This window comes from Camponotus vicinus, unplaced genomic scaffold (assembly GCF_025532165.1).
Source record: "Camponotus vicinus isolate PSW18456_S1 unplaced genomic scaffold, iyCamVici1.0 SCAF_5, whole genome shotgun sequence".
Classification (NCBI taxonomy): Eukaryota; Metazoa; Arthropoda; class Insecta; order Hymenoptera; family Formicidae; genus Camponotus; species Camponotus vicinus.
The window spans coordinates 11996330-13030485 of record NW_028141977.1 but is presented as its reverse complement, the minus strand read 5'-3'; the positions used below and the strand labels follow the sequence as shown (position 1 = coordinate 13030485).

Sequence of the window (1034156 nt, the reverse complement as noted above, 5' to 3'; positions counted from 1 at the left end):
TCTTGGGAAGTTACTTAGACTTTAATTAAAATTCTGTTTGAGTAAAGCTATTTGAAATATATTAAAATTCAAGATTTTAACACATATTAGCAAGTCTAAAGTTTAATATGAGAGAATCTTTCAGTTTTTAATTTAATCGTTCGTAAAAATAAAAATTATTATTTAATATTATATAAATCCCTCGACATTTCTCTTTTTACTAAGAAAAAATCAATTTTAAACTATTCAAAGAATTATCTCAATATTTTTTTTCTTCATGCAGTATAATTGTAGATTTTGGGACACCTAGTATATGCGCGTATATTTTCGCAAGTATAAATTCGTAGCTCATTTTGAAAAGTTAGAAGAATTTCTAGCGGAGTGTTAAACGTATAGAAGACCAAAAAGTATCTATATTAGATTATGAACTATACGAATCGATCCCTTGGCTACACGAGTCGATCATAATTGAAAGAGTCTAAATATAACTACGTTACTAAAAGTGCGGTGAACACATGCAATGTACATCCGTTGCTTATCAAATTCAACATATTTCATGCGTTTCATAAATTCATTAATAATCACATGCTTTTAATCATGATTGCAAGTATTCGCAAGTTCGTTCTTTGCAAATTTACACGATGCTGAACGATGAATAAGAACTAAGAAACTATTCTTGAACAATAGCTTTTTCGCTTTTTAAAATAGAGTCGTCGTTAATATCAGCAAACAATAATAAAAGGTTCGAACGCGTAAATAAAGTAAAATGAATGAAACATTTGTTATTCCAATTATGAGCCCTTCAATCAACAATTAATTTAATTTAAATGAAATCACTCAAAGAAATGGTCTTACAACAATTTTCTGAACGAAAAATTAATCGAGACAAATAAATGATTAACAAATACTTTGATTAACAAATAAATGATTAACAATACTTTTTTATCACATATGTTTAGCGCTTAATTAATCTAAATGAGAGATGAAATTTATATTTAAAATGTTAATGAAATTTAGGAAAAAAATCTTCCTATGGCGCCTATTCATGTTATGGCTAATCATACTTGTTATAAAGTTTGATTGTGGTACATAGAAAAATTGTTTCTTACAAAAATTATTTAATGATTAATGTTTAATAGGATTAAATTTGTTAGAAAATATTACTAGAATTTGCCGCTATAAGTTCTATATCTTATAATGTTATAACAGATGCAAAAAATAGCGATAAATTTTTATTGTGACATCTAGAAATCTATCTATGTCCGTAAAACTTTTTTTAAGTGATGACTATATATACAATTACAGCTTAAATAAATTCATCATAATATTATGAAAAGAAATATCTAGATTTAAAAAATTTTTTTCTTAGAAAAGCACAAATGCAGAATAATAGAAATAGAAATGATAAATTGAAACTAGTTTTTCTGCCAAAAAGACTTTAATTTTTTGATTATTTATTAAAATTGCAAACAAAAAATTATATCGTTAGACATCGTATTGAATTATTTCTAGCTCTAGTATTCAAAACACATTTCACAGTTTCAACACATTTTCACAAGAGAGGGATCATAATTTTTTTTTGTAATTGCCCATTTTTCTGATTAGTTAATTAATTAAGTTAATTAAGTTAATCAATGTTTCGCAAACGAAAACTGTTATCGTTCAAATTTGCTTACAGAAATATGAGAATACACAAAGCAAGGTGGTGAAGGTACATTGCATTACATTCACGCGTGTCGACGAAACAAGTACTTTGGTCTTTCCCAAGCTGAAAGGACGCGCAACAGCCGGAGAGAACACAGGGGACGTTCGGACGAGGGCGAAAATAGGGTAAGAACGACACATACGAGAGCGGACAAATTACATGCCGGTTTCATACACGCACGCAAAGGAAAAGGTAAGATCCCGTAAGAGCTATTCCGTCGGTCTTATCTTTATCGTAGCGAGCACGCTTTACGTGGTATTGCCTTATTCTAGTCTCGCGAATGACCCGTTCGATCGCATGCGAGTTTTCGAGCCGTTGCGAGCATCTCGGGGAACAATCGTTATTGCCGTTATATTGTTATGAAATCGGCGCCGTAGAACTGGCACGCATACATGCGGGTAGGGGAAACACAAATGAAACGGGCACTCACATATGGACGTTTACGCACGTGAGGGAACGTTACGATTTATTGGCGTCAGAATGGTGCGGACACTTTTCTTTTACTTGTAACTTCTACAGATTTATTTCTCCGTATAAATCAGAGATGCAGAGGTATTAATAAAGTCGTACCAGCATCAAATGTATTACCCACGTATTGTTGATTTATTGCAAGGAAAAAAAGTTAAAAATTAAAAAGGAAGATCATACAGGAATGTTATATCAACATTTTTAATATAAATGTGTTACTCTCTCTTACGCGTCTTCAATTTATACGGGAATAAATTTGTCGAGGTGTATATTTTCTACGTGAGCATAAAAAGTGTGTCCCAAGACTATTTCGACGCCAACTATACATTTGACATTACACAGGGGTTTGTATGTACATACAAAAATAGCCGCCGAGAGCAGCAGCGGCACGCCTCAAACGCATCGAAGTCCCCAAAGCGAACTTCGAAAAGGGGACACGCGCGCACGGCTCAGAAGAGGAAGAGCAAGGAGAAGGACGTTTGCGAGGTCTCTATCCCTCTCTTAGGGGACAACCCAGCCTCGCTAACCCTTCGCGCGATAAGGCTCTCTCTCTCTCTCTCTCTCTCTCTCTTTCTCTCTCTCTTTCTCTCTATCTCGCTCTTCCTCTTGGTCGTTCTCCAGACGAGAGATGCACGTAGCATGACTAACTACCATGACTAACGAGTCGGGCGAAGTGCCATCGAGAAATCTTGGCTAACCGAGCGAGAAAGGATAGGCACAGTGAAATATTTTCAGATCTAATATTTCGAGAGGCGCACTATAGGGATGGTATTTTCCCTATTGAGCCCTTGAATTCGTTTATCTTTATATGCCAGATGGTTAGATGGATAGAGTTCGCGCGAAGACGCCAGATGTGATTAAGAATAGTATTTACGAGACAAACTGTAAAAATAGCATCTAACTTGTTCTCATTTCCAATGGTATCTTTCTATTATATGCTTCGAAAATTTAGCCTTTAGGAAGAGATGTGAGATTTTGATCTGCGACAATTACTTAGAGGCTGTATTTATAATTCTGATAAATATGCAAAGCCTCAAAATTTTTGAAACAAATGTAAATGGATGCCAATGAAAGGGTTCTTAGAATATTATAGTCTAAGCAATATGGATGTATCTATCTTTCTCTTGGATATTTGCTTGCTATTTAAGTTTAATCGATCGATTTAAATGACAGATATATACACAGGGAGAGCGAAAGAAATGGGTGGAGATGAACGCTTAATGTTGGTAATCAAAGTTATAAATTGGATTGGATTTAATCCCCTCTGTTTCTTAATACTTAAGTGACAAGTAAACAAAGAGATGTATACTAATGTATTTAATTAGAATTTTAATTTTTTCTAATTTATTGGTAAATATTAAAAAACAATCCGATATTCAGATTTTATTAATTGTCAAATATAAAGTCATTTTTACTATTTTTGTAACATTTAAATTTTGTAAATTTAAAGTAAAATTTATACATTATATATAAGAAAAAAAGTAACGAAAAAAAAATCTTATTGAAAATTATATATTACATATAGATGTCAAAAGACAGATATATAATTAGATTTACAAAATATCCCATACAACATGGCAGCAACATTGCAATATTACCGCACTCTTGCTGCAATGTTCTATACAGTATGGAATAGAAAAAAAGTTAAAAAATCCATAGATCTTTAGTATCTTTCAACGTATACACAGATATTCGAAACCAATCATAAAATTCGAATAAAGTAGGAGGTTGAGACCTTACGGACTCTGTTTCTCTTTCTTTCTCTCTTTCTCTCGCTTTCTCATTCTCCCCGTTCCTCGGTCGGTCCATCGTAAAACTCTTCGCATAATCAAGGAAGAAAAGGCCGCCGACTTTCGAGTTAAACTGTGACGATCGATTGCGCATTCCTCGTCGAAACTTCCAAACTTAGCGAGTCGAGATGGATGACCCGTTTCGGCGGAAAACAAGAGGACTCGTAGGCAGCTTGTAGGTCAGTGGATCGCACACGGAAAGCACATTAATGGAGAATTTTCACTCAACGTTTCTGCTAGACCTCTCGCTTAAGGGAAAATGAATTTTTCAAAACGAACCCAGAGAACGAAGGCATATCGCTTACGAGGAACATCAAGCCGAAATGTTTCACCTAATCGCATTAAATCTAAACGACCTCGTAAATATGGTTGCGTCAATCTTTCCTTTTTTTTCTCTTTTTCTCCCTTTTTTCACGCAAACCGAGTACCACCATTTTTTTTAAACGGCTACCCGGTCGTTCGCTGCGCGAATGAACGTTGATGCGAATTGATGGCGATTGCCGACTATCTGGGGAACTGTTTCGAGAATGGCGGTTTCCATACATTTTTTATGAAACCATCCGCATATCGATCCGAGAACGAGAATTATACGTCTCGTTAAAAGACCATAGTTACGGATCTCACGGAAATTAACTTTCCAACTCTATATATAATATATAAAAAGATTATTTTCAGCGCGCGCAAACACAACGCGAAATGTTCTTTTAATTACTCGACTAATAATAACCGTCCTTGCATAGAATTCATCATTTACTGTGACGTTATTTAGAACCAAATAAATCGATAACATTTCATCATCGATCGAGATGATACATCAATCACGAACCATCTTTATTATCTTGATCTACAATAAAGCTTATTTGTAAAAAGATAAGCCATTGAAAAAATATATCGCAACATTCAGAAGATATTGTCTCGATGCGTACGCTCTTTGGTCAAAGTTTATCACTTTCCGCTCCAAGATCTTATTCCTCCTAACGAATAAACTGGCGAATTCGCCTAAAAAAGGAGAATGCTCTTAATTTCTCTCTCTAAATTCTGCCGTTGGGAAAGTTCGAGCCCGTCGTAGGAAAATGCGATTCAGTAACGAGACTTAATCTCCGGGTGTCGCAAACTACCACTCGCAGAGTTGCCTTACAAGTGGATCCAATTAGAAAGTTTTGCATATTCTGTTAGATTTTATGGAATGCGCGCGCGGTGCGTTTAGAGGCGTGCGCAAAAAACATAGAGATAGGCTCTCAAGATCGCGTAATCGCGGATTCGCGTAACAATTTCCGTCGTCGTACGTGACGCACGTAACGCATTATCTTTATCTCGTTGCGCAAGACGGAATCGTTGTTGCGAATCGCAAGTACGAGTCTGTTTCGGTGATTCTCATAACGGAAACGTACGCACTTTATTCGTACTGCATTAAGTATATTTTCGTATTCAAAACGTAACATCTTTCCAAACTTAACATCATAAATTAATAAATAAATATATATATTTTATATATTTTTTTTTGTTTTCGTACGTGTGTATTCGCTTATGCATTTTTGTATAAATGTGTGTCTCTTGTAGTCTTTAAATATATTCGGTGTAATGTGCTTACAGAGTAAAGGTCGTAACACATTATTATTGCTTTAATTTACAACACTTCGTACAAGGGATCCTCCCTTTGTCGATCGTAAAAAGAGGGAAAAAATCGGATTCGCCTCCTATAACGTAATTTGCTCCCTTAAGCGTGTCTCGTGTGGAGGGACGTGTTAACGCAATTTTTAGCAAACAGCTTATCCTTTCTTATCGATAATGCTCGTACGGTTGCTGAAATTTGCAAATCTTCAAGTATCTGGATACTCGCTTAATCTATATTCGAGGGTGAAGAGATATTTTACGCGTTTATCCTTCGTAAATATATTAGAATCATTTAATTAAATATAAATATTTCCGGCTCAAGAGTTTTATACATAGCTAATATCGAGATCCGATATCCGTTGTCTTATTATTCAAATAATAAATAATTTATATAAATTTACAATAATTAAGTAATCGAGCAGAAATATTTATTTGGATCCAGATACTCGAATAGTTGGATTCTAAAGTGAAACGCCATATTTATCAAGTCTTATAACGCGGTAGTCGGCAATATAATTTAGTTGCAAACCTCGAGCCGGAAAAGCTTCTCAGCCTGGAACGGACTTTTTACAAAGAGTATTAATCTCTAGGTAGCTAGTAATCTCTAAGAGGACCTTTAATCGACTAACACGCGACGCAGCTTTAATTTGATTTGTCACTACGTTTAAACGAGAATCCGACGCGAAATGAACGCTCATCTGGCAAAATCGGGCCACTGCATTCGCACTGAGCCAGCGGATTTCAACTCGCAATTCTCGAAAATAAATACGGGTCCTCGTTCTCGTCTCTCTGCTTCTTTCTCTTCACGGTCCACGGTCTAACATAACGTACTCTCTTACGTTCTCGCACAATTTACATTCCAAGTCGGATTGTGTTCCCTCAGTGAGAATGCATCCTGGCTCTTTCTCTCGTTCTCTCTCGCTCTCTCACTCTTTCCCTTTCTCTCCCTTCCTCTCTTTCTCTAGCAGCGACGCAACTATCTCGGAAGACATTTCATTTTCACTCGTCCACGGTTGCTTCTGTTTGTCCTAGGGGTATAATTTCAGCGGACGCGCCGCAACCAGCCTCGGTTTCTTACGGACAAAACACGGCACATTCGCACTCGAGCAACAGAATTTCAGGATAATCCGCTTTCCCGACGGCGATGAGATATCGATCATTTTCAAGCGCCAAGTGGAAAGTAATGTCCACCTGCATCGACGCCACCCTCGCGTCTTACCGCGGTACAAAATTGTTCGGAGCAGCGGTGGAACGTCGTTCCCTCTTTCTCTTCTTTCTTTCCCTTATTCTCTCTTTTTCCTCTCGTGCTGGTCGAACGAACATTACTATTGCTCAAACGTTTAACCGTGTATACAACTTGCAGCTTGCTGGTCCTCGTATGCGATGAGACGTAGCGTGTACAACAGCGATAAAACCGAAGCGAACGTTTCAGAACGATGTCGTAAGTTGCGTAAATTTAACGACCGTGAAGCTCGAATAGTGTAAATCTTTCTTCCGCACCATTCCAGCAATATACTCGCAGTCCTCTCATCACATACGCAGCGCGACGCTCGAGCGATCAAGACATCGGGCGTCGTCGAGGCAGTAATCCCGAGATGTTTTGGACTGTTAAAAGCCCGCGATAAGGAGTTGGTGGCGCATCCGGCTCGCCTTAACGACTAGACTATCCCCGAATTACAGCTACAGCTGGACCCACAGCGTCCCCCTCACACAAAGACAACGTGCGGCTTCTCGGAAAGCGGGGGCGGCGGCGGCGGCGGCGGCGACTGATGTGCCGGCTCATAATCGTAATCGTACTCGTAATCGTAACCGTAGTCCAGCCGCCGCAGAGCGTTCGATCTGGTGGAAGGGCTGCGCGCGCGATAGAGCGATAGCACTTCCGGCGGCTCGTCCCGCAGATCGGTCACGTCCGCCACCGCGTACACCCCTTCCTCCATCGGCCGCTTCCCGAAGGACGATGGATCGACGACGTCGCGATGCCCGGGCCGGGCGTACCGCGGCGTCTCGTAGATGTTCGTGTCCTGCGACTGCGGGCTACATTCGGTCGCCGACGCGGCCACCGCCGTCTTGCCGCGCGGCGAATCGTACGACATGTCGTCGTTGTTCCTGGCCAACAAGCGGCGACTGTACGACTCGGCGTTCTTGTCCAGCCCGTTGTCGCTTCTACCCACGTAGACCAGGAACTCGGGACGGTTCGGCGCGGCGTACGCCAGCGACGAGCGTCTCTTCCTCTTGGCCCGGGTGAGATGAGCGATCAAAGCGAGCACGGTCGCGGCGGCCGCCAGACAACCGGCGGCCGACAATGACAGATACAACGGGCTCAGGCGACACCGTAGGGATCCCTCGGGTAGAGCGATCAGCGTCTTGCCGGCGAATTCCTCATCGCTGCAGACGATGTCGTGGGTGTCCAGTTCGAGCTGCGTCTCGTTACGTCGCTCCTCGGCGCGAATCACATTCCACAGCCAGTGGACCGAGCAGTTGCACACGAGAGGATTGCCGCCGACACGCAGGTGCGACAGACCGTCGACCGGAAATTGCGTTGGTTGCAGAGTCGCCAGGCTGCATCGACGTAGCGAGACCCATCTGAGGTATCGAGCCCCGTATAAGACACGCACTGGTAGTTCCTTCAATTCTCGATTGCCGTCCATCGAGATGCGCTCGAGATTCACGTTATCAGCAAACGCTCGCGCGTTCACGCTCGCGATCATGCAGTCGTTCAGTTCCAAGTTCCTCAACTCGAAGAGATTGCGAAAGGCCACGGCCTCTAAGGACCCGAGAGGATTCGTGCTTAAAACGAGGCTCGTCAGAACGTTCAGTCTGGCCAAGGCGGCCGTAGGCACGGACGTTAGATTGTTCCCGGATAAATCTAGATACAAGAGATCCGGCAGACGATCGAAGGCGACGTCGGCGATGCCTCGAATAACGTTGTTCGATAGATTTAGAGAGACCAGCGATGGTAATGACGGCAAGGAGTCTCGATCGAGTTCCAGTATCAAATTGTACGACATATCTATTCGCTCCAAGCTTGGCGCTAGCGCCAGATTATTCGTCGGTATTTCCAATAGCGAATTTTCGCTTAGAATCAATGTTCGTATCTTGTGCAGGTTCGTCAGCAGGTCATCAGGCAGACTCGTAATTGAATTGTCGCTCAGATTCAACACTTCCAGCTCGCTGGTGTACTTGAACGCCTGCTCGTCCATGTGCGAGATGTTGTTGCCGGCCAAATTTAATTCCTTCAGGGATGTAAGTCCTCGCAGAGCGTTCTTCGCTAGCGTGTGAATCGCGTTGTTGCTGACGTTTAGCGCAAGCAAATTTTGTTGCAGACCGAAATTCTCCTGGCCTAATGTGTGGATGAGATTCGAGCTGAGATCGAGGCTCTCGAGATTCCCGTAGAAACCGAAGCTGAGATGCACGCTGGTAACGCGATTCTTGGACAGATCCAAATGATGAATCTCCGGGTTCAATTGGATCGGCACGACCTCGAGATCGGCGTACGCGCAAGAGGTGCGTAGACTTTCGTCGTCGCACCGACATCGCGCCGGGCAGATGCCACTAGCCACAGCTGTCATCACGGCGACCATCGCTATCGCGATCGGCAGCGTCGACGGCGACGACGGTCCACGTGATGCCATTCCATATGAGCTTCTTCCGGACTGAAACTACCCTGCGCAATAAAATAACAAAATTAACTATTATTATCACATTAATTATCCGTGAATATAATGCCAATAATAGTATTAAAAATATGGGAACAAATACGTGATAATTATAGAAATCAAGAGTGTCACTTGCAAGACAAAAATATCACGAAAATCAATTTTTGAAGAGTTGAAATTAAATAAACAATAAGAGACAATTATTTGTCCGCTTAAAACTTACATTTTCGACAATTTTTAATCATTTTTAATTTGAAAAAATATTGATATAAAAAGAAATATACATATAACATTTTATAACAAAAAGAATTTCATAGTTGAAAAAGATAAGATTAACTTGAAATTCGTCAAATAATTTTTTGTTTTTTTGATTCAAACAAAATACGATTATATCACAAGAGCTGCTTTATTAATCGTTGCAACATAAATCCGTCTGAATATTATGTAATTTATTTATTATACATATATTCATATGTTATGAAATCACATGCGCCTCGAAGTGCGATAGAAAATTACTTCATCGCTCGGTTCCAATTATCTCTTTAATGACCGACAGTTTAATGATATTAACAGCATGTTAATTCAACATTTCAAAATATCAGAAATCTCTTCTTCAACAAAGTGATGTAGTACTATCATTACAATTAATTAGGTCACATGATAATGTGAAGTAATAATTACTTGACGCATGTAAACATTTTTAAAAAAGCATAAATATAAAACAGAAGATATCTTGAAACATTGATACGGTTTCACTCGCGGTTTCAATCAATTAGAAAATATGCATTACATCCTATTATATCGTATTTGCCACGCAAAGGCACAAAAACATATTCTTCGCGCTTTATACGATATATATATATATATATATATATATATATATATATATATATATATATACATATAACGTGCGTGATTATACGAACGATATTTCTACGCTATGCAGCTGCAGTTTCAAATAAAATCCGCCGTTAGCTGAAAGACCTTTGTGAGCCGAGTAACTCGCGAAAGCGTAACTACCTTTTACGTTCACCGGTTTGCTACACAAGCTCGATGCAAGTTTATTTACGGACACCTGCACGTTCATTCGTGTTCAGATTTCGCGCTGCTTGCATCTTCTCCCGGGATATGTACGACATGGCGCAGTTTGTATGTCAACTTTTTTAATGCCTATGGAGGGTAAATAACGCCACCCACTCGTGACAAAAAGAGAAATGACAAACCGGCTTTGAAAGAGAAGTGGATATTAATTTTGCGTCTCTGCTTCGGCTAAATTTACTGCGCCCGGTTAATTAAATCGTGAAGAATTTCATCTGACGACTTTTTAGCGTCTCTTGATATGCGATACAATTTATTTCTGATGTCGGAGCGAATAAATTAATTAGTGCAAATCAGTACAAATTGTCTCTAGAAATATGTTCATATATATATATACATATATATATAATGAAAACTTTTTGATAAGAAATAATTAATGTGGCACTAATTAAAGAGAAGCGATCGTGTATAAATTCATATTCAAATAATGAAACTCAAGATAATATTGGAAAATACTTCTTTCAATAATAAATCGTCTTACAGATATATTAGGAATAATACTTATTTTTGCTTGACAGGTTTCACAAATTTCTTATAAACCTTTTAAATTTATTATAAATTTTATCACACGTCATATGTATATATATATCGCTCGAAAATACTCAAGTATCAATCGTATTACAGAAAAATATCGCAATGTTACATTTATATCCAGAGTTTTACTTTCCTTAAAAAGAAAAACTCGTAGAAGCTATAAATCAACTTTATTATATTTTTACTATATTTTAACAATATTTTTTCACATCACTTTAGCAGCGTATTTCTCTTACAGTATCTTTAGACGAGGAAATATAATGGAATCACCCTACAGAGCCTTCAAAGAAAGTTGGAGGAAACAAGAAAACGATACGTTTGCCAACGCGGCGCGTCTATTTCTTAGAGCATGGTGCATCCTTCCTTGGTAAATTTATCCGTAAAACAAGCAATTCGACGAGTTGCTGTTCGTATTTCACGTGAAAGCACAGCGTACTTGGTCTATTGCGATAGAATTAAGACTTGGGAAATTTACTAGGCGACAAGATAAACAATGCTCGAGCCATTAATATTTCGTTAAAACTCTCGTAAAAGACATTGTGTTCTTGTTTTGAGAAAATCCTCGTTTCGAAAATTTATATTTTTAATAAAAATAAAAAAAAACGATAAATGCACAAGTAACCTTTTTCATCTTTCTGCAAACATAACTAATTCGTGCAATTAAGCGCAGAATATTTTTAGATAAATCAATGATAGTTAAACATTTAAAGCATTTTTTACAATAATCTTTATTTTATTCTTAAGCGCCATTATAATATTCTTGAAAAAAACGAGAAATGTAATGCATTTGTAATCGACTTTGAAATCCTGGTTTAATATACGCATAGCTCGGGCTCGCGATTGAAAATCGATACTAGATTAGCCCGTCAAATTAACCGCGATTGCCTCATATAATCAGCCTTGTAATCGAACACAAAAGCACCTTGTACGCGGAAAACATGTTTCCCCGAGAGGTAGGTTGAAAACATTACGTTACAATGCAATCGTTGCGTTCTACCCCGTGCCAAAACGCATAATCGAAACGCAAACGTATCAAGCGGATAGATATTACGCACTGCGCCAACGATAATTTCAATCCTATGGCAAGATATCTCTGCCAAGTTTTCTCCTCGATATGTCCAGAAATTCCCCAATATCCTCGTTTCGGTAAGTGCTGCCTGTGCCAGTAATTTTTCACGTCTCTTTTTCTGCGCTCTGCCGGGGAATAACAAATGGCGCTGATCTCACTGTCATGTATAATGCACAGATTTACAGCATCCCGCTATCTGACACAGCTATATGTCCAAAGCCGCCGCCCTCGCTACTCCCTCTCAGGGCCGCGCCATCCCAAAAAAAAAAAAAAAAAAACGTGCCGCGGACGTTAACATCCGCGGCAAGTAATATCCCGTATGGCACCGCGCATCATTTTCTCCGGGAAATCGGGCGCCCCCTCTCTTTTTTTCTACCCCCTAACGGACGCACCGTGACGGGGATGTTTTTCGGCTGCCGGAATATCGTGAGGAAGAAAGTTGCGAAGAGGGTGAAACGAGATCGGCACGAGAAGCAGGGGAAGACGCGGTTGAAGGAAGTTGATTGCGCGGGGAAATTCTAGGAGGATATCTTGCCCCGCGGTAAAAGCTGACATCGCTCTGATAAACAACGCTTGTCTACGACCGTCGGGATGATAAGAGTAAAGCTCGGGAATTAGCCCAAGTATCGCAACTTGGTATCTAGGTCAGCGGAAAGTTTTTATTTCGCTCTCTGGCAACTCGTTAAGGATTTACATTTACCAGACTAACTACGTATAATCTAGTTTTGTGCATCGCAAGTTTCGTGTAAGCTTCAACGGACGATTAAGTACCCGAACGAGGCTATTCTATTAGTAATGTACTACACAGCGATGGAATATTTAGTGCAATATCAAAGATCAAAGTAATTGTTTCTACAGAGCATCCAGCAGAGCATCGCCGCAGAATACTCAGCGTGAAGGTGATCTTGTTGCGGTAAAATAGTATCACGTTAGGTCAATTGACTGTATTGCTGCGAAACACAGAGAGAAAAAATAGTAAAAAAAAGAATGAACTGATTACTCGAAGATATGATTCTTATTTAGAGATCTGTATTCATTGTTTAAAGACTATAAATAATTATAGTTGATGAATTTCTACGCGATAAGATCTTTGCGATGAAGGCTTTTGGATTGACAATAAACTTGTATAATTTCCCCGAGATTGAGCAAATAAATTTAATTATCTTAAATTATTATAATCTCACGCGCGCATACAAACAGTTTATAACGGTTTATTATATCCGGACATAATTTTGTAGCGCGTGTATCATTATCATTGATATTTTATTATGCTGTAATTTATACGCGCTACGTGATATTTTCGCACAAAGAATTCATAAATAATATCGTACATAATTTGCACAATATGTTTACATGTTTATAACGAGCTTGTATTACACGATCACAGGGTGAGCGGAATTAAAAACGTTACATTACGATATACATTATAGCGAGATATTTCCCGTCCGATAAATTATGCCGCGAGCAATTCCCGGCTGAAAAATTAATAGAGACTGAAGCGCGCACAGTTTAATTCTAGATCGTTGAAGAAGCGCCAGGATTCTCAAGATAGCCGAGTTAGATTGCCCCGTTTATCGGCTAAAGGGAACGTAAATAATAAATAAGACGATGCTCCCCCCCTCGTCGCGACAGACGACGAAATTTGCCCGGACATGCATAATACATGTGGAAATGGCATCGAGTGTAGCAGCTAGGCCGCCGGTGGCTTCTTGTCTATAATAGAATCTGCGCCGTTTGCCCGATTCTATGGCGCATAAAGCAAAGAAGTCTCGGATAACGTATAACGGGCCGTCGAGTCGTTCAATTTACAGAATCCTCGAGAACTCTTGTCTCGTTTCGAGCTCAAAAACTGCGAATTGAAGACGAGCCAAAGTCGTACCAAACTTGGCTAACCACCGAATGAACGCTCCAACTTACGAGTCTCTCTCTCGAGCGAGGAGCACGAATCACGCGCGAACTATAATTTTACGATTTACACGTATCGTTCTCTAATATGTGTCACGCCGCAAAGATAATGCAATTGGCAAATCATGTAGCGTACGTGAGATAAGACGGAATATATCCTTGTCGAATACAGTTATCAGTTATCGTAAAGGAAAGGGTATTACCCCTTTGGGAAACAATGTTTAAAATCCTATATAAGAAGAGGCAAATTAATTTTTATCCGTTCATTATTAAACTCATGATGAATTAAACTTGACAAAGCAGGCAAATTAAGTCACACGTTTATCGCAAGATCCGTGGAGAAATTTTTAAATGCGCAACATTTCTCTCCTACATCCCATCCCATTCGAATAAAAAGCGACGACATTGCGGGACTGCGTATAATTAATTTCGTTTTGCACCAAACGGGACGACACTGTGCACAACAGCGAGGACAACAGCGGTAGGAGTTATCTGACGTTATAAATATTCGAGAACGGTAATTAAAAGCGTGCCCTGAGGGTACAGTAGAAGATCAAACGTCGTTAATATCGTCGACGTTAATTCTACGCGCGTTAGTATCCCGGAATTAAACTAAGCTACGTTCTAAACGAATCGCACGAATCGCTGCATTGAAATGCTAATTCAATTAATACTTCGGGGTTAAAAACTTGGCGGCACCACACGTGCGGGCGTCGGGCCCGAAACGACTAATTGGATTAGCATATTAATGCGCGAAATCGGAAAATTCGTTAAGCCAAAAGTTTGCTCTAGCCTAGCCGAGTCTCTCGCCTCGGCCTTAATGAATAGCCCTCTACCTCGGGGCGCACGATGCAGTTGCCGTATAAATTAAGCGGCGAACAGCGGGGGCTGGACCCACATACACACACCCCTCCTGTTTAATTTATGCATTTCTTGACCCCTATCAGCGGACTCGGTTTCCTACCTGTTGGTCCGCGCCTGGCCTACCACCTGTTCGAAAGGGATTCTCCTCCTTCCCTGCTTCTTTCTTTCTTTTTCCTTTCTACAAAGAGGGACCAGAAAATGCCTGGGCTTTTATGTTACGTAATGATCGGAATCTTTGGCGCATTTGTTATATTCGGAACTCATTCGAAGAAACGACGCTTACAAATTTAACGTCGTTTAACGATACCGGGAAGGCATTAATTTTTGTTCAACCATGCGCGCCCACCTTTCCCTAATTTAACTCCGGGACAGCTGCATGATCCGGTTCGAATCCGGCATCGAAAAGATCGCCAACCTCTTCGTAGACGGCAACGGCCATTTAAGACAGCTGGCTGGTTAATCAACGTCGAACCGAATATATTCTACGCAAGGAAGGAAGTTTGAACGATCGATGTCGATAGTGCGATACCCGATGATCAGAAATGGATGTCACGAAATTTAACAATTTACAGATGGAGAATCCGTTTAACCGTCTGTAAAATGTTACCTAGATTTCATAGAGAAATTTTCCCTCGCTTGGAAATCGCGCGCTCAGTCTTTCCTCCTCTTTTGTAACGAAAAATTATGCAAATTGAAGGAAAGATTCGTTTCTCGCGTGTTCGAGCGGGGGAGTCTTCAGCGAAAGGGTTCGAACAGAGTTATTTCCATAGTACGTAGAGGATTAATGCAGTGGTTACTAGCGTCCGGTTCGTATTTCCAGCGAGAGGGATGGCACTCGATCGGTCATCGAGCACGTCGAAACGATTTTAACCCTCCCGGTCTTCTCGGGGCGCGCGGCTGAAGTCCGCGTATCCGCTCGAGTAAAATATTGCTTCACACGGAGGTCGCGGCGACGTAGAAAGGAGAGAGGAAGGAAAAGGGGGCTTGAAAGGGGAAAGAGAAAGAGGACTCACTCGGTTGGGTACAACCAAGCTACGAGGGAAGCGAGTGGGAAAAAGCCCTCTGCAATTGCAATCCGGACAAATATCCGGAGTCGAGATGAACGACGAACAAAGAGAGAGACGGAGAAGGAGAAAAGATGAAAGAGAGGGAGAGACAGAGGGAAAGAAAAGGGCGGAGAGAGAAAAGAGGGAGAGAAAGAGAGAGAGAGGGGAGAGAGAGGGTGAGATTCTGGTAGCGGAGAAATTGTTCGGGCTACTGCGAAACGAAACGAAACGAAACGCTTCTCCTATATATATGCGGTAGTCGATAAACCGCGCCTGCGTAGCTCAAACACACAGAGGCTACCCTCCGTCGTAGCACGACGGCTTTAGAGGGCACGCATACCTCCGCTCGACGTTCTCGTGGACGCGCGCGAGCGCAGGGGTGTGGATTAAAGATATTAAAGATACCCAGACCTCGTTCCACCCCGTGGTACTTCCGTCTCGGTCATATGTAAACCAACATTTCGAGGTCGCACCGTTTCTTTCTTCCCTCTTTCGTCGTTCTGTCTCACTTTCTACGTCCCAAAACACGTTTTCGGTCGCGTCTCTCTCTCTTTTTCTCCTTCTCTTTCGTTCTTTTCTTCTTTCTTCCTTTTGTCATTTCACCCACGGCGATGTTTCCGCCGCGCTAAAAAAAGATTCGGATTTCTAAAGTTAAATCGCTCGCACGGGTTTCCACTTTCGAGGAGACGCGAGATATAGAGAGGTCGAGGCTCGGAAACAGTGTCATTAGGATTGCGGCGTGCGCGTGTATCTTGATATTGCATCTACGTTACACCTACATAGATCGTTAGATCTATCCGACATTATCCGCTTTTACCTCGCGCCACTTTCATCGTGCTCGGTTCATCAGTTACACCCCCCGTTCTCTTGCTCCTTTTTTTAAATAAATATTACGAGCACCGCGCGGAATGCTCGGTTCGTTAGTTACTGCTACTCCTTCCCTCCTAGAAAAAAAGAGATAAACGTCGGCTAAATCGCACGGCACGTTAAACGACGCTTCTTCATCGGGTCTTGCGATTGTTCCAAATTTAAAAGAGCGAAGGTTAGTGGGGTTGCGGAAATCGCCCTGACGATATACACTAGCGTCGTTCCGATTCCGCCATCAAAGATATTGAAATATTCTCAGACTCGGGTCGCACTTACATACACATATATCTCTCGATCGCGAACGAATACGTAGTCGCGACCATCGTCCTGGTCGTCGTCGTCGTCGTCGTCGTCTTATTTCAGCATTCCTCGCTTTCAGCGATCGCGTTTCTCATAAAATCCCCCCGGGCTTCATAAAAATCGTCTGCCGATAAATCACGAATGAAATTCTACGGACGTGTATAATACACACACGCACACAGTTTATATATGTATGGACGTTGCTCTGATCCGCGAGCGATTTGTTCGGTGCGCACAGCTTTGAGCGAATTACGGTCGACAGAGAGAATTAATCGTTTAAGTCTCTCTTTCTCTTTCGCTCTCTCTCTCTCTCTCTCTTGGTGCTGTCAACGCAGTATCTCTATGAATTTCATATCCATGCGTTTCCACATGCAACGGGGATATAAAAATAACTAAACCGCACTCATCTACACGCACATTTTTCAGTCGTGTGACGCCTGATATTGCATATCTCTTATGTTCAAACTGGCGAAGAAATCTCTTATCCTCAAATTATCCATATCGAATTATTTATATCAGTAACTATTAGCTTTAAAGAAGAGAACAGAACTTAATTTTTCCATAATGCAATTAATTAATTGATTTAATATGTGTCATTGATTTTTCCCTACTTTACTTTTATTCCTAAAAAATTATACTTGACATCCATATACTTGATAAACTATTCTAAATTTTCGTTTAAAATTTATTCACTTTCTGCAAAATTCACATATTAATGATCGGTACTGTATAGTTCAACTTATATATTGCGGTTAACGTGCAATTAATCTTAGGAAAATCCAGTACAATTCACGTGTTTTGTGAGACTGTATTCATGTTTTCTGTAATATTTTTCTAATTATTCCAAGTTCCTTGACGAATTTAGAATAGAGTTTTTCTTCTTAAAGGACGACCTTATTCTTGTTTTATTGTCAAGATGAAATTTCTTGAAATAATCAAGCTTAAAAAAATATGAAAAGTCTGTTTAAAATTTACAATAAAATTGTAAATCAGACAAAATTGTGTTAACTACATGTCTGATATCGGAATACTGAATAATTAAAATATTCAATTGACATCTCTTATCAATTTTTAACTAATGGAAGAAAATAAATTGCAAAAAATTAATCTGATAATGTACCATTGAGAGAAAAATGGTTTCTGGACTGGCGTGTCTCTGTTGTATGTCTAAATAGAACGAATAATAATAAAACATTATTGTGTGTTGAATAAACCCTCGCCCAAGAGATATCGACACACGACATAGCAAGTCAATCACGAAATCTGTAGATGAGAGTTCGATAGTTCTAATTTACGATACGTGAAATATGAATATCAATGCATTGGATACGTCAACGCCCGGGCTATGTATCCTCGCATTCCATATTTCGATGGCGCGCAGAAATGTCGGTCAGACATATTAAAATATCCCATCTGTGCTTCTCTGCTGTTCTACAGCGATAACTATCGGTTATTTCCTCCACCTGTCCCTCATCCAGACTCGCTATTTATTTCAATTGCAAAAGTAGTTGAGAATTCGCTCTATTTTGCAACTCAAATCAAATTTTAAAACTACAATTATTAAAATATATTCACTTTCCTCTGCCTCACTTAATAATTAAAAATGTTATTATATTTTAATAATATTTTTTGCGAAGCAAGGAGCAAGAAAACACAGCGTTTTCCAATAATTCAATAATTTTTTTTCATTTTTCAGAATAAAATATTTGAAGTATATGTGTTCAACGCATATATATTATATTCGCTTTAATTTATTCACGTTCCTGGTACAACCATATTTAACAGCCAAGATAATAACCACGCCTAGTTTCGAAACGAAGAGCATAGTGACGTAGTCAGACTAACAATATTAAGCTTGTTTAGTCGTTCGTTCCAGTACGACGGCCAGCCACTTCCCTTCCTGTCCTTTCTCTGCCACGTTTCCGGTTTTCCAGAGAGTAACGACCTACTCTCGTGCTTACGGCTTTTCCACGCAGGATTATGACGTTACCTGACAAGGAGACATCCAAGATCCAATTACAATTGCGTATCGAGAAGGATAGATTCGTCAAAATAATAATCTTGATGTCATAGCAGCTCGTCATAAATATCACATACTCGTCCCCCAGAGTAAACGCGCAGGTTAACATTGTTCAATTACATAATCCGACCCTCGTAACAGGATGATCGATCAAATCCAGGCAATTAGCCCATTTCTTTCTCGCTTCCTGTCCGCTTTCCTGTTTGTCGAAAATGCGGTTCTCTTCCATTGAACGCGAGTTTCCTCCTTCTTACAATGGACGACACGTGAAAGGGAAGATTCGATGGCTCAAATGACGGCGCACCTTGAGCCGGCAGCTTGTGGTCACGATGATCCGCAACGATTATTTTTCACGCCTCAGGCCGCAGCTTCTCACGCGGTCTTCTTCCCCTTCGTGAATGATCTTTTCATTATCGTACGCTCGCGTTTGTAGAACGGACGAGAAAATATATAGACGCGTAGGATTTTGATCAGCAGAGATACCATTAATTATCGGAGCAAACTGCTCCGATTCCTTCATCTCTTCCTTCGATTCCGCCGAGTTAATATTTGCCGTTGTAAGTAATCATATTGACCCTCGTGCTTGCTGCGATTCAATTGTTGTGGTTTCACTCAATTATTACGACGGATGGTCCGAGACAAAAGAAATCCTCCTCAAGTGGGCTTCCTGAACCGCGATCTACCACCTAAAGGAGGAAAGGGAGTCATAAACAAAGGCGACCGGCAAACAATGCCAGCTACAAGAGCAAACACGACATCCGCCTTTCACAGAGCGCCGCGCATAAAACTGAAGTGCAAGGTACAAGTTCACAAGAGAAAAGAGACAGCTCTTCTCTCTCTTCGCTCCCTTTTCCCTCCGGCCTCCTCTTTCCACCGAACTCGGCAAAACTTAAGCCGCGAGGGGGATGTGTAGCTGCGGGAAGTAACGGTGCGCAGAGCCACCCGTTTAGCGTATGTGTACGTTTTATACGGCAAGTTTCTCTATAAATCACCCCGTTTCGCCGGCTAAGTGTGCACGCGGCGAACTACTTCGTAACCAGATAAGTGGTTACCGGAGAATCTGTCGTGTTCTGTAAACGGCAGATTGTAACACACACAATAATATTGCCAATTTATCGATATTAACAAGTAATCTCCCTTTCACTCTTGTTACGCACAGAAATAGAAATAACGCAATCAAGCATCTCGCGTACCGCGCGAGATTCAATCTAATTTTCTCGCTCCAAGCTAGAAACTACTACTATTATTACTACTATTATCTCTGACACTTCGCAAGAGATTCGAATGCATTTTGGGTGACATCTAAGCGACGCTGTCCATTGTGCCCCTCTTTCTACTAAATGAGTTAGTTCACCCAAAGGACACCCTTAATCTTCATCTCAAATCTCATTCCATTATCGCTGGAATAATAATTACTTCCCGAGAATAATTGTCAGTGTAAAGAGAAAGGATAAGTATTTCATGAAAAATATTGAAATAGTGCCGTATCATCGTTTCAGCAACTTATTATTTATAACTGATTAAAATTTACTTCTTTTGTAGATTACGAGGAAATAGAAACGTCAAACTCGGAGAAACTCCGTTTCTTTAGTATCTCATCGACCGGCGCATTAAAATATCGCCCTCTTGCGTTATCGAGACACTCTTCCGCCTGTGAATGACATGCATGAAAAGTAATACAAATTCGATAAGTCGCCACAGGCACTCTACGGGCGAAAATGGAAAGCGCGCATCGGGCGAATTTCCCTCGCAATTCCACGCGCTCTTTGTCGGAACCGGGATGGCTTTTGCATTTCTAATGTTTTTTCGGATAGAAAATCGACACACACGTCGCGAGCTCGTCGAGGGCCGCGTTGGGAAGGACGGACTTTAAAGAAGCGATGAAACAGCTGCAGCCACCTCGAAGGAACGGTTTGATGTAGGGATAAAGCGGTTAGCCGGCAACCTCCCTGCCTCTTTCTCGCTGCCAAAACGGTGGGAGATGGATATCTCTGAAAATAGGATTGGTGCTCGGCACGCATTGTGCCGAGAGGACAGTGTCTCTCCACCTCCGTCTACGCTACCGCTCCTTCTATCTCGCCTTATATTTATAGCTTTCGCCTTTTCCACCGTCGTTCGCGCGCTTAATTCGACCGCTTCGTAGAATACGCTTTTCTTCTGGGAGCTGGAGGGAAAGTAATCCGACGAGTATGCACGGACCTGGCGTGTGCACCAGGAGCGCCAGGTGTGTCCTGATTTATCACGACTGCTGGAAGTTGACTGGAGGACGAGCGGGAGGACGACGGGTGTTGCAGGACTGGCGCGCTGAATCTCTATCCGATCGTCTCGTGGCTTATTAAAATTTCTGACGGTGCATCCCGATGCAACGTATCTGACAGCGATGTCGATTGTATAATATATACATGCGCGTAGTTTCCATGTCGAGTTTTTTACGGCTTCGTTTATTAAACTCTCTCAATCCTTCTCTCTCTTTTTCTCTCCTTTTTTTCTCTTGGAGATATTCGTGTAGGCGTGACGCACGAATAGATTGACGAACATGTTGTACGAACGAGCTCGACGGAAAGCACGGCAAGCCGAGCGCTCTTCTCTCGGCGAGACGATGTAAATATCTATAATTCCCGCGTCATTCACGCCGCATAAGCTTTATGGACCGCTTTATTATTGGAGAGTGGCTCTCTCGCCTCTTGCGCGTTTATTGTACGCTGGAAAAGCTTGAAACGGGGAGTAGGAGAAATGTCCAAGGGGGAGAATGTACGTGCGTAAAGGTTTAATATCTTTCCTGCATATCAGAATTTACGATTGGATTTGACATAAGCCCCGCGTAGCGAGTAAGCAAGATTTACAGTATATTTAATGACTCGCGCTAGCAAGCGCGCACACACGATTCTGGATCGGCATGCTCGCTGTTTTTGTGAGGCTGCGCGTCTAACACGGTTCAGATGTTCCCACGCTAGGCAAGCAGGTGTTGTGGTGAAACCGACGATTAATTATCCGCATCCCATTTAATAGTACGGACGGGTCGATTAATCACGGTACGGCGACTGTTATAACCAATAAAAAAGTTTCGTATGCGATCCCGGGAATGCGATCCGAAACCTTTAAATTGATTTTTGATCGATTATTGCTCTGGTATTCAGAGAAAATATTCAAAATAGAATCAGCTCGTGTCAGAATGCTTTTCATATTCGATTTGTACTATTCTAGTTTAGTAAACAAATTTGTTTTCGCACTAATAAAAGTGAAAAAAATAGAGTCTCTCTTCTTTTTTTCTCTTTCTTTCTCTCTTAATTCTATCTTTGATATATTTTTAAATAATCGAATAATCTCCATATATTGTTTATTTGTACACTGGTAATATTTTCTCTCAATAAAATTGCTACAGTATTTAAAATCCTGAGAAAATTATTTTATGAATATATTCATCATATATATATTTATAATGTACACAGTACAATTTATGTAGCCTAAAATATCAATTGTTTGAATATTGTATAATTATTTTGAGAAAAATCATAAATTATGCAATAGCGATATATTTTTATAACTATCATAAATCATTTGTTATAAAATTCAATACACATTCCAAGTTTTTTTCTCAATAATAATGCACATTATGTTATAAATATTGAGGGAGAAAGATAGAAATATTATAACTTAACCGAGTAAAATTCAACAAAGTGGATAAAACCAGTATTTTATGCGAATAAGTAATTAACCGCCATATTTTTTCATTTATAAATCCCTAGTCGTTGAACAGCCGGTCAAAAAGAAAAAGTAACTCCCGAAGGAACTGCGTCAAAATTTAATACCACTGAGAAACGTACGTGCTAACGCTTACTTAATACCTGCTCCACAATATAAGCCGACGTTATTAAGCTTCGAGAATATTTCGGAACACTTTCCCAGAAAAATAACAGCATTCGATGAAATGAGAAGGGTGCATTTCATTACAAACTCGTCCGACAACGGCTCGATCTCATTGGGATTAGGAGTATCGGAGAATTAATTATGAAGGCCAAAGCCATGGACGAGGAAAAAGTACTGTAATATGTTTACTGGGGAAGACGTGGGAGATTTAATTTGTTTAACAACTTTCGGGAAAAAAATGATTCTCAATTACATGTTCGTTATTGACTTTTACGAGTCAGTTTTCGTATCTCTCTTGGCAAAAATATTTTTTCTGTTTCAACAATAAACTTAAATATTTATAGTATTCAACACCGTCCCTCTCTCGTTCTTTCTCATACATATACAAAAAAATCCACACATGCATATATGCATTACATATATGCATTATATAGTATTATTATCACATAATATCACCTATATTTAGTTATCTTCTTATAAAAAATCGAAAAAATAAAACATCTTATTATATTTCTATAATTTTAATATGTTAAATAATATTTACTACTTCATCATATATATATACTATATCTTCTTTCGTAATATAATGTGTAACTTATATAATTTTCGAATTATTTAATATAAAAATAATACAATAAATAAAATGTATGTTTTTATTCAATTTTAAAACAATATATAACATATAATACTATGTAATAATAAATATTCTGAAGTCATAAAGATTAGTAACAATTCGTCAAATTAATCTTGATTCAATATTTTTAATTCAATTCCATTTTTCTGAATCAAGAGTACAAGAATAAAGAAGTCGTAGGAAAACTTAATGAAAAGATTCTTTCTAAAAAAAGCTAAATAGCCTTTCAAGAATAAGAGCACATAATGACCTTAAAGGCCATTCACTTGCAGCTCCTACCGGTACGCTGAACGTTTAATGAAAGATTTATTTTATTGTGTGTTTCGTAAACTTGTGTAACTAGGTAAGCTTTCTTCCGTAAATCAACGCAACGCGAGTCTATAAAAGCATCGTGTAAACACGGGACAATTTAACGCGAGTCGATAAAGCCCTATTTTAAGGGCAACGCGCGCCAAGGAAAATGCATATTTAATCAGTCTACCGGATGCGATATCGTAAAACGGTATATGTACATATATATATATATACATGTGTATGTGCCGGAGTATAACCGGTAAACAGCTGACCCGAGAAAATCCGTGAACCAGGAACGTCGCTTCGACAAGCATCGAACTTCCAGCTGACTTATCGCACGAAAACGCGTGTGACTCATGGTCGACGTATCGTATCGTATTTTAGGGGTAAGTTTGAGGAAGGAGCGAGAGGGCGAGTGGGTGGATACTTACACCGAGCGACGCAAAGTGTCAGTGAGTTTCCTCGGACTCGTGCACATCGACCCGATACACCCGAGCGAATTTTTGCCACGCACTCGTCAGATTCACCCCGTGAGACCCCCGCGGTCTGGGGTTCCACCGATGAACTTGTCCAGTGATAGATACCCGCCGATACGATCAGGCGGAACACGCACGTCCCATAGCGCACTCGGCCCGAGCCGAACTAATGAGATTCTCTCGAATCACCGGATCGCCGATACACGTGACTCGCCATGAAGACACCTTGAATTGCCGGGACTTGTCCAATATATTTCGCTCGTATCCATCAATCCCGAATCGCTCGTCGCGCGTGATGATCGCGCGCCGAGTGCGTGTTGACGGACAAACCGCGGGTGAAACAGTTGAGGAAGCGGCTTTTGTGAGCAAAGAGAATGCTTATGAGAGTAGGGACGATAGAAGATAGATGATGAGAGGCGAGGAGAGAAGTCAGAGAGAGAGAAAGACGGGAGGAAGCTTGTAGAGAAAGGGAGAAAAGGAGAGGAAGGGGTGGAGAAAGAAGGAGAAGATAGGGAAAGAGAGAGAGAGAGAAAGAGAAAGAGAGGAAAAACGAAAGAACCGCGGATCGCTCCCGGAGATTTCGAACTGCACTGCAAACGGGGACCACAGTCCTTACTGAGCCGGAGTTTGACTACGTACTCGCGGCTGCGAGACTTTGGGGTCTGCGCAGTCGGTCACTCACCACCACCATCGCCACCATTTCCACCACCCTAAACCTCCACCATGGTTCTTCTCGACGCCAACCCTACCTGCCTGCTCCGCCCGGCAGCGCCCTAACTTCGCCGCATGGAGAAAGCCTCGAGTCACGCGTGAGTCGTGATTCTTATTCATATTCACGCGAAATTGCATCGGACCGGGCGGGTCTCTCCGAGGATTATTTCGCGGATTACGCGGGCGACCGCGGGGGTAGCGAGGAATGGAGAAGGTCGAATGGGGAGGGTCGCCGGTATCGGCTTTAGCGTAATAGGAATCGTAATTACCTCTCTCTTACGACGAGTATTTGGCTGGGAATGTTTGCCGCTATCGGACGGCATAATATTGCGAGGATATAAATGCCGCGGCGATGTCGTTGTCGTAAGCGACGCACGTAAGGGAGGCGTTAGCGAAAAGCTCGTAATCGTACCTGGCCGTAAATTAATTAAAAATGGTCGGTTATGTGTCCCGCCCGCGTTCTCGCATCCCGTAATTAATTACGTTGTTTAATTAATTAAGCATACGAATACGAGCGCAAACGTCGCGGCTGCAGCTTATGCGCGATCGTCGCCAAATAATAATTAAAACTTACGGTGCCTAGAATCGGTTTAGAAATTCGTTTTACTTTTTACCACTAAAGCTGTAATTTTTAATTATTATGCTTGGCAGTAATATTATAACTGTATTTTCGCAATTCGTAGTATATATAACTTTTAATCTAGCCAACGCGATGTGATAATGATCGCATTAATTATAATATGATAATACTGCCTCAATCATGCATATATTAAATCTGATAAAAATGTATAATGGAACAAAAGAGTAAAGAAAATTGAGTTACACATATAAAATGTATAAATTATATATATGATAATAAATAAATATTTAAAGGCTCTCTTATATCGAATGAAAATATATATGAGGTGTTTTTCTTTATACCTCTATTTTTTATGTTTTTGCTTCTGTATGTTACATAACGTATATGTAGCTTTTATAACGTAACATTATTTTTATAATTATATTTTAATAACATTCTTTTATATAATAAATTGAACTTATCCATTTACGATTAAACAAAAGTTGTATGTATCGCGATGCCATTGAATATCCTCGATAGCTGATTTTTAAAAGAACATTCGCTTCTTTCTTATATTATATAACAGTTCTGTAATTATTGCTTCGTAGAAATAAATGACATATATAAAACTTTGATATTACTGCTAAAGGAAATGTCTGTATCAAGTTCACGGCTAAAAAAGTTTCCGTCGGGAAACAAGAAAAATCTTATCCGAAGTCTCACGCTGGCTAAAGTTCGTTGCTCTGTACATGTTCCCGCACATTCTATGGCACATTGGAGCTTTGCCAAAGTCATTCTCACATAATTTCGCGAGAATATAAGACTCGAAAAATAGATGAGACTTATATAGATGATGTATATATATATATATATATATCTGTAGAAAGATTATCACGAGTATTGCGTCACAAATATTTAAGACACTTGCCTCAAATGTCTTTAATTCATAATATTTCATTTTCGTTTTCGCCTACGTTAACGTGAAAAACTAGATAATATTTAATAAAAACCAGTAACATTTGTTTAAACAAATAATGGCAAAAATATTATAGCTTTTTGGATTAATTGCTAAATATTTTTATACGCTGATTAAAAATTATTATTTTTTAATCATTATTTTAAATATTTATCTCCAAAGTATTGATGTACACATGTCCAGTTTTACGCAAAATTCTTTACAGATTCATCGAACAATCCAAATGGCATCTCATCGCCATCTATTGTACATCTTTCTAACAATTTAGCATCAGTTTTAATAAATCTATTGATAAAAACTTCTATTGTTGCGTGTATGTAAAATATTTATTATTATATTACTTCAGCATTATTATGCATTACTTATTATCCATTTAAATAAAAAAAACCACAAAATTATTTCAATTTCTGATATTTGATTTCAGATTTGATCAGAAATGTACGTATTAAATTATTATTTTTTTACAATTTTTTTTATTAACACGTTAAGCGGCAAATAATCCCGTAAACATGTTAAAACGTTTTATTATCCATGCATATATATATATATCAATCATACTAAACAGTTATTTCGCATAAATAAATATCTAATAAAATAACTAATAATAAATAGTGCAATATATTTATAATTTATTACATATGCAAATAGTTGATAAAGATGTGCATACGTAAAAAGTATCTTTAAAAAGAATATAAGTTTCATAATTATATGAAATACCAGAGTAACGGCACATAAATTGATATTAAAGTGGATGCATAAATAGAGATCACCTGCTAGACGGTTCTAAGCCTTGATGCGTATGGCGCATCGTGAATAAACACGATAAAATGAGAACAAAATGATATGCATACGTGAAAAATGTGTCTGTACAATAACGCCAAGTATAAAGTAGCATTATTGTTGTACATTTATAACGACGTGTATATGTGTATCACGTCTAAATATTTAAATATTTTCCTCGAGGCGTGAAAAAAACTTTTCAAATTTTTTTATTAATTCCACACACATGAGTATATCAAACTGTATAAATAATTATTACTTGCAGATATTAAAAATACATCTTTTATTCAGCAAATACACGCATTATGTACTAATAAAAAATTCAAATTGATGGATAGTTATTCAAACCGTAACAAAGCATTAGCGCTGAGGGACGAAGAAAAGAATAGGAAATGATAATCAAGATTTTTATAGATGTATGATTCTAATATAATTTACTTGTATAAATAATTTTTACTCTTTCTTTCTCTCTTTCTCTCTTTCTATCACTATATCTTTCGATATTTACGGCACATGTATTTACACAATTTACCGAGAATCCACTCTCATTAATCTCCTAGACGTACATTTTCGACCGGTTGATTCAGAATACTCGACGTTACGTTCCATTAAATGTGAATCCTGCCGTTGCTACGTTGATTCTCTCGTTAAGCGTTCGAACAAGAGGAAAAAAGGTAAATCCACGGCACGCTCTTCATGCGCGGATCAGAAAGGGAAAAATTAATCCGAGACGATAATTCAACGGCGCGCTATCGGGAAAGCTAATGTCAATCGCAAAGTTAATCGATGCTCTCCTCATTCGTTACGCCGCTGATACGAGTGGGGTTGGCAGATCGTTGATTCTTCCCTACCCCTTTTCCGTCAACATAACGGGATTCCGAGATTCCCAGGGTTTCGTAATACATATATACTATTTTACACCAACCCTGACCTCCTCGATCGCCGATTCTAACAAATGCAATTCTTCGAAACTGAACGGAGCATCGTTCAATCACGCACCGACTGCATGAACAAACAACTTGTGCACAGACAAGGAGAGTGACACGTATCATATCCGACCCATATCGATTTCCCATTGTCCTCTTCGAATCTGAATACATATGTGCAGTAGCGACGACTCTATGGGGATGCAAATGCATATGCAAACGCTCACCAGCGCGAACAGCAATCGGAGCTTAAAAAAGCATCGGGATCTCTTGTATACAATGTACCCATTAGCAATCATGCGAGAAACGAAACTATTAGAAATATACGCATAATGCCTTGGATAAATTTGATCGGCTTTAAAGATTTGATTTCCGAATTTCTTTTTTTCTCATTTAGCGAAATATTTAATGTGCAAATGGAAACTTACAAATAATGAAAGTTTAATTTTATTAGCATTATGAGAAATATATTGTAGTGAATTCTATGATATATAAAGTACACGCGATTAACCGTTGGATTTTTTTTTAAACTAGATTATTATATCAGATATATATTAAGAATCCTTCGACAGAGTTAGACATGAAAGTTCGCTGCATTCTTCGTTTTCATAATACATCGTTTTGTCATGACAATCGACTGAAGCAGCGATTTATTTGCCGATGTAACAGAATATTTTGCTAACTCAATACGCGCTCATTATATCTCGGTTATAATTTGCACGTTTTTTATTTATGTGACGCTTAGTCTATAGTCTAATCTAAGAGATGGTAAATGTTTCTGGACTCGTCAGAAATCGTAACAGCAGAATTTCTTTAATATGAGGATGTGTAAATATATCTTTGTAACGTGTATGGCTTGTGGGAAATTAATCCTCAAATTAATCTCTTTAGTTTACCTAGTTTTCGTCTGTTCAAATATACCTTATGCAAACGTCAGTTAGGACTGCAATACGGATGTTTTGAAGCATTTTGGAGCTGTAATCTTTGAAGAAGCTCGAAAATCACCATCGTTTGTTTCGTCGCGTAGCGACGATAGGCCAAGAGACGTTTTTGTTAGAAACTCTTAAATAGTTTCATAAAACAGCCTCCATAAATTTCGCACTTTTATCTCCTGCCGGCCAGTCGAAGAACGGATACAAGAATATATCTGAGTGCGAAGTGACGCTGTAACTCGTAAAACTCGTTAAATAATCAAGGGGAATAACTGCAGATTCACTGGCGACGCTAGTAAAACACGGACCTTCAAATCGTGACGATCTACAAAGCTTATTGCGCAATTATTATCCTGCACAAAAGGTATTAATAAATCTTTCTCTTAAATCGCGATTATATTTGAATATATAATAATCACTTAAAAAAATACGCATACTTATCCAGATAGAAAACATAATTTCATTATTTCTATCCAAGATTATTATTTATCTCGCTTGCATTTATGCTTGTAAATAATTCTGCATAAAATAAGATTTTTTAAATCGAATACAATCATATCGATTCTTCAAAAAAAAGAGAAAATCATCGACAATGACGAATCATCTCGTTTCATATAATCGTTATCAATCAGACACGACCTGAAATAATTGAAGAGCATACGATGCATGTGACTAGCCAGTTTTTTTCTCTATTGTTTATGCCACAATTATTTAATTCGTTCTTATGCGTCAAGAGATGCGCTTTAATTTTGAACCTTGCCTTCCAGCGTCATCTGCGAGCAGCGCGTACTTCGCAGAAACGGTATGAGCATGCGCGTGTCTTTCCCCCTCTTCTACGTCAATCTATTCATGTGTGGCCGGTGTTAATCAATCAGCTGTTTCAATCGTGAACGTGTTTTTACGAAGATTCAACGCGACGTTCGATTATCTCGCATTGGTCGTGATTTCCTGTCAAAGGTGAACGTGAGAAAACGTGAGTACGAACGACATAAGAATGCATTCCGTCTCTTGTTAGAGATGACGAGACGCAGCATGTGTGAATTACAAAATAACGAGTAAATTGCCAGCAATTGCGCAAATACCTACCTGAGCAGAATGATTATCATATCGCAACACTATCTATCGTAATTGGAAATCAGAGATATTAATGATACAAGATCGCATCGTTTTCTAGAACATTCTTAAAAGATGATAGTCCAATTATTAATCAATTTTCGAATACACTCAACGAATTACGTGTCCAACGGCAAATCTAGAGCATAACATACGAGACTTTTAATCACAACATAGCGTAAAGCGTTTTATAAACTCTGTTCCATCTTTGTTGATACGAAGAGAAATATTTTACTCGAGAGATACGTTTTTATATACGGAAGGGTATCATTTATAACGTTCGTGTCGCGTGATTTTCCTCCAGTCGTCAAATCGACGTGAAAGGTTCTCGACTCCAAGAACGAGCGCTCCAAGATCCGCGAACATTCCGAGACGCATTTAATATCGTCGCGCAAGCGCATGTTTGCCACATCTCGTCGTGTCTACGAGCTTCCTACCCCCGGTGGTCGTTAGTAAGGGTGCGTTTTATCGAGCCTCCGAACGCTCGCAGATCGCGATAATACTCGGTCATATGTGAGGCTCCTCGATCGAAAACGCTACATCGCCACTCACGGTAAGATCCCCCTCTCTTCCGACAGAATCGATCTCTCTATCGAGGAATTCGTTACCTCTGTCGAGGAATTGGAAGGTTAAGAAAAGCGAGAGACCGCGTTTAATCTGAAGACAGGGCCGGTCACGCGAGGGGCGCTTATCGTAATATGTTTTGTGTGTGTGTAAACATTTGTCTATTAAAGTTTCCATCTTACGAGGGAACGATATTTTAATTTGCAAAATTCTATTATTATGCTTTTAAACGCCAATCATGTATTCCTCGCGGATGGACCCTGCTCTCGAAATAACTCCAGTTTTCACAAGCATTGACGAAAATTGCACAATACATATAGATGCGTATCGATAGATGGATATAGATTAATGGAGAAATTAAATTTCCACGAAATTCCATTTTCAATCATTAATTTTCAATTTTTAATTATTTATTAATTTCAATTATACTTTTCTATCTTATAATAAATCTTATAATATATATTATAATATATATTATAATATTTAATATTATATTATAATATTATAAATATATTATAATATAATATTATATATAATATTATAAATATATTATAATAAATAATCTTATAATAAAAAAATAATATTTATATATCATCTAACTTCTAAAATCATCATCAAAAGTGTAACGTTTAAAGAATATTTTTCAACACATCCGTATATATATGTTTTCAATTAATATATTTTTTTTAAATTTCCTAATAGAAACAATTGATTTAATAATACCAATCTTCGTTAAATCAATATGAAACAATACAAAATAGATACATAATCAGATTTTGAGAGGAGAAAAAGAAGAGAGAGACAAGAGTGAGCTAAAACGAACGCGGACCGCAAAAAATAGAGGCCGAAATTTCAAGCTCGTCGCGTGCAGAAACGAGAGCGCACCTCGGTAGATTTTAACCCTGAATTCTGTCGGACATGTAATTTAATTTAACCGCGGCTTTCGACAATCCGACCGCTCAATTTATCTCTGTCCACCGACGTGCGCGCGCGAGTCGTTGCGATCATCATCATCGTCGCCTCTCCGTCATCCTCGTTTCTCGGTGCTGTCGGTCTCCTAGGTCTATATAATATTTCCGGTACGTAAAACGCATACTTTTCAAAGTGTCCCACTTATTATAAGGATTGCACGTCGAGCCGGTGGAAAATTAATCAATTAGCAAATTATATTTGCTTTTCAACGAATTAAAAATTAATGAAGATAAGGAGAGAAGGATATGTTCTTATTATATTCACTATGTGCTATTGCTACAAGATACGATAATGGAGAGTTATTTATCGCAATATGATAAAATAAAATTTAAGATAAAATTCAATCGCAAAGCCACTTAGAACACCGTTGAAAAATAAAAAAAACTTAGTAATGCACGCATAGTAAGAAAATGTGGAAATACTTATCTCTTACTTTATCTCTATCTTGATACTTTAGAGAGAACCACTTTCAGAAAAAGGTAGTATTGTGAAAAAAATTCAAAATCTGAAGAAGTATCAAAATTATTCTAATTTTCATAGGTTTTTCATTTTTTAACTATTTGAGCACGTTTTAAATTTGTATAACGTAGAAGATTTTTTATGATCTCTTGCTATTTAATCTGCTCGCAACTTCATACATATATTCTGGACTCGGTAGAGACAGATTACATCCCACTAACGTACTCGTCGCCTTCATCGTTGCACATCGTTGCGCGTCGCGGGAGCGGCAAGATCCGGAGACCTCGGTGCTCTTTAATGAAATAGCCATCCTGTGGAGTGCGATGAAGTGCGCGGGCAATGAATGAGAATTACGTCGCGAGTGTAGACGTACGTGGTGCATGAATCACTGATGCCAAAAACTTTGAGAAGCATTCTTTGTATCGTAAATATTCTTTACAAATTATTTATTTATTCATTATTTATTCTTCTTAAATCGAATAGAGATTCGTATAACACGAGAATAATTATCAAAATTATTAGTAACTTTAGGTGACAGAATAGATACATTTAATATTTGAAGTATATTTAATATTATAATTATGATTATTATTTTATCTTAATTTATGCATATAAGAATATATATATTTTTTTTCTATAGATATAAACCAAAATAAAATAATAATCAAATTAAAAAAATGTATGTATGTATTAAAATTTATACATATAAATCTCCAAGAATTACAATATTATAAAACAAAAAGTATCCTCTAGTAGGTTTTCTAGAACTATACGCGAGACGTCATACATTCGACGTACAATGAGATATGCAAAGAATACTTTGTGCAACCTTGTAGCAGCTGCGTAGCAGAATCGTTTTTCATGATCGTTATAGAATTTGAAGAAATGTAAATAGAATGTGACCAAAATAAAATATTGGAGCACCTTGATCTATAACACATCGATATCGCCAGAATAACGAGACTCGCATATGTTAGAAACGGATATCTTGTTTGCCAGATAAGCATAGTTTGTGATTATACGATACTTGATTTTATCGCGATTTATTTTTTTCTCATAATGTATAATCAGAATTTTTCTTCGGAAAGATGTATCATTTTTCACGTGATCATCTTTTTTTTCGATATTTAGTTGCCCTATTATCAGGAATTTTTTGTTAAAATTTCTGGGTACTCGATATTAATTTCAAATCTTTAATTACAAAATTTGATATATATTTAAACGAATATTTCATATACATGGAATACGTTATTGATGAGTGCAAAATATTATTTTGTTAAATAGTTACTTTTTACACGAAAAATCAATTTAATATTTAAAAAATTTTTAATTATATTAGAGTTTTATATATTCACGTTATATATCAGAGTTTTGCATACGAGAAAAGCATTGCCTAGAATAATGTAATTAACTTAATTTGAAATTTTCCAGCAAAGTCGAAAAAGCGAATCTGCAAATTTAACAAAGTTTCAATTAAATTCATTAAATTTGTACAGCCAACAGCAATTAATATAATTACAAAAGATCGATGCACATTTAATCGGAATCAATTTTTTAAATTTGAGATGAGTTCACAAGATACAGATAATTAGGATTAATATTATAATAATGTTCTTCCTGTTCAAAATTCAAATGATATAATATATGTTTGCACATATAATATAATTATAAATCTTCATATTAGTAAAATAAATCCAATTTCACATTACGTGAATAAGCGTAAGGAAACGCACAATTTAGCCGTATTATACTTCCTGTACTGTCCTAAATGTCAAACAATCATGTAAAATGGACACATTATGCCTTATATTTTCACATGTTAACGTTTTATTCCTAAATTAAACAGTCTTGCGCTATTTATATTACGTGTGAGAGGAGGTCTTTCAAAAGCGATAAGCGTTATGAGTACTCGTATTTTTTTCTATTTTCTTGAGGAATATATAATATAAATACAAAATGGAGTTTTCACGCATAATACAATTCAGCATTCTTTCTTAAAATATATGAATTATCCATTTTCGCAAGTATTGCCTTTACAGAACCTCCGCCAATTTATATAATGATATCACAAAATATTCTTAAGCAATAGCTAGTGCAACTCACAAAATAGAAAGACTGCGCAAAATTTAATAAACTCAGCTCTCTCAAAATGATGATAAAACGATATAAGATCATTTCTCTTTTGCCACTTCATTTAAGTCAATAAAAAACAATATTACATAAAATTGTATTCTCTCTCTTTAAAAGAAATAGATGATTTTTATGGAACATAATATACTTTAAAACAGAGATTATAAATATATAATTATTTGAACACTCTTGCTTTAATTTATTTCCATTTAATTAAAATCATTAAAGACCCTTTTTACGCCTCTCGTGAAAATTTATTGAATTTATTAAATTTATTTTTGTACAATTTTTTTGTAATAAAAAAGTGTCAGTGAATTTCCAACAAAAATTATATGATTATAATAATATAATTTATACTGTAAGATATTGAAAGATTGAACTTCTTAATTTCTAACATTATATAATGCCTAGTAAAATAATGCCTCGTAAAAATATAGCTAAAATGTAAATAATAACATTCAAAATAAAATAATTGTAATAAAATAATATTGTTAAACAATTACAATTATGTGATTACACTATGTAATAATATTACAATACGAAATCCAACTTAATGTCTCATCCCAGTATGTATAGTGATAATCTTATTATAGTAATCCATTAAATGCAATTGTCGATTAGTAGCAAAATATAAATGACATAATAAATTATAATATATTGATTTAGCGAAGTGCTTATTCTTTTCTATCGTATATTTACCGTAAAATATTTTTTCCGCGTTACACACCTTTATTATTCTTCATAAAAGAAAAACGAATCATTTATAAGAGATTTATACATATAATAGTAGAATTACTTGTAATGTATATAAAATTATGTATAAAATATGTAATGCATATAAAATATTTTATACCATAAACAATATAAAAATTTGTAAAATTTATTTTAATAGTATATTTAACTGCACCATCTCTTGCTTTTATGATTTGAGGGCGGCTTTAATGCTCTATAATCATCTCTCGTCAACACAATATCATTCTCCAGAGACATCCACTTTACTCATTTAGATGTAGACAGTAATATTGATTTGGCAAGCACATCTTCAATGAGAATAATGACACTCAATGCGTTAGATATAGTTGTTCAACAACGCATCGATCTCAAATTACGAACGAATAATTAATATCGAATTAAACGTATACGATACTCATAAGAGGAAAAGAAAGAGAAAAAAGAGAGAGAGAGAGAGAGACTTAAAACAAGAATGGAGAAAATTCCCACGCATTCGAATCCATCGATCTAACGAACGCTTCCGTCATCGCATAAATTCCGCTCGAGGAATTCCGTAGGATCCGCTTCCTGAAATCCCCAGTCAAAATCGTTAAAGGAAAGCGACACTCATTCGCAAAAAACATCTAGTATCTCGCCTGGGGTCTGAATGCAAATGATTTTATCCCCGACACGCGGCGTTTTCTCGCCCGAGGTCCTAAGGGGGGAACGACATCCGAAAACTAAAGAATCGCGGCGCCAAAGGCGAGGGCGAGAAATATTGCACGAGGTGGTTGGCAGTTTCGTCGAATGTATACGTCGTTCGTAATGGTGCTCGCTCGTGGCCGAAGGCGGGAGGTTTCACGGGAATAAAGGGTGGCTCTCTTCGCCGGTGCAGCCAAGCGTGCACGTACCATTCTGGCGGAAAGCCCTGTTCCGACTTGCTAGAGAAGTTGTCTACCGGCCAAAGGCGTCGACGCGTTTCTTTGTAATGTACTCCGCCAACGTAAAAAGTTAGTCGAATGTGATTCGTCATCGCGATGAATAGGATCGTATTCGCAATTTACCGGTTCTCGCTATGACTTCCAGGCTGACTCATTTGCATTAATTTAGTTTGAGACGTCAAGTTGGAAAACCAGAAAATACCTCAGATGTTCGAATCAGTAAATATATTTCATAAAGAGATAAATTTTCCTCCAAAACTTATATATATTATAATAATTCATAATCCAACAATATTTTATATTGTTATATACAGATCGTACAATTTAAATGTAATGTATTAAATATAATTTATTTTTTCTTTTTTATCTGTAATATTTAAAAAAAACATAATATTAAATAATATTACAGAAAAAACACAAATTATATAAAATTATATAATGTTACATCAAATTATTAAAAATAATAAAACAACATAATATTACAAAAAAGAAACATAATATTACAGATCTATTGTGTAAATGTAGGATTATTTCGATATTTATATGAAAATCCGACTAATCTTTTAATTTTTTTCAGTTAATGTAGATTACAAAATGGCGAAAATAACAATAGCATTGTATCTGCTTACGGTATATTTGGTTGTTGCGGCATTTGCCCTGAACGAGGAGACCCTGCAGGAGCAAGAATGCCCCGTAGATTGCCATTGTCACTACTTCCGCATCAACTGGGTGACGGATTGCTCGGATAGCAATCTTACGACCATCCCCTACAACGAACTTAGCCAAAATGTCTATATCTTAGACATGAATGATAATAATATCGCAAACGTCGACCCGTTTCCAAGCTCCATCAAATTAAGGCGCCTCCAGATGGCACATAACCAGTTAACTGAGTTGACGTACGAATCCTTCGCCGAATTAACGTATTTATTGGATGCAGATTTCTCGTATAACGCCATTACGCGTGTAGATCCTGAAGCATTTCGGTAAGATAATTCGATATCAATTATGCGCTAGTAATCATATTTTTACAGAAATAATTTGATCAATAATGACACATTTAATTTAACAGAGACAATCCGGGTTTAATTACACTGGAGCTTCAACATAATCCTTTGGAGGAGGTTGAAGGACATTTCCTGAATTGCCGCACGTTGCTGTATCTCGATATAAATTCATGCGGTATTCATCATCTCAATACAGACTTCTTCTACAACACGACGAATTTGAAGAAGCTCGATTTGTCACACAATCCCCTGGAAAGAATAGAACCAGGTCCCTTCGATCATCTAACGAACTTGGAATATCTCACGTTGAACGGATGCAATTTAACCTACATATCTCCGGAGGCATTTTCGCACTTGGAAAATTTGCGACAATTAGAAATAGCAAATAATGAATTGAAAACATTGAATTGGAGAAACATTCTCACGCCGTTAGTGCGCTTGGAACATCTAGATATTAGCAACACTGGTATTATGAATTTACCAGGTGACGCCTTCGCTAAGAACTTGTATCTCCGTCAATTAGTTCTCGCCAATAATGAATTATGGCATCTGGATGTCGAAGATACGCTCGGACACAATTTGCACAGCCTTCAATCTTTGGATTTGTCAAATTGCAATTTACAAGATCGCTTTTCCGAGGAAGCTTTCACAAACGCAAGTAAACTACGTGTACTCAATCTGAGCGGTAATCCAATGTTCGCTAGCGATTTAACTGTTGTTCTCCGCCATTTGCCTAAGCTTCATAAACTCTCTCTCAGCAACTGCAGTCTTCGAAGATTACCAGACGCCTTCGATGTGTTCGAACATCTCGAGGAGCTCGATATCTCCCATAATCCACTGTCCGACGCATTCGTCAGTCTTCTCAATCCGTTAACATCTTTGGAATATTTGGATATGTCTTATTGCGGTCTTGGTCATGTCGGAAATAATACTTTCGCACAAATGACTTTCCTGAAGCAGTTGATTCTTTCAGGGAACGAGCTTCATACTTTGGAGGAAGGATTATTCGCGAATCTGACGCGTTTGGAAAGCTTAGAACTCAACAATTGCGATCTCAAGATTCCTCTCGATCCAAAAATCTTCGGTGATCATCAGTCGACAAACATAATAGAACTTAAACTCAGCGGCAATCCGTTGATCGTACCCGATGAAGGCTCACTACTTCCAACGCAGCTGTCTAAGGTGGAGATTTTGGATCTCAGTAACTGCAGTATCTCGCACTTGAATGAGAACATATTTGCCACGACGAATAATCTCACTCAATTGAATCTTTCGGGAAATACCATCTCTGGTGTAGAAAATCTGAGCTCTCTGAAGCAACTGCACGCATTAGAACACATAGACCTCAGTAATAACAACTTGCGCACGATCAATCCAAAGGTATTCGAGTCGAATCCACGTTTACTCTCGATTAATCTTATGGGAAATCCGTTTATTTGCAATTGCTCTATCGCGCAAACTTGGGATTGGGCCGTGCAGGAGAAAGGTGATCTTCACATACTCGTTGGCAGTCAATTGAGCACTTTTGAAACCGGTTCTGTAAAACGAAGAAAGAATCTTTCGTGCGTCTACGACGAAGAAACTTATCGAAACATGATAGAGGGGAATCAAGCAACCTCAAGTCCTCGCAAATATTATACCAGTCAATTTTCACCTTCTCGTACTTGGGCTAAGTATGTTCGCGAATCTAATTGTAATCGGCGTTCATGATATACGGCGATTAACTATCAGCATCCGATGTTGAATGTTTACTATCGTAAGGTACGTAGAAACAAACAGGAACTTTAAGCAAAAGAGTTCCATGCTGCTAAATACTACTGTATCATTATATCGTACAAGCCATAAACTAATAGCGTTATTGTGAAATTTATATTTCTGTGGCATTATTTTTATAGTCATAGGCTTAAGACAGATACGAATAGTTTAACTTATGTATTAGAAAATATCATAAGATATGTCCGCATTGAGAAATGTTATTAAATCAAATACTCGATTTTATATATACACATTTCTTTTTTTTGTATATACATAGTATAATAATTCTTATTCACGTCAATCAAATACTATATTTTCAATTCGATAAAATAATATGTTTAGTCAAATATTAGCATAATCAGCTGCCAATGATTGACGTTAAAAATAAAGAAAGTTGAAAAATTTAAAGAATTAGAATAATAAAAATTAAATTTATTATAACTAAAATTTTACATATCTTTATAGAAAACGTCATATATACATATTATTGAAATAGACTTTTACACTATAAAAAATACACTATAAATTAATTATTTCATTATTAATCAAATACATAAAAAAGTGGAAAAGTTTAATATTTCTATATCATAGAAAAGACAGAAAAACATAAAAGGCCAATTTTTCATAAAAAGCAAAAATAGTAAATATATATTATTTGCATATTTAATGATCATATTATAATTATAAGAGAGCAACAACTGTTTGCAAAATAATAGATAATAATGGCATAAATAGAGACATATTTAGTTAATATTTTGTAGATTGTGAAAACTAGTGAAACGTACCGATATGTAAAATCACGCAAACAGCTTGCAATTTGTTGTTTTGTTTTCTCAAATACGCAATTATGTATGTTTTTTTCAAATATAAAATTTCATTGCTTTAATTTAAATTAATTATATTTATATGTTTTAATTATGTTTAAGATTTGTATTTTTATTAAAATTATGTTTAGATTATATATATGTTTAAATTTTTTGGTAATTTTAGTTGTATAAATGTTAAATCAAAAAATATAATTAAAAAATAAAATATCTTTATTTGTCATAAATGATAATTACAAATTTAATTAATAATGTAAAATTCAGTTTTATGTTCTGTAATACGATATATCGTATTATATATCGTATTTCGTTATATCGTATTATATATCATATTATTTATATAATAAATATTATATATATATATATATATATATATATATATATATATATATATATATATATATATATATATTCTATATCGTGGCATAATGAATTTTCGTTATTATATGATTAACAAAACGTAATATTATATGTTGTATATATATATATATATATATATATATATATATATATATAATATTTATTATACAAAAAATTTTTACAATTATAACGAATAAAATTCAAGATTCTAGAAGCTATACGATAAATAATTTTTTATGATTAACGGTTGCACGCAGTTGCATGTTCACATATACGCATACATATAAATACAATTACGCCATCACATCCGATAGCATGTGAGTATGTGACCATGAACACTAAATGCGATATCTTCTTCTATTTGAACTTTATAATAGCTACGGAAAATGCCTGATTATCGTTAAAAGCTTTTCTACCGTATTCAATTGTTACACAAAAAATATGATAGCTTCGTCTTCAATTTGCTATTGACATATATTCTGTGCCTTCTTTATTTTTAAGTTAATGAAGTAATCTTATTTTGCATTGTATAACTACGTACAAGTTTATGATGCGTGAAATGTCGCACAAACAAATCTGTAAATTATAAAATTGATGCAAAGTTAATCCTATCATCTATCGATTGCATTTATAAAAGTTGTCAGAGTGTTTTATATTTATTATATTCTGTACATTAAAGCATGTTTGCTGTAATATTTGTATATTTCGATTATAAATTTACATCGACGATTATATATATTTAAAAGTAAAATAGAATTCCAATTTGTTTATGCTTTAAAAAAATTAAGAGATCGAATTTGTTCAGAAATTATATTAAATTGTGTGCTTGTGTATAAAACATGAGATTAGTAGAAGAGATTAATGCCATTGTTAATCTGATATATTCTTTTTCAAGGAAATTTAATTTTTTTGGCTAAGTTTGTGCACTGACTTTGGTTCGCAAATTAAATCCAATAATGGTTGCAAAATCCAATAGTGCAAATAATCCAATAATGGTTTCGTTATACATATAAAAAATCTTCTATAATACTTTAAACTATTTATAATAACTATTTATAATATTTTAAAGTATTGTTTTTATCAGTCAATAATTTGAAAGTGTACTTCTTGTTATTTATTAAAATTATGTATCTGACTGTAAGTTGAATATGTGTAATTTTGGGAAAATTACTAATCTTGATTTTATAATTTTGATTATTTTCTTTTGCAAAAATTATCATATATATTGCACACTATTCTATGTTCCATTATATATAGTGCATTGTATATATTATTATAACATGCTTATAGTATGATAATAATTATGCCTTTATTTTTCAACAGCAAAAAGCACTTGCTGATAATGGCATAATTAATGCTGTGGCATAATTAAATATATATATAAATAACTATTATAATATGCTATAAATGCGATAACAGTTGAAGTTCTTTTATGTTTTTTTGAATTACATTTTGAATTACATTATTATGTAAGCTGCAATTTATAATTTCGTTTAAGCCTCCAATATTTAGAAAACAAAGAATTAATTCCATTTTAAATATCTATTTGCTAATCTAAGATTGACCAAAATAAAAAAAAGTAAAGTGGTATAAAAAAAGATGCATTTCTTTCGCTCTTACGTTCTATCAGTCAATCATTTAAATCTTGTATATCGAACAACATAAAGACATCATTCTCGGATTATAATGCGGACGATGTGTGTTAGTTTATTATAATCGCAAAATGTAAAAGACTGTATTTAATAAAACTATAATTCTTCTTGATATACATATCCTTTCTTATTTCCGTCATTCACTTTCATCTTTCGCTTATCTCTACAACTCAATCATAATGATAAACTGATGCTCATGCTGAGCTAAACTCTTTTGCAAATATTCATTAACAAACGTTACTAGACATAATTCGATAAAATTTTTATATATTGCGGAAATTATCCTACATTGCAATTTGTTGTTGCGAAATAAACGCATGTTTAATTCTAAATACTGAAACGCATTTACGTGATAAACATGAACGAAAAAAATATAATTACAGGAAAATTATCCAAAAATATCTCTAACATGTGTAAATTCGAATATCAGTAATCATTAATTCTCGAGCTAGCAGGTGTTGTTGGTGTGCTATTGCAACGGCATGATGAGAACAAGGAATTCAACAATGCGCGTAAATATCAGCGAGATGTGATAGACCGTCATTGTATGTACGTGGTCAAATCGTCTTGACCTCTATTTGCACGGGCATAATCAGGAATCGTGAATACAACGATATCACGGCAAACGTTATCACGTGTCTACGTGGATGCACACATCATTTGCATGTCATTTTTCTAAATGCAAAATTCACTGTCAAAAACGTATTGATCCTTTTTGAGACGCAAAATTTTTTTTAGATTTGCCAAAACTCCAGTATATATATGCATATAAAAATTCAAATAAATAGATTTATAATAAACTATTGAATAATAATATATAATCAATTAATATATAATATGTCGCAAATAACTCTAATTGTTTAAATTATAAATATTTTATATATATTTGCCTCAATTTATAAAATATTAATATCTTAATATTATAAAAATATTATAAAATTATAAAATTAATATCTTATATAAAAATTAAATTTTATATAAAATACATCTTTATATACATATATGTACATATATAATTTATAAACATGTTTTTGTTGTTTTTTTTTTAATTTGCATAATTATCAATATCACCTAGATAATAAATTTTGTATTAATTTGTCATAATGGTGTATGTTGAATATAAATGTTTTATTAAATTATTAAAATTATAAAGTTTTCATGAAAAAGTGCAACTTGTACAGGGTTCCAGCTTGTACCTATGTACGGCTCTGATACGGTATCATTGCGTAATAGTCCGCATCGCGCTATTACGCACGCGTCGCAAAACATATTCCATACACGTGTACATGTCAGTGGAACGCGCAATTTGTGATTTCGTCGAGAATTTCGTGACTGCCTTTGCTTGTGAATATATTATTAATGGAATATGCTAATATTAAAGAAAATGTTAGACTATAGACATGAAGTTTCTCGCGCGCGTATATGTGTATAGGTAAAAACATTTTCGTAAGCGTTCTTATAAGCGAATGTGAAGTCTGCATAATTGAAAAACACGTGCATTGAATAATTATCACAATTTCTTAAGATTCTATTACTTATTTAAAAGGAAAAAAACGTTGACTGATCTTTCATTGATGTGACATAAAGTGACATTGAATATTTAAAGGAGATAAGAGTATAATTTTTCTATCTCAAAATATATTAAAACAAATTATATTTCTCTCGAATGTGCCACCACGTGCGTTCAGTGGATCATATGGATAAAATAAAACGAAATCTATCTATTTATTTTATAAATTTATATTATCCGATCGCGAAAGCTGATATGCAAAAAGAAATGAATTTATTTCATGTAACGCGAAAAAAAATATGATTTCTCGTTTTTGACGTCATAATTCGTATGATTGCAACAGAATGGAAGAATTTTATAAAAAAAAATAATTTTCGATCAAATATGTATCAAGACTCTGATCGCATCCACTTCCACTTCAATAACGTCGTGCATGCGCAGAACGCTAGACTCATTCACGTGCACGTGATACAAATTTCATTGTCCGATATTTTCCGGTATCTTTATCTTTGTCTTTAATTTGCTGGTATGGTATCGTTTATAAGTCAGTCAATCCAATTATTTGTACGATATTCGCGCGGCAGCGAGACTTCCTTCGCCGGCTTTGACTCACAACTGTCGCTCGTTAAGTGCCGATTATCGACAAGCAAAGTTCGTCGACGGACCTCAGCTCGAGCCCGTCATCTCGCATAGCCTGCCTGCGCTGGCTGAATCGAGTGTCTCTATCAGGTAGTCGCGTGCGCAACGATGGATCTTTTCGAGAACATCCCGTATATTCCCAAGTTGTATTACGGTGCGTTATTGGGAGTCGGTTTTTGTATCTATTATCTCTGCGAGGTCGTCAAGGTGAGTAAAAATACATTATTTAATCTGATAATTAATTGTACTTATTGAAAATTGCTATATCACGAGATATAGATTCGAAAGAGAAAGAAACATGATCGAAAGAGAGAAAGAGAAAGAGAGAGAGAGAGAGGGAGGAAGATTCGATTGATCGCGACATCAATTGTGTTCGATTCGATCCAGAAAGTTTTAAAAACTTTCACTTACATAATGCGTAATTTCGTAAGAGTTCATTTTCGTGGAGAGCATTTACTGAAATTAACCTACTATTCATTAGATTCCGCCTACCTCGCTCAACAGAACGGAAACTTTGTCTTTAATTAAATACAATTGCAATCGTGATGGTTGCGCATGAGCAACAGAAAGATACGTAGATGTCGAGTCAATCTGTCGCATATTTTAAACAGTAAAAAACAATAATAATACAGCAATAAAAACATACGTTTTGCAATCTAACGCAGCATTATTGATTCATTACATAGATTGCTCAAAATTCGATAAATTAAAATAACATCCATGTGTATCTTTTTATTCTTCGCTCATCTCGCATTGAGAATGTTACAGTCACAGCATTATACTTCATGTACTTCACATCTGAAACTAGACAATTTTAATCAAACCTATTTTATCGTGCCTAGATGAGATTTATGCATTATAAATGTTATTCGTAATCGTTTCTTATGGTTGATGGAAATTGGCAGATGAAATAAAAATTGAAAATAAATAGAAAGCGAATTATAACTCTAGCGAATGAAAAAATGCTTTTATATTTTTTGTCAACAATATGAATAATATTATATATATATGTATATATATTCATTGAATATACCATTGAATATACCATTACCAGATATATATTCAATTCGTGTCTAGTATTAGACATGATGCTAAATACAGGCCGCCTGCAAAAATTTTTTTCCGAAGTATAAAAATGAGAATTATTCAGATAGACAGATACGATCAACATTAAGGTCTTGATTTCTATGAAATAATAAAGATGAACGTAATAATGCGGAGAATCATTGAATCTGCATGCGATCTGCAAACTCTGAAATGGAACACATTATTGTTATGCCTTGTGAACGCGCGCGATATATTCATTGACTAAAGAGTCAGAGTAATGTGGTTAAATAGTGTCAGCCAGCGGCACCTTTTATATGCATCAAGATTTATTTGCCCTGAATAGAGAGAACTAATCTTTATGCAAAATGAAATATGTGTGTGTGTGTGTGTGTGTGTGTGTATGTGTGATATATTAACTATTAATTTCATAGACAAAAATTTAAAAATGTAAATAAAATTTATTTAAATAAGTTTTATCTTTTTCAAAGTATAGAATGTTTCTGTTATATAAGCATTTTTTGAAATTTTTCTCATTGAAAAAATCAAATCACATCAATTAAAACACTCTTTAATATAACTTTTGGAATTTTAGAAGTAATTGGGAACGATAACCTCACAGTTTCTTTTTTACGTCTTTATATATTTTGATGTTTCTCATCATTTCTCTAATGGACTTTATAATAGGAAATTTAATATCGATACACACACACACACACACACACACACATATATGTTCTTTATTCTTTTAAAATAATCTTGATTTTGTAGCGACAGCTTGTTATAGCTTATTATTATTGTTACAGCTTGTTATAGCTTAATATTATTGTTACAGCTTGTTATTATCTTCAGAAAACCACCTTATATTGTTTACACGTTATTGGCACGAAAAGAATATAAAATAATGAGATAAGACTAATTACATGGATTTTATTGTATAACTGCTACTGTGTGTTATCAGTTTAAGAATTAAAAAGAAACCACGAATTTAATGATCAAATTATTTAATGTACTTATCTATATTTTTATGTCTTATGTACACGTGTATTAAAGAATATAATGCATAAAAATATCTAATTATTTACATAAAAAATTTATTTTTATGCAAAACAAATTTAAGATAGAGAGCTATTTTTATAGTCAAAATGTTCATATATTATCTGCATATCAATTTTAAAATAAATTCGATATATAGACAGGATTTCCGCGATACGTGTTCAAATTGTCGTACGACCCTCTATAAGCGACAAGGAAAAATGCAATTTATTAATTTGACCTTAAAACTGCGAGGCAGTTGTCCTATACACGCGTCAGCGTAGGCAGGTGAAGTATAATAGTAAGCGCAAAATTGCAACTATATTAGATATAGATACATTAATGATGTGACGATTGAGACATTTTAATTAATAAATTTTATCCTATTAAAGCGATTTGTGTGTATAATGCTAATGTATAATAATAATATAAATCTTAATTTATATTTATTCTTTTTATTTCACTCATATCATATTATTCCCCATAATGTGTGTCTATGAAGCTGGCACGACAATCTACGAATTTCACAAAAATACTAAAAGTTTTGATAGCACTTTTCATATAGTCCTACAGTTTCTGATAAAAATTGAAAAGAGTTCTGTATTTTTAATTTTTATCAGGAACTATAGAACTATGAAAATTGCTATCAGAACTTTTAGGCCAGGTTACATCAACATTATTTTAGATAAGCGATATAAGCGAGACTTAAATATGTATTTATCTCTTTCTTTCTAAATAAAGATAGATATATATATTTAAATCTCCCTAAAATAACATTGGTGCAATTGGGCTTTACTATTTTCTTTTTTTTTATTCTCTTAGATTAGTCGTACCAGCTTCACAAACATCCATGTCGTGAATAATGTGAATAATTCATTTCAAACATAAAGAAAATGCCTTAAGCATATTTTTTTTAAATAACTGCTCCGAAAAAGAACCGTAAATAAGACCGATAAATACTCGGAAAAAAAGTTTACATCTAAATTCTATCGTGTAGATATATATCTACTTATATATATTTATATATTAATATATTAATTAGAGATATGTAATTGAGTACAATTATTATACATAATTTTATATATATAAAAGTATAATATAAGATCTATTTATTATTATATCTTTATAATTATATGTAAATAATATCGAGCAAAAATATCGAGTATAATACTCAGAAACGAAAATCTAAATTCGTTTATATCTTTTACTTGTGAGAAAGTTATAGAGAATCGTTTTTAATTAAATTGAATTTAATTTAAACGCGACAATATAATTATATAATAACAAATGCATTTTCATAATTCATGATTTAGCACAGTTCCCTTGACTTATCGCGCGATTGCTTTTATAAGCGGTAAAATAAATCACACACACACACACACACACACACACACACACACACGATCGCATATAAATTATTCATCAATGAAATTACTTGTCCAATTGTACAATGAATAAAATATAGTTCAATTTTATTATATATCATGCTACCCATATCACATCACACACATACACACATATATGTAAATCAATAAGAAAATTATTACGATTCTAGACACCTTTGCTGGTTTGCGCCGATGGACCATTCCGTTCGTTTTTGGAAGCGAATATTCCACTTGTGCAGAATAAATTCTGGCCGACATTATGGTGCTTCGAATCGCGAGCGCAGACCATTATGGCCAGCATCTTAAGGTCCCGAATATTGCCGTCTATCAAATATCGCAGGTTAGTAAAAAAATTTATTCGCCGACAGAGAAAGAGAGAAAGAAAGAGAGAAATTGTTTTCTAAACTTTTAAACAATATGTAGATGATGTAATCAATCATGCAAAATATATCGAATTTTATTCTGTAATATTGTCTCTATATTATGTAGGGAAATCCTGACTTTGCTCGATGGTGGTGAAGTAGCTTTGGATTGGGCCGAAAAAGATTGTTCCGTTACTTCGCCCATCGTTATCCTTTTACCTGGTCTTACAGGTGGTAGTCAAGCGGAATATATCAAATGCTTGGTATCAGCCGCAAGAAAAATTGGAGTACGATGTGTGATTTTCAACAATAGAGGTTTAGGTGGGATGGAATTGAAGGTAGAGTTTATCCATCACTTATTCATAATCTTACTCATAACTTGAACATATAACTAGATAACTTTATATGTGTGGATGAGAAAAATTGCAATTATTACTTATTATGAGAAAAATAGTCTTTTAATTAAAAATTATTTTCTGTACTAATAAAAATTGTTTGTTGCTTTTAGACCCCACGAACATATTGTGCCGCTAACTATGAGGATTTAAGTGAAGTTATTGAACACGTGAGGAAACTTTACCCTCACGTACTCCTCGGAGCAACCGGAATCTCTATGGGAGGGTAATAATCATATTTCTTAATTTATTTCCAAATTATAAATCTTATAATAATATATACCCCTAATATTTAGAAAAAATATGTAAAATACATTTATAAATTGAATAAAATCACATTCGCGGATATTTTTTCTAAACATTTTTCTGCCATACATAGGTTAGTCTTAGGCAATTATTTAGCACGAGAAGGCTTATCAGCAAGAACGAAATTGAAAGCATGTCTTATTATCTCGGTACCATGGAACGTGTTCGCTGCAGCGAAGAATACCGAAGAAAATTATTTTAATTTAATGCTGAATAAGCATTTAGCTGGTAATCTACGACGCATAGTAGAACGATATCAAACTTCTGATATTGGCCCTTTCAAAAGCATAGATTTTGACACACTCTTAAAAGTAAGTTTTTATTAAATTTAGATATATGAAAAGATCGAACAAAATCAAAAGTTTTTAACTTTTCCAATGTAAACATTTTAAATTTTTGTCAAATTATTTTGACGTATTATTTTACACTATACTGGAAACATAGTAATTTAGGTCTGCCTACTTCTCATTACTGCTGTTTACCGTTATACTATAATTTATATACTTATAATTTTATAAAAAATTATACTTTGATCAATTTTCCGTAAATAACTTTAGAATCTTAATCAAAATGAAATCAGAGATAAATTCGCGATATATATATACTTGCAATCGTTTTCTAGAGACTACTGTGATAAAAAATTGTATTGAACTCATACGTAAATTATTTACTATATTTGACAGAGTCAAACGATAAGAGAATTTGATTCGCATTTTACGGCAAAGCAATTTGGATATAAAAATGTCGATGAGTATTATCGCGATGCGACGCTCGATGATAAGTTGCATCTGATCGAAGTTCCTTCATTGTGTCTCAGCGCGGCGGATGATCCGTTTCAGCCATTGAATGGTAAATGTATAGCGCGACAACAAGATCACTTATAATTTTATAATTTATTATAATTTTTTGTACAATCTTATTCATAATGCCTGTAAATTTTCAGCGATACCTCTAAAGAAAATAAGCAAAACCAAAAACGTGGCCGTAGTGGTGACGTCGCGTGGAGGACATATTGGTTTCCTAGAAGGCGTTTGGCCGGTCAAGGAGGAACAATACATGGGAAAGTTTTTCTCACAATATTTCACGGCGATGTTCACTAGAGATTTCGACTACTAGCAAGATTTAACGCATTTAATTTTTTTCGTATAATAATAAATGATATTCTATACGTTAACATTGATTGCCTCATTATCGTCAAAAGATACATGTTACAATATCGTTTATCTGTTTAATTTTTACGCAAACTGAGTGTGTGATTTTATATAAAATATACTTTAGCTAAAATAATTTTTCATTGCATTTTTATATTACATTGAACAACGTAAAACTTGAAATTAAAGCTATACTTTACTCGATTCGAAAATGTAAATAATTCCAAAATTTTACTATACATTTTATAACTATGTCGTATTAAACGAATTTGATTAATCGCTTATCGAATAAAAGTATTTCCTAATTTTAATAGCGCAATTTTAGCAATAGTAAACACACGAATTTCTGATATATCAATAGTTGTAATAAAAGTTAACTTTGATATAAAAATTTCTATATATATATTATTAATTATTCCATTTTCTCTCCCACATCGTTTTAATATATTAAATTATATCTTTATTATATAACAAAACTAAAAGATCATTTTTTAAATATATTTTTTGTATTATTATTTTTACAACTCGTCTATTTATTACATATTTATATATAAAAAAGCAGTCCGCGCGGATTATTTAAGTCAGGAAAAATTTGGGATGGTACCGATATATCGAACATCTGACTATTATTTCCTTATTGTGCTAATATATAATACAATAAAATATATGACTTGTGCAATTGCGCGTCGATCGTCACAAAGAGCAGCATCACTATCACAAAAAGGCGAAACATTTTTCCAAATTTATTATTACTGAAGTCTCGATCCGTGAAAATTTGAACGACGAGTTCCTTTCAATACGGACACACAGAAAAATATAGTATTGTCGCTTACTAATAGTCATCTTAACACTAACTCTATTTGAGAATAGCGTTATATATGATCACGCGTGCTCCTATATTGAATGCTTGAACGTAAAAAGAACGTGCGCTAAATATTCGAAAACCCCATAGATTTCCATCGATCAATTTAATTCAAATATATCATATGTTGTGTGATCCTGTGCGTATCCTTAGTTAAGAAGGATTAGATTTACATAAATTCATGATTAATAATAAAAAAATAATTCTTTTCAAAGAAAACATTTTATATCGACTAAACAGACAATCATGCATCATTAATTTTACAATAGATAATTTGCAAAAAGTAATATTTAATTAATCGACATTTTCTAATTCTGTCCGGATAATTATATTTATATAATTATAAATTTATATAATTATAAATTACTTTATTTGATGAATTCTTGAGGTTTTAAAGAAAAATAATTATACATAATTTTGAAATATATATTTGAATATCCATTAATTTCATAAATTTTGATATAAACAACTTGATATGTTAGTTTAGAAGTAATATTAATATGGATATTTTAACTTAAGATGCTCTACAAATTTTAAAAATCAATACCATATACATACTTCTATATCATATAATATATAAATTTGAAGAAAATGTAACAATATGAAATTTTGTGAAAGAAATAGTAAATATTTCTAATAAAAAAACATATTTTTTCATTAAAAACGTGTGATAAATTTCTCGAAATAAAATAATTTTCAATAATGAGAAACATTATTATGATAATAACTTAAATACATTATTGATTCTTAAATACATTATTTAAGAATCAATATACATAATAAGATAACATATAATGAGATAAACACATTATAAGATAAACAATTCCAATTCTTGTTATCATTAAAGCAAATATTTTTTAAACGCATAATTGTATTATACATTATTATTATTATTGACTGTTGTATATAATTATTATTATATGCATAGATAGAAATATTATACATTTAAATGAAATGGTGAAAGATTAATGAATAAGATAAACACATAAAATATGTAAAAATACGTATTTTTAAAAATTCATATGTAACAATAGTGTTATTATTGTAATATAAAAGTATGTGTGAAAAATATCTTTCATTAATAATTTGATATATCTTTTTCCAGTTTATACATTGTATTATTATAAAATATATATATATATATATATATATATATATATATATACATAAATATTGTTTTATACAAATATTTCATAATATTTATAGTAAAAATATAATGTCATAATAGAAATGAAATTGTTATGAATGAAATGAATAGATTTACTAAAGGAGTCACAAGAGCTTTTATGCAATGTACCATTCTTGAGCGCGCAAACTTTAGCTTACCTGATTTCATGTACTGTAAATGTTTCCCATTTGAAAATTATAGTCTCGTTATTTTCGTTAAAACGCAATCACATTTACGTAGATTTGGCATTGCAAAAAGTAGAATGCGATCATCACGAAGTAGATCGATTTTTATAAATTCAAAATTTATTATACCGATGTGTAACGCACACATACAATATAATGTATATATGAACTTATCTTTAGTTTCCGTGTCGATCAACGTGAAAAATGTCATGGCCATCACGAGAAAGCGAAAGTGATGTTTTCGAAATTTCTGACAAATTTCTTTCTGTACTCGATTATTAAAGATCTCGTTTATCGACATGCAGTAACGGCTATACGTACAATTGCGTGTAGTAGAAACACATCCGTTCCTATCGATCATTCGAATTTAAAAATATTTTATTTAGCATCTTTTTTTAATTATCAGAAATTGTACTAAAATAAATTATTAAATGTGTGCATGATTAATAAGGAAGCAATCAGCGTTTCGAAAAAATTGATTAGAGTCGACTAGATTACCATGTAACAAATCAACTTAGCAAATGACACTTTACTCGCAAAAATTAGCATTATAATTAGCAATAAAGTCATATCAGCTGCTTTCACAATAAAGTATTTCGCTGAAAATTATTCGAAAATTAAGGCACATATATGTACAAATTATGCAAAAATTCATATTGATGATATATGAAATTTGTCGGTTAATGGTTAGAAAAAATTGAATTTTTTTTCTTATCGAAAACTATAAATATAAATAATTTAAAAAATTGATAATAAAATACACAATAAAATGTGACAAGGAAAGATTTTCTAGATATTTTGATAAATTTTTGTTTTAACTTAGGACACAATCGAGCGTCGACCTTTTGAAAAATTAAAATTATCTTTATTCTATATTTCCTTTTTTATTTACTCAAATAAATAAAACTTATACATTTACTTTCTTTTTTGATCATGTTTGTCTACATATATGTATTGTCTCTCATGTGTATATATAAAACTTTAATAATTTTTGTATACATTTACATATTTATATTTGTATACATTTACATATTTATATTTGTATACATTTACATATTATATGAAATGTGAAATATAATGTTATATACATATATTTATACTATCATCTTATACATGTATCCTATTAATTATACTATCTAATTATACTCTATAATTATATCACATTATACTATATAATAATATTTAATTATACTATATAATGCTACTTAATTATACATATTATATAATAATAGATAGTATAAATATTAATAAATATTATTATCTGGTTTTATCGTTTTATAATAATGAAGAAACTCGTCAAAAGTTTATGCAACAGTATATCTGCTTACGTAATAAAAATTACTTCGTTCTATGTGTGTAATTTTCAATTATAATTCATTTTTAACATGAGTGAGACATGATAGTAAAAAGAAATTATTTAGTTTAATATCACGGTTGTATTACGAAGGATGATACTATATTTGATATAAACTTATTTGTTTTAAAATTTAAAAAATTCATGAAACTATATCAAATCGTTAAAACTATAATTATATTAGTGAAAATCTATGTTATATATCACTCTTTGTTTGATGAATGTTTTTGTAGATTTAAAAAAGAAATTAAAGATATGCACAGTCTTCGAATACCTTTAAGTATCTCGTTAAGTTTGTTATGAACAAAACTCACAAAATATACATAATTGCATATTATGTACATTTTTATTATGTAAAATGTATATATTTTAAAAAGGTGCTAGAAAAATAATTAATATTTATTTTGCCAAAGCAAATCCTATTCGGTCATCCTCCATATCAAACTCGGTGTAATAACGGCCAATAAATGGAACGCCTAGAAGCCAATCAAATTCCTCATGCTGCAAGTCAGCATCCAAAAAGGCGCTCGAACAAAAATCAACACCACTATCTCGGAGCTGTACAGAATTAAATGTATAATGTAAACTTCTCTTAAATATGCTGAAATAATTTAAATAATAATTTAAATAATTTATTTATAGCACTCACATCAATGACGTAATCTTTACCGGTAAGATTGAATGCCTTACCACCCAAAATAAAACTGATTGTAGGTAACTCAGGAATTCGACTGCAGTTCACCTTTAAACAAAAGATAATATTAAATTAATAACTAATAATATTTAATAAACATATTAATTATGTTCAACCAAAACGTGGATTAATGTCGATGTTTATGTTTCATTTGAACGTATCTAATATTCATTTTTATCGCTATATCAACTTTTTATAGCTTTTTATCAAAGGCTATGTGCTTTGTGAAAGATTCAATTATTTACTTACTTCTGTATCTTTACCGAAAGTACCAGATCCAATAATTGCATTAATATATGCCATATCTGAATTTGGTCCAATTATTGCCGGAGTACTTGTATGAACGATAGCTTGGCAGCTTTCATTGCATAGGCTGATATTATTGATTTCAATCCTACAAAACATTAATATTAACGTTAATTTGTTGGAACATGATTAACGTAATTTAAAAAATAACGTACTTATCTATAGTAAATTGCCAGAATCCTTGGCGAGTAAGAGGAATATATGTGAAATCGCCCTCGTAATGAGCATAATCGGAACCACCCAATACAAACTCACCACCTAACTCGGCTGAAGAATTTCTGCACAAATTGCATAATTTTATATCGTAATATGTATGTGTGTGTATGTATGTGTGTATGTATGTACGTGTGTGACAATTAAGATTAAATTTAATATACAAATATAAATACTACTTTAATTTATTATTTATATATTATTATAAATTAAAAAATTAAAATAATATAATACTATATAAATAATAAATTTAATTTATGTATTAATATTAAAATAAATATAAATATATATACAAATATGTAAAATTATATGTGCATATTTATTAAAAACTTTTGTTAGAGATATGCATTGTTCATAAGTATAGAAGATATGAACCTATTTAGATAAAAACTGAAAATGCCTCTCATTAGGCCTTGTTTAACAATGTTGTTCAAGACAGGCGTTACTCCATCGACAGACAGTTTGGAATAAGCCAAGCCCAAGACACCATCATATGGTAAATTTTCAAAATATGTTTGGTTTGACACGCAAGTTATTTCTGCAAATGTTTGGTTCTGAACATGGAGGCCGCCAATCTATATTAAAATTGGTAATGAAATAATATATCGTCATCGCTGTACGAAAAAACTGATTGCTTAAGAAATGTTTAAATTAATCGTGACATTATAGCTTTAACTGAATTGGATTGTATGTTTAATGATGACTTACATTCACTATATCAGTAGAGAAGATTCCATATATACCCTCGTTAAGAGTAATGTCTAACTTAAACAGAGTATTATTTGCTATATATGTGCTGGATTTTCTATGATCATATTGGAGATGTGATACTGTAAAGCATATTCAGTAATATTACAAATTAACAATATTAAAAAAAATTTTTAATAGAGATATTGTCTTTTTAAATTTAATAATTAGGGATTTGACTTAAATAATTAAATATTAAATCGAAATTGATACATAAGAGCCACAGTGCGGTAGTTGGAGCGCAGAGAAGAAACATCATCTCTTTCCTTTTTTTATTATTAGTTTATTACAAAACTTAAATTACAACAACAAAAGGCACCTCTTGTTGTTGTAATTTAAGTTTTGTAATAAACTAATAATAAAAGAGAAGGAGGTGTTGTTTCTTCTCTGCGCTCCAACTACCACATTGTGGCTTTTATCAATTTCGATTTAATTGTCTTTTTAATCTATAATAAATATACAATTCTTTTATAAATTATTATATATGTATATGTAAATGTGTATATATATTATTGCAAGATTGTTGAACAGAATCCATTTTGTACAATAAAATCCTTGAAATAATAGGACGGACATTGTATGATACACACACATACACACACACATACTTGCAAATATATACGTATAAAATGAATATTTACATTTGATATGACTATATATATATATATATATATATATATATATATATATATATAGTAGATATTTGCATATACTCTTATACACAAACAAATTACTTACAACAAGCAGGGACGCTGCACATTTTGGACGTTATCCAAAAATCAGAGGAACCAGGATTAAACACAATTGTAAAATTCTGCGGAGGAGTTCCAATGGTAATATTGCCAGTGTGCAGTAGGTCTCGGTAATTTAAAAGTACTGCAGGAAAATCATTATTTATTGAAAGATATTCTTCCAAGTCGTTGTCAACTTTTCTCAAAGATTGTTGAACCAAATCCTTCTTGTGCAATGAAATCCTTGAAATAATAAAATGGATTCTATGATACACGCGCGCGCGCACGCACACACACACACACACACACACATATACATATACTTGCAAACATATATGTATAAAATGAATATTTACATTTGATATGACTAGTAGATATTTGCAGAACAAACATAAGTCATAAAAGTCTGCACAAATTTAAACATCTTAGAAATCAACATATTTACATTATAAGCCCATTTAAATATAATTATATTGGATATGTTTACTAACTCGATGATTTTTCTAAATTATATGATCTTCGTATTGCATATATATCTCTAAAGTAATATTTAATTTGTAACCCAGTTTTTTATATATATAAGTAAAGTCATTATAAGTAAACGAACATTGATATTTAGTTAACGAATATTTTACATGTAATTTTACATAGAGAAATAATTTAAAAGCAAGTAACTGTATCAAGTATTAAAAATAGGATACAATGAATGTCAGGTAAATAAGTAATACAAAGCAACTTCCTATACCTATAGTCGATCTGCTAACGCGTGAAAAAATAGTGTATAGAAATGTTTTGATTACCTCCAATCACGATATTTACATCAGCAATCGTCGTTTAAATGTAGATAAAAGCAAGATGGACAAAAGAACGTTACGAAAGAACAAAGAATCACATTTTTAAAAATATTATTTTTCATCTACTTTTCAACTAATAAATAAAATATATGTTTTGGCCAACGAAATTTCACCTAATTTATATTGAAGCATTAATTGCATTTGCATAAGCCACGCGGTTAATCCAAGAAATCGTATGCGATTATGAGAAAAAAATCGATCTCCAATTTCGATATTTATCATGCTAATATATAATATAATAAAATATGTACTGACTTGTGCAATTGCGCATCAGTCGTCACAAGAAGCACCGTCGCTATCACAAACAAGCGAAACATATTTCCAAATTTATTATTACTGAAGTCTCGATTTGTGAAAATTTGAACGACGAGTTTCTTTCAACGCCTTATGGCCGAATACACAGAACAATAAAGTGTTGTCGCTTACTAACACCCCTCTTGACACTGTACCGATATTCGAGAGTAGCATTATACAGGGTGAGTCTGATAAAACGTCCATCGTGTTTTTCTCGAAAACGGTAAGAGATACGTAGAAGACATCCATTATGAAAATTGTAGGATAAGTAGGGGCACATACTTTGATGACCTTGAATAACCTTGAATGTCCGTTTTTCACATCAAGAATTAATAAAAAATTTTTTTTTAAATAGAAAGGGGTACTTTGTAGTCACTCTATCGATAGTACTCAATGAGCTTAATAACTTTTGTATCAGTTTTTTTCGAAAATTCAACCGTTGTCAAGGTATCGACAAAATAAGTCAGAATGAAAATTTGGAATAAATTTTTTTATTATTCCTAACTGTACTTACTGTAGTACACTTACTGTAGTAAGTGTTTAAAATGTGCACCACGTTGAGCCAGACATGCCTGTAGTCTTCGCGGAAAGCTTGCTTGTACTTCTTCTAACTCCTGTGTGGTTATTTCGCGAAAAATTATTTTAATTCTTTCTATCATATTTTCTCGAGTGGTAGGACGTTGAAAATAGGCTAACTCCTTCACTCTTCCCCAGAGGTAAAAGTCCAAACATGAGTCGGGTGATCTCGCAGGAAATAGTACAGGACTACCTCTACCTATACAAACAAATGAATAGATAGAGGTGGTTCTGTAATATCACCTGCGAAATCACCCGACTTAACATGTGTGGATTTTGCCAAATTTTCATTCTGACTTATTTTGTAGATACCTTGACAACGGTTGAATTTTCGAAAGAAAACTCTGATACAAAAGTTATTAAGCTCATTGAGTACTATCGATAGAGTGACTACAAAGTACCCCTTTCCATTTAAAAAAAAATTATTTTTTAATTCTTGATGTGAAAAACGGACATTCAAGGTTATTCAAGGTCATCAAAGTATGTGCTCCTACTTATCCTACAATTTTCATAATGGATGTCTTCTACCTATCTCTTACCGTTTTCGAGAAAAACACGGTGGACGTTTTATCAGACTCACCCTGTATATATGATCGCGCGTGCCCCTATGTCGAATGCTTGAACGGGGAGAAAACGCGGGAAACATTCGAAAAATCCTAATAAATTTCTCCATCGATCAATTTAATTCAAATATATCATATTTATCATGATCATGTATCCTTAATTAAAAATGTTTATTTATTTCCATAAATTAATGATTAATAATAAAAAACATTTCCTTTGAAAGAATTGTTTTTTATTATTAATCATGAATTTATGTAAATATAAATAAATAAACATTTTTATAAATAAATAACATTTTTAAAGAAAAAAACAATTTTTTCTTTATATCTGCTAGACAGACAATCATGCATCATTTATTTTACAATAGACAATTTGCAAAATGTAGTATTTAATTAATCGACATATTTTTTATCTAATTTTGTGCGGATAAATTATATAATTGTAAATCACTTTACTTGACGAAATCTTTTTTAGGTTGTTAAAGAGGTTTTTAAAGAGAAAAGGAAATATACATAATCTTGTAATATATATTTGAATATCCATTAATTTCATAACTTTTGCTATGAACAACTTGTTATGTTAGTTTAGAGATAATAATGATCACGAGAAAAAAATTGATCTCCATAATTTCGATATTTAGCATGCTAATATATAATACAATAAAATATATACTGACCTGTGTAATTGCGAACTAATCGTCACAAAGAGCATCGTCACTATCACAAAAAGGCGAAACATATTTCCAAATCTATTATTACTGAAGTCTCGATTTGTAGGGTGAAGGGGGGGATATTTTAACTCAGGATACTCTACAAAACTTAAAAATCTATGCTATATGTACATTTCTTTCATCATATAATATGTAAATTTGAAGAAAATGCAACAAAATGAAATTTTGTGAAAGAAATAATAGATCTCTAATAAAGAAACCTATTCTTTTATTAAAAACGTGTTATTAATTTTTCTGAAATAAAATAATTTTCCATAATGAGAAATATTATTATGATAATAATTTAAATACATTACAAGAATCAAATCAATGTATAATGAAATAAAAAGGTATAATAAGATAAACAAATTATAAGATGAAAAAATTGCAATTCTTTTTATTAAAGCAAATATTTGTTAAACGCATAATTGTATTATTTATTATAGTAGGTCGATCTTTACAAATTAAATGTTTATTAATTATCGATATGTAACGCACACATACAATACAATGTATATAGGAACTTATCTTTAGTTTCCGTGTCGATCAATGCGAAAAGCGTCACGTCCACCACGAGAAAGCGAAAGCGATGTTTCCTAAATTTCTGACAAATTTCTTTCTGTACTCGACTATTAAAGATCTCGTTTATCGACATGCAGTAACGGCTATATGTACAATTGCGTGTAATAAAAACACATCCGTTCCTATCGATCATTCGAATTTAAAAATATTTTATTTAGCAACTTTTTTTAATTATCAGAAATTGTACTAAAATAAATTATTAAATGTGTGCATGATTAATAAGGAAGCAATCAGCGTTTCGAAAAAATTGATTAGAGTCGACTCGATTACCATATAACAATGAACTTAGCAAATGACACTTTGCTCGCAAAAATTAGCATTATAATTAACAATAAAGTCATATCAACTGCTTTCACAATAAAATATTTCGTTGAAAATTATTTGAAAATTAAGGCACATATATGTACAAATTATGCAAAAATTCATATTGATGATATATGAAATTTGTCGGTTAATGGTTAGAAAAAATTGAATTTTTTTTCTTATCGAAAACTATAAATATAAATAATTTAAAAAATTGATAATAAAATACACAATAAAATGTGACAAGGAAAGATTTTCTAGATATTTTGATAAATTTTTGTTTTAACTTAGGACACAATCGAGCGTCGACCTTTTGAAAAATTAAAATTATCTTTATTCTATATTTCCTTTTTTATTTACTCAAATAAATAAAACTTATACATTTACTTTCTTTTTTGATCATGTTTGTCTACATATATGTATTGTCTCTCATGTGTATATATAAAACTTTAATAATTTTTGTATACATTTACATATTTATATTATATGAAATGTGAAATATAATGTTATATACATATATTTATACTATCATCTTATACATGTATCCTATTAATTATACTATCTAATTATACTCTATAATTATATCACATTATACTATATAATAATATTTAATTATACTATATAATGCTACTTAATTATACATATTATATAATAATAGATAGTATAAATATTAATAAATATTATTATCTGGTTTTATCGTTTTATAATAATGAAGAAACTCGTCAAAAGTATATGCAACAGTATATCTGTTTACGTAATAAAAATTACTTCGTTCTATGTGTGTAATTTTCAATTATAATTCATTTTTAACATGAGTGAGATACGATAATAAAAAAAATTATTTAGTTTAATATCATGTATTAAGGAGGACAACATATTTGACATAAACTTAATTGTTTTAAAATTTAACGAAGTCATGAAACTACATTGAATCATTAAAACTATAATTATATTAGTGAAAATACATGTTATATATCACTCTTTGTTTGATGAATATTTTTATAGATATTGAAAAAAAATTAAAGATATGCACAGTCTTCGAAAACGTTTAAGTATCTCGTTAAGTTTGTTATGAACAAAACTCACAAAATATACATAATTGCATATTATGTACATTTTTATTATGTAAGATGTATATATTTTAAAAAAGTGCTAGAGGAAGTAATTAATATTTATTTCGCTAAAGCAAATCCGACTCGGTCATTCTGCATATCAAACTCGGTGTAGAAACGGCGAATAAAGGGATAGCCTAAAATCCAATCAATTCCATCATACCGCAAGTCAGTACCCATAAAGACGCTCATACATCCAGAATTAATAACTTGGAGCTGTACAGAATTAAATATATAATGTAAACTTCTCTTAAATACGCTTAAATAATCTAAATAATAATTTAAATAATTTATCTATAGCACTCACGTCAATGACGTAATCTTTACCGGTAAGATTGAATGCCTTACCACCCAAAATAAAACTGATTGTAGGTAACTCAGGAATTCGACTGCAGTTCACCTTTAAACAAAAAATAATATTAAATTAATAACTAATAATATTTAAGAAACATATTAATTATGTTCAACTAAAACGTGGATTAATGTCCTTGTTCCATGAATGTTTATGTTACATTTGAACGTATCCAATATTTATTTTTATCGCTATATCAACTTTTTATAGTTTTTTATCAAAGGCTATGTGCTTTGTGAAAGATTCAATTATTTACTCACTATTGTATCTTCACCGATAATATGAGATCCAATAATATCATTAATATATTCCATATCTGAATATGGTCCACTTATTACCGGAATACCTGTATCAACGATAGCTTGGCAGCTTTCCTTGCATAGGCTGACATCATTGAGTGGATCATTGATTCGAATCCTACAAAACATTAATATTAACGTTAATTTGCTGGAATATGATTAACGTAATTTAAAAAATAACGTACTCATCTATAGTAAATTGCCAGAATCCTTGGCGAGTAAGAGGAATATATGTGAAATCACCCTCGTAATAAGCAGGATCGGAACCACCCAATACAAATTCACCACCTAACTCGGCTGAAGAGTTTCTGCATAAATTGCATAATTTTACATCGTAATTTGTATGTGTGTGTATGTAAACTACCCTCCATAAGTTTGAAAACACATTGCATTTTACAGATAAACAATCGCATGGCAGCAATCTGTGCAGATCTGTGCAGATCTGTGCAGATTTTTCATATGAATATATTGCAAGACGTTTAAATGATGATATGACGCCTGTTTATACCGAAAATATGTCGAATAATTATTACGCGGCACCGAACTGCTCGGAGTTAAATTTCGCGCGGCCAGTAGAAATAGACATTATAATCCCAAAAAATAACAATAATTTCAAATGTCTTTAAACTTTTTTTATTGCTTAGTTTTGTTACCAACATAATATATCTCATTTTGCTAACATCCTCGAGGTCCGCAAAATGTTTAAAAAAACGAATTTGCAAAATTCGTTGCCACCTTACGTAGAAAATTGCAAATATTTAGCAAACTTGGGGAAATGTTTAATCGATGGTTTTCTGCTGTTTATTAAATTTGCTAACCATCCGAGAGTCGGCAACATTGAAAATTGTTAAAAATTAACATTTTTGTTAATAAATATTGCGCAAAAATATGTAATGTTTTGCAAAAGTGTTAGAATTTTCTTAAAAATATGCGAAAAGACTTGTGAAAATTTGCGAACTCGTAAGTTGCACGCAACACGTATATATATAAATAAACGTTATTTAAATTGTTTATTCGACTGTATTTCCGCCAAAAAAATTGCAAACGTTATGAATATAGGTAGCAAATACTTAAAGCATTTTATGTCTCGTATTTTCAAATTTGCTAACTTCTTCGAGCCCGGCAACATTATTAAAACTTAACAATAAAATAATTGGGGTTTTTTTTTTACTGGCCAAAAACTACAAACATTTTGCAAATTCGGCATTTGGTTGGAAATGACATTCTAACAAGGAATTTGCATTTGCTAACTCCGATATTCACTGCAAGTACTGAAAATCTATAGTATACGTGACGTTAACTACAGATTTTCAGTACTGGCAGTGAATTTCGGAAACGGATTCCTGTCGAGAGCTTATCGATAATTATCGAAAAGGTTTTATCGATAGTATCGAGACGAACTTCTCTATATAACCTAAAAACAATATTTTTCGTCCAACGTGGATTAGATGGAATTCATCGGTCGTGCGATAAAAATAAAAATGCAGGTTATTTTTGAAATATAATCTCAATAATATAGCAAAACAAATTTCATTACTGTCTATAATTTTTAAAAATTACCTGTGGCTTTGTATATACAGGGTGTCTGGAAAGGTAAGGCCAACCGGCCAGGAGGTGAAAGAGGAGCATGAGTAGAACACATAATGTAAATAAATTTTTTCGTATTCGCTATAATTTAGAAGATATAGCGCTTTATAAGGATGTATAAAAAGTGTGAAACTTCTTAATATTTCGAAAAATACGTATTTTCGAAAAAAATGTTTTATACAAAAGGTGTAGGGTTTTAAGTTATGCATTACACAGAAAAATTAGAATGACCTTGAATAGTATTCTTAAGGTCACGTAAAGATAACCTTGAAATTTTTATCTTCCAAACTATAGCGAATACGAAAAAATTTTATTTACATTATGTGTTCTACTCATGCTCCTCTTTCACCTCCTGACCGGTTGGCCTTACCTTTCTAGACATCTTGTATACATGGAAATTACGTGACTTGAATTTTTTTAAAGTTATGCAGAACGATTCTTAATTCAACTTTTCATTTATTTATCGTATGTGTATTTATGACTTGATAAAGAACAAGGACAGATATTATGTAATTGTCACGCTACGTTTAAAAAATTGGAATGGATTTCGTTATGAGTATTTGATATTCTTAAAGAAATGCTAACACGACGGCCGAACTCCGACGGGATAGCTCACTCAAACGTAACTAAAATTGTTACCGACTCGATTTATCGTATCAATACGTCTATTTGCTCGATGTCGTCGAAATCGAGAGCGAGAACGAATAACGAGCAAGCGAGATGACCTATCATCAAAGAGTTCCGAAGTCTCTCTCGCGAGGTTCCCTTTATCTTTATCTTTCACGTATCATATATCATCTTACCACAGAAAATAAAACTTTTATATTTCACATTTTATCAATTTGAAAGTAATTTCAATGAATTAATGAGATTTTTGCGATTAAAATGACATCAAACATGACATAAATCGGATAATTTTTAAAATTTTTTGCTCTTTCTTACGTGAAAAAGAAATTTATTGAGAGATATTTCGGAATTGTTAAGTTTTAATAATGTTGCCGGGCTCGAAGAAGTTAGCAAATTTGAAAATACGAGACATAAAATGCTTTAAGTATTTGCTACCTATATTCATAACGTTTGCAATTTTTTTGGCGGAAATACAGTCGAATAAACAATTTAAATAACGTTTATTTATATATATACGTGTTGCGTGCAACTTACGAGTTCGCAAATTTTCACAAGTCTTTTCGCATATTTTTAAGAAAATTCTAACACTTTTGCAAAACATTACATATTTTTGCGCAATATTTATTAACAAAAATGTTAATTTTTAACAATTTTCAATGTTGCCGACTCTCGGATGGTTAGCAAATTTAATAAACAGCAGAAAACCATCGATTAAACATTTCCCCAAGTTTGCTAAATATTTGCAATTTTCTACGTAAGGTGGCAACGAATTTTGCAAATTCGTTTTTTTAAACATTTTGCGGACCTCGAGGATGTTAGCAAAATGAGATATATTATGTTGGTAACAAAACTAAGCAATAAAAAAAGATTTAAAGACATTTGAAATAATTGTTACTTTTTTTACTATTTCTACTGGTAATAGTGCTACTACAGCATATCAGAGTCAAGCATGCTGTAGTGGAATGCCTGTAATGTTTATGCGCATTAGAAACATACATCAGAGTAATAAGAACTCATTTAAGTGCAGTTTGATTTTAGTTTCTGTAAAAGTAACAAAAATTACTACAATCATTAAAAATGGCTCCGACGTGCCAGATTCCATATGAATTGCGAGTCAAGATTATTATTTTACAAGAAGAAGGATATAACATCCGGCAAATATCAAAGAAATTAAAGTTATTTTCTTTATATTGTATACCTTTATAGAGTGTTTCCAAACTTATGGAGGGTACTGTATGTGTGTACGTGCGTGTACGTGTATCACAATTAATATTAAATTTAATACACAAATATAAATACTACTTTAATTTATTATTTATATATTATTATAAATTAAAAAATTATAATAATATAATAATATATAAATAATAAATTTAATTTATGTGTTAATATTAAAATAAATATAAATATACATACAAATATGTAAAATTATATGTGCACATTTATTAAAAACTTTTGTTTAGAGATATGCATTGTTCATAAGTATAGAAGATATATACCTATTTAAATAAAAACTGAAAATGTGTGATGACACTAAACCCTGTTTAACCATGTTGTCGAAAACAGGCGTTACTTCATCGATAGATATTTTGGAATAAGCCAAGCCCAAGACACCATGAAATGATAGCCTTTTAAAATATTCTTGATTTGACACACAAATTATTTCTGCAAATGTTTGGTTCTGAATATTGAGGCCGGCAACCTATAATAAAATTGGTAATGAAATAATATATCATCATCGCCGTACGAAAAAACTGATTGCTTAAGAAATGTTTAAACTTATCGTGACATTGTAGCTTTAACTAAATTGAATTTTATGTTTAATGATGACTTACATTCACTATATCAGTAGATAAGATTCCATATATATTCTCATGACGAGTATAGCCTAACTCAAACAGAGTATCATTTGCTATATATGTGCTGGATTTTCTATGATCATATTGGGCATGCGATACTGTAAACCATATTCAGTAATATCACAAATTAACAATATTAAAAAAATTTTTTAAATAGAGATATTGTCTTTTTAAAATTAATAATTACGGATTTGACTCAAATAATTAAATATTAAATCGAAATTGATACATAAGAGCCACAGCGCGGTAGTTGGAGCGCAGAGAAGAAACATTATCTCCTTACCTTTTTATTATTAGTTTATTACAAAACTTAAATTATAACAACAAAAGGCGCCTTTTGGCTAACTAATAATAAAAAAGAAGGAGATGTTGTTTCTTCTCTGCACTCCAATTACTGTGGCTTTTATGTACCAATTTTTCGATTTAATTGTCTTTTTAATCTATAATAAATATATAATTCTTTTATAAATTATTATATATGTATATGTATATGTAATTGTGTTTGTCGAATTAGCTCTTAAATCATCTTTATTGCTCAAAGCTTGCTTATATTTTTAGAAAGTGAATGTGATAAATTGCTTAAATTAATTTATGCATGCAAATTCCATAGTTTGCTTAATATTTACACTATAAAATATTAAATATTATAAAATACGTATCTGTTGTGATTCAACATTTCAAATATTCCAAGATTATCGTGAAAGATATGATCGTGGGTAGAATATATATATATATATTGTTACATATACTTATACACAAACAAATTACTTACAACATGAAGACATGCTGCACATTTTAGACACTACCCAAAGATTAGAGGAACTAGTATCAAGCAAAACTGTAAAAGTTTGCGGAGGAGTTCCAATGGTAATACTGGCAGTGTACAGTACATTTAGGTAATTAGATAAATGTACTGAAGGAAAATTATCAATTCTTGAAAAATATTCTTCCAAGTCGTTGTCAACTTCTCTCAAAGATTGTTGAACCAAATCCTTCTTGTACAATGAAATCCTTGAAATAATAAGACGGATTCTATGATACACGCACACACACACACACATATATATATATATATATATATATATATATATATATATATATATATATATATACTTGCAAACATATATGTATAAAATAATTTGTAATCCAGTTTTATATATATATATATATATATATATATATATATATATATATACTTGCAAACATATATGTATAAAATAATTTGTAATCCAGTTTTATATATATATATATATATATATATATATATATATAAAAGTAAACGGACATTGATATTTAGTTAACGAATATTTTGCATGTAATTTTACATAGAGAAATAATTTAAAAGCAAGTAACTGTATCAAGTATTAAAAATAGGATCCAATGAATGTCAGATAAATAAGTAATACAAAGCAACTTCTTATACCTATAGTCGATTATCGTTATTTACATCAACGGTCGCCGTTTAAATGATAAAAGCCGTTTAGATAAAAGCAAGATGGACAAAAGAACGTTACGAAAGAACAAAGAGTCACTTTTTCAAAAATATTATTTTTCATCTACTAAATATTACTTTTCAACTAATAAATAAAATAAATAAAATATATATTTTGGCCAACGAAATTTTACCTAATTTATATTAAAGCATTAATTGCATTTGCATAAACCACGCGGTTAATCCAAGAAATCGTATGCGATTACGAGAAAAAAGTCGATCTCCATAATTTTGATATTTATCATGCTAATATATAATATAATAAAATATGTACTGACCTGTGCAATTGCGCATCAGTCGTCACAAGGAGCACCGTCGCCATCACAAAAAGGGGAAACATATTTCCAAATTTATTATTACTGAAGTCTCGATTTGTGAAAATTTGAACGACGACTTTCTTTCGACGTCTTATGGCCGGATACACAGAACAATAAAGTGTTGTTGCCCTCTTAACACTGTACCGATATTCGAGAGTAGCGTTATATACATATATGATCGTGCGTGCCCCTATGTCGAATGCTTGAACGCGGGGAGAACGTGCGAAACATTCGAAAAATCCTGATAAATTTTCCCATCGATCAATTTAATTCAAATATATCATATTTAGCATAATCGTGTATTCTTAATTAAAAATGTTTATTTATTTACATAAATTCATGATTAATAATAAAAAACATTTCCTTTGAAAGAATTGTTTTTTATTATTAATCATGAATTTATGTAAATATAAATAAATAAACATTTTTATAAATAACATTTAAAAATTAAAAAACAATTCTTCCTTTACATCTGCTAGACAGACAATCATGCATCATTTATTTTATAATAGACAATTTGCAAAAAGTAGTATTTAATTAATCGACATTTTTTTATCTAATTCTGTGCGGATAAATTATATAATTGTGAATAATTTTTTATTTGATAAAATCTTTTTTAGGTTTTTAGAGATGTTTTTGAAGAGAAATGGAAATATACATAATCTTGAAATATATATTTGAATATCCACTAATCTCTTATAATAACTTTTGCTATGAACAACTTGTTATGTTAGTTTAGAGATAATAATGATCACGAGAAAAAAATTGATCTCCATAATTTCGATATTTAACATGCTAATATATAATACAATAAAATATATACTGACCTGTGTAATTGCGAATCAATCGTCACAAAGAGCATCGTCACTATCACAAAAAGGCGAAACATATTTCCAAATTTATTATTACTGAAGTCTCGATTCGTAGAGGGAGGAGGGGATATTTTAACTTAGGATACTCTACAAAACTTAAAAATCTATGCTATATGTACATTTCTTTCATCATATAATATGTAAATTTGAAGAAAATGCAACAAAATGAAATTTTGTGAAAGAAATAATAGATCTCTAATAAGGAAATCTATTCTTTTATTAAAAACGTGTTATTAATTTTTCTGAAATAAAATAATTTTCAATAATGAGAAATATTATTATGATGATAATTTAAATACATTACAAGAATCAATGTATAATGAGAAATAATAAGATATAATAAGATAAACACATTATAAGAAAAAATTGGAATTGTTTTTATCATTAAAGCAAATATTGTTGAACGCATAATTGTATTATTTATTATAGTAGGTCGATCTTTACAAATTAAATGTTTATTAATTATCAATATGTAACGTACACATACAATACAATGTATATAAGAACTTATCTTTAGTTTCCGTGTCGATCAATGCGAAAAGCGTCACGTCCACTACGAGAAAGCGAAAGCAATGTTTCCGAAATTTCTAACAAATTTCTTTCTGTACTCGACTACTGATATTTTAATGAATTTTTGTTTCGATTTGAGACACAATCAAGTGTCCTTTTGAAAAATTAAAATTTTAATTATTCGACATTTTCTTTTTTATTTATTCTTTAAGTAAAACTTGTACATTCACTTTCTCTTTTATTCATTTTTGTCTACATATATGTATTATCTCTCTTATGTGTGTCTACATATATGTATTATCTCTCTTATGTGTGTATATAAAACTTCTATAATTTTTATACATTTATATGTTTATATGGGAAACATACTATTATATATATTTATACTTATACTATTATCTTATATGCGTATCCTATTAATTATACTATCTAATTATACTATATAATTATATTATATTATACTATATAATAATATTTATTTATATTACATAGTATTACTTAATTATATTATATAATAATAGATAGTATTATATATATTGATAAATATTATCTTTCGTTTTACATCGTGTAATAAGAAGAAACTCGTCAAAGTGCATAATTTGTGGAACAGCATATTTGCTTATGTTAACGCAATAAAAATTACTTCGTTCTATGTGTAATTTATAATTATAATTCATTTTTAACATGAGTGATATCATAGTAAAAAAAGTTATTCAGCTTAATGATGTTACGATTGTATTCTAAGAGGATGATACTATATTTAATATAAATTTAATTCTGAATTAATTAATTCTTAATTAAACTTAATCTTAATTAATCTTCTTAACTAATTAACATCATAAACTTAATTGTTTTAAAATTTAAAGAAATCATGAAACTACATTGAATCATTAAAACTATAATTATATTAAATTTATAAAAATACATGTTATATATCACTCTTTGTTTGATGAATATTTTTATAGATTTTGAAAAAAAATTAAAGATATGTACAGTCTTCGAATACATTTAAGTATCTCGTTAAGTTTGTTATGAACAAAACTCACAAAATATACATAATTAGATATTATGTACATTTTTATTATGTAAGATGTATATATTTTAAAAAAGTGCTAGAGAAAATAATTAATATTTATTTCGCTAAAGCAAATCCGATTCGGTCAAACCACTTATCAAACTCGGTGTAGTAACGGCCAATAAAAGGATAGCCTATAACCCAATCGATTTCATGATGCTGCAAATCAACATCCATAAAGGTACTCACACAAAAATCAACACCACTATCTCGAAACTGTACAGAATTAAATGTATAATGTAAACTTCTCTTAAATATGCTGAAATAATTTAAATAATAATTTAAATAATTTATTTATAGCACTCACATCAATGACGTAATCTTTACCGGTAAGATTGAATGCCTTACCACCCAAAATAAAACTGATTGTAGGTAACTCAGGAATTCGACTGCAGTTCACCTTTAAACAAAAGATAATATCATATTAATACTTAATAATATTTAATAAACATATTAATTATGTTCAACCAAAACGTGGATTAATGTCGATGTTTATGTTTCATTTGAACGTATCTAATATTCATTTTTATCGCTATATCAACTTTTTATAGCTTTTTATCAAAGGCTATGTGCTTTGTGAAAGATTCAATTATTTACTTACTTCTGTATCTTTACCGAAAGTACCAGATCCAATAATTGCATTAATATATGCCATATCTGAATTTGGTCCGGTTATTGCCGGAGAAGCTGTATGAATGATAGCTTGGCAACTTTCATTGCATAGGCTGATATTATTGATTTCAATCCTACAAAACATTAATATTAACGTTAATTTGTTGGAACATGATTAACGTAATTTAAAAAATAACGTACTTATCTATAGTAAATTGCCAGTATCCTTTGCGACTAACAGAAACATATGTGAAATTGCCCACGTAATGAGAATAATCGGAACCACTCAATACAAACTCACCACCTAACTCGGCTGAAGAATTTCTGCACAAATTGCATAATTTTATGTCGTAATATGTATGTGTATGTAAGTATGTGTGTATGTGTGTGCATGTGTGTACGTGTGTGACAATTAAAATTGAATTTAATATACAAATATTAATACTACTTTAATTTATTTTTTATATATTATAATAAATTAAAAAATTATAATAATATAATAATATATAAATAATAAATTTAATTTATGTATTAATATTAAAATAAATATAAATATACATACAAATATGTAAAATTATATGAGCACATTTATTAAAAACTTTTGTTTAGAGATATGCATTGTTCATAAGTATAGAAGATATGTACCTATTTAGATAAAAACTGAAAATTATTGCTCGCAATAAGCTTTGTTCACGCATGTTGTCGAAGACAGGCGTTACTCCATCGACAGATATTTCGGAATAACCCAAGCCCAAGACACCATCATATAGCCGACTTCCAAAATATGTTTGGTTTGACACGCAAGTTATTTCTGCAAATGTTTGGTTCTCAACTTGAAGGCCGCCAACCTATAATAAAATTGGTAATGAAATAATATATCGTCATCGCCGTACGAAAAAACTGATTGCTTAAGAAATGTTTAAACTAAACTTAATCGTGACATTATAGCTTTAACTGAATTGGATTGTATGCTTAATGACTTACATTCACTGTATCATTAGATAAGATTCCATATATATTCTCGTGACGAGTATAGTCTAACTCAAACAGAGTATCATTTGCTATATATGTGCTGGATTTTCTATGATCATATTGAGCGTGCGATACTGTAAACCATATTCAGTAATATCACAAATTAACAATATTAAAAAAATTTTTTTAAATAGAGATATTGTCTTTTTAACTTTAATAATTAGGGATTTGACTTAAATAATTAAATATTAAACCGAAATTGATACATAAGAGCCGCAGCGCGGTAGTTGGAGCGCAGAGAAGAAACATCATCTCGTTACCTTTTTATTATTAGTTTATTACAAAACTTAAATTACAACAACAAAAGACGCCTTTTGGCTAACTAATAATAAAAGGGAAGGAGGTGTTGTTTCTTCTCTGCGCTCTAACTACCGCGATGTGGCTTTTATGTATCAATTTCGATTTAATTGTCTTTTTAATGTATAATAAATATACAATTCTTTTATAAATTATTATATATGTATATGTAATTGTGTTTGTCGAATTAACTCTTAAATCATCTTTATTGCTCAAAGCTTGCTTATATCTTTAGAGAGTGAATGTGATAAATTGTTTAAATTAATTTATGCATGCATCCATAGTTCAAAATCCATAGTTTGCTTAATATTTACACTATAAAATATTAAATATTATTAAATTCGTATCTGTTGTGATTCAACATTTCAAGTATTCCAAGATTATCGTGAAAAATATGATCGTGGATAGAATATACATATATATATATATATATATATATATATATATATATATATATATATATATATACAGGGTCTTTCCGGAAATTTGCGACAAACTTTAAGGGGTGATTGATGTGATAAATGGAGCAATTTTTGTTAAGCAACCCGTGTTCGGCGATGCCTCCTTAATGCGCCAGACTGTGATGAACATTTACGCAGTTTACGAAGATTTAGTGTATACAACCCCTGTTAATACCCGACATGAGCTCATTGACAGGATTATGAACGCATACAATTCGCAATAATCCTGGAATTTTTCAGATAGTGCGTCAGTCAATGCACCGTAGATGCAATGTTTGTATTGAGATTGCAGGTCGCCATTTTGAACATTTATTGTAATAAAATAAACAAAATATAATTTAAAAAATGTATAATTTTTTTTACTATATTTTAATCTAACCATATAGAAATCAAACAACATTCATCGCAGCCTGGCGCCTTAAGGACGCATCGCCGGACACGGGTTGCTTAACAAAAATTGTTCCATTTATCGAGATCTATCACCCCTTTAAGTTTGTGGCAAATGTCCGGAAACACCATATATATATATATATATACAGGGTGGCCCATTTTAATCCATCCAGTCGAATATTTCGAAAACCAAGCCCGGGAGAGAAAAATGTTTCAGACAAAAGTTGTTTGGTTTCGAGGGGGCCATAAGATGGTACCATTGGTTTGACCTTGAAGAGTCATTTGAAGATCACATGAAGGTCACCTTCAATTTCTTAAATGGAACCTACTATTTGTCGTTACATATTCTTGTAGCTTATCTGGAGAGCTTTCCAAAACACTATAATTAAGTACCTTTTCGTTAAGTACTTTTTGAGTTATGAGGCTTGAAATAATTTCTTAATTTTACATAAACCGTAAAATATCTAGTAAAATATTCATTTTTCGATTACCTTACCTTAATACTTTTATGTACAAAATAATGAGAGGAATCAATTGGTGTAAAGAAAACACATAATTGATTCCTCTCATTATTTTGTACATAAAAGTATTAAGGTAAGATAATCGAAAAATGAATATTTTACAAGATATTTTACGGTTTATGTAAACTTAAGAAATAACTTCAAGCCTCATAACTCGGAAAGTACTTAATGAAAACTAACTTAATTATAGTGTTTTGGAAAGCTCTCGAGATAAGCTACAAGAATATGCAATAAAAAATGGGGGTTTCCATTTGAAAAAAACAACTTGACCTTGAAACAACCCTCAAGGTCGCTGTCAAGGTCAAAGTCAAGGTTATCATGAGATGCTCCGTTTGATATCCTACAACTTTTGTATTTGAAGTTTTCCTCCATAACCCTTAGTTTCCAAAATTTTCGGGTATCCAGACTTTTTCCTAACCCTGTATATATATATATATAGTTCCAAACTTATACGTATAAAATTAATATTTACATTTGATATGACTAGTAGATATTTGCATATACTTATACACAAACAAATTACTTACAACAAGCATGGACGCAGCACATTTTGGACGGTATCCAAAGATTAGCGGAACCAGTATCAAACAAAATTGTAAAATTTTGCGGAGGAGTTCCAATCGTAATATTGCCAGTGTACAGTAGGTTTTGGTAATTAGATAAAAGTACTGCAGGAAGATTATCAATTGTTGAAAGATATTCTTCCAAGTCGTTGCCAACTTTTCTCAAAGATTGTTGAATCAAATCCTTCTTGTACAATGAAATCCTTGAAATAATAAGACGGATTCTATGATACACGCACACGCACACACGCGCACGCACGCACGCACGCACGCACACACACACACACACACACACATATACACAGGATGTCCCATTTAAATTGAGACATCGAAGTAACTCGAAACCATGGCGATTTCGGTAAGGATGTTTTAAACAAAAGTTGTATGGTTTTAAGGGGGCCATAAGATGGTGTCATTGGTTTTACCTTGAAAAGTTAGAAAAGTCGTTTGAAGATCACGTGAAGGTCACCTCCAACTTTTTAAATGGGACACCCTATATACTTTTGCATATTCTTATAGCTCATCTCAAGAGCTTTCCAAAACACTATAATTAAGTTAGTTTTCATTAAGTACTTTCCGAGTTATGAGGCTTGAAATAATTTCTTAATTTTACATAAACCATAAAATATCTAGTAAAATATTCATTTTTCGATTATCTTACCTTAATACTTTTATATACAAAATAATGAGAGGAATCAATTGGTGTAAAGAAAAAACATAGCTGTTTTTAAGAAAAAATATGGAATTGTTAATTGCAAATTACATATTTTTTCTTAAAAACAGCTATGTTTTTTCTTTACACCAATTGATTCCTCTCATTATTTTGTATATAAAAGTATTAAGGTAAGATAATCGAAAAATGAATATTTTACTAGATATTTTATGGTTTATGTAAAATTAAGAAATTATTTCAAGCCTCATAACTCGGAAAGTACTTAATGAAAACTAACTTAATTATAGTGTTTTGGAAAGCTCTTGAGATGAGCTACAAGAATAAGCAAAAGCATATAGGGTGTCCCATTTAAAAAGTTGGAGGTGACCTACACGTGATCTTCAGGTGACTTTTCAAGGTAAAACCAATGATACCATCTTATGGCCCCCTTAAAACCATACAACTTTTGTTTAAAACATTCTCACCGAAACCGCCATGGTTTCGAGTTACTTCGATGTCTCAAGTTAAATAGGACACCCTGTATATACTTGCAAACATATGTATAAAATAATTTGTATCCAGTTTTTTATATATATATAAGTAAACGGACATTGATATTTAGTTAACGAATATTTTGCATGTAATTTTACATAGAGAAATAATTTAAAAGCAAGTAACTGTATCAAGTATTAAAAATAGGATCCAATGAATGTCAGATAAATAAGTAATACAAAGCAACTTCCTATACCTATAGTCAATCTGCTAACACGTGAAAAAATAGTGTACAGAGATGTTTTGATGACCTCCTATCACAATATTTACATCAACGGTCGCCGTTTAAATGATAAAAGCCGTTTAGATAAAAGCAAGATGGACAAAAGAACGTTACGAAAGAACAAAGAGTCACTTTTTCAAAAATATTATTTTTCATCTACTAAATATTACTTTTCAACTAATAAATAAAATAAATAAAATATATATTTTGGCCAACGAAATTTTACCTAATTTATATTAAAGCATTAATTGCATTTGCATAAACCACGCGGTTAATCCAAGAAATCGTATGCGATTACGAGAAAAAAGTCGATCTCCATAATTTTGATATTTATCATGCTAATATATAATATAATAAAATATGTACTGACCTGTGCAATTGCGCATCAGTCGTCACAAGGAGCACCGTCGCCATCACAAAAAGGGGAAACATATTTCCAAATTTATTATTACTGAAGTCTCGATTTGTGAAAATTTGAACGACGACTTTCTTTCGACGTCTTATGGCCGGATACACAGAACAATAAAGTGTTGTTGCTTACTAACAGCCCTCTTAACACTGTACCGATATTCGAGAGTAGCGTTATATATATGATCGCGCGTGCCCCTATGTCGAATGCTTGAACGCGGGGAGAACGTGCGAAACATTCGAAAAATCCTGATAAATTTTCCCATCGATCAATTTAATTCAAATATATCATATTTAGCATAATCGTGTATCCTTAATTAAAAATGTTTATTTATTTACATAAATTCATGATTAATAATAAAAAACATTTCTTTCGAAAGAATTGTTTTTTATTATTAATCATGAATTTATGTAAATATAAATAAATAAACATTTTTATAAATAACATTTAAAAATTAAAAAACAATTCTTCCTTTACATCTGCTAGACAGACAATCATGCATCATTTATTTTATAATAGACAATTTGCAAAAAGTAGTATTTAATTAATCGACATTTTTTTATCTAATTCTGTGCGGATAAATTATATAATTGTGAATAATTTTTTATTTGATAAAATCTTTTTTAGGTTTTTAGAGATGTTTTTGAAGAGAAATGGAAATATACATAATCTTGAAATATATATTTGAATATCCACTAATCTCTTATAATAACTTTTGCTATGAACAACTTGTTATGTTAGTTTAGAGATAATAATGATCACGAGAAAAAAATTGATCTCCAGAATTTCGATATTTAGCATGCTAATATGTAATACAATAATAAGATAAACACATTATAAGATGAAAAAATTGCAATTCTTTTTATTAAAGCAAATATTTGTTAAACGCATAATTGTATTATTTATTATAGTAGATCGATCTTTATAAATTAAATGTTTATTAATTATCGATATGTAACGCACACATACAATACAATGTATGTAGGAACTTATCTTTAGTTTCCTTGTCGATCAATGCGAAAAGCGTCACGTCCACCACAAGAAAGCGAAAGCGATGTTTCCGAAATTTCTGACAAATTTCTTTCTGTACTCGACTACTAGAGATCTCGTTTATCGACATACAGTTGCGGCTACATGTACAATTGCGCGTTTTAGAAATACATCCGGTTTCTTATCGATCATTCGAATTTAAATAAAAATTTTGCGAGCAAAGTGTCATTTGCTAAGTCCATTGTGCATGGCTGTTTAGTCGACATAATTAATCTATCCTTTGGAAACGTTGATTGCTTCCCCACTAGTCACGCACACATTTAATTTATTTTAATACAATTTATGATAATTAGAAAAAATGTTAATTAAAATATTTTTAAATTTAATCGATTGATAGGAACTCAGACGTGTTTCTAGAACGCGCAATTGTACACATAGCCAACACTGCATGTCGATAAACGAGATCTTTAATAGTCGAGTACAGAAAGAAATTTGTCAGAAATTTCGAAAACATCACTTTCGCTTTCTCGTGATGGTCGACACGGAAACTAAAGATAAATTCATATATACATTGTATATATCACACATCGGTATAGCAAATCGGTTAGCAAATGACACTTTGCTCTCATAAATTAGCATTTTAATTAGAAATAAGCTCATAGCTGCTTTCAGAATAAAGTATTGCGCTGTTAAAAATTAAAGCTCCTGTGCCTTACAATCTTTCCTTGTCACATTTCATTGTGTACTTTATCATCAATTTTTTAAATTATTTGTTTAGTTCTCGATAACAAAGAAATTCAATCTTTTTTAATTGCCAACCAACAAAGTTCGTACGTCATCAATATGAATTTTTGCATAATTTGTACATATTTAAAATTATATAATTATGACATACAAATTTTGTCAGCTGGCGATTGAAAAAGATTGAATTTTTTTTTTATCAAAAATTAAACAAATAATTTAAAAAATTGATGATAAAGTACACAATGAAATGTGACAAGGGAAGATTTTCTACATATTTTAATGAATTTTTGTTTCGACTTAAGACACAATCAAGTGTCGTCCTTTTGAAAAATTAAAATTTTAATTATTCTACATTTTATTTTTTATTTTTTCTTTAAGTAAAACTTGTACATTCATTTTCTCTTTTGATCATTTTTGTCTACATATATACATATATTGTTTCTTTTACGTGCATATATAAAACTTTTATAATATATAAACTTTTAATTTTTATACATTTATATGTTTATATGTAAAAAACATACTATTATATATATTTATACTTATACTTTATATTTATCTTATAAGCTAGCGCCAGACTATGCGTGATTCGTAATTCGCGATTCGTAATTCGTGATTCATAGAGATTCGTTGGACATTCAGGGAGATTCGTTATTCGTCGGTGTAAACCTTCCACACTATTCGCGATTCGCTGTATATCATTCGTAATTCGTAATTCGTCGTTTCTTAGTTCGCGTTACTTCGACCAGTTTTTTTTATAATATTTATCTTTTGGATCCCATAAACATCTATGTTCTCTTATGTGTTCTACAAGTTCAAGCACGCGATTATTTATCTAGCTCTCCATTGTCTCTCTCTTCATTATAATTGATGCAATAACCTATCAAAGAGAAACACGAACTAGTTACGCATAGTGTAGCGCGACACGAATGGATTGATTCGTAACGATTCGTCTCCTTTGAGTTTCGTCAAAAAATCGCTCGGTTAGCGAATCAGTACGAATGACGAATCGCGCATGACGAATCGACGAATTTTCCCTCCACATTATTCGCGAACGTTATACGAATCACGAATCACGCATCACGATTCGCGAAAACGCGCATAGTCTGGCGCTAGCTATATACGTATCCTATTAATTATACTACATCTAATTATATTATATAATTATACTATATTATACTATATAATAATATTTATTTATGTTATATAATATTACTTAATTATATTATATAGTAATAGATAGTATTATATATATTGATAAATATTATCTTTTGTTTTATATCGTGTAATAAGAAGAAATTTATCAAAGTGTATAGTTTGTGGAAGAGTATGTCTGCTTACGTTAACGCAATAAAAATTACTTCGTTCTATGTGTAATTTTTAATTATAATTCATTTTTAATATGAGTGAAATATGATAATAAAAAAAGTTACTTAGTTTAATATCACGGTTGTATTCAGGAGGATGATACTATATTTGATATAAACTTAAATGTTTTAAAATTTAAAGAAGTCATGAAACTACATTGAATCCTTAAAACTATAATTACATTAGTGAAAATATATGTTATGTATCATTCTTTGTTTGATGAATGTTTTTATAGATTTTAAAAAAAGAAATTAAATATATGCACAGTCTTCGAATACGTTTAAGTATCTCGTTAAGTTTGTTATGAGCAAAACTCACAAAATATACATAATTGCATATTATGTACATTTTTATTATGTAAGATGTATATATTTTAAAAAAGTGCTAGAGGAAGTAATTAATATTTATTTCGCCAAAGCAAATCCTATTCGGTTATTTTCCATATCAAACTCGGTGTAGTAACGGCCAATAAATGCAACGCCTAGAATCCAATCGAATTCACGCAAGTCAAGTCCCACAAAGTCGCTTACACATATAACATCATCCCCATCTGGGAGCTGTACAGAATTAAATATATAATGTAAACTTCTCTTATATATACTTAAATAATTTAAATAATTTACCTATAGCACTCACCGCAATGATATAATCTTTACCAGTAAGATTGAATGCCTTACCACCCAAAATAAAACTAATTGTAGGTAACTCAGGAATTCGATTGCAGTTTACCTTTAAACAAAAGATGATATCAATTAATAATTAATAATATTTAAATGTTTATTAGAATAATATTTAAATAATAATTAAAAGATGATGTCAATTAATTAATAATATTTAATAAGTATATTACATATAAAAAGTATAAAAAAAGTATATTACATTCAAACGTGTATTGATGTTGTTGTTCTAAAAAATTTCATTCAAACGTATCTAATATTAATTCTTATCGTTATTATCTTTTTATAATTTCTCAAAAGCTACGTGCTTTGTGAAATACACGCTCGTTTACTTACTGTGTCCAATCCATCAACATCAATAGTTCCAATAAGTTCATTAATATTTTTGATATCTGATGTTGGCCCAATTGTTGCCCCACTTCCTGTATGAACGATAGCTCGACAACTAGTCGTGCACAGATTGGTATTATTTATTTGAATCCTACGAAACAATAACATTAACGTCAATTTGTTGGAACATCATTAATATAATTTAAAAAATAACGTACTTATCAATGATAAATTGCCAGAATCCTTTGCGAGTAACAGGAATATATGTGAAATCGCCCTCGTAATAAGCAGAATCGGAACCACCTAATATCAACTTACCTAACTCGGCTGGATCTCTGTTTGACAAATTGCATAATTTTATATCGTAATATGTATGTGTGTGATAATTAAGATTAAATTTAATTTAATATACAAATATAAATATTACTTTAAAAAATTATAATAATATATAAATAAATAATAAATTTAGTTTATATGTTAATTAAAATAAATATAAATATACATATTAATTAATATAATTATAGGTATATATTTATTAAAAACTTTGTCTAGAGGTATGTATTATTCATGAATAGAGAAGATATACCTATTTAGATAAAAACTGAAAATGGATGATGACACTAGGCCTTGTTTAGCCAAATTGTCGAAGACAGTTACTTCATTGTCAGATATTTTTGAATGACCCAGGCCCAAGATACCATCATATGGTTCAATGTCAAATAGATCTACATTGGACACGTTAGTCATTTCTGTAAATGTTTGATTCTGAATAGTGAGGCCGGCAATCTATAATAAAATTGGTAATGAAATAAGATATCGTCATTGCCGCGCAAAAAAAACAATATGATTGCATAAGAAGTTTAAACTATGCGATTATAGTTGTAACTGAATTGGATTATTTGTGTAATAGTGGCTTACATTTACTATATCAGTAGATAGAAATCCATCTATACTGTTACCGGGGTATTCTATATGAATCGCAGTATTATTTGCTATATATGTGCTGGATCCTGTACTATTATACATATTATGTTTCACTGTAAAGCATATTCAGTAATATCACAAATTAATAATTAGAAAGATTTTAAAAATAGAGATGTTGTCTCATTAATCTATAATAAATATACAATATTCTTTTATATATCATTATATATATAAATGTGTTTGTCGAATTAACTCTTGAATCACTTTTGTTTGCCAAAGCTTGTTTGTATTCAAAGAGTGAATGTGATAAATTGTTATATTGATAAATTGTTAAATTAATTTATGCATGCAAATTCCACAGTTTGCCTTTGTAATATTTATACTATAGAATATAAAATACTAAATTCATATCTGTTGTGATTTAACTTTTTAAATATTATATACTTTTATATATTATATACTTTTTAAATATTATATACTTTTTAAATGTTATATATATATATATATATATATATATATATATATAACATGATAGAATGTGTGTGTGTGTGTGTGTGTGTATATACACTCTTTGAATACAAACAAGCTTTGGCAAACAAGTGATTCAAGAGTTAATTCGACAAACACATTTACATATATAATGATAAATAAAAGAATATTGTATATTTATTATTGATTAATGAGACAACATCTCTATTTTTAAAATCTTTCTAATTATTAATTTGTGTGTATAAATATATATATATATATATATATATATATATATATATATACACATATTGTTGGATATATCTATTACACAAATAAATTACTTACCACAAATAGGAATTTTGCACTTTCCAGATGGTATCCAAAAATTTGGGGAACCTGTATCAAATGCCACTTTAAATTCTTGCGGCGGAGTTCCAATGGTAATAACGCCATAATAATCTAAGTTTAGATTATTGGACAAAAGTACTGAAGGAAGATTATCATTTAACGAAAGAGGATTATCAATTTCATTAAACGAAAGAAGATCTTCTTGCAAATCAGTGCCAACTTTTTTCAAAGATTGTGGAATCAAATCCATCTTATGCAATGAAATCCTTGAAATAACAAAAAGGACTTTCTATGATACACACACACACACACACACACACACACACACACACACACACACACACACACATATACGTAAACTTGCAAACATATATGTATAAAATATATGTAAGAATATTTACATTTGATATTTCCCTAATAGATATTTCCAGAACAAAGTCATAAAAGTCTACACAAACTTAAACATCTTAGAAATCAATTACATTTAACATATTTATAATATAAGTATATTGTAAATATGTAAGATGTAATTGATTTCTATTACACATACTGTATATTACTCATTTAAATATAATTATATCAGAAACATTTATTAACTCAATGATTTTTCTAAATTATATCATCTTCATCTATTGCATATATATTTCTAAAGTAATATTTATAATTTGTAACTTAGTCTTATATATGTATATATATATATATATATATATATATATATATATATATATATAAGACTAAGTTACAAATTATAATATATATATATATATATATATATATAATCATTATGATTTAGTGGACATTGATTTTTACTTAACGAAAATTTTGCATGTAATTTTACATAAAGAAATAATTTAAGAGCAAGTAACTGTATCAAGTATTAAAAATAAGATACAGTGAATGTCAGGTAAACGCATAATACAAAGCAACTCGTTATACCTATAATAATTGATCTGCTAACGCATGAAATAGTGTACAATTAGGTGTTTTGATGACCTCCAATCAAGATATTTATGTTAACGGTCGTCGTTTAAATGCAGATAAAAGCAAGATAGACAAATGAATGTTACGAAAGAACAAAGAATCACTTTTTCAAAAATATTCTTTTTCATCTAATTTCGACTAATAAATAAAATAAATAAAATATACGTTTTGACCAACGAAATTTCACCTAATTTATATTGAAGCATTAATTGCATTTGCACAAGCCACGCGTTTAATCCAAGAAATCGTATACGATTACGGGAAAAAATCTATCTCTATAATTTTGATATGTGTATCATGCCAATATATAATACAATAAAATATATACTGACCTGTGCAATTGCGCGTCGATTGCTACAAAGAGCACCGTTACTACCATAAAAAGACGAAACATATTTCCAAATTTATTATTACTGAACTCTTGATTCGTAAAAATTTGAACGACTAGTTTCTTTCGACCCTTTATGGCCGGATACACAGAAAAATAAAGTGTTGTCGCTTATTAACAACTCCTCTTAACACTGTATCGATATTCAAGCGTAGCGTTATATGTATGATCGCGCGTGCCCCTATGTTGAATGCTTGAACGGGGAGAGAACGCACGAAATATTCGAAAAACCCTGATAGATTTCCATCTATTTAATTTAAATGTATCATATTTTGCATCGTGTATTCTTAATTAAGAATGTTTATTTGCATAAATTCATGATTAATAATATAAAACAATTCTTTCGAAAGAATAGATTGTTTATATCGATAAACAGTCAATATAAACTAACTAAACAAAAAATCATGCAACATCAACTTTACAATAATTTCAAAAAGTAATATTTAATTAATCGACATTTTTTTTAGCTACACAGAGAAAATTATTCTACTGCCAAGAAAAGCGATTACTCAGTTTTCTTTTTTTAAGTAATAGGTTTTTTTCTCTCAACAAAGAATATATTATTGATAATAGTCTTAAAATATACTCGTCACAAGTGTTAGAAAATCTCATTATCATGTGCTCAAAAGAAGAATTTATTTTTTATTCAAGAATATTATTAAAGTTGTATCAAAGAAAAATCTTCTTTACGCCAACTCCATGTAGTAAACAAACTAAATTTTTATTTTAATTTAATATTCTTGACTAAAATACTGCACTTACTAGAATTCAGAATATATTTTAATTAAATTTAATATTTATGGTGAACTTATTATATATTTGTGAATATACAAACTTATGATATACTTTACATTTTTTTCTGTGTGTCTCTTTTAGCGATGATGATTGATTATCTCATTATGTCTGCTTTATAAATGGCTATCATCGTGGAGATTTCATATAACTTCAACAATAGTAAAAATAATTATATAATTCAACAATAGTAAAAAAAATAAAATACATTTACGTTTATAATTAACTTCTTTTTTGCTTTTACATTGACGAAGGTTCTTCGTTTCTTTTGGAGTATATTAAATTTCCTTTATATTTAACTTTTATGAAAGGTATAACTATTAATTTTTATAATATTTATTATATAAAAATAAACTAGAATATTTTGTGTTATATTTTATTTTTAATTTTATAGTGAATCGTTGTGATAAAAAAATTATTATGTGGTGATGGCTATGACGATTAAATATTTTACAAATTTATTACTTAAAGAATGTTTATCTTTATATTACAGTAAATAGCGGTGGCCATAGCGGTGATAGTGATGGATATGTTCTTAATGTACACTATCAGTTAATATTAATAATAAAAAGAGAAAGAGAGAGAGAGAGAGACCACACAAAATTTATTTATATTAGAAATTTATTTAATATACATAAGCGTCTTGCGTTACAACACTCACGTTACCGACATTTCGTGCACATAGCACGGATACAAGCAGACATCGTGCACATTATATATTATCCATTGAATTCCATATTTTTATGTCCACAGAGAAAACGTATCACTTTCGGGGATTATCTAAAAACGGGCCATCGTCTCTCATTCTTCTCTCTAATATATCTTGATTATAATGAAAGAAAAAGAAATTTTATAATAATTTATTAAAATTTATAGCTATTTATTAATCACAAATCTTGAAGAAAATTTTCGATGTTCTATGAATTTATATTATCGATTGCGAATGTCGCATAAGACAAAATTTTTCAACTATTTGATGATAAAAAAATTTATATAATTTCTTGATTCTGATATTATAATTCAACATCACCACAGTAAGTAACCAGAATTAATTAATACTGACATGAGATCTGGATATCATGATACTTCATTCAATATTATGTTTATTTAACAAAAATTTAGATGTACACACATCTGCATTGATACCAACACTGTGTGTCAACACTAATAAATATGAATTTTATATATAAAATTTGTTATTTCTAAATAAATCTATTCAATTATTATTGATAAAACTGACAAATCAAAGAGAGACAATATCTGGACTTAACAATTCAAAAGGGGCTCGTAAACCAACTTCTTTATATATATATATTTTTTTTTCAATAACAATATTTTATAACAGTATTGATCAATTTTAACATTCTTGCAATCTCCTTATAACATGAGGGAGGAAAAGGAGATTAGAATGAAAAAAATTCTTGGAACTAGAATTTGTTCGATGTGGCTCTGACTATTAAATATTAAAAATTAAATCGATCGTGCGACATTTCATTCAGTGTACATTATACTTTGAAATCAAAAATACATCGTCGTACATTATCATAAAGTATAAATTTCGCTGCTTTATTCGACAATAAGGATACATATTATTATAAAAGAATTTTCAATTGAAGCATGTCAAATGAATTTGCAACAATATATTGTAATACACATGATAATTGCATAAGCGCTTTTAGTGACATCATTACAATCCTTTGATTTTTTAAAGAATTATGAAAAATGCAGTATAACTTACATTTATTTTATTATTATAACTTACATTTCTTTTGAACTTCATTAATTATGATTTAAATTCCAAACCCAAAGATTGTACAATAAATGATAAGATGTCGGTACTTTCTTCAAGCTAAAATAAAATATTTCCTCTATTATATGATATTTTTTAAAATAAATTCAATTACATATATATATACTTGTATGTGTGTGTGTGTGTGTGTGTGTGTGTGTAATTCATGATATATATGTGTGTGTATGTTTTAAACGCAAATAGGTTTTACAGAAACTTACCACTTTCATGGTTGGTTTTCCACCTCCATGACCTGCTTTAGTATCTATTCTTGCAAGTATTGGATTTTCCTGTTTTGATACGTTTCTAAATGTATACTGAAGAGTTGCTATTAATTTAAGTGTATGCAAGGGTACAACGCGATCATCGTGATCAGCAGTTAGAAGCAATGTTGCCGGATATTGTACGTCATCAGGAGGTATTCTTACATTGTGTAAAGGTGAATATTTCAACAAATTCTGGAAATGCTTGGCATCATCCGAACTTCCATAATCCGAAACCCAAGCGGAACCAATAGTAAACTTATGAAAGCGCAACATATCCATGACTCTATAATCACCAAAAAAATTTTGATTACGTACCCCGCGCGCATGACAATTATAAAAATGCTAATATGTCAACTAACCCCACTTGAGCTATAGCTGCACCAAATAAATCAGGTCTTTGATTTATGCATACAGCAACAGCCAGGCCACCATTACTACCACCTTGAATTGTCAATTTTGTCGAAGTAGTGTATCCATTTTCTACAAGATATTTTGCCGCATATTGAAAATCATCAAATACATTCTGTCTATTGAAGAAACGTCCTGCATTATGCCATCTTTCTCCGTATTCGCTATAACAAAAAATGTCGCATTTTTCATAAATAAATTATTTTACAAAAAGTTTTTTTATGTGTTCTATATTCTTACATACCCTCCTCCACGAACATTAGCAACAGCAAGTACTCCATTTAAATGTTGTATAAAAACAAGTCTTGTAACACTGAATGTAGGCTGAATACTTGCATTAAAACCACCATATCCATAAAGTAAAGCTGGCATAGTTCCATCTAATACAGCATCCTAAATTAAATATTTTCACTGATAATTTTAATATTGATTAAAAAGAAATATATAGACATAAAATACATACATAAATTTAAATAATAATCTTAAATATTCTTAGGTCAATATTACATTTGTCAGGATAGTAATTTTTTGAATCTTTAGAAATTTTCTATTCTAAGCGGCCAATCAATATGTTAAAAAATTTATCGTATGACAAATGTAATATCAGCCTTAAGTTTCTATTTATTAAATGCTCACAAAAATCACATTAATAATTAACACAGTTAATATTTTATTAAAAATGTTTTTTTTTAATATACATACACTCTTTGTTACTATAAACATGGGGATTTTTGTACCATCCTTGCTTGGATAAAATATTTGACTAGTTTTATATAAACTTGCATCAAAACCTTTCACTTTAATTTCACGCAATATCTATAAAAACAAAAATATAATTTATCAATTTATAATTATATTTGATAAAACTTTTTATTCTATGTGAAATATCATTTTTGTTTTAGATATTTTTTTAAAAAACAGATACTAACTCGTGGTTCCTCTTCTTTTTTCAAATCAATTGTATATATAATGCCAGGGGTTAGGAATGATGTAAATTGATAAAATATTTCGGAATATTTCTTCTCGCCTGAGAATCCAACAACAGTACCAAGATCAAGAGGGAATGTTCTAATTATTTTACCAGTTTTTAAACAATGCAGTTGCAAGATATTCTATAAAATATGCAATTATCAATATCTACTTTTTGCAGCCATTACTCTAAACATATTTTGTATATATATTTACCTTAACATCTTGTATGTAACAAGCAACAAATTTGTCTCCATCTACAGCATCAGCCCAATCCAACACATTCTCAGGATGTTCTGGTAAAAGATCAACCCATTTGTCCTGCCCATAATCTAACAAATCTATAGCTATTAACTTGTAATTAGGTGCATTTTTATTTGTGCGAAACACAGCTTTGGTACCAACATTGGTTATGTACTGAAAATATATAAAATAGGAGTAACATAAATGTTACAAATAATCATAAATTTAAGAGCCAAATATTTATTACTAACTTCATAATCAGCTTCAAGTTTATCAACAACCTGCGTCAATGGCAAATTGTTACTTATGTCCATTCCAGCATTTAATGGAGTAAAATATACTAAATTATCTCTGCAATCTTTCAGAGGAGTAACAATGAGCCAGTTGCCACAATCAGATACTTCGGCACCTCTAATAAGATAAAAAAAATATGTATATTAAATATATATATAAAGAAATCAATTTTATAATTTATCTATATAACTAATTTTTCAAGCGTTATATATGAGTATATAATCAGATTTTTTTTTAAATATTAATTTATCTGAATATAACTAAATATATTAAGATTTACAAAAGTGTATATAACATTTTATACATATAGATATCTATAAATATACTATAGTATAAATATATATAATTTATATTATATTGTTATGGAAAAAACTAAAAACTGGAATGGCAGAACTCACATCCTCCACAATGGTTCTTCAGGAAATTCAATTGCAACAACATCATCTGATTGTGATGTACCAACAATGTGATAGCATAGTTTTTGATTTTGATTACCTAAAGTTTCTGAACCATCAGTTTTTCCTTGTTGGTCTCGATATTGTCCATAAAAGATGCCACGATTGTCATGTGTCCATGTAATTGGTGAGAATTTTACTTTTTCCAAAATTTCTGGATATTTTTCACCTATATAAATAAAAAAGAATTTATATATCTAGCAAACACAAGTAACAGTTATATAACCATTAGTTATAATTTCTCACTCAACAATATAACTGTTACACATGTGTTATATTACATTTATATTATTAAATGTAAATTATAATTGGTATATATATATATATATATATATATATATATATATATATATGTATATGTATGTATGTATGTATGTATATATATTAAATATATTCCTAAGAAGTAAAATATTATCAAGAAAAATAACATTTTTCAGGTTTTTTTTATATCATCGTACCAGTTTGTGCATTCAGAAAATGGATAGTACTCCAATCAGAACCACTTTCAGATAATCCATATGCAAAAATGCTACCATCTTCGCTAAAACTGCTACTAGTAATTGCAACTGTACCATCTTCGGAAAGAGTATTAGGATCGAGAAATACCCTTGGTTCACTTTCAAGAGTATCTTGTACATATAAAACACTGCAATAATTTATTAATTATTAATTTAAGACCTGCTCTCATAAACCTGTTTATATATAAAAATATGTATCAAGCATTGTACCTTTGGTTTTGTAAACCAGTATTTTTATAAAAGTAGTACTTTCCACCATGTTTGGCAGGGCAGGAATATTTTGGAAAATCCCACAATTGTGTCAATCGTTCGTGAATACTGTCACGTGCCTTACATGCAGCCAAATATGGCTTAGTGATAGCATTTTGAGCATCGACAAAGGCTTTTGTTTCCGTCGAGTCTGGATCTTCCAGCCATCTATAAGGATCTGCTATCTAAAAATAAAAGTATATATTTTTCATACGATATAAAAACTACAAAATTATAAGCTACAGATATATCCTTTCCTTGAAATACAGTTTGAAATATTTAAATTCTATTTATATAAAAAAAATGTCTTTCTTTATACAAACACTAATCGTTATTAAATAAAACATATATAAAATATAAAAAAATCAAGAGATCAATCGAGCATTGTTGATTGATAAGCGAAAATAGATATTCCCATAAATTAACATCATTTTCTTCAAGACACACTAACCTCAACACCGTGATAATTATCGACGACGCTCTCATCCCTGCGCGCCTCGGGATACTGTATCCTCGTCATAATCCTGTTCCTTTTTCTTTCAGCGTCCTCCCGCGCACGATAAATCGCCGCCTATAAATATACACCGAACTTTGCTAATGATATATTTACACGCGCGCAGAGTCTCTTTCCACACGCGCCAGTTGTCAGTGGAGACCTAACGCTGCGAATCACGTGAGCCGAACTGACACCTCAGCGTCGATATGCTCCGCTTCTGTATAAGAAGAAATTTTTCAGATATAGATTCCAAATAATTCCAATAAAGAGACGAATAGATTCCGTCTCAGTCAAATTTATGCATAAATTTCCTTTCTGAGCGAATGATGTAGAAAAAGACGCCAGTCAAGGTCACGTGATCGTCGCGACGTTTGTCTGTCAGTGTATGTGTGTGTATCCCAATATAGCCGAAAAGTCTGCACGTGCACACATGCATTTCCATTCAATTATAACGTACTATCGGTTAAGACTACGTTCCGTTTCAATTAACGATATATTATTTATGAATGAAAATATATGAAAGTATACGAATGATCTTTTTATTATTGTCCCTGCTGGCGCACTCTGTATCGGGATGCACAGAACACATATGTCTCCATAAATGGAACGACTGCGGACAGATAATAACGCGTATGGAAAACGAGAACGCACGAGAGGATGTGTCTTTAACGAATTGACGATAAATTCTCACAGATGTAGATATCAGGCAGCGTGACGATTGTAAGTCTCCGCGATTACCGACGATCTTCGCCAAGATGTTGAGACTTCCGAGTATCCTGTAGCACCGAAATCTATTCAACGCGCGTATCATCACGTGCGTACCATCCTCTCCTCGCATCGCGCCTCGATGTGACTTGCGAAAACGTTCTATTTCCGTAGCGCGGTTTAATTCGAGCGCTCTTTGTTGCGAGGTGATAGTTAAATTTTTACTTTTTTGTATAAAATAAATAATAAAAATACAGATATATAATAAAAATATAAATAATAAAAATTATAAAAATATATGAAATTATACGCATATGAATGCTTGTTTCTCTTATAGAAAATAAAAATATTCCTATTATACATAATTATTTTAACCAACTTTCTTAGAGAGAATTTGCGTTTCAAAAAATTAATTATTCCTAGATTAATGATTTCGCTAATTCCTTTATAGCTCGTTATAATTATCGATATTTCTATAATACAAATGATTGAATCAATTATTACAGTTTTAGCGATAGTTAATATACAATCAACGTATATCAATGTATGGCACTAAAATTATTCTGATAAACATGTATAAAAGTAGTACTGATCATATGTTCGGGTCCATACTGATCATATGTTAATTGCCACGAGACAAGCATCGAGAAGCGATATATTGATCCACGAATTTTGTTCCTTTTTAATTTTTATGCGTCAACATATTTAAGTTCAACGTCAGCATTGCTACCCATGGGGGGGGAGAAGGGGAAGGGTAGGAGTATAGAATGATAAGGCCTTATCAGTGGACCTCGATAGCCCTCTCTAGGAGTGTAGCGATAGCAATTGACACGTGAACAACTTTGCGAGTGGTCCAACACACTATATATTGCAAATACACGCACTACTATCATAGTCGTGATATCTCGACATAAGTATGTTATAAATAGTCAAGGAGGGATAGCGGTAAAAAAAAAGATTTGAGTGCATTCATCAGCTTGAACGAAGTAACGCGACAATTGATACGATGTTTGTTGCGACATCCATGATCGATTAAACGATCATATACTTTATTCATATATTATATATATAGCTTGGTATTTTATAAGTATTTTATAAATTCGAGATACATGTATATATAGATAATTCTAATATTAGAAAATTTAAAATTATAAAAGTAATGATCAGAGAAAAGAGAAAACATTAAATAGTTTTTCTTTAGATTTTTAATTCTATTAAAGCCACAAATTTGTTGATTGTATTTTCATTTTAATCAATATTAAGATTAAAATCAATTGTGTCCTCGAAATTCAAAGAAATTACATTTAAGATACATAAGATTTTTTCAATCAGACTTAATCGATGCCAGAGTTTTGGAGTATCAACGAAATTTTATATTAACGAAATGTATTCGCGTGAAAATAAGAGATATAACGCTTTAAGAAGCTTGGACAAAATTAAAGCTTATCATCCTGACAAAATATTACATCATTGGTCGGAATTCATAGTCCGATCTTATATTCAAGATCATCTTAAGTAAGGTTTGAAAATGTTATACGGCTATTTCATTGGCTGAACAGAATCTTAAGACGACCTAAGACCAGACTTAAGACAATCTTGAATATAAAATCGGACTATGAATTCCGGCCATTATATCAATAGTGATCTTAACAGAGTTGTTAACTCGTACAAATTCTAGCCATCCAAATCAAATTATTAACAGAATTTGATTTGATCAAATAAATATCGTTAAAACATCATTAAAAAAAGCTTGCATATCGGAACTTCTTTTTAATGATAAATGAGAAAAGATGAAAGAAATAGAAAACAAAGAAAAAATGTCACATATAAAATCGTTTATCTGTTATATATATATATATATATATATATATATATATATATATATATATAATATTCCTAATTTATAAGTATATAAACTCTCTCTGATTAAAACTACAATTCGCATAATATTAAGTATAATATTAAGATCATGATTCTTAATTTTCACATGTTATCGATAAGAAAAAAGAGAGAAAGAGAAAGAAAATATATATGAAATATAACTTTTATATAACTTTTTAAATTAAAATTTTTATATAATGAAAAAGAATTATTACGTAATATTTTCTTCTTATATGCTTGTACGTTTATACGTTTTTTACATGCATATTAGCTGTAAAATCAACAGCATACAGTCAGTAACGCAAAACAAGACGCCATAATGTATACATGGTTCGAAAACGTATTTTTCAGATAACAAGCGAACAGGAGGGAGGGGTTCTTATCGCGATATTTACGCATCTGAAATTCGGTCGCGAGTGGGGATGGATGGAACAGGCGAAGAGAATGGCTGTCGCGACTAGTATCACGCACCGGACAGCTGTACTTTGTGCTTCGCACTCAGATAACCTCTCCCCGAGGAGCTAAATGAGATCCCCTCTCTCTTTACCTTCGTTGCGGGTAGAAAAAGTCGCGCATCGTCTTCATATAAAATCTAAATCCGAGAGCACGTCTCATTCCGCGCTCACCGACCGCAAGCATCGACGAATCAAGGAAAGTTATTTGTATCTCGTGCGAACAACAGCGATCGTCACCAGCGGGCATCGAAGGGAGGTATCTCGGAGACTCTTACTTCCGGCGCAGGTGGATTTAACTTGAAATTCAAACTGTCAGCACACGGAGGAATGCAAAAGGACTGTCGAGATTGTTTGGGTATCCGGTACCGCATCTACTCCCTGGATCAGACCTGGAAGTGGCTGCACCAAACTATCGCCCTGCACGACTACCTGATTTCCGTGACTGCGACTCAGACCAACGTCACGAGACGTCTCCGCCATTAATAGGGATCGAGATACATCGACCAAGTCAGAGTTGACTTTGCACGAGGTTAGAATTTACAACTCGAAAACATCGCGGTTCGTTTCAGATCAAGACTAATATACAGATAAAGAGACGGCACGAGTTACGTCACACGGTGACGTTAATCAGGTAGTCCGCAGCTGATCGACCGTTCGTCAGTCAGGGAGTTCTACGGTTTCTTCGCACACCACGCAATGTTTCTGCCAGTCAGACTGATCGTCGTCGCCAGACGCTGCCTCCCGCGTCTCGACAGTATTGGAGTCGCCAGACACGTGTTCACCTCCACCACGAGCAATAAAATCGATTCGATCAAGAAGACGGTATTCATTTCGCAATCCACGAACGTGTTCGTCAATCTGGCGCTGGAGCATTGGTTGTATCGCAACTTTAACTTTTCCAAACACCACGTGTTGCTCCTCTATAGAAACAATCCTTGCGTGGTGTTCGGTCGTCATCAGAATCCCTGGCTCGAGTGCAACGTTCACGCAGCCGAGAAGAAAGGCATAGATCTGGCGCGACGAAATAGCGGTGGCGGTACCGTTTACCACGACAGAGGCAATCTCAATTTGACCTTCTTCACACGAAGAGACAGATACAATCGATATTATGATCTCAGTATCATCACAAACGCTTTGTTTCGACATTGGGCCTTAAAAAGCGAGATCAACAAACGCGACGATATTATAGTTGACGGAGACTACAAGGTAATTATCTAGAGATTCGTCTTATTTGTATCCGCGAAATATGTGATTTAAACATTTTTATTAATTATTGTGAATTAAACGACTATTATATAAAATTTATGTATAACACGCCAACAGATATAATAAATATCATTATATAATCATATATAACGTGAAAACGAAATATTTCAGTACGAATGATGAACGCTCTTTAAACGTATTCATGTGATTCTAAAAATAGATTATACTCGTTACAAAATATTATAATTTATTTATTCTAAATTTATTTTAAAATTACAAATTCTTCCGAATGTTACAACGTTAGTACGTTGTTACTGATTTTTTGCAAGCAAAAAATTTAAGGAAATTGATAAAAATAATTTTTCCTATTTTAACTACAAATATATAATATATTTTTTGTATTATTATGTAGGTATCTGGAACAGCTGCCAAATTAGGAATATCGAATGCTTATCATCATTGCACGCTTTTAGTTAATGTGAATAAAACCAATTTGAACTCTATTCTTGAAAGAAGAGAGGTAAGATTTTTGTCTTTGATATAATCGACACATATAAGCAATACATGTGCTTTTTAAATATGTGCGTTTATATACGTCCTGAAAAAAACACAATTTTGCAAGACAATAATACTGCGGTGATGTATCAATATCGCGCTATTGTTTGCAGATGATAATTTCATGATTTATTGCTTAACTATGAGAAGAAAAAAGATAACTGACTAATACATTCTTTCAGAATGGTATCGTTACGAATGCAACGACTTCTACACATTCAGCAATAAAGAATTTGTCTGACATAAATCCAAATATCCAAATGGATAAACTTATATCTGCTATTGGCTGGGAATATATGCGTACGAAGGCTCTCGTTTGCGAAGACGGACAATATGATCTCGTTCGACAACAGAAAGGCTTCCAGTTTATCTATCCAAACGAAGATTGGTTTCCTGGTGTGTATTGGAAAATTGATTTATTACTCGAAAAATATATTGAAAATAAAAAACATGATTTACTTTTTTAACAATTTTAGAAAAAATGCTTACTATCACAATTATTAAGAGAATAAAATACATGTATATCTAATATTCGCTAAAACTTATTAAAATATCTTCATAAAATGGAATTATATATGTACAGGAATCAATCAACTTATCAACGAGTTTCGTTCCTGGGATTGGAATTTCGGCAAGACGCCAAAATTCACAGTTACTCGTATGCTCGATGTTCCTACTAATGATGATAAAATACATCGCTTAAATTTAAGCTTGGAGATACAAAACGGTATCGTGGAAGAAATCAGAATGAGCTTACCTGCTGGATTAGTATCAACCTGTGATCAAGATGCGAGTGTGATTAGCAATCTTCGTGGGACAAGATACAACCATGAAGTGACAGAAAAGTTAATCTCCGAGATTGGTAAGATCGTTACATTAAACACGATCCAAAGCATAGATGAAAACAATGTAAGACGATTTGATGAGGCCACGCTACAATGACCTAATACTTCAGATAGTCACACGTCTGTTTGAAGTTTATGTTAATAAAAAAAGGACAATATATATATAGATATATAGATATAATTATTAAAATTATATACTTTGTATTATGTTATTGTACATATAATGTATAATGTGTATATAGTATTTTATACACACACACAAAAATTAAGAAATTTTTCTTTATTCAATAATATATGTTATTCAGTAATATATGCTATATCATATCAATGCATTGTTTATTTATTTTAACAATATCAAACAATAAAAAATTATGCGCATGAGTCTTTCATTGCTGAAATAATTAAGAATGTGATGTATTTTATATATTAATTTTCAGTTGCATTATATAAGTTAAGCTTATTATATAAATGTAATAAATTTTTTAATTAAAACTTGTATTAAATCGTTGATTGGCATATAAAAACAATTTAAATTTTTTTTTGTTACTATAATGAAGAAAGATTTAAAATAATATATATTGCATTAGCAGCATACTCTTTTTCTACGAATTTTATCTATTAAATATATTAAATCTGTTAAATTCATTTTTTTTAATTTAGAAAATTTATTTTATCTCACAAAATCATATTTTGCTAGATATTTTTTCATAAATGCAAACAATATAGATGAATACTATCAACATATTTTACATTTATCTATGCACTAATGTCGTTTTACAAATCAATAATAATATAACATTATCTTATAATCTAATTATACCCTGTACTATTTGTGGCAGCATTATTATTTAAGTTTAATGTAACGCTTGGATTACGATAAAGCCCCGGTCGCAGCATGACTTCACGATATGGTGGCGGTGGAGTATCAGGACAAGATACCGCGTCTTCATGGAAAACAGAATCTTCAAACTGCCATAAACTTTGCAGTAACGAAATTCTTTGAGCATCGTTATCTCTTGGTTGGCGATAGCCACAACAGCAAGATATTTTCTTTGTAAGCCAAATATAACATACAAACATGCCACAGGCACTACCAACTAAAAATCCAAGTGCGAGGAGCCAATACGGCGATATAGCATTTAATGTTTTTGTAAAATTCGCATTGTTTGTCGCATTAACACAAGTAGTCATATTTTTGTATATCGGTGTAAATGCAGAGTGCTTTTTTGTTATCATATTTTTTTTTATGTTTGAATCCGAAATTATCGAGGGACGATGTTTTATCTGTGGATTATAGACAATCATTTTTTCAAATTTCTTTGGCTCTAAATTTGTTGTGCATACTGGATAATATTGTATATTCCTACGAGCCAAATATATCTGTAAATCACGCGTAAGTTGATCACAGGACCAGGGATTTCTGAAAAAAAAAATTGCATAAAGAACATACAAACATATCAATCATTGAAATATTGAAATATAAAAATACTTTTTTCTAAACATTTTAAAAAAATTACAGATATAATAATATGTTATATAAAAATAAGCTTTTTATGAAAAATTGAATATTAAATTAAATTAATAAATTTCTCGTCGTCTCACCCCTCTATTGATAATGTTTTTAAAAATTGCAATCTGTCCAAGACGACATTATTTAATTGAATCATCAAGTTATTTGAAAGATCAAGATTACGAAGATGTGAGAGTCCGATAAAAGCATCCATCGGTATATAGCTAATTTGACAAGAGCTCAGAATTAAATCCTACACAAGAAAATAAGAAATACATTTATAGAATTATTTCAGTGTAATATTGTTAGTGTAATATTTTCATTGTAATGAAATTACAACACATTTACACACATGTATGTCCTTTTGCCTTTTTAAATTATTTACATTAGAAAATAATTTAAAAAAGATAAAAAGACATTTACATATATATGTAAATGTGTTACAATTTCATTACATTCAAAATGTTACATAATTAGCATTGAAATAATTTATTTGTGAAAAATACTTATTCGTAAAACGTTATACATTTTATATAAGATAAACATATATACGATATAATATGACTACTGTACATATTTTTAATGCTTAATTTATATTGTTGTTACCGTGAGCCAAGAGCTTTTCAATTTTGGTACTTGAGAATTAAAATTGTTTTTTGAGAGTCGGAGTATTCGTAAATTCTTTGCTGATATAAAAATATCTGACAAAAGGTAGTAAAGATGATTCTGAGATAAATCAAGAACTGTTAATTCAGATAATCTATCGAAAGCATTTAAGCCAATTTCGCTGATTGCATTTGTAGAAAGATTGAGATATTTAAGTCTCAACAATCCTGCATCCTAAAACAAAAAAGAAAGCTTAAGTTATTTGTAAACAATCAGCGGGAAATATTCAGAAATTAAAGTTTATATATGCTAAAAGAAAACCTCCACTCTTCCATATATATTTATATATAAATGTATAAATGGATTTATTAATTGAAAATATTTTATAATAATTCTTTTGTTCTTCTTAGAATATATTTGAAATTTTATTTATTACATACTACGAAAAAGTTTTCCGAATTATTCGTTGAAATTTTAAACAAATTTTATTATTGTCTTTCTTAAAAAAACGGTTTTTTAGATTTCTTAAGAAATGGCATATATGACAAAGCTAAATATTCTGTATAAAAATTTATTTCTTTTCTTTTCTTTCAATTTTATTGTGTGTGTACGTATTATATTCTTTTTAAGTATTATATTTTTTTAAGTATTATATATTATTTTAAGTATTGTATATTATTTTAAGTATTATATATTATATTATATTCTTTTTAAAGATGACCTTTTCTTTTTTCTAAAAAATAATTTATGATCAACATCTTTTGTATAAAAAAAATAAAGATTTATAAAAAGTATGCGTGAAAAGGAAAATGTTACAACTCAAAAGTCATAATGTTAACTGAATTTTAGAATTGTAAATAATAATTGATGTTTGACAATTGTCTAACAAAAGAGCCACACATAGGTTCATTTTAATTTATTGTTATTGTTAGAAACACATAACCAGTATTTTACCAGGTATTTTAAGTTAATTTATTAATTTTTTGTATAAACCATGATGAATAAATAGATGGATCTTTTGTTAAATATCCGTTGCATGGAAAATGCGCCTGTGTGCATACTCACCGCTAGTTCATAATTATTTAAAATAGATATCGAATTATTCGACAAATCTAAAGCTTGCACGGTGCTTGGCACACCTGTATGAATGCTATAAAGATGGCGTCCGACACAAGAGGCATATTGCAATCCATACCAAATCTCGCAGTCACATAACAGTGGACATTTTTCGGATGTCGAGTGCACTAAAACACCAATTACAACTACTTGAAAGACGAGAGCAATAAATAAGGTTCTAATTGTTTTACGTGTCATGGTGAGCCGTTCAAATTGTACAGAGAACGCAAAAACGATAATTTCGAAGACGAATCATCATTGATATCTGACAATTTTTCGCTCGATACACATCGTCGGTTCTTCACGAAGCACGAAATTGCCGTGTACTGGTATAATCTTATCTCACTAACGTGTGGCTATGACAAAGCGATGTATATACTGCGATGCATCATACTGTTATCCTGTTTTCATTTTGTACATTTAAAAAAATGTGTTGCTGATGTCTAGATTTCTAGTAATAATAAAAATTTATCGCTATTGTATCTATTAGACAGCTAATTGTATCTATTAGAATGGTTTATAACGTGTAAAATTTATAGCAGCAAATTCCAGTAATATTTTCTAACAAATTTAGATTCCATCGCCGAATATTAATCACTACATTATATAAAATTTCGACTACAGTTGGAATGATCTTTGTTAAAAAACGATTTTTCTGTGTATCAGTCAAATTTTATAGTAAACATGATTAATTTAAATGTGAATAAGCGCCACAGAAAGATTTTTTTTCTAAATTTCGTTAAGAAATCAGATTTAAATTCTATCTCTATCATTTAGATTGATTAAATGAAAAATGTATGCGATATTACAATATTTGTTAATCATCATTTCATATTTAAATTCTATTTTTATTACTTAGATTGATTAAATGAAAAATATATACGGTATTTATAATTAAAAATATTTACGGTATTTACAATATTTGCTAATCATCATTTGTCTGCTTCAGGTAGTTTTTCATAGAATTATTTTTCAGATAATTATTACGGTTGCAGGAGACCATTCTTTTTTAATGCATGCTTTTTAAGAATTGGCTTTGCAGGAAATGCTAATCCTATTAGGAGAAGCAAACACGTCCGGACAAGACATATTATATGGGATTTTAAATGATTTATGTGAATTCTATCTTTGTGACTACAGCCTGACCTTATATAAACTTTCTCTTTAACAGAGAAATTTCTATACTTTTAACATACATTGCCAAACTTTCTAATTACAATTTTTTTCTGTAAACTTGAATGGAATATGTTCAGTACACAATGGCATATTCTATTGCGTATGAAACACTTGGAAAAAATGCTTTATCGCAAACCAAGAGAAAGAACCGCGATAAATTTGTACATCCTACCGAAAAATTCTTCCGGTTAAGAAATAATCTTCCAATTTTAACGGAAATGAACGCAAATTCTTCAAAATTTTCAAATATAGTAAAATTCGTCAATTTATCAAATGGAAAATGGTTGAGTTAAAGTTATTATCATTTTAGTATATTATTATTTATCCTTTGACCTTTTGATATAAATAACTTTGTCAGTAATTTAGGAAAAAGGACACAAAGAAGAGGAGATCTTAATTTTTTAATTCAGCAATTCTTCAGATACATCTATATCTTAAGTTAATACATATTTTACTGTAATTTTTATGATTATTTAATAAGCAATTTGTAAGAAAGAAAACACAAGGACAATATTATCTCTATTTATAAAATTAACTTTTGATGCACTTTTGCGGTCAGTTTTATTTATCGATATGATTATTAATAGTAATACGATATTCAAATTAATTTAAGTAAAAAAGAGATAAGTATATATATGATCTGTATAAGAAATTTCATAAAACAAATTAAAATTTTTCGTTGTAGCATTTGTTGTAACTATAATTTTGTGGTTTCGAAATATTCTTATATATATTGGCAATATATTGGCGATATATTTATACTTTCTAAGGTCTACAATTAAAATATTAGCTACTGTATGGCTTTCCTAATAAAAAGAATTTTATTTATTTATTGTTATTAAAACTAACACATAGGAAAAGTTAAACACCATATTTCAGAAATGTACATATACACATAAACATAGATTCATGGTATTATCAAGCCCGATTCATCGTAATGACGCGGGATTTAAATGAATCGCGCTGGCTGAAGAATCAACAGAGACATCGGATCGCGACGCGACAGCGACGGGGACGACGAGTGTCATCGGGGCCTTCGGTAAACGACGCTCATTACCCTTTGGCGCGTCTTCCGTACTTATAATGAGGGTCAGCGATTACCGAGCTTAACCAGCGAGGCGCGTATATTGCGCAACCCGTCCACGGAAATAAATCTAGGATAGGCTGCTGGGAACGCGCGTGGACCGTTGCCTTCTATTTCGCCGGTTCGCCTTCTCCACCTCCGCTCTCCCCTTTCACCCTTCCCCCTCCATCCCCCGTCACCATCGTAACATCTTCCGGCCATTTTCATCGCGCGTCCTCCGCGACGCCATGGCGATCACCGCCGGGGAAGCCTCACCTTCGCGACCAACGCCGGGCGGACGATGATCGATTGACCCCGACAGAGGTCTCGAATTAACCCGGCATTAATAAAATCCGTCCTCGTCACCCGAGGCTCCTCGCCTCTCCCGCGCTCGACGAACGACGCGAACGTTCGTCGGGCCGTCGATTCAGGAAAAATGCGTTTACTACGCATCGGAGAGCGGAGTACGCGCGACGCAACGCCGGGAACGGGAACGACGTTGCACGCAGCTCGCGCGGACCGTCCACTCTCTCGCGTTTCGTCACTGGCGCCCTCAGCTGACGCGCGTCCCCTCGGCTCCCTGCGTCGCCGGCCTGCGGCCTGCGACCTGCGACTCGTCTACGTACGATATGCGTCTCTTGGAGCGTCCGCGCGCTCGATTCTCTCGCATTTAACGAGAAACGATGGGAAAGGATGTAGCACGTACACGTACGCGACAGGCGACGCGTGCGATTCGTACTCGTTATTCGTCGTTAGCAAGGTGAGCTTTCGTAAAAATGTCTCCTCGCCCCGCGAGGCGTCCCGCCAGCAGACTCTCCACTCGCCGCGTGTCGTCATCGAGCGACTCAGCTGACGCAAAATGGCCGCCCGACGCTGACAGCTGAAGCGGAAAGCGTGTTTTTCTCTGCAAAGACGCCACGGGGGGCACGAGCGAGATCGTTTCGCTGAACGATACGCGGGTCGTCGATCTCTCACAGAGGCGCTTCGATAAAATATGACGTATTTCGCGAGAAATAGGACGCAGTATGGCATCGAGGGATCGACGGGAATGTCTCGCGAAGCTGGGATGCTTTGCCGAGCGACCGGCCGCTCGTGTCGTTTCGTCACCGACATTCTCAGCTGACGGCGAAACAATCCGCCTGGGCGTTATTTTGCGTAACAGCTGATCGCCGCTGCGTGACAGCTTCGCTGAAAAATCGTCCGTACTTTCATCCGCTCGTTGAAATTCGATTCCGAGAGCCGATCGTGAGGCATCTCGCGTCGAGCATTCGTCCGAGAGACACGCGCATAAAGTCGGCGTCGCTTCGCAGAAACGCCGGGAACGCCGAGTACGCACGGCGGAGAAATGAGGGAGGGAGGGGAGGGAGAGAGGGGGAAGCGGAGTGGAGCGTCTCGTCGGGCAGGCGCTCTTTGCCTAAGCGCTCTAGCCTGCGATTTTTTCCCGTTTCTCTCGTTGTCCGGGCGGAGGGCCAATCGGAGTAAGTAGGTCAGAGCGAGCGGCCAATGGGCGCTCGAGGCCGGGTCACGTGGCTTTGTTGTTATCTATCAGCTGTTTTTCCCGGACGGGCGGGCGGCCGGCCGGCGCAGTGAAAGCCGCTTGGCAGTCTGTCCTCTCAGTCCCTCCCGGTCGCTCAGCTGTGCATCACATGTCGGGTGGCGCGAGTCCTTCTCCCGTACGGATCACTGTTAAACGCACGACCGCGACCCGGTTAAGCCGTCGTCCAGCTTCGGATTACCATCTTCTATCATCGGCGCGTCAGCCTCGTATTATTATGCTGTCAGCCAACGTGTGCACGCCAACGCATCGCCACGAATCGATCACGAAGTGCCTCGAATATGCGGACGGCGTGACGAACGCGGGCGACGGTGCACGCCGCTTTGTTGATACGCTGAGTTCTGTGTTCAGGCCGCGGAGGCCGCCGCGTCCCTCCAACGTCTAGAGAGCCCCCGCGACTCCTACCCTTCCTTTCCCCCCCGCCCGCAAATTTAAACTGCCACCGCCGCCGGCGGCAGGCACATACCGGTGTGATCAGTGCGTGACGAAAAGTTGGACGGTACGATGACCTAAAGCGGGATTAGAAGAGAGCGAGTGTGTGAGAGAGAGAGAGAGAAAGAGAGAGCGATAAAGCGAGCGTTCCCTTGGAATTTAACCGTGGTGGCCGAGTGACATCCTCGCCGCTCGCTCGTGAGAGCCGGCGTCCTTAGGGGGGTGCGCGTCGAACACGCTTGGCAAGCGTGCGCGTGTTGTATCCTCGAGCTTGAAATTTCGAACTCTCGCGTCGTCTTGGCACGCGCGCTCTGCATCCGGGGTGACTCTGTGGATCCGCGAGTGTGCCGTATCCTCGTGTCCTCGTGTCGACTGTCCCCTCGAACACTGTTGAACGGAGCGTGCTCCGAGAGGAGGACGTCCATCAAGTGCCACGTGCAACGGGACACTCCGCGCGAGAGGAAAACGTCGAGCGATCGTCCTCGTCGAGGGAATCGATCCATTCATCGATTTTGCGAGCAACGTATACACGCGCAAACTATAAAAAAGAGAGAGAGAGAGAGAGAGAAAACAGGCATCCCGACCACCGAGTGATATCGCGTCGTCGGCAGAAGCTCTGAGAAGCGAATAATGTCGACGGGCAAGAGGCTGGCGAAGCGCAGCATAATCGGCACCAGGGTGTGCGCTCCCGGCGAGGACGGCAAGTACTACAGCGGCGCCATTTACGCGGTGAAGACGCCGCAGGCCGCGTCCGCCTCCGCCTCCGAGTCGCCGCCGGGCCAGAAGAGCGTGACGCCGAAGACCCTCTACTCCGTGCGTTTCGACGCCGTGCCGGGTGGATGCCCGCCGAACCCCAGCACCGAGTACTCGGATCGCGACCTCATCGGCCCCGGCTTCGGTTCCGTCACCAGCGCCCGGCTGGTACCCGGTCAGAAGGTATACCTGACGTACAACGGTAGGGAGATCCACGCGGAGGTCACGGAACATCGCCAGCATCTCGACGAGGTGGACGTGGTCATTGCCCCGAACGGACAAGAGGTGAGTTTACATTATGCGCCTTTATGTACGCGCGTGTGCGCGCGTGCTACGCGTGATGTAAAATCTCGATCGTCGGTTCGCGCCTTGTCACACGTGTGACAAGTGTGACGAAATTTATCGTTGGCGTTATTCCCGCGGAATTACGCGCCGTAAATTATAGCGTTGTGAAGAGAAATAATATTTGAGTTATTCGCTTCAACGTGTACATACATATGCAGCGTGAGAGGTGATTTAAATTCTCAGCTGATATCGACACTTCTCGCCGGTTCAATTTTTTTCTTGTATTTTATTATTAATTACTGCAATATTTTTTATGTCATGGAATCTTAAGAGACTTTGTGGGGTATCCGCTCAAGTTTACATATTTTCAAACAAAGTTGCATTCGCAATTTATTCGATGAGAAACGCCTCCAGTGCTTTCCTGACTTGTCGTTAGCTAACTTTAAGAGTGACGCGACGTGCATTCTTAAAAAATCGTGACGCGTTTCTTTTCTCCGGGATTCATTTCGAGTAAACTTGGGTAAGATCGAGAGTCGCGCGGCCTTGCATTTTTATTTCGCGTAGAAGACGCATTTGAAAGGAAGAGAGGTCGCGACGCGTTCTCGGGGGAAAGACGCCGCACATGTCACAATGAGATTGGGGTATTCTTAGCGACCGACGGGTTAACGATCCTTGAGAAGATTAACGAATCGAAGGCGTAATGCTGCGGCCGGCATACTACGAGATATACATGGCGTCATATCCCGGGCCTCTCTCTCTCTCTCTTTCTCTCTCGCTCGGACGCAGATTAGCCTGTCAAAGAGCGCGCTTGCGCGCGCGCTACCGCCCGTTTCGCGAGGTGCGAGTGCGAGTGCTCCATAACGGAGCAATACGCTCGCCCGATAACATCGAGCGGCCAGTATCACTAGATCCGTGCGTGATCTAATTTCATCAGATTCATGCCGGTTTCCCCCTTCGATGGAACGCGACGCCGCGTCGATCCAAGATGTACGCGCGCGCTGGCGGGCCGCTGGGGATAATCCGAGTTACAACTCGGAGCTTGTGAAGCTTCTCGCGAGCGGCACGAAAAAAAAAAAAAAAAGATCCACGGCGACAAGACGAAGAGGATACGAGCGGGTTATTAAAAAGAAGGAGAATCTCGTAAAATTGTCGACGCGAACCGGCGACAGCGACAGGGACGGCGCGATGTGCGCGCGTGTGTCGTTAATCAGAAAATTTAATTTTCGTGACCTCGTTCCTAAAGTGGACGATCGAGTGGCTGGCCCATTTACGCGGTGCGCATGAGCGCGCGGACTCTCCTCTCGCCCTGCGTTCATGGGATAGATGATGAGCGGGGGGGAGAGGAGGGGAGAGGAAGAGGGAGGCTTCACCTCACCACGCGTTGCATCCCAATTCGAACGCGTTGCTAGATGCTTGGCTTCGAGACTCACGCCGGAGGATCCAGGCGCGCCTCATTTGGCCTTCTTTCCCTTCTCATCGTCATTTTCGGTAGAAAAGCTTCCCGAGCGATAAGAGAATGATTTTATATATAATGAGACGAGACACGGAGTAAACTTAAAAATATCCGAGTCCCTTTCGCGCTTTTCCCTCACGTTTTTTTCTAAGTGGATTATTTTTATTTGCTTCGTTAAATGTCCGAATTAAATAAATCATATGTATTTAAAGAGTTTGATTTTATAAGTATCTGATTTCTGATCTCCCTCTTCTTGTTAGCGAAAAATATGGATCTTTTCAAACGCAAGTATAGAGTAATTGTTTATCATTTCTTGGGGTTATTATTGAAATGTCAATAATAACTTAAAAATTGTTAAATATATCTAAAAAGTTCAATATAAACTGCGTTATTCTCGCGGCTAGCGCAACAAATCAATACGCGACACACACACATACGAGTATTAAAATAATACAATAAATTTACAAAGTTGACCAAGAAACGGCCTCACGCAACGAAACCCGAGATGGCAAAATTGAAAGTCGATAAGAGCGGACGGGTTAACGAGTGGGTTAACAGAGGGAAACGCTCCTCGCGTCGTTGACGTCACACGCCTCGCGATCTGTCAATTTTCTCTCGGCTCGAATTACGGGCCATTCCGCCGCATGCATTTTTGCACGCTCATGGAAACGCAGTATGCCGTGATAAATGCCTATAACGTGAGGACTAAATCGTCGCGACTAAAAAATTTCCACACGATGTCAATCTTTCGTTTCGCTCTCCTCTCTCGTACAACGGGATATTTCTGTTCGACGGAATTAAATAATTCGCACGGTGCAAATAATAATATTGAATTAAAATTGAATTTCGTTAATTCGTAATCGGTTTTCAATGATCGATAGGCTTCGCTAATCCCCATTTACATAATAATCGCTAATCCTTACAAAGGTGGAAAATCTCCCTCGCGTCAAGCTTATATTTTTACGCCGGAATTTCCCGACACAAAGGGAGTCTTATCCCTCGGGTGTAGTTCGTCCACCATTACGCTCGGTGAAGCGTGCCGGAGAAATATACACGTAGTCGCGATACCGCTACGTATAAGCGCGCCGAGATTCGTAATGAGAGGCACTGGCAGCTCCGCGCGCACGCACGCACGCACGCACGCATACGTGAGCGTGCGAGCGGGTACGAGGCGATAGCCGCGGCTTTTATGCACGCGCGAAGCGGATACGGTAGTACTCGCCCGGTGCACCGGCTACCGGGGGTGACCCCACGTGGAACGCATTAACGCGATATCTCCTTCTCTCTCTCTCTCTCTCGCTCGCTCCATCTCCGTTAGACAGCTCAGGCGTGACCGGCGCGCGGCTCCATTTCGCAGAAACCGTGTTGCGTTGGAAAAACGAGCCGTATCCGTACAGTACGCGTCCGGTTTTTCGCGGCTTTTATTGTATCTCTCCCTCCCTTCCTCCCCTTGCCCTCTCTCTCCTCTCCGCCGCCGTGTCACGCGTCCCGGTATCATTTCGTCGGGATCGCTCGACTAACCGTGGCGCGTCGTCTATGATTTATACGATTGGATTCCTACGTCAAATGCGTGTATCTCTGAAGAACGGAGCAAGTGTCGCTATCGTTATCCCCGGCTGTGATTTTGGTCTCGATCGCAAGGTAAGCAGTTACATGTCTGTCTTTTTGTTTTCTCGCAACCTTGCAATTTTGCGGGACGTCCTCGCGATTTCCGTACACGTGCGTAGGCGCGTGTAAATGATTGACGCAATCAATGCGCGACATCTCGATTCCCCGAGTTTTTACGATCCGGTTTGTACGCATCGCCGGCTGTAATCGCGAGGCGCCGCGATTAACGTCTTGATAGAATTCCAAGGCGTAGTAACGATCCTTCAAACGAGATATCTCCTAGACATTTGTTTACGCGTGTAATATAGATAGGCAGAAGAAGAGCGCGTGTATGGCAGATTTTTAACGTCGCCGAAGGTCGCTCAACCATGAATCGATAAATAGCTCGTTAATGTAAATGCGTATAGTATAGATGGTGATTTTCGAAGCTTACGTACGCTTTTGCACTATCTTTTTGCATCTAACAAGTTTATGCGAGACGCGAACATTTTCCTTCTACGTCAGAGTTTACAACGAAATGTTAATTCATCATTAACCTTTAACTGTTCGGTGAATCAGGAATATTCGAATAAGCGTTTGAATGAAATGCTTTCGGTATACATGCATATAAACGCTATACATATAATTTCATAAATTATCATCTATTTAGTTAATTAATTAATTAATTAATTTTTGTCATACAAATAATTGGTAATAAAAATTAAATTTCATTCTTATTAAATGTCATTTTATTTCATACAAACAATTAAATTTAATAAAAATTAAATTTCAGATATTTATTAAAATATTTAAAAAATTAACTTTTTTATTGTTATATTTTTAATATTAATATTAATATTAATATTAATATTAATATTAATATTAATGTTATATTAATATTAAGGGAAAAGTGAAAGCAAACAATAAAATCTTTATACCGTACGCAGTCTGTTATGTTAATGATGCATAAGCAGCTGAGCTAAAGGTTAATGAGTGATTGAGATGCACTATAAATTTTTTTTTGATACGCGATACGCATTAAAGCGTAAAAAAATTATAATTTCGTTATGCAATTGAAATTTATGCGCAAGTAGAAATAAAAGTGCACAAAATTTAAATATTTCAATTATTGTTTAATTATTAATTTTTGCGCGTCAAGATTTTAATTGCGACATTAGTAATTAAGTTTAATGGTTGGTTCATGTCAGGAATAATTAATACAGTAGTGTCGTTGCCAAAAGATGTCGATGTCATTTATAAACGCATCTTTAGTCGTTCAATCAGTCGTCGCGTCTTCATCCGAGACAAATATAGATTTCACTAACCACGGTCATGACTTATCAGCGCAACCTTGCAAGGTGAAGTCATTCAAATACGTAAAACGTCAACGCACTGACGCAAATGGGCGATCACATGACGGATGAAGTTGAGTACCGCTGAATCGCGCATTTTATTGCGGCGAGATGGTGGCGGAACTCGGCACACGATGGGAGAGTGTTCTTCGTTAAGTAAACATACACACAACCTTTTACATTTTTGCATGAAATTTACATCTCTAATTTCGAAGATATATAAATTAAATTTTAATAATTAAAAATATTTCCAGGAACGATAGAGAACTCTCTATTGATAAAACTTCTTCTCGTGTCTTTTATTGTATTTTATTAAAAGGACCGACTGAAATAAATAAAAGAAAGCATTGATCTCGAATGAAGGAAATTAATTATGATTTTTTTTACTTGGAAAGTAATTAAATTTGTAGGAATTTCGCGCGTTTTTTCATATTTATATATTTTTTCATATTTATATAAATATTCATTTTTTATTTATTTTTGTATATTGTCTATAGCTATTATTGAGAGGATAAAAAAAAGGATTAAGATTTTTAAATTTATAAAATATAAATTTGGAATTTTGCGTTATAAATTTCACCGCCGCCTCTATATCAAATGCAGCAAAATTGCAATATTTGCTCATTGTGGACAGCGAAAAAGACGGTCGCGATTGACCACCGCCGGCCGGCTCCGGATGCATTTCACTCGCGATGACTGACGGGAAGTGATGGAATTCTACGACGCTACGCGATTTAAGAGTGCGTATCGCGGAAAGTGCACCGGTCGCGCCACGGAAATATCCGGCTGTGCATTCGAAATAATGGCCGCGGCGTTTAACGGTGTCACCGGTACGGTACAGTACAGTACGGTACGGTACGACGCGGTGCGAGCCGATTGAGTAAGAGAATCCGCGCGAGCGCTCGCACGCTTCTCTCGTGCGTGAATCCAAAGATAGACATCCCGGCACCGGCCGGCCCCGCCGGCCGAACCTGACTGTCCCCAATTGTAACACATACGTATAGCGTGTGCGTCTACGACGACGCGAGACGTAAACAACGCGTCGAACTCGTGCGTGCGGAACTCGCGTCTACCGGCGTGTCGTAGGCCGCGAACTTTGATGCATAAAGACGAGGTATCAACGAGACTGCACATATACAGGGTGTCAAGGCAATCTCTTCCCAAGAAAAAATTCTTGTAGCTTACCTCGAGAGCTTTTCAAAACACTATGATGAAATATTTTTTCATTGAGTATTTTTCGAGTTATGAGACTTGAAATAATCTCTTAATTTTACATAAACCATAAAATATCTAATAAAATATTCATTTTTCGATTATCTTAGAAAAAATATGTAATTTGCAATTAACAATTACAAATTTTTTTTTTTTTTTTCGAAACAATTATGTGTTTTCTTTTGAGTGATTCTTTTGATTGACACCAATTGATTCCTCTCATTATTTTGTATATAAAAGTATATGAAAGTATTAAGGTAAGATAATCGAAAAATGAATATTTTACTAAATATTTTATGGTTTATGTAAAAATTAAGAAATTATTTCAAGCCTTATAACTCAAAAAGTACTCGATGAAAAAATACTTTATTATAGTGTTTTGAAAAGCTCCCGAGATAAGCTACAAGTTTTTTTTGGGAAGAGATTGCCCTGACATCTTGTATATAGGGTGTCCCCGAAGTCACCGAAACAATACACCTGAATAACTCGTAAATAGTAGGTGTTAGGAAATAATTGTTTAAATAAATTTATAGAGTATAGAGATGGCAAGATGGGGCGGGGAGGGATATGATGTCATCACCATCCCATCATTTTATAATTCGGCGTAAATCATCCGACTCAGTTTTCTTTAATGAGATCACCTGATATTTTTATAAATCGATTCCTCTCAATAAAATCAGTATAAAAATTTAAAAGAAGGAGATGAAATAATTTATTTAGGATATTTTATATATACTTTAATTTGATATCTATATAAATTATGAAATATCTCGTAAAATATTCAATTTTTAGCTATTTCGCTTGAAACCTTTTACGTCGAATATTGATTAGTCCAATAAATGTACGCCAAAAAATATAAAGTGATGACATTACATCCAGCTTGGTCCTACACACTCCACAACTTTTATTTGAATAATTATTTCTCTTACATCTGCTGTTTACGAGTTATTCAAGTGTATTTTCTTCCGGACACTGTACATATATATACAATGTTGATTCGTCATTTGAGTAACATCATTGATTGGTAGTCTCTCGTAAAACGTTTGCTCATCTGGTACTTTGTTTCGTCATTGACCCAATATCGGAAAAACGAGCTACGCACAAATATACCGCAGAAATTGTTACGAGCATTGCTAATAATTGGGTAACGTTACAGCGTATCATTAGCGGAAATTACTGACTATATATGACTGTACATGTGTACGCACGTGTATTTTGTATACGTACACGTGATATCCGTATGTTGCGAGATTAATGTACAAATATTTGATCGAGCCAACATTTCTGCGACGCGCAAAGGACGTCTCGCGGATGTTTCTCCGTAAACCGCACAATCAGGCCGCATTATCTGGGCCGGGAGCTAACGCTTCCGGTAAATAACTCCGTCTTATCTCTCCGCCGGTGCGGCCTCCGGAGTTTTAATATCTTCTTGCTATTTTTTTTTTTTTTTTCGTCGTAGCCTCGCTTATCCCGCGAATGCCGGTTCGTTTCGGATTCGTGCGAGAGAGCCTGCTCCTCCCGTCCATCCAACAGCTGTCGACGGCCACAAGATGATACCCAACGGATAATTCATCGCTCCAGTTACTCTCGCCACGACGGCAGGTGGTCAATCTCTCTCGTCTCGTCAAGGTTATCGCGAAGTTAAACGCTAAGAATCCATCATGCGGAGAATTTGCTCGCGTCGCTTTCCACAGATCGGAAGTTTTCACGACAAGGCCAACATCCGGTTTAGATCATGGTCGCTCGTTTAGAATAGAGAAAAAGAAACGTACTCATTGTCGATCGGAGAAAGTTTGCTCCTGGCCATATGATATCTTTAATAAATTATCGTTTCTCGACTATTGATACATTCGAGTTAAACGTGATATAAAAGGTAACAGGCGATTAAATTTCTACAAAATATACAGAGAAAGTTATTGAAGAGACTGAAAAAAATATCGTGCGAATATTTATAAGACTCTACAAAGACACATCACATATATTCTTAGTTTTACTCAAAAAAATTAGATTCTCTTATGATGTTGAACGCGACTGTCACTTGGCGAATAAATCGAATATTTAAATGTACGGTAAGAATGCGATCTGCAGAGGTAAGACTATTATTGTCGAACGTTTAAAACGGTATTCGCGATGATGCGAGAGATTTCTCGGCGTTGAATTATGTCATATGTGCTCGCATCGCTTGGTCAGTAAATAGGTTACGCAAGATGGATCGCGGATATCTACTTTGCACGCTATTAAACCAGGCCAGCATCGCCGGCGTGTGTACACGCGTTGTTCGCGAGTAACAGCGAGTCTAAGCGCATGATAAACAGCACGAAGAGAGAGAGAGAGAGAGAGAGAAGTCGTTCTCGAAGTGCTGCCCACGTTGTACACATTAAGCGTCATATACGTATACCTTAATACATTTCCCAGAGATCGACACGTTTTAAAGTATATCATTAAGTCAATCACTTCAGTAGGGGAGGGGGGGGGAGTATACAATTCAACTTAAACGAGAAATAAAAAAAAAGAGAGAAAAAATATGTTTGATAAATATTATATTTTATAAATGTATTTGCGAGTAAATTTATCAAACTCGTCAATCTTACGTTTGACACGCGTTAAAAATGTTAGCCGGTAAATTATTGCCAGACTGTTATTACAAATACGTGGCTGCATAACTCGAGCGATTTTTCCAAAAGCGTCTCGAGAAAGTGCATCTGGTGAATGTTAAGACATTTATGACACCTAGCTTAGCTCGCGCTCTTCGACCAGGGTTCTGTTATCCGCGTCGGCCATGCGTGCAGCAGCGTGCGCGACTTTCTTTTTATTAATATAATCAGACACGCCTGTTGCCACGAGCTGAGTAAGCCGTGGAGAAGTCGACGAACTTAACTTACGCGTCTTAAGGACTCTCTGTCACGGAGTTCGATTTCTAAATCTTTCTCTTTTTAATTTCTTTCGTCGTCACGAGTCGGTACGACTCCAAGATCTCCTCTTGCGACATCGCATGCTTTCTCGATATTTCGCGATACGCGAATTCTTTCGTTGTTAATCCACGAGTGTAATCACAAAGAATGCTAAAGAGACGTTTCTTCTTCTCACACACCACCGTTATACATGAATCATTTTTTACAAATAACTTTAATTAATTTAATTACTTCTATAATCTATAGTTATTGCAATATATAAATACTAACATATTATAATATATAATTATTAAAACATAAAAACACATAATCTACAATTATTGCAACATAAATACATGGTAGAGAGGAAATGCGTAAATAATGATTAAAATACTATGATAGACAAACGCGGAAGAGAAATAGACAAATATACGTATGAATCTGTAGCAGAGCTTCTTATAATGCAAGCAAATTGCAATTCCTTTTTAATTTTCGCAGAAATTAAGCTACTAACGTAACGAATGCTTATACAAAAAAGTTTGCTAGTTTAATATAAAACAAAACTTTCTTTTTAACCCGAGATCATTCATAGGTTGATCGGTTTTCGAGAAAAAAAAAATCATCTCAAGAACTCGAATTACCATAACGGGGCTCCAAGTTCCATTTGGTCTCCGTTAAAGAAAAAAGTCCCGGTGTAATCGAGAAGTTTATGACATAAGCGGAAATTCATTCACTCGAGCTCGAACGATACCGATATTCCCGGTTCAAAAGGGACGAAATAATTGTTTTTATTTTTACAAAAGCCGCGGATAAGATAAATAATATAATCCGAGCATTACAGTCTCTCACCCTCTCTCTCTCTCTCTCTCTCTCTCTCTCTCTCTCTCTCTCTCGACTCGCGAGCTCGAATTCGTGCTTGGACGACAAGGCGGACTGAATTCGTAAACTCGACCGTAGGGCAACCCGACAATGCAACACCGCTGTCCTCACCTCGGGTTGCTGCCGGCCGGTCGACCCCGAGAGAGTCGGTTTCCTCCCCTCCCTCCCTTCCCTCCCCCTCCCTCTCGCCGCGATTCCGCGGCGAATGCCAACGTCGTGTCGCAATCATTAGCACGCTCGGGAACAATCACCTTGGATATTGAAACGGCTTTGTCATGGCTCGCAGCGGCGCGATGCATATACGCGCGATCGCAAAGGTTCATCGCGATTCGACGTGACGTTTTCCCCCCTTCGCAATAGGTTAAATTGCGCGTCTCGGTCGTCGCCGCGAACGAAGAGGAGTCGTCGGCGAGAGTCGGAATTGCGAAACGGAACGCGCGCGTGTCGGTATGTCTTCACCCGGCGTCGTCGTCGTCGTCGTCGTCGTTCTGGAATTCCTCCATCGGACGAAATAATCGCCGCCGACTCGCCCACGCTCGCCGCGCGTGCCGGGATACGAGAGCTCGAACCGCGAAACGTGTTACGACCCTGTCGCCGGCGAGCGAGACCTTCGCTGGCCGATCTCTCAGCTCGCGTAAATCGGGAGATCGACCATTTTTTTCCGCCTCGAATCAATGTACCGCGAAATTTATGCAAATTACTCATTCAAATGTGAGACAAATGGATTCCTGCATGTTTTTAAATTGAATTTCGAAGGCGAGTGATAAGATACCCCGAGTCGTGTAAAATGCGATCGTGTAAAAATGTTGCGCGGCTATGAAGGCTGCGATACGATTTAGATATCGGCTGCAGGAAGTGGAATCGAAGCTACGGGCTCGGTATCTAAATTATATTTTATTAGCTTCAGCACTTGATTGAAAAGCGATTCTTTTTTTTTCAATATATTTTTATGAGAATCCGTTCAAGTTGCTCGATGTATGTCAGATCCCAATTTTTATGCCTCGTTATGGACGCGAAATGTACTATAAAAAATTACATATTAAGTAATATAATATATTAATTAATTATATATTAATTAATATATATTAATATATATGAGAAAGTGTGTTATTGAATATATTCAACAATATTGCAAGACAAATGAATTTCGTCAAAGTAACAACTCCGAATTTCGACTCAGCAATTTTTTTACGACCTTGTCATGCGCGATTGATACATATTAATTGGCGATTCGAAGAGGACGCATTCCTGACATTTCGAGAATACTCACGTACATGTAACAAGATTCGTGCACGTGTTCTAAAGGTGACGCCTTACCTTACCGTCCAGCTGATACGAGAAGCTTATCGGTTATAATAATTTCAAGTTTAAGTTCGCCTTTGTAAAATCAGCTGATGCCTCGCGGGACACGTACGTTTGCGCGCTCTCCCACCCAGCGATAACTCGCTCGTAAACCAAGTCCCAGTGACGTAACGATGCAGTACGCGTTGTAAATTATGATCGATAATGTAACCTTGTGCGTGCGGAGGTAACACACGGGAAGGGAACGGAGGAGAGAGGGGGAGCACACACCGTGCGGCTTCCGCGAGAGACTCCCCGTCGATCTCTCTCTCTCTCCCGCGGTCATTATTATTCCTTCCACTTAACCGGCAAGGAAATCATCTTGCTGCGCAGCGATAATATGCCTCGCTTTAGCTTTATGCGTGGGCATTTTTTCCCGATTCCGCGATTTACGATTAGCAAGAAGCGGAATATCGAGACGGGGCGAGTACCGTAGAGCGCGAAATTGATCGCCGGCTGAATTCGCTGCGTTTTTGCGGCGCGCGGTAAACCCGCATTTGCGTGGATTACGTCGGTTGCATCGCTGCCGCATAGCAATCGTAGACGAAACGCAAAGTAACCGATGCGCGCACCTAGCTGTCCGCAAATTATACGATTGATCGCTCAAGGGTGACACTTATCGATTTTCCAAGTACGAGAATGCTCGCATTTCGAGAACGGAGACGGGCACGACAAATTGAACTTTCTTTTTTTGCAGTCTTCGTCCATTCGCCTTGATTTCGCGCACTCGTGCGCGATGAGTTCTTCGAGGGGAAATTTTCTCGCGACAGAAGATTAGCTTCAACTATGATGCTCGTGCGGAAACATCATTTTCGCGATGCTCCTGGATCCGTGCAATCAGGCTGTTCGCCTGTTCGAGGGAAACAATGCGTAAAACTCGGTCGTTCGACCGACGTTGCGTCGATGGCGCGAACGCACGAGAGGAACTCGCTCTCGAGAGGCTCGCGCCGGTTGTTGCGCCGCATAGAACACGAGGACGAGGAAAAGTGGCGCGTATTCGCTACATCGAGGAGAGAAAAGCGAGGTCGGGCCTTTCTCAGAAAAGTGGGTCGAGAAGGTATCCGATTGTATACACATACGAACGCGCAGGGCGTCGGCCACCCGCCGCGGCGTCCTTGTCTAAAACGCCGCACGTGGTTAGACCGCTTTCACATATATGTCACGGTTTTTCGTCGTGCGTTTCGTCCGATAAATCGTAACAGAGTATTTAGCCTTTCGGATATCGGGCGGGTGTCGTGTCGAAATGCGTTGCAATTGGCCGAGGCCTCAATCCGCTAATGTGTCAAGAACAACCGACCGAATGCAATGAGAAAGTTTACGCAATATGTTTAACGATACGTAACGTATTTTAGATCTAGCATTTTTCGCGTGCAATTTGTATAATGGAGCTTTTCTTCGATTGATCGATTCGAGGAATATTGCCATGTGTTGCAAGCCTTCAATTTCTAAACGTTGAATCTATATCTAATTCTTACATTTTAATCATTAAATAAAATATTATCCGTGATTAAATTATTTAAAATAAATTTTATTTAATATAAAATATTATTTAAAATAAAAAATGAATATATAAATAAATTATATCTGTAAATTATTTAAAATATTATAGGAGAAATTAAATGAAAAATAAAAGTATCCGTTTATTCTTCCGCATTTACTTTACGAAAATTCCTTTGTTGTTTACGTTTGTAATTTAAAGACAATCGCTCCCTCAACATTTTTCGAGAAAAATTTGCTCCAAATGCAGAGAATTCATAGGTAGTTTTATGGCGTTCGATGTTCCGTCGTGAATTCGCACGGCGGATTTACTATCGCGAATTCACGTCTCGGGGATGTGGGACAAACGACTGACCGCTAGTCTTCCGCTTCATCGATTTAAGCGATTTCGCAGCGGATGTTGTGCCGCGAAGAAATTTCAGGCCGGGAAAAGTAGGCGGAATAATCAAGAATAATCGGAATAATCGCGTTTACTGCGTGTGGCGTTTTATTGCTGGTGCCTATTGCATAGCACCGGCAATTTGACCGAGTTGAGAGTGCGAAGAAGTCGGATTCTCCGTTTCGCGAAAAGAGGCATGATTCTCCCGCGCGCTGAAGCGTGAATAATTGGCGCTTGTACGTGTGTATGTTTGCGTTATGTTATTGTTACAACTAATCGCGGCTCGCGAGCGACGTGCCGGTGTTTGTCATGATAGAGTATCGCTCGAGGAGTGGCGATACTTCGTCACAAAAGTAGAAAAAAAAACCCATCTGAATATGCAAATCCACTGTCGGTGGCTGTTTGTGGATTTCGTCATCGCTCGCGGTAGCGGCTATAACGAACGAGGTGAAAACTGCCATTTTCACGGTATTATATCATGCACGCGAGCCGCGCACATCAACGTCGGTCACGAAACTCTTCGTCTCGGGGCTCCGCTCATCGGCAGAGGAAGAAATAAAATATCGCTTGAAGGTCTTTTTTTTTTTAAGAAGGCGTTGCTTGATTCCACCACTGAATCCACAAAGTGCCGTAGAAAAAAAATGACGTAGAGAGTAGGAAGTTCCATAATTGCATATTATTCTTGCACACCATTTCCTCATAATATACCGCACAATCCACCGACATCGATATCGTTGCATCGTTTACGCTATACTTGCTCAACTTTCGAATGCAAATGCGCATGTATAAATGCATCACACGCATGAAATCGCGAGCGTCTCGTGCTCGTTACGCGTAATCTTTTTTATCTTAATGCGTTCTCTTCTGGCTACCTTCTTCGCCGTAGGGGAGAGGGAGGGAATTAAGATTGCGTTTCGATCCATCTTTATATACACACGCCCTTCTAGAGCCGTGATTTTATATCCGTCATGTCGAAAACAAGACACCTCTATCTCTTTCTTTCATTCTCACCGGATGGGTGGTGCGAGGACGTTAAACACGTTCATTCATCGCACAATCACTTTAATAGCGGGGTGTCTCAACGTCCCGGTTTTTCGACAGTTCTTTCCGTCCTGACAGACTTTCTCGCTCAAATGTCCCAATTCTCCAAGTATTTTAATAAGATTTTATACAATACGGGGATAAATATATTTTTTTCTTTTTTTCAATACTCGCATAATTAAACACTCTGACAGATTCTCTCATTTAAATACCTCGAATCCCAAAAAAAATATTTTTATAAAACTAATTTTAGATAACAAATATATGCATAAATCGAATATTTTAATTAAATTCTGCATCCCTGAAATATATAAACATTCTACTCCGAAGCATCATTAGGCGATATCGCTTTTAATCCGTTTCTTCGATTCACCGGTGAATTAAATCGAGCCGATACGAGGATTAAAAAAAGAATTCCGATAAGGAGGACGACGGTAAAGAGCGCGAAGAGCGGATGCGGGGGCGGGGACGGAAGGAACGAAAACAAACTTTCGCTGCGTACGACGAGGAGCCTCGGCGTAGTTTTATACGCGAGTAAAGGCGCGTATATAAAGAGCCTCCACGACGCGATTCTCTCGTCGAGGCTCGCTGACGGGGGAGGGGGGGGAGAGGGTGAAGAGGGGGCGGAGGGCAACGCGAGAGACGAGAGGGATCACGAGGGGGATTTAAAAGGGGGCCAGGAGAGGGGCGAAAGGCGGCCACGTACGTACTCTGTAACACAGAAGAGGAACGTGTGCCAGGCCGTAGAGCGCGTGGTATTTTACGCAACGTCGGCTGTGATATAACGGCGAAGTATAGCTTCGCTTCTCCTCTCTCCCTCTTTCTTTCTCTCTCTCTCTCTCTCTCTCCCTCGTACTACGCCATACGCGTGGGACACGCAACGTGCGTCAAAACGCAGCGTGAAGGCGCGCTAAAAACGGCCCGCGTATGCTTGGTAACGAGGACGTCGAGTCATTCGCACGTACGAATCGTTAACGGTAAATATTGACCGACGTGCGCTCTCGTCGTCGAAATCGATCGTTCCGATGCCGTAATTCGCGAATCGCACAACGGCGTCACGGGAAGAAGCGACGTCATCAACGCCTCGTCCGTCTCGTTGCGAAGCTTCCGTCTCGCGAACTCGCGAGATACGCGATACATGGATGAATCCGGGCATCACGGGGGCGAAGTAACATCATCGTTCATCGTGTAACGTATACGCTCATTTTTCACGACACGTGTTGCTGCGGATATAAAATTTCAAACGCGCAACGATCTTTACAATGCCTCGATTTTTTTTGATGAAAAATATTGAAAGATACTAGATTCTCTCCGAACATCGATATGCATACATTAAAGTATCGTTCTCTTGAAAATCTTCTCTTTGAAATCTCTAATTCGCGAAACATGCCACTCCATGCGATACGCAAAGCCGCTTTGCATATTGCGGTCGCCGCATGCCATTTCGCCTCGACAATGAGAGCCGGCGGTGCATAATAGCCGCCGTTACGTCGGAGCTCCTCGTGCACGGGCGATCTATCCGCCGCGCATGACGCGCGCGCGCGCGAGAGAGAGAGAGAGAGAGAGACTCATGGCAATGGGTGTGGGTCGCGTTTACCCGGTTTCGCTGGACCCGGCCGAACCCAATGACCTAAATGATACGGCAAAGCGGGTCGCAGCCTAGATTCCGCCGCGGGGGCCGGCCTTTTGCCGGCGCGCCGACAATGAGCAAACGCGGCGGTATCTCGCGCAGCCCAGATTTTCACTTTCGCGCGGGAGTCGACACTCTCGTCTCTCGCGAGATAACGAAGTGTATCGGGGAGAGTCACGGATAATCGACTCGAGGACGGGGGAAGGGGCGAGCCCCCCTTTCGGGGATCTAGATCTTGGAGACTGCTTTCGCCGGGTATCGCGATCTCTCGGAGCTTATTATCGCCACTGCTGCGTGCGCGTGTATCCCGAAAAATGCGTTTGAGCGATTGCATCGAAGTATCTCGTAAGTGTGTTTTATCATCTCGTTTTAAATTAAAATACACTTCTTCTCCCGTTCTTGTCTTTTCTCTCCTGTCGGTCCGTCTTACGTTACGTGCGTTACGAGCTATCAATGCGGGTGTTTCGATGCGTGTACGCACATGGCCGCAACATCGGGGGCGTCACCCGCAAGTCAGAGATATGTCCGGCGCGTTCGATAAAAGTAAAAGACTAGGAGATAATAAGATGCGCCCGCATGTGTAATAATCGACATGGCCGATTACGAATGCAGTCATTGATGCGATCGAGCGTTACGTCATTACGAGAGACCGGTAAAAGCGGCGATACGCGCATACGTAACGAGCGATCGCGCCAGCCCAGATTTTCACTTTCGCGCGAGTGAACGTTGACACCCTCGGCGTCCTTCGATAGACGCAGAGAGAACCGCATCGCCGCTCTACCATAGAAACTCGCCCATGGGCGTCACGACGGGGGAGAAACGTAATAATTACGTTTCTCGGCGATAAACGCCTCGCCGTTGGTTAACAACGCGAGCATGTTCGCCCTGTGATTAAAAGCGCCGCCGATAATTGGCCCGGCCGTTTTATGCGGGATAATAAATTATTTCCGATAATTTTACGATCTACAACATTACTTTTTGCGACGGGAAAACGGGATAGAGCAAAGTGCGCTCCGCCCCCATCGCAACCGCGTTGACAGCAACTGCCCCGTCGTGTCAATTTCGTAATCATCGCTAGTCGATGACGTCAGCGCCGGACAAAAATTGTCCCGCGACGGGATCTCTCGGTGGCCTTTTGCGGTAAAATTACTGTAAGCCACATTTTCCTGCTTTTTTTTTTTCACACAAAGTGCAAACAACCTTGTGTTTTCCCTCTCAAACGTAGTGTTATAAATTTTGTTCCGGAATAAAAAATTTGATTTTTTTCCCTTGAGAAAGGTAGAAAGATGTAAGAAAACGAGATTTTTATATTTTATACGAGCGACTTCTCCATCTGCTTCCAGACTACTTTGGAGAGTCTCGGAAACGCGCGCGTGTCTTTGACAATTCGCGAAACGAGTAGGATTGAGGCAACGAGTCCACGGAAGCGGCGTTCGGTTGCGTGTGGACTTTCCAGAAGATTGCTAACTGCGTAATGACCTGTAATGATGTGTGGGAAAGTCCGTTGCGTTCGGGATCGCCACTGTAACGTCTCGTCGCATTCTTTGCTCCACGAGCAACTACGAATAGTCACGCGGCGGGAGTCGGATAGAAAGAGGGGGGGCAAAGGGGAACTTCTCTTTCTCCGCGAACGTCATCCGTTGCATTGATGCGATGTACGGACTACCGTTATCGCCGCGATGTGACCTGCTTTTTGGACCCTTATGTCCTCCCGCTTCCTTCTTCCTCGTGCCGTTCACTTGTACAAGTAACAGCGCTTTGACAGGCTAGAAATGAAAGACGGAAATGAAGAACTCGCTAGAGGAAAATGCGACCAATTATTGAAATTGACGGAAGCAAATTCCGCGTCCCAGAAAGTTACTCGCTCGCGGCCGAGCGGAAATCCCTTATCGCGTGAAAGATACGCAAGTATCCTCCTATCCCAGCGCGAAGTACAATTCCGCTACCGAAGCACCCATCACTACTTATCTCGATTTATATCGATAAATCCATCTGGAAAATTGTACAGTGTCTACTTAAATGCTGTAAAAAAATTTCCCGAAAGTGTTCTTATCTTTGATATTTTTGTTTAATATTCCAGGTAAAGAGAATATTTTGAAGATTTTTTGGTGCAATTTCCTACAATAAATTTGTTTATTATGTGCGTTTTTTAATGCCTTTCACTCATACAAAGGAAAAACACAAAATATTTAAATTTCAAATATTTACAAATATACTGAAAAATTTCTCTTTAGTAAGATAAAAACTTTTAATTTACGCAACATTTTCATTTTTCATCACTAAAAATCGCAATAAAAATATGTACTGTATATTTAATGTTTTGAAAAAATAGATATATATTTATATTTTAAATCATATCTACCTCTGCTTATGATATAACAATAAAATTATCAAAGAGAAATTTTTTTAATTTTCCGAGTCCGATAAAATTCCATGAGAATTTTCTGATTTTTCTCCGGATATAAAAAAATTTTCCAAACAAATCCAGATTTTCCAGAGAGTAGAGACACTTTGTTTTAAATATATATTCGGGAGCAGCAGCGTATTCGGCGAGAAATTATCGACATTGTTGCCGGAACATGAATACTGATGTATTTAATCGAGGCCGTCAAAGTTACGCAACTTCGTTTATAATGTATCTAAATTAAATTATTTATTTTTTTTTAACACAAACATCGCGATTCTTCGATGGCTTCCTAATGGAACATTTTAACAGGATCGTGATGGTTTCCGCAATATATGTGAACGCGATGATGAAGTGACGTAATAAAAGACCGGTAGCAAAAGAGAATCGATGACGACAAGCGCGTTAAGGTCACAGAATGAATGAGGAATTTATCAGTCGCGCGATTGACCAGTTATCTATTGCTATTTATCTCGAACCAAGGTTTTACAAAGTGCGAATCGCACAAAAAAACATTTCGATTCTTTCACGATATGCTGATGGTACGCTAATTTTTTAAATTTTTATTTACATTGCAAGAAGCGATTACAAAATATACGGAGAGAGAAAGAGAGAGAATTTTCTTAAAATTTTTGCAAGACTCAATTTTAATACAATCACATAATTTTGGATATCAATTATTCGGAATGAATCATTTCTTACAAAGATGTGTCTATTTTTGTAACAAAAATTTATATCAACTACACTCTATCTTCATTTCGTAATATTCTCACTTTGCAATCATACTTTTATATTTATTTATCGCAGTGTAACAATTAATTTTAATTATCGTTAGCGCTCGGAAATAAAAATCTCACGGAAATAAGTGCATTTTTATTTCAGTTTAATCAACCCAATTGAAAAGAGATTACCGCATTATCGCTGTACGCTCGTTTAATGCAAATTAGCAGGTTTTTAATCGCGTCTTTTATCGGGAAAAACGTCATATAGATGCTTTTTATTAGCCAGTTTCTGCTTGTACGCTCGGCGGCGACGCATTATCTCTTTGCAGCTGACAATCGCTCATACTCATTCCTTATTCAGCTTGGTGCTACTCGCGGATGGGAAAGGAGGGGGGAATTCACGGATTGAACAGCGGTATGACGTCATTGGTAGTAACTCGACACAGTGACACCGATCGCCGGCTCTGCCGGGGACAAGCCGGCCGGTGTCATCAGGACGGTCTCCGCTCATGCTGTTTTCATTCCTTCTGTCATTGGCAAAGAATAGTGATGTAAATATATACACAACCTCATAGACTTTCACTTCTATACGAGCATCCGCTCTTTACGCATCTTTTTCTAAAGGCGATGGCTCTCGCAATACTTGAGGACAAGGATAGACGATTGCGAAGGTACAGACCGGCCGGCATGTTTATGAAATCAATGAGAGATAAAAGTGGCAAAACAAGTCTAAAGCAGCTCAAAAACATTGCGTTGCATTAAATTCTCGACAAAGGCTGCACCGCAAAGTTCGATAAAAACAAGAAGGAAAATATCCGGAGATTATTATCTCAGATTACTGCGTGTCAATTGAGGGTTAATCAATTCGATAAGGAAACACACAATATGCTACCTAATATATTCAGCTGCAGATTATATGGCGATAACAATTGATTATATTCGACGTGATTCAATATCTGTAATTAATTTTCCGCAAAATTGTAGTATCTATTTATCTTCATTATTCGCTAATCTTTTACCTCTTGTAAACATTTTGTTTTTATTACATTTTAATATTATTTATTACGTATACGCCATTCAAAATATCATCGAAGATACAAAGCGTGGAGAGAAGCTCTGATAATATTTCATGTGTGATTAACGCTCCCGCAAAAACAAATCTTCCGATACCGTATGTCTCTTTGTTCGTTATTCCGAGAACATATTAGCAGGTGATTTGCCATGAGCGATCTATATTCTATAAAACATCAATCAAACGCATGCCTTATCTCCTTGAGATAAGAGATGTCGTCGCGAATACGAAGATGTCGCGAGTCTCACTGTGCTTGACATGACAATGACAAAGCTCAGGGCAAAAATATGTTGAAAAATTACATTTTTACATTTGACGCCATTTTTCTTTTTCCCATTTTAATGCTTCCACATGCATTTGTTTTCCAAAAAAAATAATATATATTGAAATTAATTAATTTAAAAAACAAACTACATTGAAAAGCTGTAAATAATCGCTTACATAACATTAATTAAAAATACGGAAATTTATTTAAAATGTAGTAATTCAAAATAGCATTTACAAATCGCATAATACATGATAGGTTTTTATCAAATTAAACTGTAATAAAAATACTAAAAAATCTTATAATAAAAAAGCTTGAATATTTACTACATGAAATCTTTTAACGATTGATAATTGGCTAACAAAGTTTATTTCATATTTTTAATCGTATATCATTGTTTTTCCCGGTAAATGATTCTACACGTTCAAGCACCATATCCTTTATTTACATCTTATCTCTTATACAGGATGATTGATCTTTCGAGACATTGCACCATGGCACTGACACGTTATCAGAGTCAAATGTAACGATATACGAATCTAAAATGGCGACGAACGTGAGATAACGTGTCTGGTATTGTCACTTGGAATGCGAATAAATATGTATCGAAATTTTCTTCACGTCGTTCCTCGTCGTTACGAGGAGTGGAAACGGAAATTGCAATTGCCGCTTTGATTATTATCGATATATAAATAGTTAGTTTAAAAATAGTTCGGTCAGGTAATTGCTCCGCGAGCAGCGGTAACGGGAGACGTGAGATTTCAATGTCAAGTCGTTATGCCACCGGGTTGTACAGATCAGAATTCTGTTCTCGTGGCCAGGAAACGCACAATGCAAAGAAAAGGAAAAAAATGAACGACGAAACATGTGTTTACGCGTATATCAACATGCGAACAAGTATGTAAGAGATGCTCTTTATCGATTTATCAGATACAAATCTCGCGTAGCACGCGGCGCGAATAAACAGAAATGACATCAAGTATCCTCGTTGCCGGATTCTCGCAGCCTTTTATTTGCTTATAATATAGATAATCAAGAGAGAGAGAGAGAGAGAGAGAAAGAGAAAGAGAGAGCGGTTACCGGTGAATCTAATACCGCTCGGAGAACGCGTCACGCACATGGTATTCGTTTAATCGATTGCATCTTCACAGACTGACCGCTCTATTTCACTACAGTTATGATGTATTGATGAAATAAGTTTTCATACGTTATAACTTCTTGATATGCCCAGCTGTTACGAGCTGGCAACACGGGGCAAGGCGTATTAAATAAATCAGTATAAAAATCATTGCATAATTATTTTCTCATGATTGCTCTCGTGATTCTCATGAAATATAAAAAATTTAAATTTTACTTATAGAATGGAAAAGAGTGTTATAATAATGTAATCGAGCATTAACTATTTTTAAAGAATTTTTCTTTTTTTTTATTTCTTGAAAAATATACGGTTTATATTAATGCGTGTGTGTGTGTATGTGTGTTATATATATGTCTAATCGTTTAAATGATACGTACGACAGTGACAAATCCTGATAAGTATTTATTATGCCACTAGATGATATTTTTTAACGCGTATTTAATGCGCCTTCCGCGTTCTCTTCCGCTTGTTTTTTACGTCGTCAAAATTTTGGTAAATGATGACATTATTTATTGATACACGAATATAAACTTGAGATAACTTCAAAGTCCCGCCTACTATCGCTCTTGATTAATAAAAGATTTATCAGGTAAATATTACTCCGCGCGATATAAATTGGATAGTGCAAGTGCATTGGATTGTTTGAAGATAAACTTGGTGGTGCTTCCTATATAAAAGAAAACATAATTCTTGCCGCGCATATCACTCCAAGTAAATTATAATTATCGTCACAAATTTTTTAATTTTTTACAGTTGATCTTTGTGTTAACATGTAAAAGCATTGTATATGTACGTCGCGTTTAATATACATGCATAGATAGTCTTGCATGTTGTATCAATGTTTTGTTATCGTTATCAATAAGTATATCTAATTATTTTGGCAAAATTTGTGAATTTTTTTACATTCATTATTATTTAAAATTATTCTAAAATTACTTCGTTAAGAGATAACCTGTGATTAATCGCGTTTATAAATATTAAAACAATGCTTAAAATGTTAAGAGAATGTTTTTTCTGCAATATGCGCATTAATTTTTAATCATGCCGAGTAAATAGTAAATTTTAAGTAAATTTTAATTATCTATATCTGATTGAGGAATATTATTGTTAAATTCGTCGAACTTGATGAATCATTTACCAATCTTTTGAAGTATGTAAGAATAAATATTGTCCAAAAGAGCATGAATGAATAATCACGTTACAGCAGTTTCAGAAATTATATATAATACATCATAACTATAATTATATAAATTTATGTACTGTTATTTATACACACAATGCATAACCTCTTATTTATTTTTTTTAAATTGTAACACAACAATATTTTATTGTTCTCGAAAGTTTTTCTGTTTTCTGTGATAAAATTCTTTTTCACTATTATCAATATATTATGACACAAATACTATTAACTTTCATTACAAGAAATCAAATTCCAACATATATTAATATACTCAAGTGATAATTTATGCTAGTATGTTATTTTTCGCAAATTGATTGTTTTTATCAGTTAACATGAAATTGATGTTAAAGATTAGGGAATATTGTAGAATACACTTTTTCCAAATTTGAAATAAGTAAAAAAGAAATTTATCAGAATTAATTGCTAATTAATTGCTCAAAGATACCGTAAATTATATACGGAATACATTTAAAAAATAATCAGAAACGCTTCATCAACATTTGTATATTTTTATACTGCAGACGTAAATTATATATTATCTCAAAAATAAACGAGCAATTAATTTTATAAATAACAAATAATAAATTAACGAAATTATGAAGAGCTCACCTCATGGTTTCTCCGTCGTTGTCCGATGTCTTCTCTTCCTTTCTTGTTCGTTTGGTCTTTCATATTCCTTTTATTGCTCCTTCATGGCACTCACTCGCGAAAACACGGTTAATTAAGACTGCGCACGCACTAATCACCGAATATGACGATCGCCTCACACTTTATCTCCAACATATAACGCATTTTATTTTACATTGAGAGATGAGAAAATGCGGAAATTTTCACGTTACACGAAGCTACGATTCTCTTAGTATTGAAAAATCATGCGATTAAATTCGCACAATGTTTCTCTATTGTTATAGATGTAACAAATGATATATACGCATTTTACAGCAATGTTATTATCTTTCATTACAATATTTTCATTACAAAAGTGAATATATATATCTATACAAATTAAAATGAAAAATATCGATAAAATGTGATATCTCAAAGCTACGTTATTACTCCGTTGCCTTGTGTGTGCGATCGAATAAATCACATAAACTACGCACTTCAACAGATCATGAATATTAGTACAGAATTTACGCGCGACACGCAGTCGAGAAATATTAAAATGTGATATAATAACGATCCCTAAGAATAGCGACGTGTTCTGTTTACATACTTGACGGTATGTCAGTGTGTTACGCCCGAGGGGGCACGCCCCACCACAACGAGAGATGTCGAGAGAGGGGAGAAGGACAAATATGCGTAGAGAAAGACTATTGTTATTCTCTCAACGATCATATGTTAAACGAGTCGCGTTGTACGTTGTTCCTTAATACAAAAATCTATCGATATATCTTGATAGAGAGATTACGATTCCATCCAATAAAACTAATCTTTCTTATAATTATATTTTTTTAATTAATTAACGCGTTTTTAGTAACACGCGAGTTGATTCGTTTTATATCTGTAGTATTTAATTAATGACTGAGAAATTCGAAAATGACACTGGTAGCTTTAACCCGATAATGTGCGATTCTACGCGATATTATGTTAATACTAGATTAATGCTAGTTGAGTCGCGATAATCGCGAAGATTAATTAATCATACAAGTTGATAATCGATAAATGATACTAGGAAATGATCATTTGGTATCTTCTAACACTTGGTCGCGATCATATTTGAGAAATATACGACGACACGAATCGCGTGACGTATTATTTTATAATATATTGTTTATATATTTTACATAAATATGTGCGTATCCTTTTGTGTATATCTTTTGTTTACGTGCGGTGATCCTGTTATCATTTGCGCGACGAGATCCAACAGAAACTGTTACGCATTCGGTGCGTGTATTATCTCTTGATTATTCCTTGTACAAGTATTACTAGCGATTATCAAGTGGTTAAATTAATCATTACGATTATCGTTGATTAGTCATTATCTCGTGTAATCCGCAGGAAAGTGCAGTATCACTTTAATCTGTCCAATATCACTTTCAAATTTCTCAATCATTAATAAAATATCTCTATAAGATATAAAATAAATTGACTCGAGCATTATTGAAACGCATTTAATTAATATTAGTTATTAATATATTTTAATATTTATTAACTGCGTATCTCTCTTTCTCGTAAATTGAGCGCTTACATTGATGATCTGTTGAAATTACGTATATTTTATGTTATTTATATATGATGGAACCAATCGCACGAGTCATCGAGGCGTAGTAACAATGTATTCTTAGATATCGCAATCTGTGAATATCAATCGTTTAATTTAAATTTTGTATGTATATATCTGTTTAATTATTGCGTCGTAATGAAAATTAGCAAAATTACCGTAAAAACAAGATAGACGTTATACGCGATCTTGACCGCGCAATTTTCCAGTGTTGAGCAGATCATAGCTTCGTATGACCGTGAGAATTTCGCATTCTCTCGCAAATGTAAAATAAAGTGCGTGTCGGGAGTGCTATGTAAAGTGCGGAGCGTTCGTCGTATTCTAGTGATTAGTCTACGTGCGTGGTCGTAATTAACTGTGTTTTCGCGAGTGAGTGTCTCCACGAGTGCCTTGAAGGAGCAATAAAGGACAAACAGAAAAGGAAGAGACCCGAGAGAAGACGGCAAAATCACGAGGCGGAGAAACCATGAGGTGAGCATTTTGCAATTTTGTTACTTGTAAAATTAATTGCTCAATTATTTTCAAGGTGGTAAGTTTACACAAGCAGTGATATAAATGTTGATCAAGCGTTTTTGATTACTTTTTAAACTTGTTTCGTGAATAATAATTTCGCAACGTCTTTGAGCAATTAATTAACAATTAATTCTCGTAAATTTTTCTTTTTATTTACGATTCACTAGAAGTGTTTTTCGAAAGTAAAGATGCTACAATTATAATACTAGAGAGCATTGCATCTATTTAATATCAATTTTCTGTTAATTGGTAAAAGTAATAAATTCATGATTAAAATATACATACCGGCAATAAATTAACATTGTATCGAAATTTGATTTCTTTCGATAAAAATTTCAGATTAATAAAAATTATACATTAATAAAAATTAATACTAAATATTATTACTATTATTATTATTAATACTAAATATTAATAAAAATTATACTAAATATTATTCTTTCTAAAAAAATCCATTAGAAATTTATTAAAGAATCTGCGATTAAAATAATCTCTGTTAAGCTTAAGACGTAACATCGAGACTTGTCTCTCTCTATATCGTCAGTGTTATCGCGCCGATAATGAGGGAAGAACGTCGGCAAAATCTCGGCCATCCGAGTCGAGAGAGGAATCCTTGATGCAACCTCGGCTCGCCGCGGCTTTGTCCTTTCTCGCGATTGGCAGAATCGCTGTCGGGCGGCCGTTTCTAGATTCTCGCGTGGTCGCTTTCCTAATAGACGCTCGTTACTCACGTTCAGGTGCAAGCTGCACGTGGAAACCCGATTACGCAGTTGCCGTTGCGAGCGGGAATAAAGCCGGCGCGCTGATGAGGATCGGGCCGATCCAACGGAACAAAGAAATCCTTGAGGCTCGGGCGCGATGGAGATAGCGGATACAATTCGCGTTGTTGGGTGCCCCTCTTAGATAAGAGCCGCCGACGAGTTTCGCAATCCGCGCGTCAATTAGAACGCAATTTAGAGCGCTTTCTCGCGGCGAGTTCGATTATTTTTCCGGGGGAAGCTTGTCGCGCGCGATACGTTGCAAGGTGTAATTTCATATAACTTAGCTCTCCTCTTACAGAGAACGAATGGCGCGATTATCGCGGCAATTTTTATCCCAGTTTTGCCGGATTTGAGCGATAAATGACCGCTAGATTACGGGGGTGATGGTTATGGTCCCCGGTAATCTCGAAAATCTACGGTAGAAATGTCTCCCGCACATGTAATAGAGACACGAAATTCGAGGATGACGAAAGCGACGCTTTAACCTGCTCGAATCCGCGAATTATGATGTAAAGTATGCTTCATCCTTGAAATACGGGCATTCTTGAAAGTCACTCGAGTGCGTTAACTGCGATTAGCGATTTTCGTATCCATCCCTGTGGAAAATCTCGGGAACGTGGAAATTTACCTGCCAGCCGACAAATACGTTCGCACCGAGACACATTCTAGTCGAAATTATTCCGTCGCCTTCCAGATAACGCGTCTTTCTGATAGGAGACTGTCACATGCAATGGTTGCGTCAAAAAGACACACTTGCTATCTCCATTTTTCATTTGACATTTTCACGGGATATTAATTGCAAAATAACAATATGTAATTTCGGAGCTGTAAATAAAAATTTCTCGAAATTATTAAATTACTTTCTTTTCAATCGGCTTAAAAAAAGAACTGTCTTCTTGTCCATAATCGACGAAATGGGATATTAATTGCAAAATAATAATATGTAATTTCGGAGCTGTAACTAAAAATTTCTCGAAATTACTAAATTACTTTCTTTTCAATCAGCTTAAAAAAAGAAGTGTCTTCTCGCCTATAATCGACGAAAACAACAAGAAAGAACCGTTATCTCCCGGATAACTTTATCTGGCGATTAAGTAATTTTAGGAGTATTCCTTATATCTATGATATTTACACAATATATATTAAAATAGCTCAGAAGCTAAGACAATATATACATTACATTTGTAATAAAACAAACAAATCAAGCATGTCAGGAACGTACTTTCGGTTATCGCGGCTCCGTTTGTCCATCGTGAAACAATTTAACCAGATTGATAGGAGAGAGCTCCGGTCAATCTAAAGCATCGTCGAGGAACAAAGGAAAGCGTGACTTATCTGCAGCGAAGAGATACGTTGATGACAAGGTACACGCGCATTGAAAGAGAAACTGATTCATCGGCACGCAATGGCTCGTCGCGGCAATGACAAAGGTCATCCTTGAGTTCCTATTTGGCCGACAAATAATATAAACTGGTCCTTTATGGACAGGCTATCCGCGCGGTATCATCTCGAAGAAAAAGGAAATCAGCTTAACGTCGAGCGACAGCATCTCGCATACTGATAATTCTATTTTTACTTTCAGTATATCGGGCATGATTAGTAAAAACTGGCAAACGTTGATATATCGCGGTTACGATAAAGCTGCACCTGATACGCGACTACCACCGGCATAACCGGCTTCTCCCGATGACGTAACGCCTGTTTTGCTTATAACTACTTATTAATGAGATACATATACACTTATTGTCGTAACAAAGATAGCTGATGACTGAAATTTCGATTAATAAAGGCATAAATTATGCAGAGATAAAGTTACGTTGCCCACGAATTATTTAATAACACTCTTAAAACTCGTAAACTTTACATAACTTGTTCATTAATCGGTACAGATATCGCGAGAGAAATGAGATTATTCAATACTGCACGCATAATACAAAGTTACATCATAGATAGCAAGGAAAAATTTGGCGAGTGAGATGAAAATCTGTTCCGTGACAAAGCGATGCAGAATCGCTCTCCAGATTAGAAATAGACTTTAAAGCAGCGTACATATGTATAATTACGTAATGTGCAATTCACGTGTGAGAACTGTGAGTGGTTCTCATAGCAAGGTACCTCGAAAAAAGACTGAAATCAACCGTTATTATTAGATTTCTTAATATAACGACAATAGACAAGAGTTCAAGGTGGGACAAAAATAAAGCACACAGCAAGAAGTGCAACCTTGGGGATATTATGCAAGAAATTGAAGCATAGAGGCAGCATGAATGACGCTGTTGCGAGAGCTTCAGTTAATACAGAAGAGAAGTTTTCATTGTTCGTGAGATCTGCAGCTCGTGGGCAATCGAAGTCGTGACGTCAGAGACGCTGTAATCCTTTCTTAACGCGTCGTCACGATTTTCTCGCGGCGACCTCTACGGCTCTCTCTCTCTCTCTCTCTGTCTCTTTTTTTCCTCATCTATATTTTCTGACGTCATTGCTACGCCAACACGAGGCGAAATAAGTTTATAATAGAAGCAAAAATCCGTTAAACGAAAAGAGACGAGTTCCTGAGCAGCAAAAAATCATAAAAAATAATTCGCGCAGATTTAATTTAAAAATTTCGCTAAAAAATTTTTGTGATCGACAAGAATCTTTCTTCTTCAATGTTTGTTAAGATTATTTTTCGCAAGTCGACAAAAATGCGTGACATCACGCGCAATCAGGTCTTTCCGGCGTCATAATTTTCACAATATTCCTGCAAGTCTAACTGACGCGTGTGCGTGACGTCAATGGAATGATACCGTTCATGTTTTGCAGGAATCATATTTATGACGATTTAATAACTACAAAGAAACGGTAATGATGCAATATTAGAAAAAAAAAAACAATTTCAAAATATTTTCTTCGCCGAGATATAAAAGAAATACGCCAATATATAATGTCAAAACAAGGTCTACGTTCGCTATAGACAGATGTAATATCCGATCGAAATCATTTTTCCGTGGTAACGAACTCGATTGCCATAAATATCCTGTCATAATTTTTATTCTATAAATACGGTACGATCGCCGAGTTAATATAACATGGCTTCAACAGACCGGCAAAAAACATTGCGTTTTTTCTTATAAACGTCTCGTCTGAACAATATATAGACGAATACATCTTTGCAAGTAAAATAAGAATTCGAATACCGTAGCACTTTAAAGAAAGTATAACATGACATGAATAAAGTGTTTACATTCGCGTTCTCAAAACGCACGTATTCGCTCAATTATACGCATAAATAATAATGCTTATCAACTTGCAATAAATTTTTTTATTTATTCTCGCAAAAGAGAACATCGCTAAGATACATTAAGAATCACGAATTGCTGGAGAATTGCATACTAAATTTATGGACCGTATCTGAAATATGAGAATAGAAATACCCGTTATATCTGTTCTTCGTATGCAATCAAAGGTTACGACGTTGAATGCCGTGAGGCATTCCCAACGTTTCAGCATAAAATTTCTACGTTACGCTTGAATATATTATATTATACAAGGTATAGCTTAAAAACACGACGTATAAATCATTTATTTAAACGATAAATCGTAATTCAGAAACATAACGATATAAAAAACAATTCGTTCAACGAGAAAAAAATAATCCCTCATCTAATGAATATTGAATAAATAGGAAAGACTGAGTTTAGAGCTTTTCCGAAAGTTTTACGACGAGAGCACCCTTTATCAAGATAAAGGTGCCAGGTTTTTTGCGAACCCAAAGAACGGCAAAATTACGAGAGAATTTCAATTGAACAGAGCGAGCATCTGTTTATACGCTAGTAAACTAGTTTGGTAAAGATGACGTAACGTGTTGCATTCGTATCATTCGATATCCGGTCGATTGTTTCCTCGTAAACCGCATCGCGATTGCTTTTCAGAACAAAGTCGTGACGTCAGGCGGGGGATAAAGGCTACATATGCAAAAAAGCTGCAAAGGAAATGTCACAACGCTCTTTATATTAGCTCACGTTCGCCGACCAAGTGCAGCTGGTCTCACAATCGGACTCTCTCGATTCGCGAGGAGCGAATTTTACCTGGTCCCGTTACGCGTCGACGAATCTCGGTGCATTCTCCGATTCGGGTCACGGCTCCGTAAACACACCTAATTTCCTGCTGACATTCTTGAATCACGCGTCGACGTGGAACGCCCGAATTCCTCGCAAACGTCATCGTTTACAGTCTTTGCACGGCGACAAACTTGCGTCGATTCCGCGAAACACGGTATTTCGGGTGTTACCGTGAAGAAACATCCGGCCCATACATCCTACTTTCGAATCACCTGACCTATCTAAGTAAAATATTGTAATTACCTTCTTTTTGTCATCATCCGTGCGCTACTGATCGTATCCTGCTCATGCAAACGACCTGTTGAAGCATGGGAATCTAGCGGTCGTATTTCGCATTTTACTTACGTAAATTAAGTAACGCGAAGACATTTACGCGAAAAAATAGTACCCTCGCAAGCATTGTTACGTGAATATTAATTAATGCGATAGTGATGTATTACGTGGAAACAATGGCAAATTAAATAATCAATCGTCGCTTTCTATTGCAATTAATACTCGATAAAGGATTAATAAAAACGCAATCTTTCTTCATGGAAATATGCCTTATTGGCGGTTACGACACGGAAGTTTGCGAGTTCTTTTCCACGGTCCGTTACAAATATAGTTTTATACGTCGAGCTCGAGTTTACAGTTATCATTGTGTTGGAATGAAACGCGGCATATTTCTCTTTCCTGTTTCGCGATACGGCCTACGTCGTAGGATCCGACATAATTAAATCCGGAAAGTGTCCCCGACACGTGTCCAGGATTGAACAATTGATTCGGTATCCATTACACGTGTACATTCCTTCGTCATTGATTTCGCACGAAATAAGACTATAAGAAGCACAATGCATACCAGGTACTCGTGCGTTGTCTAGTTTCACAGGTGTTCCAATAAACTCGTGTTAGACAAACACAATCGTTCTTTTGAAATTTGTAAAGATTAAATATATACATGCCGTAATTTCAGAGACAATTTATTTCTTTAATTAGTTAAAAAGTGTGTGTAAAATACGGTATCATGTACTTATTTAAGATATGAGAATTATCTCTTATAGATTATTGATGTCAGTATTAATTATCTATTGTATTTTAAAGAGAAGGATAATTTAACGCGCATAAAGATAGAAGGTTTGATATTAAAACTTTAAACGTAATATATATACACAGTTATGGTAATATCATGCATATAAAATTTTTCTATATTATAAGAAAAAAAAGATATAATATAGATATCTGTATAATGTAATAAATATAATTAAAATTTAAAATTTAATCTCAATACTAGAGGAGAGAAATATACCGAATGGATTATTCAGGTAAAATTTATTTACTGAATTATTTCAACATTGTCTCATTTGCAACTATTATCGCAAAATACTGTCTATAAAAACCTATTTGTAAAATGGATATTATTAAAATTTGCGTGCGGGCAAACGGTGATAAAATATAATTATTTACCTAACCGCAATCGATCCATGATGACAACGAGAATATTAGGTTAACAGCGACAAAAAGTAATAATGCCAAATATCCAGTCAAACAAGTTGAATTAATTCCCTCAATCATGCGCCGTTTACTCGTGATCGTCATAAATGCTATAATTCTTCGTCGTTAAATTTAGTTTTAATTTAGTCACATAGCGTATATATCCATTGGAAATTCCATTAATGTTGAAAAAAGTCGCATAGACTAGTTAAGAAATTATATTGACCGTTTTGACTCTCTATTTAATATGTTTTTTATATAGTTTTATATCTGTTCGACTTCTGATCACGACACTACATTCAATAGTACATTTAGCGTTAAATGTACTATAAATGCCATCTTTTATTAAAAAAGTTAAAAGCCATTTTCGTATTATGCAGATAAAATGAAGGCGATAACAGAGTTAAATACGCAATAAATATATCCAGATCCACTTCAAGTCTAATTAATTTAATCTCTCTGCTGGAAATTATTATGAATAATTAGTATCACTACTCTCGTAATAAAAAATACGTTTAAAAATCGAGTTGTAAAAAGCATTTAAATGACACATTTTTCTTATTAAAGAAGATTGATAAGATCTGTGAAGTGTTCTAACTTTTAAAACGTGGTATTACTTGAAATATGATTGACAATATTAATCGCCAACGATCAAATGCGCATTCGATGCAATAGTATTCGCGGCAGCTGTGTTAAATTTAATCTCGAGCGTATTTTATATTATTGCTCAAGTAAATCCCGTTGCCCAAGCGAGGCGATTTTGTCGTTGCGACACGCTCGGTATAGCGAAACACTTCACCGTCTTCGAGTAATCCGTCGTGCCGCGCTTTAGGGGAGCACAGCTCACTTGTGAAATGAAGCAAAATGCACTTTCACCCGGCATTGCGTTTCGCAATCTCCCGCTGCGGCGCGGATTCTCCGATCTCCGTCTTGGTGGTCGTCGTCGTCGTCGTCGAACGAAAGCAGATTCCGCAGTTCGCGTAGGAATCTCCGTTGCTCGTCGTCCTAATTATCGCGAATTGAATTTTGCGGCCTCGTTATGCCTCCCGTTTGTCTGCGCGAGGCTCGACACTTTCGACTTCACCAAGCGTTGTGCGTCCGACTCTCTGTATCAACGCACTCTTGAGCGTATGTTGTTGTAGCATATACGTATATTGCTGTGGAGAAAGCAATAAAATCCTTATACGCGGGAATGTGTACGAGCATTAACTCTTGGCGCTCCAACCGAGTTATAAATTATGATAAAGAGAGAACATTAATTTTGTAATACATTTTTCGAGAATATAATTATAAATAAATATAAACATTTTATTATATCATATACATTTGCATATCACACGGACACACACGCGAGCACACACGCACACATACATGTATATTAATGCATGACTATCGACATCGCAGAAAATGCGTGCAAAGCGTTAAACCAACCATGATTTCGGTGAGTTGAGGGAGAGATTTGAAATATTGCCCGCAGAAATGATCCTCGAATCCATTCGTGATAACGAAAACATGTCAATTAACGTAAGATACATTTTGCCCACTGACTCATCGAAATCTACGTCAGTTTCAATCTCTGATTGTAGACGTTAACGCGCATCGCCGTCGAGTTTGCGGTTTTTCGCTGTCCGAATTCTCCGCGGCCGAACGGATGATGTCATCGGATTTCGATATCGTTATTTAAACGCGCATATTTTTCAGGCGTGTCATCGCAAGATATACAAGCGCTGCACGGACGGAAGTTTAAGGAAGTGGCAAAGTGAGATGCACGAGTTTAAACAAGGAGCGAAGGTAAGGTCATCGACTCGCGCGGCCGCGATTCGTCTTCCTCTTTCTCTCGGGGGGAAGATATAGACGTTATATTGCCGCGCGCGCGGGCGCGATATCGCGGGGAAAATGAGCGGGCGGACGGAGGAAAGAAATTGGAAAGTGGTCGGTGAAAGTGTTGAGGCGGGCACGAGGCACGTGGCCTGGCAGCGTCAGCGAGCGTGGCTCACACGAGTGGACTTCCTTCACCTCCTCCTCGTCGTTGTTCGTCATTGTACCCTTCACCTGTCATCGTTCCCTATACTCGTATCGTCTCGGGATCAATCCACGCCAACCTTTTCCTCTGTCCCCTGACCTTTGAGTCTGGCCGTAGAGGTGAAAGGGTTCAACCGGAAAAATCTCGGCTCGGAAGCTCTCAATGGCAAGCTTCTCTTCTCTCTCTCTCTCTCTGCCTCTCTTTTTTTCCAGGTGGGAAGGGATTATTATTTCAATCTGGTTTCCTATTTCCTTTTTCTGCTGAATATTCCGTGCACGAAGGCACTACTCGTGTCTGCGCGCAACGCGATTGTATGATTTTATAGAGAGACATACATGCGGTAGACAGCGGGAAATAATGCACTGTCATTAATATTGTAACAACGATATGAGAGGAGATAAGAGGGAAAGAGTAAAGATCGTAGTTGCGATACGCGTTACAGATACATCGAGAACGCTTAAACGAATAGCTTGTTCGTAGAATACGATTGCAAAAAGAATTTTTTTTTCCTTTATTTGTTTCGCTTTCCGGATTCTGCGCTTAATCAAACGGCATCAAGTTCAGCTTTCGAGATTCGAAACACGAAGGTCGGGCAAAGAACCGTCGCTTCAACTCGTATGATTTAACGTAGCGCGAACGTCGCGAAAGCAGATAAGCCAAATATCGAATAACGCTTGACAGCTGCATATATTTTAACAGCTGATGACTGTTGAAAACGCATCAGCGCCGAGAACACGACGGCTCTCCGAAATGAACAAGCGTGGGCTCTCGCCACACCAGCATTTATAATTCAATCGCTTTGTTTCCATTAAATTATGATTAAAGCCTTCTCATGTCGCGGTCCGATGATGAACAACGTAATAAATATGCGTGACATGTATCTATCATACGTGTTACTACCGTATTTACATGCCGAATTCATTCGCGCGTGATTCCTACCTCCGCCAGAGAATTCAGGTATGACACCATAGCTATATCGTAGATTTATTCGAGATTAATTGAATCTCCCCATCCCCATCCGTGCGACTTAATGCACCTCGGATACGTTTACGTATCAGGAGAATGCGCCAAGGCCAATCTCGTGCTAAGCACGTGCGGAATCTCACTATCGAGACACTCGATCTCATTTATTGGCAAGTACCGTTAATTGAATTTGATAATCTACACGCACGCAATTCGCGTAAGTTTACCTTAATCCATCCGTCTATCGTCGCGGGAAAGTGAACGTCTCGCGAAGTGAAGCGGTCGAGAGTTATTGCGGTTAATTAATCGCGAGGCAAATTTTGATCGCGCAAAATTAGCATGTGTCATATACGTGATTGATATTTCGACTAGGAATTAAAGCCGTCTGGGAATCCCGCGTGCCACGTATTCGCCGGTTCGAAGAAGCAATTAAGTAATGGAGTTATACAGCGGGAATATATGTAGCAAACATATTATTACATTTGCCACATAAATCATCCGCCATAAATATATATTTCACAGATGCAAATTGGGTAATTATAAGGATCTATTAAAATTGACATTTTTATTCTGTTGACGAAGAAGCGATCGTTTTCATTATGAAACCTGTTGTACTACGAATAGAGAATAAAAATATGTTAATAAAAACAGTGTCTCGTAAATAGCCACATGTGTGCGAGAAAACAAGATTAATAAAGTATCTAGCGAAGAGAACGATATACGTGAAAAAGTTTGCAAGTAAGCGCCTTATATAATTTTCCACTACACAAGTTGGGAATATCAAACTTATATCGTTCAATTTATATGGAAGATTTTTTCGAACAAAAGTTTACGCGACATAAATCATGTAGAATAACAGATTTGGAAGAAAAAATGCGAAAGATAATTCCTTTTTTGGATATTCAGAAAGTATTTTAAATGGAAAATAAAAAGTTTCTCATGCGCGAAAAACAATAAATCGGGAAATAATTATACACGATACTTTCCAGCGTGTATTTTTTCTCGCGATCGAGATTCGAAGAGATGAATAATTGTCACGCTTATCATCCCATTGATGTCCATAAGAATCAACAAAATTTGCAAAGAAATATGTCGTAGGATCAATTAGCGTATACCGTGCGTCAAATAAATTTCCGCGATGTATATTTTCCGCATCTTCTGCTCTTGAGCTGTGAAGCTCTTGGCGAGATTCTTGCCCCAAGCTATCGAGAGGAACCGTCCCTTTCCGTTTGGAATCCCGGTACGGAATTCTTCGAGAAAATGCCATTAGCAAAGATATTCTCATACAAGATATCGAATACTCAAGAAGATGCGATATATAAATCTTTTCTTACTCTTATTCACACGATCGTTTCGCAGTAAATATGAATTTTTTTGCAAGGAAATAATAATATTTAAATAGTATTTTTATTATTATCGTTAGCAGTCTTGAAGGTAGGTCTAGAAAATAAATTAAATATTAAATATTATGCGCGTATTAAGATTTACAATATTTAATAACAAGCGATATATTCATATCTATAAACTGCTCCTTACGTTAATTCGAAATTGCTACTGATTAATCTATTACCAAACAAATCTTTATATTATTTAACACATAATATCGAGAGCAATGTAATATACAATATACGTATAATCGTCATCGATGTGCAAAGCTACATATATATATATGCTTTCATATACGTGGTGTATCTGAAATGATGCACTAAACTTTAGTAGCGTATTCTAGAGGTCAAAATAAAACTTTTTTTTCCTATGAACATGGGTCCGCAAATGAACCCCCCTCCGAGCTAGAGGCCCCTAAAGTTTGAGGAAAAAATTAAAAATTGTCTGTATTTCAGAAAAAAAAAAGGTTTTGACGTTACCTATCACCCTCTCTTGAGAGATAAATAAATTTGCGTTGCGAGTGTTTGGTCAATTTCACACATTTTCTAATTTTAGCTCGGAGGGGGGTTCATTTGCGGACCCATGTTCATAAGAAAAAAAAGTCTTAGTTTGACCTCTAGAATACGCTCCTAAAGTTTAGTGCATCATTTCAGATACACCCTGTATATTTTATATGCGCGCATATACCGATTTTTATCGTATAATATATATCAATATTAGTTTGATATTCGTAAAAATATATTTTATTACACATATCCCAGCGAGATGTGTGGATACGTTACAATCCACACAAGTAGCCATCGATACCTTTTAAGCAAACACGTTTGGTTTGCGCGAAAATCCCGAAGTATCGATTTCGAGGAGCGTCGCGTTAACATACGATGGTCCGCGAGGTAATCGCGATAAAATCGCGCGCGTATCATCGTCGTCTACGCACGCGGGCAGAGACACGATAATGCGAATATAATGATGACGTTGCCGCGGGTTAATAGCCTATGCCTCGCCGACTTGGTTTCGTGATCATTTGTAATATAAATATGCGCGAGCGACATGTATGACACGCTTACATGCGGTATGTCGAAATACAATAGCACGACACGGAAGTGTCCCGTGCGTTCTTTCCGACGAGGAAATATGGGCGCTAAAACGTGACTTTTACGTGACGGATTCGACTGTAGCGACATTCCTTAATGTTTTTCGCGAGATTCCTTAATCCTTTGCGAAATTGTTTGCGAATTATTGTAATGATTGGTACAAAAAAAGTTTGACGAAAATAAAATAAACTCATACACACGCATATAATCCATGCATGTGATTTAAATATAGCTTTATATTTGACTTTAGCATTTATAAATTTTTTTTGTGGACTTTAAACAATTAAAATAATCTTTCCCCGCTGTTTTAAATTCTCTTATAAAATATGATGTGATATTTTATGGTGATCTATTATATAAACGAATCTAATTTTCATCCTTTTAATAAAATATATATTGTAATAAATATTATTTTATTAATTATATATATTGTAATATTATTTTATTAATTATATATATTTTCTGACTGATCGATGGAGATTTATATCTCTGGTATCAGAAATGTAATTTATTACTCGAGATTATGGCATACACAACACATACACAAACAAATGGAATCATACTTAATTCAATGATTCAAGAGAATAATGTTCACTTAATTGTCATCGATATGTATCTTTGTAAACGAGTTATTTTACAAGAAAGTTTTGGTAAGCATATATGTTTATACAAGACAAATGCAAAGTCGATAAACGTAAATTATTAGTTGCCTGCTAATTTTTAAACAGGGCAGTACCAAGTGATAAAGACTTCCATGCAATCGAAAATTAAATCGATGTAAAATCTTGTACATTTAAAAATATCGATAACTAAATATAAATATAAATTCAAATTAATTAATATTTATTACGTTTTGTATAAACATTATTCTTGACAAAATCTGATTTTGCAAGCGAAAATTTTCGTCGTTGAATAATGAATCCATTGCGAAAGTCCTGTTAAGCGTTTCATTTGACGTTTCGCTCCAGTTTGCGAACATTACATATGTATATCATACACACGTGTAAGATCCGCGAAGAAAGGTGCGGCAGCGAGCAACGGTTCTGCTTCCTCGTAAACACTCGAAACCGGAACTCGCAATAACCGCATACCACGCGCACCGTGTTGAGCAAAATTACCAAAAGCTGTCACGTTGCATTTCTTTCGGATCTCTTACGAACATGTTTGTATACGATTTATGTACACGAACGATCTCATACGTGACTTGACGTCGTTACGTATACGTCGTATCTGTTTCACGATTATCGCACGATTAACATCGCGCCTCGACGTAACCGACAATTTGAAAAAAAAAAAATATATTTCGCAACACAAATGTTACATCGAGACGTGATGAAGGGGCAATCGCGAAATGCGATAGTTGGACCATGTGTAGTTCCGATAATATGTCCATAGGAGTAGCGCGCTCGGAGGTAATTGTAAAGGGGAAGTGTGTAATTGTTCGCAATTAAGTCTTGCCGGTTGCGAGGGAAAGTCGCCAACTCGCGTCGGGATAGGTTCAAAATTTTGCACTTTCTCCGATGTTGCGCGAATACTTGAGCGTGATTACGCGAGTTCGTATGGAATGCCTTTGGAAATTCAATTCAAACTTTCGATGTACGCGGCCGAAACGTTTCATAGACGGATGAACAGCTTTCGGCTGGAGCATTCCATCCGAGATTGAAAGGACGTTATATCCTCGTTCATTAGTGTTTGATGTAGAGCATAGGATCTACATGTGCCGGTGATTTCTCACGTTGCAAGAGAATCGCTCAGAAATCTTACGGTTTTTTATCTTTGCATTTGTACAAGCTCTTTGTTTCATTGAAGGCTGTGCGAAAACTTTATCAAACGTGGTCTGCTAATTAGACTGTGAAATTTCGTTTAACAAATAAATATGTATAAACACGAGAAAGAGAGATGAAAAAGAAAAGAGTTTGCGTGTGTGTTTAATATGTATTACACACATGCACACACATGTATTTATTTATTCTCATTTTAAATATTAAATATAATGTCTTTAGCATGGATAAGAATTTAATATAAGATTCTTATAGTACATATTATATTAGATGTATAAGGGATTTTCTTATTATTACATTATCATATTTATTAATTTCTGCAAAATTTCAAGAAACATGCAAGTTTAGAGAAATTTATTCAGAATGTTACATGTCAGAGAAAATGAGATTTTTATAAAACATTGAAAATTAAAGAAATTGCATCTGATTGGTATTTATATTTTTGTTACAGGGTACCATGAGCCTAACCAAACGCATAGACGAGATCAGGTTGCTCGAATCACGTAAGAGTGCCCGACTGGCTGATCAAGACACGGATTTTGCCAGACTCGCCGATATGGCTGGCGATCGTAAGCGAGCGTCCTCCCACTCCATCGACGTGCCACACGTGATGGCGTAAGTTTCCTCTCTTTTCCCTATTACTCTTATCTGAGATACTTTTATGTTGGGCCAGTAGAGATAAAGTCTCGTACTAATAACAGCCACCGATTGATAATAAACTCCCAAGCTAAATTACCTTTTTGAACGTCATTTGAAAACAAAATACATCTCAAGAAATAATGCGGTTTCACTCTGATAATTATGCAAATTTTACACATTCCTTCGGTAAATTTGAAAGTTATTCAAACATTTCGTGTTATATATTCTGAATTTCGTTTCGTATGGATTTGTTGCATTTTTGTCGTGTCATATGCGATATTATAATTTCGCGTATAACTTGAAATGTATATGTTACTTAAAAATCATGATTGTAATTATTGGAGGAGAAATTGAGAAATGATTCGATTCGACATATTCGACTTGAATATATTTTTTTTGGCAAAATATATCCTCTGTTATATCTATTTTCCAATTTTTTCAAATAATAATCAATTATTATTGAATATAAATTTTCTAGATCGCGAACTGCCCTTGTCTCAGTCCTACTCAAATTCCTATCTACAACCCACCTGAATTCACAATCTATGGAAATGTCCTCTTGATATTGCATATACATGTAATAGATTCTTTAAAATTCTCCTTGTTCGTGAAAACTCAAAGTGACGTAAGTACAGTTATTATATTCAGTATGTAAGTATCTAATTTAGCGCATTATATTCTTGTTAATTGATTCTTATACGGGAAAAATCGCTCATAATAATATAAAAATATTTGATAATGATATAAAATATAATAAAAAAAATCAGTAAAATTCGCATCATAAAAGCTTAAGTATTCCACAAAAGAAAATGTATAATTAAAAGCAGAATAATTATTCGCAGATCTTTTCTATAAAATTGAAATATATGCGAATTTTTTGCCAGACGGCTCTTGTTGCCAGATGTCTATTATATGCTAAAGGTCTTCTTAGCAACGTAGGTTATTGCCAGATGTGACACAATAAGATGTGACACAATAAGATTTATAAATTATTAGAGCACTATTTCTTTATATATATATACGTATCAGAGAATCTTGCTTTTCTCGTCATATAATGCTGGCAGGTCGACAAGTACAACTTTCTCTTTTTGCACAAATATATATGGATTGTATGGAATATATATATATATATATATATATATATATATATATATATATATATATTCCATACAAATATATATAATCCATACAAATATGTAGTTATAAAGACCTTATGCGAGGCTGAAAAGAAAAAGCTGAGAATCCGCAGGTTGCGTATATAAAGCAAAAAACGAAGGGAGAGTCCATTCGCAGATCGTTAGACCGTGAATGCACCCTCGCTAGGCACCTGTCTCTCACCTTTGTATCGCACGCAAGTCCCCAGAATGCTTTGTAACTTTCCTCACCCCTGGTGAATATTCGCTATATTCGGAATATCACGGCAGCGAAATAGTCAATCGTCCGGCGGATGTTTTAGAGAAAATTTCTAACACGAAATGCAACGGTACAATTTGTTCGTGATTGCAATTTCCGTTTCGTATTTCAATTATATGATTGGCCATGTTATTATTAATAGCATAAATTTAAATTAAAAATATATAATGGTTGTGTCATTCGAGACTATGATACATCTCTCGTACTTCATATTCATGAATGAATAAATATAAATAACAATATTTTGTTATAATAAAATACGTACATACAGTTATATCGCGTGAATTGTTGTTACATTTAAATAGAATCCAAACATCGCGATCGACGTTGCATAGAATTCGTTTATAAAATTATTCGATTAAAAAACAATAAAGTTTTTATTCTGCTTATTCATACATAGCGAAAGATTTTCGAACTCTGCGAGCCGTCTCGGGCCTATGACCTGCGAGTCTCGTCATTTCAGACGAAATTCTCTCTTTATCTCGCTCCCTCTTTATCGTCGTTTCTCTTGAAAAGGATAGAGCGGTCGTAGCCCGACCGAACCAGACGACGGACTGGAAGGTTAATGACCTCTCGTCGACTTTTCGTTTAGTATAAGTGAAGTCGGTCCTCGACCTCCTCGAGGATCCTCTTACAAAGGACACTGGAGTAAATTCGTAGGTATAAGATGGCTCGTAGACGTCGCGACGTCGTTATACGCAGGTAGAAAAATGCCAATGTTTTTGGTGGAACGCACACCTGGCCCTGGCACGACCTGCCCCACGTGAAAGGAAAGGTCACCGAAGAGAAATCGAATGCCTTTCAAAATCCGATGATATCGACGACGAAAGCATGCGTACATTCGGACTACCGTCCAGCAAGACCTTGTATCGCGTCCAAGGTTTTAAAGCTGTTAGAATTAATCTAACGATCGTACAAACGTTTAAGCAGATCGAAACGATCGAAACAATCTTCTTACGACTCGATAATGCGGCAATTACGTCTGCATATCCAGGAACATGCATAAAGAAAGTAGCTTAGATGTAAGATTATTCTTATTACGTTGGACATATATGCACGCATATAATATATCATGTCTTGTTCTATCTGAAATTAGAATTCTTTCTCTTATAAAAGCTCGATTTTATATGGTAGATAGATCGAAATGGTTGAAATAATCTCCCTACGATTCGCAATGATATGGAAATTACATTTGAACATCTGGAAAACGTGTAACAGTACTTTAAACTCTATTCAAATATTCCTTTTGCAAAATAAATAACGCAAGAATTTATATATATATTTTTTTAAATTAATTATCACGTCGTTTAATCAAAAGAAATTAGATAAACTAGAATCCTTTTATAAAGAATCTGCTCGATTCCAAGTAACAATTTTAAATAATGGTAGGAAATTAGAAAACCCGGTTCGCAAAATAACTCGCACCAAGGTATTTTCTCTGTTATATGTCGTATATATATATACCGTTTATTCTTTCTGCCTTTCGCACGCAATCGTGCACGCCAGATGGTGCAACGTGAGTACGTGCGCGTGCGGGTTTGCGATAATTGATGCCGGCAAATTGAGCAACATAGCACTTCTCCCCGTTCCCTCTCGTGACGTAATTCTATACACTTTCCGCGCGATTTTTCGCCCTCTCTTCCCTTCTCCCTTCTCCCTCTCGTGAATACATTTGTCTCTAACCGTTAGCGAGAACAATCAGCTCCGAGCGATGAACGGAAGAAAATATTAGCTCGTCTCGTAATAAAGCACGAGATCCCTTTTCATGTGTGTACCGATTTTACATGGTACATCCTCGTCGTCCAATACACCTTTTGCGGTCGTGCACACACACTTTACTCGCTCTCATACATCGGTGAAAAAAAAATAACACCCCAAGTACGGGGACACGAGATGGAGACCGCGAGATTGGAACGCGAGGGAGGAACGATAGCCCCGAGCATGAGAGACGCGAATAGCTACAAGAGGAGATGGGGGACAGAGGGATGGAAAAGGGAGGAGGGGAGAGGGGACGCGGATAATCCGAAATATAACTCTGAATTTTCCGAAGTTGCCACGTCAACGGGCGCAGTGAGTCAGTAGGTTAGCTTACATAATTTCGAACGGCGGTCTCCGCGCGCCGGCGAGGAGGCGGTCGACTTGCTTTAGGAGAATTAGGTCGATCAATACCGCGGCCGTGCTATATAGGTCAGGTGCACTACCACGCTCCGCGTATGCGAGAGAGCGCCTGTGTTCCCCCCTTCTTCCCTGGCCCGACACCTAGCAACCCTCCCGCGCGTGCCACCCACCCAACCTGGTCACGAGCCACCCATCGGCACCGGGACAAAACCCACCACTCCCGCTTTCAACTCAAAACTCGGCCATTCCCTACTTTCGTTCTCTCACATCCCGCTCCAGTTACTTGCCCGCGTTACGTTAACGCGTTAATTGACTCCAATCAATGCGGGGACTTGTGTTCCAGTTGGTTCTTTGCGAGAGATCGAATTAAGTGGTCATTATCTTCTCGGTCGCTAATGGTGCGGAATTTGCCTGGAATGTGTGGAGCTCCTTATTCCCCTCTGTCTCCCCTTTCCTTCATGAGATATTCAGCGAGGAATGCGGAAAAGAAATTGAATAAATTAAGGTATTTGTCTCGGAAATTGACCGAAGATCGCGATAATATATTATATAAGTATCTAATACGACAATAAGTACTTTTTTTTGCAGATAAGTATTTATCTCTAAAAATCTTTAATTTCCTTAAAATGTGGGATAACATCACATTCTTAAATCATTATTTTAATACAATATTTATGAAATATAATATTAAACCATCTATTTTAACCTTGAAAACATTTTCAAAGAGGGACACGAAGTGCACGAGTCGTATATGGCTTCGTTTGTTGTATACTTTGTGCTAAGTCGAGTTAAGTTATTTGCTCCATGACCCACAATAATCATCAAGGTGCCGAGATCCGGATCGAGGAAGCGAAGCGAGGAAGGTTTCGCTATTCCTATCTCGAGCCGGATACACGTGCGAACGGTAAATTCGCTCCAACTCGCGCGATCTATCGTTCTATCCACAAAACGCACTCGTTTTACTAAATTCCCGTTCTCGCACCAGGACCTGACCTAGATCAAACGTTTTCCTCGAGCCATCATGCATGTTTGTACAAAGGTGCACACCTAGAAGGCTAGAAACATTAGAGGATTGTTCGCAGCGTGGTCTACAATCTAGACATATGTACGCACGCATCGTCAAGGTCTTTTGCGCGACAAAATATGTCAGCTACCAGCGCGCGATCTTGACCTACACAGCATAGCAACACGCAGATGTCATTTCAGTCGTGCGACGAGAACGCGGCCTCATACGAAGCAGAAAAATTAATGCAGATTATGCGGGCGAATTACGTAAACCGCGTGCGTATATTATCGGAAAAAGGCCCATAAGTCTCGAAATTGGGAATCGCACCGCGCGTGACGGCTACGAGTAGTCGAACCGGTACAAGCACACATAAATCACACGGACACGTGTAAGCGTCAAGGTGTAGTGCCGGTCACTTATCGGCGTTACACGCGTTTCCACGCCGCTCCCTCATTCATATTTCATCGTTTTGCTATCGCAGTGACGTCATTCATCGACCGGAGACAGGTGGACGCGTGGTATTGTTTTCGGTTTGCCAAATGCCTCGTCTCCTACGCACCGAGAAAATTTATGAATTGATAATAGAATCGCGCAAAGTACCCTCGCTGTCGTCGGTGTCGACGTCTTGCGGGGGATGTTCCGGGGTGGTCGAGGCGGTGGTGATATGCGGTGGGCGGTTAAGGTGGCCAAACAAACTGTAGATCGTGCCAGACTGGGGCCGCGGATCTAGGTCGATCGATACAGCTACGTACCTACCGGCGCACCGGATAAATGGGTCAGGTACACGTGGAGAGAAGTCTCGCGCTTCGTTTTCATCTCGCTCGTTCGCGCTCCCTCATCGGATGCCGTATAACGCACACGATATCGCTACTTGTTGAAGAAGAAAAAGTGGAAGATGAAAAAAATGATAAAGCAGAAGCAAGAGGAGAGAGTGGAAGGGACAAAGGCAAGGGAGGATGAAGAGGAAGAAGGAGATCCGCGGCTCTCCTTGAGCACCACATGGCGCTCGGTCAAGGGGTAGGTTGACTGCCTAGATGGCAAATCTGGGACAATGAAACGAGACCGCGTGCTACACGTGTACTAACACATAGTTGCATCGTAGTATGCATACGTTGCACGCATACTGGTGTGAACGATGCGAAGACCTTGTTCGAGGAAACTTTTCTTATACGTGAGAGGTCGGCGAATAAAGCAATCTCTTGTTTGCCACTAAGTGATTCTACTTAAAGAGAGCACTCTCTAAGATGTTTACAATAATACTATCTCTCGTTAACCCTTGTAGCGTACGTTTTCTTGATGATAAACTCCTCGAGATATTGAATCTTGTTCAAACTAATACCAATAAGTATCAAAGATTCTTCGCTAGCTTTGAAAAAAATGATATTTATATGCGAAATGTAACGTAACGAATAAAAAAATGCAATTTTAAATAAATCCCAAAAATTTAATTTTTATAACTTAATATATATAATAGGATAATTTATAGCATATATTTATATGTATTTTACTATACACAGATATGTATTTTACTATGCACGTTTGTATGTATTATACTTTATCCAAGAGTTACAATCGTTCCATACTTTGTAGATTGTCGCTTGACATTGAGCATTTTTTATCGCGCTATCAATAACTGATTTCTAAAAAATTGATTAGACATCTTCGAGATTAATAATAATCGGTACATAGTTTGAAGATATAAATCATACTTCACGCACGTGAATTTGAAGAGGATGAAATAAAAAAGAATGAAAAATAAAAGAAAATAATAAAAATAAAAGAAATAAAATAGAAAGAAAATTTAAAGAAAACAAAGAGAGAGAATTGCTATTCGATTCGCTGTCGCACATTTCTTCTGTGCAAAAAAATGACGGTATCATCGTCTCGCGGATACGAAAAACGTCGCGTTCCGAATACTCTTCCGCCGAGGGCAGGTCACCAGGGTAAATAGCGGTCCCTGCGCGCCCTACGGCGAAAATGGATTTCTAGCACAAGGACGTCGGCAACGGGGACGAGTCCTTCGAGCGTTCCCGTAACGTAAACGGGGAATTGGGTCGCCGAAGTGAGGTCGGCGAAGTCGAAATCAGGTTGGCCGGGTTGTTCTATCGCGAAATCAGGTCGCTCGATACAGGCCACAGCCGCGTTCCCGTAACCGAACCCCGTGACTGACCCCTTTTGCCTGTACGACTTTGTAACCTGGATACCGCCGGAAACTGGATCACCCCCCGTGTACTCGTTATCGTGTCTCTCCCGAAGGTTTTGTGCGCGCTCCCGCCGGCCTTGCTTCCGTGATCCCAGAAAAATACTTCCCTTTCGCGCCCCCTTCCACCACCCCCGCAATTTTTCCATCGCGGGAAAAATATCCTTCTTGCGCACGCGAAGGATAAGAGGGATCGCGTGTTGGTATGGTTTCGCGATATGTGCTTGTGAAAGAGACGCTATTATAAGGTATCGTTCATATGAGTTTTATTGTTAGCACATATATTACAACTTCACAAAAAGAGAGAAATTTATTTAAATGTTTATTTCTGTCTTAAAACTAAAGTCGAAAATACAGAAGATTTAAACATAGCCAAATTCATGTATAAAATATCTTAAATATTCCTGACCTACAGTTATTAACATTTAACGGTAGAGAAAAGAATAACAACTAAAAGTCAAAGCGGCATCATAATGTCTAACAGCTACATTTCACGCACACTTTGCTCGCATGAAGAGTAATACCGTTACACACATTAATCTATTTTTCTCTTTATTATCCTTTACAAAAGGGCGTCACCTGTCGGTATCACGTTTGATCAAAGTATAAAAAAAAATATTTGTTAAATTAAGATATGCACGAGCTATGCTTCGTGCGATATTATACACGCGCCTCTACAAACATTTACATCAAGATACTTTTTAATTTATTAGATATGATGCAATTATATGCATTTAAGGTTTACTCTCTTTGCAAGCGCTTCGTGTCTCACGCTAGACCGATGCCGCTTTGTAAACGGACAAGTCGAGTTATTATGGGCTTCGCAATCATCGCATTGCAACAATATTAATCCTCATGTGAACGGTACTTAACGACACAAACGAGAACCCCTTCACATGCATACGAGCTCCATCGGACCGTTGGACGGCAACCTAGTTTTGCGAACGCTGGAACATTCAGCGACCCAATTACCCCGCGGCGGGGATGCTGCACCGCGAATACGGATCAACAAGCTTCCCGACCTATATAACGTGTCCCGGATCCACGAGCTGTACTTCCTCGCGAAAGCTCGCGCTGCCGCGGATCGATCGTTTGCGCGTTACGTCGAACGTCATGCGGCTTTAACGTCAATCTCTCGCGTGAAAAATTGAATTTGGAAAAGCGAAGAGCCACTCGTCAATATTTACAAGCGATATCAGCAATATCTCGGAATTACGCGCTTAGATGCGGACAAGGAAAGTTCTGCCGGTCTTTCTTCGAGCGTGAACTCGGATGCGGATATGAGCCGCGCTCGTTGTCGAAGAACCGTTAAGCTTTTTGCCATGCAACGGACGTGGGTAAACGAGGTACACTGATTCGCGATATCTCGATCGCTCGAAAAAAAGAAAAAAATTATCAAAGAGGAACATGTTCCTTAACGATCCGTCAGATCCGGCCGGTCTGTCTAACTCGCGTGCTCCTCCAACTGATCGCGTTGCGTAACGTTATGTCACGACGGTAATAGCATCGTGTAACATCGGCCAGGCGTGCGGTACCATTTTGCGATTTCCACCAACGTGCTCGATTGACTCGTCAGAAGGCTCGCGATATGTATCGGCGTGGCCGCATAGCGGATAACGCTTCGCCATGAAGTCGTTCCCGCTAATGGCTTTATGGTCACCTCACTTTTGCAGGCTCTACCTGCGCGCGTATCGCGCGTCAATATTTACAGCATCCGCGTCCCTGCTGCCACGATACGCACCGTAGATAAACGAATCTATTCAACGAGGAATGCTGCGTATTCTCCTTAAGAATTTCCTGTGATCTTGAGATCCGACACATACGAAAATAATATTAAATTAATAATATAAAAAATAATAATATAATAATAATAATATAAAATAATAATATAAAATTATAAAGTAAATTGAAATTATTGTATGCATTTTTGATTATTTTTTATCAATTTACAACATTGATTACATATGATCAGAAAGAATAAAAGTTTATTAACTCAACTTAAAAAAAAATTATTTTTGCCAATCGAATTGATATTTCGACTTCACCTTTGAAAAGTAAAATCAATTTTATCGAAATTATCATAAAAACACATTTGTTATCATCGTACGATATACAACAAAAGGAAAGTTGACATAATTATTTTATAATTAGCGGCTATCATGTTCGTCGAGCAGTATTATATCAATATTCATTAATGCAAGTAGAGAAAAGGGAAAGGAAAACCTCGTTTGGCCGAAATTTCGATTCTCACGGCCCAGTTTTTTTTCTGTCGCTGTTATTTACACATGATACTCGAAAATTGTTCCCTTCTCTTTTCTCATTTCTCCTTTTTCTTTCTCCAGCCGCTGTCTGCTTTAAACGTTTCGGTCAATTCATAAACAAATCCGTGTACGAAAGAAACTTAATGAGTAAAAGCGACCGTAACGAGGTAATTTACTTTCCTTCTCATCGTAAAATTCTGCGAAACGCGGTCGAGAAACTTCCGGTATCGCGACTAAGAGCGAAAACATACCACGATAAATTTCTTTATCGATGAACAAGCATTATATGATTTTTTCAGACAATATATGCGTTTATATTATGCATTCACAACTGATGTATAACTTTTTTTTTTCTCTGTGTTTTAAAGCTGTTACTGCTTAATAATTGATATTACGTGGTACATCATGAATATAATTGGTATTATATAATACAGTGACGGTGTATAGTCATATACGAACCGGCTGGTAGGCGTGTGTACTATATTTTACATGCTAATTTTCAATGTCAATTCGTTGGAAATATTCAGCACTGCGCGTATTCACGTATCTTTTTTTATTCAGAACCTCGAGAAAGTTAACTATACTGTTTTATTCAATTCAAGTCTGTTTTTGACTCGTTTTTAATTATTACGTCATTTTAATTTAATTAACTATTTCTCTTAGCAATTTTGAATTTAAAAAAACAGATGAATTTTTATTTGATTAAAATCATACAGGTGTCCGTTTGAATTGAAATGTACCAAACACGTATAGGATGTGCAAACAGAACGGCAAGATTAAAAAGATAAATCCAATCAACGAATAGATGGATAGAACAGTCGACGATGAACGGTAAACGACGCGTTTTCTGGCGCGTTATTTCTTATTTTCGACTGAGATACTCTCGAACGGATTTCCTCGCGCAAAGAAATATGCCCGTTTCTTTTTAATTATCCATCGTGCCGATTATATCCGCGTGCTCGATCCCTCAAGCCGTGCAAGCGGTATAATTCACGCATACCGGTTAACGGTATAGCTTAGACTCCAAACGGTTTCGACTCGTTTCTCTTCGTAGATCGAGCGATCTACACCGTTTTAATTAAACTCTTGAATTCGTTACTTCCGCAATAATCATAAGTCGATCGTAATCTCGCAATTAACGAGCAACGATCGTACGTGCGTATCGAGTAGATTTAGAAAATTGAGAAAGTCAGGGAAATGCGAATGCCATTAGGACGAGCTAATTTGAAATTTCCAAGCGAATAAAAACGAAATGAACGCTACTTGATTTTTGCGATATTTATAAAGATATTTATAAAGAAAATTTCTTTTGACTAGGATTGCGAGACTAGTTTTGAAGATTTTTTAAATTAATTAATATCAAGTTAACATCAAGATTATTAATCCTGTCAAAATTATTGAATTTTAAATAATCTAATATATATATAAATTTTTTAAATAAAAAAATATCACTGTATTATGTGAATTTAAAAGATTTTGTTTTAGAATAAAAATATTTATATTGATAAATTTATAGATATAATTAATACAATATGAAAAACACAATTAATATAATATAAAATTTTACATATTTAGCTACACAAAATTTTGTGCACATGTACGCGGTTCTCTGATTGTATAGATGTATGTGAACCGCATCCTATAACATCATATTGTATGTCAATTACTTTTTTATAAAGATAATAATTATATATATATTAAAAAGCAAACGAATGATATATAAATAATAATAATTATCTTAAATTATATATTGTAAAGATTATATCATAAGTATTATTTTAAACAATCGGTCTCAGTATTAAATAAAAATTGTTAATAAAATCGAGACAAGAGACAATATACACAAAACCAGATGTTTGCTACAAAAATTCACTCAAAACTGACACAAAATTTAAGTTTTCGATATTAATACAATATTTTTACGAATATCTTGTCTCGAGTCTTACGCAACCCTAATCTCACCCTATTATCAGCCTCGGAATCGACTCGGATCTTCTCGCCAAGTGGCGCAACGCATATAACGGATCGGTACACGAGAAACGGGACAGCCGCAAAGTGTGCGCGCTCGGGAGGTGTTGCTTTCGAAATATCGGCTGGTACGTGCGTCATTCCTTATGCCGGCCGGCGTTCTATGTTTCACTTTCGACTCTCGATGTACTCGCGCGTTCCGGGAGTGGAACACGGCTGGCTTAGCGACGGCCTTGACTACGTCGTCGTTTCTGCGCTCTCTCCCTCTCTGGCGGTTTTATCCTTCGCGCGATATAGGTTCGAGAGGGCCCGCCACCTTCTACGGGAGAACCGCTCTATTCTTCTAGCTATGCTTGAGATATCATCGCGGAAACTGCACCGCCAGCCAAGCGAGGGATCGCGAGATAATAGCATCTTTATGCGTTGCCTCGCGCACTCGAGAAAGGAACGGCTCTTGTCGAAATTGGCAGAGATTCGATCGTACGAACTATCTGTATAATTTTATATCACGTGTTTAGATTCTTATATGGATAAAAAAATTGCTAGAAATATGCTTTTATTTATAATACAATCGATTTATTTATTTTCCATTTGTTTTTTACTTCTCGATATATTATGACGGTGCACGATAGTTGTTATGTTTGAGTATTAATTTATTGTTTCATACGCGCGAATGTATCATCTATAAATATATATCTATTATATCTCTAGTTCTTAATTTTCTAATAAATTTATTTATTTCTGGAACGGTTCTTGTCGAAATTGACAGAAATTCGATCGTACGAACTATCTGTATAATTTTATGTCACGTGTTTAGATTCTTATATGGATAAAAAAATTGCTAGAAATATGCTTTTATTTATAATACAATCGATTTATTTATTTTCCATTTATTTTTTACTTCTCGATATATTATGACGGTGCACGATAGTTGTTATGTTTGAGTATTAATTTATTGTTTCATACGCGCGAATGTATCATCTATAAATATATATCTATTATATCTCTAGTTCTTAATTTTCTAATAAATTTATTTATTTCTGGAACGGTTCTTGTCGAAATTGACAGAAATTCGATCGTACGAACTATCTGTATAATTTTATGTCACGTGTTTAGATTCTTATATGGATAAAAAAATTGCTAGAAATATGCTTTTATTTATAATGCAATCTATTTATTTATTTTCCATTTGTTTTTTACTTCTCGATATATTATGACGATGCACGATAGTTGTTATGTTTGAGTATTTAATTTATTGTTTCATACGCGCGAATGTATCTATAAATATATATCTATTATATCTCTAGTTCTTAATTTTCTAATAAATTTATCTATTTCTGGAAAAGATTGAATTACACATCGTACGCGTACTTTACATTTCCCATCAATTTATGTCAGATGTACGTTTCGTTTGACACTTTTTGCTCGCTTGGAAAGAAAAGCTCGTAATAGTAGAGAAAAGTAGTGGACGACACCAATTCGTACGAGTGCCTACATACGGACATAGATACGTGCTCCACGTGCAGTATTAACGCGGAAATCTATAGTCTTTCCTGGAAAAGTGACTATCGATTATAACTCTTGCTACCGGGTATTACTGTACCACATCACTCGGCGCATTCGGAGTAAAAAAATGGAAAAGAGAGAGACTCGATTTGTCATTTCGCGCAGTTTCAAGAAAATATTATTTTAGATTTAAATTTGGCTGTTATTTGAGAAAGATTCTTAAGAAAGAATTACTTTGGGCCCATTTTGTATCCTTCCGCATAAATGCGCCTCTTTTTCCTCGTAAAAGTTTCTAAAATTAATTACTTTCACGAAGAAGCGATGTTATCAAGAATTATCGATAGATACCCATTTTCAGAATTTTGATTCGCGAAAGATTTTAAATAATCTTAACCAGTCGAAATAAAATTTTAAAAACTGTTGTCGCGCAAATATTGCGCGAATAAATATTGATTAATATTTAAAGCATTATAAATTTTACGTGAGTAAACTTTAGATTAAGTAAATTTAAATAAATAAATTTATTTTATTTTATTTTATTTATTTATCTGAGCCAAATTCCTAACTATAAATTTTTAATAAATTTAATCTAAAAATAAGCGATGCAACGCTTACTAATATACGCGTATGTGTTACACGTAGCGGAACTATAGTACGTGGTAATGTATATTTCAGATCCAGGAAACGACGGCCGAGTTCGAACAATGATTCCGAACGGATGTACAGCGGTTGGGGCGAGAGGGTGCTCTGCGGACGTGAGGGTTGTCGAACCAACGAACGCGGTGATTGCATGGACGAATGCGCCGCGGCCCTGGTCCTTATGTCACTCTCGTGTTCACCTCACAGTCCTCACAACCCCCCGCCACTTCACTGCCAATACAATTATGGTATATATTATATATTGTATTCTAATTCGTTTTCTATCATTCGCTCAAAATATATCATCGAAAGACAAAGCAAATTTTTCTCGTTGTTTGCTATCTTTATTTTTTTCTGTCATTTCTACGATAAAATGTATCGTGTATATTCATTTATTGCTATAATTATTCTTTGAGCCATCGGTAATTTTTATCGTTATAAAATAATAAGATATTTTTAAAAAGTAGTTGAAATATAATTTTTCAATCGGATCATTTATCAATCATCTATACGTCGTCTTACGTCTCATTTACAAATAAATTCATTCCATATATTTTTGCAGCGCAAATCCTTGAATTTTTTCGAGCTTGCGCGATAATTGAAGAAATGAAGGGAATACGATCTGCGACAGGTTCTTGGGGGAGTCGTGGAGGCGGAGGTGGAAGTATGGTCGCCGGTTCGCCCGGCGTCGGCGGCATGTCAAACAGCAGTAGCAGCAGCGGGGCTTCCTGGCGAAGCGGCACCCCCAGTCCACCCCTCAGCGAGGAGGGTGTACCGACTAGGAGTTCACCATGCCCAACGACCTCGCATCCCTCGCACAATCAACCCCACTATCCTTACAACGCGTCCGGCTCGTCGTCGAGCAGTACTCCCGGCTCGAGCACGTTAGACGAGGGAATAGTACCCGACTACATCGAGGAGCAGCACCCACGTAAGAAGGTGAGTAACCTTTTCCGATGTTCGTTCACCTCCTTCTTATTCGGCGACGCATACTTTGGTCAATATTTCTCGTGTCGCACAAAAGATTTGGACGTGTTAATCGGACGATGGCCCGAAATGGCCAGGAATACCGGGGGTCCCTCAGAAATTTGTTGGGGAAAATCTAAAAGAGTTCCTCGTGTCGCACACAGTCAATTAACACGTTGCGTATCTCACTGTATTTACTTGGCAATGCCGTAAAAAGCGTCAGCTACTTCCGCTATCTCTCTGTCAACGCGCTACCGCTGACCTTTGAGGCGAGTTTCCAGAGTCGCGTGTTCGCGCTACTTCTAGGAGCGAGCTGCCCTCATCCGCCTTTGAGAGTCTTCATTAACCTTAATCTCCGTGAATAATGTATACTCTCGCGTCAACGCCCAATTCAGTTTGCCAAGTCTTTATAGACGAAGACAAATGGTTTTTATAAAACTCAATTAATCGTCGCTCATGTTTTTTCGGCACGTATCATGGAATTTTCGCTATGAAATCTACTTGATATACGAACGATTACGATTGAAGTCAAATATAGTCATTTCATGAATTAAACGTCAAGCTATTTATTTTTTCAAGTTGTTCTAAGACGTAAACAATAAAATTGAATTTCGATGCGCATTGATAAAAGTATTTTTTTGATATCTCTTTATATTGGCGACATTGAATATGACTTCCTTGAAGCTTACTTATATTAAAATTGCATGTTGGAGCAACCTTCGCGATGAGAATACAAGTTCGCCGTGATAAAAATCGAATGGCCTTCGAGAAGCCGTACGCTTGTGTCTCCATGATTAATTCTTTCCGTGTTCGCGTAGTAGTAGTACGTGATAGCTTAATTAACGTCAACGATAACTATTGCGTAAGACGTCGGCGTGTCGGGGCATCAGGGTGGACCTTGCATGCGTACATCGTTCAATCTGGGCTTAGATTGGATCCGCTTCCCCGAGGTTCTCTCCTATTTCTTACACGTAGGAAACTAATGATTCAGTTTAAATTTCGACTTATATTTCGATGCGGAAAAAATATATCTTATTTTATGGAAAAAAATGTTACAAGTGAACCTTGAGAATTTTTATTCAAGTTCTTTTTGTGTGTTTAATAGCATCATGCATATAACATCCTTAGCATTGAAATGATTCCCATTTTAGGAGTACACGTAACCACTAATAATGCAATTTTGCAATAATAATTGCGAATAATGACAAGATAGAACTCAAATTTGAAACATTATTCTATTAAAAAAAAAGAAAAATTATTAATTTAAATTATTATAATATTTATTCTTTAGCATTTATTATAGTAATTTAATGTAAATATACAAATACATGTAGAAAAATAACCAACTTATTAAATTATTAATTAAATTATTATAATAATATTTTTATAACTTCACAATCACATGCTAACAATATTTCCTCATTCTCAACATTTTTATTTCAATATTTCTTAGAAAGTGTCAGCTGAAAGTATCGGATTAATTTACTTAAATCCCTAAATAATAACATTTGAATACAAGAAAAATGGAAAAATGGCGATTTTATGTATGATATTTTTTTGCTATTATTACGAAAGAGCAAGAGAGCAAGAGAGGGAAAGGACATCATCGAGGCTTAGGATATATCGCGACATGTTGCGCGCGCTGGCAGTGATGGTTTCGCGGGACGGCCCTGACCGGTCAGAGATGCAGGCGAGGAGTCTTGGTCCAAGAACCAAGCCCGCGCGCGCGATGATGACATAAGCGCGCCGGCCGAGCCAAGGATGTAAACACGCGCGGCGGATTTTTTGGTATTTCGTAAGACGGCTAACAAGTCGGACCTTGAGGTATTATCGCCCCGCGCTAATCTTAGGTACTCGGCGCGCGCGCGCGCGCGCGTTCCTTCGCCTGCCGTTTTCGGATGCTTGCACGCGGGAAAATCGCGATGGCGGTCCCCGAAATAGCCGCTGAAAGGGAGCGCGGAAGGTCTACGTGTAACGCGTATCGTATCGACTCGCTTAAAGCCGCTGCTCTAAACTCTCCGACTTTTTTTTTTCAGATTCGAGCGAAAGTAAACCAGGACCCGATCGAGACGGAACCAGGCGCTTGCGCGACTTTCGAAAGCGAACAGGTGAGTTTCGATTTCCATTCTTATGTTTATAACCGGAGGAGACCTGGAAATCTCGCAGGTGTAAAATTGCCGGCCCCGTTCCTTCCTTTAACTCTATAATGTCGGGCTATTTTCTACGGTCTCGCGAATATCGACGGGGGTCATAGGCAATAAGACAAATCAAAGACAATCAAATTTGTTTCATTTTAATAAGGAAGACACATAGTGTTTTCCGTTTGTATAATTTATTTTGAAATTGAGTCGTTCTCAATATTCTCTCGAAGGAAAAATGTCTTACGATTTGCATCCGAGGTATAAATTGTTGTTACGTCTGTTATCTGAATCGCAACAGTAAGTAGAGATAAGCAATCTTGCGTGTCCATCAACAACAACAACAAGATTAGGCTTTTTCCTCGAAAGTGTAGCAACTTCAAATATGAAGTTTAACGTGAAATATTTGGAAATCGATAAAAATGAAAGGCGGAAATATACCGATTGAAAAGGAAGCGTAAATCATTCGCGATCGACATCATTCATGCGGGTGCAATTCACGGGAAGCCTTTGTTATCGAAGGTACCCGTTGACGGAACAAGCAGCCTCTCGTGTAAAGCCCGACTCTACTACTATCGCCTACTACTACCACCACTACTCTACCGCTCCTCGCAGATCAATATTATTCGTAACCCAGTTTTCTCGAAGGTTCCTACTTTCACCGATGGCTGCGAGCGAGGCGACCGCTTAAAGTCATTCATCTCGATTCAATCGGAGTCAGTAATGTCGCCGGACGAATACGCGCGTCATCCGCGATTCTGGGTGCGTAGATGGTGGCACATCAATCAGGTTCGGCGTATAATTTGCGCGGCTTCAACTTTCACTCGCGACTCGCCAACACGCGCGTACTTGGGACGTACGTGTGACCAGCTTCCTCGGACGTTCTCGCGTATTTTTTGGCATTCTCGTTTTTCCTCGAGTTTGTCCTCGTTTCGTTTTAAAAAAGCATAACGCGCGCGTTTTGCTCCATTAAAATTTCAAAGTTGAATATCGCTATTCACTACGCTTTATCGTTGCATTACAGTACAATACGCTCAGAAAGTAATAAAACAAATATAGAATCCCCGATAAGATAAGTGATAAATATATAAACGCTTCTCGCCCTCCTTTCGAAATCCGGGGAACGTTCCAGTTTTCTTCCCCCATGTACGAGTCCCACGCGAAAGAGAAGTGGTCACCCTGTGCGTATCCATGCACCTGACCCAATTGACCGCCTCAAGGATATCTCCGCGAACATACACGTGTCCAAGGTCGTCGGTGTCGTTCCTTAGATTCTGTCATCGCCTAATGCTCGTCATCGCGAAAGGTCGCTCGATCGAGATAGGAGAGAGACGATGCACCATTTCCATATCGTATCCATGAACGACGATCCCGATAGACAAAGAAGAGAGGGAAAGAGAAATACAGAGAGAGGGAAGCGCGGCCAGGAAGTCCTAGCCGAGTGTATTACATCGTGAAACGATTGCGTTCGCCTCCCTCCCTCCCCCGCGCACGCGCAGGCAGGCACATATGCACATCCACGTGTGCAGTGCCGTAGCCGCGCGAATAAATCGACGAGAGTATCGCTTGGACGAAGATTTCCTTTGTTTCTAGCATGTGCCGCTCTAACGCTTCGAATATTCGAAACCATGATTCGACAAAATTTGCCGAGGATTATACGGCGATTTTCAAAAAGCTATTTATAATAGTTGAGGAAAATTGTAGAATATTTTTCGATGAAGATTACATATACAGGGTGTTTCTTAATAAGTGCTAAAAATTTTAGGAGATGATTAAGAGGGATTTACATTAAAAAGTTTTAATAAAAAATTGAATAGGGGTTGCTCGTTTCATCCCCTTATAACAATACGGGAAAAATATTAATAAATAATCTTTTTACTAGTAGAAAATATCTACCTAATTTCATTTCTTTAATTTGCTCCAAATTTGAGAAAAAAATAAAAACCTAATTTTTACCCCCATTTTTGGAGGAGGGTAACTTTACAGGGAGAGATGTAGGAGTATATGTTTATATGAAAAACCTCCCTTAATTTTCGATAAAGAATCTTTCCTAAAATTTTTCGCAGTTATTCAGAAACATCCTATATACACACCGGTTAAAAAAATGATCAGAGATATACCATCGATTCTCCCTCCAATTGTTCGTTTTTTTTCCGATAAATTAAAATTTTCTTACCAGTTATCAGTTTGCGCATATATATCTACTAATTCTCGAATAAATTATCGAAAGTGAAGAATGAAATCAATATGCATCAAGTCTTATTGAAAGGTCGTGCACGCGCCGGAATATGATATATGTACTTGCACCTCTAAGCCTTTTAAAACTGGTTTCGTTTAAGATGACAATTTCCTTGAAGTTAATCAAGCTTGAAATTGTAATCCAAATTTAAACAAATAGCCACTCATCGATATTTATTCGAAATCTATAAATCTCCTTTATTCGAAATCTGAATCTCCTTAAAAAAAAAAGAGCGATAAATCGAATTTAATCCTAGAAATTATAACACAACGTTGGATCTCGAGGCAAATACGCAGAGTTTCTAAATAGCTCGAAGATCTCTGCAGATACGATCCGTGATAATCACCGAAATGATTTTTTTTATACCCGTACATACGCGAATCAACCGAGACCGAAGCGAATCTTTAAACAGTGAGACAATCTGTCGTAATCGACATTAGGCAAATTCCATTAAAATACGTCGCGCACGTGCCAGAATATATCCTCGTTGACGCCTGCACATGGACCTAGATCTCGGAGCGGCGAGGACCGGCGCCGTTGGTGCATCGCGTCGCAGTGCACAGCACGTGACGTCACCGCGAGCGGCACGTGCCCGTTCCCCTGCCCGCGCTCCCCGTTGCCCTCGAATGCGGCATCGCTCGGTGACGAGGGGGCAAGACGCGGGGGAGTAGCAACGTGGAAAAGGGGGGGCTAGAGGTGCGGAGGAAGGTAGTTAAGGTCACCGTGGCCCTGACTGCACGCGCGCGAAATTATATCGGTGTGCGACTGTCGGTGACGTGTGTGTGCGCGCGCGCACGCGCGCGCGGATGTGTGCGTTGAATTGTGTGCAACGCACGGAAGATTTATTTCTAGTTCCACGTGCTACTGCTTTTCTAGCCGAGGTTTTGCCGGTTAAATGCACGAGTCAGCACGAGCATCCCAATGGCGGACCTTGACCGTCGGCTCTGATGTTCGGTTGGTCGTCATACCGTCTGGTGATCGGGATGTAGATCTTGCTGCCGCGATACCGCGTCGACGAAGTTTCCCGATTATCGCTCGTAGCAGTAGCTTTCAGCTGCTCGGCCTTTGTGATACGCGATGCACCGTTCCTGCGACGGTGCCAGGGATTGTATTTCGGTTCGAAATGCGCTCTCGTTGTAGACTTTAAGGGAGACGTACTGGCGATGATTGCAAGTCTAGGTCGACCGAGGAAATTGGATGAGTCCGCTTTTTCGCAGACACGCGCGAGGGAAGCCCGAGGAAATATTTAGGAATTTTATCAGATACCCTTTGCCTTATATTATTGAAGAAACGAATGATAAAAGTACTTCGATATTTAATTTGTCGAAATGAAAATATTTGGTAAATTCAATCTTTCTCGTAAGAAAAGATTCTTTCATTTCTTTTATTTTTCAAGAAATTTCATACGGAAAGAAATCCAATTATTTCGTCGATTGTACGTATCTAAAAGATCAGAAAAGCTATTGCATTAATCATCGATCGTTATTATTCATTTATTTAAAGAAATGGGCTTACCGAGCTTTCGCTCTTTTTATCTCGAATAACAAAATCTTAAAGTATTCCCGTTTAATATCTCTCCTTTATTTCTTTTTACTTGTAATTTATGTACATGCAAATCTCTCTACATCGCATTATGCGCGTTACATCTGTCGATGGAGCAACGTGCAAATTGCTCGCGAGCGCGGAGAGAGAATAGACTATGACGCATACGAGATCTGAACTTGAAAAGTATCGCCGGCTATCGGATGCATCGATTCAACAGCGATTGCGCCGACATTTGCGTGCGCGGGCTGGCCGGCCCTGCCGGGTCGTATTCCGATATACGTTCGTCCACCTTATGTAATACGCGTTGCGTAAACTTGACGTTAGTCGTGTAATGCTCGCCATACATATATTTCTGCGCGCCCGGCAACAACCGCGGCTCAAGGAGGATCCGGCCTTAGCAACGTAATCGTATACCCCTCCGTATCATTTCCTCGCTCGCGTATTCTAGATACTCGGCCCGGAAACGAAGAGACGTAAGCGATAATAGGTGAGCGGATAGATGGCTTTCCGTCGTTACATTTTAATTCCGCGGAAGATGATGTATATACGAGAAAGTAATTTTCCAACGCGGAAAAAATTGCATACCCCTGATAAAGACCGCTCTCGATCGCTCGATTCGAAACTGTGTGTTAGTAACAGTGACTCGTAAAACGGTTTGATCTCGAGTCTCTATCAAGTTGGAAACAAATCCTCACGCTACGTCTCGCTTTTGCTGCACAAATCGCAGATAAAATCTGCCGCGCGTGCAGAGTCAGGGTCATCGCTTGGCAATATGATTTCTAATTACACGATTTCCGATAACGAATATCGACACGTCGAATAGGATATTGCTCTATTAAAATTCAAAGAACACATTCGTGTGGAAAGATTCCCAGTTTTTGCATCCTCTTGATAATACAATTCGAAAAACGGAATTCTCCTCCAACGTCTTTCTCTTTTCGGGAAATAACATCACTCGATTCGGAGATTTTATACGCGTCAGGAAAGTTTTATCGCTTCATCTGAATCTGTCGTTACTTCGTCCCGCTATCAGTTGTAAATGTTTTTATAACAAAATGATTCCATTCGCGTGATGCGCCGTAGGCATCGCATGACATAAGTCAGCGACCATGACACCGACATTACGTACGTAGGAAATACTCGCCGTCGTCTCTTTCTTCTTCTCTTTGTCCGCTGTATCGCTATTAATTCCCGCCAATTGCGCGTAATTGATTGTTTTCTCGAAATATGATAAATTATCGCAATCTTCTTGAGCCTTATGTATATTCGACTTGCATTGAAATTCAATACAGCTAGTCTTTTTTTTATCCATTTTGTTCGACAAAAGTCAAATTCAGTTATCCTTTTTCCATAGTGTTGATTAGTTAAATTCAATTTGTTAAAGAATAGAAACGAGTTTGCACATATTGATGTTGCTTTATCACACGCATATATTTAAGGTATTAAATATTTAGATTTAAGGTATTAAATATTTAGATTTAAATTGAATAAAAAATTAAGGAAAATCTCTCACAACCGGTTAAATTCGTAAAATCACAGCCAGACATTTAAATTTCCAGAGCCGGACATTTAAATTTCTAGAGTCGCCTCTGGCCTCTTGAATTTGGCGCATTCTGCAATTTCGTTGGAAATTTTCAACTGGAAATAATGTCGGGATACTCCGTTCAAAGTCACATCAGTCAGAAATAAAAGAAACAAAATCAAGAAACAACGAATATTATTCTTCGAAAGGCTGCATCGCGTATACAGTTTTAAGAGTAGCCTTATTATTAGTGACTACCGCCTCGATGACCTTGTAAGGTTTGACGTGGCAGTCATTGGATAACTGGAGAATGGCACCCTTCCCTCTGGCCAAGCAATAGGAGAACCTATCAGGTTGAATGAGAAAGGACAGCTACTTTTCAATACCAGTTTTCATTTAATTAATTTAGCAGATCTTACTGCCAAATTTATCAGCACGATGAATAAGACTCGAAATTCGAATATCGATCGTCATTCTTTATATAAAACTCTATTATAAATATAAAAATCAGAAAAAGAGACGAGAGGTACATCTTTATTTTCATTAAACTTCATTATTAATAAATTAAGACTACTTCCTAGTATTCGCGATTTCAATAAGGCAAAGCTGACATCCTTGCTTCGCTGGAAAGTTTAATATCTCGCATACAAAGACAAGGAGACATCGTGATAATTTGGCATCGGTATTATTATACCTGACATGTCGCACTGACAACTGAAATTGCAATTGTAGCGTTACACGTCGGAAGTTCTTGCCCGCACGATGAGATAATCCTCCGAACGACTGTGTGTGTGTCACGCAGTTCGTGAAACTTAGGAATTCCGCGCGCGATTCCTTGGATTCCTTACGACAACGTGTGTACTCGTCGTAGTGACACTGGCGAAAATATACAATCGACCGTCCATCCGTCCGAGATACCGTTACCGGTCGTGCCGGTTACGTTCGTATCGAGCGCGAGACAGGTATAAATAGGATTCACGGAGATCATTAGGAGGGACGTGCACATTAGGTAGGTGATAGGACGAAATTGTCATTCCGCCGACGAATGTTCCAAACTCGCCGTCGACGTCAAGGTATGTCGTGCGTCACGTGTCGAGGGAAGTTTCGCAAACGGGATTGACTGCTAATAAAATTCTCGGTTCCTCAGTTGTGACGTCACGAGTAGGTTGAAATCATCCACGAGGTTTCTTTTCCTTGCGCGATATACTCTAATGACGTCTTTCGGTTACTTCTGCTTTCTGTATGACGTCACGTAAAATTGCGAAAGATTTTTTATTTTTCTTTCATGTATTAACGAAAAAAAATTCCCTCGAGCTACTATAAGAAAGATGTACAATTTGTCAAATTGCCCATAATTACACGATCATACTTAATAATTATAGTAATTGTTATATTGTTATATCATTAAATTATTATAATAATTATATTAATAATAATATAATAATTTTCTTATGATGATTGGATTTAATCGTGTCTTTTAATATTCAAATACTAAAATATAAATTTATCAGGTGATATTACGTCAAAACTAATAATAATACCGCACATAAGGCTTTCATTGCGACTGTAATAGACATACATACATTAAAAAAAAACAGTTTATTCAAGTTGTCGAATTGACAAGAGTGTCAATATTGCCGCTAGAACACTCGATTATTTTAGCTTACTACGGCGTGTGACGTCACGTCTGGAGCGTTGAGCTCTTTATTGCAGTCAATGTTAGACTGTTCATCACCTCTCCCCCCTCTCTTTCTCTCTCTCTCCCTCAGTCTGTCTCGCATTGTTAGAACTTTTTTCGGCTGGGAGGAGAGCCAAGGACGCGCGTTCGCGAATTTCAGCTGGTAACCAGGCACACTGCGGTGGGGATGAGATACCGTGCCATGCCACTCGTTGTCCTAGGTCCTGACTGCCTTTTTTTACGCACGCCAAATTGACGCGTCGTCCAGCAACGCGGCCTCTTTATCGAGCGCGATCGTGACACGAGACAAGGTGTCATATTTGTCATTTTTTTCGGTTTAAATTTCGCCGCTGCTTTAATAAAAAATCGCTCGTAAATTTAACAATTATTCGGTCTTTCGCGTTTTGCGCAGCATTCACATATGAAGTAGTTGTACGGTCTTTGGACTTTGTGTCTTTTACGTTCATATAACACGTGCGGACGAGCTCTCAACGCTTCTGTTATTTTTGCTTTTCCCATGCACAGATAGATAGCCGTGGGTAGTCGACGACGGTGTTTCGTAATCTTCTCGATGACTCCCGTCGGTTTAGCGCGACATCCCGCTCTAATAATAAACGCTCGTGACAGCTAGATCTCTATCGTGGTGTGCGACATGTATTTTAAATTCAAGGTGACGCGAATTTTATTGCGAGCGCGATAATATCTCGACCAGTTTCAATCTTTCGATAATTATTATACTTGACGCAAAGATTTTTATAATATCTCGCGGGAGGCTTTTCGTGTCGTTTGACTTGGAAAAAAAAAAAAAAAAAACGACCGCGTATCGAAACGCCTTCTGCGCCCGCGCGAATGCCACGTGTATCGACCGTCCTCGCGTACTTTACCTTGACCTCCAGCTGCGAAAGTATCTTGTGCAATTAATGCCTTTAAGAGTCTAGCCGAGAAACGATCATCTAGTGTCACGATGCCGATGATACATGGGATCTTTGACGATCCAGCATTATGCGAAAACGATAACACAAACACTGAGCATTTAAAGCTCGCGATAACGTTGTTGTCTATCGATTATCGTCGTTTCTCCGCAAATATAAAGACGCGATGGTCATTTCATTATCGAAAAGTGCGATTTTTCTTTTCTCGGAGCCGAAGAAAACACACGAATCGCGATTAAATTCCCAGGTTAAGCTCGTCGGCTGGTTATAACGTTTTACATAAGCCGTTTCGACATCGGCGTAGACTGCAAGTAACTTTCTCCCGGATCGATCTCGAGTTGGAAAGTCATCTATCTCCTCGCGATTCTCTAGCCCACCAGTGAAACCGACGTGATCGAAAGTACTAAACGATAATATGCAATATTCGATTTTCAATATATTATTTTGATCATTCATAGCAATTCGTAAAACTTATCACATACAGGGCACAGTTATTTCTATGAAATTTCTCGATAAAGGACATTGATTTCAAAACGATTTAATGCAACAGACAAGACATCTGAGAGAGAAATTTCACACAGATATGTAAAAGGTGTCGTGGGAAAACTTCTGAAGCTTTTTTAAGCAGAAAGAGGTCAATAAAGACATAATTCCGGTAGATACAGTTGATCAACGCGAGCGACAGTATGTGGGACTCAACTTTTTGCATTCGTTTCGTTTCTCATGTTTTCGATGCCTTGGACACGATCGCGATCGAGTCCGCTGATAAAAGAATCGCGAATACATCTCGTTCCTGCGCGCAAAGTACGTAACTGTAAACTGGTCCTAAGACGGGCCGCGCCCACTTTATTGCTCAACTCGGCTAAGTCGAGGAGAACCGGTGGTGTGTGTCTACGGCATGGCAAGGCCGTTGACAGTACCGGCGAGAATCAATCGCGTTGTCACGCTCAAGCGGGCGCGCTCGCTCTCTCGCACTCCGCTCGTGCGTGCCCAGCTGATTCGTTGCGCCGCGCAAGAGCAGCAGCCGCTCACCGATCGAGGGTAAGAGCGCGCAAGAAAGACGGGGAGAAGTTTTATCCCGTCGAGAAAGTTTTGCTTGAAAATCACAAAGCGATTTATGATTCAATAAATGTACACAGGGATCGACCTAAACGATCCCTCCGAGGGATCCAGGAGTGAATAACGGGAGAATGAAAATTGTAATAAATAATAATGTAATGGGTAAAGATCTGAAAATGAGGACAGTGAAAAGGAAATTAACCAGAAATACATTGTACGCAATCCTTGAGAATATAATTAAATTACGGGGAGAAATGAAAGCAATCGTATAATGGATAAGGAAAGAAAATTAATTGTATCGAATTAATTATGATAATAAGACGCGGAATCAAGGAAGTTGTTAATAAATTAAAAATATTTATATTGCGAGAGATAAGATGTCAGACGGCTTTTGAAATTGCGGGCAAAGATTCAGACGCTCAAATCTATAGATAATGAGTTTCGTCAATGATATGTTTCGACACAAAAAAAGATTTATAAATAAGAAAACATAGCGAAAGAGAGAGAGAAACAGGAGATGTCTGATAATTGACGATCAAATGTAAAAGCAGATAGTCCTGCCCTAGGGTAAGGTTACCTTCATAGTATCTCTCGTTCTCTCTCTCTTTCTCTCTGCGGTTTTGTTCAACCGGCTGGTACAACCGATCGACCAGTTAGGACCTCGTCCGGTGCCCGCCCACTCACCTTCGTAGAAAGATTCGCGAAAGTAATGACCTTGACTTTGCCGCGGTACCGACCCGAATCTAACAGTTGGCGGGCACGTGAACCCGGTTCTATCGGCGAATTCGAAAGGCGAGAGCCATCATTCTTGCAATCGTTCGTTGGCTGATGCAAGCGAATTTCGAATCTCGCGATACGAAGATGAATAACGATTGTGAGCGTCGCGAATAAAATCACGTGAAGGAGGAATGGCGAATGATGATTTGAAAGCGTTTTCGTTGCATTGATTAGCGCGAATTGAACGAAGTCCGAATATGCGCACAAGTCGCATATAGATCTTATGTTTCTAGTACGATCGAATTCAACTTTGTGCCTACAAAGAAGATTGTGTATATAAACATGATGATGCTTGAAACAGTATATCTGTCATTGAATTGCGACGCATTTAATGGGAATATGCTTATTAGCATCTTGAATGCAGAAATGAAATTTAAAGCGTGGAATAAACGAAGATTTTTGAGCGGATGTCTTTGTAACAAGGTGTGAGAAAAAAAGAGAATGAAGGAAAGAAAACTCTGTATACGTTGCATTATTGTATAATCACAATGCGAATAAGATGCTGTCTAATCGCGAAACGAAACTTGAGTTTGCTCGGAACAAACATGTCTTTAAAATACCTACTCCCTCATTCCAACGCGTGACGTAAATACGTACGCATTTTCACATGACTATTGTATCATCTCCGTAGATCTAAACACGCCAACATTCGCTATTGAATAAATAAGCGTGCGAATTGACACCCACAAAATCCACTGCTTCTTATTTTTTCAAGTGCTGGATTTTGTGCCGCGCCGAATCCAAATTTAACTGTTTTTCACGCAAAACTTCAATATCATGTTATAAAATAATTTTGTCAATTTCGAATTCAATCTCTAAGATCTAGTTACAACAATCCGCCTTGCATTAAATATACATCTGACATTGCAATATTTCTCTCTTTTTCTTCTTATCTTTGTAACAATGTTATGATTGCAAGATACAAAAATATAGCTTAAGCGTGTAAAATAGTATAGCTAAAATTATCGAATTTGTTCTGATTAATTTTTCATTTTTCAGATTTTATGATACGCCAAAAGCTCGATAAAATGATGCTAAGAAAAGTTAGTTATTTTCATTTTACGATGAAAACAGGGAAAGGACTTGACTAAAATTAACGGCGGACAATATTGATTACTAAAACGCTGCAAAATCAGACGTGCGTGCAAATTTTTACTACCGTGCATACGAGCGATAATTGGACGGACCGAAAGTTCGCTAGCTATCGAGCACCGGTTCTCTTTTTACGCAATAAAATTAGCCGCGTGACCTTGTGGCGGTTATTGAACTTTCCTTGGCCGATACGACGCGTCGAATCGGAACATCCGTCGAGTTTGGAAACAACACGCATTCGCGTTTTACCGCCTCACCGATAAGCGTGCTCGAATAAATATTTCTTTTCTTCTTTCCTCTCTCAAGCGTAGTCATCCTTGAAAAAATACACGTCTTTATTTAACCGCGCCAATCGCGACATGACGCGAGTGTGAAAATTGGTGAACGCTAACTGCTTCGATTCCTCTTTATTCAACGCATATTAAAAGCAGCGCGAGCTGGCGAACGAATTATATACTATCAATCCGTAAATAACTTTCACAATATTAATCCCAGTGTTGCACAATGCAGCAATCAATATCATAATTATTAGTTTTAATTTATTTTTTCATAGTTTTAATTTATTTTTTCATATCATAATTATTAGTTTTAATTTTTTTATAATCGACTCATTTCCTATTTTCTTTAAAAAAAATTATGAAATTTTAATAATTTCTTTTCATCAATTTCTATATTTATTATAATAGAGAAAATTAATATGAATAATCAGTAACGAAATTATAAAAGTACAATAATCTTTTAGCGTAAATAAATATAAAAAATTTACATTTAATATATCTAATATTAAAATCTAATATTACATCTAATAAAAATATTTAAGAACGAATAGATGATTTTATCAACGTTGCGCAGAAATGCGAAAAATTAAAGGAATAATGGAAAATTACATATGTGCATGAAAGGAAAAGTCTCGTGTTTATTTTAACATTCCCATATATTAATATTCCACGTATCGAAAAATTGTTCGATACCTGTTTGCGCCAGAAACTATTAAATGGTTAACGGTGAATATGTGCCATGTAGCGCGCAATTAAAGATTAATTGCAACGATTGTCGCCGATGCTTAAATTGTATTTTTAGTATTCAAACGGTACTACCAGTTTTCAGCTGTAGCTTTATCTCGGGATAGCTAGGCAGGGAGACGAGGCGGGAGGGTTGGTTTATTGTCTAACGAGGCCCGACCGCGCCGGTATATTGAATACAATGTGCATAAACGACGATATACAAGTCTACAGTCTTGAAAAAAAAAATTGCATGTGGCTTGGGATACTGGATTTTGTGTTCCGTGAAAATAATCTCTGCCCGTCACAGGAATTTCCTCTTTTGTGTATCTCTTGCTACGAAATATGCGAATATAAATGCGATAAAGATGATGCGATTTGGCCGCTTGTATTTCGCTTGAAAAACGTTTAACGCATATCAGCTGTAACACTACTCCGAATTTATTTCACTTTACTAATGAAGCCATTTAAATCACGTATCGTGCAAGAGATACAGCTAGCGATAGGTTCTGGGAATCTCGTGAGCGCGTGAATCTTACTCATTGTCAGTGCGAACGCGCTCACGTTCTCACAAATGTCACATGTAACGCGTCTCACTCTCGCGACTTTCTACCTTTCACCGTGTTTTCGCTGGATTCGCGGTTTTCTGATAATTGTACGTGTTCCGCAATACAGCTCATTTCAGAGATAATACATGAAAATTTTCGACGTTTCATTAAAATACATGCAAATAGATATCGAAATATCAAAACATTTAAATAGGAAATAATCGCGAATTAAAAAGAATAGAAATGATGTAGAGAAGAAATACAAAAAAGGGTTGTACGATTGTTCGCTTGAGCGATGTATCGATACGGTCTAGAGAGGCTCAAGGTATCTCGGCTCGAAAAGTGCATCGTCCTCGTTCGGCGTCACTTCTCATTTTCTCCCATCGGCTCTCTACGTGTAATATATACGTGTGTATATACGTATATATATAGGGCTCGCTGAACGGGCGTCCTCCACCATTTCAACGAGATGCCAGCGGGGTCCACGCTGCAAACCGGCGACGTAAACAACGCATCTGCGCAGGCGCGGCCGTTCCTCCCGCGCCGCCGTTTCTCTCGACAGTTCGCGTTATCCTCCTTTCCCTACGTTTCTCTTCGTCTCTCTCTTCCTCCTCTCTTATTCGCACGCGTCGCAGTCGCACGATCCTCTTGCTCGTGAGCATCGGGCAACCATCGCCTAGCAGCCTTCTCAGCGACGGACGCGGCGCTGACCTTCATAAAGTCCGACACACAATGGCCGCGAGATCCAACATTGAGAATTTTCGTACGTGTCTGGAAATGCCGCCGAGATCGTAAGAGGATCGCCGGGGAAAGTCATGCGACTAATTAGGGGCGAAATGCTCCTTGCGAAAATGTGAATTTGTTCGGGCCTGATATGGAAATTCCTTTGTGGCCGCGACTCGGTAACAATGTTGGTATTCACCTCTCTTCCCGATGGTTGCAACATCGCGATGGCTGTGCCGAAAGGCTCACCGGATGCCATTGTACTTTGGGGAAAGAGAAAGATAAAGAGGCAACGCACTGGCGGAATGTAAATATCGATAAGAGAGAGAGAGACGGAGACTGCGGACGGCGCGATTTCAATCGCACGTTCAATGAATGAAAAATACAAATATTGATTCCTCTTATGTCTCGAGTGAAGTGAAAAAAACACGTTTGTTTTGGAGCAAAATTTAGGAGCAGATGTTTAAACATTTGATCGATTACCGATCTATTTATAAATTCGTATAATTATAAAATTCGAATCGGTCAACATTAATACGAATTCCGTTCTTTGACACTCGTGCCCTGAAAATATGTAAACGTTCTGTATCAAAGTTTCCGGTTACTATCTCTATCGCAGGGACAGAATGTCGATATAGATTACATTTCTCAATTTTTGATTATACGTATTTTAAAAGGAAAGTAGATAGCGAAGGTTGACTAACGATAGACTTTATGTACAAGTAAACAGTGCTTTTCGTTCTTCCGGATACAACGGAAGGTAGCAAATGCGTCGAACATCCTCTGGTAGAGAATCCCGTCGTGACTCACGGGTGACTACTATCCTCTCCTCACCTCCCTTCGTGTATTTGAAACGATTCTCTCCGTCTCTGTCCCCCTGTGTCGACGACCTCGGTTCTTCCTTGTAAATTGCACCGAATCGCGTGCTGCGACGTGTCCCAGCTGAGCGTGCTTTTTTCCAGCTCGCTACTTTACGACCGCGTCGTTCGACGGGAAAACGCCGGGCTTTTGTTCTCCCTTGCCGTTGTTGCACAGATCACGTGGATCGCTCGATTACCGAAAATTTTCCAACAATGCCGTTTTTTTTTTTTCATCGTCTGCCTTTCGTTTCATTTCCGTCTCGGCAAGTTCATCGCGATATTCTCTCGAATAGAGTACGAATATCCCATGTTCGTAGCTGGATCACGGTTATCCAATTGAACGCATTTTATACGTCGTGGTAATAAAAACTATCAAGCACTATAAACGCATCCATCCCCTCGCAAAATCCACCGATTCTTCGACGACTCGACACAACCGGCCTTTATCGTACCTGCCGCATCACACGTGGCTCCTCCGCTCGTCTCGTTGCGGTCAATCCCTTCTCCTCTCTCTCGCTTCTTCTTCTAGAAGATAGAGCTAGAGAGAGAGCTAGATCCCCCGTCCTCGTTTACGCCATATTCTGAAATTCTCCGCTCCTTATTACGGAGTCTCTCATCACCGTCTACCATCGCCATCGCCATCGCCATCGTCGTCGTCGCCGGGTATGAAGGTCTCACAACAAACCCGTAGGTTTTTCTCCCGCCACCCCGTATACCCTGTATACTCCGTGCGTGAGGCATCGGTGTATTCGATGAAGGGTCAACGTCCGACCCTCACCACACGCCACGGATCGACGCGCGTCGTACACGCCAACACACAGAAGTCCGGTTTGTTTTGGTTTCCCGGGCGTTACCCGGGCCCCCCACTCTCTTCTCCAGTGACTCTGCCTTCTCTCTCTCTCTTTCTTCTTTCTCTCTTCCTTATTCGTCCTTATTCTCCCTCTCGCGGTCTTCTTCTCTCTCTTTTTCCTTCGCCGCACGATACATCCCTATGTCCGTGAAACCTATCGCGAGTCCCAAAATGGGGATTGACGGCGGAGCCGGCTAGTGACGTCAAAATGTGTACACAAAACGGTACATGCAGAATATCGTTATTCGCAAACGACGACAATGACTTTTGACCCTCCCAAAAAATTCTTTATTTAAAGAAGAAAATAAAGATGAAAGACTTTTACGCGTTCCAAATTAGAGTATGTGTGTATGACATAAAGAATGCAAATTAATTTTCAAATTTTTAACATTATTCCCTCTCATATACGTATAATGTTAAATAATCGGATTAATATATCAGAGTCGAGGAATCTTGTGGTTAAGACGAAGAACAGGTGCGAAAACCTCAGTAATCGTGGGAAAGGAAAGGCATCGAGCGACGCGGGAAAATAAAGCTCTGCCGCGCGCGTACCTTTGCGAAGTAGCCGATGGCTCGACGAGAGAACTCGCTCGGAGAAAGCGAGAGCCGCGCGAAAAAGCAAGCTGTTGCAACGTGCACAGTTTGGAATCGATTTTTACGCCCACGTAACAGCGTTGACCGCGCGCGAATTCGCGGTTCGCGAAACTGTAGCGTGCGCGAGGCACGACGGCCTTGGTAATCGACTCTCCCCGCGGGCACATGCGACGACATGGGTGCGCGAATATTCCGATTGCTCATCGATACGACGGAACGAACGTCCCAGGATCGCGCGCGACGAGAGTGAAACTTCTCCGCTCACGCGTGGACGAGCGATTTGAAATCCATTCGATCTAATAAACCTCGGGGCGTTGACTTCTCGAGACGCATTCCTACGAGGCGAATCACGACAGCGGTTCGTCATCGAAACGATTCAAACCGACTCGAAGGAGAGATACGTTTCGCGCGACGTGCGTAACACGTGCGTAATTTTTCTTACGACGCAGATCTGACGCACGAACACGTGCGCACGCACGCACACAGGACGCGCGGATTCGCGCGCGCACGTTGTTGCGCAGTTCGCAAAAGTGGTGGGAAGAGGAGGGGGAAGGACGCGGCGGTATACTTCGCGTGAACGAGCGTCGGTAGGGTGGATGGCCTCCTCGTCCTCCGCGCGCGCTCCGACCAGGCCGTCGTGCGTGTGCATCCCCAACGGGCCCCGAGCAGCCATCTCTATCGCCGGCAACGTTGTATCGCACGCGATGCGCCCACGAAACGCCACGAAGCGTCGTTCATAGCGCGCCTCACGGCAACCCTGCCTCAGCTTACTCATCCCCGCGACTCGGAAGAGCGCGCGATGATATTCGCGCGCGCGCGCGCGCGGGAGAGATGGCTCCGCCAGATTTATACCGCGCCTCTCTGCTCTTTACCTATGCCGCGAATAAAAATACGCCGCTACCGATTTTCCCTCCCTTTGTCGCGCGATTCCCTTTGACGTATCGCTGGGGTGCCTTCCAATCGAGTTTTACGATAGCGCGCTGTCTTCTGCATCATGCGTCATGTGCAACGCGATGCGTCACATTGGATGTCCGATACATTTCAAGATACGAGTATGTGTGCGTGTTCTTTGTTAAAAGGATTATTTTCATTCTTCGTATCATACTTTATCCCTTATCTTCGAACTTGTCTCGTTGCTGGCCACTGCTATGTAGGTCAGATAGATGTAACAAACCTCGCGAATTTTATAAGAGAGACTGACTATTAATTATTATACTATGATAATAATAGAGAAGATAATAAATTTGTGAGTTCATTACAAAGAAGCAATTTGATATACTTTCTATAAAGAAGATACGTATCTTATACACATTTAAAAAAAAAAAAAGAAAGATCCGGGAGGGAAAGAGAGAGAGACAAAATAGTGCTCCGATTTTGAGATCAGTGCCCGCTATCTTACGCACATAAAGACACTCGCCGGGACGCATGGTGCCCTCTAGACTAATGCTATCGGAATTACCCCGTCGTATTCTAAAGGTCGTAAAAGGGGGAAGGGGGAGAAAAGGGAAGGAGCGATAGGGGGAGAAGGACTGCTGCGAAGTTCTCCGGAGCACGCCAAACCAAGTTGCCGAGGTACGGGCAAGGCGAAGGGAAAGACAGAGAGAGATGGCGAGAGAGCATTGCCTGCCGACCGGCGTAGAAGGTCTGTGACCTCGGCAGTGGCTGCGCCACGCCGTGCGCCGTGTACCCGGCGTGTACCGTTTCGGAGATGATGTCATTGTCACCCTACCGAGGTTTTTGCCAGTCGTCGCGAAGCGCCTCTCTCCATTCTCACCTGTCAGTCGCGTCTTTCAATCGAGCGCGACATCGATACGCTCTTATCGGTGCGCGCGCGCGCATCTCGCGTCTCGCAAACTTGGCTCGTTTACCCTTTTGTCGGCCGCGTCACCCGGTATAATCTCGCGCGGTACACGATACGGTGTATTCCCGTTTCAGAGCTGATGTCACTGCACCTATCGAGGCCCTTGAAACTCGCCAAGTTGCCTCCTGCCGAACAACTCGTGTCCTCGCGTTTATCGCGTCTCGCCTCTTTTTTAGACGCGCGGACACTTATCAGCCCCATCGTCGCTATCTTTCCATCCGATACGCCGCGTGGGAAGGGAGGCGGACGCGTAAGTCGAGCCGCGCGGATTTCAGCGGCGACGATCGCGCGGTTTCCCAGATGGTACCTCGAATGTAAACTCACTCGTAAATATTCATGCATTCATTAGCTAGATTGAACGATCGACTGTGCGCGCGAATACGTATTTCAAGAGATATATGTATTTTCGCCGTAGATTTATAATCCGTACTTCGAAGAAGTATTCCCTTCATTACGGCGCATTAAGGAGATTGCGATTGTCTTTAATTCGTTTGCGTTGAAAAATATCCGCGTTGCATGTATTCGCCAATGTAAACAGTTAATTAGCGGCTTATTAATAAATGATTAATTCTACACACATATATCCTTCTTAAATTACATTAATTGTCAAATTCATAAATCCCGAAGCCAGCAGGGAATATAATTTTGAGAAAATCAGTCTTTGACAGACGTCAATAAACATATATAGAAACTACTTTCTCCCATACATGTCAGATACAAAATACGAAATTCTATATCGAATCATTATAAAGATAGCGATTAATTATTTATATTCATTACTAGTTGCAATTGCTGCCGCCGAGGATGCGATTGAGCGATTTTAGCTGATCCGTTCATCGAGAATAAGAGATCCACATGCGATCGTCGCTCGGATAGAAAATGAGATGCGCGCGGAACCTTTCGCGCTCGAAAATGTCAATTCCCTCCCCGTTCCTCGCGCATTCTTGGAGGCACGCGATCATCGGGTACCGCGTGGTCCACGTGCGAGAGGGACTTGTAATCCTCGCTCTCTCTCCTGGATCAATACCACGTGACCGGTGCGGCGCCGGCGGCCGGCCGATGTAAACAAAGAAACGTGCGCGCGGCGAGGCTGCCGCGCGCATCGATTTTCCTCTCCGGCTGCTTGGCTTGGCTTGGCTTGGCTTAGCTTGGCGTGACTTGGACGCAGGGCCGTCTTCTTAAGACACTTGTCTGCTTACTGATTAGTCACATCACATGACATCCAATCGTCCGAACACGTGATGTAAGGTTCTCCCTTCGAAAATAATTAAAACATGAAAGGTAGAGATTCGAGATGTCAAAGAGGACCGATATTAACTTATGATGTATGCCAGCAAGGCTGTTTTGCATACAATAATAATATTCTAGCGAAATGAACGATGTAAGCGAATATAGGTAACTTAAAGAGAGCGTTTACTATTTTAATAATTTCAATAACAAAATGAAGAGAGAATTTTGAGAATTTATTTTGTATAAAATAAATCAAGAAAAAGTCGTGGCGTTTCAGAGGACGAACGACCGATGGCTGTCGTCCATTCAATTTAAATTACAACAGCCCTTCGTCAACTTGCGCCCACGCGCGAGTTGCGTTATGACGCGCCGATTGGTGTATAGAATGACGTAAAACAGGATTGTGTGCAAGAGCGTAGTTGTTTCCGTTACTCTCTGCTTGTTTCGTCAAATACTCTCGCAATCAGACATATAAATCTGCCCCTAATTCGTCCGTTCATTCCTAACACATCGCTCTTATCGATGATCATTAACGATTGTCATCTTTCTACTTGCAGGCAAATGCAGCGGTGGTCTTCAAGTGCGCTTGGCCAGGCTGTTTGGAAATCAAAGCGACCGTCGTGCTCATCGAAGAACATGTACGCCAGTCACATCTGGGGTAAGCTAATACCCTAGATATAATACTCTTAGCGCGTCAAATGCGTTATCTTACTTTACGAAGATGAAGTGAAAGCGCACTCAAGCTGGTCTCAGGCACAGCGAAAAAAATCGTTGACATTATAATGGTACGATAGTATTAGTGTCCTCCAATAAAGTGTGCAGCTCTTTTAAGAGCTTAGCTTGTAACGCATTATTTTAATTTCGAGCACTGTTAATGATGAATAAGATTATTATATCGTGTGAGTAATATATATGTAACATTCACAAATGAAGATTTGATCTTCGCGATTCTAATCTTTCTCAATCAACAGACTTATCTACAAAATGACACGTGAATCAAAATAGTGATTTGTTTTGCAGTCCAAAAAAGTCAAAGGGATGCGACGAAGACATGTCCGTTCACGAGGAAGATGATATGTCCGTTCACGAGGAGGAATTTTATTACCAAGAAGTTGCTGTGGATCACATGAGCTCGCCTCCCACAATGTCTCATCGGGATATGGCGAGACCGCCGCACGAGGATCCAGAGTATCAGAAGCAGCTTCGTCTTGAAGCGGCTCCTACCACGAGTAACTACATCGAGAACGTGATAGTTGGTGTCAGGGAACCAAACAACGCGTTTACGATCTCACAATCGCCGGTAGGTAATCACGCATCGAGCTATAAACTATCGAATCGCACGATCTTTTGACATTTGTTTCCTCTTTCTATTTCAGAGTACGCCCAACAAGCACATCAAACTGTCCCCGCGGCCATTGCAAGCGTGTCACCAACAAAACATGACAGCGTCCACGGGCAAGCCGTCCTCCCCGCGACGAACGCGCAGCGATGTTAAAAAGTGTCGCAAGATCTACGGTATGGATGCACGCGACCTTTGGTGCACTCAGTGCAGGTGGAAGAAAGCCTGCACCCGTTTTTGCAGCGAATAGGCCAAGCGTCCGCCCCGTTCGTACGTCCGTGGGCGGAAACCCTTGTCAAATCGACCTCAGAGTTTGCCAATGCTACGTTGAACATTAACATCAACTGCCAAATACCAATCATCGTCAAAGAAAGCGAAGCGTTGAAAAGACTTTCACGATCTGGAACACGAGGCCGCCCCGTTATTGCCGATTGTTGTAGCGAAAACGTTATATCCTGTAGGATATTACTTCACCAGTACCACTCATAAGAAAGCAAAGCTCATAAAATAAGCACCTCTTCCTCTTGTTTTCCATTTTGTTTTCCGTCGTCGGGACGACAAGCACGAGTTTTGGAGTTGGAAAACGTAAACGTCACTCTACAATGGTTGGCGGGTGGTTATGAGGGCTGATATTCGTGTATGAAGTAACATCTTTCTCAGTCTAATTAACTCGTAGAAGGAATTCACGATGAAAGGTTTATCTGAACGATTTCTGCCCGTTCGTATTTTGCATTTGGCAAACTCCGACCGGATCCCTTAGCCGTAACGAGGGACTTTTCGATTAATAGGTAGCGAATAATTGGCGTGCGGAGCGAGGCAATTTTAGACTGTTGCATTCTTTGCGTTCTCAGAAGAGAACGCGAAACACGGCCTCGCTCCCAACTTCGCCCGACAATGAGAACCTTTTGGTTCGATACGTATTATACGAGATACGCACTCAGAGTGAGCATGCATGTTCTTCGAAGCGTCGTTTCCCGAACCGTTTCTTAGATCACTGCAATAGATCTTCCTTCTTCCGCCAAGAGCGCGATCGTGACGCGCTCTCGGTAATGACGGAACTAAAGGCGTTACGTCGAGCCTCAGGGATGCCGATCCCTGGGGAACGATCGAATCTAACGGACGAAGGAAAGACCGGCGAATCGATGTTCGGTCTGACCGATGTTCACTGCTAAACGAACGCAGACAGGCAAGTTAAAGAGTGTCGCGTGAAAAAAAATAAAGCTACTATTTGTGATATTGTATCTAAATTTATTGAATCTGTGCCGCGAATCGAACAGGAAAGCGCAAGGATGGGTAAAGGCGTAAAGAAATGAGAAAAAAAAGAGAAACAAAATTTTATACACCAATTATACTGCCAGATAAATAATTCAAAAATTGTTGTTCAAACCTCTCTCGCACGTTAGAGAGGCATTATATGTTGCACGGCATGCGTCGCCGTATATCGGGCTTAGCCTTGTTAGCCTTCCGACGACCTAAGACCGTGTTCGCCAACAAAGGAGCTGCACGCGCATATTGGGGTAGGCTACGCAGTTGAATCGATCGATCTATTAAGATCTAGCGAAGGTCTCGCTCTAGATGACACATTCACGCAACGACACACACACATACACAAACACATAATTGCGCGCGCAAAGAACGATGTGACATCATATTTTTGCGTACAGCCTACATCATTTCTTATACTCCTTTCTCGCTTTGGGCCATTCGCGGAACGATTTATTCATTTGAATATTATTTTAACGATTATTTTGAAATGTATATTTGATCTCGATAATATTTCTAATATACTAATATCCAATAGACATTTACAAATTTTATATATTGACGAATTTGATGAAACAATTTTTGCAAACAAATGACATGTTTTCAAAGGATTCGACATCGCTTAAAGACTCATCCTTACAGCTATATTAAATTATAATGTCAGAAACAAAAACTTATATGAATCATTTTTCTTGTATGTATAAAACAAAATTTTCTTCGTATATCAGAAATTATAATCACATATACAATGAAATAGATTTATTAGAAATTGTCTTTGTATTTATTCCTCGTTAATAAATGAATAATTTAATTTCCACATGTCCTTTTAATAAAACTACACTTCTAATAAAAATGGATGTGTAATCGATAATTACAATATAATAGATAATTATTTATAATCACTTATATGTTAATGATATACGATGAGGAAATTTCATTCATTTACATTATAAGATAAAATTTATTATTTATTAAATTATAATTATCCATTAATTTATAATTATATTTATATATTTCTAAATATAAAAATAATATATTATTTTTATAAAATAAAATATTAAAATTAATATATTATTACTAATATATTAATTATTAATTATTAATATATTATTACTAATATATTAATAAGATAAACTTTTATATATTATTTATATAAATCTTTTATATATTATTTATATAAGTATTATATTATTTATATTGACGATATGAAAAAATTTCAACATACGAGATAATATTTGTATAACTTTTCACTTCTGACATTATAATCTAATACAGTTGCAAGATAAAAAGCAAATTTTTAAAGTTTTAATGCAATAAATAATCGAAGTATTTCATATTTGATGGAAGAAAATCGCGGTGAGATGTCGCATTAGATACTATATTAAATGGTCAAAAATAATTAAAAGCGACACGCATACACTCGCCACAATAAAAATTTCTTCCAATTTCCCGATCGTTGTTTATACTTTAGTATAATTATCTTGTATATTACATCTTATGTATATTATGTGTATTATCTTGTATATTTCAACCCTCGTTTTATATAATTATTGAATTTAATGTGCTAAGGATTAGTATATTAATATTGTTTATTAACGATAACGTCTCACGGGATTTAGATTTTATCAGCATAATGAAACATCATTTCTATTGACAAAACTCAAATTATGATTTGAGAATATAACTCGAAAAGAATGAATAATTCTCGTAAAGATATCGGTGCCTTTGTGTTCAAAATCATAAGCATCGCGTTTGTCAGTATTTTTCGATTTTTTATCAATATCATTGCATCTATATTTAAAAAAGAAATCGCTCTGAAGTCGTTAAAAAAATTATCAATAACAGCGATATTAATTGCGTTATTTAACACGTAATGTTGTCGTCGCACAGAAAAAAAATTAATTTTTTTGTCTCTCTAAATTCGCTGTGTATTATAAAACACGGCTAATTATATCGAACTGTGCATTTTCTCGAATCTTATCGCGTTTTAGAATTTATAAAATAATATTCACAATTGAAAATTATCACAGCGAGCACTAATGCACTGTTGAGAGTGCTGATCATGTTAAAAATTTTTACACAGCATAATATTCACAATGATACAGAGAATCATGTACATAAAATACTCGCAAAATAAAACGTTAACATACAAGTACAGATAGCATAGAAAGTAATTGCCGTCCATGTAGGTTCCCTCCTGCGATCAAAATTGTTATGCTCGATTAGTCGACAGTCTTACCAAGGACAATATCTAAACGGAAACTGCTAAAGAGAAAGAGTGATACTATCACTTAATACTTAGTTATTAGCATAATTTTTCCGTCGTGGTTTTACTCTGTGCAATCTGTACACATGTAATACATATAATGTTAAAAAAGTGCGGCGGTAACATTGAAGTTTATAATACTGAAAAGAAATTGTTTTTAAAGTTTTACACAGTTTTTATCGAAGAACATTTTTTAAAGATATTATTTAAAAAATTTTCTTAAAGTTCTATAAGTTCTAACGTTGTTTCATTGACAGAAATATTTGTTGAGGTACTGATCTAATTCTTTAAATTTTATCATTTTTATTTATTTTTATTCATATTTTTGACTGTACATTTTGGGTCATGTATATCTTTACATCCGATGCTGAGCATTTTTTAATTAAATGCATCATATACAATGCATCATGATTCAGAGTTGTATCTAATAATCTGGCAGTTGCAAATATCTGACATCTGCGTGAAAGATTAAATCTAGCATTAAAAAATAAATACCAAATTATAAATATTAACTATTGGTATAAAGAGAAAATTTTGAATTTTTAAATCAATAATCACAAACATATACAAATATTCAGATACAATGTGTGAAAATTAAAAAGTGCTAAAACTTCAGATGCAAAGGGATATGTGGCACTGAATGTAGACGGATATTGAGAGAACATTGAAGCAAGAATCAATCGCCAATCTAAATCATTGACGAAATGACAAATAATAACGCATTATATCTAATATATTTCGCAGTAATAATAATACAGTCTTTTAGCTGTTCGTTTAAGGCTCCAACTTCGGGTAAAAATGCGGCACGGTGCGAAATCGCTGCGCGTAAACTTGTATCTGTCACACATTTGGCAATAAATTCCCGATGGGCTCGGAGAAGTTTGTATATGATTCATTGCTGATCCCCGTGCACAATGATAGCTAGAGCCGACAGCTAGCCGTGTTAGAAACTCTCTCGACGGGTGTCGCGTTGAAGAGAATTTTGGCGGATACCTTACGTGGGATGGCACTTCGCAAATGTAAACAAAAGTACAAGTTCTTATTAACTGTGCCATTACGTATGCCAAATATTCTCTAATAAAAAAAAAAAAAACGAGCGAGAAAGGAAAAATTCTATGCGAGAAGAAAGGGAATCTTACGAGCGAAGTAAGGGAGGAAGGATGGAATATGCAAAGTTTCAAACATTCGTAACGAAAGCTTTACAGACTTAAAGATACCTCAGGTTTATTTCATACGAATACGTATCAACATACATTGTTGTCCCGTTCGAAGCGATCGATCGATCGAAATACTTTTTTGTATCATTCTCACACTCGATCAGCAAAAATATCGCTGTTAACCCATCGCTTCGAGCTGGACGACCGACTGACGAACATTGAACGTTACAAAGTGTAATATGTATTCTTCTTGCAATGTTAACGTCAATATTATTTAGTCAAATTTCCTCCCGTTGCAGCGGCTTGGGACACTGTATAATATACATAGAATCGCATTTAATCGGCAGCCTGAAGATTTTCGAGATCGCGTCGTGGTCCTATTACCACGTACAGCCTAAGCTAGATATTCCCCGTCAGCGATAAGCAACAGAGATCCCCCAGCGCGAAATATCTATTTGCAAAGTATTCTCGATCATCGCCGGCTCTCTCGAAACCGTTCACGTTCACGTTCACGGGTGCTCAGGGGCTGGGAGGAGGGAGAGAGGAGGAAACCGCCGATACCTTGTTGAGTTGTGAACGTGCATCTCATTTGAAGCCAGTCACTGCACATATATTTATGCGTTCGCGGTATAATCTCATTCGGGGATTCAGATTATAACCGGACTTTTTCGATCGATTCGACAGGCGGGCCAGTTACGTGAGCGATCGGGAGGTTTGGTAGTCCCGTTATTCGCGGGGCCCCATCGGGGAAGACGATCGCTCCTCGGGATTAATATCGGGAGCTCTGTCCAGCACGTTTGCCGAGATACCGAAAGAAGGATTGTGTTTCGCGGATTAAAAGCTAATGGCCGGGATTATCATACCAAAACGATCTCATATCGATTTAATGAACTGTAATTTTCATCAGTATGTACGGCCGAGCCATTCAGAAACGAGCGGCGGACCGTCGCTGTATTGGCAGATTTTATCGTGATGAAAATGTTGTTAATAACGCGAACGATAGAATCTGATGCGCGACGCGGGAGAGAATGAGGTGTTTATATGAAAAATGATTCTTTCAAATCATAATGTTTTTTTGCTCGGCCGACCGTACAACGTAAAGACATATTATTATTATAATATATTATATTATATTATATATATTATATATTATTATATATTATATATTATATTATATATGATTACATTATTATATTATTATCATTATTAATTTTTATTAATTATTATTATTCATCGTCGTCGTCATTTTAACACTATTATATACTAGCGTCACTCATAGTACGTTAAGTAATATTGTTAAAGAGCGAAATCTTTATTAATATTATTACGTTAGGTGGATCGTTAATATTACCCTGCGTTAAAGAGGGTATTTTAAGAGAAGGATCGCGCGCGTTCGAAGAGTGATTCAAAAACATCGAGCAGACCATGAGATGAGAACAATCTCGCAAGACGTGCAACCAGCGACTCTATCATTCTTATATCCGTATATCGCTGCAAACAAGCTTCTATTTATCAATAATGCGTATAGTTATAAATGCTGTGATTATGTCGCATTATTTGACACTCTCGATTATTCTGACTGAAAAATTACGATGTGCAACGTTAATTACATTTGAGTGTAAATCTTATCGTTAAGACATCGTAATAAAGGTATCTAACAAAACCATATATCAAGTTATTGTGTGATTTATCTCACCGTATATATATATATATATATATATGTATATATATATATATCTTTTTTTCTCGTAAGACACGCATTCTCAAACGTGTAAAGTAAATATATAAAGAAATTTTCTACAAAAATTGTGATATATGTAAAAAGATCACGCATAATTTATATATATATATAATATAATATATGTTACAAATTTAATGTTAATCTTATCTTTAAGAATCTATTTTATTTATTTATGCGCGTATATATTTGTTTCACTCTTTCATAGATATGATTGAGATTTAATAAGTGCGAGAAATTTGTGAAATTTAGATATGATAATACTTAATTTGCGCTAATCGTAAAATCATAAGAGATTAAATATCGGATCCTATTAAATTTCTCATAGATATATTACGACGCTGTTTAGTAGACGTAAAATCTTTAATAACGCAAACACAATCGGTAAGAATGATACACTATTATAAGTCACGTTTGATAATAAGTACTTGATGTTTTTCAGAGATACGCGCTGTGAGATCTCACAGTACTATTGCTCAATGCATATTCACTTGCGGTAGACTTGCGTCTGTCACACAGATATCACCAAAAAGTAGTTCATATTCGTCGCCGGTCGGTACTTCGGTACTTATGCGATAATGAGACATAATCGCAGCTTCATTCTCGCCGCATAACTTTTACATAACTAGATCTGTATATAGTGTAGCTAATTCGAACACACTTATATTTATGCGAAAAAAAAAAGAAAAGAAAATATTTCAGACATCCAGGTTGTAGTGATTATATAATCCGAATAAATTCTCAATTATAAACTATCCGCTGGATATATGTATACAGGGTGTCCCATTTTAATGTCTCACCCAAAATAACTTTCTTATTTTTAATTTTAGAAAAAGATGTTTCAGACAAAAGTTGTATGGTTTCAAGGGGGACATAAGGTGGTGTCATTAGTTTGACCTTGAATAGTTGCTTCAAGGTCACGTAAAGGTCACCTTCAATTTTTTAAATGAAACCTTTATTTTCTATTGCATATTCTTGTAGCTTATTTCGAGAGCTTTCCAAAACACTATAATTAAGTTAGTTTTCATTAAGTACTTTCCGAGTTATGAGGCTTGAAATCATTTCTTAATTTTACATAAACCATAAAATATCTAGTAAAATATTCATTTTTCGATTATCTTACCTTAATACTTTTATGTACAAAATAATGAGAGGAATCAATTGGTGTAAAGAAAACACATAATTGTTTCGAAAGAAAAAATGTAATTTGCAATTAACAATTACATTTTTTTTTTTTCGAAACAATTATGTGTTTTCTTTACACCAATTGATTCCTCTCATTATTTTGTACATAAAAGTATTATGGTAAGATAATCGAAAAAAGAATATTTTACAAGATATTTTACGGTTTATGTAAAATTAAGAAATGATTTCAAGCCTCATAACTTGGAAAGTACTTAATGAAAACTAACTTAATTATAGTGTTTTGGAAAGCTCTCGAGATGAGCTGCAAGAATATGTAATAAAAAGTAGGCGATTCCATTTAAAAAATTGAAAGTGGCCTTCACGTGACCTTCAAGTAACTATTCAAGGTCAAACTAATGACACCACCTTATGTCCCCCTTGAAACCATACAACTTTTGTCTGAAACATCTTTTTCTAAAATTAAAAATAAGAAAGTTATTTGGGGTGGGACATTAAAATGGGACACCCTGTATATATCCTGAAAAAAAGCAGTCTAACGACGACATGCTGAATCGGATTTACAGATCGTATATACTTTCGTAAATGTTTCTATACAATTTATAAGAGAAAGCACAAAAGAAAAAAAGAAAACAGGCGCAGAGATCACTCGCTAATAAATGCATATCTTGCGGATATAGAGACACTCATTATTGAATCAAATGTACTTCGGAAGCATAAACGCATCGCGACCGTACTTTTATAGCAGAGATGCCTGTTGGATCACTATACTGCCGAATCTTTGTATTTTATCCGTTCGTCGAAGTTCTTCTTTGTCGTATTTGTAAATCGCGCAGAACGTAGCGCGGCAACGAAGTAACTTGCAGTCAATGCCGACGATAGTAATATAAAAAAAACAGATACACACAAATATATATATATATATATATATATATATATATATATATATATATATAATATTAATATATATGTTTTATATATATATATATATATATATATATATATATATATATATATATATAACATATATATATACACACGCGGTAACTCAGAACGAAGGATAAAATCGTATTCGTGTATAGTGTCGATGTCGAGACGAATTTGGGTCGCGGTGAGACGCGACCCAAGTTCTTGCGAAGGAGAATTTTAGAAAAGTTGAATGACTGTCCCTACTTAGTTAATCTATCGCGACGCGAGTCAATCGTATCGCCAGGCGTTTAAAAACATAGTAGCATCTTAACACATGATATAATACGAATACATAGCGAATAATAGGGAGAAGAGGCGCGTGAGGCGCGCTACGCGAAAAAAATTGTAACGCTGTAAATTGCCTTTTGTGCGCGAAACACTGGCATTCTGATGCATAAGATTAAGCCGATAAAATGTGAGTTGTCACCGTAGCCGGCTGTAGGCCGGAAAACCGCATAATTGCACCGCTGTTATTGGATAGAGAACGTACACAGCTAAAAATTCATGTATATAATGCAAGTAGTACTACAAATTCACATACACACGGTGTAAAGTGGTTGCGCAAGCTCCTTAGAAACCCCAAATTTGATATTTTTTCGCCGTACATGCATCGAGAGAATACGCATTGTGCAATACAATGTGTGCGAATTATAGTTAGGATCATGATCATGAGAAATTCGCGGAAATTTACGTGCTGAGGTATCGATTCCTAATCTTGAACAAAAAATTTAATATCGATTTTCGTCCAAATTTCTTTTTACAAAGAGAAAGTAAGATTATTGACATCTGATCATTTATCCTAAAGAGAACCATACGAGTTAATATTATATGGACAAGAAATATAAAATGCAAGTGCGAGGAATGAAAAACACTTCAAAAATTTTTAAATGATATTTAAATAATGATTTTTCATAGATTGGGAATCCTACATTTCGCAGTATAGATTTTCGTCGATTTCTCTTAATATAGTTATTTTTTTGCGAAACAGTTACGTCGCTGGTAGCACTTACGATCGTCCCAACTACGTATACTCGTACGTGACAATAGAATATTTACCGCCGATGAACGTTAAAAATCTGTTTACCTTTCAATTGTCAGCGAATGGTTTCGTTAATTTTGCTGAGTCTCGACATACTCTTTCGACGATGAATATTTAAGATTTTTATGAACGAGTAAAAGAGAGAGAGAAATAAAGTAACACAACTTTTGTCTGCGTCTCAGAGGCGGATGAATATTCTGAGCTAGATAATGATTATATAGTTTCATTAAAACAATAAAAAATACTTTGTATTTTTTTCGGAGAATGTCCTTCTGTCTATGCTATAAGAATCATTATCGCCAAGCAACTTTTTGTAATAAAATTCATGCGAAGGTCAATACAAGTACTTGAATCAATCATTTTCTATATTATTTATATTATTTTAAAACCAATTCTTTTATTGTTCTTGCAACATATATTCCTGCTCTCCTAATCTGCTACATCACTTTTTATGTACATCCTAAATTATAATGATTTCTATAATCAAAAGTCATGTATGAAAAAATGCTACCATTCATATAAAGTTTTTGATGATACCATTCATATAAAGTTTTTAGGATTTTTTATTTCCTTATTTTAATTTCCTATATACATCTTTAATATTTTTCAATCTTATTCATAGTTAAAAATCATAGTTTTGTACGCATTCATCAATATCTCAAAGAAAATTTAAAGAAATCATTAATAAAGAAATTACATATTGAAATATATGTACAATCATTGGAATATTTCATCATGTTTTTATGATGTTATTTAGAATTTCAATAAAGTAATCAATAATTTCTAATATTTTTAAATGAGAATATATTTTACCTTTCATATTTTAGGTAATCTTTCTGAATGAACTGCTTCTGTGCTACCTTTTGCTTCTTCATATACTCTATGACACTTTTTCCCTTTTTTAATTATCTTTTCTTTCTTCTTTTTCTATCATTATGTTCACATCTGCAAAGCAGCAAGGACTTGATCAATATCTTTCAAATTTTCCTCATATATTTCTACTGTAAATTCATAATCTTTCTATTATATATCTGCTCAAAAAAAATCAGCTTTGATCCTCCATTATTTACCAATTCTATTTTTATCTTTTTATCTTTTTAATCCCACAATTCGATTTAATATCTTTCTTTTATCATTAAACTTGTAATGATAATACAATATGTGATTTTATAATTTTGCATCATTTCACTAATATTTATATTTCAAGCACATGATATAACTGACTACTATTATTGCATAGAAAATCCAATTATATATAAATTTCAAGAAAATTGAAGCAAATTACGGACTTATTTATATTTTCGAACTGAATTAAAAAATTGTGATAAAACGTGTGTACCTGTTCCAGGCGTAACCTCTGTCAACGATCACGTTTTTCTTGATTTGATTTAGATCCGACAATACCATTTTTCTCATGGTATATATTTACAGGATTCCCGCTCACAGTAACGTGTATTGACATATTTCATAAAAAGAGTGTTATACCTATACGAACTTTTATTAATGTTTACCTTTGTATATAGTTTAACTCAAATTTAAAATGACAGGAACGGCCATTCTGGTTGTTGACATAGTGCCGGCAATTCAAAAATAACAAATAGCTTCAGACTCTGGGGATATTTGTTGTTTTCGAATTGCCGGCACTAAGTCAACAACCAGAATGGCCGTTCCTGCCGTTCCTGTCATTTTAAATTTGAGTTAAACTATATACAAAGCTAAACATTAATAAAAGCTCGTATAGGTTTAACACTCCTTCTATGAAATATGTCAATACACGTTACTGTGAGCGGGAATCCTGTAAATATATGCCGTGGGAGAATGGTCCTGTCGGACCTAGATCAAATCAAGAAGAACGAACGTGATCGTCGACGGAGGTTACGTCTGGAGCAGGTACACTACACGTTTTATCGAAATTTTTTAATTTATTCCGATTCGAAAATGCATATGAGATATGAATCTATAATTTGCCTCAAATTTCTTGAAATCTGTAGAATTGGATCGAATTTTCTATGTAATAGTAGCAGTCAGTTATAGTGTGCGCTTGACAATATTAGTGAAATAATATAAAATTATGAAATGATACATTATATTACTATTATAGGTTCGGCAACAGTCAAAGGAAATATCAAATCGAATTGTAGAACGTGCTAAAAAGATAAAAAGAGGATTGGAAAAAGATGGGAGATCAGAATTCGAGCAGATGCAAGATAGAAAGATTATGGATTTACAACAGAAATATGAGGAAGACTTGGAAGATATTGGTCAAGCTCATGCCCTTGCTGCTTTGCAACCAAATGTGAATATAATAATAGAAGAAGAGGAAAGAAAAGATAGAGCTATAGCCTTAAAAAGAGGAAAAGATGCCGTAGAACGTATGAAAGAAGCAAAACAAAAAGATAGCGCAGAAGCAGCTCATCAAGAAAGATTACATAAAGTGCGAGAGGTAGAAAATGCGAGGGCTGCAATGGTAGCTAAACTTCCAAAGTCAAAGCCTGTATCACCTGAGAAACATAAAAGAATGGAAATGGAAACAAATTCTTCCCAAGAAGATACAAATGAAGAAATTGTTCATGAAACATTAACTCCAATGAGAAAGAGTAAAAAGGTCCTACCAAGAAAGTCACCCAGAAGAGCGAAGAAATCTACTTTAAAAGAACATGAGAAAATATCATCACCGAAATCAGGCCCTTCAGGATTGCAAAAGCAATCTGCAATGCAATCTCATAAAATATCGTCAAAAAAAAAAGACAAATTTGATCACATTGAATATATTACCGATATAAGCGATGATCAATTACCACGAAAAACAGTACCAGTTATAAGCACTACACCAACTGAAGCTGAAAAAATAGCAAGATATAATCCAGAAGATTATACACAAAATATGTCAGATAGTGCAAGTATCAGCAGTAGTAGTTCCAACTCGACTAGCGACGATTCGTCATATTTTTCTGATGTCACAGAACAAATTACATGTAACAAAACTCCAAAGACATCTTTAACAGACAACAAAGTACGATTATATGACCACAATATGCGTCAAAGAAACATTTACAGCAGGCCTCCTGGTATGGTTGAAAGAATCGATATTGGAAGCGAGCCAAATGCAATAGAAGCAGCACAAGCGATAAAAAATGGAGAGAATGTAAAAACATATATATCCGAAAGCCGTAAATTAAATGCCCAGCGTCGCGGTGAAGATGCGATTTTGCGAGAAAAAGTACGGAGAGATTATCAGGCACTCATACAAAATCTAGATCATCTTGCACAAGAAGAGCGCAGATTAAAAGCTAGTCAAATTCAATCTGCTGAAGAAAATACGCACACACGACTATATCAAAGAAATAAATGTCAAGAGGAGCATCAAAAAAAGTTAAATCGCGCAGCCAAAAAAATTTTTACAGATAGTGAACCGACTCATCTCACGAAAAGAATAATCACTTTACCGACGCAAAAGAAAGATAATGCTGTACCTCATTCCACATGGCAAGAACCTCATCCCGTCGATGACGAGACAGATGTTTGTCACACACAACGGGATAAAGATAGCGAAATGTCGCGGGAAGAACAAATATTGGATATGCTGAAAAAGGTCGAAAGACAAAAAAGATTACTGCTACAGGAATTTGGTGCAAGTTTGCCAGATGATATATTTAATATCAGTACGAAGCCGGTTTTTGAAGATAGAATACAGACAAAAGCATCGAAAGCTGCCAAGCCTTTATCACCTGAAATTAAAGTTATAAATATGTCTAATGATAATAGCAACGAATGTGTAAAGAAAAAGGTGAGAAAACCAGTTAAATCGCCTGCAAAGAAAATTGAAATTGCTGTACAGGCAGAATTAGACAAAGCTGGTCCTGCAGAGAATAAAAGTATACAAGTGGAGTTGCCTCAAAAAGAGATAGATATAGCTGTTTCCAGTAGAGATACAACTACACGAATACCTCATCCGCTTGAACCAAAAATTACTATCATCACGCCAGAAACAGATGACAGTAGTAACGATTCAACAAGTTCTGAAATTAGCGGGATGGTCATTGAAATCGACAAGAAAGAAGTGGTTGTAACACCTAAAAGAAGAAAAAGCAGCGTACGAATATCAAAACGACCATCGCCTCGGGTTTATCAGAAGATTCGCTCAACGTCCGTCAGTTCTAAAGCAACATCACCCATGAAGAGATTCTCAAGATCTCAGTCAAATATTCGTCTGACTAGTCCTCAAAAGAAGACAAAATGTTCGGATGCACAGGTGGATACAGCCAGTAGAAAAATCGACATACATGTGAGTAAGTCTGCATTCACCGATGACACAGACCCATCGCAGGAAACGAGAGTATCGATAGACGCCAGTGCGGAAAGCTCGCAAACGTTTTCAGGAGTAAACGATCAAGAACAAACTTCGGGTCAACCATATCGGATTCGCACGCAAATGAAAAGGTGGATTCGAATAAAGGATACTTCTGATACTTCGACATCGTTCGCAAGTCCACCACCAATAAAGCCTAAAACAATGTTTGACGCTTTGACCAACGTTACACCAATTTTGGAGATGTTAGATACTCCAAGACCCGAAGAATTGAGAAGATTACAACAAGAAATCAGTCCAGTCTCCACACCGGAAACTCCTTCGCCGCGTACAATGATGATGCCGTCGAACATTCCACATCGCGATAGAATCAGCAGAGTGCTTAGATACAATATGAATGATTCACAAATCAATGATAGTATTATAATTTCATCGGTCCAAAACGATCAATCTACATTAACAGAGCCATCGGATAGTTGTCAGCGGAAGTCTGCAGTATCGGAACGCTTATTTATTCCTACAGAACAACCACCGTCATCCAAAGTCTGTACATGCAAAAATCCCGAATGTAAACTGTTACATATGAAACTCGATGATATTCACGACTATGCACTGAAAAATTGCCCTGAAATATTACAAAAATACGAAGATCTACAGAACTTGTGCGCAGAAAGAATAGCATCTTTAACTGATCTCATCGAAAAAGTACGAAACGAACAGAAAGGTAAAGCATTATTAACAAATTAATTTCATAATTATTCAATTTTAATTATCTACAATACAAACATTCTTATATTGTTGTAGATGGAATTCAATTAATTATTTTGAATAATTAACTATTGCTATGGAATAACATACTGAATCATGTATCAGATTGAATGTATTAATAGATTACTGTTTTCGAGTAGTTTAAAATAATGCCATATATATTTATTGCAGGTATGGATCTTTCGCTAATCAGCCCAAGTGATGAAACTAGCTTAATGCAACTACCTACATTAAGACCGACACGTGAAGATGCTCGAACAGTGCATAGACTGATTGAGAGTATAGAAGCAATTCATGCCCAACTTGCAAGAACTCTCCTTGAATCACAAAGAATTATAGGAAGCGAAGCAATTCCAAGAGATGAATCTACATGTGATGCGGAAATTCAAGCAATCACTTCTACTCCCAGAAGTAAATCAATAGATACAGTTAAAGCACATATACAGAAATCTGAAGTAGTAGAAAGCAAAGCTAAGCCAAAGATTATAAGCAATGAGAGAGTTAATATACAACTTAATCGATTTAAAATGCAGCAAAGACCTCAGGCAACGTCAACAACAAAAACGTCAGATCGTAACTCTTGGCCTCCATGTACATTTTCTCTTCATGAAAAAGAAGTAATTGAAAAATTGTCGAAAGAAATTTTGGAACAAAGTAAAAATATGGAGAAGCCAACCATTGCTTCAAAAGAGGCTGATGAAATCTCTATGCAACATAAAATGCCATCTCTTAAGAATATTAGTCTTAAAAATAACACTTCATTAGAACATGAAAAAGACAATATTATAAAAGAAATTACATCTACTCAAGAGGTAAATGATATATTTTTATTTATGTGTATACTACAAACTTAAATGTAAAAATTTATTTACTTGAAACACACAAATGTAAAAAAAAGAAAACATTTATATATATATATATATATATATATATATGTCTAACTACCACACACACAGTTTGTTAATACATATTAAATCTTTAAAGAAATAATCTGACAAACATATTAGAATACGATTTAATACTATTTATAGCCAAACAATTTTGATATATAACTATTATTTTACATATATATAAATATTGTTATGTGCATATTTTTAGGCAACAAAAGAAAATGATTTCATTCCCATATTAGCCGGCATTCCCAAAATATCGCGCAATCATGGAAATATGACAACAATAAGTGCAAGATCTAAGCCTCCTGTTACATTGTTAAATGGACCATATAGGTAAATCTAATAATTCTGTCTAATGCAAATGTTTTAATTATATTTTTGTTTTAAATTAATTATATTTCATGAGTTATTTTTTTTATTTTAATCCAAATATAGGCCGGAATTAGAATCATCGGGACATGAATTGTCAACGATAGTGGAATTTGATACAACAGATACAGCTAATAAAAGCATCAAAAGCCCAGCAAAATCTAAACCATCGGTACATGTGGCTCCTTTATCTGTTCAACAGAATGAATATTCTTCGAAAAAATCACCAACATCTAGCATGAAACATCCCGAAAAACTAGTTTCTGCACAAAGATCACAGAAAACTATCTGTAAGTCTCCTGAAAAACTAAAAAGTACAACTGATGGTACAACTGATGGTACAGCAATAAAAACTGAAACCGAGCAAGAACATATGCTCGAAAAATGTAATAAACAATTACAATGTAACACAACCACTGAAGAACCTATATCTCAAGCAAAAGATAAATTCGGTTCGTCTATAAGTATCGATTTTAATAATCCACATAAAGACAGTAAACATAAAACAACATCCACTAGCTTATATAGTTTTTCTGGATTGTCTGGCATTTCCGAAATAACGAGTTCTCCGTCGTCAGATATTTTGAAGCATGCTTCATCTCCAGAAGAAATGGAAACTGCTTTGAAGAAACTAGGTTTGGGCTGGGCTGTTACAACACTAAAGAAAACTCGAGAAGCAAGTGCTCTTAGTTCATCTTCAAATTCGGATGTTACACCAGTAAATACAGCTAGAAGAATGATTTCTCCTACTAAAAAACAGCATGATCCAAGTGGTTTCCCTGATATTAGCGATGTGTCATCAATATCGATTAAAGAAGCTAGTAAGAGCACTGAGCAAGCTGTGCTTTTAAAAGGAAGAACTTCTACCCCTAAATTTCAAAACTCAAACTCCAATAGCGAGAGATCTGCTACTACAAATACATCTGAAAGCATTCAAGATCCAAGTGATAGTTTAACTGTACCTAATGTATCACTTACAAAAACTAAATCTGATAATAAGCAACAAAATCTCTGACATAAAATGTTTTTTATATATAATTTCATTAGTTACTTATTTTTAGAGATATATATTATTACATTTGATGAGATATTTTTACAGGGGATTGTAAAATAAAGGGAATATATTTTTAAATATTAAAATACATAAATCATTTTTATCTTGAATATATACAACACATCAGCTGTGTGTGTATTATAATGAATCTCTATTCATTATAAAAGTGCTCAATTTTGTTGCAGTTGTAATTTGAAATAAAAAAAACTATATATTTTCAAATAGCTTAAAAATCTAATAAGATGTCAAATAATTAGAATTTTTAGATATCTATTATATTAAATGTAACAATATGAAATGTTACATTAAATTAGCCTATTCAGCCAATGCAATTTTTTAAATATCTTTATAATTTCTTCATAAAAAGTTGAAAGACTTTGTTTTTTTATTTTGATAATTTAATTATACATAGAAAAAATAATTATAAAATAATTATACATAGAATTGAAATAATGATTTGTTCTATTTGTATAAAATTGATAATCATGAATTATGACTACCATGTTCAGATTGATAAAGTACATTTTTTTAAATAATTTGAAACATGAAATCCTTTATATATTGAAATATTTTATGTTTTACAAGAAATAAAATTTAAGACTGATTGCGAGAGCAATTTTAAATGTTAATAATTTATAGAAAATATACAATTTGTAAAATAGAGAGAAACTATAAGATAAATATATTTTTAAGAAACAGAAAAATATGCATATTCTCTTTATAACATGCACATATTTTCTATTTTGTACTTTTTTTAGATATATATAAATATTTCACGTGTACACACACACACATACACACAATTAAATATACAGTATACAATGCAAGAAATTTTATATAGAAAAATATTGACAGAATTTTATCCATTATCAACTATTTCAGCAATTCTTGCGAAAATATTGCATATATTTTTATTCTAAAATATAAAAACGAAAAAACAGAACCAAGTGTTTGTATAATATAAATTATATATATATATGTTAGACGTGTGTGTACGTACACAAGAGATGATCTCAATTACGTGTATGTATGTGTGAAGACGCCTTCGAAATTAAAATGATTTTAGACGCTATTGATTTAATTGGGTTGAGCCACAAAAAAGAGCACTTTCAATGTGTGTATGAAAATATTTCGTTATCGATGTAGGGAAATAACTATCCATACAAAACACGCTCAAAAAATAGTTGTATACATGCATGCAACACACACATACATACATCAAGTAGGAAATAAGAAACTTTCTAAAATATATTTTCGCGCTTATTCGCTCTCGTATGGAGAGATCGATATGATCTTAAAGATTTTATTCCTTTATCTCTTATATTTTCCTTTTTATCCTGATTAATTCACATATATATGAAAAGTTGTAAAGATTCACGTCGCGCATCGAAGCAAATGTAAAACTGTGAAAAGAACGATTCGAAAATATTTTCAATAATAAAACAACGCAGATGGGGAAATAATATCGACGCGGAATTAATTATAAAATGATTTATACGTACATACCAACCATCATCGAGCATCAATTGCATCTTCGTTGCACTTTGACGAAACCATAAATGCCGGGAAGAGGATCCCACAAGTTACACACTGATACTGAAACACACGATGCACCACACTATTAAACGATCGTACGCGTTTAATCCGTTATGATGAACGTCTGACACTTTGCCATGATTTTTCACACGCAAGATACACTTTTGGACGATAACGAACGCGAAAAACACGGAACAATTCGAATCGTCATCGCGGCGCGTTTTACGACTGAACGTTGGTCGAGACGATATTGCGATTCTCGAAGATATATATCGACTGTAGAAAAAGTATTGCCAACTGCCTGCAGCAAATTTTCTATCATCGATTCTAATCTATAAATTTTTCTTCCTACAGTAAACAACAAATTAATAAAAGTAATTCTTTATTGATAAAATTTTATTATTGATAGAATAATATTAGTAAAAAGCAAATATATTACTTGATAGAATAATTACCGAGTTAATTGGAATTTGATCAAACTGACTTTCGTAAATTCAAAAAATTTTAACACGTATAAATGTGTAAAAATTTCATTAAAAAAAATTAATATAAACTAGAGAAATTATAAGATAAATATATTTCAAATATAAAATTGCACCGAATATAATAAAACATATATCTAAAAATAAGTAACAAATGAAATTATATATATAAAATAGAAGACCGCAATTCTTGAGCATATGTAACTCGTACACGACAATTTCAAATACGATTTCGCGCGAATATACATGTAATACGATAATAATTGCGTGAACTGAGACTGCCAATCAGGCTCCTTGTCTGGTTCTTTAATTGGTAGAGACTTTTTGTCAGTTTTTGTTACCTAAAATAGCGCCTCTATATACGCTCCTTGTCATTTCCTTACCCAATGTTCGCGCTGCTTCCACTACAGGTCGTCGATAGCGCTGGTTTCATTTGTAACAGCGAGTTACACGGGGAGGCCGAAGCGAGAGCGATACACTCAGTGGCGATAGTGTACACGAGAATGTTGTACATCGCGACAATATACGTTTTTATTCACGAGTTCCTTGGGCTTTTTAACGCAATGATCGCTCCTCTCGTCGTGCCTGCCACGATCGCCGAATAAAGATCGCCAGAGGGGAGCGCGCATCAGCCACGAGATTGTCACGAGTTTCGTTTAGTGCCAAAAGGTGACGAACGTCGAGCGATTCAATTCACAGGCTACGCGAGGGAGATCCGTATCGAGGAGAGAAAGAGAGAGAGAGAGAGAGAAAGAGAGAGAGCTGTCGATGTACAGCGTGTTCCGTTCGTCGGAACGTCAAACTTGATAACAATTTGACAAGCTCGCTGGACCTACTCGCACATAGCCGTCCCCCAGCGATCCGTTTTACAGCGGACTCGTTATTATCCCCGTACTTCAGTTATTATGTCGGTAAATTGGAAAACTACGAAACGGCATTTATTTGGATACAGATATTGAGTAGTCAAAGCGATGAATTTTATGTTGCAATTGCCGGATGTGATTTTAGAAGTACACGGTGAGTGTAAAATGTGACTATTGTTGTTTATTGTATCGAGGTGGATCAACAATCGCAGAGAGATACAATATTTGTTATCTTTGCAAAAATGACCATTAATGACAGGACGTTTGCTTTATAACACGATTGGTTCCAACGATTGGATAGGATGTTCAGGAATCCTTTAAAATATGCACGCATTTTATATATATTATTGTTTACGAATCAAGTTTTTAATCTTCTCTTAGGTACTGCAGAGAGAAAGCAATGTATTTTAGAGAGAGAACATAAATTAGAAACATCCTAGTTGTGTATATATTTAGCTTTAAATACAGAGCAAAGCTTTCTTTAAGAATATTGACCTTGAGACTAATCTATCTATTCTTTTAGTATTTTTTATTTACAATTGTGTTTATGTAATTGTAATGTTCAAAATTTTATTTTTGTTTAAACAAAGCGTATTTTTTATTTACATAATTATTGTATTGAAATAAACTTTATTTGCTATATATATACAAAATTTTTCTTCGTTTTTAATTCAAATAGATATGAAAACAATATTTAGATTATCAATATATTGATATCTTTTAAAACTTTTTATGATCACTTCAATAGTCATTCAAAATTTTTGATATCGCAAAATTATAAATAATAGGAAAATACTTAAAATTAAAAGATACATGCATATATAATAATAACTAGATATGTTGATATATTTGACTTGAATAAAGATCAGGTTATGATAAATTTTGTGCTAATCTTAATTATTTCAGACTGAGACTGTATAAATACATTTATATATGGAATCAAAATGGCACGTAGACGTAAAACCGAAGTGAAAGCATCTGAAAAATCATCCCATAAATATGTACCTGTCCGTAAATCTAGCAGACAAATAGCTAAGAAACAATTGGAAGAAAAGAAAATAAATGGAAATATTTTGGAAACATCTTGCTCAAACAGTTTGGAAAACTCCAAGTCTACTAATGAAGACCATAGCAAAATTTTATCAAAGAAGAATCAAAATTCTCAGAAGAAGCATAGTAAACATAAAGGTACTTCTAGTAACAATGTAGTTGTAAATAAAGAAGATATTGTATACAATGCTTCTCAATACAAGCGGGATGCGGGTGAAAGTGACAGTCAAGATTATATAGATAATATAATTAATGAATCGGAGAAACTTAGTCCAGAGGATGTACGGCAGGTCGTTGTTGGTAATCCAAGCGATGAATCTCTGCCTACATCCGCATCAATACCAACTGAAGTGGAGATGTGGTCGGATGTCATAGAGGAAACAATAATCTGTGAAGAAATGGAAATGGAAGAAGATGTTGCGGACAATAGTTACACTTTAGCAGAGGATAATGTTATGGTTGAACAAGTATTACTTGTTAACGAACCTAATTTAGAAGACAAGAATTTTGTGGAATTTACTGTGATACAAAATGAGGATGAATCCATGGTGATAACATCTAATACAGAAAATGTTTCGAACAATGAATATATTATTCGAGAAAATTTTAATAGTGTACATAGTAATGAATTGGAAAATTCCATATCAACTGCACATATAAATGAATCGACTTTGAGTGGTGGAAATTGTAATATTGCAGACTCCAATATAGATAGACCTTATATCAATAAAAAGAAAATCGTTTTAGAAAATCGTGGTAAAAAACAAAAAAATGATAAAACAATTTATGATAAAATAAGGAAGGAAATCTCAGAATCAATATCTGATAAAGTTCGCATGTGTTCTATCAAAGAGAATTCTGATGTTTCTAGTGAGGAAATTGATTGCAAACAGGAAGATAAACAGTCTAAAGTAAAAATTATGCATACAGATTTGTCAAAGGAAGATACATTTAGTAAAATAGATAATGAATTGGCAAATATGCAAATAAATGAATGTTCAAAGGAGATACAGAAATTGGTGAATGATCTCTCTAGTGTGGAAAGTGTTGACTCTCCAGTACAAACTTCTTTAAATATGGAAAAATTGTCCCCTATAAATATTGATGATGAAAGTAGTTCATCAATATTAGATAAAATGGAGCAATTGCATCGTCCAAATAATTCTCATATAACAGAAATATTTTCGAAAACTATAGAACCTAATAATATTATTAAAAATCAAGAACAAAATATGTTAAAATCCAATTCTTGCGATGATAAACTCCAATATACAGATCGAGTTTTATTAAAGTCAAAAACCATACAAGATAAGAAAAATATGACTCAGCAAAAGAATCCTGAACATTTAACAACTATGGACGAATATCAAGATAGTGAAGGAGACAATAGCAAAGTCGATTGTGAAGATATTAAATTGTGCAGCAGCAGTGAAAATAGTAATGATACATTATTATCGCTTACTAATTGCAAAGGACGCGAGATTGATGTAAAAAATGCAATTGGTAATACAAGTGATATTGACAAAAAAATTGAATTCAGAGGTCGTAGTGGAAGCACTGATACAACTGGCTCTGAAAGCGGTTCAAACAGTTCAGGCGTAAGACGAAGTAGTAGAATTCGATCTATCGGATTGATGAAACAAAGGTACAGTCTCAAATAATTTAATCTTAAAATATAAAAATTATAATGCATAATTTTTCTATTATTTTTTTAATGTGATAACAATTAATCTATATTTTTTCTACATTGGTGAATATAAATGTTATTTTTTAATATAAATGTCATGTTAAAACTCAAATTATAATTTGTTTGAATAAATATTTTTCTGTAATAATTTTCTAACTAAATCAAGAAAGTTTTGTTATGTCAAAAATCAATAATTTATTTTTTTAGATCTCGCGGACGTGGTTTGGTTACAAAACCTAATATAGATATCTCAAAAGCAACTCTTCAGCAAGAAAAAGATAAAGTAGTTAATAATATAAATCCTTCTATTACTCAGGAAATAAAAATAGATAACTCTGAGACGCAATGTGATAAGGAAAATAATTCTAGCAAGATATCAATATCACTTGATATTTCAGCACCTTTAAGTTCTAGCTATAACACCACAGGATATGACTCTGACTCTTCAAAGCCAGTTAAAGTAAAATCTCGTTGGCGAAGATCGAGTGAACTTGAAATGGGTGGGTCGTGTGCAGGATTTGGATCTATCATTGCTCCTACATCAATGTTTGGACCATCCGTTGCACTTCCATCTGAAGTAGGATGTAGTGCACCAGTAAACACAGGAGAATCGAATATGTCATCAGAATTGAAACATAATATCATTAACAAAAGTGTAAAACCTTGTGCAGAAACAGAACAAGTTAAAAATGTATCAATCACATCCAATAATGTTTCTACTGTTTTAACAGTACCACAAATTCCAAAAACCATAGGAGCTAAAATTTCTTTGCCAATGGTTACTGAAACAGAGGATAGAGAAATGGAAGAAAGACTAAGTCAATTTGAACATCTACGTGAAAATTTATATCTTACCGAAAGGTACATAGAAGTATTAGAAACCATAAAGCATTAATATTGTATTTTTTGCTAAGGATATAAAAAATATTATTCTAATATAAAATATTATTTTGCTAAGCATATAAAAAATATTATTTCGAATAATATGTACATAGTATATATTTGTACACAAAATATTAAGTATTTATATAATATTTATTACTAGATATACAAACAAGGAAACTAAAAGAATGGTGTGTGATTGTTTTTTAACTGAAGAAGACATTGAGAGGGGAGAACTTGGTTGTGGAGAAGATTGCCTTAATAGACTTCTTATGATAGAATGGTAAGTATTTTACTTTTAAAATAGTAAGAATTTTATAATTTATGTTATAGAGTTTTATAATTTATGTACATACATTGTGTAAAACAAGAAAAAGGAAAAGATAAAGATGTTAAGATAATAAAGTAATAATGAATAAAATAATAGTTTACTTTAGAGTAATATATAGAATATATTACATTATATTATATATACATTATACACAAATCAATTATTAATAGTATTAGAAATAAATTGTATAAATAGAGATAATAATGTTATTTTCGTGTTTATATTACAGTGGAGCTAGATGTGTAGTAGGTGATAGATGTACAAATAAAAGATTTCAAAATTGTGAATATGCCAAATGTGAAGTTTTCCGAACAGAGAAGAAGGGTTTCGGTTTACGTGCTGTTGTCGATATAATGGCGTAAGTAAAATTTTGGATAAATAAAAAAATATATGAATATTTTCGAATGAAATAGGATGAGAATTACGGAATAAGAGAAAATTTTGTATCTTTATATTGTATTTAAAATTGCAGAGGCGAATTTATAATGGAATATGTTGGCGAGGTTGTAGATCCAAAAGACTTTAAACGACGTGCAAAGGATTACTCTAAAGATAAAAATAGACATTATTATTTTATGGCATTGAAATCCGATCAGATTATAGACGCTACTATGAAAGGAAATGTATCCCGATTTATTAATCACAGTTGTGATCCTAATGCAGAAACGCAAAAAGTAAATTTTTGTTTTATCTTTTATAAACTAATAGTTTTTTGTGAATATCTAAGTTTATGATATCTTAACATCTTATTGATGAACAAATTTTTTAGTGGACAGTAAATGGCGAATTACGGATAGGCTTTTTTAATAAAAAATTTATAGCTGCTGGTGAAGAAATTACATTTGATTATCATTTTCAACGTTATGGGTATGTTTTTTGGATGATATATTTTTATATCAATCATTACAAGCTAACTTTCTACATTTATGGATTATATACATATAAGTTTATTTGTCTTCATATACATATGATTTTTTTTACATTTAAATATTAGCAAGGAAGCTCAAAAGTGTTATTGCGAAGCATCAAATTGTCGAGGTTGGATAGGCGATACACCCGAAGAAGAGAAAGAGAAGATTGAAAAGATTGAAGAGAAACGCGAAAAAGATACGAAGAAGAAGAAAGAAGAAAAGAAACCTGTTGATTATATGGAAGATGAAGATGTAAGTATTGTAATTAATAATACTATGAAGATTACACAGCTAAGTAGGGTAATTTCTTCACTTTGTCCTTTTTCTTAGTTGGAGGAAGAAATGGACAAGTTGTGTTCAGGTGGTTTGAAAAATCGTGCGCACACATTAACATTAAGTAGATTAATGGTTCGTAGCAGAGAATTAAAACACAGGACACGCTTGTTACGTCTTATACAAAGCGGCGAACAACCCTGCCGAAGATTATTTTTGGATTATCACGGATTACGTTTGATTTGGAGTTATGTTATGGATATTGCTGCAGATGAATCAGAAGAAGCTCAACAATTTCGCTTAGAAGTGCTAAAAACTTTAAATACACTGCCAATACCAAACAAGACAATGTTAATGGATAGTAAAATATATGATGTAGTTGAAAGATGGGCGAAAAGATTATATCTCTCTCCAAATGCTGATTCGCCAGAAGATGATCAAGTTAAATCAAAGACGATTTGTGAGGAATTGAATAGTAATTCTGATAGCAATGAAAAGAAAAATCTTGATGAACGTCTGAATGACATTCCAGATAAACGTAATAATAATATCGAAAATTGTTTGGCAGTTAGTGAAATTAAATCAGAAAATACAGACCTTATACCCGATTTAGCTTGTAGTCTTCTTGCTGAATGGTCCAATCTAAAAGAAGTTTTTAAAATACCAAAAAAAGAAAGGATTGAACAAATGAAGGAACATGAAAGAGAAGCAGGTTATTTTCTATAATAATACCATTAAAATAAAAAAAATAAAATTTATTAATGTCTATTTAACATTTATTTTGATTTTTTACAGATCGAGGATATAGAGAAGAATTGGAGAAAGAAGAAAAGAGAAGCACATCATATGATAGGTATGTGTTTATGTATTTAATTTATATCTCCAATTATGAATATTTTTTTGTGATGCTCAATGTATATGTACACACACATACACACATATACAATGTATAATAGTGAATAAATTAAATTTAAAAAATATTTATTATTAATTGATTTCATAAACTCTTAGGCATAGATCTGATAGATATAATCGAAGCGAAATTGACAAACGTGGTGATAGAAGACGAGGACGAGAATCTCCAGAAGCTGAACATAGTAGAACAAAAGATAAAAGAATAGAAGAACGTAGTCTAGTTCCTATACCACAAATGACAAAATATGAGCGTAGACAATTATTTGCATTAAAAGTCGCGAAAGAAGAAGAAGAAAGACAACGTCGTCAACAGCAAGAATCATGGCAAGAACACGAGAATAGATGTTTAGCATTGGGTATAGATCCCCATACCACTGCCATGGTTGATCCTCAAACTGGTTATCCTGTTTTTTATAATCCAACATTAGGCCAATGGCAGCATTACCCCACTCAAGGTCATTCGTCATTGTATTCTATGTAAAAACGTTCATTTTTTTATAATTTTTGTAATCAAAACATGCATTCGTGTATTTTTTAAAATATTTAATAGAAAAATGTGAAATTCTTTTTATAGATGGAGGAGAAGCAACGCAACAGTGTACTCCTGTATATGTAGGAAATCCTCAGTCTACTGGTATAATAGGCCAGAGTCCTCATGTACTGTCATCAGCGATGACAACTGATATATCGCCCGGAATTACAACTGGCATTCCACCAGCTTACTCATTAAGTCAAACGCCTGTGTTCAATCAGACAACATCTTCCTATTCTTTGATATCGCACCCACAATCGTATTCTGAAGGGCAACTATCTCTTCCAAATAGTTTAGTGTCTGTTCATAGCGGAACTCCTCCTATATCAATTCAAACGCCTCTTTATAATCACGAAAAACCTGCAGATGAACAATTTTCTAATCATACATCCGCGGAAAGTGTCAGCACAAATCGACCGGTACAACCTGAAATTTCGCCAATAGATTTACCACCAAAATGGAAGAGTGCAACAGATAGCAGAGGCAGAACGTATTATTATCATGTAAAGGAAAGAATATCGCAATGGCTACCTCCACCGCCCGATCATATCGGAGTACAACCAGACTCGTCGTCTACTTCGGAATCTAGCGATGAATCTAGTTCATCGAATGAAGATGACGAAGATATCGATGATGAGCATAATGAGGATCAGAAAAATGATAATATGGAGACAAGTTCTATAACAGAAAGCCTTTTATCTAGGCCAAATGTATCTAAAAAGTTAGGAGGTCAATTGATTGGAAGTTCACTGCCGTTGCCAGAGTTTAAAAAAAGAAGAGATGGTTTGGTCCAAGAAAGAATTATTAGTGTAAGTGTTATTTAATTTTTCTATATTTATTTTATATCAATATCTTAAAAAATCAAAAGTCAAAATTTAATTTTCTTTAAAAAATTATAAAAATTATAAAAAATGTTAAATCTTAAGTGAAAGGTTTTTGTTTCATCTTGTATGTCATACTATGAGCTTAAAGCTTTCAAGTTATGCAATAATTAATCGGTTGATATATGCATATACAGCCACGTAGAGAAGAGGATCGTGTTGATCATAAAGCATATAAAGAAATAAAAGAGAAATTACGACGACAAAAAGAAAGAGCAAAATTAAAAGACGTTGAGAAGTTAAAAAAACATAGACGAAGTAATAAGTCGAAATCTCATTCGCGACATGGATTAAGCAAGTTACAATCGACATCAGCCGAAATGCATCCTATGAAGTCTGAAAGAAGGATCAAAGAGGCATTCAGAACAAGTATGGCTAATGTGATGGTTCACTTCTTAAATCCATATAGGAAAACTGAATGTAAACAAGGTAGAATTACTAATACTGAAGATTTTAAACATCTAGCTAGAAAGGTATGATATTAAATTTTTATTATCATAATAAATTTAATTTGTGATAAGAGTTTATTCATGGTATTACATTCTGTTACAGTTAACACATTTTGTACTTGCAAAGGAATTAAAGCATTGTAAAAGCGTGGATGAATTGCAATGTAATGAAAATGTTAAACATAAAGCAAAAGACTTTGTACGTAAGTATATGAGCAAGTTTGGGGCAGTGTATCAAAAAGGTACAGATGAGGATTAGCTGCGTAATTTATAAAATAAAATTGTTATTTATTGCACGCGAGTTCTTCTACTTCGACTATCGTGAAATATATTTAGGTATATATGTAGATACATTTGTAATTGTACTGTTGTAAAATAGGCAAATTTGTGTGTATATGCGTGATAAAGGTTTTTTCATGATTTAGCAGTTAATAAATTAGTAAATTTTTAATTTTTTCCATACATGTTATGTATAAATTTAACATCTATTCATTTATACATGCTAACTTTCTTGCACACATGTTATACCTTTTATAAATATTGTAACTTATATGCCAATACAAGTGTAAAATATGTACTCTGATATTTGTATAAAATACCATTTTACCTACCTTTCGGGTACAATCTATTATAAGGTTGATATACTAAATATTTATTTGTATAATGTCACAAAACAATTATCTTGTAAATAATATAATTTTTAACTGCTTTATATATATACTGAGTTGCTGTTATATGCTTCCTGACTTGCATAAAATTTATAAAAACTGAACACAAAATTGAAAGCAAAATCTTGCATTTAAAAATTTAACTTTGTGTCATCAACATTCTATCTACATGGTACAAAAATTGATTCTGTGATGCAAATTTTTTAAATGGAAGCAATGTAAAAAATTAAATAAAACTATTGTAATGTAATTATATATTTATCAATAATAATTATAATTTATTATAATGTAATTATATATTTATTGTCAATTATAATCTCTATTTTCTTATAGCTATGTCCATTTATATATCTATTATATTTTATTAATTTTTTTAATCCTATAGAATGTACTTAATAATGAATGTTTTTTACAAGATATTAATGTTTTTTTACAAAATATAAATTATTTAAGAATATTAGCAATAGGTGATTATATGTAGTTTCTATAATTTAATGACACTATAATACACATCATACAATAATATATAGTAAAATAAAATATATTTTTCTTATCTTAATTAATGACTAGATGCAAATTTATATAATCCAATATATTACTATTCTTTTATTTATATATTAAATATATATATATGTATATTTGATACTAATAATTATTTCAGAAATTTTTTTCAAATTCTGTGTTCAATTCAGTTTTTAATAATGTTTCTTCTAATTGGCTTCTATATTCTCAGAATCACAAGTTTAAAATTATAATAATTATATGCAATTGAATGTTAAAGAAATACTACTTTTGAACAATATATTGAAAATATATTTAATATATACATCTAATGGTTTATTCGAAAACTTACATGTAAAAAATTAATAAAACAGTATTTTGATGAAGCAAGTTAAAAATTTTTATAAATATTTAAAAGAAAAGGTGTATATATATTTTTTTTTTTTTCAAGTTTAATGTAACAAAATTTATTGACCAGATTGAAGACTTTTATCAAGAAATTTGTATATCCCAAATATATATATATATATATATATATTTGGGATATATATATACAAGCATATATATATATATATATATATATATATATATATATATATATATATATATATTTGGGATATATATATATATATATATATATATATATATATATATATTTGGGATATACAAGTCTTCTTGCAGTCTGCAATCTGCAATCTTGTCAATAAATTTTGTTAATTTAAAACTTGGTTATACAAAAAATATGTAAAATTATATTCTTAAAAGTATAAAATAAAAATATATATACAATATTTAAAATTACAAAAAATTATGAAGGATACAATTTAGAAACCATCCTATATAAAAGATTTTGGATGAAAGATTTATGCCCGATTTCACCAACCGCGTTTAACTTTAATCTTAGTTTAACTCACTCTTTATCTCCTTTTAATTCTTCCTTTAGAAAGAGACAAAGAGTGAGTTGAACTAAGATTAAAGTTAAACGCGGTTGATGAAATCGGGCATTATTCTTCTGTTTGTTGAACTCTGATCATTTCTCCGTTTCTTTATTTAGATTGGCTTGGCTTAATTGTTCTAATATTTATTTTCTTGCACATTTATCATTCTTTCTTCCTTTATATTTTTAAATTTTTATCATTTTTGCGCCTGCGCAAATGAAGTTTTATTCAACATCGTTCTTTCTTTGGTTTTGATTTTTCTTTTGATATTACTATTTTATTCATTTTTTATTAGCTTTTTTGTCTGTACAATTTTTTATGTGTTTTCCGTCAGTCTAGTTTTGATACGCTCCATTTCACACATAAAAGAGAATTAGTTTTACAGTTTTAACCTCAATTCAATAAACATATGTCAATCATATGCGGTATGCAACCACGTGATCAATGAATGTCATGGCGCACGAATATCATGATACGATACATCCTTCTGAATCGTATCAGAGAATACGCATTGAAAATTGGAGATTGGAATTTGACTAATCAGAACAAAAAGAGCTAAAATTTCTTTGTTCTGATTGTTAAATTTTAATCTTCAATTTCAATTTTCAATGTTTAATACAGATTTACAGACTTTACCTGAAGCTATCATTTAAAATTGAGTTTAAAAACCAATTACGCCAGTCTATGATGGCCTTGAATAATTAAGGATAATTCGAAGCATTTGTAATATTCAATGGAATTGCAACTTTATGATGCAAGAACAAGCACATTGATCCATCACTCAGGTACGTATCAGTATGACAAGGCTTTTTCGAATATAAAAATAATGCAATTTTATGAGATTAACTGATTGACGGATGTGACTTACAGGATCATTGAAGGATTGATCAAATTGATATACACAAAATGTTACGTAAAGGTGCATGCCAAATAACTAGCTCGATTCATTCGAGTTCACGCGCGGAAATATATGATATTCCAATGAATATAATTATCAGACCTTTTCCTGCCGTGGTAAATGAAGAAAAAGTTGAAAGTTTAATGAATTCATTGAAAAATATCGATACTGAGCACACAGTACCGCCGATCGATGTTCTATGGATCAAAGGAACTGAAGGTAGACTTGTCAACAATTTATGTAAAAAATATTTTATAACTTGTTAAATTTATGCATTGTTATTATTATATCCCAACTTTCAAGTTTATGAGTAAACGAAATTAAATATTGTTATGGAAGAAAAAATTAACATTACTGTTGTCATGTTTAGGTGGCGACTATTATTATTCTTTTGGTGGTTGTCATCGATATACTGCCCATCAAAGATTAAATAAAGAGTCCATTAAAGCCAAAATAATTCAATCAACATTAACAGATTTACAATGTTATTTGGGGAGTTCTACTCCAAATTTAAAGTAACTTGAAAATGCATTTTATCTATACATTTATATAATGATTATATATATTTTTTTAGATTACTAAGATAAGAATGTATTATAAGTGTATATAAAATTACTGATTTTATAATTGTTATATAATTGAAAAATATATTTGTAGTGCTACATATATTTTTGGAAATTGCAAATATATTTGGAATTTGCATAACATAAATCTTTTACTTAAACTATATATGTATGATTCATTTATAAGTACTCTACTACCTTTGTAAAAATGAGATTGTGACTATACAACCTCTTGTCTACAAAAATATTAGATCAATTATGATTACATACATGTCTATATAATGTGCATATAATTATGTTATGATATAAACAATTATATCATATTGTTATATTGTATTACATCATACAATTTGTATTTTTCATATTTTTTTAAATCAGACTAGAAGTATACTTTTTTCTTATATATATAATTTTAGCATTCTAGTACAAAAATTCTTAAAATCTTTAACTTGTATCTTCACAATCACATTAAATTAAGTGTTTTCTATTTCGAAATTTTCGATTTGCTTCTCTCATAAAGTATGGTTTGTAATTTCTTGTAATATTAGCTATAGATGAATTAACTATGTCCTCAACAGAGTGAGATCGATTTGATTGACTTGTAGATTTACTATTTCGCAAGTGAACAGGTATGATAGACTGTTGTAAATGTAATACTTGTGTATTTGTCACTTCACAATCAATTTGCATCATAGTTATATGATTAGATGGCGTTGAAAATGTACCTGAAACAGAAAGATATTATATAGATGCATCATTTGTTTAATTATCTGTTGTATGAAATATGAATATGTTTTTTGATATGATTCTAAATTGTTAGATATATTGAATTAGTCCTGTATTCAAACAAAGTTTTATGTTTATCATATCGATAGTATTTACCGTTTATAGATACAGCAGGTAGAACTAAAGACATTTTAGGTCTTGCTGTATCATTTTTCCGAGAAGCTGGTAATAATAAATGTTCGCCACTAAACCAGACAACATAAAACGTATCATCTTTTCTTCCCAAAGCTTCAAATAGAGAAGTATGTTTGCTTAATATCGGAGAGAAGATTTGAATCGCATTATCATTTGAATGTTGATCAGGAATATCAATCATTTTATGTATAGTTTTTATTTTTTTATCTCGCGGTAAATACAGTTTTTTTTTTGCCTTTTCTTCCAATTGTGATCTCGATGACGAGAGCGCATTTGATGAATTTGTTTTTAATTCCATTTCCTTTGCGGACCGATTATTTCGATCGGATTCACCATCGATCCAACGTCTCAATTCGCTATCTAAACGTATCAATTCGCTCTGATTAATATACATTGGACACATTAGTTGATGTGCCGGCACACTTTTATTAAAATCTTTTTCCATTTGATCCTCCATATTGTTTTCATTTTCATCTATTGTCCAGAATAATCTTCTATTATGTCTGATTTCTGTATCTGGAATAGCTATTGGTAAATTGTCAGAATCAGTTTTCAAATGTACACTTTGCGAAAGTGTTCCCCTTAAACAGAAATAAAAAAATACATTTTATTTATATTTATAAAATACAGTAATAATTTCCTGGTCACAAAACAAATTTAAAAAATTTTTTAAATTATGAAATCGCAATTATTTCCTTTTCCTTATTTTCTGAACCTGAAACTTATTTAATATTAAAAGTGAAAATAGTTAATTTTATAAAATAGCTCTGCCTTATTCACTTATTCTTCTTTTTCATCTTTAGCAAAATATCAAGATAATTTTTGTAAGATAAACACACAAAAGTTTGCATGTGTTTTGACAATAAGATGTCATGAGTTAAATCAGTTCTGACAAAAATCATATGTTAATTCATAGAGGAAAACACTTACTTAAGACCATGAATGTTAAAAGATATTATGAAAATCATTCCTACAAAAAGAACAAGATTCCTCTGTCCTTTCTTTTTGAATAAAGGTTTAAAACTTAAGTGTTTACGTTTATATTTATTATCATTTATAATACTGTCCTCCATTTCAAATAATTTCTGCTTTAAAGTCATGTTTTCCTAAAGGATAATTATGAAAGTTAATAATTTTTCAGTAAAAATAACTTATATTTATTAGAAATAGATAAAAATTTAATGCATATATTTAAAAAATGAATTACTTACTGATTTTAGTTGTATATTTTCTTGCACCAAATCATCTATTCGTTTCTCCAAAGAAGATACATATTCTTTTTTCTTTTTTCTTGAGAGACTAGCAGACTCCCTATTTCTTATCATTCTTTGTTGTCTTTTGAACGCCTTTAATTTTGGATCATCTTTTGACAAATTCATGAAATCGTTTTCTTCATTTTTTACAATTAATGAAATTGTTTCATCTTGCATTATTTGAACTGGTGTGTAATTTATTAGATTACTTGTATTTATAGATTCAGCAGTATTCTTTGGACAAATATCTGATGCAGTGCTAATTACTTTCACATTCTGTGGTAGATGAAACAGTGGGGTTTTTGTTCCTATATCAAATGATTTAATATTCAATGAATTTTGTCTTTAATTCTAACATGTTTTATCTCTAACGTTTCTTTGTCGGTAACATTTGAAGTTTTGAAAGATACAATACATATTGTGAATTTGTATTCTGCGTAAATATTGTAAAATTTTGAAGAATAATAGTACCTTAAGATTTATCAAATATTTAAAAAAAAAATGGCGTTTGCGCGCGCGCGCGCACACACACACACACACACACACAACAAACAAATATATACATGTAAAAATAATCTTCTGATTATATATATACATATAATGTATCATATTTAACTTGAAAATAGTAAAAATAAAAAAATAGTAGCATCAAAATTCAATATAAAATTTCTTAAAAATAAAATAAACAAGCCTTGAGATCTTAAAATAACTAATTATCAATAACCAAAACTTTGTTTTTTTTTTAAACAAAATAAAATACTGATTTTCATAGTTTTAATGATTGATATAATATTAATTTAATTAGTAGTTCCAAAAATAGTGAATATTTTTTTGTTGTTAATAATAGCTAATGCAAATTATTAAGAAATTCTATCATAAGATTATAGAGATTATAGAGAATTTTAAATAAATGCTTTTAATAAATTCTCTATGTCAAAAGTATAGATGTAAACAATTGAAAATATAAATAATATTTAATAGTAACACACATTATTATTATATAAAAATTATTATTAATACACATGCATATCATTTAAATAAATAAATTTTTGATTATGATATATTAAGAGTAAATGATTCATATTATTATAATAAAATAACATTTTTTTTACTCTTGACAACTTGATATCAAACATCTATTTTTCTTAAAATGCACACATTGCCTGCCTTATGTGTGTATATATATATACACATATACATATACAAAAGTAATATAATATTTTTACCATTTTTCATATATTGTTCGACATCTACTGGTAAAGACTGGATATTAACAAAGTCCTTTTTTGTGCGGACAAATTGTGCATGTTTTGCATCTTCCTCATTAACAGATAAAAATTCAACTGGTTGTATTACATTTGATACATTTAAAGATGATTGAAATGATTGTGATGATGAGGATGTATATTGTATACAGGAAATTAGTGGTGATTCTAAAGAAAGCTAGAAAAAAAGATTGAATTGTTAAGTATAACTCAGAATATAACTTTTATTATTCTCTTTGTATTTTTTAATATATAAAATACCTCTGTGTCCATATTTTGTGTTAAATAATTTGATTCTTCTTGCATTAAACATCTTGTTTCTTGTTTATCTGAATCATTAGATTCTGAATGATTTGGACTATAGGATGATAATGAAAGTTGTGCATCAGGACTTTCAGGTTCCAATTTAACTTCATTCCTTATTTCATTTATTTCACCTAATTCTATGAATTTCAAAAAGTGAACAAATTATTTCTTACAGATTATATATTTTTTGACACATACCTGAACTATTTTGTAGAAAATTCAAATCAAATTCTTTAAAATCTGATAAATCCAATACATCTTTTTCTGTTTTATTTGCAATCTTATCATAATCTGGGAATATTATTTCTTCTTCTTTTGATGTAATTGGTATTTCTAATTCGCTCCTCCATGATTTAAACAAGTCGTCAAATTGACAGTTTTCTTCTATAAGTCAAATCATTTGAATAAATGTTAAAATAAATTCAATTTAACTGACTTCATTTGAATTTCAATAAAAATACTTATTTTTGTATAAATGAAGGATTTAAAACTAAAAATCATCATTTGATACACTACAAAAAGAATAAATGCTAAAAATTCTTCAAAATTAGAAAATCTGTCATATATATTTACCTTTGATTTTACATGAAAAACTCAAATAAATATATTTTTGTCAAAGTTTAATAATATAAACGGAATAAGCTAAAGAAAATATTTACTATGTGCACGTGAAACAAATAAAAAATACATTTAAAGCAACTAAAGATATTATTTATATGACAAGCGAGACGGAAATTATTGATATATGTCAAAAATGTTATATATATATATATATATATTTAATTAAAATTTTTAATTAATTGATACTTAACCTAAAAATTCGAAGCCTGGTAACATTTGTATATTCGATATCTTCGATATCACGCAATACTGTTGCTGTCAAAGCTGTATTTTGTACGTTTTTCACTGAATGAGATACATGTAATGGAAAGCTCGAACTTTTATGTATATCAGAACAAATTTATGATTGAAAAAATTCAAAATTGAGTCAATAATATACGTTGAATACTGTGTAGATCTCATCAAAATTAGAAAAAATGTAAATATACTGTTAAATATAGAAATTATAAATATATATATATATACACATATACACATATATATATAAACAAATATATAGTTATATCGGTGATAACATAACTGAAGTTCACTCTACTGAAAGAGCAGAAAAATAAATGATGTTCTTGTTTCTAAAGGTAAGTCTTCATATATTATTTGACATTCGACGTTTATTTTTAACGTCAAAAGACATCACGTGATCAAAAAATGATGAAATATCTTTATTCTTAAGTCACATGTTTTTTGATGCTGGAAAATGAAATGAGCGTCGAATGTCAAGTGAAAATCTACCCTAACGTTACGTTGAATTTCTTGTTATTTTCATGAACGACGCCACGCGGCAAAAGCTAGAAAAAAATGGTATTTACGGGCACAACGATTTTTAATCAAGTGCCAATTCTGATGAATAGAAGACCGTGGAACGAGCTTATCATCGCTCGTTTCAGCAGTGTCGATTAAGCGCACTGATAAGGCGAGTTGTGTTCCAGTCATTTAAATAATTTTTTCGGTCGTAATTTTTTTTCTCGAAATGTCGAGATTCGTTGCTGAAAAACTGGCACTTGTTACCGGTTCGTAGAATTTTTCTTATTTAATTCAGTTTAATCGGATTTTCATTAATTTTAGAGAAAATAAATAATAAAATTTGTCCGAGTAATTGTTACTCAGCGACTAGAATACTAAAAAGTATAAATTACAGGAAACCTTATCCGCTCCTTCTCTATTGCAGGTGCTGGAAGCGGTATCGGAAGGGAAGTATGTCGAGTTTTGGCTCGCGAAGGCGCAAACGTTATCGCAGCCGATCAGAATATCAAAACTGCTCAGGAAACTGTTGCCACTTTAGAAGGTTTATATATATACATATATCCTTATATCAGGGAAAAGAAAAAATTTTTGAAACTGATACAGGGTTCATTTTCATATGTTTACGACATTAAAATTGTATAATTTTTTATTTTGGAATTCCATTTATTTTTCTATTCCCTAAACTCCCAATAGTTAACTCTATTTTACGATTATTAATTTGCTACATAGTATATTTTTGCTTGCAGGTGCTGAACATATTGCATTGAATATTAATGTTGATGACCGAAACAGTGTCGAAACAGCATTTAAAGATGTTGTAAAGCAATTTTCAAAGCCACCTACCATTATTGTTAATTCAGCAGGTGTCACACGAGATAACTTTTTAACGAAGCTCAATGATAGTAACTTTGATGATGTCATCAATGTCAATTTAAAAGGTACTTTTCTAGTCATGCAAATTGCTGTTAAAGCAATGATAGAGGCAAATACAACCAAAGATTCTTCGATTATCAATATAAGTTCAATTATTGGTACACGTGGAAACATTGGACAAAGTATTTATAGCGCATCAAAAGCTGGAGTGATAGCTATGACAAAGAGCGCTTCAATGGAATTTGGACAGTATGTATTAGATACATATCTTAATTAATTTATTTAGAAAGTTTGCTAACATGAAAGATAACTGTATTATGTGTATTCTACAGATTCGGAATTCGGGTAAACACAGTATTACCTGGTTTTATAGAGACTCCTATGACTGCAATTGTACCTGACAAAGTTAAGGAAATGTTTATGAAAAGAATACCACTGCAAAGATTTGGAAAGCCTCAAGAAGTAGCAGAAGTTATCGTGTTTTTAGCTTCTGATAGGAGTTCTTACATAAATGGAACCTCTATTGAAATTACCGGAGGACTAAATTAAGTTTTACTATTCAGCCATACATGTACACATTAGGTGTACCATATAGATAGGCTATTACTCAAATACTATACATATATATATATGTGTGTGTGTGTGTATATACAATATATATAATGTTCACTTTTTTATAATCTATTTAATTCGCGACAAAATTAAAAAATTTTATTTATAATTTATTTAATTATATTTTACATTTTGCATATCCTAATATGTTTTGATATGTATTTTGTATATATTGATATTTTATTTCTTTGTTTTCTATATTATATATGAAATTCTATAATATTATATAGGAAAATAATTATATAATAAAATTACATTCTGAATTTTGTCGCGAATTCAGAAAAATCAGAGCAGTTTTTAAAAACAGATATTAATATATATTTTTTAAAGAAATATACACAATTGATGTATGTATATATTTGTTATTATATATATATATATATATATATATATATATATATGTATATTTTTATATAACATCTATTATATTTTTATGTTAAGAAAGGGATATATAAAAGAGGAATATATGTTAAAGAAAGGGATATATAAATAAAAAATTTTCAAGCGTGTAAAATATATCCTATAATAATTGTGATAAATTACTTCCTTTTTCCTTCTTGCATGTTTGTATTCTTTATATTCTTTTTCTTTTTATAATTTCTTTATATTTACGCTTATATTATATTTTATGAATTCTGCGTAAAATATTAGTATGTTCTCTCTTTCCACACTATTATTCCACATTATTTATTTATTTATGTGTCATCTTTTTCTTCTCTCAACATCATTTATTTATTGATTTATTTAGCTCGCTATATAAGTCAGTCTTTTAAAATGCAAAACTAAATATTATAGAATTTGACTTTGAAAAAGCGCGGTAAAACAATCGAATAAATTAAATAATTAGCATATCGAAAGGCTCCGTGATACATCAATCGTTTAATAATTAATTTAAAATAAAATATACCTCTATAATTTAAAATTCCGCGTGTATATGTAGTACGTAAAATATTTCGGCAGAGAATTATCAATAATATCATGTTTGGCCTTGGCGACGTATAACAAGCGCGCTATACATGTCACGGCTTCGTCATCATTCGCACGATGACTCTCGAGTAATAAAGTAGTGATGAGAAACGCTTCGTATATTGTAATTTTTGTACTAAACACGATTACGATTAGTATCGAAACATAATTTGCTATAAATATTAATAAGTATTAATTAATTAAAAATTAATTAACGACATAAAACTGTATCGCAATGATAAATCTTTATCGCATTCATACATTATTGCGAATAAAAATTCAAAAAGGAGATACATAAAAGGGCATAAGAAAATTAAATATATTATGATCTTTTGATCATCAATGCTTATTATAATATTTCTTTAACAATATTAGAATTAAATATATTTCGACCAATGCTTTAAATTTTCTCAACTCTGGTTAATTAAACAATTATACAATTTAATCGAGAATCGATTTAATGTGATAGGAATCCAACATATTAAATAATCACATCGATGTTTGCAATCTTTACGGACAATAATTATTATTTTAATACTTAGAGTCACAAATATATTCCATCCGTGTTACTTTATCATTTTACTTGACAATCTAAATATAATTTGGGAGAGGGGGTTGTGAAAGAACACGAAGTAAAACAATCGAATTATAGATGCAAATAATTAGTATAACGAAAGACTTCATGATGAATAGTTTAATAAATAATCAATCTTAATCAATAAATTAAAATGCTTCTATAATTTAATATTCCGCGCACGAATATTTATATTACAGGAAATATTTCGGCAACGAGAGAATTATCAATAACACCGTGTTCGAACTTGATAAACGGTATCGCGCTATTGTTAATACGTTACACGGCTTTATTATCATTCCCACAGTAACCTTGAGCAATAAAGTAGTGACGTTTCATATATTATCAAATTCTTGCTTTACATAGTCGACCCTGGCGATATAAACAGTACCGCGGTAATGTTCTTGACTTACGATCATTCGCTCAGTGGCTCTTGAGCAGTGAAGTAGTGATGTGAGACGTTTCATATATTATTAAATTCTTTCTCTAAACACAATTGCAAGTGCAACGAGGAACTTTTCGTGAATAAGTGTAAGTGCAACGAGGATTAAAGTGCCACGAGAAAAGAGCGAAGGAAGCAAAAGAAAAAAGGAGGTTTTGGAAGTGGATGGATCAATAAGATATGATGTAAGTCATTAATATAAATTATTTATCACATTCATTATTTATTATATTGTTGCGTCACCGCGTCTTGTCCCGCTGAATGTATTCGTCACCCGTTGAATTCTTTCGAAGAAGATCGTTTTCGCGCGCGTTGTCAAGATATTGTTATAAACAACGACTGTCAGAGAGTCTAAGCACAGCTGTCAAGTTGTGCGGACGAGCGTCTATTTGTGATCCGTTTTACGATTATTCTGAATTCTTGTATGTTACTCGCGATTTATTAAAATTCTTGTGCGCCTTAAATCGCGTTATTATTTACGAGTGCACGAGCGTCAGCGTATGCCGATTGTGTCGCGCGCGTTCGATATATATCGCGTTCGATATATACCGCGTTCCGCGGACGCAACAATATATAAATTATTTATCAATAGTATATATATTCAAAATATACATATTTCTCGTTTCGTTTTATTTCTTTGATAGTGATTCAATAGTGATTTTAAATTGTAACATATATAATACATATACTTATAAAAAATATTCCATTTTATTTTAAAATAATTAACACATTTATAAAATTTTTTATTAATTAATATTTTCAGATACTTCTTATATTTTATAAAACATTTCATATTAATATATTTATTTAAATATTTCATGTATAAAAAAATAGAAATTTTTTTATTAATCATATTTTTAAAAGTTTATATATAAGAAATATAAATTATTTTGTAATTACGCGATATATAACATTAAAATATATCTATTTAAAAGTAAAAATTAATTGCGCACAATAATTAGGTTTAAAATCAATTATTTTGAACATTGCTTTGTATAATAGATGTTCTCTTATCCTTTATATTTTTATTTATCGTTTATATTTGCAAATTTAAATTTATGTACCATATTACAAAATAAATTTCAAATTATGTATTATATTATATATAAAATTATATATAATATAACCCTCCCATGGGGTACACCTTGTCGTGGTGGGAGGGCTTAGTACTTGGATGGTGCCTTGAGGTTTATCTTAAATTTGTCTATTTATAATAAATCTTAAGGTGCCTGAATGGGAAGCTAAGTACTCTTTCGCGTCGTCGGTGCTGTCAACGTGCCGCGGACGGCAAGCGCTTCGTTACCGCGTTTTCGCGTTGTAGTATTCTCGCGTCGTCGCGTTTTCGCGGAACTTTTGGACTTTTCATATAAAATCCCAATTTCATTTATTGTCACGAGTCTCTACTTCCGATGCCAACTAACTGGGATGTTTCGAGTTTGCACACGTTGCTATGCAACGTACACTCTTGCTTCGTGCTTCGTCAAGTGATTCGGCCCGAATTAGTTAGAACTCGATCGATTGCTCGGAATGGTCGTCAATGGGTCCCTTCTCTTTGCTCGTCTACAGCCACACGCACTACGTGTGTTAACCCTGTCGAGGAGTCGAGTGGATTCCCCTAGGCACGATTTTCGCTCGGTAAAAGGGGTTGCCTCCCCATTTTCTAAATTGCTGAATGTAAGCATTTAAAAAATGTGGGTATCCTCTTCTTTTGCCGTCTACTAGCCTGGTGTAGCATATAGCAACCGCGGGAGGCATAATATGTCCGGGCGGAGCACCTGAAATCGTGCTTAGCGGGTCCAGGTTCGATACGAGATAGGATAATTATGCGCGAAAAAGAGTTGGTGAACTTCATTTTCCTCTATTTTCGTCAATCGTTTCGTCTTCTTTCCGGTTTGGGCTTAGTCCTTGCTCGTTGTATCGTTGCAATCCCGACCGGTTGGCTCGAAGTTGATTCTTGTAAGTGAAATGGGATTTTCGCTCGTACCGAAACCGGGAGTGCCGTCTAATGTATAGGTATACATATTAAGTATATACATCGCGCGATCAATTATAAAATTTTTAATACAAGTTCTTATACAAAATTATCGTTTTAACAAAAGATTTTTATCGCTGTCCCTCTCGTCAGATAATATTCCTAAATATTACTAATTAAATATAAAGAATTATCGTATAAGAGTGTGAAGATTCGATGTGATAAGTCAACGATTAAATATTAGCTTCACAAAATTTAACGATCACCTTCGATATTATAGAATCGCGAGTTTATTATTATGAACTTAATAATTCGTTTTTTCAGTTATATTTGTACTTACAAATTTCGTATCGGAAAATATTCATAAATAAATTAATAAATTACGGTTGCGAAATCACCGTGTTTTTCCCGCGTTCTTTTCGCATTCTTAGACAAGATTATCGTTTTAATAAAAGAGTTATCGTTGTTGAAATATTTTTGATTTTTTATACTAACGTGATAATAATTATATCGCGCTCGTATCTATATTGAGAGCTTCGATCATTATATTTATTCGTCGCGTTTTCTCGGGAATTTTAAATCGCGATTTATCTTATAATTTAATCGTTGACTTATACATTAAAGCTTTGTTTATCTTTCCACGTCTTTGAATATTGTTTTTAATAGTTCGTGCAAAATGCTGGTAGTGCAAATATTTTCTTCTATAATTTAAAAGACGATCGATGACTTTATTAATGACTGTTTTAATCGTGATTCTTTACAATGAATTTTATGTTCATATAAACAATACGGATCACAAATGTTTGCTAAAATATCTTCGTCTATCATCATTTGTGTGATATTAATTATATCGCACGCGTGTCTATTGATGGTTTCGATTATCATATTATAAAAATTATGCGTATCTCGCAATCGAATATTCCGATTATTGTCGATTTATTTATTCGTCGCGTTTTCTCGCGAATTTTAAATCGCGATTTATTTAGTAACTTAATTGTTGATTTAGAAGTTTATTCTATCTTTTCATTTTGAATATTTCCTTTGATAATTTATACAAAATGCGCCAGTAATGCAAATACTTTCTTTTACAATCGAAGAAACGATCAATAATTTTATTAATGACTCTTTTGATCATGATTATTTACGTTTATACGTTATTTATATAAAACTAATTAAATTCTATTATTCTTTGTCGATTATTAATAATATGTATCGCGTAATTAATCATCACTAATCAGTCTTGTCTGGTCTATGTAAAAATTTTTAGTAAATTTTATATTATACGTATACTTTGGACACTTTCGTGTAATAAATTTTATTTTGTATTAAGTTTAAAATTATAGTTTATATTAAATTTGTATTATATTTTGTAATACATATTTCTAATGCATTGTATTTTATATATTCTGCATTCAATTTTGTAATATATATATTTGTAATGTAATTATTTTTATATTACATAATTTAATATTTTGTAATGTGTTTTTTATGTGATTGCAAATTAATTATAATTTACGTTGTATATATTATAATTATGTAATATATATTTTTTATATGTATTATATTCTCTGTTTAAAAACTCTATTAAAAAAAATAAAAAAAAATAAAAAAATTTTTCCTCCTCAATTTTTCCTCCCCTATATCTCCGCCTTAACGAAGGCATTTGCCAGGTGAGGAGGTTTCAGTACTCTCTGAGAGTTATGCCGGCGGTAATACGCCGATATTCATATAGTCTATTCTTATATTTAAAATCATTTGGACAACGTATGGGCACACATACATACACATATAGGTAAGTAATTTATAAAAATTATTTTTATAAAAATTATTATTTATCATTTATTATTATTATTTATTTTATTTTATTATTATTTATTATTATTATTTATATATTATTTTCAAAATAATTATTTCAGTGGGTGCATCCAGAAGCACAACCGCTTACTGAGCGGCTAAGTAGCACTCGTGATTGGTGAATTCAAAGATAGAAACCAATCACATTTAATTGCTACTTAGCCGCTCAGTGAGCGGTTGTGCTTCTGGATGCACCCAGTGACTAAACGAGATTAACGTTGCCGTGTAAACGTACTCATTGGCCCATATTCTGAATCCTCTTTTATCGATAAAAGTGCTCCTAAAAGCGGCCTGTAGCCAATCAGAAGGCTTATATGCCACTTTTAGAGGCACTTTTATCGATAAAAGAGAATTCAGAATATGGGTCATTGAACGTAATGCGTCGTCTACAATGAGATTTTAAGGCGTAAGACTTAAGAAATTGACCAATCACAGTCAAGTATTAAGAGAATCCTCGACTGTGATTGGTCAATTTCTTAAATCTTACGCCTTAAGTCTCCTTAAAATCTCATTGTAGACGACGCATAATGTAAATCCTCCTTTAACGAGCTAAACTTCGGTTAGAATAAGTTGTGGAACTGGGCCTAAGAGATTGACCAATCACAGTCAAGTATGAAGAGAATACTCGATTGTGATTGGTCAATTTCTTAAGGCTTAGGGCTTAAATTACCTATTGTAGATCGGGACCGAATAACGCTTGTGTTGACTTGTGTCGCTAAATGGAAAGCATCGTTACAAGAAAACGGTGGCCTGACCGCCCCGTCTTAGGATTCTTTCTGTCTATGTATATCGTGTATCTTGCACGTGGTCTAAGGGACGTTGTTTGATGAATCTCGTAAAACGTTTCAATAAAAATAGTATCGATTCTTAAAAACGGTTTATATAGAAAGCTATTGATCTTAAAATCGCATAAAATTATGTAAGTACATACATATCAATTATATGTATTTGTTTCCATCATCATTTTTTATTATCTTATTGCATATTTTTATTATCTTATTGCATATTATGCTGTTATAACAATTAATTGTTTATTCATAGGTGCTAAAGATGGTTAGACATAACAATCAATTGCCGGATAATCTTCCACAACTGCAGAATCTTATTAAACGTGATCCAGAGTCTTACAAAGAAGAGGTCAGTCTTCAATTATATTTTTTTTTATGAATTAGATTATCATATTATTGTATTTGATTCTAGCCCTTTCTGTAGCATATTGCAATTGTAAAATACAATTGTAAAATAATTTTGTATAGTTGCATATTATCCTTATATAATTTATATCTTTTTGTATTTTTCACATATATATATATATTTAAAAATTAATTAATTAATTAATCAAAAAGAATTAATATGTTTGTTCACAGTTTCTTCAACAATATCTGCATTACAAATCTACTTTAGAAGTCTTTCGTTTGGAACCTACACAGTTTAACAAAAGTCTTGATGAATTGGTAACCTTCTTGGCTCAGGTTAGCACACATAATTAAATTCTGAAGGAGATAAAAATATATATCATTTTTTAATTAAATATTATTATACTCACAAGAGCATAATTTCATCAAACCTTGTGCTTGTTTCTGTTAGACAAGTGTGAGATACAGTCAATAGGTGATAAAAATTGATTGTGTTTTGATATTATCTTTCACATAATTTTAAAGTCTAATATAAAGATGGAAAAATATTTAAAAACGATAAAAAATAGCATTATATGCCGAGAAAAAATCATAGCTGAATTGTATTCTTTAATTGGTGCAGCAAATGAGCCAATGCCAGAAAGTATATTTATATATGGTCATATGGCTACTGGAAAATCATTGATTGTACAAAGTTTGCTTGATTATTTAAAGTATAATGTTAGCTATATTAATTGTATGGAGCATTTAGGCAGTAAACATATATATAACTATATATTAAGCGATTTAACTGCATTTGCAAAAGAATCAAGTACTGATATGTTACTGAAATACAGCTGCGACAATATTATGGATTTTATACTCGTGCTTAAAAAAATTTTTCACAAAGATACACGTCCAATTGTATTAGTATTTGACAAATGTCATAGAATAAGAAATTTTGATGTAACTTTTCTACCAGCGGTCTTAAGACTTAGAGAACTGTCGTGCGTTAATATATGTACAATTTTTATAAGCGACATAACATGGGATAATTTTAATACTAAGATAGGTATGTTGAAGCCCATAAAGATATATGTTCCACAATACACAAAGGACGAATTAGTACAATTGTTATTATTAGACAAGTTAGCGAAATACGACGCAGACTTTTATAAGAATTATTTGAATCTCTTTCTTTCCGTATTCTTTCGATTTTGTAGAGATCTGAATGAACTTCGACACATGGCCAAGATAAATTTTGCCAAATATGTAGAACCTATAGAAAGTAAGCGTATTGAACCAAATAATGTTGCTGCACTGTGGCGTAATATTTCCCCTATTTTGAAATCTAATTTAGAAATAATTTATCTTAGAGTTTCCACGAACGATTTTTTACAACCTGATCATCAAATATCTCGAGAACTTGAGTCGACGACAAAATTAGCTTTGAGTTTCGAATTGCCATTTTATGCAAAGTATATGCTAATTGCATCATATTTAGCTTCGTACATTCCTGCAAAATATGATAAAGATATTTTTATGAAACAACGTAGTAAGAAAAAGAAAAAAGTACGGTCATTTAAGAAATCGGGAGAAATAGATTCGCAAAAGAAATCTTCGGCTTTTACTATCTCGAGGATGCTTGCGATCTTTTGTGCTATTCTTGAGGAAAAAGTAGACATCAATGCTAATTTGCTCGCTCAAATATCTACCATGTGCCAACTTGGTTTATTGTCTGCAGTTGGAGAGAATGTTTTTCAGTTGGACGAACCAAAATTTAAATGCTGTGCAAGCCACGATTTTGTTACAGTTGTAGCTAAAACGGTTGGTCTTGATATGAAAAATTATTTAAGTGTGAATGCATAAATTAAATGCACTTGACATACATGATTCATGTTTAGTTATAGTTTTTTGTACGTTTGTTTATTTTCATAGCTTTACCTAATGCTCTTATTAAATTTTTATTATAGAAGACTTTAGTGATGTAAAATTGCATATTTTTATATCTAAACTAAGATTTAATTTTCATGTATCAAGTACACATAATAATTTTGTAATGCATGAAATAAATTTAGTATGAAGAATATAGTTTTGTGTAAATTGTTCAGATAATTTAATTTTTTCTTTTTAAAAAAAGAGAAGAGAATTTTGAAACCATATTCATTAACGAAATTCTTTTTTTTTTTTTTCAATATAATATATTAATTAAACAATGATAATTATCGATTGTATACATAAATATATTGAAGATAATATTGTGATATAATAATTTATATATATTAATTACATATCATTTTTTATAATTTTAAGAAATTGCTCAATAAAATACACATATGCTAAACACGCTTGTTATGTCGTATCTTTTTTCATGTTATTGCAGGTAGCCCATTGTTATCCAGATGATTTAAAAACATATCCTCAAGAAATTGTTGATATATTACAAACTCATAATACTATATTAGACAATGAAATGCGTATGGTAAGTATGTTATATGTATTATAATTACATTATATAAATACAATGGTTCGTGTGTAACTGTTTAGTATACTTAATTATATTTTTTACAGACATTCTGTAAAGCATTGATCCAGCTACGCAACAAATCACTTTTAGAACCCACTGCACTTCTCAGTTTATTTTTTGAACTTTTAAAATGTCAAGATAAAATTTTAAGACAATTTCTCAAAGTGCATATAATCACAGATATTAAAAATGTCAATACAAAACATAAAAATACTAAAGTTAATACAGCGTTACAAAACTTTATGTTTTCCATGTTAAAAGATTCTAATGCCAAAGCTGTGAAGATGTCTGTAGATATTATGATAGAATTATATAACAAAAATGTTTGGAATGATGTTAAGACTGTTAATGTTATAGCAACAGGTTGCTTTTCTAAAATAACAAAAGTTGCAGTTGCTAGTTTGAAATTCTTTTTGGGAACTGATCCAGAAGACAAAGGTAGTGATGATAGTGATTCAGATGATGAACCAAATATGAAGGAAATTATGATGGCTAATAAAGTAAATAAAAAAACAAAAAAACGACAGAAGCAATTACAGAAAGCTAAACAATTATTTGTGGTAAATATTTTATATAAGTAAATTATTTATAGTATTTGTATTTAATTTTTTTTATGCAATTTATCATAATATTTATCGAAAATACATACTATAACTTTCAGCTTTAATGTGTATTTCAGAAAGCAAAAAAGAAGAAATCTAAGGCCCCACAATATAATTTTTCAGCGTTACATTTAATTCACGATCCTCAGGATTTTGCTGAAAAGCTGTTCAAGCAGTTAGAAAAGAAAAATGATAGATTTGAAGTTAAGCTAATGATTTTAGATGTTATCTCTAGACTCATTGGCTTGCATAATTTATTTCTCCTGAATTTTTATCCATATATACAAAGATTTCTTCAACCTCATCAACGAGGTAAGATTAATAATGTAATTATCATTAAGTCATATTATTTGAATATTGTTTGATTAATTGATTAAATTATTATATAAATTGATTCAGTAATTGATTAAATTGTTATATAAATTGACTTAATTGTTATATTACTTTATTAGTATTTTTCTTTGTTCCAAATCATGAAAAAAACATTCATGTAATTTTCTCAGATAACATATCTGCTTTTTTCAGAGGTTACCAAACTCTTGCAATTTATAGCACAAGCTTCCCATGAATTGATACCACCTGATGTGTTAGAACCGGTCTTAGAAACTTTAGTAAATAATTTTATAACAGAAAGAAATTCCGCAGACGTGATGGCTATAGGGTATATAAATATCTTTTTTAATTATTCATTATAAATACATTTTTATTGTATCTATATATGTCTGTTCTATTTATATAAAATATATATCCACAGTTTAAATACCGTACGCGAGGTATGTACACGATGTCCATTGGCCATGAATGAGGTTCTACTTGAAGATTTAATACGATATAAACAGTATAAGGAGCGTTCTGTTATGATGGCAGCGCGTTCTCTAATTGGAACATTCAGACGTCTAATGCCTCATTTATTACGTAAAAAAGACAGAGGTCGTCTTACAGAAGCCAACATTATGATAAAGCCTTCAAAATATGGTGAAATTCAAGCAAATGAGTTCATATCAGGAGCAGAAATTCTTTATAATCAACATACCGAGAGTAATGAAGATACTGATAGTACAGAAGTAAGAATAAAAATTATATTTTTTAATATATTATATAACATTATTATTACTATATTAATACTATAAAAATCTATATATTTGTAGGAAGATGATGATGATGGTGATGATGATGATGATGATGATGATGATGATGATGAATGGATTGATGTAAGCCAAAGTAGTGAAGAAGAAATCAGCGATGATGAATCGACAGCAAAGGATATAGAAACGGCGAAATCTTCCATTAATGAAAATGACGATAAGAATTTATCTTGTGGCAAGAACAATAGTACAGAGATTATTTGTGAAGCAAATAGCAGAAAACGAAAAATAAATGAAGCCTTACAAAAGAAAAACATCTTAACAAAGCAACAAAAGAAGGCACAGAAATTAGAAATGAAGGAAAAGCATAAGTCAGAACAAAATGTGGATTTAACAACTGAGAAAAAAACAAAAGCATCTCTAATTTCCATTGAACGATTGCTCACGGATAAAGATTTTAGAAAAATTGATATCGCATTAGCAAAGCAACAAGTAACATTCGCTAGAAGTGGCGTTAAAAGAACGCACGATCAAATTGAGACGAATCAAAATGGAGAATTGGTAAAATTGAGCGACATAGAAAATATATATAAAAAACGCAAACATGACAAGGCTACTCGACAGGAATCTGTAAAAGTATGTATAAAATATATTTTAATATTTATACATAATAGAGAGAATAATATTAACTAATTTAAATATTATTAAACTTGTAGAAGGGGCAAGAACAAAGAGATAAATTTGGTTTTAAAGATCGGCGACAAAATGCAATGTGCAGTAGAACGAATCGCGAGAAGAGGAAAGGAAAAGCATTCTCAATGCTGAAACAGAAATTAAAAGGAAAAGTAAAACGATCCTTTAGAGAAAAACAGATAGCTCTAAAAAATCATCTGCTCAAACAAAGAAAAATGAAATAATTGATATATTGTTTAACTCCTTTTTCTATGCAACCTCTTTATCAATAATAATAAATTAATTGTATATATGTATAAAAACACCTCTATATCTCAACTAAAAATAATATTCTTATATAACTACAAATGTGTTACTTACATTTTATTCAATCTTATGGAAAAATGTTCTTATAAAATAGTATATAAATATATAAAATGAATTTAAGTTGATATAATCATAGAATTTATTTTTCATGCTACGTTTATATAAAAAAATCATTTATGTCAAAGTATTTTATTGTGAATAGATGGATATTTGCACAAATTTGATACTTGATAAATGCATACTTGAAATTTGATAATTGCATACTTTTGTTATATGTGAATATAAACTTTGTGAGATTTATAGAAATATCAATTCTCAATGTAAAATAAAAAGCTCAAATTCAAGCGAAGTAAAAAATATAAAGGATATGTTTTAATTAAAAAGAAAAATAAATTATCTTTAATAATTTTGTAGGCATTTTAAATTGAATTTAATATAAAATTAACATAAAATTTCACACACGAGTCTGTTAATTTTTATTTAGACAAATGGGATTTAAATTGTAGTTGGAACCTGTCATTTGCAATTAAATTATTGAACCGAGATATATTCATAATTCTAAATTTTCGATTTATATTTGTGACATCGATGTGCGCTATTCTTTTGGTCCAATTCATTGCCAATCGCATTTGGAAACAAAACAGCATGACCAATGACAGTCGTCGCCATACTTGACCGTAAAAGGAAATAAAAAAGGAGGCTCCCATTTTATTACTATTATTATTATTCGTCGTTGTACGCTGTTGCACGCGGCTTCTTCTCGGTCTTTTTCTCTCGTCCCTTATTACAAGCAACGCGAATTTAATCGGCGATCTCTTTACAATGTCGACGGTAGCGAGTCCTTTAGCCGTTGGAGGCATCCGACAATCGGGAGCGCCGGTGCGAACACAAAATGGTAAAGATGCTGAAAATCCACAGAGTTTGGTTAGATGTCTTGGAACTTCAAAATGAATTTCATGCGTCGTTTTGACGATTGTTGTTTTAAAAAAAATGAAAAATTTTTTAATTCATGTAGAATTGGAGTCGCAAATGTTACAAACGACATATTAATCACTATTATGTTTTATATATGACAAAATTGTACATAGAATGCTCGACAAACTGGGGGATAAATGATTATTTAATGCAAAATATAAGATAAATTTTTAATATTATATATACATATATATATTTATAATGATTTTCAATTAAAATTTCACATTTGTTAAACTATATTTGATTACATATGTAACAGTTGATTTAAAAATGCCATTCTTTTAAGAGTACAAATCAATTTAGGATTCAAGATAGAAATTATAATAAAATATATACCTTGCATACATGTACTTAGATAATAATTAATCTTATTTAAAGAGCATGTGGTAGATATAATATATATATATAATTTTTAAACTGTAATTATATAGACATATTTTAATATATAATTTTTGATATGCACTCATATATTATTAATTTATATACAGTAATATATTAATTATAATTATATACAATAATATTAAAGTACATAAAATAAATATATTATTTATTTCAGTTATGGCTGCCTCTGCTGTTGCTAATATAGTTAAAAGTTCATTAGGTCCAATTGGTTTGGATAAAATGCTGGTTGATGATATTGGCGTATGTACTATTTTTTCGTATTTTTATAATGCATAAAACAAATATGTCCAACAAAAATATTACACGTGTCATAATTTAAGCTATAATTATATAATATTTGCAGGATGTCACTGTCACTAACGATGGTGCGACTATCTTACGCTTATTAGAAGTTGAACATCCAGCTGCACGAGTATTGGTTGAATTGGCTCAATTACAAGATGAAGAGGTTGGAGATGGTACTACTACAGTTGTAAGTAATATATTTATATATTTCCAAAAACTAAAATTTAAAATTAAACTATTTTAATGCAGTAATTATATTTTTTATTAATTAGGTAATAATAGCAGCTGAGCTTTTAAAAAATGCAGATGAGCTTGTAAAGCAAAAGATTCACCCAACCTCTGTTATTAGTGGTTACAGACTTGCATGCAAGTAAGAATTTAATAATTTATTTTATTGATTAAAATTATTTTCTTTTCAATATCGAATCAATTTCTTAAGTAAATTGAATAACTTGAAAAACTTGACAAGGAAAATGTATCATGTTTTAGTTATTTATTAGTCAAAAAGTAAAAGAAAATTTTAATTAATAACATTTTTGTATGAAATTAATTTCAGAGAAGCATGTAAATACATTCAGGAACATTTAACTGTTAGTGTGGATGAACTTGGAAAGGATTGTTTAATTAATATTGCAAAAACATCTATGTCCAGCAAAATTATTGGAGCGTATCCTTTTTACATTACTCAAAATCTTTTTTTTGCACAATTTGTTTTTAATATTTAATAAACAATAAGCGATAATTGTTTAAAGTATTTTCTATGACTATGGTTATAATTAGTGATGCCAATTTCTTCGGTAACATGGTGGTCGACGCCGTTAATGCGATAAAGATCAGCGATGGCAAGGGAGGCTCTTTATATCCTGTTAAAGCTGTCAATGTCCTGAAGGCTCATGGAAAAAGTGTTCGGGAATCGGTTTTAGTTCAAGGATATGCTTTAAATTGCACTGTTGCTTCTCAAGCGATGCCGAAGAAGATAACGAACGCAAAAATTGCATGCTTAGACTTCTCGTTGCAGAAGGCAAAAATGAAGTTGGGTGTCGAAGTACTTATTACAGATCCCGAGAAACTCGAAGCCGTTCGTCAACGTGAAGCTGATATTACCAAGGAACGTATTCAAAAGATTCTTGCTGTTGGAACTAATGTCGTTCTTTTGTCTGGTGGAATTGATGATCTGTGCTTAAAGGTAGTCGCACAATGAAAATGATTTTTCTAATTTTAGCACAATATTTATCTATTTTTTTTTTTTTAGTATTTTGTGGAAGCTAAGGCTATGGCAGTGCGTAGATGTAAGAAAGCTGATTTGAAAAGAATTGCTAAAGCTACAGGCGCGCATTTTCTGACTTCGTTGACAAATATGGAAGGAGAGGAGAGTTTTGATGCTAGTTTCTTAGGAGAGGCTGCTGAAGTAGTGCAAGAAATGATATGCGATGACGAGCTTATTCTTATCAAAGGGTATGTCTTGTAACTCTATAATTAAAACATATTAATAAATAAATCTAATTCTATTCAAGGCATTCTAGTATCAAGCACACAGTTTCCGTTATATATATACATATATACACGATTATTAATCTTTTCTTTCAAATTTTAGTCCCAAGGCACGTACAGCGAGTTCTATTATTTTACGCGGACCAAATGATTATTACTGTGACGAAATGGAACGCTCCATACACGATGCATTATGTGTAGTTAAGAGAGTTTTGGAAAGCAAAAGCGTCGTCGCGGGAGGAGGTTGTGTGGAGGCTGCACTGTCCATATATCTAGAAAACTTTGCAACATCATTGGTATTATTGGATTATCTACATATTTTTTATCAGTTTTTATCTTGTTCTTGCATTAAAATATTTACAATCCTTTGCAATTACAGAGTTCTCGAGAACAATTGGCTATAGCGGAATTTGCACGATCTTTATTAATTATTCCAAAAACATTAGCCGTAAACGCAGCACAAGATGCGACTGATCTTGTTGCCAAACTTCGAGCCTACCATAATTCCAGTATAACAAAACCGGATCTTGTCGATCTGAAATGGTAACAACTTTATGATTTTTCTAATTTTTGTAATTGCTAATTAAAATAAATTATTTACACATGTGTTCTTGCAGGGTGGGTCTTGATTTACTCGTAGGAAGTATAAGAGATAACAAAAAAGCAGGAGTGTTAGAACCAGCCATTTCAAAAATAAAATCTTTGAAATTCGCCACTGAAGCAGCTATAACCATTCTTCGAATCGATGATATGATTAAACTAGATTCCGAACGGTCGAATACGAAATCTTATCAAGATGCTATGGAAGCCGGCGAATTGGAAGATTAATATTAAAGTGCATTTATCTGTTACATTAAAAATGCGTTTATACAAAAATAAAAAACAAAAAATTATAAATCTTCACTGCATATATGAATATCACAATATAATAAAAAAATATAGATTGTAATTTAACGTGCAACGACGTTATCGTGTATGACGCACTGATTCTTATGATGTCACATGCGTGATAGAAATATGCCGTAGCGATAGTCTGGAGATAAAATAAACTGTAACGGTTTTTGACCTCACGGCGATAGTAAACGTGTTAATTACTAATCTAATATCTACGATTTATCATTCATATACGTACATTGCACATATATCAATTTTTGTATGTGCATAAGCTGCTATTTAAAAATTAAAAATGAAGCTTTTTCACACTATGATGCTGTACTTATTGATTACATTAACATAGAATAAAGATATTTAAATAAACCTTTAATTTTGTGGTTATTGAATTTCTATTAAAAATTAAAAGTTATTAATATTTTCTTTCTTTTAATTTATATAAATAAACTTTTACAGAATTGTAGTTCATAATCGTGATATATTTATAATACATCAATAATATATTTTACTTCTATGCTAATTATATTAATGTGTCATCCAAAGATGCTTATTTATTACAATGAAATAATATGACCATATGCAATAATAAAAAAGAATGTAAATATTGTGTAATAAAATATTAATATAAGCCTATTTTAGGCTTAAAGATGTCACTTGTAGTACATCATGTAAAAAATAGAAATAATTATATAAAAGAATATTTTAGTAGAACTTAATATAAATTATTATATATATATTTATATGTAATATATATAGTATAACAGTTCATTAATGGAAAATAATGGAATAACAGTTTTAAGTATTATATGATATGTATGTTTATAAAGTTCAATTTCATTAATAAACAATATTATATAAATATTTATTTTTTTAATAAATTTTTTGATGAGCAGAGTTAGATGTTATCTATAATATATTTGCTACATCACACACACATGGCAGTTAACTGATTTTTTTGTTAAACTTAATGACATTATTAAATTATTTTTTATGATTATATTTTAACAATGCATTTTATATGTTTATTTAAAATGCAAACTCGCGACTTTATTGCAAAATTTTGATGACAAACAATTGACTTGCTAAAATATGTTGCTTGTTTTTTGTAACATTTTTCATAAAATAGATATATAAGTGCAACAATAAATCATTAAACAATCATTAATTTTCTTTGATACTGTAGTACTCAGTACTTTTAGAAAATAGTTAATATCACAATTAAATCATGTGATTTATCTATTTAATAATCCTTTTATTCTGCAAGTAGATGTTGCAAAATATTTTACAATAAAGTGCTTTTCACGAAATTCACATGTGACTTAAAAGTGAGATATTATGAAAAGAAAAATATAAATTTCATGTTTTTTATATATCTACTTTTTTATATATTTAAATATTTTTTTCAAAGACAAAAATAGAAAATATGTGTTTTACTATAAATACAAGACTAATATATAAAATAAAAATAATACGTAAAATTATTATTCACAAATAGTTAAATCAAGTCTTCCATTAATAACTGTTTACATTACAAATAAGTGTATATATAAGCACTATAAATAATTTCTCTTGAGAATTAATATTCTTGGAACTTGTAAATTAACAAACTAGAAATATTTCACTGCATTAATATCTTATTATATCCTACTTTATTAAATTTTTCAAAATTAATAATTATATCAAAATTTAGTAAACTGTGCCAATAGCATGTCTATGGTATTGGACCTTCTTGTAGACTTCAGTCACTAATAATAGTAAATATGTATATATGTTGTAAAATATTATTTAACTATTTATTAATTTTATTTAACCCTGTTTAGATTGGTGAGTGATGAAAAACATGATTTTTGAAAAAACAAAAATTTAGCAAGATTAACAAGAAGAGTCCATTTAAATAAAAAAAGAAAAAGTAAATTGTGATGTAAAGAAATAATGCAATGTTATTAATACAATCGTGTAGCAATGGGCACTCAATTGCAATTTTGTAAGATAGGGGATCTAGAAAAAAAAATGGAATATTTTCTTATTTTTTACAAATTATTCTGTTCTTTAAAACATAATAAATTCTTTCAATACTTTAAGATTTATTTATGAAAAATGTGAATTTTGATATTTTCTGGGCGACAAAGATATCAACATTTTTTTCCCTGCTGATATTCATATAAATAAGGGCAAATACCTTTACAACGCGGGATTTTCGAATTTTGGTCCTTTTGTGACTATAATCTCAGCATATGAATATTCTTGATTGAGTTCTAATACTTGGAACTTTTTCAGAACTAATAGTGTATAAAACTTCTGTGCAACCTATAAAAAATAGAATTATTATTTTATCAATATAAAAAATTCTTATAAAGAAATAAAGATATTGAATCATTTTATTAAAACACCAACCTGTTTGCGGTTATTCTTGAATGCCATATCCGATAGTGTTAATTTATCTTTGGTATCTAGTTTGCTCTTAATAACATGATACATATGCGCTGCTCTTTTGTTAAGAACGCGCTCTTCAAACTGTTCATAAGTTTCATCCATTTGTTGTTCCTCTTGCTGAAAAATATAGCATATCGTAAATAATTAGCATTTTTCCATAAATATTTTTCTGTAATACTGTAATAGTATAACTTATAATCTAAAAATAATATTTGCAATATAAAAAAAATTACAGGTCCCACAGATGGTGGAAATTCGTAATCTTCATGATTCCATGGTGTAGCGGGCCCTCTTTCTGAAATCGCACCAGGCGTATGTGCTGGTGGATGATGTTCATCATAGCCCATGTACGAAACTTGCGGTTGTGCCTATTATACAATATAAATAAGACTTTTTATGTTTTAATGTTAATACTAATAGCGAGAAGAATAATTATATAGAACATTGTTTGAAAATGTAATGCAATACAAGGCAACGATCAAAAGAAAACTGCATATTTAATGCTCTTAAGTTGCATAATATTTTTAACATATTTCAGTCACATGACGAGTGTTTCAACTTACTTGATCATAACCCATATTTTCCATTTGTGGCATATCGGATGTTTGTATGGCGGGAACAGCTTCCTTTTGTGGAGGTACTTGCGCTTCTTCATGTGTATCGAGTACTGAGCTGACTTCAGCTGGTGCGATTTGTGATATTTCTGAACTGAGTAGCGGTGTTTCAGTAGTTGGTGGTGCTACCACCGATGGTTCCCTAGAAGGCACAATGCTACTTATGTCAGAAACTGATGGTTCTGCCGGTAAAGGTACTTCAGACGATATAGATGATTCTGCAGGAAGATTATGTTGCGTGATTATGCTCGGAATTTCTACTGCCTCAACAGCACTCGTCGATGATTGACTGATATCCGCTGGCGTTGGTTGAGGTGGTTGAGGAGGTTGTTTTATCTATATAAACATAATATTAAATTATATTAATATTAACTATGTTTTGTAAAAATTCTTTGCCAGGGATTTATTCTATTTTTCATTAAAAATGTTTATATATATATGTAACTACTAACTTCATCATCCTGCGGCGCTTTTCGTTTTCGTCCTGTACGTTTATTGAGAATACTTTGTTCATAAGAAGATGGTTCTACTTCTGGAGCATCTCTCATTTGTTCCAGAGACATATTATCTTCCTCAGCTCCAAGTCGTCCAAAGTCTTCATGATCATAAGACTTGCTGGTTAGGTGTCTTTGATAATTCTGTTTTAATAGAACATTAGAAAATTTTAATAATATTAACAAGTGAAATGTTATTATGGAATATTCAAACAATTATATGATGTAAAATCGCATTACCTTAAATAGAACACGAGCTGGAATAGAACTTCCTGGTAAAGCAAAGAGCTTTTCTACACCACCTGTTTCCTTCCAATGCATCAATCTTTTTGTAGGTGGTGCCAAATCCAATGTCGTAATAATATCACTAGTATCAGATAGCTGTGCTTTCATCTCTTCGCCAGAAATATTTTTCACTTCATCAACAATGAGTTTACGCTTGCGCTTAGTTTTTGTGAAACCTTTAAGGAAATAAATGTTTTTTCGTTGATTATTAAATATATATCAATATTAACCCTTTAACTACAGCTGTCGTCAATAGATAAGTATGAATACATACCCCTAGTTAAAGGGTTAACATAAAAATAATTTACCTTTTAGAATAGATGCATCGATCGGAGGTAACGCAAAGCTTTCTTCATCGTCGTGTAACAATGTGGTTTGATCTTGTAAAGGTGGTGGTTCTTCTACATTATCAACTGCATGTTCCTCTGGTATAACTGGTGGAGCCGGTGTAAAGCGTCTACTAGCGACACTTATCCTTCCATCAATTTCTTCTCCAGCTGCAACTGGCGTAGCCGGTCTGGAGCCGTCAGTGCTACGCAGAACGCATTTTCTCAATAATATCAAACTTTTACAATATTAAAATTGTATATAGAAAGATATACCAAGCCAAAACAATAAATACCTCATACCGCCCATTGGAGATCCTGGACCACCAAAATGATCGCCCATATCTTCATCAGATTCATCATGCACAGATGCAGCAGTTCCAGGAGCTGTACCTGTGTCTTGTTGCTCGGTTATCGAACTAACTTCAGGTACAGGTACCTCACCCATTGGAGCTTCATCAAATAAACCGCCTTCAAAGAGACCTCCCGCTAAAGAAAAATGTTATAATTAAATTATTGTCAGGTTTGATGTTACAAGGATGATAACTTTTTATCATACCTATGATATCTTGGCCAAGATGACCACCAAAACCATCATCTCTAATAGGTGTATCTATGTCCATAGGTTGCGCTGTAGCAGATGTTCCTGCAACTGGTTCTTTTTCTTTTTGTTCCAATGCTGTTTCTATTCCTGGGCCATCACTAAACAACATGTGACTCTAAAATTATATTAAAACAATTAGTATTTTAAAATTACATTGTTTTAAAAATTTAATAAAGATTTATTAATATATTCTTTGATTACCAAATAAAATTGAAATCAATTTTTAGAAAGTTTTAAGAAAAACATAAAAATGTTAATTAAATAATTTTAATTGTTAGATAACAAAATTTTGTCATTTAATTATTTGTAACATTTGTATTATCAGATTACAATATATAACTACTTTTGAAAACATCCATGAAGCATATAATTTTGCTCACCATATATATGATAATTGATGATGTAGAAAAATATAATTATACAAAGAATAAACAGTACCTGATCTAATGAAGGTTCTATACCACTACCATGTCGTAGTAATTCTGGTGGTTCTGCATCAAAACTCATGTCACCAAAACCTTGATCGTGTGTAACCAAAGATAAACTACCATAATCTTCCCTCATTGTTATTTCCTCTGCTCTAGACTGATTCAAACTAAATTGAGCTTCAATATCAACATCTCTGAAAAAAAATAAAAGTTATAAGATAATTAGATAATGGAATATCTTAAAATACTCTGTATCATACATTGTTTACAAAAAAATATAATAATATTAACTTACTTAAGTTCAGGCATAGCAGTATCAAAATCATGAAATACTTCTGGTAAAGTGATAGCTGTTACAGCCGCTTCTCTATGTTCCTCAGGTAGATCTACCATTCCAGGCCTAAAGGCCATTTTAATCTTTACAAAAGCTTCATTGCAATCAGCCAATAAATATTTGGCTTTTCTTGAATAGATTCGTACTACTCCCAATAATAAATGACCGGATGTTCTCAAAGCCATTTTAACCTATTACAAATTTTTAGAAAGAATTTTGATACATTAATATTTTACAAATATTGCGATATGCTAAGGTAACACTTACCTTTGGTTGCAATATACCATCCACTGATTTTTCTATGTTAGTTTCAAACACATGTGCCTTTGTTATTTTCTTGTCCCAATGAGCAGCCAACCATATTCGAGCCAAAGGCCCTTTTTTGGCCAACACAAAATGTGCGTAAAACATGATTCTTATCCTTCTTTAAGCTGCATCAACAAAGATTGGATTAAATTAACGAGTAGATAAAATCACATTTCTAATTTCGATATAAAATAAGAAAGACGTTATTTAAAACGATTATAATTAAATATTTAATGAATATTATTCTACCTAAGCTCAAAGAACTAAACACATCAGTGAATTAAATATTTGTCATTAGCAATATAACGTAACATTTGGCACGAGATGTAAGGCAAGAAATTTAACATTAGTATGATGCGTCACGCATCAATTGACGTGGAAACTGATACATAAAATCAACATTAAAAGTTAACAACGTTGTTGTCTAATTCGTGAAAATATAAACATCAATGCACAAGATGGCGTTTCCGTCTACAGTTTTGGCGGTTACGAGATAACGTTAAATTTCAGGTACATACCAGTTCCGTTTACGATGCGTGCAGCTTGTCACCGAGATATCGTCCAGTCGTTAGGCCGTGCAAAGCAGCGGCATATTTTGCGACAGGAATAACTGCGACTGCGACGATCTCTCAGAATATCGGCGCATACGGTACGCTTTCGTCTTGATACGTACCTCCAAACTGACCACGATTACGCGCGACACACGCCACACATACACACACCAGCATGCAACACACCGATTCACCGTTAAACCTGCGTTCCGAGACCAATCTTTCTTTCGCTACCTTCGAGTTCGTAAACGTGCACTTTTGGCTGCGGTCGGAAAGACGCTGAGGATGCTTTGAAGCGTTTGATTGACCAATCAGGTTAAAGAAATCTTTATTCCTTTTGTTCTGATTGGTCAATCAAACGCTTCAAAGCATCCCTATCGTCTCCCCGATCATACCTTTAAATGGTTTTCGGAGCATTTGGTCGATCAATCAAGACAAAGAAATCTTTCCTTTCTTTATCCTGAATAGTCAATTAATAGCGTTTTCGAGTGAAATTTGAGAGTGATTAGAATTTATGAATTCTATTAGAGATATTTGGATTATTAGATTAATCAATAAAATGTTTCGAGTAAGCATTTGATTGATTAATTGAGTAAAGAATCTTGTGTTTTAAAATAACGCCATGGGATATACTTTATATTATTTATATTACTAATATTTTATATACATTAGTCAGATTCAAGATCCATTTTTGATCGAACATATGTTTATGTTTGTTGTTTATGAACATATGTTTATGTTTTGTAAAACTTTTGAACGCAAATTAGATTGTAAAAAAAATTTAATTCCTTTTGTTCCGATTGGTTCAACTCCAATCTTCAGTTTTCGATGTGTAGTTCGGCCTTAATGTTTCGCAGAAGGCGAATCATTGAAAATACTGAATGATAATCCCCTCTCCTTAATCTTTTCTCGTGGTCGAGATTCATACGAGAGATTCTCGGATGTATTTATAAGATTTCTAACCTATATGGAATATTGAAAATATAATTTTAATTGTACGTTGCGTTTTAAACTTTTGCATGGATATATCTCGTTATATATATGAGAAATTTTATATAGCTTGTACGTTACAGCTAAAATTAACAGTAATTTTATGTCATAATTTCTAATTATTTAACGATTGATCATCATTAGCACTCATACTTTGTATGATACTGAATAATTTATATCTTATTTTAGATAAGCTACTTTAACAATGGGAAAAGTTTATTCTATGTTAATACGACCTATTCGCACGTTCAATATCGAAAATCGTGCGGCAAGAATCGTATCTCGAGAGAAACCTATACCTGCACCTCAATATCCATCCACTGAAAGGCAAAAGAAATTGTCGGAAGAAGGTAATATTGAATTATTTGTAATATTAATTCTTACCATATTATTGATTGACTATTAATTGAAAATTAAATTAAATTTAGAAATATATGTCCTTTGATACTCTTTCTTAAGTTTGTTATGTAACTCCGTATCTTTTTGTGCTTAGTAAATCCAAATTTCATAAAAGAACATTATCAAAAGAATGTGCAACTGGATCAACACTTAAAAGATGTTTTTGTAACATCAACAGACCCACAAGTATGTGCTCTATTTTAAATTTATATCCTTAAATTTATTCTTAATATGCTAAGTTTTTGTTGAATGATTTCTCATTTGTTCTTTTTTTACTTTTAAGACTACAGCCATATTGAATTATAATATCAGAAGTGAGAAATCATATGTTTTAGTCTTGAGACATATATTGAAATAAATAATTTTTTTAAATGCATTCATATGTGTTCAATAATATATGGATTAGTCAAATACACCAAGACTCTTTTTAATTCGGAAATTACTAAATAATTTTATAAATCTTGGTAAAGTGTTGTAAAGTCTGTTCTCCAGCAAAAAATGAATTACTTACTTTTATATATTTTGCAAGAATAAAATTTGTGTGATTTTTCATTTCTGACATCATAATTCAATATGACCATGAGGACACAAGAGCCTTAAGAAAGACGGAAATAACTTGTTACAAAAATATAAAGTTTTGTAATTTATTATTTAGGAAGCAACTGAGCCAACAAGAGAACCAAGGCTTTTACCTCAGAACAGAATTACACCAGAATATTCATTTGATTTTTTCGAACCTATAATGATTCCTGCAGGAAAGTGTTCATTGAAGCAAATTTTAAAATTTATTATGCAACATAAACATGATCCTGTAACATATAACAGTGAAAACATAGCAGTTGAATATAAAATAGATAAGAAAATAGTAGGTATGTAGCATTTATTTCTAATAATTAAATTAAAATTAATCTAATACTCATATATTAATATTTAAAATTTATATATTTCATTCTTTTTAGATGATATATTAAAACATTTTAAACTTTATACAACTGCGACAGAAAGTTCACAAACATTAATAGATGATTCATTCCATGAAATGTTTGATGATTCTGTGAAGGAAAAAAAGAGGAGGGATCTTCTAGAAAAAGAAAAGTAATATGAATATTATATATGTATATATAGAAAAATAATTTATTAAAGATTATTTGTACATATATAATTTTTTTTTCTAAATATAATTATGTAATATGTGTGTGCGTGTATAGCGCTTAAATATCAACAAATAAATTGGAAATAATGTATATTTTATAGTAAAAAAAAATTCCACAACGCGCGCGCGTTAAAATATTCAGAAAGTAATGTGTCCTCTAAATTAATTATATTAATTACATTCTTATGCAATCTGATTATCTGAGTAATCTGAATTAAATATGCATTGAATATGCATAGAAGAAATATAGTATATAATGTTTAACAAAAAATAGGCTTATCTCTAAAAAGTCACTACATACTTCGTTTTCCCATATTTCTCACATAAAAGCGAATATTAGTCTTGGATTAGTACCGATACGTACTCCTGATCGATTTTGAAATTGATGTATTAACCATTCTGAAATTGATGTATTAACCATTCTCATCGTTGATTCCTGGAAATATTTTTTTAATGTGTTATAGATCTCGATATTGAAATGTTCATATAAAATTATTAATTACAAATTGTAATTACAAATTTTTGTTACAATCTGGATATGTCTGTGTGTGCATATAAGGCAATACATTAAATTGTTATAATACGGATATCATAAACTTAAGAAATACTTTGTTTATTCATCATATATAAATGATTTCTATTTTTTATATAATACATACAATATATATGATACATCATAAATATCATCATAAATATAAAATCATAAATAATATGATTGATAGAAAAATTTTGTGTTTTAATTTAAACAAACGAGCTGGAAAATAATTTTATCTAAGCATACGAATAGATGCGAAGCGTATTAATAACTCTTGCTTTAAATTTGAAATAAATTTTAAACGCACTCAGAAAGCTCTACTTCCTATCCTCTTCGCACTAAGTGCAAAGGATGAACGATCATCGATGACAGAGATCTCGAAACAAGTCGAGAACTCGTGTCGTCCTCACGTTCAAGGAAGAGAGCTATAACTCTTCATCGTGGTTACAAACCGCTTACGTACTGAATGTTTGAAGGATCGACTCCTACAGAGTTGATCCTGTGAAGATTCGATATTCTATATATCTTAAACTTTCGTCGCTGCTGCATCCTAAATATAGTAGTGTTGTAAAATTTTGATTACGGGAAAATGGTTCTCTTGTGACCATCTACTGGATTATACAGCAATTAAATTTGACATTCTAATGCACAGACATGTGATTTTTAGGGCGGATAATCTTGGTCGTCTGGGAATCGAGATTATTTATTATGAAGACAATATGCACATAATAAAAGCGAGAGAGGGGGAGGGGGAGGGAGGGGGGAGAGAGAGAGAGAGAGAGAGAGAAGAGAAGAGAGGGGCAATGTAGACAATATGTTGATGCAGTTACAATTATAAGGTATTGTTAAAATAAAATGATTGATATCAAACAAGAACACACATCAGAAATCAAAGTTTAATTCAAATTATATGTAATTTAAATTTTTCTAATATAATTAAAAGATTATTAATTGTTACTGTCTTTCGATTTTTATATTCTTATTATTTTGGAATCTTACAAGTATATATAAGGTGTTATATAGTGTTATATTAAGGATGTAAAACAAAAGTGAGATAAAAATAATTTACTTACATCAAGTTCATCTTGCTTCATTAAACTTTAATTGCAATCCAGTTGATGGTCCGCTTGAATATGACATCGGTCATCAGTCCAAAGTAATATGTATATTCTCTAAATTAATTACATTAATTACATTCTTATGCAATCTGCAATAAAAATTTATACAGTATTTACATAATAATTTATAACATCGTTAATGAAATCATGTAAAAATATAGATTATTTGATTATATTGCTTTTACTTGCTATGATATGATAAATTGCAACAATCACAACCAAGATGTGGAATTGCTTGTGGTTAGACGGCATCGAGTGAGAATAATCAGGAAAAAAGTCCTGGATATCTAAACTTGTTTTTGGAATGGTCATAGTCTTCTCCATCATCCAGTAAAATGCTTTCATTTTTAATTTTTTTTTCAATTCTGCACCAACTTCTTCCCGTATACGTTTATTATAGTTATTTAACCAACGTCGCTGTGCGTAACACGTGTTAATATTATAATCAACACTTACTTTACTCTTTATCGTTTTTATGTTTCTTATAATATATAAATTCAGTATAGTTTTAGACAAATGTGCTTAAGACCTACATGCAATGGAGTTAACATATTGATGTCAATAAGTTTCGGTTCATAAGGAACCAGAGTAATATCTCTGAATTTGAGAAATTTTTGCCCATTATGAATCTGAAACATAACTAACAATTAGCAACTAATAATTCACATAATTATATTATTAATTATAAAATGTATTGATAAGAAAAAGTTATCATTGTGTGGTTTATGTAGGATATAACACAGAGGTAATATATAGATCTACCAATTTGCTAGCCGGAATCACTTCAAGTATATTTTCCAAACGAATTCCAAAATCGCCTTCTTTATAATATCCCGGTTCATTTGATAGGAAGAATCCTGGTTTCAATTTAACAGAACATCCTGTTACTGAATTTTTGCATCCATAATATGCTACATGGATAGGTGCTGCAATATGTATTGTTCTATTAGAATGGCTTTCATCAATTATATTTAATCTTTTTTGAGAAGTAATTATTTTACAGAAAACTATTGATTACAAACATTCGTGAACTGAAGAGAAATGACCGATTCCATGACCAGTCCCATGCATATAATTGTAACCGGTACTCCACAACGGTCTCCGTGCAATAGCGTCCAATTGATCTGTCGTTAAATCATTGGGGAAGATCAAAGACGATAATTCGATCGAACCGATCAACACTCTTGTATAGGCTTTTTTCTGCTCGTCGGTCGGTACTCCAAAATGTAGAGTCCTTGTTACGTCAGTGGTACCATCTGCCAAATAATTTTATTTTATGCCGTTTTACATTATGTCTCGGAATTTTTTGAGCCTAATCTTAAAATTAGCAAAATTATTTTAGCAAAAGAGTAAGAAAATTTGGAATTTTACCCAAGTATTGTCCTCCGGAATCAACCACTAACGTGGACGTGGTTCCGATTTTAACATTGGTTAAGTTAATTGGCTCATAATGCGGTAAAGCGGCGTGCAAACCATATCCCACGATTGTCGGGAAAGCGATACCCTTATTATTATCTTGTTCGTAACGAAATTCATTGGCCACTCTCGCCACTTGCATCTCGTCCCATCCTTCAGAGTCCAATTCATATTGTTCTTCCATGTAAGCTAGAAAATCGCACATAGCTACCGCATCCCTCAGATGAGATCTTCTCATACCTGCTATTTCGACTTTGTTTTTTTCCGCTCGCAGATCGATTACAGGCGAGGGCTTAGCCAATCTCTTCTCTGGTGGAATCTACAAAAAATTCCATATACTCAGTATGTTTATAAATTTTTTAATTATTGATTCGAAATTTGACCGCATAAGATCATTTCAACGTTCAAAATATACACATGACCGCGTTATCTCTGTAGTTACACTTACAGAATTGTATATTTCTTTAGACGCACCCAATGTATATCCATAAGGCGATGGAAGCCACACTGTGTGCCAAGCTTGAGACATGGTTTTTAAATCATACCAAATAGCCGTGTAATTGTGCCATCTGTAATGATAATAGTCAATCATTTTACTCTTATTATTACTATCAATTTTATTATTATTATTGACTATATTACCAATTTCTAAGATTTGAAATTGTGAAACTTTGATTTTGCAACACTATTGTAATAAAAAAATTGTTCTTTTAATTTTTTTTTAAATTAATTTAAAAAACACAAAATTGTATTAGTTAACGTTAATTTTAATTTCTATCATTATCTATATTTTTTTATAATTTATCACTCGCTAATATATGATATTTTCTATCTCTAGCTCATACTAAGGTAAAAGCTTCTATTCAAATCTTGTAAAAAAATTTTCTGAAAATTTCTACTTCTAGATATTTTTATTCAAAATCCCAGGTAAAAATAATATTTTGAAGATTTTTAGCGCAACTTGTTTAAAATAAGATTTTTTATTGTATACGATTTTTAATGCCTTTGCTCAAGCAAAGAAAACATATTTGGAAAATCATTTAAATTTCAAATGTTAAAGATTTGCAAATGTACTGAAAAAAAAATTGAATTTTAAACGCACTCAGAAAGCCCTACTTCCCATTCCCTTTGCACTAAGTGCAAAGGATGAACGATCATCGATGACAGAGATCTCGAAACAAGTCGAGAACTTGTGTCATCCTCACGTTCAAGGAAGAGAGCTATAACTCTTCATCGTGCGTTATGTAAGCACCTGCGTAGCACAAAGATCGACTTCTACAGAGCTGTGATCCTGTGAAAATATGATATATCTACATATCTTAAACTTTCGTTGCTGCTGCATCCTAAATATAGTAGTGTTGTAAAATTTTGATTACGGGAAAATGGTTTTCTCTTGTGGCCATTTACTGGATTACACAGCAACTTTGTAAAATATACATTTTTCGCTTATATAATCTTTTCATTTCGAATAAATAAATAAGACAGATATATATTTATAATATATTTTAAACAATGATATATATGTTTTCTAATATTTTATAATTCGCAACTTAACTTATCGGCAATTGCCGGCTACTTATTATATAAGAACAAAATTATTAAAGAGAAAATTTGTTAAATTATTCCCTGAATCCCAATAATTCCACAAGAATTCCTCTACTTCTTCAGATACAAAAGAAATGCCTAAGAATTCTAGATTTTCTATATTTTTCCAAGAAATCCTGCTCACTCACTTGACGCAGTCCGCGTGGAAGCAAGAATCACTCTTGAGGTGTATGTCGACGGATCGCAGGATCTTGTGATGTGGTGTATAGAGGTGCAGGAATCCATGAGTGACGATCGCATAGGCTCTTAAGACGGGTGTGTGCGGCAGGTCGTAGCCGCGAATATTGAAGAGCCATGCTATCTCGTCTAGAGCGGTAATGACAAGCGCGTCGGCTGATGAAAGTTCCATTTCCAGCCGAACATTCCGAATTTTCTCTTGCCATGGTTTACCAGAGTACTGATCCGCCAACGGATATGCCGCATGTGGATTGTATTCAGGTCGGCCCACCTGCCAGATCAAGTCCACCAAGTCGTTATGGACTGCGACCAATCTTATAGGTGAATTCGCTGAACACGAATAGGAGTACGTTAATTGTGTGAAAGAAAATCAATTTGGTTGCACGATCATCGATATTAGAATTAGTCTCGATAAATATTAGGATTTGTTTCGAAGCTCGATAGAAAGAAAAAATTTTTATTTTATAAAATTAAGATTTTTATACAAATTTTACTTTTTAAAAAAAATATATGTATACGTCTTATAAATATAACTAATTTAATTAAATATACACTGAAAAGAATTATAGTATATAATGTTTAACAAAAAATAGGCTTATCTAAAAAGTCATTACCTAATTCGTTTTCCCATATTTCCCATATAAAAGCGGATATTAATCTTGGATTAGCACCGATACGTACTTCCGATTGATTTCGAAACTCATGTATTAACCACTGTGTTATCGTTGGTACCTGAAATTAATAAAGATATTTTTTAATGTGTTATGAATCATGTTATTGAGATATTTATATAAAGTTATTAATTACAAATTGTAATTATAAATTTTTGTTACAATCTGGATATGTCTGTGTGTGCATATAAGACAATACATTAAATTGTTATAATACGGATATCATAAACTTAAGAAATACTTTGTTTATTCATCATATATAAATGATTTCTGTTTTTTATATAATATGTACATACAATGTATATGATACATCATAAATATGTTACAATCATAAATAATATGATTGATAGAAAAATTTTGTGTTTCAATTTAAACAAACGAGCTGGAAAATAATTTTATCTAAGCATACGAATAGATGGTATTAATGACTCTTGCTTTAAATTTGAAATAAATTTTAAACGCACTCAGAAAGCTCTATTTCCCATCCTCTTCGCACTAAGTGCAAAGGATGAACGATCATCGATGATAGAGATCTCGAAACAAGTCGAGAACTCGTGTCGTCCTCACGTTCAAGGAAGAGAGCTATAACTCTTCATCGTGATTACAAACCGCTCACGTACTGAATGTTTGAAGGATCGACTCCTACAGAGTTGATCCTATGAAGATACGATATTATATATCTTAAACTTTCGTCGCTGCTGCATCCTAAATATAGTAGTGTTGTAAAATTTTGATTACGGGAAAATGGTTCTCTTGTGACCATCTACTGGATTATACAGCAATTAAATTTGACATTCTAATGCACAGACATATGATTTCTAGGGCGGATAATCTTGTCGTCTGGGAATCGAGATTATTTATTATGAAGACAATATGCACATAATAAAAGCGAGAGAGAGAGAGAGAGAGAGAGAGAGAGGAGAGAGCGAGAGAAGGGGGAGAGGGAGGGGGAGGGAGGGGGAGGGGGAGAGAGAGAGAGGAGAGAGGGGCAATGTAGACAATATGTTGATGCAGTTACAATTATAAGGTATTATTAAAATAAAATGATTGATATCAAACAAAAACACACATCAGAAATCAAAGTTTAATTCAAATTATATATAATTTAATTTTTTATAATATATTATAATTAAAAGATTATTAATTGTTACTGTCTTTTGATTTTTATATTCTTATTATTTTGGAATCTTACAAGTTATGAAAATTGCTGTTTGGAAGATATTTTAAGGGATTGATAGGCATATAAGTTTATGATAAAAATTAGAAATTATTATGAAACGTAAGACAATTTAACTTATTAATGAGAGCAAAAAGTATGTAATTGTATAAAATAATGCAGGAACAATACATGAATGCATAATAAACTGATAATGTTATATTAAGTATGTAAAAATGAGATAGACCTTATCCTTGTATTATATCACGGTAATAAAAGCTTAAACTTGAATTAATTTACTCACATCAAGTTCACCTTGCTTCATTAAACTCCAATTGCAATCCAGCTGATGATCCGCTTGAATATGATATCGGCCATCAGTCCAAAGTATTGCTTTGTCTATAGTGACTAAAGCTTCCCCAGCGCTTCCATAAAATCCAGTAAGAAATTCTCTTCTCATATCATGTGGATCCACGGTTTCGCTCTACATAAGAGGAATTTATAAGTTTTATTAATAAAAATATATATGTGTGTGAATATTATTATATAGGAATTTGAAGAAAAATTTTCTTAATCCATGAGTATTGAAATATATATCAAAATAAATGTTTCAAATTAAATCGATGTCCTTTAATCGTTTTGTTGTCAATAAAAATCAAAAGATTTCACAAGTGATATATATATATATATAGCGTGTCCCTGAGTATGAGCTCACGCACTTGTGAGGAGGTAGAGCGCAGTAAATTAAATAAAGAAATCCTATTCCATGTAACGATTTTTATAATAATAATAGAAATATTAATTATTGAAAGTTCATCACAGTTACTTTCAAGGTCAATTTTAAGATTGACAGAGGCACTTTCAGAAAAAACGTTTGATACAAAAGTTTCTTATTTTTTTACGTACAATTCGAATCTGTAATAAAAAGTACCATGTTCCTCTAAAAAAATTCAACTTCCGATCCGGATGGCGTATTTTCGGTCGGAATTAAAAGTTGAAAATATCACCATTTGATAGAGCGTACCCGATTTACTTAAAAATTGTCCGCGATTTTTGACAAAAGCCATTTATTTTCATTTTAAAAGGAGTGTACGGGTGGTCTGAGACACTCTGTATAAGATATATTGTATCGCACCAAAATTTGAAACTTACAATATTCCTACAATATTTTAAAATACAAAAATATGTTTTTCTTACGAGAATACAATTATTTCATTTAAAAATTATAAGGAAATTAAAAAATTTCCTTATAATTTAATTTTGAGCGATTGTGTATTTTAGAATCTTTATAATTATATCATTCAAGATTTAGAAAAATATTTTTTAATTTGTATCATATGTTTTTTTTATATCACATTTAAATTGTCAAATCACTGAAATATTTTTTATTGAGAAACGGGATTTTAAAAAACTAAACACTGCATACAAAACCATAAAATCTTTTTAGCAAATACAGTTAAGCAATCAACCAAAGCTATTATGCAAATTGCTTTCAATATTAAGAAAAGCTTCCGAATTGCACACAATGTACCTCTAAAGGGCCATCACGGCCATGATAAACAAAGCTCACTGTCTGAAATTTAAACACAATGAAATAAGAAAAGAGACATTTAGCATATATATTATATATTAATTATGTGAAATATGTAATATCGATGTCATTATCAATGAAGCCTGTGAAAATATATATATTATTATTATTACGTATCCAGTGTGACTTGATATAATGCAAGCAATTTAATTTATAAACAATGTTATAATCAATATAAAAAAATTGGCGATTTGAAATAAATTATGGTAATCATATAATCGATTTTCTCTATGTTTATGATCGTAAAAATTATCATTCGTGATAATTGTTATCGTCATTTTATATTATCTACAATTAGTTGAGATTAATCTACTAATACGGATGTGACACGACAATTCTTAAGATATGTATATATTAATAAATTCCTGGATCGATAAATCATAATTGTGAATATCGACTCGATTTAATCTCTCTCACATTAATAGAATAGAACTCACTTGATGCTCGTCATCTGAAGTAACGATGTAGCCATCGAGCGCTGGCCCTTGAACTGCTGCTACGCGAACCATCTCAGCTCTTAGTTGTCTCAATCGCAAAGAACTGTTATATCGATTAACTGGTTGATTTTCGATATAAGCATTCGCGGGGCAGTACGATCTTTTGGCACCGTTATAGTTGTATTCTGATTTTGATAATTTGCTGCTATCGGCTCTCGTTAATTCTGCGTCAGAGAAATTTTTTAACTCTTTTGACGACAAATAACACGAAATATATATATGCATGTCAATACAAGGTGCATTGACGATATAAATAAAAAATAGATCAATTGAATTCGATTTTTAGTTAGTTATTAAGCTTCAAGAATAATTCTAAATAAAGTTCATTTGAAATTGAATTGTAAAATGGAAAATAAATATTACAAAAAATTTAAAAAATCGAGAAATATAAAAAAAACTTAATTTTTTTGGCACAAATTTAAAGAATTTATTTTACACCAATTTTAATTATATAAATAAATAAGAAATATTGAATTAAAATAATAAAAAATGTATAGGAATAAGATAGCATCTATAAAATAAAAAATAGTTAAAATGTAATCCTTAAAATTGTATGCAAAAGATTTTTGGAGGCGCCGGGTATCGATCCCGGTACCTCTCGCATGCTAAGCGAGCGCTCTACCATCTGAGCTACGCCCCCAGGTTGGAAGACCCTTCTTAATGAATACTGATGTGTGATTGACTATATAATATAATTAACCAGCGACAAATAATATACGTAAATAAAATTTCTAAAATTTATTTGTGCAAAATATAAATATTTGCCTTACATAAAAGTCAAGATGTAATTGCATGAATAAGTTGATTAATGAATAAATGACATAAACGATAATTCTGAATTGTATTTAACTAAGTTTGAAAATAAATTTTACAAAGACTTTAATCTATCAAAAATAATGATAAATAATAAATTTTTGAACAAACCGGAAATATTTTAATCATTCCTGACAATGTAACATTAAATCAGATGTGTTGGAAAAATAATTAGAAATTTTGTCCAAATAAATTGTCAAAAACATATAATTTTAATATATTTTTCCTTTAAGTATTTTACAGTTTGTGAGTACTGAGTCCATGAAAAATATTATTTCAAGTGTGTGTGTGCACGCGCGCGCGATAAAAAATTATTCTAAAAAGAAAATATAAATTTAATATTTTTTTTACAAAAATAAAACATAACTTTTTAATGCGATAATCTATTTATGAATAATTTGAATATAATAATTCAATACATATTTTTTTCATAATATTTACCACTTTAAAAATTGTACTATATTATATGTATGTATGTATGTGTATAATTTAAATATGTTATTTATGTATAATTTAAATATATGCTTTAAATGTAAATATATTTATGATTCAACATTATCATGTAAGAAACATTATCATACAAGAAATATAGGCAAAATAAGTATATAAAGGATACAAATTGAAATAGAACGATAAATATTCTTGTTACATCTTATCAGAGATTAATGATAGAAGTTTAAACTTTTAACAGTAAGAAAATTAATCGAAAAAATTCAATTAAAAGATTATAATCTGTGGAAGATCATTATAAACTTGTCTGGTAAATTAGATTTTATACAAATGACGTAAAACAATATGATACATGAGTTCCCAAGGTTTCTATAGATCTATAATTTTTTATACAATGGATAATGGGCGATTCGCGTGAGTTTATTTTGTTGACCGGAACTAGTTTCGATTTCCGTTACATATAGTATACGTCCCATGGGAATCCAGAGGGTGTGCTAAGTGGTGCTTGCGTACCAGGGAAGCATCTCGACCTCGGAGTTTAATCGTCCCGAAACGCACGTTTTGATCGTTAAATGTATTATATATTGAACCTTCACTGTCATCTTACGAGTAGTACATATGCCAACTCGATCAAATCTGCTCTTGTCTGTTTTTTTCTTTTCTCACATTCTTTTTTTTCTCGTCGAATTTACCGCGACATCGCATCGGAAGGATGCATCGCGTATTGTCGCATTCGCGATAAAAAATCAATTTTGTAGATGAATGCGGGAAACGGATCGAATATAATTTAGGGGGGGGGGATCATGTACACTTTTGCGTATTTTATCATTAATGTGTTATAACCAGGTCAGCGTATTGTTTAATTTAATAATTTAACGTAAACATCAAGTAATATTAAATATATTACTAGGGAAGTAGGAGCGTGCAGTAGGAAAGTTTTACTCCAATGTAACCTTACAATTTTCAGCTTGGTAATTTTCTCTGTAATTTTCCCGCATGCTGTAAAGGTTGCATTGCTTATTCCTCTCATCATTTAATTTGATATTTACGGATATCTCCTTATCCTCTTAACTTATTGTAGTTGACGAAGACGTGCTATTCGGAAAAGAAATCCCATTGTATTATATGCAACAGAAATGATACATGGAACTCGTGTCATCGATAAAATAAGTTTAAATGTAAGATAACATTTTTCCTGATAGATTTATAGCCATGTGGGAAGATTGAAAAAAAGGATATCAATTTAATAAAATATCATATTGCATTATTTCTCATCAGATGAAAAAAAAATAATGATAGAAATTAGAACGGTTCTAATAAATCATTTACAATATAACTGTAGAAATAATAGAAGATAATTATACTTTTTCACATAGATGATGAATTATTGCAAACATTTCACAATTTGCATGTTATTTATATAATTACGTAGATTAATTAATAAATAACTCTATTACTTTATTCTATAATATTCTTATTTCAAGCTGCGTGAAAATAATAACATATAACATGAGAATCCTGAGCATTAAATTAGCAATAAATATTTTGTATACATAATTAAAGTAATCATATCTCTTTCTCTCTCTTCTGTATGTCTAAGTATAAATTTATAATAATTCTATAAAAATAACTTAAATAAATTTCATATATTTTTTTAACCGTTATATTGTATATCAATTTTTTTTATAAAAAGGAAAGAAAATAATAAATATAAGTTTAATAATGTATTAAATGTATATAAATATAAGTTTAATATTATTTTAATATTATTTTTTATTATATATGTAATGTCTTGAGTCATAATTATTCTTTGATGCAATGATAAAAATACGAATATTCGACACTTATAAGTAACATGCATAACATAATATTCCGCCTTCTGCTTTCATGCAGGTGACAAAAGCACCTGTAAAAAGACAAATAATAATATTGCAATGTAAGCAATTATTCACGTGCGTCATTTATCCTTTGCTGCTTCGGATTCAGTTTCGAGAGCGCTCTTCTTCTCTTGTCTCGCCTTTGCTCGCGACCATTGGTTCGCCACTCGCTTTACTGTCCCGAAGACACCAGGCTATCATGAATCTCCGGTTACTCTCGGATGCAGGGCAGGGTAACCTCGAGAAACGAAACCCAGAGATACATGTATAGCGAATCGGTGTCGCAGAAGCGCATGGCGAGAAGGCCAAATTTTTGCCAGATATCACGGAGGGTGAACTTGACGAGGCCAGAGCGATTCGCCTTCTTAGTTGGTACCACGTTGCCGCTGTCTATCGATTGTTTGTTCTCCACTCACTTTCGTGCCTCTAGCCGATCCGGCTGGTAGCACGATGAAGAGTTAAAAGGACGGCCGACACAAATCTCGTGGCACAATGGCCGTGATTCATAAATCTCGAATGTTTTATTTCCATATCGATTTACCTAGACCAACGCTTGTCACGCTATGTCATCGGTAGGAAATTATTATATTTGCGAGGTGACATTTTTTAAGAAAAATTGTATAAATAAATGAAGAATTTAATAATGACTCTAATAATCTTTGACAGTAAGATATGTGTCCTTCGTGAAACTATGATTATGTAACTGACTGAATTTATCGATTATAGCGATGTATATTTCTGAATTATCCAATATTCAATTATGCAGTAATAATAATAAATATTTGCAAATACGAGCGTTGAATTTCTAAATAAAAACTATTATCAAAGATTGCAATATCTTCGAACATTAATGTCTTTGGGATAATTTTGCCTCTTGTTATCTCATATTGGTATATATATATCTCTGTGAAATGTGCGTCCAATATTAAATGACGTGCAGAAGGAGAGATGATCGAGATGCTGCGAGACCAGACTATTTCTCGAGATGATCTTTAGCATCTATTGAACAGGCTCATATAATCTATAAGAACTTGTCGTGATTTCATCTTGTGCCTGTGGACCAGTTTGTCGCTTGCAGCTCGCAGTTAGTCTTCTTGCTTTCATTTATCGCTACTCTCCTGGTAAGCAAAATGTTAGCAGTGCTGTTAGCAGTATGCCGTTAGTTCGACAGCGGAAATTCGATTAGAATACATTGCGGTAGACTAAGCATCGACTGCGTTCGATTGTATTAAGCTTGTATTAAGTTTCTATTGAAATAGAGTTTGATGATAGGTTGATGGCAGAAATTTGCTACAATTATAAATGCAAAAGTACAGCATTGATGATGGTAAGACAGATGGATGTATGATATGATTCTCATATGACTTTGTGAGAACTTTTATCTTCACGTAAAATTTATAGATTGAAAAAATGAAATCACATGCGATTTTACAATAAATATTATGTTAATATGTCAGTAATATGTGTATTTATATTCTTATTTATGATGGAGATAGATATTATATAATTATTGATTTGTTATGTAAATAACATTATAGAAACAAATTATTTTAAATCAATTTAAAATAGATTTTAAATAATTATACTAAATGTACGTGGATGCAAATATGAAAAAATATCAACTATGAATACAAATAAAAATAAAAAAATAAAATATAAAAATTAGCAAAAATTTGTAATATTTGTACTTTTTAACATTTTTAAACATTTTATATTTCGTTATCTATATATTTAATCTATTATTTCTAATAAATGTAGTTGATGAAATCGAAATATAATTAATAATTTTTCTATTAATTTGTTTTTATGTAATTATTATTTTTGAAATATTGTGTCATTAAATAAAATCTTTTCAGAAAAAACTATCTATTTATCTACTAAAAAAACATACGCAAAGCCGCGTATTGATTTCCTCTGCGAACTAGTTGTTTCGAGATGATTTTCAGTATCTGCTGATCAGGATCACATGGACTACAAGTAGTCAGACAATTTATGATATTTGCATCTCTCATAGTTGTGTTAGTTTATTTCTTTGTTCCATTATTTACCTGTTCTGTGCCGCCTCTCTAATTATTATTTTATCTTCTAGTAATCTGAGAAAATGTTTTTCGTTAGTGTCGCGAAACGTTTCTGTTCTGTCATCGGTGTATCGCGTGTGTCATCGACTCGTCAAATTTATGAGGCTCGTCGTCGAGGAACGAAGCGAGGAATGTCGGACTAGCGATTCATGCGATCGAGAAAGTATGGACATTGAAAAAGACGAAAAGTCGAAAAGCCGGTTAAGCATCCCCTTTGCTTAACTATCAGGGAGTCATCTTCGGAAGCGGTTGATATGGCTTCGATTTGGAATGGCTCGAGGCTTTTTGCAATAGGGTAGTAGAAAGGAAGGGTGATTCTGTCAATTATTTCACGTAGCAAATACCTCTGCGAGAAGTTAAGAACTTATAAAAATGTATGGAATAATAAGTATTAATTTACAGTAAAGAATGAAAAATATATAATTTTTTTTTCCCTGATAATAAATGAAATTATTAACATTGAGATATTATCGATAAAGCTATGTATATGAAAGAATTTAATAAATTTTCGTGTTCATGATATAATGATAAATTTGGGAGAATAGATTTGGCCAAACTTTTTAGTTTCAGTATATAAATCATAAATTGCGATAATGTATAAACCCTGATGTATAAAATTTATATCAGAATTACATATGTGTATATACACTACCCTCCATAAGTTTGGAAACACATTGCATTTTACAGATAAACAATCGCATGGCAGCAATCTGTGCAGATTTTTTATATGATTTTTAATATATTGCAAGACGTTTAAATGATGATATGACGCCTGTTTATACCGAAAATATGTCGAATAATTATTACGCGGCACCGAACTGCTCGGAGTTAAATTTCGCGCGTTGATTTGTTCTGCCAATTAGTGCTATTACAGCATATCAGATGCTGTAGTGGAATGCCTGTAATGTTTACGCGCATTAGAAACATACATCAGAGTAATAAGAACTCATTTAAGTGCAGTTTGATTTTAGTTTCTGTAAAAGTAACAAAAATTACTACAATCATTAAAAATGGCTCCGACGTGCCAGATTCCATATGAATTGCGAGTCAAGATTATTATTTTACAAGAAGAAGGATAACATCCGGCAAATATCAAAGAAATTAAAGTTATTTTCTTTATATTGTATACCTTTATAGAGTGTTTCCAAACTTATGGAGGGTACTGTATATACATGTATCGTTTAGATAAGACAAGAAAAGAACACTCGAAATTGAATTTAAAACGACGAAGGATGAATAAACATAATATAAAATCACAATGTGTAATATTGTTTCTTGTATTCTTACAGATAATTTCTCCATTAGAATCTTGGAAATAGAAAATGTTAAATTTAATATATATTTACATTAAAATACATATTATATTTTCCCTCCTCCCTAAATAATAACATAAAAAATAAAGATTAATTGCATATCTCTTGATGTACCACTCTTCATAAAAATATAAAGAAATATATCAATTGGATAAATCTATTGTTGTTTATAATATTTATATGTATATAATAAACAAATAAATAAATATATATTTATTTATTTATTTTTTAAAGAATTGTACTAAAATCGATATATATGTATATATTTCATTAGAAAAAAATAGAGCTATTCTTATCACAACGATATGACACTGACGTGCAAGCCACGTTATATCGTTGTCACAAAAAGGGGGGGGGGGGAGTCACTACCGCTTGCGGCGCGCTTTACGCGCGCGCGTATCCCTTCGCGCTACCGTTCCCCATCGGACGTGCTTTCCACGCAGTTGCATTCATCGCACATGTTTGATGCACATGGATATATGTATACATTCATATACGTAGCAACGAGGGCGACGAGAAGCCGACGAGAGCGACGCGCTGGCGCCGTCAGGCATCATCGGCGGAGATCGATAACCCGCCAGAGAAGGGGGACATAAAGGGAGGGGGAGGGACGGAGGAGGAGGGAATCGATGTACATATGCAGATCGGGGATGGGGAGGAATGGGCGGACGGCGAAAAAAGAAAAACGGAGATGACGGTAAAAAGACATCATAAATCGCTACCGCCAGCATCCCCTCGCACGGCCGCCCTCGCTCTCCCCCTCCTCCACCGACCGAGTCTCGTTACTCTCTTCCACCCTACGGAATTCGAACGCTTCCCGCCACCGACCGCCTCGCGCGCTATACGGCCCTGGCCGTAGTGAGATGGTCGCCTGCTTAAGTGGCTCGCTCCGAGCTGCCGTCAAGGCCACAGACCCCGTCTCCAGGCGTTTATCGGCCGAAAGTCGCGTCGCGAAAAAGATGCGTCGCGAGTCCAGGTTTTTAGCGGCTCCTTCCGACGGACGAAGCGTCGCCGGTGCCCGCCACCGTGCCAGGGTAGCATCCCGTGACGGAGGTGCATCCCTATATCGAATACCGCGAATGCGCACTTGGCATGACGAGGGGGTTAGTAACCGTGATGCGCGCGTGTAACCGGAGGCGCCCGCTGCGACGCAATCGCGTCCATCCGCTGCAATGGATGCGCACGGAATTGGAGGAAGCTGATTGGTCGCTACCGCGGCCGCGCGGCCTTGACAGATTGATAATACGATGCCACGTGTTGAGAACACGTGTACGGGCAAAACATCATTTATGCTACCAAGGTCTCGACTCTCCGCCTCCGTCGCATTAGATTAAATGTTTAGAGATTTCTTCGCTTTAATCGAAGCTTAGTATTTTTAGACACGCGATAAATAAAATTGCACGCTGTATATTACATCTTGTCACTTATTCGGATCGTATATAACGCGCATATTTGCTTCTATCTTTATATTCTACATATGAATGAATATAGTCTGTCTAGAGAAGCTCTGACGCATAATATGTAGATAAGAATATTATAATGGATGAGGAGAAAAGACGAAGGTGGTATAGTTAAGAGGAATCGAAACCGATGCGCGACAAAGAGGTTTACTATTGAACAGGAACACAGAATGTCAAATGGGTAAGAATGTAGTTAAAATAATTAATGTAAATAATTATACTTATCGATTATTAACATTCTCTGTCGTCTAACTTATGAATTAAATGTAAAGAAAATTGAAATACTCGCAAAATATTCTTTTCAAGTCTTTTCACTATCGTTTTGCATTATCAATAATATAAACAATGTAAAAAGGAGAACAATTATACAGAATTTAAAATAAATGGCATAGTTTCTCGTATTAATTATTTATGATATATACTTGTGTTTATATTCGAGAAAAGAAGAACATTGAGTTTATCACGAATAATCATGATTGATGATTGTCCGACATTCGTATACATGCACACATTAAGAGATAGGAAGTTATTATGGTATTAAAACTGGCGATAATATTAACACCTCTCGGGGAGGAAATAAAATAGCGTGTGAAGACGAATCAGTGGTGCAAGAGGCTTCAACGACATTGTGAATAACGAGTAAACGCAGATTCGTGAATATCGGATCGGAATAGGAATTCCCGATTGGTGCGTGGAACGGGATGGCATACAGAGTTAGAGGTGACGTTTCTCGTTCCGTGACCGCTCGCCGCGACAGTGACAAGTGGCGAGAGATCGATAAATTGTACGGAGGCTAAGTCGCGCGACCCGATGGAAACGCGACCGGAAACGGAATAGGCCGCCATCAGACGACGGTAGGTTTTAGCCGTCGGTTTTTCGTCGTCGTCACGCGAAACACCCTTACTGTTAGCGAGAGTAACGAGAATAAGGATGAGAGAAGCCTACGAAGCGGACGCGCTCGAATTTCTTTTCCGCCGATCGCCGATTACGACGGAAATGCTTTGTATTTATTGGAAAACAAGGGCGGTTCGGTAGCAGGGTAACACGAGGGCTCAGGGAGTGATTTTCAAGCACCGCCCCTCGGCGGGGGTAGCGCATTTGACGCAGTCAGTTGGTAACCGAAACGCAGTCATCGGCATCAAGAGAGGTCTGCCCTCGTTGCCCTGGTCGTTCCGAGAGAGGCTTGACAGATGTTCGCGGTATCCTTGCAACCGCAAAAGTGCCTCGAGGTAGAACTACCGCTCGGCGAAACTGTTATTTATACCGCCCGTTAAATTATTGTTTAATAATTACATCGAATGTGTGTAACAAGCTGTCAAGAGATTATAATTATAATATTATTTAATTTTATTTATGCTTTCCTCTTTCTGTCAAAATATTTTAAGTACCGTGCTCTGCAAAAAAGCGTAACTGCAATATAATTTATCTTTTTCATACACTGATTAGAAATGAGAATGTAAAATAATATCGATGAAATTTATAATAAGTACATGAGAGAAAGAGAGAATCATAAAATAGTTATTTTATTCTATTCACTTATGTTCCTACTGAGTTACTAATGTGTTTATAGATTTGTTCAATATTTAATTTAATTTTTATATTTAATTTAATTTAATTTTTATAAGAAAGAAAAATACAATTCTCCCACATTAATGAAACTTCATAATGAATGTGTATACAGATGATAATATATTTATTTATAAGACTTGAATGAATCGCTTGGGAGTACTTTGGTAACTGTATGTCAGATTATCTCGAGTAAAATAAAAAGGAAATTTTAATAATGCATCATTATTTAGATGAATTATTATTATTATATAATGCATACGTTAAAGGCTATTTATTCTATTTTCTGCATAGAACCTACTTTGAAAATACAATATACTTTACAATGACTTTATACGTACGTTGCGGTACTAATATATGTATAGCTTAGCTGAGAGAGAATCCGAGGCCGCGATGTAATGCAATACGACGAACTTAATTTTACCAAGGAGATTAATATGACGCGATAGCGAGGAGGTGGCCTACGCTCGTTACCGTGATATTAGAAGAGTATCAACATTGCGGGTGTCTATGTCGACTCTCTCATGATTCGCCAAGTTGGGAGAATCGGTTCGAGTTTGTGTTACGATTTAACAGCACTGCGAGGATACGCAGACAGAATTCGTGATACGGGACCTACGTGGATGAAAAGCCCGCCAGAGCGAATCGGAGTCATTCGGGAAGAAATGGGTTAGAACAGACGAGACACTCGAGTATTAGGAGCGTAGGAGGAGAATATTGGTTCCTGGCTCGCTGGTCTATATATATATACATATGTTATATATGATGAAATGTTGCACGTAATTGCAACAATATAATATTGTTCATAAAAATTCATTTATATCTCCTACACATTGAAAACGAATAAAATGAGCGTAATAGCGAAGAGCAGTGTTATGCTTGATGTTTCATAATTTATTTACTTTGTTAATGATGTATCTCCGTATATGTAATATAAATTGCAACAAATTGTCATTTTATAGAAAGTAGTGCAAAAATATAATTTTTTTTAAACGTGCTAAAAGAAATTACATAATATCATAACGATAAATCACGCATAACTTATATGTTGCAAAGTTATTTAAAACAGATTGCAGATTGATCTATCTTCGGTATATCTATATTATCTGTACCCGTAAAATAGCAACATTGTAGTTTTTCCTTTAAATTGACGCACTGCAAAATACATGAAATTGCGAAATAATTTTCAATAGACAGAAAAGAGCATTTTGCAAAATTACAAATTAAATGCGCGCGAATCGCACGCGTGCGTAATCGTGAAAATATTTTTTTAGCTGTCATTACACCGCGCGAAGAGTTGCAACAATTTGCTGTAAACAAGCGACAGTTTGCAATTACACAGGAAAACAGAAGCTGCAACGAAGGCGCATTGGCGAAAAGCCGGCCGCGTTACATTTGTAAACGGAACTCGGGGCGCAACATAGTAACCTGGTACGCGACGCGACATTTTGTGTTAAAAAAACGCGACTTCCAACTACATCGCGGAAATTTCTACGTGATACCGACTTGCAAGTTAATTGGCTCGCGAACAACTCTGTTTGTATAGCGACATCAAAGATAATTGACTTTAAATTAAGCGAAGTCGTGCATTATTTCATTATTACATTTATTTCCTCTTCGTCAGATTGCTTCAAGAATTTTTAACAGCTGATTCGTGATTTTGTTTAAGGAAAAGTAGATTCCATAGTATAATTAAAGAATTTCATTAAAATTAAAATTAGGGTCGAGGATTCTACTGCTTTTAGAATAAAAATAACAATGTAATTGATTACATTTTAGAAAAAAATTATACTTGTTGCAAGATATGTATGTCAAGGTGTTGCTAAATATTCTCGTTGATCTTTCTATTTTTTCGGTAATCGAACGAAGAATTAAAGAAGCTCATTAAACGACAAGAAGCTTTCATCGATCGATGCATGCGCTCTTTGTTAGTTAAAATACGACTGGCACCAGTATAAATTCGCAGTGCACATTTGCGCGAATGATGCATCGCACCGATGCGAGTCATTCATCTTACTCCCACCGACAACACTGACCATTTTTTGTTTACAGATATTGGATAAGTGACAGCGCGACGTAGCAGGGCCGTATGAAGATACAGGGGGATCACGTCGTGTCGGATAAGAGGCGGAGCATGCGCCAATGTCGTTTGTGTCCGGACGCGAGAGTAGGGGCATTAATTAGGGTGGAACAATAGAGAACGAGAATTTTTACCAGGGTCGCATAGCGCACAGGAGATCGAGGCGTGGGAGTAGTATCGTCGTTGATGTCTGGGTCCCGGCAAAACTGAACGGAAACCGCCACGTCTTGCGAGAGAGAAAGACAGTCTCGTTTATAATTTTTTTTTGCATCAATAAAAATTCAGCAATTTATCTCTCGCGCGTTTTTACTTTTAGTTTTTTTCTATTCTTTTAAAAAAAATGGATATATCGATGCACGTGTTTATATGTATAATAGTTACAGTAGGAAATTAACTGTACAGTCGTAGGTAACGATGATCTTTTCGCGATAGATTCAACGCGAAAATTCGAATACTAGGAGAGATTTGGCCAACGTGAAAAAAGCGATATAAGACAGCATATATTATATAAGATTTTATAAATGTGTATGTGCTTGTGCACAGGTTAAAACGTATTCGAACGCGCGTAAGATTTCCCACGTGATTTAACAGCTTATTGTTAGTCGCGAAACGTCACGCGTTCGTACATTGAGATTTTTAATAGTAATTTACGTAAGCAGTTACGCAATGTTTTCTAGCCCGCTTATCCATGTGCGAAGTCTCTGTCATGCGAAATTTAACATATCATTTGTCAATCTTTCCGTATGAATGCGTTATGCTTCGATATTTGTGACGAGTATTTCAAGAGAATTAAAATAAAACAGCAGAAAATAAACTTCGGCATTTTATAAGAATAGAATCTAGCCTTCAATTTTAAATTTAGGTATTGATTCAAAGAGATTTTGGGAATTTTTGCACATACAATTTAAATATTTATTTGGAAAGAATGACAAATATGTTTGGTTTTCATATTGCTTCTAATGTGTAATATAGAGAACAAATTTCTTCATCGCTCGTTTATTCTCTTATTTATATATAATTATATAATATATTATATTCTTTAGTACTTAATTAATTCATTAATATTTAGGTTCTAAGAGTAGTGATTGATTTGTTAAATTGCATCTGTAAATTAATTTGATAGCAGAAAAAAAGCTACTCTCTCTCTCTCTCTCTCTCTCTCTCTCTCTCTCTCTCTCTCTCTCTCTCTCTATATATATATATATATATATATATATATATATATATATATATATATATATATATATATATACACACACATATATATATAATTTTACAGATACATGAAATATTAATGATATATTATTTACAGTTGATAGACTATTAGATTGGCAAAATCGCAATTAATACATTGTGGAGAAAATTTCTATTGGCATTTTATCACAATAAGAATACGTGTACTACAAATATTTATAATAATATATCTTCATTTTATCTCTCTCGGTTTTAATCTGATTTTTAACAATTTAGGGAAAAACTACTAATAAACATCACGTTATTCCTTTAAAACGGTCGTTTTAAAGTGCAAATACGTAAATTTGATATCTTTGCGAGAACATGAACAGAAATAACAAAATCTCTCAGTGAAATAAATAAAAGCTAACTATTCGTCCTTGGATTTTTAAACAGGTGTTTTATCTTAAGGACAAGGACATCGAGGAATAAAGGGCCTGGGGGGCGATGCGTGGCCTTACCAAGGTATCAGCCTCTATAGGGAGTGTTCAAAGGGCCCGAGAGTTCCCCTCGCCAGCGAGCATCGTGCACACCATAGCGACGCGTACGTACGCAAGCACGCACGCACGCACGCACGTACGCGTTTCCCCATAGACTCCGACACGCTCGCGCGAATTGCTTAGCCTTACGCACTGCTGCGCGCACATCGGTTATCGGGGAAACATGATCTCCGGCTTGCTCCTTTGACTCCTCCTTTACTCCTTTTTGGACCGAGGCCGAAGCCTGACAGTGGTCCAACTGTGCACGGAACGCATAAACAACGAGCATTCTCGAGAAGCTTTGCGTGCACAGGCGACGAATGTGCAAAAATGTGATTCAAGTCTGCTAAGAGAATAATATTCCTGTAACGGAACAGGATAAATACAATAGTGCGTTGGGTTTATTATTATTTGAGTAGATAAGTTTATGCATATTTATTCGAAATAAAGGATCTTCTTAAATTTTTTTTCTTATTCTTGTCTCAGATTTTGCTCGTTTTTAAATTTACTCTTATATAACTCGTATGATGAATCTTTTGTGCGATTATTATACGTGCTATATTATATCATGTATAACAAGAACCCATTAAAATTAATAAAACTTAAGAATGAATATATATACATGTAATCATTTAATTTTATATACAAGAGAAAGAGATATATATATTAATACTACACTAGTATTATTATCAATTACAGAGAAAGAGAATAACGTTTTTATATCTGCAAACTTTGTAGCAGGTAGTCGTCGTTAAAAAATGACATTATTCTTAGGACTCACATTCGCTGCGCTGCTGCGCGTGTCAGACGTATTACGTCACCATATGCACACACGCAATATTAGGGTTGCAGGATGTGTCAAGCTTCTCTCTCCCATCGTACCTGATTCATGCACATATATATATATGTACTACGTGAATATGCGTGGCGCGATTCCGCTCGTTCATGCAGCACATTTCGTGTCCCTCGCACGCGACATCATAGGCACGTTCGTAATAATACTTGGTAAATACTGAATGATACTGAATACCGAAGCGCTGAACAAAGAAAAAACATGCGAAGCAACAGGAGAACACGAGGCGCGAGGGGTTGAACGGTAGGCCTATATACGCGAGTGTTCCTTTCATTGACCCTATTATGGAATAGTAGGTCAACTTTCGGGGGTTGGCGTGTACTTTGCTAAAATCAACCGCGCAAGCAATTATAGCATAAAGTCAATTGATAATGTGCACATTTATATTTCCCTTTCTCTCTTTTACTTCTTCTTTTTTATTACTAACATTTAAGTTAACAATTACCAGCATGATTGGTAAAATCAGCTCAATGATTTTTTTAGACAAAATATGTGTGTATGTGTGTGTATGTATGTGCAGAGATGTATGCAGAACTCTCCCATATAGATATATATATTGAAAATATTTTTCTTAATATTATCAATCTTATTCTCTTTTCCATCTTGCTTATAATCTCTATAAATGCTTATCAACTTTTATATCATTATTGTTTTATATATCTAATTTATATTCAATAGAAAGCATATACATATACACAAGCAATTAAATGAAAATAAATGAAAATAAACGAAATTAAAAATAAATGAAATTAAATGAAAATAAACCTCTCATATAAATTATATCAATATATGTTGGCATGAGAGCCAAGAATAATAAAATTACCATCGTATTTCTATATTTAGACATCACATTTTCTATTTGACCTGTTTACTATAACGATAAGTTTATTTTGAGATAAAACAATTTCAAACTTTTCAAACACTTGAACATTAAAATTACATATCATTTTTAAAGTAAACAGCAAACATTTGAACATTAAAATTGTATATCAGTTTTAAAGTAAACAATGCTATTAATATTATCACACAGTTATATATCGCAATCAGCTGATAGCAAATTCACTAATAGCTGAGATGAATAAAATTAAATGTTTGATAAACTTTCTTTGAAAAATTGTAGTATTCAATATACGAAGAGACGAACGGTTTAGTCATATTATATCTATCTTCAAAATAAATGACGTTATTAATTTTATCGCATAGTTATATCGGAAACATAAGTAACAGTATTGATAACAAATCTATTAATAACACATTGAGATGAATAAAGCTAAATAACTTTCTTGAAAAAGTTAAAATATTCAATATATGAACCAATGATTTAATCATATCATACATCCTTTATAAACGTGACAGATTAGCAACGGTGCTCGAGGATTAGGACCAGAGAGCGTGAAGGAAGTTCTGAGACGCACACAGAATAACATACAAGACGTGACACATACGCGCAACACGCACATACATATACACACACACAGATACGATGAATGCCGAGCGTTTCACAGCTATGGGTACAGATTAGAAGACGGATTAGGAGTAGCGCGTAGAATGTGAACCAGCATCAGTTTATCTGATCCCGCGGTTGTTGGTAAATCACGGTTTAGAATTAACCGGAGAACAGGCTTGTCGAGGAGCTGGCCAGAGGAGCTAAGCGAGCTTAGGCCAGCGCGGTAGAATGTCTAAATGCTATACCTGCCGCGATGCTATGCGATTTCAACACAACGATCATTTATATGTCGGCGCGATACAATCGCGTCAGAGGAGAGCTCGTTAACGGTTCAAATATGGCTAATCAGTTTTATGTGCAATCATCTATTTTGCAGAGAAAAAAATAAATTTTTCTTATTACTTTTTTTAGGAAAAATGCAAGGAATAATTTGATAATATATATATAATATTGTAATATATTTATAAAATAATAGGTTCCTCTTTCTTTCAGATTAAATAATGAATCGTGAAAAAAGTAACAATGCAAGATTTTATTCTTACGCAAGTATCAAGTTGTAGCAACTCTAAATCAGACAGAATTGAGACAGAAAAGAGAAGATTAATCTAAACTAGGTAATTTCTCTAAAATTTGATATATATATTAATTTTTTTTATAAAAAGAAAGGGAGAAGATTGTGAAAATTTTTAGTGATTAATCATTTTTCAAAGTATCATATACATTAATTCAAATTAATCATCGTTTTATTCATAGCTAACGCCATTATTAAAATGTTGAAAAAAATAAATCGTCTTGTATTCTTTTTTTTCCTTTATTATTTGTAATAAAAAAATGCTATGTATCAAAATTGAACAAGATAAACAGGTCTAGTTTCTATCGATTACCGCTAAAAGATCATGTTTTTTTCTACTTAAATTTAACTTATAATTTTTTTTTAATGAATGCAATAGTCGCTTAAATTATTCTTAGAAAAAATGTTAAAGGATTAACATCAATTTAATTTTTACAACTGTAAAAATTAAACTTTACAATCAAAAATATATGTGTGAATGGATTAAAACATTACTGCACACTAAATCTTTCTAATAATTAAAATGCAAAAATTATTGTGGAGGCGCCGGGTATCGATCCCGGTACCTCTCGCATGCTAAGCGAGCGCTCTACCATCTGAGCTACGCCCCCTTTAATAATACAGCAATATTTTCAGCACCTCACGTGACCTTAGATTTTATATTGACATATTTAATAATTTTTTATTAAAGCTTAGAATAAAGTACAAAAATTTTGATTTATTGTATTGTAATTACAAATATAATCATAAAATGCAGTAATTTTATTAATTTGACATTTTTTTATTCTTCTCTCAATTTCTATTGTGTATTGTATTCTTTTCTATAATTATACTTATTTATTTATTTAATGTTGACGATCAATCTATTATTATATGTTATTTCATGAAATTATCTTAAAGGCTTTTACAAAAAAAATGAAAATATTGATGATTATATTGATAATATAAAATATTGATTTCTTAATCAAAACTATTCAAAATGATTCAATACTCGTAATTGAATTTCATTAGAGTAATATGTAACATACGATGAAATTTGCCCGATGGTAGATCGTGCTTATTAAATTGAAGCAGCATTTTAAGAGGATTTTAAGAGAAGCAGCAGTGTAAGAGTTTCAGTTTTTCAACTAGAGATTTCCTCTTTTATTCGACATTTAGTAGCAGATGTTGTACTATGACCTATCCTACAATCACACAGTTGATTGTCATACATGCCAAAATTTTGTATGTATTATGGAACTTTATTTCTCAAAACACATATATATGTGTGTAAATATGTGTATTGAATTCAGATTTGTATTTGTGTGATAACATATTTTCTTTTTAAATTAAAATTCCATATAACATAATTAAATTTTATAACTATGCATCAATTTTTCACATTTTCAGTTTCGTTAATTAAATTAGAAATTAAGATTTTGTTTAATAAATTAAAAATCAGTCGAAAAATAAGATTTTCTTATTTTTTGACAGTTTTCAGGTTTCAACATTAGCAAAGAGAAGAGATCATAATTAAAGTTACTAATGATAAGACGATGTGCATGTTACATAGAGATAGAACATGCAATATTCTTTCAAACTCATTCTACGTGCTGCCTAGAGAAGAACAGGAGTCACGAAGTAGCGGAAGCGGGAAGAGGAAGTCGTTCGATCAGGACTGCAAGGCTCGCGTCGATTTCACATCGATCGGCAGTAGTTGATGTCACCGTTTCGCGGTACACGCGTTCGGCGGCACGTTTCGCGATAACCATAAGCGCATTCGACAGATGCGGATGCGCTCACATTGGATTTCGAGCGAGATAGCAACGCGGAGCGAAAAGAGACGAAAGTACCGATGCGATTGCGAGAGACGGAGACGAGGAAAGCCGAAAGGAGGGAGAGAGTGAGAGGTCCTGCCAACCTCCATCGCAGTATGGTAGCCTGCTACATCAGGCAGCCTCTTTTCCGATAATTTGCCACTCATTAACATAAAACCGGGCCACATGGCGAGCGAAGAACGGTGGACGTTGAACGACGAAAAGCGCGCTTACGAGGAAGGCGAGCACTTCCCTGCCTTATTTCTGGCTAACCAGAGTGAGATGGGATATAAATTTTACCGTATCGTGTTTTGAAAACTTAAAATAATAATCGATTATTTGAAGATAAATATTATCCGCGACCGGATGTTTGATCACAGGATCGTTGTTCACATCCATTACAAAAGTGTTTCAAACATGAATAAAATTAATCTTAGGAATTTCTTAGGAATAGTATGTGAAATAAGCGTGACTTATTTATTTAATTCTCTCGATTAATGTCATTGTAATATTCCATCGTGTTTATTAAATTGAATGTGTAAGAATTTCAGTTTCTCAACGAGAAATTTCCTCTTCCATTTGACATTTAGTATGCAGATATATTATGATCTATCATATGGGCAAGTACTTCTGTGCTTTCACTGTTTTTATATCTTTATTCATCGATTGTGAGAATCATACTTTTTCATTTCTTTTTTTCTAGTTTTTAAAGAATAGAAGATATATTAATTAGGATAAATGGTCAGTATAAAAATTTCCTTCTCCTATTTTTTTAGAGCAAATTATATATAATATTTTATACATTTTTTATAAGCGTTTTATATAAAATCAAATCTGTTCAAAATTGTATCTACATATTAATTATTTATATTTTAAATATTAATTCAATATCTTATTTATGTCCACGACAAATTATTCGATTTCTGCACTGTGCAATACATAAAATATATATACATTTACAAAAAATAGAGAGAATGAATCCTCGTACTGGACATTTATAATATATATTTTATAATATATATTTATAATATATATTTTAGATCGAAACACGTAATAGATATTGCTATCTAGAAGAGAGCGAATCATAAAATAAAGCATTGCTAAACTATTATACTTGCGTAAGAATGCGTATGAATAATAAATCAGCTCATTTTTGTTATCGTATTTATCGAGTAATGTACTCACCATAATACGAAGAACCATGATACGACAATCAGCTGATATTTTTCTCGGCACTTTCGGCATTACTTACTTTCCTCTGAGCAATATTTATTCTTGGTAAATTCCCAGAAGTTTTACTGACATATTTAACACAACACTTTTTTTTCTCGACACCGATACCGCACGTTTGCTTAACACGATAGTGCAAGTCTCGATAACCTCAAATCGGAACTCGAATTCGTGGCTGCGGCGAATGATTATAATATCGTATCGTAATGCAATTATGCGATCACAACACATCGTTTAACTTGATTTTGTTCCTCTTCGACACTCACGATGTTCGATCGCGATTATATCTGCGTAATAAATGTTACGATGTCACAAATAATCGTGCGCGTAAACGAGCATGAAGACAATAGATTTGTTTTAGTTTGACATTTCTCGCTTTTCCTTTCGCGAACTTTTAAGTATCTATCCATGTTATTTTATCCCGTTCTAATTAATTAAGAAGAACAAATCTAATTACACCAACCTTCTTTTCACTTCCGATTCCCGAATTTGTATCACGCAAGTCAAAAACATGACTGTTATGACGTAACATATGTATGTACGTAGATTTTTATAGAGTGCGCGCTCTCATTGGAGGCAAGAAAATAGCATTAATAAGAGAGTAGATAGACATAAAAGAAATGGACCAATCAAGTATCTAATGTATAGGTGCCATATTGCTATTGTTTTTCACATTAGACGCATGATTGGTTGATTTTTTTCGCATATATATTATACGTCTATGTAAATTTGTCTATCTCTGCTCTAATGTTTTCTTATTTCTAATGAGAGTGTGCACAACATATTTTATACGGGTATAAATCATTCGTTAATTTATATCAAATGTGACATTGATACGAATTATACACATATTGATTATAAAGCGCAAACATATCGTATAATTTTCACCATTATTTATAACACATTATAATATTTATTAGATAATTTGTAGTATTATAGATTGCGCGAATAACGCGACATGTTCATAACACGAATTAATCTTCGTGACAGCTACAATATTAAGCGACACACTATATATTGAATATATATATTGAAAAATAAGGACGTCACGCGCGAGAGAGAGATTGTCAATAACGAGTTTGACAGATCTTTATTTACATTAGCGTACCGATGTGAATACAGTTATTATTCCGTTCAAAAATATAGTGACGTAAACAATTAAATACATCGAACACGGCAATGTCACGCGGCATATTCTGTTGATAATTTCACACTTGTTATCAGTATCATTTCAAGTGTTGCGAGGATAGCCCGAATTTTCCAATATTCTCATTCATACATGGACGCGTTATTCACGTAATTTATATCGTGAAATTGAGTAAGTGTAGGAAAGGATAAATTCATAAAGGAGAGAACAAAGTAATGGCGTTTCCATACGTAATCTATCGCGCGCGATTGTTTGACATCACGCTTGTGGCGTAGATTTAATTAAATATGGTGATTGCATAAGTGTGAAAATTATATAAATTGTTATATATAATATATGCGTTTTATTTCATGTACACATACGTGTTAATTTTTAACGTGTCGCATTTAATAGAAATTAGCGCTCAAATAATGCGTGTCATGACGTCATGACAGCCATATTTAATTCGCGTGGTATAAACTCGGAATCGGACCATAATGGGACCGGAAGTTACGTCGTTTAGTTTTTGCGTACATTTATATCGTTTGTCGCGCGTGATCATTTGGTGTTTCGAGTGTTTGCTTTCGCGCAGATTTAAACGAGATCGGCACCATAGGTAAGAAGAAAAGAATAGAATCTCTAATTAATACTGTAATTGCTATATTGTCATATTATAATATGTTTGTAGAATGTGGTTATAGTCCCATCACATCCGAGTTATGATATGATTTCAGGTTACGTAGGAAAATTATGATTTTATATTTTTGAAGAATAAATATCGCTAAGTGCATAATATCGGGAGTGCCAAAAAAAGTATCAAGTACATCGAGGAAAATATCAGGAATGTGGAGAACTACTGGGTGACTGCTTCATTATACAGAGGTATGTACACGTATACAATATATGATATGTATAGTATAGCATTATAAAAATATATATATATACAAAATATATATATACAAAATATATATATATATATACATATATATATATATATTTTTTTTGTGATGCTATACATATCATATATTATAGAGAGTTTAAAAAAGTGAATAAAATGAGTCCTAAATTGAATATTTATCCTTTTATTTAAAGCTATGGTCGCGCGGAGTTATATTATTGATAAAGTGAGGAAGTAAAGGACAAGTCCATCAAATAAACTCCGCGCGACCATAGCTTTAAATGAAAGAATAAATGTTCAATTTAAGAGTCATTTTATTCACTTTTTTAAGCTCTCAAAAATTTAGTTTTTGTGCATCAAAATATATGAAATATATAAATTTTTCGCAAAAATTCGTAAGAAATGGTTCTTATATTCTGAACATTTATTTTAATGAAATTTATAAATTATAAAAATATATAGAATGTTTGTAGTTATATTTTTAATTTTTATAGTTTCCTACTCATCTTTCTTTAAAAAACAGAGAATTTTACCGAGAAATATGTATATCAATTGAAAGATATTTTTATAAAGACAAAAATTATTTTAAATTTGCTTAATACATTTTTAATCATTTATTTATCTCGAATTAGATCGTTAAATCTATGAACTTTGTATCGTATATTTACAGATCATTATATTTTCTAAATTATAAATAAAGATTAATAAAAGGAAGGAAATAATAATATAAAATGACGTTGCGTTAATCTATGTATTCATGTTTTGACTTTTGATGTCGCAAATTTTGATGTGTGACTTTTGATGTGTTCCCAAAGTACTATAGTATCTATTAATAACCATCTATTTTAAACGATTAATGCTTGCGAATATTTTGACTTGTCTTTTACATAACCGTAAATTTCACAAACACTAATATATCGTATAAAAAAATTAAGAATTTAATTAATAATTTAATCTATCTGAAAAAAATATTTCTGTTAATTCTAAACGTAATAAAATCTATGCTAAAGTGAATATTTAATAGTTTGAAAATCCTCTTATATAGGATATAATAATAAACATAAAATATATTTCAATAAAATAAGACTATAAAAAAATATTTCAGCAGCATATTGGGAAACTTACTGTAGAAATGTTGAGATCAAAATAGTTTTCAAATTTGATTTTATTAAATAATTAAAATTGGCCAATAATATTATTAATGGTAAAGTTCTTTAAATCTTCACATTTATATATCATCTGTTATTAATTTTTACAGTAACAAAAATTCGTGAGAGTTAATAACAAATATCAAATCGATCTATGATAAATGACAGATCACTTATATGCATATATATGAATGTATGAACTTTATGTATGCAATATCATTTAATTTTAATGGTTTAACTCAGAAACTACAGTGGCATCTTTATTCAAGGATATCAATTCTAACTAATCTTCAGAGCACGCTTTTAAAATATTGCACGATGATTGCAAAACACTTTATAGAAGATTATAAATTTAAGTAATACGATTTTACATATATATTTTCTGTCTTTTAAAAAGTATAAAACTGAAAGTAACTTAAGCTAGAGGTTACGGCTCTGTGGTGCCGTAGACTTCGGTAGACTTTGGAAATGTAATTTAGGGGCGCCGAGAAACGTTGAAATTATCGACCTTTATCGTTCGCGTTTGCAAAGGAATCTTTGGTATGTCGACTATGCATAGGCTTGAGTTTGCAACTTATTTGTAGTAAGCGAATGCCAACGAGCTCCAAGTATCCGCCCACATAAATAGCTTCCGCCGAATCGACGAGGCGGAATAATTACCTTGTAATCGGTATTCGGAAGTATCGGCAATCGCTTAACTTCCGCTCCAACTTGCGAAGCATTGCATCGTTCGCACTTGCTCCTAATTGAGATAAAACTTTATAGAATCGTACTCTCGTATAAGTGAAAATGGTAGAAGGGAAATTTAAAAATACAAAAAAATCTTAAACAGAACGATGCTTAGCATGGTTTGAATTCAGTTAAATAACAATATTATGATCTCTCTTCTGTCCCACGAATGCAATCTGGCAATAGTTAAATACACATGTCTATCGAAACACAAAGCCGTTACTATGTAACTTCAACCTAGTTTCTCTCAAACGCGATTAACTCATTGATAGCTTTGTCGGCTCAACTTGACAGCTTGATTTATTTTACGCTCTTAAAGCAAAAATTACGAAGATCAATTTTTACTTGGAGGAAAATTAATCATGCAATCTTTATGGGCTGTTGAATTGATATGCACATGTACAAATGCAAATAATTCTTTCATTCGAGATAAAGAAAAGGGGAAAAATTTCGGAAATTAACGGATCACGGCTGACTCGGCAAAATTTTCGACTAAACTTCAGGCGTTTCGATGCGACCGCAAACTTTCGTTATTTATAGGCCAAGTCTCTTCTGAAGTGCGTTCACCGCACGATCGCAGCCAAATTCCAGCGTTTATTACGTTACGCTACGCACAGTATTACGTCATGCAAAGTAATTCGCGCAACCGATTTTATTCGTAACACGTGATCCGCATATTATTGCCAATATACAATTAAATTTACGGATGTTGTATTAAAAATGAGAGAGACATTTCGTATTTCAACTTAAATTTGATAGGGCAATTAAGAAAATACTGTTATCAGAAATATATCTATAGCTTGTCGCGATATATTGACAGTAGGTGTGATTGTAATTTTTTTTCCAATACATGCTATATGTATATTATGTACAAAATTCTTTTCTCTATTGAGTATTCAATTCAGCATTGTAGCCTGTAGTTTAAGTTTTTTATTGTAAATATAGTAGAAAAAAAGAGTTAAAAATTTGTTTATACGCGGAAAAAATTTATTGCTAAAGTATTTAATCTTTATTAAAGATTGTGTCTCATCGATGTATCACACTTTATTTAAAAGCATAAATTTCGACAATATCGTGGAACATGACGTATTTGTGTTTCATTGGAAAAGTTTTTTCTGGAAAGATGACGAAGTATGTAAATATAAGCTAAGAGAGGCAAAGTCTATATCTTCCTATACTGACATTCTTTAATTCGATTTTCATTCATAGAATTTAGTTAATCTCATTAATATGCTACTATTTATGTCGATTTTTTTCTTTTTAAAATAAAAAATCTCACATATTGTAATTAATAGATCATTGATATTATTAGTATAAATGTACAAATTATACATATGGCATTGTTAAGTGACGTGATTATAAAATATTACTACACTTGCTTCGGGGGAAGGTAGGGAGTATTACAACCGTTTATGACACCCATGGAGGATATGACACTGAACTTAAATCGTTAATAACCTCCGGCTATGATTGAATAACCACAAGTATATATTGTTTCATAAAAAATAGATATAGCAGAAACTCACAATATTGTTTTCTCTTACACTAGATATATTTTAAAAAATAGTAAAATTTTTTCAATATTAATTATAATAATAAATATCGTATAATTGTATTTTTTTCCGTTCAGATTAGATATCTTGATTATTCCTAATAAAATTATTTGACATTGTAATTGACAATTTTAATTTTCATTGCACAACATAAACTATCGATTATTGCATAAAATATGTAAAGATAAATATATCATCAAGTAACTATTATCAAGTAACTATTAATTTCAGATATTATTTTTATATATTCTATTTATATAATAACTTCATGAAAACTTATGCTAATGTAGGTATTAAATTGAAAGAATTATTCTTCCTAATTAGAAATCACTTTGAATAACATTTTTCCCTTCGTTTATTGCAGACTAAAGCAATTCGATGAGAAAAAAAATAATTTAATTGATAAGAAAAAGATAATTTAATTGATCATCCATCGAATATTAAATTTGTAATCGTTTATTATTATAGACTATTGTCACGTGTGCAATTGTGTAACTGTGGCGGATTACGAAGAAATTTATAATATTATCTCACACGATATATATCTCACGCGAAATACTTGCACGCGAGTGTTAAAACATATTAAGTAACGAGTGAAAAAGAACTATAACAAGATCAATTTATAAAGCTGTATTTTTATGAAGAGCATTTATTTAAAAAAAATTATTAATTTTTCATATTAAATTAATATGTTTCTCAGTATAATTTTGAATTTTATGAAACTAAAATTATATTTAATAATGATTCAGTTTAATGAATAAAAAATTTCTATCAAATATTTTTATGATAGCATTCAATATTATTGGATTACATTCATATGCAAAGTTCTAATATAATGAATCTGCTTTTTCACAATTTCTTTATTTTGAAATTCATATAAATGCGCACGTTTATAATTGAAGATTTCTTGGACGATGTAAAATATTAGATTCATTATTATAACTTTTATTTACATTTTTTTATGTTTTATTACTATACAAATTAATTAGAAATTGATAATTTTAATTATTTATATATACACACATGTGCACGAAAGAAAAAGCTAAGTTAAAGTTTGATACAAATTTTTTGATGAACAAAATTATTCCACGAGAAGAAAATTTGATTGTAAAAAACTTAATGATTAAATTTTATTGATTTACAATTTATTTAATGATAATTTTAATTAGTAATTAAAAATATGAACTAAGCTAAATTCATTTCGACAATTAGTTAAGGAAATCAGTTTTTTTCCTAACATAACAAAAAAATACGCGCATAGATAATCTAGCTTGATTTATTTTTATTTATAAAAAAATAAATTTGTATTACTAAGGCATATCAATTTGCAATAAAAAAAAATCATCTAAGAAAAGAGCTAGCGGTATGATTAGTATTATCTGCAGTTATTAGAATGTGCAAAAATTTGATTATTATTTCAAGTATCAAATTAAATATATCAATAAAATTTATTGCTATTATTTTTATTACGTCACATTTTTATTATCTTGTTATTTTATTAGAATAATTTGCAGTTCTTCCTCAAATTAAACACGATATTAACTATGGTGTTTTTGTATATATTATGCAGTTTGATACACATATTAATTATTTTAATAAATCGTGTATAATAAATAAAAGGTGAGGTAAAAAATGGAATAAACTGTAAAGAATATAAATAAATTAATTTTGAAACGAAGTGCCATATCATCACATTTCTTTATCGTATTAGTATAATTTTATTTGCTTTATCATATTCGCATGTTTCTAACAAAAATGTCTTTGTATTTAGCGCCCAACGTGGGGCACGCTAAAAAGGGGGCATATAGAAAATTTTAAAATTATTTGCTGGAAAATTCGTTAAGACGGTGAGAAGGTTCTCGAGAATAGCAAGGTTAAATTGTTAGCATTAAGCCTCGATATTATTTGTATTTCTTTTCCTTCTATATATTGTGCTTTGTATTATATGCGTATGTTTGGGGTCGCAAGCAAATAGACTGTTGAAAATAACCGTTTGAAAGTATCGAAAATTTTCGAAAGTATATGTAGCGTAAAATAATAATTTTCCTTTACGAGGAACTTTTCAAATATTAGCAATACATTCTATTTAATCAATTTAATGAAACATTTTAAAATTATAGCTGTCTTTTTGGAAGAAATTTCGTAATTAATTTAATTTAATGAAAATATTATTTTTCTTTTAATAAGTATTGAAAATTCTGAGATACTATATATTGGAATTTAACTTTTCAAAAATTGTATTAATTTCTAGAGCCGTTATTATTATTTTTCGGTTATTATTAATGATTGTTGATAACTTTTTGAAAGCTTCGTAAACTTTTGATTAACTTTTCATATTATGGTCACAAATTGGCCAATTTGTGACCGCTATTTTTATTGAGGGTAAGATTGATTAATTTGTGGCCGGTGTTCTTGGCCCGCGGCACACCTTCGGCGCGATTCTTTTTCGATCAAGAATTGTTCGGTAATCTAAATTTTTGGGCGCCAGGCGCGGAAGTCCGCGCCGCTCTAATAAAAAAACAGGCATTGTATATTTAAGAATTCGTCAGTAACATTTTCGAATGAAATGTCAGCTTCTAAATTTATTCAAAGATCTCAAAAATTTTTGCCAATTTTTACGATGTCAATTGAGCGGTGATATTGAAATTCGATCGATTTATGCTGCTCTCATATTAACTTATTAATTTTTTGTCTCATAAAAAGTGATTCTTTTTTAGAAAGAAAATTTAATTAGTTAATTAAAAAACGACAGTAATTACAATTTCAATGAAATCATTAATGAAAACTTACCTAGAACACAAGATGCAAGAAGAATTCGTAACACGAGTTTTTTCATGATGCGAAAAATCTTCGATAGCGCTTCGATCTCGGCGGCACGTTGAATTGGGATAAAAAGAACGGCGCAATTTACGTCAAGAGAACACGCGTTCTTATCTATATTTAAACCGCACTGTAATAGCGCCGACTGTATCGAGAAAGACACTGGAGAACAGTGGAGAACTGTTTGCACCGGAAAAATCGTACTCTTCCGGTTCCGCTGTATCGGCCGTATCACCGATATAATCGAGAAAGGTAGTTTAAATCTTGTATTATTAAAAAATTACTCAATTAAATCGTATTGTATATTGCGTAACTTGTTCTATCTATCTTGCTTCACAATATTTTATAGATAGAAGCTGGATTTATACAATTTCCATCAATTTGTTGCTCTTTACAAAACTTGATTCCGCACGTCTTTTCGTCGAGTATTCTCAAATTCGCACAATTTTCAAGATCTCTGGATAATAATAAGAAATTATTGACCGACGGAAAACGATAAATTCGGAAGAAATTCGCGGCTGAACCTTATTCCCGCTATAGATCACCTGGTGCGAACGCTATCGAAGTGACGCGCGACGCGAGGGAGACTGATCTCTCGTCGTAGCTCTAATTTTCTAACTCTTCCTCCTCCTCTATTTCTTCCCACTAGATTACATCCTATATCGGCCGCGGGAGTGGTGGTATCTTGTCAAAAATTTATATTTATTTTTATTAGTCCTGTAGGATTCTCTCTGACGTAAAGTAAAAAGCGGAGGTGTGCTAATGAAAACCCAGGTAGCACATATTCGTTTTAAAAACGTTTCTTATTAATGCTTTACGGTTAAAAAACATTAAATACGTTTAAAAAACGTATATAAAACGTGTGCTACCTGGAAAGATATTAATCCAGTGTGATTAAAAAATGATTAAATAAAATGAAGGATTTTATTAATATGGATAATTTAATGTTTCTCAGGAAATTGCAAAGTGATTAATTAAATGTACAATTCATTTATACATTATTTGTTATTTATTCTAAAGAAATGGAAGATTTTACGTTATCCAAATAGTGAATCAAAATAATTGTTTTACTATATTTTGCATTATTAGATTTACGATGATTTATTGATTTAATTTCATAGAGATTTAATTTCATATTTTTAAACCAGCAACAAAATAGCATTTTTTGTTTATTTAAGTGAAATTGCTCCATATATGGCACAATCTTAACTTCCGATTGATCATTTATTTAATAAGCTTAATAAATAACCCATATTTATTTAATCAGCATAATAGATGACCCATATTTATTTAATCAGCTTAATAGGTAACTCATATTTAAGGATTTATTAAAGTAGAGTAATTTACTTTAAATGAGTTACCTCGAGCGATATATAAACGTAATATAATAATACTTGATACAGCACATTGCTGTTAATCTAATCCAATTAATATTAATTGACGATAAGAAATATAATCTTTGTTATACATAACAATTGTTTGTTTCGAAAGTCGCGTAAACTAAATTTGTAAAGTTTCTATATGATTATAAATTTGCAAAAATTTTACCGTCGATTAAAAATCGTCATATTTGATTCTCGCGACATTAGGATAAACTTCTGGAATGGGAATTATATAGTGGATGTTTTGCAATGTAACGTATTATCAATATTTATTTATTTCACTGATCATGACAAAGTAATAATTACGTAAAGCTGTTAAAGTAAATCCCCGTTATCACTAGATTGTGTACTGTATTTACAAGTATAGTTCGCATCCCACAAAAACTTCGTGATATATTTTTTCTTCAAATATATATATACATATATATGTGTACATATATATATCTTTTTTCTGTGACGCGTGTAGCTTTTGCTCATCATATAAAGACCAGGCGAGTAAAGCTAAAGTTTTTTGTTCTTTTTCTCTTTCTTTATCTCTGCTTCATAATCCCTTTCGCTCAGATAAACAAACTATAAGCGCCGCCATTATCTGCCATATAAGAAAAGATTATTGTACCCAAAACCCCATTCAGTGAAGTAGTCCAAGTAAAATACTCTAGTTAACAATAAATTATTAAATATCTATTCACAAATGTATATATATGTATAGGCTATCGTTATTACTGTCATCATCGTCGCCGGACACTGCCATCCTTGCCATTATTCTCGATGTTATTATCACTATTCTTACATACACACGGTTTAGGACTTATTGTATTTGTGTGTGCTGTCAATGAGAATTGGAAATTTATGAGATTTGATGGCGAATTTTCCTAATCGGACAATTTGAGATGCATTGAGAAACGGTCGTTTATTTAATGCCATAAGTGGCATCCGTATATTTTTTTCGCGAATAAATATGCACGATAAGGAAAATTTACTATAAAGTCTCACTAATTTTTGATAGTTTTTTCTAGTTACCAACAATAAGGATGAAAGATTATTTTTGTGATATAAAATGGATCTTGAATTAGAAAATGAATTTTTTATCTATGATATCTTATTGAAGAGACATTGTACATTGTTTTACGAATTCTTGAGCGAGTTGCACCGATAGTTAACTGATAATGATTCATTTACGAGATACGCAAAGAACCTTAGTCTGCGCATAGAATATATACAAAGACATTGTTTTATACGTAACATTTTTATGCATACATAACACGATAAAAGTCATTTAATATTTCGGTTTTTTGTTTTTCTCTAGATAATATAATTTTAGCTATAATATAATCATAGTCCGAGAAGATATAGCCATAGTCAACAGCGATTAACATCGACTAACTTGGTGCAACTCTTTTCGATATACTTAATGTTATGCTTGTCAAAATTGCATTAACAAGCATCATAATAGAACCGCGTGAGCCTCTTGGAGGTCCGACGGTGACGTGAAATGAAAACGATCATGCGATTATTATCGACTATCACGCGCTAAAATTCAATACATAGTCGCGCATTCAATCATTTTTCTATCATTCGGACACATAAGAATGAGTGTTTACGTGCACATTTGTGTACGTGTATATATAAATCTCATAATTATAAATCTTTCTATGTATATATTTTTCTATCTCGCACGTTTGTTGAAGATGATGTTTCGAAGCTTCTCGTCTTTGGAACTTCATCTTAGCGAAAAACGTAGCGTGAAAACTGCACTATATATACATTAAGTAACTTTCCGGTCGTTCTCATCACCGACGAGTGCGACGCTGATTGTTCGTAAACTCGATTAGAGACACCAAGAATCATACTTACTAAAGGAGGACGTTTTACAAAACTAGTTCATTTGCGAGACGATTTTGTAAAAGAACAAGAACCTCTATCTGAGACCAATATTTGAGAAATGATGGTTATCATTTTCTGTGTAACTGCAATTACAATTGCAACTTCAATCCTGAACACTGCGAAAATGCATGTCTTTGGGACATATGCTACTGTTTCTAATTGTTTCTCGATGGATATTGCAGAATTCGATTTGGACGAATCAATCTTATCATTCAGTACAAGCGCTATACAATTATATGTTTCTTCTACAATTCCACTTTATATTTCGCACTCCTCGTATAGAATATGACTTTCTTGTAATCTTTATGTACATATCTACTCTCTCAGACTTTCCTAGTTAATCGGCTGCTACATTGCTTTATAACTACAACATTCGACTGACTCACAGTAATAATCGCTGTTGTTCGCTGCGAATGTATGATCGCGTTCGATCTGCATTCTCTCCTGCGGGCTTCCTCTTTATGTCATTTTATTTTATTCGCCATACGCAAAGCACGCACGCTTGAACCGCAATTGTGAAACTGACAGTTGGTTTTATGTACTTTTATGTACTTTTCTTTTTTTCTTTGTTAAAAAAGGGTAGGAGAGATAGAATTGTAGGATAGCAAAATTGCTGGATAGTCAAAATCTTTTTGACGTCGATAAAAATCGGGAAGAGGTGCGTATGAAACGTTAGCGTTATAAAAAACGTTGCACAGGACATTTTTAAAAATGATACTATAACGATTTTTTAGCTAAATGTTTGTCGCTTTCTCTTTTTTTTCTTCTTTTCCTTTTTTTTTTTTTTTTGATTGATTGACAGTTTTATTCTCAATTTTTTAGCGTTATAAAACAAGTATATCGGTGTTTGGCGTCATCGATATGAAACTCGTGTCCTCACTTCTTATAATTAATCTTATAATGCTGTATAAAAACATTATTAATTCATATAGTTTCATATAGAAACTATATTCATGTAATTCATATAGTTTTATAGAGAAACTATATTCATGTAATTCATATATGTAGTTTCATATAGAAACTATATTCATGTAATTCATATAGTTTCATATAGAAACTATGTAATACATAGTTTCAATTAACAATTACAATTGACAATCCATTGAATTCGTGTATGTACGCAATAATAAAACTTATCAAAGATTTAATTGTTGAAAACCTTGACAGAAATATTTGCAATATATTATACTAAGAGAACATTATCAACAATTTGGTTTATTAATTTAATATCATTGTAGTTTTTTTCTAAGATATATTGTGATTAAAATTCGCAGTCTTAGTAACGCTTCTTTGTGTATTTCGGGCAGAATATTTTTTCAAAGCAATTGACGAAAAAAAAAGAAACGCGGCTAAATCTGCACCAACTCATGATTTTTAGAGAACGTTAAAAATATTACGGCATACAGCTACAACGTTTCAGATGCTTAAGTGTTGATTAGAGAGACCGCTTTGCATTGTAACTGGAAAAGAATATTGGCGAAGCATTCATACTCTCGCAACATTTTCTCCTATTTTAATAGCTCTCTCGTTCATTTTCTCACTCTTGCTCTCTTTATTTTCGCTATTTACAAACGTGTAGCTTAAATAACGTTCGTTAACATTTCTATTCTGCTCTTCTCACTTTCATTCTCCTCGCGCTTTCTCTTTCTCTCACACACTTTCTCTCTTTTGTTTATCTAAAATAATTATGTTAATTAAAGTATGTGTGTACATCGCTCGATATTAAATTGAAGGACAGACTAATTCTCCTTCACCTTCATTAATACGCAATTCAATTGTATTATATAATCAAAATTGGATATTCGTATTATAGGAGAGTAAGACATATACGGAAATTATATAAATAATTATTTTTAATTTTGTAATTAAACTTATCAAGTAAACAATTTCTTGAGATAACGTAAATATATAAAAAAAAAAAGAAAATAAATATCGATGCAGTTGTATTGTTGCTTTGTCGCGATATATAAAATTTTCTCTCTCACAATCTACATAATATTATATACAACAAAGACGAGAAAGTCGCTTCGTAATACAAAGTAAATATCCTCGGTCGCTATGTAATTGTGATACACTGTGTCATCGTCGTATTATGTATCGCGTTTCATCACTACCGAACGAAAATTATCAGTATCGCTCAAACTGTCGTGAACTTGTCCGGTTTATAAAGCAGGAGCTGGACGATATAGAGGATTGCCTTTGATAGGAAGCACGTGAGCCTCGGAGTTGAATACCCAATCATCCAGGCTTATGAGATCATCGTCACTAAATAGCAAATAGAGATACTGGAAAAAGAAAGAACATATTTTTATGTAACACATATTCATGTTCATTTTGTTTTCATAATATATATTATATTAACTTTTCTACTTTTTTCTTTCTGCGTTATGTATGTGATTAAACCGATATTGATATAATCTGATTAAATCTCAAATAATATTGTTAAAATTTTATTCTACTGAATATGTTATATATCTATCATTTCATTTTTCACTCAAATATATTTTGATTAAAAATATTTATCGCGTTATAATTACTAGTTTATAATAAATAATATGTGTAGATTAGATAAAAAATAAAAAAAAATCTGTAGCATAGCATCAAGCAATCAGATTTATATTGATTATACGTTGTAATTTAAAAATTATGGAAATGTTGAAATAAATTGAAATAAATAAAACTTATTAATTGCTAATAATAATAATACATATCAAGAAATGCTCTGATATGATATAAAAATTATATGATATAAAAATTATTATTTGATAAATAATCGAAACATTAAAAAGAGAATGTGCTAAGCTTTATTTTCGCTTTTTATGAAAATTCAAAGTTATTCAGTTATGGAAAAAACCATTAGTCAACTCAACATTAGGCATACATAATTTTTTAAATAATGTAGCATTTTTGGTTGCATCGCGTTGTGTGCCAAGAAAGAGTTAGCCTTTATGAGAAATAGCGTTAATCGAATCATTGAAACAATGCTTCTTTTCTTCTTTACCTTCAATGTCTCAGCGAAGAAATAACTTTGTTGAACATCGTCTTTCGCCGAGTCGACCAGGTAAACATTATTAAGTCCCGTGAATCCTCCGGGAACTCGGCAATGTTTTTCCAGTGCTTGAACTGCCTCCCAACCCCATTCGCGATACTTCGGATCTTTTGTTAGTCGCCACATCACGAAGTACGATTCAAAGGTCTGCGAAAGAATATATTTTGTTTTATTATCGTCTAATAAATTTTATATATGTATACACACACACACACACACACACACACACACACACACACACACACACACACACACACACACACACACACACACACACACACACACACACACACACACACACACACACACACACACACACACACACACACACACACACACACACACACACACACACACACACACACACACACACAAAACTCGATGTACATATATATATATTTATTAAAATTTTATATATATATATAATTTTTTAAATAAAATGCCAGAAAAGAAAAATAAGATAAAGTAAAATACTATTTTTCCTTGTGAAAAGCGAATTTTCGATTGTAAAGTGACTTATATTTAGAATAAGAACAACCCCTTTTCTAGAAAAATGTTTTCTTAATTTAATTCTTAAATTTCTTATAGGAACAATAACTATAATTGCAATGCTTTATCAATTTGCACTAATTTCTGACCGAGAAAACAGGCGACTTACCTCGGGTCGCAAAATATAATATTTCTCGCCATTTTTCAAGCTTCTGGCCTCGTTACCCTCAATAAAATGGAAAGCTTCCGGACCAAGTTTTGTAGCGCTTCTGTCATAGGACTCGTGACATGTGTTGGTCAGACCGGCGGCGATATTCATGTATTTATCAGACAATTCGTTTTCCAGAGTTTTCGCGCCCAGAGCAAACATACCGCCTACAAAATGTACCAATAACATTATGATAAGTTCTTTTCATTGATTTTTTCGCTTGTTAGGGATATATTAATAGGGGTGTATTAATATGACAAAATAGTAATTGTCTTGATGATAAGGTCGAATAAATAATTTTTGCTATCAATGTCAAGACTTGGATAGTAATGAATTAATATATGAGAAAATAGAATATATTTGAGAGGTAAATGTATTTGTTTATTTCATATTCAAGCTTGATGATTACAAGGTAAATTTAATAATTGCATTAATGTATATTATATAACTTACCGGCAAAGCAAGCTAAGTGTCCCATTTTATGTTCAAGCCTATCGTATTTTAAATCCGACACATATACAAGTTTGCCAGGAGATGTTTTGATCATATACTCGGTTATGGCTGCTATAGCTTCATCGTACATTTCGCGTGCCTCGACATCCTCCTTGCCCGACTGAATCCAGGCCTTTAGCAGATATTCATAGAAACTGTCACCAAGTCCACCGAGCGACATATGATCTGCAATTTTCACGAAAATATTTCAGTCCTAAGTAAATTCCGTGTGCAAAAGGGTTTCGCGACATATTTTTCTGAAAAATTTTCGAGCTGGAAATCTGTATCTCTTTTTTTATGTAGAGAGAGTAAAATTTTTAAAATTTTTAGTAAATTTCTGAAAATTTTTTTTAATGCAACTCACACAGTTTAAAATCTTTTTTGTATTATAAGAAATTAAGATATTTCCATCTTCAGAAGAAAATATTGCCAATTATTCTTGTTTTCCACTCCTTTCATGTCGAAGTGAAATTAGAGACTTGCGGATAACTCGTTTGTCAAATAAAATAGCTTTAACTTGACTGCTTTAAAAGAGATACTGCTTTAAAATAGACAACAATGGTAATCGCTACGAGATAAAGGAATGTTGGGGAGAATCTCCTTGGAAAGGAAAGGTTTGTTATCCGGACTACTTCGGTTACGTCTGAGGACGGAGAAACAAAAGGCAGATCTTGATTCTGCCGGGCTAATTTCTAGGTGCCTTGGGCACTAGCTAAGAACACGATTTCTGCTTTCTGTTAAGATTTATGCGACGAAAGGAAGTATAGCTTAGCTCTATTTCTTTGATCATTATTTCTTTTGAAAATGTTAGGATGCGCGAGGATGCATGAGTCAGTCAACTGCCACAAGATTAAGTTTTTGTTAAATATATCTTAATTGTGATTTTATAAACTATGTTTCGAGAAAATATTAATTTTTATTTACGAAAAACCAAAAATATTACATATTTTTCGGGGGGTCAACCACTATGGCAATCATATTTCATTAAAAGTGTACCGGCAGTACACGATAAATATAATTTTAGGAAATTCATGTTTTAGAAAAATATATGTGTGTATTGAAATAATATGTGAGCGTGACACAGTAGACAACACACTAGTCTACAAAGGCAAATGCCCTGGGTTCGATTCTCGATAGAATCGAAAAATTGTATACGCTCGCTCCTCTCTCGGAAGGCAATGGCAAACCACCGAGAAATCTTGCCAAGAGCATCTTTCTAATGTACAGCCGTTCGGAATCGGCATTAAACTATCCCCATACGGATCCCATATACGTGTGATAATCTGGTGCGCAACAGAGGTATGTGAAAGAGAGAGATCACCATGTTCGAAATCGAACAAAAGGATTAAGAAGAATTGAAATAATACTAGCAATAATGCCAGCGATATAAGAAAGAAGGTAATATGGACTAGAAATACTTTTTAATTCTGTGGCAGTATCGGCAATATTGACAATAAAATAATAATAGGAATACCAACAATACAAAAGCAATACAATAGTAATATTAGCAATAAAATGTATTGTATTGCCAAAAATGGTAATCACATTTTTTGAGTAGTGGTTGACTCCTCGATATTTTTATAAAAATAAAAAATAATCAGAATAATAGATGCAAGCTTGTAATGTTTAGAAAAATAAATAATTGAATGAAGCAACTTAAATAAATCATTCATTTTTATCACGGTCGTTTTATCATTTGTCGTCAATTATGTATTGATGTGATAGTAAATTTTACCGGCAAAATTGCAATAAAATCGTAATAATTAAATCAATAAAATATTTGTCGCATTAATTATTTGAATTATTTAATCTTATTATATATTTCTTCGGATGTTTTGTTATTCGAAGCCACTAATTTTGCGTTCATTCAAAGAATATTCTATTTTTCTCACTGCATTTACCGTACGGATACCCACCGGAACAGAACCGTGAAAAATGTGGGAAGGATGTGTGATGGGGCTAGATACGACTACGAACGGCTTGGATGATATATATCCTCGAGGATCTCGTCATACGTGCAATGAGAAAGTATGCAGGCGCGGGGGATTTAGAACCTGAGGCAGAGGATGATAAATGCGATATTCAAGATCGGCTATATGGCGATGACGGCGCCGCGGCGGGATATCTTTTCGCAAAGTGACATGGGCCGACGCTATGAGATGCGAAATGGCGAAAAAAAGGAGAAAAAAAATAAAAAAAAGGAGCGACTAAAGATGTGCGAATTTTCCACCTCGCGACTATATGAAACTATTTTCTCACGATATAATTGATAGCCATCAGATTAAAAATCCTATTTCGCGCAAGATATACTGCTTTACGCGCGCCTGAAGATTTATTAAATACGAAATGATAGTAATAAGTCATCGGATATATTTATATCCGCCTAGCATTGACTGAAGACGAAAGTTCGATATTATTTGTTATTTTTTTAAATGAATGAATATGAATGCAAGTACGAACGCGAATTATTGCTATATTAAACATCTCTGTAAGTAAAGATAATAATGTTGAAAATAACATATAATACAATTAGATCCCTGTGATATATTGTCGAAATATTCTCCTTTCCAAATAATTTGCAAATGATTTGCTAAGTAAATTATGTTCACACATGTATTGCATGTGTTGGAAATATTAATCAAAATGTATAGGATTAACATAGATTACTAAAATTCCACTTACGTTGACCCCATTTTCCTGTTCTCGGATGAATGTAGTTCGGATATAGACCTTTTGGTTTATCCAGACTCTTCAGGACCTTTCTCACGTTTTCGACTTTGCTCTTAAACACTGGATTATTCGTTATATCACTCAAGTAGGTGAACTCAAGATGCATGGTTCCGATTTCGGATAAAATACTGCAGCCACTGCTTGCCCAACCATAATTCTTACTCGCCTGAAAAATAAGCACAACTTTCTAGCTCGAATATATAGTGAGATATAAGCTGTAAAAAAAATAAATCAGATATAGCCAATATCTTAAATTCAGGATATTTACTTATAAAGTAATACAATAAAACGTAAGTTCTGCGCTATAATAAATGAAGGTAGAAAAAAAGATAAAGTTAAAATGTTAAAAGTATTAATTTGTTTCAGTTTTGATTTTGATATTAGAGCCTTTTTAATTTATAAATGTAACATATTAAAGAAATCTGGAATATGTTTATGAAACACATATACAATTATGCGGCGAATTTATGAAAAGTAAATAAATTGTAATACCAGCAATATAATTTATGAGAGCAAGTAAAAAATGTTGATTTTTATGAAAAGAATTAAGATGTAGTAATATAGTAATTTTTAAATAAAATTTAAATAAATTTTAATAAGATTTTAGATAATCAAATATCATTATAAAACGCTGAAAGTTCAAAGAAACAAAGAAGATCTATTCATTGGATATCGCGAATATTGTAACGAGAACTAGGAAGATAGAAATACAATCGCTTTATAATTTAAACCAGCCAATTAACCTGTCCATGTTATAATTTCATCCCACAAGATAGATGAGTGCAAGTTCGACATGCGTGTTTTCTTTTATTAAAGAAAAGAAGCGAATAACAATTTCTTACCGCACAGCATTATTAAATATACATTTTTTTGCTATAAATGCGTTGTTTGGCATTTCTTCGATCATTGTTTCATTTTTATTTGTCATATTATTTCATTTTTGAAAACTTTCCCCATAATCAATTATATACTCTTATATTTTTATGACACAATAATAAAATAAAATTTTTAAAATTTTATATTTTTTATTTATTTTCATATAAATAAAGAGAGATAAAGAAAGATATAATAATTGATACATATATACAAATATATTTTGTTTAGAAAACTGTTGTATATATTATCTTTTTCATGTATAAAAAAAGAATATGCATGTTTCATTCAAATGAAACGATTAATTCCGAATAAGAACATGATAATTTCCAAATCGATAAACAACTTCCATCGTTCATATCTTTCCTCTTGCACTATTCAAAATTAATAGAAAATTATGACGTTCAGAGATGGACACATTAAAGCCCACCAATTAATCGCGTTCATTAAGAACGCTAATAGGAATTACGAGGTCATCAAGCGAGGGTCAATCGGAACACGTGTTGCACCGTAATTAAATCCGACTCTCTCTCATTTCTCGTTTTCTCATGCTATAACACTCTCGCTTTGCGCCAATTTCTTCAATAAGATTGTTGCGAGATTTTTGTTTGCAAATTGTTATGCCTTTAATTATGTATATAATTATAGATATTACTTAGCTATATTTTTTTAAGTCGTTCGCGATATTATTGTTTCTCTCAATAAATATTGTTTTATTTTACTTTATTTTTTTTACTAATTTGAAATATTAAACTTTAATTATTAAACTCTATTAAATTCTAATTATTTGATCCTTTTCACGAGGAATCTTTCTCTTTCTTTAATTTGATATTTTTTTTCTTTGACGTTATTTTATCGAATAATTGAGTAAAAGAAAAAAAAGGAAAGTTATTACTTCATATCTATTGATACGAACATGGGGAAAATCAAGGACTTATCCGTCTCTTGCGACCTCATTATCCATCCAATTAAGAATTTGCATATTAATCGCGTGCGTTATTTCGACAGACGTGACTTGATGGAATCGCTTCAATTAAAGTGCAACATCGTTGCCGTTCACGATGCCTGACAAGAGGCAAAAACGGAAATATACCACGCCTTGAGGTAATCCTTTCTTAAATTATAATCGTGGAGGCAAAAGACGGTAATTGCACTTTATGTTTGTACCGCATGTTTCATAAGCGAACGTATCAATGGATTATTCGCATCATAATAATTAAGCGCAAAAAGTTACATGTGATGTAAATTATTATAATTAACTAAAAAATATGAATTAATGTTAAATTAATGTGTATAATGATTTGTCAAAAATTACGACATTTATATATGTATCTGGTTGATCGTTTTATATAAATGAATCGAGAATTTTATTTTAACGGAAATTTGTTGACTATTTTTCGTCATAATTGACTATTTTTAATTTTCAATATTAAATAGTTTGATGATAAAAACTAAATTTTGTGAATAAAATTTCTTCTTTGCTTTTTAAGCATCAATTTTAATAACATCAAAACACATATCGGTAGTTTTAATGCATTCTAAATATAAATTTCCGATATTATATGTTCGTCATTTCTCTTGTTCTCTTTGTTTCTTTAACATATGAGTCAGTTTTTATTTTTCCGAAACGAAGTTAATATCAAAGTACATCGAACTCATCTCTTGACACGTTGACGTGAGCGCTGGCGAATTATGGTAACAAAAAGCCGTACTTACTCCAGTATGAAGGTTGATGAGGGAATGAGGAATTCCGGTTTCCGTCTGGAAGGCAGGCAGCATCCGTTCGCCGAGCTGCGCCGCTTTATCCCGGAACATTACATCCCCCGTGAGAGCGTAACAGGCGAGCAGGCTTCCCATGAAACGAATATTGGTCTCAAACAGCGATATTTCGGAGTTCTGAAACAATGCAAAACGAGCAAAGTGTTCGAATTAATAACATGTTGATCGTTTATTCGTGGATAAAAACATTTAATTTGTTACATGTCGCACACACACACACACACACACACACATCCATCATCTCTGGTACAATCGATTATTATGACATTAAAGACATTAAAGCATCCGTTAATGGAGTAAAAAATAACATGTACATATATTTTTTAATATCTCTTTTATTAAATTTATAATTACAATTGCAATTTTTAAATATTCATAAATATTCTTCGCATTATAGATCTTCTTTTCGATCGACATTTCAAGTACATTATTTTTCTCTTCAATATAATAAAGTATTTTCTTCTTCTACATAAAATCGCCCAACATTTAAGAGAAACAACTTAATAAAGCAACAATTAATAAAGCGCCACCAAGGCAGCTCTAAGCTGTACGGTAGTTTAATATATCTCAGAGTTATAAAAAATATAATGGAAGACAAATGAAACAAATGCGCAATAGTTATGGATATGTAAAAAATATTCAGGATATAAAATATAAATATTTGGCAAATACAATAAAATATTATAACTGGATAGGAGATGGGGATGAGGAAAATATTTATATTGAACATTTGTTCTGCGGCATTGCAGTTGCATGCGTCGTTATAGTGCTCCATCTGCATCTCATCCAATAATGTAAATACGACAGATCGCATTATTCGTATAATTAAATCATTTATGAAATAATAATGTCAAAAAAAGAAGAAAAATTTTTTTCCAGTATTCGTTAAAATAAATTATTTCTAATGACAGTGCGATCTTCGAATTTGAGCAATGGCTTTTAATAATTAATTAAATAATTAATGGTACATAATTAATTAAATGCTTAATAGATTTTTTGACGAATTAAATATAAATAATTAATTTGTCTTAAAAAGAAATAAAATATTCGAGAATATAATTTTCAAAATTGTTTAAAAAATATCGTCTTTTTCAACAAAAGCACAATTAGTATGTATAATCTTGCATTCAAAATTATATCGTTGTATCATCATTTTAATATTCAACTTGAAATTAGATAATTCAGATATGTGGATTCCATGAATGCGTTCTATAACATTACAAAAATTTTAAATGACAGGAACAGAGAGGATGACACATGCATATTTTATACATCCATATATAAACATTATAATTCAGTTAAAGAGGAAATAACTATCTTATATCAATGCTTGCTTCAGTTAAAGCATCTTATCGTCATTTAAAATTAATTATTCATATAATTTTCGCTATATTCTCGGCTATGTTCTTTGCTTATTCGTCAAATGACAGATATTAGCATTTCTAGTCTAAATTTGACGTTCCAACTTGTAGAGATTGCGTGGATTCCATGTCACTGCAAATTAAGCATGCGAATGAGATCACACCAAATTAACTAAAATTTATGAATATCGATACCAATGGATAAAAATCGATATAGAAATAAATGAACATATATGGAATGAGAATTTTTAAGAAAAATGTCCTCGTTATGTTGCATGTAAGCTTGCATTTAAAATTATATCATTGCACATCGTGCATTTTAATGTTTAACTTGAAATTACACGCATACATGAATTATTATCACAATAAAATAAATTCCTTGTATGAGATAATAATTGCATATTCATTAAATATTTAATAGATGTTCTATAATTAGGAGAATCTGAAAATACTCAGGCGCAAAACTGTAGAGATAATGATGTGTTATGCGTGAAAGCGTAAATTGGCGTTGTTCTCATGTTTGCCAAGTATTATGCCGCTAATTGACATTTATGATGCACGGTGCGATAGGAAGTACCGTGGAAAGTTCGTAAGCGATACATTTACGCGTCAATTATATACTCCAGAATTAAATATTTCTTATCAATTTTAAATTATATTTTAGATAAATTTTCCATTAAATCTGTAATTGGTCTATTATATTATATTTATATAATTAATCAGATTAACATTTTATTTGATTTGTAATTTATTTTTTTCGATGGAAATAATTATAATATCCTGAAAATATTTATACGAATATTGTATGTATACACATGCAAATATGAAATAGAGTACTAGATATATAAATAAATAAATTAGTTAAAAATCTTTTAAGACAATTTTTAATATCTTTATAATATAAAGACATTCGCAGTCTAAGTTTTAATTATTATTATCGTTCTATTGCAATAAGATATGCATTTATCCATAGAAAAATAATTATATTGCATTTTTTAGTTAAGATAATACTAATTTTAATTAAAAAACTTGTGGCAAATATCAATTATTATATGGAACATTTTAAAGCGGTTGATTTATTAATGAAATATATTCAGGAAAATTAATTATAAATACACTAAACATTAGAAAAAAATGGCTCGTTAAATTTCTTTGTGCGTGCATATATTATATATACACATGCATAACAGAAATATCTCATCAGTTTTTATAAAAAAATAAAAGAAAAGATACTTGCGCATGGCTCATACATTAACGGACCGATCTTTGGTTTATGAGGTCGTTAGCTTCAAAAGATGTTATTGGCTATTGCGTGTTGTGTTGCACCATCCTTTCCGGTTCATCAGGCGTGGTTGATTGACTTGCTTACCTAGCACTTGATGATGCTGCATTCTTATTAAGCTGCCCTTCGTTAAGGAGCAGGTGCTCGGATAACATATATCCAGAACCCGATTTTTTTGACGATGAAATTTAAAAATGTAAAATTAGATAATTTTGCAAGTATCTTTCATAAAGCATTGCAAAAGAGATACAGATGAAAAAATTAAGATGCTTGACATCTATTTAATATATATATTATTCTTCCTTTCTATCTTTTTCGTTGTCTTTCTGTGTGCGGCAACGATTGATTCAACATAATTATTAATACTGATAATAAGTTAAGTTTTAATGAAAATGTTACATGTGTGTGTGTTTCATGTGATTGCATTGGTATTCGCAATCGCGTGTACACGCGATATAATCCAGTTGTACCTCTCTTGGATTCGTGTACATGCGTGCCATAGTGTACGAATCCGATGAGCCCTTGCTGTTTTGTACACGCGAATCTTTGATTACCTACACTGTTACCGCTTCAATTCAGATGTTCGAAACATTGCGTGTCGAATGATCCTAAAACTTCGTCAGCAATTAGTGTTGGATAAGCACTACTGCAACTCTGTCTCTATCTCTCTCTTTCTCTCTCTCTCTACGTTATTCGTTATAATATTCATCCATTGAATTTTTTTATCAGAATACAATAATAAATTTCTTAAAAGTTTATATTTTTAGAATGAATATATTGTAATATTTAAAATTCAGAAAATTATTAAAGAATTTTTTTTATATTCAAAAAATCCAGGGTCTAGAAATGTACGTGTTTGACCAATTACTTGAATTAAAATCTGAAAAATACATTATCTTTAACGATTTGAGAATCAAAAAAGCCCGTAATAGAGAGGGAATCATAGTTTCTTTACCTTGTAATTTATAGTGTTATATTCAATATAATATTAAAGAAATATTCTATTTGTTACACTAGAGTAGAGGAAATTGCATTGACCAGATGTAAATTCGCGAAAAAGAGCACTTTTGCGTCATAGGTTTGTTATTTCACGGCTCTCCGATCTGATCACCATCTGATTCCGGAGGTGGAGTCGTCGGTTGAAATAAAGTCGGACAAGAAGCCAGACTCTCTGCTAGACGTCACGCTATTTTCCACTAGCTCAGCGGTACGTCGGAGATCCTTGGGCTTCTTATAATCTCACTCACCCCGTTCTCGAGCTACCTTGCAGACGCGTTGTCAGTTCTATACAAGATCTCCCTATCACTCTGCATATCTCTTTGCGTACAAAGATAGGCCGATAGACTACGGGTGCTCCAGTGTGAAATGTAATCATGGCCTTGTAAATCGCTGCTCGTTTATCTTCCTATGTCGAGAAGACAATCATCGATTCGGCACACGATGAAATCGCAATGCACACGGTAATTTCCTGATATCACATCGATTTTTACGAAGGAGAAGTGTTCAGTGTTTCTCAATTATTGCATTCTATGCATTCGAGGCTGTTAGCTGATATCGACTCGAAGAGCAAAGAAGTTACGATTATATCCTCGTTTTCGAGTATGGCTCTCGTGAACGAAAATGGGTCGAGGCAAACCGAGCGAAAAGCATGGTGAGAAGCGAAGTCAATTGCTCGAAGAGAGTTGTTTAAATGGATAATGGAGTCAGGAAACAGACAGGGTGGATCAGGTGTCGATGTGATCTGAAATCGTTGCACAAACGAAAATTGAAATCAAAGACATTTCAGGAATGGCAAAACTCTCAAACTTTACATCTATACAATATATTTTTTTAATCGTTATAACTTCATAAATTTTATATAGATTGCAAAGTTAACTCGTTATCTATTATCGAGTGAGGTATTAAAGGTTCTTTTAAAAATTTGTACGTGAAAAAAATCGATGTAATAAAGTCACAATTTTCTAAACAATTGTCAAAAAAATAATCGAGAATTGAATTAGGCAAAAGTAATATTAAATATCATGGAAATAACGGTTTAAAAGATCATTGATCCATTATTTATTGCCATTTTATCAAGAAAGATATGTAGAAAATCGAGTTTGCATAATATTTGTCACAAAATCTTTGATATGGTAATAATATAAATTCATAAAATAAAATAAGATTCTTTATTCTTTGGCATAATAAAGATTATAATAAATGATCTTATAGAAATAATGCGAAACTTGTATAACGATTCGAGAATACTGTTGGATATGCAATTAAGAAGAAGAATGAAAAAATTAAGCTAACTATAATTAAACTGGCTGCAGTTTCGCTGCGTTCTGTTCGTACGTGCTATACTGAAACGAGCCACATAAGTTCGGTAATATAAGGTCTCGTAAATGTAACACGACCTTAAGCACGGGTCACTGTTTGGCCTTGCAACCGCATCACTCGCAAAAGTTGTGCGACTTTAGAGTGAAATTACATCACAGACTAGGATGCACGTTAACGTAGTGAGCAAAGAGATCTTCAGATATTTCTAAAGCGCGATAATTTCTGCTCATTCATCATCCTCCTCTCGCTTTTATTCTTTTATTTTGTCATATATTTTTTTACTACATTTGTCTTGTTAGATTTTTCATTTCTCGATTAAATAATGATTTATGATATTTCTCATGAAATCGAGTTAGATTATTTTCGATCATGTTGCATTAGAATCGATTAGAGTCTATTATCTATTATATATATAATATAGGATAGAGAAAGAGAGAGAGAAATCTATAAAATTATTTATAAAAATTTGCAAAATTCTGTTTATTTTCCCTTGTCATAAGAAATGTCAAGCATAATAATGTCGTAACACGTAAAATTTAGTGGCTTCATACAATTTTTCAGAAAATAGGAGCGTGCGTGTAAAAGAAAACTTTTTAATCTAATCGTTGGAATAGATTTGACGATATAAGAAATATTAAGTTGTTGGAATAGTAATATCTTTGAGGTCACTTTTAATTTCTACCAAGAGATAGAGAGAATGATATCAAGAAATAAAACTGAGACTGCTGATTTGTTACTGTTTTTCAAGTTTTAATGATATTTTACGAGACTCTCTTTCATAGATAAGCTATTTGGAAAAGGAAAAAAAAGCAAAATGTAATCATGGGCCGTGGTTATGCAGCTATATTAAACAAGACACGTTATAAACTTTATTGTGAGAAGCGTTCGCGTGCTTTTGTGCCACTTGTAAAAGCAACCTGTACAAGACTGTATAGCTCAGCAGATAGTCACGGAAGCACCCGCGCGAGTAACAAGTTTCGACACGCCTTTATACACGCTCCACTTTTGCTAGAACCCTGCGTAATGGTTCGCCCTCCGTCTAGGCTAGCCCCTAGATGTGAGGTTATAAAGGAATTTTCCTAGGAAGGGATTCGCTTATCTTGGAAAACTGCCACGGGGAAGAAAAAGTGTTACGCTTGCGATAATACCTGCGAGTTGCATCGCCATGTTGACGAGCGGATGGAATCCCCTCGGAATTTCGAATTAATCCTTTTAGAATGTCTCTTTTCCCCCTTTGTTCATTTAACATTTAAAAAATAATGATTAAATAATAATTAAAAACTTAATAATTAAAAACATTAAAAAAGATATCAAAATATCGCGAGAGACAGTAATTGAGCAATGAAAATTAAAAGTTTCACATTTGCAACTGGAGTAATTATACATGTATGTAAAAAATTGAAATTAATTATATATCATTTTAAATCTTTTGTATATATCTTATTGCATTTTTTGCGACATCCGAATATCATTACTTAATATTCTTATCGAAAATGAGAGAATCTTGACGCATTATGCACGCTCCATGTCCGACAGTCTATTCTTCACAGTGCTACCGCACATTTATTACACAAAAGGGTAAGACGGAGGAGATTTTGGATGGAAGAGAGCGTATTTAACGAGAAATGTACCAAGAGATCGTAGATCTCTCGAAGATGGGGGATTGGGAAGGTCGAAAGAAAGACGACCTTTTGTCCGTTCGTCAACTCGATTGTAACAATATCATTAGAAAGATATATCTTTATACATTAATTTTTTTATATATTTATTTATTACTATCTTTTATATTTTTATGTTTGTTACTGCTCTAATTTTGTTTCATTAAACAATCCTTATGTTAAATAAAAATTTGAAATCTATGTTCTGTAAATAAATACATAAACATGTTAAACGTATAAGCGTATTATAGTATTATTAAATACGCGATAAGAGTATTATTTAAAAAAGTCAATAATATACGCTTAAAATTACTTTTAGAAGCAAAACATCTAATAACATTGTCATGTGATTCATAATTAGATGATCACTTATTACATTTATTAAGAGATATTTTATCAACAATATTAATTTGTCTTATATATATATGTTTTATGAGTGTCTATAAAGAGTTCTGAATAATCTTTTCTTAATAATTTGATGCGATTCATACATTACTGTTATTTTCTATTTCTTCTCGTTTATTATTTTTATTTTCTATCTTTGGTATTCAAATAATGTATATCAATAATTTCTAGTACGTATTAAATAATCCCTTCTCTAATTATAAAAGACAATAGATGTTTATCAAATTAATGCTATGTAAATTAAATGTATTGTAATTAAAGCTAGAAAGAGAAATCGTAAAATAAGATAAAATATGAAAAGCGATTGATAAACAATTTTGACAATCAATTCAATATTTAATTTTTAATTCGTAAACCGTATGTTGAATATAATTAATGCTCGAACCGAATATTAATGAATCGAACATGCTATTGGAAAATAGCTATACCACTAGTCGACAATTGAAATACGATGCGAGACGTGCTAATTTCTGTCTCGACATATCGGGAGAGATTTGTGCACGACGAGTTGCAAGCGTTCTTCGTATTTGCAAGCTACACCGATAGTGCTTCTAGCTTGGAGCTTCTCGTAGAATAGAGACATTACGTTTGTAGTTTAGATAAGAACGTAGCAACACGATATCAAAGGAGCTTGTTCACGATTTGCAACAAAATTCTCCCCTCTCGCAGATTAAAACGATCGAGAAGGCCGATCGTTCGTTGCGTGTTCTGGAAATGTACCTTTTAAATCATAATCTTTGACTCGATAAAAAAAATAGACTAAGGTTTTATTTTATATATGACATGTGCGTGCATTTTAAACAGTTTTCCCTTATGTAATAAAATCTTATGTTACGAAATAAATCGTGATTTTGATATCAATCGGAGATAAATCAAGTCATGTAAACTATTCAAACCATTTACTTTGTTTATTTAGGTCAGATTATACTAATATTATTTTAGATTTAAGCGAGATTTAGATATGAGTCTATCTTTATCTTTCTAAATAAAGACAGATACTTATTTAAGTCTCGCTTAAAAACAAAATAATATAGATGCAATCAGGCCTAAAAGAAATATTTTAGCTCGTCTCTTTCAATTCAATAAAACTTATTAGAAGCGAACTTATAGAAATTATATAAATAGTTAGATAACAAGTTCTCAAAAATTCAGAAATGTGGACTTCTATTTAACGCAAAATTCTTTTCCATAAAAATATTTATCGATTATGTATCTATTTTGTAATTATGAATGGCGTTTAGAATAAATTAGCATAAAATATGATAGCGTTGCATTGATGAGCTGTAAAAAATATATATGGCTTATATAGAAAAATACAAATTTTTTTTGTATTTCTTACGCATTTACTCGTGTTTTACCGTAGCGAAGCCTTGTAAAGATGGCGTGAACACAGAGCCAATCATTAGTGTGGAACTTTTCATACTTCTGCGCATCATAAATAAAAGACATTTTTGCGTATATAATGGGGTCACGTACCATTGAATGCTGCATCTGTATATGAAATTGATTAATTCATATTATATAACCTATTGTGTATATGATATACCTTAAATAAATACTTGTATTAATTAAATTAATACAAATTAAACCTTAATTAAATAAATATTAAATAAGTATTACTGATATCTTTCTTTTTTAATTACTCACAATTTTTTAAATATATTATTGCTGTAATCTATTATTTGTTGACCGAAATAATTGTGGAGAAACATGTTGCTAAGATGGCAAGCAATGTACCCGAGCCATATGATAATCCCTTCAGTACCTGATATAATGTGCTCGTAAAACTACGAAATTTTTTAAGAATTGTCACATGATATCAACAATACAAATGTTTGCTCTAAATAAAAACTTACCTGATATAGATTAATGCTTAACGTTATCACGCTTATAGGAGTTAGGAACATGTAGACAATTCCATACAGAGACTCCATAGAATGAAGAAATCTTAAACAGTAGTCAAATTTGAAAACTTCATGTTCAAAAAAATGACTATTAACTTATAAAGAAATATTCAAAGAAATATGGATAAATTAACACTTTTTGCATTAGATAAAAATATAGAGAAGAATGCAATATATAAAATATATTTCTTATTTAGTATAATAATAATAATAATTATTATTATTATATATAATTAATAATTTAATTTTTTTCTACACACACACACACGTACACATACATCTCAAATTTCTCCTTTCAAATTGATAGAATCAGCATTAATGTACATTTTAATACTAAAAATAGTTTTTTATTATAAATAATCTTTTTCATATTTTTTAAGAACTAATTTCAGAGAAAAAATTCTATAAATTGTAATACTGACTCGATAGCTCTTTGATGACTATCGATGGTTTTTGCGATGTTTTCATAAGTATCAGACTTTTTTGAAACGGCTAATGATTTCATCTGACTTCTACTTACGATGCGTTCAATTCGGTAACTGGAAGAATTCAATTATATCATCAAGTATCGAAATCATAGAACATTGTTTTTTATAAATGCAATGTCCCGATTTCGATGCACGATTAAATTTATTGTCACTTTTAAGATTTCACAATTACCTGGTGATTTGAAATAGTGCGGTTATATGTTGTATATACATCATATTAAGCGAATCTATAACTAGCAATACGGTAGCACCTATGAAGCCTATCAGCAACAGATAAACTGTTAATAAATAAACGTACTTCTCCCGATCAATAAAGTATTCCATCATGTTCGGTAAGTGCCATAAATGTTCGCGATTTGTGCGCGACTTGTTCAACGGTATCAGGGTGTTAAAAATGTATGTCCAAAAAAATGTTAACATATACAGAAATATCATCGTGTACATCAATGCTATAACAATCCAAAAAGTTTTCTTCATTTAATCTGCTCTTAATTCTGTGATCATTAGTGAATATTTCGCAACTTGATTATTTATGACTCACTCATTATAATGAATGTGAAGCGTCTCCCGATATTAGCATGTTTGTGCATGATTTTAAGTTCCTCTTTCTCCTTTAAGGAATCCCAATCGACTCGCACTCGCTCCATAAGTTTTTTCGACTAACAGTAAAATGAAATATAAATGATCGATGTATCTTAATTGTATTTGAGGGAAAGTTTTCTGAATTTACAAAACATTGTTAGTAATTAAGTTTTGTTGTTTATAAACTTACTGCATTGCTTTTAAAAAATAGAAAAAAATATTTAATTATATAAAGTAATGTCGGGCCAATAAACGAGAAAATGTTTAAAAAATATTCCATACTAAATTCATTAGTAATCAATGCTGACAGCTGAAATTAATTTTTTATTGTTAGTAAAATTTGAACTAATATTTACACAATATATATATATATATATATATATATATATATATATATAAATTAGTAATATTTTTGTGAGTGTGACATCAATATTTAATTTAAGCATTGAAATTGTGTGTAAATATATGAAATCTTGTATAAACTAAGAGAATAAATAAATTAAAAATATTAAATGAAAGTATACACAATCTTGTAAGCACGCTAAAAGATAATTAAATCATCAAATGTTAAAAATACAATAAATTGAAAAGCATGTATTAATGATGTATTAATAATATAAAATAAATTCATAAAACGATTAAAGAAATAAATACATAGTAAATAATAGTAAATAACTAATCTTAGACAGATTACACCTTGATAATCATAATCTGTCTAAGTAAACCTTGAATCAGTATACACTTATTAATGATTAATTATAAACGACAAACCTGAAAAATAATACTAGATAAGAGAAAGGGAGATAAAAGTATGCAACGAATATAGTTAGCGCGTGTATGGTATGGCCATATTCCAAGCCATGTTAATATTATTCGATGGATTCTGAAATAGTAACTTCCAACAAAATCCATGTTTGTGCAATGCTATGGAGTTACTGTTCCGTTGACTGGACTTTACAGGGAAATTTTCCCTAATATCTCTTTTATTTTGTGTAATATTTTTGTATGAAACCGAAAACTATAGGTGGCATTAAATGTAATCTTCGAATAGTGAAGAATAATGTAGCAATTATCCAGAGTTTATCAACGAAATCGTCATTATATTATAAGATAATGAGAGAAAATAGCATGCGATTTCGTAAAACGTATATAAATAATACATTCTCGTTGGTGATAAAGACATTTGATGGGAGAGAAAAGAGAAAGAGAGAGAGGAAGGAATAATTTACATCATTTTTTTCATTTTTTTCCGACGCAGGCGCTTCACAGTCGTTTTCTATCGGAATTGTCTGTCTTCATTCCTATATGTCTACGTGAAACTGTCGCATTAGTCATTGTAATAATATTGTATATTAAAAGCTTAGTATCTCACAGTGCTCTTGGGAATATAATTGATAGTGATTATAATGAAGAAGATCAAATAAAAAATTAAACAATGCTAGTAAAATATCTAATAAAATAAAACTAATAAAATATCTGCATATCATTCATTTTACAGCAAGGAAAAGAATTTATTAGATCAATTGCTCCTGTATTACTATATTTATACTTGCAATAAATATATCAGAACTACTTGCATTGTGAACTTCTAAGTGTTTAGATTTAATGATTACTCTTATTTCATGGGGACGATAACGATCAACAGGTAGAAAAGATCACCGTAAAATATGAAATTGCCGTGCTCGTAAGCTAAAACAGAAATTTTAGAAATTTAGGAAATTTCAAGCAAATGTATCTCCGACAAAAAGATTATTATAAATGCTGAGACTCTACCGTCGCGAATCCTTCAAACGACGGAATGAACAATCCACCAATAACGATCGTGCAATGTCGCATGCTCCTTTGCATCACAAGCAGCAGTAATTTCTGCGCTCTCAACGGAGCTAGATACCATTGTACGTTATATCTAAATAATTTGACGTTAAAAATCGTAAGTCTTCGAAAGTTTCGATATTATCACAGAGATTTACTCTTCTCTAGCACATACGTTCTCTAAACATTACTCACGTTCTGTGAAAGACATCGCTGCTGTGATTGATCACTTCTTGTCCTAAATAATTGCAGAAGAACATATACCCAAAATGGCCAATGATGAGTAGAATGCTAACAATCAGATCGTAATATTCCTCGCTCATTATCAGCTGAGAAAACTGCGAGAAAGATAGGGCAATAATAATTTGTTTTTGCAAGGGATAAAAATGTCTTATGCATCACGAATAATGCAAATACTGTCTCTCAACACATCTAATCAAAATATAATTACTCAGCCTCATTATCATCGGTAAGCATATATTAATAACTACTCACACGATAAAGATTAACACTTAGCGACAGCACTCCTAACGGTAGCAGTAATATATACGCCCAATAGAAATTTGCCCTCGACATTTCTACAAACCTTGAATAACACAATGTAAACTGAATATAATATAAATACCAATACACACACATACACACAACACATATGTTTAGTATTGTTAATTCCATTTACTGACGATTCGTATAAAATTTTCTAGTTTATATGTAATTTCATAGGAAATAATTGAAAAATTTGAGCAAAAATTGCACGTTGCAAGAAAAAAAGCTTTCAACCAAAAATTAATCATTAATGACAAACTTATTCGCTCTTCTGTACATATCGACCGCACTAATTATCCCTTCATGTACGATTAAATTTTTTTCAGCAGAGGATGTAACACTTTGTAGCATGTTCTTATGCAGTGCTTGTTCTATGCGACAACTAAAATTAATAGTGTAATAAATAAAATATTTGCAAATCCTATTGATACTAATTGTTTCGTTTTTCAAACTTTGAAAGATTGTTTTACCTGGCTATTTGAAACAATCCACACGCATGTTGCGTATACGACATATAAAGTGTCTCGGTGGCTATCACTGTAGTTAAACCACAAAAAGCAATCAAGAATACGTGAAATAAAAGCAGGATAAAATATTTTTCCTGATCTACAAAATATTCGAGTTTGATGGGTAACCGTCGTGAATGAGATTGATTTCCAGTCATTATGATATCCAGAAGAAAATTTGATAAAAACTGTATCATAACAAAGCTGAATATACATAGATACATAAACACTGCAATAATTAAAGAATCGTTATCGAATATAATGTGCGAAAAAACTATTTGAGATGCGGCTTACATGTCGTAGCCAATGTAATGAATCTTCCGATAGCCCAGTATTTTTTTATTATTTTGATTTCCTGAACAGTTTTTAATGCATTCCAATCACGCTGCAGTTGTTCCATGAGACCTTGCGTCTAAGTTCAACGACAATATTCGACATTATTCATCAATCTATCGAGAAAAAAACACGTTTGATATATCGTGAATATACCTACCTTTTTTATATTAAAGCAAAGAACGCTATATTTTAATGTATAACCTAACCACGGGATGCTGTATGCGAGAATTTGTAGAAGAAGATCCCAGTTATACTCTGTTGTGATGAAAGTCGTAAACTGAAAGTAATATTTTTCTACTATTTTTATTTTATTAAAATTATCGACCATTTTTCTCGCTAGGATAACTTCGAAGAATACGTAAACACTTGCAAATACGAAAACTTTAATTATTAAAATTTTAAATGATTTTCTTTATTAAAAAAATTTTGTATATATGTTATTATATTATGAAAAATGTGTATGTCATCCTATTTCATAATAATAATAATATATTTTACTTTATAGCGTATACTCCGTCTCTAATTTTTATATTAAATAATTGTCCACAAATAAAATTAATTAGTCAGACATATATAAGATATAAAAGAAGAGAAAGTTGTCATACCTGAGCTATTACGCTCGATGAAAGTATTATGGTCGTAAATACTATTATAATATGTCTGAGACTAGAATTTTGATATGGCCATAAACCAACAGATGTTAACAGAATTCTATTAATCGTATAATAACTATTTGCAGCGCAATCCTGCCATTTCGGTACAAATGTCATGACACGTTTGTGCTGACAGTCTTTCTTCCAGTGATCCCTTAGATTCGGCATGTTCGATTGCGTATTACAATTCTTCATTTCCGCGTATTCATAATAACCGATATTGTGAGAGTTATTATGATAAACTAAAGATAAATTATAATTTTATCTTATATCCTAGCTAAAAATATTTATATCCATAGTAAAACATTCAAGAAAAGAAACGTTATTACTTTCCCTAGTATAATAAACTGATTAAATATTATTTTTCTCAATATATGAATTTGATGTTTCTCTCTCGCGTATTCGATCGACGCAGGCGCAATTGCAAAGTCACATTCGCATATTTTTGACGTCTCTTCATTCTTATTCAAGACGCGAGACATTACGGTTGCTTTTCTTACGCTAAAATAATCCTAACATGTTAAAATCATATGAGGTTAATTTATGAAATCGTTATATGATTATAATCATCAAAATGTGATGTGTGAAAAGTTATTTTGGATTAGATACAAAAAACCATGGATTAATAAGTTTCCATAACTGTGTATCAATATAATTCGGTGCGTTATAATTTATTATAATATTATGTTTAGAGCTCATTATATCAAAGATATAAGATTTCTGTTTAATAATATTATGTAGACTTTATTGATTTTACACCTATAATATATATATATATATATATATATATATATATATATATAATATATATATATATATATATATATATATATATATATATTATAGGTATATATATATTATAGGTAGTTTGTTAGTTCCGTCGTTAGAAGAATTCGTTGGGATAATGTTTCTGCACTAATATATATATATATATATATATTAGTGCAGAAACATTATCCCAACGAATTCTTCCAACGACGGATCTAACAAACTACCTATGACAATGTAATATCCTATATTCTTTTGCATTTTAGAAGCAGCAGTAATTTCTGCGCGGAGTCATGTAGCATTGTACATTGTATCTACGCAATTTGACATTAAAAATAGTAGATTCGAAAGTTTCATTGATTAATAGCTGCAAGAACTATACATGCAAGTTTGTTTATAGAACAGACTTTGGGCTTTATAGACAAGGACTACAGGTAGAATAAAGTAAACGAAATAAATTTGATTTCTAAACAAACAATATATTATATAAATCTTAATGTATCTTATACAGTTCTTGTGTTGATTCTCAACGAATCAAGTTATTTCGTTACCACATCTGTTATTTTATACACGTAAAAATATTTATTCAGGAATTATCTCGAAGCCTTTTTTTATATTTAAAAAAAAATATATAAAAATGTTTAATTATTTTCTTATACACAGTAATAAAATCATTAGATCAAGTGCTTTTGTATTATCTATTTATACTTGCAACAAGTATTTGCATCGTGAGATTCTAGATGTTCGAACTTATTTCACGGAGAGGGCAATGATCAACAGGTGGAAAAGATCACCGTGAAGTATGAAACTGACATGCTCGTAAGCTAAAAAAGAAATTTTAATACAGGAAATAAGCAAATGTGTCTTTGCCATAAAGATTACTTTAAATGCTGAGATTCTAACCGTGGCAAATCCTTCAAACGACAGAACGAACAAACTACCAATGACAATCGAGGAATGCCGCATGCTCCTTTGCATCACAAGCAGCAATAATTTCTGTGCTTTCAACGGTGCTACATACCATTTCGTGTTGTATCTATATAAGTTAACAGCAAAAAACCGTTACTAAAAACTTCGAGTGCTGCAGATTTACGCTCTTTTCTAATATACATGTGTTACTTACGTTCTATAAAAGATATTCCTGCTATGATCGATTACTTCCTGTCCCATATAGTTGCAGAAAAACATGTACCAAAAATGGCCAAGGACAAAAAGAGTACTAATGATCAGTTCATAATATTCTTCGGATATTATCAGCTGAGAAAACTGTGAAAAACACAGGCTATAATAATTTGCTTTCGCAAAAAATAAATATGTTTTATACAATAGTACTACGTCTCGGTATATCTCATCAAAATATGATACATGAATTAGATTCATTATGATCAATAAGCGTATATCAATAATTACTCACACGATAAAGATTGACACTTAGCGACAGCACTCCTAACGGTATCAACGCTAAATATCCCCATTTAAAATTTGCCTTTGACATTTCCATAAACCTTAAATAACACGACGCGAAATAAATAAATATAAATGCAAAGTACATACACACACACACACATATCTAGTGGATCAATTACGTTTACTGACAATTCGTATAATTTCTTGCACAAAATTTTTTAGTTTATATGTAATTTCGTAGGAAATAATTGAAAAATTCGAGCAAAAATCGCATTTTACAAGAAAAAAAGTTTCCAATTAAAGTTAATTATTAATTACTTGGTTGCTCTTCTGTACATATGGACGGCACTGATTATTCCTTTACACACGATTAAATTTCTTTCGGCAGAAGATGTAACACTTTGTATCATTTTTGTATGCAGTGCCTGTTCTATGCGGCAACTAAAATTGATAATGTAATAAAACGATTGATAATATTATGTAACAAAATATTTGCAAATTCTATTAATATCAATTGTCTCGTTTTTCAAATTCTGAAACATTGTTTCACCTGGCTATTTGAAACAATCCACACGCATGTTGCACGTACGACATAAAAAGTGTTTCAGTGGCTACCACTGTGGTTAATCCACACAAAACAATCAGGAATACGTGTAATGAAAGCGGAATAAAATATTTTTCTTGATCTACAAAATATTCGAGCTTAACGGGTAATCGTTGGGAACGAGATTGATTTCCAGTCATTACGATATCCAGAAGAAAATTTGATAAAAACTGCACCAGAACGAAACCGAATATACATAGATAAATAAACACTGTAATGATTGAAGAATCGTTATCAAATGTAGCGCGTGAAAAAACTATTCGAAATGCTTACATGTCGTAATCAATGTTATGACTCTTCCGATAGTCCAGTATCTTTTTATTATTTCCATTTCTTGCACGCTGCTTAATGCATTCCAGTCACGAAGCACTTGTTCCATAAGGCCTCGCATCTAAATTCAATGATAATGATTATTTATCATCAGTTTTTATCAAGAAAGAACGCGTTTGAAATGCCGCGAATGTATCTACCTTCTGTATGTTTAAGCAAAGAATGTTATACTTTAACATATAAGCTAACCATGGGATACTATATGCGAGAATTTGCAGAAGAAGATCAGTGTTATATTCTGTTGTGATAAAAGTCGTAAGCTGAAAATGACATTTCTCTCGAATTTTTGCATTTACGTTAAAGTTGTTGATTATTTTCTCGATAAAATAATACATAAACATACATATGTATAAATATAAAAATTTTTACTACTAAAATTTTAGATTATATTTTATTAAAAAAATATTTATATAATATTTATATACACATTATTATAACATTTACAAAGAATATGTTATATCCGTTTAACATAATAATAGTGATGTATTTCACCTTATAGCATATACTATTTCTAATTTTTATATTAATTAATAATCCACAGAGAAAAATAATTAATTAGAAAATTAATTATAATATATGAGTTATAAGAGAGAAGAAATTATCATACTTGAAATATTACGCTCGATAAAAGTATGACGGTCATAAATGTTATTACGATATGTCTGAAACTAGAATTCTGATCCGGCCATAAACCAATACATATTAGCAGAATTCTATTAATCCTATAGTAACTATTCGCTGTGCAATCCTGCCATTTCGGTAGAAATGTCGTCACACGTTTGTGCTGACATTCTTTTTTCCAGCGATCTCCTAAATTCGACATGTTCGATTACGTATTACGATTCTCTTATAGCTTATTCGAAATAACGTGCGAATTATTAGGATAAACTAAAGATGAATTATATATTTTTTTCTTATATCCTGCTAATGTGTAATGGAATTTTAGTCGAAAGACAGATTATTATTTTCATTGGCATAATAAACCGATTGTACATTATTTTCTTCAGCATGTGCATTTGACGTCTCCCCTCTCAACGCGTGTTCGATCGACGCAAGCGCAAATGCGAAGTCGCATTCACATATTTTTGATGTCTCTTCATTCATATTCGAGACATGAGACGTTACGGTTGCTCTTCTCGCGAGGCTCAAATAATGCTAACATATTAATGTCATATGTGATTAATTATGTGAAGAAATATCGCTGATAATCGTCGAAAAATTGCAGATGTATGTGTTTGGTGAATATCGTGATAAGCAATTTTGGATTAGATCTAAAAAGCCAAGGGATTCGTAAGTTTTCGTAATTGTATATCAATGTTATTCGTTGTGTTGTAATGTAATATTACGTACAGCTCATAATATAAAAATTTCTATTTAATAATATTATTTCTATTAAAGTATTTTATTGTTAAAGAGTTAAATCTTCAGAATATATATGTTGTATCGAAAATTATGCATTTACTGATTTTACACTTCTAGCAGAAAAACAATATTACTAAGAGATAATGTTTATTTTTTAGCAATAATGTTAACTGCTAATGTTATATGTTTTAACGATGCATTAATTCTTATAATGATACTCGTGCGTGTAGATGAGTTCACTCGTGAGAAATACAGACTTTGTATTGCGTACGATACATTCGACTAAGACATTTATTATCAGTATTATCAGATTTATTAGTAAATATCAGTGAGTGTGCATCAATAATTACTCACGATAGAGATTCGTGCCGAAATGCCTAATGACAGCATGCTCATTAATACAAAGAAATATTTTCTTAAAATTCGACATTTCTATAAATCATAAAGAACGATGTGCATATGAATGTGCATATGTGCATAAAATGAATATGAATATTTACATTGACAATTATATGTACTGACATTCGCATGGTTTCTTGTGCAAAAAATTTTATATTTGATGTTGGTATAAAATAACTTGAGTGATTTGATGTGAAATATATAACAGGACTGTATAATAAAATTAAACTTTTTGATTAAATTAATGATCCAAGTTATAAACACTACTCTTTTTTCTGAATAGTAGATCTGAATATTTCAATCAAATAATTAGTAATTACTTCACATTTTTTTTTATCACATTCAAATAGTATTTATTTATTATAAGTAAATCATCAATGTATATACAGAATGATTTATTTTTATATATGTAACGTAACTAACATAATACATGCACTAATTATAATAAATAAATAATATTTCTATAAATATTAATACTACTGATTATCTAGTCCAATTACCTAAAAATATTATATAGATAAAAAGCATATAGCTTTACTTTGTTAGAAGCATACACATATACATCTACTTATTACGAAATAACTTTATATTATATATTTCTTTATATATTTGATATATTTGTATATTTTTTAAACAATATAATTTATTAATAACAAAATATACGATATAATTTGTTGTATATTTAAAATAATAATTGTAAAGAAAGATGTGTGCTGTTCACGTACTTTTAAGGAAGACACATACACACACACAGAGAGAGAAAGAAAGAAAGGGGAGGGGGGAAGAAGGACTGTTATAATATAGCATATGAAATGCTTTGTAAAAGTCCCTATTACAGTCCCTATTATAACAGTTTTTTTTATAGTAATATATATTTTTCATAAATGATATTTTATGCTCCTTTTTTTCTTTTTTTTTAAAAGTATGTGTTTAATTATTATGTATACTACAGTAAATGCTTTATTAGATAAATGCTTTATTAGATCAATTGCTCTTGTATTATTCTATTTATAACAAGTCTATTTGTAACAAGTATATCAGAACTACTTGCATTGAAGTTTTTAATATTCGGACTTATTTCACGGGGAGGAAAATGATCAACGAGTGGAAAAGATCATCGTAAAGTATGAAACTGACATGCTCGTAAGCTAAAAAAGAAATTTTAATCCAAGAAATAAGCAAATGTCTCTTTGCCATAAAGATTATTTTACTTTGCTGAGACTTCACCGTGGCGAATCCTTCGAACGACGGAATGTACAAACCACCAAGGACGAGTGGAGGATGCCGCATGCTCCTTTGCATCACAAGCAACAATAATTTCTGCGCTTTTAACGGTGCTACGTACCATTTCGTGTTGTATCTGTACAAGTTATCGGCAGAAAATCATAACTAAAAATTTCGAGTGCTGCAGATTTACGCTCTTTTCTAATATACATGTGTTACTCACGTTCTATAAAAGATATTCCCGCTATGATCGATAACTTCCTGTCCCAAATAGTTGCAGAAGAACATGTACCAAAAATGGCCAAGGATAAAAAGAGTACTAATGATCAGTTCATAATATTCTTCGGATAATATCAGCTGAGAAAACTGTGAAAAACACAGGTTATAATAATTTGCTTTCGCAAGAAATAAATATGTTTTACACATCACGAATAGTATTGTGTTTCGATATATCTAATCAAAATATAATACATGAATTAGATCATTATGATCAATAAACGTATATCAATAATCACACGATAAAGATTGACACTTAGCGACAGAACTCCTAACGGTAACAACGCTAAATATCCCCATTTAAAATTTGCCATTGACGTTTCCATAAACCTTAAATAACACGATGCGAAATAAATAAATATAAATGTAAAGTACACACACACACACACATACACACATATAGTGGATCAATTACGTTTACTGACAATTCGTATAATTTCTTGCATAAAATTATTTAGTTTATATGTAATTTCGTAGGAAATAATTGAAAAATTCGAGCAAAAATCGCATTTTACAAGAAAAAAGTTTCCAATTAAAGTTAATTATTAATTACTTGGTTGCTCTTCTGTACATATAGACGGCACTGATTATTCCTTTACACACGATTAAATTTCTTTCCGCAGAAGATGTAACACTTTGTAGCATTTTCGTATGCAGTGCCTGTTCTATGCGGCAACTAAAATTCATAATGTAATAAAACGATTGATAATATAATATAACAAAATATTTGCAAATTCTATTAATATCAATTGTGTCGTTTTTCAAATTCTGAAACATTGTTTCACCTGGCTATTTGAAACAATCCACACGCATGTTGCGCGTACGACATAAAAAGTGTTTCGGTGGCTACCACTGTGGTTAATCCACACAAAACAAACAGGAATACGTGTAATGAAAGCGGAATAAAATATTTTTCTTGATCTACAAAATATTCGAGCTTAATGGGTAATCGTCGGGAATGAGATTGATTTCCAGTCATTACGATATCCAGAAGAAAATTTGATAAAAACTGCACCAGAACGAAACCGAATATACAAAGATAAATAAACACTGTAATGATTGAAGAATCGTTATCAAATGTAGCGCGTGAAAAAACTATTCGAAATGCTTACATGTCGTAATCAATGTTATGAATCTCCCGATAGTCCAATATCCTTTTATGATTTCCATTTCTTGCGCGCTGCTTAATGCATTCCAGTCACGAAACACTTGTCCCATAAGGCCTCGCATCTAAATTCAATGATAATGATTATTTATCAGTTTTTATCAAGAAAGAACGCGTTTGATATGTAGCGAATGTATCTACCTTCTTTACGTTTAAGCAAAGAATATTATACTTTAACATATAAGCTAACCATGGGATACTATATGCGAGAATTTGCAGAAGAAGGTCAGTGTTATATTCTGTTGTGATAAAAGTCGTAAGCTGAAAATGATATTTCTCTCCAATTTTTGTTTTTACTTTAAAGTTGTCGATTATTTTCTCGATAGAATAATACATAAACATATATACATACATACAAATATGAAAATTTTTACTATTAAAATTTTAGATTATATTTTATTAAAAAAATATTTATATAATCATATTTATATGTAATCATATTTATATACATATTATTGTAACATTTACAAAGAATATGTTATCCGTTTACAATAATAGTGATACATTCCACCTTATAGGATACACGATTTCTAATTTTTATATTAAATAATAATCCACAGAGAAAAATAGTTAATTAGAATTATAATATATTAATTATAATATATGAGCTATAGGAGAGAAGAGATTATCATACTTGAAATATTACGCTCGATGAAAGTATGACTGTCATAAACGCTATTACGATATGTCTGAAACCAGAATTCTGATACGGCCATAAACCAATACATATTAGCAAAATTCTATTAATTCTATAGTAACTACTCGCTGCGCAATCCTGCCATTTCGGTACAAATGTCGTCACACGTTTGTGCTGACATTCTTTTCTCCAGCGATCTCTTAAATTCGACATGTTCGATTACGTATTACGATTCTCTTATAGCTTATTCGAAATAACGTGCGAATTATTAGGATAAACTAAAGATGAATTATAATTTTATCTTATATCCTGCTAATGTGTAATGGAATTTTAGTCGAAAGACAGATTATTATTTTCATTGGCATAATAAACCGATTGTACATTATTTTCTTCAGCCTATACATTTGATGTCTCCCCTCTCAACGCGTGTTCGATCGACGCAAGCGCAAATGCGAAGTCGCATTCACATATTTTTGATGTCTCTTCATTCATATTCGAGACATGAGACGTTACGGTTGCTTTTCTCGCGGTGCTCAAATAATGCTAACATGTTAATGTCATATGTGATTAATTATGTGAAGAAATATCGCTGATAATCGTCGAAAAATTGCAGATGTATGTGTTTGGTGAATATCGTGATAAGCAATTTTGGATTAGATCTAAAAAGCCAAGAGATTAGTAAGTTTTCGTAATTGTATATCAATGTTATTCGTTGTGTTGTAATGTAATATTACGTACAGCTCATAATATCAAAAATTTCTATTTAATAATATTATTTCTATTAAAGTATTTTATTGTTAAAGAGTTAAATCTTTAGAATATATATGTTGTATCGAAAATTATGCATTTACTGATTTTACACTTCTAGCAAAAAAACAATATTACTAAGAGATAATGTTTATTTTTTAGCTATAATTTTAATTGCTAATGTTATATATGTTTTAAGGATGCATTAACGATGCATTAATTCTTATAATGATACTCGTGCGTGTAGATGAGTTCGCTCGTGAGAAATACAGACTTTGTATTGCGTACGATACATTCGACTAAGACATTTATTATTAGTATTATCAGATTTATTAGTAAATATCAGTAAGTGTGCATCAATAATTACTCACGATAGAGATTCGTGCCGAAATGCCTAATGAGAGTAAGCTCATTAATACAAAGAAATATATTCATAAAATTCGACATTTCTATAAATCATAAAGAACGATGTGCATAAAATGAATATGAATATTTATATTGACAATTATATGTACTGACATTCGCATGGTTTCTTGTGCGAAAAATTTTATATTTGATGTTGGTATAAAATAACTTGAGTGATTTGATGTGAAATATATAACACACACAGGACTGTATAATAAAATTAAACTTTTTAATTAAATTAATGATCCGAGTTATGAACACTACACTTTTTTCTGAATAGCAGTTCTGCATATTTCAATCAAATAATTAGTAATTACTTCACATTTCTTTTATCATATTCAAATAGTATTCGTTTATTATAAGTAAATCATCAATGTATATACAGAATGATTTACTTTTATATATGTAACCTATGTAACTAGTATAATACATGCAGTAATGATAATAAATAAATAATATTTTGATAAATACTAATACTACTGATTATCTAGTCCAATTGCCTAAAAATGTTATATAGATAAAAAGCATATAGCTTTACTTTGTTAAAAGCATACACATATACATCTACTTATTACGAAATATATTTATATTATATATTTCTTTATATATTTGATATATTTGTATATTTTTTAAACGATATAATTTATTAATAACAAAACGATATAATTTGTTGTATATTTAAAATAATAATTGTAAAGAAAGATGTGTGCTGTTCACTTACTTTTAAGGAAGACACACATACACACATAGAGAGAGAGAAAAAAAGAAAGAGACGGGAGGGAAAAAAGAAAAAGAGAGAAAAAGGAGAGATAAGGGGGGAGGGTGATAGGGAGGGAGGGAAAAATAGGGGAAGTAGAAAGGATGGGAGAGAAAGAGAAAAAGAAAAATTTAGAACTGAATGAAATCGAAAGCGAATTATTTTCTATTTTATATCGAGATATACTGAAAAAAGAAAGTTTTAATAAAAACTTATATTTTAAAAAAAGCGCCAAATACATGCACCAGTTGTAAATAATGCGTATTACTATAAAAAATTATAAAATGATGCATAATAATTAATTTTCGATATTTAATTTTTTGACAAATTTTGAAATTGTAATATTATTGCTTTTGTAAAAAAATTGAAATAAATATTTTACTGTATTATTTGTTAAAATGTTAAAATATTACTATTTGAAAAAAAATAAATTAGCATAAGTTTTTATTCTTAATTGGTTCCATTTTTATGTCATTATATATTTTTGTAGAAAATTTAAACTATTTTGCACGATAACTTGTTTTTAATATAATCATTTTTTTGAACCAAAATAACATGTTTTGTACAAATTAAAATAACAATATTTTATAAAAGCATATCATATGCTATTTTATAATATTTTTTTTATAGTAATATATATTTTTGACATATGATACTTGCTTCTTTTTTTCTTTTTTTGAAAAAATAAGTATTTAGTTATTATGTATACTGTAGTGAATGCTTTATTAGATCAATTACTCTTGTATTATTCTATTTATACTTGTAACAAGTATATCAGAACTACTTGCATTGAAGTTTTAAATATTCGGACTTATTTCACGGGGAGGACAATGATCATCGAGTGGACAAGATCATCGTGAAGTATGAAACTGACATGCTCGTAAGCTAAAAACGAAATTTTAATCCAGAAAATAAGCAAATGTGTCTTTGTCATAAAGATTACTTTAAGTGTTGAGACTCTACCGTGGCGAATCCTTCGAACGACGGAATAAACAATCCATCAAGGACGAGTAGAGGATGCCGCATGCTCCTTTGCATGGCAAGCAACAATAATTTTTACGCTTTTAACGGTGCCACGTACCATTTCGTGTTGTATCTGTACAAGTTATCAGCAGAAAACCATAATTAAAAATTTCGATAAAAATGCTGTGGATTACATTTAATATACATGTTATTTACGTTCTATAAAAGATACTGCCACTATGATCGATTACTTCCTGCCCCAGATAGTTGGAGAAAAACATGTAACCAAACTGGCCAGAGATGAACATACTGCTAATGATCAATTCATAATATTCTTTGGTTAATATCAGCTGAGAAAACTGTGAGACACACAGATTATAATAATTTGCTTTCGTAAGAAATAAATGTCTTACACATTACGAATAGTGCAGATATCTTGACATATCTCACCAAAATAATATATGAATTAGTTTCATTATGATCGATAAGCGTATATCAATAATTACTCACACGATAAAGATTAACACTTAATGACAGCACTCCTAATGGTAACAGTGATAAATATGCCCATTTGAAATTTGCCATTGACATTTCCATAAACCTAAAATAACACGATGTGGTATAAATAAGTATAAGTATAAATATATATACACACATATATTTAGTGGATCAGTTATATTTACTGACGATTCGTACGATTTCTCGTATACAATTTTCTCATTTATATGTAAGAAAGAATTGAAAAATTCGAACGGAAACTTTGCAAGAAAAGAAGTTTTCAATCAAAAGTGAATTATTAATTACGAACTTATTTGCTCGCCTGTACATATGGACGGCACTGATTATTCCTTTACACACGATTAAATTTTTTTCGGCAGAAGATGTAATACCGTGTATCGTGTTCTTATGCAGTGCCTGTTCTATGCGGCAACTAAAATTGATAATGTAATAAACGAATTATTTGCAAATTCTATTGATACCAATTGTCTTATTTTTCAAACTCTGAAATCTCGTTTTACCTAGCTACTTGGTACAAGCCACACGCATGTTGCACGTACGACATAAGAAGTGTTTCGGTGGCTAACACTGTGGTTAATCCACAAAAAACAATCAAGAATACGTGTAATGAAAGCGGAATAAAATATTTTTCTTGATCTACAAAATATTCAAGCTTAACGGGTAATCGTCGGGAACGAGATTGATTTACATTTGTTGCAATGTTTAGAATAAAATTTGATAAAAATTGCACCAGCATGAAGATGAATATACATAGATAAATAAACACTGCAATGATTGAAGAATTGTTATCGAATGCAGCATCTGAAAAAACTATTCGAAATGCTGCTTACATGTCGTAATCAACGTGATGAATCTTCCGATAGCCCAATATCTTTTTATTATTTCCATTTTTTGCGCATTGCTTAATGTATTGTAATTACGCCGCACTTGTTCCGTAAGGTCTCGCATCTAAATTCAACGATTATAATTATTTATTAATTTTTATTAAAAAAGACGCATTTGATAGGTCGCGAATATATTTACCTTTTTTATGTTTAAACAAAGAATATTGTACTTTAACATATAAGCTAACCATGGGATGCTGTATGCGAGAACGTGTAGAAAAAGATCAGTGTTATATTCTGTTGTGATAAAAGTTGTAAACTGAAAATGATATTTCTCTCCAATTTTTGGTTTTACGTTAAAATTATCGATTATTTTCTAGATAGAACAAGTTCGAAGAATACATACAAATATGAAAATTTTAATTATTAAAATTTTGAATTTTTTTTATTAAAAAAACTTTATGTAATATTGTAACATTTACAAAGAATATGTCACGTAAGAATAGTGGTATATTCCACTGTAACATATTTCGTTTCTAATTTTTACATTGAATAATTGTCCTCAATAAAAAATAATTAGTTAGAAAAATTAATTAGAATATACAAGCTATAAGAAAAGAGATTTTCATACCTGAAATATTATACTTGATATAAGTATTATAGTCGTAAATGTTATTACAATATGTCTGAAACGAGAATTTTGATACGGCCACATACCAGTACATGTTAACAGAATTCTATTAATCGTAAGATATTTGCTGTACAATTCTACCATTTCAGTGTAAATGTGACACGTTTATGTGTTGAACCTCTTTTTTTCTTTTAGATTTGGCTTAGATGTTTCGCACATTCGAAATAATGTGATATATGTGCGAATTATTATGATAATCTAGGTGCAAATTATTTAATTAATTTTATTTTATCTCCCAGCTGGCATCTATGTCTACAATAGAATGTTGCATAAAAGAAACGTTATTATTCTCTCTCTCTGACATAATGAACCGATTAAATATCATTTTTATGAATGTATGCATTTGATATTTCTCCTTCCACGCATAATCGATCGACGCAGGCGCAGTGGAAAAGTCGCATTCGCATATTTTTGATGTCTCTTCATTTCTAGTCAAGACGCGAGACGTTACAGTTCTTTTCTCGCAGTGGCTGATATAGTGCTAACACGTTAATACGTCATACAAAATTAATTTAGCTTTCATGCATTTTCGACCTGATACATTTCTTGTAATGTTTTCCACGCGATGTGTATACCTAAATACGAATAAATATCATACGATTTTTTCTTTCTGGAAATCTTTTGCGTAATTATAATCGTCAGAATATCGCAAATGTGTATCAGTATATCATATATCGGAATACCATGTTTTGTAAATTCACAGTTCGAAAAAGTTAATGAATTAATTAATTAGTAAACTTTTAGATTATTAACGCAACGCTTTAGTTGTGCTATGATATAAGTGGATTAAAAATTAGTGTGTTTGACTAAACCATCTCCGATTGTTAAAACTACATTGCCAAAATAAAAAACGCATTTTACAAATGTTAGAATTATTTCGCAATAGTATCATTTTATTGTTTGCAATGTGTTTCTTCGTTTTGGAGAATTAATTAATCTTATAATTTTGTTAGAATAATATTAAGACGATATCATTATATAAGCGATAATGTTTCTTCTCTATAAATTATCTCGTCGTTAATGTTTACTAGCAAAGCATTAATTCTTATTTTAATACGAATGCGATTGGCGTATTTTGTTAAGATTGATGTTTCTTTGTGTTCTTTTGTGCTTGTGGAAACGATACAATTCGTTCACAATTTCCTCTCCTTTTGTTCTTCTATTTTAAAATAAGAAGTCTTTTTTTTACATTTTCCAAACAATGTTTTTAATGACATTAGTGGATGGAATAAATGGGAACGTAGAAACTACAACTACCTAATAAAACAAAAAGAAGTATACGGTAAATACTAGTTTCCTGCGGTAGATATAAAACTAGTTACAAATTGTAAAGAAAGAACCTCTTTCTCGTTTCTCATTTTCTATTTTTAATATTTCGTTCTTCATGTTCTATATATGTATTTTCTTTGTATATATTTTTTTTCATTATAAATTTTCTTGACACGTAAGTGAACTAATTGTTTTCTGAATAAGACGGATTCGTATCACGTCTTATCTTTTCATTTGTTTGCAAATTCAAATAGAAGTTCGGCTGCCATTTTACTGATACTATTTTATATAATATAATATATATATATATATTTTTTTTTTCTCTCTGGAAGAAGTTTCATATTCTACATATAAAAATTTCATGTACTATATTTTATGTTTGAATTGAGTCTCTGATATTTCTTAAAATTAATAAATATAGAAATTTTTTGATGGTTCATTGTTTTTTTTAGGCCACAAATATTTTTAAATAATTGTCTTGATGCGTATTACAATTAACACTTATTGAAGACAAATATCTGTTGAAATTCTCTTAATTTTTTCTATATCTACAGAGAAAACAAAGATCGAACAATAGTAATATTACATATGACAAAAAATAAATAAATAAAAAATAAATAAATTATGATTTATAAAATTAAAAATTATTTTGTGTGACAAGCAGTGTATTTAATATAATCATGCTACATAGTGAATTCTAAGATGTCGATTTAGCTATTTAAACAAGTGAATCATAATTCTCTTGTTACTTGTAATTTTGCATTTTAATTAGGTCCTTGTAGGTTGTTTTGAGAAGAATTTTCGTCTCTGTGATAATTATGCAGATTATCCATAGAAATCTTAACGTTGTATTGACCAAAAAACTGTGAAGTAAGACATAGAGATGTTCACAAGCTAAAATATGAAATGTTAAATCAGTGTACATTTCCTATTATTATTAATTAATGAAATTTATTAAATTTTATACAATGTCACAAATAATGAATATGTATAGCAAAAATATATCCTTCACGTCGATTGCAATTTGATAAAATAAAATATATCATAATAAATATTTACTCATTTAAATAAATAAATAGAATTGTTTTACATATAACATTACATATATATATATATATATATATATATATATATATATATATTCTTTATATATATATATATTTTTACATTTAATCTATATATATGTTATACTTATTATATAATTTTAATATTTTTTAATACATGTTTTTCGTATATATTGCTTACCGAAGCGAAGCGTTCAAGCGATGCATCAATTAAGCCTAGTATTATAAATTTATTGCTTTTTATGCTTCGTTGCATTATAAATTGGAGCATTTTTTGACATCGAATAGAGACAGTATACCAAGGCAATTCGCATCTAAAAGTGAAATAATACCGTAATATTTGATTTCATAATTTTTTTATACGATTTTTTATATAAAACAGATTATTTAATACAAATGTCAATTTAATTCAATTAAATAAAATTAAGACCTACAAATCTAATATCAATATGCAATTTAAAATAATATTTTCAAATAATTATATTATAAGATTTTCACGTATCTACTTTATTCACATGGTTTTTGTTAATTTTAAAATGTTGCTTGTTACCGATAACATAAAATTGATATTGCAGCAAGCCCTATAATAGCGAAATACTGCTAAATAATAAAATATTCTGATTTAATGGTATTTACGTTTTATAGAATATTTCGTCACTGGAATTTGTTAATCTCTGTGCCACAAAATTATATATAAACATATAAATAAATTGGCAGATGACAAATAATCCAATTACAAATAACTCTTCCATTTTTTTCTTCAACCCTGCTAAACAAAGCTGATGCATGCAAAAAAATATTTTAAATCATAAAATCAAAATATTAATTTTCTACATTATACCCGTTAATATATTTTACAATAAAAATGCTATATTAATAGAGAAATGCACATGTTTTAAGTCAGAAGATGTTCTTTATCATTATATTCAACAAATTTTTATATTTAATTTTAATAATATGTTGCAGTAATTAATTCAGCGCGTATCATTTACAATTAATATAATACTCACACGAAACAGATTGATGCTTACAGAACACACACCTAATATAAGTAATATAAAATAAGATACCTCGAAGTGACAGTTAAGAAAATCGGAAAACCTTCAACAAGATTCTAGCATTAGCTCTAATGAATTGCACATTAATTGGGTATTGTTTATCTTTCGATTGTTTCATTAAAATCTAATTCGAAATTTCTTTCTGTACTGATTATGAGTTTTTTTACTATAATTAATCGTAAAATATCAATGGTATATATAGCTACGCACTTGATAGCTCGATTGTGAGTGGTTATCGCATTGATTATATTCGTGTAATACATCGCGTTTTTCTCCATCGCAGAGATGTGTATTTCGCAATCAAATGCATGCTCTATGCGAAAACTGCAGGAATAAAACATGCACATTAATAATTATATGTAATGTAAAAATATAATGAAAGATGCTCCTATAAATATACCATAATATAAGATTAACGAAAATTTAATTATAACGTTTTCTTAAGTTTCCTATTCCAGTTGCCAATTCAGTCTTTGCGGGTAAGTTTTATTAAATTTTTCTATTTCGATTCGTTACCTGGCAATTTTAAATAGAGCACAAGCATGTTGCATAATTATCAAGCACATTGTGTCGGCAGCCACTATTATAGTTATTTCTACTGAAAGCGCCACTGTCATGTGCAGAAATATTGGAACGAAATATTTTTCTTGATCGAAGAAAAATGTAGCTATAGCAAAAAGTTCGTAGGGACGTGATTCGTTTAAGGGCGCCACTATGTCAAGGAATTTTGGTAAAATTTGGATTATTATGAACATATATACGCATGAATAGAAGAATGCTGAAAAAATAATTTAAATCAAAGATAATAATTATATATCAGTAAAATGCAGAAAAAAATAATAATATAATGAAAAATATGCGCAAAAACATACGTAAAAAATTGAAAAATAATTGACATTGTTTCTTTCAATTAGAATTTTATTAAAAAAAAAATTTAAATGTAGTATTCAATATACATATTGAAGATTATTTTTTACTTGCTACGGTAATTGTCATTAAATATCCGATCTTGGTGTATTGCTGTAAGATTTTTAATTCCTCTATGCATTTTGTTGTATTCCAATGATATATTATTTGGTCATATATTTTTTTCATCTACCATTATCAATGATAATTCATGATGTTATATGTTATTTTTATATTCCTTATTTGTTAAGTAAAATAGTAAATGAATACGGAAATAATTAAATAAAATATTAATTTTAAATTTTGATTAGAATATTTATGTCTATTTGATTAGAATATTTATATATATTATGATTTCTTCAACTTTTCAATAAATATAATAAATTAACCTAACTTACAGCTTTAAATTTTACACAAAATGTAGCATATTTCAAAGAGAATATTAAACAAGGTATAGCGAATGATAAGATTTGAAGAAGAGATTCCAAATTAGATACGCTCGTCATGATCTTTCCTAACTGAAAAAAAATATATATGTGTGTATATATATATATAGTTTTTATTAATAAATCGTTTTCAATAATAGTTTTATCATATACATATATGTATTTGTTATTACATCTTATTATTATATCAACACTATATATGCTATATTAAAAAAAATTATATACATTTTGTAAAATTAAAAAGGACAAATTTTTGCATTTTCTCAATTTGCATTTCATACAATTTCGCTTATAACATTAATATTATAAATTTATTTAAAAAATTATCACTATTTCATTATATCTATTTCGTTTGCACAAATGCAAATAAATTTCATTCGTTTATTTTCATTAGGCTATTCAAACAGTGTTCTTAAAATTAAAAATAGGAAGATGTGAGAAAAAAATACCTGCACACATATGGAAAATGCGAGTAGTAGAATGAAAAATATTCTCTGAATATTTTTGAACATTGAGTTATTATACGGCCATAGACCGAGTGCGATTAATAGATTTTGACTTAACTTATAGTAACGCTTGCCAGCAAATTCCATTTTTTCACGAAGGCTGAAACACGACTGCGCCGGAAAATACTGTGGAAGCCCTGACTTCTATTCTCCGTCATATTTTATTAAAGATCGTTTATAGAGTTCAGAGAGTTTTTCACGCTTTTCTTGGATTATTATGTGAAAAATTTTGTGGGAATAACAGTTAATAATAAATAGGTTTATCTACCGGACGAGAGGAAAGAGCCGATAACAAGCGGATCGATACACTTTACTTCCGCAATGTAATTTTCGTAATTGTCGAAAATACCAATGATGAAGTAAATATCGCTCTGTAAAGTGTGCAAGTATAATGATACTATATTGAAAGGGAAGAATTGTTTTCCTGTAAAAGCTGATACACTTTCATTATTTTATAATAACGATCCTTAGTCTGTTTGAGACCTTACTTGAATTCTGTTGAACAAAATGAGTTATCTTCTATATAAAGAATGCAAATAATACTCCATTTGATCAAAATTGAATAAAAGAGAGACTGAGCACCGAGAAACTAATGAGAGAGAAAAAGAGATCAACATGAAATGGAGTATGATTTTAATGGAACTTTTCAAAATAATATTTTAAATAATATTTCAAAATAATTATTTTTTTGCAATAATTCATGCATGTTATTTTTAGCTCATTGATTTCTTTTTCTATACAAACTATTAAACAATTAAACTTTTAATTTGTTGGTATTATCATGTATTTATATGCGTATGGTTTTTCTGTATACATATAAATTTTTTTTTAAGTAAACAAAGATAAAAAGGAAAAAAACAATATTTTCTATATTTGTCATAAATTTTTTACTTTAAGAAAAAAGAAAAAAGATAGAAAAACAGCAAATCCAAAACTTTTGGTTAATCTATTTTTCTTTGTTATACAAATAAGTAAATTGTTATAATTAAAGTGATTTATTATCAATTAAGGAAAAATGTGACATAATTAATAAATAATGTTACAGTATATATTTAGAAGATTCGCAAAATAAGGAATGTTAGGAAATTTAAAATTGGCAATAAGACGATCGAGACATATATCTTTTTAATCAAATCTTTTAATCAAGCTTTTCATTAAAAAATATGTAATTGAAATTAATATAATTTCGTTATCATTAGATCGAGCACAAAACAGTGAAAAAAGAAAACAATAAACTCATGACCTGAAACAAAAAATTTAATTGTTTAAACAACAGTACAGTGATTAGTACAGTAATTATTTTCATTAATAGTGTGAGCTCTTACCGCGACCAAACCTTCCAAGCAAGGACTAAACATACCACCGGCATCAACTCTGTAAGTTTTTGTGGTTTTTTGTAACAAAAAAAGTATTAATTTTTGCGCTTTTAATGGAGCATTGTACCATTCTGTATTGCATCTGCATGAAAAGAAATACTAATAAATTTATAAATACGTCTTTGTAGACACGAATTACACATACACATGTTTAAAAATTGTAAAATTTAGAATATATTCAATATGTATATTTATTTTGAGAAAAGCAAATACAATAATTATACTTCTTACATTGTTTGATGGACATAACTGTCATAATTTATAAATTCCTGTCCAGCAAAATTGCCTAGAATTAGAAACAAAAAATGGCAGAATATTAATGAAACAGCTTTTATAATTTCCAGCGTTTCTTGTTTCATCGTGATTACTCGAAATAACTGTAAGTAAAATTGATGGTTTCACCAGATAGTTTTCTAAAACTAATAACAAAAATAGTGTGACTATATACGAGTATATAACTAGTGACTTACTTACATGAAAGAGATTAATGCTTCCCGAACAAATAATAATCGTAATTACGAGTAGGTAGGAACGTCCAAAAGTTATTTTTAATAATTCTGACAAGCTAGCAGAATAAATGACGCTTTATGTTATTATTCTATACATAATATATTAAGCATAATAATAGATATTTATATTTAGATAATTAATTTCATTTAATCTTAAAATAATTTGTTTAAAATATATGTATGCAAAATTGTATTCAAATAAAAAATCAAAGAAAGCTGCAATAATTATCTCTATTTTTGCTAATATAAGCTATTCGCGTGAAAGTATTGTGAAATTAGTAGCATACTGACTCAAGCGCTCTTCTATGAACGTCCACTGCAGCAGTTATTCTGTGATGGAATATAATATATTTTTGAGCTATACATTTTGCTTGCAAGGCATTTTCGCTTAGCATATGCTCTATACGGTAACTATAAAATTCAGTTTGTTATAAAAGAGATAATATATGCATATTACATCTATAGAGCAAGATAATATATGTAGATTACATTTATATGATCAAGTTTGTGACTATTATATATAATTATTGAGGATTTATCATCATAAACATTAACTATATATTATTTTTTATAAATATTTTTAAATAATAAATAGAAATCAAATAAAAAGAAAAAATTTAATAAATGCTACAAATATAAAGCGTTTTATAAATTAATATTTTATAAATTAATCGAATTATAAATCTGCTTCTGAAAAGATTCTCTTAATTAAAACAAACAATACAACTGTTAATATAATTTAATATAACTTAAAATATAGGGGGAAAATAAATAAAAAACAATGAAAAATTATTTAAGAATATACATTATGTCACAATTTACCTAGCAATTTTAAACATCCCGAAAGCGTGTACTGCATTTATTAATGCAAATGATTCAGTAGCTATACCAGTAGTCGCTGAAAGAAGTATTACAATATTTATGTGCATTGTCAGGACATGAAAGTATTTTTGTTGATCGACAAAATATTCCGCTTCAACTAAAAGTTTGCGTGGACGAGACTCGTTCAATGGCATTACGATATCAAATAAGATTGGGATATATTGCAATAAAATGAAGAGGAAAATTCCGAAATAAACGGATACACTAGAATATTAAAAATTTTATTAAATTAAAAAATAATCTATTGCATTCAAATTAATAACTTTTTTATATTAAACTCAATCAATAGAATTGTATAAATATATTTCTATACTAATATATATTAATCACATTAGAAACAAAGCATTGATTTTTATATAATTTTCGTAATATGTAATATTCATGATAATTAATATTAAATTTTAATGAAAACTATATATTAAATTGTGATGAAACTATATATTACTATAACGTAAGTTCAAAAATTCAACAAAGCCTAGTTTTTTATTATTATTTAAAATTGACTGCTATATATTTTCTGTAGTGATTTTTTTATAATCACATTGAGATCTATCTGTACAATAATTTTTTTTCAATATATTAAAATTTATATATTGAAAAAATTGTAAAATCTATCGTACTATTTTTAAGTTGTGTTTTAAATACGTAGTTAGATAATTTAAAATCAATTAAGAGCGGCTAATTGAAAATTTATTTGACACTTACTTGCTATAATTATCGTGAACAGTTTTCCGTTGTCAGTATATTTGCGCATTATATCAACCTCTTGATTATCTGTTAAAATGCTCCAGTTATCTCGAACACATTTTCGAATTTTTTGTATCTATTATGTATATAGTATGTACGATAAGTATTCGCTTATGATAATCAATTTTAAATTAAATTATTGTTGGACTTACATCTTCTATAATAGCATAAAAAGTAATGTATTTGGCAGTCCATGCCATAATCAAAAAATCATATGATAATATTTCCAAAAGAAGATCAAAGTTATATTTCGTAGTGAATAATTTGATTAACTGTAAATAATATTTGTTGATGCAAATTATATATATATATATGTGTGTATTTATATATGTATGTATGTATTCTCAAAAAAATAATTATTACTAAAAAAATATAAAAAAATATAAAAACACATATAATGTGTAATATATATGTATAATATATAATATATATATATATGCATGAAAAAAGTATCTATTTTATGTTTTAAATTCAAAAAGCCAAATATATATATATATATGTTATAATAGAGCTCGTATAAAACATATATGTATACAAATAATGTTTTAAGATTAAGGATACCCGAACAAATGCAAATTAAAACAATACATATACCTGAGATATTATAAATATTAAATATATTAATAATGCTAATACAACTTGAATTTGATTGATGCTGGAGTTTTGATGTGACCAGAGTCCAATCAATGCTAAAAAAATATAATTGAGTCTATAGTATTTCTCCTCAGGGAATTCCATCTTAAGCAGTTGTCAAAACGTTACTGACAATGAATACTTAGTAGTCTAAAGAAGTCTTTTTCCTTCTTCCTTTTTCCCTCTTCGCTTCCGTTTTTATAATTATTTTTTCTAGCATTTTATTTTAAATTTTTCTATAATGCAATACTCTTTTTCCGTCGTTATATGGATAATAAAGATAAAAATTTTATTTGGCATTTAAAAAGAGCTTAAATTCGCATTGAAGGAATATACGATCTTAAATAATTTAAAATAAAGAGAAATAATATATATTTTTCGAAATATACTCGCAAGAGGAGGACTATATCTCTGCTCTATTATGCAAATGGACGATAACTATTATCATAATTTGCAGTTATAGGTATGAATTATTATAATTTGCAGTTATAGGTAAGTATTAAGGCTTCTTTCTTGCCCTCTCCTCCCTCCAACACACGCGCAGTAAAGAACAGGACACTATACATTGGCAAAGTGTATTTCTTCCATACGCGACGGATTAAACATAATGTATTATGATATCTGTGATCCATATGTTTTATGTTTCTAAAATTTTTGATATTAAGAACAGTGATTAAATTGATTGTAGGAATAATTAAACTGTCACAATAAATAATTATTAAAAATTATATATTATATAATTATATATTATATAATTGTTCATCAAAATTACTAATAATTATTATATATCAAAAATTATAAAACAGTTTCGGATGTAATGTTTGAAACTTTGAACTTTTAAGATGCCTAGATTCATGTGAAAAAAGATGGCACAATATAATCGATTAATAAAAATAAGAAAAAAAGAAAAAAAATGCATGATTCACAGGGGAGGGTAATATACGTAATATGTTTCAATAATATCGAATTTTTATTTCTCTCTAATACGTTATAATGTAATGCAGTGCAAAATAGTGTTTTTTTTTCGAGAGAGATGTTTATTTACGCGAACGGTACACTCCATCGTTAATTATACTCAATGGAACTCACTAACTAGGCTCAATTAGGAAGCTTGAATCATATAGTAAGTATAAATGACAAATACAGCATGTTTTGAATAACCTGAATGAGATATCGTACCATTATTGTGCATAAGAATTTAAAAACGTATGTTAAACAACATAAAAAATACGCAAAAAATATGTGCGTAATAATATATGTGGTAATATATGTATAAATGTTAAAATATATTTAAGAATAGTGTTTTTTTTTATTCGACAATTTTTCATGTTTTGTCAACTTGACTTTTATGCCAAAATATTACAGTAGCTTGATAATATTTTAATGACATACTTTCTAGTTTAATTTTCTTCGTTTTAAACTAAATGTCTCTTATTTTCTTATTGAACAAAGAACAGTGAAATAAGAAAGTGACGTACTCGCGAGCTAGAATAAATAATTCATTTACATTCTTCATAAAAGTTACAATTGTATAATTTACAAATTTTTTAATTACCGTTGTAAAGCCTTCTAATGATGGACTGTATAAGCCGCCAACATTCATGTGATAACTTTTCATGGCTTTTTGCATAATAAATAATATCTGTTTCTGCGTTCGCAAAGGTGCATTGTACCATTGTATGTTGCATCTATAATAATTTCAAAGAAATATTATACATATAACTATATCATTGCATTATTTATGTTACCTACATCTTTTTATAGACATTAGTGTCGTAATCTATAAATTTCTGTCCAGCATAATTAGTTGCAAACATGTAGACGAAATGACAAACAACAAATACAACAGATCTCATTAAATCACTCATTACATTCGTCGATCTGATTATTTGGAAAAACTGCCAAAAAATAGTTTGTTAAAAAAATCTATTTATTCTTTACGTATATAATTATACTCAAGATTTATTTTCATTTTTCGATTAGAATAATTATTTTACCAGAAATAAGTTCACGCTTGTTGAAGTTACTCCAAATAAAATTAAAGCCAAATATGGTATCGCAAAAGTTGACTTAATAACCTCAGAAAATCTTAAAAAAAAATCAAAATTTTTTAATACTTGTTTATAGGAAAAATTGTAAATCTATTTTTGTAATAAAATAATTTATAGTCAAATACGTGTACACGCGCACGCGCGCGCTCATACACGCACATACATATTATTTATATATTTTATTAAAAATCACAAATCATATATATCTGTATACAGAATTAAAGAAAATTAACATTATTTAACTTCTTTGTTGAGTATGTAAATTATAAATTATATAAAACTACAAGACAAAAATATAATGCAAATTAACTGAATGAGGTTATAATTATTAATTTTATTGTCATTATAATTTTACCTGTTATAGCACATTTAAAAAAGTGAATTATTCTTTGAAATTGAAAATCTAAATTAAATGTAAGTTGTTCTTCTACTTTTAATATAACTTAATTATATTTTTAAAATAAAATGCGAAAATAATACGTAAATAAATGAAACAATATTCTTTAAAATATATTCAAATGTATTAAAATATAAATGGTATTTACAATACTAACTCAATTGCTCTTCTATGACCATTTACAGCAGCCACTATATTATTATAAAAGGTATGATGCTTCTTCATAAATATATTTGATACATTTTCATCGATTATATATTCCATGCGATAACTATGAAAATAAAATATAAGCAATATTTTCAAGATAAAAAGATATACGCGATTAAAAAAATATGTCGAATATACCTAGCTATTTTAAACATCGCAAATGCGTGTATGGCAAGTGATAAACAAAATGACTCAGTAGATAGAATCGTTATCGCAGCAAGTATTAATCCTATATCTAAATGAAATTGGATTGTGTGATAATATTTTTCTTGATCAATGAAATATTCGACTTGAAATAATAACTCGACTCGCCGAGATTTGTTTCGTGGTACTAAGATGTTGAGAAAACTTGGCACATACTGAATGCAAATAACCGTGGTTACACATACGTAAATCAATGCTGGAATCATTGAAGAATAAGAATTAAATATAAGGAAAATTAAATATGTGGTATTGTTATCAATATTATAATGATTCATCAATGGGTAGTCAATGGGTATAATTATACTTGATTGGCAAAATATCCTACTGCGCAATATTTTAATAATGTATTGGAGATTAATTACAGTGCATTAAAAAAATCTTCTAATATGCAGATCACAAATCAAATCTAATTTTCGAGTTATATATAATTACAATTGACCAGTGTAGAATTTACGTACTTTAGACTCTCTATGCGTACACACGCATCTGTCTGCTATTATTGATTTTTATAACTCAGCTGATATTGATTTTCACAGTTGACTGTGTTTTATGGTTCTTAGGTATAGATAGGTATATCATATACATTGTATTAATTAACTAATAATGAATAACAAGATAATTAATAATAAAAAATGACAATTTTTACATGTAAATTATTTGACATGTACATTATTTTTTAATGAACATTCTAAATAATCAAACAATTATTTTAAAATAATTTTTAAAAAATTACTCACTTTAATATTAAATCTTATTTTATAAAATAAAATTTATTTTTGTAAATTTATTTCGTTACTAAAGTAATGCAAATATAAGCTAGAGTTTTAAGGTAAAAAGTTATTAATGAAATTCTCACATATATTTAAATCTATATATATAAAATGTAAATTACAAAAATGTAAATTAATATTATTAATATTATTATCTTTTTCTAAAATTTTTATATTTCGAAGAAAATCAAATATAATGTAATTTTAATAAATTAGTAAAAATAAATCAATGTAATATATGCGTAACTTAATTTAATTTGTTTGATTTATTAAAATTATAAAATTTCTGATACATTAAAATTACGTATTTCCTCCTTTCAGAATGTAAAAATTTGAAAAAAAAAAAAAATAAAATAAAATAGTAATAATAAGAAATTTCAATATTTATTTTTTTGATGAAAATAGATATTAAAATATTAAATTTCGATTAAAGCAAAGATACATTTTATTATGCGAATAAATATTGCATTTAACAATTTTTGTTAAATCACAACCAATCAATAAACTATTCAAATTTTTATTAAATGAGAATTATTTAATTTAAATATTCAATTAATATTTGGTATTAATAATCAGCTTGTCATTAAGAATTGATTACTACAATATATGTTATACATACGCAGAAACCTCAAGATGCAGTCAGCTACACAGTGAAAATCAATATTACCTAAATTATGAAAATCAATAACAGCTGATAGACCAGTGTGCGTAAATGTACAGTTGGGACTTGAGCATGTAAATTGTATACGATATTATTGATCATCCACTACTATCATCGCTTATAAATGGAAAGTTATTGTGTACTCGATGTTTTCGTTAAAATTTTTGATTTTAATTAATCATTAGAATATGATATATATATATATATATATATATATATATATATATATATATATATATATATATATATACAGGGTGTCCCGAAACTAACGCTTGATATTTTAAAGGCAGATTCTCTGGCTAATTTAAAAACGATTTTTCTTCAGCGAAAATGTCGAGGGAGATCGTTATTTTTTGCATATTCCCAATTTTTGTCATCATGTATCTTTCTAACTAAGCCTTAAATTAAAATTCTATTAAAGTAAAAATACCTAAAATTAACTAAAGAATGTGACTTTATTAATATTTTATTCCCATAAGCCTTAGTTTGCGAAAAACCCTTTATTTTCAATCGTTTATAACTCGAAAACTATTAGTGCCGCGACATTTTCGCTGAGGAAAAATCGTTTTTAAATTGGCCAGAGAATCTGCCTTTAAAATATCAAGCATTAGTTTCGGGACACCCTGTATATATATATATATCTAGTATATATATAGTATATATATCTAGTATATATATATATATATATATATATATATATATATATATATATATATATATATACAGGGTGTCCCGAAACTAATGCTTGATATTTTAAAGGCAGATTCTCTGGCCAATTTAAAAACGATTTTTCCTCAGCGAAAATGTCGCGGCACTAATAGTTTTATATATATATATATATATATATATATATATATAAAAGCTATATATATATTACAATATTGTAATATTATAATAGTAACACACTCTCATATAAAATGTTATCAGTATATGAAAGATGCAGCATTCATTAACTATTACATATAATATAACATTATAATTATTTACTTGCTAAAGATGTAGTACACAATTTTGCAGCTTTTGCGTATCGATGAATTATTTCCCGTTCATTATTATCTTTCAAGGTATTCCAATCATTTTGAATTTGTTGCATTAATTCCTTTATCTGTCATTGATTATAAAAATAATAAATTTTTTAATAGTAATTATCTCATGAAAAAGAAAAATTAAGAAAATATAGAAAATAAAAATAAAAAAAGAATATAAAAAAATTAAAATTTTTACAATAAAACTTTTTTGCATTATAACATTTAAAACTATAATTTAGAATAATTATCATTAATAAATATTATTTCTATACTTACATCGTCAGTGACGAAATAAAAAGTAACATATTTTACAGTAAATAACATGAATGGTAAGGCAGATGATAGAACTCTTAAAATGATATCCACATCATATTTTGCTGTGATCAATTTTATTAACTAAAAATGCTTATTTATATATATCGTACATGTTTAAAAAATGGTATAACAAAATGATTAAAAAAAAGAAAAGAATTTTTACAAATATAAGTATTATCGATATAAGTCTATACACACACATTATGTGATGTTGTAACAATTAAAAATAAATTTGTAAGATTTACAGAAATAAAAACACAATTTACAAGATATTGATCTATATATACCTGAGGAATTGTTACTGATATCAAAATAAACGATGATATGATGCCTTGAATTTGCCGCAATGTAATATAACAATGCGGCCATAGACCAATAGCTGACAAAAAAATACGATTAAACTTATAATAATAATCATCATTGAAGTTCATTTCACAAAGTACTGGAAATATCTTTGTTTCTTTTAAGTTTGTAATATTACGTGTGCAGTACTTTGACTATCCTATATAGTGTATTACAAATTCTAAATGCAATCATTTTCCTTTTTCTATGTCGCAAGAAAATATTTATAAGAAGAAAATATAACAAACATTATTTCTAAATTATTTATAATCATTTGGTAAAGAAAAAGAATTGAAGCGCAATTATTTTTATAGCAAGCGCTTAAGTTCGACCGTTATTACAGATAAAAAGCAAATTATTAAAATAGCTTAAGTAGTCAACTATTATTCTTAGGATATAATATCATAAATATTCTTTTTACCTGCATTTTATGTTGGCGCAAGCGTAGTTTGCCTATAAAATTGATCTACATGGATGAAAGTTCATTGTAGCGCGAACAGTTCACGAGTGCATTTTACAATGCATAATAATTCTTCTGCACTATTGTAATGTTGCATAATATTTGGTATGAAAAAAGTAAAAATATAATTAAAATTTTCATGTAAATCTTGTAAATGTGCAAAAAAAAGTGTATCTAAAAAATCTGCATTTTTGAAGATTGATTTAAAAATAGATATTATATTATAAAAATAGATATTTTAAATTAATTGTTATCTTATTATATCGCATGTTATATTAATCTAACTATGTAAATAAAATATTTTATTTCTACAATTTATTTTTTATAAACTGGTAGCTAAGAACGCATTATAATATCTGGTTTAATTATTTTATGTTATCAAATTTTGCAAAAGCGATAATAAACGAAAAATAATCAAGCTAAATATATATATATATATATATATATATATATATATATATATATAACACGCGGTAAAATATAATTAATAGATCTCTCTTATGCGTCTTCACATAGTAAATTGTATATTTGTAAGTCCACCTCTTACAATTACAACAAACTTTTTTACAAATATATATATTTAATCAAAACACTTAAATTATAGTAATTTAGTATCACAAAAAAAAGGATAAGAAAAAAATAAGGAAGAGAAAACATGCATATAATAAATGTAACGTATATAATATAATGATAAATATACATATATAATAAATATATATTGGAGTGAATCAAAACGACCAATTGACTTAATAGTGTAAATAACAATAGTATAAGAAAATAAAATTTTTTTATATTTACAGGTAAATTTAAATAAGTTTATTAATTTATAAATTTTATTGATAATCAAATAGATATATCATTTTATAGATATACAGGTATACAATATTATTTTATTATAACAATATAATAATTATTGAAAATATATATTAATATCTACATCATATATTTTTAAAATAATAAAAAGAGACAAAAATGTTTTTTATATTCAGATACTATAATTATATGGAGGAAAGAACCATAAAATAAGAAATCGTCATACTAAAACCCTAAAACAGAAATTTTGTTATAGCAAAGCTAATCGCTTAATGTGAATCAGTGGTGATAATCAATTGACTTAGCAAGATTTCTTACTGTGGCTAAGCCTTCGAAACAGGGACTAAACATACCACCGGCATCAACTTTATAGCATTTTGTAGTCTTTTGTATCAAGAAGAATATTAATTTTTGAGTCTGTAACGGAGCATTATACCATTTCGTGTTGCATCTATAAAATAGCAAGAAAATTTTGGATATTATATAATTACAATAATATAATTTAACCAATTATATAATTTAAAAAAAATTCAAGCTCTTAAAAAAATTTATTAATAATAATTGTACTATAATATTTACATGGTTCGATAAACATGCGTATCACAATCAATAAATTCCTGACCAGCATAATTAGCCACAGTTAAACATACAACATATAAGATTATAAATAAGATACATTTAATCATATCCAATATTTTTTTTGTCATCATTGTCCGAGAGAACTGCAAAAAATAGCACGTCAATTTTTTGAAAAAAATTGATTTGTTTTATATATTTTCTTTCGTGAGAACATAATAAAAAATATTACTGAATAAAATTTTACGCTCTATTGTATAACTCACGTTGAATAAATTGATGCTTGCCGAACACACCATCATCATAAAAAGAATTAAATACATTCGCCCAAAACTTGCTTTCAGTAATTCAGAGTATCTTGTAAAACAAAACATGCATATCTTTTATTATTACATCTTCAACATGTGTTGACAGTAATTTTTTAAGACTTAATTTAAATTTTAACTTAAGTATCTAATTTAAAATACATGCTTGCAATATCACATTTATATTGCATATAAAATTAATATTGCGTGTAGATTAAATGTTAATTAGTTCATATGTAGATGTAATTTATATATAGACAATAATTAATTAAATTATATACGTATAAGAAAAAAACAATTTTAAACTTTCGACTATATTTAGATATGAAGCAATTTTAATTTAAAAAATGTACTAAAATAATAACTCAATTGCTCTTTTGTGGAAATCCACTGCAGCGATTATTCTGTGACGAGATGTAACGTATTGTTTAGTTATACACATTTGCGAATCAGTTTTATTTAATATATGTTTCATACGATAACTGAAAAAAATTTTAGATGCCACATATTAATAAATATATACATATTATGAATTTAATGCATAAAATTCATAATTATTGATGCATTCCAGAAAATTGCATTTTCTTATTAAATATTGATGGCATATTATATAAATGTCTCAATAATAGAAACAAAAATTAAATAATAAATTTAAAAAATTAAAAAATAAGATTAACCTAAACTAATAAATCAAGCGTTTGAAACATACATAATAATAAGTATTATACAATATATTAATATAATAATAAATATTAATATAATAATAAGTATTACACAATATATATAACAAAATAATAAATATTAATAATATTTATTATTTAGTTTAAAAAAGAGATAAAATATTGTTAATTTAAAAAATGCAACTATGAAATTTCTAATAAAAATAAGTTAACAACATAAAAAACATCTTTAGTAAGAAAAATAATTGCACTTACTCAGCAACTTTAAATAGTCCGAAAGCATGTAGTGCATTTGCAAATGAGAATGATTCAGTAGCTATTGCACTGGTTCCTATAATGAACAATCCAATTCCTGCCTGTATTGTTATAATAGGAAAGTATTTCTGTTGATCGATAAAATATTCTGCCGGAAATATAAGTTTACGCGGACGAGATTCGTTCAAAGGTATTACAATATCTAATAAGATTGGAATATATTGTATAAAAAGGAAGACGAACACTACACCATATCCAAGCACTGGAATTTAATTAAAGTATCATTAATATTTAATTAAATATAAATTACATTTTTAATAAATAAATATAATTATTAATTCTAACAAATGTTATTATTAAATATAATCATCGTAAAAATTTATATTTTCAATTCTACGTACAGTTTATTTCTTAACAGCTGCTGTTTATTAAAATATAAAACATTTAAAACATTTTGTTGAATCAAATTAAATTTATTGTCTTATGTATGATTCTTTTTCATTAAAATTTGAAATTAATTTGAAGTTGACTTTAATAACATGAGAAATTATCATTTGTAATAGCAAAGTTTAAATTTTTAATACTAAATAATTTTTTAGTAATCTCAAATTAAAAATAAACTAATAAATTTAAATAAAAAATGAGATTTTAACACTTTACTATTTTTATCACCTTAACTTTTTTTTACACTTAATATGCACATACGCATACATATCCAAGAAAATTTTCATATAAAATTTAAAATCCGTATATAAAATATAAAAAAATTAAAATTGAGATTTAATAAATTTGGAATATATATATATATATATATATATATATATATATATATATATATATATACTATACATACTAGAAATAAAACATATACATATTATACAATATACATATTATATATATTGCAATAAATAAGAATTATTAAAATATAAATTTGCATAATATCATTGGGGCAGTTAGTAATTCAATGTATTTTTATATATTTAAATTAATTTTTTTCTTCCAGATAAGTCTAATTGTAAGTTGAACGATTATATGATTTTAGATGTTGAGATACATACAATATTTTAATAATTATCTCAAATAATTTTAATTCGGGAATAAATAATTAATTATATATTTGGCATTTACTTGCTATAGTTATCGTAAATAATCTTCCGATAATCGCTTGTTTGCGTATTATGTCAATCTCTTGATTGTCTATCAAAGCGTTCCAGTTACTCTGGAGGCGTTCCTGGAATTCTTTTATCTATTCTAGTAAATATGATAAATATTATTATACATGATAATTTATTAAAATAAAAATTAAATCGTTCTTATGGACTTACATTTTCTATCATAGCATAAACTGTAACGTACTTCACAGAAATTCCTATAAAAATGATATCGAAAGGTAATATTTGTACAAGAAGATCCAAGTTGTATTTCGAGACAAATATTATGATCAACTGAAAAAATTACAGCAGTAGTGATACTAAAACAATATTTAACATTAGAATGTAAAGCAGAAACAAAGAACGATATTATTTTAAAATATATAGAAAGATAAAAATTACAAGTGTAATACTATTACAGTGAAGTATTATGTAAGAATATTCATCGTGTTATAATACAGTGAAGTACTATGTGAGAACATTTTGTTGTAGAAATGTTATATGTATTATAAATGTAGATTTTAGCATAAAGTAGATACCTGAGGACTAGTAAATAGTATCAATGTCAAAAACGTCATTATGAAACGAAATTGTCTAACTTTGAGATCATCATATGGCCAAAGACCAATCGTAGATAAAAGAACGCGATTCAGTATATAATATTGTTCCAACTCCATTTAGACGTTCCAATGTTTCAAATATCACTAAACGTGCACGTTAGTCTATAAAAACTTTTTTCCCTTTATATATTGCTATTTTTCATAATTATCTTTTTCTTTTATTTAACTCCTCTTTTTGTCTGACTTTTGAATTTCTAAGATATATTTACATCCATGTACATAAATAAAGAATAAAATAATAAGAAACTAGGCGATTTCTCTGATCAAGAACCTGCATAATGTCTATACTATCTATTTACTTATAGATACGGCTCTTCCATAAGAATAATGATGATGAGTAAAAATTTTGTAATTTTCAGTTGCGCTTCATGCATATCAATATTTTCTACTTTCCTTTTTTCCACGCGTAAGCGCAATGAGAAATGAAATAAATGTTATTCTGGAGATGCTCATATTTACTGACAGTCAACCGCGCAACGTGATGTGTCTATTGAAGTATTTTGCGTGTATAAAGTTCAAATTAAAAATTTTATTAGTGTGATCATCTTTTGTGTGACTTTTTATATATCGGTATGTATTGCAAATCGAAAACATCTAAATTTTATTAAATCAAAAAAGTCATTAAATCAGAATGCAAACTAGCAAAATGTTACATAGAGAAGTAGTATTTGTGTGTGTGTGTGTGTGTGTGTGTGTGTGTGTGTGTGTGTGCATATATGTATGTATATGTGTATGTGTATATGTTCAAAAAATTGTATTTGTTTATTAAAAACATATAAAACTTATATATAAACATATATATAAACTTTCTTTATATTCTTTTGTTTGTTTGCTCTTCATATCTTTTATTCGCTAATTTAAAAAAGAACTCTCTCTCTCTCTCTCTCTCTCTCTCTCTTTCTCTCTCTTTCTTTGTACATGTATGTGTAATGCTTTATAATCTTCTACATAAAAAACAAATAATATCAATTATTGCGTCTGTGCAATGCAATATTATTCAACATTATATTACGTTTGTATCAAACAGAAAAATTGTATCTATAATCAATAAACAATATTATCAATTATCAGTAAATGTAAGTAATCACACACATATACACACACACACACACACACACACACACACACATATATATATATATATTATTTATTTTAATTATCTGATGTGTTTATTGAAAATATATATTAATATTTATAAATCTCACACATTTTTGAAATTATAACGGAATATAGATATCTTTTATATTCAGATATTATAATTATATAGAGGAAAGAACCATGAAATAAGAAATCGTCATACTAAAACTCTAAAATAAAAGATCTGTTATAGCAGTTAATCTATTAATGTGAATAGATATAATCAATTAACTTAGCAAGATTTGTCTTACTGTGGTTAAACCTTCGAAACAGGGACTAAACATACCACCGGCATCGACTTTATAGCATTTTGTAGTCTTTTGTATCAAGAAAAATATTAATTTTTGTGTTTTTAACGGAGCATTATACCATTTCGTATTGCATCTATACAATGTAAGGAAATTCTGGACATTATATAATTACAGTGGTATCAACATATAATTTAAAAAAAATCCAAACTCTTGTAAAAAATGTAATAATAATAATAATAATAATAATAATAATAATAATAATAATAATAATAATAATTGTATATATACTTACATGGTTCGATAAAAATGTGTATCATAATCAATAAATTTCTGACCAGCATAATTAGCCAAAGTTAAACATATAATATATAAGAATATAAATATGATAGATTTAATCATATACATTATTTTTTCTGTTGATATTGTCCGAGAAAACTGCAAACAATAATGTCAATTTTTTGTAAAAATTGATTTCTTTTTAAAAATTGATTTTTTAAAAAAATTAACGAAAAATGTAACTAAATAAAATTTTATGCTGCATTACTCACGTTAAATAAATTGATGCTTGTTGAGCACACCAATACCACAAAAAGAACCAAGTACATTCGTCCAAAACTTGCTTTCAACAATTCAGAATATCTTATAAAACAAAATACGCATATTATCACATCTTTAATATGTGTTAATAATAATTTTTTAAAAATTAAATTAATTTTTAATTTAAATATTTAATTTAAAATATATGCATGCGCAGAATCACATGATAGTATAAAATGAATGTTGCATGTAAATTAAATGTAAATTGATTAGGCTATCTCACAACCTATGTACAATACTTTAATAGTATAATATATTTTAAAGATAAAATAGTGTCAAAAATTTTCACACGAAAATGTTGAAGTTATAATAGTTTTTAAATTGTAAGTGATCCAAGTTTACTAATGATATCATATAAAACTCGCGCGTTCAGATCTGTAATCTGACACTTACACGCACGCGTACACTTACCGATCTGTCGTTTGTTATTAATTTTTTAATGTTATAATAATTTTTTATATTAAATATAAATTAAATTTATTTTTATATTTATTTTTTATATTATTTTCTAAATCTTTATATTCTTTTCTAAATCTTCTATATTATTTATAATTTGTTAATATTAATTAATCACTATAATGTTATTTATTTATTATTTTCTAAATCTTTATATTCTTTTCTAAATCTTCTATATTATTTATAATTTGTTAATATTAATTAATCACTATAATGTACGATGTAGTAAACGCATGTAAGAAATAATAAAATAAAATCAATTGTGCAGTAAAAATCAATATCACTTGACGTGAAAAAGTCAATAACACACACACACACAAATGACAAATCGGTACGCGTGCAAATATAGTTATGGGTAAGCGCGCGAATTCTACGTCATCATTTACAAATGATCGCTTAAATCAAATAAGAAATTATAACCTTAACATATTTTCATATTAGAATTTTTGGTTCCATTTTATCTCTAGAATGAGCTATTAAAGCATTGTATGGAAATTGCGAATCATTCTGTATAAATATTATTTAAATATATATACAGTAATGAAATAAATTATATGTATAAATGGTAGAAATAATTTTAGATTTTCGTCTATTTGCGTATGTGAAGTGATTTTAATTTAAATGTACTCAATTAAATGAGTGTATACAAATAATAACTCAATTGCTCTTCTATGGAAATCCACTGCAGCGATTATTCTGTGTCGAAGTATAATATATTGTTTAGTTATACACATCTGCGAATCAGTCTTCCTTAATATATGTTTCATGCGATAACTAGAAAAAATTCAGATACCATATTAGTAAATATATTAGTAAATATAAACATTTAATATACAAAATTCGCATATAATTATTGATAATATTCTAGAGAGCTGCATTATCATATTAAATATTTCACATATCTTAAGGACCAACAGAGAGTGCCCCAAAATTCAAAACGTGTATCATTTAGGAGAATGTATCTTCTATAATAAATGTCAGAATGAAAATGACCCGTGTGTGTGTAAATTAATGTAATTTTATCAAAATAATTGATTTTACCTAGCGACTTCAAATAGTCCGAAGGCATGCAATGCGTTTGCAAGTGAAAATGATTCGGTAGCTATTATACTCATTCCTATAACGAAAAATCCAATTCCTGCATGTATTGTTATGATAGGAAAGTATTTTTGTTGATCGATAAAATATTCTGCGGGAAAAAAAAGTTCACGCGGCCGAGATTCGTTCAAAGGTATTACAATATCGAGTAAAATTGAAACATATTGTAGAAAAAAGAAGGAGAACAATGCTCCACACCCGAACACTGAAATATAATCAAAATATCATTAATATTAAATTAAATAATAAATGCTTTTTATAAAGAAATGATGTAATTGTTAATTATGACAAATACTGTAGTTATTAAATATAATTAGCGCATACTTATAATGAAATTAAATAAAATCTATATTTTCAATTCTACGTCAAGTTTATCTCTTAGAAATCAGACAATAGAGAGAGAGAGAGAGAGAGAGAGAGAGAGAGAGAGAGAGAGAGGAGAGGGAGAGGGAGAGAGAGAGGGAGAGAGAGAAAGAGAGAGGGAGAGGGAGAGGGCGAGGGGGGAGAGAGAGCGAGAGAGGGAGGGAGGGAGGGAGGGAGGGAGGGAGGGAGAGGGAGAGGGAGAGAGAGAGAGAGAGAGAGAGGGAGAGAGAGAGAGAGAGGGGAGAGAGAGAGAGAGAGAGAGAGAGAGAGAGAGAGAGAGAGAGAGAGAGAGAGAGAGAGAGAGAGAGAGAGAGAGAGAGAGAGAGAGAGAGAGAGAGAGAGAGAGAGAGAGAGATCTTTACAAAAATATAGAACATTTAATACATTTTGTCGATTAATCGCAAATTTTTTTTTATCTATGAAGTTTTTCCAAAGACCGAAATTTGGACTTGATTTTAATGATATGAGAAATTATCACTTGTAGCAAAATAAAATCAAGTAGTACAGTTGTAATTTTCATTATCAAATATTTTTTGAATAAAAATCTCAAATTAATAATAATGAAAATGAGATTTTATCATCTTACTATCTCTGGCTTCGAATATAGAAAAGTTCTTTTCATCTTTAGACAATAATAATTTAAAAAATTACTGATTATCTAACACACGCACGTATATACGCACACGCGCATACATACCCAATAAAATTTTCATATCATATTTAAAATCCGTATATATAATTAAAATTGATAAATTTGGAATACACATACTAGAAATAAAATATATAATATATATATTGCAATAAATAAGAGTTAAAATATTATAAGTTTGCGTGATATACCATTGACGATTACTAATTCAATGTATTGTATTGTATTGCATGTATATATTTTTATATATTTAAATTTAGATTTTTTCTAAAAATATATCCAAAAATAATAATAGAACGAGAAGATTATAAAAAATAATTGTCTACTTTTCAGATATTGAGACACGTATAATAATTTAATATTAATTATCACAAATAATTTTAATTCGGAAACGAGTAATTAATCATATATTTGGCATTTACTTATTATAGCTATTGTAAATAATCTTCCGATGATCGCTTGTTTGCGTATTATGTCGATCTCTCGATTATCTGTCAAAGCGTACCAGTTTCTTTGAAGACGTTCCTGGAATTCTTTTATCTATTCTAAATATAATAAATATTATTATACATGATTATTTATTATGAATTAAATCGTTGTTATGGACTTACATTTTTTATCATAACATAAACTGTGACATACTTCACAGAAAATGCTATAAAAATCATATCGAAAGGTAATATTTCTACAAGGAGATCCAAATTGCATTTCGAGACGAATAATTTCATTAACTGAAAAGATTGCATAACAATCATAATATTCGTACAATTTTTAACATTACAACATATAACAGAAACACAAAACGATATTATTCTAAAACACAGAAAGGTCAAAAAGAAACAAGTGCATATGAATATTGTGAAGTACTATGTGAGAACATTCGCGTGATACAAATGTTATTATATTACAAATATAAATTAGCGTAAAGCAAATACCTGAGCACTAGTAAATAGTATCAATGTCAATAATGTCAATATAAAACGAAGTTGTCTAACTTTGAAATCATCATATGGCCAAAGACCGATCGCAGATAAAAGAACGCGATTCAGTATATAATATTGTTCTATCTCCATTTATAGACGTTCAATGTTTCAAATATCACTAAACATGCAAGTAGTCTACAAAAACTTTTTTCCCTTTATATTACTATTTTTCATAATTATCTTTTTCTTCTATTTAACTCCTCCTTTTGTCGAACTTTTAAATTTTTAAGATATTTACATCCATATAAATAAATGGAGGATAAGATAATAAGAAATTGCGCGATTTCTCTGCTCAAGAACCTATATAATGTCTATACTATCTATTTACTTATAGACATGTCTTTTCCACTAGCAGTAATGATGATAAGTAAAAATTTCATAGTTTTCAATTATGCAATTTTGATATTTGCATATCAATATTTTTTGCATATCAATATTTTCTATTTCCTCTTTTTTGATGCGCAGGCGCAAGGAGGAATGAAATGAAATATTATTCTGAAGATGCTCATATTTACGCTGACAGTCAACCGTGAAGCCTGATGCGTCTATTGAAGTATGTAAAGTTTATATTAAAAATTTTGTTAGTGTTATTATCTAAATTTTTATATATTGATATTCATTACAAATCGGAAATATCAAGATATTCCATTTTAAGAGACAAAAGTCATTAAATTAGAGTACGATTTAGCAAAGAGTAGTGACAGAGTAGTGGTATTTTCATGTGTATATGTGTATATGTGTGTACTGTGTGTGTGTGTGTGTGTTTTTGGGAAACTTTATTATTAAAAACGTTTATTAAAGATATGTTTTTATATAGTCTTTTGTTATAATGCTCTTCATATTTTTTGCCATAATTTAAAAAAACACACATCCTCTCTCTCTCTCTCTTCTTTCTGTATATGTAACATTTTATAATCTTTGGTATAAAAAAAAATAGAAATAAAGAATATCAATTATTATGTCTGCAATGCAATATTATGCAATTTTTATATTACATTTATACAAATTATGTATTTCTTCTAAAAATATGTATTTCTATCTACACTGATAAAAAAATCGATGATAAAATTGACTATAATTGCATGGTAAAAAAATTATAGTTAGGATACTCATTTTTATAGTAAATTCTACTATAATACTGGTAATATAAACTATATACGCATGGTACCGAGAAACAATGAAACTTTTTACTATAATTTATAATAATTTCAAATATCATATAAGTAAAAAATGAAAGAAAGGAATGATACATATAATTTTACTATTCATATAGTCACTGTAACATTAATAATGGTAAATGTTACTATATTATTATCTTTCGTTTAGATATTAATATAGTAGTAATAAATGAAAAAAATTATAATAACAGCTATATCTAAATAGTACGTGGAACCTGATGAATAGCACATTTAACAACATAAAACTTATTATTTGAAATGATTGTATGTGGCACATGTTTCTTCGCTTGCCGTTACGCGGCGCACTACTCTTAACTTTTCTCGTATTCAATATTTAGCATAAAATGTATATAAAGGACTAGTGTTAAACACGTAAAATCTAAAGTATATTTTTTTCCTCTTAGCAGTAGTGCGAGAAAGAGAATGCAACTCATACGCAGGTTCTCGGATTGTATGCATGTGAGCATCCTCTTTCAAACATATCACTGTTTATCAGTTTAACTTCAGACAAACTGAATTTAAAATAATTTATTTAATAATCTGGATTCCTTGTTAGTATTCAGAATATTAAACAGATTATTTGGAATTATAGACGGAAAAAAACTTTTAAACGTCTTGGTGCTGTGTATATTAAAAATCTGTAATATACGTAACATGTATTACAGATTTTCAGTACTGATAGTAAATTTCGGAACATTACGTATACCATAACCATATGGTTACATGAAATGGATATTATGATTTTACGAACTATATTTTCATGTTATATCAACTATATTTTTTATAGTAAAATGCACTATTATATATGCTTGGCGCCTTAAGATACTATAAATTATAGTGAAATTATGATAATTTCAACTATAATTTTTTATCAGTGTATAATCAATAAGTAATACTATCAATTATCAATAAGTATAAGTAATCACTTGATTATGATCATTCGATTATATACATAAAATTGTGCAAACGTAAAAAATTTTATAAAGTAGCAATAACTTTTAATTATAATGAATTTCTAAATATTAAAATTTCTATAACTGTTAGAGCCGAATAAATAAGGACTTGGATAAAAGATGTCAATAAAGTTATATATAACTCTTCTTAAATTAAATAATATTTATTCATTATACGTTTCTTTATTGTCTTCAGTAATATAAATTTCTGAAAACATAAGTCGTTACGAATCATAATTGCAACGTATTCCAGAACCTCCATAAACATTTAATGCAAGAGACCCTTCATCGATGCCAGTTGTTGTAAAGCAGACGCAAAGTGTCACGCTCCATTCCCACAACCCTAGAGTCATTCGTTTCCGTTGACCGTTGATAAGTATGTTTCGTTTTTGGTGCTTTCTACGTACTATCGCGGACTCTGGTATTGTGAGCGTATAGCGTGACATTTTGCATCTGTTTTGCCCCTTCAATGATTGGCATCCATGGGGAACCTCTCGTATTAAATGTTCGTGATGGGTTTTGCGATGCGCTGCAATTATGACTCATGACAATTTTTTGAAATTAAAAATTTAACTGAAAATGGCCAGATGTGGGACTGAAACATATAATGAATATTGTTTAATTTAAGAAGAGTTATATAATTTTTTTTATCCAACACTTGGCTCTTATTTGCTCAGTTTTAACAGTTATAGATATTTTTATAAAATAGATAACATATTATTTATATCACTTAGATAAATTTCGCAATAAATAGATTGTTTCAGTAGATACCATTTATTGTATAGTCATAGTGAATAAAAATAAGTAAAAACATATTTCTATATAAATTGTAATATTTTAAAGACAAAAAATCTCTGATACATTTAGATTTGTTTATAATAATTTGATATTGCAAATCAATAGTATTATGTTTTAGGAAGTCATAAATGCTGTGCATAAAGACTGTGCCAACCATAAAGACTGAAGCAAATACCTTATCCCTACTAAGATTGGATTAATTTTTTTTAATGGGAAAACATTGAAGTAAGTTAATATACAATTTACAATATTACCGTACATGAATTTATTGCAATTTCACATGACTTGTTTTGTAATATATAAGTTTAAAAACTTAAAATTTTTACAAACAATTTTTTATTCACAATTTTTCGTGTAAAGTACACAGATAAAATGGATACAATTAAATTAAATTAAATTTTTAATTATTTTCTTTATAATAATAATCAAGTAGCTCGTGTAAGCTTTAATTATAGCAATATGATGAAAAACGTACTAACTATAATATCTTAATTATATTATCGCAAAGGTTTACTGTAAAGTTTAACATAAACTTTAAAATAATATACAAACAACAAAAGTTTGAGCAACAAAAGTTTATATTGATATCGATTTAATTCAAATCCAAATATTTGTCACGAAAAAATAATTGATTTGTGCAAACAGCGCTATTACCGTGTGATTATTAGGAATCATGCGAAAAAATTAACGTTTAGACATAGTTTTATTTTCGCGATTATCTATCAGTACTGGACAGATGATAATACCGTAAAATAAGATATCGATGTGGCGAGAAGCTGCAACGAAATATTACTGTTACCGTTAAAAAAATGCGTTAATATGTCACAATGATCATTGTTTACCGATGTAAATCCTTCTAACGACAAGACAAAAGTTCCACCGGTAATTAATTTGCAACTGTGCATGCTTCGATGTAAAATGAATAACATTAATTTCTGCTCTCGTAGAGGTACACGGTACCACTGGGTATCATATCTGCGAATACACAAAGCATCTATAGTTTATTATAGATGTAATTGCTATAGTTTACTATGCACATTTTATATGCGCGATTTTATTTGTATTACTTAAATATGCAATCACATTAAACGTATGAACATTAAATTAAAATCCAGAACACGATATAAATTGCGTTTATAAAAAAAACTTGCCAAAAAATATTTTATTGATTATTTTCCAAAAAATTAATTCGGATAATAATCTTACAATTACAAAGCAGGAAGAAACTTCAATAAAAAGAAAAGATAAATAAGTGTATTTCTATTATCATGTACTTGTACTCACACATTTTCATGAACTTCCATACTGTGATCTATGAAGACCTGTCCAGCATAGTTGCCACAAAAAATGTAAATCAAATGAGCAGCAACACATATACTAGACATTAACAACTCGTCGGTATTTTTCACTATAACGATAGCTTGAAAAACCTGCGGCAAAAGATTGTTGCTCTTCACAAGCGAGATATTGATTAATGTAGAAAGATTCTAGTCACATTGATATTTGTTACTCACGCGAAATAAATTAATACTTAGTGATACCACTCCGATCAATATCAAGATAAAATAGGAAAATGCTAGTTTGGACCACAAAAAGTCGTAAAACCTTCAACAATAAAAATTTCTCGGCATAAAATTTATTTCGCGTAACATAACTAGTAACATGAGATTAAAAAAATTCTTCATGATATAAATGATATGAACGAAATAGAATTTTCTTTTCTTTGCACGGCGTGAATTATGCGAATATATATTGTACATGAATATTAATATGCGAAATACAGGTGTACTTTGTCGGTAACTTTAAACTAAACGCATATACCAACTCGAGAGCTCTTTTGTGAATCTTTATTGCAGCGATTATTTTCGTACGAATCATCGCATTTCTTACGAAAGAAGAAATTTGAGGAGCATCTTGGTCGAAGACATGTTGTAGTCGATAACTGTGATAAAGAAATAAATTGGCAAACATTGCAAAAATACAAAAGATAAAATGATAAAAAAATTCTTCTCATCAGGACTCTTTTTTCGTATCTTCATACCTGGCAATCTTAAACATTCCACAAGCATGATGAACATACGATACATATAGCGTTTCCGTGGCTAATATTACAGTTATACTTAAGATTAACGTTACGTATAAATGATAGAATATAGCATAAAAGTATTTTTGTTCATTGATGAAATATTCAACTTCGATCGGAAGTTTCTGCTTGCGAGAAACATTTAGCGGCGCCACAATATCAAGAATATTCGGAATATATATGGCTATTAATATACCGAATACACATGCATATCCAAATACTATAATTGTATATAAATTTATAATTATAAATGTGATTGCAGAAACAAAAGGTATACTTTGTATATTAAATTCCTATCCACGTAATACAAAAATTTGTTATACATAGTCAGTCTAATTTTATTTATTACTCACAATATAATAATTGTTGTATAATAATTGTTAATTCATTTGTCATGTACCTGAAAAAATTATTGTGCAGAGTCGTCCAAAATGTGCATATTTTTGTATTATTTCGAGTTCTTTCGCATCTTTCAAAACATTCCAATCATTCTGGACCAATTCCATGAGTTTCTTTATCTACAATCGCGACATATTTATTCAATAAAAAATAATGGATAATAAAAAACATAATATTCTCCTAACGATCTTGTTTATTCTTATAATAAATAAATTATACATTTTGTAAAACAACAAAATTATATCATGTACATACATATAAATGGAAGAACGAGATATATGTAAACACGTGCAATTTGCTCTAAAGTATTAATGCGTTTCAAGAAAATCACAATATAATGTATATTTTTGTATATACTTACACTTGCAGGAAGTAATAAAAAGGTAATATATTTCACAATAATAATCACAGCAGGAACCGCGAGTGACATGGTTCTTAGCATAACTTCCATATCTTTTGTCGACGTGATTATCTTCGCAATCTATAAGCGGCAAATTTTGTAATAGGCATACAACAATGATAATAATTTATATAAAATCAAGAGAACTTGGATAATGTACAATTTAAATTTAATAGAAATCACAAAATTGAAAATTTTTCGAAAAAATAAAAGATCTAAATAAATGTGAAAAAACTTTTAAAAAGTTCAGAGAAAGGAAACATCTGCACAATTTAAATTTATCGCGTTCATACCATTGCTGCGCTGCAAGTTATAAAAAAACTAGACAATATCAACATTTTGATTAGTTTAAGTTTTGATTTATCATATGGCCATAAACCAACCAATAGCAAAAGTATACGATTGAGCTCATAATATTTACTTCCTTCGAAATCCATCTTCGACAATAGTCGAAACAATTGTGTCTGTACAAAAATGTTGAACAAAGATATAATTCTATAATATTCTAAAGAGAGCTCGTAATTTTTTCTCCTTCCTTTAATTTTCCGAAATTGCGAAATTACAGTTATCCGGCTATGTGCACATTATTATTCATGATTCAATAATGCATTCATTATGGAAAAAGAAAGAAACTTCAATTGTAAATAATGCTTGCATTTTTTAAAAGATAATATACAAAACAGTTTCCTATTTATAACTAATCTTTAATTTTCTTGATATCGTCTCTATATCAAGTCGACGCAAGCGTGATAAAACTTTCGTTTAAGTGAAATTCTACCCTTTCATCCGGGCAGTCAGACAGTTCGTTTCATGCTCGCTTTAATTATGTCATAGTAAGACAACAATACAGTAGAGAAAACAATAGCATACACGTTCATGTAAATTCAGTATATCTTCGTTAAAGAATAATATAGTCTTCATTCTGTTGTGCATAAAATTGAATCAATGTGATCGAAATATCAGAATACCTAGATAAATAGATTAATGACTATACACAGCACACAATTTATAATTAAATATTGGTAAGTAAAGTTTTATAATAATTTAGCAATATTTATATCTAAGGAAAGTTTGATAACCTTTGCATCAATATTTATCTATGAAAATATGCAAATCCAGTTGCATCCAGTTGACATAAAATTAATTCTAAATGGATAATTGAATTGTTGAGCATCAATTGTAGTGATATTAAAATGACTGTAATAAATAATAAAGATAAAGAAAAAGAATAGGGATAATTTTGACATAAAATCATTAATAGATAGTGATATTTAATATATTTTTTTGACCTCTATAATAAGATATTACATAAGATTTAATTTAATTTTATTATTTTATATAGTAAGCAATTTTATTGATTTTTATAACTACATTAGTATAACTACACAACTTATATCATAAATTGTCATTGCTTAACAATATTAATTCTGTACCGACCAAATTACTGTAAAGTATGATAGAGTCGTGCTCATAAGCTGAAATTCAAGACTTACATTATAGAAGAAAGATTATATTTGATGATTTTTATTAATATCTTCTTAATAGCAATACGAATTATTAAAAATTAATTCAGATAGAGAGTTTTTAAGAAAAAAGTAACTTGTCTTATATATTATTACATATTAATAATTTTATATATATATATATATATATATATATATATATGTGTGTGTGTGTGTGTGTGTGTGTGTGTGTGTGTGTGTGTGTGTGTGTAATTATTAATATATAATATTATTAATATACATATTATTAATAACGTTAATATATAGTAATATCGTTAATGTTTACCGTTGCAAAACCTTCGAACGATGAAACGTACATACCGCTTATGACCATTTTGCAACTTTTCATACTTCTTTGCATTATAATTGGCAATAATTTCTGTGCTTGCAAAGAAGCATCATACCACCGCGTGATATATCTAAAAATTAAGCCTAAATATAAATTTTCATCCCATATTTACGACTGATATTTCATATTATGTACAAAATATTAGCACAAGGCCAAATTATTTTTTAATATTTTTTTAAGTATTAATTATATGTTTTAGTATTAGTTTTAGATTAGTTATATATATATAACTAATCTAAAACTAATACTTTTTTTTTATTAAAATTCTCTTAATGTTCAATTTAGTATTCAATTTTTATGATATATTGATGAATAAAATGTCGATAATTGATATTCTAATCGTTTATTGCGCTATAATATTTGATATTGTATATATATGATTTAAAAATGTTTATAGAAATCCTTTTCAGAAATTTATATCAGCTTTCTAGAAGATCTAATATACTTAAAGTTTATCTCTACTTACGTGTTTTCAAAGATACTAGAGCTATGATCTATTAAAATTTGACCAACGTAGTTACCCAAGAATAAGTAAACAAAGTGACCACAGTTAAATCCAATTAAAAGTATTATATCTTTTATCTCCTTTATAAATAATACTGTTTGCAAAAGCTGAAATGAGTACAAATTTAGGAAAAAATATTTGTTGCAAATATTAATATAAAGAAAATTTATTATAAAAATTAACATTTTTCAAATGTATACAATTGATCATTATCAGTAATGTACATCGGCCTCATTAGGTTAAAGGAAAAAAAATTCAAACAAATGTCTAAAAAAAAATTTTTTTAATTTTACTCACACAGAAAAGATTAATGAGGAAAGATGTAATACCGATTATAAGCAAAATGCTGTATGATACCGACAAAGTAGACCATAGGAATTCGGAAAACCTTGAAGAGAAAGAAGATTTGATGCATTAATTGATCTTCAATACAAAATTTCTGCGTATTATTTTTAACTGCGTTAATTTTCGAGAGATTTTTTAGTTTAATGGCAATATTATTTTATGGAGATTCAATAGTATGACAATGTATTAATCTGATAAAAAATATCTTTGTTTTAAATTAATAAGAAAATGCATTATACAGACTCGAGAGCTCTTTTGTGAATATGTATTGCTTCGATTATCCCTTTACAAACGATGACTGACTGTTTTTCAAGCGTACAATTTTGTAACAGCTTGTTGTCGAACGCTTGATTCAATCGATAACTGCGGAGATAGCGATCGCAATTATAAATTGATATGACAAATAATTAAAATACTTATTGATTAATTAATTAAAAAAATTAATATATTTAATAATTTATATTAATATATATTAAATATTTATGACATGTATATGAAAGAAATCAATACATCAAAAATGCAGAAGATTTTCGTTTATTTTATTACCTGGCAATTTGAAACATTCCGCAAACATGTAATACGTATGTTACGTATAACGATTCGGTGCCAATCAGCGTAATGAGTACTAAGCTTGCAGTAATATTAAAATGCAAACAAATGACATAAAAATATTTCTGCTGATCGATAAAGTATTCTACCGGAAATAGGAGTTGTCGTGGACGCGAGTAATTTAGCGGCATAAAGATGTCGAGGACGATTGGTACGAATGGTAAGAACATAATAATTAATATAGCTACCAAACCGACTACTGAAATAATGATAAGATATGCTTTTAAGTACAATTGTATGTCGCGTTTGTTAAAAGCCGGTAAGTTACATATATTTATTTCTCACTTGTTAAAGCCAAGGTGCACATGTTTCCAATATAAGTGTATCTCTCTATAATCTCTAATTCCTTTTTATTTTTAAGCATATTCCAATCTTGTTCTACATGATCCATGAGATATCTCATCTGTTCATAAGAAGCATAAAAATTGAGATTGCTAAATAAATTTGATCATCTTTTGTAGTAGAAAATGGCAGTGCATCTTTTATTATTGCTATAAAAATCCGTATTTTTATCGTTCATTTACAAGATAAGAATTTACAAAATAAGAAAACTTATTATAATGTGAATGTTTTCAATTTTACGCAAATAAAAGCAGAAAATCTAAGTAGGATAAATAAATTTTCAGGTATAATGATAACAAAATATATTATCATTAAGTTTATGGAATAAAATTCTTTATATATGATAGACAGTTTAAATGTACTCTTTTTAAATCTTATAATATAAAAAAGAGAGATTAAATAAAATAAATTATCACAAAGAAATATTTTTCAATATATTAATTATTCTAATTATAATTATTCTAATAGCAGAATAAAACGTACGCGTTATATATGTATATAAATGGGCGAGTCAATATTAAGCATAATATATCTTGTCTTGTACGTTATAAAAACAAGCAGAGAACGCGATTTATTTAAATATGATATTTCGAAATATTGAGAGGAAAGCGTGATATAAATATGCATTATGGCTCACTTTTTTAGCGACGATACAAAATGTTTGATGCTTTATAAGGCAGATAAGACAAGGTAAAACTGGAGGCAGAAGTTTCAGCATGAGGTTTACGTTTTGTTTTAATGTTATCAATTTCGCTATCTAAAAGTACAAATTATGATATATAATTCTCTCTCAATTAATACTTATAAATTATTAATTTTCAAGTTGACTTGTATTTCATAAGCAAGCAATCTATAACCAGCAGAATTTTTCAACTTTGCGTAATAATTCTTACCTGGAAAACCATCAGGAATGCTACAATAATGTTACAAAATATTATTTGACAATGTCTAAATAATGAATGGCCATACGGCCACAAACCGACCAATAGTAACAGATGTCGATTGAGTTTATAATATTTATTTCCGAGAAAGTTCATCTCTTTCCGCGCCAGTCAAAATGCTTTTGTGCTCAGAAAAACAGAGAACAATATCTTCATGTGCATTATCCCTTTCTCCCCCTTCCCCCATTCCTTCTTTCCCATTTATTAAATCTATTATATTTCTCGCTACGTTACATCTCGCTTGTCAAATGTAAAGTACAAATATTGCAATTTGAAAAATCGTGTGTTTAAGAATATATTAAAATTATATCTACATCTTGCATCTAGACATGCGGAAATGATATGTGAAGAGAAATTTAAAAAATTGTATGACTTAGAATGCCGCAGTTAGAAAAGTAATTTTCTTATACCGCGAATCAGCACATGTACTTCTTTATTGCTTATCGAATTGTCAATAGTGTTTCACTGAAGCATAAACAGCTTTATATATATATATATATATATATATATATATATATATATATAAAGCTGTTTATGCACATTATATCTGTGTATATATATATATACACAGATATATAACTACACAGCTTATTCTAAAATATTTTAAGAGCATGAAATATATTTAAATGAGTGACATTTTATATGTAATTTATATTCTTCTTCTTTGAAATATATCACATTAAAAGACAATAAATAAAAATTGTCTTTTATACAGCATTTACATAATAATTTTAATATATATATATAAATCTAATAATTTTCCGTCTTAACATATCAAGAAACTAAATTATTGTTAAGTATCATTATTTTTTTCATTTCTCCTATTTAATATCATTTCATATTTTTTATCAAAATTGGTTGTATTCTGACATCTTGTCAAAATATATTATCGTAAAATTTGATGATAAAAAAGACCGTATCAAAATTTTTTTGAAATTACATATATATTACAATAGAGATAGGAAAAAACTTTAATATCTGAAAAATTGTCATGTGCATGTGTGAGAGGCATATTACAATGAATAGTGCGTCAGCGTCGGCGTCGCGGCGCAGCGCAAGCGTAATAGTGAGAGACGCTCTTCATTCGCGGAGTTTCACTCAATACTGCATGAACTGTCATGCGAGGAGCTTCACTATACAGCTATATCGTGTTGAACTTCCGTTTCGATAACTGTGTTTTTCTTCAGCGTCGCGTAACTTTGTGCATTTACCGTTGACAGTATCAAACAGCATATCCGTAAACGTTTGAATTTCTATCTGTTTATAAAATCGTAGATGATTTGTGCTGTGAAATGTGCTGGTAAATTATGTGAACTTGTCTCGTCAAATTCTAATGAAATTCTGTCATGAAATCATGCATCCAGAATACATGTGTCGTATATTTGGCAGTTTGACTGCATTTTAATAGAAGCAAAAGAGATCTGGACAGTAAAATGTACTAGGTTTACTAGGTAAAAATATAGATAGTGTGTCTATATATGTAGTATATGAATAAATGTACTCGTTTATATTTCTCATAAAAAATATATGTAGTTCTGCGTGAATAAAATTAATTTTTTTTGAAAATATTGTTGACTTAAAAAAGTCGTATTCATCGTGTGCTAGTAAAAATAATATATTGTCATAATACACACAGATCTTGTTTTGATTATCTATATTATTGGTATTATCGTAATTTAGAGAGATAATTAATATTAATAAAACATATTGTTACAGTATTTGTAAAGAAAGAAAAAGAAAAACTTTTCTAGAAATTATGTATGTAATTATTTATATATATGTAATTATTTAATTTATTATCTTTATAAATAAAATATCTGTAGCTATTAATAGAGTCGTAATAAGATTAGAAAAAGTCTTCAATGAATATTGCAAATATTGCTTGTTTCTTTGTAAAAGATAGTATATAAATATTTAGTTTTTTATTTATAACTTATCTTTAAATTTCTTAATCGTCGCTTTTTTTATTTCTTATCATTTCTTTTTCAAACTGATGCAAGCGTGATAAAGTTTTCATTTGAGTGAAATTCTACATTTTTATTCAGACAGTTAAATAAACCGTTTTATATTCGCTTTAAATACGTCATAGCACAAGACGTAACAATACAGTAGAGATACAATTATATACACAATCATATAAATTTAGTATTATTCTTTGTTAAAGAGATAATCATTCTTGATTCTGTTCTGCGTAAAAATTGAATTGATATATGTGATCAAAATAAAATTAGAACACAGATTAATAGATGGATTAAAATATGACTGTGCACATATCATAATTAAATACTGATAAGTAAACAACATATTGATAAGTAAACAACATAGTGATAAGTAAACAACATAGTGATAAGGAAACAATCTTTACAACAATTAAGCAATATTTTTATTTAAAAAAGCAAGATTCGATAACGTTTACATCGATATATTTATTTCTAAAAATATAAAAATCTAATGTATTTTTTTCTCTCTCTCTCTCTCCCTCTCTCTCTTTTCGTTGAAAAATTAACTCGAAATAGATAATTAATTTATTCATTACCAATTGTAGTTATATTAAAATAATTATTTTTAATAAATAATAAAAATAGAGAAAAACTGGGAAAAATTGATGTGAAATCGTTAATTTGTATTGATATTTATTTTTCTTCATGTTTTTTTTCATAGGATATTATATAGATGCAATTTTATTTTATATCAAAGTAATTCTACTGATTTAGTATAACTACGATTTAAATGTCAAATTGTCATTGCTTACCAGTGTTACTTCTGTACCGACCAAACTACTGTAAAGTATGATAGAGTCGTGCTCATAAGCTGAAATTCAAGATTTACGTTATAGAAAGAAGATTCAATTTTTATTAATCTTCTTTTAATAGGGAAATGAATTATTGAAAATTAGTTCAGGCAGCAAACAAAAGTTTAAGAAAAAAGTAGCTTATTTTAATTGTAATTATTAATATATAATAATATCAATATATAATAATATTATTAAAGTTAATATATAATAAAATTAATATATAATAATGTCGTTATATAATGTAACGTTTACCGCTGCGAAGCCTTCGAATGATGGGACAAACGTACCGCCTACGACCATTTTGCAACTTCTCATACTTCTTTGCATTATAATTGGCAATAATCTTTGTGCTTCTAAAGGAGCGCCGTACCATCGCGTGATATATCTAAAAATTAGGCTTGAATATTTAGAATTTTCATATTTACGATTGATATTTCATATTAGGTGTAATATCAGCACAAAACGCAAAATTATTTTTCAATATTCTGTTTTAGTTATATATAGAATGTATATATTTTTACTGAAATTCTTATTTAATATTGAATTGTTTTCATATATCTTGTTGATAATAACTGTTCAATGCTTATATCCTTGCCGTTATTTTAATCGTTTATTGTGTTTTATAATTTTTGATATTATAAGATTTAAATTTGTTTTGAAATCCTTTTCAAAAATTTTTACCAACTTTTCGAATTTCAAAATATACTCAAAGTTTGTCTCTACTTACATGTTTTCAAAGACACCAGCGCTATGATCTATTAAAATTTGACCAACATAGTTACCCAAGAATAAATAAAAAAAATGACCAAAGGTAAATACAATTAAAATTATTATATCATTCATCTTTTTTATAAATAGTACTGCTTGCAAAAGCTGAAATAGATACAAATTTAGGAGAAAATATTTACTGCAAATGCTAATAGAGAGAATTTACTATAAAAATTATCATTTTTTAATTATACAATTATCAATATCGATGAGATCCATAATCGGCCTCGTTAAATATATTAAAGAAAAGGTATACATATATACCTAAAAAAAAAGTTTTAAAAATTTTACTCACGCAGAAAAGATTAATGAGAAGAGATATAATACCGATTATTAACAAAATGCTGTATGATATCGCTAAGGTAGACCATAGAAATTCGGAAAACCTTGAAGAGAAAGAATATTAGTCCATATAGGAAGAATATTTAGTCCATCAATCGATCATCAATGTGTAAAATTTTCGCGCATTTTAATCCTGAATTTTCGGAGAGATTTTTTAGTTCAACCGCATTAATATTGTTGTGGAGATTCAATAATATAATAACGTATTAAACTGATAGAAAATATCGTTGTTTTAAATTACTGTATTGTAAAAAATGCATTGTACCGACTCGAGAGCTCTTTTGTGAATGTGTATAGCTTCGATTATTCCTTTACAAACGATGATTTTCCGCTTTTCAGGTATGCAATTTTGTAATAGTTTGTTGTCGAACGCTTGATTCATTCGATAACTGTGGAGATAGTAGTCGCGTATAATAAATTCATTTACTGAATTAAAAAACTTAATTAAAAAACTTAAATTTAAATAAAATATTAAGTAGAGTATTAAATACACATAATTAAAATAAAATACATAATAATCTATCAATATACATTAAATATGTAATACATAAAAAAATCAATACATCAATACATCAATACATAAAAAATGTGGAAGATTTTTGTTTATTTTATTACCTGGCAATTTGAAACATTCCGCAAGCATGTAGTACGTGTGTTACGTACAATGATTCGGTGCTAACTAGAGTAGCGAGTACTATGCTTAAAGTAATATTAAAATGCAAACAAATGACATAAAAATATTTCTGCTGATCGATAAAGTATTCTACCGGAAATATGAGTTGTCGTGGACGCGAATAATTTAGCGGCATAAAGATATCGAGGACGATTGGTACGAATGGTAAGAACGTAATAATTGATATAGCTACCAAAGCGATTACTGAAATAATGATAAGACGCTTTTAATTTTAAGATATTTACAATTGCATGTCGCGTTTGTTAAAAGCCAGTAAGTTATATATATTTATTTCTTACTTGTAAAAATCAAGGTGCACATATTTCCAATATAAGTGTATCTCTCTATAATCTCCAATTCTTTTTTATCTTTAAGTATATTCCAATCTTGTTCTACATGATCGATGAGATATTTTATCTGTTCACGAGAAGCATAAAAATTCAGATTGCTGAAAAAACTTGATCATCTTTTGTAGTAGTGCATCTTTGTGAAAGTGATAGTGCATCTTTGATTATTGCTATAAAGATCCGTATCTTCATCGCTCATTTACAAATCAAGAATTAAACTTATTATACCGTAAATGTCAATTGTTTCAACTTTGCGTAAATAAAAGCAGAAAATTCAAATAAGATAAGTTTTTCCAGATAATGTTAACAAGAAATATTTATTTATCATTCAACTTATTTAAGGAATAAAATTCCCTATCTAAATAAGATAGATAGTTTAAATATACTTAAATATACTTTTTTGTCTCTCTCATAATATAAAAAAGATTAATAAAATAAATTACTACAAAGATTTTTCAATATAATAATTATTCTAATTATAATTATTCTAATAGCAGAAAATGCACGTTATGCAAAATCATATATATAATTGAACGACTCAATATTCAAACATAATATATCTTGTCTCGTACATTATAAAAACAAACAGAAAATGCGATTTATTTAAATATGACATTTCGAAATGTTGAGAGAAAGGCGTGATATAAATACACATTATTGGCTCACTTTTTTAGCGAAGATACAAAATGTTTGATGCTTTATAATGTAGATGAAACAAGGTAAAACTAGAGGGAGAAGTTTCAGCATGAGACTTACGGTTCGTCTTAACGTTATTAATTTCGCAATCTAAAAATACAAATTACAATGATTCTCAATTAATATTTAAATTTTTAATTTCCATATCAATTTGTATTTCGTAAACAAGCACTCTGTAACTAATAGAAGTTTTAGATTTTGCGTAATATTCTTACCTGAAGAGTCACCATCAATGCTACAGTGATGTTACAAAATATTACTTGATAATACCTAAACAATGAATAATCATACGGCCACAAACCAACCAGCAGTAACAGACGTCGATTGAGTTTATAATATTTATTTCCAAGAAAGTTCATCTCCCTGCACCAGGCAAAATGCTTTTGTGCCCGAGAAAAATGGAGAGTAATACTCTTACGCGCATTGTCCCTTTCTCTCTCTCTAATTAAATCTATTATATTTCTCTGTGTTGCATTTCACTTGTAAAAGAAATGTAAAGTACAAATACTGCAATTTACAAAATTATTCGTGTGTTTAAGAATATATTAAAATTATGTCTGCATCTTGCATCTAGACATGCGGAAATGATACGTGGAGAGAAATTTATTAATTTGTATAATTTAGAATGCCGCGGTCAGAAAAGTAATTTTCTTATACCGCGAATCGGCATATACTTCTTTATTGCTTATCGAATTGTCAAGTGTTTCACATTGAAGTATAAACAGCTTTATATATTGTGTGTGTATATATATATACACAGTCAGCTGATATATAACTACAGCTTATTCCAAAATATTTTCAAAGCATGAAATATACCAAAGTGAGTGTTATTTTACGTGTAATTTATACTCTTTTTCTTTGAGATATGAAACAGTATTCTTAAATATTTCTTAAGTCAAAAGACAATAAATAAAAATTGCATTTTATATAGCATATGCATGTAAAATATTCCAATATCAATCAGTATTTACTTAATAATTTTAATATATAAACCTAATAATTTCATCTTAATATATCAAACAGCTGAATTATTGTATCATTATTTTTTTCATTTCTCCCATTTAATATCATCGCATATTTTTTTATCAAAATTGATTGTATTCTGATATCTCGTTTAAATATATTATTGTAAAATTTGATGATAAAAAAAGATTATATCAAAATTTTTTTGAAATTACATATTACAATAGAGATAGGAAAAAACTCTAATATACGAAAAATCGATATATACATGTGTGAGGGCCAGATACATGAGATTACAATGAATAGTGTGCGTCGGCGTCGGCGTCGGCGTCGGCGTCGCGGCGCAGCGCAAGCGTAATAGTGAGAGACGCTCTTCATTTGCGGAGTTTCACTCAATACTGCATGAACCGTCATGCGAGGAGCTTCACTATACAGCTATATCGTGTTAAATTTCCGTTTCAAATGTGTTTTTCTTCATCGTCGCGTAACATTGTGCATTTACCCTTGACGATATGAAACAGCATCCGTGAACGTTTGAATTTCTATTTGTTTATAAAATCGTAGATGATGTGCTGTGGAATGTGTTGATGAACAAGTGTGTTATATGTGAGCTTGTGCCTTTTCAATTTTTAATGAAATTTCCGATACGAAATCGTGCACTCAGAATATATGCTTCGTATATTTGACAATTAAACTTTGATATACAAAAGCAAGTTCGAACGGTATCAAGGTAAAAATAGAAATAATACATGTATACATGCAATATATAAATAAATATATTCTTCTATGTTTTTTATTAATATGTGTGTGTGTGTGTGTGTGTGTGTGTGTGTGTGTGTGTATAATGTTTCTAAATATAATATATAATATGTAAGAAAATTAATGGAAGTATTATAAGTATCTATATTAATCAACGAAAATATTTTTATATTGTCTGTTATTTTCTATAAAATTAAAAAATTTAGACTGTTATAATTTCCACATGTTAAAGTTTATATATTTTTTAATAATTCTTTCGGAGTTTGAAGACTTTGCGTGAGATAATTTTTAATTTTCCTCCCTTATATTTAATTATATATGTATATTCTTCATTCTCCTTTTATTTGAGTTGTCCTTATAAATACTGTTATTAAATAAAATTGCTATATATGAAAAGCTATTATTTGATGTCGTTGCTATATGTTGTATCATTCTTAAAAAAATACTTTTATTATTAATTTTGTAAATATCGCTTATTTTGATTTATTAATTCAAATTTTAAATTAATATTATATATTATATATCACTGTATAAATATAATTCTTAATGATGGAAAAACAAGATAAAAGAAATATATGAGAGAAAGAAATATCTTCATCTACTATATGTGCACAAGTAATAATTATAGGAATAATTTTGAAAAACAAATAAATGTGACCACAAAATTTATTTTATTAGTAGTTTTATGTATATATGTGTACGTGTGTATTTACACATGCACACATACGCACACATATTGCATATACACACATACATATATATATATATATATATATATATATATATTTCTTACATTCTTCTACACTCAATACATTCTAAATTTGCGAATCGAATTCTTTATGTGACTATAAATTTTGTCGTTACGTTTGCACAGATTGAAGAACCATAATATATGACATGGACATACTTATAAGCTGTAATAAATATATTTTTTTTCTTGTGGCATACTGATCAGAACATTTTTTGGCAATATAACTTGTCTTACCATAGCAAAACCTTCTAACGATGCATTAAATAAACCTCCACTCGTAATTAAAGCACTCTTTTTGCTGCTTCTTCGTATTATTAATAATATCGACTTTTGTATCCATAATGGTGCTGTGTACCACTGTGTATTATATCTGTTAATATATTTTACAATTTAATACAATTAATAAATATTTTACAATTTAATACAATTAATTAATAATTGTACTATTAAATGATAAATATATTTAATGTCATTAATTAAGCAAATACATTTCTTCATTTTTTTCTTATCAAATATTTAATACATACATACATATGTACATACATGTATATGTGTGTGTATATGTATGTGTGTGTATTAAATATTTTACAATGAGAATATATATATATAAATATATATATATATATATATATATATTTTCTCATTGTTGGAATTTTGTCGCCCGGATATTGTACTCGATCGAGACCACGTGTGAAGCATTCGTCAGCTGACGGACCGATCAATAATATCGATCAGCTACTTTGAAAGAAGAAAGTGTGTCGCGCATAAAGAAATTGACAGCAGAATATAACTAAACTTCGGTCTTTTAAGATTACCTATGTACTTGCGAGTCTTAATTAAATGGTGTTTTAATCGTTTCGAAAAGATTATCTTTTTATTAAAATGTGGGAGTGATATCGTGCATGAACTTGCGAATGACATGGAGACCATATTAATTTTATATATATATATATATATATATATATATATATATATATGTATATGTATATGTATATATGTATGTATGTATGTATAAATTTATATTTAATGGGAAATTATACTATTTATATTCTATTTACATTCTATTTTTCGAACATGAACATCATCAAAAATATAGAAATGTATTAAGAATTATACTGTATAAATCGTGTTTAATACTCACATTGTCTGATGAATATCAGTGCTGGTATCTATAATATTCTGCCCGACATAGTTTCCCAGAAATATGTAATACAAATGTATAAATAAAATGCCAAAAAACATCAGTAATTCTACATCATCCAAGGATACTGCATTAACAAACTGATTGTTGCTTATTAATTATATCTTTTATATTTATATTTTTTTTAGTATTTGTATTTGTAATAACAATTAACTTTTTTGTTATACATGAGATTATATTTTTTTCGTATATTTACGCTTACATTAACGACACTGAGAATAGCCGAAGATACTCCAAATGCTAATAATACGAAATAGAATGTCGCAAAATTGTTCGTCAAAATAGTAGCCAAACTTTAACAGCAAATTTTATAATATTTTATTTTTATAATTATATTATATTTTAATTAATTTATATTATATGAGAGAATATAATTTTGTTCTGGATTATCCGAGCAAAATAAGACATCAAATACAAGAAATGATATATAATACTATACTATACTAACTCCAAAGCTCTGCGATGAATATGTACAGCATGAATTAATTTTTCATAAAATACATGTTGCTTAAGATCCTTGGGCATTTGTTGTACATTTTCGTCACATATGTGTTCCATTCGGTAACTATAAAAGTACGATAATATTACTAAATTTTTTCCAACAATTTTTTTTCGAGATTCTTTATTTTCAGAAACTAATTTACTTTTGAAAAAACTACTTTTGTTTTTACCTGGTAATTTTAAACATGGCGCAAGTGTGCAATACATATGCTATGAGTAACGTTGCGATAGCCGCTATTGTGACACAACCAGCATACATGGTGACGATAATATGTGTTAAAATAATGTAAAAGTGTACTTCTTCATCAATGAAATAATACTCCACTAAAATTGGTAATCGTCGCGGTCGCGAGTCATTCATTGGCATAATTATATCGAATATGCATGGTATACAGCTGATTATTAACAGTGCCAATATTGCGACTGTAACTAACACTGAAGTATGCGAATTATGCCACAAAGTATTTGACAAAATACAAAAATTAAATATGATGAACATAACGTACTAGAATCATATAAGAAATGAAAACAAAACTATGAATTTCTTTAGAGAGAAACATATCTCTTTCCTTAAAGAAATACTATGGTAAGAGCTAAGAAATTGAGGAAAATTGATTCTTTGTTATTTACGCTTATTTTTCCTCTGCTGATGCAAAATAATGAGATAGAAAAAATATGCGATATTATTTGTACGGATCTAAGCTATATCATTGAAAATTTTATAAAAATTTGTGTAAAATTTTAATTTTTCTTAAGAAATAAATTTAATAGTAACGTGATGCATACAAAAAATAAAATGTCGAAGAAAGGAAGAAATATTGAGATACGAATGATACATTTAATTTTAATTCTTACACATAAAACAGATTGTAGATAATTTTGCGTTATCTGCATATCCTCGTATTATATCCAATTCCGCTTGAGTCTTTAATATATTCCAATCGCATCGAATTCTGTCGAATATATATTTGATCTATGAAAGCAAACAAACAAGGTGAATATTCTATTCTGGTAAATAATAAGGTAAATATTCTCTAAGCTTCTTTGCCATGCACCTGATATCAACCAATTTTTCCATTATATTTATAATTTTTTTTAATTGTAATATATCTAATTAAATTATAACGTTATTTAAATCAGAAAATTCAGAGAAAAAATAAAATGGCAGAAAAATATTATTAAATATTATTAAAAATATTATTAAAAACGGATATAGAGGACAGAAATTTTCGAATGCATTGAGAGTAAACGAATACTTACATTATCGGCAAGTAGAAAATATGCGTTGTATTTTATAATATAAATAAAGTTAATAATAACATACATGGAAATTTTGAGAATTGTATCGATGTTGCATTTTATTACGAGAAATGCGTTTAACTGAAAGCAATAGTCTCATTGAAAGATTATAATACGTCATGAACAAATATTAACAAATATTAATTTATATGAAACGTTTATTATCGCCTATTTTATCATAAGCAAATATTCAATAGATATCCTCATTTAAGTTTTCGCACAAATAAATTAAATAATGTGAAAATCTTTTTTTATAGTACCTGACATAGCAGAAAAGATATGAATAATGTTTCAAAAAAGATTACTTGAATTTTCTTCAAGCCTGAATCTTGATAAGGCCACAGGCCAAGACACAACAAAAGAATTCGATTCAACTTGTAGTATCGTTCTCCAACGAAGTCCATCTCCGGTGAAAATGAAAATGTATATATCAGAACAAACGATGTAAAACCTATCTTCCTCCTCTACGTACAGAAGTCAGACATAGACTCCTCTTTCTCAAATTCATAGCATAATTTTTAGAGCGACGTCATTGCCATAGAATAAACAGCAAATGTGAGAAATTTATGAAGCGCCAGTAGAAGAGAAATATAAGCGTAAATAAAAAAGAACCAATTTTCCTCAATTTCCTAGCTTTATCATAAAATGATAATAAGCCATTCAAGATAATATTATTAAAATTGGCAATCTAGCGCTATTATTGTATAGGTTTTTTTTTCTAAAAATGAATATCTTTTTTTTCTCTCGTGTATCGATCCTGTAAGTGTGTAGACTATAATTCTCGAGGAGGATTTAGATCATTCATTACAATTCGAACTAAGTAGTATCTCATATCAAAGCAACCTATGTGTTCCGTTAATTAGTTTAATCAAAAGAATTGAAATTAGAATTGAATCTATCGAAATATATCGAATATATATATATATATATTTTGATCTATTTTATAATCAGAGACTGAAGGAAAAAGAGGTATACAATATCTTTCATACATGCACGCACACACGCACGTATGCACGCACACACATACGCGCGCGCATGGATAAAATAATTTAATTTTTTGTCATTAAAAAAAAAGTGCCATAATTTAGCATGCATATGACATAGGAAGAAACGATCAATAATACTTTTGCAATTAGGTTTGTAGTGTGAGCTGCAGTGATTAATTCACAACTGTCGCAGATCGAAATATCAATTTTTTTTTTTGTAATACACGAAATGATCATTCGTGATTCTTAAAGTATTAACGCAATGTTTATCTTTTATATATTTTAATATAATCTCATATCAAAAACTTTTTTATTTTATTGCAAATACAAAGTTTACTTCAATATTTGAAACATTATAACGAGAAAAATAACGAGAACGAAATGATATCATAAGAACGAAGAAAAATGTATATGTGTGTATGCATCTGAACTTTAATTTCTGAAAGGGCGTAATCCGCTTATTAGCAAAAGTTCAGTCAAATCATAGTACTTATATTCTATAAAGACGAACATTTTTCTGCGAGTACTGATGTACTGCGAGAAACTTGATCGCGAGGTTGTCGTGAAAAACATTATACTATATCATTATATTATCTTCCTTTCACAACGTTGCATTCCAATTATTTCTCTCTTATATCGTTTTCAATAAAAAGTCGAGTGTCCAAGCGAGTGATATAACAATTTATAAAATCAATAATCATTTGTAACACTAACACAATAAGTTACATTTCCACAACTAATTCTTTATATAATTATACATAAAATAATTATATAATTTTGAACGCGAAAAATTTTCTCGGTCACAATTCATTTCATTATTATTCAAGACGTCGCAAAGAATTGTTATTTTTATTTTATAATAAGGAGTTTCTTGTAAAATTGCATAACGCACTTATAAAATAAAGCCATAAGTGTATGTAAATAAAAGAAACAAAGAATAATAATCGATATTTTTATGACAATATTTTGTATAAAATATTTCTATTATATCACTCTATTTCTATTTTAGTTATTATATATGGAACAGTAATGTTTTTATTTTACGAGATGTTTTCGCTGTAATATTCTCTGAAATGCTACAATTCATTATTTTTGTAAATATTTAACAGACATCTTTATACGAAGATATATATTTATTTATAATTTTGTGTTAATGGAACAACATTGATCCAATCACACCTCATACAATTTTCCATAATCATTTCTGTTGTATTGCATTTTTATTGTTGCGTAGAGTAGATTACCATGAAGTAAGATAATGACATACTTGTAAGCTAAAATTGTCATTTTTTAATCTTTTATTACACTGATATATAATATTATCTCTATGTTGGTTTAAATATATTTCTATAGGAAGCAGAAGTGTGATACTTTTTGTACAGAAAGATTAATAATAATTGTAGAATTACTGATGCAAGAGTTATTCAATATGCATATGGTGGAATCGTATTAAGTAAATGCAGAAAAGGGAGAAGCTATTACTGTTGATTGTAAATGTTCTTACTGTAATAAAACCTTCTAGTGAAGCGACGTAGATCCCTCCAATGACAAAACTATAACTTTTTGTATTTTTTAATATTAAAAAAAGAATCAATTTTTGTACCCGTAAAGGTGCCATATACCATTGTATATTATATCTTGAAAATTATATGCAATAGAAATTTTATTTTATTATTGCATATTTAAAATGTATAACATTTTATTACTTTAATAAATTTTATAATTAAGGCTGCGTTCGGAAACATCACCCGAGTGCCCCCGGGTATCATTTTATCCTTGTTGTTCACCGAATGTTAAACAAGGATAAAATGATACCCGGGTACACTCGGGTGATGTTTCCGAACGCAGCCTTAATATATAAATCATACGAAGCAAAATTCTATGATTTTTGTCTACTTACAATGTTGTTAGAATATCCACGCTATGATCCGTAATTATCTGCCCGCCATAATTCCCCACGAAAAAAAATATAAAATGTAGAATAACATAGAAAATAGCTAGTATAAGGTCATTTATATTATCCAGAATTAAAATGGCTTGTAGCATCTAGAATTAGCATTAAAACGAAATAGAATGCGCACAATCCAATAAATTATACTAAATCACTTACATTTAATAAATTAACTGCCAACGAAAGCACGCCTAGTCCAATCATCACTAAATAGCATCTTTTAAAGGTATATAAAAAAAATTCAGCGAACCTTCAAAACAGCAAAGAAATCCGATATCTGTTATGGATCGTACTAATTATGCATCGATGTCTGTACTGAGAGAAAAAAAGTTGTTAACTTGACTAAACCATTTAACTAAATTATTATTTTTTAATTGAAATATTTAACTATTTAAATTAAATAATATATATTAAATCTAACATGACATCTATTTAACTTAAATATTTAAATATTTCAATTTAAAAAATAATAATTTAGTTAAACGGTTTGGTCAAGTTAACAATTTATTTTTCTCAGTGTGTGCAAAAAAAAACCAATAGCTTAAATAATGATAAAACAAATCTTAACAAATATAAATTCTGTGTTATATATATATCGTTTATATTATGTATTATTTCAAAATGAATCAAATATTTTATAAAGAAAATATGATGATTATTACAATAATAAATAATAAGTAATAAACAAAATTTTTAGAAAAAAAAGATTCAAATTCCATTGTCGCAAAAAAATAAAATCTGGAAAAATTTAAATACATACACAAACAAAATGTATACATGCACATACATGCATACATATGTATATACTTGAGTGAATATGGTATGTGTATGCATATAATAATATTATATGATGCATGCATATAATAATTAAGACAATTTAAATTTTTAAATATATAATTTAAAAATATAATAGATACTTTCTTTTTCTCTGTACAGTGAATTTAAATATATGTTTCGAAGGAATTTACATATGTAATATATATTTACGTAGAATTATTCTAAACTAATACCGACTGCAGAGCTCTTCGATGAATATTGATGGCGCTAATTAACCTCTGATACATCATTTTCTCTTTTTGAGAAATCGACATATGTAAAATATTCTCATTCAATGAATTTTCGATACGATAACTATAAATATATCATGTTACGATCAGAAAATATTTTGATGAAATAGGTATTCTATATAAACATTAAAGATTCTTACCAAGTGATCTTGAACATCACACAAATGTGTCGCATGTAAGCTACAACCATTGTTATAGTAGATGTTATGACGAGTCCACCCACGAAAACGGTTATGAAAAAGTAAATATATTTTTTTTTATCAAGATATACATCAGAAATATCATCTTGTTTTAAAAAAAATGTATCGACTGTAGTAGAACTATTAATGATGATTGGAATATATCGCACCAGCATTACAATTAACAAGCTGAAGATTGTGTACACTAAAAAATACTTGAATTATAAAAAAATATTTATATATAGATTGCCTTAAATAATGTAATTATAAAAATGATCCGTTTATATCAAGAAAATCTATTAATGACTTCTTACGAAATAAAATTATCGTAAGTCGCTTCGTAAACTTCCCATATTTTTTTGCTATTTCAAGTTCTTCAGAATTTTTCAATGCGTTCCAATCTTCGTAAATCTGATCTAATAGTTGCCTCACCTATAAATCATTTACACAATTAGAATTTTTCTTGCGAATATTACGTGACTAAATAAATTGTGTAAAAAAAATATTTTGCCATCGTTCATATAACCATAACTTAAAATAATCATGTTAACAAACAAGAATTGTGATTTGATTAACTGGATATATTACCCTTCATACATCTTATTTCCATAAATAAAATATTCTTTTTATAAAGTAGAGCTTTTGCAAGAGTATGTTATATATATTTAACATTTTTGTAAACCCGAACTGTAGAATAACTTACTTTTTTTGAATTAAATAGAAAGGCAATGAATTTCACCATGCAAATAGCAAAAGGAAGCATGTCTGCACCAATCTTCAAGACTAATTTGAAATTATACTTGTGGACAAACAGTATTATCATCTAAAATCGATAGTATAAAGATATCAAGAATGTAGCGAATGTAACTTTAAAACATTTCCATCTGATCGGATCAACACATGTACCTGATAAATCATGAAGGAGATTAATATTCCGCATAAGAACACTACTCGTACATACCGGAATTTCGTATTTTCACAGGGCCATAAACCGCATATTAGTAAAAGAATACGGTTAATATTATAGTACTGATTCTCAACCTCGATCATCTCTCCGTGAATTCCGAACTGCATATGCGTTCTCAGTGACAACGAGAACCCCTGTCTCCCTTCTTCGAGGTGCTGAATATTGTTGTAGCGTGACCGATATGAATAATAATTACCGAATTACCTGCGCGTGTATATAGGAAGCGAAGAAAGTCTCGCGATCGATTAGCTATTATCTCTCCGATATTCAGGCGCGATAGAAAATAGGGTGAAATTATATAAAGTATACATGCAACATCTGATAATATCTTTCGTTCAGAGAGGTAAAAAAATAAAATTCTAAATCATTTTCTAAATTAACGCAAGTGCATAAGTAAGCCGTATCTATATACGTTAGATATTGTCATACAATTCAAATTTCACGTTGCGTTACCATATATTATAGCGTCTCGATTATCATAAAAAAACTGTCCTTTAGAGGCTTAAGAAATGCAATCTTAAAGCTGGGATATGTTAATGAACAAAAGATAATTGAAAAATAATTTAATATAAATAAATTAAATAATATAAAATAATTAAAGAGCATATTATATAGTTTGAAAGAAATAATTAAATTAATATCTTATCAATAAAAACGTCAATTTAATCTATAATGTAATCGAATTGTTATGTTTCCTTTCTTTTTTGTTTTTATTTTATATATGATTACGTGATCACACAAATTTATAATAGCAGAACAGCATAAGAAGAAAAGTGACAAATAGTAAGTCGAGAGTGTAAACGGGAATGTAATACGGGAGTTTGACATATCTATTTTTATATATGATCGACGCATGTTATAAAAATTAATCCTGTAATTTACTCATTAAATATAACGATATCGATTTGAGAAGTATGTATAGAAAAGGTGCAAGAAATAATGAAATTATGATTACAATTAAATAAATCCTTGAACAAAGAATTTTCATCAAAAGTCTAAATATTAAATAAAAAGATAGGTATAAAGCTATTTCTTTACACACACACACACACACACACACACACACACACACACACACACACACACACACACACACACACACACACACACACACACACACACACACACACACACACACACACACACACACACACACACACACACACACACACACACACACACACACTATATATATATATATATATATATATATATATATATATATATATATATATATATATATATATATATATATAGAGAGAGAGAGAGAGAGAGAGAGAGAGAGAGAGAGAGAGAGAATTTACTTCTTTTTTTTATATTTTTTTATTTGGACGCTTTTTTTTCTTTTTTTAAACGAAATTTCTAATACTACAGTAACTGCACGATAATTTATGTATTTAATTCAATTGTAGTATTTCTTATGATGAAACAATGGAAGAAATAAAATTAAAGAATACCATATAATCAATTCTATTTATTTTTCATTTATTATTCACATTAACGGTAAAAGTTATCCAGATATTTACATTATTAATTTCTCTTATATATCTCATTAATCGTTTTCATCATTATATAGAATAAATTACAGTTAAATAAGATAATGACATATTTATAATAGTTAAATAAGATAATGACATATTTATAATAGTTAACGTCTCTCTAATGTGCGGATTGATAACTTTGATAAATTCATTCATCGTAATTATTATAATAGAGAATAGATTACCGTGAAATACGATATTGACAAGCTCGTGAGCTGTAACACAAACATTTTGTTAGACACTTCTTGTCAATAGAAACCTATAATTTTTTATATAATTTTTTGTATATCGCATTTTACCTTTACCTTAGTAAAACCTTCTATGGAAGCGACAATTAAACTACCGATTTTTACAACATATAGTTTTGTGGTGTTCTGCATTATAAATAATAGTAATTTTTGAATTTCTACTGGAACCGTATACCATCGTATAATATATCTGTTGATAAAAAACTACTTTAAACTTTCTTGCATATGTACCTTTCCGAACTTTTATCGAAACTTAATCTCATGAAGATTAGATTTCAATGAGAAAATAAATTATATTATTAAAAATACAAATACTCACGTTTTCTCAAAAACTTCGTTGTTATGATCTGTAATTATTTGCCCATAATAATTAGCCAGAAACATCAATAGAAAATGTATATTAACGAATAATATTGATGAAATCAATTCGTTTATATCCTGTAGTAAAATTACTGCTCTGAGCAGCTAAAATAATGTGAAATTAATTTTTTATAATATACATATACATAAAAATGCTTGTATAAGCTTGCATATTTATTGAAAAAAAATTATGAGATGTAGAGAGATTCAAGAAAAATAACTTACTCGGAACAAGTTTAAACTTAAAGATGCAACGCTGATTATGACTATTATGAAAAATGTTGGCGCAAAAGTGACCATGAAAAATTCGCTGTATCTTTAATAAGAAGAGATAATAATAAATATAAGAAAAATATTGTGTAATTGAATGGAATCGTTTTACATCTTATATAAAAAACCAACATAAACATCTTTGTTTTTTTTTTTTGCAAACAGATTGAAAGGGCATAAATAATTATATAAATACTGACTCGAGGGCTTTTCGATTCATATTCACTGCAACGCTTATGTTCTGAATAGCCACGTTAGCTTCTTGGATAGAATTACACAATACATATTTGTCGAGTGAATGTTCAATTCGATAGCTGTAAATATACATTTAATCATTTGCTTATATATCATATATATAAATTTTGATATAATATTTAAAGTACATTATACATATACATATATATATATATATATATATATATATATAATTTCTTCCTATATTAATTATGAAACATAGTAGAAAATGTAATATTTAAAATTAATAATATTGGGTTCATTATAAATTATACATATATGTAAATGGCTAAAATAAAAAATTATTTGATAATCATTCAATATCACACAAATTCTAAGTCTTACCTAGCGATTTTTAATAATCCGTAAATATGTTGAAAATATACAACCTGGAAAGTACTCGTAGCCATACCGACAAAGCCACCAAAACACAAGCCCATTAACCAATGACATAAAATTGCGTAAAAGTATGTTTTCTCATCGACGAAATATTCCGTTAAAGCATGTAACTCCCGTGGACGAGTTTCATTTAACGGAAAAATTATGTCAAGAAGAGTCGGCATTAATTCAAGAAATATATACAAAGCAATGCTCACGGTGATACTCACTAGAATTTTATATCAAAAAATTACGTGTAAAAAATTCTTTTTGTTCGAATATTAATAATCTATGAGATATTATTGGTGTCCAAATTGTTTTTAACTTCATTTTAAATAACGTAATTTTTCAGTGTAAAAATTATTTACAATAGATTTATGTACGAACAAAGCGAATAATTAGCACGTTGTTCGGTTTAAGAAAAATAAGTAGGATATGATTATGTTTTCAATATTCAGAACGCGAGCCTTTGAGATTGTGACTTTCAAGCTAGTTACTTATAACGTATTCAAAAAAAAATTTGTGTTAGAATGACATACAATTTTGACCACTTTTTTTTTTTAAATAAATCGCATACATGCTATTAGTATCGAATGTAATTCACCAGAGGATGCATATTGCCGCATTATATCGCGCTCTGCCTTGTTTTTTATAAGATTCCAACAGTCACGAATATCTTTCCACATTCGTTTCACCTGTGATTGGATTATTTCAGGTAATCTCCGAATATTAAGAAAAATAAGAGAAGAGATACAGAAGTGATGAAATACAGAAAAATCAACTTACTTCGTTGGGTTTAGCATAAAACGAATAGTATTGTACGATATATATGACAGATGGTACAGCGTACGAGAAAACCATAACAATTGAAGTCATAGTTAATTGGAGCGTTAGAAATGATGTCAACTGAAAGCAGCGAGAATATAAAAACGATATGTTTCGACATATAACGACATATAACGACATGTATATCGTATGCCCTTCTGAACGTATATATCTAAAGTAAAATGCTATGATATTGATAAGTTTAAGTAAAATGATAAAAAAATATCAAAAAAAGCAATTAAGATACAGTGCAGTAAGTAAAACGAAACACTTTATTAATAAAATTAAGAGATGTTAAACATAATATATATATATATATATATATATATATATATATATTTATTTATTTATTTATTTGAAAAAAACACGAATATATCAGAATTAATTGCTGAAAAATTGCTAGTAAAATTTGGAAATATTGTATATTTATAGTGTATTTTGAATCATGTGTGTACAAAACTTTAATATTTTTAAAATCTATTTATAATTTATAATTTTTTTCACAAACGGCTATAAATCGCTATAATCGCTATTTCGAAAGTGAGAGTATTAACGTAATAATAAATCAGTACCTTTATCTTTAATATAAATTTCGCACTAAGTGATAGAAATTTAAGATTAAAGCAACAAATTAATAATAATTTAATGTTTCATTATATTAATGTTTATTTAATGTTTTATTATAACTTGAATTTTAATTTAACTTAGAGATAACAGATTAACCAAGATGATAAAAAATATGTTGCATAATACGTTGCATAATCAAAATGTTGTATATTAATATATATATATATATATACATATATACACATACATACACATACATACATACATACATACATGCATATATACATAAAATTTAGAAACGAATATTAATACCTGAAAAAATACAAAAGATAACATTAAAGTAAAATGAAAAATATAATTAATTTTCGCAAACTTTGATCGTCGATATGGCCACAAATCAAGCATCGAAAGAAATATTTGATTGATCCTGTAATAACGATTTTCGACGAAGTCTGTCTCACAACGATTCGAAGACATAGCGACAAAAAAATTATATCGAAATACTATGAGGTACGTCTTCCAATAAAGTGGTTTAACTAACTCCCTCGTGCTCCATCGATTTTTTTACTACAATATTTTTTCTAGCATATAATCAAGGAAACGTTTATGATATTCTCCGAGTTGGGAAAGTTAATCGATCGTTCGTATTTGTGTTTTTGCGTTGAGGGAAACGGCAGGAAGTTGAATTATCGAAATAATATATTATGTTCGCCAGATGCACTTTTCCCAGGATAAGGGAGAAATAATATCCCTCCTTTTCTTTTCACCTTGACGCAGGCGCGATTGTACATATGTCTTCAAACAGCTTGCTGCGACTTTATTGTCATCCGTGACGTTGAGCAGCACGCTACGATTGTTCTCTGAAGTGCTCTTGATGATGATGACATATGTGTGTGTTTATGTGTGTGTCTGTTTATATGTGTGTATCATACAAGAGTATAGTTATTAAAAAATTCATAATGTAAAGTGGTTTTCTAAAATGGATATATTTACGTGAGTAAAATTTGTCACATGTACATATATATATATGAAGATATATATCAATGGCAATAGTAAATTTGAATAAATACAGTAATTTATTTTTTATTTTGGTTTATTTGGGTGTCCTCTTTGAAAGTTCTTTCCTAATATTGAAAGGATCATTAATATTGCTTTCTTTCAATAATAAATATTCGTTTCAAACAATATTTTTATTAAACTTTATTTATTTATATTTTAATTATTTAAAAAACGGAAAAATCTCTATTAATTATTTACATTATATGGAAAAAATAATAGCAATTTTCAGCCAAATTGCAGGTTATGGTTATATAATAATTATTATTCAGTCAAATAGAATTCTGTTCATCATTGCATTATTATAATGCATAATCAGAAATAGAGATAATTAAAATATTGAATGAATGAGGCAACATAGTGATTTTGTGCACAATTGTTTTCGGATTATTAGTCATCTCGTATGTTGCTTACTAATTACAAATTAATATTAATTATAATTGTATATAAATTGTATATAAATGTGATATTTTATATTACATTGTATTATATAATTACTGTTAACTTATTTTATATAAGTAAACAATGAACGAGAGATGGCGCTTGATAATTGAACTATTTTGTAAATTTGTAATTCTTATCTTGCTATCTTTAACATAGCTTAAAGCTACAACTATTTTGCGCAATTATATAATATGTATCCTACAAACATACAACATATACAGTACAGTAGCAATGCCTCCGAAGGAAGGAGGCAGCAGACTATATATTAAAATAAAATAAAAGTACCATTTCTGATCGACAAAATTCGGTTATATGTGAAATGATGTTTCCGGGATTTCTTAAGCAGTATAACAACATCGAGAATATTTGATAGAAACAAACTGAAGAAGATTAACTTATGACCTATTATTTATACTTATTACTTCGCTAAAAAAAGAGAGAATGTGGTACAAGATTTACTATATGTACAGATTTGTTTGTTATGTTATGTTAAAAAATTTATATCATTAAATTTAAGAAATTATAATTTATAAAACAATAAACAGCTTAATATGATAAATTCAGTATAAACGTATTACTATTTTTTATCTCTTATCTTAAAGATAAATGATATAAAAGAAAAATCGAGTCAATATTCCAAAATAATCGCAGTAAAATATGTATGTATTTTAATGTATGTATTTTTCTATTTTTAAATTTAATTTTTAATTTTTCTTTTATTTTATTAATGAGGGAAATACAAAAAATACATTCTTGGAAAATTTTTTTTATGATATATATTATATATTTCTTATAATATATTATATATTTATTTCACATAAATAATCAGAATTTTACATAAAACATCAGAATATTATATAAATATACCACTGTTGTACACATAGTCAATAATTCAATTATGCAATTTCGAATAAAGAGTGATTAAAGAAAAATTAAACAGAGAAAAAAATTGTATTTTAAATATCTAAAAGTGTATTTTAAATATCATAAATAATTTGAATTCATATACAATATATATATATATATACAGGGTGTCCCATTTTAACTTGGACAGTAAAATATATCAAAAACTAAGCAAACAAAAATGTTTCAGACAAAAGTTGTATGGTTTCGAGGGGGCCATAAGATGGTACCATTGGTTTGATCTTGAAGAGTTATTTGAAGGTTACATGAAGGTCACTTTTAATTTCTTAAATGGAACCTACTATTTGTCATTGCATATTCTTGTAGCTTATCTCGAGAGCTTTCCAAAACACTATAATTAAGTACCTTTTCGTTAAGTACTTTTTGAGTTATGAGGCTTGAAATAATTTCTTAATTTTACATAAACCGTAAAATAGAAAACACATAGTTGTTTTGAAGAAAAAATATGTAATTTGCAATTAACAATTCCATATTTTTTCTTAAAAACAACTATGTGTTTTCTTTACACCAATTGATTCCTCTCATTATTTTGTACATAAAAGTATTAAGGTAAGATAACCGAAAAATGAATATTTTACAAGATATTTTACGGTTTATGTAAAATTAAGAAATTATTTCAAGCCTCATAACTTAAAAAGTACTTAATGAAAAGATACTTAATTATAGTGTTTTGGAAAGCCCTCGAGATAAGCTACAAGAATGTGCAAAAATATATAGGGTGTTCCATTTAAAAAAATTGAAGTGACCTTCACGTGACCTTCAAATGACTCTTCAAGGTTAAACCAATGATACCATCTTATGGCCCCCTCGAAACCATATAACTTTTGTCTGAAACATTTTTGTTTGCTGGGCTTAGTTTTTGAGATATTTTACTGTCCAAGTTAAAATGGGACACCCTGTATATATATATATATATGAAATAATTATCATAAAAAAATCTTACTATAAATATAAATGTATTAAAGTGAGAAATCACTAAAAATTATATGTTCACTTGCATCTACAGAAAAATAAAAGTTTATTTTTTGATCGTATCCCCCTTTTTTCTTAGTGAATAGAAAACATTACGGCGACATAGGATAGTGCACTATTCAGAAGCTAGAAAAATTAATATTGTACACATGTTAGCAGAAAATATTGTTTTTTCGTTTCTATAATGCTCCTTACCATAGTAAAACTTTCTACCTTTGCCACAATTATAAAGCCAATTCTTAAATTAAACTCTTTGCCAGTTTTTTGCATTAAAAACAAAATTAATTTTCGCGAAGGTATAGATATTAAGTACCATGGTGTATCATATCTAAAAATTTACAAAATTATCTAAAAATTATCGCATATAAAATATCTAAAAATTTACTCTCTAAAAGTGAATCAGTGAAAATATCACTGATTTAAACAGTAAAATAAGATTTCACTGAGAATCAGTGAGTATTTTACTGATTTTCAGTGAAAACGCTTATTTTTTTGTTATTTTATCTTATATCTCACTGATTATGGTCAGTTAAAATAAAATTCTCTGTAAAACCAGTAAATTTCACTGTGAAACCAGCAATCGCTAGTTCGTTCATTTACCGCTACGATCGCTATCTCTCTCGTATTTAGTTTTAGTCATAAGAATTATATAAAGTTTGCAAAGAGCAACAGATAAAATTAGAAGTATTACTTCGATTTAATTTCTGATACAATCTCAATAGAGAGGCTTCAGATATTAAATTGATCTTATAAGTCGGACAAATAAATGTCTGGGGACTTAATGAAAATTATTCGTTCGTTATCCATTTAAAATAACAAGTTCAATATGCATATAATATATAAATAAAATAAAATTTTTAATATAATAAATATTTAGTAAATATAAATAAAATTTTTAATTTTATATGAAATAGATAGAGAGATGAATTGTAGTTTAATATTACTGACAATAACGAAAGAAATATTACTGATATTGAGAAATATTATTGATTGAAACAGTCAAAATTATTAACTGATTCTTTCAATAAAATATCACTGATTTACAGTGCTGTACTTACAACTGCTGTAATCAGTGACTATTTACTATTTTTCAGTGATAATACGCTGATTCACTTTTAGAGAGTACCATTAATAAAAATAAAAAATAAAATTATCAGAATTTCAAGATATTTTACGCAAAATATCCTATTTCCGGACAATCAAAAAACAAATTTTATGAAAAGTGGATTGAACTTTTACTATTTACATGAATACATAAATACATTTTTAAATTATAATCGTTACAGGTTTTCAATTCATTTTCCGCGATATAAAAATAGAAATAGAAAATTAAATCCTAATAAAAAAATGCTTATACAAAGTAATGAAGTTCAAAACTTATACTTCGAAAAATTGAAAGATTTACACACAAATAGCTCTTATACTTGTATCAATTAAACAGAATATAAAATATGTAATACTTACACCCTCTCAAAAATCTCATAATTGTAATCTGTAATTATTTGTCCAAAATAATTCGCTATAAACATGTAAAGTAGGTGGAATATAACAACAGCAAATGATATTACTGCATCTTCCAAGTTTTTTGATATACTTATCGCGTTAAGGAACTGTTATATTAGAAATCATATTTTACACACGGAATTTGCAATAAAGTAAATTTATTTCTTTAATGATATATAATATATATATATATATATATATATATATATATATATAATAAATAAATTAAATACCTACTCTAAATATATTGATGCTCAATGACAATACTCCAAGGAGAGCGAGGATACAAAATGGTATATTAAATGTTGATGCAAAGAGTTCGGAAAACCTTCAAAAAGTGATGAAATTATTACACATATATAGAAAGATAACTAACTATATTATTATACGAAAGAGAACGAAACTATTGCGCGATTGTAAGTAAATAATAAAACAAGAAATAAGAGAAAAAATGTCTAAATATCTTCAAAATATAAAAACAAAAGATAAAATATTGTAAATTGTACTTAATTTAATCTTTTATATTTATGTCCGATGATATCAAGTTAAATCATAAAAATGCTTTTTTAAGAAAATATTTCCAAAAATATACAAAAATTTAAAAAAAAAAGAAACATAATGTGTAACTAACTTCATAGCTCTGCGATGTGCAATTACAACGTGAATTAAATTTTTGCAAAATGCGTATTCCTTTTTGAAATTTGATATATTTTGCAATATGTTATCCTCCATGGAATATCTTATTCGATGACTGCAAATATTCCCAAGTTTAATTCGTGATCGAATCACTAATATAAATCGATCGTCACCTGGTAATTTTAAACATCCCGATAGAATGAAAGACAAATATCAACATTTGCATTGATGTGGCTAACATCATTGACCCACATAATAATGACATTAGTCCTCCGTACAGTATTTTAAAGTGATTGTATTCATCTTGCGAGACAAAATATTGCACCTTAATAAGATGTTTCATTGACCGAGGTTCATCCAATGGCAAAATAATATTGAGAATAATCGGATGAAATAGTAATAAGAATATAATGATTGTTGCGAAACTGGCAAGCACTAAAGACGTATGAACACATAAGACAAATATTTTAAAATATTTTATAAACTTAACAAATAATTTAAATTATGTGAATTTTCCGTGAATAATATAATTTGATTTTCATATAACTAATATATTATATTTTATATCAGTGTACACTATACGTAAACTTACTGACTTTTTAAATATTTGTAAAAGTGCTTTTGTATTATAAATATGATATATTCTGATGTAATATATTTATATTTTTTATTTTCACAACAAAAAAAAGAAATTATCTCTTTTTGGTTATCATATAGATTAAAGAATATCATACATACATACACACACACGCGCGCGCGTGTACATATATATATATATATATATATATATATATATATGGCTAAACATATAATAATATTAAAAATTAAATAAAAGATTAATTAATTAATGTTAAAAAATTTTCTTACAGAATATCAATGTAGTATAATATTGGCAATAACGAGCATATTTCTGTATAATCTCGGTTTCAATCTTATCTCGCATTATCTTCCAATTTTTTTGTATTTGATAGTGCAGATTTACTATCTGTGATTTAAATATTTATTGACATACTTTATGTGTTAGATACAAGTTCGAAAGTAAAACCATTTGCTTGTGCAGGTAAACTTACATTTCTTGATTTTAATATGAAACAACAATACTTTACTATAATTATTATAAAAGCAAAAGTGATCGACATAATTTGAACGAAGAGATTCATATCATATCTCGTTGTAATAAAATCTGCCAACTGAAATTAATAAATATATATAGTGATTATATTAATTATATTAATTATAATAAAATGATTATATTAATTATAATAAAAATATATAACATATATAAAATATGTATACCTATGTTGCCGATGTGAATAGGCGATTTTAATATATTGATTTCACATTAAAATATTTTCATTCATTCAAGAATATTATTTTAGGAAGTAAGTTAATTATGAAAAAAAAAATCTTAAAAAAGTATTAACAAGAAGCTATGTACTATTTTGATTATTCATTATATTGATTGAATTACTATAAAAATAGATTGTTACCTGTATGAATACGAATATTACAGTTGAGATAATAATCAGAACTTGTTGCAATAATACAAGTCGCGATCTATCATGAGGCCAGATACCTAATACTTTAAGAAAAAATTTACTTATTATAGTATAGTAATAATCTTCGACTATAGACATGTTACAAAAGCAAACTGACTGACGTAACTGAACGACGAAGCATCAATGCGCATAGTGGCTACATAACACAATACTAATATATTTTTCCCCTTCTTTTTCTATCATTTCTTTTAAATTATCTTAAAACATGGCAAATGGTAGGATATATTTTTGCTAATAATTGGTACTTACTATAATGTATACATATCAACGAAATTACATTTCAAGAGAACAGTTAAATAGGCAAATAAATATTTCTCGAATGTAGTACATTATTAGGAAGAGAACGTCAATTATCTAAATTGCTTTGTGAAACTTTTACTCACTCGGTTGCGAGAAAATAGTACTCTTACATTATTATATCTATTACATTATATTATATTATTACTTTCTTATTTTTTGACGCGTATGCGCAGTAGCAAATGCAAATATCGGATGATCTATCAATCTTCTTGCGAACGTTACACTGATGTGATATCTGTTTATGAAGTGCATTATAAATACGCAATACTAATTGTAACAAGTATCCATATCTTATTACATTTTTATTGTCTCAGTTAACTTAAACATAGATATTACAAGCTTTTTTCAAATTTCAATTTGGTTAGGCATAAAGCAACGAAAGAGACAAAATAGAAATATATGGTAACATAGAGAAAAGAAATATATGATAAAATAAGAGAAATTTATAATAAAGAAAAAAGATACATAAATAAGTTACATAATTTATTAACTGTGATAATATCTCATTTATCATATATAATTATATACTATCAATGCCCCCCATATATATTTTTGAATACTATAGTTCCAGAAAGAAAGAATTTCAAATACTATAGAAAGAGAGAGATTCAGATCACTTTAAATAACTATTTAATAGTTTATTCTTGATTTTGAAATAAGCCGCCTTTAATTATTATTGATAATCGTAATAGAAAATGTAGACATTTTATTATTCACTTTTAATTCAAATTGTATTATCAAAATCGATCTAATTGCTATTTCGAAAGTGAGAGTATTAACGTAATATTAAATAATCCCAAAAAACTTACCTTTTTAAAAAAAAGGTAAAAAAAGGGCGCCAAGTTCATGCACAAATTATATTTATATCTAACTGTTGTCTTATCTACAAAAATAGTGATATATAAAAATTGCGCCAATTAAGGATAGAAATTTGTACAAGATAAATAAAAGTACAAGGAAGGAAACTTGTACAAATTAATATAAAAAAGTAAAAAAGTAAAAAAAATTTAATTAAAAAAACTTGGCGCTGCCAATAAAACTGGCGCATATTTTAATTAAATATATATTTAAAAAATTGGAATATATTCTGATTATTAATTTTAATTATTATAGTCTAACATTTAAATTTAATGACTTAATTTCTTTCATTAATTTATATTGATTTATATTTGGAAATTTAGACTTTTAAACTGAACAATATACTATATAATATAATAAAATTGGCAGCGCCAAGTTTTTTTAATTAAATTTTTTTTTACTTTTTTACTGTTTTATATTAATTTGTACAAGTTTCCTTCCTTGTACTTTTATTTATCTTGTACAAATTTTTATCCTTAATTGGCGCAATTTTTATATATCACTATTTTTGTAGATAAGACAACAGTTAGATACAATTTATGCATGAACTTGGTGCCCTTTTTTTACCTTTTTTTTTTAAAGGTAAGTTTTTGGGGATTTAAATTTTACACTAAATGATAGAAACAAAATAAATTTAAGATTAGAGCTACAAATTAATAATAATTTAATGTTTAATTATAATGTTTAATTTGAATTTAACTTAGAGATAACGAATTAACAAAGATAATAAAAATATGTTGCATAATACCTTGCATAAACAATATATTGTATATTAATATATACATATACATACATACATATATACATACATACATACATACATACATACATACATACATACATACATACATACATACATACATGCATGCATGCATGCATGCATGCATGCATGCATGCATGCATGCATGCATACATACATACATACATACATACATACATACATACATACATACATACATACATACATACATACATACATACATACATACATACATACATACATACATACATACATACATACATACATACATACATACATACATACATACATACATACATACATACATACATACATACATACATACATACATACATACATACATACATACATATATATATATATATATATAAAATTTAGAAAAGAATATTAGTACCTGAAAAAATAACATTAAAGTAAAATGGAAAACTAAATTAATTTCGCAAACTTTGAAAGTCGATAAATAAAGGGCCATAAATAAAGGGTCGAAAGAAATATTTGATTGATCCTGTAATAACAATTTTCGACGAAGTCTGTCTCACAGCGATTCGAAGATATAGCGACAAAAAAATTATATCGAAATACATGTGGTACGTTTTCCAATAAAGTGGTTTAACTAACTCGTGCTCGTTCGATGTATTTTTACCATAATATTTTTCTAGCATATAATCAAGGAAACGTTTATGATAACTCCTCCGAGTTGGGAAAGTTAATCGATCGTTCGTATTTGTGTTTTTGCGTTGAAGGAAACGGCAGGAAGTTGAATTATCGAAATAATATGTTATGTTACGCCAGATGCACTTTTTCCAGGATAAGGGAGAAATAATATCCCTCCCTTTTTTCTCACTTGGACGGCAGGCGCGATTGTACATATGTCTTCAAACAGCTTGCTGCGACTTCATTGTATCCGTGACGTTGAGCAGCGCGCTACGATTGTTCTCTCAAGTGCTCTTGATGATGATGACATGTGTAGGTGTTTATATGTATATGTATGTGTGTTTATATGTGTGTGTCTGTTTATATGTGTTTATCATACAAGAGTTTAGTTATTAAAAAATTCATAATGTAAAGTGGTTTTCTAAAATGGATATATTTACGTAAGTAAAATTTGTCACATGTACATATATATACATATACATATATATATATATATATATATATATATATATATATATATAAAGATATATATCAATGGCAATAGTAAATTTGAATAAATACAGTGATTTATTTAGGGTAACGTGTCCTCTTTGAAAGTTCTTTCCTAATATTGAAAGGATCATTAATATTGTTTTCTTTCAATAATAAATATTAGTTTCAAACAATATTTATTAAACTTTATTTATATTTTAATTATTTATCGGGAAAAACTCTATTAATTATTTACATTATATGGAAAAAATAATAGCAATTTTCAGCCGAATTGCAGTTTATGGTTGTATAATAGTTATTACTCAGTTAAATAGAATTCTGTTCATCATTACATTATTATAATATATAATCACAAATAGGGATAATTAAAATATTGAATGAATAAGACAACATAATGATTTTGTGCACAATTGTTTTCAGATTATTAGTCAGCTCGTATGTGGCTTACTAATTATCCTAAATTAATATTAATTAGAATTGTATATAAATGCGATATTTTATATTACATTATATTATATAATTACTGTTCATTTATTTTATATGAGTACATAATGAACGAGATGGCGTTTGATAATTGAACCATTTTGTAATCTTTGTAATTCTTATCTTGCTATCTTTAACATTGCGCAACTATATAATATCATACAAACATACAACACATACAGTACAGTAGCAATGCCTCCGAAGGAAGGAGGCAGCAAACTATATATTAAAATAAAATAAAAGTACCATTTCTGATCGACAAAATTTGGTTGTATATGTGAAATGATGTTTCCGAGATTTCTTAAGCAGTATAACAACATCGAGGATATTTGATAGAAACAAACTGAAGAAGATTAACTTATGACCTATTATTTATACTTATTACTTCGCTAAAAAAAGAGAGAATGTGGTACAAGATTTACTATATGTACAGATTTGTTTGTTGCGTTATGTTAAAAAATTTATATCATTAAATTTAAGAAATCATAATTTATAAAACAATAAATAGCTTAATATGATAAATTCAGTATAAACGTATTACTATTTTTTATCTCTTATCTTAAAGATAAATGATATAAAAGAAAAATCGAGTCAGTATTCCAAAATAATCGCAGTAAAAAATGTATGTATTTTAATGTATGTATTTTTCTATTTTTAAATTAAATTTTTAATTTCTCTTTTAATTTATTAATGAGGGAAATACAAAAAATAGATTCTTGGAAAATATTTCTTATGATATATATTATATATTTCTTATAATATATTATATATTTATTTCACATAAATAATCAGAATTTTACATAAAACACCACAATATTATATAAATATACCACTGTTGTACATATAGTCAATAATTCAATTTCGAATAAAGAGTGATTAAAGAAAAACAGAGAAAAAAATTGCATTTTAAATATTTAAAAGTGTATTTTAAATATCATAAATAATTTGAATTCATATATATATATATCGAAATATATATATATATATATATATATATATATATATATATATATATATATATATATATATATATATATATATATATATATATGAAATCATTATCATAAAAAAATCTTACTATAAATATAAATATATTAAAGTGAGAAATCACTAAAAATTATATGTTCACTTGCATCTACAGAAAAATAAAAGTTTATTTTTTGATCGTATTCCCCTTCTTTCTTAATGAATAGAAAACATTACGGCGACATAGGATAGTGCACTATTCAGAAGCTAGAAAAATTAATATTACACATATTAGCAGAAAAATTAATATTACACATATTAGCAGAAAATATTGTTTTTTCGTTTCTATAATGCTCCTTACCATAGCAAAACTTTCTACCTTTGCCACAAATATAAAGCCAATCCTTAAATTAAACTCTTTGCCAGTTTTTTGTATTAAAAACAAAATTAATTTTCGCGAAGGTATAGATATTAAGTACCATGGTGTATCATATCTAAAAATTCACAAAATTATCTAAAAATTATCGCATATAAAATATCTAAAAATTTACTATTAATAAAAATAAAAAATAAAATTATCAGATTCAGGATATTTTACGCAAAATATCCTATTTCCGGACAATCAAAAAACAAATTTGATGAAAAGTGGATTGAACTTTTACTATTTACATAAATACATAAATACATTTTTAAATTATAACCGTTACAGGTTTTCAGTTCATTTTCCGCGATATAAAAATAGAAATAGAAAATTAAATCCTAACAAAAAAATGCTTATACAAAGTGATGAAGTTCAAAACTTACACTTTGAAAAATTGAAAGATTTACACACAAATAGCTCTTATACTTGTATCAATTAAACAGAATATAAAATATGTAATACTTACACCCTCTCAAAAATCTCATAATTGTAATCTGTAATTATTTGTCCCAAATAATTCGCTATAAACATGTAAAGTAGGTGGAATATAATAACAGCAAATGATATTACTGCATCTTCCAAGTTTTTTGATATACTTATCGCGTTAAGGAACTGTTATATTAGAAATCATATTTTACACATGGAATTTGCAATAAAGTAAATTTATTTCTTTAATGATATATATAATATATATATATATATATATATATATATATATAATAAATAAATTAAATACCTACTCTAAATATATTGATGCTCAATGACAATACTCCAAGGAGAGCGAGGACAGAAAATGGTATATTAAATGTTGATGCAAAGAATTCGGAAAACCTTCAAAAAGTGATGAAATTATTACACATATATAGAAAGATAACTATATTATTATACGAAAGAGAACGAAACTATTGCGCGATTGTAAGTAAATAATAAAACAAGAAATAAGAGAAAAAATGTCTAAATATCTTCAAAATATAAAAACAAAAGATAAGATATTGTAAATTGTACTTAATTTAATCTTATATATTTATGTCCGATGACATCAAAGTTAAATCATATAAAGATGCTTTTTTGAGAAAATATTTCCAAAAATATACAAAAATTAAAAAAAAAAAGAAACATAATGTGTAACTAACTTCATAGCTCTGCGATGTGCAATTACAGCGTGAATTAAATTTTCGCAAAATGCGTATTCCTTTTTGAAATTTGATATATTTTGCAATATGTTATCCTCCATGGAATATCTTATTCGATGACTGCAAATATTCCAAAGTTTAATTCGTGATCGAATCACTAATATAAATCGATCGTCACCTGGTAATTTTAAACATCCCGATAGAATGAAAGACAAATATCAACATTTGCATTGATGTGGCTAACATCATTGACCCACATAATAATGACATTAGTGCTCCGTACAGTATTTTAAAATAAATGTATTCATCTTGCGAGACAAAATATTCCACCTTAATAAGAAGTTTGACTGACCGAGGTTCATCCAATGGCAAAATAATATTGAGAATAATCGGATGAAATAGTAATAAGAATATAATGATTGTTGCGAAACTGGCAAGCACTAAAGACGTATGAACACATAAGACAAATATTTTAAAATATTTTATAAACTTAATAAATAATTTAAATGTGAATTTTCTGTCAATAATATAATTTGATTTTTATATAAGTGATATATTATATTTTATATCAGTGTACACGTAAACTTACTGATTTTTTATATATTTGTAAAAGTGCTGTTGTATTATGAATATGATATATTCTGATGTAATATATTTATATTTTATTTTCACAACAAAAAAAAAGAAATTATCTCTTTTTGATTATCATATAGATTAAAGAATATCATACATACATACACACACACGCGCGCGCGTGTACATATATATATATATATATATATATATATATATATATATATATATATATATATGGCTAAACATATAATAATATTAAAAATTAATTAAAAGATTAATTAATTAATGTTAAAAAAATTTTCTTACAGAATATCAATGTAGTATAATATTGGCAATAACGAGCATATTTCTGTATAATCTCGTTTTCAATCTTATTTCGTATTATCTTCCAATCTTTTTGTATTTGATAGTGCAGACTTACTATCTGTGATTTAAATGTTTATTGACTTACTTAATGTGTTAGATACAAGTTTGAAAGTAAAACCTTTTGCTTGTGCAGATAAACTTACATTTCTTGATGTTAATATGAAACAACAATACTTTACTATAATTATTATAAAAGCAAAAGTGACCGACATAATTTTAACGAAGAGATTCATATCATATCTCGTTGTAATAAAAACTGCCAACTAAAATTAATAAATATATATAGTGATTATATTAATTATATTAATTATAATAAAAATATATAACATATATAAAATATGTATACCTATGTTGTCGATGTGAATAGGCGATTTCAATATATTGATTTCACATTAAAATATTTTCATTCATTCAAGAATATTAAATTTAGGAAGTTAATTTTGAAAAAAAAATCTTAAAAAAGTATTAACAAGAAGCTATGTACTATTTTGATTATTCATTATATCGATTGAATTACTATAAAAATCGATTGTTACCTGCATGAATACGAATATTACAGTTGAGATAATAATCAGAACTTGTTGCAATAATACAAGTCGCGATCTATCATGAGGCCAGATACCTAATATTTTAAGAAAAAATTTACTTATTATAGTATAGTAATAATCTTCGACTATAGACATGTTACAAAAGCAAACTGACTGACGTAACTGAACGACGAAGCATCAATGCGCATAGTGGCTACATAACACAATACTAATATATTTTTCCCCTTCTTTTTCTATCATTTCTTTTAAATTACAAAACATGGCAAATGGTAGGATATGTTTTTGCTAATAATTGGTACTTACTATAATGTATACATATCAACGAAATTACATTTCAAGAGAACAGTTAAATAGGCAAATAAATATTTCTCGAATGCTGCAGTACATTATTAGGAAGAGAACGTCAATTATCCAAATTGCTGTGTAAAACTTTTACTCACTCGGTTGTGAGAAAATAGTACTCTTACATTATATCTATTACATTATATTATATTATTACTTTCTTATTTTTTGACGCGTATGCGCAGTAGCGACTGCAAGTATCGGATGATCTATCAGTCTTCTTCCGAACGTTACACTGATGTGATATCTATTTATGAAGTGCATTATAAATACGCAATACTAATTGTAACAAGTTTCCATATCTTATTACATTTTTATTGTTATCTTAAACATAGATATTACAAGCTTTTTTTAAATTTCAATTTAGTTAGGATCGCATAAAGCAACGAAGAAAGAAACAAAATAGAAATATATGGTAATACAGAAAGGAGAAATATATAATAAAATAAGAGAAATTTATAATAAAGAAAAAATATAATAAAAAAGATACGTAAATAAGTTACACAATTATTTATTAACTTATAATATTTCATGGCTCATTTATCATATATAATTATATACTATTAATGCCATATATATTTTTGATTATTATAGTTCCAGAAAGAAACGGTTTTCAAATACTATAAATTCAGATTATTTTAAATAATTGTTTAATAGTTTATTCTTGATTTTGAAATAAGCCGCTTTACTTATTATCGATATCGTAATAGGAAATGTAGACATTTTATTATTCACTTTTAATTCAAATTGTATTATCAAATTCGACTAAATATTATATGTATTTTTCTCTTATAGGATTATATGTTCATTAGCGTTATACATAAGTGTTTAGAGAAAAATAGTGAAGATTTACACATTCATACATATATACATTACAGATATTCAATACACATACTCTAAAATATTTTAGGAACATAGTCGCATTATTTAATTTAATAAATTATCCAATTGATAGTAATAAATTTTTCTTTCCGCTATTATTATCGTGTCGAATACATCACCAGAAAATAGGATACTGCCGCATTCGTGAGCTGAAATGGCACAATAAACTTCTCTTTAAATCTAAATAAAAAATTGATCTTATTGTTAAAGAAATTTTAATTTTACCGAAGCGAAACTTTCCAAAGATACTACATATAAGCGGCCAAATACTAAAGTACCGTTTATATTCCTTTTTTGCATTATAAATAATAATAATTTCTGTGTATGTAATGGTGCTGTATACCACAGTCCATTATAACTGTAATTTTTAAAATAGATTTAAATAGAAATGTTTACAGATTAGCAAAAAAGTAAATCGTCACACATTTTTGATATAATTAATGTTAAATTAACAGCCATACGTGTACAAGTATCGAAATAATAATCAGTTTAAGTTGAATGTAAGCGATACGTTGTGTGTAAATAATATACATATACAGGGTCAGTCATTTTATAAGTTACCCACCCCAATAACTTTCTTATTTTTGATTGTAGAAACAAATGTTTCAGACAAAAGTTGTTTATAGTCACGTTGCTTCGAAAAATTCCATTCCATGATCTGTTACTTTTTGTCCGCCGTAATATGTAATTTGCAATTAACAATTACATATTTTTTCTTAGAAACAATTATGTGTTTTCTTTACACTAATTTATTCCTCTCATTATTTTATACATAAAAGTATTAAAGTAAGATAATCGAAAAATGAATATTTTGCTAGATATTTTATGGTTTATGTAAAATTAAGAAATTATTTCAAGTCTCATAATTCGTAAAGTACTTAATGAAAAAATACTTTATTATAATGTTTTGAAAAGCTCCTCGAGATAAGCTACAAGAATATAGAATGAAAAATGGGGGTTTCCATTTAAGAATTTGAAGGTGTCCTTCATGTGACCTTCAAACGAGGGGTAAACCGCTGATCAAAATTATATACACTAATGCCTACTAATGCCCAATTCCTGGGCATTACTGCTAAATTTTTAAAATTTAATAATTTAAATTTTAATAAATTTAAAATTATTATTTGGAAGAAAAGACTTAATAATACTTTAATAACGTCCATAATACGCATTAATACTTCAATAAAACCTAATAATGCCCAAGTAATGCCCAAGCAATGCCCAGTAATGCCTCAAATCTGTACATCGCAATGCCCTCAGCGGTTTACCCCTCGCCTTCAAACGACTGTCCAAGGCCGAATAATTGCCACTATCTTATGCCCCCCTTGAAACCATACATTTTTTGTCTGAAACATTTTTTCTGAAAATGTTGTCCTGTCAAGTTATCAAGATGGTCCGATCCTTTTGGGACATCCTGTGTAATTCTAAAAGTATGCTGTGTGTGATGATATATATACTCACGTTGCTTCGAAAAATTCCATTCCATGATCTGTTACTTTTTGTCCGCCGTAATTACCAATAAACATATAACTTAAATGTAAGATAATTAATATAATGAATAAAACTCCATCTTCAAAGTTGCTATTATTTATTAATGTTAACTGTTGAAAAAATCAAGGAATATTTAGATATTGAAGAGTCAAATCGAAAGTACAGTATATAAAGAAGGATATTATTCTTACTTGAAAAAGATTGATACTTAAAGAGATGACGCCAACAAAAATCAAAATGGCGAATAACACCGTAAAATTAAATGTAAAAAGTTTGGTAAACCTTTAAGGAGAGAAACAAGATATTGAAACTGTGGCATTATTAATATAAATATGTTTTGTCATATATATTCAGTTACTATAAATATTATGTTCTTTTATATGAATAATATATATAAATATCATTTAACCGACAAAGCTGTCAGAGATTTCAAACATAAAAATATTATGAAAAATATATCTTATAAAAATATATATGAAGCATATGTTTTTGAAAAAAATTATAAATCATAAATTATATAAGAATTACATAAAAATAAAAGAGTGTCTATAATATACATTTAATTCTCAATTGTACTTGATTTTAAATTTTAATTATTTTGGATTTTATTCGATTTATAGATATATTGAAGAGATATAATTAATAATGGACAAAAATGGATGATAAAAATGAAGTTTCAGAATCAATCACACTTTTTAACAAACAAAAAGATAAGATACAAAAAGAATGTTGTAAGAAATATGTAAAAATATACTAACTCGATTGCCCTTCGATGAATAAGAACCGCATGTACAATCCTCTGATAAAAGAGATAGTGTTTTTCAAAAGTAGGGATCGTTAACACATTTTTGTCGATAACATTTTCTATTCGACAACTATATTAATTAATTTATATATATTATATATTTATTTAATTATAATATATTAATTATATATTACCGATTTAAAGCAAGTTTATTCAAAAAATAATCGCACTTACCTTGCGATTTTAAATAGCGCACATGCATGCCACATATATGTCATAATTGTTAAAAATGTACCATACAGTGTGATTAATCCTACGAAACATACTAATATTTCGTGTAATAATATAATATAAATATATTTTTCTTGGTTGATAAAATATTCTGTGATTATAAAAATTCGAAAGGGCCGTGATTCATTCAATGGAAGTATAACATCAAGAAATAATGGCAATAATTGAAGTATTAAAAGCAAGAGAAAGCAAAACATACCAATCACTGAAAAATGTTAGATCCAAATTTGAATTCGATTATAATAAATTATACAAAAATTATACAAAGTTTTAGATTTGTTCCCTGTTTTCTTTTACCATCAACCCGAATAAGATTTCGTACAAAAATAAAAAGAAATATTAACGAAATAAAAATCTAATAATATATACTTTGTCAGTATAGTATACATATAGTTAATCATATATATTTCACATTCTTACCTATTAAAATTATTGAAAAAAATTGTATGCTGTAAAAATATTTTTCTAAAGTGTCAAATTCCAATTTATTTTTCAATAATCTCCAATCATTTCGCATTCGTTCCAGCATCTTCTTCACCTGTTAATTCCAAATTTGCCAACAGTTTAAATGCAATTCATTTTTTAAACATTACAACAAAATATTTCAATAAATCTTACTGTGAACTTACGTTTTCTGCTTGAATGATAAAAAGACAGTATTTTACAGTGACGAAAAGAACAGGAAAGACAATCGAAAGAATCCTAAGGAGAAGATTGATACTGTACTGCGTTGTAACGAATACCAATAACTGAGAGAAAATAACATCTTTAGAATTGATAACAATCTCGTATATAGGATATGTATGATTTTCATCATAAATTTTACGTAATATCAAAACACAATTTATATATGATAAAACATGCTTTAAATATTATATCAAAGACGAAAATGATATATAATTCCTCAAGCTTTAAATTCTTATATAAAAGAATGTTATATAAATTTATGTGTCATAATTATTATCATTAATACATAACAAATTGTATATAAATTAGCAGATTGGAAAAGATGAAGAGAAATATGTTTATTTCGTGCTTAAGATCGATGCATTACGATCTAAATATAACTATGTTATATGGAAGCTTGAAATTTGAATGATTAAACATTTATACTTGAACAAGAATAAATGTACAAAGAAGACCAGCAAACAGCACTTTATGTATTCGTGTGAAATATGATTGCTGATAGGGCCATAAACCAAGAATCTTAAGAAGTACTCGATTGACTTTGTAATAACGTTCTTCTATCGCGTACATTTTACACAACAACTGTTAGACGAACCTTTGAATTCTCGAATTATTTCTTTCCACATTTTCCGTCAATTTTCAACGATCGATATCTTTACACGGCAATTATTGTAAAGATGGTTGTATTTCCATTATAAAATTACATATTCATGATATAGATGAAATTGAATTACTGAAATTGAATTACTGAAATTGAATACCTTAATATATACGAGCAATATATTTTTAACACATATGTTTGTGCAAACGCAGTTGTGACTTTTATAGTGAAGAGAATTTCGATATCTTCTAGTGCATTGTATGAAGCATTACTCATATATTTGGTGAATCTACATTATCGAATAGACTAAATTAAAAGGAAAATACAAAACCGAAGATTATTCATATTCTCATATAATCTTTTATTTGTTTATTATACACTTAAAAAAATCAAATGAAAAAGCTGATATCAAAATTTTCATACAGTGTAAAGTAAGTTTGTATTCCTATAATATGTATATAGAATATCCCATTTTAATTGCTCATCGCAAATATTTTATAAATGATGTGTCGTGGAAAATGTTTAAAACAAAAATTGTTTAGTTCAAAAGTGAAAAAAAGATATGGATATTAGTTTGATCTTGGGTACGCGTGTAAGTTCATGTTAATATCAACACGTGTGCATATACATACGTATAAAAATATTTATACGTATTAAAGATTTTGCCATTGTAACAAAGTATATGATTCGATATATATACATAATTGGAAGAAACTACAAAATGTCTTGATGCAAAAAATCTAAATTAATTTTTTTTAATAGTTATTTTTTAATTACTGCGTTTTGCCTCACTAAGAAATAATATTGTTCTTTATTTTTTATATACATGCATGATGGAATGTATTCTTTATGATGTATCAAACAATATATAGAGAGTCTTTATATGCCCCAAAGTTTATGCTGATTGGATTTATATAACTAAGAAATAAATCTACTGTATCAAATATACAAATTTCTCACATCTTATTGCATTCTTATCATTTTAATTAAGTTGACAATAAATAAGACAAATTTTCGTCAATATCTGCAATTGTAACTTGGGTAATATGTAAATAAAAAAAAATATATAAAATTAGAAGAAATATATCTTTAATAAAAAAGATATTGAATTACATAACTAATTAATAAATTATTTACATCCAGTTATTATTGAATAAACTTATTCATGTTAAAATAAATAATCTGTTTCAACGTTTAATCATCGGTATGTTATTTCCAAACTCGATTAGGTTTCTATCAATCTCTTTGGAAATTTTCCTATTTATTAGAATTATTTGAAAATATCAAGAATGAAAGAATATACGTTCATATTATAGTAATTACGGTGAACCAAGGAGAAAAGAAGAAACCTGCAGAGATTATTCGTAGAGTGCAGTAACAGATAAATATATATATATACATACATACATATATATATATATATATATATATATATATATATATATATATATATATACAGGGTTTGCCAAAAGTGTGGAAACCCCTTAATATTTCGAAAAATACGCATTTTTAAAAAAAATGTTTCATACAAAAGTTATAGGGTTTTATGTGGCGCATTACACAGCAACATTATTATGACCTCGAATAGCGTTGTCAAGGTTATGTGAAGGTTATATGATGTCACCTCCAACTTTTTAAATGGGACACCCTATATGCTTTTGCATATTCTTGTAGCTTATCTCGAGAGCTTTGCAAAACACTATAATTAAGTTAGTTTTCATTAAGTACTTTCCGAGTTATGAGGCTTGAAATCATTTCTTAATTTTACATAAACCGTAAAATATCTAGTAAAATATTCATTTTTCGATTATCTTACCTTAATACTTTTATGTACAAAATAATGAGAGGAATCAATTGGTGTAAAGAAAAAACATAGTTGTTTTTAAAAAAAAATATGTAATTGTTAATTGCAAATTACATATTTTTTCTTAGAAACAACTATGTTTTTTCTTTACACCAATTGATTCCTCTCATTATTTTGTACATAAAAGTATTAAGGTAAGATAATCGAGAAATGAATATTTTACTTGATATTTTACGGTTTATGTAAAATTAAGAAATGATTTCAAGCCTCATAACTCGGAAAGTACTTGATGAAAAAATACTTTATTATAGTGTTTTGGAAAGCTCTCGACATAAGCTATAAGAATATGCAATAAAAAATAGGTGGTTCCATTTAAGAAATTAAAGGTGTCCTTGACTTCACCTTAACGATTCCATCCAAGGTCAAACCAATGACACCATCTTATGTTCCCCTCAAAACCATACAATTTTTGTCGAAAACGTTTTTCTCTAAAATGCTTAGTTTTTGAAAGAAAAGGAGTGTACGGGTGGTCTAGGACACCCTGTATATATGTATATATATATATATATATATATATATATATATATATATATTATATTATTATATTATATATATTTATATTTTGGCTTGTAAAATAGATATATTTATTTACCTTACGCTTCAATTATCATACTTTACTGGCTCTTGCGAATTTTTAATTAATAATTCAATTATTTATTATTTAACTTGCACTTTATTATTTATCACTACTCAAAATGCGGTTAATGATACATGTCACTAATGACACATATGACACATGTCATTAATATCGCAAATATCGCAAAGCGTCATTAGCGCAATCTTCCGTCGAGAGTAGGAAATGTATGTTTTCTCTTTCTATGTGTTGTGTACATATGCGTTGATGACGATGATGATGATAAAGACGTTTCTTAATTGAAAATTTTCATATTTCGACTTTGCGTTATGATATCTCCGTTTATAGATCACGCAGCACAAAAATAAAGATACTTATTATACAATTCAAACCCGCTCTATCGATTAAGGCTAGTAAGAATTCGATCCGTTCAGCCGTTATTGAAATCCAATAATCTGAGTTACTCTCAACTGTCCGACTCGTGTATAGATACACGGAGTGCCGCGCTAACGTTTCGCATGAACTTGGCGCGAGACACTACCGTGTCTCTTGATACACGGAGTGCCGCGCTAATGCTTTGCATGAACTTGGCGCGAGACACTACCGTGTCTCTTGATATATGATTTAACATGCTTTCAAGAGAGTACAAAATGTCTTGATACAAATAAATCTAAATTAATTTACTTTAATATAATATAAAAATAAAAAAAAGAAAATGTTTTTTTTATATATATTTTGTATTTAAGCATATTAATGCATATCATTGATACGAATGGAAGATGTAGTAGATAATTTTTTTACATAAAGAGATAACTTGTGTTTTTTATGTAATTTTCAACTTTATTGTTTTTGCTCTTGATAGGTATATCTATTTACTATGTAAATCAAGAATAAAAGAATATGTATTATATTCTAGAAATTTGTAATACATATATGTATATTTATTTTATATTAATTTAAAGATCTAGCCGACAAATAAAATTTCCTTTGTAGTTATTACCGCGTAGAATAAATCATTATGAAATAGGATACTGCCGCATTTACAAGCTAAAAAGGACACATACATTTAACTGCTTAAATCTACGTTAATCCGACATTACAATTTGTTAAAAAAAAAAAACTTTTAATTTTACCGTAGCAAAACCTTCCAAGGAAGCAGCAAATATGCCACCGCATCTTAAATTGATGTCCACCATTCCTTCTTGCATTATAAATAATAACATTTTCTGTATTTGCAATGGTGCTGCATACCACATTCCATTATAACTATAAATTTTAAACGCTGTAGTGAAATAAGAAATAAACTAGCAAAAAGCTAAACATAAGCTAATTAATATTCGATCAACTGCATGTTTAAAAGTATTAGAAAAATATTTATATATAATAAGATGGATCTATATAAAAATTATTTAGTATTTATATAAACATAGTAAAACATGATACTCACGTTGCTTTGAATAGCTTCATTCCGTGATCTGTTACTATTTGTCCCGCGTAATTGATGTCGAACATATAAATTATATGAATGCCAATTAACAAAGCAAGTATCATTGTGTGTGTGATATTATTCATTAGTGTTATCAATTGCAGAAACTACGACGAAATGCCACTTAAAGAGCAGTCAATTAAGCATAAAATAAATAAATAAATATATAAATATAAATATTATATATATATATATATATATATAATATTTATATTTATATATTTACAGGGTGTCCCATTTTAACTTGGACAGTAAAATATCTCAAAAACTAAGCCCAGCAAACAAAAATGTTTCAAACAAAAGTAGTATGGTTTCGAGGGGGACATAAGATGGTATCATTGATTTGACCTTGAAGAGTTATTTGAAGGTCACATGAAGATCACCTTCAATTTCTTAAATGGAACCCTACTATTTGTCATTGCATATTCTTGTAGCTTATCTCGAGAGCTTTTCAAAACACTATAATTAAGTACCTTTTCGTTAAGTACTTTTTGAGTTATGAGGCTTGAAATAATTTCTTAATTTTACATAAACCGTAAAATATCTTATAAAATATTCATTTTTCGATTACCTTATCTTAATACTTTTATGTACAAAATAATGAGAGGAATCAATTGGTGTAAAGAAAACACATAGTTGTTTTTAATAAAAAATATGGAATTGTTAATTGCAAATTACATATTTTTTCTTCAAAACAACTATGTGTTTTCTTTACACCAATTGATTCCTCTCATTATTTTGTACGTAAAAGTATTAAGGTAAGATAATCGAAAAATGAATATTTTACAAGATATTTTACGGTTTATGTAAAATTAAGAAATTATTTCAAGCCTCATAACTCAAAAAGTACTTAAAAGGTACTTAATTATAGTGTTTTGGAAAGCTCTCGAGATAAGCTACAAGAATATGCAATGACACATAGTAGGTTCCATTTAAGAAATTGAAGGTGAGCTTCATGTGACCTTCAAATAACTCTTCAAGGTCAAACCAATGGTACCATCTTATGGCCCCCTCGAAATCATACAACTTTTGTCTGAAACATTTTTGTTTGCTGGGCTTAGTTTTTGAGATATTTTACTGTCCAAGTTAAAATGGGACACCCTGTATATATAATATAGTATATATATATAAATATTACTTACTTGAAAAAGACTTAAACTTAAAGAGCTGACACCAACTACGATCAGAATAGCAAATAATACCGCAAATTCAGATGTGAAAAATTTAGTAAACCTTCAACGAGATGTTAAGTATTAGAATTGTTATATTATCAATATAAAATTGTTACATTATCAATATAAATAGATGCAAACATTGATATATTCAATTTTCTATGCTTTCATGTGATAAATAAACGTGATTCCGATCTCATATTTAATCTTGAGATGGTAATTATCTAGTTCCATACTTTAAAGAGATATTATATTTTTAAGAATCTATGTGTGCATCGAATACATATTTGAAATAAGTTGCAAATCTTCAACACATTTTTATTTTTTCTAAATGTACTTAATTTTAATTGTTCACAAAATTTTATTGTGATTTCACTTAATGTAAAAATATATTAATAAACAATTTAATATTAAACATGTAGTAAAATAACGCGGTTTTAAAATCAGTCCTGTTTTTAGTGAATTATGAATAACACAAAAAAACAGAGTGCAAATAGTTTTATAGCAATAAAAAAATATAAACACTCACTCGATGGCCCTTCGATGTACAATAACTGCATGTATAATCTTTCGGTAAAGAAGATGTTCTTTTGTAGAGCTAGAGATTGCTAATATATTCCACTTCATCGCGTTTTCTATACGATAACTATATAACTATTTAGATATATTTCGATTTTACAAACAGAGACAAGCGCAATTAACGTTACCTTGCGATACTAAATAGTGCACATGTGTGCAGAAGATATGTGAAGAATGTCGAACTGGTGCTACACAATGCAATTATTGCTACGATTATGGCTACTATATGATGAAACAATATAAGGTATATATATTTCTCTTGGTTGACAAAATATTCCGTGATGACGATAAGTCGATAGGAACGTGATTCGTTTAATGGTAATACAAAATCAAATATTAACGGTAGAAATTGAATTATTATGAAAATGATTAATCCAGAACAGCACAAGCCTGAGAAAAATTTAGATTTAAAAACGTAAAGAATTTAAAGCAATATATATCAAATATATATTTAAACATTCTTTATCTCGTTAATTACAAAAATTTCACAAAAACATATAAAAGCGATAATATTATTATCTTACTCATCAAACTTATTGTGAAAAGATTCGCAAAATAAGAATATTTCTTTATAATACCAATTTCTAATTTATCTTTCAATAATTCCCAGTTGTCTCGGTTCCGCTCCAGCATTTGCTTTACCTATTTATTTCACTTTTCCTTATATCTTTCCTTATATTAAAATACAATTTGTTTTATCTATGTTACAATACTATATTCGAAAAGATTATATATTATATTTTATTTTGAACTTACACTATCTGCTCGTATAATAAAAAAGCAATATTTTATAGTGCAGAAAAGAATAGGCAAGACAAACGAGAAGATCTTGAGAAGAAGGTTTGTACTGTACTGCGTTGTGATGAATAGCAGTAACTAAGAACAACAGATATATTTAGGAGATATAATAATAAATAATTTTTATCTTTCTGCCAACAAAATATTGTTTCATATATGTTAGAATGCATTAAATTAACATTTTTTGTTTCAAAATTAAATTCAAATATCATAAATTTAAAAAAATTTATATATATACAGGGTGAGCCATTTTAATTAACGCACGCAATTATTTCGGAAACAAAGCATTTTAGAGAAAAATGTTTCAGACAAAAGTTGTTTGGTTTCGAGGGGGCCATAAGATGGTATCATTGGTTTGACCTTGAAGAGTTATTTGAAGGTCACATGAAGGTCACCTTCAATTTCTTAAATGGAACCTACTATTTGTCATTGCATATTCTTGTAGCTTATCTCGAGAGCTTTTCAAAACACTATAATTAAGTACCTTTTCGTTAAGTATTTTTTGAGTTATGAGGCTTGAAATAATTTCTTAATTTTACATAAACCGTAAAATATCTTATAAAATATTCATTTTTCGATTATCTTATCTTAATACTTTTATGTACAAAATAATGAGAGGAATCAATTGGTGTAAAGAAAACACATAGTTGTTTTTAATAAAAAATATGGAATTGTTAATTGCAAATTACATATTTTTTCTTCAAAACAACTATGTGTTTTCTTTACACCAATTGATTCCTCTCATTATTTTGTACGTAAAAGTATTAAGGTAAGATAATCGAAAAATGAATATTTTACAAGATATTTTACGGTTTATGTAAAATTAAGAAATTATTTCAAGCCTCATAACTCAAAAAGTACTTAAAAGGTACTTAATTATAGTGTTTTGGAAAGCTCTCGAGATAAGCTACAAGAATATGCAATGACAAATAGTAGGTTCCATTTAAGAAATTGAAGGTGACCTTCATGTGACCTTCAAATAACTCTTCAAGGTCAAACCAATGATACCATCTTATGTCCCCCTCGAAACCATACTACTTTTGTTTGAAACATTTTTCTCTAAAATGCTTTGTTTCCGAAATAATTGCGTGCGTTAATTAAAATGGCTCACCCTGTATATATATATATATATATATATATATATATATATATATATATATATATGATACAATTATTAATAAAATTTTAATAATTATAAAATAATTGTCTTTTGTATATTTTGGAGAATAGTTTTGAGTTTTGAGTTTGTATCATTTCTGTGTATGTAAACACACACACACACACACACACACACACACACACACACACACACACACACACACACACACACACACACACACATTTAAATAAATTAATAATCGCTATCGAAATGAATTCGACGATACAAGATTATTTAAGATTAAAAAAGCATGAAAATATACAACAGATGTATTGGTATTAATTTTACGATTTTTAAAATCAATTTTTTCAAATATAAATAATTATATAAAAATGTTTACTTTACTTCGAGTATTTCATATTAGAGAAATGTATCCCTATTCAACATCAAAAATTAATATTTTGCAAATCTAGGAATGTCTGTATTTCTAATATACCTTCTTATCGTCTTATCTATATGAAAATTGCATTGCTATGTAACATTCGAATTGTAAAACGTTTTTAGGAATTTGCGCCTCTGTATGATGAAGCTCTTAATGTTTTATTTGTTTATTTGTTAAATTTATTAAAATGTATATTTTTTTAAATGAAAGTTATTATAATTAATCATTTTTGCAAAAATTATAAGTATAGGCTAGATATACCTGGGCAAGAATAAATGTCGAAAGAATACTGATAAAAAACACTTTTTGTATCCCTGCGAAATATGACTGTTGGTAGGGCCATAAGCCAAGTATTTTAAGAACCACTTGATTGATTTTATTATAATATTCTTCTGTTGCGTGCATCTTATACGAGAGTTGTGACACAACTATGACATAGACTTTATACTTTCGCATTATTTCTTTCAAAATTGCTCATAAATTATTCAAGTGATCGATATTATCACATAATGATAGTTAGAATATGTAAGAAAATTGTTATAATGGTTATAATTTTCTAACAGCGGAAGTTAATTTGTTTATGATATAAGTGAAGCTGAATTAGCCGAATTTATATCAATTTGAGAGCAATTTTAAAAGTTGTAATATTAAAAATTTTGTTGCGCAAACGCATTCATGTTTTTTGTTTTCAACAAAAAAGTTTCAGTTTTTATCGGTGCATCGTAGGATGTGACTCACTCTGGAAGTAGTACTGTTTTATCAGATTATACAAAGAGCATGAATCATATTTAAAAAAACTGCAGACTGATTCATTCATTGTTCATTATTATTATACGTATATAATCTATGATTGTGAATTTCTATTTTTTGTTATATATTTTTTTTAAGAAAGTTGTAAGCAAAAATCTATCTCTAAATTTTCATGTAGTGACAGGTAAAATTTGATCGATTTATTCATTACAGAATATGTGTGCCTATTAAAATAAATATTTATATAAAATTTTAACTACTGCAGCAAAATATGCAGCATTCTCTCATATGTGTGAATTGAAAAAGTGTATATAAAATAATAATAATAATAATAATAATAACAATAACAATAATAATAATGTTATTATTATTATTATTATTGTTATTGAATATTGCAAAAAAAACAATTACCTAATCTAATTAACGAAAGTATTCAGATACAAGTTTCTCTTTGATGGATTATCTATGTACTAGCCTTGCATAATTTACTATTGTTAGGAGTGAAATAATGTACGTTTATTTAATATATTACTTTAATCATATTCATCAACATTTACATGCTGCACGACTATATTCACTTGAAATAGATCTACCTAATTGATAATGAATTTTGACAAAATATTGATAATGAACTTGACTTATCTAGTAGAATAAATTACCGTAAAATAAGATACCGCTGTATTAGTGAGCTGAAAAAGATATGTAAACTGTTTGTAAAATTCACATTAAATCGATTCTGGTTTATTCCCAGAAAATTTTTAATTTTACCATAGCAAAACCCTCCAAAGATGCAATAAATAAGCTTCCACATCCTATAGTGACATTTATCTTCCCTTTTCGCATTACAAATAGTAATAATTTCTGTGTATGCGACGGTGCTGCGTACCACAGTCCATTATAACTGTAATTTTTAAATATTAATAGTCTAAAAAAATATTTTTTTAATGCTAGAATCGGAATTGTGTAGATTAGCAAACAGTCATTTCCATTTTATAATTATTGTGAAATTGATTGTATTTTTAACAATATCAGAATGATATGTATGATATATATATAAAATAAATTTATAAATATAACTTTTTAAAAGTATTATAAAATAAAATATGATACTCACGTTGCTTTAAAGAATTTTATGCCATGATCTGTTATTTCTTGTCCGGCACAATTAGCAAAGAACAAATATATTAAATGAGTAATTATAAATATGCCGAATATGAATGCCTCATTAATATTGTTTGTTAATGTTACCATTTGAAGAAACTACGATAGATAGTTAGTCAATGATCAGTCCATAATTAAATAAAATAAAGATGGGAAGAAAGGGGAAAGGGGGAGAGAGAAACAAACAGATGTTACTTACTTGAAAAAGATTGAAACTTAAAGAGCTGATGCCAACTATGATCAAAATAGCATATGATACCATAAAAGTTGATGTTAAAAATTCGGTAAACCTTTAACGAGGAGCTAGATATTGGAACTATTAATAATATAAATAGTGCGAACTTCAAAATATATTCATTTATGATAATTATTATGTTTGTAACATAACTGTCGTACAATCAATGTGTAAAGTATTAGATATATTTTACAACCGCATACATTTATTATTAAAGACTGAGTTGCCGGATTCTATTCAGGTTTTTCCAAAATTTTAAAAACATAAAATGCGATTAAAATTAATTGTTTATTGAAATATAGTTTGTATATATTTCAGATTTAAATTAACATAATTAAAATTACATAAATTTAAAATTCAATAATATATTCAATTTTGAACTGTAATTAACTTGTAACTCAAATTTTTAATATGTGTCGAAAAGAAATATTAAGCGTTGAACGTGCTATGTAAATGCCGACATCAATCAAGTTTAATTGACAAGAATTTTAATTGATAACAAATACGGGATGCTATAAAATATATAATAAAGATATAAAAAATACTAACTCGATTGCCCTTCGATGTATAATAACTGCATGTACAATCCTGCGGTAAAGGAGACGCTCTCTTCTAGGATCAGATATCGCTAATATACTTTTTTCAATTGCATTTTCTATTCGGTAGCTATATAAATCTATATTTAGATTGAAATATATGTTACAGGAGAGAATACATGTGCATGAATTCATGACATTACCTTGCTATTTCAAATAGTGCACATGCGTGCAAAATGTACATCATAATTGTCGCACCCGTGCCAAATATTGTGATCGCTATTATCAAAACAGTTATTATCTCGTGCAACAATATAGCGTAAATGTATTTCTCTTGGTTAATAAAATATTCCGTTACTGCAATGATTTGACAGGGGCGTGACTTGTTCAACGGTATTATAATATCAAGGATCATCGGTAGAAGTTGAAATATTGTGCAAAAAATTGCACCTAAGAGACAGAACGCTAAAAACCGTTTTAAATTTTGATTCCTTAATTTGAATCCAACTATGTAAATTATTTCGAAACAATAAGTTCTAAGTTGCTCTCATATATACTCAAATATACCTTTTGTCTATTAATTGAAAGTAATTAAAAAAATTACGTAGAAACAATAATATTATATGACATCTATAATACTATATATATATACAGCGTGTCCCATTTTAATCGATCACCCCGAATAACTTTTTTAATTTTGATTGTAGAAAAAAACGTTTCAGACAAAAGTTATATGGTTTCAAGGGGGACATGAGACGGTGCCATTAGTTTGACCTTGAAGAGTCAGCTGAAAGTCACGTGAAGGTCACCTCCAACTTTTTAAATGAGACACCCTATATGCTTTTGTATATTCTTATAGCTCATCTAGAGCTTTCCAAACAACTATAATTAAGTTAGTTTTCATTAAGTACTTTCCGAGTTATAAGGCTTGAAATAATTTCTTAATTTTACATAAACTGTAAAATATCTTGTAAAATATTCATTTTTCGATTATCTTACCTTAATATTTTTATGTACAAAATAATGAGAGGAATCAATTGATGTAAAGAAAACACATAATTGTTTCGAAAAAAAAAATATAATTTGCAATTAACAATTACATTCTTTTTCTTAAAAATAACTATATGTTTTCTTTACACCAATTGATTCCTCTCATTATTTTGTACATAAAAGTATTAAGGTAAGATAATCGAAAAATGAATATTTTACAAGATATTTTACAGTTTATGTAAAATTAAGAAATTATTTCAAGCCTCATAACTCGGAAAGTACTTAATAAAAACTAACTTAATTATAGTGTTGCGTCCGCGGACCGATATCTATCGAACGCGCGCGACACAAAGATCGACACTCGCGTATTCGCTCGCGCACACGCTCGCGCACTCGTAAATAACACGGTTCTTTATAACACCAAAACTTTAATAGGCAACACAGAAACACAAACAATAACTCGGAACGATAATACAACGGCTCGTAAATAGAGACGCGTCCGCTCAGCTTGACAGCTGGCTTCAGACTCCAATGACGGCTGCTCCATCAACAATTCCTTGACAACGAGATCTTCTTCCTTTTCCAAGACAGACTCGACCGCGACTCAAACCAGGGACGTAACAATAGTGTTTTGGAAAGCTCTCGAGATGAGCTACAAGAATATGCAAAAGCATATAGGGTGTTCCATTTAAAAAGTTGGAGGTGACCTTCACGTGACTTTCAGCTGACTCTTCAAGGTCAAACTAATGGCACCGTCTCATGTCCCCCTTGAAACCATATAACTTTTGTCTGAAACGTTTTTTTCTACAATCAAAATTAAAAAAGTTATTCGGGGTGATCGATTAAAATGGGACACCCTGTATGTATATATGTATATATATATATATATATATATATATATATATATGTTTAAAGATCTATGGGACAATGTCAAGAAGTAGTAAATTTCACTAAGAGAATCATTTTTTGTCAAGAAATCCATGTCCTGCAATGCGTCCTGGAGTTATGCGTTCTTGTTCGGACCTGAATATTAATCCACAAAAAAATTAATCCTTTAAATAAAATTAAAAAAGAAGAAAAGAAAAAAAGCAGAAATAAAATCAAAGGATATGTACCAAAGTATTAGATATCATGCGCAATATATCGCACGACCGGTTACCTTATAGGCGGTTCGAACAGAAACGTGTAGCTCTTTAAGGATATGTCGAAGTTTCTTGATAAAAATTGATTCTTTTGGTAAGATCTATCACCTTTTGCAGTGTGTCCTATAGATCCTAAATTATCTTAGGATATATAGAATAAATAACTATATTATGAATAATTATATTAGTATCTTCTTTTATACCCATCACAGTCATCGTAAAAAATCTGGAGTTGCAAGCATATTTCTCTATAATATCAATTTCCAATTTATTTTTCAACAATCTCCAATCATTTCGGACTTGTTCCAATAATTGCTTCACCTGTTTAATTCGTTTTTTCCCTTATCAGTAATTAAAATATAATTTTCTTTATAAATGTGTTATATATTTGAATAAATAACTCATCTTGTTGGACTTACACTATCTGCCTGAATGATAAAAAGGACATATTTTATAGTGCCGAAAAGAGTAGGGAAGACGAGTGAAAAAATCTTGAGAAGAAGATTTATATTATATTGGGTCGTAATGAATACCAGCAACTGTGTAGGAACAATATTCATTTCACATAAAAAAATATGTGTTACATATAAAATTCGTTTTATTACGCGATAAATAAAGAAAGTTCTTGAAGCATTTTTTTATAAAATATTAAAGAGAAAAAATCAATCACAAAAATACTTATAATCAGTATATAAAAATTTTGTGTATGTGTATGGTATATGATAGTACGAGAAACTTTCATTTCAAAGTTTTTACAAATATCACATTAAAAATCAAGAAAGACATTCCAAAATCTATTCGATCGTTACTATGATATTTGTTGCTTTTTAAAAATTTATGAAAAATATTACTTATATCTCTTACGTAAAAAAATTCTAAATTTATAATATTATTTTGATATAAAAATTATATATTATATAAAAAAATAAAATGATAAAATGAGGAAAATGGAAATGAAACCAAAATATCTATTAATATGCGTATTTAATGAATGTTATCACACTCAATTCACAAAAATTATAAATGTAACTGAATGCATACCTGGACAAGAATAAATGTCCAAAGAATACCGGCAAACAATATTTTATGTATTTGCGTGAGATGTGACTGCTGATAAGGCCATAAGCCAAGTGTCTTGAGAATTACTCGATTGATCTTGTAATAACGTTCTTCTATCGCGTGCATTTTACACGACAAATGCAATATAACTGAGAGAGGAACCCTTGAATTTTCGAATTATTTCCCTCGATATTCTCCGTCAATTTTCAACGATCGATATCATTGCCGGTAATTATTATAAAGACAGTAGTATTCCAACAATTGTGAGTTATGTATTTATGATATAGATGAAAGCGCGAATTATTTTGAATTACCTCAATTTGTAAGAGCAATATATTTTTATATATTCTTACGCAGTTATGATCATTTTGTTTTGCTAGTGGGAAGACTTTCAATATCTTTCTATATCTCGTATTTATAAATTATCTCGTACGACATATTAGGAAGAATGTTTAAGATAAAATTTGTTTGACAGGGAAAAAAAGGATATTAGGTTTATCTTTAACGTAAGTGTCAAAATCATGTTAAAATTATAACCTATAATTTTGGTAATAAAACAATATATAATTTGTTTATAAATTTTTCGCAATATTCGGCTGAAATTAATATACAGATATGGCCAAAAATTGAATAGTTTATGATTTATTTTATGCTTCGACATAATTTCACATAAAGTATGAAATATCTGGGGTTAAAATATTTTTCGACTATTTCACATAAATTCTTTTGAGTGTTAAATAATGAGAATAATGAATCGCTGTAAAGGAAACATATAGTTATTTTTAATCCCTTGGATGTAGGAATTTATCCATCAAAATAGACCAAAATTGTGCATGGTCAATTGTTTAAAATTTGAAAAATGTAATGATATATATTATTTGGAAAGTACTAAATAAGAATTTGAAATCATATTTGCAAAATTTAAAATGACTGATCCAATACAATGGACATAAAGATGGAAATATGTAAAAAAAATGAAATTATAGTGTATTTTATAGTTTTTTAGCATGCTGAATAAAAAAATTTATAAAATTTCCAAAATTGAAAATGACATTAAATTGAATATGGTAGGCAAAAAAAAATAAATAAAAAAATGAAATCTTGGTTTATTGTGTGACAATAAGAATGTTATTGAATTCTTCAAATTCAAAATAGTAAACAAGCAAAAATCAGCATATTATTGTTGTTTGTACATTAAACTAATATATAATTTTATAAAATATTTTATGGTCCCAGAGTACGTCACGAAAAGGATGTGGTAGGATGTAACTTGGCACTCGTTTTTTTACTTTATAATTTTTCTTCTTTTTCAAAATTTTTAATTTTTTGGTATTTTTTATAATTTTGTAATTTATTAGAATTCATATTTTAGTTGACTCTTATGGTATGATAATTTTTAATACGAGAGATAATCTTGTAATTTTTTTCTTTCAAAATCCTATGAATTTTGTCTAAAACATTTTTTTATATGGCGCATCAAATTTCGAAGAAAACATCTTGTAAAACTTTATATTCTGTACATATTTATTCAGTACATGTTATATTCAAAAACTTTACAATGCACATATGTTGCATGAATGTTTACTTCAATAAATTATCCGATTGATAATAAATATTTCTTTCTGCTACGTTATTATCGTGTAGAATACATCACCATAAAATAAGATACTGCCGCATTTGTAAGCTGAAAATGGCACAATAAACTTCTTAAATCCAAATTAAAATTCAATTTTATTGTTAAAGAAATTTTGATTTTACCGAAGCAAAACCTTCCAAAGATACTATATATAAACGGCCAATTATTATAGTAACATTTATATTTCCTTTTCGCATTATGAATAATAATAATTTCTGTGTATGCAATGGTGCTATATACCATAATCCATTATAACTGCAATTTTTGGAATGATAGATTTAAAGAAAACTGGTTACAAAGTAGAAAAAAAGTTAATCGCTAAAGATTTTTGATATAATATAATTAAATTACTGGCTGTAACACATACATGTGAAATGTGAAATCAGTTTAAATCGAATATATACCTGCATTAAGATATATAATATACATAATATACATATAATTCCAAAAACATATTGTAAAATATGATACACTTACGTTGCTTTAAATACTTCCATTCCATGATCTGTTACTTTCTGTCCACCGTAATTAATAATGAACATATAACTTATATGTATAACAATGAGTAGAATGACTATAAATATATCTTCAAAACTTCTATTGTTTATTGATGTTAGCTGTTGAAAAAAATTATGGAATATATATTTAAAGAGCAAAAGCAAAAGCACAAAATAGAAAAAGATTTTACACTTACGTGAAAAAAATTAATACTTAAAGAACTGACGCCAACAATGATAAGAATAGCGAATAATACCGTAAAATTATATGAAATAAGTTTGGCAAACCTTTAAGAAGGAACTATATATTGATATTATCATATAAATACGATTTGATAAATATATTTAATTAGAATAATATGTGTTATGTTCCTATATGAATAATGTATATAAAATATAATTTAACAAACCTTAATAACAACACCTAAGATTTTACATTTCAAAAATACCATATTGCTAATTATGAATGTATCTTTCAAAAGAAATTATAAATTACATAAAATTATATAAAAATTATATAAATGAATAAGTATTTATAACACATATTTAATTTATAGATATATCTCTTCGATATATCGAATATATTCGATATATCAAAGAGATACAATTAGTACACATATGAACGATAGAGATAAGATTTCATGATTACTCCTCTTAAAAAGGAAGATATAAAAAGAGTATTGTCGACAAAAGTATCAAAATATACTGACTCGACTGCTCTTCGATGAATAAGAATCGCATGTACAAGCCTCTGATAAAACAGGTACTGTCTTCCAAAAATAGGAATCATTAATGTATTTTTCTCGATAGCATTCTCTATCCGATAACTGCATTAATTTACTTAAATATATATTTATTTAATTACATTTCTGATTTAAAACAAGTGTATCCAAAAAGTAATCGCTTACCTTGCGATTTTAAATAGCGCACATGCATGCCACATATATGTCAAAATTGTTATAAACGTACCATATAAAGCTATTACTGCTATTAAACATGCTAATACCTCGTGTAACAATATAATGTAAATATATTTTTCTTGATTGATAAAGTATTCTGTGATTATAAAAATTCGAAAGGGCCGTGATTCATTCAATGGCAATATAATATCAAGAATTAATGGAAAAAATTGAAGTATGAAGAGCAAGAAATAGCAAAAAACAGCAATCACTGAAAAATGTTAGATCTAATTTAAGTCAAATTATATTATATTATATAAAGAAGTGTTTTCAATGCCAAAATTTCTTGCCTTTACGTTGCTCTCAACCTGAATATGTTTGTCGTATAAAGCAAAAAAAGATTAACGAAATAAATAATATATTCTTTATCATACAATATATATCATATTCTTACCTATTGAAACTATTGAAGAAAACTGTATATTGTAAGCATATGTTTCTATAATATCAACTTCTAATTTATTTTTCAATAATCTCCAATCATCTCGCATTCGTTCCAACATTTTCTTCACCTGTTCATTCAAATATTTGCCTTTATTAATAGTTTAAATGCGATTCATTTTATAAATGTTACAACAAAATATTTCAATTAATGATCTATCATATTGAACTTACACTGTCAGCTTGAATAATAAAAATACAGTACTTTACAGTAACGAAAAGAATGGGAAAGACTATTGAAAGAATCTTGATGAGAAGATTCATATTGTATTGTGTTGTCACGAATACCAACAACTGATAGAAAACAACATCTTTAGAATTGATTGCAATCTAGTGTATAGGATATATGTGAATGAATGAAATTAATTATCATATATTAACAAATTGAAAAAAAATGAAGTTTATCTCGAATTTAATGTATGATTAATATATACCACTATCTAAATATAACTACGTTGTTTAAAAGTTTGAAAATTGTATGACTCAACATTTATACCTGGACAAGAATAAATGTACAAAGAAGACCAGCAAACAGCACTTTATGTATTCGTGTGAAGTATGATTGCTGATAGGGCCATAAACCAAGAATCTTAAGAAGTACTCGATTGACTTTGTAATAACATTCTTCTGCCACGTACATTTTACAAAAGAACTGCGATAACTGTTAAACGAACCTTTGAATTCTCGAATTATTTCTTTCCACATTTTCCGCCAATTTTCAGCGCTCGATATCTTTACACACCAATTATTGTAAAGATGATCGTATACCAATTATAAAATTATATATTCATTATATAGATGAAATTGAATTAGTCCAAATTATCTTAATATGTGCGAGCAATATATTTTAACGCATATTCTTGCGCAAATGCAGTTATAACTTTTGCTAGTGGAGAGAATTTCGATATCTTTTAGTACATCGTATGAAGCATTACTCACTCATATATTTGATGAATCTATACAGTATCGAATGGTATCGAAAATATATTAAAGGAAAATACAAAACCGTGGATTATTTATATTCAGTATTAATATAAGCTATAATCTTTTATTTCTTTATTATACACTTAAGGAAATCAAATGAAAATGCTGGTTATTTTTTTGTAAAATTTTCATGCAGTGTTAAGTGTGTTTGCACTTGGTGTGTTTGCTCCATGTAACATGTGAAGTGTCTCATTTTAATTGCAAATATCTTGTAAATAATGTCGAAAATATTTCGAACAAAATTTATTTGGTATAAGGCTAATATTACATTTGTCGTACGACAAATTTTTTAAACATATTAATTGGCTACAGAATAGAAAGTTTCTAAAGAATCAAAAAATTACTATCCCGCAGCCAATTAATATGTTTAAAAAATTTGTCGTACAACAAATGTAATATTAGCCTAAAAGGGGAACAATGATATAGATATTAATTTGATCTTAGATGTATGTACATACAAAATAATATGAAGATCAACAGATATATATATATATATATATATATATATATATATATATATGTATATATATATATATATATATATATATATATATATATATATATATATATATCTATACATATATATATATATATATATATATATATGTTTTGAAGAGAGAATATAAAATATCTTGATCTAAAAGAATCTAAATTAATTTTCTTTAATAATCTTTAAAATAAAAAAAAAAAAAAATAAAAAAAGAAATGTTTTTAAATATATATTTTGTGTTGTTAAACATATATTTACCTTTTGTGTTAAATTATTTTAAAGATCTAGCCAATAAATAATAAATTTTCTTTCTAATTATTATCGCGTATAGAATAAATCACTATGAAGTAAGATAGCATTTACGAGTTAAAAAAGGACACGTATATTAAATTGCTCGTTAAATCAATACTATATATTTGGTAATCGTCTTCGTTAAATCGACATTATAATTTATTTAAAAAAAAAACAACTTTCAATTTTACGTAGCAAAACCTTTTAAGGAAGCAGTAAATATGTTACCGCATTCTATATTTTGTGTCCATGTTATTATTTAATAACTTATATATGATTAAAATAACTGTTTCGACGTTTGATTATCGGTATATTACTCTCAACCTAGATTATACTTCTATCAATCTCTTTGAAGATTTGCCTTATTAAATTTATTAATATTTGGAAATAAGAGTGAAGTATTTAGAATTAGTATTTGGAAATAAGATTGAAAGAATATATATTTATATAGTACATAAAATTGCAGAAATTTGTAATGGACATATATGTATATTTATCTTTTCTTTGTGTGTATAGATCTATGTGTGTGCGTGTATGTGTGTGTGTATGTGTGTATTATGTGTTATGTTAATTTAAACATCTAGCCGATAAATAATGAATTATCCTAGTTCATTATTATCGCGTAGAATAAATCACTGTGAAGTAGGATACTGCGGCATTCGTGAGCTAAAAAGGATGCGAATTATTAAACTACTCGATAAGTCTGTTAGTTCGACATTATAATTTGTTTTAAAAAAAGCTTTTAATTTTACCGCAGCAAAACCTTCCAAGGAAGCAGCAAATATGCCACCGCATTTTATAGTGATATCCACCATTCCTTCTTGCATTATAAATAATAACATTTTCTGTGTATGCAGTGGTGCTGCGTACCACATTCCATTATAACTGTAAATTTTAAATGAAATAAAATAATTAGCAAAAAAACTTAACATATTTTTCTAATCTAATTATTATATTAACTATATATTTAAAAGTATTAGAAAAATATTTTATACAATTGATTTAAACCAAAATTAACAGATGGATATATGAGAATCGGTACGGAATAAAGTTGCAAAAAAAAAACACATTACTCACGTTGCTTTAAACAGCTTTATTCCATGATCTGTTATTATTTGTCCCGCATAATTGGCACAGAACATATAAGTTAAATGAATAAAAATTAACAAAGCAAATACGAATGTCTCTGTGATATTACCCGTTAATGTTATCAATTGAAGAAACTACAATGAAATGGCACTTAAAGAAAAGTCAATTAAGCAAAATAGATAAGAAAAAATACTGCTTACTTGTAAAAGAGTTAAACTTAAAGAGCTGACACCAACTAAGACCAGAATAGCAAATAATACCGCAAATTCAGATGTGAAAAACTTAGTAAACCTTCAACGAGATGTTAAGTATTAGAATTGTTATATTATCAATATAAAATTGTTACATTATTATCAATATAGATAGATGCAAACATTGATATATTCATTTTTTTTGTTCCATGTGATAAATAAATGTGATTCTGTGATTGTACGTTTAATCCTGATGGTAATTATCTATATAAAGTTCCATACTTCAAAAAGATAATATATTTTTAACAATCTAAATATGTATATTCTAAATATGTATGTTAGAAATTGCAAATCTTTAATATATTTTCATTTTTTGAAAAGTACTTAATTTTAATTTTAATTGCTCATAAAATTTTATTGTGATTTCACTTAATGTAAAAATATATTAATAAACAATTTAATATTAAACATGTAGTAACAATAACGCGGTTTTAAGAGTTAAGAATAACACAAAAAAACAGAGTGCAAAGTTTTATAGCAATAAAAAAATAAAACCACTCACTCGATGGCTCTACGATGTACAATAACTGCGTGTACAATCCTCTGGTAAAGGAGATGCTCTCTTTTAGGATCAGATATTGCTAATATGTTCCACTTCATCGCATTTTCTATATGATGACTGTATAAATCCATTTAGACATATTTCGATTTAACAAACAAGTGCAATTAATATTACCTTGCGATATTAAATAGAGCACATATATGTAGGATAAACATTAAGAATGTCGAACTGGCGCTATACACTGTGACTGCTGCTGTGGATACAGCTAGGATATGATGTAATAGTATTGCGTACACATATTTCTCTTGATTAAAAAAATATTCCGTAACGACGAAAAATTGCCAAGAACGTGACTCGTTCAAAGGTAATATAAAATCAAATATTAGCGGAAAAGTTTGAAGTATTAGGAGCACGGTTAATACAGAACAGCATGAGCCTGAGAAAAATCTAATTGATATCAAAGTCTAATTTATACTAAATACGTAAAGAATTTAAACGACATTTCATATCGAATATATATTCGAATATTTTTTATCTCGTTAATTACAAAGATCACAAAAAACTATGATTGATAATTGAAAAATTGATATTATATATGCGCGCTGCATGTATTATATTGATATTATCTTTATTACAAACTATATGACTCTATATATATAAAAGACGCGGTAACATTACTATTCTTACCCATCAGAATTATTGACATAAGTCTCGCGATATAAGAATATTTCTCTATAATACCAATTTCCAGTTTATCTTTAAAAAATTTCCAGTTGTCTCGGTGCCGCTCCAGCATTTGCTTCACCTATTTATTCCACTTTTCCTTATATTAAAATACAATTTGTTGTATCAAGGTTACAACAATATGTTCGAAAAAAATTACTCTTATACTGTTTTAAACTTACACTGTCAGCTCGTATAATAAAAAAGCAATACTTTACAGTGCCGAAAAGAATAGGCAAGACAAATGAGAGAATCTTGAAGAGGAGGTTCGTGTTGTATTGCGTGGTGATGAATAGTAGTAACTAAGAATAACACACATATTTAGAAGTTGTAATAATAAATTATTTCTATCTATCAACAAAATATATTTTACACATGCTAGAATGCATTTCATTAATATTATTTTATTCCAAAAATGAATTCAAATGACGTAAATTTAAAAAAATTTACATAATAAATATTTATTATACATATAATTATTAATAAAAGTTTATTAATTATGTAGAATAATTGTTAAAGATTTTACCAACGCTCTAGAGCGCCATAAGCTAAATTGAAAAGCTCTTTATCATTTTACAATATCTTTACAATAATCATTGAAATATTAATTAAAAAGGATGTGGCAAATAAGCGCATCTATGATGCAGCTAAAATGTGAGATGTGTGGTCTAGACTTGCCAGCATCGAATATTGCACGATAATGAAAAAACAAGAATCCAAAAATGCATAGCTAAACATTTACTCCCTGACGAGCAATAGTCCAATCTTTATTAAATCCTATGTAATAAATTATCGTTTATATTTTATATTTTTTGGAATGACTTTTTAAGTTTTTTGGTTTGTGTGTGTATTAATAGTTGTGTGTATTAATAACCTCTATTGTATATTCTAAATGAATTCGACACTGTGACACAATTTTATTTATGATTAAAAAACCATAAATATAAATAGCGTGGTATTAATTTTACAACTTTTTAAATTAATTTTTTTATATAAAGATAATTCATATAAAATTTTATTTTATATATTTTACTCGTATTATTAAATTTATTTATTAAAATGTGCATTTAATATAAATGTCATCATTTACTCCAAAATTATAAGTAGGTTGATATACCTGGACAAGAATAAATGTTGAAAGAATAATGATAAAAAATAGTTTTTGTATTCCCGCGAAATATAATTGCTGATAAGGCCATAAACCAAGTATCTTAAGAACTACTCGATTGATTTTGTTATAATATTCTTCTGTCACGTGCATCTTACACAAGAGTTGCGACACAACTATGACACAGACCTTGTATTTTCGCATTATTTCGTTCAAAATTGTTCATAAATTTTTCAAATTGATATTATCACACAACGATAGTTGTAAAATAGTGATTATAGCTTTCTAACAGTAGGAGATAAATTATTCATATTTATGGTATAGGCAAAGGTGAATTAGTCGAAATTATCTTAATTTGAAAACATTGTTAAAATTTATCATATTAAAAATTGTTTTGCGTAAATTGCAAATTATAGTTGCTATAATTTCTTGTTCGATTTTCAAAAAAAGTTTCGATTTGAAAAAAAGTTTCAGTTTTTATCGGTGCATTGTAAGAAGTGTCACTCACTTTATATCAGAGTGAGAGAGAGAGAGAGAGAGAGAGAGAGAGAGAGAGAGAGAGAGATTATACAAGGTAGAGCGTAAACTATATTTAAAAACAAATTCAAGGTAATTCACTCGTGTTCATTATTATATATATATATATATATATATATATATATATATATATATATATATATATATATATATATATATATATAATCTATAATCGCGGCTTTTATTTTTTAGTTATATTTTTTTAAGAAAGTTATAAACCAAAATATCATCAAAATTATCATATAGTGACAGATGAGTTTGATCGATCTTTTTATTATAATATGCTTACTTATTAAAATAAATATTTATATAAAGTTTTAATTGCAGCAAAATATGTTGCATTGTGTCATATGTGTGATTTGAAAAAATATATATGTATATAAAATAATAATAACATTATTATTATTATTATTAAATGTTGCAAAAAAATAATTACCTAATCTAATTATTCAGACATGTTTCTTTTTGATGGATTATCTATTTATTAGCATAGCATAATTTAGTATTGTATAATTGTTAGGAATAAAATAATGTACGTTTATTTAATATATTACTTTAGCTACATCAAATTTACAATGCTCAAATGTTGTGCATAACTATATTCATTTGAAACAGATCTACTCGAATAATGAATTTTGATTTCACGATTTATTATCTAATAAAATTACTATAAAATAAGATAGCACTGTAATAGTGAGCTGAAAAAGATACATAAAGCTTGTATATTGCACATTAATTAGATTTTCTTTTGTTATCAAAAAATGTTTAATTTTACCATAGCAAAACCCTCCAAAGATGCAATAAATATGCTTTCACATTTTACAGTGATATTTATCGTCTTTTTTCGCATTATAAATAGTAATAATTTTTATGTATACAATATGTGCTAACTATAATTATTATAACTTTAATTTTTAAATGTTAATAATCTAGAAAAAAATTTTTTTAGATTGTTACTTAAAAAAGAATTTTTTTACTGCTAGAATCAGAATTGTGTAGACTAAATTTATAAATATAAACTTTTCAAAAGTGTTATAAAATACGATACTCATATTGCTTTAAAGAATTTTATATCATGATCTGTTACTTCTTGTTCGGCATAATCAGCGAAGAACAAATATGTTAAATGAGTAATTATAAATATTCCGAATATAAATGCTTCATTGATATTGTTTTTTAATATTACCATTTGAAGAAACTACGATGGATTATTACTCAATGATCAGTCCATAATTAAGTAGAAGAATAAAGATGGAAGGAAAGAGGAAAAAAGACAAAAAGATATTACTTACTGAACTTGCTTTGAAAAAGATTGAAACTTAAAGAGCTGATGCCAACTATGATCATATTAGCATTTGATTTAGACTTAATTTTTGATATATATATATAGAAGAATGTATGCTCTATGATATAATATATATATATATATATATATATATATATATATATATATATATATAGAAGAATGTATGCTCTATGATATAAAATATGAATGATGTATAGATTCTTCCTATCCTTCAAAAATTATGCTAATAAAATTTATCAATGAAACGAATCTAATACATTAATATACACAACATTTTGCATTCTTATCGTTTTAATTAATTTAAACATAAATAAGAACATGATAAGTTTTCAGCAATATTTGTAATTAGCTTAAATAATGTATAAATAAAAAATTAATAAAATTGAAGAAAATATATGTTTAAAAAAAGATATTAAACTATATAATTACTTATTACTTAATTGTACTGCGTCCATGTTATTATTTAAGTTCATTAAAATAATCGTTTCGACGTTTGATTATCGATATGTTCCTTTCGAATTAGATTAGACTTCTAGCAATATCTTCGATTTGATTTGCCTATTTATTAGTATTTAGATCAAAATAAATATCAAAAGATTGAAAGAATATATATTTATATTTATATTTTACATTAAACTACAGAAATTTGTGCATATACATATAGGTATATTCATCTTTTCTTGTGTGTGCATGTATGTGTGTGTCTATTTGCGCGCACGCGCACTGTTAATTTAAAGATTTAGCCGATAAATAATGAATTATTCTTCCTAGTTCGTTATTGTCGCGTAGAATAAATCACTGCGAAATATGATACTGCGGCATTCGTGAGCTAAAAAGGATCAAACTTAAAAGGATTAAACTACTCATTAAATCTACTTAATTCGATATTATACTTGGTTTTTAAAGAAAAATTTTTAACTTTACCATAGCGAAATCTTCCAAGGAAGCAGTAAATACGCTCCCGAGTCTTAAATTGACGTTTATCATTCCTTTTTTCATTATAAATAATAACATTTTCTGTGTATGCAATGGTGCTGCATACCACATTCCATTATAACTATAAATTTTAAATGTTTGTGAAAAATAATAATAATGGTAATGGAAATAACTAGTAAAAAACATTAAAACAAAACATGTTTTTGTAATCTAATTATTAAATTAATTATATGTTTAAAAGTATTAGAAAAATATTTATATATAATCGATTTAAATTAGTTTTAAGAAATAGATTTATGTAAGAATCGATATAAATATAATTGCAAAAATAAAACACACTACTCACGTTGCTTTGAACAGCTTTATTCCATGATCTGTTATTATTTGTCCCGCATAATTGGCACCGAACATATAAGTCAAATGAACCAAAATTAACAAAGCAAATATGAATGCTTCTGTGATATTATTCGTTAATGTAATCAATTGAAGAAACTACGACGAAATGCTACTTAAAAAAAGTCAATTAAGCACAAAATAGATAAGAAAGATATTGCTTACTTGTAAAAGAGTTAAACTTAAAGAGCAGACGCCAACTAAGATCAAAATAGCATATAATACCACAAATTCAGTTGTTAAGAATTTAGTAAACCTTCAACGAAAGGTTAAGTATTAGAATTGTTACATTATCGATATAGATAGGCACAAATTTTGATATATTCAGTTTTCTATGTTCTCGTGATAAATATATGTGATTCTGACCTGTGATGTATTCTTTATATTTAATTACCGCACATTTATCTATATATAGTTCTATATTTCAAAAATATGTTTTTAAGAATCTAAATATGTACGTTCATCAAACACATATTTGAAACAAATTGCAAATTTTTAACATATTTTCATTTTTCTCTAAATGTACTTAATTTTAATTGTGTGTACTTAATTTTAATAATAATTTAATTGTAATTTTAATTTTAATAAAATTTTATTGTGATGTCACTTAATGCAAAAATATATTAATAAACAATTTAATATTAAACATGTAGTAACAATAACGCGGTTTTAAAATCAATCAACTGTTTTTTTAATGAGTTAAGAATAACACAAAAAAAACAGAGTGCAAAGTTTTATAGCTATAAAAAATAAAACCACTCACTCGATGGCCCTACGATGTACAATAACTGCATGTACAATCTTCCGATAAAGGAGATGCTCTCTTTTAGGATCAGATATTGTTAATATGTTCCACTTCATCGCATTCTCTATACGATGACTGTATAAATCCATTTAGACATATTTTGATTTAACAAACAAGTGTAATTAATATTACCTTGCGATATTAAACAGCGCACATATGTGTAGGACAGACATTAACAATGTCGAACTGGTACTACACAACGTGATTGCTCCTATGGATATAGCTAGGCTATGATGTAATAGTATAGCGTATACATATTTCTCTTGATTGAAAAAGTATTCCGTGGCGACAAAAAATTGGCAGGGACGTGATTCGTTCAATGGTGATACAAAATCAAATATTAGCAGAAAAGTTTGAAGTATTAGGAGCACGGTTAATGCAAAACAGCATAAGCCTGAGAAAAATCTAATTGATATCAAAGTCTAATTTATACCTAAATACGTAAAGAATTTAAACGACATTTCATATTGAATATATATTCGAATATTTTTTATCTCGTTACAAAGATCACAAAAAACTTATGTAAAAAATTGATGTTATACATACACATTATCGCATACACATACTATACTGACATTACCTTCGTCACAAATTATATCACTACATATATGGAACCGTAACATTACTATTCTTACCCATCAGAATTAATGAGACAAGTTTCGCGATATATATATATATATATATATATATATATATATATATATATATATATCATTTAAGGACATCAGAAAATGTATAATGATAAACAAAAATGAAAAAAAAAAATAAATATTTAAATAGTATCTATTTTCTTATTTTCTTATTCTTTTATAAGACAAATAGTAATTCTTATACGAATGTAAAGACGATGTAATTTATACTTCTTAAGAAAAAATTATTTTTTCTTAATGCAATTTTATACACATTCATACTTTACTCACCGCAGAAGTACATGCAGCATTCTTGTTCGATAGTATCTTAGTTCATACTTACCTGAAAATAAAAAAAATCATATATTAGTGATAACATAATATGTATATTTAATATATATTAAGATTATATATTTCATAATCACAAAACTTAAAATTTACTATAATAAAAAATTAAAGTAAAAAGATGTTTCTAAATCTTTTTAAAGTCTTTTGTGTGTGTGTTATAAATGTCATATGCGAAAGTTCTTAGGTAAAATCCTAATGCACTTATATTAGGAATTTTAATACCTTTCATATTGAATTCCGTTCGAGATGATTGTAACTGATAAATATCGTCGCGAATAAATGGATATTTTTTTATCATTATATGATTGCATGAGAATGATATGTGATGCATCAGTTCTCATGTTACCATATGACTCCCTTCATAATCCTTGTATTTTTCACACGCAAGCTAATAAAAGTACACATTATTTCAATTGCTAGGTTTAGAAAAAGGGTCCTTTTTCCTAGCTAATGCACATGATGATGTTCTCACATTTATTTTCACTGTGAAATTGACAAATAATTGCAAATAATTTTCCTTTTAATCTTAATATTACAATATTTAGACAGTTGTACGTTACTTTTGAATATATTAGAGATTCAGTCCTCCCTAATAAAAGTATATTCGAGAAAAAAAGATATTTTAGTTAAAAATTATCAGGGAGAGTCGCATAAAATATTAGCAGCAATATAAATAGCAGAAATAGAATTGAAGTAATTTAAATTGTCAATCTACTTTATATATTTAATTGATAATTTAATCTAAATATAATATAAACAAAAAAAAGTGGTCACACAATTACAAAGACAGAAATTTAATATTGTCCAACAGACATCATGAATTTATGAGATGTATATCGCGTATATATATATATATATATATATATATATATATATATATATATATATATATATATATATATATATATATAAAAGTAAAATGCTAAAAGATCAATGCCAAATATATATACATATATATTTGGCATTGATCTTTTAGCATTTTACTTTTCATAAGAATAAGTCTTTATAAGCTACTTTATTTTTTATAATAAAATCATAATGTACACATACAAAATCATGTGAAATAGCGTTTTTATTAATTTTGTCAAATTTCTAACACTGACTATTAATATTCATGTGATAATTTGTTTTCATTAGATAGAATAAAGAACTGTGAAAAACGATAGTGATGATGTTATAATCTAAAATAAATATTTTTTTTATTTTTTTTTTATGATTATGCTGTGTGTAGTGTTGATTGCGATACATTCATTACCATTTTGCAGCATTCGTGCGAAGCAACAAGTACACCTTTGAATGTCAGACATAGATCTTTACTACCATTTTGTAATAGAAATGACAATAACAATAGTTTTCGTGTATTCCGAGAAGCTGTATACCATGGCAAATTGTATCTATAAATTTTGAAAAGCAAAGAGTTTTACTACCTCTTTTATTCATAAATATCACACAATGATGAGATAAAAATTTTTATTATCAAAATACGCTTGATCGATTGATGTTACTGTGATTTTACAGAACATATCAAAACTAACCGAAATCGAAAGTAATATATATATATATATATATATATATATATATATATATATATATTTTTTTTTTGATAATAAAAATTTTTATCTCATCATTGTGTGATATTTACTTTAATTTGACATAATTTGACATAAACTATAAAACGTCTTATACAATATTTATTTTTCGATTATTTTATTTCAATACTTTTATAAAACAATGAAAGGAATTATGTAACGAAAACATATAGTTGTTTAAAAAAAATTATTTACAATGAGAGCTTGAGACAGATTTTTTTACTAGTACAATAAATGTTTACTGCAAATAATTAATATTAAAAACTTTTTCATTAGAATATAATATTTTTTAAAAATAGATCTTAAATCCATCAAATTATCAAAATATAAAGGAAATCTTTGTTCGCAATATGATCTGTGTACTTGCTGATTATACATTTACAAGTCAAATGTAAATATTAAAAGAAAGCAGTATATCTTTCAAATAATTACAAAACAAGAGCTTAATGTTTTCAAACAAAGGATCGATAGAGATGGCCCTATGTTATTCTTCCGAAATCAATCGATTTCCAAATATTATTCTGATTTCTAATTTTGTGAATATGATTAACTTTTTGAAAAGATGCTCTGATACAAAAGTTATGAAGCTCATTAAGTACTATCGATGGAGTAACTCAAAAATACTTCATGTTTAAAAAAAGAAAATTTTAATTGATAAACCAAGAATACTAAATTACTCAAGGTCATGTATATCTGTATGTTCTACAATTTTGATATTGAGTGTCTTTCCATTTATTTCTACTCGTTTTCGAGAGAAACGTGATATAGTTTTTATCAGACTCACCCTGTATAAGACATATTTTTTTAGACGAATACGTACATTGTTTTATAAATATCAGTATTAAGATCTATGATTTGTTGACCAATGTGACAGACAATAAATATAGAAATGAAATGGATGCTGATGAGAACAATCGATAGAAATATTTCGCCTACATCATTGAATGCTGTTATTACCTTAAGAAACTGCAATATTTAATAACAATATTTGAATACACTTTCACTCTCTCTCTCTCTCTTATATTGTATAATTAAATATTTATTTTAAATAAATAAAAAATTCTTCAAACAAGGAATAGATTGTACCTAAAGATAAGTACATGGTATGATTACTCACTCGGAACAAATTAATACTTAAGGATGCTTCGACGATTATCATTATAACAAGAGCCATTGTGGCTATCTTGTAGAGAAAAAATCTGCAGAACCTTTAGTAATTAAAAAAATTTCATATAATACGGAAAATGCTATAAAAATATTTCTAGCGTGTTTAATGAAATACAAGCAAACATTAATCTAATTTTAGAAACAAAAGATTAATTAATTAATTAATTAAATATTTTCTTCATATTATATAAATTAGCATCTTAGAATGTTTTATAAACATTTTATAAAAAAATTAATATTAAAGATTAATGAACATTGTAAGTCGAAAAAATTTGATTATATCAATATTGATATCAATATCAATATCAATATATATATATATATATATATATATATATATATAACTCGAAAATTAAAATAAAACATTTAAACAATTAATTTACGTGCACGTCTTTATTTTAATTTACAAAATATTATTTAGTAATTAATTTTAAAAGAATTTTTGCTTGTACTTTTAAATTTAAATGCGCTGGAATGTTTAACACAAAAAATTATGGAGTTTTGAAAAATAATCATTTTTGCATTAAATATCTGTAATCTTAAAGAAAAATGAAAAAAGAATTTGCGATTTCTGAAATCTATATACGAACTGCATAGTTCTAATATGAACGCCAACAGCGTGAACTAATCTCTCATAAATTATATACTCCTTTTCTTCATTAGAAATCTGTAATACATTTTGATCCATCATAGTCTTCATTCGATAGCTGTAAATAATCGATATTATATATATCATAATATTACATAATTATTTTGCATTTAAATAATTTGAATTCTCACTTGGTTATTTTCAACATTGCACAAATGTGTAAAACACAATTCAAAAGTATACTTCCTGTAGCTACTATTGTTATCATACCCAAGCACATGGAAACCAATGCATGCAATATTATAAAAGAATAATAGTTGTACTGATCGACAAAATATTCCAACATTACATGTAAATGTGGTACTCGACTCTCATTTCGAGTTAAAATGATGTTGAGACCCATCGGTATAGCATGAAACATTATAATGCTAAACGAACCAATACAAGTAAAACCTGAGAAATATCGGAATGAATTAATATTTTAATATAAGGTTAACGTCTCTATACTCTAAGAATTAATTCAATAAAAATATAATTCTTGTATTTTAATAGCTCAACAAAATAACGCTTAAAAAAAATCTCATTGAATTGATTACTAAAAAAGTAATGTGTAAAACTTAATACAATATTAAAATTAAATTATAATATTCTATATGAGATGTCTATCAATTAATTTTATTATTTAAATTTAACTGTAAAATCTCGCTTAGAATTTGCATAATGTAAAATAATGAAAGATGCGATAACGTTTTTAGTGATTATGTTAAGCACGTTAAATTTCCATGTGTGACTTCTATTTATAACTTCTATTAATTTAACATATATTTTTAAATTATACATGTACAGACATATATAAAAAATTATCTATAATCGATGCTTACATAAAGACACTTTTGTAATAAATTTTGCCATATAGGCGTAATCATCCAACATTGCGATTTCTGCATTATTTTCACAGGATTTCCAATTATATAATATGAGATCCATTAGTTCCTTTAACTATTAAAATAATGGTTATCGATTTATACAAAAGCAAAATAAAATTTGAGTTGACTTACAAAGTCCCTGTTAAAATAGTGTACTCCATATATAATTAATGCCAAGATAGAAGGGAAAATGAAAGAAAATACATCAATCAATAGGTTTACAGTGCATTCGTGCGTGATAAACACGGCGAACTAAAAATGACAATGGTATTAACAATATATACATATAATATATATGATAGTATTCTTTAAATAAAAGAATAAGGGATAAATAAAGGAATACCTGAGCAAATAAAAATGACATATATAAACTTATTATAATTATTCCTTGAATACGTGCCCATTTCGGATCCTGATAAGGCCATATACCGAGTATCTTTAACAAAATTCGAGTAATCTTTTCGTAATAATCTTCCATCGTGGACGACATCTTCAAAAGTCAAAGTGCAAATGAAAGAGGCAAGTGTTCGTCGAGGAATCGAAGAAAAATCCCCTTTTTTTGCGCCTCAATATATATTAGAGATATCGCATTTATAATATTCTACATTTTCAGTGTAGTTTCGCTACCACATCACGCAAAATAATCGAAATGATCAAATAATGGGATATAATTTACAATTATAGTGAAGTAAAGCGGAAGTAAAACTTGTGATATCGATCGATGTGACAAACAACTACTTGCATATAATAAAACTAAAACGGCAACATTTACTGATAACATCAATCAACGTAATTATGGTTTAAAACGACGCTCCATTTTACGAATTCACATTTAGTATTTTTGGCGAAAATATTTTTTATGTTATATCGATATGAACATAAAAGTGTCGTCTTATATGGAAGGATTCATACATAGTGCTCTTACGAATTATCCTGCTTAGAATTAGCGAAACAACTTTTCTAACTTCAGTTGTGATCAAGTATATTGTACAAATATATTGTTTGTGTATGTGTGCGTGTGTATGTGCGTGCAAAAATTGTTTTTCTTCTAATATGTTTTGTAGACGATAATTCATATACGTTCTCTGATAATTTTAGATACATTGTAATCATGATATATTAGAACATATCTATTACAAGGATTTTTAGATTTAACAAAAAAATAAAAATAAAAATAAGTAAAAATTTTTATTAATAAAAAGTCTAATTAAAAAAAGTCAACCTTTCTAAATAAAATAATACTTCATTAATTAAATATAATGAAAACAGAAGAAAAAAAAATAACTCATTCGACTTATTAAATTTTAAATTACTTTCTCTTATAAGGTAATTATAATATTGCGCTAAGGTAATTATAACATTTTCTTTATTCACATAATGTATTATTTTTATTTTGCTTGCAGCATATCTTTGTTTTTAACAAATTTACTAAATCATGGATATCATCATGAATTTGATTTTAGGAATGTCTAAATTTACTTTATGCAAAATCATACTTAATAAATATAAAAATTGTTTGATAAAATTTAATCTTTCTCCAAAATATTATTTCCTAATATAAACATTAATGTTACGAAAAAATAAAAGTGTAAATTTTTCTAACATTTCTACATCTTACAATTTAGTTTCAGACTCACATTATTTTAATAAATTGAATAGCGATATTTGCAGTATCAGAGTTTTTGTAACTTCACCACACGGGGGAAAATTGATTCATGAAAAAAAACTTAGAGACACAAATTAATTCTATGGATATAATATAATGTATATGTAGAATAAATATTTTAGAATTATTATATTTTAGAAATCAGATTTATGTGAGAGAGAAATGATATTACTATGATTTTAAAAAATCTTTAATTCTTAATACAACTTTAAAAATTATTAAAACAGGTTTCACAAGAGAGAGAGTGTAAGTGATTGAAAAGCTATAAAAAATTACATTATATTAATCAATCAATTAATTAATTAATTTAATTAATTATAATAATTAAATTATATATAAAATTAGTATAATAAATATACGAATATATATAAAAGATAATATCTATACCTGACCATTTTGTTAGTGCGTTACTATTATCTTTTGTTTACGGTTTGCTTGTACATGCATTAGTATAAAGATCTGAGAGTAATATCTTATCGTTATTGCAGGGAACAAATTACTGTGAAGAAAGATAGCGTTTTGGTAAAAAGCTAAAAAAAAATTTATATTTATATTTTTAGAATTGGACTAAATTAATTCTGTCTAGATAATACAAAATCACATGAAAAGCTTCAAAATTGTGCAAAATTATATAAAAACGTTTTGAAAATTTATATTTTTTATTTGTTTATATTTATTTTTGAATAATTTGCAGATTTTTTGTTTCTTTATTATATATAATGTTATATTATTACCATAGAAAAACATTCCAGTGATGCCACAAATATGTTCCAAAGAGCTAGTTGAGAACTTTTTATCATTCTTTGCATTAAGAACAGTAGTAACTTTTGTGATCGCAATGGAGCAATATACCATGATATATTACATCTGAAGAATTAAAAAGATGTTATACATTTATTCCAAACATATATATATATATATATATATATATATATATATATTTACATATTTGATTATACATAAAATTTGTCTTATATAGAACTCTTTATATAGAAATTTAATAAATATACATAACAACGATTGAGAATCTCTATTCATGCATTTAATAAAATTGACATTTACAATTTCGTATGTTTTCAATTCTTGGTTTAATTTAATTCTATTATATTTGTTGATATTTTTTTATAAAAATATATTTCGATTAAAATTTTACGATATACTCACAATGCGTTAAAAATGTCGACACTATGATCAGTTATGATTTGTCCCATATAATTAGCCAAAAACATAAAGAGAAAGTGACCAAGTACGATTATAGCGCTTGTAAATAAATCTTTCATGTTTTGTAAAGTAGACGGTAGAAAAAGCTACAGTATTATTGCATGTGTTACAATGATATGCTTGATATGATCTTTCAATATGTTAGACGTATATATAAAGTTTACATAAGTAACTAGTAATTAAGCAAAGTATCATTAAATTATATATACATATAATACACACACACTTACACGATATAAATTAATACTCATGGAAGCAATACCAATAATCATTAAAATAGAAAATGTAAATGTAAAAGTTGACAGAATTAAATCAAAAAATCTTAAAGAAAACGATATAATCATTATATTGATGGATTATTTTATGATCTATAAAAATTTAATAATATTTGATAATAATATTTAATAAATAGCAAAACAACTTTATATATTATAATAGATCACGTATTTGTTCACACACTATCTATCCACTTTTCGATGGGAAAAAGCAGATATATACTAGTCTACATTTTTCTTTTATTTCCAATATATTAATAGTTTCATAAGCAAATGCGCGATCGAACTTTATTAACTATAATATTTAACACATATTGCAAATATCCAAGCAAGCTATAGTTATACAAGGTGAGTCAAGAGAAGAGGGAAATATTTTGGGAGACGATAATAATATGAGTAATTGTAAATAAAAAAGTTTATATAAACATGTGATTATTATTCTCAATATCGGAGATACAACTGTTTGAATGTTGCGTGCACATATCTGTTCTCCACCACAGTCTTGATTCCGAACTTGACTTCGTTAGATTATGGGGATGGTTAGAAATACGAATGTTTACCAAACAAAACCAAATATATGAGAAAAATTGATAAATCACGTTCTGAATACTATCGTATAAAAGAACGGCATTTATCGTTGCTATCGTTTCCTAAAATATTTCTCTTTTCTCCTGATTCATTCTGTATTTTCGATTGTTTTGTATCTCGTAGTATTTATTATTAAAGATTCAATCCGCTACGCACTTTAAAATTCGTCGATGTAAATCTATGGCTCGAATTATTCTGTCGCGTATTATTCGTTCGGTTCGAGGACCAGAATGTTTCAGTATCATGTTTTTTCCCAACACGTGTTGTATTCGGAAGCTACGAATTTTCTTGATTATTTCTAATTAATTATACAAGAATCTGATAGAATAATCATAGATATTTCTCACCTAACAATCTTTAACATCCCGCAACCATGTTGTGCGTAAGCCATTATTATTGTTCCGGTAGCGACAAGTGTGCTAAATCCTACGAGACATGCAGTAAGCTCGTGTAATACCATAAGAGGAAAATACTTTTCGGGATCGACAAAATATTCCGCCTCTACGTGCATGCTACGTGGTCGAGTTTCATTCAACGGCACAATAATATCAAGTATAATAGGTAAAAATTCAATAAAGATAAAGATGATCAATGAGATGCAAAGGAATACTACGAAATGTTGAGAAATATAATGTAATGTCTTTTGAATAAGTTTTTTCAAATATATTTCTGAAATCAAATAATTTATTAAAAAACTCAAAATGTCTTTCTTTCCCTTACGCGTAAAAATGATTGTATAAATATTCATTTTATAAGAATATTTCTCGATTATATCGATTTCCTTCTTGTCATTTAATGAATTCCAGTCGGTTCGTATTCCATCCATTATTAACTTCACCTATATATAATCGAAATTTATTCTTTGGAATAATATGTATAGGGGCATATTAATTAGTAATATTTATTATATACATATACATATATTATTAAGTAATAATATTGTCGATTTCTTCATATTTGATAAACATTAGGAAGCATCGTTATAATTTATTTAAAAAAACCTTCTAACAGTTTTTTTACTCTACTATTAAAAAAAAGAATTAATTCTATGTGACATAATAAAATAATAAAAAGTATTATCTTATTATTAGTTAAAAAATTTTTGGGATATTTTAATTACATGCGTAATTAACACAAAGAATTTAAATATTTTTATTTCTATAGAATTTTTTATTTTTAAGAATTCACTTTTACTATTTATAACACAAGTTAGTTATAAAAAATAATTCCTTTGTTATGAAAGAATTAAATGAACGTGTGTAATATTAACTTACATTCTGAGCTTTAAAGTAATAAGCATAGTATTCGACGGTATAGATAAAAACAGGCAAGATATGAGAGAGTACATTTAGAATTAGATGCACATTACATTCTGAAGTTATGAACGTACATAGCTGCAAATAACAATTTTATTCTTAATAGATACAGAAGCATAAATTATATTTTTGTCAACATGTATATCAGTATATATTATTATAAAGAGGCTTTGAATAAAAACGGCAAAAATACCTGAACAAATAAAAAGGAGAAAAATAAAACAAAGCAAAATATAGGCTTAAGTTTTATGCGCCCTGTTGTCTTATTGTTAGATGGCCACAATCCGAGGCAATTCAAAAAAATTTTGTTGATCTTATAATATCGCTCACCAATGAAATCCATCTCGCACTTTGATGAAAACATGACTATATCCAAATAATAGAGATCCTCACCTTTTTCTCGAGTGTTTTAGACGTAATTTATTCTATAGCCCGCTTTCGAGTAAGTAACATAATATCAAAATAACTATGTAAAGAGGGACATAAAAATTAAATAATTTTCTAGATCGTCGAAGAAAAGAATAAACGCGGAACTAAATTGTCAGATATAGCATATATTTTTTTAAATATTTAAATTTGCGGAGATGTTTGCTTTTCTCTAGCCTAAAGTGACGCAAGCGCATATGATTATTTTTCAGTTCATCTTGATCCTTCGTATAGTGAAGTGCCTTACTTTCTCTCTTCATTTTTTTTAGTATTCGTTAAATATGTATCAATTTTTTGATACTTCTTTAATAAAAACTTGATAGTACTTGTTCGTAATTGAAATATTTAATAATGAATTATTATTAAAGAATAGAATCACTATATATCTTTTTAATAATTTCTAATAATATAAGAGAAAATCCTTTGGAACTTTTGATTAAAAAAAAATTTGAATTTACATCTTAAAGAAATTTTTACTCTAAATTATGCATTTCACTGTTTGTACATAGTATAGTTCATAATATGAATTTGATATAATTTGATAATTTGATAATTTAATATATTAAATAACTTATTTGCTATCACTTTATTTAATCAATTTAAATGTTAATGCTCTAAAAACAAAGAATTTAATTATTTAATGTAGATTTCATATATATCCTATATAACAATTTTCTTGATATTATATTACTCTAATATTAATAAACTACTCTCTCTCTCTCTCTCTTTCTTTCTTTCTCTTTCTCTTCATGATGTACCATATTAAAACGTAATAATAGCTTGACTGTGTGTGTGATAAACTTCAAACTGTTGGCATTAATTACAACACCTAATATATCAAAACAGAGCTGCTGGTTGATCGCTTTCGCATTAAATTTATGCAAATTAGCTACAACTTTCTTTGTGATAGTGCACACTGTCAACGCACAGAATAAATTATCATGAAATAAGACAGCGACAAGCTGGTAAGCTGGAACATAAAGTGTTCACCTCGCGTCGTTGCTCAAAGTTATATCGGATTATCAGTGTAGTTACATTACTTCAGATGATGCGATAAATATACAGCCAGATGATGCCGCTTTTTCATGCTCTCCAGCATACAACGATATGCAGTATATCGTGCGATATATTTAATAAGAAAGCATTATATTATTTAGATGCGTCATTTATTTAGCTAAAAATATTACGTGAGGTTTAAGTTAATCGAAATATATCATCATTATAATTAATTACGTTTCTCTTGTCGTACTCACAAGCAAATATAGATAAAGTAAATGAATAATAAGCATTTTAAAATGTTTACTAAGGCATCTATCTATTTGACTTATAATATTTATAGATTAATATGATTATTTTAGATCTCATTTATTATTGTTTCATAAACGAAATATGTTTTAAAAATTATAGTATTTAATTTAATGTGTTACTATTATGTGAAAATATAATTGTGTCTTCTGCTTGATATTAAATGGAACGAATTACTGTAAAGTGCGAAACTGACATACTGGTAATCTGAAATATATATATATAATATATAATATTTGTGTGTGTGTGTGTGTGTGTATATGAAAGAGAATAATCAAATTCACAACAAATCAAAGTGGTTGATTACCGTTGCGAAACCTTCCAATGATGGAACAAACAAACCTCCGACGGATATGCTATTACCTTTGATGCTTTGTTGCATCATGAATAATAATAACTTTTGCGCGTGTGGAGGAGCGACATACCATTGTGAAACATATCTATAAATAAATAGTTTTCATGTAAATTTACATAATTTCATTATTAGGATACACAAGTGGACCAAATTGTGTACTAAAACTGGAAAGACCACATTGGCATACTCTTTTACACTTTAAATTTTCTTCAAATCGCTAAAATAGTATTTTTAAATTATATAATAAAAAATTATTTTTGAGATATTCACTTTATGAGATATATACGTTAAATCTTTCTATTGTTATAAGAATAAATATTTTAAATCAATTTAATATTGAATAAATAAACAGAGAATATGCGGATTATTTGATAAAATCCTCACGCTCTGTGAAATACATCTGTGCTATGATCTATTAATCTCTGGCCAGTGTAATTACCCAAAAATATATAATAAATATGACCAAAAATTAATAACACAGCGATAATACATCTTTCTTCTAAATCATCTAGATATTGTGCGTTCAAAAAGAGCTGTGATAGAAGTCAATTATGGTTTATATAATTGTGTAGAGATTTATATTTACATATACAATATACAAATACTGAACAACGAACATATGCGAACTAAATTAGCGGTCAAAGAAGTAATTCCCAAGCAAACTAGGAAAAAATATGAAGTAACAAATCCAGATACTAAAAATTCGGTAAATCTTGAACAAAAAAATATAAGTTGGGGCATATAAGTTACGTTGACTTTTTATTATTATATAATATATTGTGACTTAAGAATAATCTACATTATTTAGTTTATTCCTTGCTAGTTGAAATTAATATTAATATTAAATGCAATATATGTAAAATTTAATTAGTTAAATATATGTTTGCAAAAAATAATACAGATTAAAAAATTGCTGATAGAACACATGTAAATAGAGATATCAACTTGATAGCTCTGTTGTGAATGTTTATAGCACTTATAATTTTTGAGCAATTTTTTCGCGATGTTTTTAAACCCAATATTTCGTCAAATGCATGTTCTATTCTGTAACTAATTGTAAGAATCATCTGTCACAATCAATTTTTTTCTATCAGAAATTAAATTAAGTTAACCTTATATCTAATGCGAAACTGTATCGTGAAATGACAGATAAATAAATAAAACTGTTTTAAAACATTCCTATTTTTTAATTTTAATATTGTAAAAACGACTTTGTAAAAAGAATGATTTAATGCGATTTCATTAATTTAATTAATTCAATGTTTACCTGGCGATTTCAAACATGCCTATTGCATGTTGGACATATGTAACAAATAAAGACTCGGTAGAGATCACAGTGGTGAATCCTACGAGAGCTATTACGTTAATATGCAATAGAATTGGAAGATAGTATTTCTGTTGATTAGCAAAATATTCTGCCGTTAATGGTATGCTATGTGACCGTGATTCGTTTCGTGGTGCTACTATGTCAAGAAAATTTGGCGTAAATTCAATCAATATATAAACAAACAAAGCAGAATATACAGTCACTAAAAGTACAATAAAATAATTTTCATGTATGTTTCATATCAAAATCAACTCTATATTAATTTCGAAGGATAGATTAAATAAATGCGCTTAGAAAAGTTTAAGCGTACAGCTAAAATGTCAAGAATAACAAAGAATTATTTCTCACTTGCGAAGAATATCGTATATAGTCGTCCAAAATCAGAATATTTTTTCACAATTTCAAGCTCGACCTCGGTTTTTAATAAATTCCAGTCACTTATAATATTTTCCATGAGATTCCTCACCTATTTTTGAAGCGGTATTAATTTAATCAAATATGTGTATGCAAATCGCCAGCGGATGAAAGATATAATAGACGAACATTATTTTGTTTCGTATAACTTTTGTCATACATTATTGACTTACTGTTCCGGTACCCATGCAAAAAGAAACATATTTTAAAACAAACACCATACAAGGTACTGAAATGACGGAACCTTAAGCAAAAGATCCAAACTGTATTCAGTTGTAAGAAATTTTATTAACTGAAAATGATTATTGTCTACTTCAAATTGAATGTATCAATATTGAAAATGATTTTTTAAATTATAAACAATTAAAGTTGATGACACTACGGGGAATTCGCACGTTTAATTCTCTAATTGTATATGTGTACCAAAGGATCTGTCAGCTGTTATTGATTTTCACAATTCAGGTCACATTCATTTTTACTGTTTGACTAATAATAATTTTGTTCTCTAATTTCTTTTATATATATATATATATATATATATATATATATATATAATATATATATTTCTTTTCCCCCAGAAGTTTTTTTCTCCGCAACAGTTGATGTATGTAGTCTCTATTGCAATTAGGCAATATTGAAATTAATTATTATAACATATTTTTACACACAAGTTGCTTAATTTTTTTCCTTTAAATAAAAGTTGAAATAATTTATTATCCTATGTAAAAAAGAATTATTAAGTTTAATGTTTATTTCAGGAATAAAATGTATTTTTATTTCTATCAAAAAATTGTGAAAATAATTTATTAAATTATTAATTTATTAATTAAAAACAATGGTATAATAATTTAAAATAAAGTTATTAATTAATAATGAATTGATCCATTAATTTTAAAACAAAAATAACGTTTAAAAGTTTATTCCATGAATAAATATGATAAAATTTCTGTCAAATGAAATAATTATATTAATTATATAAATTTTTATTATATGTATATATATATATAATGATTAAATAATTTGCATAATTTGCAATTAAATTATAGTGAATTATATTTATGTCTGATTTATAATAAGTTTTAAAATAATATACATATAATATCAAATTTATGCATTACAATTTAATATTATAAAAATCTGCCTATTTTAACATGTTAATTACTAAAAAATACGGTCTAAATATGTCATTGACACATATTTTGTCAATATTCTTGTAATTGACAATTTCTAGTATTTCTTAGGTCCCAAATTTTTATTTTGAATTTAAAATAAATTTTATGAATTGTTGGACATAGAAAATTTACTACAAAGAAAACTTAAAACCATCAAAATGAAACCAAAACAACGGAACGAGATAAAAATGTTTTAGTAGCTTTGATGTTAGTGAAAATAACGATCCGAAAATGGAGTAAAACTGGATGAGAAAATAAGCATGTATTAAAATAAGCTATGTATTATATGTTACGATGTAATAAAAAAAGATGCTATTTATTAATATAATAATACTTGCAAACAACAAAGAGTTTGTCACATTAATAGCATAAATGATATTTTTATATCGATCTCGAATTATTTCGGTCTTGAGATATATATCATCTCTTCGAATAGAAAGCACTACCGGCTGCTAATTTCTTTCTCTTTTCACGGATTTCATTGTTGCACGGAATAAATTACCGTGAAGTAAGATAGTGACATACTCGCAAGCTGAAGAAATAAATTTGTTATTTTGAGAAAAGCTAGAAATAAAGTTTATTGTGTCAAGCTGGCATCACAGTTACCGTAGTAAAATTTTCCAATGACACTGAGTAAATGCCGCCCATAACGAATTTGCAAGAATTTATACTTTTCTTCATTATGAACAATAATAATTTTTGTATTTGCACAGGCGCTGTGTACCACTGCGTATCATATCTAAAAATTTTTTTAGTATTCTATGTACTATAAATAATACAAATACTAAAAGACTATTTTTTATCGCGAGTTTAAGTATAGTCGATAGAAATATCAAAAGTATATGTTAGAAGTATATTCGTTAACTTCAGCAATTCTTCATTATTATTTTGCTAATTTTCATAACATAACATAATTTATGACACTTGTAATTCTAAATTGCAAACAGTTTTAATGTAAAATGGCAAGATAATATGAGAATAGATAAATTTTTATAAATGGATTCTTACGTTTTTCTACAAATTCCCGTACTGTTGTCTATGATCTTCTGTCCCATGTAATTACATACAAACATATAATAAAAGTGACCAATTACAAATATCATGAATAATATAAAGCTTTCCTTTTCATCTGATATAGCAACAGCAACTTGAAAAAGCTGAAAGATGACGAGAAATTAAATTTGCTTTTTAAACTCGGATTAATTCTATAATGTTAATCTAATATCGAAATAAGCACATGCAGTGATAATACTGTAATTAACATACATATGTTCATATGTCATATAGTAACATATAGTATATGAATATATAATTGATATAATATATGAATATATGAATTTATTATTAACTTACGCGAAATAAATTGACACTCAAGGAAGCTACACCCAGAATAATTAGAATAAAATAAGATAATGCAAATGTAGATGACACGCATTCAAAAAACCTTAAAAATTAAGAAATTTTATGCACGCTTTTCATAGAGAATAATTTTAATAGATATTTTGAAAAACCTTATGATAAAATTCTATACAATACCAAAAAATCGGCACACATTAATTAAAATTATAAAAATAAAAAGAAACGAAAGTAATTGGTAACAATAAGATAAAACAATAAAACTATTTACAAATTATGCAATATAATATATGTATATACAGGATTTACATTAGAAAAAATTTATTCCTATTTTAATTTGTAAAATATTTATTTAATAAGAATAATTAATTAAAAAAAAGAAAAATCCAATTAAAAAAATTCTTTTATATATATGTACGAAGATTGTTTTTAGAAATCAATCTCCGATAGCCTTGCAAAATAACACAAAAAACACACAGAAAAGTCATTTTATTACGTATAAAAATTATTTACATATCTACATTACTTTTCGACGTAATCGCCATTCGAATTGAGGCATTTGTCATAGCGCAGCATAATCTTTTGTGGTCTCATCGAAGCATGATGCTACCAAACAAGAATCTCAGCGAATTCCTAGAACTGTTCATCAGCCCCCGTTCTCGAATCGCTGCATTCCTAGCCACACTTTCATGCGTGTGAACAGATGAAAGCTATTCGGTGCAAAGTTCGGGCTGTAGGGCAGTCGAAAAACCTTCATCGGAACTTCTGGAGCAGTGCAATGGGAATTCGACTACCTATCCTAGAAACGCGACGATTCGAGGGCATCGTACTGTAATGAGGGCATACAAAAGCTTGTACTCCGATAAGTGCCACAATTCGAATAGCGATTCTGTCGAAAAATAGTATATATATGTATAACTTTTGTGTAATAAAATGTTTTTCCTATTTGTTTCATTTTGAAGCTTATCAGATATATCCGAATAGCCCTCGTGCATGTGTGTGTGTATGTGTGTGTGTGTGTGTACTAATTAAAAAAGATAAAAGTGTGTAATAATTAAAAATCATGCAAACCAAATTTCTCTCTCTTTCTTCCATAAAAGTTTATATACAATTGTGCTATTTGTAATGCTAATAGTATCGATGTACAAGTTACCAACCCGATGGCTCTCTGATGAATCTCTATAGCATTAATTATTTTCATACGAATTGCATTTTCCCTGTTCAATGTAGACAATATTGGCATACTCTCATCTAACGCATGCTCTATACGATAACTATAACAATAGTAAATGTGATGAAATAGATATAAATTGCTCGAATGATTTCTTGTAGCGATTTATAAATTTCTCTTATATAATATAAATTCCTCTTAATACAAATCTTACCCAGCTATTTCGAACATGCCGCAAATATGATATACATATGCAAAGAATAAAGTCTCCGTGCTTATGACAGTGACAATTCCTATGATAATTGTTATATTTGCATGCAATAAGAGCGGGTAAAAATATTTTTGTTGATCGAGAAAATACTCCGCCAAATATGGAAGATGCCGCGTACGGGATTCGTTTAACGGCGCTATAATATCGAGAATGTCCGGCAAAAACGGCGTTAATAAGAAACCAATAGTACTGGGATACACTAGGCCTGAAATTATGTAATATCTCAAATTATATCACAAACGAGAAAGTCATTTATCGAAAAAATTTTCATATTCCATATAATTTGTATTTCGACCCAATTTCCTACCCGCGAATGCATATAGGTGTTTTCTTCCAGACTGAGTGTATTTTCTTATTATCTCGACTTCCTGCTCATCTTTTAATGCATTCCAATCATTTTGAACTTGTTCCATTAATTCTCTAATCTATTTAAAGCATTATAAATATTATTAAAACATTTAGATCGTCTGTGACGATGAGTCGATGAATCAATTTCACATGTGTGATTATTTATATAAGTTACCTTTTGAGATTGTGTGTAAAAAGCAATATATTTCACAAGATAAATCGCAGAAGGAATAGCGAGTGATAAAATAGTCAATACAAGTTCAAGATCATATTCCATTGTAAATAGTTTCAACAACTAAAAACGACAAATTTATATATTATTGACACTAACAAACACTTTTCTCTCTTATCGATTAAGAGTACGGAATGCATTTTTTCGTTCCAATTATAAAAAATTAATCCTTTAATTTTATTTGTAATCCTTTAAATTGTGAGCGAAATTAAGCAAATAAATAAAATATAAATATGAACCATTTGAAAAGCGATCACAGTTTCTTTAAACTATGATATATATGTATAATCGAGAAGATATTTTATTCAAAAAATTATAGAAAAGAAGAAAAGATCTATGTTGTTGCATGAATGTTAATTATGTTTCATTTATATCTATTTAATATGTAAATTCTTTTTTAATGAATTATATACCTGAGTGACTGTTGAAGATATAAGTAGAAAGATACAAAAAATTGCATGGATTTGTTTAAGGAGTGATTTGCCATATGGCCACAAACTAAGTGATAATAAAGAGAGCCGATACAGTTTATAGTATCGATATCCAAGAAATTCCATTTTTCTTCAAAGTCTATCGCACGACTGTCCATAAAATACTCTGGCATCTTTCGTTTCAGCAATATTCAGTAGAACCTTTTATTAGGAGTGTAGTTGTCTTTAAAAAAATTCTCTCTACGATTTTAAACATTATCCAATTTCACAATTAACTGTGTAAAGGCGAAAAAAGAGTGAGAAAAATAAAGACTATTTTTACAACACAATAAGAGAAGTCGCCGATGCCGGCAATTATGTAAATTATGCGATATTTTATTCTATATACCAGGACTTTTATCATGTTTCTCAGTTTTTCCCACTTCATTTGTTACGCAAGCGCAGTTTATTATACGCCCCTTTCGACTCGATATAACTATTAGTATCATCTTATTTGTCGTACAATACATTTCAAGAATTTAATCGTGAGACATATAGAGATAGTTCTCTATTTATGCAAACATTAACACTTACAAAATTACAATATTTAAAAATATTTTTGATTAAAAAAGCGCACTTTATGGGAAGAGAAATTAAGGATTAAAGTGATTAAAACATTTATATTATTAATATATAGAAAATAATTGCAATATTTCGTAATATCTCGTAATTGTGTGAGATGTTATAAAGATTTTAAGTTTGAAGTTCTCCGTGCATTATTAATAACTGAAATTTATTTCTTTGCACAATACATTGATTGTGAAGAATTCTCATTCAGAACATCATCGTGTTGAATAAATTACCATAAAATAGGATATGGATGTGCTCATAGTCTAGAATAAGAAGATTTGTAAAGAGAATGATACTTTTATCGAAAATAATACTGAAAATAATTACCATGGCGAAACCTTCTAACGACGCGATATAAAGACCACCTACAAGTAGCGTACAATTTTTCGAACTTCTTTGCATTATAAATAATATCAATTTCTGCACGTGCAATGGCATCACGTGCCATTTGCAATTATATCTATAAAATTATTAATTATTAAAAAAATATTATAAAAATATTAGTATACTAAACTAATATTATATGTGCACGTTTATAAATTAGAATTATAAGAAGTACAATTAAAATTATAATTATTATAACGATATACAATAATGACAAATATATTTTTTATACAATAAAAAAATGTGTAGTGCATAATAAATTTTAAATATTAAAATTTTAGTGTTTTGTGCTATGTAAAATGAACTGAAAATATAGCACGATTTTCACGTATTCAATTGCACTGATAAACACTGAGTTCTAGTAACTTACGTTCTCGATAAAAATTCGCTGCTGTGATCCAAAACCTTTTGTCCCGAATAATTAACAAAAAAAAAGTAAAATAAATGCATAAAAACATTTCCTATGGGAAAAATATTTTCAATAAGTCCCTGTGTGATTACCGCCTAAAAAAAATTTCATTCTCGTAGAAGAAAAGATGTTTCGCTAAATACATATACACATTTATATAACATATCCACAAAAAAGCGCAAAAAATTAAATCTTTATGTGTAGCATATTATTTTAAATTTGTACATTATTAATAGCAGTTGTCATGGCATAAAGGATTTTGTGAAATAAACGAATTACTTACATGATACAGATTAACAGTTAAAGATGCTACACCGAGTAAAAGAAGAAAAAAATACATTGTAACAAAAGTATCCTTCATGAATTCGAAAAACCTTTAACGAGAAAAAGCGTTACGCATGAATTCCTCGAGGATATTTCATTTATATTTATAAAATTGGTTATGTTTGAAATAAAATAAATGACCATCACGAGAAATAAATCGCAGGAAAATTACGCAAGTTTAGATTTGATGTAATATATAATAATAAATATAATATATAATAAACGATATTTAAATCCTGAATTATGCGATGAGAAACTACCAACTCTATAGCTCGTCTGTGAATGTTGATGGCACTGATTATTCGGGAGCAAATTATGCAACATTTTGTAGAAAGCAAAGTTTCCTTTTCATAATCGTCCAGAGCATGTTCGATACGATAACTGAAACAATAGGATTATATAATGGAAAGAAAATTTATTATATATATCGAACGCGATATAATGTCACATAATGTCAATTAATATCACGATTAATCAATGTACGAAGGCTATTCGGAAATCAACTTCTGGTAAGCTTACAAAATAAATAAGAAACAAGAAAAATATTTTATTATACACAAAAATTACTTTCATTTTTCGACATAATTGCCATTCGAATTGAAGCACTTGTCGTAGCGCAGTACAAACTTTTATATATCCTCATCAAAATCGAAAAACCCTCATCAGAACTTCCGGAGCAGTGCAATACGAATTCGATCACTCATCCTACAGTTCGGAGTTTGCACCGAATGACTTTCATCTGTCCACACGCATGAAAGTGTTGCTAGAAACGCAGCGATTCGAAGGCAACGAGGAACTGCAATGCTAGAAATTGACGAGATTCCCATTTGGCGGTACCATACTTTGATGAGACTACAAAAGATTGTACTGGGCTATAACAAATGCCTTAATTCGAATGGCAATTATATCGAAGAGTAATGTACATATATAATTTTCAGTAGTGTATACATGTATACAATAAAATATTTTCCTTGTTTTATTTTGTAAGTATTAAGTTGATTTTTAAATAGCCTTCAGATTATAAAATCAAAAACAATTTTGAGAATACATTTATATATATCAAATGATAAAAAATACAAAATTAAATATAAAATAAATTAAATTAAATATAAAATATCTCGAAAATGCAATATTTTCTGACATTTTTTCTCAATGGTTTTTTTTTTTTATATATAAAGTGAAGTTAATCTTACAAGTAAAATTTCAATCAGAAAACACAATTTTTAATCTTCAATTATATATTTTGTCGTTAAATCTAAATATATTCATTATTATTAAAGCAAAATTGGCAAATTTAATGAAGAAGCAAGTTATTAGTTTAGTTATATATATTCAGCGGCAAAATAAGAAAATTCGTACAGAATTTCTGCATTAATTTGTAGATGTATCAATATCTCTTACCTAGCTATTTCAAACATCCCGCATGCATGCTGTATGTATGCTACATATATAGATGTAGTAGACATTAATGTGATCAAAATTATAAAAATATACACGACCATATGCAGAAGAAGAGGATAAAAATATTCATTGATATTAACAAAATATTCAGATAAAATTATTAGCTGGTGTGGACGAGATTGATTAAGCGGGGCCATAAGATCGAGAAGATTCGGTATAAAATGTATGAATGTGACAAATAACGGAGAAATATAAGCGCATACTGTAATTAATAATAAGAGGTTAATATCGTTCGATATATTAAGATGAAAAGTGAAACGTAACACAAAGATAATGTAAATAACAAAGATGAAACATGAGATGATTAAACAGATCTTAACATATGTAATCAGAAAGAACAGATTTTCTTAATTATTTTCTAAGATTTCAATTAAGTTTCTTGGGAAATTGTGATGTAAAAAATTTAGTAATTTTTGACTAATAAGTAAATTTATATAATATAAACGTTCTTTTTATATTTATAAATTTATATAATATAATATTTATAAATTATAAAATAATTTATAAAATATAATATTTAATTAAATTTATATAATATAAATTTTTGCGAAATAGCATAATAAAGTTTTACCGTCTTACGTGTAAACAGCTGTGAGTAAAATGCTCCCATATAAGTGTATTTCTGAATTATTTCATATTCCATTCTATTTTTTAGCGTATTCCAATCGTATTTTATCATATCCATCAACTCTCTCATCTATGATTGTATACAATGCACAATATATTTCTATATATAATACTATATGTGACAATGTTACTTAAATTAAGCACTCATTTATTTTAAACATTATGTATATCGCGATTTGCTTAAAGAAAATTTGTTATTTATTTCAAAATTTATATTTGTCTTTTATAATATATAATATAAAAAAAGAAGGATTTTATAATAATATAATTATGTTGCTTTATAATAATTTCACTATTCATTAACATGTATAGAGATGTATATAAATTTTCATTCTCTCTAAATTAATGTAGTTTTATCATAATCTCTATAATGTATCTTTAATACATCTTAATACATCTATCTCTAATACATCTATAATGTATCTTTAATAACTTTCTAAAAACCTAAGTCGATTAAAGTGCGAGTATTAAAGAAATATTAAAAATATTATTGGAAACGGTGACTTACCGATTCGATTTTTACGCAATAGGTAACATATTTTAGAATGGCAATCAAACAAGGAATCGTGCACGATAAAACTTGAAGGAGAAGATCGAAGTTGTATTCAAATGTGGTAAATGTGAGTAACTGGAATTGTGTGTTCCTCGATATAAAATACATAACCTTATAGACCTTATATAATCGCAATAGATAAAAAAAGTAACATAAAAAAATTAAAATATGACTCGTACAAATCACTTAATTATTCCTTTTCACCAAAAATAGCAATAATAATACCTGAACTATTATGCCAGATACAACACAAGTTACACAAGAATATCTTTGAATTCGAATAAGCCATGCCTTTTGATATGGCCATAACCCAATAGATGATAACATTACACGATTAAGGGTATAGTACCGACTACCATCGAAGTCCATTTTTGCGACGCAACTGAGGGGACATTTTTATCGGCATACAATAGGACAATAGGATGATTACAGCTGTTTTATTATGCATAATATTATTGCAGTGCAACGAAAGAATATGACAATCGCTTATAGAAGTTGGGGGAAATAGTAATAATGTGATAGCATACTCTAGGGCATAATATAAATAAGATAATTAAATAAATTACTTTTGGAAATATCGCATTTTTCTTTTTCACACTATAAAACTTAGGCGTAAATTTTATTATATCTATGCTAGAGAAAACGTGATGTGAAATGATATTTTATTAGTTGATATACTTCCGTAGTTCCTTGCTATAAGTTTTGCCTAATATTATAACGCAAATACTTTGAAATATCTGTGAATAAATATCTATAATTTTTTTCGTCTAATAATAACACAGAGATATTTATGCATTATTAGGCAGACAACTTTTATGATAATTAAGAAACTGATTGTATTGCGGTTTCAAATAATTTATCAAAATTAAAAAATTGGAACGTATATCGCTACAACAGTCGTTATTTCTGTTAACAGCTGATTCATCTATATCTTAACTGAATAACTTTAGACCTTTTATGTGCCAAATACAACTTAACATAATATTGTTCAAACTTGCTAAAATTCGGCTTAAAATCAGTTTACAATAAATAGTGTAAATCTCTGATGTCATCGCTACTATGTCTCCTTTCGTCATCGACTGTATCACATCCGGAGTGAGTACAACACCGTAAAGTAAGATATTGCTATACTAATAGTCTGAAAAATTATTCTCATTATTTTATTTTCCTATTAAAACATGACTTGTTGTAAAGCTGTTACCGAAGCAAAACCTTCCATCGATGCGATTAGTATACTGCTAAATATATTAAATGTACATGTCTTCATTGATCTTTGTAATATAATAAGTAATAATTTTCGAATACGTAATGGAGCCGCATACCACTGTACGTTATATCTATATATTTGAGTAAAAATGAATATAATTATTTTGTGCATTTTATTACTAATTTTATATTAATTTTTTACAGATACATTATGATATAATATTAATATTTCTTATCGATATAAATCTGTAATTAGTAATCTCCTCTATAAATACATGATTCAGTGTCAATTGATATTTGTAAACCATAAAAATATAAATAAAACATTTTTATTTCAAATAAAAAGTTCATATTACTTAACATTTGAATTATGATTTATTGAATATTACTCTTCATTAATCGATTTTATCTTATATAAAGTGTTTCAAATTTCTACTGGCGATACTTACGTTCCTTCAACCATATTTTCACTATGATCGGATAAATACTGTCCAAAATAATTCACCCAAAATGAATAAGAAAAATGACATAAAACATATAAACTGGATGCCAATATATCACCGAATACATTACTCTCAATTGCTTGGAACAACTAAAACAAATCGAAAACTGCATTTCCCGAATTATATATAAATAGATGCATAAATGGTGTCCAACGCCCATCATGCCTTTTCTTTCATGTGGATCAGTAAAGGCTGAATGCAAGCACGATTTATGCATCCATTTGTTCACTTTAATGTTTTCATATTCAGTATAATATCCCTACGTAAATCTGAAATTAAATTTGCATAAAATGGTAGCTTAATAAGCTTCATGAACATTTATTTTACGATGTCAATCTCTCGACATCTAATAAAAAAGAATGAACAACAAATTAAATGAAAAATAATGAATAATTAAATAATTAAATAATTCGAATAAAATTGATTTGTACATAAATTATTATTAATAATTTATTACACAATATATTAAATATAATGGATGTTATTAATAATTTATTATATATGTTAAATATATATATAAAACATTTTTAAGATATTTGTGTGTTTTTTGATATTTCTAATATAAATATATTTTAATTCGATAGAAAAAATTAAGAGACTAGAAAAAAAAAAATATAGGGTACTTACTCGTAATACATTTATACTTATCGATACAATACCAACTGTTACGAGAACCAAGTAGGATACAGCGAAACAGGAGTTCATAAATTCAATAAATCTTAAATATTAAAAAATGACGTTCAATAGTGTGACAATTTATAAAATAAAATTGTATTGCCATTCTATTTGAAAATATATAGAGTGCTACACGTAAAAGGTTACAAAGTTTTTTCCCGATACTTGACGTTATACAAAAAATATTACAGAAAATTTATAAGATTTGAAAAGGAAAAAAATTGATAATTTTGAATTTCAACTTCAAAAAATATGAATTTGCATCTACATATTTTTCTTAATAACAACTATATTTCCTTCACATCAATTAATTCTTCTTATTATTATATAAAATTATTGAGAAAAAATAATCAAAAAATGAATATTTATTAGATATCTCATAGTTTATAATTATATATCGAATTATAAAAAAGATCTCGTAAACTCGTAAACTATATATATCTAATTTATAATCATTTTATTTTCATAATTTTTTAATATTGCGTGGAATTAATTTATATATATATATATAAACAAATTAGAATAATCTCATTACAAAAAAAAATTAAGTTGGTAATGTGGAGGTCATAATCTTGAAAAATGACTTTAGTTAAAATTCAAGATTATCAACTTTTTTTTCGAACTTTAAAAATTTTGTTTAAAATATTTTTATATTTCTTATATTATTAATACAAAATATGTCATATTTTTTATATTATTAAGTATAAACGAGATGTTTATACAATTTAAGACAATTGTGAAAATAAAAATTTAAATTACATACTGTAAGGATCGTCCATGGATTTTTATGGCGCGTGATAATTTTGCACTAATAACAGAATTGTCTTTGCAATCGTCAAATGCGTGAGTTATACGGTGACTAAAAAATATTTAATATATATTGTTTTAAGTAAAATATTATTCAAGCTGACCAGAATAGTATTTTTAGTATTGTATGTGTGTGTGTGTGTGTAAATAATACATACATACATACATACATACATACATACATACATACATACATATATATATATATATATATATATATATATATATATATATATATATATATATATGTATATGAATATGTCTATTGAACTCTGATAGAAAATTACAAATCCGATATTATAAATCGAAAGATTGTGAAATTGTGTATACTTGAAAATAATTTTTTAAATAATCATATATTCATCACAATAAATTACTATTCAGTCTTAAAGAACGATATTTTTTTATATATATATATATAATTTAAGGATTAAATATAGAGAATAATTCGTTAGATCGCAACCAACGCAAAAAACATGAGGTAAAGAATGCTCGAATGTAAATAAATACGTATCTAAGAAGAAAAAAAAAAGAAAAAAATTTCTCAAATGTTTTTTACAGTTATTTTTTACTAGAAAAAAAAAGGTTGTTAAAATGCGGTTTGTTTTTGGATAGTCGTTTACCTTGCAATTGCGAACAATCCACAAGCATGTTGTATGAATATCATGAACATTGTTTCAGTGGCTATGAATGTGGTCATACCCACCATAGCGATTACTGACATATTAGATACTATTACATAAAAGTACTTTTGCTGATCAACAAAGCATTCGACCGGTGTGGGTAACAGCCGCAGACGAGGTTTGTCCAGTGGCATTATAAGATTGAGAACATCTGGTATACATAATGTCAATATAAACAAAATTGTGGCTATATAAATGAGCACTGAAATAATTGAGAGAAATAGTGTTTACTTTGCTCATAAATTCACTGCATTTTGTATAAACATTTAAATTATAAACATGATTTATTTCGCATTAAGTTACATGTAAAAAAATCAAATGTAAACTTGTTGAAGTACAAGTATAAACATTATCTTACTAACATCCGAAATAAATAGTATATAGTCTCCCTCTAGAAGCATATTTTTGTATTATTTCAATCTCTTGAGTATCCGTTATGGCAATACAATCGTAATTAATTTGTTCGAACAATAGTTTTACCTGCGAATATAAACTATAAGTAAAGAAAAAAATATTTCTCCCCACGATTGATGAAACGTCGATATTGATATTATTATTGGTAAAGTGATTTTTATGAAATCCTTTTTATTCACATATAGGTCGCGTTTATGCTTACGATTGAAATATTAATGAATACGTATTTGCAAATTTCATTGAAATTATTATAAATGTTCATAACTTACGTTTGTAGAATTCAGATATACTGTATTATATTTTACGATAAAGAGAACTAATAGAGTATGGAAAGACATCATCTCGATGAACAGTTTCATATTATACTGATGCGTGATAAAAGTCGTATACTATAAATCAAATTATTTATACGAGTGAAAACTGATTGATAAGATAATATATAAAAATCCCCTCGCCTTTTTTATATACGGAATTTAAATATGTACTATACCGCACTGTTTTATTCAAATAATCACATGATGTATTGTAACAAAATAATATATGCTATAAAATAAGCAATCACTATTTTACCTGGAATATCAGACCTTGTACATAAATAATCGATACAAATATAAGTAGAATTTTTCTGTGTTTTGGATTCTGATAAGGCCAGAGACCCAGAAAAATCATCAAACGTCGCGTCAACCCGTAAAATTGATCGTCGTACACATCCATTCTCGTGAAGAGCTGGAATATATCTACATACATGAAGGACATCCACCTACCGTTCCCTCCCCTTTGTTATGCACTCTTCCCATTTTTTATCCCATTACATTTAATAATTTCTCCATATTATCTATATACCGTTTTTAAGGTAATAGTTGATATTATTACAAATGATAGATAGTTGATATTATTATAGATAATAGGACGAATATTTCTCCATTCTTTTTGTGAATGTACATTTGATAAAAGAAAAAAGTGAAGAGACAATCAGAAAAATGATTAAAAAACGCAACATATATAAATGTAGGATAATCATTTAATTATGCCATTTTAACAGCTATAAGGCAAATAACGTAAAAATATATTTTTTATGTCTCACATGATATAGGCGCAATAAAGTTAGATGGCTATGTCGCATTTTTTATTCCTCAAGCCATTGATTGTTCTTACAAGAACAGAGTTTGAATTTTGTCGCAATAGTCACTATGCTATTATGCTATCATTGTCGATGGCTAATGTTGTAATTTTCAATTTTTTTGTTGAATATAAGTATATTTTTTAACATATACGTGCGTATGGATGATGTATGCATACGTGTGTGTGTGTGTGTGTGTGTGAATATGTGCGTGCATGCTCAAAATTTCGAACATCATTTAAAATATTCGTGAATTTATGGCAATTCCCATCGCGAGCAATATTAAAGAAAAATAAAGTGCTAAAATATTACACATTATGTAAAAATATAATAATTGAGAAAATAATTATATATTATTTTATTAAATTATTATAGAAATATGCCAAAATTCTACAATAAAATATAAGCTTAATTTATGCACGGATAAAAGATAATTTAAATAATTGCTGTGTATATATATTTACTTTTACTAAATATATTTACTATCTAAATATATATACAGTATTAATTTTATATTAATTGACGAGTTTATATTTTTAAATCGTCGACCATATTGCTCTTGAAAGATATTTTTGTAATATAATAGAAATTTCTCACACACGCGCGCGGACGCACGCACACACACATACACATGGAATTTTTATAAAACAATGGAGATCATAGAATAACTATATTGCTGTTTATCATATTTTTATTTTCTTGTACTTTACGAATGATCGAATTAGAGAATTCGATCATTTGCAAATATTGATGGTGCTACTCACACTTTCAGATTTTTTATTGATAATTACATTTACGTTGTCGTAAATACGTACGATTATGTTCGAACTGAATATATAACCATACAATAAGACAATGACATACTAGTAAGCTGGAAAGCACATATATTTCTTTTATATTTTTATATAATAATCCTTATTAATTTAAAAAATGTATATGTAGAATCTGTTTATTTTGTTCAAATGCTTTTTTATCAAACTTTTCTATATTTTTCTAGTAAAATATCATATTTTCACTTTATTGATTGAAAGATTGTACGTACTATTTGTTCTCACAAATTAATTGAACGGAAAATAAATTTTGCAAGAGAAAGAAGAGTAAAACTAATTTTTAAATGCAACGAACTATACATATTATATATTTGTTGATACGTATTATTACCGTGGCAAAACCTTCGAACGAAGCAACAAATAAACTGCCGATGATAATCTTGCTGCTTTTCGCGCTTCGTTGCAACGCTGTGAATAATAATTTCTGAGCGCATATCGGCGCTGTGTACCATCGTGTATTGTATCTATACATAAATATGTTAGAGAAAGATCAACAATCTAAGAAATTAATCAAAGAGAAATCGCTCACACGTAATTTCATATTGTCTAATACATAAATGTTACTTATATAAAAATATTTATTTATTTATTTATTCATAGAATGCTCGAGAGAATGTGTTTCTTCATATATAAAATATTTTTTCTGCACAAATTTGCATACCATCTAAGATGTACTCACATCTGTTGAAAAAAACATTCGCTTTGATCGATTAGGTCTTGTCCAAAATAATTCATGTAAAATGTATAACAGAAGTGAGCGAATACGAATAAACCAGTTGAAATAGCCTCAACTATATTGTGTATTTCGATTGCATGAAAAAACTGTGATCAATAAATGTAATGTTATCGGGACTTATCTATATATTTTAATGCATACAAGGTGTCTCTTGAAATAACTTGATGTCTTTGTAATTCTTTGACTAGTATGATTTTCTTTTCGGTGAAAAAGTCAAAGTCAATAATTTTAGAGTTAAAAGCAATTTAAAAAGAAGGGTTAATCTATGTACTTTAAATCATACTGTGCGAAATTAAAAGAATTAACAAAAAATACGTATTCTTCAATTAATTGCAGATAGAGTGTATTAAAATTTTATTTGAGTTAATAACATAATTATGAAACCTAACATAATCTAACATAACTTAATTACAAAGATGCATGAAAAAATTGGAAACTTGAAAAAATAATGACCTTCCTCGACAATTCTGCTTTGGAAAAATTAATTCCAAATTGATCAGAGAACTGACTATTAAAAAGACATCCGAAGATTTTGAAATATTACGTATTGTAATTTGATGTGTTTCATTAATCTCAATCTTTCAAAAAAAATACTCACGCGAAACAAATTAATACTTAACGATGCCACACCAAGTATACACAGAACAAAATAGGATGTTGAAAATTCACACTGCACAATCTTGATAAATCTTGAAGATAATAATTATGTTAATGAATTGTTACACTATTTAACAATAACATAAATTAAATATAGTAGGCGCATATTAATCTTGTTATGTAAAATGTTATTTTTAATTATTAAAATTTTACATTTTCTCCTAAATTATACGCAATACAAAATTATATATTATGGAATGTGTTTAGTACTCACTCTAAACAATGTTGATGAGCGAGAAAAGCGTGTAATAGTTTAGTGCAAAGTTTGCATTTAGTTTTTAAAAGTGTTGTTCCTGATAAATTTGTGTTCAACGCATATGTTAAACGACAGCTATAAAAGTACAATTATATTTTTATATCGTTGAGAATTTAAACATTATAATCGATTAATTATACTTAAGAAAAGTACTACTAATAGATTTAAAAAATTTAGTACAAAATTCTGAAGATTTCTTTCTTCTTTATAATAAAAAATAATGTTTATAATATAAATAATGCTTATAAACATCTAGAAATACTAAAAATTTAAGCGATATTGAATATATTAAAATTTATCATATCACCTAACGAGTTCGAACAATCCACAAGCATGCTGTATAAATGCCATATACATAGTTTCCGTTGCCATAAGTATCGTCATACCCAAAAAAACGACCGTTATAAAAAATAAAAAGAAAACGTAAAAATAACTCTCTATATCAAAAAAAACTTCTACTTGAACCGGTAATTGTCGTAGACGAGGTTTGTCTAACGGCATTAATATATTGAGAATATCTGGTATAAATATCATTGAAATAAAGATGGATGTCCCCGGGTAAACAATCACTGAAAATAATTTAGTACGAAAAGAGAAATACTAGAATAATTAATACATTTTTTTATCATTTACAATATTTATAATTTATTTTTATTTCTCATATAAATTCATTCTTCATATATCTAATTTTCAATTTTATTATTTTAAAATCATTTCCTTAATGAAATATATAAGTTTTATGAAAACAATTATATAAGATAAAATTATATTTTATTTCACTTACATCCAGAGAACACTGTATAAAATCTGGCTTTATATGCGTATTTTTGAATTATTTTTAACTCATCCGTGTCTTTTATCAAATTCCAATCGCGTTGAATGTAATCAAGAAGTTTTTTTATCTACGATACAACCATCAGCGTCTAAGATATCAATCAGATATTTGTTTTTATTCTTATACTTTTTGAAATCGATTTAGAGTTAACTTACGTGATAAGAATTAAAATACACTATTTGATATTTCAAAGTATAAATTATACAAAGAAGAGAAAAGGCGCAAACTTCAATTAATAACGTTGTATTATATTCATGCGTGATAAATGTTGCCAACTAAAAAAAGCAAAATTCTTAAATAAATGAAATATTGAAAATTTCACTTTTATGTACAGAAATTAAATACTAATGTAACGTCATATGTACAATTAGCCATATATCTGCAAATGTATGTTGTAAAATTTAAATGTTTCCCACATAAAATTTCGTAATTCTATAATTAATTTTTAAAAATATACAATTTTTTGACATAATTAATATCTTTGTTTCACCTATAAACTATTTACAAAATATTCAATAGACAGAAAATATAATTTCTACAATTTAAAACACTCGTGCTCTGCATATTTTTTAAATAAATATACGAAGCACATTTTTACGATTGTGAACAAAATGAATACATAACGTGTTCAATTCAAGTCAGAAACACCTGTGTTAGTGGAACAATAAGTACAAAAGATAACGCAGAGCACTTTCAAATAATTTGATGTTCTGGTTTTTAATAAGATCAAAGACCGATAATCATCATTAAATTCCGAATTGGACTATAGTATTCATTGTTGAAGAAATCTACTCCGATTAGCAATTGTTATAATTCTACGTGGATTTGTAAAGATTATGTAATACTCTTATTATCATTGGAATTAGCTAGATAGCTATTACAATCTTAATGTACTCAAATTTTCCATATTATAATGCAGGGCATTACGAAAAATCGGAAATACCAAGAGAACATAATTTGTAATTAGGTTATTGGAAGGATAAAAAAGTTATAGCTTTATAAGTGAGCACTGGAATAATTAAGAAAAATAGTTTACTTTGTCCATGCGTTCACTGCATTTTGTATAAACTTTTCAGTTATAAACATGATTTTTTCGCATTATTGGATGTAAAAAAATCAGATGTAAACGATTCGAAATATGAGCGTAAACGTTATATCATTAATATCTGAAATAAATAATATTATATTCTCCCTTTACAATTATATATTTTTGTATTATTTCAATTTCTTGAATATTTGTTATAGTGATACAACTCGTAACAATGCTCTTGTGACAATATGGACTATAAATAAAAAAATACTTTCCTCAATGATTGAAACATCGATATTAATATCACAGATAAAGTATATGAAATTGTTTTTATTCACATATAAGTCGCGTTTGTTCGCACAATTAAGATAATAACGTATTTGCATATGCGTATTTGCAAATTTCATTGAAACAATTAATTAACATATCAATGTTTACAACTTACATTTGTAGAATTCAGGTATATTGTGTTAGATATATAATGAAAAAGATTAATAGAGTATGGAAAGACATCATCTCGATATATAATTTCATATCATGCTGATGCATGATAAAAGTCATATACTCGCCTTTTTTATATTATATGAAATTTAATTATGTACCACCGCATTCTTTTATGTATTGTCGTTGTGATATAGAATAATATACATTATAAAATAAGCAATATGCTATTTTACCTGAATTATTAGACTCTTCATATAAATAATCGATACAAATACCAATAGAAGCTTCCTGTGTTTTGGATTCTGATAAGGCCAGAGGCCCAGAAAAATCATCAAACGTCGAGTCAACCCGTAGAATCGATCGTCATACGCATCCATTCTCGTGAAGAGCTAGAATACATCTGCACATCTATGGAGGACGTTCGTATCTCCCTCCTCCACTCTTTTACCTTCTCCCCGTTTTCTATCCCATTACATTTAATATACAATTTCATATTGTCTATAGCTCTTAATATGGTAATAATTGATATTATCGAACAATGGAATAAGCACTTTTCAACTTTTGTGTATATACATTTAACAAAAGAAAGAAAAGATTGAGAAAAATAATCATAAATATGTTTCAAAAACATAGCACACATAAATATACAGCAATCAACTAAATTGTAGTTCTACAATTTCAAGCAGCTATAAGGCGAAATAATCTAATATTTTTATATCGACATGACGCAGACACAATGTAATTAGATGTCTATCGCATTTCATTGTTCTTTCACCGATTGTTCTTACAAAAACAGAATTTGCATTTGTCACTACAGTCGTTGTGTTATAAACCATGTGCTTTTAATCATCGATTATAAAAGATAAGAATTTTTATAATATAATAGAAATCACACACACACAAACATGTACACACATGGAATTTTCATATAATAGAAAACATAGAATAAGTATATTGCTATTTGTCACTTTATTATTTTCTTATTCTTTACGAATAATTGAATTAGAGGATCTGATCATCTACAAGTATTCAGTACTACTTACACTTTGATGATTTGTATCGATAGTTACATTTGCGTTTCCGTAAATACGTATGATTATATTCGAATGGAATATATTACCATACAATAAGATAATGACATACTAATAAGCTGAAACAAAAAAATTCTTTTATATTTTTATATAATAATTCTTATTAAATATTAAAAAATCTATGTGTAGGATCTGCATTTGATGTTTCGACAAAATGCTATTTTTTAATCAAATTTTTCTATATTTTTCTACATAATAAAATATCATTTATTCACTTTATTCATTAAAATTATATTTGTTCTCGTAAGCCAATTGGAAAATAAATCTTGCAAGAGAAAAAAGAGTAAAAAATTAACTTTTAAATGCAACAAACTAATCTATATTATATATTTGTTGATATGTATTATTACCGTGGCAAAACCTTCAAATGATGCAACAAATAAACCGCCGATAATAAGCTTGCTACTTTTCGCACTTCGTTGCAACGTTATGAATAATAATTTTTGAGCGTATAGCGGCGCTGTGTACCATTGTGTATTGTACCTACACATTAATATATCATAAAGAGATCAACAATCTAAGAAATTAGTCGGAGAGAAATCACTCACATGTGATTCTATATGATCTAATAAATGTTTTTTATATAAATATTTATTCATTAATTCATTTTTCTATAGAATATTCGAATACATCTTTTCTAACATATAAAATATTTTCTCTGCACCAATTTGCATGCCATCTAAGATGTATACTCACACCTGTTGAAAAAAACATTCGCTTTGATCGATTAAATCCTGTCCTAAATAATTGACATAGAATGTATAACAGATGTGAGCGAATACGAATAAACCAGTTGAAATAGCCTCAAATATATTGTGTATTGTGACTGCACGAAGAAACTGTGATCGATAAATATAATGTTATCAGAAATTTATCCGTATAATATTTTAGCATAGAGGACCCTTTTAAAATAATCGGATGTCCTTGTAATTTTCTGACTAATTTGATATTTTTCTAAGTGAAAAAGCCGAAGCATATACACACACATCAATAATTTAATAAGATAATAAGCAATTGAAAAAGAAGGATTCCTTGTAAAAACTATACTAAACTATACTTAATTAAAAAATTAATAAAAATACACGTTTTTAGTTAATTGCTAATGGAATTTACTTAAATAAGTAAAATTAAAATAAATAAAATTAAATAAAATTTTAATTTGAGTTAATAATTAATTATTGATTAATTATTAATATAATTACAATGTTATAATTTAAAAAAAATTAGAAAAAATTACTTGGAAAAAATCTTCTTGGAGGATCTTTCTCGATATTTTTGCTTTGGAAAAGTTAATTCCAAATTAATCAGAAAATTAGTTATTAGAAAGACATCCGCAGATTTCGGGATACTATGTATTGTAATTTGCCTTACTTTGATTTTAATCTTCCAAAAAAAATACTCACGCGAAACAAATTAATACTTAACGATGTCACACCAAATGCACATAGAAAGAAATAAGATATTGAAAATGCACAATACATATGCTCGATAAATCTTAAAAAGGGAAAACAATAGTAATTATATTAATAATTAGTAATTATATTAATAAATAATAAATTAATAAATAAATCACATGACAAAACAATGACATGTTAATTAAATATAGCAGACGCATATAATCTTGTTTCGTATAATATTATTTTTTATTATTGAAATTTTATCCTAAATATATATTACAAAATACAAAATTATGTACGGAATGTGTCTAATACTTACTCTAAACAATGTTGATGAGTAAGAAAAGCATTTAACAGTTTAGTGCAAAGTTTGCATTTAATTTTTAAAGGTGTTGTTCTTGATAAATTTGTGTTGAACACATATGTTAAGCGACAGCTATAAAAAAGTACAATTATACTTTTATATCATTAAGAACTTGAAAATTATAATCGATTAATTTAAAAAATTATAATCGATTAATTAAAAAAACTATTACTAGATAATAGATTTAAAAAATATATATATTATATAAGTAGATTTAAAAAAATTAATATGAAGTTGTGTAAGATCTCTTTTCTTTCTTTATAATAAAAAATGTTTATATATAAAAATAATTATAAAAATAATGTTTACTATAAGATTCGTCCAGAAATACTAAAAATATAAGCGTTTGAATAAATTAAAAACTTTATGATATCACCTAACGATTTCGAACAATCCACAAACATGCTGTATAAATGCCATAAACATAGTTTCCGTCGCCATAAGTACTGTCATACCCAAAAAATTAATCATTATTAATAAGAAAGCGATAAAGTAAAAATATCTCTCTGTATCAAAAAAAACTTCTACTTGAATCGGCAATTGTCGTAGACGAGGTTTGTCTAACGGCATTAAAATATCGAGAATATCTGGTACAAATATCATTGAAAGAAAGGTGGATGTTCCCAAATAAACAATCACTGAAAGTAATTTCAATTTAGTGCGGGATAACTAGAGAATAATTAATATATTTTTTGATTACTTACAATATTTATAGTTTTAAATATTCCTTATATAAATTTGTTCTTCATATATTTAATTTTTAATGTTATTACTTTAAAATTTATTTTCCTAATGAAATATATAAATTTTAGGAAAATAATTAAGATAAAATTATGTTCTATTTTACTTACATCCAGAGAACACCGTATAAAATCTGGCCTTATACGCGTATTTTTGAATTATTTTTAATTCGTCTATGTCTTTTATCAAATTCCAATCGCGTTGGATTTGATCAAAAAGATTCTTTACCTACGATATCACGATCGACGTCTAAAATATCAATTAGATATTTGCTTTTCATGTACTTTTTGAGATCAATTTAACTTACGTGATTAGAATTAAAATGCACTATACAATATTTCATAACATAAACTATACAAAGAATAGTAAAGGAGAAAACTTCAATTAATAACGTTGTATTATACTCATGCGTGGTAAATCTTGTCAACTAAAAAGCAAAGTTTTTAAATAAATTAAGTGTAAAAAATTTCACTTTTATGCACAGAAAAAATATTAATAACATCACATATATAATTCATATGTCTGCAAATGAATGTTGCAAAATTTAAATGTTTCTCACATATTTTTCAGTAAATATATATAATCTTTTAAAAATTGTATATATTTTTTTTACATCATGCGCGATACAAAATTTCGTAATATTCTATAATTAATTTTCAAGAGTATACAATCTGTTGACATAATTAATATCTCTGTTTCACTCACAAACCATTCACAATATTCAAAATATTCGATAGACAGATAGATAATTTCTACAATTTAGAGCACTCATTTTTAAACGCATATTTTTTTAATAAATATACACATTTTTACGATCGTCAACAATAATGAATACATAGTATACGTTCGGTCAGAAGCACCTGTACTAGTGCAGAGATAATGAATATACAAGATATGCAGAACACTCTAACAATTCGATGTTCTGACTTCTGGTAAGGCCACAGACCGACCGACGCCATTAAATTCCGGGTTAGCCCGTAGTACTCATTGTTAAAGAAATCCATTCCGATTGACAATTGCCGCAATTCTACGCACGCAGATTTGTAAAGATTATGTAGTTTCCCTACCATCGAAGCTATAGATAGCTATTACAATCTTACTGCACTCAGATTTTCCGTAATTTCATAATGACCATAAAGCAGGGCATTACGAAGAATCGAAAATACCAAAAGGACATAATTTGTTAATTAGCTTATTACCAAACGATCTTCTATGTACGATTACATGAATCATTCGTGCAGTATAAACTATCAAACGCTCTGATTGCAACATAAAGTAATCAAAGCATACGTTTAATATAATCATAGCGATTTTCCCTCGGAAAGAACATCAGTGATTTACAGTATTTTTGCGCAGACGCAATGCGACAAAGAATTCCTCATTCTTTAGCTGTTGGAATAGCGGATTGTTGTGTAGAGTTTTTCTTTCAGAGACATGACAATCGTGTCTGTTACAGTGTTAATATCGATAAACTGGATAAAATGTATATAAAACTATTAAATTTATAATGTGATAATAATAATTTAAAGGTGCATGTTGAAATGATATATTTGGAAAAATATCACTGTGAACATTCGAGTATTGTATTTAAAAATTTATTGTGCCCTTATTTTTGCAAATTGAGTATTTTGTAAATCAAGCATGTAACAAATATTATAAAATAACAGCGAAAATGTTTTACAGACTGATTCTTATAAAGAAATAAAATATTATTCTAGAATTAACTTCGAAATATATAATAAACTTCGAAAACACACACACACACATTTATATTGCAATTTTATGAAAATAACAAAAATAATATATTATATCAATATAACAATAATTGTTAATAATTAATTTTTTTCTGTTTTAGCTGACTGTAGATGCTTTGGAAAGTGTGCCAAATGCAACTTAATACCATTATTGGAGTTTGTAAAAGATTCAATACAAATCAATTTTACAAGAATGTAAAGGTTTAATCGCACCATAGCATCCCGTCATCAAATCACATTCGAAATGCAACACCGTTTAAAGTAAGATATTGATGGATTAGTCATTTGCAAAACATTTTCTGCCAGTCATTTTATTGTGATGTACATAGTTTGTAAGACTCATTATCAAAGTTAAACTTTACGGTACATTTAATAAATCTGTATAGATATTTTAAATACTTTATTCTTTATACTTAAATTCTTTCTACTTAAATTCTTTACTTATATTACCCTCGAGCATTTTGAGTAATAATTTTTGAGACTATAACGGAGCCAGATTATACAAACATGGTTTTCCACAAAAACATAATAATGTAATAATAATATTATATCGAAATCACACAATTTATGAATTATTTCTCGTAAAAGTAATTGTCAATCAATATAGTTTATAAAAATAATTAAATCAATTAGATTAACTTGTTCATTAAATAATATTAAAGATGTAGTACACATTGGAACACAATTTTAATTTATTTTATTTATATTAGCAGTTATATTAGCTGGGACATAATTACATACAAATTTTTTAACCTCGTTTATCTTTTTTATAATAATTATTATTTGAAAAAATCATTGCATATATATCCACTTGTTGAAACAATAGCACAAGCGATAAATATAATAAAAAATATAACTGGAAAAGATATGGCAAAACCCATTTAAAGAGATTCTGTTTTCTTTAAAGCTTTTTATCACGTTTTTACGACTTACGAACGCCAACATTCCCAGTAAATTTTCTCAACTATCTTCTCCCGTAAAATGTTTTTATGCAAACAGCGTATACGTTACGAAGATTTCGCGAAACACATTCAGAAAACATCATAAGACTGTCGTCGCAAGTTATAGTAACGCATTTCATAATTCTAAGATTAGCAACATAGATGTACAACATACATACTGCAATAGTTTATTCTATCATAAGTTATCAAAAACCGTGCATACTTTTACAAAAAACCGATATTTTTTAATATGATGTAAGAGATGCAATGTAATTTCAAGATCTTCTTTTGAGAAACAATAATTTCCATTAATATACAAATTTAATAAAATATTTCTATGAAACAATGGATTCATACAATATAACTAATCATCTAATATGATATATATAACGATTTCTGCAGACTTTCTCTCATGATGTTAAATTAAAACAACGTTTTACAGATACGACGGTCCGATGAACGTTTCGAGACGAGCGAGCAACAGCTGTACGAAATATCGCTCACCCACGCACGCAGAAGTGTGCGTTACACGCGTGACAGCCTTGCAACACAAGATGGAATGGGGATTCAGCTCATTGCGATGTACGCGCGTCTCTTCGTTGCGCGCTACAGTCAGCGCATAGCGCTGTTAAACGAGGCCTGGCATAACTGCGCGTTACGTGCATCTCGCATATCTCAGCGTGCTTCCTTCCTTCCGTCCTCCCGTTCCCCGATGAGAGCCGGGTCGCATACCTACCGACCGCAATCTACTCAATGTCGACGAATAACGGGAGCGCGTATCGATACGTCGATCCTCGCGTATATATATATCGCGATCGACTAGATAAAATGTTCATCCTCTCAAGTGCAACTAAGTCGACGCACCGATTGCCATCACCGAACACATACACACACGTAAATTGTTATCGCGAGATCGATTTACGATGCGCTACATCAAAGTGTCAGCAGGAGAATACGCATGATAAAACATCACGTATCGTACGAGAACGAATAAAACATTGCATATATATTTTTCCGATCAAGAATAAAACGCAGTTTATCTCTGACTAACGTTATATGTATTAATGATATTTAAAAGATATTGTTCGTTTTCACATGTTAGATATTTTCAAATGTTTATAATGACTATTATTTACGTGTGTGTGTGATCTCCAGATTACAATTTCTGCGTTTGAAAAAGAAAACTGGTCTAAGTCGTATATATCTGTTTTTTACTATAAATTTATTAAAAACTACATATTTTCCCTAGATCGTGAAATTCCTGAAATGGCAACACAACGAATCTACAATACGATTCTACAATATTTATAGATCATGATAATAACGGTAAAACTAGATATAAAAGTATCGATGATTGCATTAAAAAAATAATAAATATAATTTTTAATTTATTAGTCGTCTTAATTCTTTCTCTTTGTTCAGTATTAAGTTATCATTATGCAATCATTATGAATTATTTGATCATGATTACATAGTCATTTAATCATGATTAGCATGTTTTTTATTGTCATAAGGATTTTTTAAAATTATATTCTATGTCTTTTTCTGTTTATAATTATAATTTATTGTGTATATTATTTGAGAAACTTTTTAATATTATTTTAATTGAGATAATTTAAAAAACTAGTTATCAATTGATGTCGGCGAACCAGAGAGATTAAGCATCATGATGCATTTCTATCCATGTGTGTGTGTGTGTGTGTGTGTGTGTGTGTGTGTGTGTGTGTGTGTGTGTGTGTGTGTGTGTGTGTGTACATATATATATACATATATATATATACATATATATATATATATATATATATATATATATATATATATATATATATATATTCGTTGATTAAAGAGATAATATATTTCAAAAAATGCGTGATAAATGCATGAGAAATAAAATATCGAAATATAAATACGTATCAAGAGAATACGAGATAAAATAGATAATTTATCCAAGTTTCTCATTTAAATAAATTGTTTGTGAGAAATTTATTACGTAAGAAGATAACAAAGATGATTAAAGTGCTATAAAAAAAGAGAAAAAAATACATAGAATTAAGTATATAATCTAGCATTGATGCTTCTCTCGTTTTATTTTTTTTCCTAGTTAAAAGCTAACATTATTAAATCAGTTTAAAAATGATAAAAAAAGCTTCTAAACTAAATAGGAAAATAGCTCAAGTGGCAAAAGTGCTCTAGTAGTCCATCAAAAATTTATAAAAAATTATAAAAGTTTGTTATCCTTAGTTTTTCTAAATTTTAATAAAAGGTTAAATAAAAGTTCCTTTTGAGCTTAAACAAAAGTTTGTACGTGGGTCCACTAACAAGCGATTTTTGGTTAAGTACTTTTCCATTCTCTACAGAAACTGCAAAACGAAATTATATAATCTTTTTTATATTACAATATTTGTATATTACTCCTTTCATATCTCAATTTGGCAATATTAAAAAGTATAATTACAGCTTTCAAGTATAATTGTACAGGTAGAGAAAAATGTACTTGCGACTAAAAATATTCTTATAATATCGCACGTTTACCAAAAATAAATGCGTATAAGTGTTAACACAAATACAAATTTTTATGCCTTTAAAATATTATGTTAAGAGTTTCAAGATATAGCAAAATTTTTAATAATACATAGTTCAGTGCAAAATGTCATTGATCGTGTATAAAGATTCCAACGTAAAAATGTGTTCGGATACCGTGCTAATTTCTGTTGTACAACATCGCTGTTAATAATTTCTCTCGCGAGGATACGGCATCTTACAACATGATAGCACGTGCAACATCGACGACTTACATTGTCGTATAAAACGCGTGTATCTCACCGTTCTTTCTTTTTTCTTTAATTCCGCGCGTATGTGGTTGTGCGTGTTAAAGAGAAATGGCGGTGTCAGAGAGAGAAAGAAAGATACTGGATGTGTGGTGGCTGCCGGTATCTTGCACCCCCTGCCCCCTCATGTCTGCATTCTCGACGCATAATACGCGATCTTCGTTTTATACTTGGAGTGGTTAGGGCTCTTTTTTCCTCCCTTCTCTCCCCTCCCCTCTCCGATGCAGCTTCTTTCCCGAATTTATCGCCCATCCGAATCGCGGACAAGTCCATATAACCCGTTCATGATCTCGGTTCCCACCTAGCCGGTGCTAAAGCCCGCGCGCGCTGTTTTCATTCCTGTATAAATCTCATTGAAGGACGATATATTGCACGTATTCCTTTTGGCCCGCTCATACATATCGGCCATTGAAATTTATTTCACTGACCAGATGCGAATAACTGAGATGCATCATTGCCGTGCCGCCTTTTAATTTTCGTTCCTTATCGTTATTATTGAACGTACGTGGAAATATACAGGGTGTTCTCGAATCATATTCTTCTCAATTTTAAATGCGAGTAACAATATAATTTTTGGATACTCTATATATAGAATATCTCCACTAATAACTTAGTATTCTACAACATTAATATTTACACGTGAATGTCTGAATAGATCTAATAATATGAACACGAAACATGTTCTTATGTGATTAATTTTAATATAAAAGATTAATTTAAGATTATCCTGATAAATATTTCAGGAGATTTGATGAAAACTTTATAAATCTCTTTCAAATTTATTCCCCTGATGTAACACGGATAAAATAATAGGCAAACAGCAAATGAATTGTATAAAGACAAAAGCCGCGAGGTCGCGTAACTAAATGTTTCTTAATGTGACTTTGCATCCCTTGCAGGTAAAACACGATGCACGAGAGGAAAGAGTTTCAGAAACTGCTGCGAAACAATAGGCATAACTTCTAACACGGTTGATACGCCGGTTACCGCAAGCCGAAAGCAGCTAATACAGCAAGTTATCCACTTAGAAATCCGACGTAACACCGTGAGAGAAGAGTTCGAGGGATTGCGGGGAAGGCGTAGGGAAGGCTGTTACCAACTTTGAATAAACCTGGCTAAGTTTCCTGGCTCGGTACTTACGGAACTGTCACGCGAAAACGCTCAAGTTTATTCTTCCCGCACGCACCGACAGAGAAATACCGCGGACATCGATTTACATAACGATTAAGTTAATTCAGAATTTAAGTGCACTGTTTGCCAGAATCTTGAAGGAGTAACAAATCCAGAAATCAACACATATCAGAAAAATTGCCGATTCTCGTATTTTACTGGTAAGAAAGTTTTGTGATAAATAAATTTATCTATATCGATAAAAGTTTAAACACAAAATAATTACGTTAATTATTTAATATATTTCATTCATTTATTTATTATATCGAATTTCATTCATTTATTTATTATATCGAATTTCATTCATTTATTTATTATATCGAATTTTTTATCAAGTATAAAAAAGATGTATTTCCTATTCTAACAAAATATATATTTCACAGATCTCATTGTTTTATTTCTTAATTTTTTGTCGATAAGTATAATCATAAATAGAATCAGAGAAGTAGATACAATTTCAATTAACTGTTAATCCAATTCCCGTAATATTACGTTGAGCATCATTATACTCGAAGACTTAATATAACCGAATGTACAATTTAAGAGTCATATTTATAATTTTAATTCGTGAAAATGCTTGCAAACGGTTGCGTATGAAAGAATAATTTTTTGAGCTTTATCAATTCGTCGCACATGAAGAGAATATTTGATATCTCAATGAAATATTTCATGTCGCAACTTTAAGCTTTTCAATTCGTATGCCCTACAAAAATGGTCCGTTGTGATATTTTATCGAGAAAATATTGGATTCAGTTGGGGATTTGAGATATTTCAACGTAGTCCTGCTCTGCGAAGATAAGATTCTCATTCTCCATCAAGGTCACGGCATATCCACTTAGTGACAAAGCGAACGTTTGCGATTTTCAAAGGATTATCCCGAATTTTCGTAAAAGTTAGTTATACGTGAAAAGATTCATTATTTCTGCATAATTTTTTTCAACTTATTTTGTATATTTATAGAGATTATATTTGAAATAAAACGTATTTTGTTTCTTAAGTCAGCTTCAAAATATAATTTTAAATCTTTTTGCCTCGAAATATTTATAAAGTGATATTATTCTGCCTCTGTATTACATTTTACTTGAATAGGTCGCGCGCCAAGAGAAAATCGAAGGGTGCCTTCGACGTCTCATCAGAATGGGACTTTCCTCGACAGAGCAAACACATTTCCGACATGTTCGATAACGTAAAAGTAAAGAAAGGATGAGATGCGGAGGAGGAATAGTGTATGCAGACGCGAGCCTATATCAAAAGTTCACTTCCGTGGGGTCCGCGAAAAAGGAGACGATGACATAGCTGCGTCAGGTAAGTAGACTCACGACGAAATTGGTTTCGACGCGTGTCGGCGAATGTCGAACTTTCATCGTGATACCTCCTCCACTTTAGGCAGATATCACTGTACTTTCGTAGTCTCAAAAGACTGTAGAAATTGTTCAAAGAAGCGTACGCACAAGAAATATTAGTCCTTACAGTGTAATACGCCTCGCAATTTATATTTTTATATTTATATTTATAATATAATTATTTTTTTTATGTCAGATGTAAAATGTTATAATAAAAATAACATAATAGAAATGTGACCATCATTTTTGACCACCGTTTTTTTTTTCGTTGCATTTTAGAAAATATATTTAATTAATCGGAATTAATAAGGACGAACTATATAATTTATCATAATTTTCCCAGAGAAAAGGGGATAAACGTATTGCACAGGAAAAGATATATTTCAGCCTAGCAAAATCCCGCAATCAACGTCAACCGGATTCACAGGATGATTAAAATAAATACTTGACAGGTAATTTATTAAAAATAATGCAGATTTTCTCTTTTTCTAAAAATACAATGTGTTATGAGTTTTACAAAAATATACCATCGATCTATTGAGGTAAACCGCAATTAACATGTCAATTTTGAAGAGCTCGTAAATAAATTATTTTTTTGTTACCTGTTTTGATAATTTATACTAAAGATAGTTGTCATGTAAAAACACTATTTTTCATAAGACTTATTTTGGCTTCTAGAAATGCTACTTTTGTGTAACACATCCTCTTTAACTCGCATATAATTTGCTGAACGTTCAAAGGTTATCTGAACGGAAGCGCGCCACGCTGATAACAAGTATGAAAATATGAAAGCATGCAAGTACTCACGATATCGAAGTCCAGATTCTCGGCAATCCAGTCGCGTCCCTGCTTAAATTCATCGTGAAGGCCCATGATGTAAAGAGTGTCGAGTCCGTCAACGATGGTCGCACCCATATTCGACGCCCCGAAGATGCTGGCACTGTGACCTCTCTTCGAGATGGGTCTCAGTTCGTTTTTTCCCCATGCATATCGCACGTAGTTGTCCCAACCGTGCTTCATCATCTGTGCAAGAGAACAACATGCAAACGATTAGCGCAAACTTTTTATTACGAGAATAAAAATATCTTTCACGATTATGTAAAATAATATCAATTGTAATCAAAATTTTTATAATTAATATAACTTATATTTTCTTTTTGAATTTTGTTCTTTCTTTAATACGAGAATTCAAACTTTCTCAAGAATTCATGTCACAGATTTTTCATAAATTTAGTTTTTTTATAAGACGTTCAGAATTTTTTTAAAAAAACAATCTACGAAGATTCATTCCTAAGCATTTTTATAAAGAAATACTTGTACAGAAACCTATATAAATTAAGTTGACGTTTCAAATTTTCGCAAATTTTCAAGTTTTTCTATTATGATTAACGTGTGTGCACATACAGCCGAGGTAGCAAGCACACATCGAATCTCGAGAATGACGGATGCGTCGCATGAGCTGTTCCGTGAATAACAAATATATTGCTCAATGTGTGTGTATGTGTGTGTGTGTGTGTGTGTGTGTGTGTATGTATGTGTGTCCATTCCGTTGACCGTTATTTTCGTTCCTCTTGATTTTTCGAACCATTTGCCGGGCACCCGCAGTCATGGTCGCTTCATCACGTTTTTATGACGGCATAATTTAGGGGCAATATAATATCGGAAAGGTTTGGCCAGTGGCACCACCAGGAGTGGGTCCCTCCACCTCCCTTTTTCCCTCCCTTCATCCGTCTCTCACTCACTCTTTTTCTCTGCGGCTACGATTGTAATAAAAAAAAGATAAAAGCGGAAATTAGAGAGGGTGAAGAACTGCAAGATGACAGAGAGAAACGCGTGTCATTTTATAACTATCTACACCCTGAATCGCGAAGCCTTTAAATGTGATTTTCTCGCGACTATTCACACAGCAGGAAAGTGACAAGAAGAAGACGGTGTTTCCGTTATTATTTCGAGATATTCTATCAAAGTCAGTACAATGTCATGATACTCGAGACGCGTGGATTATCGGAAAGGCGATAAGTTTGCGATAAATGCGCAAAGATGGGGCTGCCGAGAGGCACGGTGTCGCGATAGAGATGCGAAATTCCGAGGAGCTTGAAAGGCGATGCCGTTGCGTTATTACGTCGGCTTTAGAAGGCGGGATGCGCTGGCGATGCAGAAAATTGCGGAGGACAGATCGGCACGGGTTGACGCGGCATTCAACGCCTTCCACCATTATCCACGTAATCGCGGATAATTTGTTCCGTAGAAACTGCGGCGAATGCACGGCACATAGTGGACTTGTAGCCGGTAATCTGGTTAACATCCATGTTAGGATTAAACCATTAGCCCCGGTGTCGGCCGGACGGATCGAAGGGAAACGGCGAGGAGGCGATACGGAAGGGGAGAGAACGCAGCGAGGTGGACGGAGGGCAAAACCTCGTGTCGGAGACGTGTGGCCTCCGTTCAATTATTCTCTCTTTGTTACGTCACTTCCGTGGTAACCGGATTCTCTCCCCGGACTCGTCCGGAAGACCCCGCTTCTTTTTTCGCTTTTGTAATCCACCGAGTAATCCATTAAAACCATTTAATGCGGTTAAGCAGTAAGCACTGGCACTCGTACGAAATACACGCGAAATGTCTGTTTTAATCGGAAATAAAATTATGCTACATTTATTTATTTGACAAATTTGAAATTCGAACATCGATTTTTTTACAGTTTCAAGTTTTTCCTTCCAAAACGACCAATTAAAAACAAAAAAAATTATTAATCAAACTCGTACATACATATTTTAAATCTGTCTTCAATTAATCCCTGAGCTAATGGATAAATTCATTATTTTACGCGCATTATTCACACGCAGACAAACCGCGACGCCGGTTGAGATAGACGATATGAATTCTACAGAGGACTCGTGGGAGCTCTCTCGCGTTTTGAGAGAGAGAAAATATCCTTTCAAATTGCCTGCGCTCCACGCATTTCCATTAATAAACAAAACGCACGCTGGAAGAGAGGAAAAGCAGCGGCAACAGCAGTAGCAGCTAAAAGGGTGAGAAGAGAAGAGGGTAGCGATATTCCGTCAGGCGATTGAGTATGCACGGGTACACAAACAAAGCAAAAGCCTCGAATACTCCATGGGAGATGCACACAAATGCGCATCGGCGATGGCTTTGCGTATGCGCGGGTGTGTATATTGCCGATACTGGGCACGTATAAGTGTACTTAACCGTGGCGCTTTTATTTCCTATCTTTATTTCCCGCGGTTTTCAATTTACGTTATTTATTTCCCTCCGTCCTAGTCGGTGTCCCACTGTGATTTTGTGAAAGCACCCCAATTCTGCCTCCGTCGCATACTCACACATGTATGTATATGCACACGTACGTACACACACGTGCACGTACACGCATACACGTGTGTAGAGAGGCACATAGATGCGTGTGCCTTTTAGTATCAACACCACATAGGAGCAACGTGCTCCTGTATACGTGCTATCCTTTTTTATCTGCGATACAACGAGTCTGGATCGACGTCACGAAGCCTTTTAAAAACCCTCACCCCCACACGTCATAAAATCTAACCGCGCCCGAGCAACACCACGCGCAGAGAGAAGCGAATGTATAGTTTACGCCTTACACCTTTGAGTAAGTCAATCGAGACGAGAGAAAAGAAACTTGATATTTAACGGAGAAAAGGAAACCGAATTAAATGAAGCCGATGAGAAAGAAATAAAAGAGAAAATATATATGTGAAGTAAACCAAGCTCTCTCTGGTGGAAGAAAAATCTATTTTCATAAAAATACTATATTTTTGATGGATTTTCAATCATTTTTCCATTCGTCAATCTTTTGTCGCGTAGGAATAGTAAAACTCGTGAAAGTTTAATATATATGGTGACCATTCTTTTATCTATCAAATTACACAAAATTATCCTCATCGTGCAGTTCCAATAATCAACGATGCGTCATTTCCCGCGTACGCATCTTTTTATCAGCTAATACATCCAGTGGTTATAATTAGATAATGACACAAAACGCGCTCAATTACAACACTCGTGACTCGTTACCGGATCTCATTAAAACGCGAATAGCGAGATATACGACGTATTTTCGCGATTAAATATGTAATTACGTACGAAAGTTACTCGTGCGGATGTCGGCGCGACACAAGACCGACTATTGTTGAAAATAGATAATGAAAATTTACATGGCGATTATTTTACTATATGTGAAGAATTGTATGCTTTTATCACAAACTTATAATAAATTATAATAAATTCATCATGATCGTAAATATTTCTGATATTCTTGTTAGACACTTTTTTATATTTTCATCTTCATTAAATATATTCAAATTTGCCGCAGATAAGTATCTCTGGCGCAAAGACGCTGCTGCATAATTGAAATCAAGTACACCGTGGAAAGAAATATAAATGCATATTCATGCAACGTGTTGCATGCGCTTCGAGTGGCGAGGTGAGAGTAGCGGAAACCGCTATACGAAGGAAATTTTACTCGTTTTTTAACATGTTCACAGGTAAACTTCATGCGATATGCAATGAGTTTAAATTCGAATAGAGATATGTCATATGTTTATTTCCAGAAAGGTGACGACAGGATGAAAATCGCGCGAGTGGAAGAGAGAGCAGGACAAAGGGAAACGAGGCGAAATAAGATGACAGAGGACCTCAAAATTCACGGCGTCGGCTGGTAAACTTTCAGCGGGATCTAGTATAATTATAGCTTTGTTTATTATTGTTAGACGAGCCACGCATTGTACAAGAGCTCTCAAACTAACGCGAATTAATCTCTGCTAAGTAGAACCGATGGAACCGACATCCTCGTTTCTCTTCTCCCGCGCCGTTTTGCGAGATTCGCGGATGAAAGGTCGCTTCAGAAGAGACCGCGCCACCCATCGCTTTCTCGCCTCTTCTCATCTCCCTCTTCCCTTTCCTCATCCTGCTTCGCGGACTCCATGCTTCTATATCATTGTCCCGTTCTGCCTCCCTTAACTAGCATCTTTCATTAAAGGAAGCCGCCACCATTGTGCCCGACTTGTATGATTCGATAGACAATGCGACTTCGTCGGAAATTCCCGCGGCTGCCGTTCACGCCGCGTGCTCTCCCACGAAATTTCCGGATTCCTATAAACACTAATCTGCGCGAGGAAAGGAATATATCCTGCAGACGCTATCGTAACGAAGCACCTGAAACTCTGGAGCTAGCGAAAGGGAACATTATCGATGGCATGCGTTCAACAATAACCATACAATTCGATGTAATTGAAAGTCTGATATACATATAGCGTGTCCTCGTAAGTTTATCAATTCGGGAGAAAGAAAGAGAAAGAGAAATCGAAAATATTCGATTATTTTCAAAAATAATAAAAGACGTAATCTAGATAGATAATATTTAAAAAGAAATTTGATGAGAAATCGTAAAATCACCTTTAGAAACTGAAATATGAATTTCTGAAAAATGTTTCTTTTCTTATAAGATTAAAACTCTATATATTTTCTCAATTTCGATATTTCAAACAAAATCTGATAGAAATTTATTCATATTATAATATTCATTATATACATCATATATACATATGTATATATAATTATGTTTACAAAAAAAGAAAAATAAATAAAATTTGTAGACATATAACATGCAAAAAAAAAGATTATAATCTCTTAAAATTTATATAGAATAAAAATTTAACACGAAAGAAAAATAGAATAAAAATGAAAATAATTAAATTTCAAAAATGTCTAAAAAATTCATTTTTTAAATAAATTTTAAAAAATATCTCTATTCTCAATGAATCACTCAAATAATCAATAATAATTATTCTCAATGATAATCAATAATAATTATTCCAAATTCGAGAGCATAAAATTTAATACGCGCGATTAAAAGAGACCAAAAAATGCGGATAAAAAATAGTGTCAGATGTAACATGATCACGCCTATCATATTAGTTCGATTAAAAACGATTAGTTTGACAGCTACCACATTTTTCCGTTTGGAATTATTCAAGGATCGTAATGTAGTAATTTCCCTCGTTTCTGAAATTACCGATCGTAACGCCGTTGACGAGGCGAATGAGTTTAATACAATCGCGTTTTTCACCAATTACAAAAAAAAGAGAGAGGAAATAAAGCAATTACAACAATCGTAAAATCGATAGATTAGAATATTGACTCGTGTAAATTATATTAATTACATTTCTTTTCTCTGAAATTTTTTGTTTTAACAATTTTTTTATTTTAACGATAGGTAGCAGACTATATACTGCCATTTTCATTATTAAAATGTCTTAAAATTGATTTTATGGAAAAATGTTTTCCATAAAATAAACGAAGAAGCTGAACAGATATTTATATAATAATGATGTATTTTCAAAGTTCGAGCATATATATATGTATTACACACAATTTTCAAAACTTTAAATAAAATATTCAATATATTTTTAAATAAATTTAAATACATCATAAATTCAATATATTGTCCTGCGCGTGTAATTCAGCTCTCATCATCATATAATTAAATAAATGATTAATAAAAGTACTCTCACCCTTTCTCTATGAAACATTTATAAACCTTACAAATTAAATTAAATTACAAATTAAATTAAATTATTATTTTGAATTTTTTTAAATATTGTTATGTGAAATATTACGTGAAATATTATGGCTAAGAAAATTACCATTTTTATTCGTAAATATATGGTATGTAATTATTGTCCCTTGCAATTTTCCTTGCATAATTAATTTTTTCTTCACGTTTACACGATCGTTTATTGAGGCACACGATTAAATGCATATCGTAAGGTGGAGCACGAACGCTTAATTGAAATCCATTCTGAGCGTACAACGTTTCGTAAGTTATGTCAGTCCACTGCTAAATTGCTTCGTTTGGAATGAACGCCTCCGGACAATGTATAATCCATAGATAACTTGCAGTCGAGCATTATGAAACGATAAGTCACAGTTCTGTATCCTTATAATATTATAACCACAATTGCATATAAACAAAAAAAGTTATACAATTATTTCCATTATATAATTACACAATTATTTCCTTTGATCTTTTAGAGCCAATATTTTAGTATTTATCAACAAAACTATGAAATATTATTTAATATAAAACTTACTGATATCATTTATTTTATTAATGATATTATATTTGTCTTTATCTTAAAATAAATATTGAGTATTCGTTTTAGCATAATAATTATAATGATGTTATTTTTTCTCAGTCAAAATATTGACTTATTAAAGATAAATTTAATAATGAAATATTCTATTTCTTTTTCTCGTCTTGATATTCTATGTCTTTTTATTCTTTACATTCTTTTCTTCCAAAATAAATATATAAATGTAATTAGAATATTTTTTTTCTGAATGAGAATAATTTTTCTTATTAAAAGTAAGTTAGCACAAGAGAAAGCGTTTAATTTTTTCTTCTCTTCTATTTTTACATTATCAAAAAAACAGATTATGAAAAAAAAATACTAATGATGTTAAAAGCTTATAAAAAACACACAATCATATATTATATATTAATATATTAATATATTAAATACTAAATATATATGTATAACATTTCTCATTTGTTCCCAGATATATAAATTGAAATACCTATCTCATGATGATGGATACGATCGAATTAATTAATCCGCGCATCGAAGTGTGAACTTTTCCTTCGACAAGCGTTCGCTTACCTTGTCATAGACAAGAGTCGATTAAATTCTAAATTGAGATGATTGCATTGAACTTCTTGTTAGTCATACTAGTTATGTTATAAAACATGACAATTAATCGAGTTTGTCACTTAACTAGACAGTTATCAGTTTTTGTTTTTTTGCAACTGTCACTTGTTCGGAAGTTAATTGATTGAGTTTCATTTGTCGATTTCTGAAGTAATTCAGCACGTTGCAATTGATTAATTTCGTTGCCAAGAATTAGAATTTCGCATGAAAAATGTATGTTTTTTTATATTATTAATACACCTTCTATTTTACTATATTAACGAAATTAATTTTCTATCTTGCACCACATTAATTTGTAAACAAACACATTAATTTATAACATCTCATAAATACAATTTATTTTAATGTTAATAAGAATTTCAAGATATATTTCTTATGTTTTAAAGAATTTAGGAACAGAATTTTAAACAGATTAGCTAAAAATAACATTAAATATTAATTACAAAGCTAAAACTTGATTTAAATTATGATTGAATTTTAAAGCAATTTCTTCGAACATTTTTCTCTTTCTCTCTCCAAATTGATCTCGCGGAAATTAAAGACACAGTCTCGTTTAAAGAAATTTCGTTTCATTAATGCATGTCATCTTGACTGATTTTCTTTTATTTTCTTTCTCCATGCTTCACTATAATCCAAACGCGAATATTGATGTGACAGAACGAACAAAAGATCCATCGGTTTTCCCTACGATCCTCTTTAATTTCCGCCTTCTATGACGTTGCAGTGACAAACGACGCGGCAGCAGTAAAAACCACGTTCAACAAAATGAGTTTTTGGAAAGTCTATGTAAGTCCGAATATGCATATCAAATGCAGGAAATTGAGTATTTCACTTTAAACCGTATTTTTCTATCCAGACAAAACGCGAAATGTTGAATCATATTTCGAACTTTATATAATTTAAAAGGAAAATATATCTAATTATAATCGAAAAAGAGAAAATACATACATACATACATATATATAATAAATACATATCTAAAATCAAAATAATCGTATTTAAAGAAGCACTTACCTAATTTTTCTACACTTAATTCCAACTTAACCTTCTCAAATCCCAACATGCAGAAAACCAAAACCCGATGCAATCTTACCTCTTTAACTTTTTCACGACGCTGATTGGTTACGTCATCCAGAGGCGGATTCGGGGGTCTAATAACGTAAGCGCCAGGAACAGATGCGGCCGGCGGTCCGACCGCCGAAGGCTCGGATTGTTTATGCTTGATATCTAAACGCCGATCTTTATCCTTATTCCGGTCTTCGATCTCAGGCTCATTCTGCCCGGGAACCACATTGTCCTGCACCCAAGCCGGATTCAACTGCTCGTTGCGTTCTTCCGGTGCGACGCCCCGATCGATGACACTCGCAAGAGTATCGCGTCGCGTTACGATCGTGCCGGTCAAAAGAAGGATCAGGATCACGGACAGCAGTCCGCTGATCGCTAATCTCTGCATGAGCCTCATGTCGTCCAGACACTTGCAGCTTGACCAGCCGCCTGGAGTCTCGGACTGGATTGCGCTCGTATTGGCAGAGCTACGAGTAGAATGTGAAAGATGTGTCTGTGAAGCTGGCACGACAATCTACGAATTATAAAAAAATACTAAGAGTTCTGATAGCACTTTTCATAGTTCTATAGTTCCTGATAAAAATTAAAAAGAGTTCCGCATTCCTTATATTAAAAAATCGAAATCGAAAAAATGTCGTGCTAACTTCGCGAATCTAGCACGACACTCTTTCCTCTAAAGTACCAAAACGCGTTGAATATTATTATTTTTAGCAAGAGTTCCCGATAGTTCTGTTCAAGTTCAGCCTATATATGCAATTTCAGATCGATATTTCAAAAATTAATAATTTTTAAACAATTTTTAAGATTCTCGCCCAGCATGACATTCTCCCTCTAAAGTACTAAACCGCGTTGAAAATTATTATTTCTAATAACTGTTCTCGATAGTTCTGCTATAGTTCAGCCTATATAGGCAAATTTCAGATCGATATTTCAATAATTAATAATTTTTTACGAATTTTTAATGTCCTCGACCAGCACGACACTTAGTAAAAATGTGTCGTGCTGATGATTTTCCGTAGTTTTAACGGCAGTTCTGGACAGTTCTATATAAGTTCTATCTTTTAGAAACATTTTTACGCAGAGTTCCGACCGATTACTATTTTTTAAATAATTTTTTACAATAACCCAGCACGACACTCCCTCTAAAGTACTGAGACACGTTGAATATTATTATTTTTAGCAAGAGTTCCCGATAGTTCTGCTATAGTTCAACCTATATATGCAGTTTTAGGCCGATATTTCAATAATTAATAATTTTTAACGAATTTTTAATGTCCTCGACCAGCACGACACTTAGTAAAAATGTGTCGTGCTGATGATTTTTCGTAGTTTTAACGGCAGTTCTGGACAGTTCTATATAAGTTCTATCTTTTAGAAACGTTTTTACGCAGAGTTCCGACCGTTTAATATTTTTTAAACAATTTTTTATTATTATCCAGCACGACACTCTCCCTCTAAAGTACTGAGACGCGTTGAATATTATTATTTTTAGCAAGAGTTCCCGATAGTTCTGCTATAGTTCAGCCTATATATGCAATTTCTGACCGATATTTCAATAATTAATAATTTTTTACGAATTTTTAATGTCCTCGACCAGCACGACATTTAGTAAAAATGTGTCGTGCTGATGATTTTCCGTAGTTCTAACGGCAGTTCTGGACAGTTCTATATAAATTCTATCTTTTAGAAACGTTTTTACGCAGAGTTCCGACCGTTTAATATTTTTTAAACAATTTTTTATTATTATCCAGCACGACACTCTCCCTCTAAAGTACTGAGACGCGTTGAATATTATTATTTTTAGCAAGAGTTCCCGATAGTTCTGCTATAGTTCAGCCTATATATGCAATTTCTGACCGATATTTCAATAATTAATAATGTTTCAACAATTTTTAAGATTCTCGCCCAGCACGACATTCTCCCTCTAAAGTATTAAACCGCGTTGAAAATTATTATTTCTAATAACAGTTCTCGATAGTTCTGCTATAGTTCAACCTATATATGCAGTTTTAGGTCGATATTCCAAAACTTAATAATTTTTTATGAATTTTTAATGTTCTTAACCAGCACGACACTTAGTGAAAATGTGTCGTGCTGATGATTTTCCGTAGTTTTAACGGCAGTTATCGACAGTTCTATATAAGTTCTATCTTTTAGAAACATTTTTACGCAGAGTTCCGGCCGATTACTATTTCTTAAATAATTTTTTACAATAACCCAGCACGACACTCTCCCTCTAAAGTACTGAGACACGTTGAATATTATTATTTTTAGCAAGAGTTCCCGATAGTTCTGCTATAGTTCAGCCTATATATGCAGTTTTAGGTCGATATTCCAAAAATTAATAATTTTTTATGAATTTTTAATGTTCTTGACCAGCACGAAACTTAGTAAAAATGTGTCGTGCTGATGATTTTCTGTAATTTTAACGGCAGTTCTCGACAGTTCTATAAAAGTTCTATCCTTTAGAAACATTTATACGTAGAGATCCGACCGTTTATTATTTCATAAATAATTTTTTACAATTATATTATTAATTGTTGGAATATCGACCTAAAATTGCATATATAGGCTGAATTATAGCAGAATTATCGAGAACTCTTGCTAAAAATAATCATGTTCAACGCATTTTAATACTTTAGAGGCAGAGTGTCGTGCTGGGTTATTGTAAAAAATTATTTAAAAAATAGTAATCGGTCGGACTCCGTGTAAAAATGTTTCTAAAAGGTAGAACTTATATAGAACTATCCAGAACTGCCGTTAAAACTACGGAAAATCATCAGCACGACACATTTTTACTAAGTGTCGTGCTGGTCAAGAACATTAAAAATTCATAAAAAATTATTAATTTTTGGAATATCGACCTAAAACTGCATATATAGGTTGAACTATAGTAGAACTATCGAGAACTGTTATTAGGAATAATAATTTTCAACGCGGTTTAGTACTTTAGAGGGAGAATGCCGTGCTGGGCGAGAATCTTAAAAATTGCTTAAAAATTATTACTTTTTGAAATATCGACCTAAAATTGCATATATAGGCTGAACTATAGCAGAACTATCGAGAACTGTTGTCAAAAATAATTATTTTCAACGCGTTTCAGTACTTTAGAGGGAGAGTGTCGTGCTGGGTTATTGTAAAAAATTATTTTAAAAAATAGTAATCTGTCGGAACTCTGCGTAAAAATGTTTCTAAAAGAGAACTTATGTAGAACTGTCCAGAACTGCCGTTAAAACTACGGAAAATCATCAGCACGACACATTTTCACTAAGTGTCGTGCTGGTTAAGAACATTAAAAGTTCATAAAAAATTATTAATTTTTGGAATATTGACCTAAAACTGCATATATAGGCTGAACTTCAACAAAACTGTCGGGAACTCTTGATAAAAATAATAATATTCAACGTGTCTTAGTACTTTAGAGGGAGAGTGTCGTGCTGGGTTATTGTAAAAAATTATTTAAAAAATAGTAATCGGCCGGAACTCTGCGTAAAAATGTTTCTAAAAGATAGAACTTATATAGAACTGTCGATAACTGCCGTTAAAACTACGGAAAATCATCAGCACGACACATTTTTACTAAGTGTCGTGCTGGTCAAGAACATTAAAAATTCATAAAAATTATTAATTTTTGAAATATCGACCTAAAACTGCATATATAGGCTGAACTATAGCAGAACTATCGGGAACTCTTGCTAAAAATAATAATATTCAACGCGTTTCAGTACTTTAGAGGGAGAGTGTCGTGCTAGGTTATTGTAAAAAATTATTTAAAAAATAGTAATCGGTCGGAACTCTGCGTAAAAATGTTTCTAAAAGATAGAACTTATATAGAACTGTCCAGAACTGCCGTTAAAACTACGGAAAATCATCAGCACGACACATTTTTACTAAGTGTCGTGCTGGTCAAGAACATTAAAAATTCATAAAAAATTATTAATTTTTGGAATATCGACCTAAAACTGCATATATAGGCTGAACTATAGCAGAACTATCGGGAACTCTTGCTAAAAATAATAATATTCAACGTGTCTCAGTACTTTAGAGGGAGTGTCGTGCTGGGTTATTGTAAAAAATTATTTAAAAAATAGTAATCGGTCGGAACTCTGCGTAAAAATGTTTCTAAAAGATAGAACTTATATAGAACTGTCCAGAACTGCCGTTAAAACTACGGAAAATCATCAGCACGACACATTTTTACTAAGTGTCGTGCTGGTCGAGGACATTAAAAATTCGTAAAAAATTATTAATTATTGAAATATCTATCAGAAATTGCATATATAGGCTGAACTATAGCAGAACTATCGGGAACTCTTGCTAAAAATAATAATATTCAACGCGTCTTAGTACTTTAGAGGGAGAGTGTCGTGCTGGATAATAATAAAAAATTGTTTAAAAAATATTAAACGGTCGGAACTCTGCGTAAAAACGTTTTCAAAGAATAGAACTTTTATAGAACTGTCGAGAACTATCGTTAAAACTACGAAAAATCATCAGCACGACACATTTTTACTAAGTGTCGTGCTGGTCGAGGACATTAAAAATTCGTAAAAAATTATTAATTATTGAAATATCGGTCTGAAATTTGCCTATATAGGCTGAACTATAGCAGAACTATCGAGAACTGTTATTAGAAATAATAATTTTCAACGCGGTTTAGTACTTTAGAGGGAGAATGTCATGCTGGGCGAGAATCTTAAAAATTGTTTAAAAATTATTAATTTTTGAAATATCGATCTGAAATTGCATATATAGGCTGAACTTGAACAGAACTATCGGGAACTCTTGCTAAAAATAATAATATTCAACGCGTTTTGGTACTTTAGAGGAAAGAGTGTCGTGCTAGATTCGCGAAGTTAGCACGACATTTTTTCGATTTCGATTTTTTAATATAAGGAATGCGGAACTCTTTTTAATTTTTATCAGGAACTATAGAACTATGAAAAGTGCTATCAGAACTCTTAGTATTTTTTTATAATTCGTAGATTGTCGTGCCAGCTTCACAGACACGTGAAAGATCCTTCAAATTGATCATTCTTGTGGCGGCTTCATTTTGTAACGCCAATCAACGAAAACTAATATGACGCGTGAGTAATCATCATTTTTTTAATTGTCATTTTTGGGTCGACTAGGAGTAAGTTTTAGAATCACAATTCGCTTTATCAACATTTTATTTATGTAATGATCATATTTCCTGCATTTTTTATCGATATAATTGAAATAAAATTTTAAAATTATTTTAAAGACGAAACAAAATTATATATAATCACTTTCGAATAAATGGAATAGCTTGAGATAGTAAAGGTAAAGAAAAACTATAGATTTTTTTTTTCAATTTCACTGTTATATAATATTTTTAAAATTAACAGTTAGGAATTTGGCTCAAATAAATAAATAAAAATTAAATCATTTATATTTATATTTTATTTTTATATTTATATTTTTCTGATCTATTTAAATTATTAAAGAATATACAATTAATTTCTGTGTTACTCGGTCTCTTTAGTTTTTTCGCGTCATTGAATTATTCAATATTTAAATCGATCGAGAGAATTCAATCTAAGACAAATGATACCGTACATCGGAAATCATAAATATGAATCACAGCATCCCGTGATACTTACTTGCGAATCACCTGTTGTATGTAATTCGAGCACGGCGGCGAATATATGTAATTTTTATACCAAATTTTTTACGATTAGTATGCCTCTTTAAATTCCTTGGAGAGAACTAATCTGGCAACGTTAAATAAGCCGATTAGATCTTGCGATTATCAGCAACTGTGAAGAAAAAGAATTGACTGTGTTACCTAACGTTAACTGAAATCCTGAACGAATAAGAATGATTCGAACGATCAACGATTGTCTGCAATCAGTCGTTATAAGTTTGAAATCGCCCGAAACTATTACCGGCAAATTCATTGATTCGATATGCGAGGCTGAGCCATCTAATTGAAGATTAAATCTAATTTTTGAGAAGGACGGTTATATCAAAGTATCGTATAAAAAAATTAAAAGTTATACATATGTGCGAGTGGTGCGAGGGGAAGCGAGCGGTATCGCCGATCGCGAAAAAGGGAGGCGAGCGAAGGCGCAAAGAGAGTGAGAATCAAAGAAGGCGAGATAGTTTGAAGATTCCAAAGTCTCTGCCGAAATGTGATCGCTGCATTTTTTATCGAGCTCGGGGCATCGCAAACGGTTTCTCCGGTCCTCCTTGCATCGGAGAGCCCGCATGCATTTTACCGCCCGGTCGCTGCAGGCGTTACACCTGCAGATCTTGATTCTCTTTCCTTTTTGTCCGCGCTACGTACCCCCTCGGCGCGGCTTAAGGTCCATTGATTTTATTTGCTCGTTCGTTATTCATTTCCCATCCGATGGAATCAGAAATTTTTAAAACTTCACGTTTTAAAAATTTTAGTTCCAACAGATAATTCCTCGTAATCATCATTGATGGATATAATTGAATATAGAATTATTGATAACTTTTTTTCATTTAAAGGTAATCCATTATTGCATTTTTGAAAGGCAAGATACTTTGTTCTTATTTGATTTTGTATAATTGTCTATTAAAAATGTCTTAGGAAATCTCTAATCTTTATAATCTTATATCTTTATATATAAACTTTGTTATTTTGTTTGATGATTTTAGTTTTTGAAATGCATGTTTAAACATTATACGTTTGAAATTTTGTACTCTTGCTTAAATATAATTAAATATTTAGCAAAAATTGTGTCACAATGATATCTATTTTTTGTAATATAGTGTCTATTTTAAACTTTTATTTTGTTTGAGGATTATAATAGTATTAATGTGTTAACGAGTCACTTATTTATTGAAATTAATGTAGTACCCAGAATAGAAGCCCACTTCACTTTATTACTGATGTGAAACGACAAGTTAGGAAGCGTGAATTCTACGAAATATTGCGCGTTAAATTATTCACAAGGACACGAGTTTGTAGTTCGGTAACTGTCGATATTGCAAAATATCGAGGTCGAAAGTTTGAGATATCGAAGTTCAGGTAGTACGCGTTTCGGCGTTGATTCAACTCGATCGTAAGCAATGGACGAGATAGAAATAGAAAGCGAGAGGAGGGATGAATAAAAAAAAGATGCATAAAACGAGAGGGGAGGCAGAGAGAGAAAGAGAAAGAGAAAGAAGCAATAAAAAAAAAGAAGAGTACGCGTGATGGCGAAGACGAGAAAGGAAGAGTGGAAAGGGAAGATAAATCGTCGAAGCTGCACTCGGTGGCCAATAAATTGCGCGGCACAACCCCGAGGTTACCAAGATTGCTACGTGTCACATTCTTGCGGAAAATTGGACCGATGGAAGTATCTTAAAGCCAGACAAATATGCGCAATGGACACGTACGCGAACGCGTCAGACCACCCACCCATTTGTGAAAAGCTCGAATGAAAATGAGTATTTGTGACCATTTCTTCGATCTTCGATAAATACAATACAGGTGAGTTTCTATCTTTTCGTTCTTCCATCTTATCTCGCACACGCACACACACATACACATGCGTTTGAAACGGCATAAGACAATTACTTTCTCATTAATCATTGATATTACGTCAGAACGGAGTACAATATTATGTACTGGAATGTAAAACTACTTTATTATACATTATGGAATAATTTGTATGAAGCTACATATACTCTCCTATGTTTTCTACCTCATTAGAAAATTTAACTTTTAAACCTAAAACAAAGTGAAACAATAATGCAATTTTGCTAAGTATTAAGTTTAAATTTTATGCTGTTTGGCGCAACAAATTATTTATAATGTAAAGGTTAAATAGCAACAATCTTTTATTCATTCTATGCAAAGTAATAAATATAATCTTGTACATATATAATTAAATAAAATAAAACTATAAGACTGAATCTCCATTGCATACAGATACCTATGTATTTCTATTATTATTTTGAGAAACGGTATCGGTATTTTTTTATTCTTTTACTGATTCAATCTTTTAATTGATGCAATTTCAATTTAATAAAATTTTGATGATATATTAAGCATAATAAAAAGAAAAATGATAATGAAAGAACTTAAAGCTCCTATCTTTATCATGTTTTTAAGGGAGAATTATGCTTTTTAATATTCAAATTAAAATTTATTCTAGTTAATGATCTTTCGCACATTACTTCCTATTCATACGCTTTACGCGTGAAACGTAACCGCCCCTCGAGACAAGAGCTTCCTCCTTGGGATGCAGAGAACCGCCCTTTCGATCTTATTATTCCCGAAGGATAAGCGGTTGTCGATCGTAAAGGTCGTATCTGCCGGCACATCGAGTTCAATGCGGCACGCACGAGATCCGGCCACACCGAGGCGAAGGAGAATCGGACTAGAGAGAGGAAGATGAAGAAGAGAAGAGAAGAGAAGAGACGGGAGAGCGAGAAGCAAGAGCGAGACATTGAAAGGTTAGCGGGTGGTTCAACCAATCTTCCACTTCGTCCGAGGTTTTACGAAGGGGGTAACAAATAGGGGAGACAGTGGTATGGATACGGGATGGTTAGGGGAGGGAGAGATAGGGGGAAAGGACGATAGCCGTGGAGAGATGGCGGGAGTACTCCAGAAGTTTACGAGAGGACCGGTGCATGAACACGTCAATGTGGAGCCCGGGGGCGTACCGGTGGTTACCGTCCCGAACGTCCGGCACGTGTGTGAATTCGTGTACACACTTACGTGCGCGCGCGCGCGATATATATGTGTGTACGTGTACACGAAGAGAGGCGGCGCGAGGACCTTGGAATCTGCCCAAGTCGAGTGTCAGGACACACTGTACCTTACTCTGAATACCCGGCATTAAAGCCAACTATAACGCTCTTTGGATCTCGATTATCGGCGATCCCACCTCTGAGGGCGGAAGATATATGACTTTGGTACGGAATGCCGTTAAATAGCATCCGGTATTTAAACATCTAACTAAGATGTAAATTAATATATTTAAAATGTATTATCTATTCCCAATAAGTAGTTGTAAACTAGATTTTACCACTTTTATGCTTTTATGATATAAAATCAAATTATAATTTTATACCTCGAGATTATTAACAATTGTCAATAATTCAATGTAAGACTTAAGTATGTTTTTATCTATCGTTTCTTCAATAATAATGATAATAATTCATCCGATTAAACCGATATGATCGATAAAAATATTTTTATCGATTATCTGAAAAGACGTCGATGCAGTTATATAACGAAAATTTCATCTCTCGAAATCAAAATAGACATAAGTTCATACAAGTTATCTAATTTTTCATCATGTATATTTAAAAATCAGGGACCTTATCTTTTTTTTCTTTTGTCTCTTTTTTACTAAATGACTCAAAAATGAGTCAATTTCAAGGAATCAATTCGTCATTTTCGCGGTAATTATATCGATTAAAACACCTTCAATTTTTCTCGCAAGAAACAAGAACGCTATCGGTTTATCTCATGCTTCGTAGATTGCGGTTACGAAAAGCTAGCTCCTTTTTTAACTTTCGCTATAATACCTCCTCGAGAGTACATTGTTCGCGTGTCGGTCCTAGCATTTGTTCCCGGGACTTCGTAATTTACTCAGTGCGTTTGCATGTTTTACAGACGTTATATAAAACGTCGGAAATATATGGCGTCTCAAATATTTAAAGTTCGCCAGGGAATACGAGGCGAGACCTTCTCGCTCCCTATCCGGCTGCGTTTGAAATTTCCACAGTCAATCTCTCTTTGCGCCCACCCCTGCCCCCCTTCTCGTCGCTCTCGTACTCCGCCACACCTCGTCGCGCCTCTTTCTAGAAACCTACCGTTCCTCTCTCCAGAAACCCGCCACGCCGTGCAAGTCTGCAGAAGCACCGATGAAAGTTTGCTTTCGTAAGCGAACGTACCGCTTCTCTAACTAAAGCGCAAACGGAAACAGCTGAGAAAGGAGAAGGGAGGGAGGGAGAGAAATAGAGAGTCCAGCCGGTGGTTCTCCAGCGGAATCGGCGATGCATACTAGCGAATCGTACCTAAACTCCGAGGTTTGATTCCGTCTCACTCCCCAAGACTTCGGGCCCGAAGGTACGTCTACTTAGTTTGCCAACTCATTACCCAATTATCGTTATAAGATCAGAAACCGGTCCGACTTCGTAGGTAAAGGCGGATCGCGGAGTAGTCGGGTGGAAATCTAAAGCGATGCTAATTGCGCTCTTCCAAATCGAGAGGCCTCTCCTTTCGTTAGAGATACGCGAAGAGTGGATATTTGAAAATAAAGTTTCGGTAAAAGAGCCTCTCTCACCAGCATTATTTCGCGTTCGGATCGCGATCGCGTGATTAAAGAGCGAGATAGTGAAAGAGCGGCCGCGAGATAATCGTGAAAAAATTTCCATCTCGTACCGCTCGAGTATCCGCGAATAGTTATCAATTAAATTAACCGCAAGCGTGAAGTTGCATTTTTATGACATCACACATTAAGCGAAATGAATTCAGTATAGTAATTAATGATTCTTGTCAACAACAGTCGCTCACAGTAATGTTACATATTCATACTTGTCCCTAAATATATAGATAGATAAATGGATACAGATGTACATGTGTGTGTGTGTGTGTTTGCACAAGGAAAACCGAAGACAATACGGGCAACGTGTTAATCCCAGGATACCGCGTGTTTATCGTAGTTCGTCCGAGCGCCTCGAGGTCGTGGGTGGATGTTCAACGGTTCCTTCGTAACTCTAAGATATCGCCGAGTGGTCACCGCCCGCACCGAGTTCCGGTGATGGTCCGACCAAAGTCCGACATCCGCGTAGTTACCAACTTACGTCACGCGATTAAGTCAAGGACTGCTTATACATGGCACACTTCATAGCAATCTCGCGAGACACGTATATTTATAGCTCCAAACCACAGAAATTTATGTATACATATATATATATATATATATATATATATATATATATATATATATATATAGAGCAGGAATCCGCATATATTACGATTCGAAAATACATTCGACATATTTGAGATACTCCCTGGCCAATATAGCACGCGCATACTTTAACAATTACATTGTATTAATATCTCGTTATCGGGGCTACAGCGATTTCGATTAAATGCCATTGTTCTGATTGACGTTAATATCGTTAGTGACAGTTTATGTGGTTATTACATCGTACAATATTAAACTCATATCGAAATTACGCAAACAGCACGCGTCGATAATTAGCTTACAATTTCCATTGCGAGTACGAGTAACGAATTTTTAACGAAATAATCATGATAACGGCTCGAATCGAATATTAACGGTAATCAAGCTTCGATTAATTATTACCGTTATCGAGATTTTTAAGTTAAGATAATATTGACATCGTGTTTTGACAAAGATCAAATAATAGCAAAATGTACAGTCAAGTTCCAACATGAAAGTTAATATTCTTTGTACTTCCTGTTTTGAGATAAATTAAGTTTCATATGTCAAAATTAAATATTTTCCGTGATGCAAATTAAACAAAATGAAGAAGGTATATAATAATTATATAATCGATATCACCTGACGAGGCCATATATTAATATTCCTAATTTCTGTAATTGACGAAAAAAACTTTCGGTTGAATAAAAAGTCAAGTCTGAAATGTCCGTTGAGATTTAATATATAAGGACACGATAGGTAATTAACAAGGTGTCTCGCGCGCGCCGACGTGAAGTCGTTAACTCGTAAAGTTAGTCGACACAATATGGTACGCGATGCAAGTTACTATGGGTGGCTTCTGTGTCTTATGTACGGTCGGAAGCGGATTCATCTCGGGTCGAATAAGGATGCCGCGCGCGACAGTCGTTTCACGAGGCAATAATGTCTTCGTTGACCGAACTAAATTTCTCATCAAATTTTCGACTTTAATTCTCGACTATCCCATAAATATCTTCGGCGATAAAAATTATTATATTTAAGCAAAGTGAAGAATATATGTATTAATTACATAATCGGTATCATATAACGCCATTCACATGACGTATATCATATGATAAGATTGATTTAATTTTATCAATGTCCGAATTCAAGTTCATCGAATATGAATTAATATTTAATCGAGTATTGTATTAATACAAACACTAAGCGTAATTAAATGATGTACTAATTTTATTTTAAGGTCCGATTTTTTCCCGACAAAAATATAACGATAAAAATACCTGAAATTATCGCGTAATTAAAGAATGAATATACGATACAAAAAGCTAGCGGAACATATATCTTGCAGTATTATATATTCAAGATCAGTGACGTGTCACACATGAATGTTACACAGCACGAGCAAAGCGAATGGTTGGACATACATTATTCAATCAGGATGCGCTCGGGGAGGGGAAATCGTGCCAATGACATTGGGAAAGTAGTGAAACGAGTCGAGAATCAAATTTAATTTCATCCGTAACGGAAGCGAAAGAGCTCGAAGCCCGAGATACGTATCCGCGACGGAATTGCCTGATTGAAATAGTCGGTTATATCAAGGGACGACCGTTCATTCGGGGCTTGCTCGATTATTTCAGTCAGATTTCAGTCACTACAACTGCAAATGGCAGCTGAAAGAGTTACTTTGTAGAGAATCGGGAACCACACCTATCAGTATAAATACAATTGTAGGACACGCGCAATACACACACACATACAATTTTTATTTTTATTATTAATCTCTCTCTTTATCTTTATTATTATTTTTTAAAATTCTCTCAAACTGCACATATTTTTTGTGGCTATTATACAAGATTTTTTTAGAATATTTAAAGTTTCGACTCTTTTTCACGAGAAAGTGTTCATGTTGCAGATTTAAAAGATAAATAAAAAAGATCGCGTGCCTATGGTTTTATGTATAAGAAAAAAGAGAGAAGAGAAAAAGAGAAAGGGAATATTATATATTATATATGTATATTGCATGTGTGAATTATAATAGTAATAAGTTTTACGTGCTGTTTGCACTGCAATTTAAAAACTGGTTCTACCCTAAAGACAATCACCGAGGATACCTTGATCAAGTCCTTGTGAATATTCCATCACACAACAATGGACAGAACAATGGTAACATAAAGTCGCAATGAAGGCATACCTTTCAGAAAAGAGCACGATAAATTTAAATTTAATCCCGTCATTTGCCCCGTCTGCGCTAACCGAATCGAATCATTTAACCTGTTGACGATGCTCGATAAAAGCGAGTGATTCTAGTTTGAAATTTCGAGCAAGATTTTGTTATGAATTAATTTAATGCGTCGAATAAAATGAATATATGACATTTTTTTATCTGCAGTGCTTCTCCGAGCGTCTAAATATGCGATTCTTTCGGAGAAATCAAAGATTTATTTATATAATTTATATAATCAAAGATTTATTTATATAACTCTCTCTCTCTCTCTCTCTCTCTCTCTCTCTTTCTCTCTTTCTTTCTCTCGAGTGAATTATTCTTATCAAACTTATTAAATGTGATTATTCAATTAGTAATTGTTCGTGCTTGCAAGGAGACGGAAAACGATCGGCGATAAGCATCGCGAATACACGCGACGAATTTAAATTTGGCGCAGGTCGTCGCCTGTCTCTCACGTTGTACGACTGCAAGAGACCATCCAACCTGTTGGTTCGAGACCACACATCAGAGACACGTCCTTATTCAAACTTTCAAGCTTGATGTAATAAAAAAAGATCCGTCGCGTCAGCTTACAAGTGCTATTATTTATTTTATTATTGCCTTAATAAATTTTCACGTATTTATATCATATCCAGATTTGCATTAATCATATTTATATTAATTAAACAAATATCAATAATGTACCTAATTAAAAAATCTATCGATTTCTTCAAATAGTTATTTGAAATTTATTAGGAAAATTGTGTTAGAAAAAAATATAGATCAAAATTAATACATGAATCACAATTATGGTTATTTGAGAGAGAGAGAGAGAGAGAGAGAGAGAGAGAGAGAGAAAGAAACAAATAAAACAAGAAATTACAGCAACGTAATTTCAATTTTATACTTTGATGGATATCTGAATAACTGTTCGATCCAATCAAAACCTTAATAAGAAATGGCCATATTTTTGTCAACTCGCATCGCTAAATTAATTGAGAAACGGGTGTGTCTGATATTTTCATTGAGAATCATTAAACAGAAGTCGTGGCTGGCAACTGCCAGTTGGAGCATCGCCAAGACACGATGCTTTGCACCTCTGGACAATGGAGATTGAAGGAGACGATTGTGTGTTGGAGCTAAATCAGGCTTAAATCTATTTAACTAAACAATAGATCATCCATTAAGGTATGTGATTATTGAAAGGGTTAAATTCAACTAAAATTTTTATAAAGAACTTTGAATCTATCTCTTTAAATCTATCTCTTTAAAGTGAAAAGAGGTATAACTTGTAGCATTTTATCTATTCACAGTCACAAAATATCATACATAGCTATTTACATATTGTATTATAAAACATATAATAAATAGTACTTGACGGTTATACCAGTCACAAATAAATGTAATATACTTAAAATATCGTATATTTTTCTTAAACATTAATTAATTATTCGTTAATGTTAATTCGTAAAACTATTCTATTTCGATCTTTCAATTTTTATCACAAAATTTTAAGCAACTTATAACTTAATATTAAATAACTTATTTACATATCAATAAACGACTTTTTTATATTATAATGTTTGAAGAAAATTAATTAATTAATCAAATAGTTTAATTAAAATTTGACTTAATACTTCAACAATAATGTTATAAATATCACTTATCGCAAATCAAACCTTTCAATTTGCCAAAAATCTCAACTAAAGTAGAGACTCATTTGCAGATTTACGTTTCAGAGATGTACTCGTTTTCGCATGACTGGACTACTGTCGCATCGTTATTAAAACAGTTCTAAGCACTTAATCACACCGAGTACGAGACCCGCAATATGAAATACACGAGCTTTTTCTAGCCGCAATTTCTCATATACTTGTGACTTTCGAACGTGCTTACTGTGTTTACAGCATTATCTAATGGCAAAATGAATTACAAGTATGTTTTGCAACAATTGGGAGGTATCTTTTTAATTGACACGTAATGTATAACGTTTTAAATGAAAATTAACAAATGTTAAAACGATCTCGGAGTATGATAATTTCAAGGCAAATCTCTGATAACTAAATACACAAGAAAATGAATAATTGTAGATTAATTAATCATACTTTTTTCCATTAGAACTTAATTTCCGCACGCTTATATCTATGTATATCGCTTATATTTGAAGAGAAAACGATACATTAAAATGTTTGTAATATCTTTTTTTGCGAAACGAGGAAAAACTATTACTGTACAAAGTGGGGTGTCATTCTTCATCGACATTTTCCGAAACAAGAATAAAATGATAGAAAATGTATTTCAGTACTGTCAGTTCAGTGATGTCGAAATACAAGACAAGCATAATGGACAGGTTGATGTTCATCCATGTCGGTGTCGTCGCATAAATAACGTTACAAGTGTCGACTACTCATAAATTCGTACTCGCATGTCTCTTCGTCGACAGTCCTGCCATTTCATAAATTTTTCATTTTATTTACGGTTTTCACACACGATTTCTCAGAAGATTGTCGACATTTTCAGCCTTCGTGAAAAAATATCCTCTGTTAGCATTGAACAACGATAAATTATGTTAAAAGAAGAAACTATCTCTATGTGCGGTAATCTATCTTTTCGCTGATTACTTGCTTTCAAATATAGGTAAAATAGGTAATATAGGTAAAAAAGAAAACGATTTGTACAGATAATTTTTAGAGAATATATTTTTAAAGAATAAATTTTTAAAGAATATATATTTTCATGTAATTGTTTTAACAATAAAGGAATTATTATATTTTAAAATATTGCTATATAATACATGCAAAACGAAGTCATATTTTAAATTTCTTACATAATTTTTACATCCTAGTTATTATTTGCTTACTTCTTAACATTCTTAAACATTTTTATTTGTTAAAATATTTTGCAGAAATAAAAAAGACTATCAAGAATTTGCGACCTAAAGGAATTGGATGACATGGGAATACAAAGAAAAGCTACAACGACTAATTAGAGTCTCAAGGAACGAGAATCACAAGGAAGTCATCGGATCATAGAAGCATTTTAAGAAGCTTTACGTTTAATAAGAAAAGTTTCAAGATGGTAATATACAAGTATAAGGCTTCGTACTTATTCTTTTATAAATTATTATTAAATGAAACATAATGAGAGAGGGAAAGAGAGAGAATGTGAAACAATAAACTATATATAGTGCACTTTTAATTGTAATTACAAGCTACAAAATATTTTTAATTTGATTTTAATTTTGATGAAAATATTAAATATATTTATCGAAGTCTAAAATATAATGTTTAATTTAAAATATTTATATACATATTTTTATCTAAATTAATTATATTGACACATTGATATTTTAATTTTTAAAAATTATTAAATTATAAAAAAATAATCAAGCATTATACATGTGAAAATAATATAATAAAAAGTGGCGATTTTTAAATCTTGAAACTTGAAGTTTATGTCGCAATCTGTACTTTAAAGAGTAATATAGCATTATATTCGTTAATAACAATGACAAAGAAAGATTAGGATCTAGAAACAAGACATTTTTATACCGTTGAATTGAACTTATAGTTTCTTAACTTTTCTCGTTAATTTTTGTTTTATAAACTAATAATAATTATTTTATAATAAATGTATCTTTTTATGTTTAAATAATGCAAAGTTTTTATCGTGCTATATAATTATTAAAAAAATTCCTTAAAATAAATTTTTTTACAGTAATGAATATCTTTCACAGCCATCTTAGAACTAAGATTTTATTCCTCTCTTATTACGTTCACTGCATTTTACATCACTTGTACGTTTAATCGTTCCATAATTAAAAAGATTCCGAAGAATGGTATACTCGCTTTAAAGCACATTCCACAAATTGCAGAGAGGAAGAGAGGGAGAGAGAGGAGAGAGCCGAGGAATTTTGCAAGTTTTAAATAAGCTACGCTCTCTCTCTTTCCACCAACTTTCGCCCATCCTTTGCCCATTCATATAACATTTAATAAATCTGATTTAATTCAAGAATTTGGGGGCGATTTTAAAGAGGTTTCCGTTAGCGACGACGCAGATGCTCGCATGAAGGCATTCCATCGGAATCTCAAAGGCGCAAGGCACAAGGATCAAGAGCCTCGCGGTCACGCTCCAGGTGGTGCTTTCGAGACGCGTTTTCGAGACGATAAAGATTCGCCGGAGATTACAAAAATTCCTGAGCGCGTACGAGTACATACAAATGATCGGCGGTATATCGAGTCCAGGAGCATCGTATCCGAATGGCTCCAAGGGACACCCAAGGAACCGCGAAGCGCGTTTCTTATGCCCACAAGCGACCCACAGACACCCGACTTGCATCAGACGTGCTCTCTATGACCATGTCGACCTCGTAATCGCTATCGTAGCGATTTATCTTGATCCGCGTGTGAAATAAAAGGAGGCCGAAAGCGAGAGAGCGAGAAGAGCGAAGGAAAAAGAATTTGCAGAACGGCTTGCAAGATCGTTGAACCGGCGCGACGCAACGTCTCGAGAACGATCGATTCGGCTCAGATTGAACGAAGCAATCGTACTTTGCTTGTTTCGAGTTAATCAGAGTTTCTTCTTTATGCGAAAAGCGCGACGTGTTCTCTTATCTTTGCCAGAGAGCGAATTAAATCAGTATAAACAAAGAGCCGTTTTACGCACTTTTTGTACTCTTCTATTAACATTCTTTTAGCACTGAAATCTCAATTTTGTTTAATTATATATTAGCCATGTTTTTTCTGTTATTATTGGAAATGTTATAAAATTAGTTTTACTCTAATAAGATCATCCGTTACACCATTTTGCACTTTTGTTTGCGATTGAATATTATCATTTAGAGCGGACTAGATGTAAATACGATAATGAACAATGAATTAATAATAAAATTAAAGTGCATTGACTAAAAGAGAAATCAATAATTTCTCTGTTAAAAACTGCAATTGAAACGTACAGTTTTCTCTTCTATTAGAATCGCATCATTTCTACGCTTTATGAATAGAGAGGTACAGGATGAGGCTTGTTTTGATCGAAACGTCGAAGAGAAAGTAGGTCACAAATGATATGACGACATTAATAAATCGGTCTCATAAAGTCGTCTATATCCAACAAATGTTCTCTAAGATTTATAAAGAGAATCCGTTTCATGCGAAGCGCAATGTCATATTGTCTCAGTGAATTTAAATAAGGCTGTTATATTGCATTAAATTTCAAAAAATGTTCTAGCAAGAAAGCGAATTTTATCAATTAATTGTAATCGTTAAATAATCTAAGAATATTATTTTATAAAATTAATATTTATAAGAGTATCAGATTTATATACATAATATAAAAAAGACATTAATGTGTGAGACAGTATATGTACCTGTTAAAATATGAAAAGATTCATAATTTCATAAATATTTTTACGACTTTTTCGGCCAAATATATTTTCTAAATATTAATCATAATGCAAATAAAAAAATCATGATTCTTATAAATGCACATTTCTGTAATTTTTATATGAAACAAAGTATTAAATGAATTTAATTATATATTATATTTAATGCATCTTTTTTCTAATGTGATTAAAAAAGTAAAGCATTTAAATTCTTATCTTTGAATATGCACACATAATTCAATTTATAACAAAAATCTGATTATGATGTCAGTTATCGAGCTGTGAAAATTAATTCTTCTAATCATCTTTTTAACTTGAAAAATTGCTAGTTATTGACAGTATTAAAGAAATGCAACATAATTTTTTTAAAGATGTAGAGAAGATAATGAGATTAATAATAAGATTAATGTCATTATGTTTATGTATCATTGCATAAAAAATAAAAAAAATAATTGATCCATATGAATTGATCCAATGAAAATGTACATTATGTATATTTCTTTATAGGTCCGCAATAAATAGAGATATTAATTGTACAAGCATTGTAATTCTATAAAAAAAAATATTGTCATAAAAAACTTACAACTAAATTTATTTTCATAAGAGAAATGTCAAATTTATTTACTTCATAAATGTTTCCGTATTTGTTATTTTCTTTATTTAATAAATATCTTTATAAATATTGTTAGAAAGTGTTTCGAAAATCTATGTTAGTTTTAATACTTATCCAATTTCAAATTAACGGCAGTATATCAAGAGGAAGTTACGCGCACACACTATTAATTAAAAGACGCTTTTGTGTGCATTCACTATCAGCTTTCAATGCAAGAGATAACGACGATATCCATCTATATCCCGACGTTACAAATTATCTATAGTATTGCAGACCATATCGTATTACGTATCCGACGTTTTACGAGCAAACTTGCGACTCCGAGTTTCCAGCAACACGCTGCTTCCATCACACAGTTGTGGTCACGATACCCGAATCGAATGCGGCTTGTATGCGGGTCGTATGTGCGATGCACACGTTGCATACTTTGAAACTAGAATTCGTGAAACGTTTTCAAACTCCTACAGCTGTAAAATTTTCGGCGCGAATATGCCATACTTTGCTACAATGTCACTATATTTTTATCCTTATCAGAAAGAAGTAAATGTGTTCTATCTTGAATAAAACAATATTATAATATGTAACGTTCACATAAGTTGTTAACACTTAAGAACATCGACAGATATTAATTTATTAATGATAAAAACATTAAATGCGAATGTCACTAACAATTTTAATAAATATATATATAAACAACACATATATCTATTAAATTTTCTTTCTCCTTCCCTCCTCCCTCTCTCTCTTTTATGACTTTTAAACCTAAACTTTATGTACAATAAATGTAAAATATATAACGTACAAAAGATCATTTCGAGTCCAAAATTTAATAAAGAATAAATTATATATATAAATAATATAATATATTATTACTTTTGTATTTTTATGAACTCATTGTTGATTTTTTAATTGTCATAAATTTTTCATCTATGTAATTTTATCTAATTAATTTTTTATCTAGACACATAAATTCGTTTAAAAATCGATATTAGATGCATATTTTATCAAATGTCGATAAGAATCTTGCACATCAAGAGTCAGAGACCTATAGTTATGTAGGATGATCTACTGTTATTATTATGTTCATTGTGTCGATAATTCTAAAAAAAAATGACGTCTAATCGATAATTCCGAAAAATGAGGCAATATTTTATTTAGTGTTCGAATTATATGTGCAATCACGTGTGCGTGTGTCTACACATGTCTCCCCGCACATTTACAAGAAATCAATCGATATCACCCTCGTGATCTTGAATCGATATACTGTATACTTCGATGTTTGCGCAAAAACAAAGCCATCGAGCTCGCGAGTTTCCTCTAATATTACAGGATAACGCGCGACTCTGCGAAATTTAATTCCTAACATAATATAAAAATAACTCGCGGTCAACATTTTCCGATCAGATCAGATTTTCGCACAATCCCTAAACGTGGTGTACATTATCTCAGGTCAGCATAATGTATAATTACGTGATTGTCGGAGTCTTTTCTAAGAAAAGAAAAAAAATACTCAGTCTAGTTTTTCATGCCAATGATTATCGGGTAACTCACTCTGACAGTGATCTAAGTTGCGGTCCGGCGTATCGAACGGACGCGAGCGAGAGCCGTTCATTATAAATAACGCCAGCAAAACATTGCCACATTAATCAACCACGTTCTTCGTCGCCCATGAGAATGCTAGACGTTTCGGTAGACCGCTTTGCCGGGCGCATTCGCTAATAAATGTTTCACCCTGACACGTACACCGGCGACGTTCTCTGCGGTTGCCATTGCAGTTGCGTTGTACCGTAAGCGAAACGTCCGTCCAAGCTCATCACGCTTATTCCTTTGTTTGTCCACGCGCAGCGACACATACACACCGCACACATATACATACAGACAATTTCACTTCATGATATTGAAAAATAAAAAGTTTTTGGGCATCGCAACAGGACTGCGTCTGACACAATCGCCGCCAAACCAATCAGCTCGCACTGGTACACCGGCATTTCAAATTTTCCAGTTTGATTGGAAATATCTAAGGATTTCAAAAATAAACTTTTAAATCTCTAAGTATATATTCGTTGTATAAAATGTGCGTGCTCGTAAAAGTATTCAATGTTTTTTTATGTTGTATTTTTTTCAATACGCACACATTTTTTTGCAAAAATCATCCAGAATATGAAGTTACTTCTCCCCAATATTCGAAAAAACTAAATTTCTACATTTGTTTGCATGTTCGCAGTTTTTGAGTTTTTGTTTGCATATCTCTAGAAAAATTGTTATTGAAAAAATTGGGAGGGCTAACTTCACACTTTTCTAAATCTTTTTTTAATAACTTTTTCTAAAGGTATGCAAATAAAAATTCAAAAATAGCAAACATATGCAAACAATGCGCAAACAGAGACGTACAGAAATTTAATTGTTTTTAAACAGACCTCGGCAAGGGGAGACGACTTTAAACGGGTCACGAGGTCAATGCAACGTGCCGCTGTAGTGTTTCACCAATTCCAAATATTCGTTAAACGAGGAAAATTTGTCGAGCATTAAACTCCGTATTCTCGTCGCGTTTCGAGCCTCTATTTCACGCCGGTATTACAAACGCGCGGACCCGGTTCTCCCGGCAGGATACATAATCTGCAATTGTATTGTACAACGTACGCGCGTTTCCAGCTGTACAGCCATACGGATTAAATTAATTTAGTAACGTGCGACGTTGGAAACTGCGAACGCATCGACCACGTCGCATGGGAATTCCTGCAAGTTTTCGGGACTCTGCGTTTTCGTCGACGGTCTCGAGCAATTTCTTCCCTTCCCTCCCCCCCTCTCCCCCTTTTTTTTCTTTGTCTCTCTTGTTCTCTCCATATTTATTCTTTCTTCCACCTTTTCTTCCTACCTGTTCTTTATAACCACGCGACATGTTGCATGCAACTTCCGCTACCGGACGACACGTGGATTAAATTAATTTTCCGGCGTGCATCTCAGTTACTTGCTGAGCAAGAGCGGTGTTAATACCGGCGTGGCAGGTGGTTGGGCAAAACGATTTCCGTGTGGAAACTGCAACAAGAGCCGTGGTCTTAAAATTAAGAACCGGGATTAAAAAGTGAATCGTACCGAGCGCCCGCGGACGAAGTAAGTCGTAAGTCAGATCATATTTATAAGACTCTTAAGTTTAAGTGTTCTTGATTAAACTTTTCTTTTATTACGAAAGGCTAGTGTATTCATAAAATCAGGTATCACGCTGTTTTTTTACTACTCCTTAAAGTATAAGAGCTGGAATAAAACGAGTAATTTATTCTGACGTTTCTTGCCTATAAATTAAAATATACGATAAAAAATAATATGCAAGTTAAAATTTGAAACATTAATTTCAATAACTAATGATATTATTTTAACGACCTTATTAATTAGTTAATTCGTCAAATAAAATCATAATAATATGTGCTATATTATTCATTAATAATATTAAATACTAATGTATAATGTATATAATTCTGCAATAAATTATGTTTATCCTTTTAATAATATATTTCTTTCTTTTTCAGAATAGAAAAATATCGAGAGTATTGAATAGGCAAAAACATAAGTGTCTTACGTCGTCCGTTTATATTACAAAAAAAATGTAAATTTCAATTTGCTTCCTCACTATTGTTCGCACTAATCAATTACCGATGGAATTCGCCCGTTAAAATAAAGCAGAGACCTTTGGCGTTGGCATGTTAGTACCCTAGTGTATTCCCTATTAGCGTTCCCGACCAAATTATTACCGGACATCGATCACAGAAATTTGACACTTATATGCACCGAAATCTCTCGCTAACACCACCGTGGCTCTCAGCTCGAGAATGATCGATTGCCCTTTACCGTGATTGATCCAGAGCTACCGTGTAACGTTTGACGCAGGATGAAGGGTCGCACCCTTCTCTCGAAGCATAAAGGAACTTTACTTGCACGCGGTAATCGGAAAATCATGACTGACCAATCAGATAAGATTGGTTGGATAATCAATCAAGATCTTGTTGGTTTAAGCACTGGGCGACTAATCCTCCTTTCGATAATCACGTAAAATAGTAATTTATACGGATAAATCGCAAATAATCTGTAGTAGAAGTAGCAGATTTCCTATCCTTTGCTCTTGTCATATCAATGTCATAAGAGCGCTATATTCGTTATTCAATAATAATTTTTAATCTTTATTTATATTTATCTTTTCTTTCTAATATTTAAATATAGATATCGCTTTTCAAATATACTTTTTGATGTTATTCGTTAAAAAAGTATTATGTCGTTCAAACAGTATTTCGATGAAAAAATGAAAAGAGAAACCTGTACAAATTCCCGATCCATCGAAAAAGAAGAATTCTTATTCTCTGCATTAAAAACCTTCCGGGCATTACGTCGTCTTTGACTGACAATTATTAAAATCGCGACGGGATCGATTGGATGACGTATCGCTGTTGGTCGATAAGACACAATATAATTTCGTTGCAATGAACGAAGTAAATACAGTTATAATCAAGCGCTGAGACTTTTCGAGATTGATAATAAGAGCGAGTTCGGTGAAGAAAGGCCGAATGGACGAAAACGCCGTGAGGGAATCTGCGAGAATTCTTCAAGATCGGTGTACGATACCGTGAAGGAAGGGCCTATTTTTCGATGCTTTTAATATCGCGAAGCATCGTTTCGCTCATCGTTCAATAAACTCGAAGAAATTTCCATAATTCTATGGACATAATTATACGATCTCTTTATATCCGATACGCGCACGCTTCTTACAAGAGAATATTAAACTAATCATATATAATATTTTTTTCTTTGTCATCATTTTTTATGATAACTATTTAAATTCTTTTGAGCGTGTGTTACATAAAAAAGGATTACAATTATGAAAAAAGTTCCGATAATATCTCGATTAGTCCTAAAATACATAAGCAATTAATTGTAGCCTGTTATATTTTTTGTTTTATTAATCAATAATCAGGTTCCGGTTCGCGCGTCCTTGGCATACAAGAGCGAACGGTGTTACTTAATAGGAGAGATCAAGGCTTTGCGGTCCCCTTAATTTGAATTAACGGCGGTCAAGTTGCGGACAGGCATCCAGTTTGCTCACCAGACCTCAAGTAGTCAACTCCATCAAAGTGCAACGTTCCAACCAATACACGTTCTCTTAAACCTACGTACATAATGTAATCTTGCGTGTCTTCATATATGCATATCGATGCACCTTCACTCGAGTTACTTCTGTCACATTGGATATGTCGTGCACGGAACGTTCTCACGCAACTTTACCGACAGCTTTGCTTGTCCATTTACGTTACTAATCGAGTTCTATGGTTATTCGCTTCTCGTTGGACTCGTCTTTCGTCTCACTTGTTACGACGAACACTTAAAGTACTTGAACTAGACAAAAGTACTTGAACTAGACGATCACTAGCGAAGCAAAGTGCCTGTACTAACCACTCACCTTGAGGCTCAGAGGACTTAGGGTTGTTTTTAGCGATATAAAGTGTCTCTAACTTCTTAACAGTTAACACTGGGCGGTCTCTCGTTACCAAAATATGCATAATGCATGGGAAGGCTCTTCTTCCTTCTCTTCAGGTAGGTTATGAACCTTGTTGTGAATTATCTCAAATATACTTGTCAGAAAATGACCTTTGTTAAATAATATATATACCTTATTTTATCGTATAAAATATATTTATATCGTACTTAAAGTATATTGATACATGTTGACGCAAATTTTGAATTGCTTTAAAATAATTATTTACAAAATCTATTTGAATAAATATTTAATCAACATACCAGATAATTTGAGGAAAAGATATAACGCGCCGCGTGCGACGTCGAATGTTTTTAGACAAATGAGTGTTTATTGAAATTTTGCTCGACAAAATACAAAGCCAGACAACCACTTAACCGTGCTTGCTTTTATTTAAGCCTCTCGCATTTGCCGTCCTTCAAGACGATCCTTTTCTTACTTACACGACGCAAGCGCGGAATATTTCCATTTACCTTTTACTCGGGCAAACAAGGCGGGATCCTCGTGGCTGTTCAAACGAGATCTCCAATAGCCCGTGGAAATTGGGTAGACATTGGAAATGAATCGAAAGAGCAAATAACATGGAGCAAGGGGTGGCGTGCTCTTCGGTGAAGTGGCGGGACCGACGAGTGGCGTCGGGACTTGCGTCGTGGCCTTTGTGCCAGCGATGGTAGTCGGGGGGTTGAAACGTACGTACGAGTTGAAGCGTACTTCGACGTACGTACAGAACACGATTTTACGGCACTCGCGAGGGATACTCGGAACGCCCTCGATAATCCCACGAGCGCTCTTGATCTGCTTGATCTACTGTTTCTATTCTGCCGTTCTATTCTATCGTCACGAGATGTTTTTTAAAGTAATCCCGACAAATTCGATTCGCGACATAAAGTCCGTTTTGCGCGATGATATCTTGGTTTTTAGCAATACGTTCTTGAATTTAATGACGGGACCGAACAGCAAATGAGACTTTGAGGTTTTAAAAGTGAACGATACGCATACTTAACGATCACGCTGTTATACATATATTTAGTGCCGCAGTAGAAGCTCGCGAGTTATAGCGGCGCTTTTTAACATTGCTCGCGCGGAAAGGTTACGAAAGTACTTGCTAACAAGTCCAAAGTTTCTACACGGATAAGGAAGCATGTGCTCGAGCGGGAATATACGTCCAGAATTAATAATGCGCCGCTGAAGCTTTATCCATATAATACGCGGCTAAGTACGGCAGGTGCGCGACTCACCACGTATATTTAGGTTACTTGAGCTAGCATTACCACCAACATCACCGGCACGCTCATCGTCGGTACCATATTAGAATTACACATTAATATCTTAAATTTTCTGTGTTATCAATTACTCATGGATAAAAAGCTTCGCGAGATAGTCGATGGGGGTTTTAAATATTTTCAACGGAATGACTAAAACTCTGTATCCGGCAAAAATAATTTTTTAGCGTACCAGTAACGCGCAATTTTCCATTGTATTCTGCTAACATGCCTTTTTATTAACATTTAACAACAACATGTTCATTTTCCATGCAATCATCAGCCAGATCTCTATATAATTTATGATGTGTATTATTTTTTTGTTTAGTAAAATGCGGCTGGTTTTGAAGGTAGCTTTTTGAATTAAAACGTATATTAAAAGCATTTTATCATCCATTATAAAAAATTATATTCTCGAAACATTTTTGCTTTTCAAAAAATTTTTCATATGACGGATACGAGATAACGCTGCTTCCTATAATAATTATGTCGCGATATCATATTACTGACCGCAGCAGAGATAATGTGTCATCAGTGGTAACAAGATAACTATAGTATAATGTCGGACATAAATCGCTTAATATAAAACGAAGAGTAATTTCAACTATTCTTTCTCTTTCCACATCCGTAAAATAAACCGGCACTATCCTCGAACAACAAATTACTCATCTGCTATCCGGTGAAATTAATTTTTTCCCATTTGCCGCAAAAGACAAAGACGGAAATGTAAAGTCGAATGTTCGTAGAGATTATTTCCACGTTTTGTATCCAGAAGCGTGAAACATGACATATGCGGAAAAAAGGAGATTTTAATTTTAAATGTACGCTTTAATCAAACAGAGAGCAAAGTTCGTAACTAATGACGATGATTACTCAGTGTCACGCACAATATTAAATTAGCCATCATTTTACCATCCGCGTTGGAACCGATGAGAGTGCATAATTCATATTGACGGATAATAATGGTGAGTGAGAAAATCAATGTACTTTACAACAGAACAGTATTCGATTTCGAAATCAAGACATCAAATTGGAATAATGGAATAATCATTATACACTGATTTTTAATCACTGCGTAAAATCGGTTTGAATTATGAACTTTATATCATCAGGTTTTATGTCATATTTAAGTCAAAATCTCTCTACATCTTTCTATGATTTCAATAATCGTATAGAAAACATAAATATAATACTTTTCATTTTTAGATTTACTATTTGTGCGTCTATATCGCATCCAGATATTTATTTATGCAATATGCTGATATGGTGGATGAGAAAAATCGGCAATTTTACCACCAAACGAGAAATAAAAACAATTACGTTTTACTAATTTTAAAATTTACTTTAGTGATTTACAAAGTTATTTTTTTTAACCAACAGTATATATTTAGATACAATGTAAATGTTTGAAAAGCTGAATCTGGAAATCAAAAATATTATTTACGCTTTCCTCTAAAATAACTAGTTTTGAAATCGGCAGCATTATTTTTAGAATATAATTATAATTATTAACTATCAGTTTATCAATTTCGATAAAAAAGAAAAAAAAATCGATAATTTGTACGGAAAATTACTGTATATAATCGAAAATTGTATAATACTGTTAATAATATTTTTCCGAAATATTGTACCATATAAAAGATGTTTACAGAATAATTAGATATTTATTCTGATTCGCGATAATTATTTTTGTTCGAATGTGAACAAAAGTAACACGCGTAATATGAAATGATTAATTAATTGATCAATGCGGCTAAGTTTTCACGGAAATAGATTAATGGAGCTGATGTTCTGTTTTGGAACCTATTTCATTGCTGTTTATACAAAGATAATCAATGGAGATGTACAGCATGCTAATTAATGAAGACGCGAGAAACGAATGGCACACTAGAGAATACAATGCATCTACTGCTTCTTCTTCTACATATAATTCAGCGAATTGTTATCAAATATTTTATGATAATTTTTACGATAATAAAGTTTGCCAGTAAAATCTTATACATTATTAGAAACTAAAATGTAGTAAAAATTTCAGTTAAAAATTGTATATATAAACATAAACAATATAGAAATTGTTTAATTAAATGATTGCAATTGGTTAATCGATCGAGAATTAAATGAAATAAAAAAGATCGTTCTAATAGTTCGAATTTAAAGCCAAGCAAAAATTGATGAGATAGATATTAGAGAGACAATCTCGTATTCGTGCAGATACCAAGAATTCCGTAGAATTTCACAAAATAGGAAACTAGAACTAGAGAGATAGACCTCGACGAAATCGTTCTTTCATGATGTTCTTTTGCGTGGTAATTTAAATCGCATAAAATCATTATTGGATTCCTTTAGAATCTTTCTAGTATCGATTGAATCAATGGAATATAAAGTTGCGTAAACATCTATTAATTAAATCGTGATCGCCTAACTTGTTTTATTTAATTTAAAACTTGTTTTCATATTCGGCAATTAATTCATGATTAAAAATACTAATGTCATATAATGAAAATGTTGAATTTATTGCATAAAATGCAAGTCATTTTTAATTTAACCCAAAGTATTATGAAATATTTTATGTTTATTATATTACATTAATTTGATCTCGATTAATAAAGTAATTATTTACATTAATTATTATTATCAATTTATATATATTATCAATCATATTAATTATTATTGATACATATGTATTTTTTGTGTGAGATAAATGATAAATTTCGTGATTAAAATAAATAATAAAATAATTTTATCTACTTTTCAATATTCTTTAATTTATTAATCAAATTTTCAAAAATATTTTGTATATTATGCGCTGCTTATGAATAAACGATTCAAATTATCTATATCTTCAATATAAACTTAAAATTTCTTTTGATAAATTCGAAATCTCTTCTACCGAATTTAAATTCTCATTTTTTCATTTTCATTAAAAAAATATGTATTATTGAAGATCGAAAATGTTTAACTCCTTGAAAAAATAATGCGTACATGAAAAAGATAATAAAAAGTAGACATAACAATTTATGGGGGAAAAAAAAATATATATATATATACACACACACACACAAAAGAAAAAAGCTTTCATTAGCATATCCTGTTCTTAGTTTTAAGTATATTTATGAACGCGAAAATAAAGGTAAGTAAGATGTAATATTTCACTGATCGATGAATTCGTTTGAATTCAATTTTACAAGAAGATTTCCACAAATTCGTTTGAATTTTATTTCGCAAGATTTCAACAAAACAAAAAATATAAAATAACTTTGATAAAGACTAAATCTCTTGCTAATATCGTTCTCGATTCTAGAGTTTCCATTTCTTTCTTCATTTCTCATTAATATTTTAATTTCTGTTATCGACATTCATATATTTATAATATATTTAATAAGGCTTTTCTCTGTCTTTTCATATTAAATATTTTCTTTTCCTCAATATTTTTAATATTTTTAATATTAAAATTTCCAATATTTTTAATATTCGTAATATTTTTAATTCTATCATCGCTTATATATAAAACTTACAATTTTTATTTACCGACTATTTCTTATATAAATATGATTTATTTTTGTTGTTTGTAACATTAATATTTTTTTAATTGAAATATTTAAGTATTTAAATTATAAATACAACATATTAAATCTAACATGACATCTATTTAAACTACTTAAATACTTAAATATTTCAATTAAAAAAATAATAATTAGTTGAACGTATTTAATCAAATTAACAGTTTTTTTTCTCAATGCATAAATATCAACTTAAAAAAAGAAACTATAAATACAGTAATGTCCAGATTCTTCGAAGATCTTTTCGATTTTTACTCATTTCGACTCGCAGAAAGAGAAGTGTAAAATTGCAAGATTAGTAAAACTTAATTAAACAAGATGCAGCGTCGTGCAAGATTTTGCATAATGCAGGTAGAGTAAACGCACTTGTTATGAAAGTAAGAAAACAAATCGCTAACGCTGGGAATCCTAGTTTTCTCTAGCTTCTCGAGATGCCTGTGAATTTTAATACAACCCGCGAGTCTCCCCTGTACTTAACAAACTTCACCGCAGAATAATTTCTAAAGTACTTCAAGCAGCTTCTCGTTTTTGAATTAATATGGCGATCGCGGCGCGATGCATCCTTAAATATTTATTGCTCTCGAGTATAACGCTCCGGCTTAATGTGAAAGCTCAAAAAACGAGGACGATGTGTGCGAAATAAATTTTTTTTATTCATTTTTATTATTATGTATGCACTCCGGACGGGTGTTTATTCGATGTACAATGTGAACGTGACTATCCATCTCGGAGCGCAATTTCTTGCCTAGCATTCGTTCGTTTGTTCGTTCGTTCATTCGTTCGCTCGCTCGCTTGCTCGCTCGTCCCATATTTGCTCCCGCGGCGAAGAAAAATGCGAGCGTCGCATTTGCACGTTAAATCGGATAAAACGAGCGCTCGATTTACCACGCAAGTAATGCGCCATTTCAGTCATTTTGCGACACATCCTCGTTACACGATATTCTCCAGTGAGATGCAAAACTGTTTCATTTTCATTGAAAAATTTTCAAATAATTTATTAACATTTCTTCTCTGTATTTAATTTATCAAAATTAAATTTGTTTTTTATATTTTTTATTTATATTTATATCTCATTAAAAGCTTGTGTATCTTTCAAAGAATTTAGAATTTACTTATACCAACGAATATCCGCAACTATCGAAATAACTAACGGAGAAAATACAAGATGAAAAACGTGCAATTTTACGTACCATAGAGTCAACCTAATAATCCCAACGGGTTAATTTTGAGTCTCTCTTTAATTACGACGTCGTCGATGCTCTCGGAAACTTGGACGAGTAAATATAGAGATGGCTGAACGCGACAAGTTCGACAGACGGATGGTGCAGTTTAACATTTTCTTTTCGTTACGTAAACTAGTTGACTTCTCTAGTTCTAGAAACGGAGCGCTGCGTTGTAAAGCACCGTTTCTCTCTCGTTAGAAAGAAGAAAATGGAGTAAGGTAAAGGATGGCGCGCGGAAAGAGCAGCTTTTATCCCGTGAGAGTATCTTTCACTGCATAGTACAGTGCGTCGTTCTCACGAGAGAATCGCCTTCGTAAGATACTCTTATATCTTTGCATGAACTTTATTCGATAAAAGACTTCCTAATCATATTTCGCGCATAATGCATATTTTTATTATAAACAATGAAAACGAAAAAAAGAATTGTGGAAAATATATGGCAACAGATTTGAAATAATATTTCCAATAAATTTGTATATCACAGAGTGACCATCATTTATTTAAATTATATCTTAATAATATATGTTTTGTTAGATTTTTCATTAAATTGTTGCTAAAAATATGTTGGTTATATTTATATTAAAGAAGAAAAGTATGGAAAAAGTTTCTATACCTCTTATGACACAGACAATTTAAATGATTTATGCTGCGCTGTTAAATTAAAATAAAATAGATTAATGTTTAAAATATAGTTTTTAGAGAATTGCTGTGTAACTTTGTAATTGTATAACTTTTTCTTAGATATTGTGTCATTTATATTTATATAATCATTTCATTATATATTTTTATCATTTTTATATGTATTTTTCTCTAATATAAATGCTATATAATTTACGCGATATTAAAGGTTTCAGATAAACTGCAAAATAACTGAATATTACATCACTTTGCATTACTCCAATCTATTAAATATGTACGTATAATGTATAATGATGAATAATATTATGTCTCAACATTATTCTCCCATGAATAAGCTATTTAATTGAATAAAATCTTGTACAATTACGCGAACGCTATATTGGAGTTTGGCCCCGTTAGAATAGATAAAGGAAGACGCGCGGCGTAACCTTGCGATCAGTGACCCGATTCGGTACAAAGATATGAAGCCGCGCTGCTTTGGGGCTTCGGTGGCCCACTTCTCGAACTTGGCGAGGCGATAGGGCAGTTTGGTCCATGTCGACAATAGACTGGCTGGAAAAGCTGACATTGTTGCGAGGAACAATGAGATTGAACAATTCTGCCCGATAAAAGTTCCGTTTTGATATGTCAAGCTACCGAGTTATTTCGTATCAGTATGTTCAGTAGAAATAAATGCAAATATCAGGTGTTATTTAAAAAAATAAAAAGCCAAAAAAAGAGATTTATTTCCCGATTTAGATCCTATTATTTACTTTTTTTATTTTATTCATTGAATATGAATTTTTTTCTATAAAAATAATAATTATACTTATATCAAATGTTTGCTTAATTAAAACAGGATTTTGCACTTCTATTTCGTTTTCATAAAATATAATTTAGTCGGCAAATTTACGTATACGAGCGCTTAAGCGATGATAATAAAAGAGACCATCAACGACCATCAGAGAGCTTTGTTTCTATCGATAAGAATCAAGCGTATTGAAATTAATCGCGACGAAATTGTCATCTGGTTCAATGAAATCCGGTTTAAATGACGAATCGCTCGTCAAAGCGCGCAAAGCGATGCTGATTGCACGAAGCTGTCTGCACGAGAATGCAGTGCAAGTGATTCGCGGAACGATCGATCGGGCCGCATATATTCTCCTGCCAATACGTCGATAAATCATCTTGACAGGGCGAGAGAAAAGTTTTTAGGGAAGACGAAGGAACCATCAGTGTGGTCTTGGACGAGCAAAAACCGCTCGGATTTGCCGCCGAGCTCGCTGGTATACGACGACTCTGTCTTTTTTTCTCTAAAACTTTATCTCAAAAAGAACGAAAAGAAAGCGCGAATCTCAAGTTATCGCGGCCGCGATAATTCTGCGCAAACATAATTTACATCTTTGCATATTCCAAATATTCCAAATATCCTCAGATGTATCATTCGTTGATACCATACTCGGCAAATATTAATTCAGGCAATTTAATTGTCGCGTTATACAATCTAGTAATTTTTGCCGATATACATAATGTTACTGCCATAATCTCTTTCATATAATGTATTTTAATATAATCGTGATAATGAGCGAAAATTTCGTGGAATAAAAAAGATGTTACGTATTTAATTTTGCTAATGAATCGGACATTCCTTTAGGCTTGAACGATTATTTCGGAAGAGAAGATGTAAAAACGTACTCGCCCAAATCAAGCCGAAAAAGATTCCAATAAAAGTTCTCTTGGCGAACTTTCATTACGTACGTCGTAACTCTTTTCCCGTTACCCTTGGTTACCACTATTCCGTCTTCGCGAGGACAAGGAAAGTATGATTGGAAAAGTTCGCAAGGTGGAGCCGAGTATTCCCGTTGATTTTGGATAGAATCCCACGCATACGATTAATCGGTGACTTTAAGCAGCCGTAAATCTTCGAAAGGGACAACTCTTTTAATGAGTCGCTGACGGTTCGATCTAAAATGCCGATGAAAGTAACGAGTTTCCTAAGTTAAAGAAGTGCTTTTTGCCAAGTTTAAAGTCGCTAATTTTAGTCATGATTATTAAAAATGGCCGACCAACAACTTCTCAGTTACCGAACCGTTAATCTTTTGGACATTTGCAAAGTATTACTTGTGTAAGATCATTAATCTTTGAATATATCTCTTTCACATGTTGCTAACAAATGAACTAAGAGTGATAAATGATAGCAGAACAAGGGTTCTTCTATTAAAAGGTGATAACAAGAAGGAAGATTCATAATCATAAAGACGATTGTATAAAAAAAAGATACAATGCTAATAAAAATAAAAAAAAATAAAATAGGTTGTGTGCATTTCCGACAAATATATTTTTGTTGTATATTATATTAGTAAATTTTTTTCTTCATTTTTTCACAAGTTGGGCCGGAAAAGACTGGCAAATGGGAAAAACCACAGTAAAATTTCGGTTTTTATTAACTTTTATTCAATAAATTGGCGAAAGCTATAAAAATAACTGATATGTAAAATATATTTATATATAACTTTATGCAAAAAATTATTTTTTGCTTTGATTAATAAATCATCAGTATAACTTAAAAAATGAAATCAATATAATAATAAAACCTTTTTCATTCAAATTAATATGTAAAATACATTTTTAAAACTTTTAGAGATATATATAAATATTACAGAAAATTTTATATTAATTGTTAGTTTAATAAGTAAAATGTAATAATAACAGAATTAAACATTTTTATTAATACGGATCTGATTCAATATCTCGTAACAAAAAAAAAATAATTTATTTGCTACGTCGATTCCTAATCCATCACGGATTTTATTTTAGATAAAGTTGACATTAGACACTCAATTAATGAATAAAAGATTTTTTTATTTTAACATTTTAATAAAAAGAACTAATTTGTGCTGGGTGTTTGCCAGAAAATATCGGTTTTTACCACTGATGTGGATTTTATTCAACAAAAGTGCGAAAATTTGCCAATCCTGTTCCTTAGAATATGAGAAATTACGTTTCCTTACTCGTCAGCATACTAAGAGCACGTAGCGTGCCAGCTAGAGATGCAGTGTCCGCCTAGTACGATCAAGGTAAAGACTAGCGATCTATTTACGACCCACCTTTACGTTTCTCCGATAGTACGCATGTAGCTCCCTACACGACATGAATGACAATTCGCTTCTGAACGGATCATTCAAGTCGCCCATCTCGCTGACCGAGCGAGCGACATACATCGCCGTCGCGTCGCCATCGTAACGTTTTATGCTGTACGTGCAGGTATCAGGTGTAAGAACAAGTTCGGATCACCGTCGACGACGGTCGCGCGATTTCCGACCGTTTGCATTCTGCGATTTTTCTCGGTGATAGTATTTGGCACGCGCGCGCAGAATATAAAGATCTCGGGGCAACGATAGGACGTAGAGAAATTGCGAAATCGCACTGACATTGCAATCTCCGGTGCTGTAAGAATAGACTGGATTCTCTCAAATGCGTTATATGTATATTATTATTTAAAGATTTCTCGCGCAGCCCTTTAAATTTTATTGCTAGATAACAGAATAGATACGTGGAAATTTATCTCTTTTTTAACGTTTTTATCATTTTGACACGTTTAAATGTCATGAGAAAATTAAGCATGTCTAGCTTTGGTGTTACTTTTCACGCTTATCTCTCATATATTATTGAAGCATCGAGAAGCCTTATCTATGGCTCATCTAGTAGCCACGTGGTACAAATACTTTGCGTTTGTACGACACGTACGTACACTATCGAGTTTGCAAATGACAGTTGCCAACGTGAATCGGCTGTGCAAACAACGCAGAGATTTGAACGACGCAACGATGTCGAGCAAAATCAACTCGCACATTCGAGACGTCAGATAGCGGAATATATTACGTGATGATCCGCGTTGACGTTTCGCGTGCCAATAGCTTTCACTGTATCGCTACTTAGTGTGATTGTCAGAACAATGGTCAAACAAAACGATGCTGTTATTAATAATTGCGCGATAATAATCCACACGTCGCGATCAAGTAATATCAGCTGATTTTATATACAATTTTTTTTTGAATGAAATAATCTCTTTTTTATCATAAAGATGGAATAATGATTTTTCTAAATTTTGTTAATTTAGCGTAGAATAATAAAAAGCAAAATGTTTTGAAAAAGAACAGCATGTGCGTGCGTAAGCATATTTTCATTGCGCTGTAAAACGTTAGAGAATTACACTTGTTCATATAATTTTTCACACAGTATAACACGCGTGATCTAAATTATATGAAATTACATTCTCCGAGCAATCTGCAGGTCAGCGAATTTTAGCTGTTACGATAAAACTCGTTACTCTCGTAAACCCTTCATTGGTTTACGCGAACGAGTAGCGATAATATAGTGAGCGTAAAAAGTTTTTCACAGCTGAGACACTTAGTCAGATTATAACTCATCCTCAAGCACCTCGCACACGGGGGTCCATTATTTTTTTTCAACCGTCCTAATGCCTCGTCAAGGCAACCCGACCTGGCCTACCCCTGGTCTGACCTGACGCGACGTGACATTTCACCACTGCTGCCCCGGGCACGGCTTGGATTGTCGTCGCGACGCTTTTACTCTCTTTATTCTCTTACGCGACAGTTTACTCGCTTTCCCAAAACGGCCAACGTCGCGCATCTCTCTTACTTGATTGCAGCTATCGAGGTAACTCCTTGCATAATGCATATCGGCCTAACACGAAGAGGGAAGAGAAGGATAGAGAGGGAAAAACAGAAAGAGCGCGAGAGGGGGAGAGAGAGAGAATCAGAGAAGCAGCTAGTATATAAAGGCGCGTTACGTTATACAAGAGTGCAATTTAAATTTTTGGACCAACTCACGCCGCAACGAGAAACTTTTTCAATGTATGTACACTTTTAAATGCACTCGGGTCCTGTTGTCTGCCCCGCATAATGCAAAGTGGCCCCGTATCATCATCCCCGCATCGTTTTACTACCGTCGACTATCTGCCGGCTCGTGAAATCGTACGAGCACGAAATATGCACGGCGGAATCGCCGTAGCTTCGGGGTCAGCATTTAGCGCGTGACATTTTTTTTTTTCCTTTTCCCACCAGGAGAATGACCGACCGTTAAATTTACGATATTTTCCCTTCTGCCGGATTTTGCCGCTGCTTTTTTTCCGCAGGCGGGTTCGGTGCGGAAGGTTTTGCGGAACCGATTCGCGCATTAGACTTTCATATCCGCTACGCGCAAGTACATCCTGCTTCTCTTCTCACATTTCCCGTCGTGAATAGAGACGATTGGCTGGAAAAACGATCTATAAATGCCGAATTACGATGGTGCGATAAGTTTTTAAATACGTACGAACGACCCACGATATTCGCGACGAAACACGTATCACGTCACATTGGAAATTTGCGGAATGAGATGAGAATGTAAGCCAGTTTGCCTCTCAAATTACACAGTCCGATGTAATGTATCTATCTCGAGGATCTTCGAGTTGGCTAAAAATGTTACGCGTCACAAACAAAGACAATATCTTCACGAATCAATGTGTACGAAAACACGATAGAATTGATAAAATCGCGAAGAGACAGATGAGAGGAGCGCTTTAATCGAGTGCCGCAATCTATTGCGTCATAATTGATAATCGAAATATGCGCATGAATATGAGTAACGTTGGATAATTCATAAAATCATAAAATTATTAATTACCATTCGTTTTAATATTAATTATAATTCGCAATTGCAAACATGAGAAAGAAGGATATAGAACCAACCGCAAATTAAATAAATAAATTGGCATTCTACTTAATTAACATTCATTGAAATCATTGAAATTCTAAAAAATTATGCTCGACGATAAATATCTCGATGACTATCGCTACCAGCAGACAAATAAAAGACATTAAAACGATCAATCAATCTATTATAGTAGTAGTAAAACAATATATTGTTTCCGTAAATCACACACATCTATTATTTATTACCTTTATCGAATTTTAAATATTTCAAGTTCCAATTTAACTCTTATTATAAACAAGAAAATAATATAAATAAATTAATGATAATTCGCTATGTATATTTAATTATACAAAAATATTTAATTATCTCCGCGCAAAACTATTTTAAATTATTAAACGGAAGAAAATCCATATTTAATATCAACTGGTGAAATTCATTTTATTAAAACAAAAATTTATAAATATCTTTTCCGCAACATAACAATGTAATAATTGGCGATGTAATATTGCGAGTACAAAAAATACATGCGAATATTTTGAAGAATAATTTCTTGGAAATATCCACTTTTTAACGCGAATTTAACATCCGAAAATACAGTTCCCCGTAAATAAGTACCTGGTTACTGCCGCGCTATAAATAGATCTCAACAGCCTTGGTCAATCTTCTTCGGGGTCGTCGGCTTCAACCGGCACCCTCGCGCGCCGATAATGTTTCCTCTCGACTATACTAAAATTCCCCGTGAAAAAGAAATTCTGAACGGGACTTTCGATGAGAATCTCGTGAGAATTATACAGTTGTTAGACAAACACACGCTTCCCTAGAATAAACTTCGCTGATGTAATATTAACACTTATATTATCAGAAGTTTCGCACAGAGAACTCGTGTGCATTTTGTTTCACGATTTTAGGACGAGGAAAAATAAGAAGGATTGATGCAACAGCGAAAAAGTTTAACTCGATACTATTTCCAGAATTCCTTTTTTTTATTTCGAAATCAATTAATACCTTGCTAGGATAAAAATCTACCGAAAAATAAATGAGAATTAAACGAGATGTAAACTTCTATTCTATTTACATGTGTACTCCTAAAGTTTGATGTGATAATATGTTTTTAATCGTAATTTGCGCATAATTAAAAAACAATTTAATGTTATAATAATTAAAATATTATCTTTTTTCATTTTTACTTTCATTCTTTTCACGCAAATAAAAAACGCACAAAAAGTTTTTGAAACAAATTTCTCGCAGTACTGACAAACGAAAGGAATTAAATCAGATTCTGCACAAAAGGAATCAACCAACACGATATTTTGTTCGTTGGTTTATGATTCTTTTCTGTGGAACACATGATCGAATTAAAATTTAATAACCTGACAGAAAGTCACCGTGTAGAGGACAATCGAGTATCAAAGATCGAGTTTTGCCAGTGGACACGGTCGGAAAATTGCCGCGCTTGTTCGTTTTTCCAAGCTACGTCTTCATTGAACCGAAAAAAAAAACGGATATCTCATTTTTTCGTCCTTTTTCGAATCAATTCGTACTCGTGAATCAATCAATAGTAGGATCAGCCTCGCACGAATTTATTCCTATTCGCAACCGGAAAGATATTTCAATGTTTTCGAGGAATTATTCGCGTCTGATGATTTTATTAATCATTTTATTTTAACGACTGAACTGCAGACAATCAATCATGTTAAGATAAATCATGCTAAGATAAAATGCCATAATGTATACATTAAAAATCCAGAGGATTTGCACATGTTACGTTATGAAAATGTCGCTTTAATCCATAAGAATTTCTAAACGACACGCAATGCAACAATAATAATATTTAACTGTCAGTTTTATATTAAATAGCGTGATAGAAATACAGAAAAACAATATGTGTGAAACTAAAGCTTACGAGAACGATTGCATTTTATCTTATCATGACGAAATAATCATGATAAAATTTCAATACTAACTTTTAAAGAAACGAAGATTCTTTCCTCGTAAATCCCAACGAAATCTCAGGAAAAATCACAGGTTTTATCACAGAATGATGGGCAGTGTTCGATAAGATGTCCAGATAATTTCACTCGATGCACAATCAATCGACGATGTGCAATCGTTGATATATTAATCCGCGCAAAAATGATAATTCTGTCCTGTTCGCTTCGCTGAAACGATCAGCGATTATCGCGAATGATTGCTGATCGCGTTAAAATATGTACGTTCAATGCGATACGAAACGACGGGATCGAGGATCAGCGGACTTTCCGATCTGTCGGCGCTTTTTGTAGTTATTATCTTTATCGCGGAGCGTGGCGTTTTTTTTTCTTCTTTTTTCACGGCGGGATACGAGCAAATCCTCGATGGTTTAGCGTGCGGTAAGCTTCGATCGTCGATACGCGGCACGACGATCGTGCAGATTGCGCCTCAAAAGGTCGCACGAAGCTGTTGCATGTCCCGACGTGCGAGCCGGCAAAAGTCGAGGTGCCACTTGCACGTTCTCGATCTGATAATCGACTCGATTCGGCGCCGCGTCAGCGCCGAAACTGGATCACGTTAGTGTGCGATTGTACTCGGAGAAATCCGGGGACGTACACCGGATTAATAGCGATAATTGCCGACAATCGACATTAAGGTATAATATATATCGTACTGAGACTCGCTTCGATGAATGATAGATATCAAATCGAAATCATATCTCGAATGAAAACGAGGGCGATAAAAAAATCTCGCGACAACTGGTCGTTTCGTCACTCCTTTATCCGTATGTAATTTCACACGGTGTGTACGAGAATAACGTCATATGATATCAGGCAACGATCCACGTTTCCACGACGATATTAGATTAACGATCTTCTCTTGGATCGGCGAATTCCGTTTCTACGGAGGTCAACTCGACTCGATTTCTCCTTTGCGATAATAAATGCTAACGATGAGAAAATTTCGTACGTCAGGGAATCGCGCTGTCGGATTATTCCTTCCGCCAGATGTTTCACCACCGAAAGACGCGCAACAGAGCGTAAGGGTAGGTCTCGCTGCTAATGACAGAATATTCCCCAGAAATTGAACGGAGCGCACTTTGGAACACGTTGCGCGCTCGCGAGGAATGTTGAGAATGTACGGAATGTCGCGGAGCGACTCTCTCTCGTTGGCCGACGCGCTCGACTTTTCCACAAACGATCTTCACCGATCTCGCGGGGTCTCTCACTCTCGCACTCCACACGCACTGCACTCAATGACAAAAACAACAATAAATCCTAGCACTCTAATAACTATGCAATCGTTGTGCACGATTTCGCATCTCTCTCTTCCGCGATACGATCCGGAAACGACGAATCAAAGAGAGAGACCAAGTAACACGTGCGCGCACGTCCGCGTCCGCTGGAGCACTGACGCGCGGTACCGAACGCCACGAGTAACTGCGGCGGACTTCAGTCGGAACACTTCGGCGACTCCGTTCGTGAAGCCGAATGGACCCGAGGCGTCACGAAGCACCCGTCCATCCAGCGCTACGTACGACCCGACGCCTCCTCTGACGACACACTCCGATCTCGACCTCGGATCGAGATGGAGCGAGAGGGATGAGATGGATGAGAGACCTTGCGGGGCGAGAGATCCTCCAGTATAGAAATATATTCTATCACATTAATTGTGATGTGACATTACGCGCAATCCGCGGTATACAATGTGCGGCTGGAATGTTCAGGGTGATCTCTAACGCTTCAAAGCATTCTCTTTAGCGATAATATATATTTCGTTAATAGCATATGCTATGTCGCAAGAATTTTCGATTAGAGGTAGTATAGATTTAAGAAGTTTAATTATGCATCTCTCTGTCTCTCTCGCGTTGACACAATATTAAAAATATCAGCTGATTATAAGAATCTGGAGGAACGAAAGCAAATGCAGTTAGGGATAATCAAGTGGATTGCACTTTCTGTATTTTATTAAATTATGATCGATCAAATTAAATTCCACTAAAAAAGTGCCAATCTATTTTTACCATGACTCTCACAGATAACAATCGCAAACTAAACGTTCTTTTTTTACACTACGAGAAACGCTTTCAGTTATTGGAAGAATAATATGATAAAAATATTCGCTGTGCTATCAAAGGGGCGAATCTTTGATTCGCATCGAGACACTGAAACGGTAATAACGCGCACGATACGGCACTCAAAATTACAGCATTCCGAATGTTCTGTTCCCTGTGTTGCGCAACATCTTCATGCACGATGGTCGTCAATTATCGGTTGCATGAGCTTCGCGTAGAATTAAAGCGGGCATGGCCGGTGCGGTGCGTGATAGAAATCATTTTCACGCCGGGCTAAAGATTTTCGTGCCTCATCGGGATACGAGCCTCGTCTACAGTTTCGGTAGCGTAACAAAGGGAAACGTATGTACGACGCGTACATCGAACTCGCTACGGGTTTCATCAGAATCTAGTTAACTCCTCGGTCTGCCAAACTTCGATCTAATAACGAAACGCACGCGAGCCTATCTAATAACTATCACGATTATATCTTCATTAAGGATCGTTCGAGGATCCAAATGTATCGCCGCGTGTTTATTTTCCCTCGTTAATTTGACTACAAGATGTGGGTTATAAACGTTTACACGTGTTCTTCATCGATAATAAATCAAAAAGTCGACTGTTTCTTCTTTTCTTTATAGATAGCGAGCTTCTATCTCTCATTATTCAACAGATAAAAAATATGGCACTTTTGTCCTCGTCAATAAAATACACATGTTACATTAAGCGAATGTATATTATTATCATACACGCGATTATTCCATTTACATCCCATCGTATATTTATATTGATGACAGACTCACATTAAGATTTTCATTTTATTACATTTATCGAGCTCGCGTAAAAAACTTCTCGTATTTTATACGGTGTAGAAATATATATCTCGAATATTCTTTATGAATCTCGTGTTCGTTCGTGTTTAATCTATCGTCGAAATGTCTCTAGAATTCCCACGTGTACATGTGCGCCAGAAAGATTCGAGCAAAATTTTATTACGCGCGTATAAATCCTGTTTCGCGTTGGCATTCGGCAATATTAGAGACTCGCATATACTTCTTCTCTTTGCTTTTCGGCGCTTATTTTTTCTGCGACGAAAAAATTTAATTATACACAACTCTCTTTGATCGCGTAAAGCACATGACAGAGGGTAAACAGCTGATTAAAATTATGCGCGTTGATGTAATGCTCACTAGTAATGCTCGAAAAAAGTGAAAGAGCTGCATCTTTGCGTCTCACAAAATATGTCGCTCTCAAAAAAATCAATTCTGGCAAACGCCTATTGTTTTAAATAATTCCTATTAGAGTTAAAGCAATGTATAAAATTAAAAGAAAATTCTCAATTTGTACGCCGCAATAATCTCTATTTATTCCATGGAATGTTTATAAATTAATCTTTACTACATTTCTATTAATTGAATCAGATCGTTTGGATCGCACGGATCGTTTTTATATTAATATTTAATATATAATAATTTCGTTTTAACCTACATTTTATAAAATGTAAAAATAAATTCTGTACATTTTGTTGCAACGTAAAATTTAATACGTTGGTATATCGGATAATTATTTCTATATTAATCATTACCGTGTAAATAACATAATGCAAAAATGATAAAAAAATATATATGAAGGATACATTTTGTTTTCGATACGTATTTTCAAAATAATCTTTCGATATGTTATTAATAATCATTTTTCAATACGTATGTGTATCGTAAAAGAAATTTATTATATATTAAACAATCGTATCAATTCGCCACACGTAAACTATAAATGATCTAATTAATTATAATTATAATTATAAACTCACTTGTTTCGATGTTTCCTTTTTGTCCTTTAATCCGTCCTTCCTTTGATTGTCGATTGATGAGCAAAAGAGGCAGAGATCCATCGCACAAATGACTGAAGCAGTCTGATTGAGTCACAATTATGTTCCACATCACTCACGATTTAAAATTCGACAATCGCACGATACTTTATATTTCGACACTCTCGCTGCACATTGATTTATTCAGATATTAATTATAAAATGTATTTGTTTTAATTATATAATGTACTTTCAACCGAATATTATATTTAACAATGTATTTACAGTACTTGTAGTACTCGCGTAATAATCACCTCATATTTTTAATCGACATTTTTTGGCGATATTTATCTATCGTCGTCACATTATTCGTTATCACTCGCAGCACTTGCATTAAAAAGTACGGTGTTTATTGTCAACCGACATTTTTTTTCGACACTTCCACGTATAAATGATTGTCATTCGATGACGAACGAATTTATAAATATGCCGGCAGTTCATATTCGTGACACTCGCAAATGGTAATCGTACGCGACGATTGCCACGTGAAATATTCACGTGCCGATAATCGAGAATGTTTGAGGAGGAAACACTCGACGAAATTATTCCGAGATTCACGTCGACGAAATCGCGACGACTGCTCGATATACTTCACTTGACACATCCGAAATTCAACTACTGGCTACGATGATAACAGCGCGACTTTGAGTCTTTCCCCCACCATTAAATTCCGGGAGTCGACGCGAGAGTCGTCGCGTGTTTGTTTTCCAAGTATTTGAAAAGATTATATTGCCTACCCTTCGCGTCAAGTTCATTCCTGGGACAAATGTAAATACAACGTTCTTTTCTCAAACGAAAGCGTATATTATATATATCGTGTTGAATAAAATATTCTTGAATATCGATAAATACATTAGAAAGAACATCATATAACGTTTCTCATATATATATAAAATAATAACTAGTTATCAATTGACGAAACATGACTAATCGCGCCAATGAATATTGAATATATTAAATAAAATTACTAGCAGTTTTTTCCGCGATAATCCAGAAAAATAGGAATTCTTTTCGCGTCAAAATTAAATACACGAATATGTATACAAAAATAAATATATATTTGAAAATGTAATATTAAATCGCACATCGTAGAAATTGCACGCACAATAGTTACCTAAAACCAACCGTCAATCGTGATCCAATATTAATCATTTCCGCGATTCCTCCGAGCGAGCAAATCATCTTCAACGAAATCTTCGCTAACCGTGATTCATGAATCGCGATTAAATATCGATTACTGTCATTTACCGTATAATCACGATGTGATCGTCCAATACTTTTCACTGCACTCTTGAAATTCGTCTATGCGTCATGGCGGCCATTCGGCGACTAACGAAACTAACCTAACCTAACCTAAACGCGCGATTGTATTAAAGAGGAGCACTCGTTAAAGCGTATCATCGCAAAGTCCCGACAACGCTATTAATCGCGATTCGCACACTTTTATTATTAGATTAGATAAAGATTACTATTATTCGTGAGAGATTAAATAGCACAATCACGATCGCGCGATAATTTTCTCGAGATTCCCGAAAATTAAATTACTCGCTATCGTTGATACACTCGGTTGTCAAGCGTCGCACTTCATGGGATTCGCATGATAATCGTCAGTGCTTTCGAAGTCTCGACGTTTCATCGCATACGCGCGATCGCGGGTTTATCGATCAAATATTATTACTGTTCAATCCAAAATTATCGCAATCATAATCGAGATAAGTACTTCGAATATTCCACTTTAATAATTGAATTTCGTTCCCGTTTCTCGTGGCGTATCTTCGCGGCGATTAATATTATTATATGACTAGAAAACGTAGGAAAAAGAGCGATTTAGCTTAATATTACATTTGTCGTACGACAAATTTTTTAAGCACATTGATTGGCTGCGGGATAATAATTTTTTGAATCTTTAGAAATTTCCTATCCCGCAGCCAATCAACGTGCTTAAAATATTTGTCGTACGACAAATGTAATATTAGCTTTAGGTCGATATTACATTTGTCGTATGACAAATTTTTTAAGCACATTGATTGGCTGCGGGATAATAATTTTTTGAATCTTTAGAAATTTCCTATCCCGCAGCCAATCAATGTGCTTAAAAAATTTGTCGTACGACAAATGTAATATTAGCCTTACACGTCATTCACTAGGAATGTGAATCGCTCACAAGCCTGCCAACTGTTCACTAAATTTCTCGTCAGTATGGACGCGACTTTTATGTTCATCGATCGCGGTTCTAATAAATCCTATCAAAATCCTTCGTTGATTGAAAGACAATCGTTGATAGTACGATAGTGAAACAGCACGTGTTCAGTAAATTGATTTACCTTGACTGATTTAGATTTGTGTGCAACATAAGTCGTATTTATATTCATTCGTTCCTCTATCAATTCCAGGAGTCAATTAGCGAATCTCTCTTTTTTTTCCCTTGGAATACATTTTTCGAATATCTGTTTCGACGGTAAAAAAAGCATTTATATTGCGTATCTTCGCGTCGTTAAATATATCGAACGTCGAATGTTAAATATATCGAAGGTGAAATATATTGTGGGTGATTTTTTAAAATTATCAGCGCGTTTTACACCGTCAAATTCACGTACAAATTCTTTCCGTCTCGAAATATGTAGTTAGAGGTGGCAATACTGACAAGGAATTTGCTAAGCAGTTGGCGGGCTTGTGAGCAATTTGCATTCCTGACGAGTGACGTATGAATTTCTCTAGACTTTTCGCGCGCGTTTTTCCGGTAATCGCATTGATGTTAACCGCCGCAAAGATATACGAGTGACGGGAGTAAAATTTTATTGCCAAAAAAGAATCTCGAATATTCATTTCGATTAACCATGTAACTGTGCAATTGTGTGTGTAGAAACTTTGACTTTTAGCGTTAATTTGATCAAACGATGGATAAACAATCGCGGGTGTATTGTACAAAAAAACATGTATAAAATACCACAGTAACAGAAACGCTCTGAATTTTTATTATTCATTGTGTAATATTATACTTATTATTTAAATAATTTCACGTATTCTCTTATAATGCGCGATCAGTTAAACGCTTTGTTGAAAAAAAGTCCTGATACATACGATTGACGAGTGTAAATTCCTAAAGTGCGTCGCATTTTCGCCGAATAATAATTGTTACGAGTTGTTACGAGTTTCCGAAATATCAAACACAAAGTATGAGATAAGTATGTGAATGTGTATACAAAATACGTTTTGAACGTGTAATATTACATTGCATATCGTTTAAATTTACGTGCGCGATCGAAAGTTATTTCGCGATTTATCTGTGTGAAATTAAATCCTTTCCATGGAGTTGAAGTTTTGGAGCAAACAGGATGGCATCGATTCAATGACGAATATGCGTGCGGTGCGTGACAATTGGTGAGTACAAGTATTATTCAATATAAAAAAATCCATAATCTTTCTTCTCATTTTGAGCAATCGTAACTAAACGCGCTCGAGACAATCCCAAGCGCGTCAGGTCTCGAGAAAAATGAAAATTCAAGATTATATCTCGTTTTAAGCGAGGCACGTGATCGTTTAGGAAAAGAAAAAGATTGTCAAAAGCGCTATTTATGAGTTCTTTGGACGAGATTACGAAAATCCGGACGGATGACCGGACGCACCCTCGCGGATTTACATTTTCATTAAAGCTCTGATTGCAATCGCGGTCTTCCTGAACGTTGTTGAAAATCTGTCGCCGTCTAATAAAGTACTCGGGAAATTCTTTCTTTTTACAAACCGACACACACAATCCAACTTTGATCTTCTTCCGAGCGACGACTTTATTCACCATCTTTCCCCTCGCTTTCCCGACAGTCCATCGCCCTTCGTCCATCGCTCTTTTCCTCGCTTTCCCCCAAACCTGTTTTCCCCCAAACCTGTTTTCCCTCGAACGCGAACGCTCATAAAAAATACAATATTTTCCTTTCATTTGATCCGGCAACTTCGTCCTCTCTCCTCCCTTGCCCTCGCTCTCTTTCCACGTCTGTTCGCCTCTTTGTGTGCCTGGCGGGATCTGTAAGTTTAATTCGACGCGGAAGTCCAGACGCGAGTCCGAGCCGCAACCGCTCTCGCTCTGGGCGACTTGATTGCTTTGTCCTCTGAGACTCTAATATGAATTACAAACCTGCTCCTTGACTCCTCCACTCTCGTTCCCTCATCCTTTCTGGACCGTTATCTCATTGTATTTCCCTGTCGACTGCGCGTTCACGTAGAGAACTGGGACGAATGTACAAATATGGCATCTTGTTGCCAGAAACACGCGTTAAGATAAAAGGTAGTCTATTTATAATATCCCAACAATATATTTTTTGTGTTGGATAATAATATTATTTTCTAAATTTTTTAAATTTAACATAGATAAATTCAGTCGTAAAGTAATGAAAAGAAGAGTAACAAAAATTTATTAACAACACAAAAATTCTAGCCTAGAAGAAATTCATTTTTTATTAATAAATTCACTAGTAAAGCATTTATGAATAAAAATTTCGAACTGTATAGAATAATTACATTTTCATCGTTTAAAAATATTTAATACACTTGATTTGCACACTGCACTGAAGTAATAAAAAACATTCTGACGCATTCAGATGCATGCGTGCCCCTTTTACGATTCCTGCAAACGCATCCTCGGGGATGCAAGCAATAAAAAGAAGCTATTACTTGCAATAATCGCATTTTTACAAACAAAAACGTAAGAAGAAAAAAATTCATCGTGAGCAATGAGATCTTTGTCCAGTTTTTTTATAAACACATCATTATTTACGAATATTTCGCGGTATAAAAATTCGTCATATTTTCCCAACAAAAATTCTATAAATTTTAAAAATTTGCTACTAGCGGAGTTTAAATAGCATGAAAATATTGATCGAGAACGATACATATCAATACTGATGATATGAAAAAAAATTCTAAAATTTAGAACAATCAAAATTTTCGAAATTTTTATTTTTGTCTTCTGTGGGACATTGAGATTTATGAGAATCGTTGCAGAGGCGTAGACACTAAAAGAAATCTGATATTCCTATATCAAACTTTCATAGGATCTGCGGAAAATCTATTTAGAATGGAACAGAGGAACCCTTTCATAGATATACGATTACGATGTGAAAGAAACGGATATGTAAAATAGGCGGCCTGTAAACGAAAATCTATAGAAATATGGAACTATGGAATCGCTATTCTCCACTTTCTAGACTTTTCAGTGATGAATCGTTACGAGGACAAAAATGTTTTAATGTTTCAGAATTTATAAGATTGAAATTTCTGTTTCTTGGAGAACAGCACGTTTTTATAGAGAAAATATATGTCAAATAATTATTATTCAATTAATTATTTCAATCTCGTGTAAATATATTTTTATGAGATAGTTTACATTTTTTTAATTCAAATATAACTTTTTATATGCAATAAGTTGCATTTTTTTATAGAATAGATATAACTTTATTTCAATAATATATATACTAACTTTCATCAAATATTGTGTCAGACGCACAACACAATTTCTTAATTTGATATGAATCGATTTTTCAGATTTATGTGCTGTGTATAAAATATCTGTCAAATATAATTTGAAAATGAATTCATCTCTTTGCATGGACGATTCTTGATGTAGGCAAAATCGTACTTTGAGCGCTTATAGGATTTGTTCAGATGTACGGCGAGAAATCAATAGCTAATCGCATTTGTTGTAAGCAAAGTGCCAATCTTGAATATTGCGAGAAACAATTATAAATAAATACACAATTATTATCCCACTCACATCATGTTATTATTAGTTAATTGTATATATACAAATATCCTGTCAAATATTTTGTTATGGTTTACTTTATCCTTGCACAGTGCATGTATGCACCAATTGATTTATTGAACCACACGCTACTATATACATGCTATTATATACATATATACGATATAGTGAATGCTTCAAACAATTTTTAATATAAAAATATAAATCTTACACTTTTTTACATAAATGTACGATAATATTGAGGAAATTTGTATCTTGATTTGAAAATCTATTTATATTATATAATTGTATTTATATTGATATTTAATCGAGTATTGAGTTTTTCATATTATCGAGTAATTTGCTAATCTTCAACTTGATATAATAAGAACATTTCTATGAATTAATTATAAATAAAGTTATAGTTAAAGTTACATGATACAAAAATTGAAATATATGTATAATATATGTATAATATTATATATATTATATGTAAAACTAATTTTTGCACATTAGCATATATCATGGAATTTAGTCGATCGTATGTTTAGCACGAAAGCCCTTTGATTGCTACATGAGTTGCGCCGTGTGCGGAAGCGCAATATTCGTATCACGTTCGTGAACCTGACGAGTAAAGTGGTTTACCTAAACGTACAGATTCAAGCGTGTCATGAAAATTTTCTGTCGGGTGAAAAACTTGCTGAGCACACGTGTCCCTTCGTATACGAGATGTAACGGTCCAAATTCGTCCAAATTGTTCGCAATTGCTTTCGAACCGTGTCACGTCTCGTATGATCAGAATCGAGAGCCTAATTAATACACAATTAACTTGAATAGAAAATTGTATTATGATCTTGGAAATAATTAGCTTCGTTATTTCCAGAAAGTTAAAAGATCTGCGATAGATAACGAAGTGGAACGAGTAGACGCGATAATGGATGAAATAAGGTAGTATACGACCTCATTGATTCGAAATAATTGAAGAGAACTGCGAAGTTCGTGAGAAAATATTATTACCCATCATAATGGGCTTCAATATCGTCTTATATCGCGATATTAAGAACATTATTAAATATCAAATATATATATATTTTTACAATATTTTCCGGTATATCCAAGTTAAAATTTATTTATATCGCACATTTATATATATGATATATACTATAATCAAATTATAGTTTTATACACTTATATAACACTAAATGCAACTTACTAAAATTTTATAATACGCTCAAATTCACTAAGATTTGTCTATCAAAAAGTATACCCTATCAAACATTGCTACCTGTCTGATGGTGGCCTACATGAAACTTTCATTTTCTACGAACATCGTGCAACAATGTGAGGGTGAGTTCTTTGTAAGATCGTTTGCTCACAAAGGCAGCGAAGAGCACAATAGACTCTCTAAGTTCTGGGAGATACGTTAGAATGGCGGTTCCAAAGACGGAAGGACCTTCTTCGACGAGATGTTTGCTATACAAGTATTTTACTATATTTCATCGCAAGTATTGATAAAGTTCGATACAGAAAAGATCAAATTTATACTTATTTTATAAACAGTATTATGTGAATGTGCCAAGAAAAATTTTAAGTTATACGATTTATGAAAATATTAATTTCAATCGATATTTTAGTTTTTTCGCCGATCACTTATTCTACATTTTTCATAAATAATTTTCTCATAATAAATTCTTCTTCATAAATAATTTCATAAATAATTATCTTTCATAAAAGTTGGCGAATTTTTCTGACTGATTATTTCGTTATAAGGTATCTCTCTCATTTTCACTCAATTCATCTTAATAATTTAATATAAGTTTCCTAGAGCTCCATGAATTTTAAAAGAAGAAACAGAAAAATATTATAAATTATATAATGTTTTATAAAAGAGCACTTATTTTCAAATTTATCAATTCTCACAATTCTTGAGCAGGAAATAAATCTCGATGTGCGCTTCTAGCAATTTTTATAAAGTGGACTTCGCAAATGATATAAACGTGCAATATGTTATATATTGGAGATCAATTTCTAGTCATTTATCAACAATGAACTCAAAACGGATAGCGCGACAGTGCCACTTCTTGAGATGAATACCGCACAAAATCCGTAAAAGTAGATTTTCTCAAGAAGGAAATTTGATCGCGTTGGATTCTAAAACGTTCGAGTAACCCATGATGGTGCTGATCGCGCCCCGTGTAAACTCAGAACAGAAATACGACAGCTAAAGGGACGACCCTGTGCTGAGTCATGGCCACTGAAACTACCGAGAGTCCCAGATCGGACCAGCTCAGCAAACCACCAAGAATCTCTCTCGTAGCGCCCCGATTCTGAACCATCGATTTTTTTGTCGGGCTAAAATAGATCTCGGTATCTATCAAACAATGATTTATCATAGCGATATTATTAGAAAAACAATTTTTTAATTTCTTTACATTTTATTGTTGCATTGTACTGGTAATATCTCAAGATAAAGGATGTTCTGAAAAAATTACGTCAATTAAGTGAAAGAAAGATAACAAAATTGCAAAGTATTATTAAAACATTTTCTGCTATTAAACTGAATTTAATTCGACTTAATTTATATATCGATTTTTAACTTTCTCTCCGTAATTCATATTTAAATAAATTCGCGAAAACATTAGACCCATTTGCCAGGTAGCCTTTCACAGAAGTTTGACGTATCGCAGCTTGTTTCTGAAGCGAGAATATAACGATAATGACCGTAATTTACATTGCGCGTGTTCGCTGTTCTCACATTTAAAAAATGACCAAAATATTTAGTAATTGTTCTTTCTCCATGAGACAGTAAATGATGCTCCGTTATCGGTTTTCTAAACAACGCCGAGAAAAGATGGATTTTCTATGGAGGTCGAAGGAGCGCCGTGTCATTCCGTTAATAAATCATTGCGCGAAGTCTCGTTTTCCCAATACGCCGTTGAAAGGCAGAGCAAAAAGAAAACAACCATAGAAAAGTCGTGCGCTACGTCAAACTAAGAGTGATATAAAAAAGAAACATGCATCGATCGAATCGAAGAATACCTATACATGTATGTATTTTCCATCGATATCACAACGAAAATACGAGCGCGCTTTGTTACATGGTTTACATGTTCCGTATGTGTTTTCGTCAAGCAACAGGAAAACATTTTTGATTTTATCCATAACGGACATTATGCCATCGCAGAAGAAATATTACATTTTTATACATGTTTCCAACAAATCCGACTCTTTTTCTCTCTCTCTCTCTCTCATATTGATAATAAATCACCATGCTCAGAAATACTCAACTTATACACTTTGGTCCGAAATATAAAATATTTTTTTATTTTTTTATTCAATCATTCACGTATACATATTATCATGCTTTTTGCATTTTCCATTTTTAAAATCAGATTTTTAAAATAAACACACATTGATTACTTGTAATAATATCATATAGTCTAAATAATAATTATGTAATCATTACATTAACAACCATAATTTATTATAATTCATTATATTAACATGAAGCATTTCGAATAATGTACAGAATATTGAAATAAGAATGAAAACGTAAGGTGCGGGATAAAAATCAAGCAAAAATAATTAGAGCGGTAATCGATCGCTGGTTTCCCTTTATTTGGCAAACAACTGCTTTATCAAATATGCTGTTCAGAGACCCTACATACAGATCCTATTTTCTTGCTCATTTAATCTAATATTATGTCGCTGAAAAATATCTATTACATATATTTTTTTATTACACATTGCGCGCGGTATAATATTATTTCTCGTTATTATTAACCACAAAGAATTTATGAAGCAAAATTAATTAAACTATCGATACATCGCGCGCATATGTTACATTATGCTTCTATATCTGGAATTGCATGCATAATAATCTGTAGTAATTTGCAAAATCGTTATAATTTCAATTGTCATACACGTTCATTAGTGCCGCTTCTAGTATAAATATAATTGCTGTATTTATACTTATACGGCATATTTAAATAAATAAATTCACAGTCAAATATAATTCTAAATATTATAAAAATATTATAATTGTTCTATTATTTTTTCCTTTTTCGTGTATGAAGTTTGTTATATTATACTAATTATTTTGCAGTTAAACAATAAAAGTTAATAATAGTTAACAATAGAAAAAATATATATCTGCCGAAAATGCGTGTGTGTGTGTATGTATGTGTGTGTGAAAGATGTAAATTTTTTTCAGTATGTGAGTCGAATCGAAAATCGTTATAATTTCAATTGTCATACACGTTCATTAGTGCCGCTTCTAGTATAAATATAATTGCTGTATTTATACTTATACGGCATATTTAAATAAATAAATTCACAGTCAAATATAATTCTAAATATTATAAAAATATTATAATTGTTCTATTATTTTTTCCTTTTTCGTGTATGAAGTTTGTTATATTATACTAATTATTTTGCAGTTAAACAATAAAAGTTAATAATAGTTAACAATAGAAAAAATATATATCTGCCGAAAATGCGTGTGTGTGTGTATGTATGTGTGTGTGAAAGATGTAAATTTTTTTCAGTATGTGAGTCGAATATTGAGCAATTAATCCGGATAGCGAATATATTGGATGACAAATCGGGATCAACATTTGGATGTCAATGGCTAAAAGGTACGTTTCAGCCCATCGTTACGCTATCGTAGTATTGTCAATATAGAGGTACATCTGGAGCAGAAAAGCGGATCTGGAGCGTAAAAATATTTTTGCGGCGGTTTAAATGGATGTTATTCCAGGATGCGCACTTGCCGGTCAGTCGAAACTATATTTTCGCATTCTCTCGTAATATGGTTCTAAATAACGCGAACAAAGAGACATTTTTTTTTATAGAGTTAGGCAACAAGTGATAACGAGAATGAAAATCAGTGTTGGATGGGATTATATGGAATTGTCGAGCGATCTGACACGAAAGTCATGCTTCTCGTTGGGAAAAAAAATCATAAGCGTCCCATTGTTTGTATTATTAACTTAGAGAATAATTCTATCGACAAATATGACCAACTTTTCATTAAATGATATGAGATTCTATTGATCGTTGCGACAAATTTCACACGCATTCATCATTTTGGCCAGTGACACGCAACTCTCCCCGACATAATGGCCTCTCGCTTGGAATATTCGAAAGCTGCTCGTCCTAAATAGATTTTCCGCGGATAAAAGCGATCGAGCGGCGCACCTTTCCTATTTCGTCTGAAAATAGCTTTGGTCGCGTTTGTATAAGCTATAGCCGGGGTAACGTTATCGATTACGAAAGCACAATGCAATTTGAGGTATTACTCGCAAAGCTGCGCTTTTATTGGCAACCGACACGAAGCGATGTCCGTAGAAAAGAACGAGCCCGAGAACCCTTTCACAAATAAAAATCTATTACAACACAAATATTATATCATATTTCAATAAAACTTTTAATTGCTGAGAAATTGCGATGTAAAATAAATTTCTAACTTTAATATAATAAATTAGTAACAATGAAAATAATATCCCAGGTGCATTCGCGTTATTTGACATTAAAATAATATCATTTCATCTTCAATGATGTCATTTGATTAAAATAACATGCGCCTGCTACTTGGGATAAGAGAAAAAGCCAGTAATTTCATTAGTTTATTATTGTAAGATTATTCTTAATAATTATTCGTGTAAATACATTAATTTGTATTACAATTGATTATTAATATAATTATGACACATTCGTAAAGCCATACGATCGCCATAAACCACGAATGTAATCAGAGTTATAGATAAATCCGTTTTGCCGACGACAATAAATTTCCGAAATCCACCTACGGCCGTATTGCGCGGATTCTGTGGTAAGATATAGCGAAACTCGTAGGGGAAATTTGGCCCGGGGACGTACCCACTAATCCTTCCGCGGTAATCGACGATTTCCGCTCCTAAATTGTCCCGCTACCGTGAGACTGCATAGTTAAGGGCTCCCTACGAAATTAACCTTAGATCGGACCGTGTACAGCAAGCCGTCGGCGCTTTTGTTCTTCGATAGAGCGGTAGAAGAGAAATAATTATTTCGATTAGCAACAAATCGTTGGTTTCTTTCACGGTACCACAGTATTAATATTATTCATATAAAGCGTATCACAAAACTATAGATATATTTATCTGAGATTTCTTTGTACATTGTTTCTATTTGCGTTAGAAATACCATATCAGAAATTAAAAATTCTACTACGTTTTAGAAATTTAGTTTTAGACAATTTTTTCATCTTAATGTACATTTCATTATTTAATATTCTTATTATTTAAAAATTGTATTATTTAATATATATATATATATATATATATATATATATATATATATATATAATTACATAATATATATTAAATAATAAAATTACTAAATAATATTAAATAATTATTAAATAATATATATACATATATATATATATATCTAAAATATAATATATATACACATATATATATATATCTAAAATATAATATATACACACCACTGTAGTTTTCCTCACACAAAATGAATCGAACGCGCACATCTACGTCTAATGAATCGCCTTGGGCCAATAGGAAATGGCATCTCGGTAAACTAATAAGCACTCGCTTATACACATATATATGCGCGTATCACTATGACGCCATTCTCTACACGAGACTAATACATCCATAATAGAGTTTCCATTTTCGATCGAAATATAGTGTCCAATTTCAATTAGAAGTTTGCTTCGCTCGGTGGATGCACCGCAATCGCGATGAAGTATTCAATCAAAGAACCTTAGTCCAAAAAAAGGTAAAACATTCTTATTAATTATTAAATTATTTTATAAAAAAATAATACTAATTAGTTAATAATGTAACTTGAAATGATGTAGAAATATAATATTAAAGATTATTTATTATATCTCATTGAGAGAGAGAGAGAGAAAGAGAAAGAGAGAGAATCCGTATCTATGTTACATGGAATTTAACAATAGCGACACACATTTTGATTGTAAACCGCTGATTTTAATTAAGTTTTCATTTGTACAATCACAACAAATAAAGAATTTAATCAGAAATCTATCATAATAAAATAAAAGGCAATAACGTACAGTTATTATGATCTCATTTTCACGCTGAAATTAACAAAGCGTAATTGTTATTAATTGTACCGACACTTTATTGTACATTTTTGAAATCTTTTTGTCAAATTGTCATGTGCAATATAGTTTCATTTATTCCATATTGGATCTGTATAATTCTAAAATTCAATTTATAGGAATTACATATAAATTAACATATATAAACTATATTGGAAAATTATTAATTTCTCTTTTTGATTATTATAAATTATCGAACAAAATAGTTTTCAATATGTAATGCACAATAAATTAAGTGTTTTATATGTGATTCTATTTATTTTATACATAAATAATATATCACAATTCTTATCTGATAAAAAAATTGAAATACCGAACAACATAGATGAATCGTGATTTGAAAGATACTTTAAAGCAATCACTTGGGTGTTGATTTTACGCTGAGAATTTTTCGAAAGCTCTCTTTCTTCGACATTACAAAGACCTATTCATATTTGTTGGATAAAAATCTCTTAAAAATTTATGGATCTGTAAACTTGTTTCTTCGTGTAATCTCTTCTATTGTATTCGACTGACTCGATGATAGTTCATATCTATTCGAAAATTTAATAAACGATAAAATCTTGCAATATTGCAGATCAGAAAATAAAAATTATATATTTCTTTTTCATGTAATATAATTATTTAATTTCACGATCAACTTAATAATGGCAGTGTGTATTAGTATTTGTAAATTAGAAAAGCTATTACTCGAGAAACTAATAAAGCAATTAATTTTAAACAAGTCGATTAATTAAAACATTAGACTCTAGTTAGTTTAACTTAACTAAAATCTACAAAGGATAAAGTTCGTAAGCGTAATGGTGCTTCGATGATGCAGTAGTTTACGTTTAAAGCATTGAGCGATTCGTGCAATGCCGAGTTTACCTTTAACAATGTGTAAATTTCGCAGGTAGTTAATGCACGTTATATGCAACGTCACCATACGAACACAATGGCCGTGCTTCTCGTTCGTTATATGTTCAATATTACTGTGATCCATTGTGTATCGCATCCGACTCCAACTATGTACAACCGTGAGGTTGATGAAACCGTAGAGCGAAGTATTACTTTTGTACCATCAGAAGTGCTTATCTCTTCATCCGCCTAGATTCGAGCTTGTGCTCTGTGAAAGCTCGTGATCGCGATCATTACGAGACAGGCACAATCTCGATTTAATTATCTCGCGACGTGAAAGAAAGCATCAAGGATCGTTTCGTCTTCTCGTCTCTTCGGATTCTTGATTCTTCTCATTTATCCTGCTGATATCACTAAGTTTTCCCCTCACGTTGGAATGTAATCAGAAAGTAATATATAAGAAATCTCTTCTCCTTCTTTTGTTCAAACCTAAAGTTTCTTAGTTTGCTTTATTTATGACCAATCTCACTAACATAATTTTTTATTATTGTTTAATAATTGTATTAATATTTAATAATTGTTATAACAAAAAAAAGATATATTTAAAATAATGAGTAATACATGAACTTTAGAAAAAAAAATTTGAAAAGAAATCGTATATTGTTTATCGACCAAAAGAAAGCTCACGTTGATTTCCGACTATCAATAGATAAAATTAATGATTTCCCGCGGTGCCGGTAACCGCAGGAAGGAAAGCCGCGTTACACGGAGACACGTGGCAATTTCGGAACGACAACCACACTATTTTCACCCACAACACCTGTGCAAACGGAAGCAGCTTATTCTCCGAATAGAAGTTTGTGGTTTCCGTCCGCGCGAGTCATTGTTTGCCGAAATAATGAATAATGATTATTTAAGAGGACAACGAGCGAAATCCGATGTACCACGGGAGTGAATTTTCGTAATACCGAGCCTCTTGTCGCTCACAAAATATTAGTCGAGATTGTTTTCAAACGATTTCCCCCAACCCTCTCATACAAGAAAGCCACTCGTCGCACAGAAGTAAACACTCTCTAATGTCTCGCGAGCAAACGTACCTGAAACGGTATAAAACAAAGGACCGAGTAGTGCAAACATTCTTGCCCGTTTTCCCCTTCGACTCAATGCATTCTATTTGCAAGTTGAGGAAGAACATTTTCGGAATGAGATGAGTGTATCGGAGAAAGGCTCTTCATTAGCGAAAAAGTAATCATATTATTATAATGCGAATTACGCGTTAATTGGGACAAACAATAACTAAATATATAATTGAAAATATATAATATAGGAATAATTGCAAATGAGAAAGTGTTTGAATTTGGAAATAAAATAAATCAAAAATTAAAATATTTCAAGATATATATATGTATATACATGTATACATAATTATGTTCGTTGCATCACATTAAAACAACGAATTAATAATAAAATACAATCGGAAGTTGTGCCAATCAATTTTGCATGTTTATAAAACGTATAGTTCTGAAATGTAACATTAACATTAATATTTGCTGAATAAAAAGTAATATTGATAATTTGAGGTAAAACGAAAAATAAACATCATTAGCGAATATAAATAATAAATGAGAAATGAGAAAAAATTTTCCATAGCGTAGAGACATTGATTATAAAGAATCAACTTTTATTACTAGTCATAGTAGGATATGATTTCGATCCAAAACGCATTAACTAGAATACTTTTGAAACAATTAAGCACAATTAATAATTAATTTATATTCAATCTTATATAGTCAAGATATGCTCATTCAGGTCCTTTGCAACTCGAGAAAATTATATAATGACAATTTAAAATTTTTTATGATTAATTAGTTAAATTTATTAAATGCCGATTGTATTATCGCACGAGAAATAAAGAGTATCACAGAGCTGGATGTAATTTTCACGTGTGCGGGAAGACAAGCACCGATTTAATGGATGATGCGTCTTGTACAAGAGCTATATCCGGTTTCTGCGGTACGTAAAGAAGATCGACGGATAAGGTAGCCCAATAATAAAATAATGGCACTGGCACGCGATCCACAAAATATGTGCTTGTTTTGCAACGTCGCATGCACGAACATTTTGTGGAGTTGCCATTGTGGGGATTATTTCTTCGATTCAAGAATGTGTAGACTTTATTATCAGATACGATCGCAGATATTGAACTTCAAGATTCCCTCAAAAGACTTGCCCGAGGCCGATAAAAATCTTGATTCCAAGTATTATCAGCAACTTGCAAAATATCAGTTATGAGCGTAATAACATACGTACATACACAAAATCGATGTTTAAATTATAATTATACCTTCATTTTAAATAAATTATAATCAAAAGCATTATAAAGAGAAAAAAAGTAAATAATGTTTTATACATAATTAAACTGAGTTTTGCTAAATAATATCCAGACTGTAATCTCTTTTTCAGAGAAATTAGTTAAAAAATTCATTTTTGCTCGAAATTCATCATTATTCTGTAATTCTTTAATTCTTTAATACGATTTAATTATATATTCGAGAATTATTAAATCAATATGATAATTATGCGATTAAGATATTAAGATAAGATTAAAACCATGCGAACGTGGAAAAATTAAGAAAATATCGAGATTTTAAAATTCTTACAGAATATTGATGTCATATGTAAAAACATGGGATCTTAAAGATCACTTTTCGCAACTTTTATATTTAGCAAATTATCTTTTTTTATGGTGAGCAATCTTACAGAACATCACAATACTTGTAAGTCAGAAAATATTTTATTTTTTTTCTCTCTCTCTCTCTCTCTCTCTCTCTTTTTCTCTCTTTCTCTTTCATCTCTTAATATATCGTTTACATATATAGTATATAATATCCAATATCAATATTTTGCAAATCCTATATTTTGCGTTTCAAGATTAAAAATGCTTTGACACTCACGGCACGATGTGCAACGGTGAAGTTGTATATACAATGTTAATCTGTAAAATATAAATTTATTCAAATTATATAAAACGGTGTCCAAAATAATTAATATTTCAAGTAATAATTATTGCGCATAATTAAATTTTTCATTTCCTTTTCAAATAAATATTTAATAAAAGATTTATATAATGTTCAAAAATTTTTAGCTTTAAAAAATTTAAATTCTTGTAAATATATACAGTAACTCTATCTATATAAAAAATTCTTATATTAATAATTTAAGTAAATCTTAAATCAAACATTAAAATTATCTCATATATGTATATGTAAGTACTTTATAAGTATCTATAATGTAAATATTTTTCTGCAGAATAAAATCTACAATATTTGATATACAATTTTTATATTGCATAATTATGTAAAATAAATTATTACTATGGAGAGAATAAGTAATACAGATAACAAATCATAAATAAATTAAATTAAAAGTTACCCAATTTCACGGTTACTTCGCCGTTGCTTCCTTGGGTCTCTTTCTTCTTCTCTCTTGCTTACTCTTTACTGGTTCTTCATAATATTTTTTTACGACATTCACTCGTGACAAGATAGTTAATTACAATCGTTCATGCATTAATCATTCAAATATGATGCGCGACACTTTGCATTTCCGACGTTAATCGTACGCAATGTTATTATATTGTGAATATTATTATATTATGATAAAAGAACCATAAAATGCAAAGACTAAAATAATTAACAGTTATTAACAATATGTCGTCACAATCTAGGCGATACTTCAAAATTATGTATTACTTGTAGTATGACTTGTAGTTAAAATCATGCGTTATTATAATAAACAATAAATGCACATATTTTAAAGCAATTTTGCTATCTCGCTATTATTATAATAATTTCGTTATAATATAAATGTAATACAAGTAAATGTATACAAATAAAGATAAATATACATACCTACATTAAAAACAAATATCTACAGAATGCGATATATACACGAAAACACATCGTTGTTTTACCGATTCAAACGATATTACGGATTAATTAACTGTGCAGAATAATAACTGTCAATTATAAGTGTACTATACACTGCAAAAATAAATGTGTGATAATTTCTTGTTTCATCGCGTTATGAAAAATTTAACACATTACAAAATAAAAATGTTTGTGTATCAAATATTCTGTATACTTTTAATCTCAAATTAATTATTACTGAATGATTAATATATACCAGCTATTCGTTATGTAAAAATTTTTTAAAATCACGCGAGTCTGCTTTTTATTTATTACTGAGCACTCTCAATCCGAAAAGAACGGGCAAATTATTTAAATCGGTAAAAAATTTAAAGCGCGATGCGAGATATTGAAATCCAAGCATTGTTAAAGAAGAATTATCATCTATAAGCATCGCAATAAAACAATTTAGTTCCCACTCCCCTATCGCTTCGATTTCTACTTGAAATATATAAATCGTACCTAATTGAAATATTTGCTTTAATAAGTTGCCGCGACATTTTCACATGTTTACAAGTCGTTAATCGTAAAAATTAATTAATTGCGTATCGACAATCATTAATTGTAACAATTATAGTGAATAATTATGTTTGACGTCCTATAATATTTTTCGCGATCTTTCTCGTTAAGTCACAAATCATAAATATCGAGATAAACAATTATTTATGAAAGCAGATATTTCTCATGTGATATTTTCATTTCAAGCGAGGAAGAAAGATGGAAGTTACATTATTATTTTTCAATATTTACAGACGAAAAATATTTCATTAAATTATTTGACGATAAATAATTCATTACATTATTTGAATTCAATTACATTTCGCTCCGTATTTTAAATTTTTCATCAACTTAAATCAATATTGATTAATTTATTAACCATTCTCGGAAAAAGAACGAGTAATGATACGCCAATCGCAGAATCGAATAATTGAAATAACGATAGCTCATAATACGTACGTATCAATGATACGCTAATAATTAATTTAAGATTCAGGAAACCGAATATTCCGTGTATTTATTTTCTATTTTCTAGAGTCTTAAATATTTCATGGCAGCTATGAATTGACTGTTATTAATTTTTTGTTGATGTTCGGCGGTCATTTTTTGTTTTTACGCGTAGTAGGTAGTAGGTTTGTTTACACGCAATGTGACTTTGTCGTGACTCGCGTTTCGACACTCGAGAGGAAAGGTGGTGATGAAAGACGCTCCTATGTGTGTCGTCGTATTATCTTTCGAAATGTGATCGCGAAAAGACTCCTCTCTTATTACAATTAATATTAAAGTGAAACATGTTTTCGTATATTGCATTCTGCGTTTGTATCTTTAATTTTATATTTACGTCTACGTATTATACGAGATGACAAAATTTCTCTAAAATATGCATATATTGTTTATTAATAATATATAAATAATATTGCCGTGACAAATAATGCGTCAATCTGGTTCTGTAATTTTCGAGTTTCGAGGGAGTCCTAGCTTCGTGCAACTTATTGTTCAAGTTTCGCGTTGCGGTTCTTCCATCGCAATTTAGTAATATGCGCTTCGTGTACGATTAACGTCTAAAATGGTGTGCAAAGTGCCGAGTGATCGTCGTATTCCGGTAATTAGTGCGCGCGATCGTAATTAATTATGTTTTCATGAGTGAGTGCCATGAAAGAGCAGCAAGGGACGAACAAGAGAAGAGGAGGAGAAGGCCCAAGAGACGATGACGGAGCTTACCGTGGTAAGCAATTTATAATTTATTTTATTTTATTTCTGAAATTAACTGCTATCGTTTATCTCGACAATTAGTAATCCATTTTACAAAATTATATAAATCTCTAATAATAATTATATAATCTAAAATAATATTTTAGATTTTTTATTTTTAAAAAATTATTAAAAATATGTAGAGGACATTTATAATAATTAATATTTTTACATAAATGTATATAAAATACTTAAAAATTTATTAACATTACTAATTATTGAAATTTATTATACATATAATGTTATATAAGTTTTATTTTAAAGTAAGGATTTATAGAGATTTATATAGAGATGTAGATGTGTAGATGTAAATTGCAATTTCGCCGTCTGATCGCAATGTATAAACCGTTGCTTTAACTCTCAGACGGCGAAATAACTATGTACATAGCGGACTCTGATTAATTTTAAATCACAGAAAAATTTCTTTTGCATGTATATATCCTAAAATAAAATTTTAAAGAGTCTTAAAAGGTTCACTATAAATCAAAATTTTCGCTTATGCGTAGATATATGCGGTAAATTTCTGTTTTTTAATATATATATATATATATATATATATATATATATATTTGATTTGATATGTCGAGTATATAAGAATAGTTTCTTTCATTTATCGTCTTTTTTCGTTCTTATATAAGTGCTTATGGATAAAACGTCTTATTATATAATACAATATGATAAAAACGATAATAAAGTCTCTCGATATAGAAACATCCGAGATGATAGTGATCAGCAATTAACGACAAATACATTTTTAAATCTCATATATGTGCTGTTGGTTTTGTAAATGTCGATATATTTCGGCATATTGCTCGTATAGCTCTGGTTATTACGACAAATTGAATATACAAAGGCACCTGCTGCCACGCGGCTCGATATAGCGCCAATTCGGTGCAACTTCATGCATGATAGTCGAATAGCTCTATGTTTTCCGGAAAATACCATATCCGGGTTAAGCTTTCGCTCCCCGAAACGGTCCATTAAATATTCCATTTTTCTTTCTCACATCGTCTTCTTTTTCCTCCTTCTTCTTATTTACTCGACTCTTTTACTTTTCTATCCCGCCATTTTTCACACAGTTTCTCATTTCAAACTGATTGCGACGTCCGTTTGCGAAATAAAGCAGGAAAAATGCAACAAAATACAATTAACTTTCTCGCACTTTACAACAACTGTCACAAACTATAATATATAGATATAATTTGCAGCAAATAAATGATTGTAAAGAAAAAGAGTTCCGTCCCATTATCATTTATTCAAGTAATCTTGTATCTTGTAATCTTGATATAGTCATATATAACTTGAAAGATGTTAAATAAAAGAATGTGATATGTTGATCGCATTCTTCTATTCAAAAGTAGAAAGTAGAACTTGTAATTATTTTCCATAACGACATATTCGAATATTTACTTAAATCTTATAAAAATACAAGGATAGTTATTTATATCAGTATGATGACATCAGGATAACGTCAAAAGTATGTAGAACCGCAAATCCTCTAATTATTAAAAAATATATAAAATCTTTGACTTATTTATGAAATGAATGCGCCGCATATTATGATTAATATTATAAAATGATTATAAAAACATTGAGCGTTAAAAGCAAAATATTAAATATTTAATATTGAAAAGTTTATAGAGCCCAATGAGAAGAAATGTGCATACTTATTCTTATAACTATTGTACATTCATTCGACTAGTCTTGTACGTGCATCTGGCTCGATCCTTCGCAATTGTAGCATTCGCGACAAATTGCACGTTAGGAAACATCTTAGTCGCGTAATTAAGTAATTAACGAGCTTGATGTGCCAAATGCTATATAGTACAGAAGGCAACCAGCGAGTAGTTTTACACCAATTTGTGATTCCTAATGTAAGGGAGAAGAGCAACTTTAATTGAAGATCTTGCGACACATGCCAGAGTGCATCCGCGGATGTCTTTAGGAAAGTGCTAAAGTCATAAGTTAGTTGGTTCTATCTTTAAACTTTCACGCACTTTCCGATCTTGTTAGTACTCGTACACCTGTGTTACAGACGCTGATGATTTCTTGTTAGATCACTTATTCATATTAATATATGTAAAGTAGAGAATTTGAGAAAAAACAATATCTTGATCAAATTAATACATTCGCATATCTTCCATTTATTAAAAATAGAAACAATATATTCAATGTATATATATGAATAAAATTGAGTCACAAATTATATATTTATTTAAAAGTAATTTTTTTTTCGTGTAATTACTCTTTATGCTTATTTAGACGAGAGATTGTATTATTTATTACTTTCTTAATATTATTTAATTTTGAATTTATTAATAGCTTTTTTCTTCAATATTAAATTTTTGCTCAAATTAGATTAGTGCTAACAAGATTTGTTTGGAAACATTTAAAAAGCATACCGCCCTTTATAAATTTTCCAGCGTATTTCCTTTAGCTAAAAAGTAAACAATAGTATTTCGCATAAACAACTCCGTTAAAAATTAATCGCGATATGCAATAACGTACTGATAAATCAATGATAAGCTTTATCTGCTAAAAAAATTCAATTCATATCATTTTACGTAGAACGAGTTATCGGATCATTTATCAATAAACTCTTTGAAACTGATTTCATTATTTAACTCTTTCGATCCTATTTATACACACATCGTTATATACACATTTTTATACTTTAATGTAATTTTATATTTCAATAAAATGATATAACGTTACATTTAACGATACATTTTTTTACTCAACCATGAAAAATTTAATTTAACCACGAAAATGTTTTTTAATAGCTTCCAATCGTGAAATTTGCAAAATATTTCTACTAAATTTTTCGATTATCATATTCATAACATTTCCACTATTTTATATACGCGGGAAAATTTTTGCACAAACAACTTATCGCTCAAAATATAGAATCGAGTAGAAGATAAAATGCCTCCCTTCTACGAAGACTTTTTGCCAAGTGTTCTCCCGCTGTTCGCATCCTGCTGCGCGGGTTTTGCGACAGATTTTCAGTTCCGGCCTGCAGAGAGTGGTTCAAAGGTCCCCGCATTTGCTCATCCCCACGCGATTCTGTCGAGCTATTCCCTGGCCAGAGACAGAAAGAGAGAAAGGATGGGAGGGGAGGAGAGAAGAAAGAAACCACTGAACGTTGAGCGACCACTTGTTGCTACTCTTCGACCATTCACATTCACCCTTTTGTCTATCATAGTGTTGAGAAAGCGAAAGAGAGAGACAGCAGAGAAGAAAGGGAAAAGCTAAAGGAAAGGAAAGAGCAGACGGAAAAAGAAAGAAAGTACGAGGAATGTAATGGAAGATTTTTAACCTACGCACCTGAGCGTCTATATCATTGTAATATACGTCTTGATATTCTTAATAATATTCGATAAACATAATATTCGTTGTTAACTTTTTTTTGTACGTTTATCAATTATTATAAAAATTGATACATCTATACGACATATATAAAAAAATAAGGAATAATTTAAATATGGCTTTTTAATTAAAAATTTTTTAATTTATATTTAAATTGATCTTTCACATTTTTTCTCTGCTTTCTCGATATTATTATCATAATATATTCATCATGTTATTTTGAAAAAAGAGAGAAGAGAGAGAGAGAGAGAGAGAGAGAGAGAGAGAGAGAGAGAGAGAGAGAGAGAGAGAGAGAGAGAGATCATTATTTAAAATTAAACAATCTTTATGGAATTATAATTTCACGAAAAATAAATAAATTATATGTAAAAATAGATCAGTACAAATTATTAATGTATCAGTACTCGTTTATATACAAATTTGATATACTTTTCTTTAGAAAAAGACGAAATATTATATTATAAAAAAGTATAAAAGTAAGATTCTTTCTACCTGGAAATATAGCATATAGATAAATTCTTTTTCATTAACTAACTCTTCCGTACGTAGAGAGGATATGTTGTTGTATGATAATTGTCGTTAAATTGAACAGACTCATATAACGCGTCGACGCAAGAGCGTATTCGTATCTAATAGTCGTGCAGCCGACCGAAATCGATGGTAAAGCAATTTGCCGGACGTTTACGCGACGTATTAATGCAATTTGCATGGTTATATGGTTCGAACGGCTGAACGGGCTTCGCGGCACGTGTCAATACACACGATTTCACGTAGGTCATTTTTATTGATATGATTTGACAACATATATATATGTATACATGTATGTATATATGTATGTATGTGTGTGTGTATATATATATATATATATATATATTGTATACTCACTGACATATTCTTTTTCGATCCATCGTAAAACGTTCGGTAAGATTTTCTCTATAAACGGCTGACGGATAAAATAGCACGTTATAGAAAACGCATAGACAGCAACTTAAAATATTTTCTACTTTCGCAATCTGACAATTTGTATATTTTTTGTAACAATGTTAAAAATGTTGTAAAGAGATATTAAAATAAATAATATATTTTCATGCAGTATGCATATATATGAAATCTAATAACAATAATAGTCAATAAACACTTCTAAATTTCTTCATTAATTGTATTATTCGGAAAGCATCAGCTATAATTAAAGAAAGAGAGAGAGAATCCAGATAAATACTGTATACAAAATCGTTAACTATGTGATTTAAATTATCAAGTAATTACGAGCAATTGTCGAGTTTTAATGCCAACAATAATTAAACAAATTCAAAACAAACGTAATGAATGCGAATTAGCAATAAATATTTTAATGTTCGAGTTCTGTTGGGTTATTTATTAAAAGAAGCAAATACTACTTACACAGCGTACTTGATCTTGAAAATTTTTCATGAACATTATTGTAAATGGTAAAGAATAGAATCTCCGGATATTGTAGGGTCGTAAAATATAATTTTAATTATTGTCTTAAGTCATTCGCTTTCATATAAGACACTGTTGCAACAACATCTTCATGAATGAACATTCGGTCGAATTATAATTAATAAATTACCAGCTTTTAACGAATGGTCAATATCTTAATTGCCCAGCTCCAGCGAATTAATTTGCGGGACAGGAAGACCGGGTATAAATCACAGATTTCGTGAGTAAAAGCTTGCCATGAAGTAAGCAGGTGTCTTGAACATCATCGAAGCCGAGATTAAATTATAAAGCGAGCACTTTGAAATATGACAACGCTAATTAATGACAACACAATTGGGACCTTATAATGCACATAGAATGTATATAGATGAACTTAATTATAACATCAAAACTGATTTGGCTTAAGCAGAGCAAATTGATTTTAATTTCGTACTATATTATTAAAAAAAAATTAATTTTTAAAAATAATTAATTTTTCATTAAAAAGTTTCTTTTTACATTCTTGACATTCTTAATTCTTTCAAAATCAAAGCTGTGATTAATTCCTTTATGTCATGAGAAAACTTTTTTCGTAACGCCTGAAAATTTCTCGAGATCCTCTTTAAAATAAATTACAATAGAAAAAGATCTTCCGTACGGATTTAAAACTTCTTAAAATATTGAATTGTACACCAGAATAAAAAGGAAGAAATTATTCAAAAGATAATCTACTTATAATTCTTCAGGAGCTAATAAATTCTCGAGATCAGGGATCCAGATCTAATATCGAATTTTAAAATAAGTTTGTGAGGAAAATAGAGTTTTCTTTTATAAGAGAATGTGAATCTGCGCAAATATTTTCCTGAAAGCGCGACAAGAAAAAAAATTAATATGAAAAAAATGGGTCGAAAAAAATAACTTCATTAGATATCCATGAGTTTTCAGATTAATTTTTCATTCAGAATGGAATTATTTAACAAAATAAGAGCAAATCTTTAAAATTAGATAAATAAAAATAGTTATTCCTTTTTAAATTCGAATATGAAAATAACTTGCTAATAAAGAAGTTTTAATTACAAAAAATTACAAAATATCAGAAAACATTATTACATACTAATTATTTACATGCTAGCCATTCATATAGTACATTAAAACTAAGAAAATATGTATGAAGATACAACTTACATCTTAGTTTCTACACCGTTGCTAAGAAACGTCGACCACTACTCGTAAAATCTTCTCATTTACTTGAGGAATTTTTTTTTTATTTTCAAGAGTCAAGAATGTACAGCAATATCTAGAAATGTCACCAAAGGAATATTGCACGAAATAAATTTGACGATAAAGCTGAGAGAGAAACTATCTTACCTTTCATATAAATATAAATTATTATTAGTACATAAACAGAGAGAGATATAATCTAAGCAATGATATTTGTATTTTGCTATATATATATATATATATATATATATATATATATAAAATGAAATCAGTATAAAATTGTTGAAAAGATACAACATATCCTTTTTTCGTAATATTATGAGCGATGTATAATAATATATTTTAATATCACACAGAGATAATAGTTTATTAATTTATATTCAAAAAAATTTTGGTTAAAAAAAAAATTAATCAATTAATGTAACAAATATTCTTGATGAAAGTGACTGTACTTTCAAATGACTGTACTTGTACATAATGCAAAAGGCAATAGTCTTTGGTACATCTTCCTGAAACCACATATGCGTTTCAGAAGGTCCGTGAACTCAACCATTACTTAGGTTCTTTACTGCAAATAAATTGTCTTTACTGGATGGAACCTATCCAAGAACTTTTCTAGTTAGTTGTTATTACTGTGTAGTATGAGACGACGATTTCTTTAATTTTCAAGGATATTTATCTTGTACCTTTTGTAGGCATCAGGCTGTCATATTACAGAGTAATACAAGAAAAAAATTATTTCAAAATATCCAAGACGTATTGATTTCTTCTTAAATTAATGATTTCTTTCTTAATTATTTTATATATCAAAATTTACATATATTTTAAAAAATGTTTCCATTTTATCTTTTAAATATATAGAATTAATATACAATTTTATTTATTAAAAAATGAACATATTTAAAAAAAATTATTTTATTATTAAGTAGTATGTAGGAAAATTTTATATTTCTTTATATTTAATCAGCAGTTAATATTATATTTATTTATTATTTTTTAAATTGTTTTTCTGTCCAATATTTCTAAATTTGACGCTTGTGTATTTTAAACTTACTATCATGTCATAGCAATTAGTTACATTTATTTGCTTTCGTGAGTTTAGTTTTTGATGAAATTCGTACAAGAAATACAAATAGTTCAATATAACGTGCGGAACAATTAATTTTGTTACCGAAGTTAAGTCCCGAACGAGAATAACGTGAAATTTTCGCAAATAACACATTCATATGAGATGTCAAACATTCTACGATGCTCTTAATAAAGGATCGTACGAATTTGAGAGAAACGTATCTACAGGCAATAATAGCACCGTGAAAATCATAACTAACTACTTAATCAGAGTTTCAACGTATATTGCCGAGAAGATGACCGGATTTATAGTTCTTAGCCTCGTTTTTGAAACGTAGCAAGATATTACATTATATCCATCGACCTTTTTTACTTGTAAACGTTGCATCGCCGAGGCCACTGAAATGTTCCCATACGATATGACGCGTCCTCAATAAAATTAATTGTCCATAAAATGAAACGGCTATTTTTATGATGCCGTCAATATCTAATTACGGAAAAGAGAGAGAAAGACGAGTGTATAGCGCGAGGGCAGAGGTACAATGAATCCGTGAACCGTTTTACTTGTCGCAATTTCACCTTTACTCGACGATTGACGTTGATGATTAAGCGCGATGCTGGCGGCAATAATAAAATTCATACGTTCGCAGTAACAAACGAATTACTTTTCGCAGATATTACATATGTACTCTCAATGACACTCTAAAATAATCGCACTATTGAAGTTTCTTCATGTGTACTTTAATATACATTGTTTTGCAATTCGTAGCTTTATTTAAACGATAACATAAAGATATAGTAAATAAGGAAATTTCGACAGATGATAATTGATATACGAGTCATTTTAGAAGTCGATCAAAAGATCTGAAAGGTGCTAATCGATGACAGCACAAACTACGAGCGATTTTACTTCAGCCAGAGTAAGCCGATTATTCGGACAGGTGCTCCGTGGTTTCCGATAAAACTCGATGGCACGTCGCTTTTAGTAATCGACGATGGTGGATTAATATCGTGACCGTTCGCAGATAGCATGCATAGGATATTAATCTAGAATGTGCGACGTGCAAGTTGACAGTGACATACGTATCACGTTCGACTGCCAGTTCGCCGGTCATTTTTACGCGTAGCTTTCCGCTTCGATCGGAGCACTCGAGTACCTCCTTTCCGCGAGAATTTTTCTGCGAGTGTCGATCGCGTTTCCCCGGGGTTCGAGTCGATGTCCGGCAATTATTTATCGCTGCTCTATCGTCCGCCCCATCGTCCGCCCCTCGATTGGCAAAGCGGTCAGGCGATTCGATCCTCGACGGAACTTTATAAATCGCTTATAAGCCGGCGCGTTCTCATTTTTGATACCGCAAATTATTTACAGGAAGCCCATTTATCGTCAACTTTAGATAACGATGATGGAAAAAGACTTCGAATGTTATTTTTTATATGTTCCATATTGTGTTTTTCAACTATGAAAAGTTGTAAAAGTAATCGAATTAAAAAAAGAGGATGATTATTTTAATATTGTAATGATATTATTAATATGAATAAATTTATTTTAAAACTATATCAATAATTTTTATCGATTATATGTGTAATTGAAAAATAAAAAAATTGTTTAAGCAAATTAATTTTTAGTGCTGTTAATAGATATATATTATTTTTTCTCAAATAAACACAATTAGCAAAATTTTATTTAATTTTATTTAGTTTATTTAATTTTATTTAGTTATATAAACACCTCTTTAATGTTATATCAAAAGTTACAAGAGAAGGTTCTGCTCAACATTTGCTTTCTCATTTTCATTAAGAAGAGATTCATGTCAAATTAATCTGACGGAGAATTCATAACGAAGAAATGTTTAATTCCACTTCTCGCATTTAAATGGTTAAGGAATATGAGAGTAGAAAATATCGCGCACACACATATACACGCAAAAGAGGGAAGAGGAGAGGATAATAAAGATAAACTAGCTATAGAAGCGATTTTCAGTATTTTTCTCTATGCATGTGGCGTTTGATATATAAATATAATACTTGACATTGCTGCGTAATGCGTTTCCAGAACCGCATAATATACGACCGCCTACGGTGAGCTCTCGTGGCATGTTTCTCGAAGTCGCCCGACGTACTTGACAAAAGGTGAAATATCGAAGATACGCGTGCTCGCAGTGCAACAGGCTGTGTTGTTGAACGTAAAACCATTTGTCGTGCTGGGCGACTTGCGTCAGATATACAGCCGCGATATACGTTTCTTTTCATCTCTCGAGACAAAAATAATAATTAGATATTTGTCATATCCTCTCGAATGAGTCTTAATAGTGCGTATAAATAAGCTCATATCGTGTGAAGGAAGAATCAAGTTATTCGAACGAGAATTTGAACGACTTGATGATTTGTATAATAACATATGCGTTGAATATCAAGAAAGAGTTTTTCATTCCAATACGTCTGCGAAGTGCAGTTATAGTCTTGTGCATATTATAAAATATTATAATAGTATAAAAAATTTTATATTTAGAGTAGTGTGATGTATATGTTATGGATATGATTATCCGCTTGCTTACAATTATTTGCAATAATATTTTAGGGGATGCCGACTTTAGTTTAAAATTGTGGATGGATCTCTCAGAATCGTATATAATACTTGCTCGGTAATTTTGTGAGAGCGCTGGTAAATAGTCTCTGTGCAAAATGGCCGCGAGGGAATAAGGGAAAAGAGCAGTGGAAACGAAAGCCGAGATAGATAACGGTAACCGGTGCTAATTTATTTGCCTTATCCTATTGCGCCCACCACCAGTGGGCCCGCGCCACTAGTGGATGTTTCCTGATTACGCTGCTGCCATTGTTTTCATTCACGACAATGTACGTACTCGGATTAAAAGCATAAAATGGCATCATTGTAATCTTTTATTTTGCGGTAATACGAGATTTCTCTCTTACGAATGTCGGATTTAAATCTCCGTTTCAATTGCTGTGATTTAATTGCAGGAAAAATAATGTTACAAAAATGATGATGAAAAACATATTCGCCGCGCAGGTCCTTCAAAGAAATACACGGTCCTTTGCTTTTGCAATGCAAAGAGCACAATGCAAAATTTTCAAAGCGTAGCAAGTTATTCTCGTAATGTGTTAGCCCTTTTCTCGCTCTCATCTCATATATGTATATGGAGCTGTCCTGTTAGATGATTACTCTCCACCTCATATTTTAGACTCGCGTACGAGCTCGTCTACTTCACGCCGAGTTAACTGAACTTTTCTTCGGAACATGATACTCTGGTATCATTTATGTTTGCCATATTTCGCTCGTTTTACAGCAGAAAAGTCAAAATAGGTCATCACGTAGATTTATTATGTTCTTTGTTAACAATGTTGTATCGCCACATACCTGATAATTAAAACTTACTAACAACATATTTAACTCATTTATCATGCAATTCCGGTCTCTCGCCAGAAACAAAAAATAAATTAATCTTTTAAGATATCTTTAAGATTATTTAAAAATTTTTTCAAGGCCATAATAAATTGTACAATCTTACCGTGTAATAATACATAAATGTATATATACAATATGTATATGTATATGTAAATATAAATATATATAAAGAGTGTATCAAAATTCACGAATGAAAAATGCACAGTGTAATAGTTGCTGTGCATTCCGCATCCGCGAATTTCGAAACACCCTGTATATATATATATATTTGTTCTTACTGTACATATAGATAGATATTATAGATATTCAACATCAAAATACGAAATTAATATTTGATTTTCTAGAAAAGCCGTTGGGACAATATTTATCAATTATTAATAATATAGCATCGTTACATAAATTTACGAAAGCACATGGTAAATATAATATAACTTTTGTGTTCGACGACAGCATAACTTATAATTTATGTAAATCATGTACTCATGTTATGTTCGTTAAATTTCGTATTTAACGTTGAAGATCTGCAGTCTTATAAAGAATTTTATTAGAGATACACCAAATAAAATGTTAATACCTTTTTTTAAATAGTGATATACATGCAAGTTAACTTACCATACAATTGATGATTGGAAATCTGCCCCCCAACGAAGTGGATATATTTTCTCTTTTCTTTTAATGAAAATTATCAACGCAAAATCTCTTACCTGAAAAAAAAAACAATATTATACATTAATGCAACATAATACTGCACAATGCGTGAGTGGTAAATAACAATACGTATGCAAATATACAATAAAAATTAGAGTAAATTAGAGAAAAATAATAAAAGAGCAGTCTATTAATAGACTTTTGAATCGTATATAATAAACAAGAAAATATATATTTTAACAAAAGAAAACGAAAGAGAGAGAGAGAGAGAGAGAGAGAAACAGAGAGAGAGACAAACAGAGAGTTGCGAGTGTAGCAAATGTATTGTAACCAGGAGGCATTTAGAGACAATTAATTTGAGGTTTAATTCAATCAAGGCGACAACCATGCCTGACATTCACACTAGCTATTATTAATTACTAATTGGCCCCGCAGTACAATACGCCGCTTATAAGATACAGCCAGTGTCTCACCGATCGGTATAATTAGTCGTGGAGAGTGAGGTGCCTCATGAGGATCATTAAGGATTTATTTACAACTTGTACAATGGCTCCTTGCCGATCTCCGTGGCGATACCGAACAATTCCCTTCGAGCGTCCCTCAGTCTCATCCTCGCCACTTTCGCATCGTTAAAACCAGCAACTGATCACCGACTTATATTTCCAGACTTTAATTAAGCGTTCTGAGAAATGGTATTAAGCTCGATGGGCACTAACTCTCATTTGCATAAAATCCGTTTATAATTAGTTTATTATTAAAAGAATTTGAATATTTAAAGACTGCGTTCAATATCCTTGATATTAGTCCTGAAATCTATTCAATCCGGATCTAATTTATTTTCGCCGTATCACAAATAACTGAAAGCGACACGAATATTATTAATATTTGTATATCATTATTAATGTAGAAATAATCCCTTTATGGATTAATAATCCCTTATCCCTAAAAAGAAAAAGAAAGAGAGAAAGAGAGACAAGATAAAACATTTTCATTGAAAATGCTCTATTTCGATTATGAAGCAAAATAATATCAATTAAAGCAGCAACTATAATATTCAGTTTTTAAATGGATAAAAGATGAAAAATTTTCAGTCTGATATTTAAACAAATCGAAACTTCTAATATAATTTTCAACAGATTCGACTTTAACATGATTACAAAGAGATTCTCTCGATATGCAAGTTAAATATAGTTTACAGAGAACACGGAAATATTGCATGAGTTACATTCTATGAAAAAAAAACTTCAAAAGTTGTCTCGTCTGAATCACAAGCCTTACATAAGGAACATACGGAAATCATCGCTAGACGTGCCATTCTTGAGACTGAAGTGCACAGGTACTTCGCAGTCTTCTGGGTACTCATCGTCCGTCGTGCGTCTGATTCTTACAGGCGCCAAGGGTCGGTGCTGGATGATACTAGAAAAGCAGGCAATCAGACACGCTCCGAATACCAGGCGAGCTTGTAAACTAGTCCTCTTTCCTCCTTCTTGTATCTTATTTCGGAGACCATTTCTCCATTCTTCTTTTGTGATTCTTGAAAGGTTGTTTCGAATGCTTGCGAATTACCTTCCGCTTTTATCTGACAGCGGAATTTATCAACTAACGTAACCTCGATTTATCAATGTAATTGTCGAAAAGTTATGTTGGACATAATGTACTTTCTACGATTAATTATATCAATCGGTGAAACACTGGCTATATCTCATAAGCGTATTAATAAATTATTTTACGAATATTCCATCTATTTGTTCAGAAATTGTTCAGAAATTATGGAAAAAGCTTAGCTTATCGCGCACCACATCGACAAAGCCGCACACCGGATCATCATCGGTCATTGTTCATTATCAAGCGCTTCTTATAAGAAGCTATATAAAACCGCAGATGGGCTTAATGAACGACTTGTTGAAAGTTTCGAGAATCGTCGAAATCCCCGGAGAATCGACTTGGTGCATCTGCACCATTCGGGATTACGGTTTAAACTATAAGGGTCTACGTAATGTGGCTTAATGCGGTATCCTTGTCCTCATCCTGACTACATCCTCCCTCTCGAGATACGAGCCTAGTTCTAGGCTGTGAAGTGGGTTTACGAGAAATCGATTTGCCGAAGAGGATTAGGAGATGCGGAGGGCAACGGTCGTCGGTCAAGCTGCTGATGATCGATACTCGTCCTTCTGATATCTCATGATCCTCTCCATTCTTCAATTGTATTACGATAGACAGTTTTCCTTACCATCTGTTCCTGTGTTTTGCATAAGTTTGAAGATTCATAATTATCTTTACTGCCTTTTTTTAATATTTCCGCTGAACTTTGCACACGTGTACGCAATTAGAAGAGGGTGAAAAATTGGAAAACGAAATTTTTAATAATTGTAAAATATTAGAGCGACAGATGCGACTGCCATCATCGCGCCAAAAGCACCTGAAATTTTCGCTCACTTGATTTTATTGATAACCGAAGCGTGTTTATAAATTTACACCCGGAGTCGAAAGAGTCGACCGAATTATTACACTTTAACTGATCGAGTACGGCCGTGTTGCATCCATACACGCGAGATGTATTGTTCTGTTTTTTTTACCGAATGCAAATATTGATTTTCATAGACAAAAACCTTGATACAATCAGCTGTAGTTATTGCTAAAATCATTTTATCGCTCGACGATGAACGGTGATTGCTGTCATTATCATTACTGGGCATTGGTCTCTAGTGATAGCATTATCACCGTTCACATTAATATCGAGGACATTACGATGCAATTATCGATAGTCGTGCTAAAATAACGATGACATTGCACTCGACAGTCGCCAATCACCGATACACGATCGCATATGCAAATCCCCAAGCCATGATGATCTTTAAAACATTAATAGTTGAGAATGACAGGGAGCTGATAAAAAGCTGCTGCGTTAAAAATTACAATAATCCGAAATGGATTTAAATTAATCGTCCGCTGAAAATATGATACGGGAATTAAATATCCTCGTGGATAGATTTAAATGAGAGAGCTTCATATTATTGAAAAATTTTAAATAAATAATTCGTTTTAATAATTTTATTAATAAAAAGCAAAGGTGTGTGTGTGTGTGTGCGTGTGTAAAACAAATATTAAAAGAATAATATAATTATGCATTGTTTTGAAAAATGCTGCTTATAATAAGAATAACTAACAAGTTAGCGCTGTAGTAAGCTGTTCATTTCATTGCTTTTGTCGAAGTTTTCTGGAAGCACCCAAGAGTTAAGACAAAGAAAGACCAGCTCATCTAACAGTGAAGACGGTAAAGTATAAAGGTTAAATAAGAAGGAAGAAAAACAAGGTGGGAAAAAGGAAGAGAAAGTATCAAGAAGAGGAATGAAAAAGAAAGAATACGCACAGAGGAAAGCGAGGAGAGAGGATAGAAGAAATAAATTCTTTTCTCAGATGTCTCGTGTGCCATCTCACAAATAGCCCATAGAGTCAAGATGGTTTATATGGGCGCCGTGGGACTACCTCACACCTTCTGGCTCCTCCAAATACCCACATGGAAGACCGCATCGACCAAGACGTCCGCGTTTATTTACTTTTATCCGGGATCGATGCCGTCACTCTCCACACAAACTTCATCTCTCGCTTCATCTGTGTGAATATCAACGTATTGCCGCAAACCGTCCTCTTTATCCTCCCTCGACCTAAATCCGTTTCTACGGCGAAAAAAATTAACGCGAGTCACTTTAGTTCGCAGAAAAAATCGAATTAAACCAAAAACGATATTATAAAGTTATTACATAAACAGTAATTATGAACGAACATTTTATTCTTGCTAGATTAGAGATTCCTTTTACTATTATCACAATTTCCCAAAAAATATATATTTATAAAAAGATATCTAATATTACTTATTAAATTACCTCTCTTCGATTTATTTAAAATAGATATCAGAGAAAATGTTGAATTAATGTAACTCACTCAAAATATCAGAGTGCATAATTTAATACATGAAAATATTATTAATTTCTTTCATCATATTATCACAAGTAATATTAAATTTAAAGTATATTTAACGATTTATAATTTGCAATTAAATTCAAAATAAACATCTCTATTATTATTCTATCTTATTTTATTCTAGCATATCTATTTTGTACATGTGTATAATTTACTTCTTTAAGTATTTACAGGATATCTAAAATTAATAAATTCTATCTCGAATTTTATTGTAAATTATAAATCATCTAAAGTGAATTTTTATTAAACCGTATGTTATGCTCTTTTAGCGTTTTACAATTAAAAAATTTAATGAGTAAAACAATCGCGCATCTTTAAATATATAATAAAAACATGAACATCTGATCTTCGTGTTCTGAATAGCGGCATATGGTAGATGGATGCATCGTGATTTACAAAAACTCACGTTTATATCTTATTGCCTACGGGGGAATACTGTCAGTGACTATCGCCATCAGGCCATTCTGTCCGGTAGTGTCTAGTATTCATGCATGTGCAAATCGTATCGAGCCTATTCAGTTTAACTCGACAATATTCTTGTCGAGTTATCTCTTGTCGTAGTATTTGCTCATAAACATGATAATGCCTCGAAAATTTATTTACATTACAAAAGAAATATTCGCGAAATCTTTTTTTCGATCATTTATACATAGATAATTGTAGAATATATATTTAAAAATTTGTAAAATAAGCAACATGTTAAAACTATTTTTCGACTATTAAAAAATGAAAAGATTTACATATTCGAAAATTAAATCAACAATCATAAACTAATAATCAAGACAATAATAATTCATACAGATTATTATTAATATTTATGCGAGCTATTATTGTGTTTTCCATCTTCGACACTATACATTATACAATAACTATTGCTATAAACAATGGTATCACAATAGACAAGCGACAGTAGTAGCATCGTAATCGCCAAATTACAGTGAGCCCGTAGAGATATCAGAAATTTGACGGGCAGCGGAAATAGCGTAGTCTCACGAGCCACGCGATGGATCTACGTCTGACTTATCGTGCAGCTGTTTCGCGATCGATCATCATAGCCACAGGGCGAAATCCTTTCACGGTCTGAATTAAGAGTATCTCGCATGGCCAAGAGAAGAGGAAGATCGATACATCACGCAAAAGCTTTGCGTAGGGCGGAGGAATGATAGAAGCGTACGACGCGCACTCGCATACCTTACTAATGGCACCACCTACAACGCCTCTGTGCATAATATCGTTTCTTTACCTTACTGAAGGTATAGACACACGAATAGCATGCACGTTGAAATGTTCATAAGACGGCTCAGCTTAGCTTAGCATTCTCTACTAATTTGCCTCTCGTATCGTCGAGCTTTCGTCCATGAAATCGAACATAACACTTGTTGCTCATTTAATCTAATGAATGGCTCTTGATACGGATACAGCGAAAAGAAGTATCTGAAATCGGATTTTTATACCGATATCTCGTGAATAAATGTTACTTGATATCTTTTATTTTAATTACAACGAAAGAAATTATTTTTCGAAAGTAATTCAACCTTGCATATCGTTACTTCAAGCTTAATTGATATCAAGATTCGAATTAATATGAATAAAAAATCAAACGGTATAGTTTTTTTAATTCTAGCGATCGTTTTTCCCGAGATAATTGATCTCAACGGTCAATAATGGAGCACGTTACAACGATCGTAGTGCCATATATGTAACATGCAAATATCAATGGAAAATTCTGCGGATGGAAGAGGCGGCAACAAAATGGTCGAAGGAGCATCCGGTGCATCGCGTGACGAAGTGACACGAGCTGGAAATTATCTCATTCGTGCATGATCCACACGCCATGCTAAAAACCAACACGCATGATGCAAAATAATAGATGAGCGAGTTGTAGATAAGATTATAATGAAAAGAAATAGCATAATATCGTTACACAATTCAACGTAAAAAGTCAAATTAATATAATAATATAAAATAAGCCCTTCAGAATTTACAATGGATTAAAAAAATAAGATAACTTCTCCCTTGAATTTCGAGAGAAAAAAAACAAAACTAAAAAAAAAGATAGAAAAAAAAATTAAAGAATAATTCCAAAAGGTAATGACCAGTAACATTCCACGTGAATATATTAATTAGAACGAGGTAAACTCTATAATATACAGAAAATCATTCCATCGTCATGTCGATGCAAACATAAATTGTTGAGGGAATTCTCTTAAAGTTACATGACGTAATAACAATCCCCCGGCGTATCCGGCGATATGCGAATTTGATGATTCATTAAATAGAAACTAACGTCGTATTTACGACGATACGAGAGCGCCGATGAAAATCATAAAATTAAAATATTTTGCTTTATGTTGAAATGAGGACGAGAACTATTCTTCAGTATATCCGCGATATTGAATGGACAGTTCCTATTTTAAAGGTCATAAAATATAAAACGTTTTTAATGAAATATATAAAGAGAGCTATTGTCTTATCTCTAATCTTCATGGAAAATTTATATCGAATGATTAGATGTATAAAACTTTGTTATACATTTTACTCATCGTTACTCTTTGTAATCAATTAGCACAAAGCGATTTTTGAATTTTTAAAGAAGTAAGAATGTGGTCAATTTTTCTGTTATGATTATTATCTCTGTTTAAACCTCTCTAATAATTCATGACGAGTACAATTCGTTGGCGTTGGAATCTTTTTGTTGGAATAGTCTTCGGTCGAAAACCGGTTGAAATGGAAATTTTTCTTATTGGCGAGGTGAATTCCTCTGAAAAGCAGACGGTGAACCTGAAGAACGATGAATGTTGATTTCTCCCGGAAATAATGACGCAACAAAGAGACTGTGGTAAAGAAGTGGCGTGTCAAAATACTGGTGTAATGAATATTTTATGGAAAAGATGTACACAACTGCGCTCCCGGGGATGGGCATTCTTGTGGCTCACAAGCATATTGTTGGTTTCCGAGAGCTCTTCACGTGTTCACTGACACCGGTCATAATTCCTAAAACGATTACGATCACGAGGCAAACCGGTCTAGAATCTCTGATGTATCTAATGTAACCTAGGAATGTAGAAATATTCGGGCCGCATAAAAATAAGGACGAGTCGAAATTCATCGTAACTTCCACAATTCAATTTTTATACGATAATAATCGATTAAATTTAATAAATATATTTATTACTTAATAAATATATAATTTATTTATTAATTTAATAAATATATATTTAATAAAAATATATATTTTTACGTTAATTATTTATTCAAATGCTGATGTTATAACAATTATTTTGTTGCTTAACTGAGGATCATAAAATTGTAGAAAGAGTCTATTGATTATTTCATTACTTCGTGATATCTTATAAGCGAATAAAAACAATCCAGGTAAAGTACGAATGTACAATTGCTGGCGGTCAATTGTTCTTCCATGTGAAATAATCAGGATCCGATCCGCGAACAAAACGGTTCGTAAAAACAAAGCGATGCTTTCACGTGCGAATGTACGCCGATTCAGTTCATTCCGCCGCCGCACAGAATAATCCAGGAAACTCCGCTCGATTGCATGTCGGTGCCGGGATAACCAGCGGGGTTAGACCTAGGGCCGCCGCGCCAGCCCTGAGAGGTTTGGATAACATATCGATATATCGGAGAAAAAGATTAATACCTCCGTAGATTGCGCTCGGCCGCGCCGTTTGTTTCCGCTTGTTTGTAAGCCAATACAAGGGTTCCGTGTCGATGAGAGACACCGTTGTAAACGCGAAGCACCGCCGATTACGTTTTAACGACGCAGGTACGCACAGAGCAGAAATATTTCGCGGAAATAAAACGATGTGGCTCTGATGAGCCGTGTCCTAACGACCTTACTCCGAGATGCCCAATACCGTTCTAATGACGCGGACATTTAGACGTAAGATTTTGAAATTCCGTATCTTTTTATACTAGTAGTGTAATCTATTAATGACGATGCCGATCATTAAATATGTTTAATATTTAATAGGCAAATAAAAAGCGTATAAAGAACGGACAAGAAGATAAATGATTGATTTTGTAAAAAAAATTGATGATGATACTAGATATAACGCGAAATATAAAATTAAAGTTTATGAAATGCGTGAAATTTGTTCTGAAAATTTTTATTAACATTTTATTATACAAATTTTTATTCAATGATTGATAGCGCATGTGTGGTATGTGAATCGAAATTCTTTAATTTCTGACAATTTAAAATTTAAATTGTCAAAATCTCAACACACACGCACACGCATACGTGGTCATTGAATAAAATAATAATAAAAGTAAAAATTTTTAGAACAATTTTCACGCATCTCTAATAAGCTTTAATTTAATTTCCATATTTTGCACTGCGTCCGGTATCGCATCAATATTCAATTACGAAGTTGGTCATTTATCCTTTAATTCATCATATATCATAGAAGCTTTCATTGATATCGACAATCTGCATTTATCATATTTGAAATCCAATATTTCTCTGTTAAAGATTTTTGTAAACATAAATGATAATCGCTTTGTCTATCATCAATCTCAATATGTACTTCAGAATTTACAACGATGAATCATTATGTTTATTTTGCTCTGATATACACATGCATGATCTACAAACGCTCATGATTTCTTCATATTAGCGCGCTATCAAAATATTATCGTTATATCAATTCCATTCCCGAGAAATATTTTCCTTATATATAATCACCGCGAATTGTTTCGTAAAAACTCACCTCCATTTTTTGTCTGGTGATAACGTGGAAACGATATTAGATGATCACGATGTTAAGATCAAGAAAATTTACTCCAAAAATCGTAGTATCTTCTTGTGATTATATAACGAGAAAAGCCATCGAAAAAAATCAATATTTCTATCTATGCCATTTAAATTACTGCGTCATCAATTTAGTCAAATGTACGATCGTCGATGCTCGGCCAGCGAACCGATTCTCAAATGATGATCGAATTTGCTATTCCCCGTTGCAAGCTGCGGCGGACATAAGCGTGATTTATCTCGTTTTGCATACCAATTTCGCCCGCTTCCGTTCGTAGGCCGTTGGGACTTCCGACTTTCATTCGAATAAATTACTTCCGCGTTTTATTTGAGCGCATTTGGATTTTAGATAGATATTCGATTTTACAGAATATCAAACAATCGTTTCCTTGATTGCAGTTTCCGAGTAAAAATTTCAAGAAAGGCAGGATTAATTTTTCTCTCTCTCTCTCTTTCTCTACCTGAAATAGCCTCCCGAGTGTAATTGCTAAAACATGCCTTTGGTGCTGGTTGAATGAAAAATCACGAGTCTCGACGACATTGAAGGAAGGACTTAAATGGATATAAATGGGAATTCTCGTTTGCGCGCGCGACACGGCGGTTCACGCATCAAATACGACGCGGAAACATCACGGTCGAGAAAAAACGATTCGTGCGACATAATTTATTGCAGCATAATATTTCGCGGGAACATCCGAACCGGCCGTTTCGACCTCCTCGTCATTATGTCGCGGCAAGTTCAACGGCAAGGGACGGGGCGGAAAGGGCCACGACCCCCGAGTCTTGCATTCGCGCCCGCGGGACAAGTTTCGTTTACGTCGGGTCTTACGTCCGCTAATGAGGAAGCTATAATATTACGGTACGGTAAGTAATGGACGGACTGGGTGCACCGTTACAGCAAGACTTAGCTTCGAGTGCTGCTTAGCGGGCTCTAACGATCCCGCCTTCTTCCTTCCTTTCACGATTCTTTCATAGCTTTCATGGTTATCGCGGAGAGTATGTGAGAAATAGAATCTCCACGCGAGTGCAATCGATCGGTCTTTCGAACCCTGCTTCGAACCAAGCTCACCACGCGGATATACATCGAGAGAGAGAGAGATTTCACTCTCCTAAGATTCTAGCTCTGATCTGTAGACAGGAGAGATGCCGATCTTCAAACTTGTCTAGATTTTTCACAGATCGGTCAGATTCCCAAGTCATATATTGAAACACGAATCATTTGAAAGTTGTTTCTCGATTGTGTTAATTTTATTTCTTATTTTATATTTATTATTATTGTATTAATCTTATTTCTTGATTGCATTAATGATCGTTTCCAGAAGCAATCAAAAACAAAATTCAAGTAACGATAAGTTATTTCATTATTAAATAACTTATGATGTTAAACGGAGATGTGTCTGAATATAATATCATTCCTTAGAATATTATTCCTCGTAATTTTAATGTATATATATCCAATGGTTATTATATTCATAGCTCTTGTATAAAAGATATTTCATGTAAAGTAACTCGAGCTCCTATTTTGAAAAAATATAAAAGAAACATATAAAAATAAATGAAAACAAAGAATATATAAAAGAAAAAGAAAAAAAGAAAAGATTTTGTCTCTCAGAGGTATATTACATAATCAAAAGCAAAATTTTTCTTCTAGATATGTTCTTTCTTTACAATATTTGTTTCGCTATCAATATACGTAAATCATCGTTAATCAACTCGTATTTTATGCGAAATATATTTTATACATCACTCTCATTATAAATGCTTTCGATAAGCGACTGGCGCTTATGATTCTTCATCTACGATGACATTTCGCAATTTCACATTAGTTACGCCGCTTATTTATACATCTGTTTGCGTCTGGACTCCAATCAACGATTAGAAAATTTATCATCTCTAGCGAGCGTGAACATACATACACATACCAACACACACTTCCACCATGATTCCTTTTACCAAACCGCCCCTATTCTCTTCGTTTTGTGCACGGGGGTGATCCGCAGGGAAAAGTTAGGCCGCCGTTTCTTATCTTGTTTCCTTCTCTCTGTAGATATACGTCCACTGTAGTTTATGGAACGACACGCGCGTAAAGTTGTCGTACTGACTGTAAAGAAGTCTAAAAACATCTATCTTCCGCGGATAATGAATGATGCGCGTAGTAATGGCCGATGTTATCTCAGCTACCGAGCCGTCTGTGCGGTTCGTGGCAAATGATGTCGAGTAACATTCCGCAAATGTATCATTCGCTTCATTCCACGTTATTGTGAGTTTTCCATTTCTGGAAATAGTACGTCTCATACATGCGAGATTGCGTCATATTTTCATAATCGGGGTAAGCTGCGATTAGTAAAAAAATGTTGATCGCTTATATCGATTTATCGCGCTCGCGTGAAGACGTTATTGTTGCATACGTCATTGTCGAATATTATGTCGAAAAATGTAGTTTGCAACGCGTTTCTATTATAGAGATTAAAATATCCGACCAGTATTTCTGCGCCTGCATGCGCACGGAGCATTATACGATTAAAAACGGAAATAAAGTCGTACGAGGGAGGTAAGACGACAGGTCGACGCGGTCGGGAAATATATCGCATCCCTTAATGGTCGCTTCGGGAGGAGAAAAAGCTATTTATTCTATGGATACGGATGGCCGTTTGCGTGGGGGATAAGACCCGTTTCTCGGCGTGCCTCTGGGCGCCGTAAGCACCCAGCTCTCGCCGTCTCCGTCGAGCCGATAAGAAGTTCTCGAGAACTGCTACGCCTTCTTCTCTCGAGCTGTAAAGCGCGCGAAGATGCGTTAGAAGATGCATCCACGAGAATGCGACGTCCGCGAGGCGACGTTTCTTCCTGCGATATCGATCTCCCCCCCCCCCCCTTTCATTCGATGTAAAGATGTTAAATAGTTAAAGCAAAGATGTTAGCAGAGAGAAAGAAACTATACGAAGAAACAGAGTCTTCTTTCACAATGTGAATAAAATAGCAAAATCATCATACTTGTCAATAATCTGACGCAGTAAAATCATGAACCACAGCCAATAATTGCATCAACAGAAGCGATTTCGTAATTTTTATCTCGCCATCTCTTACTCGCCATCAGAGATTATTTAATCATCGACGAGAGAAAGCAAATTGTCAGCGGTAATAGCGAGAAGCCATCCAGATGCGTGGTACAACTGACGAGCTTATGACATAATCTAAAACGCAATAACGCTGTTCATCGTGTGGCAATAGCTTCTCCCAGTCCGATGCTTTAGCGTTTATCGTTTAATTATCTACTTACATTATACAACCAGTCGCCTACGTTCGTATGCCTACGTAGAGGAATGGATTCCATAGGCAATGAATATATCTAGTGATACATTATTGTCATGTCATTCTTTGATTCGTGGCACGTGAATTTTTCTGAACATATAAAATTATTGTATAATTATTAATCTATTATGTTCTTGCCTATTCATGTTATAAGTAGGATAAAATAATATTTGATATCGATATAGATTTAAAAAATGAATTTGAAAAATTTCCAATTAAAGAATATATTGCTCGAAAAAGTTTATATAAAATATAGAGTATCATTTATACATTTAAAATTGAAAAAGACACGTTCCAGAGAGAAATCAGATTTTTTTCAATCCAGAATACTACTCGGTGCTCGGATGTATTCAGACAGACTAATTTCGCGCGGCCGACAACCGCGACCTGACATGACGGCGAACTGACAACTTTCATCAGAAGTAATTCGACCGCGGACGCGAGGAGAGAGTGAGAAAATCCACGCGACGTTGACGACGACGGGAATGGTGTCGGGGAAGTTCGCGTGAGGACGGATACCGCTATTCTCCCAATGTTACGACCCGGTGCGTATACTGGTCGTACGGAATAAATCCGCGTCGGTTTTACGCTCGGCACCTAACCGTTTCCGTCGACAGGGGTTGGCAGCCGGCACTTTCCGGCGATACATCGAACGGTACGGTTAGGAAAGTCCCGGTGCTATCTCACCTTGCTGCATATCTATGCCCGACGAACCGGCGAGGAGCCGTTACGAATGGCCATCGTGTCTCTCCGGTGTCTTCAGTCTTCAGTGAATAAGATATGCCGCGCGAGACGGGCGTATTCCATATTCTAGCGAAAGTCAGGGTAACAATGCGTAATTTAACTCAAATCTCGCAAACTCGGACCTCCCTTTGGAGACCTCAAAATTTTAATTACATATATTCAGTCAATTATTCTAATATACAGAGAATTTCAAGAGACTTTGAATAATAATTATCTAATTGTTTATAATTATGTTATCCGATAGAAGGAGAAACGACAGAAAAGCGATATTTGTTTATTAATTCCATATATCATCTCTGCAAAATCTCATTTCTGTTTCAAGCTATACGTGATTACTTTAATAATGAAAACGCTCAATCGAATTATGTTGCAATTCTCTTAAAAGCGATAATCAATATCTAAGAAGATACATGAGTTAATGGTTAGCGAGCATGTTTATATGATAAAACAAAACGGCTAAGCACAATCCATTATTAAGTTTGGAAGAAAAAAAACTCAGAGTTTACTTAACTCTTTCGCCAGCGGTTTTATATCGCGTTCTTCCATCTTTCTATCTTATTTTCTCCTTTCCCGGCTCTCCTCTCGCATGCTTTATAGCTTACCCCATCGAGATGGCTACGTACGTATATTCATGGTTAAAAGGGTGCTGTGCCCGCCGCAAGGTTTGCATTTTCAAGCACACAGCTGTTGCGTTATTGAAGTTTTCTTACACGCTTCTGGACACGTAACAAAGGGAAGCAAAATATTAAGATGGGTGCACATAATTCAATTTAATTTTACATATTAACGTATTAATCGTCAATTATATTTATCGTTGTAATGAAATATAACAGGCCTGCAATATTAAACCTATTATTTACGCAGACAGATACGAGTGTGTGCGACAATACGTGATATTTTTCGCATAAAAGCCAAGTCTTTCTTCGCGTGATAAAACGTGCTAAATCATCCAACAGTCCTTCGGTCTTTTCTTCGCAGCAGTATCAAAAACGATCGACCGTATTATTGTATCGCGACGTGGCTATTCGTGACCCGATCGTCGGATAAAGGATACGTCGATATCTCGCATTATTAGGTCGGACAAAGGATTCCATTGTATCTTTCTCTCTTTCTCCATTGCAGTCCGTCTTCGAAAGGTAATGTCTCTCGCAAGAACGAAAAACGAAGATATGTATACTATCGCGGAATGTCTTCGGTGAAATTCTGAATCAATGATCACATTTAAAGTTACAAATACATGTAAGAAAGAGTTGTCTATATCATTTGAGAGATATACTTTATATTATATTCTTTATTTGACATTTTAGTTTACATGCAAATTAATATTGGAACATTTTAACTTGATTTAAGATACTTACTATTAAATATTTAACCTTTTATCAAGAATAAATTAATTTGTTATAAATTTTTTTATTTAATATAAAAGATATGATTTAAGCAACCGGTCTCTCCTAAATTGTACCTCTTTTAAAAATAGTAAATTTGCAAATAAAAATAATAAAAAGTATGAGTGAGGAAAGAAAGTACACTTATACTAATATATTTATAAACTCTGTATAATTAGATTATATTATTAGTTAAAATATATCAGTCTTAAGTTACATTAATCATACCTGATTTTTTTTAACTATAACACGCATAAAATAGGATGTAATCTGGCAACTTTTTGTTTATATTTTTCATTTTTAATTTAATTTTATATTTTATATTTGTACCATTAAATGTCATTTATATTTATTAATTAAAAAGATATTAATAAGATTTAGGAGATCATTACGAGGCACAACTCTTCCCTACATCATGTATATATTTTAAAAATAGAAATTATAAAACTTTTCTTTTTTGAATAAATTTTGTAATGATAAAGATATATCGAATATAAGAAGTTTAATAGCTGTAACTGTTAGTAACTAGTTTGTTTACAACGTGTATTACAACATACTCTAATGGATTAATTCACTAACAATCTACAGTTAAGAAGAAAAAATCGCGAGCAGAAATGTTCTCTTCCTTTTACATTATTCAATTTGTATAATTAAGAATCGCATAAGACATTCGCAATACACAGTTTCCCACATACAAATATCGCATTACAGATGATTACGCAAAAAGCTCCGTAGAGATTGAAACAGAACAATACGAAAAATCCAAACCTTTGAATTCAAGCAAGTGATCGGTTTATTGAATAGCAAAGCAGAACGGCTCAAAGTTTATTACATAAAGTAGAGCCCACGTGATTTGTTACTGTAAGATGAAATAGACGTTAGATATGGGTCCCTTTCTTTGCACTCTCGCACATTTCGAGAGATATCCTAGTCATGCAATTTGAAGATAAACGTTTCTATTGGTTTTCACGAAAATAACGTAATCGATTTATTCTGGAATAAATGATAGAGAAATATGAAAGAAAAATAATTATAATGCACGGAAATACGCCATAGGTTTAATTTATGTAAATTAAGACCGTGTGTTACGTTCCAAATTAAAATGGAACATGCGAAATGTTTTGAATATTCTCATTACTTGTGGATCGGCAACTGCGCTCTTAATCCGCTATGGATATTTTGCAGTTCCGTGAACAGCACGCGCAAATGTATTCGATCGATATGGCAATGCCGGTTCGCTTCGTTTCCCTCACGATATGCTACGTTTAATGTAGACAGTGTCTGTCTGTCTATGCTCGCGTGGGATGAAGTGGAGCAATACTCTTGCAGTTTGAAGTAATCGCGCTCAACGCCCTCAGGAGACTCAACTCCGGTAAATTATCGTCCCGATAAAAATTTTCGCATGCATTTTAACGACCCGCATATCTATTTACGGTAGTATAAAACATCATAAATACAATTATTTATTTCATAGCAAATTTTCTAATATGTAAATTTTTTCCAGTACATATGCACAACTTAAAAATTTTTTAAAATTATACATAAGATACTTTCTGCATTCTCTTTCATTTTATGTTATTATATAAATACGTGAAAATACAAAAATAGTACTATAAATAATTATAGATTTTTATTAATAATAATTAATTATAAGTAATAAATATTATTATGATTTATTATACATGAATACATTTAATAAATGACATTTATTTTATGTAACAATTTCTTCTATAATATAACATATAAAATATTACAGAACAAATTTAACTAATATTTACATTTTATTCAATCAATATTTAAATTAATTTGACGAAGGGTAATTTATATCATCGTACACGAGTGTGATAGAAGTATGTCAATATATGGAACACATAACTTTTACATTCAATAAGATTGGCAATGCGCGCAGCAATCTGTTTCGATAAAAATATTGTTCTCTAATCGAGAATATTTGATCGTTTAATTATGTATGCACAATTAAAAAAGTAATTATAACTTTTATATATACAAAATATTCCATAAGAAACGTATATTGATAATATGACATAATTATAAAATTAATTCATCAGTTATTTATTATGTAAAATTTCAATTTAATTTACTTATATTTTTCACAATTAAATTATAAATTATATATAAAGTGCAAAACATAGATGTTTGGTTTCATATAGCGTTTAATTGTAATAAACTTTAATAAATAATAAACTCTTTGAAAGAGAAACTATGCACAGCCAATATCATCCATGAATTTCTTCACGGGGATGTACAAAATTTAATCCTAAAAAGATCTGATCGATTATCGATAAACTGATTATCGCTCAGGCGCGATTATCGGATCTTCATTATGTGCTCCAACGATCTGACAAAGTAGAAGTTTCTCGGAAGTTTAATTGAAATCCGCTCGGGATGCGCACGTTGGAACCATTTTTCAGAATCATAAGTTCTCTCAAACGACTTTTGCTCTTAAACCATTCTAGAATTCTCTTTATTCATATTTTCGTTAATGGATAGAGAGATAGTCGAGACAATCGGCTTTTCAGAATATTAAACTTTAATAATCTTCTAAAGCCTCACAATTGAATAAATGAAGTAATTGGCCAATACTGGGCAATAATTCTGTTATGACTGATATAAAAACGACCAATTAGGAAAAAAGAAATAAGCAGGAAAAAAAGAGAGAAAGAGAAAAAAGTACAGAATCTGTAATGTAGAATATTTGTAAAGAATATTCCTCTCCTATTATTAATTTTTCCAGTTTCGTTTATTATTTCATTAATTTTTATTTAAATCCTTATTTATATAATTATAAAATATTCATTAAATTATATCATTGAATAATATTTATTTATTTGTTTCATTTTTCAAATGTTCTCTCTCTCCTATTTATTTATATTATTTTTAAATTATTTAAATCGATATTATATTTAAGGTATTTTTAAATAGATATATATTATAATTTTTTTTAAAAACAGTTTATAAAAATAAATAAAAATAGTTTATATATATATAATTTCGATTGTTATAAACAAATATTTTTGTGGTATGTGTTAGAGAACTATATATTTAAATCAGACAGAGACTCCAGTGATTTCTCTAAAAACAGAGACTAAGATGTAGGTGTGCTTATCACCAGAAAGTTATGAGTCTCACCGCTGCCATTTCTTATATTTAATGCTAACGTACTGTCGTGCTACGTCCATGGTTCATTCGTTATGTAGATTCTGGTTGCGAATATATTTCATGTACGTAGCAAAAGCGTAGAAACGTAAATCATATACATAAATTTTAAACTATGCGCATAAAAAATAATTTAATTATATATTACTAATTAGATAATGGTATGCTACGTTCGTAAAACAATGTGAAATGGTACTTCAATTTGTCATAATAATGGTAGTTCAATTTTTTATATTCGAAACGCATAAAGCTTTGGACGCGTAAAGACATTGGGTGATAAGTACTAATGTACCGCCTACGATGATTGTGTTGCATGGAAAGACTCGCTTCGTGTGGACATACGATAAGACGCACTATACAATTGTAGAACTGTATCCTGCAGGAATAATCAGAAACGTCGCTAAGAGGAAAAAGCGAGAACATACGCGATCACGCGTTGTTAAGCGTGGGCGAAGAGATTGTGACGAAAAGTCGCTCCAACCTATCCGACTAGAAATTCCTGTCATTCTTATCAATCGGATGTCGAGCACGATCTTCAATCTCCTGATGACCGGACTTACGCATGATTCAGCAAAAAGGGGCAATACATTTTATAGAAACAACTCAGTTACTTGACCATTCCAGATCATTCAAAAAATATATTGAAAAGTCGCAAGAGATTATAAATTTCAAACAATTTTTCCATCACTAAATTATCACATGAATTTTAATTTTATATTAATCATTTTCTTATTTGTTACACATATTTAACTAAATATTTCTTATAGATCTTTATAATAATTTTCAAAGACACTGTTTCCAATTAGAAAAGCGTTTCTCGTTTCTAGATGCGACGTTTCAATATGTTTGAATATTGTGCGCAGAAGCTGCTTGCGTGCGACTATCCGTATGTCAATCAATCTGTATTCTGTTGTTTGGACGAAATCTCATTGGACCATGAGTCGAGTGGCATTGTTGAATATTCAATACTACCAAATGGTGCGAATGGCATCGGTCAACTCACCTTTCTCACCCTTCCTCTTCAACGTAATCCATCTCTCATGGAGAACAGCAATCGGCACTTCTAAAGCTGACGCTGCATTGTAAATATTGGATAGGATCTCCGCTAAATGTACAATTCAAAGGAAACGCTACAATCAGAATTCTTATAATCGGAATATTTCTTCCTATATAACTTATAATTTCGCAAAAAAATAAAAACAAATTCATTATAGTTACTCTTACTTGACTTTATTAAAAATGATGAAAATCAAATTATTTACAATCAAAAATTTCTGACACTCTTATATCACGCAGATTATTTCATCAAATTATCTTTTATTGTCTCTATTTTTTTTCTCCATTTTTCTTTTTTTCCATCTCATTTTATGTTTCATGAAATGACAACGGTACAATGTCGGAGTACAATGCTATTTACTAAACAGGGAATGTCCGGTCTGAGCTCTGTCGACATCCTCGCAAAAGAGAGTCTGCAGAATCAGAAGAAGACTGTCGATTACCATTAGGGAATTACGCCCCCGTCATTATGGCTACAGATGATCACCCTCAATGTGCTACGGATGCTCACGTTGCTCCTATTGCGAGTGTGCTCTGTGTATGTTTCTTCAGATCCGAGAAACGACGTAGAGGAATTCTATTTGATCTGACAGGTCAGAGAGAAAGAAAAAGAGAGAGATTAACTCCATCATCCGACAATGCAATATTATGCGTATTGTGTGTATGTGTTGGTTTAGCTGTAACGTACTTCATTCCTCCGGATTCCGCGGATTGTTATTACTGCAATTTCTCATTGCCCTCGTGTCTGCATGTTGATCTTGTTAGAAGCATCAGAGTATCGTCAATTTGAACACAACGCAGATGGGAAAAAACGATACCCCATTTCAGAACGTAAAAAATATATCTACCGAAAGAAATAGCCTCGATTGAAACGTTCGAATATGGAGAGCAAACAGAAAATTCAATATCCCGATCACAATAGCCAATCAGAAATAAAATTGTCAAATTATCCGTGGCTTGTCATCTTTGTCATAGACTTCTTAGACTCGAACGTTTGAAATGTAAACGTTATCTCGATAATTCTTTTGACATGCCGATGTAAAAGATCGAAAAATTTGCATATCAATTCAGCAGTCGTATAAAAGAAGTAGGAAAAAATGCTAACGATATAGCCGTTTATATATTGATATAATCAACGAAGATCAACTGGTTTCGCGAAAAAAAAGTTAGATCGAAATAACATTAATTTGTGCAAGTCATTGCCATAACTGCATGTATCGTTTTTTTACATTACCGACTACTTAATTACAAAGTATCTAATCATAGACTTACACGAAATTAAATATTTAAATTAATAATATTTGCTTTTACAAATGATGACTCATGAATAAGTCGGATTATGTTAAGCTAATAAAATATTCAACGATTGTAGAAGTGGCGATATATATCTTATTAAATTTTTAATTAATTTGAGGAAAAAAGAGAGGGAGAAAAGAAGAATATGGAATGAACACGGATATTTTTTCATGGCTATGTCACATTTATGTAAAATAGTATAGATTGAATTTAATTAAATCGTGCATAAAATTTTTGAAATATATGAAATATATATGAAACATATATTTTTAATATTTGATCAAATTCCTAGTCACCTTTTCTGATTTATAAAACATACGGAATGGAAATAAATATTTGGAAATAAATATATAATAAAATATCTAGATTTACATTAATAATATAAATAAAATTGTATAATTCTGTATTATATTTTTTCTGAAACTAAAATAGAATTTAAGTGAATACAATCCATTCTCTCCCTCTCTCTCTTTCCTCTCTTTTAGCTGTGTTATTCCTCCATTGCGTTTTAAAGGATGAAAGAAATTTTTTGTTTATAACAAATTTAGTAGATATGTAACAAATTTAAACAATGCCATGTTATGAAATTCTCCAAATATCTTGGTTTATCAAACCTTATTCTAATTTGAAACTCAACACTATCTAAACTTTGCTCGAGGCATCAAACTCTTTGCGAATGTCTCGCGCAAGAATTTCCGTGGTTTCGCAAGATGGTTTTCCGCTGTTCGCAAAAACGAATGGCAGGACAAAAGGCCCTTAAGAGTTAGAATTCATAAATTCAGTCAACCGTTTCTTCTCTCTAGCCCACTCCAATCTTGCCATCATACTTGTGATGACATCCCATTTCCATCTTCCGCTTCGTCTATCTTACACGCCTGTCTTCAAATCCTCGTTAAGAACTTGAGGTTAAATGTTTCTTCATGGCAGTACTCTTCAGAAGAAGGCATTTCACCAACTGAATAATTTAACGCTTATCTTACGCTAAACTGAATATACGTATCAATATTCTAGAATTTCACAAGGCAATAGTCATATAAAAGCAGTGGATATATAAGTTGCAAAATCAATATTATTAATAATAATACTGATAATTATGAATATGTTCACAATTGTCAAAGAATTATACGAATGAATACTCGATAGAAATAATAACCGGGACATTATTATACGTAATAATATGCGAGCTTCTCGTTCTCGTCGCATAATAAGTTCGCGAAGCGACACAACTCAGACGTCAAGATGTAATGTGGTTCGAGCATTCGCGTGTAGTTTGCTAACGACGGCACTAGAACAACGATGAGTCGACTCTGCTCACATTTCGTTCCTCCCACCCACGTTTTTGCTCGCGCTTCTCTGTGCGAGTCGGCGCGGACGTGTTCTCTGCCCCGTGTTTGTAGAAAAAAATTACTCAGCGACCTGTATTGCGTTTCGATGGTCGTTAGCGGAGAATTTACAGTAATTTAAGTACAGCAGTCTATACATATAGCGCTCGGCGAGAAGCGCAAACCCGTTGTGCGCTGGATATACATATATATTATTCTTTTGAACGTCGTTACGCTTCAGTTTCACGCTTAGCTTTTTCAAGCTGCAGAAAGCATACGCCTCTCTAATGCAAATTAATGTACTTGCGGAACAGGTATCGTTTCGGCTCTTTGCGAGTTTCGTTAGACTCTCGAAAAGTAAGTGCTGTTTGAATATATTAATAATGACGTTATTGAGATATTTATGCACAGCACGACTGCTTTACATTAAAAAATAATCGAATATATATTCAAGTCAAATATATGTTTCATAAAAAAATTTATAAATTATTTCAACAGCACTTTAAAATATTTGAATACGTTTTATTTACAAATTTACTTACGGAGAAAAAAAGAATCTGCGAAACGTTTTCCGACTTCTCCAATTTTTCATCACAGTGGAATTGTACGGATAAAATGGTAAAAACTTACAGCTTCATTTTTAACACGCGACACACAGTGGCGGCGAGTCTTTGCCAATCGACGATTCAACTTTCCAGCCAACTGAACGTAAAAGCTTCGCGTTTCCACTTCGACTATCCCTCTTTCGCTTTGACTTCTAGATAGGAATGTATGATGTTTTTTACATGCGTGCTATGCACTGTCGCTATTTTGATGCGATGGATCTTTGTGGATTTCGTTGCGAGATATTCTGACAAATATTTAATTTGTTACAATTTTTGAGATTGGTTCTTTCTAACTTTATCGATATGTTTGGAATTTCTTTTTTGAGCACTCTTAGTCGCAATTAATTATTTTACTTGCAACATCTTTCAAATAAAAATATTAAAAGAATATATTATTTATCGTAAGATCATGTATAAAGTCGCTAGGATCGATCGTTATCACGATCGCAGAAAGGGAAACAATGAGGTAGAATCATTGTTGCATTCTCTCTTCTCTCTCTCTCTGGATGATTCGATGCATTTGACCGGTAATTAAATAGCGAGACATTGTCGCTAGCACGCAGTCTACCGGACGTTCGTTACTCGTTACTGTTTACCAGGAAACCTCGATAGGCGATGACCTTTTGTTTCACTCCTGTGGATCCGATCTGCATTCAAATCATCGATTGACCGTAATGATCCTTGAGCTGAGCACTCGGATCTCCATTGTCTTCTCCTTTTCCAATTCGCCCCGATAAATCGGAAATGTACGTCTGAAATATATTTAACTCGCCGACCTCATATCTCTGTCACGGTGATGGATTCAATAGATGCAGGTGAACGTTCGAGAGGCGATACAATTTCCGGAATGCTCGATAAGCCGCGCTCTTGTGAGGGAACGTGATTTTAATATGTCAGAAAAATTTTCATTAAAAGGGCCGATAAGCGATAGACGTTTACTTGATCGACCGTGACTTTCCGCCTTCTTGCACACGCTGAAAACTGCAGCCCCACCGCGATAAGGAACGACGTTTCGATTATCACGGTTGTATCGAGTAGATCTCCAGTCACGGAAACGTCGATACTGCGTACACTGTTATTTTATCAGATGTCGATACAGTTTTAATAGATATAAATACGTTTTATAAAAACGCGCAAGAGAACAGCTAATTATATTTCCGTCAGTGTTTCTTTTGCTTATTCTTTTGCGATGCATACAAAATCAAAACTATATAGAATATCTCTTTGTCGAATATACATTATTAACAGGTTGAGTAGCTATAAAAAATACTAATTGGCATTTAAAATAAACCCCAAAAAGAACATTTCAAGTTGAATAATTTAATAAATTAATAGAAAATCTCGATTAAAAATCTCGAATAAGGCCATCGACAATATTTACTTTAGCGTGTTTAAAAACAAAGGTATGGGACGTGATGATATCTTTATCTTTATGAAAAAAATTGCTATGAAATCTATAATAGTGATAAGTACAGATAAATGAGAAACGCTGCATCGTAACGACGAGCGTTTAATTAATCGGGGAAGCTCGGCCTCTCAGGCGTAATTATCCAATCGTTCGCGGCGTATTGATCTCATTAAAAGGCGCAGTAAATATTCGACATCAGATCCGTTCGATGAGTCCGGGCAATTTTTCGCCCCCTCGCGCACTTCCCTTCGCTCTCGATTTTTCGAGGATCGAAGTAATTACGCTCAAGAATGTACGAGCCACATAAATTGCCAGTACCCGAATTGGAACTGAAAGAACGTGGAACATCGGTTTCTTCCCGTCGCGTAAAGCGTGTCCATTTGCCATCGATCGATATAGGAGCGGTCGCAATGCGATTACGTCCGTTCAAAGTCACAGAGGGACGTCGACCGACAAATGACGCGGTAATTAATTTTGGCTTTGTGTGTATTTTTTACGACAAGTTGTCGGGAAAAATTACATTGCAATGTAGTTGGAGATAAATAATTTTGAACTCTCTTGCGATGTGTGTATTCGTAAACGATAATTGATTTTATTTTATTTTAATCATTTCGCGTATTAATCATGATACATGATGTTGTGACGTGCCCGAATGATGTTATTACGTATAACTGCAACTCTTCATTACGTCATGTTATTATAAAATTTATACATGAACGTATCATAATTTTGCTGTAAATAATTTTGTGTAGTAATTTAATTGTATTGATTTATATATACTCTCTCGTAAACAATCATATAATAATTAATAATTATCTTTAATGACCGTGTTACACATAAATAAAAAGAAAATAAAATAAATTCATCACACAAATAATGAACTCCTATTATATCACAAATGGAATAAAAATTTCCTGAATATTTAAAATGAATCCTGAATAAGCAAAAGAAATTTTCATATCATTGATGAGATGAGAATTAATCTCTGCTCCGAATGATTGACATAATGTTCCTCTTTATATGCTTTCTTCTTCTTCTTTCGTCCTTCCGTCTTTCACCTATCATTTCTCCCTTTCCCGTCTATAGCTTCTTCATCGTCGTTTGTCGTCATTCATCGTCTCGCTTCATCCTTTTCTTTTAAGAGAGCTCCCATATTCCATGCTGTCGAGCCGCTCTCTTTTTGCCGTAGTTGTCTTCATCCTTCCTTACGGTTTGCCACTCAATATGCTGGCAGACTCACTTATTTAGGATCGGCCGTAAAAGAACAATGATGTCGTACTTTGTCAGCGTTCAGAGAGCTCGCTTAATTGAGCCGAATCTCGGAAGGTGCGCCATATTTTTTTTTCGCATCGATGCTTTTTCGAGCCTCTCATCCATAGTTGCCATTATTCCGTTCAAAGAGACAACTCGCCTTTGATATTACAAATTACGTTTGCTTTGTGAAATGACATCTGATTTTCTCACTTTTTACATTTCATTTATCCATTTACTCTTTATATGTTTTGCGAGAATGTTTCGAAACGTTATTTATTCGATATTTTTTTCTATCACTTTTATTGATCGCGATACTATATTGCATAGCGCGCGCAATAATCTACGTATATATGACGTTATACACAAATCAATGCTCTACATCGCAGTAAAGTATCAATTCAACGCAATACAAATATTCAGCAAGCGAATATAACCGTGCAACGTTTGCCGTCGAAATATTATGGTGTTTCCCAGGAAACGGAAGGAACGACGCGTATATTTTTCCATGGCTATCACCCGACTATGATTTATGCGAATGTGAGGGAAATGCAATGTGTGGATATGGAAATAACATTTGTAGGTCGCTGAGGAAATGAGGATGAATAGATCATGATTATGCGACGACAGATTCCGGGAACTCCAGACGTACCGAGGCGACACATTTCACTTCGGTTCGAAAGCGAGAGTCGGATAAATAATCCAACTGGCTTGAATACATGCGAGTCCACTCGAAAAATCCTCCTACCTTGTGATTTGTTGAAAGAGTTCTCTCTTCAAATTTTCATCTCTTCAATACACCATGTCAAAGGACGTTTGATTATTTTACAATGTCTTTAGAAAAGTAATATAGAAGAAAAAGTAATAACATCGTATTAAACTTAATAAATTTGATTTAAAATACAATGAGATATTGCAAAGAATATAAGCCCATGATACTTAGAAAAATCATATATATTTGAAGTTCAAAAAACCAAGTTATCTATAAACGCTAATGAAAGAAATTGAAAATATAAGTAAGAAATTATACGTTTAAAAAAATTAGCCCAATAAAAATTATGACATCGTCGCAAAATAAATGATGCAAAATTAAGACGCGACAGCGACGTCACGTCAAGAAAAATGTCAGATCATAAATTAACCGGCTTCCGGTCCTCGTCAAAGGTATGGAGAAACATTTGTCGCGCGGCACTGACAATTACAAGGTCGTTTCGATTTAGATTTCTCAATGATATGTCGTCGCGAAGGAAAAGAAGGTTCGTTCGTGTACGAGGTAAATTTAACCCCATCTCCAACAGATACACGCGCGAGATATGATAATCGAATTTTGGTTTCCCGCTTTGTGACATCATTACCTGAGGGAAATATCATTCAGGCAAACCTGGAGGTCTCTAGGGAACGCAGAGGAGAAATGATCTTTGTCCTTCCTAATTTTCTGCAAAATTAAATTGTAGCTTGTGCGATCAAAATTTCCGCCAAAGGCGATCTCACAGTTCTGCGCACCGGCAAACTAGAAATTTCCGGTACTGTATGAATCAACATGTGCAAGTAAAATGACAATTTTAGCACAAAGATTAAAAATTTTATTTTAAAAGAAAGAATACAAATTCCATGAAATCTCCGTAATAATCATTGACATGCTCAACGAGCTGTCTAGGATTTGATAAATATAACGCGAAGACACTAAATTTGATTGAGAATAAAATTATGATTGAACACAAGCGTTTACTATTCTTTTATTGGAGAGCACATCAAAGGCATTTCGATCTGTATCAGTCCTGGCAGTCATGTGTTTCCATCTTGCAATGGGATCGTTGCCAGCATCTGGCAATAATGCGAAAGTTACTGCAATCTTCTCGGGACACGCTCTCCAGCTCGATAAATCGTGGACAGCCACTTCAACGTTCGATTGCGAGCAAAGGGACGAACTGTAAAGAGAAGCGGATTCTCCCGCGGGATATTTCATTCTCTAGATCAAATAGTTCCAGGGAATAAGAAAAGCACTTTTCACAAGGATCTTGCAAACAATTCACTGAATAGTGAAAGAGTGCAAAACTTCTTGTCACATACATGTCGTATGATACAAAAATTCAGTATTTTATTCGTCGAAGAAAAGTTTTTTAATTAAACGTCAACAATTTATCTTACATACCAAATATATTCAGTGGCGTTTGATAAAATCTTCCAGTAGCATTTTAGAAAACTTACAAGTGAAATAAAAATATATTCTTAATGAGTTCCTGTCATTAATTAGTTTTTGGATCAGTTAAAATATTTATATTTCTTGATTTTCTAAAGACAAACAAGCGTAGTTAAATGATATTTAATAATTATTTTTATTTGAATTATTAATATTATTGCCAGAGCGGTGGAAGTAAAAGTAGCACGAAATAAACTCAAATACAAATACGAAGAAGCTCTCGTGAGATCAGAAAGATGATGGTACAGGAAGTTCGCAGATCCCAGTAATCGGTCACGACAGCAATCAGGTATGGACTTCCTGTGGTGTCAGGAACTTTATAGTCCCAAGTTCAGTTCAGTTCACTCCGAAGGATCGACTTGACTTCGTGAACTCACGGCAAGATTATCTCATGAGAGATTACCTCATACCATCCATGTATTCTTGCAATTATTTTACTGTAAAGAGTCTGTTAGGCCAGAGAGAAAGAGAGAGAGAGAGAGAGAGAGAGAGAGAGAGAAAGAGAAAGAGACAGAGAGAGCCGTGTTATATTTTTTAATCTTATAATATTTCGTAACAAAATTGATAAAATAAATCTACTAAATTATTTTAGTTATGAGGGTTTTTTAAAATTTTCAATGATATTTTATTACCTACATTTATTTCTCGTATTCTCCTATTTTAAATTTTATTCTATCGTTTAATTTCTATCGAAAACTTTTATGCTTTAATTTAAATACAATGAATTCCTCGCTGATCGTCATTAATTCCTCGCATATCATGCGCGTCCGCCAATTAAAATTCCAGCAAATTTGTCGATGAATCTCGCAATGTGAAATCTCTCGTTGAAAAATAATAATAAATTTTCCTACAGTGTTTGTGATTTCTATTTTGTTTCCAACTTATAAATTTTCACATTCGTTAATGAATAGATCAATTATAACGTATTATAACGTAGAAAATTCGATAAATCGCCTCTCAATCAAGATCAACGTTTATTTTATCTATATCAATACGTGAATGCCGAGATCTTGGATTTCAATCTTGGCGAACTCACGCCGTGATATCCTGATGCGAGATTATCTCGCGAACCCGAGTCTCTATTATGATTCAACTGACAAGCTATTTGTAGTCCCTGAGGGAAGAACGAAGAACTGCGTCGTTCTCCAAGCTAGGCTACAACGAAGGAAGGAGAACGGAGGGAGACTCGGGTCGGGGCAGACCTTACAAAGAAAGGACACGATCGTGCTCTTTTTTCCCTATTCTGTCTCTCTCTCTCTCTCTCTTTCTTTCTCTCTTTCTCTTCTCTGCATCATTCCTGTTCTTTCCATCTCGCGTAGAGTCAGAGCTAACCGCGCGGGACAACAGAGTCGCGGCATTTTTACCGAGACCACGAGAGTCACGAGCACACACCGACCGAATCACCGAGAAGAGCTCGAGAAGAGAGATGCCGACCAGATATTCTCTTCGTAATCCAGCGTCGGCCGACGTGCGCGGCATTTGTAAATTTCGAGCCATGTTTGTCTCTCATCGCGAGCTTTCGCAATTTCGGAAACAGCTGTGATCGTGGTATCGCTCCTCTTTCTTGTCATAAGCCAATCGAGTATCTCCCACGAAAAAAACTTCGCTTCACGAAGACAGCTAACAGAAAACCATACGTTCGAAACTTTAAATAACTCCGGGATCTAGAATAAAGCGAGACGTACCTAACATGAACGATGATAAAAAGATCATGGTCGAATGCTTTAACGATGTCAGTTTCTGTCGTTCGACAACGAATCATAAATATCCAGCGGTGAACTCAACAACGGAATGTCGCAAGGATGCTGCTCGAAAAACTTTTGACAGCAGAGAGAGAATCCTAGCGCGATAATCGTTCCGCTTTGTGACCCTTATTTTCGTCCACCTCGCCTTGTTTGTTGTATCGCTAGACGAGTTTAACGCTTAAAGTCGGATGGGAATTGTGGTTGTGGTGTGATGTATCACCGGTACCTGTTTGGCTCACATCCGAGACTAGTCGCCCGCTGAGTCTACGAAAGAGGACCCGTTTCGTTCGAAATACACTGACGGGGGAAGCGGCCTCCGCGCGGGGCCAAGGACGAGGCCGGTTTCATTCTTGTGTATCTTGAAGTAGTTCTCCTCCGCGGACCTCCCAAAGTTCTGTCACCGCAGATTTCGGTTCTTATGCAGACAATCCAGCGGCCAGAATCTCTCTCTCTCTCTCTTAAGCCGCAATATAATCGCATTTATAATCGCAAAAATAGCGAATCAAGTACACTTTGAATCGGCAGATATTCGTTCCGTTTTAAGACAGCGAACAAAGGATGTTATTTGCAAACAGACATTAATACGATTAATTTATACATTGATCGCGAAGATCTTAAAAAAGTGAAATATATAGCACCAAAAATAATGAAAATAAATTTGCATGCATGGAACAGTATCGTGGATAAATCCTGTTGTGTACATCGTGAGAAGTTTCCGAGATTAATGATACAAGAATTCACGATGCTCGGGTTTTGTGCTGCATAATTTATTCCGGCTCGTGATGAACCCATCGCGAAGAGCGTGCTAATTAATTTGTGGAGACTTTATACCAAGAGTTCAAAGCAGAGCCGCCGTTTACCATGGCGTAAGAATAAAAAAGCTGCGGAGGAGACACGAGAAAAGGAAAACGTAGAAATTTGTTCACGCGGACTCACTAAGTTCTTGTGCAAGCACTCTACCTGGTCGATGTCGTCGTCGTCTGTACTAAGCCACGATTGAAAAACATCTTTTTATTTCGCTAACATTAGCGAGGTTTTTCTTTCCAACGAGGAAGAGGAAAAATAACGTGCAGTGAATAAAGTTGCATCGATACAAAGAATATATACGGAATTGAAACAAGTAAAACTCTCGATGACGTATCAAAAGAATTTTACTCTATCTGTTCTACATCTACGTAAAAAAAAATGATAAAGAATAATGTAAAAAATTATTACTCACCAATAATGTAAAAATCATTATTACTCACCATATGAAAAATTTTATCGACGGAATGATTCTTACCTGCAACAAAAAGAAAGCAATCTCATCTATCTTTGCTTAATTTTATGAAGATTTAAAAATTAAAAATATATCAGTCGCTTGATTGATTCCAATCAACTTTGAATTTTCGAGAATCAGATATACTGTGAGGATATCATGCTAATTCATTTTCTTTCTCTCTTTTTTTCTCTCATTCTTTTTGCGATCTAAATTATTTATTTTATTACATTTTTTTACACAAGTTAGACATATCGTATTTATAATATAATTTTTATAATTTACGATATATTTTAAGATAATAATAAGTTCTATTTCTCTCTGAAACGAATCGCGCTGACAGCTTTACGCGAAGAGATGTACGCGAAGTTGATGTTGATGTGACTTTCTTTGTATAAATACGATTGAATCGAGGTGAGAAGCGTCGCTCATCGAGTCGCGTCGATCTCACGATAAGACAATCTTAAGAAGAAGCGATCACGAGCGTCGATACTCGTATACAGATGAGAGCGTCGAATCGCGGATAATGAGCTCTCGAAATTCTGTTTCGTGGATATGAGGCCGAGGAGGACGTGCCTTCACTCATATAGCGATGAGATCGGCTGCGAAGAGAGGGCTGATTATTCGAGCTTAATGGGGCAGAGACGAGAATGAAGAGGATGCAGGACGGACTAGCGGGACCGAACGGAGGAGCAGAGGACGTAGACGTTTAATGGCGGCCGCGAAACGGTCCGGGATTTGATCGATAAAAGTGCCCAGTTTATTTTTCCAGAGAGGCGCAACGCGCGCGTATCCACTCTAAAAGAATAAGAAAAGGAAAGAAATGAAGTGCACTTGAATCTCCCCCTTTCCCCCGTCTCGTGAACGCAGCAAGCGAAAAAATTGCTTACCTTTTTTGCTTAGTCGACTAATTTCGGTCGGAGAATTTTGAGCAGACTTTAACAACGCAACTGCCCGAAGAAAAAATTAAAAAAAATCTAAAGTAATATATTTACAGTATTTTCCTTTTTCCTCATAATTGGTTTTGACGATTTCTCGAAATTAGTTTTGACGATCCACGATGCTGATAAACAGATTGCAAGTCATAAATCTAAGAATTTTGTAACTAAACTTATAATCAAAAAATAGGTTACAGACTTGATGCAGCAAAAAATATTTCTATTCTCGTGATTAATTAAAAATTTCTCAATAAAAATTTAATATAATTAAATACAAGTTTAAAAATATATATTAGCAAATCTTTGCAAATTGATTGATTTCTAATCTCTTACGTTTACCTTTATGTAAAAATTAAAAACAGCATCTGGAGTCACTAAAATTGATATAATTTAAATTTTTAGTATATTTTTGCTACCTAACACTTTTGAAAGATTATGGAAAAGTTATTAAAGACGCAATGAGAGGAGAGAGAGAGAGAGAGAGAGAGAGAGAGAGGAAGAAAGGAAGAGAGATAACTCTTCAGCGATAAATCGTATGATCCCGAATTTAGGGACGGAGAGGACACGGCTTCCACACTCGCTTCCACACAGGCATCCCATCGTGATGATGCAGTGATACACATGGCTAACGGAAGCGGCGGAAACTAAACGCTAGCGCATCGGAAATGACGTCGGTCACCACCGCGCACTTCCTCCTTCTAATGGGGGAAATTCGATCGCGTCCGCGCCACGGAATGAAGCCATCGCGCGAGCTTGAATCTAAACGGGCGATTTTATCCTGTCGACGGAACGGGATCACCAAATCGCGCGTACCGCGCTGAATTTGTCACATGCACGGCACGGGGCTTGATCGACACGCGTCGATGAAGCGATCACGTCACTTTCAGAAGGTATTTGTGGCGTTTTTTAATCGGGCCGAACCGAGAGAGCAGCGTAATCGCCGACGATCTACTTCTCTGTTAAACCCGTCATTCCAAATTATGATTTATTGGTTTAAACGGTTTTCCGATCTGGATTGATGTCGGGCGAAAATTTGCATCGCCGTAAGTTTAATATAAACGTACAACTAACGTTTTTTTAAACGTACGATCGACGTGAAAATGCGAATTAAATGGAGGGATGAGCATTCCATACCTCGTTTTGTAGTATAGAATCGGATTTTCTTTGCGTATTTCTCCAATCGAACGTTATTTAAACAGCTTCCGGGGGGGAGGGAAAAAAGACGAGAGACGAGCTTATACCACGTCGCAAAAAAGCATCGGTATCGTAAAATGACGTCACGCGCACTCGCTCAGTTTCTCGATTCATAAATTGAATACACTTTTTCAGCGTTTCCATTTTTTTTTCTTATCTTCGTTGATGCGAAATGCAAATCTCGGTAATGTTTCCAGCGGCAAAAAGCCGGCAGATCCGGCCGATAATTGAATTTGCGTTGACACTAATTGTTTCCTCGGTTCGCACGAGATGCGTGTCGTTTCGTCTCGGTCGTTTCGGGCCGTCGTTTCGTCACGGTCGTCGAGTCACGCGACACGCGTGTTTCATAACGAGGAATGGCCCTAGTGGCGGCCGCCACCTTCGTCGTCGACGAAGGTACGTCCAATCCGTGCACGAAAAGCTCCAATGTTCTCTTCCGTCGATCCGTATCGCTCGTTAACTATTACCCGCGCGAGGGTTATTAAATCGGAATATCGCTCTCACGTAACATGTCGCCCGCGTGACATAATTAATACGCACGTAACATTAAACGACTGTGCTGATTTTACGGAAAATTGCAATCGTGTTCTGCGCTCGTATATATGTAAGTGCAACGCCATCATTTCCAAATGATACCGACTGTTTATTATGTCAATTAGGATACGCATGATTCTCTTCCATAATGAAATTAAGTCGTCGAGTATGTGTATGACAGTATATATGTGAAATAATATCATGATATATATTAATCTTTTTCTCCGAACATCGGCAAATGTCAAAGTCTATAGCCGATATTGAAGCTCCTTCGTAGACTATGACACAATCTTTAGCTACCTATATTTCTACAGTGTTTGTCTACGAATAATTCTCATTATTTTTGCTCATTATTTTTTATTAAATAATTCTTAATTAGACTCATATCGATTTCCGATAGAGCCGATCTGAAAACTTCATAATCGTGTCATTACAATGCAAAACAGTTGCAGATGTTTTATTCGTGAAATGAACTCTTTCAATCAATATCTTCTGTCTAGCGTCTGAATCCATCCAGTAAAATTGATTTAATGCAATGAGCAACTCGCGGTAAAATATATTCGCAATGCGCAGCAGATGACTGCGAATGTTTATCAGAATGACGTACGGTCTCAGTTCTTTCTTTCGCCGTTTTATTGAATAAGAACGCGAAATAAGATTTACCGGTGAGCCAAGTATTCTTTATGGACTCCGACTAACTCGTAAACTCGGAATCGGCTCACACGGTCAACGACTTTCTCTCCGATAACTCCTGGAAGACGCCGATCGGCGAGCGCCGTTCCTCCGGAGATTCGCCGCTCTCCGGCATCTTTTAACGGCGAGCTATGACCATTCCGGTATTTATGATCACCGAACTCGCGGTGCATAGTGCGGCCCACGAACGGAAATAAAATTCGATGGGGCGGAACGGCTGATGATGGCAGAACGCCAAAAAAAAGGTCATGGTGCGATACCAGCTTCGCGTGCATACGATAAATCTTCATAAATATGTATGAACGCGGAGCCGTCTGCTGGGAACTCCTTGTTCATGTAGGTTGGTGGCTTCAAAATCTCCTAGGGCACCGTGTATAGGCGGTAACTTATGAGAAATTAAGTTTATCGACCTGCATCGCCCACAATTTACGGATATAATTGGACGGAGGTTTCTGAATGCTATTTGTAGACAATTGTATAACGCGTCATGAGTTTAAAATTTAATGGGACTCTGGAAATAGCACACATTTCAAAACAAATATTCCGTTAACTGTTTCTCCGATTTTCTCTGAGCTTTATTTTGAGAACTTCTCGAATTATAAAAAATTAATCGTAAAATGTATATATATAGATATTGACAAATCCTTTAATATAGAGCTTCATTTATTATACTTAATAGATACACAGATCGCTCATTTTGTATCCCTCATCGAGCGACATCGAGTTGACCGGTCATCAAGAGCGACCGATGTCATCGGTCATCCGAAAATAGTTTCGAGATACGGTTGGATTCCGACGAGGTCGGTGAGATCATTTTTCAACGGCGTTATCGAAGGATCATCCTGCGCGAGCCTCTGAGACGACTATCCTTGTGTGAGGTAGTACGGCAAACCCCGTGACGATAATAATGTGAAAGACTATGAATAATGTCGCTCTTGAAACGTTGCTGTTATAGCAACGCATAACATGGAACTCGCAAGACGTTTGACATATTAGCCGAGATTTTCATTATTAAAAATATTTGTTGTTATTATCAGTATCAAGGCACTAAAAATCCTCTCTTATGTAAAGGAATTTTATATTATCACAAAATTAGCTAAAACGAATAATTTGAGACGAAGTAAAGTTAAAAAAATTTGATTAAGATCAAAATATCTCCCGAGAAATATAGACATAAATGATAATTATATATCTTGCTTACGCAATTTGTAGCGTAATATCTCGATATATATGTACATACGATACATATATAATACACAATATAAATACACACACGATATAAATATACACACATATATACATATAATGAGATAAGGATTGATTTTGCAATTCTGTGTAATTTTGCATTCTACGCGATTTATAGCAAATATGTTGCAAGATATGGCGACGGAAGTGGATTTTGTGCCGTGAGCAATTGCACTAGAAATATCTCAGCTAAAATGGAATTGCTGAACGGCGGCGAGCCCATTAAAATCGAGGGCTGCACTTCAAAACTATTAAATGGTTCGCCGAACTTTGTCCATTTCGTTGGCGCCGAATTCAATTTACGATATTAAATTAAGGACCGGAATTATAATTAGACGGGCGTAGATTTGTACTAAATAGAATCGTGTATTGTGTATGCACACAAGTATATGTCTAATTCTTATTTTCCAAAATGACATTGTGTGAATAAAGATACATAAGTAGAAACAAAGAAAATAAAAGTGACACAAGGGCTCTTTCCTTCTTTTTATTTTCAAGAGCATTTCCTGCTACTATACATACATATATATACTAATTTTTAATTAAAACTTTATTTCTGAACGTACAGATAAAGATATAAAAAATTAATCTTAAAGAATCTTGTTTTTGAAAGGCATAAACATGTTAAACAAAAAAATTATTTTATTCATTATATTATTGTGGTAATGTTGCTAATGAAATGCATATAGAATTTTTCTTTCATTTAATGAATATAAATGATATAGGAATACATTTGTTTATTAAAATAGAGAAAAAAAGAGAGACGAGAAGAGAGAAAGAGAGAGAGAAAGAGCGAGAAGAGAGAGGGAGGAAAGGGCGAGAAAGAGAAAGAGAGAGAGAGAGAGAATAATTCCAATAATTAAAATCTATATAATGAGGCAAAAATTTAATAAATCCAATTTAAAAAATTTATCATAATTTAAATTAAATTTTTTTCTTGCCAATATTTTTTTAAATCTATGATTCAATATTGCATCACTATAAAGTGGGACGGAAATTGGTACACAGTACAATAGTCCGCTGCATCACGATTTTCTGTTTGTTGGCATACACATGCACCTGCGGCTATCACCTCTACGTCGACGTAGTTAATAGCATTATTTGGGAAAACAAGTACCACATTGCGTGGCCGCGGAAGCGTGCAATTTTCAATTGTTCGGACGTAATGAAGCTCACCGGCCCGTCAGCCGCCACATTTATAAATTTCATTTAATCGGTCACGTTCCTGAGAGCAATTCCCGTAAATGTTATACACATATACATGCGATACATTTATAGAATAGCTTTATAGCTCCAAAGGGTATTTCTACCAAAGTTAATAGTTTTCGGGTTGTTTAATTAAATAAGAAATATTTTATATTTTTTATTTATTACGTACAGAAAACAAATGCACACGCAAATGTTGTACTTTCGATTGACTTGAGTTGTAATAATTAACAGAATAGAAGGTTATCGTTGAAATAAATCTCTCCTCGGAGCAAAAGACGATGTGCATTTCAGTAATTAATTAGCTTAATTAATTCTTATCTGCCGACACAATTTATGTCGCTAGAGAAACACAAGGCGAAGGAGCCAGTAAAAACTTAACTTACACTGCCAAAAAACGGAGACGCCGCGAGAGTAAACGCTGTTTAAGGGTCGCTGGAACAAAGCATCTCTCGCGCGGGCAAGGGATAAAGAATCTGGAGGAACATCTTTCAAGAAAGTAGCAAAATAGGGAGATAATTCATAGTGTGGATTAGAACGTTCCTCTCTCAAAGTCGTACGCCTTTACGCGAAGGGATGGAAAAGCGTCTTCGCCTTAAATTATCAGCGTGACATTTTAACTGGTTGAGAATAAAACAGAGTTACGTCCGCGAAAAGGGAAAAGCTCCTGATTCGAAAGACTAATATAAGCAATCACTCGATTTAACCCCTTCTTAATAAATTGCATGCAATATACACTTCTCCTGTTTATTTTTAAGTGCGTAACTTGAATGAGCAAAAAATAAAACTACACTATGAAAACACTATTGAGTTATTTAGCTCAAAATGTTAATCATTGTTGATAAGAAAAAACAATTTCATTCTCTTTAAACTGTAGTTTGGCTCTCTAAATATTAACGACAACGAATGACAACAATCTTCATTTTTTTATTATTTTTCACTTACATACGTACATATGTATATGCACGAATGTAAAGCGAACGTTCACATGGGCCGAATGAAGTATATTAACGACCATAATTTCGCACGGCCATAAGAGGACCGCAGAGGGCCGTATTAATAACCGATACAAACGTGAGCGGGCTCGATAAATACGTCCAGCGGAGTTAGGTCGGGACAGATGCGTTTAACAAAATTATGACGGGTTCCCGCGGGACACGCGAACACATTCGAATCTTTCGTCCCTGGTATGACAGTGGGATTTCGGTTACATCGTCGGCGTCATGTTGCGAGTGCGCTCGCATTAGTTATCGATACGCGCACGCATGGGGCGGGATAATTCGCCATAAGCATGATGTCGAGAGTTATGCAGCGCGAAATTACGTTATATATTCAGAAAGCATAATCTAGTGGAAAATTATAAACATTAGATTTTCGATCTGATAATCTCTGTATATTTTATTATTTTATTATTTATTTTATTTATTTGATTATTTATTTTATTATTTTATTCTCTCTTCATGTACGCGGTAATATTTTAATACATTTTTGTCACTTGTAATTAATTTTCTTATTAAACGTAAAACCAGATTCCATATTTGATAAATTCCATGTTTGATAAATGATAGATTCTCTGATGTTTGATGAATGATAAAATCTCTGAGTTGATGATACAATTCGTTTGGTAACTCAATGAGACACGTTAACGTACAATAAACTCAGTTAACGAACAATAAACTCTTGAAGGAAATTATGGACGATAAGGTATTCAAACGAAAAGATAATGATGCCATCGGAGGAAACATTAATCTAAGAGATATTATCTTTCTTGCAAAATATGTAAGGATAATTTCTAGTTATTCCATGATCAAATCGTAGTCATTGTTCATCAGAGTAATGCCAACAAGACGACTCTCTTCGCTTCATCCTATGACGAAAGATTCTGACGCAGTCACGATCTCGCGTGCACAGAAAAATCCACGAACTTAATTCCGTACGTGTACAGTCCGAAACGACTAATTCCACAGTAGCACAGTGCCCGTGGGAAATTAAGTGGGATGATTGATACACATAAAAAGAAGAATTAAGGCATAGTCGCCGCGCTAAGAGTAAGGCCAATAACTTCAGGATAACATCGTGCTACTGTCCTCTTCTTTTTTTCGCATAAATTTCCATAAAAAGATAATCGCGCATGTTACAGTGTACAAATTTTATCATTATTCGCAAAATTCGATATCAATTCAGTAGTATAAAAGTATAAAAAAATCAATTCTTTTAATGTTAAATAATTAATCATATTCCATTAATGTAAAATCAATAATTATATTCTTTTTTTTATCGTAATAATTATATAAAAATTAATATTTTATATAAAGAACAGTAATATTATAATTAAAAAATGTAATGTGCTCGTTTTCTCTAGCTCTATATCTCTAGATTTATTAATTAACATAAAATAATGCAATAATAAGACCGAAAGATAAATTTACGCAAGTGAGTAGGGAAAAATGGAAGGTATAATTCAAAGCCTGTTATATATATATATATATATATATATATATATATATATATATATATATATATGTATGTATGTATATATCCGTAAATCTAGCATATATCTGCAAATGTGGGCACTTGGTAATTTCGAGGGTGTTTTACCGCATTTAGGTTTCGCGGAAAATTATCCCCCGGAGGCATATCGTGAATGCGAATAGCGATGAGAAAGCGTCGCGGGGAATCATGCAAATATTTTACAATGCATAAAAGCGGAAAGCACTCCAGTCGCGAAGTGCTTGTGGTCCGCTGTCGCTGTTGTAAATTTGCCGTTAAAAGCATCACACCTGTTTACCGATAACACATTACATCAATGTTTTTGGATAGTCATAGTTTGTTCTCAAAATAAAAGATTTGTTTTATACGATTTCTCTCTCTCTCTCACATTACTATTCAAGATTTCGAAAAAAGAACTCTCGAAATATTTCGATTTAAATTATATGACAGGTAAAATGTAACTATTTTATCGTTCAATTTACACATGCAATCATATAACTCAATCATATAAATTGCTAAAAATAATATTCTCGATAATATTGCATATTAAAACACACACTTATATTTATATTTAGATTTAGCTATAATTTTTTTAATTCAAAAATTTAAAAAAATCAAAAAATTAGTCACCTCCAATTTTAATTATTCTTAATAATTTTTCGCAAGATAATGTGATCTTAACGAGATTAGAAATATTGATTAAATTCTAAAAAAGAAACTTGCAAGATGGAACATAACTTGAAAAAAGAGCTCTTTCTCTCTCTTTTTTCTTTCTATCTTTCTTTGTCTATATCCAAATCATTTTATCTCGTTTTATATAATTTCCACGGTAAGTGCCGCTCAAAAAGAAAGAAACGTGGTAAAAAAGTAGCGGTATAGAAGTAGCCGGGAATACTATTGGTAATTCAATGAAAAAAAAGAGCGCCATGTAAAATATAAGATCTAAGATATAAAACTCTTCCGATGTTGGAAGTTATACCTATTAAAGATTAATAAACCATCAAGGTGGAAAAGAGCCAAGATGGTGGCTATCTCCGAAGGGAGGCTGCTAGATCGGCATCGGTAGCGGGGGTGAAAGAAATGAGAAAAAAAAATGCCGAGTAGTTGGAGGGACGAGCAACTCCGGCCATTTGGCTTGACGCCACCGTCTCTTGAATTATTTACATTTTCCTGCGAGCTCTTGAAGATTCCGTTTCACTGACAGACTCTTGTATGGATATAAGAAATAAATGGCGACCTGGCTTCTCTTAAGAAAATAAGAAACAAATGGAAACGAATTCGGATATTTCGAACGGAAATAGGAAAACGCGGCTATTGCATTCGCTATTTGAAAATCCGTCTTCAGGGCATTCACAATCTCGGAGCAAAATTCGTAATTCGAAAAGTTTATCAATGTATTGATCGGAAAATTGAAATTGAAAATTTTATGCAATAATTATACAAACCAGCTACTATTTTCTTTTCTTATACATTACGTTTATCAACTTTGGAAACATTCCAAGATTCAAAAATTTCATTAAAGATTTCATTAAGTTATAAAATTCTCTAGACACTCTCTAGATATCGCTGATATTCAAAAACAATATTTAAAATAATTATGTTGCACAGTCTAGACTCTTTTATCAATTATTAAACAGTTATACTGTAAATGTGAAAGAAAATAAAAAAATTAATATTTTATTAAACAATATTTTACTAAACAACTATTCGTGAATAAAATACGAGAGTTTGTGAAAGATTTCGAAAAAGTAAAACAACAATATTCTTCAAAAAAACTTCCCTATGGAACCACTTTTGTAGTTTGTGAAATCTGGTTGCTTGACGTTCTATATTTGGAATTATTTACGTTTCTTACTTCCCAAGATATCTAAAATTTATTTTTATGCCTACATTTTATATCATAAAGTTCAAGCGAACGAAATACACGTGAGAATAAGTGCTGACAGATTGACATTCTTATAAAATAACAATCGTATTAAGATAACAATTATATATAATCTATTAACTGTTGCTAATAATTCACAAAATATTAAATTATTTAAACCTTATTTTAATTTTCCTTTTTTTCTCGTAAATATAAATAATATTATATATATCGCGCTTTTAGTATTAAAAATTTTAGTATTAAAAATTATATAAAAAATATTTAATATTAAAAATTTATTCTCAGTTTTGCTTTATTTTATTTCAAATTACAAGAAATGAGATATATCGATTCTAAAACATGTTAATTCAGAAGAGCAAATATAACTATTGTAGAGTATCCTTCTAAATTTCCAGGAAAATAATTGTATCCATTCTCTCGATGATAGAATCATATTTGTTATTACTCTCGAAAAACTCTCAATCCAACTTTAATTCTCGACGTTATTCTACCGCGCATCGGCAACCAAACCGATTGGCGCCGGATACCGATTCGACATATATTTCCGACGTATTATCCGGTCTACGGCAAAGCGGATACACCATGAGAAATAAACGATAAAGTCGGCCAACTGTGAATCCTGCGGGTCGGTGATCATTATTCCCATCTAATCGAATAAATCAATTAGCGGATCGACCGATAATGATAACGAGTGACTCATGGTGGCGGCATGACGCGATGCGGCACTTGCTTGTATTGTTGGATCAGCTATAGCCCTTCACCATCACCCCGTTTAATGATGTTTTAAACGACATTCTCTCCCTGCATCGTTCGACCGCGTTTACTCTGAACGCGTTCGCCCCTGCTGGGGATGCGAAACGAAATTTACCACTCGCCGACAATGGTGCCGCCGGTAATGGTGACTTGAAGGCACAAGCGTGGCTGTAATTGAATGGTTGGAGTTTTACGGCCGTTTGCACCTCACTCATTCAGCGACGAAGGGAGTAATTTGAATGTGAATTTTGCAGATCTTTCTCTTGAGAATTTCGCAATGTGTGCGAGCGTAAAAGTTGCGACCAGAGAGCGTTGAGACAAGTTCGAAGCGCAGAAAATTACTTCTGCTTGTTCATTATTTTCAGTAACTTTTTATCAGAGAGATCCTCACGATCTTTTGTAAATTTTCGATTAAATTTGTGCAAATTTCGACCCTACATTCACATTTCAATGCGATATACAGATGATTTTTCCAAGAGGGTTTCGCTTCCCAAATTTTCTAAGTGTAATTCTTCAAAATAATTTTCCTCAAATGCAAAAATGGAGAGTCGGTATAATAAAAACGTAACAATTTTTTTGGCGACAACAATGAATTGCGAATTTAACAAACAACTTTAACATCGTATCCGTGGCGGAAAATATTTTACGGATTGAGCAGGAAAAGCTACGAGTAACAGAAATTTATAGAGAAACTCTCGGGCAAAGTGTCATTTCTTGGGATTGGCTTAAGAAGGCACTTTACGAAACAACGTGCCAATTGAAGAGAGCAAACTAACGAAAATCTTACAGACTGAAACTATTGACAAAGAAATCACGTCAGCAGGGATATCTTGGGAAAACTTTCTCTCGAGCTGGACCATTATTTCTTGTCCGAATTACGTGCGCCCTTCTCGTAATTAAAGCGAAGAAAATGAAAGTGTGCTCTTCTTACGGTTCAGCAGATTTTAATTAATCCGCAGTTTGGCTAACACATTTGTTGGAAGAGCAACAGAAAACGTCAAGTAGGTATACATGAAAATAAAGGAACGATCATATCATTCCCTAGGAAAAAAAAAGAAAGAATCTAACAATATATTTAACGTTCGCAGTTTTCCGTTAATTATCAATTGAGAAAATTTATCAATTTCGCATTTTTCCAGATTATTTTATGCAAAATAGTTTAAAACACAAGGTGATTGTTCGTCTTGATACGTGCAAACGTGAAAAATACATTTATACTTTAGCATAATGTATTATTAATTTTCTTTCTTAGCGGTTCTCGTTAAACCTGTTGATTAATCTGTAAATGCACAGCGGAAAAGTATGGCGAGAAAGTAACAGTAAATTGCGAAATGAAAAATAAGAGTCGTAATAATATCATCCGGGAAGTGGCGCGCAGTTAAGAAATGACCCGGGTAAGATTGGTAGTATTTTATGTTTGTGGTTTCTCGCGAGCATGCTCGATTGGATGGAAAAACTTTAGTTTTAAGAACCACTCTCTCTCCGATTTCAACCTCCTTTCATGAATTATCCGCCCTCACCTCGGGGGGCTCATTCCGGATTATGAAATGCCTCTGTGATTGCGTTTGCGGCGTAAACAAATTAGCGTTGTCGGCCGTTTCTTAACATACATATTTTTGGATTGTTTTAATTAAAGCAACGCGGCATCCCACGTGGATCCTAATGTAACGTTAAAAGTGACAGCGATTTATTAGCATTTTATGTTGATAAAATAAAAGAAATAGATAATTATTAGATTACACATTTCGAGCAAACAACAAAGTGGTAATGTACGTATAATGATAACGTTGATTTTAGAATTAAGCTGCTGCAAGGAGGATCGAAAGCCATTTCGTGGCCACTCATGATCACTTATGGTATTCTCGGTTATCCGATTAGGGATTAAATTATGACGTATTTCGGTACCACATGTATGTACGTCGTGGATAACGCATATTGATGGTACACGCATACGAGGAGACACGATACTAATTTATGTCTCTTTGTGTCATATGCGTGGCCAACGGCACTTGTCACAGAGAATCGTCGCGTGACGAACATTGAAATCGTCGGACAAAATCGTAACGATGCATAAATGTGACAAATTATCGCAGCAATGTAATAAATCTTAAATGATGTACAAGCGTGCATAGAGAATAATTAGACGTTTCTAAACTTACTAGAAGAAAAAAATAATTTCAATCATGATATTAATTTAATATATATAATAGATTAATTTATGAATATTGCATTAATTAACATATTCACATACTTGTAGTGACATACTTTTAGCTGTCGGTACTACAAGTTATATAGATATGACGTGGTAACTCTATTTTATTATAACAGATTCCAAGGCCTTGAAAGTAATTCATTTATTTCTTTTTCTTCTGAACTTTTAATTACACATTTTCTAAGCAATCAATTTTTTTATATCTACAAAAAAAGATATATTATACAGATATAACCATATTTGCATATAAATCTCATAATATAATGTTATTTACTTTCGTATTGCAAATCGACCTAATCTAACCAATCAGCATCGCGGAAAGCGATAATATTGCGAGAACTGAAAATGCCTTTTTGAAGAGCGCATTAGATTACTGGCCTAAATTTGCAGTAAATAATATCGATTCTAATTGAATTCTTCTATTTAAATTTTTCACAACGCAAGAAAGTACTTAGTGAACTTCTATCAATAGCAAGATATTTCCTTCTTTGATTTGTATCTCATTTGATTATACATATAGCTAATTTTATTATATATAAGAAATGTCTCCTGGATCTCCATAACAGAATACATATGTAATTTAAAATACATTCTTTGTTGTGGTGTCGCATAAGAATAAAGAACATCTCTCGTGTCGACGAATATCATCATTTCGTATCGTTGGTTGCTTAGCAATGCTAATAAAGCGTAATCCTACTCTTAGGCCCGCAAAGACATTCGCATTAAAGTGCCTGCGTCTGTCTGCACAGTCTGAAAGAACGATGGAACAGAGATGGTTAAATAATAGCGCGGCCGAAACACGATCACGCGAGATGTTCACGTCGGATAATAATTACATAAGGCATTATGGGACATATGTGATTTATGACGCGCATTATGTATCGTCCCGTATCACTCGTATGTTGCGCGGTACATAAAGAACCGAGGCGAGTCGAACGTATGACAACGGGCTTCGACAAACACATCACGCGAAAGAGATCTATCTTGCCGTGGCCCAGGGCCACCACACGTTCATCAGCGCAAATAGCCTCTTTATATCGCCGGCTGATGCCGGCTGATGTTGGCGTTATACCGGCGGTGTATATCTGCACGTGTATATGTAGCTTAACCCGGGCAGGGTTGCGCCGCTTCCCATGCACATTCCCCGGAATAACAGCCACGGCCCCGGGGAGAACGCGAAATTGATTTTAGCCTTGATTTATGCAAGGCGATCGTTGAAAAAGTATGCGCCTCCATAAAGGTCTGTATCGGCGCGCCGCATCGTTCTATCAGACGCGCGCGAATATCGGATGCCCGATTCTGGGGCGCGAGAGGTCGTGCGTTTGCAACCACGTGTCGTTTACTCCGATACCTCTTATTGCGGAGAGCGCGTGATGGATTCCCATAACATTCTTATTCAGCGGGGAAAATTGAATGTCTCGGGTATCTTTTCGCGCTGCCGTGTGATGACGATTCTCGCGCGCAGGAGATCCCGCTTGATGATCCTCGACACGGTGTTTAGGAGATAGTTACGCTAGCGTAACTGCCCCGATCTACAACGATTGTCGAAACAACGTGCGCCGCTGTTAAATTCTATGTAGCGAAGCGTATCGCGCTGAGACTGTCAGAACGAGCGATATCACGGTCGAGTACGCGCTTAACGAGCTTGTATCTACACGCTGTAATATGCATCGGAGAACGTGTCCCACGGTAGATTTTCTCTAATAACCAATTTCCTATTATGAGCATCGAGATCTCGTAACTCGGCGAATATTGTACACAGAATTTTTTTAATTCCCAGCATATTTTTTACTAGAGAGTTTATATAAATAATATCACCAAAAATCACATAATGCAAACAAGAATCTCCCGATGATCAGGATTATACGTGTGATTTGTCATTATTTTCTATTATCTTTGAAAGAGATATTACGGTATTAATCTTGCTGGTACATCGATTTATGTGAAACGATATTGAGAAAAATAGATAGGCAGCTTCCCTAAAACACCGATATACTGGCGGCCAATATCGCGATCAGTTCTTGTGTACGAGCCTGTACCTATAACGTCTATAGCGTACACGATGCAGATCGTAAACGAGAGTAGATTTACCTCCATCTACGCTATCAGGAGTGGATTACCCACCCGTAAATATATACCGGTGCTTTTAAGATTTTAAGCCGAGCGCGCACCTCCATAAAGGTAATATAGGACGAGTACCTGGTTAATGCAATCAGATAATTCGTATCATGATGATTTTAGATTCGATAATTATGCATAAACGCAATCGTTGTACGCCGAGAAATAGCACGAGAAATACTGAAAAATATAAGAGTTTAACGGTAAAAATCTTTTTCAAAATAAAAGAATTAACATTTAAAAAAGTAAATCTTTCTCCATTTAAAATTCTAAATTATATCAAATCGCTAACATATAGCGATATCTAAGGAGATCTTGATCGATATAGCGATCGAGAACGCATGATCGATATGACCGAAATCATCAGAGAACGTCACGAGAGATTAGACAACAAAAGGCCATTTCCAAGTGGACAATTGTCCAACGATAGTACTACGCAAAATCAACATTCGGCGCACCCACGTATACGTACGTGGTTGACTGGCTGACGGCATACAATCTATAGGCGACGGCGATTAATCATGATTTATGATAACAGAAATTCCATTGAAATGAAATAGGGGCGCAGGGTTTCATCGTTTGCCATAAGATGCCACCGCTACAAATGCACCGATACCTGTAAATTCGCCGGCAAGATTAGTTTATACATATTCAGTTTTTCTCAAAATGCAGCACAGAATCCCAAATCTAAATCTAGATCTGTTAATTAAAAATATTAAGCTTGTATTATATAGACTAATATTTGAATACGTTGAGTGTATTTTTTTGCCTTATTAAAAAATGTATTTTTTTTATATCTATTACAAAATAGGAAATTATCAGAAGTAAAAAAAATATAAAACCTAAAGTAAAGTTCAAATTATATAGCGTGTTGCAATTATAAACTTTGCGCAATTGAAATACTAATAGCGTTTATATCGAAAATAATAGATATGAGAGAAAAATCGTCGAAAAGCGAAAAAATCCCAAGAACAAAATTATATAATACTTACATATATTATAAGTATTATAAAATATCGATCGTGCAAAGATTCCTTTTGCTCGAAATTCTTTCTTCAACTCTAAATTTAAATTTCGTAATATCGAGTAATTTCTATGCATTACATGCCTTATCAGCAAGTCATAATTTTCATATAATCATACATATAGTGCTGATGATTAGAAACAATAAGAGCATTCGTTTATTTGCTTCAATGCAAGTTATTGGATCAAATTTATACAGAAGCAGACATCACGTGCGAGTATACTTGAATAATATTTTAGTATTTTCTTTTTTACATATAACATTACAAATTGAGATCGGCAATACTTTGAGTACCGGTCGAAAGCGCTCGCGTGCCGGTTACAAAGTGCCGAACAGAGAGGGTTCCTTTTTCCCTCCTTCTCATCGTGTTCGCTCCGTAAATCCCAAGATCCCATTATCCATGTCTCATCCATAGTAATGCAGATTACAATAACAAATAGGCGGCAGGGATCGTAGCCCTCTTCGATATCGCGGAACAAGAATCTCTCCTCTTTCTCCATCTCTGTCTTCCTCGCCTCCCTCTTTCTTCTTCCTGCGCGTCTTCGTTCTTTCCGGATTCTGCAGTCCGATGAATTCGCGCGCCGTTTCTTCTCAAGGACACTCTCGAATCAGCCAGCTAAGAAGAAGGAAGGAAGCGTACGTGGCACGAAGTGGAAACGAGAAATCGTGACTTCGACCGCGAGTCAACTTTTAGATGTAATGTAAATGCTCCCGTAGGACAATGGGCATCCGCCAAACGACATCGTCCTCCTCCGCAGAATGCTGACTCCTGCGAAGAGAAGCTGCAAAAACTCGACGCTAACATCGTTCCTCGTGTCGATCGATTCGGTTGATTTAGTCAGGGGGAACGTGAATTCAGCTCCAGGATCTCTCAATTAGCAGAACGCTTCTCCGCTTTATTGGAAAAGGCGATAACTTTTGTGGATCTTATTATTAAATACAATTGAAAAATTAATTTTAGCGAAAATCGAAAAAAACACTTTGCTTATTTATAATGTATTCGCGATTCTTCATAATTTAATATAATTTTGAAAAACAGACATGTAGAATTAGTTAATTTTTTTTATCATTTTCTCTTATATTTTTACGTTAACCTATTTGTTTAAAATAAGAATATTCAGATATCTTCTTTTTATTTTTATGTATCATACCAAGATGCGGAAGTATTAATTATTGTAATGAATATATCAAATCAGATTACGGAGTTATTATTATAATTAACAATATAACACAATTTGTAAATAATATACTACTTTAAAATTTTTTATATTAAGTCTACTTATATTACAAATGATTAATAATTATTCGGAGAACGCATTGAAAAATATTTTTAAAAAAAATAAAAGAGACATCAAGTGGAGTGATATAAAGTGCAACGATTGATGAATTGCAATATATAATGTAATATATAATGACGTGGTAAGAATTTCTTTGTTTCACAGAACTTTGTCTGTGAAAAAAAAATCCTGGGAAAGGCAGGTGCATTAAAACGAATTTCCCGTTATCACGGCACGATCCGGAACTCTATGAATAATAATGTCCTTATTTATTTACCAGTCTTTAAGAAAAAGACGAGTTTCCGTCCTATGGAGATCTTTTTAAAAACAGAGATTTTTGCTTCTGTCGCCTCACCCAACTCTTTCTTTCCAGTCATTTCGAAGACGCGCTCGTTCTAATTAAGCGTCTTGACTCGTCTCGGAGGAATAAAATCGATCGCGCGGGCGACACTGCCTCGTCAGAGTCGATTCACGTACACGAATTCACGATTCCGTCGTGGCACGAAATTAAACGTCTCGATTAGACTTCCTCTTCTTCCAACGGTCATTGCGCTTCCAGATCGATCGGAAGGTGGAAGCATCAAGAAAAGATTGGACGCCTTGAGCGACAGAGCTGTATAAATTTTACTTCTATCATTAATTCGTTGAAACACCTGATATTTTTAATTTAACTTTCACTGGCATAAATCATCCAAGACGATCCTATCAACGGATAGATGACATTTAATGATCGACCATAAGCAGGATCATAAACGCTTTTTCTATGACGATATTTACTTGATCACAATCTGCAGGTAAGATTCTCGGTTATTACTACAATATTATATAATGGATGCTCATAACTTCGTCTCAAGTAAAGTATAAATTATAAATTTCTTTATTAGTATGATTATAAATTATATTAAATAAAATTATGATATTATCGGTAAAACAAATTTCTAATGTATGATATGGTACACAATCTGATACAAAGTTACGTTATTTATATCTTTCTTATATTATTAATATGTTATTAAATCTATTAATAATATTTTTATTAAACATTTCATATATTTCAAATTTATTATTTTTTATTGAATATTAATATATTTTTTTCTTTGTTGTATTTTCTTTTTTATTTTTGCTCCGCAAAATGTAATTTATTTCCTTCAAATATCGAAAGATAATAATGTAAAAGAAAAAAAATATTAAAAATAGGAAAAATCACATACACACAAATCGAAAATATATATAAGAGTAAAAAATGAGGAAAAAAGTTATATAAATTGATATTATAATGTTAGAAAATTGATGGATTTAATTTAAAAATATTGTAGAGAAAAAAGCGATGTAACGCGGGCCGGGAGTTTCGAATATTTTCCCCAATTCTCTTATATTCGTCAAATTTTTACATTTTTCATATGCGTTTTTACTGCAGTTAAACACATAAACAGCAAATATTTAAAATGTAATGCAGACAATTAATGGAGATCTCATATTCGCATTTATAAAAACATGAGCATCAAAATGCTTGTCAACTATAAAAAACATATGTTTTATATATAATACATAATATATAATACATAATACATAATATATTTCGCAATTTTAATGTTTTTAATGGAATGCTGCAATTTTTTCTCGCGCATACATCATACTTCATAATCGCACTTCATGTATTTAAACTACATATAATATTGTCATAAATTATTATTTTCTATTATTTGTCAAAAGCATTTCCAAAACTTTGACATTTAATTTTATTCCAACCATTCTTTATATCTATAAACTTGCAAATATTGTTAACACTTGGTAAACAAAAAATATTTTAAATCTCTTTATTTCCATTTTTTTAAATAATTTTGGAAAAGATGTATATTTATTTAGCGTTCAAATTTCAAAAAAACTTCAAATAACCAACGATAATGAAATAATTTTCAACGAGATATTATAACAATCTCTCTACATGTATGAAGTGGCACGAAAACGCGAAGGGTTTCATGGTGTAAGCTGTTGAGTAGAAGAGACACAAGACGTATTCCGTGGGAGTAAATGTTTGCGCGCGCGGTTTCCGATAAGATAATGTTTACTCGTGAACAACGTCGCCTATGGCAGGAAAGGCAGACTGTTTGAAAATTAGGTCAACGATGCAGGACACGCCGAGCAATTGCCATGTCGATCCTCATTCGATCGATTCAGATACGCGAGAGAAATCTCTGCGGAAAGAAACTGTGATGATGATGCTACGATACTAAAATAACAAAGATTATTCTCTAAGAAAAGAAGTAGAGAAACAACAAATACACTTTGAGGTTCTTAGAGTTGATTTGATATAATCTTGATAGATGTAAAATGTTATCTCTCTCCTACAAAAGTTAATTAAAAATTTTCAATTCCTGCGGGATATTACTTTGCGAGGCAGTCCTTCCTATTTCGCCAACGAAGTACACGAGATGATGCAATATGAGGATGAATGATTTCGAAACGATCTGATCGAGAAAATGCGATTCCGCATTCATTCTAGACTCGCGTTTGCCTCTTACTTGTCGACGGAATTGTCCGGAAACCGCGATATCGCTCTCAAGCGGTTTCGAACCGGATAAAGAGCTTCGGTTTTCCGCAACATTTACATTCGATTAGAGTAACTTCCGTCCCCCTCTTCCCCCGACGAGGCTCCTCCCAGACACCATAGATTTTCCCGTAGATCTTGCGCACCAGCCTCGTGCTCTAGCGAGAGCATAATCGCGATGGTTTGCTTATCCGGAGAAGCAGCAACGGCGACTCTTCTTATTGCAGTCCCTCGATTGGAAACGAAATGGAAGATATCGGAATCCTCTTTCCCCTCTCACTCTATTTGGCAGAACGTGCAGCCGGGAAAAATGCAAATCAACCGGCGACGAACGTATTGGCCGTAGATCGTATTCCGCCCTTTTCGAATTTTTGAAACATTGAGGGAAGCTCGGTCCTCGGTTATAAACCAGAGATCTCTCCGTTTTAGGCGAACGATCGAACGGAAAAATCGAAAACGCGACAGATGAAGTCTCGAAGGAAAAAGCTCGTTTGCGTAATCCAACGGCGGAAGATCAATCAGGAATCGAGGATACGTAAGTTTACAGCACGTCGAAGGGTATAGATTTCTCTTTAGATCAGCGAAGTTATATCGTGCTGTGTCGCGCTTTTGACGCAGCAACCATATCGGGTTTCGCGCTTCAAGAATTAGCCCAATTCCCGGGCGACTCGCATTCCTTCGGATTTCCAGTTCCAGCGGAATTTCATTGTTACGCTGCGCCGAGTTAGCAGGAGCCAGATTCAGCATACAAAGCGGCTAATCCCAGACGTTGAATGCGAGTCGCGAGTTCGTTGTGCGCGTCGATGCGACTAATAACTTTGTCCAGTCGGTTACCAGTCTGTAGAGAAGAGGAGCCGGATTAAATTCGGGTTTTAAATTATATCGTAGAGATGTAAGTGGCCGCGGCGAATGAGAGAAAGCGCGGGACACACCGGACGCGGTTTCCACGCTGCTTTGGAACAATGAGCCGCGAAAAAGTAATGAAATACCCTCGCAGTGACCTACCACTAGTAGTGGATGTTCCGGAACTAAAGCAGCATTATCTTTTTCGCGAGAAGACCAGGAAGCGACCCCTCTCGCGAACGGCCATTCTTTTCAGCGCGAGCTCCGAGCTCCTTTTTACGATTTATCGCGGAAGGAAGAACTACCGGGAATTATGAAAACTTGACTGGCCAGCGGCAAAGAATTCTCCGGGTTGCGCTTCGCTGTTTTTCAAAAATTTATCGCACCGCACGAGTTCAACTGCGACAATATCGCTTTCTTAATGTTATGTATGTGATTGCAACTTTTAGAGGCGCTTCCTCGAAATAGCGGAATGATTATATCGAGAAATAGACGCGACGCAAAACGGATTCAGAGCGTCGCCTTGAAATGCATGATAAACAAGCGCGAGATGGGAGACGCGCTTTTCTTTCGTGCGTTCTCCGCACACGCTCGACGAAGCGTATGCGTGTTTTCCCGTGGAATGCGCGAGGGCGAATTCAATAACGCGGCCGGAAAATGGAGAAGAGTCTTTCGAGACTCTCGGCTTTGGAAAGAATTTCGTACGTACAATAAGCGACATAACGCAAATACCTCTAGACAGAAGGGCCGACTCGAAAGAGCACAGGCGGCGACTCTTTTACGAGGGAATATTTTGATGAGAAAACATTGAAGCGCGAATATACAAAGCGTAGTAATTTTACACGCGAAAAGAAACTCTTGACATTTTTCGGCGAGAAATCATCGCTCCTACGATTTCTACAGACCCGTGCAAACGTTCTAATTTGAATTCGCTTGATTTCCAGTTTGAAATGACAAATTTCCTGAACATGTCGAGCTTCCAAGTACGAGCGTCGAGCACGGTTAAGCAGTTGGTTAAATAGACTACATGCCATCGCAATGGCATGTTGAAGCATTCTTGCGTATGTTATATAGTTTAAAAAAAATGCACTTGGCGAACGGAGATTACTATATCACATAATATAATGAGCGATAATCCTCTGTAAAAAAAAGCGAAAAATTATGTTTAATTTTATCCGAGAGATGTCATCTCTCTGAATAAAATGAGAACACGCTTGTACATACGTATGTCGTATAATCGTTTACGAGCAATCGCGATTTCCAACAAGCATTGACGCCGTGCGGATTTTTATACGGCGATTACGGAATTCGCCCTGGCGGCGTAACTTTCGACGAACCGGCTTCGGAGCGGTTATGACTCTACTCCGTACGATCACTATAATTACGCGACGTCGCAATGGCTATTAATGGCTATCTTATTGCAGCATCTAATTGCACCTGCTGACTGCTTCAGGCAGTTCTTATGGGTCCTCTCCAGGATCAACCAGCGAATAACCAGCGTCCGCGCGTAAAACAACCATATCCCCATGTTTTCCAGTCGTTCGTGAACCCCAGTCTTACCCTTTGTTCGAAAAATGTTGCAAACACACACAGCGTTTGTTTTATTATAAATTATTTTTGCGCGCAATCGTCGTTTTGCGGAGAAGCATCCTTTGCTTTTGAAAATGCTTTATACGAGGTAAAGAGAAACCGCATGACAAACAACGACGTTACTAGTTGCAATTTAGAATAAATAATGATATATACGTATAATTTTCTAAAGGAGATACATTTTATTGTAACAGCAAAAATATGTACTAAAATTGAAAATAATATATTATAAACTAATTTATAAAATATTAATAATTATAATTAATTTTAGAAAATAATTTATTATTTACGTAAGAAAAGATATCGTGGAATTTTCTCTCCGCGAATTTTCAAGCGTATTGTAAAAAAAATTTTTACGTTTCTCCAAATTATTATAAGAGAAATCCTATTCGCCGAGAACTCGTACAGTGGTAGTAGATTATTCGCAACAACCGTCGCCTGCATCCACACTTTTGCAAAATAGGAATTTCAATCTAGCGTGAAATTGCGAGAACTTTCGCAGCGTTAAAGTATGTATCCCGTATTTTTTTCGACATAATACACCACGCCCAAGTACAAGGCTCCTTCTCGTGCTGATTTTGTCGAACTTTTTTTCGCCAATTTACGATTTTCTATCCTTTGAATAAATCGAAGATTTTGCAATTGAATTGGAATTTATGCTCAACAATTTTAATTTTTGCATCTCAGCATAAAGTAATAAAAATGCTTGTATATTTAATTGGTAACATTCGGCGCAGCTATAAAATTACATTTATTGCAGAAACAATTATTTCTCGCTGCTAAACCGACAATAGGTATAGCTGGAGCTAAATGTAACAAAAACCGTGATGGAAAGGGACTTCTAATCCGCCGTCATCTTTCCCCTTTCAATGCTTCTTTCTTCCTTACGGCTTACCCATTTTTCGGCGAGATCCACGAAGAACGGTGGGACGTAGACAAGAAGTAGGGTGGCAGAAGATATTAAGCTTCCGACGTTCGATCGCATTTCAGATTGCGCGGAGCTCGAATTCCACACGGGATTGAATGGGATCCCATTCGCTATACGGTCGTATAGCGGCGGACAGGGGGTGACGGGGGAGGAGGGGAGGAGAAGGTTGCGGGTATATATTCCGCCTATTCCATCGGCGGTTAATCCGCTTACGCGGAAAAATTTCGATACGCCGCGCACTTTGAATATATGTGTACTTATACATGCGCATATATGTGTGTTGTACATATGATGTGTTTAGATGCTTATATATATATATATATATATATATATATATATATATAAGGTGTAATCCCTTTTTCGGCGAGCGGACAGATTCGCGGGTTGGGTGTGTAGGTGTACGTAGATAGATGTGCGTGTGTGTAGATACAGAGAGGCCGATTGTGGTCGCGAGCGTCGTAGAACGTATTTACTTGCGGCGGGGAAAAGTTGGTTCAACCGAGCCGGCTACAAAGGTTTCCCGCACGCTGGTGAATTCTGGATATATTTGGAGTTTCGGTGCGGATTTGTGGACGGCTTGAATTCACCGCGAGCGAACAGCAGGCAGATGATTGAACGTTTACCGAAGAGACGCGATGAGATAAAGGAGATATCCGTCAAATTTATTCGCGGAGAAAAATCGAATACATATATTTATTCTTTGAAGGAAAAAATAAACCGTGATAAATTTCATATTATTTTTCGCAACTTTTAAATCTATTTGCAAGTCGGATTTTCTCTGCTTGCAAGAATAAAGCTTCAATTTTAAAGGGTTTTTCATATATGTATTTTTTTTCTACATAATCTTATTGATTACATTGACGATCAATAGCAGTCATTTTCACCGTCACTAATAATAATTCACGTACAATAATAATATTTTTGAATATTGTTTTACCTAATCGTGATTATTATTTAATCGATGCCGATATCGGATCAATTTTTGTTATTATGGAAACAAAAAACGAACATATATCTATAGGTTGCACTTCGAGATTCTTGCAAGATCCAAAAATATCATTCACGATATTTATAAAATATTAGATACAATATACAATATTATCATCGGTAAAATATTGCAGTCGTAGCATTACGTAATCTTTAATAAGATGAAAAGTGCGAGCGTTTCTCTCGATAAGCCGCGATCGACGCGATTGCGACAGCGATAAACTAAATCGGTCGGGACACGTGCGAACGGTTTATCAAATTGATTCACGTCCTACTAATGTCAGTGATCGGCGATAGGCTCTTGCGTTCCGGCAACGATCGTGTGAAAATCACCACGTTGTTCAGCGCGAGCCGCTCAACGACACGCGCGCTAAAAGGCGCTTCGAGAGAGCCGTTAAGTGCCGCAAAATATCCCACGATCGATATCCCGGTATACGCGATGGCAATCAAAAGTTACGAGATTCGATTCGGGATAGATCATCGCGTCTCGCACAAAAATTTTTAATCCGATCTGTCGGATGCGTCGCAGTTTCGACTGCTCCGCTCGGATTATCCGATTATTTATAATCAAGACAATATAAAACTGGCTTAATAAGAGCCAAACGCGAAGTAAATGGCGCGAAAATAAAATAAAACTTAATCATTATTAAGCAAAATTATTACGTTTTGACTTCAATTCGGATCAGTTATTACATTTAATTAACAGAAAGTCATATATTGTGCGATCAAAACGGCGCGATATCTCCAAAACCGCAATGTCTTAATACATTTGCTTAATAATCACTAGTTTTATTTCATTCCTGCACTATTTACCTCGCATTCGGTTTTCATTAGCTCAAATTAGACTTATTATCTTATTTAATAACATTCAGAGCTTTATCGATTCTGTTATTTATTTTTTTTTATCATAATGAAAATTTGATCATAATTCGTTAATATTTAAACTTTGATAGCGTTAATCATTTTGTGGGTAATAAGTAAGTCAGATAAATTTCAAATAAACTTTTTATCATTGACATAGTAATAATGGATAGTGGAGGAATAAAGATTAATGTGTAAAGATACATAAATTAAAGAGAATTTAATATTTTATCAATGTGAGTAGAAAAATTTAATGCGACAAATTTAGAATATTTATCAGAAACGATTGCAATTTTTTTAAAGTAATCAAAATCTACAATACAAGTTTTGATAAAAATTCTATCACCTTTTTTTCGATATGATGATATTATTTTACATGTAGTTTCATTAAAGCTTGCGCGTAACATAAATTTTCCTAACGCAATCTATTAAGTAATACTATCTCATCATATATTATACCATCAATTTTTGATTAGATTGTTTTAAAAAAGAAAAAAGAAACATATCATTGCATTCGTTGCCACATCTTGCTGCACTCACTGTTATTAAATTCGCGACAATATCAATATTTGTGCATAAAAAAATTGCTCTACTTCACGTATTCCTAAATAATTACATTATTTTCCTTGAAACGTAAGAAAAATAATTATTTGTGTTACACGAATATCCAGAGATATTTTACTTGGGGAGGAGCTCGGAAAATTTTTCTCTTAAATCCAAAGACTTCGGATGAAAAATGAAAAGATGGCAATCTTGAGCGACCGATTCGAACGACGTTTCTCGTAAAAAAAGGGACAAGAGCAGTACAAGATATCCGGTCACGGGACAATAATTGAGTTGCACAATTGCGGCAGCCTTTTACACGACGAGGAAACGAACGCGTCGCAGCATGTGTGCACGGAATCGACAGTATTCCCCAGGCAAGTTCTTCTTCAGCGAGACAACAGCGAGGCAAGCAGGGCGACGTTATAACCGGCTTAAAATCGTCGTGGCGTACAAAGAGGGGAAGAGGCACGACAATGATCTCGGCCGGCATCGTCCGGACACCAACGAACCGACAATACCCGGATTATCTTCGACGCGACAAAGCCACCTCGTAAAACCAATCCCGGAGCCAGGGGCCAGGGCCAGGTCAGGTACGCGTCAGGTCGATCGAGTAGCATCGTCACCGGCACGCGCACCACGCTAGCACGATGGTCCCACTCGAATATTCCCATTCGCCGTAAATTAACGCGAACGCGAAAATCATTACGCTCCAATTTCTTCCTGAAGACGAGGGAAAAAAGGCTGTCTTCCGCAATCTTTCCTTCTTGCGATCCTCGCGCGGTATCGCGATGATGAGATAGGAGTTTTCTCTAATGGATTTTCGATCAGGTGTCTTTTCGTTTTCTTTCTCTAGAACGTGACACATATACGCGTTAATTGCTTAGTTACTCGCGTTACATTTTATTGAGGAAAGAGTCTGAAGAATGGACGATGCAACTCAAAGCGAGCACAATTTATCAAATTCAATTTTCGAGAAGAGTGTGTATTATCTAGTAATATAAATTGCGTCTCGGTAAAAATGTAATGCAACATGTTACACAATAGATTCGCAGGAAATGAAGGAGAGAGAAACTGCCGCGGTCGCTTGTACTTTCGTACGCGCTTTGTGCGTGGCAACGCACGAAGAAGATACGACTCGTTTATATGATTTATTGGCGAATATCGGTCGTGAATGCGCTGGTGCCAGAGATAGTACAGAGAATGTCCGGTGATTATTCATATTCCTATTGTCTCGAAAGGTTTATTCGCGTGTGCGCGGCAGCTTTCCCATCGGTTGGACGACGGTAAGAACCGCGTGCGCGTTGGTTTGGAATGAAACTTTCGATGGGCACGATATCGAAACACGGCATATGACGTCGCTTTGAATTTCGGATAGGTATATCGCTTTTCCGCAGAGTATCAGAGTATTGTTTTATACATGTGGTAAAATAATAGTTCGTAAATTGTGGCCCACCGAATATCGAGATGGTACGTTACTTCGCTAGCCTAGTCATTTTTTTATTAAATGTCGCATCGATTTTTTAAAACTTATAAATTATTCTTTCCACACTATTCTTGGAAAAGAGATCTCGAAAAGAAAAATAAAAAAAATTATCGAATTTAAAATCATCCATTTTTTCTCTCTCTCTTTCTCTCTCGTTGCAACTATCGATTGTTCGACTAAATTCAAAGTACTAAATGAATGTAATGGAAGCGCAAATGGTAATGAATAATATGCGAAAAAGTTTATTAAGGTCGTCAATTGAATAACGTTACGGAAATTAACTCAAGGCCTTTAGTCGCTCTCATACATCTCGGCTGCTTCTTGGTGCGTTTGTCGACTAACAATGAGAATCAGTCTGAGAGTCTCCTTCGTCTTGATTTCTCGTCTGGATACATTTCGCGTAAATTTCCATGTAGGATTGTACAACGATTTGCAATGACGTCGACATAATTTCCACGATTCGAGCGAGAATTGTCGAGAGAATCAAATCACATATTTCAAATTAAACTTTATTACATTAATCAACTAGAATGACATTTTTTGAAAAATATCATCCACTTGAAAAATATTTAATAGATTTTTAATAGATTCTATTAAATAATCAAGCAAATGCATTTAGAAAACTAGAGAAAATAATTGTCGTGAGAGTTGAATTAAACGAATAACATTCGCACGTATCCTAAGAGAGATATCGAAAATAGAAGCATAATCGTAAACCTTAAGCCGTTTAAGAAACAAACTGTGGAATAATCCTTTGGGGAGCGAAAGATCCTTGGCGAGCTTCGAACAAGAATTCAAGGGTTCGTTCTGATTGTAGCTATATCTAAGTACGATTGCGGAGGCGATTACCAGAAGATTACTGCAATTGCGAGTGAACGGCGCTCCTATACTTCCGCAGACATTGATATTCAACTAGGAGCACGCCACTGTAATTTCCCGTGGCTATCCCCATCTCGCCTATCCTTAAGCGATTTCCTTTGTTTTCCTGACCTAATCCAAGCATTCGGAAAGAGAGAAGGAGAGAGAGAAAGGGAGCTCCGGTACTTAATAATTAGCACTAATCAATAATCTAGTAGTAGGAATACCATGTAATTGGTAGCAGGAATAAATTAATTTTACACAAATTGCCCATGTTAAAAACTATTTAATTTGTATTATTGTATAAGTTTCATTATAAATTAATTAACAAGAAAAAAGTGACATATAATATCCACGAATAAATAATTATGACATATTATAGAATAACAGATATGAAATATTAATGAGAAATATAAAGGATAAATCTTATAATCCAGGAATTACTCGTAATTAAATATTTAAGAATTCATTTCTTATCCTCGGCAAGCGTGCGGAATTCATATTAAAAAATTTTAACATAAATAGAAACGAGAATAATCTTCAATAATTGAATTCAACGAACAAAAAATGAATCTTCATTAAATTTTTATTTTCAGAAGAAGAGACTGTCAAGATTTCTCTGACTTTTTAAGTGACATTAATTACTACAAGAAAGATCCGCATGAATCGATACTAGATCGTGCTTTCCGATTGTAAATCACGACAAAGTATTTTGCTGAAAAGAAAGCATGGCGCACGTGCAGATGTACCGCATGTATACCGGTCGCAGCTTCATCTGCGATAAAAATGTATTAGAGAATCTTATATTCAAGACCAGACCCACCTCGGCGAAGATAAAACTGAGCGCAATGCTTCCTGGTACGTGCCTTGATCTGCATGCTGAGAAGAGTAACGCGCCTCTTCGCCGTCCCCTTCCACCTCCCACCTTCCCTTCCGACGTCACTACCGTTTCGAAATCCACTTTTCCCCTTAAGCAAACCCAATCACCGCATTATCCAGCAAGATTTACCCTTACGGAGTGCATTTACCAAAGCAGGATTCACCGAAAAGTGCATCTGAAATGGATCCACTATTATAATTTTGGCATTGGCTACTATAGCGAGTATTAATTTTCTATCTGCGAATTTGAGGGTTCAAGACTACTAGATCGCATGTATTTCTAGCTTGATCAACGTGATGGACGACAGACCGAATAAGCCTCCGGGTCGTTTAAGCCGTCGTTTGGTTGAACCCTGGTGTTCCTCCTTGATACATCGCCTTCTCGGTAAACCGAAGACGGTACGAGACACGATCGTGAAACACTGTTACGTGATATGTACGTGCGGGGGCGAGAGACGGCTCGGGCGACAGTAGCAATGACGCACGACTGCTCGTAAAACATCGCTGGAAAGCGCCTTAAGGTACCGGACATAGATACACGTACGCGGTTTATGCTCCAGATTCCGAGCCTCGTCTGGCCCCCGTAGTAGCATGGTTATCTGCGGTGTCGCGAGCTAAAACTTCCTGTGTTTTCCCTCGCTGCAAAAACGCGCCAGTGATCACGTGGTTTGGAACGCGGCGCGAGAATGTATCGCCGATAAATTCCCGCGAGCTTAAGTCGCATTTCGCGACACTTTCTTTTTCCGAGGCTTACCTCCGCGATATTTTTTTCCGCGGAAGATATACTAACGAAGAAGGCTATGTAAACTATTCCATATGTATAATTTTTCTTTCATTTTAGCTTTATTTGCACTCTCTTCCTCTATCTCTTCGCCGTTTCGCAGCATTTATTTACTCGTCAATGACTACTGAAAAAAGATTATGACCGTATATTATGAAGGAAGATTACACGTGAAATATGAACAATATTGCCCATCATATGTTTCTCCCCAATTATGTAAGTTAATGTCTTAAAAGAAAAACTTCTGAAATTTCTTTCCTAATTTTTTGCACATATAAATTGAACAAATAAGAATAATTAAGACGATTATATATTGTGTAATTATTTTTGAATAAAAAATTGCCTGTCTTTCTTCTTGAGATAATGTGTTTGAATTTATGAATATGGTAAATATATATTACATATATTTATATCATTGACATCTGAATGATGTCAGAATGTGATATAAATATATATTACATGATATATATTATAAATATATATTATGTCATTTTTGAAAAAATGCTGTAATTTGTTTTTTAGGCCTGTAAAATAAAAAAAATTTCACATTTATTAAATTCTTTCTATAAAATATAATCGCGTTGTAAATTGGTAAAGTCACACATCATTTATGAATTAAATATCAACCGAAGAAATGTTAAAATTATTAAACATTTGATAAAATTGCCGATAAAATTCTCGTACAAGCAAACCAACATCTAATCATTTCATTATCAAATATTAGAAGAACGCAGCATCCCAGGCGATATAGACGCTATCATTTTATGCAAAACTGACGCTCAGGACTGTATGTAGTTCCAACTTCGAAATAGAATTTCATGAAGTTTCAAGCGATCATAGGCGAACATCATTTCCTGTGCCGGGCTTTCTCAACAACGATTCTGCGGTCGGTGGACTTTCGTTTGTGTGATTGCGGCCTGTAAAGGTGGGCGTCTCCTTTTGCGCGTTAAATTTAAAATTTCACGAGACACGTAACATTAAATACTGAAATCGTTATTTCTAATTCTTAAAGAGCGCCAAGATTTTGCGAAAACCCGTAGATCTTGAAATAATTCATAATTCATACATAGTCATATACGATTTTTCTAAATTAAAATTAAATTAAAAGAATTTTCAACAGTTTTTGAATTCAAGCAATATGCATATTTCATTTTTGAGTGAATGGTACAATTCCCTCTTATAACTTCATTTTCCTATTTAAAAGCAAAACACAAGAATTTTATATATTTTATTTTCATAATTGTTATTATTTTCATTTATTTTTATAATTGAGTTTCGAGCATTTTCGAACAGTAGAAACATGTGCACATTTCTCAAAAGAATATGTTGAAAAATCAAGCATAATTAAATAAATAAATTCTTATTGACTTAACGATATATTAAATAATATGTGCATTGTTATAAACACTGTATCCAAGAAAAAATTAACAACATCATTAAAAGAAAACGGAGCTGCATCGTTTTACTGTATTTAGAGCGCTGGCAACTTTGTTACCTACCAGTTAACTTGCAACTTTGTGGCAAATAGTATCATCACGGTCCGCGAAACTTTCAGAGTGTTGTTCCTAAAGTCGATTCCAACGTTATCTCCGGCTTGGTATACGTTTCACAAAAATTGCAAATTATTGCTACCGCAGGCGCCGCACAGTAACCGAGAAAGGAATGAGGAGAAAAAGAGGTCTCGGAAAATCCAGTTCGTTTTTATCACCTTGCCAGGTTCTTAAGCAGAACTGATGCGAGGAACGACATTTTCGTTAGAAGCCGAAAGCAGAGTTGATCTCGTCATTGAGCAACGTCAGGATAAATCGTCGAGTTTGGCTTTCTTGCTTTAGTAAAGGATTTCTTATTTCTCTTTTACTTGGCTCACGCGTTTAATCTCTATGTATGTCCGTGTAAGCAATATTTTCATTTTCCTTTTCATGCTTAAAAATATTTAAAAATATATCACCATGTATAGTGAATATATTATTTTATAAAATATATATAATCGAAACGTTAAATGAATATAAATTATTGCATATAAAAAGTATTATATAAAATAAAAATGTGAGAGAGAAAGATTTATTTTAATTGTAAAAAAAACTTATCTCTCGATACAGGACATCCTTTCTATTTCGGAGATAAAGCGGTCAACCTTTATCTTTTGCTCCTTAACTTTGCAAAGTGCGAACCAGTACCTCCTACTTTCTTTTCCCGTCGCTGTCGGTGGGTTCGCAGGACCTGATAAAGTTCCATCTCCTTTTTCTCACACAGAGACCATCTCATTCCGCGATTACTCGCAGTGGCTGGAGATAGCTCCTTCAATTTTGTCAGAGAAACACGGATCGACCTCCTACTTGGAATCCGGATTTAATCAACACCTTATCTTCCGGCTCGTATAAATTTCCTAATGACGGTCGAGGAGTTTGAGTCTTTGCCGGAAGTAACAAGCTGTCGACACGCAACGAAGATGCTTCACTTTGAACTTTGATATTTCATAAGACATCTTATGAACCTCGGATACTTTCGCAAAAAAAAAACTAACAATACAAATCGTTAAGAAATGAAAAATTAACCGATAAATGTGAAATTATATAAAATATATATTACAAAAAATATAACATTGGAAGAATAGCTGTATCATAGCATGTAGCATGTACTTCGATGCGTGTAATCGCGATTCATTATCGTGCGAAATGTATATCAAAAAGAATCTCACGATTATGAAGATTGCGCTACAAGTGCTCGCAAATGCGATTTATTAAATCGTACAGGGCACATTTTCTTTGGAAAAGTAAAAAAAGCACCATGCTTAAACATAGTAGTCGCGCTTCAAGCGACCACACCGTGATGTTGCGATAAAAAACACCACATATATGGTGGCGTTTGAAAAATTTAATGCAAATGAAGTCGCGCTTTATTGCGCCGGGCGAGACAGTAACCGCCTGCGATTTTTTGAACCTGCGGCAATTTACGTTCGCTGGACCAACAACAGCGTCGGTCGAGACAGATCATAAAAGCGATCGCCGTCTAGTCGTTTCGCTTTGCATCGCGACTAGCGCATAACATCGAACAAGATGTCATTCCTAAACCGCAAACACAGGATCGCGAATGATGATGAGCAGAGAGAAGGAGAGAAGGAAAGAGAGAGGGAGAGAAGAAAAAGAGAGCGAGAGAAGGAGAGACCACGAGAAATGTTTATGAAGTACATAAAGCTCACGGACGCGCAGTGAGGCTACATGCGGTGGCAGTGATCTGCGTGTGTTTGCCGAGTGTGTTACGGCGTTACATTTTCATTTTACTGGTAAATTTACTCGCTGGATCATCCTCTTGCACAATTCTGCCGCTGTGTTGGATTGCACGCGACTTTCGCGTTATCTTGAAATTATCATTGCACGAGCGCCTGGAATTAAAAATGTCACTCGGCTTTTGTTATTTTTTCGGATTGCCGCGATATAAAAATAAATTTACGCTATAAAAGTTGACGGATATTTACGCTTATATTTGTGGACACAATGTTTAACGATTTGTAGCGCTAAAAATATCGTAAACCGACAAATATATCCCTGATATACTATTTTCCTTTCTGTTCAATGCATGTACTTCGAAATAATTTATTATTTTCATCGCGTGTCATCAATGTTCTTTTTTATCATTTACATATAACGCACATAGTTCAGATATGTACTAAAAATTCGTATAGATACAACTTCTCTCGAAGACAGTTCATTTTCTGTATTTGTGCTGTAGTATGTACAGACTGTAAAGACTTGATCCGAATCAATACGAATGTCATTTCGAAACACGAGAGTGCTAAACGTTCTCGCTCGACTGAATTTTCCATCGTTGAACTCATCGTGGTGGTAGATGGAGAAGGAAGAAGGAGTCTGAAGGGCTTCATCGTCAACGCAAAAAGCGCCATTGGCGCGGCGCTATCGCGTAGGGACCGCCTAGTTTTTATTCCCCTCCATTACACGAGACCTTTCTGAATGGGCCACGAGAGAGGACGCACACGACGGATCATTACGCATTCATGAAGATTATATGCAGTTCAAGCACGTCGCGCGTGGGAAATTGGGCCGAGATTGTCCTTATCGTCATAAATCACGTTTGATATCGCCGACTTTTCATTTCCAGCTCTATCGATCGTGAAATCTTTCAAATTTCTTGTTCCGAGAGTACCTCATCTTACTCCAAGATATTTATGAATGTTCGAAAAAAAACCAATTATAAATATACTTGTAAATATATAATTATAAATATATGAAGTTGAATCTTCATTAATAATTCTTATTATCTCTTCTTGCTTTCACTATGATATTCTCTTTATTTTTTATATGTTTTTAATTGTTTAATCATGTTAACAATGTATATAATAGCTCGCTATTTAATTTATTAATTAATATGTAAGAAAAATAAAAGTGCCTCGCATGCATCACTATATTTTAGGTATCACATTTCGCAATACTTTCCACCGAGAATCGAGTTTCGCGAAAAGAAGAATTGATCGAAAATGATTATAGTAAAGAGAAGCAAGGATTTTGAACGTAACGAGCACTTTGCGTGCTTGCAATAATCAGTACAAGGCGAGCCGAATAAAAGCAAGATTGAAAAAAGGAGAGTAATGAGTCCAGATTGGGGATGAAATTAAAAAGAGAAAAAGCGTCAGAGTTTAGCGTGATTCTTTATAGCGCTCGTTTTTGATGCTCCAATATTGAAATCGTACCAGAAGGAAAAATGGTCTCTTAAAGATCCAGCTACGACTCGCTGGGCGTAGGAATAACAAGCGAAAACCGGTTCGATACAAAAATAAAATTGAGTTCATCATTGCTGAATTCGATCGGCCGTTTATGTGACTTGAATGATTCAGGCGATGCAAAGAACAGCGCGAGTTAAAGCCGACTTATCGCTCCTCCTGTGTGTGGGAAACTTTAATATCTGCGCGCACGGTAGTCGATTCATCCATCAACCGGAAACGATCTTTATCTTTATCGCCTCGAAATCTCGACGAAGAGCGATAAATCAAGATTCCTCGCATTTTAATAACCCCGACAGCATCGCCGTCATATTTCACTTACGTACGCGCCTAAGTCACTGCACAGCCCGCAAAACGTCACGCGAACGCCAGGGACGGACCATAATTTCCATCAGCTGCGGTAAGTGGTCCGAGCAATAATCACGTGAGAACGCAATTTTACGGTCCGTCGTGCTGGCAAGGCTCGCAGTTAAATTTCTATTGCTCTCACCGCTTCGTCCCGACGGCCGCAGAGTCATTATTTCGACGCATCGGTTAATTTTACAGCACGTCCGAAATATATCCGGTCGAAAGATGCGTCGCATCGTCACTTACGCAATGCGAAATTGCTTGCGGTAACGCGTTCGCATCACCGTCATTCATCTTTGCCGCAAACGAAACAGCAATCTCGACGTCCTGTAATTTTTTTGATTTACAAATTATATAGATTTTTCAAAAAGGACGGAATAAGAGAAAACGTGTAATATAAACACTTCATACTTTTACACGCTCCTTATGATATGGAGATAACTAAAGAGAAGAGATAAAACTAACGAAGTAATTCTATATTAAAATAAGATTTAAATGAATTCATTTTCTCGTATCATATAAATACATGAATTTTTAACACAATATTTATTCACATAATATATAAAAAAATACATATCTTCTAATCTTTATTCATTAAAGAGAATAATTATGATTCGTTATTTTGCATTTCTTTATCTAATTTCTTATTTTCCTCAGAAGGATCGTATTCATGGAATGGAACTTCCACATCTTGTACTCGAGGCTTATGAGATTTTTTGTTGAAAGATATTTGAATCTCTTGCAAGGTTTTATTCTTGGTTTCAGGGAGGACGAAGTAAAGAGCACTGGTCCCGATCAATGCTACGGAGCCGTAAATAGCGAATGTACCTTCGGGCTTTATTAATTCCATCATAGACGGCATCGTCTTGATCACCACGAAAAAGCACGTGAAGCCGAAGCTGGACGTTAATCCGGAGCCGAGCCCGCGAAATTTTCTCGGGAACAGCTCACCGCAAAGTAACCAGGGTATAGGAGTGAGTCCCAACGGCAGCAAAGCGACGTAAGTGACGAGTAGAATTACGGGAATCCATGGTCTTCCAATATCAAACGTCAAGCTTGCGCTCAAGGATAACAGAGTAACAGCTACGCCGAAACCGGATATGAACGTCATGATGCGCCTGCGACACGTCTTCAAAAGAACGCACATGATAATTCCGAATATCAAACGAATCACATCGATGACCAGAGTTATCAGATTCGCGTATGCTTGGTCCGAAATGTCCGCCAACATTTCGACACAGTAGAAACTCATCACATTAGCACCCGCGAACTGCATGATAAAAAAGTACAGACTGACAATGCCGAAGGGCTTCAGGAAGTATCGCGATGACCAAGGCTTTACGAACGAGCGCAGTATCGATCGTTTTCTGTTCCTTTTTTTAGCGATTTCCATAAGTCTGGTGGTTTCTAACAGGGAGAATTCCTCGAGCGAGCGTTCACCACGGAGAAATATCCACGAGCGTTTTGCCTCCTCGATTTTGCCTCTACCAAGCAGCCACATCGGACTCTCCCGCGAGAAGATGCAGGCAATCCAGCTGATTATAGGCAACACGGCGCAGATATAGGCGGTAGTCCGCCAGTTCAACCAAGTTCCCATCGCGTGACACGCCAATGTTCCAACGGAAAGGGTCAAACAGACCGCCCCCAGTAGAACACCGCGCAACAGGGGGTCGCTCGTTTCACCCACGTAGATCGGAAAAATTGGTGCCAGGATTCCGACGCAGTATCCAGTCAGGAGTCTGCTCGCTATCAAAGTTTGTACGTTATTGGCGAGGCCGATACTCAGCCAGCTGACGCAAAAAATAGGAAACAGCAGCAGCAACGATGTCCTTCTGCCAAATCTTTCCGCCATGAAACCGTCGGTCCAACATCCCGGTGCTATTGGCAGAACCGCGGCCGCCGCAATCCACGATTCTTCGTCGATAGTGAGCATCCCGAAGTGATCCACATCTGTAGATTCCGATAAAGGTTCGCTGTCGTTGAAAGAAATTGTCTTTAGCTGCGGAAGAAGTATCGCACTGTAACCGTTTGACATGCCGGACGCGATGATTCCCGTCAGTGGTCCTAGAGCTGTCAATAATTGTTTGAGATATAACTTGATTTTGGTATCCGGTACGTTGCAGTCATAAATATTCATTGCACTATCAATAATGATCTCTACAATGAAAAGAGAGATGTCAATTAAAAACGATAATTAATTCTGTTCACTGGATATTTTCGAAAATACACACTTATGTATGAAAATTTTATTTCATTCTCTATTTTTGTTCTTTTTTTTCTCAAAATTCATTTGTTCAAAACGTGCAATTTATAACTCTCGAGTGATGAAACAATAATGTCACTTAATAATGACGCATATTGATCGGAGGCAAGTTCAAAATAAATGCACTGGAACCGAAAAAAATTGAAAATTTTATTACAATCTATGTGAGACGACGTTCGTAATCTGAAGCTATGTATGTCAAACTGATCAACACGATCTTCGGATCATCAAGATCGTATCTTATCTCTCCCACTCAATAACTGAAGACTATTAAAAACTGAAATCATTCACGCGTTTCCACATGACAATTGAAACAACAAGTTTTCGTGCGGTCCAATTGCATAAATAACGACTAATAATACTGACGATTGCTGAAAAATGCGTTCGTAATTTATGTCGAATATACTGTGATCAACGATGTACAAACAAAAAGACGTTTAATTATGTGCTTAATGAAATCACTCGAGCTGTTTCGCTCTTATAAAAAAATTTTAAGCATCAATTTCACAACCATATTTTCTCTCAAGAGCTGAAGTTTTATAGAAATTTTATATTTAATACTGTCGCGTGTCAGTCATATAATGTTGCATTGTTTTATAAACTAACAAGACGTAATCTCTTGATGAAATGGCTTGACTAGCACCGAGATCCTTTTTAAAGGCTTTCACGCTCGAAGCTACTTAGATAATGCCAGTATGTTTTTAGCAGTATTAGACTAAAGATGCAAAATAAGCAAGAAAAACAAACTATTAACGCTCCGCTGGAAAATTCAAAATATATTTACAGTAGCTTAAAAACGCGAATAATACTAATATAATATCAAATATAATAAAATATATAATAATGGAAATAATCAAATATAATAAAATATATGACAATGAAAATAATTGAACTCAAAGTTCTAATATAATAAATATTTTCTTTTTATTTCTCTTTTTCTTAATAGATAAGCAAAATTTTTTATCAGTTTTTCTTGAAGATTATTTTTCCACGCACAATCTTGACGGGAACAACGCGAATTATACGACACTTAAATTCAATCTTACATCTATATTCTTTGCACGCGGCAAATCCAGATGTCTCACGTCAAAATAATTAAGTCAGTGCATCGCTCTACCGTGTAGAAAATTAGACACGCCACGTGCGTGACGCACATACGCCCTTGCACGAAAATGAAATTAAAATCTCCGTCCTTTCTCTCCGCGCCCATGCAAAATAATTTCCCTGCAGCGCTCCGGAATACGCCACGGTATTTTAACTAGCTGAAAAGGGATTTAAATGATCCGGGCGGTCGCGAGAATTTAATACGCGCCCCTCGTCGAGCGACGAGGGTGTTTCGTATTTTGGCCGGCTGCCAAATGCGATTTTCGCGTTATTTATCTTCCGCGAGGGAGGATGCGAGCATTTCGCGCGAGGATACGGGCCGAGCTCGTCCGCATCGATGTGCTACACGCATCGTGTGTGCTTGTTTCGCCGATTAAAAACTAACGACTCCGCGCGAGAGAAAAGCACTAATGCCGAGCGAGAGATATTTAACACGTTCCCCGTGCTTTGGTGTAATTAAACGCTTTTGTACCGTTTTCTGCTGCTAATTCCCGCCATTAATTTCGGATAATTTTCATCCGTAAAAAGAGGTGAGATTTATACGATCCTTTCTCTTTTGCAAAAATTACCGCGCACGCAAAATACATTACATAAAAGAAGAAAAACATCTTTCCACATTTTTCGACATGTTTCCGTTCTTTTAACTTGTTAAGATCCCTGCTTAAGAAATTTAAAGAAATTACTTCTACAAGTGATCTAATTTTCTCGAAAGTGAAGGAAAGAAATTTTCTCTTTACTGGCTTTGCTCGAGTCTCTAACTGGAAGTTTCGCATTTCGTGGACGTATTTCAGGACCGACATAGTTAAAATTCTCACAACGCGAAGGCAATCGGTAGACCAATAAAAATCAAGAGATCAGATGGGTAAACAGTGAGCCTGGCAAATTCCTGCCAATCCTATTACCAGATTTCTAACTCTTTGATGTATTTACTGTAAATATTCTGGCGCGAGGTATGCCTACTGCTCACGTCGCACACGAGATACGCCTTTTAATGTCGAGGACTCTCAAAAGTCTCGTTATCCCACGGGTAATTGTACCTCGACATTAGAGAAGAGATACTTGTTTAACGACGAACGCTTTTACGAGAATGCCCATTGAAATTCACGCAGAATAAGGATTTTGAGGGTGCATTTTAATGAACTCGAAAAGGGATGAGAGTTAGAATGCAGTTTTTACGAAAGCAGAGAGTAGGAATCGATAATGAAAACGACGAAAGTCTTAACACCGAATTAATAACAGATATAAGTTCAATCGAAGGTAAAGTTAGTTCAATATACGCGCATTATGTTTCTACAAAATAAGCGGGAAATTGCAGAGTGATGTAATATCGTCATCATAATTTCCGGATACGATGTTTACGAAGGCTTCTCTTTAGAGAGTACCGAAATTTCCTGGAAAATTTATAAGCGCAATCTCGGGAGAAATTTCTGAAAGACCTCAGGTAATTCTAAGGTCTAATATAAGTTTTACTCATCCTCTCTTCCCAGTCTCATATATATGTACAAGCGGAAGACTTATTTAACGGTGGATGCTCTTATGAGAGTGCATGTCGAGAATCAGGAAGGCCAGGGCTGTCGTAAATGAATGTTGACGAGCTTTTGAGGAACGATGCAAGAAGGCTTCGAAAGGATAACGGTGTTTTACGCGACGCACGGTGAAATCTCCGGAAAATATATTCTATTATTATTTGCGCACGATGCCTGTACATAATAATAATATTATAGTAATTTTGACGAAATTTCAAATTCTTCTTAAATAATATATAAACACAAAATTTCAATTTTTCAAAATGTGTTAAAAGCAATAATTAGTATAGCTATATAAAGTTATTCTTGCACCGCTCATTATTTGTCTTCCGATTTAAGTATTTTCTGAGAGTTGATTTACTATCAACACATTTATCTACCATTAGTGGAACATCTATTCATTCTCGGGAATACTTCGTTCGCATAGCATACCTGTGACGACTAAAAGCTTCGAGAAAGCCACCGTCGAACACGGATGGACCGGCTCGCGCAGGGAGATTGATGCGTTCCGGAGCAGAAAAAACAACTCGCGTGGGATGCATTTGTTCGGGGTTTTAGGTGAAGAAAAAAAGCTGCTCCTGCTAAAACGACCGGGAGAAAAGTTTCCACGAGAGAGAGAGAGGAGAAAGGGAGCAAATGACGAAGGTCGCGAAAACGAGTATACTAACTTTCTTGGGAGGATACTGAAGGATGATGTGGCGAGTGGAAAAAAAAGCTTTCAGAAGGGTTCTTTTCGATGATCAAACATCATGCTCTTTGTAAGTTTTCAGTCAAATATTCTCTCTTATAATAACTACGCAATGTAGGTATATAAAAAAAATCGATAGATGAATACAAACACGAAATTTAATGGAAATAAAAATGGGAAGCTCTAAATCGTGAAGAGATGGAAATGAAATTGTGAGATTGGAAATGTATAGGAGATATATGATTATAAACTTTTGTTAGAACGAACGCGTAGGATGCAACAGAAGTTTTATAATTAAACAGCAGAATTTTGAATAATTTTATAACAAGAAATGCGTTAAACGTACGTTCAATTAAGAATGTATATATAAGATGTTTCTACTTAATATTTTTAACGAATATTGTGCGGTAATTTTACGATATATTCAGAGTAAAAAAATAAACTTGAACAGCTGTGGAATATTTTATAAATAAAATAAAAAATGAATCTCTCTCTTCCCCCGTCTTTTTCTGTCGAAAAATTAATATTTAAGGACGTAAACTATACAATGTTATGTGATTTAGCATAGTAGATTAATGCGAAAAAATATTGTTGGACATAGCAAATTTTCTATTTTTTGCAATTTATTTTGTATATTTCGCGTTGATTACAAATCAATTTGTCAAAAATTCTGGAAGAATTCCAGAGAGTACCAAACAATTTCGAAAAATGATCGGCTATTGTTCATCGCTCGGGCTACCAATTTCTCCGTAGATTCATAACGCATCCCTCTTTGCAATAATATCAAACATATTACCGACGTTCAGCATGCGATTCGTGCCAGGATGGCGAAATGATTGTTTTATGAGTAGTTCTATTGCCTCGTTCGTTGAATTTTCCTAGCATATGAGCAAAACATTACTCGTAATATCCGAAGAAGTCCATCATACAAAACGATGCAAAAGATATTTATCAACAAGTATATAGTGCAAAATCTGTTTTTAATGATAAAATTATTATTGGTCTGATATTCGATACATAGATGTTCTCTGTTATTATGTAATTTATATATGCACTAATATTTGTATTCATATAAAACTAATGTAACATCGATAAGAAAATTATACATGGCAATATATACCTATACATATAGAGAGCAAACAGATCTCTAATATTTACTCCAAAATCGGTCAATTTCTATCATTTTCATATAAATCAGAAATAAAGAGAGAGAAGGGAATAATAGGAGAGAGAAATCATTTTCAATTTTCTATTCTATATCATTTCTACATCAGATTAAAGGTTATTTGTTCTTTTTCATTAATACGAATCTTGCAAATAATTATAATTGGTTTACCTTTGTAAATTCAAAAAATATTTTTTAAAATTCATTTTTTAATGCAGAATTCGAACTTCGCTTTCGATTTTCTGAATATACGAAATGCTTTAATTTCCATGAAAAAGAAAAATGCAATTAGAATTTCATAAAAATATCATAAAAAATAGACCAAATAATCGCTAGTACGTAATAAATCATACATGTCAATTTTTTCGTTATTATTGAATTTGTCGAAGCGCAGCTTAATAGAAAAAAAATTCACTAAAACATATCATTTCATTTTGTAAAATGGGAATATTCGACAATTGCTTTATTGTGCACTGTAAAACCGAAAACAGAAAGAGTGCTTTGGCTAAGATATATTAAACTATCTAAGGCACATTTTATTAGAATATAATAAAATTATATATATAAATATAATTTTTATAATAAATTTTTATTATTATTATTATTATTTTATTATTATTTACTTATTTTCTGCTCCAATTATTAAAAAGTTACAAAGTGCTAGATACTTGGCTAGATAGCTTAAGATTAAACACCAAGCCATTATAAAAATAGTATATACATAAGTCGAAGCAAAAAATTAATAATACTTATTTGCTATATTTTTCACTATTTTGTATTTTCAAAAATATCTTTTGGCTCCAATTTTTAAAGAGATACCAAAAATAAAATATAAGATGCAGGAATAAAGTGTATTTTAAAAAATTAGTTGTTCGCATAATTGTAGCATTAAAATGTTCCCTGAATTATTTAGATTGTAAAACAAAAGTTACTTTGTTTAAACAGACCTATATAATGAGAGTTAAATATAAAATTTTTAATCTTATTTCGCGAGCAAAATTCGGGATCTGAACATCTCTTGAGAGTAAATAATTCAGAAAACATTCTCATGCCATAATTATGCGAGCAACTAATTTCTTTAATGCACTTTACTTTTAAACACCGCGTTACTTTTATTCTTGGTATCTTCTTAAAAGTTGGAGCAAAATAATATTTTTTCGAAGTAAAAAGCAAAAAATAGCAAATAATTTGAGTATTATTAACTTTTTGCTTCGATGTATGTATGCGCTATTTTTAACGGCTTGGTAACTTAATCTTAAGCTCTTCGTAGCTTTTTAATAATTAGAACAAAGATGTTATTTTTAAAGCAAAAAAGTTAGCAAATTATTTTCATATATAATTTATTATGTCTTGATAATTTGGCTTAGATAATTTAATATATCTTGTTGGCTATAACGATAAGCTCTTTCTTTAGGTATCATTCATTCTGCAAAGCGTGTATCGAGAGTGAATTATGGCGAATAAACCTGGACAAGGAACGCCCAGTCGAGATCAGCCGCACATATTATGAAAATATATGTATATACGTATATCTACTTTGGATAGGCGTCAAATGCAAGAGATCCCAATTACTGTGGAAGCAAAAAGATTCAAATTCAATTTCATCTTTTTTTGGCATCGTTTTATTAAATGATGCAATATAGATGCGAATTGCGCGAGTAAAAATTTTAAAGCAACAAATACATAAAGTGTAAAACTGAAAGCAGTTATTTCTGTAAAGCAAAATATTACTACAGTTTTTCGTAATTTTAGCATGGACTACGCAAAAATATCAGATATGATAAACAGAAAAAATTGAACAATATTCCTTGTTTAAGTATACCTCAATAAATATATAGTAAATATGTTTTTTTTTCGAATCTAATAAATTCCTTCAAATGTACTAAATTTAGCAGAAAATTAATAATAAAAACATCAAAATATATTATCAAAGTTTTTATGTTTATTGCAAATTTTTTTCAATTAGCGATTTTATTTTTTCTTTAATTTGCATTATAAAATTTTTACATTTTATGAAAATGAAAAGAAATTATAATTTTAACACAATTTATATATTTAAAATTTTAACTCAATACAATATTTGCGCTTATATTACATTATTCAATAAGGTGGAAACAAAAAGATTTACATAAAAACAATCAAATTGAAACATTAATAAATATTTAAGCACATGTGTAATAAAAGCACATGTGTAAATTTTATTGTAAAATTTTTTTGTTTAAAAATAAATTTTGCAAAAGATACATCGATCCTGCCAGGATTCGAACCTGGAATCTTCTGATCCGTAGTCAGACGCGTTATCCGTTGCGCCACAGGACCACGATACATCGGTGGTCTGCATTTTCTATACATTGTATAATTTTATTCTTCTAAATATTATTTTAATAAATATATCAAACAAAAATATTTCTCACATTTTAAACAAGATATATATTATACTTTTTCTTACACACAGAATAGCTTTTTTTGAAATATATTTTATTAAACATTTAATATATCTAAGAAATGATATTATTTTGATAATATAATAATAATCTATCATTTTAGTATAACATTATTTGAATTCAATATTAAAATAAGCTTAATTATTAAAATTTAATATAGATTATTTGTAACAGTACACGCTTCTAGAACCGGCTTATAAGACACTCTTACAAGAATCCGGTATGGTCTAGTGGCTAGGATACCTGGCTTTCACCCAGGAGGCTCGGGTTCGATTCCCGGTACCGGAAATTCTTTTTTTCTTTTTTTTTTTTAATTTTTGTACGACATAAAATTACTAAAAGAGTAAGAATACATCTCGTATATTTGTATATTTTCTAAAATATTTTTACATTTAATATTTTATTCAGCACATGTGCGCAAATAAAAGACGCGATCAATAAGTACCATCACGTTCGTGAAAGAAACGAAAAACTTCACGGAGTAAATAAGGCATGGCTATTGCTTTTCTCGATGAAAAAACTTTTTCCTATTCCGGAAGCCACGTCTACTATTCTCCAACACTGTCCCAAAACGGCCCCATTAACGCCTTGACACAAACAAGCCGCGTTGAACTGGAAAAAGTTACTCAATTAGAGCTTTACGTCGTTCCAAAACTTGCTTCGTACTCAGCCAAAACTCAGTCAAATTCTTTTTTTTCTTTTCTTTCGTTTCATCGAACTCGAGCCTTTTAAGTCGAAAGCCAGATATCTTAACACTAGACTATATACTGGATTAAGACTGTCTTATATACAAACCAACTCTATAATTCTATAATTTTATACTACTACGAATATATATAATTTATATTTTTATTATATTATATTTATTTATATTTCTTACTGCTTCTTGTGCAATCACAAGCATGTATTTCTTTCGAAGTTCGGAGTAATATGATTATATTAGTTAAATTTTTTTGATAAATTGCACACATAATAAGAAGGAAGAAAAAAATTCTATAGATGCATTTCTTTTATTCAGTGACCAAACTATTTAATATTGACTAGGAAAACTAGATTTAACATATACTAGATTTAACTTGAATTTTTTTAATTTAAAATTTTTTTAATTTAAATTTTGATATATTAAAATATGATCATAATTAAAGGAATTATTATATAATTTATATATAGCTTGAGCAAAAAAAACTTGGCCCATGAGGGGATCGAACCCGCGACCTTCGCGTTATTAGCACGACGCTCTAACCAACTGAGCTAATGGGCCAACTTACCTAGCGCCTGCTTTTACAAGTTGTTGAATAACATCTTTTGCTTTAAAAATTTCAATGACATAAATTCTTAATGCTTTTATTTTGTCATCATTCAATTTCTTTTTTTTTTCAGGATAGATACAATTAAAATATATATATAAAATATATATCAGTTATATTTTAAAGTAAAAAATTCAAAAAATACAGTTCATATAAAATACTATACAAAACTTAATTTTTAAAAGTCTTTTTTTAAAAGATTGAATTTTGATCTTTTTAATTTATTACTATTCTCGATCTTTTTAATTTATTACTATTTATTAAGAAAAAGATAAAAAATGTTTGTGAAATATTGATTAGTGTTGTCCTGGTTAATATACTGTGTTTATGTTTAAAATAAAATAAGCTGTAAATATTATGTCAAATATGCTACACAATAATATTCGTTATATTTTGACATAATTAATAATCGATACGAAGAAGCTACGCTACTGTAACGAGTATTATCGCACGATGCCAGAGGAAAAAATTAAAAATATTTAATGAAGATTATGGAGGAAAGATTTTATGCTAAAAAATACTATAAATAGTTTTTTCTTCGAATTATAAGAATGTCACATCGAGAAATAAAAATGCCAAATTGGAGTTTATTTCTGTTTTAGCATTAATCTATTTTTTATAAGCCGTTTAACGTAATTAAGTTTATATCAAACGACATTATCTTTATATAATATACGTAAATAAATATTAATATTACATAATTCACAAAAAGATATTTTAAACTAAAAATTTCTAAATAATTTTGTATCTTTTTTGAGACATTTCCTAGAAAATTATATAAATAGAGTAACAAAGTTAAAATTATACTGTATTAAAATCGTGTTTCTTTTCTGGATATAGCGTTGACATTTTCTTAAATGAAGTAAATCGTTATATTTTCTGAACTGGAAGTCATTAAGCTCATGTGTTGCAAAGTCTATACACTACTTTGAAGCATTAAAAAAAGTATTTTAACTTTATAATGTTCTCTCCTAGATATAGGTATAGCCCTACATCTTTGTCTTTTTTTTCTAATAATATTGAACCTCTCGCAATATCAAATTTACGGACTTGGCGTTGGCAAGAACTAGCTAGCTAGCTCGCTAGCGAGAACCTTTAATGGCATTTTTGCTGTCTCGCTCGTACAATCCTAATAATTCTACGGCTCTCCCCTTCTCTCTTTCTTTCTCTTTCCCTCTTTCTTTAGCGAAAAATATCGTGGAATAAGTCTACAAGCTATCATTAACTATTGAGCCGCTGCAGGTGTCCAGTATGACTCTACCATGGCGTCAACAAACTTTCTTCTATCGCCATACCTGTGAGCAGCAATCTGCTACCGTCTGGCAGAGCTTCAGGAAAGAAAAGAAAGAGAATAATGTATATGAACTTTAAGAATTATGGCGAGAAGAAACATGACTGTGGACACGAGCCAATCGACCAATTATCTAAAACTTTAATGCAATATTTCGCATAATTATACAGGATATCTACAATAAAGATGTGTGAATATTATAAAGGAAATAAAGAATTTATAATATATGTAAAATTACACAGGATGTAAAAATTAGAAGATGTGTTCCTATAATAAAATTTCAAATATATCAAAAATCGCCAATAATTATAATTTAATAATTATGAAATGCAATATTTAATTTAAAAAAATATTACTGGCAAATATAATATTCTATGATATATTGATGGAAAATTTTATTTAAGTTATTTTTTCATTTAACGCGCGTGAAGTATATAAAATTATTTCGGAGTTGTATGTTATCGTCAAAGTTCCATTTCTTCATAAGTAACAATACAAGATTGAATTTAAATTTTCACAGACTTGTTGAAGTAGATAAAAAATTCTATTTACTTTATGCAATAAACAGCAATGCATTAAAAGTATTTTAGGATCAATATAACAAAGTCACGCACAGAATTTATTTTATATTGACAGATGTTCTATTTTTTATGACAAAACTGAATAATAATATTTCCAATAAAAAAATGTTTCTTTTTTTGTTCAAACTTTTGCTCACAACACAATCAATGAGAATTAGTGCATATTCGGGTAAAGTATAAACTACTATAAGTATTTCAAATACAATGAATACGTGAGCACGCGCCATCATCATCGCAAAGCCCAAACGAAGTTTTTTCATTTGCGTGAGTAAATCGCCATAAAATCGTCAGGTAGAAGCAATCGAACAAACTGACCATGTTTGCCATCGACTCGCAGCGCGTCCCGGTTACATCGTAAAACTGTCGTTTTTTGCCTCAATCTCGAATGGCCGAGGCTAAATTGAAGCTCGTCGCATATCTCGATTTAACTTACACACGTATGTACGACTGATTCCGCAGGGGATGAAATCGAGTTCAACTGACCTGAAATAAAAAGAGGAAAAAACCATGTTCAAACTGTTTTCTTTACGTAAAATACATTTTTTTAAATTGATAAAAAGAAATACATATTTGTAACTTTAATCAGACTCATTCTCTAATCCTATTCGTTATCGTTAATCTTGCAGGAATAAAAGTGACCATTTTGTAGAACGAATTCAATTTTTATTAAGTAAAATACTTGAAAAATATAAATCAAATATTTTCAACGAGATTATAGTATATATATGTCGTATATCACGGAACAGTTAAAAAGTGAGGAGTGCGAGTGAGGCATGAGATAATTAACGACAGTACCAGCCCTCCGCCATCGCGTTTCGTATATAGCCTGTGCGACGGGTCGATCGGGATCGCCGAGAAGGCGAGGGGAATCGAAAGGTGTGCGGATCCCGTCCACGGACCCCGAACAATCACCGACAAATGCAGCTACTTGGGTGGCAACTTTCCACTTCGCTCTCTTCCTTCATCATGTTTCTCAGCCGTGAAATCCGCTTCTGGAATCGCGGCACGAATTTCTGACAATTCAAAAAAATAACCGCATCCTTGTGTAACTATCGCGAAAGGGACCGACGATTCAACAGCAAGAATACCGTTACTAAAACTCATTTCACATGAGCTCTGTCCGAATATATATTTCTCCTTTTCTCTTGCCAATTGAAAAATTGGGGAGATATAGTAATATCATTAAAGATTTTAAAGCATCCAGTGCAGAGAGATTAAGCAAAATTAATGGAAATATTATTATTTCACTATGTATTAAATTTATTAAATAGAGAAAACTGCTGAAAATGCACGATTTTCTCGATTTTGCATGAGAATTATTCAGAGACTGTAAGTTTCCACAATGCGGAACAAATTTTTCTTTCGCCGCGTGAATTATAGCATGTGCAACCGCGCGAATACTCCACCGTGTGGCTCGTTTTAACAAGATGCAATAGAGACGGATTTAATTAATTAAGGGGATTATTAATATAAATTAAGTGCGCCAGAAATTTACAGCCCGATCTTCCACGTTATTTTTACGTGGTCTTGACGGGAAACATTTAAAACTACTTTCGCTATATCCAACAATCGATCATAAACTATATAATTGAGTAAGGAAACGCGTAATTATTTTCTTAATAAGGCAATAATAATATTTGTTAATATTGTCATTAAAAAGAAAAATATACGCAAAATACAATAAAAGCATAATTATCCTTGTGCATGATTGGATCCTTTACTAATGACGCTTTTTCTCACAACTAACATGTCTCGCTCGTTAATTACATCGGATACATTCTAATCAGGAATGTAATTAGATAAACAGATAATAAATAGCCTTGATTAGCCATATATAATTTGTAATTTTCTTATATTTACTATAATTTCAATATCTTTTACATAGTAGAAATAGATTCGTTTAAAGCAAATTTCATCTATAGTAAATAAAATATTTATTATAATTTGTTAAATGTTATATAGAAAATATTTATTATAATTTGTTTTGTATATATTTTCGAAATACGTACTCACGCTGGAAATAATGCATTGTTCTTTTTATAATATGTATATACTGTCGTTTTAATTAATTTTTAGAAAAGGTATATTAAGTTAATATTTGCTTCAAGTATTATTGCCTCTTTTCCGAGAAATTTTTAAAAAGTTATATTCATTCAAGAGTTGACACATACTATGTTGTACGGAAATATATGTAGGAATTTCTTTTTACGCAATTGATACTATATATCAGAGTTTCATGCATGCAAAATGATCTGTCACATATATTGAATATGCATTAATGCGATACGCTATCATACTTCTCGACAACAAGGAAATTTATACATATATACGTCGAATTTTTATTTATTTGATAAGCGATAAGAAAATTATCATTGACAGATAAATTACAAGTTGTTCATTTAACTAATTGTAAGTAAGCTTCATATATATAATCTATATAATTTAAACTTTATTAATGAAAATAAATATAATAATGATGAGAATATTCGTTTGACAATCAACATGTTAAATAAAATTTAAGAAATCAAAAATTTGATAAGATAATAATACTAAATTAATTTATCGTCACAAATAAAATAAATATTATTCTTCGAATAAACGTTGGATTTTACTTGTGACGATAGCTTATTTATAATTAATTGAAAGTACAATTATTACCAGCATATATACAAACATTAATTTAAAATAAGTATAAAATATTAAACAGATATGGAATATTATAATTAATTTATGTTATACAATAATGTATAAAATATTATAATTAATTTATATTATAAAATAATGTATAAAATATTATATAATTAATTTATATTATAAAATAATGCATAAAATATATTAAATAATTTGGGGCAGCGGTAAATTAACTATAACACATTGGTATTTGACCTTTACGACGTATAGTATGTTATTTCCACCACGACACTCGAGCAGTAAAGTAGTGGTGTGAGAGACGCTACGTATATTATAAATTCTTTTTCGAAAGGCGATCGTGACAAGTATCGAGAAATAAATCACTGTAATCATTATAATTAATGATCAATAAATCTCCAATAAACAATACATAATGTATGATCGCGGCGACAGCTCTTTATCGAAATGCGTATATATTTCTTGTGATTTATATATTATTACATATTATATATACTATTTAAAATCAAAATTATTATTTTATTGTTTTCATAATTATTTCTTTAACGATGCTTAGAGTCAAATATATTTCGTCTGATGCTTTCGTTTAATTTTTGAACGATTTAAATATAATTTACGGATTAAGACGAATCAGAAATGAATCGCAGAATAGAATAATTAATACGACGAAAGGCCGCGCGTAAAAATACATTAATTGTTTCATAAATAATTAATTTATCATTTAAAAATATAATGGATGGCGTATATATTTTAAAATGCGTAAAATATTTTGGACAGAGAAATAATAATAACACGTTCGGCCTTGATGGCGCGTAACGCGTTATTGTTTACATATCACTGCTTTATTATCATTCGTACAGTGACATTCGAATAATAAAATAATAGTGTGGAACACTCCATATGTTATTACATTCTTTTTCAAAACGCGATTGCGATCGAAAAATTTCATTATGATTATGACAATTAATGATTAATTAATTTTCGATAAATATGTAACGTGCAATAAGTCTTCCAAGCGCATATTCCATGTAATCATTTGTTATTTCAAATAGAAAGTAATAAGCATAAAAATTATAATTCGTTTTGTTGCGATATATATGGACAATAATTATTTCTTTAACAATTATTTCTTTATGAACAATTATTTCTTCTTTCTTACTTAGAGAGTTAAATATATGTTATCTGATTTAAATTTACTGTCAAGCTAATTTATCATTCGGATTTCAGATCGTGTAATACGATACAAATTGTAGAATCAATTAAATTAAATCAACCGCATTTAAATGAAAAACAGTAATAATTTAAGTAATAATTAACTTAAAATTTAAGGAACAGAATATTTCACATGAATTATTCTGTAATCACATAATAATATTTTGCGGCGATATAATAATAAATTTATTTATTTTATAGTGTTTTCTTACATACTGTTGTTTATTGTGAGATTCATTTGATTGAGATCTGTCATACGAACAGTGTTTAAATCTAATTATATTTTTCGAAATTTGTTATCGAGAATCGTATTTCTGATATCGAATTAGAAATCTCATTAAACATTGTCGAGCGATGCTCAAAGTTCTGCTCCGACAAGCGGTTCGCAATCGGAATTCGGGAATGCCGTGTAAAGTCTCACGCATCTAAATACGGAAGTGTCGTGTAAAGCATCGTGCATGTGAATCAATGAATCTTGATAAAAGGAAGAGCACGACTGATTAAAAGAAGGAGCAAGTCTAGGAAACATCAAGCACTAACGAAACAATCCTGAAGTGAGTGCTTATTATTTTGCATATTAATTGTTATATAAATCGCGTGCGCGAATTGATTCCATTCGTTTATTGAAACGATTTAAACAAGAGTTCATTAGAAAGAAATTCTTTTATAAAAATGCTGTAAAAGTTCTATTAAAAAAAAAACATAGTCTTTTCAGAATTTATAAAATTATTCCATTATATATCTGCTTATTATTGTATGCGTCGATTAAAAAATTAGATGCGTACAATAATAATTTTATAAAATACGAATTATTTAATTATAATAATTGATTAACAATCGCGCGAATAATTTTATTACTTGTATATAATTTATAACGTGTACCGATTTTATCTTGATATTTCATAGTTCATCTATTTATATAGAAAATCAAAAACTTTGCTTTAACTGATGCAAAACCAAATTAAATAAATTATCAATTAAATAAATTAAATAAAATAGCAATTAAATAAATTACATTTAATGTGATAATAAATAATATGACCGTTTAATTAATTTTATGTTATTATACTATATTTATACACACACGCGTATATTTTCTCATTCTAAATTATATTATATATTAAATATTATAAACAATTTTTTAATCAATCAATTTTAATTAGTAACTTGACTCTATATCAATTAAAGCAAAATTATATTAAAACGTCCCAATGAATAATCATAAAGTTGTGGGACCATAAAATCTATACATTTATCTGTCTCCGATATTATTTAGCTAACAAAAATTTCTTATTTCTCGATTATGGAGATTAAAATGTTAAATATAGTCACATCAATATGATTAGAATCTCTCTCAATAAAAGATAGAATTATTAGCTCTGAGAATCGATAAGTTTAGCAAAAAAAAAGTAAAAAAATCAATTCTGATTGAAGAGAAGCAATAAAAAGTATTCAAGATTCCTAAAACGTAATTTTTTCATTTTTTATTTTATCAACGCGCAACAGCTTATATTAATCAGAAAAATAGAAATTTTCAAGTTTTAATACATATTAATTATATAAATTGTAAAACTTTTATTGTAAAATATTTTATTGTAAATTACTAAAATCGGAAAAATGCATATAACACAAAGTTCATTAAATTAATATATTCAGTAAATATATTTGATAAATATAATCATTTTAAAGTTTATCAAAATTGTTCAAAAGTTTAATAATTTATTTTTTCGTGCCAAAGAGTTGTCAATAATTTAAAGAAACTTTTTACTACAAAATTCCATAATTACAGATATTATCAAAGTTCTTTTAGCACGTAATTTACAAAAATTATTGAATAAGAATATAAAGAAATACGATGCTAAATCAACAATACAGAGAGATTTATACGTATCTATAAGATATATTGAACGTCGTGTTGAAAGCGAACATAATTGAGGCGGATTCACCAGACAGGTGTCCTAAAACCTTAAAGCTTTCAAGCGCTCCGACTGATTTCCACGCACTCATCGCGTGCAACGGCGGCATATCTCTAAAAACGGCCTGTCAGGTGATTTTAAATTTATTCTCGATTACGGCTTATTATGGTCAAACATACGATTGCGAATCTCCCCAGTTAGAGACGATGCCTCGTCGTCTCGAGTCGTTCCCCCAATAGAGAATTCTTACATATAATTATATCCTCCCCGACATCGTGATTTCTGCCGCCTCTTTCGACGCTTATCATGGGAGTCGTTAGATGCGTGTTAGATGATCCGCGACAACACTCGTTATTATTCATAGTCGACACACACAGGCTGATGTTCGCAATGTGATAACAGTGATTGCGAAGATTCATGGTGCACGAGAGAGATTCGTTTTATTAACATTTCGATGATCTATAGAGTTTAGGGCTTATCGCAAAATGCTAAATATTTCCAGCTAAATTTATCCAATAAATTAAAAATCGATTTATAAATATCATTTAGTAAGAATTTTATGAGATTAAAAATTAAATCAACATTTATTTATTTATTTATTTATTTATTTGAGCCAAATTCCTAATTATTAATTTATGAGATTATTTTATATTTTTTTCTTTTATAATACTTGTGTGTGTGTGTGTGTGAATTTTGATCAAAAACTTTAAAATTTCTAACAGTAAAAATATGTAAAAATATTATGAAATTCGTAAACCGCATTTATCAGCACATTTACAAAATTGATTACATTATATAGAATTGATTATATAGAATTTAACGAGTTATTTATTTTTAAATATAATAAAAAATGAGTAAAAAAAAAGAACAAAATAAAATTTATTTCAATAAGAAATTGAATTCTCTCGACAAACTTTTAAGATACTATCGAAGAAAATACGGTTCTGATATTTTCTGGTACGTACTTGTACGAAACACAATTCTTAGGAACTTTGAATAATATGTGATTAATGATGGAAATATCTCTCTATCCCGCGTCCTCTTTTTTTACAAAAAAAATAATAATTAGAAAACAAAATGTCACAGATAAAGGTAAAAAAAATTGCTTGCAAATGTTAAGTAAAAAAATAATAATATTTCTAATTATTCATATCATTTCGCATAAACAATCGAATCGTTCAATTTGGGATCGGCATGGTAATAAATGCCCAATCACGTTAAGATCGATTTGTATTAATATATAATTGGAATATGTGCGTGCTTAGTTAATCGAAGTGCGAAATTTATCGCGAGAGCAAGAAGGTACTGAAAGGGGACAAAGGGGAGAGGATACCCCATATGCGATTACAGCTATTTGATATGCCGCGACACTCAAAACTCGTACATCACACTTAACCGTTGAATATGGAACAGTCAGTCCTGGCAGCGGCGCATCCAGCATGCATAGACCGCAATTATGGCCGTTAACTATCGTCGGCACGCACGCCGAGCACGAATTTTCCATTGTGCCATAGGGCCTCATTCAACGCTCACCAGCATCGTAAAGAAAATCCTCTTCCTCTTTCGATAGTTATAAATAATATAAACCATATCCGCGGAGAAAAGGAAAATATTTGTAAAACATTTTTCTTAATACTTTTGTAATCCCATCAATATCTTTATATAGAAAGTTTATAGGATGAAATAAATAAATGATAAAAAATATCTTATTTTATCAATTGGACATGACTCGATTAATCTTACTTAAATAGAAAATGGAACAAATATTAAATAAGAAAATTTAAAGCAGATTTCAGAATTTATTTAGCTATCAAATATGATGTAGTGCCTTTCTTTTTATATAATTGTTATATTGATATCATATCTGTGAAAAGATAAACTCGTAATACGTAGCGACAGATCTAAAAAAACGATATAGGTTTTTACATTTAGGAGTGTTTGACATCCCATAATTTTTTTCCCTCATCAATAAATATATTTTGCTATTTGCATATAAAATATAACATAAAAAGCGATGTTTAAAGAGTTATAAATAAATTTAACAAATTTTTATTGTAACAATTCTTTTTTGGTAAGACTGATATTCTCTTCTTGCAAACTAGAACAATTATTTTCAAATCAAATAAATATCAAAAAAATTTTCAATCTATCTTAATTTATGTTATATTTATCACACTTCAGGAAGTCTTTTTCAAGTCTATAACAGTTTTAGTTATTTTTATGCAACTCAAAATGTATGTAAAATTTAACTATATGTAACCAAATGTTCACATTATACATGTTATACATAAGAAAAGAGATACTATTTATGATAATCGAACGAGATGAACAACAACTATATTACGTATAGTTTATTCAGGCAGATAATCTTATACATTGTGTAAATCTCGGCAGATAACGTGCAAAAAGATTTCAAGACTTTCAGACTTTCAGACTTTCTTTCTTTCGCGTTGGTCGCCTCTATTTCCTGTCGAGACTCCCCGTGGACGACGCAGGTGTGGTTTGTGAAAAAAAGAAACAGGTTCGTACGCCGCCGACAATGAGAAAAAAAAATAAAGAAAACTCGAGAGCAAAAAGAGAGGTACATTCGGACTCGCGATGCTTAGGACAGGACGAGATTGATGCAGTCGTGAGGAAGGAAGGCAGTTGCAGGAGGCAAGCGAGATGGAAGCAGAGAAGAATGTTCCGTCTCCGTGTCACCGCACCCAATAACACGCGAGTAATCACGATTTAATAGCTCAATAACGTCCGCCACGGACCCCGAAACAATTTATCGGTCCCGCCAGTCAATAAATTCGGTTTTTGAGTTGTATACGGTAATCCGGCGAGCGGATTCGGCTGCAGCGCTTGAATCTCAAAGCGCACGCATCGAATTGGGATTGGCGAATTTTTAAAATAACGCGTATAAATCAACCGGAAGAATAAATATCACCCTTTACGATATATATCTCCGTCGTCTTTTCTGATTTCACGGCATGGCATTAAAATATTCGTTATGAAACGTAACACGAAACGTGATCTCGACGTGTTTGTCGGTGTAAGGTAGAATGTAAAATGTAAAGTGCATTAATTATACCGATGAACAGGATCTCATATTCGGTTTAAAAGTGTTTCTTTCCATATGAATTTGATATGAGCTTTTATACGAACACAATTACGAATGCGTGTATCGTTGAATATGAAAATTGTGAGGAAAAAAAAATTAATTCTCCCCGGCGGGGAATCGAACCCCGGTCTCCCGCGTGACAGGCGGGGATACTAACCACTATACTACCGAGGACTTGTTGATTTGTCGTTCTTTCTTAGTCTTGACATGTAGTGCGGCATCTTCACATTTGATATTTTCAATTTTCAATGTTAATAATTGTTGCACTTAATTTTTGTATACTATTATTAGGATATAAACAGATTATATCATAATGTGTTAATATCTTTAAATGTCAAATAAAAAGAAATTTTATCTTTATTCAAATCCATATATAACCAGTTTTAGAGATAAAAACTTAGAGAAATAATTAAATATTAGCGATATTATAAGCAATGTAAATTTTTCAAATAATTAATGTGCTCCGATACACATATATATGTATATTTCATATTGAGAAATCTCTCTTCCTAGAGAAAACGACAATAACGAACGACAACTTTCAACAAGTCCTCGGTAGTATAGTGGTCAGTATCCCCGCCTGTCACGCGGGAGACCGGGGTTCGATTCCCCGCCGGGGAGAATTTTTTTTTTATTTTTCACGAATGATATACACGCATCCCTCTCAATTAACAGATTAATTTTTCTTCATAAAATTACTCCCCTTCCCTTAATTCGGTTTGCTTGTTAAATTATCGTTAAAAAAAATTGCGTGTATGTGAATTGTTATTATGAAATCGTTAATCTATTAATACACGCGCGTTAATTTTGCAAATTATATTATATCTAATTACACAGAAATCAAATTATAAATAATCGATATCTAACATTTAAAAGGTAAAGATACTGACCACTATATCCCGAAAAGAAAATTTAATAGCAAGAATCGTTTTATGTATAATAAACAGTATGTATTGCAATAATTATATAGGTCTTTTTCGAAGGTATTTCCGATTCGAAAAAGATTTGCTATCTAAAATCCGGAAAAAAATCGTTCAAAAATAAATATAAATAAAAAAAGACGCAATGTAATTCTTGCATAAAATTTTGAAGATGTCATTTATTTAGTCCTGATATTCTTTTTATATCAAGTCTATATTTTATAGTAAAATGTATAAGAAATGCAATATAGCTTAGCCAATAATTTAAATTAAAATTAAATTTTAATGAAAATATTATATAGCAATACATTATGATTTGTTCATTCTAATTAAAGAAACGATAATGAATTTTGATTTAATAATTATATGATATAATATTTATAGTATTACTATATTAATATTATAAATATAATATTAATATTAATTATATTATATAATCATATAATTATCAAATCAGTGAGTTATTAATTGTGATTTTTTCTCTTTCTTTCTCTCTCTGTTTGCATTTCATCAATGCGATATACATCATTTATGTATAATATCATTTATTTATCGAAATTTATTCTCCGCATTTCGAAGATATAACGTGATAATGACAACAATAACTAATGATAATAATGTGATTACTTTCAATCTAAATGGATTCACGCTTTTAATTTCCTTTAAAATGTCTATATGAAAGTAGCGTAAAACGTATATGGCTATTCTCATTAGCACATCTTCAAAATCATTGGCTCGTTAAATTCTTCTTTATTAAAGCTCGAAGTCAAAGAGATAAGACATGAATTTTAATTTTGTTCATTAAAAAAATTTTTTTATATAATAGTGCGGATTATTGGTGTGCGCTATCATTTCTCATCTTATCCTGTATTCAAGATATTTATGTTTTTTTCTGTTACGATCACCAGTGATATGTTTATCGTTTCTTTAGTGCAAGCTGGCCGATCTTACGAAATTGTGAACTACTTTGTCGCTTAAGAAATGATTGCTAACACGATCGATTTGCATAGATCCGATGGATAAAGCTAACATAAAGCGAGCTGGACGGTGATCTTATTGGATTAGTATATGCACTCAGCTTCTCTTCTTAACATTTTCATGACAGAGCATATGTTGCAAGAAGTGAGGACAGAAACTGCGTGTTAATGTAAGATTTGTGTACTATGCAGATAACAGCAAGTAGTCACGTGAATTGCAAAATACGTAGATAAGTGCTTGACATAGATACAGTGTTTATGAGAAAATTTTGCTAAAAAATATTTAATTTTAACATAAATATTAAAGCTTAATATGTATGCATTAAAATGCAGCTGAATTTTAGAGTAACACGCCTAATTAATATTTCATCAAATATACATAATGCAAGTTGCAACGAATATTTTAAATTCAAATTATTAAGCAGGCAAAATTGACATATGAAGCAATACTACAAGGAATTACAATTTTTTACGTATTACGATACATAAAATGATGAAATGTAGAAAAATTAGATGCAAAATAAAATCTTACTCCAGTACATAAAAATATAATGTATAAAAACATCATTTTTGCCAGCTTTCTCACTTAAATTTATTCATAATTTCCACAATTTATGAAATCAGAGAGTGAAATATTTCGTAATACATGTGAATGTGCTCGTTTAAAAACGCATTCGGGACAAACTGCGTCTCGAATTTTCATGATGCAATGCGGTACGCCACGTTCACCTATCCTGGTAAATTTACATCCCGTTATTACAGCGGTATTTCGGGGGCATATGTTTGTCGCGTCCCACGTTTCATCATCCAATACGAGCGCTGTTTGTCTTCCCCCATGTCGACGTTAAATCTGATATTAGGATGAGCGCGCGTGATCACTCGTCAATACTCCGAGTGCAGCGACAAACCTATCGATTGTCCGTAAAGTCGATTTTGTAATTTAGATCGGCGCGTGGGTCCGTTGCTTTTGACGTCGGTATCGTATCAGCGACGCATCGAAACCGAATATTTCGTCAACGGGAGAATCACAGAATCAATCAATCAACGCATACCCGCATCGCGTTCAACACTCCAAAGCGTAAAATGAATAAAATATTCACACTGCATATAATGATACGTGTATTATTTGCTTTATATCTTTATTCGCATCAGGATCCATCTCTTCATTCAATCCTTTGACGATGACATAATTGACACAAATTCTATATTAAGTTAATTTTTATTAATTGTTATAAAGAGGATTGTAATAAGATTAACTTAACATAATAACATGTATGGAAGAATTTTTCTGTTGATAAGATGTCTGTCAATTTTTTGAAGACAATAAATAAATAATATGTAGAATGTTCGATATTTAATTTCGATATTTTAGATGAGTTTAATACATTAAAATATTTGAACATATGTATAATATTTAAAAGCATGATTTGTCAATCTCATCAGAGTTAACAATCTTTTTTGAAAACCAACAGAAATAGGCGATAATGAATAAAGGCATGAATAAAACACAAATAATAAAATAAGATAATAGATTTACCATTGAAACATGAAAATGGAAGAAGATATAACTTGTTAAGGGAGAAAAAAATTTATTTTTCATGATACGCGCATACACATTTTTCTCGAGTTACCATAAAAATATCCGTAAAAATAATTCGAAAACTACAATTAAGTTTTTGATGTAATATATTTTTAATAAACGAAAAATGCTATGAATATCTATCTGAAAATGTTATCTTTCTGAGCTACAAATTGAAAACGTATTTTCCTCTGCGTTATTTTATATGCATTATATTTATTCAAGAGATCATTTTTACTCCCAACTGCTGTTAATTTACGGTTGACAAAAGAGGGAAAAAGTATGTATGTCATCCATTTTATAAAATGTATCGAAAATCTACCTTCGTGAATACCATTTATTTAACAAAAGATAAGTAAGATAGATAAGTTCTTACAAAACAGTCGGACAATAAAATGACAGTTTCGTTGGATGCAAATATCGCTGCATCGCAAGGTGGTACAGTTATCGCGAAAAAGAATAAAGAGATAATGAACCGCATGGACAGACGATATCGCAAGAAACGTGCTTTTCAGGATAAATTACTGTCTAAATTACTGTGGTACCAGCATCGTCACCGTCGTTTTGATGGATAATGATGAATTATGCCTCGTTTACATCTTGTAAAGCTCGTTCTATGAATGAACGGAAATCACGCATAGCGATATTTGTCACTTCGCGAAACATCGCTACGTTGTTTTATTTTATTCAGTCGTAATCTTTGACTTTTATACATCGACCGGCGATAATCTTTTTCTTTTCATCGCTACAAATCATCGTTTCCTATCAACATTAAGGACTGTAAATGATGGAGCCCGCGTAACTCGCGGATAAGATAAGTTATAATTCGCATGTGAAGGACGCGCTCATAAACAATCATGATAGATTTATTGAGATCTTGTGCTTCTCAATCGTATAGGCGAATTAAAAAATATCGAAAGAGAGAAATGATATGACGAGATACAAATGAATCAATGCATTCTTTTGACCATCACAAATATATAATTTAGATTATTTAACTTTTTCAAGATTTGTGTATGGCCATATATGACTTGTAAGTATTAAATTGTACTTTTAAACAATTTAATTCTTAACGTGCAGAAACATTCCACTGTTTTGAAAATTTTAAAGTTTAAATATTCGAGAATTTTGAATTATATGAATAATGTAATTTGTTCTTTAAAATGCATAATAAATGATGCTGCACGTATAATAATAATAAACTGCAGTTCTGCGGTACAATAATATCTTTTATATACACACTTTTTATTTCTTCATTGCTTTAAGAAATGACGATTACATTTACAAAACATAAGTAGTATGAAAGATGAATTTCTTACAAAAATATCTTATTCTCTTTTAACATTATTCGCATCGTTCAGCAAATTTATCGCAAGAATGGTAAAATCTCTTGCGAAAAAACGATATTAACGCGACCAGGGAATCGATCATGAATCTTTTTCCCTAGCGTGAACTCGTGAAAAAGATTCATAATCGATTCCCTGGGTTAAGACACGCTTGCAAAGTATCATTTAGTTATGCTCGCGCACATGAGACAAGCGTCGTGGGTGCTTTATGTTCGCGTGGGCGTTCTTGACGCAATCAAAAGTCATCATCTCGGCCGGTCGTCATCGTCGTCGTCGTCGTCGTCGAGTCGCGACAACCGCTCGTGCACGGGAAACCGATGCTGCATGATTTACGACATGACGTGAATTTCAGTTCGCGCACGCGACCTTCATCTCCGTCTCATGTATCCATGCGCAGGAAAACGATCTGTCCTCCTCTTGTGCATAACTGGCCATTAAGCGACCATCGGCTATCGAATTCGATAGCCCGGTTTAAGTAGCCTGACCGATGCCGCGAGCGAGACTTTTTGCGAGACTTTCTGAACGGCGATTTCTCTCCGCGACGAGTGGCCGCGGCTGCATCTGAAGCGCGAATCTGCGCGAACCTGTTCCGCCGAAATTTATTGGAGACATTTGTCCGATACGACAGGGCTAAATGAAAAAAATCATTTGTCGAGTTGTGCGATTAATGTGAGGTATGTCTGGCGACGATTATTTGATAGTGATCAAACAATTTCGTTACTTTATCATATGTAAATACTCTATTATTATTACATTATGCATAATATTAAGAGATTTTCGAAGATCTCGTATAATTTTATTTAAATTGTTAAAATAAAAAATAAAGTTTCAGATAAATATCAATCCATCTTGTAACGCGTACTTGTATATTTTGCGAATTTAACATCGATAGGTCTTGATAACAATTTAAGAAATGACAAGAGATTCGGAAGAATCGGAATAAAATGATGGAAATGTGGGAGGATCTTGCTGTAAAAATTTGATTGAAATCGTTATTCGTGCCATAGCCTCTTCCGCAGCTTCCTGTTATTCGTCACTCGGCTCCAAAGACCTCGCCGTTTATGCGAACCTTCCTCGATGCCATAGTAGTAAAGTTAGTTATGACCGTGAATCATCGAAATGGCTACGTGTTCGCTATGACCCTCGACCGCGAAATATGAGAAGGAACGTTTTCTGCAGGCTCAAAAAACGAGATCATGAACGATGAGCCATGGATGATGACAATAATCGCAAAATAATGCAATCCTAAAGAACACGCCAAAATGTCTTCTTAAAATATCATAATTTTGTATCATGAAGAGCATATTTATAAGCTTTCATTAAGCAAATTAATTTGCACAATTTTTTATTCATGAAAACAACATAATAAATTGAATCTTGTGCTGTCCTCTTCCTGAAGAAACTCAAGAAATTCTTAATATAATTATAATTAATATTATATAATTTAATTAATACCACTTAAATCAATATGACATTCAAGGTACGAAAGTGATGGATTGTTGAAGCGGAAAATTTTTCTTCAAATTTCAAACTCCCAAATGGCCTCTTTTCTAAGCATTTTCTCTTAAACACATTAATTTCCGCAGGTGGAAAAAGACGATGTCCACTGTACACAGTGAGAAATGTATCCGAAGTCGACTCTTCTTTCATATTAGTAAAGTTAGGTTGCAAAAACACCATCAAATCGTCATCAGACTCGAAAATATACGGTCTCTCGCGAGCGCTCGTGCCAGAGGCGCTGTCGTGAAAGCAAACAACGGATAAAAAATATAGCCCTTGGCGCCTGTACAATGGCAATATTTATAAATGCACCGTGAGTTTTTCGATCTTCAGCTTGCCCCCCTCTCCCTCCCCTCTCTCTCTCATCGGTCTTCTCTCACGTGTGAGTAAGCCTCGCTTCCGAATCTTCTCCTCTCTACCCCCCCCCCTTTTTTTTAAAACTGCCCCCGGACTTGCGGCTCCTTTCTGACAAATTCCCAGACGGAAGGCACACGCCTAAAGGATCGACTACATAAATTCTCCCGCCGCGGTAAGCCGTCGAAGAGGGCCCAAGATCTATGGATTTATTCGTTCTCGTTGTAGGACCCACAAAACGAGAGACGAATGCGTGCATCGGGATAGAATTTTTTTCGGCTCCCGCGATGCTATACTCTAAAGATACAAGAAAGATACGTTACGATGTCACTATGTTCTTTCTCTTTTTTTTTCTCTTACATATTCTAAAAATATATTACACCCGAAAGCTGGATTTCGTGGCAATTCAGAAGATCAGAAGATTCTCTCCGCTGGCCTACATCTCGCTTAAATATCATGCAAAAGTGATCTACATCTTTTGATAGACAGATCGTTACATCGATGACACGAAATAAGTACAATAACGCGGGATAAGAATAAATGCACAACCTAATGCAAGTTAATTTATTGAATATTGAGATTGATCTAAAGCGTCGTGAGAGAGAGATATAATTTCAACAAATTAACATGTTTATACTTTATTTTATTCATGGAGATGTACAATATATTGTGAAGGCAAAAAGGCCTCCCTTTACCATTGTGTTGCGCACGGCTTTTTGCAGAACGAGTCGTAACTTCAACTCTATTCTACATCCCAGATCCTATGTAAATCCGCTCGATGAGTGAACGAAGACTGACAAACATAGAGAAAATAAAAGAAAAAAAGGGAGAGAGAAAAAGAAAAAATTCTCTTTTATTGTATGAAACTGACACATATCGTGTATGTGTCCATCTGCTGCGAATTAATAACAAAATAAAACGGACATGACACGTTGATATTTCACATGCGTCGCTTACGTGCATTTTGCAAGTACCGGAAATTCCTGTGATATATAATCCTGAGGAAAGATCGATACGTAATATTGATAAAACAAGAACAGTGTGCATTTTTTGAAGACGATCCGAGAATCATTTGACGCGTAGACATGTGAGAGACGAGAATTTTCACTAAGCGAGAGAAACAAAGAAAGTATCCACGAATGTGTATCACAAGCATCGTTTCCGACAAATTGCCACAAAACTCAATGTTCCTTTTTCGAAATGTCTCCGCATTTTCTTTTTACGCGCCGAGGTAGAAGATGCTCTGGGAATTTATAGGGAAAACAATACACGTATTCAAATTTTCACAGGTATTAAGTTTTATTATAAGATCGTTTCTATATTTTTCATATTATTCTAGTTATTTTGTCATGGAAGAAATATATAGAAAATAATGAGATGTGATTTTGAATAATAATAATTCTGAGAATAATAACTGAAACTTTACAACATGCTTTTAAATCATTTTATTTTAGAAAATAAGACAAAGTAAATTTTTACGTATGTTGTCTATGTAGTTACCGTAACTTTTATTTTTTTTTACTTTGTTGATATTCCAGAAGACATTAATTGAAATTTTTTCAAAGATGACAGAACGTATATTGAATTTTGTCATCGCGAACGTACATTCAATTTTGTATTTTACATGATGCGAAATCTTTCGAAGAGAGAAATACTATTTGATATATACTATCTATCTATCTATCTATATACATAAAATGTAAGAATTCATCCGAAAGCATTTGTAAAGCAAAATAACAAATTTTCTCGTAACCTGTGTAAATAGAAATAGTGAAAAATGAATCATGCAAAAACACGAGATCTCTGGTTTGAAATATTTGTACATATTTGCAAAGAATAATGTAAACATTTCCCAACGATTTTTATTTTAATTATAATGTTGATATTAGGAGAAAAATACAAGAGAATAAATGCCACTTACAAAATTGGTTTTTTTTGCAAATGTGATTTTTTTGTAATAATAAAAGATGTTGTATAACTCTGTCTCTCTACATATTTCAAAAAATACTTTCATAAAAAAATATAATTTACTATAAAATGTACCCCAAAGTTAACATGTAATTTTCTAGAATATTTTCTTATTTAAATAAATTACTATTCAATAGGTTAAATCGTTCATACAACACAATAAAGTGATAAAGTAGGTATCGCGACGATGAAAAAACTTACATTTCGATTAGCGTAATAAAACTTGTAATACGTCCATAATTTCGTCCGCAAAATTGGCCGGAGAAAAGAGAGGTTGTCTCAATCAAAAGAAACTGGTGTTTCGCGTTATTTTTTTTCATAAGAGTTTCTGCCGAAGGTCTCTCCTTACTATGCAAGAACGCTTCACGAGTACAGTTCTCGTCGTAAATTCTGAACTCTATAAGCTGTACGTACGCAGTATGGGTGGGATTGCTTGTCTCCTTTTCAGCTTCATCGAAGTAAATTATGGAAAAACCGTGAAAGAACCACGCAGGGAGAAGCTACGCAAAGATTGACGAAGCATAAACGTCAAACGTAGCGTCGATTCTTTAACTTTTGAATTTGCAGGCGGATGTATTCTATCAACTCGATAAATTGCACCGCGGATAAAAATGAAATTATATATATAACGAAGCCTGAAAAATATTTATTTCCAATTCGAACACTATAGTCTAATATCAAATAATATTGATATTTTGAAATATAATTGCTTTAATATTGAAATTTAATTCAATTTTAGTTCAATCTTGATTCAAATTTTTCTAAAAACAGTTTCAAACTAAAATAAGATTTTTTAAAGAGAATATAATTTAATTACGCGTGTATGTGTGTATGTGAGATGGAGTTTCCCCGGATTTTCTAATAAAATAAATAAATGAGTTTTTTGCAATTTATTGCAATAATTGCACGTGAATTGAAAAATAAATAATCACTCTTGCGTTCAGCAAAAATCGCTGTAGAAATAATTATGTCAAAAATAATGATATAATCATTCAGTATATGCTGAAAAATTGTGGTCTTTGTTCTTTAAAAAAAAGACCAGTGTTTTTTACCGCATAAAAAATGTATGCGAAATGTACTTTTTAAATTCACGAACATACACGAAATACGAATAGATGTTACAATCGCGAAAATAGGAAATGCTTTCAAATAAAGACAAGGGAGTTTTCATACATTTCTCTCTCCTGGGCAATTTCCCAAATTAATTAGCTAACATTTCACGTGCAGAGTCCTTGATTCTCTTGCATTGTAATTCAACTCTTCAGAATGAACCGTTTTTGTTCGACATCGTGAATTCGTATTGTGTTTCGATAGATCCGGACGGAGAGCTTTTCGGTTCCCAATGTTGACGAAAACTTAAATCGTAAAAGTTTAATGGGGTTACGGTCTGTAAAGGCTGTTTCACTCGCATGTTCGATACGTGCATCGAAATAGATATACATATATAATCCATCTTTGATAAACTTTGGTCTCGATTTCATTTTATCATGTGATATAATCGTCGATGAATATATGAAAAGAAATATCTATCTGAATGAAATTTAATTAAAATCATCACGCAGAGAAGCATTTTCTAGCAAAGTTTAATAAATTGATATCTTTTTCGTAATTTACTTTATCTATTATATTTTGAAGTTATAGTAAGTCAAATCACACATATGACGAATTCTACGTGTCGCGAAAAACAAAGAATCAAATAATTTAAATTTTCTCTCCGTAACTGTAAAAGACCGAAAATTTATTTCGAAAAGTTTCAGAAAGAGAAATATCAAGAATGTAAGAATAGAAAAGAAGCTGTGAAAAAGAAGAGAGGGCTGGGGGTTTTATTCGCTAGAAGCGAAAGAAGTTATCCGAGAATCAGCCAGCCGGGACTCTTTTATTATGACGCCTTTAATGAACTTTAAAATAGCTCGTGAAGACCGATTATGACTGTTCCTACACATCGCGCAATAAGAACCGCATAATCCCAATGCGAAAAGTGAAGAAGACAAAAAGAAGAGAGAGAAAGAGCAAAGAGAGGCGTTTCATCGACAATATTTAAACTCAATATTTGCGCGATAGAAAAATTATGATACTCGTGAATAGTAATTATACGTCCCGAGCTCGGCAGAAACTCCGACTAATTGAGGCAAACTTTTCGGCAAGCCTGAAGCAAAGGCATGTCGGAATCGAGTTTCCAAACGATATTGTTATCGACAACGTTAGCCGATCGTTTGGCAATTCCTTTCCACCTCGTATCCTCCATCTATCCAGTACTTTCGCGAAGTTATGTCGTTTCGGGAGTAAACAACGTTGAAACTTCAATGCGGGACGCAATCCAAAATCAAATCGCGTTATGTCGATATTACCGAATAATCGATGTTAATATCTGTAAATTGAACACAAAATCGATATTGAATTATTCCTATCTCAAAACAAATCAATCTAACAATCGTTTTAACGACTAAGTCAAATGTAATTGAAGGATACAGAGAAAGAACGTATCAAGTCAATTTTTTAGAATAGAGCATTTTTCGCGTTACTTTTTTAAATGAGTCCTGATAATGTTACCTAATCGAAGAAATATTATTTTGACAATAAGTCCTGATATTGTCATTTTGGAGCATTTCAAATAATTTGTAATTATATTAATAACTTATCTGGTATGAAATTTTATTAATAATTTAATGTGTATTTTCATAAAAAATTTTCCTATGTTGAAGTGAAACATAAACACATTTTTTCCTTGTATGTCCATTTTTTACTGCTTTTTCCCTCGATATATAAGCAGGTTCTTTATCTTTATAATAGAATAAAACTACTTCATCAGAGCTACAGCATCGCAGTGTTATCTCGAAGAGATGAAAAATGAACTTGGTACTTTCTTTCCCTGAAGCCTTCGATTTTTAACAATTGTTTATCTCGATTTACTGTTTTACTCAAAAGAAAAACTATCTTTCAAATTTACTCGTGTCTGTGTGACAAGCACGCACAGAATATGAACGAGTGGACCAGAAAACAGGGACAGGCGGGAAAATTGTACACGTAAATCAGAAAGAGGGAAAAATCGACTCGATCGTAGCTTAGGGTTTTACGGGCGATCGCCAGACCCTTTTATCCCATCGTCTGTGATGCGTGATCCTGAAGCCAGTCGTGCCGTAGCCGAAAATCATATATTTAGCCGAGAGGCACACTGGCATACCGACGCCATAAATCTTCGGCTTTATGTTACGATTTTGAAAATGCGCAACGCGTTGGCGACACGCCAACGACCGGTCAGACGAGAGCGGGTCGCGTTTCCGCGCGCGGAAACGCACTTCGATGTGTCGCGGACATGCAAAATAGGCGCTTCCTATCGTTCACGTCGATTGATTCCGGAAATATCTCGGCCGACGTTTCGAGGACGATCCGCGAGCGACAACATTGTATTAATCAAGTTGGTATTGCAACATTATATTAATCAATATTGTATTAAACATTATTGTATAAATCATTATCAATATTATATTAATCAAGAAATTATGATGATCTTCTACTGGAAAATAATTCAAGAGTTGCAGCAAGATACAAGCTGTCGATATATGGAAGTTATCTTTAAACGAAGGGAAGAATCTCTCCTTTTTTTCGTTCATTCAAAGATTAGAGATAGCCAGAAGAATTCTACTTCCAAGAAGGCGTCTCTCACACACACACACATTCCATAGGAAACCATAAGTACGTCCATTTCCGATGCTTCTTAATGATCGTTAAGAGCTGATAAATATTTTTCAGTGCCACATGATACTCGAACCGGGGGCGAGGGAGATCTCTCGGACGAGCGCGATAAAATATTTTCTAGTTTATATGCTAATGTCATGAGAGAGCTAGGTATCCGTAGAATACGTGAATACGCTCAATCCAACGAGAGCGCTTCTCGTGTTTTCTTCCGCGGTTATTTTTTCCTGCATTTCGTTCTCGGCGGATAAGGATAGCGAATTTAGAATATTTCGTGCGAGGAGAAATCAAATCAGAGAGTGAACAGAGGAATGACAGTGAAAATATCGGAAGGAAATAAACATCCAACGAATCGTAAGGAGCAAGAGTTGTCGATAAATATTTTTAATATACACTAGAACGCATACATTGGAAAAATATAGCTTAAAAATATATACGTTTTACTAATATTTTTACTCATATTTTACTAATATCATATTTCTACTAATATTTTTACTCATATTTTACTAATATTTATATTTTACTTGCATACTTATGTAAAGAAAATTTATCTTCTTTCAGATCATACTTTTTTATAATATTCTTCTAATGAAGGCTAAATAATATTCTTGTAATATCTATAATTTCGTATGCAACAAATTAATGTAAATTGCCAATTGTCACATCTTTCACTAAACTCATTCATTTCATCTCTCTCTAATGATCTATATAATTTTATCTTTATTCTCAATTTATTCAAGTGTAATATATTTATCATCTATTAGATATTGTGCGATATCATAAGAGGCATTAGCTCAACAATAGAGCGACGAGAGTGTCTCGCTACTGCAGGGTATTACGTGCTACTAGTTATAATATTATAAGTAATAACACTATCCGCTTATATAACAAGTTTAGACTTTCTACTTATAATAACTATAGGCTTAGGAAACTTGAGGGTATTACATTGAGCGATGTATTCTTCCGAGAATGAATGCACTTCCGTTAGTCGTATGAAATATGGAATTTTAATTTAGCTATATATAGTAAGGAAAAACGAACTGAGACGCGAATCATTAATTGTCAAAGTATTACAAAGCGAATTGTGTTTCGGAGCACGTTCTATGACAACCTATTTATTTCTTGAAAAGTTACCTGCGTCCCTTCCGCCATCGGTTGCATTTACTATTTATAAACCATTCGCTATCTCTTTTCTTGAAAGCATATCGTCGACACTTAAGGTTTGTCCAGCTGGAGCTATCTTCTCCACTTTTGTTAAGTATGGGGTGGCGCAGGGTCGCAGCTTCCCGGGTTCAGATTAAATCAGGAATCGAGTCGAAATCGAGAGACGAGACGAATCGAGAGGCGGCCCGTAATTGGCCTTCCTTGCTCTCTTACACCGTCGATCTCGGTTCCCGGAGCTTCTACGCGACCCGCCGAGTCGTTAATCTTTCCGGAGATATACTTGATCATTGCACGCCTCACTACATCTTCGTTTACGTCGAGAGGGATCGAACGCCGACAATTTTCCGATGCCACAACGCCATCTCTGCATTTGCTACAGCTTGCCAGTAATGAAAGAAGACCGACTCTAATTGGGGACCATTTTATTATTCATCGGCGCAAAAATGGGGAAGCTCTTTCTTTCTATTCCTTTCTTCGCAAACTTACACGAAATTATCGCAGGTGACATATATACAGAGAGTATATTGATAATAATGTAATAAATGTCTCGATAATCGATCGAAAATAATTTACGAGAAAGGAAAAATTATAGTATAATTAATTGTTTTCTTAAAAACCATTTAAAATTCTGACGTTGACGCTTTAATAGAGAAAAGAAAAAAAATTTTCAAGTCAATCATCTCTCGGTTCAATATTATTTAAAAAAATCTCAAAAAAGATTTTAATCGGTTCATTAATTATCCTAATTATTGGTAAACATATTTCTTTTGATACATCTGTATCTTTCGCCCGTATTCCGATCACGTGTACACGATGGCAAATGTGGTACAGCGAGTTTCCTTAATTAGCGAAAGCCGCCCGCCGGATAAGATCTCAAAAACTTTTTCAACCTGTTTTTCCAGTGATAGGGATAATGCGATTAAAGTTGTACTCTGACAACGATCCCGACTGATTGCGCGTCATCGCAAAAAAGTTGAAAAGTATTTGTAACGATACGATGCTTCAGTTCCCGAGACCTTTGTTTTATTTAAATATTAACATTAATCAGACGTATAATTTAATAAAATCGTCACAATTGCTGATTTTGTTCGATCAAATGCATATACAATTCTCGTCGTATAATTTTTAACCTTGCATGCGAAATAATTATCACATCGCATTACTTCAAGCGATAAGATATAATAAATAGATTTGACTTAGACACTTTTACGCTCTATTATGTAGAGGATCGTAGCTATTTCATTCGGTCAGTGTGTAAAAATTTAAAGCAATAAGCAATTGAACGCGAATTTTAAGACAATTAGAACAGACATGACGGTAGATGAAATTAAATTTTCGCGATAACATATCATAAAATACCAGAGCAACATAACGTGCGAGGCATCACTTTATCTTTCGAGAGTTTAATTAAAACGTTTTCTCGCGGAACTTGCCTCTTCTTATATATCTCCGCAGGATCGATTCGTATTTACAGCCGGATCGTCGCAGCAAGCGAATAATCCCTTTATATGGCGCATTATCCGTTTGCGAGACGCGTGCGGAGGGTGATAACGGTGTTTCCACCTCTCGCACGACTCTACCCGTTATCGTTCCAGACACTTTGTGCATCCGCGTTGCGACGCGAGCATGCATGCATGTACCTGGTGTGTAGCAGGGCAAGCGTGCCCCGCCGACGTGTATCCCCACGTGCATACCGTTACGCCGTTATCACGTACAAAGGCTGCCGCTGCAAGCGATTCGTTCGCGCGCCCGCACCCGCGAGCTGGACTCCCCCGCAGTTTCGCGATTATCGCGGGGAAAGATAGAGAGAGGCGCGCACGGTGCATTACACGCTCGCGCTCACGTGCGAGTGCACCGGAAATTATGCCGTCCGACCGTGCATGGAAATCGCTTATGGGGAAACGGTAACGTGCGCTTGCGTCTTCATCGTTTTTGATTCTTCAACGCGCGCCGACGTGCACTGTCTGCGCGCTGTCTTGGATTCTGTCTTTCGACTCGATGTTTCACTTTCGAGAAATATTCGCCGAAGATTGAAACGATATCATTTTTTATGCTCTAACAATCGCATTTTCATTTATAATAATAATAATCGAATGTAGATACATAGGTGGATTTGACGTGATTCACGCAAATATTGTTACTCCTGTTTTCAAGATTTCTCGAAAATATAATCGTCTGAATCAAGTTTTAGCGGCAAAATGTCTCGTGACAGATTACGGCTCATATTCACGTAGGTAACGCAGACAATCGAGAGAGAGAACATTCAACAGATCTCGTTGATATACGGATGTAATTACCCTCGTTTAACGATCCGGATGAGATTCTGTAACGTTATTTGGCGTTGCGAGCCACACAACACAATGACTTGTCAGCCACATTGCAACTGCGATGAAACCGAGTTAACTACGAGATTAAAGCAGTCATCCCATCGGACTTTGCTGTAGATACACGCTCAACAGTTAGCTCGCTAGCAGGAAGAATTCTTTCAAAGACTAATTACACACAATTAACAATTTCCGTCTCATCACTGGCGACTTTACACGAGTTAATAATATATGAGAAACCATTGTAGCATTCTTGATCTATCTCTGTCACAGAGATTTCTCTCAAGAAGATTAAATTTTATAATTTTAATATTAGATATATAGATATAAAGATTCGATGATTTATTTATGATGAAGATTGCGAGAAAAGGTGGAATATGGCGACAAGGAGCAAAATATTTGAGAGGAGACACAGGAGTGCCCCCCGGCAATAAGCTGATAATCTCCAGAAGGAGAAATATTCTTCTTGGGACTGGATGTCACATTACTTTGATATAATGCGGTATTACGGCTTTTATGCCCTCCTTCGACCACCGAACTCGCGAATGCCGTATGTTCGGGGAGAAAGAGAGAGAAGGAAAGAATGTTTACCTACCGCAAAACGAAAATACAGACCACTGGACCTATGCGCTACCACATACCGATGTTACCTGAAGATTTAATAAGGAGGTAAAAATAAGCGTTGAGAAATTTTTTTTCCGGACTCTTAAATAACGCGTCTACATCCTCAATTCGTCTGTTGCAAAGAATGGAACCGTTGCAGTTTCCAATAAAAATCGAATAAACCGTCTGTGTAATCTTTTCTTAAAAAAGATTCTAGAGAAAGAAGTTTAAAAATAGATAAATGAAAGTAATATTTGAAACAGTTTTCCTTATCAATGATTATTATACGTATTAAGAATATTGTTAGGAATATTATGTTCGATTTACGACATTTTGCAACGAACGATCGAATATTGCGGAGATTTATGATCTTAACTCAGCACGAAGGAGAATTCAGAGGGAGAAAATTCCAATGTATCAAAATTAGTTAATTACAATAATTATATAGTCGTAAAGATATTAATGTAGGTAGATGCTAGAACGGATATTAATGCGAAAGCTGCAAGCAATATCCTCATGTATGTATGAATTATTATCTTATAACAAAAAAATTAAGATCTTAAAAAAAACAAATGAAAAGAAATATATTCTTTAGTATTATTATATTAATATGCTCTTAAATTTCTTACTGTTAGATTAATTTGAAAAGACAATGTGTATGAGATTTTTTTACAAATCATGAGGCAACAAATCTTGTAAAAGAATATTTAGTTGAATGATTTAACTGAGAGATTTTCCAGAGCTATTGACGATTCATGCAGCAATTTTTAACGTTAATAGATAATAATAATCCAGCACAACATTCCATTGTTTTACACTCGAGTTGTTCAAATGTGAAATATGTAGAGCCAAAAAAGCAGTCAATGAAAAAGACAGCCAACTTGTCGGAGAATCAACAGACACGAAAGCCATCAGTTCACAAATATCTTCAATGAATAATTAACTTGATTCAATATGTATTGCATTTATATCGGATGAGACTTTTTATACATATTTATGAGACTTACAATTTATTTATTCAAACCTCGAAAAAAAATTACTAAAAATCCTGTAATTCCAATAATTTTAGAACAATATACATGTGTATATAAAGAAATAAAATAATATAATATTATAAAATGTACGATGTATTTTATATTAGTCATTATTATTATTTTATTCAAGTATTATTTATTTATTTATTTATGATCCCTTTTTCTCTCTCTCTCTCTCTCTCTCTCTCTCTCTCTCTCATTTTCTCTCTCCAATCGCATTTTTGCTTCATACAATTCTGAGATAAAATAATATAATATTATAATATTTTTCAAAGGAGAATTGTAAAATTTATTTTGTTAATATCAAATTTAATTATTTGACAATTCTCAGAAAATGTTTAAATTGCAACTCGAATTCAAGTGAGTTATTTCAGGGACTCATCATTTATGCGCGTCTGCCAGCTTAGCTTGATGAAACCGCACAAGATCGTAATTACGTGAATCCGGATGAGAGAACCATATGTCAGTAGATATGAGATAACAATCGTTCACACGCATTTCACGTAGGCTTATTAGAAACAAATTCAGTTTAAAGTGTATACAATTACAATCGTAATATTTTGATTAAATATTTATATTAGTCTATCTATTTAACCAAGTTAATGACATGTAATTCTTGTATTGTCAATTCCTGACAAATAATTTAAATAAAGAATTTATAATTTTATTAACCTTTGAAGATACATACCTGCACAACATTGTGCAATTCAAAATATTCCATATATGCTTGAAACACGTTTTGTCGAACTTTGCATAAATATCCGAAATAATTCATTGATCACAATATTATATATACATACGCGTATTAATCAATCAGTTGTAAATTTAGGTAAATACAAAAATTCCATTAATTATATATTATTCCATAACATTTTCTTCGCATATATTATTAATTGTATTATATTGTATTATATAAATACTATATAATTTAATAAACACGTTTGCATATTTATTAAATTATATTTATTAAATTACATAAATATTATATAAAATAATTTAATAAATTTTTGCATTAAACATTTATTAATATAATATATTTTTCAATAATATTGGCGTATTTCAATAATATGTGCGTTAATAATTGATAAGATTGTTTTAAATGGCATAGCAAAATATGAACAATAATTATCTGCTGCAATTATGAACAGCCGCTGTATACTGTCTTCGCTCAATGCATTTATAGCAATTTATCTGGACAGAGTGAATGTTCTTTTAAAATCTAATGAGCCTCCCAATAACGTGTACGAAAAGTTTGTACTGTCGAGCAATTCCAACACGCAATTTAATTCGCGTACGCGATACAATTTGTCGGGCCTTAACGAGAACATATCTTTGTTTTCCAAAAAAGAGAGGAAGATGGAGAGAAGCAGGGAATATCAATGACTGCGATCGAAGTTTATACGCGGTGAGTTTAATCACGTAGCGTTTCGAGCGTGCGAATCAGCAGGGAACAAGCGAAAAGTACGAACACGACTCCCCCTAGGAATCAAATCGCCGAAGGGCACATCAGCTGCACGTACATACAAAAAAAGGTCCGCTTTCTAGTATGACGCGAACAACGATAGAAATGTCTATCCACTAACTGTCATCAACAGAATTCAACAATATAAAAATCTAACAAAATCTAAATGTTTTAGCCTAAAAATCAGAGAAATCCATTAGGTGCCTTATCAGAAATTAAATATATCATTCAAACTGGCAAAAAATTTTATATTTTTTATGAACTTAATTTCTTAGATATAAAAAAACCACGCACATAAAATTAGACAGAGCTATGTATTGCAATACAATTAAATCGATTAAGTAGAAAAATTTCATCTTAAAAAAATTTCATTTTAACAAAATTATACTTTTGAATTAATATTTAGGGCATAATTGTGAACAGTTATGACATTTAATTAGTCAGCATTTAACAGGATGAAAGACAAAAGCAATCTTCAGACATATAAAGACATTCCTTCATTCATTCAAGACGAGTATCGTCACATATCGCGCAGAATTACGAGATTACAGCGGTCAGCGAGACACCCGTTAAGTGGGATACGCTCGTATCCTTGTACGGCGGGATGTGCGACACGCAAGGATTTACGAGCAATAAAGTAGCAATAACGAGGACCACATTGGTGTATCGCGAGAACGACCATGGATGCTGCATTGTGGTCCACGACATCTCGCGCAAGTCTTGTCCTCCGCGAATCCCCGCATCCTTCTCAAGGACCATGTCCTTTATGCTCCACAAGACGCGGAAGGGAACGCACAGGTGTTTATACGCGAATTCATATATATTCTTTTTACGGGATGAAAGATGCAATCGCGTAAGATTCTATTCATCGCGAAAATCGTTGTCATTTTTGCTTCTATGATTAAAATTTATTGATGAGTTTTGACTGCTGACACAAGTTGTAAGCTGAATAATATGATCAATAATAGCTAGTAATGCTCAATAATGATCGCTCGATAAATGAAGTTGAGAAATTGTGCACGTATACAACATCTTAGTTAATAAAAATTTTCCTTTGATATCTTTGTGAATGCACGGATAATATACAGGTATATACCTAAAGAAATATATTATGAAGATTTTTTTTAGCAAAAAAGAAATATATATTGCTTCGGAATGCCATCTATTTTTATCGGTGCTCGTAATAGGTGACGTTCAATTTCATTATTGAAGGATATATCGAAGACGCCGATAGAGCATTGGATCAAAAAATTCCGGGACGCAGCTAGCGAACTTCGTTCACGACAACTTGTATAAGAGTTTACGGCAAGTCGTAAAATGGTTCTGAGACAGCGAGTCTCTTTCGCATTCTCAATAAAGGTGACTGCGACTAATACAATGGCCTTCGACCAGAAACTATCTTTGTGAATATAGCGACGGACGTCTCGTACGTCGGTTCTTTTATAGCCGGATCGAAGCATCAATTCTTTTAACAATATTCTTGGATCCGTATTATGACTTTAAATGACGCAGACAAAGATACTTCGAATCATAATTAAGAATTGATGCTTAAATGCAATAATTTCAAATACATATCTGAAAATATTTGGTATACGAACCTAAATTCTTAATTTATCAGTTTAACTTATAAAAAAATAACTGAATTCAAAGCTTGATCGATAAATATACGTCAAAATCAGTTTTGCACACTTTATTATTTTATATTTAAGTAATACCATTAACTTTTGCTACAGTGCAATTTATCGGGTAAAAGTTTCGACCTGTCGACAATTTCATCGAAAAAATAAGTTGGTGATTAATAAGTCTGACCATCTCTTTATGTTTAATAGTCATTTTATTATCGGGAACATAATTTTTGTATGTGGCCTGATTAAGTTTACTTTATGATGTAAATCGAATCAGAAACATATATGTGCTGATAAAATTATAAATACGATGACATAAAAATGAAAAATGTTTTTATCAAGTATATGTTATAAGAGGATAAAATAATCTTTTTATTCCTTTTCTGTTAAAATCATGGAACACCTTTTTTACCATTTTAAGACAAGTACATAGCTTCATTTTTTTTAAGCAATAAATACGCAAGTAATTTCACGGAAACGCGAAATATTTTTCATACATAGAAGGAGTTCTGGGAAAGGAAAATTTACATCGTGCCAACTTTCCCCGGATGCTCTTCGAATAATTTTCTCGCGCCAGCTTCACCGACTTTATCTCCCGAGAACGGAGTACACGGTGCATTCGCCGGTTAAAGGTCGCGGACCTCTAATCTTGAATGGGTCGAAACGCAAGGTGGCGAGCACTTGGGCGAGGTCGTCCTATATTTAAGGGACCCTCCCATAAAGGACAAAAGTTGTGCGCCGTATCGCAGATGCGCGAGCAGGCCGCCGCGCTGGAAACGGTTTTAACGTCTCGGTCGTCCCGAGCCGGTAATGGCCCCGGTCGGAATAGTTTCAGAAAAATGGCCACGGCGGCTGAACTTACAGTTAAATAAACGCCGACGTGTCCGTGTGCCAGTACGGCCTGGATAAAACGATTTACTGGCGCCCCCGCGAGCGGATAACGCTCGCCATTTGTACGTAATTCCAGCGGGCGCTCTCGCGTTATCCGCTCCGCGAAATTGTTATGGCGAAACGAGTTTCCGTCCTGCCATGTCGCAGGTATCCAGGTTACCTGGCTGGATGGTGGATCCCGAGTCACTGCCCGGAATTTCGTGGCCCCTCGAAATTCCGGGCGAAATTAAAGTTTCAGTGATATTTTTGTCCTAATGCGAGTATATCATTGAGCAATTCCTAGATTTACGATTCAAGATTAGGTGACTCGAGAAATTAATGATTTTAAGGACGTTAATGTTATGTATCTCTTGGTGTTTCGGTTTCACTCAGATTTTAAAGCAAGCATCGAGCGAATTCTTGGAGTGATTTAAAAATATTTTAAAGCATTCACACATGCATCATACACGTGATATATGTATATTCTTTTCAGCAATTATCCTGCATGTCTTGCTTTCAAATTCAAATTTGTCGCATCGATATTTACAAGCTCTTCAACATTGCGAGTGTTGATCGTAAGCGTATTTTCTGGTTGCGCTAGTTATACCGCGACAATTATTCTACAACGTCGTCGGCTACGAACGTGCTCGAATTCAAGGAACGCGTTACATCTTAATTACGTTCACGTCGTCGGATACGAATCCAGAAATTCGAGCCCGTGTCTGCGAACAGGGAAAGCTCGTAGGTGGAACCCGGGGAAGAATGTCCGCGGATTAAGTGGAACGAACGTGACTTAAATCCATTGTAACCCCTTGGAACGTCGGTATCGTTTGTAACCGTCACGGTTGTATCTACAACGTGAAAGAGGACGAGAGAAAGAGAAATGAAAAAGGAAGACAGAGGGAGAGGGAGAGAGAGGAAAATGCAGAAGGGCCAAGATGAGGAAAGTAAGGAAACAGAAAAGGGAGAGAGAGAGAAAGCGAGAGAGGAGCGAGAGAGGAGTGAGAGAGGAGTGAGAGAGGGGCTCTCTTAATCTCGCCTTTACGTACGCTTGACAAACGAGGAATGCGGATGACACTGGCATTGTACTCTCCCTCGTATTATCCGTACGATCGCGCGGATCTCGCATTCTACTTGGCGGGCGTCTTTTGCAGCACCTCTCATTTGCGTGTTGCCGCGATGAAGATATCGACTTAACACCTAGATGCACTCGAATTGCTTGCAGAAAGAAAGAAAACAGGAAGAGAGAGAGGGAGAGGGAGAGAGAGAGAGAGAGAGGGAAAGGAGGGAGAGGGCGAGAGGGGATTTGCCATGGGCACGAACGTCTCGTTGTTGAAACGGCATTCTTCCGCTAATGGATATGGTCCCTGCAAACTTGATATCCAGAGTCGTTACGTCCCTCTACTCGCAATCCAAGGAACTTTCCTCCGATTCTTTTAACGTTGGAATTTTCTTGCCGAGAGAGACGCAGCAAATTCAACGGTTAAAAATTCAAGTTTTGGATAACAGCATTGACAAAGATAAAACCACAAGCTCAGTTATGCATAGCACGTTTCGATGTTTAATTAAAGCTTCGCGAATAAAATATATACGACCAACGAGGTCCTTTTTACACTTACATTTATGCGTTCGTATACCTCATACACATGCATATATAATAATGCAATACAAATAGAACGCAAATTTGAATGTGCATTTTTAAAATGATACATCGATTCATATAATAAAAAAAAATATAAAAGAATTATAATATAAAAATTATATGATAAGAAAATTGTGATTATTGCAAATATTGTAGAAACACAAGACTGTATTCATATTTGCGTTTACATTTTTCTCGCATCTTGTCTCATTTTCACTTCATATTCGTGATACGTTAGGTAATCGCTGTTGAATAAAATCTTTGCTTTCATTTGGACGAACTTAGACGACAGACTTAACGGCGGACGTTTACCGCGCAAATATATCCTTACTGCCATTATGTCAGCGGCTAGAAAGGCCAAAGTATTACAAAGTTGGAGTTACAAGATACTTCGCATTCGCCATTGTTAAAGTTGGTATGAGTTCTCTCGTCTCCTTGCTTTCAGATAACAGCGTCTCACATTTTAGTTTGAAGTTTATTGGCGTAATGTCGTAAACTTTACATTTCAAAGGGATCATAAACACGCGCGCGCATGTATATGCATAATTAAATAATATTTCATATCTCCAATTTCTAAGGATTTAAAACGTCATAACGAAATTGCGACTGCGTGATGAAAATGCTTGAGCTAAAACATGTTTATAATATGTCGTCTGCGTTTTAGAGCTACAAATAGATAATTGGAGCTTTTAATATTTACATAGACAAGTCATAATTTGTATTTTTTTTCTCGTTAAAAAACTAGATATCATTTTGTATTTTATAATATGTAAGTTAAAAAAATATATTTCTGTCTCATCGGTATTTTTATTTTAATGGGAAAAATTTCTTAGATCTACATGATTACAAGAATTTGTCTTTAGTCAATCTTATAAATATATAATATTGTGATATATGCAAAAAATCATGTGTGATAATTTCGTGAAATATCGTGTGATAATTTTGTTCAATACAACCTGGCGAGTAACGCGTAAAAATAATTATAAGTTTATTCATCCTCTTTTTGGTGCACAGTTTGCAGAAATCAATTATCGCGGATCGTGATAAAAGCGATCGTTATAACGAGCATATATCTCAATTAATTTTTGTTGGTACTGACATTGCTACAGGTGTCACGAATTAAACATTGACGGTACCAATTTGATGTTCCGGCCAACGTAAAAATCGATTTCGATAAATCAGAGTAAGCTCGAAACTCGATTTGTCTTGTCACAAATGACTGGAAAAAAATTCAGCGGCGGAAAAAATATTCATTTTCTCTTGTTACTGTAATAAAACCGACCTAGTAAATGTTAAAAATTCCAAACCAGTAATATCTCTGTTGCTTTCTGACAATTTATAAAATATTGTATAATTTAATTTCCCAATATATAAAAAAAAATATATATTTAATAATTTTTTAGTCGCTTTTTTATTTAAATTTGTGAAACATTCGAGAAAAAAATTTTATTTGAAAGTATAACTGCTAAAAGAAAGATTTTTTTTTATATCTAGATTAAATAGATAGATGTCTTTCTTTTCTGTTGAAAATGCAAAATATGAACAGTGACAGAGACTTCGAAGAAATCGAGAGCTTATGTTATTCTCGCAGTCAAGATTGAAGGCTATATAGTTCCTTTTCACGACTACATTAACTTATAGCAAAGAAAACTCATTGCATTAGCAGCAAAGAAAGAACGATGAGAAGCAACAATCCTCTTTTTTCCTCTTCAATTTATATTGATTGTTGATTTTGATTTTATAATTCTAAATATATATATATATATGTTAATAAATAAACGTCAGAGTTCTGAGGTCTCGGCTTTCAAATATGTAATAATCGAGCAGCAAATGTCTAAATGTTTCTAGTATGACGTCTGCACTTTAGAACATTGCTCCCATTCTACAGCTGTAAATAGATAACCAAGTTTGAGTGCTATTTATATGGACAGACCAGTTGGCCTCCAGTTTCTATCTTTGTTGCTAGAGAGTTACAAGATCTAATAATAAGTGTTAGCAAAGATTTCGTGGTCTACGATATATCTATGATGTGTTAAGCGGTAGAATTTCAAGATACTTTATAGAATCATTCTGTGGAATGTTCTGTTGATCTTATTCTTCCTTCTTAACGTAGGAGTTGATGTAACCAAGATGAGAAGCGATAGCCTACTTACTTTAGCGTGAGAACGACACGAATTCTTGACCTGTTCGAGATCTTTGTCATCGATGATCGTTTACCTTCTGCACTCAATACAAGAGTAATGGAACGAAGGGTTTCAGCGCGGTCTACTAAGTTCCGAAAAGAAAAATATTTTTTCTCTGCGTATGGTATATACACAGGTAAAATTATTTTTAGATTTGGCTTACAAAATTAACTATTAATTTTGCATATTTTATAACATTACCTTTATAATATTACTATTAATTTTATAATATTTTATATTGTAGTAATATTTTTTATTATTATATTTTACATTTTCTAATATTTTGCATATTTTATTTTATAAAATATTTTATTACAATTCTTTTATGTAATATAATAGTTGAAAAAATTATTAAATTTTTCTACATTAAAATAATATTTTTATATAAAAATGTAATATATAATATGAAAAGGTAATATTATTTTAAATTATATATTTTGATATTAAATGTTTCTCTCGATTTATTATTAGTAAGATTACCTTATATGAAATTCTAGTCTGTATTATAATATAATCGATCCTTATTTTTTCTCCTTCATAATTCAATAACAATAAAATAATAACAAGTAAAACACAATATATGTTATAAATTTAAACTGTAGGTATAAAACTTAATTTGTGTTGCATCTCAACATTATACATTTATATTGTAAAGCACAATCCCAGATCCACGATGTGAATTAATGTCACGCCGAGTATTTTACGCCGCGACTCATCTTCCTTCATTACCGCAATTTACATGACACAACAAGTAATTAAGCAACCCTGCGACCACTTAAACGACGACGATGGCGGTGGTTTCGGTATCGCACAAGCGTTTTGTGCGACAATGCGTTTTCGGGATAGTCCGCGCCATGTCGCGTAGACATGTCGCGAGTACATGTGCAATGCCGACATAACGATTGCGCGAATGGGTGACACATGTGTGTTCGGTAGCGTGCAAATGTCCCGCGGCGACACGCCAAAGTGACGGTAAACAATGTGGGCATACACTACTTCCACGCGTTCAATATTAACGCATTGTGCTATGCGGCCTACATCCGCTCGCGGAGTCCATCGGCACCTTGTATATGCATTCACTCCCTCGGATCCTTCCTTTTCACAATTACTAAGTGACAAAATTAGCAAGTGAAAAGGCGTAATAATTAGAAAGAAAAAAAATTTTCTTTTTTTTATTAATACACATAATTTAGAATATATAAATAAAAAAGAAGAAAAGAAAAGTTTTCTTTGCGCTCCAATTATCGCATCTTGGCTCTTGTTAATATCGCTTTATTATCACTTAATAATTGATATTACTTTGTGCTAATTTTTTAATTCTTATTTTTCCTTTTCGTTTTCTATTTCGTGGAAGTTTAACGCATATTTTTCATATATTTATTCGATAGAGAGGATATAATATATATAAAAAAACTATGAATCTTTTTCATCTACAAATTACTTAATCACTCTTGAGCTAATTATTTTTTCTTTAATGGAATGTATGGAAATACATTATAAATAATTAATCGATCGATTGTTTTCTGCGTGTACTTTACGTTTATTCTTATTATAAAACTTATTCAATTTTGTTATTTTTTAATCATTCGATACTTATTGTTTTAAATTTTTGAATATATTCCATAACAATTTTTTATAACGATACACGCTATTATTTCTCTCGTCTTGTTAACGATATAAAAATCGCTTGTTACTGGAACAGACAATCTAAACAAAAGCTCTTGTAAATGTATGCTTTGATCCCTCACATCGCACTTCAATGCATTCAATCGAATATGCATCTCGTGATTGCTTTTCTTTTCCCACTTCTATCCTTCTCCCTCGCGGTTTTGTTTCTTTTACTCGTCCCTTCCGTCCTTTTAGCATCTTCTTTTTCAAAAGACAGTATATCATTTCTTTTATCTTCGTTCTTGAGAACTTAAGAGAAAACTAACAATCGATTTCAGCTTTTTTTTATACATTCCTTTTTATTAAAAATATATCCGATAGAAATAATTATTGATTATGTTAAAGAAAATTTGCCACTCCACGACGGAAGCGTTCTCTTTTAAAAATTAGAACTATTACATTTTCTTCATTCCCTTTTAGTTTTTGATGTCTTCGTTAACGTTGTAAAGATTGGTCGCTGACGTAATTTCATAACGCAATGAGAGAAATAACTACCACACGGCCGTGGATCCCCCAATGCAATATTCTTCTCTTTTATCGTCGTTCCTGCCATCTGCTTTTCTCCGTCTATTCCCCTTTTTCTCTATCACAACTTGCACTACTTGTTAGCTGCTCCTTTCAAACTTGCCGCCGTTGAAAAAGGGAGCCGATGACTGCAAGTACGATACGAGGTCCTAACTAGTTGTCGGAGCAGAAGTTTGCTCGGTCAGAGGTTAAAAAGAGAGTGCCATCCGTTTGTTTATTAGAGAAGTCGTAATTGAAACGTTAATTTTTCATTCTTTGCGAAAGCCATAAATTTGTAATTTGCAAAAAGATTCGAAAGAATCGTCCAATAAAATAACGCTCTTATTCTTTAACTTTAATAATAGTGGAAAAAGTCTGTAATATATTTAAATGTAAATTTGTTATTATCTTTATATTTTATAATTTTAATATCCTCTGTTATTCTTCCATTACTCTTTTGTATATCGAGTATTAAATATAATTACTCTTTTGTGTATATTGAATAGATAAATTTTTAATCAGGTCATGCACATACATCTGTTATCGTATATTATATTTAAGACAGAAAATATAAATTGACGAATAAATTAAATTCAAGAAATATAAAAATTGAAAAGAATATATCACAAATTCGAAATTAATAATTTGGCAGCAGTAATAAAAAGCGACTGAATTACGAGCAAAATTCGCATGACCGATAATGCGAATACATTCTTAATTTACGAAATTAGTGATACAACGGAGAAAAAAAAAGAATTGCCAAAAAAATTATATTAAATTATATTGCAGATGGGAGATTTCCTGATCTTTTTTGTACGAAGGTAATAACGATCTTTCGGGCAAGAATACGCCGATAGCCAATTTCTCGTATATCCGATATATAAAACTCGACTTCGGTGCCGAGTAATCTCGTTTTTATCGGCTCTCACAAAATCCTCCAATTAGCTCGCATAATATTACCGTAATTACGGTACCTACCTATCGACCAAGGCATCATCGATAGGCTTAATACATCTTCCCTACATACGTATATCCAATCTCTGCTTTCGCCGAAATTGCATTTTTCGTCAGTATGAAGAGCACACGTGAAGTTAGCAAATAGCTCGCGAAAATCACACTAACGCAAATAACTTTATATGGAGCTTGTATAACGAAGCAATATCTATAGCAGGAAAATTTGATATCGTACTGTACACTTTAAATTTTTTCAACAAAAATCTTACAAATATTTGAGATATTTCCCGTGATATGCTTTAAGATCAATAAAAAGTATAAAAATCGTTCGATAACATTTATGTCGCGTTTTGATGAGCTTGCAATTATGCAAATATAATCAGACACGTTAGTGGCAAACATTAGATCTTATCTATCTGAAGAACTGAAAAGATACTAATAGGATTCCAATAACGAATTTGCAATAAAGACTAGGTCCTGATGTTCCTTCTTGTTTTATCTTGAAATTCGAAAAAAATCCAACCAGATAGGAATTTTAATTAATAATCAAGACAATATCAAGATTAAACTTATTAGAATTATAAAATTTTACACAATTATTTAGCTACACAAAACTTTGTGTACGTCATATATACGCAGTCCTTTGATTGCGTTAAATATTATTTTAAACAATATTGGATAAAAATTATTAATAAAATCGGAGACAAAACAATACGAGATTTTTGTTACAAAGATTCACTCAAAACTAAGATTTAGGAAATAAATTTAATTTTGGAAAACTGTCAATACCAATACAATATTTTTACGATAATATTTTCTCGCTTTGAGTCTTGTGCAATTCTAGACCGATAATAAAATCAATTAAAATTGCCATAATTTCACAAGCACACGAGCAACACGCGAAAGTAGCGAGAGATGCGGGAAAGCCAAGAATGGGTCATCTGTATCATTTTAGGATGACAGCGGTGGGCCGCGACGTAACAAGACCGCGGTAGGGAAGTTTCATAGAGTGTAATTAACTCAACGGTATCACCTATGTGTGTGTTTCGGCGAGTACTCGAGGGGATAAGTTGGCTGGTTTGCGAACGCGACGGTCCGTTGTTGGCCCGCCTTAGACAACGCGCCCCGCACATAAATTTTCGCGGGTCGGTGGCGCAGATGCGATGCGTCGACGCCCGCACGCGGTTGGCTCGGCACCAATCCTGATCGCGTTACAAAGCAGCTTGCGGGAGCTTTAGGAGGGTTCCGCGAGATTTGCATTATTTATCGGGCACAATCGTACACACTGCGAGTTCCCCTTTCTTTATGATTCCCATATGTTTCATCTTCCTCTCGCTTCGATTTTCTTTTCTGTCGCTGTACTCGAATCACAGGTTTTGAAGAAATAACGTACGAAAAAAGAAATACAAACTCTGCGTCTCTTTCCCACTTTCCTGCTCCTGTAAAAGTAGCGAATACAGAGCTTATTCTTTATTATGTTTATTTATTCTTTATTTAATATTATTTAATGTTAAATCTCGAGATAGAAATCATTAATGATTTTTCAAGTGTCTCTCGGATGATATTTAAAGTAATCTTCATAAGATTAAAAAACAATTACAATTCCACGACAGAGTTTAATGCGAAAATATATCACAAAAGATTGAGCTTCAAATCTTTCTGTCACCTCGTTTTCGCGCCACCGCTTCTTTCCGGAGAAGTTTTATGCGTTCTACGTTCTGGATGAATCAAGGAAGCACTGTGACGTTATTTATAATCGATGGTTCTGAAATACGCGCTGCCGTATCCTTTTTTACGCTCCCGCACTATCAACATGAATAATAACGTGGGATGGGCATAAGTATTCTCGAAAGTTCAATTTCCCGTCATGACGCCCGATGATTTATCGATGACGCTACAAACGAATGGACATTATTTACTGTCGCCATTTCGTTTTCCCGACGACCGCTCGATATTTCGAAAGAATAAAAATTCCGCGTGTACAAAGGCACGTTCAACATGAAAAATCACCCGGAAGGGGGAGTGGAAAGATATTTATTCGCGTAGCTCTTATCAACTTCATAATATCTAAATTTATTCTTCTCGTATTTCAATAATTATTATAATAATTAATAATAATATCCAATAATAAAAAAATTATTTAACTTATTTAAGTTTAAATACAAACAAAGAGAAATGATATAATATACCTGTGCAATATCATGAATAAAGAATGATCAGCAAAGTATGAAGACCATAAGAGCAACCATAAAGCATCTGTGATAGATCGCGACACCGTCAGCACTCTTTGATTCTTTTCCACCCGATAGCGTACATATATCCAATGCGAAAATCCGTCGTGGCCGCGAAACAAAGAAGCTAAAGCGTTCAGGGAACACATAATGCTATCAGAAGCTAGCTATCCGCGGGGCAAGAAGACGAGCAAAATGCATGAGGTAGGCAACCGGGCAGGCAGGCAAGCATTCTTGATGAAAACGCGCCTGTTTACATCTACCGGCTGAAGCCGCCGAGCGTGTGCAGCAGCCACGAAGACGCCGAATATTCCGCTGGTTTCCTATAATTTTATTTTTGCTTTTAATACGCCGGCCAACGATGGGATCGCGCGAGGCAAACGCCTGACGGCGCCCGACAGGGTGCGCCTTGATACTAGATAAAGCCGACAACGAACGAGCGGTCGTCCTCCTTCACTCCCCGTCTTCGGCGTGCACCTTTCAGCATCCGCTTCTCGATGCTATAACCGCAGCAGATGGCATCTCTCATATTGGCGCGAGAACGAAACGCGTTACCTCCGACCTGCCAGGCTTTTTCCGCAACAGCCGATGATGTTTCACGCAAATGGAGTCTCGCAAATTAATTCTGAACGTTTCTAAGAAACATTCTTGCAGTTAATTGATTTTGTGGATACACGATGATAATGTGATAACGTTACAAATGATTAATAGTGAGTTGGAAGCGAGTTGTGATAATCTGATGGATTTGAATTCCCGCGTGTGCTTTTCTTCGAGACAGATTTTTACTTATATTTTCATATAAATTATTTAATATTATCAAATAATATTATTAAAGATATTTCACAAATATATAAAACTTTATATGTATAATAAGAAAACGATAAATTCGTCATGATTAATTATAATTACAATAAAAAAATACATACATGCACGCATATTTTATAGCGCATATTTTAATAATAAGGGGAAAAGCAAATTTGATTCTTACATTTTTCTATTGTAATTGTAACGAAGAGATATGCTACTGTTAGCAGAAGTAACTGATTTTAATATTTATATACTAACAAAACTCTCAAAGATATACAAATAGCCAGCAGGATAGAAGCTCGGCTTGTTATGGCGTAATTGCCGAGCAACGTGATTATAACTTCAAGAAACGATGGCATAAAGTCGGAAGATTACAATACAGCTTCTGTGGCACACTTTGCCTTAACAAGAAGACCACCCCGGTGATTCTTGTATCGTATTGTTACCTCTCTCGTGTGTAATTGGATCCACCGTACGATTGTAACGTATTTAAATTATAAAACTCTTATGTAATAAGAAAGCGATATTTATTTCTCTAGATTTTCCTCAACTACAAAAAATGATAGTCTGCATAATACATTCGTTACTTACGACGATTACGTGTAACCATTTTGTCAGCGAATGAACAAAAATACAACAAAAGAGAGAGATTAAAAAATCCAACAACATAATTGTTGGTAATTAAGACTACAAAACGAAAACGGAATGGAAAAATATATGAACAGTGATATAGGGGAAATAACTCGATTAAAAGTTGATGTAAAAATTACAAATTGCGCGTATTTCCTACTATCGCGGATTATCGGATTATCAGCATACTGATCAGAACATTGGCATTCCACGTACGCTTAAAAAATTTCGAGGAAACGCACGTTTACGATGAGAGAGCGTAGAACCCGGTACGACGGTCGATTAGTTCGGAAGCCTTTCAGCAAAGCGGTTTTATCTGCGTAATGATATCTTGTACAAGCGGATGAGAGGGAGAGAGGCTGAGTTAAAGAGAGAAAGAGAGAGTGACCGCCGCAGGGGCTATAACTTTCAGTGGTTAAATCCTGACAAGAAGTATAGCGAGTGCTTGGTAGGTGAGACCTCGGGCTGCTCTTAGAATGATGCTCATCGCATTCTCGACATGAGTAAATAATTTCTAGCGTAGAAAACGGGCTCTATTATGACGTATCTCGAAGGCAGTCTATGGAGCGAAAGAGACAGAGAGAAAGAATGTGATGAGGAAGTTTCTTGCGGAGAACAGAGTTATCACAAGCCATGAGATACACGTCAGTTCTCTCATTCTTTTTCTATAAGGGAATCGAGGATACGCAAAGCGATCTTTTTAATTGCCAAGTCTTGATGATGGAAAGATTGCTATTATTCTATGCATTCCTTTATTTGTTTTTTAAAGAATTATTTATTAAAATAATACACACAAAAATAACTAAATTTTTAAACGAAAAGTTGTAACTTTTTATTCTAACTAGTAAGATGATCAATTGGAAATAATTAATACTAAACAAATATTTTCTTTAATTAAGACTCTTGTAATTAAAACTTTCATGAGACAATGTTATCGTGTTCCGCTCATATTTGAACAAAAAATGCCAAAAAAGTTATGCAAGTGTCATAAAATATATTATAAAACGTGCTATACAGATTAAAATTACAAGTGCTTAGCGAGAAACTTTCAATGTACGATCCTCTAAAATATCTTCCCCGGGGTTATCTCGCGAAGATATGCAATAAGACGTCTCGCGAAGAAGCAGAACCGGTAAGAACGACGGCACGGAGCACGATGGGTCCTTTCAAGAAATATTTTAAACCCGCTACTTGAAAATTATATCGTGCGATATCGCTCGTTGGACTTCGTCATTGAATATTTTTTAACAATTGTGAAATCAAGGGCGATAATATTCGTACGAATGCCTCGTTCTCATCGGCAAAGTTGAATTTTTGAGTCTCGATGAAAGAATATTCGAACGAATCGGTCAACCTACAAATATATCTTACAAATACTTCAATACAAATATTTCTTCGTTTTGTAGATGAATCGGCATTCGTATCCTATCTTTAGCCGCGCATCTACTTAAGTAGCTACAAACAGTCGCTCGATGGTAAACACACTTGTATAAAAGATAAGAACTGATCTCGGCGTAAGTGACTCTCGAAGGGAAAAAGCGAGCGAGTTCCTTTCAAGAGGGTTCCTTTAAGTGCGGCCAGAGGCGATCGTCGGCTCTTCGACAATCGGACATTTGAATGGCAGTGTCGAGGCTGCGATAACGTTGCATCTCCTGAACGAAGTTCATCCGGATCCGGCAAAATGGAAATTTCGATCGTTCTGCAATAACAAAGCGCCATAATCAAATTCGCTGCGCGAATTCATCATTAGTTTCACGCTCGTGACATTTGTCAATTCGTATGCTGCGATCCATCTCCCCTCCCCTTGTTTTTAAATTGCGCTCGATCAATCATCCGGTTATGTGTATAAAATTAGTTCGATATCGTTGTAACTACCTGGGTGTTCGTAACCGACGCGTACAATAACGTTTATAGGAAACGTCGCTGAAGCAAAACGATACTTCAGATATATAACAACGCGATTTTCTCGCGCTCGTACAGCCACGAAGTCGAGCATAGCAAAGCCGATTATTCGATAAAGCGACTGCATTACGCCTCGCCGTCCTTTACGAGACGGCAATACAAACGAGCGAGCATATCGCGAAAGATACGGCAACGCTCGTGGTCCGGGGGTGTAAGAACGGAGCAGAAGTTCCTTTCTTCCCGCTAAAATTTACGAGATGCATTTTCCCAGGTCGCGATCTAAAAGCGAGGTCGTGAGTTTCCAGGCCGGCGCTTTTCGATTATGCGAACGCGACAACACTGATAACGCGATGTGAATCAAGTGACCGAACGATCCGGCGGAAGAGCAATTCCGCCAGGTAACCGTAATTCGCATTTACATAGCAGCGTGCAGTCGTCGTGGCATTCGCATGAATAAATATGTCGACTGACTTAAACAGTCTAAACATCGAGTCGCACGGCAAACCGCGCGAGATCCTTCGGGGTCGAGCGCGTCGACCTCTCGTTAACTCTCGAGTCATCGTCGAAATCTCGCTTGTCGCTTGTCGTGCTAAAACAAAGGACTCCGCAATGAAACGAGAATTATACAGTCGGATTTCGGAAATGGCAAATGGTAATAGCGAAGTAGTTTATAGTTGCAATTAATTATACAAGATACAGTAAGCATAGTTCCATTATTGATCGACTGATGAATTCATAGCTAACGTCTTTATTTCTCTTTCGTACAATAAAATAGAATTGATGAAACGTAGAGGTATTTATTCCTCACGCTTTGTGCATATTTCTTGGGAAATGTAAGTAGAGAGTTCGTATATTGTTCCTCATAATAAAAAAAAGAAATCGTCGAAACTATTGTTGTACATCGTGCGTAGCTTATAGCATCGCGTAGCTGAATAATTGATTACGCAGTTTTGCGGTCACGGCGAGACATTAGTCGATAAACTGTGAAACAAACTCGGCCAAGTCGACCGCACTTTCGGCTGGGGATACTCGGTTCAATTTGAGGAGTTAAGGAGCCGGCAAGTCAAACAGCAATTAGTAATTCGCAGCTGTGCGAACGATGATCGCTGTTTAACCCGCCGGCAAATGAGATTCCTACCGCACGTTCGCCGCCAACTTGGCCAATATTTCACTTTAATCGTCGTACGTCAGCCGACGCGGATGACACCGGGAGAGACAAAGAGAAGGAGGGACAAGCGTTTGTTTCCGTTCTGGCAAACATAACTTCCAAGTTCCAAGAACAAGCGGAGAAAAATGTCGTGGAACTAACATCTCCTCGGTATATGTATTATATGTATAAGAAAGAAAGATGAAAGTTGAAGAGAAAAGAATCAAGTCTAGGGGGTTGGCCGGAAAAGTCTAATAAGTGGAAAAAATTATGGTGAATTCTGGTTTTTACTGTCTCGAACTTTATCTAATGGAATAAATTGGCAAACGCTATAAAAATCATGAACATTAAAATATGTATAACTTTATGCAAAAAGATATTTTTGCTTTAATTAATAAATCGTACTAATCGCTATAGTTAAAGGGAATAAAATTAATATATTCTTTTTTTAATTAAAATTTTTTGATATGTGAATTTTTTAAACAAAAATTTTAGAGATGTAAATATTACTAGATTTTATATTAATTTTTCTAAACTAAGAAAAATGTAATAATAGAATTAAAAATTTTAATTAATATAAATTTAATTTGCGTTTGCTTTTCAACATCTAATAAGAAATTTATTTGTTTTGCTATGATGATTCTAATCTTACGAATTTTATTTTGGATAAAATTTATTATTAATTTAAAAGAAAACACACATTTCCCATTAACGAGTATCGATAAAAAGGTTTTTTATTTATTTCAACATTTTTAATAGAAAAGTTTTTGCTAGTTTTTTCTCGAAAATACCAGTTTTTATCACTGATATGGATTTTATTTTAAAAAATGTGGAATTTTGCCAATCCTGATCGAATCCAAATAACAATAAGAGAAAGAAAACAGCAAAAGAACACGAAGAAAATAATACTTTTACGATCCTAATTAACTATGCAGCCGTTAATTATACAGCCATATGAATATTAAAGATCCTTAATAAGGCGCGCTGTTCTTTTTGCACCTTTTCCGTTAAACGCGATCATTCGCGAAACATTCACGCGAATTTACAATCCGTTTGCAATAAATAACCAACGAGTCCGAGGAATACCGGTTCGTTGCATCGCGTTACGCTTCTAGCATGCAACACCACGTAGCCGTTGATAATAAGTGCATAAACATGAGTTTAATGGCGCGAGATAGTCTGCGAATTGACTCGCGCCGCAAACATGCACTTTCCGTCCAAAATTACGATATTAGCCGTAACGTCGCTCGTAGCGCGCGCTATCGATCGCCGACTTATCGATGCTAACGGCTGCCAGTCTTATACAGACCCCTTATTTCCTAACAAATTATGATGCGCCGTCGTCGCGCCGGTCATTACGCCATCGCGCGGAGATTAAAGCGCGCGCGCTCTGACGTTTGTTTGCGAAGGAAGCCACCGATACCAGATAAAAGTTCTCTTGGGTCATTATTCGATACATATGTTTAAGCTGCATGTAATACCTCGCGTAATAAACACGTAATAATATTAGCTGCATAAATAAGTTTTTCACTGTTTTTTATAAATTTAATGTTTATTAAGAAATTATACTTATAATTATATGAAATTATTATTATAATTATATGCATGTTCATTCATGAAAATAATCCTCATTCCCTTTTCGGCGCTTCTTTTCAGCTTTCACATTAATTATAGATTAGATCGATAGAAAGTTTGGTCTTTACTTGCGTACGATGAATTTATCAAGCCATTTTATAATCTCTTTGATATTTCTAAATTTTGTGTCAGACAAGTGTTTCATCGATCGGAACAAATAATAGTCTGAAGGCTCCGGTAAGTATGCCCCCGGGTAGGGTAAAAAAACCTAGCCAAGTTCCAATAAAGTACCCTTAGTCAATTTCGCCATACGAGGCCAAGCATTATCATGCAAAAATTTAACCGGACGACGACCTTTCCCTGTAAAAAGCCGTTTTTTCTTCCTAACTCTTTGCTCAAATAAAATAACTGCCAACGATAGCGATCTGCAATTACTATCTCGTTGACTTCAAATAGTTTATAGTAAATCATATACGAGTATCTTGCTAGCCTCATGTGACGAAATTAATCAAAGGACACATTATTGGAATTTGACTGAATTCTTTTATCCCATCCATATAACATACTCATTAGACATGGCGCCGTTAAACCGTTATTTTTTCCGATCGATACAGCACGTCTTGACTGACAGAAAGTTTAGAAATGTCGAAGATATAAGAAAATTACTTGATATATCGTAAGTAAAGATTAAACTTTCTACCGATCCGGAATCTATAATTTGCCTGAAAAATGAGAGAAAGTACTGAAAAATGTTGAAAATACTTTCATGATTAAACTGTATATGTAATTTGTAAAAATATTGAATTTTCATAAAATATAATGGAAAATTTATTTATACACATTAATACGTCAACTCTCTTAAACAAATGCATTCGACTCTTATACAATAAATAGTTACATTATGTTTGTTCTATCTACGTACAATTTTTAACTACGTTAAAATGAGAGAACTTGAGAACTGAGAGAAATTGACGCGAAAACGAATTTAAAAATTAAATGAATATAAAATAAATACAATTTAGTTTTACGTTAGCTGTAATCATTTTATCGACACTCGTTTGTTATAATAAAGGAAGTAGCGAAAAGTCGACGATATAAACACCTGTAATCGTCAACAAACCATATTCTCGACGTAAAGCGCCAAGATTCCCAGCAAGACTTTCAAGTAACACTCGGCCTTACGAGCAAACTGCTTCCCGACGCCGACAATTGCATGGGTTAAACGTAGCGCCATTGAGAAACAAACGATCTATCACGCACCGAGTACTTTAACGGGCCGCCAAGGCCGTTAACGGCTGCCTCCTTCCGTCTGTCTCACTTCCCCTCTCACCAACACAATGGAAACAATTACGCGTAAACCTTTAACGGTTGCCTCTCCGTAGAATCTTTCAACCATTTCCGACACCTTTCATCAAATCGCGCTCGCGATTTTTACCGTGACTCCGTTCGCTATCGTGACAATTACAAGCCTCGAGTTAACGCCAATGTCACGCTGACGGGTTTCAAATGAGTTTTCAAGAAAAGTAGAATATAATAGAAGCTTTTCTTTCTGATTTTAGAAGATTACAAAGACTCTATCGAATAACCTGACATTAACATCTCGCAAAATATTCCAAATGCAAAAGAAACTCGACGACAATTCAACTTTGTAACAAGTGTACCAAGAGTCCACGATGTTCAATCTATCTAGATTCTCCTCGGCACTGCGAGAAGAAAAGTCACCGAAGCAGATTCGACGGCTAGAAAAATTTCCACGATTTGCATATCATAACAATCTTAGCTTTTTTTTCCTTCAAGTCAATCCGCGCGCGACAGCAATCCTAGAACGTTTCTGCGGTCGGAAGCGAGACGAACGAAATCGCTGGGGATGAAACCTGTCTCCGGGAGAAGATGCAGAGCAAGGGAAAAGAACTGAGCAACGGATAGTCCGGATAGAGGGGACTCGTGTATAAGCGAGTGAGTTAGCAACTTCAGGGCACTCGGCCCCAGTGTTTGCCCTCTTCGGGGTCCCGGAGAGATGTTTGCATTGGCTCCGCATCTCTCTCTCGGAGCCCGCACGATGACTGACTGAAATGATTTCGTCGACGGCACAGCTGAAGTGCACTTTTGTCAACATGCAGCATCGAGCAAAAGGAAGTCATCGAGCGGAAGCGACGTGACTTGGAGTTTCCAACTCGAAACTTTTCGGCGCGTTACGAATAATTGTCATTAATGAATGAATTGGAACTTGAATGATTTTACGCGTGGAAAAAGGTGTGCTACATATTATACACGTTTTACTTCGCATAAGATATATAACAATCGTCTCGCATAATACGTAAGGCCATGAAGGGCTTATAGAAGCATTAACTTGTCATTTCTAATCATTGTTTCAGCGCTTCTCTCGGATTAGCGAAGTTCATAAAGCATTGAACGCAAAACTATAGAGCATTACGGTGATTAATGCGAAGCTCTGTAACAAAGAGAGAATGTGTCAGGAAGCGTTTATCGTTTCAGAACGATTACGGAAATCGTTTTGGACGGAAGAGAGAATTAGATGGTACGGTTTTAACAATGCTCCGGAGATTTCGCGCGCGAGAGGCTCCCATCCGTCCAAAGTTGCTCCAACTTTGCATTAAGTCGCGAGGAAGCGAACGGAAGAAATCCCGATGGTGTTCGCAGCGCAAGGACCTCGTCGTATTTACAGAAGAAAGTGGAAGTGGAACTCGAGAACGACGGTGATGAGGATTGAACAAACAGGAGAATCTCGAGCTCGAAGACGATGTCGGTCATCGTCATTAACACCGGATAATCCAGCCACGAAATATACGCGCCTGGAGTGCGGTATTCTGCCCTTTTTCTCTCCAACGATAAGTGTTGACGCTGCGAGAAAAAGTAAGAACGAACACCGGCCATATAATCGCGTTTCTCCCTTGCGTCTCGATAAACATCTGTATAAATTACGCGTTTGCTCTCTGCGAGAAACTGTATAAATTATTTTTGTTTGTTCCTTACACAATATCGATTGTATGAAGCAAAAGTCGAACAACAATGCTGAAGAAAATCGCAAAAATGCTCTTTGAAGTTATTAATCGTACATTCTTTCTTAATTTATAACGAAGATTCTTATTTATAAACGATAGAGAATTATTTTAAAAAATATTTCACGCTACAACTAATACCTCCTAATCTTATTATGTTTCTTCTAATCCCCTGAGCACATATTGTCGTTACTTTCATCATAAATCGTAATAGCGGTTTGCATAGGGACTCTGTAGATGGAATTGTGTAGATCGTGACGTTGTCGTAACTCTCTATCGCGTTCGTAGAATTGCCATCCATTTTCTGCTCGAACCGAGCGTCCGTAAGTTAAATATTATGTTTGCTGACAGAAGACGTTTTGAGAGTGCAGCCGAAGAATACGGAACGTGCCGATCTTGCAACGGCAATATCGAGCAAGACCTGCGAAGCAGTCCGCTGCTAAATCGAAGCAGAAACGCCGTGGAACGATTTTTATCGCTTCCTTCCTCCTACACTTCTTCTCGGCAAACACAAATCACCGACGCGGAAACTACGCATTTTTTGCTACGACACGGTGGCCGAATTCACAAAACCCTTCAGCCACGTTTTCTCTTCGTGAAAGATGGTTACAAAGACTTCAGAAATACATCGACTGCATCAATAATTCGCGTAGTTTTTCTTTCGGCGCGTAGCATAACTAAAAAGTTAACACTGATGTCTGCATTTGGAGATTGAATAAGTAATTATAATTATAAATCGTAATTTTTATCATTAATCATATTTTTTGTATAATAGCTTTTCATTGTTCATGTAACATTTTTTAATTATCTCAATATTATTTTTAAATTATATTAAAAATAGTTAATATATATTTGTCTTATTTATACTATAATGGTAAGATTCAATAAGTTAGACGTAAATAAATATGCTATAAAATTGAAAAAGGGAATAATAAATTGGAAATGAAAGCTCACCGAAAGAAACAAAGCTCCTATACTTTTCTCTTACAAGGTTATTTTGAGATAAGATGCACGACGTTAAAAAGTCTTTCCATTTTTCGAGGTACGGATCAATAAAGCCCAAGTCGCGTACTTAAATATCGAGGTACAATATGTAACGCTTTAATTTGAAACATAATGCAGCCCATAAAAATAGTTAATAAAAATAAAATTTATAAAAATAAAAGCTATATTTTAAAATTAAAGTATTGATGTTTTTATTTACAAACAATTATAAATTAAAATTTCTTTTAAGAAAATAAAGTAATACTATTTCAAAATTAGCTTGAAATTTTTACTTTAAAAGAAATATAATTTGATCTATATTCTCGTTTTTGAAGTCAAAAAATTTTATTAAAAAATTATGCACACAGAAAATCTGAAGCACTTTGTATAAGCGTCTCTAACGAAAACAAGTATATGATGTTTAAAGTAAAAAAATTTTTCGCTTCTGCGTTTTCATTATCAACTATCATGCGGATTATCTTTCCTCTCGTATTTCTATTATTATCAATGATAATACCGTTGAAAAATTGGATGCAAAGAGAATAATAATAAAAGTTAATGCGGAAAATGAAACAGGGCGTTGCTTATTCCCAATATAAAATTAAGCTGAAAATTAATTATCAGAAACAAGATATGATTAATGAATTATTTCCGGCCTGTTCATATGCGACTAATAATGGTTATTCAATGAGACATTAAATTATTAAAGTAAAAAGTTTCCGCTTTTTTCACGCGCACGATATGGACATTTAGTAATTTTATAATTCAAAGCAAAAATGATTAAAGAGAGAAAGAAGTATATTATATTCATATTATTTCAATATTATCTTCACAAAAGCACACGTTTAATGATCATAATAATTATATTCATACACACACACATTTATATTATTAACGTGATTAATTTTCTTTTATGTTGACTATACTATATAAATATATATTTATAAAAATTGCAAATCAACTTTGATAGCAAAAAGATACATTTGAAATACCATCAGAAATATATATGTATATAATTTCATTTACAAATTCAATATATCTATCTAATTTTCGCATTTGATTTAAAAATTAAAAGATTTTATAACGATTATAGTAATTTTGCAACGACAAATCTGATAACTAAAAGTCCCATTGCGGTGATATTTTGACTTGATATAGAATTTTTCTTCATAAGTAGTTTTACGTTGCTAACTTTGCTCGAGAATTCAACGCAAAAATTATAAACAGCGCAGTTTCTAAGAATTCATCTTGGTGGAGTCATAACCAGCAGATTTAATAGCGAGTTAAACTGCGAGTTAATAGCGAGTTAATAGCGAGTTAAACTGCGACATTGTTGATATCAAGTTCTTCATCTTCTACTTGAAGAAATACATATAAAGATTAAGACTCTACATTTCACAGAAAATATAACTTTTACCAGGACTTTTTTATAATCTCAGATTTATGATATGTTACGTAGCTCGTATAAACTGAATAATAATTTTGTTAAATCATTGATATCTTTATATATATAAAATTAAATGTTTATATAAATTTAATATTAATTAATAATTTCAATATTAATAAATTATAAATCGACTCTGTAAAATAAATAATATTTTAATATTAATTTAAATTTAATTACCATAAAGATACACCACCCCACGAAATGCGATGCGTACAAAAGGAAGACACCACTTTTCGAGATAATATCTCGAGATACCGCGTAAAAAAATTTCTCATAAGTAATTACGAGTTCAACTCCTCCCTTCCTTTCCTCCGAAACTTGTCCCCCGTCCTCCCGACTGCTACTACCGCAGCCACCCCCGGCATTTCCGGCCATGTCTGACGTCTCTGCCTCAACGTTACTTCTTCCTTTTGCTTGCCACGTGGTTCCTACCCCTTCCCTTCATCTGGCCGCCAGCTACACCTTGCACTCCATCTCAGCAACACGTTTCTTGACAGAAAGTTAATAAAGTTTTCCAACTCGCATAAATCAGCGACCTTCTTTAACCTCCGGCTTCACAAGCTGGCAGGTATGTACCAGCAACGTGGCAAACCCCGGCTATAAAGGCAACGAACTTTAATGCGTTTCAATAAATTCCTCGAACTCTCTTTCTCCACTTTTCCGCACGCCCGTCCCACTCGTCCGGCTCGTCGCTTTCGATTTTTTCGCTAGCGAAGAACGTACACTAAATTTTCACGATACACAGTCGCGGCGCGCGAGTGGAATAATAATGAAAGGCGGCCAATCTGTGAATTTACGCAATGACCACAACTTTCTTGGTAAATATCAGTCAATTTCAGGTGTGCTTCTATGTCCAAGTTTTTTATATAAATGCAACGTAAAATATTTTATAAGATATTTTAAAATATTTTATCGCGATATTTTGTATTTGTCCTCAGACATTTATAAGCTTGTGACGGGTGAATTTTTGTATGCGTTTTGTGTATAATTTTAATGAAAAAAAGACTGATTTGATGAGATTGTATTATTAAATCATTGTACTAATTTTTATACACACTTTAGTATTCGATATTATCATTGAATCTGTTAAAATAAATATCATGGATAGATTCTGATACATTATTGGTAAACTCTTTTTAAGCTGCAGCTTACTTTTAGAATGGTGATCTTTCTTCGGTAATACCGACAATGATAGAGAAGATCCCGGCGGTACCAGTTAATCTTAATTCTTTCCGTTTGTCTCCCGTGGGATGCGAGACGAAGACGTTTTTATATGATTGCGCCTATCTTAACGAAGAAATGTCGAGTTATTCCGGAAAATTTTGAAAGACACGTAAGCCATCATTGCTTTATTCAGATTAATCGATAGGCCCAATGAATCATCATAATCCAATTGTGCAAATAACTTTAATAAATATAAAATACAGCTAAAAAGAATATAAATGATCTGATCTCATTTTATATAATGACAAGAGTTTTGTAAACTGCAAATAGCGCATGCATAAATATTACATATAAGAAAATCTAAGAAATTCTTTTTCAATAATAAAATTGAAATAAAGATTGAAAGGACTTTTATTTTTAAGAAGCTTACAATTTAACGATAGCTTTTTATAGAACATCTTTTGCATTTTTTCCGCTATATTTATATCTTATTTCTCGTTCCTCTCATTTAAGGGATTGCGAAAGAAACCAACTTCCCTTTCGATTTTATCGCGGAACGAGTTAGGAAGGAAATCTAGATCTTAAACATTGACAAAAACCCACGAATAAACATCATTTGCGTTTTTATAATTAAGAGTGGTACAGACGGTACTGAACCGGTCGCTCCTCTTGATTTTAATCCACGCCTTGGCATGAATTATGGACGGTGAGGCACGGAAAAAGCTCCAGGAGCTGTGCCGGAAGTTAATCAGAGCATTTCTTTATGCCCGAAGGCACACGAAACACGAACAGTTCTCCTTCGCGGGAATAAATTCGAATTTCCTCGAAGGAGACTAGTAAATTCGAACGTCTATTCCCTTGAAAATCTCTCTTTTTCACAAGTACATGCGTAAAAATGGTAAAATAATTTTTCCTTATAAACTTTACACGTCGCAAATATTTTCTGTAAAAAAATAAAAACTCTTTAAGTATAATTTTTCATGTAGAAATAATTAATTATTTGATGTAAAACTAATATTTTCCATCTTCCTTAATTAATACCATATCGGTGCACTGCTCCTTGCTAAGAATCTTTAATGTGAAGATCAAACTCAAGAAAAATAGATGGATAGATATCTAACGAAGAAAAATATTATTCACAGATCGGTCGATCACCGGTGAGACAAGTTTATTATTCCCGAGGGAAGTTATTCCCACGGCTCGTTAATAACGAAAATTATTGTGAACTATTAAGCCATCGATTATACGGTCCTCATGGATGACGAAAACGATCGTGAAAAAAAGACAGGAAAAATCAATTAAATTCGAAATATGATTAAATTCGCAATGACGGGGACAATCGATCGAGATATCGAGTTTTCACTTTATTGCGACGAAAATAAACGGCAGACGATATGGCTATAAAGGGAGTTCTTCTGTGATCGACCTCTACTCGTTTTTAAGTTCATATCATTCGCGAGATTGCCAGAGAAACTTCCTTTATATTCTTTTCTAAAGCTGATTCAGAAACATTTGCCAAGTATTCGGTGAAGCAAATATACGCTTTATTATACGAGAGAAATTAAACCCGTGCAATAATATGCCATTTATTTTTATTATCATCATATCATTATTGTCGCAATCTCGAAGAATGTAAAACTATCTTGAATAACTGATACTCATTGTCTTAAATTATTTATAATATTGGAATCATTTTCCTGGCAATCAATCGAGGTAACGTAAAGAATCTTGACAATATTCCACGTTTAAGATGTAGGTCAAGTGGAAAATATTACCTCAGGAAAAACTACTTTCCTAAGAAGTAGACTTGCTGAAAACAGGATTCGATAATTGGCCGCCGAAGATAGGTATAACGAGTTCATGCAGCGCGACTGAATCTTGACGAAAATAACTTGAAAATTGGGCTCGCGATCAAACGTCGAAGAACCAGCGTCGAGTACCTAAATTCGATGCATATAGCATAATTATATCTCATATCCGCTACTTTTTCTTCAAAGGTGGAATAGTTTCTCACGCTCGAAAAGCTTGATCATCGCGCATATAATTTCAACGGAAAAACAGTAATAAAAATAAAGCTCGATCGCGCGACTCACTTCAAGGCTTGTACGTGCACTACAGGTAAATGATGTGCTTAACGCAATTGAGATAATGATCTGCAATTAGCATAATACGCCGAGATGCTTCGGTGCAATGCCTGGCAGGATATCGGAGGAAGGATGATGCCAAAGCGGTAATTAGCGCCGGCTGAAGACGGTAAAATTCAATCTGCCGTGCCAACGATAAGACAGTGAATTGAAATCGCTCGGGAGAAGGAAAGAGAAAATAGGAATTGATCTAGCACATAGCGGCAAAGTAAGCCCTTGTATCTTCCAAAATAGGTATCGAAACGGGTGCCAACGGGACTGACGTTAATTAAAAGCCTTCCTGTCGCGGAAACTCCGAGTAAACGGTTCGGTGCATTTCCGAGCAGCGATCGATCCAACATTTCTTCCATTGCTATACGACAAACCAAATGGGTCCTCGTGTTTCCACTTTGCGCACACGATTTACCATTCAATAAGAGAGATTCATTCATCGTAAGAGCAGTATTTCAAGAAACCGAACTAATTGATATTGAACGTTTCCAGAATCCAATATTTCTACTCTATTTGTCAAATTTAAGCAAAGTTTTATATAGATAAATTAGCAAATATCACAAAAAAATCTATTAAGATAAAAAATATAAAATTAGTGAACTAAAAATTTTTTAAAAATATGATTTATTTTTTCGTTTATTTGTATGTATAGTTTATTCATTTATAATGTATAGTTTATTTGTTTATATTATTAACATTGCAAGTGAAAGCACCGTTTTCATTTCAATTCATTTCATTGCGGCAGCAACGTGAAGCATCGTAGAAACGTTGAAGTTTAAATTATAACGAAGCGTGCGATTTTCTGAAGCGTGAATAAGCCCAGATGTTCTTTGCTCTTCCTCGGAAAAATTATTTTATGAATATATTTTGTACATGTAAAAACACAATAGACGCAAGTATTGTTCCTTCACTTTTCTCTTTTAAATTTTAATATTATATCATATTATTATTAAATTTTCTATACAATAACCCATTTGTGTGTTTTAATATAACACAATATGAGCATTAACGCGATTGAAATTTAATTATAAAATACTCGCATATTTATCGTTCAAAAACAATGCAAATGTTTTCAGAATATAATTTATGCTCTCAGAAATATTTTTTTGAGCATACATAAATGCATAATGAAACATGAATTATAACGGATATTTTTAATAAATCATAATTATAAAATATATTTTTGTTTTTTCTCAGAGAGATCGGATTCTCGAGAATCAATAACGGTCTTTTCGACGATATTTCCATCTCGGTTCATTTCAGTTTGGAAGCAACGAGGAAGTTACGACTACAAGAGAACGTAAGATTTCGCGAAGCGTGAATGAGCACGAGAGGGTGTCGATTTCACTTATAAATACACCGTTAAACACTGACTATTACGATTTCTTGAACGTCGCTTAAGGATTTTGCGCATGAACGCTTATCGACCTCTACCCAACGCTATCAGATATCTTGGAGAATTCTATCGTTAGTGAACACGACGTGAAATTAAAAGTTTACTCAACTGTGCAGCACACCGAGTAGTTTAATTATCGCTTGAGTCAAATATCTTCGGCTGGTTTATGGTAAATCGCCCAAGATAAAATATGAACGTTTAACGTCACGATACGTCAATATATTTTCCTCAATTTTTTCAGAAGAATAAAAAATACAATAAAAATAAGAATCTTTGCAGAATCATATCTATTCAATATCAATTATAAATGTGTGACGCACGACATTTTATAAAATCTGTCATTAGATCAATCATAAGAAGCACGCAGTATTTATTAGAAGACATTTATTATAAATCGCTATAATTTATTACTCGAAACCTTCAATAATTATAAATCGAGTCTGTTATTGTCATTAACGTCGCATTAGTTCGTAGCATACATTGTGGAAATAATTTGATTTATGTGGATTTAAAGAAGTTATCGATATATAATAAATGGCTTTACGAACGTATATACAATACTTACGTAATTAGTTACGCATAGGCACGTGTGATGTAGGATCGATCTTTAACTTTTTAAGTTAATGGTACATAAATTATGTCTTGCACGTCAAAGCTGCGACGCCTAACGCATAACACATTCGTTTTTAATGGATCATGCTGCAGAAATTCTAAGAAGTTTGCTTAAGAAGAAAAAATTATTGAAATTTCAAGAAGAGTAACAGGTAAAAAATTCCAGAGTTTATAAGTTTATATCGTCGAAAGACGCACGTTTCTTTCTGGCCGAAGTTAAAAATAATTTTAAGATTTCCAAAAATATATTTAACTTTTATAGATCTCTCACGTTCCCGTATTTTCTCACTTACTCTCTTTTCTCTTAACTTAATTATATTTTTGATAGATTAATTTACATCTTTTTGATAAGTATGTATTAATTCTTGGATTTTCCAAAGGATTTTCGTAAATAAATTAGATAATCTACATAAATGATATGAATATATCAAAGTTTTATAAACAGTATTTAAAAGGTACATAAAGATTAGCTGTTATTTTACAACACTTTTCACTTATAATTCTGCAAACTTAAAATACGTATACAAATATAATATTGTAGGACGTCTGGTTTAATTATAGCTCGCGATACAATTAGCAGCAACTCCAGTGCCGGTTGTCGCGTAATAACTCCAGGATTATTTAACGTGCGATTAATAGAGTCGTATTTCTCGGCAGAGCTAATCTCACGTTAAATCAGCCGCGACATCGAAGTACGTCGGTGAAATCCTGCCGTTTTTCGAGCCAGCTTTAAATGCGCCCGCTGGATATACCCGAATACATGTTCCGTAATCCACGTTTATTCCCGAATTTCGAGGAGAAACTCTCGCTTAAATGCAATATTAGATTGTTGGGCGGTAGAAGTACATGTCGACGTAACTATATCGAAAGAGAAAAAGAGAGACAGAAACTAATATTATCGAGTAAAATAAACTCTATTTTTAATTAATAGTTTTAAATTTATATAGAAATCGTTTTATTTATACAATAATTTTAGAAACTTAACTAATTTTAAGAAAATGTATAAAATAAAGTCTCAATTCTATATTTTAGAAATTCTTATTCGACTATAACAGAAGACAACGCTATAGAATTTTCTTTTGTCTAGCTATGTTCAATTCTAGGAGGACCAATTATAATATAAAATTGACTTTTCAAAATGTCCATCGCAGATATGAATTTAACAAGGAACCAGCGATCTTTAGTTTCTCGAACAATTAATCGCGAAGGAATCCTGAATAACCTTAGATGGGAACTTCTTTCGCGCAATTTTGCCGCTCGGAACATCTTGATTAATCGGCCATCTGGGAAGTTTCGAAAGACGGAAGTGATCTATTCTTTTCTCGTTTACTCGAGGAAAACAAATGTCCCGATCGCAAAATCTCAGTCGTCTTGATCGCGTACGGACGAGGACGAATTCCTGGGAATGGATGTGCGCCTTTGAGTGGAAAAGCATTTAATTAAAATCCCCTCGAAATGAGAGAGCACTCGCAATCGAGTGACGAGTGGTCGCGACGAGGTGGAAAGAGAAAATCAAAGCGCCGAAGAACAAATGGAAATACTCGGTTTTGTCTCGCGAAACAATCCAAAAGAAATGACCATCCGTCATTAAGAAATGGAATTTGAATGGTGTTTGAATTAATTATGATGGCGTGATTATAACAAGTGTCGTATGAAATTCAAGGATGTCATTTCTTTTGACTAAAGATGCTACTGAGTCACATCCGGAATATTGTTGCATACTAATTAGACACTCTATAATGAATCATTAAGAGATGTAGAAACATGCATTCACGAATAAAAAAAGTACAATACAATCGCGTCATCAGTAGCAGCGTACTTAAAATACAAAAAGCCTACTTGAAATGTAACAAAAGGCTCTTATGTACTGAAAGACTTGTCAATGTGTCTTGTAATCTTCCCGAGACCCATGATCTTAAAATAGATATTTAAATAATTGCATCGTCGTTTCGACAGACTAGAGCCGTATACTCGGCGTTCCTCATTTCGTAGGGATTAAGAGCGTTAATAATGCAAAGTTTACTGAGTGCAAATACTGTAATGAGCTAAGCATGCTTGTATGCATTTATAAGAAATTCATTTTTACTTTTATTTTTCGTATGCTAACAAAATATGAAAAATATCAATAATAATAAGATACTTTCATATCTTTTTCGAAAAATACGATCAAAACTATATACAAAATAAATATCAACTTTACACAACAAATTTACATGGTACGAGAAGTATGATTGCAAAATTTATGAAATTACATCTTTTTTTTCGTCCTTTTATCGCGCGTTTCACGACAAAATCCGATATTGCGTCGCTTGCATTTTATTAAAAATCCATTTAACGGAGAAACTGACAGTTCGGGCGCCAATATAATCGTGGCTAAAAGAGAGCTTTAATCTAAGTGCCGAGCCGCGCGGTTCTCTCGATAGCGGCTCTACATGTGCTCCTTCTATTAGTATTATTCCCCCATCCCCCTTCGCCACCGCCGAGAAAATTTTTTGTGCTTTTTAGGACTTTACTCGGGGTAGGGCTGTGCAATATGCTTAATGGACCGACACGACACTCACGATGCGCTTTTCTATTGCCGCGATTTTACGCGCTTATCTAAGCGTGGGTTCGCCATTAACTAATTGACGCCATCGCGGCCGGAATATATGTGATCCCATGGAAAAAGGGGTATATTGACGAAAAATCGGCTCAATTCGCTTTTCTCTCGCTTACCCTTTTTATATCGAGTAAAAAGAGCGCTTAGAATAAAAATTATAAAAATAAAAAGAAAATCCATTGATTCATACGTGCATATCTCTTCTCTCATTTTCAATTTTTTTGAATAAAATGATCCGGTTCTCTATTTTTGTGTATGCTTTTTCAACAGATGAAACCATGGAGGACGGCAATACTTTCATTTGTGCCCTGGCACAGATTACGTGAATGTCTGCAGACCATTAACTAATTGACTCTATGGCGAACCGAGCGCGTTAGATGATGTTGATAAAAGGAGCAGAGAAAGGTAAAAGGATAGAGAAGGTCGAGCCTTTTCCGCGATCCCTTTCAAAGAGCTCTATGACGGTGTTTAATCTGATGCGAAGAAGAGCACACGTATATATAAGACGACGGATTTATTTAAGTCCAAAAGTTATTAAATGTAATAAATGTAATCAAATTGTCATACACACACTGCAATATTTCTTTTTCCCTCAATATATTCTTAAAATTATTTAATGGGAAAGATATCATTCTTTATAAAAAATTTCTAAATTTGATAAAATTAATTTTTTTACTTTTTAATTTTACATCTTAAATTTGTACTGATTTTATCCCTTGTGAATATTTTTAGATTGAACATTTTTAAGCAATTTATAGAAATAAAATTGGATGTCCATTTATATCTTAATTATTGGTCCCGACCAATTTTATTATTGTAGTATCGATTTCAAGATAACGCACTACAAGATATTGTTTATAATAAAATTTTATATATCGGCGATGATTAAATTGTTCTCAACGATAGTATCTGGGAGATGGAGCTTACGTATAACCCCGTTTCGTTATGAGCATTTTTATTGCACTCGATATATAGCGATTTCAGTCGGATTTCATTTTTCTCGAACAAAACGTAGTATGTGAACGTCGCATTCGGCTATAAAAGACATACACGCGAGCGAGGATTCCGAGGGTACGGTCGTAACTTTGAATCTCAATTTTTGTGTACCCCCTTCCTCATGTCGGGATCTCCGGGGGGTCCTCATCCTGGACTATCTACTAAACGTAGGTTCACGTAGTATCCATGTATCGAAATCAACGTAAATCGTGTTTCTCCTTCCTCGTGTGCAGACGGAGATAGATCGAGAGATACGAGAAAATGGAAGAAGAAGGGTAAAGGTGAATCAGTCATAGGCATAAGATATTTTAATACTTGATATTTTAAATACATATATATATATATATATTATTTCTTCCTCTCTCTCTCTCTCTCTCCCTTTCTTTGACCTAGCCTTCAATGAAATTATCACGGTAAAATGAAAATTGCGAGAGGGATTAAAATGCACTGCGAATTCCACGTCTAGCATCTATCCGTGATTCCTCGCACTCAGTTTTTAAGCGATGCGTAAAACACAGACGAACGCAAGGAAGAAGTATTCGACGAGCGGATCGCTTCGCTCCGCTGCGTGCCGCTCGTTGTCCCGTTGATAAATTAAGTGCCTCGGATGCGGACGATAAATTCGCTAAGGCTAACCAGCGCGCCCGATGATTTATACCGCGGGCTACACCAGGAAGCCTGTGATCTATGACCCCGCGAGGGTCAGCTGGAGGTAAGACAATGCAGTCGGCCACCTCCGGTCGTTCGGGGAATGGGGGAGAGAGGGGGAGGATTTAAACGCACGTGCGTTTGCATGTACGTTTAAATGCATCGCGGGTGGAGGGCGAGCGGAAGGATGGGAGGTTGGAAGCAGGGAGAGAGAGAGATCGATGATCTCTATTGCCGGGAAGTCATGGATAGCGCGGACGCGCTTACATCGCGCATGAAACATTGATCGAGGAAAGTCGCAGGAAATTGCACGCGCCGCGCGGCGGGGATGCGCTTATAGAATGCATTATTTATCGCTGCGCTCGATGTGTCCGTAATTTATGCAGATGACGGGATATTTAGATCCGTGATTAGATGATTATTGATTATTACCATGAAATCAACGTTGACCATACATACCTCTACCGAGCCAGCACTGTAAGGTAAAATGCATTCGATTTACTGTAACAGAGGCATTAATCTAACGAAAACCGTATCAAAGCATAAAGAAGAATCTTTCTTCTAGTATCTGAAAACTGATGAAAGACTTATTTTAATCTCTCGTGCTTTTTAATGAAATAATAATACTATCGTTTTATAAATCGTCCTCAATAAATATTATATGTGTATCAATTTTAAAAAGATTAATTACAAAGTATCTATTCAACTTTTGTAAAAAAATTCCTTGAAAGTTCTCTGATCTTCCAGGATACTTTTGTTCAAATTCCTGATAAAAAGAATACTTTGAAGATCTTTTAATGTAACTTTTCTAAAGTAAATTTTTGTATCGTATGCTCTTTCTAATGGTTTCTACGCATACAAAGAAAAAATAGATTACAAATGTACTGAAAAAAAAAAAACTAAAATAGCCTTTGTAAGATAAAAATTTTTTATTTATTGTACCATTTTCATTTTTTTATCATTAAAAGTTATAATAAAAAATATATGTATTACATGTTCAATGTTTTGTTGAAACATTGAATATATAAATAGAGATATATATTTATAATATATTTTAAATGAATAATTCACTTGCCAACTGTTTACAATATGACAGTAAAATTATTAAAAAAAAGAAAATTCCCTGAGCCTCAATAAAATTCCATGAGAATTTCTTGATTTCTTTGTTTGAATTAATTTAAAAGAAATCCAAATTTTCCAAGAAGTAAATATCTTAAATTATTTTACTATAAGTTAATTGTGATTTCTATTAGAACGTATAATTTGGAACCTTATCTCTTTTAACTGTGACAAAGTTTCATCAACAATCTGACGAGAAGAATGGCTAACACGCGTATTCTCGCAGTCGCGCAATGGTTCCTTAAGAATAATATTTCACGTAGACTGCGACCCTTGTCGTAGGCTCTGGCGTTTTAGTGATTCGTGTTACGCCGGATATGGTGAGGGCGGACAACAACAGAGCCGGTCGAAGCCACCGGCTCAGAACGAGCCGGTATGAATATAGCGTGACTGATAAGCCATGGGCGCGACTGCAGCTGATTTATACCGACACCGGTACACAAGTTTCCGCGCGGCAACCGTGACGTCCTACCCTATTATCCCGAGAATTCGTGCTCTTCTTAAGAGACAGAGAGAGAGAGAGAGAGAGAGAGAGAGAGAGAGAGAGAGAGAGAGAGAGAGAGAGAGAGAGAAGGCTAGATCGTCTTCACACTTCCCAACATCGAACAGACGACTCCGTTGCACTACGAACTGATTTAGAGTTTAACGGCACATATATTTCGCGATAATATTCGAATACTCCGTGTGTCACAAGCAAATCTTGTATATATCGATGCACTTAAATCGCAATTTTCTATCATACTCGTATATAATTTCCATTTGTTAGATGTAGGAAGTGTGAAATGTGGACGGAACAAACGTAAATTTAGTATTTAAGTTCTGAAACTCGATTTCTAACAAAATCATATTGTGATACGCACTCTGACCATAGAGTGCAAAGCGACGTTTTACCCGCAAGGTTGGAACCAATCGTCTGGAGACGAGACTGCTTTTAATTTGCACTTCAAAAAGTTCAAAGAGTTCCAAAGCGCCTCGAAAGCGTATCCCGAGGGCTCTCACAACGCGGAGGGCAATTCGTCCCTCGTCCGAAGGGAAAGAAGAGGCAAGGATAGTAACGGGAAACTCGTCGGGCACCATTGCAACGAGGAGACGAGAATATTGTTGCTTTAATTTTAACATTTTCTTCCAGGTAAACAATCCGGGAATTGCTCTCTGTATCCAACTCGTGTATTTCTCTAGGGATAATCGAGCGAACCTGTCGAAAGAAAAACTCGCTAGAAAATCCATCGAACCAGAGAACCGAATTTCGCTTCCCTTCCAAAGCAATATCTCACGCTGCTCGTGTTTCGCTTACGTTATATATATCGGAAACTTGCGTATACATGTGAAAAATCAAATATAAAAATAAAAAATAGGGAAACGGATTATTCTCTATGCTCTATTCTCTAGGATTATTCTCTGTGCTCATATTGAAACAAATTGATTGTAATAATTTTAAATAATTCGTACCCTTCAACTTCCCCGTAAGAATATATATAACAAATAATGACATACTAAAAAAACTCGGTTAAAGGACACAGAGGAATTTCCCGTTCGCGATAAAAATGGAAGCAGGACAGTTACTTCTCGCTCCAAAAAAAAAGCCAGCGCGACATTTTATATCGGCATAAAATGAGCTTTTTTGAAATTCTTCGATTGCGTGCGTCCAATATGGTGAGTTACTTGTCGATGAATAGTTTCCGAGAGCGCTTTCGCGCAGTAAAACGACAGTCCCCAGTGTACTAGTACGACAAACTGTTGCCCGCCTCGAAATCATGTTTCGAGTCAAGGGGACCTTCTGCTTGTGCTGATCGTTTCTGAACGGAATCGTCCGCTCGATTATTCCGGCTGGATACGTGCCCGATACGTGTGCGGGATTTCTATGAGAGTCGGCGCAACGAGAGCCGAATCGAAAGGAAGGGAACGCCGTGTCAAGGGACGAAGGAAACGTGCACCATCGGGGAGATGTCCCGCTTGAGTGATCGCGAAACGATTGGGAGAAAAAGGACGATATTGAAAAATTTAACCGTTAAACCGTTAAAATGACCGAGTAATAAGGATCGATAAATTTCTCTTGTAATAAGTTTTAGAAAACATCATTTAAACGTAAGTGTGTGTGTGAAATATCATGTACGTTTTTCCGTCCGAAAGATGTTCTTTCCCTTATGCATATTTTAATTTTAATTTCGAATTAATTCTCGATCAAGAAAAGAAAGATTATAAAAATTAACTGTTTTATTTCACGTTTTAAAATAATGCTTTGAAATATAAGCTTAACAATCTTACTTAAAAAGATGAAATTACATAAAAATTGCATGTATTTAAATACGCGCTAAAATTTCAATCTTAAAACTCGTTTGTGAGAAGGAAATGTTCTATTCTTATCTACTTTCTTGCGGTTTTGCATCGATGGCTCATGAATCTCATAGCACAAGCAAATACTTAAAAATTTCTTTTCTTTTTCTCTTTCACGATAGTAGAAACTAAATCTCCAGCGCTCACTTCCTAGGCGGAAATGTTTCAGGTCAGAGAAACGTGCATCCTTTAAACTTTAGCAAAATTTACTAAAAAGTACTCTTGCGTAACGAGTACTTTCCCCCGTATCTCTTTTATTACGAAAGTATTACCAGTAGAAAAAGTCGCGAAAAATAGATTAAATTAAAATTTTAATTATAATCAGAATCAAAATTTTCATAATAAAAATATACGTTTTTAATGAAGAAAAGATGTTACCGTGTCGAAATCGTTACTAAAACGTCAAGAATCGATTTGTGATGTAGCAGAGAGCGCGATCGATTTTTTACAAAAATAAACTCATCAGTCTTCGGAGCAATCAGTGACCTCATTTGGATGTCGCTTTGTTAGCATTGACCGCACCTATCGTAGAAAAGACCCTAGTAAAACATGGCCCTGACTCCGCCCTCATTTCAATCGGCTTTAACATACCTTGACAAACATCGACGGACAAAGGCCCATCGGTTTATCTGCCCCCGATAGTTATCTCGAGTGGTCGAACACTCATTTATCGTACATTCAATTTCGCTATATAAACAGATTTTTCTATCAAACGCTGTACATCTCTGTCTTTATACAAACGTTTACGATTCAATATCCGCGAATGAAAACGAATTAAATCTGCAACAAAAAAAATGAGATATGTTGAGGCAAAATCGTCAAATCCGCGATATTTGTGTGCTACCGCGAAACATTTAAAGGGAAAGGAGATTTAAATAAATTCCCACACTACGCCATGTGACAGTCGCGCGCGAACGCACCTCACTTTTCTCGCGACGCATCCATCTCTATAAACGACGTTGAAGTGCTCTCGAAGACACACATTGTGAATATATGGTCGGAGAATTCCTCGGCACGATCCACGATGCGTCATTTCCCATAATGGTTTAAAAGCCCTCGCGCGGGCGTAGCGGAGGAGGAGGGGTAGGTGGCAGCTACCAGGTTCGATGGTGTTGGCGAACGAGGGAGCTTTAGTTCGAGGATAAGTGCCGTATTGGCATTTGACTACCGGCACCGAGGGCACGTCTGGGAAATGTGCAGCGCGGCTCTCGAGGAATGGGAAATGGGTTGGGCCCGTTGGATGCTGATGGTATGAGACGCTCACGAATAGATGGTTGTCTGAGTCCATCGACCATCGGCGGCGGCGAAGAAGACCTTCGAGTGTCTCCATCCATGAGAGAGGCCTAGATGTTCGATTCCGTCCGAATTCCTTTTCGCCGGATTCTCGTCGTACCGGAAATACAGACACCTGCAGCTTCCGGCGATCTTTCTGGTACGAACGCGCAAGAGATGTTCGAGGATCGAAAGCTCATTCTTATTGTCTATATGGAGATAATAGTGTTTGAATGAAATCGAAAGAGAAAGAGAGACAAGTAAGTGGCAAGCACATATTGCAGAAAATATTTTATTCCGGTAAACTATTTATATACAAATTATAACAGGATGTATAATTTAATGTTATTCAATTTTAGTTCAATTAAAAATTATCTTTTGTTGCTAGAATTCAAAAATAGTAGAGAATATATATATAAATAAAATAAATTAATTAATTAATCTAAATATATTAAGTTCAACTCGATTTTGTGAGAGCTAAAATCGGTGGTTTACTAACTGGTTTACCAACAATAAGTAAAAACAAATCTTGTTTCGTAATTCTGTTAGGATAATAATGCAATTATATATCTATTAAATACAAATATATTTTAGGTAGGTACGCCATCATTTTGAAATCGGTGAATATCGAGCTTGGAGGATCAATTGCGGCATGACATAATATTTAAATCTCGTTATTAATATTTTCGTTAAATCGTACATATCAATATTCAAACATTTACAATAATATATCAATGAAAAATTCTGGGAAAAGCTCTTTATAAATGTATATGTATAAATATGAATATACGTATGTCGAGATATAAATATACAAAATTGACTAAGTAGTCGAATATATACATTCGATGTAATCAATCATGAATAAAAAATGATTTTATATCGTTCGATTCGTTTTTAAACAGAGTGTCGCGAGATATGTGCATAATTTCTGGTCATGTACATGACACACGACACATCCGATAGTGGAATACATTATGAATTTACAGAATGAACCGTTGGCCAAACCGCGTCACGATCGCGCACACTTAAAATTCGCAATTAAATTCGCTTACAAATTTTTTTTCGGTTCGACAACAGCAACAACGAGAGCGTGCACGCCCGCGCACCGTCAACCGTAAAAATGGCACATGGAAATATTGCGCAAACACAGGGGTCCGTGTAAATATCGTAGTTTAGGAAAGCGTGTTTAAACCAACACGAATGCGTTCCGAATTCGCTCGAACGTACACAACGCGATTCGAGTCGACGCAACGAATTTCAAAAGCATCGGCTCTACTTGAAACTCGCGAAATTCAATTTTTCCTACAAACCTGAAGCAACGCGCCGAGCTAAACTGTAGAATGCCACCCGTGCCTTCTGATTGGAAGCTAACGAAGAAATATTCTGATTCGCGCGCAAACACAAAGAAATGGTGTTTGTGAAAAAAACAGTTAAGGTTGCACGAAATACCAAGATTAATTTTGATATTGTTTCGTTTTGTCTCAAAATTCGAGATAGGATTTTTAATTAGTTATCAAGATTAAGATTGTCAAGACATTGATTTTTAAAAAAAGCTAAAGTACGTATATTTTTAAATTAAATGGAAATAAAATCACATGCTATATTATATACACACTTAAAACATTTCATTTAATAAATAAAAACGTTTACTATAAATTTATTTAAAATAAAAACACTAACTATAAACTTCGAAAAAATTAATATAATAAACACAAAATAAACAATGTAAAATTTTATACAATTACATGCAAAATTTTGTATGGCTAAATAATTGTATAAAATTTTATATTGATTATTGGGAAGTTTATTTTATATTATGTTTTGAGAAGTAAAATAAATGACAAGTAGTAATAATTATCTTAAATTATATCATGTTATAAATAAAAATTATATAAATATTATTTTAAATAATTAATTAAAATATTAGATAAAAATTGTTAATAAAATCAATACAAGACAACACAAGACAAGATTTTTGCTACAAACTTTAATTCAAGACCAAGACCAGATTTTCAATACCAGTACAATATTTTTACGAATATTGTCTTATCTTGAATCTTGTGCAACCTTAAAAGCAAATCGCTGATTTTATTTTTCGCGGCTCCTTGAAATGCATCCGCCAAACAAACGTACAAGTATACGTTAGAATCGACAAGTGTATTGTAATCATCGAGCCTGCATCGTGTTGTCGAAATTGCATTGGAAATGCAATACTTTCATCCTTCATCAGCCGACGATGTTAAATTACAATCAAACGAATCCGCCGATCGATTGTCGTATTCGCGATCCCACCAGACACGTGCTCTCGCTCGCCTTAATTAAAGGATAACGACTACATTCTCCCCGGGCTCTTCGAACGAGCCGACGATCGTTCTTCGTAATGCGAGCTGACCAAAATGATGTATCCGACGAACCGACTCTTTCTCTGCCGCTCTTCGCGCCTTTCTTCGCGCCCATCTCGGGTCGGGTGTACCGGGCACGTACCGGTCGCTCGTTAGTTTCGGCTAATTTGAATGCGGTGGCTTCGGAGTTCGCTCCTTGTCGCTCCTGGCGGCATTATCTGCCCATTCGTTCTCACTATGGCCATAAGCCGCGCAAGCTGTACGAGCTGTACGATGCTATAATGACGTCTCTGGTTGAGGACGCCCTCAACAACGCCTCGGAGAGATACGGTGGGAGATACGCAAAATCGATCGCGCAGATTTTTCAGCGAGTCGTAGAGCAATTGCACACTGACAGGACTTGGGCAGCGCCGAGTGTCCTTCACAGTGTGCGAATGATTAATCCGGCCGACGAGAGCTCGATAAAATCACCGCATTTGAATTGCTGTGAATAATGGAGGTGCTCGTTACCAGATAAATGAAGACGGTCTCCATAATAGAAATACAATATTTACCATACTGTAAATTTATATGTATATATATATATATATATATATATTCTGCAAAGAAAAGAGACGGTTCCAACGTATTTTCATACATACATTATATGTTTACGTATAAATATATGTATATAAAAATTGGTTGAGTGGTACCATATGTTCATTAAATGTATAACTATCTGTATATAATTATGAAATATATAACTATTTATTTTTTTTTAACATTCGCTAAATTGTTAAAAGATCAGAGTATATATATTTAAACGTATGTAATCAATAAATATATTTAGAGATACATTAAGAGTTGTCAAGTCCAGCTGTTTGCAAGAATTAGCCAATAAACTTGGGAAAGCCAATGGGAATCGCTATCGAGTTCGATTGATACTAAACGATTGCCATTGGCTAACCGGAGACAATCGAGGGCGAAAAGACAGAGAGAAGCGAGTGCGTTACCGGGCGTGCAGTAGCAAAGACAAATAGAAGGCGAAAAGTCAGAGGGAGAGAGAATAGTCGCGGTTGTGTGTAGATACGATAGGTTGCGGGAATACCCCGCGGGAATACGACGAGAAACGACAGTGGGGGAAACGATAGACGAGACATCGACGTCTGCAAATAAAGGAGCGCGAGGGGCCGCAGGAGGCGAAGGGGGGAGAAAGGGGTAAAACTGTACGCGCGCGAAATAGAAGCCCCCGGTATAAAAGCGAGCGGAGCGAGACGTACGGAAGTAGAAGGTTAACAGCCGGCTTTATGCGACGACGTCGTCCTTGCTGCAGTTGCAGGCAACTGCAGTTTCATTTCGTTCCGATGGGGCGCGCGAGGTCCCCGCCCCCGCCCGCACGCGCTTATCGTGTGTTTATCTTACGCCGCATTGTTATTTCGCGTCCGCTACGGAAGAAAGGAAACCAGGATAATTGAACGGTACCCCATGTATATATCGTCCTCTCCCCCTCCCCCGCCCCTCTGTGTATATGCCCCTTTTGCAGCGACCCTCCGACTATACGAGTAAGATCTCGCCGGGGGCTATTATATGGTCGCGGTCACGCCGTCCGCCTTTTTGTTTCGCCTCGACTGTCTGCATCTCCATTGTTTCCTCGCGGGAAGGCTAATTAAAAGACGCGATCGTAAGGTGTGGAATGAAGGGGGTCGCGTTATTAATGCGTGCCTCATCGCCCTTTAACCGTTTAACCGCAGCCGTGCACGGTTTAACGCGACGAGACCTATGCAGCTTTTATCGGGGACGTATACTATCGCGCGGAGATCGTTTTTTTTAACTCTCGCTGTGCCGTATAAGAATAAAAAAATGTAAGAGAACATTGGTCTAGTTTCTGTTTGTCCTTTTAATAATACACGCTGCTTTAACTTTGCGAGAATAATGTTAAATTTTAGCTTTCCCTTGTATGACTCGCTCGCATGCTTGAATATGCATCACGGTGGAAAATATTATTATACATTCCATTGTGCTCTTATTAAAACTACTATACTTCTTCTCCTGATGAATAAATTACAACGGCAAAGCGCATTATTTCCGCTGAAATCTTGCAAAGTTACCGCGTGATTAAGATATTTAAAAAAAAGGCTATTAAAATTATTACAATTGAATTATTAAAATAATTCGATCGGGCCGATACGTGACGGAATTGTGAATGTCGGAAAAGATGATAGCGGCAATGGGAAATGATGTTATTTAGGACAATTTCAGAGGCGGGTCACGCGCAGGTTGTGCTCGTCCTGCGAGCAATATCGTATATCTCGTCTGTCGGTCAGCCAGAGTGATATTTATGTCGAGTCGCGTGGGATAAATACGGAAAGAGGATATCGGGACACAAAATTACAGTTACATCCATTTTCAAAATACTTGCGAGATGGACAGCATAATATTTGCAATATAAATAAATTTATCTAGTATCCTAATAATTACAAACAGATTCTTTTACGTTAGATTAAAAAAAAATAATAGTATAGAGATGGCATACACGTGCTCACGCGCGAAAAAGCTTGATTTATTTTTGTAGAGGTAATTTAATTAGTATGGGAATAAATTCACAAGCTTCTCAAGTATTCATCACAAAATAATTGCGTGTAGAATCGCGTGCAGTCGTTGAAATTAACGAATTACGGTACATCAGTTATTTACGGCATGTTTAACAGGGTGGAAGTAACGGTAGGAATCCTCGATTTATCATCGAGGAAGGAAAGGTCGATGCTAGAGATACCTCCAAAGAAAACGATAGGGACCAAAGAGGTATTTGATTAATACGAGGATTAATTTAAGCCGCCTAATCTGCTTCGTAATTAATAGCATGACAGACAAGCGCCGAAACTTAACATCGGAAGCATTGCAAAAACAAGATAAAAGAGTCATGATAATGTCATTCTGTAAACAATTTATCGTACTTATCAGCTATCGTCACGCAATATTTTTTATATTAATTACGTCACACATATCACTCCAAATTAACATAATCCACGTTTTAAATGTAAATGTCAAGTGTGTTTCATTAATACAAAGTTTTCAATAGAAATACTATTTCGAATCATGATAAAAAGCCGACGTCTTGAAAATCATCATGAGCTGACATCTCAAAGGTATTAAATATAACAAAATGAAGAAAAACTAAATTGAATTACATTAGCGCTATACCAAGAGAGAAAGCTCTATAGATCATCCCATTTAAAATATCAGGACAGTTTAAATCTCGCGAGAGCCACTTCGATATTGATTAATCGATCGGGACAAAACTGTCAGGAAGAACGACCAGGAGTCTGCTATCAAATTTCTCGATCGCGTGTATTCGTAGAAATTGAAGCTTCTCTTCATTTTCCGATATAATTCTACCGACAGTGGTCTCGCCGCCGGCGTCGAATGGAACCGCGCGCGAATTTGCATTAGCCGCGGCAATGCTTAATTAACGTGCCTTCGGCTCGTTAAGCGTTCGGTTAGCGGCAGCGCGCAATATTCCCACGTTACGAAGAGAAGGACGTTCGATGAATTCGCTTAATATACGGGGACGCGCCCGAGTAATTAAATGACGTATCGGCAAATCCAGATGGCGCGTCAAAGGCGGGTCGCAATTACGGGCGTTGCGCGCGAGCTTATCGCGTACGTTCGCACGCACGCACGCACGCACGTACACCCGTACGCACGTGCGTGCAAACAACGGCGGCGTGCCGCGCCGTGGATTGTCCCCTCGCCCCCCCGCGCGCGCAACGGGAATTAAATCGGAGCAGATGCGATCGCGCGAGTGTCGCGTTTAAAAGTTAATTAGTCCCGCCACATTTTTGCGCCTCGCGTTAATTGCACAAGGACGTAATTCCAAGTCGATCGACGACACAATTGGATACAAGAACGCCGTGGATTCTTCTCTTTTTTTCCTCGCTCATTAATATCCTTATTCAATTTAATCTCGCAAAAAAAAGTCTCGAAGATGTGATATAAATACTTTTATAAATAATCCGTCGTATTTATTGACTTGTGAGAACGAAATTTCTTGATAGCGATACGTACGTATGCACCATAAGCGCCGCTCATTGATATCCTTATTCAATTTAATCCCACAAAAAAAAGTCTCGAAGATGTGATATAAATACTTTTATAAATAATCCGTCGTATTTATTGACTTGTGAGAACGAAATTTCTTGATAGCGATACGTACGTATGCACCATAAGCGCCGCTCATTGATATCCTTATTCAATTTAATCCCACAAAAAAAAGTCTCGAAGATGTGATATAAATACTTTTATAAATAATCCGTCGTATTTATTGACTTGTGAGAACGAAATTTCTTGCAGCTGCACGTAATAAGTTATTTTCGTCAAACTTAATAGCGATACGTACGTATGCACCATAAGCGCCGCTTATGTGGGTGTATTATATATGTATAGTTAGTATACTGGCCGCAAGCCATTGTTTAACATTTAATTTGTGTTGAACGTTAAGCTACCTGTCGTGTTAAATGCCATAAATTGCTCAGACTGCTAACTAACGGTGAGGTTCATCACTTCTTCCGAAACACCCTCATTAAATTCGTAACAATGCTTACCTGGAACAAACAAATATAAATAAATTATTACTTACTGCGTTTGATTTGTGCCTGCAATAATAATTTTGTCGTAATGTTATTTTCTCTTTCGATTACTAAATAAATTTTAAACAATTGATTGATATAAGAGATACATACTGTGTATTAAAAAAGATAATATATAAAATTTAAATATAATGTTGCAATAAAACTAATGTAATTTATTTTGCTAACAAAGCGCATATAATCCTCAATAATCTCTCTTTATACCTTTATGATATTTATGAAAATATCATTTTATATCTACAAACCTTATTTCTCTCGCACGCGTTATCGATACTTCAGTAAGGCCGATATATGCGAAAGCGCTAAAATAAAAGGAAGGAAAACATTTCCAGTTGCAAAACCCGCATAGTAACCGATAGATTATAAGCGAAAAAAAAAACAAGTATACAAAATAGAAGCAACGACAAACAAGTTTCGCAAAAATACATCGCATGTATCGCCGCATTAAAAGAGTTCTATCCCATCTATTCTTGTACACTTTACGCTCCGAGAAAAACGTTCCAAATGAAATAATATTGTTAGCGAAAAAAATACGCGTTTCGCAAACAAGAAAATCAGTAAACAGTTTGTCAATATGTTCGAATATATGCCAATAATAATTGAAAACTTTCAATTATTTTGACATCTTTGATGAATTCAAAAATGTAATTTATGTAACATATGTAACACACACACTGTTCTCAAAGAGAAATTTCGAATGCACTGTAGCGTATTAAGTTACGAAACTGAGTGACAAGGTACATTTCTCGCAGTTTATCACTCAGGTAGCATCTTCGCGCCAAGAATGTTGACACATTACTCATTAAATAACAGGGTACTTTGAGTCCAGGTGCCAGATCAATCAAACTGACGGGGAGCTTTATCGATTCAACGACGCATGACTTATGGAATATATCTCGCGTAATTTCCTTTGCAATTTGAACTAAGTAACAAGATCTTGAAGAGAGTAAACTTCATTACGAAGTATACGTATTTCAAGGAGCCATTTTCTGCATGGTTACGTTTACACTGCAGCTATTTCGCATTCGCAATTTAAGCAGTTTATGAACCGTTAACGCGAGATATTTGTCTACTATTTTAACGGAAGTCTGTCTTGTTTATATAAGTAAATTTTTCATTTAAAAATATTTTTTATATTATATTTTAAAAGAGTAAAATAAGAATTTTTCTTAAAGAGAATTATTTTTAAAGAGTAAGAATAAGAATTTTTGATATTTTTCCGCAACTCCCAAAACAATACCGGATTAAATTTTGAACGCTATTAATTATTAATTATCATCACATGTCGTTGATTTTAGTACAAGTTTCTGAGTATCACTCACGCGCATATAATTCTCGCAAAAGAATCTTGGTACATATACCTGCGAAATATAAAGAACGGACACAACGTCAGCGATTCTTTTTAAACGCGGTTATCCAACACGTTCGCGAGCGAGCAAATTTCCGGATGGAAAATTCGCGAGGTTAAAAGACTGTGTTTTAAGCGCACCGTACGAAGCGAAATAAAAACTCCGCGAAACACAATAGGGTATAAGGAGGAACGATAGAGAGACAACCGCAAAAAGGGCGAGAAACACGATACGTCGTCCCAGCAACGCTGGGCTACGTGAGATAGAAAGATGCGAGAGTTGGCAAAGTGTTGGAGATGTAACGGTAGGGGATGCGAAAGCGGAGTAAAAGCGCTGGGACCGCGTCTCACCGGGTCGAACGAACGAGATAAAGTTGCACGATTTTTCCTCGCATGTCGCGCGCGACTGCGAATATAAACAGGTTTTTCCCGGGCGAGTTTTCCCCGGCTGTGTGGCCTACGATGTGTCTGTGTGCGTGCGTGTGTCCATAGAAAATCTACCACAATTCAAGCGCCACCGAGAGAAACGAGGAATGGCAAACGGGGACGAGAGTCGAAGTCGTGGATGGGTGGGTCGGGTGATAAGGAATAGAGCGGGCGCGAGAGTCGAAGTCGTACCCCGTGAATGAGGAAAGAAGGAGATCCTGCTCGGGCGATGCTGCACAACTCGTCCGGGTTCAATTCCGCGTGAAAACGCTTTCGAGACTGTGGATACATATTGCGGCGAGCAAAGATTCAAAAATTTCAGACGAACACCAGCGGCCTTATTTTCCGTTTTGTGAAAAAGCTGATCCAGCGTTCTTATTTCCATCGATATGATTTTGGTACTTGTTAACACGGTTAATGGATGCTTTTGATTGCCCCGAAGATTTGACAATTACTCTCGACACGCATTTCACAAAGATATTTGGAAAGAATAAAGACACAGAGCAATCTTTAGAGAGTCATGATTATAAATGTCGCAACAATATTCCTATTTGTATTTTATGCAATGTAAATTGTTTTCTCATGTATTAATTTATTTGAGAAAAGTAAAATTGTACAAATATATTCATTTCATATGTTACAGAAAATTTTATAATTTTCTTTATCTGTCTATTGTTAACCATAGAGTGAAATTTCTTTGTCGATAGTTCGATAAATTTGCCGAAATATATACCGCGTTTCGTTCCACGATATCGAAGGATCCTCCCAGAGGAGGTTCCAAGATAAAAGTTCCAAGATAAAAATCCTGACAGAGCATCGAAAAACGTTCTTAGCGGATGAGAAAATTGTAGCTGAATAAAAGTTAAATCTTTAAGAGAAATTCGTAAGATTACTTTCGCTCTCGTAAAACTAATATGCATCAAAAAGATAATGCAAATCAAGATCTAATATATCCTTCGTAATCCTCTTACCTTTGACAATCTAATAGCATCAATTGCATATCGCAATATGATACATAAAAATATCAATTTTTAATGCAAAATGCACATGATATGAATTGTTAATACAATAATAAGTAGTAATAATTCCATTACAATATTTATTATATTGTTATAAAATTTTGGATTAAATTATCGAAATCGATGTAATAGCATAATGAGTAAACAGACATTATATCATACAAGCTTAAACGATTCGAAGCAATTAAGCGAAAAAATGTTCATCGTTAACAGAAAACGATAACGAGACACCAATTATCAATATATATGATATCTTTAATACTGATAAATTCTAAGTCAAAAACCATTCATAAAATCAGTCATCAGCAAATAACTTAGATATTTATTACAGCAAAATATTAATAGAGCAAGATTCACATAAAATGAAAAGCTTATGATGATCGTAATCGTAAAAAAGCATAAAATGCAAAACAGAAAAGGAATAGCGGTTAACATAAACATACAGTCTCGATACTGATCAAGAATGAAGAATAAAAAGATCATTAATTGCAACAGCGTAAAATCTTATTAAGAGGAACCGGTAAGATCGCTGAAAATGGAAAACCGCTTCATCGAACAAGATGTAAGTCGCGAAAGAGGAAAGTGCTGGCTAATATGTACATGCGGGTGAAGGGAGGAAATTTGAGAAGGGGACAGGGGTATTTTTACGACGGCAATAAATCTGATCTCGATACAAGGTACACAAGGTAGGTAAATTCAATTTACGACCGGCAATAAATAGCACCGCAGAGACACGTTTCAATTAACGTTTCGAAACGGTGTGCATCCCTCCCGGAGGATAACTGACTACTTCATCGTCGATCACTACTGGGATGACCAATTGGCCTCTCGTTTACAGTAGTTACAACTGCGGCGTGATTTATCGCGCGATATCGCTAAGGCAGACCGCGCAACGAGTTCTCGCCACTACTGCGTTTTAAGGTCTCTATTTTGAAGCTTAAATCTTATTCTATGACCGCACATATCGTTCTTATATGCATCATAAAACTCGACTTGATATCGTTAATGTCAAGTTAGTTTCTTATCACTTTCGTTAGAGATTATTTAGTTTTTGTGTAATAAAATTGAACAATTTTATGTTATTGTTGTTTTGTCAGAAACGTACTTATAGCATATTTAAGGAAACATTAGTTTTTCTTACATCATTATTGAACATATAATAAAAATCAACTTCGATTATTATTGATGGCACAAAATGCTTGTATCTTATTTAATAAAATTAATTCCATATCATTAGTTTAAGATAATATGTGTTTTTTGAAAATATATTTCTTCTCTTATATCAATACAGATTAATTAACCAAATCTTATTAAAAGTACTTAATAGTGAGGTTCATTATTGCGATCGTTATCGATACGCAACCATTGGCTTCGCTAAAATTTTTTAAATTACTTTAATTAGTTAAACAAGATCATAGAATTGATATTCCATACAATAGTAAACCCTTTAATTTTAATTGAGAAATCATTATTTCTTAAAAAAATTTCTTTCCTCTTTACCTGAAAATTCAAAGATATGTAATTATTTCACGGCATTCACCACAGATTGAATTCCTTCAGAGTATACTTTGAATGAACTCAATCTGAGCGACTTGACAATACCTTCCATAAATCCATTTCTAGATTAATGAACCTGATCTGTGATGAAGCTCTTAAAGGTATTATATATATTATATAGATTATATTTCAGATTCCCATAATAAAACGTCATTTTTTTATTTTTTCAATTAAATTTTATTTTTTATTTCAATGCGTTTTTTTTAAATTTATTCTTGCATAAAAAATAAATTTCCAAATTGAAGAAGACCATTTATGAAGATTTGTATAATACATGATAGATTTATTAATTCAAATTGTTTCATTTGAAATGTGTCTCTTGAAATCTTTGTACAAAGAACATAATAATTCAGTTCATTCATATAAAATCATATTCGAGATATTCAATTGTGTAGGAAATGTGCATTGCGGTCGAATGTGAAAAGCTAGAAAATTTTATGTAAGCACTTTTATATGACATAAAATCGTTTTATTTTTCTCTGCGTTTTATTTCACGATGCATTCACGATCCACTTGTTACGCGCGATATTACTTTCGCCCTGCATTTACGCTCTACAATGTTGATTTTATATTCAATCTGACGATAATTACCGCGGTCCCACTATCGAATTTGACGGTTTAATTTAGTTGTGTAAATAAGTTTCTTCGCGCTAATTATAAAGTTTGTGGACTTTCTCTAAGATTACTTCTTCTGCAAGAAAATAATTTATTTACAGCACTGCTATTATATACATTATCGCAATATTTAAAAATTACATACGAAAATAACAATGTGCATATTACTAGATTAATGTTGCCATTTTCTAAAACTAAAAAGAATAAGAAATTGCAAATTAATTTCTTCGTTAAATAAGGAAATCAAAACTTCTGTGTTGCAAACTTATTTTTAATTACACATTCAAGATAGCACGTCTATATATTTATGAATCTTTGTCGTTTAATTACACTAAAACATTTCAATAAATTATTCATTGGAAAAATTACACTATTCATTGATAATTCTTAGAATAAAAGCTTGCTTCTCTAGCTATTCTCTTTTGAGGTTTTAAATATTTGAGTTTTGTATCATTTAAGTAACCTTCAGAAATTCTCCTCGCTCAATCAAATCGTAATATCGCATTAACATGAGATATGGCAGTGAATTCGATGGTAATTCCAAGCGGATTTATAGCATAAGCATTTCAACTGGTAAGCTTTAATCTATTGATTATAGGATTATCGACATTTTACGTCGGTAGTTAGCGAAGTTGTCTGCTGGATTTACAGGAATGGATATTACAAAATAATTACTCTGATACTCTGTAATAAAGCAAAAATGCAATGATTTGCAAACTTGCAACTCATTATAAGACAGAATACGATAAAGACAAAATTGAAATGCATAATTCCTTTGCATCTTATATACTTTGTGCTATATTCACAATTATATAAATTTTTTTTCAATATAATATCTTGTTCATGAATGATTCATATGATGTCATATATTGCGATATGTATATATTACGTGTATATACATAAAAACGATTGATATTTCTATCATCTTTTTATGAACATTGCAATTATGATTTATTCGATATTAATCAAATGATTCATATAAATTAATTAGGAAAAAATACTGATATTATATCGGATATTACGGAAAAAAAAACTTAAATTATCACGTGTCATAGAAGATGATATAAAATTATTTGATAAATTACAGCTCCATCGCACACAAAGAGAAGAACTTACGAGTAAAATATTTTTTTTGCACCGATAAAAGTCGATATTAAGAGCAAATGTTCCTTCGTCGTGTGATAGGTATCAATATTGCGAACCGGTTTGAACACATTTTATGCGTGCGAGAATGTTGATTTACTCTACATACAATTAAACTTGAGACTCCAAAGGTGCGGGGAATAATTAAGTCAATAAATTACATAGCGCTACCAACCGCGATATTCCAACTTGGTATACTGTCGGATATTACGTTCGCAAAGCTCCCCGGAGCTTTGCAATCACTGCCGGTGTACATACATTTCGAACATTCGCAATGGTATCATAATACGCATACATGGAATATGGATACGAACGCAAATTACGCGCTCAGTCTAAAATACAACACGTACAGATATGCTACGACAATCGCACGATAAGTTTGACGAGCAAAAAGTTTATACACATCAAAGAGATAATATGTTCTCGGTTCTAATAAAATATCAAGTAAAACAACGTTCAAACGCGTATAAACCTGAAATATCGAAACTAAATGTGACGAGAATTCATTCTTTATGATATTTCTATTTTTGTAATACTTGTTTTATTTGCGTCTTTCTCTATCTACAGAATAGTCAGTGTTTTGGCTATATTCGATATAGAAAAAGTATTATACAACACATATACGAGATATCTGCATTTCAATCTTTTAACAACAAAAAGACATTGATTGCTTCGATAGATTGCTTTAATCCGATGGATTGCTAGAGGTTCGACAAAAATTCAGATTAAAAAATCGAATTTATTGCATGCACCGGTTTCAATGAATTGAAAGAAGCCTATTGAATGTACAACGAGATTATTCTGACGGAATTTATTCGCAATCTAATTGTGAATAGAACTTCAGCGTTGATGAAATGATTCTTCATATTATCGATATTCGAAATTACAAATGGAAAATCACGTGACATCTTAAACAAATGCTTTTCCAGAAAATTAAGCAAAACAATGACAGAAATAACGAAAATTCAAAGATAGTTCTGCAAGATGACAAGATGTATACGCGATACATAGGTCATCGCGGTGCGAACGAATTTCTCACCTTCTATGCACTCGCAACGATGCAACCAACCGGAGGACACTACGGAGGAGTGAATAGGCACTTGCATTAAGTAAACAAGTTACAATTTGCATATATTCATGGTGCGAAGCGCAACGCGGTTCTAACTGTACTCCGAGAGAACCGTAATTTTCGCAGGTCATGCCTACGTTACAACGTTTTCGGAATCAATATCGCTCTCGTATTTCATTCCGAGCGACTTCTCGGCATGAATATTTGTACGTTTCTTTGAAATATCTCGGAACGATATTAAGTAAATACGAATTTTTCAAAATAGAAACATTTACAAATTTGCGAAAAAAATGCGACTTCTTTTCATTCTTTATTCAGCGAATTTCTTTCTATTAAACTGGAAATTAATTGGCGCGATTGAAGAAATTAAATTATTTACCAAGCAAATATGCAATACAATTATTATGCTTGAAATTTTAAACTTATCTCGATTAAAAGCGATTTCTATGTGATTCAAAATATAGGTCATTGTAACATGTTTCAAAATCACAGGAGATCATCTCTAAAATGTAAATTTTTCTTAATAATTATAAAAAACATCCTACAGATTGTGTATTATTTTTCTTGATATTTATGATAAGCGTTATAAACTATTTACAAAAACATAAAAATTAATTATATGAAATATATCTACAAAATAATTTTATCTTGCTTCTGTTTCTTAAATATATTGCAATTTATTTAATACAGTTGAGAAGGTTTACTTAATCGTAAACGAAGCCAGTTTGTAAATTCAGACACAGCTAGAATAATCGTCAACCGTCAAAATATCGATCTGTTTATTATTTCAGTATTACGAATGCGAAGCGCCCGATTGAAATCGAACGGTCACTCGAAGCTAATTATAGACTGATATTGCATGCGCATTGGGATGTATCCGATTAATTCGTCAGTTGACGATTCTGTCGATGACCTAGATTACTCTTTGACTATCTCATCTAGAAAATCAAAATAATGCTCTCTCTGAAAAAACAAAACAAAATTAAATTAAAACCATATAATCATATTAATAATCATATTAATATTTACAATTATTAAGAATTACGGGGTTACTTGGTAGAATCCTACATTTTTAAACATATTTCCTTGCATTTCCTAATTATTCAATTGCACAAATTACATACAGGTAAAAATCTTGTGCTCTGCCATGTCACGATTCAATAATGAATCTTTCTCGTAATTATTCGTTCAATTTGTAAATTTACCGATATTCGCCGAACCCAAAGTAGAAAACTTTGCATTGGCAGTATGTGTGAAACGATGTGGAGCTTAGAGTACGTCGAGCTCGTTCTCGACAAATCGTGCGTCGAATTTTCTTCGACAGCTATATATAATGCGCCTAACTTTGAGAACTTGTACGCTTTAACGGGACATACTTGGAAAATCGTATCATAAACATTAATTCTCAACGTTGAATGCTAATACTAAGGTTTCAAAAGGAGAACAGTTTAAGATCGTATTAAATTATTTCAGGTATTTGCACACTACACTGCATTGCGAAAATTCGAAATCACATACATATGATTTGTTACCATATGTGGAAGCTTATCTTGAGAGAGAATATAGCAAAATACACAGATTAAGCCATTAGATTTTATAGAAAAAAGTAAATTTTTTTAGATATCTTTTTTTATAGAAAAAAATATATGCGAAATAAATATGTAGTTAAAAATTGATTTAAAGAATATTGATGTCATACGTTATATCACTTAGAATTTTACGGGAATGTTTACGCTATTTCCATGTATTGCGGTTATCGGGCTCAATAACTGATACTCCCGTAAATTCTTTACACTTTCATGCGTACCGGAACCATCACGCTGTTATAATCCCAACTCGATGGAGATTGGAAACCGCAATCCGCAGTTCGCTCGAACGTGTTTGCGACTACCTGCCGTCAAGTGAATGCAATAGCATTGCCATTCTCAGAAATGTGAAGCTTTTAAGATGCAAATCGCACATTGAAAGAGAGAGAGAGAGAGAGAGAGAGAGAGAATTATGCTTATTAAAAAAAAAATTTATCAATAGTCGAAATCTGAGTAATCTCGTATAGTACATTAAAAAATATAAATACTTATTAAATATTTGTAAAATTTAGTTATAGAACGATGCATATTATAAAAAATCGAGTGTGATATTTGCGATCAATGCAGTTTAATTTCGCGATCATACATGAAACATTAAATTCAACGAACAATATTTAAGTTAAAAGCTCGCGAAATTATCCCAGACGAATAAATGTTATATGTTTCTCTGTAATAAACGATATACGTCTATTTCTCGAAAGACTGTGGATATCGCGCGATGAAAATACAGAAGCAAATGCAAACAATGCATCCTCCTAAATTATCGAACATCTCACATTTGCGGACACGTTTTATCCGTATCGAGAATAACGCTATTTCGTCGACACGCTCACTCGCTGAAATTTCGACTCACTCTTGTTCCGACCATGTTATATGAAAAATAAATTCGTCGCGCGCCACTCGCATCTTTCTTTCGAAAGCGGACAATGCATTCGAAATTTTAATATTGTAACACCGTTTCTGTGTGTACGTGTATGTGTGCACGCAAATATATCGCGACATGCACGTTCTATGCGCGATACTATACTTCGAAACGTTATCTGAAGATATTGTTCCCATGACACTTTTTCCCAAAGATATAATCTCTGAACATTTTTCACTTGAAAGTCGTAACATCGAGCTTATGAAAAAAAAAGAAAAAAAATTTATACGGCGCGACAGTAAACTCCAATTAGAGATTTATTTTTATCTATTTTGACAAAATGCACGCGCGACTGTTACAACTATATTTTCGAACATTGAATTAAAAAATAAAACACGAGCTAAACTTCGAAGGCCGGAAATCTAGCTAAGTAATCGAACATTCGCGGCACGTCGCGAGTTTCTCGCGAGAATTCCGCGGTTCCTGCCGAGCGGAATTTCGCGGTACGATCGGTCGGGATCGTGCAAATGAGATAAGAAAGTGGCCTCGAAACGTACTCTTTCGCAGAGTGAGATAACAGAGAGCGAAACGCCTCCGCTCCAGTTTTTGCATAATTCAAAGTCGAAGGTGCGGCGCGGCTAATGAACTGTTAAACGAGCCTACGCTTGAAACTTTGCCACTTCGGCTCCGCGGAAACGGAAATTAACGTGGCGTAACGGCGCTTGATCGAGCAGCTTCGACTCTTCGAATCGAATTCAAATGCAAAACGGTCCAACTACCGGCGAACCGAATAAAGTCGCCGGCATCGAATGGTATTTTTCTCGAGAATTTTTGACTAAGAATCATGTTCGTTGCCCAGCAGCAAATTTACTAAGTATTGCGTTAATAATTCAAATAAACATAAGAAATCCTTCCCACAAGTCGTACATTTTAAAAATCTTTTGTTTCTTTCCGTCCAATTTCTAATTGAGAAAATATCGATGCTAAAAATCCACAAAATGGTACAATATATATTCTTTATAAAACATGTTGACATTAGACAACGTAAAGTTACTCAACAGTAACGTTAACGACGAAATAATGACCGACACTCACTATACATGAAGAAAACAAAGTAATTATTTTCGCGATGTAATCAAAAAATTAAAAATTAATTGCTATGTTGAAACACACAGTATAAAACCGACGTGATCATTAAATCGTAATATTAACTTGAAAGCTTTCGAGAAAATTCTGCCAACGTCTGCTCTCTCCGCATCTCTCGATTACGTCGATTATACAGGATGTGATTTCGCCTTCTTAGCCGATTACGTCGATTGTGCATATCTTGCCTTCTTAGACCCTGAGTTTAGCGGGTTGCGTAGCAACCTCGACACCGAGAAACGTGGCACGAACGAAGCGAACATCTTCAATGCAAATCGCGTACAAGACCGCCCGCGGTGCAGCAAGTCTGTCAATTAAGAAGAAAAAGCCTCGTCTATTATTGTAAGACTCATCGTATATTCCGGGAGAAATCCGTCCTTGCACTTTATAAAGAAGCGATTTCGCGAACCCGTCACTATGCGTCTCTAAACAACCGGCTGTCAGATACTACTTGCATGCATAAGCATCGGCAACGAGAAGAGAAAGGATATCTTTATTCATCGTTTTGCCTTGGCGGGACTTCGAGCAGTAAATGCTTCCGCTAAAATGAAAAGCCGAGTCAGCAAGAATATTTTACGGAAGAAATGAAACATTTAATTAAACTTTATAAATAATGTATAAATTTGTTTCCTTTAAAAATTAGCGAAATCGCGAATGCTGTATATCCTGGCGGTTATATTTTTACCACCCAAAAAATCTGATAAAAGTAACTGTTTCAAAATAGATGACACACAAGCGTGGAAAACTCGGGAATAGAACAAATATCACGAGATGCACTTTCCGCTGCGGAGTGCTTTTAAAACGTCGGATTGTCTCCGTTGTGATCTTCCCGCTGTCACTTCCGTAAGACACCTCAACGCCATCACATCCGGAAAGTATCTCCGGCCTCTCTGCGATATCAGTTACGCGACAACGTAACCGCAGACGTCACTCTCATGGGAAAGGCACGACGATGGTACGATTCATTTTAAAGGATTAATTCTCGCACGAGAACGCTGTTCACAGCGACGCGACATTTCCACTTTGATTGCGTCGGCACGTCTGATTTCTTTCGTCACGACAGGCTGTTCGTGGTTCGCGTAACAAGGCTATATTAAATTTGCGGCCTACCTGCTCCCTGGGTAGATTTCTAGTGGAATATTATTTGACGTTGTTCCATTCCCCTAACCATTCTAGCTCCTCATCGCCATCTCATTTTTATGTCGCACAAGCGACCGAGATATTACGAGACATAGAGAACCCTCAGTGTGTTGTTACAGTTTGACGAGAGACAAACGAGCAGACAGCAGTTTTCGATTTCAACGTTATTCATCTTTCTTTGCAGAGCTGCAAAGGACAGTTCGATTAAACGGGCAATATTAAATCGCTCGGTTGTTGTTAGCGAGCTCCTCAATTTAAAATGCTCGACAAAGAAAAATTATTGTTCTTAATTGCCGAGTCTGAGTGCAATCAACTTATAAACTGTCGCATCATACACAGGGACGAAATGATTCAGGAAATCCTATAATTTCCAAGTTTTTCCGTCATTTCTAAAATAATGAAATGATTTCTTAGCAGAATGGCGAGAAATCGACAGACAAGTCGATGTCGATAAATCAATGATACCGTTTTGTAGATGGATTCGAGGGAGACGATGATTGGAAAAGTCTTCAAAAAAAGAATAGAAAAAAAGAGATAGAGAGGAGAGAGTGCATGTGACCGTCGGAGCTGGCTGATCTTCAACGGCCGAGTGCATCCCTTCGTAATCTCGCAAAACCTCGCGGATAATCTAGTGTATGGCGGGAAAGCGGAGAGTGCGCTGATCGAACCTTTTATCCGTTTCAGCGCCGCCACCAGCCATTTACGTGTCTGCTCGTTCGCCTTATCTCGCTACCGTTTCGTCCTTGCGATCCACTCGCGTTAAATGTCGATTCACTGTAACCTTATCGGTGTTTCTCCTCCCCTCGAGCTTCCCATGTTCCTCTCCCCGCGGTTCCCTCCGCCAGAAAAGCTGGGACATGGGTTATCGGTCGCGACGTGAATGATCCACACCGATATGTCCTTCCGAGGATCGATTATCCCATGGGGGCGCATTTTCTTCCGCGCGATAACGACGGCACTCTCGCATCCGTCTCAGACAGTTAATAACAGACAGCTCTAACTTTCGTCAGGTGTGCTCGAGCGAAGTTCTCGTCAACCAACGATGCACGATAACAACGATACATAGTCTCTCTCTCTCATTCTCTCTCTCTCTCTCTCTCCTTCCTCTCAGTATATTATTCAGCTAATGCTAAGCTACGAACGTTGTAGATACGTCGAGTTCTGTTAATTATTTCATTTATTTCAGTGGCATCGGTGCGTATTTTCGCAAGTGGAACACATAAATTCTCACGTTGGCAATTATAGCAATGCAATTATAGCAATAATCCAAATTACAAAATAATAAGAACATTATATAAAAATATTTAATAATAATATTATATTAATTTGCATTTTTTTCAAATTCAATCAACTATTTCTTGAATTTAAAAAAGTATCAAATTAATTAATATTTATTTATTTTGACTCGAGATAAACTATATGAAGGAAAAGAGAAATCGTTAAAATACTTTGCAATTTTACGCAATAAATTTTTCCGGAAAGGAAAATTAATAAGATTTTCAATCTCATAAGAAGTGAAATCGGAAAAATACGTTTCTTTTAAATATATACTTACGATGTCTTTATAATTAAGACGCTGAAAGAGCCTTATTATCCATATCGATTTCCAATATAATTTCAAACGACCATTATCACCCCACCTTTAAAACGGCTTTCAATTATTAAGTACAGATTCTTTCAAATTAATAGTAGGATTTAAATAATGACAAGCTTTAATTGAAAGATCGCTACTAACTGCGAAGAAAATGCGAACTCGTATTTTGCTCGATCAGCAGTCTACAAGTCTATATAGTGTTCCCCTCCACCTCGATATATTTTACCTAACTCAAAGAATCAAAGATCTTTTTTATTTAATTATGTACTCTCTTTTTATTTAAATTATGTACAGTTTATTTTAAACATAAATAACTTATCGTTTAATTTTTATATTTTACTAAACAGAAGGCAGGAAAAATGCTAAAGCAATTATTTATAAAGAGTATTAAACACATAATAAATATATGTTAAACAGATTTTACATAATGGTACTGTGAGCTTTACAATAATTATAATTTTTTAATTATTAAAATAATTTTTCTAACATTTACGTGTATATTTAAATATTAAAATAACTATAATTTAGAAACTTTAACACAAATCTAACACATGCAAATTTTCAAAGATCTTTGTGTGTAAAATTATGTTTTCTTATAGTTTGATAGAATCTTGTTTAGTCACTCTGTATTCTCAAAGTGACACATCAGCGAAATAATCTACACAAGTCACTAGCGCGACTCAACTCGGAAAAATTGGGTTCATAAACGAAACCCTTGAGTCCGATACGACAAAGAAAACAGCTGCAGAGTCAGCGAGAGGAAAACTGCTGTAACAATGATGTAATATCCTCGCAATCGTATCTCTACAACCTACATTTCTCTTTTCGAATAAAACCAACTCCCAGTTTCGCAAAGGCAAAAATACAAACTGACAGAATAGAGAGAGGATATGGACCTCGATAAAAGAGACTGAGATTTTATAAAGACTGAATACTAGGACGAACCATCTGCAGTAAATTATACAGTATATTAGAAAACTTAACATTTTATTCGGCGAAAATTGTCGTTTCGAACGGAAGGACTTGTCGAGGCTGTCAGATAGTTACATGATAACGAAATATTTTGTGGCTCGCAATATATCCGATGTCTTAAGGTTCATTATACTTCACGCTAGTTAATGATAATCAGGCTAAAGAGACGCGGAGAAGATGGGACATTAATTACACCCTTCATCGACATCTTGTCTCAACGAGTCGATAATTACTCAAAGGACGCCGACGTGAGTTCAGCGCGAGTGAGATGCTGCTTCGAGTGTTCGATTTAAAGAGTTTCCCCATTAAAACGGAGCATCTTTTTCTCATCTTCCTTCGCTCCGTGATTGCCGTCCGTCACCAATTATTTTTAAATGCTTTCACATCTCATTACGAAGAACGGCTGATTTTCACAGCTGTTTGTCAATGTCTGTAAACGACTAATAGCACTTTTATCTGCATCATGCTTTTATCGTTTTCTTTCGTCGCGTCTCATATCTCCAGGATGCTATTAAATATGACGCATTATTATCTAAGTTTATAGCAAAGCCAATTATATAAAATTGTTTTACATAAAAAGTATTACTTTAATTACATAGTATACACAAATGAATAATGATGCCGGTATAGTTTTAAAATAATTTTGACGTAAATAATAATATAAATTAATAGATGCAAAAAATCGAAATAAAATTCAACATATCGAAATTTTTCAGTCGAAATATCCTCGGAATATTTAAACGATACTCTATTGTATTCTTCTCATGTGTCCGATAGGTTCACGGTCGCGATCTTAAGTCCACGAAAAGAAGCTTATTGTGATTGACAGGGAAGTAGAGACGCTTGTTGCTAAGGTTGTCGGATTGACGGTTTATACCATCGTTCTCTCGCTTAACTTTTTTTCCGTGTCATTCTTCTTCGTTGTCCCGACTGTTCCTTTTTGATCGGGAATCAGAATCATATCACCGTTGTATTTGGAGCCTTTCGCTGCATAAGCCTACACCTTAAGTGATCTAGGAAGAGATATTTCACCCACGTTTCTCGAGATATCGACAAGCGTTCGACGAAAATACATCGAAAACACGGATTAAATCTGTCGCACTTTCAAAACTGCTACGATAAATCCGTCGAAATTTCATCGAAGATTTCAGGAGAGAGCAACGATTTTAAGCTTTATGGACACACACGAAACTCGAATTTCGTGCAAAGACCTTCGTGAAATTTATGTGACAGTTTCTCCCCAGAGTGTTAAATTCGCTTTTCGGCTGAATTTCGTAACCGAAACTGTCTTCAGCTATAGTACTTTATAAATTATTGTATATGTAATTTATAAATACTTATGGTTGTAATTATGATACTTTATGTATTTAAACATTTATAAATTTTATATATATATATATATATATATATATATATATATGCATGTGTGTGTATTTTAATAACATTAATAATATTTCTCATTTCTAAATGTTTAAATAAATAAGGCATCTAATGAACAAAATCTTTTCTCTTAATATCTTTTATCAAAATGTACGTTATATAATACTGAAGAATTCTTATCAATTTTCCATGTCGGGTTTTTTTATTAAAAAAGAGGAATTATCGGGAGAATTCTCGTCATTAAAAGATGTTGCATTCCGATATCCGATATCGGCGTAGGAAATGCAAAGACACGAGGGAGGGATGAGCTCGAAAATTTCGCCGCAATACCTCGTCGGAACAGCTTAGCCATTTCCGAACGATGCGGCGCACGCGGATGTGCAGTTTCAATCGTTATGAAGCTCTTCGCTCTCCTAAGTTATAATAATTGCATAACACGCCGATGGCGGAGTTTGCGGTTACAAGGAGCGCTCTGCATTGTTACTCTAATTACTAGCCGCAAGTTGTGTTAGAGCAATACGGAATGAGAGGATAGGTACCGCCGCCATCGATGCTGCGCTGCTCTTGTTGTTGCTGTTGGATGCTCGCAACGGAGGAGAAGCAGGGTGGACGCGAGGGGACCGTAAGGGTTGAAACGAGAGCCACTCGCTTTGCCCGAACTTTGAAATCCTCTTCCACATAAACGCTTGTTATCTCCGATCTAGTATCAGCGTATACGCGAGCGATTCTCGCGATACTAAGGGACGGGAATCCCAAAGTTATCGAGCTGCGCTCGTTCAACACACCTCAATTTCATCCCACGGCAAAGATAATTGCGCAATATCAGGCCGCAACATTCGTAAGAATACGCGATCCCGCAATATCGCACAAATTTCATTTGATTATAATAATAAATATTATCGCGGAGGTTGCAATGAAATCATGCTATTAAAATAAGTAAAAATGAGCACAGTCACTCCAATTTTAATCATGCATTATGAGATTCAATTTGCTATTTGCTTTCATGTTACAGCAATAAAAAAACATTTAATTATTATTATAAATTATAGTGTAAATAATTTTTATATAACACGCGTATGAAAATTAAATGTATGTATATAAAAATTTGTAAATATAATCATATAATATTTACAAATTTCATATAAAATTTTAAATACTTATCATTGTAAATTATAATGTGCGCCTTAAATTTTTAGATATTTCATGTCTTTTTTTCTCAATAATATAATAGTATTTTAGTGTATATTCATATGCGTATTTTTTGCAATTGATAGTCAAATAAATTTCTCAATCATATTTGAGAAAATCATCATCTTTAGAAAAGCATCACAAACATATGTAACATATGAATATCATACCATATAACATAAGTAAGACTTGTATAGGATGTAACATGTAATTACGTGCATGTATGAATATACGTATGTACGACTCGAAAGCATACTTTTGCGCAAATGATGCATTCCTGAAAGCACGCATGCCGCCGAGAAAACAGGCGGGATTAGCTTATAGTTCGTATTCACGCTATGATTCCGAGTTCTACGTATGTACGTCGTCGTAAATGTCTACGGTGAAAGCGAACATAACGTGGCAAAGGAAATTAACATAGATATCCGTGCGCGTATCACTGCATCCATTTGAAATTCTAATCTGAATATATGTTTTTCGGTTAACATAATCAAATCTTACTTTGTACTTTCTATTATTTTTCGCGAAAATGGCATATATTTAAGATTCATTTTAATATAAATATGTCAGCAATATTTAATGAAAAAAAAAAACTATAAACACGTCCCGCTTCGAAATTAATAGAGAGCGCAAAGTAAAATTTGATCATACATATGTATCCATCCTTTGAGATGGATATCAAAGGATTCTCTATATAATCATCATGTTAAGTCAGGGCTGAAAGTGTTAACGTTGAAAATCCGACACTGCATTCGCGCACGTGATCGCACACACGAATCCTGCGACACGTGCGTCGCGATGTGCACACAATGCTCCTGCACACAGACTTACAGGACCTAGCTCTCTTATGTATCCTCGTGCATGTCCTGCGCGTGGCACACGACCAATGAAAGGGATTAGCGCGAACGTTGTCCACGATTGCTCTTACACAGGCTACCACGTGTGAGAGCGACACGTGTACGTGCACATACATGAAATTGGAAGCGAGAGATGCCGTGCTGTGCTATAAGGCGGCGTTTTAGCGTGACACGATTTGTCACGCTTTAATCGGTGTTACGGGCGTAACGTTCCATTCGTTGCACGCAAAACGCGATCTACGATGATAGATATACAGGGTGAGTCAAAAGTATGTTTTAAAAATTTGTGAGCGTGTTCCTGGATAAAAAGGAAGAACAAATGTTCATATGAACATATGGTCGCAAATGCTTTGTTGTCGAGATAATGGACATAAATCAGCAGTATCAAATAATGCTATATTTGAACGTTTACAATTTTGTTATTGTTGTTTGTTTTTTTTCGTTCAAATAAAGCATTATTTGATACTGCTGATTTATGTCCATTATCTCGACAACAAAGCATTTGCGACCATATGTTCATATGAACATTTGTTCTTCCTTTTTATCCAGGAACACGCTCACAAATTTTTAAAACATACTTTTGACTCACTCTGTATATTTCCAGAGAAATCTTCGGTTGTTCATACTGGAAATACTACATCTGAAAATAGCCTAATGATACATATTTCAATTTCCGTTAGCATAATAATGGTATTAAGGAGTAGAATAATTTAAAGGCTATTAATATGGATCTAAATGGTTAATATTATACGTTTAAACGCAAAGCATCTTCCATCAATTAATAAGTATCCATATCCATAAATAAATCTCCTTCAAAGTGTGATAAGATGAAACGTAATTAAAGAGAGAAAATAAGAATTATAAGAAAAATTTAGCTCCAAATATCCAAATTATCTATCCGATCTGCTAGCTCGCCGACACTTTAATTATGTAAGTAAGCACTAAAGCGATTTGCGCACGTTAACGAGCCGAGAACGAAGAGATAACGACGTGAGATAGTGTCTGGGCATAAACAGACTTATCGATACCGAGAGTACTTCGATCGATCGCGCGTCCTCGCAGACCCTGGGAAATCCCATGTAAGTGCATAATCCGCGAATACCTATCGGCCAATTACCGAGGATACCTCCGTCGCATGCTTCACGCTGGTATGCACTTGCTTCGATCACACGCCACTTCATCGCCCAGCATATTTGCGCTTCTTACTTTTCCGTAGTTCCTTCCTTTATCCTAAAAATATCCACAGACCTTGGAAATGTCAGTGTAAATCGAGATTAAACCGATGATGTCAGTCAAAGTATTCCCCCAAGTAAATTTCCTTCATTAATCATTTTTACGATTTTAAATTCCTATCGCGTTTGATACAACGCGATAATTTCGTGATCATTATGTTCGACGTTAATTATCATGCTGCACGTTTGTTATCATGAACATTATCATTCACAATGTTATATAAAACGCATTGTTATATAAAAGCACTCTATTTTTTTACAGTTTTCGAGAATATTTATTCATGCGATTATTATTCAAGGAAAACTGTTTTCCTGATATGTTTAAAAAAAACAGAGTCTGGTACTATTTTAAGAAATTCTAATTCTTTGGGGAAAAAGCTAAATGAATATTATCAAAATTTTTTTATTAATTTAATTTAATTAATTTAAACTTTTGTTTTTCAAATCTCATCAAAACTAAGCATTGAGTTTTGCGATCGAATTTCGGATAAACGATGCATATCGATCTGCTTGAATCTAGATTCTTGTTCCCGTCCCACGATCGGTCTCTAGGCAAGCATAGTCGACCGCGACAACGTGAACTCATGCCTGCCACATAGCTTTACGCATTCCATTATTCGACGAAAGGGGACAGTGTCAAGCATGGGAGAGTGTAGCGCAACTTTAAAGCGCTTAACAAGATTCTGCGGTAAATGGTAAATGTCGATCGGCTTTGTGAGCCGCCGAACACTAATACGGTTTATCGTAAATTGTTTCTCGCGGGTTGTATCTCCCTCCCTCCACTAGGTTACGATGTAAAAACACGTTCGTGATTACGATAGCCTCCTGTCTCCGATCGCGAAACCGCGATGTGATTGGGAGCAGCCCGAGAGTTATTCATTAGCTAACCAAGTAAAGGCAAGATTTGCGCGAACATGTATTAAAGTGTAGTGTATTTATTCGATATATTTATGTTGTCACGACAAGTATTCAAATTGGCTAACATTAATTAACATTAACTCTCTCAGTCAAAGAAAACATTTAAGTAATCTAATCTGAAATTTAAAATTTTTTAATTTATATGTAAAATTAGATAAATGTTTATAATTCAATAGTATTAGCATACATTAAAAAAATGAATAGTGGATAAAAGTGCATTAGTGCATGCAAATTGCAATAAATCATTTTTATAATTTACATAATTTAATGATATAAATTATTAAATATTTTTTTCAATATTTACAAAATAAGAGCAAAATAAAAAATATCAATGGTAAAAAATTAATGAAAAAGATATCAATGATAAAAATATTATGTAATTCACATTATTTATCAATCATCAATCTTTTTGTTTCGATAATAAAAACGAACATGATGATAAAGAAAAATCAGAATAAATGTATGTGTATGAGATTAACGACGCAAACAAACACAGGTACCGTTTTCTTATTATAATCTCTTTAACTCGCAGCCGCATATATTCAATTCAATTACGTGCCTCCCGCTGGGTGTGTTCGAGCCAGTATGACAAAATCTACCGATTACTTTCTTCATCCGGATTCGAGCAGATTAATTTCATATGACTTTAAAGATCCAATCTGTTTAATCTGTGAATTTATCATAATTTTACGAGCGTAATATCAAGTTTGAGTCATCTACTAACGAGTAACTTTATGCGGGAATCGATATATCGGGTGTCTTCAAATAAAGGATAAAATAGTATCCATTCAAACAAACGTATCTTTCATTTCAGAAATAATTAAATATAACTTTTTCTTAATCAATTTATCCATATAAATATTAAAAATTTTCTTTCATTCGGAAAAAATGTGTATTCTTCAAGAAAGAATTTATATAAGAGAAAAAGAGAGAGAGAGAGAGAGAATATTAGTACATTTGTAAGATTAATAATTATTTATATCTTAAATCATGAACGTTTAGCCAAAAGTTTGTATAAAGAATATATTTTAAATTAAATATCTCAAAGCAATTATTCAATTATTCATTTATTCGATTTACTAAACTTGTATCTGAAATCATTCTCATATATTAGATAATAAATCAAGATGATTGAAATAAAAATAAGAATTCATGCTTTTCACACACACACAAAAATGATGCACAAATCTAAGTCCAACATTTTTTCACATTAATTTTTTTCAGTCATAGAACTAAAAAAAAATCTGTTGAAATGAATTAAAAGTACAGTAAAAATCTCTCTTTTATCTTTATTTACACGAATATTTCTAATCCAACATTATATTATCGCAAAAGAAACAAAGAAAACGATAATTTTCAAAATATGAATAATTATAGATTTTATACATATAAAAAATTTTTTTACACATATAAAAAATTTTGTTTAATAATTAATAATAAATAATAAGTTATTTAAAGAGAGATTAATAATAGTCAAATTGCAATAAAGATTAAAATCATACACATATATCTCACTTAGATTTAGACCATTATAAATTAAAAACTTTTCACTTACGATATATATTATATATATTATACTGAATATAAACATTTATTGCATAATAATGCGATGTTTAATATAAAATATTCAATGTAAAACAGAAAAATTTCATACGACACATCAGAAATTTTCAGACACTCGGTACAAGCATTGATCCAGATAATGGCGATAAGGCGTATTCAGACGTAAGTGTGTTTTCCCGAAGGTGCCAAAGTTCTCGTGGAAAGCGGCATGAGGGTGAATTCTAAGCGAGTTTCAAGAGGCAGGATCGTCGGATGTGTGGGAAACCACTTGAGGAAGAGAGCTTCAGCTGGCGCTAATCACAGAATCACCTTTTATGCATGAATCAAGACCAGCACCATACTTGCATTTGCATTTTTATTACGGTATCGTTTAATCTCCTATATCAGTGACGCTCTAAATCATTGAATATCATTAGCAAGAAATTAATATTAATTACGAAATTTTTATAAAATACGAAATTGATAGAGATATTTTTGTAAATAAAAATAATTTAACTTTACAAATCTCATTTTTATTTATGTCATATTTTCGCACATACTACGTTTTAATAAAGCAAAACAGTATTCTTTAATTTTTAACAATAAATTCATCACATCTGCCGCTTTCCTCTTATAATTCTGTTGCATGCAAATTAGGCATACAGTTTTTGAAAGTGCTGTCAAGTACGTATTATAATATGCGATTTAAAAAAAATAGAATAAGATCTTTTATTAGCTGGCATTCGAAAAAGACCCCGAAAGGAGCAACAGTGTTAAGATCGTGCTTCAATGTAGTAAAGGGTTTATAACGGTCAACTTTATACGGTATGGAGCACCTCTTGAGACGACCTATAATCCGAATGCTGCCCTTTACGTTATGCAATCGCTTTTAAGGATGCCCGTCCAAAGCTTTGCTCGTCGCAGAAGAGCTTCTGGATATGACGCGACGCTGTAAAAATCCATAGTTTGTCCGGAGATAATCAATAACTTCTCGAAAGGTACACTAAAGAATGCTTTCCGAGAAATGAAAAATCAGAAATAAACATCTTATTAATAAAGTTGCATGTGTAATAACAAAATAGAATAAAAACGGCTCTTCTAAAAAATTTTGTAAAATTTTTTTAAAGACTTATTTTTTGTGTGTGAAACAAGATGTTGAAACAAAATAAAAAACTGTACTATCCCGATAATATATGAACGTGAAAAGTGTATTCGTGTGTGTCTCTTATAATATAATTATACTATAATTTCTAAACAATTCAATAATAATTAATTTAATTTTAATTAAACGATTAAAAATAATTCTATAGAATATTTAAAAATATTTTTCATTTTTTATCTATTTAATATGTGCGATTCAATAATCGAGAAAAAAATATCAAGATATAAAAAAAATTTCTAAAAAGACAATATAATCAAAAATTTGAAAGGACGGAAAGAAAGAGAGTTCGTTGAAATTCGAAGGATAAAACGACCTAAGGATCGAGGATAAAAGTTTACCCAGCGCGGTTGAAGATGAAACAGGAGAAAGAGGCACAATCACGCTTCCTTATTTCGCTCCGCTTCTTTTATTGACGGCGTTGAATGGGACCGGATGATGAGTTTTCCCTTATTTGTTTTCGTCCAATAAACGAAAAAACACATACGACTTCGCTATCCTCGTCCTCCATTTTGCCGTTTACCGAGAGAGGCCCCCAAAGACCTGTCCTACAGAGTGAAACGAGCCACCTGAACTCCTTGCAACAATCACGTCAACGATCCAGAATCTCGATCCGGGCTATGGTCGAATGGCAAACCACGCCTTTACGCTCCAACAAACGGTTTCTGTATGAAACATTACGAAGTGGACACTAGATGTCGATATCACAAACGAGTATCTTCGCAAGATCAATAACAACTTTCCCAATGTTTATTTCATCTCATGAAATTCCTATGCACTGGAAAAATTGAAATATAAAAGATTAAAAATTATTGTCATGAAAGAGAGTTTAAAAAAAACATTGATTATATAAGAATGGCGAAATATATATACAATCTAAAATGTAATTTTCTAAAATGGATTAATAAAGGAGTGAATAATAGTAAATATACAAGCAGCGAAACGATGTTATATAACAAATTGCGAAATACACACACGCACACTCACGTGACATTATGTGTAAGATTTTTTTTACTCTATTATATCAAAGGCATTCACCGATGCGTAAAATTAGAGCTCACGCTATTCGCTGGAGAGACGACGACTGATATCGATTCTGAGATTTCCCAGGTGACATTAACACGATATACGATATATTGTTAAACTGGCTTTTTTTAACGCGCAAGCAGCAAATATTACTTTTTTCACGTATATAACCCACCCGCTTGCAAAGTTCCGGAAATAAATAGCGGAACTTCCGCGTGCGCGACAGAATCTCCGAAAATTAAAGGCGCGCCGCAGAAATGTTTCTTAATTATTTCTCACGATCGCGTGGATAACCCAACTGAGAGATAAGTGAAACAGATCGCAATTGCGGTCTATCTTTATTACACGGATTAATGCTCGCGATTCCGTGCCAGCCGCTTCAGTTACCCGCAACCTTGTTTCAGCCATCGCTTTAATTAATTTTTACGTCAAGGCCTCTAAAATAGATCGCTACACATACACATGTATGTATATCTCTTCCGCGCAAAGTCCAGATTTTCTCGATATAAATAATTACTAACTCGATACGATAATTTGATACACGATTATTCTTGACACGATATTAATAAATATCTACTAAACGATGTAAAATGTTAATAGTTATACAGCGGCAGTTCATAACAAAGTCAATATTTGTTCTAATATTAATTAAAACATAATAAATTCTGAGATGCTTAAAAATAAATTTGCAATTAAATTGCTCTCTCTTCCTCTTTCTCTGTCTCTCTCTCTCTCTTTATTTCATATTATTAAAAAAATCAATTATATATGAATGTGATTGTCACATTCATTTCAGATTTTGACAGAACTTAATCATGCATATAAACAACTATATCGACTTAGAAATCAGATGCAAAATGAAACAACCACGTATAATCCAACGATTATATTCCAATGCAGCTTGTAATCGGATATGCATAAATTATAATTGTTTCAAATAAGCATATATTTGTCGATTACTTGCTAATAAGTTTGCGGTGTGTAAATTCATTGTAAACGTTAAAAACATACAGAGAAAAATTAACGCGATTCTCACGAAATTATATTTTTTTACATATTATATTACATATATATTATTAAAAATTATATATAGATATATTTTATTAAGTACTCAATTATTTAATAAAATAAATATTATCACATATTACATAATACATACAAATAGATTTTGTTAAATATACGAAATTCCGAAAAAACACGATGCCCCCAAGTTACGAATATAAATGCACGATTAAATCTTCACATATTCGAACTAAATTGTTCGATATTGACCATCACGCATCAGTAATTACGTAACATATTAGACAGAAGCCATAATTTCAATTATGCAATGCACAGAGCAATGCGATAATTCAAATAACATGCGACGGCATAATGTAACAAATTCATGATTAATGCATCAAAACTCGCGATGCGTACACCGATGCGATGCCACTTAACAAATTTGCTGACGCAACATAGTTATTATCGAAAAATAACATCTGTTTGTTTCTCGTGGCCATTTTGCTGTATCACGGTACGAAAGAATTGTATTACTCGGATTAATAACCATAAATTATAATCATAAATTTCAATATATCATTATCTTTTTTATATCATTTGAGATATTTTGGCAGCAGTAAAAGTACACACAAATATGAAGATGGATATAAATCATTTTTTTAAATCGTATCAATTTCTAAATTAAATTTTTGCAGATTAATTTCATATTCGTCAAAAATATTAGAACAATTCTTTATATTCGCAAACACATTTATTATTTTCACATAATATCTCGACGTGAGAAAAAATCAAATAATTGGCGTTTTTTTAAAATGCATCAAACTGCGTGTGTGATAAAGTAACTATTCGTATTTGGTAATTATATCTGGTCTATTCTGGAATAAGATGCACGACATTCTTAGTAGCTCTGAGGGAGCGGCAAGCAAAAGTCTGGGATTCGGCTCTGCAGATATCCGACAAATGTAACACCCGGTTAAAAATGTAGTTTAACGCTTTTTGTTCGGCTGCTCTCTCCCAGCCGACCCTTTTCTCGTACAGCTGTGTCGGGATTCCATCGTCGCCAGGATCGGTTCGTCGCGGGAGAGAGACCGAAGGAAGGTCGAGGTAAAGAGCGAAGAAAGAGTAGATAAGTGAAGCAAGTTGAAGCAAGAAGGAAAAAAGAATCGGGGGATGGGGTGGAAGCGGGATCGCGAGATGCCACAAGAAGTTCAACAATGTGAGGCCGGGAAACATTCTGTCTCTCCTTTTCTCTCTGTCTCTCTCTCTCTCTTCTTCCCCCTTTCTCTCACTCTCTCTTCTCTCTCGTACGTCGAGCTATCCTTAGGGTAATTCGCGGGTTGGGGATCACACAGCCAGAGTACAGATAATTATCTTAGTTCCATGTTTAATAGACGCCCGGTATTTCGGATTGGCCCTAATGACGGCGTTTACTGAATTTATGTCCTCTTGCTGCGCGGCAACTTCTCTCTCTCTCTCTTTCTCTCTTTCCTCTTTGTCTTCCTTCTCTTTTTTCGCCACATTATCTTATACGAAATTATCTCTGTCTCCCTTCCTGTCTTACCGGATTGGGGGGTTTGGACCATCTCCCTCTCCTTTCGGATAAGTCGCGACGAAGTCAGCTATCTTTCTTCATCCTGTCGTTCCTGGCATTGCAAAGGCTTCTTTCGCTTTGATGTATGTTCAATTATCCGTTCACGTGGTACCGGTTTGCGGCAAGTTTAGGGACCGTATATAGGTCTGATGGCCTCCTCCCCTCTCCTACATCGCGATCGAATGGGAAGAGAAAGACATTTATTATCGTGGCCGCGCGAGAGACGATCTGTCCTTGCGAGAGGAATCTCAAAAAGGATAATCCAGTCCAGCGATAATATGTGTCCTCCGGCTACCGTTGGCCGATCTACTCGGTGCACGGCATGCGATTTGTAGGTGCAGCGAACGCGGAAAAAGTGACGCTGAAACAAAGGGGCAGGCGAGGTAATTCGTTCGCGATGTAAGAAAATACGCGCCAAAGAATGGATGAGAAACCGGCTGAAAGATGCCGAGAGCGGGGATCGCTTGTTATCGGAATTTTAACAACGGCCTCGTAAATGATCGATGAATGTCCGACCTTATGACTTTTTAGGGATTCGGTTATGAGAGGGGAGGCAAGCGTTCCAATACCATTACGTACAAATCAGAACAGGCTGCCTTTACCTTCATTAGTCTCGCTCAAGGCGCTTCGACATCTTGGCAGGAATGTTGAGCTTGCTTTCGCTATCGCGAAACTTGAACTTGTTTAATAAAGCTGCCGGGAGCTCGAATCGATTCGACGCACTAAAAACGACGCATGGAAGTTAATGTAGAAACGCAACCAAAGTAATCCCTCAACACGACGGATATTGAAAAACCAAGATCGAAATTAGCCGTTCAAAAATATTAAATAGAATGCCACGTCCACAGCTTTTTAGCGGAATAATTGCTATGTAACGTAGTAAAATAATAAATAAAATCGTTTCTTCGCGCGTTTTCATGACGGTCACTGTAAAATAAAACCGAATGCAGTCTGATTGTCACACGCTTAAATATGACCCTGTCGATAAAACGGAGGATAAGAAGAACGAGTCGCGCTTAAGGTCGGCATTGAAAGACACGGAGGCAGTCTCGCGGATAACTCGTCGAGAAGGTAGGAAAACCGAGAGCAATGGCCCATTCGAGAAACGATATTGCCGTCACCGCGGGCTGAATGGTTAAGTATAAATTTCCCAGTCAGCGATCCAACGTAATGCTTGCGCGCCGGACCCGCGGAGAAGGATCGCAGTGGAATGCAAAACAGACGTTTGAAATTCCGCGGCCGTGCAACTACGCCAGGCGCTATTGCGGAAGGAGATCGCTATTTAGCGTAGACCTTATTTAGCGGTTTCTCTTCAATTTCAAACATAAAGTCACGGCAAGAAAAACGAGATTTTTTAGATTACATTTCGATGCTCTTGTGTTTAAAATTTATTACGCCTTCTGTTTATGTAATTTAAAAAATATATATATATTATTTATATAATATAATAATACATCTATATACACACACATACTCATACACATACAGAGAGAGAGAGAGAGAGAGAGAGAATTTTTTTATAACAATATATAATACATGTAATAATTTATTTCCTTATTTTATGCAATTTTTACAGTCAATAATTATGTTTAATTATACTTATTCAATATTGCATAATTATGTTTAACATCATCTCTCTCGTTGCTTTAATTAATCTAATAGTAGCTTTGCTCGTCATTAATTTATTCACGAATATACTGTAGACTTAATTTACATGACGTCCAACATACTGAGATCATCGTTAATGCATTAGAGTATAGTTATAGCCTTGGACATCATTATCAACTCTTCCTCTGAAACAACCGCGATCGCAAAAATACGCTAGTCATGACACGAGCGATTCCCGTCAGTCTCGACGAGCACCAAAGTGCGCCTCCGGCGAAGCTTCTAAGCACGAAACCACGTATCTATTCACGGCGCGCGATCGTGGGGCGCGAGAGCCTTGAAAAAATGACTCTTGAATAGGAGGAACGGAGTGTCAAGGGTTAAGGAATAAGTCCGGCACGACACCGAGGCCCGAGATCGCCGGGCACGAGTGGGCAGTACCGGTGAACGATCGTCACGACTGTCCCGAGGATACACTCGCGTGCAAATGCTCCGTTCGGCTGCGGCGGCGGACGTCGCACGAGGACGCAGAATCCGGTAATTAACGAAGCCGTTGCGATTACAATCTGGCGCACGAGCCGCCGCGAGCGTAAGCTCCGTCGTCGTTGTCACGGAAAATACGGGGTGAGCGAGGGAGAAGGGGGAGAAAAGAGAGGGGGCGAAAGGAGGCGCACCATGCCGAGAATATTAATGCGGCATCCCTCATTGTCTCTCAGGATTCGCGCGTTTCCCGACGCCCGACGCTGTCATCCATCCCTCTCCGAAACGTGCCGCCAAGTCGCATTGCAATCGTGACTACTACTGTCATTCTTGCGACAATTTTCGAATGGATGCTCGAGAATGCGCCGATTTAACAAGAACGTGTGCGATTTTCGTTCGAAATTATATAATAATAATAATTGAATGCTGAGCGTAATTCTGATAAAATATCAACGACAAATAATTTGTTATTAATTCATTAAGAAATTAATAATTATTATTCATTAATTTTTATCGCTTCTATTTTTTCGTTAAAAATTGAGATAAATGAATATAATCATCACGATAATGAATATCAGGAAAATAAAAAAAGATGTACTAATAACCGTATTTTATCATCCGTATTTGTCCGTTTAAGGATTAATACGATAAATTGAAAACCCATTTATCTCCCAGATGAAATTTAACTGTAGGCGATGATAAATCCCAAGGTGTGTAAGAGTTAAACTACTTCTCATTAACACTACCTACCGCATCGTTGGAGGGATTGCGAGAGACTAGGCGCGTTAACTACATCGATTGAACAGGTTTCTCCCCTCACGACCAAGATCGAACACCAAGACTCGAGGCTCAAGTCAGACAGGTGTCATTCTAACGGATGAAAAACACAGACTGCAGCTGAAGAAAAGACGACATACGGAGAGAGTGAAACGGAGAGAGAGAAAGAGAGAAAAAGAGACGAGCTTTCAAAGACTCGGCAAATCCCCAGGGCGTATACGCCTTCTTTCTTTTTCTCGCGCCTTTTCCACGACGAGAAGCGACGACAGAGATCGAGCCGCGTGGAGCATGTATGTCCTTAGACACTAATGAACGCCCTTTAGAATCGCGGCTCTCGCGGGAATGCGTCGATGCATTCACCGTGCACCATATCCAGACGACGTGCAAGCACTCGTGTCCTATGACACTCGTCGCGTTAACAGCCTTCAGTATGTACCTTTTCGAATTTCTTCACGTTGTACAAACCGGAGGAAGCGCTCCTTTTCGAATTCATCTAAATAAAACGCATACATAATGATTGAACATTTCTCTTGTCGAATAATATTGATGTCACTAGAAAATGTGCCTCGTAACATCGTAAATAATTATTTATGTGACGAGACTTCAATTGATTTATGCGATTTCTGTATGTATGAGTAAAAATTGTGCATAAGTTTTTTCGGATAGATGTATTTTACATATTGAATACGTCTTTAAAAGAGAAATATTCTCCGAGATAACGGAATTTTCTCCTAATGATGTTTGTGTAAAGTAGCAAGGATACGTAAATTAACAAATTGTATTATTCTTGAATATTCTCGAGCGTAATAAGCGTTGCAGCGTAATCTAATGAAAATCTCGAAGTTCTTACTACGCGGATCTCATTATTCGCGCTTATTTTCCGTTGCTGCATTTGCGACAACAGCTCTGAGGTTCCCCAACAGTGCCCAAAGCAATGAATCAAAATTTGGTAGCACATTTCCGTCGTTCCATCAACGGTAACACAAACCGCGCATTGCACGAGATATATCCGCTTTTGCGACGACGCTTCCATAAACTAGAAAGACAGAAATTGAATTATGTATGAACCCGCATAAAATCAGTGCTATCAATCTTATATACATCAATATACATACGTTGTATATAATATGCAATATCTTTACTTTTTACGTAAGGTAACATTTTTATTTTTTATTATTATTATTTCAGGAGCCGTCATATCAAAGTCTAACAAGTATAAAATATATTAACAGATTAGTATTGCCCGCAATAAAACATATTTCTTTCATTACACATTTTATTAGTAAAGTAATTATACAATTTTTTATGGATCAAATTATGTCGCGCGACCGCATATAACGAGAACATTCATACGACTTTAATTTTCGCATAAAATTCCAGCGAAATTTCAACGATGACGCTCGTTCGGCCAATATTCGGGATAGGCCGAATGCAAAGGACCAGTGCGTTTAACACGGGCCGTCAGGTTCAGGAAACTAGGTGAGAGGACTTTTGGGATTAAGCCATTTTTCCGGTACGTGACTTCGTGGATCGATCGAGGAAGACACCACGGAAAAGCCCGTCTTCGCGAAACGGCCGACATATTTCTTCCGGAACGTCGTCGCGTTATTACCGTGATACGATATAGTTTAAAGCAGGAAATTGCTTTTATGTCTACGATCTTATGCTTGCACTTCCATGGCCAAAAGAGACCGATACAAACAAATTAAATATAAATTTAGCGTTATAAATCTGACATCATTCTGCTCTTATTATTCGAATATTCGATATTTTTGTTTAATTATCGATCGAATAAAATATTAAATTATATTAATGGATTTTTGGTCGAATTGTTAATCCTTCCACTTTAAGGAAACTTTTGCTTCGAATTCCCATCACGTTATCAATGATTCCTAAAAGGAATCTCCTAAGTGTCTATAAATATGGATCTAATAAACTGAATCCTTTCGAACCGTCTGGCCACTGCCAAGTTTTTCACGTTTCCACTACATTACACGAATTCTAGGAGAAGATAATGTAATGCTCCTCCGCGTCGCTAAGTTAATGGTCGATTCGCATCTCTCTTTTCCGTCTTTCTACTATACATTTTTCTAACTATACGATTATAAGAATGTAAGAATACCAGGAGGAACAAGGAAGAAGTGAACTGGTAACAATGCTCAAGTAGAATAATCTCTCTTCTAAACGTAACCAGAAAGAAAGAATAATGGTCTAAAGAAAAAAGAAAAATCCAGTGTCGTAAGATAACACGTTTCGCTATCATAATTTTTAGTAAAGAAATCATGCTTTAAGTTTCTATATGTGTAACACATTTAGAAGAGAATTAAATTTCCTTAAAACAATATTATTATTAATATACGTTGTTTGCTATTAATAATCATTAGTAGCAAGAAATATTAAAATTGATAAATGAAAAAATCAGAATAATATAAATATTGTGCAAATATTTGATTTAAAAAATACGCGAAAATTATCGAGATATGTCAATAAATTTGTTTTTAATATTTATTTTCTTTCTGTGTTATATTTGAATTGTAAAATTGTAAAATTCAAGAGATAATTGGATGCAATATTTTTCTTGCCTGAGTGAATTAACAGTTTTTATTTTGGAAAAATATAGTTATAGCAAAGATAAAAACAGAGTAAACAGAGTAAATTAACTAAAGTAATGAGCACGACGATACTCATTATAGCCAGGAAATAAGAAAAAGTAAATTGCTACTCTACCTGTCTCATAAATTCCAGCAAATACTCTAATTATCCTAAATCCTTCTTACTGAAATCTCACAAGAAAGAAAGATTTTCTCTCGTCTTTCGCCCGCGCGTACCTCTACAAAATAAACTTTTTAATTATTAACTTTGATTTAATTAGTAACTTAATCAACTTATATAATTGAAATTAGATCCGATAATAAATATTTAGATCTCACAATCGTGTAATCTAATGCAAATACACATATTGTGCTTTTCTAACAAAGATTTTAATTTTTAAATTAAAAAAAGAAAGAGAAAGAATATATAATAAAATTTAAGGAAGAAATTAAAAATTATTGGAGAACTACTAAAGAATAAAATATAAATGAGATTTTCACGCCTATTGAATTTTTCTTTTGTTCGTTGAAGCTCCTCTTCTTTTGCATTTTACGATAAAGCACGCGTTCGATAGAAAAGGATTTATAAAAGAGCACTCAAGCTCCGACTCCTCTTCTGATCTACTTAAGATTTTCCGCTGTCAAACCTCATTGTGGGACACCGAGCCTATTGTCTTGTGCGACACGCAACGGATTTTGAAGTAGCCTGTTAATAGAGCCTCACGTTGCAAAGGCGAGTTACAGTGTCACGTAGGTTTTTTTTAACATGTTGAATAATAGGAACGAATAAATAAATCTTGACAAACAAATAAGCTTGTTATTAGGAATCGATCAATATTTCGCATATCGTATATGTGATTTGCTTATGTATCGTTTCAAAAATATTATTGGTTAACATGAAACAATATTTATAAGATCGGAAAAATCAATATCCATTTTTCTATAATATCTAAGATTAAAAGATGAAGCACTGATATATTGAAAAATATTATAATTAAAGAGAATAAAATATTAATTATTCGGCGACGTGACGAAAGAAAGACTTATTGTAATAAAATATTTCGCTCAAAAGTTTCGTGAGAGACAAACTTGCATAAAATTTACCGTGCTCCGTCGCCTATGTCTACTTCTCTAAAGACGTTCTTACTTATATCGCTGCAATTCAGCGAGAGAAGCAATATCTCTTTCTCTTTATTTCTTTCTCTCTCTCTCTATCAGTCTCTCTTTTCCCACCACTTTCTCTCTTTTTCCATCACTCTCACCGTCTCACCTCGAGAGACGCTCCGCGGCCGGATTTCTTTCCAGCGTCGCAGAGAGACGAGCTTTACTCGTCCCTGGTTCGTAATTGCATTTCCACGAAATCAGCGGCACCACGGGGCTCGCGTTATTATCGCCAAGGATTTCCACGCCGGCCCGTAATCGAAACGAGAACAACGTCCCTCCTCCTCTCCACCACTGTTCTCGGGTCCCACCTAAATCAAGGCAATCCTCGAAAGAAAGCCGGTAGAGTTGAGTCGACGCGGGCGAAACGCCCGTCTCGACGAGATATTAGCCCTTGATGGCTGAGACTCAATTTCCGGATTGCTCGATAAAGCAGATAACCTGTTCTTGCCTCGAGGCGAATCGCCTTGACGGTCCAATGTCTGCTTACTCATGCCTTCCGCTCCAGTATATTCTGATACTGCCAACGGGGCTCGATATGGTGATATTGTGCGCACTTCCGCTTGTAGATCCGCGAAAATTTGACTCAACTCTACTCGTAATTAACCCTTTAGTCGCAATTAACCCACAATTATATTAAATAATAGTAAACAAGGCTTAAATAAAAATTTCGTTCTATTATAGCGAGATTAAAATTAAAAAAAGGATAAGATTTTATTTATTTGAGACTATTGTAAGATTTTATTTCTATAAAAAAAAACAATGATCTCTGATGCTCTGAAACTCAATAGACATCGCGTTAAACTCTGTATACATCGCATTAAACTCTGTGTACGTCGCGTTAAACTCTATCTTCTACAACAACGGAATAATTTTTGCAAAAGGAGTAGCCTGTCAGGTGAGGGGAAACGAGGTGAGAGTTACGACCGTAGAGAGAGCGCCGGGGCGCGCGACGTTCTCCAGGAGAAACTCCCCCGGTATGCTCCCCTCGGCGGGGTTACCGTGGGGTTACTCGGTGGGGGTCACGTCGCAGTCTTACTCCGTCCGCTTTCGGTCGCCATTTGTCACAGTGACGTTTGCAAGCACGCCCGCTCGCGGCTGGCGTCGCGCTACGTGCGAAGTAATCACGTGAGAAGACGTAAAACGCATTCGTCAACCTGGCAAGGACTTCCGCGCGAAATCCTCGACCAGACGACGGCAACGTGGCGTGGCGTGATGCGCTCTATCTCCGGTCCGTTATCCCTCTCGCCGAGCCCGTGATAAAAATGTCCCTCAATACTGGAGATGATAAATAAATCGCCAAAATGATGAACTTGCCTTCTATCGGCGTAGAGAGACTAGAGGAATTAGCAAGGATCTGAGTCTCCTGATTTCTAATATGGCAAACTGAGGGTAAACCATGTGTGATTATAAAAGCTACATTTATGTTTCTTAATGTTTATTAACGTTCTTCATTACTAGAGATGATAAATAAATCGACAAAATAATAAACTTGCATTCTGTCAACGTAAAGAAAGATTAGAGTATTAGAAGATTAGCAGGAGACTAGGTCTCCTAATTTTTGATATTGCAAACTAGGGTAAATAGTGTGCGATTACAAAAGTTACATTTATATAATTTAATGATTAATTGAGCGTAAATCAAACGTTATCTGCACGCATTAAATATCTTCACTTATTAATCTTGTTAAGAAAGTGAACAAATTTGTGGACGTCAAAATTATAACAGGAAATAATTTAATATGTAGCTGAGTGATTTTTTACGATATCAATTCTTGATTGATTTGTGAGAAATGAGGCTGTGCGAATGTATCAATAGTATGTATACATGTACTTTAAGTAGTTCATAGAAGCGAAATCGATGCTGCATCTATTGCCAAAGTTTCTAAGCTTGGTAAAACTTTTAATCCGAAGTACTTATTAGAGATATCTTTAAATTAATCCCTTCGTAAAGGATCAATAACCTTTCGACATTTCAGCATTTACGATTCGAGGTATACAATGGACTAAAAAAATTAATATCAGATTGCAGCATCTAATTTTATAATATGCTATAAAATATAAATGGTTTCACTGTCTGGTTGATAATTTAATCTTCAATCTTCGTTTTTTTAATAAAAGAGAAAAAAACGGATCGCAATAAAATGCATTGATTTTATAACACCGAGAGAAATAATTTACGTGAAAAATTCCGAGGAGAAATTTCTTCATTTTACGAAGTGAGAGTGCGCGGGCGAACGGGCTACCGCTCAAAATTGAGTAATCAAGAAAGACGCTGACCAGGCGCACATGTGTCAAACATTCTAGTTCTCATGGGCCGCATGCGCGCGAACTGAAGACTCTCTGCCCCTCGAGCGAATGTCGAAAACACGATTCGCCAGCGAGGAACGTATCTCACCGGCAGAGGAAACAGCCGGTGTACGTGCGAGAATGTTCAAAGTACCTTTGACGAAGGCACCGACCGTTTCGACCATACGTCAGTTGCTTCGTGATTCAAGACGACATTTAGCCCGGATCTTTATATAGGAATCGCCGGTCGTTGGCCTTATCTTCACCCTCAGACAGGCATCTTGTAATTTCTTGCATTCGCGAAGACGATCCTCCCCAGCTTCCACGGACACGAAGGGAATGCACGACGCAGCATAGAGGACATGATGCTTCAAGTTCAAACACTGCGAACGATGCGCGTGACAATCGAAAAAGCATCGCGAAAACGACTTACCAAACTCGAGAATGTGCATTCATTTAGCGTTCGATTAAAAAATTATTGGGCAATATTTTAAAGCTTGCCATCGGCAAGAATGTTGAGAACATTCGCGTTCATTTTTGCTGCTGATATACATTTTTTCTAATATTATAATTGTTCTGCTTGCACAACCATCATTCATATCTCACGAGTATATTTTATAATCCTCGTTACTTCTCGATTAGTTCTATTAAACTCGCGCCATTATGGCAAGTCGAATTCAAACTTGTATAAAGTCAAATATTGAAATGTTAATGCACTGGATTCTATGTTATAATATTCAAGCATATAATTCCGCTCTGTCTTAAATAATAAATAAATCGATATTTTATGTAAATATGTATGTACATATTACAATTTAGTTATCTATCAAAATATCCTACAAATTTCGATATCAATCGAAAATTCACTACTTTCACAGGTTCTTTCGCTTAGTAAATTTTTTTCGATTTACTTCTTAATATCATCCATTTCAAATATTTTAGAATTCACAAAAATAGTATTATAAGCATAAAATCGATATCAATTGAATACAAATCTCTTTCGTTCATATTTGTTTGTGACAATCAAAATTACAGTTTGAGAAATCTGTCGCTCTTATCTTAGATGATAATTCCTACGTGAGCGAATCTAATGAACCGAATTATATCTCTGTCAATCGTTGCACAAATAAAGCTAATAAGATTCGACACGGTTCGCGTAATGCATGGCAAATGAACGGAAGCCGGTGTTCTAAGCCACAGATTGTGGTTCTACGCGACCGAAAGATCTCTTAGAGAAACCGGAGGTTCGAAGATACGAAACAGCTAAGAATGAACACTTCGCATCTCTATAACTCTTGTGAAACTCTAGGATTACTTGAATGTGTCTGATGAAACCTCTATAATCCAATAACCACCAACTTGACATCCTTCTCGCCTGCGGACAGGCAAACCCTTACCAAGATTCAAGCACCAGATCTTCGTTCTTCCTACCTCGCTCATTGTTAGTTGTCCTTTTATTTAATATTATTACGCTGCTTTTATTATTCAATTCTTATATTATTTATCTTCATGAATAAGTTGATTATATAAAATAATACACATACATACATATATATACATAGATATATTCACGGGACATTCAAAATCTTATTGTAAGCGACACAATTGTGGTGATTCATTCGACAGATCACCCTGTGCTTTTGACCTTGTTCTTCAATTCTCTCGGCTTTTCTCTCACCGCTGTCCCGTAACGTCACAATTCCCCGTTGCACATCCGCTCAATAGTTACGCGCATCCTATGTCATGTCTCTTAACGTCTGTAGCGTCACTCACTCGCTTTCCGGGATACGTCAACCTCGGTACTATATTTGTGTACCTCGGTCATACGGGCGCTGCTCGATAAACTCGGTCACCCAACCTACGTGTCGAACCAACGTTGACCGTTTCTCGAATTCCTGTCGGCAGCCCGTTTTCACCCTTACGTCGCCACATTGTAAAGCCAATTTTAACGGCGACCAAAGTTAACGTTCCAGGAAACCTTGCGACAGGTGTCGACCTACATTCGTACGACACTTTTAGCACTAAATATAACTTTGATTGAAATTTTTATCTAATCAATTTAAACAAAATCTAATAATTCTCCTCTAAATCGCAAGCTAAATTGATTCAAAAAAGATACTGTCAATATTTTAAGATTATTATCAAAATTCGATATTAAATTCTTGATATTAATATAAATTAATTAAAAGTAATTGTCATTATATTGATAATCTTTTAGAATTCATTAATTACAATCTAAGATGAAAAAACCGTATCTATTATTAACTGTAAAAATTGCCATCAAATTTAATATAATTTGTTGAAGATGCATAAGGAAGAAGATCGAAGAAAGAGCTTTAAATTGACTCGATCATTGCTTCGTTAACTGACGTGGAAAATGGAATTGATTCGGGAGGATCTCATGAAGTGTCATTACGAACAGACACTTGACCGCGGATTATCGAGCTTCAAAAACCTGAGAAAAAAATCTACTACTTGCCACGAATCAATTGGCGATCTTCGATGTCAACTATTAGATTCGATGTTCACTGTTCCAGATTTATTAGCTCGTGATTGAATCGTTCTAATTGTATTTCACGGCAAATAATTCTGCAGACAATTCGTATCGTCATTTCGCGAGAATAATTTTTCGATGAAATAATATCGTGTAAGAACATTACACACACACATACATTCCTGTATTAGAATCGTTTCATGATTAAATAATATAATTAAAATAATATTATTAAAACAAATAATACGATATTAATTCTCTGCAGAAAAAAACGTCAATAATAATTTTTTTATCAATATTTTATTAAATTGTATTAGACCAAATAAATCAGAATGTGATCGTATTTAAATATTTTTATAAAAACATTTAAATGTCAATTCTGACGAATAATTTAATGAATCGACATACTAATTATGTTACGATTTCTGCCTCTCTCTCTCTTTCTCTCTCACTAGTTATTAATATTCTTAAGCAAAATGATGTCTAAATATCAATTTATTATATTTAATTAATCAAAGTCTAGTTTTGAATCGCGAAGCGTACATACACGAGAAAAAGCGTTTCACGTGTGTAACAGTAGCGGGATGGACATACCACACGCAGACTAAAAACAAGAAAAATTGACTTTCCGAATTAAGTGCAACTCGACATACCGCAATCCCGGCTAAAACCTGTTCCTCTTTTATTGTTGTTTTTCCCTCCGCCCGGTTCGGCGCGCCGGTGATTTGACACAGGAATGGAATGCAAATTTAAATGCGTTTCTGCAATTCCGGCGGCAGAAGATAGGTAGATGTAATGGAGATCGCCATTTTCTCGGTCGAACAAACTTTTGCGGACGCTGCGGAAATTGTTCGGCACGGTATCGAAACTACCTCGCGACTTATTAACTACACGAGAGTAAACAAGCGAAAAGTCAATAACCACGAACGAATGTTACGCACGAGCGATTGCTCCGAAAAAGAATATATGAGATAAAATTTAAAATTCAACCGATAGTTTATGCAATATTATCGTTTTATCCGATAAGCCGAAAGTTTATTAAATACCCGCGGATTTTATTTCAATTTCTCTCCGTTGAATTAATAATGGAGCTCCAGATAGTTGACATTACGAGATTAACAGGAAAGTCATAAAGCGGGTGGAAAAGTTGGAATAAGAACGATCTGTCAAGGAGGAGAAAGAGAATGTTAAGTATTTCTCCACTGAATTGTGCGTTTTCTTCGTCTTTATATGTCCCTTCGGGGTGCTCGTAGCAAGAACATATTAATATTCCAGTCAAGGACGCGTGCCATCGAGCTACTACGGAGGCTGATGTAGTTCCGAGTCTCGATGCCGTCTTTGGAATATCCGGTGTCCCTCCGGAATGCTACGTCACGGAATAACGGATGTGCTCATCCTAATATCCGCAGATTCCACGGCATAATAATCTCTCGCGGAATTTCTTATAACGTCCCTGACGATTATTGCGATGATACGCATACAAATGACTGATAATACAATAGATATAATGCAGCTAAGCTATTTTATCTCTCGTGCTCAATATATTGTGCCTTAATGGTGACAAGAAAAATAAATTTATTATATTCAATTATATTCAATTATATTATATTCAATTATAGGAATAATAATCTAAAATTTTCAAGTGATTTTGTATACGCGTTTAAGTGAGAATTTAATTTATATGCGCATTTATAACAAGCAATAATACAATTGTACTGAGAAAAGAAAAGCGTATAGTGGATTTCAATCCGCTTGAGGTATTATATGAAATGGGTTAACGTGAAATAATAATAACTATGCAATTTAAAATTGTAAACCCACCTACGCACGCATACAATTCATCTCAATCTATTCTCTCTTGTTATTTTTTGCTAACAAAGCACCTGTCTATTAAATCTATCATAAGGTACCTCTCACATGTATATATAGAAAAACATTTCAATATCAATGTATTTATTATACACTATCACTTATAAATATACTAGAATTAGAAAAGTCATTAATGAATAAAAATATGTATAAATATTACCAAGTTATGTTTTATTGCTGTACAGGAAAAAAAATAAAAAACTTATTCAGTTTCTTGTGTTTGCTATATTTTTTTAAAGTTGGTGCAATACTTTTAAATAATACTATGTATTCCTATTGTAGCCTTTAAATATTTTTACAACAGTATCTCTACTTAACAGTATTCTCTGATTTTTATACGACTAATTTCATTTTAAATAAATATTTTTAAAGGATTGAAACTAAATAGAAAACTAATAGAAACTAAATAGAAACTATCTTCAAAAATATACGAAAAGCAGAAATATTTATACTAGTTTAAAAATAATAATTTCCTTAAAAAACATTGCTCTATCCTAGCAAAAGAAAACGCCTTATTCGCGTAAATTTTATTATATTGTATTTTTAACTGGGGTGCAGTTTTCAATGACCCGATGCCATCTCTGTTCTACCCAGCATCCCTCCGGAACCAGCTGCGATGATGAATAGATTCACTTCCTTCGGCAAGTGAGTACGACCTCTTTGGAAAAAAGTCGATCTAAACCAACGGTCGGTAAGGTCTTTTAGCAAGAAACATGACGTGTAACGGCAAGAAGGCTCCTCCGATACGTTGTGGCCGAGAGCACAACCTAGCAGAGGAAGGAGAATCTACCGAGAATCGCACATGCAGCTGCTGGGAAAGCGGCATCATCGATTTCGCTGGCTCAAACCAGTCCGATGTGACCTCAGTAGTTGGGCGAGAGTGTTCGAGCTAGAGAGCGAAAGTACCCCGTGAAACTTCTTCCGACTTCTCAAGGAAGAATTAGGTCATACGTTACGTCATTCGATATAAAAGCATTTGCGTCTGTTCTTTCCCCTTTCATACATTAACCCCATTTATACATATGACTTAATCAAAATTCTACAATTTGATACAAGTTTCACGAAACATGTACATAATCTGTACATAAATTCATTAAAAAGATTCAACAACGACAGTATATTTTTAAAATATAATATCATTATATACAAAACTGAATGTTATTGAAATATTTTTAGTAGGCAAAAATTGGGAATATACGTAAAATACGGGCAATATAATCGTACAAACAAAATACTTGTACCTATTTTGAGAACAATAAACGTGGGGAACAGAGAGATATAGCTGCACAAATTCATCCATTTGTCATCAGAGTTTTGTTGGCCATTTACATCGCGCAATTCCTTCCCTCAATGGTGTCTGGATAAAATATGAGACATGTATTGCATAGCGCATCAATCAACATTAATAACGCCGGGCGAATAAATCGGCCAAATGAGTAACGGCGTTTATGATTACCGACCATTTCATATAATGCAATATCCGAAATCGCCGCATCGCTCGACTTCGGAATCTCGTCGATTAAATCCGGCATATTTGGCGTATTGATGCGCTGCTTTCGACGTTTTATCGCGCGTTTACGAATAAATCGTTACGAATAAATCGCCGCCGATTTTTCAAGTTTGCACTGCTTGTCACTAGCCCGCATCCCTCTTCGGGTACGTGAACGTCATCAGGGGGAAGGAGGCCGCGCGATGATGGGGAAATAAATGAATGACATTGTCATAAATGCTCGCCAAATATTCTGCCTCGGAGCGTATTTCCCGTTAATGGCAGGATAATTATACGCGTGCCGAATGGACTACTCCGTTATGGGGATTCGGCCAGTTAGTTTCACGGTAATCGCGCGGTATGAATTCTAATATTACGTCGCTGGCCGCTCTAATTATCGCTCGTAATGTCATTTAGCGACAGTTAATCAGTGGGCGTAAATTTAACGGGCTCGAGTTCGAAAACGAAAGTGGCGAGAAGCAGCAGCGTTGAAGACGCGAAAGCAGGCGATGATTATCGACGATAAAACATCATATTACATCGACGTATTATTTCATTCACATTCGCGATTCTCATTGATTTACGATCAACTGTGCGCATTGACATCTGAATATTCAGATGTCAATGACTATGTGTATAACGTGATTTGCGAAACACAAACTAGCTATATCTCCTCGCCGAATCTCTCATGATGATATATATGTATTATACATAGGTGCATCGCAGTATCATTGCTTTTGGCAAGCGAACAACTACCACGCGGAATAATCCGTCAGCTGATTTCGAATGAGAAATCGAAAAAAATATGGAATACCTTCACGTGGCGCGATGAAAGTAAGCGTGTGCAAACAGCATCGCTGAACTTATATGTATATTGTACGTTTACCTATTGGCAATAGCACCTACGAGGAAGGCATCCGAGCGCGAAAGGTCGCATATAATAAAATGCGTTGAAAGTGCAGCGGCCATGCTTAAATAAAAGACTTAAATATATGATGAAACCTCGATTTAATAATGAAACCGCACGAAGTAATTTGCCACAAATATTTTCTATAATTATCTAGTTATTAAATTAAATTTATAATTTAATTTAATAATTAAGTTTTATAATTAAATATCAATATTCGAAAAAAAGGAAATAAGCTGCACATATCAGTTTTCTAAAAATTATTATTTGCAAAGAGAAGATAATTCAAAATGTATTCTAGAGAGACTTTTCGAAATTTGTTATAATATATTGTCATTTCTTTTAAAAGCAGGAATTTTTTATTCCGTCGATAAATGTTAAAATAATTAATATTAATGAATTGACTCAATCTCATACGTTTAAATTGTTGAGCCAAATTTCGTTGTAAACTTTTTCGACACCAATATTATACAACGATCTTTTGCGCTCTTCACACATTATCGACATAAAAATGTACGCACCAGAAATCGTACATATTTCACTGCCACATCAAAGGAGTTATGTTACGCGATGAGATTACACGCTTCATCGCACAGCATACCACGAGCCGAGCCTTGAACTGACAGTGAGCTACGGATATGAGATGCACGACCAAAGTAAAATATGAATCATTAGAATGTTTACGACAGCACAAGGTTCAACTCGATGCAAATTTAATTGCGAGAAACTTTGATTCGGAGAGAGCTCGATTCGATAATGTGAATTTTACTTAATAGAATCTTGCAATTAAACGTGACTATGGCACAATAAAATTATTCTCGTATCGCTTTTTTCATGCATGAATTTATTGACGACTAATAATGCAAAATTTTTAACGTCAAAAATGCACATTCGTAAATATCATAATTCGAATGGTGATAAATCAATGGTGATAATTCTTGAACGAGAAACTACATTCTTTCGACGAGATAGCACGAGCTCGAGTTGTCATTTTCCTTTGCGCATAGCATCACGGCTGTTGTTAATATCGTCATTGTGACATGCCGAACAGTATGTCGATAGCAAAATAAATATGAAAATATTGACGACACACATGAATGACAATGAGACCGCTAATATGCAAAGCGTCGAGTCATCGATACGCGATATTTGCATTTAACAATTGTTACGCGTGTCCATGAGATTCTCATTCCATTTCCTCTCTCGATCATATGTATATTGATCATTGTTGCGCTACTTTATATAAACGTTTATTACTACCGACAAAAAAATGTTTCGAAATAAATAGATTTTCGCGTCGCACGCCTTCTTCTATTCATTCGTGAATGCAAAAATGTATTATCAAGAAAAAAAATCGCAAAAAAAAAAATAATAACGCGGGAGATACTCGCGTTGATATTTCATTGCTGATGAAAGACTCGCACTGATATTTCGTTCGTGTCAAAATAAAAAAAAGAGGAGAAAAAAGGACAAAAAGAAATCTCGTGGTGGACAAGAGGCGCAGGACGTAATAACTCGCGGCGGTCCGCTCGATATTCAAATTCGTCCACTGTACACGTCGACCAAAAAAATCTATGCACACGCTCGTGTGTATGCACCGGGCGTAATAAAAGGCGTGAACGATGGCCGCGGGAAAAGTCATAATCCACTTTTGTTTGCGGATTTATCGGTCTTCCGTGATGCCTCGTCCGGCGCTTTATCGAATGCCGACGCCATGAACGAGCGATGGCATAACAAAGGGTGGGAAGCTTCGGGAACTCTCGATGCTATACTTCCTCTCTTCACTTCCTCTCCCATCTGCTCTCTCTCTCTAGCACATACGCACATGCACACAATCGCCCACAATACACAAAGAAAAAAAAATGCTACCAGACTCTGGTAACGGCCGTAAATGACTTTCGCATATTTCCGTTTTGACCGACGGACAAATATTTGAAGAAACGAAGAAAAAAAATAACACTAGAGAGAGCGAAGCAAATTACTTTTTCAATAGCTATAGAACAATCGAGGGAACCGGATATAACGATCTACGTCCGTGCTTTATGAAGAATTATCAGTACGCCTGCTATACAATGAGTTCCCATGCTAGCATTGAAATCGCAGCTTCTAGATCGAGCTAATTTCTTCTCTCTTTTTTTTTAATCTTCCTTCAAAAAAAATACAATTAATATTTTCAAGCATCAAAAATATATTATCTAATATCAAATGCTTTATCTCTTATAACATTTATTGCTATTTTATTTTGCTCATAGATACTCGTCTCACGCAAAGATTTTTATTGAGATAATTAATCAGCATTCTTCGGAATTTAGAAATTTAATAATCGTCCTACTGGGGCGATAATCTGAGCTGTGTCACCGTCTACTTTCTCCCCCCCATCTATTCTTCATCATAGATTTTAGCGATCCAATCGTTCTATAGTTTCTCCTCTTGCTATTCCGCATACACACAACGCTTTCCATTTTTCAAGTCCACACGGCGTACCGCCGATCCCGCGAAATGATTACAAACGACGGGGATAACGTTCAATAAAACGTCTCCATTCCACGTTCCATTCACGTAGCGGAGATGCAGCGTGCTCGGTCGTCGAGTCGATATCGGGGAACATGTGTGTTTATCTATGTCCGTTCGGTACGCGGCCGCGACGTGCATCGCTGGGATATCAACGAGAATACGTCTCTATCGATACCAGTTATCGCTCATGGAAAATCCCACAACCCTATACTTTGGTTAAAGGAAAGCGACATTCGAACAATTGGCCGTTCGGATTTCGCAATAGAAGGAAATTCCCTGTCATCGTATGCACGCTGAACGCAGTTGCCTAAAGATGCATATTCGGTTTGCATTTATATATTATATTTTTCTTGATTCTTAATCTTCATTTAATCAAATGTAATTTTCACACGAATTTATCATCTTGTTTATTATTAGAAGCATTTGTTGAATGTTCTCACGCGCATATATATAAATATACATATACTTTTTGATCTTTATATTTTCACACAATTTAACATATAAATGCAAACACGTTTTAGTCGCTTTTAATACGATCTCGATCGCTTGAATTGCAAATGTCATTCGCTTTATTTCCGCGATCCAATTTTTTTCCTCTAAAAACACGAACATTCGTTCGATATCATTCGATGTTCACTACAATGGCCAGGGGGTGTCTCACTGTCGCAATACATGTACATTTTTCCTGGAATTACTTATGCATTACTTCGAATTACTTCGCATTACTTCGCATTACTTCAAATTACTTCGAATTACTTTGCATTACTTCGAATTACTTCGCATTACGTTGTATTATTTCGCATTTTACCGCGCTTACGTCTGAAGCAGCATCGATAGCATAGGAATGGGGATGAGTGGGGGTCATTTTGGACGGTACACAGTGTCTGTATGCATGTGCGGCCGTTCAGAACCATCCCCACTCGCATACTGTCGATGTTAAACTTATAGAAAAGTTCAATCTACAAGATATTGTATCTCCTGATTATTTGAAGCAACTTCTCCTTTTTACTGGATATGACAATATCACATCAATAAGCAAAATAAACGAAGAAAGACTTTTGCCAAAGAAAGGTTAACTTTATTGTTAATTCCTGAAGAAAAAAAAGATTTTTTTGGTATATACACGGCAAAAGAACAATATTTTGAAATTTTATTTAGAATAAAGAATTATTAAATATATTAATTAAAAGTAGTAAAATGTTTCTTGAATCTACTATTCTTGAAAAAACTCAAGAACAAAATTTAGAATGTTATGTGACGTTAGTACACAACATCAAAGCACGTCTAATAAACGTAAATGCTTAAATAAAGATAGAAATATAAAACGTAATAAAAATAATTTTGATGATACAATTAATACATCTAAAAACAAATCTTCTTATTTAACTGAAGACGATAAATCTAAAGCTGTTAATCATATTAAAAACGTAGTTTCAAATTATATTATTAAATTCTTACAAAGCATCGATTATGATGAAGCTAAAAAATCACAAACTCTTTCTAACTTAGATAATATTAGCATAGAAAAAAAATCAAACTGCTTATGTAAATTGCACAGAGTGCAATTTTTTTTCTAAAACATTTACACAAATTGAAAATAATAAATATAAATGGGTTCTTTCAAATTTTAATAAGCATTTTAAAACGCATTTTAAAAATAAAAAGTCTCAAAATATGGTAAAAAATTCTAACATTTTAAATTTTCTTCAAGTAAATCCAAAATCTAATGTAATAGAAAAAAATATTAATGAACAACTTGATGAATGTAATAACAATGTCGTCATAATTCCGTATGATAATGCACTCAAGAAAATACATGTATGGGAGCTGAAAAATTATCAAGTGTCTCATTATGTTCTTCATCAAGTGTTGATGATTCGATTCAAAAAGAAATTAATTTTATTGAAAATGTATCACAAAGTTCTAGTTTCATATGTACTCAACTTTATATGGATGATCAACTAACATCACATAATGCAAGTCTTTTCTTGGATTTTTCCTCGGATTTTTCTAAGAGTGAAATTACTAAGGAGGCAAATCAAAATGACAACAGCAATTCTGATGAAATTATCCAGCTTCCACAAAAAATAACAAATTTTCCAAGCAGATTAGATCGAACAAAGACAAAAAGAAATCTTGTTTTAGATATAAATCAAACGAAAATCACAAACTTTGTTGAAATTTGTGAACGTATCAAACAGCATGTAAATGAATGTGAAATAATTTCTTAAGAGTTTGTTTCCAATTTAAGACTTTTGGATGAGGAAAAATATTATGCTGTCTATTATAATAACACATTCTATATTGGAAGAGTCATTGAAATATTTGAAAATTCTACAAAAATTAAATTTTTAAAATCCAAATTAGATGTTTATAAATGGCCTAAACAAACAGATATTCAAATAATACAAAATGAATACTTATTCTTTGGACCAGTTACTCTAATTGGAACCGAACCGTTTCCTTAAATAGACATGAAAAGTATTAATTAAAAAAAGATACAAAGAATTAAAGAGAATATATAATGATTAACTATATGTAACTCAAATATGTGTACATATATATATATATATATATATATATATATATATGTATGTATGTATAATTGTATTTTATGTGTTCATGTTCGTAAGTTTAAAATAAAAGATTTTTTTTTTTAATTAATAATTGGAACAAAGTTTAAAATAAGACATTTTTTTAAATTTATAATATGTATATTTTGCAAAATAAACAATTATTCACGTATATATTTATTTTATATATATATATATATATATATATATATATATATATATATATATATACATATACATGAATAATTAAAAAATATATGTATAACTAAATATTATAATTTATAAAATCATTAATGATTTTATTCCGATCTAATTTTATTACTAATTTTAGTACTAATTTTATTTGTATTTTATATGTGTTCATGTTCGTAAGTTTAAAATAAGATTTTTTTTTTAATTAATAATTGGAACAAAGTTTAAAATAAGACATTTTTTTAATTTATAATATGTATATTTTGCAAAATAAAAAATTATAAATAAATATATATATATATATATATATATATATATATATATATATATATATATATATACAGGGTGTCCGATTCCTGAGTGACCAAACGAAAAGTAGTGGTAGATTGGATTAAATTGAGAAGAAAAGCTCTACTATTTTGCAAAATTCGCAATAATTATTAAGAAATAAGCAAAAATGTTTCGGCGCATGTGTGAGAAGCGGTAGATCGCTCGCAATGTCCGATTAATGAGTGATAAAACGAAAAGTGGTGGTAGATTGGGTCAAACTGAAAAGACAAGTCCTCTACCATTTTGCAAAATTCGCAATAATTATTAAGTTATAGGCAAAAATGTCTCAGCGCATGAAAAGCGATCTGTCTACCGCTTCTTATACTCTGAGACATTTTTGCCTATAACTTAATAATTATTGCGAATTTTGCAATATGGTAGAGAACTTTTCTTTTCAGTTTGACCCAATCTATCACCACTTTTCGTTTGATCACTTAATAATCAGACACTACAAGCGATCTACCGCTTCTCATGTACCGAGACATTTTTGCTTATTTTTTAATAATTATTGCGAATTTTGCAAAATGGTAGAGGACTTTTCTTCTCAGTTTGACCTAATCTACTACTACTTTTCGTTTGATCTCAGGAATCGGACACCCTGTATATACGTGTGTGTGTGTGTGTAAAGTTTAGAATAAAAATCTTTTATTTTAAATTTATGAACATGAACACATATAAAATACAAATAAAATTAGTACAGATCGGAATAAAATCATTAATGATTTTATAAATTATAATATTTAGTTCCGATCTGTACTAATTTTATTTGCATTTTATATGTGTTCATGTTCGTAAGTTTAAAATAAAACATTTTTTTAAATTTATAATATGTATATTTTGCAAAATAAAAAATTATAAATAAATATATTTGCATTACATATAATTACTTTATATTTCATGGAATTGTTTCGTATTACGTCGCATTACTTAGAGTACATGGTGCATTACATGGAATTACCTGAAATTACCTGATAATTCGCAATACATGTACAAATTTTTAGTCAGTGAGACACCCCTTGACAATGGCCATTAGAGATTACGACAGGAAATGGGGAAACCATGCATCCGCAAAAAAGGAGCGAAAAGAGGATTTTCGACATTGTCGGTCACTGAATTAGGGATTGTATAATCGGCGGAAATAAGGCGCGTACGCCCGCGTCTCTGCGACTTTTTTAAATCAACGAGACTGCTCTCTTGGGGCGGCATTATCGTTCTCAAAGTACGTCATTAGGGTCAAAATTTACGAGAATCTTGCAAGAATTGCCAGTTGTGCGGCGCGTCGCGTGATCAATGATGATGGCGTGTGTGCGTCCAGGTGTGCGAGGGCATCCTGAATGAGAGAATGTCCGTGAAATCTCTCGAGGGCATAATGTTCCTGGCGACGACGCGGTAAAAATATACCGGCAGAGGAGAAAATCAATTGCACGCTGTTGCAATTTTCATCTGCGTAGCGCAATCATCGAAAATGTGATGCCGTTGATAGTTGGACAGGTGAACCGACATAACGATATGTGTCCGGAGAAATAATACGTGTCCCGTAAAGGATAAATGCATGAAGAAACATTAATAATAAATGTACTAAAGAAAAAAAAAAGCCAAATCCTTCCTAGACGGAAAAGCAATGATCTTATTAAATATTATATTTAATTAAAACATTGAAAAGTATCAAAGATATTTATTTGCGAAATAAAATAAAATATTCTGCATTTTTACTATTTACTAGATTGATTCAAAATAGTTTTTATCAAACTGCGATTTAATGCAGAATTTTCAAATCAAGCACAAAATATATTTAGCGAAATGTTTCATACAATGTTTCGTTTAACTGTACTATTGATTTGGAAAATTTTAATTATTTTGCTTGATAAATCCAATCCCAAGGTTTACAATTTACATGTAACCGATTAAACCATAGCCACATTGATTGCCAGATTTAGAGGCCGGATGCGTCTCTTTATAGAATTCCATTGCAATGAAATGGCAATGGAGTTAACGTAGCAATAACGAGGATTTCGCAATTGCAAGTGCCAGTTGATCGTCCACAATCGACAGCAGATAAATTGCAAGTGAATAGATCGTTCATTTCACCCGACTCAAGCTTTTTCTCTGACACTCTTTCAAAGAGCCAAAAATTATCACGTTATACTTGATTTGCTTTCACAAATCACCGTCCATTCAATGTTTCAGTTTAGAATCTATCAAACTTGTGAAAAAGTTTTATTCGCGATATGAATGATTTTTTTTATTTTTGATATGTAAATAAAACATATTTCATGACCGATAAGTTTGCATCAAAAAATTCAGAAGCAAAAAACATTATTATTCTATCTCGATATATCATTAGCAAAATATTAATCGGATAATTGAATTTTTCGTCTGTTAATCGCTAAATGTCAAGCAAACTTAAAATTCTCACGTGTTACGTAGAATGATCCATTCTCCTAAATTTTTCAAAATTGCAATATTTAAAGAAAAAGAGACTAAAATATTATTACAATTTATGTCACTGCTATAATTTGATGAAATGAGACAATTTCAAATCTCTGATACAATCATGTTTATCACAGAAATGCTCGTTGCACGATACACTAGAAATGCAGATGCAAGTACACGTAAATACTTTGTCGCGTGCAACCGGCTGTTTAATGAAGAACAAGTGGCCGCAATCAATAAAACAAACAACAAAGATGCGAATATTACGACGGCTCGCGCACAATTAAATTAAATTATGAGCATGAAGTCGCTCGTCAAGCTAATGTTTCGAATAAGATGAGGCAATCCGATTTTATTGCTCTTCGTTACCGGAAATAAGATTTCTTATAAGATTTCTTGTTAAATATTTCGCAAGGACATATAACGTTCATCTAGATGAAATATTTCCCGAGCTGGAAAAATGAATTTCGCCAGATTTCTCTAACTAATTCTACTAAAAAAATTATTAACTGAATTGAAAATAAGCTGCATCTGTATGTTTATATCTGAAATGTAAATCTATACATTTCTATATTGTACATTTGTATATTTTTAAATTAATAAAATCCTAAATTTACAAGCTTTCGAGTCTGTAAATTGCGTTAAACTATATGTATTAATACATTATAAAATTTCTGATAAATTCTTACAGATTGCTTAGACTTATATGGTAAGTCTAAAAATTTATATGTTCTTATCTTCGTGTTTTCAAACAAATACAAGAAAATTATAAAATTATAAATAAAATTATAAATAAAATATTTTTTAAACTGATTAAATAACGACAAAAAAAAGAAACGCTTAAAAAATCGAAATGTCAAAAATATCCAAAACTGATAAATCAAGAAACAGTTTCATCATCAAAACCCGAATTTATCGTAACTAATGGACAATCGAATAGAGATTAAATTGAAAAAACATGAAAGTAATTTTAGTAAAAGGACTAAAAATCGGATACGATAAATAAATAAATGTGAAATATCAGCACGAACAAAACTACAGATCGAAATCGCGATTAAAAGTAATTAAAAATGAAATTTACACCATTCGTCGGCGATCAGCAGATTTATACATAAACCTGTGATAAATACATAATAGTGCGATCAGCCATTCATGAAGTTTGAAAAAAGAATGTGCACAGATTACGATCGGAAATTCAACGAGTGATCAGATATGATAGTTGACAACCGAGCCTCATCGTTATCCGTATTTGCCGTGCAATTCGACATCGATGCGTTTACGCGACACACTCGTTGTACGAAGCGAAAACACGTAACATGCATGCGGAATGTCGAATAAAAACGAACGAATCTCTATGTGGCGAAGCGTGTTAAAATATCGAATGTTGCACGGACAGAAACGATTTGACCGAATACAGATTTGATTGCAAAACGCCAAAAGATATATCCGAAATGCGGTTGGTTTAGCTAACAAATATAGTTACATCAATGTTAAATATATGTATATACATGTGTGTGTATGTATGAACGAAAAAATATTTTATTCAGTTGTTATTTTTTCCTACAAACTCAACCGATGTTGACATAGATTTGAATATCAAAAAGATTTCACATACAAAATTGACAAATATAATAAAACAAGTATAATATAATATTAATCTACAATTTAAGAATATTGCATCGAGATATAAAATGAGACACAAAATTATATTCTATCGAATATAAAAAATTTTCGTATAAGAAATATTGGTTTAATATCAATGCTGGTTATTGTTTTATACTTTACCTATAAAAATAAAATAACATTAATATAGTAATATTAATGTAATATTAAAAAATATTATGATCAAATTTATATGCAATGCATACATTAATTATCAAGAATATCGCCTACAAACAATAACAGAATATCGCAGAAGATGTTCTCATCGTCGAGCGGCAGTTCAAGAAATCATTCTACGACGAAGAAATTAAATTTACGCCGATTATCGACGCGTGACCATGCAGCCAATACGATACGAGAGTGAACACAATGCGGTCAATGCACCGTTGAAATAATGAGTTTGTAAGTAGGACCTCCAAACTAAAGAACACGTTCGATGACTTGGGCGAGGCGGCAAGGTACGCGACAAAACTCGCTTTCAGAATTCGCTTCGGTGAAAGCCACGTATGCCAACGTTTCTACGGGTCATAGCAGTGCAGTATGGCGAATCGTAAACCGTTAATGAAAACTTCTCGAGCGGTCAACCACTATGGCAATCATTGTACATTTCATTAGAAATATATCGTGGCAGTACAGTATAATTTTAAAAAATACATATTAAAAAAAAATATGTATTGAAATATTGCTAACAATATAAGAAAAAAAATAATATGCATTAAAAATACTTTTTAATTTTACTGGCAATATATTGACAATAAAATAATAATATTGATAATAAAATAATAATAGGAATATACCAACATTATTAACAATACAAAAGTAATACAATGACAATGTTAGCGATAAAATGTATTGTATTGCCACAAATGGTAATCACTGTATATTTTTCGAATAGTGATTGACCTCTCGACATATCTACAATTCATAACTATGGTTAAGCTAAACCCTCGTCATATTCATTCTTTGTACCATGCACACATCTAAAATATTAGGCGTTTATGATTTATTATTATTTCAAATGAATGTGATGACATATTAATTATTGCTTATATAGATGTGTTTAATATTGTTAATTTGTAATTATAAATAAAATGAGCAAAATATTTATAAATAAAATTACGAGCTAAGATTTTATTTTAAAACCAGTGAAAACTTAGCAAAATTTGTATCTCACACTTGTGATCTTAATCTATGAAAATATATTCAAGATATAAACACATATTGAATATTCAAGAAAACGATCGCGTGCTTAGAATATAACAAAGGCAGACTGAAAATATATGTTACGCTCACGCACAGATAATGTAACATCCATTTGTGTTGTAAAAGACCTAACAATTGCTGTTGGTGCGTACAGAATTAAAACTGATATTGATAACATTGATATACTACATCAGCATCAATCGACATGAAGATTGTATTGATTCATCGACGATGATGCTGCGCGCTTTGCTTGAACGCTTATTACTGTGATCAATAGATTTCAAACAATTAATGGTCATGATATTAACTTCATCACTTGTTTATCGACAATCTCTATTCGTTAGTTAATGATAATATGCTGGCAATTAATAGTTGCTGGTTACAATGAGTACGCAATCTGCGTTCTCATTCAAACGACAGCATAATCAAACGATTTTGAATAAAATTGTAAGAAGAAAATATAAGATATTCTTTCATAAAAAAAATTACGCTTCTTTTCAAATAAAATAATGGTAACGAAATTACAGACAATAATGAAAAAAAAAATATTATATTGAATTTTTTTATTATATTATATATTTATTATATTATTGAAAGTATTAATTTATTTTTTAATAAACTTAAAAAATATTTAACATCAAACATTATGAAATTATGCGGTGCAGTAAATAAATCGTGAGAATTGCTAAAATCGCGAGATGTACAATTGACAAGTCATGCGACTATAAAATTATAGGTGCAGCCGTTTAACTAGCTTCCATATTGTCAGTTAACATTCAACAATCAATGTTTTTGTCCATTCGTTTAGGATGCAGCATATAATTTCTAGCTATAAGGCAAATTAAGAAATTGCTGTTAGCGTGACAGAAATAATTTCAAACATATATACGCACATACATACTTAATAATATATATATAATATGCATATGTATGTCTATTATTAATTTTCATCTTAATGAAAGAAAAAAAGAATTCGTTTTACTATATTTAATATCATATGTTGAATAATATTAAATTTTTTAAATATTTATACACATACATATAATATAATTAACTTGTATGTGTATTTAAAAACTTTACTTCTTTTATTTCTAATTAATGTTTTAACATTTATTCGAAAATGTTTACGCGCTCTTTTTACTCTTTTGTATTTCTTTCAAAAGTAAATGTAAGCGAGAGTGATTTTTTCGTTGTTAAGTTCATTTATTTTATAAAAAGTCTATGAAGCGCCATACCAAGCCGAATAATGCCGACAGTGACGATTGTGAATGCTCCTAGAGTGAAAGCGTATAAGATGAGCGCATCCTATGACTTTCAAATGAATAGACGTAAGCAGGAAACGAAGATGGATGGATATAAAGCAATAACGCATAATCAGCGAGTCTTACGAAACATTTTACGTAGCATATTACTATTATAAGCGAGAATACTGTGTATATCTAATGATTAACTCAACATCGTACATTACTTCGAGTAATAATCTGCTGCATCACCGCGTGATAAAACTCTTTTCAATATAAGAGAGATATAATTAAAATCACATATTTAAAATAATACTTAAAAAAAAGAAGATATGCTTAAAGAAAAAAATTTTACACGTTTATAAATTTTACTATAAAATCTATTGTATTAAATTTTACTATAATATCTATTGTGTATGTGTACAAAAAAAGCATGTTTATCTCATAAATTGTCCTATTTGTAACGACACGAGCTTCCCTGACAGAAATTGGTAACAGTACAACACAGCAAACTCCGTCATTTGATATTTCCACGCTATTGCTACCACAACGTTGCGGAGGATATCGCGTGACTCTATATCCTGTCTCGCATCAAATGATGAATGGCGAACGATTCACACACGAATTCAGCGAGAACTTAATTGCTAGACCGCATGCGCGCCGAATAATAATTATTATTTTCGACCATGCTCAAATTAGTGCACGTTGATTATATCGCAGTTGCAGTTTCCGATACCCCCTCTCTATTTGTACAAAGTTAAAAAAAAAAATACGAAAAAAGTATTTTCTCTTCATATAGCAAAATAACTGTGTGTAACTACAATTTTTCGTGTAAACGCACGATTTTCCAATTAAAATATCACATCGTTTAAAAATGCGCTTGGTGCAATCGATATCGCCGCGAAACTGCAAATCGAACGAAATAGAAAAACCGCGAATTCAATGAATTTTTATTCAGTGCAAAAAAGAAAGACGGAAAAGAGAAACAAAATTACATAAAATCGGGCCTTTGATACCAGCCGAATAATATCATACAAAATTTATTTGAATATAACAAATTATCGGTTTACATTATATTGCCCCCGCAGTAAACTTTAATTAAACTGTTTAGCAATTCCGAAAATTATGCGATATGTTATGTAAAAATTATGATAAAGGTACATTGCGTAAATATTATATTAATAATTAATAATTTTAGACTATAAAAATTCTAGCAATTGTGTTTCTGTCCACGTTTGTATAAATTAAAATTAAATATATAATTTACTAATAATTATATGTATTATTTCAGGAACCAATTTTTGATGTTTGCCTTAATAAAATAATATATATAAAATATGATTACGAATAATTATGAATAGTAACGAAAATGGCAATAGTAATATAAAAATAAAATGATTTTTATCAATTATTTCCATAGAAAAACATAAATAAAAATATAAAATTTTACTAACATATTCCGTCTTTGTGAATTGATATATTGATTAAAAGTAAAACACGATTCTTTAAGAAGTAGATATTTTATCTTTTAAAAAAATTAATTTTTTAAAGTATAAGATACCAACTTTAAAAAAGTGATATATTTCGATAGATATTTTCATTCCGTGTATCTATGTATCGATGCGGGAAAGATGCAAAACGCTTTTTTATATTTCTCGTTATTTTTATTCGCATTCTGACACAAATATGATATTCATATCAGAATGATCCGCAATTTCTTCGAGTGTGCAATTTTAGAACTTGCTCCAAAACTGAGTTTTATGCATATATGTATTTATGCATATAGAGCTTGCAAGTCAGCGAAGCGTTAGCTTGTGTCCTTTTTATAAGCACACACAAGTCGTTATGATCCTATAGTTTTTATAGAAGTAATTTGCATGCAGAGCGTAGAGTAGCGCATTGTGCCAGGAGATTGAACTTCTCGAGGTCAATTTAAAAATCCCGGTTCATTATTTTGCGAAACATAGCGTAGGTGTTGGCGCAAGCGGAAACTACCTTCGTGAAAAAATGGCCTCTCTCACTTTCAGCTTTGGTGGAAACAGTAGCAATTCTCGAATGATACGCGAAACGTCAGGGGATTTTTCATGAAAAGTCCATGAAAAGATATGACTTAAATAGTCGAGATAGAGTTTTATGAATTTGCGATAAAGGAGAAACCTCTCGTTCGAAATAGTAACAAGAATTCAATTTTAGTAGATAAAAAATACATTTACACACATATTTGAACTTTTGCAATATAGACGCACTCTCAAAAAAGTTCTCTAAAATTATAATACTTCATTGATAAATTTAATTATATCATTCTTTAATTTTTTTTTAATATTTCTTATTAAGAGAAGTAATTTTAAAGAAGAAAATTAAATCAATAATTAATATTAAGTTCGTACATTAAATTAAAATTAAAATTAAATTAAATTAAATAATTTATATTAAATTTGAATTGATAAACTCAAAAAAGTCACTGCGCGTATAAAAACCCGAGCTCCAATGGATTAATGCAAATAATTACGAAAATATTCATGACAAAAATTCTTTTCATAGAAATTGCTTTTCATAATGAAAATATATAATTTCCATAATATAAATGTATTTTCCATAAGCATATTATAAATTGCAGAAAATTTTTCATACAAATACCGAGAGATATCCGATGTAGAAACCTGAGATGTGTTTTTTTTATAAATCACATTTATAAATCACGTTGTTTATTCGTTTATCAACCTAAAATATTTTTCAAATTAAAAATGACTGACCTCTTTCACTTTATCCCTTCGTTGTCTGGCGACATGATCCTTATCCTCTCCGCCGACAGTTAATGGCAGTTTGTCTGCGGATGCTGGTGGCACTGTCACTAATATTGTCTCTTCTTTATGCACAATCAACGACGAAGAACTACTCGTACGCACTCGCGATTCACCAATGTCCGGTTTCTCTAATGTCTTTTGCTGCTGATACTCCTCATCGATTTTTGCCTAAAAATTCGACACACAACCGAGATGCATTTCGCGATCGTTTCAGATGGCAAAATTCGCACGGTATTTAATTAATAAACATTGACGATTGCGATGAAAATCGAAATGCACTGATTCTACTATTAAATTTTACATCTGATTTTATATTTATTTAAATTCAAAATTGGATATAAAGTATTATATTATACAAAGATAAAAATTGATAAACACAATTATTATGTATTGTTATCAAACAAATTATTTAATGTAAAAGTATAAAAATAAAAAGAATTCTAAAATAGAAAACAAGTATATCGAAATTATATTTTACTATTTTATTTTCTTCGATATTTTCTATTCTAGTGATGTTATATAAATTATTGGCAATGATTTGCACTAATTTTTTGCATAAAAATAATAATCAAAACCGATTTATATATGTATCCGCACAATAAATACAAAACAAACTTGTTACTAAGGATTAACACATGAATATTTAATGTTTTAAACAAAATCATTCTAATTTAAGAGACATTATCGTTTACATTAGTATCTCTAAATTGAAGGTGCAGATCAAATTAAATTTTAATTAAATTTTCGTGACTGCTTTCGTTTTATTGATTTGTAGTATAACCGTTAATTATGCAAATATATGTGTTGTTAATTTATTTTATCTCAAACTTTATCGATCCAAGATATTTAACTCAACCGTTTTTATGATAAAAATAGACCAGTGCATTTCCATAACGATCACACGTGCCATCTATACGCGATCCACATTCCACGGAAGTACACTCCTTCTCGCTTTATTCACCTCCGAGAAGTGCATACTCTCGAACGCCTTACCGTTATGTCGTTGCCAAAGAAAAGAAAAAAAAGGGTTAACACACGAGAACTACTTTTATAACGGAACGATAACCCGTTTCTGTTTATTCTCACGATTCTTCATTTTCCATTTTTAGTTACATTTTGCAAGATTGTAAATTTTAAATGATTGTAAATTTTACTTTCTTGAAAAGGAAAGGAATAAAAATTAATATCAAATATTTTTTCGTGATAAAATACCGTTATTTGTATTAAGTAAAATTATTATCATTTTATGATTATTCATGTATGCAAATGCACATTTGTATCGAGATGTAGGCGAGATTGCTTTACTCAGTTATACTAACGTTATCTTATATTGTCGCGCTATATTTCCTTTCACGATGCTCATATAACGCTATATTGACGGATCACATTGCACTTCATTCATACGTGCGTCCTTATCGAATTTACTGCATCTACAAAATTCGAAATAGATGCAAAAAAAAATGTAAATATTTGGCAAGATTGAGCCTTTAACATAACATCGTGCAGCGAGGATATTAGCAATCAAAATGGTACGATTTACAGGATTTCGCGAGCATAACGCGATAACCAGTGTAACGAATCGCTTAGACATATCGTTCATCTTTATTAGAAATAATCGCAGCTATTCCTCGCGAAGCGCGCTTTCGCAAACCGATCACGACGACACGCCGTTTCTGACAAAATTATGATTTATAACGAAAAAGCGCCACAGACGTGTAAAAAACAAGAGGGCTATTCACGGTTATTATTTTTCTGCGAAAGAAAAGGGTGACAAAACACCGGAAACGATAACGATGAAACGAACCGTCCACGCGCTTGCGAACAAGATAAATTACGTTTGCCACGCGCAGCTCTAATTTCGCGCTTATCTGTATCAATTAACGTCTCGGGTGAAAAATCTAATGTATTTTATCAAAAGTCTAAATTGATGATAATACAAAATATATCATAGGCAATTCAACGTTCATAAATTAATGTCAAATCAAACGAGTATGTTTTGTTTGTATATGTTTTCAATCTAAGTTCTATTAAACTTTATTTAAATTTTCTCTCCTTTTCTTACTTCTTTCAAATTCATTACTAATTCGTTACAAATAAATAGCTATTGTCTCTAAGAAAATAATTACTAACGCATTCTTAAATCACGGCAATTATGGATCTTTTATATCGATATCCCGCTGACACATCGCTTACGAGGGGCAAGATCACGGCACGACCTTGCGCGACCTACTTATATTGAATGGGACAAAAAAAACTCACGAAACGGGACTTTCGATATGCACAACCACATATACTATATAATACATATACATACATAGAAAAGCGTGAAATATCGCGCTGCCTCTATTTCGAACAAAATCAATCCGACTTTGACCTTAACAAATTCCTACGATATTTAATAGCCACTTCAGATTTAATTTGAATATGTACCTATATTTAGCAGATAAATATTGGAATCTTGAAAAAGATATAGGAGATAAAATAAAACTACGTTCGAATTGATTATAAAGATACGAGCATTGGGTCCGCGACATATATGATAAATATTTAAATATTCTAATTAAAATATTCTAATAATAAAATATATGAATATTTAAAAAAAATAATAGTTTAGATGACAACTAAATGCATTACGAATAAGCTATTAAGCGCAACATATTATTTTGAAACGCGCGCAATCGAATATTATGAAAATAAATATTCCCATATTTATTTGACATTTGTCCACTTTACAAAGCAAAACGGAAGTAACGAAAGATTGTATTCATCGAGACAGAATCGCGAACGGAATGACAGCGCGTGGAATCCGCGCACGTGCGTCAGCCATGCACGTCGCAATGGCTGAATGTAAACAAACGGAGCACGATTTCGCGTAAGAAACATTCCTATCATTAATTTTATCAGAAACGCGCGGGGCCATCATTTACGTCGACAGAAATTGAACGAGATCGCGCGAAACAAAACTAGATATTCCTAGCTGACAACTGACGCACTTCAAACTAGGCGTTCGAGAGAATCGCAATTCGAGAGAGATCGATTTAAGCGAGCGCGTGAATTTGTACCTGCAGCTTTTGCTTATCCTCGACCAGGTGCACGTCCTGGTGATCGCTATCCTCGTGACCTGGCGGCACCGCATTCGGGTGTCCGCCCGCGGGTGAACGCGAATCCTTGCCAGAGGCTCGAGGCGGCACCGGTAGGAGCAACTCCGGTCCCGCCTTCTGCATACGTTGATACACGCGGTAGACACTGTTCACGGCCGCGCCGCCAGTATGGAAATCCGGCAGGAAAAAGAACGCGCCGAAGCACACGACGCCAAACGTCAGGAATACCAGGAGGATCAGGTACTTCTCGCGCGGACGGAAGGACCGTCTCGTGAACAACGGCACCGGCACGCCGTTCGCGAAGCGCTGATACGACGGCAACACGCCGGCCGACGTGGTCATCTTACCGCGAACACTCGACACCCGTGCAACGCGCCGCGGCACTTAATCACCACCCCGGTGTTGCGAATCCGCGAAAACTCAAACACCCGTGCGCGTTTTGCCCGTGCTGTCTCAGCCGTCATACGCCATTACGAATGCGAGCACCACCTGCGTGCGGCGGTTGACATCGCTACGGCTGCGATCGCAGCGCCGATCAGCTGACGTGGCGCGCGCGAGAGACAGCGCCACGTGATTGTCAGCGTCACTTACGCCGCGACGGTAACGTGAATCTGATTACGCGCGCAATTCGACTTGCCGTCGGTCAGTGAGAACGCGTATCTGTCACTTGTTCTTCGTATCATACAATGACGAAGGATGATAAGATTCGAAACTTTTAAATTTTATCGTATTATTATTACGCGGACTGTTTTTAAAATTTTATTGTAATATAGTAGCGTGAAATTTTATTTCCAATATTTATCTAGGAAATGGTGAAAGTATGTAAGCAATAATAATGAAGTCTCTGTCAAAATGGAATCAATGCAAAATATTTCATTAATTAGAATATAATAAATAATAAATTTATCCATTAGCAACATTGTCATCTTGCTCCTTTTTTAATATCGATGGTGAATTCCCAGTTTCATAAAATAAAGAACTCTCACAAAAATTTAATTTCCCATCATGCACGTTAATTATAAAGCAGCAAAAGTCCGATTTTTAGTCTCTCTGTTCAAGCAATATTTTATCTCATTCTTTCAACATTTATTTAATCGCGCGTTTTCATTAATATGATTCATTTTGTATTACTTAATGGAATTGTTGCACTACCGACGCGATATACGCGATATCGACATATGTATAATATGTCGCGAATTTTCCAAAAGTCCGATATAAAAGATTTAACAGATTTAAAAGATTTTATAATTTATAATTTAATCTATCGCCGAAAGTGTAAAATTTGATATTTATATATCAATCAACATATCTTTGAAATGTAAACTGAAACATGTCGATACTATCGCTATTATAAGTCATACAGTTTTAACATCATCTCTTTTGCATCTTTTTATTACATATACATATATCAAAGTGCAGTATCATTATCGATCTACGCATAAACGATATTTACAAAGATCAGTTTACATCACAATTATAACATAAGAGTCCTGCATATTTAAAAAAAATGGAAAAATATATAAAAATTCAATGTATATAATATATAAATGTATATAATAAATCAATGTATATATAATATATACAAATTTAATGTAAAGTATAACACAAATAAAATTTGTATTATACTTTAGTCCCTGCTGAAGTCAAATGAGTAAAACTAAAGAACAAAGAATATGAATTGTAAGCATCGTAGTGACTACTACTCAAAAATTCTCCAAATTTGATGGAACGTACGTTCAAGTACGTTTGAGTTTTTTGTATTAATAATATAACAAATACGTATTGTCTATTATGGTTAACGAATTTGATAAGCTGTTTCATCGAATCAATTACCGGAATCTTATCTTCAAGAAACATTCGAGCATGCTAGAATGTTGATATCATCTTGCGGAGCCGATTCTGTTAAACATGTCAATTGTATCTACTATTTCTCCTGTTGTTACATTACACATTTTCTATGGCGCGACAATTAATATATTTCTACTTGATTTTGCTGTTAATCGCATCTATATTCTAAGCAAGATTAATTTGAAGTCACTAAATTGAATCTATGTATAAAAAACTAACAGAGTATTTATATTACTACACATTATTATATATACCCGAATTGCCAAATATATTATTCCGGATATTTATAAGATTTTGGTAATTACTGTAAATGTTTTGTTGAGTACAAAGATGGAACGGATTATCGGGATTTAATGTAATAGCAGAAGTGCTATTGCTAGATGACTTTTCATATTAGAGGCGATCAAACAAATCATTCAAATCAATCAAATCATTTTTTGGCAACCAAAGAATTTTCTTACCATTAAACCATTATTATTCGGGAATGAGATAATAGTGTTCTCTGTATTAACCAGTGTACACATAGAAAGGTGACAGCGACCTTTCTTATACTTTTTCACGATTTGCTCTCACCAAGATTCAATTTTCTTGATAGTAATATCATTAAAATAGATCTACATCTGAAAATTTATCAATTATAAATTGAATTGCCATAACTAAAAATCACTGATTATAATGCAAACATAAAATTATGTAACATTCATAAATACTATTTACCTTTAATTTGAGCGAAAAAGAGAGAATGTTTCTCGTAATAGGTAATTATTTTTATAAGATTATGTACGGTAACGACATCTCATCGAGAATCTGCTACATTGTGGACGACGTCATTAAGTCGAAGAGATGTATGAAGATGGTCGCGAAAATAGCCATGATATACTCCAACGCCAATTATTCACTGTCTTAGATTACGCCAACAGAAATGATTTCCCAATTATTTATAAGAGTACATATTTGAATTTTTGCACCGCAAGAACTCTGAAAAAAAGAAATTGTATTGTTATTATATATTGTTAACTCAATACACTCCATCGTTTATTCTTTTATGTCATGATAATTCTAAAATTATGTATATATTTTGTTCGATTAATCTTTATTCTCAAGAAAAAAATTTTAGAATTATCAAATATGAATTCGTAGGAAGAGATTCTCAGAGAAAATTGGTGAAAACTGGAATAGATATTTATAAGAAATTTATAAGAGAAATATATATATATATATATATATATATATATATATATATATATACATATATATTTCACAATCAGATAAATCTACGTACGCGAATGCATAATACCGATATTACTGGAGAAATGACATGAATAAAAAGCAGAAAGATTACTCGAAAGTGCATTACTTAAAGTGTGAAATTTGGCATATCATCTCGAAAATAAAAACATTTCCGATTCATTCTTATATATATTTTTCAAAATTATTGTACATAAGGAAATGCATAGAAAAAGAATGAATATAATATTTATGCTTATATATTATATAAAAATTATATATATAATAAACTTGCATAGGGAGAGAGAGAAAATGTAAAAAATGATAAATTATTCATGTTAATTGTTTATAAAAAAAGTATATAATAAAGATAATAAAAAAACTTTTAATTTTACTTAGTGTTGTATTTAACTATAATAAACATAATATTTAACTTAACGTGAATTCAATGTAACATGTGATCGAGTTTAATGTTTAATACGATAAGTAAGACTAGATAAGTATGCGGAATGCAAATCTTTGTTTCTCGTTAAGAGAGGATATAGTAAGATAATTTAATGTCTCGTGATACGCGCAATCTTCCTTATGCTATCATTATCAGTCTCAAATAGTGCATTTGGAGAGAAAAAACATTTGTAAAAACGAAAAAAATAACCTGAATCATATTTTATCCTGAAACAAGCGTTATCAAAAGTTATTTATGAAAGATTATTTAATTGACAAACAATATTACGTCAATTTGAAGATCATCATACGATCCGTGAATGTTTCATAGATCATAATAGCACTCGTTTACTGTTGATTACTTCCCATTTTTATGCAAATCTGCGATGTTACGGAATTACTGCCATGTATACCGAGAAATTGTACATAATAAGAAAATTGTGTATAAAAATCGTGCATAATAAAAAGTATGCCTAATATAATCGATATTATATCGACAATCCTAAAGAAGATTTTTACAGTCGTTCAGTAAAGATAGAAGCGATCGCGATGATCATCATTGTTCTATACGTCTTCGCCTTGTTACATGTCCATAATGCAATCGCGTTACCTCGTATCGAAGACGTTATCGTAAGATTTATCGTCAACGCAACACCCATTCTATTTCCACCTACGAGGGTATCTTTACAACTGTGCATCAATTACGGCAAGACTTTTGTATTTTCATGCTTTATTAATTGCCGATCGCGAAAAAAAAAAGATAGCTCGAATTTTTTGACAATAATTGATCAAAATCAATCGTGATCGCGACTACAAAAAATAGAAATAAGTTGATAAAAAAATTTTTTAAAACTTTGATATTTATAAATTATAAATACAGAAAAAGAGAATAGCCAATCAAAGAATATGTAAATCTGTAATCATTATGTCAACAAATATTCATTTTTCGGATAAATATTGCATCTATCTGCAAATTTCACGATTATAATTTTTCAAAACTTTTATATACTATAATTTATATACTATAATTTTATATTTCAAATTATATAAAAGTTTCAAATTATATATCTTTCTCTTTTTCTTTTTCTCTTAAATTTTCAATAATATATTCACCATATAAGCAAAATTTTTAATTATATTATGTGTAATGTAGTGACAGTGTTGCATGGTATTTATTATAAAAAATAAAGTGGATAAATATTAAAATAATATTTATTTATAAAAATATTTAAGGGAGATTCTAATCTTAATTCCGTATCTTTTTTGCAGATAACATGATTGAATTGTCGAGAATATTATCGAATAACCAATTGATGCATAACATTCATAATTTTTACGAAGAATTTGACTCGAGAATTTATAATAATTTAGAACATCGAAATTTGTATGTGTTGAATTTAGATTGTGATTATGCTCTTGATGTTTTACGACAGGTAAAATTTGCAAAAAAATTTCTAGCTAAATTCTTAAAAGAAAGATAATATATTTAAGTCATATATTAAGTCATATATTTACGAATTTCATCATTCATCATTTATAAATATTAAAATTCTCGCTTGAAGTTCACATTAAACTCTATTTATTTTGCTTTTTTAACTATTCTATATCGACACTTAATTTTCGCTTCCAAAATCAAATAAAATAGAATTTTTAATATATTTTCTAATTTTGAATTTTTAAATTCTATTTTATTGCTGTATACGATTAAAAAAAATAATTATTCAATTAATTTTTAATTTTAATAAGATCAAATTATACATTAACCAAAGTTACTGATTTTCTGATTAATTATAGTCAGTTTTATCTCATTTTTACTATATATATTAAATTCCTTCAATTAATCATACTTGATATTCACGGCAGGCAAATTCGAAAAACATGTTTGTGGCCCCCACGAAATGGTTGCTCTTCCAGGATCTAAATATATCAATTGATAATAATAATAACAAACTAGCTTTCATATACAATGACTCAATATTGGAAATCTTCGAGGAGTTAGCCGTCTATCCTGATAGCGACGTGGTCCTTGCTCAAAGATTCGACGATAATTTTCTTCAACTTATGTCCGTATATCGACCGAGCCCACAACGAGGGGTGGTATGGGAAAATCGCGGGAATTGGACAATCGCGAATGGTCTACAAATGAAAACTTTTGATGTGGCTTCGGCACGCAGAAGAAATCTTCAACAGACGGCTCTTAAATCTGCTCTCGTGGTACTTTATAAGTGCTATCGTATTTATCTACTATGCAAGGAATTTATACATCAATGGAATACTTAAAAAGATGTCAAAGACATTTTATTAATATTTTTGTGAAATATATTTTAGTAGTAAAAATATATTTTTTCAAGATTTATTGCAATTACAGATGACTGATCCCAACACGATCAATCATTTAACTGATTTCGAAGATAAATCCATAGATCCTGTTACGAAAGTTGGATATCCATGGATGCTTCATTTAGTGAATCGGATGAATGCAACGTGAGCTCAATTTTGATCGCAAAAATATTTTAATGTCTTTGCGTTACGTTAAAATGTTAAGTAAAGCCAAACATGATATTCTCGCAAACTCTTAAGTCGTTGCAAAACTCAGAGCAACATAATAAAGTCGTAATTCAATTTCAAGATTAATTAACGAGGCCACAGTGAAGTAATTAAGCGATTATGTACATCAAAATGATTGTAAATTATTTTCAAGCATACAACAATGAATGATATAATAAAGAACAAGTATAATAAAGCCGTTCGCATAATTAAATAAGATTCGCATGATGTTTTTCTTAATTATCATCTGCACAACCGATAAAAATTGCAAGCCATTTTATCTAATCGACTGTTTAAGAATCATTTGACTAAACGTCATTTAATATTCATTACCAAACTCATAAATATCATGACATAATTTCTCAGTTGTCTTTGCTTATCGATACATCCATATAAACATAAATTAAAAGTATTTAATGAAAAATAAAATTTTATCATGTAATTTCTTTCTGAATTTATCACAGATTAAATATCTTTAAACAGATTTCAAAGTAATTTTTTAATCAGTATTAATAATTTCAAATTTTTTAAATTGAAGAACGTTTTCTAATCATCATCTTTATGAAAAGGAAATATAATGTGAACACAAGTTTGAAATATACTGTATAGTATACGTAAGATGCTTTAAGCTGACTCGAAATTCTATGGTTTTGTTTTATGCGTTACAGGATAAGTTTCGAAATTACTGATAGTTGGGGATATCGTGCGGAGAATGGCTCTTGGAGCGGAATGATCGGGATGCTGGAACGACGCGAGATTGATATTGGCGGTACCGCTACATTTCTTGTGTCAGAACGTCTCAGTGTTGTGCAATATATCCAATTGTATACAAAGACCGGGTAAGAAAGGCAAAAACTATTTATTAAACTTAAATATATGATCTCATCAATTTTCTATCTTTTTGTAAGAACAAAACTAGAAAGAAAGATGGTAAATCATATAATCTTTGTACATCAATAGTTCGATATTTATGCAAAGTAAAAAGAATTAGTTATATATAAATTCTAGTATTAATTATTTACGTTTTATATTAACATCTATATAGCTCACGTTTTATATTTCGACGACCATTATTGTCGACCGTGAACAATATATTCACTCTACCCTTTCAACGTAACGTCTGGATAGCGATTGGCATATTCCTCGTTCTCGTTTTTTGTTTGCTTTCTTTATCTATCAAATGGGAGTATCATCAGAATAAAGAAATGACAAAATCAGTAGTTTATTGGAAGGAATCAGATTCCACCAAGCCAACAACCAGTGATAATCTACTTATTCTTTTAAGTGCATTTGTTCAACAAGGTAAAAAAATTATTTTCGGCAATATAATCATTGAATTTTATCTCTGAATATTATTTGAAAATAATAAAAAGTTAAGATTTATATACCAAATAAATTAAATCTCATCTTACTCGAACAATTTCATCAAAACAATTATTACTTCGCAAAAAAGTCGTACAAATTAAATATTTTATTTTTATATTAGTATAAAATTTATAGAGCTATTTTTAATTTTTTAATAGGATCTACATATGAACTGTTTCGAATTTCATCTCGAATCATTATTTTAATGTTACTGTTGGCTTCATTAAGTCTCTATGCGGCTTACACAGCAAATATCGTAGGCCTACTACAATCCACTACGGATTCTATCAAAACTCTTCCAAATCTTCTCAATAGCCCGCTCAAATTAGGTGCGCAGGATGTTGTGTACAACCAATATTACTTCAAGGTTCGTAAACCGAAACTACGATAATTAATAATGCAAATAGCATTATTATTAAATAATCTAAGGCTTATTACGTTATCGAAAGTAGCAACAAGAAATAATTATGAAAAATAAATGAGTATTTTATGGTAGTCATTTCAAGATCCAGTTAGAAAAGCGATTGTGGAACAGCGAATCGAACCAAAGGGACGCAAATCTAACTGGATGTCCATAGAAGAAGGTGTACGTCGAATAAAAAACGAACTTTTCGCATTCCACGGTGAGATTGGTTCGATCTACGAATTAATGGAAGATACATATCAAGAGGAGGAAAAGTGCGGCCTGACGGAAATCGATTTCTTAAAAGTCTTATATCCGCTTCTCGTTATACAAATACAATCGCCATACTTAGAAATAATAAAAAATGGGTAAAATATTATTTATGGCAAATAAAAATTCATTAAAATTTAAATTTGCCATAAATAATTTTTAAAAACTTAAACTCTAATGTAATATTGATCTGATTTGACTCAATATTCAGAAAAGTGTTTTCAGAGCTTTAAAATTGGGAGAATACGGACTTAAATATCGCGAAGAGTATCGTTTATATACGAGAAAACCGGTGTGCTTGAGTCAGACTATAAGCTTCATCACCATCAGTATCACGGAATGTTACTTCGCTTTAGCCATAATGGGCTATGGAATTCTTCTCACCATAATTGTATTTGTGCTTGAGTTATTATGGCATAGAAAGTAAATATAATAGAAATTTCATTATTGTATGTTTTCGAATATATTATTATTGCATTTTCTTTGTAGGCAAAATGCATGTGTGACAGAAGAAGCATCAGATGCAAAAATCATTGATTGTTCTGATTAAATTCCAGCAAGAATGTATATTCGTAAAACAAAAAAAAAAAATATATATATATATATATATATATATATATAACCGAACATTTACTAAATTGTTGCTACTATACACTATACACTAAATTGCAATGTGCTTTTATAAGAAATCTTATTAGAAATTTTATTTCTTCTCGTTTATGCTTTCATAGTTCATGCTTTATAGCAACAGCAGATCGTGAATCCTTTTAATATGTACTAAATGCAGTAAAATAAACATGTTACCCCAGAAAGTATATATGCAATTCTTTTAAAAAAGAAAAGATTATTTTAACACTTTCTATGTAATACCGTGAAAATATTTTTAAAATAAATTACTTGTAAAATAATATATATATAATAAATAGATCCTTTCGTTAATGATATAGTGTGCATTTAATCTTGGAAAAAATGCATATAAAAAATCGCGGATATATATAGAATAACTCACAGTTAAAATCAGCCGCGATTTTAAGATTGCGACATACACGCACAAATACAAAATTTATTTTAAATATATATAAAATATTTTAAATTATATTATAAATATCAAAATATTTTAAATTATATTATAAAAATATCAAACATTTTTTATTTAATCAAAAAAATATAGTAAATTTATAAAAATTTATGCAATCGATTTTAGATGGATTGTTATTTTCTTACAGTTATGATTTTTCCTAAGATTCTCTTTTCTTTCTCTCTCTCTCCCTCTAATAATCTCCTTGATTATATTTCATTACCTGATGAAGTGACAAATTACTCTCTTAATATGATACACGACTGAAAAGAACAAACCTTTTAAAATTGTAGGCTATCACATGTATATTCCTGGACAAGTATATTTCTTAAACCCGTGCCGGTAAGAAGTGTTCGTAATAGTTCTTCGTAAAGTCTATCATGAGATCCAACGTACACTCGGGTAACTCTTCGATACATGTCGCTGGGCTGCCAGCGTAACGAGTGAAGGATGGCACGATAGTCTCAGGTGGCACGACCGCACCGTCTTCGATGTAGCAACAATCTTTTAAGACTGATCGTCTGCCCTATAGCAAGACAAACATAATAGATTAAAACAAATACGTTTGTATTCACTGCACTTGCATATTAAATGATTATTGTACATACGATTATGGCATTCTTCCCTATGTAAACGTAAGAACCAACCAGTGCTGCATTTACAATAGCCCGCTCTCCCACAAACACATGATTTCCCATTGTTAAAGGAAAAAAGGCAACCCTAATTAACAGATTTATCGTTTTATAACAAAACAATATTTTGATCATTCTTATAATTTGATGCGATTACAGAATTTGTGCTTGCTTGATATAGCGCAAATTCTGTAATCGCATGTATGTTTACTGGCATTACAATATGCTTCAAGAATTTCAATAAGCGAATTGAAGCTGTCAGTGCAACGCATTTATAATTAATATAATCGAAAATTTCACTCACCCTCTACTGAATTTCTTAAAAGGCGGTCGGATGACCGCATTCTTGCTGATTATGCAATAGCGACCAGTTCTGACATTGGCCAGATCACCCCTAATGATAGCGTCGGATTGTACTATCACTTTTCCATGCAATACAATATTCTGTGAACCGCACAATACTGTCAGCCTGCTCACCTTATTTCCTGAAGCCTGAAATATTACAAGAATGAGGTTATGTATCACGTTTTCGACATTTGCAAATGCGATAGATATCGCACAACATAACTAAATTGGTTAGGTCGTTTTTATCGTTTTTAACAATAACTATAATTTTTTGCGTTCTTCAATGTTAGGTATTTTCGGTACTATTTTCGGTACTATTTTATTGATATAACTGATATACACTTTAATCACTGCGGCTATTTATTACCGTTTCAACGTATTCGGCTTTGTTATAATAAATATCCTGTGGCTCCATTTTGTTGTATTCTTGTATAATACAATCGTATATTGTTTAATGTTTACATTACTACAAGCAAACAATGCTTTAATCAACCGATTGTGTCCCAAGTCACACACAGCAAATAATAAGGCGGGAATCTTTCACTTCATTAATCTGTCACTCGAGTTGAAACGTTAAAACTCCAAACTCGACTGCCATCAGCTGACGAATCGAATCGCCATCTGCTGGGAAAATTGAGCACCGTTTCAATGACGTAAGAAAGTGCGTGTCAATTTAATCCTCAGCTGATAGCATGAAGTCTTTTAAATCTCATAAAAAATTGCTTTAATAGTGATATAAGATTAAAATCGTAAAGTGATATAATTAAAATTATTTTTTTATCTTTTTATTCTATTCTTCATCTTTTTTCAATGTTGATAAATATTTTTGAAAGGAAAAGTCATATGGAAACTTCAAATAAATAACTTATTAAAAATCATATCTGCTTAAATACTATTTCTTCCCACTATCATACATATTACATTATATAATAAACTCCAGTATACGTATATTAATATATTTAAAAACTCTCTCTAAAAGTGAATCAGTGTATTATCACTGAAAAACAGTAAATAGTCACTTATTACAAATACAACAGTTATAAGTACAGCACTGTAAATCAGTGATATTTTATTGAAAGAATCAGTTAATAATTTTGACTGTTTCAATCAGTAATATTTCTTACGTTATTGTCAGTAATATTAAACTACAATTCATCTCTCTATCTGTTTCATAGAAACTTAAAAATTTTATTTATATTTACTAAATATTTATTATATTAAAAATTTTATTTTATTTATATATATTACATGCACATTGAACTTGTTATTTTAAATAGATAACGAACGAATAATTTTCATTAAGTCGCCAGATATTTATTTGTCCGACTTATAAAGATCGATTTAATATCTGAAGCCTCTCTATTGAGATTGTATCAGAAATTAAATCGAAGTAATACTTCTAATTTTAAATGTCGCTCTTTGCAAACTTTATATAATTCTTATGACTAAAATTAAATACGAGAGAGATAGCGATCGTAGCGATAAACGAACGAACTAGCGATTACTGGTTTTACAGTAAAATTTACTGGTTTTACAGTGAATTTTATTTTAACTGACCATAATCAGTGAGATATAAGATAAAATAACAAAAAAGTAAGCGTTTCCACTGAAGATCAGTAAAATACTCACTGATTCTCAGTGAAATCTTATTTTACTGTTTAAATTAGTGATATTTTCACTGATTCACTTTTAGAGAGCTGATTCTTCTTAAATTCTATTAAAATATTTAAGCCCGATTTCGATCTTGTAGATTTACAAAATATCATGTGCAAAACAATATAATTAAGTTTTGAGCATAATATAATAATACTTGAATGCGTGTGTGTTAGTATTTGCCAATTACAATGAATATCAAAGTAAAATGAAAAAAAAAAACTAATCTATCTCGATTTCAAAGAACAATTAAATAAAATTGAAAATAAATTATTATTTATACATATATAATCATTATTTATATATATTATTTATATATAATCAGATAAAATTGCTAAGATTTATATCATCATATATTTTTAGGAAATATATATAAATAAATTTCTTTATATTCCAAAATAATATATTTTATTTAAACAAAATTAATTTTATATGTTTATTTATTAAGGAAATTAAATATAAAACTCAAGTATAAATCATAATTTAATCAAATAGCAATGTGAGCGAATAAAAAATTTATAACTATTGTCATATGCATATAAATAATTGAAAATAAAATACTTTATTATTATTTTTCATATGTTTATTACGAGAACGTAGAGAATCCCTCGTTAAATATTCATAGCAATTTGCATAAATCTTAAACAAAGATATTTGTACTATCAAATATCTCTCTGTTATACATTATGATAAAATTTATATTATGAAATCTAAATTCTTGAGATAGGACTTGAGAAATAAAACAAAAGAAAAAGAAATAAAAGAAGCAACTCTTACGCTGTTCATAAAAAATTCATTCCATTCGTTTACTCATTCATAATTCCGCAATTTTCTACGAAAATAACTATGATATAGAAGAAAATGTCCCAAAAATTTGATTGAGAATTAATATACATTATTGAGAATTAATATACATTATTTTCCTCTGAAAGCATTTTTTTTAATTCTTTACTTTTTAGTTAGTATCGTATTTAACAATAAATAAAACCCGTTTGATACGAGAATCGCATTACAAAAGTAATCATGAGAGTAATAAACGAACATATTTTTTATATCAAAAACTTCTTGGTTTTCAGTTCTTCAATTACTATTCTAATGTTTAATTTAATACAAACCCAATTTATCTAACATCAGAATTACGTTCAACACAACAATTAGATAAGTGTACTAAACATAAACGTAAGAATGTAAATTTTTCTCCCACGATAAAAGAAAATATATAAGATAATTAAGAAAATATATAAGAAAATATATATAAGATAATTTCTCGAAAATTATAACCGCAATTTAAACGGAAAGAAATATGGGAATAGGTCGCTCAGCTGCAATTCTTCGTAGATTTCTCAAGTCAATTCCTTACACTATCACTATCGTCTTGAATACTGCATTCGGAGGAACGAAAATGTGCATTTATAAGAACGAAGAAAGTTGGTTATAAATCTTAAGAAGTATCTGGACATATAGAATCTGCTGATTAAGTCATATTATATTATGCCAAGCGGAATTATGTCAAATTGTTGCACGCTAAACGAGCATCTATCGGACATTTTTAAATATTTACGAAGTCGTAATAATACTCGTTATCGTTGATGCTCCCCCATTTCTTTGCGGATTCGTTATATCGTTACACACGAATTATATGAAAATATCATGAATATCGAGATATTGTAGTACGAAAAATATGATACGCGAATATACACTCAATATCATCGACAATCTCAACAAATCTTTGCAGTTGCTTAGAGGAGACGAAAGTGATAGAAATGATCCTAGTTGTCCTATTCTCTATCGCGTTTTCACTCGGCCGTGTTGTAAACGCATCATCTCGCGTCGACGACATTATTGTAAGATTTATCGTCAACGCAACGCCCGTCCTATTCCCACCTTCGAGACTATCTCTACAATTATGCATCGGATACGGTAAGACTTTCATGATTATGTATGTCAATCACCTAGTGCGAAAGAAAATTAAATTTTTAACAATAATCAATTAGAAGCGATTATTGTTATTATTAAATTCATTTTTTTATCGGTTACAATTTGCTGCTAATGAAAATATTTCATTCAAAAATGAGGACTTTAAAATTTGGGGAAAAATGATCTTGATAAAAAAATTACGTTGATTATAGCATTTCCCAATTGGAATAATTTCTTCCTACATATTTTTCCCTGTTATCAAGAGCAAAATATTTTAAATAGTCAAATTACACGATTTATTCTGCATATGTAATGTAATGATATATGTTCTTTCTATTCATTACTGAAAAAATGTATAAGAATATTTAATGTATTCGAATTAACTCAAATATACTCTCATAGATGACACGATTAAATTATCGAGAATACTATCGAAGAATCACTTGACGCATAGTATTCATAATTTTTATCAAGAATTCAATCCAAGAATTTACAATAATTTAGAACATCGAAATTTGTACGTATTGGACTTGGATTGCGATTACGCCAGTGATGTTTTACGACAGGTAAATTTTTTGAACGAAATATCACAAAAATTTCTAAGCATAAATTCAATTATTTCAATAAAATAAAATAAATTTCAAATAAATTTTATTTATGATATGGAGAAAATATTGATTAAAAACTATCTTTGCATAGTTTAATATAGAATTATAAATATTTAATAATTATATATAAATAATAGTAATAAACAGATCTTATTATACATATGTAATATGTATAATAAGTATACATATATAATTATATATAATTAAATATAATTATATTTATACAATTATATATAATTAGATATAAACCTTTTCTCGGGATTATTACAAGAATTGTAATTGATTTGACAAGTTACAATAAGAATTAAAATAATAATGATCAGTAAGAATTGTCGAAATGTTTGAAAATTCGATTAATATTACAATAGTATATTTCGTAGAAGCTCCTCAAAATACAAAGACTTTGCCTTCCAAACTGTCAACAATCAATATTTCTTGTATCATTAGAACAAGATATATTTATAATCTAATTTATTTTATCAAAATATACAGAACGTTTTCAAATATTTTATTTGTTTGACAAAAGCACAGTACGAATACGAATATAAATAATAGATGTAGATATCATATGTAAATTTCAGATAAAATAATAAAAAAACTAGTAGAGATATTCTATCATTGTATCATCATGAATTTTATTCGTCACTCACGTAATTTTAAATTTTGCAAACAAAATCGATATAAAGAGTATTTATTCAGTTAATTCAATACGATGGAGTTACGCATATTACTAAAAAAATCACTGAAATTTTGATTGTCTAATAATCACAGGTTGCATTTTTTTTATATATCTGTATATTAATCTCCTAGTTAATATAATCAATGTCTCAAATTAAATGACAGGCACATTCGAAGAAAATGTTCGTCGCCCCGACAAAATGGTTGCTCCTTCAAAATAGAAAAACACTAATCAATAACCATGATAATGCCAATTTAACTTCCACATATGATGATTCGATTTTGGAGATTTTTGAGGACTTAGCAGTCTATCCCGATAGCGACGTGGTTCTCGCAACAAGATTTGACGATGATTTTCTCCGGTTAATGTCCGTATATCGGCCAAGCCCGCAGCGAGGAGTGATATGGGAAGATCGTGGAAATTGGACGGCCGAGAATGGTCTACAAATGAAAACTTTTGACGTGGCTTCAGCACGCAGAAGAAATCTTCAACAAACAGTCCTTAAATCTGCTATCGTGGTACTTTGAATCCTATTATATTTATCAATCATACGCTTACTCATAAACGAGTACTTGTGTCAAAGATTTTTATTTCCAAGCACAACACACATACACATACATTATGTAACTTCAATTATAAAATTTAATTTTAAAAATGCCGGCATATGCCTTGATTTTAAATATTTTTGAACATAAAAATATATTTTTCCATGTATAATTGTAGATAACAGATCCCAACTCGGTCAATCATTTAACTGATTTCAAGAATAAATCTATAGATGCTGTTGCGAAAGCTGGATATCCATCTGTAATGCATTTAGTGAATCGAATGAATGCAACGTGAGTTCGGCACATTTCTCGACATTATTGTGTTAATAATATTTCGACATATAATGTTTAATATTATTAATATTCCATAATAAATATTAATAATATTTTTTATTGAGAAACAGTTTTTTTAATTGTTTTATTTGCGAAGATGATATAACGAGATGAATTTTAAATATATACATATATGCATATAATGCTTTAAAATTGCTGAGTTAAAATTTTAAATTCTTGTTTTATATGACAGGATAAGTTTCGAAACTACAAATAGCTGGGGATATCGTATAGAAAATGGTTCCTGGAGCGGAATGATAGGGATGCTTGAGCGACACGAGATTGATATCGGCGGCACCGCTTCATTTCTTGTACCAGAACGTCTCGGTGTTATACAATATATCCAATTATATACGCACACTAAGTAAGACAGACATTTATTAAATTTGAATATGATTTCATTCATTTTCTATTTTTTTAAAGCTAGAATTTTATATATACATATATACAAGAAGTTGTATTTTTTTGCAGCGCACGTTTTGTATTTCGCCGACCATTATTGTCAAGTGTGCGCAATATATTTATCTTGCCCTTCCAACGAAATGTCTGGATAGCCATTGCCGTATTTCTCACTTTAATTTTCTGTTTGCTCTACTTGTCTATTAAATGGGAATATTATCAAAATAGAAATACAACAAAATCAGCAGATTACTGGAAACAGCTAAATTCCAGCGAGCAAACAGTCAGCGATAATTTATTTATTCTTTTAGGCGCATTTTCTCAACAAGGTACAATGTTAATTAACTTTGATCTCTCAATATTATTCGAAAATAATAAAAAAAATTTTTAAATAAATTTCTAATAAAATAAATTAAATTTCATCTTACTCAAATATATTGATAAAAACATTTACTGCTTCGTGGACATACGAATTAAATTTTTTTATTTTGTTCGACATAAAATTTATAAATTTTCTGTCTTTTACAGGATACATATATGAACCGTATAGAGTCTCGTCTCGAATTGTCACTTTAATGTTATTATTGGCTTCACTCAGTCTCTACGCGGCTTATACAGCAAATATTGTAGGTCTGCTGCAATCTACTACAGATTCAATCAAAACTCTTTCGGATCTTTTCTACAGTCCGTTAAAGCTGGGTGCACAGGACATTGTGTACAATCGATATTATTTCAAAGTTCGTAAATCGAAATTGCGATAATTAATAATATAAATTTATTTCAAAATTATTAATAGCAAGAAATAATTATAAAAAATAAATGAATACTTTGTGAAATGGCAGTCATTTCAAGATCCAGTTAGAAAAGCGATTGTGGAACAGCGAATCGAACCAAAGGGACGCAAATCCAACTGGATGTCCATGAAAGAAGGTGTAAGTCGAATAAAAAACGAACTCTTTGCGTTCCATGGTGAAATTGGTTCGATGTATCAGTTAATGGAAGCTACATACCAGGAGGAAGAAAAGTGCGGCCTGACTGAAATCGATTTTTTAAAAGTCCCAGAACCGCTTCTCGTGATACAAATGCAATCGCCTTATTCAGAAATAATAAAAAATGGGTAAAGTATTTCAAATTATTTTCATAAATATAAATTCTTGCAAGTTCAAAATGTCAGATATGAAAATGTTTTAATATTTAATATTTAACACAAAATATTACATAAATTCGAGAAAAAAATTTATTAACGCTTTCTCTTTCAATCAACAACTTTAATGAATAAATGTATAATAATAATAATAATAAACGAATGAATAAACTAATAATGTAATTCTTGAAACATTCGATACTCAGAAAAAATATTTTCAGAGCTTTGAAATTGTGGGAATACGGGCTTAAATATCGCACGGAGTATCGCTTGTATACAAGAAAGCCTATATGTTCAAGTAAGACTAATTTCATCACTATCGGTTTCACGGAATGTTCCTTTGCTTTGGTGATAATGGGCTATGGGATGCTTTTCGCAGCAATCATATTTGTGCTCGAGTTATTGTGGTACAAGAAGTAAGGAATAATAAAATCTTTGTTGTTACTTTTATTATGTACCTCATATGATACTTATACATTTTCTTTGACAGACAAAATGCACTTGCGACATCAGAAGACACATCAAATGTAGAAACCATCGCTTATATTGATTAAATATTTGCAAAAATTCATGTATACTCATCCAAAAAAACTAGAAGTATCCGCATTATTTGCTATTATATCACTATTAAATATCAAAATGGGAGTTCTATGAGAAATTTTATTCGTTGAATGTTTTCTCATTGTTTCTACAACAATGGCAGATCGTAAATTATGGTTAAATTATGGTTAAATTGATTTCGTGAGAAAGCACTGACAAGAAAATGAGAAAAAACTTATCTCACGTGATTATTGACTCATCACGTGAGTTATCACTAAAAATAACAAAACACAATTCTTTTCTTTAGCAAAATTCTTTTTATAAGCTAAAACACATTTTTAATTTTATAACCTAATTTTTTTTCTATAATACTGGATATATTTTTTATAATATTTTCTAGAATATAAACTATTTCAGTTTGATGACATTTCGCGTTAATTACAATGATAACCTTATTAAAAGTTTTCGTTATCTTACAAAAATTAACGCGAAAATTATCAGCAATACGAAAAAAATTTATTTATCCTTATTTCATTTTATCCTTTTTTCTCTTATCATATGTTATAGTGCGTGTATATGAATAAATAAAGAATGATATAATATTGATTATTTTATAGATTTATCACCAAGACATAATCTGTTTGCTTAAGATAATAAAGTATTTATGCAAAAATATCTTGCCACAATCTAAAAAAAATATATTAATATAAGTGTCATAAACAAAATGAATATGTCGATATTTAGATTGTACAAATCACTCTAAAATTACTTATACATACACTGAGAAAAATATCTAGTGGTTCTAATCGGAAAAAACCATTCCAACATTTTATCCGATCGGTTTTGGGCTATCCGATGAAATGTAATTTCCGATGAAATATGAACAGATAATGAACGGATGATTTATTTATCTGTTCAAATTAATATACAATACTATTGGATATTGTACTTGATCGGATAAAAATAGAATATTTTATTTTCGATCAAGCTGAATATCCGATTTAATGTACTATTTTCGAAAAAATATGTCCGATGAAATACATCGGATTATCCATTAAGAACGTGTCCGATAATTGCGCACGACCCAGGCGAATCCAGATGTGCACGAGCTTGTACTTTAGTGCCTCGTGCCTCGTGCCTCGTGCCTCGTGTCTCGTCGAAGCAGCATGTACGTTGTGCAGTGTGATGCAGTATTACTTGTGAACAGTGTATACTTGTGATCAGTGTAAGTGTCGAAAGTCCTGTTTTGTTCGCGATTTTTGCTTTTTTCCATAATTATTGAGATTTTAATTAAAGAAAATCTCCGAACAAGACACACTTATTCGCCGATTTTCTATAATTAATATCTCAATAACTTGTAAAAATGATTATATGGATTTTTCTATTCAGCTCTATCAACTCATGAGCATTATAGTGCCAATTATCAATGTAATTTGAACAGATTTTTTGAAAATATTCATTGATATTTAATGGGAAAATTCCGATCAAGAGTTAGATCTATTGGTCGGATATGATGTAATCGAATCTGTTCAAAAAGTAAAAAAGAAACAGATATTTTAAATCAGATATTTTCTGATTGGAATTTTCTGATTGGAACTTTCTGATCGGATATCTTTGATCGGTCTTCAATTTCGGCCTTCATCGATTTTTTTTCCGATTAAAGAGATCGGTAATATCTTCGTTACCTTTTGAGGGGATTTTTCGTTCAATTTTAACCAAATATTTTCTCAATGTAATAATAAAATAATTGTTTACACATTACACGTAAGAAAACTTTTGTAAGAACAATATTTGCAAATAAAATACACACTACAAGGTACGTATAAGCCGCACAATTCACACAATTCAAATGTCACAATAAATAATATAAATCTCAGCTGACTTTTCATATTAAAACATAGACTCCCTTCTTTACCTTTCCTACATCATGAAATTCCTTGCACTATTATTATTCAGATAATGTTTGATTGCAGTATTAAGAAAAATTTGTGAGAACTATGAAAGCTGCAAAATCTTTAAAATTATACGTTTTATGATAGTGAATAATCTATTTGCAGACTTTGTCATGTCAGCGTAACATGGTGTTTGAATATTTCACATGAAGTAACAATACTCGTATTGCACGCATGCTTATTTTCACATCAACTGAATTATATTTTTTTCGTAGATTTATAAACGGTTTCATTACAGGCGAAATTATATGAAACTGGTATACATGCAGAAAAATTATGATGTAGGGATGATCAATATTATCGATCGAATATTATCTCGAAGAAATCTTTGCGCAGTTGTTGAATGAATACAAGAGCGATCAGAATGTTTTCTATGATCTTGTATATCCTTGTATTGTCATTCGATAATGGCATGATCGTATTTTCTCATCAGATCGACGATATTATTCTAAAATTTATCATCGATACAAAGCCAATTTTATTCCCTCCGTCGAGGGTATCTCTACACTTGTGCATCAACTACGGTAAGATTTTCAAATTCATTATTAATATACGAATGAGATTTTTTAAAAGTAGCGGGTATATGTACATACATACATATACATACATATATATATATATATATATATATATATATATGTAAATTATTGGTTATAATATATAAATCTCATCACAGTGTGTTTGATAAACACCGGAAGAGCGAGCGAGCAGACGCGGCACGTGACGTTGAGGCCTCGTATCGATCGATAATAAATTATAAAATAGTTTCAATATAATTATTTCATTAAGAAAATGTAGCGGTGCTCATCATTTCTTTACCACTTTGCGGTAGATAGCATGGCACGTTTTTTTAAAATGATTTTTCCAATAGGATTCAAACAGCTTTCACATTAAAAATTGAGAGTGGATTAAATCTGCAAGATGGTAAAGAAATGATAGCGCCGCTACATTTTCTTAATAAAATAATTATTAAATTAATATTGCAAAATAATTATTAAAAAGATTGCAAAATGTAAAGGATTTTTCTGCTCAGTTTATTGTGCTCTCTCTATCTGCTCACGAAAATTGGTTCAATATTATCAAACATCCTGTAAATTAAAATAAAATATTATTATATATTATTATAAAATATTATTATATGACTAGAAGATCACGATAAATTCCTTTCCACTTTAAACAAAAAAAAATATACAAAAATTTTAATAGTTGACATTTTTCCTTCTTTTTCAGATGACACAATTAGATTATCCAGGAAACTGTCGAATCTTCATCTAATGCATGGCATTCATAATAATGTTATCCCAGATTTCGACCGAAGAATTTACGATGACTTGGAACATCAAAATCTGTACGTGTTGGACCTGGATTGCAATTACGCCATTGAAATTTTACGACAGGTATCAAAAGCTTTTAAAACTTCTATCATATTTCTACTATACTTTCCACGCTTCTTCGTAAATACAACGTGGATACAAACATATTGTGTTATCGACTCTCGAATTAAAAAAATAAAACCGTTGCTCTCACTGTTAATAAATATTAATAATCTCAATCGAGACTCTAAGAACGTTTATTCACCGATGCTCAATAAATTTTGCATTACAATCAATTACGACTAAAAATAAAATCATTAACATTAACAGTCGCAAAAAATTCTCTCATTTTATTTCTGGATAAACAAATGGATTATAACATTATATAGGTGGATTTAAATAAAATGTTCGTCGCCCCAATGAAATGGCTGCTCCTTCAAGATCGAAGAACACAAATTGATAACGATGATAATGCCAATTTAACTTTTATATATGATAATTCGATTTTGGAAGTTTTCGAAAGTTTAGCCGCTTATCCTGATAGTGATGTGGTTCTCGCAACAAGATTAGACGGTGATTTTTTCCAACTCACATCTGTATATCGGCCAAGCCCGCAGCGAAGAGTGATATCAGAAGATCATGGAAATTGGACGATTTATAATGGTCTACGAATGAAAACTTTCGACGTGGCTTCAGCACGCAGAAGAAATCTCCAAAAAACAACTCTTAAATCTGTTCTTGTGGTATTTTGAATATGTATTCATCTTTAAAAGATAGTCAGATAACATTGAGACTACATATATAACTGCATTTTATATATCCTTAACTTTTTACATATAAGAAAATATTTTTTCTTTTCAATTTCAGATACTGAATCCCGATAGTCTAAATCATTTGGATGATTATAAGTATAAAACTATAGATCCGATTTCGAAAATTAGTTATATCTGGGTACAACATATAATGAATAGGATAAATGCAACGTAAGTCACGCTTTTTGACGTTAAAGAGCAAGTGCCTACAGGCATGTTGCTCGAAATTTTTCCAACTCTAGATTGAACTTCATTTTTGCCTTATTCATCATTGCTCAATAAACTTGAATTATAAGACAGTTTTATTCGCATTTTTTGCCAATAATATATATAGAATATTTATGAAGATTTTTATGTTATGAAGGAATTTAAGTTCGGATGATGGTAACGATTGTATTAATTACAAATTAATCGTAAATGCAAATAATACTAAAAATAACGCAATAAAGCTGTAATTTGATCTCAAATATGACGAAATTACTAATTAATGCAATTATAACAGTGAATGACCTACAATATGCCGATGTCAAAAATATTTATAAATCATTTTTTATCTATAATATGTATATGCACGATTATGTATACAAATGGAACTGATCATCTAATTAAATAAATCATGTTTATCAGCAAAAATTATGCATGACCATTTTATTTAATTTACAATTCAACAATATCAAACTCAAATATACTAGAAAGAGAAAACAATCTTGTCAAAAACACATGTTTTAATCTGCAAATAACTATAAGAGATTAATACTTTGATCTATACAAAATAACGAGACAAATTAATAAATTTTGTCATTTTATCACTTATTCATGATAGATCCGTAAGATAAATGACAAGAGTCAATTATCGCCATTAAATTTTTCTCTTATATAGAGTAAATTTTACATTTGTGGACGACTGGGGAGGAACTAATTTTCGAAATGGAACTTTCGATGGAATGGGCGGGATGTTAGCTCGACATGAGGTTGATTTCGGTGGCACTGTTATGTTTATTCTAAAGGATAGTATGAGTGAAATCGATTATATCTCACTACCAATGCGCGCTGGGTAAGTAGCATTCAATCTGCGATTAGTCAATTCTTTCTTCACTTCTTTACTACAATGTTATGATATATGGATTTATCCTGTTATAAGACAGATTAAAGCGATATGCTAATCAAAGTATAATATTATAGTGTCATATCTATAAAAGATAATATTAGAAAAGAGAACTATCCATATCCTATTTTGTTATAGTATATTTCTTTTAAATTGAATAAATAGAAATAGAAGAACTAGAAATAAGAGTACTAATTTAAAGAAGTTTATCATAGAACTTATGAAAATTTTTCTCAAATTTAATATTACTGATGATAGTCACATCTGATTAGCATATCTAAAATCTAATAACGTATTTCGAATATTCATCATCAATAGTAATATTAATAATTAACAAAAACTTCCTCTCTATCCTTTCTATTATGTTATATTAATTATTATTATTTCGGATAAATTGTTCATATTAATAAAACTCAATATAACTATATAAAATTTTATAGCCTGCGATTTGTATTTCGACAACCATTATTATCGTCCGTAAAAAATATCTTCATCTTACCCTTTGAAAAAAATGTTTGGATAGCAATCGCCGTATTCCTCTTTGTCGTCTTTCTCTTATTATATTTATCTATGAAATGGGAATATAATCGAAATATGATGAATAAATTGTTGCCCTCCTTTAAACAAACAAATATTGGCGATCCAACATTCGGTGATGATGCTTTAATTCTTTTAGGCGCTTTTGCTCAACAAGGTATTTAATACGAATTAATCTAATACGAATTAAGCCTCTTGTAACTATCAATTTGTAAGTAAATATTAACAATTTTAAAAGTATACTTATATAAATTGTCTTTATATTTACAGGATATACATACGAGCCATTCAAAATTTCAACTCGAATCATCACTCTCATGTTACTACTAGCCTCGCTGAATCTTTATGCAGCTTATACAGCAAATATTGTAGCTCTTTTGCAGTCCCCTACGGATTCTATCCAAACCCTCTCCGATCTCTTGCATAGTCCGTTAACTCTCGCTGCGGAAGACAGGCCATATGCTCGTAATCTGTTAATGGTTCATAAATTACAAAAAATTAATTTACCAAACCAAAACTTAAATGACAAAAAATATAAGAGAAATAATTTCTATGTATAGACTTATAAAGATCCTATTAGAAAAGCGATCGTCGAAGAGAAAATCGCACCAAAAGGACGCAAGCCTAATTGGATTTCCGAGAGAGAAGCTGTAAGACGAATAAAAAATGAACCTTTCGCATTTCACGGTTTCCCAAGTAGGATATACAGAACCATGCAAGATACATATCAGGAAGAGGAAAAATGCGGTTTAACTGAAATCGATTTTTTCAACGTAGTATTACCGCATCTTCCATTACCAAAAAAATCTCCCTATTTAGAAATAATAAAAAATGGGTAAGAGACTATTTTTTGGCTTATATGACGTTTTTAAAATAATAATAATTAAAAATAAGTATATATATTAGTATATATAAATTAAAATCTAACATATGATGTCAAAAGTATGCATAAATATAATATATATGTATGTGTTTTAATTTTGAAATATTGACTGATATATATATTTGTAAAATTATTTTTTTTCTAATAAAATCACTTCAAAAATCGCCTTTTAATCCACCTTTTAATATGTCGCCCCCATCATAGAACTGTTAATAAAACCTGTTTTTAATGTTAAATCTTTCTTCGGATAGAATCACGCATAAAAACATTAATAATCAAAACTATATATAATTAAAAATATAACGTAAAGAAGATTAACAGTTTAAATGCTATATTTTCCAACATTACATTATGCTAAACTTTATTTTTGATATTATTTATAAAAATGTTTATAAAAGTATTAAAAGAGAATATTTAATTTCTCTGTACGATGTATGTGTATATGTGTAATATATGTTACATATGTGTGTTATCTTTTCTAAAATATAAATATCATCTCAGAAAAAAAGGTTTTATTAACATTTTCATATGTAACATTTGTGATTTCTTGATGTTGAGTTCTCATTCGTTTATTAGTTTATTTTCAACGATAAATTTATTTATAATTTAAACTTGAAGATTACGTTATATTCACAAATCGAAGATATATATCAGAACAATTCGTGACATATATATATAATATGCTTAATATTTTTTTCAGAGCTTTGAAACTACGAGAATATGGACTCAAACATCGCGATGAATATCTTTTCTTCACAAGAAAACCAGAGTGCTCGAATCAGGCCAGTTTCATTAGTATCGGTTTTACAGAATGCCACTTTGTGATAGTTGTAATGAGTTATGGAGTGCTCCTTACTTTAATCGTGTTTGCACTAGAGTTGCTATGGGACAAAATGTAAGATTTAGAAAGGCAGATCTCATTTTATTTGCATACTCATATTATTTATTATCGTACGTTTGCTTTTACAGACGAAATAGGAATACAATTCAAGAAACGATTTCAACTGCGATCGAGAAAAAAGATCTCGAAATCGAATATATTGATTAGATTGCTATAAAAATTACATTCATTCCAAATGATATATATTCAGAAGTATAAGACCAGAGACTTTAATATATTATATTTAGATCCCACACATATACACACATATATATAACATTTTGTACATCTATCATATACATGTTTTGATATACATATATATATATATATATATATATATATATATATATATATATATATATATACAGGGTGATTCTGAACAAACGTTTGTCTTTAAAATATCAAATTCTTGAATAAATTCTAAAACGATTTTTCCTCTTGCAAAATTTTGCCCGGAGCTTAGTTTTTAAACTATAAAACTATAGGAAAATAGTTAACTACTTACGGAACAAATACAGGAGGTAGGCAGGGACGGCGCGATATAGACGATTACGTGGGGCACTTGCCGCGATCAGCTGATTGCTATACGCGATGACTGTAACAATCAGTGTGTGTGTGAGAATGTGTACGCACACACACACGCACGCACGCACACACACACACACACACACACACACACACACACTGATTGTTACAGTCATCGCGTATAGCAATCAGCTGATCGCGGCGAGCGCCCCACGTAATCGCCTATATCGCGCCGTCCTTGCCTACCTTTTGTCCTCGTTCCGTAAGAAGTTAACTATTTTCCTTTATAGTTTAAAAACTAAGCTCCGGGCAAAATTTTGCAAGAGGAAAAATCGTCTTAGAATTCATTCAAGAATTTGATATTTTAAAGACAAACGTTTGTTCAGAATCACCCTGTATATACAGGGTGTCCTAGACCACCCGTACACCCCTTTTCTTTCAAAAACTAAGCATTTTAGAGAAAAACGTTTTCGACAAAAATTGTATAGTTTTGAGGGAAACATAAGATGGTGTCATTCGTTTGACCTTGGATGGCATCGTTAAGGTGAGGTCAAGGACACCTTTAATTTCTTAAATGGAACCACCTATTTTTTATTGCATATTCTTATAGCTTATGTCGAGAGCTTTCCAAAACACTATAATAAAGTACTTTTTCATCAAGTACTTTTCGAGTTATAAGGCTTGAAATAATTTCTTAATTTTACATAAACCATAAAATATCTAGTAAAATATTCATTTTTCGATTATCTTACCTGAATACTTTTATGTACAAAATAATGAGAGGAATCGATTGGTGTAAAGAAAACACATAATTGTTTCGAAAAAAAAAAATGTAATTGTTAATTGCAAATTACATTTTTTTTTTCGAAACAATTTTGTGTTTTCTTTACACCAATTGATTCCTCTCATTATTTTGTACATAAAAGTATTCAGGTAAGATAATCGAAAAATGAATCTTTTACTAGATATTTTATGGTTTATGTAAAATTAAGAAATTATTTCAAGCCTTATAACTCGAAAAGTACTTGATGAAAAAATACTTTATTATAGTGTTTTGGAAAGCTCTCGATATAAGCTATAAGAATATGCAATAAAAAATAGGTGGTTCCATTTAAGAAATTAAAGGTGTTAACCTCACCTTAACGATGCCATCCAAGGTCAAACCAATGACACCATCTTATGTTCCCCTCAAAACCATACAATTTTTGTCGAAAACGTTTTTCTCTAAAATGCTTAGTTTTTGAAAGAAAAGGGGTGTACGGGTGGTCTAGGACACCCTGTATATATATATATATATATATATATATATATATATATATATATATATATATGATGTATGATAGATATACAAAATATTTTGAACGTATATACGTTTATAGCATCATATCTTATTTGATCTTATCAAGTGACACGGCATATCGAATTCGATGTGATATTCTCCCAATTGTAAATGACTATCTTTGTTTTACTTGTCATCATATGAGTCATAGCCGTGTATTAGCAGATTAGATATAATATATAAAATTCTGTGTATGATTTTCTGTATTTCTGCGATAAACAAAGCACTTCTCTTTTCTTCTCGCGTATCCTTTTTCGCAATTTGAATGTTCGTGCGCGCGAAAAAAAGTTAATAGTCAATATTAATGTAGATAATTAGATGTAGAAAATACATACACAATTCTATTTGTTCAAAAGAACTTGGCAAATTTTTCCTGAAATTACACATTTCCTGATATTATACACTTTAACTTGAAAAAAAAAAATAAATAGTTTTCCTTGAAAATATATAAAATTTTTGTATATAATAAATACAGAATTCCTGTCTTATATTATACATGATTAATAAAACTTGTAATCATGTAGATACTAATAAAGATTATTGTTCATATTATTGTGATATATTCTTTAGATGTAAGAATCAATCACAATGTACAATGTACAATACAATATTGTATTTCACATAATTCTACATAATAAGAGCGAAAAAAATAATCTTAATAAAAAAATATATTAATTTCTAATTAAAAAAGTTACGCATTGCTATATTCGACTGTATTATATTAGAAAGTTGTAAAATATATTGTTTTAATTTATTTATACGTTCAAAATTATGTTAAAAACAAAAACTTTACATTTTCTTATATATAAATAAATAGTTTGTAATATATATGTTGTTCATCAAAAAAATTCGGAACTATAATACTAGCGGGCTACTTTTTTTGTAAATTTCCAAAATCACAAGTGAAACTTTATCATTCTGATTGCTATCATTTTTATACATATCAAATATTATATACTGTACTGCCTGCATATCAAATATACTGCCTACATATCAAATATTATATATCTTATGATACACAAACTAATTTCGCGACGTAAAAAATGCGATCATGTATGAAAATGTAAATCTGCAACTTTTACTGATATTACATTATATATAATAAACAAAAAAATTTTTTTGTATGTCAAAATTTTCACTTTTTTATTAAAAAGTTATTATATATTATAATATATGTATATCTATGTATGATAAAAATACAATATTAAATAATAAAAAAATTTTTAAATATTAAAAAATTTGTCTTTACCTAAAACTCTTTTCCTTCCCGAAAAATTAATTTTATAATGTCTATGTAAATATATATCAACTTATTAATATAAATCTTATCAACATTTAACTATATTTAACAATATCTGCACAAAAGGCAAAATAAATTTAATGTTCCTTCTCTAGAATTAAAAATTCTAGACTAAGAGTAATTAAACAATTAATAATTTTTTAAGATATCCGCAAGTTTTTCTACGAAGCATCGTGCGCCAATTCCATCGCTAATGTGAGATGCGCAATAGACAAACGTTTCTGAAAAAATCATATCTTTGATACATGTGATAATGTGGAATTACACCGTGACTTCGTTATGCATTTTTAGTTTTTAGCAATTAGTTTTAGCTCCAATAAACTCCGCCTATATAATCGACGATTATGTTGTGGCAGCGCGGCGGCATCATAACATGTTTCTTATATAAAAAATTTTCTTGTTTTTAGATCTTTAATTAATATCGTGATGTTTAATTTAATGCAAACTCAATTTGTCTGATATTAGAATCACGTTTAACACAACAATCAGATAAATGTATTATATAAAAATAAACATAAGCGTAAGAATGTAAATTTTTCTTTTACGATAAAAGAAGATACGTAAGATATAAGATATAAGATATAAGATATACACAAAAATTATAACCGCAGTTTAAACGTAATACGAAAAGGAATATAGGAATAGGTTGTTCAGCGATTCTTCGTAGATTCTTCAAGTCAATTCCTTACACTATCGTCTTGAATACTGCATTCGGAGGAATGAAAATGTGCATTCATAAGAACGAGGAGAATTGGTTATAAATCTTAAGAAGTATCCGTATAGATATTCAGCTGATTAAGTCAAATTATATGATGCCAAACCAAATTATGGCAAACGAGCATTCATCGGATATTTTTAAATATTTACAAAGTAAGTCGTAATAACTCGTTATCGATGATGCTTCCCATTTCTTTACAGATTCGCTATATCATTACACGCGAATAATATAAAACTATTATGAATATCGAGATATTACGAAAGATATAGTACGCGAATATACACTCAATATCATCGACAAATCTGCAGTTGCTTAGAAAAGACGAAAGCGATCGGGATAATCCTCGTTGTCTTATTCTCTTTTGCGTTTTCACTCGGCCGTGATGTAAACGTGTCATCTCGCATCAACGACGTTATTGTAAGATTTATCATCAACGCAACGCCCGTTCTATTCTCACTTTCGAGAATATCTCTACAATTACGAATCGAATACAAGACTTTCGTATTCATGATTATATATGTCAATCACCTAGCGCAAAAGAAAATGTTCTAAATTTTTAACAATAATCAATTAGAAGCGATTATTATTATCATTAAATTTGTTTTTTTATCTGTTATAATTTGTTGATAATAAAACTTTTCATACAAAAATGGGGGCTTTAAAATTTTAGAAAAAAGAATTTTGAAAAAAACTTCGTTGATTATAGCATTTGTTCCTCCGACTGGAATAATTTTTTCTTCACACATTTTTCCCTGTCATCGAGAGCAACAAAAATATTTTAGATAGTTAAGTTATACGATTTATTCTGTAAGTATAATGTAATGATACATTTTTATTCTATTCATTACTGAAAAAAATGTATAAAAATATTAATATTTATATAATATGTAATTATTAATATATATTTAATGTATTCTCTAATTAACTCAAATATATGTCTCACAGATGACACTATTAAATTATCGATCAATCACTTGATGCGTAACTTCTATGAAGAATTTAATCCAAAAATTTATAATAATTTAGAACATCGAAATTTGTACTTATATATGTTATTTATGTTTGACAAAAGCACAATATGAATATGAATACAAATAAAAGACGTAGATATCATATGCCTCAGATAAAATAATAAAAAAATTAATAGACTTTATCTTTGTATCATTATGAATTTTATTCTTCAGTTACATAAATTTTGAACTTTGCAAATAAAATCAACATAAAGACTATTTATTCTGTTTATTCAATAAGATAGAGTTACGAAGCACTACTATCTATTATTAAGAAAATCATTTAAGTTTTGACTGGCTAACAATCAGCATTTTTTTACGTATCTGTATAGGAATCTTCTAGTTATCATAATCAGTGTTTCAAATTAAAAAACAGTCACACTTGAAGAAAATGTTCGTCGCCTCGGTAAAATAGCTGCTCCTTCAAAATAGAAGAAAATATTAATCAATAACAATGTCAATTAATCAATGTCAATTTAACTTCGACATATGTATGATAATTCAATTTTAGAGATTTTCGAGGAGCAGTCTATTCGGATAGCGATGTGGTTCTCGTAACAAGATTCAACAGTGATTTTCTCGCCATACTCTAAAAAACATATTACTAACATAAGTATCATAAACAAAATGAATATGTTAATATTTAGCTTGTACGAATTACTCATGCAATAAAATTACTTGTATATAATAATCTAAATAATAAAATTATAATGTGTGTTTACACATTACACGTAAGAAAAATTTCATGAAAAAAATATTGCAAATAAAAATAAAACTACGTATAAGATGCACAAATTACACAATTCAAGTGCAGCAATAAATAATATAAATCCCAGCTGACTCTTCACACATTAAAATCATACATAAGACTCCCTTCCTTTCCTTTTCCTGCATCATGAAAATTCTTTGCACTATTATTATTCAGATAGTGTTCGACTGCACTATTAAGAAAAATTTGTGAGAACTATGAAAGCTGGCAAAACCTTAAAATTACACATTTCATGATACATAATGAATAATCTGTTCGCAGACTTTATCATGTCATCGTAGCATCGTTACATTGTGATAGAGTATTTCACATGCAATAATAATGCTCGCATTACACGCATTACATGCTTATTTGCGTCAATTGTCCCTGCATTACATTTTTTCATGGACCCATAAGCGGTTTCATTATAGGCGAAATTATATAAAACTGGTATATGCGAAAAAATTACGGTGTTCATACTATTATTTTACAATCAATATTATCGACCTCGAATATTATCTCGAAGAAATCTTTGCGCAATTGTTGGATGGATACAAGAGCGGCTAGAATGTTTTCTATTGTCTTAATCTTCCTTGCATTATCGTTCGATAATAGTATGATCGCATTCTCTCATCAGATTGATGATGTTATTCTAAAATTTATCATTGATGTACAGCCAATTTTATTCCCCCCGTCGAGAGTATCTCTACACTTATGCGTCAGTTATGGTAAGATTTTCGAATTTTTATCATTACCATATTGGGCAAGATTTTTTGAAAGTAGCGTCTATATATATATATATAAAAGATGACTAAATAAAAATAAAAATAATAATAAATTATGAAAAAATAAAAATTTGTATGATCTCATTTATAATGTAATAAATTTTATATATATATATATATATATATATATATATATTATATATATGTATTCGTTATAATAAACCTCCTTATATATAAAAATAAAATATCGTTGTAGAGCTAGAAGTATTTATGCAAATATCTCGCCACTAAAAGATCGTGGTAATATCCTTTCCATTTTAAATAAAAGAAAATACAGAAAATTTTAATAGTTTTTAATTTTTATTTAATAGTTTTTATCTTTTTTCTTAGATGACACAATTAGATTATCCAGGAAACTGTCGAGTCTTCATTTAATGCACGGCATTCATAATAATATTATCCCAGATTTCGACCGAAGAATTTACGATGACCTGGAACATCAAAATCTGTACGTGTTGGACCTGGATTGCAATTACGCCATTGAAATTTTACGACAGGTATTAAATGCTTTTAAAACTTCTATCATATTTCTACTATACTTTCCACGCTTTTTCGTAAATACAACGTGGATATAAACATATCGTGTTATCGACTCTCGAGTTAAAAAAATAAAACCGTTGCTCTCACTGTTAATAAATATTAATAATCTCGATCGAGACTCTAATAACGTTTATTCACCGATGCTCAATAAATTTTGCACAATCAATTACGACTAAAAATAAAATCATTAACATTAACAATCGCAAAAAATTCTCTCATTTTATTTCTAAATAAATAAATTAATTATGATCTGACATTATACGATAGGTGAATTTGAATAGAATGTTCGTCGCCCCAATGAAATGGCTACTCCTTCAAGATCGAAGAACGCGAATCGACAATGATGATAATGCTAACTTAACATTTACACATGATAATTCGATTTTGGAAGTTTTCGAAGATTTAGCCGTTTATCCTGATAGTGATGTGATTCTCGCAACAAGATTAAACGGTGATTTTTTCCAACTCACATCTGTATATCGGCCAAGCCCGCAGCGAGGAGTGATATCGGAAGATCGTGGAAATTGGACGATCGAAAATGGTCTACAAATGAAAACTTTCGACGTGGCTTCAGCACGTAGAAGAAATCTTCAACAAACGGCTCTTAAATCTGTTCTCGTGGTACTTTGAATATGTATTCATCTTCGAAAAGAAGCATATATTGTATATATAAACATAATCGAAGATCTCTCTCAAGCTAACAAAACAAAATATGTGTGTGTGTGTGTGTGTGTGTGTGTGTGTGTGTGTGTGTGTGTATGTAATACATATCTTTTACTACTATATATTTTATAAGAAAAAAAAATATATATATACATACAAAAAGTAAAAAAAAAATAATAGAAAACTTGAGATGTATATAACTGTATTTTATATATTCTTAATTTTTTATATATAAAAAAATATCTTTTCTTTTCAATTTCAGACAATGTATCCCGATAGTATAAATCATTTGGATGATTATAAGTATAAAACTATAGATCCGCTTGCGAAAATGAGTTATATCTGGGTAAACCATCTAACAAATCGAATGAATGCAACGTAAGTCATGCTTTTTGACATTAAAAAGTGCGGGCAACTGCCTATAAGCGTTGCCTGAAATTTTTTCTCTAGATTGGATTTCGTTTTTGTCTTATTCACTAATGCTCAATAAATTTGAATTGCAACAGTTTCTTCCGCATTCCTTGCTAATAATATATATAGAATATTTATGAAGATTTTTAGCTTATAAAGGAATTTAGGTTCGAATGATGGTAACGATTTAATTAATTACGAATTAGTCGTAAATGCAAATAATATTCAAAATGATGTAATAAAGTCATAATTTGATCTCAAATATGACGAAATTACTAATTAATGCAATTATAACAGTAACTGACCTACAATATGTTTTAGACGTCAACAATCTATAAATCTTTTTTAAATTATGATATATGCATGATTATGTGTATGAATGATGATCATATAATTAAATGAATCATCATTTGTCAGCAGAAATTATGTATAACTATTTTAATTAATTGCTTATAGTTCAATATTATCAATCTCAAATATACCAGAAAAAGAAACCAATCTTGTCAAAAACACATATTTTAATTTGCTACTAATAAACAAGAGATTAATATTCTGATTTATATAAAACGAGAAATTAATAAATTTTGTTATTTTATTATTCATATATGATAAATTCGTAAAATAACTGATAAGAGTCAATTATCGCCATTAAATTTTTTTCTTATATAGAGTAAATTTTACATTTGTGAACACCTGGGGAGGAACTAAACTTCCAAATGGATCTTCGGACGGAATGGTCAGAATGTTAATTCGACACGAGATTGATCTCGGTGGTACTGTTATGTATATCCTGAAGGATCGTTTGAGTGAAATAGATTATGTGTCACTACCAGCGCGCGTTAAGTAAGTCACATTCAATCTGCGATCAGTCAATTTTTTCTTCACTTTTTTATTACAATATTATATTATAGGCATAGTGAATCTATCCCGTTATAAAACAGATTAAAGCGGTATGCTAATCAAAATGTAATGTTATACAATAGTACCATGTCTATAAAAGATAATATTAGAAAAGAAAATAATTATATTTAAAAAAAATATAAAACAAGTGGCAGATGATGAATTTTTCTTTTCTTGTTTAAAGATATTATATTAAAAAAAATAACATAATATCTCTAAACAATTTTTCTTTTTAAAGAAAGAAAAAATCGCCAAGTATATGCTCTAGTTGTGTAAAACTATTATATTTATTACTGTAAAAAATGCTTTACAAGATAGCATTATTTTTATTTGTACAAAATAGTGTCATTTTAATTAATGTCAAATAAATTCAATTGGATCTGCACACCGGCAAGAAAGGAGAGTAGGAAAGGAAGAGCGAGAGAAGGAATTATCACAGCTACAAGAAAAGGTTTGAAAGAGGTAATTACAAGAGAATTAAGCCAGCAAGTAGTAGAAATAAAAATATTATATAATGGAAATAGATGGAATATAATTACGGTATATAGTCAAAATATAGAAGAAACAATGGAAACAATAACGGAATACATACAAGAAGAGAAAGAAGAACATTTGGTAATAGGAGGAGATTATAACGCAAGAACGGGAAATAGAGGAGGACCAATAAGAGAAGATAAGGAAAAAGAAAAAGAGGGAGAATCTAGAAACTCAAGAGACAAGATGATAAATAGAGAAGGAAGAGTATTAATCAATAAGGTAGAAGAAAGAGGATGGATGATTTTAAATGGAAGTTATAATAGTGAAGGAGGATGGACTTATATAGGAGGATCAGGAGTTTCAGTTATAGATTATGTAGTGGCAAATGAGAAAGCGGAGGAAAAGATCAGGAAGGTAGTAGAAGGAGATAGAATAGAATCTGATCACGTACCATTAGAAGTAGAACTAGAAGTGGAACTGGAAGGAACAAAAGACAAGAAAAGAAGGAAAGAAAAGGATGTTAAAGAAATAAAAAGAAGCAACTGGACGGAAGAAGGAATAGCAGAATACAGGGAAAAATGCGAAGAATGGAACTGTACAGAAACGGAAAACGAAGACATCTGGAGGGAGCTAAAGGAGAAAGTAAAAAACTCAATTCCAAAAGTAAAGAAGAAAATAATACCCTGGAAGTTTGGAAAAAGAGAGTGGCACAGCAAAGATTGGAAGAGAGAAAAAAGGTATTTAAGAAGAATGTTCAGAGAATTAAAAAAAGGCAGAATAGACTGGAAGGAATATGCAAGAATAAGGAAAAATTATAAAATATGGTGTAAGGAAGAAAAGAAAAAGCACGAAAAGGAAGAAGAAGAGAAGATAAATAATATTAGAACGGAAGCTGAGGCATGGAAATACATAAATAAATATAGAAAGAAGAGAGAAAAGATAGACGAAAGTATAGAATTGGAAAGCTGGAAAAATCATTTCATGGATTTATTGGAAGGAACAAAGAAAAGAGCAGTATTAAATTTGGAAGAGGAAGAAGAAAAGAGAGATGGAGAAGAGAAAGAAGAAGGGACACAAGAGATAACAAGGGAAGCTTTAATAAGACAATTAAGGAAACTGAAGAGAAGAAAAGCACCAGGGGAAGACAACATAGAAAACGAGGCTTGGAGATACATGTCAACAGAGATAGGAGAAGCTCTATGGAAGTTAGTAAATAACATTTGGAAGAAAGGAGGAGTACCAGAAGACTGGAACAAAGGAATAATCAATCCAATATATAAAAGAAAAGAGAAAGGTGAAGTTAAAAATTACCGAGGTATTACACTGATGAATACAGCCTATAAGATATACGCGAGCATTCTTAACGAGAAACTGATTGAAGAAGTGAACAATAAATTGCAGGAGACACAGTTCGGTTTCAGAGCAGGAAGAGGAGCTATAGACGCAGTATACGTGCTAAATTATATAGTAAATAAAGAATTGAACAAGAAAGGAGGAAAGATTTTCGCATTTTTTGCGGATCTGAAAGCAGCATTCGACAAGATTGATAGGAAGAAATTACACGAGATAATGAAAAGGAGTGGAATAGAGAATCAACTAAGAAGAAGAGTAATGGAAACATACAAGGAGACAATAAACTCAGTGAAAATAGGAGATAAAAAGACGGAAAACTTCTGGACGGAGAGAGGAGTGCGGCAGGGATGTCCAATGAGTCCTACCTTGTTTAATATATATGTGATGGATCTAGAAGAGGAGATGAAGAAAGAGCAAACAGGAGGAGTCACAATAGGCAAAGAAAAATTCTGGTCATTGACATACGCAGACGATATGGTACTTGTGGCGAGGAATGAAGAAGATCTAAAAGGAATGTTGAATCGATTCAGAAAATACTTATCAAGAAAGAGACTGACATTAAATGTAGAAAAATCAAAAATAATTGTTTTTGAGAATGGAAGAGGAAGGAAGAAAAGGAGAGAGTGGAGATGGGGAGAGGAAATTATAGAAGAGGTTACAGAAATAAAGTATTTAGGATACATATTACAAAAGAACGGAGGAGCAGAAAAACATGTCATTGAAAGATTCAAGAGAGCAATGATCGCTATGAAAAAGACGTGGAGTATAGGAGAAAGACTATTCGGAAACGATTACAAGAGGAGAGAGAAAATGTTTGATGCGCTAGTAGGCAGTGTAGCATTATATGGAGCGGAAGTATGGGGATGGAAAAATGAAACGAGATTAGACAGAATTAAAAGAAAATATGTGAAATGGATATTAGGTCTAGACAGAAGAACACCGAATTATATTCTAGTAGAAGAAACAAAAATGATAGAAATAAAAATAGAAGCAACTAGAAGAGCAATCATCTATGAAGAGAAAGCAAGGAATTCTGGAAAGAAATTAGTCGTCGAATGTATAAAAGATTTAGAAAAAGTAAGAACGAAGAAAGAAGAAGGAAAATGGGAAGCGGCAAGAGGAGATCTACTAAAAAGGATAGGAATAGATAAAGAAGAAATAAAGTGTGAGAGAGAGAGAGGAAACCAGGAGATAGTTAATACAGTATTGACAAAGATCTGGAGGAAAGAAGAAGAAGGAAGACGGAAGAAAATTAAGGAATCAAAATACAACAACGCATATGAAGGTATAATAACAGAAGACTTACCAAAGTACCTACAAGGAAAAATGAAAAAGGATAGGAGTTTAATAGCAAGATACAAATGTGGAAATGAGCTAAGAGGAGGTCAATATTGGAGAGAGATAGAAGAAAGGACATGCAGAGTATGTGGGCGCAGAGAGGAGAACCTAACACATGTGTTAAAAGAATGTGAGGCGACAAGGGATAACATACAAAGTGAAGATTTTCTAAGCGAGGAAGGCAGAGGATTGGAAATAATGAGAAAGATAGAACGAGAAAGGAGAAAGCAGCAGGAAATAGGAAAAAAGACGGAAGCACAGAAAGGAATTCAAACTAAAGAGAAGCAGACGGAATTTTGAGACTGAAATATATAAAGCGATGTAAAGTAAAAGTCTTTAGGTTTAGGTTTAAGTTTTAAGTTTTTAAGTTTTTAAGTTTTTAAGTTTGCAATATTTTAAGTTTTAAGTTTTAGAGCTTTTGAATTTATGAGTTTTTGAGTTTTTCTTTTTGAGCTTTTAAGTAAGTTTTTAAGTTTAAGTTTTTAGTTTTGGTTTTATGTTCTCAAATTTTAGGAGTTTAAAAGTTAAAGTGTAGGAAAGAAAGAAAAGTTTAAGTTTAAGTTTGTTTTGATTTCAAGATTTTAAAGATTTTAAAGATTTTAAGGATTTTAAGGATTTAAAGATTTAAAGATACAAAGGAATAAAGACTGAGTTTAGAGTGTATAGTTTAATAGTATGATAATATGGAATAAAATAAAATGAATATGAATATAAATATAAGTATAAGTATAAATACTGTAAAGATTGATGTATTGAACAGGAAGTCTATCCTAAGCCGAAAGGCGAGGATTAATGGAAAATAATAATAATAGTGTCATTTTAATTTGTTAAAAAACTGTTATACTAAAAAAAATATCGTATATAGTAATTATTTAAGAAAATACGTAATCATCTTTATAATTTTTTTAATACTTGTTATTATTTTGTCTATTTTTTTGTTCTAAAAATGCCCTATTTTGTTTATTTCTTTTAAGTTGAATAAATAAAAATAGAAGAACTAAAAATAAGAAAACTAATTCAAGTTTGTCAAAGAACTTTTAAAAATTTGTCTCAAGTTTAATATTACTGATGATAGTCACATTTGATTAGCACGCGCCCGCGCGCGCGCGCACACACGCGCGCGCGCACACACACACACACACACACACGCGCGCGCGCGCGCGCACGCACACACACACACACACACACACACACCATTCTAAAATTTAATAATGTACTTCGAATATTCATCATCAATAATAATATTAATAATTAATAAAAATATTTTATTCTTTCTATTGCATTATTTATTATTATTCGGATCACAATATCGCTAATATTGATATATAACTCAATCTAACTATATAAAATTTTATATAGTGCGGCATTCGTATTTCGACAACCATTATTATCGACTGTGAAAAATATCTTCACCTTACCCTTTAAAAAAAATGTTTGGATAACAATCGCCGTATTCCTCCTTGTCGTCTTTTTCTTATTATATTTATCTATGAAATGGGAATATAATCGAAATATGATGAATAAATCGTCATCCTCCTTTAAACAAACATATATCGGTGATCCAACGCTCGGCGACGATGCTTTAATTCTTTTAGGCGCTTTTGCACAACAAGGTACTTAATCTAATACGAAGTTTCTAATTCTCAATTTGTAAGTTAAAATATTCATAATTTTAAAAGTAAACTTATATAAATTGTCTTTGCAGGTTATGCATACGAGCCATTCAAAATTTCAACTCGAATCATCACTCTCATGTTACTACTAGCCTCGCTACTTCTTTACGCGGCTTATACAGCGAATATTGTAGCTCTATTGCAGTCTCCTACGAATTCTATTCAAACTCTCTCCGATCTCTTGCATAGTCCGTTAACTCTCGCTGCGGAAGACGTCATATACGCTCGTAATATGTTCAAGGTTCATAAATTACAAAAAGTTAATTTTTCAAAACAAAAAGTTAAATGTTAAAAAATGTAAGGGAAATAATTTCTATGTATAGACTTATAAAGATCCCATTAGGAAAGCGATCGTGGAAGAGAAAATCGAGCCGAAAGGACATAAGTCTAATTGGATGCACGTAGGAGAAGGTGTAAGACGAATAAAAGATGAACCTTTCGCATTTCACGGTTTCCCAAGTAGGATATACAGAACCATGCAAGACATATATCAAGAAGATGAAAAATGCGGTTTAACTGAGGTCGATTTTCTCAACATGGTAATGCCACATCTTCCATTACCAAAACAGTCTCCCTATTTGGAGATAATAAGAAATGGGTAAGAAACTATATTTTGTATCGTGTTCTTATATCGCGTTCCTAAAATAATAATAATTAAAAATTTACATTTGTATATACAAATTAAAATCTACCATATAATGTCAAAAGTATGTATAAATATATGCATATATAATATATATATGTTTTAATTTTGAAATATTGATTGATATAAATGTTTTAAAAATTATTTTTTTTCGAATGATCGCCTTGAAAGTCGCCTTAATCGCCGTAAAATTGTTAATAATGCCTGTTTTTCGGATAGAGTCACACGCATGTACGAACATGAATAATTTCAAAACTATATATAATTAAAAATATGAAAAGGTGATTAATAGTTTAAATGCTATATTTTTCAACATTACATTATGATAAACTTTTGACATTATTTATAAAAATGTCAAATGAAAAAAGAAAATTTATCTTCCCTGTACATGTATGTGTATTATCTTCTCTGAAAAATAAATATCAGAAAATAAATATCTCAGAAAAAGTTTTTATTAATTTCAGTTTCATATATAACGTTTGTGATTTTTTTATTTGAGTTTTCATTCGTTTATTTTCAACGAAATTTACTTATAATTTAGGCTTGAAGATTATGTTACATCCATAAGTCCAAGATATCAGAATAATTCGTGACACGCATGTAATAAAATAAAAATAAAATTTAAAATATTTAAAAAATTTTTTTCAGAGCTTTGAAATTACAAGAATACGGACTCAAACATCGGGATGAACATCTTTTCTTCACAAAAAAACCAGAGTGCTCGAATCAGGCCAGTTACATCAGTATCAGTTTTACAGAATGCCACTTTGTCATAGTTGCAATGGGTTATGGAGTGCTTCTCAGCTTGATCGTGTTTGCACTAGAGTTGCTGTGGTACAAAATGTAAGCTTAAAGGCAGATCTCATTTACGCATACTCATATTATTTGTTATCTTACATTTGATTTTACAGACGAAATAAGAATACAATCCAAGAAACGATTCCAACTGTAATAGAAAAAAAAGATCTCGAAATCATCGAATATATTGATTAGATTGCTACAAAAATCACATTCGTTCCAAATGGTATTCGGAAGTATAAGACCACAGACTTTAATATATTACATTTAACATAAATCGCTAACACATACACACACACAGCGATATTACAAGTGAAGCCAAAGTCATTCAATTTATATATATATATATATATATATATATATATATATATATATATAATTTATAAAATATTTTATAACAAAATGTTTAACATTTTTTTATTCTCCTACAAAATTTGGTTAGTTAAAAAGTCTTTTGCGAAAGGATAAGAGATTAATAAATTTTCATGCATTACAAAAAAAATTACTATCATTACTAGAAAAAAAATATTTATAAACATTATTGCAATCGATGCTATAAGTTGTAACTTATGCAAATGTTTTAAATAATCATTATTTGCGCAATGTCTTGAATACTGTTGAATACTGTAGTCTAATGCACGTTCTCGTTTTATATTTTTGTACATTTAAAATTGTATATTTAACATTGTATATTTTTGAATATTTAAATATGTTGCGATTGATATTTTTATTCTTATATATGCATACATATGTATACTTGATATTGTACACTTTATTTTTCAAAACTTCAAAAATGTTTTAAACGTACACATTTATACCATTATATCTTATTTGATATTATCAAGTGATACAGCATATCAAATTTTGTGATATTCGATATAATATTCTTCCAATGATAAATGGCTACTCTTGTTTTACATTTCACCATACGAGTCATATATAGTCGTATATTAGCAGACTAGATATAAGATACAGAATTCTATAATATATATAGAATTCTGTGTATGACTTTCTAAATTTTTGCGGTAAACAAAGCACTCTCTTTATTCTTCTAGCGTATCCTTTTCGCATTTTAAGCACTTGAAAAGAAAAGTTGATAGTCAATATTAATGTAGCGTGTGATAATTAGCAGTAAAAAATACATACACAATTCTATTTGTTAAAAAAGAGATTGACGAATCTTTCCTGATGTTACCCATATTCTGACATTACACATTTTAACTTAAAGGAAAAAAAAATAGCTTTTCTTAAAAATATAAAAAATGTTTCTATATAAAGAATATATAGAATTCCTGTCTTACATTATGTTACTGTCTAACATATGATTAATAGAACTTGTAATCACGTGGATTCTAATAAAGATTATTGTTCATATTATTATGGTTATTCTTTATGTGTAAGAACCAATCACAATATTGTATTTATATGATTCCTCATAATAAAGAACAATCTTAATCGAAAAATATATTAATTTGCAATTAAAAAGTTACGCACTGTACACTATATTCGATGTTTATTGTGATTATATCAGAAAGTGCAAAATATATTGTTTTAATTTATTCAAAATTAAAAACTGCTAAAAATGAAAGATAAATTCGATATTTTATAATCTTATATATAAATAGATAGTCTATAATATATTTTTTCCGAAAAAAATTATTTTAGTCCTTCGTGGGCTATTTTTTTTAGAAATTTCCAAAAGTAAAACTGAAAATCTATCATTCCGACTGCTGTCATTTGTACACATCAAATATTATATACTGTACCGCCATCTTATGATAAAATCATCAACTAATATACACGACGTAAAAAATGCGGTCATATATAAAAGTGCGAATCTGCAGTTTACAGTCTATATGCTGACATTACATTATATGTATATAATAAACAAAAAGATTATTTTCGTATTTCAAAATGTTCATTTTTATATTAAACAGTTATTTACATATTAGTATATATTATAATATGTATGTATCTATTTATAATAAAAGTACAATATTAAACATTTAAAAAATGGAGTTTTTATCTTCATCTGAAATTCTTTTCCTTCTCAGAAAATTAGTTTTATAATATCTGTGCAAACATATATCAATTATATATATCAATTTATTAATATAAAGCTTATCAACATTTAACTATAACTGCTGATTTCTGTAGAACAAAAAATAAAATAAATTTAGTGTTCTTTCTCTAGAGCTATTAAGAATTCTAGATTAAGAGAAATACAAATTAATTGTAAAAAAAATGAAGAGATTAGATTATTTCTTTTTAGATAAATTTCAAATTTTATTAAATTATAATTTATAGCCCAATTATTAAGTAATTAATAATTTTGTAAAGTCCGCAAGTTTTTCTACGAAGCATCGTGCGCCAATTCCATCGCTAATGTGAGATGCGCAATAGACAAACGTTTCTGAAAAAATCATATCTTTGATACATGTGATAATGTGGAATTACACCGTGACTTCGTTATGCATTTTTAGTTTTTAGCAATTAGTTTTAGCTCCAATAAACTCCGCCTATATAATCGACGATTATGTTGTGGCAGCGCGGCGGCATCATAACATGTTTCTTATATAAAAAATTTTCTTGTTTTTAGATCTTTAATTAATATCGTGATGTTTAATTTAATGCAAACTCAATTTGTCTGATATTAGAATCACGTTTAACACAACAATCAGATAAATGTATTATATAAAAATAAACATAAGCGTAAGAATGTAAATTTTTCTTTTACGATAAAAGAAGATACGTAAGATATAAGATATAAGATATAAGATATACACAAAAATTATAACCGCAGTTTAAACGTAATACGAAAAGGAATATAGGAATAGGTTGTTCAGCGATTCTTCGTAGATTCTTCAAGTCAATTCCTTACACTATCGTCTTGAATACTGCATTCGGAGGAATGAAAATGTGCATTCATAAGAACGAGGAGAATTGGTTATAAATCTTAAGAAGTATCCGTATAGATATTCAGCTGATTAAGTCAAATTATATGATGCCAAACTAAATTATGGCAAACGAGCATTCATCGGATATTTTTAAATATTTACAAAGTAAGTCGTAATAACTCGTTATCGATGATGCTTCCCATTTCTTTACAGATTCGCTATATCATTACGCGAATAATATAAAACTATTATGAATATCGAGATATTACGAAAGATATAGTACGCGAATATACACTCAATATCATCGACAAATCTGCAGTTGCTTAGAAAAGACGAAAGCGATCGGGATAATCCTCGTTGTCTTATTCTCTTTTGCGTTTTCACTCGGCCGTGATGTAAACGTGTCATCTCGCATCAACGACGTTATTGTAAGATTTATCATCAACGCAACGCCCGTTCTATTCTCACTTTCGAGAATATCTCTACAATTACGAATCGAATACAAGACTTTCGTATTCATGATTATATATGTCAATCACCTAGCGCAAAAGAAAATGTTCTAAATTTTTAACAATAATCAATTAGAAGCGATTATTATTATCATTAAATTTGTTTTTTTATCTGTTATAATTTGTTGATAATAAAACTTTTCATACAAAAATGGGGGCTTTAAAATTTTAGAAAAAAGAATTTTGAAAAAAACTTCGTTGATTATAGCATTTGTTCCTCCGACTGGAATAATTTTTTCTTCACACATTTTTCCCTGTCATCGAGAGCAACAAAAATATTTTAGATAGTTAAGTTATACGATTTATTCTGTAAGTATAATGTAATGATACATTTTTATTCTATTCATTACTGAAAAAAATGTATAAAAATATTAATATTTATATAATATGTAATTATTAATATATATTTAATGTATTCTCTAATTAACTCAAATATATGTCTCACAGATGACACTATTAAATTATCGATCAATCACTTGATGCGTAACTTCTATGAAGAATTTAATCCAAAAATTTATAATAATTTAGAACATCGAAATTTGTACTTATATATGTTATTTATGTTTGACAAAAGCACAATATGAATATGAATACAAATAAAAGACGTAGATATCATATGCCTCAGATAAAATAATAAAAAAATTAATAGACTTTATCTTTGTATCATTATGAATTTTATTCTTCAGTTACATAAATTTTGAACTTTGCAAATAAAATCAACATAAAGACTATTTATTCTGTTTATTCAATAAGATAGAGTTACGAAGCACTACTATCTATTATTAAGAAAATCATTTAAGTTTTGACTGGCTAACAATCAGCATTTTTTTACGTATCTGTATGGAAATCTTCTAGTTATCATAATCAGTGTTTCAAATTAAAAAACAGCCACACTTGAAGAAAATGTTCGTCGCCTCGGTAAAATAGCTGCTCCTTCAAAATAGAAGAAAATATTAATCAATAACAATGTCAATTAATCAATGTCAATTTAACTTCGACATATGTATAATAATTCAATTTTAGAGATTTTCAAGGAGCAGTCTATTCGAATAGCGATGTGGTTCTCGTAACAAGATTCAACAGTGATTTTCTCGCCATACTCTAAAAAACATATTACTAACATAAGTATCATAAACAAAATGAATATGTTAATATTTAGCTTGTACGAATTACTCATGCAATAAAATTACTTGTATATAATAATCTAAATAATAAAATTATAATGTGTGTTTACACATTACACGTAAGAAAAATTTCATGAAAAAAATATTGCAAATAAAAGTAAAACTACGTATAAGATGCACAAATTACACAATTCAAGTGCAGCAATAAATAATATAAATCCCAGCTGACTCTTCACACATTAAAATCATACATAGACTCCCTTCCTTTCCTTTTCCTGCATCATGAAAATTCTTTGCACTATTATTATTCAGATAGTGTTCGACTGCACTATTAAGAAAAATTTGTGAGAACTATGAAAGCTGGCAAAACCTTAAAATTACACATTTCATGATACGTAATGAATAATCTGTTCGCAGACTTTATCATGTCATCGTAGCATCGTTACATTGTGATAGAGTATTTCACATGCAGTAATAATGCTCGCATTACACGCATTACATGCTTATTTGCGTCAATTGTCCCTGCATTACATTTTTTCATGGACCCATAAGCGGTTTCATTATAGGCGAAATTATATAAAACTGGTATATGCGAAAAAATTACGGTGTTCATACTATTATTTTACAATCAATATTATCGACCTCGAATATTATCTCGAAGAAATCTTTGCGCAATTGTTGGATGGATACAAGAGCGGCTAGAATGTTTTCTATTGTCTTAATCTTCCTTGCATTATCGTTCGATAATAGTATGATCGCATTCTCTCATCAGATTGATGATGTTATTCTAAAATTTATCATTGATGTACAGCCAATTTTATTCCCCCCGTCGAGAGTATCTCTACACTTATGCGTCAGTTATGGTAAGATTTTCGAATTTTTATCATTACCATATTGGGCAAGATTTTTTGAAAGTAGCGTCTATATATATATATATATAAAAGATGACTAAATAAAAATAAAAATAATAATAAATTATGAAAAAATAAAAATTTGTATGATCTCATTTATAATGTAATAAATTTTATATATATATATATATATATATATATATATATATATATATTATATATATATGTATTCGTTATAATAAACCTCCTTATATATAAAAATAAAATATCGTTGTAGAGCTAGAAGTATTTATGCAAATATCTCGCCACTAAAAGATCGTGGTAATATCCTTTCCATTTTAAATAAAAGAAAATACAGAAAATTTTAATAGTTTTTAATTTTTATTTAATAGTTTTTATCTTTTTTCTTAGATGACACAATTAGATTATCCAGGAAACTGTCGAGTCTTCATTTAATGCACGGCATTCATAATAATGTTATCCCAGATTTCGACCGAAGAATTTACGATGACCTGGAACATCAAAATCTGTACGTGTTGGACCTGGATTGCAATTACGCCATTGAAATTTTACGACAGGTATCAAATGCTTTTAAAACTTCTATCATATTTCTACTATACTTTCCACGCTTTTTCGTAAATACAATGTGGATATAAACATATCGTGTTATCGACTCTCGAGTTAAAAAAATAAAACCGTTGCTCTCACTGTTAATAAATATTAATAATCTCGATCGAGACTCTAATAACGTTCATTCACCGATGCTCAATAAATTTTGCACAATCAATTACGACTAAAAATAAAATCATTAACATTAACAATCGCAAAAAATTCTCTCATTTTATTTCTAAATAAATAAATTAATTATGATCTGACATTATACGATAGGTGAATTTGAATAGAATGTTCGTCGCCCCAATGAAATGGCTACTCCTTCAAGATCGAAGAACGCGAATCGACAATGATGATAATGCTAACTTAACATTTACACATGATAATTCGATTTTGGAAGTTTTCGAAGATTTAGCCGTTTATCCTGATAGTGATGTGATTCTCGCAACAAGATTAAACGGTGATTTTTTCCAACTCACATCTGTATATCGGCCAAGCCCGCAGCGAGGAGTGATATCGGAAGATCGTGGAAATTGGACGATCGAAAATGGTCTACAAATGAAAACTTTCGACGTGGCTTCAGCACGTAGAAGAAATCTTCAACAAACGGCTCTTAAATCTGTTCTCGTGGTACTTTGAATATGTATTCATCTTCGAAAAGAAGCATATATTGTATATATAAACATAATCGAAGATCTCTCTCAAGCTACAAAACAAAATATGTGTGTGTGTGTGTGTGTGTGTGTGTGTGTGTGTGTGTATGTAATACATATCTTTTACTACTATATATTTTATAAGAAAAAAAAATATATATATACATACAAAAAGTAAAAAAAAAATAATAGAAAACTTGAGATGTATATAACTGTATTTTATATATTCTTAATTTTTTATATATAAAAAAATATCTTTTCTTTTCAATTTCAGACAATGTATCCCGATAGTATAAATCATTTGGATGATTATAAGTATAAAACTATAGATCCGCTTGCGAAAATGAGTTATATCTGGGTAAACCATCTAACAAATCGAATGAATGCAACGTAAGTCATGCTTTTTGACATTAAAAAGTGCGGGCAACTGCCTATAAGCGTTGCCTGAAATTTTTTCTCTAGATTGGATTTCGTTTTTGTCTTATTCACTAATGCTCAATAAATTTGAATTGCAACAGTTTCTTCCGCATTCCTTGCTAATAATATATATAGAATATTTATGAAGATTTTTAGCTTATAAAGGAATTTAGGTTCGAATGATGGTAACGATTTAATTAATTACGAATTAGTCGTAAATGCAAATAATATTCAAAATGATGTAATAAAGTCATAATTTGATCTCAAATATGACGAAATTACTAATTAATGCAATTATAACAGTAACTGACCTACAATATGTTTTAGACGTCAACAATCTATAAATCTTTTTTAAATTATGATATATGCATGATTATGTGTATGAATGATGATCATATAATTAAATGAATCATCATTTGTCAGCAGAAATGATGTATAACTATTTTAATTAATTGCTTATAGTTCAATATTATCAATCTCAAATATACCAGAAAAAGAAACCAATCTTGTCAAAAACACATATTTTAATTTGCTACTAATAAACAAGAGATTAATATTCTGATTTATATAAAACGAGAAATTAATAAATTTTGTTATTTTATCATTCATATATGATAAATTCGTAAAATAACTGATAAGAGTCAATTATCGCCATTAAATTTTTTTCTTATATAGAGTAAATTTTACATTTGTGAACACCTGGGGAGAAACTAAACTTCCAAATGGATCTTCAGACGGAATGGTCAGAATGTTAATTCGACACGAGATTGATCTCGGTGGTACTGTTATGTATATCCTGAAGGATCGTTTGAGTGAAATAGATTATGTGTCACTACCAGCGCGCGTTAAGTAAGTCACATTCAATCTGCGATCAGTCAATTTTTTCTTCACTTTTTTATTACAATATTATATTATAGGCATAGTGAATCTATCCCGTTATAAAACAGATTAAAGCGGTATGCTAATCAAAATGTAATGTTATACAATAGTACCATGTCTATAAAAGATAATATTAGAAAAGAAAATAATTATATTTAAAAAAAATATAAAACAAGTGGCAGATGATGAATTTTTCTTTTCTTGTTTAAAGATATTATATTAAAAAAAATAACATAATATCTCTAAACAATTTTTCTTTTTAAAGAAAGAAAAAATCGCCAAGTATATGCTCTAGTTGTGTAAAACTATTATATTTATTACTGTAAAAAATGCTTTACAAGATAGCATTATTTTTATTTGTACAAAATAGTGTCATTTTAATTAATGTCAAATAAATTCAATTGGATCTGCACACCGGCAAGAAAGGAGAGTAGGAAAGGAAGAGCGAGAGGAGGAATTATCACAGCTACAAGAAAAGGTTTGAAAGAGGTAATTACAAGAGAATTAAGCCAGCAAGTAGTAGAAATAAAAATATTATATAATGGAAATAGATGGAATATAATTACGGTATATAGTCAAAATATAGAAGAAACAATGGAAACAATAACGGAATACATACAAGAAGAGAAAGAAGAACATTTGGTAATAGGAGGAGATTATAACGCAAGAACGGGAAATAGAGGAGGACCAATAAGAGAAGATAAGGAAAAAGAAAAAGAGGGAGAATCTAGAAACTCAAGAGACAAGATGATAAATAGAGAAGGAAGAGTATTAATCAATAAGGTAGAAGAAAGAGGATGGATGATTTTAAATGGAAGTTATAATAGTGAAGGAGGATGGACTTATATAGGAGGATCAGGAGTTTCAGTTATAGATTATGTAGTGGCAAATGAGAAAGCGGAGGAAAAGATCAGGAAGGTAGTAGAAGGAGATAGAATAGAATCTGATCACGTACCATTAGAAGTAGAACTAGAAGTGGAACTGGAAGGAACAAAAGACAAGAAAAGAAGGAAAGAAAAGGATGTTAAAGAAATAAAAAGAAGCAACTGGACGGAAGAAGGAATAGCAGAATACAGGGAAAAATGCGAAGAATGGAACTGTACAGAAACGGAAAACGAAGACATCTGGAGGGAGCTAAAGGAGAAAGTAAAAAACTCAATTCCAAAAGTAAAGAAGAAAATAATACCCTGGAAGTTTGGAAAAAGAGAGTGGCACAGCAAAGATTGGAAGAGAGAAAAAAGGTATTTAAGAAGAATGTTCAGAGAATTAAAAAAAGGCAGAATAGACTGGAAGGAATATGCAAGAATAAGGAAAAATTATAAAATATGGTGTAAGGAAGAAAAGAAAAAGCACGAAAAGGAAGAAGAAGAGAAGATAAATAATATTAGAACGGAAGCTGAGGCATGGAAATACATAAATAAATATAGAAAGAAGAGAGAAAAGATAGACGAAAGTATAGAATTGGAAAGCTGGAAAAATCATTTCATGGATTTATTGGAAGGAACAAAGAAAAGAGCAGTATTAAATTTGGAAGAGGAAGAAGAAAAGAGAGATGGAGAAGAGAAAGAAGAAGGGACACAAGAGATAACAAGGGAAGCTTTAATAAGACAATTAAGGAAACTGAAGAGAAGAAAAGCACCAGGGGAAGACAACATAGAAAACGAGGCTTGGAGATACATGTCAACAGAGATAGGAGAAGCTCTATGGAAGTTAGTAAATAACATTTGGAAGAAAGGAGGAGTACCAGAAGACTGGAACAAAGGAATAATCAATCCAATATATAAAAGAAAAGAGAAAGGTGAAGTTAAAAATTACCGAGGTATTACACTGATGAATACAGCCTATAAGATATACGCGAGCATTCTTAACGAGAAACTGATTGAAGAAGTGAACAATAAATTGCAGGAGACACAGTTCGGTTTCAGAGCAGGAAGAGGAGCTATAGACGCAGTATACGTGCTAAATTATATAGTAAATAAAGAATTGAACAAGAAAGGAGGAAAGATTTTCGCATTTTTTGCGGATCTGAAAGCAGCATTCGACAAGATTGATAGGAAGAAATTACACGAGATAATGAAAAGGAGTGGAATAGAGAATCAACTAAGAAGAAGAGTAATGGAAACATACAAGGAGACAATAAACTCAGTGAAAATAGGAGATAAAAAGACGGAAAACTTCTGGACGGAGAGAGGAGTGCGGCAGGGATGTCCAATGAGTCCTACCTTGTTTAATATATATGTGATGGATCTAGAAGAGGAGATGAAGAAAGAGCAAACAGGAGGAGTCACAATAGGCAAAGAAAAATTCTGGTCATTGACATACGCAGACGATATGGTACTTGTGGCGAGGAATGAAGAAGATCTAAAAGGAATGTTGAATCGATTCAGAAAATACTTATCAAGAAAGAGACTGACATTAAATGTAGAAAAATCAAAAATAATTGTTTTTGAGAATGGAAGAGGAAGGAAGAAAAGGAGAGAGTGGAGATGGGGAGAGGAAATTATAGAAGAGGTTACAGAAATAAAGTATTTAGGATACATATTACAAAAGAACGGAGGAGCAGAAAAACATGTCATTGAAAGATTCAAGAGAGCAATGATCGCTATGAAAAAGACGTGGAGTATAGGAGAAAGACTATTCGGAAACGATTACAAGAGGAGAGAGAAAATGTTTGATGCGCTAGTAGGCAGTGTAGCATTATATGGAGCGGAAGTATGGGGATGGAAAAATGAAACGAGATTAGACAGAATTAAAAGAAAATATGTGAAATGGATATTAGGTCTAGACAGAAGAACACCGAATTATATTCTAGTAGAAGAAACAAAAATGATAGAAATAAAAATAGAAGCAACTAGAAGAGCAATCATCTATGAAGAGAAAGCAAGGAATTCTGGAAAGAAATTAGTCGTCGAATGTATAAAAGATTTAGAAAAAGTAAGAACGAAGAAAGAAGAAGGAAAATGGGAAGCGGCAAGAGGAGATCTACTAAAAAGGATAGGAATAGATAAAGAAGAAATAAAGTGTGAGAGAGAGAGAGGAAACCAGGAGATAGTTAATACAGTATTGACAAAGATCTGGAGGAAAGAAGAAGAAGGAAGACGGAAGAAAATTAAGGAATCAAAATACAACAACGCATATGAAGGTATAATAACAGAAGACTTACCAAAGTACCTACAAGGAAAAATGAAAAAGGATAGGAGTTTAATAGCAAGATACAAATGTGGAAATGAGCTAAGAGGAGGTCAATATTGGAGAGAGATAGAAGAAAGGACATGCAGAGTATGTGGGCGCAGAGAGGAGAACCTAACACATGTGTTAAAAGAATGTGAGGCGACAAGGGATAACATACAAAGTGAAGATTTTCTAAGCGAGGAAGGCAGAGGATTGGAAATAATGAGAAAGATAGAACGAGAAAGGAGAAAGCAGCAGGAAATAGGAAAAAAGACGGAAGCACAGAAAGGAATTCAAACTAAAGAGAAGCAGACGGAATTTTGAGACTGAAATATATAAAGCGATGTAAAGTAAAAGTCTTTAGGTTTAGGTTTAAGTTTTAAGTTTTTAAGTTTTTAAGTTTTTAAGTTTGCAATATTTTAAGTTTTAAGTTTTAGAGCTTTTGAATTTATGAGTTTTTGAGTTTTTCTTTTTGAGCTTTTAAGTAAGTTTTTAAGTTTAAGTTTTTAGTTTTGGTTTTATGTTCTCAAATTTTAGGAGTTTAAAAGTTAAAGTGTAGGAAAGAAAGAAAAGTTTAAGTTTAAGTTTGTTTTGATTTCAAGATTTTAAAGATTTTAAAGATTTTAAGGATTTTAAGGATTTAAAGATTTAAAGATACAAAGGAATAAAGACTGAGTTTAGAGTGTATAGTTTAATAGTATGATAATATGGAATAAAATAAAATGAATATGAATATAAATATAAGTATAAGTATAAATACTGTAAAGATTGATGTATTGAACAGGAAGTCTATCCTAAGCCGAAAGGCGAGGATTAATGGAAAATAATAATAATAGTGTCATTTTAATTTGTTAAAAAACTGTTATACTAAAAAAAATATCGTATATAGTAATTATTTAAGAAAATACGTAATCATCTTTATAATTTTTTTAATACTTGTTATTATTTTGTCTATTTTTTTGTTCTAAAAATGCCCTATTTTGTTTATTTCTTTTAAGTTGAATAAATAAAAATAGAAGAACTAAAAATAAGAAAACTAATTCAAGTTTGTCAAAGAACTTTTAAAAATTTGTCTCAAGTTTAATATTACTGATGATAGTCACATTTGATTAGCACGCGCCCGCGCGCGCGCGCACACACGCGCGCGCGCACACACACACACACACACACACGCGCGCGCGCGCGCGCACGCACACACACACACACACACACACACACCATTCTAAAATTTAATAATGTACTTCGAATATTCATCATCAATAATAATATTAATAATTAATAAAAATATTTTATTCTTTCTATTGCATTATTTATTATTATTCGGATCACAATATCGCTAATATTGATATATAACTCAATCTAACTATATAAAATTTTATATAGTGCGGCATTCGTATTTCGACAACCATTATTATCGACTGTGAAAAATATCTTCACCTTACCCTTTAAAAAAAATGTTTGGATAACAATCGCCGTATTCCTCCTTGTCGTCTTTTTCTTATTATATTTATCTATGAAATGGGAATATAATCGAAATATGATGAATAAATCGTCATCCTCCTTTAAACAAACATATATCGGTGATCCAACGCTCGGCGACGATGCTTTAATTCTTTTAGGCGCTTTTGCACAACAAGGTACTTAATCTAATACGAAGTTTCTAATTCTCAATTTGTAAGTTAAAATATTCATAATTTTAAAAGTAAACTTATATAAATTGTCTTTGCAGGTTATGCATACGAGCCATTCAAAATTTCAACTCGAATCATCACTCTCATGTTACTACTAGCCTCGCTACTTCTTTACGCGGCTTATACAGCGAATATTGTAGCTCTATTGCAGTCTCCTACGAATTCTATTCAAACTCTCTCCGATCTCTTGCATAGTCCGTTAACTCTCGCTGCGGAAGACGTCATATACGCTCGTAATATGTTCAAGGTTCATAAATTACAAAAAGTTAATTTTTCAAAACAAAAAGTTAAATGTTAAAAAATGTAAGGGAAATAATTTCTATGTATAGACTTATAAAGATCCCATTAGGAAAGCGATCGTGGAAGAGAAAATCGAGCCGAAAGGACATAAGTCTAATTGGATGCACGTAGGAGAAGGTGTAAGACGAATAAAAGATGAACCTTTCGCATTTCACGGTTTCCCAAGTAGGATATACAGAACCATGCAAGACATATATCAAGAAGATGAAAAATGCGGTTTAACTGAGGTCGATTTTCTCAACATGGTAATGCCACATCTTCCATTACCAAAACAGTCTCCCTATTTGGAGATAATAAGAAATGGGTAAGAAACTATATTTTGTATCGTGTTCTTATATCGCGTTCCTAAAATAATAATAATTAAAAATTTACATTTGTATATACAAATTAAAATCTACCATATAATGTCAAAAGTATGTATAAATATATGCATATATAATATATATATGTTTTAATTTTGAAATATTGATTGATATAAATGTTTTAAAAATTATTTTTTTTCGAATGATCGCCTTGAAAGTCGCCTTAATCGCCGTAAAATTGTTAATAATGCCTGTTTTTCGGATAGAGTCACACGCATGTACGAACATGAATAATTTCAAAACTATATATAATTAAAAATATGAAAAGGTGATTAATAGTTTAAATGCTATATTTTTCAACATTACATTATGATAAACTTTTGACATTATTTATAAAAATGTCAAATGAAAAAAGAAAATTTATCTTCCCTGTACATGTATGTGTATTATCTTCTCTGAAAAATAAATATCAGAAAATAAATATCTCAGAAAAAGTTTTTATTAATTTCAGTTTCATATATAACGTTTGTGATTTTTTTATTTGAGTTTTCATTCGTTTATTTTCAACGAAATTTACTTATAATTTAGGCTTGAAGATTATGTTACATCCATAAGTCCAAGATATCAGAATAATTCGTGACACGCATGTAATAAAATAAAAATAAAATTTAAAATATTTAAAAAATTTTTTTCAGAGCTTTGAAATTACAAGAATACGGACTCAAACATCGGGATGAACATCTTTTCTTCACAAAAAAACCAGAGTGCTCGAATCAGGCCAGTTACATCAGTATCAGTTTTACAGAATGCCACTTTGTCATAGTTGCAATGGGTTATGGAGTGCTTCTCAGCTTGATCGTGTTTGCACTAGAGTTGCTGTGGTACAAAATGTAAGCTTAAAGGCAGATCTCATTTACGCATACTCATATTATTTGTTATCTTACATTTGATTTTACAGACGAAATAAGAATACAATCCAAGAAACGATTCCAACTGTAATAGAAAAAAAAGATCTCGAAATCATCGAATATATTGATTAGATTGCTACAAAAATCACATTCGTTCCAAATGGTATTCGGAAGTATAAGACCACAGACTTTAATATATTACATTTAACATAAATCGCTAACACATACACACACACAGCGATATTACAAGTGAAGCCAAAGTCATTCAATTTATATATATATATATATATATATATATATATATATATATATATAATTTATAAAATATTTTATAACAAAATGTTTAACATTTTTTTATTCTCCTACAAAATTTGGTTAGTTAAAAAGTCTTTTGCGAAAGGATAAGAGATTAATAAATTTTCATGCATTACAAAAAAAATTACTATCATTACTAGAAAAAAAATATTTATAAACATTATTGCAATCGATGCTATAAGTTGTAACTTATGCAAATGTTTTAAATAATCATTATTTGCGCAATGTCTTGAATACTGTTGAATACTGTAGTCTAATGCACGTTCTCGTTTTATATTTTTGTACATTTAAAATTGTATATTTAACATTGTATATTTTTGAATATTTAAATATGTTGCGATTGATATTTTTATTCTTATATATGCATACATATGTATACTTGATATTGTACACTTTATTTTTCAAAACTTCAAAAATGTTTTAAACGTACACATTTATACCATTATATCTTATTTGATATTATCAAGTGATACAGCATATCAAATTTTGTGATATTCGATATAATATTCTTCCAATGATAAATGGCTACTCTTGTTTTACATCTCACCATACGAGTCATATATAGTCGTATATTAGCAGATTAGATATAAGATACAGAATTCTATAATATATATAGAATTCTGTGTATGACTTTCTAAATTTTTGCGATAAACAAAGCACTCTCTTTATTCTTCTAGCGTATCCTTTTCGCATTTTAAGCACTTGAAAAGAAAAGTTGATAGTCAATATTAATGTAGCGTGTGATAATTAGCAGTAGAAAATACATACACAATTCTATTTGTTAAAAAAGAGATTGACGAATCTTTCCTGATGTTACCCATATTCTGACATTACACATTTTAACTTAAAGGAAAAATAAATAGCTTTTCTTAAAAATATAAAAAATGTTTCTATATAAAGAATATATAGAATTCCTGTCTTACATTATGCTACTGTCTAACATATGATTAATAGAACTTGTAATCACGTGGATACTAATAAAGATTATTGTTCATATTATTATGGTTATTCTTTATGTGTAAGAACCAATCACAATATTGTATTTATATGATTCCTCATAATAAAGAACAATCTTAATCGAAAAATATATTAATTTGCAATTAAAAAGTTACGCACTGTACACTATATTCGATGTTTATTGTGATTATATCAGAAAGTGCAAAATATATTGTTTTAATTTATTCAAAATTAAAAACTGCTAAAAATGAAAGATAAATTCGATATTTTATAATCTTATATATAAATAGATAGTTTATAATATATTTTTTCCGAAAAAAATTATTCTAGTCCTTCGTGGGCTATTTTTTTTAGAAATTTCCAAAAGTAAAACTGAAAATCTATCATTCCGACTGCTGTCATTTGTACACATCAAATATTATATACTGTACTGCCATCTTATGATAAAATCACCAACTAATATACACGACGTAAAAAATGCGGTCATATATAAAAGTGCGAATCTGCAGTTTACAGTCTATATGCTGACATTACATTATATGTATATAATAAACAAAAAGATTATTTTCGTATTTCAAAATGTTCATTTTTATATTAAACAGTTATTTACATATTATTATATATTATAATATGTATGTATCTATTTATAATAAAAGTACAATATTAAACATTTAAAAAATGGAATTTTTATCTTCATCTGAAATTCTTTTCCTTCCCAGAAAATTAGTTTTATAATATCTGTGCAAACATAAATCAATTATATATATCAATTTATTAATATAAAGCTTATCAACATTTAACTATACCTGCTGATTTCTGTAGAACAAAAAATAAAATAAATTTAGTGTTCTTTCTCTAGAGCTATTAAGAATTCTAGATTAAGAGAAATACAAATTAATTGTAAAAAAAATGAAGAGATTAGATTATTTCTTTTTAGATAAATTTCAAATTTTATTAAATTATAATTTATAGCCCAATTATTAAGTAATTAATAATTTTGTAAAGTCCGCAAATTTTTCTACGAAGCATTATATGCCGGTGCAATAATTCCATCGCTCATTCGAGATGCGCAATACACAAACGTTTCCTCGAAAAATGCATGTCTTCTTGCTTAATGTGATAATGCGAAATTACACTGCGATTTCGTTATGCATCTTTAATTAGCTTTAGCTCCGATAAACTCCGCCTATAATCGACTATGTTGTGGCAGCGCGGCGTCATAGCAACCCGCCATAACCGGCACAAGGCAAAGCCCCGATAGTAGTAAATAAATCCATCGTGTGTCGCGATGCCGAATTCTTGAATTCGGTCCGGAAAATGTCGTTGTTTAAAACAAAAGAATGGTGGAGAACACAGTGCGGAGTAAACGAGTCCTTCGACAGGCGCAGTCTCCTGGTCGCGCCGTTGTTTGGCGTCGACCGGAAAGACATTGTCGTCGTCGGCAGTCACAGTGGATGCTTACGGATATATAGCCCGTCGTCGCAATGGATAGAGGAAACGAAATCGCCGAGTGGTTACAAGTCCACGGATCTGATCATCGAGACACAAATCGGCGACTGTATCGTCGCCATGAAGACGGGAAAATTCGTCTCGTAAGTGAGGATGCGATGTTTGCGAAGTGAAAAAATCATTAACATCGTGAAGAATTACTTTTAATTCCGAAATGCATAGTCTTCCTCGTAAAGAAGACTTGTAAAAGTCAAGGAAATAATTCAATAATTTCAAGAGATTAAAATCAATCAATGCAAAAAATAAAAGCACTGTTCAAACTCTGTTTAAAAATTATATCAAATAAAAACAAAAATTAAAGCAAAGTAAATAGCAAAGAAGTATAATAATAATAAACTAAATAAATAATTATAGAACTTCAAAAATCCATATATTCTAATATATTTAAGAGAAGAGAAAAGATAATTATTTTATTTAATATATATCATATATATACATATATATATATATATATATATATATATATATATATATACATATATATATATATATATATATATATATATATATACATATATAACAATAAAACAATAAATTATACAAGTGCTAAAGATAGAATTATGAAAAATTTTATTTATTTTTAATCTCTTCTCTAAATACAAATTTAAATTTATTATTTAAAGTTTATATTATTCTATATAAATAAGATAAAAAGTGCAAAATTTCTATACTTTAATTTTTAATTTATCTGGTATAACAATCTTGTATTTTGAACATTGTTTTCAATAGAGAATCAAGTATTGAAATATCTGAATATTTATTCTATAATGTATTTATATTTATATATATGTATATGTAAATATTTTTTATTAATTATATTTATTGTGTCTATATTTAAATATAGCACATCAACAAATATTTTTATATCTTTTTATATTTTTAGCTAATACGTGTATCTTACAATAAATGGTTCTTCGCTCAAATACTGTATTTTTACTGATACTGCTCTGTTTCAGAGGCTCGCAAGATACCCGACTCGCGATATTGACATCAACAAAACTTATCATTTACAGTATTGTTTTGAACCAAGGCTCCATCGAACATGGTAACGCAATATGACTTGTAACGCAATCATATTAAGCTTTAAAGCAATAAATTAAAATGTACTTTGATCCGTTCATTTTTTTATAATTTAATACATTTATTCTTTTTTTTAACTTTTACTTCTTTTTTTGACTAATTTTATAGATTTTTTTTACAGGTCTTTTAGTTATTAATTTAATAGGTCTTTTATTTGTTAATTTAATAAATGACATGTTTTAGAGATGTACATAATAAATAAATCATTTTTTATCGGTTTTTATTTAAAAGAAAACTTTCATTTGATGAAAATAGAGAAGCTATGCGCCGTTAAAATTTTCTTTTTATTTGAACTCTAGAGTTATAATATATTATCGAAATATTAATTTTAATGACAATGATTAATCGTACAATAAGGCAATCTTTGATAAGCAGCCCGACTAATAAGATCAAGTTATCGTGAGTCTTTCGTGGGGGAGAATCAACTAGAATTCTCACATTTGATCTAAAAACAGTCTATCAGTAAGAACTTATAAAAATCTGCATAGATAAAATACAGATATGTAAATCGTCACCCATCTTTTCATTTCATGATATACTTTGCAATTATTTTAATATCTGTCTCTATTATTGATATTATCATTACTGCTGTTATGATCACAATTAATATTAAATATTACATTGATTCTATTTATATATTATATATTATCATTGTCATTACATTATTGTTTTCATCGTCATTATCACATTATTACATTATTATTATTATTATTATAAATTTTAGGTTTATGATGACATGACTGAGTAGAGAATGAGTAAGATTATTTTTTGCTGGATTTTTCAAAGATTCCAGGACCTGAGGCAAATGTTCCGAGAGCCGGTCCTGGCAACGTAGATAAAATGTCCGCGAGCGCTGGCCGCTAACGAGCCGCGCAACGTTACGCATCACGAGAGCGCTAAATTATTCGCGAATAATTCTCGACAGCGAAAGATATACATGGAAACGTTGCTACGGCAATATCTCGCGATGCGTCGATGCCTATTACGACAGAATGATTTTCGTCCGGCAGAGTGTGTCGTCACACAAGTCGTAAAACCGATATCATATCGTTCTTTTGCAACAACGTGTTACGTATAACGATGATATAAGAATTGAAATGATCATTGAAGCTGTCATTGATGCTTTAAAATTCGTAGAATGACAACAACAAAAATTGTTCATATCGATCGTAGTATTGATTATTGAAATATGTTACATGATAAAACTGTATTACTAGCTTATTTTATATTCTATAAAGATTGTTTGCTACGATAAACAAAAATTTAATTTTAGATTTGGAAATTTTAAGATATTGTGTAAATATCTCAAAAAAATATATACAACAACTAATATAATGAAACTCGTCTCATTTAAATCTTATTTTGCTGTAGCAATTATATAATTTTCGAATTTTTAATTACAATTAGAATTTTCATGTTACATCGATCGATCGATCTTTCTGATCCATATTCATATTTTATATGTAACGCTAAATGTAATCACCTGATTCCTCGTTAATTACAATATCGTATACGATCTTCATATAAGCAAATGATATTAATGATTAAACGATCGTATTTAATGCTTAATGTGAAGTATAAAAATCGGACTACGTATTTATCGATCATTTAGTGTGATATCGCGTATCAAAGAACGGAAAAACGCGTCGCGCAGTCTCGCTCGTTACGATCGCAGATCGATTGAAAACTCTATCACACGTCGTCACATGTCTCTTTTTTTCTTTTCTTTATCGATTCTTCTTTGGTTATTTATGTAACAATGGGAGAACTTTTTTTAATTTTCTACGATCCGCTTGATTAATTGTATTCTTTATGGTTAAGATTTAAAGTAAGAATCTCTAAGATATTAAAAAGAAGAGTCAAGACAAATTTCATTTTAAAACGCCATATGTGAGAAATGTTTACCGATTAATACTAATGATTTATGCAGTTCTACGAACGATACGGGAAATTATGTATATAACCGCAGGGGAATATAGATCGTGATACAGTGTTGATCATTAGAAGTTGGCACAAATCGTATTTATAATATACAACACTATTGTAGTGTAGCAATGTATTATAAAATATATGATAATGTCACAACTTAAAAATAATATTTATACAATATCGTATGAAAAATATCTAATTATATTCTATACTATAATAATTTTGCATATCCTCTCGGCAACGGATCTTATGAAGTAGCCATTTTTTCCGTGAAAAGTTTCGTCTCTTACAATTTCCATCGTTGATATTAATAAATAAAATTATAAATATTAATAAATAAAATTATATATATAAATATACGATTTTTTTATTAAATTCAATTTTTTATTTGCGATGACAAAATGTTTACCGGTCAAAAATCAAATGATCGGTTCGATCGTTTGTGTTTCTCGCGCTATAATCCAAGATCGAGAGAAGCGCCTCGAGCTAATATCTCGTTAAATCCAGCCGATATTAGACGCGAACAACAACACACGACCGTCGAGCGTTTCGTAATAACTCGCGATCGCCGTTACGTCGTCGTGGCGCATGTATATATCTCTTTCGAGCGCGCGATTCCTCGCTCTGGACGGGCGTGGAGCGGAAAGCGAGAACTCCGATTATCTTCCTCGCGATGAAAAACCGTTCACGCCGATTCCCGTTCCGTTCCGATTGCTTGCCACTCGCGGGGAGAGCGCAAATTGCGCGCGAGTTGTTTTCGCGTGCGCGTAAATTGCGATCGTCTGTGATTGACTTCTTTCGCGAGATCGCGTTGAAGACAGCAACGTCAACGCCTACTTCCTGCGACACCACGTAGGCGCCACCAAGATTTTTGTAATCCTTCTCTCATTCACGCAAAAGAAATGCAAATTAAGCGATATAATTTCTTATCTATTCTGTTAAAAATAAAAGTACCTTCTCCGCTCCATTTCTAATGTTTTTAATTTTCTTCTCTTCTTTTCATTTATAATTTGCAGAGAAATTCACAATTCTAATTTTAATAATATAAGAATATTTATAAAAATAATTTTCATATATAATACAAATAAATTATATAAGAAAAAAATATTCAGCAATATTATAATTATCTCTTTTTATTTTTAATGCCTTTAATTTTCTCTCCTCTCTTCTTTCTTCTACACACGCTATTCGAGAAATCGTGTTTATCTTGCTCTCACCTTTTTTCTCGCTCGCTCGTTATATATGACGTTGTGATATATGTAATACGCAAATCACCGATCACTCTCGTCTGGACGCTCAAACGCGGTCACGATGAATTGCGGCCTGACCTATATACAGACAGGAATCACGATTGTTCGCCGGCTCGAACCGCTTGTCTAACGCTGCCCGAGTTCACACATCAATCTCGCGTATTTATTTTCTCGATTAATTTCAACGTATGTGTGTCTATGGATGTATATAATGTCAATCTAATTTAATGTCGAAATAAAATTCCGTAACAATTCTCGTCCTTGCGATTAAAAAATCTGAGATGTATGTTTCTTTTCTAATACATTAATAAATTACGCATTTCTCCCGACATTTCATCGTTTGATAATAGCAAGATTTGACATAATAAAAGAATCTTTGATAAACATAAAGAGACTGTTATAATGTATTAAAACAAATAAAATTTCTGCGTTAAGTAAATTTGCTATAGAAATCTCCAAACTGATTAATAAGTAGACGTAGATGAAATAAAAGAGAATAATCAATAACCAATCAATCGGTCTAATCAATAGTCAATGTTTAACATGACTTATTAAAATCTTTATAAAAATGTGCATAATATAATATTAATTGCACCATCAATCAAATAGTTTTTGACGGAAGTAGAACAAAACATGCTATTACATTGTTTTATTCTCGAGATCGACACAGAATTTCATTTCAAATACATAAAACTCAATATAAGAGAAATTGTTTTTCATCATTCATATATGAGATCACAATTTAAGAAACAATCTGAAACTCCGATAAATCCGATAATTTACTCATTCATTTTTTTCAATATATTTATAATAAATCTCAAAAATAGAATGAACGTGCCAACTTAATGAGAGAAAAAGAGAGAGAAAGAAAGCTTTAGAAATCTTTTTAAATCACGCGTTTTACGATTAAGATTTTAAATTTCAAGCTTCATTTTGTAAATTGTTCAGAAATTGTTAATTTAATTATTATCGTTGTAACCTCCTTGCAGGCGATCGTTGCGACCTGGAAGCTGTTTACGAGCACTTGCTGCCGCGATTTCCGGCGTCTTTGACGACAGGTCCGTTCGGTGGTGTGCGGGGTCGAGACTTTCTCTGCGTCCAGTGCCTGGACAGTACGCTTCTCTTCTACGAGCAGGAGACTGCTACCTTCAGCCTGGTTCTCGGGAATCGACTGCTGCCGGAGCCGATTGTCTACATTTCGCGGAACGATGTCTTCGTGACGTCGAGCTCCTCGTGGAGTCTCGAATGCTACAGGCAGGTTGTTCTACCCGTACCCATCTTTCCGAGTAACCTGTCAATGAACACCTGCCGGTGTATATAGAGATAATGTGGCTGCGATGTATCAGATTGCAGTCTCGTCTTTCGGGATTGTATGTGAGCCGAGAGGACGAATGAAAAGATATATAGCAATGTCATTAGAATCTCGCAATAGTGTGATGAGAGAAAAATTCCTAATTTTTAAAGATCGCTTAAACATTTGACGATATGTGAAAAGAAATATAATTACATATCCTTAAAAAAAATTTCTAATTATTAAAAGAATTCTGGTTTAGAGCGCATTTGTGTATTTTTAGAAATAAAATTAATATAGATAATAATATTGCAGAAAATAGTGGTAACAAAGTAAGAGAGAAAGAGAGAGAGAGAGAGAGAGAGAAAGAGAGAAAGAGAAGTAAAATATCTTTTTTAAAACATATGTAGAAAAATTTGTATAAGTGTATTTTTTTATATTTTCGAAATTTCTACATATGTAAATTATTTATATCATATTATTGGAATTTATAGAATTAATAAAATAAGATCGGAAAGATATATATATATATATATATATATATATATGTTTCGCAGATATAAGAGTATGGCGGAATTCGGAAGCAAGGATCGCTCGGAAGAACCGAAGAACCTGGAGCCGGATTGGAGTTACAATATCGGAGAAGCCGTTCTCGACATCGATGCCGTTACCTTGAGCAGTTTCGAGGTCGGGATTCTCGTGCTCGGTGAAAAGAATCTCTACTGTTTAAAGGACAATTGCGTTTCTCTGAAGTACGCGAAGAGACTCGAGTACAAGGCTCTCTGCTTTCAAGCCTACGTGATAGGTATAATTGACGGTAAACTTGGAAATTTATCCAAAGAAAAAGAATTAGAAGAAAAAAGACAAATCAACTCACATCTTGTTATCTTTGCTTCGGTTTCATTTCTTCTAGATTTCTCTTCTAGATTTCTTTTCTCTTTTTCCCTCCTTCTCGCGAAGAAGAAAAAAGGGGGAAGAAGCAAACTAGTTGGATAGAGAATCGTGCTCATACGCTTGATGCACGATACGACACGTCTAATTACTTTTAACGGATAGAAAATAAGTGTGCTAATTGAGCATGATGCTTACAGAACCGGATGGCAAGCTGATGGTGCTCGTAATCGCTGACACGAGCACCCTGATGATTTACGAGGGTACGACTCTTAAGTGGTCGGCTCAGCTGCCTCTTACTCCGGTCGCCGTAACTCGAGCGCATTTTCAGGTAAGCGATTGCATAATTCTGTAACTCTTACGTTCTCAAAATCGTGTTTCGAGGTGTTATTTTGTAGAAAATCATATGTTATTACATGGCACCGGGAAAAAAGCTTAAAAGATTAGCGTTTTTCCTCAATTTTTATCTTTTTTGAAATGACAAATTGTGTTATGTAAGAAATAATACATGATATTATATAATGATGTTACACAATTATTATTTAGAGTAACATTGAAAAAATATATTCCAAGTTTTTCGTATTTCAATGTATAATGTTAAAAAAATATAACAAATATATATAGATGTGATATATAAAAAATACAATATATAATACTTTTAAGCGTACAACAATTTGTATCATGATTTTCCTATTATAAAAGAAAACAAAGATAAGACATATCGACTTTTTTGTAATGTGCGGAGTCAACATATTTTTTCAGAGAAAGAAAGCTTCAGCTACTGAGTTAGGTTCATATTGATAACCTATCACGTGCAGGCATGTCTTATGTATTTTATTTTATCACCTCGCTCATGGTAGGAATAACGAAACAGGAATTTATAACAATGACTGAAATGTATCTAACAGAGCAGCCATCAATCTTCGTCGAGATGAGGATAGGAGAAAATAAAAAAAATTCTTACCGACCGACGAGAGATTGTCTTATCCGAATAACGACGTCGTAGAGTAATAAGAAAAATATATGGGAGAACTGCTTTTGAAAAAAAAGAGAGAGAAAGGGAGAAAGGAAACCTCGATGGGACGTGTATCTACGTTCGTCACGATAGTCCGCAATCAGAGCCGATGACATTTGACAAAGGAACGAGCGGGACCTTCGTCATATCGGTGTTCCTCTTCCGTGTCGCACTATCAACATCACCAGTTGTTTCTCCGGCAACGTTGTGTCAGACTCGGATCTATTGTGTTCTTGTTATCAGAAACCGAAAGCTTCTTCAATACATCGTCTATATCGTTTTTTGAAGAAAAAGAATCCTTGACTCACTAATTTTACGATGAAAAATCTTATGAAAATCTTATTTTATCTATCGTAAAACAAAGAATGTACGTCGATGGTTTAATTTCTAATGAAAAAATATGAATTTCTCGCTATAAATTTTACGAGATATCGTATTTTTAATGCAGATTTAACGCTAGTTGCGCTAGTTGTGTATTGTTGATTCTTATTTCTTGAATAAAAATTGTTCAAATGAAATGAAATAAAATCAGAACGTTTATATAGATAAAATCTGATTATCTTACGAAGTGTTCCTTTTGTTTTTTGTTTGTCATTCTGAGAAATATTCGAAACCGCGATGTGGAAAAAAGAAAAATGAATAAAGATAAGGGCGAGGAATGCGCGTGGAGATGACGATCGAGGGAGACGCTCAAGGCTCGAAGCATCGGCAATGAAAGACCGACCAGAAAAAAGAAAAAAGATCACAAGAGTGCAGGAAAGGACGAGGAGCCGGCACAATTATCACCCTGGTTTTATCTTATCGTCCTGCTGCAGAGCCAGCAAGGTTGCCATTGTTGTCTTTCCGGAGGACACAGAGCGCGCGAATTGCTGGCTAATTAGCTTAATACCGAGAACTCCGCTTCGTTAATCAGCAAGCTGTTGTAACAATTTTTTGAGTAGCGTTGTTTCGCGTGTATACGGCCAATGGCGAGCTTAAAAGACGCCTAAATCACGAAAAAAATAGCAACGAATGCTTTATCTTGCAAAGGCAAAAAGGCTCGTTAACAATTTTTCGCTTGTCATTATACAAAAAAAAATTCGCTAAAAATGTTTGAAAATTCTATAAACAACATTTACCACTGAATTCTTGAAAATTGAAGTAGATAGAATTTACAGTTAGTCAAATCAACTTGATCAAAATGCACAGCTGTAATTCAGAGATCACTGCAATTTTTAATCTTAAAGGTCAGACGATTTTTTTACAGACAGTAAGTCTTTAATTTAGCTCTCTTTAGTTTCTTCCGCGACGAAGATAATAACTATGATATTACACATAGGCTATTCCAGGTTTCTCGCAGTTCTTTCTTATCCACAGTTTCTTTGACCAATTTGGAGTTGATTTCTTCTTTTGCAAAGATGTACGACTGTAATCCGAAGCTTGTTATCTCTCTTTGTAGCATTTAGATGGAGTGATCGTCGTTCTCTCCGAAGAGGGTCAGCTGGAGGCTTGCTACTTGGGCTCGGAGCCGTCATTATTTATCGCGCCTCCTCTTCATCGACGCGGTTACGATTACGTGGCCGCTGAGGATGAACTCATGGAGCTCCGCAAGCTGGCAAAGAGAAATAAGACTTCCGGTACGAATAAACGTGAATCAATATGCCCACAGTAATTATCTTTGATGACACATATAAGGAATAATAATCTATAATTAAATTTCTCCGAAGTCTCTTCAAATCGTCGCGTATAAAATTGAATTTTATATAATTAAACTTTTTTAATTATCCTATAATTGAAATTATAAGGCAATCAGCTGACTGACGTCACCATGGACGCCGAGCTGATAATATCTGTGACCGTGTCTCTGGATCTGGAAGCCTGTTCGCGCGGAAACCGAGAAGATTCTAAGGACGACACAGAGAGTCGTAATTTAATGTGCAGAATCGCTATAGAATTATCCACTTACACGACGTTACACGATGTTCAGGTGTGCGTGGACGTTTCGAAGCCGTTCATCGCCGAGAAAGATTGCCACGTTATTTCCAATCTTTGTAAGCGAATCACATAAAACTATGTATTTACGACGCCAAGTCTAAATAAAGAAAATGGATATTCCAAAACAAAATAGAAAAATCATCGAAGATGTAAACGAAAGAATTGTACGACATATAATTAAACAATATATAATTAATTATACATCTTCTATAATAACATATATTATATATGTATTTCGTGTATCTCTCTTCACTTCTTTACTTATTTTTTATCGAAACGATAGAATTGCTGGAATGTCATAATCGTTGCTAATTCTCGGCCAATTAACCGAATGCGAAGGTGACCGGCACATTCTGCGCACGATGATCTACGCGACCGCGGATCTGCCGGCGTTGTCGTCAGATGTGAGAATCACCGCGAGCTATGAGACGGCGGATCGTGGGAGCCTGCGCGTACTTCAGAAGACGGCCCAGCTGCCCCTGAAGATGATGCTGAGAGTCTGCCCACCCGAGAACACGTCCACCTTCACGGCGACCATCAAGTGCAGCGAGCCCCTCGTCGCTTTTAGCCAGCTATTTCCCGGTAAATCCATCGGCACTATCGTTTATAATGTTCTCTTCTTCCCCTCTTTTCCCTCCGTCTCGCGACCAGGGCTGCAACCGTGATAAAACTATTCTTTCCAACATCTCCTCGACGAATTTTTTTTCCAATTTATCATAATAAACTATCCGAAAATTCTTTTAAGAAAATTCAATTAAAAAATTAAAACTTTGATACGTAAAAAAATGTTATTTCTATATAGTATTGTATAATCGTTATACATTGTACGAAAATCAAGATTAATCTCATAATGAAAATTTGGTTCTATTTGTACTTATCATACTGAGAGATATATTACGATACCGTTTGCACATGATTATAAAATTGTATTTTAAAATTTCCTTTTTATCGCAAAAAATAAAATAGTGTATACAAATGCATAAGCATAATATTTAATATTGCAATTTAATTAATTTAATGCAATAAAAATGTGCGATTAATTTAAAGTGTGCAATTTATAAAAATAAAATCCCACAAATATTATCGGTCGAAAAGAGATCGATTTTTTACATAGAATGACTCTTATATTTTACCTTTCATGATACCGCCCTGTTGGTTCCACAATCGCTGTAAAAGAATTCCCTAAAAAGTCACCAATCTTTTTTACTTCCATTGCCTCGGTATTTTGCCCCCCTGTTCTCCATCGGAAATTACGGGCCAGGAAATTGTGGCTAGAGAATTAGGATGTCTCGTTTGCGAACGGCGATATTAAAGAATCCAGTCTCTTTCTCTTTCTCCCTTTCTCTCTTTTTCTCTGTTTATTTTTCTTTTTCTTTTTCCTTTTCTCTCATTCGAAGACTTTAAATGCACGCACCCTCGACCCACCTAATACGATAATCAGACATCGCACGAGGCCCCGGGAATCTTACTTGGACCTCTTCAATCACGGTGCATTTTCTTTCTTTTATCAGCCACTCAATTTTTAAGCCTCGCATACCTGGTAGATTCGTAATATAAAGTCGGTAAAATTCTCCTTAAGTGAATTCCTTCCCTCCTCTGTGATCGTTCAATCATAAAAATATCACGATACACACGCACATACATACATGCACACACGTTCTTTCTTCAGTTTCAATATGTCAAATATTAAATATAAAGACTGTCTTAGAATATCCAATTATAATTTTAAAGTTGCGAATTTTCTCATCAATCTAGAATCAAACATTTTTTTCTTAAGAAAAATTTCAATAAAAATTAATATTTGTTGCATCTTTTTAATAATCATACTCTTAAATATTCACATATCTTGAAACATCAAATAAGTATTAGCAAAGATGAGTTTGTTTGAATTTGCAAATGAACAGTGAGATTTTCTAATCTAATTGTTGTCCAAAAAATTAGCTCGCGAAGAAAGCTTTTAATTTACAATAATCATTCATAGAGCTTACAGGGGACGTGCAGAGGCAAAATTGGAATTCACTCGGCTTGCAACATGTGCAAACTGGTAGAGTAGTGACAATCATTTCCGGTGCTACCAGCAACAGGTATCGAGTGCAATCGAATGACGGGCTTTCAATGGCCTTGGTGATTCAGCAGTTGGTGAATAGACTCAAAGACAAGGCCATCGGAAATTTTACGACCACTATCACGCAAAATCATATACAACTGGTTCAGTCTCAAATGGAGGCTCACTTTCGCAGCCGCCAGGAGGCCGATAGAATCACGGTAATTCATTTAAATGAAAGTTTAATGCAAACTGCGTCTAGTTTTGGTATGCGATGATTAAATAGTGCTTGATTAAAAAATACTTATATACAGCTTTCAGAAATTTTTAATGTAATTTTAATTTTAATTAATATAAATATAATTTTAATGTTTTCATTCAAAATTGTATTTTATTGTTAACATTTTTATATTCCTTTCTCACTTTTTTATTAATATTTCAATTTCTATTTTCTTTTTCATCGTACAACTAATATGAGGCGTTAGTAAATTAAAACTTTCCGCAAAATTGCACATATAGATCTCTTTTAAAAAAATATATAAGATTTGATTCTCAGAATTTATTTTTTATTTCTATTTCTCTCTCTTTCGTTTTCATACTTGAAAACTAGTGCTTTCGTCGTTAGCGTAAGATTTAAGATCAGCCTCTCTCGCAATCACGACGACGACGATGACGACGTCGGCGGCGTCCGATTCATTAACATCGCCGTCGCCGTCGATTAATTACCCCCGTTTCTCTCCTTCTCGGTATGTTTTTTTTCGCAAGTACAGAACGAGATCGGGCTGCTATCGACCCAGTTGAGAAACATCGAGAGGAGGATGCTGCGCGTCGTGAGGGAGCGAAACACCCGATCTTTGGCCACGACCGGATTGCCGTTCCTCTTGGAATCGACTTATCGCGCGATCTTCGCACTTCTGGATGATCTCGCGATCGCACGAGCGGTAATTGACCGAATTTCTTACAGTCTTCTTCTCCCTATACAACTCGTTATATCTTAGCCCTTACCATCATTATCATTCGACCTAAATGTAATCATCCAACGCGATTCTGATTTCGTCTTGTTGTAAAATTGCTGGAGCAATAATTTGATTTTCATCAAAAAATTTTTCATATTGCACGAATCAATATAATTATTGTTGCACTATATATTCCGTACTTTCTTAAAATTAAAAAAGATTAAAACTGTCTCATACGTTTTCTTAGCATTTGTTTTAATATTTTTACTATTCGTTTTTTATTTTAATAGAAATTTCCTTTTTATAGGATTAATCCTTTTTGATCAGATTTAATGTTTGTATTCTAAACGGTAATTACGATATATATAAAAATCTTTTTTTATTTTTATAATGAATTAACTGCAAAATATTTTCATCTATAATTTTTATATAATTCTGATCAGAAAAATGTGTGGTGAATATTCTTTGTATAATACTACAATTAAAACTGTAGTCTCAGAATTAACAAAATGTATCGGTATTTCTCGCAAGTTGTACGCGATAATTGGTTGCTCTAGCTTATATTCATTCGATGCTGGCAGCTATGGCGAGCGACGACCGTAATCTCGATCATATAAAATACGCGAGAGAGCCGCATCGATCGCGATCGCAGCCGATATAGTGCGTCACGCTTTATCGCCCGCCGATCTGGAAGCGGAGATGGCGATCGCGCCAGTGGTTTCGCGAAACCCTATCAATGCTGGACCCCTTGCCATGTGATCGTTACTCGATTCCTCTCGTTGCGCTCGAATGGCTTATTATTTGCGAGATTTATGGCGTTCCCGGAAAAGGAAATTCGACGCAAATCACGTTTAGATAAATAAAGAGAGAAGAATCATTTCGCTATCATTATGAACAACTTGATGTAAAAGAAATTAAGGCAAATTAAATAATAATCGATGTTATCGATGCATTTTTGCGACTTCGTAATAAGAAATCGGCTACTATTATTGAATTTCTTTCTATCTGTGCAATTGAATTCTTAGGAAGTACAATCAGGAACTAATCTGTGTATAATTAATGAACGTGGTCAAGGATCAAATTAAAATTAATAACTGATATATTGAAGAGAAAGCAGAGAGAACGCGACAATAATCATTACATCGAGAGAATATAGAAGCGAATAAAAGTAAATTAGCAAAAAGTTTTTAATTTCATTCTAGATTCGAGCTTTCTTCGAGGATTATATATTTTGAAAGGGAATTTAAATCGATATAATTTCGATGAAGATTTTATCTCAAAAACATTACATTTAAAAGCAAAAAAATTAATTTATAAAATTATAAAATAAATAAATTACAAATTTACAAAATTATAAAGTTATAAAAGAAGCATTGAGAATTTGATTTTGCAAAAATGATATCAGTATCGATTTCTGACCTAAATTTTTATTCACATTGTCAGAGAGCGAATAGCATAGATCGACGATTTGCAATGTTCGTTTGACGGAATGCAAGACGAGATAATTGGACTGTTGCAGGATCGAGAACGTACCGGTCACGGTTTGCGGTGCGCCGTGAGGTTATTACTTCTGCTATTGCGGCTCAATGTAAACGATGATAAGTACACGATGCTCGAAGCCGCAATCGGATTCGAGCCACAGCTGCGCGACGAACTCGTAAGTACTATCGGTTAATATTTCCGCTTTAAGCGGGAAAACATTCGATACATATATCTAAAGTGTAATTTTAATAAAAGAGTCTAAACTTATTTAAACAATTTTCAATATGTTTAATTTGTCCCTATTAATTCTGAGATGTTAAATTTTTAAACATGTATATTAAAATTTCTTATGATATATTAGAATTAATAGAAATAAATTAAGCATATATTATACATAAAATTTTTTTAAATTAATATATACACATAATTTACAATAAAATCGCACATTTTGTACATTCAATTCGAAATACAAACGTAGAGATATTTCTTCAGTTATAAGAGTTAGAGTGGTCAACGTCCGCCATGATTATAGCGAGAATCTTGTTATCGTTATCGCGCATTGATTGACCGTGTCTTTCCCCTCTACTTCTTTTCCGATAAGCATACGATCGATCGGTTCCACAGGACTGGGAAGAGATCGCCGACGCAAGTCTAAGCGCTTTCCTTCGGTCTACGTCTAGAAAATCCGTCGGCCATCTGGACACGAAGCCCACGACGTTGAGCAAGATGACGACCGTCAAAGAATTCGCGAAGTTAAAGAAACGTCTGATTCACGCGGTCGAACGTCTCGACAGCCACCGAGAAGCCGATATTGCCGAAAACGAACCATTGGAAGTTGGCGCCTCTTCTTAGATTCCTCGTGCTCTAATTTATTATTGTAAATGCTTCAAATAAATAAAAATAAAAATAAAAATCGTAATGAGACATAAGTCTCATTATATCGTGAAATAAAATCTCTTTTCAAAAAATAAATAAAATGTCAAATCATAATTACGATTTGGCTTCTTAAAAAAAAAAAAAGATATTTTAATGTGCGCTTTATGATATTTATTTCAATGAAAAATATGGAATGGAATTTTGAATAAAAAAAAAAAACAGCATTTAAATTCCGTCAATTCTCGAAAAAATTGATCGATATACGATTGATCGCTTCATCATCCTTCGCGAAATCCTCGGGAGTTATCTCCGCATATATACCAAGCGTATCTCGGCTTGTGATTGCACGTAATACGTATCGACACGCCGTTACGCAGGTGCGACGCACGTATTATATTATGCACCGACACAGTGAAACCGAACGTGGTTTACGTAAGTGCATCTATATGCGCCGGCGCTGCGGCGATAATTTCATTCCATATGCCTGCGGCATATTATCGAAATAGGCGAAGTCGAACGGCGTAACGTATAGTTTGAATGATTCACTGGCTGGCGCCACGATTCCGCTTTTTCGAGGCTAATTAATGGGAAGAATGTACGGGGCGAGGGAGGGTATGTGTTTAAGTCGGCGGGACCAATAACAGTCGCGTGCTTTGTTCGCGATAATTTTCCTACGAGAACATTCGCGCGCTATATAATGTATGCAAAGTGCCTGCCCCGCGTAGAATGGAAAGGATCGTAAGAATTTTTCAGATCCCAGATTGTATAAGCGCGATACCCGCCGCGACAATGAAGAGATACGCAACATATCGAACGGTTACGTATACATTACTCCGTTGTTAAAACGGAGCAACTGCTGATTCTCTTCCGCTGTACCAAGTATCGTAATAAAATCATCTCGGAATTAAACCGACGAGTTTTGCGCGGAAATATATTTCTGTGATTGCAGCAGAGATTTATACTATTTAATAGGGTTGGATCAAAAGCCACACGTATTTATCTACTAGAATAGATTTTGTATTTATTATTGATCTTTTTAACGGTGATTTATACTTTTTCGTTTCGATCGTTTGATACTTTGTATACTCGTATCGCGCTTTGTGGCACGTCGAGCCGATACGTACAACCTGAAAGATACTTCTGCCGATGTGTGCGCGGCTTCCCACGAGCGTGAAGAAACAAATAGTCACGAGGCCCGAGTAACCATCGTCGAAGTGCTCGGCAAATATTTAGACGGCAGCACTTTTCCGTTGCGGCCACTGATGTAACAGATTGAAATATTTGCGGCCGCAAAGCTTTGCGGTTCAGATAAACGTCCCGCGGTAACATTGGCGGATAACCGCGAACGATCGACGCGTAAACAATGCAGCCTACAATGTTGCAATGGTGTAAACTTTTACGAGAATGATGTTTAGTTATATTGGTCTAAAGTCAATATAGGTCTTGCATGAAGTTCTCCAAAAACGTTTTCTTCAGTTTCAATGAAACTGGGGTCATTTTTATTTCTCTTATTCGCTGCCATTTTTTCGATATCTAATATGAAACATTGATAATACCTTGAATTAAACTTTTGAGAAATTAAAATTTGGATTTAAATATATGTACTGTTTATTGTGTGTGTGTTTAAAAATCTGTCACAATTAGAGTTGAAAGATATTCCGATAATTTTCTTGAATTATAAAAGCAAATTTAAACCGATTAAAATAATCTGTCATAAAAATAAAAATCTAAGACAATTTATAAATCTTCTGACTGCAAGTTTCTCAAGAGGAAGACGATTTGTAATAATTTTCAACACAGATATCATCTCTGAGATTTCCTCGGGAAGTCGAAAAGAACGATCGCCTATCGACTTTGACTCGTACTGCCAATTATCTCGCGTAGCAACGTGAAAAGATGCATAGATGCAGAAGATGCCGCTCAATAGAATATTCCCGTGTCAGACAAAATGATCGATCAATCGATCGCCCGAGGCGCGTTAGATTGAAGAAAAAAAAAAGAAACGACAAATCGATAACCGTGCGGAATAAATCGGCGACATCTCCGGAAGTGCATCGGAAAATTATGGATCGTACTATTATATCGCTTATTATATCGCTTCTTCGCCGGAGGAAATATGAAGGGAAAAAAAAACGCTAAAAGCTATCTCGTATTTCGCCACCATCGATATCGCCGTCGCCGTCACCATCATCAAGAAAAGGGAGGAGAGTTCACCGAGGAGGTCAGGGTCCGAAGCATTATATTGCCAGCGTTTCCAGTTTTCTGAACGACTACATAAACAACTAATTGCGCACATTGCATTTTTTTCTTATTGCCTGCCTAATAGAGGATTTAATGTTCTTGGAAGTATACCAGAGATTATGCTGTCAATCAAGAGATGCAAGATTGATAAATCTACGATGTTTTGTTGAGAAACGCTTTGAAGAAATTCGCATTTTATACAATACATTAATAAATATTTTTATAAACTTTATCTTATCATCAGGTTTTTTTTTATCAATTTGAAGTCAATTTTTCTATAAAGAAAAATGCATCGTGTTTTTTAATATTAAACTGCAGACAACTTTATTGTAAGTAAACCTGAAATTAAATCTTGATTGGAGGAAACTTTTCTTGAAATTAATCGAAAAAATAAAATTTGTAACTGACAGTTTATAAAGTTTCTTACATTACAACATGTGTCTCTTCGCTAAAAGTATTCTATCCGTATATATATATATATATATATATATATATATATATATATATATAAACAGTTCAAATAAATAATTGGATAAAAATCTAAAACATTTATTATTCAAAAAATTTTGAATACTTGTAGCTAGTAACCATTTGGTAAACACTTGACTTTGAGAAAAGATTTATGTGAGAATTGTTATCAAAAACACAAGATTCAACTCTGCACATGTTGCTCTTTGCATTATGCCGCGAATATACAAAGCTAATAGGCAAGCAAGTAGTGAGCTAGTCGCTTGCAACTTTTATTGCCATTTGCTGAAAAAGCCACTTGACTTCCCGCTGTCTTTGTGTAAACGCATTGCTCGTAAACTTCGATAGACGCATAAAAGAAAAGGTTGCGGATGAGTTAGAAAGACGACGAAGACGACGAGACAGATGAGAATCCGAGAAACATACCTGAGAAGAAATGCTGAAAAGAGTTTCATGTGTTTGTCACTCGATGCCACACATGAGATGTGACCTTTTCTCTATATAACTCGCCGCTTCCGACAATCGCCATTCATTCCACGAACTGTCTTGAATAAAAGCCGTTACGCTCAGGATGAATGAAGACGATACGAAAGAGTAGCGCTGACCATTCATAACTATTTGTCTTTATAAGAAAGTATCAATATTTTTTACAAAAATTAGAATACAAAATTTATTTATAAATTAAAAAATCAAAAAACAATATTTTAAAAAACAAACTGAATAACAACGCGCTCAGGATGCTGAACGAAAATCAGGATCACAAGATTAATTAAGGGAACGTTTCGACTTTCTCAGTTTGAGTCAAATTATTGAAAAATGACATTAGAATATAAAGAATCGAATATGCGCTTTATGGAGTTTGACTTATACATTTATGATCAGTAAGAAATAAATGTATTCCTTTTTGACAAAAGTCCAAGTATATATCGCGTTGATTCCCCTAAATTACAAGAAGTTAATAATAATAATTCTGCAAGAAGTATAATCAGCGAGATGCAATTTTTTTGATAATTTTATGATCCAACAAAAACATGCAATTTGAGCGAAACTTTTAAATTTCCAGCTTGCAAAAAAAAACAAACTTACTCTCTCAATGTTCTTATGGGTTAAATGACGCAATTTAAGCATTTCATAAATAAACGATTTTTGCGTAAAAAGACGAATCTCGCGCGGCGAAAGCGAATCAACATCTCCTGGCCTATCGGGGGTCATTAAATTCCGAACGAGAGCAATCGATCCTTCGCCTTCCTTCGCATCCTGCTGGATTACGTGGAAACTTGCCTGCGGCTTTGCGCGATCGACCTTCCCGGAAGAAGCTGAAGGGAGACCCGACAGACAGGACGGCTTCCTGCGCGGTATGAGAACGCGACGGCCCAAGAGAAGCCGCGCGATTACGGATAGGATTCTTTTATGCTCCGGCTTGCGTCTGCATTATGCGCCGCCGCCGATCCAGATGGGTGACTCTTTAAAATGCGCGCGCGCGTGTGTTCGCTCGCAGAAAAACTGGTTCCGAATGAAGATGCATATTGTATGGGGCGCATAGAGGCAGAATCGCGGATACGCACGGTCGTCTATCGGAAAGTTAATACATCGAGCGCAAAAACGACGGAGGTACTTAAAGGCCGCAGACTCAAATTGACTTCAGAGTCCGTATATATAACTAAGGTGTTGTTAAGAAAAAAATTCAATTTCCGCAAAGGCCCGGTCGGAAAAAGTGTCAATTATCTCCCTAACTTTTAGTTCATAAAATGAGTTTTATGGATTTCAGAATATATGTATATAATATATAGGATTTCTCTCTTTCTGTGGGAGGTTTGCCTTATCTTTTTTGTGTTCCTTCATCTGTAAAAACCTTCGTCAACTATTTAAAAAGCATCCACAATATCTTTATCTCTTAAAATATGCGTTTACAAATTCCTCGCTAATGTAACGAATTCTTCTCTAAAATCCTTAACAAAACATGCTGACGTTTTCAGGTTATAATTCTGGTTATCTTTCCGGCAAATCTTTTAGTACCTTTAAACTTTCAAACCCGAAGTGCTTCTATTATGTCTATATGATGATTCACCACTGATAAAAAAAGAATTCTACCCTTTTTTTTCAGATAACAAAAAATGCAACTTACTCCGTGTATGAGATTCTTCTTGACATATTCTGAATAATTGTATACTTTTATTAGTGTTTTAACGAAAACTAAATATCTATACTTAATGTCTCCTTTAAAACTATTCAAATTATTTCTTAAATGTTTTCTCACGATAAAAAGTCACGGTAAAAAAATGTCTGAACGGAATCTTGTATACGCACTTGCAATTTATTTATTAATTTTTTGTGAATACATATATATTGTGAATGTAATTAGTAATTCAAATAAATAATTTTTTTAGAAATTAATAAACAGTCATATAAAAATTTGTCTCTTGTTAGACATAAATTTAGAATCAAGGGCACATATATAATAAAATTGCGTGTATATATACGAGGTTGTGATTTGTGGTCAAATATAATCGAATTAATTATATGTGAAACCTCGTGCAACAGGAATTCTTCGTCTCATTCTAAATCGATAGCTACTCGAAATCTACCGCAGAATACGCCATTACTCCGGAAACGGATTCAAGATTATACGGGAACGAGCCGTACAAGCCGCAACGTTCCTTCCTCTCCATAATCGAAATTGTTTCGCCCGACAAATGACTATTGTGCAAATGTTTGAGAAATGGAATGATAAAATGAGAAATACGGAAAAAGATGACGCGACTTTATCCAGCAATTTTGAAAAAGTGGTTTCAATTTCGAATCTTTTACGTGTGTATTATGTGACTGTAATGGATACTTATAAATATTTATTTTTTTATTTAAAGCGCATAAATCTCCGCCACTATAATTTAATATTATTAAAAATCAATATCAACAAACAAATTACATTAAAAGAAATTAACAAAAATTTGATAATTTTGTCTAATTTTTTTATGTATATTTCATTTATATAGAATATTTAGATTAGATAGAAAAAAAATCTAAAAATTTCGAAATCTTTGATTGAAAATTTTAATTTAATTCCTCAAAGTTATTTAATTTCAAAAAAATAATCTCTCGTTCGTGTGTATATCTTTTACAAGATTATCTTCGGATAATGTATAGTGCATTTATAAATGTATAAATGTCCTCTAGATACTCGACGACATATGTACCCGAGAGCACAAATTATACCGCGGCGGCGAATGATTTACGAGCGGCTGAAAATTAAGATGCTACTTTAATCAAATATCATTCCGCGTGAATAATCGTGTCGATTGTTCGGGCGAGCGCAGGGCGGCGAAACATAAGAGACCCTCAGCGGCGCACGTCAGTTACCACTGCAATAAAATTTCGACGGAAGGATGCACCCTCCCCTCCTCCTCTTCCTTGCCCACCCGCCATTCTCCTGCTGGCATTTATGATTTAATACCGGACCACCTTGCTAAACCCGCAACCCTCGGGACCACCAATAGCGATGTTTAAGGATTTAAGCCACCATGAGAGAAAAAGAGATAGAAAAAAAAGAAAAGAGAGAGAGAGAGAAAGAGAAAGAGATCGGTAATCAGCGGATAACGAGGTAAGGAAAGAGGACGGGAACCAAAAACCGCCGAGACTTCTCTCTCCCAGGACTCCCTCGTCCTTCGATAATTGATAGCTTCCGTCCAATTACCGCGCTCCTTCATTCCTACTCTAAACATATGCCTATCGACGGTCGGCTGATACTTACAGACGGATCTGAATCGAGACCGCCTCGATCCTTCTTCGATAACTATCTCTTACCTGTCAAATGGAGCCGAAAAAGATGTTTTAAGATTGATATCTTTGTTCAAATTCCTTTTCGGCAATCTGACGATAAATTAAATTTTCATGGTGGTAAAGCAAGTTTTCGCGCAACTTTTTATTTTCTTTCTTTTTTCTTATTTTGTTTATTATAGAAATCTCTCTTCTTTTTAGAAAAACATTGGAGATCTTTATAATAAAAATATCTATATTTTTTATTGAAATAAAATATGAAAAAAAATAGATTATAAATAAATCATTTTAGCCATTAATCAGAAGTTTTTCAAACCAAATAAATATCGAAAAAATTACATTCTAAATACGTATTGAATAATTATATCTATGATTAATCTCTTATTCAGTTATTTAATGTAGCTATTATTTAAAGATATGATTAAACATGCATAATGTTTAATATTGAAAAATACAAATAAGATAATTCAAAATTTCCATATAAAAAATTCTTGTGCGCAATATATAGGTATCATTTTGCATAGTATTATTATATCGCGCAGCGAATAGCGAATTATTAAACAGCTTATAATCATCGATCTAGTCACGTTTTTGCAATTTTTAAGTGGCGACAGGCGAGACGGCACAATCAATGAGAAGCATTAATGTAAAACATCGACGAGTATTTTTTTCCCCGCGCATAGATAATATTCGATTAGGAGTCGCAATTGTGGTGGCGCAGCCGATGCCGCCGTCAATCGTGCGCAAAATTGATTCTGAAAGGTTCGTCTACTTAATCGCTCGAATCTGCTGAATCATTCAGCGAGGAAAAAACCTGATCGCGTTGCGCTTTTTGCCGCCTAACTGGATGCAAAAAGGCAAACGATGAATAGAAACGACTAAGAAAGCGCGCTCGTCAAGTTACCTATTCATCGCGGAAACTTTACGAAGATCGATTTTCCGAGATTAGTTTTCTTTTCCCTTTTTTCTTCTGTAGTCTCGATGCGATTCTTACAAGTTGTTCAGATAGTTATCTGCAGAGAGTGCATATTTCAATATATTTCGAGATATATAAGATATTAATATTAATAGGTTTATATAGAATTTAATTGTTTGCTTTGTCAAATTATTTTAGTTAATTTTTTTTGTTTTTTTTTTAACAATAAATTAATTCAAAAAATTTTGATTCTTTAAATATTTCTATTAATTTGTTATTACATATTATTACGTCTTATTTGCTTATTATTGCTAATAAGCAATCTTAAATGAATCATGAGGACGAAACTAATAAACGTATTTGCATTTAAGTCAATAATCGCGCATCTACGTGACGAGAGAATTGCGCCTCAACAAGGTCGACTCGGCGAGGAAATCCGCGTTTATTGACCGACCGAACCCAAGGAAAAGATCATTTTCGTCTTAATGGCCTGTAAATCTGACTCGTAAATGCTCGCTCAATTCGCTCAAGCCGAACGAGACGATGAAAATTGTCAAGACGAGGGTCGGCGAGAGACGTAGACGCGGAGGTGGACGAGATGAGCTAGTGACTCACTTCCGCGACCCTCGCAAAATTTACAATTCGCCGCGAAGACGTTTCGAGCGCGACGGACAAAAGCAACGAGAGGCTTTTATTGTCGCTTTTATCGTCGATCGAAGAAAAATGCTCGTACGCGAGCGGAATTAAATGCGCGAGTGGAATTACGCGCTCGATCGCCGCGCGATAATGAGCGCGGACTAACGTCGCCATTGCGTTAAATTAACCGGCCTGCCTTTCGGCTTAATGTAACCAATTAAACCGAAAATAGACGTTACCTCGACGCGCGATGCATTATGTGTTTTCACTACGACGCACCGCGGCGGACCGCACGCTGCGCACCAAGAGATTCGGTCGGGAAAACAAATCTCGACGGCGATAACTTATTCAGGGAAGTCGATCGTTGCGAGAACACGTACGGCAGGGTGTCTGTTAATCGGTAAGAAAAAAAATTAGCGAGCGATTCCGCGAATCGTCGAAATCGCACAGATAGATGAGTAACCGCGCTCCTCATTTTTTTCGTTAAACCTCTTCCCTCCCTTTTCTCCCCTTCTCTATCTCTTCACGGAGACGCGAGGGAAAATAGAAATTGCAATTACCGCTATTATCTTTGTCGGAGCGGTTGCCTAAATTACCGCAATCACGATAGCGTAATAGCGGATAAAGCCCATCTAGCTCGAGCTAATTATGTGTATTCGCTTCTTTATATGAATTTAGAACATCTATCTATTTTCGCAAACACCAGAGTTTCGTAAACACAAGACAAATTGAATCGGTTGATAGTTTTGTTACGAAAGACGCGATATGACTCATTTGTAGCAATTTGTGCCTCGGCAACTTATTATTAATTTCTATCAATTTAATTTTCTTTCGTTCAATTACTTACTTCATCAACGTTAATTAAATTAGACTTTATGAGTTATTCCTCTGTGTTAAAAAAAATTGATTATGGATGATGAAAGCTCGTGCAACAACGAATTATTAGTATCGATTAATTACACAGCAAATTCTCGGTCTCTCGATGGAGGAGATTAAGCGATAACGAAAACTTTTATCCGATAAAGAAGATTGGAGCTAGAGAACAGGTCGCGAGACTCTCAATGCGAGTCATCGCGGAAGATCGTTAATGACGAGCGCCATGTACGAGACATCGAGCGATCGAACGGCGTACACATCTATTACATGTAATCGGCGACACAAGGTTTTCAAAGAAACGCGAATAGCAGCAAAACGTTATTACGCTTCGCGCCGCGTATCTGCGCAACGTTATCCGCCTTGCCGTTTATTTGCTCTCGCTCAAACAAATTAGCGTTCATAGTCGCAAGACTGGTGCGCTTTTCTCGCGCGGAGCACGTGCTTCTTCTCTGTAGCAAAATTACAACGCGATGTTCCTCTCTTTCTTTTTTTTTAATTTTCTTTCAGAAAATGAAGTCGCGTGATAAAATCATGTGAATCACGTTCCGTTTCTAACAGATAAAGACTTGTGAAATCACTGCTTCTTTGAACTAGATAATGCCCATTCTTTCGAGGATATATAAATAATATAATTGATAATTTCTAATATAATATAATATGATTTTTTTCTAATATAATGTATAATATAATAATATAATTATATTGATTATACTAATATAATATGTATAATATTATAATTCTAACATAATAATATAATTTCTAATTGCATCTGCAATCATTATTTTTCTTTACGTCAAGTATTAGACATTGTAAAAATTATATGTAGATGTTTATGATATCTAATAATTTATTTGAAAAGTTTGTTTTCTCAAATAGATTTCCCAATATAGAGTCGTGAAACAGCGGAGCCTGATATTTTCTTCTCGACATTATGTTCTATGATTTTTCCCGAATTAATTAGCAGTCATTTATCATTGATTAATGTAGAATTATTTAGAATGTAATCAAAAATATTACTAAATATATCATAGATCGACAACGCACACGCTAAAAAAAAACATTTTTACTTACTTTATAGGGGATAGAAAAAGATAGCCATGATATCGATAAAATCACTGCCAAGTTTAGGGTTAATAGAAGAGCATGCTCGAAGAATCGAAAGCGAACAATCCGACGGTCGTCGCGAGATTTCGCCTTTTGAGGCTGCGAAAGGTGTTTGGCGCGTGCGAAATATATCCCGAAACGACCTTGCCATAAGCAAGGTACGCGGTACAGCAATACACACGTATTGCGTATATAGATAGAAGAGGGGAGAGCTCTGAAAGATTGATATCGGATACACAGCCACACGTTCACGTTCCCCGTTCGATTTAATTTTATTCCGAGATTGCGAATGTCAATAATAGATCGCTTTAATAATGCGCGATTCTAATCTTTTTAATTTAGTTTCTGACATTTTCCCGCCCTACTTTACTTTATTTTAATACAAATATTATTTTTTTTAATCTGATCTCTTATATTTCGCGAGATTTGTATAATTAATAATATAAAAATTACAAAAAAAATTATAAAAATTTGATTGAATTAAAAAGAATAATAAATTTATAAATAATAATAAAAAATCGATTAATTACATAAAGAAATAAGAGTACAATTAACAGTAAATAACAATTCCTTTCTTGCATCTATCCATTTAAAAAGAAGCTGTTCCTATGCTATTATCAATTATTAGAATCAATTATTATGTCGATATGTCGCAAACATATTGCGACGTTACGACCCGTCAACAAGCCTTAGAACTAATGAAGATTTCCTTTTAAGTCGCTCCACGACGACGCCACCGTGAATCACTTCCGGTCGCGCATATCATTCCTTTTTAATAATCTAACTATTCGCGTGACACGCGCACATTCCGCCAGAGATTGCGCGGTTAATGCGAACGGAACGGACATCTCGGCGTAAGACGATTAGGCTTTCGTAGGCATTACGATAGTTGTTCGTGGAATATATTCTGAATCATTTGCATTCGTGTATGAGATCATTGCGTGCGAAAAATGTGAAAGCGCGAAAGATAAAGTACGATAAAAATGAAACTGGTTACTTCGAAAAGCTACGGTACGGACGCAGTAAATAAAGATAAATCTCCTCTCCACACGTGCGCAAAGTTTCAAAAATACACTACGTATATTAAGATTATATAATCGAGATTTTGATATTCCTTCGAGCGAACAGGTTTCTCTCTCTTTTCTCTGCCTCTCTTCTGTGAAATTTATTTTCTTCGGTGTATTACTTCACTTTTTAATAAACCGACGAGGCCGTTCCACTTACGTCGAACGTTATTAAACGTGTTATTCTTTCGAAATAATCGATTCAACTAGCAACTCCCTTCTCCCCGCTATTCTCCTATCCGTGGAAAATCTTAATCATCACTCACCGCGTTGATGATGAACACAAATCAGCTGAAGTACCCTCATCGAGTGTTGCATCACTCTGAAAGAAAAAAAGACAAACATGAGCGATTCATCTCACGAGTATATTTCTTATCAAAAGATATGTTATTTTTGAATTAAATATAGAAATTAACAAAATGTTAAACAAAGAGAATGGCACAATCCCTGTCGTTCCTTCAAGGTTTAGGATCGCGATGAAATCTTCTCGGAGAGGAGAGATCCCTCTGTCGTTTATGCGCGACTTGCGACGAAATCGACTTTCGGCGAATCGCGGTTTACGATGCGCACGTTTCAATTGCAGAAAAAAAAGCACGTCGGGACATTCCGGCGCCCGGCATTCCGCGTCGTAAATAAATTAAATTAAACGCGCATTTGCGTACAAATTATCCCCGTACGGCGATGCTCAAGCACCCAATAAAAATATTTCGCCGCTCGTTAAAATTAACAATGTCGGGGCGAATAAATCGCGATTAATTATCCGGGCCACACACGCGCACACGCGCGACCGAACGTTGTTCCGGCCGCGAGGAGGGAAAGAGAAAGGGAGACGGGGAGAGAGCGATCTCTCCCACTCGCTTCGCTAGGAAGAAAAAATAAGAGAGGACCGCGACCTCTCGCTGGGAAGAGAAGAAGAAAGGCCTGGCGCGGGGTGAGGGAGCGAGGGGACCCCTTTCACGCAAATGTGGCACGGACACGCTCATGAAATTCCTCTCCTCGTTTCGGACACGCGCGACACAGTCGGGGGATAAATCGTGCGCGGAATTTGTGCGACCTTGCGCCCATTACCCGCGAAAAGAAAGCAAAAGTAAGCATAGTAACATAGATTCCAAAAGCTCTCGCGTTTTCGCAGATTGGAGATCGAGCAAATACCAGACCACGCGGTCGTTGCTCTTTATTCAAGATATCTCTAAGGTGACTAGATATCTCAGTTTGAAAATCGAGATGAGTGATTGCGAGAGGAGTGAAATTTTTTAAATAAATATAATAATTCAAATATAATCTATATATCAACTTAGTTTGCTTGCTTGCCAATCTAAAAATTCATTTATGTGGATACATTTTTTGTAATTCAAATCGGAACAAATAGACGTTTCGAGTGACCTGTCAAAAAATCGAGACAAAAGGTGAAACATCGGGACGGATGATCACTTTACTCTAACGCGAATTTTGTCCATCAATTTGCACAAAACTTGACATTCGAGTCAACGTGCGAATCAACGACAGAACGACGGCGTGAGCGAGCAATGATGAGATTTCGACGTGTCAGCATGATTAATTTAAGGTGACATAAAAGATATTTTTTTCTATCTCTTTAACAGTCAATAGCATCGTGAGTAAAAAATAAACAGGTTTTATTTGGACGAACAAATTAGCATACGCAAGATATTTATACGCGACGGTGATTGAAAGGGAGTTAGAGATAGATCGTAGTCCTTGTTTCTCATACGTAACACATTCCTGATTATTATTTATTACACGAAAATGATTCGATTCGTATCGTTCTTAGTAACGTTGGATTGATACGCGGCAATTATTATGTAATAATAAAGCGATAAAAGCGATTCGACAAGACATAACGCCGACATTTGAGCTTAATGGTCGCGTATTTAATAGCCGCGCGACATGGGAAGACGGGAAAGAGAAAGATCGAGAGTCTCTCCCCCATCCCCCTTCTTTCTTAGGCTGTCTTCTTCGATTTCTTACTGCGATGAGAGCAGGGACGCACTTCCACGAAGAGAGCTAACGAGACGATCAGGTAGATACTCGGATCGCTAACAGCCGCTCAACGGGAGAGACAGAGCGGAGACGGTGGATGCCGTCCTCTTCGATAAGTATCTTCGTTATGTACAATAACCGGGCGAGTTGGTCGTAGCTCGATCTTTCATCGCAAGAGACTGCGCTTCGACCTGCGTGTTACCTAATCCTGTTAGTGGTCTATGTTCAGATGGGCTCGAACGTAGTGACTTGATGTGAGAGAGATCCTGTACATAATATATATGTACTAAATTCCATAAATATTCTACCAAATACCTATGTAAATTGAATTCATAAAGATACCAAAATCAACACATTTTTTCTCTTTCTCTCTCATTTAGTTCCTGATTGAAAGATTCAAATAAAAATTCGTAATCACATAGGTATTTCGAATGTTCCTTATTAGGTTTTCTTATTTAGTTTTGATAACATTATCTCAAACTATTTTTTAGATAGTCGGTCTTAAGTGATTCAAACTGAAATTTAAGAAATTGGTTCTCAAAGTTGATGCATTCAATAAAAATTATAAAAATATAATAAAAATTACATGGTAAATATATATATAGAAAGAATGAAAATAGATATAAAGATTAGATATTTATAAACATATAAAATAACGTAATATATTTAAAAAGAATATAATGAATGAAGAATATAATGCTATTATTGTCTAAATCATATAATTATACATTTAATTAGTCAAAGAAAGTCATAAATACGCGCGAAAAAATTTTAAATATATATCGAAATAATTCTAAATAAATTTTTGCAATTGAAGCGCTTTATCAGCCTACTGGAAAGAATGCTGATGTTTGCTAGTGAAATCTTAACTCATTTCATAACTCAGTCAATATACTTTGTCATAGATTTCTTAGATATGAGACAGTACACTTGGAATACCTCATCGATCATCAACCAAATCATCGGATCAATGAACTTGTAGAAGGTTCAGACATCGCCGTGGCAAGGAACCACTTGACCTTGCATGGTCCAGACATCTCTCTGCTGCAACCTCTCAATCATTAAACAGTTTATTTGCACATCTCATTGCGCAAAGATCGAATGCGGAGATCTACCCGTAAGATTTTGTAAAGTTCCCTGCCGATTAGGTATATCAAAAATCAGAAATCTCTGATAATTCATGGCTTGAGAAAATTCTCATCGACACAAATGTTTTAGCTAGAGAAATAGAATAAATAACGATAGTGATTAATTTCGATGGACCAAAAAAGATAAACCGATTGTAAAACGTATTTGCACAGAATCGGCAGAACAGGTCGATTCGGTAGATCGTCGCTATTAATTTAATTGATTAACCACATGCGATGCAAGACATTATGTAAAGACATTTTAGCAAGAAAACTCAATATCTAGACGTGGAATTGAACCCGAATCTTTCATTTTCCGGATAAGTGCTCTAACCACCGAGCTATCCAGACCTAATGTCGCTATTTAACACAATTATATATATGTGTATGTGTGTGTGTATGTATATTTATATGATCTTAATGTGAGATTATAAAATTACTATTACATGATCTTTATGATTATTATGATCTTAATGTGAGATTATAAAATTACTATTACAAAAAATTTAACTATCAAGAAGCAATTTTATAAGATATAATTTCAATCTTAAAGAGGGAAATATTTTTGACTTTTAACGCAAAATTTAAAACATCCAAATATTTCATTTACAAAATCTATATTTATAACCTACTTAATTAGTTTAAATTAGTTTTATTAATATAAAAAATACAAGAGATACAAAGTACACATTGCATCTCTCCTACTGTCATTTATCTTTATGATACGATATCAAGAGCTGAAAGTCTAGAAAGCCAAGTCACCGGTTTTTGCTTAATCATGTCGAAGTAAATTCGGAGGACTTAGGCATCGCGAGAGCAATAAACTAGATGAATTATCTTGTAGATGTTCCTTGTGAAAGTGGTCATATGCCGAACGCGTTTAATTCGGGGAACGAATACTCTGTTCTCTTCTTCCTCGCGGTGCGTCACACACACACACACGCATACACGCACGATTCGGTACATGCTGTCGGCGTGATAGTCTGGTATTTACCAACGATTCCACTCAATACGCACGTGTGTATAATATATTCAGTCACGTACACATACATATACACATACACATGTATGCACATCCTCTCCATCTTCCTCTTTCCATTCGCGAAAAAGAAAATAGAAGGTAAAGCTCTTCTCTTCCCACCCGGTATATACACGGATGTCCCTTACCCTTTCTACTCCTGCTCCTGTGTTCATTTAACTCGACCCAGCTACCCTTTCCGTCTCGCTCTCTTCGAAATGCAGCTCTCTTGCGGCTCTCAAGAACGGGCGAAAGAGTTTACTCTCGAACTCCTTCTGGGATAACCCACTAACAATCTCCGTTGTCCTCCGCCTCGTGCAAGGATCGTGAAAGCTCACCATACATACTTCCTCGGCTATGTTGGCATCGTGAAACGAGTTCGGCCACGAGTTGCATCGGCGCGTGTGCGGCTCGCACGTGGCATTCCGATCTCAAGATGCTTCGATCTAAACTTGGCGATACATATGTATATCTTATAAGAGACGCATATTTGTTTTCCGATGATGACGCTTGCAATTTCTCGCTTACTATTGCGGTATATTTTTAAACTGTACGTTTTGCAATTAATACAAATTGTGTTTCCACACTTTTATATTGTATCTTATTACTGTTATTTATTTTATGAATCAAAAACACGTTCATAGAAAATAATCTCAGGAAGAAAAAACACGCAATTATATACGAGTAGATTTAATTATTAATTAAATTATCGTGACATAGATGTCAATTATATTAATTAAAAAAGATTGAGATTTCAATCTCTATTAATATATATTTTTTAAATGTATATATTACATATAATCCATTTTATCAAACATTTCATCTTTTAAAAATTGTTCGACCTATTGATGTGTACGACATCCATTACATTTTTAATCGTATGCATGTTAGTCGATCCCAGAATATAATATCAAAATTGTTTTCAAAAATTAAGATACTTAAAATTACATAAGGAACTTCTCATAAAAATTTTGCGAAATCTTACTCTATCTTACGGACACCGATCGAAAGGAAAACAACATATGCATCTCTCTATCGTACATTTAACATTTATATACTCTCCCTCTCTTTTCTTCTCCGACTCGATGCCACCTGCATCAACCGTTTCTATCCACATCTCTCGCACGTGCATACGCGCTCTTCTCCCCTTCCCTCTCCACCTCCTCTCGGTGCGCGCGATGCCTCCTCCGCCTCTCTTAAGGAGGAAAACCACTACTACTCGCGACGTCCTTCTTCTCCTCCTCCGCAACCACTGCCACTACCACCAGCACCGCAACCACCACTACCACTTTCCGTCTTTCCTCCCCCTTCTCTCATTCTCTCGGCGACCGCGCGCGAGCATCGTTACTCGCGCACGGTGGTGGAAATCGCAACGGAACTTCAGTGCAGCTGCGGCGAGCAGCTGACGCGGAATCATTCAGATCCGCAGTAGAGCTCGCGCAGCGTATGCGACACTACGCGATACGATACGTCACGACGAGGCCAGACGAGACGAGACAAGACGAGACGAGACAAGACGAGACAAGACACGCAGTGCCATCGGTGGATACACGCGCTTCAGTGTTGGACCAACTCCGGCGAGATTCGCCCGCGCGTGCCTCCGTATCTCGTACCGCAAATGAACTCGCGTCGCGAGTGCGCGCGCGAGGGACTCTTCTGCTACCGGCTCTTCTGTTGTGACTGCATCTCGTTATCAATCGCGAACAGTGCGGTGTGTCGTCATAATCGTCGTCGCCGTCTCGAGGGTTCGCGACGAGGTGCATCCCTGGCTACTCCGCGGCCGCAACGTCGGCGAACGAGCCGAGACGGCTGCTGAGAAAGGCGCCTGTAAAAGGCCGACGAAGGAATACTCGCAGGTGAGTGCAAAAGATCTGTTTGCTGTCGGGTATTCGCGTCTCGTGAAGAGACGGGGTCCTCGAGAGTATCTCGAGACACAATATAAATTGACGGATGGATTATCGAAGAGACACTGATTGTACTTCTAATTCCGCAAGAAAAACAGAAAGCTACAACTAAAAAGAAAAAAGAGAATGCAATTGGAATACAAAAGAGAGAGAGGAATTATAATAATCTTTTTCTATCTCTAAAATAATCATAGATTTATTAATAATCAATAGTTATAATTATTCTATTGATAATATTATTTAATATATTAAAAAAATACAAGAGCGAGATTCTTAGTTTCTCGTGTCGTTGTAGAATATATCGCAATTATCCTGACACCGATTCTATATTCTAATATAGAGTTTACTTTCTCCATTGACATTTAATAAGAAATTAAAGACTTGACATTTTTTTAAATGCTAAGAATGTCATCTGAATGTCCGAAGAAATTCTTCTACATCAGTCGCGTAACACTTGAAGGATCTGCCACAGAGTTCAGCGCGACATATAGGGATAATTAAAGTATCGGGATGAGAGATTATATATGGATGAAGGAAGAGAGAGAAAGAGAAAAAGAAAAAGAGAGAGGAGAAATGACGAGACCGAGAATGCGGATTACGACGCGTGATGGATGGATCGGCCTAGCGAGCGGATTTTTATCACGTGATATCACCGAGAGCAGCGTAACATGTTCGACTAGCGAGAGTGCCGGACCTTGCCAGTAGACACGTGCCCGAGGCGACACGTGATTTCCATTCGGTGATAGTGATTCTTTTTCGCGAAGTTTCGGTTCGTTGGTTCGACTCGTTGAACGTGGATCCGAGATGTCTCTAAGATGAGCATTTTTATTAGACACTTATCGCTAAATATATTTTGTTATTTGATAGAGATTCGGAATTTTCTATTTTCTTGAGGGTGGCATTTGATATATATTTGAAAATAAGAAATAAAACGCGGATTTAGATATTTCGTAAAAGGCGTCTTGGAAATATCAAAGCCATGAGTCACATTTAGCGAAATGCGAGTTAAAAGTATCAGTCACAATTTTTATTTACGTCAAGCGCGTTCCATCTCGATGAGGTTTAGATCTAAACAAAAAAAAACGTCTAACGTCATCCTTGCGAATTCGCGGAGACGATGTAAGCGAGCACGATGGAAAAATCCGTGGGATTATCAGCGTCAGCTGTTCGTCACCTGAAGAAACGCCCCTGCGGGTGCGAGTGGAGAGAAAAACACGCAAATTCGTCGGTTACAAAATTAAATTCGACGATCCGCGACATTGCGATCTATATCGGTATAATCGATTTTCGTTGAGCCGACGCGTTGAGCCATTTCGTGGGCGGCTTGGAATGTTTTTTTTTTCATTATCAATATCTCAGAAGTAGCAAAAAATTTACGAATATGAATAATTTATGGATTTAGGAAATATTCCAACAGGACATCTGTAATAATTTTTTGCGAGAAAATACAGAAATGGATAACTACTTCAAGTTTTCTATATAAAGGCAAAATTAATAATCAGAGGAAAAAAGTTTGATCGAACGCAATTAACCGATTCATCCGATTGAATCTATCGCAAGGCACGTAAGAAATTACTGGTTTAATCATTTATTCGATCAATGGGAACAAACCGATTAATCGATCAAGGCATAAACCACCGATTCAATCGATTAATCAAGCAATCGATAAACGGATAACAATTTAATCAATAAATCTCGCGCGATGATGGTTTATGTCGAACAATGCGAACCACATAATGAAATATTATAATTCCGAAACTAGTATTATTTTTGCTACGAATAATCATATTGAAACAATTACAGTTTGAAGAAAATTAATTATTTGAAATAGTGTTGTTCAGATATAGAGTTTTTATTCGTTAAAAAGTTTTTTATTCATTAAAAGTAAAATAATAAGATAAACAAATCTAATTTTTTTCATAAATTCAATTCAATTCTAATCAATTAAAACTAATCAATTAAATTTTTCATCACATTGTCCATCATAAGAAGAGCATGATAATCCAGTGAGATATTCAAAGAATTAATTAAACTATGATTAATCGATATTAAAGAAATCGCTTCACTGTTTATTATTCCTTAATAAATATTTTTCGATATTTCGTTTATCAAGGAAACATAATAAGTACGACGCAAGTTAATGACATACCATGTGTAACTCCCGATTATTCGATATACACGGGATCACATGGATCGTTGCTGTAATTATCGCGAACGATATTTCTCAGTGATTTAAAATGCTACCGGTAGAGAAAGAGAGAGAGAGAAATAAAGAGAGCAAGAGAAAGAAATATCGGTCCGCGCTCAATCCCTCATATAGCCAGGCTCAATCCCTACAGTCCACTCGCGCGTGAGCGAGTAACACTAACACGTACATACAATACACACGCGCGCGTACAGATCAGGCCCTTCCTCGCCAGCACGCACCTGTTACGTTGTGTTGTCGTTTCGCCGCGGCGTGGCTGCACGCGACAGCTCGTGCCACTTACTTCCAGTTACCTCTCGGCAGTGCGTGCCGTAGCGTCGCGTAGCCTCGCTATTTCTCGCCCGCCGAATCGACCCGGCTCCCGATCCTCGAGCATGGGGAGAGATTGATCGAGAGCGTGATATCCCGTTCGCGCGTTTCATCGGAGCCCGCCGAGAGATCCAGGTAGGATAGATATGCGTAATAGAATAGAATATATAGGAATTATTATGTCCTCCGTCTCTCCTTTATCCTTCTCCCTCACTCTCTTTCTCTCTCTTTCTTTGCGAATTATCTCTGTTGCAATCTGAAAGCGGAATAAATAAATGTCAATCTCGAATAACGCGAAAAAAAGATGCGAATGTAACTTGATCTGCCGCCTCTCTTCTTTCATTTCGAAGTGACATTACTCTCGGATCCGGGGTATCGATCTTATACGGGTTTCGGGAATAAAGCTTTCTCGACGAAGAGAATGAAAGAAGATATGTATTATAAGGTTTGAAACTATACGAATCTTTTACGAGCATTAATATTTCAATTTAGAATAAATGATAGATACAATCAATCATTTAAAATAAATAATAAATCACATGTGTGAGAAACTAAAAAACATGTTACTTATACTAACATGTCACATCAATTCAGCTTTTTAACAAAGCAGTATTAGAGAAATTGCTTCCATGATTTTTGTAAAAATTCCATTTATAAATATTATATTATATTGTATACAAAAAAAACACTGATACAAATCGACAATAATACACATACTTTAATATAAATAGATCGTATAATATTCCCGATAGAAATGCAGCAATTAAAGGAAGTATAAATCTGTTTGTTCCTAATTGCATTTTCTTGCCCGTCTTAAAATAAAGATAAAAAAATGCTCGAATGCTGTAAAATACACGACAATTATCTTAATATTCATAACAATGAAAATACGATTGACATAAAGAGACATAATTTCGCGGAGAAACAAAAATTCTTATCGAGATTACACCGGGTTTTAATGGCTGAAGAATACACCGAAAGACTAAAGAAGAAAAAGATCGAGAGGAAAGAGATCGCGGTCTTCCGAGGACGATCTCGCGAGTGTAGCTTCTTCCTCAGAGGCCTCGGAGCACTTTACTCCGGTAAAGCCGCGCGAGCGAGCATGCGAGGTCGAAGTCTTCCCTCTTTTTCTCGCTCTCGTCGTCTTCATCCCGCTCGCTCGAGAGAAACCTGCCATTCTATCTCTCTTTCTTTCGCTTCTCTCTCTCTCTTTCTCTTTTTCTCTCTGCGCGCCTTTCGACTTATATACAGTTTCTCTCTTCGGCTCGCGTCGCACGCGCCCGTCTCTTCTCGAGTGCGCGCTTTTGTGCGGCAAAGAGAGGACTCGCGGCGATTTGATTCGATTGCCAGATTTTTTGGAAAGCGAAAAGATGAATGAAAAAATGTAAGATAAGTGTTAAATAATAATCGATTGGAGAAAATATTGTTCGCGTTTACAGAAATACTTCAGATAATAATTATGCTATCTTGTGGAATGCATTCTTATTTATGTTATTAAGAAACACGGACACGTCCGCTGAAAAAATTTGTTAGGAAAATTTAAGAAAAAAATCATAAATGCGTTGGGATATTATCAACTCGCTTTGTCCGATTTTCCAACATTGCGAATCATGTATATGTCAGTGACTTCGTCGACGGGCAACCGGATACGCTTAAGGGCCAAGCAACCGCAACAAGTACGAGAAATTACGATCTTGATGTTCGTAAATCCCGACACTGACGTAAAAAAGGAAGCGGATCGTTGTCTCCATATATTATACCGTTCGTTCTCCACGTCCCTTCACGAAATTGGTTTTCTTCCTTGCGAAATTACATCGGGTCGCGACATCGCAAATTATCGACAGCATTATTGTGTTGAAGGATATTTTAATATTTCAACACAATTGATTTTAATTTCAAAAATACGCAAAGACTATAAAAAGAAACTCACAATGATCAGGTAAAACGAGATAATAGTGTTTAAAGCTTAATAAACACAATATTACTATAAAAAGAAATTTAATATTTTCTGCTGCAGCTGAAAATATCATTCTTGGCATTTCGCTAAAATTTTATACTTATTTTACAATTTAAGATAACGTTTAAAACATTATAATATGATTTTATAGTGACTACATGACACAATGACGGGGAGAAGAGAGAAAAGGGAAATCCTAATAGACATAAGTAGTTTCTCTTTCGGAATTGATTTGTTGTGAGGGGACCAATAATTCGAGAGTGATGCGATATGCGTCTTCGTATCTATCATTAGTGTTTCTCGATCGGTCAAGAGCCGTGCGCCGTCATGTCAGCTCGCATATATATTGGACATTTGCATTTTAATCTAGACTTCAATTAAGCAGTAGCGATCCTATATCTTAAGGCGAAGCAAACCTATGTCATCAAGCTATTGTTGCGCGATGAAATTCGTGCGGCTTATCGGAATCTTTTATTTCGCGTCTGTACAGCTTCCAATTCGGTTCCCATTGTCATCGTCTTCGACGATCGTAAACGTCGACAAGATATCCCGATTGATTGTCGACAGCAATGAACCAATTAAGAAAAGTATTGAAAAAATGGAATCGGGATCGAGATCACAGTTTCACTAATTGTAATTGTTAATTCACGATTATTATTTCATTTATATTTTTGCGTGATTTGCATCATTCTCGGCCATATAATATTGCTTTCTCGATTATATTGGGTTGATAAATAAGAGTTCATCTTTTGCTATAATGAATTATTTCTTTTGAAAAACTAGTGTGACCTACAGTATCTAATTATCTTATATATTGCAAAATGAAGAAAATATAATAGATTAAAATTTATATATTGTAATATTTTTCAAATATAAAATTTCAGTTTGTTAAGTAAAACGGAATTGATGTATGAATCAATCCAATAAGTTTATCGAAGAAATAAGAAAATATGTTCAAGTTTACATTTCAATTTTTACTAGTTAGAGGGGATTATCTCTCACTCTATTATTATACTAGTATTTTATCTATGTTAGATATTTCAAGTATTCATCGACGTCAATTATCACCGCGTATCACATCGATGACACGATGATCCGTTAGTTCCACTTTTCGATTTCATAAACGAATTCTTGTAGAGTCGAACTTTCACGACTCGATTTTGTATAACGTTTCATCTTCGTCGTTGTCGTCCATATAGTCTCGTTTTACCCACGTTGAATGGGCACTGGATAATAATCGGATGCCGCTTCGAAAATTAAGTCCCGCCTTCTTGCGACGAAGCGGATTACGAGATTGAATTTTGCAAGAATTAATGACTTCTAAAAGTAAATTGAACCTGCCGGCAACACGGTGCCGCATCGTCGTCGTGTCGTAGTTTAGATGAGTTCCATCGTATGCGCGATAAATTTCAACATTTTAACATCTACAAAATATTGCCGCGTCATGTAATTTTTAATTGAAATTCTTTCAGCTATAACACAAAAGATTTTCCAAATTAACTAATTGATAATCAGAAAAACGAATGCGCAAGTTTTTTGTAGGACGCTATCTTTTTCTAAAAATCAAGTAATCTTTGATTTAAAAAAATGACAACAAATTAATAAAGATTAAAATTATATTACAATTAAAAAGCAAGAATATATATATATATATATATATATATATATATATATATACATATATGAATATTACTGTGATTACCCTTTACAAGTATTTCGACGATCGAGATATCTGTTTTCGTAATTGTCCTCGTGAATGAATTTAATTTAAATAAATGACCAAAGGTGCAACTTAAAGATGCAATCGTTGAAGTCGTAATTTGACGAGGGGAGGGAGCCGCGGATATTTACTTTCATTGCCCCGATAAAATCGCCTCAATCAAAATCCATTAAAGTAATCGTCTTAATATTCATTTGCTTTCCCTCGATCGTTTTATTATATACCCAATCGCGGTGGAGTAAGAGAAAGGAGAGAAAAAAAAAGAAAAAATAACGAAAGAAGCCAACGCGGACCTAAGGTCGAATTCTTATTCGTGCACCGAACTCACACTGACCGCCAGATGTATTCTTATACGACGGCGAAACGATCGAAAGTATTATCCTCCGCTTTAAATCAGAGATAAGCGGGACTCGTCTCGTCCATTAAGGGCGAAGGATGCATAAGATACTGTTCGGCCGGGCGTGGAAGGCCGCGATAACGGATTGCAGGCATAATGCGTGTTCAACAGCAGCCTAAATACATGAATCTCTAAGTCATCTTATGAGGAGAGATGAAAACCACGTGCTCGCCGAACTCTTTTAAACGAAATAAAATTATCCTATGATAAATAAATTTAAAAAATGAAGAAATATAAAATAAAACTATTTTTTAATATGACAAATTTTATTATTAATTAATTGAATATCAAGACTTTTGAATAATTTTTAAATTAAAAATGCGCTTTATAGAACTTATGTTTTTGAGGTATAATTATAATACAAAGTTTAATATTTTGTTTTTGCACAAATACGCAAGCTTTATTTTTTTCAAAATTCGTTCGCTTATTTATGACAGATATTGATTATTCTTGTGAAATTATCGATCGAATTCTTCCAAAAATATTCATAATAGCTAAAAATGAATTTAAGTTTCATCAATCATCTTTTGGCAGATGGTAATCACTGTTTAAAATTATAATGAATGATCGTCTTATTAGTTTAGAAAATTTACGATAAATTGTAATAACATGAGTCATTTTCGCATGAATATAAATTGAAGTCACGCATAGATATGCGATTCGCCGAAGGATTAGTAACTAAATTTCGCAAACTGCTATTCCTACATATATATTCCACGTTCGCCGTTCGCATTTCTGACATTTTTCCTCCGTGTGTAATGCGTACTTTATGACGAGTTTTATTTCCACCATTCAATGCCTCCTCGGCAATGCCATAATTCGCCCCCGGATCACGTCCCAGAAATCCTTGCAAGTGAGATACTAGCTACTGAGAAAAGTGCATTTCTCATTCGCATATATCGCGAATAGCATTTTAAGAATCTTAATATAAGAATTAGTCAACAAGATATAAATAATATAGAAATCTGAAAATTGTTTAAAAAAATGACATTCAATCCAATTTTTATCGAAAAAAAAACTATCTATCTTTATATTCATATCGAAAGATACATCGCTAAATTTATATCAAAAATTGAATCAGAAATTTTGATATAAAGTCAAATAGTATAAATGAAGCAAAATAAATCGATTCTTCAACAATAAAATTTAAATTAGTTACATGTCAGAAATTGTCAAAAAGATGTTATAAATATAAATGCTAATAAAAACTAACAAGAATGCCATTTTATTATTGAGAAATCATCAAACATCTAGATTATCCTATCCGATAAGATTCCAAGCGATAATCGTTGCGGTGGTTGACATTATAATGCCATGCGAAAATGATCATTCTCGTTCGCCAGCGTGAGAAAATAAGCGCTATTGTAACACGATTATAATGCGAGCAGATCAGAATGGCGAGAGGTCGAAGAAAAATTCCGCGCATCGACGAGTGACCGACGCTGCGGCTACAGCTGCGCCCGGCACGAATATACGATTGCAAATACGATATCGCTGGGTCTCTCTCTTGCCCGAGGCTCGCGACTCCATTCATTTTCACGATTCGGATGAGGGAATTTTTCGGATATTAATATGACGCCCAGATCGGAATTATCTCTCATCGCTCTGTACCGTTTTCTGCTCCAGTATCCTAATCTTCTTTCGTATCTCCGCGATCGCGTACCGTCGTTTTGTTCGCCGAAGGCTCGGTTTCAACGTCGTGGTCTCATTTCGGTTAACCGACTCTCTTCCTCTGTTTTTTTTGTATCAGTTGAATGCATAAGTAGCGATATATTCCCAAAAGGAATCATATTATACATATATAATGCGTTTTCTTCATAAATATTTTGTTCCTTTGTATCTCATCGAAGTTTTAATTCCAAGAAATGAAACCTGTTTGAATTCCTCTACTTCTGTAACAACATTCCAGCAAGATTTTATACCATGATGTCATTTTGTTACGTGAACAATATGATTGAAAACGGCTTGTTTAATTCGAATGCGTGACGGCGAGAAGTGTAGATATTCTTTGAATTCGAAAGACAAGTTTGTAAACAACTCACGTTGACCAGCCAAGTCTATGCAAAAGTCTGGCTATATAAAATACCGTACGATTCTAAATCTCAAGCTCTTATTACACGTGGCGATAAGTGAGAGCCGTGCGCTTTGCAAAAAGTGACATCGACGAGCGGCATGACAATCTTCGAGCACTCAAACGGTTCAAATATTAAAATTTCAATATTGATTCTCCGACAGAGAGAGAAGCTCCACGCGTTTCTATATGTGCATAAATTATAACATACACGGCGCAAAAAGGGGTCTTCGAAAAGCCGCGTCTTAATGATCTCCGATCATCCGGAGGCGGATGGACTTTGAAAATTTGACAAGTATTTCCGAAGAAAAACATACTCTCATCCTACTTAAGTTTGATAAATTTCCGTGTCGCTCGCGATCGTCCCGCGACTCTGAGAAAAAGGATAAAAGACGCGATCGTAGCGAATGCCAAGATGAATGATCGTAACGAGCGGCTGTCGATACCGATCGATCGATCGTTTTCCCGACGACGATTGCTCGTCAATTATCTCAAGTGCGCATTATCCCTACGTAAACACGATCGCAGCCGGCGGTCGCGTAACAATAATGGATAATTATAGCAAGCGCGTAAACGCCACGCCACGTCGTTGCATAGCGCATAGCGAAAAATCCGAAACACATGTCTTATCGGCCGATGAGGAACGCCCATATACCAATTGCGAAGAGAGATCGTAAACGCCACACGCGATAAAGATCGACGATATCGGCGGACTTAATGTTGCATTACATTAGCCTACAACAAACGATTGCTAAATGAGCGATTACCGCCGCCGTTCGCGGCCGATAATTACCATCGGACAAGCGGTTATTACCGCTTAGCGAACGATAATTCATTATTATAGGTTCGCGTTAAATACGTGACTAACATAGTCCTATGTGCGCGCTTCTATTTCCCCTCTCGCCGATTTAACGTAAAAACATGCCGATATTATTGTTAAACAAGAAGCAATTACCGAGTTAAATGGTCCCTCGACTAATTAATTTAATGTCCGATCTACACATCGTACTTTACGTACTTTACTACCGGAATGAACGAAGAAAGTTTAGCTGACAAATATGCCGCGCGACGTAATATTTTCCCCTCTCTGATGGAATACTTTCACTAAAAAGAACTGCCGGCATTTCGATATATCCGATAGCGACTATAATTATCATTAATAGGAGAAGCTAACTAGGAAACTTGAAGCCCGCGACTTAATAAAATCCGCGAATGCGATCGAGCGACATTATCGTCTACGAGAAAAAACTGTCCATTTCGTTTTCGTTCACATTTATATTAAAAATATTTCCGATTATGATAATGTTCTATAAGACATTCATTTAAGATATTCTTGTATATAAATATATATCGATGCATTTTCAGTGAAAACTTTGCACAGATAGAAAAAAATGTATCACATTTAATAATAAGGCATAGAAAATTTGTGACAATCATCGAATTAATATTTTATAAAAAAATATAAATCTTATGATACATTCAGCGTCAAAGTAAAATTAAAAGTAAAAAGAGAAATAAAACATAGATATTACATAAATGTCAAATGATAAAAATACACATCCTATTTTCGAACAACTTCAAAATTACACTCGATTGCTAAAAGTCAATTAATCTAGACAATTTCTTATAATTAAAAATATGTTAACATCTTATTTCTTAGCGTGTATGTACATACTTTTTTTGACATAATCCAACTGTTATTTATTAAAAATTAAGAATTTCCCCTAATAATATTAAGAGAAGAATGTAAATACCTAGAATAGTTTCTCGATTTAATAACATAAGTAGTAATATAACTACAATCTAGCGATAGATGATGCCTCTCTCTCGAAAGAATCTTTCGTGCGTTGGCTGGACAGTCTCATATTTCGCATAACTTTCCTTTTCTCTTATTGAATTTATCTAATGGGTGTGTTAAAACTAAAACTAAATTTGTTCTTTTTTATTTTGATTAATAGTTATATTATTTCATTAATAGTTATTAATTTTACGAGACATAGTGAAGGAGTTTTTGTGACCGTTTTGCTGAATCGTCTCTTTCTCTCCCTCTCTGTTTTTTTAATCGAAATACAAGCATGCTTAAATTAAGAATTGTAATTCATTCGGATGATTCTACAGAGGTCTCGTAACTGTCTTTCTCGGAATAACAATCCGCGGAAATTACAATCTTTCGGGTTTCTTCTTCTTGCGCGAATTCGCGCGCGAAAATATACAATCCGCCCGAAAATATATCGCGCTTGGGGGGCTAATACGCCGATTAATTGATTCGCAAAGATACAAATCGTTCCTTGTCAGTAAGTAAGATTACTCACGTATTCTGACCTCGCAGCTCCAGTTGAAAGCACATCTGTTATATTTTAACACGTAACTTTTGTTATATCTTTTATGTTTTGTTATATCTTGTAAATTCAAAAATAAAGGAGGAGAACCTGAGGGAAATACTTTAGTCGCTCTCTCCACGAATTTCGTTATGTAAGATGTTACGTAGAGATTGTCAAAAAGTAAAAGGATCTTAATTTTAATGATGCATCTTTTCTCCGTTTAGATATATCTTTTTATATAATCAAAGTATATACAACAAATATCTTGATAAGAAGACTTGATAAGATAAAATCCGAAAAGATGAACTCTTTGCTTAAACTTAGGCGAACGCGTACAATCAATTACTTTAATATAATAAAAAAAGGCTCGACTAACCGACGAACTTTTGAATAATGATGACTGTCGTCGAAATAATGAAGTACAACGAGAAACATTGGGTTTAGAAGGGCTGTGGCTGAGAAAAAAAGGTGAACTACCCGGCGATGCACGTAACACGGTCGACGTTGGAAAGTCACGACGTGAATAATGCGCACGTCAGTCTCTATTTTCAATCCCGTAACTCTTTGTGCGCTCATCCTTGTGCCCGAACGTAGAGAAAAAGCCGCGCGATATAATCGCGCACTCTTACTTCTCCGGCGAGCCTCTTTTTCCTCCCTCTTCCCTCGCGCTATGCTATACACAATTGAAATGGTTCAAGGCGGAGACATTAAACGCGGACTTGCCTCGCATGTGATAATAAAAACAATAATGCATTATATAGAGTAATAAAAATTCCGCTCTCAAATGTTGTATCTAGCACGAAAAGATGCGAATAAATCTTATGATAATAATATTTTATGATAATTAGACAATTAATTTTTATCAAATATGAGAGAAATAAAATGACGGAGAGTTTTAAAGTCCGTAAAAGATTTTTAAAGAAAGAATTATTTATTTTAAATGGTTTGTGTTTTTAAATATATTGTCAATTTTTTATCAAGCTATTGTCATCGATAGTTAATATTCTAATTATAAGAAATTTCAGAAAAGTATTTAAAATGATATATATTTTATATTTTTTATATGTACTTACTTGAAAATAGAGGATATCAATATTTTCGATTTAAAAAAAAGTATTTGACATATAAATTATCGATCTTATTATATATATATATATATATATATATATATATATATATATATATATATATATATTTCTTAACTCATCTTCAAAATTTATATGAATTTTATAAACTGTTCGTAGAAACTAAAGACAATAATATGGTTACATTTGATTGAATGTCTTATTGTTAGAGTAAATTGATCAAACTTATCGTAATACTTGTAAAAAGTAGTTTTGTCTTTCTTCTTCTCTTCTCCTATTCTCTTCTTATACATTTTTTTATGTCGCGTACACGAAAATCTCGCGCATTCTTCATTTCCATCGTGATTTCTCCAGCAGCACATTTTTCTCTCTCTCGCGCTTCGAAAGACGCTTAGATTAAGAGTTACAAGTCGCACGAACAATCCCGTGGCGCGTCGTAACTGTCTTTCCAAGAATAACGTACATGAGAATCGTAACTTTCTCGACAAAGTTTGACTCGAGGATGCGTGGCACGCTCGGCAAAATATATAGCCGTAATAAAAATATACCGAAAAGATCGCAGCAATATTCTGCGTTGCAGGGAATACGCTGCGGCAACAACGTCCCGATGAGTGCGCGCAAAATCCTAAAAAAAATATACAGTGTTATGGGTTATACGCAAGATATTTATCTCTTTCTCCCTCCCTCCTCCCTCTCTCTCTCTCTCTCTCTCTCTCTCTGCACCTGACATTCATTAGTTTTTAGAAAACGTTACCTCGCGTCTAACAATTATAATTTCAAGTTAATTAGATGACAAAAAAATTAATGTCATTTACTAATCATTTATTTAAGATTTATTTTGATTTATTTATTTATTTAATAATCATTCAATGTTTCGACGTAATAGTCAATCGCATTACAAAGGAACGATCAATCATAAATCCGTGTACATGACGGTGCGCGCATTGGGGTATCCCCAACATCCATTTAAATCAGCCTCGTGCAGGTGTTTCCATCGCGCGCGATACACTTCTCGTAAACGCAAGCGACCGAGCTACCTGCCGGTTCCCCTCCACCCCCCCCCTCTCTCAGCCTCCCCCTCTTACTCTGTCCCGTTCGTTGCACGTGCACGTGCATCGCACTGCTCGCTCGCGCTTTTGCGCAAGCTACTGCGTTTTTTCCACACACAGAGACGTATGTATGTACATGCATATGTACGCATGCACGCACGCACGCACGCATGCACGCACGTACGCACGCACGCACGCGCAAATGAGTACATCGCGCAACGACGCGTAATGGAAAGCGAGAGAGAAAGAGAGAGAGAGAGAGAGAGAGAGAGAGAGAGAGAGAGAGAGAGAGAGAGAGAGAGAGAGAGAGAGAGAGAGAGAGAGAGAGAGAGAGAGAGAGAGAGAGAGAGAGAGAGAGAGAGAGAGAGAGAGAGAGAGAGAGAGAGAGAGAGAGAGAGACGGGGGAAGCATAGGGGCAGAGAGCGGCGGCGGAGGGCACATAAACACGAGCACGTGTCCGTGAGCGGCATGTGGCAGAAGAGCGGAAAAAAGTTAAGGGCTGCGAGAGGGAATGCCGCTCGGAGAAAGAGAGAGAAAGAGAGAGGTTTCCTGTGTAGTGGGGCACGGATATTCCTTCCTCGAGCTCGAGAGAAGCGCCATAAAGAATGCAAGTAACGTTTTGCACGTGAGACGGTATAATATTAGGCGGCGTGACTCTCTTATCTCGCGTTTTCCATACGTTGTTTAAATTTAGTATACATATGTAGTAATAAAGATATGGAACTTGTGCAATTAGCGCCTTCAATTAACGACGATTAGCACCTTACGCGGACCTCCATTATAAATATTGATTTTAGATAGCAAGAGAAAAGATATCGTTTATCGATAAGAATAATTGCCGCGGCCTTTCGGGACTGAAGAAAGAGAAACGCCTCGAAAGAAAAATAGGTATGCAAATTGACGCGACCAATCGTGTCGCATTGCATCAGAAGAATATCCGGCTTTCAATTATCGCGCCGTTAATTATCACGAGTAAATTTATTATAAAACACGTGTAGTGTAATGTCAGTTGATAAAAAAAAAAAAAAAAAAAAAAAAAACGAAAGTGGATGTTTCTGAAAGCGCCAACTTTTACATTGCGCCGGTAGCATCGTCTCGCCATACGGGCCATAATCGTTGCATACAATCGGCAATACGTCTCATATACCGTTATTCATTAGCTTTGGCCGAGCTTTTAATTCGCATTGATTATACGCGACATCAAATTCGAAATGGCGCGGGTCGAGGAAACCTGCCATTTGCGTTCCGCATGTCGCGTAACATCGTCGCGTTCACCGATATTCAAATATGCATTCACCGTATGAACTTTACGTTATCTCGTTAATGGATGATTATACACAGACGTTTCGAGTCGAAGATAATTCAGCGGCAGCGAAGCTGCCGGGCGGATGAACCAGGCTAATCGAGCGCTGCTCCGCTTAATTTCCCCGAGAGTTGGCGCACCGGGCCGCCTCGTAAATCAAATCTTGACATTTTGTCTACTCACGCGCAAGTCCGGCTGGCCAATAACGGGGCGCATACCATGACGAATGGATAATTTAGTCGCCGTCGTGTATCGGCGCATCGTGGAGGATGATCGTTTAAAAAAAAAAGTATCGATACTTTTATCGCGGTATTTATGCCTCGAAGAATCGTCGAAAACTAATACTTGTAGAAATTAATTAGTCTTGAAAATTGAAAGCGATATAGTTTTTAAAATTTATAAAACATACCTATGTATATGTGTGAAGAGGAAAAACTGCATGTTGAATAAAACAGCGGAATTTATATCGTTTTATATATATTATCATGTGATATCAATTCTAAATTATATCGAAAAGTCTAATTTTAACTATCAAAATAATAATATTGTCGCTATTAGCTGTTAAAGTCTACTAGCAGACGCCTCTTTGGATTCCTACGGTGCTTACGATCTAATTTAGCGCGACTACGGTGCAACGAGTCTAGAATTTCCCTTTGGGGCGCCGCTTGTTACGAGTTTATTCGCTGCTTGTCGAGATTCGATCGGAACGCTTAGTCGGCGAATTAGCGATGCGCTCAGAAAAAACGTATTCGAAGCAGCTGGAGTCCGGAGCTCGCGTCATCACGGAATCCTTAATTAAAGTCCGAAGCAAAACGAGAACGATCGCCAGAAAATGCTGGTAGCGGAGAGGAGGAATAGTAATAACAGCACTGCGTGAAAATGGTAATGACTTAATAGTTAAATATAAATAGCACAAAGAGGACGACAGCGAAAATTTACGGCCATAATATATTGCCTTCTTTCCGGAGTAAAATTTACAAAGAACTGAAACTTTATCTTCCTGAAAGCAATAAATATTATATTTTAGTCCAGAACACACATGGTAATTTTGATAAAAAAAGAAAATAAACAAATATAAAAATAAAAAACTGAAGAAAGAATATATGATGTAAGAAGATTCATACACAATCAATGATTAAATTATTGACGATATAAATTATTTTAAAATAATTATTCACGAAAAATCTAAGGAAATATAAGTGAGATCGTTGCTCTATATAATTTCCATTATTATTACGAGTTCAATAACAAATCTGTGCCTATTGACGTATGTCATCATATTCGACCAGCGCGTGGAATAATGTCGAGAGATACAAATCGTATCGAGAAAATATTTTTAAGGGAGCCAAGAGAGATCGACGAGGATAAAAAAAGACACTCGAGACGTGCAACGGCATATGAGTCATAATTTCTATTTAAATATGCGTAATTACACTCGTGCGTATGCGAGTACAAGCCGCGGCTGTATGTACGAGCAAGCGCCGTCACGCCGAGCGCATTTCCTTCCTGAATAAACGCTTAAAATAGTATATGTGAACACACACTCTTTCTCTCTCTCTTCTTGTCTCTGATTAAACGTTGCTCAACATTGTCGCCGTTAAATACATCAATGACAAGCGGCGGCGTGATTTGTCGACGCGCTGCTGCACGCACAGCTGGCAGATCAGGTGGACCCCGGCCTCTACCTGCGCGTATACGTACGTGAGACGTGCGAATATTTATTAATCACGCCCCATAATAGAGCTGTTCCACTTAAGACTCCGCTCCGCTCGTGAATTTGATATACTTTCATACACACGCCGGTGTACACCGAGAAAATTTTCCACGCCGATGTTTTACGACTGTCTGTCTGTCTGCTTGCCTGCTCGTATGCGTAGAATAATCGCGCAAAATACTCAAAAAGATACGTGCTAAAATACTCGCCCATTTTGCGCCTTTGTCGTATTAACCAGTAAGAATATCGGTATGAATGCGAAAAAAAAGAATCAAATTATTCCTAATAACATTATAATTTTTTTATTATCAATTCTGTTTATTTGTCTCTTTGTTTTCGTTCTCCTACATGACATATAGCGTTTGAAAGTACAAGTATATATCTAATTTGAGTATACATCTAATTTAAAACGAAATTAAATTTTTTTGGCAGGATTCTCCAATTATTCTCTCGGTACCTAAGAATCTAATTTTCTCCTATTCATTAATTTATGCGTATTCACTCTTCCGATTTGATAATAGCTCTCATGATTATTAATTTAGTGTCTATTGTGATAGTAATTTCGGTAACTACTATCCTCCCACAACTTTCCATGCTGCTACGTGTACCCGCGTAATTCAATCTGCTCGTATCATCTCCCTAGGAGACTTACATCTTTCGCAAGTTTGTATAACGTAAATCACGAAAATTACTTTGTAATTTCTGATAATACCAACAACACATACAAAGCACACAATTATCGAAAACATCATTCTTGATAGATAATATTAGCCATGTAAATTTTTCAATATATTTCGATTTATTATATTTTTAACATGCTCAATCTATTAAAATTGATAAAATAGCATATATTGAAATTAATAATATATAGTACACAAATCAGCTGATATTTATAAATTTCGAAAATATTCAAATAACATTTTTAAGTTAGACTTATTCGAATGTGATATCCGGATGTGATATCTCGCTCTAGTGGATTTATACAGCTACGGTATTTGCTTGTTACTTCGAGGAAATCATGCTACAAATTAACCTGTGTAATCGCGCGCGATGTTAACAGTCCAATTACATTGTCGGCATCTGCGATTTGGATTAGATCTGCGAGTCTGTGTGTAAACAGCCTACTACGTAGTACGTAGAGAGCACGCTCTCTTCCCTCGCCGCCTTTCGCAAACAAGCGTCGCGCGAGCGTTATTTATTCGCGTCTTCGCCCGTGCAAACAATTCGCGCGATTGCAAACGATCTCATGTCGGCGCGTCATTATGCGCCTCATTATGCACAGTAAAGCACAACTTCCTTTCGTATCGAGAAAGGTATGAACATTTATTGGCCGATAATATTTCTCAAAATTAATCATCGTTTCTGCCACTTACAAGGAGAAAGAGAGAGTCGAGTAACATCAAAAATTCAGCAGAAATACTATAAATAGACTGATAAAATCTACGAATAAAGTGTGTAAAGTCTTTTTGTGACAAGCAACATATATAATGAAATACAGAATCGAAGTAAATTTTGTGGAAATATAGTCGAAAGGCGAGGAGCGTATAATTAATACATCCATTTTCCATACATTAACCAGCCATTTATTACCATATCGTATAAAAGCGCGATGAAAACACCGGCGTAGCGTTGCATAGCGATTCAAATATCTCAGCCGACCTAGACGACTTTCGAAATAAACGTCTCGAGTAACTAAAACTGAGCGTGATTAATATACTTATCTTCGCGCACTTGACGCAATCTATATATGCAGGTTCGCGCGGTGCAACGCGTTGCGAGAATATTCATCGGAGTGACCGACTTGATCGAGAGAGAATCGGTTCATAAATTCTCGATTCTCGGTCCTGCCGGTTGGCTGTATAATATTCCTTTTTTTTTTACGTCTATCGATATGTCGCCTTCTTGGCGAGTAGCGATACATGTACGCGTGTACGCGTATTAATAGATTTGTCGAGTCACCTTATCGGCGTAGAGACATTTCGTCGTGGGTGTAACGAGACGCTCGCGTTGCATACAAAAGATACGACCTGCATAAATATCGACCTCGTAATCGATTAAGGATAGATTTGCCTCCGACAATTGGCCGTGAGAATCGATATAACGCGAAACGCTTGCGAAAATGCGAGAGTTCCCATTAATCAAACGCGCCAACGAGGCTTATTAGGTTCTCATCCCGATGCATTTGAAGATTATGCACTTAATGAATTGAATAATGCATCGAGAGCGCCGGCGTTTTTTCGATAATATACATATTTCGTTACGCAGCACTTCGTTGACTAACTTCTCTCTCCGATTTTTGAAAGAAAAGAGTGATTAAACAATTGCAGTTTTAAATAAAAACATGAGTCGCGCATGGTCTCGAGGAAAGGTTAAATACATATATTGCGACCCTCGCGTGTATTTTACATTGCGACGCGGTGAAAATTTATATATCTAAGCACGTGAAAACCGCGGAAGTACAGCAGACTATTATGTATTAATGGTAATGATAGACGATACGTTGAACGATATTTTTAAATTTACTATAAAACTCTCTACACATTTTTTGATGTGTAGAATGCTTAATCTTTAAAATTAATATTTGCTCCTAGAAATTATTTCGAAAAAACGGATTTAAATAAATCGAAACAAAATACGAGTTTTTGCAACCTTGCAATTAATAAGATTCACTATAATATTCACTGTACCTTTAAAAATTATATATATACAATGGATTACAAATTATTTTTATTATATAAATAAATATTTAGACTCGCGCGTATTTTTTTCTGAATGAAAGTATAAATCTGTATTTAAGACTCTATGATGTACATTGACAAACAACATCTCGGAAGCACGTGACTAACGACACAATCTTATCGGTTCTTTCAGCAAATTATTGCGGCAGAGAGCAGATGCATCTAAACATGGAGTTGACACGGTTACTTTCGATACCGCTGACTTTGGCTTTGGCCCTGGCCTTCCTCCTCTCGGTGGCGCGTCTTTGCGACGCCACCTCGGAAAGTATAATAGGTGAGTACTACAAGAGAGCACGGAGAAGCACGTGCGCGACGTACCGATTATAAGCGTGTTATTTTGATAGCTGACTGATCAGGCTTAGAGAAGATGTGCCAACATCGAAACTCGATCGATGTCGTTCGAATGCATTCGGATATCAACAAGAACATTAACGTCCGAAATTATAAAATAATATTATTGCGCTTGTTCTTTGAAAAAAGTTTATTGCTTTAGATCCAGATGAAAAAGAAACTCGAAAAAAGTATCATCGTTCTTATCTTTCTTTTTATTTCTTTTTCTTTTCTATTATAAGATTTTTTAAATGTCTATAAATTTGTAAAAACATTTAAATTAGAATATTTTAAATTAAAAGAAAAAAGTACTCTTATTTTTTTAATTCTTCTCTAAAAAAAATTATATTAAATGTTCGATTGTTCAATATTAATATATTATTCAATATTCTAAAAATTTGCATAATATTCCAATTAATGTTTGAGTTTAAAATAATATTTTTTCAAGTCTTCTTCGATCAAGTTATATGAGTAAATATGAATAAATTAATTATTGATTAATTGCAAAAAAAATAACAATGTTATCATAAATTTCTTTCCCAAAATATGCTGGAGATTAAATCAAATTCGTCGATACGCGTCTGCAACATCACTTAAATTTTTCATTTTTATTTTTATATTAAATTTCATTTCATTTTTATTTTTATATTAAATTTTTTATTTATAATCTCTCAATTTTTCAAGATAGTTAAGAAAAAAGATATTACATTTTCTCTTGATAGTGTTACAAATTTTTCAATTATTCTTTACATAAAATGTGAACGATATAAATCAATGGCAAAAACATCGCGAATTAAAACGCATTAAAAATGTAAAAGCACCCTCGTGTTTATTCGCATTTCGTAACAGTTGATACTTACATGACATGATATCGAATGTGTGAGAATGTTCATGTTATCAAAATAGTGCACGAATATTATTGCAAAAGCAATTGAATTCCCGATTTCAGCAGATTTGTTATCTATATAGTGTGCGCAGGCCCGTCTCGCGTTCCATTTACCCCTTTTAAATATTCTATTCTTAGTCTATCTCCATAATCTGCCGTTCTATTTGCGCCAAAATCGAATTGCGAATCTCGCAGCTCGTGCGAAATCATTGCCGTCTCGCTACATATCCTCATTAAGAAAAATTCAATCAGACAAATTCTTTTTAAAGCGCGTCTCGGGTTTTCATTGTTTTTCACGATCGTATTTTTAAAGATTTTATACGTGCACTTTAGCATTTATCTTGACTTTGCGGAAGCTATTCTGTCTGAAAAACGTAACATGGGAAATTCATACACGAAAAAAAAGAGATATATATTTTGGTTTCTTAGAAAAAATATTTAACATTGCAAAGTTGTATTTTCAAAGCATTTCTACGAGGGGTAAACCACTGAGGGCATTGCGATGTACAGATTTGAGGCATTACTGGGCATTGCTTGGGCATTACTTGGGCATTATTAGGTTTTATTGAAGTATTAATGCGTATTATGGACGTTATTAAAGTATTATTAAGTCTTTTTCCAAATAATAATTTTAAATTTATTAAAATTTAAATTATTAAATTTTAAAAATTTAGCAGTAATGCCCAGGAATTGGGCATTAGTAGGCATTAGTGTACATAATTTTGATCAGCGGTTTACCCCTCGCATTTCTATTAAGAAATATCAAATATATTAAAATTGACAATAGTTGCTAAAGATAAAGTGTTATTTAATTTTTTAATTATTATTTCTAATGAAAAAGCCTAAAAAGCAAAGTTTTTTTATTTTTTCTATCATTAAGAACAGCATAGTAAACAGGATAGACCGTGTCGGGTTAATACTTCCGTTTCACTCATTCATAAATTCATATATTCATGATGAAATGCTTTGAATATTTTAACTCGTAATAAAAAGACGAATCTATAATCGACAATTAAAAAGATCGAACTTCAACCATGGAATAAAATCGCGCGAAACTTTATTGCATAATCACGACGATAATCGAATTTTTGCAATTATCCTAATAACTTGCAGTCATTTACATGTATATTTTTTATGTCGCAATGTCTCCTGTCGACGATTGACTTATTCCTGCGCGATTTATGGTCACTTATAGCATATTGTAGGAAGTAAAAATAAACTGGTTGAGAGTAAAAAATTCAATTTCGCAGGATCAGTCTGTTAAAGTCCAGTGTACGCCAATAATCTCATCCCTTTGCACACGTGCAATTTTCATCAGAAATTGCATTGGGCGTAATCTCAAGTTCGGCCCAAACAGCCACTTAGGCCGAGAATACGTAAATTTCATCTTCCCTTCGTCCTTATCCTTTTTCAAAATTGTGCATCGGACAGCAGCTGACTGCATCGCAGAGATTGTCGAGCAGAGGTGATTCCTACCCTCGCAGAATGTAATCGAGGACGCGACGGCAGGCTTGTGCCTTTCAGGAAATTGCTGTACATTCCCCGTTGCCGTACTCGAGACTAATCAACGACCGACTTGCCGTTTCGCAGAAATCGCGAGAGCAAAGTACGATTCCTCGAACGCTTCCGATACGCGCCACGCTGACGCCTCGGACCGAGAGCACCCATCTTAGCGCCGTCCGGGATCGATTAGGTTCGCGGCGGTTTATCCGATAATTAATTTTAAACTTGGCAGTATATTATACATCACTGTATGTTTATCAAACGCACTATGTTTTTGATTCGCGGTTGAAACGTGCAATGTTAAGTGCTTAATATGTATCGTTATATATGTATACGTGCAATTCGTATATTTATGTACCTTTTAATCTATCATTATCGTAAATCTCTATTTACTGTATAAAATACAAACGGCATATGAAGAAAACGATATAGAAGAAAGCTTAAACAAGAATAAAAATTTATATAAAAATTTAAATTTATTTTTATTATCGTTAAATTATCAGATAATTATAGATTTGATTTATTTTATATATTTTCTGTTTCTTATTATAAACTTAGTTCTCAAGTATTATAGTTGCCAAGTTTAGGATTAATACGTCTTTTTCAGCTTTGTGCCAAAAAATAGATTGACGTATCGCGTTCCTTAACAGCTAATTTCCTGGTGTCGCAGTTGGCAGTGAGAGTCAATTGTCAAGCAAAACATGACATTACTAAAATATAAATTAATTGTAAGCTGTGTTATATATGCTTGGAAGTCTTTCAATATAATAGATGAATTTGAAGATAGTCCTTGGTAAAAATTGCCTATCTTTAATTATTTTTTGAAATTCGATCGTTTAAATTGAACTAAAAAAATTTAATTGTAAATAGAGTGTTTGAAAGTAACGTTATTCAAAAATTTATAATTTTCAAAATATTTAAATTTTATCAAATTGTAATCATCAAATATTCATCGAGCAAAGATTAATGCCATTATTTTATTTCATTAACGTTTCCTAATTTCCTTACTAATACTGTAAATATATTAAAAAGAATTAAATTCAATTCATTGAAACTCAATTTTAATGTTCGATTTAACGCTTTGACTGTCATGTTATATAATAATATCTTTTGTATTTTCTTGAAAATTGGATATGGATATGAATTAAATAAAAAATAAAATTTTTCATAAGAATAATTAGCGAACATTATGATTTCATTAAGAAAATGCAGATGCGACCCGTGTACAATCGCTATGATAGACAAAGTGTTAATGTTTTTTAATGTACAAATTCTAATCATCTACGCGTGTTTATTGCACGCATAACATTCGATGAATGAATGGCGCGAGGTTAGTTACCGCTTTTATTGCGCGCTCTCTTGACTGCTCTCCGAGTTTTTAACCGTGCAACCAGCTCGAGGAGTACCAGAGAAAGAAAACGGAAAAACATGAGGAGAGATGATCGAAGATAACGATTGTGAAAAGAGAGATAAAAGCTGTTTTACGAGACTATTTGAAACTTACTGTGATGAGCATAAATGTCTCGCGTTTTGTTACGTGCGTCAAATTTTTGTAAAAAGTCGCAGGCAAAAAATATAAAAAAAATATATGTATCGATAAATAAAAACGAGAATAAGAAGGAAATTTGAGAGAAAAACGACCGCAAATGCACCAACGTCCTTTCTCGCACACACATTCCTGCGCACTTTGAAATAATGCGCCGATATTTTTCGAATAGTTAACAAAAGCAACACGCATGAGAATATTAATTGACATATTCATATGTTAAATGATATCAATATTGATTCGTATTGAAAACGAATAATCGCTGATTAATTATTGCCACTTGCTTTTTCTTACGAGCTCTCGTTGTATCATTATCTATCCAACAGCTACAAAATTAATCGTTTAATAATCAATGCTTGATACATTTTCAAAGATTTTGAATGATTAAAACAAAATTTCCATTGGTTTCTCTCTGATTTTTACGATTTTAAATATAAATCTGCTAATCTTTGAATTTCAATCTCAATATGAAAATATAAAAATGAACTCAAATCTTAGTATTTTAAAATCTTAAAAAAATAATAAAAAAGTTGAGAATTTATTATTTGTCTCTTGCATACATCAAGAAAAAATATTTTGGTGATGTTAGAATACTATGCATATTAAATTTTGTTATGATAATGTAATGTTTCAAATTACTTTATTATATTTGTAAAAATTCTTCATAATTCTTCTCTTCTGCTATAAATATTTATAAATATAATAATTATAATATCGGAATTTTTTTATTTCAACAGGAGGATTAGAAGTAAAACAAATATTACAATCAAACAATTATACTTAGTGTTGAAAATATTAATCTTTAAATATTTCTGAAAGAAAGTGGCAATATTCGTAGTTGTGCAATCGTTCGTCCGAGAAGCCATCGACGAAACGAACAATCGATTCCTCCTCTCTCTCGCGATTTTTGCGAAGAAATATAAAATAGGTCGATGAGATAAATAAAGCAAAGCCGCCTCGAAAGCTGTACGTCACACGCGTTAAATCTCTGAGAGCAGTGACAGAGTAGACCAAGCGCTTTCTCGAGGAGAAAAACGCCAAACTCGTACTGACAGAACAAATAAAAAGGAAAAATAAAAAGAAAAGTGAGAAGGGCGATATTCTCTTTTGCCCTAGAAAGTGTGTGTGTGTGATATTCCTTTTGGAGAAATAATAAAAACATAAAATTATAAACAATGTAATAACACAAAACAATTACGTGCTTTCTCGTGCACTTAAATGGAGATTCGAAAATAGAAAACGAGCGTTACCCGAATGTTTAGAAATTTAATGGTTTGGCGGATTACGCTTGGAAAGTGTAAATAGAAAAGAGAGAGAGAGAGAAAGAGAGAAATCTGAGAAAAAGTTTTACAGAAAAGTTGCTTAAAGTGTGCAGGAATACGTGCGTGAAGGAACCGGGAGGAACGTTTGGTGGCGGCTCCCGACGACCTAGCAGCAGAACGCGACTTTTGCTGGAAAATGGAGAGTTTAACGCGACTGAGGTACGTCCTAAGGTACGTTCACGACGTCCATGTCGCGCTTAACTCTTATGATGAAAGCAAAAGAGAACAAAGGAAAACAAAGTCCATTGTTAAAAATTTAAAAAAAATTATTCTAATCTTAAATTTTAAAAAATCTATCTGTAAATATTTATATATTATTTGTAAACTTGTGTTTATTATATGTAATAGTATACGATAACAAAAGATTGTGAAAAAAAAATACTCGGTATCGAAATGAAAATAACTACCGTCTGAATTTAGCTATTATAAACTTAATTCCATTCATAATTTTCATTCCAGTATATCGCGTTGATTTAGCAACGAATGAACCTTATTAAAACATTAAAACCGATTATTATAGAACCGATTTTCACCCGTAATCGTGCATGATCGCTATCTAAAACGTAACAGTAAATTCTTGAGCACTCGATTCTTCGTATTAAGGAAGGAGGAAGCCTCTAGCATACAAAAGTCGATCAATCGATTGGAATGTGCTGCATTGTAATTGTATATATAGTGTCTCTATCGCGCATACACCGGTATATTGCGGCGCGATATAAAGTCGTAAAGCGATATAATCCGATTGTTCCTTTTTATTATATCTATTGCTATTCGATTGCAGGAAGCCGAGAGACCTGCGACACTGAGGGAGAAGACGTTACCGTCAAGATTGTGAACACAAAATGCTTCCGCTGCATTTGTAAGGTAAATCGTGTGCAACCGAAGACGCTAATCGATGTCTAACGGAGCACAAGCAAAATTAGTACATTGAATATCGTATAAAGTTGAAAAGAGTCTACAGAGTCTATAAGCCGGAAGTAAGATGCTTCTTAAGCATCTTCTATATTAAAATAAAATTTATATATTTAATAACTGTTTTTTTTTTATGTAAGAAAGTCGCTGGATATACATGTGTTTATGAGATCAGAAAAAAGAACTATTTTCAAGTTTTCTACGTTTCTCAGACGTGGCATGTAGACGCTTTTTAATTTTCAAAAAATTTATGCGAAAAATCGCATTAAGTAAATTGACAAAATTTTTTATCGTATTGTTGAAACGTTTATTTTGAATTAATTTTACTTATTTATATCCTTTAATTATATCAGTTTTAACATAAATTAATGAAACTGCAAGAGCTATAATAAAAAAATTAGAAAATCTTGTTTTTTCGATTTTACGAATATTTCAGTTTGTTTAATGATGAGTAGAGATGTATAACATTGCAAATTTGAAAAAATAGTTTAGAATATATAGTAGTCTATAATAAATAAAAAATATGATAATGGTGACTTTAAAAAGGTAAAATATAATAACATGACAAAACTTTTATAAAACTTGTATAAAAGATTGGTTGGATTTTCAAAAATATAAATTTCGATGAATATAAATACAGACATTAAGCCTGAATATCCTATACATCGTAACGAAAGAGGAATGTGAACACAGTAGAGGAGAAGCACGGTGGGAAACGCGTACACTCGATTGATCGAACAATCACGTCGACGAGACTTAGCAAGATAATTGCGGAAAAGTCCGCCTCTCGTTAAATCCGATACGCTTCTCTCTAAAGAGAAAAAAAGATCGCGAGGCAGATCGGGAGAGAGAGAGAGAGAGAGATGGAAAGCTGTACCGTTTTCCTAGTCCAATTCGCAGATTATGTTATTATCACGCGACGAGGCAACGCCATGTGGTGATGGAGTGTTTAAAGGGGTTAAAGTAGCCTGGCCTGGTTCGGGAGGTCAAAGAGAGGAATTTCCACTTGGACGCGTTCGACGATTCGATCGATTCGCACTTCGTGCATATTCGCGCACATACACACGCGTACGGACGCTCGTTCCCGCGTGTGCCTCTTATGATGCGCCGCCGCGTGGCCTCGATGCATCTCCCTGCTGCATCAACGAGTGATCTTAGCGCGACCGCGGCGATTTATCTGCGCGTTTGGTTCATTGACTCGTCGATTCGTGGCCGACCGAGATGAGGCTTCTTGTTTTCGCTCCGCCGCTGCTACCGCTGCTGCCGATGCTATTGCAGCAACGAGTGACGTGCCGGCACTGTGTGACATAATTATTTGTTTGTTGCGCCGAAGTGATCGGCCGTGATCAATCATCCGCAATTTACGAGGCACATACATAAGTCGCCCGGACGAGCGAATATTTGTTGGCTATGAGCAAGAGAATACGCTCTCTCTGACGCGTTATATTTATTTACTCTTCCGTCGAAATTCGTCCATTATATTTTTAATATTTTTATATTTAGTTACTTTCATAGAAATTCGTTCGTTATATTTTTAATATTTTTATATTGTTTATTTAGTTAATAAATAAAATAATATATTTATTTATTTTTATATTCTTCTTAGATTATAACAGAAAAGAAGCTTACAATATGTAATTAACATGCGAGGCAATATAGAAAACATTAGTATACGTGTAGTGCTAATAACGTATAATTACTAAGAAAAAAAGTGACTAACAATATAAGTAGTAATTAAACAATAAAGCAAAAATCGAGTTTATGTAAATGTTAGAAAAAAACATGTTTTTTGAAAAAGATGGATTGTTAATTGTCACGGAAGATATTTTCTTTACTGATTTCTTTTTTAGTTATCTCTCCTAAGTCTCCGTATCTCCGACTGTTTTGACGTCCTGCTTGTTTCGGTTCGCATATCAATTACAGAAACTAATTAATTTTCAAGCGCGTTGCGTAAAAATATCCATATATTATAGATGAGGGAGTCTAAAAACAAAAAACGAGGAAAAAACAGAAGGCTTTCTTTCGCGGCATGTCCAATTAGGCCGATCTCGTACATTCGGCACATATATGAGAGAGATATAGTACAATCCACGTTTGAAATTACTTTACGTAATTCTGACAGATGATAAATCCGTAAAGGCTTAATTATAGAATCCGGATAACGAAACTGGAGAAATAATTACTAGAATGCGATAACGCGGACATTGGAAGAAAAAAAGTCAAGCCGGAATTTCGCTGTCGCCGTCGCGGTTGTTGTGACGCGTGACTCGATCACCGACCAAATTCCCGATTCATAATGCGTTTTATTTAGAGTGTCCACATTCCTCTCGCGAGCTTTTTCCTCGTGCCAAAAGCGTGACGAAACTACTTCCTCGACGAAATCTCGCGAATGATTGGTAATCTCAGCAAATCACCTCATCATCTTTGAATACTATTTTACACAAAGTGCGACGAATTATACTTTCCAAGAGTGCGAATAATAAATCATATTTATAACGAAGAATAATCTTCCCTCCTTATTTTTGCAACATTGCAAGCAACATTGGAATTTTTCTCTCTTCGTCTACAAAGTGTCTCAGAAGTTGGCACTTCGACTAATAATAAGATATTAAAAGCCAATAGAGAAAAAAATACGCGACTTCTGACTCATTCTATTGTACTTTGTCGCATATGTGTAAGGAAAAAATAATTTTTTCCCGGTTCTCTTTTTTCAGAACGGATTCGTCGAGTGTTTGAAACGACAATGCCCGAACGTCGAAGGTTGCTACGCGTTGCTGGAGCCGCGCAACGACGAGTGTTGCTACAAGTGTACAGGTAGGACGTTTGTCCGTCCGTCCACTAATTCGTCTAATTATTCTAATCATCCTAATTGATTCGAGCGAGAGGTAGATAAAGAAAGAGGAAGATGGAGCGAATATGTCGGCGGCGGTAAGAAGGAAAGGCGAGAACTCGCGGAATGCTCAGTCGGCGGAGCATTGTTCTCGGGGCACAAAGACGCTTCTGTTTGCGGATACGGTGATAAACCCGAAGAACTCTAGCCTCACAGTCTCTCGCGACTGTCTCTGTTTATGACACGTAGCTGACAGATGCTCGCGCATAGTGCCCATTATCATACCCTATTAATTATGTTAATGGTGACGTAAGCTTGCTTGCTCGTGTGGTGTTCGCCGACGACAAAATCTGTTTGGAAAACATAGTACGCGATTGCATTTATGGAAAAGGTTAAAATATAAAAGTACAACATTGAATTATCGAGAGACTGAGATGTCGTATATAATTATATTATCTTAATTTTTACTCTCGAATATGTAATTACGTAAATGAGCGTCTAAAAAGATTAACACATTCCAAATGTTTAATTCAACGCGTTATTCTCCAGAATTGCGCAGTTTCGATAATACTAGTACTTTGAGGAACGATGTTGCTTTTATGAATTGCAGGATGCATACGCAACGGCACTTATCACGCATCTGAGACGGAATGGACGGAGGCGGACCCGTGCCTCGTATTCACCTGCAAAGCGGGCGTCATCACCAGATCAAAGCTAGAGTGTTACACGCCCTGTTCCAACCCGAAACCGGCCCCACGTGGTCAATGCTGCCCGACATGCGACGGTTCGTAACATTTTTCTTTTTCCCTTCGATGCCGCTGCTGCTAATTAATCACGCCAATCTCACAAATATTTCTCACGATCCCCCTCAATGCATCTTGCCGCGCAATTAAGGCTGGAATGTTTCTCTCCGATATAACGAGGGGAGAACGATAATGATTGAAAATTACAGCGTCGCTTCTACACGACGAACGAAAAATGAACAAACGATAATGCCTGTATTGTGACATTTTTTTGCTTCGTACAAAATATGTTCCCATAAACTTAATATTGTACACGATGTCATAAGAATCTGGATTCTTTTTCGAATCGTATAATTATACGCACAATCTCTCTGTATTATATATTGCATATTTCTCCGCATATATGTTTCAAATAAATTATTTTATTATAATATTAATATTATTTATTATCATTATTATTAACACTTATATTTATTTTATTTATTTATTTTATATTCATATTATATTTATTTATAATGTTAATATTATACAATGTGCGGTTAAATTTATGTCGGATTTTTATATCTGAATATAAAGAGAGAATAAACCAAACGCGCAAATGATCGATCTCATCGTATTTTACAGGATGCTTAGTGAACGGGCAGAAAGTCACCGCGGATAGGTCGGTGACAACGACAGAGGACCCTTGCGTAACCTGTAGATGCAACAACAATAAGCTCATATGTGCAAAGTTAGCCTGTCCGATACTCAGTTGTCCTACCTCAAGGATTGTTCACGATCCTGGCAAGTGTTGTCCACGCTGTCGAGGTGAAAGGAATTACATAATTTTCATTATTCGCGATGAAATGTAGCGCACCGTTTCAAAATTATCTGAGTTTAGCACTCGAATTGCTCAGAAAGAGGAAATCTACTTATTCGATTTTATTATTTAAATGCTTAAACGCGTATTTCTTTCAATTGAGATTCCGTGTGATAATTTCATTGTTCCTTTACGATATATAAGCTCAATAATTGTACGTGGGTGTTAATATTACATAAAGATACAAGATTGCTTTATTACGTAAGTATTGCCAGGCAAATGCAGATTAATAACGATTAGATTTTCATTCTTCGAGATCATTTTTCAAAAGAAATATTTTCAATAGATCATATTGCACAAACAATTAAAGTCACTTTGAATTTATAGGTCATTCCGCGATCTCTCTCTCTTTCACATAATATCAGAAGCGCGAACCGGTTTATGCGAATCTGATTATTTTCCAATGTCGCAATTGCGCAAAAACCAGCCGTAATAACGTAATGTTATGATTGTCATCACGTAATATTACGATCTAGCCATTCGAGAGAATAGCCACTGTCATTATAACTGTGAAAATATCTAACTCCACAACTTTCAAATTTTACAATCAAATATAATGCGTTGCATAAAAAAAATACATCACGCATATGATAAAAATATAGCATTAAAAAGCAAACATCTGTTTTAGGTAACTGAATCCACAAAATTGACAAAAAAAATGTATGAGTATCATACTTATTCGAATATCAAATTTTATATAAATATGTATATTTATTTTATATTTTATTAAAAGAAGGAGAGAGAGATAAAAGTATGTGAATATAATAAAAGAAATACAATTTATATCACTATTGCGCGTAAAAAGAGAATGATTCAGAGCATTTCGCTTATAATATGCGCCATCACTTAGATAGAGCATGCATTCAAGTTAAAAGCACTTTTTTCTCTTTTGCGCAGGCAGCGCAAGATTCTTCCTGCCTCCGAAAGGCGCGTGTATGATTGACATGCGCGTGGTCAACTCGGGCTCCAGCTATTGCACGGATCCATGCACGTGTTGCAACTGCACCAATTCGATGCTCTCGTGTCAAAGGAATACCTGTCCGGTACTGGAATGTCCCAGCGAGTTTCAGATTACTGTAGCCAACCGCTGTTGCCCGCAATGTCCAACCATCCAGGAGAGCAGGGCCTCCTGCTCTTATGGCGGAAGAACTTACCAGGCGAGTATCACGCTTTTTGTTCATCGCGATAAATGATTTTACTTTGTGAATGCGACGTAAACAAGCAATTATCGAGGATAAACGGAATAAAATATTGTGAAATTTTGATAAACAAATGGCTTAATAAAAAGTCAAGAATTTGAATACGATTTTCATCATATGTATTTCTATCAATATATTTTCGATATATTGATTTTAAAGTTCAATGATCTAATCTTCAATTATTAATTTTTTTGTTCGTTTTTAAGAAATTGTCCGAGAAATAAAATTAAAAAACATTTGTTATCAAAACTAATAGAATCTAATAGGAGTAATAGTCTTTAAATATATCGACAAATATAAATTTTTATTTCAACTAACTTGCTTTCAACTAACGTCCTTCAACTAACGTACTTTCAACTAAAATCCGAAAATATATCGTATTTTAATATATTTTTCCTCTAATATTTTTTTTAATAAAAAAATAAGTCTCGTAAATTCGCGGTAAATTTTCGCGGGATTAAATGTTTGTCTTGAGTTGGTTTAAACGTTCTTTTTTGTCCTAGGCAGGATGGCGAAAATTGGAATCTTGATTCTTGCAAGACGTGCACCTGCAAACAGGGCAAAGTACGCTGTGCAATGCCTATGTGTCCGCAGTTGAATCTTCCTTGCCCGCCGAACTCAAAATTAGAACATCCGGAAGGTCAATGCTGTCCTCGATGCGTTGAAAGTAAGCATACTCTGTACAACATTACGCTATCGTATATGCGATTGATATTTAGAATTTAAAAAAATTATCGATTCTTCCAGGTGATGGGATTTGTACAGTTTTTGGAGACCCGCACTATCGCACGTTTGATGGTAAATTTTACAGCTTCAAGGGGGCATGCAAATATCAATTGGTCACCGATTGTGTCACTCACACATTTAGCATACGTGTAACTAACGACGCAAGAAAAACAAAATCTTCAGCATGGACCAAAACCATCGCTTTAAAAGTGAGTGATTAAATTAATACAAAATTATCAGTGTAATTGTAACGCGGAATAAATTAAACATCACTTTTTTAATTAAATAGAATATAGATATACATATATATACATATAATGTATATATATGATTTTTGAAGAAAGTTGGGAAAATCATATTATTATCGTGTTTAAATTTTTAAATTGAATAATATTATAACTAATGCTTTCAACGTTCTTGAAAATACATATAATTAATAATGTCGAATAATACGTACTCAAACTACGAATTCTGATTGCCAAGTTGCTAATATCATTGCGAGACGAAGTCTATCTCGAGGCAAGGGTTTCTTGTTTTATTAAAAGAATCAGTCGCATCAGGAAGAAAAACCTTTTGCTCTATTCGCATCCTGTATTACAGATCGGTGACTTGAAAGTAAACCTTGGTCAAAAAATGAGAGTGAAGGTAAACGGGAAGAAAGTGAACCTTCCTTATCACATCACTAACCGATTGGATATTAACTGTACGACCGACAGCGTGATTGTCAACACGCACATCGGGATCAAGGTTCTCTGGGACGGTATCAGCTTTCTCGAAGTGTCCGTGCCTTCGTCGTACAGAGGTCGATTATGCGGTCTCTGCGGTAACTTCAATTCCCAGATCAAGGACGATTTCACGACGCGACGCGGCCGATTGCTGCAGGATGCGCAGAAATTTGGCCAATCTTGGGTCGTGAGCGCCAAGAGAACATGCACTCGATCTCCAAGATTAGGAAATGTCGAAAAGCAAAAACGACGTTGTCGAGGAAGATCGGATCACGGGTAATTTACATGGATTTTTCAATTTTTTCTTTATATATTATATGATATTTTTTCAAATTTAGAAATTATAAAAAGAATCAAAAAGTTATTATCATATATTGTTGATATCATTTTATACAATGATACAATAATTTCTCTAAAATTCTATTATTCTTATAATTCTTATAATATTGCAATTGTAAAGAATAATATTCTCAATATTAAATGTGATTGCTATTAATAATTTTTAATAACACGTATAGTTTGGCTGATCATTATCGTTATCTGTTTCATTCTTTTATTTATTTTTCCGATATCATTATAAATATTTTCAAAGTTTCACTTCTATCTCTTTCAAAATAGATGAGTTCTAAGTTATTTTTTACAACTTATAATTTTATTTTTGTAGACTGTGCACTCGACTGAGATCGCAAATCTTCGACCCCTGTCACAAGAAGGTAAATCCGATGATGTACTACAAAGCCTGCCTTCAGGACATGTGCGAGTGCCCAACCGAGCTTTGTTTCTGCCAGTCTTTCATGGCATACGCGCACGAGTGTAAGCGACTCGGCATCCAGCTACCGCACTGGAGGAAGGCTACGAGGTGTCGACCAGTTTGGGACCAGTTGACGAATTCGGCGAATTCCACTTGCCACGGACTTAATTAATCGCGCACTTTATTCGCCGCCGCGTCCGGCCTCTAAAAATTCTAATTCGCGGGATGTGCAGTGAAACTCATGTGAGCGATAAACTCTTCGTACATTTTGTACGCATGTAAAGAGACTCTATACGCAATCCCAACCTCTTCTTATCTTTTTTTTTTCGAGATAACGTTTCAGTATTCGTGACTATATCACGAATAATAAAGAAGAAGAGATATAATGTTGTGAAATAATTAGCGCGTGATATATATATCTAAAAATCGCGCAGTAATTAAAAAAGAAATATTCTCAGGAATTCTTGGAATCGATTCTCAAAATCGTATTTTCCATTAAACGAGATAAAATTTTCGATATTTAAATACTTGATAAGAGCTAATATAAGTAATACCGGGAACAAAGCATACTTCTTAGCAGTCTCTGACAGATATCGCAATGGATTAATTCGGGATAAATATTCATAAACGCTTATTTATTCGTAGAGCAACATAATATGCACGCGGTACTTATAAGTCTGTCATCTATAATGAAAAACGATGATAGACTTATAAGTACCGCATGCATATTATTATGTTAATGCGGTAAAAAAATATTTTGCTGTCTATATCACGCGAAATACAATGCAGAGGAATATAAATGATTGAAACGGCATCTCAGAATAATCGCTGTTATTACAAATTATTGTAATATGATGTAAAATTGTTGAAACTTTTTATCTTGTTTTATACAAGCTTTCTCTTCGATATTTTTTCGCGATATTATCTCTTCTTCTATCCCTGGGAAACTCCTGTTGGCGGGAACGTACAGACCGGACGCGGCCGAGTGCTCGGCAAAAACCTACTAGTCACCACTTCGTATCAATATGCATTAAGGTTGGTGAGTTCCTGTGTTCCCGTGTTAGTAACATCGAGTAGTAACTAGAGATATACTCGAGCCAAAGTAATAGCTCTTCTCTCGTGATTTTGTCAAGATAAAAAATTTCAAGTTTCGTATTATACTAATAACAATTATATGCAAAAAACTATCATGCAAAAATTATATCTTATCTGCTGATTGAAAAAATTTGAATTACAAATTATGTTAATTTTAAAATTGCATATTTTTCAGAAAAAAAACAGCAATATGTTCAGTTTATTGTTATAAATTTCTGATTTTATTTCTATAATGTTAAGTTAAAAATCACAGAAAAAATATTTTTTTCGGAAGCTATAGACACAAATTATTTAGAAATTAAATATTTTTTGTGAACTTTTTACAAGATACAAAATACAACATTATTCTTATAATGCAACAAGATAGTCTTTTTACAATTTTGAATTAAATGTATAATTAATTCAGTTTTTTTAACACAGTTTGGAATTTAAATTCGTTAAGTATTTTTAGACTTGTAATTATTATTTTTAATGAACATTTTTAATATTTATTTATACCTAGAAATTATTTTAAATTAACTTTTTCAGTCAAACTCTGACTCGAGTGTCTCTAGTAACGATCGTCTATCGAGGTGAAGCGATAGCGATTTCTCGTTCGTTCGCACGGAAATCTCATGCGGGTCACAGCAGCCATGACGCCTGGAAATATGGATCTCACGTGTGTATAACATGATTTCACGCGGAATCCCATAGATCCGACAGAGAGCATCGCGAATCAACTAGCAGAGTCGCGCATAGAGTGGAAAATGGATGATCTTGTATCGCGAAATGAAACGAGAGTAAAAAAGAAATCATATTTTACATTGAATACTGAATTAATACTTGGCGTAATTTTCTGAATCTTATATAGGTATAAGCTAGTGTATCATAAATTGAGAATGGCACATTTAATGATAGATTCGTCTCTAGTGTGAGATATTGAATTATTATTGCGAACAAAATTAATGTGACATATTATAATTGATAAAACGTATTATAAGTATCGTTAATTATATTATAATTTGATAATTCTCTCATCGGCATTAGAAAGATGGAAATTTTTACTTTTAATAATTGTGTGAAAGCTTATGAATTTTACATACACTTCATTGAAACATATATACGGTCACTTAATTAAACGTATCTTCAAGAATAAAATCCTATTGAGCAATAGATATATTAATGAAACGAGATCAGTATGCTCGAAATTGTGAGAACGACTTTGTAAGTAGCAGCAAGTAGCGATGCCTTGTAATGTTTCGGAGCACCGTGCAGTATTTCGGCCGATGAGCAGGCTCGCGGCATAGCATGTACATCCCAATTTAACACAATCGATTATATATATACATAATTATATAATACACGTATAGATATATAGTTATACATGTATAGACTCCACGCGGATCCTTGGAATCCATAGAACGAATCGCGTATTCATATATCCGTAGCCCCGCACTTTTCATAGGCTCTCGGATTCTCAAAATCCATGTTTCGATAAGTTACAGAATCCACAGATTCGTGCTTTCATAAATTATTATTCTCTCGAGATTTTTTCAATTATAAATCTATAAATTCTTCGCTTTACAAATCCACGCTTTTACGGATCTTTTAATTTGCAAATTTATGATTGCACGAATATTTGGAATCTGTAAATTCATGATAATGAATTCTTAGAATCCATATAGATTCCTACTTCCACAGATCTTTAGATGTATAGAGATCTGCGGTTTGTTAGACTCTTACATTTTCATTACGTAGAATTAGGAGGGGACATTTTCCCGTTTCGTCTTCGACGACGAGTATACTTTTTTTTACCTTATATATGTATTTACATAACGTGTAGAAATTTATGTTAACTTTAGCGAGACGTTTACAAATTGTACATAGAAAGACACGATTATTAAGCGAGTACTAATCACGATTTTTAATAACGTGCCACGATTTTTAATAGCTCACCATTTATTATACTTTTTTTTATTCCGTTTCTTCGTCCGATTCTCTCTGTTTCTTTTTCTTATCTATTTACCATTTATTTTTATCGAATTGGTACGAAAATTTTGCGAGGGAATTTTCGTACAGAGCTATTTTCGTGGCGACTTTTTAACTTAGTGAAACTGTACATAGCCGTTATATACTGCAATAACTAATCACCGATGAGTTTCGGCGAAAGGAATCAAATCAACTCTGTATACCGGGTAGTCCAAAGTGTTAGCCAATTTTTGTCGATTTTAGCATAGAACTATAGCGTAAAATACACGCGAATACGAACATAATACAATAAATTAATTATATATTCATAGATATTTGTTTTTTTATCTATATAAAATATTTATCCCCCTTTCCTTCCAATTCAAAAATTTATCACAAGAAAATATATCGCACAAAATGTCAAAGAATTACACATCGTCAAACTTAGCTTTTAATTAAAAAGAAAAATTAATTGCGACGATTAAATATTAATATTTATTAGGATTAAATATTTTGCAGATTTAGATAATTCAGATCAACGATATTCGCGCTATCGTATGCGCCATCTTGATTTTTAATCGGAACATAAATTCTTTTTCCGTTACAAACTATTTCAATTATTCGATGTGTAATTTCGATGAGCTTTCGCTTATTTTTTACGAGGACAATATTCGTTATCACTTACCAGAAAAAGGAAGATAGGAGAGGACGCTGTAACAACAGGATGCTGGTTTTATCGCCAAATATTCAATACACTCCGAGAAAGTCTTAAGGAAAATTCGCCAAAGTCCATTTGAAAAACACAACCGATCACATAAACGCACGCAATCATATAATATCGTAGCAATCGCGTATGTTTGATCGATTCCACGGCGATCTTGCGTTCCCGAAAACTAATACAAATCATGATTTCTCTCGCGTGATACACTTTATCGCGTTAATCTTGAAAAACTTTACCCGAAATCGATCGACAAACGTTCGCGCGCTTGAACGGCTACGGAGACCAAGGAAGAAAATAGAGTCCAGTGGAGCCAACTGCGAAAAAACAAAAATTTAGTAAATATCGGGTGTGTTCGAAAGATCTTGGCAGAGAGAAAACTGAGAGATGTCATGGCCTGCTTTTAGGTGATCCCTGAAAGCGATACTCCCTCTATGGACATTGAAAACGTGGACATGAACTACAAAGCCAATGTCCATGAATGTTCTCAGAGGGTAAGGGCCTCCGCACAAGGTGTTCCGTATCGCATTACGTTACGTTAAGTATAGATCGTAAATTTAACTCCATACGTAAAATTAAAGTTTAAGTTTACGTTTAAGTTTAAGTTTAATTTTACGTACGGAGTTAAATTTACGATCTATACTTAACGTAACGTAATGCGATACGGAACACCTTGTGCGGAGGCCCTAATATATAATGTGCACAATTTCTGGTTTTGTTCCGTGCTATGTGCACGAAATGCCGGTAGCACCAGTGCCGTATAACAAGATACATATGTATGTGAATTGATAGTAAATAAATTATTCAATCGCGAAAGATACTGTAATATTCAAAGATGAAATAAATATTTTTCTATATTCATTGTCATATTTATATCTTTTTATTTACAAAACCTAAAATGCTTGCTGTGAGATAAAAACATTTTTAACCGTATTTCAATAAATCTTCTTAATTAGCAGTATTCTGATCTTTGATATTTATCAATCATTTTTTTAATTATTTAAAAATTTAATTATTAATACATGTATAGAATTTGTCAAATTAATCACTGATTCTTCTGAAGTTTTTATAATTAAGACTCGAAAAATATAGATGTTGCAAAATATTTTAAGTCTCTTCCTTTATATAAAATATAAAGAATTCATATGTTCCATTTTAATATAGCTAACATTATTTTTATATATTTTTATTATAATTTTCAAACCAACATAATATTTTTATGCTTAATATAATATTTTTATGCATAATATTTTTATGCTAAATACATATTACAAAATATATGACAAAATATAATACAAATTTAATAAAATAAATAATAAATTTAATAAATTTAATAAAATATAATTCGAAATTTAATACCAAATTATTTATTACATGAAATAATTTATTACACGAAAATGTCCAAAATATACGTATAATATAAAATTTACTAAAAATTTTTACATAGTCCAGACGAGACTGATCAGCGAAGATTAATTACGCGACATTTATTATTAATAATAGATATGCAATAATAGAATTTAATAAGTTTTATATAACGTAAATAATCGTGATTAAAAGAGTCATTAATAAAATTATTGATCGTTTCTTCGATTGTAAAAGAAAGTATTTGCATTACTGGCGCATTTTGTATAGACTATCAAAGGAAATATTCAAAATGAAAAAATAGAATAAACTTCGAAATCAACAATTAAATTACTAAATAAATCGCGATTTAAAATTCGCGAGAAAACGCGACGAATAAATAAATCGACAATAATCGGAATATTCGATTGCGAGATACGCATAATTTTTATAATATGATAATCGAAACCATCAATAGACACGTGTGCGATATAATTATTATCATACAAATGATGACAGACGAAGATAATTTGGCAAACATTTGTGATCCGTATTGTTTATGAACATAAAATTCACTGTCCGATTTATTTGCGATTAATACGCGCCTTTATACGAATTTCACGATTGAGAATAAAATACATATCCTATTTCGCGCATGATTAGCTGAATAAGATGAAATAAGATGAGCTCTATAAGCTTTATAATATAATTAAAAATCGCGTTGTGGTCACGTTTAATAGAAAATAACGGAACGAATGATTTTCAAAGTCCATAATCGATGTAATTGTAGGGTTTAATAAGATTTAAATAATGTAAAGAATCACGTTTAAAACAGTCATTAATAAATAAAGTTACCGTCTTTTAAATTATAGAAGAAAATATTTGCACTACCAGCATTTTGCACGAACTATTAAAAACAATATTCAAAGACATGGAAAGATAAACAAAGTTTCAATGTATAAGTCAACGATTAAATTATAAGATAAATCGCGATTTAAAATTCCCGAGAAAACGCGACGAATAAATAAATCGATAATATTCGGAATATCCGATTGTGATATGTATACTTTTTATAATATAATAATCGAAGCGCCTCAATAGACATTATAATCACGCGCGATATAATTATCACATAAATGCGAAGATATTTTGGCAGACAATTTGATGACTGTAATATTTACGAATACAGTACTCACTGTCCGAGTCAATTGTGAATCTTTATAACATAAATCACGACTCGAATTCACGAGAAAACGCGACGAATAAATAAGTCCATAATATGCGGAATATTTGATCGCGATACGTATAATTTTTATAATATAATAATCGAAGATCTCAATAGACACGTGTGCGATATAATTATTATCACGTAAATATAGAAAATCGAAAATATTTCGACAAATCGAAAACATTTGAGGTCTGTAATGTTTGTGAATATGCAATTTACCGACCGATTTACTTGCGAATTTTTATAAGATAAATCGCGATTTAAAATTTGCGATAAAACGCGACGAATAAATCGATAATATTCAGAATATTCAATTGCAGATACGCGAGTGACATACCGGTAATCCGATAAAAAGAGGAGCGATCTTAAAAATGGAGAACGATTAACATCTTGTTTCTACATCAGATTTCATAAGATCAATCTGCGAAGAAAAGTTAAGTGACCCATTGAACGTCGGGAACTTCACTGTAGGAGGGAACGAATCCTGGATCTTCCGGACTATTCCTGATAGCAATGATTTCAGTAATAAATCAACGACAATTATCCATCGTCATTATCTTCAATTCACGAAATTGATATGCACATTAGAAAACATGTTCTTCCATTATTAAGAAATATATTTCTTTAATGAAAATTAAATGGATATAACGACCTTTTTTATTGAAATGTGATTACGAACGATTATATTTATAAATAATAAAATATATGCATTATTGGAGTTTCTGTTAAATGTGCGAACACATATAATTTGGGGTACCGTTCGCGCGCGCGAGACGAATCGAACTCGATATCAGCAAGATTTAAAAAATTTCAATTCGAACAGTGCGCAAAATAAAATAAATCAAATAATTTTAAACAATTAATTCTGGATTAATTCTCTAGATTCTTATTCTTTTAACATTTAAATTAATAATTTCTTTTCTTTTAATCAATATCTTACTGATATAGGGGTACCCATTCGATTTGTCTCGAAATTTTTAAGTATTCGCACATTTTATGTAACATTCATGTATAATTTCGCTTATATATAATATATAACATTACTAAAAATTATAAAAATATTTTGGATACGTGAATTTGTGCATGTATTTTATTATACATATATATAAAATGGTATATACCTAAAAACTAATATTTCAAAATGGCGATGGATGTCCAATACCTGCAAATAGTTTCTTAAAAGAAACTAAAAATTAATGTTAATATCCCCAGCACCTAGAAATAATTTTTCAAAAGAGACAAATTATATTAATTAAAAATATATTCGTTCGTAATCATTTTTATCAAAAAATTTATACAAATTAATTACAATATGAAATTACTTGAAAAATTAAAATTTATACACAACGCTATATCCATATTTAATCTACTATTAAATCTTTCTGGCATTATATATATAGACAATAATAATATCAATCCTAATAATGATAGAACATTTTTAACGAAGAAAAGAAAAGATACATTTCTCTTATCTAAATATATATTATTTAAATTAATTCGACGTTAAAGAAGCGTATCGTCGTTGAATTACTACCGAAATCATTGCTTTCGGAAATTGCCAGGAAAACCTAGGATTAGTTCCTTCAATCTTACATTAAAAATTCCCAATTTTTAACAGGGCACCGAACTAGACGTCGCGAATGGACCTCACAAGAACCGTTGAGAAATAATTCTCCATGATGAAAATCGTTTCGACTCCTCGGCGATACGAGCCACGCAACTTTCATTAACGTTTATTTAACGGAAGGATCAATGATAACTACTTTTATTAAAACGACAATCTCGTCTAAGAACGCGAAAAAGAACGCGAGAAAAACACGGTGTTTTTGCAACGGTAATTTATTAATTTATTTATGAATATTTTTCGATACGAAAAAGAAAATTCGTAAATACAAATATAACTGAAAAAACAAATTATTAAATTCATAATAATTAACTCGCGATTCTATAATATCGAAGATGATCGTTAAATTTTGTGAAGCTAATATTTAATCGTTGACTTATCACATCGAATCTTCACTCTTTTATTCGACATTTCTTTATATTTAATTAGCAATATTTAGGAATATTATCTAACGAGAGGGACAGCGATAAAATTCTTCTGTTAAAATGATAATCTTGTATAAGGACGCGAAGAGAACGTGGAAAGAACACGGTATTTTCGCAATCATAATTTAATAATTTATTTTAAGAATATTCAGTTCCGCGCGAATTCATAAATAAATAAAGCTAACGGAAAGCATATCATTAAATTTATAATAATTGATTCGCGATTCTGTAACGAAGGCGTCCGTCAAATTTTATAATGCTTATATTTATTCATTAATTTAGCATCGAATTTTTACATTTTATATAAAAATTTTCCGAATTTATTAATGACTTTTTGACATGAAAATACAAATTGTTACTCTTTTATGAATATTCCAAAAATATATACTACAGAAACAAATACTTTAATTTAATGAATTACTATTATGTTAATTACTATTATGTAATCATTATACGTATACTTTCGATAATTTTTCGTGTAATTTTGCATAAGAATTTACAATCGTAAATACAATTTCATATAATATAATTATAGTCATAATTGTATTGTATTTTACAATTAAAATATCAATGTTAGATTATAATTAAAATACAATTATAACTATTTATAATTTACAATTTACAATTTACAAATTTATGATGCTATCAATATCAAATAATAATATTCCATTTATTCAAATATTTAATAACATCGATATAATAATTTGATATTGATAGCATTAACATTTGGATTTAATATTATATTTGATTTAATACACATATATTTTTAAGTTTTAAAATAAAATATAACATGTTAAGATTTCTTAAACGTTAATAATTATGCAATTTCTTTTATATTTCTGAAGATAATTTTGATAATTTAAATTTCACTTTTAAAACATTTTCATTTTTAAAACATGTTATATTTATTTTTACAACGTTTTTAAAAATAAATTCAACTTAATTAAAATAATTTTAATTTACCCCTAGGATTATTGGAATATTAAAAGAAAGAATTAATCTTACTTAATAGCCCTAACAACCCTACTATTAAAGGATTCTAATAATTTTAATAGCTCTAACAATCCTACTATTACAGAATTCTAATGATCTTAAGAGCCCTAACAACCCTAATATTAATAGAAGAATTCTAATGATTTTACTTAATAGCCTTAACAACCCTACTTCCTGATTAACTAAAATTATTCGAGATTTGAGGAACCTATCTCTAATCATCATCTCACCTAACCATCTATATATTTTAGTCACGTGCCCTAACCGCGTGCCCTAACCGTACTCTTCAGGCCAGTTGAACCTACCTTTCGTTGATCCTGGCCACTTTCTTTCTCGATCTCTAATCAGAGATCGAAGAAGGAGATAATTACTCCTTCTTTTGCCGGATAATTACCGGCAAAAGAGCGTGAAATATTTACGCTCATTTAGTAACGATCGTTCGATTTCACGATCGTTCGTTAAATATTGAATATAACTTTATTTTAACTGAAATAAAGCCAAATTACTACAAATTTTTATAAATTATATTTTATAATAAAATATAAAATTAATGTGTGTATTTATCATATTACATTAATTATTTAATTAATTAATCATTTGGCTTTATATTAAGTTAAAGTAAAGTTTAAAAACAATATCTACAAACAAATACTATGATGGATGAGCTATGAGCAATTAGAAGATAAGTGCGTATTATAAGAATAAATTAGCATCAAAAATTGATAAAATTGATAATTGTTAATGCGTGTCTTTTATTTAATAAATTAAACAAAATCTTTACAAAAAAAATCTTTTCTTGATCTCTTCTTTTTTTAATTAATATTTCAATATATTTTCGCAATAGATGTAAAGCATAAGTTTGAAAGAACTTATTAAACTTATTTAATTTAACTTAATTAATTCAATTTAATTTAATTTAACTAATTTAATTTAATTATTTAATTTAATTTATTTAATTTAATCCATCCTAGCTCATCCATTTTAAGGCAACGGATTTATCTACAATCTACAATCTACATCTACATCTACATCTGCAATCTCTACGAATCCGTTACCTTAAAGTTAAATAAAAGTTTTTTTCACTCACCGGCACTGATGCGCAACAGCGGAGTTGTTGTTATCGAAGCTAGTTGTCTGTAACATACAAATATAAAATTCATTTATAATAATGCTCACAAAATGCAATTAATATTTAAAAAAATTTTTATCGCGCGGAATTTTATATCCGATGTGTAAAATAATAAGCAGATAAACACGTATGGAAAAATTTTATAAATTTTTGAAACTGTTTTTTAAATAGAAAATTTTATATGACTCTTATAAAAATCTTTCTCTTTAACTCATTTAAATAATAAGATCGAATTATTGTTCGTTTATAACAAGTTAACGATTTATAACAATTAATATATAAATAATAGATATTCACCATCAGGTTGCTCCGCCGATGTAAGATGCCTCTCCCAGGCCTCCTCCTCCTCTCATGTTGTTGGCGCGCGATATTTTTAACGACACTCCCGCACTCGCGAGCGATATTTTTATATCGCTATTTTCGCTATTTTACGCGCGATACTAAACGATTCCCGCACTATTTCGGTACGATAAAAAATTTTCTATTTGATCGCGCGATGTATATACTTAATATGTATATACTTTGAACGGCACTCCCGGTTTCGGTACGAGCGAAAATCCCATTTCACTTCCGAGAATCAGCTTCGAGTCAACAGGTCGGGAATGCAACGATACAACGAGCAAGGACTAAGCCCAAACCGGAAAGAAGACGAAACGATTGACGGAAATAGAGGAAAATGAAGTTCACCAACTCTTTTTCGCGCATAATTATCTTATCTCGTATCGAACCTGGACCCGCTAAGCACGATTTCAGGTGCTCCGCCCGGACATATTATGCCTCCCGCGGTTGCTATATGCTACACCAGGCTAGTAGACGGCAAAAGAAGAGGCTATCCACATTTTTTTAAATGCTAACATTCAGCAATTTAGAAAATGGGGAGGCAACCCCTTTTACCGAGCGAAAAACGTGCCTAGGGGAATCCACTCGACTCCTCGACAGGGTTAACACACGCAGTGCGTGTGGCTGTAGACGAGCAAAGAGAAGGGACCCATTGACGACCATTCCGAGCAATCGATCGAGTTCTAACTAATTCAGGCCGAATCACTTGACGAAGCACGAAGCACGAAGCGCGAGTGTACGTTGCATAGCAACGTGTGCAAACTCGAAACATCCCAGTTAGTTGGCATCGAAAGTAGAGACTCGTGACAATAAATGAAATTGGGATTTTATATGAAAAAGTCCAAAAATTCCGCGAAAACGCGACGACGCGAGAATACTACAACGCGAAAACGCGGTAACGAAGCGCTTGCCGTCCGCGGCACGTTGACGGCACCGACGACGCGAAAGGGTACTTAGCTTCCCATTCAGGCACCTTAAGATTTATCATAAATAGAAAAATTTAAGATAAACCTCAAGGCACCATCCAAGTACTAAGCCCTCCCACCGCGACAAGGTGTACCCCATGGGAGGGTTATATTATATATAATTTTATATATAATATAATACATAATTTGAAATTTATTTTGTAATATAGTACATAAATTAAAATTCGCAAATATAAACGATAAACAAAAATATAAAAGATAAAAGAAAATCTATTATATAAAGCAATGTTCAAAATAATTTTAAAACTAATTATTGCGCGCAATTAATTTTTACTTTTAAATAGATATATTTTAATGTTATAAATCGCGTTATAAATCGCGTAACAAAATAATTTATATTTCTTAGATATAAACTTTTAAAAATATGAATAAAAATATAAATAAAAAAATTTCTATTTTTTTATACATGAAATATTTAAATAAATATATTAATATGAAATGTTTTATAAAATATAAGAAGTATCTGAAAATATTAATTAATAAAAAATTTTATAAATGTTTTAATTATTTTAAAATAAAATGGAATATTTTTTATAAGTATATGTATTATATTTGTTACAATTTAAAATTACTATCGAATCACTATCAAAGAAATAAAATGAAACGAGAAATATGTATATTTTGAATATATATACTATTGATAAATAATTTATATATTGTTGCGTCCGCGGAACGATATATATTGAACGCGCGCGACACAATCGGCATACGCTGACACTCGTGCATTCGTAAATAATAACGCGATTTAAGGTGCACAAGAATTTTAATAAATCGCGAGTAACATACAAGAATTCAAAATAATCGTAAAACGGATCACAAATAGACGCGCGTCCGCACAACTTGACAGCTGGGACTCTCTGACAGTCGTTGTTTATAACAATATCTTGACAAAGCGCGCGGAAACGATCTTCTTCGAAAGAATTCAACGGGTGACGAATACATTCAGCGGGACGGGACGCGGGGACGCAACAATATAATAAATAATGAATGTGATAAATAATTTATATTAATGACTTACATCATATCTCTTATTGATCCATCCACTTCCAAAACCTCCTTTTTTCTTTTGCTTTCTTCGCTTTTTCCTCGTCGGCACTTCAATTCTTATTGCATTCATTTGAATTCCTCGTTGCACTTACATTCATTCACGAAAAGTTCCTCGTTGCACTTTCAATTATGTTTAGAGAAAGAATTTGATAATATATGAAACATCACTACTTCACTGCTCAAGAGCCACTGTGCGAATGATAATAAAGCCGTGTAACATATTAACAATAACCCGATACTGTTTATCAAGGTCGAACACGGTGTTATTGATAATTCTCTCATTGCCGAAATATTTTCTGTAATATAAAATATTTGCGTGAGGAATATTAAATTATAGAAGTATTTTAATTTATTGATTAAGATTAATCGATTATTTATTAAACTATTCATTATGAAGTCTTTCGTTATGCTAATTATTTGCATCTATAATTCGATTGTTTTACTTCATGTACTCTCACAATCCAAATTATATTTAGATTATCAAGTAGAACGATAGAGTAACTCGGATGGAATATATTTGTGACTCTAAGTATTAAAATAATAATTATTGTCCGTAAAAATCGCAACGATCGAAGTGATTATTTAATATTTTGGATTCCTATAATTTAATCGATTCTCGATTAAATTGTGTGTTTAATTAACAAGGATTGAGAAAATTTAAAGCATTGGTCGAAATATATTTAATTCTTATATTGTTAAAAAAATATTATAATAAGCATTAATTAATCGAAAGTTCATAACATAATTAATTCTCTTATCCCCTTTTATATATCTCCTGTTTCAATTTTTATTCGCGGTAATAAATGATTGCGATTCAATAAAGATTTATCGTTACGATACAGTTTCATGTCGTTAATTAATTTTTATTAATATTTAAAGCAAATTATGTTTCTATACTAATCGTAATCGTGTTTAGTAAAAAAATTACAATATACGAAGCGTTTCTCACCACTACTTTATTACTCGAGAGTCACCGTGCGAATGATGACAAAGCCATAACATAGCGCGCTAGTGTTTATATTTTATATTACTGAAGTCGAACACCGTGTTATCGATAATTCGTTGTTGAAGTATTTTATATATTATAAAATATACACTAACGCTAGTAATATTAAATTAATTAAGTATTTTAATTAATTGATTAAAATTGATTATTTATTAAACAATTTATCACGGAGTCTTTCGTTATGCTAATTATTTGCATCTATAATTCGATTGTTTTACTTCGTGTTCGACCCTGTATACATATCTTATAGTACGTAAAATATTTCGGCAATGAATTTTCAATAACATATAGATAGTGATACGAATAAAATTACTATATGTTCTATACGAATAAAATTACTTCTTTATTAACACATATAGTCAAATATATTTCGTGATAAAGTATAATTTATTATTTCAGATTCGTTGAAATCGTTCAAAACGTAACGATATATCCATCAGGTAATCATAATTTTACTAATTTTACGCTAGTAATTTTTTAAATTAAAAAATAATATAAATAATATAAATAATAAATAAAAAAATTTATAAATCACCACGCAATTTCATTGCTCCTCATACATTGCCTGTCTTATATGCTTTTCCCAATCTCCGTTTCCTCCCTTGTTCGTCCTTTGCTATTTTCTCGTGGCACTCACTCTCGAAAATACTAATTATAATTATGAAATGATTGCGAGATACCTTGCACGGCACGCCTCATCGCGGAATAATTATACAAGACATGCACTTTATTATATTGTAAAAGATAGAGAACACACGTATAATTCGCTCATTTATATCGAGTCAAATTCAATATTAACTGAAATGCTCATTAAATGCTATTTTCATTGTTGATATATGTATAATATATGTATATTAACACGAATTATAAGATCGAAAGATTAATATAATTGAAGTCGTGATTTGTGTAATAATTGTTTAATTATTAATTCGATAATATACAAAATATTTCGTATCACTATCTTTGCTCAAGTGTCACTGTGCGAATAATATCAAAGTCGTGGCACGTAAACATTAACGAGCTGTTGTTTACGTCGCCAAAATGTTATTGTCCGTTCGTCATCGAAATATTTTACGTACTTTAACAAATATATGCGCGGAATATTAAACTATAGAAATATTTTAGATTATATAGATTAATAACATAATTATTTATTAAAAGATTAATGTATCCTTTATGGAGCTTTTCGTTATATGTGAATTATTTAAATAATTCTACCGTTCGATGTTTTATAGTGCGCGTTTTTAATCCGAATTATACTTAAATGATTGAAAAATAGATAAAACGTCGAAAACGAATTATATTGGACTCTACATAAACATCAATAAAAAATAATTTCTGCTCGTAAAAATTGATTTCATATCAAAATTGGCACATAAAAGCCAAAGCACGGTAGTTGGAGCATAGGAAGGAAACAACACTTCCTTCTTATTAATTGTTGTTTATTTTAAATTAAAAAACTACAAAACGAACGTTTCGAATCGTCTTTGATCCTTCCTCAGCGCGATTAACAATATAAAATTATATATACATGTATATATAATTTTATATTGTTAATCGCGCTGAGGAAGGATCAAAGACGATTCGAAACGTTCGTTTTGTAGTTATATATATATTAGTTGTATATATAGTAGTTGTATATATATATATATATATATATATATATATATATATATATATATATATATATAATATTATAATCACATAGTATTTTATTATAGTCTTCATTGCTGCAATATTTTTTATGTTTAATGCTCTATATTATATAATACAATGAACTAAATAATAAAGTATAACATAATTACAAAATACATTATTATTATTATTAGTAAATTTTATAATTCTCTCTGCAAGCTGTCTTCTTATATGTCTAATCATTATGCGTCTCTGTCCAATGCGTCCTTTTCTTGGAGTTTTCGGATTGTTATGAACTATCGCATTGCCTCGTCCTAAAACTGTAGAAACGCTTCTTCTTGTGATTTCCATTGGAATATCTTCTGTGGCCATTTGTCTTTAGGCATTTTTAACAAATATTCAAATTGCTGAAGTCTCTTTTTTTTTATTCTTTCAATTATTGTTTCTTTTGCTATATTTTACTCAAAAATATCAATAATTCATTTTATTCAAAAATATTAATATAATAATATAATAAATATTATTATATAATAATTAATATATGTATTAATTAATATATCAATATAATAAACAATTAATATGAATAAATAATATAATAATTTTGGTATCTCTCTTAGTCTGACTCTTCCCCTTCGACCTGTCCGGCATGGCTGACCCTACCGGTAACTACGGCCGGCATTCATAATTCACTTTTATATTTAAGATCATCTTAAGTAAGTTGGAAAATGTTATATAACTATTTATTATATAACTTATTTTACTACCTAAACGGAATCTTAAGAAACAATCTATGATTATACTTAAGATTATCATAAATATAAGAATAGTCTATATGAATATCGGCGTATGTTACCGCCGGCATAGCTCTTAGGTTCATTAGAGTACTCAAACCTCCTCACCCGGCAAATGCCTTCGTTAAGGTAGAGATACATCGAGGAGGAAAACTTTTTTTTTATTTTATTTTTATTTTCTTTCAATACAGGGTTTGGTAGTTACAAAAGTTAATATAAAATATAATTTGAAATTTAATACAAAATAATTTATTACATGGAATAATTTATTACACGAAAATGTTCAAAATAAACGTATAATATAAAATTTACTAAAAATTTTTACGCAGTCTAAACGTGACTGATTAGCGATGATTAATTACGCGACTTTTATTAATAATAGATATGCAATAATAGAATTTAATAAGTTTTATGTAAATAATCGTAATCAAAAGAGTCATTAATAAAATTATTAATCATTTCTATCGATTGTAGAAGAAAGTATTTGCATTACTGGCGCATTTTGTAGATTACGAAAGGAAATGTTCAAAATGTAAAAAGATACAATAAGCTTCGAAATCAGCAATTAAATTACTAAATAAATCGCGACTTAAAATTCGCAAGAAAACGCGACGAATAAATAAATCGACAATAATCGGTATATTCGATTGCGAGATACGCATAATTTTTATAATATGATAATCGAAACCATCAATAGACACGCGCGCGAACATAATTATTGTCACAAAAATGCGAAGATATTTCGACAGACATTTAAGGTCTGTAATATTTGCGAATATAAAATTCACTATCCTACTTATTTGCGATTAATACGCGATTAAATGTCGTGATTGAGAAAATACATATTGAAAATATATATTGCATCTCGCGCATGATTAGTTAAATGAAATAAAATGAATCGTAAGACTTTACAATTTTAAAAATAATTAATATATAATTAAAAGATTGCATCGTCACGTTTAATAGAGAAAAACGGAACAAATGATTTTATCAAGGTCCCTCTAATAATCTAACTATCTAACTATATCTCTAACTATCGATGTACATAATAGTAGAGTTTAATAAGATTTAATGTAAACAATCGCAATTAAAACAGTTAATAAAACAGTTAATAAAATTATCTATCGTCTTTTAATTATAAAAAAAGTACTTACACTACTAGCGTATTTTGCGCGGACTATTAAAGACAATATTCAAAGACATGAAAAGATAGACAAAGCTTCGATGTGTAAGTCAACGGTTAAATTATAAGATAATATTAAATTATAATATAAATCGCGGTTTAAAATTAACGAGAAAACGCGACGAATAAATAAATCGATAATATACGGAATATTTGAGCGCGATACGTATAATTCGTATAATATAATAATCGTAGCTCTCAATAGACACGAGCGCGATATAATTATTACGTAATTATCAAGTAAAAATAGAAAATCGAAAATATTTCGACAAACATTTGAGGTATATAATGTTTGCGGATATACAATTCCCCGATCGATTTAATTGCGAATTTTTATAAAATAAATCGCGATTTAAAAAGCGACAAATAAATAAATCGATAATATTCAAAATATTCAATTGCGTATAATTTTTATAATATAATAATCGAAGCGATCAGATACGCGAGTGACATACCGGTAATATCCGATAAAAAGGGGAGCGATCTTAAAAATGGAGAACGATTAACATCTTGTTTCTACATCAGATTTCGCAAGATCAATCTGCGAAAAAAAGTTAAGTGATCCATTGAACGTCGGGAACTTCACTGTAGGAGGGAACGAATCTCGGATCTTCCGGACTATTCCCAATAGCAATGATTTCAGTAATAAATCAACGACAATTCCCTCGTCATTATCTTCGATTCACGAAATTGATATTCACGTCAGAAAACATGTTCTTCCATTATTAAGAAATATATTTCTTTATTAAAAATTAAATGGATATAGCAATTTTTATAGAAATGTGATTACGAACGATTATATTTATAAATAATAAAATCCATGCACCATTGGAGTTTGTGTTAAATGTGCGAACACAATAATTTTGGGGTACCGTTTGCGCGCGCGAGACGAATCGAACCCGATAACAACAAGATTTAAAAAATTTCAATTCGAATAGTGTGCAAAATAAAATAAATCAAATAATTTTAAATATATAATTAATTCTAGATTAATTTTCTAAAATTTTCTTATTCTTATAATGTTTAAATTAATAATTTTTTTTTTTTAATCAATATCTTGCTGATATAAGGGTACCCATTCGATTCGTCTCAAAATTTTTAAGTATTCGCACATTTTATGTAACATTCATGTATAATTTCGCGTATATATAATATATAATATTAATAAAAATTATAAAAATATTTTGGATACGTTAATTTGTGCATGTATTTTATTATACATATATATAAAATGGTATATATCTAAAAACTAATATTCTAAAATGGCGATGGATGTCCAATACCTGCAAATAGTTTCTTAAAAGAAACTAAAAACTAATATTAATATCCCCAGTACCTAGAAATAATTAATAATTAATAATAAAATATATTCGTTCGTAATCATTTTTATCAAACAATTAATAAAAACTATTACAATATGAAATTACTTGAAAAATAAAAATTTATACACAACGCTATATCCATATTTAATCTACTATTAAATCTTTCTGGCATTAGACAATAATAATACCAATCCTAATAATGACAGAACATTTTTAACGAGAAGAAAAAAATAGATGCATTTTCTCTCACATCTAAATATATATTATTTAAATTAATTCGACTTTAAAGAAGCGTATGGCGTTCGTCGTTGAATGACTACCGAAATCATTGCTGTCGGAAATTGCCAGGAAAACCTGGGATTAGTTCCAATCTTACAATAAAAATTCCCAATTTTCAACGGGGCACCGAACTAGACGTCGCGAATGGATCTTACAAAAACCGATAAGAAATAATTCTCCATGATGAAAATCGTTTCGACTCCTCGGTGGTACGAGTCACGCAACTTTCATTAACGTTTACCTAACGAAAAGAACAACGATTACTCTTTTATTAAAACGATAATCTCGTCTAAGAACGCGAAGAGAACGAGGGAAAAGCACGGTGTTTTCGCAACCGTAATTTATTAATTTATTTATAAATATTTTCCGATACGAAATTCGTAAATACACAAATATAACCGAAGAAACAAATTATTAAATTCATAATAATTAACTCGCGATTTTATAATATCGAAGGTGATCGTTAAATTCTGTGAAGCTAATATTTAATCGTTGACTTATAACATCGAATCTTCACTTATTCGATATTTCTTTATATATAATTAGCAATATTTAGGAATATTATCTAACGAGAGGGAAAATTCTTTTGTTAAAACAATAATTTTGTATAAGAACGCGAAAACAACGCGAAAAGAACGCGGAAATGCACGGTATTTTCGTAATCATAATTTATTCATTTATTTTACGAAGACGAGTATTCAGTTCCGCGCAATATGGAATTTATAAATAGATAAATCTAACGAAAAGTATATCATTAAATTTATAATAATTGACTCGCGATTCTATAACGAAGACGTTCGTCATATTTTATAAAGCTTACATTTAATCATTAATTTAGCATCGAATTTTTACATTTCATATAAAAATTTCCCGAATTTATTAATGATTCTTTGATATGAATATATAAATAGTTACTCTTTTATGAATATTTCAAAAATATGTACTATAAAAACAAATATGTTAATTTAACAAATTACTATTATATAACCATTATACGTATACTTTCGACCATTTTTCCTGTAATTTACATAAGAATGCATTGATATAATTGACAATCTTAAATACAATTTTATATAATATAATTATAGTTATAATTGTATTTTATACACAATTATCTCAATAAAATAAAAATATCAATATTAAATATCAATATCAAAAATATCAATAATTAAAAATATCAATATTAAATTATAATTAATATACAATTATAACTATTTACAATTTATAAAACACAATTTACTACTTACAAATTACAACTTACAAAATAGAATTTATGATGTTATCAATATCAAATAAATGGATTCGTTTTATTATCAAATGTTTAATAACATAAATAATTTGATATTGACAGCATTAACATGTGGACTTAATATTATATATCACATATATGTGTAAATTATATATTTAATTTTTAATTTTTTAAATAAAATATAACATGTTAAAATATATTTTGAACATTTACAATTATGCAATTTGTTTTATCTTTTTGAAAATAACTGATAATTTAAATTTCATTTTTAAAATATTTTTAAAAATAAATTACATTTAATTTTTTAAAAACAATTTTAATTTATTACAAAGAATTACACGAAAGTATTTAAAATATACGTATACTATAAAATTTATTAAAAAGTTCTACAAACAAGACTGATTAGCGATGATGAATTACGCGATATTTATTATTATTAATCGACATAATAGAATTTTATTCAAAACGCGAAAAGATAGATCAAGCTTCGATGTAAGTCAAAATACATTAAAATACAAGATCAATAACGATTTAAAATTCGTGAGAAAACGGATAAATACTATAACGAATAAATAAATCGATAATATTAGGAATATTCGATTACGATATGCATAATTTTTGTAATAATAATGAATAATTTATGTAATTGATAATCGAAACCGCCAACAGACAGCGCGCGACATAATTATTATCAAACAAATGCGAAAATATTTCGAGACATTTGAGATCTATAATATTTGCGGATATAGAATTTATTGTCTGATATATTTGCGAATATTTAGAAGATATATCGCGATTTACAATTTCCGAGAAGACGCGACAAATAAATAAATCGACAATATTCGGAATATTTGATTGCGGTATGTATAATTTTTATAATATAATCGGAGCCCTAATAAACACGCGCGATATAATTACTATCACACACAAGTGCGAAGACATTTCAACAGACATTTAAGGTCTGTAATATTTGCGAATTTATTTGCGATTAATATAAATGTCTATTTTATATAAATGTCGCGATTGAAAAAATACATGTTGAAAATAAATATTGCATCTCGCGCATAATTAGTTAAATGAAATAAAATGAATCTTAAGACTTTACATATTTTAAATGTAATTAACATATAATTAAAAAATCGCGTTGTTCGCCACGTTTAATAGGGAATAACGGAACGAACGATTTTATCAAAGTCCCTCTCTAATAATTTAACTATCTAACTATATCTCTAACTGTCGATGTATTAGTAGAGTTTAATAAGATTTAAATAATGATTTAAACAATCGCGATTAATCATTAATAAAATTATCGTCTTTTTAAATAGTAAAGAAAAATATTTGCACTATTAGCGCAGACTATAAAAGACAATATTCAAACACGTGGAAAGATAGACAAAGCTTCGACGTACAAGTCAACGATTAAATTAAGATAATATTAAGTTATAAGATAAATCGCGATTTAAAATTCTCGAGAAAACGCGACGACTAAATAAATCGATAGTATTCGGAATATCCGATTGCGATATGTATATCTTTTATAATATAATAATCAAAGCGCCCTCAATAGACATTATTATCGCGCGCGATATAATTATTATCACATAAATGCGAAGATATTTCGACAGACAATTTGATGTCTGTAATGTTTACGAATATAGTACTCACTGTCCGAGTCATTTGCGAATCTTTATAAGATAAATCATGATTTGAAATCACGAGAAAACGCGACGAATAAATAAGTCGATAATATGCGGAATATTTGTTCACGATACATATAATTTTTATATTTGATCGCGCGATGTATATACTTAATATGTATATACTTTGGACAGCATTCCCGGTTTCGGTACGAGCGAAAATCCCATTTCACTTTTGAGAATCAGCTTCGAGCCAACCGGTCGGGAATGCAACGATACAACGAGCAAGGACTAGGCCCAAACCGGAAAGAAGACGAAACGATTGACGGAAATAGAGGAAAATGAAGTTCACCAGCTCTTTTTCGCGCATAATTATCCTATCTCATATCGAACCTGGACCCGCTAAGCACGATTTCAGGTGACCCGCACGGATGCTATATCACTAGCGCAGTACACAAGGCTAGTAGACGGTAAAAGAAGAGGATACCCACATTTTTTAAATGCTAACATTCAGCAATTTAGAAAATGGGGAGGCAACCCCTTTTACCGAGCGAAAATCGTGCCTAGGGGAATCCACTCGACTCCTCGACAGGGTTAACACACGCTGGGCGTGTGGCTGTAGACGAGCAAAGAGAAGGGACCCATTAACGACCATTCCGAACAATCGATCGAGTCCTAGACAATTCGGGCCGAATCACTTGACGAAGTAGAGCGTGACCATCACTAAGCCGATCGAGCGCGAAGCTCGAACCCGCGCGCCCATGTACATTTTGTACTGGACATACGTTCTGCGCGGCCGGCATCACCAAGTGCCGCGATGCACAAGGCGCGAGTGTACGTTGCATAGCAACGTGTGCAAACTCGGTGAAACATCCCAGTTAATTGGCATCTGAAGTAGAGACTCGTGACAATAAATGAAATTGGGATTTTATATGAAAAAGTCCAAAAGTTTCGCGAAAACGCGATGACGCGAGAAAGCTAAACGCGAAAACGCGGTAACGAGACGCCGCCGTCCGCGACACGTTGACGGCACCGACGACGCAATGCGTTCAACGCATTAAATGCACGTGCCACATAAGAGCCATTGTGGGATCTTACAATAAAAATTCCCAATTTTCAACAGGGCACCGAACTAGACGTCGCGAATGGATCTCACAAGAACCGATGAGAAAAAATTCTCCATGATGAAAATCGTTTCGACTCCTCGGCGGTACGAGCCACGCAACTTTCATTAACGTTTATTTAACGAAAGGAACAACGACAATCTCGTCTAAGAATGCGAAAAGAACGCGGAAAAAACACCGTGTTTTCGCAACCGTAATTTATTAATTTATTTATGAATATTTTCCGATACGAAATTCGTAAATATAAATATAACTGAAGAAACAAATTATTAAATTCATAATAATTAATTCGCGATTCTTTAATAGCGAAGGTTATCGCGATAAATTTTGTGAAGCTAATATTTAATCGTTGACTTATCACATCGAATCTTCACTCTCTTATTCGATATTTCTTTATATTTAAATAGCAATATTTAGGAATATTATCTGACGAGAGGGACAGGGATAAAATTCTTTTGTTAAAACGATAATCTTGTATAATTACGCGAAAAGAACGCGGAAAGAGCACGGAATTTCGCAATCATAATTTATTAATTTATTTTACGAATACGAGTATTCAGTTCCGCGTGACATGAAATTCATAAATAGATAAATCTAACGAAAAGCATATCATTAAATTTATAATAATTGAATCGCGATTCTATAACGAAGGCGTTCGTCAAATTTTGTATAGCTTATATTCGATCATTAATTTAGTATCGAATTTTTACATTAATATTATATAATCGTTATACGTATACTTTCAATTATTTTTCGTGTAATTTACATAAGAATGTATTCACGTAATTTAAAATCGTAAATACAATTTTATGTAATATCATTATAGTTATAATTGTATTTTATACAAAACTATGTCAATAATTAAAAATATCAATATTGGATTATAATTAATATACAATTATAACTATTTACAATTTACAAAATACAATTTATGATGTTATCAATATCAAATATATGTACTCGATTTATTCAAATGTTTAATAACATAAATAATTTGATATTAATAGCATCAATATTTGGACTTAATATTATAGCTATATATTAATTTACACATATATATGATATATTTTTAATTTTTAAAATATATCTTGAACATTTATAATTATACAATTTGTTGAATCTTCTTGAAAATAATTTTGATAATTTAAATTTCATTTTTAAAACTTTTTAAAAACTAAATTCAATTTAATTTTTTAAAAATAATTTTAATTTATTACAAAGAATTACACGAAAGTATCCAAAATATATGAATAATATAAAATTTATTAAAAATTTCTACATAGTCCAAACAAGACTGATTAGCAATGATGAATTACGCGATATTTATTATTAATAATTGACATACAATAATAAAATTTAAGAATAGAAATTAGTTTTATATAAATAACGTTTAAACGTAAATAATCGTGATCAAAAGAGTCATTAATAAAATTATTGATCGTTTTTTTGATTGTAGAGAAAAGTATTTGCATTACTGGCGCATTTTATGTAGGTTATCAATATTCAAAACGCGAAAAGATAGAGCAAGCGTCGATTATAAATCAGTGATTTAAATACAAGATAAATGACGATTTAAAATTTGCAAGAAAAAATAACGAATAAATAAATCGATAATATTAGGAATATTCGATTACGATACGCATAATTTTTGTATAATATGAAAATTGAAACCGTCGATAGACAGCGCGCGACGAAATTATTATCAAACAAATACGAAGATATTTCGAGATCTATAATATTTGCTAATATAGAATTTATTGTCTGATTTATTTGCGAATTTTTAGAAGATAAATCACGATTTACAATTCGCGAGAAGACGCGACAAATAAATAAATCGACAATATTCGGAATATTCGATTGCGATATGTATAATTTTTATAATATAATCGGTGCCGCTATAGACACGCGCGATATAATTACTATCACACACAAGTGCGAAGATATTTCGACAGACATTTAAGGTCTGTAATATTCGCGAATTTATTTGCGATTTATTTGCGATTAATACGCTATTTTATATAAATGTCGCGATTGAAAAAATACATATTGAAAATACATGTTGCATCTCGCGCATGATTAGTTAAATGAAATAAAATGAATCTTAAGACTTTACAATTTTGAATATAATTAACATATAATTAAAAAATCGCGTTGTTCGTCACGCTTAATAGAGAATAACGGAACGAATGATTTTATCAAAGTCCCTCTCTAATAATTTAACTATCTAACTATATCTCTAATTGTCGATGTATTAGTAGAGTTTAATAAGATTTATATAATGATTTAAATAGTCGCGATTAATCATTAATAAAATTATCGTCTATTTAAATAGTAGAAAAAAAATATTTGCACTACCAGCGCAGACTATAAAAGACAATATTCAAACACGTGGAAAGATAGACAAAGTTTCGATGTAAGTCAGCGATTAAGTTAGATTTAAATCGTGATTTAAAATTCGTGAGAAAACGCGACGAATAAATAAATTGATAATACACGGAATATTCGATACGTATAATTTTTATAATATAATAATCGCGAAGTCCTCAATAGATACGCGCGCAATATAATTATGCTGTCACATATAAGTGCGAAGATATATATCGACAGACATTCGAAGTCTGTAATATTTGCGAATATAAAATTCACTATCCGATTTATTTGCGATTAACACGCAATTTTATATGAACGCCGTCAAATAAGATACATATCCTATCTCGCGTATGATTAGTTAAATAAGATAAAATGGAAAATTTTTATAATATGATAATCGAAATCATCAAGACGCGTGCGCGATATATTATTATCACTCAAATTATCACCCAATTTGTAAATAATCGCGATTAAAACATTCATTAAGAAAATTATCGATCGTCTTTTAAATAGTAGCAAAAAATATTCGCACTACTAGCGCCTTTTGCGCGGACTATTAAAAACAATATTCAAAGACGTGGAAGGATAAACAAAGGTTCAATGTATAAGTCAACGATTAAATTATAAGATAAATCACGATTTAAAATTCCCGAGAAAACGCGACAAATAAATAAATCGGTAATATTCGGAATATCCGATTGCGTGATATCTATATTAATTTTTATAATATAATAACCGAAGCGCTTCTCGATAGACATTATTATCGCGCGCGATATAATTATTATCATAAATGCGAAGATATTTCGACAGACAATTTGATGTCTATAATGTTTGCCAATATAGTTCTCACTATCCGAGTTATTTGCGAATCTTTATAAGATAAATCGCGATTTGAATTTACGAGAAAACGCGACGAATAAAATAAATCGATAATATTCGGAATATCCGATTGCGACATGTATTAATTTTTATAATATGATAATCGAAGCGCCCTCAATAGACACGAATAAATAAATCTATAATATTCAAAATATACGATTGCGCATAATTCTTATAATATAATTCGACGTCATTTGATACGCGGATGACATACCGGTAATATCCAATAAAAGAGGAGCGATCTTAAAAATGGAGAACGATTAACATCTTGTTTCTCATCAGATTTCGCAAGATCAATCTGCGAAGAAAAGTTAAGTGATCCATTGAACGTCGGGAACTTCACTGTAGGAGGGAACGAATCCCGGATCTTCCGGACTATTCCCAATAGCAATGATTTCAGTAATAAATCAACGACAATTCCCTCGTCATTATCTTCGATTCACGAAATTGATATTCACGTCAGAAAACATGTTCTTCCATTATTAAGAAATATATTTCTTTATTAAAAATTAAATGGATATAGCAATTTTTATAGAAATGTGATTACGAACGATTATATTTATAAATAATAAAATCCATGCACCATTGGAGTTTGTGTTAAATGTGCGAACACAATAATTTTGGGGTACCGTTTGCGCGCGCGAGACGAATCGAACCCGATAACAGCAAGATTTAAAAAATTTCAATTCGAATAGTGTGCAAAATAAAATAAATCAAATAATTTTAAATATATAATTAATTCTAGATTAATTTTCTAAAATTTTCTTATTCTTATAATGTTTAAATTAATAATTTTTTTTTTTTAATCAATATCTTGCTGATATAAGGGTACCCATTCGATTCGTCTCAAAATTTTTAAGTATTCGCACATTTTATGTAACATTCATGTATAATTTCGCGTATATATAATATATAATATTAATAAAAATTATAAAAATATTTTGGATACGTTAATTTGTGCATGTATTTTATTATACATATATATAAAATGGTATATATCTAAAAACTAATATTCTAAAATGGCGATGGATGTCCAATACCTGCAAATAGTTTCTTAAAAGAAACTAAAAACTAATATTAATATCCCCAGTACCTAGAAATAATTAATAATTAATAATAAAATATATTCGTTCGTAATCATTTTTATCAAACAATTAATAAAAACTATTACAATATGAAATTACTTAAAAAATAAAAATTTATACACAACGCTATATCCATATTTAATCTACTATTAAATCTTTCTGGCATTAGACAATAATAATACCAATCCTAATAATGACAGAACATTTTTAACGAGAAGAAAAAAATAGATGCATTTTCTCTCACATCTAAATATATATTATTTAAATTAATTCGACTTTAAAGAAGCGTATGGCGTTCGTCGTTGAATGACTACCGAAATCATTGCTGTCGGAAATTGCCAGGAAAACCTGGGATTAGTTCCAATCTTACAATAAAAATTCCCAATTTTCAACGAGGCACCGAACTAGACGTCGCGAATGGATCTTACAAAAACCGATAAGAAATAATTCTCCATGATGAAAATCGTTTCGACTCCTCGGCGGTACGAGTCACGCAACTTTCATTAACGTTTACCTAACGAAAAAAACAACGATAAGACTCTTATATTACAACGACAATCTCGTCTAAGAACGCGAAAAGAACGAGGGAAAAACACGGTGTTTTCGCAACCGTAATTTATTAATTTATTTATAAATATTTTCCGATACGAAATTCGTAAATACACAAATATAACCGAAGAAACAAATTATTAAATTCATAATAATTAACTCGCGATTCTATAATATCGAAGGTGATCGTTTAATTTTATGAAGCTAATATTTAATCGTTGACTTAACATCGAATCTTCACACTCTTATTCCATATTTCTTTTATTTAATTAGCGCAATATTCAGGAATATTATTTCACGAAAGGGACAGCGATAAGATCCTTTATTAAAATGGCAATTTCGTCTAAGAACGCGAAAAGAACGAAGGAAAAACACGGTGTTTTCGCAACCGTAATTTATTAATTTATTAATGAATATTTTCCGGCACGAAATTCGTAAGTGTACCAATATAATAACTGAAAAAATAAATTATTAAATTCATAATAATTAACGCGCGATTCTATAATATTGAAGGCGATCGTTAAATTTTGTGATGCTAATACTTAATCGCTAACTTAACATCGACTCTTTATACTCTTATTCGATATTTTTTTATTTTTAATTAGCAATATTTAAGAATATTATTTGAGAGGGACGGCAATAAGATCCTTTATTAAAACGGCAATCTCGTCTAAAAACGCGAAAAGAACGCGGAAAGAGCACGGTATTTTCGCTATCATAATTTATTTAATGAATATTCAGTTCCGCGCGATATGGAATTCATAAATAGATAAATCTAACGAAAAGTGTATCATTAAATTTATAATTGAGCCGCGATTCTATAACGAAGACGTTCGTCAAATTTTGTGAAGCTTGTATTTAATCATTAATTTAACATCGTATTTTTACATTTTTACATTTTTTATATTTAATACCGACACGAAAATTAGCAATATTTGTAAAGTTTCTAATCAAATATTTATGAAATTTAAAATATATAAAATTATACATATATATCTAAAATTTATATATAAAAATTTTCCGAATTTATTAATGACTCTTTGATATAGAAATACAAACAGTTACTCTTTTATGATTATTTCAATAAATATATAGAATTAAATATGTTAATTTAATAAATTATTATTATATAATTATTATACGTATACTTTGGATAATTTTTCGTGTAATTTGCATAAGAATGTATTCATGATATTTTTTAAACACTAATAATTATGTACAATTTTCTTAATATTCCTGAAAAAAATAATTTAAATAATTTAGATTTTATTTTTAAAGCATTTTTAAAAATAAATTCAATTTCATTTTTTAAACTGAAATAAAGCCAAATTACAAATTTCTATATATTGTATTAGAGTGCTAACACGGCCATATTTCATATGGTAAAATATAAAACAAGAGCAACCGTTTATAATTGGGCAGAATTTATTCCGGGTATCACAGAATTTAACATAACACTGTCACTCTCGAAAGATGCAATTGTAATTTATATAATTATTGCTTGTATATTTATTTTAATACTATATTTTAATATTTTATAACTGCTTATATTTATTTTTATCTCGTTGCAGTTTATATTTATTTTAATAAATACCGGCGAAATGAAATAATATGTATATATTAATCTAATCTGTATATGTATCCTGCCCAATTGTAAATGGTTATCCTGACTTTAGTTGTTAGCAGCCTAGTATAATATATAAAATTCTGATAATATAAAAACCTCTGTCCAGATTACCAATAAAGATTGATTGATATTATAATAATATATATAAATAATAAATTTTTATAGTAATACACAATTTATAATAAAATATAAAATTAATATGTGTATAACATTAATCATATTACATTTATCATATTACAAGTTATTTCATTAATGATTTATTTGGCTTTATATTAAGCTTAAAAACAATATCTACAACAAATTCTATAATGGATGAGCTATAAGATATTAGAAATAAGATAAGTGAATAAGATAAATGCGCGTTATAAAAATAAAGCATTAGCATCAGATGTAATTGATAAAATTTTTAGTGTTCTTTTCAATAAATTAGGTAAAATTTATACAAAAATAATCTTTTCTCGATCTTCTTTCTTTATAGTTAAAATACTGCAATATATTTTCGTGATGCATTACATTTCGAACGAATCTATTAAAAATTATTTAATTTAAACTATCCTAGCTCATCCATTTTAAGGCAACGGATTTATCTACAATCTACATCTGCAATCTCTATGGATCCGTTACATTAAAATTAAATAAAAGTTTTTGTCACTCACCGGGCCATTGATGTGCAATAACGGAGTTGTCGTTATCGAAGTTACAGGGTTGTTATTGAAGTTACGGAGTTGTCTTTATCGAAACTATGTTGTCGTTATTGAAACTACGTCTGTAACATGCAAATATAAAATTCATTTATAACACAGCTCAAAATACAATCAATATTTCAAAAAATTATTATTGTGCGGAATTTCATATCCGGTGTGTAAAATAATAAGCAGATATAAACACGTATGGAAAGAATTTATAAAGTTTGAAATTATTTTTTAAATAGAAATTTTTAATATGATTTTTATAAAAATCTTCCTCTTTAATTTTTTCTTTAATTCCTTTAAATTATAAGAACGAATTATTGTGCGATTTATAACAATCGATATACAAATAATAAATATTCACCATCAAGTTGCTTCGCCGATGCAAGATGCCTCTCCCAGGCCTCCTCCTCCTCTCACAATAGTTCATTGATCTGTAACATACAAAGAAGATTCCAATTGTAGTTACGGTCAAAAAATTAACATTTCAAAAAATTATTATTATATGTATTTAATTTTATATCCAACGCATATAACAATAAGCAGATAAACAATTTTATAAATTTTGAAAAAGATTCTACTATTATTGTGCGATTTATAACAATCGATATACAAATATTTTATTGTGCGATTTATAACAATCGATATACAAATAATAAATATTCACCATCAAGTTGCTTCGCCGATGCAAGATGCCTCTCCCAGGCCTCCTCCTCCTCTTACAATAGTTCATTGATCTGTAACATACAAAGAAGATTCCAATTGTAGTTACGGTCAAAAAATTAACATTTCAAAAAATTATTATTATATGTATTTAATTTTATATCCAACGCATATAACAATAAGCAGATAAACAATTTTATAAATTTTGAAAAAGATTCTACTATTAACTAATAATTTAATATTTCTATTAAGAAGTTTATAATTATAATTCTATTAATAAATTATAATTCTTTTTAATAAGTTTAATGATTTAATAATACTATTAAAAGCTATTCAAAAGTAAAAACTTTTAGATTACAGTTTTCATGTAAAAATTTCTCGCTTTTTTCTCTTGTTTAAGTCATATAAATAAAAAGTTAAATTACGCGATTAATTACTTAATTTAAATCTCGCGTAGAAATTAATAAATAATTATATATAAGTAATATAATTTATTTACCATAGAGTTGCTTTACCGGTGCCTGATGTCTCTCCCAGACCTCCTCCTTCTCTGATGTTGTTAACGCGCGATACTTTCAACGACACTCCCGCACTCACGAGCGATATTTTTATAACGCTATTTCCGCTATTTTACGCGCGATACTTAACGATGTCCGCACTATTTCGATGCGATTAAAAATTGTATATTTGATCGCGCGTGTATATACTTAATATGTATATACTTTTAACGGCACCCGGTTTCGGTACGAGCGAAAATCCCATTTCACTTTTGAGAATCAGCTTCGAGCCAACCGGTCGGGAATGCAACGATACAACGAGCAAGGACTAGGCCCAAACCGGAAAGAAGACGAAACGATTGACGGAAATAGAGGAAAATGAAGTTCACCAGCTCTTTTTCGCGCATAATTATCCTATCTCATATCGAACCTGGACCCGCTAAGCACGATTTCAGGTGACCCGCACGGATGCTATATCACTAGCGCAGTACACAAGGCTAGTAGACGGTAAAAGAAGAGGATACCCACATTTTTTAAATGCTAACATTCAGCAATTTAGAAAATGGGGAGGCAACCCCTTTTACCGAGCGAAAATCGTGCCTAGGGGAATCCACTCGACTCCTCGACAGGGTTAACACACGCTGGGCGTGTGGCTGTAGACGAGCAAAGAGAAGGGACCCATTAACGACCATTCCGAACAATCGATCGAGTCCTAGACAATTCGGGCCGAATCACTTGACGAAGTAGAGCGTGACCATCACTAAGCCGATCGAGCGCGAAGCTCGAACCCGCGCGCCCATGTACATTTTGTACTGGACATACGTTCTGCGCGGCCGGCATCACCAAGTGCCGCGATGCACAAGGCGCGAGTGTACGTTGCATAGCAACGTGTGCAAACTCGGTGAAACATCCCAGTTAATTGGCATCTGAAGTAGAGACTCGTGACAATAAATGAAATTGGGATTTTATATGAAAAAGTCCAAAAGTTTCGCGAAAACGCGACGACGCGAGAATACTACAACGCGAAAACGCGGTAACGAAGCGCTTGCCGTCCGCGGCACGTTGACGGCACCGACGACGCGAAAGGGTACTTGGCTTCCTCTTCAGGCTCCTTAAGATTTATCATAAATAGAAAAATTTAAGATAAACCTCAAGGCACCATCCAAGTACTAAGCCCTCCCACCGCGACAAGGTGTACCCCATGGGAGGGTTATATTATATATAATTTTATATATAATATAATATATAATTTATTTTGTAACATACTATATAAATTTTAATTCGCAAATATAAACGATAAATAAAAATATAAAAGATAAGAGAAAATCTATTATATAAAGCAATGTTCAAAATAATTGATTTTAAAACTAATTATTGCGCGCAATTAATTTTTACATTTTTACTTTTAAATAGATATATTTTAATGTTATAAATTGCATATTACAAAATAATTTATATTTCTTAGATATAAACTTTTAAAAATATGATAAATAAAAAAATTTCTATTTTTTTCTATTTTTTCTATATTACAATTTAAAATCACTATTGAATCACAATTAAAGAAATAAAACCAAACGAGAAATATATAAATTTTCAATATATTGTTGTACATCCGCGGCGGCGACTTCGAGATATCGAAGCGCGTTCAACACAATCGGGCACTCGCGTACCGCGTAAAATAACAAGACACTCTTAACGGAAATTAAGAATTTTAATTAGAAACACAGAATACACAAACAACAAATAATAACAGGGGAAATCTCGCGTTAACGACCCGTAATGTAAAACGCGTCCGGAAGAATAGCTTGACAGCTATCCTTCGACTCAGCTGACCGTCGTTGTTATACAACAATATATACTATTGATAAATAATTTATACATTGTTGCGTCCGCGAAACGATATATATCGAACGCGTGTGACACAATCGATCGACACACGCTTCAGAAAAATTCAGAATAATCGTAAAACGGATCAGAGATAGACGCGCGTCCGCACAGTTTGACAGCTGGGCTCAGACTCTCTGACAGTCGTTGTTTATAACATCTTGACAACGCGCGCGGAAACAATCTTGTTCCGTCGACGTACTTCCCGCCGAAAGAATTCAACGGGTGACGAATACATCCAAGGGGATGGGACGCGGGGACGCAACAATATAATAAATAATTAATGTAATAAATAATTAAAATATTAATGACTTACATCATATCTTATTGATCCATCCATTTCCAAGATCTCCTTTTTTCTTTTGCTTTCTTCGCTTTTTCCTCGTGGCACTTCAATCCTCGTTACACTCGATTGAACTCCTCGTTGCACTTACACTCACTCACGAAAAGTTTCTCGTTGCACTTGCAATTGTCGTTAGAGAAAGAATTTGATAATATATGGAACGTCTCACATCACTACCTCACTGCTCGAGAGCCACTGAGCGAATGATCGTAAGTCAGAAACATTACCGCGGTACTGTTTATATCGCCAAGGTTGACTATGGAAAGGAAGAATTTGATAATATATGAAACGTCACTACTTTATTGTTCAAGGATACTGTGCGAATGATCGTATCATAAACATTATCGCGATACTGTTTATATCGCCAAGGCCGACTTATACTATGTTATTGTTATAATTCGTCGTTGAAATATTCTATGAGTGATTGCCGATTAAGAAAATTTAAAATTGATCGAAATTTATTTAATTTTAATAAGTATCGTTAGAGAAATTATTATAATAAGCATTAATAATCGAAAGATTATAACAAAATTAATTCTTTTATCCCCTTTTATGTATCCTTTGTTTCAATTGTTATTCGCAGTAATTGATGATTACGATTCGATAAGGATTTATCGCTGCGATACAATTTTATGTCGTTTTTCATAAGTTAATTAATTTTTAATTATTAATAATTATATCAAATTGTTTCGATATTAATCGTAATCGTATTTAGAAAGAAATTCGATAATATGCGAAGCGTTTCGTACCACTTTATTGCTCGAGTATCACCGTGCGAATGATAACAAAGCTGTAACATATTAATAATAGCGTGCTATTGTTTATGTTGTCAAAAGTCGAACACCGTGTTATTGATAATTCGTTGCCGAAATATTTTACGTACTATAATATATACATGAAAATATTAAATTGTAGAGATGTCTTTCAATTTATAGATTAATTAAACGATTATTTATTAAACAATTAATTAACATACAAAGCATTTCGCATCATTACTTTACTGCTCGAATGTCACCGAGCAAATGATAACAAAACCATAACATACAAACAATAGCACGCTATTGTTTACGTTGTAAAAGTCGACCATTATGTTATTGATAATTCGTCGAAATATTTTATATACTATAAAATATACACGAGCGGAATATTAAATTATTAGATTTTAATTTATTGATTAAATTTGATTATTTATTAAACAATTCATCACGGAGCTAATTATTTGAATTTATTCGATTGTTTTTGAATAATGTATTAATTAATTCAATTTTGTTTTTTCGCGCAGGGAGAAATACACTTTATAGCGCATCGATCGGATCTGATGGGGTAGTATTGGGCAACTAAAAAACCTCTCAGACGACTCATCTTTGAACACTAATATCCGGTCTCTGGGAACTATTCGCACAATCACCTAGGACCCATACTGGGATTTATTTAATCAAAGGTAATCTTAAAATTTAATATAACTGTAATTTTGAAGCCTTAAAACATTTTTACATCTATACACACACACACACATACACACACACACACACACACACACACACACATGACAACGAGACCGTAATATGTAAACAATAACGCGTTACTGTTTATATCAACAAAGCTGAACATATTATTGGTAATTCGTTGCCGAAATATTCTATGCATTATATATTATACACGCGAAATATTAATGAAGAATTTTAATATTTATAGATTATTTAATTGATTATTTATAAAACAATTAAATCATTATTTTGAAAATAATATATAAACGTGATAAATAATTTTTATAAATTACTTACCTATACGTACTTACCTGTATGTGTGTGCCCATACGTTGGAAATTGTTACACAACTATTTTAATAACTGTACGGAATCTTAAGACGCGATCTAAGATCATTATTAAAATGAATTTAAATATAAGAATATGAATATCAGCGTATGTTACCGCCGGCATAGCTCTCAGGTTCATAAGAGTACTGAAACCTCCTCACCCAGCAAATGTCTTCGTTAAGGTGGGGAGATACATTGAGGAGGAAAATTTTTATTTTATTTTTATTTTCTTTTAATACAGAGTTTCCAAACAAAGAATATAATACATATATAAAATATATATTACATAATTATAATGTATACAACGTAAATTATAATTATAATTTGCAATTTACATAAAAAACACATTACAAAATATTAAATTATGTAGTATAAAAATAATTACATTACAAATATATATATTACAAAATATATTACAAAATATATTACAAAATTTAATACAGAATATATAATATACAATGTATATTACAAAATATAATACAAATTTAATATAAAATATTTGAAATTTAATACAAAATAAAATTTATTATACAGAATTACACGAAAGTGTCCAAAGTATACGTATAATATAAAATTTACTAAAAATTTTTATATAGACCAGACAAGACTGATTAGTGATGATTAATTACGCGATATTTATTATTAATAATCGACATACAATAATAGAATTTAATAGAATTTAATTAGATTTATATAAATAACGTATAAACGTAAATAATCATGATCAAAAAAGTCATTAATAAAATTATTGATCGTTTCTTCGATTGTAGGAGAAAGTATTTGCATTATTGGTGCATTTTGCGCGGACTATTAAAGACAATATTCAAAGACGTGGAAAGATAGACAAAGATTCGATGTAAGTCAACGATTAAATTATAAAATATTAAATTATAAAATAAATCGCGATTTAAAATTCCCGACGAATAATTAAATCGATAATATCTGGAATATCCGATTGCGATATGTATATCTTTTATAATATAATAATCGAAGCGCCCTCAATAGACATTATTATCGCGCGCGATATAATTAATATCATATAAATGCGAAAATATTTCGACAGACAATTTGATGTCTATAATGTTTACGAATATAGTACTCACTGTCCGATTCATTTGCGAATCCTTTATAAGATAAATCGCGACTTGAATTCACGAGAAAACGCGACGAATAAATAAATCGATAATATTTCAAATATTTAATTGCATATAATTTTTATAATATAATAATCGAAGTTATCAAATACGCGGGTGATATACCGATAATATGCGATAAAAAGAGGAGCGATCTTAAAAATGGAAAACGATTAGCATCTTGTTTCTCATCAGATTTCGCAAGATCAATCTGCGAAAAAAAGTTAAGTGATCCATTGAACGTCGGGAACTTCACTGTAGGAGGGAACGAATCTCGGATCTTCCGGACTATTCCCAATAGCAATGATTTCAGTAATAAATCAACGACAATTCCCTCGTCATTATCTTCGATTCACGAAATTGATATTCACGTCAGAAAACATGTTCTTCCATTATTAAGAAATATATTTCTTTATTAAAAATTAAATGGATATAGCAATTTTTATAGAAATGTGATTACGAACGATTATATTTATAAATAATAAAATCCATGCACCATTGGAGTTTGTGTTAAATGTGCGAACACAATAATTTTGGGGTACCGTTTGCGCGCGCGAGACGAATCGAACCCGATAACAACAAGATTTAAAAAATTTCAATTCGAATAGTGTGCAAAATAAAATAAATCAAATAATTTTAAATATATAATTAATTCTAGATTAATTTTCTAAAATTTTCTTATTCTTATAATGTTTAAATTAATAATTTTTTTTTTTTAATCAATATCTTGCTGATATAAGGGTACCCATTCGATTCGTCTCAAAATTTTTAAGTATTCGCACATTTTATGTAACATTCATGTATAATTTCGCGTATATATAATATATAATATTAATAAAAATTATAAAAATATTTTGGATACGTTAATTTGTGCATGTATTTTATTATACATATATATAAAATGGTATATATCTAAAAACTAATATTCTAAAATGGCGATGGATGTCCAATACCTGCAAATAGTTTCTTAAAAGAAACTAAAAACTAATATTAATATCCCCAGTACCTAGAAATAATTAATAATTAATAATAAAATATATTCGTTCGTAATCATTTTTATCAAACAATTAATAAAAACTATTACAATATGAAATTACTTGAAAAATAAAAATTTATACACAACGCTATATCCATATTTAATCTACTATTAAATCTTTCTGGCATTAGACAATAATAATACCAATCCTAATAATGACAGAACATTTTTAACGAGAAGAAAAAAATAGATGCATTTTCTCTCACATCTAAATATATATTATTTAAATTAATTCGACTTTAAAGAAGCGTATGGCGTTCGTCGTTGAATGACTACCGAAATCATTGCTGTCGGAAATTGCCAGGAAAACCTGGGATTAGTTCCAATCTTACAATAAAAATTCCCAATTTTCAACGGGGCACCGAACTAGACGTCGCGAATGGATCTTACAAAAACCGATAAGAAATAATTCTCCATGATGAAAATCGTTTCGACTCCTCGGTGGTACGAGTCACGCAACTTTCATTAACGTTTACCTAACGAAAAGAACAACGATTACTCTTTTATTAAAACGATAATCTCGTCTAAGAACGCGAAGAGAACGAGGGAAAAGCACGGTGTTTTCGCAACCGTAATTTATTAATTTATTTATAAATATTTTCCGATACGAAATTCGTAAATACACAAATATAACCGAAGAAACAAATTATTAAATTCATAATAATTAACTCGCGATTTTATAATATCGAAGGTGATCGTTAAATTCTGTGAAGCTAATATTTAATCGTTGACTTATAACATCGAATCTTCACTTATTCGATATTTCTTTATATATAATTAGCAATATTTAGGAATATTATCTAACGAGAGGGAAAATTCTTTTGTTAAAACAATAATTTTGTATAAGAACGCGAAAACAACGCGAAAAGAACGCGGAAATGCACGGTATTTTCGTAATCATAATTTATTCATTTATTTTACGAAGACGAGTATTCAGTTCCGCGCAATATGGAATTTATAAATAGATAAATCTAACGAAAAGTATATCATTAAATTTATAATAATTGACTCGCGATTCTATAACGAAGACGTTCGTCATATTTTATAAAGCTTACATTTAATCATTAATTTAGCATCGAATTTTTACATTTCATATAAAAATTTCCCGAATTTATTAATGATTCTTTGATATGAATATATAAATAGTTACTCTTTTATGAATATTTCAAAAATATGTACTATAAAAACAAATATGTTAATTTAACAAATTACTATTATATAACCATTATACGTATACTTTCGACCATTTTTCCTGTAATTTACATAAGAATGCATTGATATAATTGACAATCTTAAATACAATTTTATATAATATAATTATAGTTATAATTGTATTTTATACACAATTATCTCAATAAAATAAAAATATCAATATTAAATATCAATATCAAAAATATCAATAATTAAAAATATCAATATTAAATTATAATTAATATACAATTATAACTATTTACAATTTATAAAACACAATTTACTACTTACAAATTACAACTTACAAAATAGAATTTATGATGTTATCAATATCAAATAAATGGATTCGTTTTATTATCAAATGTTTAATAACATAAATAATTTGATATTGACAGCATTAACATGTGGACTTAATATTATATATCACATATATGTGTAAATTATATATTTAATTTTTAATTTTTTAAATAAAATATAACATGTTAAAATATATTTTGAACATTTACAATTATGCAATTTGTTTTATCTTTTTGAAAATAACTGATAATTTAAATTTCATTTTTAAAATATTTTTAAAAATAAATTACATTTAATTTTTTAAAAACAATTTTAATTTATTACAAAGAATTACACGAAAGTATTTAAAATATACGTATACTATAAAATTTATTAAAAAGTTCTACAAACAAGACTGATTAGCGATGATGAATTACGCGATATTTATTATTATTAATCGACATAATAGAATTTTATTCAAAACGCGAAAAGATAGATCAAGCTTCGATGTAAGTCAAAATACATTAAAATACAAGATCAATAACGATTTAAAATTCGTGAGAAAACGGATAAATACTATAACGAATAAATAAATCGATAATATTAGGAATATTCGATTACGATATGCATAATTTTTGTAATAATAATGAATAATTTATGTAATTGATAATCGAAACCGCCAACAGACAGCGCGCGACATAATTATTATCAAACAAATGCGAAAATATTTCGAGACATTTGAGATCTATAATATTTGCGGATATAGAATTTATTGTCTGATATATTTGCGAATATTTAGAAGATATATCGCGATTTACAATTTCCGAGAAGACGCGACAAATAAATAAATCGACAATATTCGGAATATTTGATTGCGGTATGTATAATTTTTATAATATAATCGGAGCCCTAATAAACACGCGCGATATAATTACTATCACACACAAGTGCGAAGACATTTCAACAGACATTTAAGGTCTGTAATATTTGCGAATTTATTTGCGATTAATATAAATGTCTATTTTATATAAATGTCGCGATTGAAAAAATACATGTTGAAAATAAATATTGCATCTCGCGCATAATTAGTTAAATGAAATAAAATGAATCTTAAGACTTTACATATTTTAAATGTAATTAACATATAATTAAAAAATCGCGTTGTTCGCCACGTTTAATAGGGAATAACGGAACGAACGATTTTATCAAAGTCCCTCTCTAATAATTTAACTATCTAACTATATCTCTAACTGTCGATGTATTAGTAGAGTTTAATAAGATTTAAATAATGATTTAAACAATCGCGATTAATCATTAATAAAATTATCGTCTTTTTAAATAGTAAAGAAAAATATTTGCACTATTAGCGCAGACTATAAAAGACAATATTCAAACACGTGGAAAGATAGACAAAGCTTCGACGTACAAGTCAACGATTAAATTAAGATAATATTAAGTTATAAGATAAATCGCGATTTAAAATTCTCGAGAAAACGCGACGACTAAATAAATCGATAGTATTCGGAATATCCGATTGCGATATGTATATCTTTTATAATATAATAATCAAAGCGCCCTCAATAGACATTATTATCGCGCGCGATATAATTATTATCACATAAATGCGAAGATATTTCGACAGACAATTTGATGTCTGTAATGTTTACGAATATAGTACTCACTGTCCGAGTCATTTGCGAATCTTTATAAGATAAATCATGATTTGAAATCACGAGAAAACGCGACGAATAAATAAGTCGATAATATGCGGAATATTTGTTCACGATACATATAATTTTTATATTTGATCGCGCGATGTATATACTTAATATGTATATACTTTGGACAGCATTCCCGGTTTCGGTACGAGCGAAAATCCCATTTCACTTTTGAGAATCAGCTTCGAGCCAACCGGTCGGGAATGCAACGATACAACGAGCAAGGACTAGGCCCAAACCGGAAAGAAGACGAAACGATTGACGGAAATAGAGGAAAATGAAGTTCACCAGCTCTTTTTCGCGCATAATTATCCTATCTCATATCGAACCTGGACCCGCTAAGCACGATTTCAGGTGACCCGCACGGATGCTATATCACTAGCGCAGTACACAAGGCTAGTAGACGGTAAAAGAAGAGGATACCCACATTTTTTAAATGCTAACATTCAGCAATTTAGAAAATGGGGAGGCAACCCCTTTTACCGAGCGAAAATCGTGCCTAGGGGAATCCACTCGACTCCTCGACAGGGTTAACACACGCTGGGCGTGTGGCTGTAGACGAGCAAAGAGAAGGGACCCATTAACGACCATTCCGAACAATCGATCGAGTCCTAGACAATTCGGGCCGAATCACTTGACGAAGTAGAGCGTGACCATCACTAAGCCGATCGAGCGCGAAGCTCGAACCCGCGCGCCCATGTACATTTTGTACTGGACATACGTTCTGCGCGGCCGGCATCACCAAGTGCCGCGATGCACAAGGCGCGAGTGTACGTTGCATAGCAACGTGTGCAAACTCGGTGAAACATCCCAGTTAATTGGCATCTGAAGTAGAGACTCGTGACAATAAATGAAATTGGGATTTTATATGAAAAAGTCCAAAAGTTTCGCGAAAACGCGATGACGCGAGAAAGCTAAACGCGAAAACGCGGTAACGAGACGCCGCCGTCCGCGACACGTTGACGGCACCGACGACGCAATGCGTTCAACGCATTAAATGCACGTGCCACATAAGAGCCATTGTGGGATCTTACAATAAAAATTCCCAATTTTCAACAGGGCACCGAACTAGACGTCGCGAATGGATCTCACAAGAACCGATGAGAAAAAATTCTCCATGATGAAAATCGTTTCGACTCCTCGGCGGTACGAGCCACGCAACTTTCATTAACGTTTATTTAACGAAAGGAACAACGACAATCTCGTCTAAGAATGCGAAAAGAACGCGGAAAAAACACCGTGTTTTCGCAACCGTAATTTATTAATTTATTTATGAATATTTTCCGATACGAAATTCGTAAATATAAATATAACTGAAGAAACAAATTATTAAATTCATAATAATTAATTCGCGATTCTTTAATAGCGAAGGTTATCGCGATAAATTTTGTGAAGCTAATATTTAATCGTTGACTTATCACATCGAATCTTCACTCTCTTATTCGATATTTCTTTATATTTAAATAGCAATATTTAGGAATATTATCTGACGAGAGGGACAGGGATAAAATTCTTTTGTTAAAACGATAATCTTGTATAATTACGCGAAAAGAACGCGGAAAGAGCACGGAATTTCGCAATCATAATTTATTAATTTATTTTACGAATACGAGTATTCAGTTCCGCGTGACATGAAATTCATAAATAGATAAATCTAACGAAAAGCATATCATTAAATTTATAATAATTGAATCGCGATTCTATAACGAAGGCGTTCGTCAAATTTTGTATAGCTTATATTCGATCATTAATTTAGTATCGAATTTTTACATTAATATTATATAATCGTTATACGTATACTTTCAATTATTTTTCGTGTAATTTACATAAGAATGTATTCACGTAATTTAAAATCGTAAATACAATTTTATGTAATATCATTATAGTTATAATTGTATTTTATACAAAACTATGTCAATAATTAAAAATATCAATATTGGATTATAATTAATATACAATTATAACTATTTACAATTTACAAAATACAATTTATGATGTTATCAATATCAAATATATGTACTCGATTTATTCAAATGTTTAATAACATAAATAATTTGATATTAATAGCATCAATATTTGGACTTAATATTATAGCTATATATTAATTTACACATATATATGATATATTTTTAATTTTTAAAATATATCTTGAACATTTATAATTATACAATTTGTTGAATCTTCTTGAAAATAATTTTGATAATTTAAATTTCATTTTTAAAACTTTTTAAAAACTAAATTCAATTTAATTTTTTAAAAATAATTTTAATTTATTACAAAGAATTACACGAAAGTATCCAAAATATATGAATAATATAAAATTTATTAAAAATTTCTACATAGTCCAAACAAGACTGATTAGCAATGATGAATTACGCGATATTTATTATTAATAATTGACATACAATAATAAAATTTAAGAATAGAAATTAGTTTTATATAAATAACGTTTAAACGTAAATAATCGTGATCAAAAGAGTCATTAATAAAATTATTGATCGTTTTTTTGATTGTAGAGAAAAGTATTTGCATTACTGGCGCATTTTATGTAGGTTATCAATATTCAAAACGCGAAAAGATAGAGCAAGCGTCGATTATAAATCAGTGATTTAAATACAAGATAAATGACGATTTAAAATTTGCAAGAAAAAATAACGAATAAATAAATCGATAATATTAGGAATATTCGATTACGATACGCATAATTTTTGTATAATATGAAAATTGAAACCGTCGATAGACAGCGCGCGACGAAATTATTATCAAACAAATACGAAGATATTTCGAGATCTATAATATTTGCTAATATAGAATTTATTGTCTGATTTATTTGCGAATTTTTAGAAGATAAATCACGATTTACAATTCGCGAGAAGACGCGACAAATAAATAAATCGACAATATTCGGAATATTCGATTGCGATATGTATAATTTTTATAATATAATCGGTGCCGCTATAGACACGCGCGATATAATTACTATCACACACAAGTGCGAAGATATTTCGACAGACATTTAAGGTCTGTAATATTCGCGAATTTATTTGCGATTTATTTGCGATTAATACGCTATTTTATATAAATGTCGCGATTGAAAAAATACATATTGAAAATACATGTTGCATCTCGCGCATGATTAGTTAAATGAAATAAAATGAATCTTAAGACTTTACAATTTTGAATATAATTAACATATAATTAAAAAATCGCGTTGTTCGTCACGCTTAATAGAGAATAACGGAACGAATGATTTTATCAAAGTCCCTCTCTAATAATTTAACTATCTAACTATATCTCTAATTGTCGATGTATTAGTAGAGTTTAATAAGATTTATATAATGATTTAAATAGTCGCGATTAATCATTAATAAAATTATCGTCTATTTAAATAGTAGAAAAAAAATATTTGCACTACCAGCGCAGACTATAAAAGACAATATTCAAACACGTGGAAAGATAGACAAAGTTTCGATGTAAGTCAGCGATTAAGTTAGATTTAAATCGTGATTTAAAATTCGTGAGAAAACGCGACGAATAAATAAATTGATAATACACGGAATATTCGATACGTATAATTTTTATAATATAATAATCGCGAAGTCCTCAATAGATACGCGCGCAATATAATTATGCTGTCACATATAAGTGCGAAGATATATATCGACAGACATTCGAAGTCTGTAATATTTGCGAATATAAAATTCACTATCCGATTTATTTGCGATTAACACGCAATTTTATATGAACGCCGTCAAATAAGATACATATCCTATCTCGCGTATGATTAGTTAAATAAGATAAAATGGAAAATTTTTATAATATGATAATCGAAATCATCAAGACGCGTGCGCGATATATTATTATCACTCAAATTATCACCCAATTTGTAAATAATCGCGATTAAAACATTCATTAAGAAAATTATCGATCGTCTTTTAAATAGTAGCAAAAAATATTCGCACTACTAGCGCCTTTTGCGCGGACTATTAAAAACAATATTCAAAGACGTGGAAGGATAAACAAAGGTTCAATGTATAAGTCAACGATTAAATTATAAGATAAATCACGATTTAAAATTCCCGAGAAAACGCGACAAATAAATAAATCGGTAATATTCGGAATATCCGATTGCGTGATATCTATATTAATTTTTATAATATAATAACCGAAGCGCTTCTCGATAGACATTATTATCGCGCGCGATATAATTATTATCATAAATGCGAAGATATTTCGACAGACAATTTGATGTCTATAATGTTTGCCAATATAGTTCTCACTATCCGAGTCATTTGCGAATCTTTATAAGATAAATCGCGATTTGAATTTACGAGAAAACGCGACGAATAAAATAAATCGATAATATTCGGAATATCCGATTGCGACATGTATTAATTTTTATAATATGATAATCGAAGCGCCCTCAATAGACACGAATAAATAAATCTATAATATTCAAAATATACGATTGCGCATAATTCTTATAATATAATTCGACGTCATTTGATACGCGGATGACATACCGGTAATATCCAATAAAAGAGGAGCGATCTTAAAAATGGAGAACGATTAACATCTTGTTTCTCATCAGATTTCGCAAGATCAATCTGCGAAGAAAAGTTAAGTGATCCATTGAACGTCGGGAACTTCACTGTAGGAGGGAACGAATCCCGGATCTTCCGGACTATTCCCAATAGCAATGATTTCAGTAATAAATCAACGACAATTCCCTCGTCATTATCTTCGATTCACGAAATTGATATTCACGTCAGAAAACATGTTCTTCCATTATTAAGAAATATATTTCTTTATTAAAAATTAAATGGATATAGCAATTTTTATAGAAATGTGATTACGAACGATTATATTTATAAATAATAAAATCCATGCACCATTGGAGTTTGTGTTAAATGTGCGAACACAATAATTTTGGGGTACCGTTTGCGCGCGCGAGACGAATCGAACCCGATAACAGCAAGATTTAAAAAATTTCAATTCGAATAGTGTGCAAAATAAAATAAATCAAATAATTTTAAATATATAATTAATTCTAGATTAATTTTCTAAAATTTTCTTATTCTTATAATGTTTAAATTAATAATTTTTTTTTTTTAATCAATATCTTGCTGATATAAGGGTACCCATTCGATTCGTCTCAAAATTTTTAAGTATTCGCACATTTTATGTAACATTCATGTATAATTTCGCGTATATATAATATATAATATTAATAAAAATTATAAAAATAATTTGGATACGTTAATTTGTGCATGTATTTTATTATACATATATATAAAATGGTATATATCTAAAAACTAATATTCTAAAATGGCGATGGATGTCCAATACCTGCAAATAGTTTCTTAAAAGAAACTAAAAACTAATATTAATATCCCCAGTACCTAGAAATAATTAATAATTAATAATAAAATATATTCGTTCGTAATCATTTTTATCAAACAATTAATAAAAACTATTACAATATGAAATTACTTAAAAAATAAAAATTTATACACAACGCTATATCCATATTTAATCTACTATTAAATCTTTCTGGCATTAGACAATAATAATACCAATCCTAATAATGACAGAACATTTTTAACGAGAAGAAAAAAATAGATGCATTTTCTCTCACATCTAAATATATATTATTTAAATTAATTCGACTTTAAAGAAGCGTATGGCGTTCGTCGTTGAATGACTACCGAAATCATTGCTGTCGGAAATTGCCAGGAAAACCTGGGATTAGTTCCAATCTTACAATAAAAATTCCCAATTTTCAACGAGGCACCGAACTAGACGTCGCGAATGGATCTTACAAAAACCGATAAGAAATAATTCTCCATGATGAAAATCGTTTCGACTCCTCGGCGGTACGAGTCACGCAACTTTCATTAACGTTTACCTAACGAAAAAAACAACGATAAGACTCTTATATTACAACGACAATCTCGTCTAAGAACGCGAAAAGAACGAGGGAAAAACACGGTGTTTTCGCAACCGTAATTTATTAATTTATTTATAAATATTTTCCGATACGAAATTCGTAAATACACAAATATAACCGAAGAAACAAATTATTAAATTCATAATAATTAACTCGCGATTCTATAATATCGAAGGTGATCGTTTAATTTTATGAAGCTAATATTTAATCGTTGACTTAACATCGAATCTTCACACTCTTATTCCATATTTCTTTTATTTAATTAGCGCAATATTCAGGAATATTATTTCACGAAAGGGACAGCGATAAGATCCTTTATTAAAATGGCAATTTCGTCTAAGAACGCGAAAAGAACGAAGGAAAAACACGGTGTTTTCGCAACCGTAATTTATTAATTTATTAATGAATATTTTCCGGCACGAAATTCGTAAGTGTACCAATATAATAACTGAAAAAATAAATTATTAAATTCATAATAATTAACGCGCGATTCTATAATATTGAAGGCGATCGTTAAATTTTGTGATGCTAATACTTAATCGCTAACTTAACATCGACTCTTTATACTCTTATTCGATATTTTTTTATTTTTAATTAGCAATATTTAAGAATATTATTTGAGAGGGACGGCAATAAGATCCTTTATTAAAACGGCAATCTCGTCTAAAAACGCGAAAAGAACGCGGAAAGAGCACGGTATTTTCGCTATCATAATTTATTTAATGAATATTCAGTTCCGCGCGATATGGAATTCATAAATAGATAAATCTAACGAAAAGTGTATCATTAAATTTATAATTGAGCCGCGATTCTATAACGAAGACGTTCGTCAAATTTTGTGAAGCTTGTATTTAATCATTAATTTAACATCGTATTTTTACATTTTTACATTTTTTATATTTAATACCGACACGAAAATTAGCAATATTTGTAAAGTTTCTAATCAAATATTTATGAAATTTAAAATATATAAAATTATACATATATATCTAAAATTTATATATAAAAATTTTCCGAATTTATTAATGACTCTTTGATATAGAAATACAAACAGTTACTCTTTTATGATTATTTCAATAAATATATAGAATTAAATATGTTAATTTAATAAATTATTATTATATAATTATTATACGTATACTTTGGATAATTTTTCGTGTAATTTGCATAAGAATGTATTCATGATATTTTTTAAACACTAATAATTATGTACAATTTTCTTAATATTCCTGAAAAAAATAATTTAAATAATTTAGATTTTATTTTTAAAGCATTTTTAAAAATAAATTCAATTTCATTTTTTAAACTGAAATAAAGCCAAATTACAAATTTCTATATATTGTATTAGAGTGCTAACACGGCCATATTTCATATGGTAAAATATAAAACAAGAGCAACCGTTTATAATTGGGCAGAATTTATTCCGGGTATCACAGAATTTAACATAACACTGTCACTCTCGAAAGATGCAATTGTAATTTATATAATTATTGCTTGTATATTTATTTTAATACTATATTTTAATATTTTATAACTGCTTATATTTATTTTTATCTCGTTGCAGTTTATATTTATTTTAATAAATACCGGCGAAATGAAATAATATGTATATATTAATCTAATCTGTATATGTATCCTGCCCAATTGTAAATGGTTATCCTGACTTTAGTTGTTAGCAGCCTAGTATAATATATAAAATTCTGATAATATAAAAACCTCTGTCCAGATTACCAATAAAGATTGATTGATATTATAATAATATATATAAATAATAAATTTTTATAGTAATACACAATTTATAATAAAATATAAAATTAATATGTGTATAACATTAATCATATTACATTTATCATATTACAAGTTATTTCATTAATGATTTATTTGGCTTTATATTAAGCTTAAAAACAATATCTACAACAAATTCTATAATGGATGAGCTATAAGATATTAGAAATAAGATAAGTGAATAAGATAAATGCGCGTTATAAAAATAAAGCATTAGCATCAGATGTAATTGATAAAATTTTTAGTGTTCTTTTCAATAAATTAGGTAAAATTTATACAAAAATAATCTTTTCTCGATCTTCTTTCTTTATAGTTAAAATACTGCAATATATTTTCGTGATGCATTACATTTCGAACGAATCTATTAAAAATTATTTAATTTAAACTATCCTAGCTCATCCATTTTAAGGCAACGGATTTATCTACAATCTACATCTGCAATCTCTATGGATCCGTTACATTAAAATTAAATAAAAGTTTTTGTCACTCACCGGGCCATTGATGTGCAATAACGGAGTTGTCGTTATCGAAGTTACAGGGTTGTTATTGAAGTTACGGAGTTGTCTTTATCGAAACTATGTTGTCGTTATTGAAACTACGTCTGTAACATGCAAATATAAAATTCATTTATAACACAGCTCAAAATACAATCAATATTTCAAAAAATTATTATTGTGCGGAATTTCATATCCGGTGTGTAAAATAATAAGCAGATATAAACACGTATGGAAAGAATTTATAAAGTTTGAAATTATTTTTTAAATAGAAATTTTTAATATGATTTTTATAAAAATCTTCCTCTTTAATTTTTTCTTTAATTCCTTTAAATTATAAGAACGAATTATTGTGCGATTTATAACAATCGATATACAAATAATAAATATTCACCATCAAGTTGCTTCGCCGATGCAAGATGCCTCTCCCAGGCCTCCTCCTCCTCTCACAATAGTTCATTGATCTGTAACATACAAAGAAGATTCCAATTGTAGTTACGGTCAAAAAATTAACATTTCAAAAAATTATTATTATATGTATTTAATTTTATATCCAACGCATATAACAATAAGCAGATAAACAATTTTATAAATTTTGAAAAAGATTCTACTATTATTGTGCGATTTATAACAATCGATATACAAATATTTTATTGTGCGATTTATAACAATCGATATACAAATAATAAATATTCACCATCAAGTTGCTTCGCCGATGCAAGATGCCTCTCCCAGGCCTCCTCCTCCTCTTACAATAGTTCATTGATCTGTAACATACAAAGAAGATTCCAATTGTAGTTACGGTCAAAAAATTAACATTTCAAAAAATTATTATTATATGTATTTAATTTTATATCCAACGCATATAACAATAAGCAGATAAACAATTTTATAAATTTTGAAAAAGATTCTACTATTAACTAATAATTTAATATTTCTATTAAGAAGTTTATAATTATAATTCTATTAATAAATTATAATTCTTTTTAATAAGTTTAATGATTTAATAATACTATTAAAAGCTATTCAAAAGTAAAAACTTTTAGATTACAGTTTTCATGTAAAAATTTCTCGCTTTTTTCTCTTGTTTAAGTCATATAAATAAAAAGTTAAATTACGCGATTAATTACTTAATTTAAATCTCGCGTAGAAATTAATAAATAATTATATATAAGTAATATAATTTATTTACCATAGAGTTGCTTTACCGGTGCCTGATGTCTCTCCCAGACCTCCTCCTTCTCTGATGTTGTTAACGCGCGATACTTTCAACGACACTCCCGCACTCACGAGCGATATTTTTATAACGCTATTTCCGCTATTTTACGCGCGATACTTAACGATGTCCGCACTATTTCGATGCGATTAAAAATTGTATATTTGATCGCGCGTGTATATACTTAATATGTATATACTTTTAACGGCACCCGGTTTCGGTACGAGCGAAAATCCCATTTCACTTTTGAGAATCAGCTTCGAGCCAACCGGTCGGGAATGCAACGATACAACGAGCAAGGACTAGGCCCAAACCGGAAAGAAGACGAAACGATTGACGGAAATAGAGGAAAATGAAGTTCACCAGCTCTTTTTCGCGCATAATTATCCTATCTCATATCGAACCTGGACCCGCTAAGCACGATTTCAGGTGACCCGCACGGATGCTATATCACTAGCGCAGTACACAAGGCTAGTAGACGGTAAAAGAAGAGGATACCCACATTTTTTAAATGCTAACATTCAGCAATTTAGAAAATGGGGAGGCAACCCCTTTTACCGAGCGAAAATCGTGCCTAGGGGAATCCACTCGACTCCTCGACAGGGTTAACACACGCTGGGCGTGTGGCTGTAGACGAGCAAAGAGAAGGGACCCATTAACGACCATTCCGAACAATCGATCGAGTCCTAGACAATTCGGGCCGAATCACTTGACGAAGTAGAGCGTGACCATCACTAAGCCGATCGAGCGCGAAGCTCGAACCCGCGCGCCCATGTACATTTTGTACTGGACATACGTTCTGCGCGGCCGGCATCACCAAGTGCCGCGATGCACAAGGCGCGAGTGTACGTTGCATAGCAACGTGTGCAAACTCGGTGAAACATCCCAGTTAATTGGCATCTGAAGTAGAGACTCGTGACAATAAATGAAATTGGGATTTTATATGAAAAAGTCCAAAAGTTTCGCGAAAACGCGACGACGCGAGAATACTACAACGCGAAAACGCGGTAACGAAGCGCTTGCCGTCCGCGGCACGTTGACGGCACCGACGACGCGAAAGGGTACTTGGCTTCCTCTTCAGGCTCCTTAAGATTTATCATAAATAGAAAAATTTAAGATAAACCTCAAGGCACCATCCAAGTACTAAGCCCTCCCACCGCGACAAGGTGTACCCCATGGGAGGGTTATATTATATATAATTTTATATATAATATAATATATAATTTATTTTGTAACATACTATATAAATTTTAATTCGCAAATATAAACGATAAATAAAAATATAAAAGATAAGAGAAAATCTATTATATAAAGCAATGTTCAAAATAATTGATTTTAAAACTAATTATTGCGCGCAATTAATTTTTACATTTTTACTTTTAAATAGATATATTTTAATGTTATAAATTGCATATTACAAAATAATTTATATTTCTTAGATATAAACTTTTAAAAATATGATAAATAAAAAAATTTCTATTTTTTTCTATTTTTTCTATATTACAATTTAAAATCACTATTGAATCACAATTAAAGAAATAAAACCAAACGAGAAATATATAAATTTTCAATATATTGTTGTACATCCGCGGCGGCGACTTCGAGATATCGAAGCGCGTTCAACACAATCGGGCACTCGCGTACCGCGTAAAATAACAAGACACTCTTAACGGAAATTAAGAATTTTAATTAGAAACACAGAATACACAAACAACAAATAATAACAGGGGAAATCTCGCGTTAACGACCCGTAATGTAAAACGCGTCCGGAAGAATAGCTTGACAGCTATCCTTCGACTCAGCTGACCGTCGTTGTTATACAACAATATATACTATTGATAAATAATTTATACATTGTTGCGTCCGCGAAACGATATATATCGAACGCGTGTGACACAATCGATCGACACACGCTTCAGAAAAATTCAGAATAATCGTAAAACGGATCAGAGATAGACGCGCGTCCGCACAGTTTGACAGCTGGGCTCAGACTCTCTGACAGTCGTTGTTTATAACATCTTGACAACGCGCGCGGAAACAATCTTGTTCCGTCGACGTACTTCCCGCCGAAAGAATTCAACGGGTGACGAATACATCCAAGGGGATGGGACGCGGGGACGCAACAATATAATAAATAATTAATGTAATAAATAATTAAAATATTAATGACTTACATCATATCTTATTGATCCATCCATTTCCAAGATCTCCTTTTTTCTTTTGCTTTCTTCGCTTTTTCCTCGTGGCACTTCAATCCTCGTTACACTCGATTGAACTCCTCGTTGCACTTACACTCACTCACGAAAAGTTTCTCGTTGCACTTGCAATTGTCGTTAGAGAAAGAATTTGATAATATATGGAACGTCTCACATCACTACCTCACTGCTCGAGAGCCACTGAGCGAATGATCGTAAGTCAGAAACATTACCGCGGTACTGTTTATATCGCCAAGGTTGACTATGGAAAGGAAGAATTTGATAATATATGAAACGTCACTACTTTATTGTTCAAGGATACTGTGCGAATGATCGTATCATAAACATTATCGCGATACTGTTTATATCGCCAAGGCCGACTTATACTATGTTATTGTTATAATTCGTCGTTGAAATATTCTATGAGTGATTGCCGATTAAGAAAATTTAAAATTGATCGAAATTTATTTAATTTTAATAAGTATCGTTAGAGAAATTATTATAATAAGCATTAATAATCGAAAGATTATAACAAAATTAATTCTTTTATCCCCTTTTATGTATCCTTTGTTTCAATTGTTATTCGCAGTAATTGATGATTACGATTCGATAAGGATTTATCGCTGCGATACAATTTTATGTCGTTTTTCATAAGTTAATTAATTTTTAATTATTAATAATTATATCAAATTGTTTCGATATTAATCGTAATCGTATTTAGAAAGAAATTCGATAATATGCGAAGCGTTTCGTACCACTTTATTGCTCGAGTATCACCGTGCGAATGATAACAAAGCTGTAACATATTAATAATAGCGTGCTATTGTTTATGTTGTCAAAAGTCGAACACCGTGTTATTGATAATTCGTTGCCGAAATATTTTACGTACTATAATATATACATGAAAATATTAAATTGTAGAGATGTCTTTCAATTTATAGATTAATTAAACGATTATTTATTAAACAATTAATTAACATACAAAGCATTTCGCATCATTACTTTACTGCTCGAATGTCACCGAGCAAATGATAACAAAACCATAACATACAAACAATAGCACGCTATTGTTTACGTTGTAAAAGTCGACCATTATGTTATTGATAATTCGTCGAAATATTTTATATACTATAAAATATACACGAGCGGAATATTAAATTATTAGATTTTAATTTATTGATTAAATTTGATTATTTATTAAACAATTCATCACGGAGCTAATTATTTGAATTTATTCGATTGTTTTTGAATAATGTATTAATTAATTCAATTTTGTTTTTTCGCGCAGGGAGAAATACACTTTATAGCGCATCGATCGGATCTGATGGGGTAGTATTGGGCAACTAAAAAACCTCTCAGACGACTCATCTTTGAACACTAATATCCGGTCTCTGGGAACTATTCGCACAATCACCTAGGACCCATACTGGGATTTATTTAATCAAAGGTAATCTTAAAATTTAATATAACTGTAATTTTGAAGCCTTAAAACATTTTTACATCTATACACACACACACACATACACACACACACACACACACACACACACACACACACACACACACACATGACAACGAGACCGTAATATGTAAACAATAACGCGTTACTGTTTATATCAACAAAGCTGAACATATTATTGGTAATTCGTTGCCGAAATATTCTATGCATTATATATTATACACGCGAAATATTAATGAAGAATTTTAATATTTATAGATTATTTAATTGATTATTTATAAAACAATTAAATCATTATTTTGAAAATAATATATAAACGTGATAAATAATTTTTATAAATTACTTACCTATACGTACTTACCTGTATGTGTGTGCCCATACGTTGGAAATTGTTACACAACTATTTTAATAACTGTACGGAATCTTAAGACGCGATCTAAGATCATTATTAAAATGAATTTAAATATAAGAATATGAATATCAGCGTATGTTACCGCCGGCATAGCTCTCAGGTTCATAAGAGTACTGAAACCTCCTCACCCAGCAAATGTCTTCGTTAAGGTGGGGAGATACATTGAGGAGGAAAATTTTTATTTTATTTTTATTTTCTTTTAATACAGAGTTTCCAAACAAAGAATATAATACATATATAAAATATATATTACATAATTATAATGTATACAACGTAAATTATAATTATAATTTGCAATTTACATAAAAAACACATTACAAAATATTAAATTATGTAGTATAAAAATAATTACATTACAAATATATATATTACAAAATATATTACAAAATATATTACAAAATTTAATACAGAATATATAATATACAATGTATATTACAAAATATAATACAAATTTAATATAAAATATTTGAAATTTAATACAAAATAAAATTTATTATACAGAATTACACGAAAGTGTCCAAAGTATACGTATAATATAAAATTTACTAAAAATTTTTATATAGACCAGACAAGACTGATTAGTGATGATTAATTACGCGATATTTATTATTAATAATCGACATACAATAATAGAATTTAATAGAATTTAATTAGATTTATATAAATAACGTATAAACGTAAATAATCATGATCAAAAAAGTCATTAATAAAATTATTGATCGTTTCTTCGATTGTAGGAGAAAGTATTTGCATTATTGGTGCATTTTGCGCGGACTATTAAAGACAATATTCAAAGACGTGGAAAGATAGACAAAGATTCGATGTAAGTCAACGATTAAATTATAAAATATTAAATTATAAAATAAATCGCGATTTAAAATTCCCGACGAATAATTAAATCGATAATATCTGGAATATCCGATTGCGATATGTATATCTTTTATAATATAATAATCGAAGCGCCCTCAATAGACATTATTATCGCGCGCGATATAATTAATATCATATAAATGCGAAAATATTTCGACAGACAATTTGATGTCTATAATGTTTACGAATATAGTACTCACTGTCCGATTCATTTGCGAATCCTTTATAAGATAAATCGCGACTTGAATTCACGAGAAAACGCGACGAATAAATAAATCGATAATATTTCAAATATTTAATTGCATATAATTTTTATAATATAATAATCGAAGTTATCAAATACGCGGGTGATATACCGATAATATGCGATAAAAAGAGGAGCGATCTTAAAAATGGAAAACGATTAGCATCTTGTTTCTCATCAGATTTCGCAAGATCAATCTGCGAAAAAAAGTTAAGTGATCCATTGAACGTCGGGAACTTCACTGTAGGAGGGAACGAATCTCGGATCTTCCGGACTATTCCCAATAGCAATGATTTCAGTAATAAATCAACGACAATTCCCTCGTCATTATCTTCGATTCACGAAATTGATATTCACGTCAGAAAACATGTTCTTCCATTATTAAGAAATATATTTCTTTATTAAAAATTAAATGGATATAGCAATTTTTATAGAAATGTGATTACGAACGATTATATTTATAAATAATAAAATCCATGCACCATTGGAGTTTGTGTTAAATGTGCGAACACAATAATTTTGGGGTACCGTTTGCGCGCGCGAGACGAATCGAACCCGATAACAACAAGATTTAAAAAATTTCAATTCGAATAGTGTGCAAAATAAAATAAATCAAATAATTTTAAATATATAATTAATTCTAGATTAATTTTCTAAAATTTTCTTATTCTTATAATGTTTAAATTAATAATTTTTTTTTTTTAATCAATATCTTGCTGATATAAGGGTACCCATTCGATTCGTCTCAAAATTTTTAAGTATTCGCACATTTTATGTAACATTCATGTATAATTTCGCGTATATATAATATATAATATTAATAAAAATTATAAAAATATTTTGGATACGTTAATTTGTGCATGTATTTTATTATACATATATATAAAATGGTATATATCTAAAAACTAATATTCTAAAATGGCGATGGATGTCCAATACCTGCAAATAGTTTCTTAAAAGAAACTAAAAACTAATATTAATATCCCCAGTACCTAGAAATAATTAATAATTAATAATAAAATATATTCGTTCGTAATCATTTTTATCAAACAATTAATAAAAACTATTACAATATGAAATTACTTGAAAAATAAAAATTTATACACAACGCTATATCCATATTTAATCTACTATTAAATCTTTCTGGCATTAGACAATAATAATACCAATCCTAATAATGACAGAACATTTTTAACGAGAAGAAAAAAATAGATGCATTTTCTCTCACATCTAAATATATATTATTTAAATTAATTCGACTTTAAAGAAGCGTATGGCGTTCGTCGTTGAATGACTACCGAAATCATTGCTGTCGGAAATTGCCAGGAAAACCTGGGATTAGTTCCAATCTTACAATAAAAATTCCCAATTTTCAACGGGGCACCGAACTAGACGTCGCGAATGGATCTTACAAAAACCGATAAGAAATAATTCTCCATGATGAAAATCGTTTCGACTCCTCGGTGGTACGAGTCACGCAACTTTCATTAACGTTTACCTAACGAAAAGAACAACGATTACTCTTTTATTAAAACGATAATCTCGTCTAAGAACGCGAAGAGAACGAGGGAAAAGCACGGTGTTTTCGCAACCGTAATTTATTAATTTATTTATAAATATTTTCCGATACGAAATTCGTAAATACACAAATATAACCGAAGAAACAAATTATTAAATTCATAATAATTAACTCGCGATTTTATAATATCGAAGGTGATCGTTAAATTCTGTGAAGCTAATATTTAATCGTTGACTTATAACATCGAATCTTCACTTATTCGATATTTCTTTATATATAATTAGCAATATTTAGGAATATTATCTAACGAGAGGGAAAATTCTTTTGTTAAAACAATAATTTTGTATAAGAACGCGAAAACAACGCGAAAAGAACGCGGAAATGCACGGTATTTTCGTAATCATAATTTATTCATTTATTTTACGAAGACGAGTATTCAGTTCCGCGCAATATGGAATTTATAAATAGATAAATCTAACGAAAAGTATATCATTAAATTTATAATAATTGACTCGCGATTCTATAACGAAGACGTTCGTCATATTTTATAAAGCTTACATTTAATCATTAATTTAGCATCGAATTTTTACATTTCATATAAAAATTTCCCGAATTTATTAATGATTCTTTGATATGAATATATAAATAGTTACTCTTTTATGAATATTTCAAAAATATGTACTATAAAAACAAATATGTTAATTTAACAAATTACTATTATATAACCATTATACGTATACTTTCGACCATTTTTCCTGTAATTTACATAAGAATGCATTGATATAATTGACAATCTTAAATACAATTTTATATAATATAATTATAGTTATAATTGTATTTTATACACAATTATCTCAATAAAATAAAAATATCAATATTAAATATCAATATCAAAAATATCAATAATTAAAAATATCAATATTAAATTATAATTAATATACAATTATAACTATTTACAATTTATAAAACACAATTTACTACTTACAAATTACAACTTACAAAATAGAATTTATGATGTTATCAATATCAAATAAATGGATTCGTTTTATTATCAAATGTTTAATAACATAAATAATTTGATATTGACAGCATTAACATGTGGACTTAATATTATATATCACATATATGTGTAAATTATATATTTAATTTTTAATTTTTTAAATAAAATATAACATGTTAAAATATATTTTGAACATTTACAATTATGCAATTTGTTTTATCTTTTTGAAAATAACTGATAATTTAAATTTCATTTTTAAAATATTTTTAAAAATAAATTACATTTAATTTTTTAAAAACAATTTTAATTTATTACAAAGAATTACACGAAAGTATTTAAAATATACGTATACTATAAAATTTATTAAAAAGTTCTACAAACAAGACTGATTAGCGATGATGAATTACGCGATATTTATTATTATTAATCGACATAATAGAATTTTATTCAAAACGCGAAAAGATAGATCAAGCTTCGATGTAAGTCAAAATACATTAAAATACAAGATCAATAACGATTTAAAATTCGTGAGAAAACGGATAAATACTATAACGAATAAATAAATCGATAATATTAGGAATATTCGATTACGATATGCATAATTTTTGTAATAATAATGAATAATTTATGTAATTGATAATCGAAACCGCCAACAGACAGCGCGCGACATAATTATTATCAAACAAATGCGAAAATATTTCGAGACATTTGAGATCTATAATATTTGCGGATATAGAATTTATTGTCTGATATATTTGCGAATATTTAGAAGATATATCGCGATTTACAATTTCCGAGAAGACGCGACAAATAAATAAATCGACAATATTCGGAATATTTGATTGCGGTATGTATAATTTTTATAATATAATCGGAGCCCTAATAAACACGCGCGATATAATTACTATCACACACAAGTGCGAAGACATTTCAACAGACATTTAAGGTCTGTAATATTTGCGAATTTATTTGCGATTAATATAAATGTCTATTTTATATAAATGTCGCGATTGAAAAAATACATGTTGAAAATAAATATTGCATCTCGCGCATAATTAGTTAAATGAAATAAAATGAATCTTAAGACTTTACATATTTTAAATGTAATTAACATATAATTAAAAAATCGCGTTGTTCGCCACGTTTAATAGGGAATAACGGAACGAACGATTTTATCAAAGTCCCTCTCTAATAATTTAACTATCTAACTATATCTCTAACTGTCGATGTATTAGTAGAGTTTAATAAGATTTAAATAATGATTTAAACAATCGCGATTAATCATTAATAAAATTATCGTCTTTTTAAATAGTAAAGAAAAATATTTGCACTATTAGCGCAGACTATAAAAGACAATATTCAAACACGTGGAAAGATAGACAAAGCTTCGACGTACAAGTCAACGATTAAATTAAGATAATATTAAGTTATAAGATAAATCGCGATTTAAAATTCTCGAGAAAACGCGACGACTAAATAAATCGATAGTATTCGGAATATCCGATTGCGATATGTATATCTTTTATAATATAATAATCAAAGCGCCCTCAATAGACATTATTATCGCGCGCGATATAATTATTATCACATAAATGCGAAGATATTTCGACAGACAATTTGATGTCTGTAATGTTTACGAATATAGTACTCACTGTCCGAGTCATTTGCGAATCTTTATAAGATAAATCATGATTTGAAATCACGAGAAAACGCGACGAATAAATAAGTCGATAATATGCGGAATATTTGTTCACGATACATATAATTTTTATATTTGATCGCGCGATGTATATACTTAATATGTATATACTTTGGACAGCATTCCCGGTTTCGGTACGAGCGAAAATCCCATTTCACTTTTGAGAATCAGCTTCGAGCCAACCGGTCGGGAATGCAACGATACAACGAGCAAGGACTAGGCCCAAACCGGAAAGAAGACGAAACGATTGACGGAAATAGAGGAAAATGAAGTTCACCAGCTCTTTTTCGCGCATAATTATCCTATCTCATATCGAACCTGGACCCGCTAAGCACGATTTCAGGTGACCCGCACGGATGCTATATCACTAGCGCAGTACACAAGGCTAGTAGACGGTAAAAGAAGAGGATACCCACATTTTTTAAATGCTAACATTCAGCAATTTAGAAAATGGGGAGGCAACCCCTTTTACCGAGCGAAAATCGTGCCTAGGGGAATCCACTCGACTCCTCGACAGGGTTAACACACGCTGGGCGTGTGGCTGTAGACGAGCAAAGAGAAGGGACCCATTAACGACCATTCCGAACAATCGATCGAGTCCTAGACAATTCGGGCCGAATCACTTGACGAAGTAGAGCGTGACCATCACTAAGCCGATCGAGCGCGAAGCTCGAACCCGCGCGCCCATGTACATTTTGTACTGGACATACGTTCTGCGCGGCCGGCATCACCAAGTGCCGCGATGCACAAGGCGCGAGTGTACGTTGCATAGCAACGTGTGCAAACTCGGTGAAACATCCCAGTTAATTGGCATCTGAAGTAGAGACTCGTGACAATAAATGAAATTGGGATTTTATATGAAAAAGTCCAAAAGTTTCGCGAAAACGCGATGACGCGAGAAAGCTAAACGCGAAAACGCGGTAACGAGACGCCGCCGTCCGCGACACGTTGACGGCACCGACGACGCAATGCGTTCAACGCATTAAATGCACGTGCCATATAAGAGCCATTGTGGGATCTTACAATAAAAATTCCCAATTTTCAACAGGGCACCGAACTAGACGTCGCGAATGGATCTCACAAGAACCGATGAGAAAAAATTCTCCATGATGAAAATCGTTTCGACTCCTCGGCGGTACGAGCCACGCAACTTTCATTAACGTTTATTTAACGAAAGGAACAACGACAATCTCGTCTAAGAATGCGAAAAGAACGCGGAAAAAACACCGTGTTTTCGCAACCGTAATTTATTAATTTATTTATGAATATTTTCCGATACGAAATTCGTAAATATAAATATAACTGAAGAAACAAATTATTAAATTCATAATAATTAATTCGCGATTCTTTAATAGCGAAGGTTATCGCGATAAATTTTGTGAAGCTAATATTTAATCGTTGACTTATCACATCGAATCTTCACTCTCTTATTCGATATTTCTTTATATTTAAATAGCAATATTTAGGAATATTATCTGACGAGAGGGACAGGGATAAAATTCTTTTGTTAAAACGATAATCTTGTATAATTACGCGAAAAGAACGCGGAAAGAGCACGGAATTTCGCAATCATAATTTATTAATTTATTTTACGAATACGAGTATTCAGTTCCGCGTGACATGAAATTCATAAATAGATAAATCTAACGAAAAGCATATCATTAAATTTATAATAATTGAATCGCGATTCTATAACGAAGGCGTTCGTCAAATTTTGTATAGCTTATATTCGATCATTAATTTAGTATCGAATTTTTACATTAATATTATATAATCGTTATACGTATACTTTCAATTATTTTTCGTGTAATTTACATAAGAATGTATTCACGTAATTTAAAATCGTAAATACAATTTTATGTAATATCATTATAGTTATAATTGTATTTTATACAAAACTATGTCAATAATTAAAAATATCAATATTGGATTATAATTAATATACAATTATAACTATTTACAATTTACAAAATACAATTTATGATGTTATCAATATCAAATATATGTACTCGATTTATTCAAATGTTTAATAACATAAATAATTTGATATTAATAGCATCAATATTTGGACTTAATATTATAGCTATATATTAATTTACACATATATATGATATATTTTTAATTTTTAAAATATATCTTGAACATTTATAATTATACAATTTGTTGAATCTTCTTGAAAATAATTTTGATAATTTAAATTTCATTTTTAAAACTTTTTAAAAACTAAATTCAATTTAATTTTTTAAAAATAATTTTAATTTATTACAAAGAATTACACGAAAGTATCCAAAATATATGAATAATATAAAATTTATTAAAAATTTCTACATAGTCCAAACAAGACTGATTAGCAATGATGAATTACGCGATATTTATTATTAATAATTGACATACAATAATAAAATTTAAGAATAGAAATTAGTTTTATATAAATAACGTTTAAACGTAAATAATCGTGATCAAAAGAGTCATTAATAAAATTATTGATCGTTTTTTTGATTGTAGAGAAAAGTATTTGCATTACTGGCGCATTTTATGTAGGTTATCAATATTCAAAACGCGAAAAGATAGAGCAAGCGTCGATTATAAATCAGTGATTTAAATACAAGATAAATGACGATTTAAAATTTGCAAGAAAAAATAACGAATAAATAAATCGATAATATTAGGAATATTCGATTACGATACGCATAATTTTTGTATAATATGAAAATTGAAACCGTCGATAGACAGCGCGCGACGAAATTATTATCAAACAAATACGAAGATATTTCGAGATCTATAATATTTGCTAATATAGAATTTATTGTCTGATTTATTTGCGAATTTTTAGAAGATAAATCACGATTTACAATTCGCGAGAAGACGCGACAAATAAATAAATCGACAATATTCGGAATATTCGATTGCGATATGTATAATTTTTATAATATAATCGGTGCCGCTATAGACACGCGCGATATAATTACTATCACACACAAGTGCGAAGATATTTCGACAGACATTTAAGGTCTGTAATATTCGCGAATTTATTTGCGATTTATTTGCGATTAATACGCTATTTTATATAAATGTCGCGATTGAAAAAATACATATTGAAAATACATGTTGCATCTCGCGCATGATTAGTTAAATGAAATAAAATGAATCTTAAGACTTTACAATTTTGAATATAATTAACATATAATTAAAAAATCGCGTTGTTCGTCACGCTTAATAGAGAATAACGGAACGAATGATTTTATCAAAGTCCCTCTCTAATAATTTAACTATCTAACTATATCTCTAATTGTCGATGTATTAGTAGAGTTTAATAAGATTTATATAATGATTTAAATAGTCGCGATTAATCATTAATAAAATTATCGTCTATTTAAATAGTAGAAAAAAAATATTTGCACTACCAGCGCAGACTATAAAAGACAATATTCAAACACGTGGAAAGATAGACAAAGTTTCGATGTAAGTCAGCGATTAAGTTAGATTTAAATCGTGATTTAAAATTCGTGAGAAAACGCGACGAATAAATAAATTGATAATACACGGAATATTCGATACGTATAATTTTTATAATATAATAATCGCGAAGTCCTCAATAGATACGCGCGCAATATAATTATGCTGTCACATATAAGTGCGAAGATATATATCGACAGACATTCGAAGTCTGTAATATTTGCGAATATAAAATTCACTATCCGATTTATTTGCGATTAACACGCAATTTTATATGAACGCCGTCAAATAAGATACATATCCTATCTCGCGTATGATTAGTTAAATAAGATAAAATGGAAAATTTTTATAATATGATAATCGAAATCATCAAGACGCGTGCGCGATATATTATTATCACTCAAATTATCACCCAATTTGTAAATAATCGCGATTAAAACATTCATTAAGAAAATTATCGATCGTCTTTTAAATAGTAGCAAAAAATATTCGCACTACTAGCGCCTTTTGCGCGGACTATTAAAAACAATATTCAAAGACGTGGAAGGATAAACAAAGGTTCAATGTATAAGTCAACGATTAAATTATAAGATAAATCACGATTTAAAATTCCCGAGAAAACGCGACAAATAAATAAATCGGTAATATTCGGAATATCCGATTGCGTGATATCTATATTAATTTTTATAATATAATAACCGAAGCGCTTCTCGATAGACATTATTATCGCGCGCGATATAATTATTATCATAAATGCGAAGATATTTCGACAGACAATTTGATGTCTATAATGTTTGCCAATATAGTTCTCACTATCCGAGTTATTTGCGAATCTTTATAAGATAAATCGCGATTTGAATTTACGAGAAAACGCGACGAATAAAATAAATCGATAATATTCGGAATATCCGATTGCGACATGTATTAATTTTTATAATATGATAATCGAAGCGCCCTCAATAGACACGAATAAATAAATCTATAATATTCAAAATATACGATTGCGCATAATTCTTATAATATAATTCGACGTCATTTGATACGCGGATGACATACCGGTAATATCCAATAAAAGAGGAGCGATCTTAAAAATGGAGAACGATTAACATCTTGTTTCTCATCAGATTTCGCAAGATCAATCTGCGAAGAAAAGTTAAGTGATCCATTGAACGTCGGGAACTTCACTGTAGGAGGGAACGAATCCCGGATCTTCCGGACTATTCCCAATAGCAATGATTTCAGTAATAAATCAACGACAATTCCCTCGTCATTATCTTCGATTCACGAAATTGATATTCACGTCAGAAAACATGTTCTTCCATTATTAAGAAATATATTTCTTTATTAAAAATTAAATGGATATAGCAATTTTTATAGAAATGTGATTACGAACGATTATATTTATAAATAATAAAATCCATGCACCATTGGAGTTTGTGTTAAATGTGCGAACACAATAATTTTGGGGTACCGTTTGCGCGCGCGAGACGAATCGAACCCGATAACAGCAAGATTTAAAAAATTTCAATTCGAATAGTGTGCAAAATAAAATAAATCAAATAATTTTAAATATATAATTAATTCTAGATTAATTTTCTAAAATTTTCTTATTCTTATAATGTTTAAATTAATAATTTTTTTTTTTTAATCAATATCTTGCTGATATAAGGGTACCCATTCGATTCGTCTCAAAATTTTTAAGTATTCGCACATTTTATGTAACATTCATGTATAATTTCGCGTATATATAATATATAATATTAATAAAAATTATAAAAATAATTTGGATACGTTAATTTGTGCATGTATTTTATTATACATATATATAAAATGGTATATATCTAAAAACTAATATTCTAAAATGGCGATGGATGTCCAATACCTGCAAATAGTTTCTTAAAAGAAACTAAAAACTAATATTAATATCCCCAGTACCTAGAAATAATTAATAATTAATAATAAAATATATTCGTTCGTAATCATTTTTATCAAACAATTAATAAAAACTATTACAATATGAAATTACTTAAAAAATAAAAATTTATACACAACGCTATATCCATATTTAATCTACTATTAAATCTTTCTGGCATTAGACAATAATAATACCAATCCTAATAATGACAGAACATTTTTAACGAGAAGAAAAAAATAGATGCATTTTCTCTCACATCTAAATATATATTATTTAAATTAATTCGACTTTAAAGAAGCGTATGGCGTTCGTCGTTGAATGACTACCGAAATCATTGCTGTCGGAAATTGCCAGGAAAACCTGGGATTAGTTCCAATCTTACAATAAAAATTCCCAATTTTCAACGAGGCACCGAACTAGACGTCGCGAATGGATCTTACAAAAACCGATAAGAAATAATTCTCCATGATGAAAATCGTTTCGACTCCTCGGCGGTACGAGTCACGCAACTTTCATTAACGTTTACCTAACGAAAAAAACAACGATAAGACTCTTATATTACAACGACAATCTCGTCTAAGAACGCGAAAAGAACGAGGGAAAAACACGGTGTTTTCGCAACCGTAATTTATTAATTTATTTATAAATATTTTCCGATACGAAATTCGTAAATACACAAATATAACCGAAGAAACAAATTATTAAATTCATAATAATTAACTCGCGATTCTATAATATCGAAGGTGATCGTTTAATTTTATGAAGCTAATATTTAATCGTTGACTTAACATCGAATCTTCACACTCTTATTCCATATTTCTTTTATTTAATTAGCGCAATATTCAGGAATATTATTTCACGAAAGGGACAGCGATAAGATCCTTTATTAAAATGGCAATTTCGTCTAAGAACGCGAAAAGAACGAAGGAAAAACACGGTGTTTTCGCAACCGTAATTTATTAATTTATTAATGAATATTTTCCGGCACGAAATTCGTAAGTGTACCAATATAATAACTGAAAAAATAAATTATTAAATTCATAATAATTAACGCGCGATTCTATAATATTGAAGGCGATCGTTAAATTTTGTGATGCTAATACTTAATCGCTAACTTAACATCGACTCTTTATACTCTTATTCGATATTTTTTTATTTTTAATTAGCAATATTTAAGAATATTATTTGAGAGGGACGGCAATAAGATCCTTTATTAAAACGGCAATCTCGTCTAAAAACGCGAAAAGAACGCGGAAAGAGCACGGTATTTTCGCTATCATAATTTATTTAATGAATATTCAGTTCCGCGCGATATGGAATTCATAAATAGATAAATCTAACGAAAAGTGTATCATTAAATTTATAATTGAGCCGCGATTCTATAACGAAGACGTTCGTCAAATTTTGTGAAGCTTGTATTTAATCATTAATTTAACATCGTATTTTTACATTTTTACATTTTTTATATTTAATACCGACACGAAAATTAGCAATATTTGTAAAGTTTCTAATCAAATATTTATGAAATTTAAAATATATAAAATTATACATATATATCTAAAATTTATATATAAAAATTTTCCGAATTTATTAATGACTCTTTGATATAGAAATACAAACAGTTACTCTTTTATGATTATTTCAATAAATATATAGAATTAAATATGTTAATTTAATAAATTATTATTATATAATTATTATACGTATACTTTGGATAATTTTTCGTGTAATTTGCATAAGAATGTATTCATGATATTTTTTAAACACTAATAATTATGTACAATTTTCTTAATATTCCTGAAAAAAATAATTTAAATAATTTAGATTTTATTTTTAAAGCATTTTTAAAAATAAATTCAATTTCATTTTTTAAACTGAAATAAAGCCAAATTACAAATTTCTATATATTGTATTAGAGTGCTAACACGGCCATATTTCATATGGTAAAATATAAAACAAGAGCAACCGTTTATAATTGGGCAGAATTTATTCCGGGTATCACAGAATTTAACATAACACTGTCACTCTCGAAAGATGCAATTGTAATTTATATAATTATTGCTTGTATATTTATTTTAATACTATATTTTAATATTTTATAACTGCTTATATTTATTTTTATCTCGTTGCAGTTTATATTTATTTTAATAAATACCGGCGAAATGAAATAATATGTATATATTAATCTAATCTGTATATGTATCCTGCCCAATTGTAAATGGTTATCCTGACTTTAGTTGTTAGCAGCCTAGTATAATATATAAAATTCTGATAATATAAAAACCTCTGTCCAGATTACCAATAAAGATTGATTGATATTATAATAATATATATAAATAATAAATTTTTATAGTAATACACAATTTATAATAAAATATAAAATTAATATGTGTATAACATTAATCATATTACATTTATCATATTACAAGTTATTTCATTAATGATTTATTTGGCTTTATATTAAGCTTAAAAACAATATCTACAACAAATTCTATAATGGATGAGCTATAAGATATTAGAAATAAGATAAGTGAATAAGATAAATGCGCGTTATAAAAATAAAGCATTAGCATCAGATGTAATTGATAAAATTTTTAGTGTTCTTTTCAATAAATTAGGTAAAATTTATACAAAAATAATCTTTTCTCGATCTTCTTTCTTTATAGTTAAAATACTGCAATATATTTTCGTGATGCATTACATTTCGAACGAATCTATTAAAAATTATTTAATTTAAACTATCCTAGCTCATCCATTTTAAGGCAACGGATTTATCTACAATCTACATCTGCAATCTCTATGGATCCGTTACATTAAAATTAAATAAAAGTTTTTGTCACTCACCGGGCCATTGATGTGCAATAACGGAGTTGTCGTTATCGAAGTTACAGGGTTGTTATTGAAGTTACGGAGTTGTCTTTATCGAAACTATGTTGTCGTTATTGAAACTACGTCTGTAACATGCAAATATAAAATTCATTTATAACACAGCTCAAAATACAATCAATATTTCAAAAAATTATTATTGTGCGGAATTTCATATCCGGTGTGTAAAATAATAAGCAGATATAAACACGTATGGAAAGAATTTATAAAGTTTGAAATTATTTTTTAAATAGAAATTTTTAATATGATTTTTATAAAAATCTTCCTCTTTAATTTTTTCTTTAATTCCTTTAAATTATAAGAACGAATTATTGTGCGATTTATAACAATCGATATACAAATAATAAATATTCACCATCAAGTTGCTTCGCCGATGCAAGATGCCTCTCCCAGGCCTCCTCCTCCTCTCACAATAGTTCATTGATCTGTAACATACAAAGAAGATTCCAATTGTAGTTACGGTCAAAAAATTAACATTTCAAAAAATTATTATTATATGTATTTAATTTTATATCCAACGCATATAACAATAAGCAGATAAACAATTTTATAAATTTTGAAAAAGATTCTACTATTATTGTGCGATTTATAACAATCGATATACAAATATTTTATTGTGCGATTTATAACAATCGATATACAAATAATAAATATTCACCATCAAGTTGCTTCGCCGATGCAAGATGCCTCTCCCAGGCCTCCTCCTCCTCTTACAATAGTTCATTGATCTGTAACATACAAAGAAGATTCCAATTGTAGTTACGGTCAAAAAATTAACATTTCAAAAAATTATTATTATATGTATTTAATTTTATATCCAACGCATATAACAATAAGCAGATAAACAATTTTATAAATTTTGAAAAAGATTCTACTATTAACTAATAATTTAATATTTCTATTAAGAAGTTTATAATTATAATTCTATTAATAAATTATAATTCTTTTTAATAAGTTTAATGATTTAATAATACTATTAAAAGCTATTCAAAAGTAAAAACTTTTAGATTACAGTTTTCATGTAAAAATTTCTCGCTTTTTTCTCTTGTTTAAGTCATATAAATAAAAAGTTAAATTACGCGATTAATTACTTAATTTAAATCTCGCGTAGAAATTAATAAATAATTATATATAAGTAATATAATTTATTTACCATAGAGTTGCTTTACCGGTGCCTGATGTCTCTCCCAGACCTCCTCCTTCTCTGATGTTGTTAACGCGCGATACTTTCAACGACACTCCCGCACTCACGAGCGATATTTTTATAACGCTATTTCCGCTATTTTACGCGCGATACTTAACGATGTCCGCACTATTTCGATGCGATTAAAAATTGTATATTTGATCGCGCGTGTATATACTTAATATGTATATACTTTTAACGGCACCCGGTTTCGGTACGAGCGAAAATCCCATTTCACTTTTGAGAATCAGCTTCGAGCCAACCGGTCGGGAATGCAACGATACAACGAGCAAGGACTAGGCCCAAACCGGAAAGAAGACGAAACGATTGACGGAAATAGAGGAAAATGAAGTTCACCAGCTCTTTTTCGCGCATAATTATCCTATCTCATATCGAACCTGGACCCGCTAAGCACGATTTCAGGTGACCCGCACGGATGCTATATCACTAGCGCAGTACACAAGGCTAGTAGACGGTAAAAGAAGAGGATACCCACATTTTTTAAATGCTAACATTCAGCAATTTAGAAAATGGGGAGGCAACCCCTTTTACCGAGCGAAAATCGTGCCTAGGGGAATCCACTCGACTCCTCGACAGGGTTAACACACGCTGGGCGTGTGGCTGTAGACGAGCAAAGAGAAGGGACCCATTAACGACCATTCCGAACAATCGATCGAGTCCTAGACAATTCGGGCCGAATCACTTGACGAAGTAGAGCGTGACCATCACTAAGCCGATCGAGCGCGAAGCTCGAACCCGCGCGCCCATGTACATTTTGTACTGGACATACGTTCTGCGCGGCCGGCATCACCAAGTGCCGCGATGCACAAGGCGCGAGTGTACGTTGCATAGCAACGTGTGCAAACTCGGTGAAACATCCCAGTTAATTGGCATCTGAAGTAGAGACTCGTGACAATAAATGAAATTGGGATTTTATATGAAAAAGTCCAAAAGTTTCGCGAAAACGCGACGACGCGAGAATACTACAACGCGAAAACGCGGTAACGAAGCGCTTGCCGTCCGCGGCACGTTGACGGCACCGACGACGCGAAAGGGTACTTGGCTTCCTCTTCAGGCTCCTTAAGATTTATCATAAATAGAAAAATTTAAGATAAACCTCAAGGCACCATCCAAGTACTAAGCCCTCCCACCGCGACAAGGTGTACCCCATGGGAGGGTTATATTATATATAATTTTATATATAATATAATATATAATTTATTTTGTAACATACTATATAAATTTTAATTCGCAAATATAAACGATAAATAAAAATATAAAAGATAAGAGAAAATCTATTATATAAAGCAATGTTCAAAATAATTGATTTTAAAACTAATTATTGCGCGCAATTAATTTTTACATTTTTACTTTTAAATAGATATATTTTAATGTTATAAATTGCATATTACAAAATAATTTATATTTCTTAGATATAAACTTTTAAAAATATGATAAATAAAAAAATTTCTATTTTTTTCTATTTTTTCTATATTACAATTTAAAATCACTATTGAATCACAATTAAAGAAATAAAACCAAACGAGAAATATATAAATTTTCAATATATTGTTGTACATCCGCGGCGGCGACTTCGAGATATCGAAGCGCGTTCAACACAATCGGGCACTCGCGTACCGCGTAAAATAACAAGACACTCTTAACGGAAATTAAGAATTTTAATTAGAAACACAGAATACACAAACAACAAATAATAACAGGGGAAATCTCGCGTTAACGACCCGTAATGTAAAACGCGTCCGGAAGAATAGCTTGACAGCTATCCTTCGACTCAGCTGACCGTCGTTGTTATACAACAATATATACTATTGATAAATAATTTATACATTGTTGCGTCCGCGAAACGATATATATCGAACGCGTGTGACACAATCGATCGACACACGCTTCAGAAAAATTCAGAATAATCGTAAAACGGATCAGAGATAGACGCGCGTCCGCACAGTTTGACAGCTGGGCTCAGACTCTCTGACAGTCGTTGTTTATAACATCTTGACAACGCGCGCGGAAACAATCTTGTTCCGTCGACGTACTTCCCGCCGAAAGAATTCAACGGGTGACGAATACATCCAAGGGGATGGGACGCGGGGACGCAACAATATAATAAATAATTAATGTAATAAATAATTAAAATATTAATGACTTACATCATATCTTATTGATCCATCCATTTCCAAGATCTCCTTTTTTCTTTTGCTTTCTTCGCTTTTTCCTCGTGGCACTTCAATCCTCGTTACACTCGATTGAACTCCTCGTTGCACTTACACTCACTCACGAAAAGTTTCTCGTTGCACTTGCAATTGTCGTTAGAGAAAGAATTTGATAATATATGGAACGTCTCACATCACTACCTCACTGCTCGAGAGCCACTGAGCGAATGATCGTAAGTCAGAAACATTACCGCGGTACTGTTTATATCGCCAAGGTTGACTATGGAAAGGAAGAATTTGATAATATATGAAACGTCACTACTTTATTGTTCAAGGATACTGTGCGAATGATCGTATCATAAACATTATCGCGATACTGTTTATATCGCCAAGGCCGACTTATACTATGTTATTGTTATAATTCGTCGTTGAAATATTCTATGAGTGATTGCCGATTAAGAAAATTTAAAATTGATCGAAATTTATTTAATTTTAATAAGTATCGTTAGAGAAATTATTATAATAAGCATTAATAATCGAAAGATTATAACAAAATTAATTCTTTTATCCCCTTTTATGTATCCTTTGTTTCAATTGTTATTCGCAGTAATTGATGATTACGATTCGATAAGGATTTATCGCTGCGATACAATTTTATGTCGTTTTTCATAAGTTAATTAATTTTTAATTATTAATAATTATATCAAATTGTTTCGATATTAATCGTAATCGTATTTAGAAAGAAATTCGATAATATGCGAAGCGTTTCGTACCACTTTATTGCTCGAGTATCACCGTGCGAATGATAACAAAGCTGTAACATATTAATAATAGCGTGCTATTGTTTATGTTGTCAAAAGTCGAACACCGTGTTATTGATAATTCGTTGCCGAAATATTTTACGTACTATAATATATACATGAAAATATTAAATTGTAGAGATGTCTTTCAATTTATAGATTAATTAAACGATTATTTATTAAACAATTAATTAACATACAAAGCATTTCGCATCATTACTTTACTGCTCGAATGTCACCGAGCAAATGATAACAAAACCATAACATACAAACAATAGCACGCTATTGTTTACGTTGTAAAAGTCGACCATTATGTTATTGATAATTCGTCGAAATATTTTATATACTATAAAATATACACGAGCGGAATATTAAATTATTAGATTTTAATTTATTGATTAAATTTGATTATTTATTAAACAATTCATCACGGAGCTAATTATTTGAATTTATTCGATTGTTTTTGAATAATGTATTAATTAATTCAATTTTGTTTTTTCGCGCAGGGAGAAATACACTTTATAGCGCATCGATCGGATCTGATGGGGTAGTATTGGGCAACTAAAAAACCTCTCAGACGACTCATCTTTGAACACTAATATCCGGTCTCTGGGAACTATTCGCACAATCACCTAGGACCCATACTGGGATTTATTTAATCAAAGGTAATCTTAAAATTTAATATAACTGTAATTTTGAAGCCTTAAAACATTTTTACATCTATACACACACACACACATACACACACACACACACACACACACACACACACACACACACACACACACATGACAACGAGACCGTAATATGTAAACAATAACGCGTTACTGTTTATATCAACAAAGCTGAACATATTATTGGTAATTCGTTGCCGAAATATTCTATGCATTATATATTATACACGCGAAATATTAATGAAGAATTTTAATATTTATAGATTATTTAATTGATTATTTATAAAACAATTAAATCATTATTTTGAAAATAATATATAAACGTGATAAATAATTTTTATAAATTACTTACCTATACGTACTTACCTGTATGTGTGTGCCCATACGTTGGAAATTGTTACACAACTATTTTAATAACTGTACGGAATCTTAAGACGCGATCTAAGATCATTATTAAAATGAATTTAAATATAAGAATATGAATATCAGCGTATGTTACCGCCGGCATAGCTCTCAGGTTCATAAGAGTACTGAAACCTCCTCACCCAGCAAATGTCTTCGTTAAGGTGGGGAGATACATTGAGGAGGAAAATTTTTATTTTATTTTTATTTTCTTTTAATACAGAGTTTCCAAACAAAGAATATAATACATATATAAAATATATATTACATAATTATAATGTATACAACGTAAATTATAATTATAATTTGCAATTTACATAAAAAACACATTACAAAATATTAAATTATGTAGTATAAAAATAATTACATTACAAATATATATATTACAAAATATATTACAAAATATATTACAAAATTTAATACAGAATATATAATATACAATGTATATTACAAAATATAATACAAATTTAATATAAAATATTTGAAATTTAATACAAAATAAAATTTATTATACAGAATTACACGAAAGTGTCCAAAGTATACGTATAATATAAAATTTACTAAAAATTTTTATATAGACCAGACAAGACTGATTAGTGATGATTAATTACGCGATATTTATTATTAATAATCGACATACAATAATAGAATTTAATAGAATTTAATTAGATTTATATAAATAACGTATAAACGTAAATAATCATGATCAAAAAAGTCATTAATAAAATTATTGATCGTTTCTTCGATTGTAGGAGAAAGTATTTGCATTATTGGTGCATTTTGCGCGGACTATTAAAGACAATATTCAAAGACGTGGAAAGATAGACAAAGATTCGATGTAAGTCAACGATTAAATTATAAAATATTAAATTATAAAATAAATCGCGATTTAAAATTCCCGACGAATAATTAAATCGATAATATCTGGAATATCCGATTGCGATATGTATATCTTTTATAATATAATAATCGAAGCGCCCTCAATAGACATTATTATCGCGCGCGATATAATTAATATCATATAAATGCGAAAATATTTCGACAGACAATTTGATGTCTATAATGTTTACGAATATAGTACTCACTGTCCGATTCATTTGCGAATCCTTTATAAGATAAATCGCGACTTGAATTCACGAGATAACGCGACGAATAAATAAATCGATAATATTTCAAATATTTAATTGCATATAATTTTTATAATATAATAATCGAAGTTATCACATACGCGGGTGATATACCGATAATATGCGATAAAAAGAGGAGCGGTCTTAAAAATGGAAAACGATTAGCATCTTGTTTCTCATCAGATTTCGCAAGATTAATCTGCGAAAAAAAGTTAAGTGATCCATTGAACGTCGGGAACTTCACTGTAGGAGGGAACGAATCTCGGATCTTCCGGACTATTCCCAATAGCAATGATTTCAGTAATAAATCAACGACAATTCCCTCGTCATTATCTTCGATTCACGAAATTGATATTCACGTCAGAAAACATGTTCTTCCGTTATTAAGAAATATATTTATTTATTAAAAATTAAATGGATATAGCAATTTTTATAGAAATGTAATTACGAACGATTATATTTATAAATAATAAAATCCATGCACCATTGGAGTTTGTGTTAAATGTGCGAACACAATAATTTTGGGGTACCGTTTGCGCGCGCGAGACGAATCGAACCCGATAACAGCAAGATTTAAAAAATTTCAATTCGAATAGTGTGCAAAATAAAATAAATCAAATAATTTTAAATATATAATTAATTCTAGATTAATTTTCTAAAATTTTCTTATTCTTATAATGTTTAAATTAATAATTTTTTTTTTTTAATCATCTTGCTGATATAAGGGTACCCATTCGATTCGTCTCAAAATTTTTAAGTATTCGCACATTTTATGTAACATTCATGTATAATTTCGCGTATATATAATATATAATATTAATAAAAATTATAAAAATATTTTTGATACGTTAATTTGTGCATGTATTTTATTATACATATATATAAAATGGTATATATCTAAAAACTATTATTCTAAAATGGCGATGGATGTCCAATACCTGCAAATTGTTTCTTAAAAGAAACTAAAAACTAATATTAATATCCCCAGTACCTAGAAATAATTAATAATTAATAATAAAATATATTCGTTCGTAATCATTTTTATCAAACAGTTAATAAAAACTATTACAATATGAAATTACTTGAAAAATAAAAATTTATACACAACGCTATATCCATATTTAATCTACTATTAAATCTTTCTGGCATTAGACAATAATAATACCAATCCTAATAATGACAGAACATTTTTAACGAGAAGAAAAAAATAGATGCATTTTCTCTCACATCTAAATATATATTATTTAAATTAATTCGACTTTAAAGAAGCGTATGGCGTTTGTCGTTGAATGACTACCGAAATCATTGCTGTCGGAAATTACCAGGAAAACCTGAGATTAGTTCCAATCTTACAATAAAAATTCCCAATTTTCAACGGGGCACCGAACTAGACGTCGCGAATGGATCTTACAAAAACCGATAAGAAATAATTCTCCATGATGAAAATCGTTTCAACTCCTCGGTGATACGAGCCACGCAACTTTCATTAACGTTTACTTAACGAAAAGAACAACGATAACTCTTTTATTAAAACGATAATCTCGTCTAAGAACGTGAAAAGAACGAGGGAAAAACACGGTGTTTTCGCAAACGTAATTTATTAATTTATTTATGAATATTTTCTGATACGAAATTCGTAAATACACAAATATAACCGAAGAAACAAATTATTAAATTCATAATAATTAACTCGCGATTGTATTATATCGAAGGTGATCGTTTAATTTTATGAAGCTAATATTTAATCGTTGACTTAACACATCGAATCTTCACACTCTTATTCCATATTTCTTTTATTTAATTAGCGCAATATTCAGGAATATTATTCCACGAAAGGGACAGCGATAAGCTCCTTTATTAAAATGGCAATTTCGTCTAACAACGCGAAAAGAACGAGGGAAAAACACGGTGTTTTCGCAACCGTAATTTAATTTATTAATGAATATTTTCTGGCACGAAATTCGTAAATGTATCAATATAATAACGGAAAAAATAAATTATTAAATTCATAATAATTAACTCGCGATTCTATAATATCGAATGCGATCGCTAAATTTTGTGAAGCTAATACTTAATCGCTAACTTAACATCGACTCTTTATATTCTTATTCGATATTTTTTTATTTTTAATTAGCTATATTTAAGAATATTATTTGAGAGGGACGGCAATAAGATCCTTTATTAAAACGGCAATCTCGTCTAAAAACGCGAAAAGAACGCGGAAAGAGAACGGTATTTTCGCTATCATAATTTATTTCATGAATATTCAGTTCCGCGCGATATGGAATTCATAAATAGGTAAGTCTAATGAAAAGCGTATCATTAAATTTATAATAATTGAGCCGCGATTCTATAACGAAAGCGTTCGTCAAAATTTGTGAAGCTTATATTTAATCATTAATTTAACATCGAATTTTTACATTTTTACATTTTTTTGTATTTAATACCGACACGAAAATTAGCAATATTTGTAAAGTTTCTAATCAAATATTTATGAAATTTGAAATATATAAAATTATACATATATATCTAAAATTTATATATATAAATTTTCCGAATTTATTAATGACTCTTTGATATGAAAATACAAACAGTTACTCTTTTATGATTATTTCAAAAAATATATACAATCAAATATGTTAATTTAATGAATTATTATTATATAATTATTATACGTATACTTTGGATCATTTTTCGTGTAATTTACACAAGAATTCATGTAAATATATTCATGTAATTTATAATTGTAAAATACAATTTCATGTAATATAATTATAGCCTAGTATAATATATAAAATTCTGATAATATAAAAGCCTCTGTCCAGATTACCAATAAAAATTGATTGATATTATAATAATATATATAAATAATAAATTTTTTATAGTAATACATAATTTATAATAAAATATAAAATTAATATGTGTATAACATTAATCATATTACATTTATCATATTACAAGTTATTTCATTAATGATTCATTTGGCTTTATATTGAGCTTAAACTATATCTACAACAAATTCTATAATGAATGATCTATAAGATATTAGAAATAAGATAAGTGAATAAGATAAATGCGCGTTATAAAAATAAATTAGGATCAGAAGTAATTGATAAAATTTTTAGTGTTCTTTTCAATAAATTAGGTAACATTTATACAAAAATAATCTTTTCTCGATCTTCTTTCTTTATAATTAAAATACTGCAATATATTTTCGCGATGGATGCATTACATTTCGAACGAATCTATTAAAAGTTATTTAATTTAAACTATCCTAGCTCATCCATTTTAAGGCAACGGATTTATCTACAATCTACATCTGCAATCTCTATGGATCCGTTACATTAAAATTAAATAAAAGTTTTTGTCACTCACCGGGCCATTGATGTGCAACAGCGGAGTTGTCGTTATCGAAGTTACGGAATTGTCGTTATTGAAACTACGTCTGTAACATGCAAATATAAAATTCATTTATAACACAGCTTAAAATACAATCAATATTTCAAAAAATTATTATTGTGCGGAATTTCATATCCGGTGTGTAAAATAATAAGCAGATATAAACACGTATGGGAAGAATTTATAAAGGTTGAAATTATTTTATAAATAGAAATTTTTATATGATTTTTATAAAAATCTTTCTCTTTAATTTTTTTCTTTAATTCCTTTAAATTATAAGAACGAATTATTGTGCGATTTATAACAATTGATATACAAATAATAAATATTCACCATCAAGTTGCTTCGCCGATGCAAGATGCCTCTCCCAGGCCTCCTCCTCCTCTCACAATAGTTCATTGATCTGTAACATACAAAGAAGATTCCAATTGTAGTCACGGTCAAAAAATTAACATTTCAAAAAATTATTATTATATGCATTTAATTTTATATCCGACGCATATAACAATAAGCAGATAAACAATTTTATAAATTTTGAAAGAGATTCTACTATTAACTAATAATTTAATATTTCTATTAATAAGTTTATAATTATAATTCTATTAATAAATTATAATTCTTTTTAATAAGTTTAATGATTTAATAATTCTATTAAAAGCTATTCGAAAGTAAAAATTTTTAGATTACAGTTTTCATGTCAAAATTTCTCACTTCTTCTCTTGTTTAAATCATGTAAATAAAAAGTTAAATTACGCGATTAATTACTTAATTTAAATCTCGCGTACACAATTAATAAATTATATATAAGCGATAATTTATTTACCATAGAGTAGCTTTACCGGTGCCTGATGTTTCTCCCAGGTCTCCTCCTTCTCTGATGTTGTTAACGCGCGATACTTTCAACGGCACTCCCGCACTCACGAGCGATATTTTTATATCGCTATTTCGACTATTTTACGCGCGATACTTAACGGTGTTCGCACTATTTCGATGCGATTAAAAATTTTATATTTGATCGCGCGTGTATATACTTAATATGTATATACTTTGGACGGCACTCCCGGTTTCGGTACGAGCGAAAATCCCATTTCACTTACGAGACTCAGCTTCGAGTCAACAGGTCGGGAATGCAACGATACAACGAGCAAGGACTAGGCCCAAACCGGAAATAAGACGAAACGATTGACGGAAATAGAGGAAAATGAAGTTCACCAACTCTTTTTCGCGCATAATTATCCTATCTCGTATCGAACCTGGACCCGCTAAGCACGATTTCAGGTGACCCGCACGGATGCTACATCACTAGCGCAGTACACAAGGCTGGTAGACGGTAAAAGAAGAGGATACCCACATTTTTTAAATGCTAACATTCAGCAATTTAGAAAATGGGGAGGCAACCCCATTTACCGAGCGAAAATCGTGCCTAGGGGAATCCACTCGACTCCTCGACAGGGTTAACACACACTGAGCGTGTGGCTGTAGACGAGCAAAGAGAAGGGACCCATTAACGACCATTCCGAACAATCGATCGAGTCCTAGACAATTCGGGCCGAATCACTTGACGAAGTAGAGCGTGACCATCACTAAGCCGATCGAGCGCGAAGCTCGAACCCGCGCGCCCATGTACATTTTGTACTGGACATACGTTCTGCGCGGCCGGCATCACCAAGTGCCGCGATGCACAAGGCGCGAGTGTACGTTGCATAGCAACGTGTGCAAACTCGGTGAAACATCCCAATTAGTTGGCATCGGAAGTAGAGACTCGTGACAATAAATGAAATTGGGATTTTTATATGAAAAAGTCCAAAAGTTCCGCGAAAACGCGACGACGCGAGAATACTACAACGCGAAAACGCGGTAACGAAGCGCTTGCCGTCCGCGGCACGTTGACGGCACCGACGACGCGAAAGGGTACTTAGCTTCCCATTCAGGCACCTTAAGATTTATCATAAATAGAAAAATTTAAAATAAACATCAAGGCACCATCCAAGTACTAAGCCCTCCCACCGCGACAAGGTGTACCCCATGGGAGGGTTATATTATATATAATTTTATATATAATATAATACATAATTTGAAATTTATTTTGTAATATAGTACATAAATTTAAATTTGTAAATATAAACGATAAATAAAAATATAAAGGATAAGAGAACATCTATTATACAAAGCAATGTTCAAAATAATTGATTTTAAACCTAATTATTGCGCGCAATTAATTTATACATTTTTACTTTTAAATAGATATATTTTAATATTATAAACTGCGTAATTACAAAATAATTTATATTTTTTAGATATAAACTTTTAAAAATATGATAAATAAAAAAATTTCTATTTTTTTATATATGTAATATTTAAATAAATATATTAATTTGAAATGTTTTACAAAACATAAAAGTATCTGAAAATATTAATTAATAAAAAATTTGATAAATGTTTTAATTATTTTAAAATAAAATGGAATATTTTTTATAAGTATATGTATTATATATGTTACAATTTAAAATCACTATTAAATCACAATCAAAGAAATAAAACGAAACGAGAAATATATATATTTTGAATATATATATTATTGATAAATAATTTATATATTGTTGTGTCCGCGGAACGCGGTATATATCGAACGCGCGCGGCACAATCGGCATACGCTGACGCTCGTGCACTCGTAAATAATAACGCGATTTAAGGTGCACAAGAATTTTAATAAATCGCGAGTAACATACAAGAATTCAAAATAATCGTAAAACGGATCACAAATAGACGCGCGTCCGCACAACTTGACAGCTGGGCTTTAGACTCTCTGACAGTTGTTTATAACAATATCTTGACAACGCGCGCGAAAACGATCTTCTTCGAAAGAATTCAACGGGTGACGAATACATTCAGCGGGACGGGACGCGGGGACGCAACAATATAATAAATAATGAATGTGATAAATAATTTATATTAATGACTTACATCATATCTTATTGATCCATCCACTTCCAAAACCTCCTTTTTTCTTTTGCTTCCTTCGCTCTTTTCTCATGGCACTTTAATCCTCGTTGCACTTACACTTATTCACGAAAAGTTCCTCGTTGCACTTGCAATTGTGTTTAGAGAAAGAATTTGATAATATATGAAACGTCTCACATCACTACTTCACTGCTCAAGAGCCACTGAGCGAATGATCGTAAGTCAAGAACATTATCGCGGTACTGTTTATATCGCCAGGGTCGACTATGTAAAGAAAGAATTTGATAATATATGAAACGTCACTACTTTATTGCTCAAGGTTACTGTGCGAATGATAATAAATCCGTGTAACGTATTAACAATAGCGCGATACTGTTTATCAAGGTCGAACACGGTGTTATTGATAATTCTCTCGTTGCCGAAATATTTTCTGTAATATAAAATATTCGCGCGCGGAATATTAAATTATAGAAGTATTTTAATTTATTGATTTAAATTGATTATTTTTTAACAATTTATCACGGAGCCTTTCGTTATGCTATTTATTTGCATCTATAATTCGATTGTTTTACTTTGTATTCTCTCATAATCCAAATTATTTTTAGATTTTCAAGTAGAACGATAAAGTAACACGGATGAAATATATTTGTGACTCTAAGTATTAAAACAATAATTATTGTCCGTAAAGATTGCAAACATCGATGTGATTATTTAATATGTTGGATTCCTATCACATTAAATTGATTCTCGATCAAATTGTATATTGTTTAATTAACCAGGCTTGAAAAAATTTAAAGCATTGGTCGAAATATATTTAATTCTAATATTGTTAAAGAAATATTATAAGCATATAATAAGCATCTTTGATCAAAAGATCATAATATATTTAATTCTCTTTTTCCCTTTCATGTATCCCCTGTTTCAATTTTTATTCGCAGCAATGAATGATTACGATTCGATAAATATTTATCGTTGCAATACAGTCGTTTCATGTCGTTTATTAAAAGTTAATTAATTTTTAATTATTAATATTTATAGCAAATTATGTTTCGATACTAATCGTAATCGTGTTTAGTACAAAAATTACAATACAATACGAAGCGTTTCTCATCACTACTTTATTACTCGAGAGTCACCGTGCGAATGATGACAAAGCCGTAATGTAGCGCGCTACTGTTTATATTTTATATTGTCAAAGTCGAACACCGTGTTAATGATAATTCGTTGCCGAAATATTTTATTCATTATAAAATATACGCTAACGCGGAATTATGATCTTTTGATCAAAGATGCTTCTTATATGCTTATAATATTTCTTTAACAATATTAAAATTAAATATATTTCGACCAATGCTTTAAATTTTCTCAATCCTGGTTAATTAAACAATATACAATTTGATCGAGAATCGATTTAATGTGATAGGAATCCAACATATTAAATAATCACATCGATGTTTGCAATCTTTACGGACAATAATTATTGTTTTAATACTTAGAGTCACACAAATATATTTCATCCGTGTTACTTTATTATTCTACTTGACAATCTAAATGTAATTTGGATTGTTAGAGAACACGAAGTAAATCAATCGAATTATAGATGCAAATAATTAGCATAATAAAAGGATAAATTGTTTAATAAATAATCAATTTTAATCAATAAATTAAAATACTTCATTAATTTAATATTCCGCGTTAATGTACATTTTATAATATATAAAATATTTTGGCAACGAATTATTGATAACACGGTGTTCGACTTTGGCAATATAAAATATAAACAGTAGCGCGCTATGTTTTGGCTTTGTCATCATTCGCACGGTGACTCTCGAGTAATAAGGTAGTGGTGAGAAACGTTTCGTATTGTATTGTAATTTTTTTACTAAACACGATTACGATTAGTATCGAAACATAATTTGCTTTAAATATTAATATAAATTAATTAATTAAAAATTAATTCACGACATGAAACTGTATCGCAACTATAAATCTTTATCGAATCGCAATCATTCATTACATTCATTACATTAGTGATTAAAAATTGAAACAAAATATACATAAAAGGGGATAAGAGACTTAATTATGTTATGAACTTTCGATCATTGATGCTCATTATATTTCATTAACAATATTATAATTAATTATATTTCGACCAATACCTTAAATTTTAACAATCCTTGTTAATTAAACAATGTACAATTTAATCGAGAATCGATTAAATGATAGGAATCCAAAATGTTAAATAATTGCTTCGCTAATCGTTGCGACCTTTACGGACAATAATTATTATTTCAATACCTAGAGTCACAAATATATTTCATCCGTGTTATTTTATCGTTCTACTTGAAAATCTAAAAATAATTTGGATTATGAGAGAATACAAAGTAAAACAATCGAATTATAGATGCAAATAAATAGCATAACGAAAGGCTCCGTGATAAATTGTTAAAAAATAATCAATTTAAATCAATAAATTAAAATACTTCTATAATTTAATATTCCGCGCGCGAATATTTTATATTACAGAAAATATTTCGGCAACGAGAGAATTATCAATAACACCGTGTTCGACCTTGATAAACAGTATCGCGCTATTGTTAATACGTTACACGGCTTTATTATCATTCGCACAGTAACCTTGAGCAATAAAGTAGTGACGTTTCATATATTATCAAATTCTTTCTTTACATAGTCGACCCTGGCGATATAAACAGTACCGCGATAATGTTCTTGACTTACGATCATTCGCTCAGTGGCTCTTGAGCAGTGAAGTAGTGATGTGAGACGTTTCATATATTATCAAATTCTTTCTCTAAACACAATTGCAAGTGCAACGAGGAACTTTTCGTGAATAAGTGTAAGTGCAACGAGGATTAAAGTGCCATGAGAAAAGAGCGAAGGAAGCAAAAGAAAAAAAGAGGTTTTGGAAGTGGATGGATCAATAAGATATGATGTAAGTCATTAATATAAATTATTTATCACATTCATTATTTATTATATTGTTGCGTCCCCGCGTCCCGTCCCGCTGAATGTATTCGTCACCCGTTGAATTCTTTCGAAGAAGATCGTTTTCGCGCGCGTTGTCAAGATATTGTTATAAACAACTGTCAGAGAGTCTAAAGCCCAGCTGTCAAGTTGTGCGGACGCGCGTCTATTTGTGATCCGTTTTACGATTATTTTGAATTCTTGTATGTTACTCGCGATTTATTAAAATTCTTGTTCACCTTAAATCGCGTTATTATTTACGAGTGCACGTGCGTTAGCGTATGCCGATTGTGTCGCGCGCGTTCGATATATACCGCGTTCCGCGGACACAACAATATATAAATTATTTATCAATAATATATATATTCAAAATATATATATATTTCTCGTTTCGTTTTATTTCTTTGATTGTGATTTAATAGTGATTTTAAATTGTAACATATATAATACATATACTTATAAAAAATATTCCATTTTATTTTAAAATAATTAAAACATTTATAAAATTTTTTATTAATTAATATTTTCAGATACTTTTATGTTTTGTAAAACATTTCAAATTAATATATTTATTTAAATATTTCATATATAAAAAAATAGAAATTTTTTTATTTATCATATTTTTAAAAGTTTATATCTAAGAAATATAAATTATTTTGTAATTACGCAGTTTATAATATTAAAATATATCTATTTAAAAGTAAAAATGTAAAAATTAATTGCGCGCAATAATTAGGTTTAAAATCAATTATTTTGAACATTGCTTTGTATAATAGATGTTCTCTTATCCTTTATATTTTTATTTATCGTTTATATTTACAAATTTAAATTTATGTACTATATTACAAAATAAATTTCAAATTATGTATTATATTATATATAAAATTATATATAATATAACCCTCCCATGGGGTACACCTTGTCGCGGTGGGAGGGCTTAGTACTTGGATGGTGCCTTGAGGTTTATCTTAAATTTTTCTATTTATGATAAATCTTAAGGTGCCTGAATGGGAAGCTAAGTACCCTTTCGCGTCGTCGGTGCCGTCAACGTGCCGCGGACGGCAAGTGCTTCGTTACCGCGTTTTCGCGTTGTAGTATTCTCGCGTCGTCGCGTTTTCACGGAACTTTTGGACTTTTCATATAAAATCCCAATTTCATTTATTGTCACGAGTCTCTACTTCCGATGCCAACTAATTGGGATGTTTCACCGAGTTTGCACACGTTGCTATGCAACGTACACTCTTGCTTCGTGCTTCGTCAAGTGATTCGGCCCGAATTAGTTAGAACTCGATCGATTGCTCGGAATGGTCGTCAATGGGTCCCTTCTCTTTGCTCGTCTACAGCCACACGCACTGCGTGTGTTAACCCTGTCGAGGAGTCGAGTGGATTCCTCTAGGCACGATTTTCGCTCGGTAAAAGGGGTTGCCTCCCCATTTTTTAAATTGCTGAATGTTAGCATTTAAAAAATGTGGGTATCCTCTTCTTTCTACTAGCCTGGTGTAGCATATAGCAACCGCGGGAGGCATAATATGTCCGGGCGGAGCACCTGAAATCGTGCTTAGCGGTTCCAGGTTCGATACGAGATAGGATAATTATGCGCGAAAAAGAGTTGGTGAACTTCATTTTCCTCTATTTCCGTCAATCGTTTCGTCTTCTTTCCGGTTTGGGCTTAGTCCTTGCTCGTTGTATCGTTTCATTCCCGACCTGTTGATTCGAAGCTGATTCTCGTAAGTGAAATGGGATTTTCGCTCGTACCGAAACCGAGAGTGCCGTTCAAAGTATATACATATTAAGTATATACATCGCGCGATCAAATAGAAAATTTTTTATCGTACCGAAATAGTGCGGGAACCGTTTAGTATCGCGCGTAAAAAAGCGAAAATAGCGATATAAAAATATCGCTCGTGAGTGCGGGAGTGCCGTTAAGTATCGCGCGCCTAAGACTGAAAGGAGGGGGAGGCCTAGGAGAGGCTTCAGGCTCCGGCAGAGCAACCTTCTGGTAAGCAATTTATTTATTTGTAATTATATATTAAATATTAAATATATTTATTATAATTTAAATTAAACAGTTAATCGCAACAATTAATTTGATGTTTTTATTTATATTTAAATAAGAGAGAATTAAAGAAAAAGATTTTTAAATTAAAGCTATAATCTTGTAAAGGTGTAAGCTTTTATAAAGTTATAAGAGAATTATTAGTAATGTTTTTTAAAATTTATAGAATTATTTTATTAATCTGCTATTATTATATGCATCGAATATAAAATTCAATGTATACAATAATTTTTGAAATATTAATTATTTTGAACGCTGCTACATTGGAATCTTCTTTTGTATGTTATAGATTGATGCAACAACCCTGATGATCTGATAGGAGGAGCAGGCCTAGGAGAGGCATCCTGCAGCGGCGGAACAACCTGATGGTGAATATTATTATTTATATATTAATTGTTATAAATCGTTAACTTGTTATAAACGAACAATAATTCGATCTTATTATTTAAATGAATTAAAAAGAAAGATTTTTATAAAAGTCATATAAAATTTTCTATTTAAAAAACAGTTTCAAAAATTTATAAAATTTTTCCATGCGTGTTTATCTGCTTATTATTTTACACATCGGATATAAAATTTCGCGCGATAAAAATTTTTTAAAATATTAATTGCATTTTGTGAGCATTATTATAAATGAATTTTATATTTGTATGTTACAGACAACTAGCTTCGATAACAACAACTCCGCTGTTGCGCATCAGTGCCGGTGAGTGAAAAAAACTTTTATTTAACTTTAAGGTAACGGATTCGTAGAGATTGCAGATGTAGATGTAGATGTAGATTGTAGATTGTAGATAAATCCGTTGCCTTAAAATGGATGAGCTAGGATGGATTAAATTAGTTAAATTAAATTAAATTGAATTAATTAAGTTAAATTAAATAAGTTTAATAAGTTCTTTCGAACTTATGTTTTACATCTATTGCGAAAATATATTGAAATATTAATTAAAAAAAGAAGAGATCAAGAAAAGATTTTTTTGTAAAGATTTTGTATAATTTATTAAATAAAGGATACCCATTAACAATTATCAATTTTGTCAATATTTGATGCTAATTTATTCTTATAATACGCACTTATTTTCTAATTGCTCATAGCTCATCCATCGTAGAATTTGTTTATAGATATTGTTTTTAAACTTTACTTTAACTTAATATAAAGCCAAATGATTAATTAATTAAATAATTTGTAATATGATAAATACACACATTAATTTTATATTTTATTATAAAATATAATTTATAGAAATTTGTAGTAATTTGGCTTTATTTCAGTTAAAATAAAGTTATATTCAATATTTAACGAACGATCGTGAAATCGAACGATCGTTACTAAATGAGCGTAAATATTTCACGCTCTTTTGCCCTTTATCCGGCAAAAGAAGGAGTAATTATCTCCTTCTTTGATCTCTGATTAGAGATCGAGAAAGAAAGTGGCCAGGATCAACGAAAGGTAGGTTCAACTGGCCTGAAGAGTACGGTTAGGGCACGCGGTTAGGGCACCTGACTAAAATATATACATGATTAGGTAAGGTGATGATTAGAGATAGGTTCCTCAAATCTCGAATAATTTTAGTTAATCAGGAAGTAGGGTTGTTAAGGCTATTAAGTAAAATCATTAAAATTCTTCTATTAATATTAGGGTCGTTAGGTCTCTTAAGATCATTAGAATTCTGTAATAGTAGGATTGTTAGAGCTATTAAAATTATTAGAATCCTTTAATAATAGGGTTGTTAGGACTATTAAGTAAGATTCATTCTTTCTTTTAATATTCCAATAATCCTAGGGGTAAATTAAAATTATTTTCATTAAGTTGAATTTATTTTTAATAACGTTGTAAAAATAAATATAACATGTTTTAAAAGTGAAATTTAAATTATCAAAATTATCTTCAGAAATATTAAAGAAATTGCATAATTATTAACGTTTAAGAAATCTTAACATGTTATATTTTATTTTAAAACTTAAAAATATATGTGTATTAAATCAAATATAATATTAAATCCAAATGTTAATGCTATCAATATCAAATTATTATATCGATGTTATTAAATATTTGAATAAATTGAATATTATTATTTAATATTGATAACATCATAAATTTGTAAATTGTAAATTGTAAATTATAAATAGTTATAATTGTATTTTAATTATAATCTAACATTGATATTTTAATTGTAAAATACAATACAATTATGACTATAATTATATTATATGAAATTGTATTTACGATTGTAAATTCTTATGTAAATTACACGAAAAATTATCGAAAGTATACGTGTAATGATTACATAATAGTAATTAACATAATAGTAATTCATTAAATTAAAGTATTTGTTTCTGAAGTATATATTTTTGGAATATTCATAAAAGAATAACTGTTTGTATTTTCATGTCAAAGAGTCATTAATAAATTCGGAAAATTTTTATATAAAATGTAAAAATTCGATGCTAAATTAATGATTAAATATAAGCATTATAAAATTTGACGGACGTTCGTTACAGAATCGCGAGTCAATTATTATAAATTTAATGATATGCTTTCCGTTAGCTTTATTTATTTATGAATTCGATATCGCGCGGAACTGAATATTCTTAAAATAAATTATTAAATTATGATTGCGAAAATACCGTGTTCTTTCCGCGTTCTCTTCGCGTCTTCATACAAGATTATCATTTTAACAAAAGAATTTGATCGCTGTCCCTCTCGTTAGATAATATTCCTAAATATTGCTAATTAAATATAAAGAAATGTCGAATAAGAGAGTGAAGATTCGATGTGATATGTCCACGATTAAATATTAGCTTCACAAAATTTAATGATCACCTTCGATATTATAGAATCGCGAGTTAATTATTATGAATTTAATAATTTGTTTTTTCAGTTATATTTGTATTTACGAATTTTTTTTTTCGTATCGGAAAATATTCATAAATAAATTAATAAATTACCGTTGCGAAAACACCGTGTTTTTCTTGCGTTCTTTTTCGCGTTCTTATTGTTAGACGAGATTGTCGTTTTAATAAAAGAGTTATCATTGTTCCTTCCGTTAAATAAACGTTAATGAAAGTTGCGTGGCTCGTACTGCCTAGGAGTCGAAACGATTTTCATCATGGAGAATTATTTCTCACCGGTTCTTGTGAGATCCATTCGCGACGTCTAGTTCGGTGCCCTGTTGAAAATTTGGAATTTTTATTATAAGATTGAAGGAACTAATCCCAGGTTTTCCTGGCAATTTCCGAAAGCAATGATTGCGGTAGTAATTCAACGACAATACGCTTCTTTAATGTCGAATTAATTTAAATAATATATATTTAGATGAGCGAAATGTATCTTTTCTTTTCTTCGTTAAAAATGTTCTATCATTATTAGGATTGGTATTATTATTGTCTATGTATATAATGCCAGAAAGATTTAATAGTAGATTAAATATGGATATAGCGTTGTGTATAAATTTTAATTTTTCAAGTAATTTTATATTGTAATTAATTTGTATAATTTTTTTGATAAAAATGATTACGAACGAATATATTTTTAATTAATATAATTTGTCTCTTTTGAAATATTATTTCTAGGTGCTGGGGATATTAACATTAATTTTTAGTTTCTTTTAAGAAACTATTTGCAGGTATTGGACATCCATCGCCATTTTGAAATATTAATTTTTAGGTATATACCATTTTATATATATGTATAATAAAATACATGCACAAATTCACGTATCCAAAATATTGTTATAATTTTTAATAATGTTATATATTTAAGCGAAATTATACATGAATGTTACATAAAATGTGCGAATACTTAAAAATTTCGAGATAAATCGAATGGGTACCCCTATATCAGTAAGATATTGATTAAAAGAAAAGAAATTATTAATTTAAACGTTATAAGAATAAGAATCTAGAGAATTAATCTAGAATTAATTATTTAAAATTATTTGATTTATTTTATTTTGCACATTGTTCGAATTGAAATTTTTTAAATCTTGCTGATATCAGGTTCGATTCGTCTCGCGCGCGCGAACGGTACCCCAAATTATATGTGTTCGCACATTTAACACAAACTCCAATAATGCATGTATTTTATTATTTATAAATATAATCGTTCGTAATCACATTTCAATAAAAAAGGTCGTTATATCCATTTAATTTTCAATAAAGAAATATATTTCTTAATAATGGAAGAACATGTTTTCTGATGTGCATATCAATTTCGTGAATTGAAGATAATGACGAGGGATAATTGTCGTTGATTTATTACTGAAATCATTGCTATCGGGAATAGTCCGGAAGATCCAGGATTCGTTCCCTCCTACAGTGAAGTTCCCGATGTTCAATGGATCACTTAACTTTTCTTCGCAGATTGATCTTGCGAAATCTGATGTAGAAACAAGATGTTAATCGTTCTCCATTTTTAAGATCGCTCCTCTTTTTATCGGATTACCGGTATGTCACTCGCGTATCTGCAATTGAATATTCTGAATATTATCGATTTATTTATTCGTCGCGTTTTATCGCGAATTTTAAATCGCGATTTATCTTATAAAAATTCGCAAGTAAATCGGTCGGTGAATTGCATATTCACAAACATTACAGACCTCAAATGTTTGTCGAAATATTTTCGATTTTCTATATTTACGTGATAATAATTATATCGCGCACGTGTCTATTGAGAGCTTCGATTATTACATTATAAAAATTATACGTATCGCGATCAAATATTTCGCATATTATCGACTTATTTATTCGTCGCGTTTTCTCGTGAATTCGAGTCGCGATTTATCTTATAAAGATTCGCAATTGACTCGGACAGTGAGTACTGTATTTGTAAATATTACAATCATCAAATTGTCTGTCAAAATATCTTCGCATTTATGTGATAATTATATCGCGCGCGATTATAATGTCTATTGAGGCGCTTCGATTATTATATTATAAAAGGTATACATATCACAATCGGATATTCCGAATATTATCGATTTATTTATTCGTCGCGTTTTCTCGGGAATTTTAAATCGCGATTTATCTTATAATTTAATCGTTGACTTATACATTGAAGCTTTGTTTATCTTTCCACGTCTTTAAATATTGTTTTTAATAGTTCGTGCAAAATGCTGGTAGTGCAAATATTTTCTTCTATAATTTAAAAGACGATCGATAACTTTATTAATGACTGTTTTAAACGTGATTCTTTACATTATTTAAATCTTATTAAACTCTACAATTACATCGATTATTAGAGGGACTTTGAAAATCATTCGTTTTGTTATTTTCTATTAAACGTGGCCACAACGCGATTTTTAATTATATTTTAAAGCTTATAGAGCTCATTTTATCTTATTCAGTTAATCATGCGCGAAATAGGATATTTCTAGAAGTTTATTTCTATCTTTTCATTTTGAATATTTCCTTTGATAATCTATACAAAATGCGCCAGTAATGCAAATACTTTCTTTTACAATCAAATAAACGATCAATAATTTTATTAATGATTCTTTTGATCACGATTATTTACGTTATATAAAACTTATTAAATTCTATTATTGCATATCTATTATTAATAATATCTATTATTAATAATAAATGTCGCGTAATTAATCTTCGCTGATCAGTCTCGTCTGGACTATGTAAAAATTTTTAGTAAATTTTATATTACACGTATATTTTGGACATTTTCGTGTAATAAATTATTCCATGTAATAAATTATTTTGTATTAAATTTCGAATTATATTTTATATTAAATTTGTATTATATTTTATCATATATTTTGTAATATGTATTTAGCATAAAAATATTAAAAAATAATGTTAGCTATATTAAAATGGAACATATGAATTCTTTATATTTTATATAGAGGAAGAGACTTAAAATATTTTGCAACGTCTATATTTTTCGAGTCTTAATTATAAAAACTTCAGAAGAAGTGATTAATTCTATACATGTATTAATAATTAAATTCAGAAGAAGTGATTAATTCTATACATGTATTAATAATTAAATTTCTAAATAATTAAAAAAATGATTGATAAATATCAAAGATTAGTTTACTGCTAATTAAGAAGATTTATAGGAATACGGTTAAAAATGTTTTTATCCCACAGCAGGCATTTTGTGTTTTGTAAATAAAAAGATATAAATATGACAATGAATATAGAAAAATATTTATTTCATCTTTGAATATTACAGTATCTTTCGCGATTGAATAATTTATTTACTATCAATTTACATACATAAGTATCTTGTTATAAAGCACTGATGCTACCGGCATTTCGTTCACATAGCACGGAACAAAACCAGAAATTGTGCACATTATATATTACCCTCTGAGAACATTCATGGATTTTGGCTTCGTAGTTCATGTCCACGTTTTTAATGTCCATAGAGGGAGTATCGCTTTCAGGGATCACCTAAAAGCAGGCCATGACTTCTCTCAGTCTTCTCTCTGATATTATTTCTATTATCAGAGAGACATATATGTTACCCTCTGAGAACATTCGTGGACATTGGCTTTGCAGTTCATGTCCACGTTTTTAATGTCCATAGAGGGAGTATCGCTTCCAGGGATCACCTAAAAGCGGGTCATGACATCTCTCAGTCTTCTCTCTGGACGTGACGAATTCTCGATTAGGAGTATATTTTAAAATTCTATCCAGGTAGAGGGATATTTATTTGACTAAACAGGACAAAAGGAGCAAAGATTTCTTTATTTCGATTGATCAATTAGGCTACGATCTCCAGAAATGCTTCGAAGCACTCGATTGGCCAATCAGAATAAAAAGAATAAAAATTTCTTTATTCTGATTGGCTAATTCAATGCTTCGAAACATCTCTAGCATCTTCCCAGCCGCAACAAAAAGTTACACTATTTTCACCGCGATTTATCATATTTATAAATTCGATATATATCTTCGAAATTTTTAATTAAATGTTCTTAAAAATCTCCTGCTTTTATGTTTACCGATTTGAACATTTACAGAAATTTATATGTTAAATATCTTGGAAGTTATATTACATATATTCACTCAATAATTCGAGAATTTGAACACTATTTACATAACTGATAATTTACATTTAGCCAATTTGATAATTTGAATATAATACATGATTTATAAAGAATTGATGAATCTTATGATATTACATATATTTATTTATCATTTTTATTTTAAGTCCTCCAAAGATCTTGAGGAGATTTCTGCTTCAAAAGTATGAAAAGATCAATAACAAAAATGTGAGATTTACAAATAATATAGTAATAACAAAAGGAGAAAACGGATATTTAAACCACAATGACTTATCATTTATTAATGTCTCCAATGAAGGAAGTGGAATACAGTGTTGTCCGCTAAGAGTTTCTCTTTCCCTCATCTCCCTTTGTTTAGAAAAGGAAACGAGATGTCTCCTGTTGCGGCGAAGAAATTTCACGGAACCGCTCGTCTCAACATTATTATATACATATATGTATATATAAAACAATTGTTACACACTAGAGCGAGAGCGCGTAATACAAAACAATGATCTCCAGTTAGTTTTTATTATTACAGTATCGCATCACTTTTATGTGTACTCTAATAAAAATATAATTCTCATTACATCGATCAGTACACACAGTGATTTCGTTCGCGCGCGCGCGTGCACGCATTTCCTTCTATATATAATGTATAAGTAAAATATCTTTTGCAGTCGCTCACCTATCTTTACGGAGTGTCCGTCAAATTACGCGTCTTTGTACAAGTGTTTTAATTTAATAAGCGAATGAGATTCATTTTTTCTCTCGCCTAGCTTTATAAAGATCTATCTTTATCGCGTTGACAATAACACAGATATATACTTTTTAGATTAGATATAATTACCAGGTAATATTTAATTATATTTGGCAAAGTAATTTTCTTTCACAATCAAATTTAGTGATCATTATTGTTTAGCCTTATAAGCTTTTATAATATAATAATGATTATATAATAATGATCAAATCTGATTATGAAAGGCTAATTAGATTATGAAAACTAGTTAGTCAAATAGTGCATTAATTTTGCTTGTAATTGACCTTAATAGCAAATAATCCGATTATGATAATTATCTTTAATTACTCAATTTCATATAGAAAAAGAATAGTCGATCTCACAATCAGAGAGTGACTAATCATTGCAAAAGAAATGTCGATGCAATCTTAAATTAAGATTTTCTCTCTTTTTGCTTTCTATTCTCATCATTGACGATATTAACCTATTTAAGTCAGAATGTTGAAAGATTTCTTTGCTAACGAGATTGTCTATAAAATTTGTTATTCGCGACACACGACAGACTGAATTAAAATGGGAGATGAAACGCATTTCTTTCCGACACGTGGATTTTACGGACACCCTGTAAAAGAATACATATATACATACGTATTACGCGTACTACATATACACATACATTCGTGTATGTTTCCAAATTCGTAACTTGTATACATGTGTGTATTATTCTCTTTTATATTTTTAGATGTAAACGTTTGTATATATATATAATGTATATATAGAACTATTCCATGCCATATTACAACAATACAAACAGTCAATGTTTAATGATAATGTTGACTTGCGTAATGCAAGCACCACAACTAGTATAGCAGTTTGAGCAATACGTAATGCTTTCTTCAAAATCGGGAGATTAATATGATCCGAGAAGATCGTCGAATGTGACATAAGACGGCAACAAATCAATCTCCGCGCTCGATTCTGTTCTACAGGGTGTCCCGATCATTGGCACAAAGTTATCTTGTCTCTTATCTACTTTTACTTTAATATTCATACGTAATTTGAAAAGTGTAAATATTTTCCGCAACAGAATTTATATTTATTTATCTCTTCTTCTCTCGAGATTTAATAATAACAATAATCTTAGATAATATAATTATTTTTCTTTAAATTAAAATTATATATTTTCAAAAATAATATAATGATTTAAGATTTGATGATCTGGAGATCTAGATTAAAAATTAATTATATACCTGGCAATTTTGAGTGGAAAGAAAATAAAATCGTCAGTGAAATTTCTTTTCTAAGAAAGAAATCAAAATAATTTTACAGCAAAAATTTCGTCATTGACGCAAGACTTATGGGACACCGTGTACATGGAATCGAGCTCATAGGAAAGAATTTATCATTTCGTAACGTGATTATAATAGATTTAAGTTTAATGAGAAACATACTGGATCATGATCGATCCCATTTCTAGCCATCGTCGATGCGATCGAAGCTGAGACAGATAAACCTTTTTTTTCTTTCTGCAAGTACAATGCGGAAGAATTTACAGGCATAAGATGAATAGAAATGTGGAATTTTATATAGTCAGAAATCAGAGGCATCGATTCATTTCAGTTCGAAATCGTTTATCATATCACTTTCCTCGACGAAGCACCTAGCAGCTAATCACGTAAATGACATTTCACGACTTTCCCTAGCGTTATTCACGAATAACAATGGTTATTTACATAGCATCTAACATTATTTACATCGCCTACAACTTTACGCGACTATGTAATAAGTATAAGGGAAATAGCTTTGTACCGCTTGTCACGCGCGCGTCTAATGTCGATGCTTCGTCTTATATGTAAATGAATGATACATCTTCCATCCTTCCAATTAAATGCACAAATACTTGTCGACATACGCGTTATTTTCAAAAATTTATTGTTCTGTAAAGGATTGAATGAAAACTCATTTATATTTATCTTATAGAGACAGTAATATAGAAAGATATTTCTCTTTCTCAAATCAATATTATTATATTCGCATTATATATATCATCTCACTTCTGATTATAAATAATTGTATATTTTCAAATTACCATTACAAAAATATTGCGTCTTAATTATTATCTTCGATATAAATATTTACCTCAGTCGATTTAATAAAATACACTCTCTCAGTCTGCGTCACGGATAAATAATATTTAATATTATGACATACTATAATCTTCTTGATGCTATAAATAAAACTGTGAAGTCAAACGGATAAAAAATCGCACGCGTATAACAAGTACCATCTATCAATCAATGTGTTACATCCTCATATTTTAAAATTGTCTTTTTTTGATATATATTTCGCGCGAGGAGAAAAGAGCCCTGAAAGAAATTGGCGCGGACCTTGCAGAGCATTACGTATTACATTTCTTTATAATGTCTTTGGCAATGAATAGAATATTAACAGATCTTAATACTAATTATACATCTAAGCGTGTCTCGGTGTGTGTCACACAGATAACATTACATTACGTCTTCTTAATAACAACAGGGGGACTCAGGTAACAGTTTCAACAAGTTATTTTCTCGCCGCATTATTCCACTAAATAAAATTCTATTGTTTTAACTTCTATCTATTCTTATTTTTCACTATTATATTAAAAAGAAAATTAAAAAAATACATATTTGAAATAAATAAATATTTTTGTTCCATAAATAAGCGTAAAATGAGATTACTGCGATAAATTGTAGTATAAAAATGGTATAAGACATACAAAAAAATATATATATAAAAGTAAAATTTTATTTATTGGAATAATACGAGAGATTTGCTAGTCCCGTATAATAAAAGTCATATAATAGGAGCTATACAAGAATTAATTTGAAACTAAAAATCTATACAATACAGAATTTGGAATCTATGTAAAAAAGAGATTATAAAATCGAACAGAGGAATATTCCATATCTAATTTCTCGGATCTGTAAGGAATAACTAAAATTCTAAAAGGAATAAGTAAAATTAAAAAAGAAATAAATAAAATTTTTTTGACATCAAAAAACCTTAAGACTAGCACTCGCGTGAAACTAAAAGTATTTAAGATCAAGAAGAAGAATAAAAATCTATAATAAAAGTGTATAGAGAATATTCTTATCGTTATATATAGAATATATACATAAATTTACGAAATTCTAGACCAAGGATTTACGATATGAGGAAGATATCACGAAAGATGGAGCGGTAACGCCTATGTTATCGAAGATCTATAAAGAACAGAGAAGAGTAAAAAGAAGAATATATATAATCAGAAGATCACACAATCTTCACGAGATTAACGAGAGGGCGTAAAGATCTATATAAGATCTATATTACTTGGAGTAAAGATCCCGATGAAACGAGGGAACAGAATAAAGGAGGATACGGAACCGAGAATCGTGTTCTTCCTTCGCGGGGAGCTACCGCCGGGACTCGAAGAACGAGCGGCAGCGCGCGAATCGTCAAAGTTTCTCAGTCGCCGCCGATCGGTGAATGTTGCTCGATCCTGGACCCACGCTCGTGGATCGTTCCAACGGGAAGGGCGTCTTGCCCAAAGGTGGCTGCGAGATCGCACGCTTCGCCGTCCTAAAAGAGCTGTTACAATATAATTTAATTAATAAACTATCACAAATTTCCTCCTCGAGATAACCGACGAACATCATTCTTCCCGATACGAGAGACCGATTTCATTTCAAAGAATTTATTTTCAAAGATAGAATATACTTTAGAGTATATCCCTTGATCAAATACATTATATATTATATTAATATATGTATATTAGTTTTTTATAATAAATTTTATGATTAATTATGCACATAGAAGATGTATAATTATTTATTTTCGACTTTTCTCTGTTAGAAACTTAAGATCGTATTAGGAAGAAAAAAGGTTCAAGCATCGAATTCCCAAAGTTATCTCGATAACTTTATTGTTTCCATGCGCATTTTTTTTCGACGTATTGTCATTCGAATCAGCGCGATTGACAGTACGTGTGATACGATTATTAGATGATTGTTAGATTTTCTTGAATGGAAAAGAAATAATGTTAGATAGAAAATAACATTTTTAAATGAAAGGTTATAATTTTCTTAAAGTAGAATTAAATAATTATATATTCTTGAGATGACAATTACAATATTCAAATAAGACTATAATATTGTTAAAATTTAAAATTATTAAATTCTTCTAAGAAGTTTATAAATTGTTGCGTATATACAAAACAATGAACGCGTTAGTTTAAGTACTGCGCGGTACTGTTTATATCGCCAAGGTTGACTATGTAAAGAAAGAATTTGATAATATGTGAAACGTCTCTCACGTCACTACTCAAAATCACTGTGCGAATGATAATAAAGCTATAACATATTAACAATAGCGCTATATTGTTTATCAAGGTCGAACACGGTGTTATTGATAATTCTCTCGTTGCCGAAATATTTTATGTAATATAAAATATTTGTGCGAGGAATATTAAATTATAGAAGTATTTTAATTTATTGATTAAGATTAATTGATATCAGTTTTGATTTAATTATATATATATATATAATCATAATAAAATATTTCAGCAATAAATTAATAATAATGCTTGATTTTTGCGATGTATAACATGCTAATGTTTATATGCCTTAGCTTTATTATTATTTATACGATGACACTCAAATAGAAAAGTAATAGTGCGCAGACGTTCTAACAAATTTCTTATTATATTCTATATTTTTCTTATATATATTTACATATATCACGATAATAATTCTCGAAGCGCAAATTCCGTGTAATTTATTCATTTAATCAAGTAAGAATTGTAATGATAGGAAGGGGGAATATATAATTTATATACATAAATCATAATTTATTGTAAATATATTAATTTAAATTACTTACCCTATATTGATCCGTTACCCAATCCTCCTTTTTTCTTTTGCTTTCTTTGCTGTACCTCGTGGCACTTGAATCCTCGTTGCACTTGCACTCATTCACGAAAAGTTCCTCGTTGGACTTACAATTGTGTTTAGAGAAAGAATTTGATAATATATGGAACGTCTCACATCACTAGTTCACTGCTCAAGAGCCACTGTGCGAATGATCGTAAGTCAGAAACATTACCGCGGTACTGTTTATATCGCCAAGGTTGACTATGGCCCATATTCTGAATCCTCTTTTATCGATAAAAGTGCCTCTAAAAGTGGCATATAAGCCTTTTGATTGGCTATAGGCCACTTTTAGAAGCACTTTTATCGATAAAAGAGGATTCAGAATATGGACCTATGTAAAGAAAGATTTTGATAATATGTGAAACGTCTCTCACGTCACTACTCAAGATCACTGTGCGAATGATAATAAAGCTATAACATATTAACAATAGCGCTATACTGTTTATCAAGGTCGAACACGGTGTTATTGATAATTCTCTCGTTGCCGAAATATCTTCTGTAATATAAAATATTTGCGCGAGGAATATTAAATTAAAGAAGTATTTTAATTTATGGATTAAGATTAATTGATTATTTATTAAACTATTCATCATGAAGTCTTTCGTTATGCTAATTATTTGCATCTATAATTCGATTGTTTTACTTCGTGTTCTCTCACAATCCCCCCTCCCCCAAATTATATTTAGATTGCCAAGTAGAATGATAAAGTAACACGGATGGAATATATTTGTGACTAAGTATTAAAATAATAATTATTGTCCGTAAAGATTGCAAACATCGATGTGATTATTTAATATGTTGAATTCCTATCACATTAAATCGATTTTCGATTAAATTGTATATTGTTTAACTAACCAGGATTGAGAAAATTTAAAGCATTGGTCGAAATATATTTAATTCTAATATTGTTAAAGAAATATTATAATAAGCATCGATGATCAAAAGATCATAATATATTTAATTCTCTTGTTCCCTTTCATGTATCCTCTGTTTCAATTTTTATTCGCAGTAATGAATGATTATGATTCGATAAATATTTATCGTTGCGATACAGTTTCATGTTATTTATCAAAAGTTATTTAATTTTTAATTATTAATATTTATAGCAAATTATGTTTCGATACTAATTGTAATCGTGTTTAGTACAAAAATTACAATATACGAAGCGTTTCGCACACTACTACTTTATTATTCGAGTGTTACCGTGCGAATGATGACAAAGCCGTGACATGTATAGCGCGCTTGCTATACATCGCCAAGGCCAAACATGATATTATTGATAATTCTCTGCCGAAATATTTTACGTACTACATATACACACGGAATTTTAAATTATAGAGGTATATTTTATTTTAAATTAATTATTAAACGATTGATGTATCACGGAACCTTTTTTTATGCTAATGATTTAAATTTATTTGATTGTTTTACCGCGCTTTTCCGAAGTCAAATTTTATAATATTTAGTTTTGCATTTTAAAAGACTGACTTAGAGTGAATTAAATAAATAAATAAATAAATGATGTTGAGAAAAAGAAAAAGAAGACACATAAATAAATAAATAAATAATAGCGTGAAAAGAGAGAACATACTAATATTTTTATATAATAAATTATTATTAATTAAATTATTTATATTTTTATTTATATTATTTATATTATCAGAGGGACATATATGTTACCCTCTGAGAACATTCGTGGACGTTGGTTTTGTAGTTTATGTCCACGTTTTTAATGTCCACAGAGGGAGTATCGCTTTCAGGGACCTAAAAGCGGGCCATGACATCTCTCAGTCTTCTCTCTGATCTTGGAGTAAAGTGACATTTAAGTGACCAATCAAATTAAAAAGAGCAAAGATTTCTTTGCTTTCATTGGTCAATTAAATGTTGCTCTATCTTCCTATGAATACAATTGGCCGCATTCAGTGGATTCAATAGTTGAAAAACATTACTAGATTTTCCGATGTAATTTGACGCTTGCTGGTCGGATCTGAAAATAGGAACCAATCATATTCGATTGCTATTTAGCGGTTTTTAGTCCGCTCTTAATTTTTTTATGCACGTGTGATTATTTTTGGTTATGTTTTGCTGTATGGTGTGCTGAGGAAAATATAGTGCACAGTTATTACAACACATATTATAAGTATTGACTTTGTATACAATATTGCACATAATTCTAATAAATATTAGAAATCTTAATGACTTAATTTCCTAAAGTTAAATTTTTCCTTGGTAAAAATATCAAGGCACTGTATAATTTTCAAATTATAAGCAATTGAAAAAGACCTTTTCACTAATTAAGTTTCAAGTAAGCAACAAAATTACATTTTTTATTAATTTAAATAAATTTTATTCGAATAAAATTTCAATTATAAACATATAATTGCAAAGATTTATGATATAAGAAAATTGCATGTTACAATTTATAAAAAAAGAATTGACTATAAATTAATCACAAATCTCTTTAAAATTAAGATTGTGAGTTGTGAAAATTTTGCATATTTATTTGTGTGTGTGTGTAGTAAATTTATTTTATATATTTATGATAAAATCTTCAATAGAATGAAGGTTCCCAAGAAATCTGGAGGATTTCAATCTATGGCTCTCAGTTTTCCAGTATTAAAAGGAATTCTCAAACGGGGCTATAAGATTCCCACACCTATACAAAGAAAAGTATGTTATTAAACGAAAGATATTTAGATTTACATTGAGATTATAACATTCTAAGTATAATAAGTCTTATTCAGCATTAATATCAAATTATTTTTCAACAGACTATACCGTTAGCTCTTGAGGGAAGAGATGTAGTAGCAATGGCTAGAACAGGTAGCGGAAAAACTGCTTGCTTTTTAATTCCTTTATTTGAAAAACTCAAAACAAGACAAACAAAGACCGGAGCACGGGCATTGATATTATCGCCTACACGTGAACTGGCATTACAGACATTGAAATTTGTAAAAGAATTGGGAAGATTTACAGGATTAAAGGCAGCTGTGATATTGGGTGGTGATAGTATGGATAATCAATTTAGTATAATTCATGAAAATCCTGATATCATTGTAGCTACACCAGGAAGATTTTTACACATATGTATAGAAATGGATCTAAAATTAAAAAATGTTGAGTACATTGTCTTTGATGAAGCTGATAGGTAATAATTTTCCTCTTATGCATATTTTTAATATTTGTGTTTCTGTTAAGCATCTTAAAAATGAGATTGTGCATTCCAGATTATTTGAAATGGGATTTGGAGAACAGATACAAGAAATTGTAAACAGATTACCTGAATCGCGTCAAACATTGTTATTCTCTGCCACTTTGCCCAAAATCTTAGTGGATTTTGCAAAAGCTGGTCTAAATGATCCAGTTTTACTTCGTTTGGATGTTGAAAGTAAATTGCCAGAAGGGTTAACATTATCGTTTATTACATGTCGCCCTGAAGAGAAATTGGCTGTACTTCTGTGCTTGTTAAAAAGGATTATTAAACCTGATTCACAAACAATTATATTTGCGGAGACTATGCATCATGTGGAATATATTCACCAGGTAATCATTAATATAACCATTTTTCTCGAATATATTTTGTAAATTACTTAAAATTTAGTAATCAAATATACAATATAAAATGATTTTTAAACAGATATTGGATAAAGCAAACATCTCTAATACTTTTATTTACTCAAATCTGGATCCTTCCGCGCGTAAAATAAACGCAGCTAAATTTCAAACTGGCAAAGTAAAAGTTCTTATAGTAACAGATGTTGCTGCTAGAGGAATAGATATACCATATCTAGATTATGTAATTAACTTTAATTTTCCTGCAAAATCTAAACTCTTTGTACATAGAGTGGGTATGTACGTTTGTAATTACTTTTAATTATACTTAATTACTATATTCAGAAATCACAAATACATATAACAAGCATTTAATTGTATTCAGCTATAATAATAATTTACTTTTTAGGACGATGTGCTCGAGCTGGACGTGTTGGAACAGCATATAATATCGTGAGTTCGGACGAATATCCTTATCTACTAGATTTACATCTCTTTCTTGGTCGGCCTTTAACGATAATGCCGACTACAGGATCCATCGAAAACATGGAATCTGCTGTGGGAAAAATGCCACAATCTATGATAGAGGAGGAACTAGGTGAATTAATAAATTGGCACAACAGCTCTACAGATCTTGTAAGTATATTGATTCATAAATTAGTATTAGCTAATTCTCTTTTCCTTTTTTATTTCATTAAGTGAGTATTTGTATTCTCAGACAAATATGCAAAGGGTGTGTAACAATGCTTATCAACGATATATCAGATCACGACCAGGTGCTTCGACAGAAAGTGTTAAAAGAATCAAAGAACTTTGTATAAATGAAGCTGGAATTCTACCGCAATATTCCGATGTTTCTCCTACAGCAGCAGATATAATATCCAAGATGAAAAGCTATAGACCAAAGGGGGTGAGTAAACAAAAACAAGTTATATATCAAGTTATATTTCAGTTTTAATATTCAAATCTTTTGTACATACAATAGACGATATTTGAGATTGGTACAAAAGCGAATTCAGTAGATTATCAAGTGATGAAGACGAAACGAATATTTCACAAAGAAAATATTTTTAATTTTCACAAAAAAATAGAGGACCGCAACACTGAAGAAGTTAACATGACATCAAGTAAATTATTATGCTAATAAATTATATTATATGGGTATATATATATACATATATATATATATATATATATATATATATATATATATATATGTAACAACCATAATTGAGTTTTTTCAACTTTTATAGAAAATTTGCCAAAAAAGGTTAATCTGCCATCCAGCAGTGCGGAAGAAATTAATGCTGCATTCAGTACAGTGATAGTTCCGAAAAAAAGAAGTGGCGATGATTTATATAAAATTTCGAAGAAAAAGAAAACACACACAAAACGAGATGAAGAATATTATATACCTTATTCCGCACCAGACAAGCATACAGAAGAAGGGTAAAAAATCAGTTATTATATCATACATTTTATATTCTAATATATTTATAACTTTTATATAAATATTATTCCAAAGTAATAAAATTAGTCTCTTATTACACTATATTTTAATTTAAAAAAATGATATTTTAATCTCAGTTATTATCTTTATCCTATTTAATATTTTGTTTTGTTTTTACAGTTTAGCTGTTAACACATTTGCCACAGAAGCTGATAAAGCACAAATGGATTTGATAGCAGATAACGAAGATAGCCAACATCTTCAAAAGCAGTTAAAAAAATGGGATCGGAAGAAAAAGAAAATGGTCACCATTGATAGGGTACATATATGATTAATATATATCTTTATATGTTATCTTTCATCATAGAAAAAAAATGATTTGCTATGCATTTTGTCGAAACAGGATCCGAAAGCGAAAAAAATACGTACCGAATCGGGTGTATGGATACCTGCTACATATAAAACAAATCGGTATAACATGTGGAAGGAAAAAAGTAAAGTTGATGAAAATGACAACGAGAGTGATAGTGAAGAGGAATCTTTACAGACGCAAAAGTGTAAGTTAATATACGACCTTATATCAAAAAATATTGAATCTAATCATAACATTTGTTCTACAAATTTCTTGTGCATATCGATTCATTCGATGCGTTCGTTATCATTATACATAAATCCTATTTTTTTTCGTATATGATACATATGAAGTGATATAAAATCTATAACATATGTAACGCGATCTATAGATTTTTTATTGCTTCATGCGCATCGGAAAACGAACTCGAAAAATACTGTAAAATGCTGTTTGTTTTATTTCAGTGCGAACAACAGCAAATACACATTGGGCGCGACACAATCAGAAACTGAAAGACAAAGTTAAAACAAAGAACGAGCTGAAGAAACCTGAGCAAATCTTAAAAGCGCGTAAATTACTCGAGCAAAAGCGCCAAAGAAACGGTAGGAAAAATAGTAGAGGTAAAGGTAAAAAAAATCATAAGAGGAAGCATTGAAACATTTTTAACTTTAAAATATGTTCATATTTTAACAGTATATGAACAAAAAAAAACAATTATTATAATTACATTATATTTTGTAATATAGTATATTTTTTCTATCTGGAAGTTATTTGAAATATTTGAAAAAACCAACTTTTCAAGTCTTTGTCGTTTAATTATAATCATTAACAATGTTATATACAAGATAAGTATAAGACGTAACAATTTTTTAAACTTAGAACAAGATATAATGTGTATAATAAATTTTATACACATCCATGTGCATATATGAAGTAAATATTTATTTATATATATTTATATATAGTAATGCAAATATGATATATTTATATATACAATGGATGACGCAAATAGGACGCATTGGCTAAAAATAATCGTGATCAATAATATCTCTCGAAAGCACAGTGACCTTATAAGTGAGTGTTATATGATTTAGATTTGATCTTGCATCATCATAATATAGTGTCTGTGTTGCACAATTGTGGGGTCTCCATAAGGTATTACGAAGACTCGCTAAGCCCGCTTTTGCGCGAAGCCTTAAGAAATTTTTGCGTCATCGAGAAACGAGCAACTTATTCGCAGTTATAAGTCGCTAAAGAAGACGTTAGTGAGCTGATGGTGCCATAAATTTTATTGAATTAATCGTTGGCGCAAACTTATCTCTGAGCGCCGTAAACATCACGAAATGTCCGCATGATGAAGCAAATGATCTGTGAGCAGCTTCCGCGAGAACACAATGTATCTGGTTATTTTACATCTAAACATGTCTTAAAAAAATTAATAACTATTACAGTCCCATGTCATCACTTTGTAAATATATCATATAACACGCGATGTTTGTCGGCGTTTTAAATATTACGGACAGAACTTGGCGTGAAATAACAATAACAAGTTGATGCGCAACACTATATCTTACGATTATCTGAAATATGTGTTATCGTGTCGATGTTATCGCTACAATAGCTGTCGCGTGAGCGACAATTCCTATAATTTAAGATTCCAAATCAAGAATAATAGAATACATCTATCAGAAAAGAAACTACTTCAGAGATTGTATATGTATATGAAAAAAAGGTACAATGCAAGTAATTGAGATATCGATTTCTGACAGGTAGTTTGCATTGACTATTATTAACAGTCAATTAACATTGGATATGCTCGATTAAGCTTGCTATCTGTGTCATAACAAACCCTTCTCCCTTTATATCTGTTTGCCCCAGCTATGATCTAAAAAGCAACACGACGCCAATCGGCGGTTAATATAAAGCTAGGATAACGATGTAACCGGATCTCAAAGAGACTCGAATTACTCCGATTTCAATTTCTCTCAAAGCCAATGCGTCCGACAGTATCTTGACAACATACGTAGTTTATACGCAATATTTCTTTCGCCGCTAAATACTTCTAGAATCTTTTCTTATCAGCGAAAGAGAGATAGATTTCGTGCTTGCGATAGCGTTCCTGTAATCATGACTAACATTTCTCTTTTCTCTTGTTTGCCCTCTCCTTTTTTCATCTTTTTATTTTCCCATGTCTTTCTTTTTCGTTCTTGTTCTCTCTTTCTTTCTCTTTTGCCCTCTCGCTTCAACTATCGTGTTGCAATCTCACTAGTCTTTTAAACGCGTCTTCTAACTCGTCTATTTGTCTATTCGTCTTCTTCTCGACTGTGCTATTCGAGCTCGACCTTCCCCTACTCGAGTGCTTTTAACGAGAACATCTGCGCTGCTACAACAACGCGACTCAGCCGACCCTCCGGCCTAAAATAGAGATTATTATGATAGAGCATCTGTGTAGCGCGAGTGTTGGGACGAAGAGAACTCTCGGCGAAGTACGAGAAAAAGTACAGCATCGAACGGCGAGTTTACTGGCGCCGAGGAAAGCCGTGTGTATATTTTTGGACGTCCGTATGCACGATACACGTGCAGCATAAAGTACGACCGATTGCATCTCATAAAATTAGCTGCTTTGTCCGAAAACACGTGAAAATTAGTACATATAAGATATCATTCTCTCTTTTTTCCCTCACTCACGTGGTTCGATTTTGGGAAGAGGATGCAAGAAAAGAGACTCGAAGAGACATGAATCTGCCTCTCTCTCAACTATCTGTCATATCATAGCATAGTATCATTTGCAAATTACAGACATTAGCATGGAGATTGCATCGAGACATTACATGCTCGGAGTTTACGTAACAAGTATTTTTCGCACATTATAAGAGCTTGCTTTGTATCATCAATGATAAGAATTGAATGATCGCGATATTTTCGCTTTTGTTTTCTACCGTATTTTTTCGCCATTTATCACGATTACATTCACAGAATCAAACTAAATTTAAATTTAAAATTCCGTCGGAATAATCAACAATTATGCGCGACGAGTTGACAAGCTTGATTCTTCTATCAGCCATACGCATCTCCGAATCTTATCGCGTGTTCGTTTCATCGTGGATAATAATTCAGTCGCTAACGAACGTGCGTGAAAAAACAAAGCATACGCTCGGTGGTCACGTTACTACGTATATATTACACGCGCTGCGCGAGAATCACGTGTCGCGTCTCTGCCGCCCGTTGTCCGCTCCCCCGACATCGGTATGCGCGGCATTAATTCATGCGCAAGCGAATGCATACACACGGACGTGCTCTCATTCTTACGCCGGCGTGTCCAGGCGGCGGCGCGGCGTCGATCGTCGACGTCGTCGACGAAAACAATCGGAGGAAGTGGGGAAGGAACAGTGGCGTAATAGAGGAACGAGCGGAATGTATTCAGGATCCCGCATAATTTAGATACCCCACAGAAATTCCATAGTATACTTTCCCACGATCTCGATCATCCGACTCGCAGACTCGATGTGTAAATATATCGAAGTATTATTCATAAAAGTTTTATGATTTCTGTTTTTTTGTTAATTTTCTCTTTTTTTTCTTTTTCATCCTTTCTTCTCTCTACATTCTCTGCATTACTCTTTCTATCCTCTCTCTCCTTTTTTTACCTGAAGCGTGCGAGCTACGTTATTTCGTTCAAGGTTCCATGATTCATTATTACGCCTCTGAGAAGGAATGTCCTCCACAATTCACGAGCCTCATCACTAACGAGCGTAAATTTCAATGAATTCAATATAATCTCAGAGTGGGAGACGGAAAGACGGAGAGAGAACGTCATGATTTCATTCTATTTTAATATACGTTTTTTGTGCCGTCCGCTTTATTCAGATCAATGACATATCGCGATAAAAATAACTCTCTTGTATTATACGTATTCTGATATATCAAAATTCCTCAGCTTTCAAATCAAGAAAGTTGGTTGATTATATATGTGGCGCATTTACACTTTCTAAGATTTTTAAAAATATATTCGAGATACATGATTTCTCCACATTTCTTGATATTTTATCCAACTGAAAACTAATGAAAATTAACTCTTTAAAAAAGAAGAAAAATGTCATGTGGATAAGAAATAGTTTACACATTAATTTCTCCGTTTTTAATTTTTTTTATAAATAATGTAAAGAAGAACTTTACAGATATAATTTCTTATAAGGAAAGATGTTATTTTAAAATTAAAATAGATGAGTGCCGCATCAATCTGAAAGAACATTATTCAGAAAAAGTAACATCGCTGTAAGAATAATCTGTGTGTGAAAAACGAACAAAAATGATGTAAATCAAAAGTATCTCAGTTCATAGTTCACAGACCGCCCTTGCGTCGGTCCATTATACTTTGTCGTTGCACTTGGCGCAGGGTCAAGTCTGGTCGCATCACTATTGACGGTTACAAGCATCATCAGGTGTCAAATTCCTCAAATAATATCCTGCAATTTTTATTTATAACGAGTACCTTATGTACGAGTTTTTAAATTGGAGAAAGGATTAAAGGAAAAATATGTTTTTTAATATTAAAAGAGAAATCACACACGTACAAAAATGAAAAGTTTGTTTTGTTTCTTTATCATCAAAAATATCACATTCCGATATTTTCAGATTTGATATATGAAATACAAAAAGGAACTTGCATGCAAAGACTATAATAGAAATTTTGTGTTAGACATCATATCAGAGAGGATTATAGATAGTTTTAAATATAAGATTGCTTCAATTAACAGCTTTCTTTGAGTTAATTTTAAGTTAATCATTTAATTAAAAATTGTTCTTTACTCCAAATACAAAAAATCTTATTTTTCATCCAAGTAGTGACAATCTTTCATTTTAAATATATATGAAAAATACTCGAAATTGCCTCATATTTAAAATAATATTACTCTCTCTTCTCTGCAAATCTTAATGTAAAAAATCTTGTTACTAGGAAAAGATATCTGATATATTATTTAAGTTTTAAATTTTCTTGATTCCAATTTAAAGAAATAAATATGTAAGAAAATATGTATATAATTTAAATATATATATATATTAATTTAAACTTTAGACTGTGTAAGTCATATTTAGATCTTGGCTCAATACATTGTCACGGGAACCTAACTAAAATAACAATTGTAATGCAACATTATTGGCTACAGTAATTTTGGAAAATTTGTGCAAAGGTAGAGAATTAGAAAACAAGACAATAAAAAAAATACAAAAATTACTATATTTCAAGAGAGAGGAACATCCAAAAAAAAGAAAACTCGCTACTTCTGGCATCGTTTTATGTGTTGCATGTTGGTCGATGATATATAACTATGTATACCAATGGCAAAATATTCAACTATATCGTGCCTGTCGCATATATCGTGTTCTGACGCGCAGGCAGGTAGAAAGCGGAACAGTCCAGGAAGTTGCCGATACTCGCATCTCTCGGGATTCACAGTCGTTATATTGCCAAACGAAAACAGCAGTACTTTCGTTAAGAGATACGTGCTGTTCCAAAAATGCATACGTGATGTTGCAAGCTTATCAGAATTTTAAACGATATAATAAAGATAACAATAAGAATAGTGATAGTAGCAATAAGAATTTACCTTATTACCTGAGACATTCGCTGTTTTAACAAACTCTTTAAAAAACCAAAGAAAATTATTAATCCATTAGATATTATCATATGATTATAAACTTTAATACATGATTTTCATTCTAGCGATCTAAATAGTATCAATGTATAGCATTTTTGAGAGAAACAAATAATATTAAATAATTAAGAGATTATTAATTTAATGATTTGTATTATGTAGAAGATCGTATCAATAATTATATAATCAAGAATATAAATACGCAGCGCTTATGATAAACAGTTATGACTCTTTAGAAAAGTTAAATAGATAACAAGATAGCTAATGTGTGACTAACAGCAATGGATAAACGATGCGATATTAATTAATAGTGTGTTTTTCATTTTCTTTCAATTTTCATAGTCGATAAGGACTAAACCTTACAAGATGGAATAAAATTGAAAATTATTATACTAATGCAAACGATCAAATAAATGCATGTAAACGCAACATACTAATTTGCATAAATTAATTGTAAATTCAAACAAGAAAAATAGGACATAGAGATTCTTAAGAATTATTTTTTAGCGAATAGAGATCTATCTCTAGCATTATGCATATATGCATTAATGCTACTTGCGTTAAAACAAAAATATATATATATATAATATATATATATATATATATATATTTTTTTTTTTTTTTTTTTTTTTAACGCAAGTAGCATTAACATAAATGAGTCAGCACGAGCTGTTCCACGATTTCTTCACTATCGAAAAGCCATTAATTTTGTGTGCAGCAGTGATATCACGCGCGATAGTGTTTACGGTGAACGCTGAGGTATGCATGACTGTTTCAAACACGAACGTCATAATCCGGCGACGACGCATCGCGTCATAGCTCGCCAAATATCACAGCTGGATGACGCAGCGTGAATTTAAAGTCCACTTTTACGGTAAACACGAAGTGCAAATGACAATACTACGATTATCGTAATCTAACAAGGAAAGAAGAATATGTCCTTTATTATCTGTAACAATTTTAATAATATCTGCAGTACGACTCGCGAATATGCATGTGTGTCTGTGTGTTCTCACACATGAGAACTTGTAAAATGCAGAAAGTTTCATTGTCTGCCCTGGCTGCATACGCGCGAATGCATACGAGATACGAATCGAGCAAGGCAAGAGAGCCCACGAAGAAAGCAAAAGGCCGTGCTGTTTGAAAGGAAAGCAGCATGCGGACAACGCATGGCTGCATTTGGAGCACCTAATGCTCCCAAACTGCCTGGCTTATCCGGCCGCTCTACGTTAAGTTGCGCGTCGCCAGGTACAGCTGCACTCGCGGCTGCACGACCTTTCCCCCTCCCCCTCCCCCCTCCCACACTCGAGTAAACGTCCCCGTCCGCTCGGACTGTTGCCAACCTAAACGCGCGATACTAACGTCCCGATACTGCCGGGGCCGTTTGTTATTCAGGTGCGGCACTGCAGATCGTCGCCCACAATCTAGAACAAATCTAAATGAGAGAGAAGAATCGCACGGCAAATTCCACGAAAATTTTTCACTCGAAATTGTTAACGTAAAAAAAGATAAAGAAATAAATTTCGTATCTTGCGTTTATCTCTGAAAGCGATATAAATTATTAAATTCAAGATTTACGAGAGATAAGGCCAATTTTAGTATACTTTGAATTATATTATAATTATTGTTTTCATTATTGTATTATTATTATTATTATTAACTGTTATATAATATTTTATTATATTATATTGCATTGTTATTGTTATTATGTTATTATTATATTGTAGAGATCATCGTTTCTTCCTTCACGTTTTATAACTTTGCGATGTCATATTTTTCTGATAAAAATGAGCGTTAATTAAGCCAAGACTATCCAGTAAGATATATGATTGCCGATTTTCTTATCTCGATGCTGTCATCCCGTTCGGTTGATAGCGCGTCGGCTCGCATCTCTGGACTGTCATTGCCTCTACGTCGAACAATGCCGAAGTAAAGTGACAATGAGATGAAACGCTGTCAATACGCCAATGAATATTGCTAACGCTATAATATAATAGCCGTCGCTGGTGGAGAATTATGTCCGTCCCTTGTATAGCGAGAAGGCGATAAAATCGCCTATTATTGCTATTTAAGAGTGATTTAAACTGTCAATAGAATCGTTACGTGTGCATTTTTTTCTCAAAACAATCATTTTTTGTGGCATCCGGTGTGATATCGAATACATAAGTAAGTGATATATAAATTATTTGAATTTTGTTTTCGAACGAAGAATTATATATCCGGATTCTTGTATTAATCTCCATTTAAATGGGAAAATTATTTTTGCTGCCACGTGTTTGTCTAATGATGCGCAAGTGATGTAGTGTTACACGCATATACATAGTCAAATCGAATCAAGTGTCTCATGCTAATCAAAATGAGAATATATATATATCGCTTTATCAGCGAACTATTTAAAGACGCTAGCTTATGAATCACTTGGACTTCACGTGAATTACACACGAACTAATTCTAAAATCTTCACGCATTATATATATAAATTATCTCTTGTTTTTAAAATTTAATTTTAAAGTATATCGAAAAACAGTCGCGTACGAAATTTATTTTTTCAAAAGTCGATTGAATTATGCTTTTATAACGATATCTAAATTTCTTTTATTTTTATATTTCGAGTTTCACGAGCGCAAAGTTCAATTCGAATCGAGGCGCATCTCCAATGAAACGAGTCGACGGGAAAAATAAATGCGTCGATCGCTTTCGGTGCGATAAAAAAAATTTGCTCGCTGTCAGATCGCGCGCACGTGGCCCGCCGATCCGCTCGTACGTTCCTGCAACGGCGCAGGCGCGCTCCTAGGTATCCCCGAGTTCGCGTCCGCCGCGTTGATAAGTTGGTAGCAGTGCGTCGCCGAGTTAGTGTTGAATGTGTCGTGCGACGAGCAACAACGTCGGGCCTGGCGAGCAGCCGTTGTCGTAGCCGTCGCCTCGAGTAAGCATCGGTGATACATCGGAGCGGTAGACGCGCTCGCCCCGCGTCAAGCCCGGCCGCGTAACGTCGAGTGTCGCCGCATCGGTGGTGCAACGTGTCGTCCTCGCTGTCGTCATCGTCGCCCGTCAGCTCGTCGCCTGACGATGCATCGTGCGCATCACGTCCGCGACGACGGAGCCGCGATCGACGCGCGTTGTTGGGCGTAGCCGGCGGCAGCGAAAACCGACAGGAGCGTGCGTGTGTGACAAAAGCCTGTGGGAACGCTGCCATTGCGAGGGAACGAGTGCTCTCAGGCAGGGCCCGTGCTCTAGGTGCGCCTGCACTCGCGTAAGAGAATAGAGACGCTCCTCTCCCGTCTCTCTCCAGCGTCTCGCGCTCTTCGTTCCCGGCCGCGCGACACTTCCGCGCCCGAAAATCCGACGCGCCTAAAACGACCGGAAGATCGAACAACGAGAATCCAACGTCGCGAGGCATGTCGTCGTAGCACCGTACACGACTCGTGGCCGAGATCTCGGATTCGAGCGCGAGGTGAGTGCCGTTGACGTTGTTGACGTTTCACGTCGCGGCGGATTGATCCTTCCATCGAAGGACGGCGAGTCAAAGGAATGTGCGAATGTATATATGCGCGTAGAGGGATTTTCCAGCATTGTGTCAACACGCTCGACGACACGTAGGAAGCTCGCTCTCGCGCGCACGGCACACCCATCTCGCTGCGTGAGCGAGCGAGAGTACGAGCGTGCGAGCGAACGCATCATGTGCGGCGCGGAGCGGCGTGTCGACGCGGTGGCGGCGGTGCCAGGAGACGCTCGCGCGGCGCGGCGAGACGAGGAGGCGGTGCAGCATACATAGATCGAAATCGCGAAAGATCGCCGCCGCCACCGCCGTCGCCGTCGCGGATTCTGCGTAGCGAGAAAAGAGCACGCGATGATTACAACTCGGATTTTCACGATGTAGACGCGCCAGATTGCTTTCCGACTGTCTGTTTATGTCGGTAATGGTTGTTAAATTGTTAACTTTAAGAATACTATAAAGAATTATTATGGGATTTATATATTGTAGAGACACGTTTATATTAGTTATTTCAGTGTCAAAATGATTCATTGAATTCGTTGGTGTAACTTGAGCTTAAATTTCGATGTTAGAAATGATGATTTTTATGTTTATATTTGTTATATATAATCGCAACGATTGATATGCTTTTCTGGTTGCTGTAGCATCGAAAATAATTCAGAATTTATCGAGATTATATCATTCCTCAGACTCTGTTATAGCTGAGCCAAGTATAATTAACCGTCTCCGCGATTCGTTGTTTCTGATAATTATGTTTACAATTAGATGATTACTTGGTGAATACAAGTTTACAGTGGCATGTTTTGGATATGATAGTGTCACGTGCATGATGAATGTAGAATGTTAAATGGCACGATTAATTTGTAGTCATCCGCAACCTCGGATACTCTCTCTCTCTCTCTCTGGACTTTGATGTTTATTATATGTAAAACGCGAGAAATTCGCGCTAACTGGCTCGATACACATTGATGACACATTGAAGATTTGACATTCGCAGAAAACTTTCGCAAGGTCTTGCGATGTCGACGTTCAAATTTCGCGAAAGCCGAAAATGTCATTCAGCCAAAGACCGAGATGTAATTTAAAAGAATCTACATTGAACTAAAAGAATTAAATCTTCAGTCAAGTGTGCCATGTAGACGCTTAATCGAAAAAATTTCCGCAATATATTTTTTATTTGCCAAAGAATATCGAAAATTGGAAAGTTAAATGGAAGCTAAATCACTTTGCATCTTATAAAAGTACTCCTGTTAATTCAACAACGTAAAGCGAAGAGAGTTCAAAATTTCACAGTTTCAAAATATAATTATAATCGAGTCTTTTTTCCAGTCATCGTTTCAATTTGTGCATCTAAACATTTTAATTTATTCAACATTTATTTGACATTTTGCGTTTGCAGTTTATTTTATATGAACCATTATTTGACCACGCGATACCGCTATAAATGTTCTCTTTCGCATTCGTTTTTTGACGTCGCGAAAAGCTTCGCAAAGGGAAATTCTACGCTCGACTTTATTCACCATGATGCGCGTTCGGCTTTCTAGCGCGAGTTTCACGCCCACGCGAGTGAAGACGCGCGCGTAATCACGTTCCTAAAAGTCCATCGAGGCCCGGTCGAGCTCGATCATCAACATTGATTATTAGATCATCGACGGAATTTACGTATAACGGCCCACATTCACGTCCGCCTCGGTGTTTATTAGACGGGAATTAGTCATTAAATAAAAAAAGAAGCATATCGATACTCTCTTATATCTAGATATTATTAGTATAGTACTAATCATCTATAAAAAATATTAATATCGAACTATCTCGATAGATACTGTGTCGTGATCAAAGAACTTGATTGTTCGATCATGCCACAAATTTCTCCTTTGATATTATCTCATGAGCAATTATAAATATAAATCAACATGATGTATGTCATGTACTTAATGATTGCAAATCGTGAAAGTTGCGAATATTGCGAATTAGACGGATTTATTTTTATATTCGACGTAATGTGTCGATGTTCGATAGTGAACGGGATACGGGTCGATTCAACTATGGAAAGGACGGAATACTGGGAAATATATACATATATATATGTGTATATTGGAAGATATATAATTTCTCTATACAAATTATTATTTTTTATTTCACGCTGTGACTCTTGATGATGCTTGACACTTTTAACGTGACTACGAAAGTATATTGTCTTGTTTAATCTACAAATAAAAAAAATGCAGGAGAGATGAGTATCGATGAACTGTATTGGGGCAAAAATTGCAATTTTGGAACCGGGAATACGCTCGTAACATCGAGTACGCGCCGGCACCGAAGCAGATCGGTGAAAGCATATGGTTCCACGCGCGTCGTGAGTTTCGAGTCGGCGGAATTTTGCAACGCGCAACCGATCCGTGTGTCGAGATAGAAACCTCGGTTCCGCACCGTAACACTCGCGCCGCAATCTTTAAAATAGTACGTTTTATTGTGTGTCACGTGGAAGGTATTTCGTATTCATTATTTCAACGCGCGAAAAAAGAAAAAAATTATTTAATCTCGACGAGAATTTAGCGGTCGAATCCTTGATAAAGTAACTAGCATTGACTGATTTCATTTGATATGTTTGTATAATTATAACGATTATCCAGAAATGACAGTTTAATATTTTTTTTTTTTTTTACTCCAAATATACGTACTATAAAATTTATCATCCGAACGTTTTTGCAAATTTTTTTATGTATGCAATTTTTCTGAAAAAATTAATTAATTATTGAAATTAATGATTGAGGTAAAGCACTGAGCGTAGCTTTTGATGTAACGTCTCGAAGTAAGTAAATATAATTTGTGGTTGAATAGGACGCATAAAAACTCACGTTCACGTAGAAGGATAAAATTGAATGAAGCAGTTTTTTCCTCGTGGAAAAAGCATTTGTTTTCCACGTAATTTTCACGTAACTCAAGAGTATAGGATTTGTTTTTTTTTTTTACTCCCGTTTTATCCGCGGGATAACTGCGTAGAATGGAGCCCGCTTCAACTGCGCCAGGAAGAGATCCTAGAAAGTGTTCGAATTGATAAAAAGCCGCACTTTCTAAATGTCTGTATGTATTGCGGCATCGTAACTTTTTCCATTCGTTACCGTCAACGTGGACATTCAGCGAATCCGGCGACCTCTTGTCAACTTTAACATTTCTTCCGATTGTATTATCTGAAATATGCGTATGCGTGCATTTTCACGATTAATATTTCGCTACAATGTCAGTTAACTTTGACAAAATTACTCAATAAGAAAGCATCGAGATATATCATGTGTGCGAAATTTTATGACGTTCCGATCTTAAGATAATCTGAAAAAAAAAAATAAAATCTTTAATTAACTTGGTTTCTTTTCCGATGACGGGAAAGAGTTCTGCATCGAGAAAATTGCACGATAAATTACGTCGGTTATTTATTGCTCGAAAAGAAATTTCAATCGCACATTATCTGGGGCACGATCGACCTTCCTGACAGACGCGCGATTTCCGGTCGCTCGGTTTCGCAGCGTAAACGGTCGAGAAGTCTCCCGTGTTCTTTCCGCGCGCTGCATCGCATTATATAACCAATTAATTTCTCAGCGCTGCGCGCGTGAATCGGGAAGAGAGCGTGTGTCTTTTGTTGTGTATATTAATTAATAAAGATACGGCACATTTCTCTCTCCGATCGAGACACTGATTCCGTTATCGCATTTAACATATCGCGGCTTGATAACGACGGCGGACGCGTGTTCTTCTCGTGTCAACAGTTATCATTGACGTTACATCGAGTCGTATACGTAGTTTTATTCGTGTCGCGATATAGTGGAGATCGCATGCGGAAAATGATATCACTCGCCATTATCAGCCTACGCTCCCAAAAATAATGAGAATACCGGAAATGTGTCTCGTCTCTCGATGTGCTCGCGTTGCTTTTCGTGCAATTAACTCCATAGATGTATCGCACGAACTGTTGACTTTCCTTCGCATATGATATTCGAGGCCACGTCTATTATTGATTAGGATCTGTCCTTTTTGATATGATATGTCCGTTTCTATGCAATCGATCAATTTATCGCGATATCACGATGTCACTTTAAAAATCATAACCGAAGAATCTGCACAACAGTTCGTTTCGTTATCTACTTTATTATTAAATTACCGCCTACGATACATACTGTGTTGTGTATGTCACATATAATCAATCATATATACATATGCATATAATAAGACCACTTTTTTTCTCTTTATCGCGATATAATTATTTTCAAAATCACAACAAATACAACAATCCATTATTCTCTGCTATATTATTATATATATATACTATCGTACGATGCGGTAAATATGTAAATATACACGTAATAAGTTTCTTATTTGTGTTCCTGAACTAGAAAAGTAAAAACGTGACGACGTACGCGTCGAACGTGCGTTCTCTTTCCGCTTTCGCATTCGAGTTACGCGCATTCTTCCGCAAGAAACGAGAGACGGCGCGCTGATTTAGGAGTTTACGTTTTACAGGTGAAGCCACAGCATGGCCAGCAGATGACTGTTAGCCGAGCCGGTGCTCGTACTCGACTCTAATATGAGCGAAGTAGTGGCAGTGACGTCAACTGGTGGACCTACGCGCCAGGAAAGCGTGACACACATCAAGCGGCACAAGCTGGCCAGCTGTAATGTTCCTCTCGTGCACGGTCGGCCGAATCCGTCGATCAGTCCACGTAGCAGATTGACCACGCATCAACGAAACCACAGTTTGGACTTCAGGTATATATATTTTGATTTCGTTATACCTGTCATACCTGGATTTCGTCATACCTGTCATCGCGCGCAAACTCGAATCTGTCTCGAAAGGCCATTTCCCGAATATTTCCGAGCCACTTTGCGAGCCATGCGCGCGAGCTATTTGCGAGCCGTGACGCGTCTGGCGCGCGCGTCTATACGTCCTGGCACTTGTTGAATAAGCGATCGTAAAGTCGTGTTATGTATACCGCGATTATGCGATCGACGCCACTCGTCTTCGACGGTTAGATCGACGAGGAAATATGTGAAGTTGTGTTGTATATAAATTGAGGAATACGTGAAGTATTTAAATTGGCTCTTCGTTGACAACAATGGCGATGGAGATGTCATCAATATTAATAATCGCAACCGCACGCGGTCTATCCGATCTATTCTCTTTATGCTTTTGCAGCCGCCAATTGATGCCGGCCAGCATTGCACGCATACAATTTTCTTCGATCAAAATACATACGTCACATAATTTGATTCACATTAAAAGACTAACAGAAAATAGACACAAATTAAAGAAAATAATTTAAATGTTAATAAAGTTATATGTCCCAATAACACAGATAGACTAGTAGCTTCATTTTGTATATCTTGAGATAAAATTTTTCAGAGTATACAGGAGAAAAATATAAAATATATCGAGATAAAAAACATAACGATAACATTAAACAGTGCATGATAAAGATACAATTGTATGAGTGTGATATTAAATAAATACATATTTTTTAAACATATATTAAAAAAGATAGAATACTAGATTATATAGATAGCAGATCAAGTAAATATACGAGCAAATTATAAAAATTATAATCTAAAGAGCAAATTTTTGTAATTAAAAAGTTAAAATAACGTTTCATATTTCTTTTTCATACATTAAAGAATCAAGAACATATGCAACTCTAAAAAAGAGCCTGTACAATTTTAAATTAATTAAAAAAATTAATCGAGAGAATACTTGTTAACTAAAGTCATCGATTATTATTTCTAGATCAATGGGTATCTTACTACCACCGGTGCCTCAGGCAGCCGCAACAACGTTGACGCACCATCACAGGAACCGAAGTCTGGATTCCGCTTTGCAACGGATTCCAGAGGTGGACGTGACACCGAGCCCGGAATGCGAGAATCCCGCCCCTTCATCGGTCTCTAAGACGACAACGGTATCATCGTCGTCGTCATCGTCATCATCGTCATCGTCGGGGCCATGTGGAAAAAGTACTCGCACCGCGCGGGAACGCGAGGACTTGGCCAGTCTCGGTTCTGACGACTCCGGTATCTTGTGTGGTTCCGACAGCGGTTCGAGCGACGCCACGAATGCGCCCGCGACCCGAGAATCCAGCGTGGATCATTTACACAGCCGTGAGAGCCTCGACTCGTCTGTGTCACAGCCAGGAGACTCGGTGTATTCGATCGATGTGGTAGACGGTATTGAAAACGGTGCCGGTGTAGTGTCGGTGTCGATGTCAATGTCGGTGCCAGTGTCGCCCGTGGAACTGTCCACGCGTCTTAGTGATAATCCTATGTCTCCTGTATCTCCCAATGACGAAACCAACGATCGTAATTGTCCGCGATCGTACAACGACACGAACGTTGTTGGTGAACCTTGCTCGCAAGAACCGCGAATAACTAACGCGAATGTGCGAGAACACAATAGTGACGATTATCAGCATCAGGAATGCGCCGAAATCTATCAAAGCGTTATAACGCAAGTGGCGTCATCACCGCCAACTGTGGCTGACACGAGCCAAAATGAATTGGCCGGAGCGGCCATGACTCTTTGCTGCGGTACGACTGCGACACAGCAACAGGAAGCTGAGACAGTGAAAAAGCAACCAGATGTTATCCGTCGACAGCAACAAGAGACAAAACAACCGAAACCATCAGAAGGTTGTCTACTGCGACTCTTCGAGAGTCAAATATTCGACATGTCCATGGCTATTTCTTATCTGTTCAATTCGAAAGAACCCGGCGTTCAGAGTTATCTAGGTATAATAAATAATAAAGAGAATTAATTTCAGCATGTTTGTTAATTTTATCTCACTTGTTATTCATAAAGCAATAATTATTGTAAGATAAACAATAGCATTTGCTATTTTCATCATACATAAACTTCTATGTCGAGATAATAATATTAATGATTAAAAAAAAACAATTAAAAATGTTCTAACAAATATATCTTATATGTTTGACAATAAATATGACTAATAGTTATGACGTATTCTAGGTAACAAGATGTTCAGTTTCCCGGATAACGATGTGGACTTTTACTTACCGCAGTTAGTTGTGATGTATATACAACTTCACGATATAACAGAAGTCCTTTATCCATATCTTGTCCATAGGTAAATATAGGAGATACTGTCAACACATTAGAAGATTATTTGATTGCGCATCTTATGAGTCGCGATAAAATTTAAATGAACTAAAATTAAACGAATCAATTTTGCAGATGTAGACAGTCGGCAGATTTCTCTTTAAAATGTGCTTGGCTGCTAGATGCGTACAGTTCCGATGCTCATTTACCATCAAAAAAGAAGTCTCATGGGACCAAATTAAAAAATCTTATCTTGTCAGATGAACTCAGGTAAGACCAATACATAGATTTAGATAATAATGGAGATAACGCGCGAGTTTCGGCAGATCATACGTGTATGTGTGCACTTGAAACAAATTAATTTTTAAGCGTGTAACATTTCAGGCCAAAGGGAAATGAGAGTCGAAAGCAGCGCGTAGCTGGATTGCAAGTTCCTGCACCATCACCATTGCCCTCGGCGCAAAACCTTACGTCGCCGAATAAAAAAACCCACCAAAGATCTCAGTCCGACGCTACTGGATTGTTCCAGACTATCCGCCGTAGTCATTCCGGTAATTATCCAAATAAATATATGTGCATGTGAATATAATAAATTACATATTATATAATGTTTGTAATGTGAAATCATTTTTAAAGAGGGGTTATTTAATCTTCGTGTATTCTCTATTTCCCTTAAAAGGTATAATAAATAAAGTAAGTCTTGGGGACCTGAGCTCGGGTCGAGCATTTGACAATGGTTGTACCTGCTTTTATTCCTGCCAAGGTGTGGTGAACGATTTGCGAGGCCAAAAGACAGATTGTTTCTGCAACGTGAGTTCTGTTGTGTAAGAAAATAGATGTTGTATTTGAAGCGATGCATAAAATTTATATTCCTTATACAGGCACCTCGACTCGCGCCAGAATTTGAATTTATTCAAGCGTTAATATCAATTGGTAAATTGCTCGGAACTATCCCAACAAAGGAAAGTAAAACCGTTCAATTAGTAGCAGAGCTCAACACGCTTAATTTGAATCTCCCTGCAAGGGTGTGGTTACCTCTGCATAGTATGATACCGCATCATATCGTGCGAGTTCCGCCACAGTATGCTGCTGTTCTTAACAGCAAAGACAAGGTACGCGCAGATATTTCACTGTAAATCATATCCTTTGCAGAATTCGAATGTTGACTTTCATGATAATAATTATTACACAGGCACCCTATATAATATATGTGGAGGTATTAGAAGTGGAAGATTTATATACGTCACCCGTGCCGACGAAAATAATGGGTAGTTCATTGAGGCATACCAAGTCTGAAGAGAACTTAACCGGCGGCGAACAATCCAACATATCTACTTCCGATAGTCAACAAAATTTAGCGGTGCGACAGACACCTGTAAAAAATATTTCGCCTTACTCCGTTAGGAATACAGACGTGACATTTAATTTCCCCGACGATGATCCTAACGATTGTTGGAGTCAGGAGGACGATGAGATTACGCAGCAAGTGAGTGCATATTCGAAATAATCATATATAGTTTTTCTAACTTTTGCTTTCTATTTTAACCTTTTTCCCATTCGCTTCTGCTCAGTATTTACAGCTTCGTAAGCCGAAAGATCGAGATACTATATCACAATTGAGTCAAGAATCGTCCGACAGCAGAGAACCGATTTTTGTACCGGGCGACATCAAGAGAAGATTGAGTGAGATGGCAGCTACGCCCAGTGCGACATTTAGTCATGATCCCGAGGACCCCTCCGCAGCGGTTCTTAAGGAGCCGTGGGAGCAAAAACAACGACGCATAAGAACTTCCAGTCCGTATGGGCACTTGGCATCTTGGAGATTACTCGCCGTCATCGTGAAATGTGGCGATGATCTTAGGCAAGAACTTCTCGCTTCGCAATTGCTTTCGATGTTGCAAAAGATTTGGCAAGACGAACAAGTACCTCTTTGGGTGCGACCATACAAGTAAGTGCGATGACTTATTACTGGAAATTTTTCATTGAAAAGTTTTGATGCAAAATATTTTTCTTGAACAATAATTTTATTTTGTCTTGCAGAATACTATGTTTATCTAATGACAGTGGTCTGATTGAACCGATCCTGAATACCGTCTCGCTTCATCAAGTCAAGAAGCAGTGCCAATTAACGCTTTTCCAATACTTTGAACGAGAGTTCGGCCCTTCTACCTCAGAGACGTTCCGCATGGCGCAGAAAAACTTCATTCAAAGTTGCGCCGCGTACTGCCTGGTCAGCTATCTTATTCAAGTGAAAGACCGTCACAACGGCAACATTCTATTGCACAGCGACGGTCATCTGATCCACATAGATTTCGGATTCATTCTTTCGACTTCGCCAAGAAATCTCGGCTTCGAGACCAGTCCGTTCAAATTAACGCCGGAATTTGTTGAAGTGATGGGCGGCAATCAATCCAAATTCTTTGAAGAATTTAAAAGTCTCATTCTTCAAGGTTTAATCGCAGCACGGAAGCACATGGAAAAAATAGTCAACCTTGTTGAGATCATGTTATCGGGTAAGTAGTACTGAACGTACGTATGTTTGCGTTCGCGTGCACCTTCAAATCTGCACATCTCAATGGGTTTTATCGATTTTTTCCGCAGGTTCTCAACTTCCGTGCTTTCGAAGTGGTGGGGCGGCGACTGTTCAAGGTCTCAAGAATAGATTCCACCTCACGTTAACAGAAGATCAATTGCGTCGGCATGTCGAGGATCTGGTCGAAGGCAGTATTCATTCGTGGTCCACTAAACTCTATGATCGATATCAATATTTCGCAAACGGCACTCTTTAATATCAAGATTAATTATCCTCTGTCTATCGCGTTTTGACTGAAACTATCTTTTCGTAAGATTGAAAAAAGACATTATCTTGACATCAACGTGGTACTTCTTCCACATCATTTTTACACTTAATTGCGAGGTCGATCAATCGTCAATAAGCGAAGCGACTAATAAGTATACTCTCAAGTCAGTCTGCCGCATCGGAAAATTTGTTTTGTATTATAATAACGCGTGATAACAGCTAAAGAGAAATTAATTATACATTGCTGTTTGTTTTCATGCGCGTTATTTCCGCAGTTATTTGATAAAAGCATTTGCTTAAAAATTGTGTTATACTGTGAAAGACAGCTTTTACCAGAATTTCAATGTGTAAATAAAGAATAATTTCGGTGAATACAACAAAGAGTTGCACGATAACGCAGAAAAAGACAAAACATTCTTTTTAGGCATGTGAGCTGATTTCGATTGAGCACAGCGCTGTTTTCTAGCATTCCACAAGCACAAATGACGCTTAGAGTGGAAAAATTGCTTTCCTCTTAAATATATATAGATAGTCTCAATGAGGCTAGACATATAGGAAAATTGAATAAATCACTATTCTTCGAGTTTTATCATTATTCCTTACTTTCGTGGAGGGGTAAGAACGATATGAAATATTTTTAGCAAATTTCAAAGCAATTCGGCATTCGATAAAAATTCGATTAAAATAATGGAATATATATTAATATTAATTAATTAATATATATTAATATTTTAAGAGAACTAGAATTGGTTTAGCAAGCGATGTGAGCGCTTCGTTGAAAGTTAAAAATATTTATCGTCGTTTAAATTAGATAAACTGAAAGAAGGAATAATCTCTGTGAGAATTTTGGTACCCCCAGTTGATTACATATATCCACTATATATACATGTATATACATATTATATGTATACATATATACATGTACATATACATGTATATATATGTATATATGTATATATACATATATATATATATAATGTTTTTTGTTCGATACATTAAGACTGCTGTTGTTTACGTATGCCTCGATTGACAAATTACGAATTAGCCATCACAGTGCAGACGTGGTGTCGTTGACTGAACGCGTTGGACTGTTAAATCGAGTGTAACTTATAAAGAGCGTAATTTGTTAAAGGTGCCTTATTTGTGTAGACTCTACACTGTAAAGAAATAGTGAAGACGATCAAATCTAGATGCAGTGAAGTGCCGTGGCAATCTTAGCGTGAAGTTGATCGATCGAGAAACGGACAATTTGTAATTTGTATATATAAGAGAGAAAAGAAAAAAAAAGAAAGCAGAGGAACATTGCGTGAACTTTCATAGACAATTCGCGGCAATAAAAAAGTAGAATCTACTTCCAGTACGAAGGATCGGAATAAATTTCCACTTACCAAGATTTTATCACAATTCTGGCGAGTACGCGAAAGAGCTACGTACAAAATATAGGCTTGGATATTAGCGGGAGGTGAATACTCAAAATATTTCCTACTTCTAGTAGACTAGTATTCTTCGGTAAATACATCTAATTGTACACGCGATAAAGAATTAAGGACTAAGCATTATATACTAGTAAATCTTAAGGATCACATTTGAAAGTTTTTACATGTTCTTATATTATGTAAACATTTATTTCCTCCCCGCTCTCCCTCCATAGCCGTGGATGCGAAGAGTGTCGTAGCTGTGTGTATGGAGGATAATATTATTTAATCGTAATTCTTCGCATAACGTTTTACGTATGTCCGTTTAAAAAAAAAGTAAATTATATAGATATATAAGCTCTAAAGAGATATTGTACATAAAATGACAAATTTTATCACCTTATTATGCTATATTGTTTAAGAATTTAATCAAGGATGAATGTTCGAAGCAAAATCAAAGTTGCTGGAGCCCGGCGTACTGGAGAGACCTGGGCTCTCTGACTTCCAAGTGTCTTATATATCTCTCTCTATCTTTTCTTCTTCTATCATAACCGTTTCACATGACAGATAGGCAGACCAGAAATCAGATATGGTTGTAGAAATATCGAGAGAATGTGAATTTAATCCGTCGACTTTCTTCGACGTATCGATTGTCTCCTATTTTTGTTTTCAGCGGATTCGCATAAAAATTGTATAATATTATACATGTGATTTAATGTGAGAGATTTTAACGTTCTCATTGTTATTGTATAAGAATGATTACGGAGGAATATACACGAAAAAGTCAATTCCTCTTATTCCCAGTCAACTGAACATATTCGAATTTTCTGTTCTGTTGACACGTGAAACGTCAAGATCTCTGATTTGCCTTGATCTTTCACCTCATTACGAGTTATTAAGAATATCAATTATTGAATAAATACGAATGCGATAAAACAAAGAGAGTTTATTTAGCACCCAGTTGTCGTTTCACATAAATTTGTATCGTCACGTATCAATATTCATATAGTGTTAGCGATTTCTCGATGAACTATCGAGAAGTAAGTACCGAGAAAAAAAAATGTCTAATTCTTTATTACCTTTACATTCTAGCGTTTCGTAGATTCGATAAACTTACGGTACTAGATAAACAATCGTCGCTCTACAAGATATTATTATAATATCAGTCATGAGAAAATTGCAAATAGGAGCGTACACATTTATATACGTACCTGATGGGAGCGACTACGAAGAGATAGAAGAAATGAAGCAATAAGTATATCGCGAATATCACAATAAGTCTTAATTTAATGGAGATCATGTGGAAACACAGCCTTATTATATTCTAGAGAGCTGTTGCAATAAGTTAGAAGGCAATATAGTTTCCAGCTTGTCGAGAATGTAATAAAATGGATGGGAGAACCAAGCGAGCATGGAGCGGGCAACTACGCCCATAGTGTCCGGATACTGATGTGTCAACAGGGCCAATAGTGCGGTGAACGAGCACAGACCGGCGGTGAAGAGGATGAAGAAGGGAAGTTCCTTCTTCGGGTAGACGCTGACATCGTGAAACGACGGCAAGAGTTCCCGGTCGGCACATTCGGTACACGTGGGATATGGATAGAATAGATGTCCGCGTTCGAGCGGATACGGCAACATTCTAAACGTACCCTCCCATGTGCAATGAAGCAGATTCAAAGCGCCTTCTATCTGCTTCCAGTGCGCTAAATGGAAGAACGCATATGCAATCGCCTCGGAATCGCCGCGCTTCAGCACGTGTTCGGGCGGAAGAATGAGCGGTTTCATTTCCAGGAGGTATTTGGGTACATGAGGATTGAATTCCACGGCCCGATGAATCGCTTCCACCGCCGACATCTCGGCGGTGGTCAGGCCGCGCTTGCTGGCGATATCAGGCGAAAATTTATCCGCTACCAACCGTGCTTTCAGCAATGCAGCTGTATAGCAGATGGTCGCCGATTTCGGCAGACTGATGTCGTCGTACTTGGCCAATACGGCCTGCACATCCGCATAGGCTTGCATCTCCAATAGAGTTTCAATCAAATTCTCATGGATGTTTAATACATTCATAATCGGTGGCACCTCCTTCGTGAGATCGCGAAACATTTTCACAGCCTCCTTCAACTTTCCTAACTTTCGCGCGCACATCGCTAATCTTCTTTTGATGTAGATCAACACATTTGTATCCCGCCTGTGTATCGCTTCAGCTATGGAGCCCTGGTGCTGGGTATTCTGCGACTTTCTATAATTGTTTTCAGCCACTTTTAGAGCTTGCTTCAGGATCTTTTCTGCCTCTACAATAGTAGTAGCCTCCTCCTCTGCGAGAAGAATATAAGCTGGCGCACAATCAGGATTACGGTCGAGAGCACTATGCGCAGCTTGTATTCTTACTACTGGATTGCGCTCTCTCCAAGCTGTCTGCATGATTTCATATTCTGTTTTACCTGTAAGAGAAAAATTAATTAACTAAATTTGATATCTTGACAAAGAGAAAAAAATATTTATCTTGCTAATTGACAAGACATTTCCATTTTATTACAACTTGATACAAATGTTTAAATACTTTGCAAAGTATCCATATTCTGAAAATACATATTGAATAAAAGCGAATCCAGGATTTTACCTGTATCACCCTCGCAAGTGAAAAAAGTCTGATGATCCTGAGCAGACAGATTCATGTCGTAGTACGTGAGGGGCTCCTTGTTGGTGGCCCAGTAAAATCTCTGATATTCCGCACCCCTGAATAAATTAATCGGATTGCGCCAGACTTTACACTCTGGCACATTCTGCTGATTTGACGATCCACCGGAGCCGTTTAGGCTGGAGGTATTGCTATCATTAGAGCTGTCACCGCCGCCGATCCACGGTGAGATATGGTTCAAGGATACCTGCTCGATAAACGAGGTGCCGTATTTCCTGAAATACCACCATTCGAAGATGAGGATCAGGCCGGAGATGAGGGACGAGGTGCCGGTGAGCGCGACGTAAAATTTTGGGGTTAGGGTACTCAGGAACATCGTCGAGTCCCACATGCTGGTGAATAGCAGTGCCATTTATGCTCCCGAGGACCGACTCGCCCGCTCCTCGCGCTTACTCGCTCCGGCGAATTCGTACGTTTCTGTCACCGGAGAGCACGAACGTTCACCACATTGAAGACGATGACGAGCGACAGGGCGCGTGTAGTCCAGTTTTTATTCCACGGCAGATCTCACGTCGCTTCGAGAATCTGATCCTATGCAAATTTCTCCCGTATATTTATCGAAGACAAAGAAATATTGTTAAATTACGATCCTATGGCGTGTATTTGACTCGACCCGCGTACATAGCCACGCACACTCCCGGCGCGTAATATGTAAATATTTTCGACGATGCTGAGAACATGACGTACGAAACGAGCAAATCAGCTTCTCCCTCGGTCGATAATGTCGAGAGGCCGAGGAGATCAAGTTGAAGGAGAAGATCGACGATTGATACTGCAGAATACTCGATGGTAAATGAAAGATCTTGCTGCATCTTATTAGATGTCGCTGCATCTCGATCTAATATAGTATCAACGATAGATGGAGTTAGTTTAGATGTACTTCGAGGACATTCGACATCTTATTTCGGCGACAATGATTGAATTTGCGTATATTTATTGGTATCTTCTTACAGATAGAACATTGGTAAATTAATTTCAAATGTGGTGCAAATGTACGTGTCAAGAAAAGACGTGAGTATATGTCAGATTTTATTCAAAGCGGGTATTTGATAATATTTCATCAGTAAAAGAATCCCGCTTTTTAAACGACCTACGATTCGCACCTAAATTCAGGATAGAATTTTTTTACAATTTTATATGTGAGATATAGAAAAAACATCTTATTCATGATCAATTATTGAAATCGTATAAGAATAAACGTCATTAGTATTTTGTTATAGATGGAACATCAATAAATTAACTTCAGCGACCAATGGATGTTGAGAAAATTGGAAAAACGTGTGAGTAATATCAGATCTTACAGTTACAAGCTTTTAATACTATTTCCTCAATAAGAAGCCTATTTTTTTGGACAATCTATAATTTGCGATAGAATACGAAATAGAATTCTTTTTATAATTCTATGCGTGTCGTGAAAAATACATTTGAAGTAAAAGGCATACGTACAAAATACATATCAGCATATATATATATATATATATATATATATATATATATATATATATATATTCGGAATATGTGAAATACATATAAACTTACAAGTAAAATTCTGCTTTGAATTTTGTCGCGAATTATAGATCGTCCAAAGCAGGTTTTAAACAATCAATTTCTTAAACATTTTAAAATACGAATATCATGTGTTATAAAATTACGAGATTTAAAGTAAATTTTTCTTAACGAAATATCACACGCGTTCAAATAATTCAAATTTTTTATTAAATTTTAATAACTAATATGTACTAGATATGTGATGGATTATAATATAAATAATAGAATATATAATAGTAATTATATTTGATATAATATATAATAATAAATACTATTAATTGTAAATAATTATCATAAATAATGAGAATATTTTAAAATATAAATATTGTGAAACATTTTCTATCTTTATCCAAAGACAGGCATATCTATACCGATTAGATAGAATAGAAATATTAAATTTTATTCACGAAGAATATGCGTTACGTAAAAAAAATGAGGAAGCAGATAACCGGAATAATAGGAGCGCATAGTGGTGGACAGATAATGGGTTACTACTACGGTTATCTTATATGACGCCTTCAACATCAGCGAATCCTTCCATGCGTTCTAGAAGATCTTTCCTTCTATCTTTCTCCCTCCGAGAGTATTGCACTTTACTCGTTCCAATAACCCACTTATCGGAGAAGTTGCTTCGTATACAGGATGTCGCGTATATATAATTCGCGATCTTAATGTCGATGACGAATTTCCTGACCAATTTAGAGATCAACTTGCAATTGATTTTCTTTTCGTGGAAATATCATGAGACATTATTTATCGTTATAAATTTTGAATTAAAATCCTATTAGAGCTGATTCATTTGATATTAACTAAAGAACATAAGAAGCTTCCTAAAATTTATCGCTGATTTTTTTGTACTTCTTCAAATTGTCAGTCAAATGTTGAAACATTGATTTGAAGTAGTAGAAAAAAATCAAGGATAAATTTTAGCAAGCCAAAAACTTTTTATGTTCTTTAGTTAATATCAACTGAACTCTAATAGGATTTTGATTCAAATTTTATGACACATAATGTTTCATGATATTTACGCGAAAGGAAAATCAGTCGCAAGTTGATCAGTGAATCTTTTATTAAAATTAAAATCGAATTCTCTCGTTATGGGACACTCTGTATAGCATCTTAGCTTGTGATGTACCTAGATGGCTAGATATACGTACAAACAGATGTCTCTAAACAGAATATTGCTATTCGATTTCTTTTTTTGTTGCATCGCCGAGAAATTTCTCATGAGATAACTCGGTTGATATTTGCAGCTGGCAATATATGCTCATTTTTATTACTCGGGATTATTCTTCGACCATAATTATCTTAAATTTAGATTCTTTATTCAGGTCAATGAGATATGAGAACATAATCGATCGCGGTGAATTTTTCACAACATTTTTGGAGAATTTTATTCGGATTTTTCAAATCGATTATTTACTGCATACTTTAATCTTTAAATATAGACGATTCATTTATTCCTAAATCTCGTACGTGTGGAAAGCTACTTTTAAAGTATTCTACAGTAAAACTTCGCTCAGCCATGCAATAGGATGGATCGGCTAAGCCGATAAAAAGCGGATGTTCTCTCAGGCGAGGCGTGTGATAGTAAATAGCGATAAATACACGAAAACGTGAGAAAATAATTTTCGAGGAAAATATCTATCTTTCTTACTAAAAATGGGACGATTTAAAGCTCTACGTAACTTAATAATGCAAAACTTTTTGACAGCTAGTTTCATACTTTTAAAATTACTTATTCATCTTCGGTTTTAATTAATGCTAAATACTAATACACATTCATACATTCATTTTGATATAACATACATTCACGTTCGACTTCTTTGTATCAAAATATTTTCTGCAATATTACTAATATAATAAGAGTGCATCTGGTTTTAAATGCATTTCAATATAATTTCGAACGTTTGCCTAGCCTTCTTCCATGTTTTCAAGAGACATTTTCCCGCGTCGTGTCATCGAAAAGATGATTTCCATAGACGATCTCGCTTGTCGCCAATATTTCCGCTGCCATTGTTACGCATCGTCAAAGAAAAGTAAAGAATGTCGGCTGCGTCGCTTCGTTTATCCCTCGAGCGCGAGACGCAATACTCGGAAACAGGTGTCGGTATAAAAATAGGATAGAAAATCGCGCAATTTATTCAGAGAGGCAAGGAACCTATCGGGAAAAATGTAAGCACAGCTCTACATGGATATATATCGGAGGGGAAAGATGGAGGAAGGAGACAGGGAAGATTCTTGAAAATGTTTCCAATAATTTGCATGACAAATATAGTGTTATCAGAACAACATGTACAAAAATTTTTATCCAATTAAGACCTGCGTAAGCAGATTAATCGAGGAAGATTATATATTTTTATTTAAATTTGTCTCTTTTTCAAAGTAATGTTCAGATTGCAAATCGTTATTGCAATTTAATGTTATATTCTGTACACGCATAGCTCAACTGTAATCATTATTATTATAATTGTCACGATTATGATCGGAAATTTATATTTATTTTCGAAAAAGAGGAAATCTCATTTACGTACTACACCCTCCTTCATCCACGCTCGCGTTCGTCTTCCTTTCGGCGAGTCGATCGGTCGGTCGGTCACTGAACCGCCGCCATCCCCGTCTCATTCCACTGCCGCTGCGCGATCGAGCCGATGTACCGTTAGGATCTCGTCGCGATCCGCCTGGAAGCAGACGACACGAGAAAGCGAACCGAAACTGCGCGCACATACTTCGCGAAAGATCCGGAGGATCCGGCTGTAAAAATTTTCCGTCCGATTGTTAATCTCGAGAGTCAGGATAATCGCGAAGTTGACTATCGCCCGATTAAAAATTTAGACAATGAAATCGAATATAAAATCGAATTCTTTCGAAAAATACATTATGCCAAGAATCGTTCCGAAAATCGTTTCCTCTCTCGACTTTGAGAGAATTAGAACGGATGAGATTTATCTTAACGCGTGTTTTTCGCTTTCTTCCGCTAAATTATTTTTTTTTACAGTTATGTCTCGCAGAAATCACGCGGAACTGAAGTTCCGCCAAGTTCCGCTTTCGCGATTTAAAAAATTCAGTCGCTCGAAAGAGTTCAATGTTACGTCTCGAATGCGACCAAGTAATCGCGGAATTGATAACGCAATTAAAAATTCGCTACTCGATTCGTTAATTAAATCTCTCGGCTGTTCGGCCGAGTTCGTAATTACGTGTTGGAAGTTCGCCGCTGCGTTCGCGCACACTTTCGCCGCGTTGTATTCCTGTACCTCCCTCCTCCCCCTCCCCCTCTCTCTCTCACTCTCTCTCTCTCTCTCTCTCTCTCTCTCTCAGTTCTCGTATTTCCCGGCGGCCACGCCTCCACCTACCTACCTAGCTCTCAACGTCCTCGCGTCTCCCTTTTCCGGCAGTTTCCCCGGGCTTGCCGAAGGCAGATGCCAACTTCGCCAAGTTTCAGCATATAACCGGTAACCGTATAACGAGGTATATGACGCCGTACGGCAGTCAATCTTGTATCGCTAACCGTATGCATGCACGCATACACATTTGGAGAGCAGCGATGCCAGACATTTTAATGGCACGTCGATGGGAATCCATGTTCGACCGAACCAGACGATTAAGTCAGAGCTGCAAATGCGAGAGTAATTTCGCAGGAAAATCTAAAAAAAGAGGATCCATTTTTCCGGCATTACATTAAACTTTTTCAGAGGCGAGAGAATACTCATCATTCACGCCGTCTTTCCAATCAAACTTTCCAAACGCGATCGCGCTATAGGTCGCGGCGACTCATGGGTCGCCTGAAAGTGAGTTTCATAACTACGTCAATGTGACTAATGCAGTGATGAATTGGTATTTCAGTTTGAAGGAAGAGTTTCCGGAAAAACATTCAACCGCACAGTGTAATGTCGTTGTTGTTATGAGACTTTGTTTCATCATATGTATAGAGATTTAAAAACAATATATATTGCATACTTTATGTTTTATAGTATAGAGAAATTAAAATGATTAGGTGATCCCGGTTTAATTTACTGTTTCAAAGTCCTTCTATGAATTTTATATAACCATTTCTTCTTTTTTTTTCTTATAAAATTTAAATTTTAAATTCGCAATAATTTCTGGACCATACGTTTCATAAAAGATTAATTTAATTACACATGTCACATGTCTAGGAAAACCGTGTTCGCGTGATACAGTTTATTTCAATACTTGTTCTTGTGTCGAGAAAAAAGCCAAGTTAAACTGTATTTTTTGTAGCATCTATGTCCATGTATATATTTATAGATATTCCCTAATCTGACTTCTCAAGTAGTTAGCATCTCTGTTACATTGACCTAAATTAACATCGTGTCGTAAAATGTTGTACAATGCTAGATGCATCCATACGCAAATATATGAGTCGATAAACTGCGAATATACAAATTCCGTTTCTATTTATATATCTTCTTATCCTCTTTATATAAATTTCTCAGGAAAGAATTTTTCAAATAAAATCGCATAACTTAAAAAAAGATAATTTATTTGTTCTTTATGATTTATGAATGTGAAGATTCGATGAAAGATAAACATTTGGAACGAGATAAATATAATATGAAGCAAATTTTAGGTACAACTTTGAATTATGAACAATCATTTTGTTTTATTATTAGAAACTCTTTATTGAATTTTTATCAAAAAATTAATTGTAATATACAATCCAATAAATACGTTATTTTCTTATTCGTTATCAAATCTTGTAAAGTTAATTGTTAGAAGAAGTCTTTATTTAGATTTACATTAGATTTCTTATTACAAAAATTTATTGACGCGTCTAAAAAAAACGCAATCTCCTCATCTATACATAAAATTAATTCCTCAAAAGATAGACTTTTTTACAAATAGCTAAATATCAAAAAATATTACTTCAATAAAATAAAATATTCTTATATCTGGAATATGATTTGCACGTAACAAGCCGAGATATTAAACAACATAGCAATCGTAATCGCACCAGCGTAATTTAATTCTTTCTGCCATCAAACTCCGTTTGCCCAAGGCGATACAATTTAATTCGATATATTGAATAAGGATGTTACCGTAAATTATCTCTCCGTAAGATAACTCAACTGCGAGTTAATATCACTTCGTTTAGAGAATTTCAGCATAATATAACTATTATCATTCATTTATTGCTTTGATTGTTAATTCTATATATTTTACAAATCTTTTAGATAATTCAAAACTAAGATTTATTTTACTGAAAACGCTATTTTAATATTCCTTTCTGGACAGAATTTAAATTTCCGATGTTTCCAAAATCTTTCAATATACTGCTAACGTATTATCGTTTTATTTTTCTTCTTTCTATGTCCTTCGAAATCGTAATAAAAGATCCGCTTCCGAATGAAAGAGATTTTCTATTAGCGTAAAATAAAATGTCAGAAAGGAGTTAAATGTAACTAACTGTATGCTTTTTGCGCGTTGCGTGCCAAATTGCAGCGACGATTGTTGCGGATAAGCTGGATCCGTGCGAATGCGCGCGTTTATCCTCCCTTCTCCGCGCCGCATCCCAATATTCACTCCGTCGTCCGACAAACTGCATAAAACACGTGCTCCGACCCGTAAATTCATCGCCGGGCTTCGTGCGGTAGTTTGCCGTCGTGGTAATTGATATCGCAGTTTGATATCGGTTGACGCCGTGTCGGAAAAGGGGATAGGGGATGCAGGGAACGAGGGGAAGAAAAGTGGCAAGGGGGTGTCGATGGCGTGGGGGTAGGTAGGTAGGTTGGTGAGGGTAGTGGAGGTGAATAAGGGGGATAGTCACATTAGAAGAGGGAGAAAGAGAGGGAGAGAGAAAGGGGGAGAGGGTAATAAGGGGAAACGTACGAGGGATGGTGTATGAGACAAGCAAACGAGTAGGGGAGGATGGACGCGGTCACTATGGCAACCATGGCTGGGCTTCAGGCTCCGCGATGGTGAGATGGTTTGGGTAATGTTCCGCGTGCCTTGGAATGGATTTCTCTCGCTTTGCTATCAAATGGGGTTAGTCACTACTAAGCGCACGCCGTTTTCTTCGCACCTTTTTCTTCCACATTTTTCCTCCTCCTCCATTTCCATCTGCTTCAACGTTTTTTTTTCTGGAAATTGTTAAAACAGAGGACAACTTTGGATCTTTTATGAAAATTGCTACATTTCACTCGAACCTATTAATAAATGGTATTTTTTTTTAAATTTAATACAATATTATAAAAAGGTGAGATTATTAATAATCGAAATAATTGTTTTGGCTCTGTTGGAGAATATTCCGGTTTCATCATTACAAAAAATCCGATAACTAACGTCTTACGACACATATCGTAACATATCGGGCAAAAAATCGCGAATTATAGCTTATTACGCGTCGTATGTTATCTCTGGCACAGCCCTGTTGACTGCGATGCGATTCTCACAACATAAGAATGATGATGGAGAAAGGAAAGGAAGGAACGTGATAGTGCTAGATGAGAAAGTGGCTATGGACTTCGAAACTCCAGGAGTAGGGACGAAAAAGAGAGAGTATATAAAAAAAAGTACAGCATTTATTACATGTTTTATAAACGCGCGTATGCATTTTTAAAGACTTTACTTTAAACAGAAAAAAACAACAAAGAAGTTATACAATAAAGTCTCGACAATATATACAACATGATATGCACTTTTTTAGAGTATTTTGCATTTTCCGTGCAAAGAAACACGAAAAAATATATCCCGCATCAATTTTATGTTTCGCATAAGTATCGATTATTTAATATATTTTCATAGCTGTACATATAATCATAAAAACGATATAATCATAAAAAATAATGTATTTACAACAGAAAATGAAAAATATAAAAAGTGAATATTTTTATTCGAATTATGTTGAAATTGTAATCATGCTTTTCGGTACGAAATAACGAGTTTCGGCTTGTGAAAGGTTTTTATAGTCGAAAATTAAAATGCGGAAAATTTCATTGATTCAATTGCATATGTTCGATTCCCTTGATTCATCGAAACATGTATTTCAACGAGTTTCAATTCTCGATCAACTGTGAATTGTGTGAAAAAATTCATGTTCTATGTTGAATATACTAACACGCTGTTCAGATAGTTCACACATGTTTGATTATCATCGATATAAAAACGTCATATTTGTATAACGAATGTAAAACTATTTACCTTAAAGCTTATCTGATAAAATAAAATAACTTCCATTAGAGAAAGAGAGAGAGAGAGAGAAAGAGAAAAAGAACGATTAAAATATTGTTTTGAAAGGCAAAATAATATATTGTAACTGATAAAAGCAACATACACATATACACACACGCACACTATTACAAAAAGAGGAAACGCAAACAATTTTATATCAAAAAACATTGATAAATAGGCACTTTCTTTAGATTTATGTTTTTTCAATATTCTTTATAATACTTTTATAAACATATCTTAAAATAATTCACAAAATTTTTGAAATTTTTGAATCACTTCATCAAAGTTTATGATTCTCTATAGAAAATAATGAACAATATTCTTTATAAACGCTCGAAAGGGTTAATATTTCATATGGCATGCAAAAGAGTCGCACTACTTATGCAAAACGTTCAAAAGCTTCTCGTCGGCACGATGAGAAGATGATAGAGAAAGCAGCCACACATAGAAAGAAAAAGAAAAAACCGAGTAAGAATACGAAGGTGTCGGTATCGAGGTCAAACGTCCAGCAAAGTAGACGATTCGTTCGTTTGCATTTGCCTCCTCGTGTTTTAGCATATCGAGACTATCTAAGCTGCTAACACTTCAGTGATCGGAACGATCGATATTCGCGCTCGTATTATTTCGGCAACTTGTAAAGTGTTATTGATCTATTAACGATGTGTCACGCAATTGTTGAAAAATCTTGTTCCTTTCCGTACTAAATCCAAAATTCATTGTCACGATCTAATTCGGTTTTGGATAGAATTTTGTTAAGAATTCTGCAAAGTTTAAAAAAGATTAATTTTTTTAATTCACTGCTCAAATTAACAATCGGAACTTTTAGATCATCTTGTACATTAATATTTATGCAAGCATCTCTTCGCATTTGACTTGATTTTCAAGTGAGGAATCGGAATAGTAGCCAAAGTAATTATTGCAATTCAATTAAGGTCTACGTCGAATCATTAATGAAATGGAGTGTCTGAATATATTATACGATTATAGATTAAACTGCCATTATATAATCGCAATTAGGATATAGTGCACTACAGATATCGATTAACATTTCACGCTTGTTAGACACGCATCCAATGTCCTCGATCACGCGCATAATCATGACATATTCGTACATTTGTTTACATGCAAGATTATGCGCTTCCGTTTGAATACAGTTATTTTTAGTTGACCTCAGTCGACTCGGGATCAATTCCAATTTTTTGCAATATTGCATGTTGATCGTGACCAGAGAAATTAACGGTTTTTGCTTTAATTAATCGAAATTTTTCTTTTATAAAAACACAAATAATTGAACTTTTGATACATACATCATTAAAAAATTATAATTTGTAAAGTATCTAATTAACATTTAAAAATGATAACAATGAGAATGTATAATAGATTTTATAAGTAACGGTAATGTGTGACAGAATAAAATATCCATAATTTAAAGACAACTGTAATTGATATTTGCTGTTACATGAAAAGATACATAAAAAAATATTACAAACCAAACAATAAAATAAATAATATGAATATAATAAAAATAAATTTCTAATATAAATTATGAATCTTTATATTTATTTACATATGGAAATTGATTAAAACCGGAAAAACCAATATTCGCGTATAACCAATATTTGAATAATCAATAATTGACGTTTAATTGTGTTAAATACTTGAATATTTTAATACATCATACACTAAATATTTATATATTTTAATATATCTTAATGAGGATTGTATATAAAAAATAAAAACAAAGTATATGTATGATTAAACAAAGAGAGAAAGAAAGAGGGAGAGGTTGCGTAACAAATAAAATTTCTTCAAATTCATTAAATTCTTTGAGAAAAAGATTGAAATTTTTAAACTTTCAAAAGAATCTAAATATGAAACAATTTTTAAAATAATTTTTAGAATTTACATATGAAAAACAATAATAATTATTATTACAACTATTATTATTACAACTTCTATAAATAAGATTTTGGAGAACATAATATGTTTGTATAAATATAAATCGTACGTGATTCCGAAATATATGCATGGAATTTATATTTAATATCAAAAAATTTTTCATTTATAAGATATATGGATTGTTTTACGTCGTTGATGCTTTTTTTAACAATTATAAGAAAACAATTATATAAGAATTTTATCTTAATACGAAGCAATAAAAAATTGACTTTACATTAATTTGCACAAATTGAAAATTTAATAATAAAAATAATACTTAATTATCAACATAACATAATAAAAAAAGAATTTGAAACATTCGAAGTTTTTTTCCTTAAACCCGATAAAATAAAGGTATGTTTTGTTTTCCAATCTTAGAAATATATTTTCAAAGGTACAATCACAAATATACCAAAGTTAGTCGGATTATCGATTTTAAGATCTTTTGAAAGCAAAGCATGTATATATTTCCGACCGTTTTTATCGGGTTAGGACATTCTACGTTCCTTAGAACGTATATATAATATTGTGTACACAAAAGCTGCAGCGAGCAACAAAGTACTGGATATATAATTCGTCCCACGCCATCACCGAGCCGAACCGAACCAAGTCGAGTCGGGTTCAAGAATCTCGATGGAATTTTGTAACGTTTCTCGGTAGACCGACGAATTTCGGGCAACTGGGAATAGCAGGTAGGCGAATCCGGTTAGATGAAACCGCCGGAGTCGAGTCGCGCGCAGGGAAATTCGAGATATCCGCGCATCACTGTCGTACAAACGATCGTGTCTACGTATACACGAAAGCGATACGATCGATCGAATACACAGGGTGATCATTCGATTTTGCCATCATGCTTCGTAAAATAAAATTTTCGCGAAGGTTAATTAATTCACGGGTGATTTAATTAAAAAATCGAAAATCTTCATCTAAAAATCGATAACTTTCAGTTGCGATAAACTGCATATAAAAAATATAATAAAAAGGATATCTAGAGCATTCTTGTAATGTAACAAAAATATTGAATAAAAAAATACTAAATTATCTATACTAATACTAATTTTTTAATTTATTTTAAATTCACATCTAGTATACAAAAATTTCCTCTCTTTCATTAAATTTTATTTAAACAGAAATTTAATTCAAGATATAGTTAGCAAGACTTTCAATATCGAAGATCGGAAAATCATAAAAAGTAATGGACTTTAATTTTTGAACAGTTGACGAGATTAATCGAGAAATTTTAGCGCAAATTTGAGGACACCCTATATACGTGCCAGGTGCGCGCGAAGCCTCGATCATGATGCCTGGTTGATGGGGCACGAATGCGTTGCCAACGCGTTACTGACCTATCTTCACCGAGTGCCGCACAAGTAGGGTTCATTTGCGGTGGTCACGTGCGATGTTGTGGATCTCGTTATGAGAATAACTTAAGCATGGCGAGTGCCTATATAATTAGCTCGGACTACTGATTGCTAGGCTACAATTTCCCGATATAACAAATCGGGATTATCCATCTTTTAGGTATTAACAAAATTATTACAAGTAACAATATATATATCGATAAATTTTCACATAATTATTTACAATTATATATAGTGCTAATTATGTATAACAGCATTATTCATTCGTGAAAATGTTACTTTTAATAATTACGAAAGCAAATTAAACAAAGATATCTCCCGAAATATCGAATGTGAAATATTTGATACGATATAAGCTGACACGTTGATTACGCGCGAATTTTCATTTCGTTTTATATGTTAATAGAAAATTCATGGAGTGGCATTTTTCCCAGTTTGATGTATGAGCTACTTGTTGCGCGTTTATCTTCGATCTCCAATTAACTTAATGATTTCTCGGTTAACTGCTCAATTCGAAAATCGGTTCGTTCTTTTTTCCATTTTCCACAGAAAAAATATTTACCGCAAAAAATTATAATTAATATCCATTCGTGCGCGAGATACTCAGGAGTTAATTAACAATTAATTACGGGCATAACTTTAAATACAGCAATCATGAACCTCATGCTTAATAACGATATCGGGCAATTTGTTATCTTATGATGCATATACGATTTATTGCCAAATATGGGAAAAGGCATTTTGCGTTTGATGTGGGCTTTACTGCGAGAAATATTGATCGTGATTCAAAACCGATATGCTGTTCTATGGGGTAATCGCGTCGTGTGCGTTGAGCTTGCGCGTCGATGATGGCGAAGGGAGAGAAGAACGGTTTAATGGAAGAAACAAAGCGCGCAGCGCGCCGTTATAGGAAGTTATTACACCACCCCGTCTTTCTCTCTCTCGTATATTTAGCATAGTGCAAACGTGGCCGTCGGCGATACACTCGATTTGGCATCCAGCCACCGTTTCCATGCGCGCGATGACGTCGCAAGGCCGCATTATCTAACGCAATGCCGCCATGTCATCTTTTGTTCCTGTTTTACGCGACTGTACATACGTCACGCGCTTTACGTTACGCTTAACGCTGTTTGCGAACGATCCATGACGTCAGTGGCGCATGTAGCATACTTCAACAGATAAAGTGACACGTGCTTCTGTGTTGCTTTGACAGATAAAAATTTAATCGTCAAGTTCTGCTGTGCGATATTCAAATCAACGGACCAATCAACAGATATATGTAATCGTATATTGTGAGAAAATAAAATGACATATCATTAATCGAATAAATATTTAATAATAATAAAGAGAATTAGAAGAATAATAAATAATAGTATCAAAAAATATTAAAAGCAGGAATAAAATGGCGAGATATCATTTCTTCCTGGAAACAATAATGTATATCTTTCGCGTAAAATTATCAATTATTATTATACTTCCAAGCGTCAAACAAAGCAAAGTGTAATTTCGCAAAAGAAACTATAAGAGAGACTCGCATGGAATTTCGAAAAGTAACAACATGCGACACGTGCACGCGCAAAACATTTCCTCCAAGAAGGTGGAAAATGAAGAGAGAATCGCGCGCGGCTGCTGATTGCTTGATGCAGCCCAGCAACCACGTGTCTCGCCCGATCTCGTCTCTTGCGCTAGCAATGTCGCGATGCATAATGCACGCGTAAACTATTACGTGCGCGTGTATATACATACATACGTGAACGTGTGTCGCATCGTTAGGACTGTATAATGCGACGGAGAAGCTCGAGAGTAGCGAAAGGAGAGTGGGGTTTCCGGAGGCATCGCAGGCTAACGACGAGAGGGAAGAAGGGGAAAACGTCTGCGAACGTGGGACGGAGGCTGGGAGGAAAAGAGAAACGAGCTGAGACTGGATCCTCGTGCGCGTCGACGACTCGCAGGGATGAAAGGACGACTTCTAACTCCCTTCTCGTCGCGTTGCTTGCGAATCAGGTGTTCGCGCGTCAAGGCTACCGCTACGAGAGAATTTCTTGCGGCGTTTTCAAGTCGGGAAACATTTGCAACCGAGCACACGTGCTCTCTCTCTCTCTCTCTCTTTCTCTCTCAGTACAATTAATCGCGCCGTCGGCTCTTTATCCTGTCAGTTTTTTCTTCAACGACAACGATTGATTAAACACTGACATTACGACATAATTTCGGGCTGTAATAAATTTGAGACTGTTAGCCATTAATTTTATCATGCTGATAAGATAGAGATGATTACTTTTTTCTATTTCATAGAGATGGGTATTGAAATATTTAATTAAAACTGTGTATGCTATATTTACTGAAGTGTATGCTATATTTACTGAATTCGAAAATGATGTTTCCGGAATATTTTATAATCACAGGCTCAAACACGAGTATGATTTTTCGAATGTTTTATTGTTTCACCATCGATCAAAGGTATAAGTATTTTTAGTAGAAAAATACTGAGAAACATATAGCTAAATTTTTTGATGCATCCTCTGTGATAAATATAGAATAATATAGTGCATTTTTTTCAAATTTATTTTTAATTATTTGTTGGTAATATGTAAAAATCTTTGAAGATCAAATATAAACAGCACAAAATGCAATGTTATATGTGTAACATAAAATATTTGTTTTTTATTAAAAAAGCCTTACGTAATGGAAAAAGATAGATAATGTTTCTTTGAAATTTGCATATTAAAAAAATATGGAAAATTGGTTGTTTTTTGAAGCAATGAAAAAAATATTCGTTAATCGATATTTATTATATATAAATATTAATAAATTAATTATAAATATTAATAAATATTAATTATACTAATTAATTTTAAGTATTAAATTACTGAGAAATTTTGACATACATTTTTATTATGTTCAAAATTTTACTTTACCTATTAAAAAAAAATTATTAGATGTAAATAATTATATTTGAAAATCTATATATACATATATATAGTACTTTTAAAAAAGAAAAGAAGCTGCTGTAATAAATGAATAAATTCTTTTATGCCATTAATCTTATTCTTTATATTTTTAAATAAAGTCATCTCTAATAAAATGCACAATTTGATAAATATATCTGAAGATATAAAAGAAACTTCAAATATATATACTTTATGTACGAAAAACACAAGTAATTTTAAAGAACTTGTTATTTTCTTCATTGAATATATATATATATATATATATATATATATATATATATATTTATTTGTCAGATTGCGCATTTTTTATGGCTTTATTTCAAAATATAAAGAATGAGATTAATGGCACAAGAGAATTTATTCATTTATTATAGCAGCTTCTTTTCTTTTTTAAAAGTACTTCTTGAAACTCCTTGAACACTTTCGTGAATTGTGAAAGATTCAAATAGAGGTCAAGGAGTGTGTGATTTGGGTCATGACCTACATTTTGTACTCCTTCTCCAGTGCTCTCTTACTATCTCTTTCTCTCTCTGTCCTTGTTTCGGTCTATCTGTCTTTGTCTATCTCTCTCTCTCCACCTATAATGTCTGTTCAAGTTAACTCGATGTTATACGCGATATAGTGATGACGCAGTACGAATAACTTACGTATGTGTGTCGTGTTTAAAAACCGCTATATATATATATATATATATATATACATATATACTAGAATGTAAGTAATCATTATCATTCGATAAATTCGGTAAATTATCATTCGATTTACGACATTTATCTCTGGTCGTTATCAATTTCTGTAACGAAAGTAAGTTGCTTTCGCAATTTTAACATGACAGAAATAATTATATCACTACATGAATTTAAAGAGCTATGACCGATTCAAATCATTACATGTATAATTATTATTTTAGAAACATGATATAGATTCATCTCCTTATATTTTTAAACTTAATACAGCCTTTATCGTTATATTCGAATTTTTTCAATGCAATTGGATTGCTTTATAAGCATATTTTCGATAACATATGAGTAAAAATTTACTTCTTGCAACTAATTAAAATATATGTATCTTGTTTTTTCTCATTTCCTGCAAGCTTTAATAATTCTACATTTTTATTACTAATAACTAAATTTAATTACTAAATTATTAAATGTTATTAGTAATAATTGTATCACATTTTGTACAATCTGATTTTCTGAATTCTCAAGAGATACGTAAACCGTGTTATATTACATACGCATAACGCTACGCTATTCCACTTGTTACACCAAACTTATTCGAAGATTGTTTTACCGTACAAAGAATATTGCGATCGTCGCAAATTACGCTTTTCCGGATAGTCAACGGTCGTTTGTCATCTTCACGGAAAATCAATTTCGGAGTCGCGCAGAAATGAGTTTATCCCCCCCTCCCTCCCTCTCTCTCTCTCTCTCTCTCTCTCTCTCCTCGCGCTTCGTGCGAGAATATCCGGAGCAGACGCTATCGTTGCTCTTACGTGAGCGAGAGATATGGTGTCGCGAATCGGTAGCGTTGATACTTTATATCTCGTTCTCTTTTGTACATTGCGTCTCGGAGAGAAGACGTCGTGAAAATCTCGAAATTGCTCACTTTCGCGCGACGTCGTTTTAAAAAATTATAAAGTGTCATAAGTAAAGTTTCTGCTCGGCGCGGATGTTGACTCGGTTAAACAATTAGATTGCATTGTCGGGAAAAGTGACGAGTAAAGGTACACCCGGTGTAGCTCGGAGTCTTTTATCTCGATGCGACGAGTTTTACGCGGTTTATTCGACGCGTATCGCACGCGAGTCATCGAATCTACTCGGTTATTTTCGATAATGATATTACTGTCTATCGAAGATCGAACATGTAGTAGCATCGACGATTAATCGCGATTGACTGATCGACGGATAAGATTAGGGCAGTAAATTCGATCCCCGATCATTTGAATACCCGAAGCAACAAGGTACTTATACATGCTGAATATTTAGATCGGCCGAAAATTTCAGATGAAATAGTCGGGTGTACCCCGTAATCGCTTAGATCGCCGTAAATATACCAGAGATGGGGGGAGGGAACAAGAAGGGGGGCAAGGAAGAAATACCTATTATATATATATTCTTTCTTTTTCTAAAATACTAAACGTCGGACTTATTATTTCAACCCATATGCGTGCTCCTCTCGTAAATATACAGTACGTATACTCACAAATAATAATCTCTCTTCCTTCGTGCACTCGCGCGATCCTCGAGGGAAGAGGGATCGCGAATTGGAAATCGAAATTACTTCGTCGCTCACTTTCGTACGGCGCGATTCGATCCGGCCGTTCTCTCGTTATGGCGAGGTCGCGCGCAGATTTAGCGGTAATGAGTAAATACCGATAACTCACCAGTACGCCGGAAACTTTCTCGTGTGACTGCGGGCGGCTGCGCGCGGTAGTAGGAGAAGGAGCAGGAAGAAGAGAGGGAAGATTCGCGACGCGAACGTATGGACGTAAGAGAGCGCGAGGTCGAGCGTTATACGTAGGGGTTGCACGAGTCGAGAGGGACAGAGAGAGAGAGAGAATGAGAGAGGGGGGGGGAAGAGAGGAGGCAAGGGGATGGGAGGAGGAGGGTGTGCTATCGGCAAGAGTCTCGGCCACAATCAGCAGCTCGGAGGCGCTCAGTTTGTGTCGGATCTCCGTCGCAGTCGGTTCGTTCCGTCGTATGCTACTGCTGTCGCGTTGTGTACTTCGTTTTCATTCTCTCTCTACCTTTCTCTCTCCAACTCTCCCTCCCTCCCTCCGCGCTCTGTCCGCCACCTCATTCCCCTTCTCTCTCTATATATATCTTTCTCTCTCTCTCTCTCTCTCTCTCTCTTTCTCTCTTTCTCTCCCGTCAACGACACAGAGTTCCACCCAAAGGGAAGCACAGCCGCGCTTTTCCCTGAACAAGGCGCGTCCTCGATCCTCATCGTGCTTCGTTCACGTGTGCGAAGTGTACTTTGCCGATCGAGAGGTGAAACGCAGAATCTCTCTCGGATGCGTATGTGCGTGCGTGTGGGATGAAGCGCGCGATATTGTCGTTGCTCGCGTCATCGACACTCGAAGCGCAAACATACAACGACGCGAGAGAGAAAAGTGGCGAGATCTTTGTTCGATAAATACGTTATGGAAGGATAAATCCGTAAATTCCTCTCGATCGATCCGGATAACGGAACGTGCCGAGTACACGCGGTCGACGACGCATCCTCGACTCGCGCGAAAGCGAACGTCACGCGCGATAAGAGGCCCACTCGGCTGACTCGGCGCGTCTTTAGCATCGAGAGATTAGCGGCACGACGTGACTCGGCTCGTTTCGAGGAGGACGATTCTCGTGGAACGACAATCGTATCTCGCGCGAAACGCAACTCCCGTTGTTGTCTGTCTGCTTACGCGCGTAATCCATCGATCGAGAAGATTTCGCAACATTCGATCATCGTGCGTGTTTTCTCGATGAATCATCGACGGCTATTGATTTTGTCGATCGTTTTCACGTTTCAAGTTTGACGGGTTATTCGTTAACGCGTATATCCGAGTTCGCACGGTAACCAGGATAAGAACCCGCATCCATCTGACATGAAGCAACGCGTTCCACCGTGTCTGAATCACCGGTAATTCTCTGTTTCAAGGTTATTACCGTCCGAAAGAAAAATCGATTCTTTTCAAATTAATCACTTGAGCCGAAGGTGACGTGTTAATAAACGATAATTTGAGTCAAATTTTTTCATCCGATGCGTGTGTGTGTTAAGTACATGTACGTGTGTTCTCGCGAAAATTCTCGGAGCGTCGACTAAAATTTCAAAGTCGGTTCGACGACAGCCTGCAAAATCGATGCATCGTTTGGATGGCGAATGAATCGAGAAGGCGCGCAAAGGTTCGAACGACGCACACTTGTTTTACGTAATGAAATCGCGTTTGTCAAGAGAAGCAAACGCGCTCGCTCGCTCGCTCGTTCCTTGGTTCGCTCGCTCGCGCGTGCGCCGCGTTATCTATCCGTCGTCGAGCCTCGCGTCGCGCTCGGCGTCGCGTCGGTGGGGGAAGTGGAGGGGAGGCTCTTCGATCATCGGCATTACTGGCCTCCTCGTGCGTTCTCGTGTCTCGTCGGCGCGTCGGCGGCTCGGCGGCGGCTCGGCGGCGATCGGCTGATTCCGTGCGTCGCCGTCAGTCTCGCTCCAGCTCGCGCGCGGTACGGATCGTTCTTGCGTCGCTCCCGGATCGCTGTCGTCCCCGCGACACTGTATCGCGAATACACGACAGTAAAGTAATTGCGCGTGAACACAGTTGCGGAGATCCCTCCATCTGCTATCCCGTCTGTTTAATTATCCATCAACGACGTGTTTCTGTGCTTTCCAGCGTGAGAGGTTTCGTCGATTAGCGCGATCGACGTTGCGGCCGCCGTTGCTTTCGTCATCGCGGTGAGTACGTCGCATACCACGTATACCTCCTCATCGTCGTCGGCCAGTGCGCGCTTCTCGAATACGCGGTCACGCATGCACGCATGGACAAGCAACGTCGACGCGGCACTGCCCAATGATGGCCGTGCCGGGCATTACCGTTGACGTAGTGATGTATTATTAGTGGTGCGCGTCGCGGGAAAGTGTTGTGTCGCTCGTCTCGCTCTCGCTCTCTCCTTCCCTTTGCTCACTTCGCTCCGTACATCTCGGCTTCGATAACAAGCGCGAAGTGTGCGCCGGAAAATCAGTGATCGCGGTTGAGGGAAGGCACGATAATACGTACGCGTATTTCGCCCATCCCGCCCGCCTACGCGAGTTTACCCAGTGAGAGTTTCATATCAGTGTACGACAGTTTTGCTCTCTGTGTGGATTATCATATTGGATATACTCGTATTGTCATATTGGATATACTCTGTCGCGACCCAGGACCACAACACGCGCGTCGTCCCTGTCGCAGACGACGGACCAGGAGATCGAGATTCCGGTGAGTGCCTATATCCATTATATTACATCGTATGTACTCGCTCGCGTTCCTCCTCCGTCGAGATCGATGCGAGATCCCGAAACGCGTGACTGTGACCGTATGTCGCGCGCCGTCGCGCTTATCGCTCTCGATCGGCTGCCATCTTGTTATTTGTAGTCTTCGCGACACTCCGCGAGCGTGTTTACGACGCGGAAACGTATCTCTGCTCGGACGTAAAACCGATATCATTTCCTCGATACGAGAGAAATCGCGCGTAGATCGCGCCCGCGTTTATCTGTGAAAATCCGGAACGCGTCGGCGTCCGCGGCGTAAAAAAGATTGGAGTCGCGAGGAATTTGAAAATTATATACATATCTCGCACACGCGACGACGTTATATTTCACGTTTTTCACGAGTCGATCTGTCGAGCGGAAAGATGTCGGACCGATAAGACGGAGACGTTTTTAACGTCCGACTTCAGGTCGGAAGCTCTGATGTTTACGACGATTTTGAACCGAGCTCCGCGCTTTTTTGACCTTCGCGTGCTCCCGGCGAGACGCGACACACGATTTCGAATAAAAAGTTTGGTGACAGTCGTGTAAACAGCGCTGAGCGCGCAGCGTCTCGCTCAAGCTCTTTAACGGCGCTTTGCGCGAAATTACACCTTGTTAAAACACGAATCACTTTGCGATAAAGTTGCGCGAGTTAGGTACGTGACAACGCACGTTTCATCATCGCGGTAATTTTGCTCTCTCTCTCTGCTCTCGGAGAAAAACTACTCTCTTACACTAATAATAATAACGTTTTACAACGTGTCTAGAAATTGTCGCAATGACTTTGCGTCGTGTGTTATACTTGCTTTTTTATTTTATGTCATACGATCGTAAATTGAAATGTTTACGACGATTTTTACTTTCAATTGCGATAACTATTTTTTTTTATGTAGAGAGAGTTATTTTCTTCAGATTTTTATTAGTCATATTTTTGATGAAATACACATGTGAATCGTCGACAAGGATTTCGTGCTAAAAGTGTCGGCGATAACAGAGTGCGAGATTACGAAAATAAAGTCGGTAGCGCGATCGCGCTCACGTCATGAAAAATATTTGCGCTTGTCGAATTAAATTTTTATTTGTGAATGATGGATGCCGTGAGAGAAGTTAACGACCGGTACGCGAAACTTTCTTTCGCTTTTTCGGCAAACTTATCGCCTCGCATATGCAGTCTGGTATTCGCGCACAACCGATCAGTCGACGCTGCAAATCGATTGTCCGATAAAATGTGTGTACACTTAATGCATGAAACAAGAAACACCTGTTACGAACAATCAAAAAGTGAAGCTTGCGAAATTTTCGTTATTACCTTGTATCACGTAAAACGACTCAACTTTTAGACAACTATCGTGACAGCTAATATGAAGAAACTGCAGAAACTGCGATAGCTTCTTAAATAGTTTCCAGAGACTAAGATTGTAGAAATATAGTGCTTTCTCGTTTAGCAGTAAATTTTTTCGTTTCTTATTACGAGATAATTTCCTGTCTGCAAAGTACACGAATACATGTACAATACAATTGAAAAATTTATCGCGGATAATCGATCACAACTTTAAACGAATGTTCTCTTTTAAGAACGTAACAGGAAGTACCATAAATAAAAGTCGAGTTCTCCTAATTGAGGAAGAAATTAGCGGAATCACAAATGTGTCATAGTCCTGAATGAAGATATAATTGGAAGTTTGAGATTTGTGGTTCGCGGTGACTCTCTCTCTCTCTTTCTCTCTTTATCTCTCTCTCTTTTTCCCTTTTTCTTTCCTCCGGATCTCCTGAATTATTCACGAATCCATCATAGAGGAAACGGAAAATCGCGAAGGATGCAATTCGGTGAAGTCAAGAGCGGCGCGTATCTCACCCGCGGGGAAAACGGAGTATGTAATCCGTAGAATCGTATTATCTTCGAAAGATATTGCGTGTATCGTGGATGCGAATATTTTAGATGTATCCGAGGAGAAAGCGATTCGAAGCCGGGACTCCGATGTCGCTTGGTCACGGTATAGTTCGCGTTCTCTTCGCTGCGAACGATATTATTTCTGGCACGGCACCAGCCAGCGATCGATCTCGTCCTCGAACGGGCGATCGCGAACGTCATCGTCATGTGTATGTGTGTGTGTATGTATGTCGTGTATGTATGTATGTATGTATGTGTGTGTGTGTCGCGATCGATCGCAAACGAGCGCGTATCCGCCAGCGGGGAGAGTGGGGTGAAAGAGAGAGAGAGAGGAGGGGAGGGGGAGGTAAGCGCGAAACACGTTTACCGAGACCCCGGAAATAATTACCGCTAAGCAGAGCCGAGTCGTCGGCAAATTGAATTGGCTTCGAGTACCGGCGCATAGTTCTCTCTCTCTTGGCAGCCATCGTCGTCGGTCGGCCTCGAATACATTCGAGAGACGATCCCGCCGTAAATTCTCTCCTCTCGCGATCCCAGTTTGCCAATGTTTGCAAACAAACTCGACGCGGTTCCCGCGATATCACGTACTCCACGTTTGGCTTGGTCGATTTGCCTCGTTCATATGCGTTCTCTTCTCGAATCGCGCAATTTCTACGCGATAGAAAGTCGCACGTGGTCGATTGTCATCGGCAACGAGATCCGACTCTTTACATAGTTTTTTTTTTACGAAAGAGAAATTGAAACGTTGGCACAAAGCTCTTATATTTTGCCACTTAATCCAAACGCGCGCGCGCGCGCGCGTTTTGCATGAGGCATAATTTCGATGATGATTTTATATGTAACACACAATATGTAATTTCCTCCCCCTGATAATATTTTACTGCATTATGTCCGTTTATGTTAAATGAAATATATTATTTTATTATGCTACAAACGGTGGTAATTGCAGTTAAAATCATTAACATGTGTATACATATAAAACAATTGATACGCAAAGGAATATATGAATAATCACGCTCATTAAATCACAGTTATTGCTTTAATAACAACCGCAAATGAGAGAAGCATACCGCATAAGCGCGTGTAATACGGTAAATAAGTCACATACGGCATATGCAATAACAAGATGAATATTCAATTAGCGAAAAACAGTCTCGTCTGCTTTGAAAATTCAATAACAACGAATAGGGTGAAACAATACTAGCAAACTTGCGACATATTTCGCCATGACTTGAGTAAATTCAGTGACTTGCATAGTAGCCGAGTATAATTCGATTACTATCGAGTAACTTATGCAAAGCAGCTCGCTAAACGAAGCGAATAGCGAACTTTTCGACGGCAGAATTATTTCTCCCTTTCAAAGGCCGTTTTTATTGCTCTCGCCGGCTGTCCGTTGCGCCGACATCTTTAGAACTTTTGCCGACTTGTTCGGCAAAACTTTTTTTCTCGGTCTGTCAGAATTACTATCATCCCGAGAATTATCTACATCCTTTGAAAAACGCACTTTTATCGCACAAAGGCGAGCACATTTCTTATAGCTTGTCGAATTATATCAGTCAGCTGATGATAAAAAAGTGAAGAAAAAAAAGTCGCGAGTTATTATATTCGTATATTAGCGTTTGTCAGCGATATGCTACTCTTTCGACGATAAATGCGCGCATATGCACGCGTTCTATATTTAGCTCGAGACATTGCTCCATCTCATATGTTGTTATTATTATCGTGTTTTCGAAACGAATGTATTATCCCAGGATAGAGCGGCTGCAGTCGCAGAGGCAGTACTTAAAGTTCCGCAGCCGCTTCGCGCGTGAAAGCGGCCACGCTCGCGCGACACACGTGCGCGATTTCTCCTCTTGCTGTCGCACGCACATTCTTTCACGATCCATCGGCGAGCGCGTCCATTGGCCGACATCCAGTTTCGGACTCGTTGCTACCATCAGGAAGCTCTATTTAGCACCGAAAGCCTTTTGCGCGCGATCTCTCGGATATTAAACGCGAGGAGTATTAAAATTGAAACTTTCTCAAATGTTGAAAAATAACGACACGTGTAATTAAACGAGATATGTATGGTTATACGTGGGATATATTTTCAACTTATTTTTCTTCGAAACAACGTCGCGTATAGAGAAATAATATATTTGTTGACGAAATATGCGGTATTTCCTGTTTGGTGACTTTTCCACTCGTTCGTGTATATCGTTCCGATAAGTTTTATGGGTCAGACCGTTTTTGACCGCGATTTCGTGTGGATTTGGTTGATGAACATACGGTACCGAAATTTCCCCGGTTCGGAATTTCCGCTCCGCTGGTCGGTCCGTTAGGTGCGTTAATGAGATACGCCGGAGAAGGAACGGGAGATAAAACTCGACCTAGATAAACCGCGTGTGACTTTGAGCAAGGGGGAAAGTTGTCGACCGTTTACGCGCGATTGATCGATTATCGTATTGATCATTCTTGCGCTAAGTAGCGATAATCAATGATGCGATATCTTACAATTAGGAAATGAAAAAATATGATTTGAAAGAAATACACTGATGGAATGATAAATATATATGTATACATATGTATATTGTGTAATTTTAGTGGATCGATGTACTTTTGAAATAGCTTATTAAATATAGTGAGAGTAATCGCAGTAAATTATGACAACGTAAATGATTAATATATATTAATTTCGACATTGGAAAATATTCTGCTACAAATTTTGCTTCATATTGATATTAATTTTGCAATAGTTTCTTATTTGATAGCGATTGAATTTATTTATTAACAATTTATTTTTATTAATTATCAATCGACAGATTTTGATTTCGTTTAATTAAAGTTAATCCAATAACGAGAAACCTAGATTTCGTGGTTTACTATTGTTGCGCGAAATCTTTAGAATACCGATGCTATTTTAACATCGAAACGCTACTTTCTCTCTTTCTGTTCTTTTCTCAGTAACCTTGAACAGTCGTCGGGTTCTCGAAGGTTACTCGATCGGTTCAGCGTAAATGAATTCAAGCTAATCCTCTTGGAAGCAATATAAAGCATCAGCTTGACGATCGACATTAAAAAATGTTCTCCTTTAATACTAGATTATATCTCGGGAAATACATTCGAGCGTTTCAGCTTTTATCGAATAATAGATGACATACTTTTGAAGAAAGTTATTTCTATCTTAAAAATTTTTCGAAAACTAAATTTTTCAGGTAAATTTCAGATAAGCTTTTAGCATGATAGAGAAAAACAATTTAAAATGTCAATATATATTCGAGTCTAAAAACATTTGTCCTGCCATTGTTATCAAAATAGAGTTTGTAACTATGTCGAAAGAAATAATTGACTTGGATAATCAGTTTTGTAAAAGAGCCGATGATATTGCTGTTAAAAGCTGGATTTATGACTCGATCCGCTTCGTTCTCTCCGCTTCTCGTTTCCGGTTATTACGTGAGAAAGTCGGGCAAGAAAAGTCCGACTTGCTTCGCGGAGGTCTTGTAGGAGGGGTGAGCGGATCCACCTCCTAGTGAACGGATTCGAAGAACGGTTCAAAAGAATTCGCTTCGTGTCGTGTATAAATTTGTTAATTCGCTCTGACATTGTTCAATGTTGATAATTTTTAAAATAATCAACGCGCTATCGGACATTTGCATTATCAAATGTTTTATTATAATTTGTTGCTTCTTATTTTCCTTCTATAATATATTCTGTGTGTCTAGATATTTTTTTAAGATAATGTCATGAAAATTAATATATTTTTTTACGTTTCTTTTACACATACACATACATACATACATACATACATAAGATATATAAAAAAGAACTTAGTAATGTTTAATGAAACATAATCTAAAATGATAAGATTTCCTATAATTTTCAAATTTCAAATTCTTACGCTCTAATCTTTTATTTCCGCGAGTATAATAATTTATAAGGCAGATACGTCGTAATTCAATTTCACAGTTGCTCGAAGAAGTTCGTATTACTACGTGGTTATGTTATATGAAATCTGATCCAACTTGCAGACAGCAAAACCAGCACGCTCCATTCGCTCCTAAAATACCGCGGCTTTGTCACGATAGCATTCTTCAAAATGTTTCCATGGCGGGAATGAAAACTATTTACAGACCGCACGATTAATTCGATACAAATGTAGTCTAGTATCTAAGCGAATCTCCGGTATCGGATTTACGTGGTATATGACAGAAATATTGACTGCGCGCGATATTTGCCTATGCGCGAAGCTGGTACATACAATAAATATTCACCAAAACGGAGCAGATATTGATCTAACGCATATCGTAACATTTCAACGATTGCACACAATTATAAACTAATGAAATTTGTCACGTAAATCCTAATATATTGATTACAAGAGATTATTTGAATTTCTTATTTTGCGACTATTTTTAATTTTTATTTATTATAATTTGTTGTATTTTTATTACATATTCATACGAGAGAGAATAATATACACATATAGAAATAATAATAATAAATCTTTTAAATGAAAAAGAGAGAGTTATTCACGAGGTATTTTTAATTTCTCGTAAATTTCTCAACCATCGCATTATATTTGTGTATCAATGTGAAAAGTGTAATATGGATTGAAATGGTAGTTTCGGAAAATGCCAAGATAATGGTGGAATAAGATGCACGGATTTGAGCGATTGGAAATAGAGATGTCGAAGCACGAGATTTATCGGCTCGCGAATACATGCATATGTCGCGTATACGTGTACGAATTTAACGTGTGCCTTTCGTCCTCCGGAGTTGTTTGGATGCTTGACGTTGAACAATGCTCTCGGCTAGAAGCCATTCTGATATATTCGTAGTCTATCATCGGAGGATGACGCTGAAGTATTCCTCCCCTTGAACGTTTTATCGCGATCAACCGGAGGACGAGACGATGAAGAGACGGTTGAGAATTAAAAATATGATTTGAATTTTTTAAGACAATCTTAGACAATTTTATACATCAACTATATTTATATAATCAAATATTTATATATTAATATAAATATTATACATTACATGTTTATATTATATTTC

The 1034156-nt window shown here is 32.4% G+C and overlaps 62 protein-coding genes, 7 long non-coding RNA genes, 11 other non-coding genes and 2 pseudogenes across 126 annotated transcripts in view; 30 read left to right on the top strand and 52 right to left on the bottom strand.

Annotated features, from left to right (window-relative positions):
• Window positions 1-3466: 3466 nt before the first annotated feature.
• On the bottom strand, window positions 3467-24844 carry LOC145971961 (uncharacterized). Of its 5 annotated transcripts, none has more exons than XM_083100094.1 (2): window positions 24142-24844; window positions 3467-9220 (listed from the first exon to the last, which is right to left on the bottom strand). In XM_083100094.1, exon 2 carries the CDS (start codon window positions 9186-9188, stop codon window positions 7263-7265), a length of 1926 nt encoding a protein of 641 aa, XP_082956220.1. In that variant the 5' UTR covers window positions 9189-9220; window positions 24142-24844; the 3' UTR covers window positions 3467-7262. The 5 variants fall into 5 exon arrangements, with proteins under 5 accessions (XP_082956220.1, XP_082956222.1, XP_082956224.1 ...); XM_083100096.1 differs by lacking the exon at window positions 24142-24844 and adding an exon at window positions 13267-13387; XM_083100098.1 differs by lacking the exon at window positions 24142-24844 and adding an exon at window positions 13337-13386.
• A 4343-nt stretch (window positions 24845-29187) lies between these two features.
• LOC145971444 (uncharacterized) lies at window positions 29188-39779 on the top strand. Of its 6 annotated transcripts, none has more exons than XM_083099090.1 (4): window positions 29189-29434; window positions 29838-30043; window positions 36538-36946; window positions 37033-39779. In XM_083099090.1, the coding sequence occupies exons 3-4, from the start codon at window positions 36555-36557 to the stop codon at window positions 38675-38677; spliced, it is 2037 nt and encodes a 678-aa protein (XP_082955216.1). In that variant the 5' UTR covers window positions 29189-29434; window positions 29838-30043; window positions 36538-36554; the 3' UTR covers window positions 38678-39779. The 6 variants fall into 6 exon arrangements, with proteins under 6 accessions (XP_082955222.1, XP_082955216.1, XP_082955217.1 ...); XM_083099093.1 differs by lacking the exons at window positions 29189-29434; window positions 29838-30043 and adding exons at window positions 31462-31826; window positions 32378-32602; XM_083099096.1 differs by lacking the exon at window positions 29838-30043 and having other exon boundaries at window positions 29188-29434.
• A 3051-nt stretch (window positions 39780-42830) lies between these two features.
• Hydr1 (abhydrolase domain containing Hydr1) lies at window positions 42831-49408 on the top strand. The gene is made up of 7 exons (XM_083099097.1): window positions 42831-43914; window positions 47342-47511; window positions 47661-47871; window positions 48042-48154; window positions 48308-48545; window positions 48918-49083; window positions 49178-49408. The coding sequence occupies exons 1-7, from the start codon at window positions 43816-43818 to the stop codon at window positions 49348-49350; spliced, it is 1170 nt and encodes a 389-aa protein (XP_082955223.1). The 5' UTR covers window positions 42831-43815; the 3' UTR covers window positions 49351-49408.
• A 3281-nt stretch (window positions 49409-52689) lies between these two features.
• LOC145971621 (lysosomal aspartic protease-like) lies at window positions 52690-56922 on the bottom strand. Its single transcript, XM_083099502.1, has 8 exons — window positions 56755-56922; window positions 55653-55888; window positions 54876-54997; window positions 54543-54742; window positions 54110-54232; window positions 53898-54042; window positions 53604-53696; window positions 52690-53512 (listed from the first exon to the last, which is right to left on the bottom strand). The coding sequence occupies exons 1-8, from the start codon at window positions 56814-56816 to the stop codon at window positions 53354-53356; spliced, it is 1140 nt and encodes a 379-aa protein (XP_082955628.1). The 5' UTR covers window positions 56817-56922; the 3' UTR covers window positions 52690-53353.
• A 2885-nt stretch (window positions 56923-59807) lies between these two features.
• Window positions 59808-67294, bottom strand: LOC145971618 (lysosomal aspartic protease-like). 2 transcript variants are annotated; one of them, XM_083099498.1, is made up of 8 exons: window positions 67134-67294; window positions 66136-66374; window positions 65340-65461; window positions 65004-65206; window positions 61476-61598; window positions 61252-61408; window positions 60947-61039; window positions 59808-60855 (listed from the first exon to the last, which is right to left on the bottom strand). In XM_083099498.1, the coding sequence occupies exons 1-8, from the start codon at window positions 67193-67195 to the stop codon at window positions 60700-60702; spliced, it is 1155 nt and encodes a 384-aa protein (XP_082955624.1). In that variant the 5' UTR covers window positions 67196-67294; the 3' UTR covers window positions 59808-60699. The 2 variants fall into 2 exon arrangements, with proteins under 2 accessions (XP_082955624.1, XP_082955625.1); XM_083099499.1 differs by having other exon boundaries at window positions 60719-60855; window positions 60988-61039.
• A 1189-nt stretch (window positions 67295-68483) lies between these two features.
• Window positions 68484-75515, bottom strand: LOC145971619 (lysosomal aspartic protease-like). 2 transcript variants are annotated; one of them, XM_083099501.1, is made up of 8 exons: window positions 75303-75515; window positions 73470-73708; window positions 71226-71347; window positions 70887-71089; window positions 70443-70565; window positions 70231-70375; window positions 69937-70029; window positions 68484-69788 (listed from the first exon to the last, which is right to left on the bottom strand). In XM_083099501.1, the coding sequence occupies exons 1-8, from the start codon at window positions 75362-75364 to the stop codon at window positions 69687-69689; spliced, it is 1089 nt and encodes a 362-aa protein (XP_082955627.1). In that variant the 5' UTR covers window positions 75365-75515; the 3' UTR covers window positions 68484-69686. The 2 variants fall into 2 exon arrangements, with proteins under 2 accessions (XP_082955627.1, XP_082955626.1); XM_083099500.1 differs by having other exon boundaries at window positions 68484-69845; window positions 75303-75514.
• A 598-nt stretch (window positions 75516-76113) lies between these two features.
• LOC145971617 (lysosomal aspartic protease-like) lies at window positions 76114-82782 on the bottom strand. Of its 3 annotated transcripts, none has more exons than XM_083099496.1 (8): window positions 82507-82782; window positions 81191-81459; window positions 80369-80460; window positions 80037-80236; window positions 79669-79785; window positions 79457-79601; window positions 79080-79172; window positions 76114-79000 (listed from the first exon to the last, which is right to left on the bottom strand). In XM_083099496.1, the coding sequence occupies exons 1-8, from the start codon at window positions 82566-82568 to the stop codon at window positions 78848-78850; spliced, it is 1131 nt and encodes a 376-aa protein (XP_082955622.1). In that variant the 5' UTR covers window positions 82569-82782; the 3' UTR covers window positions 76114-78847. The 3 variants fall into 3 exon arrangements, with proteins under 3 accessions (XP_082955622.1, XP_082955621.1, XP_082955623.1); XM_083099495.1 differs by having other exon boundaries at window positions 76115-79000; window positions 80369-80487; XM_083099497.1 differs by having other exon boundaries at window positions 76115-79000; window positions 80369-80465; window positions 81191-81241; window positions 82507-82777.
• A 1180-nt stretch (window positions 82783-83962) lies between these two features.
• On the bottom strand, window positions 83963-89894 carry LOC145971630 (prolyl endopeptidase). 5 transcript variants are annotated; one of them, XM_083099515.1, is made up of 14 exons: window positions 89733-89894; window positions 88997-89116; window positions 88507-88730; window positions 88237-88424; window positions 87722-87947; window positions 87281-87440; window positions 87003-87203; window positions 86747-86929; window positions 86520-86633; window positions 86062-86210; window positions 85769-85981; window positions 85365-85692; window positions 85117-85203; window positions 83963-84176 (listed from the first exon to the last, which is right to left on the bottom strand). In XM_083099515.1, exons 1-13 carry the CDS (start codon window positions 89877-89879, stop codon window positions 85138-85140), a joined length of 2319 nt encoding a protein of 772 aa, XP_082955641.1. In that variant the 5' UTR covers window positions 89880-89894; the 3' UTR covers window positions 83963-84176; window positions 85117-85137. The 5 variants fall into 5 exon arrangements, with proteins under 5 accessions (XP_082955641.1, XP_082955643.1, XP_082955645.1 ...); XM_083099517.1 differs by having other exon boundaries at window positions 88997-89258; window positions 89733-89873; XM_083099519.1 differs by lacking the exon at window positions 89733-89894 and adding an exon at window positions 89693-89711.
• Window positions 89895-92566: 2672 nt separating this feature from the next.
• Lipt1 (Lipoyltransferase 1) lies at window positions 92567-95016 on the top strand. The gene is made up of 4 exons (XM_083099523.1): window positions 92567-93288; window positions 93701-93808; window positions 94026-94239; window positions 94427-95016. Exons 1-4 carry the CDS (start codon window positions 92779-92781, stop codon window positions 94783-94785), a joined length of 1191 nt encoding a protein of 396 aa, XP_082955649.1. The 5' UTR covers window positions 92567-92778; the 3' UTR covers window positions 94786-95016.
• Window positions 95017-95087: 71 nt separating this feature from the next.
• On the bottom strand, window positions 95088-100914 carry LOC145971632 (uncharacterized). Of its 2 annotated transcripts, XM_083099521.1 has the most exons (5): window positions 100899-100914; window positions 97870-98048; window positions 96805-97038; window positions 96291-96451; window positions 95088-96108 (listed from the first exon to the last, which is right to left on the bottom strand). In XM_083099521.1, coding segments are annotated over exons 1-5 (1185 nt in total). In that variant the 5' UTR covers window positions 100900-100914; the 3' UTR covers window positions 95088-95498. The 2 variants fall into 2 exon arrangements, with proteins under 2 accessions (XP_082955647.1, XP_082955646.1); XM_083099520.1 differs by lacking the exon at window positions 100899-100914 and having other exon boundaries at window positions 95103-96108; window positions 97870-98401.
• An 841-nt stretch (window positions 100915-101755) lies between these two features.
• Glut4ef (Glucose transporter 4 enhancer factor) lies at window positions 101756-184597 on the top strand. Of its 6 annotated transcripts, none has more exons than XM_083099507.1 (9): window positions 101756-103184; window positions 135994-136083; window positions 141991-142154; window positions 155326-155537; window positions 155852-156228; window positions 158292-158363; window positions 177462-177562; window positions 177925-178204; window positions 178281-184597. In XM_083099507.1, exons 1-9 carry the CDS (start codon window positions 102777-102779, stop codon window positions 178491-178493), a joined length of 1917 nt encoding a protein of 638 aa, XP_082955633.1. In that variant the 5' UTR covers window positions 101756-102776; the 3' UTR covers window positions 178494-184597. The 6 variants fall into 6 exon arrangements, with proteins under 6 accessions (XP_082955633.1, XP_082955634.1, XP_082955635.1 ...); XM_083099508.1 differs by having other exon boundaries at window positions 101757-103184; window positions 155921-156228; XM_083099511.1 differs by lacking the exon at window positions 101756-103184 and adding an exon at window positions 105801-106278.
• On the bottom strand, window positions 132058-134620 carry LOC145971629 (uncharacterized). Its single transcript, XR_014438907.1, has 3 exons — window positions 134266-134620; window positions 132790-133043; window positions 132058-132683 (listed from the first exon to the last, which is right to left on the bottom strand). It is a non-coding gene; the product is annotated as an uncharacterized LOC145971629 (long non-coding RNA).
• LOC145971628 (uncharacterized) lies at window positions 181629-189383 on the bottom strand. Its single transcript, XR_014438906.1, has 3 exons — window positions 189158-189383; window positions 188632-188763; window positions 181629-182781 (listed from the first exon to the last, which is right to left on the bottom strand). It is a non-coding gene; the product is annotated as an uncharacterized LOC145971628 (long non-coding RNA).
• A 68-nt stretch (window positions 189384-189451) lies between these two features.
• LOC145971623 (uncharacterized) lies at window positions 189452-195687 on the top strand. Its single transcript, XM_083099504.1, has 5 exons — window positions 189452-189708; window positions 189920-192851; window positions 193067-193707; window positions 193994-194121; window positions 194224-195687. The coding sequence occupies exons 1-5, from the start codon at window positions 189583-189585 to the stop codon at window positions 195170-195172; spliced, it is 4776 nt and encodes a 1591-aa protein (XP_082955630.1). The 5' UTR covers window positions 189452-189582; the 3' UTR covers window positions 195173-195687.
• Window positions 195688-197646: 1959 nt separating this feature from the next.
• On the top strand, window positions 197647-206586 carry Set2 (SET domain containing 2). Its single transcript, XM_083099503.1, has 14 exons — window positions 197647-198246; window positions 198999-200787; window positions 201037-201690; window positions 201875-201994; window positions 202272-202400; window positions 202515-202716; window positions 202812-202909; window positions 203037-203205; window positions 203284-203938; window positions 204022-204079; window positions 204238-204596; window positions 204716-205482; window positions 205692-206027; window positions 206107-206586. Exons 2-14 carry the CDS (start codon window positions 199037-199039, stop codon window positions 206260-206262), a joined length of 5454 nt encoding a protein of 1817 aa, XP_082955629.1. The 5' UTR covers window positions 197647-198246; window positions 198999-199036; the 3' UTR covers window positions 206263-206586.
• A 1975-nt stretch (window positions 206587-208561) lies between these two features.
• On the top strand, window positions 208562-209737 carry LOC145971627 (sulfiredoxin-1-like). Its single transcript, XM_083099514.1, has 3 exons — window positions 208562-208895; window positions 208981-209227; window positions 209379-209737. Exons 2-3 carry the CDS (start codon window positions 209017-209019, stop codon window positions 209525-209527), a joined length of 360 nt encoding a protein of 119 aa, XP_082955640.1. The 5' UTR covers window positions 208562-208895; window positions 208981-209016; the 3' UTR covers window positions 209528-209737.
• Atf6 (bZIP_ATF6 domain-containing protein ATf6) lies at window positions 209702-214620 on the bottom strand. Its single transcript, XM_083099506.1, has 8 exons — window positions 214129-214620; window positions 213515-213700; window positions 213272-213453; window positions 212972-213188; window positions 211704-212053; window positions 211423-211598; window positions 210454-211073; window positions 209702-210296 (listed from the first exon to the last, which is right to left on the bottom strand). Exons 1-8 carry the CDS (start codon window positions 214151-214153, stop codon window positions 210040-210042), a joined length of 2013 nt encoding a protein of 670 aa, XP_082955632.1. The 5' UTR covers window positions 214154-214620; the 3' UTR covers window positions 209702-210039.
• LOC145971626 ((3R)-3-hydroxyacyl-CoA dehydrogenase-like) lies at window positions 214443-216491 on the top strand. Its single transcript, XM_083099513.1, has 5 exons — window positions 214443-214512; window positions 214723-214944; window positions 215103-215219; window positions 215425-215800; window positions 215884-216491. Exons 2-5 carry the CDS (start codon window positions 214905-214907, stop codon window positions 216098-216100), a joined length of 750 nt encoding a protein of 249 aa, XP_082955639.1. The 5' UTR covers window positions 214443-214512; window positions 214723-214904; the 3' UTR covers window positions 216101-216491.
• A 6244-nt stretch (window positions 216492-222735) lies between these two features.
• On the top strand, window positions 222736-228334 carry Mys45a (SDA1 domain containing protein Mys45A). The gene is made up of 10 exons (XM_083099864.1): window positions 222736-222890; window positions 223013-223108; window positions 223339-223443; window positions 225470-225568; window positions 225658-226173; window positions 226293-226527; window positions 226741-226876; window positions 226970-227279; window positions 227364-227936; window positions 228017-228334. The coding sequence occupies exons 2-10, from the start codon at window positions 223022-223024 to the stop codon at window positions 228215-228217; spliced, it is 2262 nt and encodes a 753-aa protein (XP_082955990.1). The 5' UTR covers window positions 222736-222890; window positions 223013-223021; the 3' UTR covers window positions 228218-228334.
• Orc5 (origin recognition complex subunit 5) lies at window positions 223443-225130 on the top strand. The gene has a single exon (XM_083099865.1). The coding sequence runs from the start codon at window positions 223645-223647 to the stop codon at window positions 224953-224955; it is 1311 nt and encodes a 436-aa protein (XP_082955991.1). The 5' UTR covers window positions 223443-223644; the 3' UTR covers window positions 224956-225130.
• A 633-nt stretch (window positions 228335-228967) lies between the features above and the next one.
• Window positions 228968-232716, top strand: Cct1 (chaperonin containing TCP1 subunit 1). The gene is made up of 10 exons (XM_083101269.1): window positions 228968-229194; window positions 229831-229916; window positions 230020-230148; window positions 230234-230331; window positions 230518-230628; window positions 230742-231147; window positions 231214-231416; window positions 231556-231748; window positions 231832-231995; window positions 232070-232716. The coding sequence occupies exons 1-10, from the start codon at window positions 229122-229124 to the stop codon at window positions 232278-232280; spliced, it is 1674 nt and encodes a 557-aa protein (XP_082957395.1). The 5' UTR covers window positions 228968-229121; the 3' UTR covers window positions 232281-232716.
• Window positions 231732-238899, bottom strand: Vtd (RAD21 cohesin complex component verthandi). Of its 2 annotated transcripts, XM_083101267.1 has the most exons (14): window positions 238686-238899; window positions 238129-238292; window positions 237823-238052; window positions 237538-237721; window positions 237055-237214; window positions 236792-236984; window positions 236478-236701; window positions 236125-236345; window positions 235843-236028; window positions 235340-235726; window positions 235010-235144; window positions 234738-234893; window positions 234523-234650; window positions 231732-234341 (listed from the first exon to the last, which is right to left on the bottom strand). In XM_083101267.1, the coding sequence occupies exons 2-13, from the start codon at window positions 238270-238272 to the stop codon at window positions 234525-234527; spliced, it is 2346 nt and encodes a 781-aa protein (XP_082957393.1). In that variant the 5' UTR covers window positions 238273-238292; window positions 238686-238899; the 3' UTR covers window positions 231732-234341; window positions 234523-234524. The 2 variants fall into 2 exon arrangements, with proteins under 2 accessions (XP_082957393.1, XP_082957394.1); XM_083101268.1 differs by lacking the exons at window positions 231732-234341; window positions 238686-238899 and adding an exon at window positions 238417-238553 and having other exon boundaries at window positions 234348-234650.
• Window positions 238900-239560: 661 nt separating this feature from the next.
• Window positions 239561-241351, top strand: LOC145972532 (NADH dehydrogenase [ubiquinone] 1 alpha subcomplex assembly factor 4). 3 transcript variants are annotated; one of them, XM_083101253.1, is made up of 5 exons: window positions 239561-239713; window positions 239898-240058; window positions 240202-240293; window positions 240763-240976; window positions 241067-241351. In XM_083101253.1, exons 2-5 carry the CDS (start codon window positions 239914-239916, stop codon window positions 241204-241206), a joined length of 591 nt encoding a protein of 196 aa, XP_082957379.1. In that variant the 5' UTR covers window positions 239561-239713; window positions 239898-239913; the 3' UTR covers window positions 241207-241351. The 3 variants fall into 3 exon arrangements, with proteins under 3 accessions (XP_082957379.1, XP_082957378.1, XP_082957381.1); XM_083101252.1 differs by having other exon boundaries at window positions 239623-239780; XM_083101255.1 differs by having other exon boundaries at window positions 239636-239803.
• Window positions 241243-278139, bottom strand: LOC145972514 (xaa-Pro aminopeptidase 1). Of its 9 annotated transcripts, none has more exons than XR_014439188.1 (14): window positions 277517-278139; window positions 249967-250190; window positions 249470-249511; window positions 248243-248422; window positions 246726-246843; window positions 246063-246441; window positions 244778-244898; window positions 244285-244648; window positions 243936-244169; window positions 243676-243839; window positions 243447-243542; window positions 243099-243330; window positions 242869-242967; window positions 241243-241696 (listed from the first exon to the last, which is right to left on the bottom strand). XR_014439188.1 is itself a non-coding variant. In XM_083101232.1 (13 exons), the coding sequence occupies exons 1-13, from the start codon at window positions 277560-277562 to the stop codon at window positions 242994-242996; spliced, it is 2205 nt and encodes a 734-aa protein (XP_082957358.1). In that variant the 5' UTR covers window positions 277563-278139; the 3' UTR covers window positions 241706-242993. The 9 variants fall into 9 exon arrangements, 6 of the variants coding, with proteins under 6 accessions (XP_082957358.1, XP_082957356.1, XP_082957357.1 ...); XR_014439191.1 differs by having other exon boundaries at window positions 241684-241696; window positions 242869-243002; window positions 243103-243330; XR_014439190.1 differs by having other exon boundaries at window positions 241684-241696; window positions 242869-243002; window positions 277517-278138.
• On the bottom strand, window positions 242097-242311 carry LOC145972591 (small nucleolar RNA U3). The gene has a single exon (XR_014439227.1). It is a non-coding gene; the product is annotated as a small nucleolar RNA U3 (small nucleolar RNA).
• LOC145972592 (small nucleolar RNA U3) lies at window positions 245427-245637 on the bottom strand. Its single transcript, XR_014439228.1, has one exon. It is a non-coding gene; the product is annotated as a small nucleolar RNA U3 (small nucleolar RNA).
• LOC145972593 (small nucleolar RNA U3) lies at window positions 247244-247455 on the bottom strand. The gene has a single exon (XR_014439229.1). It is a non-coding gene; the product is annotated as a small nucleolar RNA U3 (small nucleolar RNA).
• Trnaa-agc (transfer RNA alanine (anticodon AGC)) lies at window positions 250594-250666 on the bottom strand. Its single transcript has one exon. It is a non-coding gene; the product is annotated as a tRNA-Ala (tRNA).
• On the top strand, window positions 264388-268643 carry LOC145972544 (uncharacterized). The gene is made up of 3 exons (XR_014439203.1): window positions 264388-264471; window positions 266168-266289; window positions 267720-268643. It is a non-coding gene; the product is annotated as an uncharacterized LOC145972544 (long non-coding RNA).
• On the bottom strand, window positions 266785-266857 carry Trnaa-agc (transfer RNA alanine (anticodon AGC)). The gene has a single exon. It is a non-coding gene; the product is annotated as a tRNA-Ala (tRNA).
• Window positions 270463-292624, top strand: LOC145972541 (uncharacterized). 4 transcript variants are annotated; one of them, XR_014439198.1, is made up of 5 exons: window positions 270463-270590; window positions 270813-271014; window positions 271133-271280; window positions 289662-289757; window positions 290265-292624. It is a non-coding gene; the product is annotated as an uncharacterized LOC145972541 (long non-coding RNA). The 4 variants fall into 4 exon arrangements; XR_014439199.1 differs by having other exon boundaries at window positions 270465-270590; window positions 290375-292624; XR_014439197.1 differs by having other exon boundaries at window positions 270465-270590; window positions 290287-292624.
• On the bottom strand, window positions 279181-757923 carry Alpha-man-ia (alpha-Mannosidase class I a). The gene is made up of 9 exons (XM_083101236.1): window positions 757404-757923; window positions 754291-754509; window positions 466845-467060; window positions 290370-290549; window positions 287733-287946; window positions 285012-285236; window positions 284520-284725; window positions 283814-284008; window positions 279181-283097 (listed from the first exon to the last, which is right to left on the bottom strand). The coding sequence occupies exons 1-9, from the start codon at window positions 757782-757784 to the stop codon at window positions 282975-282977; spliced, it is 1959 nt and encodes a 652-aa protein (XP_082957362.1). The 5' UTR covers window positions 757785-757923; the 3' UTR covers window positions 279181-282974.
• LOC145972528 (odorant receptor 22c-like) lies at window positions 298682-300510 on the bottom strand. Its single transcript, XM_083101248.1, has 7 exons — window positions 300391-300510; window positions 300022-300298; window positions 299784-299900; window positions 299314-299404; window positions 299105-299244; window positions 298816-298948; window positions 298682-298738 (listed from the first exon to the last, which is right to left on the bottom strand). Exons 1-7 carry the CDS (start codon window positions 300494-300496, stop codon window positions 298682-298684), a joined length of 921 nt encoding a protein of 306 aa, XP_082957374.1. The 5' UTR covers window positions 300497-300510.
• LOC145971822 (uncharacterized) lies at window positions 302011-307327 on the bottom strand. The gene is made up of 14 exons (XM_083099882.1): window positions 307010-307327; window positions 306778-306900; window positions 306467-306557; window positions 306176-306318; window positions 305805-306088; window positions 304237-304526; window positions 303789-303908; window positions 303590-303707; window positions 303260-303395; window positions 303049-303171; window positions 302739-302829; window positions 302439-302581; window positions 302205-302337; window positions 302011-302120 (listed from the first exon to the last, which is right to left on the bottom strand). The coding sequence occupies exons 1-14, from the start codon at window positions 307201-307203 to the stop codon at window positions 302070-302072; spliced, it is 2040 nt and encodes a 679-aa protein (XP_082956008.1). The 5' UTR covers window positions 307204-307327; the 3' UTR covers window positions 302011-302069.
• Window positions 310830-311878, bottom strand: LOC145972534 (uncharacterized). Its single transcript, XM_083101257.1, has 3 exons — window positions 311440-311878; window positions 311208-311330; window positions 310830-310984 (listed from the first exon to the last, which is right to left on the bottom strand). The coding sequence occupies exons 1-3, from the start codon at window positions 311631-311633 to the stop codon at window positions 310855-310857; spliced, it is 447 nt and encodes a 148-aa protein (XP_082957383.1). The 5' UTR covers window positions 311634-311878; the 3' UTR covers window positions 310830-310854.
• Window positions 315200-321749, bottom strand: LOC145972520 (uncharacterized; annotated as a pseudogene).
• On the bottom strand, window positions 323807-326325 carry LOC145972531 (uncharacterized). Its single transcript, XM_083101251.1, has 8 exons — window positions 326278-326325; window positions 326084-326201; window positions 325319-325394; window positions 324788-324907; window positions 324462-324552; window positions 324219-324364; window positions 323937-324069; window positions 323807-323854 (listed from the first exon to the last, which is right to left on the bottom strand). Exons 1-8 carry the CDS (start codon window positions 326323-326325, stop codon window positions 323807-323809), a joined length of 780 nt encoding a protein of 259 aa, XP_082957377.1.
• On the bottom strand, window positions 334136-334993 carry LOC145972535 (uncharacterized). The gene is made up of 4 exons (XM_083101258.1): window positions 334849-334993; window positions 334586-334728; window positions 334325-334457; window positions 334136-334239 (listed from the first exon to the last, which is right to left on the bottom strand). Exons 1-4 carry the CDS (start codon window positions 334954-334956, stop codon window positions 334192-334194), a joined length of 432 nt encoding a protein of 143 aa, XP_082957384.1. The 5' UTR covers window positions 334957-334993; the 3' UTR covers window positions 334136-334191.
• On the bottom strand, window positions 338800-343608 carry LOC145972526 (uncharacterized). Its single transcript, XM_083101245.1, has 9 exons — window positions 343080-343608; window positions 342756-342875; window positions 342567-342684; window positions 341076-341337; window positions 340692-340808; window positions 339530-339620; window positions 339274-339416; window positions 338982-339114; window positions 338800-338900 (listed from the first exon to the last, which is right to left on the bottom strand). The coding sequence occupies exons 1-9, from the start codon at window positions 343215-343217 to the stop codon at window positions 338853-338855; spliced, it is 1170 nt and encodes a 389-aa protein (XP_082957371.1). The 5' UTR covers window positions 343218-343608; the 3' UTR covers window positions 338800-338852.
• LOC145971820 (uncharacterized) lies at window positions 348070-349740 on the bottom strand. Its single transcript, XM_083099880.1, has 4 exons — window positions 349232-349740; window positions 348900-349019; window positions 348540-348657; window positions 348070-348359 (listed from the first exon to the last, which is right to left on the bottom strand). Exons 1-4 carry the CDS (start codon window positions 349373-349375, stop codon window positions 348070-348072), a joined length of 672 nt encoding a protein of 223 aa, XP_082956006.1. The 5' UTR covers window positions 349376-349740.
• On the bottom strand, window positions 350360-353701 carry LOC145972524 (uncharacterized). Its single transcript, XM_083101243.1, has 9 exons — window positions 353484-353701; window positions 353228-353347; window positions 352534-352651; window positions 352186-352447; window positions 351883-352002; window positions 351592-351682; window positions 351256-351401; window positions 350727-350859; window positions 350360-350413 (listed from the first exon to the last, which is right to left on the bottom strand). The coding sequence occupies exons 1-9, from the start codon at window positions 353625-353627 to the stop codon at window positions 350360-350362; spliced, it is 1188 nt and encodes a 395-aa protein (XP_082957369.1). The 5' UTR covers window positions 353628-353701.
• LOC145972537 (uncharacterized) lies at window positions 356217-359510 on the bottom strand. The gene is made up of 9 exons (XM_083101260.1): window positions 359367-359510; window positions 359122-359241; window positions 358408-358525; window positions 358051-358312; window positions 357705-357824; window positions 357389-357479; window positions 357053-357198; window positions 356578-356710; window positions 356217-356342 (listed from the first exon to the last, which is right to left on the bottom strand). The coding sequence occupies exons 1-9, from the start codon at window positions 359508-359510 to the stop codon at window positions 356289-356291; spliced, it is 1188 nt and encodes a 395-aa protein (XP_082957386.1). The 3' UTR covers window positions 356217-356288.
• On the bottom strand, window positions 361781-365029 carry LOC145972523 (uncharacterized). The gene is made up of 8 exons (XM_083101242.1): window positions 364886-365029; window positions 364587-364706; window positions 364182-364299; window positions 363497-363761; window positions 363274-363390; window positions 363028-363118; window positions 362766-362905; window positions 361781-361994 (listed from the first exon to the last, which is right to left on the bottom strand). The coding sequence occupies exons 1-8, from the start codon at window positions 365027-365029 to the stop codon at window positions 361781-361783; spliced, it is 1209 nt and encodes a 402-aa protein (XP_082957368.1).
• On the bottom strand, window positions 371279-373867 carry LOC145972540 (uncharacterized). 2 transcript variants are annotated; one of them, XM_083101264.1, is made up of 5 exons: window positions 373593-373867; window positions 373384-373501; window positions 372774-373035; window positions 372395-372508; window positions 372053-372240 (listed from the first exon to the last, which is right to left on the bottom strand). In XM_083101264.1, the coding sequence occupies exons 1-5, from the start codon at window positions 373770-373772 to the stop codon at window positions 372132-372134; spliced, it is 783 nt and encodes a 260-aa protein (XP_082957390.1). In that variant the 5' UTR covers window positions 373773-373867; the 3' UTR covers window positions 372053-372131. The 2 variants fall into 2 exon arrangements, 1 of the variants encoding a protein (XP_082957390.1); XR_014439196.1 differs by lacking the exons at window positions 372053-372240; window positions 372774-373035; window positions 373384-373501; window positions 373593-373867 and adding exons at window positions 371279-371754; window positions 371884-372029 and having other exon boundaries at window positions 372395-372471.
• Window positions 377500-379733, bottom strand: LOC145971819 (uncharacterized). Its single transcript, XM_083099879.1, has 5 exons — window positions 379729-379733; window positions 379335-379425; window positions 379059-379204; window positions 377790-377922; window positions 377500-377720 (listed from the first exon to the last, which is right to left on the bottom strand). Exons 1-5 carry the CDS (start codon window positions 379731-379733, stop codon window positions 377670-377672), a joined length of 426 nt encoding a protein of 141 aa, XP_082956005.1. The 3' UTR covers window positions 377500-377669.
• LOC145971818 (uncharacterized) lies at window positions 386022-394000 on the bottom strand. Its single transcript, XM_083099878.1, has 11 exons — window positions 393800-394000; window positions 388838-388923; window positions 388445-388564; window positions 388242-388359; window positions 387949-387974; window positions 387538-387863; window positions 387360-387479; window positions 386967-387057; window positions 386693-386838; window positions 386167-386299; window positions 386022-386072 (listed from the first exon to the last, which is right to left on the bottom strand). Exons 1-11 carry the CDS (start codon window positions 393855-393857, stop codon window positions 386022-386024), a joined length of 1275 nt encoding a protein of 424 aa, XP_082956004.1. The 5' UTR covers window positions 393858-394000.
• On the bottom strand, window positions 397294-402680 carry LOC145972538 (uncharacterized). Its single transcript, XM_083101262.1, has 9 exons — window positions 402164-402680; window positions 400320-400439; window positions 400088-400205; window positions 399692-399953; window positions 399514-399630; window positions 398955-399045; window positions 397774-397919; window positions 397460-397592; window positions 397294-397373 (listed from the first exon to the last, which is right to left on the bottom strand). The coding sequence occupies exons 1-9, from the start codon at window positions 402356-402358 to the stop codon at window positions 397323-397325; spliced, it is 1233 nt and encodes a 410-aa protein (XP_082957388.1). The 5' UTR covers window positions 402359-402680; the 3' UTR covers window positions 397294-397322.
• On the bottom strand, window positions 403120-408092 carry LOC145972539 (uncharacterized). The gene is made up of 9 exons (XM_083101263.1): window positions 407758-408092; window positions 407136-407255; window positions 406920-407037; window positions 404788-405049; window positions 404598-404714; window positions 404013-404103; window positions 403767-403912; window positions 403421-403553; window positions 403120-403341 (listed from the first exon to the last, which is right to left on the bottom strand). Exons 1-9 carry the CDS (start codon window positions 407899-407901, stop codon window positions 403291-403293), a joined length of 1182 nt encoding a protein of 393 aa, XP_082957389.1. The 5' UTR covers window positions 407902-408092; the 3' UTR covers window positions 403120-403290.
• Window positions 409409-412209, bottom strand: LOC145972525 (uncharacterized). Its single transcript, XM_083101244.1, has 9 exons — window positions 411805-412209; window positions 411483-411602; window positions 411262-411379; window positions 410817-411078; window positions 410619-410735; window positions 410110-410196; window positions 409889-410044; window positions 409534-409666; window positions 409409-409459 (listed from the first exon to the last, which is right to left on the bottom strand). The coding sequence occupies exons 1-9, from the start codon at window positions 411946-411948 to the stop codon at window positions 409409-409411; spliced, it is 1188 nt and encodes a 395-aa protein (XP_082957370.1). The 5' UTR covers window positions 411949-412209.
• Window positions 413496-416975, bottom strand: LOC145972522 (uncharacterized). Its single transcript, XM_083101241.1, has 9 exons — window positions 416756-416975; window positions 415821-415940; window positions 415603-415720; window positions 415090-415351; window positions 414916-415032; window positions 414363-414453; window positions 414151-414296; window positions 413826-413958; window positions 413496-413739 (listed from the first exon to the last, which is right to left on the bottom strand). The coding sequence occupies exons 1-9, from the start codon at window positions 416948-416950 to the stop codon at window positions 413689-413691; spliced, it is 1233 nt and encodes a 410-aa protein (XP_082957367.1). The 5' UTR covers window positions 416951-416975; the 3' UTR covers window positions 413496-413688.
• Window positions 418906-424463, bottom strand: LOC145971817 (uncharacterized). The gene is made up of 7 exons (XM_083099877.1): window positions 424407-424463; window positions 420856-421145; window positions 420682-420798; window positions 420084-420174; window positions 419872-420017; window positions 419514-419646; window positions 418906-419418 (listed from the first exon to the last, which is right to left on the bottom strand). Exons 1-7 carry the CDS (start codon window positions 424461-424463, stop codon window positions 419365-419367), a joined length of 888 nt encoding a protein of 295 aa, XP_082956003.1. The 3' UTR covers window positions 418906-419364.
• On the bottom strand, window positions 425931-426454 carry LOC145972545 (uncharacterized). Its single transcript, XR_014439204.1, has 3 exons — window positions 426315-426454; window positions 426104-426223; window positions 425931-426044 (listed from the first exon to the last, which is right to left on the bottom strand). It is a non-coding gene; the product is annotated as an uncharacterized LOC145972545 (long non-coding RNA).
• On the bottom strand, window positions 428117-434485 carry LOC145971814 (odorant receptor coreceptor-like). Its single transcript, XM_083099874.1, has 6 exons — window positions 434391-434485; window positions 434069-434173; window positions 433751-433835; window positions 433508-433656; window positions 433076-433208; window positions 428117-428167 (listed from the first exon to the last, which is right to left on the bottom strand). Exons 1-6 carry the CDS (start codon window positions 434405-434407, stop codon window positions 428117-428119), a joined length of 540 nt encoding a protein of 179 aa, XP_082956000.1. The 5' UTR covers window positions 434408-434485.
• On the bottom strand, window positions 428360-431507 carry LOC145971815 (uncharacterized). Its single transcript, XM_083099875.1, has 5 exons — window positions 431231-431507; window positions 431112-431115; window positions 430069-430330; window positions 429878-429997; window positions 428360-428504 (listed from the first exon to the last, which is right to left on the bottom strand). The coding sequence occupies exons 1-5, from the start codon at window positions 431399-431401 to the stop codon at window positions 428360-428362; spliced, it is 702 nt and encodes a 233-aa protein (XP_082956001.1). The 5' UTR covers window positions 431402-431507.
• LOC145972521 (odorant receptor 9a-like) lies at window positions 436331-440863 on the bottom strand. The gene is made up of 10 exons (XM_083101240.1): window positions 440782-440863; window positions 439828-440046; window positions 439358-439477; window positions 439142-439259; window positions 438778-439039; window positions 438550-438666; window positions 437390-437480; window positions 437045-437193; window positions 436643-436775; window positions 436331-436568 (listed from the first exon to the last, which is right to left on the bottom strand). Exons 2-10 carry the CDS (start codon window positions 439969-439971, stop codon window positions 436515-436517), a joined length of 1188 nt encoding a protein of 395 aa, XP_082957366.1. The 5' UTR covers window positions 439972-440046; window positions 440782-440863; the 3' UTR covers window positions 436331-436514.
• LOC145972527 (uncharacterized) lies at window positions 440791-444581 on the bottom strand. Its single transcript, XM_083101247.1, has 8 exons — window positions 444438-444581; window positions 444168-444287; window positions 443612-443729; window positions 442973-443234; window positions 441836-441952; window positions 441531-441621; window positions 441209-441299; window positions 440791-440914 (listed from the first exon to the last, which is right to left on the bottom strand). Exons 1-8 carry the CDS (start codon window positions 444579-444581, stop codon window positions 440892-440894), a joined length of 966 nt encoding a protein of 321 aa, XP_082957373.1. The 3' UTR covers window positions 440791-440891.
• LOC145972536 (uncharacterized) lies at window positions 445280-464658 on the top strand. The gene is made up of 4 exons (XM_083101259.1): window positions 445280-445326; window positions 459857-460016; window positions 461139-461278; window positions 464424-464658. The coding sequence occupies exons 2-4, from the start codon at window positions 460000-460002 to the stop codon at window positions 464627-464629; spliced, it is 363 nt and encodes a 120-aa protein (XP_082957385.1). The 5' UTR covers window positions 445280-445326; window positions 459857-459999; the 3' UTR covers window positions 464630-464658.
• LOC145971812 (uncharacterized) lies at window positions 445297-449296 on the bottom strand. Its single transcript, XM_083099870.1, has 9 exons — window positions 449071-449296; window positions 448770-448889; window positions 448449-448566; window positions 448027-448288; window positions 447360-447455; window positions 446549-446639; window positions 445868-446010; window positions 445414-445549; window positions 445297-445350 (listed from the first exon to the last, which is right to left on the bottom strand). Exons 1-9 carry the CDS (start codon window positions 449254-449256, stop codon window positions 445297-445299), a joined length of 1206 nt encoding a protein of 401 aa, XP_082955996.1. The 5' UTR covers window positions 449257-449296.
• LOC145972530 (uncharacterized) lies at window positions 450438-452633 on the bottom strand. Its single transcript, XM_083101250.1, has 6 exons — window positions 452407-452633; window positions 452058-452174; window positions 451785-451875; window positions 451130-451272; window positions 450782-450914; window positions 450438-450491 (listed from the first exon to the last, which is right to left on the bottom strand). The coding sequence occupies exons 1-6, from the start codon at window positions 452631-452633 to the stop codon at window positions 450438-450440; spliced, it is 765 nt and encodes a 254-aa protein (XP_082957376.1).
• Window positions 455474-457909, bottom strand: LOC145972529 (uncharacterized). Its single transcript, XM_083101249.1, has 6 exons — window positions 457637-457909; window positions 457216-457332; window positions 456903-456993; window positions 456196-456338; window positions 455850-455982; window positions 455474-455558 (listed from the first exon to the last, which is right to left on the bottom strand). Exons 1-6 carry the CDS (start codon window positions 457861-457863, stop codon window positions 455505-455507), a joined length of 765 nt encoding a protein of 254 aa, XP_082957375.1. The 5' UTR covers window positions 457864-457909; the 3' UTR covers window positions 455474-455504.
• On the top strand, window positions 464633-467123 carry LOC145971811 (uncharacterized; annotated as a pseudogene). The gene is made up of 3 exons (XR_014438980.1): window positions 464633-464786; window positions 465769-466489; window positions 466716-467123. The product of XR_014438980.1 is annotated as an uncharacterized LOC145971811 (transcript).
• Trnar-acg (transfer RNA arginine (anticodon ACG)) lies at window positions 621745-621817 on the bottom strand. The gene has a single exon. It is a non-coding gene; the product is annotated as a tRNA-Arg (tRNA).
• On the top strand, window positions 622159-622230 carry Trnae-uuc (transfer RNA glutamic acid (anticodon UUC)). Its single transcript has one exon. It is a non-coding gene; the product is annotated as a tRNA-Glu (tRNA).
• Trnai-aau (transfer RNA isoleucine (anticodon AAU)) lies at window positions 623130-623203 on the bottom strand. Its single transcript has one exon. It is a non-coding gene; the product is annotated as a tRNA-Ile (tRNA).
• Window positions 634107-634178, bottom strand: Trnad-guc (transfer RNA aspartic acid (anticodon GUC)). Its single transcript has one exon. It is a non-coding gene; the product is annotated as a tRNA-Asp (tRNA).
• Window positions 634554-634625, top strand: Trnad-guc (transfer RNA aspartic acid (anticodon GUC)). The gene has a single exon. It is a non-coding gene; the product is annotated as a tRNA-Asp (tRNA).
• On the top strand, window positions 659115-659330 carry LOC145972595 (small nucleolar RNA U3). Its single transcript, XR_014439230.1, has one exon. It is a non-coding gene; the product is annotated as a small nucleolar RNA U3 (small nucleolar RNA).
• LOC145972519 (ionotropic receptor 84a-like) lies at window positions 757380-766217 on the top strand. Its single transcript, XM_083101238.1, has 10 exons — window positions 757380-757682; window positions 762231-762394; window positions 762825-763175; window positions 763330-763445; window positions 764177-764347; window positions 764554-764810; window positions 765032-765240; window positions 765370-765644; window positions 765772-765969; window positions 766036-766217. Exons 2-10 carry the CDS (start codon window positions 762236-762238, stop codon window positions 766094-766096), a joined length of 1797 nt encoding a protein of 598 aa, XP_082957364.1. The 5' UTR covers window positions 757380-757682; window positions 762231-762235; the 3' UTR covers window positions 766097-766217.
• LOC145972542 (uncharacterized) lies at window positions 758819-759910 on the bottom strand. Its single transcript, XR_014439201.1, has 2 exons — window positions 759752-759910; window positions 758819-759341 (listed from the first exon to the last, which is right to left on the bottom strand). It is a non-coding gene; the product is annotated as an uncharacterized LOC145972542 (long non-coding RNA).
• LOC145972533 (dynactin subunit 5-like) lies at window positions 760008-768209 on the bottom strand. 4 transcript variants are annotated; one of them, XR_014439193.1, is made up of 5 exons: window positions 767969-768209; window positions 767561-767748; window positions 767233-767344; window positions 766903-767150; window positions 760008-760268 (listed from the first exon to the last, which is right to left on the bottom strand). XR_014439193.1 is itself a non-coding variant. In XM_083101256.1 (4 exons), exons 1-4 carry the CDS (start codon window positions 768014-768016, stop codon window positions 766953-766955), a joined length of 546 nt encoding a protein of 181 aa, XP_082957382.1. In that variant the 5' UTR covers window positions 768017-768209; the 3' UTR covers window positions 766590-766952. The 4 variants fall into 4 exon arrangements, 1 of the variants encoding a protein (XP_082957382.1); XR_014439194.1 differs by lacking the exon at window positions 760008-760268 and adding an exon at window positions 764446-764681; XR_014439195.1 differs by lacking the exon at window positions 760008-760268 and adding an exon at window positions 766590-766847.
• A 4413-nt stretch (window positions 768210-772622) lies between these two features.
• On the top strand, window positions 772623-783153 carry LOC145972399 (uncharacterized). Its single transcript, XM_083100958.1, has 17 exons — window positions 772623-772976; window positions 773182-773297; window positions 773533-773703; window positions 773811-774067; window positions 774267-774475; window positions 774581-774855; window positions 775104-775298; window positions 778246-778298; window positions 778605-778771; window positions 779077-779430; window positions 779555-779670; window positions 780380-780553; window positions 781045-781298; window positions 781412-781620; window positions 781702-781976; window positions 782725-782919; window positions 782994-783153. The coding sequence occupies exons 1-17, from the start codon at window positions 772638-772640 to the stop codon at window positions 783070-783072; spliced, it is 3438 nt and encodes a 1145-aa protein (XP_082957084.1). The 5' UTR covers window positions 772623-772637; the 3' UTR covers window positions 783073-783153.
• A 5992-nt stretch (window positions 783154-789145) lies between these two features.
• Window positions 789146-798427, top strand: LOC145971848 (ionotropic receptor 84a-like). Its single transcript, XM_083099909.1, has 10 exons — window positions 789146-789272; window positions 789660-789826; window positions 790137-790490; window positions 790795-790910; window positions 791613-791786; window positions 796371-796624; window positions 796717-796925; window positions 797008-797282; window positions 797976-798170; window positions 798239-798427. Exons 1-10 carry the CDS (start codon window positions 789161-789163, stop codon window positions 798318-798320), a joined length of 1938 nt encoding a protein of 645 aa, XP_082956035.1. The 5' UTR covers window positions 789146-789160; the 3' UTR covers window positions 798321-798427.
• Window positions 792201-795324, top strand: LOC145971810 (uncharacterized). Its single transcript, XM_083099868.1, has one exon. It carries the CDS (start codon window positions 792201-792203, stop codon window positions 795309-795311), a length of 3111 nt encoding a protein of 1036 aa, XP_082955994.1. The 3' UTR covers window positions 795312-795324.
• A 4963-nt stretch (window positions 798428-803390) lies between the features above and the next one.
• Window positions 803391-812678, top strand: LOC145971996 (ionotropic receptor 84a-like). Its single transcript, XM_083100148.1, has 10 exons — window positions 803391-803518; window positions 803918-804084; window positions 804395-804748; window positions 805046-805161; window positions 805864-806037; window positions 810622-810875; window positions 810968-811176; window positions 811259-811533; window positions 812227-812421; window positions 812490-812678. The coding sequence occupies exons 1-10, from the start codon at window positions 803407-803409 to the stop codon at window positions 812569-812571; spliced, it is 1938 nt and encodes a 645-aa protein (XP_082956274.1). The 5' UTR covers window positions 803391-803406; the 3' UTR covers window positions 812572-812678.
• Window positions 806452-809575, top strand: LOC145971809 (uncharacterized). Its single transcript, XM_083099867.1, has one exon. It carries the CDS (start codon window positions 806452-806454, stop codon window positions 809560-809562), a length of 3111 nt encoding a protein of 1036 aa, XP_082955993.1. The 3' UTR covers window positions 809563-809575.
• Window positions 812679-814959: 2281 nt separating the features above from the next.
• LOC145972513 (protein PTHB1) lies at window positions 814960-830211 on the top strand. The gene is made up of 12 exons (XM_083101229.1): window positions 814960-815303; window positions 816177-816265; window positions 820469-820733; window positions 821328-821575; window positions 821862-821992; window positions 824115-824292; window positions 824461-824706; window positions 824990-825232; window positions 826632-826915; window positions 827465-827635; window positions 829170-829307; window positions 829757-830211. Exons 1-12 carry the CDS (start codon window positions 815029-815031, stop codon window positions 829982-829984), a joined length of 2496 nt encoding a protein of 831 aa, XP_082957355.1. The 5' UTR covers window positions 814960-815028; the 3' UTR covers window positions 829985-830211.
• On the bottom strand, window positions 824890-846032 carry LOC145972543 (uncharacterized). The gene is made up of 3 exons (XR_014439202.1): window positions 845380-846032; window positions 841354-841409; window positions 824890-825303 (listed from the first exon to the last, which is right to left on the bottom strand). It is a non-coding gene; the product is annotated as an uncharacterized LOC145972543 (long non-coding RNA).
• A 546-nt stretch (window positions 846033-846578) lies between these two features.
• Cv-2 (crosveinless 2-secreting protein) lies at window positions 846579-883711 on the top strand. 2 transcript variants are annotated; one of them, XR_014439192.1, is made up of 12 exons: window positions 846579-847086; window positions 866138-866278; window positions 872373-872455; window positions 875218-875317; window positions 875944-876117; window positions 876701-876883; window positions 877833-878092; window positions 878642-878801; window positions 878882-879069; window positions 879461-879861; window positions 880250-881371; window positions 881960-883711. XR_014439192.1 is itself a non-coding variant. In XM_083101237.1 (11 exons), exons 2-11 carry the CDS (start codon window positions 866161-866163, stop codon window positions 880506-880508), a joined length of 1926 nt encoding a protein of 641 aa, XP_082957363.1. In that variant the 5' UTR covers window positions 846579-847086; window positions 866138-866160; the 3' UTR covers window positions 880509-883711. The 2 variants fall into 2 exon arrangements, 1 of the variants encoding a protein (XP_082957363.1); XM_083101237.1 differs by having other exon boundaries at window positions 880250-883711.
• A 97063-nt stretch (window positions 883712-980774) lies between these two features.
• Window positions 980775-984898, top strand: LOC145971669 (ATP-dependent RNA helicase DDX54). 2 transcript variants are annotated; one of them, XM_083099581.1, is made up of 12 exons: window positions 980775-980883; window positions 981302-981413; window positions 981515-981891; window positions 981971-982286; window positions 982381-982591; window positions 982705-982931; window positions 983014-983205; window positions 983281-983422; window positions 983549-983744; window positions 983926-984064; window positions 984149-984302; window positions 984562-984898. In XM_083099581.1, the coding sequence occupies exons 2-12, from the start codon at window positions 981303-981305 to the stop codon at window positions 984750-984752; spliced, it is 2256 nt and encodes a 751-aa protein (XP_082955707.1). In that variant the 5' UTR covers window positions 980775-980883; window position 981302; the 3' UTR covers window positions 984753-984898. The 2 variants fall into 2 exon arrangements, with proteins under 2 accessions (XP_082955707.1, XP_082955706.1); XM_083099580.1 differs by having other exon boundaries at window positions 980813-981048.
• Window positions 984899-992596: 7698 nt separating this feature from the next.
• Fwd (phosphatidylinositol 4-kinase beta fwd) lies at window positions 992597-1004417 on the top strand. The gene is made up of 12 exons (XM_083099010.1): window positions 992597-993208; window positions 997766-998011; window positions 999024-1000021; window positions 1000260-1000377; window positions 1000485-1000619; window positions 1000734-1000900; window positions 1001029-1001159; window positions 1001231-1001461; window positions 1001542-1001835; window positions 1001921-1002297; window positions 1002390-1002862; window positions 1002951-1004417. Exons 2-12 carry the CDS (start codon window positions 997830-997832, stop codon window positions 1003136-1003138), a joined length of 3294 nt encoding a protein of 1097 aa, XP_082955136.1. The 5' UTR covers window positions 992597-993208; window positions 997766-997829; the 3' UTR covers window positions 1003139-1004417.
• A 1073-nt stretch (window positions 1004418-1005490) lies between these two features.
• On the bottom strand, window positions 1005491-1007983 carry LOC145971402 (protein ST7 homolog). The gene is made up of 2 exons (XM_083099011.1): window positions 1007185-1007983; window positions 1005491-1007005 (listed from the first exon to the last, which is right to left on the bottom strand). The coding sequence occupies exons 1-2, from the start codon at window positions 1007612-1007614 to the stop codon at window positions 1005882-1005884; spliced, it is 1554 nt and encodes a 517-aa protein (XP_082955137.1). The 5' UTR covers window positions 1007615-1007983; the 3' UTR covers window positions 1005491-1005881.
• Window positions 1007984-1024903: 16920 nt separating this feature from the next.
• Window positions 1024904-1034156, top strand: part of LOC145971479 (uncharacterized) — a 163139-nt gene continuing 153886 nt past the window's right edge. For 2 of the 3 annotated variants that reach the window (XM_083099178.1, XM_083099179.1), the window contains exon 1: window positions 1025250-1027199. The gene's annotated coding sequence lies outside the window, so the exon portion shown is untranslated. The other variant, XM_083099176.1, reaches the window with a different exon arrangement.

Bases quoted from the DNA above. Each gene is read 5' to 3' on its own strand.
- LOC145972523 (XM_083101242.1), bottom strand. From the start codon at position 365,029: ATGGACTTCGTTGGAGAACGATACTACAAGTTGAATCGAATTCTTTTG. The intron at 364,707-364,885 runs GTACTATAAAAA...TATTGCTTTCAG, and splicing joins TATCTTTTCTGCTATGTCAG to TTAAACGCATTTCTCGTAAT. The intron at 363,391-363,496 runs GTAAAAACAAAA...GTACTTTTATAG, and splicing joins GCCATGTTTAAAATTACCAG to TTACCGAATGGAACACATAT.
- LOC145972526 (XM_083101245.1), bottom strand. From the start codon at position 343,217: ATGGAGATAGAACAATATTATATACTGAATCGCGTTCTTTTATCTGCG. The intron at 340,809-341,075 runs GTAAAATCAATT...AATTTTTTCTAG, and splicing joins GGACTATTTGAAGTCGCTAG to TTATCGCATGAAACATATAT. The intron at 339,417-339,529 runs GTGAGTAATGCA...TATTGTTTGCAG, and splicing joins CAAGCATCAATTTATTTAAC to TTTTCTCGGACAATATCAAC.
- LOC145971617 (XM_083099495.1), bottom strand. From the start codon at position 82,568: ATGTTTCGTCTTTTTATGGTAGTAACGGTGCTCTTTGTAGCAATCGAC. The intron at 80,488-81,190 runs GTAAGTAATTTA...TATGCTTTACAG, and splicing joins GTGCAAAATTCCTATTTGTG to TGAAACATAATATGTATAAT. The intron at 79,786-80,036 runs GTATATCTTCTC...TTTGTCAAACAG, and splicing joins TTCAGTTTTTATCTAAATAG to AGATCCAGCCGAGTTAGGTA.
- LOC145972537 (XM_083101260.1), bottom strand. From the start codon at position 359,510: ATGAACTTTCTTGGAAATAAATATTATAAACTCAATCGACGTCTGTTA. The intron at 357,825-358,050 runs GTAATAAAATAA...CTATCTCCACAG, and splicing joins GGAATGTTTCAAATTGCCAG to TTATCGAATGAATCAAGCGT. The intron at 357,199-357,388 runs GTGAGTAAAATT...TATCTATTTCAG, and splicing joins TTCTCATTAATCTTTTCTGC to CTTTTGCAAGCAGTACTATT.
- LOC145971619 (XM_083099500.1), bottom strand. From the start codon at position 75,364: ATGTTTCCCCTTTTTGTGATGGCGACGGTGCTCCTTGTGACGACTGAT. The intron at 73,709-75,302 runs GTCAGTACATAT...TATTATTTCAAG, and splicing joins ACTGATGCGCAATTGCACAG to GATTTCATTGTACAAGAAGG. The intron at 70,030-70,230 runs GTAAGTAAATAA...TTTTGTTTAAAG, and splicing joins CTTTCGGTAAAGATACAGAA to GTGAACTGCAGTCGAATTCC.
- Alpha-man-ia (XM_083101236.1), bottom strand. From the start codon at position 757,784: ATGACCACGTCGGCCGGCGTGTTGCCGTCGTATCAGCGCTTCGCGAAC. The intron at 467,061-754,290 runs GTCAGTCATTTT...TCTCTTGCACAG, and splicing joins GAAGGGATAAAGTGAAAGAG to ATGATGAAGCACGGTTGGGA. The intron at 290,550-466,844 runs GTGAGTACTTGC...GCATTGTTTCAG, and splicing joins AGAATCTGGACTTCGATATC to AACTCCGAAATATCGCTGTT.
- LOC145972538 (XM_083101262.1), bottom strand. From the start codon at position 402,358: ATGCGAAAGTATAAAGTCTATGTCATAGTTGTGTCACAACTCTCGTAT. The intron at 399,631-399,691 runs GTAACGTTAATT...ATAGTTATATAG, and splicing joins GCACTATTTAGTATCGCAAG to TTATCGTATAGAAAACGCGA. The intron at 399,046-399,513 runs GTGAGTGTTTAT...ATCTCGTTGAAG, and splicing joins GTACATCGAAGGGCCATCGA to GTTTACTAAATTTTTCACAT.
- LOC145972535 (XM_083101258.1), bottom strand. From the start codon at position 334,956: ATGTTTTGTTTTACAAGATACTCTGAATTACTGAAAGCAAGTTTTGGG. The intron at 334,729-334,848 runs GTGAGTTATACA...TATTTTTTGCAG, and splicing joins CAAGCATCAATTTATTCAAC to TTCTCTCGGACAATGATGAC. The intron at 334,458-334,585 runs GTAAATATTATA...GCTATTTTATAG, and splicing joins ACGCATGTTTATCGAACCAT to ATGCAACACGAAATGGTATA.
- LOC145971815 (XM_083099875.1), bottom strand. From the start codon at position 431,401: ATGTTTTCATCAAAGTGCGAGATGGATTTCATTGGTGAGCGATATTAT. The intron at 429,998-430,068 runs GTGAGAAATATC...GAAAATTCGTAG, and splicing joins GGGATGTTAAAGATTGTTAG to CTTCCGAATACAACACGTGT. The intron at 428,505-429,877 runs GTGCGTAGCGGA...TTAATTCTTCAG, and splicing joins TTACATCGACGAATTTTAAA to ATGTAATATATCATGGTATA.
- LOC145972524 (XM_083101243.1), bottom strand. From the start codon at position 353,627: ATGAACTTTCTCGGAAATAAATATTATAAACTCAATCGACATCTGTTA. The intron at 351,402-351,591 runs GTGAGTAAAATT...TACTCATTTCAG, and splicing joins TCCTCATTAATCTTTTCTGT to CTTTTGCAAACAGTATTATT. The intron at 350,860-351,255 runs GTAAGTAGAGAT...CTTAATTTTTAG, and splicing joins TCTAGTATCTTTGAAAACAC to ATATATCACGCGGTGGTATG.
- LOC145972513 (XM_083101229.1), top strand. From the start codon at position 815,029: ATGTCGTTGTTTAAAACAAAAGAATGGTGGAGAACACAGTGCGGAGTA. The intron at 816,266-820,468 runs GTAACGCAATAT...ACCTCCTTGCAG, and splicing joins CCAAGGCTCCATCGAACATG to GCGATCGTTGCGACCTGGAA. The intron at 821,993-824,114 runs GTAAGCGATTGC...CTCTCTTTGTAG, and splicing joins TAACTCGAGCGCATTTTCAG to CATTTAGATGGAGTGATCGT.
- LOC145972529 (XM_083101249.1), bottom strand. From the start codon at position 457,863: ATGATATTTGTACCAGATATTCTCGATATTTTAATGCCGTTAGACAAA. The intron at 456,339-456,902 runs GTGAGTATTTTT...TATCGATCACAG, and splicing joins TAAGTATTAATTTGTTTCGC to TTTCTTCGTGCAGTCACAAT. The intron at 455,983-456,195 runs GTGAGTATACAT...ATTAATGTGTAG, and splicing joins GAATGTTTTTTTCAACAGGT to GTACAATACACAATGGTACA.
- Fwd (XM_083099010.1), top strand. From the start codon at position 997,830: ATGAGCGAAGTAGTGGCAGTGACGTCAACTGGTGGACCTACGCGCCAG. The intron at 1,000,022-1,000,259 runs GTATAATAAATA...GACGTATTCTAG, and splicing joins CGGCGTTCAGAGTTATCTAG to GTAACAAGATGTTCAGTTTC. The intron at 1,001,160-1,001,230 runs GTGAGTTCTGTT...TTCCTTATACAG, and splicing joins AGACAGATTGTTTCTGCAAC to GCACCTCGACTCGCGCCAGA.
- LOC145972525 (XM_083101244.1), bottom strand. From the start codon at position 411,948: ATGTACGTGGCAGAAGAATGTTATTACAAAGTCAATCGAGTACTTCTT. The intron at 410,045-410,109 runs TCACGTAAGTGT...ATATATATTCCA, and splicing joins TCTTTAAGTATTAATTTTTT to TAATTTTTTTCAACAGCTAA. The intron at 409,667-409,888 runs GTAAGTGTATCA...CAAAAATTGCAG, and splicing joins ATGGAAGTATTTAAAGCAAC to TTATAATGGATTATGGTATA.
- LOC145972514 (XM_083101230.1), bottom strand. From the start codon at position 277,562: ATGAAAAAACTCGTGTTACGAATTCTTCTTGCATCTTGTGTTCTAG. The intron at 250,191-277,516 runs GTAAGTTTTCAT...TCTCTGACGCAG, and splicing joins TCTTGCATCTTGTGTTCTAG to AATTAACGAGAGCCGATAGC. The intron at 243,331-243,446 runs GTAGGTCTTAAG...TGTTACGCACAG, and splicing joins ATATGTTAACTCCATTGCAT to CGACGTTGGTTAAATAACTA.
- LOC145972522 (XM_083101241.1), bottom strand. From the start codon at position 416,950: ATGCGAAAATACAAGGTCTGTGTCATAGTTGTGTCGCAACTCTTGTGT. The intron at 413,959-414,150 runs GTGAGTAATGTG...TAAAATTTACAG, and splicing joins ATAAAGCTGTTTAAAGCAAC to TTATAATGGAATGTGGTACG. The intron at 413,740-413,825 runs GTAAAATTAAAA...CATCCTTTTTAG, and splicing joins CCTTGGAAGGTTTTGCTGCG to CTCACGAATGCCGCAGTATC.
- Lipt1 (XM_083099523.1), top strand. From the start codon at position 92,779: ATGTTTCTGCCAGTCAGACTGATCGTCGTCGCCAGACGCTGCCTCCCG. The intron at 93,289-93,700 runs GTAATTATCTAG...ATTATTATGTAG, and splicing joins TAGTTGACGGAGACTACAAG to GTATCTGGAACAGCTGCCAA. The intron at 93,809-94,025 runs GTAAGATTTTTG...ACATTCTTTCAG, and splicing joins CTATTCTTGAAAGAAGAGAG to AATGGTATCGTTACGAATGC.
- LOC145971814 (XM_083099874.1), bottom strand. The intron at 433,657-433,750 runs GTTCGCATATGT...CTTCTATCACAG, and splicing joins CTTCTTTGACCGCTAATTTA to CTCTTTTTGAACGCACAATA. The intron at 428,168-433,075 runs GTAATCAACCAC...ATTTTTTTTTAG, and splicing joins CATTGGAAGGTTTCGCAACG to CTTTTTACCAAAACGCTATC.
- LOC145971632 (XM_083099520.1), bottom strand. From the start codon at position 98,118: ATGACACGTAAAACAATTAGAACCTTATTTATTGCTCTCGTCTTTCAA. The intron at 96,452-96,804 runs GTAACAACAATA...TTTCTTGTGTAG, and splicing joins TGAAAAGCTCTTGGCTCACG to GATTTAATTCTGAGCTCTTG. The intron at 96,109-96,290 runs GTGAGACGACGA...TTTTTTTTTCAG, and splicing joins AAAACATTATCAATAGAGGG to AAATCCCTGGTCCTGTGATC.
- Orc5 (XM_083099865.1), top strand. From the start codon at position 223,645: ATGGAAAAATATTTAAAAACGATAAAAAATAGCATTATATGCCGAGAA.
- LOC145972536 (XM_083101259.1), top strand. The intron at 461,279-464,423 runs GTACGCGCGTCT...CATCCCTTGCAG, and splicing joins GGGATTCAGCTCATTGCGAT to GTAAAACACGATGCACGAGA.
- LOC145971444 (XM_083099096.1), top strand. From the start codon at position 36,555: ATGGCGAAAATAACAATAGCATTGTATCTGCTTACGGTATATTTGGTT. The intron at 36,947-37,032 runs GTAAGATAATTC...TTAATTTAACAG, and splicing joins GTAGATCCTGAAGCATTTCG to AGACAATCCGGGTTTAATTA.
- LOC145972527 (XM_083101247.1), bottom strand. From the start codon at position 444,581: ATGGACTTCGATGGTAGTCGGTACTATACCCTTAATCGTGTAATGTTA. The intron at 443,730-444,167 runs GTAAGTCACCGT...ATACAATCATAG, and splicing joins ATTGCGTAAAAATCGAATCG to ATGAGAGAGTTGATGGATAT. The intron at 443,235-443,611 runs GTAAGACGGTAA...TATTAATTACAG, and splicing joins TTACTCACAGCTGTTTACAC to TATGCGCTTATATTTCTCCG.
- LOC145971961 (XM_083100094.1), bottom strand. From the start codon at position 9,188: ATGGCATCACGTGGACCGTCGTCGCCGTCGACGCTGCCGATCGCGATA.
- LOC145971809 (XM_083099867.1), top strand. From the start codon at position 806,452: ATGTCAAATAAATTCAATTGGATCTGCACACCGGCAAGAAAGGAGAGT.
- LOC145971819 (XM_083099879.1), bottom strand. The intron at 379,205-379,334 runs GTAGGTATTTAA...CTAATATAACAG, and splicing joins TGAGCATCAATATATTTAGA to TTCCTTAACGCGATAAGTAT. The intron at 377,923-379,058 runs GTAAGTATTACA...GTAAATTTTTAG, and splicing joins TATGAGATTTTTGAGAGGGT to ATATGATACACCATGGTACT.
- LOC145971820 (XM_083099880.1), bottom strand. From the start codon at position 349,375: ATGGATTTCGAAGGAAGTAAATATTATGAGCTCAATCGTATACTTTTG. The intron at 348,658-348,899 runs GTAAGTATATAC...TCGCGATTGTAG, and splicing joins TTTTATTACTTCCTGCAAGT to ATAAAGAAACTCATGGAATT. The intron at 348,360-348,539 runs GTACATGACAAA...ATACAATTATAG, and splicing joins CTGCACAATAATTTTTTCAG to TATTTGGATATGCATGTGTA.
- LOC145971623 (XM_083099504.1), top strand. From the start codon at position 189,583: ATGTCAATACACGTTACTGTGAGCGGGAATCCTGTAAATATATGCCGT. The intron at 192,852-193,066 runs GTAAAGCATTAT...TATTTATTGCAG, and splicing joins AGTACGAAACGAACAGAAAG to GTATGGATCTTTCGCTAATC. The intron at 194,122-194,223 runs GTAAATCTAATA...ATCCAAATATAG, and splicing joins TTGTTAAATGGACCATATAG to GCCGGAATTAGAATCATCGG.
- LOC145971627 (XM_083099514.1), top strand. From the start codon at position 209,017: ATGTTACGTAAAGGTGCATGCCAAATAACTAGCTCGATTCATTCGAGT. The intron at 209,228-209,378 runs GTAGACTTGTCA...TGTCATGTTTAG, and splicing joins ATGGATCAAAGGAACTGAAG to GTGGCGACTATTATTATTCT.
- Glut4ef (XM_083099507.1), top strand. From the start codon at position 102,777: ATGTCGACGGGCAAGAGGCTGGCGAAGCGCAGCATAATCGGCACCAGG. The intron at 156,229-158,291 runs GTGAGTAACCTT...TTTTTTTTTCAG, and splicing joins AGCAGCACCCACGTAAGAAG to ATTCGAGCGAAAGTAAACCA. The intron at 177,563-177,924 runs GTAAGCTAATAC...TTTGTTTTGCAG, and splicing joins GTACGCCAGTCACATCTGGG to TCCAAAAAAGTCAAAGGGAT.
- Atf6 (XM_083099506.1), bottom strand. From the start codon at position 214,153: ATGTTACCAGGCTTCGAATTTTTAG. The intron at 213,454-213,514 runs GTATGTGTCAAA...TGAAATTCATAG, and splicing joins TTTTCTACAAAATAGTTCAG to AATTAGGTGAAATAAATGAA. The intron at 212,054-212,971 runs GTAAAAATATTA...CATTTGATATAG, and splicing joins CGAACAATATATGAAAAATG to GAACAAAAACCCCACTGTTT.
- LOC145971402 (XM_083099011.1), bottom strand. From the start codon at position 1,007,614: ATGGCACTGCTATTCACCAGCATGTGGGACTCGACGATGTTCCTGAGT. The intron at 1,007,006-1,007,184 runs GTAAAATCCTGG...TTTCTCTTACAG, and splicing joins CACTTGCGAGGGTGATACAG to GTAAAACAGAATATGAAATC.
- LOC145972540 (XM_083101264.1), bottom strand. From the start codon at position 373,772: ATGTCGTTATATGTCGTTATATGTCGAAACATATCGTTTTTATATTCT. The intron at 372,509-372,773 runs GTAAGACTTAGA...GTATATTTACAG, and splicing joins GGATTATTAAAAATCGCTAG to CTATCGAATTGAACATTCAC. The intron at 372,241-372,394 runs GTCAGTATTTAT...TTCTTATTAAAG, and splicing joins ATGAATCGAAAAGCCCTCGA to ATACAGCGAATTTTTCATGG.
- LOC145971822 (XM_083099882.1), bottom strand. From the start codon at position 307,203: ATGACTGGAAATCAATCTCGTTCCCAACGATTACCCGTTAAGCTCGAA. The intron at 303,172-303,259 runs GTAAAACAATCT...TATTAATTTTAG, and splicing joins GGATTGTTTCAAATAGCCAG to TTGTCGCATAGAACAAGCAC. The intron at 302,121-302,204 runs GTAGAGTCTCAG...TTTCTGTTTTAG, and splicing joins CGTTTGAAGGATTCGCGACG to CTTACGAGCACGGCAATTTC.
- LOC145971817 (XM_083099877.1), bottom strand. From the start codon at position 424,463: ATGGCTCTTGTTATAATGATAATCGTCGAAGCATCCTTAAGTATTAAT. The intron at 420,799-420,855 runs GTAATATTAATT...GGATTTATACAG, and splicing joins GCGCTGTTTAATATCGCAAG to TCATCGTATAGAGAATGCGA. The intron at 419,647-419,871 runs GTGAGTAGTGTG...TAAAATTTATAG, and splicing joins ATAAAGCTGTTCAAAGCAAC to TTATAATGGAATGTGGTATG.
- Cct1 (XM_083101269.1), top strand. From the start codon at position 229,122: ATGTCGACGGTAGCGAGTCCTTTAGCCGTTGGAGGCATCCGACAATCG. The intron at 231,148-231,213 runs GTAGTCGCACAA...TTTTTTTTTTAG, and splicing joins TTGATGATCTGTGCTTAAAG to TATTTTGTGGAAGCTAAGGC. The intron at 231,749-231,831 runs GTATTATTGGAT...TTGCAATTACAG, and splicing joins AAAACTTTGCAACATCATTG to AGTTCTCGAGAACAATTGGC.
- Set2 (XM_083099503.1), top strand. From the start codon at position 199,037: ATGGCACGTAGACGTAAAACCGAAGTGAAAGCATCTGAAAAATCATCC. The intron at 202,717-202,811 runs GTAAATTTTTGT...CAAATTTTTTAG, and splicing joins CTAATGCAGAAACGCAAAAA to TGGACAGTAAATGGCGAATT. The intron at 205,483-205,691 runs GTAAGTGTTATT...ATGCATATACAG, and splicing joins TCCAAGAAAGAATTATTAGT to CCACGTAGAGAAGAGGATCG.
- LOC145972532 (XM_083101253.1), top strand. From the start codon at position 239,914: ATGGGAAAAGTTTATTCTATGTTAATACGACCTATTCGCACGTTCAAT. The intron at 240,059-240,201 runs GTAATATTGAAT...TTTTGTGCTTAG, and splicing joins AAAGAAATTGTCGGAAGAAG to TAAATCCAAATTTCATAAAA. The intron at 240,294-240,762 runs GTATGTGCTCTA...TTTATTATTTAG, and splicing joins TAACATCAACAGACCCACAA to GAAGCAACTGAGCCAACAAG.
- LOC145971630 (XM_083099515.1), bottom strand. From the start codon at position 89,879: ATGCGAGGAGAGGATGGTACGCACGTGATGATACGCGCGTTGAATAGA. The intron at 86,634-86,746 runs GTTAGTATCTGT...TTGTTTTTATAG, and splicing joins AAAAAGAAGAGGAACCACGA to ATATTGCGTGAAATTAAAGT. The intron at 85,982-86,061 runs GTATGTAAGAAT...TTTTTGTTATAG, and splicing joins GCTAATGTTCGTGGAGGAGG to CGAATACGGAGAAAGATGGC.
- LOC145972533 (XM_083101256.1), bottom strand. From the start codon at position 768,016: ATGGAGCCACAGGATATTTATTATAACAAAGCCGAATACGTTGAAACG. The intron at 767,345-767,560 runs GTGAGTGAAATT...TCTGTTAATTAG, and splicing joins TTTAAGAAATTCAGTAGAGG to GGTTGCCTTTTTTCCTTTAA. The intron at 767,151-767,232 runs GTATGTACAATA...GTCTTGCTATAG, and splicing joins TAGGGAAGAATGCCATAATC to GGCAGACGATCAGTCTTAAA.
- LOC145972528 (XM_083101248.1), bottom strand. From the start codon at position 300,496: ATGGAGCGAGTGCGAGTCGATTGGGATTCCTTAAAGGAGAAAGAGGAA. The intron at 299,901-300,021 runs GTAATTGTGAAA...GAATTCTTCCAG, and splicing joins GCACTATTTCAAATCACCAG to TTACCGAATTGAACGCATCG. The intron at 298,949-299,104 runs GTGAGTAATTAA...TTTCATATACAG, and splicing joins AATAATATATTTAAAAAATT to ATGCAGCATTCAATGGTACG.
- LOC145971848 (XM_083099909.1), top strand. From the start codon at position 789,161: ATGATCGCATTCTCTCATCAGATTGATGATGTTATTCTAAAATTTATC. The intron at 790,491-790,794 runs GTACTTTGAATA...TTTCAATTTCAG, and splicing joins CTCTTAAATCTGTTCTCGTG to ACAATGTATCCCGATAGTAT. The intron at 796,625-796,716 runs GTACTTAATCTA...TTGTCTTTGCAG, and splicing joins AGGCGCTTTTGCACAACAAG to GTTATGCATACGAGCCATTC.
- LOC145971669 (XM_083099581.1), top strand. From the start codon at position 981,303: ATGAAGGTTCCCAAGAAATCTGGAGGATTTCAATCTATGGCTCTCAGT. The intron at 981,892-981,970 runs GTAATAATTTTC...TGTGCATTCCAG, and splicing joins GTCTTTGATGAAGCTGATAG to ATTATTTGAAATGGGATTTG. The intron at 983,206-983,280 runs GTGAGTAAACAA...TACATACAATAG, and splicing joins AAAGCTATAGACCAAAGGGG to ACGATATTTGAGATTGGTAC.
- Cv-2 (XM_083101237.1), top strand. From the start codon at position 866,161: ATGCATCTAAACATGGAGTTGACACGGTTACTTTCGATACCGCTGACT. The intron at 866,279-872,372 runs GTGAGTACTACA...ATTCGATTGCAG, and splicing joins CACCTCGGAAAGTATAATAG to GAAGCCGAGAGACCTGCGAC. The intron at 872,456-875,217 runs GTAAATCGTGTG...CTCTTTTTTCAG, and splicing joins GCTTCCGCTGCATTTGTAAG to AACGGATTCGTCGAGTGTTT.
- Mys45a (XM_083099864.1), top strand. From the start codon at position 223,022: ATGGTTAGACATAACAATCAATTGCCGGATAATCTTCCACAACTGCAG. The intron at 226,174-226,292 runs GTAAATATTTTA...TGTGTATTTCAG, and splicing joins AAGCTAAACAATTATTTGTG to AAAGCAAAAAAGAAGAAATC. The intron at 226,877-226,969 runs GTATATAAATAT...ATATATCCACAG, and splicing joins GCAGACGTGATGGCTATAGG to TTTAAATACCGTACGCGAGG.
- LOC145971996 (XM_083100148.1), top strand. From the start codon at position 803,407: ATGATCGCATTCTCTCATCAGATTGATGATGTTATTCTAAAATTTATC. The intron at 805,162-805,863 runs GTAAGTCATGCT...TTTCTTATATAG, and splicing joins ACAAATCGAATGAATGCAAC to AGTAAATTTTACATTTGTGA. The intron at 812,422-812,489 runs GTAAGCTTAAAG...TTGATTTTACAG, and splicing joins GAGTTGCTGTGGTACAAAAT to ACGAAATAAGAATACAATCC.
- LOC145971618 (XM_083099498.1), bottom strand. From the start codon at position 67,195: ATGTTTCCCCTTTTTGTGATGGCGACGGTGCTCCTTGTGACGACTGAT. The intron at 61,040-61,251 runs GTGAGTAAATAA...TTTTGTTTAAAG, and splicing joins TTATCGGTGAAGATACAATA to GTGAACTGCAGTCGAATTCC. The intron at 60,856-60,946 runs GTGAGTGCTATA...AATTCTGTACAG, and splicing joins GTAAAGATTACGTCATTGAC to CTCCAAGTTATTAATTCTGG.
- LOC145972534 (XM_083101257.1), bottom strand. From the start codon at position 311,633: ATGACTGGAAATCAATCTCATTCCCGACGATTACCCATTAAGCTCGAA. The intron at 311,331-311,439 runs GTGAAACAATGT...TATGAATTTTAG, and splicing joins GGATTGTTTCAAATAGCCAG to TTGCCGCATAGAACAGGCAC. The intron at 310,985-311,207 runs GTAATTAATAAT...GTGTTATTTAAG, and splicing joins ATGTACAGAAGAGCAACCAA to GTTTATGGAAACGTCAATGG.
- LOC145971810 (XM_083099868.1), top strand. From the start codon at position 792,201: ATGTCAAATAAATTCAATTGGATCTGCACACCGGCAAGAAAGGAGAGT.
- LOC145971621 (XM_083099502.1), bottom strand. From the start codon at position 56,816: ATGTTTCGCTTGTTTGTGATAGCGACGGTGCTTCTTGTGACGACTGAT. The intron at 54,998-55,652 runs GTAAGTAATTTG...TATGCTTTACAG, and splicing joins GTGCAGCGTCCCTGCTTGTT to TATCACATCTCCAATATGAT. The intron at 54,743-54,875 runs GTAAGTCATCAT...ATTTTAATATAG, and splicing joins TCTCTACTGATATAGTGAAT to ATTGGCGGCCTCCATGTTCA.
- LOC145972519 (XM_083101238.1), top strand. From the start codon at position 762,236: ATGATTGAATTGTCGAGAATATTATCGAATAACCAATTGATGCATAAC. The intron at 763,176-763,329 runs GTACTTTATAAG...TTGCAATTACAG, and splicing joins CTCTTAAATCTGCTCTCGTG to ATGACTGATCCCAACACGAT. The intron at 763,446-764,176 runs GTGAGCTCAATT...TATGCGTTACAG, and splicing joins GTGAATCGGATGAATGCAAC to GATAAGTTTCGAAATTACTG.
- LOC145972530 (XM_083101250.1), bottom strand. From the start codon at position 452,633: ATGATATTTATACCAGATATTCTCAATATATTAATGCCGTTAGACAAA. The intron at 451,876-452,057 runs GTGAGTACTAAA...ATTATCTTCAAG, and splicing joins GCTCATCAACATTGTTTAGA to ATTTATCAAGATTGTGCAGT. The intron at 450,492-450,781 runs GTAATAATACGT...TGTGCTTTCCAG, and splicing joins CGTTCGAAGGTTTTGCCACG to CTTACTAGTATGTCATTGTC.
- LOC145971812 (XM_083099870.1), bottom strand. From the start codon at position 449,256: ATGTCCTTCATGTATGTAGATATATTCCAGCTCTTCACGAGAATGGAT. The intron at 446,640-447,359 runs GTATGTAATTTA...TTAATATTTAAG, and splicing joins ATCCATGGACGATCCTTACA to ATTTATTGAATTTATGAACT. The intron at 446,011-446,548 runs GTAAGTACCCTA...GATTTGTTTTAG, and splicing joins TAAGTATAAATGTATTACGA to TTGTTCCAAGCAATTGAGAG.
- LOC145972531 (XM_083101251.1), bottom strand. From the start codon at position 326,325: ATGGCATGGACTGCCAAATACATTACTTTTTATGCTATTATAGAAGAT. The intron at 324,365-324,461 runs GTAAGTAAGTCA...TTTTACTTACAG, and splicing joins GAAGCATTAATCTCTTTCAT to TTATTTCGAGTAATCACGAT. The intron at 324,070-324,218 runs GTAAGAAGTATA...CTTTTCATGCAG, and splicing joins AGTTATGTCCATCAAACAAT to ATGCAATACAGAATGGTACA.
- LOC145971626 (XM_083099513.1), top strand. From the start codon at position 214,905: ATGTCGAGATTCGTTGCTGAAAAACTGGCACTTGTTACCG. The intron at 214,945-215,102 runs GTTCGTAGAATT...TCTCTATTGCAG, and splicing joins AAAACTGGCACTTGTTACCG to GTGCTGGAAGCGGTATCGGA. The intron at 215,220-215,424 runs GTTTATATATAT...TTTTGCTTGCAG, and splicing joins AACTGTTGCCACTTTAGAAG to GTGCTGAACATATTGCATTG.
- Vtd (XM_083101267.1), bottom strand. From the start codon at position 238,272: ATGTTTTACGCACATTTTGTGTTGGCCAAAAAAGGGCCTTTGGCTCGA. The intron at 238,053-238,128 runs GTAAGTGTTACC...AATTTGTAATAG, and splicing joins ATGGTATATTGCAACCAAAG to GTTAAAATGGCTTTGAGAAC. The intron at 237,722-237,822 runs GTAAGTTAATAT...ATTTTTTTTCAG, and splicing joins ACTGCTATGCCTGAACTTAA to AGATGTTGATATTGAAGCTC.
- LOC145972539 (XM_083101263.1), bottom strand. From the start codon at position 407,901: ATGCACGCGATAGAAGAACGTTATTACAAGATCAATCGAGTAATTCTC. The intron at 405,050-406,919 runs GTATAAAAGAAG...AACGGTTTTTAG, and splicing joins TTTTACGATGACTGTGATGG to CGTTCTGTCTCTTAGGTGCA. The intron at 403,913-404,012 runs GTAAGTAACATC...TATCTATCGTAG, and splicing joins TAAGTTTCAATCTTTTTCAA to TTTCTTCAAATGGTAACATT.
- LOC145972399 (XM_083100958.1), top strand. From the start codon at position 772,638: ATGTTCGTCGCCCCGACAAAATGGTTGCTCCTTCAAAATAGAAAAACA. The intron at 779,671-780,379 runs GTAAGTCACGCT...TCTCTTATATAG, and splicing joins ATGAATAGGATAAATGCAAC to AGTAAATTTTACATTTGTGG. The intron at 781,621-781,701 runs GTTCATAAATTA...TTCTATGTATAG, and splicing joins ATGCTCGTAATCTGTTAATG to ACTTATAAAGATCCTATTAG.
- LOC145972521 (XM_083101240.1), bottom strand. From the start codon at position 439,971: ATGGAATTTCTTGGATATCGATACTATAAACTGTATCGGCTCTCTTTA. The intron at 437,481-438,549 runs GTTGGTAACTTG...TTAATTTTTAAG, and splicing joins ATTCATCAGAGAGCCATCGG to GTTTTTTGAATGCGTGTCAT. The intron at 437,194-437,389 runs GTAAGTTAATAA...GTCATCTTTCAG, and splicing joins TGAGTGTCAATTTATTTCGC to CTTTTTCAAGTTGCTGTTGC.
- Hydr1 (XM_083099097.1), top strand. From the start codon at position 43,816: ATGGATCTTTTCGAGAACATCCCGTATATTCCCAAGTTGTATTACGGT. The intron at 47,512-47,660 runs GTTAGTAAAAAA...TATATTATGTAG, and splicing joins CCGTCTATCAAATATCGCAG to GGAAATCCTGACTTTGCTCG. The intron at 47,872-48,041 runs GTAGAGTTTATC...TGTTGCTTTTAG, and splicing joins TAGGTGGGATGGAATTGAAG to ACCCCACGAACATATTGTGC.
- LOC145971818 (XM_083099878.1), bottom strand. From the start codon at position 393,857: ATGTACGCGATAGAAGAACGTTATTACAAAGTCAATCGAGTACTTCTT. The intron at 388,924-393,799 runs GTTTATGGCCCT...TTAAAATATTAG, and splicing joins AGTACTTCTTAAGATTCTTG to GTATCTGGCCTCATGATAGA. The intron at 386,300-386,692 runs GTAAGTATTACA...GTGAATTTTTAG, and splicing joins TATGAGATTTTTGAGAGGGT to ATATGATACACCATGGTACT.